General features: G+C 49.8%; 1 protein-coding gene across 2 annotated transcripts; it reads left to right on the forward strand.

Annotated features, from left to right (window-relative positions):
* The first annotated feature begins 88713 nt into the window (after window positions 1-88713).
* DISP3 (dispatched RND transporter family member 3) lies at window positions 88714-635323 on the forward strand. 2 transcript variants are annotated; one of them, XM_063948698.1, is made up of 22 exons: window positions 88714-89006; window positions 197440-198366; window positions 202504-202723; window positions 263339-263475; window positions 273353-273487; window positions 279765-279925; window positions 284732-284871; window positions 303223-303368; window positions 335665-335826; window positions 338302-338463; window positions 396855-396977; window positions 398631-398767; window positions 424007-424188; window positions 496067-496194; window positions 588734-588906; window positions 593016-593142; window positions 598022-598167; window positions 601194-601353; window positions 620455-620568; window positions 627193-627359; window positions 633994-634182; window positions 634475-635323. In XM_063948698.1, exons 2-22 carry the CDS (start codon window positions 197445-197447, stop codon window positions 634553-634555), a joined length of 3912 nt encoding a protein of 1303 aa, XP_063804768.1. In that variant the 5' UTR covers window positions 88714-89006; window positions 197440-197444; the 3' UTR covers window positions 634556-635323. The 2 variants fall into 2 exon arrangements, with proteins under 2 accessions (XP_063804768.1, XP_063804767.1); XM_063948697.1 differs by having other exon boundaries at window positions 633994-635323.
* Window positions 635324-821555: the final 186232 nt, after the last annotated feature.

Consider the following 821555-nt stretch of genomic DNA (forward strand, 5'->3'; position numbering starts at 1 on the left):
GGTCCCTCTGCGTGTGACTCCCCTTCTGTCCCCGGCCCCTCTGCGTGTGACTCCCCTTCTGTCCCCGGCCCCTCTGAGTGTGACTCCCCTCCTGTCCCCGGCCCCTCTGCGTGTGACTCCTCTTCTGTTCCTGGCCCCTCTGCGTGTGACTCCTCTTCTGTCCCTGGCCTCTCTGCGTGTGACTCCCCTTCTGTTCCTGGCCCCTCTGCGTGTGACTCCTCTTCTGTTCCCGGCCTCTCTGCGATACCTGCAGTTATACCAGATTGGATATACCCGACCCCGTCCGTTCATGGAAGCAATACAGTGTGGGGCCGGTTAGTACTTGGATGGGAGACCACCAGGGAACACAGGGCACTGTAGAATAAAGAGCCCCTCTGCACTGCTGTCACTAATCATAGGTGTGGGATACTCATCGTTACAGCTGTACCATTTCTTCTTCTACTTTTCTCACTCTTTAATCCAGCCATTTACACACATTTCTCAGGTGAAGCGCAGCATTATCTCTCTATTAACTGCTCCACTCTGTGCCAGGTGTAAGGCAATACTAAGAAATCACTGAGAGACACCATCGCCTCGTCACAGTCTTTGTGTTGTTGTTGTTTTTTTCATTTTAAGGAACACATAGCTATTACAAACATCACAAATGCACCATTACCTACTTCCATCTCCGTCTATGAACTCTCATCACGAGGGGTCCCCCAGTCTCCCCTGCACGGGTCTGTACCAACAGTGGTCACTGAGGAACATCTGAGTCAAAGTAGATTCAACCTATCTTCATCCAGAGAATCCATTCCACAGCCTGGTGCCCTCAACCAGCCGTTCACTACCATAGATGCAAACGACCATAGGTACACACTACCATAGGTACACACGACCATAGGTGCACACTACCATATATACACACTGCCATAGGTGCACACTGCCATAGGTGCACACTACCATAGGTGCACACTACCATATATACACACTGCCATAGGTGCACACTGCCATAGGTGCACACTGCCATAGGTGCACACTGCCATAGGTGCACACTACCATATATACACACTACCATAAGTGCACACTACCATAAGTGCACACTACCATAGGTGCACACTGCTATAGGTGCACACTACCATAGATACACACTACCATAGGTGCACATGACCGTAGGTACACACTACCATAGATACACACTACCATAGATACACACTACCATAGATACACACTACCATAGGTGCACATGACCGTAGGTGCACACTGCTATAGGTGCACACTACCATAGATACACACTAACATAGGTGCACACTACCATAGGTGCACACTACCATAGAAACACACTACCATAGGTGCTGTCAAAGTCAGAAAAATATCTCTATGCACACTACCATATTTGCACCTCACACAGGTCCGTGCTGCGCATGCGTACGCTCTCCCGTACGTGCGCATACTCACAGTCGCGGGCACCCGCAGGCGCACGGTATGCGTATTTACGGTAGAGTTTATGTGGTTGTAGCGTGCGACTCAATCGTTACATATTTTCACTATATAATGTATTTTGTAGATCATGGTCCCTTTGATAGATTCTGAAAGTTTGGTTAATGTAGAATGTTCATGAACAGAGAAATCCCTCTTTGTTTGATACGAAGGGACAGACAGGAGTAATACAGTGGTGTTTAGTACCCATCGGAAGAGTATTTAATTAGCAATATTCCGGTGTTGGTTTGAAGCGGATTAATCGCTCGTGCGAATAGTTATGGACATAAGAAGTTTATGAACATTTACTGTATTTGCACTTACTTATCCATGCGGCGGGAAACCCAGTTTCCCTCCCACCTGAGCTGTTGAAAATAGTCACGGCCCACCTGTATGAATCAACCTATGACCTTTTGTTATAATGCGAGGAGGAATTCCTGTTTCCAATGGACAATGAGATTGTAGGGACCATTGAATTGTTTTGTGTGTGGGGCATAAATAGACAAGCCGATCACATCCAGCTCACTCTTCAACGGTTATCATTGCTGAAAATCGGGAGCTGGATGTCCAGAGGCGCATGCGATCGTTTCCCCTTGTGCGTAAGTGTTTTGTCCGCAACCATATTGTTCTTACTGTTATTGTGGGCCATTTCTCTCTCTCTCTCTCTTCTCCTCTTTCTCTCTTATTTTCCCTTAAAACGTAATTGTATTGTATTGTATTTCCTGTGTAGTTATCTGGTTAGTTAGTCTATGTTATATTGTAGTGTATGACTTGTATTGTGTTAATTCTTTTGCAAGTATATCATTCATAATATATATATTAGGCGTTGGACCCTAAGCCCAGGTATCTGTGTATTTCTTATAGTGTTTAGTATTCTCAGAGCGTCGGTGACGCTCGAACAGCATTTGAGTTAATAAGGTTACACTAGGTTGCATCTACACCCTATTTCTACACTAAGGTTTTACTGCATAATATACTGTTTATGGTTTAGATATAAAGGTTTAACATTGTGAGCGTCAGCGCCGCTGGTGATCTCCTCGTGGTCCCGAGCGTCCGCTACGCTATAGCGAATCATTAAGTTAGACGGCAGCCAATAGCGTGCCTGCCTGTGATCTCTTGGCCGTGAGCGAACGTGACGCTTGAGCGTCTCGACTACGGCTAAGCGATTGCTACGCAACGAGCGTACCCTTACGGTACTCCATACGTGAATAGCGTACAGTGTTCTTAGACCTCACAAAGGGTTTTATATAAGATAAATATCTAGCTTTATCAATTGGCGGCTCGCCCGTCCTTCACATATCTGCACTAGGTAATTTCAGCAGACATTATCCAGCAGCAAAGGGCGGGAGGTCATATTCCTCGTAGTGCTGTTTGGATAAGCATCTGCTTCGCTTAGTAAAGGGTGCTGAAGGAATCCGGGACCGGAGGTAAGAACAAAACGATAGTGTCTTTTTAAAACTGTTTATTTCTGTCTTGCGTACACACGCACGCATATCTGCATTTCTTTTCATTCGTGTATTTTCATATATCACTCTCCTGTTTGCCATTGTATAATTGATAAACGTACTAAGAGAGATTTGCCGCTATTCCATAGTTAAAGAGTAAAGGTAATACAGTTAAGGTATAGAAATACACACAGCTCTACCTAAAGGTAAAAGGAGAGATTGGTGTGGTGTGCGGTAGATGATCGAGGATCATCTACATTGATAAAACGTGTTAGTTGTGTTACGGTAGACAAAGACTGGTGTACACGTGTCTCTAACAAAGGGAGACTCGCGTACGCAAAGGCCGACGCACGCAGCGTAAATTACGCAACGGAGCGTCTGGGTACGCCCACGTAACTTAAGTCACACGATAGTGTTGATTTTTAAGTAACGCAACAGGCGATAAATAGCGCAAATCTACTTTAAATTCGAAATTAAAATTAACAGATCCTTCTCCTAATTTGTAACACATCTGGTCTAAAGAGAAATTTCTGCGCAGAAATAGAAATAGAAACAAAAGTGTACATGTGGTGAGTGAGTGTTTTTACATACAATTTTGAGGTTGAACCAAAAGAAATCATCGAGTTCTCGTGAGGTACATACGTGTAAGTGACATGCACGGTGGCTAGGGAGGCATCCTTGGTTAAACATAAAATTTGAGCATTAGAGTATAGCAGACCAGGAGGTCATACTGTAGCAGACCAGGAGGTCATAACAGACCAGGAGGTCTAGGTACAGCAGACAAGGAAGTCCGCTATACAGTCCACAGGCACAACACCAAAAAAAGGGTTGGTGCAACACCCATATAGGCCATACAAGCTCTTGCTGAAGGAATTCGCAGCCGCAATTTTCGATTCCGCTGGTCGCTCCGTACATAAGATTAGTTGCTTATGTGCTGAACGATTGTACCGCACGTAATTATGTGCATTAGTAAACCTGACCGGTACTATTTGTGTACGAAGGTCATAAACGCTATTTGTACATTCTGACGTGATTTGTGTAATTTTTTATTTTTACAAAGGGAAGTTCGCTGGTCACTCAGGAATTATCCAACAACCTCACCTTTACTGGAAAGAGTAAGTGTTCTGCGGATATCCCTCGCATGTTCCAGTAAACAAAGGTTAATAGGTGCCCTGGGTCGAGTACGCCAGCACCATATCGGTGTGATCAGGTCGTATTGGTCGGCGTGGGCAGAGTGAGTAAGGTGCTCGGTAAACCTTACCGTCAACCTATCGTGAATATCTTGGTTTTTTGTAAGGGTCCGTAACACCTGCAAATTATGGGGGCCAGTTGTTCATGAAGGGGGCGATCAACCTCGGTTCGGGTTGATTCCATAAACCGACCAGTCGGGTCGGCAAGGTACATAATGTGTGAAAAGTACGGAAGTCACACAGAAGCTTTAGGTGATGAATGGGAGAGAATGACAGTACATGACAGGGAGAAATTCCCAAGAGTAGGTAGCTTCAGCACAGAAGTGTTAACGAATTTAAGGAGAAGGATATGTCTCATTAAATCAGCAAAGAGACGAATCAAGCATTATAATTATTTGCAGCTGTGGCAACAGGAGGGTGACATACAGAGAGGATTGGCTCAGGCGGCGGGATCTGGCTCGATCAGGAAACTGATAGCCACGGCCCCACCGCCACCATACATATCAGGAGAGAAATTGGTTGCGGAGAATGACGCACTAAGGTGTAACAAACAAACACTTAGCAACTGTGTAAATGTTAAAGATAATGTTAACCAATTAACCAATGCAAGTATTAACCCGTGCAAGTTGTACCCTGTTTTGAACTTTCCTCAGGAGTGTGATCAAGAGGACGAATCGGCAACAATTTCAGCGCTCTCTCTAGCAGCCACCATAGCAGAGACCACAGTAGGCACAGCTCCACCCCCGAGATTAGTAACAAAGGCCCCTAGCGGAGGGATAGGTGAGGTCGTATCAACGGGTAAGTACGGCACCATACACTATGCTGAAACTATTTCACCACAGCCTGTAGAATCTACACAGAATGAGGTTGTTAGAGTTAATCCTGTTAAGGTAATAGTAGTTCCAAATGGGAAAACAGACACTTCAGGAGTCACTCCTGTTAGGAACATTGCCATGTATAGCCCATTTTCCCGAATGGAATTAAGGACCATAGTGTCTGAATTCCCTGACCCTAGAAAAGACTTAGTTGCCAGCCAAAAATACATCAGAGACCTAGGTAACACGTTAGAGCCCAACAACAAAGACTGGCAGATATTGCTGAGAGCATGTTTACCCTCCAATGTTGACGCAACTCAATTTTTAGCTGACTGTGGATTAGATCAGGATGTACCTCTTACAGAAGTGTACAACAAAGACAATGTAAAAAGAATAAGCTTACAGTTAAAAGAGTATTTCCCAGCGGTAGTTAAATGGAACAAGATATTCTCCATTAAACAAAAGGAGTCAGAAACAGCTACAGAGTATTTTCACAGAGCATTATTAGAGATGGCAAAATACACAGGCATAGAGGACATTAAAACAAACATAAACCATCGAGAGGTAGCAGTATCGGTACTGATGGATGGTTTAAAAGAGTCATTAAAGACTAGGGTACAGACCACACAACCATGTTGGCGAGGTCTGTCTGTGGCTACTTTGAGAGAGGCTGCTATTGATCACGATAGGAACATTTCCAGACACAGGGAACAACAAGGTGATAAGTTAATGGCAGTAAGTATACAGGCCTTGACCACAAAACAGCCTGTGTTAATATCACCAAACCCTGTGGGTAAGTCAAATGTGGTAACATGTTATTTTTGTCACAAACAGGGACACTTTGCACGAGACTGTAGATCGAGAAATATACAAAAATCTTATCAACCCCCTAGACAACGACACGACACACGACATTGGGATCAGGGTCCGCAGAAACGGAGTTATGAGCCACATGCAGGGGAAACAAAAAGATATCCCCCGAACAGAGACTGGCACGCCTCTGGTAGTTCCCAGCTAACTCCATCACAAGTAGTTGCTGCCAGCGGGATTCAGGGAGGTCACCATACCCAATAGGGGTGTGGCCATACCTGTAATCTGCAGCCAGTAAAATTGATTGCAAGTCTTGGGAGTGAACCAGAAATTGCAATCAATGTAGCTGGTAAATCATTAAACTTTCTTGTAGATACAGGTGCGGCCAAATCAGTGATAAATTCGACAGTGGGCATGAGAACCACTGGTAGGACAATTCCAGCCATGGGAGTAACAGGAGTAGTCCAGCATTACCCTGTTAGCAAACCAGCTGAGATTACAATAGGGCCTTTACATACCAAGCATTCCTTTTTGCTGGCTGCATCGGCACCGACTAATCTCCTGGGAAGAGACTTACTGTGTAAAATGGGGTGAGTCATTTATTGTACTCCTGAAGGTGTATTCTTGGACATACCTGAGAATCACGCTCAGGAAGTGCGAGACATGTTAGACTCCCCATCAAAATTAGTGTCACATACCATTATGACAAATAGGACTCCATCCCAAGTAGAAGAAATGACATCTCAGATACCAGAGTCACTTTGGACTAAAGATGGACAGGACACTGGATTAATGGCAAACGTAGCTCCGGTAGTTGTACAAGTAAAAGATGGTAGGATAGCTCCAAAAATCCCACAGTACCCTCTGAAGCCAGAGGTGGAGTTAGGAGTTTACCCAGTAATAGAGCGCTTGCTACAACAGGGCATTCTGGTAAGAACGTCCAGCACTGCCAATAGTCCCATCTTCCCTGTTAAAAAGAGTGGGGGGGAGGGGTTACCGGCTAGTGCAGGATCTAAGGGGGATTAACAAAATAGTTGAGAGTCAGTTCCCCGTAGTGCCAAATCCAGCTGTCATCCTAATGCAAATCCCTCCCACTGCGAAATTTTTCACTGTTATTGACCTCTGCTCCGCTTTCTTTTCGGTACCTCTGCACCCTGACAGCCAATACTTGTTCGCATTCACATACAGAGGAGTCCAATACACATGGACTCGATTACCACAAGGATTCATAGATAGTCCAAGTATATTTTCCCAGGCTTTGCATGATTGTTTACAGTCTTTCCAACCAGAGAGTGGATCAGTATTAATACAGTACGTGGATGATCTACTACTGTGTTCTGATTCATTGGAGGCATCCCTGAAGGATACGAAACAGCTCCTGTTTCATCTTTCAGACACAGGACACAAGGTTTCCAAAGACAAGTTGCAATTATGCCAGACTAAGGTAAAATATTTGGGACACTGTCTAACACAAGGACTGAGACACCTGACCGCTGATAGAATTCAAGCTATTAGAGACATGACTCTGCCACAAACCCAGCAACAGATCAGAACATTTTTAGGAATGTGTGGGTATTGCCATAACTGGATCCCAGGGTTTTCCATTCTAGCGTTACCTTTGCAGGAGATGGTCTCCTCAAACAAACCTGATCGGATTTCGCATACAGACGAGTCTGAGACAGCATTTGAGACACGCAGGCACCAGCATTAGGTATGCCAGACTATGGGAAACCCTTTGAACTATACGGAACAGAAAGTGCTGGTTGCGCGGCAGGCGTACTAACCCAAAAGCACGGTGATGCCAGCAGGCCAGTAGCATATTACAGCGCTCAGCTAGACACGGTAGCGCGATCCCTCCCCACATGCTTGCGAAGCGTTGCTGCGATAGCATTGCTAGTAACGAAAAGCGAAGATGTAGTGCTAGGTCACAACCTCACAATTCATACACCACATGCAGTGTCAGCCTTGCTGAATTCTGCCCAAACCAGGCACGTCTCATCAGCGCGGTTTACAAGATGGGAATTGGCACTAATGGCCCCCGTAAACATCACCATAAGGAGATGCAGTGCATTAAATCCTGCAACATATCTCCCAGGTGTGCCTGGACAGGCACAAAGGGTGGAGGATGAGAGTGGTGGGGAAGGAGGATTTAATACAAAGGAAGACACACATGATTGTATGGAATATTTGACCCAAAATTTTACCGCAAGGCCTGACATCAGTGACAACCCACTGGAAGATGTAGAACTTACGTTCTACACGGACGGTAGTTGTCATAGACAGTCAGACTCGGGAGACTTGTGTACTGGATACGCAGTCGTAGATGACCAAGGCACCATAGAAGCGGAACCGCTAGGCCCACCTCACTCAGCCCAGGTTGCTGAACTGGTCGCCCTAACCAGAGCATGTGAATTGGCTAAGGGCAAATCAGCCAATATCTACACCGACTCTAGATACGCATTCGGGGTAGTCCATGATTTCGGAGCCCTATGGCGCCTCAGAAATTTCATGACGGCAGCTGGTACACCGATAGCGCATGCAGCCCACATAAAAAGGCTTCTAACAGCGATACAGGAACCCGACAGAGTGGCTGTTATCAAATGTAAAGCACACACATATAGCCAGGACCCAGTATCACTTGGTAACAGCCGAGCAGACGAAGCTGCTAAGTTAGCAGCTGGTACCCCCAGACAGACAGACACCACACAATTGATGGTATTTAATACCATCAACACACAGAAGTTGTGTGAGATGCAAAATTTGTGTTCCACACAGGAAAAGGCAGTCTGGAAGGCAAAAGGATATGGCCAGGAGTCCTCAGGACTCTGGACGGATGGACACGGTAAACCAGTGGCCCCCAGAGCATACCTTCCATGTTTAGCTGAGGCAGCTCACGGGCTGACTCATCTGGGCAAGGAAGGGATGTGCAAGTTGGTAAGAGCATATTGGTGTGCCCCAGGATTTTCATCTCATGCGAGTAAAAGAGCAATGTCATGCCTTACCTGTTTGAGAAAGAACATCGGAAAGGCAATACCTACAGAACCATCTCATATCCCACCTGCCGGCGGCCCTTTCCAGGTAATACAGATTGACTTTATTCAATTACCCCCTTGTCGAAATTTGAAATATGTACTTGTTTGTATAGATGTTTTCTACAATTGGGTCGAAGCATTTCCGGCGGCCACAAATACCGCTATGTTTACTGCTAAGAAAATTGTGCAGGAATTTGTATGTAGATATGGTATCCCTAGAATTATCGAAAGTGATAGGGGTACCCATTTTACAGGTGATGTCTTTCAAGGAATGTGTAAATTGATGGGAATTGATAGCAAGCTGCACACTCCATACCGTCCACAGGCGAGTGCGAAAGTGGAAAGAGTGAACAGCACTATTAAAAATAAACTGAGTAAAGTGATGGCAGAGACAGGATTGACATGGCCAGAAGCTTTACCCATTGTACTGTACAGCATCAGAACCACTCCCAGGTCCCCTCTTAATCTGTCTCCCTTTGAAATCTTGTTTGGTCGACAACCGCATGTTATGATTAACCCTCAGGATGATTTGAAGTGTAACAATGAAGTGACTGTAAAATACTTGATTAACATGAGTAAACAGTTAAGGAATCAAAATGATAATCTGAAGTTAGTGATTCCTGATTTACCAGATAGTAATTGTCATGACATTGAACCTGGGGATTATGTAATGATACGGAATTTTCTACGCTCAGGTTGCCTTATTGACAGATGGGAAGGACCATACCAGGTCTTATTGACTAGCACTACAGCATTGAAGGTTGCTGAGAGAGAGACTTGGGTTCATTCAGCCCACTGTAAGAAGGTTGCTGATCCAGAGAGGTCCCGTGATAAGGAACAGACGGTAGAGGTTGTATCACTGGAGTGTCTGTTCCAGGAGGATTGAGGCGGCACCTGAGCATTGAAAATCACAAGACCAAAAGCAGTTGTCGATCCCCTGTTCCCTTTTATTGTTTTTCTCCAACTTCCCATCCCCTCTCCCTCAAATTATTTTTCCCCCCCTTCTCATTCTTCTCCGTTTCCTCCTACAAGATGGACTTGCCCCAAGAGACTGTGATCCGGATTTTCTTGTTGACCATGATGTTGACCAGAGCAGTCTGTTCCGGCGAGAGTACCATGGAGGTCGAGAGAGGTTCTGGAATGGGTTCTGATGATAAAGATGGAGGCGTAGTTTTCCAAGAACAACTTAACCAACAAGTAAAGGCGAGTATCAGAAAACGATCCGATAGCATTGACCATAGAAGGAATTGTGAAGGATTGTTAGCTGAAGAAAACTGTATCTGTCGGCTCTGTAACAATGTCATTGAGGATGGGTGCATAAAGAAATGCAAATCCAGTTTTAATATCCATATGGACCGGCATCCATTGAGCGACTATCACTCCTTAGTGGGTAGTGTGTTAAATAAAACAGATTGTTGGGTATGCTCTCAAGTACCTCAAGGTCATAGCAAATCAGGGCTAGTACCATTTCCTCTAACGTTAGGGGAGGTACTTGAGTTAAGTGGTGGGAGACCGGTGGACAGGAGGTTTAATATCTCCAGCCCTCCTAGTTTGAAGCTCCACCAATACCATGTGGATAGGTCCCTATTATGTTTTAACATCTCCAATCCCCGAAAGCCGGGAAATTGGGAAGTGTCATGGAGTAATCAAACCATGACCTTTTCGCATAGAGCAGATAGAATGCCTACAGATACAGAGCTTATACGCCACATAGCCAGTAGAGGAAAATCTTTCCGATATAGGTATACCTTAGGAAATAGGATTACGAGAGTTGGAGAGGTATCACCAGGATACTGTGCACATATCGTACAACCTGATACGTGTACTAAGCAGATGGAAGAATTAGGGTTAGGAGATTTCACATGGAAGGTGTGTAATATGGTTATGTCCTACTCCGTCCCATATGTTCTCCCCGATGATGCATATTTCATATGCGGGAGAAAGGCGTATAAGTGGCTTGCCCCAAACTCTGAAGGATTGTGTTATATTGGAAAAGTACTGCCTGAAGTAATGACTGTATCACATGACAAAATGAAAGACATACACCGTGTTGCCCAAACTCCTTATACTCACACCCATTACGAGCACGTAGTTAAACGGCACCTGATAGAAAGAACAGAGCATCCGGCCTCTGACATGATCCATGAATCCACCGGGATTTAGTTTCTAATCGCGTTAGACATCACTCGCACCGCCAGAGGAGTGTTGAATTATAAATACATATCTGCGCTTGCAAATTTGTTAGATAATATCACTGAAATGTATGATGACACGTTTAGGTATACTGGAAGAGAACTTCAAGCTTATAAAACAGAACTGGTTCAGCATAGAATGATTCTTAATTACCTCACAGCAGTGACAGGCGGATATTGTGTCACACTGGCAACACAATACGGCGTGAAATGTTGCACATATATTACGAATAGCACCGAGGACCCGGTCGAGGTCATAGACCAAAAGATGGACGATATTCTCCAACTGAAGTGGGAATTTCGCAGGAGACACAATCTCACTCTTGCTGCTGTAGGTAATGAGCTGACTGGTTGGGTGTCATGGTTGAACCCGCGAAATTGGTTCTCTGGTTTAGGAGACTGGGCTCAAGGAGTCATAATGGATGTTGGGAAGTTTCTCCTATGTATCTTAGGTGTTGTCATATCAATTGGTTTGATATTTAGATGCGGTCAGGCTTTAATGAAGTGCAATCGTCGTACTAGGGTAATGAGTCTGAGGAGTGAGGAAACTGTAATTCCAATGGATTTGATTTATGACCCAAATGTAGAAACAATGATGTGATGAAAATGCGATTTCTACGGTCCGTTTCTTTCACCTGTTTTTCCGTTTCCTCCAAGGTAAAAAGACCCACTTGGACGAGGAATTTGATGAGCCGATATACAGACAACAGATGGATTAAAGAAGAAGTTTTGACAACCTGATACGCAGATTTTTTGATGAACTTTGCCATAGATCCCCAGTTTCCCTAGAAATTTTAAAATTACGCTAGCCCAACACTTTTGTAAATCTATGGACATTGACAAAGCTTTTGCTCGCACCTTATGGGCAAAAGCACAAAGAAGACTGCATTCAACAGACACCGAACAAGACTTCAACCGACAAATGTTCATTTACCTGACATAGAATACCACTGCATTTACCGTAATTATGTCTTTTCTTCATCTCTACAACCTTCAGGTAATTACACACATAGTATAGGGAATACAGGCACAGATATCAGCAATCACATATTCCCCCATTCATGTATCATCAACTAAAATGTGCTCCCCATTTTGTTACAACCAAAAGCCGAAAAGAGCTCGGTAAAGTTTGACAGCCCATCCACAGACCCGTACCACGGGATAAGAAGGAATTCAAATGTATACTTCGCAATGCCTCGAAGCTTGATGTACAACACGTACGGCACGATGATACATGACCCCCCCAAACATGGATTCTTACACACATGCTTCTACTATCTCACTAGGTCATACCCTCTGCACACCTTCTCCACTCTCCTCCCTTACCCAACCATGGAAATGTATTAACCCCTGACATATATTTTTCTCTTTTTGAAATGTTTTAGAAGGTGGCAGTTATTGTTGACTGCCAAAGGGTGGACTGTCAAAGTCAGAAAAATATCTCTATGCACACTACCATATTTGCACCTCACACAGGTCCGTGCTGCGCATGCGTACGCTCTCCCGTACGTGCGCATACTCACAGTCGCGGGCACCCGCAGGCGCACGGTATGCGTATTTACGGTAGAGTTTATGTGATCGTAGCGTGCGACTCAATCGTTACATATTTTCACTATATAATGTATTTTGTAGATCATGGTCCCTTTGATAGATTCTGAAAGTTTGGTTAATGTAGAATGTTCATGAACAGAGAAATCCCTCTTTGTTTGATACGAAGGGACAGACAGGAGTAATACAGTGGTGTTTAGTACCCATCGGAAGAGTATTTAATTAGCAATATTCCGGTGTTGGTTTGAAGCGGATTAATCGCTCGTGCGAATAGTTATGGACATAAGAAGTTTATGAACATTTACTGTATTTGCACTTACTTATCCATGCGGCGGGAAACCCAGTTTCCCTCCCACCTGAGCTGTTGAAAATAGTCACTGCCCACCTGTATGAATCAACCTATGACCTTTTGTTATAATGCGAGGAGGAATTCCTGTGTCCAATGGACAATGAGATTGTAGGGACCATTGAATTGTATTGTGTGTGGGGCATAAATAGACAAGCCGATCACATCCAGCTCACTCTTCAACGGTTATCATTGCTGAAAATCGGGAGCTGGATGTCCAGAGGCGCATGCGATCGTTTCCCCTTGTGCGTAAGTGTTTTGTCCGCAACCATATTGTTCTTACTGTTATTGTGGGCCATTTCTCTCTCTCTCTCTCTTCTCCTCTTTCTCTCTTATTTTCCCTTAAAACGTAATTGTATTGTATTGTATTTCCTGTGTAGTTATCTGGTTAGGTAGTCTATGTTATATTGTAGTGTATGACTTGTATTGTGTTAATTCTTTTGCAAGTATATCATTCATAATATATATTTATTAGGCGTTGGACCCTAAGCCCAGGTATCTGTGTATTTCTTATAGTGTTTAGTATTCTCAGAGCGTCGGTGACGCTCGAACAGCATTTGAGTTAATAAGGTTACACTAGGTTGCATCTACACCCTATTTCTACACTAAGGTTTTACTGCATAATATACTGTTTATGGTTTAGATATAAAGGTTTAACATTGTGAGCGTCAGCGCCGCTGGTGATCTCCTCGTGGTCCCGAGCGTCCGCTACGCTATAGCGAATCATTACGTTAGACGGCAGCCAATAGCGTGCCTGCCTGTGATCTCTTGGCCGTGAGCGAACGTGACGCTTGAGCGTCTCGACTACGGCTAAGCGATTGCTACGCAACGAGCGTACCCTTACGGTACTCCATACGTGAATAGCGTACAGTGTTCTTAGACCTCACAAAGGGTTTTATATAAGATAAATATCTAGCTTTATCAGTGCACACTGCCATAGATACAGATACACACTACCATAGGTGCACACTACCATAGGTGCACACTGCCATAGGTGCAAACTACCATAGGTGCACACTACCATAGGTGCACACTACCATAGGTGCACACTACCATAGGTGCACACTGCCATAAATATACACATTACCATAGGTGCACACTACCATGAATACACATTACCATAGGTGCACACTACCATAGATACACACTACCATAGGTGCAAACTACCATAGATACACACTGCCATAGATACACACTGCCATAGATACACACTGCCATAGGTGCACACTGCCATAGGTACACACTGCCATAGATACACACTGCCATAGGTGCACACTGCCATAGGTGCACACTGCCATAGGTACACACTGCCATAGATACACACTGCCATAGGTGCACACTACCATAGATACACACTGCCATAGGTGCACACTACCATAGATACACACTACCATAGGTGCAAACTACCATAGATACACACTGCCATAGATACACACTGCCATAGGTGCACACTACCATAGGTACACACTACCAAAGGTACACACTGCCATAGGTACACACTGCCATAGGTACACACTACCATAGGTACACACTGCCATAGATACACACTACCATAGGTACACACTGCCATAGATATACACTACCATAGGTACACACTGCCATAGGGGCACACTACCATAGGGGCACACTACCATAGGTGCACACTACCATAGGTGCACACTACCATAGGTACACACTGCCATAGGTGCACACTACCATAGGTACACACTGCCATAGGTGCACACTACCATAGGTACACACTGCCATAGGTGCACACTACCATAGGTACACACTGCCATAGGGCACACTACCATAGGTGCACACTACCATAGGTGCACACTACCATAGGTACACACTGCCATAGGTGCACACTACCATAGGTACACACTGCCATAGGTACACACTGCTATAGGTACACACTGCCATAGGTACATGACTGGCCAGCAGAAAGCGGGCGGAATACCTGGGTTCTCTCTGGTAACATTATTTAACAGGTATCCTGCCTGGCGTGTATGAACCGGACACAGCGTTGTCACAGGTACCAGGATGACGCTGTTTCAGACCGTTGTTACTAATCAGTATTGATCATTATAACTCTGAAGCAGTTATTACAACCTGAGCGACATTAATGTACAACGGATTCATTTTCACTATTAGGTATATATTGCCAGACTGTGATCATATCATACTGTGATTATAATGATTTATTTCATTATTCCTTTCTTTCAAACAGCCAATCACCACAGAAAGTACTACTGCAACCACTAAAAGACTGGCTGTGACATGTCCTATATTTCTGAGAGGATATATATATATATACATACTAAATAAATAAATAAATAAGAGAATATATCTTTGTACTGGTCTAATGTGACGGTTATTGTTATATCTTAATGTATACCAATAAAAAATAGAGTTTTATGAGAGCCCCAACAGAGTCTTCCTTTTCCCTTTGTACTCGGGCACAGTTTTTCTGACTCTTCACCGCACCACCAACCACACCTAGGGGGGTATTCAATTGTTTGAAAACGAAAAGTCAGTCGGGTGTCTGTTATTTCCTATCTGATAGACAGACACCCAACCGACTTTTCACACAATTGAATTCCCCCCTATTGTCATTCATCAACACATGTTGGTCATTATAATACCAATTGCTAATACGTGTATGTTATTGCCTTTGGATAAGCTCTGTGCGGAATCCACCCCCCTCTCGCCCTCTGCCAGGGAGATAGGGTCAGAGATGTGACTGGGTGAGGAGTGGGTGAGGGCTCTGTGAGTGTCAGCAGCGTGAATTGGATTCCAGAATGTAAGGGGAGCGAGTGAGGGGCTTGTAGAGAGGAGGTGGACGTGGTGCGTTTGGTGAGGAAGATGAGTCGGGCTGCCACCTCTGCAGAACAACACTGGTCTGTGGGGGTAATTCACACCTGATCATTAGCAGGAGATTTTTGCGCTGCTGCGATCAGATAGTCGCCGCCCATAGGGGAGTGTATTGTCGCTGTGTAAGTGCGCGATCGCATGTGCAGCCGAGCGGTACAATCAGATCGTGTACAGTATTTGCGCAGCCCAGAACTTACTCAGCCGCTGCGATCACATCAGCCTGTCCGGGACCGGAATTGACGTCAGACACCCGCCCTGCAAACTCCTGGACACGCCTCCGTTTTTCCAACCCCTCCCAGAAAACGGTCAGTTGCCACCCACAAACGCCCCTTTCCTGTCAATCTCCTTGCGAGCGCCCGTGTGAATGGATTCTTCGCACAAAACCGTTGCTGACCAGCGATCCCCTTTGCAGCCGTGTGACGCGCCGGTGCATTGCGGTGCATAGGCATGTGCAGTTCGGATCTGATTGCCCGCTGTGCGAAGATGCAGCCTAGCGATCAGGTCTGAATGACCCCCTATATTAGAGAGTAAGACACCTGCGCGGTCTCTATTAGCATAGAGTGGATCTGCAGTATAACAGGACTTCTGGGATTGTATGGAGCTGCAATGTGCCCGTATTGTGTCAGACAGAAGCCTACGGGTTCTCTATAGAAGGTATTGCTTATTAACCATCCCTCTTTGTGGGTGAGATGTACTAAAGGAAAAATGCGGTAAAACCCCCGTTTTCAGGGGTTTTACTGCATTTTCAAATGTACTAAGACCCTACCGCCGGTTTTTCGCCGCCCAGGGTATCGCCATATCTGGATGGCGATACCCTATAGAAATGCTTGTATAACTAAACGCACATACCTGTAAAAAGAAATTTAATTAGTGTGATAATGTTACAGCTAGTAAAAGGGTGGATAGCCCGAAACGCGTTGGATACGGACACAGCAGGAGACTGGGAAGAACTCTGAAAAAGGTTCTTAAATACTGGCACTTTAAAAAGCCGTGAGCCGCACGGAGGAGTGTAAGCCGGAGTGATCGGAGACTGGGAGCCACCAGCCGCAGCCGTTAATTGAGCTCCCCACAGCCGTACAGACTGTACGGCTTTCATCATAAGCCGGAACAACCAGAGAACGGGAGCCGCCAGCCGCAGCCGCTAATCACGCTCCCCGCAGCCGTACAGGCTGTACAGCTTTCGTCATCAGCTGGAGCGGTCAGAGCACAGGAGCCGCTAGCTGAAGCCGTCAATTGGGCTCACCATAGCCGCACAGGCTGCCCAGATATACAACTCTCTGAACCCGGCATATAAGGTAGGGTAAAACAGGGAAAGTTATCTCATACAATTTGATGGATATTTAAACCCTTAAAAACAATCAATTCGCACCTCCTGCACTTTTTCAAAAAAGAGCTGTAACATTATCACACTAATTAAATTTCTTTTTACAGGTATATGCGTTTAGTTATACAAGCACTCCTTTTTAATATTTTAAATGGTCATAATTTTATGGAGCTGCTACACATATTCATAGCGCAGTATTGATATTACATACAAAGATACCCTATAGAAGCTTATGGGCTTCTTGTCACCAGCCACCGCAACCTGCCTCCTCTGCCGCCCCCCGCCACAGATGCCGACCCCCCTCTCCCCCGGCATACCTTCCTCCAGGCAGCCTGGACCCGGAAGGTAAACTCCTCCTCCCCCTAGCAACGCAGCCGGAGGTCCTTCCGGCTGCAGGGAGGAGGAGGAGGCGCCGGGGATATCCTGTTGCCTTGTTCCCGGCAGCCGAGGAGAAGGAGAGCCCGGGGAGGTGACGGAGACCCCCCACACACCACCTCACAGGTATCGCGGGGGGCCTCCGTCACCACATTGTGATGTTGAGTGCATATGTTAGTGCATATGCGATCAACATCGCTGCGTTGGGTGACGAGGGGCGGCGATGTATGTTAATACATCCTGCCCTGTTCCCCCATTTCCTGAGAAGTGTAGTTTGGTCCGTCACCATCACGGATGTAAGCTCTTGTGCACCAGTCCCGTATACTGTAATCTCCAGAAACATCCAGACCAGCAGATACACCAGACTCAGGAGACCCAACGTCTATATGGATTTAGAGCTTTGCTCAATGAAATGTGCGCTGTGTGTTTTCTCTTACATGGTGCTATTACACCTGGGGCCAAACCTGCTGTCTCATATCAGCTAACTTGTGTCCTATGCTTATCCTAAATGTCTGTAACGGAACCTATCACACTACCAGACAGGACTGCCATTACACAGGACAGTGTGCCCCCTTTGTGTCATAGCTAGGAATAGCCTTCCCTCTCTGCAGCAATGCACCCCTATGGAATCCGCATCCTCCCTGCGCTTGCCACTTGCTAGTACTTGTCTGCTGTACAATCTCTGAGGCAGCTGACACCAGCCATCCATTATCTGCACCACCTTCTGCCTGAGCCGTGTTCTGTCAGCTCTGCACATCAAAGTGATGTTACATGGCTGATAAGCAGGGTGTAATGAGACCTTCAGCTGATAACCCAATCTCCTAATTAGAGATGAGCGCCTGAAATTTTTCGGGTTTTGTGTTTTGGTTTTGGGTTCGGTTCCGCGGCCGTGTTTTGGGTTCGACCGCGTTTTGGCAAAACCTCACCGAATTTTTTTTGTCGGATTCGGGTGTGTTTTGGATTCGGGTGTTTTTTTCAAAAAACCCTAAAAAACAGCTTAAATCATAGAATTTGGGGGTCATTTTGATCCCATATTATTATTAACCTCAAAAACCATAATTTCCACTCATTTTCAGTCTATTCTGAATACCTCACACCTCACAATATTATTTTTAGTCCTAAAATTTGCACCGAGGTCGCTGGATGACTAAGCTAAGCGACCCTAGTGGCCGACACAAACACCTGGCCCATCTAGGAGTGGCACTGCAGTGTCACGCAGGATGTCCCTTCCAAAAAACCCTCCCCAAACAGCACATGACGCAAAGAAAAAAAAGAGGCGCAATGAGGTAGCTGTGTGAGTAAGATTAGCGACCCTAGTGGCCGACACAAACACCGGGCCCATTTAGGAGTGGCACTGCAGTGTCACGCAGGATGGCCCTTCCAAAAAACCCTCCCCAAACAGCACATGACGCAAAGAAAAAAAGAGACGCAATGAGGTAGCTGTGTGAGTAAGATTAGCGACCCTAGTGGCCGACACAAACACCGGGCCCATTTAGGAGTGGCACTGCAGTGTCACGCAGGATGTCCCTTCCAAAAAACCCTCCCCAAACAGCACATGACGCAAAGAAAAAAAGAGGCGCAATGAGGTAGCTGTGTGAGTAAGATTAGCGACCCTAGTGGCCGACACAAACACCGGGCCCATCTAGGAGTGGCACTGCAGTGTCACGCAGGATGGCCCTTCCAAAACACACTCCCCAAACAGCACATGATGCAAAGAAAAAAAGAGGCGCAATGAGGTAGCTGACTGTGTGAGTAAGATAAGTGACCCTAGTGGCCGACACAAACACCGGGCCCATTTAGGAGTGGCACTGCAGTGTCACGCAGGATGGCCCTTCCAAAAAACACTCCCCAAACAGCACATGACGCAAAGAAAAAAAGAGGCGCAATGAGGTAGCTGACTGTGTGAGTAAGATAAGCGACCCTAGTGGCCGACACAAACACCGGGCCCATTTAGGAGTGGCACTGCAGTGTCACGCAGGATGGCCCTTCCAAAAAACCCTCCCCAAACAGCACATGACGCAAAGAAAAAAAGAGGCGCAATGAGGTAGCTGTGTGAGTAAGATTAGCGACCCTAGTGGCCGACACAAACACCGGGCCCATCTAGGAGTGGCACTGCAGTGTCACGCAGGATGTCCCTTCCAAAAAACCCTCCCCAAACAGCACATGACGCAAAGAAAAATAAAAGAAAAAAAAGAGGTGCAAGATGGAATTGTCCTTGGGCCCTCCCACCCACCCTTATGTTGTATAAACAAAACAGGACATGCACACTTTAACCAACCCATCATTTCAGTGACAGGGTCTGCCACACGACTGTGACTGATATGACGGGTTGGTTTGGACCCCCCCCCAAAAAGAAGCAATTAATCTCTCCTTGCACAAACTGGCTCTACAGAGGCAAGATGTCCACCTCATCATCATCCTCCGATATATCACCGTGTACATCCCCCTCCTCACAGATTATCAATTCGTCCCCACTGGAATCCACCATCTCAGCTCCCTGTGTACTTTGTGGAGGCAATTGCTGCTGGTCAATGTCTCCGCGGAGGAATTGATTATAATTCATTTTAATGAACATCATCTTCTCCACATTTTCTGGATGTAACCTCGTACGCCGATTGCTGACAAGGTGAGCGGCGGCACTAAACACTCTTTCGGAGTACACACTTGTGGGAGGGCAACTTAGGTAGAATAATGCCAGTTTGTGCAAGGGCCTCCAAATTGCCTCTTTTTCCTGCCAGTATAAGTACGGACTGTGTGACGTGCCTACTTGGATGCGGTCACTCATATAATCCTCCACCATTCTTTCAATGTTGAGAGAATCATATGCAGTGACAGTAGACGACATGTCCGTAATCGTTGTCAGGTCCTTCAGTCCGGACCAGATGTCAGCATCAGCAGTCGCTCCAGACTGCCCTGCATCACCGCCAGCGGGTGGGCTCGGAATTCTGAGCCTTTTCCTCGCACCCCCAGTTGCGGGAGAATGTGAAGGAGGAGATGTTGACAGGTCGCGTTCCGCTTGACTTGACAATTTTCTCACCAGCAGGTCTTTCAACCCCAGCAGACTTGTGTCTGCCGGAAAGAGAGATCCAAGGTAGGTTTTAAATCTAGGATCGAGCACGGTGGCCAAAATGTAGTGCTCTGATTTCAACAGATTGACCACCCGTGAATCCTTGTTAAGCGAATTAAGGGCTCCATCCACAAGTCCCACATGCCTAGCGGAATCGCTCCGTGTTAGCTCCTCCTTCAATGTCTCCAGCTTCTTCTGCAAAAGCCTGATGAGGGGAATGACCTGACTCAGGCTGGCAGTGTCTGAACTGACTTCACGTGTGGCAAGTTCAAAGGGCATCAGAACCTTGCACAACGTTGAAATCATTCTCCACTGCACTTGAGACAGGTGCATTCCACCTCCTATATCGTGCTCAATTGTATAGGCTTGAATGGCCTTTTGCTGCTCCTCCAACCTCTGAAGCATAAAGAGGGTTGAATTCCACCTCGTTACCACTTCTTGCTTCAGATGATGGCAGGGCAGGTTCAGTAGTTTTTGGTGGTGCTCCAGTCTTCTGTACGTGGTGCCTGTACGCCGAAAGTGTCCCGCAATTCTTCTGGCCACCGACAGCATCTCTTGCACGCCCCTGTCGTTTTTAAAAAAATTCTGCACCACCAAATTCAAGGTATGTGCAAAACATGGGACGTGCTGGAATTTGCCCATATTTAATGCACACACAATATTGCTGGCGTTGTCCGATGCCACAAATCCACAGGAGAGTCCAATTGGGGTAAGCCATTCTGCGATGATCTTCCTCAGTTGCCGTAAGAGGTTTTCAGCTGTGTGCGTATTCTGGAAACCGGTGATACAAAGCGTAGCCTGCCTAGGAAAGAGTTGGCGTTTGCGAGATGCTGCTACTGGTGCCGCCGCTGCTGTTCTTGCGGCGGGAGTCCATACATCTACCCAGTGGGCTGTCACAGTCATATAGTCCTGACCCTGCCCTGCTCCACTTGTCCACATGTCCGTGGTTAAGTGGACATTGGGTACAACTGCATTTTTTAGGACACTGGTGAGTCTTTTTCTGACGTCCGTGTACATTCTCGGTATCGCCTGCCTACAGAAGTGGAACCTAGATGGTATTTGGTAACGGGGGCACACTGCCTCAATAAATTGTCTAGTTCCCTGTGAACTAACGGCGGATACCGGACGCACGTCTAACACCAACATAGTTGTCAAGGCCTCAGTTATCCGCTTTGCAACAGGATGACTGCTGTGATATTTCATCTTCCTCGCAAAGGACTGTTGGACAGTCAATTGCTTACTGGAAGTAGTACAAGTGGGCTTACGACTTCCCCTCTGGGATGACCATCGACTCCCAGCAGCAACAAAAGCAGCGCCAGCAGCAGTAGGCGTTACACGCAAGGATGCATCGGAGGAATCCCAGGCAGGAGAGGACTCGTCAGAATTGCCAGTGACATGGCCTGCAGGACTATTGGCATTCCTGGGGAAGGAGGAAATTGACACTGAGGGAGTTGGTGGGGTGGTTTGCGTGAGCTTGGTTACAAGAGGAAGGGATTTATTGGTCAGTGGACTGCTTCCGCTGTCGGCCCAAGTTTTTGAACTTGTCACTGACTTATTATGAATGCGCTGCAGGTGACGTATAAGGGAGGATGTTCCGAGGTGGTTAACGTCCTTACCCCTACTTATTACAGCTTGACAAAGGGAACACACGGCTTGACACCTGTTGTCCGCATTTCTGGTGAAATACTTCCACACCGAAGAGCTGATTTTTTTGGTATTTTCACCAGGCATGTCAACGGCCCTATTCCTCCCACGGACAACAGGTGTCTCCCCGGGTGCCTGACTTAAACAAACCACCTCACCATCAGAATCCTCCTGGTCAATTTCCTCCCCAGCGCCAGCAACACCCTAATCCTCCTCATCCTGGTGTACTTCAACACTGACATCTTCAATCTGACTATCAGGAACTGGACTGCGGGTGCTCCTTCCAGCACTTGCAGGGGGCGTGCAAATGGTGGAAGGCGCATGCTCTTCACGTCCAGTGTTGGGAAGGTCAGGCATCGCAACCGACACAATTGGACTCTCCTTGTGGATTTGGGATTTCGAAGAACGCACAGTTCTTTGCGGTGCTACTGCTTTTGCCAGCTTGAGTCTTTTCATTTTTCTAGCGAGAGGCTGAGTGCCTCCATCCTCATGTGAAGCTGAACCACTAGCCATGAACATAGGCCAGGGCCTCAGCCGTTCCTTGCCACTCCGTGTGGTAAATGGCATATTGGCAAGTTTACGCTTCTCCTCCGACAATTTTATTTTAGGTTTTGGAGTCCTTTTTTTACTGATATTTGGTGTTTTGGATTTGACATGCTCTGTACTATGACATTGGGCATCGGCCTTGGCAGACGACGTTGCTGGCATTTCATCGTCTCGGCCATGACTAGTGGCAGCAGCTTCAGCACGAGGTGGAAGTGGATCTTGATCTTTCCCTAATTTTGGAACCTCAACATTTTTGTTCTAAAAGGCACCTCAGGTAAACAATGGAGATGGATGGATACTAGTATACAATTATGGATGGACTGCTGAGTGCCGACACAGAGGTAGCTACAGCCGTGGACTACCGTACTGTACTGTGTCTGCTGCTAATATAGACTGGTTGATAAAGAGATGTAGTAGTAGTAGTATGCATGTATAAAGAAGAAAGAAAAAAAAACCACGGGTAGGTGGTATACAATTATGGACGGACTGCCCAGTGCCGACACAGAGGTAGCTACAGCCGTGGACTACCGTACTGTACTGTGTCTGCTGCTAATATAGACTGGTTGATAAAGAGATGTAGTAGTAGTAGTATGTATGTATAAAGAAGAAAGAAAAAAAAAACATGGGTAGGTGGTATACAATTATGGACGGACTGCCCAGTGCCGACACAGAGGTAGCTACAGCCGTGGACTACCGTACTGTACTGTGTCTGCTGCTAATATAGACTGGTTGATAAAGAGATGTAGTAGTAGTAGTATGTATGTATAAAGAAGAAAGAAAAAAAAACCACGGGTAGGTGGTATACAATTATGGACGGACTGCCCAGTGCCGACACAGAGGTAGCTACAGCCGTGGACTACCGTACTGTACTGTGTCTGCTGCTAATATAGACTGGTTGATAAAGAGATGTAGTAGTAGTAGTATGTATGTATAAAGAAGAAAGAAAAAAAAACCACGGGTAGGTGGTATACAATTATGGACGGACTGCCCAGTGCCGACACAGAGGTAGCTACAGCCGTGGACTACCGTACTGTACTGTGTCTGCTGCTAATATAGACTGGTTGATAAAGAGATGTAGTAGTAGTAGTAGTAGTAGTAGTATGTATGTATAAAGAAGAAAGAAAAAAAAACCACGGGTAGGTGGTATACAATTATGGACGGACTGCCCAGTGCCGACACAGAGGTAGCTACAGCCGTGGACTACCGTACTGTACTGTGTCTGCTGCTAATATAGACTGGTTGATAAAGAGATGTAGTAGTAGTAGTAGTAGTAGTATGTATGTATAAAGAAGAAAGAAAAAAAAACCACGGGTAGGTGGTATACAATTATGGACGGACTGCCCAGTGCCGACACAGAGGTAGCTACAGCCGTGGACTACCGTACTGTACTGTGTCTGCTGCTAATATAGACTGGTTGATAAAGAGATGTAGTAGTAGTAGTATGTATGTATAAAGAAGAAAGAAAAAAAAACCACGGGTAGGTGGTATACAATTATGGACGGACTGCCCAGTGCCGACACAGAGGTAGCTACAGCCATGGACTACCGTACTGTACTGTGTCTGCTGCTAATATAGACTGGTTGATAAAGAGATGTAGTAGTAGTAGTAGTATGTATGTATAAAGAAGAAAGAAAAAAAAACCACGGGTAGGTGGTATACAATTATGGACGGACTGCCCAGTGCCGACACAGAGGTAGCTACAGCCGTGGACTACCGTACTGTACTGTGTCTGCTGCTAATATAGACTGGTTGATAAAGAGATGTAGTAGTAGTAGTAGTATGTATGTATAAAGAAGAAAGAAAAAAAAACCACGGGTAGGTGGTATACAATTATGGACGGACTGCCCAGTGCCGACACAGAGGTAGCTACAGCCGTGAACTACCGTACTGTGTCTGCTGCGACTGGATGATAAATAATGATATAAAAAATATATATATATCACTACTGCAGCCGGACAGGTATATATTATATAATGACGGACCTGCTGGACACTGTCTGTCAGCAGAATGAGTTTTTTATAGAATAAAAAAAAACACCACACAAGTGAAGTCACACGACGAGTGTTTAACTTTTTCAGGCAATCACAATATAGTATACTATACTACTAACTATACTGGTGGTCAGTGTGGTCAGGTCACTGGTCAGTCACACTGGCAGTGGCACTCCTGCAGCAAAAGTGTGCACTGTTTAATTTTAATAATAATATGTACTCCTGGCTCCTGCTATAACCTATAACTGGCACTGCAGTGCTCCCCAGTCTCCCCCACAATTATAAGATGTGTGAGCTGAGCACAGTCAGATATATACATAGATGATGCAGCACACTGGGCTGAGCAGTGCACACAGATATGGTATGTGACTGAGTCACTGTGTATCGTTTTTTTCAGGCAGAGAACGGATATATTAAATAAAACTGCACTGTCTGGTGGTCACTGTGGTCAGTCACTAGTAAACTCTGCACTCTCTCTACACAGTTCTACAGTACTCCTAATCTCCAGTAAATCAGGTCAATCTCTCTCTCTCTCTCTTCTAATCTAAATGGAGAGGACGCCAGCCACGTCCTCTCCCTATCAATCTCAATGCACGTGTGAAAATGGCGGCGACGCGCGGCTCCTTATATAGAATCCGAGTCTCGCGATAGAATCCGAGCCTCGCGAGAATCCGACAGCGTCATGACGACGTTCGGGCGCGCTCGGGTTAACCGAGCAAGGCGGGAAGATCCGAGTCGCTCGGACCCGTGAAAAAAAAACATGAAGTTCGTGCGGGTTCGGATTCAGAGAAACCGAACCCGCTCATCTCTACTCCTAATGACATTGTTTGTTGGGTAAATGACTTCTTGGTTTGCACTTGAGTTTGTGACTTGAGTTAAGAAAGCAGAGATAACGGCTGATTCAGAGGTAGGCGATATTTGGATCACTGCTGCAATGGGAAAATGTTATAGCCACAGGAGGCACCTAAAGAAAAAAGATGCCTCCTATGGGCATCACAGATCTGAGTACTGCGCCCAAAGACATAGCATTGGAACACCTGGTCGCAGTCATTGGCCATCTGAGTAAGACTAAGCTCCTCCGTAGGGACCAGGAAATCTGCTGTGAAAGTCCTCCAAACCTGTGGCGGATCCAGGGGAAGGCGAGCGGGGCAATCACCCACGAAACATACATGCCCAGTTACTGATGCTGCAGCTCTGGCCAGGAAGGTGAGCTGTGGCACATACAGCCAGCACTGTCAGCCCAAGGCACCCGGATGGTCAGGATGAGGAGTGGCAGCCAGAAGTGCTGACCTGATGGTTGCTGGCCGACATGGGAACTGTAGCCTGTTTCACAGCATACTGTCAGACAGAGGGCACATTGCACAAAGATGGCCAACAGATCACTCTGAGTACTCGCTCCGGGAAACCCAGTCTCGCAAGGTGAAAGCTGATATATCCAGAGACCAGAGTGCACTGCTGAGTCTGCAGATAGGTTATAACTTAAAGAGAGGAGGAGCCTCCGCAACCAGGTAGGAACACCCAGTGGGGGTGGCAGGATTTCTTCAAGTTACAATCGGCCAGCAGACACCAGACCAATGTCCAGTGGTGAGCGGAGAGAGGAGCAAGAACAGCAGGACTCAACAGGCAACGCGGAGGCACTGAGGCACTGAGGCAGGAAAAGGCAAGCACCCTCGGGCATGTCCTAACAATATACATCCCCACCAGCTCCTTCTCTCCCCACAATGGGTGGTGTACTGGCAGACTGAAATTTACCAGAAACTGATAGACATTTCCACTCTACTGTATTATACGGCGTCCTGAGTGGAGTGTAAGTGGGTAGGACATGCACATACCGCCCCTGAAAGCTGTCCCACTTATTAAATATGCATATACTGTATAATTACCAATAAAATGTATTATTTTTATGTTTATTATTATATTAAATTGCCAATCATCAAATGACCAATCAACGAAAATAATAAAATTAGGAAGAGGGGGACAGTGGTTACTGGTGTGCCTATTGGGGCTATAACCCCTAGATCCTCCCCTGCCCACAACATCCAGCCGTGTTCTCCATTCATTATAAGAGGCACACATAAATGCCCTTCTAGTCACATTTACACAATGCACAACATGCAAATGTCATGTCCTACAAGGTTCATTACTGCAGTCACACCTGCAAGCCAGCCTCCACACCCTACACTGCACCCCCTTCCCATACACACACAGGGACCAGACCTGCTAGGTATGAGCTGAGTCCCACAAGCCAGCCTCCACACCCTACACTGCACCCCCTTCCCATACACACACAGGGACCAGACCTGCTAGGTATGAGCTGAGTCCCACAAGCCAGCCTCCACACCCTACACTGCACCCCCTTCCCATACACACACAGGGACCAGACCTGCTAGGTATGAGCTGAGTCCCACAAGCCAGCCTCCACACCCTACACTGCACCCCCTTCCCCAGACACACACAGGGACCAGACCTGCTAGGTATGAGCTGAGTCCCACAAGCCAGCCTCCACACCGTACACTGCACCCCCTTCCCAGACACACACAGGGACCAGACCTGCTAGGTATGAGCTGAGTCCCACAAGCCAGCCTCCACACCATACACTGCACCCCCTTCCCCAGACACACACAGGGACCAGACCTGCTTGGTATGAGCTGAGTCCCACAAGCCAGCCTCCACACCGTACACTGCACCCCCTTCCCCAGACACACACAGGGACCCGACCTGCTAGGTATGAGCTGGCCCACAAGCCAGCCTCCACACCCTACACAGCACCCCCTTCCCCAGACACACACAGGGACCAGTCCTGCTAGGTATGAGCTGGGCCCACAAGCCAGCCTCCACACCCTACACTGCACCCCCTTCCCATACACACACAGGGACCAGTCCTGCTAGGTATGAGCTGAGTCCCACAAGCCAGCCTCCACACCATACACTGCACCCCCTTCCCCAGACACACACAGGGACCAGTCCTGCTAGGTATGAGCTGAGTCCCACAAGCCAGCCTCCACACCCTACACTGCACCCCCTTCCCATACACACACAGGGACCAGACCTGCTAGGTATGAGCTGAGTCCCACAAGCCAGCCTCCACACCCTACACTGCACCCCCTTCCCCAGACACACACAGGGACCAGTCCTGCTAGGTATGAGCTGGGCCCACAAGCCAGCCTTCACACCCCACACTGCACCCCCTTCCCATATACACACAGGGACCAGTCCTGCTAGGTATGAGCTGAGTCCCACAAGCCAGCCTCCACACCGTACACTGCACCCCCTTTCCCAGACACACACAGGGACCAGACCTGCTAGGTATGAGCTGGGCCCACAAGCCAGCCTCCACACCCCACACTGCACCCCCTTCCCATACACACACAGGGACCAGTCCTGCTAGGTATGAGCTGGGCCCACAAGCCAGGCTCCACACCCTACACTGCACCCCCTTTCCCAGACACACACAGGGACCAGACCTGCTAGGTATGAGCTGGGCCCACAAGCCAGCCTCCACACCCCACACTGCACCCCCTTCCCATACACACACAGGGACCAGTCCTGCTAGGTATGAGCTGGGCCCACAAGCCAGCCTCCACACCCTACACTGCACCCCCTTCCCATACACACACAGGGACCAGACCTGCTAGGTATGAGCTGAGTCCCACAAGCCAGGCTCCACACCCTACACTGCACCCCCTTCCCCAGACACACAGGGACCAGTCCTGCTAGGTATGAGCTGAGTCCCACAAGCCAGCCTCCACACCGTATACTGCACCCCCTTCCCCAGACACACAGAGGGACCAGACCTGCTAGGTATGAGCTGGGCCCACAAGCCAGCCTCCACACCCCACACTGCACCCCCTTCCCATACACACACAGGGACCAGACCTGCTAGGTATGAGCTGAGTTCCACAAGCCAGGCTCCACACCCTACACTGCACCCCCTTCCCATACACACACAGGGACCAGTCCTGCTAGGTATGAGCTGAGTCCCACAAGCCAGGCTCCACACCTTACACTGCACCCCCTTCCCCAGACACACAGGGACCAGTCCTGCTAGGTATGAGCTGAGTCCCACAAGCCAGCCTCCACACCGTATACTGCACCCCCTTCCCCAGACACACAGAGGGACCACACCTGCTAGGTATGAGCTGGGCCCACAAGCCAGCCTCCACACCCCACACTGCACCCCCTTCCCATACACACACAGAGACCAGACCTGCTAGGTATGAGCTGAGTCCCACAAGCCAGGATCCACACCCTACACTGCACCCCCTTCCCATACACACACAGGGACCAGACCTGCTAGGTATGAGCTGAGTCCCACAAGCCAGCCTCCACACCCCACACTGCACCCCCTTCCCATACACACACACAGGGACCAGTCCTGCTAGGTATGAGCTGAGTCCCACAAGCCAGCCTCCACACCGTACACTGCACCCCCTTTCCCAGACACACACAGGGACCAGACCTGCTAGGTATGAGCTGGGCCCACAAGCCAGCCTCCACACCCCACACTGCACCCCCTTCCCATACACACACAGGGACCAGTCCTGCTAGGTATGAGCTGGGCCCACAAGCCAGCCTCCACACCCTACACTGCACCCCCTTCCCATACACACACAGGGACCAGACCTGCTAGGTATGAGCTGAGTCCCACAAGCCCTCCTCCACACCCTACACTGCACCCCCTTCCCCAGACACACACAGGGACCAGTCCTGCTAGGTATGAGCTGGGCCCACAAGCCAGCCTCCACACCCCACACTGCACCCCCTTCCCATACACACACAGGGACCAGTCCTGCTAGGTATGAGCTGAGTCCCACAAGCCAGCCTCCACACCGTACACTGCACCCCCTTTCCCAGACACACACAGGGACCAGACCTGCTAGGTATGAGCTGGGCCCACAAGCCAGCCTCCACACCCCACACTGCACCCCCTTCCCATACACACACAGGGACCAGTCCTGCTAGGTATGAGCTGGGCACACAAGCCAGCCTCCACACCCTACACTGCACCCCCTTCCCATACACACACAGGGACCAGACCTGCTAGGTATGAGCTGAGTCCCACAAGCCAGGCTCCACACCCTACACTGCACCCCCTTCCCCAGACACACAGGGACCAGTCCTGCTAGGTATGAGCTGAGTCCCACAAGCCAGCCTCCACACCGTATACTGCACCCCCTTCCCCAGACACACAGAGGGACCAGACCTGCTAGGTATGAGCTGGCCCACAAGCCAGCCTCCACACCCTACACTGCACCCCCTTCCCCATACACACACAGGGACCAGTCCTGCTAGGTATGAGCTGAGTCCCACAAGCCAGCCTCCACACCGTACACTGCACCCCCTTCCCCAGACACACACAGGGACCAGTCCTGCTAGGTATGAGCTGAGTCCCACAAGCCAGCCTCCACACCCTACACTGCACCCCCTTCCCAGACACACACAGGGACCAGTCGTGCTAGGTATGAGCTGAGTCCCACAAGCCAGCCTCCACACCATACACTGCACCCCCTTCCCCAGACACACAGGGACCAGTCCTGCTAGGTATGAGCTGAGTCCCACAAGCCAGCCTCCACACCCTACACTGCACCCTCTTCCCATACACACACAGGGACCAGTCCTGCTAGGTATGAGCTGAGTCCCACAAGCCAGCCTCCACACTATACACTGCACCCCCTTCCCATACACACACAGGGACCAGTCCTGCTAGGTATGAGCTGAGTTCCACAAGCCAGCCTCCACACCATACACTACACCCCCTTCCCCAGACACACAGGGACCAGTCCTGCTAGGTATGAGCTGAGTCCCACAAGCCAGCCTCCACACCCTACACTGCACCCCCTTCCCCAGACACACACAGGGACCAGACCTGCTAGGTATGAGCTGAGTCCCACAAGCCAGCCTCCACACCGTACACTGCACCCCCTTCCCCAGACACACACAGGGACCAGTCCTGCTAGGTATGAGCTGGGCCCACAAGCCAGCCTCCATACCCTACACTGCACCCCCTTCCCATACACACACAGGGACCAGTTCTGCTAGGTATGAGCTGAGTCCGACAACCCATTCTCCACACCCTACACTGCACCCCCTTCCCATACACACACAGGGACCAGTCCTGCTAGGTATGAGCTGAGTCCCGCAAGCCAGCCCCCACACCGTACACTGCACCCCCTTCCCCAGACACACACAGGGACCAGACCTGCTAGGTATGAGCTGAGTCCCACAAGCCAGCCTCCACACCCTACACTGCGCCCCCTTCCCATACACACACAGGGACCAGTTCTGCTAGGTATGAGCTGAGTCCGACAACCCATCCTCCACACCCTACACTACACCCCCTTCCCCAGACACACAGGGACCAGTCCTGCTAGGTATGAGCTGAGTCCCACAAGCCCTCCTCCACATCATACACTGCACCCCCTTCCCCAGACACACACAGGGACCAGTCCTGCTAGGTATGAGCTGAGTCCCACAAGCCAGCCTCCACACCCTACACTGCACCCCCTTCCCCAGACACACACAGGGACCAGACCTGCTAGGTATGAGCTGAGTCCCACAAGCCAGCCTCCACACCCTACACTGCACCCCCTTCCCCAGACACACACAGGGACCAGTCCTGCTAGGTATGAGCTGAGTCCCACAAGCCAGCCTCCACACCGTACACTGCACCCCCTTCCCCAGACACACACAGGGACCAGTCCTGTGTTAGGCGCCGCGGTCCGGACTTCCTCCCGGCCCGGCGCCTAGCAACTAGGGACGCCGTGCGCGCTGAGCCGCCGGCTCCCTAGCAACGCTAGGACGCCGGGCGCGCCGAGCTGCCGGGACCCTAGCAACGGGGACGCCACGGACGGACCGCGTTCCCCATTGTTGGGTTGATTATTTAACTATGCACACATGTTTTCTGGTCGTGCAGCAAGGCAGCTGCACGACATTCATTGTAATCAGGCTCTGGACTCTGATTGGAGGATTCCCTGCTAAATACCTTCTCAGTGCCTCACACAGACGCCGGTGATAGTTTCCTGCATGCTGCTCATGTTGGTGAACGTCTGTTCCTGTCTGCTGTGCCCGGTCATTCCAGTCCTCTGAGTTCCTGAGTCTTGGTGTTTGTCATCTCATCCCAAGGAGTTCTCCTGGTCCTCATTTACCGGTCACAGTCTTTAGAGGATCTCGTTTGGTTTCGTAAGTGGCGGCTCTGCCGCGTGCTGCGGCCTAGGCCGCTTAATATTGTGTTCTGGTTTTGGAGCATTTGCGGAGGTATCCGCTTCCACAGTCCTCTCCGAAACTCGGCGGTGCTGTGTAGGAGAGTGGACAAGTGGGTATTTTGGTTGTTCTTTTCCCTGGCGGTAATCCGCACATACTTTAGTTTTAGGTTTGTTAGTAGCCCCTGGCCTTGTTGTTTAGTTAGAGGGCCCTTTGTTATCACCCTGTCTCGGTTCACTCTTTGTCTCTCATTAAGACCAGAGGGGGCATCGGAGTTGGGCAGACGTAATCCGCCCTTCAAACGCGGCTGCCATGGGCCCAAGCAACCATAGTCTCGCAAGAGTGTACTGACAGCACGGGCGAGACAACGGAGATAGGGTGCCAGGGGCTATTCCCTTTCCTTTCCCCTTTCCCAGCATTTCGTTCTGGTATTCAGGTCCTTTCATATAAAATCACCCCAGACCTGAGTATTAGAATCATAACATCCTGATAGTTATGAGCTGAGTCCCACAAGCCAGCCTCCACACCCTACACTGCACCCCCTTCCCATACACACACAGGGACCAGTCCTGCTAGGTATGAGCTGAGTCCCACAAGCCAGCCGCTACAGGTATGTAGAGGTGTAATGATGTAGGACAGGTATGGTGAGGTGTAATGATGGGGACAGGTATGGTGAGGTATATAGATGTAGGACAGGTATGGTGAGGTGTAATGATGGTGATAGGTATGGTGAGGTGTAATGATGTGGGACAGGTATGATGAGGTGTAATGATGGGGGACATGTATGGTGAGGTGTAATAATGTGGGACAGGTATGATGAGGTATAATGATGTGGGACAGGTATGGTGAGGTGTAATGATATGGGACAGGTATGGTGAGGTGTAATGATGTGGGACAGGTATGGTGAGGTGTAATGATGGGGACAGGTATGGTGAGGTGTAATGATGGTGATAGGTATGGTGAGGTGTAATGATGTGGGACAGGTATGATGAGGTGTAATGATGGGGGACATGTATGGTGAGGTGTAATAATGTGGGACAGGTATGATGAGGTATAATGATGTGGGACAGGTATGGTGAGGTGTAATGATATGGGACAGGTATGGTGAGGTGTAATGATGTGGGACAGGTATGGTGAGGTGTAATGATGGGGACAGGTATGGTGAGGTGTAATGATGGTGATAGGTATGGTGAGGTGTAATGATGTGGGACAGGTATGATGAGGTGTAATGATGGGGGACATGTATGGTGAGGTATAATAATGTGGGATAGGTATGATGAGGTATAATGATGTGGGACAGGTATGTAGAGGTGTAATGATGGGGGACAGGTATGTAGAGGTGTAATGATGTGGGACAGGTATGTACAGGTGTAGTGATGGGGACAGTTATGTAGAGGTGTAATGATGTGGGACAGGTATGGTGAGGTGTAATTATATGGTACAGGTATGTAAAGGTGTAATGATGGGGGACAGGTATGTAGAGGTGTAATGATGGGGGACAGGTATGTAGAGGTGTAATGATGGGGGACAGGTATGTACAGGTGTAATGATGGGGACAGTTATGTAGAGGTGTAATGATTTGGGACAGGCATGGTGAGGTGTAATGTGGGACAGGTAAGGTCAGGTGTAATGATGTGGGACAGGTATGGTGAGGTGTAATGATGTGGGACAGGTATGGTGAGGTGTAATGATGTGGGACAGGTATGGTGAGGTGTAATGATGTGGGACAGGTATGGTGAGGTGTAATGATGGGGACAGGTATGGTGAGGTGTAATGATGGTGATAGGTATGGTGAGGTGTAATGATGTGGGACAGGTATGTAAAGGTGTAATGATGGGGGACAGGTATGTACAGGTGTAATGATGTGGGACAGGTATGTAGAGGTGTAATGATGTGGGACAGGTATGTACAGGTGTAATGATGGGTACAGTTATGTAGAGGTGTAATGATTTGGGACAGGTATGGTGAGGTGAAATGATGTGGGACAGGTATGTTGAGGTGTAATGATGGGGGACAGGTATGTAGAGGTGTAATGATGGGTACAGTTATGTAGAGGTGTAATGATTTGGGACAGGCATGGTGAGGTGTAATGATGTGGGACAGGTATGGTGAGGTGTAATGATGGTGATAGGTATGGTGAGGTGTAATGATGTGGGACAGGTATGTAGAGGTGTAATGATGGGGGACAGGTATGTACAGGTGTAATGATGTGGGACAGGTATGTAGAGGTGTAATGATGTGGGACAGGTATGTACAGGTGTAATGATAGGTACAGTTATGTAGAGGTGTAATGATTTGGGACAGGCATGGTGAAGTGTAATGATGTGGGACAGGTAAGGTGAGGTGTAATGATGTGGGTCAGGTATGGTGAGGTGTAATGATGTGGGACAGGTATGGTGAGGTTTAATGATGTGGGACAGGTATGGTGAGGTGTAATGATGTGGGACAGGTATGTAGAGGTGTAATGATGGGGGACAGGTATGGTGAGGTGTAATGATGTGGGACAGGTGAGGTGTAATGATGTGGGACAGGTATGGTGAGGTGTAATGATGTGGGACAGGTATGATGTGGTGTAATGATGTAGGACAGGTATGGCGAGGTGTAATGATGGGGACAGGTATGTAGAGGTTTATTGATGTGGGACAGGTATGGTGAGGTGTAACTGATGTGGGACAGGTATGTAGAGGTGTTATGATGTGGGACAGGTATGTTGAGGTGTAATGATGTGGGACAGGTATGGTGAGGTGTAATGATGTGGGACAGGTAAGGTGAGGTGTAATGATATGGGACAGGTATGGTGAAATGTAATGATGGGGACAGGTATGGTGAGGTGTAATGATGGGGCACAGGTATGATGAGGTGTAATAATGAGGACAGGTATGGTGAGGTGTATTGATGGGGGACAGGCATGTAGAGGTGTAATGACGTGAGGACAGGTATGTAGAGGTGTAATGATGTGGGACAGGTATGTAGAAGTGTATTGATGTGGGACAGGTATGGTGAGGTGTAATGATGTGGGACAGGTATGGCGAGGTGTAATGATGTAGGACAGGTATGGCGAGGTGTAATGATGGGGACAGGTATGGTGAGGTGTAATGATGTGGGACAGGTATGATGAGGTGTAATGATGGGGGACATGTATGGTGAGGTATAATGATGTGGGACAGGTATGATGAGGTATAATGATGGGGGACAGGTATGTAGAGGTGTAATGATGTGGGACAGGTATGTAGAGGTGTAATGATGTGGGACAGGTATGTACAGGTGTAATGATGGGGACAGTTATGTAGAGGTGTAATGATTTGGGACAGGCATGGTGAGGTGAAATGATATGGGACAGGTATGTAAAGGTGTAATGATGGGGGACAGGTATGTAGAGGTGTAATGATGGGGGACAGGTGTGTAGAGGTGTAATGATGTAGGACAGGTATGTACAGGTGTAATGATGGGGACAGTTATGTAGAGGTGTAATGATTTGGGACAGGCATGGGGAGGTGTAATGATGTGGGACAGGTAAGGTGAGGTGTAATGATGTGGGACAGGTATGGTGAGGTGTAATGATGTGGGACAGGTATGGTGAGGTGTAATGATGTGGGACAGGTATGTAGAGGTGTAATGATGTGGGACAGGTATGTAGAGGTGTAATGATGTGGGACAGGTATGGTGAGGTGTAATGATGTGGGACAGGTAAGGTGAGGTGTAATGATGTGGGACAGGTATGGTGAAATGTAATTATGGGGACAGGTATGGTGAGGTGTAATGATGGGGGACAGGTATGGTGAGGTGTAATGATGAGGACAGGTATGGTGAGGCGTAATGATGGGGGACAGGTATGTAGAGGTGTAATGATGTGAGGACAGGTATGTAGAGGTGTAATGATGTGGGATAGGTATGTAGAGGTGTATTGATGTGGGACAGGTATGGTGAGGTGTAATGATGTGGGACAGGTATGGTGAGGTGTAATGATGTAGGACAGGTATGGCGAGGTGTAATGATGGGGACAGGTATGTAGAGGTGTATTGATGTGGGACAGGTATGGTGAGGTGTAATGATGTGGGACAGGTATGTAGAGGTGTAATGATGTGGGACAGGTATTGTGAGGTGTAACTGATGTGGGACAGGTATGTATAGGTGTAATGATGTGGGACAGGTATGGTGAGGTGTAATGATGTGGGACAGGTATGTTGAGGTGTAATGATGTGGGACAGGTATGGTGAGGTGTAATGATGTCGGACAGGTATGTAGAGGTATAATGATGTGGGACAGGTTTGTAGAGGTGTAACAATGGGGGACAGGTATGTAGAGGTGTAATGATGGGGACAGGTATGGTTAGGTGTAAAGATGGGCGACAGGTATGGTGAGGTGTAATGATGGGCGACAGGTATGGTTAGGTGTAATGATGGGGACATGTATGATGAGGTGTAATGATGTGGGACAGGTATGTAGAGGTGTAATGATGTGGGACAGGTATGTAGAGGTGTATTGATGTGGGACAGGTATGGTGAGGTGTAATGATGTAGGACAGGTATGGTGAGGTGTAATGATGTGGGACAGGTATGTAGAGGTGTAATGATGTGGGACAGGTATGGTGAGGTGTAATGATATGGGACAGGTATGTAAAGGTGTAATGATGGGGGACAGTTATGTAGAGGTGTAATGATGTGGGACAGGTATGTAGAGGTGTAATGATGTGGGACAGGTATGTACAGGTGTAATGATGGGGACAGTTATGAAGAGGTGTAATGTTTTGGGACAGGCATGGTGAGGTGTAATGATGTGGGACAGGTAAGGTGAGGTGTAATGACGTGGGACAGGTATGGTGAGGTGTAAAGATGTGGGACAGGTATGGTGAGGTGTAATAATGTGGGACAGGTAGGGTGAGGTGTAATGATGTCGGACAGGTATGTAGAGGTGTAATGATGTGGGACAGGTATGGTGAGGTGTAATGATGGGGGACAGGTATGTAGAGGTGTAAAGATGGGGACAGGTATGGTTAGGTGTAATGATGGGCGACAGGTATGGTGAGGTGTAATGATGGGTACAGGTATGGTGAGGTGTAATGATGGTGATAGGTATGGTGAGGTGTAATGATGTGGGACAGGTATGATGAGGTGTAATGATGGGGGACATGTATGGTGAGGTATAATGATGTGGGACAGGTATGATGAGGTATAATGATGTGGGACAAGTATGGTGAGGTGTAATGATGGGGGACAGGTATGTAGAGGTGTAATGATGTGAGGACAGGTATGTAGAGGTGTAATGATGTAGGACAGGTATGGTGAGGTGTAATGATGTGGGACAGGTATGTAGAGGTGTATTGATGTGGGACAGGTATGGTGAGGTGTAATGATGTGGGACAGGTATGGTGAGGTGTAATGATGTAGGACAGGTATGGCGAGGTGTAATGATGGGGACAGGTATGTAGAGGTGTATTGATGTGGGACAGGTATGGTGAGGTGTAATAATGTGGGACAGGTATGGTGAGGTGTAATGATGTAGGACAGGTATGGCGAGGTGTAATGATGGGGACAGGTATGTAGAGGTGTAATGATGTGGGACAGGTATGTAGAGGTGTATTGATGTGGGACAGGTATGGTGAGGTGTAATGATGTGGGACAGGTATGGTGAGGTGTAATGATGTGGGACAGGTATGGTGAGGTGTAATGATGTGGGACAGGTATGTAGAGGTGTAATGATGTGGGACAGGTATTGTGAGATGTAACTGATGTGGGACAGGTATGTAGAGGTGTAATGATGTGGGACAGGTATGTAGAGGTGTATTGATGTGGGACAGGTATGGTGAGGTGTAATGATGTGGGACAGGTATGTAGAGGTGTAATGATGTGGGACAGGTATGTAGAGGTGTAATGATGTGGGACAGGTATGTAGAGGTGTATTGATGTGGGACAGGTATGGTGAGGTGTATTGATGTGGGACAGGTATGGTGAGGTGTAATGATGTGGGACAGGTATGTAGAGGTGTAATGATGTGGGACAGGTATGGTGAGGTGTAATGATGTGGGACAGGTATGGTGAGGTGTAATGATGTGGGACAGGTATGGTGAGGTGTAATGATGTGGGACAGGTATGGTGAGGTGTAATGATTTGGGACAGGTATGTAGAGGTGTTCTGATGTGGGACAGGTATGTATAGGTGTAATGATGTGGGACAGGTATGTAGAGGTGTATTGATGTGGGACAGGTATGGCGAGGTGTAATGATGTGGGACAGGTATGGTGAGGTGTAATGATGTAGGACAGGTATGGCGAGGTGTAATGATGGTGACAGGTATGTAGAGGTGTATTGATGTGGGACAGGTATGGTGAGGTGTAATGATGTGGGACAGGTATGTAGAAGTGTATTGATGTGGGACAGGTATGGTGAGGTGTAATGATGTGGGACAGGTATGGTGAGGTGTAATGATGTAGGACAGGTATGGCGAGGTGTAATGATGGGGACAGGTATGTAGAAGTGTAATGATGTGAGGACAGGTATGTAGAGGTGTAATGATGTGGGACAGGTATGTAGAGGTGTAATGATGTGAGGACAGGTATGTAGAGGTGTAATGATGTGGGACAGGTATGTAGAGGTGTATTGATGTGGGACAGGTATGGTGAGGTGTAATGATGAGGACAGGTATGGTGAGGTGTAATGATGGGGAACAGGTATGTAGAGGTGTAATGATGTGGGACAGGTATGTAGAGGTGTATTGATGTGGGACAGGTATGGTGAGGTGTAATGATGTGGGACAGGTATGGTGAGGTGTAATGATGTGGGACAGGTATGGTGAGGTGTAATGATGTAGGACAGGTATGGCGAGGTGTAATGATGGGGACAGGTATGTAGAGGTGTATTGATGTGGGACAGGTATGGTGAGGTGTAATGATGTGGGACAGGTATTGTGAGGTGTAACTGATGTGGGACAGGTATGTAGAGGTGTAATGATGTGGGACAGGTATGGTGAGGTGTAATGATGTGGGACAGGTATGGTGAGGTGTAATGATGTGGGACAGGTATGGTTAGGTGTAATGATGTGGGACAGGTATGGTGAGGTGTAATGATGTCGGACAGGTATGGTGAGGTGTAATGATGTGGGACAGGTATGGTGAGGTGTAATGATGTCGGACAGGTATGGTGAGGTGTAATGATGGGTACAGGTATGGTGAGGTGTAATGATGGTGATAGGTATGCTGAGGTGTAATGATGTGGGACAGGTATGATGAGTTGTAATGACGGGGGACATGTATGGTGAGGTATAATGATGTGGGACAGGTATGATGAGGTATAATGATGTGGGACAGGTATGGTGAGGTGTAATGATATGGGACAGGTATGTAAAGGTGTAATGATGGGGGACAGGTATGTAGAGGTGTAATGATGTGGGACAGGTATGTACAGGTGTAATGATGGGGACAGTTATGTAGAGGTGTAATGTTTTGGGACAGGCATGGTGAGGTGTAACTGATGTGGGACAGGTATGTAGAGGTGTTATGATGTGGGACAGGTATGGTGAGGTGTAATGATGTGGGACAGGTATGTAGAGGTGTAATGATGTGGGACAGGTAGGGTGAGGTATAATGATGTGGGACAGGTATGGTGAGGTGTAATGATGTGGGACAGGTATGGTGAGGTGTAATGATGTGGGACAGGTATGGTGAGGTGTAATGATGTGGGACAGGTATGGTGAGGTGTAATGATGTTGGACAGGTATGGTGAGGTGTAATGATGAGGACAGGTATGGTGAGGTGTAATGATGTGGGACAGGTATGGTGAGGTGTAATGATGTGGGACAGGTATGGTGAGGTGTAATAATGTCGGACAGGTATGGTGAGGTGTAATGATGTGGGACAGGTAAAGTGAGGTGTAATGATGTAGGACAGGTATGGTGAGGTGTAACTGATGTGGGACAGGTATGTAGAGGTGTAATGATGTAGGATAGGTATGGTGAGGTGTAATGATGGGCGACAGGTATGGTGAGGTGTAATGATGGGCGACAGGTATGGTGAGGTGTAATGATGTGGGACAGGTATGGTGAGGTGTATTGATGTGAGACAGGAATGTACAGGTGTAATGATGTAGGACAGGTATGTAGATGTGTAATGATGTGGGAGAGGTATATAGAGGTGTAATGATGTGGGACAAGTATGGTGAGATGTAATGATGTGGGACAGGTATGGTGAGGTGTAATGATGTGGGACAGGGATGGTGAGGTGTTGTTAGGGTCTCCTGCCCTGTGCTGCCACGTCGTCATGGCAACCGGGAGACAAGTGCTAGCGGAGTAACCTGAGCGCAGCTGATACTCCGGTACGGGTCTTTTGCTGTGCAGTGGTTACAGGCTCTGTGCACGGCAGGGGATCCGGTGCTGGTTTTTGTGCCCACAGTCTGTGAGGTCTGAGTGGGGCGTGGACAGCACCTGCTTTATAAGGCCTCTTCTCAGGTTAAGCAGATGCTGCTGAATCTTTGTTGGTTAGTCAGTTCCTGAAAGTTAGCCAGTACTGTGTAGCTTTGTATTTGTTGTTGCTTACTGCAAATAGGCCTGGGGATTTGGTACTACACTCTGCCAATCCAGACCTAGCAGTAAGACTGGAGTCAGTCGTTTAACTTGCTGGGGTTCTTTTACTACTCTGTGAACTTAGCAAGTTTGCGGCTGTATTCTAAGACTTGCCTGCCTAAATCCTGTCTCACTGTGCAAGGTGTTCAGGTGTCAGTTTAGTGGCAGTAAGCTGAACCTGTGCACTGCAAGTGAGGACTCGGATTGTGGAGACTCTCCTTGTGTCTATCATTCCATCTCTGACCAAGGAGTTTACTGCCACACCCATTGGTAACCCTTTAGGGTTTTGCTGTTGCCCTTAGCAACAGCATTTCGGGTTCTATACGTATTAAAACACAACATCCTGCTTTTCCCATCTGAGCATTACTAATACTAGGGAGACACCCAGTTCCTTAGCCTCTGGGCTTCTCTGTTCACTTTGTGTGTATTTTGTTACCCTATCACCTTCTGTGTCTGTCTGTGAGTTCATTTGCTTTGCATACCTATCCGTTCAGACACCAGTACATTCCTGCAGGCACTGGTGTGCATAACAGTTCAAACACCAGTACATTCCTGCAGGCACTGGAGTGCATAACAGTTCTGACGCCAGTACATTCCTGCAGGCACTGGTGTGCATAACATATTCAGCAGCCTAATACTCCTGTTGAAATTTTGTGGGAATATGGAGCATACCCCTCAAAATATGTTGCAACAGGTGGTCGATCAGGTGCAGGTCCTGACTCGACAATTTAATGATTTGTCCATTAAAATGCACACCTCGCAGGCCGCTGGCAGAGCTCCCGCAGCAGCAGCACCTTCAGGGGTTAAGGAGCCGAAAGTAAATCTCCCGGATCGTTTTTCTGAAAATCGCTCGCAGTTTTTGTTTCAAGGAGAGCTGCAAGCTATACTTCCGGGTTAGGCCTCAGTCTTCTGGGTCGGAGATTCAGCGGGTGGGCATAGTGATTTCCTTGCTACAAGGAGACCCACAGGTCTGGGCATATGGGTTGCAGCCTGACTGTCCGTCGCTTAAAAGTGTTGATGCTTTTTTTACGGCACTGGGCATGTTGTATGATGACCCTGACAAGACGGCCTCAGCCGAGGCTCAGATTTCGATCCTTAAGCAAGGGCGAAGGCCAGTTGAGGTTTACTGTACGGAGTTTCGGAGGTTGGCCCATGATACCCAGTGGAATGACCCAGCCCTGAGACACCAGTACCGAAGAGGTCTTTCTAACCAGATAAAGGACCAACTGGTACAATATCCCTTGCCTGATAGCTTGGATCAGCTCATGCAGTTATCCATCCGGGTGGATAGACGGCTGAGAGAGCGTAGGCTTGAAAGGAAGACTGAGGTTTCCTTCTTTCCCAAGGGAACCTCAGACTCTGAGGAATTTTCCGAGGAGACTATGCAGATTGGGGCTACCCGCCTCTCCTCGCGTGAGAAGACGCGGAGGAGACAGCAGGGGTTGTGTTTGTACTGTGGGAATAAAGGTCATGTGGTAGTATCATGCCCAGAAAAGCCGGAAAACTTCAGGGCCTGAGGGTGATGGGAAATATCCTGTCAGGCCAGAAGTCAGAATTTCCCAAGAAGACTTTTATCATTCCGGTGACCTTGAAGATCCTTGGTCAAACTGTCAAGACTGAGGCCTTTGTGGACAGTGGGGCCGACGGGGTTTTTATGGACCGCCAATTCGCCCTGAAACACTCTGTTCCCTTAGTACCCTTGGCATCGGAAATTGAGATTTGTGGGTTAAACGGGGAACCATTATCCCAAGGTAAAATTACCTCTTGCACTAGCCAGATTTCTTTGTTTATGGGAGCCACACACTCTGAAAAATTGTCCTTTTATGTGACTGTCTGTACTTTTGCCCCATTGGTGTTGGGGTTACCCTGGTTAAGGGCCCACAATCCTCAATTTGACTGGGTCTCTGGGGAGATTCTTAGTTGGGGTACTGATTGTTTCAGGAGTTGCTTGAGCCTTCCAGTCAGGCTCTCGCAGCTAAGTTTGCCAGGATTGCCAGGGTGTTATGCAGATTTTGCGGACGTGTTCTCCAAAAAAGTTGCAGAGGTACTACCTCCCCATCGCCCCTATGACTGTGCCATTGATTTGTTGCCGAATGCTAAGCTTTCCAAGAGCAGGTTGTACTCCCTGTCACGTCCTGAGACTCAGGCTATGGCAGAGTACATTCAGGAGAACTTGGCTAAGGGATTTATCAGACCTTCACAGTCTCCAGTTGGGTCGGGGTTCTTCTTCGTGGGTAAAAAGGACGGTTCGTTGCGACCCTGCATCGACTTCAGGGAATTGAACCGTATCACGATTAAAAACTCATACCCACTGCCCCTCATTTCGGTCTTGTTTGACCAGCTTCGTACTGCCACCATTTTTTCTAAGATTGACCTACGCGGTGCGTACAATCTAATCCGAATAAGAGAGGGGGATGAATGGAAGACTGCCTTTAATACCCACTCAGGGCATTATGAATATTTGGTGATGCCTTTTGGGCTCTGTAATGCCCCGGCAGTCTTCCAGGAGTTCATGAATGATGTGCTCAGGGAATATTTGGATAGATTCTTAGTTGTATACTTAGATGACATCCTAATCTTCTCCCATTCCCTGGAGGAACATCGGAAGCATGTACGCTTAGTCCTCCAGAAACTCAGAGACCACCGGCTTGGGGCGAAGCTGGAGAAGTGCGAATTTGAAGTTCAGCAAATCGCATTTCTAGGATATATTATCTCCCCAGAAGGTTTCCAAATGGAGGGTTCCAAGGTACAGGCAGTCCTGGATTGGGTGCAGCCCACTAGTTTGAAGGCGCTTCAGCGTTTCCTGGGCTTTGCGAATTTTTATAGACGATTTATCGCTGGATTTTCGTCTATAGTGGCGCCTTTGGTGGCACTCACTAAGAAAGGGGCGGATGTTGCTCACTGGTCTTGTGAGGCTAAAGCGGCTTTTGCCCGTCTCAAAAGGGCATTTGTATCGGCCAAGGTGCTGCGACACCCAGATCCAGAGCGTCCTTTTGTGGTGGAGGTGGATGCCTCTGAGATGGGTATTGGGGCAGTGCTTTCTCAGATGGGAGTGTCTGATAATCGCCTTCATCCCTGTGCTTACTTTTCCCGTAAATTTTCGCCTGCCGAGATGAATTATGACGTGGGTAACCGGGAATTGTTGGCTATTAAGGATGCACTCGAGGAGTGGAGACACTGGCTTGAGGGGGCTAAGTTTGTGGTCTCAATTCTCACCGACCATAAGAATCTGGCATATTTAGAGTCAGCAAAGCGTCTCAATGCCGGGCAGGCACGATGGGCTTTGTTTTTTGCTCGCTTTAATTTTTTGATAACATATCGCCCTGGGTCAAAAAACATCAAGGCTGATGCGCTCTCGCGGAGTTTTGCTCCAATCCAGGAGACCACCGAGGAGCCGTTGCCCATTGTGTCCCCATCATGTATTAAAGTGGGCATTACCCAGGACCTCTTATCATTAGTCCTTAGAGCACAGGAGCAGGCTCCTCCAGACCTTCCGGTAGGTCTTTTGTTTGTGCCTCCTAGGTTAAGACAGCGAGTGTTCCTGGAATTCCATGTCAAGAAGTCGGCAGGTCACCCGGGTATTGCCAGAACTCGGGAGTTGCTATCTAGGGCGGTGTGGTGGCCCTCGGTGGCTAAGGATGTGGATCAGTGGGTTCGGGCATGTGACATCTGTGCCCGAAATAAGACTCCTAGAGGGGTTCCTGTTGGCCCATTACATCCACTCTCTATCCCATCTAAGCCATGGACCCACATTTCAATGGATTTTGTGGTGGACTTGCCCAAATCCTCGGGGATGACAGCCATCTGGGTTGTCGTTGACAGGTTTTCGAAGATGGCGCACTTCGTTCCACTGGTTGGGCTGCCAACGGCCAGACGCCTGTCTGAATTATTTATGCTGCATGTTGTGCGTCTCCACGGGTTGCCACTTGATGTGGTCTCTGACCGCGGATCCCAGTTTGTGGCCAAATTCTGGAGGGCATTTTGTTCCGATCTCCAGATTTCTGTCAGCTTGTCGTCAGGCTACCATCCGCAGTCTAATGGGCAGACTGAAAGGGTGAACCAGTCCTTGGAGCAGTTCCTCAGGTGTTATGTCTCCAAGTGTCAGACTGACTGGGTTGCTCATCTGTCCATGGCGGAGTTTGCCTATAACAACGCGGCTCACTCTGCTACAGGGATCTCTCCCTTCCTCTGTGTGTATGGGCATCATCCTAAGGCCAATTCTTTTGACCCCCTGGACTCCACGCCTGGTGGTTCCTCTGTGGTTTAGGTCCTTAGAGGTATTTGGCGGAAAGTGAAGAAAGCCCTTGTGTCTGTGTCATTAGTGACCAACAGGGTTTTTGATAAGCGGAAAAGACCCTGCAGCTTCAAATTAGGAGACTTCGTCTGGTTGTCTACCAAGAATTTGAAGTTGAGACAGCCATCTCATAAGTTAGGCCCCCGGTTCATCGGCCCTTATAAGATCACCAGGGTTATCAATCCGGTGGCATTTCAGTTAGATCTGCCCCGTTCTTTGGGTATCAATAAAACATTTCATTGTTCCCTTTTAAAACGGGCGATTAGTAATCCTTCTTCCAGTGGAAGACCTTCCCCTCTTCTGATACGTGGCCAGAGGGAGTTTGTTGTTGAAAGGATTCTTGACTCCAAGATGGTTCGGGGTCGGCTGTCATTTTTGGTGCACTGGAAGGGGTATGGCCCGGAGGAGCGGTCGTGGGTGCGCAGTTGTGATCTTCATGCCCCCAGACTGATACGCTCTTTCTTCTCGCAATTCCCCGATAAACCCGGTGGTAGGGGTTCTTTGACCCCTCGTCAGAGGGGGGGGGGGTACTGTTAGGGTCTCCTGCCCTGTGCTGCCACGTCGTCATGGCAACCGGGAGACAAGTGCTAGCGGAGTAACCTGAGCGCAGCTGATACTCCGGTTCGGGTCTTTTGCTGTGCAGTGGTTACAGGCTCTGTGCACGGCAGGGGATCCGGTGCTGGTTTTTGTGCCCACAGTCTGTGAGGTCTGAGTGGGGCGTGGACAGCACCTGCTTTATAAGGCCTCTTCTCAGGTTAAGCAGATGCTGCTGAATCTTTGTTGGTTAGTCAGTTCCTGAAAGTTAGCCAGTACTGTGTAGCTTTGTATTTGTTGTTGCTTACTGCAAATAGGCCTGGGGATTTGGTACTACACTCTGCCAATCCAGACCTAGCAGTAAGACTGGAGTCAGTCGTTTAGCTTGCTGGGGTTCTTTTACTACTCTGTGAACTTAGCAAGTTTGCGGCTGTATTCTAAGACTTGCCTGCCTAAATCCTGTCTCACTGTGCAAGGTGTCAGGTGTCAGTTTAGTGGCAGTAAGCTGAACCTGTGCACTGCAAGTGAGAATTAGGATTGTGGAGACTCTCCTTGGGTCTATCATTCCATCTCTGACCAAGGAGTTTACTGCCACACCCGTTGGTAACCCTTTAGGGTTTTGCTGTTGCCCTTGGCAACAGCATTTCGGGTTCTCTACGTATTAAAACACAACATCCTGCTTTTCCCATCTGAGCATTACTAATACTAGGGAGACACCCAGTTTCTTAGCCTCTGGGCTTCTCTGTTCACTTTGTGTGTATTTTGTTACCCTATCACCTTCTGTGTACGTAATGTCATATTCCCCAGTCTGTCTGTGAGTTCATTTGTTTTGCATACCTATCCGTTCAGACACCAGTACATTCCTGCAGGCCCTGGTGTGCATAACAGTTCAAACACCAGTACATTCCTGCAGGCACTGGAGTGCATAACAGTTCTGACACCAGTACATTCCTGCAGGCACTGGTGTGCATAACAGGTGTAATATTGTGGGACAGGTAGGGTGAGGTGTAATGATGTCGGACAGGTATGTATAGGTGTAATGATGTGGGACAGGTATGGTGAGGTGTAATGATGGGGGACAGGTATGTAGAGGTGTAAAGATGGGGACAGGTATGGTTAGGTGTAATGATGGGCGACAGGTATGGTGAGGTGTAATGATGTGGGACAGGTATGGTGAGGTAGAATGATGTGGGACAGGTATGGTGAGGTGTAATGATGTGGGACAGGTATGGTGAGGTGTAATGATGGGTACAGGTATGGTGAGGTGTAATGATGGGGGACATGTATGGTGAGGTATAATGATGTGGGACAGGTATGATGAGGTATAATGATGTGGGATAGGTATGGGCAGGTGTAATGATATGGGACAGGTATGTAAAGGTGTAATGATGGGGGACAGGTATGTAGAGGTGTAATGATGTGGGACTGTTATGTAGAGGTGTAATGATGTGGGACAGGTATGTACAGGTGTAATGATGGGGACAGTTATGTAGAGGTGTAATGATTTAGGACAGGCATGGTGAGGTGAAATGATGTGGGACAGGTATGGTGAGGTGTAATGATATGGGACAGGTATGTAAAGGAGTAATGATGGGGGACAGGTATGTAGAGGTGTAATGATGGGGGACAGGTGTGTAGAGGTGTAATTATGTAGGACAGGTATGTACAGGTGTAATGATGGGGACAGTTATGTAGAGGTGTAATGATGGGGACAGTTATGTAGAGGTGTAATGATTTGGGACAGGCATGGGGAGGTGTAATGATGTGGGACAGGTAAGGTGAGGTGTAATGATGTGGGACAGGTATGGTGAGGTGTAATGATGTGGGACAGGTATGGTGAGGTGTAATGATGTGGGACAGGTATGTAGAGGTGTAATGATGGGGGACAGGTATGGTGAGGTGTAATGATGTGGGACAGGTAAGGTGAGGTGTAATGATGTGGGACAGGTATGGTGAAATGTAATGATGGGGACAGGTATGTAGAGGTGTAATGATGGGGGACAGGTGTGTAGAGGTGTAATTATGTAGGACAGGTATGTACAGGTGTAATGATGGGGACAGTTATGTAGAGGTGTAATGATGGGGACAGTTATGTAGAGGTGTAATGATTTGGGACAGGCATGGGGAGGTGTAATGATGTGGGACAGGTAAGGTGAGGTGTAATGATGTGGGACAGGTATGGTGAGGTGTAATGATGTGGGACAGGTATGGTGAGGTGTAATGATGTGGGACAGGTATGTAGAGGTGTAATGATGGGGGACAGGTATGGTGAGGTGTAATGATGTGGGACAGGTAAGGTGAGGTGTAATGATGTGGGACAGGTATGGTGAAATGTAATGATGGGGACAGGTATGGTGAGGTGTAATGATGGGGGACAGGTATGGTGAGGTGTAATGATGAGGACAGGTATGGTGAGGTGTAATGATGGGAGACAGGTATGTAGTGGTGTAATGATGTGAGGACAGGTATGTAGAGGTGTAATGATGTGGGACAGGTATGTAGAGGTGTAATGATGTGGGACAGGTATGGTGAGGTGTAATGATGTGGGACAGGTATGGTGAAATGTAATGATGGGGACAGGTATGGTGAGGTCTAATGATGTGGGACAGGTATGGTGAGGTGTAATGATGTGGGACAGGTATGGTGAGGTCTAATGATGTGGGACAGGTATGGTGAGGTCTAATGATGTGGGACAGGTATGGTGAGGTGTAATGATGTCGGATAGGTATGGTGAGGTGTAATGATGTGGGACAGGTAAAGTGAGGTGTAATGATGTAGGACAGGTATGTAGAGGTGTAATGATGTAGGATAGGTATGTAGAGGTGTAATGATGTGCGACAGGTATGTAGAGGTGTAATGATGGGGACAGGTATGGTGAGGTGTAATGATGGGCGACAGGTATGGGGAGGTGTAATGATGGGCGACAGGTATGGTGAGGTGTAATGATGTGGGACAGGTATGGTGAGGTGTATTGATGTGAGACAGGTATGTACAGGTGTAATGATGAAGGACAGGTATGTAGATGTGTAATGATGTGGGAGAGGTATATAGAGGTGTAATGATGTTGGACAAGTATGGTGAGATGGAATGATGGGGGACAGGAATGGTGAGGTGTAATAATGGGGGACCGGTATGGTGAGGTGTAATGATGTGGGACAGGAATGGTGAGGTGTAATGATGGGGGACCGGTATGGTGAGCTGAAATGATGGTGGACAGGAATGGTGAGGTGTAATGAGGTGGGACAGGTATGTTGAGGTGTAATGATGTGGGACAGGTATGGTGAGGTGTAATGATGTGGGACAGGTATGGTGAGGTGTAATGATGTGAGGACAGGCATGTAGAGGTGTAATGATGTGGGACAGGTATGTAGAGGTGTATTGATGTGGGACAGGTATGGTGAGGTGTAATGATGTGGGACAGGTATGGTTAGGTGTAATGATGTGGGACAGGTAGGGTGAGGTGTAATGTGGGGGACCAGTATGGTGAGGTGTAATGATGTGGGACAGGTATGGTGAGGTGCAATGATGAGTGACAGGTTTGGTGCGGTGTAATGATTGGGACAGGTATGTAAAGGTGTAATGATGTGGGACAGGTATGTACAGCTGTAATGATGTGGGACAGGTATGGTGAGGTGTAATGATGGGCGACAGGTATGGTGAGGTGTAATGATGGGCGACAGGTATGGTTAGGTGTAATGATGTGGGATATTTATGGTGAGGTGTATTGATATGAGACAGGTATGGTGAGGTGTAATGATGTGGGACAGGTATGTACAGGTGTCATGATGTGGGACAGGTAGGGTGAGGTGTAATGATGTGGGACCGGTATGGTGAGGTGTAATGATGTGGGACAGGTATGGTGAGGTGTAATGATGTGGGACAGGTATGGTGAGGTGTAATGATGTGGGACAGGTATGGTGAGGTGTAATGATGTGGGACAGGTATGGTGAGGTGTAATGATGTGTGAAAGGTATGGTGAGGTGCAATGATGGTGGACAGGTATGGTAAGGTGTAAAGATGGGGGACAGGTATGGTAAGGTGCAATGATGGTGGACAGGTATGGTGAGGTGTAAAGATGGGGGACAGGTATGGTGAGGTGTAATGATGGGGACAGATATGTACAGGTGTAATGATGTGGGATAGGTATGGTGAGGTGTAATGATGTGGGACTGGTATGGTGAGGTGTAATGATGTGGGACAGGTATGTACAGGTGTAATGATGTGGGACAGGTGTGTAGAGGTCTAATGATGGGGGACAGGTATGGTGAGGTGTAATGATGTGGGATAGGTATGGTGAGGTGTAATGATGTGGGACAGGTATGGTGAGGTGTAATGATGTGTGAAAGGTATGGTGAGGTGCAATGATGGTGGACAGGTATGGTAAGGTGTAAAGATGGGGGACAGGTATGGTAAGGTGCAATGATGGTGGACAGGTATGGTGAGGTGTAAAGATGGGGGACAGGTATGGTGAGGTGTAATGATGGGGACAGATATGTACAGGTGTAATGATGTGGGATAGGTATGGTGAGGTGTAATGATGTGGGACAGGTATGGTGAGGTGTAATGATGTGGGACAGGTATGTACAGGTGTAATGATGTGGGACAGGTATGTAGAGGTCTAATGATGGGGGACAGGTATGGTGAGGTGTAATGATGTGGGACAGGTATGGTGAGGTGTAATGATGTGGGACAGGTATGGTGAGGTGTAATGATGTGGGACAGGTATGGTGAGGTGTAATGATGTGGGACAGGTATGGTGAGGTGTAATGATGTGGGAGAGGAATGGTGAGGTGTAATGATGTAGGACGGGTATGGTGAGGTGTATTGATGTGGGACATGTATGATAAGGTGCAGTGATGGGCGACAGGTATGGTGAGGTATAATGATGTGGGACAGGTATGTAGAGGTGTAATGATGTGGGACAGGTATATTGAGGTGTAATGATGCGGGACAGGTATGGTGAGGTGTAATGATGGGGACAGGTATGGTGAGGTGCAATGATGTGAGACAGGTATGTAGAGGTGTAATGATGTGGGACAGGTATGTACAGGTGTAATGATATGGGACAGGTATGGTGAGGTGTAATGATGTGGGACAAGTAGGGTAAGGTGTAATGATGTTGGACAGGTATGTAGATGTGTAATGATGTGAGACAAGTATGGTGAGGTGTGATGATGGGGGACCAGTATGGTGAGGTGTAATTATGGGGACAGGTATGGTGAGGTGTAATGTTGGGGACAGGTATGGTGAGGTGTAGAGTGATGGGCCCCCAGTATGGTGAGGAGTAATGTGGGAAATGTATGGTGAGGTGTAATGATGTGGGACAGGTATGTAGGGGTGTAATGATGTGAGACAGGTATGTAGAGGTTTAATGATGTGGGACAGGTATGTACAGGTGTAATGATGTGGGACAGGTAGGGTGAGGTGTAATGATGTGGGACAGGTATGGTGAGGTGTAATGATGTGGGACAGGTGTGGTGTGGTGTAATGATGTGGAACAGGTATGTAGAGGTGTAATGATGTGAGACAGGTATGTTGAGGTGTAATGATGTGGGACAGGTATGGTGAGGTGTAATGATGTGGGACAGGTGTGGTGAGGTGTTTTGATGTGGAACAGGAATGTAGAGGTGTAATGATGTGTGACAGGTATGGTGAGGTGTAATGATGTGGGACAGGTATGTACAGGTGTAGTGATGTGGGACAGGTATGTTGAGGTGTAATGATGTGGGACAGGTATGGTGAGGTGTAATGATGTGGGACAGGTACGGTGAGGTGTAATAATGTGGGACAGGTATGGTGAGGTGTAACGATGGGTGATAGGTATGGTGAGGTGTTTTGATGTGGGACAGGTATGTACAGGTGTAATGATGTGGGACAGGTAGGGTGAGGTGTAATGATGTGGGACAGGTATGGTGAGGTGTAATGATATGGGACAGGTATGGTGAGGTGTAATGATGTGGGACAGGTATGGTGAGGTGTAATGATGTGGGACAGGTATGGTGAGGTGTAAAGATGTGAGACCGGTATGTAGAGGTGTAATGATGTGGGACAGGTATGGTGAACTGTAATGATGTGGGACAGGTATGGTGAGGTGTAATGATGGGGGACATGCATGGTGAGGTGTAATGATGTGGGACAGGTATGGTGAGGTATAATGATTTGTGAAAGGTATAGTGAGGTGCAATGATGGTGGACAGGTATGTAGAGGTGTAATGATGTGGGACAGGTAGGGTGAGGTGTAATTATGGGGACAGGTATGGTGAGGTGTAACGATGGGGGACAGGTATGGTGAGGTGTAACGATGGGGGACAGGTATGGTGAGGTGTAACGATGGGGGACAGGTATGTAGAGGTGTAATGATGTGGACAGGTATGTAGAGGTGTAATGATGTGGGACAGGAATGGTGAGGTGCAATGATTTGGGACAGGTATGGTGAGGTGTAATGATGGGAGACAGGTACGGTGAGATGCAATGATGGGGACAGGTATGGTAAGGTGTAATAATGGAGACAGGTATGGTTAGGTGTAATGATGTGGGACAGGTACTGTACGGTCAGGTGTAATGATGTAGAACAGGTATGTAGAGGTGTAATGATGTGGGACAGGTATGTAGATGTGTAATGATGTGGGACAGGTATGGTGAGATGTAATTAGGTGGGACGGGTATGGTGATGTGTAATGATGTGGGACAGGTATGTAGATGTGTAAATGATGTGGAACAGGTATGTAGAGATGTAATGTTGTGGGACAGGTATGTAGAGGTGTAATGATTTGAAACAGGTATGGTGAGGTGTAATGATGAGGAACAGATATGGTGAGGTGTAATGATGTCAGACAGGTATGGTGAGGTGTAATGATGTGGGACAGGTATGGTGAGATGTAATGATGTGGGACAGGTATGGTGAGATGTAATGATGTGGGACAGGTATGGTGAAGTGTAATGATGTGGGACAGGTATGGTGAGGTGTAATTTTGTGGGACAGGTATGGTGAGGTGTAATGATGTGGGGCAGGTATGGTGAGGTGTAATGATGGGGACAGGTATGGTGAGGTGTAATGATGAGGGACAGGTTTGGTGAGATGCAATGATGAGCGACAGGTATGTAGAGGTGTAAAGATGAGGGCCAGGTGTGTTTGCGGTTTAATGAATGGGACAGGTTTGGTGAGGTGTAATGATGTGGGACAGGTATGGTGATGTGTAATGATGTGGGACAGGTATGTAGAGGTGTAATGATGTGGGGACAGGTATGTAGAGGTGTAATGATGTGGGAAAGGTATGGTGAGGTGTAATGATGTGGGACAGGTATGGTGAGGTGAAATGATGTGTGACAGGTATGGTGAGGTGTAATGATGTGGACAGGTATGTAGAGGTGTAATGATGTGGGACAGGTATGGTGAGGTGCAATGATGTGTGAAAGGTATGGTGAGGTGCAATGATGGTGGACAGGTATGGTAAGGTGTAAAGATGGGGGACAGGTATGGTAAGGTGCAATGATGATGGACAGGTATGGTGAGGTGTAAAGATGGGGGACAGGTATGGTGAGGTGTAATGATGGGGACAGATATGTACAGGTGTAATGATGTGGGATAGGTATGGTGAGGTGTAATGATGTGGGACAGGTATGGTGAGGTGTAATGATGTGGGACAGGTATGTACAGGTGTAATGATGTGGGACAGGTATGTAGAGGTCTAATGATGGGGGACAGGTATGGTGAGGTGTAATGATGTGGGATAGGTATGGTGAGGTGTAATGATGTGGGACAGGTATGTTGAGGTGTAATGATGTGGGACAGGTATGGTGAGGTGTAATGATGTGGGACAGGTATGGTGAGGTGTAATGATGTGGGAGAGGAATGGTGAGGTGTAATGATGTAGGACAGGTATGGTGAGGTGTATTGATGTGGGACATGTATGATGAGGTGCAGTGATGGGCGACAGGTATGGTGAGGTATAATGATGTGGGACAGGTATGTAGAGGTGTAATGATGCGGGACAGGTATGGTGAGGTGTAATGATGGGGACAGGTATGGTGAGGTGCAATGATGTGAGACAGGTATGTACAGGTGTAATGATATGGGACAGGTATGGTGAAGTGTAATGATGTGGGACAGGTAGGGTAAGGTGTAATGATGTTGGACAGGTATGTAGATGTGTAATGATGTGAGACAAGTATGGTGAGATGTAATGATGGGGGACATTAATGGTGAGGTGTGATGATGGGTGACCAGTATGGTGAGGTGTAATGTTGGGGACAGGTATGGTGAGGTGTAGAGTGATGGGCCCCCAGTATGGTGAGGTGTAATGTGGGAAATGTATGGTGAGGTGTAATGATGTGGGACAGGTATGTAGGGGTGTAATGATGTGAGACAGGTATGTAGAGGTGTAATGATGTGGGACAGGTATGTACAGGTGTAATGATGTGGGACAGGTAGGGTGAGGTGTAATGATGTGGGACAGGTATGGTGAGGTGTAATGATGTGGGACAGGTGTGGAGTAATGATGTGGAACAGGTATGTAGAGGTGTAATGATGTGAGACAGGTATGTTGAGGTGTAATGATGTGGGACAGGTATGGTGAGGTGTAATGATGTGGGACAGGTATGTAGAGGTGTAATGATGTGAGACAGGTATGTTGAGGTGTAATGATGTGGGACAGGTGTGGTGAGGTGTTTTGATGTGGAACAGGAATGTAGAGGTGTAATGATGTGAGACAGGTAGGGTGAGGTGTAATGATGTGGGACAGGTATGTACAGGTGTAATGATGTGGGACAGGTATGTTGAGGTGTAATGATGTGGGACAGGTATGGTGAGGTGTAATGATGTGGGACAGGTACGGTGAGGTGTAATGATGTGGGACAGGTATGGTGAGGTGTAACGATGGGTGACAGGTATGGTGAGGTGTTTTGATGTGGGACAGGTATGTACAGGTGTAATGATGTGGGACAGGTAGGGTGAGGTGTAATGATGTGGGACAGGTATGGTGAGGTGTAATGATGTGGGACAGGTGTGGTGAGGTGTAATGATGTGGAACAGGTATGGTGAGGTGTAATGATATAGGACAGGTATGTAAAGGTATAATGATGTAGGACAGGTATGTAGAGGTGTAATGATGTGGGGACAGGTATGGTGAGGTGTAATGATGGGGACAGGTATGGTGAGGTGTAATGATATGGGACAGGTATGGTGAGGTGTAATGATGTGGAACAGGTATGGTGAGGTGTAATGATGTGGGACAGGTAGGGTGAGTTGTAATGATGTGGGACAGGTATGGTGAGGTGTAATGATGTGGGACAGGTATGGTGAGGTGTAGTGATGTGGAACAGGTATGTAGAGGTGTAATGCTGTAGAATAGATATGTACAGGTGTAATGATGTGGGACAGGTATGATGAGGTGTAATGATGTAGGACAGGTATGGTGAGGTGTAATGATGTGGGACAGGTATGGTGAACTGTAATGATGTGGGACAGGTATGGTGAGGTGTAATGATGGGGGACAGGCATGGTGAGGTGTAATGATGTGGGACAGGTAGGGTGAGGTGTAATGATGGGGACAGGTATGGTGAGGTGTAATGATGGGGACAGGTATGGTGAGGTGTAATGATGGGGGACAGGTATGGTGAGGTGTAATGATGGGGGACAGGTATGTAGAGGTGTAATGATGTGGACAGGTATGTAGAGGTGTAATGATGTGGGACAGGTATGGTGAGGTGTAATGATGTAGAACAGGTATGTAGAGGTGTAATGATGTGGGACAGGTATGTAGAGGTGTAATGATGTGGGACAGGTATGTAGATGTGTAATGATGTGGGACAGGTATGTAGAGGTGTTATGCACACCAGTGCCTGCAGGAATGTACTGGTGTCAGAACTGTTATGCACTCCAGCGCCTACAGGAATGTACTGGTGTCTGAACGGATAGGTATGTAAAACAAATGAACTCACAGACAGACTGGGGAATATGACATTACGTACACAGAAGGTGATAGGGTAACAAAATACACACAAAGTGAACAGAGAAGCCCAGAGGCTAAGAAACTGGGTGTCTCCCTAGTATTAGTAATGCTCAGATGGGAAAAGCAAGATGTTGTGTTTTAATACGTAGAGAACCCGAAATGCTGTTGCTAAGGGCAACAGCAAAACCCTAAAGGGTTACCAACGGGTGTGGCAGTAAACTCCTTGGTCAGAGATGGAATGATAGACACAAGGAGAGTCTCCACAATCCTAATTCTCACTTGCAGTGCACAGGTTCAGCTTACTGCCACTAAACTGACACCTGACACCTTGCACAGTGAGACAGGATTTAGGCAGGCAAGTCTTAGAATACAGCCGCAAACTTGCTAAGTTCACAGAGTAGTAAAAGAACCCCAGCAAGTTAAACGACTGACTCCAGTCTTACTGCTAGGTCTGGATTGGCAGAGTGTAGTACCAAATCCCCAGGCCTATTTGCAGTAAGCAACAACAAATACAAAGCTACACAGTACTGGCTAACTTTCAGGAACTGACTAACCAACAAAGATTCAGCAGCATCTGCTTAACCTGAGAAGAGGCCTTATAAAGCAGGTGCTGTCCACGCCCCACTCAGACCTCACAGACTGTGGGCACAAAAACCAGCACCGGATCCCCTGCCGTGCACAGAGCCTGTAACCACTGCACAGCAAAAGACCCGAACCGGAGTATCAGCTGCGCTCAGGTTACTCCGCTAGCACTTGTCTCCCGGTTGCCATGACGACGTGGCAGCACAGGGCAGGAGACCCTATCAAGAGGTGTAATGATGTGGGACAAGTATGGTGAGATGTAATTAGGTGGGACAGGTATGGTGATGTGTAATGATGTGGGACAGGTATGTAGATGTGTAAATGATGTGGAACAGGTATGTAGAGATGTAATGTTGTGGGACAGGTATGTAGAGGTGTAATGATTTGAAACAGGTATGGTGAGGTGTAATGATGAGGAACAGATATAGTGAGGTGTAATGATGTCAGAAAGGTATGGTGAGGTGTAATGATGTGGGACAGGTATGGTGAGATGTAATGATGTGGGACAGGTATGGTGAGGTGTAATGATGTGGGACAGGTATGGTGAGGTGTAATGATGTGGGACAGGTATGGTGAGATGTAATGATGTGGGGCAGGTATGGTGAGGTGTAATGATGGGGACAGGTATGGTGAGGTGTAATGATGAGGGACAGGTTTGGTGAGATGCAATGATGAGCGACAGGTATGTAGAGGTGTAAAGATGAGGGCCAGGTGTGTTTGCGGTTTAATGATTGGGACAGGTTTGGTGATGTGTAATGATGTGGGACAGGTATGGTGATGTGTAATGATGTGGGACAGGTATGTAGAGGTGTAATGATGTGGGAAAGGTATGGTGAGGTGTAATGATGTGGGAAAGGTATGGTGAGGTGTAATGATGTGTGACAGGTATGGTGAGGTGTAATGATGGGGGACAGGTATGGTGAGGTGTAATGATGGGGGACAGGTATGGTGAGGTGTAATGATGTGGGACAGATATGTAGAGGTGTAATGATGTGGGACAGGTATGGTGAGGTGCAATGATGTGGGACAGGTATGGTGAGGTGCAATGATGTGGGACAGGTATGGTGAGGTGTAATGATGGGAGACAGGTAGGGTGAGGTGTAATGATGGGGACAGGTATGGTGAGGTGTAATGATGGGGGACAGGTATGGTGAGGTGTAACGATGGGGGACAGGTATGTAGAGGTGTAATGATGTGGACAGGTATGGTGAGGTGTAATGATTTGAAACAGGTATGGTGAGGTGTAATGATGTGGGACAGGTATGGTGAGATGTAATGATGTGGGACAGGTATGGTGAGGTGTAATGATGTGGGACAGGTATGGTGAGGTGTAATGATGTGGGACAGGTATGGTGAGGTGTAATGATGTGGGGCAGGTATGGTGAGGTGTAATGATGGGGACAGGTATGGTGAGGTGTAATGATGAGGGACAGGTTTGGTGAGATGCAATGATGAGTGACAGGTATGTAGAGGTGTAAAGATGAGGGCCAGGTGTGTTTGCGGTTTAATGATTGGGACAGGTTTGGTGATGTGTAATGATGTGGGACTGGTATGGTGAGGTGTAATGATGTGGGACAGGTATGGTGATGTGTAATGATGTGGGACAGGTATGTAGAGGTGTAATGATGTGGGGACAGGTATGTAGAGGTGTAATGATGTGTGAAAGGTATGGTGAGGTGTAATGATGCGGGACAGGTATGGTGAGGTGTAATGATGTGTGACAGGTATGGTGAGGTGTAATGATGTGGGACAGGTATGGTGAGGTGTAATGATGGGGGACAGGTATGGTGAGGTGTAATGATGTGGGACAGGTATGGTGAGGTGTAATGAGGGGGGACAGGTATGGTGAGGTGTAATGATGGGGGACAGGTACTGTGAGGTGTAATGAGGGGGGACAGGTATGGTGAGGTGTAATGATGGCGACAGGTATGTAGAGGTGTAATGATGGAGGACAGGTATGGTGAGGTGTAATGATGTAGGACAGGTATGGTGAGGTGTAATGATGGGGGCCAGGTATGGTGAGGTGTAATGATGAGGAACAGGTATGGTGAGGTGTAATGAGGGGGGACAAGTATGGTAAGGTGTAATGATGTGGGACAGGTACTGTATGGTGTGGTGTAATGATGTGAGATAGGTCAATGTCAGACTTCATGGATGGCCCTCATTATGAACATTGTAGAAACTTGAGCGACTTCAGAACACCCTTATGTGGGGAAAATTTTGATGCATGAGCTCATTCCAGGAGACTATTGCATAGTTCTGGAGCAATAAAGGATTTGCCCAACAGAGGTGTTGAAGTAACTTGTGTGGCCATAAAAGCTGATGGATCAAGGATGAGTTGCTGGATGTGGATGAAATTGGGTTTCTCTGACTCCAATGAGTATGAAGGGGCATCAGATTTATGATTCCTCGACCCTGAACGATAATGAAGACTATAATCAAATCTTGGAAAGCATATGGCCCAGAGGGACTGACGAATATTCAAAGTGCATCTGTGAGATACAAGAGATTATTGTGGTTGGTCAAAATTGTAACTGGGTAGCTGGCTTCCTCCAGTAAATAGTGCCAATCCTCCCAGGCCAGCTTAATGGCGAGTAGCTCTTGTTCGCCTATGGCAAAATTTCTCTCTGCCAGAAGGAATTTCCGGGAATAAAATCCACAGGGATGAAGCTTCTAGTCTTCTGATCTCTGAGATAAGACAGTGCCCACCTCCGTTGTGGAGGCCTCCATTTCAAGGATGAATGGTTGAGTTACATCAGGTTGCCTAAGAATAGAAGCTGGGGGAAAAGGCTTGTCTGAGCTGTTGGAAGGCAGCATCCGCTTCCTCTGCCCAATGAGTAGGGTTGGCCCTCTTGCGAGTGAGGGCTGTGATGAGAGCTGCAATTGTAGAGAACACTTGAATGAACTTCCAATAATAACTGACAAAGCCAAGGAAGCGTTGGATTGCTTTTAGCATTGTTGGAACTGTCCAAGAGTGTATCGCCTACAGCTTCTCGGAATCCATGCAGATCTCGGCACCAGACATTGGTGGTCATTCCGAGTTGTTCGCTCGTTGCCGATTTTCTCTATATTGCGATTAGTCGCTTACTGCGCATGCGCAATGTTCGCAGTGCGTCTGCGCCAAGTAAATTTGCTAAAAAGTTAGGTATTTTACTCACGGCATTACGAGGATTTTTCATCGTTCTGGTGATCGGAGTGTGATTGACAGGAAGTGGGTGTTTCTGGGCGGAAACTGACCGTTTTATGGGTGTGTGTGGAAAAACGCTGCCGTTTCTGGGAAAAATGCGGGAGTGGCTGGAGAAACGGGGGAGTGGCTGGGCGAACGCTGGGTGTGTTGTGACGTCAAACCAGGAACGAAACTGACTGAACTGATCGCAGTGTAGGAGTAAGTCTCGAGCTACTCAGAAACTGCTAAGAAATTTCTATTCGCAATTCTGCTAATCTTTCGTTCGCAATTCTGCTAAGCTAAGATACACTCCCAGATGGCGGCGGCCTAGCGTGTGCAATGCTGCTAAAAGCAGCTAGCGAGCGAACAACTCGGAATGAGGGCCATTATATAGTCCAGGGAAGGAATTGATGGTACCTCAAAGATACATTTTAAAATTATTCCGTACAGATGGTTCCTTAACCTGAGCCTGATACACCTGGAGGTTAGGAGAAAATTGTAGTAGTATTTCATCTTTTGTAGAACAAATCCTGAAAGATCTCTGCTGCAAGACAGCGGGTGCATTACAAAGGCCGAAGGGTATAACCAGATACTCATAGTGCCTGTCACGCGTGTTGAAGGTGGTCTTCCACTCATCGCCTTCACGTATACGGATAAGATTATACTCTCCCTGAGGTTGAGTTAAGTGGTGATAGTGGCTCCTCGGATTCTATCGATCAACTCTGTTTTTTATTGTAATATCATTTAAGGCATGGTAGTCTATACACTACCTCCCCACATTACATCACTCTGCTACCTCCCCACATTACATCACTGTGCTACCTCCCCACATCACATTACTGCGCTACCTCCCCACATCACATTACTGCGCTACCTCCCCACATCACATTACTGCGCTACCTCCCCACATCACATTACTGTGCTACCTCCCCACATTACATCACTCTGCTACCTCCCCACATCACATTACTGCACTACCTCCCCACTTCACATTACTGTGCTACCTCCCCACATTACATCACTCTGCTACCTCCCCACATTACATCACTCTGCTACCTCCCCACATCACATCACTGACCTACCTCCCCACACTACATCACACTGCTACCTCCTCACATCACATTACTGTGCTACCTCCCCACTTCACATTACTGTGCTACCTCCCCACATTACATCACTGCGCTACCTCCCCACATTACATCACTGCACTACCTCCCCACATCACATTACTGTGCTGCCTCCCCACATTACATCACTGTGCTATCTCCCATCACTACATCACTCTGCTACCTCCCCACATCACATTACTGTGCTACCTCCCCACTTCACATTACTGTGCTACCTCCCCACATTACATCACTGTACTACCTCCCCACATTACATCACTGCGCTACCTCCCCACATTACATTACATCACTGAACTACCTCCCCACATCACATTACTGTGCTACCTACCCACATTACATCACTCTGCTACCTCCCAACATTACATTACTCTGCTACCTCCCCACATCACATTACTGTGCTACCTCCCCACTTCACATTACTGTGCTACCTCCCCACATTACATCGCTCTACTACCTCCCAACATTACATTACTCTGCTACCTCCCCACATTACATCACTGCACTACCTCCCCACCCCACATTACATCACTGCACTACCTCCCCACACTACATCACACTGCTACCTCCCCACATTACATTACTGTGCTACCTCCCCACATTACATCACTGTGCTATCTCCCATCACTACATCACTCTGCTACCTCCCCACATCACATTACTGTGCTACCTCCCCACTTCACATTACTGTGCTACCTCCCCACATTACATCACTGTACTACCTCCCCACATTACATTACTGCACTACCTCCCCACATTACATCACTGCGCTACCTCCCCACATCACATTACTGTGCTACCTACCCACATTACATCACTCTGCTACCTCCCAACATTACATTACTCTGCTACCTCCCCACATCACATTACTCTGCTACCTCCCCACATCACATTACTGTGCTACCTCCCCACTTCACATTACTGTGCTACCTCCCCACATTACATCACTCTACTACCTCCCAACATTACATTACATCACTGCACGACCTCCCCACCCCACATTACATCACTGCACTACCTCCCCACACTACATCACACTGCTACCTCCCCACATTACATTACTGTGCTACCTCCCCACATTACATTACTCTGCTACCTCCCCACATTACATCACTGCACTTCCTCCCCACACTACATCACACTGCTACCTCCCCACATTACATCACTCTGCTACCTACCCACATTACATTACGTTGCTACCTCCCCACATTACATCACTCTGCTACCTCCCCACATTACATCACTCTGCTACCTCCCCACATTACATCACTCTGCTACCTCCCCACATTACATCACTCTGCTACCTCCCCACATTACATTACTCTGCTACCTCCCCACATTACATTACTGTGCTACCTCCCCACATTACATTACTGCACTACCTCCCCACATTACATCACTCTGCTACCTCCCCACATTACATCACTCTGCTACCTCCCCACATTATATCACTGCACTACCTCCTCACACTACATCACACTACTACCTCCCCACATTACATTACTGTGCTACCTCCCCACATTACATCACTGTGTTACCTCCCCACATCACATCACTGCGCTACCTCCCCACATTACATCACTCTGCTACCTCCCCACATTACATTACTGTGCTACCTCCCCACATTATATCACTGCACTACCTCCCCACACTACATCACACTGCTACCTCCCCACTTCACATTACTGCACAACCAACCCACTCACATGCACACAGCACTCACACTGCCACTAACACTGTGACCTCTGCCTGGATACAGATGTGTCCTCATAAATCTTGCCTCAATGCTAACGTCGGCTCCTCTTTTTTATGAAAATGCATCTTATTTGCATTGCTATGTGGCTAGGATGCACAAGCAGCTTCTGCTGATTAAAATGATATGCAGCATGCCTATATACTGTGTGAGACTGTGGCTGTATCTGCATATGAAATGCTACACACAGAATATAGGCATGCCGCATATCATTTTAATCAGCAGAAGCTGCTGATGCCCCTAGACATATCAAATGCCCTAGGCAATTGCCTAGTTTGCCTATGCCTATGGCGGGCTCTGTGTATTGTGTACTGGAAATGGGGAGGGGGAGCAGGTGAATGTATTATATTCCGGGGATGGGGAAGGGGGAGCAGATGTGTGTATTATATACCGGGAATGGGGAGGGGCAGCAGGTGTATGTATTATATATCGGGGATGAGGAAGGGGGAGCAGGTGTATGTATTATATACCAGGGATAGGGAAGGGGGAGCAGGTGTATGTATTATATACCGGGGATGGGGAAGGGGAGCAGGTGTATGTATTATATACTGGGGATGGGGAAGGGGGAGCAGGTGTATGTATTATGTACTGGGGAGGGGGAGCAGGTGTATGTATTATGTACTGGGGATGGGGAAGGGGGAGCAGGTGTGTGTATTATGTACTGGGGAGGGAGGAGGAGCAGGTGTATGTATTATATACCGGGGATGGGGAGGGGAGCAGGTATATGTATTATATACCAGGGATAGGGAAGGGGGAGCAGGTGTATGTATTATATACCAGGGATAGGGAAGGGGGAGCAGGTGTATGTATTATATACCGAGGATGGGTAATGGGGAGCAGGTATATGTATTATATATCGGGGATGGGGAGGGGAGCAGGTGTATGTATTATGTACTAGGGATGGAGAATGGGGAACAGGTGTGTGTATTATGTACTGGAGAGGTGGAGCAGGTGTATGTATTATGTACTGGGGATGGGGAAGGGGGAGCAGGTGTATGTATTATGTACTGGGGATGGGGAAGGGGGAGCAGGTGTATGTATTATATACTGGGGATGGGGAAGGGGGAGCAGGTGTATGTATTATGTACTGGGGATGGAGAAGGGGGAGCAGGTGTATGTATTATGTACTGGGAATGGAGAAGGGGAGCAGGTGTATGTATTATGTACTGGGGATGGGGAAGGGGGAGCAGGTGTATGTATTATGTACTGGGGATGGGGAAGGTGAAGCAGGTGTATGTATTATGTACTGGGGATGGGGAAGGGGGAGCAGGTGTATGTATTATGTACTAGGGATGGAGAAGGGGGGCAGGTGTATGTATTATGTACTGGGGATGGAGAAGGGGAGCAGGTGTATGTATTATGTACTGGGGATGGGGAAGGGGGAGCAGGTGTATGTATTATGTACTAGGGATGGATAAGGGGGGCAGGTGTATGTATTATGTACTGGGGATGAGGAAGAGGGAGCAGGTGTATGTATTATGTACTGGGGATGGGGAAGGTGAAGCAGGTGTATGTATTATATACTAGGGATGGAGAAGGGAGAGCAGGTGTATGTATTATGTACTAGGGATGGAGAAGGGGGAGCAGGTGTATGTATTATGTACTGGGGATGTGGAAGGGGGAGCAGGTGTATGTATTATGTACTAGGGATGGAGAAGGGGAGCAGGTGTATGTATTATGTACTGGGGATGGAGAAGGGGGAGCAGGTGTATGTATTATGTACTGGGGATGGGGAAGGGGGTGCAGGAGTATGTATTATATACTGGGGTTGGGGAAGGGGGAGCAGGTGTATGTATTATGTACTGGGGATGGGGAAGAGCGAACAGGTGTATGTATTATGTACTGGGGAGGGGGAGCAGGTGTATGTATTATGTACTGAGGATGGGAAGGGGGAGCAGGTGTATGTATTATGTACTGAGGATGGGGAAGAGGGAGCAGGTGTGTGTATTATGTACTGGGGATGGGGAAGGGGGGGCAGGTGTATATATTATGTACTGGGGTTGGGGAAGGAGGAGCAGGTGTATGTATTATGTACTGGGGTTGGGGAAGGGGGAGCAGGTGTATGTATTATGTACTGGGGATGGGGAGGGGGCACATGATGGCAGCAGGGAAGAGGGAGCAGGTGTATGTATTATGTACTGAGGATGGGGAAGGGGGAGCAGGTGTATGTATTATGTACTGGGGATGGGGAAGAGGGAACAGGTGTATGTATTATGTACTGGGGAGGGGGAGCAGGTGTATGTATTATGTACTGAGGATGGGAAGGGGGAGCAGGTGTATGTATTATGTACTGAGGATGGGGAAGAGGGAGCAGGTGTGTGTATTATGTACTGGGGATGGGGAAGGGGGGGCAGGTGTATATATTATGTACTGGGGTTGGGGAAGGGGGAGCAGGTGTATGTATTATGTACTGGGGTTTGGGAAGGGGGAGCAGGTGTATGTATTATGTACTGGGGATGGGGAGGGGGCACATGATGGCAGCAGGGAAGAGGGAGCAGGTGTATGTATTATGTACTGGGGATGGGGAGGGGGAGCAGGTGTATATATTATGTACTGGGGATGGAGAAGGGGAACAGGTGTATGTATTATGTACGGAGGATGGGGAAGGGGGAGCAGGTGTATGTATTATGTACTGGGGATGGGGAAGGGGGAGCAGGTGTATGTATTATGTACTGGGGATGGGGAAGGGGTAGCAGGTGTGTGCATTATGTACTAGGGAGGGGGAGCAGTTGTATATATTATGTACTGGGGTTGGGGAAGGAGGAGCAGGTGTATGTATTATGTACTGGGGAGGGGTAGCAGGTGTCTGTATTATGTACTGAGGATGGGAAGGGGGAGCAGGAGTATGTATTATGTACTGGGGATGGAGGAGAGGGAGCAGGTGTATGTATTATGTACTGAGGATAGGAAGGGGGAGCAGGTGTATGTATTATGTACTGGGGATGGGGAAGAAAGAGCAGGTGTATGTATTATGTACTGGGGATGGGGAGGGGGAGCAGGTGTGTGTATTATGTACTGGGGATGGAGAAGGGGGAGCAGGTGTATGTATTATGTACTGGGGATGGAAAAGGGGAGCAGGTGTATGTATTATATACTGGGGATGGGGAAGGGGGAGCAGGTGTATGTATTATGTACTGGGGATGGGGAAGGGGGAGCAGGTGTATGTATTATGTACTGGGGATGGAGAAGGGGGAGCAGGTGTATGTATTATGTACTAGGGAGGGGGAGCAGGTGTATGTATTATGTACTGGGGATGGGGAAGGGGAGCAGGTGTATGTATTATGTACTGGGGCTGGGGAAGAGGGAGCAGGTGTATGTATTATGTACTGGGGATGGGGAAGGTGAAGCAGGTGTATGTATTATATACTAAGGATGGAGAAGGGGGAGCAGGTGTATGTATTATGTACTAGGGATGGAGAAGGGGGAGCAGGTGTATGTATTATGTACTGGGGATGGGAAAGGGGAGCAGGTGTATGTATTATGTACTAGGGATGGAGAAGGGGAGCAGGTGTATGTATTATGTACTGGGGATGGAGAAGGGGGAGCAGGTGTATGTATTATGTACTGGGGATGGGGAAGAGGGAGCAGGTGTATGTATTATGTACTGAGGATGGGAAGGGGGTGCAGGAGTATGTATTATATACTGGGGTTGGGGAAGGGGGAGCAGGTGTATGTATTATGTACTGGGGATGGGGAAGGGGGAGCAGGTGTATGTATTATGTACTGGGGATGGAGAAGGGGGAGCAGGTGTATGTATTATGTACTGGGGATGGAGAAGGGGGAGCAGGTGTATGTATTATGTACTAGGGAGGGGGAGCAGGTGTATGTATTATGTACTGGGGATGGGGAAGGGGAGCAGGTGTATGTATTATATACTGGGGATGGGGAAGGGGGAGCAGGTGTATGTATTATGTACTGGGGATGGGGAAGAGGGAGCATGTGTATGTATTATGTACTGGGGATGGGGAAGGTGAAGCAGGTGTATGTATTATATACTAAGGATGGAGAAGGGGGAGCAGGTGTATGTATTATATACTAGGGATGGAGAAGGGGGAGCAGGTGTATGTATTATGTACTAGGGATGGAGAAGGGGAGCAGGTGTATGTATTATGTACTGGGGATGGGAAAGGGGAGCAGGTGTATGTATTATGTACTAGGGATGGAGAAGGGGAGCAGGTGTATGTATTATGTACTGGGGATGGAGAAGGGGGAGCAGGTGTATGTATTATGTACTGGGGATGGGGAAGGGGGAGCAGGTGTATGTATTATGTACTGGGGATGGGGAAGAGGGAGCATGTGTATGTATTATGTACTGGGGATGGGGAAGGTGAAGCAGGTGTATGTATTATATACTAAGGATGGAGAAGGGGGAGCAGGTGTATGTATTATGTACTAGGGATGGAGAAGGGGGAGCAGGTGTATGTATTATGTACTAGGGATGGAGAAGGGGAGCAGGTGTATGTATTATGTACTGGGGATGGGAAAGGGGAGCAGGTGTATGTATTATGTACTGAGGATGGGAAGGGGGTGCAGGAGTATGTATTATATACTGGGGTTGGGGAAGGGGGAGCAGGTGTATGTATTATGTATTGGGGATGGGGTAGAGGGAACAGGTGTATGTATTATGTACTGGGGAGGGGGAGCAGGTGTATGTATTATGTACTGAGGATGGGAAGGGGGAGCAGGTGTATGTATTATGTACTGAGGATGGGGAAGAGGGAGCAGGTGTGTGTATTATGTACTGGGGATGGGGAAGGGGGAGCAGGTGTATGTATTATGTACTGGGGATGGGGAAGGGGAAGCAGGTGTATGTATTATGTACCGGGGAAGGGGTAGCAGGTGTATGTATTTATTACTGGGGATGGGGAAGGGGGGCAGGTGTATGTATTATGTACTGGGGATGGGGAAGGGGGAGCAGGTGTATGTATTATGTACTGGGGAAGGGGAAGAGGGAGCAGGTGTATGTATTATGTACTGGGGATGGGGAAGGGGGGGCAGGTGTATGTATTATATACCGGGGATGGGGAAGGGGGGGCAGGTGTATGTACTATGTACTGGGGAAGGGGGAGCAGGTGTATGTATTATATACTGGGGATGGGGAAGAGGGAACAGGTGTATGTATTATGTACTGGGGAGGGGGAGCAGGTGTATGTATTATGTACTGGGGATGGGGAAGAGGGAGCAGGTGTATGTATTATGTACTGAGGATGGGAAGGGGGTGCAGGAGTATGTATTATATACTGGGGTTGGGGAAGGGGGAGCAGGTGTATGTATTATGTACTGGGGATGGGGAAGGGGGAGCAGGTGTATGTATTATGTACTGGGGATGGAGAAGGGGGAGCAGGTGTATGTATTATGTACTAGGGAGGGGGAGCAGGTGTATGTATTATGTACTGGGGATGGGGAAGGGGGAGCAGGTGTACGTATTATGTACTGGGGATGGGGAAGAGGGAGCAGGTGTATGTATTATGTACTGGGGATGGGGAAGGGGGAGCAGGTGTATGTATTATGTACTGGGGATGGGGAAGGGGGAGCAGGTGTATGTATTATGTACTGGGGAAGGGGAAGGGGGAGCAGGTGTATGTATTATGTACTGGGGAAGGGGGAGCAGGTGTATGTATTATGTACTGGGGATGGGGATGGGGAAGGGGTAGCAGGTGTATGTATTATGTACTGGGGAGGGGGCACAGGTTGGCACATGGTGAGGGGAGCAGGTGTATGTATTATGTACTGGGGATGGAGAAGGGGGAGCAGGTGTGTGTATTATGTACTGGTGATGGGGAAGGGGGAGCAGGTGTATGTATTATGTACTGGGGATGGAGAAGGGGGAGCAGGTGTATGTATTATGTACTGGGGATGGGGAAGGGGGAGCAGGAGTATGTATTATGTACTAGGGAGGGGGGAGCAGGTGTATGTATTATGTACTGGGGATGGAGAAGGGGGAGCAGGTGTATGTATTATGTACTGGGGATGGAGAAGGGGGAGCAGGTGTATGTATTATGTACTGGGGATGGGGAAGGGGGAGCAGGAGTATGTATTATGTACTGGGGATGGAGAAGGGGGAGCAGGTGTATGTATTATGTACTGAGTATGGGGAGGGGGCACAGGATGGCAGCAGGGAAGAGGGAGCAGGTGTATGTATTATGTACTGGGGATGGGGAAGAGGGAGCAGGTGTATGTATTATGTACTGGGGATGGAGAAGGGGGAGCAGGTGTATGTATTATGTACTGGGGATGGGGAAGGGGGAGCAGGTGTATGTATTATGTACTGGGGATGGTGAAGGGGGAGCAGGTGTATGTATTATGTACTGGGGATGGGGAAGGGGGAGCAGGTGTATGTATTATGTACTGGGGATGGAGAAGGGGGAGCAGGTGTATGTATTATGTGATGGGGAAGGGGGAGCAGGTGTATGTATTATGTACTAGGGATGGAGAAGGGGGGCAGGTGTATGTATTATGTACTGGGGATGGGGAAGGGGGAGCAGGTGTATGTATTATGTACTAGGGATGGAGAAGGGGGGCAGGTGTATGTATTATATACCAGGGATGGAGAAGGGGAGCAGGTGTATATATTATGTACTGAGGATGGGGAAGGGGGAGCAGGTCTATGTATTATGTACTAGGGAGGGGGAGCAGGTGTATGTATTATGTACTGGGGTTGGAGAAGTGGGAGCAAGTGTATATATTATGTACTGGGGATGGGGAAGGGGGAGCAGGTGTATGTATTATGTACTAGGGAGGGGGAGCAGGTGTATGTATAATGTACTGGGGATGGGGAAGCAGGTGTATGTATTATGTACTAGGGATGGAGAAGGGGGAGCAGGTGTATGTATTATATACCGGGGATGGAGAAGGGGAGCAGGTGTATGTATTATGTACTGGGGATGGGGAAGGGGAAGCAGGTGTATGTATTTTATACTGGGGATGGGGAAGGGGGGCAGGTGTATGTATTATGTACTGGGGATGGGGAAGGTGAAGCAGGTTTATGTATTATATACTAGGGATGGAGAAGGGGGAGCAGGTGTATGTATTATGTACTAGGGATGGAGAAGGGGGAGCAGGTGTATGTATTATGTACTAGGGATGGATAAGTGGGCAGGTGTATGTATTATGTACTGGGGATGGGGAAGAGGGAGCAGGTGTATGTATTATGTACTGGGGATGGGGAAGGGGAAGCAGGTGTATGTATTATATACTAGGGATGGGGAAGGGGGAGCAGGTGTATGTATTATGTACTAGGGATGGAGAAGGGGGAGCAGGTGTATGTATTATGTACTAGGGATGGAGAAGGGGAGCAGGTGTATGTATTATGTACTAGGGATGGAGAAGGGGAGCAGGTGTATGTATTATGTACTGGGGATGGAGAAGGGGGAGCAGGTGTATGTATTATGTACTGGGGATGGGGAAGGAGGGGCAGGTGTATGTATTATATACCAGGGATGGGGAAGGGGGGGGCAGGTGTATGTACTATGTACTGGGAAGGGGGAGCAGGTGTATGTATTATATACTGGGGATGGGGAAGGGGGAGCAAGTGTATGTATTATACACTGGGGATGGGGAAGGTGAAGCAGGTGTATGTATTATGTACTGGGGATGGGGAAGAGGGAGCAGGTGTATGTATTATGTACTGGGGATGGAGAAGGGGGAGCAGGTGTATGTATTATGTACTGGGGATGGGGAAGGGGGAGCAGGTGTATGTATTATGTACTGGGGATGGAGAAGGGGGAGCAGGTGTATGTATTATGTACTGGGGATGGGGAAGGGGGAGCAGGTGTATGTATTATGTACTGGGGATGGAGAAGGGGGAGCAGGTGTATGTATTATGTACTGGGGCTGGAGAAGGGGAGCAGGTGTATGTATTATGTACTGGAGATGGGGAAGAAGGAACAGGTGTATGTTTTGTGTACTGGGGATGGGGAAGGGGGAGCAGGTGTATGTATTATGTACCGGGGAAGGGGTAGCAGGTGTATGTATTTTATACTGGGGATGGGGAAGGGGGGCAGGTGTATGTATCATGTACTGGGGATGGGGAAGAGGGAGCAGGTGTATGTATTATGTCCTAGGGATGGATAAGGGGGGCAGGTGTATGTATTATGTACTGGGGATGGGGAAGAGGGAGCAGGTGTATGTAATATGTACTGGGGATGGGGAAGGTGAAGCAGGTGTATGTATTATATACTAGGGATGGAGAAGGGGGAGCAGGTGTATGTATTATGTACTAGGGATGGAGAAGGGGGAGCAGGTGTATGTATTATGTACTGGGGATGGGGAAGGGGGAGCAGGTGTATGTATTATGTACTAGGGATGGAGAAGGGGAGCAGGTGTATGTATTATGTACTGGGGATGGAGAAGGGGGAGCAGGTGTATGTATTATGTACTGGGGATGGGGAAGAGGGAGCAGGTGTATGTATTATGTACTGAGGATGGGGAAGGGGGAGCAGGTGTATGTATTATATACTGGGGTTGGGGAATGGGGAGCAGGTGTATGTATTATGTACTGGGGATGGGGAAGAGGGAACAGGTGTATGTATTATGTACTGGGGAGGGGGAGCAGGTGTATGTATTATGTACTGAGGATGGGGAAGAGGGAGCAGGTGTGTGTATTATGTACTGGGGATGGGGAAGGGGGGGCAGGTGTATATATTATGTACTGAGGTTGGGGAAGGGGGAGCAGGTGTATGTATTATGTACTGGGGTTGGGGAAGGGGGAGCAGGTGTATGTATTATGTACTGAGGATAGGAAGGGGGAGCAGGTGTATGTATTATGTACTGGGGATGGGGAAGAAAGAGCAGGTGTATGTATTATGTACTGGGGAGGGGGAGCAGGTGTGTGTATTATGTACTGGGGATGGAGAAGGGGGAGCAGGTGTATGTATTATGTACTGGGGATAGAAAAGGGGAGCAGGTGTATGTATTATATACTGGGGATGGGGAAGGGGGAGCAAGTGTATGTATTATACACTGGGGATGGGGAAGGTGAAGCAGGTGTATGTATTATGTACTGGGGATGGGGAAGAGGGAGCAGGTGTATGTATTATGTACTGGGGATGGAGAAGGGGGAGCAGGTGTATGTATTATGTACTGGGGATGGGGAAGGGGGAGCAGGTGTATGTATTATGTACTGGGGATGGAGAAGGGGGAGCAGGTGTATGTATTATGTACTGGGGATGGGGAAGGGGGAGCATGTGTATGTATTATGTACTGGGGATGGAGAAGGGGGAGCAGGTGTATGTATTATGTACTGGGGCTGGAGAAGGGGAGCAGGTGTATGTATTATGTACTGGAGATGGGGAAGAAGGAACAGGTGTATGTTTTGTGTACTGGGGATGGGGAAGGGGGAGCAGGTGTATGTATTATGTACCGGGGAAGGGGTAGCAGGTGTATGTATTTTATACTGGGGATGGGGAAGGGGGGCAGGTGTATGTATTATGTACTGGGGATGGGGAAGAGGGAGCAGGTGTATGTATTATGTCCTAGGGATGGATAAGGGGGGCAGGTGTATGTATTATGTACTGGGGATGGGGAAGAGGGAGCAGGTGTATGTATTATGTACTGGGGATGGGGAAGGTGAAGCAGGTGTATGTATTATATACTAGGGATGGAGAAGGGGGAGCAGGTGTATGTATTATGTACTAGGGATGGAGAAGGGGGAGCAGGTGTATGTATTATGTACTGGGGATGGGGAAGGGGGAGCAGGTGTATGTATTATGTACTAGGGATGGAGAAGGGGAGCAGGTGTATGTATTATGTACTGGGGATGGAGAAGGGGGAGCAGGTGTATGTATTATGTACTGGGGATGGGGAAGAGGGAGCAGGTGTATGTATTATGTACTGAGGATGGGGAAGGGGGAGGTGTATGTATTATATACTGGGGTTGGGGAATGGGGAGCAGGTGTATGTATTATGTACTGGGGATGGGGAAGAGGGAACAGGTGTATGTATTATGTACTGGGGAGGGGGAGCAGGTGTATGTATTATGTACTGAGGATGGGGAAGAGGGAGCAGGTGTGTGTATTATGTACTGGGGATGGGGAAGGGGGGGCAGGTGTATATATTATGTACTGAGGTTGGGGAAGGGGGAGCAGGTGTATGTATTATGTACTGGGGTTGGGGAAGGGGGAGCAGGTGTATGTATTATGTACTGAGGATAGGAAGGGGGAGCAGGTGTATGTATTATGTACTGGGGATGGGGAAGGTGAAGCAGGTGTATGTATTATGTACTGGGGATGGGGAAGAGGGAGCAGGTGTATGTATTATGTACTGGGGATGGAGAAGGGGGAGCAGGTGTATGTATTATGTACTGGGGATGGGGAAGGGGGAGCAGGTGTATGTATTATGTACTGGGGATGGAGAAGGGGGAGCAGGTGTATGTATTATGTACTGGGGATGGGGAAGGGGGAGCAGGTGTATGTATTATGTACTGGGGATGGAGAAGGGGGAGCAGGTGTATGTATTATGTACTGGGGCTGGAGAAGGGGAGCAGGTGTATGTATTATGTACTGGAGATGGGGAAGAAGGAACAGGTGTATGTTTTGTGTACTGGGGATGGGGAAGGGGGAGCAGGTGTATGTATTATGTACCGGGGAAGGGGTAGCAGGTGTATGTATTTTATACTGGGGATGGGGAAGGGGGGCAGGTGTATGTATTATGTACTGGGGATGGGGAAGAGGGAGCAGGTGTATGTATTATGTCCTAGGGATGGATAAGGGGGGCAGGTGTATGTATTATGTACTGGGGATGGGGAAGAGGGAGCAGGTGTATGTATTATGTACTGGGGATGGGGAAGGTGAAGCAGGTGTATGTATTATATACTAGGGATGGAGAAGGGGGAGCAGGTGTATGTATTATGTACTAGGGATGGAGAAGGGGGAGCAGGTGTATGTATTATGTACTGGGGATGGGGAAGGGGGAGCAGGTGTATGTATTATGTACTAGGGATGGAGAAGGGGAGCAGGTGTATGTATTATGTACTGGGGATGGAGAAGGGGGAGCAGGTGTATGTATTATGTACTGGGGATGGGGAAGAGGGAGCAGGTGTATGTATTATGTACTGAGGATGGGGAAGGGGGAGGTGTATGTATTATATACTGGGGTTGGGGAATGGGGAGCAGGTGTATGTATTATGTACTGGGGATGGGGAAGAGGGAACAGGTGTATGTATTATGTACTGGGGAGGGGGAGCAGGTGTATGTATTATGTACTGAGGATGGGGAAGAGGGAGCAGGTGTGTGTATTATGTACTGGGGATGGGGAAGGGGGGGCAGGTGTATATATTATGTACTGAGGTTGGGGAAGGGGGAGCAGGTGTATGTATTATGTACTGAGGATAGGAAGGGGGAGCAGGTGTATGTATTATGTACTGGGGATGGGGAAGAAAGAGCAGGTGTATGTATTATGTACTGGGGAGGGGGAGCAGGTGTATGTATTATGTACTGGGGATGGAGAAGGGGGAGCAGGTGTATGTATTATGTACTGGGGATAGAAAAGGGGAGCAGGTGTATGTATTATATACTGGGGATGGGGAAGGGGGAGCAGGTGTATGTATTATGTACTGGGGATGGGGAAGGGGGAGCAGGTGTATGTATTATGTACTGGGGATGGAGAAGGGGGAGCAGGTGTATGTATTATGTACTAGGGAGGGGGAGCAGGTGTATGTATTATGTACTGGGGATGGGGAAGGGGAGCAGGTGTATGTATTATATACTGGGGATGGGGAAGGGGGAGCAGGTGTATGTATTATGAACTAGGGATGGGGAAGAGGGAGCAGGTGTATGTATTATGTACTGGGGATGGGGAAGGTGAAGCAGGTGTATGTATTACATACTAAGAATGGAGAAGGGGGAGCAGGTGTATGTATTATGTACTAGGGATGGAGAAGGGGGAGCAGGTGTATGTATTATGTACTGGGGATGGGAAAGGGGGAGCAGGTGTATGTATTATGTACTAGGGATGGAGAAGGGGAGCAGGTGTATGTATTATGTACTGGGGATGGAGAAGGGGGAGCAGGTGTATGTATTATGTACTGGGGATGGGGAAGAGGGAGCAGGTGTATGTATTATGTACTGAGGATGGGAAGGGGGTGCAGGAGTATGTATTATATACTGGGGTTGGGGAAGGGGGAGCAGGTGTATGTATTATGTACTGGGGATGGGGAAGAGGGAACAGGTGTATGTATTATGTACTGGGGAGGGGTAGCAGGTGTATGTATTATACACTGGGGATGGGGAAGGTGAAGCAGGTGTATGTATTATGTACTGGAGATGGGGAAGAAGGAGCAGGTGTATGTTTTGTGTACTGGGGATGGGGAAGGGGGAGCAGATGTATGTATTATGTACTGGGGATGGGGAAGAGGGAGCAGGTGTATGTATTATGTACTGGGGATGGAGAAGGGGGAGCAGGTGTATGTATTATGTACTGGTGATGGGGAAGGGGGAGCAGGTGTATGTATTATATACTAGGGATGGAGAAGGGGGAGCAGGTGTATGTATTATGTACTAGGGATGGAGAAGGGGGAGCAGGTGTATGTATTATGTACTGGGGATGGAGAAGGGGGAGTAGGTGTATGTATTATGTACTGGGGATGGGGAAGAGGGAGCAGGTGTATGTATTATGTACTGAGGATGGGAAGGGGGTGCAGGAGTATGTATTATATACTGGGGTTGGGGAAGGGGGAGCAGGTGTATGTATTATGTACTGGGGATGGGGAAGAGGGAACAGGTGTATGTATTATGTACTGGGGAGGGGGAGCTGGTGTATGTATTATGTACTGAGGATGGGAAGGGGGAGCAGGTGTATGTATTATGTACCGAGGATGGGGAAGAGGGAGCAGGTGTGTGTATTATGTACTGGGGATGGGGAAGGGGGAGCAGGTGTATGTATTATGTACTGGGGTTGGGGAAGGGGGAGCAGGTGTATGTATTATGTACTGGGGATGGGGAGGGGGCACATGATGGCAGCAGGGAAGAGGGAGCAGGTGTATGTATTATGTACTGGGGATGGGGAGGGGGAGCAGGTGTATATATTATGTACTGGGGATGGAGAAGGGGGAACAGGTGTATGTATTATGTACTGGGGATGGGGAAGGGGGAGCAGGTGTATGTATTATGTACTGGGGATGGGGAAGGGGGAGCAGGTGTATGTATTATGTACTGGGGATGGGGAAGGGGGAGCAGGTGTGTGTATTATGTACTAGGGAGGGGGAGCAGGTGTATATATTATGTACTGGGGATGGGGAAGGAGGAGCAGGTGTATGTATTATGTACTGGGGAGGGGGAGCAGGTGTCTGTATTATGTACTGAGGATGGGAAGGGGGAGCAGGAGTATGTATTATGTACTGGGGATGGAGGAGAGGGAGCAGGTGTATGTATTATGTACTGAGGATAGGAAGGGGGAGCAGGTGTATGTATTATGTACTGGGGATGGGGAAGAAAGAGCAGGTGTATGTATTATGTACTGGGGATGGGGAGCAGGTGTGTGTATTATGTACTGGGGATGGAGAAGGGGGAGCAGGTGTATGTATTATGTACTGGGGATGGAAAAGGGGAGCAGGTGTTTGTATTATGTACTGGGGAAGGGGAGCAGGTGTATGTATTATGTACTGGGGATGGGGAAGGGGGAGCAGGTGTATGTATTATGTACTAGGGATGGAGAAGGGGAGCAGGTGTTATGTATTATGTACTGGGGATGGAGAAGGGGGAGCAGGTGTGTGTATTATGTACTAGGGAGGGGGAGCAGGTGTATGTATTATGTACTGGGGATGGGGAAGAGGAGCAGGTGTATATATTATGTACTGGGGATGGAGAAGGGGAACAGGTGTATGTATTATATACTGGGGATGGGGAGCAGGTGTATGTATTATGTACTGGGGATGGGGAAGAGGGAGCAGGTGTATGTATTATGTACTGGGGATGGGGAAGAGGGAGCAGGTGTATGTATTATGTACTGGGGAGGGGGAGCAGGTGTATGTATTATGTACTGGGGATGGGGAAGGGGAGCAGGTGTATGTATTATGTACTGGGGATGGGGAAGGGGGAGCAGGTGTATGTATTATGTACTAGGGATGGAGAAGGGGAGCAGGAGTTATGTATTATGTACTGGGGATGGGGAAGGGGAGCAGGTGTATGTATTATGTACTGAGGATGGGGAAGGTGAAGCAGGTGTATGTATTATGTACTAGGGATGGAGAAGGGGGAGCAGGTGTATGTATTATGTACTAGGGATGGAGAAGGGGGAGCAGGTGTATGTATTATGTACTGGGGATGGGGAAGGGGGAGCAGGTGTATGTATTATGTACTAGGGATGGAGAAGGGGAGCAGGTGTATGTATTATGTACTGGGGATGGAGAAGGGGGAGCAGGTGTATGTATTATGTACTGGGGATGGGGAAGAGGGAGCAGGTGTATGTATTATGTACTGAGGATGGGGAAGGGGGAGGTGTATGTATTATATACTGGGGTTGGGGAATGGGGAGCAGGTGTATGTATTATGTACTGGGGATGGGGAAGAGGGAACAGGTGTATGTATTATGTACTGGGGAGGGGGAGCAGGTGTATGTATTATGTACTGAGGATGGGGAAGAGGGAGCAGGTGTGTGTATTATGTACTGGGGATGGGGAAGGGGGGGCAGGTGTATATATTATGTACTGAGGTTGGGGAAGGGGGAGCAGGTGTATGTATTATGTACTGGGGTTGGGGAAGGGGGAGCAGGTGTATGTATTATGTACTGAGGATAGGAAGGGGGAGCAGGTGTATGTATTATGTACTGGGGATGGGGAAGGTGAAGCAGGTGTATGTATTATGTACTGGGGATGGGGAAGAGGGAGCAGGTGTATGTATTATGTACTGGGGATGGAGAAGGGGGAGCAGGTGTATGTATTATGTACTGGGGATGGGGAAGGGGGAGCAGGTGTATGTATTATGTACTGGGGATGGAGAAGGGGGAGCAGGTGTATGTATTATGTACTGGGGATGGGGAAGGGGGAGCAGGTGTATGTATTATGTACTGGGGATGGAGAAGGGGGAGCAGGTGTATGTATTATGTACTGGGGCTGGAGAAGGGGAGCAGGTGTATGTATTATGTACTGGAGATGGGGAAGAAGGAACAGGTGTATGTTTTGTGTACTGGGGATGGGGAAGGGGGAGCAGGTGTATGTATTATGTACCGGGGAAGGGGTAGCAGGTGTATGTATTTTATACTGGGGATGGGGAAGGGGGGCAGGTGTATGTATTATGTACTGGGGATGGGGAAGAGGGAGCAGGTGTATGTATTATGTCCTAGGGATGGATAAGGGGGGCAGGTGTATGTATTATGTACTGGGGATGGGGAAGAGGGAGCAGGTGTATGTATTATGTACTGGGGATGGGGAAGGTGAAGCAGGTGTATGTATTATATACTAGGGATGGAGAAGGGGGAGCAGGTGTATGTATTATGTACTAGGGATGGAGAAGGGGGAGCAGGTGTATGTATTATGTACTGGGGATGGGGAAGGGGGAGCAGGTGTATGTATTATGTACTAGGGATGGAGAAGGGGAGCAGGTGTATGTATTATGTACTGGGGATGGAGAAGGGGGAGCAGGTGTATGTATTATGTACTGGGGATGGGGAAGAGGGAGCAGGTGTATGTATTATGTACTGAGGATGGGGAAGGGGGAGGTGTATGTATTATATACTGGGGTTGGGGAATGGGGAGCAGGTGTATGTATTATGTACTGGGGATGGGGAAGAGGGAACAGGTGTATGTATTATGTACTGGGGAGGGGGAGCAGGTGTATGTATTATGTACTGAGGATGGGGAAGAGGGAGCAGGTGTGTGTATTATGTACTGGGGATGGGGAAGGGGGGGCAGGTGTATATATTATGTACTGAGGTTGGGGAAGGGGGAGCAGGTGTATGTATTATGTACTGAGGATAGGAAGGGGGAGCAGGTGTATGTATTATGTACTGGGGATGGGGAAGAAAGAGCAGGTGTATGTATTATGTACTGGGGAGGGGGAGCAGGTGTATGTATTATGTACTGGGGATGGAGAAGGGGGAGCAGGTGTATGTATTATGTACTGGGGATAGAAAAGGGGAGCAGGTGTATGTATTATATACTGGGGATGGGGAAGGGGGAGCAGGTGTATGTATTATGTACTGGGGATGGGGAAGGGGGAGCAGGTGTATGTATTATGTACTGGGGATGGAGAAGGGGGAGCAGGTGTATGTATTATGTACTAGGGAGGGGGAGCAGGTGTATGTATTATGTACTGGGGATGGGGAAGGGGAGCAGGTGTATGTATTATATACTGGGGATGGGGAAGGGGGAGCAGGTGTATGTATTATGAACTAGGGATGGGGAAGAGGGAGCAGGTGTATGTATTATGTACTGGGGATGGGGAAGGTGAAGCAGGTGTATGTATTACATACTAAGAATGGAGAAGGGGGAGCAGGTGTATGTATTATGTACTAGGGATGGAGAAGGGGGAGCAGGTGTATGTATTATGTACTGGGGATGGGAAAGGGGGAGCAGGTGTATGTATTATGTACTAGGGATGGAGAAGGGGAGCAGGTGTATGTATTATGTACTGGGGATGGAGAAGGGGGAGCAGGTGTATGTATTATGTACTGGGGATGGGGAAGAGGGAGCAGGTGTATGTATTATGTACTGAGGATGGGAAGGGGGTGCAGGAGTATGTATTATATACTGGGGTTGGGGAAGGGGGAGCAGGTGTATGTATTATGTACTGGGGATGGGGAAGAGGGAACAGGTGTATGTATTATGTACTGGGGAGGGGTAGCAGGTGTATGTATTATACACTGGGGATGGGGAAGGTGAAGCAGGTGTATGTATTTTGTACTGGAGATGGGGAAGAAGGAGCAGGTGTATGTTTTGTGTACTGGGGATGGGGAAGGGGGAGCAGATGTATGTATTATGTACTGGGGATGGGGAAGAGGGAGCAGGTGTATGTATTATGTACTGGGGATGGAGAAGGGGGAGCAGGTGTATGTATTATGTACTGGTGATGGGGAAGGGGGAGCAGGTGTATGTATTATATACTAGGGATGGAGAAGGGGGAGCAGGTGTATGTATTATGTACTAGGGATGGAGAAGGGGGAGCAGGTGTATGTATTATGTACTGGGGATGGAGAAGGGGGAGTAGGTGTATGTATTATGTACTGGGGATGGGGAAGAGGGAGCAGGTGTATGTATTATGTACTGAGGATGGGAAGGGGGTGCAGGAGTATGTATTATATACTGGGGTTGGGGAAGGGGGAGCAGGTGTATGTATTATGTACTGGGGATGGGGAAGAGGGAACAGGTGTATGTATTATGTACTGGGGAGGGGGAGCTGGTGTATGTATTATGTACTGAGGATGGGAAGGGGGAGCAGGTGTATGTATTATGTACCGAGGATGGGGAAGAGGGAGCAGGTGTGTGTATTATGTACTGGGGATGGGGAAGGGGGAGCAGGTGTATGTATTATGTACTGGGGTTGGGGAAGGGGGAGCAGGTGTATGTATTATGTACTGGGGATGGGGAGGGGGCACATGATGGCAGCAGGGAAGAGGGAGCAGGTGTATGTATTATGTACTGGGGATGGGGAGGGGGAGCAGGTGTATATATTATGTACTGGGGATGGAGAAGGGGGAACAGGTGTATGTATTATGTACTGGGGATGGGGAAGGGGGAGCAGGTGTATGTATTATGTACTGGGGATGGGGAAGGGGGAGCAGGTGTATGTATTATGTACTGGGGATGGGGAAGGGGGAGCAGGTGTGTGTATTATGTACTAGGGAGGGGGAGCAGGTGTATATATTATGTACTGGGGATGGGGAAGGAGGAGCAGGTGTATGTATTATGTACTGGGGAGGGGGAGCAGGTGTCTGTATTATGTACTGAGGATGGGAAGGGGGAGCAGGAGTATGTATTATGTACTGGGGATGGAGGAGAGGGAGCAGGTGTATGTATTATGTACTGAGGATAGGAAGGGGGAGCAGGTGTATGTATTATGTACTGGGGATGGGGAAGAAAGAGCAGGTGTATGTATTATGTACTGGGGATGGGGAGCAGGTGTGTGTATTATGTACTGGGGATGGAGAAGGGGGAGCAGGTGTATGTATTATGTACTGGGGATGGAAAAGGGGAGCAGGTGTTTGTATTATGTACTGGGGAAGGGGAGCAGGTGTATGTATTATGTACTGGGGATGGGGAAGGGGGAGCAGGTGTATGTATTATGTACTAGGGATGGAGAAGGGGAGCAGGTGTTATGTATTATGTACTGGGGATGGAGAAGGGGGAGCAGGTGTGTGTATTATGTACTAGGGAGGGGGAGCAGGTGTATGTATTATGTACTGGGGATGGGGAAGAGGAGCAGGTGTATATATTATGTACTGGGGATGGAGAAGGGGAACAGGTGTATGTATTATATACTGGGGATGGGGAGCAGGTGTATGTATTATGTACTGGGGATGGGGAAGAGGGAGCAGGTGTATGTATTATGTACTGGGGATGGGGAAGAGGGAGCAGGTGTATGTATTATGTACTGGGGAGGGGGAGCAGGTGTATGTATTATGTACTGGGGATGGGGAAGGGGAGCAGGTGTATGTATTATGTACTGGGGATGGGGAAGGGGGAGCAGGTGTATGTATTATGTACTAGGGATGGAGAAGGGGAGCAGGTGTTATGTATTATGTACTGGGGATGGGGAAGGGGAGCAGGTGTATGTATTATGTACTGAGGATGGGGAAGGTGAAGCAGGTGTATGTATTATGTACTAGGGATGGAGAAGGGGAGCAGGTGTTATGTATTATGTACTGGGGATGGAGAAGGGGGAGCAGGTGTATGTATTATGTACTGGGGATGGAGAAGGGGAGCAGGTGTATGTATTATTTACTGGGGATGGGGAAGAGGGAGCAGGTGTATGTATTATGTACTGGGGATGGAGAAGGGGAGCAGGAGTATGTATTATATACTGGGGTTGGGGAAGGGGGAGCAGGTGTATGTATTATGTACTGGGGATGGGAAAGAGGGAACAGGTGTATGTATTATGTACTGGGGAGGGGGAGCAGGTGTATGTATTATGTACTGAGGATAGGAAGGGGGAGCAGGTGTATGTATTATGTACTGAGGATGGGGAAGAGGGAGCAGGTGTGTGTATTATGAACTGGGGATGGGGAAGGGGGGGCAGGTGTATATATTATGTACTGGGGTTGGGGAAGGGGGAGCAGGTGTACGTATTATGTACTGGGGTTGGGGAAGGGGGAGCAGGTGTATGTATTATGTACTGGGGATGGGGAGGGGACGCAGGTGTATATATTATGTACTGGGGATGGGGAAGGAGGAGCAGGTGTATGTATTATGTACTGGGGATGGGGAAGGGGGAGCAGGTGTATGTATTATGTACTGGGGATGGGGAAGAGGGAGCAGGTGTATGTATTATGTACTGGGGATGGGGAAGAGGGAGCAGGTGTATGTATTATGTACTGGGGAGGGGGAGCAGGTGTATGTATTATGTACTGGGGATGGGGAAGGGGAGCAGGTGTATGTATTATGTACTGGGGATGGGGAAGGGGGAGCAGGTGTATGTATTATGTACTAGGGATGGAGAAGGGGAGCAGGTGTTATGTATTATGTACTGGGGATGGAGAAGGGGGAGCAGGTGTATGTATTATGTACTGGGGATGGAGAAGGGGAGCAGGTGTATGTATTATGTACTGGGGATGGGGAAGAGGGAGCAGGTGTATGTATTATGTACTGAGGATGGGAAGGGGGTGCAGGAGTATGTATTATGTACTGGGGATGGGGAAGGGGGAGCAGGTGTATGTATTATGTACTGGGGATGGGGAAGGGGGAGCAGGTGTATGTATTATGTACTGGGGATGGGGAAGGGGGAGCAGGTGTGTGTATTATGTACTGGGGATGGGGAAGGGGGAGCAGGTGTGTGTATTATATACTAGGGAGGGGGAGCAGGTGTATATATTATGTACTGGGGATGGGGAAGGAGGAGCAGGTGTATGTATTATGTACAGGGGAGGGGGAGCAGGTGTATGTATTATGTACTGAGGATAGGAAGGGGGAGCAGGTGTATGTATTATGTACTGGGGATGGGGAAGGTGAAGCAGGTGTATGTATTATATACTAGGGATGGAGAAGGGGGAGCAGGTGTATGTATTATGTACTAGGGATGGAGAAGGGGGAGCAGGTGTATGTATTATGTACTGGGGATGGGGAAGGGGGAGCAGGTGTATGTATTATGTCCTAGGGATGGATAAGGGGGGCAGGTGTATGTATTATGTACTGGGGATGGGGAAGAGGGAGCAGGTGTATGTATTATGTACTGGGGATGGGGAAGGTGAAGCAGGTGTATGTATTATATACTAGGGATGGAGAAGGGGGAGCAGGTGTATGTATTATGTACTAGGGATGGAGAAGGGGGAGCAGGTGTATGTATTATGTACTGGGGATGGGGAAGGGGGAGCAGGTGTATGTATTATGTACTAGGGATGGAGAAGGGGGAGCAGGTGTATGTATTATGTACTAGGGATGGAGAAGGGGGAGCAGGTGTATGTATTATGTACTGGGGATGGGGAAGGGGGAGCAGGTGTATGTATTATGTACTAGGGATGGAGAAGGGGAGCAGGTGTATGTATTATGTACTGGGGATGGGGAAGGGGAGCAGGTGTATGTATTATGTACTGGGGATGGGGAAGGGGGAGCAGGTGTATGTATTATGTACTAGGGATGGAGAAGGGGAGCAGGTGTTATGTATTATGTACTGGGGATGGAGAAGGGGGAGCAGGTGTATGTATTATGTACTGGGGATGGAGAAGGGGAGCAGGTGTATGTATTATGTACTGGGGATGGGGAAGAGGGAGCAGGTGTATGTATTATGTACTGAGGATGGGAAGGGGGTGCAGGAGTATGTATTATGTACTGGGGATGGGGAAGGGGGAGCAGGTGTATGTATTATGTACTGGGGATGGGGAAGGGGGAGCAGGTGTATGTATTATGTACTGGGGATGGGGAAGGGGGAGCAGGTGTGTGTATTATGTACTGGGGATGGGGAAGGGGGAGCAGGTGTGTGTATTATATACTAGGGAGGGGGAGCAGGTGTATATATTATGTACTGGGGATGGGGAAGGAGGAGCAGGTGTATGTATTATGTACAGGGGAGGGGGAGCAGGTGTATGTATTATGTACTGAGGATAGGAAGGGGGAGCAGGTGTATGTATTATGTACTGGGGATGGGGAAGAAAGAGCAGGTGTATGTATTATGTACTGGGGATGGGGAGGGGGAGCAGGTGTGTGTATTATGTACTGGGGATGGAGAAGGGGGAGCAGGAGTATATATTATGTACTGGAGATGGAAAAGGGGGGCAGGTGTATGTATTATGTACTGGGGATGGGGAAGGGGGAGCAGGTGTATGTATTATGTACTGGGGATGGGAAGGGGGAGCAGGTGTATGTATTATATACTGGGGATGGGGAAGGGGGAGCAGGTGTATGTATTATGCACTGGGGATGGGGAAGGGGGAGCAGGTGTATGTATTATGCACTGGGGATGGGGAAGGGGGGGCATGTGTATGTATTATCTACTGGGGATGGGGAAGGGGAGCAGGTGTATATATTATGTACTGGGGATGGAGAAGGGGAACAGGTGTATGTATTATATACTGGGGATGGGGAGCAGGTGTATGTATTATGTACTGGGGAGGCGGAGCAGGTGTATGTATTGTGTACTGGGGATGGGGAGGGGGAGCAGGTGTATATATTATGTACTGGGGATGGGGAAGGAGGAGCAGGTGTATGTATTATGTACTGGGGATGGGGAAGGGGAGCAGGTGTATATATTATATACTGGGGATGGAGAAGGGGAACAGGTGTATGTATTATATACTGGGGATGGGGAGCAGGTGTATGTATTATGTACTGGGGAGGCGGAGCAGGTGTATGTATTGTGTACTGGGGATGGGGAGGGGGAGCAGGTGTATATATTATGTACTGGGGATGGGGAAGGGGGAGCAGGTGTATGTATTATGTACTGGGGATGGGGAAGGGGGAGCAGGTGTATGTATTATGTACTGGGGAGGGGGAGCAGGTGTATGTATTATGTACTGGGGATGGGGAAGGGGAGCAGGTGTATGTATTATGTACTGGGGAGGGGGAGCAGGTGTATGTATTATGTACTGGGGATGGGGAAGAGGAGCAGGTGTATGTATTATGTACTGGGGATGGGGAAGAGGAGCAGGTGTATGTATTATCTACTGGGGATGGGGAAGGGGAGCAGGTGTATGTATTATGTACTGGGGAGGGGGGGCAGGTGTATGTATTATGTACTGGGGAGGGGGAGCAGGTGTATGTATTATGTACTAGGGATGGATAAGGGGAGCAGGTGTATGTATTATGTACTGGGGATGGGGAAGAGGAGCAGGTGTATGTATTATCTACTGGGGATGGGGAAGGGGAGCAGGTGTATGTATTATGTACTGGGGAGGGGGGGCAGGTGTATGTATTATGTACTGGGGAGGGGGAGCAGGTGTATGTATTATGTACTGGGGATAGGGAAGGGGGAGCAGGTGTATGTATTATTTACTGGGGTTGGGGAAGGGGGAGCAGGTGTATGTATTATGTACTGGGGATAGGGAAGGGGGAGCAGGTGTATGTATTATTTACTGGGGTTGGGGAAGGGGGAGCAGGTGTATGTATTATGTACTGGGGATGGGGAAGGGGAGCAGGTGTATGTATTATGTACTGGGGAGGGGGAGCAGGTGTATGTATTATGTACTAGGGATGGATAAGGGGAGCAGGTGTATGTATTATGTACTGGGGATGGGGAAGAGGAGCAGGTGTATGTATTATCTACTGGGGATGGGGAAGGGGAGCAGGTGTATGTATTATGTACTGGGGAGGGGGGGCAGGTGTATGTATTATGTACTGGGGAGGGGGAGCAGGTGTATGTATTATGTACTGGGGATAGGGAAGGGGGAGCAGGTGTATGTATTATTTACTGGGGTTGGGGAAGGGGGAGCAGGTGTATGTATTATGTACTGGGGATGGGGAAGAGGGAGCAGGTGTATGTATTATGTACTGGGGATGGGAAGGGGGAGCAGGTGTATATATTATGTACTGAGGATGGGAAGGGGGAGCAGGTGTATATATTATGTACTGAGGATGGGAAGGGGGAGCAGGTGTATGTATTATGTACTGGGGATGGAGGAGGGGAGCAGGTGTATGTATTATGTACCAGGATGGGAATGGGGAGCAGGTGTATGTATTATGTACTGGGGATGGGGAAGGGGGAGCAGGTGTATGTATTATGTACTGGGGATGGGGAGCAGGTGTATGTATTATGTACTGGGGATGGGGATGGGGAGCAGGTGTATGTATTATGTACTGGGGATGGGGAAGCGGGAGCAGGTGTATGTATTCTGTACTGGGGAGGGGGCACTGGTTGGCAACACGGGCATGGAGCATTGGGTGGCAGCACATGGGGGTGGGGGGCACAGGCTGGTACATGGGGAGGGGGCACCCCACCATTCTCCGGCCTGGGCAGCAGTGGGTGTGTGTGCCAGGCTGGCTCAGCAGCAGTATATATATAGCCAGGTCTGTACCACTGGCTGGCAGCACGGGGTGGGGGCACAGGCTGGCACATGGAGAGGGGGCACCCCGCCATCCCCCGGCCAGGGCAGCAGTGTGTGTGTGTGCCAGGCTGGCTCAGCAGCAGTATATATATATAGCCGGGTCTGTACCACTGGCTGGCAGCACGGGGTGGGTGCACAGGCTGGCACATGGAGAGGGGGCACCCCGCCATCCCCCGGCCAGGGCAGCAGTGGGTGTGTGTGCCAGGCTGGCTCAGCAGCAGTATATATATATATAGCGGGTCTGTACCATTGGCTGGCAGCATGGGGTGGGGGCACAGGCTGGCACATGGGGAGGGGCACCCCACCATCCCCCGGCCAGGGCAGCAGTGGCTGTGTGTGCCAGGCTGGCTCAGCAGCAGTATATATATAGCGGGTCTGTACCACTGGCTGGCAGCATGGGGAGGGGGCACAGGCTGGCACATGGGGAGGGGGCACCCCGCCATCCCCCGGCCAGGGCAGCAGTGGATGTGTGTGCCAGGCTGGCTCAGCAGCAGTATATATATATAGCTGGGTCTGTACCACTGGCTGGGAGCACGGGGAGAGCACAGGCTGGCACATGGGGAGGAGGCACCCCACCATTCTCCGGCCAGGTCAGCAGTGGGTGTGTGTGCCAGGCTGGCTCAGCAGCAGTATATATATAGCTGGGTCTGTACCACTGGCTGGCAGCACAGGGGGGGGGGGGGGGACACACAGGCTGGCACATGGGGAGGGGGCACCCTGCCATCCCCCGGCCAGGGCAGCAGTGGGTGGGTGTGCCAGGCTGACTCAGCAGCAGTATATATATAGCGGGTCTGTACCATTGGCTGGCAGCATGGGGTGGGGGCACAGGCTGGCACATGGGGAGGGGCACCCCACCATCCCCCGGCCAGGGCAGCAGTGGGTGTGTGTGCCAGGCTGGCTCAGCAGCAGTATATATATAGCGGGTCTGTAACATTGGCTGGCAGCATGGGGTGGGGGCACAGGCTGGCACATGGGGAGAAGCACCCCACCATCCCCCGGCCAGGGCAGCAGTGTCTGTGTGTGCCAGGCTGGCTCAGCAGCAGTATATATATAGCGGGTCTGTACCACTGGCTGGCAGCATGGGGAGGGGACACAGGCTGGCACATGGGGAGGGGGCACCCCGCCATCCCCCGGCCAGGGCAGCATTGGGTGTGTGTGCCAGGCTGGCTCAGCAGCAGTATATATATAGCCGGGTCTGTACCACTGGCTGGCAGCACGGGGAGGGGGCACAGGCTGGAACATGGGGAGGGGTACCCCACCATCCCCCAGCCAGGGCAGCAGTGGGTGTGTGTGCCAGGCTGGCTCAGCAGCAGTATATATATATAGCTGGGTCTGTACCACTGGCTGGCAGCACGGGGAGAGCACAGGCTGGCACATGGGGAGGACGCACCCCACCATTCTCCGGCCAGGTCAGCAGTGGGTGTGTGTGCCAGGCTGGCTCAGCAGCAGTATATATACATAGCCGGGTCTGTACCACTGGCTGGCAGCATGGGGTGGGGGCACAGGCTGGCACATGGGGAGGGGGCACCCCACCATCCCCCGGACAGGGCAGCAGTGGGTGTGTGTGCCAGGCTGGCTCAGCAGCAGTATATATATATAGCCGGGTCTGTACCACTGGCTGGCAGCATGGGGTGCGGGCACAGGCTGGCACATGGGGAAGGGCACCCCACCATCCCCCGGCCAGGGCAGCAGTGGGTGTGTGTGCCAGGCTGTCTTAGCAGCAGTATATATAAAGCCGGGTCTGTACCACTGGCTGGCAGCACGGGGTGGGGGCACAGGCTGGCACATGGAGAGGGGCACCCCACCATCCCCCAGCTAGGGTAGCAGTGGGTGTGTGTGCCAGGATGGCTCAGCAGCAGTATATAATATATAGCCGGGTTTGTACCACTGGCTGGCAGCACGGGGTGGGGGCACAGGCTGGCACATGGGGAGGGGGCACCCCACCACCCCCCGGCCAGGGCACAAGTGGGTGTGTGTGCCAGGCTGTCTCAGCAGCAGTATATATATAGCCAGGTCTGTACCATTGGCTGGCAGCACAGGGTGAGGGCACAGGCTGGCACATGGGGAGGGGCACCCCACCATCCCCCAGCCAGGGCAGCAGTGTGTGTGTGTGCCAGGCTGGCTCAGCAGCAGTATATATATAGCTGGGTCTGTACCACTGGCTGGCAGCATGGGGGTGGGGGGCACAGGCTTGCAAATGGGGAGGGGGCACCCCGCCATCCCCCAGCCAGGGCAGCAGTGGGTGTGTGTGCCAGGCTGGCTCAGCAGTAGTATATATATATAGCCGGGTCTGTACCACTGGCTGGCAGCATGGGGGTGGAGGGCACAGGCTGGCACATGGGGAGGGGCACCCCGCCATCCCCCGGCCAGGGCAGCAGTGGGTGTGTGTGCCAGGCTGGCTCAGCAGCAGTATATATATAGCCGGGTCTGTACCACTGGCTGGCAGCATGGAAAGGGGGCACAGGCTGGCACATGGGGAGGGGGCACCCCGCCATCCCCCGGCCAGGGCAGCAGTGGGTGGGTGTGCCAGGCTGGCTCAGCAGCAGTATATATATAGCCGGGTCTGTACCACTGGCTGGCAGCAAGGGGGGGGCACAGGCTGGCACATGGGGAGGGGGCACAGGCTGGCACATGGGGAGGGTGCACCCCACAATCCCCCGGCCAGGGCAGCAGTGGGTGTGTGTGCCAGGCTGGCTCAGCAGTATATATATAGCCGGGTCTGTACCACTGGCTGGCAGCATGGTGGTGGCGGGCACAGGCTGGCACATGGGGAGGGGGCACCCCACCATCCCCCGGCTAGGGCAGCAGGTGGTGTGTGTGCCAGGATGGCTCAGCAGCAGTATATATATAGCCAGGTCTGTACCACTGGCTGGCAGCATGGGGTGGGGGGCACAGGCTGGCACATGGGGAGGGGGCACCCCACCATCCCCCGGCTAGGGCAGCAGGTGGTGTGTGTGCCAGGCTGGCTCAGCAGCAGTATATATATAGCCAGGTCTGTACCACTGGCTGGCAGCATGGGGTGGGGGGCACAGGCTGGCACATGGGGAGGGGGCACCCCACCATCCCCCGGCTAGGGCAGCAGGTGGTGTGTGTGCCAGGCTGGCTCAGCAGCAGTATATATATAGCCAGGTCTGTACCACTGGCTGGCAGCATGGGGTGGGGGGCACAGGCTGGCACATGGGGAGGGGGCACCCCACCATCCCCCGGCTAGGGCAGCAGGTGGTGTGTGTGCCAGGCTGGCTCAGCAGCAGTATATATATAGCCGGGTCTGTACCACTGGCTGGCAGCACGGGGTGGGCACACTCCTGCACAGGGCTCCCTGGCACCGGGCACAGGCAGCAGCACCCTCCGGGCACAGCCGGGGTGTATCCTCTTCCCCCCGGGCACAGGCTGGGGGCAGCACCGGGGGCGGGGCCGGGCGGGGGGTGCGGGAGCCCCGGCCCCTCCGTCTCCCCGCTCAGTGGTAGGAGCCGCTATGAAAACAAAGGAGGAGACGCCGGAGATATAAGGATGGGAGCCGCCGTGTGCGGGCATCAGAGGCAGCATCGCCGCGTCCCCCCGCACCGCCTGCCGCAGCGCTAGTGCCCCGGACCCAGGTACACCGGAGGGGGGGTCACTGTGCACCGGGGGGGAGGGGGGTCACTGTGCACCAGGGGGGGGGGGGGGGGGGGGGGGATCACTGTGCACCAGGGGGGATCACTGTGAACCGGGGGGGGGGGGGGGAGAGGAGAGAGAGAGAATCACTGTGCACCGGAGGAGGGTGTTCACTGTGTAAAGGGGTACATCAGGTTGCATTGTGGCACATGGGGGGGGGGGGGGGGGGGGTCACTGTTGTTGGGGTGTCTCTCTGTTGGGGGTCACTGTGTTTGGGGAGTCACTGTGTTGGGGGAGGAGCAGGATACATAGTTGCACATGGGGGGGTCACTCTGTTTTTGGGGAGTCTCTATTGGAGGTCACTCTGTTTTTGGGGAGTCACTGTATTGGGGGGAGCAGCAGAATACATTGCTGCACATGGGGAGTCTCTCAGTTGGGGGTCACTGTGTTGGGGTTGCTGGTCACTGGGGGGTCTCAGTGGGGGTGCAGGCCCCTGCACTGTTGCTGCGGGTCACTGGGGTAATGTGTCTCAGTGGGGGTGCGGGCCCCTGCACTGTTGCTGCGGGTCACTGTTGGGGTACCGGGGTGCGGGCCCCTGCACTGTTGCTGCGGGTCACTGTTGGGGTACCGGGGTGCGGGCCCCTGCACTGTTGCTGCGGGTCACTGTTGGGGTACCGGGGTGCGGGCCCCTGCACTGTTGCTGCGGGTCACTGTTGGGGTACCGGGGTGCGGGCCCCTGCACTGTTGCTGCAGGTCACTGTTGGGGTACCGGGGTGCGGGCCCCTGCACTGTTGCTGCAGGTCACTGTTGGGGTACCGGGGTGCGGGCAGTCTCTGTGATGAGCTGCAGGTGATGGGGAACTTTCGGCTGCTCTCGGGTTCCTTTGTCTGAGGCTCCGCTGGGTGGTGTGATCAGGGGCAGCTGCCTGTAGGGGGCATTATTCTTAGCATCTGGGGGAAGACCCATAGCTGAGGTGTGCAGTAATCCAATAAGCAGACTCTAATCCCCCCCCTTCCCTCCTGACCCGCAGCAAAGAGCGACCAGCGCCGCCTGGTAACCGCCATCCTGTTCTTATTACATTGTCTAGAACTTCTCTCTTCTTACTACAGTATGTGTCTCTGTCCTGTATATGTGCTGCTGATCTGAGGGTAATACTGTGACTTGCCCCCTCTATATCAGTGTATGTGGTGCTGATCTGAGGTAATACTGTGACTTGCCCCCTCTATATCAGTGTATGTGGTGCTGATCTGATGTAATACTGTGACTTGCCCCCTCTATATCAGTGTATTAGGTGCTGATCTGAGGGTAATACTGTGACTTGCCCCCTCTATATCAGTGTATGTGGTGCTGATCTGAGTTAATACTGTGACTTGCCCCCTCTATATCAGTGTATGAGGTGCTGATCTGAGGGTAATACTGTGACTTGCCCCCTCTATATCAGTGTATGAGGTGCTGATCTGAGGGTAATACTGTGACTTGCCCCCTCTATATCAGTGTATGTGGTGCTGATCTGAGGGTAATACTGTGACTTGCCCCCTCTATATCAGTGTATGCGCTGCTGATCTGAGGGTAATACTGTGACTTGCCCCCTCTATATCAGTGTATGCGCTGCTGATCTGAGGGTAATACTGTGACTTGCCCCCTCTATATCAGTGTATGTGGTGCTGATCTGAGGTAATACTGTGACTTGCCCCCTCTATATCAGTGTATGTGGTGCTGATCTGAGGGTAATACTGTGACTTGCCCCCTCTATATCAGTGTATGTGGTGCTGATCTGAGGTAATACTGTGACTTGCCCCCTCTATATCAGTGTATGTGGTGCTTATCTGAGGGTAATACTGTGACTTGCCCCCTCTATATCAGTGTATGTGGTGCTGATCTGAGGGTAATACTGTGACTTGCCCCCTCTATATCAGTGTATGTGGTGCTGATCTGAGGGTAATACTGTGACTTGCCCCCTCTATATCAGTGTATGTGGTGCTGATCTGAGGTAATACTGTGACTTGCCCCCTTTATATCAGTGTATGTGGTGCTGATCTGAGGTAATACTGTGACTTGCCCCCTCTATATCAGTGTATGTGCTGCTGATCTGAGGGTAATACTGTGACTTGCCCTCTCTATATCAGTGTATGTGCTGCTGATCTGAGGGTAATACTGTGACTTGCCCCCTCTATATCAGTGTATGTGGTGCTGATCTGAGGGTAATACTGTGACTTGCCCCCTCTATATCAGTGTATGTGCTGCTGATCTGAGGTAATACTGTGACTTGCCCCCTCTATATCAGTGTATGTGGTGCTTATCTGAGGTAATACTGTGACTTGCCCCCTCTATATCAGTGTATGTGCTGCTTATCTGAGGTAATACTGTGACTTGCCCCCTCTATATCAGTGTATGCGATGCTGATCTGAGGTAATACTGTGACTTGCCCCCTCTATATCAGTGTATTAGGTGCTGATCTGAGGGTAATACTGTGACTTGCCCCCTCTATATCAGTGTATGTGGTGCTGATCTGAGGTAATACTGTGACTTGCCCCCTCTATATCGGTGTTTGTGGTGCTGATCTTAGGGTAATACTGTGACTTGCCCCCTCTATATCGGTGTTTGTGGTGCTGATCTTAGGGTAATACTGAGACTTGCCCCCTCTATATCAGTGTATTAGGTGCTGATCTGAGGGTAATACTGTGACTTGCCCCCTCTATATCAGTGTATGTGGTGCTGATCTGAGGTAATACTGTGACTTGCCCCCTCTATATCAGTGTATGTGGTGCTGATCTGAGGTAATACTGTGACTTGCCCCCTCTATATCAGTGTATGTGGTGCTTATCTGAGGGTAATACTGTGACTTGCCCCCTCTATATCAGTGTATGTGGTGCTGATCTGAGGGTAATACTGTGACTTGCCCCCTCTATATCAGTGTATGTGGTGCTGATCTGAGGGTAATACTGTGACTTGTCCCCTCTATATCAGTGTATGTGGTGCTGATCTGAGGTAATACTGTGACTTGCCCCCTTTATATCAGTGTATGTGGTGCTGATCTGAGGTAATACTGTGACTTGCCCCCTCTATATCAGTGTATTAGGTGCTGATCTGAGGGTAATACTGTGACTTGCCCCCTCTATATCGGTGTTTGTGGTGCTGATCTTAGGGTAATACTGTGACTTGCCCCCTCTATATCGGTGTTTGTGGTGCTGATCTTAGGGTAATACTGAGACTTGCCCCCTCTATATCAGTGTATTAGGTGCTGATCTGAGGGTAATACTGTGACTTGCCCCCTCTATATCAGTGTATGTGCTGCTGATCTGAGGTAATACTGTGACTTGCCCCCTCTATATCAGTGTATGTGCTGCTTATCTGAGGTAATACTGTGACTTGCCCCCTCTATATCAGTGTATGTGCTGCTGATCTGAGGGTAATACTGTGACTTGCCCCCTCTATATCAGTGTATTAGGTGCTGATCTGAGGGTAATACTGTGACTTGCCCCCTCTATATCAGTGTATGTGGTGCTGATCTGAGGTAATACTGTGACTTGCCCCCTCTATATCGGTGTTTGTGGTGCTGATCTTAGGGTAATACTGTGACTTGCCCCCTCTATATCGGTGTTTGTGGTGCTGATCTTAGGGTAATACTGAGACTTGCCCCCTCTATATCAGTGTATTAGGTGCTGATCTGAGGGTAATACTGTGACTTGCCCCCTCTATATCAGTGTATGTGCTGCTGATCTGAGGGTAATACTGTGACTTGCCCCCTCTATATCAGTGTATGTGGTGCTGATCTGAGGGTAATACTGTGACTTGCCCCCTCTATATCAGTGTATGTGGTGCTGATCTGAGGGTAATACTGTGACTTGCCCCCTCTATATCAGTGTATGTGGTGCTGATCTGAGGGTAATACTGTGACTTGCCCCCTCTATTTCTCTGACGTCCTAGTGGATGCTGGGGACTCCGTAAGGACCATGGGGAATAGAGGCTCCGCAGGAGACTGGGCACAAAAGTAAAGCTTTAGAACTACCTGGTGTGCACTGGCTCCTCCCCCTATGACCCTCCTCCAAGCCTCAGTTAGTTAGATGTTTGTGCCCGAACGAGAAGGGTGCACACTAGGTGGCTCTCCTGAGCTGCTTAGTGAAAAGTTTAGTTTTAGGTTTTTTATGTTCAGTGAGACCTGCTGGCAACAGGCTCACTGCATCGAGGGACTAAGGGGAGACGAAGCGAACTCGCCTGCGTGCAGAGTGGATTGGGCTTCTTAGGCTACTGGACATTAGCTCCAGAGGGACCGATCACAGGCCCAGCCATGGATAGGTCCCAGAGCCGCGCCGCCGGCCCCCTTACAGAGCCAGAAGACAGAAGAGGTCCGGAAAATCGGCGGCAGAAGACGTCCTGTCTTCAACAAGGTAGCGCACAGCACTGCAGCTGTGTGCCATTGCTCTAAGCACACTTCACACTCCGGTCACTGAGGGTGCAGGGCGCCCTGAGACGCAATAAAAACACCTTGGATGGCAAAAAATGCATCACATATAGCTCCTGGGCTATATGGATGAATTTAACCCCTGCCAGAATACACAGAAAAACGGGAGATAAGGCCGCCGAGAAGGGGGCGGAGCCTATCTCCTCAGCACACTGGCGCCATTTTCCCTCACAGCTCCGTTGGAGGGAAGCTCCCTGGCTCTCCCCTGCAGTCACTACACTACAGAAAGGGTTAAAAAAGAGAGGGGGGCACTAATTAGGCGCAGTATTAACAATACAGCAGCTATAAGGGGAAAAACACTTATATAAGGTTATCCCTGTATATATATAGCGCTCTGGTGTGTGCTGGCAAACTCTCCCTCTGTCTCCCCAAAGGGCTAGTGGGGTCCTGTCCTCCATCAGAGCATTCCCCGTGTGTGTGCTGTGTGTCGGTACGTTTGTGTCGACATGTATGAGGAGAAAAATGATGTGGAGACGGAGCAGATTGCCTGTAATAGTGATGTCACCCCCTAGGGGGTCGACACCTGAGTGGATGAACTGTTGGAAGGAATTACGTGACAGTGTCAGCTCTGTATAAAAGACAGTGGTTGACATGAGACAGCCGGCTACTCAGCTTGTGCCTGTCCAGACGTCTCATAGGCCGTCAGGGGCTCTAAAGCGCCCGTTACCTCAGATGGCAGATATAGACGCCGACACGGATACTGACTCCAGTGTCGACGGTGAAGAGACAAATGTGACTTCCAGTAGGGCCACACGTTACATGATTGAGGCAATGAAAAATGTTTTACACATTTCTGATAATACGAGTACCACCAAAAAGGGGTATTATGTTCGGTGAGGAAAAACTACCTGTAGTTTTCCTGAATCTGAGAAATTAAATGAGGTGTGTGATGATGCGTGGGTTTCCCCCGATAACTGATAATTTCTAAAATGTTATTGGCATTATACCCTTTCCCGCCAGAGGTTAGGGTACGTTGGGAAACACCCCCTAGGGTGGATAAAGCGCTCACACGCTTGTAAGAACAAGGGCTCTACCCTCTCCTGAGATGGCCGCCCTTAAGGATCCTGCTGATCGAAAGCAGGAGGGTATCCTAAAATGTATTTACACACATACTGGTGTTATACTGCGACCAGCAATCGCCTCAGCCTGGATGTGCAGTGCTGGGTTGGCGTGGTCAGATTCCCTGACAAAAAATATTGATACCCTAGATAGGGACAGTATATTATTGCCTATAGAGCATTTAAAAGATGCATTTCTATATATGCATGATGCACAGCGGAATATTTGCCGACTGGCATCAAGTCTAAGTGCGTTGTCCATTTCTGCCAGTAAAGGGTTATGGACACGACAGTGGTCAGGTGATGCGGATTCCAAACGGCATTTGGAAGTATTGCCTTATTAAGGGGAGGAGTTATTTGGGGTCGGTCTTTCAGACCTGGTGGCCACGGCAACAGCTGGGAAATCCACGTTTGTACCCCAGGTCGCCTCTCAACATGAGAAGACGCCGTATTATCAGGCGCAGTCTTTTCGTGGGCAAGCGGGCAAAAGGTTCCTCATTTCTGCCCCGTGACAGAGGGAGAGGAAAAAGGCTGCAGAAATCAGCCAGTTCCCAGGAACAGAAGCCCTTTCCCGCCTCTGCCAAGCCCTCAGTATGACGCTGGGGCTTTACAAGCAGAATCAGGCACGGCGGGGGCCCGTCTCAATGAATTTCAGCGCGCAGTGGGCTCACTCGCAAGTAGACCCCTGGATCCTTCAGGTGATATCTCAGGGGTACAAATTGGAATTCGAGACGTCTCCCCCTCGCCGTTTCCTAAAGTCGGCTTTACCGATGTCTCCTTCTGACAGGGAGGCAGTTTTGGAAGCCATTCACAAGCTGTATTCCCAGCAGGTGATAATCAAGGTACCCCTCCTGCAACAGGGAACGGGGTATTATTCCACACTGTTGTGGTACCGAAGCCGGACGGCTCGGTGAGACCGATTCTAAATCTAAAATCTTGAACACTTACATACGGAGGTTCAAATTCAAGATTGAGTCACTCAGAGCAGTGATTGCGAACCTGGAAGAAGGGGACTACATGATGTCTCGGGACATCAAGGATGCTTACCTTCATGTCCCAATTTACCCTTCTCACCAAGTGTACCTCAGGTTTATGGTACAGAACTGTCACTATCAGTTTCAGACGCTGCCGTATGGATGGTCCACGGCACCCCGGGTCTTTACCAAGGTAATGGCCGAAATGATGATACTCCTTCGAAGGAAGGGAATTTTAGTTATCCCTTACTTGGACGATTCCCTGATAAGGGTAAGATCCAGGGAACAGTTGGAGGTCGGTGTAGCACTATCTCAGGTAGTGTTGCGGCAGCACGATTGGATTCTCAATATTCCAAAATCGCAGCTGATTCCGACGACTCGTAGTCTGTTCCTAGGGATGATCCTGGACACAGTCCAGAAAAAGGTGTTTCTCCCGGAGGAGAAAGTCAGGGAGTTATCCGAGCTAGTCGGGAACCTCCTATAACCGAGCCAAGTCTCAGTACATCAATTAAAGGGTTCTGGGAAAAATGGTGGCTTCCTACGAAGCAATCCCATTCGGCAGATTCCACGCAAGAACTTTCCAGTGGGACCTGCTGGACAAATGGTCTGGGTCGCATCTTCAGATGCATCAGCGGATAACCCTGTCACCAAGCACAAGGGTGTCTCTCCTGTGGTGGTTGCAGAGTGCTCATCTTCTAGAGGGCCGCAGATTCGACATTCAGGACTGGGTCCTGGTGACCACGGATGCCAGCCTGCGAGGCTGGGGAGCAGTCACACAGGGAAGGAATTTCCAGAGCTTATGGTCAAGCCTGGAGACATCACTTCACATAATCATCCTGAAGCTAAGGGCCATTTACAATGCTCTAAGCTCAGCAAGACCTCTGCTTCAAGGTCACCCAGAGTTGATCCATTCGGACAACATCACGGCAGTCACCCACGTAAACAGACAGGGTGACACAAGAAGCAGGAGGGCAATGGCAGAAGCTGCAAGGATTCTTCGCTGTGCGGAAAATCATGTGATAGCACTGTCAGCAAGTGGGGACTTCACCCAGAAGTCTTCCACATGTTTATAAAACTCGACAAGTATTGCGCCGGGTCAAGGGACCCTCCGGCAATAGCTGTAGACGCTCTGGTAACACAGTGGGTGTACCAGTCAGTGTATGTGTTCCCTCCTCTGCCTCTCATACCCAAGGTACTGAGAATTATAAGATGGAGAGGAGTAAGCACTATATTCGGGCTCCGGATTGGCCAAGAAGGACTTGGTAACCGGAACTTCAAGAGATGCTCACGGAAGGATCCGTGGCCTCTACCTCTAAGAAGGGACCTGCTCCAGCAAGGACCCTGTCTGTTCCAAGACTTACCGCGACTGCGTTTGACGGCATGGCGGTTGAACGCCGGATCCTGAAGGAGAAAGGCATTCCGGATGAAGTCATTCCTATCCTGATCAAAGCCAGGAAAGATATAACCGCAAAACATTATCACCGCATTTGGCAAAATATGTTGCGTGGTGAGAGGCCAGTAAGGCCCCGACGGAGGAATTTTCAACTAGGTCGATTCCTACATTTCCTGCAAACAGGAGTGTCTATGGGCCTGAAATTGGGGTCCATTAAGGTTCAAATTTCGGCCCTGTCAATTTTCTTCCAAAAAGAACTAGCTTCAGTCCCTGAAGTTCAGACGTTTGTGAAAGGGGTACTGTATATACAGCCTCCTTTTGTGCCTCCAGTGGCACCTTGGGATCTAAATGTAGTTTTTGGGTTCCAAAAGTCACATTGGTTTGAACCACTTAAATATGTGGAGTTAAAATATCTCACATGGAAAGTGGTCATGCTGTTGGCCCTGGCCTGGGCCAGGTGCGTGTCAGAATTGGCGGCTTTATCCTGTAAAAGCCCTCATCTGATTTTCCATTCGGACAGGGCGGAATTGAGGACTTGTCCTCAGTTTCTCCCTAAGGTGTTTTTCAGCGTTTCACCTGAATCAACCTATTGTGGTGCCTGCGGCTACTAAGGACTTGGAGGACTCCAAGTTGCTAGACGTTGTCAGGGCCCTGGAAATATAGGTTTCCAGGACGGCTGGAGTCAGAAAATCTGACTCGTTGTTTATTCTGTATGCACCCAACAAGCTGGGTGCTCCTGCTTCTAAGCAGACTATTGCTCGTTGGATTTGTAGTACAATTCAGCTTGCACATTCTGTGGCAGGCCTGCCACAGACAAAATCTGTAAAAGCCCATTCCACAAGGAAGGTGGGCTCATCTTGGGCGGCTGCCCGAGGTGTTTCGGCTTTACAACTTTGCCGAGCAGCTACTTGGTCAGGAGCAAGTACGTTTGTAAAATTCTACAAATTTGATACCCTGGCTGAGGAGGACCTGGAGTTCTCTCATTTGGTGCTGCAGAGTCATCCGCACTCTCCCGCCCGTTTGGGAGCTTTGGTATAATCCCCATGGTCCTTACGGAGTCCCCAGCATCCACTAGGACGTCAGAGAAAATAAGAATTTACTTACCGATAATTCTATTTCTCGTAGTCCGTAGTGGATGCTGGGCGCCCATCCCAAGTGCGGATTGTCTGCAATACTGGTACATAGTTATTGTTACCAAAAAAATCGGGTTATTGCTGTAGTGAGCCATCTTTTCTAGAGGCTCCTCTGTTATCATGCTGTTAACTGGGTTTAGATCACAAGTTATATGGTGTGATTGGTGTGGCTGGTATGAGTCTTACCCGGGATTCAAAATCCTTCCTTATTGTGTACGCTCGTCCGGGCACAGTATCCTAACTGAGGCTTGGAGGAGGGTCATAGGGGGAGGAGCCAGTGCACACCAGGTAGTTCTAAAGCTTTACTTTTGTGCCCAGTCTCCTGCGGAGCCGCTATTCCCCATGGTCCTTACGGAGTCCCCAGCATCCACTACGGACTACGAGAAATAGAATTATCGGTAAGTAAATTCTTATTATCAGTGTATGTGGTGCTGATCTGATGTAATACTGTGACTTGCCCCCTCTATATCAGTGTATGTGGTGCTGATCTGAGGTAATACTGTGACTTGCCCCCTCTATATCAGTGTATGTGGTGCTTATCTGAGGGTAATACTGTGACTTGCCCCCTCTATATCAGTGTATGTGGTGCTGATCTGATGTAATACTGTGACTTGCCCCCTCTATATCAGTGTATGTGGTGCTGATCTGAGGGTAATACTGTGACTTGCCCCCTCTATATCAGTGTATGTGGTGCTGATCTGAGGGTAATACTGTGACTTGCACCCTCTATATCAGTGTATGTGGTGCTGATCTGAGGGTAATACTGTGACAATGCTAAATTCCTTGTCGTATAAACAACCCTTATGAAGCTAAGAACACTGTACGCTGTTTATTTAAGAAATACCGTAATGATACGCTATTTGCGTAACGATCGCTCAGCCGTAGGCGAGACGCTCAAGCGTCACGTTCGCTCACGGCCCAGTGATCACAAGACACGTTATTGGTTATGTCTAGGGGAAAGATTCGCTGTAACGTAGCGTACGCTAGAGACCACGAGGAGGTCACCAGCGATGCAGACGCTCACAACACTATACCTTTATGTTAAACCTTATACCGATGAAATACACTGAATACCTTAATGTGAGTACAGGGTGTAAGTGCAACCTTGTGGAACCTGACTATCTACAAAGCTGCATGAGCGTCACCGACGCTCAAATGAACACTTATCACTATAGGAAATACACAGATACTGGTTTAGGTTTCCAAGGCCTATTAACTGTATTATGTCTAATATACTTGTAAAAGGGGATAACAGTACATATGATACACTACAATATAACAGAGACTTCCTAACCACAGAACTAAACAATAAATACAAAAAGACAATACTACACTGACCTAAATGCAATACGATACAATACTATAATACTATAAGGTATTTGAGAAAAAGAGGAGAGAGGGAGATAGAGAGAGAGAGAGAGAGAGAGAGAGATTGGCTCGCAGAAAGACAATGATTATGGAGAGAACTTACGCACAAAGGGTATGATCGCCAGCGCCTCGATATCCAGCTCCCGATTATCAGCAGATAACCGTTGATGAGAGAGTGAGAGCTGGATGTGGTCGGCCTGCCTATTTATGCTCCACACACAATGCAATCTCCTGGTCCTACAATCCCATTGTCCATTGGCCGAAGGAATTCGGCCCTGCATCATAACAAAAGGTCATAGGGTGATTCATACAGGTGGGCTGTGACGATTTCCAACAGCTCAGGTGGGTGGGAAACTGGGTTTCCCGCCGCATACCTGAGTATGTGCAAATCATAGAAATGGACATAAACTTCTTATGTCCATAACTATTCGCACGAGCGATTACTACGCTCCAAACCAACACCGGAATATTGCTAATCAAATACTCTTCCGATGGGTACCAAACACTGCTGTATGATTCCTGTTAAACCCTTCGTATGATGCAAAGAGGGATTCCTCAGCTCTGGGACATTATACTTTAACCAAACTTACAGAAACTATCAAAGGGATCATGATCTATAAACTACATTAATTGTGAACATTTGTAACTAATGAGTCGCACGCTACGATCACATAAACTCTACCGTAAATGCGCATACTGCGCGTGCGAGTGCACGCTATTGCGGGTATGCGCTTCCACGGGAGAGCGTACGCATGCGCAGCACGGACCAGTGTGCGGTGCAAATATGGCAACGTGCATTGAGACATTTTTCTGACTTTGACAGTCCACCCTTTGGCAGTCAATAATAACTGCCACAAAATATTTAAGGAGAAAAATGTAAGTCAGGGGTTAATTGATTTCCATGGTGGGGAAAGGAAGAAGAATGGAGTAGGTGTGAAGAGGGTATGACCTAGTGAGAAAGTAGAAGCATGTGTGTATGAGTCCATGTTTGGAGGGTCATGTATCATCGTGCCGTACGTGTGGTAAATCAAGCTTCGAGGTATTGCGAAGTATACATTTGAATTCCTTCTTATCCTGTGGTACAGGTCTGTGGATGGGCTGTCAAACTCTACCGAGCTCATTTCGGCTTTCAGTTGTAACAAAATGGGGATGCACATTTTAGTTGATGATACATGAATGGGGGAGGTATGTGGTTGCTGATATCTGTGCCTGTATTCCCTATCGTCTATGTGTGTCGTTACCTGAGGGTTGTAGAGATGAAGATAAAGAACACTTACGAAAAATGCAATAATATTCTATGTCAGGGAAATGTACATTTGTCGATTGAGGTCTTGATTGGTGTCAGTTGATTGGAGTCTTCTTCTTTGTGCTTTTGCTCATAAATCGTGAGTAAAGCATACAACGTCCATGGATTTACAAAAAATGTTGGGCTAGCGTGATTTTAAAGTTCCTAGGGAAACTGGGGTACCCATGGCATTGTCCATCAAAATCTTGTTTATCAGGTCGTCTGCTCTTCTTCTTTCCATCTTTCCGTTGTCGGCCCCTTGGCTCATCAAATCCTTCGTCTACGTGGGTCTTTGTACCTCGGAGGAAAACATAGAAATGGGTGAAAGACGGACCGTATACTCATTACATCATTACGTCATGGTTTCTAGCATTGGGTCATAAATCAAATCCAGGTTAATTACAGTTTCCTCACTCCTCAAGCTCATCACTTTTGTACTTTGTTTGCACCTTATTAAAGCCTGCCCGCATCTAAATATCAATCCAAACGATATAACGACACCCAAAATACATAGGAGAAACTTTCCAACATCCATTATGACTCCTTGAGCCCAGTCTCCTAAACCGGAGAACCAATTTCGCGGGTTCAACCATGACACCCAACCAGTCAGCTCATTACCTACAGCAGCAAGGGTGAGATTGTGTTTTCGACGAAATTCCCACTTTAATTGCAGAATATCGTCCATCTTTTGGTCTATGACCTCTATCGGATCCTCGGTGCTATTTGTGATATACGTGCAACACTTTATGCCGTACTGTGTTGCCAATGTAACACAATATCCGCCTGTTACTGCTGTAAGATAATTAAGAACCATCCTATGCTGAACTAGTTCTGTTTTGTAAGCTTGAAGTTCCCTTCCAGTGTATCTAAACGTGTCATCATACATTTCAGTGATATTATCTAACAAATTGGCGAGTGCGGAAATGTATCTATAATTCATCACACCTCGAGCGGTGCGAGTGAAATCTAACGCTACCAGAACCTGAATCCCGGTGGATTCATGGATAAGATCAGAGGCCGGATGCTCTAACCTTTCTGACAGTTGTCTTTTAACAAGGTGCTCGTAGTGAGTGTGAGTATAAGGAGTTTGGGCACCACGGTGTATGTCCTTCATTTTGTCATGTGTAACAGTCATTACTTCAGGCAATACTTTTCCAATATAACACAATCCTTCAGAGTTTGGGGCAAGCCACTTGTACGCCTTTCTCCCACATATGAAATATGCATCATCGGGGAGAACATAGGGGACGGAGAAGGACATGACCATGTTACAAACCTTCCAGGTGAAATCTCCTGACCCTAATTCTTCCATCTGCCTAATGCACGTATCGGTTTGTACGATATGTGCACAGTATCCTGGTGATACCTCTCCAACTTTAGTAATCCTATTTCCTAAGGTATATCGATACCGGAAAGATTTTCCTCTACTGGCTATGTGGCGTACGAGCTCTGTATCTGTAGGCATTCTATCTGCTCTGTGTGAAAAGGTCATGGTAAGGTTGCTCCATGACACTTCCCAATTTCCCGGTTTTCTGGGATTGGAGATGTTAAAACATATGAGGGACCTATCCACATGGTATTGGTGGAGCTTCAAACTAGGAGGGCTGGAGATGTTAAACCTCCGGTCCACCGGTCTCCCACCACTTAGCTCAAGTACCTCCCCTAACGTTAAAGGAAATGGTACTAGCCCTGATTTACTGTGACCCTGAGGTACTTGAGAGCATACCCAACAATCTGTTTGGTTTAACACGTTACCCACTAAGGAGTGATAGTCACTCAATGGATGCCGGTCTATATGGATATTAAAACTAGATTGGCATTTCTTTATGCATCCATCTTCAACCAGATTATCACAGAGCCTACAGATACAATTTTCCTCAGCTAACAATCCATCACAATTTCTTCTATCGGATCGTTTTCTGATACTCGCCTTTGCTTGTTGGCTTGGTTGATCTTGGAAAACTACGCCTCCATCATCATAATCGGAACCCATTCCAGAACCCCTTTCGACCTCTATGGTACTCTCGCCGGAACAGACTGCTCTGGTCAACATCATGGTTAACATCAAAATCCGGATCACAGTCTCTTGGGGCAAGTCCATCTTTGAGGAGGAAATAGAGAAGAATGAGAAGGGGGAAAAAGAAATTTTAAAGGAGAGGGGATGGGAAGTGGAGAAAACAATAAAAGGGAGAGGGGAGTCGACAGCTGCTTTCGGTCTTCAAGGCTCAGGTGCCGCCTCAGTCCTCCTGGAACAGACACTCTAGTGATACAACCTCTACCGTCTGTTCCTTATCACGGGACTTCTCTGGATCAGCAACCTTCTTGCAGTGGGATGAATGGACCCAAGTCTCTCTCTCAGCAACCTTCAATGCTGTGGTGCTAGTCAATAAGACCTGGTATGGTCCTTCCCATCTATCAATAAGACAACCTGAGCGTAGAAAATTTCGTATCATTACATAATCCCCAGGTTCAATGTCATGACAATTACTATCTGGTAAATCAGGAATCACCAACTTCAGATTATCATTTTGATTCCTCAACTGCTTACTCATTTTAATTAAGTACTTTACAGTTACTTCATTGTTACATTTCAAATCATCCTGAGGGTTAATTATGACATGCGGTTGTCGACCAAACAGAATTTCAAAAGGAGACAGATTAAGAGGGGACCTGGGAGTGGTTCTGATACTATACAAAACAATGGGTAAAGCTTCTGGCCACGTCAATCCTGTCTCTGCCATTACTTTACTCAATTTATTTTTAATAGTGCTGTTCACTCTTTCGACCTTCGCACTCGCCTGTGGACGGTACGGAGTGTGCAGCTTACTATCAATTCCCATCAACTTACACATTCCTTGAAAGACATCACCTGTAAAATGGGTACCCCTATCACTTTCAATGATTCTAGGGATACCATATCTACATACAAATTCCTGCACAATTTTCTTAGCTGTAAACATAGCGGTATTTGTAGCTGCTGGAAAAGCCTCGACCCAATTCGAGAAAACATCTATGCAAACAAGTACATATTTCAAATTTCTACATGGGGGTAATTGAATGAAGTCAATTTGTATTACTTGGAAAGGGCCGCCGGCAGGTGGGATATGGGAGGGTTCTGTAGGTATTGCCTTTCCAATATTCTTTCTCAGACAGGTAAGGCATGACATTGCTCTTTTACTAGCATGAGAGGAGAATCCTGGGGCGCACCAGTATGCTCTTACCAATTTGCACATCCCCTCCTTGCCTAGATGAGTCAGCCCGTGAGCTGCTTCAGCCAGACACGGAAGGTATGCCCTGGGGGCCACTGGTTTACCATGTCCATCCGTCCAGAGCCCTGAGGACTCCTGGCCATATCCCTTTGCCTTCCAGACTGCCTTCTCCTGAGTGGAACACAAATTCTGCATTTCACACAACTTTTGTGTGTTGATGGTATTAAATACCATCAGTTGTGTGGTGTCTGTCCGTATGGGGGTAGCAGCTGCAAGCTTTGCAGCTTCGTCTGCTCGGCTGTTACCAAGGGATACTGGGTCTTGACTATATGTATGTGCTTTACATTTGATAACAGCCACTCTGTCGGGTTCCTGTATCGCTGTTAGAAGCCTTTTTATGTGAGCTGCATGCGCTATCGGTGTACCAGCTGCCGTCATGAAATTTCTGAGACGCCATAGCGCTCCGAAATCATGGACTACCCCGAACGCGTATCTAGAATCGGTGTAGATATTGGCAGACTTACCCTTAGCCAATTCACATGCTCTGGTTAGGGCGACCAGTTCAGCAACCTGGGCTGAGTGAGGTGGGCCTAGCGGTTCCGCTTCTATGGTGTCTTGGTCATCTACGACTGCGTATCCAGTACACAAGTCTCCCGAGTCTGACTGTCTGTGACAACTACCGTCCGTGTAGAACGTGAGTTCTGCATCTTCTAGTGGATTGTCACTGATGTCAGGCCTTGCGGAAAAATTTTGGGTCAAATATTCCATACAATCATGTGTATCTTCCTTTGCATTAAATCCTCCTTCCCCATCACTCTCACCTCCCACCCTTTGTGCCTGTCCAGGCACACCTGGGAGAAATGTTGCAGGGTTTAATGCGCTGCATCTCCTTATGGTGATGTTTACTGGGGCCATTAATGCCAATTCCCATCTCGTAAACCTTGCTGATGAGACATGTCTGGTTTGGGCAGAATTCAATAAGGCCGATACCGCATGTGGTGTATGGATTGTGAGGTTGTGGCCTAGCACGACATCTTCGCTTTTCGTCACTAGCAATGCTATCGCTGCAACGCTACGCAAGCATGTGGGGAGGGATCGCGCTACCGTGTCTAGCTGCGCGCTGTAGTATGCAATTGGCCTGCTGGCATCACCGTGTTTTTGTGTTAGTACCCCTGCTGCGCACCCAGCACTTTCTGTTCCGTATAGCTCAAAGGGTTTCCCATAGTCTGGCATACCTAATGCTGGTGCCTGCGTTAGGCACTGTTTGAGTCTCTCAAATGCTGTTTCGGATTCGTCTGTATGCGAAATCCGATCAGGTTTGTTTGAGGAGACCATTTCCTGCAAAGGTAGTGCTAATATGGAAAACCCTGGGATCCAATTACGGCAATACCCACACATTCCTAAAAACGTCCTGATCTGTTGCTGGGTTTGTGGCAGTGTCATGTCTCTAATGGCTTGGATTCTATCAGCGGTCAGGTGTCTCAGTCCTTGTGTTAGACAGTGTCCCAAGTATTTTACCTTAGCTTGGCATAATTGCAACTTGTCTTTGGAGACCTTGTGACCTGTGTCTGAAAGATGAAACAGGAGCTGTTTCGTATCCTTCAGGGATGCCTCCAATGAATCAGAACACAGCAGTAGATCATCCACGTACTGTATCAACACTGATCCACTTTCCGGTTGGAAAGACTGTAAACAATCATGCAAAGCCTGAGAAAATATACTTGGACTATCTATGAAACCTTGGGGTAACCGAGTCCACGTATATTGGACTCCTCTGTATGTGAATGCAAACAAATATTGGCTGTCAGGGTGCAGAGGTACCGAAAAGAAAGCGGAGCAGAGGTCAATAACAGTGAAAAATTTGGCAGTGGGAGGAATTTGCATTAGGATGACAGCTGGATTAGGCACTACGGGGAACTGACTCTCAACTATTTTGTTAATCCCCCTTAGATCCTGCACTAGCCTGTAACCCCTCCCCCCACTCTTTTTAACAGGGAAGATGGGACTATTTGCTGTGCTGGACGTTCTTACTAGAATGCCCTGTTGTAGCAAGCGCTCTATTACCGGGAAAACTCCTAACTCCACCTCTGGCTTCAGAGGATACTGTGGGATTTTTGGAGCTATCCTACCATCTTTTACTTGTACAACTACTGGAGCTACATTTGCCATTAATCCAGTGTCCTGTCCATCTTTTGTCCAAAGCGACTCTGGTATCTGAGATGTCATCTCTTCTACTTGGGATGGATTCCTATTTGTCATAATGGAATGTGACATTAATTTTGATGGGGAGTCTAACATGTCTCGTACTTCCTGAGCGTGATTCTCAGGGATGTCCAAGAATACACCTTCAGGAGTACAATAAATGACGCAACCCATTTTACATAGTAAGTCTCTTCCCAGGAGATTGGTCGGTGCCGATGCAGCCAGCAAAAAGGAATGCTTGGTATGCAAAGGCCCTATTGTAATCTCGGCTGGTTTGCTAACAGGGTAGTGCTGGACTACTCCTGTTACTCCTATGGCTGGAACTGTCCTACCAGTGGTTCTCATGCCCACTGTCGAATTGATCACTGACTTGGCCGCCCCTGTGTCTACAAGAAAGTTTAAAGTTTTACCGGCTACATTGATTGCAATCTCTGGTTCGCTTCCAAGACTGGCAATCAATTTAACTGGTTGCAGATTACAGGTATGGCCACACCCCTATTGGGTATGCTGACCTCCCTGAATCCCGCTGGCAGCAACTACTTGTGAGGGAGTTAGCTGGGAACTACCAGAGGCATGCCAGTCTCTGTTTGGGGGATATCTTTTTGTTTCCCCTGTATGTGGCTCAAAACTCCGCCTCTGTGGACCCTGCTCCCAATGTCGTGTGTGGTGTTGTTGTCTAGGGGGTTGAAAAGATCTTTGTACATTTCTTACTCTACAGTCTCGTGCAAAATGTCCTGGTTTGTTACAAGAAAAACATGTTATTACACTTGCCTTACCCACAGGATTCGGTGGTACATACGCAGGCTGCCTTGTGGTCAGCGCCTGTATACTTACGGACATCAACTTATCACTTTGCGACTCCCTGTGCCTAGTGATATTTCTGTCGTGATCAATAGCAGCCTCTCTCAAGGTGGACACTGACAGACCTCGCCAACATGGCTGCGTGGTCTGTACCCTAGCTTTTAATGTTTCTTTCAAACCATCCATCAGTACAGATACTGCTACTTCTCGATGGTTTGGGTTGGTCTTAATGTCTTCTATACCAGTGTACTTTGCCATTTCTAATAGTGCCCGGTGAAAATATTCTATTGCCGTTTCGGACTCCTTTTGCTTAATGGAAAATATTTTATTCCATTTAACAACGGCTGGGAAATACTCTTTTAGCTGTAAATTTATCCTTTTTACATTATCCTTGTTGTACACGTCTGTAAGCGGTACATCTTTATCCAATGCACAATCAGCTAAAAACTGAGTTGCATCAACATTGGAAGGTAAACAAGCTCTTAGCAGTATCTGCCAATCCTTGTTGTTGGGTTCTACCGTGTTACCTAAATCCCTGATGTATTTTTGGCTAGCAACTAAATCCTTCCTGGGGTCAGGAAATTCGGACACTATTGTTCTTAATTCCATTCTGGAAAATGGAGTGTACATGGCAATGTTCCTTATGGGAGTGGCTCCAGACACATCTGTTTTTCCATTGGGAACTGCTATTACCCTTACAGGAGCAATTCTAACAGCCTCTTCCTGTGTAGATTCTACAGCTTGTTGTGGTACAATTGTTTCAGTGTAGTGCATGGTACCGTACTTACCCGTTGACACGACCTCACCTATCCCTCCGCTAGGGGCTTTCACTAATCTCGTGGGTGTCGCTGTGCCTACTGTGGTCTCTGCTATGGTGGCTGCAAGAGAGAGAGCTGAAATTGTTGCTGAATCGTCTTCTTGATCACACTCCTGAGGAAGGTTCAAAACAGGGTACATCTTGCACGGGTTAATACTTGCATGAGTTATTTGGTTAACATCATTAACATTTACAGTGTTACTAAGAGTTTGTGTTTTACAACCCAGTGCGTTTCTCTCCGCAATCAACTTCTCTCCTGCAATGTATGGTGGGGGAGGAGCTGTGGCAATCAACTTCCTGACTGCCCCAGATCCCGCCGCCAGAGCCAAACCTCTCTGTATCTCACCTTCCTGGTGCCATAACTGTAAATAATCATGATGCTGAATTCGTCTCTTTGCTGATTTTACGAGACATATCCTCCTCCTTAAATTTTGTAACACCTCTGGACTGAAGCTACCTATTCTTGGGAACTTGTCCCTGTCTTGTACAGTCATTCTCTCCCATTCATCACATAAAGATTCGGTGTGAATTCCATATTTTTCACACATTACATATCGTGCCGACCCAACTGGTCGGTTCACAGAATCAACCTGAACCAGGGTTGATCGCCCCCTACCTGAGCAACTGGCCCCCATAGTCTGTAGGTGTTGCTTAATCCTCCTTGGATTTTCTGTATCAAGGTTTTCAGCAAGCCTTTTCAGACAACCAAATTACTCCACAGTAGGCCGGCGGTGGCGGTTTACCGAGTACCCCACTCACTCGCCCACCTCGACCAATACGACCTGTAAACACCGTTATGATGCCAGCGTACTCGATACAGGGCCCCTATGGAACCTTCAGTTTACTGGAACATATGAGGGTTACCCGCAGGACACTTACTCTTTCCAGTAAAGTTGGGGTTGTTAGATAGTTCCTGAGTGACCAGCGAACTTCCCTTCCAAAAATAAAAAATTACACAAATCACGTCAGAATGTACAAATAGCGTTTGTGACCACTTTACTCTAATGGTATTTAGGTCAGATTACTAACTACTGCACACAATTACGTGTGGTCCAATCGTTCAGTACACGAGCACTATTTGTCATGTACTGAAAGACCAATGGAATCGATGTTTCCGGCCGCGATTCCTTCAGCAAGAGCTTATGGCCTATATGGGTTCTGCACCAACACCCCAGGCGTTGTGCCACTGGACTTTTATAGCGGACCTTTTACCTTACGACCTCCTGGTCTTGTTCCTTATGACCTCCTGGTCTTGTTACCTTATGGTCCGCTATACTCTAATGCTCAAATATTATTTAACCAGGGATGCCTCCCTGGCCACCGTATATGTCACTTACACGTATGTTCCTTGACGAGTACCCGACTTTCCTTTTGGTTCCACCTTAAAGTTATATAAACTTTTGTATACAAAACACACTCACTCAACACATGTACACTTTGTTTCTATATCTATTTCTGCGCAGAAATTGTCTTCAGGCCAAAAGTGTTACCAATTAGGAGCAGGATCTGTTAAACTAAATTTCAGATTTTCCAAAAAATAGATTTGCGTTATTTACCGCGTCGCGTTATCTACCGCTGTGCGTTACTTATCGCTTTTGCGCTAATTATCGCTTTTCGTGACTTGGGCTACGTGGGCGTAACCAGACGCTACGTTGCGTAATGAACGCTGCGTGCGTCTGCCTTTTGGATTGCGTACGCTAGTCTTTGTTAGCGACACGTGTACGCAATGCAAAGGATCCACCGTAACACAATATATTTATTTATCAATGTAGATGATCCCTGATCGTCTATCGCAATCCACACTGACTGCCTTGTATCTCAGACAAACCGTGTGTTTGTTCTATACTTTAACTATTACCTCTAAAATAACAGCAAATCTCTTTTTTAGCACTTTCTATCAACTATAAAAAATTGGCAAACAGGAATAGTGATATACGAAAATGAAACAGAAATGCAGATAAATGTATGCGTACGCAAGACAAAAGAAAAATAAACAGTTTTAAAAGACACAAGCGTTTTGTTCTTACTTCCGGTTACCGGATTCCTTCAGCACTCTTTACCTAAGCGAAGCAGACGCTTATCCCGTCAGCAACTGCGAGACAACCTCCCACCCTTTTGCTGGGGGATAACGTCTGCTGATCTACCTAGTGCAGATGTGAAAAGGACCGGACGAGCCCGCAATTGACAATGCTAAATTCCTTGTCGTATAAACAACCCTTATGAAGCTAAGAACACTGTACGCTGTTTATTTAAGAAATACCGTAATGATACGCTATTTGCGTAACGATCGCTCAGCCGTAGGCGAGACGCTCAAGCGTCACGTTCGCTCACGGCCCAGTGATCACAAGACACGTTATTGGTTATGTCTAGGGGAAAGATTCGCTGTAACGTAGCGTACGCTAGAGACCACGAGGAGGTCACCAGCGATGCAGACGCTCACAACACTATACCTTTATGTTAAACCTTATACCGATGAAATACACTGAATACCTTAATGTGAGTACAGGGTGTAAGTGCAACCTTGTGGAACCTGACTATCTACAAAGCTGCATGAGCGTCACCGACGCTCAAATGAACACTTATCACTATAGGAAATACACAGATACTGGTTTAGGTTTCCAAGGCCTATTAACTGTATTATGTCTAATATACTTGTAAAAGGGGATAACAGTACATATGATACACTACAATATAACAGAGACTTCCTAACCACAGAACTAAACAATAAATACAAAAAGACAATACTACACTGACCTAAATGCAATACGATACAATACTATAATACTATAAGGTATTTAAGAGAAAAAGAGGAGAGAGGGAGATAGAGAGAGAGAGAGAGAGAGAGATTGGCTCGCAGAAAGACAATGATTATGGAGAGAACTTACGCACAAAGGGTATGATCGCCAGCGCCTCGATATCCAGCTCCCGATTATCAGCAGATAACCGTTGATGAGAGAGTGAGAGCTGGATGTGGTCGGCCTGCCTATTTATGCTCCACACACAATGCAATCTCCTGGTCCTACAATCCCATTGTCCATTGGCCGAAGGAATTCGGCCCTGCATCATAACAAAAGGTCATAGGGTGATTCATACAGGTGGGCTGTGACGATTTCCAACAGCTCAGGTGGGTGGGAAACTGGGTTTCCCGCCGCATACCTGAGTATGTGCAAATCATAGAAATGGACATAAACTTCTTATGTCCATAACTATTCGCACGAGCGATTACTACGCTCCAAACCAACACCGGAATATTGCTAATCAAATACTCTTCCGATGGGTACCAAACACTGCTGTATGATTCCTGTTAAACCCTTCGTATGATGCAAAGAGGGATTCCTCAGCTCTGGGACATTATACTTTAACCAAACTTACAGAAACTATCAAAGGGATCATGATCTATAAACTACATTAATTGTGAACATTTGTAACTAATGAGTCGCACGCTACGATCACATAAACTCTACCGTAAATGCGCATACTGCGCGTGCGAGTGCACGCTATTGCGGGTATGCGCTTCCACGGGAGAGCGTACGCATGCGCAGCACGGACCAGTGTGCGGTGCAAATATGGCAACGTGCATTGAGACATTTTTCTGACTTTGACAACTGTGACTTGCCCCCCCCCCCCCCCCCCCCCCGGCCGCTCTATATCAGTGTATGTGGTGCTGATCTGAGGTAATACTGTGACTTGCCCCCTCTATATCAGTGTATGTGGTGCTGATCTGAGGTAATACTGTGACTTGCCCCCTCTATATCAGTGTATGTGGTGCTGATCTGAGGGTAATACTGTGACTTGCCCCCTCTATATCAGTGTATGTGGTGCTGATCTGAGGTAATACTGTGACTTGCCCCCTCTATATCAGTGTATGTGGTGCTGATCTGAGGGTAATACTGAGACTTGCCCACTCTTTATCAGTGTATGTGGTGCTTATCTGAGGTTATACTGTGACTTGCCCCCTCTATATCAGTGTAATATCAGTGTATGTGGTGCTGATCTGAGGGTAATACTGTGACTTGCCCCTTCTATATCAGTGTATGCGGTGCTGAGCTGAGGGTAATACTGTGACTTGCCCCCTCTATATCAGTGTATGTGGTGCTGATCTGAGGGTAATACTGAGACTTGCCCCCTCTATATCAGTGTATGTGGTGCTGATCTGAGGTAATACTGTGACTTGCCCCTCTATATCAGTGTATGTGGTGCTGATCTGAGGGTAATACTGTGACTTGCCCCCTCTATATCAGTGTATGTGGTGCTGATCTGATGTAATACTGTGACTTGCCCCCTCTATATCAGTGTATGTGGTGCTGATCTGAGGTAATACTGTGACTTGCCCCCTCTATATCAGTGTATGTGGTGCTGATCTTAGGTAATACTGTGACTTGTCCCCTCTATATCAGTGTATGTGCTGCTGATCTGAGGGTAATACTGTGACTTGCCCCCTCTATATCAGTGTATGTGGTGCTGATCTTAGGTAATACTGTGACTTGTCCCCTCTATATCAGTGTATGTGGTGCTGATCTGAGGTAATACTGTGACTTGCCCCCTCTATATCAGTGTATGTGGTGCTGATCTGAGGTAATACTGTGACTTGCCCCCTCTATATCAGTGTATGTGGTGCTGATCTGAGGGTAATACTGTGACTTGCCCCCTCTATATCAGTGTATGTGCTGCTGATCTGAGGTAATACTGTGACTTGCCCCCTCTATATCAGTGTATGTGGTGCTGATCTGAGGGTAATACTGTGACTTGTCCCCTCTATATCAGTGTATGTGGTGCTGATCTGAGGTAATACTGTGACTTGCCCCCTCTATATCAGTGTATGTGGTGCTGATCTGATGTAATACTGTGACTTGCCCCCTCTATATCAGTGTATGTGGTGCTGATCTGAGGTAATACTGTGACTTGCCCCCTCTATATCAGTGTATGTGGTGCTGATCTGAGGGTAATACTGTGACTTGCCCCCTCTATATCAGTGTATGTGGTGCTGATCTGAGGGTAATACTGAGACTTGCCCACTCTTTATCAGTGTATGTGGTGCTTATCTGAGGTTATACTGTGACTTGCCCCCTCTATATCAGTGTAATATCAGTGTATGTGGTGCTGATCTGAGGGTAATACTGTGACTTGCCCCTTCTATATCAGTGTATGCGGTGCTGAGCTGAGGGTAATACTGTGACTTGCCCCCTCTATATCAGTGTATGTGGTGCTGATCTGAGGGTAATACTGAGACTTGCCCCCTCTATATCAGTGTATGTGGTGCTGATCTGAGGTAATACTGTGACTTGCCCCTCTATATCAGTGTATGTGGTGCTGATCTGAGGGTAATACTGTGACTTGCCCCCTCTATATCAGTGTATGTGGTGCTGATCTGATGTAATACTGTGACTTGCCCCCTCTATATCAGTGTATGTGGTGCTGATCTGAGGTAATACTGTGACTTGCCCCCTCTATATCAGTGTATGTGGTGCTGATCTTAGGTAATACTGTGACTTGTCCCCTCTATATCAGTGTATGTGCTGCTGATCTGAGGGTAATACTGTGACTTGCCCCCTCTATATCAGTGTATGTGGTGCTGATCTTAGGTAATACTGTGACTTGTCCCCTCTATATCAGTGTATGTGGTGCTGATCTGAGGTAATACTGTGACTTGCCCCCTCTATATCAGTGTATGTGGTGCTGATCTGAGGTAATACTGTGACTTGCCCCCTCTATATCAGTGTATGTGGTGCTGATCTGAGGGTAATACTGTGACTTGCCCCCTCTATATCAGTGTATGTGCTGCTGATCTGAGGGTAATACTGTGACTTGCCCCCCCCCCGGCCGCTCTATATCAGTGTATGTGGTGCTGATCTGAGGTAATACTGTGACTTGCCCCCTCTATATCAGTGTATGTGGTGCTGATCTGAGGTAATACTGTGACTTGCCCCCTCTATATCAGTGTAATATCAGTGTATGTGGTGCTGATCTGAGGGTAATACTGTGACTTGCCCCCTCTATATCAGTGTATGCGGTGCTGAGCTGAGGGTAATACTGTGACTTGCCCCCTCTATATCAGTGTATGTGGTGCTGATCTGAGGGTAATACTGAGACTTGCCCCCTCTATATCAGTGTATGTGGTGCTGATCTGAGGTAATACTGTGACTTGCCCCTCTATATCAGTGTATGTGGTGCTGATCTGAGGGTAATACTGTGACTTGCCCCCTCTATATCAGTGTATGCGGTGCTGCTCTGAGGTAATACTGTGACTTGCCCCCTCTATATAAGTGTATGTGGTGCTGATCTGAGGGTAATACTGTGACTTGCCCCCTCTATATCAGTGTATGTGGTGCTGATCTGAGGGTAATACTGTGACTTGCCCCCTCTATATCAGTGTATGTGGTGCTGATCTGAGGTAATACTGTGACTTGCCCCCTCTATATCAGTGTATGTGCTGCTGATCTGATGTAATACTGTGACTTGCCCCCTCTATATCAGTGTATGTGGTGCTGATCTGAGGTAATACTGTGACTTGCCCCCTCTATATCAGTGTATGTGGTGCTGATCTGAGGGTAATACTGTGACTTGCCCCCTCTATATCAGTGTATGTGGTGCTGATCTGAGGTAATACTGTGACTTGCCCCCTCTATATCAGTGTATGTGGTGCTGATCTGAGGGTAATACTGTGACTTGTCCCCTCTATATCAGTGTATGTGGTGCTGATCTGAGGTAATACTGTGACTTGCCCCCTCTATATCAGTGTATGTGGTGCTGATCTTAGGGTAATACTGAGACTTGCCCCCTCTATATCAGTGTATTAGGTGCTGATCTGAGGATAATACTGTGACTTGCCCCCTCTATATCAGTGTATGTGGTGCTGATCTGAGGTAATACTGTGACTTGCCCCCTCTATATCAGTGTATGTGCTGCTGATCTGAGGTAATACTGTGACTTGCCCCCTCTATATCAGTGTATGTGGTGCTGATCTGAGGTAATACTGTGTCTTGCCCCCTCTATATCAGTGTATGCGGTGCGGATCTGAGGTAATACTGTGACTTGCCCCCTCTATATCAGTGTATGTGGTGCTGATCTGATGTAATACTGTGACTTGCCCCCTCTATATCAGTGTATTAGGTGCTGATCTGAGGGTAATACTGTGACTTGCCCCCTCTATATCAGTGTATGTGGTGCTGATCTGAGGTAATACTGTGACTTGCCCCCTCTATATCAGTGTATGTGGTGCTGATCTGAGGGTAATACTGTGACTTGCCCCCTCTATATCGGTGTTTGTGGTGCTGATCTTAGGGTAATACTGAGACTTGCCCCCTCTATATCAGTGTATTAGGTGCTGATCTGAGGGTAATACTGTGACTTGCCCCCTCTATATCAGTGTATGTGGTGCTGATCTGATGTAATACTGTGACTTGCCCCCTCTATATCAGTGTATTAGGTGCTGATCTGAGGGTAATACTGTGACTTGCCCCCTCTATATCAGTGTATGTGGTGCTGATCTGAGGTAATACTGTGACTTGCCCCCTCTATATCAGTGTATGTGGTGCTGATCTGAGGGTAATACTGTGACTTGCCCCCTCTATATCGGTGTTTGTGGTGCTGATCTTAGGGTAATACTGAGACTTGCCCCCTCTATATCAGTGTATTAGGTGCTGATCTGAGGGTAAAACTGAGACTTGCCCCCTCTATATCAGTGTATGTGGTGCTGATCTGAGGTAATACTGTGACTTGCCCCCTCTATATCAGTGTATGTGGTGCTGATCTGAGGGTAATACTGTGACTTGCCCCCTCTATATCAGTGTATGTGGTGCTGATCTGAGGGTAATACTGTGACTTGCCCCCTCTATATCAGTGTATGTGCTGCTGATCTGAGGTAATACTGTGACTTGCCCCCTCTATATCAGTGTATGTGGTGCTGATCTGAGGTAATACTGTGACTTGCCCCCTCTATATCAGTGTATGTGGTGCTGATCTGAGGTAATACTGTGACTTGCCCCCTCTATATCAGTGTATGTGGTGCTGATCTGAGGTAATACTGTGACTTGCCCCCTCTATATCAGTGTATGTGGTGCTGATCTGAGGTAATACTGTGACTTGCCCCCTCTATATCAGTGTATGTGGTGCTGATCTGAGGTAATACTGTGACTTGCCCCCTCTATATCAGTGTATGTGGTGCTGATCTGAGGTAATACTGTGACTTGCCCCCTCTATATCAGTGTATGTGGTGCTGATCTGAGTGTAATACTGTGACTTGCCCCCTCTATATCAGTGTATGTGGTGCTGATCTGAGGGTAATACTGTGACTTGCCCCCTCTATATCAGTGTATGTGGTGCTGATCTGATGTAATACTGTGACTTGCCCCCTCTATATCAGTGTATGTGGTGCTGATCTGAGGTAATACTGTGACTTGCCCCCTCTATATCAGTGTATGCGGTGCTGATCTGAGGGTAATACTGTGACTTGCCCCCTCTATATCAGTGTATGTGGTGCTGATCTGAGGTAATACTGTGACTTGCCCCCTCTATATCAGTGTATGTGGTGCTGATCTGAGGTAATACTGTGACTTGCCCCCTCTATATCAGTGTATGTGCTGCTGATCTGAGGGTAATACTGTGACTTGCCCCCTCTATATCAGTGTATGTGGTGCTGATCTGATGTAATACTGTGACTTGCCCCCTCTATATCAGTGTATGTGGTGCTGATCTGAGGTAATACTGTGACTTGCCCCCTCTATATCAGTGTATGTGGTGCTGATCTGAGGTAATACTGTGACATGCCCCCTCTATATCAGTGTATGTGGTGCTGATCTGATGTAATACTGTGACAGGCTACGTTCTGGCTGCCGCTCAATCATTATCCACTTCATCACATTTTAGCCTTTGCAATTAACACCAAGTTCCCATAGGTGGCTGAGTGCCAGGCGCTGTGCCCAGATCCTCTGCCATGCTCTCGCCAGTCCCTTTGTCCGCCTTCCCAGGGACGGCATAAAGCCTCTCTCCTCCATTTCTTATAGATTAGACTATTTCATTCTGTACTATACACAGAGGATTGTCAGCTCATCGTTCAGCTTTGCTGGAGAAAGGAACGCAGCCTGCACTTTTATATTATATTACATTACACCGCTCCCCTTGTTCCCTGCACTGTTATATTATATTACATTACACCGCTCCCTTTGTTCCCTGCACTGTGATATTATATTACATTACACCGCTCCCCTTGTTCCCTGCACTGTGATATTATATTACATTACACCGCTCCCCTTGTTCCCTGCACTGTTATATTATATTACATTACACCGCTCCCCTTGTTCCCTGCACTGTGATATTATATTACATTACACCGCTCCCCTTGTTCCCTGCACTGTTATATTATATTACATTACACCGCTCCCCTTGTTCCCTGCACTGTGATATTATATTACATTACACCGCTCCCCTTGTTCCCTGCACTGTGATATTATATTACATTACACCGCTCCCCTTGTTCCCTGCACTGTGATATTATATTACATTACACCGCTCCCCTTGTTCCCTGCACTGTGATATTATATTACATTACACCGCTCCCCTTGTTCCCTGCACTGTTATATTATATTACATTACACCGCTCCCCCTGTTCCCTGCACTGTGACATTATATTATATTACATTACACCGCTCCCCTTGTTCCCTGCACTGTGATATTATATTACATTACACCGCTCCCCTTGTTCCCTGCACTGTGATATTATATTACATTACACCGCTCCCCTTGTTCCCTGCACTGTTATATTATATTACATTACACCGCTCCCCTTGTTCCCTGCACTGTTATATTATATTACATTACACCGCTCCCCCTGTTCCCTGCACTGTTATATTATACTACATTACACCGCTCCCCTTGTTCCCTGCACTGTTATATTATATTACATTACACCGCTCCCCTTGTTCCCTGCACTGTTATATTATATTACATTACACCGCTCCCCTTGTTCCCTGCACTGTGATATTATATTACATTACACCGATCCCCTTGTTCCCTGCACTGTTATATTATACTACATTACACCGCTCCCCTTGTTCCCTGCACTGTTATATTATATTACATTACACCGCTCCCCTTGTTCCCTGCACTGTGATATTATATTACATTACACCGCTCCCCTTGTTCCCTGCACTGTGATATTATATTACATTACACCGCTCCCCTTGTTCCCTGCACTGTGATATTATATTACATTACACCGCTCCCCTTGTTCCCTGCACTGTGATATTATATTACATTACACCGCTCCCCTTGTTCCCTGCACTGTGATATTATATTACATTACACCGCTCCCCTTGTTCCCTGCACTGTTATATTATATTACATTACACCGCTCCCCTTGTTCCCTGCACTGTTATATTATATTACATTACACCGCTCCCCTTGTTCCCTGCACTGTGATATTATATTACATTACACCGCTCCCCTTGTTCCCTGCACTGTTATATTATATTACATTACACCGCTCCCCTTGTTCCCTGCACTGTGATATTATATTACATTACACCGCTCCCCTTGTTCCCTGCACTGTTATATTATATTACATTACACCGCTCCCCTTGTTCCCTGCACTGTTATATTATATTACATTACACCGCTCCCCTTGTTCCCTGCACTGTGATATTATATTACATTACACCGCTCCCCTTGTTCCCTGCACTGTGATATTATATTACATTACACCGCTCCCCTTGTTCCCTGCACTGTTATATTATATTACATTACACCGCTCCCCTTGTTCCCTGCACTGTGATATTATATTACATTACACCGCTCCCCTTGTTCCCTGCACTGTTATATTATATTACATTACACCGATCCCCTTGTTCCCTGCACTGTTATATTATACTACATTACACCGCTCCCCTTGTTCCCTGCACTGTGATATTATATTACATTACACCGCTCCCCTTGTTCCCTGCACTGTTATATTATATTACATTACACCGATCCCCTTGTTTCCTGCACTGTTATATTATATTACATTACACCGCTCCCCTTGTTCCCTGCACTGTGATATTATATTACATTACACCGCTCCCCTTGTTCCCTGCACTGTTATATTATATTACATTACACCGCTCCCCTTGTTCCCTGCACTGTGATATTATATTACATTACACCGCTCCCCTTGTTTCCTGCACTGTTATATTATATTACATTACACCGCTCCCCTTGTTCCCTGCACTGTGATATTATATTACATTACACCGCTCCCCTTGTTCCCTGCACTGTGATATTATATTACATTACACCGCTCCCCCTGTTCCCTGCACTGTGATATTATATTACATTACACCGCTCCCCTTGTTCCCTGCACTGTGATATTATATTACATTACACCGCTCCCCTTGTTCCCTGCACTGTGATATTATATTACATTACACCGCTCCCCTTGTTCCCTGCACTGTTATATTATATTACATTACACCGCTCCCCTTGTTCCCTGCACTGTGATATTATATTACATTACACCGCTCCCCTTGTTCCCTGCACTGTTATATTATATTACATTACACCGCTCCCCCTGTTTCCTGCACTGTTATATTACGTTACACCGATCCCCTTGTTCCCTGCACTGTTATATTATATTACATTACACCGCTCCCCCTGTTTCCTGCACTGTTATATTACATTACACCGCTCCCCTTGTTCCCTGCACTGTGATATTATATTACATTACACCGCTCCCCTTGTTCCCTGCACTGTGATATTATATTACATTACACCGCTCCCCTTGTTCCCTGCACTGTTATATTATACTACATTACACCGCTCCCCTTGTTCCCTGCACTGTGATATTATATTACATTACACCGCTCCCCTTGTTCCCTGCACTGTTATATTATATTACATTACACCGATCCCCTTGTTTCCTGCACTGTTATATTATATTACATTACACCGCTCCCCTTGTTCCCTGCACTGTGATATTATATTACATTACACCGCTCCCCTTGTTCCCTGCACTGTTATATTATATTACATTACACCGCTCCCCTTGTTCCCTGCACTGTGATATTATATTACATTACACCGCTCCCCTTGTTTCCTGCACTGTTATATTATATTACATTACACCGCTCCCCTTGTTCCCTGCACTGTGATATTATATTACATTACACCGCTCCCCTTGTTCCCTGCACTGTGATATTATATTACATTACACCGCTCCCCCTGTTCCCTGCACTGTGATATTATATTACATTACACCGCTCCCCTTGTTCCCTGCACTGTGATATTATATTACATTACACCGCTCCCCTTGTTCCCTGCACTGTGATATTATATTACATTACACCGCTCCCCTTGTTCCCTGCACTGTTATATTATATTACATTACACCGCTCCCCTTGTTCCCTGCACTGTGATATTATATTACATTACACCGCTCCCCTTGTTCCCTGCACTGTTATATTATATTACATTACACCGCTCCCCCTGTTTCCTGCACTGTTATATTACATTACACCGCTCTCCTTGTTCCCTGCACTGTGATATTATATTACATTACACCGATCCCCTTGTTCCCTGCACTGTGATATTATATTACATTACACCGCTCCCCTTGTTCCCTGCACTGTTATATTATATTACATTACACCGCTCCCCTTGTTCCCTGCACTGTTATATTATATTACATTACACCGCTCCCCCTGTTTCCTGCACTGTTATATTACGTTACACCGATCCCCTTGTTCCCTGCACTGTTATATTATATTACATTACACCGCTCCCCCTGTTTCCTGCACTGTTATATTACGTTACACCGATCCCCTTGTTCCCTGCACTGTTATATTATATTACATTACACCGCTCCCCTTGTTTCCTGCACTGTTATATTACGTTACACCGATCCCCTTGTTCCCTGCACTGTTATATTATATTACATTACACCGATCCCCTTGTTCCCTGCACTGTTATATTATATTACATTACACCACTCCCCCTGTTTCCTGCACTGTTATATTACGTTACACCGATCCCCTTGTTCCCTGCACTGTTATATTATATTACATTACACCGCTCCCCTTGTTTACCTGCACTGTTATATTACGTTACACCGATCCCCTTGTTCCCTGCACTGTTATATTATTTCTCTATCGTCCTAGTGGATGCTGGGGTTCCTGAAAGGACCATGGGGAATAGCGGCTCCGCAGGAGACGCTATTCCCCATGGTCCTTTCAGGAACCCCAGCATCCACTACGGACTCCGAGAAATAGAATTATCGGTAAGTAAATTCTTATTATTACATTACACCGATCCCCTTGTTCCCTGCACTGTTATATCATATTACATTACACCGCTCCCCCTGTTTCCTGCACTGTTATATTACGTTACACCGATCCCCTTGTTCCCTGCACTGTTATATTATATTACATTACATCGATCCCCTTGTTCCCTGCACTGTTATATTATATTACATTACACCGCTCCCCCTGTTCCCTGCACTGTTATATTATATTATGTTACACCGATCCCCTTGTTCCCTGCACTGTGATATTATATTACATTACACCGCTCCCCCTGTTCCCTGCACTGTGATATTATATTACATTACACCGCTCCCCTTGTTCCCTGCACTGTGATATTATATTACATTACACCGCTCCCCTTGTTCCCTGCACTGTGATATTACATTACACCGATCCCCTTGTTCCCTGCACTGTTATATTATATTACATTACACCGATCCCCTTGTTCCCTGCACTGTGATATTATATTACATTACACCGATCCCCTTGTTCCCTGCACTGTTATATTATATTACATTACACCGCTCCCCCTGTTCCCTGCACTGTTATATTATATTATGTTACACCGATCCCCTTGTTCCCTGCACTGTGATATTATATTACATTACACCGCTCCCCTTGTTCCCTGCACTGTGATATTATATTACATTACACCGATCCCCTTTGTTCCCTGCACTGTTATATTATATTACATTACACCGATCCCCTTGTTCCCTGCACTGTGATATTATATTACATTACACCGCTCCCCTTGTTCCCTGCACTGTTATATTATATTACATTACACCGCTCCCCTTGTTCCCTGCACTGTTATATTATATTACATTACACCGCTCCCCTTGTTCTGTGCACTGTTATATTATATTACATTACACCGCTCCCCTTGTTCCCTGCACTGTTATATTACATTACACCGATCCCCTTGTTCCCTGCACTGTTATATTATATTACATTACACCGATCCCCTTGTTCCTTGCACTGTGATATTATATTACATTACACCGATCCCCTTGTTCCCTGCACTGTGATATTATATTACATTACACCGCTCCCCTTGTTCCCTGCACTGTGATATTATATTACATTACACCGCTCCCCTTGTTCCCTGCACTGTTATATTATATTACATTACACCGCTCCCCTTGTTCCCTGCACTGTGATATTATATTACATTACACCGCTCCCCTTGTTCCCTGCACTGTTATATTATATTACATTACACCGCTCCCCTTGTTCCCTGCACTGTTATATTATATTACATTACACCGCTCCCCTTGTTCCCTGCACTGTGATATTATATTACATTACACCGCTCCCCTTGTTCCCTGCACTGTGATATTATATTATGTTACACCGCTCCCCTTGTTCCCTGCACTGTGATATTATATTACATTACACCGCTCCCCTTGTTCCCTGCACTGTTATATTATATTACGTTACACCGCTCCCCTTGTTCCCTGCACTGTTATATTATATTACATTACACCGCTCCCCTTTTTCCGTGCACTGTTATATTATATTACGTTACACCGATCCCCTTGTTCAGTGTACCGTTATATTATATTACATTACACCGCTCCCCTTGTTCCCTGCACTGATATATTATATTACATTACACCGCTCCCCCTGTTCCTTGCACTGTTATATTATATTACATTACACCGCTCCCCTTGTTCCCTGCACTGTGATATTATATTTCATTACACCGCTCCCCTTGTTCCGTGCACTGTTATATTATATTACGTTACACCGCTCCCCTTGTTCCCTGCACTGTTATATTATATTACATTACACCGCTCCCCCTGTTCCCTGCACTGTTATATTATATTACAATTACACCGCTCCCCTTGTTCCCTGCACTGTGATATTATATTACATTACACCGCTCCCCTTGTTCCCTGCACTGTGATATTATATTACATTACACCGCTCCCCTTGTTCCCTGCACTGTGATATTATATTACATTACTCCGCTCCCCTTGTTCCCTGCACTGTGATATTATATTACATTACACCGCTCCCCTTGTTCCCTGCACTGTGATATTATATTACATTACACCGCTCCCCTTTCTCTAACGTCCTAAGTGGATGCTGGGGACTCCGTAAGGACCATGGGGAATAGCGGCTCCGCAGGAGACTGGGCACATCTAAAGAAAGCTTTAGGACTATCTGGTGTGCACTGGCTCCTCCCCCTATGACCCTCCTCCAAGCCTCAGTTAGATCTCTGTGCCCGAACGAGAAGGGTGCACACTAGGGGCTCTCCTGAGCTTCTTAGTGAAAGTTTTAGTTTAGGTTTTTTATTTTCAGTGAGACCTGCTGGCAACAGGCTCACTGCATCGAGGGACTAAGGGGAGAAGAAGCGAACTCACCTGCGTGCAGAGTGGATTGGGCTTCTTAGGCTACTGGACATTAGCTCCAGAGGGACGATCACAGGCCCAGCTTGGATGGGTCCCAGAGCCGCGCCGCCGGCCCCCTTACTGAGCCAGAAGGCAGAAGAGGTCCGGAAAATCGGCGGCAGAAGACGTCCTGTCTTCAACAAGGTAGCGCACAGCACTGCAGCTGTGCGCCATTGCTCTCAGCACACTTCACACTCCGGTCACTGAGGGTGCAGGGCGCTGGGGGGGAGCGCCCTGAGACGCAATAAAAACAGAAATACCTTAGGATGGCAAAAGAAATACATCACATATAGCTCCTGGGCTATATGGATGTATTTAACCCCTGCCAGTTTTCCAGAAAAAAGCGGGAGATAAGGCCGTCGTGAAGGGGCGGAGCCTATCTCCTCAGCACACAAGCGCCATTTTCCCTCACAGTTCCGCTGGAAGGACGGCTCCCTGACTCTCCCCTGCAGTCCCTACAGAATCAGGGTAAAAACGAGAGAGGGGGGGCACTATTGGCAGCTAAATTATAAACAGCAGCTATAAAAGGGAGTAACACTTATATAAGGTTATCCCTATATATATATATATATATATATATATATATATATATAGCGCTCTGGTGTGTGCTGGCAAACTCTCCCTCTGTCTCCCCAAAGGGCTAGTGGGGTCCTGTCCTCTATCAGAGCATTCCCTGTGTGTGTGCTGTATGTCGGTACTTTTGTGTCGACATGTATGAGGAGAAAAATGATGTGGAGACGGAGCAGATTGCCTGTAATAGTGATGTCACCCCCTAGGGGGTCGACACCTGAGTGGATGAACTGTTGGAAGAAATTACGTGACAGTGTCAGCTCTGTATAAAAGACAGTGGTTGACATGAGACAGCCGGCTCCTCAGCTTGTGCCTGTCCAGACGTCTCATAGGCCGTCAGGGGCTCTAAAGCGGCCGTTACCTCAGATGGCAGATATAGACGCCGACACGGATACTGACTCCAGTGTCGACGGTGAAGAGACAAATGTGACTTCCAGTAGGGCCACACGTTACATGATTGAGGCAATGAAAAATGTTTTACACATTTCTGATAATACGAGTACCACCAAAAAGGGGTATTATGTTCGGTGAGGAAAAACTACCTGTAGTTTTCCTGAATCTGAGAAATAAAATGAGGTGTGTGATGATGCGTGGGTTTCCCCCGATAACAACTGATAATTTCTAAAATGTTATTGGCATTATATCTTTTCCCGCCAGAGGTTAGGGTGCGTTGGGAAACACCCCCTAGGGTGGATAAAGCGCTCACACGCTTGTAAGGGCTCTACCTTCTCATGAGATGGCCGCCCTTAAGGATCCTGCTGATAGAAAGCAGGAGGGTATCCTAAAATGTATTTACACACATACTGGTGTTATACTGCGACCAGCAATCGCCTCAGCCTGGATGTGCAGTGCTGGGTTGGCGTGGTCGGATTCCCTGACTGAAAATATTGATACCCTAGATAGGGACAGTATATTTTTGCCTATAGAGCATTTGAAAGATGCATTTCTATATATGCGTGATGCACAGCGGAATATTTGCCGACTGGCATCAAGTCTAAGTGCGTTGTCCATTTCTACCAGTAGAGGGTTATGGACACGTCAGTGGTCAGGTGATGCGTATTCCAAACGGCATTTGGAAGTATTGCCTTATTAAGGGGAGGAGTTATTTGGGGTAGGTCTTTCAGACCTGGTGGCCACGGCAACAGCTGGGAAATCCACGTTTGTACCCCAGGTCGCCTCTCAACATGAGAAGACGCCGTATTATCAGGCGCAGTCTTTTCGTGGATAAGCGGGCAAAAGGTTCCTCATTTCTGCCCCGTGACAGAGGGAGAGGAAAAAGGCTGCAGAAATCAGCCAGTTCCCAGGAACAGAAACCCTCTCCCGCCTCTGCCAAGCCCTCAGTATACGCTGGGGCTTTACAAGCAGAATCAGGCACGGTGGGGGGCCCGTCTCAATGAATTTCAGCGCGCAGTGGGCTCACTCGCAAGTAGACCCCTGGATCCTTCAGGTGATATCTCAGGGGTACAAATTAGAATTCGAGACGTCTCCCCCTCGCCGTTTCCTAAAGTCGGCTTTACCGATGTCTCCTTCTGACAGGGAGACAGTTTTGGAAGCTATTCACAAGCTGTATTCCCAGCAGGTGATAATCAAGATACCCCTCCTGCAACAGGGAACGGGGTATTATTCCACACTGTTGTGGTACCGAAGCCGGACGGCTCGGTGAGACCGATTCTAAATCTAAAATCTTGAACACTTACATACAGAGGTTCAAATTCAAGATTGAGTCACTCAGAGCAGTGATTGCGAACCTGGAAGAAGGGGACTACATGATGTCTCGGGACATCAAGGATGCTTACCTTCATGTCAAAATTTACCCTTCTCACCAAGTGTACCTCAGGTTTATGGTACAGAACTGTCACTATCAGTTCAGACGCTGCCGTATGGATGGTCCACGGCACCCCGGGTCTTTACCAAGGTAATGGCCGAAATGATGATATTCCTTCAAAGGAAGGGAATTTTAGTTATCCCTTACTTGGACAATTCCCTGATAAGGGTAAGATCCAGGGAACAGTTGGAGGTCGGTGTAGCACTATCTCAGGTAGTGTTGCTGCAGCACGGTTGGATTCTCAATATTCCAAAATCGCAGCTGGTTCCGACGACTTGTCTTCTGTTCCTAGGGATGATCCTGGACACAGTCCAGAAAAAGGTGTTTCTCCCGGAGGAGAAAGCCAGGGAGTTATCCGAGCTAGTCAGGAACCTCCTAAAACCGAGCCAAGTCTCAGTGCATCAATGCACAAGGGTTCTGGGTAAAATGGTGGCTTCCTACGAAGCAATCCCATTCGGCAGATTCCACGCAAGAACTTTCCAGTGGGACCTGCTGGACAAATGGTCCGGGTCGCATCTTCAGATGCATCAGCGGATAACCCTGTCACCAAGGACAAGGGTGTCCCTCCTGTGGTGGTTGCAGAGTGCTCATCTTCTAGAGGGCCGCAGATTCGGCATTCAGGACTGGGTCCTGGTAACCACGGATGCCAGCCTGCGAGGCTGGGGAGCAGTCACACAGGGAAGGAATGTCCAGGACTTATGGTCAAGCCTGGAGACATCACTTCACATAAATATCCTGAAGCTAAGGGACATTTACAATGCTCTAAGCTTAGCAAGACCTCTGCTTCAAGGTCAGCCGGTGTTGATCCAGTCGGACAATATCACGGCAGTCGCCCACGTAAACAGACAGGGTGGCACAAGAAGCAGGAGGGCAATGGCAGAAGCTGCAAGGATTCTTCGCTGGGCGGAAAATCATGTGATAGCACTGTCAGCAGTATTCATTCCGGGAGTGGACAACTGGGAAGCAGACTTCCTCAGCACGACCTCCACCCGGGAGAGTGGGGACTTCACCCAGAAGTCTTCCACATGATTATAAACCGTTGGGAAAAAATCGACAGGTATTGCGCCAGGTCCAGGGACCCTCAGGCAATAGCTGTAGACGCTCTGGTAACACCGTGGGTGTACCAGTCAGTGTATGTGTTCCCTCCTCTGCCTCTCATACCCAAGGTACTGAGATTGATAAGATGGAGAGGAGTAAGCACTATATTCGTGGCTCCGGATTGGCCAAGAAGGACTTGGTAACCGGAACTTCAAGAGATGCTCACGGAGGATCCGTGGCCTCTACCTCTAAGAAGGGACCTGCTCCAGCAAGGACCCTGTCTGTTCCAAGACTTACCGCGGCTGCGTTTGACGGCATGGCGGTTGAACGCCGGATCCTGAAGGAAAAAAGGCATTCCGGATGAAGTCATCCCTATCCTGATCAAAGCCAGGAAGGATGTAACCGCAAAAACATTATCACCGCAATTGGCGAAAATATGTTGCGTGGTGCGAGGCCAGTAAGGCCCGACGGAGGAAATTCAACTTGGTCGATTCCTACATTTCCTGCAAACAGGAGTGTCTATGGGCCTGAAATTGGGGTCCATTAAGGTTCAAATTTCGGCCCTGTCAATTTTCTTCCAAAAAGAACTAGCTTCAGTCCCTGAAGTTCAGACGTTTGTAAAAGGGGTACTGCATATACAGCCTCCTTTTGTGCCTCCAGTGGCACTTTGGGATCTCAATGTAGTTTTGGGTTCCAAAAGTCACATTGGTTTGAACCACTTAAATCTGTGGAGTTAAAATATCTCACATGGAAAGTGGTCATGCTGTTAGCCCTGGCCTGGGCCAGGCGCGTGTCAGAATTGGCGGCTTTATCCTGAAAAAGCCCTTATCTGATGTTCCATTTCGGACAGGGCGGAATTGAGGACTCGTCCTCAGTTTCTCCCTAAGGTGGTTTCAGCGTTTCACCTGAACCAACCTATTTGTGGTGCCTGCGGCTACTAGGGACTTGGAGGACTCCAAGTTGCTAGACGTTGTCAGGGCCCTGAAAATATATGTTTCCAGGAGGGCTGGAGTCAGGAAATCTGACTCGCTGTTTATCCTGTATGCACCCAACAAGCTGGGTGCTCCTGCTTCTAAGCAGACTATTGCTCGTTGGATTTGTAGTACAATTCAGCTTGCACATTCTGTGGCAGGCCTGCCACAGCCAAAAATCTGTAAATGCCCACTCCACAAGGAAGGTGGGCTCATCTTGGGCGGCTGCCCGAGGGGTCTCGGCTTTACAACTTTGCCGAGCAGCTACTTGGTCAGAAGCAAATACGTTTGTAAAATTCTACAAAATTGATATCCTGGCTGAGGAGGACCTGGAGTTCTCTCATTCGGTGCTGCAGAGTCATCCGCACTCTCCCGCCCGTTTGGGAGCTTTGGTATAATCCCCATGGTCCTTACGGAGTCCCCAGCATCCACTTAGGACGTTAGAGAAAATAAGAATTTACTTACCGATAATTCTATTTCTCATAGTCCGTAGTGGATGCTGGGCGCCCATCCCAAGTGCGGATTGTCTGCAATACTGGTACATAGTTATTGTTACCAAAAAAATCGGGTTATTGCTGTAGTGAGCCATCTTTTCTAGAGGCTCCTCTGTTATCATGCTGTTAACTGGGTTCAGATCACAAGTTGTACGGTGTGATTGGTGTGGCTGGTATGAGTCTTACCCGGGATTCAAAATCCTTCCTTATTGTGTACGCTCGTCCGGGCACAGTATCCTAACTGAGGCTTGGAGGAGGGTCATAGGAGGAGGAGCCAGTGAACACCAGATAGTCCTAAAGCTTTCTTTAGATGTGCCCAGTCTCCTGCGGAGCCGCTATTCCCCATGGTCCTTACGGAGTCGCCAGCATCCACTACGGACTACGAGAAATAGAATTATCGGTAAGTAAATTCTTATTTACACCGCTCCCCTTGTTCCCTGCACTGTGATATTATATACATTACACCGCTCCCCTTGTTCCCTGCACTGTGATATTATATTACATTACACCGCTCCCCTTGTTCCCTGCACTGTTATATTATATTACATTACACCGCTCCCCTTGTTCCCTGCACTGTTATATTATATTACATTACACCGCTCCCCTTGTTCCCTGCACTGTGATATTATATTACATTACACCGCTCGCCTTGTTCCCTGCACTGTGATATTATATTACATTACACCGCTCCCCTTGTTCCCTGCACTGTGATATTAGATTACATTACACCGCTCCCCTTGTTCCCTGCACTGTTATATTATATTACATTACACCGCTCCCCTTGTTCCCTGCACTGTGATATTATATTACATTACACCGCTCCCCTTGTTCCCTGCACTGTGATATTATATTACATTACACCGCTCCCCTTGTTCCCTGCACTGTGATATTATATTACATTACACCGCTCCCCTTGTTCCCTGCACTGTGATATTATATTACATTACACCGCTCCCCTTGTTCCCTGCACTGTGATATTATATTACATTACACCGCTCCCCTTGGTCCCTGCACTGTCATATTATATTACATTACACCGCTCCCCTTGGTCCCTGCACTGTCATATTATATTACATTACACCGCTCCCCTTGTTCCCTGCACTGTGATATTATATTACATTACACCGCTCCCCTTGTTCCCTGCACTGTGATATTATATTACATTACACCGATCCCCTTGTTCCCTGCACTGTTATATTATATTACATTACACCGCTCCCCTTGTTCCCTGCACTGTTATATTATATTACATTACACCGCTCGCTTTGTTCCCTGCACTGTGATATTATATTACATTACACCGCTCCCCTTGTTCCCTGCACTGTGATATTATATTACATTACACCGATCCCCTTGTTCCCTGCACTGTGATATTATATTACATTACACCGCTCCCCTTGGTCCCTGCACTGTCATATTATATTACATTACACCTCTCCCCTTGTTCCCTGCACTGTGATATTATATTACATTACACCGATCCCCTTGTTCCCTGCACTGTGATATTATATTACATTACACCGCTCCCCTTGGTCCCTGCACTGTCATATTATATTACATTACACCGCTCCCCTTGGTCCCTGCACTGTGATATTATATTACATTACACCGCTCCCCTTGTTCCCTGCACTGTTATATTATATTACATTACACCGCTCCCCTTGTTCCCTGCACTGTGATATTATATTACATTACACCGCTCCCCTTGTTCCCTGCACTGTGATATTATATTACATTACACCTCTCCCCTTGTTCCCTGCACTGTGATATTATATTACATTACACCGATCCCCTTGTTCCCTGCACTGTGATATTATATTACATTACACCGCTCCCCTTGGTCCCTGCACTGTCATATTATATTACATTACACCGCTCCCCTTGGTCCCTGCACTGTGATATTATATTACATTACACCGCTCCCCTTGTTCCCTGCACTGTGATATTATATTACATTACACCGCTCCCCTTGTTCCCTGCACTGTTATATTATATTACATTACACCGCTCCCCTTGTTCCCTGCACTGTTATATTATATTACATTACACCGCTCCCCTTGTGTTAGGTTCCTGGTGCTCAGAACAAGGGAGATGTTCATGAAGTGAGTCCAGAGCACCAGGACGTAACGCTGGGAAAGGGGAATGGAAAGGGAATAGCCCCTGGCGCCCTAACTCTGTTGTCTCACCCGTGCTATCGGAAATCCCTTGCGAGACTATGGTTTCTTGAGCCCTTGGCAGCCACGTTTGAAGGGCGGATTATGTCTGCCCAACTCCGGTGCCCCCCCTGTCTTAATGAGAGACAAAGGGAAATCCGAGGCAGAATGATAACAAGAGGACCTCTAACTAAGCAAACAGGCCAGGGGCTATAAGCTAACTAAAAACCTAAAGTATGTGCGGAGAAACCGCCAAAGGAAAAGAACAACAAAGGAAATGCTGATCACACGCCAACACAATACCTTTGTGTACCGGCGGTGACAGCATAAGCAGAACCCTCTGCAAAACACCAGGGACAGAAACAATAATGGAATACAGCGGCCTAGGCCAACGGACGCGGGAGAGCCGCTACTCACGGAACCGGTACGAATACTGGCAAACGGACAGGAACTTCTAATGCTGCCGACACCGACTCTCAGAACTGGAGGACAGGCAGAATCCCAAACGACAGACCGGTGGACACCAGGAAGCCAGAAGACTTGACCAGGGACAGGCAAAGCCACTGGAACTCAGGGCAGGAACGCCTAACAGCAGGACACGGGATCAGACACAGGAATCGACACAGGGATCAGACACAGGAATCGACACAGGGACTGACACAGGAATCGACACAGGGACTGACACAGGAATCGACACAGGGACTGACACAGGAATCAACACAGGGACTGACAGGAACCAGCTCAAACTTCAAGCAGACTGCGAACCAAGGAATATCACCAGCATCTGTGAATTGCAAACAGCCAGCATATAACAGAGAGGCCTAATTAATAATCCCATGCAGCTGCCCTGTTGCAGCCCTGCCCTGACAAGATGTAATTAGCAGCCAGGTGAGGCTGAACACATGGGAACAAGCTGCAATTACACAGACTCACCAGCGGCAGCAGACAAGAGTATTCTAAAACAGAGCAACAGGAAATCCTGGCATGCAAGACAACTTTATAAACATAAAATAGGAATGAACCACTACCTGTGGTTCATAACAGTATCCCCTCCTTAAGGGTGAGCTCCGAGCACCCCATGACACCCACGGGGAACATAAACAGAAGTATAACATGAAATACAGAACAAAACTGCAAAACAGGAATGAGCCACAGCCGTGGCTCATAACACCTTGTTCCCTGCACTGTGATATTATATTACATTACACCGCTCCCCTTGTTCCCTGCACTGTGATATTATATTACATTACACCGCTCCCCTTGTTCCCTGCACTGTTATATTATATTACATTACACCGCTCCCCTTGTTCCCTGCACTGTGATATTATATTACATTACACCGCTCCCCTTGTTCCCTGCACTGTGATATTATATTACATTACACCGCTCCCCTTGTTCCCTGCACTGTGATATTATATTACATTACACCGCTCCCCTTGTTCCCTGCACTGTGATATTATATTACATTACACCGCTCCCCTTGTTCCCTGCACTGTGATATTATATTACATTACACCGCTCCCCTTGTTCCCTGCACTGTGATATTATATTACATTACTCCGCTCCCCTTGTTCCCTGCACTGTGATATTATATTACATTACACCGCTCCCCTTGTTCCCTGCACTGTGATATTATATTACATTACACCGCTCCCCTTGTTCCCTGCACTGTGATATTATATTACATTACACCGCTCCCCTTGTTCCCTGCACTGTGATATTATATTACATTACACCGCTCCCCTTGTTCCCTGCACTGTGATATTATATTACATTACACCGCTCCCCTTGTTCCCTGCACTGTGATATTATATTACATTACACCGCTCCCCTTGTTCCCTGCACTGTGATATTATATTACATTACACCGCTCCCCTTGTTCCCTGCACTGTGATATTATATTACATTACTCCGCTCCCCTTGTTCCCTGCACTGTGATATTATATTACATTACACCGCTCCCCTTGTTCCCTGCACTGTGATATTATATTACATTACACCGCTCCCCTTGTTCCCTGCACTGTGATATTATATTACATTACACCGCTCCCCTTGTTCCCTGCACTGTGATATTATATTACATTACTCCGCTCCCCTTGTTCCCTGCACTGTGATATTATATTACATTACACCGCTCCCCTTGTTCCCTGCACTGTGATATTATATTACATTACACCGCTCCCCTTGTTCCCTGCACTGTGATATTATATTACATTACACCGCTCCCCTTGTTCCCTGCACTGTGATATTATATTACATTACACCGCTCCCCTTGTTCCCTGCACTGTGATATTATATTACATTACACCGCTCCCCTTGTTCCCTGCACTGTTATATTATATTACATTACACCGCTCCCCTTGTTCCCTGCACTGTGATATTATATTACATTACACCGCTCCCCTTGTTCCCTGCACTGTGATATTATATTACATTACACCGCTCCCCTTGTTCCCTGCACTGTGATATTATATTACATTACACCGCTCCCCTTGTTCCCTGCACTGTTATATTATATTACATTACACCGCTCCCCTTGTTCCCTGCACTGTGATATTATATTACATTACACCGCTCCCCTTGTTCCCTGCACTGTGATATTATATTACATTACACCGCTCCCCTTGTTCCCTGCACTGTGATATTATATTACATTACACCGCTCCCCTTGTTCCCTGCACTGTGATATTATATTACATTACACCGCTCCCCTTGTTCCCTGCACTGTGATATTATATTACATTACACCGCTCCCCTTGTTTCCTGCACTGTGATATTATATTACATTACTCGGCTCCCCTTGTTCCCTGCACTGTGATAATAAGAATTTACTTACCGATAATTCTATTTCTCTATCGTCCTAAGTGGATGCTGGGGTTCCTGAAAGGACCATGGGGAATAGCGGCTCCGCAGGAGACAGGGCACAAAAGTAAAGCTTTTACAGGTCAGGTGGTGTGTACTGGCTCCTCCCCCCATGACCCTCCTCCAGACTCCAGTTAGATTTTTGTGCCCGGCCGAGAAGGGTGCAATTCTAGGTGGCTCTCATAAAGAGCTGCTTAGAGAGTTTAGCTTAGGTTTTTTATTTTACAGTGATTCCTGCTGGCAACAGGATCACTGCAACGAGGGACTGAGGGGAGAAGAAGTGAACTCACCTGCGTGCAGGATGGATTGGCTTCTTGGCTACTGGACATGAAGCTCCAGAGGGACGATCACAGGTACAGCCTGGATGGTCACCGGAGCCACGCCGCCGGCCCCCTCACAGATGCTGAAGCAAGAAGAGGTCCAGAATCGGCGGCTGAAGACTCCTGCAGTCTTCTTAAGGTAGCGCACAGCACTGCAGCTGTGCGCCATTTTCCTCTCAGCACACTTCACACGGCAGTCACTGAGGGTGCAGGGCGCTGGGGGGGGGGGCGCCCTGGGAGGCAAATGAAAACCTTTAAAAAGGCTAAAAATACCTCACATATAGCCCCAGAGGCTATATGGAGATATTTACCCCTGCCTAAATGTACTAAATAGCGGGAGACGAGCCCGCCGGAAAAGGGGCGGGGCCTATCTCCTCAGCACACGGCGCCATTTTCTGTCACAGCTCCGCTGGTCAGGAAGGCTCCCAGGTCTCTCCCCTGCACTGCACTACAGAAACAGGGTATAACAGAGAGGGGGGGCAAAATAAATGGCAATATATTAATATAAAAGCAGCTATAAGGGAGCACTTAATCATAAGGCTATCCCTGTCATATATAGCGCTTTTTGGTGTGTGCTGGCAGACTCTCCCTCTGTCTCCCCAAAGGGCTAGTGGGTCCTGTCTTCGTATAGAGCATTCCCTGTGTGTCTGCTGTGTGTCGGTACGTGTGTGTCGACATGTATGAGGACGTTATTGGTGTGGAGGCGGAGCAATTGCCAAATATGAGGATGTCACCTTCTAGGGGGTCGACACCAGAATGGATGCCTTTATTTGTGGAATTACGGGATAGCGTCAACTCGCTTAAGCAGTCGTTTGCCGACATGAGGCGGCCGGACAATCAATTAGTGCCTGTCCAGGCGCCTCAAACACCGTCAGGGGCTGTAAAACGCCCCTTGCCTCAGTCGGTCGACACAGACCCAGACACAGGCACGATCCGTGGCCTCTACTTCTGAGAAGGGACCTGCTTCAGCAGGGTACTTGTCTTTTTCAAGACTTACCGCGGCTGCGTTTGACGGCATGGCGTTTGAATGCCAGATCCTAAAAGGAAAAGGCATTCCAGAAGAAGTCATTCCTACCTTGATAAAGGCAAGGAAGGAAGTCACCGCGAAGCATTATCGCCGTATTTGGCGAAAATATGTTGCGTGGTGCGAGCAGCGGAGTGCTCCGATGGAGGAATTTCAACTGGGTCGTTTTCCTACATTTCCTGCAATCAGGATTGTCTATGGGTCTCAAATTGGGATCTATTAAGGTTCAAATTTCGGCCCTATCAATATTCTTCCAAAAAGAATTGGCCTCAGTCCCTGAGGTCCAGATTTTTATCAAAGGAGTACTGCATATACAGCCTCCTGTGGTGCCTAAGGTGGCACCGTGGGATCTAAATGTAGTTTTAGATTTCCTCAAATCCAATTGGTTTGAACCACTAAAGAATGTGGATTTGAAATATCTCACATGGAAAGTGACTATGTTACTGGCCCTGGCTTCGGCCGGGAGAGTATCTGAACTGGCGGCTTTGTTTTATAAAAGCCCTTATTTAATTTTCCATTCGACATAGGGCAGAGCTGCGGACGCGTCCGCATTTTCTCCCTAAGGTGGTATCAGCGTTTCACCTGAACCAGCCTATTGTAGTGCCTGCGGCTACAGACGACTTGAAGGACTCCAAGTTGTTGGACGTTGTCAGAGCCTTAAAAATATACATTTAAAGGACGGCTGGAGTCAGAAAATCTGACTCGCTGTTTATACTGTATGCACCCAACAAGTTGGGTGCACCTGCTTCTAAGCAGTCGATTGCTCGTTGGATTTGTAACAAAATTCAACTTGTACATTCTGTGGCAGGCCTGCCACAGCCTAAATCTGTTAAGGCCCATTCCGCAAGGAAGGTGGGCTCATCTTGGGCGGCTGCCCGAGGGGTCTCGGCATTACAACTCTGCCGAGCAGCTACGTGGTCAGGGGAGAACACGTTTGTAAATTTTTACAAATTTGATACCCTGGCAAAGGAGGACCTGGAGTTCTCTCATTCGGTGCTGCAGAGTCATCCGCACTCTCCCGCCCGTTTGGGAGCTTTGGTATAATCCCCATGGTCCTTTCAGGAACCCCAGCATCCACTTAGGACGATAGAGAAAATAAGAATTTACTTACCGATAATTCTATTTCTCGGAGTCCGTAGTGGATGCTGGGCGCCCATCCCAAGTGCGGATTATCTGCAATACTTGTACATAGTTATTGTTAACTAATTCGGGTTATTGTTTAGGAAGCCATCTTTCAGAGGCTCCTCTGTTATCATACTGTTAACTGGGTTTAGATCACAAGTTGTACGGTGTGATTGGTGTGGCTGGTATGAGTCTTACCCGGGATTCAAAATCCTCCCTTATTGTGTACGCTCGTCCGGGCACAGTACCTAACTGGAGTCTGGAGGAGGGTCATGGGGGGAGGAGCCAGTACACACCACCTAACCTGTAAAAGCTTTACTTTTGTGCCCTGTCTCCTGCGGAGCCGCTATTCCCCATGGTCCTTTCAGGAACCCCAGCATCCACTACGGACTCCGAGAAATAGAATTATCGGTAAGTAAATTCTTATTTTCTCATAGTCCGTAGTGGATGCTGGGGACTCCGAAAGGACCATGGGGAATAGCGGCTCCGCAGGAGACTGGGCACAAAGTAAAAGCTTTAGGACTAGCTGGTGTGCACTGGCTCCTCCCCCTATGACCCTCCTCCAAGCCTCAGTTAGGATACTGTGCCCGGACGAGCGTACACAATAAAGAAGGATTTTGAATCCCGGGTAAGACTCATACCAGCCACACCAATCACACCGTACAACTTGTGATCTGAACCCAGTTAACAGCATGATAACAGAAGGAGCCTCTGAAAAGATGGCTCACTACAGCAATAACCCGATTTTTGTAACAATAACTATGTACAAGTAATGCAGACAATCCGCACTTGGGATGGGCGCCCAGCATCCACTACGGACTACGAGAAATAGAATTATCGGTAAGTAAATTCTTATTTTCTCTGACGTCCTAAGTGGATGCTGGGGACTCCGTCAGGACCATGGGGATTATACCAAAGCTCCCAAACGGGCGGGAGAGTGCGGATGACTCTGCAGCACCGAATGAGAGAACTCCAGGTCCTCCTCAGCCAGGGTATCAAATTTGTAGAATTTAGCAAACGTGTTTGCCCCTGACCAAGTAGCTGCTCGGCAAAGTTGTAAAGCCGAGACCCCTCGGGCAGCCGCCCAAGATGAGCCCACTTTCCGTGTGGAATGGGCTTTTACAGATTTTGGCTGTGGCAGGCCTGCCACAGAATGTGCAAGCTGAATTGTACTACAAATCCAACGAGCAATCGTCTGCTTAGAAGCAGGAACACCCAGCTTGTTGGGTGCATACAGGATAAACAGCGAGTCAGATTTTCTGACTCCAGCCGTCCTGGAAACATATATTTGCAGGGCCCTGACTACGTCCAGCAACTTGGAATCCTCCAAGTCCCTAGTAGCCGCAGGCACCACAATAGGTTGGTTTAAGTGAAATGCTGAAACCACCTTAGGGAGAAATTGAGGACGAGTCCTCAATTCTGCCCTGTCCGTATGAAAAATTAGGTAAGGGCTTTTATAGGATAAAGCCGCCAATTCTGATACACGCCTGGCTGAAGCCAGGGCTAACAGCATTACCACTTTCCATGTGAGATATTTCAAGTCCACAGTGGTGAGTGGTTCAAACCAATGTGATTTTAGGAATCCCAACACTACATTGAGATCCCAAGGTGCCACTGGAGGCACAAAAGGAGGCTGTATATGCAGCACTCCCTTGACAAACGTCTGAACTTCAGGAACAGAAGCTAGTTCTTTTTGGAAGAATATCGACAGGGCCGAAATTTGAACCTTAATGGACCCTAATTTGAGGCCCATAGACAGTCCTGTTTGCAGGAAATGCAGGAATCGACCCAGTTGAAATTCCTCCGTAGGGGCCTTCCTGGCCTCGCACCACGCAACATATTTACGCCAAATACGGTGATAATGTTGTACGGTTACATCCTTCCTGGCTTTGATCAGGGTAGGGATGACTTCATCCGGAATGCCTTTTTCCGTCAGGATCCGGCGTTCAACCGCCATGCCGTCAAACGCAGCCGCGGTAAGTCTTGGAACAGACATGGTCCCTGCTGGAGCAGGTCCTGTCTTAGAGGTAGAGGCCACGGGTCTTCCGTGAGCATCTCTTGAATTTCCGGGTACCAAGTCCTTCTTGGCCAATCCGGAGCCACGAGTATAGTCTTTACTCCTCTCCTTCTTATGATTCTCAGTACTTTTGGTATGAGAGGAAGAGGAGGGAACACATACACTGACTGGTACACCCACTGTGTTACCAGAGCGTCCACAGCTATTGCCTGAGGGTCCCTTGACCTGGAGCAATATCTGTCCAGTTTTTTGTTGAGGCGAGACGCCATCATGTCCACCTTTGGTTTTTCCCAACGGTTTACAATCATGTGGAAGACTTCTGGGTGAAGTCCCCACTCCCCCGGGTGAAGATCGTGTCTGCTGAGGAAGTCTGCTTCCCAGTTGTCCACTCCCGGAATGAACACTGCTGACAGTGCTATCACATGATTTTCCGCCCAGCGAAGAATCCTTGCCACTTTCGTCATTGCCCTCCTGCTTCTTGTGCCGCCCTGTCTGTTTACGTGGGCGACTGCCGTGATGTTGTCCGACTGGATCAATACTGGCTGACCCTGAAGCAGAGGCCTTGCCTGACTTAGGGCATTGTAAATGGCCCTTAGTTCCAGGATATTTATGTGAAGTGACGTTTCCATGCTTGACCACAAGCCCTGGAAATTTTTTCCCTGTGTGACTGCTCCCCAGCCTCTCAGGCTGGCATCCGTGGTCACCAGGACCCAATCCTGAATGCCGAATCTGCGGCCCTCTAGGAGATGAGCACTCTGTAACCACCACAGGAGAGACACCCTTGTCCTTGGAGACAGGGTTATCCGCTGATGCATTTGAAGATGCGATCCGGACCATTTGTCTAGCAGATCCAACTGAAAAGTTCTTGCGTGGAATCTGCCGAATGGAATCGCTTCGTAAGAAGCCACCATCTTTCCCAGGACCCTTGTGCACTGATGCACTGACACCTGGCCTGGTCTTAGGAGTTTCCTGACTAGGTCGGATAACTCCCTGGCTTTCTCCTCCGGGAGAAACACCTTTTTCTGTACTGTGTCCAGAATCATCCCTAGGAACAGCAGACGTGTCGTCGGAATCAGCTGCGATTTTGGAATATTTAGAATCCATCCGTGCTGTCGTAGTACTATTTGAGATAGTGCTACTCCGACCTCTAACTGTTCTCTGGACCGTGCCCTTATCAGGAGATCGTCCAAGTAAGGGATAATTAAGACGCCTTTTCTTCGAAGAAGAATCATCATTTCGGCCATTACCTTGGTAAAGACCCGGGGTGCCGTGGACAATCCAAACGGCAGCGTCTGAAACTGATAGTGACAGTTCTGTACCACAAACCTGAGGTACCCTTGGTGAGAAGGGCAAATTGGGACATGGAGGTAAGCATCCTTGATGTCCAGAGACACCATGTAGTCCCCTTCTTCCAGGTTCGCTATCACTGCTCTGAGTGACTCCATCTTGAACTTGAACCTTTTTATGTAAGTGTTCAAGGCTTTCAGATTTAAAATGGGTCTCACCGAGCCGTCCGGCTTCGGTACCACAAACAGCGTGGAGTAATACCCCTTTCCCTGTTGTAGGAGGGGTACCTTGATTATCACTTGCTGGGAATACAGCTTGTGAATGGCTTCCAATACCGCCTCCCTGTCGGGGGTAGACGTTGGTAAAGCAGACTTCAGGAACCGGCGAGGGGGAGACGTCTCGAATTCCAATTTGTACCCCTGAGATACTACCTGCAGGATCCAGGGGTCCACTTGCGAGTGAGCCCACTGCGCGCTGAAATTCTTGAGACGGGCCCCCACCGTGCCTGAGTCCGCTTGTAAGGCCCCAGCGTCATGCTGAGGACTTGGCAGAAGCGGGGGAGGGCTTCTGTTCGTGGGAAGAAGCTGTCTGTTGCAGTCTTTTTCCCCTTCCTCTGCCCCGGGACAGATATGAGTGGCCTTTTGCCCGCTTGCCCTTATGGGGACGAAAGGACTGAGCCTGAAAAGACGGTATCTTTTTCTGCTGCGAGGTGACTTGGGGTAAAAAGGTGGATTTCCCAGCCGTTGCCGTGGCCACCAGGTCCGATAGACCGCCCCCAAATAACTCCTCCCCTTTATACGGCAATACTTCCATATGCCGTTTGGAATCCGCATCCCCTGACCACTGTCGCGTCCATAATCCTCTTCTGGCAGAAATGGACATCGCACTTACTCTTGATGCCAGAGTGCAAATGTCTCTCTGTGCATCTCGCATATATAGGAATGCATCCTTTAAATGCTCTATAGTCAATAATATATTGTCCCTGTCCAGGGTATCAATATTTTCAGTCAGGGAATCCGACCAAGCCACCCCAGCACTGCACATCCAGGCTGAGGCGATTGCTGGTCGCAGTATAACACCAGTATGTGTGTATATACTTTTAAGGATATTTTCCAGCCTCCTATCTGCTGGCTCCTTAAGGGCGGCCGTTTCTGGAGACGGTAACGCCACTTGTTTTGATAAGCGTGTGAGCGCCTTATCCACCCTAGGGGGTGTTTCCCAACGAGCCCTAACCTCTGGTGGGAAGGGATATAGTGCCAATAATTTTTTAGAAATTAGCAGTTTTTTGTCGGGGGTAACCCACGCTTCATCACACACTTCATTCAATTCATCTGATTCAGGAAAAACTACGGGTAGTTTTTTCACACCCCACATAATACCCCTTTTTGTGGTACTTGCAGTATCAGAGATGTGCAAAACCTCCTTCATTGCCGTGATCATGTAACGTGTGGCCCTACTGGAAAATACGTTTGTTTCTTCACCGTCGACACTGGAGTCAGTGTCTGTGTCTGGGTCCGTGTCGACCCACTGAGGTAACGGGCGTTTAATAGCCCCTGACGGTGTTTGAGACGCCTGGACAGGCACTAACTGAGCTGCCGGCTGTCTCATGTCGTCAACAGTTTTCTGTAACGTGCCGACACTGTCACGTAATTCCTTAATTACGGCCATCCATTCAGGTGTCGACTCCCTAGGGGGTGACATCACTATTATAGGCAATTGTTCCGCCTCCACATCATTTTCCTCCTCATACATGTCGACACACACGTACCGACACCCAGCACACACACAGGGAATGCTCTGATAGAGGACAGGACCCACTTAGCCCCTTGGGGAGACAGAGGGAGAGTTTGCCAGCACACACCAGAGCGCTATATATGTATAGGGACAACCTTACAATAAGTGTCTATCCCTTATAGCTGCTTATATCTGTTATTTTGCCAAATAAGTGCCCCCCTCTCTTTTTTACCCTGTTTCTGTAGTTGCAGGATGCAGGGGAGATTCTGGGAGCCGTCCTACCAGCGGAGCTGTGTGGGAAAAATGACGCTGTGTGCTGAGGAGATAGGCCCCGCCCCCTTCACGGCGGGCTCTTCTCCCGCTTTTTTCTGGAAAACTGGCAGGGGTTAAATACATCCATATAGCCCAGGAGCTATATGTGATGTATTTTTTGCCAAATAAGGTAAATTCATTGCTTCCCAGGGCGCCCCCCCCCCCAGCGCCCTGCACCCTCAGTGACCGGAGTGTGAAGTGTGCTGAGAGCAATGGCGCACAGCTGCAGTGCTGTGCGCTACCTTATGAAGACAGGAAAGTCTTCTGCCGCCGATTTATGGACCTCTTCTTGCTTCAGCATCTGTAAGGGGGCCGGCGGCGCGGCTCCGGGACCCATCCATGGCTGGGCCTGTGATCGTCCCTCTGGAGCTAATGTCCAGTAGCCTAAGAAGCCCAATCCACTCTGCACGCAGGTGAGTTCGCTTCTTCTCCCCTTAGTCCCTCGATGCAGTGAGCCTGTTGCCAGCAGGTCTCACTGAAAATAAAAAACCTACTTTAAACTTTTACTCTAAGCAGCTCAGGAGAGCCACCTAGATTGCAACCTTCTCGTTCGGGCACAAAATCTTAACTGAGGCTTGGAGGAGGGTCATAGGGGGAGGAGCCAGTGCACACCAGGTAGTCCTAAAGCTTTTACTTTGTGCCCAGTCTCCTGCGGAGCCGCTATTCCCCATGGTCCTTTCGGAGTCTCCAGCATCCACTAGGACGTTAGAGAAATTATATTACATTACTCCGCTCCCCTTGTTCCCTGCACTGTGATATTATATTACATTACACCGCTGCCCTTGTTCCCTGCACTGTTATATTATATTACATTACACCGCTCCCCTTGTTCCGTGCACTGTTAAATTATATTACGTTACACCGATCCCCTTGTTCCCTGCACTGTTATATTATATTACATTACACCACTCCCCTTGTTCCCTGCACTGTGATATTATATTACATTACACCGCTCCCCTTGTTCCCTGCACTGTTATATTATATTACATTACACCGCTCCCCCTGTTCCCTGCACTGTGATATTATATTATATTACACCGCTCCCCTTGTTCCCGGAACTGTGATATTATATTACATTACACCGCTCCCCTTGTTCCGTGCACTGTGATATTATATTACATTACACCGCTCCCTTTGTTCCCTGCACTGTGACATTATATTACATTACACCGCTCCCCTTGTTCCGTGCACTGTGATATTATATTACATTACACCGCTCCCTTTGTTCCCTGCACTGTGATATTATATTACATTACACCGCTCCCCTTGTTCCCTGCACTGTGATATTATATTACATTACACCGCTCCCCTTGTTCCCTGCACTGTGATATTATATTACATTACACCGCTCCCCTTGTTCCCTGCACTGTGATATTATATTACATTACACCGCTCCCCTTGTTCCCTGCACTGTGATATTATATTACATTACACCGCTCCCCTTGTTCCCTGCACTGTTATATTATATTACATTACACCGCTCCCCTTGTTCCCTGCACTGTTATATTATATTACATTACACCGCTCCCCTTGTTCCCTGCACTGTGATATTATATTACATTACACCGCTCCCCTTGTTCCCTGCACTGTGATATTATATTACATTACACCGCTCCCCTTGTTCCCTGCACTGTGATATTATATTACATTACACCGCTCCCCTTGTTCCCTGCACTGTGATATTATATTACATTACACCGCTCCCCTTGTTCCCTGCACTGTTATATTATATTACATTACACCGCTCCCCTTGTTCCCTGCACTTTTATATTATATTACATTACACCGCTCCCCCTGTTCCCTGCACTGTGATATTATATTACATTACACCGCTCCCCTTGTTCCCTGCACTGTAATATTATATTACATTACACCGCTCCCCTTGTTCCGTGCACTGTGATATTATATTACATTACACCGCTCCCCTTGTTCCCTGCACTTTTATATTATATTACATTACACCGCTCCCCTTGTTCCCTGCACTGTGATATTATATTACATTACACCGCTCCCCTTGTTCCCTGCACTGTGATATTATATTACATTACACCGCTCCCCTTGTTCCCTGCACTGTTATATTATATTACATTACACCGCTCCCCTTGTTCCCTGCACTGTTATATTATATTACATTACACCGCTCCCCTTGTTCCCTGCACTGTGATATTATATTACATTACACCGCTCCCCCTGTTCCCTGCACTGTGATATTATATTACATTACACCGCTCCCCTTGTTCCGTGCACTGTGATATTATATTACATTACACCGATCCCCTTGTTCCCTGCACTGTTATATTATATTACATTACACCGCTCCCCTTGTTCCCTGCACTGTGATATTATATTACATTACACCGCTCCCCTTGTTCCGTGCACTGTGATATTATATTACATTACACCGCTCCCCTTGTTCCCTGCACTGTTATATTATACTACATTACACCGCTCCCCTTGTTCCCTGCACTGTGATATTATATTACATTACACCGCTCCCCTTGTTCCGTGCACTGTGATATTATATTACATTACACCGCTCCCCTTGTTCCCTGCACTGTTATATTATACTACATTACACCGCTCCCCTTGTTCCCTGCACTGTGATATTATATTACATTACACCGCTCCCCTTGTTCCCTGCACTGTTATATTATATTACATTACACCGCTCCCCTTGTTCCCTGCACTGTTATATTATATTACATTACACCGCTCCCCTTGTTCCCTGCACTGTGATATTATATTACATTACACCGCTCCCCTCGTTCTGTTCATATAATATAGTCTGTAAGAAAGTATTATATGTCTGCAGAGTTTTTTCTCCGTGACATTCTTAGCTGTGCGTTTTGTATTGTGAGCGTGTCGCAGAGAAGGCCCCCGTGTTGTGTCACCACATTGTGTGGGACTGAGTGTACAATTCAGTACATGCCGCTGTGCGCATATTGACACCCCTGCTGACACGTGTAGGGAGAGGTTCGGTTCTGTGCCCCCCCCCCCCCCCCCAGTCCAGGAGCATCACTTGTTTTCCCTCATCACGGTAGAGTGCGGAACATGGCTGTGAGGGAATGAGTGATGGGGGGGCACAGAACCGGACCGCTCCCTACACGTGTACCAGGCGTGTGCTGTGGAGACAATGGATATCCCCTGTGACTCTTTCCCTGGAATGACCGAGGACACGGGGTCGTTGCACAGTCTGCAGATATGTATGTGCCCCCAGGGAGTCAGACTGGCAGATTGAGGGGAATGATCTGACTGGACGCCTGACTGAATGACAGAGACTTTGACCTTGGGAAGCGCGTGGGTCACCTGGAGAAGGTGCAGCTGCAGAGCCGTTCCGCTGTCTGCACACCAGCAAGGGTTAATCAGTTCCGCAGAATAACAAAAATGTCGCTTCTACCACAGTAATAAATGTATAAAGTGCAGTTATATTACAGCAACGCAAGATCATATATTAATGCGCAACAACAGACAATTCCCGAGAAATGTACTGAAAGCCGCAACGTTTATTGTGATGTAGATAAACACTGGTGATAAATCCCCGGCGCAGGAGTGGGGTGTATAATATCTATGTATTTTAGTTTTTTATTTATGTTGTATAGTCTTTGTATACTAAATAAATACTTTTATGGTCAGATGACCTATACTACAGAGATCCCGGCATACTTGACCTGGTACATTGGAATAAAGACCTTTGTTTTGTGCTGAATACCTATAAGAATCCGGTACGCATACCTGTATACTTGTAGGGCCAATATTGGTAACCGATAATACTACGCTATGCCGCAATCTCTGTTCTTTTGAATTGCAGATGGTGAGAAATAACCTGAGTGGAGTCTTAATAGGCCTTTTCCAAAGATATTATCCGGTACGCATTCATTATTCATTACGTACCTTAAGAACTTACTACACCATTAGGCGCTTGTTCTTCTCCATCCTTTTTGCTATATATATATATATATATATCTAGAAGAAGATTAAAATTATATAGTGACAAAATAATTTGATTTAACAGAATGTTTTGTTTGGGTAATAAATCAGTTCTTTGTCTGCCGTGCCTTACTGCCTCCATCCTGAGGTGGCGCTAGTGATACAGGGCCGCAGCAGATAAAACCCTGTCCTGAAATCGGGGATATCACCCCCTCAGTGGGCCATGCTACCTATTGGTGCCGTTATGAATGGTCAACAGTCACTAGGTCGACCGCTATTGGTCGACATTGACACGGTGGGCATGAACACATGGTCGACACATGAAAAGGTGGGCACGGATTTTGAACTGTTTTCGGTGTCATCTGTTCCGTAACATGACCAGGAACCCCAGTTAGTGCACCGCGTCCCCTTGTAGTGTTCATTCTAGCACCCTGCACCTTTCACATCCTGTGCAGTTCCTCTGTCCTGCCTGGGTGTCGCTCTCTGCTCTGGAGCTTCTCAGTACACACAGGTCTATATCACAGCACAGAGCTACAGATCAGAGTGTCAATCCTGTTGGTCGACCCAATGACTGTCGACCATAACATGGTCAACCATCCAAATGGATACCCTATTTATCATGGGGCTCAGACCTCTAGGGGGCCTCCAGATGTATGTTTCCGCACCTGCTGAAGTCGGGGCAAAGGTAGCTATGGTACCCATGGCAGGTAGGTGGCACACACAGGTAGGTACCAAGCCAGGTAGATGCCAAGCTTGTAAGAAAAGGAAATGTGTGTGTGCCACCTATAGTTTATTCAGAATAATGCGTGCCCCTTGTCATTTAATATAGAATACAGGGCTGATGTCGCAGGTGGCAGGATACCGCGTATGGCTGCTGTGCTTGCGTCATATCACGTATCCGCACACGTATGTCATCTGTCTATCCGTGTAATGGGCGGTGACCATGCAATCACACTGAACTCTTGTGTCCCGTGGGCATGTCCTGGGCATGGTGCACCCTTGTTCTGTGTGTAAGGCATTAAAAGGGAATTTTGCGTTTGCGCATGTGCGCCCATGCTCCTGGGCGGTTTCTGTTAATTCAGCAGCGCCATCCTGCCCTCTAGTGGCAGCGGTGCATTCTGCAGTTTGCGAGTTCAGGGGGCAGTCACATCAGTCACAATGCCATCATGCCAATCCCATTATTTTCTGCAGGACAGACTAGGCCTCATATATCACTGGACTGGGATAGACCAGGCGTCTTACTGCATGAAATACTCTTACTACCGTAGTCCATGGATACGCAGGAACGTGAGTGACAGTGTATGATTATTATTGCTAGAAGTAATGAATATAAAGTGAATTAAAAATGTAACATGCAAATAAATTGATAGCTAATCCTACCACCGTGCTACCGCGTCTCCCACTCCTCAGTTCCCCCCAGGTCTCAGAGTGCATAGTAATGGCAGGATACTAAATAAATGCTAAATTTAGGTGTTTCTCCTTGTGATAGAAAACAGAAGAAAGAGAAGGGAACAGAGGCTGAGGCTCCAGCAGGTAGCGTAGGGGAAGAAAGAGAAGAGAACAGAGAGGCTGAGGCTCCAGCAGGTAGCGTAGGGGAAGAAAGAGAAGAGAACAGAGAGGCTGAGGCTCCAGCAGGCAGCGTAGGGGAAGAAAGAGAAGAGAACAGAGGCTGAGGCTGTAGCAGGCAGCGTAGGGGAAGAAAGAGAAGAGAACAGAGGCTGAGGCTGTAGCAGGCAGCGTAGGGGAAGAAAGAGAAGAGAACAGAGGCTGAGGCTCTACCAGGCAACGTAGGGGAAGAAAGAGAAGGGAACAGAGAGACTGAGGCTGTAGCAGGCAGCGTAGGGGAAGAAAGAGAAGGGAACAGAGAGACTGAGGCTCTAGTAGTCAGTGTAGGGGAAGAAAGAGAAGGGAACAGAGAGGCTGAGGCTCTAGCAGGCAGCGTAGGGGAAGAAGAGAAGGGAACAGAGAGGCTGAGGCTGTAGCAAGCAGCGTAGGGGAAGAAAGAGAAGAGAACAGAGGCTGAGGCTCTACCAGGCATCATAGGGGAAGAAAGAGAAGGGAACAGAGAGGCTGAGGCTGTAGCAAGCAGCGTAGGGGAAGAAAGAGAAGAGAACAGAGGCTGAGGCTCTACCAGGCATCATAGGGGAAGAAAGAGAAGGGAACAGAGAGGCTGAGGCTCTAGCAGGTAGCGTAGGGGAAGAAAGAGAAGGGAACAGAGAGGCTGAGGCTCTACCAGGCATCATAGGGGAAGAAAGAGAAGGGAACAGAGAGGCCGAGGCTGTAGCAGGCAGCGTAGGGGAAGAAAGAGAAGGGAACAGAGGCTGAGGCTCTAGCAGGTAGCGTAGGGGAAGAAAGAGAAGGGAACAGAGAGGCTGAGGCTCTACCAGGCAACGTAGGGGAAGAAAGAGAAGGGAACAGAGAGTTTGAGGCTGTAGCAGGCAGCGTAGGGGAAGAAAGAGAAGGGAACAGAGAGACTGAGGCTCTAGTAGTCAGTGTAGGGGAAGAAAGAGAAGGGAACAGAGAGGCTGAGGCTCTACCAGGCAACGTAGGGGAAGAAAGAGAAGGGAACAGAGAGTTTGAGGCTGTAGCAGGCAGCGTAGGGGAAGAAAGAGAAGGGAACAGAGAGACTGAGGCTCTAGTAGTCAGTGTAGGGGAAGAAAGAGAAGGGAACAGAGAGGCTGAGGCTGTAGCAGGCAGCGTAGGGGAAGAAGAGAAGGGAACAGAGAGGCTGAGGCTCTAGCAGGCAGCGTAGGGGAAGAAAGAGAAGGGAACAGAGAGGCTGAGGCTGTAGCAGGCAGCGTAGGGGAAGAAAGAGAAGGGAACAGAGAGGCTGAGGCTGTAGCAAGCAACGTAGGGCAAGAAAGAGAAGGGAACAGAGAGGCCGAGGCTCTAGCAGGTAGCGTAGGGGAAGAAAGAGAAGGGAACAGAGAGGCTGATGCTGTAGCAGGCAGCGTAGGGGAAGAAGAGAAGGGAACAGAGAGGCTGAGGCTCTAGCGGGCAACGTAGGGGAAGAAAGAGAAGAGAACAGAGGCTGAGGCCCTAGCAGGCAACGTAGGGGAAGAAAGAGAAGAGAACAGAGAGGCTGAGGCTCTAGCAGGCAGCGTAGTGGAAGAAGAGAAGGGAATAGAGAGGCTGAGGCTCCAGCATGCAACGTAGGGGAAGAAAGAGAAGGGAACAGAGGCTGAGGCTCCAGCAGGCAACATAGGGGAAGTAAGAGAAGGGAACAGAGGCTGAGGCCCTAGCAGGCAGCGTAGGGGAAAAAAGAGAAGAGAACCGAGGCTGAGGCTCTAGCAGGCAACGTAGGGGAAGAAGAGAAGGGAACAGAGGCTGAGGCTGTAGCAGGCAGCGTAGGGGAAGAAAGAGAAGGGAACAGAGAGGCTGAGGCTCTACCAGGCAACGTAGGGGAAGAAAGAGAAGGGAACAGAGGCTGAGGCTCTAGCAGGCAACATAGGGGAAAAAAGAGAAGGGAACAGAGGCTGAGGCTGTAGCAGGTAACGTAGGGGAAGAAAGAGGAGGGAACAGAGGCTGAGGCTCTAGCAGGCAACGTAGGGGAAGAAAGAGAAGAAAACAGAGGCTGAGGCTCTAGCAGCAGCGTACGGGAAGATAGAGAAGGGAACAGAGGCTGAGGCTCTAGCAGGCAGCGTAGGGGAAGAAGAGAAGGGAACAGAGAGGCTGAGGCTGTAGCAAGCAACGTAGGGGAAGAAAGAGAAGAGAACAGAGAGGCTGAGGCTCTAGCAGGTAGCGTAGGGGAAGAAAGAGAAGGGAACAGAGAGGCTGAGGCTCTAGCAGGCAGCGTAGGGGAAGAAAGAGAAGGGAACAGAGAGGCCGAGGCTCTAGCAGGCATCGTAGGGGAAGAAAGAGAAGGGAACAGAGAGGCTGAGGCTCTAGCAGGTAGCGTAGGGGAAGAAAGAGAAGGGAACAGAGAGGCTGAGGCTCTAGCAGGCAGCGTAGGGGAAGAAAGAGAAGGGAACAGAGGCCGAGGCTCTAGCAGGCATCATAGGGGAAGAAAGAGAAGGGAACAGAGAGGCTGAGACTCTAGCAGGTAGCGTAGGGGAAGAAAGAGAAGGGAACAGAGAGGCTGAGGCTCTAGCAGGCATCGTAGGTGAAGAAAGAGAAGGGAACAGAGAGGCTGAGGCTCTAGCAGGCAACGTAGGGGAAGAAAGAGAAGGGAACAGAGAGGCTGAGGCTCTAGCAGGCAACGTAGGGGAAGAAAGAGAAGGGAACAGAGAGGCTGAGGCTCTAGCAGGCAGCGTAGGGGAAGAAAGAGAAGGGAACAGAGGCCGAGGCTCTAGCAGGCATCATAGGGGAAGAAAGAGAAGGGAACAGAGAGGCTGAGGCTCTAGCAGGTAGCGTAGGGGAAGAAAGTGAAGGGAACAGAGAGGCTGAGGCTCTAGCAGGCATCGTAAGGGAAGAAAGAGAAGGGAACAGAGAGGCTGAGGCTCTAGCAGGCATCATAGGGGAAGAAAGAGAAGGGAACAGAGAGGCTGAGGCTCTAGCAGGCAACGTAGGGGAAGAAAGAGAAGGGAACAGAGAGGCTGAGGCTCTAGCAGGTAGCGTAGGGGAAGAAAGAGAAGGGAACAGAGAGGCTGAGGCTCTAGCAGGTAGCGTAGGGGAAGAAAGAGAAGGGAACAGAGAGGCTGAGGCTCTAGCAGGCAGCGTAGGGAAGAAAGAGAAGGGAACAGAGAGGCTGAGGCTCTAGCAGGTAGCGTAGGGGAAGAAAGAGAAGGGAACAGAGAGGCTGAGGCTCTAGCAGGCAGCGTAGGGGAAGAAAGAGAAGGGAACAGAGAGGCTGAGGCTCTAGCAGGCAGCGTAGGGGAAGAAAGAGAAGGGAACAGAGAGGCTGAGGCTCTAGCAGGCAGCGTAGGGGAAGAAAGAGAAGGGAACAGAGAGGCTGAGGCTCTAGCAGGCAGCGTAGGGGAAGAAAGAGAAGGGAACAGAGAGGCTGAGGCTCTAGCAGGCAGCGTAGGGAAAGAAAGAGAAGGGAACAGAGAGGCTGAGGCTCTAGCAGGCAGCGTAGGGGAAGAAAGAGAAGGGAACAGAGAGGCTGAGGCTCTAGCAGGCAGCGTAGGGGAAGAAAGAGAAGGGAACAGAGAGGCTGAGGCTCTAGCAGGTAGCGTAGGGGAAGAAAGAGAAGGGAACAGAGAGGCTGAGGCTCTAGCAGGCAGCATAGGGGAAGAAAGAGAAGGGAACAGAGAGGCTGAGGCTTTAGCAGGCAGCGTAGGGGAAGAAAGAGAAGGGAACAGAGAGGCTGAGGCTCTAGCAGGCAACGTAGGGGAAGAAAGAGAAGGGAACAGAGAGGCTGAGGCTGTAGCAGGCAACGTAGGGGAAGAAAGAGAAGGGAACAGAGGCCGAGGCTCTAGCAGGCATCATAGGGGAAGAAAGAGAAGGGAACAGAGAGGCTGAGGCTCTAGCAGGTAGCGTAGGGGAAGAAAGAGAAGGGAACAGAGAGGCTGAGGCTCTAGCAGGCAGCGTAGGGGAAGAAAGAGAAGGGAACAGAGAGGCTGAGGCTCTAGCAGGCAGCGTAGGGGAAGAAAGAGAAGGGAACAGAGAGGCCGAGGCTCTAGCAGGCATCATAGGGGAAGAAAGAGAAGGGAACAGAGAGGCCGAGGCTCTAGCAGGTAGCGTAGGGGAAGAAAGAGAAGGGAACAGAGAGGCTGAGGCTCTAGCAGGTAGCGTAGGGGAAGAAAGAGAAGGGAACAGAGAGGCTGAGGCTCTAGCAGGTAGCGTAGGGGAAGAAAGAGAAGGGAACAGAGAGGCTGAGGCTCTAGCAGGCATCGTAGGGGAAGAAAGAGAAGGGAACAGAGAGGCTGAGGCTCTAGCAGGCATCATAGGGGAAGAAAGAGAAGGGAACAGAGAGGCTGAGGCTCTAGCAGGCAACGTAGGGGAAGAAAGAGAAGGGAACAGAGAGGCTGAGGCTCTAGCAGGTAGCGTAGGGGAAGAAAGAGAAGGGAACAGAGAGGCTGAGGCTCTAGCAGGTAGCGTAGGGGAAGAAAGAGAAGGGAACAGAGAGGCTGAGGCTCTAGCAGGCAGCGTAGGGGAAGAAAGAGAAGGGAACAGAGAGGCTGAGGCTCTAGCAGGTAGCGTAGGGGAAGAAAGAGAAGGGAACAGAGAGGCTGAGGCTCTAGCAGGCAGCGTAGGGGAAGAAAGAGAAGGGAACAGAGAGGCTGAGGCTCTAGCAGGCAGCGTAGGGGAAGAAAGAGAAGGGAACAGAGAGGCTGAGGCTCTAGCAGGTAGCGTAGGGGAAGAAAGAGAAGGGAACAGAGAGGCTGAGGCTCTAGCAGGCAGCGTAGGGGAAGAAAGAGAAGGGAACAGAGAGGCTGAGGCTCTAGCAGGTAGCGTAGGGGAAGAAAGAGAAGGGAACAGAGAGGCTGAGGCTCTAGCAGGCAGCGTAGGGGAAGAAAGAGAAGGGAACAGAGAGGCTGAGGCTCTAGCAGGTAGCGTAGGGGAAGAAAGAGAAGGGAACAGAGAGGCTGAGGCTCTAGCAGGCAGCGTAGGGGAAGAAAGAGAAGGGAACAGAGAGGCTGAGGCTCTAGCAGGCAGCGTAGGGGAAGAAAGAGAAGGGAACAGAGAGGCTGAGGCTCTAGCAGGCAGCGTAGGGGAAGAAAGAGAAGGGAACAGAGAGGCTGAGGCTCTAGCAGGCAGCGTAGGGGAAGAAAGAGAAGGGAACAGAGAGGCTGAGGCTCTAGCAGGCAGCGTAGGGGAAGAAAGAGAAGGGAACAGAGAGGCTGAGGCTCTAGCAGGCAGCGTAGGGGAAGAAAGAGAAGGGAACAGAGAGGCTGAGGCTCTAGCAGGCAGCGTAGGGAAAGAAAGAGAAGGGAACAGAGAGGCTGAGGCTCTAGCAGGTAGCGTAGGGGAAGAAAGAGAAGGGAACAGAGAGGCTGAGGCTCTAGCAGGCAGCGTAGGGGAAGAAAGAGAAGGGAACAGAGAGGCTGAGGCTCTAGCAGGCAGCGTAGGGGAAGAAAGAGAAGGGAACAGAGAGGCTGAGGCTCTAGCAGGCAGCGTAGGGGAAGAAAGAGAAGGGAACAGAGAGGCTGAGGCTCTAGCAGGCAGCGTAGGGGAAGAAAGAGAAGGGAACAGAGAGGCTGAGGCTCTAGCAGGCAGCGTAGGGGAAGAAAGAGAAGGGAACAGAGAGGCTGAGGCTCTAGCAGGCAGCGTAGGGGAAGAAAGAGAAGGGAACAGAGAGGCTGAGGCTCTAGCAGGCAGCGTAGGGGAAGAAAGAGAAGGGAACAGAGAGGCTGAGGCTCTAGCAGGCAGCGTAGGGGAAGAAAGAGAAGGGAACAGAGAGGCTGAGGCTCTAGCAGGTAGCGTAGGGGAAGAAAGAGAAGGGAACAGAGAGGCTGAGGCTCTAGCAGGCAGCGTAGGGGAAGAAAGAGAAGGGAACAGAGAGGCTGAGGCTCTAGCAGGTAGCGTAGGGGAAGAAAGAGAAGGGAACAGAGAGGCTGAGGCTCTAGCAGGCAGCGTAGGGGAAGAAAGAGAAGGGAACAGAGAGGCTGAGGCTCTAGCAGGTAGCGTAGGGGAAGAAAGAGAAGGGAACAGAGAGGCTGAGGCTCTAGCAGGCAGCGTAGGGGAAGAAAGAGAAGGGAACAGAGAGGCTGAGGCTCTAGCAGGCAGCGTAGGGGAAGAAAGAGAAGGGAACAGAGAGGCTGAGGCTCTAGCAGGCAGCGTAGGGGAAGAAAGAGAAGGGAACAGAGAGGCTGAGGCTCTAGCAGGCAGCGTAGGGGAAGAAAGAGAAGGGAACAGAGAGGCTGAGGCTCTAGCAGGCAGCGTAGGGGAAGAAAGAGAAGGGAACAGAGAGGCTGAGGCTCTAGCAGGCAGCGTAGGGGAAGAAAGAGAAGGGAACAGAGAGGCTGAGGCTCTAGCAGGCAGCGTAGGGGAAGAAAGAGAAGGGAACAGAGAGGCTGAGGCTCTAGCAGGTAGCGTAGGGGAAGAAAGAGAAGGGAACAGAGAGGCTGAGGCTCTAGCAGGCAGCGTAGGGGAAGAAAGAGAAGGGAACAGAGAGGCTGAGGCTCTAGCAGGCAGCGTAGGGGAAGAAAGAGAAGGGAACAGAGAGGCTGAGGCTCTAGCAGGCAGCGTAGGGGAAGAAAGAGAAGGGAACAGAGAGGCTGAGGCTCTAGCAGGCAGCGTAGGGGAAGAAAGAGAAGGGAACAGAGAGGCTGAGGCTCTAGCAGGCAGCGTAGGGGAAGAAAGAGAAGGGAACAGAGAGGCTGAGGCTCTAGCAGGCAGCGTAGGGGAAGAAAGAGAAGGGAACAGAGAGGCTGAGGCAGCGTAGGGGAAGAAAGAGAAGGGAACAGAGAGGCTGAGGCTCTAGCAGGTAGCGTAGGGGAAGAAAGAGAAGGGAACAGAGAGGCTGAGGCTCTAGCAGGCAGCGTAGGGGAAGAAAGAGAAGGGAACAGAGAGGCTGAGGCTCTAGCAGGCAGCGTAGGGGAAGAAAGAGATGGGAACAGAGAGGCTGAGGCTCTAGCAGGCAGCGTAGGGGAAGAAAGAGAAGGGAACAGAGAGGCTGAGGCTCTAGCAGGTAGCGTAGGGGAAGAAAGAGAAGGGAACAGAGAGGCTGAGGCTCTAGCAGGTAGCGTAGGGGAAGAAAGAGAAGGGAACAGAGAGGCTGAGGCTCTAGCAGGCAGCGTAGGGGAAGAAAGAGAAGGGAACAGAGAGGCTGAGGCTCTAGCAGGCAGCGTAGGGGAAGAAAGAGAAGGGAACAGAGAGGCTGAGGCTCTAGCAGGTAGCGTAGGGGAAGAAAGAGAAGGGAACAGAGAGGCTGAGGCTGTAGCAGGCAGCGTAGGGGAAGAAAGAGAAGGGAACAGAGAGGCTGAGGCTCTAGCAGGCATCATAGGGGAAGAAAGAGAAGGGAACAGAGAGGCTGAGGCTCTAGCAGGTAGCGTAGGGGAAGAAAGAGAAGGGAACAGAGAGGCTGAGGCTCTAGCAGGTAGCGTAGGGGAAGAAAGAGAAGGGAACAGAGAGGCTGAGGCTCTAGCAGGTAGCGTAGGGGAAGAAAGAGAAGGGAACAGAGAGGCTGAGGCTCTAGCAGGTAGCGTAGGGGAAGAAAGAGAAGGGAACAGAGAGGCTGAGGCTCTAGCAGGCATCGTAGGGGAAGAAAGAGAAGGAATAACTTCTATTAATAGTGACGGAGCATGACTATGTAATCAGTGTCATGTCGCACAATTTGTGAACGTGGGCATGCAGACACACACACACACACACACACACACACACACACACACACACACACACACACTATTATTAGTGATACTGTAAAGTAGATCAGGACGGAGGGTCTATTTGGGCAGTATACTGGTGTAGTGCAGGGTTTGGGAGATTCTGGGAGGCTGTTTTATACTTGCATGATATATTCTACGTGATTCTCTTCCCGGTCCACGTGCCAGTGTATTGCACGGGAATAGTGAGTGATTGTGCTAATGTCCTCTGTGATGCTAGTTCTGTGAGTACAGCAATCTGGTTTAGGTGTTAGATACATCGATGGTCTTTGTCCAAAGTCACTGGCTCCAGTAGTCGCTCTCACAGCTTATGCATTTAGTCTATGACTAATGGTGGGATAATAATATGCAATACATCCCGCCCTTATCGCATCCATGAATATTTACACAAGGGATGTTAAGATTGGCCGGCCTATTCCCCAGACATGTCAATCTGAGAAATCGCCACCAGTGACGTATGGGTTACTCCCGATACGGTAATTGCCACCAGCAAGAGGAATGCAGTGATGTGACACTATGTCGGCTCGCTTCTATTACTATTTCACGTAGCAGGTAACATGAGCCTCACATGGTCTAGGTCTAAGAACACAGAGGTCAGAACCAGAAATTAGGATTTAATATTAAGACTAACTTCAGACCTTAGTTACAAAAAAGAGAGTTACAAGTATACAGAATTATTTAAAAAATACAAAAAGGGTTAGTGACGATTTCAGAAAAGAAAAAGATAAAAGCAGAGCCCAGGGTTCACCTTTGAATGTGTAAAGTCCTAGGGGTGAGGGCGGTTCCGGTATGAATGGTCGACCATGTTATGGTCGACAGTCATTAGGTCGACCACTATTGGTCGACATTGACATGGTCGACATGGACACATGGTCGACACATGAAAATGGTCGACACATGAAAGGTCGACACATGAAAAGGTCGACATGAGTTTTTTTTAAAGTTTTTTTGGTGTCGTTTTTTGCGTAAAGTGACTGGGAACCCCAATTAGTGCACCGCGTCCCCTCGCATGGCTCGCTTCGCTCGCCATGCTTCGGGCATGGTGCCTTCGCTCCGCTACCGCTTCGCTCGGCACAGATTACCGTTCCAATCGTAGTCCACGTGGATCGTAAAGTATGGAAAAGTTCCCCAAAAGAAAAAAAAGTTAAAAAAACTCATGTCGACCTTTTCATGTGTCAACCATTTTCATGCGTCGACCATGTGTCCATGTCGACCATGTCAATGTCGACCAATAGTGGTCGACCTAATGACTGTCGACCATAACATGGTCAACCATGTGAACGGATACCGGTGAGGGCTCCCCTGATAACAGCCGGGCATCGGTGTGGCTTCCTCAGGTGAATGTCCCAGTCTGAAGCGTTTTCCTGGTTAATATACCCATTCTGTCCTGCTTGCTATTGCCCACAAATGGACGTTTCCTGTTCACAGGGCACAGGAAGGAGAGAGACACTACTTCCCTGGTACCAGGTGTAATCGCCTGACCATTTCCTTACAATAATGCTTCTTGTCCAGCAAATGGAGATGATGCCTTGGGCAGCGTGCAATATGAGGTAATTACAGGATCTTCTCTCCTCCTTCCTGCTCTGACATACTGAGGACACAGGCTTAGAACTTTCTGGAATAAGCCCATAGGCTTCTATAGTTAATGCCATCGTTAGATGGCGTTGCCCATTGGGTACAAGCTCTGGAAGGTTTAGTTTTCCACAGCTTGATGCATACTGATACGTCTCTGGGGACTGCAGTGCCGGGGGTCTGCAGAGGATATCTGAGGTACCTGCTGCGGCCTACGTTACCCCCAGCAGCGGGCACTGCCATGCACCCACCTCCCCTAGTGCCAGGGTCCTGGATGGGCGCAGTACTGGGGTCAGGCGACTTGCAGGCGCTACAGGGAAATCTAGTGCAGGGCGCAGTTTCTCTTTGATGCTGTTATGCGCTGGACGTCGCTGCCAGAACATTCCGAGCAGCAATATATCGATTGCGTGGAACAATATGCTCCGTGTTCATTGAACGCCTAATGGGCTGCCACGTTTCTGGTCAATATTCAATTAGCTGCATTTCCCCATGTAATCTGTGATTGTACTAATGGTGCCGGGAGTGTCCTCTCTACTGCTGTGCCTCAGATCCAGGGATCCGTGTGTGAGACTCATACCTCTCAGCAGGCCCAGGCTGGCGGGGTCATCACTGAGGTATCACGTGCTGCTATAGGACCCCTGCTGTGCCTCAGATCCAGGGATCCATGTGTGAGGCTCATACCTCCCACCAGGCCCAGGCTGGCGGGGTCATCACTGAGGTATCACACGCTGCTATAGGACCCTCTGCTGTGCCTCAGATCCAGGGATCCATGTGTGAGGCTCGTACCTCTCAGCAGGCCTAGGCTGGCGGGGTCATCACTGAGGTATCACGTGCTGCTATAGGACCCCTGCTGTGCCTCAGATCCAGGGATCCATGTGTGAGGCTCATACCTCCCACCAGGCCCAGGCTGGCGGGGTCATCACTGAGGTATCACACGCTGCTATAGGACCCTCTGCTGTGCCTCAGATCCAGGGATCCATGTGTGAGGCTCGTACCTCTCAGCAGGCCCAGGCTGGCGGGGTCATCACTGAGGTATCACACGCTGCTATAGAACCCCCTGCTGTGCCTCAGATCCAGGGATCCATGTGTGAGGCTCGTACCTCTCAGCAGGCCCAGGCTAGCGGGGTCATCACTGAGGTATCACACGCTGCTATAGAACCCCCTGCTGTGCCTCAGATCCAGGGATCCATGTGTGAGGCTCGTACCTCCCAGCAGGCCCAGGCTGGCGGGGTCATCACTGAGGTATCACACGCTGCTATAGAACCCCCTGCTGTGCCTCAGATCCAGGGATCCTTGTGTGAGGCTCGTACCTCCCAGCAGGCCCAGGCTGGCGGGGTCATCACTGAGGTATCACACGCTGCTATAGGACCCTCTGCTGTGCCTCAGATCCAGGGATCCATGTGTGAGGCTCGTACCTCTCAGCAGGCCCAGGCTGGCGGGGTCATCACTGAGGTATCACACGCTGCTATAGAACCCCCTGCTGTGCCTCAGATCCAGGGATCCATGTGTGAGGCTCGTACCTCTCAGCAGGCCCAGGCTGGCAGGGTCATCACTGAGGTATCACACGCTGCTATAGAACTCCCTGCTGTGCCTCAGATCCAGGGATCCTTGTGTGAGGCTCGTACCTCCCAGCAGGCCCAGGCTGGCGGGGTCATCACTGAGGTATCACACGCTGCTATAGAACCCCCTGCTGTGCCTCAGATCCAGGGATCCATGTGTGAGGCTCGTACCTCTCAGCAGGCCCAGGCTGGCGGGGTCATCACTGAGGTATCACGTGCTGCTATAGAACTCCCTGCTGTGCCTCAGATCCAGGGATCCGTGTGTGAGACTCATACCTCTCAGCAGGCCCAGGCTGGCGGGGTCATCACTGAGGTATCACACGCTGCTATAGGACCCACTGCTGTGCCTCAGATCCAGGGATCCATGTGTGAGGCTCGTACCTCCCACCAGGCCCAGGCTGGCGGGGTCATCACTGAGGTATCACACGCTGCTATAGGACCCTCTGCTGTGCCTCAGATCCAGGGATCCATGTGTGAGGCTCGTACCTCTCAGCAGGCCCAGGCTGGCGGGGTCATCACTGAGGTATCACACGCTGCTATAGAACCCCCTGCTGTGCCTCAGATCCAGGGATCCATGTGTGAGGCTCGTACCTCTCAGCAGGCCCAGGCTGGCGGGGTCATCACTGAGGTATCACACGCTGCTATAGAACTCCCTGCTGTGCCTCAGATCCAGGGATCCTTGTGTGAGGCTCGTACCTCCCAGCAGGCCCAGGCTGGCGGGGTCATCACTGAGGTATCACACGCTGCTATAGAACCCCCTGCTGTGCCTCAGATCCAGGGATCCATGTGTGAGGCTCGTACCTCTCAGCAGGCCCAGGCTGGCGGGGTCATCACTGAGGTATCACACGCTGCTATAGAACTCCCTGCTGTGCCTCAGATCCAGGGATCCTTGTGTGAGGCTCGTACCTCCCAGCAGGCCCAGGCTGGCGGGGTCATCACTGAGGTATCACACGCTGCTATAGAACTCCCTGCTGTGCCTCAGATCCAGGGATCCTTGTGTGAGGCTCGTACCTCCCAGCAGGCCCAGGCTGGCGGGGTCATCACTGAGATATCACACGCTGCTATAGAATGACCTAGGGTCAGGCCGGCTGGGTGTGTTGGAGGGAACCCATGGACACACCCCGGGGCGTACAATCTGCACTCAGGAATTTAGCACTTGATGCCAGTGCTGTGAGGCAGCAATACTCACCTCTGTGCAACCATTACTGAAATGAAGGGCAATGTGCCGCCACTACTCTGTGCTGCCCATCACTGCCATAACCCATACGAAGCTGGGTCAGCCATTTGCAGTATTAGCTAGCAATGCAACCTGGAGAATGCAAGGTGCCTCATGCCTCAGTGTTCAGATTACTTCCTACTGGCCCCTTAAAATGATGTATGTTATCCCAGGTCTCTGTAAGACATTAGTGGGACCACGGAGCTCTGTACCAGCCAAACCCAGCTTGTAACATGACAGCTAGGTGCTGATTGTCTGGTACTTTATCTCTCGCCACTTTCTCTCTCTCTCCACTTTATATGTGGGGGAGGCATGAGGTGATCACGTCTGTATGTATGAGCAGTACTCGTGTGGTATATGAAACTTCCTATATATCAGGTTTCCCGATACACGTTCCTATACCTGTACTAGCAGTGCTCCTCGCAGTGAGTGTAGGGGAGGCATGAGGTACACGTTCCTATACCTGTACTAGCAGTGCTCCTCACAGTGAGTGTAGGGGAGGCATGAGGTACACGTTCCTATACCTGTACTAGCAGTGCTCCTCACAGTGAGTGTAGGGGAGGCATGAGGTGCACGTTCCTATACCTGTACTAGCAGTGCTCCTCACAGTGAGTGTAGGGGAGGCATGAGGTACACGTTCCTATACCTGTACTAGCAGTGCTCCTCACAGTGAGTGTAGGGGAGGCATGAGGTACACGTTCCTATACATGTACTAGCAGTGCTCCTCACGGTGAGTGTAGGGGAGGCATGAGGTACATGTTCCTATAACTGTACTAGCAGTGCTCCTCACAGTGAGTGTAGGGGAGGCATGAGGTACATGTTCCTATAACTGTACTAGCAGTGCTCCTCACGGTAAGTGTAGGGGAGGCATGAGGTACACGTTCCAATAACTGTACTAGCAGTGCTCCTCACAGTGAGTGTAGGGGAGGCATGAGGTACATGTTCCAATAACTGTACTAGCAGTGCTCCTCACGGTAAGTGTAGGGGAGGCATGAGGTACACGTTCCAATAACTGTACTAGCAGTGCTCCTCACAGTGAGTGTAGGGGAGGCGTGAGGTACATGTTCCAATAACTGTACTAGCAGTGCTCCTCACGGTGAGTGTAGGGGAGGCATGAGGTACACGTTCCTATACCTGTACTAGCAGTGCTCCTCACGGTGAGTGTAGGGGAGGCATGAGGTACACGTTCCTATACCTGTACTAGCAGTGCTCCTCACAGTAAGTGTAGGGGAGGCATGAGGTACACTTTCCTATACTTGTACTAGCAGTGTTCCTCGCAGTGAGTGTATGGGAGGCATGAGGTGCACGTTCCTATACTTGTACTAGCAGTGCTCCTCACAGTGAGTGTAGGGGAGGCATGAGGTACATGTTCCTATAACTGTACTAGCAGTGCTCCTCACAGTGAGTGTAGGGGAGGCATGAGGTACACTTTCCTATACTTGTACTAGCAGTGTTCCTCGCAGTGAGTGTATGGGAGGCATGAGGTACACGTTCCTATACTTGTACTAGCAGTGCTCCTCACAGTGAGTGTAGGGGAGGCATGAGGTACATGTTCCTATACTTGTACTAGCAGTGCTCCTCACAGTGAGTGTAGGGGAGGCATGAGGTACATGTTCCAATAACTGTACTAGCAGTGCTCCTCACGGTGAGTGTAGGGGAGGCATGAGGTACACGTTCCTATACCTGTACTAGCAGTGCTCCTCACGGTGAGTGTAGGGGAGGCATGAGGTACACGTTCCTATACCTGTACTAGCAGTGCTCCTCACAGTAAGTGTAGGGGAGGCATGAGGTACACTTTCCTATACTTGTACTAGCAGTGTTCCTCGCAGTGAGTGTATGGGAGGCATGAGGTGCACGTTCCTATACTTGTACTAGCAGTGCTCCTCACAGTGAGTGTAGGGGAGGCATGAGGTACATGTTCCTATACTTGTACTAGCAGTGCTCCTCACAGTGAGTGTAGGGGAGGCATGAGGTACATGTTCCTATAACTGTACTAGCAGTGCTCCTCACAGTGAGTGTATGGGAGGCATGAGGTGCACGTTCCTATACCTGTACTAGCAGTGCTCCTCACGGTGAGTGTAGGGGAGGCATGAGGTACACGTTCCTATAACTGTCCTAACAGTGCTCCTCACGGTGAGTGTAGGGGAGGCATGAGGTACACGTTCCTATACCTGTACTAGCAGTGCTCCTCACGGTGAGTGTAGGGGAGGCATGAGGTGCACGTTCCTATACCTGTACTAGCAGTGCTCCTCACAGTGAGTGTATGGGAGGCATGAGGTGCACGTTCCTATACTTGTACTAGCAGTGCTCCTCACAGTGAGTGTAGGGGAGGCATGAGGTACACGTTCCTATACCTGTACTAGCAGTGCTCCTCACAGTGAGTGTATGGGAGGCATGAGGTACACGTTCCTATACCTGTACTAGCAGTGCTCCTCACGGTGAGTGTAGGGGAGGCATGAGGTGCACGTTCCTATACCTGTACTAGCAGTGCTCCTCACAGTGAGTGTAGGGGAGGCATGAGGTACATGTTCCTATACCTGTACTAGCAGTGCTCCTCACAGTGAGTGTATGGGAGGCATGAGGTGCACGTTCCTATACTTGTACTAGCAGTGCTCCTCACAGTGAGTGTATGGGAGGCATGAGGTACACGTTCCTATACCTGTACTAGCAGTGCTCCTCACAGTGAGTGTAGGGGAGGCATGAGGTACACGTTCCTATAACTGTCCTAACAGTGCTCCTCACAGTGAGTGTAGGGGAGGCATGAGGTACACGTTCCTATAACTGTACTAGCAGTGCTCCTCACGGTGAGTGTAGGGGAGGCATGAGGTACACGTTCCTATAACTGTCCTAGCAGTGCTCCTCACGGTGAGTGTAGGGGAGGCATGAGGTACACGTTCCTATAACTGTCCTAGCAGTGCTCCTCACGGTGAGTGTAGGGGAGGCATGAGGTACACGTTCCCATACTTGTACTAGCAGTGCTCCTCACAGTGAGTGTAGGGGAGGCATGAGGTACACTTTTCTATACTTGTACTAGCAGTGCTCCTCACTGTGAGTGTAGGGGAGGCATGAGGTACATGTTCCTATAACTGTACTAGCAGTGCTCCTCACGGTGAGTGTAGGGGAGGCATGAGGTACATGTTCCTATAACTGTACTAGCAGTGCTCCTCACGGTGAGTGTAGGGGAGGCATGAGGTACATGTTCCTATAACTGTACTAGCAGTGCTCCTCACAGTGAGTGTAGGGGAGGCATGAGGTACATGTTCCTATAACTGTACTAGCAGTGCTCCTCACGGTGAGTGTAGGGGAGGCATGAGGTACATGTTCCTATAACTGTACTAGCAGTGCTCCTCACGGTGAGTGTAGGGGAGGCATGAGGTACATGTTCCTATAACTGTACTAGCAGTGCTCCTCACGGTGAGTGTAGGGGAGGCATGAGGTACACGTTCCTATACCTGTACTAGCAGTGCTCCTCACGGTGAGTGTAGGGGAGGCATGAGGTACATGTTCCTATACCTGTACTAGCAGTGCTCCTCACGGTGAGTGTAGCGGAGGCATGAGGTGATCGCCTGTTCCCTGGGATTTCCTGTATAGCAGGTGTTCCAATACACGCTCCTATACCTGTACCAGCCGGAAACTAATCCTGGAACAGCCGCTTGGATGACACTATAGTCAGCACTGTGCCAGCGACACATTCCCCCACAGTAATAAGCAGCCGCACACCTCTAAAGCACGCTGGTTGGGAATTCCCGTCGGCATTGGATGATTGCCGGCTGAGTAGTAAGACGTTGGCTGCCGACCTTAGGAGGCTAGTACAGCAGTATGAGTCACACAGCTCTCTGACAGATCCGTCTGTGAAAATAACACTTGGCCTGAATCTGTCAGCTCGCAGAAGTGTGAGGGTGAGCAGTGTGGGAATCCGAGGATGCAGTAACGTGATTTACTGACGCATTACTGACACAGGTGTTATGCTGGGTTGTGGAGCTGAGGAGCACCATAACAAAATTATATTATCACATAGCTGACTACAGATGTGTGCACTTACATCTATCCTCCCCGCACATTACACTGCCCTTCTAGTCACGCCATACCGTTGCATGAGTCGGTAGCGCGGAGCGTCTTTATGTGCGACTTTTTCCATAAAAATCCATGTTATTTGCAAAATGTTGCAAATAGGACGCACACGCAGCTTCAGCTGATTTTAATTATATGCGGCATATTCTGTGTGCGAGTGCGGCTGTATCTGCATATGGAATGCTACGTTACAGTGTCAGTAATAGGATATGCGGCATATTCTGTGTGCGAGTGCGGCTGTATCTGCATATGGAATGCTGCGTACAGTGTCAGTAATAGGATATGCAGCATGCCTATATTCTGTGTGCGAGTGCGGCTGTATCTGCATATGGAATGCTACGTTACAGTGTCAGTAATAGGATATGTGGCCTGTGTTCTGTGTGTGACTGCGGCTGTATCTGCATATGGAATGGTATGTTAGTGTGTCAGTAACAGGATATGCAGCATGCCTATATTCTGTGTGTGACCGCAGCTGTATCTGCATATGGAATGCTACGTTACAGTGTCAGTAATATGATATGCAGCATGCCTATATTCTGTGTGTGACTGCAGCTGTATCTGCATACGGAATGCTACGTTACAGTGTCAGTAATAGGATATGTGGCATGCCTATATTCTGTGTGTGACCGCAGCTGTATCTGCATACGGAATGCTACGTTACAGTGTCAGTAATAGGATATGTGGCATGCCTATATTCTGTGTGTGACCGCAGCTGTATCTGCATACGGAATGCTACGTTACAGTGTCAGTAATAGGATATGCGCATGCCTATATTCTGTGTGTGACCGCAGCTGTATCTGCATACGGAATGCTACGTTACAGTGTCAGTAATATGATATGCAGCATGCCTATATTCTGTGTGTGACCGCAGCTGTATCTGCATACGGAATGCTACGTTACAGTGTCAGTAATAGGATATGCGCATGCCTATATTCTGTGTGTGACCGCAGCTGTATCTGCATATGCAAAGCTTTGCTACAGTGTCAATAATAGGATATGCGCATGCCTATATTCTGTGTGTGACTGCGGCTGTATCTGCATCCGGAATGCTATGTTACAGTGTCAGTAATAGGATATGCGCATGCCTATATTCTGTGTGTGACCGCAGCTGTATCTGCATATGTGATGCTGCGTTACAGTGTCAGTAATAGGATATGTGGCCTATACTCTGTGTGTGACTGCGGCTGTATCTGCATATGGAATGGTATGTTAGTGTGTCAGTAATAGGATATGTGGCCTGTAGGGCTAAATCAGGTCGAATCACAATCCAACCGGAATTATTGCGATCACCCTGCGGGTGCATGCGCTATGCCTGTCCTGCGCATACGCCTGAACTTTCTGCGGGGTGGCCGCAGAAAATGCTATCGCCTCTGCCCGTCAATAAGGCAAAGGTGGGGCGTGGGGGGGGGGGAGGGGGGCAGCAACGCTCCGTTTCCAGGAACATTGTGGGGGGGGGGGGGAGGTGCGGTGTGAATGAGGGCATGTTGGGGGCGTGATCGCTGCGGCTTCGTGACGCCACACGTAGCCGCGATGTGTTCACAATTTCTGCTTGTTGAGGGGGGAGGCGGTGGTCAGCATGCTCCAAAAGGATAGCAGGTATCCGGATGATAGATAGACAGTGTCTAGTTAGACAGTCAGTAGATAGACACCATATGTCAGATAGACCTTAGGTGAAAGGGCAAAAGGTCGACATGGAAATGGTCGACAAAAAAAGATAGACAATTTTTTTTTAAATGTAACATGTATTTGGACTATTTCACACCTTCTCTATCCATGTCGGCATAGAGCTGGGTATAAACCTTGTGGCGAGCGGATTCCTTTCTACAATCGGGGGTCACAGATGACAAAACTATCCACACAAACCACAAAAATGCAAAAAACATGGCCCTCATTCCGAGTTGTTCGCTCGCTAGCTGCTTTTAGCAGCAGTGCACACGCTAAGCCGCCGCCCTCTGGGAGTGTATTTTAGCTTAGCAGAATTGCGAATAGAAATTTCTTAGCAGTTTCTGAGTAGCTCGAGACTTACTCCTACACTGCGATCAGTTCAGTGCTTGTCGTTCCTGGTTTGACGTCACAAACACACCCAGCGTTCGCCCAGACACTCCCCCGTTTCTCCAGCCACTCCTGCGTTTTTCCCAGAAACGGTAGCGTTTTCATCCACACGCCCATAAAACGGCCAGTTTCCGCCCAGAAACACCCACTTCCTGTCAATCACATTACGATCACCAGAACGTAGAAAAAACCTCGTAATGCCGTGAGTAAAATACCAAACTTCATAGCAAATTTACTTGGCGCAGTCGCAGTGCGAACATTGTGCATGCGCAATTAGCGGAAAATCGCTGCGATGCGAAGAAAATTACAGAGCGAACAACTCGGAATGACCACCATGGTGTCTACCTTTTCTATGTCGACCATTTTCATGTCTACCTTCTGACCCTGTCGACCTAATCTCTGTCTAACATATGGTGTCTATCTATTGACTGTCTGTCTTTTATACTACACCCGTTGTCGGGACAAAGTAGGGGTGGCCATCGATTCTAAATCATCAACGGTCTATGGCCGATGTTGAATACTTTAGCCATCGATGGGGGGAACCAGATGTTTTTCCCCCTCTACGTTGTTTTGGGACACAGAGCTTAACTCCGCACCCAACAACCTTGAAGCCCCGCCCCAGTCACTGATTGGCCGACAGCCCACTCAATAGTAAAGGAGGAATGACCATCGGTGGGTGCAACCATCGATGATTCCCTATCAGAAGTTAGGGAACCAGTGGAGAAGTTGCCCATGGCAACCAATCAGCATTGACGTAACACTTATAATTTGCACACTATAAAAGCATACAGAGCTGCTGATTGGTTGCCCTGGGCAACTTCTCCACTGGCAGACTTCTCCACCACCCCTACTTTGTCCCGACAACGCAGCGTGCTTTCCTTCCTGTTATTTGCTGCTGTCGCGCCCTGTGCGGTGGTAACAGAGGCAGGATTGCGCAGAAGCCGCCGCGATGCTTGTTATATACTGTAACCCCCTCCATGCTGTTATCACCGGCGGGGTTTCACCCCGGGAATAGCGCAGCAATCATAGGCCCCGTCTCCAGCATAACCGGTGGTCTTATCAGCGCCCACTAAATAGACTTCCCAGAAAGGAGATCAGGGGACCGGCGGTGCTGCGTCTTCTCCACCTTCTGGGTGACGCAGAGCTCCACAGGCCCAACCACTGCCATGTCATAGCTGTATAACGCCAGCGCATCCCACCAGCAATCACCGATAGCGACGGCTTCCTTTCCACTTAGCGGACAGCATGGGCGCAGCGCAATTATCTGCTGGTACTTCTGCCTTACTGTATATGTCGGTGCTTTGGGGCTGGATGGTGGCTGCGGCGCAGTAGGGTATATATAGTATGCCACCAATGAAGAGGTGAGTGATACCATGGACAGGCGTCTAACTCACCTGTCACTGAATCCTGCAGATGGGGGCAGCGTGTTCCCCCGTCGCCGTCACACAGAACGTAGCCCCAATCTGACACCTCAGGAGCTGAGCGGAGGCTGTATACCGTATGTACTACAAGGAAGATGAGAGGAGGCTATGTACTGTACGTACTACAAGGAAGATGAGTTGAGGCTATATACTGTACGTACTACGTGGAAGATGAGAGGAGGCTATATACTGTACGTACTACAAGGAAGATGAGAGGAGGCTATATACTGTACGTACTACAAGGAAGATGAGAGGAGGCTATATACTGTACGTACTACAAGGAAGATGAGATGAGGCTATATACCGTACGTACTACAAGGAAGATGAGGGGAGGCTATATACTGTACGTACTACAAGGAAGATGAGATGAGGCTATATACCGTACGTACTACAAGGAAGATGAGCGGAGGCTATGTACTGTACGTACTACAAGGAAGATGAGGGGAGGCTATATACTGTACGTACTACAAGGAAGATGAGATGAGGCTATATACTGTACGTACTGCGTGGAAGATGAGAGGAGGCTATATACTGTATGTACTACAAGGAAGATGAGAGGAGGCTATATACTGTATGTACTACAAGGAAGATGAGAGGAGGCTATATACTGTATGTACTACAAGGAAGATGAGAGGAGGCTATATACTGTATGTACTACAAGGAAGATGAGCGGAGGCTATATACTGTACGTACTACGTGGAAGATGAGAGGAGGCTATGTACTGTACGTACTACAAGGAAGATGAGCGGAGGCTATATACTGTACGTACTGCGTGGAAGATGAGCGGAGGCTATATACTGTACGTACTGCGTGGAAGATGAGCGGAGGCTATATACTGTACGTACTACGTGGAAGATGAGGGGAGTCTATGTACTGTACGTACTACGTGGAAGATGAGTTGAGGCTATGTACTGTACGTACTACAAGGAAGATGAGCGGAGGCTATATACTGTACGTACTACAAGGAAGATGAGAGGAGGCTATATACCGTACGTACTACAAGGAAGATGAGGGGAGGCTATATACTGTACGTACTACGTGGAAGATGAGCGGAGGCTATATACTGTACGTACTACGTGGAAGATGAGCGGAGGCTATGTACTGTACGTACTACGTGGAAGATGAGGGGAGGCTATATACTGTACGTACTACGTGGAAGATGAGCGGAGGCTATATACTGTACGTACTACGTGGAAGATGAGCGGAGGCTATATACTGTACGTACTACGTGGAAGATGAGAGGAGGCTATATACCGTACGTACTACAAGGAAGATGAGCGGAGGCTATATACCGTACGTACTACAAGGAAGATGAGGGGAGGCTATATACTGTACGTACTACGTGGAAGATGAGAGGAGGCTATATACTGTACGTACTACGTGGAAGATGAGCGGAGGCTATGTACTGTACGTACTACGTGGAAGATGAGAGAAGGCTATATACTGTACGTACTACGTGGAAGATGAGCGAAGGCTATATACTGTACGTACTACGTGGAAGATGAGCGGAGGCTATGTACTGTACGTACTACGTGGAAGATGAGCGGAGGCTATGTACTGTACGTACTACGTGGAAGATGAGGGGAGGCTATATACTGTACGTACTACAAGGAAGATGAGCGGAGGCTATGTACTGTACGTACTACGTGGAAGATGAGTTGAGGCTATATACTGTACGTACTACGTGGAAGATGAGTTGAGGCTATATACTGTACGTACTACGTGGAAGATGAGGGTAGGCTATGTACTGTACGTACTACAAGGAAGATGAGCGGAGGCTATGTACTGTACGTACTACAAGGAAGATGAGAGGAGGCTATGTACTGTACGTACTACAAGGAAGATGAGCGGAGGCTATGTACTGTACGTACTACGTGGAAGATGAGGGTAGGCTATGTACTGTACGTACTACAAGGAAGATGAGTGGAGGCTATGTACTGTACGTACTACGTGGAAGATGAGGGTAGGCTATGTACTGTACGTACTACAAGGAAGATGAGAGGAGGCTATGTACTGTACGTACTACAAGGAAGATGAGCGGAGGCTATATACTGTACATACTACAAGGAAGATGAGGGGAGGCTATGTACTGTACGTACTACAAGGAAGATGAGAGGAGGCTATGTACTGTACGTACTACAAGGAAGATGAGCGGAGGCTATGTACTGTACGTACTACGTGGAAGATGAGGGTAGGCTATGTACTGTACGTACTACAAGGAAGATGAGAGGAGGCTATGTACTGTACGTATTACAAGGAAGATGAGAGGAGGCTATGTACTGTACGTACTACAAGGAAGATGAGAGGAGTCTATGTACTGTACGTACTACAAGGAAGATGAGCGGAGGCTATGTACTGTACGTACTACGTGGAAGATGAGGGTAGGCTATGTACTGTACGTACTACAAGGAAGATGAGAGGAGGCTATGTACTGTACGTACTACAAGGAAGATGAGAGGAGTCTATATACTGTACGTACTACAAGGAAGATGAGGGGAGGCTATGTACTGTACGTACTACGTGGAAGATGAGGGGAGGCTATATACCGTACGTACTACAAGGAAGATGAGCGGAGGCTATATACCGTACGTACTACAAGGAAGATGAGGGGAGGCTATATACTGTACGTACTACGTGGAAGATGAGCGGAGGCTATATACTGTACGTACTACGTGGAAGATGAGGGGAGGCTATGTACTGTACGTACTACGTGGAAGATGAGAGGAGGCTATATACCGTACGTACTACAAGGAAGATGAGCGGAGGCTATATACCGTACGTACTACAAGGAAGATGAGGGGAGGCTATATACTGTACGTACTACGTGGAAGATGAGCGGAGGCTATATACTGTACGTACTACGTGGAAGATGAGGGGAGGCTATATACTGTACGTACTACAAGGAAGATGAGAGGAGGCTATATACCGTACGTACTACAAGGAAGATGAGCGGAGGCTATATACTGTACGTACTACGTGGAAGATGAGCGGAGGCTATGTACTGTACGTACTACGTGGAAGATGAGAGAAGGCTATATACTGTACGTACTACAAGGAAGATGAGAGGAGGCTATATACCGTACGTACTACAAGGAAGATGAGCGGAGGCTATATACCGTACGTACTACAAGGAAGATGAGCGGAGGCTATATACCGTACGTACTACAAGGAAGATGAGCGGAGGCTATATACTGTACGTACTACGTGGAAGATGAGAGAAGGCTATGTACTGTACGTACTACAAGGAAGATGAGCGGAGGCTATATACTGTACGTACTACGTGGAAGATGAGAGAAGGCTATGTACTGTACGTACTACGTGGAAGATGAGAGAAGGCTATGTACTGTACGTACTACAAGGAAGATGAGGGGAGGCTATATACTGTACGTACTACGTGGAAGATGAGGGGAGGCTATGTACTGTACGTACTACGTGGAAGATGAGAGGAGGCTATATACCGTACGTACTACAAGGAAGATGAGCGGAGGCTATATACCGTACGTACTACGTGGAAGATGAGAGGAGGCTATATACTGTACGTACTACGTGGAAGATGAGGGGAGGCTATATACTGTACGTACTACAAGGAAGATGAGAGGAGGCTATATACCGTACGTACTACAAGGAAGATGAGCGGAGGCTATATACCGTACGTACTACAAGGAAGATGAGGGGAGGCTATATACTGTACGTACTACGTGGAAGATGAGCGGAGGCTATGTACTGTACGTACTACGTGGAAGATGAGAGAAGGCTATATACTGTACGTACTACAAGGAAGATGAGAGGAGGCTATATACCGTACGTACTACAAGGAAGATGAGCGGAGGCTATATACCGTACGTACTACAAGGAAGATGAGGGGAGGCTATATACTGTACGTACTACGTGGAAGATGAGCGGAGGCTATATACCGTACGTACTACAAGGAAGATGAGGGGAGGCTATATACTGTACGTACTACAAGGAAGATGAGCGGAGGCTATATACCGTACGTACTACGTGGAAGATGAGAGGAGGCTATATACCGTACGTACTACAAGGAAGATGAGAGGAGGCTATATACCGTACGTACTACAAGGAAGATGAGCGGAGGCTATATACCGTACGTACTACAAGGAAGATGAGGGGAGGCTATGTACTGTACGTACTACGTGGAAGATGAGCGGAGGCTATGTACTGTACGTACTACGTGGAAGATGAGAGGAGGCTCTGTACTGTACGTACTACGTGGAAGATGAGCGGAGGCTATGTACTGTACGTACTACGTGGAAGATGAGAGGAGGCTATATACTGTACATACTACAAGGAAGATAAGAGGAGGCTATGTACTGTACGTACTACGTGGAAGATGAGGGGAGGCTATATACTGTACGTACTACGTGGAAGATGAGGGGAGTCTATGTACTGTACGTACTACGTGGAAGATGAGCGGAGGCTATGTACTGTACGTACTACGTGGAAGATGAGAGGAGGCTATGTACTGTACGTACTACGTGGAAGATGAGAGGAGGCTATGTACTGTACGTACTACAAGGAAGATGAGAGGAGGCTATATACTGTACGTACTACGTGGAAGATGAGCGGAGGCTATGTACTGTACGTACTACAAGGAAGATGAGAGGAGGCTATATACCGTACGTACTACAAGGAAGATGAGCGGAGGCTATATACCGTACGTACTACAAGGAAGATGAGAGGAGGCTATGTACTGTACGTACTACGTGGAAGATGAGAGGAGGCTATATACCGTACGTACTACAAGGAAGATGAGGGGAGGCTATGTACTGTACGTACTACGTGGAAGATGAGCGGAGGCTATGTACTGTACGTACTACGTGGAAGATGAGCGGAGGCTATGTACTGTACGTACTACGTGGAAGATGAGAGGAGGCTATGTACTGTACGTACTACGTGGAAGATGAGAGGAGGCTATGTACTGTACGTACTACGTGGAAGATGAGCGGAGGCTATGTACTGTACGTACTACGTGGAAGATGAGAGGAGGCTATATACTGTACGTACTACATGGAAGATGAGGGTAGGCTATGTACTGTACGTACTACGTGGAAGATGAGAGGAGGCTATATACTGTACGTACTACAAGGAAGATGAGCGGAGGCTATGTACTGTACGTACTACGTGGAAGATGAGAGGAGGCTATGTACTGTACGTACTACGTGGAAGATGAGAGGAGGCTATATACTGTACGTACTACAAGGAAGATGAGCGGAGGCTATATACTGTACGTACTACGTGGAAGATGAGAGAAGGCTATGTACTGTACGTACTACAAGGAAGATGAGAGGAGGCTATATACTGTACGTACTACGTGGAAGGGGTGTGGTTCGTTTTATCAACAGTATCTAGGTCGACAATGTTTAGGTCGACCACTATAGGTTGACAGTCACTAGGTCGACATAGATGGAAGGTCGACAGGGTTTCTAGGTCGACATGTGCTAGGTCGACAGGTCTAAAGGTCGACATGAGGATTTTTTTTTTGGGTGTCGTTTTCTTCGTAAAGTGACCGGGATCCCAAATTAGTGCACCGCGTCCCCTCGCATGCTTCGGGCATGGTGCCTTCGCTCCGCTACCGCTTCGCTCGGCACACTTTACCGTTCCAATAGTAGTCCACGTGGATCGTTAATTATGAAAAAATCATCCCCCCCAAATTTTTTTTTTAAAAACTCATGTCGACCTTTAGACCTGTCGACCTAGCACATGTCGACTAGAAACCCTGTCGACCTTCTGTCCATGTCGACCTAGTGACTGTCGACCTATAGTGGTCGACATAAACATTGTCGACCTAGACACTGTCGATCTTCAGACCGGATCCCACAAGGAAGATGAGGGGAGGCTATATACTGTACGTACTACAAGATAGATGAGGGGAGGCTATATACTGTACGTACTACGTGGAAGATAAGAGAAGGCTATGTACTGTACGTACTACAAGGAAGATGAGTGGAGGCTATGTACTGTACGTACTACGTGGAAGATGAGAGGAGGCTATGTACTGTACGTACTACAAGGAAGATGAGTTGAGGCTATATACTGTACGTACTACGTGGAAGATGAGAGGAGGCTATGTACTGTACGTACTACAAGGAAGATGAGTTGAGGCTATATACTGTACGTACTACGTGGAAGATGAGAGGAGGCTATATACTGTACGTACTACGTGGAAGATGAGAGGAGGCTATGTACTGTACGTACTACAAGGAAGATGAGTTGAGGCTATATACTGTACGTACTACGTGGAAGATGAGAGGAGGCTATGTACTGTACGTACTACAAGGAAGATGAGTTGAGGCTATATACTGTACGTACTACGTGGAAGATGAGAGGAGGCTATGTACTGTACGTACTACAAGGAAGATGAGGGGAGGCTATGTACTGTACGTACTACGTGGAAGATGAGAGGAGGCCAAGTACTGTACTTACTACAAGGAAGATGAGCGGAGGCTATGTACTGTACGTACTACGTGGAAGATGAGAGGAGGCCAAGTACTGTACTTACTACAAGGAAGATGAGCGGAGGCTATGTACTGTACGTACTACAAGGAAGATGAGTTGAGGCTATGTACTGTACGTACTACAAGGAAGATGAGGGGAGGCTATATACTGTACGTACTACGTGGAAGATGAGAGGAGGCTATGTACTGTACGTACTACAAGGAAGATGAGTTGAGGCTATATACTGTACGTACTACGTGGAAGATGAGAGGAGGCTATGCACTGTACGTACTACGTGGAAGATGAGAGGAGGCTGTGTACTGTACGTACTACAAAGAAGATGAGAGGAGGCTATGTACTGTACGTACTACAAGGAAGATGAGTTGAGGCTATATACTGTACGTACTACGTGGAAGATGAGCGGAGGCTATGTACTGTACGTACTACAAGGGAGATGAGTTGAGGCTATATACTGTACGTACTACAAGGAAGATGAGCGGAGGCTATGTATTGTACGTACTACAAGGAAGATGAGTTGAGGCTATATACTGTACGTACTACGTGGAAGATGAGGGGAGGCTATGTACTGTACGTACTACAAGGAAGACGAGGGGAGGCTATATACTGTACGTACTACAATGAAGATGAGAGGAGGCAATATACTGTACGTACTACGTGGAAGATGAGAGGAGGCTATGTACTGTACGTACTACAAGGAAGATGAGGGGTGGCTATGTACTGTACGTACTACGTGGAAGATGAGAGGAGGCCAAGTACTGTACTTACTACAAGGAAGATGAGCGGAGGCTATGTACTGTACGTACTACGTGGAAGATGAGAGGAGGCCAAGTACTGTACTTACTACAAGGAAGATGAGCGGAGGCTATGTACTGTACGTACTACAAGGAAGATGAGCGGAGGTTATGTACTGTACGTACTACAAGGAAGATGAGAGGTGGCTATGTACTGTACGTACTACAAGGAAGATGAGTTGAGGCTATATACTGTACGTACTACGTGGAAGATGAGAGGAGGCTATGTACTGTACGTACTACAAGGAAGATGAGTTGAGGCTATATACTGTACGTACTACGTGGAAGATGAGAGGAGGCTATGCACTGTACGTACTACGTGGAAGATGAGAGGAGGCTGTGTACTGTACGTACTACAAAGAAGATGAGAGGAGGCTATGTACTGTACGTACTACAAGGAAGATGAGTTGAGGCTATATACTGTACGTACTACGTGGAAGATGAGGGGAGGCTATGTACTGTACGTACTACAAGGAAGACGAGGGGAGGCTATATACTGTACGTACTACAATGAAGATGAGAGGAGGCAATATACTGTACGTACTACGTGGAAGATGAGAGGAGGCTATGTACTGTACGTACTACAAGGAAGATGAGGGGAGGCTATATACTGTGCGTACTACAAGGAAGATGAGAGGAGGCTATGTACTGTACGTACTACAAGGAAGATGAGCGGAGTCTATGTACTGTACGTACTACAAGGAAGATGATTGGAGGCTATGTACTGTACGTACAACAAGGAGGATGAGAGGAGGCTATGTACTGTATGTACTATGTGGAAGATGAGAGGAGGCTGTGTACTGTACGTACTACGTGGAAGATGAGCGGAGGCTATGTACTGTACGTACTACAAGGAAGATGAGTGGAGGCTATGTACTGTACATACTACAAGGAAGATGAGCGGAGGCTATGTACTGTACGTACTAAAAGTAAGATGAGCGGAGGCTATATACCGTACGTACTACGTGGAAGATGAGAGGAGGCTATATACTGTACGTACTACAAGGAAGATGAGCGGAGGCTATGTACTGTACGTAGTACGTGGAAGATGAGAGGAGGCTATATACTGTACATACAAGGAAGATGAGGGGAGGCTATATACTGTACGTACTATGTGGAAGATGAGCGGAGGCTATATACTGTACGTACTACAAGGAAGATGAGGGGAGGCTATGTACTGTTTGTACTACAAGGAAGATGAGAGGAGGCTATATACTGTACGTACTACAAGGGAGATGAGGGGAGGCTATATACTGTACGTACTACAAGGAAGATGAGGGGAGGCTATATACTGTACGCACTACAAGGAAGATGAGGGGAGGCTATGTACTGTACGTACTACATGGAAGATGAGCGGAGGCTATGTACTGTACGTACTACAAGGAAGATGAGGGGAGTCTATGTACTGTACGTACTACGTGGAAGATGAGGGGAGTCTATGTACTGTACGTACTACGTGGAAGATGAGCGGAGGCTATGTACTATACGTACTACAAGGAAGATGAGGGGAGGCTATATACTGTACGTACTACAAGGAAGATGAGCGGAGGCTATGTACTGTATGTACTACAAGGAAGATGAGGGGAGGCTATGTACTGTACATACTACAAGGAAGATGAGGGGAGGCTATGTACTGTACGTACTACAAGGAAGATGAGTTGAGGCTATATACTGTACGTACTACGTGGAAGATGAGAGGAGGCTATGTACTGTACGTACTACAAGGAAGATGAGTTGAGGCTATATACTGTACGTACTACGTGGAAGATGAGAGGAGGCTATGTACTGTACGTACTACAAGGAAGATGAGTTGAGGCTATATACTGTACGTACTACGTGGACGATGAGAGGAGGCTATGTACTGTACGTACTACAAGGAAGATGAGGGGAGGCTATATACTGTACGTACTACAAGGAAGATGAGGGGTGGCTATGTACTGTACGTACTACGTGGAAGATGAGAGGAGGCCAAGTACTGTACTTACTACAAGGAAGATGAGCGGAGGCTATATACTGTGCGTACTACAAGGAAGATGAGAGGAGGCTATGTACTGTACGTACTACAAGGAAGATGAGCGGAGTCTATGTACTGTACGTACTACAAGGAAGATGAGCGGAGGTTATGTACTGTACGTACTACAAGGAAGATGAGAGGTGGCTGTGTACTGTACGTACTACGTGGAAGATGAGAGGAGGCTATGCACTGTACGTACTACGTGGAAGATGAGAGGAGGCTATGTACTGTACGTACTACAAGGAAGACGAGGGGAGGCTATGTACTGTACATACTACAAGGAAGATGAGCGGAGGCTATGTACTGTACGTACTAAAAGTAAGATGAGCGGAGGCTATATACCGTACGTACTACGTGGAAGATGAGAGGAGGCTATATACTGTACGTACTACAAGGAAGATGAGCGGAGGCTATGTACTGTACGTAGTACGTGGAAGATGAGAGGAGGCTATATACTGTACATACAAGGAAGATGAGGGGAGGCTATATACTGTACGTACTATGTGGAAGATGAGCGGAGGCTATATACTGTACGTACTACAAGGAAGATGAGGGGAGGCTATGTACTGTTTGTACTACAAGGAAGATGAGAGGAGGCTATATACTGTACGTACTACAAGGGAGATGAGGGGAGGCTATATACTGTACGTACTACAAGGAAGATGAGGGGAGGCTATATACTGTACGCACTACAAGGAAGATGAGGGGAGGCTATGTACTGTACGTACTACATGGAAGATGAGCGGAGGCTATATACTGTACGTACTACAAGGAAGATGAGGGGAGTCTATGTACTGTACGTACTACGTGGAAGATGAGCGGAGGCTATTTACTATACGTACTACAAGGAAGATGAGGGGAGGCTATGTACTGTACGTACTACGTGGAAGATGAGGGGAGTCTATGTACTGTACGTACTACGTGGAAGATGAGCGGAGGCTATGTACTATACGTACTACAAGGAAGATGAGGGGAGGCTATATACTGTACGTACTACAAGGAAGATGAGCGGAGGCTATGTACTGTATGTACTACAAGGAAGATGAGAGGAGGCTATGTACTGTACGTACTACAAGGAAGATGAGAGGAGGCTATATACTGTACGTACTACAAGGGAGATGAGGGGAGGCTATATACTGTACGTACTACAAGGAAGATGAGCGGAGGCTATATACTGTACGCACTACAAGGAAGATGAGGGGAGGCTATGTACTGTACGTACTACAAGGAAGATGAGAGGAGGCTATGTACTGTACGCACTACAAGGAAGATGAGAGGAGGCTATATACTGTACGTACTACAAGGGAGATGAGTTGAGGCTATATACTGTACGTACTACGTGGAAGATGAGAGGAGGCTATGTACTGTACGTACTACAAGGGAGATGAGGGGAGGCTATATACTGTACGTACTACAAGGAAGATGAGCGGAGGCTATATACTGTACGCACTACAAGGAAGATGAAGGGAGGCTATGTACTGTACGTACTACAAGGAAGATGAGAGGAGGCTATGTACTGTACGCACTACAAGGAAGATGAGAGGAGGCTATATACTGTACGTACTACAAGGGAGATGAGTTGAGGCTATATACTGTACGTACTACGTGGAAGATGAGAGGAGGCTATGTACTGTACGCACTACAAGGAAGATGAGAGGAGGCTATATACTGTACGTACTACAAGGGAGATGAGTTGAGGCTATATACTGTACGTACTACAAGGAAGATGAGAGGAGGCTATGTACTGTACGCACTACAAGGAAGATGAGAGGAGGCTATATACTGTACGTACTACAAGGGAGATGAGTTGAGGCTATATACTGTACGTACTACGTGGAAGATGAGCGGAGGCTATGTACTGTACGTACTACAAGGGAGATGAGTTGAGGCTATATACTGTACGTACTACGTGGAAGATGAGCGGAGGCTATGTACTGTACGTACTACAAGGAAGATGAGTTGAGGCTATATACTGTACGCACTACAAGGAAGATGAGGGGAGGCTATGTACTGTACGTACTACAAGGAAGATGAGAGGAGGCTATATACTGTACGTACTACAAGGGAGATGAGGGGAGGCTATATACTGTACGTACTACAAGGAAGATGAGCGGAGGCTATATACTGTACGCACTACAAGGAAGATGAGGGGAGGCTATGTACTGTACGTACTACAAGGAAGATGAGAGGAGGCTATGTACTGTACGCACTACAAGGAAGATGAGAGGAGGCTATATACTGTACGTACTACAAGGGAGATGAGTTGAGGCTATATACTGTACGTACTACGTGGAAGATGAGAGGAGGCTATGTACTGTACGCACTACAAGGAAGATGAGAGGAGGCTATATACTGTACGTACTACAAGGGAGATGAGTTGAGGCTATATACTGTACGTACTACAAGGAAGATGAGAGGAGGCTATGTACTGTACGCACTACAAGGAAGATGAGAGGAGGCTATATACTGTACGTACTACAAGGGAGATGAGTTGAGGCTATATACTGTACGTACTACGTGGAAGATGAGCGGAGGCTATGTACTGTACGTACTACAAGGAAGATGAGTTGAGGCTATATACTGTACGTACTACGTGGAAGATGAGAGGAGGCTATGTACTGTACGTACTACAAGGAAGATGAGGGGAGGCTATATACTGTACGTACTACAAGGAAGATGAGGGGTGGCTATGTACTGTACGTACTACGTGGAAGATGAGAGGAGGCCAAGTACTGTACTTACTACAAGGAAGATGAGCGGAGGCTATGTACTGTACGTACTACAAGGAAGATGAGCGGAGGTTATGTACTGTACGTACTACGTGGAAGATGAGAGGAGGCTATGCACTGTACGTACTACGTGGAAGATGAGAGGAGGCTGTGTACTGTACGTACTACAAAGAAGATGAGAGGAGGCAATATACTGTACGTACTACGTGGAAGATGAGGGGAGGCTATGTACTGTACGTACTACAAGGAAGACGAGTGGAGGCTATATACTGTACGTACTACAATGAAGATGAGAGGAGGCAATATACTGTACGTACTACGTGGAAGATGAGAGGAGGCTATGTACTGTACGTACTACAAGGAAGATGAGGGGAGGCTATATACTGTGCGTACTACAAGGAAGATGAGAGGAGGCTATGTACTGTACGTACTACAAGGAAGATGAGCGGAGTCTATGTACTGTACGTACTACAAGGAAGATGATTGGAGGCTATGTACTGTACGTACAACAAGGAGGATGAGAGGAGGCTATGTACTGTATGTACTATGTGGAAGATGAGAGGAGGCTGTGTACTGTACGTACTACGTGGAAGATGAGCGGAGGCTATGTACTGTACGTACTACAAGGAAGATGAGTGGAGGCTATGTACTGTACATACTACAAGGAAGATGAGCGGAGGCTATGTACTGTACGTACTAAAAGTAAGATGAGCGGAGGCTATATACCGTACGTACTACGTGGAAGATGAGAGGAGGCTATATACTGTACGTACTACAAGGAAGATGAGCGGAGGCTATGTACTGTACGTAGTACGTGGAAGATGAGAGGAGGCTATATACTGTACATACAAGGAAGATGAGGGGAGGCTATATACTGTACGTACTATGTGGAAGATGAGCGGAGGCTATATACTGTACGTACTACAAGGAAGATGAGGGGAGGCTATGTACTGTTTGTACTACAAGGAAGATGAGAGGAGGCTATATACTGTACGTACTACAAGGGAGATGAGGGGAGGCTATATACTGTACGTACTACAAGGAAGATGAGGGGAGGCTATATACTGTACGCACTACAAGGAAGATGAGGGGAGGCTATGTACTGTACGTACTACATGGAAGATGAGCGGAGGCTATGTACTGTACGTACTACAAGGAAGATGAGGGGAGTCTATGTACTGTACGTACTACGTGGAAGATGAGCGGAGGCTATGTACTATACGTACTACAAGGAAGATGAGGGGAGGCTATATACTGTACGTACTACAAGGAAGATGAAGGGAGGCTATGTACTGTATGTACTACAAGGAAGATGAGGGGAGGCTATGTACTGTACGTATTACAAGGAAGATGAGCGGAGGCTATGTACTGTACATACTACAAGGAAGATGAGGGGAGGCTATGTACTGTACATACTACAAGGAAGATGAGCGGAGGCTATGTACTATACGTACTACAAGGAAGATGAGAGGAGGCTATATACTGTACGTACTACAAGGAAGATGAGCGGAGGCTATGTACTGTATGTACTACAAGGAAGATGAGGGGAGGCTATGTACTGTACATACTACAAGGAAGATGAGGGGAGGCTATGTACTGTACGTACTACAAGGAAGATGAGTTGAGGCTATATACTGTACGTACTACGTGGAAGATGAGAGGAGGCTATATACTGTACGTACTACGTGGAAGATGAGAGGAGGCTATGTACTGTACGTACTACAAGGAAGATGAGTTGAGGCTATATACTGTACGTACTACGTGGAAGATGAGAGGAGGCTATGTACTGTACGTACTACAAGGAAGATGAGTTGAGGCTATATACTGTACGTACTACGTGGACGATGAGAGGAGGCTATGTACTGTACGTACTACAAGGAAGATGAGGGGAGGCTATATACTGTACGTACTACAAGGAAGATGAGGGGTGGCTATGTACTGTACGTACTACGTGGAAGATGAGAGGAGGCCAAGTACTGTACTTACTACAAGGAAGATGAGCGGAGGCTATGTACTGTACGTACTACAAGGAAGATGAGCGGAGGTTATGTACTGTACGTACTACAAGGAAGATGAGCGGAGGTTATGTACTGTACGTACTACGTGGAAGATGAGAGGAGGCTATGCACTGTACGTACTACGTGGAAGATGAGAGGAGGCTATGTACTGTACGTACTACAAGGAAGACGAGGGGAGGCTATGTACTGTACATACTACAAGGAAGATGAGCGGAGGCTATGTACTGTACGTACTAAAAGTAAGATGAGCGGAGGCTATATACCGTACGTACTACGTGGAAGATGAGAGGAGGCTATATACTGTACGTACTACAAGGAAGATGAGCGGAGGCTATGTACTGTACGTAGTACGTGGAAGATGAGAGGAGGCTATATACTGTACATACAAGGAAGATGAGGGGAGGCTATATACTGTACGTACTATGTGGAAGATGAGCGGAGGCTATATACTGTACGTACTACAAGGAAGATGAGGGGAGGCTATGTACTGTTTGTACTACAAGGAAGATGAGAGGAGGCTATATACTGTACGTACTACAAGGGAGATGAGGGGAGGCTATATACTGTACGTACTACAAGGAAGATGAGGGGAGGCTATATACTGTATGCACTACAAGGAAGATGAGGGGAGGCTATGTACTGTACGTACTACATGGAAGATGAGCGGAGGCTATATACTGTACGTACTACAAGGAAGATGAGGGGAGGCTATGTACTGTACGTACTACGTGGAAGATGAGCGGAGGCTATGTACTATACGTACTACAAGGAAGATGAGGGGAGGCTATATACTGTACGTACTACAAGGAAGATGAGCGGAGGTTATGTACTGTACGTACTACAAGGAAGATGAGTGGAGGCTATGTACTGTACGTACTACGTGGAAGATGAGGGGAGTCTATGTACTGTACGTACTACGTGGAAGATGAGCGGAGGCTATGTACTATACGTACTACAAGGAAGATGAGGGGAGGCTATATACTGTACGTACTACAAGGAAGATGAGCGGAGGCTATGTACTGTATGTACTACAAGGAAGATGAGGGGAGGCTATGTACTGTACGTACTACAAGGAAGATGAGAGGAGGCTATATACTGTACGTACTACAAGGGAGATGAGGGGAGGCTATATACTGTACGTACTACAAGGAAGATGAGCGGAGGCTATATACTGTACGCACTACAAGGAAGATGAGGGGAGGCTATGTACTGTACGTACTACAAGGAAGATGAGAGGAGGCTATGTACTGTACGCACTACAAGGAAGATGAGAGGAGGCTATATACTGTACGTACTACAAGGGAGATGAGGGGAGGCTATATACTTTACGTACTACAAGGAAGATGAGGGGAGGCTATATACTGTACGCACTACAAGGAAGATGAGGGGAGTCTATGTACTGTACGTACTACGTGGAAGATGAGCGGAGGCCATGTACTATACGTACTACAAAGAAGATGAGAGGAGGCTATGTACTGTACGTACTACAAGGAAGATGAGTTGAGGCTATATACTGTACGTACTACGTGGAAGATGAGAGGAGGCTATGTACTGTACGTACTACAAGGAAGATGAGAAGAGGCTGTGTACTGTACGTACTACGTGGAAGATGAGAGGAGGCTATGTACTGTACGTACTACAAGGAAGATGAGAAGAGGCTGTGTACTGTACGTACTACAAGGAAGATGAGCGAAGGCTATGTACTCTACGTTCTATGTGGAAGATGAGAGGAGGCTATGTACTGTACGTACTACGTGGAAGATGAGAGGAGGCTCTGTACTGTACATACTACAAGGAAGATGAGTGGAGGCTATGTACTGTACGTACTACAAGGAAGGTGAGGGTAGGCTATATACTGTACGTACTACAAGGAAGATAAGGGGAGGCTATGTACTGTACGTACTACAAGGAAGATAAGGGGAGGCTATATACTGTACGTACTACAAGGAAGATAAGTGGAGGCTATGTACTGTACGTACTACAAGGAAGGTGAGGGTAGGCTATATACTGTACGTACTACAAGGAAGATGAGGGGAGGCTATATACTGTACGTACTACAAGGAAGATAAGGGGAGGCTATGTACTGTACGTACTACGTGGAAGATGAGAGGAGGCCAAGTACTGTACTTACTACAAGGAAGATGAGCGGAGGCTATGTACTGTACGTACTACAAGGAAGATGAGAGGTGGCTGTGTACTGTACGTACTACGTGGAAGATGAGAGGAGGCTATGTACTGTACGTACTACGTGGAAGATGAGAGGAGGCTATGTACTGTACGTACTACAAGGAAGATGAGAGGAGGCTATGTACTGTACGCACTACAAGGAAGATGAGGGGAGTCTATGTACTTTACGTACTACGTGGAAGATGAGGGGAGTCTATGTACTGTACGTACTACGTGGAAGATGAGCGGAGGCTATGTACTATACGTACTACAAGGAAGATGAGGGGAGTCTATGTACTTTACGTACTACGTGGAAGATGAGGGGAGTCTATGTACTGTACGTACTACGTGGAAGATGAGCGGAGGCTATGTACTATACGTACTACAAGGAAGATGAGGGGAGGCTATATACTGTACGTACTACAAGGAAGATGAAGGGAGGCTATGTACTGTATGTACTACAAGGAAGATGAGGGGAGGCTATGTACTGTACGTATTACAAGGAAGATGAGCGGAGGCTATGTACTGTACATACTACAAGGAAGATGAGGGGAGGCTATGTACTGTACATACTACAAGGAAGATGAGGGGAGGCTATGTACTGTACGTACTTTGTGGAAGATTAGCGGAGGCTATGTACTGTACGTACTACAAGGAAGATGATCGGAGGCTATGTACTGTACGTACTACGTGGAAGATGAGCAGAGGCTATGTACTGTACGTACTACAAGGAAGATGAGCGGAGGCTATGTACTGTACATACTACAAGGAAGATGAGGGGAGGCTATATACTGTACGTACTACAAGGAAGATGAGCGGAGGCTATGTACTGTACATACTACAAGGAAGATGAGCGGAGGCTATGTACTGTACGTACTACAAGGAAGATGAGTGGAGGCTATGTACTGTACATACTACAAGGAAGATGAGTGGAGGCTATGTACTGTACGTACTACGTGGAAGATGAGGGGAGGCTATGTACTGTACGTACTACAAGGAAGATGAACGGAGGCTATGTACTGTACGTACTACAAGGAAGATGAGCGGAGGCTATGTACTGTACGTACTACGTGGAAGATGAGGGGAGGCTATGTACTGTACGTACTACAAGGAAGATGAACGGAGGCTATGTACTGTACGTACTACAAGGAAGATGAAGGGAGGCTATGTACTGTATGTACTACAAGGAAGATGAGGGGAGTCTATGTACTGTACGTATTACAAGGAAGATGAGCGGAGGCTATGTACTGTACGTATTACAAGGAAGATGAGCGGAGGCTATGTACTGTACATACTACAAGGAAGATGAGGGGAGGCTATGTACTGTACATACTACAAGGAAAATGATGGGAGGCTATGTACTGTACGTACTTTGTGGAAGATTAGCGGAGGCTATGTACTGTACGTACTACAAGGAAGATGATCGGAGGCTATGTACTGTACGTACTACATGGAAGATGAGCAGAGGCTATGTACTGTACGTATTACAAGGAAGATGAGCGGAGGCTATGTACTGTACATACTACAAGGAAGATGAGGGGAGGCTATATACTGTACGTACTACAAGGAAGATGAGCGGAGGCTATGTACTGTACATACTACAAGGAAGATGAGCGGAGGCTATGTACTGTACGTACTACAAGGAAGATGATCGGAGGCTATGTACTGTACATACTACAAGGAAGATGAGGGGAGGCTATATACTGTACGTACTACAAGGAAGATGAGCGGAGGCTATGTACTGTACATACTACAAGGAAGATGAGTGGAGGCTATGTACTGTACGTATTACAAGGAAGATGAGCGGAGGCTATGTACTGTACATACTACAAGGAAGATGAGGGGAGGCTATATACTGTACGTACTACAAGGAAGATGAGCGGAGGCTATGTACTGTACATACTACAAGGAAGATGAGTGGAGGCTATGTACTGTACGTACTACGTGGAAGATGAGGGGAGGCTATGTACTGTACGTACTACAAGGAAGATGAGCGGAGGCTATGTACTGTACGTACTACGTGGAAGATGAGCGGAGGCTATGTACTGTACGTACTACAAGGAAGATGAGCGGAGGCTATGTACTGTACGTACTACAAGGAAGATGAGCGGAGGCTATGTACTGTACGTACTACAAGGAAGATGAGAGGAGGCTATGTACTGTACGTACTACAAGGAAGATGAGCGGAGGCTATGTACTGTACGTACTACAAGGAAGATGAGCGGAGGCTATGTACTGTACGTACTACAAGGAAGATGAGCGGAGGCTATGTACTGTACGTACTACGTGGAAGATGAGGGTAGGCTATGTACTGTACGTACTACAAGGAAGATGAGGGGAGGCTATGTACTGTACGTACTACGTGGAAGATGAGGGTAGGCTATGTACTGTACGTACTACAAGGAAGATGAGAGGAGGCTATGTACTGTACGTACTACAAGGAAGATGAGCGGAGGCTATGTACTGTACGTACTACAAGGAAGATGAGCGGAGGCTATGTACTGTACGTACTACAAGGAAGATGAGCGGAGGCTATGTACTGTACGTACTACGTGGAAGATGAGAGGAGGCTATGTACTGTACGTACTACAAGGAAGATGAGCGGAGGCTATGTACTGTACGTACTACAAGGAAGATGAGCGGAGGCTATGTACTGTACGTACTACAAGGAAGATGAGCGGAGGCTATGTACTGTACGTACTACGTGGAAGATGAGGGGAGGCTATGTACTGTACGTACTACAAGGAAGTTGAGCGAAGGCTATGTACTGTACGTACTACAAGGAAGATGAGCGGAGGCTATATATTGTACGTACTACAAGGAAGATGAGCGGAGGCTATATATTGTACGTACTACAAGGAAGATGAGCGGAGGCTATATATTGTACGTACTACAAGGAAGATGAGCGGAGGCTATGTACTGTACGTACTACAAAGAAGATGAGCGGAGGCTATGTACTGTACGTACTACAAGGAAGATGAGCGGAGGCTATATACTGTACGTACTACAAGGAAGATGAGCGGAGGCTATATATTGTACGTACTACAAGGAAGATGAGCGGAGGCTATATATTGTACGTACTACAAAGAAGATGAGCGGAGGCTATATACTGTACGTACTACAAGGAAGATGAGGGGAGGCTATGTACTGTACGTACTACAAAGAAGATGAGCGGAGGCTATATACTGTACGTACTACAAGGAAGATGAGCGGAGGCTATATATTGTACGTACTACAAGGAAGATGAGCGGAGGCTATGTACTGTACGTACTACAAGGAAGATGAGCGGAGGCTATGTACTGTACGTACTACAAGGAAGATGAGCGGAGGCTATATACTGTACGTACTATGTGGAAGATGAGGGGAGGCTATGTACTGTACGTGACTTGCGGGTGAGCCAGGGTGACTCCAGAGACGTTGTCTGAGTGCAGACGCTGCCACCTGGAGTCATGGATATCAGATGTATTGATCTGGAGACTGTGGGAGCAATTATCCGGGAAGCCAGCGAGAGTGACTCCATAGTGATGTCCGGAGAGCAGCCGGTGACAGCTGACATGTCTGCGTCGCTCTGCAGGTGACTGAGTCTGTCATCTCTGAGGATGATACATCTCTACTCTCAGGAGAGAAATGACATCTTCATATTTGTTCAATAAATGTTATCACAAGTGCGCCAAATCCATTCTGACAGACAGACACCGGTATATGTGCAGCCACTGAGCCACAGGCGCTGCGGATAACGTGGAGCCTGTGTACTGTGCGCGCTCCAGTCTCCTTTATATTCGATGCGGCCTCCTGCCTCTTTTATATTCGATGCGGCCTCCTGCCTCTTTTATATTCGATGCGGCCTCCTGCCACTTTTATATTTGATGCGGCCTCCTGCCACTTTTGTATTCAATGCGGCCTCCTGCCACTTTGTATTTGTTGTAGTCTCCTGCCACTTTATATTCCATGCGGCCTCCTGCCACTTTGTACTCCATGCGGCCTCCTTCCAGGTTGTATTCGATGCGGCCTCCTGCCTCTTTGTATTCGTTGTAGCCTCCTGCCTCTTTGTATTCGTTGTGGTCTCCTGCCACTTTGTATTCGATGCGGCCTCCTGCCACTTTGTATTCAATGCAGCCTCCTGCCACTTTGTATTTGATGCGGCCTCCTGCCACTTTGTATTAGATGCGGCCTCATGCCACTTTGTATTTGATGCAGCCTCCTGCCACTTTATATTCGATGCGGCCTCCTGCCACTTTGTATTAGATGCGGCCTCCTGCTACTTTGTATTAGATGCGGCCTCCTGCCACTTTGTATTCGATGCAGCCTCCTGCCACTTTGTATTAGATGCGGCCTCCTGCCACTTTGTATTCGATGCAGCCTCCTGCCACTTTGCATTAGATGCAGCCTCCTGCCACTTTGTATTCGATGCGGCCTCCTGCCACTTTGTATTCAATGCAGCCTCCTGCCACTTTGTATTTGATGCGGCCTCCTGCCACTTTGTATTAGATGCGGCCTCATGCCACTTTGTATTTGATGCAGCCTCCTGCCACTTTATATTCGATGCGGCCTCCTGCCACTTTGTATTAGATGCGGCCTCCTGCTACTTTGTATTAGATGCGGCCTCCTGCCACTTTGTATTCGATGCAGCCTCCTGCCACTTTGTATTAGATGCGGCCTCCTGCCACTTTGTATTCGATGCAGCCTCCTGCCACTTTGCATTAGATGCAGCCTCCTGCCACTTTGTATTAGATGCGGCCTCATGCCACTTTGTATTTGATGCGGTCTCCTGCCACTTTGTATTAGATGCGGCCTCCTGCCACTTTGTATTTGATGCAGCCTCCTGCCACTTTATATTCGATGCGGCCTCCTGCCACTTTGTATTAGATGCGGCCTCCTGCCACTTTGTATTAGATGCGGCCTCCTGCCACTTTGTATTCGATGCAGCCTCCTGCCACTTTGTATTCGATGCGGCCTCCTGCCACTTTGTATTCGATGCAGCCTCCTGCCACTTTGTATTTGATGCGGTCTCCTGCCACTTTGTATTCGATGCAGCCTCCTGCCACTTTGTATTAGATGCAGCCTCCTGCCACTTTGTATTAGATGCAGCCTCCTGCCACTTTGTATTAGATGCGGCCTCCTGCCACTTTGTATTTGATGCGGTCTCCTGCCACTTTGTATTCGATGCAGCCTCCTGCCACTTTGTATTTGATGCAGCCTCCTGCCACTTTGTATTAGATGCGGCCTCCTGCCACTTTGTATTCGATGCAGCCTCCTGCCACTTTGTATTTGATGCGGCCTCCTGCCACTTTGTATTCGATGCAGCCTCCTGCCACTTTATATTCGATGCGGCCTCCTGCCACTTTGTATTTGATGCGGCCTCCTGCCACTTTGTATTTGATGCAGCCTCCTGCCACTTTGTATTCGATGCAGCCTCCTGCCACTTTATATTCGATGCGGCCTCCTGCCACTTTGTATTTGATGCGGCCTCCTGCCACTTTGTATTCGATGCGGCCTCCTGCCACTTTGTATTTGATGCAGCCTCCTGCCACTTTGTATTCGATGCAGCCTCCTGCCACTTTATATTCGATGCGGCCTCCTGCCACTTTGTATTTGATGCGGCCTCCTGCCACTTTGTATTCGATGCGGCCTCCTGCCACTTTGTATTTGATGCGGCCTCCTGCCACTTTGTATTCGATGCGGCCTCCTGCCACTTTGTATTTGATGCAGCCTCCTGCCACTTTGTATTCGATGCAGCCTCCTGCCACTTTATATTCGATGCGGCCTCCTGCCACTTTGTATTTGATGCGGCCTCCTGCCACTTTGTATTCGATGCGGCCTCCTGCCACTTTGTATTTGATGCGGCCTCATGCCACTTTGTATTTGATGCGGTCTCCTGCCACTTTGTATTTGATGCGGCCTCCTGCCACTTTGTATTCGATGCGGCCTCCTGCCACTTTGTATTCGATGCGGCCTCCTGCCACTTTGTATTCGATGCAGCCTCCTGCCACTTTGTATTAGATGCGGCCTCCTGCCACTTTGTATTCGATGCGGCCTCCTGCCACTTTGTATTAGATGCGGCCTCCTGCCACTTTGTATTTGATGCGGTCTCCTGCCACTTTGTATTTGTTGCAGCCTCCTGCCACTTTATATTCGATGCGGCCTCCTGCCACTTTGTATTTGATGCGGCCTCCTGCCACTTTGTATTCGATGCGGCCTCCTGCCACTTTGTATTTGATGCGGCCTCATGCCACTTTGTATTTGATGCGGTCTCCTGCCACTTTGTATTTGATGCGGCCTCCTGCCACTTTGTATTCGATGCGGCCTCCTGCCACTTTGTATTCGATGCGGCCTCCTGCCACTTTGTATTCGATGCAGCCTCCTGCCACTTTGTATTAGATGCGGCCTCCTGCCACTTTGTATTCGATGCGGCCTCCTGCCACTTTGTATTAGATGCGGCCTCCTGCCACTTTGTATTTGATGCGGTCTCCTGCCACTTTGTATTTGTTGCAGCCTCCTGCCACTTTGTATTTGATGCAGCCTCCTGCCACTTTGTATTCGATGCGGCCTCCTGCCACTTTGTATTCGATGCGGCCTCCTGCCACTTTGTATTCGATGCAGCCTCCTGCCACTTTGTATTAGATGCGGCCTCCTGCCACTTTGTATTCGATGCGGCCTCCTGCCACTTTGTATTCGATGCGGCCTCCTGCCACTTTGTATTCGATGCGGCCTCCTGCCACTTTGTATTCGATGCAGCCTCCTGCCACTTTGTATTAGATGCGGCCTCCTGCCACTTTGTATTCGATGCGGCCTCCTGCCACTTTGTATTAGATGCGGCCTCCTGCCACTTTGTATTTGATGCAGCCTCCTGCCACTTTGTATTTGATGCAGCCTCCTGCCACTTTGTATTTGATGCAGCCTCCTGCCACTTTGTATTCGATGCGGCGTCCTGCCACTTTGTATTCGATGCAGCCTCCTGCCACTTTGTATTCGATGCGGCCTCCTGCCACTTTGTATTTGTTGTAGCCTCCTGCCACTTTGTATTCGATGCGGCCTCCTGCCACTTTGTATTTGATGCGGCCTCATGCCACTTTGTATTTGATGCGGTCTCCTGCCACTTTGTATTTGATGCGGCGTCCTGCCACTTTGTATTCGATGCGGCCTCCTGCCACTTTGTATTCGATGCGGCGTCCTGCCACTTTGTATTCGATGCGGCGTCCTGCCACTTTGTATTCGATGCGGCCTCCTGCCACTTTGTATTCGATGCGGCGTCCTGCCACTTTGTATACGATGCGGCCTCATGCCACTTTTGTGCCACTAAGAGAAAGCTGGATAATCTCGTCTCAGCAACTGGACCATGTAGCACATTATAAATCAAGGATATTCTTCTCGGTATATAGGGTGTGATTGTTTTTCCACTCATAGTGTAGGTATATTTATAGCGCTTTGCATGCAGTGTGTATCCACGCGCCGCGTGCTCAGACTCTGGGGGGGGGGGGGGAGCAGGCCACCCTCCTCACGTTATCATGTGATTATAGCGTCCTACATTGTGAGCTGCATCAGAGACCATACTGTCATGTAGCTTTATTCTAGCAATCCATGGAACGTTTCCCATGCACGCCTGTGCATGTTCCTAGCAGCTGTTCCGTGCAGAGCAGTTTGCGTGGTGTCGTGCAGAGCAATTTGTGTGTTGTTGTGCAGAGCAGTTTGCGTGCTGTCGTGCAGAGCAGTTTGTGTGCTGTCGTGCAGAGCAGTTTGCACGCTGTTGTGCAGAGCCGTTTGCGTGCTGTCGTGCAGAGCAGTTTGCGTGCTCTCATGCAGAGCAGTTTGTGTGCTGTCGTGCAGAGGAGTTCGTGCAGAGCAGTTTGCGTGCTGTCGTGCAGAGCAGTTTATGTGCTGTCGTGCAGAGCAATTTGCGTGCTGTTGTGCAGAGCAGTTTGTGTGTTGTTGTGCAGAGCAATTTGTGTGTTGTCGTGTAGAGCAGTTTGTGTGTTGTCATGCAGAGCAGTTTGCGTGCTGTCGTGCAGAGCAGTTTGCGTGCTGTCGTGCAGAGCAGTTTGCGTGCTGTCGTGCAGAGCAGTTTGTGTGCTGTCTGCAGAGACATGCTGACTGTTTAGCAGAGCAGATAGATCCTGGGGCAGGCTGCTGAATTCCCAGGAGCAGCTTTGTGTTTCCAGTCTCATTCATCCAGCTTAGCGGTGTCTCTACATAGCGGCTGTGATCTGCGTCCGGTCTGTAAATATGGAATATAGGAACAATGCATCACATGTAACAACATAGCAACTACATACAGGGGCAGGTGCACGGATTGTATACATAGCAACTACATACAGGGGCAGGTGCACAGATTATATACATAGCAACTACATACAGGGGCAGGAACACAGATTATATACATAGCAACTACATACAGGGGCAGGAACACAGATTATATACATAGCAACTACATACAGGAGCAGGAACACGGATTATATACATAGCAACTACATACAGGGGCAGGTGCACGGATTGTATACATAGCAACTACATACAGGGGCAGGTGCACGGATTGTATACATAGCAACTACATACAGGGGCAGGAACACAGATTATATACATAGCAACTACATACAGGGGCAGGAACACAGATTATATACATAGCAACAACATACAGGGGCAGGAACACGGATTGTATACATAGCAACTACATACAGGGGCAGGTGCACGGATTGTATACATAGCAACTACATACAGGGGCAGGAACACAGATTATATACATAGCAACTACATACAGGGGCAGGAACACAGATTATATACATAGCAACAACATACAGGGGCAGGAACACGGATTGTATACATAGCAACTACATACAGGGGCAGGTGCACGGATTGTATACATAGCAACTACATACAGGGGCAGGTGCACAGATTATATACATAGCAACTACATACAGGGGCAGGAACACAGATTATATACATAGCAACTACATACAGGGGCAGGAACACGGATTGTATACATAGCAACTACATACAGGGGCAGGTGCACGGATTGTATACATAGCAACTACATACAGGGGCAGGAACACAGATTATATACATAGCAACAACATACAGGGGCAGGAACACGGATTGTATACATAGCAACTACATACAGGGGCAGGTGCACGGATTGTATACATAGCAACTACATACAGGGGCAGGTGCACGGATTGTATACATAGCAACTACATACAGGGGCAGGTGCACAGATTATATACATAGCAACTACATACAGGGGCAGGAACACAGATTATATACATAGCAACTACATACAGGGGCAGGAACACAGATTATATACATAGCAACTACATACAGGAGCAGGAACACGGATTATATACATAGCAACTACATACAGGGGCAGGTGCACGGATTGTATACATAGCAACTACATACAGGGGCAGGTGCACGGATTGTATACATAGCAACTACATACAGGGGCAGGAACACAGATTATATACATAGCAACTACATACAGGGGCAGGAACACAGATTATATACATAGCAACAACATACAGGGGCAGGAACACGGATTGTATACATAGCAACTACATACAGGGGCAGGTGCACGGATTGTATACATAGCAACTACATACAGGGGCAGGAACACAGATTATATACATAGCAACTACATACAGGGGCAGGAACACAGATTATATACATAGCAACAACATACAGGGGCAGGAACACGGATTGTATACATAGCAACTACATACAGGGGCAGGAACACAGATTATATACATAGCAACAACATACAGGGGCAGGAACACGGATTGTATACATAGCAACTACATACAGGGGCAGGAACACAGATTATATACATAGCAACTACATACAGGGGCAGGAACACAGATTATATACATAGCAACTACATACAGGGGCAGGAACACGGATTGTATACATAGCAACTACATACAGGGGCAGGAACACAGATTATATACATAGCAACTACATACAGGGGCAGGAACACAGATTATATACATAGCAACTACATACAGGGGCAGGAACACGGATTGTATACATAGCAACTACATACAGGGGCAGGAACACGGATTGTATACATAGCAACTACATACAGGGGCAGGAACACAGATTATATACATAGCAACTACATACAGGGGCAGGAACACGGATTGTATACATAGCAACTACATACAGGGGCAGGAACACGGATTGTATACATAGCAACTACATACAGGGGCAGGAACACGGATTATTTACATAGCAACTACATACAGGGGCAGGAACACTGATTGTATACATAGCAACTACATACAGGGGCAGGAACACGGATTATATACATAGCAACTACATACAGGGGCAGGAACACAGATTATATACATAGCAACTACATACAGGGGCAGGAACACAGATTATATACATAGCAACTACATACAGGAGCAGGAACACGGATTGTATACATAGCAACTACATACAGGGGCAGGAACACGGATTGTATACATAGCAACTACATACAGGGGCAGGAACACGGATTATTTACATAGCAACTACATACAGGGGCAGGAACACTGATTGTATACATAGCAACTACATACAGGGGCAGGAACACGGATTATATACATAGCAACTACATACAGGGGCAGGAACACAGATTATATACATAGCAACTACATACAGGGGCAGGAACACGGATTGTATACATAGCAACTACATACAGGGGCAGGAACACGGATTATATACATAGCAACTACATACAGGGGCAGGAACACGGATTGTATACATAGCAACTACATACAGGGGCAGGAACACGGATTATATACATAGCAACTACATACAGGGGCAGGAACACGGATTATATACATAGCAACTACATACAGGAGCAGGAACATGGATTATATACATAGCAACTACATACAGGGGCAGGTGCACGGATTGTATACATAGCAACTACATACAGGGGCAGGAACACGGATTGTATACATAGCAACTACATACAGGGGCAGGAACACGGATTATATACATAGCAACTACATACAGGGGCAGGAACACGGATTATATACATAGCAACTACATACAGGAGCAGGAACATGGATTATATACATAGCAACTACATACAGGGGCAGGTGCACGGATTATGGCCCTCATTCCGAGTCGTTCGCTCGTTCTTTTTTTTCGCATCGCAGTGAAAATCAGCTTAGAGCGCATGCGCAATGTTCGCACTGCGACTGCGCTAAGTAATTCTGCTATGAAGAAAGGATTTTTACTCACGGCTTTTTCTTCGCTCCGGCGATCGTAATGTGATTGACAGGAAATGGGTGTTACTGGGCGGAAACACGGCGTTTTATGGGCGTGTGGCTGAAAACGCTACCGTTTCCGGAAAAAACGCAGGAGTGGCCGGAGAAACGGAGGAGTGTCTGGGCGAACGCTGGGTGTGTTTGTGACGTCAAACCAGGAACGACAAGCACTGAACTGATCGCACAGGCAGAGTAAGTCTGGAGCTACTCTAAAACTGCTAAGTTTTTTTTGTTCGCAATATTGCGTAAACTTCGTTCGCACTTTTAAGATGCTAAGATACACTCCCAGTAGGCGTAGACTAAGCATGTGTAACTCTGCTAAATTCGCCTTGCGACCGATCAACTCGGAATGAGGGCCCATATACATAGCAACAACATACAGGGGCAGGAACACGGATTATATACATAGCAACTAAATACAGGGGCAGGAAAACGGATATACAGGACTGTGACATCAGCGAGAGAAGCAATAAAGGAAAACCAGTCGCTAGATACTCGGCGCACTGACAGTCTTCCAATCATATTTCTGCAGAACTTGACACTCAATTGATACAACTAAACCCGACGTAGGGCCTGATTCAGAGTGGAAGCGAAGCCAAAAAACACACAACTGGCCCTTGTTGTACTGCAGGTGGGGCAGATGTAACATGTGCAGAGAGAGTTAGATTTGGGTGGGGTGTGTTCAAACTGAAATCTAAATTGCAGTGTAAAAATTAGGCTGTTGGCAACATGCAAAAGCAGCCAGTATTTACCCTGCACAGGAAAATATAACCCACCCTAACTAAATTTCTCTGCACGTTACATCTGCCCCGCCTGCAGTGCGGCATGGTGTTGCCCAGTTGTGTGCTTTCTGGCTTTGCCTGCAACTCTGAATCAGACTCTTGTGCTGGGCATAGACTGTACAATTATCTGCCCGATCTGGCTGGTTGAAATGAAAACCTGGTAATGGATCAGAGCAAATGACAATCCACCAAGAAGTAATGATCTCCGGGTCCGGCGGCTGTGCGGGATGCCGGCTGAACTCTGATGTTTGTTTAAAGGTGCAATCATGTACAGGGATAAACCATGCATCCCGCACAGCCGCCACATCGGAGGTCATTACATCCCGGCCCTGATGTTCATACAATTTGGTTAAATCCGTGATTTAACCAGTTTGTCTGAATGACAGGTTTTGTCCATTTCCCAGTGTTCAGGAGCGAATGGTGAATTGTCATTTGCTCTCATCCGTTACCAGATTTTCATTCCAACCAGCCAGATCTGGCAGATAATTATATAATGTATGTTCTGACGAGGTCCCTAATTGAGGCAGAGGTTCTTACGAGATCTGGCACAGGTGAGGCTGTGTTTATACCACGTATATCCCCCAACAATTTTCCTTTTCATTTCAAGCTCCTGCAGTTTCCCATAAATGTCTGCTTCTCTATAACGATCAACAATTCGCAGCGTCAAAATATACACACTATTATGTGACACTACTGTCTTTGTAACGTTAGTTACACTGAGCAATAACAGACATCTGCTGGCAAATGCTAATATATGTGTGTGTGTGTGTGTGTGTGTGTGTGTGTGTGTGTACATATATATATATATATATGTATATGTATAAATATATATATATATATATATTTTTATTTATTTATCAATTTGTTTATTATCTTGGCAAACAGGATACTTTGCCCCAGTCTCTTGTGAAAGAAAGAGACTAATGCCTTCTCTGGGAGGCGCTGCAGACATATGGTAAAGACAGGGTTAATTCCCCACATATCCCTACACACATATTACAAGTACACAGGTGCATCTCATGGGTGTGAATAATTGCATGGTAGCGCACGGGTGGAGGCTGACGCTGGACAAGCTTGCCGGTGACTAGCTGGGTGAGCAGTGTATAGCTAGAAGCAGGGTTTTGGGTCCCTGTGAACCTTTCATGGATGATTGCTGGATCCACACTTAATGCTGTCTGCACCATCCTGACATTTGGTGAAATAACTACAGCCCTGTGGCTCAGCAAGACCTGTATGGATATTCAACTATTACTTTGTCACAATGGTGATTGTAAAGGTCAGACAGACAATTTGCCTGCATACTGCATGAGATAGGATTTGATAAAATACAAGTCTTGTGTGTAGACTGTCCTTGGAGAGAAGTTGTTGCTAGAGAATTTCTGCAAGCAAAAGCAAATTGTTTGTGAAATTGGTGCAGCAGAGATAGGGTTAAATAAAAAAATAAATAGTTTTTCTCTGGCTGAAGTGTTTGGAATCTGTCTCATTTAAGCAAGCTGTGCTCAGAGAGAAATCTCTTACAAGAATATTAAAGGGACAGACTGCTAAATGCTGGTAATTGTAGTGCCACATAAAAAATGTTTTCCCTGCTGAAAGCAAGTCTGTTTTCTGGCTTCTTGAAGGGACCGTTCCTGATTAATGTTGGTTGTTGAAGACTGTTAATTTATGCCGCGGGAAGCAAGTTTCTGTTTTCCTACACACCAAGATACCAGTGTGGAAGAATGTCTGAGAACCTTGGTGAATGTGGCAGCTACGCAGCAGACGCAGGAAAGGGGGGGGGGGGATTCTTTCATAAATCATTTTGGATACGTTTTATTATACGTTCTTCACCTAATTTCACTCATTTAAGAAAACAACTACATTTTATGAGCGTTTTTGGGGAAAAATATTGTCGGTTAAGTCGCCTTGGACACATCTGAGACAGCAGGTGGTGCAAATGGTGACCCTGAACAGAGACGGGTTGTCTTTTCTTCCGTTTCCTGAGTATACGATGCATAAAAGGTCTCATTCCCTGGGGTAATAGGTAAACAACGGCCCTACCATAGAGCCAAAGCTAGATGGTCTGTGGTATAGCAGGAAGATGATATTATGTTAAAATGCATGTGCTCTCTCCCGTAAATGTGCCCTCCCCGCATTGTCCGCTTCTCCAAGGAGAGAGAGAGATGAATGCCTTCTCTGGGAGACTGCAGACTCATGGTAAAGATAGGGTTCATTCCCACATATCCCTGTACATACAGGACACAGCACACCTACACAGGTGCATCACATTGGTGTGAATAATTAGATAGTAGTGCTTGGGTGGACATATAAGTAGACTGTTTCGTGCTTGATGCAGGGTGACTGACGCTGGACAAGCTGGTCAGTGACTAGCTGGGTGACCAGTGTATAGCTAGAAGCAGGGTCACAGGATGCTGTAAATATGGATGTGATTGCTGGATCCGCACCTAATGCTGTCTGTACCTCCATGGCATTTTCCTGACTAAACTACAGGCCAATGGTTCAGCAAGACATGTGTGGACATTCAACTATGACTTTGCCACTATATATAATGTATATACTCATATATAGGGGGGGTACAGGGTCAGAACATGCAGCCTTTATAGTATTATCTGAAATTGAGGTAATAATTGTTATCGTCATAATGTCGACAGTTCCTTGTGAATAGAAAGCTCAGAAGTATTCTTGCTTCCAGGATTTGCCGCCTCTGCTGGGTGTCGGTAGCTGGTGACGGTACAAGTCTGTGGTCTGTAGTCACGAAGCGGCGGCTTCTCTGTGGATTGGAGCTGAACATTTACAATGGCGCTAACATTCAGTATAAAGCCGGCGAGATTGTCAGCTTCTTGCCGAGGCTGCTGCTTGGTACATATAGTCCATAGACTGTGACATTGCATACGCCTGCCGTGACTACTGACCGGCCTGCCAGCCATAGTTGTGTCTGCCGGGGAGAAGCCCGTGGCATGGTTGTGGGTACAATTCTGGAGGGTTGTAATGACTTCTGTGAAGCTTTGTTTTGTGTCATTGATTTGTCAATGAATTTATTTGTCTAAGTTCCATCTTGATGTTTATGGTATCTCTTATTTGCAGAGAACATGGACACAGATGACCCTCTGCTCCAAGATGCGTGGCTGGATGATGAAGACGAGGAGGTGGCTGTCAGATCGCCCATATGCAATACGTGCCGGTGGACTTCTAAGCCTTGTACGGACTCCATGCCGACTTGTGAGTTTTGGAACATAGTGGGCTGGATATTCACAAATGTTTATTGCGCCACCTTTCTGTTAGCCTTCGGATGTCTAGTTCCCGTGGTTCTCTCCGTCCTCATGTTTGTACATTACCCCACACTGGATATTGACATCTCCTACAATGCTTTTGAGATCCGTAACCACGAGTCCTCCCAGCGATTTGACGCCCTCACCCTGGCCCTGAAGTCCCAGTTTGGCACCTGGGGGAGGAACAGGAGAGATGTGGCGGACTTTACATCAGAGACTTTACAACGACTCATGTTTGAGCAGCTCCAACAGCTCCACCTGAATAGCTCTCAGCTAGACAGCCCCGTGAGAGTGAGACGTGACTCCTTGTGGCACAATACCACAGTAAGGACTAACCACACAGCCACCGAATCTTCAGCACCCACCTTCTCTGCAGCCAACCAGTCTCGTCACCCTCGTGGGGCATCAGTGAAGGAGTTCTCCGGTGTTTACGTGACCCCCAATACGCAGAGCCACGCTCATTGGCGCATTGAGCTCATTTTCTTAGCGAGAGGGGACGATGAGAATAACATATTTACAAAGGAACGATTGCTGACCATCCACAGGATTGAGCGGAAGATCATGGATCACCCCCATTTCCGGGAGTTTTGTTGGAAACCTCATGAAGTTCTCAAGGACCTTCCGCTGGGATCATACGCCTACTGCTCACCTCCAAGTTCCCTCCTCACCTACTTCTTTCCCACGGAGAAAGGGGGAAAGATCTACTACGATGGCATGGGTCAGGACTTGGCCGATGTGCATGGTACGTCTCCGTATTACTCATACACAACACTCTTAGGGTGAGACTGATGGGAAGGAAGCTAGGCCGCACAAGGCACGCGTAGTATCGGAGGCACCTGGGAGCTCTGAGGGGACGGTTTTACAGTACGAGGTGACGCTGGACATACGCAGCGCGCAGTATCTGATGGAATACATGAGTAGTCACATTGCGTCTGTCAGGGGCTTATTTATGCAGATATTCTAACCAAGCGCGCCGGCTTTAGGCATTAATAAATCTGGTCTTGTACACAGTATAACCCAATCCGTCAAAGATCTCATTAATAAATAGATCAGAGGGCTGGGAGTGGAATTCCGAAGGTTTTATTCACGTTATACAGCAAGTTCCGTTCCCTTTACTCCTGCATCTTATTTATCTTATCTCTCGTCCCAATAGCTGATCTCTCTGCCACATATTACATCTAGTGCCGGCGGCATGCGCTTCTGCCTCACAGCACTGGCATTTGGGTACACGGGTGATGGTGGGATGGCGCAATGACGCACAGAACTACAGAATCTGATTGCTTGATTGCGGCTCTGATACACAAAGGGGGTCATTCCGAGTTGTTCGCTCGTAAGCTGCTTTTAGCAGCTTTGCACACGCTAAGCCGCCGCCTACTGGGAGTGAATCTTAGCTTATCAAAATTGCGAACGAAAGATTAGCAGAATTGCGAATAGACACTTCTTAGCAGTTTCTGAGTAGCTCCAGACTTACTCGGCATCTGCGATCAGTTCAGTGCTTGTCGTTCCTGGTTTGACGTCACAAACACACCCAGCGTTCGCCCAGACACTCCCCCGTTTCTCCAGCCACTCCCGCGTTTTTCCCAGAAACGGCAGCGTTTTTTCCCACACACCCATAAAACGGCCAGTTTCCTCCCAGAAACACCCACTTCCTGTCAATCACATTACGATCACCAGAACGAAGAAAAAACCTCGTAATGCCGTGAGTAAAATACCTAACTGCATAGCAAATTTACTTGGCGCAGTCGCACTGCGGACATTGCGCATGCGCATTAGCGACTAATCACTCCGTTGCGAGAAAAAAATAACGAGCGAACAACTCGGAATGACCCCCAAAGTCCCATCCATCTGCTCACATCACGTTATTGTAGGACAGAAGAGTCCAGTTTCATTCTTACTGTTATGGGTTGGGGATGGAATTTCGGCGGCTGGGATCCTGGAGGTCCGACACTGGGATCTTGACCACCGAAATATTAACTACAATTCATTATATATATATAATTTTTAATTTTGTTTAATTTTTTTTTTTTTTCAATTGTAATTGAATCTCATTTCATATTTTTTTGTGTTTGAATTTAATTAAATTTTATTAAAAAAAAACATCTATTGAATGAATACCTCCAATCTCTTCTTTTGTGTATATGGCATGTCATTGCATTACTGTGTACAGATAGGGCAGTGGCGCTGTAACCATTAATAATAGCGCGGCCACGCCTCTTCGCGTTGCTGCTGCGGATTTACATATACACATACTGTATTCAGGAAATGCGCTTGTTGTGCCTGTGGCTTCTCCCTGTGTACATTCGGATCACATATGGGCACACCTCTAGATGACCCCAATCTGTTCCGTTGGAAGTAAAATATCAAAAATTGTTTTGTGTGTTAAAAAAAAACGACTAAACTTATTGTCCTGGGTGCACCCACATTTATCAGTGGAAACTGCAATGAATTGGCGCTGTATGACTACAATCGGCACTCAGTCGGGGTATGTATACACACAGGATGCTCCAAGCCCACGGTGAGGCTCCAATATACCAAAAACACACATGAACCCCAGAACCCCCCTTACTATTATAAAGTATCCAGTCTCTTTAACATGATGAATGAGCAGTACTGGAGGAGACATCCCAGGTATGTGATATTACCTGGCTGCAGCTGGACACACTATAGTCACAGATCGCTAGGCGCAGTGAGTGCATCCATCTAGCAGAGCAAACGGGCAAAGATGTTGCTCTCTAGAACAGAGTTGGGAATCCTGAAGTCAGTGGCATGTGTGGTCCTCCAAACTTCAAAAGGGCCATGAATTGCCTGAAAACAGCCAAATGCCCCAACATGCCTCTCCAAGTAGACCCATATGTCCCTTACATGCCTAACAGATCTCCCTCACATGTCCTTCAGACCTCACCCATATGCTCCTTACCTATCCACCAGACCTCCATCACATGCTCCTCCCATGCCCAACAGTACTGACATGCTCATAAGACTTCCACACATGCTTGTCAGACCTCACCCATATGGCTTTTACATGTTCCTTAGAGCTCCCCCACATGCCCACCAAAACTCCCTCACATACCCCGCAAACCTCCTTCACATGCCCACCAGACCTCCTTCACATGCCCCTCACATACCCCGCAAACCTCCTTCACATGCCCACCAGACCTCCTTCACATGCCCTTCACATGCCCACCAGACCTCCTTCACATGCCCCTCACATGCCCACCAAACCTCCTTCACATGCCCACCAGACCTCCTTCACATGCCCCTCACATACCCCGCAAACCTCCTTCACATGCCCACCAGACCTCCTTCACATGCCCTTCACATGCCCACCAGACCTCCTTCACATGCCCCTCACATGCCCACCAAACCTCCTTCACATGCCCACCAGACCTCCTTCACATGCTCCTCACATACCCCGCAAACCTCCTTCACATGCCCACCAGACCTCCTTCACATGCCCCTCACATACCCCGCAAACCTTCTTCACATGCCCACCAGACCTCCTTCACATGCTCCTCACATACCCACCAAACCTCCTTCACATGTCCACCAGACCTCCTTCACATGCCCACCAGACCTCCTTCACATGCCCACCAGACCTCCTTCACATGCCTACCAGACCTCATTCACTTTCCCTTCACATGCCCACCAAATCTCCTTCACATGCCCTTCACATGCCCCCCAAACCTCCTTCACATGCTCTTCACATGCCCACCAAACCTCCTTCACATGCCCCTCACATGCCCACTAGACCTCCTTCACATGCCCACCAGACCTCCTTCACATGCCCACTAGACCTCATTCACATGCCCACCAGACCTCCTTCACATGCCACTCACATACCCACCAGATCTCCTTCACATGCCCACTAGACCTCCTTCACATGCCCACCAGACCTCCTTCACATGCCCACCAGACCTCCTTCACATGCCACTGATATACCCACCAGACCTCCTTCACATGCCCCTCGCATGCCCACCAGACCTCCTTCACATGCCCACCAGACCTCCTTCACATGCCCACCAGACCTCATTCACATGCCCACCAGACCTCCTTCACATGCCACTCACATACCCACCAGGCCTCCTTCACATGCCCCTCACATGCTCACCAGACCTCCTTCACATGCCCCCCAAAGCTCCTTCACATGCCCTTCACATGCCCACAAAACCTCCTTGACATGCCCACCAAACCTCCTTCACATGCCCTTCACATGCCCACCAAACCTCCTTCACATGCCCACCAGACTTCCTTCATATGCCCACCAGACCTCCTTCACATGCCACTCACATACCCACCATACCTCCTTCACATACCTCTCACATGCCCATCAGACCTCCTTCACATGCCCACTAGTCCTCCTTCACATGCCCACCAGACCTCCTTCACATGCCACTCACATGCCCACCAGACCTCCTTCACATGCCCACCAGACCTCCTTCACATGCCCCTCACATGCCCACCAGACCTCCTTCACATGCCTATCAGACATCTCACATTTGCCACAATATGCCACCAGAGCCCTCTTCATGCCACACGTGCTATTACTAGGTATGTTCTTTATAAGGCATAGAATAAGGTAGATGGTCATCACCCGGCTTGGGGCCACAGGTTAAGTGCTGCTCACCCCTCTCTGGAGCGTGACCAAGAAGGTGCAAACACAGATGATCAGGGTCAGAGGCAGTAAATGAGGAGCTTGCAGCGGGTCTCTCTGTGATACTGCCACTAATGCCTCCTACTCTTCAGAGGTAGCCTATTAGATTCCTATCTGCCGTATCTGAGAGCGCAGTAACTGTATGTGTATATGTCTTAGTTACCTATAGGATTAGGGGAATACATTTCTGATATTGTGCCCACGTAATAATGAACATCTTCCTTGCAGGTTCTCTAAAGCTAGCAATGACCCATCCCGAGTTTTACTGGTACGTGGATGAGGGTCTTACCACGGAAAACCTGAAGAGCTCCCTCCTGCGGAGCGAGATTTTGTTTGGGGCCCCTCTACCTAACTATTACTCAGTGGAAGATCGGTGGGAGGAGCAACACAGGAAGTTCCAGAGTTTCGTCACCACTTATATAAACATCTTATCAAAAGAGTCCACCAGGTACGTTAGTGTCGCTACTGTACAGTCTATGGAGTGTCGTTACTGTACAGTCTATGGAGTATCGCTACTGTATGGTCTATGGAGTGTCGTTACTGTACAGTCTATGGAGTGTCGCTACTGTATGGTCTATGGAGTGTGTTACTGTAGTCTGTGGGGTGTTACTGTATAGTCTATAGAGTCATTATAGTCTGACTATGGAGTGTCGCTACTGTACAGTCTATGGAGTGTCGCTACTGTATGGTCTATGGAGTGTCGTTACTGTACAGTCTATGAGGTGTCGTTACTGTACAGTCTATGGAGTGTCACTACTGTATGGTCTATGAGGTGTCGTTACTGTACAATCTATGAAGTGTCACTACTGTATGGTCTATGAGGTGTCGTTACTGTACAGTCTATGGAGTGTCACTACTGTATGGTCTATGAGGTGTCGTTACTGTACAGTCTATGGAGTGTCACTACTGTATGGTCTATGGAGTGTCGCTACTGTACAGTCTATGGGGTGTCGTTACTCTATAGTCTATGGGGTGTCATTACTGTACAGTCTATGGAGTGTCGCTACTGTATGGTCTATGGAGTGTGTTACTGTAGTCTGTGGGGTGTTACTGTATAGTCTATAGAGTCATTATAGTCTGACTATGGAGTGTCGCTACTGTACAGTCTATGGAGTGTCGCTACTGTATGGTCTATGGAGTGTGTTACTGTACAGTGTATGAGGTGTCGTTACTCTATAGTCTATGGGGTGTCGTTACTGTACAGTCTATGAGGTGTCGTTACTGTACAGTCTATGGAGTGTCACTACTGTATAGTCTATGGGGTGTCGTTACTGTACAGTCTATGGAGTGTCGCTACTGTATGGTCTATGGAGTGTGTTACTGTAGTCTGTGGGGTGTTACTGTATAGTCTATAGAGTCATTATAGTCTGACTATGGAGTGTCGCTACTGTACAGTCTATGGAGTGTCGCTACTGTATGGTCTATGGAGTGTCGCTACTGTATGGTCTATGGAGTGTCGCTACTGTATGGTCTATGGAGTGTCGCTACTGTATGATCTATGGAGTGTGTTACTGTAGTCTGTGGGGTGTTACTGTATAGTCTATAGAGTCATTATAGTATGACTATGGAGTGTCGCTACTGTACAGTCTATGGAGTGTCGCTACTGTATGGTCTATGGAGTGTCGCTACTGTACAGTCTATGAGGTGTCGTTACTCTATAGTCTATGGGGTGTCGTTACTGTACAGTCTATGGAGTGTCGCTACTGTATGGTCTATGGAGTGTCGCTACTGTATGGTCTATGGAGTGTGTTACTGTAGTCTGTGGGGTGTTACTGTATAGTCTATAGAGTCATTATAGTCTGACTATGGAGTGTCGCTACTGTACAGTCTATGGAGTGTCGCTACTGTATGGTCTATGGAGTGTCGCTACTGTACAGTCTATGAGGTGTCGTTACTCTATAGTCTATGGGGTGTCGTTACTGTACAGTCTATGGAGTGTCGCTACTGTATGGTCTATGGAGTGTGTTACTGTACAGTTTATGGGGTGTCATTACTGTATAATCTATGGAGTGTGTTACTGTATATAGTCTATGGAGGGTGTTACTGTACAGTTTATGGAGTGTGTTACTGTACATTCTATAGAGTGTCTTTATAGTCTGACTATGGAGTGTCGTTACTGTATAGGCTATGGGGTGTTACTGTATACTCTATGGGGTGTCATTACTGTATAGTCTGTAGATGGTGTTATAGGCTCCCTCCAGCTTAGTGCTTTTCCCGTGGGGGGAGAGCACTGAGTTGGGGGAGGGATGTGGGAGAGCACTGAGTCGGGGGGGAGAGCACTGAGTTGGGGGAGGGAGGGGGGAGAGCACTGAGTTGGGGGAGGGAGGGTGCAGAGCACTGAGTTGGGGGAGGGAGGGTGCAGAGCACTGAGTTGGTTGAGGGAGGGTGGAGAGCACTGAGTTGGGGGAGGGAGGGTGCAGAGCACTGAGTTGGGGGAGGGAGGGTGCAGAGCACTGAGTTGGTGGAGGGAGGGTGGAGAGCACTGAGTTGAGGGAGGGTGGAGAGCACTGAGTCGGGGGGAGAGCACTGAGCCAGGGGAGGGAGGGGGGAGAGCACTGAGTCGGGGGTGGGAGTGGGGAGAGCACTGAGTCGGGGGAGGGAGGGGGGAGAGCACTGAGCCGGGGTAGGGAGGGGGGAGAGCCCTGAGCCGGTGGAGAGCACTAAGTCGGGGGAGGGAGGGGGGAGAGCACTGAGTCGGGGGAGGGAGGGGGGAGAGCACTGAGTTGGGGGAGAGGGTGGAGAGCACTGAATCGGGGGGAGAGCACAGAGTCGGGGGAGGGAGGGGGGAGAGCACTGAGTCGGGGGAGGGAGGGGGGAGAGCACTGAGTCGGGGGAGGGAGAGCACTGAGTCGGGGGAGGGAGGGGGGAGAGCACTGAGTCGGGGGAGGGAGGGGGGAGAGCACTGAGTCGGGGGAGGGAGGGGGGAGAGCACAGAGTCGGGGGAGGGAGGGGGGAGAGCACTGAGCCAGCGGAGGGAGGGGGGAGAGCACAGAGTCGGGGGAGGGATTGGGGAGAGCACTGAGTCGGGGGAGGGAGGGGGAGAGCACTGAGTCGGGGGAGGGAGGGGGGAGAGCACTAAGTCGGGGGAGGGAGGGGGGAGAGCACTGAGTCGGGGGAGGGAGGGGGGAGAGCACTGAGTCGGGGGAGGGAGGGGGGAGAGCACTGAGTCGGGGGGAGAGCACTGAGCCAGGGGAGGGAGGGGAGAGAGCACTGAGTCGGGGGAGGGAGGGGGGAGAGCACTGAGTCGGGGGAGGGAGGGGGGAGAGCACTGAGTCGGGGGAGGGAGGGGGGAGAGCACAGAGTCGGGGGAGGGAGGGGAGAGAGCACAGAGTCGGGGGAGGGAGGGGGGAGAGCACTGAGTTGGGGGAGGGAGGGTGCAGAGCACTGAGTTGGTGGAGGGAGGGTGGAGAGCACTGAGTTGGGGGAGGGAGGGGAGAGAGCACAGAGTCGGGGGAGGGAGGGGGGAGAGCACAGAGTCGGGGGAGGGAGGGGGGAGAGCACTGAGTCGGGGGGAGAGCACTGAGCCAGGGGAGGGAGGGGGGGAGAGCACTGAGTCGGGGGAGGGAGGGGGGAGAGCACTGAGTCGGGGGAGGGAGGGGGGAGAGCACTGAGTCGGGGGAGGGAGGGGGGAGAGCACTGAGTCGGGGGAGGGAGAAGGGAGAGCACTGAGTCGGGGGAGAGCACTGAGTCGGGGGAGGGAGGGGGGGAGAGCACTGAGCCAGAGGAGGGAGGGGGGAGAGCACTGAGTCGGGGGAGGGAGGGAGGAGAGCACTGAGTCGGGGGAGGGAGGGGGGAGAGCACTGAGTCGGGGGGAGAGCACTGAGCCAGGGGAGGGAGGGGAGAGAGCACAGAGTCGGGGGAGAGCACTGAGTGAGTGGGAGACTGTGGAATATGTGGATAAGTAGGAGGGGGGAGAGCACTGAGTCGGGGGAGGGAGAAGGGAGAGCACTGAGTCGGGGGAGAGCACTGAGTCGGGGGAGGGAGGGGGGAGAGCACTGAGCCAGAGGAGGGAGGGGGGAGAGCACTGAGTCGGGGGAGGGAGGGGGGAGAGCACTGAGTCGGGGGAGGGAGGGGGGAGAGCACTGAGTCGGGGGGAGAGCACTGAGCCAGGGGAGGGAGGGGAGAGAGCACAGAGTCGGGGGAGAGCACTGAGTGAGTGGGAGACTGTGGAATATGTGGATAAGTAGGAGGGGGGAGAGCACTGAGTCGGGGGAGGGAGGGGGGAGAGCACTGAGTCGGGGGAGAGCACTGAGTCGGGGGAGGGAGGGGGGAGAGCACAGAGTCGAGGGAGAGCACTGAGTGAGTGGGAGACTGTGGAATATGTGGATAAGTAGGAGGGGGGAGAGCACTGAGTCGGGGGAGGGAGAAGGGAGAGCACTGAGTCGGGGGAGAGCGCTGAGTCGGGGGAGGGAGGGGGGAGAGCACTGAGCCAGAGGAGGGAGGGGGGAGAGCACTGAGTCGGGGGAGGGAGGGGGGAGAGCACTGAGTCGGGGGGAGAGCACTGAGCCAGGGGAGGGAGGGGGGAGAGCACTGAGTCGGGGGAGGGAGGGGGGAGAGCACTGAGTCGGGGGAGAGCACTGAGTGAGTGGGAGACTGTGGAATATGTGGATAAGTAGGAGGAGTTTATTCTGATGTAAATGGGTTTCCAGAAGGCATATTGCGGTGTTCTGGCTGAGTGGGCATAATTGGTGATATAATGGGGCAGTATTTGTGTTTTGTGTGTATATAAATGTAAGGATACAATGACTGTGATGTGACTGCGGTAAGGAAAAGGAAAAAACATTTATTACATTTAGGGCCTTGTGTTATACGTCACTGGGGAAAAAGCAAAAACAGAAGCTATGGGGGTAAAACCTAAGCACGTTCCCCTCATCCCCATCATTCCCCCCCACGGGGCATCCTTTGTGTTAGCGGATGCTCCTGACGCCCTTCGGGATATATATCTTGCTCCTGGTCAGAGGCTGTAATTGCGGCAGCGGCGGGATGGTTAGACGTGTTCTCCGGTGGCAGAGTATGAGCATGTAGGGGAATGTGTCATTGCGGCAGCGGCGGGATGGTTAGACATGTTCTCCGGTGGCGGAGTATGAGCATGTAGGGGAATGTGTCATTGCGGCAGCGGCGGGATGGTTAGACATGTTCTCCGGTGGCGGAGTATGAGCATGTAGGGGAATGTGTCATTGCGGCAGCGGCGGGATGGTTAGACATGTTCTCCGGTGGCGGAGTATGAGCATGTAGGGGAATGTGTCATTGCGGCAGCGGCGGGATGGTTAGACATGTTCTCCGGTGGCAGAGTATGAGCATGTACGGGAATGTGTCATTGCGGCAGCGGCGGGATGGTTAGACATGTTCTCCGGTGGCGGAGTATGAGCATGTAGGGGAATGTGTCATTGCGGCAGCGGCGGGATGGTTAGACATGTTCTCCGGTGGCGGAGTATGAGCATGTAGGGGAATGTGTCATTGCGGCAGCGGCGGGATGGTTAGACATGTTCTCCGGTGGCGGAGTATGAGCATGTAGGGGAATGTGTCATTGCGGCAGCGGCGGGATGGTTAGACATATTCTCCGGTGGCGGAGTATGAGCATGTAGGGGAATGTGTCATTGCGGCAGCGGCGGGATGGTTAGACATGTTCTCCGGTGGCGGAGTATGAGCATGTAGGGGAATGTGTCATTGCGGCAGCGGCGGGATGGTTAGACATGTTCTCCGGTGGCGTAGTATGAGCATGTAGGGGAATGTGTCATTGCGGCAGCGGCGGGATGGTTAGACATGTTCTCCGGTGGCGGAGTATGAGCATGTAGGGGAATGTGTCATTGCGGCAGCGGCGGGATGGTTAGACATGTTCTCCGGTGGCGGAGTATGAGCATGTAGGGGAATGTGTCATTGCGGCAGCGGCGGGATGGTTAGACATGTTCTCCGGTGGCGGAGTATGAGCATGTAGGGGAATGTGTCATTGCGGCAGCGGCGGGATGGTTAGACATGTTCTCCGGTGGCGGAGTATGAGCATGTAGGGGAATGTGTCATTGCGGCAGCGGCGGGATGGTTAGACATGTTCTCCGGTGGCGGAGTATGAGCATGTAGGGGAAAGTGTCATTGCGGCAGCGGCGGGATGGTTAGACATGTTCTCCGGTGGCGGAGTATGAGCATGTAGGGGAATGTGTCATTGCGGCAGCGGCGGGATGGTTAGACATGTTCTCCGGTGGCGGAGTATGAGCATGTAGGGGAATGTGTCATTGCGGCAGCGGCGGGATGGTTAGACGTGTTCTCCGGTGGCGGAGTATGAGCATGTAGGGGAATGTGTCATTGCGGCAGCGGCGGGATGGTTAGACATGTTCTCCGGTGGCGGAGTATGAGCATGTAGGGGAAAGTGTCATTGCGGCAGCGGCGGGATGGTTAGACATGTTCTCCGGTGGCGGAGTATGAGCATGTAGGGGAATGTGTCATTGCGGCAGCGGCGGGATGGTTAGACATGTTCTCCGGTGGCGGAGTATGAGCATGTAGGGGAATGTGTCATTGCGGCAGCGGCGGGATGGTTAGACGTGTTCTCCGGTGGCGGAGTATGAGCATGTAGGGGAACGTGTCATTGCGGCAGCGGCGGGATGGTTAGACATGTTCTCCGGTGGCGGAGTATGAGCATGTAGGGGGACGTGTCATTGCGGCAGCGGCGGGATGGTTAGACATGTTCTCCGGTGGCGGAGTATGAGCATGTAGGGGGACGTGTCATTGCGGCAGCGGCGGGATGGTTAGACATGTTCTCCGGTGGCGGAGTATGAGCATGTAGGGGAATGTGTCATTGCGGCAGCGGCGGGATGGTTAGACATGTTCTCCGGTGGCGGAGTATGAGCATGTAGGGGAATGTGTCATTGCGGCAGCGGCGGGATGGTTAGACATGTTCTCCGGTGGCGGAGTATGAGCATGTAGGGGAATGTGTCATTGCGGCAGCGGCGGGATGGTTAGACATGTTCTCCGGTGGCGGAGTATGAGCATGTAGGGGAATGTGTAATTGCGGCAGCGGCGGGATGGTTAGACATGTTCTCCGGTGGCGGAGTATGAGCATGTAGGGGAATGTGTCATTGCGGCAGCGGCGGGATGGTTAGACATATTCTCCGGTGGCGGAGTATGAGCATGTAGGGGAATGTGTCATTGCGGCAGCGGCGGGATGGTTAGACATGTTCTCCGGTGGCGGAGTATGAGCATGTAGGGGAATGTGTCATTGCGGCAGCGGCGGGATGGTTAGACATGTTCTCCGGTGGCGTAGTATGAGCATGTAGGGGAATGTGTCATTGCGGCAGCGGCGGGATGGTTAGACATGTTCTCCGGTGGCGGAGTATGAGCATGTAGGGGAATGTGTCATTGCGGCAGCGGCGGGATGGTTAGACATGTTCTCCGGTGGCGGAGTATGAGCATGTAGGGGAATGTGTCATTGCGGCAGCGGCGGGATGGTTAGACATGTTCTCCGGTGGCGGAGTATGAGCATGTAGGGGAATGTGTCATTGCGGCAGCGGCGGGATGGTTAGACATGTTCTCCGGTGGCGGAGTATGAGCATGTAGGGGAATGTGTCATTGCGGCAGCGGCGGGATGGTTAGACATGTTCTCCGGTGGCGGAGTATGAGCATGTAGGGGAATGTGTCATTGCGGCAGCGGCGGGATGGTTAGACATGTTCTCCGGTGGCGGAGTATGAGCATGTAGGGGAATGTGTCATTGCGGCAGCGGCGGGATGGTTAGACATGTTCTCCGGTGGCGGAGTATGAGCATGTAGGGGAATGTGTCATTGCGGCAGCGGCGGGATGGTTAGACATGTTCTCCGGTGGCGGAGTATGAGCATGTAGGGGATTGTGTCATTGCGGCAGCGGCGGGATGGTTAGACATGTTCTCCGGTGGCGGAGTATAAGCATGTAGGGGAATGTGTCATTGCGGCAGCGGCGGGATGGTTAGACATGTTCTCCGGTGGCGGAGTATGAGCATGTAGGGGAATGTGTCATTGCGGCAGCGGCGGGATGGTTAGACATGTTCTCCGGTGGCGGAGTATGAGCATGTAGGGGAATGTGTAATTGCGGCAGCGGCGGGATGGTTAGACATGTTCTCCGGTGGCGGAGTATGAGCATGTAGGGGAATGTGTCATTGCGGCAGCGGCGGGATGGTTAGACATATTCTCCGGTGGCGGAGTATGAGCATGTAGGGGAATGTGTCATTGCGGCAGCGGCGGGATGGTTAGACATGTTCTCCGGTGGCGGAGTATGAGCATGTAGGGGAATGTGTCATTGCGGCAGCGGCGGGATGGTTAGACATGTTCTCCGGTGGCGTAGTATGAGCATGTAGGGGAATGTGTCATTGCGGCAGCGGCGGGATGGTTAGACATGTTCTCCGGTGGCGGAGTATGAGCATGTAGGGGAATGTGTCATTGCGGCAGCGGCGGGATGGTTAGACATGTTCTCCGGTGGCGGAGTATGAGCATGTAGGGGAATGTGTCATTGCGGCAGCGGCGGGATGGTTAGACATGTTCTCCGGTGGCGGAGTATGAGCATGTAGGGGAATGTGTCATTGCGGCAGCGGCGGGATGGTTAGACATGTTCTCCGGTGGCGGAGTATGAGCATGTAGGGGAATGTGTCATTGCGGCAGCGGCGGGATGGTTAGACATGTTCTCCGGTGGCGGAGTATGAGCATGTAGGGGAATGTGCCATTGCGGCAGCGGCGGGATGGTTAGACATGTTCTCCGGTGGCGGAGTATGAGCATGTAGGGGAATGTGTCATTGCGGCAGCGGCGGGATGGTTAGACATGTTCTCCGGTGGCGGAGTGTGAGCATGTAGGGGGATGTGTCATTGCGGCAGCGGCGGGATGGTTAGACATGTTCTCCGGTGGCGGAGTATGAGCATGTAGGGGAATGTGCCATTGCGGCAGCGGCGGGATGGTTAGACATGTTCTCCGGTGGCGGAGTATGAGCATGTAGGGGAATGTGCCATTGCGGCAGCGGCAGGATGGTTAGACATGTTCTCCGGTGGCGGAGTATGAGCATGTAGGGGGATGTGTCATTGCGGCAGCGGCGGGATGGTTAGACATGTTCTCCGGTGGCGGAGTATGAGCATGTAGAAGGATGTGTCATTGCGGCAGCGGCGGGATGGTTAGACATGTTCTCCGGTGGCGGAGTATGAGCATGTAGGGGGATGTGTCATTGCGGCAGCGGCGGGATGGTTAGACATATTCTCCGGTGGCGGAGTATGAGCATGTAGGGGAATGTGTCATTGCGGCAGCGGCGGGATGGTTAGACATGTTCTCCGGTGGCGGAGTATGAGCATGTAGGGGAATGTGTCATTGCGGCAGCGGCGGGATGGTTAGACATGTTCTCCGGTGGCGGAGTATGAGCATGTAGGGGAATGTGCCATTGCGGCAGCGGCGGGATGGTTAGACATGTTCTCCGGTGGCGGAGTATGAGCATGTAGGGGAATGTGCCATTGCGGCAGCGGCGGGATGGTTAGACATGTTCTCCGGTGGCGGAGTATGAGCATGTAGGGGAATGTGCCATTGCGGCAGCGGCGGGATGGTTAGACATGTTCTCCGGTGGCGGAGTATGAGCATGTAGGGGAATGTGCCATTGCGGCAGCGGCGGGATGGTTAAACATGTTCTCCGGTGGCGGAGTATGAGCATGTAGGGGAATGTGCCATTGCGGCAGCGGCTGGATGGTTAGACATGTTCTCCGGTGGCGGAGTATGAGCATGTAGGGGAATGTGTCATTGCGGCAGCGGCGGGATGGTTAGACATGTTCTCCGGTGGCGGAGTATGAGCATGTAGGGGAATGTGCCATTGCGGCAGCGGCGGGATGGTTAGACATGTTCTCCGGTGGCGGAGTATGAGCATGTAGGGGAATGTGCCATTGCGGCAGCGGCGGGATGGTTAGACATATTCTCCGGTGGCGGAGTATGAGCATGTAGGGGAATGTGCCATTGCGGCAGCGGCGGGATGGTTAGACATATTCTCCGGTGGCGGAGTATGAGCATGTAGGGGAATGTGCCATTGCGGCAGCGGCGGGATGGTTAGACATGTTCTCCGGTGGCGGAGTATGAGCATGTAGGGGAATGTGCCATTGCGGCAGCGGCCGGATGGTTAGACATGTTCTCCGGTGGCGGAGTATGAGCATGTAGGGGAATGTGTCATTGCGGCAGCGGCGGGATGGTTAGACATGTTCTCCGGTGGCGGAGTATGAGCATGTAGGGGAATGTGCCATTGCGGCAGCGGCGGGATGGTTAGACATGTTCTCCGGTGGCGGAGTATGAGCATGTAGGGGAATGTGTCATTGCGGCAGCGGCGGGATGGTTAGACATGTTCTCCGGTGGCGGAGTGTGAGCATGTAGGGGGATGTGTCATTGCGGCAGCGGCGGGATGGTTAGACATGTTCTCCGGTGGCGGAGTATGAGCATGTAGGGGAATGTGCCATTGCGGCAGCGGCGGGATGGTTAGACATGTTCTCCGGTGGCGGAGTATGAGCATGTAGGGGAATGTGCCATTGCGGCAGCGGCGGGATGGTTAGACATGTTCTCCGGTGGCGGAGTATGAGCATGTAGGGGAATGTGCCATTGCGGCAGCGGCAGGATGGTTAGACATGTTCTCCGGTGGCGGAGTATGAGCATGTAGGGGGATGTGTCATTGCGGCAGCGGCGGGATGGTTAGACATGTTCTCCGGTGGCGGAGTATGAGCATGTAGAAGGATGTGTCATTGCGGCAGCGGCGGGATGGTTAGACATGTTCTCCGGTGGCGGAGTATGAGCATGTAGGGGGATGTGTCATTGCGGCAGCGGCGGGATGGTTAGACATATTCTCCGGTGGCGGAGTATGAGCATGTAGGGGAATGTGTCATTGCGGCAGCGGCGGGATGGTTAGACATGTTCTCCGGTGGCGGAGTATGAGCATGTAGGGGAATGTGTCATTGCGGCAGCGGCGGGATGGTTAGACATGTTCTCCGGTGGCGGAGTATGAGCATGTAGGGGAATGTGCCATTGCGGCAGCGGCGGGATGGTTAGACATGTTCTCCGGTGGCGGAGTATGAGCATGTAGGGGAATGTGCCATTGCGGCAGCAGCGGGATGGTTAGACATGTTCTCCGGTGGCGGAGTATGAGCATGTAGGGGAATGTGCCATTGCGGCAGCGGCGGGATGGTTAGACATGTTCTCCGGTGGCGGAGTATGAGCATGTAGGGGAATGTGCCATTGCGGCAGCGGCGGGATGGTTAAACATGTTCTCCGGTGGCGGAGTATGAGCATGTAGGGGAATGTGCCATTGCGGCAGCGGCTGGATGGTTAGACATGTTCTCCGGTGGCGGAGTATGAGCATGTAGGGGAATGTGTCATTGCGGCAGCGGCGGGATGGTTAGACATGTTCTCCGGTGGCGGAGTATGAGCATGTAGGGGAATGTGCCATTGCGGCAGCGGCGGGATGGTTAGACATGTTCTCCGGTGGCGGAGTATGAGCATGTAGGGGAATGTGCCATTGCGGCAGCGGCGGGATGGTTAGACATATTCTCCGGTGGCGGAGTATGAGCATGTAGGGGAATGTGCCATTGCGGCAGCGGCGGGATGGTTAGACATATTCTCCGGTGGCGGAGTATGAGCATGTAGGGGAATGTGCCATTGCGGCAGCGGCCGGATGGTTAGACATGTTCTCCGGTGGCGGAGTATGAGCATGTAGGGGAATGTGCCATTGCGGCAGCGGCCGGATGGTTAGACATGTTCTCCGGTGGCGGAGTATGAGCATGTAGGGGAATGTGTCATTGCGGCAGCGGCGGGATGGTTAGACATGTTCTCCGGTGGCGGAGTATGAGCATGTAGGGGAATGTGCCATTGCGGCAGCGGCGGGATGGTTAGACATGTTCTCCGGTGGCGGAGTATGAGCATGTAGGGGAACGTGTCATTGCGGCAGCGGCGGGATGGTTAGACATGTTCTCCGGTGGCGGAGTATGAGCATGTAGGGGAACGTGCCATTGCGGCAGCGGCGGGATGGTTAGACATGTTCTCCGGTGGCGGAGTATGAGCACGTAGGGGAACGTGCCATTGCGGCAGCGGCGGGATGGTTAGACATGTTCTCCGGTGGCTTAGTATGAGCATGTAGGGGAAAGTGCCATTGCGGCAGCGGCGGGATGGTTAGACATGTTCTCCGGTGGCGGAGTATGAGCATGTAGGGGAATGTGTCATTGCGGCAGCGGCGGGATGGTTAGACATGTTCTCCGGTGGCTGAGTATGAACATGTAGGGGAATGTGTCATTGCGGCAGCGGCGGGATGGTAAGACATGTTCTCCGGTGGCGGAGTATGAGCATGTAGGGGAATGTGTCATTGAGGCAGCGGCGGGATGGTTAGACATGTTCTCCGGTGGCGGAGTATGAGCATGTAGGGGAATGTGTCATTGTGGCAGCGGCGGGATGGTTAGACATGTTCTCCGGTGGCAGAGTATGAGCATGTAGGGGAATGTGTCATTGCGGCAGCGGCGGGATAGTTAGACATGTTCCCCGGTGGCGGAGTATGAGCATGTAGGGAAATGTGTCATTGCGGCAGCGGCGGGATGGTTAGACATGTTCTCCGGTGGCGGAGTATGAGCATGTAGGGGAATGTGCCATTGCGGCAGCGGCGGGATGGTTAGACATGTTCTCCGGTGGCGGAGTATGAGCATGTAGGGGAATGTGTCATTGCGGCAGCGGCGGAAAGGTTAGACATGTTCTCCGGTGGCGGAGTATGAGCATGTAGGGGAATGTGTCATTACGGCAGCGGCGGGTTGGTTAGACTTGTTCTCCGGTGGCGGAGTATGAGCATGTAGGGAAATGTGTCATTGCGGCAGCGGCGGGATGGTTAGACATGTTCTCCGGTGGCGGAGTATGAGCATGTAGGGGGATGTGTCATTGCGGCAGCGGCGGGATGTTTAGACATGTTCTCCGGTGGCGGAGTATGAGCATGTAGGGGAATGTGTCATTGCCGCAGCGGCGGGTTGGTTAGACGGGTGGTATTCATGTTACCGCCGGTCAGCTGACCGACAGTCACATGACCTCCTCCGTGAGCCCGACGGCTCACTATCCCGATGGTCGGCATGCCGACCAACAGGGACTATTTCCACTCGTGGGTGTCCACGACACCTATAGAGTGGGAATCGAACCCGTGGCGAGCGCAGCGAGCCCGCAAGGGGCTTGCTGCACTCGCCCCTCCCCGCCGGGATCCCGGCGTCAGTATGCTGCTGGGATCCCGGCGTCGGTAAGGTGACCGGCGGTCAGGAGACCGCCGGTCACCAGTACTACACCCGGTTAGACATGTTCTCCGGTGGCGGAATATGAGCATGTAGGGGAATGTGTCATTGCGGCAGCGGCGGGATGGTTAGACATGTTCTCCGGTGGCGGAATATGAGCATTGAGGGGAATGCGTAATTGCGGCAGCGGCGGGATGGTTAGACATGTTCTCCGGTGGCGGAGTATGAGCATGTAGGGGAATGTGTCATTGCGGCAGCGGCGGGATGGTTAGACATGTTCTCCGGTGGCTGGGATGGTTAGACATGTTCTCCGGTGGCGGAGTATGAACATGTAGGGGAATGTGCCATTGCGGCAGCGGCGGGATGGTTAGACATGTTCTCCGGTGGCGGAGTATGAGCATGTAGGGGAATGTGTAATTGCGGCAGCGGCGGGATGGTTAGACATGTTCTCCGGTGGCGGAGTATGAGCATGTAGGAGAATGTGTAATTGCGGCAGCGGCGGGATGGTTAGACATGTTCTCCGGTGGCGGAGTATGAGCATGTAGGGGAATGTGTCATTGCGGCAGCGGCGGGATGGTTAGACATGTTCTCCGGTGGCGGAGTATGAGCATGTAGGGGAATGTGTCATTGCGGCAGCGGCGGGATGGTTAGACATGTTCTCCGGTGGCGGAGTATGAGCATGTAGGGGAATGTGTCATTGCGGCAGCGGCGGGATGGTTAGACATGTTCTCCGGTGGCGGAGTATGAGCATGTAGGGGGATGTGTCATTGCGGCAGGGCAGCGGCGGGATGGTTAGACATGTTCTCCGGTGGCGGAGTATAAGCATGTAGGGGAAAGTGTCATTGCGGCAGCGGCGGGATGGTTAGACATGTTCTCCGGTAGCGGAGTATGAGCATGTAGGGGAATGTGCCATTGCGGCAGCGGCGGGATGGTTAGACATGTTCTCCGGTGGCGGAGTATGAGCATGTTGGGGAATGTGTCATTGCGGCAGCGGCGGGATGGTTAGACATGTTCTCCGGTGGCGGAGTATGAGCATGTAGGGGAATGTGTCATTGCGGCAGTGGCGGGATTGTTAGACATGTTCTCCGGTGGCGGAGTATGAGCATGTAGGGGAATGTGTCATTGCGGCAGTGGCGGGATGGTTAGACATGTTCCCCGGTGGCGGAGTATGAGCATGTAGGGGAATGTGTCATTGCGGCAGCGGCGGGATGGTTAGACATGTTCTCCGGTGGCGGAGTATGAGCATGTAGGGGAATGTGTCATTGCGGCAGCGGCGGGATGGTTAGACATGTTCTCCGGTGGCGGAGTATGAGCATGTAGGGGAATGTGTCATTGCGACAGTGGCGGGATGGTTAGACATGTTCTCTGGTGGCGGAGTATGAGCATGTAGGGGAATATGTCATTGCGGCAGCGGCGGGATGGTTAGACATGTTCTCCGGTGGCGGAGTATGAGCATGTAGGGGAATGTGTCATTGCGGCAGCGGCGGGATGGTTAGACATGTTCTCCGGTGGCGGAGTATGAGCATGTAGGGGAATGTGTCATTGCGACAGTGGCGGGATGGTTAGACATGTTCTCCGGTGGCGGAGTATGAGCATGTAGGGGAATGTGTCATTGCGGCAGCGGCGGGATGGTTAGACATGTTCTCCGGTGGCGGAGTATGAGCATGTAGGGGAATGTGTCATTGCGGCAGCGGCGGGATGGTTAGACATGTTCTCCGGTGGCGGAGTATGAGCATGTAGGGGAACGTGTCATTGCGGCAGCTGCGGGATGGTTAGACATGTTCTCCGGTGGCGGAGTATAAGCATGTAGGGGAAAGTGTCATTGCGGCAGCGGCGGGATGGTTAGACATGTTCCCCGGTGGCGGAGTATGAGCATGTAGGGGAATGTGTCATTGCGGCAGCGGCGGGATGGTTAGACATGTTCTCCGGTGGCGGAGTATGAGCATGTAGGGGAATGTGTCATTGCGGCAGTGGCGGGATGGTTAGACATGTTCTCCGGTGGCGGAGTATGAGCATGTAGGGGAATGTGCCATTGCGGCAGCGGCGGGATGGTTAGACATGTTCTCCGGTGGCGGAGTATGAGCATGTTGGGGAATATGTCATTGCGGCAGTGGCGGGATGGTTAGACATGTTCTCCGGTGGCGGAGTATGAGCATGTAGGGGAATGTGTCATTGCGGCAGTGGCGGGATGGTTAGACATGTTCTCCGGTGGCGGAGTATGAGCATGTTGGGGAATATGTCATTGCGGCAGTGGCGGGATGGTTAGACATGTTCTCCGGTGGCGGAGTATGAGCATGTTGGGGAATATGTCATTGCGGCAGTGGCGGGATGGTTAGACATGTTCTCCGGTGGCGTAGTATGAGCATGTAGGGGAATGTGTCATTGCGGCAGCGGCGGGATGGTTAGACATGTTCTCCGGTGGCGGAGTATGAGCATGTAGGGGAATGTGTCATTGCGGCAGCGGCGGGATGGTTAGACATGTTCTCCGGTGGCGGAGTATGAGCATGTAGGGGAATGTGTCATTGCGGCAGCGGCGGGATGGTTAGACATGTTCTCCGGTGGCGGAGTATGAGCATGTAGGGGAATGTGTCATTGCGGCAGTGGCGGGATGGTTAGACATGTTCTCCGGTGGCGGAGTATGAGCATGTAGGGGAATGTGCCATTGCGGCAGCGGCGGGATGGTTAGACATGTTCTCCGGTGGCGGAGTATGAGCATGTTGGGGAATGTGTCATTGCGGCAGCGGCGGGATGGTTAGACATGTTCTCCGGTGGCGGAGTATGAGCATGTAGGGGAATGTGTCATTGCGGCAGTGGCGGGATTGTTAGACATGTTCTCCGGTGGCGGAGTATGAGCATGTAGGGGAATGTGTCATTGCGGCAGTGGCGGGATGGTTAGACATGTTCCCCGGTGGCGGAGTATGAGCATGTAGGGGAATGTGTCATTGCGGCAGCGGCGGGATGGTTAGACATGTTCTCCGGTGGCGGAGTATGAGCATGTAGGGGAATGTGTCATTGCGGCAGCGGCGGGATGGTTAGACATGTTCTCCGGTGGCGGAGTATGAGCATGTAGGGGAATGTGTCATTGCGACAGTGGCGGGATGGTTAGACATGTTCTCTGGTGGCGGAGTATGAGCATGTAGGGGAATATGTCATTGCGGCAGCGGCGGGATGGTTAGACATGTTCTCCGGTGGCGGAGTATGAGCATGTAGGGGAATGTGTCATTGCGGCAGCGGCGGGATGGTTAGACATGTTCTCCGGTGGCGGAGTATGAGCATGTAGGGGAATGTGTCATTGCGACAGTGGCGGGATGGTTAGACATGTTCTCCGGTGGCGGAGTATGAGCATGTAGGGGAATGTGTCATTGCGGCAGCGGCGGGATGGTTAGACATGTTCTCCGGTGGCGGAGTATGAGCATGTAGGGGAATGTGTCATTGCGGCAGCGGCGGGATGGTTAGACATGTTCTCCGGTGGCGGAGTATGAGCATGTAGGGGAACGTGTCATTGCGGCAGCTGCGGGATGGTTAGACATGTTCTCCGGTGGCGGAGTATAAGCATGTAGGGGAAAGTGTCATTGCGGCAGCGGCGGGATGGTTAGACATGTTCCCCGGTGGCGGAGTATGAGCATGTAGGGGAATGTGTCATTGCGGCAGCGGCGGGATGGTTAGACATGTTCTCCGGTGGCGGAGTATGAGCATGTAGGGGAATGTGTCATTGCGGCAGTGGCGGGATGGTTAGACATGTTCTCCGGTGGCGGAGTATGAGCATGTAGGGGAATGTGCCATTGCGGCAGCGGCGGGATGGTTAGACATGTTCTCCGGTGGCGGAGTATGAGCATGTTGGGGAATATGTCATTGCGGCAGTGGCGGGATGGTTAGACATGTTCTCCGGTGGCGGAGTATGAGCATGTAGGGGAATGTGTCATTGCGGCAGTGGCGGGATGGTTAGACATGTTCTCCGGTGGCGGAGTATGAGCATGTTGGGGAATATGTCATTGCGGCAGTGGCGGGATGGTTAGACATGTTCTCCGGTGGCGGAGTATGAGCATGTTGGGGAATATGTCATTGCGGCAGTGGCGGGATGGTTAGACATGTTCTCCGGTGGCGGAGTATGAGCATGTAGGGGAATGTGTCATTGCGGCAGCGGCGGGATGGTTAGACATGTTCTCCGGTGGCGGAGTATGAGCATGTAGGGGAATGTGTCATTGCGGCAGCGGCGGGATGGTTAGACATGTTCTCCGGTGGCGGAGTATGAGCATGTAGGGGAATGTGTCATTGCGGCAGCGGCGGGATGGTTAGACATGTTCTCCGGTGGCGGAGTATGAGCATGTAGGGGAATGTGTCATTGCGGCAGTGGCGGGATGGTTAGACATGTTCTCCGGTGGCGGAGTATGAGCATGTTGGGGAATATGTCATTGCGGCAGTGGCGGGATGGTTAGACATGTTCTCCGGTGGCGGAGTATGAGCATGTAGGGGAATGTGTCATTGCGGCAGTGGCGGGATGGTTAGACATGTTCTCCGGTGGCGGAGTATGAGCATGTTGGGGAATATGTCATTGCGGCAGTGGCGGGATGGTTAGACATGTTCTCCGGTGGCGGAGTATGAGCATGTAGGGGAATGTGTCATTGCGGCAGTGGCGGGATGGTTAGACATGTTCTCCGGTGGCGGAGTATGAGCATGTTGGGGAATGTGTCATTGCGGCAGTGGCGGGATGGTTAGACATGTTCTCCGGTGGCGGAGTATGAGCATGTAGGGGAATGTGTCATTGCGGCAGTTAGATGGACATTGTGCGTCCCTGACACGAGATCTGGCCTGAGGGGCTCATTCATCCTGCGACTGCTCATTAGGCCGCCTCAGCCCTGTAATAGTAACACGAGAGTCACCATAAAGACGCCGGATGCCGCTTATACCGGATTGCTCTTTACAGGTGGTTAATGAGGTTGGGTCCTGTCTGATCTTCCCGGGTCCCATCAGACGACAGGTGCGTCCACAGCGGAGGAACAGCTGCTACCTATACATAGAACTCTGGGGGTGATTTACCAAGCAGTGACAAGAGTGGAGAAGTTGCCCCTAGCAATCAGCTCCTAGCTCACATGTTTATCTCCCTTTCAGATGTTAGATCCCTGCGGCCAGTGTGGGGTCCGTGGTGTGGGAAGTGGGGCGCACTGCAGGAGGGTTCGCTGTGCCCGGAGTGTGACAGGGCGATACTGGTGAATCTCCCGGAGGGTGTATGAGGATGGACACAGGTGCTAGAAACACACGGGGTGGACACGGGTCTCACCCGCAATATATCTGGCTGCAGAGGGAGATATACAATGTTCCATTTACAGTGAAGTTGATACATTTGTTTCTCTGCTGATATTTATACAGCGTTATGATTTCTCGCATCATTTAGCAATTGCCTAAATATCATCCATTGTTTGGGCTCTGGGAGAGGAATGTGGCTCAGTGTGGGGTGTGAATGCCTGATGTTATTCCTCTCTGCAGTCTATGGGCGTCTCATGTCTCTCACACTCTCATTTACAGTGACCCGGAGGTTGATTTAGACTTTCTGATAGAGTTACATTGTCAGAGGCCATTTGTGTTTTCGTCTTGTGTGATTAGAAGTGATTGTGTTTGGCGCCTGTCTTGTTTGCTGTAAATGTGACCCTTATCTCTATGCTGTGTATTAGCTGATGCTGTGTATTTATTAGGGATGCTGTGTAATAGCTGATACTGTGTATTTATTAGCTGATGCTGTGTATTTATTAGCTGATGCTGTGTATTTATTAGGGATTCTGTGTAATAGCTGATGTTGTGTATTTATTAGCTGATGCTGTGTATTTATTAGCTGATGCTGTGTATTAGCTGATGCGGTGTAATAGCTGATGCTGTGTATTTATTAGCTGATGCTGTGTAATTGCTGATGCTGTGTATTTATTAGCTGATGCTGTGTATTAGCCGATGTTGTATATTTATTAGCTGATGCTGTGTATTTATTAGCTGATGCAGTGTATTAGCTGATGCTGTGTATTTATTAGCTGATGCTGTGTATTAGCTGTTGCTGTGTATTTATTAGCTGATGCTGTGTATTTATTAGTGATGCTGTGTAATAGCTGATGCTGTGTATTAGCCGATGTCTATTTATTAGCTGATGCTGTGCATTTATTAGGGATGCTGTGTAATAGCTGATGCTGTGTATTAGGGATGCTGTGTATTAGCTGATGCTGTGTATTTATTAGCTGATGCTGTGTATTAGCTGATGCTGTGTATTAGGGATGCTGTGTAATAGCTGATGCTGTGTATTAGCTGATGCTGTGTATTTATTAGGGATTCTGTGTAATAGCTGATGTTGTGTATTTATTAGCTGATGCTGTGTATTTATTAGCTGATGCTGTGTATTAGCTGATGCGGTGTAATAGCTGATGCTGTGTATTTATTAGCTGATGCTGTGTAATTGCTGATGCTGTGTATTTATTAGCTGATGCTGTGTATTAGCCGATGTATATTTATTAGCTGATGCTGTGTATTTATTAGCTGATGCAGTGTATTAGCTGATGCTGTGTATTTATTAGCTGATGCTGTGTATTAGCTGTTGCTGTGTATTTATTAGCTGATGCTGTGTATTTATTAGTGATGCTGTGTAATAGCTGATGCTGTGTATTAGCCGATGTCTATTTATTAGCTGATGCTGTGTATTTATTAGGGATGCTGTGTAATAGCTGATGCTGTGTATTAGGGATGCTGTGTATTAGCTGATGCTGTGTATTTATTAGCTGATGCTGTGTATTAGCTGATGCTGTGTATTAGGGATGCTGTGTAATAGCTGATGCTGTGTATTTATTAGGGATGCTGTGTAATAGCTGATGCTGTGTATTATGGATGCTGTGTATTAGCTGATGCTGTGTATTTATTAGCTGATGCTGTGTATTTATTAGCTGATGCTGTGTATTAGCTGATGCTGTGTATTAGCTGATGCTGTGTATTAGGGATGCTGTGTATTAGCTGATACTGTGTATTTATTAGCTGATGCTGTGTATTTATTAGCTGATGCTGTGTATTAGCTGATGCTGTGTATTAGCTGATGCTGTGTATTAGGGATGCTGTGTATTAGCTGATACTGTGTATTTATTAGCTGATGCTGTGTATTAGCTGATGTTGTGTATTAGCTGATGCCGTGTATTAGCTGATGCTGTGTATTAGCTGATGCTGTGTAATTGCTGATGCTGTGTATTTATTAGCTGATGCTGTGTATTAGCCGATGTTGTATATTTATTAGCTGATGCTGTGTATTTATTAGCTGATGAAGTGTATTAGCTGATGCTGTCTATTTATTAGCTGATGCTGTGTATTAGCTGTTGCTGTGTATTTATTAGCTGATGCTGTGTATTTATTAGGGATGCTGTGTAATAGCTGATGCTGTGTATTAGCCGATGTCTATTTATTAGCTGATGCTGTGTATTTATTAGGGATGCTGTGTAATAGCTGATGCTGTGTATTAGGGATGCTGTGTATTAGCTGATGCTGTGTATTTATTAGCTGATGCTGTGTATTAGCTGATGCTGTGTATTAGGGATGCTGTGTAATAGCTGATGCTGTGTATTTATTAGGGATGCTGTGTAATAGCGGATGCTGTGTATTTATTAGCTGATGCTGTGTATTAGCTGATGCTGTGTATTAGCTGATGCTGTGTATTAGGGATGCTGTGTATTAGCTGATGCTGTGTATTTATTAGCTGATGCTCTGTATTAGCTGATGCTGTGTATTTATTAGCTGATGCTGTTTATTAGCTGATGCTGTGTATTTATTAGCTGATGCTGTGTATTAGCTGAGGCTGTGTATTAACTGATGCTGTGTATTAGGGATGCTGTGTATTAGCTGATGCTGTGTATTTATTAGCTGATGCTGTGTATTAGCTGATGCTGTGTATTAGCTGATGCTGTGTATTTATTAGCTGATGCTGTGTATTTATTAGCTGATGCTGTGTATTAGCTGATGCTGTGTATTTATTAGCTGATGCTGTGTATTAGCTGATGCTGTGTATTTATTAGCTGATGCTGTGTATTAGCTGATGCTGTGTATTTATTAGCTGATGCTGTGTATTAGCTGATGCTGTGTATTAGTTGATGCTGTGTATTAGGGATGCTGTGTATTTATTAGCTGATGCTGTGTATTAGCTGATGCTGTGTATTTATTAGCTGATGCTGTGTATTAGCCGATGTTGTATATTTATTAGCTGATGCTGTGTAATAGCGGATACTGTGTATTTATTAGCTGATGCTGTATACTGATATATTAAAGTTATATTTGCACTTTAGACCTACAGTAAATGGTGTGCTCTTCAAATATGAGTCTTAGGCTAATTTGATTTGTAATGTTTGGTGAGATACACAGTTTAGCATAGTGTATAACACTCCACTTGCATTCCTACATCTAGGAGCCTGCAGACCTGTGACACTCATAACTAGGGTGCCTGATTTCATACATACGCAAAGCTGAGCTAGTGTTATGTGGGGAAGCACGGGGCACGTGTATGTGTGGGAGCGTAGGGCACATGTATGTAGGGGAACGTCTAAGGTAATATTCTCCGAAATATTACCTGTGCCACGCGCTAGTCCAGGGAGGCAGAGGGAGATCAGGGAGGTAAATGTGTGGCTCAGGGACTGGTGCAGTAAAGAGGGGTTATTGTTCTTAGAACACTGGTGGTCATTCCGAGTTGATCGCTCGCTAGCTGTTTTTAGCAGCCATGCAAACGCTATGCCGCCGCCCTCTGGGAGTGTATTTTAGCTTAGCAGAAGTGCGAACGGAAAGATCGCACAGCGGCTACAAAATAATATTGTGCAGCTTCTGAGTAGCTTCAGACCTACTCAGCGCTTGCAATCACTTTACACCATTCAGTTCCGGATTTGACGTCACTAACACGCCCTGCGTTCGGCCAGCCATGCCTGCGTTTTTCCTGGCACGCCTGTGTTTTTCCGAACACTCCCTGAAAACGGTCAGTTGACACCCAGAAACGCCCCCTTCCTGTCAATCTTCTTGCGGCCTTCAGTGCGACTGAAAACTTTGCTAGACCTTGTGTGAAACTACATCAGCCGTTGTGAAAGTACGTCGCGCGTGCGCATTACGCCGCATACGCAGAAGTGCCGTTTTTTTGCATCATCGCTGCGCAGCGAACATTTTCAGCTAGCGATCAACTCGGAATGACCCCCACTGGGCGGTCTTCTCAGTCAGGCGCCTTCTTTTATTGTCGCAACGGATTGCACCTGAATGAGGAGGGGGCAGCGGTGCTGGGGGGAAGAACGGTTAGAAGGTTGGAGGAGATTTTAAACTAGGAGCCTGGGGGGAGGGATTAGAAAGAATTAGAGGTACAACTAGCGAAGAAAAGAGGGATGTATAAAGTATAATGGGGGTGGAGAGGGGGGAAGTAGAAAAATAGTCAGCGATGGTAATTTAAGGAAAACTCAACTTCCTAAGGAAACTTTACAATGAAACTTGCGGATCAGGGAATTAATAAAAACTTAAGTGTCTGATTGCTAATGCGAGAAGCCTAACAAGTAAAATGGGGGAATTAGAAACAATTGCACATAATGACCAATATGATATAATAGGCATTAGTGAGACATGGTGGGACAATTCTTACGACTGGGCGACAAACATGGAGGGGTACACCCTCTTCAGGAGACATAGGACTAATAAAGAGGGAGGGGGTGTTTGTCTTTATGTTAAGCCATTCTTAAAACCGTATTTTAAGGAGACCATTTACGAGGGGACTGGAGATAACGTGGAGTCATTGTGGGTTGAGATTTCAAGTGGGGGTAAAGATACAAAAAACTCTAAACCACTTGAGTGGTATACCCGGAAATCTTCCGCTCATACTGCTAAGTGATTACCCAGAGACAGCCGTGTAGCGTGACGGCACCCGGGAATCAGCATAAGCTATTATGAGTTAAGCCTGCCCCCTGGAATCCTATTGGCCAGGGGGCGTGCTTAACATTGTAATGGCTTATGCTGAGTCCCGGCTGCCGCTCAGCTCATCCCCTCTTGCACTTAACCCCTGCATCCCAGGAAAAAAATACACACCATGCTAGGTGTGTATTTTATTAGCAAAAAAACTACTGTTTTAGGTTTTTTTTGCATCAGCACTGACGCTGGAGATGCCCGCGGGTGTTTACCCATTGGCGATCGCCCTCCGGCACTCCCTCCCTGCACTTTAACCCCTGCAGTACCTAATTTTAAAAACACGCCATAAGAGGCGTGTATTTTTTTTTTTAAACTGCCACTGTTACAAACCGCCAGATATTAGTGTGTTTGACAAATTACTACTCTTGCAGCAAATTGAAAAAGCGGCCGGTATGGGGGACATCATTATTGCTGGGGACTTTAATTACCCGGACATAAACTGGAACTCCGAAACAGTAAATACAGCTAGGGGTAACAGGTTCTTAAAACATGCTAAAAGATCATTACTTGTCCCAGGTAATCGGGGAACCAACTAGACATAGGACTATACTTAGTACTAACTAATAATGAGGAGATAATATCAAATACTAAAGTAGGGGAGACCTTAGGAAATAGTGATCACAATATGATCACGGATATCAGCTTCCAAAAACAACAATATAATGGTTTAACTAAGACTTTTAACTTTAGAAAAGGTCATTTCAACTTGCTGAAACAAGCAATCAGGGCCATCAATTGGGAAATTGTATTTCATGGTAAGAAAACGGCTGAAATGTGGGATGTTTTCACAACTGCGCTCAATAAGTACACTAATTTATATATTCCCAAAGTCAACAAAAAACAGAAGTAGGAAATTCAAACCGATGTGGCTTAATAAGAGGGTCAAGGAACAAATGGATAAAAAGAGGCGTGCTTTCAAAGCATTTAAATCTGACGGGATGGTGGAATCATTCAAATCGCAAATGAGAGTAAAACAAACCCTAAAAAGTTCTTTAAGTATATAAACTCTAAAAGGTTAAAAAAGGAGAATATTGGACAATTAAAGGGCGAGTTTGATGTTTTGATTAATTATGATAGGGAAAAAACAGATTTATTGAATAAATTCTTTTTATCAGTATTCATGAGAGGACAGGTTGACGAGAGTAGAGCACAACATAAGCTCTAATAACGACCCGTTGCTAAGTACTTGGTTAAACAAGGTAGTATTCCGGGAGAGACTAAGTAAAATTAAGATAAATCTCCTGGTCCGGATAGACTTCACCCCAGGGTTCTTATGGAACTTAACGCAGAGCTATCGAGACCCCTTTATTTGATTTTCAGCAAATCAGTTACATCAGGAATGATACCAAAGTACTGGCGTATAGCAGAGGTAGTCCCAATATTTAAAAAGGGTATTAAAACTCATCCCGGTAACTATAGACCGGTAAGTTAGACATCTATAGTGGGGAAAATACTGGAAGGTATATTGAGGGTTAGTATACTAGAGTACTTGGATGCCTCCAAGGTTATTACTAGGAATCAGCATGGTTTTGTGAAGGACAGGTCATGTCAAACTAACTTAATAAGCTTCTACGAGAAAGTGAGCGATAATATTGATCAGGGTAAAGCAGTGAATGTGATCTTTTTGGACTTCGCTAAGGCCTTTGACACAGTGCCACACAGGAGACTAATTTTCAGATTAAGGGAGCTTGGGTTAGGAAATACTATTTGTACTTGGGTGAGTAATTGGCTGTACAACAGGGAACAGCAAGTGGGGATTAATGGGAAGTACTCTGAATGGGCTTCAGTGCTCAGTGGAATACCGCAGGGCTCAGTACTCGGGCCATTGCTGTTTAATATATTCATTAATGACCTAGGAGAGGGACTGGAAAGCACAGTGTCCATTTTTGCAGACGATACTAAACTATGTAGAATAATTAATTCAGACAAGGATGTTGAGTCTCTGCAGAATGACTTATCTAGACTTGAGATCTGGGCGGACAAATGGAGAATGAGGTTCAATACAGACAAATGTAAAGTTATACACTTTGGGACTTAGGGGTCATTCCGAGTTGATCGCTAGCTGAAAATGTTCGCTGCGAAGCGATGATGCAAAAAATTGGCATTTTTGCGCATGCGGCGCAATGCGCACGTGCGACGTACTTTCACAACGGCCGATGTATTTTTACACAGGGTCTAGCGATGCTTTTCAGTCGCACTGCTGGCCGCAGAGTGATTGACATGAAGTGGGCGTTTCTGGGTGTCAACTGAACGTTTTCAGGGAGTGTTCAAAAAAACGCAGGCGTGCCAGGAAAAACGCAGGCGTGGCTGGGCGAACGCAGGGCGTGTTAGTGACGTCAAAACAGGAACTGAACAGTCTGAAGTGATCGCAAGCGCTGAGTAGGTATGAAGCTACTCAGAAACTGCACAATATTATTTTGTAGCCGCTCTGCGATCCTTTCGTTGGCACTTCTGCTAAGCTAAAATACACTCCCAGTGGGCGGCGGCCTAGCGTTTGCACGGCTGCTAAAAACAGCTAGCGAGCGATCAACTCGGAATGACCCCCTAAGAACAATCAGGCAGCCTATAAACTAAATGGGGAAAATGTAGGGATAACCATAGTTGAAAAAAATTTGGGTGTGCTCATCGATAATAGACTTGGTAGCAGTACGCAATGTCAAAATGCAGCAGCAAAAGCTAATAAGGTGTTATCATGCATAAAACGGGGTATGGAGACAAGGGATGAGAGTGTAATCCTGCCTCTGTATAAACCATTGGTGCGGCCACACCTGGAATATTGTGTACAATTCTGGCCACCGCACGATAAAAAAGATATCTTGGAACTAGAAAGAGATCAGAGGCGAGCCACCAAACTGGTTAAGGGGTTAGAGGCACTGGATTATGAGGAAAGATTTACAAGGTTAGATTTGTTTACACTGGAAATGAGGAGGCTGAGAGGGGACATTATTCATATTTATAAATACATTACGGGACAATATAAGGATCTATCAGACGATCTGTTTATCAAAAAGACGCTACACAGGACACGAGGACACCCCCTGAGGTTAGAAGAAAAAATATTCCATACACAACAGAGAAAAGGATTCTTCACAGTAAGAGCAATAAAGATCTGGAATTCCCTACCAGAGAAGGTAGTAATAATGGTGGACTCACTAAATAAGTTTAAAAATGGATTAGATAAATTCCTAGCGGAAAGAAATATCCAGGGATACAGCATTTAAATGATATAAAATGTTATAATATAGGTTGAACTCGATGGATATTTGTCTTCTTTCAGCCTCACCAACTATGTAACTATATAACGTGGGCAGGTGTATGTGGGGGAGCGTAGGGCAGGTGTATGTGGGGTAGAACAGGGCAGGTGTATGTGGGGTAGAACAGGGCAGGTGTATGTGGGGTAGAACAGGGCAGGTGTATGTGGGGGAGCGTAGGGCAGGTGTAAGTGGGGTAGAACAAGGCAGGTGTATGTGGGGGAGCGTAGGGCAGGTGTATGTGGGGGAGCGTAGGGCAGGTGTATGTTGGGTAGAACAGGGCAGGTGTATGTGGGGTAGAACAGGGCAGGTGTATGTGGGGTAGAACAGGGCAGGTGTATGTGGGGGAGCGTAGGGCAGGTGTAAGTGGGGTAGAACAAGGCAGGTGTATGTGGGGGAGCGTAGGGCAGGTGTATGTGGGGGAGCGTAGGGCAGGTGTATGTGGGGTAGAACAGGGCAGGTGTATGTGGGGTAGAACAGGGCTGGTGTATGTGGGGTAGAACAGGACAGGTGTATGTGGGGTAGAAGAGGGCAGGTGTATGTGGGGTAGAACAGGGCAGGTGTAAGTGGGGTAGAACAGGGCAGGTGTATGTGGGGTAGAACAGGGCAGGCGTATGTGGGAGTGCGTAGGGCAGGTGTATGTAGGGGAGCGTAGGGCAGGTGTATGTGGGGTAGAACAGGGCAGGTGTATGTGGGGTAGAACAGGGCAGGTGTATGTGGGGTAGAACAGGGCAGGTGTAAGTGGGGTAGAACACGGCAGGTGTATGTGGGGTAGAACAGGGCAGGTGTATGTGGGGGAGCGTAGGGCAGGTGTATGTGGGGGAGCGTAGGGCAGGTGTATGGGGTAGAACAGGGCAGGTGTATGTGGGGGAGCGTAAGGCAGGTGTATGTGGGGTAGAACAGGACAGGTGTATGTGGGGTAGAACAGGGCAGGTGTATGTGGGGGAGCGTAGGGCAGGTGTATGTGGGGGAGCGTAGGGCAGGTGTATGTGGGGTAGAACAGGGCAGGTGTATGTGGGGTAGAACAGGGCAGGTGTATGTGGGGGAGCGTAGGGCAGGTGTATGTGGGGTAGAACAGGGCAGGTGTATGTGGGGGAGCGTAGGGCAGGTGTATGTGGGGTAGAACAGGGCAGGTGTATGTGGGGTAGAACAGGGCAGGTGTAAGTGGGGTAGAACAGGGCAGGTGTATGTGGGGGAGCGTAGGGCAGGTGCAAGTGGGGTAGAACAAGGCAGGTGTATGTGGGGGAGCGTAAGGCAGGTGTATGTGGGGGAGCGTAGGGCAGGTGTATGTGGGGGAGCGTAGGGCAGGTGTATGTGGGGTAGAACAGGGCAGGTGTATGTGGGGGAGCGTAGGGCAGGTGTATGTGGGGTAGCGTAGGGCAGGTGTATGTGGGGTAGCGTAGGGCAGGTGTATGTGGGGTAGCGTAGGGCAGGTGTATGTGGGGTAGAACAGGGCAGGTGTATGTGGGGTAGAACAGGGCAGGTGTATGTGGGGTAGAACAGGACAGGTGTATGTGGGGTAGAAGAGGGCAGGTGTATGTGGGGTAGAACAGGGCAGGTGTAAGTGGGGTAGAACAGGGCAGGTGTATGTGGGGTAGAACAGGGCAGGTGTATGTGGGAGAGCGTAGGGCAGGTGTATGTAGGGGAGCGTAGGGCAGGTGTATGTGGGGTAGAACAGGGCAGGTGTATGTGGGGTAGAACAGGGCAGGTGTATGTGGGGTAGAACAGGGCAGGTGTAAGTGGGGTAGAACACGGCAGGTGTATGTGGGGTAGAACAGGGCAGGTGTATGTGGGGGAGCGTAGGGCAGGTGTATGTGGGGGAGCGTAGGGCAGGTGTATGGGGTAGAACAGGGCAGGTGTATGTGGGGGAGCGTAAGGCAGGTGTATGTGGGGTAGAACAGGACAGGTGTATGTGGGGTAGAACAGGGCAGGTGTATGTGGGGGAGCGTAGGGCAGGTGTATGTGGGGGAGCGTAGGGCAGGTGTATGTGGGGTAGAACAGGGCAGGTGTATGTGGGGGAGCGTAGGGCAGGTGTATGTGGGGTAGAACAGGGCAGGTGTATGTGGGGTAGAACAGGGCAGGTGTAAGTGGGGTAGAACAGGGCAGGTGTATGTGGGGGAGCGTAGGGCAGGTGTATGTGGGGTAGAACAGGGCAGGTGTATGTGGGGTAGAACAGGGCAGGTGTAAGTGGGGTAGAACAGGGCAGGTGTATGTGGGGTAGAACAGGGCAGGTGTAAGTGGGGTAGAACAAGGCAGGTGTAAGTGGGGTAGAACAGGGCAGGTGTATGTGGGGGAGCGTAAGGCAGGTGTATGTGGGGGAGCGTAGGGCAGGTGTATGTGGGGGAGCGTAGGGCAGGTGTATGTGGGGTAGAACAGGGCAGGTGTATGTGGGGGAGCGTAGGGCAGGTGTATGTGGGGTAGCGTAGGGCAGGTGTATGTGGGGTAGCGTAGGGCAGGTGTATGTGGGGTAGCGTAGGGCAGGTGTATGTGGGGTAGAACAGGGCAGGTGTATGTGGGGTAGAACAGGACAGGTGTATGTGGGGTAGAAGAGGGCAGGTGTATGTGGGGTAGAACAGGGCAGGTGTATGTGGGGTAGAACAGGGCAGGTGTATGTGGGGTAGAACAGGGCAGGTGTATGTGGGAGAGCGTAGGGCAGGTGTATGTAGGGGAGCGTAGGGCAGGTGTATGTGGGGTAGAACAGGGCAGGTGTATGTGGGGTAGAACAGGGCAGGTGTATGTGGGGTAGAACAGGGCAGGTGTAAGTGGGGAAGAACACGGCAGGTGTATGTGGGGTAGAACAGGGCAGGTGTATGTGGGGGAGCGTAGGGCAGGTGTATGTGGGGGAGCGTAGGGCAGGTGTATGGGGTAGAACAGGGCAGGTGTATGTGGGGGAGCGTAAGGCAGGTGTATGTGGGGTAGAACAGGACAGGTGTATGTGGGGTAGAACAGGGCAGGTGTATGTGGGGGAGCGTAGGGCAGGTGTATGTGGGGGAGCGTAGGGTAGGTGTATGTGGGGTAGAACAGGGCAGGTGTATGTGGGGGAGCGTAGGGCAGGTGTATGTGGGGTAGAACAGGGCAGGTGTATGTGGGGGAGCGTAGGGCAGGTGTATGTGGGGTAGAACAGGGCAGGTGTATGTGGGGTAGAACAGGGCAGGTGTATGTGGGGTAGAACAGGGCAGGTGTATGTGGGGGAGCATAGGGCAGGTGTATGTGGGGGAGAACAGGGCAGGTGTATGTGGGGGAGAACAGGGCAGGTGTATGTGGGGGAGAACAGGGCAGGTGTATGTGGGGTAGAACAGGGCAGGTGTAAGTGGGGTAGAACAGGGCAGGTGTATGTGGGGGAGCGTAGGGCAGGTGTATGTGGGGGAGCGTAGGGCAGGTGTATGTGGGGTAGAACAGGGCAGGTGTATGTGGGGGAGCGTAAGGCAGGTGTATGTGGGGTAGAACAGGGCAGGTGTTTGTGGGGTAGAACAGGGCAGGTGTATGTGGGGGAGCGTAGGGCAGGTGTATGTGGGGTAGAACAGGGCAGGTGTATGTGGGGGAGCGTAGGGCAGGTGTATATGGGGGAGCATAGGGCAGGTGTATGTGGGGTAGAACAGGGCAGGTGTATGTGGGGGAGCGTAGGGCAGGTGTATGTGGGGTAGAACAGGGCAGGTGTATGTGGGGGAGCGTAGGGCAGGTGTATGTGGGGTAGAACAGGGCAGGTGTATTTGGGGTAGAACAGGGCAGGTGTATGTGGGGTAGAACAGGGCGGGTGTATGTGGGGTAGAACAGGGCAGGTGTATGTGGGGGAGCGTAGGGCAGGTGTATGTGGGGTAGAACAGGGCGGGTGTATGTGGGGTAGAACAGGGCAGGTGTATGTGTGGTAGAACAGGGCAGGTGTATGTGGGGGAGCGTAGGGCAGGTGTATGTGGGGTAGAACAGGGCAGGTGTATTTGGGGTAGAACAGGGCAGGTGTATGTGGGGTAGAACAGGGCGGGTGTATGTGGGGTAGAACAGGGCAGGTGTATGTGGGGGAGCGTAGGGCAGGTGTATGTGGGGTAGAACAGGGCAGGTGTATTTGGGGTAGAACAGGGCAGGTGTATGTGGGGTAGAACAGGGCGGGTGTATGTGGGGGAGCGTAGGGCAGGTGTATGTGGGGTAGAACAGGGCAGGTGTATGTGGGGTAGAACAGGGCAGGTGTATGTGGGGTAGAACAGGGCAGGTGTATGTGGGGTAGAACAGGGCAGGTGTATGTGGGGTAGAACAGGGCAGGTGTATGTGGGGTAGAACAGGGCAGGAGTATGTGGGGTAGAACAGGGCAGGTGTATGTGGGGTAGAACAGGGCAGGTGTATGTGGGGTAGAACAGGGCAGGAGTATGTGGGGTAGAACAGGGCAGGTGTATGTGGGGTAGAACAGGGCAGGTGTATGTGGGGGAGCGTAGGGTTGGTGTATGTGGGGGAGCGTAGGGCAGGTGTATGTGGGGTAGAACAGGGCAGGTATATGTGGGGTAGAACAGGGCAGGTGTATGTGGGGTAGAACAGGGCAGGAGTATGTGGGGTAGAACAGGGCAGGTGTATGTGGGGTAGAACAGGGCAGGTGTATGTGGGGTAGAACAGGGCAGGTGTATGTGGGGGAGCGTAGGGCAGGTGTATGTGGGGTAGAACAGGGCAGGTGTATTTGGGGTAGAACAGGGCAGGTGTATGTGGGGTAGAACAGGGCGGGTGTATGTGGGGGAGCGTAGGGCAGGTGTATGTGGGGTAGAACAGGGCAGGTGTATTTGGGGTAGAACAGGGCAGGTGTATGTGGGGTAGAACAGGGCGGGTGTATGTGGGGGAGCGTAGGGCAGGTGTATGTGGGGTAGAACAGGGCAGGTGTATGTGGGGTAGAACAGGGCAGGTGTATGTGGGGTAGAACAGGGCAGGTGTATGTGGGGTAGAACAGGGCAGGTGTATGTGGGGTAGAACAGGGCAGGTGTATGTGGGGTAGAACAGGGCAGGAGTATGTGGGGTAGAACAGGGCAGGTGTATGTGGGGTAGAACAGGGCTGGTGTATGTGGGGTAGAACAGGGCAGGAGTATGTGGGGTAGAACAGGGCAGGTGTATGTGGGGTAGAACAGGGCAGGTGATGTGGGGGAGCGTAGGGTTGGTGTATGTGGGGGAGCGTAGGGCAGGTGTATGTGGGGTAGAACAGGGCAGGTGTATGTGGGGTAGAACAGGGCAGGTGTATGTGGGGTAGAACAGGGCAGGAGTATGTGGGGTAGAACAGGGCAGGTGTATGTGGGGTAGAACAGGGCAGGTGTATGTGGGGTAGAACAGGGCAGGTGTATGTGGGGTAGAACAGGGCAGGTGTATGTGGGGTAGAACAGGGCAGGTGTATTTGGGGTAGAACAGGGCAGGTGTATGTGGGGTAGAACAGGGCAGGTGTATGTGGGGTAGAACAGGGCAGGTGTATTTGGGGTAGAACAGGGCAGGTGTATGTGGGGTAGAACAGGGCAGGTGTATTTGGGGTAGAACAGGGCAGGTGTATGTGGGGTAGAACAGGGCAGGAGTATGTGGGGTAGAACAGGGCAGGTGTATGTGGGGTAGAACAGGGCAGGTGTATGTGGGGTAGAACAGGGCAGGTGTATGTGGGGGAGCGTAGGGCAGGTGTATGTGGGGTAGAACAGGGCAGGTGTATGTGGGGTAGAACAGGGCAGGTGTATGTGGGGGAGCGTAGGGCAGGTGTATGTGGGGTAGAACAGGGCAGGTGTATGTGGGGTAGAACAGGGCAGGTGTATGTGGGGTAGAACAGGGCAGGTGTATGTGGCAGGTGTATGTGGGGTAGAACAGGGCAGGTGTATGTGGGGGAGCGTAGGGCAGGTGTATGTGGGGTAGAACAGGGCAGGTGTATGTGGGGTAGAACAGGGCAGGTGTATGTGGGGGAGCGTAGGGCAGGTGTATGTGGGGTAGAACAGGGCAGGTGTATGTGGGGGAGCGTAGGGCAGGTGTATGTGGGGTAGAACAGGGCAGGTGTATGTGGGGTAGAACAGGGCAGGTGTATGTGGGGTAGAACAGGGCAGGAGTATGTGGGGTAGAACAGGGCAGGTGTATGTGGGGTAGAACAGGGCAGGTGTATGTGGGGTAGAACAGGGCAGGAGTATGTGGGGTAGAACAGGGCAGGTGTATGTGGGGTAGAACAGGGCAGGTGTATGTGGGGTAGAACAGGGCAGGTGTATGTGGGGTAGAACAGGGCAGGTGTATGTGGGGTAGAACAGGGCAGGTGTATTTGGGGTAGAACAGGGCAGGTGTATGTGGGGTAGAACAGGGCAGGTGTATGTGGGGTAGAACAGGGCAGGTGTATTTGGGGTAGAACAGGGCAGGTGTATGTGGGGTAGAACAGGGCAGGTGTATTTGGGGTAGAACAGGGCAGGTGTATGTGGGGTAGAACAGGGCAGGAGTATGTGGGGTAGAACAGGGCAGGTGTATGTGGGGTAGAACAGGGCAGGTGTATGTGGGGTAGAACAGGGCAGGTGTATGTGGGGGAGCGTAGGGCAGGTGTATGTGGGGTAGAACAGGGCAGGTGTATGTGGGGTAGAACAGGGCAGGTGTATGTGGGGGAGCGTAGGGCAGGTGTATGTGGGGTAGAACAGGGCAGGTGTATGTGGGGTAGAACAGGGCAGGTGTATGTGGGGTAGAACAGGGCAGGTGTATGTGGCAGGTGTATGTGGGGTAGAACAGGGCAGGTGTATGTGGGGGAGCGTAGGGCAGGTGTATGTGGGGTAGAACAGGGCAGGTGTATGTGGGGTAGAACAGGGCAGGTGTATGTGGGGGAGCGTAGGGCAGGTGTATGTGGGGTAGAACAGGGCAGGTGTATGTGGGGGAGCGTAGGGCAGGTGTATGTGGGGTAGAACAGGGCAGGTGTATGTGGGGTAGAACAGGGCAGGTGTATGTGGGGTAGAACAGGGCAGGTGTATGTGGGGTAGAACAGGGCAGGTGTATATGGGGGAGCATAGGGCAGGTGTATGTGGGGTAGAACAGGGCAGGTGTATGTGGGGGAGCGTAGGGCAGGTGTATGTGGGGTAGAACAGGGCAGGTGTATGTGGGGTAGAACAGGGCAGGTGTATGTGGGGTAGAACAGGGCAGGTGTATGTGGGGTAGAACAGGGCAGGTGTATGTGGGGTAGAACAGGGCAGGTGTATGTGGGGTAGAACAGGGCAGGTGTATGTGGGGGAGCGTAGGGCAGGTGTATGTGGGGTAGAACAGGGCAGGTGTATGTGGGGTAGAACAGGGCAGGTGTATGTGGGGGAGCGTAGGGCAGGTGTATGTCGGGTAGAACAGGGCAGGTGCATGTGGGGTAGAACAGGGCAGGTGTATGTGGGGTAGAACAGGGCAGGTGTATGTGGGGTAGAACAGGGCAGGTGTATGTGGGGTAGAACAGGGCAGGTGTATGTGGGGTAGAACAGGGCAGGTGTATGTGGGGGAGCGTAGGGCAGGTGTATGTGGGGTAGAACAGGGCAGGTGTATGTGGGGTAGAACAGGGCAGGTGTATGTGGGGTAGAACAGGGCAGGTGTATGTGGGGTAGATCAGGGCAGGTGTATGTGGGTCACTCTTGTGGATGGTTCCACCATTGGATACAATGGAGCGCCTCTGCGCTACATTGTATCTACAGTGTGCAGCCTGACTGACAGTTCAGGCGAGCACAGCCAATCAGGAATGTGCCATGACGTGGCGCTCCCTGATTGGCTGAAGGGACCCTCTTTGACAGCAGCCACGGGGGGTCCCGACATTCAGTGCGTGGATCGTGTATTCCATTTTTTTATTTTACCAAGTCCCCGGATTATAACTGTTAAGAAAAGGACCCCACACATTTTTTTTTTCTGATTTTTAACTCTTTCCCACCCCTTCCCACTGATAAACATGCACGGATCTCACGGATCCGTGCATGCCTATCAGAACACGGTTTAAAAAAGCAGGTCTATTTTAAAACTGCTTTTTTTTACGATTTGTATTTTTTCCCGGCAGTGTCTGGCTATTGCCGGCAGTGATTGTGAATTCGAATTTTTAGTAAATTACCGAGTTGTATAAAATAACAGGTGTATTTGACCGATGGTGTATTCATTCGGATTTTTTTTCTTTGCCTTCCAAAAAAATTCGAATGCCCTCATCACTGCCGAGATTTGTGTTTAGTAAATTCCCCATCTCCTCGGAAGCCAAAAAGCCCCAGTGAGGAGAAAAGGGAGTCTTCAGGTCCTCCTTTACTGATAATAACAGCAACCCCTTCAATCCATGACTCCCAGAGCCAATAGGCCCCTTTCTATCCAGGTTTGGCTGAAGCTTCTTCCTGGTGGCCGGATTTTTCGGCTCTACCAAAAAGGAGAGAGTCTCAGAAGACTAGAGGGTAAATTTACTAAGAATCGTATTTTCCTGTTTGAGGTCAAAGTTCAATCACGAATGACATTGCAAGTGTAAATGTGCAACTTTTTGAATTTATTACGGCTAATTTACTAAGCTGTCGTATTCTGCATATTCCGTTTTACCGATGTCGATGTCATTAGTTTTTTTTGGCAGTGTTTTACGTGAGTGACTTGTAAAACACTGCCGACTTTAATACAATGAATCTCGGCCGGATCTGAGAGATCCGTGCTGGGCTTCATTGTGCACCTTGTAAAAAAAAAAAAAAAAATGTTTAAACTTAAAAAAAAAATAATTGCGTGGGGTCCCCCCTCCTAAGCCACACCAGCCTCGGGCTCTTTGAGCCGGTCCTGGTTGCAAAAATATGGGAAAAAAATTGACAGGGGTTCCCCCATATTTAAACAACCAGCACCGGGCTCTGCGCCTGGTCCTGGTTCCAAAAATATGGGGGACAAAAAGCGTAGGGGTCCCCCGTATTTTTGAAACCAGCTCTGGGCTCCACTAGCTGGACAGATAATGCCACAGCCGGGGGTCACTTTTATACAGCGCCCTGCGGCCGTGGCATTAAATACCCAACTAGTCACCCCTGGCCGGGGTACCCTGGAGGAGTGGGAACCCCTTCAATCAAGGGGTCCCCCCCCTCCAGCCACCCAAGGGCCAGGGGTGAAGCCCGAGGCTGTCCCACCCATCCAAGGGCTGCGGATGGGGGGCTGATAGCCTTTGTTGAAAGTGTTGAATATTGTTTTTAGCAGCAGTACTAGAAGTCCCAGCAAGCCTCCCCCGCAAGCTGGTACTTGGAGAACCACAAGTACCAGCATGCGGAGGAAAACCGGGCCCGCTGGTACCTGTAGTACTACTACTAAAAAAATACCCCAATAAAGACATAAGACACACACCTTGAAAGTATAACTTTAATACATACATACACACCACCATATACACATACTTACCTTATGTACACACGCAGGTCGGTCCTCTTCTCCATGTAGAATCCATGGTGTACCTGTTGAAAAAATTATACTCACATAATCCAGTGTAGATGGCTCCTCGGGGCATCCATTTGTAATCCACGTACTTGTAAAAATAAAAAAACGGATACCCGACCACGAACTGAAAGGGGACCCATGTTTTCACATGGGACCCCTTTCCCCGAATGCCAGAAACCCCCTCTGACTGATGTCTAAGTGGGTTTCTTCAGCCAATCAGGGAGCGCCACGTTGTGGCACCCTCCTGATTGGCTGTGTGCTCCTGTACTGTATGACAGGCGGCACACGGCAGTGTTACAATGTAGCGCCTATGCGCTCCATTGTAACCAATGGTGGGAACTTTTTGCTCAGCGATGAGGTTACTCTCGGTCACCCGCTGACCACAAAGTTCCCACCATTGGTTATAATGGAGCGCATAGGCGCTACATTGTATCACTGCCGTGTGCCGCCTGTCAGTGAAGACAGGAGCACACAGCCAATCAGGAGGGTGCTACAACGTGGCGTTCCCTGATTGGCTGATGGAACCGTCTTAGACATAAGTCAGAGGGGGTTCCTGGCATTCGGGGAAAGGGGTCCCATGTGAAAACATGGGGCCCCTTTCAGTGCGAGGTCGGGTGTCCGTTTTTTTATTTTGCAAAGTACCTGGATTACAAATGGATTAAAAGAGGAGCCATCTACACTGGATTCACTGGATTATGTGAGTATAATTTTTTCTACAGGTACACCATGGATTCTACATGGAGAAGAGGACCGACCCTCGTGTGAACATAGGTAAGTATGTGTATATGGAGGTGTGGATGGATGTATTAAAGTATTACTTTCAAGGTGTGTGTCTTATGTTTTTATTGGGGTATTTTTTTAGTAGTAGTACTACAGGTACCAGCGGGCCCGGTTTTCCTCCGCATGCTGGTACTTATGGTTCTCTAAGTACCAGCTTGCGGGGGAGGCTTGCTGGGACTTGTAGTACTGCTACTAAAAACAATATATTTATTTTTTTACATAACGGCTATCAGCCTCCCATCCGCAGCCCATGGATGGGGGGACAGCCTCGGGCTTCACCCCTGGTCCTTGGGTGGCTGGAGGGGGGGGACCCCTTGATTGAAGGGGTCCCCACTCCCCCAGGGTACCCCGGCCAGGGGTGACTAGTTGGGTATTTAATGCCAGGGCCGCCGGGAGCTATATAAAAGTGTCCCCCGGCTGTGGCATTATGTATCTGGCTAGTGGAGCCCGGTGCTGGTTTCAGAAATACGGGGGACCCCTACGCTTTTTGTCCCCAGTATTTTTGGAACCAGGACCAGGCGCAGAGCCCGGTGCTGGTTGTTTAAATATGGGGGAACCCCTATCATTTCCCCCCCCATATTTTTGCAACCAGGGCCGGCTCAAAGAGCCTGAGGCTGGTTTTGCTTAGGAGGGGGGACCCCACGCATTTTTTTCCCCTAAAAATAACACTTTCCCATCCCCTTCCCACTGATAAACATGCACGGATCTCATGGATCCCTGCATGCCTATCCAAACACGGTAAAAAAAAGCAGGTCTGTTTTTTTTTAGCACTTTTTCACGAATTGTATTTCAGCACGGCAGTGTTTGGCTATTGTCGGCAGTGTTTGTGATTTGCACTTTTTAGTAAATTCCCGATTTCTACCAAATTGCAGGCGTATTTGACCGATGGTGTATTGATTCGTGATTTTTTCCTAGGACTTCCAAAATATTACGAATGCCCTCATCACTGCCGAGATTTTTGCTTAGTAAATTACCGAAATGACACTTTGAAGAAAAAACGGCATCTCGGTCAAAATCGGGACCTTAGTAAATATACTCCTAGGAGAGAGGGTGGCCATAATCCCTGCAACCCCCCAAATGTCTCACAATAACACAAAAAGGTAAGGTGAAAAGTGAAATAAATAGGCCACAGCCTGAAGGCCGAGGAAATAAAATATGAACCTTGCAGAGCAGAGGAAAAATGGTGCAGCCTGATAGAAAGTGCCTTACTAGTGCAAAGGTGCGGTCCTTCACCAGGGCACGTACCCCCGGCTCAGGCGGCACCAGAGGCACTTAGCACCTCAGTCTTCAGGCTACCGGCCTCTTGGCCAGCGGATCAAAGTGACGGCCCATCTCCTCCTAGGTGAACCTTTAAGCCCACCAGAGAACATGGGCATCTAACCTTGATCTTAGACTTAGACATGTGAGTGATGTTTGTGCCTGTAGTTGGGTTACTGCTGTCTGAACTAGTAGACGGTGTATTGGTTGTACGCAATGGATTTACTGTACCCTAAATCATTGCCAGAAAACATTTGACAAAGTAGGCGCCCCTGTTCCGCCAGTACGCACTCGGCAAATGTGACCCACAGCAATGATTGGTAAATAGGCAACGTATGCCTATATAAGATGAGTCATGTATACACAATTAGTGCTGGGAAATAAGGAGATTCTGTGCCACACACTTGGCAATTATCAGAGGTCACTGGATACGGCTCAGATTCCTTTCATAAGCACAAAATGCTGAGTTCACACTGACTGATCTTCACAGCTTCTATAATAGAACATAATTATACTTCCCTTGGGATGAATTTCTAAATAAAATATGTACAGTAATAATAAAAAATGCATAAATGTCACTTTGAGTGGAGCAGGGAATATATTTTCCCTCTTCTGCTGACATAGCAGTGCAGTGCTCACCTGCGCCACATCGGAGTGACACTGCATTATGTGTCTCCCCTTATCTCCCCTCATTCTCCTGCTGACATAGCAGTGCAGAGCTCACCTGCGCCTCATCGGAGTGACACTGTATTATGTGTCTCCCCTTATCTCCCCTCATTCTCCTGCTGACATAGCAGTGCAGAGCTCACCTGCGCCTCATCGGAGTGACACTGTATTATGTGTCTCCCCTTATCTCCCCTCATTCTCCTGCTGACAAAGCAGTGCAGAGCTCACCTGCGCCTCATCGGAGTGACACTGTATTATGTGTCTCCCCTTATCTCCCCTCATTCTCCTGCTGACATAGCAGTGCAGAGCTTACCTGCGCCTTAGCGGAGTGACACTGTATTATGTGTCTCCCCTCATTCTCCTGCTGCAAAGCAGTGCAGAGCTTACCAGCGTCTTAGCGGAGTGACACTGTATTATGTGTCTCCCCTCATTCTCCTGCTGACATAGCAGTGCAGAGCTCACCTGTGCCTTAGCGGAGTGACACTGTATTATGTGTCTCCCCTTATCTCCCCATTATTCTCTTGCTGACATAGCAGTGCAGTGCTCACCTGCGCCTTAGCGGAGTGACACTGTATTATGTGTCTCCCCTTATCTCCCCTCATTCTCCTGCTGATAAAGCAGTGCAGAGCTCACCTGCGCCTCATCGGAGTGACACTTCATTATGTGTCTCCTCTTATCTCCCCTCATTCTCCTGCTGACATAGCAGTGCAGAGCTCACCTGCGCCTCATCGGAGTGACACTGCATTATGTGTCTCCTCTTTTCTCCCCTCATTCTCCTGCTGACATAGCAGTGAAGAGCTCACCTGCGCCTCATCGGAGTGACACTGCATTATGTGTCTCCCCTTATCTCCCCTCATTCTTCTGCTGACATAGCAGTGCAGAGCTCACCTGCGCCTCATTGGAGTGACACTGTATTATGAGTCTCCTCTTTTCTCCCCTCATTCTCCTACTGACATACCAGTGAAGAGCTCACCTGCGCCTCATCGGAGTCACACTGCATTATGTGTCTCCTCTTTTCTCCCCTCATTCTCCTGCTGACATAGCAGTGAAGAGCTCACCTGCGCCTCATCGGAGTGACACTGCATTATGTGTCTCCCCTTATCTCCCCTCATTCTTCTGCTGACATAGCAGTGCAGAGCTCACCTGCGCCTCATTGGAGTGACACTGTATTATGTGTCTCCTCTTTTCTCCCCTCATTCTCCTGCTGACATACCAGTGAAGAGCTCACCTGCGCCTCATCGGAGTCACACTGCATTATGTGTCTCTTATCTCCCCTCATTCTCCTGCTGACATAGCAGTGCAGAGCTCACCTGCGCTTCATCCGCGTGACACTGTATTGTGTGTCTCCCCTTATCTCCCCTCATTCTCCTACTGACATAGCAGTGCAGCGCTCATCTGCACCTCATCGGAGTGACACTGTATTATGTGTCTCCCCTTATCTCCCCTCATTCTCCTGCTGACATAGCAGTGCAGAGCTCTCCTGTGCTTCAGCCGAGTGACACTGTATTATGTGTCTCCCATTATCTCCCCTCATTTTCCTGCTGACATAGCAGTGCAGAGCTCACCTGCGCCTCATCGGAGTGACACTGTATTATGTGTCTCCTCTTATCTCCCCTCATTCTCCTACTGACATAGCAGTGCAGCGCTCATCTGCGCCTCATCGGAGTGACACTGTAATATGTGTCTCCCCTTATCTACCCTCATTCTCCTGCTGACATAACAGTGCTGCGCTCACCTGCGCCTCATCGGAGTGACACTGTATTGTGTGTCTCCCCTTATCTCCCCTCATTCTCCTACTGACATAGCAGTGCAGCGCTCATCTGCGCCTCATCGGAGTGACACTGTATTATGTGTCTCCTTTTATCTCCCCTCATTCTCCTGCTGACATAGCAGTGCAGATCTTACCTGCGCCTCATCGGAGTGACACTCTATTATGTGTCTCCCCTTATCTCCCCTCATTCTCCTGCTGACAAAGCAGTGCAGAGCTCACCTGCACCTCATCGGAGTGACACTGCATTATGTATCTCCTCTTATCTCCCCTCATTCTTTTGCTGACATAGCAGTGCAGAGCTCACCTGCGCCTCAGCGGAGTGACACTGTAATATGTGTCTCCCCTTATCTCCCCTCATTCTCCTGCTGACATTGCAGTGAAGAGCTCACCTGCGCCTCATCGGAGTGACACTGCATTATGTGTCTCCTCTTATCTCCCCTCATTCTTCTGCTGACATAGCAGTGCCGAGCTCACCTGTGCTTCAGCCGAGTGACACTGTATTATGTGTCTCCCCTTATCTCCCCTCATTCTCCTGCTGACATACCAGTGCAGAGCTCACCTGTGCCTCAGCGGAGTGACTCTGCATTATGTGTCTCCTCTTATCTCCCCTCATTCTTCTGCTGACATAGCAGTGCAGTGCTCACCTGCGCCTCATCGGAGTGACACTGCATTATGTGTCTCCTCTTATCTCCCCTCATTCTTCTGCTGACAATGCAGTGCAGAGCTCACCTGCGCTTCAGCCGCATGACACTGTAATGTGTGTCTCCCCTTATCTCCCCTCATTCTCCTGCTGACATAGCAGTGCCGAGCTCACCTGCGCCTCATTGGAGTGACTCTGCGTTATGTGTCTCCCCTCATTTTCCTGCTGACATAGCAGTGCAAATCTTACCTCCGCCTCATCGGAGTGACACTGTATTATGTGTCTCCCCTTATCTCCCCTCATTCTCCTGCTGACAAAGAAGTGCAGAGCTCACCTGCGCCTCATCGGAGTGACACTGCATTTGCACTGCTATGTCAGCAGAAGAATGAGGGGAGATAAGAGGAGACACATCAATTGTCTCCCCTTATCTCCCCTCATTCTCCTGCTGACATAACAGTGCAGAGCTCACCTGTGCCTCAGCGGAGTGACACTGTATTATGTGTCTCCTCTTATCTCCCCTAATTCTCCTGCTGACATAGCAGTGCAGTGCTCACCTGCGCCTCATCGGAGTGACACTGTATTATGTGTCTCCCCTTATCTCCCCTCATTCTCCTGCTGACATAGCAGTGCAGAGCTCACCTGCGCCTCATCGGAGTGACACTGTATTATGTGTCTCCTCTTATCTACCCTAATTCTCCTGCTGACATAGCAGTGCAGAGCTCACCTGCGCCTTAGCGGACTGACACTGTATTATGTGTCTCCCCTTATCTCCCCTCATTCTCCTGCTGACATAGCAGCGCAGTGCTTACCTGTGCCTCATCGGAGTGACACTGCATTATGTGTCTCCTCTTATCTCCCCTCATTCTTCTGCTGACATAGCAGTGCAGAGCTCACCTGTGCTACAGACGCGTGACACTGTAATGTGTGTCTCCCCTTATCTCCCCTCATTCTCCTGCTGACATAGCAGTGCAGTGCTCACCTGTGCCTCAGCGGAGTGACACTGCATTATGTGTCTCCCCTTATCTCCCCTCATTATCCGGCTGACATAGCAGTACAGTGCTCAACTGCGCCTCATCGGAGTGACACTGCATTATGTGTCTCCTCTTATCTCCCCTCATTCTCCTGCTGACATAGCAGTGCAGTGCTTACCTGCGCATCATCGGAGTGACACTGTGTTATGTCTCCCCTTATCTCCCCGCATTCTCCTGCTGACATAGCAGTGCAGTGCTCACCTGTGCCTCAGCGGAGTGACACTGCATTATGTGTCTCCCCTTATCTCCCCTCATTATCCGGCTGACATAGCAGTACAGTGCTCAACTGCGCCTCATCGGAGTGACACTGCATTATGTGTCTCCTCTTATCTCCCCTCATTCTCCTGCTGACATAGCAGTGCAGTGCTTACCTGCGCATCATCGGAGTGACACTGTGTTATGTCTCCCCTTATCTCCCCGCATTCTCCTGCTGACATAGCAGTGCAGCACTCACCTGCGCCTCATCGGAGTGACACTGTATTATGTGTCTCCTCTTATCTCCCCTCATTATTCTGCTGACATAGCAGTGCAGCACTCACCTGCGCCTCATCGGAGTGACACTGTGTTATGTGTCTCCTCTTATCTCCCCTCATTCTCCTGCTGACATAGCAGTGCAGTGCTCACCTGCGCCTCATCGGAATGACACTGCATTATGTGTCTTCTCTTATCTCCCCTCATTCTCCTGCTGACATAGCAGTGCAGTGCTCACCTGCGCCTCATCGGAGTGACACTGTGTTATGTGTCTCCCCTTATCTCCCCTCATTTTCCTGCTGACATAGCAGTGCAGCACTCACCTGCGCCTCATCGGAGTGACACTGTATTATGTGTCTCCCCTCATTCTCCTGCAGGAACACAACCTCCTCTTATTTTCTGTATACATCAGCACATTTCCCTCGGAGAACACAGTAGAAGAGGCCCTAACACATCTGACAGGCTACGAGGAGTCTAACTAAGAAGATATTATACATTTTATACAATATTAATCCCTATAAGGAGAAACCAGAGCCAGATTTATTGTGCTATCTCTAATGCAAGTGGCATAGTGTAATGTGATCACAGTCATCGTCACTGAATGATCCTCACTCATGGAGTCTCCTTCTGAAAGCTGTTATCCCCCATAGACTTCTACATACTGTATTCATAGCCTGATGTCCTAACTGCTATATCGCTGTGACGTCTTACAAATCATTGTTGTAACCCCTCTTCTCACATGACATCCAGCCCAGAATAGCTTATTGCCTCTATGGTGGGGGAGGAGGGTGGTTTGGTGCCTCTATAGTGGGGAGGAGGGTGGTTTGGCGCCTCTGTGGTGGGGCGGAGGGTGGTTTGGTGCATCTATGGTGGGAGTAGTATTTTGTTGGTTTTATGATGGGTTGAGTGTACTGTAGTTTGGTGGCTCCATGTGGGGGGGGGGGGCTGGTTTGGTGCCTGTATGATGGTAAGGGGTGCCTTTATGGTAGGGTTGGGGTGTGTTTTGGTGTCTCTGTGGTGGCCGGATTTTGGAGCCTTTATGGTGGGGTGAAGGTTGGTTTGGTGCCAATGTGGGAGGGCATAGTTTGTGCCTTATGGTTTGGGTGATTTAAAGCCTCTATGATGGGGTTGTGGGGTTGTTTGGTGCCTCTATGGTGGATATGGACAGTTGTTTTGTGCCTATATGGTCATGGTGGTGCATGCCTTTATGGTAGGGTAAGTGGGTGGTTTGATGCCTTTATGGTGGGGTGAAGGTTGGTCTGGTGCCTCTATGGGAAGGAATAGTTTGTGTGTATAGGGTTTGGGTGGTTTAGTGCCTCTATGATGGGAGTGTGGAGTGGTTTGGTGCCTCTGTGGTGGCAGTGATTGTTTTGCTTCTATGGTGGGGATGGGTGGTGGTTTGATTCCTCTGTGATGGGGGTGGTAATTGGATTGGAACCTCTATGGTTTGCAGGTGGTTAGTGGTTTGGTGTCTCTGTTGAGGGTTGGTTTGGTGTCTCATGCTGGGAAGGGGTTGAAGTGTAAACAGAATTGTTCCCCTCCCAAGGCTTCTGAGGCTACCAGCTACGAGCAAGGGACCCTTCCTCACACCCCTCCCCCCTCCCCACCCAACTGTGGGTGTGATAGAAATTTTAGGTAGATGAGCAGAATCACATGCTAACATAGTGAAAACCCGTCACGCTAAGAGTTTACTCATTGACATGTGTCAGTAAAAGCCATTAGTAAAATATAAATATAAACGTAATAGCATAGAGGAGACACTGACGCTCTGCCGGTTCCTACTCTGCTGCATTCAGTGATAAGGGGCTGTGTGCTCGGAGCTGGTACCCACAATTCCCCGCTTATCTGGACCTCATCAGAGCTGTGACATTATCAGACAGAACTGAAGGCTGTATCCGACTCTGCGGTGACATTATGTTCTGCTGCTCCTGTCTTACATGGAGAAGATATTTTTGGATCGCTTATGAATGCATGATTTCCCCCCATACATATACAAATAGGAGACAGCAGTAACTGTGTAATAATCTTATCAGTGTGACTGCAGCGCAGAGCCCGTCACTACATCCTCTAACTGTAGATGCGCCTTTACCAGAGCGCACTAATAAGACACAGTTCTTGTGGTGACCCCCCACAGCAGCTTCTACCTACACTGCGGTACCAGACTTCCGCTCCATGCCCCAGGTATATAACCACATATTGCGGTCTCTGTATGTCACCCACTCTGTCTATTCCCATGCCCCTGAGACTGGCACAAATTGGCGGTGGCTCAGGATGATGTAGCGGCTTGGATTGGAACGTTATAGCAAGTGGTGGCTTGGATTGGAATGTTATAGCAAGTGGTGGCTTGGATTGGAACGTTATAGCAAGTGGTGGCTTGGATTGGAACGTTATAGCAAGTGGTGGCTTGAGTTGGAACGTTATAGCAAGTGGTGGCTTGGATTGGAACGTTATAGTAAGTGGTGGCTTGGATCGGAACGTTATAGCAAGTGGTGGCTTGGGTTGGAACATTATAGCAAGTGGTGGCTTGGATTGGAACATTATAGCAAGTGGTGGCTTGGATCGGAACGTTATAGCAAGTAGTGGCTTTTAGTTGGAACGTTATAGCAAGTGGTGGCTTGGGTTGGAACGTTATAGCAAGTGGTGGCTAGGGTTGGAACGTTATAGCAAGTGGTGGCTAGGGTTGGAACGTTATAGCAAGTGGTGGCTTGGATTGGAACGTTATAGCAAGTGGTGGCTTGGATTGGAACGTTATAGCAAGTGGTGGCTTGGATTGGAACGTTATACCAAGTGGTGGCTTGGATTGGAACGTTATAGCAAGTGGTAGCTTGGGTTGGAACGTTATAGCAAGTGGAGGCTTGCGTTGGAACGTTATAGCAAGTGGTGGCTTGGATTGGAACGTTATAGCAAGTGGTGGCTTGGGTTGGAACGTTATAGCAAGTGGTGGCTTGGATTGGAACGTTATAGCAAGTGGTGGCTTGGATCGGAACGTTATAGCAAGTAGTGGCTTTTAGTTGGAACGTTATAGCAAGTGGTGGCTTGGGTTGGAACGTTGTAGCAAGTGGTGGCTAGGGTTGGAACGTTATAGCAAGTGGTGGCTAGGGTTGGAACGTTATAGCAAGTGGTGGCTTGGGTTGGAACGTTATAGCAAGTGGTGGCTTGGGTTGGAACGTTATAGCAAGTGGTGGCTTGCGTTGGAACGTTATAGTAAGTGAAGGCTTGGGTTGGAACGTTATAGCAAGTGGAGGCTGGGGTTGGAACGTTATAGCAAGTGGTGGCTGGGGTTGGAACGTTATAGCAAGTGGTGGCTTGGGTTGGAACGTTATAGCAAGTGGAGGCTTGGGTTGGAACGTTATAGCAAGTGGTGACTGGGGTTGGAACGTTATAGCAAGTGGAGGCTTGGGTTGGAACGTTATAGCAAGTGGAGGCTTGCGTTGGAACGTTATAGCAAGTGGTGGCTTGGATTGGAACGTTATAGCAAGTGGTGGCTTTGGTTGGAACTAGTGATGTGCACTGGAAATTTTTTGGGTTTTGTGTTTTGGTTTTGGATTCGGTTCCGCGGCTGTGTTTTGGATTCGGACGCGTTTTGGCAAAACCTACCTGAAATTTTTTTGTCGGATTCGGGTGTGTTTTGGATTCGGGTGGTTTTTTTTTACAAAAATCCCTCAAAAACAGCTTAAATTATAGAATTTGGGGGTCATTATGATCCCATAGTATTATTAACCTCAATAACCATAATTTCCACTCATTTCCAGTCTATTCTGAACACCTCACAATATTATTTTTAGTCCTAAAATTTTGCTCCGAGGTCGCTGGATGACTAAGCTAAGCGACCCAAGTGGCCGACACAAACACCTGGCCCATCTAGGCGTGGCACTGCAGTGTCAGACAGGATGGCACTTCAAAAAAATAGACCCCAAACAGCACATGATGCAAAGAAAAAAAGAGGTGCACCAAGGTCGCTGGATGGCTAAGCTAAGCGACCCAAGTGGCCGACACAAACACCTGGCCCATCTAGGAGTGGCACTGCAGTGTCAGACAGGATGGCAGATTTAAAAAATAGTCCCCAAACAGCACATGATGCAAAGAAAAAAAGAGGTGCAATGAGGTAGCTGTGTGACTAAGCTAAGCGACCCAAGTGGCCGACACAAACACCTGGCCCATCTAGGAGTGGCACTGCAGTTTTCTAACGAGAGGATGAGTGCTTCCATCCTCATGTGAATCTGAACCACTAGCCATGAACATAGGCCAGGGCCTCAGCCGTTCCTTGCCACTCCGTGTCGTAAATGGCATATTGGCAAATGTACGCTTCTCATCAGATGCTTTTAATTTTGATTTTTGGGTAATTTTACTGAGCTTTTGTTTTTTGGATTTTACATGCTCTCTACTATGACATTGGGCATCGGCCTTGGCAGACGACGTTGATGGCATTTCAACGTCTCGGCCATGACTAGTGACAGCAGCTTCAGCACGAGGTGGAAGTGGATCTTGATCTTTCCCTATTTTACCCTCCACATTTTTGTTCTCCATTTTTTAATATGTGGAATTATATGCCAGTAATATATCAAAAGCAATGGCCTACTGTACCGTACTGCTATATATTATATACTGGTGGTCAGCAAAATTATGCACTGTCCTCCTACTATATATACTGCGCACAACAACTAAAATGCACCACAGGTATGGATGGATAGTATACTTGACGACACAGAGGTAGGTAGAGCAGTGGCCTACTGTACCGTACTGCTATATATTATAAATACTGGTGGTCAGCAAACTGTGCAAAACTGAAATGCACCACAGGTATGGATGGATAGTATACTTGACGACACAGAGGTAGGTAGAGCAGTGGCCTTCTGTACCGTACTGCTAGATATTATATATACTGGTGGTCAGCAAACTGTGCAAAACTGAAATGCACCACAGGTATGGATGGATAATATACTTGACGACACAGAGGTAGGTAGAGCAGTGGCCTACTGTACCGTACTGCTGTATATTATATATACTGGTGGTCAGCAAACTGTGCAAAACTGAAATGCACCACAGGTATGGATGGATAGTATACTTGACAACACAGAGGTAGGTAGAGCAGTGGCCTACTGTACCGTACTGCTATATATTATATATACTGGTGGTCAGCAAACTGTGCAAAACTGAAATGCACCACAGGTATGGATGGATAGTATACTTGACGACACAGAGGTAGGTAGAGCAGTGGCCTTCTGTACCGTACTGATATATATTATATACTGGTGGTCAGCAAACTGTGCAAAACTGAAATGCACCACAGGTATAGATGGATAGTATACTTGACGACACAGAGGTAGGTAGAGCAGTGGCCTACTGTACCGTACTGCTATATATTATATATACTGGTGGTCAGCAAACTGTGCAAAACTGAAATGCACCACAGGTATGGATGGATAGTATACTTGACGACACAGAGGTAGGTAGAGCAGTGGCCTACTGTACCGTACTGCTATATATTATATATACTGGTGGTCAGCAAACTGTGGAAAACTGAAATGCACCACAGGTATGGATGGATAGTATACTTGACGACACAGAGGTAGGTAGAGCAGTGGCCTACTATACCGTACTGCTATATATTATATACTGGTGGTCAGCAAACTGTGCAAAACTGAAATGCACCACAGGTATGGATGGATAGTATACTTGACGACACAGAGGTAGGTAGAGCAGTGGCCTTCTGTACCGTACTGCTATATATTATATATACTGGTGGTCAGCAAACTGTGCAAAACTGAAATGCACCACAGGTATAGATGGATAGTATACTTGACGACACAGAGGTAGGTAGAGCAGTGGCCTTCTGTACCGTACTGCTATATATTATATATACTGGTGGTCAGCAAACTGTGCAAAACTGAAATGCACCACAGGTATAGATGGATAGTATACTTGACGACACAGAGGTAGGTAGAGCAGTGGCCTACTGTACCGTACTTCTATTTCTCTGACGTCCTAGTGGATGCTGGGAACTCCGTAAGGACCATGGGGATTAGCGGCTCCGCAGGAGACTGGGCACAAAAGTAAAAGCTTTAGGACTACCTGGTGTGCACTGGCTCCTCCCCCTATGACCCTCCTCCAAGCCTCAGTTAGATTTTTGTGCCCGGCCGAGAAGGGTGCACACTAGGGGCTCTCCTGAGCTTCTTAGTGAAAGTTTTAGTTTTAGGTTTTTTATTTTCAGTGTGACCTGCTGGCAACAGGCTCACTGCATCGAGGGACTAAGGGGAGAAGAAGCGAACTCACCTGAAGTGCAGAGTGGATTGGGCTTCTTAGGCTACTGGACACCATTAGCTCCAGAGGGACCGAACACAGGCCCAGCCTTGGAGCTCGGTCCCAGAGCCGCGCCGCCGGCCCCCTTACAGAGCCAGAAGCAAGAAGAGGTCCGGAAAAATCGGCGGCAGAAGACATCGGTCTTCAACAAGGTAGCGCACAGCACTGCAGCTGTGCGCCATTGTTACTCAGGCACACTTCACACTCCGGTCACTGAGGGTGCAGGGCGCAAGGGGGGGGGCGCCCTGAGCAGCAATGTAAAACACCTTGGCTGGCATAAATACACCACATATAACCCCCAGGGCTATATGGATGTATTTTAACCCCTGCCAGAACTTACAAAAAAGCGGGAGAAAAGGCCGCCGAGAAGGGGGCGGAGCCTATCTCCTCAGCACACAGGCGCCATTTTCCATCACAGCTCCGCTGGAAGGACGTCTCCCTGACTCTCCCCTGCAGTCCTGCACTACAGAAAAGGGTAAAAAAGAGAGGGGGGCACTAATTTGGCGCAGTTTTGATACTTACAGCAGCTATATAGGAAAAGCACATTTTATAGTGGTATTCCTGTTTATATATAGCGCTCTGGTGTGTGCTGGCATACTCTCCCTCTGTCTCCCCAAAGGGCTAGTGGGGTCCTGTCCTCTATCAGAGCATTCCCTGTGTGTGTGCGGTGTGTCGGTACGATTGTGTCGACATGTTTGAGGAGGAAAATGAGATGGAGGCGGAGCAATTGCCTATTATACAGTTGTCACCCCCTGGGGAGTCGACACCTGAGTGGATGAGCTTATGGAAGGAATTGCGTGACAGTGTCAGCTCGTTACGACAGACAGTTGACGACATGAGACAGCCGACTACTCAGCTTGTGCCTGTCCAAGGGTCTCAAACGCCATCAGGGGCTTTAAAACGCCCGTTACCTCAAATGGCAGACACAGACACGGATACTGACTCCAGTGTCGACGATGATGAGACAAACGTGACTTCCACTAGGGCCACACGTTACATGATTGAAGCAATTAAAAATGTATTGCATATCTCTGATAATACAAGTACCACTAAAAAGGGTATTATGTTTGGTGAGAAAAAACTGCCTGTAGTTTTTCCTGTATCCGAGGAATTAAATGAAGTGTGTGATGAGGCGTGGGTTTCCCCCGATAAAAAACTGATAATTCCTAAAAGGTTATTGGCATCGTACCCTTTCCCGCCAGAGGATAGGGCACGTTGGGAAACACCCCCTAGGGTGGATAAAGCGCTCACACGTTTGTCAAAACAGGTAGCACTACCCTCTCCTGATACGGCCGCCCTAAAGGAACCTGCCGATAGAAAGCTGGAGAATATCCTAAAATGTATATACTCTCACACGGGTGTTATACTGCGACCAGCAATCGCCTCAGCCTGGATGTGCAGTGCTGGGGTGGCTTGGTCGGATTCCCTGACTGAAAATATTGATACCCTGGATAGGGACAGTATATTACTGACTATAGAGCATTTAAAAGATGCATTTCTATATATGCGTGATGCACAGAGGGATATTTGCCGACTGGCATCAAGAGTTAGCGCGCTGTCCATTTCTGCTAGAAGAGGTTTATGGACGCGGCAGTGGTCAGGTGATGCGGATTCTAAAAGGCACATGGAAGTATTGCCTTATAAGGGGGAGGAGTTATTTGGGGTAGGTCTATCAGACCTGGTAGCCACGGCAACTGCTGGAAAATCCACATTTTTACCCCAGGTAGCTTCTCAACCTAAGAAGACGCCGTATTATCAGGCGCAGTCCTTTCGGCCCCATAAGGGCAAGCGGGCAAAAGGCGCCTCATTTATGCCCCGTGGCAGAGGGAGAGGATAAAGGCTACAACAAACAGCCAGTTCCCAGGAACAAAAGCCCTCTCCCGCCTCCGCAAAGTCCTCAGCATGACGCTGGGGCTTTACAAGCAGACACGGTGGGGGCCCGTCTCAAGAAGTTCAGTGCGCAGTGGGCCCACTCGCAAGTGGACCCCTGGATCCTTCAAGTGATATCTCAGGGGTACAAATTGGAATTCGAGACGTCTCCCCCTCGCCGTTTTCTAAAGTCTGCTTTACCGACGTCTCCCTCAGACAGGGAGGCAGTATTGGATGCCATTCACAAGCTGTATTCCCAGCAGGTGATAATCAAGGTACCCCTCCTACAACAGGGAAAGGGGTACTATTCCACACTATTTGTGGTACCGAAGCCGGACGGCTCGGTGAGACCAATTTTAAACCTAAAATCCTTGAACACTTATAGACAAAGGTTCAAATTCAAGATGGAGTCACTCAGAGCAGTGATTGCAAACCTGGAAGACGGGGACTATATGTTGTCTCTGGACATCAAAGATGCTTACCTCCATGTCCCAATTTACCCTTCTCACCAAGGGTACCTCAGGTTTGTGGTACAGAACTGTCACTATCAGTTTCAGACGCTGCCGTTTGGATTGTCCACGGCACCCCGGGTCTTTACCAAGGTAATGGCCGAAATGATGATACTCCTTCGAAGGAAGGGAGTTTTAGTTATCCCTTACTTGGACGATCTCCTGATAAGGGCAAGATCCAGGGAACAGTTGGAAGTCGGGGTAGCACTATCTCAGATAGTGCTGCGGCAGCACGGTTGGATTCTCAATATTCCAAAATCTCAGCTGCTCCCGACTACCCGACTCCTATTCCTAGGGATGATCCTGGACACAGTCCAGAAAAAGGTGTTTCTCCCGGAGGAGAAAGCCAGGGAGTTATCCGAACTAGTCAGAAATCTCCTAAAACCAGGCCAAGTCTCAGTGCATCAATGCACAAGGGTCCTGGGAAAGATGGTGGCTTCTTACGAAGCAATCCCATTCGGCAGATTCCACGCAAGAACCTTCCAGTGGGATCTGCTAGACAAATGGTCCGGGTCGCATCTTCAGATGCATCAGCGGATAATCTTGTCACCAAGGACAAGGGTGTCTCTCCTGTGGTGGTTGCAGAGTGCTCATCTTCTAGAGGGCCGCAGATTCGGCATTCAGGACTGGGTCCTGGTGACCACGGATGCCAGCCTGAGAGGCTGGGGAGCAGTCACACAGGGACGAAATTTCCATGGCTTGTGGTCAAGCCTGGAGACATCACTCCACATAAATATCCTGGAGCTAAGGGCCATCTACAATGCTCTAAGCCTAGCAAGACCTCTGCTTCAAGGTCAGCCGGTGCTGATCCAGTCAGACAACATCACGGCAGTCGCCCACGTAAACAGACAGGGCGGCACAAGAAGCAGGAGGGCAATGACAGAAGTTGCAAGGATTCTTCGCTGGGCGGAAAATCATGTGATAGCACTGTCAGCAGTGTTCATTCCGGGAGTGGACAACTGGGAAGCAGACTTCCTCAGCAGACACGACCTCCATCCGGGGGAGTGGGGACTTCACCCAGAAGTCTTCCACATGATTGTGAACCGTTGGGAAAAACCAAAGGTGGACATGATGGCGTCCCGCCTCAACAAAAAACTGGACAGGTATTGCGCCAGGTCAAGGGACCCTCAGGCAATAGCTGTGGACGCTCTGGTAACACCGTGGGTGTACCAGTCAGTGTATGTGTTCCCTCCTCTGCCTCTCATACCCAAGGTACTGAGGATCATAAGAAGGAGAGGAGAAAGGACTATACTCGTGGCTCCGGATTGGCCAAGAAGGACTTGGTACTCGGAACTTCAAGAGATGCTCACAGAGAAGTGGCTTCTACCTCTAAGAAAGGACCTGCTTCAGCAGGGACCCTGTCTGTTCCAAGACTTACCGCGGCTGCGTTTGACGGCATGGCGGTTGAACGCCGGATCCTGAAGGAAAAAGGCATTCCGGATGAAGTCATCCCTACCCTGATCAAAGCCAGGAAGGATGTAACCGTGCAACATTATCACCGGATTTGGCGTAAATATGTTGCGTGGTGCGAGGCCAGGAAGGCCCCTACAGAGGAATTTCAACTGGGTCGTTTCCTACATTTCCTGCAAACAGGACTGTCTATGGGCTTAAAATTAGGGTCCATTAAGGTTCAAATTTCGGCCCTGTCGATTTTTTTCCAAAAAGAACTGGCTTCAGTTCCTGAAGTTCAGACGTTTGTCAAGGGGGTACTGCATATACAGCCTCTTTTTGTGCCTCCAGTGGCACCTTGGGATCTCAATGTAGTTTTGAGTTTCCTAAAATCACATTGGTTTGAACCACTCTCCACTGTGGACTTAAAATATCTCACTTGGAAAGTGGTCATGTTGTTAGCCCTGGCTTCAGCCAGGCGTGTCTCAGAATTGGCGGCTTTATCCTATAAAAGCCCTTACCTAATTTTTCATACGGACAGGGCAGAATTGAGGACTCGTCCTCAATTTCTCCCTAAGGTGGTTTCAGCATTTCACTTGAACCAGCCTATTGTGGTGCCTGCGGCTACTAGGGACTTGGAGGACTCCAAGTTGCTGGACGTAGTCAGGGCCCTGAAAATATATGTTTCCAGGACGGCTGGAGTCAGGAAATCTGACTCGCTGTTTATCCTGTATGCACCCAACAAGCTGGGTGCTCCTGCTTCTAAGCAGACTATTGCTCGTTGGATTTGTAGTACAATTCAGCTTGCACATTCTGTGGCAGGCCTGCCACAGCCAAAATCTGTAAAAGCCCATTCCACAAGGAAGGTGGGCTCATCTTGGGCGGCTGCCCGAGGGGTCTCTGCTTTACAACTTTGCCGAGCAGCTACTTGGTCAGGGGCAAACACGTTTGCTAAATTCTACAAATTTGATACCCTGGCTGAGGAGGACCTGGAGTTCTCTCATTCGGTGCTGCAGAGTCATCCGCACTCTCCCGCCCGTTTGGGAGCTTTGGTATAATCCCCATGGTCCTTACGGAGTTCCCAGCATCCACTAGGACGTCAGAGAAAATAAGAATTTACTTACCGATAATTCTATTTCTCGTAGTCCGTAGTGGATGCTGGGCGCCCATCCCAAGTGCGGATTGTCTGCAATACTTGTACATAGTTATTGTTACAAAAATCGGGTTATTATTGTTGTGAGCCATCTTTTCAGAGGCTCCTCTGTTATCATACTGTTAACTAGAGATGAGCGCCTGAAATTTTTCGGGTTTTGTGTTTTGGTTTTGGGTTCGGTTCCGCGGCCGTGTTTTGGGTTCGAACGCGTTTTGGCAAAACCTCACCGAATTTTTTTTGTCGGATTCGGGTGTGTTTTGGATTCGGGTGTTTTTTTCCAAAAACACTAAAAAACAGCTTAAATCATAGAATTTGGGGGTCATTTTGATCCCAAAGTATTATTAACCTCAAAAACCATAATTTCCACTCATTTTCAGTCTATTCTGAATACCTCACACCTCACAATATTATTTTTAGTCCTAAAATTTGCACCGAGGTCGCTGTGTGAGTAAGATAAGCGACCCTAGTGGCCGACACAAACACCGGGCCCATCTAGGAGTGGCACTGCAGTGTCACGCAGGATGTCCCTTCCAAAAAACCCTCCCCAAACAGCACATGACGCAAAGAAAAAAAGAGGCGCAATGAGGTAGCTGTGTGAGTAAGATTAGCGACCCTAGTGGCCGACACAAACACCGGGCCCATCTAGGAGTGGCACTGCAGTGTCACGCAGGATGTCCCTTCCAAAAAACCCTCCCCAAACAGCACATGACGCAAAGAAAAAAAGAGGCGCAATGAGGTAGCTGACTGTGTGAGTAAGATTAGCGACCCTAGTGGCCGACACAAACACCGGGCCCATCTAGGAGTGGCACTGCAGTGTCACGCAGGATGTCCCTTCCAAAAAAACCCTCCCCAATCAGCACATGATGCAAAGAAAAAGAAAAGAAAAAAGAGGTGCAAGATGGAATTGTCCTTGGGCCCTCCCACCCACCCTTATGTTGTATAAACAAAACAGGACATGCACACTTTAACCAACCCATCATTTCAGTGACAGGGTCTGCCACACGACTGTGACTGATATGACGGGTTGGTTTGGACCCCCCCCAAAAAAGAAGCAATTAATCTCTCCTTGCACAAACTGGCTCTACAGAGGCAAGATGTCCACCTCATCTTCACCCTCCGATATATCACCGTGTACATCCCCCTCCTCACAGATTATCAATTCGTCCCCACTGGAATCCACCATCTCAGCTCCCTGTGTACTTTGTGGAGGCAATTGCTGCTGGTCAATGTCTCCGCGGAGGAATTGATTATAATTCATTTTAATGAACATCATCTTCTCCACATTTTCTGGATGTAACCTCGTACGCCGATTGCTGACAAGGTGAGCGGCGGCACTAAACACTCTTTCGGAGTACACACTTGTGGGAGGGCAACTTAGGTAGAATAAAGCCAGTTTGTGCAAGGGCCTCCAAATTGCCTCTTTTTCCTGCCAGTATAAGTACGGACTGTGTGACGTGCCTACTTGGATGCGGTCACTCATATAATCCTCCACCATTCTTTCAATGGTGAGAGAATCATATGCAGTGACAGTAGACGACATGTCCGTAATCGTTGTCAGGTCCTTCAGTCCGGACCAGATGTCAGCATCAGCAGTCGCTCCAGACTGCCCTGCATCACCGCCAGCGGGTGGGCTCGGAATTCTGAGCCTTTTCCTCGCACCCCCAGTTGCGGGAGAATGTGAAGGAGGAGATGTTGACAGGTCGCGTTCCGCTTGACTTGACAATTTTGTCACCAGCAGGTCTTTCAACCCCAGCAGACCTGTGTCTGCCGGAAAGAGAGATCCAAGGTAGGCTTTAAATCTAGGATCGAGCACGGTGGCCAAAATGTAGTGCTCTGATTTCAACAGATTGACCACCCGTGAATCCTTGTTAAGCGAATTAAGGGCTGCATCCACAAGTCCCACATGCCTAGCGGAATCGCTCCCTTTTAGCTCCTTCTTCAATGCCTCCAGCTTCTTCTGCAAAAGCCTGATGAGGGGAATGACCTGACTCAGGCTGGCAGTGTCTGAACTGACTTCACGTGTGGCAAGTTCAAAGGGCATCAGAACCTTGCACAACGTTGAAATCATTCTCCACTGCACTTGAGACAGGTGCATTCCATCTCCTATATCGTGCTCAATTGTATAGGCTTGAATGGCCTTTTGCTGCTCCTCCAACCTCTGAAGCATATAGAGGGTTGAATTCCACCTCGTTACCACTTCTTGCTTCAGATGATGGCAGGGCAGGTTCAGTAGTTTTTGGTGGTGCTCCAGTCTTCTGTACGTGGTGCCTGTACGCCGAAAGTGTCCCGCAATTTTTCTGGCCACCGACAGCATCTCTTGCACGCCCCTGTCGTTTTTTAAAAAATTCTGCACCACCAAATTCAAGGTATGTGCAAAACATGGGACGTGCTGGAATTTGCCCATATTTAATGCACACACAATATTGCTGGCGTTGTCCGATGCCACAAATCCACAGGAGAGTCCAATTGGGGTAAGCCATTCCGCGATGATCTTCCTCAGTTGCCGTAAGAGGTTTTCAGCTGTGTGCGTATTCTGGAAAGCGGTGATACAAAGCGTAGCCTGCCTAGGAAAGAGTTGGCGTTTGCGAGATGCTGCTACTGGTGCCGCCGCTGCTGTTCTTGCGGCGGGAGTCCATACATCTACCCAGTGGGCTGTCACAGTCATATAGTCCTGACCCTGCCCTGCTCCACTTGTCCACATGTCCGTGGTTAAGTGGACATTGGGTACAACTGCATTTTTTAGGAGACTGGTGAGTCTTTTTCTGACGTCCGTGTACATTCTCGGTATCGCCTGCCTAGAGAAGTGGAACCTAGATGGTATTTGGTAACGGGGGCACACTGCCTCAATAAATTGTCTAGTTCCCTGTGAACTAACGGCGGATACCGGACGCACGTCTAACACCAACATAGTTGTCAAGGACTCAGTTATCCGCTTTGCAGTAGGATGACTGCTGTGATATTTCATCTTCCTCGCAAAGGACTGTTGAACAGTCAATTGCTTACTGGAAGTAGTACAAGTGGGCTTACGACTTCCCCTCTGGGATGACCATCGACTCCCAGCGGCAACAACAGCAGCGCCAGCAGCAGTAGGCGTTACACGCAAGGATGCATCGGAGGAATCCCAGGCAGGAGAGGACTCGTCAGACTTGCCAGTGACATGGCCTGCAGGACTATTGGCATTCCTGGGGAAGGAGGAAATTGACACTGAGGGAGTTGGTGGGGTGGTTTGCGTGAGCTTGGTTACAAGAGGAAGGGATTTACTGGTCAGTGGACTGCTTCCGCTGTCACCCAAAGTTTTTGAACTTGTCACTGACTTATTATGAATGCGCTGCAGGTGACGTATAAGGGAGGATGTTCCGAGGTGGTTAACGTCCTTACCCCTACTTATTACAGCTTGACAAAGGGAACACACGGCTTGACACCTGTTGTCCGCATTTCTGGTGAAATACCTCCACACCGAAGAGCTGATTTTTTTGGTATTTTCACCTGGCATGTCAACGGCCATATTCCTCCCGCGGACAACAGGTGTCTCCCCGGGTGCCTGACTTAAACAAACCACCTCACCATCAGAATCCTCCTGGTCAATTTCCTCCCCAGCGCCAGCAACACCCATATCCTCCTCATCCTGGTGTACTTCAACACTGACATCTTCAATCTGACTATCAGGAACTGGACTGCGGGTGCTCCTTCCAGCACTTGCAGGGGGCGTGCAAATGGTGGAAGGCGCATGCTCTTCACGTCCAGTGTTGGGAAGGTCAGGCATCGCAACCGACACAATTGGACTCTCCTTGTGGATTTGGGATTTCAAAGAACGCACAGTTCTTTGCGGTGCTTTTGCCAGCTTGAGTCTTTTCAGTTTTCTAGCGAGAGGCTGAGTGCTTCCATCCTCATGTGAACTGAACCACTAGCCATGAACATAGGCCAGGGCCTCAGCCGTTCCTTGCCACTCCGTGTGGTAAATGGCATATTGGCAAGTTTACGCTTCTCCTCCGACAATTTTATTTTAGGTTTTGGAGTCCTTTTTTTACTGATATTTGGTGTTTTGGTTTTGACATGCTCTGTACTATGCCATTGGGCATCGGCCTTGGCAGACGACGTTGCTGGCATTTCATCGTCTCGGCCATGACTAGTGGCAGCAGCTTCAGCACGAGGTGGAAGTGGATCTTGATCTTTCCCTAATTTTGGAACCTCAACATTTTTGTTCTCCATATTTTAATAGGCACAACTAAAAGGCACCTCAGGTAAACAATGGAGATGGATGGATTGGATACTAGTATACAATTATGGACGGGCTGCCGAGTGCCGACACAGAGGTAGCCACAGCCGTGAACTACCGCACTGTACTGTGTCTGCTGCTAATATATAGACTGGTTGATAAAGAGATAGTATACTCGTAACTAGTATGTATGTATAAAGAAAGAAAAAAAAAACCACGGTTAGGTCACTGGTATATACAATTATGGACGGGCTGCCGAGTGCCGACACAGAGGTAGCCACAGCCGTGAACTACCGCACTGTACTGTGTCTGCTGCTAATATATAGACTGGTTGATAAAGAGATAGTATACTCGTAACTAGTATGTATGTATAAAGAAAGAAAAAAAAACCACGGTTAGGTGGTATATACAATTATGGACGGGCTGCCGAGTGCCGACACAGAGGTAGCCACAGCCGTGAACTACCGCACTGTACTGTGTCTGCTGCTAATATATAGACTGGTTGATAAAGAGATAGTATACTCGTAACTAGTATGTATGTATAAAGAAAGAAAAAAAAACCACGGTTAGGTGGTATATACAATTATGGACGGGCTGCCGAGTGCCGACACAGAGGTAGCCACAGCCGTGAACTACCGCACTGTACTGTGTCTGCTGCTAATATATAGACTGGTTGATAAAGAGATAGTATACTCGTAACTAGTATGTATGTATAAAGAAAGAAAAAAAAACCACGGTTAGGTGGTATATACAATTATGGACGGGCTGCCGAGTGCCGACACAGAGGTAGCCACAGCCGTGAACTACCGCACTGTACTGTGTCTGCTGCTAATATATAGACTGGTTGATAAAGAGATAGTATACTCGTAACTAGTATGTATGTATAAAGAAAGAAAAAAAAACCACGGTTAGGTGGTATATACAATTATGGACGGGCTGCCGAGTGCCGACACAGAGGTAGCCACAGCCGTGAACTACCGCACTGTACTGTGTCTGCTGCTAATATATAGACTGGTTGATAAAGAGATAGTATACTCGTAACTAGTATGTATGTATAAAGAAAGAAAAAAAAACCACGGTTAGGTGGTATATACAATTATGGACGGGCTGCCGAGTGCCGACACAGAGGTAGCCACAGCCGTGAACTACCGCACTGTACTGTGTCTGCTGCTAATATATAGACTGGTTGATAAAGAGATAGTATACTCGTAACTAGTATGTATGTATAAAGAAAGAAAAAAAAACCACGGTTAGGTCACTGGTATATACAATTATGGACGGGCTGCCGAGTGCCGACACAGAGGTAGCCACAGCCGTGAACTACCGCACTGTACTGTGTCTGCTGCTAATATAGACTGGTTGATAAAGAGATAGTATACTACTAATATTATATATTGGTGGTCAGGTCACTGGTCACTAGTCACACTGGCAGTGGCACTCCTGCAGCAAAAGTGTGCACTGTTTAATTTTAATATAATATTATGTACTCCTGGCTCCTGCTATAACCTATAACTGGCACTGCAGTAGTGCTCCCAAGTCTCCCCCACAATTATAAGCTGTGTGAGCTGAGCAGTCAGACAGATATATAATATATATAGATGATGCAGCACACTGGCCTGAGCCTGAGCAGTGCACACAGATATGGTATGTGACTGAGTCACTGTGTGCTGTGTATCGCTTTTTTCAGGCAGAGAACGGATTATAAATAAAAGTGGTGGTCACTGGTCACTATCAGCAAAACTCTGCACTGTACACTACTGAGTAGTACTCCTAATGCTCCCCAAAATTAGTAAATCAAGTGTCTAAACGGAGAGGACGCCAGCCACGTCCTCTCCCTATCAATCTCAATGCACGTGTGAAAATGGCGGCGACGCGCGGCTCCTTATATAGAATCCGAGTCTCGCGATAGAATCCGAGCCTCGCGAGAATCCGACAGCGTCATGATGACGTTCGGGCGCGCTCGGGTTAACCGAGCAAGGCGGGAAGATCCGAGTCGCTCGGACCCGTGAAAAAAAACATGAAGTTCTGGCGGGTTCGGATTCAGAGAAACCGAACCCGCTCATCTCTACTGTTAACTGGGTTCAGATCACAAGTTGTACGGAGTGATTGGTGTGGCTGGTATGAGTCTTACCCGGGATTCAAAATCCTTCCTTATTGTGTACGCTCGTCCGGGCACAGTATCCTAACTGAGGCTTGGAGGAGGGTCATAGGGGGAGGAGCCAGTGCACACCAGGTAGTCCTAAAGCTTTTACTTTTGTGCCCAGTCTCCTGCGGAGCCGCTAATCCCCATGGTCCTTACGGAGTTCCCAGCATCCACTACGGACTATGAGAAATAGAATTATCGGTAAGTAAATTCTTATTATATATAGTTATACTGGTGGTCAGCAAAATTCTGCACTGTCCTCCTACTATATAATATTGCTGGTCCCCAGTCCCCACAATAAAGCAATTAGCACACTGAGCACAGATATTTGCAGCACACTGAACATAGAAACTGAGAGGACGCCAGCCACGTCCTCTCACGATCATCTCCAATGCACGAGTGAAAAATGGCGGCGACGCGCGGCTCCTTATATAGAATACGAATCTCGCGAGAATCCGACCGCGGGATGATGACGTTCGGGCACGCTCGGGTTAACCGAGCAAGGCGGGAGGATCCGAGTTGCTCGGACCTGTGGAAAGAAAGGTGAAGTCCGGGGGGGGGGGGGGGGGGTTCGGATCCCGAGGATCCGAACCCGCTCATCACTAGTTGGAACGTTATAGCAAGTGGCGGCTTGGGTTGGAACGTTATAACAATGAATACATGCTGCATGAGAAACAAACATACCACCAGCAACAACCTCCAGACAGCGCAGGGTTACTCTGATTGGATGAATTGCATCAGCCAATCAGAGGAGTCTCAGAGAATCTCAGGGCCACATAGGACTGTGATTGGAAATCATCAAGGGCCTATTGTGAGACATGACAGGAGGTGTGGCCAGCGCTGTGTGGGTGTGGTTAGTGCCATATGTGCAGTGACTGGGGCATACAGGAGGGTCCGTGGGGAGAGGGCTGGGGCAATTTGCATAATTAGCCCCGCCTTCTCCATATAGAGGTATGAGTTTGGTATTATGGCCCCATCTTGCCCCCTTCACTAGTAAGCGGGTGGTCTGCGGGATATATGCGCGTCACCCCGGGTCAGACCCCGCGTATAAACGTCACCTTGCTGCTACCTATCAGCATTGTAATGGTGTTCTCTGTTGTTCCCAGCAAGGTGCAGGTCCTGTACGGCGGCACCGACCTCTTCGACTTTGAAGTGAGGACGACGTTTAACAATGACATGTTACTGGCCTTCATCAGCAGCAGCTGCATCGCCGTCCTGGTGTATGTCCTCACCTCCTGCTCAGGTACCGCATCACCTCATCACAGCGTTCCGTGTGTACACACAGCGCAGCGTGGGCCCCACTGCATCACAGCATCCCGTGTGTACACACAGCGCAGCGTGGTCCTCACCTCATCACAGCGTCCCGTGTGTACACACAGCGCAGCGTGGTCCTCACCTCATCACAGCGTCCCATGTGTACATACAGTGCAGCGTGGTCCTCACCTCATCACAGCGTCCCATGTGTACACACAGCGCAGCGTGGTCCTCACCTCATCACAGCGTCCCATGTGTACACACAGCGCAGCGTGGTCCTTACCTCATCACAGCATCCCGTGTGTACACACAGCGCAGCGTGGGCATCACCTCATCACAGCGTCCCGTGTGTACACACAGCGCAGCGTGGTCCTCACCTCATCACAGCGTCCCGTGTGTACACACAGCGCAGCGTGGTCCTCACCTCATCACAGCGTCCCGTGTGTACACACAGCGCAGCGTGGGCCTCACCTCATCACAGCGTCCCGTATGTACATACAGCGCAGCGTGGGCATCACCTCATCACAGCGTCCTACATGTACATACAGCGCAGCGTGGGCATCACCTCATCACAGCGTCCCGTATGTACATACAGCGCAGCGTGGGCATCACCTCATCACAGCGTCCCGTATGTACATACAGCGCAGCGTGGGCATCACCTCATCACAGCGTCCTACATGTACATACAGCGCAGCGTGGGCATCACCTCATCACAGCGTCCCGTATGTACATACAGCGCAGCGTGGTCCTCACCTCATCACAGCGTCCCATGTGTACACACAGCGCAGCGTGGGCATCACCTCATCACAGCTTCCCGCATGTACATACAGCGCAGCGTGGGCATCACCTCATCACAGCGTCCCGTATGTACATACAGCGCAGCGTGGGCATCACCTCATCACAGCGTCCCATGTGTACACACAGCGCAGCGTGGTCCTCACCTCATCACAGCATCCCATGTGTACACACAGCGCAGCGTGGACCTCACCTCATCACAGCGTCCCGTGTGTACACACAGCGCAGCGTGGTCCTCACCTCATCACAGCGTCCCGTGTGTACACACAGCGCAGCGTGGTCCTCACCTCATCACAGCGTCCCGTGTGTACACACAGCGCAGCGTGGTCCTCACCTCATCACAGCGTCCCATGTGTACATACAGTGCAGCGTGGTCCTCACCTCATCACAGCATCCCATGTGTACACACAGCTCAGCGTGGACCTCACCTCATCACAGCGTCCTATGTGTACACGCAGCGCAGCGTGGTCCTCACCTCATCACAGCGTCCCGTGTGTACACACAGCGCAGCGTGGTCCTCACCTCATCACAGCGTCCCGTGTGTACACACAGCGCAGCGTGGTCCTCACCTCATCACAGCGTCCTATGTGTACACACAGCGCAGCGTGGACCTCACCTCATCACAGCGTCCCGTGTGTACACACAGCGCAGCGTGGTCCTCACCTCATCACAGCGTCCCGTGTGTACACACAGCGCAGCGTGGTCCTCACCTCATCACAGCGTCCTATGTGTACACACAGCGCAGCGTGGACCTCACCTCATCACAGCGTCCCGTGTGTACACACAGCGCAGCGTGGTCCTCACCTCATCACAGCGTCCTATGTGTACACACAGCGCAGCGTGGACCTCACCTCATCACAGCGTCCCGTGTGTACACACAGCGCAGCGTGGTCCTCACCTCATCACAGCGTCCCGTGTGTACACACAGCGCAGCGTGGTCCTCACCTCATCACAGCGTCCTATGTGTACACACAGCGCAGCGTGGACCTCACCTCATCACAGCGTCCCGTGTGTACACACAGCGCAGCGTGGACCTCACCTCATCACAGCGTCCCGTGTGTACACACAGCGCAGCGTGGTCCTCACCTCATCACAGCGTCCCGTGTGTACACACAGCGCAGCGTGGTCCTCACCTCATCACAGCGTCCTATGTGTACACACAGCGCAGCGTGGACCTCACCTCATCACAGCGTCCCGTGTGTACACACAGCGCAGCGTGGTCCTCACCTCATCACAGCGTCCTATGTGTACACACAGCGCAGCGTGGACCTCACCTCATCACAGCGTCCTGTGTGTACACACAGCGCAGCGTGGTCCTCACCTCATCACAGCGTCCTATGTGTACACACAGCGCAGCGTGGACCTCACCTCATCACAGCGTCCCGTGTGTACACACAGCGCAGCGTGGTCCTCACCTCATCACAGCGTCCCGTGTGTACACACAGCGCAGCGTGGTCCTCACCTCATCACAGCGTCCTATGTGTACACACAGCGCAGCGTGGACCTCACCTCATCACAGCGTCCCGTGTGTACACACAGCGCAGCGTGGTCCTCACCTCATCACAGCGTCCCATGTGTACACACAGCGCAGCGTGGTCCTCACCTCATCACAGCGTCCTATGTGTACACACAGCGCAGCGTGGTCCTCACCTCATCACAGCGTCCCGTGTGTACACACAGCGCAGCGTGGTCCTCACCTCATCACAGCGTCCCGTGTGTACACACAGCGCAGCGTGGTCCTCACCTCATCACAGCGTCCCGTGTGTACACACAGCGCAGCGTGGTCCTCACCTCATCACAGCGTCCCATGTGTACATACAGTGCAGCGTGGTCCTCACCTCATCACAGCATCCCATGTGTACACACAGCTCAGCGTGGACCTCACCTCATCACAGCATCCCATGTGTACACGCAGCGCAGCGTGGTCCTCACCTCATCACAGCGTCCTATGTGTACACACAGCGCAGCGTGGTCCTTACCTCATCACAGCGTCCCGTGTGTACACACAGCGCAGCGTGGTCCTCACCTCATCACAGCGTCCCATGTGTACACACAGCGCAGCGTGGTCCTCACCTCATCACAGCGTCCTATGTGTACACACAGCGCAGCGTGGACCTCACCTCATCACAGCGTCCCGTGTGTACACACAGCGCAGCGTGGTCCTCACCTCATCACAGCGTCCCGTGTGTACACACAGCGCAGCGTGGTCCTCACCTCATCACAGCGTCCTATGTGTACACACAGCGCAGCGTGGACCTCACCTCATCACAGCGTCCCGTGTGTACACACAGCGCAGCGTGGTCCTCACCTCATCACAGCGTCCCATGTGTACACACAGCGCAGCGTGGACCTCACCTCATCACAGCGTCCCGTGTGTACACACAGCGCAGCGTGGTCCTCACCTCATCACAGCGTCCCATGTGTACACACAGCGCAGCGTGGTCCTCACCTCATCACAGCGTCCTATGTGTACACACAGCGCAGCGTGGACCTCACCTCATCACAGCGTCCCGTGTGTACACACAGCGCAGCGTGGACCTCACCTCATCACAGCGTCCCGTGTGTACACACAGCGCAGCGTGGTCCTCACCTCATCACAGCGTCCCGTGTGTACACACAGCGCAGCGTGGTCCTCACCTCATCACAGCGTCCTATGTGTACACACAGCACAGCGTGGACCTCACCTCATCACAGCGTCCCGTGTGTACACACAGCGCAGCGTGGTCCTCACCTCATCACAGCGTCCTATGTGTACACACAGCGCAGCGTGGACCTCACCTCATCACAGCGTCCCGTGTGTACACACAGCGCAGCGTGGACCTCACCTCATCACAGCGTCCCGTGTGTACACACAGCGCAGCGTGGTCCTCACCTCATCACAGCGTCCTATGTGTACACACAGCGCAGCGTGGTCCTCACCTCATCACAGCGTCCTATGTGTACACACAGCGCAGCGTGGTCCTCACCTCATCACAGCGTCCCGTGTGTACACACAGCGCAGCGTGGTCCTCACCTCATCACAGCGTCCCATGTGTACACACAGCGCAGCGTGGTCCTCACCTCATCACAGCGTCCTATGTGTACACACAGCACAGCGTGGTCCTCACCTCATCACAGCGTCCTATGTGTACACACAGCGCAGCGTGGTCCTCACCTCATCACAGCGTCCCGTGTGTACACACAGCGCAGCGTGGTCCTCACCTCATCACAGCGTCCCATGTGTACACACAGCGCAGCGTGGTCCTCACCTCATCACAGCGTCCTATGTGTACACACAGCGCAGCGTGGTCCTCACCTCATCACAGCGTCCTATGTGTACACACAGCGCAGCGTGGTCCTCACCTCATCACAGCGTCCCGTGTGTACACACAGCGCAGCGTGGTCCTCACCTCATCACAGCGTCCCATGTGTACACACAGCGCAGCGTGGTCCTCACCTCATCACAGCGTCCCATGTGTACACACAGCGCAGCGTGGTCCTCACCTCATCACAGCGTCCCATGTGTACACACAGCGCAGCGTGGTCCTCACCTCATCACAGCGTCCTATGTGTACACACAGCGCAGCGTGGACCTCACCTCATCACAGCGTCCCGTGTGTACACACAGCGCAGCGTGGTCCTCACCTCATCACAGCATCCCATGTGCACACACAGCGCAGCGTGGTCATCACCTCATCACAGCGTCCTATGTGTACACACAGCGCAGCGTGGTCATCACCTCATCACAGCGTCCTATGTGTACACACAGCGCAGCGTGGTCCTCACCTCATCACAGCGTCCCATGTGTACACACAGCGCAGCGTGGGCCTCATTCATGTCTGTACGCCCATGTTCACGCAGCGCCGTAATCGCACTGCGCATGCCCCAAGGTACCTTTGCCAGGCCGCCCGCAATGAGGATTTCACCTCAGTCACTGACAGGGAGAGACCGCTTGGGCACTAGAACCGCAGGCGCGGCTGTCGCCATATACCTAGAAAAACATGGCGCCAGCGTTGTTACTGATGCGGGCACTCTGCGACCACAGGGCGAGCCGAGTAGTTAATATTCCCCGATACTGCGCAGTGCTGAGTATGTGTTCTGCTAAGGACATTGCGATGATTAGCAATTCCGTAGTCTAAACATTCACAGCTGCGCAGGCGAGTGCGACAGTCCTATGCTCCGTGCAAGACTTAATCTGCGCTCAGTCACATGGCGCAGACAGAGGGGAGGAGTCACATGGAGTGAGGGCGGAGCTTGCAGAGTATGCACAGGATGACACGGGCAGAGGGGAGGAGTCAGGTGGAGTAAGGGCGCAGCTTGCAGAGCATACACAGAATGGCGCTGGCAGAGGGGAGGAGTCACATGGAGTGAGGGCGGAGCTTGCAGAGTATACACAGGATGACACAGGCAGAGGGGAGGAGTCAGGTGGAGTGAAGGCGTAGATTGCAGAGTATGCACAGGATGGCGCCGGCAGAGGGGAGGAGTCAGGTGGAGTGAGGGTGGAGCTTGCAGAGTATACACAGGATGGCACAGGCAGAGGGGAGGAGTCAGGTGGAGTGAAGGCGTAGATTGCAGAGTATGCATAGGATAGCGCCGGCAGAGGGGAGGAGTCAGGTGGAGTGAGGGTGGAGCTTGCAGAGTATACACAGGATGACACAGGCAGAGGGGAGGTGTCAGGTGGAGTGAGGGTGGAGCTTGCAGAGTATGCACAGGATGGCGCAGGCAGAGGGGAGGAGTCAGGTGGAGTGAGGGTGGAGCTTGCAGAGTATACATAGGATGACACAGGCAGAGGGGAGGACTCAGGTGGAGTGAGGGTGGAGCTTGCAGAGTATACACAGGATGGCACAGGCAGAGGGGAGGAGTCAGGTGGAGTGAGGGTGGAGCTTGCAGAGTATGCACAGGATGGCGCCGGCAGAGGGGAGGAGTCAGGTGGAGTGAGGGTGGAGCTTGCAGAGTATGCACAGGATGGCGCCGGCAGAGGGGAGGAGTCACATGGAGTGAGGGCGGAGCTTGCAGAGTATACACAGGATGACACAGGCAGAGGGGAGGAGTCAGATGGAGTGAGGGTGGAGATTGCAGAGTATGCACAGGGTGGCGCAGGCAGAGGGGAGGAGTCAGGTGGAGTGAAGGCGTAGATTGCAGAGTATGCACAGGATAGCGCCAGCAGAGGGGAGGAGTCAGGTGGAGTGAGGATGGAGCTTGCAGAGTGTACACAGGATGACACAGGCAGATGGGAGGAGTCAGGTGGGGTGAAGGCGTAGATTGCAGAGTATGCAATGGATAGCGCCAGCAGAGGGGAGGAGTCAGGTGGAGTGAGGGTGGAGCTTGCAGAGTATGCACAGGATGGCGCAGGCAGAGGGGAGGAGTCAGGTGGAGTGAAGGTGTAGATTGCAGAGTATGCACAGGATGGCGCAGGCAGAGGGGAGGAGTCAGGTGGAGTGAAGGCGTAGATTGCAGAGTATGCACAGGATGGCGCAGGCAGAGGGGAGGAGTCAGGTGGAGTGAGGGTGGAGCTTGCAGAGTATGCACAGGATGGCACAGGCAGAGGGGAGGAGTCAGGTGGAGTGAAGGCGTAGATTGCAGAGTATGCACAGGATGGCGCAGGCAGAGGGGAGGAGTCAGGTGGAGTGAGGGTGGAGCTTGCAGAGTATGCACAGGATGGCACAGGCAGAGGGGAGGAGTCAGGTGGAGTGAGGGTGGAGCTTGAAGAATATGCACAGGATGGCGCAGGCAGAGAGGAGGAGTCAGGTGGAGTGAGGGTGGAGCTTGCAGAGTATGCACAGGATGGCGCAGGCAGAGGGGAGGAGTCTGGAGTGAGGGTGGAGCTTGCAGAGTATGCACAGGATGGCGCAGGCAGAGGGGAGGAGTCAGGTGGAGTGAAGGCGTAGATTGCAGAGTATGCACAGGATGGCGCAGGCAGAGGGGAGGAGTCAGGTGGAATGAGGGTGGAGCTTGCAGAGTATGCACAGATTGGCGCAGGCAGAGGGGAGGAGTCAGGTGGAGTGAAGGCGTAGATTGCAGAGTATGCACAGGATGGCACAGGCAGAGGGGAGAAGTCAGGTGGAGTGAGGGTGGAGCTTGCAGAGTATGCACAGATTGGCGCAGGCAGAGGGGAGGAGTCAGGTGGAGTGAAGGCGTAGATTGCAGAGTATGCACAGGATGGCGCAGGCAGAGGGGAGGAGTCAGGTGGAGTGAGGGTGGAGATTGCAGAGTATGCACAGGATGGCGCAGGCAGAGGGGAGGAGTCAGGTGGAGTGAGGGTGGAGCTTGCAGAGTATACACAGGATGACACAGGCAGAGGGGAGGTGTCAGGTGGAGTGAGGGTGGAGCTTGCAGAGTATACACAGGATGACACAGGCAGAGGGGAGGAGTCAGGTGGAGTGAGGGTGGAGATTGCAGAGTATGCACAGGATGGCGCAGGCAGAGGGGAGGAGTCAGGTGGAGTGAGGGTGGAGATTGCAGAGTATGCACAGGATGGCGCAGGCAGAGGGGAGGAGTCAGGTGGAGTGAGGGTGGAGATTGCAGAGTATGCACAGGATGGCGCAGGCAGAGGGGAGGAGTCAGGTGGAGTGAGGGTGGAGATTGCAGAGTATACACAGGATGGCGCAGGCAGAGGGGAGGAGTCAGGTGGAGTGAGGATGGAGCTTGCAGAGTATGCACAGGATGGCGCAGGCAGAGGGGAGGAGTCAGGTGGAGTGAAGGCGTAGATTGCAGAGTATGCACAGGATGGCGCAGGCAGAGGGGAGGAATCAGGTGGAGTGAGGGTGGAGCTTGCAGAGTATGCACAGGATGACACAGGCAGAGGGGAGGAGTCAGGTGGAGTGAGGGTGGAGCTTGCATAGTATACACAGGATGACACAGGCAGAGGGGAGGAGTCAGGTGGAGTGAAGGCGTAGATTGCAGAGTATACACAGGATAGCGTCGGCAGAGGGGAGGAGTCAGGTGGAGTGAAGGCGTAGATTGCAGAGTATGCACAGGATGGCGCAGGCAGAGGGGAGGAGTCACATGGAGTGAGGGTGGAGCTTGCAGAGTATACACAGGATGACACAGGCAGAGGGGAGGAGTCAGGTGGAGTTAAGGCGTAGATTGCAGAGTATACACAGGATGACACAGGCAGAGGGGAGGAGTCAGGTGGAGTGAAAGCGTAGATTGCAGAGTATACACAGGATAGCGTCGGCAGAGGGGAGGAGTCAGGAGGAGTGAAGCCGTAGATTGCAGAGTATGCACAGGATGGCGCAGGCAGAGGGGAGGAGTCAGGTGGAGTGAGGGTGGAGCTTGCAGAGTATGCACAGGATGGCGCAGGCAGAGGGGAGTAGTCACACGGAGTGAGGGTGGAGCTTGCAGAGTATACACAGGATGACACAGGCAGAGGGGAGGAGTCAGGTGGAGTGAGGGTGGAGCTTGCAGAGTATGCACAGGATGACACAGGCAGAGGGGAGGAGTCAGGTGGAGTGAAGGCGTAGATTGCAGAGTATACACAGGATAGCGTCGGCAGAGGGGAGGAGTCAGGTGGAGTGAATGCGTAGATTGCAGAGTATGCACAGGATGGCACAGGCAGAGGGGAGGAGTCAGGTGGAGTGAAAGTGGAGCTTGCAGAGTATGCACAGGATAGCGCCGGCAGAGGGGAGGAGTCAGGTGGAGTGAGGGTGGAGCTTGCAGAGTATCCACAGGATGACACAGGCAGAGGGGAGGTGTCAGGTGGAGTTAGGGTGGAGATTGCAGAGTATGCACAGGATAGTGCCGGCAGAGGGGAGGAGTCAGGTGGAGTGAGGGTGGAGCTTGCAGAGTATACACAGGATGACACAGGCAGAGGGGAGGAGTCAGGTGGAGTGAAGGCGTAGATTGCAGAGTATGCACAGGATGGCGCAGGCAGAGGGGAGGTGTCAGGTGGAGTTAGGGTGGAGATTGCAGAGTATGCACAGGATAGCGCAGGCAGAGGGGAGGTGTCAGGTGGAGTTAGGGTGGAGATTGCAGAGTATGCACAGGATGGCGCAGGCAGATGGGAGGAGTCAGGTGGAGTGAGGGTGGAGCTTGCAGAGTATACACAGGATGGCGCAGGCAGAGGGGAGGTGTCAGGTGGAGTTAGGGTGGAGATTGCAGAGTATGCACAGGATGGCGCAGGCAGAGGGGAGGAGTCAGGTGGAGTGAGGGTGGAGATTGCAGAGTATGCACAGGATGGCGCAGGCAGAGGGGAGGAGTCAGGTGGAGTGAAGGCGTAGATTGCAGAGTATGCACAGGATGGCGCAGGCAGAGGGGAGGTGTCAGGTGGAGTGAGGGTGGAGATTGCAGAGTATACACAGGATGGCGCAGGCAGAGGGGAGGAGTCAGGTGGAGTGAAGGCGTAGATTGCAGCGTATGCACAGGATTGCGCAGGCAGAGGGGAGGAGTCAGGTGGAGTGAGGGTGGAGCTTGCAGAGTATACACAGGATGGCGCAGGCAGTGGGGAGGTGTCAGGTGGAGTGAGGGTGGAGATTGCAGAGTATGCACAGGATGGCGCAGGCAGAGGGGAGGAGTCAGGTGGAGTGAAGGCGTAGATTGCAGCGTATGCACAGGATGGCGCAGGCAGAGGGGAGGAGTCAGGTGGAGTGAGGGTGGAGCTTGCAGAGTATACACAGGATGGCGCAGGCAGTGGGGAGGTGTCAGGTGGAGTGAGGGTGGAGATTGCAGCGTATGCACAGGATGGCGCAGGCAGAGGGGAGGAGTCAGGTGGAGTAAGGGTGGAGCTTGCAGAGTATGCACAGGATGGCGCAGGCAGAGGGGAGGAGTCAGGTGGAGTGAAGGCGTAGATTGCAGAGTATACACAGGATGGCGCAGGCAGAGGGGAGGAGTCAGGTGGAGTAAGGGTGGAGCTTGCAGAGTATGCACAGGATGGCGCAGGCAGAGGGGAGGAGTCAGGTGGAGTGAAGGCGTAGATTGCAGAGTATGCACAGGATGGCGCAGGCAGAGGGGAGGAGTCTGGAAATGCTAATCTCCCCATTGCGCACACAGACGCATAGTATTCTGCGGTTAGATGCGACAGGCATGTGTTATGGGAGTGTATTATGTGATGTCATTGATGATGTAATGCCTGGACTTGTCTTCTCCATTCGCAGTGTTCCTGTCCTTCTTCGGGATCGCCAGCATTGGCCTCAGTTGCCTTGTGGCCCTTTTCCTCTATCACGTGGCCTTTGGAATACAGTATCTGGGAATCCTGAATGGGGTGGCAGCGTTTGTCATTGTTGGGATTGGTGAGTAACGGCGTCTTTACTTATCTGTTACTTGTACATAATGGGGGTCATTCCGAGTTGTTCGCTCGTTGCTGATTTTCGCTATACTGCGATTAGTCGCTTACTGCGCATGCGCTTAGTTATTTTACACAAAAGTTAGGTATTTTACTCACGGCATAACGAAGCTTTTTCATCGCTGTGCTGATCGTAGTGTGATTGACAGGAAGTGGGTGTTTCTGGGCGGAAACTGGCCGTTTTATGGGAGTGTGCGGAAAAACGCAGGCGTTCGAGTTGCAAAACGCGGAAGTGTCTGGAGAAACGGGGGAGTGGCTGGGCGAACGCTGGGTGTGTTTGTGACGTCAAAAGCAGGAACGAAAAGGACTGAGCTGATCGCAATGGCAGAGTAAGTCTGGAGCTACTCAGAAACTGCGGGGTAATTGTTACGAGAAAATTATCGAAGCTTTCATTAGCAATTCTGCTATGCTAAGATTCACTCCCAGTAGGCGGCGGCTTAGCGAGTGCAATGCTGCTAAAATCAGCTAACGAGCGAACAACTCGGAATCACCCCCAAAGCACTGGGCCGCTGGTGTCATTACCGTGAAACCAGGGATCACACCCGCTCACACAACGCACACCCCAATCAGCGCGTTGTGCCCCCATGTAGCATTCTGTGGTACTGGCCAGAATGGGTTATGTAAATGTTATGCAAAGTATTGTTATTATACTTACTTTTTTCTAACCTATCTACTCGTGAGTTGTAAGTTGCAGTCATGTGACAGCTGGGAAGGGAATTTCAGTGTTTCCAAACCATAAATTGGGGACAAATGAGCAGGACAAAAATAATTGTTCTAATTAATAGACTCTGATTACTGTGTTCTCACTCCAGAGTTATTATCCCCATGTCACATCCAGTCAGATACCGCGTCTCACACCCCTTCATACACGTTATTATTACTCAGCACCCTCAGCAGATGTCACTGATTGCATCCCTGTTCCCAGTGATCACTTGCAGTAACGACATTTCCCTCTGGGATTGGTTCTATAGGGCAGCTGGATGAGTTACAATACCTGCAGCCTGTGCACCGGGAGGAGCGCCTGCAGTCTGGGCGTGGGGGGAATACCTGTAGTCTGCACCAGGTGGAGGGAGCGCCTGCAGTCTGGGCGTGGGGGGAACACCTGTAGTCTGCACCAGATGGGGGGGGCGCCTGCAGTCTGGGCGTTGGGGGAATACCTGTAGTCTGCACCAGGTGGAGGGAGCGCCTGCAGTCTGGGCGTGGGGGGAACACCTGTAGTCTGCACCAGGTGGGGGGAGCGCCTGCAGTCTGGGCGTGGAGGGAATACCTGTAGTCTGCACCAGGTGGGGGGAGCGCCTGCAGTCTGGGCGTTGTGGGAATACCTGTAGTCTGCACCAGGTGGGGGGGAGCGCCTGCTGTCTGGGCGTGGGGGGAATATCTGTAGTCTGCACCAGGTGGGGGGGAGCGCCTGCAGTCTGGGCGTGGGGGGAATATCTGTAGTCTGCACCAGGTGGGGGGAGCGCCTGCAGTCTGGGCGTGGGGGGAATACCTGTAGTCTGCACCAGGTGGGGGGGAGCGCCTGCAGTCTGGGCGTGGAGGGAATACCTGTAGTCTGCACCAGGTGGGGGGGGAGCGCCTGCAGTCTGTCGTTGGGGGAATACCTGTAGTCTGCACCAGGTGGGGGGGAGCGCCTGCAGTCTGGGCGTGGGGGGAATACCTGCAGTCTGCACCAGGTGGGGGGAGCGCCTGCAGTCTGGGCGTGGGGGGAATACCTTCAGTCTGGGCGTGGGGGGAATACCTGTAGTCTGCACCAGGTGGGGGGAGCGCCTGCAGTCTGGGCATGGGGGGAATACCTGTAGCCTGCACCAGGTGGGGGGGGAGCGCCTGCAGTCTGTCGTGGGGGGAATACCTGTAGTCTGCACCAGGGGGGGGGGGGGGGGGAGTGCCTGCAGTCTGTCGTGGGGGAATACCTGTAGTCTGCACCAGGTGGGGGGGAGTGCCTGCAGCCTGGCCGTGGGGGGAATACCTGTAGTCTGCACCAGGTGGGGGGGGGGGAGCGCCTGCAGTCTGGGCGTGGGGGGAATACCTGTAGTCTGCACCAGGTGGGGGAGGAGCGCCTGCAGTCTGGGCATGGGGGGAATACCTGTAGTCTGCACCAGGTGGGGGGGAGTGCCTGCAGCCTGGCCGTGGGGGGAATACCTGTAGTCTGCACCAGGTGGGGGGGGAGCGCCTGCAGTCTGGGCGTGGGGAGAATACCTGTAGTCTGCACCAGGTGAGGGGAGCGCCTGCAGTCTGGGCATGGGGGGAATACCTGTAGTCTGCACCAGGTGGGGGGGAGTGCCTGCAGTCTGGGCATGGGGGGAATACCTGTAGTCTGCACCAGGTGGGGGGGAGCGCCTGCAGTCTGGGCATGGGGGGAATACCTGTAGTCTGCACCAGGTTGGGGGGAGTGCCTGCAGTCTGGGCATGGGGGGAATACCCGTAGTCTGCACCAGGTGGGGGGAGCGCCTGCAGTCTGGGCGTGGGGGGAATACCTGCAGTCTTCACCAGGTGGGGGGAGCGCCTGCAGTCTGGGCGTGGGGGAATACCTGTAGTCTGCACCAGGTGAGGGGAGCACCTGCAGTCTGGGCGTGGGGGGAATACCTGTAGTCTGAACCAGGTGAGGGGAGCGCCTGCAGTCTGGGCATGGGGGGAATACCTGTAGTCTGCACCAGGTGGGGGGGGAGCGCCTGCAGTCTGGGCATGGGGGGAATACCTGTAGTCTGCACCAGGTGGAGGGGAGTGCCTGCAGTCTGGGCATGGGGTGAATACCTGTAGTCTGCACCAGGTGGGGGGGGGGAGCGCCTGCAGTCTGGGCGTGGGGGGAATACCTGTAGCCTGCACCAGGTGGAGGGAGCACCTGCAGTCTGGGCGTGGGGGGAACACCTGTAGTCTGCACCAGGTGGGGGGGGCGCCTGCAGTCTGGGCGTTGGGGGAATACCTGTAGTCTGCACCAGGTGGAGGGAGCGCCTGCAGTCTGGGCGTGGGGGGAACACCTGTAGTCTGCACCAGGTGGGGGGAGCGCCTGCAGTCTGGGCGTGGAGGGAATACCTGTAGTCTGCACCAGGTGGGGGGAGCGCCTGCAGTCTGGGCGTTGTGGGAATACCTGTAGTCTGCACCAGGTGGGGGGGAGCGCCTGCAGTCTGGGCGTGGGGGGAATATCTGTAGTCTGCACCAGGTGGGGGGGAGCGCCTGCAGTCTGGGCGTGGGGGGAATATCTGTAGTCTGCACCAGGTGGGGGGAGCGCCTGCAGTCTGGGCGTGGGGGGAATACCTGTAGCCTGCACCAGGTGGGGGGGAGCGCCTGCAGTCTGGGCGTGGAGGGAATACCTGTAGTCTGCACCAGGTGGGGGGGGAGCGCCTGCAGTCTGTCGTTGGGGGAATACCTGTAGTCTGCACCAGGTGGGGGGGAGCGCCTGCAGTCTGGGCGTGGGGGGAATACCTGCAGTCTGCACCAGGTGGGGGTAGCGCCTGCAGTCTGGGCGTGGGGGGAATACCTTCAGTCTGGGCGTGGGGGGAATACCTGTAGTCTGCACCAGGTGGGGGGAGCGCCTGCAGTCTGGACATGGGGGGAATACCTGTAGTCTGCACCAGGTGGGGGGGAGCGCCTGCAGTCTGGGCATGGGGGGAATACCTGTAGTCTGCACCAGGTGGGGGGGAGTGCCTGCAGTCTGGGCATGGGGGGAATACCTGTAGTCTGCACCAGGTGGGGGGAGCGCCTGCAGTCTGGTCGTGGGGGGAATACCTGCAGTCTTCACCAGGTGGGGGGAGCGCCTGCAGTCTGGGCGTGGGGGGAATACCTGTAGTCTGCACCAGGTGAGGGGAGCGCCTGCAGTCTGGGCGTGGGGGGAATACCTGTAGTCTGCACCAGGTGAGGGGAGCGCCTGCAGTCTGGGCATGGGGGGAATACCTGTAGTCTGCACCAGGTGGGGGGGAGCGCCTGCAGTCTGAGCATGGGGGGAATACCTGTAGTCTGCACCAGGTGGGGGGAGTGCCTGCAGTCTGGGCATGGGGGGAATACCTGTAGTCTGCACCAGGTGGGGGGAGCGCCTGCAGTCTGGGCGTGGGGGGGAATACCTGTAGTCTGCACCAGGTGGGGGGGGGCGGGGGCGCCTGCAGTCTGGGCGTGGGGGGAATACCTGTAGTCTGCACCAGGTAGGGGGGAGCGCCTGCAGTCTGGGCGTTGGCGGAATACCTGTAGTCTGCACCAGGTGGGGGGGAGCGCCTGCAGTCTGGGCATGGGGGGAATACCTGTAGTCTGCACCAGGTGGGGGGGGGGAGCGCCTGCAGTCTGGGCGTGGGGGGAATACCTGTAGTCTGCACCAGGTGTGGTATATCACAGTGCAGTGTGCTGAGTGGTTAGCATTTCTATTGGTAGTACCTATAGTCTACATAGAGCGCGGAGAGCGTGTTTCTGGGTGAAGGTCTTGTACCCGCATATCACAGTGCAGTGTGCTGAGTGGTTAGCATTGCTATTGGCAGTACCTATAGTTTACGTAGAGCGTGGAGAGCGTGTTTCGGGGTGAAGGTCTTGTACCCACATATCACAGTGCAGTGTGCTGAGTGGTAAGCATTGCTATTGGTAGTACCTATAGTTTACGTAAAGCGCGGAGTGCGTGTTTCGGGGTGAAGGTCTTGTACCCGTATATCACAGTGCAGTGTGCTGAGTGGTTAGCATTGCTATTGGGCAGCACCTATAGTTTATGTAGAGCGTGGAGAGCGTGTTTCGGGGTGAAGGTCTTGTACCCACATATCACAGTGCAGTGTGCTGAGTGGTTAGCATTGCTATTGGCAGTACCTATAGTTTACGTAGAGCGTGGAGAGCGTGTTTCGGGGTGAAGGTCTTGTACCCGCATATCACAGTGCAGTGTGCTGAGTGGTTAGCATTGCTATTGGTAGTAGCTATAGTCTACGTAGAGCGCGGAGAGCGTGTTACGGGGTGAAGGTCTTGTACCCGCATATCACAGTGCAGTGTGCTGAGTGGTTAGCATTGCTATTGGCAGTACCTATAGTTTACGTAGAGCGTGGAGAGCGTGTTTCTGGGTGAAGGTCTTGTACCCGCATATCACAGTGCAGTGTGCTGAGTGGTTAGCATTGCTATTGGCAGTACCTATAGTTTACGTAGAGCGTGGAGAGTGTGTTTCGGGGTGAAGGTCTTGTACCCGCATATCACAGTGCAGTGTGCTGAGTGGTTAGCATTGCTATTGGCAGTACCTATAGTTTACGTAGAGCGCGGAGAGCGTGTTTCGGGGTGAAGGTCTTGTACCCGCATATCACAGTGCAGTGTGCTGAGTGGTTAGCATTGCTATTGGCAGTACCTATAGTTTACGTAGAGCGCGGAGAGCGTGTTTCGGGGTGAAGGTCTTGTACCCGTATATCACAGTGCAGTATGCTGAGTGGTTAGCATTGCTGTTGGGCAGTACCTATAGTCTACGTAGAGCGCGGAGAGCGTGTTTCGGGGTGAAGGTCTTGTACCCGCATATCACAGTGCAGTGTGCTGAGTGGTTAGCATTGCTATTGGGCAGTACCTATAGTTTACGTAGAGTGTGGAGAGCGTTTTTCGGGGTGAAGGTCTTGTACCCTCATATTACAGTGCAGTGTGCTGAGTGGTTAGCATTGCTATTGGCAGTACCTATAGTTTACGTAGAGCGCGGAGAGCGTGTTTCGGGGTGAAGGTCTTGTACCCGCATATCACAGTGCAGTGTGCTGAGTGGTTAGCATTGCTATTGGCAGTACCTATAGTTTACGTAGAGCGTGGAGAGCGTGTTTCGGGGTGAAGGTCTTGTACCCGCATATCACAGTGCAGTGTGCTGAGTGGTTAGCATTGCTGTTGGGCAGCACCTATAGTTTACGTAAAGCGCGGAGAGCATGTTTCGTGGTGAAGGTCTTGTACCCGCATATCACAGTGCAGTGTGCTGAGTGGTTAGCATTGCTATTGGGCAGCACCTATAGTTTACGTAGAGCGTGGAGAGCGTGTTTCGGGGTGAAGGTCTTGTACCCGCATATCACAGTGCAGTGTGCTGAGTGGTTAGCATTGCTATTGGCAGTACCTATAGTTTACGTAAAGCGCGGAGAGCGTGTTTCGGGGTGAAGGTCTTGTACCCGCATATCACAGTGCAGTGTGCTGAGTGGTTAGCATTGCTATTGGCAGTACCTATAGTTTACGTAAAGCGCGGAGAGCGTGTTTCGGGGTGAAGGTCTTGTACCCGCATATCATGCTGCATTAACCCTTGCTGTAATGTCTAGGTGTGGACGACGTCTTTGTGTTTATAAACACGTATCGCCAGGCGGATCAGCTGACAGACCCTCGGCAGCGCATGATCCACACAGTGCAGACGGCTGGGAAAGCCACGTTTTTCACCTCGCTCACCACTGCGTCCGCCTACGCAGCCAACATCTTCTCTCAGGTATGGACTGATGATGTCACTCAGCGGAGGCAGCCATTTTGTGCTGAACCAATGTTTCTGATAAAACGTCCTAATAGTTCACTAGGCAGCTGTGACATCACTGAGGCACGAGGACTGATATTGAAGACGTGCCTCAGTGATGTCGCCGGTGCCTCAGTGATGTCACCGGTGCCTTGTGACTGTATGCGCTGCCTGCTCCTGAATGCTGCACGGTCTGGGCCTAATTCATGTTTGTATGGAATTGCGCAGCCGCAGGGAAGAGCGAGAGGCGCCTGTAGGAGATAGACGCCTCCTGTTACCATATGTGAGATCCGCCTCTGAGGACACGGCCTCTGATCTCCATAACGACCATCGGTCACTACCCATGATGTGTGCAGGCAGATGTCAGTCTGCGTAAGGTGAAGCTAACTCATAGGATCCGGACACCGGGGTCCAGAAAGTCTGCGTCCAACCTTGGACCCGTCACGCCTACAAAATGGTGGCAACACGCCCCTGTTTTAAAGAATGGTGTCTGTTACCACCCCCCTCCCCCTCAATCATGCTGCGGCTGACGGGGGTCTGGAAGCAATATCTGCACATGCGCAGACCCCCAGATAGTGACTTTGTAGGTAAAGCAGCGGGTTTATGTATAAATATGAATGAGGCCCTTAGTGATGTCGCTAATTCCTAGAAAATTCATTGGCTGATTAATATTGGTTCAGCCACAAAATGGCCGCCTCCTGGGAGGGGGTAACTGAGGTGGGGTATGGGATTAGCCTCCTGGCAGGGGGATAATTGAGGTGGGGTATGGGATTTGCCTCCTGGCAGGGGGGGTAATTGAGGTGGGGTATGGGATTAGCCTCCTGGGAGGGGGGTAATTGAGGTGGGGTATAAGATTAGCCTCCTGGGAGGGAGGTAATTGAGGAGGGGTATGGGATTAGCCTCCTGGGAGGGGGGTAATTGAGGAGGGGTATGGGATTAGCCTCCTGGGAGGGGAGTAATTGAGGTGGGGTATGGGATTAGCCTCCTGGGAAAGGGTAATTGAGGCGGGGTATGGGATTAGCCTCCTGGGAGGGGGGTAATTGAGGTGGTGTATGGGATTAGTTTCCTGGGAAGGGGTAATTGAGGTGGGGTATGGGATTAGCCTCCTGGGAGGGGGTAATTTAATGGGGGTATGGGATTAGCCTCCTGGGAGGGAGGTAATTGAGGGGGGTATGGGATTAGCCTCCTGGGAGAGAGGTAATTGAGGGGGGGTATGGGATTAGCCTCCTGGGAAGGGGGTAATTGAGGTGGGGTATGGGATTAGCCTCCTGGGAGGGAGGTAACTGAGGCGGGGTATGGGATTAGCCTCCTGGGAGGGGGGTAATTGAGGTGGGGTATGGGATTAGCCTCCCGGGAGTGGGGTAAATGAGGCGGGTATGGGATTAGTCTCCTGGGAGGGAGGTAATTGAGGTGGGGTATGGGATTAGCCTCCTGGCAGGAGGGTAACTGAGGTGGGGTATGGGATTAGTCTCCGGGGAGGGGGTATTTGAGGCGGGGTATGGGATTAGCCTCCTGGGAGGGTGGTAATTGAGGTGGGGTATGGGATTAGCCTCCTGGCAGGGGGGTAATTGAAGTGGGGTATGTGATTAGTCTCCGGGGAGGGGGTAACTGAAGCGGGGTATGGGATTAGCCTCCTGGGAAGGGGGTAACTGAGGTGGGGTATGGGATTAGCTTCCTGGGAAGGGGTAATTGAGGTGGGGTATGGGATTAGCCTCCTGGGAGGGGGTAATTGAGGCGGGGTATGGGATTAGCCTCCTGGGAGCGGGGTAATTTAGGTGGGGTATGGGATTAGCCTCCGGGGAGGGGGTAATTGAGGTGGGGTATGGGATTAGCCTCCGGGGAGGGGGAAATTGAGGTGGGGTATGGGATTAGCCTCCTGGGAGCAGGGTAACGGAGGTGGGGTATGGGATTAGCCTCCGGGGAGGGGGTAACTGAGGTGGGGTATGGGATTAGCCTCCAGGGAGGGGGGTAATTGAGGTGGGGTATGGGATTAGCCTCCTGGGAGGGGGTAATTGAGGCGGGGTATGGGATTAGCCTCCTGGGAGCCTCCGGGGAGGGGGTAATTGAGGTGGGGTATGGGATTAGCCTCCGGGGAGGGGGGTAATTGAGGTGGGGTATGGGATTAGCCTCCTGGGAGGGGGTAATTGAGGTGGGGTATGAGATTAGCCTCCTGGGAGGGGGTAATTGAGGCTGGGTATGGGATTAGCCTCCTGGGAGCGAGGTAATTGAGGTGGGGCATGGGATTAGCCTCCTGGGAGGGGGTAATTGAGGTGGGGTATGGGATTAGCCTCCGGGGAGGGGGGTAATTGAGGCGGGGTATGGGATTAGCCTCCTGGGAGGGGGGTAATTGAGGCGGGGTATGGGATTAGCCTCCTGGGAGGGGGGTAATTGAGGTGGGGTATGGGATTAGCCTCCGGGGAGGGGGGTATGGGATTAGCCTCTGGGGAGGGGGTAATTGAGGTGGGGTATGGGATTAGCCTCCGGGGAGGGGGTAATTGAGGTGGAGTATGGGATTAGCCTCCGGGGAGGGGGTAATTGAGGTGGGGTATGGGATTAGCCTCCGGGGAGGGGGTAATTGAGGTGGGGTATGGGATTAGCCTCCTGGGAGGGGGGTAATTGAGGCGGGGTATGGGATTAGCCTCCTGGGAGGGGGGTAATTGAGGTGGGGTATGGGATTAGCCTCCGGGGAGGGGGGTATGGGATTAGCCTCTGGGGAGGGGGTAATTGAGGTGGGGTATGGGATTAGCCTCCGGGGAGGGGGGTAATTGAGGGGGGTATGGGATTAGCCTCCGGGGAGGGGGTAATTGAGGGGGGTATGGGATTAGCCTCCGGGGAGGGGGTAATTGAGGTGGGGTATGGGATTAGCCTCCGGGGAGGGGGTAATTGAGGTGGGGTATGGGATCAGCCTCCGGGGAGGGGGGTAATTGAGGGGGGTATGGGATTAGCCTCCGGGGAGGGGGTAATTGAGGTGGGGTATGGGATTAGCCTCCGGGGAGGGGGGTAATTGAGGGGGGTATGGAATTAGCCTCCGGGGAGGGGGGTAATTGAGGCGGGGTATGGGATTAGCCTCCGGGGAGGGGGGTAATTGAGGCGGGGTATGGGATTAGCCTCCGGGGAGGGGGGTAATTGAGGGGGGTATGGGATTAGCCTCCGGGGAGGGGGTAATTGAGGTGGGGTATGGGATTAGCCTCCGGGGAGGGGGTAATTGAGGTGGGGTATGGGATTAGCCTCCGGGGAGGGGGGTAATTGAGGGGGGTATGGGATTAGCCTCCGGGGAGGGGGTAATTGAGGTGGGGTATGGGATTAGCCTCCGGGGAGGGGGTAATTGAGGTGGAGTATGGGATTAGCCTCCGGGGAGGGGGTAATTGAGGTGGGGTATGGGATTAGCCTCCGGGGAGGGGGTAATTGAGGTGGGGTATGGGATTAGCCTCCTGGGAGGGGGGTAATTGAGGCGGGGTATGGGATTAGCCTCCTGGGAGGGGGGTAATTGAGGTGGGGTATGGGATTAGCCTCCGTGGAGGGGGTAATTGAGGTGGGGTATGGGATTAGCCTCCGGGGAGGGGGGTAATTGAGGTGGGGCATGGGATTAGCCTCCGGGGAGGGGGGTAATTGAGATGGGGTATGGGATTAGCCTCCGGGGAGGGGGTAATTGAGGTGGGGTATGGGATTAGCCTCCGGGGAGGGGGGTAATTGAGGGGGGTATGGGATTAGCCTCCGGGGAGGGGGTAATTGAGGTGGGGTATGGGATTAGCCTCCGGGGAGGGGGTAATTGAGGTGGGGTATGGGATTAGCCTCCGGGGAGGGGGGTAATTGAGGGGGGTATGGGATTAGCCTCCGGGGAGGGGGTAATTGAGGCGGGGTATGGGATTAGCCTCCGGGGAGGGGGTAATTGAGGGGGGTATGGGATTAGCCTCCGGGGAGGGGGGTAATTGAGGGGGGTATGGGATTAGCCTCCGGGGAGGGGGGTAATTGAGGGGGGTATGGGATTAGCCTCCGGGGAGGGGGTAATTGAGGTGGGGTATGGGATTAGCCTCCGGGGAGGGGGTAATTGAGGCGGGGTATGGGATTAGCCTCCGGGGAGGGGGGTAATTGAGGGGGGTATGGGATTAGCCTCCGGGGAGGGAGTAATTGAGGTGGGGTATGGGATTAGCCTCCGGGGAGGGGGTAATTGAGGTGGGGTATGGGATTAGCCTCCGGGGAGGGGGGTAATTGAGGGGGGTATGGGATTAGCCTCCAGGGAGGGGGTAATTGAGGTGGGGTATGGGATTAGCCTCCGGGGAGGGGGTAATTGAGGTGGGGTATGGGATTAGCCTCCGGGGAGGGGGTAATTGAGGTGGAGTATGGGATTAGCCTCCGGGGAGGGGGTAATTGAGGTGGGGTATGGGATTAGCCTCCGGGGAGGGGGTAATTGAGGTGGGGTATGGGATTAGCCTCCTGGGAGGGGGGTAATTGAGGCGGGGTATGGGATTAGCCTCCTGGGAGGGGGGTAATTGAGGTGGGGTATGGGATTAGCCTCCGTGGAGGGGGTAATTGAGGGGGGTATGGGATTAGCCTCCGGGGAGGGGGCAATTGAGGTGGGGTATGGGATTAGCCTCCGGGGAGGGGGGTAATTGAGGTGGGGTATGGGATTAGCCTCCGGGGAGGGGGTAATTGAGGTGGGGTATGGGATTAGCCTCCGGGGAGGGGGTAATTGAGGGGGGTATGGGATTAGCCTCCGGGGAGGGGGGTAATTGAGGGGGGTATGGGATTGGAAGTGACGCTGAGGCTCATCCTCTGTCTCTGCAGATTCCGGCTGTACATGATTTTGGACTGTTCATGTCTCTCATCGTCTCCTGCTGCTGGGTGGCCGTTCTCTTCATCATGCCCGCCGCCCTGGGAATATGGGCCGCCTATATCTCTCCGCTGGAGTCATCCTGCTACGCAAAGTGAGTGTGGGGCATTGCTCTGTGCGTAATGGGATGAGCCTGTATAGTGAGTGTGGGGCATTGCTCTGTGCGTAGTGGGAGGAGCCTGTTTAGTGAGTGTGGAGCATTGCTCTGTGCGTAGTAGGAGAAGCCTGTATAGTGAGTGTGGGGCATTGCTCTGTGCGTAGTAGGAGGAGCCTGTATAGTGAGTGTGGGGCATTGCTCTGTGCATAGTGGGAGGAGCCTGTATAGTGAGTGTAGAGCATTGCTCTGTGCGTAGTGGGAGGAGCCTGTATAGTGAGTGTGGGGCATTGCTCTGTGCGTAGTGGGAGGAGCCTGTATAGTGAGTGTGGGGCATTGCTCTGTGCGTAGTAGGAGGAGCCTGTATAGTGAGTGTGGGGCATTGCTCTGTGCGTAGTAGGAGGAGCCTGTGTAGTGAGTGTGGGGCATTGCTCTGTGGGTAGTGGGAGGAGCCTGTATAGTGAGTGTGGGGCATTGCTCTGTGCGTAGTGGGAGGAGCCTGTATAGTGAGTGTGGGGCATTGCTCTGTGCGTAGTAGGAGGAGCCTGTATAGTGAGTGTGGGGCATTGCTCTGTGCGTAGTGGGAGGAGCCTGTATAGTGAGTGTAGGGCATTGCTCTGTGCGTAGTAGGAGGAGCCTGTATAGTGAGTGTGGGGCATTGCTCTGTGCGTTGTAGGAGGAGCCTGTATAGTGAGTGTGGGGCATTGCTCTGTGCGTAGTAGGAGGAGCCTGTATAGTGAGTGTGGGGCATTGCTCTGTGCGTAGTAGGAGGAGCCTGTATAGTGAGTGTGGGGCATTGCTCTGTGCGTAGTAGGAGGAGCCTGTATAGTGAGTGTGGGGCATTGCTCTGTGCGTAGTGGGAGGAGCCTGTATAGTGAGTGTGGGGCATTGCTCTGTGCATAGTGGGAGGAGCCTGTATAGTGAGTGTGGGGCATTGCTCTGTGCATAGTGGGAGGAGCCTGTATAGTGAGTGTAGAGCATTGCTCTGTGCGTAGTGGGAGGAGCCTGTATAGTGAGTGTGGGGCGTTGCTCTGTGCATAGTGGGAGGAGCCTGTATAGCGAGTGTGGGGCATTGCTCTGTGCATAGTGGGAGGAGCCTGTATAGTGAGTGTAGAGCATTGCTCTGTGCGTAGTGGGAGGAGCCTGTATAGTGAGTGTGGGGCATTGCTCTGTGCATAGTGGGAGGAGCCTGTATAGTGAGTGTAGAGCATTGCTCTGTGCGTAGTGGGAGGAGCCTGTATAGTGAGTGTGGGGCATTGCTCTGTGCATAGTGGGAGGAGCCTGTATAGTGAGTGAGTGTGGGGCATTGCTCTGTGCATAGTGGGAGGAGCCTGTATAGTGAGTGTGGGGCATTGCTCTGTGCGTAGTGGGAGGAGCCTGTATAGTGAGTGTAGAGCATTGCTCTGTGCGTAGTGGGAGGAGCCTGTATAGTGAGTGTGGGGCATTGCTCTGTGCGTAGTGGGAGGAGCCTGTATAGTGAGTGTGGGGCATTGCTCTGTGCGTAGTGGGAGGAGCCTGTATAGTGAGTGTGGGGCATTGCTCTGTGCATAGTGGGAGGAGCCTGTATAGTGAGTGTAGAGCATTGCTCTGTGCATAGTGGGAGGAGCCTGTATAGTGAGTGTAGGGCATTGCTTTGTGCGTAGTGGGAGGAGCCTGTATTGTGAGTGTAGGGAATTGCTCTGTGCGTAGTAGGAGGAGCCTGTTTAGTGAGTGTGCACAGGCAGGCTGGATGGATGTGTAGCTGACGCAGTGGGAGGAGCCTGTTTAGTGTGTGCGCACAGCAGGCTGGATGTGTGTGTAGGGATCCTCTAGGGATCAGGTTATTATACAATATCCATATGTTACATTATACTGTTATTATCATGCACTAGCAGTATTTACTATCTATACGTATTAATGGTCTCAGACCACGCAGTCGCTAACGGTTAGCCAAGCCTCTAAGCCTAGGCTCCTACCACTGCATGCCCCGTTCCAGAGCAGGGTGTCTCTCCCCTTTTCTGGGAGTGGTGAGCCCAGGGTCTGCATCTTCGGACGCAGATTTCCTGGCCCCAACAGAACAGGTCCGGTGGTCATTCTGGGTAAGATAACCGATGCTGCCAACATGGCGACCGATGGTAATGGCGTCTTCAGTTCAGCACTTGGAACGCAGATACTGGCAGGGGGCGGCTTTATCCTACAGACTCCTTCTAGTATGAGCTGTACAGTATTGCACAGCCGCTACCCTGCGCTTCCCTGCGGCTGTGCGCTACCCTGCGCTTTTCTGCGGCTGTGCGCTTCCCTGCGGCTGTGCGCTACCCTGTGCTTCCCTGCGGCTGTGCGCTACCCTGCGCTTCCCTGCGGCTGTGCGCTACCCTGCGCTTTCCTGCGGCTGTGCGCTTCCCTGCGGCTGTGCAATACCCTGCGCTTCCCCGCGGCTGTGCGCTTCCTTGCGGCTGTCTGCTACCCTGCGCTTCCCTGCGTCTGTGCGCTACCCTGCGCTTCCCTGCGGCTGTGCGCTTCCCTGTGGCTGTGCAATACCCTGCGCTTCCCCGCGGCTGTGCGCTTCCTTGCGGCTGTCTGCTACACTGCGCTTCCCTGCGGCTGTCTGCTTCCCTGCGGCTGTGCGCTACCCTGCGCTTCCCTGCGGCTGTGCGCTACCCTGCGCTTCCCTGCGGCTGTGCGCTACCCTGCGCTTCCCTGCGTCTGTCCGCTTCCCTGCGGCTGTGCACTACCCTGCGCTTCCCAGTGGCTGTGCGCTTCCCTGCGGCTGTGCGCTACCCTGCGCTTCCCTGCGGCTGTCCGCTTCCCTGCGGCTGTCCGCTTCCCTGCGGCTGTGCGCTACCCTGCGCTTCCCTGCGGCTGTGCGCTTCCCTGCGGCTGTGCGCTACCCTGCGCTTCCCTGCCGCTGTGCGCTACCCTGCGGCTGTGCGCTACCCTGCGCTTCCCTGCGGCTGTGCGCTTCCCTGCGCTTCTCTGCGGCTGTGCGCTTCCCTGCGGCTGTGCGCTACCCTCTGCTTCCCTGCGGCTGTGCACTTCCCTGCGCTTCTCTGCGGCTGTGCGCTTCCCTGCGGCTGTGCGCTACCCTCTGCTTCCCTGCGGCTGTGCACTTCCCTGCGCTTCTCTGCGGCTGTCTGCTACCCTGCGCTTCCCTGCGGCTGTGCGCTACCCTGCACTTCCCTGCGGCTGTGCGCTTCCCTGTGTCTGTCCGCTTCCCTGCGCTTCCCTGCGGCTGTGCGCTTCCCTGCGCTTCCCTGCGGCTGTGCGCTTCCCTGCGCTTCCCTGCGGCTGTGCGCTTCCCTGCGGCTGTGCGCTTCCCTGCGCTTCCCTGCGGCTGTGCGCTTCCCTGCGGCTGTGCGCTTCCCTGCGCTTCCCTGTGGCTGTGCGCTTCCCTGCGCTTCCCTGCGGCTGTGCGCTTCCCTGCGGCTGTGCGCTACCCTGCGCTTCCCTGCGGCTGTGCGCTTCCCTGCGCTTCCCTGCGGCTGTGCGCTTCCCTGCGGCTGTGCGCTACCCTGCGCTTCCCTGCGGCTGTGCGCTTCCCTGCGGCTGTGCGCTTCCCTGCGGCTGTGCGCTTCCCTGCGCTTCCCTGCGGCTGTGCGCTTCCCTGCGCTTCCCTGCGGCTGTGCGCTTCCCTGCGCTTCCCTGCGGCTGTGCGCTTCCCTGCGCTTCCCTGCGGCTGTGCGCTTCCCTGCGCTTCCCTGCGGCTGTGCGCTTCCCTGCGGCTGTGCGCTACCCTGCGCTTCCCTGCGGCTGTGCGCTTCCCTGCGCTTCCCTGCGCTTCTACGCGTCTGTACGCTACTGCACATAGCCGGCCCCTTTGTATATGTGTTATCATTATATTATATAATATTATATAATTATAAATTTGAAAGTAGACAATGCTCGTTCCACAGCCAAAATACCAAGATCATGGGGTATGACAGTGTACAATGATGCAACATCCATCGTTGCAAACACAAATTCAGCTGGTAAAACATCTATTTGAGTAAAGCTTATTCAAAAAGTCACCAGTATCCTGTATGTAGCTTTTACTGCTGACAACCACAGGGTGCAATAAGAAATCCACATACTTGGCTAATGGTTGTAGTACCGAGTTTTCTGCAGAGACTATTGGCCGACCTGGAGGCCTATAGTAACAAATAGTATGCTAACAGGAAAAATGTTTGCTCATCCGCACACCGGGAAAAAAATCCCAATTAAACACCAAGTTACATGTACATCGGACTTTGTCATTTACATCTTATTATGCCCATGTGGATAAGACCACTACTACCTTTAGGGAGAGGATGGCGAACCATCGCCTCTCCATTCGGCAGGCAATTTTGAATCAAAAGAGTGATAAACCGGTGGCTCTGCATTTTTTTCAAAATGGACATCAACTTGCAGCACTAAAGTGCATAATCATAGACCATATCCCCAAGCTGGCTAGGGGTGGAGACCGAGGAAGAAAGTTACTTCAATCCGAATCTCGTTGGATTCATGTATTGGACACTAAGTCCCCTAGGGGCTTGAATGAGAGTAACAATTTTCGGTGCTTCTTATAGTGCTGAACCATGATTTGATACTTTAATATGTTCTGCATATGTTATGCCCTTACTAGGGTTCATGGCCTTATAGAAGATCAATTATTTAGTATATGTTTGTGTATTGTTGATTGTCATTTTTGCACATTGCATTTTGGAATAGGATCACTATCCAGTAGTTTATTCTGCAAGCAGACATCTGGTGACACATTTTATCATGATATGCATTTATTGATACTTTTAATATTATTATTATTTAGGCTGCATGATCATGTTCCCCACACCTACGTTTGGTGTGCCGTCTTGCCGATAATAATGCACAGCGTGTTCAAATTGAAATGTTGGATCTAATTGTATTACTACACAACAGCCTTTGGGTGACAGTGCCTAGGTAATCCCTCGTGATGATGCACTGAGACGGTAGTCTGTTGTATTCATAGCGGGGTGACCATGACAACGGCCCTATGTATTGGTGTTGCTATGATCCGTTTGCTGTGGGGATAAGGAAAGGTGTCACGTGACATCCAGAGGCCTACCAAGCCGTGGTACGCATATGCGTGTACGGCATTGGTGGGATGAGGGTGGTCACGTGCTGTATCCGTAAATCCCTAGCGCCGTGGAACGTCTGAATGTCCCGGCGCGTTGCTGTAGTACACTGAGCACATAGTGCTGGTTGACACATGCGCATTGAGGTGAGACGCACGCCGCGGATGGTTGAGCGGTTGATTCCGATCAGCTGCAGTAAGTAATGTGTACTGTGTGGGGTATAAAGTTGGTGGTGTCTGGTATATGTCTGCTTGCGGATGGCTCTGGATGATGGAGGGTGACTGTAACATGGTGTGCGGGTCTTGAACGGTCCACATGGGACCGAGGTCGACGGACGTACTGGTTTGATCTTTTCATGTCCTCTCAATAAGCAAATATATTTTTTATCAAAAAGCACTTTATAGTGCTGCATTGGTTGCAATTTATACACAAGATTTTGCTGAGCCACCACCATCAGTGTGATTCTACCTGAAATGCCCGTCGTTGGGTGAAAATAAAATCATAAGACTTTTTTTCATATATCATTATTGATTGAGTGCCTCTTCTTTTAAATTGTGTATATATATATATATATATAGATGGCTGGATTGATGGACAGATAATATATAGATGGATGGAGAGATAGATGATATATATAGTAGATGGGTCGATATATAGTATATACTGTAGATGGATTGATTGATTGATTGATTGATTGATTGATTGATTGATGGATGGATAGATAATATATAGATGGGTGGATATATATATATATATAAGATATAGATTGACGGAGAGATATATAATATATAGATGGATGGAGAGATAGATAATAAATAGAGGGATGGATAGATATATATAGATTGATGGACAGATTATATTCAGATAGAAGTTGAGATAGATCATATATAGATGGATGGATGGAGAGATAGATGTATAATATATAGATGGATGGATGGAGAGATAGATGTATAATATATAGATGGATGGATAGATAGCTGGATAGATATATAATATATATAGATACTGTAGATAGACGGAGAGATATATACTATATAGATGGATGAATAGATGTATAATATATAGATGGATGGAGCGATATATAATATAATACATAGATAGATTGATACATGGAGAGATTTATAATATATAGATGGATGGATGAATAGATGTATAATATACAGGTGAAACTCAGAAAATTGGAATATTGTGCAAAACTTCATTTGTTTCAGTAATTCAGCTTAAAAGGTGAAAGTAATATATTATATAGACTCATTACATGCAAAGCGAGATATTTCAAGCCTTTATTTGTTAGAATTTTGATGATTGCGGGTTACAGCTTAAGCAAACCCCAAATCCAAAATCTCAGAAAATTAGAATATTACATAAAATCAATAAAAAAGGATGTTAAATACAGAAATGTCGCCCTCTGGAAAGTATAGTCATGCATATGTACTCAGTACTTGGTTTGGGCCCCTATTGCATGAATTACTGCCTCAATGCGGCGTGGCATGGAGTCTATCAGCCTGGGGCACTGCTGAGGTGTTATGGAAGACCAGGATGCTTCAATAGCGGCCTTCAGCTCTTCTACATTGTCTCTCACCTTTCTCTTGGCAATGCCCCATAGATTCTCTATGGGGTTCAGGTCAGGCAAGTTTTCTGGCCAATCCAGCACAGTAATCCCACGGTCATTGAACCAGGTTTTGGTACTTTTGGCAGTGTGGGCAGGTGCCAAGTCCTGCTGGAAAATTAAGTCATCATCTCCATAAAGCTTGTCTGCTGAAGGAAGTATGAAGTGCTCTAAAATGTCCTGGTAGACGGCTGTGTTGACTCTGGACTTAATAAAGCACAGTGGACCAACACCAGCCGATGCCATGGCTCCCCAAATCAACACAGACTGTGGAAACTGGACTTCAAGCATCTTGGATTGTGTACCTCTCCATTCTTCCTCTCTAGTCTGGGACCTTGGTTTCCAAATGAGATGCAAAATTTGCTCTCATCAGAAAAGAGGACTTTGGACCACTGAGCAACAGACCAGTTCTTTTTTTCTTGTCCGGAAAAGGCCATTCAAAAGTGTGGGGGAGCATCACGAGGAGTGGACTGAGTCTGGAGTTAGTGCATCAAGAGCCACCACACACAGACGGATCCTGGACATGGGCTTCAGATATCGTATTCCTCTTGTCATGCCGCTCCTGAACAACAAACAACGTCAGAAGCGTCTTACCTGGGCTAAAGACAAAAGAGAGAATCTATGGGGCATTGCCAGGAGAAAGATGAGAGACATGAGACGGAACAATGCAGAAGAGCTGAAGGCCGCTATTGAAGCATCCTGGTCTTCCATAACACCTCAGCAGTGCCACCGGCTGATAGAATCCATGCCATGCCGTATTGAGGCAGGAATTCATGTAGAAGGGGCACAAACCAAGTACTGAGTACATATGCACCATTATACTTTTCAGAGGGCCAACATTTCTGTATTTATAATCCTCTCATTTAATGATTGAATGTAATAAAGGTTGAGTCTCCCTTATCCAAAATGCTTGGGACCAGAGGTATTTTGGATATGGGATTTTTCTGTATTTTGGAATAATTGCATACCATAATGAGATATCATGGTGATGGGACCTAAATATAAGCACAGAATGCATTTATGTTACATATACACCTTATACACACAGCCTGAAGGTTATTTTAGCCAATATTTTTTATAACTTTGTGCATTAAACAAAGTGTGTCTACATTCACACAATTCATTTATGTTTCATATACACCTTATATACACAGCCTGAAGGTCATTTTAGCCAATATTTTTTATAACTTTGTGCATTAAACAAAGTTTGTGTACATTGAGCCATCAAAAAACAAAGGTTTCACTATCTCACTCTCACTCAAAAAAGTCCGTATTTCGGAATATTCCGTATTTCGGAATATTTGGATATGGGATACTCAACCTGTATATAGATGGATGGAGATATATATAATATATAGATGGATGGAGAGATATATAATATATAGATGGATGGAGAGATATATAATATATAGATGGATGGAGAGATGTATAATATATAGATGGATGGAGAGATATATAATATATAGATGGATGGAGAGATGTATAATATATAGATGGATGGAGAGATGTATAATATATAGATGGATGGATAGATATATAATATATAGATGGCTAGATGGAGAGATGTATAATATATAGATGGATGGAGAGATATATAATATATAGATGGATGGAGAGATGGATAGATATATATAATATATAGATGGATAGATGTATAATATATAGATGGATGGAGAGATGGATAGATATATAATATATAGATGGAGAGATGTATAATATATAGATGGATAGATATATAATATATAGATGGATTGATAGATAGATATATAATATATAGATGGATGGAGAGATGTATAATATATAGATGGATGGATAGATATATAATATATAGATGGATGGAGAGATGTATAATATATAGATGGATGGAGAAATGTATAATATTTAGATGGAGAGATGTATAATATATAGATAGAGAGATAGATAATATATAAATGGATGTATAGATATATAATATATAGATGGATGGAGAGATGTATAATATATAGATGGATGGAGAGATATATATAATATATAGATGGATGGAGAGATGTATAATATATAGATGGAGAGATGTATAATATATAGATGGATGGATAGATATATAATATATAGATGGATGGAGAGATGGATAGATATATATAATATATAGATGGATGGAGAGATGGATAGATATATAATATATAGATGGAGAGATGTATAATATATAGATGGATAGATATATAATATATAGATGGATTGATAGATAGATATATAATATATAGATGGATGGAGAGATGTATAATATATAGATGGATGGATAGATATATAATATATAGATGGATGGAGAGATGTATAATATATAGATGGATGGAGAAATGTATAATATTTAGATGGAGAGATGTATAATATATAGATGGATGGAGAGATGGATATATATATAATATATAGATGGATGGAGAGATATATAATATATAGATGGATGGAGAGATGTATAATATATAGATGGATGGAGAGATATATAATATATAGATGGATGGATATATATATATATAATATATAGATGGATGGAGAGATGTATAATATATAGATGGAGAGATGTATAATATATAGATGGATGGAGAGATGGATATATATATAATATATAGATGGATGGAGAGATATATAATATATAGATGGATGGAGAGATGTATAATATATAGATGGATGGAGAGATATATAATATATAGATGGATGGAGAGATATATAATATATAGATGGATGGAGAGATATATAATATATAGATGGATGGAGAGATGTATAATGTATAGATGGATGGAGAGATATATAATATATAGATGGATGGAGAGATGTATAATATATAGATGGAGAGATAGATATATAGTATATAGATGGATGGACACACCTGGGCGCGGCCTCTCATCCTATTCCTCAGTACCCAGCTGCCGGGAGAAGTGTCAGAGGAGGAAGATATATATGGATAGATATATAATATATAGATGGAGAGATGTATAATATATAGATGGGGAGATGTATAATATATAGATGGATAGATATATAATATATAGATGGATGGAGATATATAATATATAGATGGAGAGATGTATAATATATAGATGGATGGATAGATATATAATATATAGATGGATGGAGAGAGATATAATATATAGATGGATGGAGAGGAGGATAGATATATAATATATAGATGGATGGATAGATATATAATATATAGATGGATGGAGAGAGATATATATAGATGGATGGAGAGGAGGATAGATATATAATATATAGATGGATGGATAGATATATAATATATAGATGGATGGAGAGAGATATAATATATAGATGGATGGAGAGGAGGATAGATATATAATATATAGATGGATGGATAGATATATAATATATAGATGGATAGATATATAATATATAGATGGAGAGATATATAATATATAGATGGATGGAGAGAGATATAATATATAGATGGATGGATAGATATATAGTATATAGATGGATGGACACACCTGGGCGCTGCCTCTCATCCTATTCCTCTGTGCCCAGCTGCCGGGAGAAGTGTCAGAGGAGGAAGATATATATGGATAGATATATAATATATAGATGGAAAGATGTATAATATATAGATGGAGAGATATATAATATATAGATGGATGGAGAGAGATATAATATATAGATGGATGGATAGATATATAGTATATAGATGGATGGACACACCTGGGCGCTGCCTCTCATCCTATTCCTCTGTGCCCAGCTGCCGGGAGAAGTGTCAGAGGAGGAAGATATATATGGATAGATATATAATATATAGATGGAGAGATGTATAATATATAGATGGAGAGATATATAATATATAGATGGATGGAGAGATGTATAATATATAGATGGATAGAGAGATGGATAGATATATAATATATAGATGGATGGAGAGATGTATAATATATAGATGGAGAGATGTATAATATATAGATGGATAGATATATAATATATAGATGGATGGAGATATATAATATATAGATGGAGAGATGTATAATATATAGATGGATGGAGAGGAGGATAGATATATAATATATAGATGGATAGATGTATAATATATAGATGGAGAGATGTATAATATATAGATGGATGGAGAGATGGATAGATATATAATATATAGATGGATAGATATATAATATATAGATGGATGGAGAGATGTATAATATATAGATGTAGAGATATATAATATATAGATGGATAGAGAGATGGATAGATATATAATATATAGATGGATGGATGGATGGAGAGGAGGATAGATATATAATATATAGATGGATGGAGAGATATATAATATATAGATGGATGGAGAGATGTATAATATATAGATGGAGAGATATATAATATATAGATGGATAGAGAGATGGATAGATATATAATATATAGATGGATGGAGAGGAGGATAGATATATAATATATAGATGGATGGAGAGATATATAATATACTAGGTGATTCATCGCGCCCTACGGGCGCTCTTCACACCGTCGTTAGGTGCTACGCCCCGTTTACCTCTGCACGCCTTTGAACATACGCATGGCGGTAGATAACAGAATCAGAAACGCAGGGCAGTATAGAGGGCATACAGAAATGGTGTCCAGTTGAGATAAGATAGAGATGCGTAGGGGGGGAGAAAGGGAATGTGCAGAAACGCTGTGCGATGGGTAAAGGATAGGGAGAGGCAGGGTGGTAGAAAGAGGATAAAGAGAGGCAAGGGGTTAGACAGAAAATACCGTTGCAAGAGGTTACGACCCGTTATCCCCTGCACGGGCTTCAGCTGTGCTATAATTGTTTTTAGATGGAGTATTACGTGATTTTTTTTTTTTATGGCAGTGGGTAAATATTGTAAGGGGGCGTAGGCCTTTGTGAGGGCGTGCAGAGTGGCCGCAGGGCACAATGAATAACATAAGCCCTCATTCCGAGTTGTTCGCTCGGTAAAAATCTTCGCATCGCAGCGATTTTCCGCTTAATGCGCATGCGCAATGTTCGCACTGCGACTGCGCCAAGTAAATTTGCTATGCACTTAGGATTTTTACTCACGGCTTTTTCATCGGTCTGGCGATCGTAATGTGATTGACAGGAAATGGGTGTTACTGGGCGGAAACAGGCCGTTTTATGGGCGTGTGGGAAAAAACGCTACCGTTTCCGGAAAAAACGCAGGAGTGGCCGGAGAAACGGAGGAGTGTCTGGGCGAACGCTGGGAGTGTTTGTGACGTCAAACCAGGAACGACAAGCACTGAACTGATCGCAGATGCCGAGTAAGTCTGAAGCTACTCAGAAACTGCTACGAGGTGTGTAATCGCAATATTGCGAATAAATCGTTCGCAATTTTAAGATGCTAAGATTCACTCCCAGTAGGCGGCGGCTTAGCGTGAGCAACTCTGCTAAAATCGCCTTGCGAGCGAACAACTCGGAATGACCTCCATAGTGTAGAGTGTAGTATATATTGTTAGTGTCTGCATTATGAAGTACCAGATGAGTAATAGCAATGCACTGTAGACAAGATACCAAGGTGCTGTGGCCACAGGTAGCAGAGCCGCTTATACACACAGTGCCCACAGGGGGCAGAGGCGCTTATACACACAGTGCCCACAGATAGCAGAGCCGCTTATACACACAATACCCACAGGTAGCAGAGCCGCTTATACACACAATGGCCACAGGTAGCAGAGCCGCTTATACACACAATACCCACAGGTAGCAGAGGCGCTTATACACACAGTGGCCACAGGTAGCAGAGCCGCTTATACACACAATGCCCACAGGTAGCAGAGCCGCTTATACACACAATACCCACAGGTAGCAGAACCGCTTATACACACAATACCCACAGGTAGCAGAGCCGCTTATACACACATTACCCACAGGTAGCAGAACCGCTTATACACACAATACCCACAGGGGGCAGAGGCGCTTATACACACAGTGCCCACATGTAGCAGAGGGGCTTATACACACAATGGGCACAGGTAGCAGAGCCACATGTACACACATTACCCACAGGTAGCAGAACCGCTTATACACACAATACCCACAGGGGGCAGAGACGCTTATACACACAGTGCCCACATGTAGCAGAGGGGCTTATACACACAATGGGCACAGGTAGCAGAGCCACATGTACACACATTACCCACAGGTAGCAGAACCGCTTATACACACAATACCCACAGGGGGCAGAGACGCTTATACACACAGTGCCCACAGCTAGCAGAGCCGCTTATACACACAATACCCCCAGGTAGCAGAGGCACTTATACACACAATGGGCACAGGTAGCAGAGCCGCTTATACACAATACACACAGGTAGCAGAGCGGCGTATACACACAATACCCACAGGTAGCAAAGCCGCTTATACACACAGTGCCCACTGGTAGCAGAGCCGCTTATACACACAGTGTGCACAGGTAGCAGCGCCACTTATACACAATGGGCACAGGTAGCAGTGTTGCTTATACACATAATGGCCACAGTATTAGTGTTTCTAATTAATCCAATGTCCATTGGTAGCAACTATACTCACAAAAGTTTGGGGGGTTTGGAAAGGGGGTGGGTTCAGTGAGGTTCCTATCCGTGCGGCTGATCAGCCCGATTCAGGGAATCACTTGTAGCGGCTGTGGATGGTGTCCGAGGTGCTACGTGTGGTGGAGGGGTGGGTGTGGGAGGGGGTCCAGAGGTGTTGTGGGTGGCGGAGGGGTGGGTGCAGGGGCACGGATGGTGTAAAGGGTGCAGAGGTGCTGTGGGTGGGGGAGGGGTAGGTGTAGAGGGGGCGCGGATGGGGAGTGTGGTTGCTGTTGGGGGGGAGGGGTGGGTGCGGGGGACTGGATTAAGGAGGGGGTATGTGGTGATGTGTGTGTGGGAGGGGCGATGTAGGGGTGTGCGTTTGGAGGTGCAGGGGGGGTGAGCTTAGGTGATGAGTTTCAGAAGTGCTGTGGGTGGGGGAGGTGTGGGATGGCACGGATGGGGGATGTAGATGTTGTGGATGGGGGAGGGGTGGATGCGGGGGAGCTGTGGATGGGGGAGGGAGTCCGGAGGTGGTTCGGGTGGTGGTCCAGAGGTGTTGCGGGTGGGGGAGGGGCAGGTGTGGGAGGTCCACAGATGTGGAGGGTGTCTGTAGATAATGCGGGCGGGTAGGTGCTGTGGTTGTGGGAGTGGCGGGGGTGTTGCGGGTGGGGTACGTGATCTGGATGGGGTAGGTGATGTGGATGTGCGGTAGCCAGGGGAGGGGCAGGTGCGGGGATGGCACGGATGGGGGAGGGGGTCCGTGGGCGCTGTGGATGAGTGAGGGGTGGGTGCGGGGTTACGGCGGTTGTGGTGGGCCAGGTGTGCTGCTGCGGTGGTTGGGGGAGGGTGCTGGTGCAGGGATACCGCAGTTGGGGTAGGGCGGTTGGTGCAGCTGCGGCGGGTAGGGGAGGGGCAGGGGAGGGTGTGTGGCGGTGGGGAAGGGGCGGGTGTGAGAATGCTGCGGGTGGGGTGCCAGGGGTGGGAAGGGCGTGAGGGGGTGTGGATGGGGTCTGTAGATGCTGCTGGTGGTGGAGGGGCAGGGGCAGGAGGCTGTGGATGAAGGAGGGGGCTTGGAGGTGTTGTGTGTGGGGAGGGGCGATGTAGGGGGAGGTGGGGTTGCAGAGGGGGAGGTTGGGTGATGGTTTGTAGAAGTGCTGGGGGTGGGGGAGGTGTCTGTAGATGATGGGAGTGGGGGAGGGGCCGGAGGTGCTGTGGGTGGGGGAGTGGTGGCTGTGGGGGTGTGGTGGTGGTCCGGATGTGCCGCGGGCAGGGGAGAGGCGGGTGCGGGGATGGGGAGGATGGGGGAGGGGATCAGAGGGCGCTGTGGGTGGGTGAGGGGCTGGTGCGGGGTTAACGCAGTTGGGGAGGGCCGGCTGTGGTGGTGGAGGGGGCCATTTGGCGGGGTGGTGCGGTTGGGTGGGAGTGGGTATGAGGGTGCCACGGTTGCGGGGGCGGGTGGTGCTGCAGGAAGGGGAGGGGTGGGGGTGCGGGAGCAGGGGTCCTGTGCGTAGGGGAGGGGCGGGGTGCCATGAGTGGAGGGTTGGGAGCAGGGGTGATATGGGTGTGGGAGGGGTTGTGGGAGAAGCTGGTGTGGGAGTGCCGTGGGTGGGGGAGGGGGGCTGCGGGTGGGAGTGTGGTGCCATGGGTGTGGGGACAGGTGCGGGGGGCAGGGACGGGTGCAGTAGTGCTGCGGTTGGGGTGTGGGAAGCGGCTGCGGGGGTTTCCGAGGGTTGGCGCGGGTGGGGGAGGGGGTGCGGGAGCAGGGGGGTTGCGGATGGGGGAGGGGCGGGTGCAGGAGGGGCAGATGCGGTGGTGGTGCGGGTGGGGTGGAGGGGTGTAGCGGGGGAGAGGTGGGTATTAGGGAGGGGCGGGTGTGCCGCGGGTGGGGGAGGGGGCAATTTGCCGGGGTGGTGCGGTTGGGGGTGGGTGGGTGTGAGGGTGCTATGGTTGCAGGGGCGGGTGGGTGGTGCTGCAGGTAGGGGAGGGGAGGGGTTTGGGTGCGGGAGCAGGGGTGCTGTGCGTAGTGGAGGGTCGGGGCGCCATGGGTGGGGAGTTGGGAGCAGGGGTGATGTGGGTTTGGGAGGGTTGGGGAGGCTGTGGGAGATGCTGGTGTGGGAGTGCAGTGGGTAGGGGGTGGGTTCTGGGCGTGGGGGCGTTGTGCCATGGGTGGGGGACAGGTGTGGGGGGGCAGTGGCGGGTGCAGTGGTGGTGCGGATGGGGGGTGGAAGACGGCTGCGGGTGTTCCGAGGGTTGGGGTGTGGCGGGGGTGGGGGAAGGGGTGCAGGAGCAGGGGTGTTGCGGATGGGGGAGGGGTGGGTGCAGGAGGGTCAGATGCGGTGGTGGTGCGGGTGGAGTGGAGGATGCAGGGGTGTAGCGGGGGGAGAGGTGGGTATGGTGATGGAGTGGGGGGGTGCCACGGGTGGGGGAGGGGGCGGTTTGCCGGTGTGGTGCATTTGGGGGGGGGGGTTTGAGGGTGCCACGGTTGCAGGGGCGGGTGCTACAGGTAGGGGAGGGGTGGGGGTGCGGGAGCAGGGGTGCTGTGCGTAGGAGAGGGGCGGGGGTGCCATCGGTGGGGGGTTGGGAGCAGGGGTGATGTGGGTGTGGGAGGGCTGTGGGAGAAGCTGGTGTGGGAGTGCTGTGGATGGGGGAGGGGGGGTGCTGGGGGTTGGGGCGTGGTGCCATGGGTGGGGGGACAGGTGCGGAGGGGGGGCAGGGGCTGGAGCAGTGGTGGGAGGCAGCTGCTGGGGTTCCGAGGGTTGGGGCGGTGGTGCGGGTGGGTGCAGTAGGGGCAGATGCGGTGGTGGTGCGGGTTGGGTGAAGAGTGCAGCGGGGGGGAGAGGTGGGTATGGGGGAGGGGCAGGGTTGCAGCGGGTGGGGGAGGGGCGGGGGGTGCTGCAGGTGTGGGAGCTACGGGTGGGGGCGTGAGTGCCGCAGGTGCGAGCGGATGTGGGGGATGCGTTGGGTGCCGCAGGGGGGGCAGCGGGTGCCACGCCCCTTCCGCGAAGCCACGCCCCCTTTTCACCCGCGACCGCACCGGGTCTTATAAAAGTAAGTGACGGGTGGATGCCGCGGAAGTTGGTGCTGCGAGGGGGGGGGGGGGGGCAGAGGGCGGGAGTGCCGCGGGGGGGGGGCAGATGCGGGTGGTTGCCGCGGCTGGGAGGGGGGGCGAGTGCGGCTGCGGGTGCTCAGCATATCCCCCTGACTCAGCGCCAGCGGCAGCCGCAAGACTGCGAGGCGGGTAGTGTGAGTTCCGCTCACAGTCAGCGGCTGCGATGTCACCAGGGGCAGGGAGTGCACGGGTAAAAGGGAGACAGGGGACTGGGCGGAGAGAGGGAGGGGACTGGGCGGAGAGAGGGAGGGGACTGGGCGGAGAGAGGGAGGGGACTGTTCCTGCCCAGATCTGTGACTCCGCCCAGCGTTACGGCCATGCACAGAATCACAGAGTTGGGCTAATATATAGGAGATAGATAGATGGAGAGATATATAATATATAGATGGATGGAGAGATATATAATATATAGATGGATGGAGAGATATATAGTATATAGATGGATGGAGAGATGTATAATATATAGATGGAGAGATATATAATAAATAGATGGATGGAGAGATGTATAATATATAGATGGAGAGATATATAATAAATAGATGGATGGATAGATATATAATATATAGATGGATGGAGAGATGGATATATATATAATAAATAGATGGATGGATAGATATATAATATATAGATGGATGGAGAGATATATAATATATAGATGGATGGAGAGATGTATAATATATAGATGGAGAGATATATAATAAATAGATGGATGGATAGATATATAATATATAGATGGATGGAGAGATGGATATATATATAATATATAGATGGATGGAGAGATATATAATATATAGATGGATGGAGAGATATATAATAAATAGATGGATGGATAGATATATAATATATAGATGGATGGAGAGATGGATATATATATAATATATAGATGGATGGAGAGATATATAATATATAGATGGATGGAGAGATGTATAATATATAGATGGAGAGATGTATAATATATAGATGGATGGAGAGATGGATATATATATAATAAATAGATGGATAGAGAGATGGATAGATATATAATATATAGATGGATGGAGAGATGGATATATATATAATAAATAGATGGATAGAGAGATGGATAGATATATAATATATAGATGGATGGAGAGATGGATATATATATAATATATAGATGGATGGAGAGATATATAATATATAGATGGATGGAGAGATGTATAATATATAGATGTAGAGATATATAATATATAGATGGATGGAGAGATGGATATATATATAATATATAGATGGATGGAGAGATATATAATATATAGATGGATGGAGAGATGTATAATATATAGATGGAGAGATGTATAATATATAGATGGATAGAGAGATGGATAGATATATAATATATAGATGGATGGAGAGATGGATATATATATAATATATAGATGGATGGAGAGATATATAATATATAGATGGATGGAGAGATGTATAATATATAGATGGAGAGATGTATAATATATAGATGGATAGAGAGATGGATAGATGTATAATATATAGATGGATGGAGAGATGGATATATATATAATATATAGATGGATGGAGAGATATATAATATATAGATGGATGGAGAGATGTATAATATATAGATGGAGAGATGTATAATATATAGATGGATAGAGAGATGGATAGATATATAATATATAGATGGATGGAGAGATGGATATATATATAATATATAGATGGATGGAGAGATATATAATATATAGATGGATGGAGAGATATATAATATATAGATGGATGGAGAGATATATAACATATAGATGGATGGAGAGATGTATAATATATAGATGGATGGAGAGATATATAATATATAGATGGATGGATAGATGTATAATATATAGATGGATAGAGAGATGGATAGATATATAATATATAGATGGAGAGATATATAATATATAGATGGATGGATAGATGTATAATATATAGATGGATAGTTATATAATATATAGATGGAGAGATATAATATATAGATGGATGGAGAGAGATATAATATATAGATGGAGAGATAGATATATAGTATATAGATGGATGGACACACCTGGGCGCGGCCTCTCATCCTATTCCTCTGTACCCAGCTGCCGGGAGAAGTGTCACAGGAGGAAGCGCTTGGACATACATGATGGGCTGCTGGTCGGCCAGGACCCCTGCTGCAGACCGGTACCCGGCACTATCCCGTACCTAGATGATGACATCCCTCTGTTAACGGTTGAGGAAGACTCAGGTCGGTTGACTGCAGATGAATCTTTATATGAAGGATGCTTAATATTAGGTTGTTTCCAGATGTAGATCCGCAGAAGATCGCTGAGGCCATCATTCATGGCAATCTCATCTTAGCGTTTTTTGCGTATGTTATTGTATATGACCTGTGTAACGGTGTATGTAGCGTCAGTCTGCTCTCACTAGCCATGGGGCATTACACTGACATACTCCATGATGCTCCTGCACCCGGATAATGTCTGTGCCGGAACATTGCTAAGACAGACCACTGTTCCCTCACAATACACCTTAGGCGGATTCACTCACATGATAACGCACACAGCGTGCAGGTAGGTACTCAGCACTGATAACACACACAGTGTGCAGGTAGTTACTGAGCCCTGATAACACACACAGCGTGCAGGTAGGTACTGAGCCCTGATAACACACACAGCGTGCAGGTAGTTACTGATAACACACACAGCGTGCAGGTAGTTACTGAGCACTGATAACACACACAGCGTGCAGGTAGTTACTGAGCACTGATAACACACACAGCGTGCAGGTAGTTACTGAGCACTGATAACACACACAGCGTGCAGGTAGTTACTGAGCACTGATAACACACACAGCGTGCAGGTAGTTACTGAGCCCTGATAACACACACAGCGTGCAGGTAGGTACTGAGCACTGATAACACACACAGCGTGCAGGTAGGTACTGAGCACTGATAACACACACAGCGTGCAGGTAGTTACTGAGCACTGATAACACACACAGCGTGCAGGTAGTTACTGAGCACTGATAACACACACAGCGTGCAGGTAGGTACTGAGCACTGATAACACACACAGCGTGCAGGTAGTTACTGAGCACTGATAACACACACAGCATGCAGATAGTTACTGAGCACTGATAACACACACAGCGTGCAGGTAGGTACTGAGCACTGATAACACACACAGCGTGCAGGTAGTTACTGAGCACTGATAACACACACAGCGTGCAGGTAGTTACTGATAACACACACAGCGTGCAGGTAGTTACTGAGCACTGATAACACACACAGTGTGCAGGTAGTTACTGAGCACTGATAACACACACAGCGTGCAGGTAGTTACTGAGCACTGATAACACACACAGCGTGCAGGTAGTTACTGAGCACTGATAACACACACAGCGTGCAGGTAGGTACTGAGCACTGATAACACACACAGCGTGCAGGTAGTTACTGATAACACACACAGCGTGCAGGTAGTTACTGATAACACACACAGCGTGCAGGTAGTTACTGATGACGCACACAGCATGCAGGTAGTTACTGAGCACTGATAACGCACACATCGCGCAGGTAGCTACTGAGCACTGATGACGCACACAGCGTGCAGGTAGTTACTGAGCACTGATAACACACACAGCATGCAGGTAGTTACTGAGCACTGATAACACACAAAGCGTGCAGGTAGTTACTGAGCACTGATGACGCACACAGCATGCAGGTAGTTACTGAGCACTGATAACGCACACAGCGTGCAGGTAGCTACTGAGCACTGATGACGCACACAGCGTGCAGGTAGTTACTGAGCACTGATAACACACACAGCATGCAGGTAGTTACTGAGCACTGATAACACACAAAGCGTGCAGGTAGTTACTGAGCACTGATAACGCACACAGCTTGCAGATAGCTACTGAGCACTGATGACGCACACAGCGTGCAGGTAGTTACTGAGCACTGATGACGCACACAACGTGCAGGCAGGTACTGAGCACTGATGACGCACACAACGTGCAGGTAGGTACTGAGCACTGATGACGCACACAACGTGCAGGTAGGTACTGAGCACTGATGACGCACACAGCGTTCAGGTAGTTACTGAGCACTGATGATGCACACAGTGTGCAGGTAGTTACTGAGCACTGATGACGCACACAACGTGCAGGTAGGTACTGAGCACTGATAACGCACACAGCGTGCAGGTAGGTACTGAGCACTGATAACACACACAGCGTGCATGTAGGTACTGAGCACTGATACACACAGCGTGCAGGTAGGCACTGAGCACTGATAACGCACACAGCGTGCAGGTAGTTACTGAGCACTGATAACACACACAGCGTGCAGGTAGTTACTGATAACACACACAGCGTGCAGGTAGTTACTGAGCACTGATAACACACACAGCGTGCAGGTAGTTACTGAGCACTGATAACACACACAGCGTGCAGGTAGTTACTGAGCACAGATAACACACACAGCGTGCAGGTAGGTACTGAGCACTGATAACACACACAGCGTGGAGGTAGTTACTGAGCACTGATAACACACACAGCGTGCAGGTAGTTACTGATAACACACACAGCGTGCAGGTAGTTACTGATAACACACACAGCGTGCAGGTAGTTACTGAGCACTGATAACACACACAGCATGCAGGTAGTTACTCATAACACACACAGCGTGCAGGTAGTTACTGATAACACACACAGCGTGCAGGTAGTTACTGATAACACACACAGCGTGCAGGTAGTTACTGATAACACACACAGCGTGCAGGTAGTTACTGATAACACACACAGCGTGCAGGTAGTTACTGATAACACACACAGCGTGCAGGTAGTTACTGAGCACTGATAACACACAGCGTGCAGGTAGTTACTGATAACACACACAGCGTGCAGGTAGTTACTGAGCACTGATAACACACACAGCGTGCAGGTAGTTACTGAGCACTGATAACACACACAGCGTGCAGGTAGGTACTGAGCACTGATAACACACACAGCGTGCAGGTAGTTACTGAGCACTGATAACACACACAGCGTGCAGGTAGTTACTGATAACACACACAGCGTGCAGGTAGTTACTGATAACACACAGCGTGCAGGTAGTTACTGATAACACACACAGCGTGCAGGTAGTTACTGATAACACACAGCGTGCAGGTAGTTACTGATAACATACACAGCGTGCAGGTAGTTACTGATAACACACACAGCGTGCAGGTAGTTACTGATAACACACACAGCGTGCAGGTAGTTACTGAGCACTGATGACGCACACAGCATGCAGGTAGTTACTGAGCACTGATAACGCACACATCGTGCAGGTAGCTACTGAGCACTGATAACGCACACAGCGTGCAGGTAGCTACTGAGCACTGATGACGCACACAACGTGCAGGTAGTTACTGAGCACTGATAACACACACAGCATGCAGGTAGTTACTGAGCACTGATAACACACAAAGCGTGCAGGTAGTTACTGAGCACTGATAACACACATAGCATGCAGGTAGTTACTGAGCACTGATAACACACACAGCATGCAGGTAGTTACTGAGCACTGATAACACACAAAGCGTGCAGGTAGTTACTGAGCACTGATGACGCACACAGCGTGCAGGTAGTTACTGAGCACTGATAACGCACACAGCGTGCAGGTAGCTACTGAGCACTGATGACGCACACAGCGTGCAGGTAGTTACTGAGCACTGATAACACACACAGCATGCAGGTAGTTACTGAGCACTGATAACACACAAAGCGTGCAGGTAGTTACTGAGCACTGATAACGCACACAGCGTGCAGGTAGCTACTGAGCACTGATGACGCACACAGCGTGCAGGTAGTTACTGAGCACTGATGACGCACACAACGTGCAGGTAGGTACTGAGCACTGATAACGCACACAGCGTGCAGGTAGTTACTGAGCACTGATGACGCACACAGCGTGCAGGTAGGTACTGAGCACTGATGACGCACACAGCGTTCAGGTAGTTACTGAGCACTGATGATGCACACAGCGTGCAGGTAGTTACTGAGCACTGATGACGCACACAACGTGCAGGTAGGTACTGAGCACTGATGATGCACACAGCGTTCAGGTAGCTACTGAGCACTGATGACGCACACAGCGTGCAGGTAGTTACTGAGCACTGATAACGCACACAGCGTGCAGGTAGGTACTGAGCACTGATAACACACACAGCGTGCATGTAGGTACTGAGCACTGATACACACAGCGTGCAGGTAGGCACTGAGCACTGATAACGCACACAGCGTGCAGGTAGGTACTGAGCACTGATAACGCACACAGCGTGCAGGTAGTTACTGAGCACTGATAACGCACACAACGTGCAGGTAGGTACTGAGCACTGATAACGCACACAGCGTGCAGGTAGTTACTGAGCACTGATAACGCACACAACGTGCAGGTAGGTACTGAGCACTGATAACGCACACAGCGTGCAGGTAGGTACTGAGCACTGATAACACACACACAGCGTGCAGGTAGTTACTGAGCACTGAAACACACACAGCGTGCAGGTAGTTACTGAGCAGTGATAACACACAGCGTGCAGGTAGGTACTGATAACACACAGCGTGCAGGTAGTTACTGAGCAGTGATGACACACAGCGTTTAGGTAGTTACTGATAACACACACAGCGTGCAGGTAGGTACTGAGCAGTGATAACACACAGCGTGCAGGTAGTTACAGAGCAGTGATAACTAGAGATGAGCGCCTGAAATTTTTCGGGTTTTGTGTTTTGGTTTTGGGTTCGGTTCCGCGGCCGTGTTTTGGGTTCGAACGCGTTTTGGCAAAACCTCACCGAATTATTTTTGTCGGATTCGGGTGTGTTTTGGATTCGGGTGTTTTTTTCCAAAAACACTAAAAAACAGCTTAAATCATAGAATTTGGGGGTCATTTTGATCCCAAAGTATTATTAACCTCAAAAACCATAATTTACACTCATTTTCAGTCTATTCTGAATACCTCACACCTCACAATATTATTTTTAGTCCTAAAATTTGCACCGAGGTCGCTGTGTGAGTAAGATAAGCGACCCTAGTGGCCGACACAAACACCGGGCCCATCTAGGAGTGGCACTGCAGTGTCACGCAGGATGTCCCTTCCAAAAAACCCTCCCCAAACAGCACATGACGCAAAGAAAAAAAGAGGCGCAATGAGGTAGCTGTGTGAGTAAGATTAGCGACCCTAGTGGCCGACACAAACACCGGGCCCATCTAGGAGTGGCACTGCAGTGTCACGCAGGGTGGCCCTTCCAAAAAACCCTCCCCAATCAGCACATGATGCAAAGAAAAAGAAAAGAAAAAAGAGGTGCAAGATGGAATTGTCCTTGGGCCCTCCCACCCACCCTTATGTTGTATAAACAAAACAGGACATGCACACTTTAACCAACCCATCATTTCAGTGACAGGGTCTGCCACACAACTGTGACTGATATGACGGGTTGGTTTGGACCCCCCCCAAAAAAGAAGCAATTAATCTCTCCTTGCACAAACTGGCTCTACAGAGGCAAGATGTCCACCTCATCTTCACCCTCCGATATATCACCGTGTACATCCCCCTCCTCACAGATTATCAATTCGTCCCCACTGGAATCCACCATCTCAGCTCCCTGTGTACTTTGTGGAGGCAATTGCTGCTGGTCAATGTCTCCGCGGAGGAATTGATTATAATTCATTTTAATGAACATCATCTTCTCCACATTTTCTGGATGTAACCTCGTACGCCGATTGCTGACAAGGTGAGCGGCGGCACTAAACACTCTTTCGGAGTACACACTTGTGGGAGGGCAACTTAGGTAGAATAAAGCCAGTTTGTGCAAGGGCCTCCAAATTGCCTCTTTTTCCTGCCAGTATAAGTACGGACTGTGTGACGTGCCTACTTGGATGCGGTCACTCATATAATCCTCCACCATTCTATCAATGTTGAGAGAATCATATGCAGTGACAGTAGACGACATGTCCGTAATCGTTGTCAGGTCCTTCAGTCCGGACCAGATGTCAGCATCAGCAGTCGCTCCAGACTGCCCTGCATCACCGCCAGCGGGTGGGCTCGGAATTCTGAGCCTTTTCCTCGCACCCCCAGTTGCGGGAGAATGTGAAGGAGGAGATGTTGACAGGTCGCGTTCCGCTTGACTTGACAATTTTGTCACCAGCAGGTCTTTCAACCCCAGCAGACCTGTGTCTGCCGGAAAGAGAGATCCAAGGTAGGCTTTAAATCTAGGATCGAGCACGGTGGCCAAAATGTAGTGCTCTGATTTCAACAGATTGACCACCCGTGAATCCTTGTTAAGCGAATTAAGGGCTGCATCCACAAGTCCCACATGCCTAGCGGAATCGCTCCCTTTTAGCTCCTTCTTCAATGCCTCCAGCTTCTTCTGCAAAAGCCTGATGAGGGGAATGACCTGACTCAGGCTGGCAGTGTCTGAACTGACTTCACGTGTGGCAAGTTCAAAGGGCATCAGAACCTTGCACAACGTTGAAATCATTCTCCACTGCACTTGAGACAGGTGCATTCCATCTCCTATATCGTGCTCAATTGTATAGGCTTGAATGGCCTTTTGCTGCTCCTCCAACCTCTGAAGCATATAGAGGGTTGAATTCCACCTCGTTACCACTTCTTGCTTCAGATGATGGCAGGGCAGGTTCAGTAGTTTTTGGTGGTGCTCCAGTCTTCTGTACGTGGTGCCTGTACGCCGAAAGTGTCCCGCAATTTTTCTGGCCACCGACAGCATCTCTTGCACGCCCCTGTCGTTTTTTAAAAAATTCTGCACCACCAAATTCAAGGTATGTGCAAAACATGGGACGTGCTGGAATTTGCCCATATTTAATGCACACACAATATTGCTGGCGTTGTCCGATGCCACAAATCCACAGGAGAGTCCAATTGGGGTAAGCCATTCCGCGATGATCTTCCTCAGTTGCCGTAAGAGGTTTTCAGCTGTGTGCGTATTCTGGAAAGCGGTGATACAAAGCGTAGCCTGCCTAGGAAAGAGTTGGCGTTTGCGAGATGCTGCTACTGGTGCCGCCGCTGCTGTTCTTGCGGCGGGAGTCCATACATCTACCCAGTGGGCTGTCACAGTCATATAGTCCTGACCCTGCCCTGCTCCACTTGTCCACATGTCCGTGGTTAAGTGGACATTGGGTACAACTGCATTTTTTAGGAGACTGGTGAGTCTTTTTCTGACGTCCGTGTACATTCTCGGTATCGCCTGCCTAGAGAAGTGGAACCTAGATGGTATTTGGTAACGGGGGCACACTGCCTCAATAAATTGTCTAGTTCCCTGTGAACTAACGGCGGATACCGGACGCACGTCTAACACCAACATAGTTGTCAAGGACTCAGTTATCCGCTTTGCAGTAGGATGACTGCTGTGATATTTCATCTTCCTCGCAAAGGACTGTTGAACAGTCAATTGCTTACTGGAAGTAGTACAAGTGGGCTTACGACTTCCCCTCTGGGATGACCATCGACTCCCAGCGGCAACAACAGCAGCGCCAGCAGCAGTAGGCGTTACACGCAAGGATGCATCGGAGGAATCCCAGGCAGGAGAGGACTCGTCAGACTTGCCAGTGACATGGCCTGCAGGACTATTGGCATTCCTGGGGAAGGAGGAAATTGACACTGAGGGAGTTGGTGGGGTGGTTTGCGTGAGCTTGGTTACAAGAGGAAGGGATTTACTGGTCAGTGGACTGCTTCCGCTGTCACCCAAAGTTTTTGAACTTGTCACTGACTTATTATGAATGCGCTGCAGGTGACGTATAAGGGAGGATGTTCCGAGGTGGTTAACGTCCTTACCCCTACTTATTACAGCTTGACAAAGGGAACACACGGCTTGACACCTGTTGTCCGCATTTCTGGTGAAATACCTCCACACCGAAGAGCTGATTTTTTTGGTATTTTCACCTGGCATGTCAACGGCCATATTCCTCCCACGGACAACAGGTGTCTCCCCGGGTGCCTGACTTAAACAAACCACCTCACCATCAGAATCCTCCTGGTCAATTTCCTCCCCAGCGCCAGCAACACCCATATCCTCCTCATCCTGGTGTACTTCAACACTGACATCTTCAATCTGACTATCAGGAACTGGACTGCGGGTGCTCCTTCCAGCACTTGCAGGGGGCGTGCAAATGGTGGAAGGCGCATGCTCTTCACGTCCAGTGTTGGGAAGGTCAGGCATCGCAACCGACACAATTGGACTCTCCTTGTGGATTTGGGATTTCAAAGAACGCACAGTTCTTTGCGGTGCTTTTGCCAGCTTGAGTCTTTTCAGTTTTCTAGCGAGAGGCTGAGTGCTTCCATCCTCATGTGAAGCTGAACCACTAGCCATGAACATAGGCCAGGGCCTCAGCCGTTCCTTGCCACTCCGTGTGGTAAATGGCATATTGGCAAGTTTACGCTTCTCCTCCGACAATTTTATTTTAGGTTTTGGAGTCCTTTTTTTACTGATATTTGGTGTTTTGGTTTTGACATGCTCTGTACTATGCCATTGGGCATCGGCCTTGGCAGACGACGTTGCTGGCATTTCATCGTCTCGGCCATGACTAGTGGCAGCAGCTTCAGCACGAGGTGGAAGTGGATCTTGATCTTTCCCTAATTTTGGAACCTCAACATTTTTGTTCTCCATATTTTAATAGGCACAACTAAAAGGCACCTCAGGTAAACAATGCAGATGGATGGATTGGATACTAGTATACAATTATGGACGGGCTGCCGAGTGCCGACACAGAGGTAGCCACAGCCGTGAACTACCGCACTGTACTGTGTCTGCTGCTAATATATAGACTGGTTGATAAAGAGATAGTATACTCGTAACTAGTATGTATGTATAAAGAAAGAAAAAAAAACCACGGTTAGGTCACTGGTATATACAATTATGGACGGGCTGCCGAGTGCCGACACAGAGGTAGCCACAGCCGTGAACTACCGCACTGTACTGTGTCTGCTGCTAATATATAGACTGGTTGATAAAGAGATAGTATACTCGTAACTAGTATGTATGTATAAAGAAAGAAAAAAAAAACACGGTTAGGTCACTGGTATATACAATTATGGACGGGCTGCGGAGTGCCGACACAGAGGTAGCCACAGCCGTGAACTACCGCACTGTACTGTGTCTGCTGCTAATATATAGACTGGTTGATAAAGAGATAGTATACTCGTAACTAGTATGTATGTATAAAGAAAGAAAAAAAAACCACGGTTAGGTGGTATATACAATTATGGACGGGCTGCCGAGTGCCGACACAGAGGTAGCCACAGCCGTGAACTACCGCACTGTACTGTGTCTGCTGCTAATATATAGACTGGTTGATAAAGAGATAGTATACTCGTAACTAGTATGTATGTATAAAGAAAGAAAAAAAAACCACGGTTAGGTCACTGGTATATACAATTATGGACGGGCTGCCGAGTGCCGACACAGAGGTAGCCACAGCCGTGAACTACCGCACTGTACACTGGTTGATAAAGAGATAGTAGTATACTCGTAACAACTAGTATGACGACGGTATAAAGAATGAAAAAAAAACCACGGTTAGGTGGTATATAATACAATTATGGTTGGACGGACTGCCTGCCGAGTGCCGACACAGAGGTAGCCACAGCCGTGTACTACCGCACTGTACACTGGTTGATAAAGAGATAGTAGTATACTCGTAACAACTAGTATGACGACGGTATAAAGAATGAAAAAAAAACCACGGTTAGGTGGTATATAATACAATTATGGTTGGACGGACTGCCTGCCGAGTGCCGACACAGAGGTAGCCACAGCCGTGAACTACCGCACTGTACACTGGTTGATAAAGAGATAGTAGTATACTCGTAACAACTAGTATGACGACGGTATAAAGAACGAAAAAAAAACCACGGTTAGGTGGTATATATTATAATACAATTATGGATGGACGGACTGCCTGCCGAGTTCCGACACAGAGGTAGCCACAGCCGTGAACTACCGCACTGTACACTGGTTGATAAAGAGATAGTAGTATACTCGTAACAACTAGTATGACTATGACGACGGTATAAAGAAAGAAAAAAAAAACCACGGTTAGGTGGTATATAATACAATTATGGATGGACGGACTGCCTGCCGAGTGCCGACACAGAGGTAGCCACAGCCGTGAACTACCGCACTGTACTGTGTCTGCTGCTAATATAGACTGGTTGATAAAGAGATAGTATACAATACTACTAATATACTGGTGGTCAGGCACTGGTCACCACTAGTCACACTGGCAGTGGCACTCCTGCAGCAAAAGTGTGCACTGTTTAATTTTAATATAATATTATTTATCATGTACTCCTGGCTCCTGCTATAACAACCTGCAGTGCTCCCCAGTCTCCCCCACAATTATAAGCTTTATATACAATACATTGATGTGCAGCACACTGGGCTGAGCAGTGCACACAGACTGAGTCACTGTGTGACTGTGTATCGTTTTTTTCAGGCAGAGAACGGATATATTAAATAAAACAAACAACTGCACTGTCTCTGGTGGTCACTGGTCACTGTGGTCGTCAGTCACTAAACTCTGTCTGCACTCTGCACTCTCTTCTAATCTACAGTATCACAGCAATCTCTCTCTCTCTCTCTCTTCTAAATCTAATCTAAATGGAGAGGACGCCAGCCACGTCCTCTCCCTATCAATCTCAATGCACGTGTGAAAATGGCGGCGACGCGCGGCTCCTTATATAGAATCCGAGTCTCGCGAGAATCCGACAGCGTCATGATGACGTTCGGGCGCGCTCGGGTTAACCGAGCAAGGCGGGAAGATCCGAGTCGCTCGGACCCGTGAAAAAAAAAGTGAAGTTCGTGCGGGTTCGGATTCAAAGAAACCGAACCCGCTCATCTCTAGTGATAACACACACAGCGTGCAGGTAGGTACTGAGCACTGATAACACACACAGCGTGCAGGTAGTTACTGAGCAGTGATAACACACACAGCGTGTAGGTAGTTACTGAGCAGTGATAACACACACAGCGTGCAGGTAGGTACTGATAACACACACAGCGTGCAGGTAGTTACTGAGCAGTGATAACACACAGCGTGCAGGTAGGTACTGATAACACACACAGCGTGCAGGTAGGTACTGATAACACACACAGCGTGCAGGTAGTTACTGAGCAGTGATAACACACACAGCGTGCAGGTAGTTACTGAGCACTGATACACACAGCGTGCAGGTAGGTACTGAGCACTGATAACACACACAGCGTGCAGGTAGTTACTGAGCAGTGATAACACACAGCGTGCAGGTAGTTTCTGAGCAGTGATAACACACACAGCGTGCAGGTAGTTACTGAGCCCTGATAACACACACAGCGTGCAGGTAGTTACTGAGCAGTGATAACACACACAGCGTGCAGGTAGGTACTGAGCACTGATAACACACACAGCGTGCAGGTAGTTACTGAGCCCTGATAACACACACAGCGTGCAGGTAGTTACTGAGTAGTGATAACACACAGCGTGCAGGTAGTTACTGAGCCCTGATAACACACACAGCGTGCAGGTAGTTACTGAGCCCTGATAACACACACAGCATGCAGGTAGTTACTGAGCAGTGATAACACACACAGCGTGCAGGTAGGTACTGAGCACTGATAACACACACAGCGTGCAGGTAGTTACTGAGCCCTGATAACACACACAGCGTGCAGGTAGTTACTGAGCCCTGATAACACACACAGCGTGCAGGTAGTTACTGAGCACTGATAACGCACACAGCGTGCAGGTAGTTACTGAGCACTGATAACACACACAGCGTGCAGGTAGTTACTGAGCACTGATAACGCACACAGCGTGCAGGTAGTTACTGAACACTGATAACACACACAGCGTGCAGGTAGATACAGAGCCCTGATAACACACACAGCGTGCAGGTAGTTACTGAGCACTGATAACGCACACAGCGTGCAGGTAGTTACTGAGCACTGATAACACACACAGCGAGCAGGTAGTTACTGAGCCCTGATAACACACACAGCGTGCAGGTAGTTACTGAGCCCTGATAACAGACACAGCGTGCAGGTAGTTACTGAGCACTGATAACACACACAGCGTGCAGGTAGTTACTAAGCACTGATATCACACACAGCGTGCAGGTAGTTACTGAGCAGTGATAACACACACAGCGTGCAGGTAGTTACTGAGCAGTGATAACACACACAGCGTGCAGGTAGTTACTGAGCACTGATAACACACACAGCGTGCAGGTAGTTACTGAGCAGAGATAACACACACAGCGTGCAGGTAGTTACTGAGCCCTGATAACACACACAGCGTGCAGGTAGGTACTGAGCAGTGATAGCACACAGCGTGCAGGTAGTTACTGAGCCCTGATAACACACACAGCGTGCAGGTAGTTACTGAGCAGTGATAACACACACAGCGTGCAGGTAGTTACTGAGCCCTGGTAACACACACAGCGTGCAGGTAGTTACTGAGCAGAGATAACACACACAGCGTGCAGGTAGTTACTGAGCCCTGATAACACACACAGCGTGCAGGTAGTTACTGAGCAGAGATAACACACACAGCGTGCAGGTAGTTACTGAGCCCTGATAACACACACAGCGTGCAGGTAGTTACTGAGCAGTGATAACACACAGCGTGTAGGTAGTTACTGAGCAGTGATAACACACACAGCGTGCAGGTAGTTACTGAGCCCTAATAACACACACAGCGTGCAGGTAGTTACTGAGCAGAGATAACACACACAGCGTGCAGGTAGTTACTGAGCCCTGATAACACACACAGCGTGCAGGTAGTTACTGAGCCCTGATAACACACACAGCGTGCAGGTAGTTACTGAGCACTGATAACAAACACAGCGGGCAGGTAGTTACTGAGCACTGATAACACACACAGCGTGCAGGTAGTTACTGAGCAGAGATAACACACACAGCGTGCAGGTAGTTACTGAGCAGAGATAACACACACAGCGTGCAGGTAGTTACTGAGCAGTGATAACACACACAGCGTGCAGGTAGTTACTGAGCACTGATAACACACACAGCGTGCAGGTAGATACTGAGCACTGATAACACACACAGCGTGCAGGTAGTTACTGAGCACTGATAACACATACAGCGTGCAGGTAGTTACTGAGCCCTGATAACACATACAGCGTGCAGGTAGTAACTGAGCCCTGATAACACACACAGCGTGCAGGTAGTTACTGAGCAGAGATAACACACACAGCGTGCAGGTAGTTACTGAGCCCTGATAACACACACAGCGTGCAGGTAGTTACTGAGCAGTGATAACACACAGCGTGCAGGTAGTTACTGAGCCCTGATAACACACACAGCGTGTAGGTAGTTACTGAGCCCTGATAACACACACAGCGTGCAGGTAGTTACTGAGCACTGATAACACACACAGCGTGCAGGTAGTTACTGAGCAGTGATAACACACACAGCGTGCAGGTAGTTACTGAGCAGTGATAACACACACAGCGTGCAGGTAGTTACTGAGCCCTGATAACACACACAGCGTGCAGGTAGTTACTGAGCAGAGATAACACACACAGCGTGCAGGTAGTTACTGAGCAGTGATAACACACAGCGTGCAGGTAGTTACTGAGCAGAGATAACACACACAGCGTGCAGGTAGGTACTGAGCACTGATAACACACAAAGCGTGCAGGTAGTTACTGAGCCCTGATAACACACACAGCGTGCAGGTAGTTACTGAGCAGTGATAACACACACAGCGTGCATGTAGTTACTGAGCAGTGATAACACACACAGCGTGCAGGTAGTTACTGAGCAGAGATAACACACACAGCGTGCAGGTAGTTACTGAGCAGTGATAACACACACAGCGTGCAGGTAGTTACTGAGCAGAGATAACACACACAGCGTGCAGGTAGTTACTGAGCAGAGATAACACACACAGCGTGCAGGTAGTTACTGAGCAGAGATAACACACACAGCGTGCAGGTAGTTACTGAGCAGAGATAACACACACAGCTTGCAGGTAGTTACTGAGCCCTGATTACACACACAGCATGCAGGTAGTTACTGAGCACTGATAACACACACAGCGTGCAGGTAGTTACTGAGCACTGATAACACACACAGCGTGCAGGTAGTTACTGAGCCCTGATTACACACACAGCGTGCAGGTAGTTACTGAGCACTGATAACACACACAGCGTGCAGGTAGTTACTGAGCCCTGATAACACACACAGCGTGCAGGTAGTAACTGAGCACTGATAACACACACAGCGTGCAGGTAGGTACTGAGCACTGATAACACACACAGCGTGCAGGTAGTTACAGAGCCCCGATAACACACACAGCGTGCAGATAGGTACTGTGCAGAGATAACACACACAGCGTGCAGGTAGTTACTGAGCACTGATAACACACACAGCGTGCAGGTAGTTACTGAGCACTGATAACACACACAGCGTGCAGGTAGTTACTGAGCACTGATAACACACACAGCGTGCAGGTAGATACTGAGCACTGATAACACACACAGCGTGCAGGTAGTTACTGAGCACTGATAACACACACAGCGGGCAGGTAGTTACTGAGCACTGATAACACACACAGCGGGTAGGTAGTTACTGAGCCCTGATAACACATACAGCGTGCAGGTAGTTACTGAGCCCTGATAACACATACAGCGTGCAGGTGGTTACTGAGTAGTGATAACACACAGCGTGCAGGTAGTTACTGAGCACTGATAACGCACACAGCGTGCAGGTAGTTACTGAGCACTGATAACGCACACAGCGGGCAGGTAGTTACTGAGCACTGATAACACACACAGCGGGCAGGTAGTTACTGAGCAGTGATAACACACACAGCGTGCAGGTAGTTACTGAGTAGTGATAACACACAGCGTGCAGGTAGTTACTGAGCACTGATAACGCACACAGCGTGCAGGTAGTTACTGAGCACTGATAACACACACAGCGGGCAGGTAGTTACTGAGCACTGATAACACACACAGCGGGCAGGTAGTTACTGAGCAGTGATAACACACACAGCGTGCAGGTAGTTACTGAGTAGTGATAACACACAGCGTGCAGGTAGTTACTGAGCACTGATAACGCACACAGCGTGCATGTAGTTACTGAGCACTGATAACACACACAGCGTGCAGGTAGTTACTGAGCCCTGATAACACACACAGCGTGTAGGTAGTTACTGAGACCTGATAACACACACAGCGTGCAGGTAGTTACTGAGCCCTGATAACACACACAGCGTGTAGGTAGTTACTGAGACCTGATAACACACACAGCGTGCAGGTAGTTACTGAGCAGTGATAACACACACAGCGTGCAGGTAGTTACTGAGCAGTGATAACACACACAGCGGGCAGGTAGTTACTGAGCACTGATAACACACACAGCGGGCAGGTAGTTACTGAGCAGTGATAACACACACAGCGTGCAGGTAGTTACTGAGTAGTGATAACACACAGCGTGCAGGTAGTTACTGAGCACTGATAACGCACACAGCGTGCAGGTAGTTACTGAGCACTGATAACACACACAGCGGGCAGGTAGTTACTGAGCAGAGATAACACACACAGCGTGCAGGTAGTTACTGAGCCCTGATAACACACACAGCGTGTAGGTAGTTACTGAGCACTGATAACACACACAGCGTGCAGGTAGTTACTGAGCCCTGATAACACACACAGCGTGCAGGTAGTTACTGAGCCCTGATAACACACACAGCGTGCAGGTAGTTACTGAGCAGTGATAAAACACAGCGTGCAGGTAGTTACTGAGCAGTGATAACACACACAGCGTGCAGGTAGTTACTGAGCCCTGATAACACACACAGCGTGCAGGTAGTTACTGAGCAGTGATAACACACACAGCGTGCAGGTAGTTACTGAGCCCTGATAACACACACAGCGTGCAGGTAGTTACTGAGCACTGATAACACACACAGCGTGCAGGTAGTTACTGAGCAGTGATAACACACACAGCGTGCAGGTAGTTACTGATCCCTGATAACACACACAGCGTGCAGGTAGTTACTGAGCCCTGATAACACACACAGCGTGCAGGTAGTTACTGAGCAGTGATAACACACACAGCGTGCAGGTAGTTACTGAGCCCTGATAACACACACAGCGTGCAGGTAGTTACTGAGCAGTGATAACACACAGCGTGCAGGTAGTTACTGAGCAGTGATAACACACAGCGTGCAGGTAGTTACTGAGCAGTGATAACACACACAGCGTGCAGGTAGTTACTGAGCACTGATAACACACACAGCGTGCAGGTAGTTACTGAGCACTGATAACACACACAGCGTGCAGGTAGTTACTGAGCCCCGATAACACACACAGCGTGCAGGTAGTTACTGAGCCCTGATAACACACACAGCGTGCAGGTAGTTACTGAGCACTGATAACACACACAGCGTGCAGGTAGTTACTGAGCACTGATAACACACAGCGTGCAGGTAGTTACTGAGCACTGATAACACACACAGCGTGCAGGTAGTTACTGAGCACTGATAACACACACAGCGTGCAGGTAGATACTGAGCACTGATAACACACACAGCGTGCAGGTAGTTACTGAGCACTGATAACACATACAGCGTGCAGGTAGTTACTGAGCCCTGATAACACATACAGCGTGCAGGTAGTAACTGAGTAGTGATAACACACAGCGTGCAGGTAGTTACTGAGCACTGATAACGCACACAGCGTGCAGGTAGTTACTGAGCACTGATAACACACACAGCGGGCAGGTAGTTACTGAGCACTGATAACACACACAGCGGGCAGGTAGTTACTGAGCAGTGATAACACACACAGCGTGCAGGTAGTTACTGAGTAGTGATAACACACAGCGTGCAGGTAGTTACTAAGCACTGATAACGCACACAGCGTGCAGGTAGTTACTGAGCACTGATAACACACACAGCGTGCAGGTAGTTACTGAGCACTGATAACACACACAGCGTGCAGGTAGTTACTGAGCAGAGATAACACACACAGCGTGCAGGTAGTTACTGAGCCCTGATAACACACAGCGTGCAGGTAGTTACTGAGCAGAGATAACACACACAGCGTGCAGGTAGTTACTGAGCACTGATAACACACACAGCGTGCAGGTAGTTACTGAGCAGAGATAACACACACAGCGTGCAGGTAGTTACTGAGCCCTGATAACACACAGCGTGCAGGTAGTTACTGAGCAGAGATAACACACACAGCGTGCAGGTAGTTACTGAGCCCTGATAACACACACAGCGTGCAGGTAGTTACTGAGCCCTGATAACACACACAGCGTGCAGGTAGTTACTGAGCCCTGATAACACACACAACGTGCAAGTAGTTACTGAGCCCTGATAACACACACAGCGTGCAGGTAGGTACTGAGCCCTGATAACACACACAGCGTGCAGGTAGTTACTGAGCCCTGATAATGCACACAACGTGCAGGTAGTTACTGAGCCCTGATAATGCACACAACGTGCAGGTAGTTACTGAGCCCTGATAACACACACAGTGTGCAGGTAGTTACTGATAACACACACAGCGTGCAGGTAGTTACTGAACAGAGATAACACACACACAGCGTGCAGGTAGGTACTGAGCAGTGATAACACACAGCGTGCAGGTAGTTACTAAGCAGTGATAACACACAGCGTGCAGGTAGTTACTGAGCAGAGATAACACACACAGCGTGCAGGTAGTTACTGAGCAGTGATAACACACAGCGTGCAGGTAGGTACTGAGCACTGATAACACACACAACGTGCAGGTAGTTGCTGAGCACTGATAACACACACAGCGTGCAGGTAGGTACTGAGCACTGATAACACACAACGTGCAGGTAGTTACTGAGCCCTGATAACACACACAGCGTGCAGGTAGTTACTGATAACACACACAGCGTGCAGGTAGTTACTGATAACACACAAAGCGTGCAGGTAGGTACTGAGCCCTGATAACACACACAGCGTGCAGGTAGGTACTGAGCACTGATAACGCACACAGCGTGCAGGTAGTTACTGAGCACTGATAACACACAGCGTGCAGGTAGGTACTGAGCACTGATAACACACACACTGTGCAGGTAGTAACTGAGCCCTGATAACACACACAGCGTGCTTGTAGTTACTGAGCAGTGATAACACACACAGCGTGCAGGTAGTTACTGAGCACTGATAACACACACAGCGTGCAGGTAGTTACTGAGCAGTGATAACACACACAGCGTGCAGGTAGTTACTGAGCACTGATAACACACACAGCGTGCAGGTAGTTACTGAGCACTGATAACACACACAGCGTGCAGGTAGTTACTGAGCAGTGATAGCACACACAGCGTGCAGGTAGTTACTGAGCAGAGATAACACACACAGCGTGCAGGTAGTTACTGAGCCCTGATAACACACACAGCGTGCAGGTAGTTACTGAGCACTGATAACACACACAGCGTGCAGATAGTTACTGAGCCCTGATAACACACACAGCGTGCAGGTAGTAACTGATAACACACACAGCGTGCAGGTAGTTACTGATAACACACAAAGCGTGCAGGTAGGTACTGAGCCCTGATAACACACACAGCGTGCAGGTAGTTACTGAGCACTGATAACACACACAGCGTGCAGGTAGTTACTGATAACACACAAAGCGTGCAGGTAGGTACTGAGCCCTGATAACACACACAGCGTGCAGGTAGTTACTGATAACACACAAAGCGTGCAGGTAGTTACTGAGCCCTGATAACACACGCAGCGTGCAGGTAGTTACTGAGCAGTGATAACACACAGCGTGCAGATAGTTACTGAGCAGTGATAACACACACAGCGTGCAGGTAGTTACTGAGCAGTGATAACACACACAGCGTGCAGGTAGGTACTGAGCACTGATAACACACACAGCGTGCAGGTAGTTACTGAGCAGTGATAACACACACAGCGTGCAGGTAGTTACTGAGCCCTGATAACACACACAGCGTGCAGGTAGTTACTGAGCAGTGATAACACACACAGCGTGCAGGTAGTTACTGATAACAGACAAAGCGTGCAGGTAGTTACTGAGCAGAGATAACACACACAGCGTGCAGGTAGGTACTGAGCACTGATAACACACACAGCGTGCAGGTAGTTACTGAGCACTGATAACACACACAGCGTGCAGGTAGTTACTGAGCACTGATAACACACACAGCGTGCAGGTAGTTACTGAGCAGAGATAACACACACAGCGTGCAGGTAGTTACTGAGCAGTGATAACACACACAGCGTGCAGATAGTTACTGAGCAGAGATAACACACACAGCGTGCAGGTAGTTACTGAGCAGAGATAACACACACAGCGTGCAGGTAGTTACTGAGCAGTGATAACACACAGCGTGCAGATAGTTACTGAGCAGTGATAACACACACAGCGTGCAGGTAGTTACTGAGCACTGATAACACACACAGCGTGCAGGTAGTTACTGAGCAGAGATAACACACACAGCGTGCAGGTAGGTACTGAGCAGTGATAACACACAGCGTGCAGGTAGTTACTGAGCAGTGATAACACACAGCGTGCAGGTAGTTACTGAGCAGAGATAACACACACAGCGTGCAGGTAGTTACTGAGCAGTGATAACACACAGCGTGCAGGTAGGTACTGAGCACTGATAACACACACAACGTGCAGGTAGTTGCTGAGCACTGATAACACACACAGCGTGCAGGTAGTTACTGAGCCCTGATAACACACACAGCGTGCAGGTAGTTACTGAGCAGTGATAACACACACAGCGTGCAGGTAGTTACTGAGCAGAGATAACACACACAGCGTGCAGGTAGTTACTGAGCACTGATAACACACACAGCGTGCAGGTAGTTACTGAGCACTGATAACACACACAGCGTGCAGGTAGTTACTGAGCACTGATAACACACACAGCGTGCAGGTAGTTACTGAGCAGAGATAACACACACAGCGTGCAGGTAGTTACTGAGCAGTGATAACACACACAGCGTGCAGGTAGTTACTGAGCAGAGATAACACACACAGCGTGCAGGTAGGTACTGAGCACTGATAACACACACAGCGTGCAGGTAGTTACTGAGCAGTGATAACACACACAGCGTGCAGGTAGTTACTGAGCCCTGATAACACACACAGCGTGCAGGTAGTTACTGAGCAGTGATAACACACACAGCGTGCAGGTAGTTACTGAGCAGAGATAACACACACAGCGTGCAGGTAGTTACTGAGCACTGATAACACACACAGCGTGCAGGTAGTTACTGAGCACTGATAACACACACAGCGTGCAGGTAGTTACTGAGCAGTGATAACACACAAAGCGTGCAGGTAGTTACTGAGCAGTGATAACACACAGCGTGCAGATAGTTACTGAGCAGTGATAACACACACAGCGTGCAGGTAGTTACTGAGCAGAGATAACACACACAGCGTGCAGGTAGGTACTGAGCACTGATAACACACACAGCGTGCAGGTAGTTACTGAGCAGTGATAACACACACAGCGTGCAGGTAGTTACTGAGCCCTGATAACACACACAGCGTGCAGGTAGTTACTGAGCAGTGATAACACACACAGCGTGCAGGTAGTTACTGAGCAGAGATAACACACACAGCGTGCAGGTAGTTACTGAGCACTGATAACACACACAGCGTGCAGGTAGTTACTGAGCACTGATAACACACACAGCGTGCAGGTAGTTACTGAGCACTGATAACACACACAGCGTGCAGGTAGTTACTGAGCAGAGATAACACACACAGCGTGCAGGTAGTTACTGAGCAGTGATAACACACACAGCGTGCAGATAGTTACTGAGCAGAGATAACACACACAGCGTGCAGGTAGTTACTGAGCAGAGATAACACACACAGCGTGCAGGTAGTTACTGAGCAGTGATAACACACAGCGTGCAGATAGTTACTGAGCAGTGATAACACACACAGCGTGCAGGTAGTTACTGAGCACTGATAACACACACAGCGTGCAGGTAGTTACTGAGCAGTGATAACACACAAAGCGTGCAGGTAGTTACTGAGCAGTGATAACACACACAGCGTGCAGGTAGGTACTGAGCCCTGATAACACACACAGCGTGCAGGTAGTAACTGAGCCCTGATAACACACACAGCGTGCAGGTAGTTACTGAGCAGAGATAACACACACAGCATGCAGGTAGTTACTGAGCACTGATAACACACACAGCGTGCAGGTAGTTACTGAGCAGAGATAACACACACAGCGTGCAGGTAGTTACTGAGCACTGATAACACACAGCGTGCAGGTAGTTACTGAGCAGAGATAACACACACAGCGTGCAGGTAGTTACTGAGCACTGATAACACACACAGCGTGCAGGTAGTTACTGAGCAGAGATAACACACACAGCGTGCAGGTAGGTACTGAGCAGTGATAACACACAGCGTGCAGGTAGTTACTGAGCAGTGATAACACACAGCGTGCAGGTAGTTACTGAGCAGAGATAACACACACAGCGTGCAGGTAGTTACTGAGCAGTGATAACACACAGCGTGCAGGTAGGTACTGAGCACTGATAACACACACAACGTGCAGGTAGTTGCTGAGCACTGATAACACACACAGCGTGCAGGTAGGTACTGAGCACTGATAACACACAACGTGCAGGTAGTTACTGAGCCCTGATAACACACACAGCGTGCAGGTAGTTACTGATAACACACACAGCGTGCAGGTAGTTACTGATAACACACAAAGCGTGCAGGTAGGTACTGAGCCCTGATAACACACACAGCGTGCAGGTAGGTACTGAGCACTGATAACGCACACAGCGTGCAGGTAGTTACTGAGCACTGATAACACACAGCGTGCAGGTAGGTACTGAGCACTGATAACACACACACTGTGCAGGTAGTAACTGAGCCCTGATAACACACACAGCGTGCTTGTAGTTACTGAGCAGTGATAACACACACAGCGTGCAGGTAGTTACTAAGCCCTGATAACACACACAGCGTGCAGGTAGTTACTGAGCAGAGATAACACACACAGCGTGCAGGTAGTTACTGAGCACTGATAACACACACAGCGTGCAGGTAGTTACTGAGCAGTGATAGCACACACAGCGTGCAGGTAGTTACTGAGCAGAGATAACACACACAGCGTGCAGGTAGTTACTGAGCCCTGATAACACACACAGCGTGCAGGTAGTTACTGAGCACTGATAACACACACAGCGTGCAGATAGTTACTGAGCCCTGATAACACACACAGCGTGCAGGTAGTAACTGATAACACACACAGCGTGCAGGTAGTTACTGATAACACACAAAGCGTGCAGGTAGGTACTGAGCCCTGATAACACACACAGCGTGCAGGTAGTTACTGTGCACTGATAACACACACAGCGTGCAGGTAGTTACTGATAACACACAAAGCGTGCAGGTAGGTACTGAGCCCTGATAACACACACAGCGTGCAGGTAGTTACTGATAACACACAAAGCGTGCAGGTAGTTACTGAGCCCTGATAACACACGCAGCGTGCAGGTAGTTACTGAGCAGTGATAACACACAGCGTGCAGATAGTTACTGAGCAGTGATAACACACACAGCGTGCAGGTAGTTACTGAGCAGAGATAACACACACAGCGTGCAGGTAGGTACTGAGCACTGATAACACACACAGCGTGCAGGTAGTTACTGAGCAGTGATAACACACACAGCGTGCAGGTAGTTACTGAGCCCTGATAACACACACAGCGTGCAGGTAGTTACTGAGCAGTGATAACACACACAGCGTGCAGGTAGTTACTGAGCAGAGATAACACACACAGCGTGCAGGTAGTTACTGAGCACTGATAACACACACAGCGTGCAGGTAGTTACTGAGCACTGATAACACACACAGCGTGCAGGTAGTTACTGAGCACTGATAACACACACAGCGTGCAGGTAGTTACTGAGCAGAGATAACACACACAGCGTGCAGGTAGTTACTGAGCAGTGATAACACACACAGCGTGCAGATAGTTACTGAGCAGAGATAACACACACAGCGTGCAGGTAGTTACTGAGCAGAGATAACACACACAGCGTGCAGGTAGTTACTGAGCAGTGATAACACACAGCGTGCAGATAGTTACTGAGCAGTGATAACACACACAGCGTGCAGGTAGTTACTGAGCACTGATAACACACACAGCGTGCAGGTAGTTACTGAGCAGTGATAACACACAAAGCGTGCAGGTAGTTACTGAGCAGTGATAACACACACAGCGTGCAGGTAGGTACTGAGCCCTGATAACACACACAGCGTGCAGGTAGTAACTGAGCCCTGATAACACACACAGCGTGCAGGTAGTTACTGAGCAGAGATAACACACACAGCATGCAGGTAGTTACTGAGCACTGATAACACACACAGCGTGCAGGTAGTTACTGAGCAGAGATAACACACACAGCGTGCAGGTAGTTACTGAGCACTGATAACACACAGCGTGCAGGTAGTTACTGAGCAGAGATAACACACACAGCGTGCAGGTAGTTACTGAGCACTGATAACACACACAGCGTGCAGGTAGTTACTGAGCAGAGATAACACACACAGCGTGCAGGTAGTTACTGAGCACTGATAACACACAGCGTGCAGGTAGTTACTGAGCAGTGATAGCACACACAGCGTGCAGGTAGTTACTGAGCACTGATAACACACACAGCGTGCAGGTAGTTACTGAGCAGAGATAACACACACAGCGTGCAGGTAGTTACTGAGCACTGATAACACACACAGCGTGCAGGTAGTTACTGAGCAGTGATAACACACACAGCGTGCAGGTAGTTACTGAGCAGTGATAGCACACACAGCGTGCAGGTAGTTACTGAGCAGTGATAGCACACACAGCGTGCAGGTAGTTACTGAGCAGTGATAACACACACAGCGTGCAGGTAGTAACTGAGCACTGATAACACACACAGCGTGCAGGTAGTTACTGAGCAGAGATAACACACACAGCATGCAGGTAGTTACTGAGCCCTGATAACACACAGCGTGCAGGTAGTTACTGAGCACTGATAACACACACAGCGTGCAGGTAATTACTGAGCAGAGATAACACACACAGCGTGCAGGTAGTTACTGAGCACTGATAACACACACAGCGTGCAGGTAGTTACTGAGCAGTGATAGCACACACAGCGTGCAGGTAGTTACTGAGCAGTGATAACACACACAGCGTGCAGATAGGTACTGAGCACTGATAACACACACAGCGTGCAGGTAGTTACTGATAACACACAAAGCGTGCAGGTAGTTACTGAGCAGAGATAACACACACAGCGTGCAGGTAGGTACTGAGCAGAGATAACACACACAGCGTGCAGGTAGTTACTGATAACACACACAGCGTGCAGGTAGTTACTGAGCACTGATAACACACACAGCATGCAGGTAGTTACTGAGCACTGATAACACACACAGCATGCAGGCATAGCCAGATTAAGGGAGGGATGCAGGGCATACTGTACCCCGGGCCCCCCTTCGTCAGGGCCCCCCCAGCCAAAGCACACTGATATCACTAGCTTTCCCTCTTAATGTGAGAGTCAGAATGAGAGCAGGATAGTATGCTGTGCAGGCAGAGATACAGGAATATCATGTTTCATGAGCTACCGACAGAGCTTTCTGACCAGTGGAGAGATAGGAGGTTGGAGAGAGCTGTAAGTAACACAAGGATTCCAGCTTCTCCTCCTCTCTACCAGGGTGTCTTAAGTCCTGTGTAAACTTTTATGCAACTAAACCATTTGGGTCTAGCTATAGACACACACAGAGAGTCCTCCTGAGTCCTGTTCCGGTGTGTAAGTAGTACAGAGGCTGCTGCTAATATTGCATGTGACAAGATAAATGATTTAATTTTTCTATGTGTATTTTAAGGTTGTTTAAGTTGTCTTTGTTCCACTACAAGAAAATGTTATAAAATAGTTGTCTTTCAATTAGGTGGAGCTACTGTATAAACAGTACCCAGTCATTAAACTATTAGTTTAAAACTAATATACACCATTGGTTTAAATTTAATATACACAATCTATACCTCCCACCATGACCCATTCCCAGAGGGACAAAATGCTTTCTACCTGGACTTCCTTCTTTATTTCTGATTGCAAACACCTGTGTTGAAATACCTTTCTTAGCAATTAAATAGTTCAACACAGGTGACATCAATCATATATTAAGAGGAAAGACCAGGTAGAGAGCATTTTGGCCCTCCTGAAATGGGACATGTTGGGAGGTATGCACAATCTAATATACATCCCCCACCTTTCACTGGGGCCCCCCTGTCTTAAGTGCCCCGGGCACCCCCAAGGCTTAATCCGGCCCTACATGCAGGTAGTTACTGAGCACTGCTAACACACACAGCGTGCAGGTAGTTACTGAGCACTGATAACACACACAGCGTGCAGGTAGGTACTGAGCACTGATAACACACACAGCGTGCAGGTAGTTACTGAGCACTGATAACACACACAGCGTGCAGGTAGGTACTGAGCACTGATAACATACACAGCGTGCAGGTAGTTACTGAGCAGTGATAACACACAGCGTGCAGATAGGTACTGAGCACTGATAACACACACAGCGTGCAGGTAGATACTGAGCCCTGATAACACACACAGCGTGCAGATAGGTACTGAGCAGAGATAACACACACAGCGTGCAGGTAGTTACTGAGCACTGATAACACACACAGCGTGCAGGTAGTTACTGAGCACTGATAACACACACAGCGTGCAGGTAGTTACTGAGCAGTGATAACACACAGCGTGCAGGTAGTTACTGAGCACTGATAACGCACACAGCGTGCAGGTAGTTACTGAGCACTGATAACACACACAGCGGGCAGGTAGTTACTGAGCAGTGATAACACACACAGCGTGCAGGTAGTTACTGATAACACACACAGCGTGCAGGTAGTTACTGAGCAGAGATAACACACACAGCGTGCAGGTAGTTACTGAGCACTGATAACACACAGAGCGTGCAGGTAGTTACTGAGCACTGATAACACACACAGCGTGCAGGTAGTTACTGAGCCCTGATAACACACACAGCGTGCAGGTAGTTACTGAGCACTGATAACACACACAGTGTGCAGGTAGTTACTGAGCCCTGATAACACATACAGCGTGCAGGTAGTTACTGAACACACACAGCGTGCAGGTAGGTACTGAGCACTGATAACACACACAGCGGGCAGGTAGTTACTGAGCACTGATAACACACACAGCGTGCAGGTAGTTACTGAGCACTGATAACACACACAGCGTGCAGGTAGTTACTGAGCCCTGATAACACATAAAGCGTGCAGGTAGGTACTGAGCAGTGATAACACACACAGCGTGCAGGTAGTTACTGAGCAGTGATAACACACAGCGTGCAGGTAGTTACTGAGCACTGATAACGCACACAGCGTGCAGGTAGTTACTGAGCACTGATAACACACACAGCGGGCAGGTAGTTACTGAGCCCTGATAACACACACAGCGTGCAGGTAGTTACTGATAACACACACAGCGTGCAGGTAGGTACTGAGCACTGATAACACACACAGCGTGCAGGTAGTTACTGAGCACTGATAACACACAGCGTGCAGGTAGGTACTGAGCACTGATAACACACACAGCGTGCAGGTAGTTACTGAGCCCTGATAACACACACAGCGTGCAGGTAGTTACTGATAACACACACATCGTGCAGGTAGTTACTGAGCACTGATAACACACACAGCGTGCAGATAGTTACTGAGCACTGATAACACACACAGCGTGCAGGTAGTAACTGAGCACTGATAACACACACAGCGTGCAGGTAGGTACTGAGCACTGATAACACACACAGCGTGCAGGTAGTTACTGAGCACTGATAACACACACACCGTGCAGGTAGTTACTGAGCCCTGATAACACACACAGCTTGCAGGTAGTTACTGAGCCCTGATAACACACACAGCGTGCAGGTAGTTACTGAGCAGAGATAACACACACAGCGTGCAGGTAGTTACTGAGCACTGATAACACACACAGCGTGCAGGTAGGTACTGAGCCCTGATAACACACACAGCGTGCAGGTAGTTACTGAGCAGAGATAACACACACAGCGTGCAGGTAGTTACTGAGCACTGATAACACACACAGCGTGCAGGTAGTTACTGAGCACTGATAACACACACAGCGTGCAGGTAGTTACTGAGCACTGATAACACACACAGCGTGCAGGTAGTTACTGAGCAGAGATAACACACACAGCGTGCAGATAGTTACTGAGCAGTGATAACACACACAGCGTGCAGGTAGTTACTGAGTAGTGATAACACACAGCGTGCAGGTATATACTGAGCACTGATAACACACACAGCGTGCAGGTAGTTACTGAGCCCTGATAACACACACAGCGTGTAGGTAGTTACTGAGACCTGATAACACACACAGCGTGCAGGTAGTTACTGAGCCCTGATAACACACACAGCGTGCAGGTAGTTACTGAGCACTGATAACACACACAGTGTGCAGGTAGTTACTGAGCAGTGATAACACACACAGCGTGCAGGTAGTTACTGAGTAGTGATAACACACACAGCGTGCAGGTAGTTACTGAGCCCTGATAACACACACAGCGTGTAGGTAGTTACTGAGACCTGATAACACACACAGCGTGCAGGTAGTTACTGAGCCCTGATAACACACACAGCGTGCAGGTAGTTACTGAGCCCTGATAACACACACAGCGTGCAGGTAGTTACTGAGCACTGATAACGCACACAGCGTGCAGGTAGTTACTGAGCACTGATAACACACACAGTGTGCAGGTAGTTACTGAGCACTGATAACACACACAGCGTGCAGGTAGTTACTGAGCAGTGATAACACACACAGCGTGCAGGTAGTTACTGAGCACTGATAACACACACAGCGTGCAGGTAGTTACTGAGCACTGATAACACACAGCGTGCAGGTAGTTACTGAGCACTGATAACACACACAGCGTGCAGGTAGTTACTGAGCACTGATAACACACACAGCGTGCAGGTAGTTACTGAGCAGTGATAACACACACAGCGTGCAGGTAGTTACTGAGCAGTGATAACACACACAGCGTGCAGGTAGTTACTGAGCACTGATAACACACACAGCGTGCAGGTAGTTACTGAGCACTGATAACACACACAGCGTGCAGGTAGGTACTGAGCCCTGATAACACACACAGCGTGCAGGTAGGTACTGAGCAGTGATAACACACACAGCGTGCAGGTAGTTACTGAGCACTGATAACACACACAGCGTGCAGGTAGTTACTGAGCACTGATAACACACACAGCGTGCAGGTAGTTACTGAGCACTGATAACACACACAGCGTGCAGGTAGGTACTGAGCCCTGATAACACACACAGCGTTCAGGTAGGTACTGAGCAGTGATAACACACACAGCGTGCAGGTAGGTACTGAGCAGTGATAACACACACAGCGTGCAGGTAGGTACTGAGCAGTGATAACACACACAGCGTGCAGGTAGTTACTGATAACACACACAGCGTGCAGGTAGTTACTGAGTAGTGATAACACACAGCGTGCAGGTAGTTACTGAGCAGTGATAACACACACAGCGTGCAGGTAGTTACTGAGTAGTGATAACACACACAGCGTGCAGGTAGTTACTGAGCACTGATAACACACACAGCGTGCAGGTAGTTACTGAGACCTGATAACACACACAGCGTGCAGGTAGTTACTGAGCCCTGATAACACACACAGCGTGCAGGTAGTTACTGAGCCCTGATAACACACACAGCGTGCAGGTAGTTACTGAGCACTGATAACGCACACAGCGTGCAGGTAGTTACTGAGCACTGATAACGCACACAGCGTGCAGGTAGTTACTGAGCACTGATAACACACACAGCGTGCAGGTAGTTACTGAGCCCTGATAACACACACAGCGTGCAGGTAGTTACTGAGCACTGATAACACACACAGCGTGCAGGTAGGTACTGAGCCCTGATAACACACACAGCGTGCAGGTAGGTACTGAGCAGTGATAACACACACAGCGTGCAGGTAGGTACTGAGCAGTGATAACACACACAGCGTGCAGGTAGGTACTGAGCAGTGATAACACACACAGCGTGCAGGTAGTTACTGATAACACACACAGCGTGCAGGTAGTTACTGAGCAGTGATAACACACACAGCGTGCAGGTAGTTACTGAGCAGTGATAACACACACAGCGTGCAGGTAGTTACTGATAACACACACAGCGTGCAGGTAGTTACTGAGCAGTGATAACACACACAGCGTGCAGGTAGTTACTGAGTAGTGATAACACACACAGCGTGCAGGTAGTTACTGAGCAGTGATAACACACACAGCGTGCAGGTAGTTACTGAGTAGTGATAACACACACAGCGTGCAGGTAGTTACTGAGCACTGATAACACACACAGCGTGCAGGTAGTTACTGAGCCCTGATAACACACACAGCGTGCAGGTAGTTACTGAGCCCTGATAACACACACAGCGTGCAGGTAGTTACTGATAACACACACAGCGTGCAGGTAGTTACTGAGCAGTGATAACGCACACAGCATGCAGGTAGTTACTGAGCCCTGATAACACACACAGCGTGCAGGTAGTTACTGATAACACACACAGCGTGCAGGTAGTTACTGAGCAGTGATAACACACACAGCGTGCAGGTAGGTACTGAGCACTGATAACACACACAGCGTGCAGGTAGTTACTGAGCACTGATAACACACACAGCGTGCAGGTAGTTACTGAGCACTGATAACGCACACAGCGTGCAGGTAGTTACTGAGCACTGATAACGCACACAGCGTGCAGGTAGTTACTGAGCACTGATAACACACACAGCGTGCAGGTAGTTACTGAGCCCTGATAACACACACAGCGTGCAGGTAGTTACTGAGCAGAGATAACACACACACAGCGTGCAGGTAGTTACTGAGCAGTGATAACACACACAGCGTGCAGGTAGTTACTGAGTAGTGATAACACACAGCGTGCAGGTAGTTACTGAGCCCTGATAACACACACAGCGTGCAGGTAGTTACTGAGCCCTGATAACACACACAGCGTGCAGGTAGTTACTGAGCCCTGATAACACACACAGCGTGCAGGTAGTTACTGAGCACTGATAACACACACAGTGTGCAGGTAGTTACTGAGCACTGATAACACACACAGCGTGCAGGTAGTTACTGAGCACTGATAACACACACAGCGTGCAGGTAGTTACTGAGCACTGATAACACACACAGCGTGCAGGTAGTTACTGAGCAGAGATAACACACACAGCGTGCAGGTAGTTACTGAGCCCTGATAACACACACAGCGTGCAGGTAGTTACTGAGCACTGATAACACACACAGCGTGCAGGTAGTTACTGAGCACTGATAACACACAGCGTGCAGGTAGTTACTGAGCACTGATAACACACAGCGTGCAGGTAGTTACTGAGCACTGATAACACACACAGCGTGCAGGTAGTTACTGAGCAGTGATAACACACACAGCGTGCAGGTAGTTACTGAGCACTGATAACACACACAGCGTGCAGGTAGTTACTGAGCACTGATAACACACACAGCGTGCAGGTAGTTACTGAGCACTGATAACACACAGCGTGCAGGTAGTTACTGAGCACTGATAACACACACAGCGTGCAGGTAGTTACTGAGCACTGATAACACACAGCGTGCAGGTAGTTACTGAGCCCTGATAACACACACAGCGTGTAGGTAGTTACTGAGCCCTGATAACGCACACAGCATGCAGGTAGTTACTGAGCAGTGATAACACACAGCGTGCAGGTAGTTACTGAGCAGTGATAACACACACAGCGTGCAGGTAGTTACTGAGCACTGATAACACACACAGCGTGCAGGTAGTTACTGAGCAGAGATAACACACACAGCGTGCAGGTAGTTACTGAGCCCTGATAACACACACAGCGTGCAGGTAGTTACTGAGCAGAGATAACACACACAGCGTGCAGGTAGTTACTGAGCCCTGATAACACACACAGCGTGCAGGTAGTTACTGAGCAGAGATAACACACACAGCGTGCAGGTAGTTACTGAGCACTGATAACACACACAGCGTGCAGGTAGTTACTGAGCAGTGATAACACACACAGCGTGCAGGTAGTTACTGAGCAGTGATAACACACACAGCGTGCAGGTAGTTACTGAGCACTGATAACACACACAGCGTGCAGGTAGTTACTGAGCACTGATAACACACACAGCGTGCAGGTAGTTACTGAGCAGAGATAACACACACAGCGTGCAGGTAGTTACTGAGCAGTGATAACACACAGCGGGCAGGTAGTTACTGAGCAGAGATAACACACACAGCGTGCAGGTAGTTACTGAGCAGTGATAACACACACAGCGTGCAGGTAGTTACTGAGCACTGATAACACACACAGCGTGCAGGTAGTTACTGAGCAGAGATAACACACACAGCGTGCAGGTAGTTACTGAGCACTGATAACACACACAGCGTGCAGGTAGTTACTGAGCAGTGATAACACACACAGCGTGCAGGTAGTTACTGAGCAGTGATAACACACACAGCGTGCAGGTAGTTACTGAGCACTGATAACACACACAGCGTGCAGGTAGTTACTGAGCACTGATAACACACACAGCGTGCAGGTAGGTACTGAGCACTGATAACACACACAGCGTGCAGGTAGGTACTGAGCAGTGATAACACACACAGCGTGCAGGTAGTTACTGAGCACTGATAACACACACAGCGTGCAGGTAGTTACTGAGCACTGATAACACACACAGCGTGCAGGTAGTTACTGAGCACTGATAACACACACAGCGTGCAGGTAGGTACTGAGCCCTGATAACACACACAGCGTGCAGGTAGGTACTGAGCAGTGATAACACACACAGCGTGCAGGTAGGTACTGAGCAGTGATAACACACACAGCGTGCAGGTAGTTACTGAGCAGTGATAACACACACAGCGTGCAGGTAGGTACTGAGCAGTGATAACACACACAGCGTGCAGGTAGGTACTGAGCAGTGATAACACACACAGCGTGCAGGTAGTTACTGAGCAGTGATAACACACACAGCGTGCAGGTAGGTACTGAGCAGTGATAACACACACAGCGTGCAGGTAGGTACTGAGCAGTGATAACACACACAGCGTGCAGGTAGGTACTGAGCAGTGATAACACACACAGCATGCAGGTAGGTACTGAGCAGTGATAACACACACAGCGTGCAGGTAGTTACTGAGCAGTGATAACACACACAGCGTGCAGGTAGTTACTGAGCAGTGATAACACACACAGCGTGCAGGTAGGTACTGAGCCCTGATAATACACACAGCGTGCAGGTAGGTACTGAACCCTGGCTCTTTACTGTGACGGCTGACCTGTACATGTTATTAATGGCTGCTGTGTGCACCTTCCTCTCCTCTCTCCCCAGTCGCCCTGGAATCTGGCGATGTGCCTCTGGTGTCCGTGCTCCCGGACCGTTTAGAGCAGAGGACAGACACAGATGGAAGAAATGAAGTGATCAGATGGCTACGTACCACCTTGCACCACTGTGTCCTATGGACCAGCGATAAGGGCCGCTACATCACTGTAGGTAAGGGATATTGTCACTTACCTATCGTTATGTGACGGGGGTGTCATGCATACAGTACTCTGGGTCAGAACTGTAGGTGGCAGCAGGAATGCAGTCACCGGCGGATGTGACCCTAACCTCGCTGGAGTCACCCCGTGTGCTCAGAGATCTCGCATGCGAAATCAGCCAATCAGGATCTGTCTCTCATCTCTGACGGACAGTAGCCGCCCAATGAAGGACGTGGTGTTTTGTGGATCAGGGGAGGACGTGGTGTTTTGTGGATCAGGGGAGGACATGGGCCCTCATTCCGAGTTGTTCGCTCGGTATTTTTCATCGCATCGCAGTGAAAATCCGCTTAGTACGCATGCGCAATGTTCGCACTGCGACTGCGCCAAGTAACTTTACTATGAAGAAAGTAATTTTACTCACGGCTTTTTCTTCGCTCCGGCGATCGTAATGTGATTGACAGGAAATGGGTGTTACTGGGCGGAAACACGGCGTTTCAGGGGCGTGTGGCTGAAAACGCTACCGTTTCCGGAAAAAACGCAGGAGTGGCCGGGGAAACGGTGGGAGTGCCTGGCCGAACGCTGGGTGTGTTTGTGACGTCAACCAGGAACGACAAGCACTGAACTGATCGCACAGGCAGAGTAAGTCTGGAGCTACTCTGAAACTGCTAAGTAGTTAGTAATCGCAATATTGCGAATACATCGGTCGCAATTTTAAGAAGCTAAGATTCACTCCCAGTAGGCGGCGGCTTAGCGTGTGTAACTCTGCTAAATTCGCCTTGCGACCGATCAACTCGGAATGAGGGCCATGGTGTTTTGTGGATCAGGGGAGGACGTGGTGTTTTGTGGATCAGGGGAGGACATGGTGTTTTGTGGATCAGGGGAGGATGTGGTATTTTGTGGATCAGGGGAGGAAATGGTGTTTTGTGGATAAGGGGAGGACATGGTGTTTTGTGGATCAGGGGAGGATGTGGTATTTTGTGGATCAGGGGAGGAAATGGTGTTTTGTGGATCAGGGTAGGACGTGGTGTTTTGTGAATCAGGTGAGGACGTGGTGTTTTGTGGATCAGGGGAGGACGTGGTGTTTTGTGGATCAGGGGAGGATGTGGTATTTTGTGGATCAGGGGAGGATGTGGTATTTTGTGGATCAGGGGAGGATGTGGTATTTTGTGGATCAGGGGAGGAAATGGTGTTTTGTGGATAAGGGGAGGACATGGTGTTTTGTGGATAAGGGGAGGACATGGTGTTTTGTGGATCAGGGGAGGATGTGGTGTTTTGTGGATCAGGGGAGGATGTGGTATTTTGTGGATCAGGGGAGGAAATGGTGTTTTGTGTATCAGGAGGACGTGGTGTTTTGTGGATCAGGGGAGGACGTGGTGTTTTGTGGATCGGGGGAGGACGTGGTGTTTTGTGGATCAGGGGAGGATGTGGTGTTTTGTGTATCAGGAGGACGTGGTGTTTTGTGGATCAGTGGAGGACGTGGTGTTTTGTGGATCAGGGGAGGATGTGGTGTTTTGTGTATCAGGAGGACGTGGTGTTTTGTGGATCAGTGGAGGACGTGGTGTTTTGTGGATCAGGGGAGGATGTGGTATTTTGTGGATCAGGGGAGGATGTGGTATTTTGTGGATCAGGGGAGGAAATGGTGTTTTGTGGATCAAGGGAGGACGTGGTGTTTTGTGGATCAGGGGAGGACGTGGTGTTTTATGGATCAGGGGAGGACGTGGTGTTTTGTGTATCAGGAGGACGTGGTGTTTTGTGTATCAGGGGAGGACGTGGTGTTTTGTGGATCGGGGGAGGACGTGGTGTTTTGTGGATCAGGGGAGGATGTGGTGTTTTGTGTATCAGGAGGACGTGGTGTTTTGTGGATCAGTGGAGGACGTGGTGTTTTGTGGATCAGGGGAGGATGTGGTGTTTTGTGGATAAGGGGAGGATGTGGTGTTTGTGGATCAGGGGAGGACGTGGTGTTTTGTGTATCAGGAGGACGTGGTGTTTTGTGCATCAGTGGAGGACGTGGTGTTTTGTGGATCAGTGGAGGATGTGGCGTTTTGTGGCATTTCCAGCCCTTTCTCAGCAGCTTTTCTTGTGATAAATGTGGCCGGTGAGGATTCAGCCTCACACGCACACAGTCCAGCTGTTGTCACTTAAGCACCACAGCTATTCAGGATTTCTCTGCATAGAATGGTGATCGCGGCCCTAGGGCGCAATGTATCATGCATCACTTGCTGCGTGCGATACATCCCGCACTTATGGCAACGAATAGGATCACATGTACGAGCTGTGTATCGCGTTAGGAGCACCTCCGGTATTATGCCTCGGGAAGGGGGGGGGTTTAGGGTGGCCGCAGAGTGTTGTACCCCTGCAGACTCCGCCATCCGCACACTCTGATCTTGGCTCATTGTCTGACAGGTGAAAGGTGACGTCTGACGGTTCTAGCCCCACCTGAGTGTGATCTTAGTAAATGACCGTAACTGTGTTTCCCGTTCCCTTCCAGGTGTGTTTGTAGCGGTGCTCGTCCTCTCTGTCGCCTTCGCGGCTCATCTTCATCCCGCCAGCCGGGCCCCCGTCCTCTTCAGGCCAGACACTAATATACAGCTGCTCCTAGACCTCAAGTACAACCTGAGCGCCGAGGGAATATCCTGCGTCACCTGCTCCGGTAAGTGCCCGCCCACAGCTAAAGGGACGCCGGGCCTAATATACAGTTATACAGATCTATTGTATGTGTTACCTGCGGCACGTGTATGTGTGAGCGTTTCACACCTCGTCACCGCTGATAGTATCCTGGTTACAGGTGTGACCGCCACCGAGTGTTGGCGACTGTTCTCTGCAACCACCTGTAATATAAAGGTGATATAAAGTGTCCTTAGTGACGGGAAGTAAGCCGCGTGTGGGGAAATGCGGGTGCGTCCTTTAGTGACTGGAAGTAAGCTGCGTGTGGGGAAATGCGGGTGTGTCCTTTAGTGACTGGAAGTAAGCCGCGTGTGGGGAAATGCGTCCCTTAGTGACAGGAAGTAATCTGCGTGTGGGGAAATGCGTCCCTTAGTGACAGGAAGTAATCTGCGTGTGGGGAAATGCGGGTGTGTCCTTAGTGGCGGGAAGTAAGCCGCGTGTGGGGAAATGCGGGTGTGTCCCTTAGTGACGGGAAGTAAGCCGCGTGTGGGGAAATGCGGGTGTGTCCTTTAGTGACTGGAAGTAAGCCGCGTGTGGGGAAATGCGTCCCTTAGTGACGGGAAGTAAGCCGCATGCGGGGAAATGCGGGTGTGTCCTTAGTGACGGGAAGTAAGCCACGTGCGGGGAAATGTGGGTGTGTCCTTTAGTGATTGGAAGTAAGCCGCGTGTGGGGAAATGCGTCCCTTAGTGACAGGAAGTAAGCTGCGTGTGGGGAAATGCGGGTGTGTCCTTAGTGACGGGAAGTAAGCCGCGTGCGGGGAAATGCGGGTGTGTCCCTTAGTGACAGGAAGTAAGCTGCGTGTGGGGAAATGCGGGTGTGTCCTTAGTGACGGGAAGTAAGCCGCGTGCGGGGAAATGCGGGTGTGTCCTTAGTGACGGGAAGTAAGCTGCGTGTGGGGAAATGCGGGTGTGTCCTTAGTGGCGAGAAGTAAGCCGCGTGTGGGGAAATGCGGGTGTGTCCTTAGTGACGGGAAGTAAGCTGCGTGTGGGGAAATGCGGGTGTGTCCTTAGTGACAGGAAGTAAGCTGCGTGTGGGGAAATGCGGGTGTGTCCTTAGTGGCGGGAAGTAAGCCGCGTGTGGGGAAATATGGGTATGTCCTTAGTGACGGGAAGTAAGCTGCGTGTGGGGAAATGCGGGTGTGTCCTTAGTGGCGGGAAGTAAGCCGCGTGTGGGGAAATGTGGGTGCATCCTTAGTGACGGGAAGTAAGCCGCGTGTGGGGAAATATGGGTGTGTCCTTTAGTGACAGGTAGTAAGCCGCATGTGGGGAAATGCGGGTGTGTCCCTTAGTGATGGGAAGTAAGCCTCGTGCGGGGAAATGCAGGTGTGTCCCTTAGTGACAGGAAGTAAGCCGCTTGCGGGGAAATGCGGGTGTTTCCTTTAGTGACGGGAAGTAAGCCACGTGTGGGGAAATGCGGGCGTGTCCTTTAGTGATGGGAAGTAAGCCACGCGCGGGGAAATGCGGGTGTGTCCCTTAGTGACAGGAAGTAAGCCGCGTGCGGGGAAATGCGGGTGTGTCCCTTAGTGACGGGAAGTAAGCCACGTGTGGGGAAATGCGGGCGCGTCCTTTAGTGATGGGAAGTAAGCCTCGTGCGGGGAAATGCGGGTGTTCCCTTAGTGACAGGAAGTAAGCCGCGTGTGGGGAAATGCGGGCGTGTCCTTAGTGACGGGAAGTAAGCCGCATGTGGGGAAATGCGGGTGTGTCCCTTAGTGACGGGAAGTAAACCGCATGTGGGGAAATGCGGGTTTGTCCCTTAGTGATGGGAAGTAAGCCGCGTGTGGGGAAATGCTGGTGTGTCCCTTAGTGATGGGAAGTAAGCCACGTGTGGGGAAATGTGGGTGTGACCCTTAGTTACGGGAAGTAAGCCGCATGTGGGGAAATACGGGTGTGTCCTCAGTGACGGGAAGTAAGCCGCGTGTGGGGAAATGCGGGTGTGTCCCTTAGTGACGGGCAGTAAACCGCGCGTGGGGAAAAGCGGGCGTGTCCTAAGTGATAAGAAGTATGCCGCATGTGGGGAAATGCAGGTGTATTCTTTAGTGAAGGGAAGTAAGCCGCGTGTGGGGAAAAGCGGGTGTGTCCCTTAGTGACGGGAAGTAAGCCGTGTGTGGGGAAAAGCAGGTGTGTCCCTTAGTGACGGGAAGTAAGCCGCGTGTGGGAAAATGCGGGTGTGTTCCTCAGTGACGGGAAGTAAGCCGCGTGTGGAGAAATGCGGGTGTATCCCCTAGTGACGGGAAATAAGCAGCGTGTGGGAAAATGCGGGTGTGTCCCTTAGTGACGGGAAGTAAGCCGCGTGTGGGGAAATGCGGGTATGTCCCTTAGTGAGGGAAGTAAGCCGCGTGTGGGGAAATGCGGGTGTGTCCTTAGTGACAGGTATTAAGCCGCGTGTGGGGAAATGCGAATGTGTCCTTAATGACGGGAAGTAAGCCGCGTGTAAGGAAATGCGGGTGTGTCCTTAGTGACGGGAAGTAAGCCGCATGTGGGGAAATGCGGGTGTGCCCGTAGTGACGGGAAGTAAGCCGCGTGTGGGGAAATGCGGGTGTGTCTTTAGTGAGGGGAAGTAAGCAGCGTGTGGGGAAATGCGGGTGCGTCCCTTATTGACGGGAAGTAAGCCGCGTGTGGGGAAATGCGGGTGTGTCCTTAGTGACGAGAAGTAAGCCGCATGTGGTGAAATGAGGGTGCATTCTCTAGTGACGGGAAGTAAGCCGTGTGTGGGGAAAAGCGGGTGTGTCCCTTAGTGACGGGAAGTAAGCCGCGTGTGGGGAAAATCGGGTGTGTCCTTTAGTGATGGGAAGTAAGACCGCGTGTGGGGAGAAGCGGGTGTGTCCTTTAGTGATGGGAAGTAAGCCGCGTGTGGGGAAATGCGGGTGTGTCCCCTAGTGACGGGAAATAAGCAGCGTGTGGGGAAATGCGTGTGTGTCCCTTAGTGACGGGAAGTAAGCAGCGTGTGAGGAAATGCGGGTGTGTCCCTTAGTGACGGGAAGTAAGCTGCGTGTGGGGAAATGCGGGTGTGTCCCTTAGTGAGGAGAAGTAAGCCGCGTGTGGGGAAATGCGGGTGTGTCCCTTAGTGATGGGAAGTAAGCCGCGTGTGGGGAAATGCGGGTGTGTCCCTTAGTGATGGGAAGTAAGCCGCGTGTGGGGAAATGCGGGTGTGTTCCTTAGTGATGGGAAGTAAGCCACGTGTGGGGAAATGCGTCCCTTAGTGACAGGAAGTAAGCCGCGTGTGGGGAAATGCGTCCCTTAGTGACAGGAAGTAATCTGCGTGTGGGGAAATGCGGGTGTGTCCTTAGTGGCGGGAATTAAGCCGCGTGTGGTGAAATGCGGGTGTGTCCTTAGTGACGGGAAGTAATCTGCGTGTGGGGAAATGCGGGTGTGTCCTTAGTGACGGGAAGTAAGCTGCGTGTGGGGAAATGCGGGTGTGTCCTTAGTGGCGGGAAGTAAGCCACGTGCGGGGAAATGCGGATGTGTCCTTTAGTGACTGGAAGTAATCCGCGTGTGGGGAAATGCGTCCCTTAGTGACAGGAAGTAAGTTGCGTGTGGGGAAATGCGGGTGTGTCCTTAGTGACGGGAAGTAAGCTGCGTGTGGGGAAATGCGTCCCTTAGTGACAGGAAGTAAGCTGCGTGTGGGGAAATGCGGGTGTGTCCTTAGTGACGGGAAGTAAGCCGCGTGAGTGGAAATGCGGGTGTGTCCTTAGTGACGGGAAGTAAGCTGCGTGTGGGGAAATGCGGGTGTGTCCTTTAGTGACAGGTAGTAAGCCGCATGTGGGGAAATGCGGGTGTGTCCCTTAGTGACAGGAAGTAAGCCGCTTGCGGGGAAATGCGGGTGTGTCCCTTAGTGACAGGAAGTAAGCCGCGTGTGGGGAAATGCGGGTGTGTCCTTTAGTGACAGGAAGTAAGCCGCATGTGGGGAAATGCGGTCGTGTCCATAGTGACGGGAAGTAAGCCGCATGTGGGGAAATGCGGGTGTGTCCCTTAGTGACGGGAAGTAAGCCGCATGTGGGGAAATGCGGGTTTGTCCCTTAGTGATGGGAAGTAAGCCGCGTGTGGGGAAATGCGGGTGTGTCCCTTAGTGATGGGAAGTAAGCCACGTGTGGGGAAATGTGGGTGTGACCCTTAGTTACGGGAAGTGAGCCGCATGTGGGGAAATACGGGTGTGTCCTTAGTGACGGGAAGTAAGCCGCGTGTGGGGAAAAGCGGGTGTGTCCTAAGTGATAAGAAGTATGCCGCATGTGGGGAAATGCGGGTGTATTCTTTAGTGACGGGAAGTAAGCCGCGTGTGGGGAAAAGCGGGTGTGTCCCTTAGTGACGGGAAGTAAGCCGCGTGTGGGGAAAAGCAGGTGTGTTCCTCAGTGACGGGAAGTAAGCCGCGTGTGGGGAAATGCGGGTGTATCCCCTAGTGACGGGAAATAAGCAGCGTGTGGGGAAATGCAGGTGTGTCCCTCAGTGACGGGAAGTAAGCCGCGTGTGGGGAAATGCGGGTGTGTCCCTTAGTGAGGGAAGTAAGCCGCGTGTGGGGAAGTGCGGGTGTGTCCTTAGTGACAGGTAGTAAGCCGCGTGTGGGGAAATGCGAATGTGTCCTTAAAGACGGGAAGTAAGCCGCGTGTGGGGAAATGCGGGTGTGTCCTTAGTGACGGGAAGTAAGCCGCGTGTGGGGAAATGCGGGTGTGTCCGTAGTGACGGGAAGTAAGCCGCGTGTGGGGAAATGCGGGTGTGTCCGTAGTGACGGGAAGTAAGCCGCGTGTGGGGAAATGCGGGTGTGTCCGTAGTGACGGGAAGTAAGCCGCGTGTGGGGAAATGCGGGTGTGTCCTTAGTGACGGGAAGTAAGCAGCGTGTGGGGAAATGCGGGTACGTCCCTTAGTGATGGGAAGTAAGCCGCGTGTGGTGAAATGAGGGTGCGTTCTCTAGTGACGGGAAGTAAGCCACGTGTGGGTAAATGCGGGTGTGTCCCGTAGTGATGGGGGAAGTAAGCCGCGTGCTGGGAAATGCGGGTGTGTCCTTAGTGACGGGAAGTAAGCTGCGTGTGGGGAAATGCGGGTGTGTCCTTAGTGGCGGGAAGTAAGCCGCGTGTGGGGAAATGCGGGTGCGTCCTTAGTGATGGGAAGTAAGCTGCGTGTGGGGAAATGCGGGTGTGTCCTTAGTGATGGGAAGTAAGCTGCGTGTGTGGAAATGCGGGTGTGTCCTTAGTGGCGGGAAGTAAGCCGCGTGTGGGGAAATGCGGGTGCGTCCTTAGTGACGGGAAGTAAGCCGCGTGTGGGGAAATACGGGTGTGTCCTTTAGTGACAGGTAGTAAGCAGCATGTGAGGAAATGCGGGTGCGTCCTTAGTGATGGGAAGTAAGCCTCGTGCGGGGAAATGCGGGTGTGTCCCTTAGTGACAGGAAGTAAGCCGCTTGCGGGGAAATGCGGGTGTATCCTTAGTGACAGGAAGTAAGCCGCGTGTGGGGAAATGCGGGTGTGTCCCTTAGTGACGGGAAGTAAGCCACGTGTGGGGAAATGCGGGCGTGTCCTTTAGTGATGGGAAGTAAGCCTCGTGCGGGTAAATGCGGGTGTGTCCCTTAGTGACAGGAAGTAAGCCGTATGCGGGAAAATGCGGGTGTGTCCCTTAGTGACGGGAAGTTAGCCACGTGTGGGGAAATGCGGGCGCGTCCTTTAGTGATGGGAAGTAAGCCTCGTGCGGGGAAATGCGGGTGTGTCCCTTAGTGACAGGAAGTAAGCCTCGTGTGGGGAAATGCGGGCGTGTCCTTAGTGACGGGAAGTAAGCCGCATATGGGGAAATGCGGGTGTGTCCCTTAGTGACGGGAAGTAAACCGCATGTGGGGAAATGCGGGTGTGTCCTTAGTGACGGGAAGTAAGCAGCGTGTGGGGAAATGCGGGTACGTCCCTTAGTGATGGGAAGTAAGCCGCGTGTGGTGAAATGAGGGTGCGTTCTCTAGTGATGGGAAGTAAGCCGCGTGTGGGGAAATGCGGGTATGTCCCTTAGTGATGGGAAGTAAGCCACGTGTGGGGAAATGCGTCCCTTAGTGACAGGAAGTAATCTGCGTGTGGGGAAATGCGGGTGTGTCCTTAGTGGCGGGAAGTAAGCCGCGTGTGGGGAAATGCGGGTGTGTCCCTTAGTGACGGGAAGTAATCTGCGTGTGGGGAAATGCGGGTGTGTCCTTAGTGACGGGAAGTAAGCTGCGTGTGGGGAAATGCGGGTGTGTCCTTAGTGGCGGGAAGTAAGCCACGTGCGGGTAAATGCGGGTGTGTCCTTTAGTGACTGGAAGTAAGCCGCGTGTGGGGAAATGCGTCCCTTAGTGACAGAAAGTAAGCTGCGTGTGGGGAAATGCGGGTGTGTCCTTAGTGACGGGAAGTAAGCTGCGTGTGGGGAAATGCGTCCCTTAGTGACAGGAAGTAAGCTGCGTTTGGGGAAATGCGGGTGTGTCCTTAGTGACAGGTAGTAAGCCGCGTGCGTGGAAATGCGGGTGTGTCCTTAGTGACGGAAGTAAGCTGCGTGTGGGGAAATGCGGGTTTGTCCCTTAGTGACGGGAAGTAAACCGCATGTGGGGAAATGCGGGTTTGTCCCTTAGTGATGGGAAGTAAGCCGCGTGTGGGGAAATGCTGGTGTGTCCCTTAGTGATGGGAAGTAAGCCACGCGTGGGGAAATGTGGGTGTGACCCTTAGTTACGGGAAGTAAGCCGCATGTGGGGAAATACGGGTGTGTCTTTAGTGACGGGAAGTAAGCCGCGTGTGGGGAAATGCGGGTGTGTCCCTTAGTGACGGGCAGTAAACCGCGCGTGGGGAAAAGCGGGCGTGTCCTAAGTGATAAGAAGTATGCCGCATGTGGGGAAATGCGGGTGTATTCTTTAGTGAAGGGAAGTAAGCCGCGTGTGGGGAAAAGCGGGTGTGTCCCTTAGTGACGGGAAGTAAGCCGTGTGTGGGGAAAAGCAGGTGTGTCCCTTAGTGACGGGAAGTAAGCCGCGTGTGGGAAAATGCGGGTGTGTTCCTCAGTGACGGGAAGTAAGCCGCGTGTGGAGAAATGCGGGTATATCCCCTACTGACGGGAAATAAGCAGCGTGTGGGGAAATGCGGGAGTGTCCCTTAGTGACGGGAAGTAAGCCGCGTGTGGGGAAATGCGGGTGTGTCCCTTAGTGAGGGAAGTAAGCTGCGTGTGGGGAAATGCGGGTGTGTCCTTAGTGACAGGTATTAAGCCGCGTGTGGGGAAATGCGAATGTGTCCTTAATGACGGGAAGTAAGCGGCGTGGAAGGAAATGCGGGTGTGTCCTTAGTGACGGGAAGTAAGCCGCGTGTGGGGAAATACGGGTGTGTCCTTTAGTGACAGGTAGTAAGCAGCATGTGAGGAAATGCGGGTGCGTCCTTAGTGATGGGAAGTAAGCCTCGTGCGGGGAAATGCGGGTGTGTCCCTTAGTGACAGGAAGTAAGCCGCTTGCGGGGAAATGCGGGTGTATCCTTAGTGACAGGAAGTAAGCCGCGTGTGGGGAAATGCGGGTGTGTCCCTTAGTGACGGGAAGTAAGCCACGTGTGGGGAAATGCGGGCGTGTCCTTTAGTGATGGGAAGTAAGCCTCGTGCGGGTAAATGCGGGTGTGTCCCTTAGTGACAGGAAGTAAGCCGTATGCGGGAAAATGCGGGTGTGTCCCTTAGTGACGGGAAGTTAGCCACGTGTGGGGAAATGCGGGCGCGTCCTTTAGTGATGGGAAGTAAGCCTCGTGCGGGGAAATGCGGGTGTGTCCCTTAGTGACAGGAAGTAAGCCTCGTGTGGGGAAATGCGGGCGTGTCCTTAGTGACGGGAAGTAAGCCGCATATGGGGAAATGCGGGTGTGTCCCTTAGTGACGGGAAGTAAACCGCATGTGGGGAAATGCGGGTGTGTCCTTAGTGACGGGAAGTAAGCAGCGTGTGGGGAAATGCGGGTACGTCCCTTAGTGATGGGAAGTAAGCCGCGTGTGGTGAAATGAGGGTGCGTTCTCTAGTGATGGGAAGTAAGCCGCGTGTGGGGAAATGCGGGTATGTCCCTTAGTGATGGGAAGTAAGCCACGTGTGGGGAAATGCGTCCCTTAGTGACAGGAAGTAATCTGCGTGTGGGGAAATGCGGGTGTGTCCTTAGTGGCGGGAAGTAAGCCGCGTGTGGGGAAATGCGGGTGTGTCCCTTAGTGACGGGAAGTAATCTGCGTGTGGGGAAATGCGGGTGTGTCCTTAGTGACGGGAAGTAAGCTGCGTGTGGGGAAATGCGGGTGTGTCCTTAGTGGCGGGAAGTAAGCCACGTGCGGGTAAATGCGGGTGTGTCCTTTAGTGACTGGATGTAAGCCGCGTGTGGGGAAATGCGTCCCTTAGTGACAGAAAGTAAGCTGCGTGTGGGGAAATGCGGGTGTGTCCTTAGTGACGGGAAGTAAGCTGCGTGTGGGGAAATGCGTCCCTTAGTGACAGGAAGTAAGCTGCGTTTGGGGAAATGCGGGTGTGTCCTTAGTGACAGGTAGTAAGCCGCGTGCGTGGAAATGCGGGTGTGTCCTTAGTGACGGAAGTAAGCTGCGTGTGGGGAAATGCGGGTTTGTCCCTTAGTGACGGGAAGTAAACCGCATGTGGGGAAATGCGGGTTTGTCCCTTAGTGATGGGAAGTAAGCCGCGTGTGGGGAAATGCTGGTGTGTCCCTTAGTGATGGGAAGTAAGCCACACGTGGGGAAATGTGGGTGTGACCCTTAGTTACGGGAAGTAAGCCGCATGTGGGGAAATACGGGTGTGTCTTTAGTGACGGGAAGTAAGCCGCGTGTGGGGAAATGCGGGTGTGTCCCTTAGTGACGGGCAGTAAACCGCGCGTGGGGAAAAGCGGGGCGTGTCCTAAGTGATAAGAAGTATGCCGCATGTGGGGAAATGCGGGTGTATTCTTTAGTGAAGGGAAGTAAGCCGCGTGTGGGGAAAAGCGGGTGTGTCCCTTAGTGACGGGAAGTAAGCCGTGTGTGGGGAAAAGCAGGTGTGTCCCTTAGTGACGGGAAGTAAGCCGCGTGTGGGAAAATGCGGGTGTGTTCCTCAGTGATGGGAAGTAAGCCGCGTGTGGAGAAATGCGGGTATATCCCCTACTGACGGGAAATAAGCAGCGTGTGGGGAAATGCGGGAGTGTCCCTTAGTGACGGGAAGTAAGCCGCGTGTGGGGAAATGCGGGTGTGTCCCTTAGTGAGGGAAGTAAGCTGCGTGTGGGGAAATGCGGGTGTGTCCTTAGTGACAGGTATTAAGCCGCGTGTGGGGAAATGCGAATGTGTCCTTAATGACGGGAAGTAAGCGGCGTGGAAGGAAATGCGGGTGTGTCCTTAGTGACGGGAAGTAAGCCGCATGTGGGGAAATGCGGATGTGTCCGTAGTGATGGGAAGTAAGCAGCGTGTGGGGAAATGCGGGTGCGTCCCTTAGTGACGGGAAGTAAGCCGCGTGTGGGGAAATGCGGGTGTGTCCTTAGTGACAGGTATTAAGCCGCGTGTGGGGAAATGCGAATGTGTCCTTAATGACGGGAAGTAAGCCGCGTTAAGGAAATGCGGGTGTGTCCTTAGTGACGGGAAGTAAGCCGCATGTGGGGAAATGCGGGTGTGTCCGTAGTGACGGGAAGTAAGATGCGTGTGGGGAAATGCGGGTGTGTCCTTAGTGATGGGAAGTAAGCAGCGTGTGGGGAAATGCGGGTGCGTCCCTTAGTGACGGGAAGTAAGCTGCGTGTGGGGAAATGCGGGTGTGTCCTTAGTGACGAGAAGTAAGCCGCATGTGGTGAAATGAGGGTGCATTCTCTAGTGACGGGAAGTAAGCCGTGTGTGGGGAAAAGCGGGTGTGTCCCTTAGTGACTGGAAGTAAGCCGCATGTGGGGAATAGCGGGTGTGTCCCTTAGTGACGGGAAGTAAGCCGCGTGTGGGGAGAAGCGGGTGTGTCCTTTAGTGATGGGAAGTAAGCCGCGTGTGGGGAAATGTGGGTGTGTCCCCTAGTGACGGGAAATAAGCAGCGTGTGGGGAAATGCGTGTGTGTCCCTTAGTGACGGGAAGTAAGCAGCGTGTGAGGAAATGCGGGTGTGTCCCTTAGTGACGGGAAGTAAGCTGCGTGTGGGGAAATGCGGGTGTGTCCCTTAGTGACGAGAAGTAAGCCGCGTGTGGGGAAATGCGGGTGTGTCCCTTAGTGATGGGAAGTAAGCCGCGTGTGGGGAAATGCGGGTGTGTCCCTTAGTGATGGGAAGTAAGCCGCGTGTGGGGAAATGTGGGTGTGTCCCTTAGTGATGGGAAGAAAGCCACGTGTGGGGAAATGCGTCCCTTAGTGACAGGAAGTAAGCCGCGTGTGGGGAAATGCGTCCCTTAGTGACAGGAAGTAATCTGCGTGTGGGGAAATGTGGGTGTGTCCTTAGTGGCGGGAATTAAGCCGCGTGTGGGGAAATGCGGGTGTGTCCTTAGTGACAGGAAGTAATCTGCGTGTGGGGAAATGCGGGTGTGTCCTTAGTGATGGGAAGTAAGCTGCGTGTGGGGAAATGCGGGTGTGTCCTTAGTGGCGGGAAGTAAGCCACGTGCGGGGAAATGCGGGTGTGTCCTTTAGTGACTGGAAGTAAGCCGCGAGTGGGGAAATGCGTCCCTTAGTGACTGGAAGTAAGCTGCGTGTGGGGAAATGCGGGTGTGTCCTTAGTGACGGGAAGTAAGCTGCGTGTGGGGAAATGCGTCCCTTAGTGACAGGAAGTAAGCTGCGTGTGGGGAAATGCGGGTGTGTCCTTAGTGACGGGAAGTAAGCCGCGTGAGGGGAAATGCGGGTGTGTCCTTAGTGACGGGAAGTAAGCTGCGTGTGGGGAAATGCGGGTGTGTCCTTAGTGGTGGGAAGTAAGCCGCGTGTGGGGAAATGCGGGTGCGTCCTTAGTGACGGGAAGTAAGCTGCGTGTGGGGAAATGCGGGTGTGTCCTTAGTGACGGGAAGTAAGCTGCGTGTGGGGAAATGCGGGTGTGTCCTTAGTGGCGGGAAGTAAGCCGCGTGTGGGGAAATGCGGGTGCGTCCTTAGTGAAGGGAAGTAAGCCGCGTGTGGGGAAATACGGGTGTGTCCTTTAGTGACAGGTAGTAAGCCGCATGTGGGGAAATGCGGGTGTGTCCCTTAGTGATGGGAAGTAAGCCTCGTGCGGGGAAATGCGGGTGTGTCCCTTAGTGACAGGAAGTAAGCCGCTTGCGGGGAAATGCGGGTGTGTCCCTTAGTGACAGGAAGTAAGCCGCATGTGGGGAAATGCGGGTTTGTCCCTTAGTGATGGGAAGTAAGCCGCGTGTGGGGAAATGCGGGTGTGTCCCTTAGTGATGGGAAGTAAGCCACGTGTGGGGAAATGTGGGTGTGACCCTTAGTTACGGGAAGTGAGCCGCATGTGGGGAAATACGGGTGTGTCCTTAGTGACGGGAAGTAAGCCGCGTTTGGGAAATGCGTGTGTGTCTTAGTGACGGGAAGTAAACCGCGCGTGGGGAAAAGCGGGCATGTCCTAAGTGATAAGAAGTATGCCGCATGTGGGGAAATGCGGGTGTATTCTTTAGTGACGGGAAGTAAGCCGCGTGTGGGGAAAAGCGGGTGTGTCCCTTAGTGACGGGAAGTAAGCCGCGTGTGTGGAAAAGCAGGTGTGTTCCTCAGTGACGGGAAGTAAGCCGCGTGTGGGGAAATGCGGGTGTATCCCCTAGTGACGGGAAATAAGCAGCGTATGGGGAAATGCGGGTGTGTCCCTCAGTGAGGGAAGTAAGCCGCGTGTGGGGAAATGCGGGTGTGTCCTTAGTGACAGGTATTAAGCCGCGTGTGGGGAAATGCGAATGTGTCCTTAATGACGGGAAGTAAGCCGCGTGTAAGGAAATGCGGGTGTGTCCTTAGTGACGGGAAGTAAGCCGCATGTGGGGAAATGCGGGTGTGCCCGTAGTGACGGGAAGTAAGCCGCGTGTGGGGAAATGCGGGTGTGTCTTTAGTGACGGGAAGTAAGCAGCGTGTGGGGAAATGCGGGTGCGTCCCTTATTGACGGGAAGTAAGCCGCGTGTGGGGAAATGCGGGTGTGTCCTTAGTGACGAGAAGTAAGCCGCATGTGGTGAAATGAGGGTGCATTCTCTAGTGACGGGAAGTAAGCCGTGTGTGGGGAAAAGCAGGTGTGTCCCTTAGTGACGGGAAGTAAGCCACGTGTGGGGAAAATCGGGTGTGTCCCTTAGTGACGGGAAGTAAGCCGCGTGTGGGGAGAAGCGGGTGTGTCCTTTAGTGATGGGAAGTAAGCCGCGTGTGGGGAAATGCGGGTGTGTCCCCTAGTGACGGGAAATAAGCAGCGTGTGGGGAAATGCGTGTGTGTCCCTTAGTGACGGGAAGTAAGCAGCGTGTGAGGAAATGCGGGTGTGTCCCTTAGTGACGGGAAGTAAGCTGCGTGTGGGGAAATGCGGGTGTGTCCCTTAGTGAGGAGAAGTAAGCCGCGTGTGGGGAAATGCGGGTGTGTCCCTTAGTGATGGGAAGTAAGCCGCGTGTGGGGAAATGCGGGTGTGTCCCTTAGTGATGGGAAGTAAGCCGCGTGTGGGGAAATGCGGGTGTGTTCCTTAGTGATGGGAAGTAAGCCACGTGTGGGGAAATGCGTCCCTTAGTGACAGGAAGTAAGCCGCGTGTGGGGAAATGCGTCCCTTAGTGACAGGAAGTAATCTGCGTGTGGGGAAATGCGGGTGTGTCCTTAGTGGCGGGAATTAAGCCGCGTGTGGGGAAATGCGGGTGTGTCCTTAGTGACGGGAAGTAAGCTGCGTGTGGGGAAATGCGGGTGTGTCCTTAGTGGCGGGAAGTAAGCCACGTGCGGGGAAATGCGGATGTGTCCTTTAGTGACTGGAAGTAATCCGCGTGTGGGGAAATGCGTCCCTTAGTGACAGGAAGTAAGTTGCGTGTGGGGAAATGCGGGTGTGTCCTTAGTGACGGGAAGTAAGCTGCGTGTGGGGAAATGCGTCCCTTAGTGACAGGAAGTAAGCTGCGTGTGGGGAAATGCGGGTGTGTCCTTAGTGACGGGAAGTAAGCCGCGTGAGTGGAAATGCGGGTGTGTCCTTAGTGACGGGAAGTAAGCTGCGTGTGGGGAAATGCGGGTGTGTCCTTTAGTGACAGGTAGTAAGCCGCATGTGGGGAAATGCGGGTGTGTCCCTTAGTGACAGGAAGTAAGCCGCTTGCGGGGAAATGCGGGTGTGTCCCTTAGTGACAGGAAGTAAGCCGCGTGTGGGGAAATGCGGGTGTGTCCTTTAGTGACAGGAAGTAAGCCGCATGTGGGGAAATGCGGTCGTGTCCTTAGTGACGGGAAGTAAGCCGCATGTGGGGAAATGCGGGTGTGTCCCTTAGTGACGGGAAGTAAGCCGCATGTGGGGAAATGCGGGTTTGTCCCTTAGTGATGGGAAGTAAGCCGCGTGTGGGGAAATGCGGGTGTGTCCCTTAGTGATGGGAAGTAAGCCACGTGTGGGGAAATGTGGGTGTGACCCTTAGTTACGGGAAGTGAGCCGCATGTGGGGAAATACGGGTGTGTCCTTAGTGACGGGAAGTAAGCCGCGTGTGGGGAAAAGCGGGCGTTTCCTAAGTGATAAGAAGTATGCCGCATGTGGGGAAATGCGGGTGCATTCTTTAGTGACGGGAAGTAAGCCGCGTGTGGGGAAAAGCGAGTGTGTCCCTTAGTGACGGGAAGTAAGCCGCGTGTGGGGAAAAGCAGGTGTGTTCCTCAGTGACGGGAAGTAAGCCGCGTGTGGGGAAATGCGGGTGTATCCCCTAGTGACGGGAAATAAGCAGCGTGTGGGGAAATGCAGGTGTGTCCCTCAGTGACGGGAAGTAAGCCGCGTGTGGGGAAATGCGGGTGTGTCCCTTAGTGAGGGAAGTAAGCCGCGTGTGGGGAAGTGCGGGTGTGTCCTTAGTGACAGGTAGTAAGCCGCGTGTGGGGAAATGCGAATGTGTCCTTAATGACGGGAAGTAAGCCGCGTGTGGGGAAATGTGGGTGTGTCCTTAGTGACGGGAAGTAAGCCGCATGTGGGGAAATGCGGGTTTGTCCCTTAGTGATGGGAAGTAAGCCGCGTGTGGGGAAATGCGGGTGTGTCCCTTAGTGATGGGAAGTAAGCCACGTGTGGGGAAATGTGGGTGTGACCCTTAGTTACGGGAAGTGAGCCGCATGTGGGGAAATACGGGTGTGTCCTTAGTGACGGGAAGTAAGCCGCGTGTGGGGAAATGCGGGTGTGTCCCTTAGTGATGGGAAGTAAACCGCGCGTGGGGAAAAGCGGGCGTGTCCTAAGTGATAAGAAGTATGCCGCATGTGGGGAAATGCGGGTGTATTCTTTAGTGACGGGAAGTAAGCCGCGTGTGGGGAAAAGCGGGTGTGTCCCTTAGTGACGGGAAGTAAGCCGCGTGTGTGGAAAAGCAGGTGTGTTCCTCAGTGACGGGAAGTAAGCCGCGTGTGGGGAAATGCGGGTGTATCCCCTAGTGACGGGAAATAAGCAGCGTATGGGGAAATGCGGGTGTGTCCCTCAGTGAGGGAAGTAAGCCGCGTGTGGGGAAATGCGGGTGTGTCCTTAGTGACAGGTATTAAGCCGCGTGTGGGGAAATGCGAATGTGTCCTTAATGACGGGAAGTAAGCCGCGTGTAAGGAAATGCGGGTGTGTCCTTAGTGACGGGAAGTAAGCCGCATGTGGGGAAATGCGGGTGTGCCCGTAGTGACGGGAAGTAAGCCGCGTGTGGGGAAATGCGGGTGTGTCTTTAGTGATGGGAAGTAAGCAGCGTGTGGGGAAATGCGGGTGCGTCCCTTATTGACGGGAAGTAAGCCGCGTGTGGGGAAATGCGGGTGTGTCCTTAGTGACGAGAAGTAAGCCGCATGTGGTGAAATGAGGGTGCATTCTCTAGTGACGGGAAGTAAGCCGTGTGTGGGGAAAAACAGGTGTGTCCCTTAGTGACGGGAAGTAAGCCACGTGTGGGGAAAATCGGGTGTGTCCCTTAGTGACGGGAAGTAAGCCGCGTGTGGGGAGAAGCGGGTGTGTCCTTTAGTGATGGGAAGTAAGCCGCGTGTGGGGAAATGCGGGTGTGTCCCCTTGTGACGGGAAATAAGCAGCGTGTGGGGAAATGCGTGTGTGTCCCTTAGTGACGGGAAGTAAGCAGCGTGTGAGGAAATGCGGGTGTGTCCCTTAGTGACGGGAAGTAAGCTGCGTGTGGGGAAATGCGGGTGTGTCCCTTAGTGAGGAGAAGTAAGCCGCGTGTGGGGAAATGCGGGTGTGTCCCTTAGTGATGGGAAGTAAGCCGCGTGTGGGGAAATGCGGGTGTGTCCCTTAGTGATGGGAAGTAAGCCGCGTGTGGGGAAATGCGGGTGTGTTCCTTAGTGATGGGAAGTAAGCCACGTGTGGGGAAATGCGTCCCTTAGTGACAGGAAGTAAGCCGCGTGTGGGGAAATGCGTCCCTTAGTGACAGGAAGTAATCTGCGTGTGGGGAAATGCGGGTGTGTCCTTAGTGGCGGGAATTAAGCCGCGTGTGGGGAAATGCGGGTGTGTCCTTAGTGACGGGAAGTAATCTGCGTGTGGGGAAATGCGGGTGTGTCCTTAGTGACGGGAAGTAAGCTGCGTGTGGGGAAATGCGGGTGTGTCCTTAGTGGCGGGAAGTAAGCCACGTGCGGGGAAATGCGGATGTGTCCTTTAGTGACTGGAAGTAATCCGCGTGTGGGGAAATGCGTCCCTTAGTGACAGGAAGTAAGTTGCGTGTGGGGAAATGCGGGTGTGTCCTTAGTGACGGGAAGTAAGCTGCGTGTGGGGAAATGCGTCCCTTAGTGACAGGAAGTAAGCTGCGTGTGGGGAAATGCGGGTGTGTCCTTAGTGACGGGAAGTAAGCCGCGTGAGTGGAAATGCGGGTGTGTCCTTAGTGACGGGAAGTAAGCTGCGTGTGGGGAAATGCGGGTGTGTCCTTTAGTGACAGGCAGTAAGCCGCATGTGGGGAAATGCGGGTGTGTCCCTTAGTGACAGGAAGTAAGCCGCTTGCGGGGAAATGCGGGTGTGTCCCTTAGTGACAGGAAGTAAGCCGCATGTGGGGAAATGCGGGTTTGTCCCTTAGTGATGGGAAGTAAGCTGCGTGTGGGGAAATGCGGGTGTGTCCCTTAGTGAGGAGAAGTAAGCCACGTGTGGGGAAATGTGGGTGTGACCCTTAGTTACGGGAAGTGAGCCGCATGTGGGGAAATACGGGTGTGTCCTTAGTGACGGGAAGTAAGCCGCGTTTGGGAAATGCGTGTGTGTCTTAGTGACGGGAAGTAAACCGCGCGTGGGGAAAAGTGGGCATGTCCTAAGTGATAAGAAGTATGCCGCATGTGGGGAAATGCGGGTGTATTCTTTAGTGACGGGAAGTAAGCCGCGTGTGGGGAAAAGCGGGTGTGTCCCTTAGTGACGGGAAGTAAGCCGCGTGTGTGGAAAAGCAGGTGTGTTCCTCAGTGACGGGAAGTAAGCCGCGTGTGGGGAAATGCGGGTGTATCCCCTAGTGACGGGAAATAAGCAGCGTATGGGGAAATGCGGGTGTGTCCCTCAGTGAGGGAAGTAAGCCGCGTGTGGGGAAATGCGGGTGTGTCCTTAGTGACAGGTATTAAGCCGCGTGTGGGGAAATGCGAATGTGTCCTTAATGACGGGAAGTAAGCCGCGTGTAAGGAAATGCGGGTGTGTCCTTAGTGACGGGAAGTAAGCCGCATGTGGGGAAATGCGGGTGTGCCCGTAGTGACGGGAAGTAAGCCGCGTGTGGGGAAATGCGGGTGTGTCTTTAGTGACGGGAAGTAAGCAGCGTGTGGGGAAATGCGGGTGCGTCCCTTATTGACGGGAAGTAAGCCGCGTGTGGGGAAATGCGGGTGTGTCCTTAGTGACGAGAAGTAAGCCGCATGTGGTGAAATGAGGGTGCATTCTCTAGTGACGGGAAGTAAGCCGTGTGTGGGGAAAAGCAGGTGTGTCCCTTAGTGACGGGAAGTAAGCCACGTGTGGGGAAAATCGGGTGTGTCCCTTAGTGACGGGAAGTAAGCCGCGTGTGGGGAGAAGCGGGTGTGTCCTTTAGTGATGGGAAGTAAGCCGCGTGTGGGGAAATGCGGGTGTGTCCCCTAGTGACGGGAAATAAGCAGCGTGTGGGGAAATGCGTGTGTGTCCCTTAGTGACGGGAAGTAAGCAGCGTGTGAGGAAATGCGGGTGTGTCCCTTAGTGACGGGAAGTAAGCTGCGTGTGGGGAAATGCGGGTGTGTCCCTTAGTGAGGAGAAGTAAGCCGCGTGTGGGGAAATGCGGGTGTGTCCCTTAGTGATGGGAAGTAAGCCGCGTGTGGGGAAATGCGGGTGTGTCCCTTAGTGATGGGAAGTAAGCCGCGTGTGGGGAAATGCGGGTGTGTTCCTTAGTGATGGGAAGTAAGCCACGTGTGGGGAAATGCGTCCCTTAGTGACAGGAAGTAAGCCGCGTGTGGGGAAATGCGTCCCTTAGTGACAGGAAGTAATCTGCGTGTGGGGAAATGCGGGTGTGTCCTTAGTGGCGGGAATTAAGCCGCGTGTGGGGAAATGCGGGTGTGTCCTTAGTGACGGGAAGTAATCTGCGTGTGGGGAAATGCGGGTGTGTCCTTAGTGACGGGAAGTAAGCTGCGTGTGGGGAAATGCGGGTGTGTCCTTAGTGGCGGGAAGTAAGCCACGTGCGGGGAAATGCGGATGTGTCCTTTAGTGACTGGAAGTAATCCGCGTGTGGGGAAATGCGTCCCTTAGTGACAGGAAGTAAGTTGCGTGTGGGGAAATGCGGGTGTGTCCTTAGTGACGGGAAGTAAGCTGCGTGTGGGGAAATGCGTCCCTTAGTGACAGGAAGTAAGCTGCGTGTGGGGAAATGCGGGTGTGTCCTTAGTGACGGGAAGTAAGCCGCGTGAGTGGAAATGCGGGTGTGTCCTTAGTGACGGGAAGTAAGCTGCGTGTGGGGAAATGCGGGTGTGTCCTTTAGTGACAGGTAGTAAGCCGCATGTGGGGAAATGCGGGTGTGTCCCTTAGTGACAGGAAGTAAGCCGCTTGCGGGGAAATGCGGGTGTGTCCCTTAGTGACAGGAAGTAAGCCGCGTGTGGGGAAATGCGGGTGTGTCCTTTAGTGACAGGAAGTAAGCCGCATGTGGGGAAATGCGGTCGTGTCCTTAGTGACGGGAAGTAAGCCGCATGTGGGGAAATGCGGGTGTGTCCCTTAGTGACGGGAAGTAAGCCGCATGTGGGGAAATGCGGGTTTGTCCCTTAGTGATGGGAAGTAAGCCGCGTGTGGGGAAATGCGGGTGTGTCCCTTAGTGATGGGAAGTAAGCCACGTGTGGGGAAATGTGGGTGTGACCCTTAGTTACGGGAAGTGAGCCGCATGTGGGGAAATACGGGTGTGTCCTTAGTGACGGGAAGTAAGCCGCGTGTGGGGAAAAGCGGGCGTTTCCTAAGTGATAAGAAGTATGCCGCATGTGGGGAAATGCGGGTGCATTCTTTAGTGACGGGAAGTAAGCCGCGTGTGGGGAAAAGCGAGTGTGTCCCTTAGTGACGGGAAGTAAGCCGCGTGTGGGGAAAAGCAGGTGTGTTCCTCAGTGACGGGAAGTAAGCCGCGTGTGGGGAAATGCGGGTGTATCCCCTAGTGACGGGAAATAAGCAGCGTGTGGGGAAATGCAGGTGTGTCCCTCAGTGACGGGAAGTAAGCCGCGTGTGGGGAAATGCGGGTGTGTCCCTTAGTGAGGGAAGTAAGCCGCGTGTGGGGAAGTGCGGGTGTGTCCTTAGTGACAGGTAGTAAGCCGCGTGTGGGGAAATGCGAATGTGTCCTTAATGACGGGAAGTAAGCCGCGTGTGGGGAAATGTGGGTGTGTCCTTAGTGACGGGAAGTAAGCCGCATGTGGGGAAATGCGGGTTTGTCCCTTAGTGATGGGAAGTAAGCCGCGTGTGGGGAAATGCGGGTGTGTCCCTTAGTGATGGGAAGTAAGCCACGTGTGGGGAAATGTGGGTGTGACCCTTAGTTACGGGAAGTGAGCCGCATGTGGGGAAATACGGGTGTGTCCTTAGTGACGGGAAGTAAGCCGCGTGTGGGGAAATGCGGGTGTGTCCCTTAGTGATGGGAAGTAAACCGCGCGTGGGGAAAAGCGGGCGTGTCCTAAGTGATAAGAAGTATGCCGCATGTGGGGAAATGCGGGTGTATTCTTTAGTGACGGGAAGTAAGCCGCGTGTGGGGAAAAGCGGGTGTGTCCCTTAGTGACGGGAAGTAAGCCGCGTGTGTGGAAAAGCAGGTGTGTTCCTCAGTGACGGGAAGTAAGCCGCGTGTGGGGAAATGCGGGTGTATCCCCTAGTGACGGGAAATAAGCAGCGTATGGGGAAATGCGGGTGTGTCCCTCAGTGAGGGAAGTAAGCCGCGTGTGGGGAAATGCGGGTGTGTCCTTAGTGACAGGTATTAAGCCGCGTGTGGGGAAATGCGAATGTGTCCTTAATGACGGGAAGTAAGCCGCGTGTAAGGAAATGCGGGTGTGTCCTTAGTGACGGGAAGTAAGCCGCATGTGGGGAAATGCGGGTGTGCCCGTAGTGACGGGAAGTAAGCCGCGTGTGGGGAAATGCGGGTGTGTCTTTAGTGATGGGAAGTAAGCAGCGTGTGGGGAAATGCGGGTGCGTCCCTTATTGACGGGAAGTAAGCCGCGTGTGGGGAAATGCGGGTGTGTCCTTAGTGACGAGAAGTAAGCCGCATGTGGTGAAATGAGGGTGCATTCTCTAGTGACGGGAAGTAAGCCGTGTGTGGGGAAAAGCAGGTGTGTCCCTTAGTGACGGGAAGTAAGCCACGTGTGGGGAAAATCGGGTGTGTCCCTTAGTGACGGGAAGTAAGCCGAGTGTGGGGAGAAGCGGGTGTGTCCTTTAGTGATGGGAAGTAAGCCGCGTGTGGGGAAATGCGGGTGTGTCCCCTTGTGACGGGAAATAAGCAGCGTGTGGGGAAATGCGTGTGTGTCCCTTAGTGACGGGAAGTAAGCAGCGTGTGAGGAAATGCGGGTGTGTCCCTTAGTGACGGGAAGTAAGCTGCGTGTGGGGAAATGCGGGTGTGTCCCTTAGTGAGGAGAAGTAAGCCGCGTGTGGGGAAATGCGGGTGTGTCCCTTAGTGATGGGAAGTAAGCCGCGTGTGGGGAAATGCGGGTGTGTCCCTTAGTGATGGGAAGTAAGCCGCGTGTGGGGAAATGCGGGTGTGTTCCTTAGTGATGGGAAGTAAGCCACGTGTGGGGAAATGCGTCCCTTAGTGACAGGAAGTAAGCCGCGTGTGGGGAAATGCGTCCCTTAGTGACAGGAAGTAATCTGCGTGTGGGGAAATGCGGGTGTGTCCTTAGTGGCGGGAATTAAGCCGCGTGTGGGGAAATGCGGGTGTGTCCTTAGTGACGGGAAGTAATCTGCGTGTGGGGAAATGCGGGTGTGTCCTTAGTGACGGGAAGTAAGCTGCGTGTGGGGAAATGCGGGTGTGTCCTTAGTGGCGGGAAGTAAGCCACGTGCGGGGAAATGCGGATGTGTCCTTTAGTGACTGGAAGTAATCCGCGTGTGGGGAAATGCGTCCCTTAGTGACAGGAAGTAAGTTGCGTGTGGGGAAATGCGGGTGTGTCCTTAGTGACGGGAAGTAAGCTGCGTGTGGGGAAATGCGTCCCTTAGTGACAGGAAGTAAGCTGCGTGTGGGGAAATGCGGGTGTGTCCTTAGTGACGGGAAGTAAGCCGCGTGAGTGGAAATGCGGGTGTGTCCTTAGTGACGGGAAGTAAGCTGCGTGTGGGGAAATGCGGGTGTGTCCTTTAGTGACAGGCAGTAAGCCGCATGTGGGGAAATGCGGGTGTGTCCCTTAGTGACAGGAAGTAAGCCGCTTGCGGGGAAATGCGGGTGTGTCCCTTAGTGACAGGAAGTAAGCCGCGTGTGGGGAAATGCGGGTGTGTCCTTTAGTGACAGGAAGTAAGCCGCATGTGGGGAAATGCGGTCGTGTCCTTAGTGACGGGAAGTAAGCCGCATGTGGGGAAATGCGGGTGTGTCCCTTAGTGACGGGAAGTAAGCCGCATGTGGGGAAATGCGGGTTTGTCCCTTAGTGATGGGAAGTAAGCCGCGTGTGGGGAAATGCGGGTGTGTCCCTTAGTGATGGGAAGTAAGCCACGTGTGGGGAAATGTGGGTGTGACCCTTAGTTACGGGAAGTGAGCCGCATGTGGGGAAATACGGGTGTGTCCTTAGTGACGGGAAGTAAGCCGCGTGTGGGGAAAAGCGGGCGTGTCCTAAGTGATAAGAAGTATGCCGCATGTGGGGAAATGCGGGTGCATTCTTTAGTGACGGGAAGTAAGCCGCGTGTGGGGAAAAGCGGGTGTGTCCCTTAGTGACGGGAAGTAAGCCGCGTGTGGGGAAAAGCAGGTGTGTTCCTCAGTGACGGGAAGTAAGCCGCGTGTGGGGAAATGCTGGTGTATCCCCTAGTGACGGGAAATAAGCAGCGTGTGGGGAAATGCAGGTGTGTCCCTCAGTGACGGGAAGTAAGCCGCGTGTGGGGAAATGCGGGTGTGTCCCTTAGTGAGGGAAGTAAGCCGCGTGTGGGGAAGTGCGGGTGTGTCCTTAGTGACAGGTAGTAAGCCGCGTGTGGGGAAATGCGAATGTGTCCTTAATGACGGGAAGTAAGCCGCGTGTGGGGAAATGCGGGTGTGTCCTTAGTGACGGGAAGTAAGCCGCGTGTGGGGAAATGCGGGTGTGTCCGTAGTGACGGGAAGTAAGCCGCGTGTGGGGAAATGCGGGTGTGTCCGTAGTGACGGGAAGTAAGCCGTGTGGGGAAATGCGGGTGTGTCCGTAGTGACGGGAAGTAAGCCGCGTGTGGGGAAATGCGGGTGTGTCCTTAGTGACGGGAAGTAATCTGCGTGTGGGGAAATGCGGGTACGTCCCTTAGTGATGGGAAGTAAGCCGCGTGTGGTGAAATGAGGGTGCGTTCTCTAGTGACGGGAAGTAAGCCACGTGTGGGTAAATGCGGGTGTGTCCCGTAGTGATGGGGGAAGTAAGCCGCGTGCTGGGAAATGCGGGTGTGTCCTTAGTGACGGGAAGTAAGCTGCGTGTGGGGAAATGCGGGTGTGTCCTTAGTGGCGGGAAGTAAGCCGCGTGTGGGGAAATGCGGGGTGCGTCCTTAGTGATGGGAAGTAAGCTGCGTGTGGGGAAATGCGGGTGTGTCCTTAGTGATGGGAAGTAAGCTGCGTGTGTGGAAATGCGGGTGTGTCCTTAGTGGCGGGAAGTAAGCCACGTGTGGGGAAATGTGGGTGTGACCCTTAGTTACGGGAAGTGAGCCGCATGTGGGGAAATACGGGTGTGTCCTTAGTGACGGGAAGTAAGCCGCGTGTGGGGAAATGCGGGTGTGTCCCTTAGTGACGGGAAGTAAACCGCGGTGGGGAAAAGCGGGCGTGTCCTAAGTGATAAGAAGTATGCCGCATGTGGGGAAATGCGGGTGTATTCTTTAGTGACGGGAAGTAAGCCGCGTGTGGGGAAAAGCGGGGTGTGTTCCTCAGTGACGGGAAGTAAGCCGCGTGTGGGGAAATGCGGGTGTATCCCCTAGTGACGGGAAATAAGCAGCATATGGGGAAATGCGGGTGTGTCCCTCAGTGACGGGAAGTAAGCCGCGTGTGGGGAAATGCGGGTGTGTCCCTTAGTGAGGGAAGTAAGCCGCGTGTGGGGAAGTGCGAGTGTGTCCTCAGTGACAGGTAGTAAGCCGTGTGTGGGGAAATGCGATTGTGTCCTTAATGACGGGAAGTAAGCCGCGTGTGGGGAAATGCGGGTGTGTCCTTAGTGACGGGAAGTAAGCCGCGTGTGGGGAAATGCGGGTGTGTCCGTAGTGACGGGAAGTAAGCCGCGTGTGGGGAAATGCGGGTGTGTCCGTAGTGACGGGAAGTAAGCCGCGTGTGGGGAAATGCGGGTGTGTCCGTAGTGACGGGAAGTAAGCCGCATGTGGGGAAATGCGGGTGTGTCCTTAGTGACCGGAAGTAAGCAGTGTGTGGGGAAATGCGGGTACGTCCCTTAGTGATGGGAAGTAAGCCGCGTGTGGTGAAATGAGGGTGCGTTCTCTAGTGACGGGAAGTAAGCCACGTGTGGGTAAATGCGGGTGTGTCCCGTAGTGATGGGGGAAGTAAGCCGCGTGCGGGGAAATGCGGGTGTGTCCGTAGTGACGGGAAGTAAGCCGCGTGTGGGGAAATGCGGGTGTGTCCGTAGTGACGGGAAGTAAGCCGCGTGTGGGGAAATGCGGGTGTGTCCTTAGTGACGGGAAGTAAGCTGCGTGTGGGGAAATGCGGGTGTGTCCTTAGTGGCGGGAAGTAAGCCGCGTGTGGGGAAATGCGGGTGCGTCCTTAGTGATGGGAAGTAAGCTGTGTGTGGGGAAATACGGGTGTGTCCTTAGTGACGGGAAGTAAGCTGCGTGTGGGGAAATGCGGGTGTGTCCTTAGTGACGGGAAGTAAGCTGCGTGTGGGGAAATGCGGGTGTGTCCTTAGTGGCGGGAAGTAAGCCGCGTGTGGGGAAATGCGGGTGCGTCCTTAGTGAAGGGAAGTAAGCCGCGTGTGGGGAAATACGGGTGTGTCCTTTAGTGACAGGTAGTAAGCCGCATGTGGGGAAATGCGGGTGTGTCCCTTAGTGATGGGAAGTAAGCCTCGTGCGGGGAAATGCGGGTGTGTCCCTTAGTGACAGGAAGTAAGCCGCTTGCGGGGAAATGCGGGTGTGTCCCTTAGTGACAGGAAGTAAGCCGCATGTGGGGAAATGCGGTCATGTCCTTAGTGACGGGAAGTAAGCCGCATGTGGGGAAATGCGGGTGTGTCCCTTAGTGACGGGAAGTAAGCCGCATGTGGGGAAATGCGGGTTTGTCCCTTAGTGATGGGAAGTAAGCCGCGTGTGGGGAAATGCGGGTGTGTCCCTTAGTGATGGGAAGTAAGCCACGTGTGGGGAAATATGGGTGTGACCCTTAGTTACGGGAAGTGAGCCGCATGTGGGGAAATACGGGTGTGTCCTTAGTGACGGGAAGTAAGCCGCGTGTGGGGAAATGCGGGTGTGTCCCTTAGTGACGGGAAGTAAACCGCGCGTGGGGAAAAGCGGGCGTGTCCTAAGTGATAAGAAGTATGCCGCATGTGGGGAAATGCGGGTGTATTCTTTAGTGACGGGAAGTAAGCCGCGTGTGGGGAAAAGCGGGTGTGTCCCTTAGTGACGGGAAGTAAGCCGCGTGTGGGGAAAAGCAGGTGTGTTCCTCAGTGACGGGAAGTAAGCCGCGTGTGGGGAAATGCGGGTGTATCCCCTAGTGACGGGAAATAAGCAGCGTATGGGGAAATGCGGGTGTGTCCCTCAGTGACGGGAAGTAAGCCGCGTGTGGGGAAATGCGGGTGTGTCCCTTAGTGAGGGAAGTAAGCCGCGTGTGGGGAAGTGCGGGTGTGTCCTCAGTGACAGGTAGTAAGCTGTGTGTGGGGAAATGCGAATGTGTCCTTAATGACGGGAAGTAAGCCGCGTGTGGGGAAATGCGGGTGTGTCCTTAGTGACGGGAAGTAAGCCGCGTGTGGGGAAATGCGGGTGTGTCCGTAGTGACGGGAAGTAAGCCGCGTGTGGGGAAATGCGGGTGTGTCCGTAGTGACGGGAAGTAAGCCGCGTGTGGGGAAATGCGGGTGTGTCCGTAGTGACGGGAAGTAAGCCGCGTGTGGGGAAATGCGGGTGTGTCCTTAGTGACAGGAAGTAAGCAGTGTGTGGGGAAATGCGGGTACGTCCCTTAGTGATGGGAAGTAAGCCGCGTGTGGTGAAATGAGGGTGCGTTCTCTAGTGACGGGAAGTAAGCCACGTGTGGGTAAATGCGGGTGTGTCCCGTAGTGATGGGGGAAGTAAGCCGCGTGCGGGGAAATGCGGGTGTGTCCTTAGTGACGGGAAGTAAGCTGCGTGTGGGGAAATGCGGGTGTGTCATTAGTGGCGGGAAGTAAGCCGCGTGTGGGGAAATGCGGGTGCGTCCTTAGTGATGGGAAGTAAGCTGCGTGTGGGGAAATACGGGTGTGTCCTTAGTGACGGGAAGTAAGCTGCGTGTGGGGAAATGCGGGTGTGTCCTTAGTGGCGGGAAGTAAGCCGCGTGTGGGGAAATGCGGGTGCGTCCTTAGTGACGGGAAGTAAGCCGTGTGTGGGGAAATACGGGTGTGTCCTTTAGTGACAGGTAGTAAGCAGCATGTGAGGAAATGCGGGTGTGTCCCTTAGTGATGGGAAGTAAGCCTCGTGCGGGGAAATGCGGGTGTGTCCCTTAGTGACAGGAAGTAAGCCGCTTGCGGGGAAATGCGGGTGTGTCCTTAGTGACAGGAAGTAAGCCGCGTGTGGGGAAATGCGGGTGTGTCCCTTAGTGACGGGAAGTAAGCCACATGTGGGGAAATGCGGGCGTGTCCTTTAGTGATGGGAAGTAAGCCTCGTGCGGGGAAATGCAGGTGTGTCCCTTAGTGACAGGAAGTAAGCTGTATGCGGGAAAATGCGGGTGTGTCCCTTAGTGACGGGAAGTTAGCCACGTGTGGGGAAATGCGGGCGCGTCCTTTAGTGATGGGAAGTAAGCCTCGTGCGGGGAAATGCGGGTGTGTCCCTTACTGACAGGAAGTAAGCCTCGTGTGGGGAAATGCGGGCGTGTCCTTAGTGACGGGAAGTAAGCCGCATGTGGGGAAATGCGGGTGTGTCCCTTAGTGACGGGAAGTAAGCCGCATGTGGGGAAATGCGGGTTTGTCCCTTAGTGATGGGAAATAAGCCGCGTGTGGGGAAATGCGGGTGTGTCCCTTAGTGATGGGAAGTAAGCCACGTGTAGGGAAATGTGGGTGTGACCCTTAGTTACGGGAAGTGAGCCGCATGTGGGGAAATACGGGTGTGTCCTTAGTGACGGGAAGTAAGCCGCGTGTGGGGAAATGCGGGTGTCTCCCTTAGTGACGGGAAGTAAACCGCGCGTGGGGAAAAGCGGGCGTGTCCTAAGTGATAAGAAGTATGCCGCATGTGGGGAAATGCGGGTGTATTTTTTAGTGACGGGAAGTAAGCCGCGTGTGGGGAAAAGCGGGTGTGTCCCTTAGTGACGGGAAGTAAGCCGCGTGTGGGGAAAAGCAGGTGTGTTCCTCAGTGACGGGAAGTAAGCCGCGTGTGGGGAAATGCGGGTGTATCCCCTAGTGACGGGAAATAAGCAGCGTATGGGGAAATGCGGGTGTGTCCCTCAGTGACGGGAAGTAAGCCGCGTGTGGGGAAATACGGGTGTGTCCCTTAGTGAGGGAAGTAAGCCGCGTGTGGGGAAGTGCGGGTGTGTCCTCAGTGACAGGTAGTAAGCTGTGTGTGTGGAAATGCGAATGTGTCCTTAATGACGGGAAGTAAGCCGCGTGTGGGGAAATGCGGGTGTGTCCTTAGTGACGGGAAGTAAGCCGCGTGTGGGGAAATGCGGGTGTGTCCGTAGTGACGGGAAGTAAGCCGCGTGTGGGGAAATGCGGGTGTGTCCGTAGTGACGGGAAGTAAGCCGCGTGTGGGGAAATGCGGGTGTGTCCGTAGTGACGGGAAGTAAGCCGCGTGTGGGGAAATGCGGGTGTGTCCTTAGTGACAGGAAGTAAGCAGTGTGTGGGGAAATGCGGGTACGTACCTTAGTGATGGGAAGTAAGCCGCGTGTGGTGAAATGAGGGTGCGTTCTCTAGTGACGGGAAGTAAGCCACGTGTGGGTAAATGCGGGTGTGTCCCGTAGTGATGGGGGAAGTAAGCCGCGTGCGGGGAAATGCGGGTGTGTCCTTAGTGACGGGAAGTAAGCTGCGTGTGGGGAAATGCGGGTGTGTCCTTAGTGGCGGGAAGTAAGCCGCGTGTGGGGAAATGCGGGTGCGTCCTTAGTGATGGGAAGTAAGCTGCGTGTGGGGAAATGCGGGTGTGTCCTTAGTGGCGGGAAGTAAGCCGCGTGTGGGGAAATGCGGGTGCGTCCTTAGTGACGGGAAGTAAGCTGCGTGTGGGGAAATGCGGGTGTGTCCTTAGTGGCGGGAAGTAAGCCGCGTGTGGGGAAATGCGGGTGCGTCCTTAGTGACGGGAAGTAAGCCGTGTGTGGGGAAATACGGGTGTGTCCTTTAGTGACAGGTAGTAAGCAGCATGTGAGGAAATGCGGGTGTGTCCCTTAGTGATGGGAAGTAAGCCTCGTGCGGGGAAATGCGGGTGTGTCCCTTAGTGACAGGAAGTAAGCCGCTTGCGGGGAAATGCGGGTGTGTCCTTAGTGACAGGAAGTAAGCCGCGTGTGGGGAAATGCGGGTGTGTCCCTTAGTGACGGGAAGTAAGCCACGTGTGGGGAAATGCGGGCGTGTCCTTTAGTGATGGGAAGTAAGCCTCGTGCGGGGAAATGCGGGTGTGTCCCTTAGTGACAGGAAGTAAGCCGTATGCGGGAAAATGCGGGTGTGTCCCTTAGTGACGGGAAGTTAGCCACGTGTGGGGAAATGCGGGCGCGTCCTTTAGTGATGGGAAGTAAGCCTCGTGCGGGGAAATGCGGGTGTGTCCCTTAGTGACAGGAAGTAAGCCTCGTGTGGGGAAATGCGGGCGTGTCCTTAGTGACGGGAAGTAAGCCGCATGTGGGGAAATGCGGGTGTGTCCCTTAGTGACGGGAAGTAAGCCGCATGTGGGGAAATGCGGGTTTGTCCCTTAGTGATGGGAAGTAAGCCGCGTGTGGGGAAATGCGGGTATGTCCCTTAGTGATGGGAAGTAAGCCACGTGTGGGGAAATGCGTCCCTTAGTGACAGGAAGTAATCTGCGTGTGGGGAAATGCGGGTGTGTCCTTAGTGTCGGGAAGTAAGCCGCGTGTGGGGAAATGCGGGTGTGTCCCTTAGTGATGGGAAGTAAGCCACGTGTGGGGAAATGCGGTCGTGTCCTTAGTGACGGGAAGTAAGCCGCATGTGGGGAAATGCGGGTGTGTCCCTTAGTGACGGGAAGTAAGCCGCATGTGGGGAAATGCGGGTTTGTCCCTTAGTGACAGGAAGTAAGCCGCGTGTGGGGAAATGCGGGTGTGTCCTTTAGTGACAGGAAGTAAGCCGCATGTGGGGAAATGCGGTCGTGTCCTTAGTGACGGGAAGTAAGCCGCATGTGGGGAAATGCGGGTGTGTCCCTTAGTGACGGGAAGTAAGCCGCATGTGGGGAAATGCGGGTTTGTCCCTTAGTGATGGGAAGTAAGCCGCGTGTGGGGAAATGCGTGTGTGTCCCTTAGTGATGGGAAGTAAGCCACGTGTGGGGAAATGTGGGTGTGACCCTTAGTTACGGGAAGTGAGCCGCATGTGGGGAAATACGGGTGTGTCCTTAGTGACGGGAAGTAAGCCGCGTGTGGGGAAAAGCGGGCGTTTCCTAAGTGATAAGAAGTATGCCGCATGTGGGGAAATGCGGGTGCATTCTTTAGTGACGGGAAGTAAGCCGCGTGTGGGGAAAAGCGGGTGTGTCCCTTAGTGACGGGAAGTAAGCCGCGTGTGGGGAAAAGCAGGTGTGTTCCTCAGTGACGGGAAGTAAGCCGCGTGTGGGGAAATGTGGGTGTATCCCCTAGTGACGGGAAATAAGCAGCGTGTGGGGAAATGCAGGTGTGTCCCTCAGTGACGGGAAGTAAGCCGCGTGTGGGGAAATGCGGGTGTGTCCCTTAGTGAGGGAAGTAAGCCGCGTGTGGGGAAGTGCGGGTGTGTCCTTAGAGACAGGTAGTAAGCCGCGTGTGGGGAAATGCGAATGTGTCCTTAATGACGGGAAGTAAGCCGCGTGTGGGGAAATGTGGGTGTGTCCTTAGTGACGGGAAGTAAGCCGCATGTGGGGAAATGCGGGTTTGTCCCTTAGTGATGGGAAGTAAGCCGCGTGTGGGGAAATGCGGGTGTGTCCCTTAGTGATGGGAAGTAAGCCACGTGTGGGGAAATGTGGGTGTGACCCTTAGTTACGGGAAGTGAGCCGCATGTGGGGAAATACGGGTGTGTCCTTAGTGACGGGAAGTAAGCCGCGTGTGGGGAAATGCGGGTGTGTCCCTTAGTGATGGGAAGTAAACCGCGCGTGGGGAAAAGCGGGCGTGTCCTAAGTGATAAGAAGTATGCCGCATGTGGGGAAATGCGGGTGTATTCTTTAGTGACGGGAAGTAAGCCGCGTGTGGGGAAAAGCGGGTGTGTCCCTTAGTGACGGGAAGTAAGCCGCGTGTGTGGAAAAGCAGGTGTGTTCCTCAGTGACGGGAAGTAAGCCGCGTGTTGGGAAATGCGGGTGTATCCCCTAGTGACGGGAAATAAGCAGCGTATGGGGAAATGCGGGTGTGTCCCTCAGTGAGGGAAGTAAGCCGCGTGTGGGGAAATGCGGGTGTGTCCTTAGTGACAGGTATTAAGCCGCGTGTGGGGAAATGCGAATGTGTCCTTAATGACGGGAAGTAAGCCGCGTGTAAGGAAATGCGGGTGTGTCCTTAGTGACGGGAAGTAAGCCGCATGTGGGGAAATGCGGGTGTGCCCGTAGTGACGGGAAGTAAGCCGCGTGTGGGGAAATGCGGGTGTGTCTTTAGTGATGGGAAGTAAGCAGCGTGTGGGGAAATGCGGGTGCGTCCCTTATTGACGGGAAGTAAGCCGCGTGTGGGGAAATGCGGGTGTGTCCTTAGTGACGAGAAGTAAGCCGCATGTGGTGAAATGAGGGTGCATTCTCTAGTGACGGGAAGTAAGCCGTGTGTGGGGAAAAGCAGGTGTGTCCCTTAGTGACGGGAAGTAAGCCACGTGTGGGGAAAATCGGGTGTGTCCCTTAGTGACGGGAAGTAAGCCGCGTGTGGGGAGAAGCGGGTGTGTCCTTTAGTGATGGGAAGTAAGCCGCGTGTGGGGAAATGCGGGTGTGTCCCCTTGTGACGGGAAATAAGCAGCGTGTGGGGAAATGCGTGTGTGTCCCTTAGTGACGGGAAGTAAGCAGCGTGTGAGGAAATGCGGGTGTGTCCCTTAGTGACGGGAAGTAAGCTGCGTGTGGGGAAATGCGGGTGTGTCCCTTAGTGAGGAGAAGTAAGCCGCGTGTGGGGAAATGCGGGTGTGTCCCTTAGTGATGGGAAGTAAGCCGCGTGTGGGGAAATGCGGGTGTGTCCCTTAGTGATGGGAAGTAAGCCGCGTGTGGGGAAATGCGGGTGTGTTCCTTAGTGATGGGAAGTAAGCCACGTGTGGGGAAATGCGTCCCTTAGTGACAGGAAGTAAGCCGCGTGTGGGGAAATGCGTCCCTTAGTGACAGGAAGTAATCTGCGTGTGGGGAAATGCGGGTGTGTCCTTAGTGGCGGGAATTAAGCCGCGTGTGGGGAAATGCGGGTGTGTCCTTAGTGACGGGAAGTAATCTGCGTGTGGGCAAATGCGGGTGTGTCCTTAGTGACGGGAAGTAAGCTGCGTGTGGGGAAATGCGGGTGTGTCCTTAGTGGCGGGAAGTAAGCCACGTGCGGGGAAATGCGGATGTGTCCTTTAGTGACTGGAAGTAATCCGCGTGTGGGGAAATGCGTCCCTTAGTGACAGGAAGTAAGTTGCGTGTGGGGAAATGCGGGTGTGTCCTTAGTGACGGGAAGTAAGCTGCGTGTGGGGAAATGCGTCCCTTAGTGACAGGAAGTAAGCTGCGTGTGGGGAAATGCGGGTGTGTCCTTAGTGACGGGAAGTAAGCCGCGTGAGTGGAAATGCGGGTGTGTCCTTAGTGACGGGAAGTAAGCTGCGTGTGGGGAAATGCGGGTGTGTCCTTTAGTGACAGGCAGTAAGCCGCATGTGGGGAACTGCGGGTGTGTCCCTTAGTGACAGGAAGTAAGCCGCTTGCGGGGAAATGCGGGTGTGTCCCTTAGTGACAGGAAGTAAGCCGCGTGTGGGGAAATGCGGGTGTGTCCTTTAGTGACAGGAAGTAAGCCGCATGTGGGGAAATGCGGTCGTGTCCTTAGTGACGGGAAGTAAGCCGCATGTGGGGAAATGCGGGTGTGTCCCTTAGTGACGGGAAGTAAGCCGCATGTGGGGAAATGCGGGTTTGTCCCTTAGTGATGGGAAGTAAGCCGCGTGTGGGGAAATGCGGGTGTGTCCCTTAGTGATGGGAAGTAAGCCACGTGTGGGGAAATGTGGGTGTGACCCTTAGTTACGGGAAGTGAGCCGCATGTGGGGAAATACGGGTGTGTCCTTAGTGACGGGAAGTAAGCCGCGTGTGGGGAAAAGCGGGCGTGTCCTAAGTGATAAGAAGTATGCCGCATGTGGGGAAATGCGGGTGCATTCTTTAGTGACGGGAAGTAAGCCGCGTGTGGGGAAAAGCGGGTGTGTCCCTTAGTGACGGGAAGTAAGCCGCGTGTGGGGAAAAGCAGGTGTGTTCCTCAGTGACGGGAAGTAAGCCGCGTGTGGGGAAATGCGGGTGTATCCCCTAGTGACGGGAAATAAGCAGCGTGTGGGGAAATGCAGGTGTGTCCCTCAGTGACGGGAAGTAAGCCGCGTGTGGGGAAATGCGGGTGTGTCCCTTAGTGAGGGAAGTAAGCCGCGTGTGGGGAAGTGCGGGTGTGTCCTTAGTGACAGGTAGTAAGCCGCGTGTGGGGAAATGCGAATGTGTCCTTAATGACGGGAAGTAAGCCGCGTGTGGGGAAATGCGGGTGTGTCCTTAGTGACGGGAAGTAAGCCGCGTGTGGGGAAATGCGGGTGTGTCCGTAGTGACGGGAAGTAAGCCGCGTGTGGGGAAATGCGGGTGTGTCCATAGTGACGGGAAGTAAGCCGCGTGTGGGGAAATGCGGGTGTGTCCGTAGTGACGGGAAGTAAGCCGCGTGTGGGGAAATGCGGGTGTGTCCTTAGTGACGGGAAGTAATCTGCGTGTGGGGAAATGCGGGTACGTCCCTTAGTGATGGGAAGTAAGCCGCGTGTGGTGAAATGAGGGTGCGTTCTCTAGTGACGGGAAGTAAGCCACGTGTGGGTAAATGCGGGTGTGTCCCGTAGTGATGGGGGAAGTAAGCCGCGTGCTGGGAAATGCGGGTGTGTCCTTAATGACGGGAAGTAAGCTGCGTGTGGGGAAATGCGGGTGTGTCCTTAGTGGCGGGAAGTAAGCCGCGTGTGGGGAAATGCGGGTGCGTCCTTAGTGATGGGAAGTAAGCTGCGTGTGGGGAAATGCGGGTGTGTCCTTAGTGATGGGAAGTAAGCTGCGTGTGTGGAAATGCGGGTGTGTCCTTAGTGGCGGGAAGTAAGCCACGTGTGGGGAAATGTGGGTGTGACCCTTAGTTACGGGAAGTGAGCCGCATGTGGGGAAATACGGGTGTGTCCTTAGTGACGGGAAGTAAGCCGCGTGTGGGGAAATGCGGGTGTGTCCCTTAGTGACGGGAAGTAAACCGCGCGTGGGGAAAAGCGGGCGTGTCCTAAGTGATAAGAAGTATGCCGCATGTGGGGAAATGCGGGTGTATTCTTTAGTGACGGGAAGTAAGCCGCGTGTGGGGAAAAGCGGGTGTGTTCCTCAGTGACGGGAAGTAAGCCGCGTGTGGGGAAATGCGGGTGTATCCCCTAGTGACGGGAAATAAGCAGCATATGGGGAAATGCGGGTGTGTCCCTCAGTGACGGGAAGTAAGCCGCGTGTGGGGAAATGCGGGTGTGTCCCTTAGTGAGGGAAGTAAGCCGCGTGTGGGGAAGTGCGAGTGTGTCCTCAGTGACAGGTAGTAAGCCGTGTGTGGGGAAATGCGATTGTGTCCTTAATGACGGGAAGTAAGCCGCGTGTGGGGAAATGCGGGTGTGTCCTTAGTGACGGGAAGTAAGCCGCGTGTGGGGAAATGCGGGTGTGTCCGTAGTGACGGGAAGTAAGCCGCGTGTGGGGAAATGCGGGTGTGTCCGTAGTGACGGGAAGTAAGCCGCGTGTGGGGAAATGCGGGTGTGTCCGTAGTGACGGGAAGTAAGCCGCATGTGGGGAAATGCGGGTGTGTCCTTAGTGACCGGAAGTAAGCAGTGTGTGGGGAAATGCGGGTACGTCCCTTAGTGATGGGAAGTAAGCCGCGTGTGGTGAAATGAGGGTGCGTTCTCTAGTGACGGGAAGTAAGCCACGTGTGGGTAAATGCGGGTGTGTCCCGTAGTGATGGGGGAAGTAAGCCGCATGCGGGGAAATGCGGGTGTGTCCGTAGTGACGGGAAGTAAGCCGCGTGTGGGGAAATGCGGGTGTGTCCGTAGTGACGGGAAGTAAGCCGCGTGTGGGGAAATGCGGGTGTGTCCTTAGTGACGGGAAGTAAGCTGCGTGTGGGGAAATGCGGGTGTGTCCTTAGTGGCGGGAAGTAAGCCGCGTGTGGGGAAATGCGGGTGCGTCCTTAGTGATGGGAAGTAAGCTGCGTGTGGGGAAATACGGGTGTGTCCTTAGTGACGGGAAGTAAGCTGCGTGTGGGGAAATGCGGGTGTGTCCTTAGTGACGGGAAGTAAGCTGCGTGTGGGGAAATGCGGGTGTGTCCTTAGTGGCGGGAAGTAAGCCGCGTGTGGGGAAATGCGGGTGCGTCCTTAGTGAAGGGAAGTAAGCCGCGTGTGGGGAAAACGGGTGTGTCCTTTAGTGACAGGTAGTAAGCCGCATGTGGGGAAATGCGGGTGTGTCCCTTAGTGATGGGAAGTAAGCCTCGTGCGGGGAAATGCGGGTGTGTCCCTTAGTGACAGGAAGTAAGCCGCTTGCGGGGAAATGCGGGTGTGTCCCTTAGTGACAGGAAGTAAGCCGCATGTGGGGAAATGCGGTCATGTCCTTAGTGACGGGAAGTAAGCCGCATGTGGGGAAATGCGGGTGTGTCCCTTAGTGACGGGAAGTAAGCCGCATGTGGGGAAATGCGGGTTTGTCCCTTAGTGATGGGAAGTAAGCCGCGTGTGGGGAAATGCGGGTGTGTCCCTTAGTGATGGGAAGTAAGCCACGTGTGGGGAAATGTGGGTGTGACCCTTAGTTACGGGAAGTGAGCCGCATGTGGGGAAATACGGGTGTGTCCTTAGTGACGGGAAGTAAGCCGCGTGTGGGGAAATGCGGGTGTGTCCCTTAGTGACGGGAAGTAAACCGCGCGTGGGGAAAAGCGGGCGTGTCCTAAGTGATAAGAAGTATGCCGCATGTGGGGAAATGCGGGTGTATTCTTTAGTGACGGGAAGTAAGCCGCGTGTGGGGAAAAGCGGGTGTGTCCCTTAGTGACGGGAAGTAAGCCGCGTGTGGGGAAAAGCAGGTGTGTTCCTCAGTGACGGGAAGTAAGCCGCGTGTGGGGAAATGCGGGTGTATCCCCTAGTGACGGGAAATAAGCAGCGTATGGGGAAATGCGGGTGTGTCCCTCAGTGACGGGAAGTAAGCCGCGTGTGGGGAAATGCGGGTGTGTCCCTTAGTGAGGGAAGTAAGCCGCGTGTGGGGAAGTGCGGGTGTGTCCTCAGTGACAGGTAGTAAGCTGTGTGTGGGGAAATGCGAATGTGTCCTTAATGACGGGAAGTAAGCCGCGTGTGGGGAAATGCGGGTGTGTCCTTAGTGACGGGAAGTAAGCCGCGTGTGGGGAAATGCGGGTGTGTCCGTAGTGACGGGAAGTAAGCCGCGTGTGGGGAAATGCGGGTGTGTCCGTAGTGACGGGAAGTAAGCCGCGTGTGGGGAAATGCGGGTGTGTCCGTAGTGACGGGAAGTAAGCCGCGTGTGGGGAAATGCGGGTGTGTCCTTAGTGACAGGAAGTAAGCAGTGTGTGGGGAAATGCGGGTACGTCCCTTAGTGATGGGAAGTAAGCCGCGTGTGGTGAAATGAGGGTGCGTTCTCTAGTGACGGGAAGTAAGCCACGTGTGGGTAAATGCGGGTGTGTCCCGTAGTGATGGGGGAAGTAAGCCGCGTGCGGGGAAATGCGGGTGTGTCCTTAGTGACGGGAAGTAAGCTGCGTGTGGGGAAATGCGGGTGTGTCATTAGTGGCGGGAAGTAAGCCGCGTGTGGGGAAATGCGGGTGCGTCCTTAGTGATGGGAAGTAAGCTGCGTGTGGGGAAATACGGGTGTGTCCTTAGTGACGGGAAGTAAGCTGCGTGTGGGGAAATGCGGGTGTGTCCTTAGTGGCGGGAAGTAAGCCGCGTGTGGGGAAATGCGGGTGCGTCCTTAGTGACGGGAAGTAAGCCGTGTGTGGGGAAATACGGGTGTGTCCTTTAGTGACAGGTAGTAAGCAGCATGTGAGGAAATGCGGGTGTGTCCCTTAGTGATGGGAAGTAAGCCTCGTGCGGGGAAATGCGGGTGTGTCCCTTAGTGACAGGAAGTAAGCCGCTTGCGGGGAAATGCGGGTGTGTCCTTAGTGACAGGAAGTAAGCCGCGTGTGGGGAAATGCGGGTGTGTCCCTTAGTGACGGGAAGTAAGCCACATGTGGGGAAATGCGGGCGTGTCCTTTAGTGATGGGAAGTAAGCCTCGTGCGGGGAAATGCAGGTGTGTCCCTTAGTGACAGGAAGTAAGCTGTATGCGGGAAAATGCGGGTGTGTCCCTTAGTGACGGGAAGTTAGCCACGTGTGGGGAAATGCGGGCGCGTCCTTTAGTGATGGGAAGTAAGCCTCGTGCGGGGAAATGCGGGTGTGTCCCTTACTGACAGGAAGTAAGCCTCGTGTGGGGAAATGCGGGCGTGTCCTTAGTGACGGGAAGTAAGCCGCATGTGGGGAAATGCGGGTGTGTCCCTTAGTGACGGGAAGTAAGCCGCATGTGGGGAAATGCGGGTTTGTCCCTTAGTGATGGGAAGTAAGCCGCGTGTGGGGAAATGCGGGTGTGTCCCTTAGTGATGGGAAGTAAGCCACGTGTAGGGAAATGTGGGTGTGACCCTTAGTTACGGGAAGTGAGCCGCATGTGGGGAAATACGGGTGTGTCCTTAGTGACGGGAAGTAAGCCGCGTGTGGGGAAATGCGGGTGTCTCCCTTAGTGACGGGAAGTAAACCGCGCGTGGGGAAAAGCGGGCGTGTCCTAAGTGATAAGAAGTATGCCGCATGTGGGGAAATGCGGGTGTATTCTTTAGTGACGGGAAGTAAGCCGCGTGTGGGGAAAAGCGGGTGTGTCCCTTAGTGACGGGAAGTAAGCCGCGTGTGGGGAAAAGCAGGTGTGTTCCTCAGTGACGGGAAGTAAGCCGCGTGTGGGGAAATGCGGGTGTATCCCCTAGTGACGGGAAATAAGCAGCGTATGGGGAAATGCGGGTGTGTCCCTCAGTGACGGGAAGTAAGCCGCGTGTGGGGAAATGCGGGTGTGTCCCTTAGTGAGGGAAGTAAGCCGCGTGTGGGGAAGTGCGGGTGTGTCCTCAGTGACAGGTAGTAAGCTGTGTGTGTGGAAATGCGAATGTGTCCTTAATGACGGGAAGTAAGCCGCGTGTGGGGAAATGCGGGTGTGTCCTTAGTGACGGGAAGTAAGCCGCGTGTGGGGAAATGCGGGTGTGTCCGTAGTGACGGGAAGTAAGCCGCGTGTGGGGAAATGCGGGTGTGTCCGTAGTGACGGGAAGTAAGCCGCGTGTGGGGAAATGCGGGTGTGTCCGTAGTGACGGGAAGTAAGCCGCGTGTGGGGAAATGCGGGTGTGTCCTTAGTGACAGGAAGTAAGCAGTGTGTGGGGAAATGCGGGTACGTACCTTAGTGATGGGAAGTAAGCCGCGTGTGGTGAAATGAGGGTGCGTTCTCTAGTGACGGGAAGTAAGCCACGTGTGGGTAAATGCGGGTGTGTCCCGTAGTGATGGGGGAAGTAAGCCGCGTGCGGGGAATTGCGGGTGTGTCCTTAGTGACGGGAAGTAAGCTGCGTGTGGGGAAATGCGGGTGTGTCCTTAGTGGCGGGAAGTAAGCCGCGTGTGGGGAAATGCGGGTGCGTCCTTAGTGATGGGAAGTAAGCTGCGTGTGGGGAAATGCGGGTGTGTCCTTAGTGGCGGGAAGTAAGCCGCGTGTGGGGAAATGCGGGTGCGTCCTTAGTGACGGGAAGTAAGCTGCGTGTGGGGAAATGCGGGTGTGTCCTTAGTGGCGGGAAGTAAGCCGCGTGTGGGGAAATGCGGGTGCGTCCTTAGTGACGGGAAGTAAGCCGTGTGTGGGGAAATACGGGTGTGTCCTTTAGTGACAGGTAGTAAGCAGCATGTGAGGAAATGCGGGTGTGTCCCTTAGTGATGGGAAGTAAGCCTCGTGCGGGGAAATGCGGGTGTGTCCCTTAGTGACAGGAAGTAAGCCGCTTGCGGGGAAATGCGGGTGTGTCCTTAGTGACAGGAAGTAAGCCGCGTGTGGGGAAATGCGGGTGTGTCCCTTAGTGACGGGAAGTAAGCCACGTGTGGGGAAATGCGGGCGTGTCCTTTAGTGATGGGAAGTAAGCCTCGTGCGGGGAAATGCGGGTGTGTCCCTTAGTGACAGGAAGTAAGCCGTATGCGGGAAAATGCGGGTGTGTCCCTTAGTGACGGGAAGTTAGCCACGTGTGGGGAAATGCGGGCGCGTCCTTTAGTGATGGGAAGTAAGCCTCGTGCGGGGAAATGCGGGTGTGTCCCTTAGTGACAGGAAGTAAGCCTCGTGTGGGGAAATGCGGGCGTGTCCTTAGTGACGGGAAGTAAGCCGCATGTGGGGAAATGAAGGTGTGTCCCTTAGTGACGGGAAGTAAGCCGCATGTGGGGAAATGCGGGTTTGTCCCTTAGTGATGGGAAGTAAGCCGCGTGTGGGGAAATGCGGGTATGTCCCTTAGTGATGGGAAGTAAGCCACGTGTGGGGAAATGCGTCCCTTAGTGACAGGAAGTAATCTGCGTGTGGGGAAATGCGGGTGTGTCCTTAGTGTCGGGAAGTAAGCCGCGTGTGGGGAAATGCGGGTGTGTCCCTTAGTGACTGGAAGTAATCTGCGTGTGGGGAAATGCGGGTGTGTCCTTAGTGACGGGAAGTAAGCTGCGTGTGGGGAAATGCGGGTGTGTCCTTAGTGGCGGGAAGTAACTGTTATGCACACCAGTGCCTGCAGGAAAGTACTGGTGTCAGAACTGTTATGCACTCCAGTGCCTGCAGGAATGTACTGGTGTTTGAACTGTTATGCAAAACAAATGGACTCACAGACAGACTGGGGAATATGACATAACGTACACAGAAGGTGATAGGGTAACAAAATACACACAAAGTGAACAGAGAAGCCCAGAGGCTAAGGAACTGGGTATCTCCCTTGTATTAGAACTGCTCAGATGGGAAAAGCAAGATGTTGTGTTTTAATACGTAGAGAACCCGAAATGCTGTTGCTAAGGGCAACAGCAAAACCCTAAAGGGTTACCAACGGGTGTGGCAGTAAACTCCTTGGTCAGAGATGGAATGATAGACACAAGGAGAGTCTCCACAATCCTAATTCTCACTTGCAGTGCACAGGTTCAGCTTACTGCCACTAAACTGACCCCTGACACCTAGCACAGTGAGACAGGATTAGACAGGCAAGTCTTAGAATACAGCCGCAAACTTGCTAAATTCACAGAGTAGTAACAGAACCCCAGCAAGCTAAACGACTGACTCCAGTCTTACTGCTAGGTCTGGATTGGCAGAGTGTAATACCAAATCCCCAGGCCTATTTGCAGTAAGCAACAAACAAATACAAAGCTACACAGTACTGGTTAACTTTCAGGAACTGACTAACCAACAAAGATTCAGCAGCATCTGCTTACCCTGAGAAGAGGCCTTATAAAGCAGGTGCTGTCCACGCCCCACTCAGACCTCACAGACTGTGAGCACAAAAACCAGCACCGGATCCCCTGCCGTGCACAGAGCCTATAACCACTGCACAGCAAAAGACCCGAACCGGAGTATCAGCTGCGCTCAGGTTACTCCGCTAGCACTTGTCTCCCGGTTGCCATGACGACGTGGCAGCACAGGGCAGGAGACCCTAACAGTACCCCCCCCTCTGACGAGGGGTCAAAGAACCCCTACCACCGGGTTTATCGGGGAACTGCGAGAAGAAAGAGCGTATCAGTCTGGGGCATGAAGATCACAACTGCGCACCCACGACCGCTCCTCCGGGCCATACCCCTTCCAGTGCACCAAAAATGACAGCCGACCCCGTACCACCTTGGAGTCAAGAATCCTTTCAACAACAAACTCCCTCTGGCCACATATCAGAAGAGGGGAAGGTCTTCCACTGGAAGAAGGATTACTAATCGCCCGTTTTAAAAGGGAACAATGAAATGTTTTATTGATACCCAAAGAACGGGGCAGATCTAACTGAAATGCCACCGGATTGATAACCCTGGTGATCTTATAAGGGCCGATGAACCGGGGGCCTCACTTATGAGATGGCTGTCTCAACTTCAAATTCTTGGTAGACAACCAGACGAAGTCTCCTAATTTGAAGCTGCCGGGTCTTTTCCGCTTATCAAAAACCCTTTTGGTCACTAATGACACAGACACAAGGGCTTTCTTCACTTTCCGCCAAATACCTCTAAGGACCGAAACCACAGAGGAACCACCAGGCGTGGAGTCCAGGGGGTCAAAAGAATTGGCCTTAGGATGATGCCCATACACACAAAGGAAGGGAGAGATCCCTGTAGCAGAGTGAGCCGCGTTGTTATAGGCAAACTCCGCCATGGACAGATGAGCAACCCAGTCAGTCTGACACTAGGAGACATAACACCTGAGGAACTGCTCCAAGGACTGGTTCACCCTTTCAGTCTGCCCATTAGACTGCGGATGGTAGCCTGACGACAAGCTGACAGAAATCTGGAGATCGGAACAAAATGCCCTCCAGAATTTGGCCACAAACTGGGATCCGCGGTCAGAGACCACATCAAGTGGCAACCCGTGGAGACGCACAACATGCAGCATAAATAATTCAGACAGGCGTCTGGCCGATGGCAGCCCAACCAGTGGAACGAAGTGCGCCATCTTCGAAAACCTGTCAACGACAACCCAGATGGCTGTCATCCCCGAGGATTTGGGCAAGTCCACCACAAAATCCATTGAAATGTGGGTCCATGGCTTAGATGGGATAGAGAGTGGATGTAATGGGCCAACAGGAACCCCTCTAGGAGTCTTATTTCGGGCACAGATGTCACATGCCCGAACCCACTGATCCACATCCTTAGCCACCGAGGGCCACCACACCGCCCTAGATAGCAACTCCCGAGTTCTGGCAATACCCGGGTGACCTGCCGACTTCTTGGCATGGAATTCCAGGAACACTCGCTGTCTTAACCTAGGAGGCACAAACAAAAGACCTACTGGAAGGTCTGGAGGAGCCTGCTCCTGTGCTCTAAGGACTAATGATAAGAAGTCCTGGGTAATGCCCACTTTAATACATGATGGGGAAACAATGGGCAACGGCTCCTCGGTGGTCTCCTGGATTGGAGCAAAACTCCGCGAGAGCGCATCAGCCTTGATGTTTTTTGACCCAGGGCGATATGTTATCAAAAAATTAAAGCGAGCAAAAAACAAAGCCCATCGTGCCTGCCTGGCATTGAGACGCTTCGCTGACTCTAAATATGCCAGATTCTTATGGTCAGTGAGAATTGAGACCACAAACTTAGCCCCCTCAAGCCAGTGTCTCCACTCCTCGAGTGCATCCTTAATAGCCAACAATTCCCGGTTACCCACGTCATAATTCATCTCGGCAGGCGAAAATTTACGGGAAAAGTAAGCACAGGGATGAAGGCGATTATCAGACACTCCCATCTGAGAAAGCACTGCCCCAATACCCATCTCAGAGGCATCCACCTCCACCACAAAAGGACGCTCTGGATCTGGGTGTCGCAGCACCTTGGCCGAAACAAATGCCCTTTTGAGACGGGCAAAAGCCGCTTTAGCCTCACAAGACCAGTGAGCAACATCCGCCCCTTTCTTAGTGAGTGCCACCAAGGGCGCCACTATAAACGAAAATCCAGCGATAAATCGTCTATAAAAATTCGCAAAGCCCAGGAAACGCTGAAGCGCCTTCAAACTAGTGGGCTGCACCCAATCCAGGACTGCCTGTACCTTGGAACCCTCCATTTGGAAACCTTCTGGGGAGATAATATATCCTAGAAATGCGATTTGCTGAACTTCAAATTCGCACTTCTCCAGCTTCGCCCCAAGCCGGTGGTCTCTGAGTTTCTGGAGGACTAAGCGTACATGCTTCCGATGTTCCTCCAGGGAATGGGAGAAGATTAGGATGTCATCTAAGTATACAACTAAGAATCTATCCAAATATTCCCTGAGCACATCATTCATGAAATCCTGGAAGACTGCCGGGGCATTACAGAGCCCAAAAGGCATCACCAAATATTCATAATGCCCTGAGTGGGTATTAAAGGCAGTCTTCCATTCATCCCCCTCTCTTATTCGGATTAGATTGTACGCACCGCGTAGGTCAATCTTAGAAAAAATGGTGGCAGTACGAAGCTGGTCAAACAAGACCGAAATGAGAGGCAGTGGGTATGAGTTTTTAATCGTGATACGGTTCAATTCCCTGAAATCGATGCAGGGTCGCAACGAACCGTCCTTTTTACCCACGAAGAAGAACCCCGACCCAACTGGAGACTGTGAAGGTCTGATAAATCCCTTAGCCAAGTTCTCCTGAATGTACTCTGCCATAGCCTGAGTCTCAGGACGTGACAGGGAGTACAACCTGCTCTTGGGAAGCTTAGCATTTGGCAACAAATCAATGGCACAGTCATAGGGGCGATGGGGAGGTAGTACCTCTGCAACTTTTTTGGAGAACACGTCCGCAAAATCTGCATAACACCCTGGCAATCCTGGCAAACTTAGCTGCGAGAGCCTGACTGGAAGGCTCAAGCAACTCCTGAAACAATCAGTACCCCAACTAAGAATCTCCCCAGAGACCCAGTCAAATTGAGGATTGTGGGCCCTTAACCAGGGTAACCCCAACACCAATGGGGCAAAAGTACAGACAGTCACATAAAAGGACAATTTTTCAGAGTGTGTGGCTCCAATAAACAAAGAAATCTGGCTAGTGCAAGAGGTAATTTTACCTTGGGATAATGGTTCCCCGTTTAACCCACAAATCTCAATTTCCGATGCCAAGGGTACTAAGGGAACAGAGTGTTTCAGGGCGAATTGGCGGTCCATAAAAACCCCGTCGGCCCCACTGTCCACAAAGGCCTCAGTCTTGACAGTTTGACCGAGGATCTTCAAGGTCACCGGAATGATAAAAGTCTTCTTGGGAAATTCTGACTTCTGGCCTGACAGGATATTTCCCATCACCCTCAGGCCCTGAAGTTTTCCGGCTTTTCTGGGCATGATACTACCACATGACCTTTATTCCCACAGTACAAACACAACCCCTGCTGTCTCCTCCGCGTCTTCTCACGCGAGGAGAGGCGGGTAGCCCCAATCTGCATAGGCTCCTCGGAAAATTCCTCAGAGTCTGAGGTTCCCTTGGGAAGGAAGGAAATCTCAGTCTCCCTTTCAAGCCTACGCTCTCTCAGCCGTCTATCCACCCGGATGGATAACTGCATGAGCTGATCCAAGCTATCAGGCAAGGGATATTGTACCAGTTGGTCCTTTATCTGGTTAGAAAGACCTCTTCGGTACTGGTGTCTCAGGGCTGGGTCATTCCACTGGGTATCATGGGCCAACCTCCGAAACTCCGTACAGTAAACCTCAACTGGCCTTCGCCCTTGCTTAAGGATCGAAATCTGAGCCTCGGCTGAGGCCGTCTTGTCAGGGTCATCATACAACATGCCCAGTGCCGTAAAAAAAGCATCAACACTTTTAAGCGACGGACAGTCAGGCTGCAACCCATATGCCCAGACCTGTGGGTCTCCTTGTAGCAAGGAAATCACTATGCCCACCCGCTGAATCTCCGACCCAGAAGACTGAGGCCTAAGCCGGAAGTATAGCTTGCAGCTCTCCTTGAAACAAAAGAACTGCGAGCGATCTCCAGAAAAACGATCCGGGAGATTTACTTTCGGCTCCTTAACCCCTGCAGGTGCTGCTGCTGCGGGAGCTCCGCCAGCAGCCTGGGAGGTGTGCATTTTAATGGACAAATCATTAAATTGTCGAGTCAGGACCTGCACCTGATCGACCACCTGTTGCAACGTATTTTGAGGGGTATGCTCCATATTCCCACAAAATTTCAACAGGAGTATTAGGCTGCTGAATATGTTATGCACACCAGTGCCTGCAGGAAAGTACTGGTGTCAGAACTGTTATGCACTCCAGTGCCTGCAGGAATGTACTGGTGTTTGAACTGTTATGCAAAACAAATGGACTCACAGACAGACTGGGGAATATGACATAACGTACACAGAAGGTGATAGGGTAACAAAATACACACAAAGTGAACAGAGAAGCCCAGAGGCTAAGGAACTGGGTATCTCCCTTGTATTAGAACTGCTCAGATGGGAAAAGCAAGATGTTGTGTTTTAATACGTAGAGAACCCGAAATGCTGTTGCTAAGGGCAACAGCAAAACCCTAAAGGGTTACCAACGGGTGTGGCAGTAAACTCCTTGGTCAGAGATGGAATGATAGACACAAGGAGAGTCTCCACAATCCTAATTCTCACTTGCAGTGCACAGGTTCAGCTTACTGCCACTAAACTGACCCCTGACACCTAGCACAGTGAGACAGGATTAGACAAGCAAGTCTTAGAATACAGCCGCAAACTTGCTAAGTTCACAGAGTAGTAACAGAACCCCAGCAAGCTAAACGACTGACTCCAGTCTTACTGCTAGGTCTGGATTGGCAGAGTGTAATACCAAATCCCCAGGCCTATTTGCAGTAAGCAACAAACAAATACAAAGCTACACAGTACTGGTTAACTTTCAGGAACTGACTAACCAACAAAGATTCAGCAGCATCTGCTTACCCTGAGAAGAGGCCTTATAAAGCAGGTGCTGTCCACGCCCCACTCAGACCTCACAGACTGTGAGCACAAAAACCAGCACCGGATCCCCTGCCGTGCACAGAGCCTATAACCACTGCACAGCAAAAGACCCGAACCGGAGTATCAGCTGCGCTCAGGTTACTCCGCTAGCACTTGTCTCCCGGTTGCCATGACGACGTGGCAGCACAGGGCAGGAGACCCTAACAGTAAGCCACGTGCGGGTAAATGCGGGTGTGTCCTTTAGTGACTGGAAGTAAGCCGCGTGTGGGGAAATGCGTCCCTTAGTGACAGAAAGTAAGCTGCGTGTGGGGAAATGCGGGTGTGTCCTTAGTGACGGGAAGTAAGCTGCGTGTGGGGAAATGTGTCCCTTAGTGACAGGAAGTAAGCTGCGTGTGGGGAAATGCGGGTGTGTCCTTAGTGACGGGTAGTAAGCCGCGTGCGTGGAAATGCGGGTGTGTCCTTAGTGACGGGAAGTAAGCTGCGTGTGGGGAAATGCGGGTGTGTCCTTAGTGGCGGGAAGTAAGCCGCGTGTGGGGAAATGCGGGTGCCTCCTTAGTGACGGGAAGTAAGCTGCGTGTGGGGAAATGCAGGTGTGTCCTTAGTGACGGGAAGTAAGCCGCATGTGGGGAAATGCGGGTGTGTCCGTAGTGACGGGAAGTAAGCCGCGTGTGGGGAAATGCGGGTGTGTCCGTAGTGACGGGAAGTAAGCCGCGTGTGGGGAAATGCGGGTGTGTCCGTAGTGACGGGAAGTAAGCCGCGTGTGGGGAAATGCGGGTGTGTTCTTAGTGACGGGAAGTAAGCAGCGTGTGGGGAAATGCGGGTACGTCCCTTAGTGATGGGAAGTAAGCTGCGTGTGGTGAAATGAGGGTGCGTTCTCTAGTGACGGGAAGTAAGCCACGTGTGGGTAAATGCGGGTGTGTCCCGTAGTGATGGGGGAAGTAAGCCGCGTGCGGGGAAATGCGGGTGTGTCCTTAGTGACGGGAAGTAAGCTGCGTGTGGGGAAATGCGGGTGTGTCCTTAGTGGCGGGAAGTAAGCCGCGTGTGGGGAAATGCGGGTGCGTCCTTAGTGATGGGAAGTAAGCTGCGTGTGGGGAAATGCGGGTGTGTCCTTAGTGACGGGAAGTAAGCCGCGTGTGGGGAAATGCGGGTGCGTCCTTAGTGACGGGAAGTAAGCCGCATGTGGGGAAATACGGGTGTGACCTTTAGTGACAGGTAGTAAGCAGCATGTGGGGAAATGCGGGTGTGTCCCTTAGTATTGGGAAGTAAGCCTCGTGCGGGGAAATGCGGGTGTGTCCCTTAGTGACAGGAAGTAAGCCGCTTGCGGGGAAATGCGGGTGTGTCCTTAGTGACAGGAAGTAAGCCGCGTGTGGGGAAATGCGGGTGTGTCCCTTAGTGACGGGAAGTAAGCCACGTGTGGAGAAATGCGGGCGTGTCCTTTAGTGATGGGAAGTAAGCCTCGTGCGGGGAAATGCGGGTGTGTCCCTTAGTGACAGGAAGTAAGCCGCATGCGGGAAAATGCGGGTGTCTCCCTTAGTGACGGGAAGTAAGCCACGTGTGGGGAAATGCGGGCGCGTCCTTTAGTGATGGGAAGTAAGCCTCGTGCGGGGAAATGCGGGTGTGTCCCTTAGTGACAGGAAGTAAGCCTCGTGTGGGGAAATGCGGGCGTGTCCTTAGTGACGGGAAGTAAGCCGCATGTGGGGAAATGCGGGTGTGTCCCTTAGTGACGGGAAGTAAGCCGCATGTCGGGAAATGCGGGTTTGTCCCTTAGTGATGGGAAGAAAGCCGCGTGTGGGGAAATGCGGGTATGTCCCTTAGTGATGGGAAGTAAGCCACGTGTGGGGAAATGCGTCCCTTAGTGACAGGAAGTAATCTGCGTGTGGGGAAATGCGGGTGTGTCCTTAGTGTCGGGAAGTAAGCCGCGTGTGGGGAAATGCGGGTGTGTCCCTTAGTGACGGGAAGTAATCTGCGTCTGGGGAAATGCGGGTGTGTCCTTAGTGACGGGAAGTAAGCTGCGTGTGGGGAAATGCGGGTGTGTCCTTAGTGGCGGGAAGTAAGCCACGTGCGGGTAAATGCGGGTGTGTCCTTTAGTGACTGGAAGTAAGCCGCGTGTGGGGAAATGCGTCCCTTAGTGACAGAAAGTAAGCTGCGTGTGGGGAAATGCGGGTGTGTCCTTAGTGACGGGAAGTAAGCTGCGTGTGGGGAAATGCGTCCCTTAGTGACAGGAAGTAAGCTGCGTGTGGGGAAATGCGGGTGTGTCCTTAGTGACGGGTAGTAAGCCGCGTGCGTGGAAATGCGGGTTTGTCCTTAGTGACGGGAAGTAAGCTGCGTGTGGGGAAATGCGGGTGTGTCCTTAGTGGCGGGAAGTAAGCCGCGTATGGGGAAATGCGGGTGCCTCCTTAGTGACGGGAAGTAAGCTGCGTGTGGGGAAATGCAGGTGTGTCCTTAGTGACGGGAAGTAAGCCGCGTGTGGGGAAATGCGGGTGTGTCCGTAGTGACGGGAAGTAAGCCGCGTGTGGGGAAATGCGGGTGTGTCCGTAGTGACGGAAAGTATGCCGCGTGTGGGGAAATGCGGGTGTGTCCGTAGTGACGGGAAGTAAGCCGCGTGTGGGGAAATGCGGGTGTGTTCTTAGTGACGGGAAGTAAGCAGCGTGTGGGGAAATGCGGGTACGTCCCTTAGTGATGGGAAGTAAGCTGCGTGTGGTGAAATGAGGGTGCGTTCTCTAGTGACGGGAAGTAAGCCACGTGTGGGTAAATGCGGGTGTGTCCCGTAGTGATGGGGGAAGTAAGCCGCGTGCGGGGAAATGCGGGTGTGTCCTTAGTGACGGGAAGTAAGCTGCGTGTGGGGAAATGCGGGTGTGTCCTTAGTGGCGGGAAGTAAGCCGCGTGTGGGGAAATGCGGGTGCGTCCTTAGTGATGGGAAGTAAGCTGCGTGTGGGGAAATGCGGGTGTGTCCTTAGTGACGGGAAGTAAGCCGCGTGTGGGGAAATGCGGGTGCGTCCTTAGTGACGGGAAGTAAGCCGCGTGTGGGGAAATACGGGTGTGTCCTTTAGTGACAGGTAGTAAGCAGCATGTGGGGAAATGCGGGTGTGTCCCTTAGTATTAGGAAGTAAGCCTCGTGCGGGGAAATGCGGGTGTGTCCCTTAGTGACAGGAAGTAAGCCGCTTGCGGGGAAATGCGGGTGTGTCCTTAGTGACAGGAAGTAAGCCGCGTGTGGGGAAATGCGGGTGTGTCCCTTAGTGACGGGAAGTAAGCCACGTGTGGAGAAATGCGGGCGTGTCCTTTAGTGATGGGAAGTAAGCCTCGTGCGGGGAAATGCGGGTGTGTCCCTTAGTGACAGGAAGTAAGCCGCATGCGGGAAAATGCGGGTGTCTCCCTTAGTGACGGGAAGTAAGCCACGTGTGGGGAAATGCGGGCGCGTCCTTTAGTGATGGGAAGTAAGCCTTGTGCGGGGAAATGCGGGTGTGTCCCTTAGTGACAAGAAGTAAGCCTCGTGTGGGGAAATGCGGGTGCCTCCTTAGTGACGGGAAGTAAGCTGCGTGTGGGGAAATGCGGGTGTGTCCTTAGTGACGGGAAGTAAGCTGCGTGTGGGGAAATGCGGGTGTGTCCTTAGTGGCGGGAAGTAAGCCGCGTGTGGGGAAATGCGGGTGCGTCCTTAGTGACGGGAAGTAAGCCGCGTGTGGGGAAATACGGGTGTGTCCTTTAGTGACAGGTAGTAAGCCGCATGTGGGGAAATGCGGGTGTGTCCCTTAGTGATGGGAAGTAAGCCTCGTGCGGGGAAATGCGGGTGTGTCCCTTAGTGACAGGAAGTAAGCCGCTTGCGGGGAAATGCGGGTGTGTCCCTTAGTGACAGGAAGTAAGCCGCGTGTGGGGAAATGCGGGTGTGTCACTTAGTGACAGGAAGTAAGCCGCGTGTGGGGAATTGCGGGCGTGTCCTTAGTGACGGGAAGTAAGCCGCATGCGGGGAAATGCGGGTGTGTCCCTTAGTGACGGGAAGTAAGCCGCATGTGGGGAAATGTGGGTTTGTCCCTTAGTGATGGGAAGTAAGCCGCGTGTGGGGAAATGCGTGCGTGTCCCTTAGTGATGGAAAGTGTGGCCGGAGAGGCTCCAGCCCACGTGTTAAATGGCCGCAGCAGCACTGAAGGGGTTAACCCCTAGTGCCCGGCGCCATTATCGGGACAATGTGCGCTTGGCGTCACTGTTAAATGTACTTACGGCGCTGGGCGCGGACTTTTTAAAAGTTGTTTAATGATGTGTTTTAACATGTCATATGTAGTGCTCTATGCACAATTGCAGGAATGCATGTTTAACTGTATCTATTTTATATTCAAGATATGGTCAGCTGTATCTTAAGGGGGAAAATGCACTTACTATAAATGTCTGAATAATCATCTCCTGTCAGTAGGAAGTGGCATGCTAATGGCCCTGTCCTAGCAGAGAGGTGTGAATGACAATACCTTTTGATGTGTAAGTCCCTTAGAGAGAGGTGCTAATCACGGGGGATCTGGGCTTGCCTGGAGATGTGAATGAGATAGAAACATTTGTATTTTGAAGCTATGTGATAAATTTATCAATAGTGAATGTTAATCTGATACCAAACGTCTGTGTCACAGGCAGGAGGATATTGTTTTATTGCACTTATATCCTTGTAAAATGTGATTTATTGGTATTTTGTAAAATAACCTGATTGGTTGGAGAAGACAGGGAGGGCTTACCCCCCTGTGATACTGTGTGGAAAATTGACATAAAAAGGAGACCTGCGTGCCTCCAGATTTGTAGTTGTACCATCTTATTCTGCTGGAACATCTTGCTGTATGCTGTTGCTCCTAGCAATAGGGAAGAGTTCTCTTTAGAACTATTGAGCAAATAAAACATCATTGCCTCAAGAAGATTGCTTCATCTTGTGACCTACAGGGTTATGCCAAACATAGCCCCGTCCTCCGGCTGTCCAGGGAAGCACCTAACGTCTCCAAGTTCCGCCTTCCGCCAGCTACCGGTAGAGGCCTAGCAAGTGGCTAGTGGGGATTCGTCAACACCACACAGGTGTGGTAAGGCAGTGCGTCGGCACATACAGAGCAGAACCGTGGTTCCAAACGCCACGGCAGGTTAGGAGTTTGGTTGTGGCAGCATAAACCCGCCCACAATGCAGTGGGTGGAGTCAGTAACAGGCGGTCACTGACGGTAAGAGGGAATCCCCTATGTGGTCAGGCCTCGTGTGACTTGACCTTCCATTCTGTGCGCAGCCGACGGGACGCGATCGCGGCGAGTGCTTTCGTACGGGACCGTCCTGTCACAGAAATTGGTGGCATAGCGGTGGGATTATCCCAGGCGGCTTTTCATCACCCGATTGGAGAAGACGAGTTACTCAGGAGAGGAGTAACTGCAGCGCAGGAGAACGCACAAGATGGCGGAATTCAGCGGAATGTCCAAGGATGATCTGGAGATCGTATGCCAGGAGAAGAGTGTGGATATCCCTTTCAACGCGTCCAGAAGCGTCATGCAGGCGGCTCTCATGAGCTTGGAGGAGTCCCATTGGGCGGAGGTGGAAAGCACTGACGGCGTCAGCATCGCAGAGGACGACCCAACAGTGGACCTTCGTAAGGAACCGGTGAGAACCACAAGCCCCGCCCTCTCTCACAGCAGCAATGTTTCCCAGCAATCCCTAGCAGGGCCAGGATCCCAACGTCCCAGGGGGGGCGGCCCGGATAACCTAGCAGATCGGCTAGCGGAATTGGGGGAAAGGGCAACGGAGCAAGAACGCATGCTTGTCATCCGGATGTGGCATGCGGAGCGGGCATCACCAGCCGTGGTACCCCGGGAGCCGTTGTCAGCTGTTGTACACAGATCAGGACGTATTCAGTTTGCCAAGTTTGCAGACAGTGATGGGGACATTGATGGACATTTGCAAGTTTTTGAAAGGACTTGCAAACTACACGATTTACCCAAGTCAGCCAGGAGAGAATATAAAGGTCGTTCTTCTGTGTGCGCTCTATGGAAGGGAGAAGATCCGCTGCAGGACACATCCGTGTGTAACATGCATCCATCATTTCTTTTCTATCATCAGGGCCAGATAGGTTGTTCCAGTCCTGTATCCTTCTCCTGAGAGCCACCTACTATTTCCTGCGCACAACCCTCTGCTATTCCATGTCTGACCGTAGTGTCTATTCAGGCAGCGAGAGGTTTGCAGCATCTGCCCAATCTCTAATGTCATACACCACAGGAAACCTCATCTATTCCTGCTAAGCCTTACTGACGCGTTTCACTCTTCCCCCACTGCGTTTCACACTACTCCCATCCACTAGTGTCAAACACCACACAGGGAATCCTCAGCTGTTCCTGCTCATGACGCGTTCCACTCTGCTCCCATCCACTTATGCCACACACCCCCAGTGCAGGGAAACCTCAGATGTTCCTGCTCAGCGTACTGACGCGTTCCACTCTGCTCCCATCCACTAATGTCATACACCACACAGACTCCCAGTGCAGAGAAACTTCATCTAGTCCTGCTCAGCATACTGACGCGTTCCACCCTGCTCTCATCCACTAATGTCATACACCACACACCCCCAGTGCAGGGAAACCTCAGCTGTTCCTGCTCAGCCTTACTGACACGTTTCACTCTGCTCCATCCACTAATGTCATACACTACATACCCCCAGTGCAGGGAAACATCAGCTGTTCCTGCTCAGCCTTACTGACGTGTTCTACTCTGCGCCCATTGCGTTTCACTCTACTCCCATCCACTAATGTCATACACTACACACCTCAGTGCATTTTAAATGTCAGCTGTTTCTGCTCAGCGTTACTGACGTGTTCCACTCTGCTACCACTGCGTTTCACTCTACTCCCATCCACTAATGTCATACACCACATACAGCCAGTGCAGGGAAACTTCAGCTGTTCCTGTTCAGCCTTACTGACATGTTTCACTCTGCTCCATCCACTATTATCATACACCACATACACCCAGTGCAGGGAAACTTCAGCTGTTGCTGACGCGTTTCACTCTGCTCCATCCACTATTATCATACACCACATACACCCAGTGCAGGGAAACTTCAGCTTTTCCTGTTCAGCCGTACTGATGCGTTTCACTCTGCTCCATCCACTATTATCATACACCACATACACCCAGTGCAGGGAAACTTCAGCTGTTCCTGCTCAGCCTTACTGATGTGTTTTACTCTGCGCCCATTGCATTTCACTCTACTCCCATCCACTTATGTCATACACCACACACCCCCAGTGCAGGGAAACATCAGCTGTTCCTGCTTAGCGTACTGACGCATTTCACTCTCCTCCCATACATTAAAGTCATACAGCGTACACCCCCCGTGCAGGTAAACCTCAGCTGCTCCTGCTCAGCATACTGACGCGTTCCACTCTGTCCTCATCCACTAATGTCATACACCACACACCCCCAGTGCAGGGAAACCTCAGCTGTTCCTGCTCAGCCTTACTGATGCGTTTCACTCTGCTCCATCCACTAATGTCATACACTACATACCCCCAGTGCAGGGAAACATCAGCTGTTCCTGCTCAGCCTTACTGACGTGTTCTACTCTGCGCCCATTGCGTTTCACTCTACTCCCATCCACTAATGTCATACACTACACACCTCAGTGCATTTTAAACGTCAGCTGTTTCTGCTCAGCCTTACTGACGTGTTCCACTCTGCTACCACTGCGTTTCACTCTACTCCCATCCACTAATGTCATACACCACATACACCCAGTGCAGGGAAACTTCAGCTGTTCCTGTTCAGCCTTACTGACATGTTTCACTCTGCTCCATCCACTATTATCATACACCACATACACCCAGTGCAGGGAAACTTCAGCTGTTGCTGACGCGTTTCACTCTGCTCCATCCACTATTATCATACACCACATACACCCAGTGCAGGGAAACTTCAGCTGTTCCTGTTCAGCCGTACTGATGCGTTTCACTCTGCTCCATCCACTATTATCATACACCACATACACCCAGTGCAGGGAAACTTCAGCTGTTCCTGCTCAGCCTTACTGACGTGTTTTACTCTGCGCCCATTGCATTTCACTCTACTCCCATCCACTCATGTCATACACCACACACCCCCAGTGCAGGGAAACATCAGCTGTTCCTGCTTAGCGTACTGACGCATTTCACTCTCCTCCCATACATTAAAGTCATACAGCGTACACCCCCCGTGCAGGTAAACCTCAGCTGCTCCTGCTCAGCGTACTGACGCGTTCCACCCTGCTCTCATCCACTAATGTCATACACCACACACCCCCAGTGCAGGGAAACCTCAGCTGTTCCTGCTCAGCCTTACTAACGCGTTTCACTCTGCTCCATCCACTAATGTCATACACTACATACCCCCAGTGCAGGGAAACATCAGCTGTTCCTGCTCAGCCTTACTGACGTGTTCTACTCTGCGCCCATTGCGTTTCACTCTACTCCCATCCACTAATGTCATACACTACACACCTCAGTGCATTTTAAACGTCAGCTGTTTCTGCTCAGCCTTACTGACGTGTTCCACTCTGCTACCACTGCGTTTCACTCTACTCCCATCCACTAATGTCATACACCACATACAGCCAGTGCAGGGAAACTTCAGCTGTTCCTGTTCAGCCTTACTGACATGTTTCACTCTGCTCCATCCACTATTATCATACACCACATACACCCAGTGCAGGGAAACTTCAGCTGTTGCTGACGCGTTTCACTCTGCTCCATCCACTATTATCATACACCACATACACCCAGTGCAGGGAAACTTCAGCTGTTCCTGTTCAGCCGTACTGATGCGTTTCACTCTGCTCCATCCACTATTATCATACACCACATGCACCCAGTGCAGGGAAACTTCAGCTGTTCCTGCTCAGCCTTACTGACGTGTTTTACTCTGCGCCCATTGCATTTCACTCTACTCCCATCCACTAATGTCATACACCACACACCCCCAGTGCAGGGAAACATCAGCTGTTCCTGCTTAGCGTACTGACGCATTTCACTCTCCTCCCATACATTAAAGTCATACAGCGTACACCCCCCGTGCAGGTAAACCTCAGCTGCTCCTGCTCAGCATTCTGACGCGTTCCACTCTGTCCTCATCCACTAATGTCATACACCACACACCTCCAGTGCAGGGAAACCTCAGCTGTTCCTGCTCAGCCTTACTGACGCGTTCCACACTGTCCTCATCCACTAATGTCATACACCACACACCTCCAGTGCAGGGAAACCTCAGCTGTTCCTGCTCAGCATTCTGACGCGTTCCACTCTGTCCTCATCCACTAATGTCATACACCACATACACCCAGTGCAGGGAAACCTCAGCTGCTCCTGCTCAGACTACTGACGCGTTCCACTCTGTCCTCATCCACTAATGTCATACACCACACACCTCCAGTGCAGGGAAACCTCAGCTGTTCCTGCTCAGCATTCTGACGCGTTCCACTCTGTCCTCATCCACTAATGTCATACACCACACACCTCCAGTGCAGGGAAACCTCAGCTGCTCCTGCTCAGACTACTTTTCACTTTGCTTCCACCTTGTTATACCCCATTCCTAATGTATTTATCTCTTCCTAGTTTGTTCCACTCTATTCCCACCGTACCCCCCACCTTGTCCTTTAATCCACTCTCGCCCCTTTGATTCACCCCCCTTCCCTTCCCCATGATCCACTCTCATCTCCCCGTTCCCAATCTGTACCCGCTGTGTTTCATTCTCTTCCCACCTGGCAACTGTAGGACTCCAGCACTGGGCATGACTGGATTTCACCGCAGCATTTGCTGATGATATAAATGGGGAAGCAATAGAACATTATGTATATGTGTCATTGAGGCCCCTAAATAACTTTTCCTAATGACACTCATTTCATCTCCAAAACAAGAGGAACAATACAACGGCGCATAATGTGTATATAAAATGGCAGTATGTACTTCCGTATGGACCAAGCTGCTGTTTATTGGTTACAACAAGTGTAATGAAACTCTATACACAAATGGTACAATATGGTTTCCTTACACTTGTCATATGCACACAAGTATTTTTAACATATAAACATTTTCCAGTTAGCAAAAATGTATTTCATATCCGTCCATCATCTACACAAAATGGCGGCAGCCATTGTATCTGCTGTGTGTTAGGGATGCGTGACATCACTGCAGAACACGACGTGTGGAATTGTGTACTACATACGTGTATTATGTGACGGGAATTTCTCTGCGGGATACAGTAACACTGGGAGGAGGGCATACTGGGATGTGTAGTTCCACAGCAGCTGGAGGGCCGCAGGTTGAAGACCCATGCTCTGCGGGATACAGTAACATTGTGGGAGGGCATGCTGGGATGTGTAGTTACTCAGCAGCTGGAGGGCCACAGGTGGAAGACCCATGCTCTGCGGGATACAGTAACACTGGGAGGAGGGCATGCTGGGATGTGTAGTTCCACAGCAGCTGGAGGGCCGCAGGTTGAAGACCCATGCTCTGCGGGATACAGTAACACTGTGGGAGGGCATGCTGGGATGTGTAGTTCCTCAGCAGCTAGAGGGCCGCAGGTTGAAGACCCATGCTCTGCGGGATACAGTAACATTGTGGGAGGGCATGCTGGGATGTGTAGTTACTCAGCAGCTGGAGGGCCATAGGTGGAAGACCCATGCTCTGCGGGATACAGTAACACTGGGAGGAGGGCATGCTGGGATGTGTAGTTCCACAGCAGCTGGAGGGCCGCAGGTTGAAGACCCATGCTCTGCGGGATACAGTAACATTGTGGGAGGGCATGCTGGGATGTGTAGTTCCACAGCAGCTGGAGGGCCGCAGGTTGAAGACCCATGCTCTGTGGGATACAGTAACATTGTGGGAGGGCATGCTGGGATGTGTAGTTCCTCAGCAGCTGGAGGGCCACAGGTGGAAGACCCATGCTCTGCGGGATACAGTAACACTGTGGGAGGGCATGCTGGGATGTGTAGTTCCTCAGCAGCTGGAGGGCCACAGGTGGAAGACCCATGCTCTGCGGGATACAGTAACATTGTGGGAGGGCATGCTGGGATGTGTAGTTCCTCAGCAGCTGGAGGGCCACAGGTGGAAGACCCATGCTCTGCGGGATACAGTAACACTGTGGGAGGGCATGCTGGGATGTGTAGTTCCACAGCAGCTGGAGGGCCGCAGGTTGAAGACCCATGCTCTGCGGGATACAGTAACACTGTGGGAGGGCATGCTGGGATGTGTAGTTCCTCAGCGGCTGGAGGGCCACAGGTGGAAGACCCATGCTCTGCGGGATACAGTAACACTGTGGGCGGGCGCTGTTATTAATAGTACATACATCAGCATTAGTCACCTCTCTGTACACTGGGTGCCGGCAGTACATAATGCACAGGTTGAATAATCTTCTCCAATAACGCTATTGATATCTTCCTTTGTTGCTGAGAGACTGCCAATAAGCTGCACATCGATTGGGCGAGCTGCGCTTCATCTCTTTGGGTTAATTGGTCGCTATGGGAATTACTCCAGCTTCTTGGTGTAGTATTGCCTGTAGGAGGTTTCAGTGTAGGATAATGCGTCTTACTGCATGTTCCACTTACCCCACATGGTGCACAGCCTCACCTGATTGCAAGCAGTGTGTGTAGGAAAGTGACACTGGCCACTTGTTCAGGGGATAACATTTACCATCTCCTAGTGGGAAGAGCTGGGTAGATTTAGGGCACTGTAACGTAGCATTACGTATGCAGATACAGCCGCAGCCACACACAGATTATAGGCATGCTGCATATCATATTACTGACACTGTAACGTAGCATTCCATATGCAGATACAGCCGCAGTCACACACAGAATATAGGCATGCTGCATATCATATTACTGACACTGTAATGTAGCATTCCATATGCAGATACAGCCGCAGTCACACACAGAATATAGGCATGCTGCATATCATATTACTGACACTGTAACGCAGCATTCCGTATGCAGATACAACCGCAGCCACACACAGAATATAGGCATGCTGCATATCATATTACTGACACTGTAACGTAGCATTCCGTATGCAGATACAGCCGCAGTCACACACAGAATATAGGCATGCCACATATCCTATTACTGACACTGTAACGTAGCATTCCGTATGCAGATACAGCCGCAGCCACACACAGAATATACGCATGCTGCATATCATATTACTGACACTGTAATGTAGCATTACGTATGCAGATACAGCTGCAGTCACACACAGAATATAGGCATGCTGCATATCATATTACTGACACTGTAACGCAGCATTCCGTATGCAGATACAACCGCAGCCACACACAGAATATAGGCATGCTGCATATCATATTACTGACACTGTAACGTAGCATTCCGTATGCAGATACAGCCGCAGCCACACACAGAATATACGCATGCTGCATATCATATTACTGACACTGTAATGTAGCATTACATATGCAGATACAGCCGCAGTCACACACAGAATATAGGCATGCCAGATATCCTATTACTGACACTGTAAAGCAGCATTACATATGCAGATTACTGACACTTTAGCATAGCATTACATATGCAGATACAGCCGCAGTCACACACAGAACACAGATCACATATCCTATTACTGACACTGTAAAGAAGTATTCCATATGCAGATACAGCCGCAGTCACACACAGAATATAGGCATGCTGCATATCATATTACTGGCACTGTAACGTAGCATTCCGTATGCAGATACAGCCGCAGTCACACACAGAATATAGGCATGCTGCATATCATATTACTGACACTGTAACGCAGCATTCCATATGCAGATACAGCCGCAGCAACACACAGAATATAGGCATGCTGCATATCATATTACTGACACTGTAACGTAGCATTCCGTATGCAGATACAGCCGCAGTCACACACAGAATATAGGCATGCCACATATCCTATTACTGACACTGTAACGTAGCATTCCGTATGCAGATACAGCCGCAGCCACACACAGAATATACGCATGCTGCATATCATATTACTGACACTGTAACGTAGCATTCCGTATGCAGATACAGCTGCAGCCACACACAGAATATAGGCATGCCACATATCCTATTACTGACACTGTAAAGCAGCATTACATATGCAGATTACTGACACTTTAGCATAACATTACATATGCAGATACAGCCGCAGTCACACACAGAACACAGACCACATATCCTATTACTGACACTGTAAAGAAGTATTCCATATGCAGATACAGCCGCAGTCACACACAGAATATAGGCATGCCACATATCCTATTACGGACACTGTACGCAGCATTCCATATACAGATACAGCCACAGTCACACACAGAATATAGGCATGCCGCATATCCTATTACTGACACTGTAATGTAGCATACTGTATGCAGATACAGCCGCATTCACACACAGAATATAGGCATGCTGCATATCCTATTACTGACACTGTAACATAGCATTCCATAAGCAGATACAGCCGCAGTCACACACAGAACACAGTCCACACACCCTATTACTGACACTGTAACGTACCATTCCATATGCAGATACAGCCGCAGACGCACAGAATATAGACATGCCGCATATCCTATTACTGACACTGTAACGTAGCATTCCATATGCAGATACAGCCGCAGTCACACACAGAACATAGGCATGCCACATATCCTATTACTGACACTGTACGCAGCATTCCATATGCAGATAGAGCTGCAGACGCACAGAATATAGACATGCCCCATATCAGTTTAATAAGCAGAGTCTATTTGTGTGTCTTATTCACATAGCAATTTTGGGAAAAATACACAAAAAGACGCCGCGTTAGTAAAGCGCTCACGACTAGGCGTGACTAGAAGAACTGTCTAACGTGACTGTAGCAAGGATGTAGGCGGACACTGTAGAGGCTAAAGGACCTCTGAGGTCAGGGGGAGGAGCAAGGCCGGTGGGAGAGCACTATCACTATCCACGTTGACAAGTACTCACTTTAGTAGCCCGAAGCAAACCCGCGAGGGTGCATTATGGGTCCCATGTTCTGCGCATGCGCGGCCCAGGAGATGCAATCACTGGTTGACAGGCAGAGGCGTCATGGAGTGGTGGCGGCGTGGTATTGCGGGGGCATGTCCACAGAAATGCAGGCGGGTCTGGGCTGCTTTCGAGGCGGCTGTGTGATGTCAGACTTGGCCTCTGCAAGAAAAAACATGGCGGTGGTGCGCCTGCCTTCGCAGAAAGGGGGCTACCCTTACTTTGCCGGGTCTGCGATGCAATTAGCGCACTGGGCGGCCCCCAGCATGTAAGTCCTCTCCTAGCGTAACGCTGACTCCCTGTGAGACCGCGCCTGGGAGGTGGCGAGACTGCGGCTTGAGTTTTGGAAATATGAAGGGTCTGATTGGGTTGGTGCCGCTGTTCCTGTGCCGCTGTATGGGGTGAGAGGAACGACCAGTCACGGCATGACACACCATTGTAGGCCACGCACTGGGGATAAGACGAGGGACAGTCTAATTAATGATGATTTATTATATTACTGTTATCCCAATGGGCGCTGATAGTGATTTCCTGACTATATGACTTTGTAGTTCAGCAAATAGACATCCCCAGGTCCTTAATGGTTCCCAATGGTTACGGAATTGGTGACGGCGCAGAGCATATATGGTTCTGTGTGAAGGGATTGGCTGCAGCGACTGCCCCCGCTCTGTGGTGGGAGAATGGTTCCGCGTCTAGCCTTGTGTATAATATACTGAGCGGTGATGCTTGGCGTGATCTCTGAGACTCTGTGTATCTGTCACAGGACTGTTCCAGGAGAAGCCGCGCAGCCTGCAAAACAACATCCGTACCTCATCAGACAAGAAGAAGAGGGGGTCACTCTCAGCCTGGAACACCAGGACGTCCACCGGTGACGCTGGGCATGAAGGTGAGTGCTAGATGGTCTGACGCAGGGTCTAGCGATCCGGATAATGGTCATACAGCGCCGCGCACTACAGCTCTGATATCATGTGCACCAGTGTGTCCTTAATGGTGGCGCATCGCAACCGCAAATAACTAAAAGAGACCCCCATTGGCATGTGCAGGAAAATGCCCCCTGGCGGTGGTTTTCACCCTCTGCCCGTGGTTCTCACACTCTGGTAGCCCTCTAGCCGTGGTTCTCACCCTCCGGTAGCTTTCTGGCTGTGGTTCTCACCCTCTGTTAGCCCTCTGACCATGGTTCTCACCCTCGTGTACCCCTCTGGCAGTGGTTCTCACACTCGTGTACCCCTCTGGCAGTGGTTCTCACACTCTGGTAGCCTTCTGGCTGTGGTTCTCACCCTCTGCCCGTGGTTCTCACACTCTGGTAGCCCTCTGGCCGTGGTTCTCACCCTCTGCCCGTGGTTCTCACACTCTGGTAGCCCTCTGGCCGTGGTTCTCACACTCTGGTAGCTTTCTGGCTGTGGTTCTCACACTCTGGTAGCCCTCTGACCATGGTTATCACCCTCGTGTACCCCTCTGGCAGTGGTTCTCACACTCTGGTAGCCCTCTGGCAGTGGTTCTCACACTCTGGTAGCCCTCTGCCCGTGGTTCTCACACTCTGGTAGCCCTCTGGCCGTGGTTCTCACCCTCCGGTAGCTTTCTGGCTGTGGTTCTCACCCTCTGTTAGCCCTCTGACCGTGGTTCTCACCCTTGTGTACCCCTCTGGCAGTGGTTCTCACACTCTGGTAGCCCTCTGGCCGTAGTTATCACCCTTGTGTACCCCTCTGGCAGTGGTTCTCACCCTCTGGTAGCCCCCTGGCCGTGGTTCTCACCCTCTGGTAGCCCTCTGGCAGTGGTTCTCACCCTCTAGTAGCCCGCTGGCAGTGGTTCTCACCCTCTGGCAGTGGTTCTCACCCTCTGGCAGTGGTTCTCACCCTCTGGTAGCCCTCTGGCAGTGGTCCTCACCCTCTGGTAGCCCTCTGGCCGTGATTCTCACCCTCTGGCAGTGGTTCTCACCCTCTGGTAGCCCTCTGGCAGTGGTCCTCACCCTCAGGTAGCCCTTTGGCCGTGATTCTCACCCTCTGGCAGTGGTTCTCACTTTCTGGTAGCCCTCTGGCAGTGGTTCTCACCCTCTGGTAGCCCTCTGGCCGTGATTCTCACCCTCTGGGAGTGGTTCTCACCCTCAGGTACCCCTAACATGTCCTATATTGAGGATCGCTGCCTGTGGAAGCAGGAGGGTAATTACTGACTAGAGACATCCGCCTAAGGGCTGGGCGCCACTGACCCATAATGATCTAAGTGGCGCGCAGCCATATACACAGCCATACATCGCAGATAGCGCAATTGCTTGGGCAGAGCTTGAAGTTATACGGGGGGCAGTTAAAACATCTGTTGCAAAGATGGAAAGCTCTACACCCTAGTGGCAAGTGGTTATTATTTTTATTATTGCCATTGTAAACCAGTGAGATTGTGTGATGACAGCCCGGCACAGTCTGAGGTGTTGCTAGGAGCTACAGAACCTCTTTGCAGCAGGTCTCCAGGCCCCAGATACCCCTGCGCTGCGTTCTGCGAGGCTGATCCGTTTCCTGCTGATGTACAGCTGATCTCTGTATCCTCTCAGATCTGCAGAGAACGCTCTATGTGACCAGATGTAAGTGGGAGAGACGGACTACAATATACAGACTGTCCTTTAATGCGACTGCCCCCGCCCCCTGGCAGACAGCGGTGCCGGGCGACGATGACATCACCTCCTTCCAGGTAAGAGTACCGGTGCTAGTGACATCACAGAGGATGTATAGCGTACAAATACACGGGGGACTCACAGGAGAGCTCCCCTCATTCTCACGGGGGGATTACCAGCACATTAGTGACAATACAGCGTTCTGTACCTATATAGTTCTCAGTATTACATCATTTATCCAGGAGAAGGCAAACCTACAGACAGGGCGAGAGCAAACCGCGGAGCTGACACTTTATTCACTGCAGCCGTCATTACTCTTATTATACAAATGTGTCCTACAGTATGAGCTTATACTCCCCGTGTAAGATAATGTACCGCGAATGGTTACCCGCATTCCAAGCTAGCGGCATGGGGTACCCGTATTCCACTAGCGGCATGTGATTACCCGCATTACCAGATAGTGACATGGGGTTACCTGAATACCCAGCCAGCATTATGAGGTTACCCGCATCTCAGTTAGCATTGTGGGGTTACCCGCATTCCCAGCAACCAGTGAGAGGTTACCCGCGTCTCAGCTAGCAGCTAGAATGTGGGGTTACCCGCATTCCCAGGCAGCAGTTTTTTGAAGTTTTAGTGCAAAATTAATTTTATAGAAGTCTCCGGCATCTACTAACATCAATACCTCTCCTGTATTTCTCCATTCTTCCAACATTGCATCCATTATACCCATCCGTGTTCAGGTGGGATAGGAACGGCAGGCTTGGGGGGAGGGAGGTGATATCCACAGTCTCTGGTGCTGGGGAGAGGTCTCCTGTCAGTGTCTATAGTGCACCACCTCCTCCCCCGGCAGCAGCAGTGCAGCTTGTTAGGATTGCATGCACGTTACCCGGCTGCTGAGTAGATGACATGTAAAGCAGCGGAGCGCTGTGTTGTGCGGATCAGGCATGGATGTGTGTGTGATATACACAGTCTCTGGTGCTGGGGAGAAGTCTCCTGTCAGTGTCTATAGTGCACCACCTCCTCCCCCGGCAGCAGCAGTGCAGCTTGTTAGGATTGCATGCACGTTACCCGGCTGCTGAGAAGATGGCAGGTAAAGCAGCGGAGCGCTGTGTTGTGCGGATCAGGCATGGATGTGTGTGTGTGATATACACAGTCTCTGGTGCTGGGGAGAGGTCTCCTGTCAGTGGCTATAGTGCACCACCTCCTCTCCCGGCAGCAGCAGTGCAGCTTGTTAGGATTGCATGCACGTTACCCGGCTGCTGCGTAGATGACATGTAAAGCAGCGGAGCGCTGTGTTGTGCAGATCAGGCATGGATGTGTGTGTGTGTGTGTGTGTGTGTGATATACATAGTCTCTGGTGCTGGGGAGAGGTCCCCTGTCAGTGACTATAGTGCACCACCTCCTCTCCCGGCAGCAGCAGTGCAGGTTGTTAGGATTGCATCCACGTTACCCGGCTGCTGAGTAGATGACATGTAAAGCAGCGGAGCGCTGTGTTGTGCGGATCAGGCATGGATGGATGTGTGTGTGTGATATACACAGTCTCTGGTGCTGGGGAGAGCTCCCCTGTCAGTGGCTATAGTGCACCACCTCCTCTCCCGGCAGCAGCAGTGCAGCTTGTTAGGATTGCATGCACGTTACCCGGCTGCTGAGTAGATGACATGTAAAGCAGCGGAGCGCTGTGTTGTGTGGATTAGGCATGGATGTGTGTGTGTGTGTGTGTGTGTGTGTGTGTGTGTGTGTGTGTGTGTGTGTGTGTGTGATATACACAGTCTCTGGTGCTGGGGAGAGGTCTCCTGTCAGTGTCTATAGTGCACCACCTCCTCTCCCGGCAGCTGCAGTGCAGCTTGTTAGGATTGCATGCACGTTACCCGGCTGCTGCGTAGATGACATGTAAAGCAGCGGAGCGCTGTGTTGTGCAGATCAGGCATGGATGTGTGTGTGATATACACAGTCTCTGGTGCTGGGGAGAGGTCTCCTGTCAGTGGCTATAGTGCACCACCTCCTCTCCCGGCAGCTGCAGTGCAGCTTGTTAGGATTGCATGCACGTTACCCGGCTGCTGCGTAGATGACATGTAAAGCAGCGGAGCGCTGTGTTGTGCAGATCAGGCATGGATGTGTGTGTGTGTGTGTGTGTGTGTGTGTGATATACATAGTCTCTGGTGCTGGGGAGAGGTCCCCTGTCAGTGACTATAGTGCACCACCTCCTCTCCCGGCAGCAGCAGTGCAGGTTGTTAGGATTGCATCCACGTTACCCGGCTGCTGAGTAGATGACATGTAAAGCAGCGGAGCGCTGTGTTGTGCGGATCAGGCATGGATGGATGTGTGTGTGTGATATACATAGTCTCTGGTGCTGGGGAGAGGTCTCCTGTCAGTGTCTATAGTGCACCACCTCCTCCCCCGGCAGCAGCAGTGCAGCTTGTTAGGATTGCATGCACGTTACCCGGCTGCTGAGTAGATGACATGTAAAGCAGCGGAGCGCTGTGTTGTGCGGATCAGGCATGGATGTGTGTGTGATATACACAGTCTCTGGTGCTGGGGAGAGGTCCCCTGTCAGTGTCTATAGTGCACCACCTCCTCTCCCGGCAGCTGCAGTGCAGGTTGTTAGGATTGCATGCACGTTACCCGGCTGCTGCGTAGATGACATGTAAAGCAGCGGAGCGCTGTGTTGTGCAGATCAGGCATGGATGTGTGTGTGTGTGTGTGTGTGTGTGTGTGTGTGTGTGTGTGTGTGTGTGTGATATACATAGTCTCTGTTGCTGGGGAGAGGTCCCCTGTCAGTGACTATAGTGCACCACCTCCTCTCCCGGCAGCAGCAGTGCAGGTTGTTAGGATTGCATGCACGTTACCCGGCTGCTGAGTAGATGACATGTAAAGCAGCGGAGCTCTGTGTTGTGCGGATCAGGCATGGATGGATGTGTGTGTGTGATATACACAGTCTCTGGTGCTGGGGAGAGCTCCCCTGTCAGTGGCTATAGTGCACCACCTCCTCTCCCGGCAGCAGCAGTGCAGCTTGTTAGGATTGCATGCACGTTACCCGGCTGCTGAGTAGATGACATGTAAAGCAGCGGAGCGCTGTGTTGTGCAGATAAGGCATGGATGTGTGTGTGTGTGTGTGTGTGTGTGTGTGTGATATACACAGTCTCTGGTGCTGGGGAGAGGTCTCCTGTCAGTGTCTATAGTGCACCACCTCCTCCCCCGGCAGCAGCAGTGCAGCTTGTTAGGATTGCATGCACGTTACCCGGCTGCTGAGTAGATGACATGTAAAGCAGCGGAGCGCTGTGTTGTGCGGATCAGGCATGGATGTGTGTGTGATATACACAGTCTCTGGTGCTGGGGAGAGGTCCCCTGTCAGTGTCTATAGTGCACCACCTCCTCTCCCGGCAGCTGCAGTGCAGGTTGTTAGGATTGCATGCACGTTACCCGGCTGCTGCGTATATGACATGTAAAGCAGCAGAGCGCTGTGTTGTGCAGATCAGGCATGGATGTGTGTGTGTGTGTGTGTGTGTGTGTGTGTGTGTGTGTGTGTGATATACATAGTCTCTGGTGCTGGGGAGAGGTCCCCTGTCTGTGACTATAGTGCACCACCTCCTCTCCCGGCAGCAGCAGTGCAGGTTGTTAGGATTGCATCCACGTTACCCGGCTGCTGAGTAGATGACATGTAAAGCAGCGGAGCGCTGTGTTGTGCGGATCAGGCATGGATGGATGTGTGTGTGTGATATACACAGTCTCTGGTGCTGGGGAGAGCTCCCCTGTCAGTGGCTATAGTGCACCACCTCCTCTCCCGGCAGCAGCAGTGCAGCTTGTTAGGATTGCATGCACGTTACCCGGCTGCTGAGTAGATGGCAGGTAAAGCAGCGGAGCGCTGTGTTGTGCGGATCAGGCATGGATGTGTGTGTGATATACACAGTCTCTGGTGCTGGGGAGAGGTCCCCTGTCAGTGTCTATAGTGCACCACCTCCTCTCCCGGCAGCTGCAGTGCAGGTTGTTAGGATTGCATGCACGTTACCCGGCTGCTGCGTAGATGACATGTAAAGCAGCGGAGCGCTGTGTTGTGCAGATCAGGCATGGATGTGTGTGTGTGTGTGTGTGTGATATACATAGTCTCTGGTGCTGGGGAGAGGTCCCCTGTCTGTGACTATAGTGCACCACCTCCTCTCCCGGCAGCAGCAGTGCAGGTTGTTAGGATTGCATCCACGTTACCCGGCTGCTGAGTAGATGACATATAAAGCAGCGGAGCGCTGTGTTGTGCGGATCAGGCATGGATGGATGTGTGTGTGTGATATACACAGTCTCTGGTGCTGGGGAGAGCTCCCCTGTCAGTGGCTATAGTGCACCACCTCCTCTCCCGGCAGCAGCAGTGCAGCTTGTTAGGATTGCATGCACGTTACCCGGCTGCTGAGTAGATGACATGTAAAGCAGCGGAGCGCTGTGTTGTGCAGATCAGGCATGGATGTGTGTGTGTGTGTGTGTGTGTGTGTGTGTGTGATATACATAGTCTCTGTTGCTGGGGAGAGGTCCCCTGTCAGTGACTATAGTGCACCACCTCCTCTCCCGGCAGCAGCAGTGCAGGTTGTTAGGATTGCATGCACGTTACCCGGCTGCTGAGTAGATGACATGTAAAGCAGCGGAGCTCTGTGTTGTGCGGATCAGGCATGGATGGATGTGTGTGTGTGATATACACAGTCTCTGGTGCTGGGGAGAGCTCCCCTGTCAGTGGCTATAGTGCACCACCTCCTCTCCCGGCAGCAGCAGTGCAGCTTGTTAGGATTGCATGCACGTTACCCGGCTACTGAGTAGATGGCAGGTAAAGCAGCGGAGCGCTGTGTTGTGCGGATCAGGCATGGATGTGTGTGTGATATACACAGTCTCTGGTGCTGGGGAGAGGTCCCCTGTCAGTGGCTATAGTGCACCACCTCCTCTCCCGGAAGCAGCAGTGCAGGTTGTTAGGATTGTATGCACGTTACCCGGCTACTGAGTAGATGGCATGTAAGGCAGCGGAGCTCTGTGTTGTGCGGATCAGGCATGGATGTGTGTGTGATATACACAGTCTCTGGTGCTGGGGAGAGGTCCCCTGTCAGTGGCTATAGTGCACCACCTCCTCTCCCGGCAGCTGCAGTGCAGCTTGTTAGGATTGCATGCACGTTACCCGGCTGCTGAGTAGATGACATGTAAAGCAGCGGAGCGCTGTGTTGTGCGGATCAGGCATGGATGTGTGTGTGATATACACAGTCTCTGGTGCTGGGGAGAGGTCCCCTGTCAGTGGCTATAGTGCACCACCTCCTCTCCCGGCAGCAGCAGTGCAGCTTGTTAGGATTGCATGCACGTTACCCGGCTGCTGAGTAGATGACATGTAAGGCAGCGGAGCGCTGTGTTGTGCGGATCAGGCATGGATGTGTGTGTGATATACATAGTCTCTGGTGCTGGGGAGAGGTCCCCTGTCAGTGGCTATAGTGCACCACCTCCTCTCCCGGCAGCAGCAGTGCAGCTTGTTAGGATTGCATGCACGTTACCCGGCTGCTGAGTAGATGACATGTAAGGCAGCGGAGCGCTGTGTTGTGCGGATCAGGCATGGATGTGTGTGTGATATACATAGTCTCTGGTGCTGGGGAGAGGTCCCCTGTCAGTGGCTATAGTGCACCACCTCCTCTCCCGGCAGCAGCAGTGCAGCTTGTTAGGATTGCATGCACGTTACCCGGCTGCTGAGTAGATGACATGTAAGGCAGCGGAGCGCTGTGTTGTGCGGATCAGGCATGGATGTGTGTGTGATATACATAGTCTCTGGTGCTGGGGAGAGGTCCCCTGTCAGTGGCTATAGTGCACCACCTCCTCTCCCGGAAGCAGCAGTGCAGGTTGTTAGGATTGTATGCACGTTACCCGGCTACTGAGTAGATGGCATGTAAGGCAGCGGAGCTCTGTGTTGTGCGGATCAGGCATGGATGTGTGTGTGATATACACAGTCTCTGGTGCTGGGGAGAGGTCCCCTGTCAGTGGCTATAGTGCACCACCTCCTCTCCCGGCAGCTGCAGTGCAGCTTGTTAGGATTGCATGCACGTTACCCGGCTGCTGAGTAGATGACATGTAAGGCAGCGGAGCGCTGTGTTGTGCGGATCAGGCTTGGGGTAACATGTTGATATGCAGCTTTTTCTCATTACCAGAGACTGACATCTTTTTAGCACAGATATAAAAGTGCCGCCGGCTGTGTTATTACACGTGCTCCGCTCTGGACGGCAGAGCATTACAGTACAGCGGAGATGCGTCTCCCTCCTTTGAAGTCATTTTATGTTGTGCAGAACGATATTTTTTAAGCATCTCAAGCAGCGCTTCAAAAGAATGACATCTACGGATGAGTACCTGCGGATTAGCCGGAATGTTCTAGGGCAGGAGAATGTGACACTGGGCTAAGGATAAAGATTTTCTTGGCAGAGTTCTCACAGTGCTTTAAGCAGCTGACACTGTGCCAGGCGTTGTGCGATTCCGCCTGAGTGCAGATGCCACAGCCTGTAGCTGGCACAGCGCTAAATGTCGCCGGGAATTAAATAGCGTTTTAGTCAGTCCTGAAATATGTCAGCTAGAGATGGGAATTAGGGTGACAGAAGAGGCCATGACCCAGGGCACAGAGTCACATGCTGAGGGCCTCAGGCTGAGGTGACCCAGGTATGGAGAAACGTGGTACAGAGACACCAGGTATGGAGAAACGTGGTACAGAGACACCAGGTATGGAGAAACGTGGTACAGAGACACCAGGGGGTATATTTACTAAAATTTGTATTTTCCCGTCTGAGGTCAAAGTTCAATCACGAATGACATCGAAAGTGTAAAGTTGCAACTTTTTGAATTGATTACGACTAATTTACTAAGCTGCCATATTCTGCATTTTCGGGTTTTCCGATGTCGATGTCATTCGTTTTTTTTTTGCAGTGTTTTACGTGAGTGACTTGTAAAACACTGCCGACTTTAACACAATGAATCTCGGCCGGATCTGTGAGATCCGTGCTGGGCTTCATTGTGCACCTTTTTAAAAAATTAAATCAGTGTTAAAATAAATAAAAAAATTGTGTGGGGTCCCCCCTCCTAAGCCAAACCAGCCTCGGGCTCTTTGAGCCGATCCTGGTTGAAAAAATATGGGGGAAAAAATGTCAGGGGTTCCCCCATATTTAAACAACCAGCACCGGGCTCTGCGCCTGGTCCTGGTTCCAAAAATACGGGGGACAAAAAGCGTAGGGGTCCCCCGTATTTCTGAAACCAGCACCGGGCTCCACTAGCCAGATACATAATGCCACAGCCGGGGGACACTTTTATCTAGGTCCCTGCGGCCCTGGCATTACATAACTAACTAGTCACCCCTCCAGCCACCCAAGGACCAGGGGTGAAGCCCGAGGCTGTCCCCCCCATCCAAGGGCTGCGGATGGGAGGCTGATAGCCTTTTTGTAAAAAAATTAATATTGTTTTTAGTAGCAGTACTACAAGTCCCAGCAAGCCTCCCCCGCAAGCTGGTACTTGGAGAACCACAAGTACCAGCATGCGGAGGAAAACCGGGCCCGCTGGTACCTGTAGTACTACTACTAAAAAAATACCCCAATAAAAACATAAGACACACACCTTGAAAGTAATACTTTAATACATACATCCACACCTCCATATACACATACTTACCTATGTTCACACGCAGGTCGGTCCTCTTCTCCATGTAGAATCCATGGTGTACCTGTGGAAAAAATTATACTCACAAAATCCAGTGAATCCAGTGTAGATGGCTCCTCTTTTAATCCATTTGTAATCCAGGTACTTTGCAAAATAAAAAAACGGACACCCGACCTCGCACTGAAAGGGGCCCCATGTTTTCACATGGGACCCCTTTCCCCGAATGCCAGGAACCCCCTCTGACTTATGTCTAAGACGGTTCCATCAGCCAATCAGGGAGCGCCACGTTGTGGCACCCTCCTGATTGGCTGTGTGCTCCTGTAGTGTATGACAGGCTGCACACGGCAGAGATACAATGTAGCGCCTATGCGCTCCATTGTAACCAATGGTGGGAACTTTGTGGTCAGCGGTTGACCGAAAGTAACCTTACCGCACTGTTACGCTGTATAGCACACAGGGCACACTGCTACAGGGAGAGGGCAGCAATCTCCGCACTGCACAGTGTTACGCTGTATAGCACACAGGGCACACTGCTACAGGGAGAGGCAGCAATCTCCGCACTGCACAGTGTTACGCTGTATAGCACACAAGGCACACTGCTACAGGGAGAGGGCAGCAATCTCCCGCACTGCACAGTGTTACGCTGTATAGCACACAGGGCACACTGCTACAGGGAGAGGCAGCAATCTCCGCACTGCACAGTGTTACGCTGTATAGCACACAGGGCACACTGCTACAGGGTGAGGCAGCAATCTCCGCACTGCACAGTGTTACGCTGTATAGCACACAGGGCACACTGCTACAGGGAGAGGCAGCAATCTCCGCACTGCACAGTGTTACGCTGTATAGCACACAAGGCACACTGCTACAGGGAGATGGCAGCAATCTCCCGCACTGCACAGTGTTACGCTGTATAGCACACAGGGCACACTGCTACAGGGAGAGGCAGCAATCTCTGCACTGCACAGTGTTACGCTGTATAGCACACAGGGCACACTGCTACAGGGAGAGGCAGCAATCTCCGCACTGCACAGTGTTACGCTGTATAGCACACAAGGCACACTGCTACAGGGAGATGGCAGCAATCTCCCGCACTGCACAGTGTTACGCTGTATAGCACACAGGGCACACTGCTACAGGGAGAGGCAGCAATCTCCCGCACTGGACAGTGTTACGCTGTATAGCACACAGGACACACTGCTACAGGGAGAGGGCAGCAATCTCCGCACTGCACAGTGTTACGCTGTATAGCACACAGGGCACACTGCTACAGGGAGAGGCAGCAATCTCCCGCACTGGACAGTGTTACGCTGTATAGCACACAGGGCACACTGCTACAGGGAGAGGGCAGCAATCTCCGCACTGCACAGTGTTACGCTGTATAGCACACAGGGCACACTGCTACAGGGAGAGGCAGCAATCTCCGCACTGCACAGTGTTACGCTGTATAGCACACAAGGCACACTGCTACAGGGAGAGGGCAGCAATCTCCCGCACTGCACAGTGTTACGCTGTATAGCACACAGGGCACACTGCTACAGGGAGAAGGCAGCAATCTCCCGCACTGCACAGTGTTACGCTGTATAGCACACAGGGCACACTGCTACAGGGAGAGGCAGCAATCTCCGCACTGCACAGTGTTACGCTGTATAGCACACAGGGCACACTGCTACAGGGAGAGGCAGCAATCTCCGCACTGCACAGTGTTACGCTGTATAGCACACAGGGCACACTGCTACAGGGAGAGGCAGCAATCTCCGCACTGCACAGTGTTACGCTGTATAGCACACAGGGCACACTGCTACAGGGAGAGGCAGCAATCTCCGCACTGCACAGTGTTACGCTGTATAGCACACAAGGCACACTGCTATAGGGAGATGGCAGCAATCTCCCACACTGCACAGTGTTACGCTGTATAGCACACAGGGCACACTGCTACAGGGAGAGGCAGCAATCTCCGCACTGCACAGTGTTACGCTGTATAGCACACAGAGCACACTGCTACAGGGAGAGGCAGCAATCTCCGCACTGCACAGTGTTACGCTGTATAGCACACAAGGCACACTGCTACAGGGAGATGGCAGCAATCTCCCGCACTGCACAGTGTTACGCTGTATAGCACACAGGGCACACTGCTACAGGGAGAGGCAGCAATCTCCCGCACTGGACAGTGTTACGCTGTATAGCACACAGGGCACACTGCTACAGGGAGAGGGCAGCAATCTCCGCACTGCACAGTGTTACGCTGTATAGCACACAGGGCACACTGCTACAGGGAGAGGCAGCAATCTCCCGCACTGGACAGTGTTACGCTGTATAGCACACAGGGCACACTGCTACAGGGAGAGGGCAGCAATCTCCGCACTGCACAGTGTTACGCTGTATAGCACACAGGGCACACTGCTACAGGGAGAGGCAGCAATCTCCGCACTGCACAGTGTTACGCTGTATAGCACACAAGGCACACTGCTACAGGGAGAGTGCAGCAATCTCCCGCACTGCACAGTGTTACGCTGTATAGCACACAGGGCACACTGCTACAGGGAGAGGGCAGCAATCTCCGCACTGCACAGTGTTACGCTGTATAGCACACAGGGCACACTGCTACAGGGAGAGGCAGCAATCTCCGCACTGCACAGTGTTACGCTGTATAGCACACAAGGCACACTGCTACAGGGAGAGTGCAGCAATCTCCCGCACTGCACAGTGTTACGCTGTATAGCACACAGGTCACACTGCTACAGGGAGAGGCAGCAATCTCCGCACTGCACAGTGTTACGCTGTATAGCACACAAGGCACACTGCTACAGGGAGAGGGCAGCAATCTCCCGCACTGCACAGTGTTACGCTGTATAGCACACAGGACACACTGCTACATGGAGATGGCAGCAATCTCCCGCACTGCACAGTGTTACGCTGTATAGCACACAGGGCACACTGCTACAGGGAGAGGCAGCAATCTCCGCACTGCGCAGTGTTACGCTGTATAGCACACAAGGCACACTGCTACAGGGAGAGGGCAGCAATCTCCACACTGCGCAGTGTTACGCTGTATAGCACACAGGGCACACTGCTACAGGGAGAGGCAGCAATCTCCGCACTGCACAGTGTTACGCTGTATAGCACACAAGGCACACTGCTACAGGGAGAGGGCAGCAATCTCCACACTGCACAGTGTTACACTGTATAGCACACAGGGCACACTGCTACAGGGAGAGGGCAGCAATCTCCACACTGCACAGTGTTACGCTGTTCAGCACACAGGGCACACTGCTACAGGGAGAGGGCAGCAATCTCCACACTGCGCAGTGTTACGCTGTATAGCACACAGGGCACACTGCTACAGGGAGAGGCAGCAATCTCCACACTGCACAGTGTTACGCTGTATAGCACACAAGGCACACTGCTACAGGGAGAGGGCAGCAATCTCCACACTGCACAGTGTTACGCTGTTCAGCACACAGGGCACACTGCTACAGGGAGAGGCAGCAATCTCCCGCACTGCACAGTGTTACGCTGTATAGCACACAGGGCACACTGCTACAGGGAGAGGGCAGCAATCTCCGCACTGCACAGTGTTACGCTGTATAGCACACAAGGCACACTGCTACAGGGAGAGGGCAGCAATCTCCAGCACTGCACAGTGTTACGCTGTATAGCACACAGCTCACACTGCTACAGGGAGAGGGAAGCAATCTCCACACTGCGCAGTGTTACGCTGTATAGCACACAGGGCACACTGCTACAGGGAGAGGGAAGCAATCTCCACACTGCGCAGTGTTACGCTGTATAGCACACAGGGCACACTGCTACAGGGAGAGGGCAGCAATCTCCACACTGTGCAGTGTAACGCTGTTCAGCACACAGGGCACACTGCTACAGGGAGAGGCAGCAATCTCCGCACTGCACAGTGTTACGCTGTATAGCACACAAGGCACACTGCTACAGGGAGAGGCAGCAATCTCCGCACTGCACAGTGTTACGCTGTATAGCACACAGGTCACACTGCTACAGGGAGAGGGCAGCAATCTCCACACTGCACAGTGTTACGCTGTATAGCACACAGGGCACACTGCTACAGGGAGAGGCAGCAATCTCCGCACTGCACAGTGTTACGCTGTATAGCACACAGGGCACACTGCTACAGGGAGAGGGCAGCAATCTCCGCACTGCGCAGTGTTACGCTGTATAGCACACAGGTCACACTGCTACAGGGAGAGGGCAGCAATCTCCACACTGCACAGTGTTACGCTGTATAGCACACAGGTCACACTGCTACAGGGAGAGGGTAGCAATCTCCGCACTGCACAGTGTTACGCTGTATAGCACACAGGGCACACTGCTACAGGGAGAGGGCAGCAATCTCCCGCACTGAGCACTGTTACGCTGTATAGCACACAGGGCACACTGCTACAGGGAGAGGGCAGCAATCTCACGCACTGCGCACTGTTACGCTGTATAGCACACAGGGCACACTGCTACAGGGAGAGGCAGCAATCTCCCGCACTGAGCAGTGTTACGCTGTATAGCACACAGGGCACACTGCTACAGGGAGAGGCAGCAATCTCCGCACTGCACAGTGTTACGCTGTATAGCACACAGGGCACACTGCTACAGGGAGAGGGCAGCAATCTCCGCACTGCACAGTGTTACGCTGTATAGCACACAGGGCACACTGCTACAGGGAGAGGGCAGCAATCTCCCGCACTGGACAGTGTTACGCTGTATAGCACACAGGGCACACTGCTACAGGGAGAGGGCAGCAATCTCCGCACTGCACAGTGTTACGCTGTATAGCACACAGGGCACACTGCTACAGGGAGAGGCAGCAATCTCCGCACTGCACAGTGTTACGCTGTATAGCACACAAGGCACACTGCTACAGGGAGAGTGCAGCAATCTCCCGCACTGCACAGTGTTACGCTGTATAGCACACAGGGCACACTGCTACAGGGAGAGGGCAGCAATCTCCGCACTGCACAGTGTTACGCTGTATAGCACACAGGGCACACTGCTACAGGGAGAGGCAGCAATCTCCGCACTGCACAGTGTTACGCTGTATAGCACACAAGGCACACTGCTACAGGGAGAGTGCAGCAATCTCCCGCACTGCACAGTGTTACGCTGTATAGCACACAGGTCACACTGCTACAGGGAGAGGCAGCAATCTCCGCACTGCACAGTGTTACGCTGTATAGCACACAAGGCACACTGCTACAGGGAGAGGGCAGCAATCTCCCGCACTGCACAGTGTTACGCTGTATAGCACACAGGACACACTGCTACATGGAGATGGCAGCAATCTCCCGCACTGCACAGTGTTACGCTGTATAGCACACAGGGCACACTGCTACAGGGAGAGGCAGCAATCTCCGCACTGCGCAGTGTTACGCTGTATAGCACACAAGGCACACTGCTACAGGGAGAGGGCAGCAATCTCCACACTGCGCAGTGTTACGCTGTATAGCACACAGGGCACACTGCTACAGGGAGAGGCAGCAATCTCCGCACTGCACAGTGTTACGCTGTATAGCACACAAGGCACACTGCTACAGGGAGAGGGCAGCAATCTCCACACTGCACAGTGTTACACTGTATAGCACACAGGGCACACTGCTACAGGGAGAGGGCAGCAATCTCCACACTGCACAGTGTTACGCTGTTCAGCACACAGGGCACACTGCTACAGGGAGAGGGCAGCAATCTCCACACTGCGCAGTGTTACGCTGTATAGCACACAGGGCACACTGCTACAGGGAGAGGCAGCAATCTCCACACTGCACAGTGTTACGCTGTATAGCACACAAGGCACACTGCTACAGGGAGAGGGCAGCAATCTCCACACTGCACAGTGTTACGCTGTTCAGCACACAGGGCACACTGCTACAGGGAGAGGCAGCAATCTCCCGCACTGCACAGTGTTACGCTGTATAGCACACAGGGCACACTGCTACAGGGAGAGGGCAGCAATCTCCGCACTGCACAGTGTTACGCTGTATAGCACACAAGGCACACTGCTACAGGGAGAGGGCAGCAATCTCCAGCACTGCACAGTGTTACGCTGTATAGCACACAGCTCACACTGCTACAGGGAGAGGGAAGCAATCTCCACACTGCGCAGTGTTACGCTGTATAGCACACAGGGCACACTGCTACAGGGAGAGGGAAGCAATCTCCACACTGCGCAGTGTTACGCTGTATAGCACACAGGGCACACTGCTACAGGGAGAGGGCAGCAATCTCCACACTGTGCAGTGTAACGCTGTTCAGCACACAGGGCACACTGCTACAGGGAGAGGCAGCAATCTCCGCACTGCACAGTGTTACGCTGTATAGCACACAAGGCACACTGCTACAGGGAGAGGCAGCAATCTCCGCACTGCACAGTGTTACGCTGTATAGCACACAGGTCACACTGCTACAGGGAGAGGGCAGCAATCTCCACACTGCACAGTGTTACGCTGTATAGCACACAGGGCACACTGCTACAGGGAGAGGCAGCAATCTCCGCACTGCACAGTGTTACGCTGTATAGCACACAGGGCACACTGCTACAGGGAGAGGGCAGCAATCTCCGCACTGCGCAGTGTTACGCTGTATAGCACACAGGTCACACTGCTACAGGGAGAGGGCAGCAATCTCCACACTGCACAGTGTTACGCTGTATAGCACACAGGTCACACTGCTACAGGGAGAGGGTAGCAATCTCCGCACTGCACAGTGTTACGCTGTATAGCACACAGGGCACACTGCTACAGGGAGAGGGCAGCAATCTCCCGCACTGAGCACTGTTACGCTGTATAGCACACAGGGCACACTGCTACAGGGAGATGGCAGCAATCTCCCGCACTGCACAGTGTTACGCTGTATAGCACACAGGGCACACTGCTACAGGGAGAGGCAGCAATCTCCGCACTGCACAGTGTTACGCTGTATAGCACACAGGACACACTGCTACAGGGAGAGGGCAGCAATCTCTGCACTGCATAGTGTTACGCTGTATAGCACACAGGGCACACTGCTACAGGGAGAGGCAGCAATCTCCCGCACTGCACAGTGTTACACTGTATAGCACACAGGGCACACTGCTACAGGGAGAGGGTAGCAATCTCCGCAGTGCACAGTGTTACGCTGTATAGTACACACGGCACACTGCTACAGGGAGAGGGCAGCAATCTCCGCACTGCACAGTGTTACACTGTATAGCACACAGGGCACACTGCTACAGGGAGAGGGCAGCAAACTCCCGCACTGCACAGTGTAAGCTGTTCAGCACACAGGGCACGCTTCTACAGGGAGAGGGCAGCAATCTCTGCACTGCGCAGTTTTACACTGTATAGTACACAGGGCACACTGCTACAGGGAGAGGGCAGCAATCTCCCGCACTGCACAGTGTTACACTGTATAGCACACAGGGCACACTGCTACAGGGAGAGGGTAGCAATCTCCGCAGTGCACAGTGTTACGCTGTATAGTACACACGGCACACTGCTACAGGGAGAGGGCAGCAATCTCCGCACTGCACAGTGTTACACTGTATAGCACACAGGGCACACTGCTACAGGGAGAGGGCAGCAAACTCCCGCACTGCACAGTGTAAGCTGTTCAGCACACAGGGCACGCTTCTACAGGGAGAGGGCAGCAATCTCTGCACTGCGCAGTGTTACGCTGTATTAGTGTTCACTCTAGGTGTGAAAAGGGGCAGGGCGCCGGACTCAGGGGTCACATGTGCGCACGTGGCGAAGCCGCGCGCGCGCCCGAAATGGGGGCGCGGCCACGCAAATTAGGGGGCGTGGCCACGCCTCCGTCATTTTAGGGGGCGGTGCGGCCCACAGACGCTACTATAGAGAGCGTCTGTGGCCGCCGACGTCACTGTTGGAGACGTGCCCAGCACCTCCGTCGGTGCTGGGCTTCCCCCAGCCCTCTCCCAATGCGTGAATGGATGCCGCGCGCATGCGCACGGCATCTATACACGCCGGGAGGGCAGGGAGCGGGCGGCTGTTCTAGCAGGGCGCCGCAAAAGGGGCAGGGCGGGTTTTGCCTGTTAAAAAACGGGCAGGGCACGGCGCCCTGCTAAAACAGCCTAGAGTGAACACTATGTATATTACACAGGTCACTCGGGCACCCTGTCTTCCGCACTGCGCAGTGTTGCGATATATATTACACTGCACTCAGGGGCACACTGTCTGCCGCACTGCGCAGTGTTACACTGTATATTTCACAGGGCACTCAAGGTACACTGTCTCCCGCACTGCGCAGTGTTACGCTGTATGGCACTCAGGGGCACACTGTCTCCCGCACTGCATAGTGTTGCGCTGTATATTACACAGGGCATTCAGGGGAACACTGTCTACCGCACTGTGCAGTGTTACGCTGTATAGCACACAGGGCACTCAGGGGCACACTGTCTCCCGCAGTGCGCAGTGTTACACTGTATAGCACACAGGGCACTCAGGGGCACACTGTCTCCCACACTGCGCAGTGTTACGCTGTATAGTACACAGGGCACTCAGGGGCACACTGTCCCCTGCACTGCGCAGTGTTACGCTGTATAGCACACGGGGCACACTGTCTCCCGCACTGCGCAGTGTTAGGCTGTATAGCACTCAGGGGCACACTGTCTCCCTCACTGCACAATGTTACGCTGTATAGCACACACGGGGCACTCAGAGGCACACTGTCTCCTGCTCTGTGTTACGCTGTATATTACACAGGGCACTCAGGCACACTGTCTCCCGCACTGCGCAGTGTTACGCTGTATTTTACACAGGGCACTCAGGGGCCCACTGTCAACCGCACTGCGCAGTGTTACGCTGTATAGCACACAGGGCACTCAGTGGCACACTGTCTCCCACACTGCGCAGTGTTATGCTGTATATTACACAGGGCACTCAGGGGCACGCAGTCTTCCGCACTGCGCAGTGTTGCACTGTATATTACACAGGGCACTTAGGGGCACACTGTCTCCCGCACTGCGCAGTGTTACGCTGTATATTACTAAGGGCATTCAGGGGAACACTGTCTGCCGCAGTGTGCCGTGTTACGCTGTATAGCACACAGGGCAGCCAGGGGCACACGGTCGGCCACACTGTGCAGTGTTATGCTGTATATTACACAAGGCACTCAGGGGCACACTGTCTCCCGCTCTGCGCAGTGGTACACTGTATATTACACAGGGCACTCAGGGACACACTGCCTCCCGCACTGTGCAGTGTAACGCTGTATATTACACAGGGCACTCAGGGGCACACTGTCTCCCGCACTGCACAGTGTTACGCTGTATAGCACAAAGGGCAATCAGACGTACACTGTCTCCCGCACTGCGCAGTGTTGCACTGTATTATTACACAGGGCACTCAGGGGCACACTGTCTCCCGCACTGCGCACATTTGCACTGTATATTACACAGGGCACTCAGAGGCACACGGTCTCCCGCTCTGCGCAGTGTTATTCTGTATATCACACAGGGCACTCAGGGGCACATTGTCTACCACACTGCACAGTGTTGCACTGTATAGCACACAGGGCATTCAGGGGAACACTGTCTACCGCACTGTGCCGTGTTACGCTGTATAGCACGCAGGGCACTCAGTGGCACACTGTCCCCTGCACTGTGCAGTGTTACGCTGTATATTACACAGGGCACTCGGGCTCACTGTCTCCCGCACTGCGCAGTGTTACTCTGTATAGCACATAGGGCACTCAAGGGCCCACTGTCTCCCGCACTGCGTAGTGTTACACTGTATAGCACACAGGGCACTCAGGGGCACACTGTCTCCCGCACTGCGTAGTGTTACACTGTATAGCACACAGGGCACTCAGGGGCACACTGTCTCCCGCACTGCGCAGTGTTACTCTGTATAGCACACAGGGCACTCAGGGGCACACTGTTTCCCGCACTGCGCAGTGTTACGCTGTATAGCACACAGGGCACTCGGGCACACTGTCTCCCGCACTGCGTAGTGTTACACTGTATAGCACACAGGGCACTCAGGGGCACACTGTCTCCCGCACTGCGTAGTGTTACACTGTATAGCACACAGGGCACTCAGGGGCACACTGTTTCCCGCACTGCGCGGTGTTACGCTGTATAGCACACAGGTCACACTGCTACAGGGAGAGGGCAGCAATCTCCCACTGCTCAGTGTTACGCTGTATAGCACACAGGTCACACTGCTACAGGGAGAGGGCAGCAATCTCCCGCACTGAGCACTGTTACGCTGTATAGCACACAGGTCACACTGCTACAGGGAGAGGGTAGCAATCTCCGCACTGCACAGTGTTACGCTGTATAGCACACAGGGCACACTGCTACAGGGAGAGGGTAGCAATCTCCACACTGCGCAGTGTTACACTGTAGAGCACACAGGTCACACTGCTACAGGGAGAGGGCAGCAATCTCCCGCACTGCACAGTGTTACACTGTATAGCACACAGGGCACACTGCTACAGGGAGAGGGCAGCAATCTCCGCAGTGCACAGTGTTACGCTGTATAGTACACACGGCACACTGCTACAGGGAGAGGGCAGCAATCTCCGCACTGCACAGTGTTACACTGTATAGCACACAGGGCACACTGCTACAGGGAGAGGGCAGCAAACTCCCGCACTGCACAGTGTAAGCTGTTCAGCACACAGGGCACGCTTCTACAGGGAGAGGGCAGCAATCTCTGCACTGCGCAGTGTTACGCTGTATTAGTGTTCACTCTAGGTGTGAAAAGGGGCAGGGCGCCGGACTCAGGGGTCACATGTGCGCACGTGGCGAAGCCGCGCGCGCGCCCGAAATGGGGGCGCGGTCACGCAAATTAGGGGGCGTGGCCACGCCTCCGTCATTTTAGGGGGCGGTGCGGCCCACAGACGCTACTATAGAGAGCGTCTGTGGCCGCCGACGTCACTGTTGGAGACGTGCCCAGCACCTCCGTCGGTGCTGGGCTTCCCCCAGCCCTCTCCCAATGCGTGAATGGATGCCGCGCGCATGCGCACGGCATCTATACACGCCGGGAGGGCAGGGAGCGGGCGGCTGTTCTAGCAGGGCGCCGCAAAAGGGGCAGGGCGGGTTTTGCCTGTTAAAAAACGGGCAGGGCGCGGCGCCCTGCTAAAACAGCCTAGAGTGAACACTATGTATATTACACAGGTCACTCGGGCACCCTGTCTTCCGCACTGCGCAGTGTTGCGATATATATTACACTGCACTCAGGGGCACACTGTCTGCCGCACTGCGCAGTGTTACACTGTATATTTCACAGGGCACTCAAGGTACACTGTCTCCCGCACTGCGCAGTGTTACGCTGTATGGCACTCAGGGGCACACTGTCTCCCGCACTGCATAGTGTTGCGCTGTATATTACACAGGGCATTCAGGGGAACACTGTCTACCGCACTGTGCAGTGTTACGCTGTATAGCACACAGGGCACTCAGGGGCACACTGTCTCCCGCAGTGCGCAGTGTTACACTGTATAGCACACAGGGCACTCAGGGGCACACTGTCTCCCACACTGCGCAGTGTTACGCTGTATAGTACACAGGGCACTCAGGGGCACACTGTCCCCTGCACTGCGCAGTGTTACGCTGTATAGCACACGGGGCACACTGTCTCCCGCACTGCGCAGTGTTAGGCTGTATAGCACTCAGGGGCACACTGTCTCCCTCACTGCACAATGTTACGCTGTATAGCACACACGGGGCACTCAGAGGCACACTGTCTCCTGCTCTGTGTTACGCTGTATATTACACAGGGCACTCAGGCACACTGTCTCCCGCACTGCGCAGTGTTACGCTGTATTTTACACAGGGCACTCAGGGGCCCAGTGTCAACCGCACTGCGCAGTGTTACGCTGTATAGCACACAGGGCACTCAGTGGCACACTGTCTCCCACACTGCGCAGTGTTATGCTGTATATTACACAGGGCACTCAGGGGCACGCAGTCTTCCGCACTGCGCAGTGTTGCACTGTATATTACACAGGGCACTTAGGGGCACACTGTCTCCCGCACTGCGCAGTGTTACGCTGTATATTACTAAGGGCATTCAGGGGAACACTGTCTGCCGCAGTGTGCCGTGTTACGCTGTATAGCACACAGGGCAGCCAGGGGCACACGGTCGGCCACACTGTGCAGTGTTATGCTGTATATTACACAAGGCACTCAGGGGCACACTGTCTCCCGCTCTGCGCAGTGGTACACTGTATATTACACAGGGCACTCAGGGACACACTGCCTCCCGCACTGTGCAGTGTAACGCTGTATATTACACAGGGCACTCAGGGGCACACTGTCTCCCGCACTGCACAGTGTTACGCTGTATAGCACAAAGGGCAATCAGACGTACACTGTCTCCCGCACTGCGCAGTGTTGCACTGTATTATTACACAGGGCACTCAGGGGCACACTGTCTCCCGCACTGCGCACATTTGCACTGTATATTACACAGGGCACTCAGAGGCACACTGTCTCCCGCTCTGCGCAGTGTTATTCTGTATATCACACAGGGCACTCAGGGGCACATTGTCTACCACACTGCACAGTGTTGCACTGTATAGCACACAGGGCATTCAGGGGAACACTGTCTACCGCACTGTGCCGTGTTACGCTGTATAGCACGCAGGGCACTCAGTGGCACACTGTCCCCTGCACTGTGCAGTGTTACGCTGTATATTACACAGGGCACTCGGGCTCACTGTCTCCCGCACTGCGCAGTGTTACTCTGTATAGCACACAGGGCACTCAAGGGCCCACTGTCTCCCGCACTGCGTAGTGTTACACTGTATAGCACACAGGGCACTCAGGGGCACACTGTCTCCCGCACTGCGTAGTGTTACACTGTATAGCACACAGGGCACTCAGGGGCACACTGTCTCCCGCACTGCGCAGTGTTACTCTGTATAGCACACAGGGCACTCAGGGGCACACTGTTTCCCGCACTGCGCAGTGTTACACTGTATAGCACACAGGGCACTCGGGCACACTGTCTCCCGCACTGCGTAGTGTTACACTGTATAGCACACAGGGCACTCAGGGGCACACTGTCTCCCGCACTGCGTAGTGTTACACTGTATAGCACACAGGGCACTCAGGGGCACACTGTCTCCCGCACTGCGCAGTGTTTCTCTGTATAGCACACAGGGCACTCAAGGGCACACTGTTTCCCGCACTGCGCAGTGTTACGCTGTATAGCACACAGGGCACTCGGGCACACTGTCTCCCGCACTGCGTAGTGTTACACTGTATAGCACACAGGGCACTCAGGGGCACACTGTCTCCCGCACTGCGTAGTGTTACACTGTATAGCACACAGGGCACTCAGGGGCACACTGTTTCCCGCACTGCGCAGTGTTACGCTGTATAGCACACAGGTCACACTGCTACAGGGAGAGGGCAGCAATCTCCCGCACTGAGCACTGTTACGCTGTATAGCACACAGGTCACACTGCTACAGGGAGAGGGTAGCAATCTCCGCACTGCACAGTGTTACGCTGTATAGCACACAGGGCACACTGCTACAGGGAGAGGGTAGCAATCTCCACACTGCGCAGTGTTACACTGTAGAGCACACAGGTCACACTGCTACAGGGAGAGGGCAGCAATCTCTGCACTGCGCAGTTTTACACTGTATAGCACACAGGGCATACTGCTACAGGGAGAGGGCAGCAATCTCCCGCACTGCACAATGTTACACTGTATAGCACACAGGGCACACTGCTACAGGGAGAGGGCAGCAATCTCCGCAGTGCACAGTGTTACGCTGTATAGTACACACGGCACACTGCTACAGGGAGAGGGCAGCAATCTCCGCACTGCACAGTGTTACGCTGTATAGCACACAGGGCACACTGCTACAGGGAGAGGGCAGCAAACTCCCGCACTGCACAGTGTAACGCTGTTCAGCACACAGGGCACGCTGCTACAGGGAGAGGGCAGCAATCTCTGCACTGCGCAGTGTTACGCTGTATATTACACAGGTCACTCGGGCACCCTGTCTTCCGCACTGCGCATTGTTGCGATATATATTACACTGCACTCAGGGGCACTCTGTCTGCCGCACTGCGCAGTGTTACACTGTATATTTCACAGGGCACTCAAGGTACACTGTCTCCCGCACTGCGCAGTGTTACGCTGTATGGCACACAGGGCACTCAGGGGCACACTGTCTCCCACACTGCGCAGTGTTACGCTGTATAGTACACAGGGCACTCAGGGGCACACTGTCCCCTGCACTGCGCAGTGTTACGCTGTATAGCACACGGGGCACACTGTCTCCCGCACTGCGCAGTGTTAGGCTGTATAGCACTCAGGGGCACACTGTCTCCCGCACTGCACAATGTTACGCTGTATAGCACACACGGGGCACTCAGAGACACACTGTCTCCTGCTCTGTGTTACGCTGTATATTACACAGGGCACTCAGGCACACTGTCTCCCGCACTGCGCAGTGTTACGCTGTATTTTACACAGGGCACTCAGGGGCCCACTGTCAACCGCACTGCGCAGTGTTACGCTGTATAGCACACAGGGCACTCAGTGGCACACTGTCTCCCACACTGCGCAGTGTTATGCTGTATACTACACAGGGCACTCAGGGGCACACAGTCTTCCGCACTGCGCAGTGTTGCACTGTATATTACACAGGGCACTTAGGGGCACACTGTCTCCCGCACTGCGCAGTGTTACGCTGTATATTACTAAGGGCATTCAGGGGAACACTGTCTGCCGCAGTGTGCCGTGTTACGCTGTATAGCACACAGGGCACTCAGGGGCACACAGTCGGCCGCACTGTGCAGTGTTATGCTGTATATTACACAAGGCACTCAGGGGCACACTGTCTCCCGCACTGCGCAGTGGTACACTGTATATTACACAGGGCACTCAGGGACACACTGCCTCCCGCACTGTGCAGTGTAACGCTGTATATTACACAGGGCACTCAGGGGCACACTGTCTCCCGCACTGCGCAGTGTTACGCTGTATAGCACAAAGGGCAATCAGGGGTACACTGTCTCCCGCACTGCGCAGTGTTGCACTGTATTATTACACAGGGCACTCAGGGGCACACTGTCTCCCGCACTGCGCACATTTGCACTGTATATTACACAGGACACTCAGGGGCACATTGTCTACCACACTGCACAGTGTTGCACTGCATAGCACATAGGGCATTCAGGGGAACACTGTCTACCGCACTGTGCCGTGTTACGCTGTATAGCACGCAGGGCACTCAGTGGCACACTGTCCCCTGCACTGTGCAGTGTTATGCTGTATATTACACAGGGCACTCGGGCTCACTGTCTCCCGCACTGCGCAGTGTTACTCTGTATAGCACACAGGGCACTCAAGGGCCCACTGTCTCCCACACTGCGTAGTGTTACACTGTATAGCACACAGGGCACTCAGGGGCACACTGTCTCCCGCACTGCGTAGTGTTACGCTGTATAGCACACAGGGCACTCAGGGGCACACTGTTTCCCGCACTGCGCAGTGTTACGCTGTATAGCACACAGGGCACTCAGGGGCACACTGTCTCCCGCACTGCGTAGTGTTACGCTGTATAGCACACAGGGCACTCAGGGGCACACTGTCTCCCGCACTGCGTAGTGTTACGCTGTATAGCACACAGGGCACTCAGGGGCACACTGTCTCCCGCACTGCGTAGTGTTACGCTGTATAGCACACAGGGCACTCAGGGGCACACTGTCTCCCGCACTGCGCAGTGTTACGCTGTATAGCACACAGGGCACTCAGGGGCACACTGTCTCCCGCACTGCGCAGTGTTACGCTGTATAGCACACAGGGCACTCAGGGGCACACTGTCTCCCGCACTGCATAGTGTTACACTGTATAGCACACAGGGCACTCAAGGGCACACTGTCTCCCGCACTGCGTAGTGTTACACTGTATAGCACACAGGGTACTCAGGGGCACACTGTCTCCCGCACTGCATAGTGTTACACTGTATAGCACACAGGGGCACACTGTCTCCCGCACTGCGCAGTGTTACGCTGTATAGCACACAGGGCACTCAGGGGCACACTGTTTCCCGCACTGCACAGTGTTACGCTGTATAGCACACAGGGCACTCAGGGGCACACTGTCTCCCGCACTGCGTAGTGTTACGCTGTATAGCACACAGGGCACTCAGGGGCACACTGTCTCCCGCACTGCATAGTGTTACACTGTATAGCACTCAGGGGCACACTGTCTCGCGCAGTGTTACGCTGTATAGCACACAGGGCACTCAGGGGCACACTGTTTCCCGCACTGCGCAGTGTTACGCTGTATAGCACACAGGGCACTCAGGGGCACACTGTCTCCCGCACTGCACAGTGTTACGCTGTATAGCACACAGGGCACTCAGGGGCACACTGTTTCCCGCACTGCGAAGTGTTACGCTGTATAGCACACAGGGCACTCAGGGGCACACTGTCTCCCGCACTGCGTAGTGTTACACTGTATAGCACACATAGCACTCAGGGGCACACTGTCTCCCGCACTGCATAGTGTTTCACTGTATAGCACACAGGGCACTCAGGGGCACACTGTCTCCCGCACTGCATAGTGTTACACTGTATAGCACACAGGGCACTCATGGGCACACTGTTTCCCGCACTGCGCAGTGTTACGCTGTATAGCACACAGGGCACTCAGGGGCACACTGTCTCCTGCACTGTGCAGTGTTACACTGTATAGCACACAGGGCACTCAGGGGCACACTGTCTCCCCCACTGCGCAGTGTTACGCTGTATAGCACACAGGGCGCTCAGGGGCACACTGTTTCCCGCACTGCGCAGTGTTACGCTGTATAGCACACAGGGCACTCAGGGGCACACTGTCTCCCGCACTGCATAGTGTTACACTGTATAGCACACAGGGTACTCAGGGGCACACTGTTTCCTGCACTGCGTAGTGTTACACTGTATAGCACACAGGGCACTCAGGGGCACACTGTCTCCCGCACTGCGTAGTGTTACACTGTATAGCACACAGGGCACTCAGGGGCACACTGTCTCCCGCACTGCATAGTGTTACACTGTATAGCACACAGGGCACTCAGGGGCTCACTGTCTCCCGCACTGCATAGTGTTACACTGTATAGCACACAGGGCACTCAGGGGCTCACTGTCTCCCGCACTGCATAGTGTTACACTGTATAGCACACAGGGCACTCAGGGGCACACTGTCTCCCGCACTGCGTAGTGTTACACTGTATAGCACACAGGGCACTCAGGGGCACACTGTCTCCCGCACTGCATAGTGTTACACTGTATAGCACACAGGGCACTCAGGGACACACTGTCTCCCGCACTGCATAGTGTTACACTCTATAGCACTCAGGGGCACACTGTTTCCCCCACTGCGCAGTGTTACGCTGTATAGCACACAGGGCACTCAGGGGCACACTGTCTCCCCCACTGCGCAGTGTTACGCTGTATAGCACACAGGGCACTCAGGGGCACACTGTCTCCCGCACTGCGCAGTGTTACGCTGTATAACACACAGGGCACTCAGGGGCACACTGTCTCCCGCACTGCGCAGTGTTACGCTGTATATTACACAGGGCACTCAGGGGCACACTGTCTCCCGCACTGCGCAGTGTTACGCTGTATATTACACAGGGCACTCAGGGGCACACTGCTACAGGTGTCACATTGTAAATATATGTTTTCATTAATCCATTGTTTAGGTGTATAAGATTCCTTACGGTAACTACACGTGGAAGCTGACCGCTTGTATGTCCACCATAGGGCTGCAGGGTGACACGTGTCCCAGGAAGTGGATGATCACCTCCTCTGCATGCGACATTCGGAGAGGATGGAAATTTGACTTCAGTTTCTATGCTGCAGATAAGGAGCAGTCCTCTGCCAGGTAATTACACCTTACTGTCTGCCCTGCCATAGCCGGGTGCCCGTAATAAGCAGACCCTGTTATGCCCACCTATTTCCCAAATGATACACTCGGGGGGCAATGTGCTCATATCCATAGTATAAATGCTGTATATTTCCTACGTGTATCTACGTCCTGCCTAGGAAACATTCATTTACTGTATTGTCATTTACACGCCATTTCCCTGTGCTACTGATCCAAGCCACCAGTTCCGCAAGTTACCCCCTATATACTGTATCTGGGACAAGGGGCTAAAACAACCATAACAGACTACACCACCATTCCCTTACACCGCGCTCTCTGTGACCGGTCTGCCGCTACTCCGCCATTCCCTTATACCGTGCTCTCTGTGACCGGTCTGCCGCTACTCCACCATTCCCTTACACCGCGCTCTCTCTGACCGGTCTGCCGCTACTCCGCCATTCCCTTATACCGTGCTCTCTGTGTCCGGTCTGCCGCTACTCCACCATTCCCTTACACCGCGCTCTCTGTGACCGGTCTGCCGCTACTCCTCCATTCCCTTACACCGCGCTCTCTGTGACCGGTCTGCCGCTACTCTGCCATTCCCTTATACCGTGCTCTCTGTGACCGGTCTGCCGCTACTCCGCCATTCCCTTATACCGTGCTCTCTGTGACCGGTCTGCCAGGCTACACCACCATTCCCTTACACCGCGCTCTCTGTGACCGGTCTGCCGCTACTCCGCCATTCCCTTATACCGTGCTCTCTGTGACCGGTCTGCCGCTACTCCGCCATTCCCTTATACCGTGCTCTCTGTGACTGGTCTGCCAGGCTACACCACCATTCCCTTACACCGCGCTCTCTGTGACCGGTCTGCCGCTACACCACCATTCCCTTATACCGTGCTCTCTGTGACCGGTCTGCCGCTACTCCTCTATTCCCTTATACCGTGCTCTCTGTGACCGGTCTGCCGCTACACCACCATTCCCTTATACCGTGCTCTCTGTGACCGGTCTGCCGCTACTCCTCCATTCCCTTATACCGCGCTCTCTGTGACCGGTCTGCACACTTGGGGCGGGTGTAGGATAACTGCCAGGCTACTCCGCCATTCCCTTACACCGTGCTCTCTGTGACCGGTCTGCACACTTGGGGTGGATATAGGATAACTTCCAGGCTACTCCGCCATTCTCTTATACCATGCTCTCTGTGACCGGTCTGCACACTTGGAGTAGATGTAGGATAACTGCCAGGCTGCTCCGCCATTCCCTTATACCGTGCTCTCTGTGACCGGTCTGCACACTTGGGGTGGATGTAGGATAACTGCCATGCTACTCTGCCATTCCCTTATACCGTGCTCTCTGTGACCGGTTTGCACACTTGGGGTGGATGTAGGATAACTGCCAGGCTACTCCGCCATTCCCTTATACCGTGCTCTCTGTGACCAGTCTACACACTTGGGGTGGATGTAGGATAACTGCCAGGCTACTCCGCCATTCCCTTATACCGTGCTCTCTGTGACCGGTCTGCACACTTGGTGGATGTAGGATAACTGCCAGGCTACTCCGCCATTCCCTTATACCGTACTCTCTGTGACCGGTCTGCACACTTGGAGTGGATGTAGGATAACTGCCAGGCTACTCCGCCATTCCCTTATACCGTGCTCTCTGTGACCGGTCTGCACACTTGGGGTGGATGTAGGATAACTGCCAGGCTACTCCGCCATTCCCTTACACCGTGCTCTCTGTTACCGGTCTGCACACTTGGAGTAGATGTAGGATAACTGCCAGGTTACTCCGCCATTCCCTTACACCGTGCTCTCTGTGACCGGTCTGCACACTTGGGGTGGATGTAGGATAACTGCCAGGCTACTCCGCCATTCCCTTATACCGTGCTCTCTGTGACCGGTTTGCACACTTGGGGCGGATGTAGGATAACTGCCTGGCTACTCCGCCATTCCCTTATACAGTGCTCTCTGTGACCGGTCTGCACACTTGGGGCGGATGTAGGATAACTGCCAGGCTACTCCGCCATTCCCTTATACCGTGCTCTCTGTGACCGGTCTGCAAACTTGGGGCAGATGTAGGATAACTGCCAGGCTACTCCGCCATTCCCTTATACCGTGCTCTCTGTGACCGGTCTGCACACTTGAGGCAGATGTAGGATAACTGCCAGGCTACTCCGCCATTCCCTTATACCGTGCTCTCTGTGACCGGTCTGCACACTTGGGGTGGATGTAGGATAACTGCCAGGCTACTCCGCCATTCCCTTATACCGTGCTCTCTGTGACCGGTCTGCACACTTGGGGCGGATGTAGGATAACTGCCTGACTACTCCGCCATTCCCTTATACCGTGCTCTCTGTGACCGGTCTGCACACTTGGGGTGGATGTAGGATAACTGCCAGGCTACTCTGCCATTCCCTTACACTGTGCTCTCTGTGACCGGTCTGCACACTTGGAGTAGATGTAGGATAACTGCCTGGCTACTCCGCCATTCCCTTATACCGTGCTCCCTGTGACCAGTCTACACACTTGGGGTGGATGTACGATAACTGCCAGGCTACTCCGCCATTCCCTTATACCGTGCTCCCCGTGACCAGTCTGCACACTTGGGGTGGATGTAGGATAACTGCCAGGCTACTCCGCCATTCCCTTATACCGTGCTCTCTGTGACCGGTCTGCACACTTGGGGCGGATGTAGGATAACTGCCAGGCTACTCCGCCATTCCCTTATACCGTGCTCTCTGTGACCGGTCTGCACACTTGGGGTGGATGTAGGATAACTGCCAGGCTACTCCGCTATTCCCTTATACCGAGCTCCCTGTGACCGGTCTGCACACTTGGGGCGGATGTAGGATAACTGCCAGGCTTCTCCGCCATTCCCTTATACCGTGCTCTCTGTGACCGGTCTGAACACTTGGGGCGGATGTAGGATAACTGCCAGGCTTCTCAGCCATTCCCTTATACCGTGCTCTCTGTGACCGGTCTGCACACTTGGGGCGGATGTAGGATAATTGCCAGGCTACTCCGCCATTCCCTTACACCGTGCTCTCTGTGACCGGTCTGCACACTTGGTGGATGTAGGATAACTGCCAGGCTACTCCGCCATTCCCTTATACCGTGCTCTCTGTGACCAGTCTACACTCTTGGGGTGGATGTAGGATAACTGCCAGGCTACTCCGCCATTCCCTTATACCGTGCTCCCTGTGACCAGTCTACACACTTGGGGTGGATGTAGGATAACTGCAAGGCTACTCCGCCATTCCCTTATACCGTGCTCTCTGTGACCGGTCTGCACACTTGGGGCGGATGTAGGATAACTGCCTGACTACTCCGCCATTCCCTTATACCGTGCTCTCTTTGACCGGTCTGCACACTTGGGGTGGATGTAGGATAACTGCCAGGCTACTCTGCCATTCCCTTACACCGTGCTCTCTGTGACCGGTCTGCACACTTGGAGTAGATGTAGGATAACTGCCTGGCTACTCCGCCATTCCCTTATACCGTGCTCCCTGTGACCAGTCTACACACTTGGGGTGGATGTACGATAACTGCCAGGCTACTCCGCCATTCCCTTATACCGTGCTCCCTGTGACCAGTCTGCACACTTGGGGTGGATGTAGGATAACTGCCAGGCTACTCCGCCATTCCCTTATACCGTGCTCTCTGTGACCGGTCTGCACACTTGGGGCGGATGTAGGATAACTGCCAGGCTACTCCGCCATTCCCTTATACCGTGCTCTCTGTGACCGGTCTGCACACTTGGGGTGGATGTAGGATAACTGCCAGGCTACTCCGCTATTCCCTTATACCGAGCTCCCTGTGACCGGTCTGCACACTTTGGGCGGATGTAGGATAACTGCCAGGCTTCTCCGCCATTCCCTTATACCGTGCTCTCTGTGACCGGTCTGCACACTTGGGGCGGATGTAGGATAACTGCCAGGCTTCTCCGCCATTCCCTTATACCGTGTTCTCTGTGACCGGTCTGCACACTTGGGGCGGATGTAGGATAACTGCCAGGTTACTCCGCCATTCCCTTATACCGTGCTCTCTGTGACCGGTCTGCACACGTGGGGTGGATGTAGGATAACTGCCAGGCTACTCCGCCATTCCCTTACACCGTGCTCTCTGTGACCGGTCTGCACACTTGGGGTGTATGTAGGATAACTGCCAGGCTACTCCGCCATTCCCTTATACCGTGCTCTCTGTGACCGGTCTGCACACTTGGGGTGTATGTAGGATAACTGCCAGGCTACTCCGCCATTCCCTTATACCGTGCTCTCTGTGACCGGTCTGCACACTTGGGGCAGATGTAGGATAACTGCCAGGCTGCTCCTCCATTCCCTTATACCGTGCTCCATGTGACCGGTCTGCACACTTGGGGTGGATGTAGGATAACTGCCAGGCTACTCCGACATTCCCTTATACCGTGCTCTCTGTGACCGGTCTGCACACTTGGGGTGGATGTAGGATAACTGCCAGGCTACTCCGCCATTCCCTTATACCGTGCTCTCTGTGACCAGTCTGCACACTTGGGGTGTATGTAGGATAACTGCCAGGCTACTCCGCCATTCCCTTATACCGTGCTCTCTGTGACCGGTCTGCACACTTGGGGCAGATGTAGGATAACTGCCAGGCTGCTCCTCCATTCCCTTATACCGTGCTCTCTGTGACCGGTCTGCACACTTGGGGTGGATGTAGGATAACTGCCAGGCTACTCCGCCATTCCCTTATACCGTGCTCTCTGTGACCGGTCTGCACACTTGGGGTGGATGTAGGATAACTGCCTGACTACTCCTCCATTCCCTTATACCGTGCTCCCTGTGACCGGTCTGCACACTTGGGGTAGATGTAGGATAACTGCCAGGCTACTCCTCCATTCCCTTACACCGTGCTCTCTGTGACCAGTCTACACACTTGGGGTGAATGTAGGATAACTGCCAGGCTACTCCGCCATTCCCTTATACCGTGCTCCCTGTGACCGGTCTGCATACTTGGTGGATGTAGGATAACTGCCAGGCTACTCCGCCATTCCCTTATACCGTGCTCTCTGTGCCCGGTCTGCACACTTGGGGCGGATGTAGGATTACTGCCAGGCTACTCCGCCATTCCCTTATACTGTGCTCTCTGTGACTGGTCTGCACACTTGAGGCAGATGTAGGGTAACTGCCAGGCTACTCCGCCATTCCCTTATACCGTGCTCTCTGTGACCGGTCTGCACACTTGAGGCAGATGTAGGATAACTGCCAGGCTACTCCGCCATTCCCTTATACCGTGCTCTCTGTGACCGGTCTGCACACTTGGGCTGGATGTAGGATAACTGCCTGACTACTCCGCCATTCCCTTATACCGTGCTCTCTGTGACTGGTCTGCACACTTGGAATAGATTTAGTATAACTGCCAGGCTACTCCGCCATTCCCTTATACCGTGCTCTCTGTGACCGGTCTGCACACTTTGGGTGGATGTAGGATAACTGCCAGGCTACTCCGCCATTCCCTTACTCCGTGCTCTCTGTGACCGGTCTGCACACTTGGTGGATGTAGGATAACTGCGTGACTACTCCTCCATTCCCTTATACCGTGCTCTCTGTGACCGGTCTGCACACTTGGGGTGGATGTAGGATAACTGCCAGGCTACTCCGCCATTCCCTTATACCGTGCTCTCTGTGACCGGTCTGCACACTTGGGGCGGATGTAGGATAACTGCCAGGCTACTCCACCATTACCTTATACCGTGCTCTCTGTGACCGGTCTGCACACTTGGGGCGGATGTAGGATAACTGCCAGGCTACTCCGCCATTCCCTTATACCGTGCTCTCTGTGACCGGTCTGCACACTTGGGGCGGATGTAGGATAACTGCCAGGCTACTCCGCCATTCCCTTATACCGTGCTCTCTGTGACCGGTCTGCACACTTGGGGTGGATGTAGGATAACTGCCAGGCTACTCCGCTATTCCCTTATACCGAGCTCCCTGTGACCGGTCTGCACACTTGGGGCGGATGTAGGATAACTGCCAGGCTTCTCCGCCATTCCCTTATACCGTGCCCTCTGTGACCGGTCTGAACACTTGGGGCGGATGTAGGATAACTGCCAGGCTTCTCAGCCACTCCCTTATACCGTGCTCTCTGTGACCGGTCTGCACACTTGGGGCGGATGTAGGATAATTGCCAGGCTACTCCGCCATTCCCTTACACCGTGCTCTCTGTGACCGGTCTGCACACTTGGTGGATGTAGGATAACTGCCAGGCTACTCCGCCATTCCCTTATACCGTGCTCTCTGTGACCAGTCTACACTCTTGGGGTGGATGTAGGATAACTGCCAGGCTACTCCGCCATTCCCTTATACCGTGCTCCCTGTGACCAGTCTACACACTTGGGGTGGATGTAGGATAACTGCAAGGCTACTCCGCCATTCCCTTATACCGTGCTCTCTGTGACCGGTCTGCACACTTGGGGCGGATGTAGGATAACTGCCTGACTACTCCGCCATTCCCTTATACCGTGCTCTCTTTGACCGGTCTGCACACTTGGGGTGGATGTAGGATAACTGCCAGGCTACTCTGCCATTCCCTTACACCGTGCTCTCTGTGACCGGTCTGCACACTTGGAGTAGATGTAGGATAACTGCCTGGCTACTCCGCCATTCCCTTATACCGTGCTCCCTGTGACCAGTCTACACACTTGGGGTGGATGTACGATAACTGCCAGGCTACTCCGCCATTCCCTTATACCGTGCTCCCTGTGACCAGTCTGCACACTTGGGGTGGATGTAGGATAACTGCCAGGCTACTCCCCCATTCCCTTATACCGTGCTCTCTGTGACCGGTCTGCACACTTGGGGCGGATGTAGGATAACTGCCAGGCTACTCCGCCATTCCCTTATACCGTGCTCTCTGTGACCGGTCTGCACACTTGGGGTGGATGTAGGATAACTGCCAGGCTACTCCGCTATTCCCTTATACCGAGCTCCCTGTGACCGGTCTGCACACTTGGGGCGGATGTAGGATAACTGCCAGGCTTCTCCGCCATTCCCTTATACCGTGCTCTCTGTGACCGGTCTGCACACTTGGGGCGGATGTAGGATAACTGCCAGGTTACTCCGCCATTCCCTTATACCGTGCTCTCTGTGACCGGTCTGCACACGTGGGGTGGATGTAGGATAACTGCCAGGCTACTCCGCCATTCCCTTACACCGTGCTCTCTGTGACCGGTCTGCACACTTGGGGTGTATGTAGGATAACTGCCAGGCTACTCCGCCATTCCCTTATACCGTGCTCTCTGTGACCGGTCTGCACACTTGGGGTGTATGTAGGATAACTGCCAGGCTACTCCGCCATTCCCTTATACCGTGCTCTCTGTGACCGGTCTGCACACTTGGGGCAGATGTAGGATAACTGCCAGGCTGCTCCTCCATTCCCTTATACCGTGCTCCATGTGACCGGTCTGCACACTTGGGGTGGATGTAGGATAACTGCCAGGCTACTCCGACATTCCCTTATACCGTGCTCTCTGTGACCGGTCTGCACACTTGGGGTGGATGTAGGATAACTGCCAGGCTACTCCGCCATTCCCTTATACCGTGCTCTCTGTGACCGGTCTGCACACTTGGGGTGTATGTAGGATAACTGCCAGGCTACTCCGCCATTCCCTTATACCGTGCTCTCTGTGACCGGTCTGCACACTTGGGGCAGATGTAGGATAACTGCCAGGCTGCTCCTCCATTCCCTTATACCGTGCTCTCTGTGACCGGTCTGCACACTTGGGGTGGATGTAGGATAACTGCCAGGCTACTCCGCCATTCCCTTATACCGTGCTCTCTGTGACCGGTCTGCACACTTGGGGTGGATGTAGGATAACTGCCTGACTACTCCTCCATTCCCTTATACCGTGCTCCCTGTGACCGGTCTGCACACTTGGGGTAGATGTAGGATAACTGCCAGGCTACTCCTCCATTCCCTTACACCGTGCTCTCTGTGACCAGTCTACACACTTGGGGTGAATGTAGGATAACTGCCAGGCTACTCCGCCATTCCCTTATACCGTGCTCCCTGTGACCGGTCTGCATACTTGGTGGATGTAGGATAACTGCCAGGCTACTCCGCCATTCCCTTATACCGTGCTCTCTGTGCCCGGTCTGCACACTTGGGGCGGATGTAGGATTACTGCCAGGCTACTCCGCCATTCCCTTATACTGTGCTCTCTGTGACTGGTCTGCACACTTGAGGCAGATGTAGGGTAACTGCCAGGCTACTCCGCCATTCCCTTATACCGTGCTCTCTGTGACCGGTCTGCACACTTGAGGCAGATGTAGGATAACTGCCAGGCTACTCCGCCATTCCCTTATACCGTGCTCTCTGTGACCGGTCTGCACACTTGGGCTGGATGTAGGATAACTGCCTGACTACTCCGCCATTCCCTTATACCGTGCTCTCTGTGACTGGTCTGCACACTTGGAATAGATTTAGTATAACTGCCAGGCTACTCCGCCATTCCCTTATACCGTGCTCTCTGTGACCGGTCTGCACACTTTGGGTGGATGTAGGATAACTGCCAGGCTACTCCGCCATTCCCTTACTCCGTGCTCTCTGTGACCGGTCTGCACACTTGGTGGATGTAGGATAACTGCGTGACTACTCCTCCATTCCCTTATACCGTGCTCTCTGTGACCGGTCTGCACACTTGGGGTGGATGTAGGATAACTGCCAGGCTACTCCGCCATTCCCTTATACCGTGCTCTCTGTGACCGGTCTGCACACTTGGGGCGGATGTAGGATAACTGCCAGGCTACTCCACCATTACCTTATACCGTGCCCTCTGTGACCGGTCTGCACACTTGGGGTAGATGTAGGATAACTGCCAGGCTACTCCGCCATTCCCTTATACCGTGCTCTCTGTGACTGGTCTGCACACTTGGGGCGGATGTAGGATAACTGCCAGGCTACTCCGCCATTCCCTTACACCGTGCTCTCTGTGACCGGTCTGCACACTTGGTGGATGTAGGATAACTGCCAGGCTACTCCGCCATTCCCTTATACCGTGCTCTCTGTGACCAGTCTACACACTTGGGGTGGATGTAGGATAACTGCCAGGCTACTCCGCCATTCCCTTATACCGTGCTCCCTGTGACCAGTCTACACACTTGGGGTGGATGTAGGATAACTGCCAGGCTACTCCGCCATTCCCTTATACCGTGCTCTCTGTGACCGGTCTGCACACTTGGGGCGGATGTAGGATAACTGCCTGACTACTCCGCCATTCCCTTATACCGTGCTCTCTGTGACCGGTCTGCACACTTGGGGTGGATGTAGGATAACTGCCAGGCTACTCTGCCATTCCCTTACACCGTGCTCTCTGTGACCGGTCTGCACACTTGGAGTAGATGTAGGATAACTGCCTGGCTACTCCGCCATTCCCTTATACCGTGCTCCCTGTGACCAGTCTACACACTTGGGGTGGATGTACGATAACTGCCAGGCTACTCCGCCATTCCCTTATACCGTGCTCCCTGTGACCAGTCTGCACACTTGGGGTGGATGTAGGATAACTGCCAGGCTACTCCGCCATTCCCTTATACCGTGCTCTCTGTGACCGGTCTGCACATTTGGGGCGGATGTAGGATAACTGCCAGGCTACTCCGCCATTCCCTTATACCGTGCTCTCTGTGACCGGTCTGCACACTTGGGGTGGATGTAGGATAACTGCCAGGCTACTCCGCTATTCCCTTATACCGAGCTCCCTGTGACCGGTCTGCACACTTGGGGCGGATGTAGGATAACTGCCAGGCTTCTCCGCCATTCCCTTATACCGTGCTCTCTGTGACCGGTCTGCACACTTTGGGCGGATGTAGGATAACTGCCAGGCTTCTCCGCCATTCCCTTATACCGTGCTCTCTGTGACCGGTCTGCACACTTGGGGCGGATGTAGGATAACTGCCAGGTTACTCCGCCATTCCCTTATACCGTGCTCTCTGTGACCGGTCTGCACACTTGGGGTGGATGTAGGATAACTGCCAGGCTACTCCGCCATTCCCTTACACCGTGCTCCCTGTGACCAGTCTACACACTTGGGGTGGATGTAGGATAACTGCCAGGCTACTCCGCCATTCCCTTATACCGTGCTCTCTGTGACCGGTCTGCACACTTGGGGCGGATGTAGGATAACTGCCTGACTACTCCGCCATTCCCTTATACCGTGCTCTCTGTGACCGGTCTGCACACTTGGGGTGGATGTAGGATAACTGCCAGGCTACTCTGCCATTCCCTTACACCGTGCTCTCTGTGACCGGTCTGCACACTTGGAGTAGATGTAGGATAACTGCCTGGCTACTCCGCCATTCCCTTATACCGTGCTCCCTGTGACCAGTCTACACACTTGGGGTGGATGTACGATAACTGCCAGGCTACTCCGCCATTCCCTTATACCGTGCTCCCTGTGACCAGTCTGCACACTTGGGGTGGATGTAGGATAACTGCCAGGCTACTCCGCCATTCCCTTATACCGTGCTCTCTGTGACCGGTCTGCACATTTGGGGCGGATGTAGGATAACTGCCAGGCTACTCCGCCATTCCCTTATACCGTGCTCTCTGTGACCGGTCTGCACACTTGGGGTGGATGTAGGATAACTGCCAGGCTACTCCGCTATTCCCTTATACCGAGCTCCCTGTGACCGGTCTGCACACTTGGGGCGGATGTAGGATAACTGCCAGGCTTCTCCGCCATTCCCTTATACCGTGCTCTCTGTGACCGGTCTGCACACTTTGGGCGGATGTAGGATAACTGCCAGGCTTCTCCGCCATTCCCTTATACCGTGCTCTCTGTGACCGGTCTGCACACTTGGGGCGGATGTAGGATAACTGCCAGGTTACTCCGCCATTCCCTTATACCGTGCTCTCTGTGACCGGTCTGCACACTTGGGGTGGATGTAGGATAACTGCCAGGCTACTCCGCCATTCCCTTACACCGTGCTCTCTGTGACCGGTCTGCACACTTGAGGTGGATGTAGGATAACTGCCAGGCTACTCCGACATTCCCTTATACCGTGCTCTCTGTGACCGGTCTGCACACTTGGGGTGGATGTAGGATAACTGCCAGGCTACTCCGCCATTCCCTTACACCGTGCTCTCTGTGACCGGTCTGCACACTTGAGGTGGATGTAGGATAACTGCCAGGCTACTCCGACATTCCCTTATACCGTGCTCTCTGTGACCGGTCTGCACACTTGGGGTGGATGTAGGATAACTGCCAGGCTACTCCGCCATTCCCTTATACCGTGCTCTCTGTTACCGGTCTGCACACTTGGGGCGGATGTAGGATAACTGCCAGGCTACTCCGCCATTCCCTTATACCGTGCTCTCTGTGACCGGTCTGCACACTTGGGGTGGATGTAGGATAACTGCCAGGCTACTCCGCCATTCCCTTATACCGTGCTCTCTGTGACCGGTTTGCACACTTGAGGAGGATGTAGGATAACTGCCAGGCTACTCCTCCATTCCCTTATACCGTGCTCTCTGTTACCGGTCTGCACACTTGGAGTAGATGTAGGATAACTGCCAGGCTACTCCGCCATTCCCTTATACCGTGCTCTCTGTGACCGGTCTGCACACTTGGGGTGGATGTAGTATAACTGCCAGGCTACTCCGCCATTCCCTTATACCGTGCTCTCTGTGACCGGTCTGCACACTTGGGGCAGATGTAGGATAACTGCCTGGCTACTCCGCCATTCCCTTATACAGTGCTCTCTGTGACCGGTCTGCACACTTGGGGCGGATGTAGGATAACTGCCAGGCTACTCTGCCATTCCCTTATACCGTGCTCTCTGTGACCGGTCTGCAAACTTGGGGCAGATGTAGGATAACTGCCAAGCTACTCCGCCATTCCCTTATACCGTGCTCTCTGTGACCGGTCTGCACACTTGAGGCAGATGTAGGATAACTGCCAGGCTACTCCGCCATTCCCTTATACCGTGCTCTCTGTGACCGGTCTGCACACTTGGGGTGGATGTAGGATAACTGCCAGGCTACTCCGCCATTCCCTTATACCGTGCTCTCTGTGACCGGTGTGCACACTTGAGGAGGATGTAGGATAACTGCCAGGCTACTCCTCCATTCCCTTATACCGTGCTCTCTGTTACCGATCTGCACACTTGGAGTAGATGTAGGATAACTGCCTGGCTACTCCGCCATTCCCTTATACCGTGCTCTCTGTGACCGGTCTGCACATTTGAGGCAGATGTAGGATAACTGCCAGGCTACTCCGCCATTCCCTCATACCGTGCTCTCTGTGACCAGTCTACACACTTGGGGTGGATGTAGGATAACTGCCAGGCTACTCCGCCATTCCCTTATACCGTGCTCCCTGTGACCAGTCTGCACACTTGGGGTGGATGTAGGATAACTGCCAGGCTACTCCGCCATTCCCTTATACCGTGCTCTCTGTGACCGGTCTGCACACTTGGGGCGGATGTAGGATAACTGCCAGGCTACTCCGCCATTCCCTTATACCGTGCTCTCTGTGACCGGTCTGCACACTTGGGGTAGATGTAGGATAACTGCCAGGCTACTCCGCTATTCCCTTATACCGAGCTCCCTGTGACCGGTCTGCACACTTGGGGCGGATGTAGGATAACTGCCAGGCTTCTCCGCCATTCCCTTATACCGTGCTCTCTGTGACCGGTCTGCACACTTGGGGAGGATGTAGGATAACTGCCAGGCTTCTCCGCCATTCCCTTATACCGTGCTCTCTGTGACCGGTCTGCACACTTGGGGCGGATGTAGGATAACTGCCAGGTTACTCCGCCATTCCCTTATACCGTGCTCTCTGTGACCGGTCTGCACACTTGGGGTGGATGTAGGATAACTGCCAGGCTACTCCGCCATTCCCTTACACCGTGCTCTCTGTGACCGGTCTGCACACTTGGGGTGTATGTAGGATAACTGCCAGGCTACTCCGCCATTCCCTTATACCGTGCTCCCTGTGGCCAGTCTACACACTTGGGGTGAATGTACGATAACTGCCAGGCTACTCCGCCATTCCCTTATACCGTGCTCCCTGTGACCAGTCTGCACACTTGGGGTGGATGTAGGATAACTGCCAGGCTACTCCGCCATTCCCTTATACCGTGCTCTCTGTGACCGGTCTGCACACTTGGGGCGGATGTAGGATAACTGCCAGGCTACTCCGCCATTCCCTTATACCGTGCTCTCTGTGACCGGTCTGCACACTTGGGGTGGATGTAGGATAACTGCCAGGCTACTCCGCTATTCCCTTATACCGAGCTCCCTGTGACCGGTCTGCACACTTGGGGCGGATGTAGGATAACTGCCAGGCTTCTCCGCCATTCCCTTATACCGTGCTCTCTGTGACCGGTCTGCACACTTGGGGCGGATGTAGGATAACTGCCAGGCTTCTCCGCCATTCCCTTATACCGTGCTCTCTGTGACCGGTCTGCACACTTGGGGCGGATGTAGGATAACTGCCAGGTTACTCCGCCATTCCCTTATACCGTGCTCTCTGTGACCGGTCTGCACACTTGGGGTGGATGTAGGATAACTGCCAGGCTACTCCGCCATTCCCTTACACCGTGCTCTCTGTGACCGGTCTGCACACTTGGGGTTTATGTAGGATAACTGCCAGGCTACTCCGCCATTCCCTTATACCGTGCTCTCTGTGACCGGTCTGCACACTTGGGGTGTATGTAGGATAACTGCCAGGCTACTCCGCCATTCCCTTATACCGTGCTCTCTGTGACCGGTCTGCACACTTGGGGCAGATGTAGGATAACTGCCAGGCTGCTCCTCCATTCCCTTATACCGTGCTCCATGTGACCGGTCTGCACACTTGAGGTGGATGTAGGATAACTGCCAGGCTACTCCGACATTCCCTTATACCGTGCTCTCTGTGACCGGTCTGCACACTTGGGGTGGATGTAGGATAACTGCCAGGCTACTCCGCCATTCCCTTATACCGTGCTCTCTGTTATCGGTCTGCACACTTGGGGCGGATGTAGGATAACTGCCAGGCTACTCCGCCATTCCCTTATACCGTGCTCTCTGTGACCGGTCTGCACACTTGGGGTGGATGTAGGATAACTGCCAGGCTACTCCGCCATTCCCTTATACCGTGCTCTCTGTGACCGGTCTGCACACTTGGAGTAGATGTAGGATAACTGCCAGTCTACTCCGCCATTCCCTTATACCGTGCTCTCTGTGACCGGTCTGCACACTTGGGGTGGATGTAGTATAACTGCCAGGCTACTCCGCCATTCCCTTATACCGTGCTCTCTGTGACCGGTCTGCACACTTGGGGCAGATGTAGGATAACTGCCTGGCTACTCCGCCATTCTCTTATACAGTGCTCTCTGTGACCGGTCTGCACACTTGGGGCGGATGTAGGATAACTGCCAGGCTACTCCGCCATTCCCTTATACCGTGCTCTCTGTGACCGGTCTGCAAACTTGGGGCAGATGTAGGATAACTGCCAGGCTACTCCGCCATTCCCTTATACCGTGCTCTCTGTGACCGGTCTGCACACTTGAGGCAGATGTAGGATAACTGCCAGGCTACTCCGCCATTCCCTTATACCGTGCTCTCTGTGACCGGTCTGCACACTTGGGGTGGATGTAGGATAACTGCCAGGCTACTCCGCCATTCCCTTATACCGTGCTCTCTGTGACCGGTGTGCACACTTGAGGAGGATGTAGGATAACTGCCAGGCTACTCCTCCATTCCCTTATACCGTGCTCTCTGTTACCGATCTGCACACTTGGAGTAGATGTAGGATAACTGCCAGGCTACTCCGCCATTCCCTTATACCGTGCTCTCTGTGACCGGTCTGCACACTTGAGGCAGATGTAGGATAACTGCCAGGCTACTCCGCCATTCCCTTATACCGTGCTCTCTGTGACCAGTCTACACACTTGGGGTGGATGTAGGATAACTGCCAGGCTACTCCGCCATTCCCTTATACCGTGCTCTCTGTGACCGGTCTGCACACTTGGGGTGGATGTAGGATAACTGCCAGGCTACTCCGCCATTCCCTTATACCTTGCTCTCTGTGACCGGTCTGCACACTTGGGGTGGATGTAGGATAACTGCCAGGCTACTCCGCCATTCCCTTATACCGTGCTCTCTGTGACCGGTTTGCACACTTGAGGAGGATGTAGGATAACTGCCAGGCTACTCCTCCATTCCCTTATACCGTGCTCTCTGTTACCGGTATGCACACTTGGAGTAGATGTAGGATAACTGCCAGGCTACTCCGCCATTCCCTTATACCGTGCTCTCTCTGACCGGTCTGCACACTTGGGGTGGATGTAGTATAACTGCCAGGCTACTCCGCCATTCCCTTATACCGTGCTCTCTGTGACCGGTCTGCACACTTGGGGCAGATGTAGGATAACTGCCTGGCTACTCCGCCATTCCCTTATACAGTGCTCTCTGTGACCGGTCTGCACACTTGGGGCGGATGTAGGATAACTGCCAGGCTACTCCGCCATTCCCTTATACCGTGCTCTCTGTGACGGTCTGCAAACTTGGGGCAGATGTAGGATAACTGCCAGGCTACTCCGCCATTCCCTTATACCGTGCTCTCTGTGACCGGTCTGCACACTTGAGGCAGATGTAGGATAACTGCCAGGCTACTCCGCCATTCCCTTATACCGTGCTCTCTGTGACCGGTCTGCACACTTGGGGTGGATGTAGGATAACTGCCAGGCTACTCCGCCATTCCCTTATACCGTGCTCTCTGTGACCGGTGTGCACACTTGAGGAGGATGTAGGATAACTGCCAGGCTACTCCTCCATTCCCTTATACTGTGCTCTCTGTTACCGATCTGCACACTTGGAGTAGATGTAGGATAACTGCCATGCTACTCTGCCATTCCCTTATACCGTGCTCTCTGTGACCGGTCTGCACACTTGAGGCAGATGTAGGATAACTGCCAGGCTACTCCGCCATTCCCTTATACCGTGCTCTCTGTGACCAGTCTACACACTTGGGGTGAATGTAGGATAACTGCCAGGCTACTCCGCCATTCCCTTATACCGTGCTCCCTGTGACCAGTCTACACACTTGGGGTGGATGTAGGATAACTGCCAGGCTACTCCGCCATTCCCTTATACCGTGCTCTCTGTGACCGGTCTGCACACTTGGGGCGGCTGTAGGATAACTGCCTGACTACTCCGCCATTCCCTTATACCGTGCTCTCTGTGACCGGTCTGCACACTTGGGGTGGATGTAGGATAACTACCAGGCTACTCTGCCATTCCCTTACATCGTGCTCTCTGTGACCGGTCTGCACACTTGGAGTAGATGTAGGATAACTGCCTGGCTACTCCGCCATTCCCTTATACCGTGCTCCCTGTGACCAGTCTACACACTTGGGGAGGATGTACGATAACTGCCAGGCTACTCCGCCATTCCCTTATACCGTTCTCCCTGTGACCAGTCTGCACACTTGGGGTGGATGTAGGATAACTGCCAGGCTACTCCGCCATTCCCTTATACCGTGCTCTCTGTGACCGGTCTGCACACTTGGGGCGGATGTAGGATAACTGCCAGGCTACTCCGCCATTCCCTTATACCGTGCTCTCTGTGACCGGTCTGCACACTTGGGGTGGATGTAGGATAACTGCCAGGCTACTCCGCTATTCCCTTATACCGAGCTCCCTGTGACCGGTCTGCACACTTGGGGCGGATGTAGGATAACTGCCAGGCTTCTCCGCCATTCCCTTATACCGTGCTCTCTGTGACCGGTCTGCACACTTGGGGCGGATGTAGGATAACTGCCAGGCTTCTCCGCCATTCCCTTATACCGTGCTCTCTGTGACCGGTCTGCACACTTGGGGCGGATGTAGGATAACTGCCAGGTTACTCCGCCATTCCCTTATACCGTGCTCTCTGTGACCGGTCTGCACACTTGGGGCGGATGTAGGATAACTGCCAGGTTACTCCGCCATTCCCTTATACCGTGCTCTCTGTGACCGGTTTGCACACTTGAGGAGGATGTAGGATAACTGCCAGGCTACTCCTCCATTCCCTTATACCGTGCTCTCTGTTACCGGTCTGCACACTTGGAGTAGATGTAGGATAACTGCCAGGCTACTCCGCCATTCCCTTATACCGTGCTCTCTGTGACCGGTCTGCACACTTGGGGTGGATGTAGGATAACTGCCAGGCTACTCCGCCATTCCCTTATACCGTGCTCTCTGTGACCGGTGTGCACACTTGAGGAGGATGTAGGATAACTGCCAGGCTACTCCTCCATTCCCTTATACCGTGCTCTCTGTTACCGATCTGCACACTTGGAGTAGATGTAGGATAACTGCCAGGCTACTCCGCCATTCCCTTATACCGTGCTCTCTGTGACCGGTCTGCACACTTGAGGCAGATGTAGGATAACTGCCAGGCTACTCCGCCATTCCCTTATACCGTGCTCTCTGTGACCAGTCTACACACTTGGGGTGGATGTAGGATAACTGCCAGGCTACTCCGCCATTCCCTTATACCGTGCTCTCTGTGACCGGTCTGCACACTTGGGGTGGATGTAGGATAACTGCCAGGCTACTCCGCCATTCCCTTATACCGTGCTCTCTGTGACCGGTCTGCACACTTGGGGTGGATGTAGGATAACTGCAAGGCTACTCCGCCATTCCCTTATACCGTGCTCTCTGTGACCGGTTTGCACACTTGAGGAGGATGTAGGATAACTGCCAGGCTACTCCTCCATTCCCTTATACCGTGCTCTCTGTTACCGGTATGCACACTTGGAGTAGATGTAGGATAACTGCCAGGCTACTCCGCCATTCCCTTATACCGTGCTCTCTGTGACCGGTCTGCACACTTGGGGTGGATGTAGTATAACTGCCAGGCTACTCCGCCATTCCCTTATACCGTGCTCTCTGTGACCGGTCTGCACACTTGGGGCAGATGTAGGATAACTGCCTGGCTACTCCGCCATTCCCTTATACAGTGCTCTCTGTGACCGGTCTGCACACTTGGGGCGGATGTAGGATAACTGCCAGGCTACTCCGCCATTCCCTTATACCGTGCTCTCTGTGACGGTCTGCAAACTTGGGGCAGATGTAGGATAACTGCCAGGCTACTCCGCCATTCCCTTATACCGTGCTCTCTGTGACCGGTCTGCACACTTGAGGCAGATGTAGGATAACTGCCAGGCTACTCCGCCATTCCCTTATACCGTGCTCTCTGTGACCGGTCTGCACACTTGGGGTGGATGTAGGATAACTGCCAGGCTACTCCGCCATTCCCTTATACCGTGCTCTCTGTGACCGGTGTGCACACTTGAGGAGGATGTAGGATAACTGCCAGGCTACTCCTCCATTCCCTTATACCGTGCTCTCTGTTACCGATCTGCACACTTGGAGTAGATGTAGGATAACTGCCATGCTACTCTGCCATTCCCTTATACCGTGCTCTCTGTGACCGGTCTGCACACTTGAGGCAGATGTAGGATAACTGCCAGGCTACTCCGCCATTCCCTTATACCGTGCTCTCTGTGACCAGTCTACACACTTGGGGTGGATGTAGGATAACTGCCAGGCTACTCCGCCATTCCCTTATACCGTGCTCCCTGTGACCAGTCTACACACTTGGGGTGGATGTAGGATAACTGCCAGGCTACTCCGCCATTCCCTTATACCGTGCTCTCTGTGACCGGTCTGCACACTTGGGGCGGCTGTAGGATAACTGCCTGACTACTCCGCCATTCCCTTATACCGTGCTCTCTGTGACCGGTCTGCACACTTGGGGTGGATGTAGGATAACTACCAGGCTACTCTGCCATTCCCTTACATCGTGCTCTCTGTGACCGGTCTGCACACTTGGAGTAGATGTAGGATAACTGCCTGGCTACTCCGCCATTCCCTTATACCGTGCTCCCTGTGACCAGTCTACACACTTGGGGAGGATGTACGATAACTGCCAGGCTACTCCGCCATTCCCTTATACCGTTCTCCCTGTGACCAGTCTGCACACTTGGGGTGGATGTAGGATAACTGCCAGGCTACTCCGCCATTCCCTTATACCGTGCTCTCTGTGACCGGTCTGCACACTTGGGGCGGATGTAGGATAACTGCCAGGCTACTCCGCCATTCCCTTATACCGTGCTCTCTGTGACCGGTCTGCACACTTGGGGTGGATGTAGGATAACTGCCAGGCTACTCCGCTATTCCCTTATACCGAGCTCCCTGTGACCGGTCTGCACACTTGGGGCGGATGTAGGATAACTGCCAGGCTTCTCCGCCATTCCCTTATACCGTGCTCTCTGTGACCGGTCTGCACACTTGGGGCGGATGTAGGATAACTGCCAGGCTTCTCCGCCATTCCCTTATACCGTGCTCTCTGTGACCGGTCTGCACACTTGGGGCGGATGTAGGATAACTGCCAGGTTACTCCGCCATTCCCTTATACCGTGCTCTCTGTGACCGGTCTGCACACTTGGGGTGGATGTAGGATAACTGCCAGGCTACTCCGCCATTCCCTTATACCGTGCTCTCTGTGACCGGTGTGCACACTTGAGGAGGATGTAGGATAACTGCCAGGCTACTCCTCCATTCCCTTATACCGTGCTCTCTGTTACCGATCTGCACACTTGGAGTAGATGTAGGATAACTGCCATGCTACTCTGCCATTCCCTTATACCGTGCTCTCTGTGACCGGTCTGCACACTTGAGGCAGATGTAGGATAACTGCCAGGCTACTCCGCCATTCCCTTATACCGTGCTCTCTGTGACCAGTCTACACACTTGGGGTGGATGTAGGATAACTGCCAGGCTACTCCGCCATTCCCTTATACCGTGCTCCCTGTGACCAGTCTACACACTTGGGGTGGATGTAGGATAACTGCCAGGCTACTCCGCCATTCCCTTATACCGTGCTCTCTGTGACCGGTCTGCACACTTGGGGCGGCTGTAGGATAACTGCCTGACTACTCCGCCATTCCATTATACCGTGCTCTCTGTGACCGGTCTGCACACTTGGGGTGGATGTAGGATAACTACCATGCTACTCTGCCATTCCCTTACATCGTGCTCTCTGTGACCGGTCTGCACACTTGGAGTAGATGTAGGATAACTGCCTGGCTTCTCCGCCATTCCCTTATACCGTGCTCCCTGTGACCAGTCTACACACTTGGGGAGGATGTATGATAACTGCCAGGCTACTCCGCCATTCCCTTATACCGTTCTCCCTGTGACCAGTCTGCACACTTGGGGTGGATGTAGGATAACTGCCAGGCTACTCCGCCATTCCCTTATACCGTGCTCTCTGTGACCGGTCTGCACACTTGGGGCGGATGTAGGATAACTGCCAGGCTACTCCGCCATTCCCTTATACCGTGCTCCCTGTGACCAGTCTACACACTTGGGGTGGATGTAGGATAACTGCCAGGCTACTCCGCCATTCCCTTATACCGTGCTCTCTGTGACCGGTCTGCACACTTGGGGCGGCTGTAGGATAACTGCCTGACTACTCCGCCATTCCATTATACCGTGCTCTCTGTGACCGGTCTGCACACTTGGGGTGGATGTAGGATAACTACCATGCTACTCTGCCATTCCCTTACATCGTGCTCTCTGTGACCGGTCTGCACACTTGGAGTAGATGTAGGATAACTGCCTGGCTACTCCGCCATTCCCTTATACCGTGCTCCCTGTGACCAGTCTACACACTTGGGGAGGATGTACGATAACTGCCAGGCTACTCCGCCATTCCCTTATACCGTTCTCCCTGTGACCAGTCTGCACACTTGGGGTGGATGTAGGATAACTGCCAGGCTACTCCGCCATTCCCTTATACCGTGCTCTCTGTGACCGGTCTGCACACTTGGGGCGGATGTAGGATAACTGCCAGGCTACTCCGCCATTCCCTTATACCGTGCTCTCTGTGACCGGTCTGCACACTTGGGGTGGATGTAGGATAACTGCCAGGCTACTCCGCTATTCCCTTATACCGAGCTCCCTGTGACCGGTCTGCACACTTGGGGCGGATGTAGGATAACTGCCAGGCTTCTCCGCAATTCCCTTATACCGTGCTCTCTGTGACCGGTCTGCACACTTGGGGCGGATGTAGGATAACTGCCAGGCTTCTCCGCCATTCCCTTATACCGTGCTCTCTGTGACCGGTCTGCACACTTGGGGCGGATGTAGGATAACTGCCAGGTTACTCCGCCATTCCCTTATACCGTGCTCTCTGTGACCGGTCTGCACACTTGGGGCGGATGTAGGATAACTGCCAGGTTACTCCGCCATTCCCTTATACCGTGCTCTCTGTGACCGGTTTGCACACTTGAGGAGGATGTAGGATAACTGCCAGGCTACTCCTCCATTCCCTTATACCGTGCTCTCTGTTACCGGTCTGCACACTTGGAGTAGATGTAGGATAACTGTCAGGCTACTCCGCCATTCCCTTATACCGTGCTCTCTGTGACCGGTCTGCACACTTGGGGTGGATGTAGGATAACTGCCAGGCTACTCCGCCATTCCCTTATACCGTGCTCTCTGTGACCGGTGTGCACACTTGAGGAGGATGTAGGATAACTGCCAGGCTACTCCTCCATTCCCTTATACCGTGCTCTCTGTTACCGATCTGCACACTTGGAGTAGATGTAGGATAACTGCCAGGCTACTCCGCCATTCCCTTATACCGTGCTCTCTGTGACCGGTCTGCACACTTGAGGCAGATGTAGGATAACTGCCAGGCTACTCCGCCATTCCCTTATACCGTGCTCTCTGTGACCAGTCTACACACTTGGGGTGGATGTAGGATAACTGCCAGGCTACTCCGCCATTCCCTTATACCGTGCTCTCTGTGACCGGTCTGCACACTTGGGGTGGATGTAGGATAACTGCCAGGCTACTCCGCCATTCCCTTATACCGTGCTCTCTGTGACCGGTCTGCACACTTGGGGTGGATGTAGGATAACTGCAAGGCTACTCCGCCATTCCCTTATACCGTGCTCTCTGTGACCGGTTTGCACACTTGAGGAGGATGTAGGATAACTGCCAGGCTACTCCTCCATTCCCTTATACCGTGCTCTCTGTTACCGGTATGCACACTTGGAGTAGATGTAGGATAACTGCCAGGCTACTCCGCCATTCCCTTATACCGTGCTCTCTGTGACCGGTCTGCACACTTGGGGTGGATGTAGTATAACTGCCAGGCTACTCCGCCATTCCCTTATACCGTGCTCTCTGTGACCGGTCTGCACACTTGGGGCAGATGTAGGATAACTGCCTGGCTACTCCGCCATTCCCTTATACAGTGCTCTCTGTGACCGGTCTGCACACTTGGGGCGGATGTAGGATAACTGCCAGGCTACTCCGCCATTCCCTTATACCGTGCTCTCTGTGACGGTCTGCAAACTTGGGGCAGATGTAGGATAACTGCCAGGCTACTCCGCCATTCCCTTATACCGTGCTCTCTGTGACCGGTCTGCACACTTGAGGCAGATGTAGGATAACTGCCAGGCTACTCCGCCATTCCCTTATACCGTGCTCTCTGTGACCGGTCTGCACACTTGGGGTGGATGTAGGATAACTGCCAGGCTACTCCGCCATTCCCTTATACCGTGCTCTCTGTGACCGGTGTGCACACTTGAGGAGGATGTAGGATAACTGCCAGGCTACTCCTCCATTCCCTTATACCGTGCTCTCTGTTACCGATCTGCACACTTGGAGTAGATGTAGGATAACTGCCATGCTACTCTGCCATTCCCTTATACCGTGCTCTCTGTGACCGGTCTGCACACTTGAGGCAGATGTAGGATAACTGCCAGGCTACTCCGCCATTCCCTTATACCGTGCTCTCTGTGACCAGTCTACACACTTGGGGTGGATGTAGGATAACTGCCAGGCTACTCCGCCATTCCCTTATACCGTGCTCCCTGTGACCAGTCTACACACTTGGGGTGGATGTAGGATAACTGCCAGGCTACTCCGCCATTCCCTTATACCGTGCTCTCTGTGACCGGTCTGCACACTTGGGGCGGCTGTAGGATAACTGCCTGACTACTCCGCCATTCCCTTATACCGTGCTCTCTGTGACCGGTCTGCACACTTGGGGTGGATGTAGGATAACTACCAGGCTACTCTGCCATTCCCTTACATCGTGCTCTCTGTGACCGGTCTGCACACTTGGAGTAGATGTAGGATAACTGCCTGGCTACTCCGCCATTCCCTTATACCGTGCTCCCTGTGACCAGTCTACACACTTGGGGAGGATGTACGATAACTGCCAGGCTACTCCGCCATTCCCTTATACCGTTCTCCCTGTGACCAGTCTGCACACTTGGGGTGGATGTAGGATAACTGCCAGGCTACTCCGCCATTCCCTTATACCGTGCTCTCTGTGACCGGTCTGCACACTTGGGGCGGATGTAGGATAACTGCCAGGCTACTCCGCCATTCCCTTATACCGTGCTCTCTGTGACCGGTCTGCACACTTGGGGTGGATGTAGGATAACTGCCAGGCTACTCCGCTATTCCCTTATACCGAGCTCCCTGTGACCGGTCTGCACACTTGGGGCGGATGTAGGATAACTGCCAGGCTTCTCCGCCATTCCCTTATACCGTGCTCTCTGTGACCGGTCTGCACACTTGGGGCGGATGTAGGATAACTGCCAGGCTTCTCCGCCATTCCCTTATACCGTGCTCTCTGTGACCGGTCTGCACACTTGGGGCGGATGTAGGATAACTGCCAGGTTACTCCGCCATTCCCTTATACCGTGCTCTCTGTGACCGGTCTGCACACTTGGGGTGGATGTAGGATAACTGCCAGGCTACTCCGCCATTCCCTTATACCGTGCTCTCTGTGACCGGTGTGCACACTTGAGGAGGATGTAGGATAACTGCCAGGCTACTCCTCCATTCCCTTATACCGTGCTCTCTGTTACCGATCTGCACACTTGGAGTAGATGTAGGATAACTGCCATGCTACTCTGCCATTCCCTTATACCGTGCTCTCTGTGACCGGTCTGCACACTTGAGGCAGATGTAGGATAACTGCCAGGCTACTCCGCCATTCCCTTATACCGTGCTCTCTGTGACCAGTCTACACACTTGGGGTGGATGTAGGATAACTGCCAGGCTACTCCGCCATTCCCTTATACCGTGCTCCCTGTGACCAGTCTACACACTTGGGGTGGATGTAGGATAACTGCCAGGCTACTCCGCCATTCCCTTATACCGTGCTCTCTGTGACCGGTCTGCACACTTGGGGCGGCTGTAGGATAACTGCCTGACTACTCCGCCATTCCATTATACCGTGCTCTCTGTGACCGGTCTGCACACTTGGGGTGGATGTAGGATAACTACCATGCTACTCTGCCATTCCCTTACATCGTGCTCTCTGTGACCGGTCTGCACACTTGGAGTAGATGTAGGATAACTGCCTGGCTTCTCCGCCATTCCCTTATACCGTGCTCCCTGTGACCAGTCTACACACTTGGGGAGGATGTACGATAACTGCCAGGCTACTCCGCCATTCCCTTATACCGTTCTCCCTGTGACCAGTCTGCACACTTGGGGTGGATGTAGGATAACTGCCAGGCTACTCCGCCATTCCCTTATACCGTGCTCTCTGTGACCGGTCTGCACACTTGGGGCGGATGTAGGATAACTGCCAGGCTACTCCGCCATTCCCTTATACCGTGCTCTCTGTGACCGGTCTGCACACTTGGGGTGGATGTAGGATAACTGCCAGGCTACTCCGCTATTCCCTTATACCGAGCTCCCTGTGACCGGTCTGCACACTTGGGGCGGATGTAGGATAACTGCCAGGCTTCTCCGCCATTCCCTTATACCGTGCTCTCTGTGACCGGTCTGCACACTTGGGGCGGATGTAGGATAACTGCCAGGCTTCTCCGCCATTCCCTTATACCGTGCTCTCTGTGATCGGTCTGCACACTTGGGGCGGATGTAGGATAACTGCCAGGTTACTCCGCCATTCCCTTATACCGTGCTCTCTGTGACCGGTCTGCACACTTGGGGTGGATGTAGGATAACTGCCAGGCTACTCCGCCATTCCCTTACACCGTGCTCTCTGTGACCGGTCTGCACACTTGGGGTGTATGTAGGATAACTGCCAGGCTACTCCGCCATTCCCTTATACCGTGCTCCCTGTGACCAGTCTACACACTTGGGGTGGATGTACGATAACTGCCAGGCTACTCCGCCATTCCCTTATACCGTGCTCCCTGTGACCAGTCTGCACACTTGGGCTGGATGTAGGATAACTGCCAGGCTACTCCGCCATTCCCTTATACCGTGCTCTCTGTGACCGGTCTGCACACTTGGGGCGGATGTAGGATAACTGCCAGGCTACTCCGCCATTCCCTTATACCGTGCTCTCTGTGACCGGTCTGCACACTTGGGGTGGATGTAGGATAACTGCCAGGCTACTCCGCTATTCCCTTATACCGAGCTCCCTGTGACCGGTCTGCACACTTGGGGCGGATGTAGGATAACTGCCAGGCTTCTCCGCCATTCCCTTACACCGTGCTCTCTGTGACCGGTCTGCACACTTGGGGCGGATGTAGGATAACTGCCAGGCTTCTCCGCCATTCCCTTATACCGTGCTCTCTGTGACCGGTCTGCACACTTGGGGCGGATGTAGGATAACTGCCAGGTTACTCCGCCATTCCCTTATACCGTGCTCTCTGTGACCGGTCTGCACACTTGGGGTGGATGTAGGATAACTGCCAGGCTACTCCGCCATTCCCTTACACCGTGCTCTCTGTGACCGGTCTGCACACTTGGGGTGTATGTAGGATAACTGCCAGGCTACTCCGCCATTCCCTTATACCGTGCTCTCTGTGACCGGTCTGCACACTTGGGGTGTATGTAGGAATAACTGCCAGGCTACTCCGCCATTCCCTTATACCGTGCTCTCTGTGACCGGTCTGCACACTTGGGGCAGATGTAGGATAACTGCCAGGCTGCTCCTCCATTCCCTTATACCGTGTTCCATGTGACCGGTCTGCACACTTGAGGTGGATGTAGGATAACTGCCAGGCTACTCCGACATTCCCTTATACCGTGCTCTCTGTGACCGGTCTGCACACTTGGGGTGGATGTAGGATAACTGCCAGGCTACTCCGCCATTCCCTTATACCGTGCTCTCTGTTACCGGTCTGCACACTTGGGGCGGATGTAGGATAACTGCCAGGCTACTCCGCCATTCCCTTATACCGTGCTCTCTGTGACCGGTCTGCACACTTGGGGTGGATGTAGGATAACTGCCAGGCTACTCCGCCATTCCCTTATACCGTGCTCTCTGTGACCGGTTTGCACACTTGAGGAGGATGTAGGATAACTGCCAGGCTACTCCTCCATTCCCTTATACCGTGCTCTCTGTTACCGGTCTGCACACTTGGAGTAGATGTAGGATAACTGCCAGGCTACTCCGCCATTCCCTTATACCGTGCTCTCTGTGACCGGTCTGCACACTTGGGGTGGATGTAGGATAACTGCCAGGCTACTCCGCCATTCCCTTATACCGTGCTCTCTGTGACCGTTCTGCACACTTGGGGCAGATGTAGGATAACTGCCTGGCTACTCCGCCATTCCCTTATACAGTGCTCTCTGTGACCGGTCTGCACACTTGGGGCGGATGTAGGATAACTGCCAGGCTACTCCGCCATTCCCTTATACCGTGCTCTCTGTGACCGGTCTGCAAACTTGGGGCAGATGTAGGATAACTGCCAGGCTACTCCGCCATTCCCTTATACCGTGCTCTCTGTGACCGGTCTGCACACTTGAGGCAGATGTAGGATAACTGCCAGGCTACTCCGCCATTCCCTTATACCGTGCTCTCTGTGACCGGTCTGCACACTTGGGGTGGATGTAGGATAACTGCCAGGCTACTCCGCCATTCCCTTATACCGTGCTCTCTGTGACCGGTGTGCACACTTGAGGAGGATGTAGGATAACTGCCAGGCTACTCCTCCATTCCCTTATACCGTGCTCTCTGTTACCGGTCTGCACACTTGGAGTAGATGTAGGATAACTGCCAGGCTACTCCGCCATTCCCTTATACCGTGCTCTCTGTGACCGGTCTGCACACTTGAGGCAGATGTAGGATAACTGCCAGGCTACTCCGCCATTCCCTTATACCGTGCTCTCTGTGACCAGTCTACACACTTGGGGTGGATGTAGGATAACTGCCAGGCTACTCCGCCATTCCCTTATACCGTGCTCCCTGTGACCAGTCTACACACTTGGGGTGGATGTAGGATAACTGTCAGGCTACTCCGCCATTCCCTTATACCGTGCTCTCTGTGACCGGTCTGCACACTTGGGGCGGATGTAGGATAACTGCCAGGCTGCTCCTCCATTCCCTTATACCGTGCTCTCTGTGACCGGTCTGCACACTTGAGGCAGATGTAGGATAACTGCCAGGCTACTCCGCCATTCCCTTATACCGTGCTCTCTGTGACCAGTCTACACACTTGGGGTGGATGTAGGATAACTGCCAGACTACTCCGCCATTCCCTTATACCGTGCTCTCTGTGACCGGTCTGCACACTTGGGGTGGATGTAGGATAACTGCCAGGCTACTCTGCCATTCCCTTACACCGTGCTCTCTGTGACCGGTCTGCACACTTGGAGTAGATGTAGGATAACTGCCTGGCTACTCTGCCATTCCCTTACACCGTGCTCTCTGTGACCGGTCTGCACACTTGGAGTAGATGTAGGATAACTGCCTGGCTACTCCGCCATTCCCTTATACCGTGCTCCCTGTGACCAGTCTACACACTTGGGGTGGATGTAGGAAAACTGCCAGGCTACTCCGCCATTCCCTTATACTGTGCTCTCTGTGACCGGTCTGCACACTTGGGGCGGATGTAGGATAACTGCCAGGCTACTCCGCCATTCCCTTATACCGTGCTCTCTGTGACCGGTCTGCACACTTGGGGTGGATGTAGGATAACTGCCAGGCTACTCCGCTATTCCCTTATACCGAGCTCCCTGTGACCGGTCTGCACACTTGGGGCGGATGTAGGATAACTGCCAGGCTTCTCCGCCATTCCCTTATACCGTGCTCTCTGTGACCGGTCTGCACACTTGGGGCGGATGTAGGATAACTGCCAGGCTTCTCCGCCATTTCCTTATACTGTGCTCTCTGTGACCGGTCTGCACACTTGGGGCGGATGTAGGATAACTGCCAGGCTACTCCGCCATTCCCTTATACCGTGCTCTCTGTGACCGGTCTGCACACTTGGGGTGGATGTAGGATAACTGCCAGGCTACTCCGCTATTCCCTTATACCGAGCTCCCTGTGACCGGTCTGCACACTTGGGGCGGATGTAGGATAACTGCCAGGCTTCTCCGCCATTCCCTTATACCGTGCTCTCTGTGACCGGTCTGCACACTTGGGGCGGATGTAGGATAACTGCCAGGCTTCTCCGCCATTCCTTTATACCGTGCTCTCTGTGACCGGTCTGCACACTTGGGGTGGATGTAGGATAACTGCCAGGCTACTCCGCCATTCCCTTACACCGTGCTCTCTGTGACCGGTCTGCACACTTGGGGTGTATGTAGGATAACTGCCAGGCTACTCCGCCATTCCCTTATACCGTGCTCTCTGTGACCGGTCTGCACACTTGGGGCAGATGTAGGATAACTGCCAGGCTGCTCCTCCATTCCCTTATACCGTGCTCCATGTGACCGGTCTGCACACTTGAGGTGGATGTAGGATAACTGCCAGGCTACTCCGACATTCCCTTATACCGTGCTCTCTGTGACCGGTCTGCACACTTGGGGTGGATGTAGGAAAACTGCCAGGCTACTCCGCTATTCCCTTATACCGAGCTCCCTGTGACCGGTCTGCACACTTGGGGCGGATGTAGGATAACTGCCAGGCTTCTCCGCCATTCCCTTATACCGTGCTCTCTGTGACCGGTCTGCACACTTGGGGCGGATGTAGGATAACTGCCAGGCTTCTCCGCCATTCCCTTATACTGTGCTCTCTGTGACCGGTCTGCACACTTGGGGCGGATGTAGGATAACTGCCAGGCTACTCCGCCATTCCCTTATACCGTGCTCTCTGTGACCGGTCTGCACACTTGGGGTGGATGTAGGATAACTGCCAGGCTACTCCGCTATTCCCTTATACCGAGCTCCCTGTGACCGGTCTGCACACTTGGGGCGGATGTAGGATAACTGCCAGGCTTCTCCGCCATTTCCTTATACTGTGCTCTCTGTGACCGGTCTGCACACTTGGGGCGGATGTAGGATAACTGCTAGGCTACTCCGCCATTCCCTTATACCGTGCTCTCTGTGACCGGTCTGCACACTTGGGGTGGATGTAGGATAACTGCCAGGCTACTCCGCTATTCCCTTATACCGAGCTCCCTGTGACCGGTCTGCACACTTGGGGTGTATGTAGGATAACTGCCAGGCTACTCCGCCATTCCCTTATACCGTGCTCTCTGTGACCGGTCTGCACACTTGGGGCAGATGTAGGATAACTGCCAGGCTGCTCCTCCATTCCCTTATACCGTGCTCCATGTGACCGGTCTGCACACTTGAGGTGGATGTAGGATAACTGCCAGGCTACTCCGACATTCCCTTATACCGTGCTCTCTGTGACCGGTCTGCACACTTGGGGTGGATGTAGGATAACTGCCAGGCTACTCCGCTATTCCCTTATACCGAGCTCCCTGTGACCGGTCTGCACACTTGGGACGGATGTAGGATAACTGCCAGGCTTCTCCGCCATTCCCTTATACCGTGCTCTCTGTGACCGGTCTGCACACTTGGGGCGGATGTAGGATAACTGCCTGGCTTCTCCGCCATTCCCTTATACTGTGCTCTCTGTGACCGGTCTGCACACTTGGGGCGGATGTAGGATAACTGCCAGGCTACTCCGCCATTCCCTTATACCGTGCTCTCTGTGACCGGTCTGCACACTTGGGGTGGATGTAGGATAACTGCCAGGCTACTCCGCTATTCCCTTATACCGAGCTCCCTGTGACCGGTCTGCACACTTGGGGCGGATGTAGGATAACTGCCAGGCTTCTCCGCCATTCCCTTATACCGTGCTCTCTGTGACCGGTCTGCACACTTGGGGCGGATGTAGGATAACTGCCAGGCTTCTCCGCCATTCCTTTATACCGTGCTCTCTGTGACCGGTCTGCACACTTGGGGTGGATGTAGGATAACTGCCAGGCTACTCCGCCATTCCCTTACACCGTGCTCTCTGTGACCGGTCTGCACACTTGGGGTGTATGTAGGATAACTGCCAGGCTACTCCGCCATTCCCTTATACCGTGCTCTCTGTGACCGGTCTGCACACTTGGAGTAGATGTAGGATAACTGCCAGGCTACTCCGCCATTCCCTTATACCGTGCTCTCTGTGACCGGTCTGCACACTTGGGGTGGATGTAGTATAACTGCCAGGCTACTCCGCCATTCCCTTATACCGTGCTCTCTGTGACCGGTCTGCACACTTGGGGCAGATGTAGGATAACTGCCTGGCTACTCCGCCATTCCCTTATACAGTGCTCTCTGTGACCGGTCTGCACACTTGGGGCGGATGTAGGATAACTGCCAGGCTACTCCGCCATTCCCTTATACCGTGCTCTCTGTGACCGGTCTGCAAACTTGGGGCAGATGTAGGATAACTGCCAGGCTACTCCGCCATTCCCTTATACCGTGCTCTCTGTGACCGGGCTGCACACTTGAGGCAGATGTAGGATATCTGCCAGGCTACTCCGCCATTCCCTTATACCGTACTCTCTGTGACCGGTCTGCACACTTGGGGTGGATGTAGGATAACTGCCAGGCTACTCCGCCATTCCCTTATACCGTGCTCTCTGTGACCGGTGTGCACACTTGAGGAGGATGTAGGATAACTGCCAGGCTACTCCTCCATTCCCTTATACCGTGCTCTCTGTTACCGGTCTGCACACTTGGAGTAGATGTAGGATAACTGCCAGGCTACTCCGCCATTCCCTTATACCGTGCTCTCTGTGACCGGTCTGCACACTTGGGGTGGATGTAGTATAACTGCCAGGCTACTCCGCCATTCCCTTATACCGTGCTCTCTGTGACCGGTCTGCCCACTTGGGGCAGATGTAGGATAACTGCCTGGCTACTCCGCCATTCCCTTATACAGTGCTCTCTGTGACCGGTCAGCACACTTGGGGCGGATGTAGGATAACTGCCAGGCTACTCCGCCATTCCCTTATATTGAGCTCTCTGTGACCGGTCTGCACACTTGGGGCAGATGTAGGATAACTGCCAGGCTACTCCGCCATTCCCTTATACCGTGCTTTCTGTGACCGGTCTGCACACTTGGGGTGGATGTAGGATAACTGCCAGGCTACTCCGCCATTCCCTTATACCGTGCTCTCTGTGACCGGTCTGCACACTTGGGGCAGATGTAGGATAACTGCCAGGCTGCTCCGCCATTCCCTTATACCGTGCTCCCTGTGACCGGTCTGCACACTTGAGGTGGATGTAGGATAACTGCCAGGCTACTCCGCCATTCCCTTATACCGTGCTCTCTGTGACCGGTCTACACACTTGGGGCAGATGTAGGATAACTGCCAGGCTGCTCCGCCATTCCCTTATACCGTGCTCCCTGTGACCGGTCTGCACACTTGAGGTGGATGTAGGATAACTGCCAGGCTACTCCGACATTCCCTTATACCGTGCTTTCTGTGACCGGTCTGCACACTTGGGGTGGATGTAAGATAACTGCCAGGCTACTCCGCCATTCCCTTATACCGTGCTCTCTGTGACCGGTCTGCACACTTGGGGTGGATGTAGGATAACTGCCATGCTACTCCGCCATTCCCTTATACCGTGCTCTCTGTTACCGGTCTGCACACTTGGGGCGGATGTAGGATAACTGCCAGGCTACTCCGCCATTCCCTTATACCGTGCTCTCTGTGACCGGTCTGCACACTTGGGGTGGATGTAGGATAACTGCCAGGCTACTCCGCCATTCCCTTATACCGTGCTCTCTGTGACCGGTCTGCACACTTGGGGTGGATGTAGGATAACTGCCAGGCTACTCCGCCATTCCCTTATACCGTGCTCTCTGTGACCGGTCTGCACACTTGGGGTGGATGTAGGATAACTGCCAGGCTACTCCGCCATTCCCTTATACCGTGCTCTCTGTGACCGGTGTGCACACTTGAGGAGGATGTAGGATAACTGCCAGGCTACTCCTCCATTCCCTTATACCGTGCTCTCTGTTACCGGTCTGCACACTTGGAGTAGATGTAGGATAACTGCCAGGCTACTCCGCCATTCCCTTATACCGTGCTCTCTGTGACCGGTCTGCACACTTGGGGTGGATGTAGTATAACTGCCAGGCTACTCCGCCATTCCCTTATACCGTGCTCTCTGTGACCGGTCTGCCCACTTGGGGCAGATGTAGGATAACTGCCTGGCTACTCCGCCATTCCCTTATACAGTGCTCTCTGTGACCGGTCAGCACACTTGGGGCGGATGTAGGATAACTGCCAGGCTACTCCGCCATTCCCTTATACCGAGCTCTCTGTGACCGGTCTGCACACTTGGGGCAGATGTAGGATAACTGCCAGGCTACTCCGCCATTCCCTTATACCGTGCTTTCTGTGACCGGTCTGCACACTTGGGGTGGATGTAGGATAACTGCCAGGCTACTCCGCCATTCCCTTATACCGTGCTCTCTGTGACCGGTCTGCACACTTGGGGCAGATGTAGGATAACTGCCAGGCTGCTCCGCCATTCCCTTATACCGTGCTCCCTGTGACCGGTCTGCACACTTGAGGTGGATGTAGGATAACTGCCAGGCTACTCCGCCATTCCCTTATACCGTGCTCTCTGTGACCGGTCTACACACTTGGGGCAGATGTAGGATAACTGCCAGGCTGCTCCGCCATTCCCTTATACCGTGCTCCCTGTGACCGGTCTGCACACTTGAGGTGGATGTAGGATAACTGCCAGGCTACTCCGACATTCCCTTATACCGTGCTTTCTGTGACCGGTCTGCACACTTGGGGTGGATGTAAGATAACTGCCAGGCTACTCCGCCATTCCCTTATACCGTGCTCTCTGTGACCGGTCTGCACACTTGGGGTGGATGTAGGATAACTGCCATGCTACTCCGCCATTCCCTTATACCGTGCTCTCTGTTACCGGTCTGCACACTTGGGGCGGATGTAGGATAACTGCCAGGCTACTCCGCCATTCCCTTATACCGTGCTCTCTGTGACCGGTCTGCACACTTGGGGTGGATGTAAGATAACTGCCAGGCTACTCCGCCATTCCCTTATACCGTGCTCTCTGTGACCGGTCTGCACACTTGGGGTGGATGTAGGATAACTGCCATGCTACTCCGCCATTCCCTTATACCGTGCTCTCTGTTACCGGTCTGCACACTTGGGGCGGATGTAGGATAACTGCCAGGCTACTCCGCCATTCCCTTATACCGTGCTCTCTGTGACCGGTCTGCACACTTGGGGTGGATGTAGGATAACTGCCAGGCTACTCCGCCATTCCCTTATACCGTGCTCTCTGTGACCGGTCTGCACACTTGGGGTGGATGTAGGATAACTGCCAGGCTACTCCGCCATTCCCTTATACCGTGCTCTCTGTGACCGGTCTGCACACTTGGGGTGGATGTAGGATAACTGCCAGGCTACTCCGCCATTCCCTTATACCGTGCTCTCTGTGACCGGTGTGCACACTTGAGGAGGATGTAGGATAACTGCCAGGCTACTCCTCCATTCCCTTATACCGTGCTCTCTGTTACCGGTCTGCACACTTGGAGTAGATGTAGGATAACTGCCAGGCTACTCCGCCATTCCCTTATACCGTGCTCTCTGTGACCGGTCTGCACACTTGGGGTGGATGTAGTATAACTGCCAGGCTACTCCGCCATTCCCTTATACCGTGCTCTCTGTGACCGGTCTGCCCACTTGGGGCAGATGTAGGATAACTGCCTGGCTACTCCGCCATTCCCTTATACAGTGCTCTCTGTGACCGGTCAGCACACTTGGGGCGGATGTAGGATAACTGCCAGGCTACTCCGCCATTCCCTTATACCGAGCTCTCTGTGACCGGTCTGCACACTTGGGGCAGATGTAGGATAACTGCCAGGCTACTCCGCCATTCCCTTATACCGTGCTTTCTGTGAACGGTCTGCACACTTGGGGTGGATGTAGGATAACTGCCAGGCTACTCCGCCATTCCCTTATACCGTGCTCTCTGTGACCGGTCTGCACACTTGGGGCAGATGTAGGATAACTGCCAGGCTGCTCCGCCATTCCCTTATACCGTGCTCCCTGTGACCGGTCTGCACACTTGAGGTGGATGTAGGATAACTGCCAGGCTACTCCGCCATTCCCTTATACCGTGCTCTCTGTGACCGGTCTACACACTTGGGGCAGATGTAGGATAACTGCCAGGCTGCTCCGCCATTCCCTTATACCGTGCTCCCTGTGACCGGTCTGCACACTTGAGGTGGATGTAGGATAACTGCCAGGCTACTCCGACATTCCCTTATACCGTGCTTTCTGTGACCGGTCTGCACACTTGGGGTGGATGTAAGATAACTGCCAGGCTACTCCGCCATTCCCTTATACCGTGCTCTCTGTGACCGGTCTGCACACTTGGGGTGGATGTAGGATAACTGCCATGCTACTCCGCCATTCCCTTATACCGTGCTCTCTGTTACCGGTCTGCACACTTGGGGCGGATGTAGGATAACTGCCAGGCTACTCCGCCATTCCCTTATACCGTGCTCTCTGTGACCGGTCTGCACACTTGGGGTGGATGTAGGATAACTGCCAGGCTACTCCGCCATTCCCTTATACCGTGCTCTCTGTGACCGGTCTGCACACTTGGGGTGGATGTAGGATAACTGCCAGGCTACTCCGCCATTCCCTTATACCGTGCTCTCTGTGACCGGTTTGCACACTTGGGGTGGATGTAGGATAACTGCCAGGCTACTCCGCCATTCCCTTATACCGTGCTCTCTGTGACCGGTCTGCACACTTGAGGTGGATGTAGGATAACTGCCAGGCTACTCCTCCATTCCCTTATACCGTGCTCTCTGTTACCGGTCTGCACTCTTGGAGTAGATGTAGGATAACTGCCAGGCTACTCCGCCATTCCCTTATACCGTGCTCTCTGTGACCGGTCTGCATACTTGAGGTGGATGTAGGATAACTGCCAGGCTACTCCGCCATTCCCTTATACCGTGCTCTCTGTGACCGGTCTGCACACTTGGGGCAGATGTAGGATAACTGCCTGGCTACTCCGCCATTCCCTTATACCGTGCTCTCTGTGACCGGTCTGCACACTTGGAGTAGATGTAGGATAACTGCCAGGCTACTCCTCCATTCCCTTATACCGTGCTCTCTGTGACCGGTCTGCACACTTGGGGTGGATGTAGGATAACTGCCAGGCTACTCCGCCATTCCCTTATACCGTGCTCTCTGTGACCGGTCTGCACACTTGGGGTGGATGTAGGATAACTGCCAGGCTACTCCGCCATTCCCTTATACCGTGCTCTCTGTGACCGGTCTGCACACTTGAGGTGGATGTAGGATAACTGCCAGGCTACTCCTCCATTCCCTTATACCGTGCTCTCTGTTACCGGTCTGCACTCTTGGAGTAGATGTAGGATAACTGCCAGGCTACTCCGCCATTCCCTTATACCGTGCTCTCTGTGACCGGTCTGCATACTTGAGGTGGATGTAGGATAACTGCCAGGCTACTCCGCCATTCCCTTATACCGTGCTCTCTGTGACCGGGCTGCACACTTGGGGCAGATGTAGGATAACTGCCTGGCTACTCCGCCATTCCCTTATACCGTGCTCTCTGTGACCGGTCTGCACACTTGGAGTAGATGTAGGATAACTGCCAGGCTACTCCTCCATTCCCTTATACCGTGCTCTCTGTGACCGGTCTGCACACTTGGGGTGGATGTAGGATAACTGCCAGGCTACTCCGCCATTCCCTTATACCGTGCTCTCTGTGACCGGTCTGCACGCTTGGGGTGGATGTAGGATAACTGCCAGGCTACTCCGCCATTCCCTTGTACCGTGCTCTCTGTTACCGATCTGCACACTTGGAGTAGATGCAGGATAACTGCCAGGCTACTCCTCCATTCCCTTATACCGTGCTCTCTGTGACCGGTCTGCACACTTGGGGTGGATGTAGGATAACTGCCAGGCTACTCCTCCATTCCCTTATACCGTGCTCTCTGTGACCGGTCTGCACACTTGGGGCGGATGTAGGATAACTGCCAGGCTACTCCTCCATTCCCTTATACCGTGCTCTCTGTGACCGGTCTGCACACTGGGGGTAGATGTAGGATAACTGCCAGGCTACTCCGCCATTCCCTTATACCGTGCTCTCTGTGACCGGTCTGCACACTTGGAGTAGATGTAGGATAACTGCCAGGCTACTCCGCCATTCCCTTATACCGTGCTCTCTGTGACCGGTCTGCACACTTGGGGTAGATGTAGGATAACTGCCAGGCTACTCCGCCATTCCCTTGTACCGTGCTCTGTGTGACCGGTCTGCACACTTGGGGTAGATGTAGGATAACTGCCAGGCTACTCCGCCATTCCCTTATACCGTGCTCTCTGTGACCGGTCTGCACACTTGGGGTGGATGTAGGATAACTGCCAGGCTACTCCGCCATTCCCTTGTACCGTGCTCTCTGTTACCGATCTGCACACTTGGAGTAGATGCAGGATAACTGCCAGGCTACTCCTCCATTCCCTTATACCGTGCTCTCTGTGACCGGTCTGCACACTTGGGGTGGATGTAGGATAACTGCCAGGCTACTCCTCCATTCCCTTATACCGTGCTCTCTGTGACCGGTCTGCACACTTGGGGCGGATGTAGGATAACTGCCAGGCTACTCCTCCATTCCCTTATACCGTGCTCTCTGTGACCGGTCTGCACACTGGGGGTAGATGTAGGATAACTGCCAGGCTACTCCGCCATTCCCTTATACCGTGCTCTCTGTGACCGGTCTGCACACTTGGAGTAGATGTAGGATAACTGCCAGGCTACTCCGCCATTCCCTTATACCGTGCTCTCTGTGACCGGTCTGCACACTTGGGGTAGATGTAGGATAACTGCCAGGCTACTCCGCCATTCCCTTATACCGTGCTCTGTGTGACCGGTCTGCACACTTGGGGTGGATGTAGGATAACTGCCAGGCTACTCCGCCATTCCCTTGTACCGTGCTCTGTGTGACCGGTCTGCACACTTGGGGTAGATGTAGGATAACTGCCTGGCTACTCCTCCATTCCCTTATACCGTGCTCTCTGTGACCGGTCTGCACACCTGGGGCGGATGTAGGATAACTGCCAGGCTACTCCGCCATTCCCTTATACCGTGCTCTGTGTGACCGGTCTGCACACTTGGGGTGGATATAGGATAACTGCCAGGCTACTCCGCCATTCCCTTATACCGTGCTCTCTGTGACCGGTCTGCACACTTGGGGCGGATGTAGGATAACTGCCAGGTTACTCCGCCATTCCCTTATACCGTGCTCTCTGTGACCGGTCTGCACACTTGGGGTGGATGTAGGATAACTGCCAGGCTACTCCGCCATTCCCTTACACCGTGCTCTCTGTGACCGGTCTGCACACTTGGGGTGTATGTAGGATAACTGCCAGGCTACTCCGCCATTCCCTTATACCGTGCTCTCTGTGACCGGTCTGCACACTTGGGGTGTATGTAGGATAACTGCCAGGCTACTCCGCCATTCCCTTATACCGTGCTCTCTGTGACCGGTCTGCACACTTGGGGCAGATGTAGGATAACTGCCAGGCTGCTCCTCCATTCCCTTATACCGTGCTCCATGTGACCGCTCTGCACACTTGAGGTGGATGTAGGATAACTGCCAGGCTACTCCGACATTCCCTTATACCGTGCTCTCTGTGACCGGTCTGCACACTTGGGGTGGATGTAGGATAACTGCCAGGCTACTCCGCCATTCCCTTATACCGTGCTCTCTGTTACTGGTCTGCACACTTGGGGCGGATGTAGGATAACTGCCAGGCTACTCCGCCATTCCCTTATACCGTGCTCTCTGTGACCGGTCTGCACACTTGGGGTGGATGTAGGATAACTGCCAGGCTACTCCGCCATTCCCTTATACCGTGCTCTCTGTGACCGGTCTGCAAACTTGGGGCAGATGTAGGATAACTGCGAGGCTACTCCGCCATTCCCTTATACCGTGCTCTCTGTGACCGGTCTGCACACTTGAGGCAGATGTAGGATAACTGCCAGCCTACTCCGCCATTCCCTTATACCGTGCTCTCTGTGACCGGTCTGCACACTTGGGGTGGATGTAGGATAACTGCCAGGCTACTCCGCCATTCCCTTATACCGTGCTCTCTGTGACCGGTGTGCACACTTGAGGAGGATGTAGGATAACTGCCAGGCTACTCCTCCATTCCCTTATACCGTGCTCTCTGTTACCGGTCTGCACACTTGGAGTAGATGTAGGATAACAGCCAGGCTACTCCGCCATTCCCTTATACCGTGCTCTCTGTGACCGGTCTGCACACTTGAGGCAGATGTAGGATAACTGCCAGGCTACTCCGCCATTCCCTTATACCGTGCTCTCTGTGACCAGTCTACACACTTGGGGTGGATGTAGGACAACTGCCAGGCTACTCCGCCATTCCCTTATACCGTGCTCCCTGTGACAAGTCTACACACTTGGGGTGGATGTACGATAACTGCCAGGCTACTCCGCCATTCCCTTATACCGTGCTCTCTGTGACCGGTCTGCACACTTGGGGCGGATGTAGGATAACTGCCAGGCTGCTCCTCCATTCCCTAATACCGTGCTCTCTGTGACCGGTCTGCACACTTGAGGCAGATGTAGGATAACTGCCAGGCTACTCCGCCATTCCCTTATACCGTGCTCTCTGTGACCAGTCTACACACTTGGGGTGGATGTAGGATAACTGCCAGACTACTCCGCCATTCCCTTATACCGTGCTCTCTGTGACCGGTCTGCACACTTGGGGTGGATGTAGGATAACTGCCAGGCTACTCTGCCATTCCCTTACACCGTGCTCTCTGTGACCGGTCTGCACACTTGGAGTAGATGTAGGATAACTGCCTGGCTACTCCGCCATTCCCTTATACCGTGCTCCATGTGACCAGTCTACACACTTGGGGTGGATGTACGATAACTGCCAGGCTACTCCGCCATTCCCTTATACCGTGCTCCCTGTGACCAGTCTGCACACTTGGGGTGGATGTAGGATAACTGCCAGGCTACTCCGCCATTCCCTTATACTGTGCTCTCTGTGACCGGTCTGCACACTTGGGGCGGATGTAGGATAACTGCCAGGCTACTCCGCCATTCCCTTATACCGTGCTCTCTGTGACCGGTCTGCACACTTGGGGTGGATGTAGGATAACTGCCAGGCTACTCCGCTATTCCCTTATACCGAGCTCCCTGTGACCGGTCTGCACACTTGGGGCGGATGTAGGATAACTGCCAGGCTTCTCCGCCATTCCCTTATACCGTGCTCTCTGTGACCGGTCTGCACACTTGGGGCGGATGTAGGATAACTGCCAGGCTTCTCCGCCACTCCTTTATACCGTGCTCTCTGTGACCGGTCTGCACACTTGGGGTGGATGTAGGATAACTGCCAGGCTACTCCGCCATTCCCTTATACCGTGCTCTCTGTGACCGGTCTGCACACTTGGGGTGTATGTAGGATAACTGCCAGGCTACTCCGCCATTCCCTTATACCGTGCTCTCTGTGACCGGTCTGCACACTTGGGGCAGGTGTAGGATAACTGCCAGGCTGCTCCTTCATTCCCTTATACCGTGCTCCATGTGACCGGTCTGCACACTTGAGGTGGATGTAGGATAACTGCCAGGCTACTCCGACATTCCCTTATACCATGCTCTCTGTGACCAGTCTGCACACTTGGGGTGGATGTAGGATAACTGCCAGGCTACTCCGCCATTCCCTTATACCGTGCTCTCTGTTACCGGTCTGCACACTTGGGGCGGATGTAGGATAACTGCCAGGCTACTCCGCCATTCCCTTATACCGTGCTCTCTGTGACCGGTCTGCACACTTGGGGTGGATGTAGGATAACTGCCAGGCTACTCCGCCATTCCCTTATACCGTGCTCTCTGTGACCGGTTTGCACACTTGAGGAGGATGTAGGATAACTGCCAGGCTACTCCTCCATTCCCTTATACCGTGCTCTCTGTTACCGGTCTGCACACTTGGAGTAGATGTAGGATAACTGCCAGGCTACTCCGCCATTCCCTTAAACCGTGCTCTCTGTGACCGGTCTGCACACTTGGGGTGGATGTAGTATAACTGCCAGGCTACTCCTCCATTCCCTTATACCGTGCTCTCTGTGACCGGTCTGCACACTTGGGGCAGATGTAGGATAACTGCCAGGCTACTCCGCCATTCCCTTATACCGTGCTCTCTGTGACCGGTCTGCACACTTGGGGCAGATGTAGGATAACTGCCAGGCTACTCCGCCATTCCCTTATACCGTGCTCTCTGTGACTGGTCTGCACACTTGAGGCAGATGTAGGATAACTGCCAGGCTACTCCGCCATTCCCTTATACCGTGCTCTCTGTGACCGGTCTGCACACTTGGGGCAGATGTAGGATAACTGCCAGGCTACTCCGCCATTCCCTTATACCGTGCTTTCTGTGACCGGTCTGCACACTTGGGGTGGATGTAGGATAACTGCCAGGCTACTCCGCCATTCCCTTATACCGTGCTCTCTGTGACCGGTCTGCACACTTGGGGCAGATGTAGGATAACTGCCAGGCTGCTCCGCCATTCCCTTATACCGTGCTCCCTGTGACCGGTCTGCACATTTGAGGTGGATGTAGGATAACTGCCAGGCTACTCCGACATTCCCTTATACCGTGCTTTCTGTGACCGGTCTGCACACTTGGGGTGGATGTAAGATAACTGCCAGGCTACTCCGCCATTCCCTTATACCGTGCTCTCTGTGACCGGTCTGCACACTTGGGGTGGATGTAGGATAACTGCCATGCTACTCTGCCATTCCCTTATACCGTGCTCTCTGTGACCGGTCTGCACACTTGGGGCAGATGTAGGATAACTGCCTGGCTACTCCGCCATTCCCTTATACAGTGCTCTCTGTGACCGGTCTGCACACTTGGGGCAGATGTAGGATAACTGCCAGGCTACTCCGCCATTCCCTTATACCGTGCTCTCTGTGACCGGTCTGCAAACTTGGGGCAGATGTAGGATAACTGCCAGGCTACTCCGCCATTCCCTTATACCGTGCTCTCTGTGACCGGTCTGCACACTTGAGGCAGATGTAGGATAACTGCCAGGCTACTCCGCCATTCCCTTATACCGTGCTCTCTGTGACCGGTCTGCACACTTGGGGTGGATGTAGGATAACTGCCAGGCTACTCCGCCATTCCCTTATACCGTGCTCTCTGTGACCGGTGTGCACACTTGAGGAGGATGTAGGATAACTGCCAGGCTACTCCTCCATTCCCTTATACCGTGCTCTCTGTTACCGGTCTGCACACTTGGAGTAGATGTAGGATAACTGCCAGGCTACTCCGCCATTCCCTTATACCGTGCTCTCTGTGACCGGTCTGCACACTTGGGGTGGATGTAGTATAACTGCCAGGCTACTCCGCCATTCCCTTATACCGTGCTCTCTGTGACCGGTCTGCACACTTGGGGCAGATGTAGGATAACTGCCTGGCTACTTTGCCATTCCCTTATACAGTGCTCTCTGTGACCGGTCTGCACACTTGGGGCGGATGTAGGATAACTGCCAGGCTACTCCGCCATTCCCTTATACCGTGCTCTCTGTGACCGGTCTGCACACTTGGGGCAGATGTAGGATAACTGCCAGGCTGCTCCGCCATTCCCTTATACCGTGCTCTCTGTGACCGGTCTGCACACTTGAGGCAGATGTAGGATAACTGCCAGGCTACTCCGCCATTCCCTTATACCGTGCTTTCTGTGACCGGTCTGCACACTTGGGGTGGATGTAGGATAACTGCCAGGCTACTCCGCCATTCCCTTATACCGTGCTCTCTGTGACCGGTCTGCACACTTGGGGCAGATGTAGGATAACTGCCAGGCTGCTCCGCCATTCCCTTATACCGTGCTCCCTGTGACCGGTCTGCACACTTGAGGTGGATGTAGGATAACTGCCAGGCTACTCCGACATTCCCTTATACCGTGCTTTCTGTGACCGGTCTGCACACTTGGGGTGGATGTAAGATAGCTGCCAGGCTACTCCGCCATTCCCTTATACCGTGCTCTCTGTGACCGGTCTGCACACTTGGGGTGGATGTAGGATAACTGCCATGCTACTCTGCCATTCCCTTATACCGTGCTCTCTGTTACCGGTCTGCACACTTGGGGCGGATGTAGGATAACTGCCAGGCTACTCCGCCATTCCCTTATACCGTGCTCTCTGTGACCGGTCTGCACACTTGGGGTGGATGTAGGATAACTGCCAGGCTACTCCGCCATTCCCTTATACCGTGCTCTCTGTGACCGGTCTGCACACTTGGGGTGGATGTAGGATAACTGCCAGGCTACTCCGCCATTCCCTTATACCGTGCTCTCTGTGACCGGTTTGCACACTTGGGGTGGATGTAGGATAACTGCCAGGCTACTCCGCCATTCCCTTATACCGTGCTCTCTGTGACCGGTCTGCACACTTGAGGTGGATGTAGGATAACTGCCAGGCTACTCCTCCATTCCCTTATACCGTGCTCTCTGTTACCGGTCTGCACACTTGGAGTAGATGTAGGATAACTGCCAGGCTACTCCGCCATTCCCTTATACCGTGCTCTCTGTGACCGGTCTGCATACTTGAGGTGGATGTAGGATAACTGCCAGGCTACTCCGCCATTCCCTTATACCGTGCTCTCTGTGACCGGTCTGCACACTTGGGGCAGATGTAGGATAACTGCCTGGCTACTCCGCCATTCCCTTATACCGTGCTCTCTGTGACCGGTCTGCACACTTGGAGTAGATGTAGGATAACTGCCAGGCTACTCCTCCATTCCCTTATACCGTGCTCTCTGTGACCAGTCTGCACACTTGGGGTGGATGTAGGATAACTGCCAGGCTACTCCGCCATTCCCTTGTACCGTGCTCTCTGTTACCGATCTGCACACTTGGAGTAGATGCAGGATAACTGCCAGGCTACTACTCCATTCCCTTATACCGTGCTCTCTGTGACCGGTCTGCACACTTGGGGTGGATGTAGGATAACTGCCAGGCTACTCCTCCATTCCCTTATACCGTGCTCTCTGTGACCGGTCTGCACACTTGGGGCGGATGTAGGATAACTGCCAGGCTACTCCTCCATTCCCTTATACCGTGCTCTCTGTGACCGGTCTGCACACTGGGGGTAGATGTAGGATAACTGCCAGGCTACTCCGCCATTCCCTTATACCGTGCTCTCTGTGACCGGTCTGCACACTTGGGGTAGATGTAGGATAACTGCCAGGCTACTCCGCCATTCCCTTATACCGTGCTCTGTGTGACCGGTCTGCACACTTGGGGTGGATGTAGGATAACTGCCAGGCTACTCCGCCATTCCCTTGTACCGTGCTCTGTGTGACTGGTCTGCACACTTGGGGTAGATGTAGGATAACTGCCTGGCTACTCCTCCATTCCCTTATACCGTGCTCTCTGTGACCGGTCTGCACACCTGGGGCGGATGTAGGATAACTGCCAGGCTACTCCGCCATTCCCTTATACCGTGCTCTGTGTGACCGGTCTGCACACTTGGGGTGGATATAGGATAACTGCCAGGCTACTCCTCCATTCCCTTATACCGTGCTCTCTGTGACCGGTCTGCACACTTGGGACGGATGTAGGATAACTGCCAGGCTACTCCTCCATTCCCTTATACCGTGCTCTCTGTAACCGGTCTGCACACTTGGGGTGGATGTAGGATAACTGCCAGGCTACTCCGCCATTCCCTTATACCGAGCTCTCTGTGACCGGTCTGCACACTTGGTGCGGATGTAGGATAACTGCCAGGCTACTCCGCCATTCCCTTATATCGTGCTCTCTGTTACCGGTCTGCATACTTGGGGCAGATGTAGGATAACTGCCAGGCTACTCCGCCATTCCCTTATACCGTGCTCTCTGTGACCGGTCTGCACACTTGGGGTGGATGTAGGATAACTGCCAGGCTACTCCGCCATTCTCTTATACCGTGCTCTCTGTGACCGGTCTGCACACTTGGGGTGGATGTAGGATAACTGCCAGGCTACTCCGCCATTCCCTTATACCGTGCTCTCTGTGACCGGTCTGCACACTTGGGGTGGATGTAGGATAACTGCCAGGCTACTCCGCCATTCCCTTATACCGTGCTCTCTGTGACCGGTCTGCATACTTGGGGCAGATGTAGGATAACTGCCAGGCTACTCCACCATTCCCTTACACCGTGCTCTCTGTGACCGGTCTGCACACTTGGGGCAGATGTAGGATAACTGCCTGGCTACTCCGCCATTCCCTTATACCGTGCTCTCTGTGACCGGTCTGCACACTTGGGGCAGATGTAGGATAACTGCCAGGCTGCTCCGCCATTCCCTTATACCGTGCTCCCTGTGACCCGTCTGCACACTTGAGGTGGATGTAGGATAACTGCCAGGCTACTCCGACATTCCCTTATACCGTGCTTTCTGTGACCGGTCTGCACACTTGGGGTGGATGTAAGATAACTGCCAGGCTACTCAGCCATTCCCTTATACCGTGCTCTCTGTGACCGGTCTGCACACTTGGGGTGGATGTAGGATAACTGCCATGCTACTCTGCCATTCCCTTATACCGTGCTCTCTGTTACCGGTCTGCACACTTGGGGCGGATGTAGGATAACTGCCAGGCTACTCCGCCATTCCCTTATACCGTGCTCTCTGTGACCGGTCTGCACACTTGGGGTGGATGTAGGATAACTGCCAGGCTACTCCGCCATTCCCTTATCCCGTGCTCTCTGTGACCGGTCTGCACACTTGAGGTGGATGTAGGATAACTGCCAGGCTACTCCTCCATTCCCTTATACCGTGCTCTCTGTTACCGGTCTGCACACTTGGAGTAGATGTAGGATAACTGCCAGGCTACTCCGCCATTCCCTTATACCGTGCTCTCTGTGACCGGTCTGCATACTTGAGGTGGATGTAGGATAACTGCCAGGCTACTCCGCCATTCCCTTATACCGTGCTCTCTGTGACCGGTCTGCACACTTGGGGCAGATGTAGGATAACTGCCTGGCTACTCCGCCATTCCCTTATACCGTGCTCTCTGTGACCGGTCTGCACACTTGGGGCGGATGTAGGATAACTGCCAGGCTACTCCTCCATTCCCTTATACCGTGCTCTCTGTGACCGGTCTGCACACTTGGAGTAGATGTAGGATAACTGCCAGGCTACTCCTCCATTCCCTTATACCGTGCTCTCTGTGACCAGTCTGCACACTTGGGGTGGATGTAGGATAACTGCCAGGCTACTCCGCCATTCCCTTATACCGTGCTCTCTGTGACCGGTCTGCACACTTGGGGTGGATGTAGGATAACTGCCAGGCTACTCCTCCATTCCCTTATACCGTGCTCTCTGTGACCGGTCTGCACACTGGGGGTAGATGTAGGATAACTGCCAGGCTACTCCGCCATTCCCTTATACCGTGCTCTCTGTGACCGGTCTGCACACTTGGAGTAGATTTAGGATAACTGCCAGGCTACTCCGACATTCCCTTATACCGTGCTTTCTGTGACCGGTCTGCACACTTGGGGTGGATGTAAGATAACTGCCAGGCTACTCCGCCATTCCCTTATACCGTGCTCTCTGTGACCGGTCTGCACACTTGGGGTGGATGTAGGATAACTGCCATGCTACTCTGCCATTCCCTTATACCGTGCTCTCTGTTACCGGTCTGCACACTTGGGGCGGATGTAGGATAACTGCCAGGCTACTCCGCCATTCCCTTATACCGTGCTCTCTGTGACCGGTCTGCACACTTGGGGTGGATGTAGGATAACTGCCAGGCTACTCCGCCATTCCCTTATACCGTGCTCTCTGTGACCGGTCTGCACACTTGGGGTGGATGTAGGATAACTGCCAGGCTACTCCGCCATTCCCTTATACCGTGCTCTCTGTGACCGGTTTGCACACTTGGGGTGGATGTAGGATAACTGGCAGGCTACTCCGCCATTCCCTTATACCGTGCTCTCTGTGACCGGTCTGCACACTTGAGGTGGATGTAGGATAACTGCCAGGCTACTCCTCCATTCCCTTATACCGTGCTCTCTGTTACCGGTCTGCACACTTGGAGTAGATGTAGGATAACTGCCAGGCTACTCCGCCATTCCCTTATACCGTGCTCTCTGTGACCGGTCTGCATACTTGAGGTGGATGTAGGATAACTGCCTGGCTACTCCGCCATTCCCTTATACCGTGCTCTCTGTGACCGGTCTGCACACTTGGAGTAGATGTAGGATAACTGCCAGGCTACTCCTCCATTCCCTTATACCGTGCTCTCTGTGACCAGTCTGCACACTTGGGGTGGATGTAGGATAACTGCCAGGCTACTCCGCCATTCCCTTGTACCGTGCTCTCTGTTACCGATCTGCACACTTGGAGTAGATGCAGGATAACTGCCAGGCTACTCCTCCATTCCCTTATACCGTGCTCTCTGTGACCGGTCTGCACACTTGAGGTGGATGTAGGATAACTGCCAGGCTACTCCTCCATTCCCTTATACCGTGCTCTCTGTGACCGGTCTGCACACTTGGGGCGGATGTAGGATAACTGCCAGGCTACTCCTCCATTCCCTTATACCGTGCTCTCTGTGACCGGTCTGCACACTGGGGGTAGATGTAGGATAACTGCCAGGCTACTCCGCCATTCCCTTATACCGTGCTCTCTGTGACCGATCTGCACACTTGGAGTAGATTTAGGATAACTGCCAGGCTACTCCGCCATTCCCTTATACCGTGCTCTCTGTGACCGGTCTGCACACTTGGGGTAGATGTAGGATAACTGCCAGGCTACTCCGCCATTCCCTTATACCGTGCTCTGTGTGACCGGTCTGCACACTTGGGGTGGATGTAGGATAACTGCCAGGCTACTCCGCCATTCCCTTGTACCGTGCTATGTGTGACTGGTCTGCACACTTGGGGTAGATGTAGGATAACTGCCTGGCTACTCCTCCATTCCCTTATACCGTGCTCTCTGTGACCGGTCTGCACACCTGGGGCGGATGTAGGATAACTGCCAGGCTACTCCGCCATTCCCTTATACCGTGCTCTGTGTGACCGGTCTGCACACTTGGGGTGGATATAGGATAACTGCCAGGCTACTCCGCCATTCCCTTATACCGTGCTCTCTGTGACCGGTCTGCACACTTGGGACGGATGTAGGATAACTGCCAGGCTACTCCTCCATTCCCTTATACCGTGCTCTCTGTAACCGGTCTGCACACTTGGGGTGGATGTAGGATAACTGCCAGGCTACTCCGCCATTCCCTTATACCGTGCTCTCTGTGACCGGTCTGCACACTTGGTGCGGATGTAGGATAACTGCCAGGCTACTCCGCCATTCCCTTATATCGTGCTCTCTGTTACCGGTCTGCATACTTGGGGCAGATGTAGGATAACTGCCAGGCTACTCTGCCATTCCCTTATACCGTGCTCTCTGTGACCGGTCTGCACACTTGGGGTGGATGTAGGATAACTGCCAGGCTACTCCGCCATTCTCTTATACCGTGCTCTCTGTGACCGGTCTGCACACTTGGGGTGGATGTAGGATAACTGCCAGGCTACTCCGCCATTCCCTTATACCGTGCTCTCTGTGACCGGTCTGCACACTTGGGGTGGATGTAGGATAACTGCCAGGCTACTCCGCCATTCCCTTATACCGTGCTCTCTGTGACCGGTCTGCATACTTGGGGCAGATGTAGGATAACTGCCAGGCTACTCAACCATTCCCTTACACCGTGCTCTCTGTGACCGGTCTGCACACTTGGGGCAGATGTAGGATAACTGCCTGGCTACTCCGCCATTCCCTTATACCGTGCTCTCTGTGACCGGTCTGCACACTTGGGGCAGATGTAGGATAACTGCCAGGCTGCTCCGCCATTCCCTTATACCGTGCTCTCTGTGACCGGTCTGCACACTTGGGGTGGATGTAGGATAACTGCCAGGCTACTCCGCCATTCCCTTATACCGTGCTCTCTGTGACCGGTCTGCATACTTGGGGCAGATGTAGGATAACTGCCAGGCTACTCCACCATTCCCTTACACCGTGCTCTCTGTGACCGGTCTGCACACTTGGGGCAGATGTAGGATAACTGCCTGGCTACTCCGCCATTCCCTTATACCGTGCTCTCTGTGACCGGTCTGCACACTTGGGGCAGATGTAGGATAACTGCCAGGCTGCTCCGCCATTCCCTTATACCGTGCTCCCTGTGACCGGTCTGCACACTTGAGGTGGATGTAGGATAACTGCCAGGCTACTCCGACATTCCCTTATACCGTGCTTTCTGTGACCGGTCTGCACACTTGGGGTGGATGTAAGATAACTGCCAGGCTACTCAGCCATTCCCTTATACCGTGCTCTCTGTGACCGGTCTGCACACTTGGGGTGGATGTAGGATAACTGCCATGCTACTCTGCCATTCCCTTATACCGTGCTCTCTGTTACCGGTCTGCACACTTGGGGCGGATGTAGGATAACTGCCAGGCTACTCCGCCATTCCCTTATACCGTGCTCTCTGTGACCGGTCTGCACACTTGGGGTGGATGTAGGATAACTGCCAGGCTACTCCGCCATTCCCTTATCCCGTGCTCTCTGTGACCGGTCTGCACACTTGAGGTGGATGTAGGATAACTGCCAGGCTACTCCTCCATTCCCTTATACCGTGCTCTCTGTTACCGGTCTGCACACTTGGAGTAGATGTAGGATAACTGCCAGGCTACTCCGCCATTCCCTTATACCGTGCTCTCTGTGACCGGTCTGCATACTTGAGGTGGATGTAGGATAACTGCCAGGCTACTCCGCCATTCCCTTATACCGTGCTCTCTGTGACCGGTCTGCACACTTGGGGCAGATGTAGGATAACTGCCTGGCTACTCCGCCATTCCCTTATACCGTGCTCTCTGTGACCGGTCTGCACACTTGGGGCGGATGTAGGATAACTGCCAGGCTACTCCTCCATTCCCTTATACCGTGCTCTCTGTGACCGGTCTGCACACTTGGGGTGGATGTAGGATAACTGCCAGGCTACTCCGCCATTCCCTTGTACCGTGCTATGTGTGACTGGTCTGCACACTTGGGGTAGATGTAGGATAACTGCCTGGCTACTCCTCCATTCCCTTATACCGTGCTCTCTGTGACCGGTCTGCACACCTGGGGCGGATGTAGGATAACTGCCAGGCTACTCCGCCATTCCCTTATACCGTGCTCTGTGTGACCGGTCTGCACACTTGGGGTGGATATAGGATAACTGCCAGGCTACTCCGCCATTCCCTTATACCGTGCTCTCTGTGACCGGTCTGCACACTTGGGACGGATGTAGGATAACTGCCAGGCTACTCCTCCATTCCCTTATACCGTGCTCTCTGTAACCGGTCTGCACACTTGGGGTGGATGTAGGATAACTGCCAGGCTACTCCGCCATTCCCTTATACCGTGCTCTCTGTGACCGGTCTGCACACTTGGTGCGGATGTAGGATAACTGCCAGGCTACTCCGCCATTCCCTTATATCGTGCTCTCTGTTACCGGTCTGCATACTTGGGGCAGATGTAGGATAACTGCCAGGCTACTCTGCCATTCCCTTATACCGTGCTCTCTGTGACCGGTCTGCACACTTGGGGTGGATGTAGGATAACTGCCAGGCTACTCCGCCATTCTCTTATACCGTGCTCTCTGTGACCGGTCTGCACACTTGGGGTGGATGTAGGATAACTGCCAGGCTACTCCGCCATTCCCTTATACCGTGCTCTCTGTGACCGGTCTGCACACTTGGGGTGGATGTAGGATAACTGCCAGGCTACTCCGCCATTCCCTTATACCGTGCTCTCTGTGACCGGTCTGCATACTTGGGGCAGATGTAGGATAACTGCCAGGCTACTCAACCATTCCCTTACACCGTGCTCTCTGTGACCGGTCTGCACACTTGGGGCAGATGTAGGATAACTGCCTGGCTACTCCGCCATTCCCTTATACCGTGCTCTCTGTGACCGGTCTGCACACTTGGGGCAGATGTAGGATAACTGCCAGGCTGCTCCGCCATTCCCTTATACCGTGCTCTCTGTGACCGGTCTGCACACTTGGGGTGGATGTAGGATAACTGCCAGGCTACTCCGCCATTCCCTTATACCGTGCTCTCTGTGACCGGTCTGCATACTTGGGGCAGATGTAGGATAACTGCCAGGCTACTCCACCATTCCCTTACACCGTGCTCTCTGTGACCGGTCTGCACACTTGGGGCAGATGTAGGATAACTGCCTGGCTACTCCGCCATTCCCTTATACCGTGCTCTCTGTGACCGGTCTGCACACTTGGGGCAGATGTAGGATAACTGCCAGGCTGCTCCGCCATTCCCTTATACCGTGCTCCCTGTGACCGGTCTGCACACTTGAGGTGGATGTAGGATAACTGCCAGGCTACTCCGACATTCCCTTATACCGTGCTTTCTGTGACCGGTCTGCACACTTGGGGTGGATGTAAGATAACTGCCAGGCTACTCAGCCATTCCCTTATACCGTGCTCTCTGTGACCGGTCTGCACACTTGGGGTGGATGTAGGATAACTGCCATGCTACTCTGCCATTCCCTTATACCGTGCTCTCTGTTACCGGTCTGCACACTTGGGGCGGATGTAGGATAACTGCCAGGCTACTCCGCCATTCCCTTATACCGTGCTCTCTGTGACCGGTCTGCACACTTGGGGTGGATGTAGGATAACTGCCAGGCTACTCCGCCATTCCCTTATCCCGTGCTCTCTGTGACCGGTCTGCACACTTGAGGTGGATGTAGGATAACTGCCAGGCTACTCCTCCATTCCCTTATACCGTGCTCTCTGTTACCGGTCTGCACACTTGGAGTAGATGTAGGATAACTGCCAGGCTACTCCGCCATTCCCTTATACCGTGCTCTCTGTGACCGGTCTGCATACTTGAGGTGGATGTAGGATAACTGCCAGGCTACTCCGCCATTCCCTTATACCGTGCTCTCTGTGACCGGTCTGCACACTTGGGGCAGATGTAGGATAACTGCCTGGCTACTCCGCCATTCCCTTATACCGTGCTCTCTGTGACCGGTCTGCACACTTGGGGCGGATGTAGGATAACTGCCAGGCTACTCCTCCATTCCCTTATACCGTGCTCTCTGTGACCGGTCTGCACACTTGGAGTAGATGTAGGATAACTGCCAGGCTACTCCTCCATTCCCTTATACCGTGCTCTCTGTGACCAGTCTGCACACTTGGGGTGGATGTAGGATAACTGCCAGGCTACTCCGCCATTCCCTTATACCGTGCTCTCTGTGACCGGTCTGCACACTTGGGGTGGATGTAGGATAACTGCCAGGCTACTCCTCCATTCCCTTATACCGTGCTCTCTGTGACCGGTCTGCACACTGGGGGTAGATGTAGGATAACTGCCAGGCTACTCCGCCATTCCCTTATACCGTGCTCTCTGTGACCGGTCTGCACACTTGGAGTAGATTTAGGATAACTGCCAGGCTACTCCGACATTCCCTTATACCGTGCTTTCTGTGACCGGTCTGCACACTTGGGGTGGATGTAAGATAACTGCCAGGCTACTCCGCCATTCCCTTATACCGTGCTCTCTGTGACCGGTCTGCACACTTGGGGTGGATGTAGGATAACTGCCATGCTACTCTGCCATTCCCTTATACCGTGCTCTCTGTTACCGGTCTGCACACTTGGGGCGGATGTAGGATAACTGCCAGGCTACTCCGCCATTCCCTTATACCGTGCTCTCTGTGACCGGTCTGCACACTTGGGGTGGATGTAGGATAACTGCCAGGCTACTCCGCCATTCCCTTATACCGTGCTCTCTGTGACCGGTCTGCACACTTGGGGTGGATGTAGGATAACTGCCAGGCTACTCCGCCATTCCCTTATACCGTGCTCTCTGTGACCGGTTTGCACACTTGGGGTGGATGTAGGATAACTGGCAGGCTACTCCGCCATTCCCTTATACCGTGCTCTCTGTGACCGGTCTGCACACTTGAGGTGGATGTAGGATAACTGCCAGGCTACTCCTCCATTCCCTTATACCGTGCTCTCTGTTACCGGTCTGCACACTTGGAGTAGATGTAGGATAACTGCCAGGCTACTCCGCCATTCCCTTATACCGTGCTCTCTGTGACCGGTCTGCATACTTGAGGTGGATGTAGGATAACTGCCTGGCTACTCCGCCATTCCCTTATACCGTGCTCTCTGTGACCGGTCTGCACACTTGGAGTAGATGTAGGATAACTGCCAGGCTACTCCTCCATTCCCTTATACCGTGCTCTCTGTGACCAGTCTGCACACTTGGGGTGGATGTAGGATAACTGCCAGGCTACTCCGCCATTCCCTTGTACCGTGCTCTCTGTTACCGATCTGCACACTTGGAGTAGATGCAGGATAACTGCCAGGCTACTCCTCCATTCCCTTATACCGTGCTCTCTGTGACCGGTCTGCACACTTGGGGCGGATGTAGGATAACTGCCAGGCTACTCCTCCATTCCCTTATACCGTGCTCTCTGTGACCGGTCTGCACACTGGGGGTAGATGTAGGATAACTGCCAGGCTACTCCGCCATTCCCTTATACCGTGCTCTCTGTGACCGGTCTGCACACTTGGAGTAGATTTAGGATAACTGCCAGGCTACTCCGCCATTCCCTTATACCGTGCTCTCTGTGACCGGTCTGCACACTTGGGGTAGATGTAGGATAACTGCCAGGCTACTCCGCCATTCCCTTATACCGTGCTCTGTGTGACCGGTCTGCACACTTGGGGTGGATGTAGGATAACTGCCAGGCTACTCCGCCATTCCCTTGTACCGTGCTATGTGTGACTGGTCTGCACACTTGGGGTAGATGTAGGATAACTGCCTGGCTACTCCTCCATTCCCTTATACCGTGCTCTCTGTGACCGGTCTGCACACCTGGGGCGGATGTAGGATAACTGCCAGGCTACTCCGCCATTCCCTTATACCGTGCTCTGTGTGACCGGTCTGCACACTTGGGGTGGATATAGGATAACTGCCAGGCTACTCCGCCATTCCCTTATACCGTGCTCTCTGTGACCGGTCTGCACACTTGGGACGGATGTAGGATAACTGCCAGGCTACTCCTCCATTCCCTTATACCGTGCTCTCTGTAACCGGTCTGCACACTTGGGGTGGATGTAGGATAACTGCCAGGCTACTCCGCCATTCCCTTATACCGTGCTCTCTGTGACCGGTCTGCACACTTGGTGCGGATGTAGGATAACTGCCAGGCTACTCCGCCATTCCCTTATATCGTGCTCTCTGTTACCGGTCTGCATACTTGGGGCAGATGTAGGATAACTGCCAGGCTACTCTGCCATTCCCTTATACCGTGCTCTCTGTGACCGGTCTGCACACTTGGGGTGGATGTAGGATAACTGCCAGGCTACTCCGCCATTCTCTTATACCGTGCTCTCTGTGACCGGTCTGCACACTTGGGGTGGATGTAGGATAACTGCCAGGCTACTCCGCCATTCCCTTATACCGTGCTCTCTGTGACCGGTCTGCACACTTGGGGTGGATGTAGGATAACTGCCAGGCTACTCCGCCATTCCCTTATACCGTGCTCTCTGTGACCGGTCTGCATACTTGGGGCAGATGTAGGATAACTGCCAGGCTACTCAACCATTCCCTTACACCGTGCTCTCTGTGACCGGTCTGCACACTTGGGGCAGATGTAGGATAACTGCCTGGCTACTCCGCCATTCCCTTATACCGTGCTCTCTGTGACCGGTCTGCACACTTGGGGCAGATGTAGGATAACTGCCAGGCTGCTCCGCCATTCCCTTATACCGTGCTCCCTGTGACCGGTCTGCACACTTGAGGTGGATGTAGGATAACTGCCAGGCTACTCCGACATTCCCTTATACCGTGCTTTCTGTGACCGGTCTGCACACTTGGGGTGGATGTAAGATAACTGCCAGGCTACTCAGCCATTCCCTTATACCGTGCTCTCTGTGACCGGTCTGCACACTTGGGGTGGATGTAGGATAACTGCCATGCTACTCTGCCATTCCCTTATACCGTGCTCTCTGTTACCGGTCTGCACACTTGGGGCGGATGTAGGATAACTGCCAGGCTACTCCGCCATTCCCTTATACCGTGCTCTCTGTGACCGGTCTGCACACTTGGGGTGGATGTAGGATAACTGCCAGGCTACTCCGCCATTCCCTTATCCCGTGCTCTCTGTGACCGGTCTGCACACTTGGAGTAGATGTAGGATAACTGCCAGGCTACTCCGCCATTCCCTTATACCGTGCTCTCTGTGACCGGTCTGCATACTTGAGGTGGAAGTAGGATAACTGCCAGGCTACTCCGCCATTCCCTTATACCGTGCTCTCTGTGACCGGTCTGCACACTTGGGGCAGATGTAGGATAACTGCCTGGCTACTCCGCCATTCCCTTATACCGTGCTCTCTGTGACCGGTCTGCACACTTGGAGTAGATGTAGGATAACTGCCAGGCTACTCCTCCATTCCCTTATACCGTGCTCTCTGTGACCAGTCTGCACACTTGGGGTGGATGTAGGATAACTGCCAGGCTACTCCGCCATTCCCTTATACCGTGCTCTCTGTGACCGGTCTGCACACTTGGGGTGGATGTAGGATAACTGCCAGGCTACTCCGCCATTCCCTTGTACCGTGCTCTCTGTTACCGATCTGCACACTTGGAGTAGATGCAGGATAACTGCCAGGCTACTCCTCCATTCCCTTATACCGTGCTCTCTGTGACCGGTCTGCACACTTGGGGTGGATGTAGGATAACTGCCAGGCTACTCCTCCATTCCCTTATACCGTGCTCTCTGTGACCGGTCTGCACACTTGGGGCGGATGTAGGATAACTGCCAGGCTACTCCTCCATTCCCTTATACCGTGCTCTCTGTGACCGGTCTGCACACTGGGGGAAGATGTAGGATAACTGCCAGGCTACTCCGCCATTCCCTTATACCGTGCTCTCTGTGACCGGTCTGCACACTTGGAGTAGATTTAGGATAACTGCCAGGCTACTCCGCCATTCCCTTATACCGTGCTCTCTGTGACCGGTCTGCACACTTGGGGTAGATGTAGGATAACTGCCAGGCTACTCCGCCATTCCCTTATACCGTGCTCTGTGTGACCGGTCTGCACACTTGGGGTGGATGTAGGATAACTGCCAGGCTACTCCACCATTCCCTTGTACCGTGCTCTGTGTGACTGGTCTGCACACTTGGGGTAGATGTAGGATAACTGCCTGGCTACTCCTCCATTCCCTTATACCGTGCTCTCTGTGACCGGTCTGCACACCTGGGGCGGATGTAGGATAACTGCCAGGCTACTCCGCCATTCCCTTATACCTTGCTCTGTGTGACCGGTCTGCACACTTGGGGTGGATATAGGATAACTGCCAGGCTACTCCGCCATTCCCTTATACCGTGCTCTCTGTGACCGGTCTGCACACTTGGGACGGATGTAGGATAACTGCCAGGCTACTCCTCCATTCCCTTATACCGTGCTCTCTGTAACCGGTCTGCACACTTGGGGTGGATGTAGGATAACTGCCAGGCTACTCCGCCATTCCCTTATACCGTGCTCTCTGTGACCGGTCTGCACACTTGGTGCGGATGTAGGATAACTGCCAGGCTACTCCGCCATTCCCTTATATCGTGCTCTCTGTTACCGGTCTGCATACTTGGGGCAGATGTAGGATAACTGCCAGGCTACTCCGCCATTCCCTTATACCGTGCTCTCTGTGACCGGTCTGCACACTTGGGGTGGATGTAGGATAACTGCCAGGCTACTCCGCCATTCTCTTATACCGTGCTCTCTGTGACCGGTCTGCACACTTGGGGTGGATGTAGGATAACTGCCAGGCTACTCCGCCATTCCCTTATACCGTGCTCTCTGTGACCGGTGTGCACACTTGAGGAGGATGTAGGATAACTGCCAGGCTACTCCTCCATTCCCTTATACCGTGCTCTCTGTTACCGGTCTGCACACTTGGAGTAGATGTAGGATAACTGCCAGGCTACTCCGCCATTCCCTTATACCGTGCTCTCTGTGACCGGTCTGCACACTTGGGGTGGATGTAGTATAACTGCCAGGCTACTCCGCCATTCCCTTATACCGTGCTCTCTGTGACCGGTCTGCACACTTGGGGCAGATGTAGGATAACTGCCTGGCTACTCCGCCATTCCCTTATACAGTGCTCTCTGTGACCGGTCTGCACACTTGGGGCGGATGTAGGATAACTGCCAGGCTACTCCGCCATTCCCTTATACAGTGCTCTGTGTGACCGGTCTGCACACTTGGGGCAGATGTAGGATAACTGCCAGGCTACTCCGCCATTCCCTTATACCGTGCTCTCTGTGACCGGTCTGCACACTTGAGGCAGATGTAGGATAACTGCCAGGCTACTCCGCCATTCCCTTATACCGTGCTTTCTGTGACCGGTCTGCACACTTGGGGTGGATGTAGGATAACTGCCAGGCTACTCCGCCATTCCCTTATACCGTGCTCTCTGTGACCGGTCTGCACACTTGGGGCAGATGTAGGATAACTGCCAGGCTGCTCCGCCATTCCCTAATACCGTGCTCCCTGTGACCGGTCTGCACACTTGAGGTGGATGTAGGATAACTGCCAGGCTACTCCTCCATTCCCTTATACCGTGCTTTCTGTGACCGGTCTGCACACTTGGGGTGGATGTAAGATAACTGCCAGGCTACTCCGCCATTCCCTTATACCGTGCTCTCTGTGACCGGTCTGCACACTTGGGGTGGATGTAGGATAACTGCCATGCTACTCTGCCATTCCCTTATACCGTGCTCTCTGTTACCGGTCTGCACACTTGGGGCGGATGTAGGATAACTGCCAGGCTACTCCGCCATTCCCTTATACCGTGCTCTCTGTGACCGGTCTGCACACTTGGGGTGGATGTAGGATAACTGCCAGGCTACTCCGCCATTCCCTTATACCGTGCTCTCTGTGACCGGTCTGCACACTTGGGGTGGATGTAGGATAACTGCCAGGCTACTCCGCCATTCCCTTATACCGTGCTCTCTGTGACCGGTTTGCACACTTGGGGTGGATGTAGGATAACTGCCAGGCTACTCCGCCATTCCCTTATACCGTGCTCTCTGTGACCGGTCTGCACACTTGAGGTGGATGTAGGATAACTGCCAGGCTACTCCTCCATTCCCTTATACCGTGCTCTCTGTTACCGGTCTGCACACTTGGAGTAGATGTAGGATAACTGCCAGGCTACTCCGCCATTCCCTTATACCGTGCTCTCTGTGACCGGTCTGCATACTTGAGGTGGATGTAGGATAACTGCCAGGCTACTCCGCCATTCCCTTATACCGTGCTCTCTGTGACCAGTCTGCACACTTTGGGCAGATGTAGGATAACTGCCTGGCTACTCCGCCATTCCCTTATACCGTGCTCTCTGTGACCGGTCTGCACACTTGGAGTAGATGTAGGATAACTGCCAGGCTACTCCTCCATTCCCTTGTACCGTGCTCTCTGTTACCGATCTGCACACTTGGAGTAGATGCAGGATAACTGCCAGGCTACTCCTCCATTCCCTTATACCGTGCTCTCTGTGACCGGTCTGCACACTTGGGGTGGATGTAGGATAACTGCCAGGCTACTCCTCCATTCCCTTATACCGTGCTCTCTGTGACCGGTCTGCACACTTGGGGCGGATGTAGGATAACTGCCAGGCTACTCCTCCATTCCCTTATACCGTGCTCTCTGTGACCGGTCTGCACACTGGGGGTAGATGTAGGATAACTGCCAGGCTACTCCGCCATTCCCTTATACCGTGCTCTCTGTGACCGGTCTGCACACTTGGAGTAGATTTAGGATAACTGCCAGGCTACTCCGCCATTCCCTTATACCGTGCTCTCTGTGACCGGTCTGCACACTTGGGGTAGATGTAGGATAACTGCCAGGCTACTCCGCCATTCCCTTATACCGTGCTCTGTGTGACCGGTCTGCACACTTGGGGTGGATGTAGGATAACTGCCAGGCTACTCCGCCATTCCCTTGTACCGTGCTCTGTGTGACTGGTCTGCACACTTGGGGTAGATGTAGGATAACTGCCTGGCTACTCCTCCATTCCCTTATACCGTGCTCTCTGTGACCGGTCTGCTCACCTGGGGCGGATGTAGGATAACTGCCAGGCTACTCCGCCATTCCCTTATACCGTGCTCTGTGTGACCGGTCTGCACACTTGGGGTGGATATAGGATAACTGCCAGGCTACTCCGCCATTCCCTTATACCGTGCTCTCTGTGACCGGTCTGCACACTTGGGACGGATGTAGGATAACTGCCAGGCTACTCCTCCATTCCCTTATACCGTGCTCTCTGTAACCGGTCTGCACACTTGGGGTGGATGTAGGATAACTGCCAGGCTACTCCGCCATTCCCTTATACCGTGCTCTCTGTGACCGGTCTGAACACTTGGTGCGGATGTAGGATAACTGCCAGGCTACTCCGCCATTCCCTTATATCGTGCTCTCTGTTACCGGTCTGCATACTTGGGGCAGATGTAGGATAACTGCCAGGCTACTCCTCCATTCCCTTATACCGTGCTCTCTGTGACCGGTCTGCACACTTGGGGTGGATGTAGGATAACTGCCAGGCTACTCCTCCATTCCCTTATACCGTGCTCTCTGTGACCGGTCTGCACACTTGGGGCGGATGTAGGATAACTGCCAGGCTACTCCTCCATTCCCTTATACCGTGCTCTCTGTGACCGGTCTGCACACTGGGGGTAGATGTAGGATAACTGCCAGGCTACTCCGCCATTCCCTTATACCGTGCTCTCTGTGACCGGTCTGCACACTTGGAGTAGATTTAGGATAACTGCCAGGCTACTCCGCCATTCCCTTATACCGTGCTCTCTGTGACCGGTCTGCACACTTGGGGTAGATGTAGGATAACTGCCAGGCTACTCCGCCATTCCCTTATACCGTGCTCTGTGTGACCGGTCTGCACACTTGGGGTGGATGTAGGATAACTGCCAGGCTACTCCGCCATTCCCTTGTACCGTGCTCTGTGTGACTGGTCTGCACACTTGGGGTAGATGTAGGATAACTGCCTGGCTACTCCTCCATTCCCTTATACCGTGCTCTCTGTGACCGGTCTGCTCACCTGGGGCGGATGTAGGATAACTGCCAGGCTACTCCGCCATTCCCTTATACCGTGCTCTGTGTGACCGGTCTGCACACTTGGGGTGGATATAGGATAACTGCCAGGCTACTCCGCCATTCCCTTATACCGTGCTCTCTGTGACCGGTCTGCACACTTGGGACGGATGTAGGATAACTGCCAGGCTACTCCTCCATTCCCTTATACCGTGCTCTCTGTAACCGGTCTGCACACTTGGGGTGGATGTAGGATAACTGCCAGGCTACTCCGCCATTCCCTTATACCGTGCTCTCTGTGACCGGTCTGAACACTTGGTGCGGATGTAGGATAACTGCCAGGCTACTCCGCCATTCCCTTATATCGTGCTCTCTGTTACCGGTCTGCATACTTGGGGCAGATGTAGGATAACTGCCAGGCTACTCCGCCATTCCCTTATACCGTGCTCTCTGTGACCGGTCTGCACACTTGGGGTGGATGTAGGATAACTGCCAGGCTACTCCGCCATTCTCTTATACCGTGCTCTCTGTGACCGGTCTGCACACTTGGGGTGGATGTAGGATAACTGCCAGGCTACTCCGCCATTCCCTTATACCGTGCTCTCTGTGACCGGTCTGCACACTTGGGGTGGATGTAGGATAACTGCCAGGCTACTCCGCCATTCCCTTATACCGTGCTCTCTGTGACCGGTCTGCATACTTGGGGCAGATGTAGGATAACTGCCAGGCTACTCCACCATTCCCTTACACCGTGCTCTCTGTGACCGGTCTGCACACTTGGGGTGGATGTAGGATAACTGCCTGGCTACTCCGCCATTCCCTTATACAGTGCTCTCTGTGACCAGTCTACACACTTGGGGTGGATGTATGATAACTGCCAGGCTACTCCGCCATTCCCTTATACCGTGCTCCCTGTGACCGGTCTGCACACTTGGTGGATGTAGGATAACTGCCAGGCTACGCCGCCATTCCCTTATACCGTGCTCTCTGTGACCAGTCTGCACACTTGGGGTGGATATAGGATAACTGCCAGGCTGCTCCGCCATTCCCTTACACCGTGCTCTCTGTGACCGGTCTGCACACTTGGGGCAGATGTAGGATAACTGCCAGGCTACTCCGCCATTCTTTTATACCGTGCTCTCTGTGACCGGTCTGCACACTTGGGGCGGATGTAGGATAACTGCCAGGCTACTCCGCCATTCCCTTATACCGTGCTCTCTGTGACCGGTCTGCACACTTGGGGCGGATGTAGGATAACTGCCAGGCTATTTCGCCATTCCCTTACACCGTGCTCTCTGTGACCGGTCTGCACACTTGGGGTGGATGTAGGATAACTGCCAGGCTACTCCGCCATTCCCTTACACCGTGCTCTCTGTGACCCGTCTGCACACTTGGGGTGGATGTAGGATAACTGCCAGGCTACTCCGCCATTCCCTTATACCGTGCTCTCTGTGACCGGTCTGCACACTTGGGGTGGATGTAGGATAACTGCCAGGCTACTCCGCCATTCCCTTACACCGTGCTCTCTGTGAACGGTCTACACACTTGGAGTAGATGTAGGATAACTGCCAGGCTACTCCGCCATTCCCTTACACCGTGCTCTCTGTGAACGGTCTGCACACTTGGAGTAGATGTAGGATAACTAGCAGGCTACTCCGCCATTCCCTTATACCGTGCTCTCTGTGACCGGTCTGCACACTTGGGGCGGATGTAGGATAACTGCCAGGCTACTCCTCCATTCCCTTACACCGTGCTCTCTGTGACCGGTCTGCACACTTGGAGTAGATGTAGGATAACTGCCAGGCTACTCCGCCATTCCCTTATACCGTGCTCTCTGTGACCGGTCTGCACACTTGGGGGGGATGTAGGATATCTGCCAGGCTACTCTGCCATTCCCTTATACCGTGCTCTCTGTGACCGGTCTGCACACTTGGGGGGGATGTAGGATATCTGCCAGGCTACTCCGCCATTCCCTTATACCGTGCTCTCTGTGACCGGTCTGCACACTTGGGGCGGATGTAGGATAACTGCCAGGCTGCTCCGCCATTCCCTTATACCGTGCTCTCTGTGACCGGTCTGCACACTTGGGATGGATGGGTGTGTATCGTTGGGTCGACAGTAACTAGGTCGACAGTCTTTAGGTTGACAACTATTGATCGACAGTGACTAGGTCGACACTTGAAATTTGTTGATATGGCCATTAGATCGACATGGAAGAAGGTCGACCTGAGTTTAAAAAAAAAAATTGTGGTGTTTTCTTCGCATAGTGACCAGGAGCCCCTATTACTGCAGCATATCCCATTGCTTTGGCCAAGGTGCCTCGCTCTGCTACCGTGGTGCTCAGCACAGATTGCTATTCCCTGTGAAATAGAGGTGCGATCCCAGTGGGTGGGCTGTGGGCTGCATGCTGTGCAGCCTTGCCCTGCGATGGGCGGTTCCCAGCATGCGAGCAAAAGGATTGTAAATTTTGCTGTTAAGCAAAATTTACAATCCTTACTGAATAGGGTCCAATATCTTTCTATTGATGACATCCATAAAATACTGAACACATCCTACTGATCAAAATACAATACTGATAGCAAATTAGGAACCTATATACAATACACAGAACATACCGGTGTCCAAGATATAACAGAGCTTACCAGAAAACAATCTACAATACAGAGGGCATCCTAGTGACCACCATACAACACAGAGCATCATAGTTACTGTCACACAATACTGCGAGCATCCTAGATGTAAACCTGTTGATCTGGGTGTCACCAAAAGATGTCACCCAAACACTTCCATGAGTGCCAGGCAATACAGAAGCCAACATACAAGGGTTGCTCAAAAAGTAATGCCTAAATGCTCATAACTCAAATTATATTATACAGATTTGAACATTTGCAGTAAAATACTTTGAAGTCTTAGTAACAGAATGACTCTACTCATAGAAATCACCATCTTCCCTCAAACATTTTCTCCACCTCTCAACCCAAGTTATGAAGCCACTTTGGGAAAATTCCAGGGGTTGCTGTTTGACCCAGGAACGTATGGAGTTTTTAACAACCTCTATGTCATCAAAGTGTTGACCCCAGAGACAGTTTCTGAGAGGGTCAAACAGTTAAAAGTCAGAAGTGGCCAAATCAGGACTGTATGGTGGATGTGACATTATTGCCCACCTCATTTTGTCAATGGCCATCGAAGTGTGAGGTCTGGCATTGTTGTGGTGTAAGATGACATTTGACAGTAGAATTGTTGACTTCTTTTTGCGGATGGCTTCTTTCAGCTTCTTAAGTGTAATGTATTGATCACTGTTGATTGGTTTGGTTCCAAGTAATCGATGAGATTAACACCTCGGCAATCCCAGAAGAATGTGACCATGACTTTGTTTATGTATCGCTGTTATGTAAACTTTTTTGGCCTAGGTGAACTTGGGTGTTTCCATTGCTTTGATTGGGCCTTTGTTTCTGGGTCATAAAGGAATACCCAGGTCTCATCTCCTGTTATAACATTTTCCAAAAACGTCTCAGGGTTGGCTTCAAAGTTAGTCAAAAGTTCATTGCACACTTCCACCCTCTTGGCCTTATCATCCCTGGTTAATTGCCTTGGAACCCATTTGCTACACACTTTACGATATCCCAAATCATTGATTAGTGTTTCTACAGTGCCATTGCTACATCAAGTTCGTCACTGATATCTCTGATGGTCACACGATGGTCTTTCTGAATCGTGGTATCGACTTTGTGTCGGTTCTCTGCTGTCACTGCTATTAGGAGGCAAAGGAAAGGGACGTCTAGGACTTACCTTCATGTTAAAAAAGAAAGAGTTAAAATAGGGTTAAGTTCAATAGGGTTAGGCCCAAGTTCTGTGTTCTTAAATTGAAGCCCTCAGTCTGCAGAAGTCACACACAGGAAGTATGTCAGAAGCAGATAGCAAGGAAGTGTTCCTTTTAGAAGTGCCCTCCTCCTTTCCCTCTGGAAAGACTGACAACGTGATCCACCAATCAGAAAGGAGGAGATAGAAAGAGCCAGCAAGGGGGAATTGTGGGAGTCAGGAAGTTGCTGGGAGAAAGAGACTGTTTGTGGAGGTGAGAGTGCACAGCTAGACTCACTGGAGGTTGCTGTGAGAAAGAGATTGTGTGTGTGGAGGTGAGGGTGCACAGCTAGACTCACTGGAGGTTGCTGGGAGAAAGAGATTGTGTGTGTGGAGGTGATGGGACACAGCTAGACTCACTGGAGGTTGGGGTGTCGTCCCCTCTCAGTGGCATCAGTGACTAGCCACTCTGTGTGCCCTGCTACAACTGTCATTGCTGCCCAGGACTGGAAGAGATATAGAGCAGCTGGTAAGGACTTTGCTGAACTCTGAGTGGACATTATTAGTATAACCCTGCTTGCTGTTCACTGGATTTCTGGGTCTCCCTGAATAAAGATCACCTTGCTTTCATTGTAACCCGCTCCACTGTGTGATCCCTGAACCCCAGGATACCCAGGTCACCCGGTATCCTCACATTTGGCGGCAGCGGTGGGATATCACACAGTTCCTGTAGTGTTTCCAGGGAGAGAGTTTCCAGGGAGCTAATACACAAAGTATCAGCATGGAGAGTCAGCCAGCAGTTGTGGCCAGCAGTCAAGGGGAGAATGCAATGAGAGAGCAGGAGAAGTTTTACCGTACAGCTCGGAAACCTCACCTACAAGGATTTTGCAGGATGAAGGGAATTACTTATGATGGGACTGAGACCCGGGAAACTCTGGTACTGCAGGTGATGGAGTGGGATCGGGGGCACCCAGGGGATCCCGACCACCTGAGTGATGATGAAGAGGGACCAACAGGCAGTGGTAGCACTTCATCCAGTAAGTTACCAGGGTCGACCGCTGCTACTCCCGCCATACTGCAGAACTGGCTGGGGGCGCTAGGCGAAGGTGCGACCCCACAGGAGAGAGCTGGAGTGATCCAAGCTATACTAGGAGTACAAATTCCTGCTGATAGTGGAATTCCAGAGTCACCCCAAAGTTTTGAACAAGAGAAGCAACGCTTGGGATTTAAGGATGTTCCCACATTTCGGGAAAATGAAACAGACATTGACACTCACATTCAGATCTTTGAAAATCTCATGGGGGTGCATGGAATAGAGCCAGCTGACTTGCCAAAGTACTTGGGGCCAAGTCTCACTGGCAGGGCTCTGGAAGCCTATCGGGCCCTAACCCCCCAGGAATGTGGAGTCTACGCCTGTATAAAGAAAGCATTGCTTGCTAAGTTCCAGATAACTGCAGAATCTTATCGTCTCAAATTCAGGACACTGAATAAAGGTGGGACTGATTCCTACCAGGAGTTTGCTAGTCAGATACGGCAAGCCTGTCGTAAATGGCTTGAAGGAAGACAGGCCTCCACTGTGGAACAGATTGTCAACCTAATTGTCGTAGAACAGCTAATGATTAAGATGGCACCAGAGGTACGGAGTGGGTCGCAGGCAGAAAGCCCAGTACACCTGAGCAAGCTGCAGATTGGGTTGATGAATATATAGACAATCGTCCGCAATGGAGAGTCTTCAGTGCAGCAGGTGGTACAAGAATCCCACGAGTGGAGAAGCTCTCTGACAAAGAACCGCAAGTCATAGATAGTAATAAAGGAGGCCCTATCAAAAACATCACTTACTAGCCACCCAGATTCAGAGTGGCTAACCCAGAACCTCGGAAGTGTTATCGCTGCAATCAACCAGGACACGTGCTTAGGGACTGTCCACGCATAAGAGGGTCATTCCCTGGGGCTAGACCGGCTCCAGTCTCTGTTGTATGTTACTCTACGGAGGATTATGGTGAGGAGGTCGTCCAGTCAGATATGGATGAGGTTATATTGTGGACTTGGTTCTGGGGGAGGAGAAGGCGTCTCCCTGGAATATGTAAAGGGCACCTACAGACTGTGATAGTGGAGAACCAGCAGGTATAGGGCCTACGAGATTCTGGGGCCTCACTCACATTGATTGAGCCAGACCTGATTCTCGCCTCCCAGGTGATTCCTGGACTGTGCGAATTGCCACTGCCGAAGGGACAACAGGCCAATATCCCTGTTGCCAAGAAACATCTGGACTGGGGAGCTGATCAAGGTATCATGAAGGTCGGAGTACTCAAGGGGCTACCAGCCAAGGTAATCCTCGGGAATGATCTGGACAAGGACTAGTGACACGCTTCATCCAGGTGGTGACCAGAAACCAAACACAAAGAGAGGTGACCCAGGTAACAGATATGGACCAGAACCAACCTACCCAGACAACAATGGTGAGTGACTCCAGTCCATTGTCCAGTACTTTAGAGGTAGACTTGGCAGAGGTGGACCAGAGTGAGTTCCGACAGGCCCAATGGACTGATCCCTCCCTGAGTAAATTAAGGATCGCAGCCGAACTGGGGTTGGAAACAGCTGATGGAAGCAAGATAGTGTGGGAAGAGGAATTACTGTACCGAGTGGTCATCCCTCGGCCCGGACAGGAAGCAGTCATGCCTACTAAACAGTTGGTGGTACCTATACAATACAGAGCACAATTACTAGCACTTGCCCATGACATCCCTGCAGCTGGCCATTTTGGCACCCGTAAAACATTGACCCGACTGTTGCAGAATTTCTTCTGGCCACGGATTTCTAAAGATGTTAAGCAGTATCGGGACACCTGTGATACCTGTCAGAGACTGGGGAAGCCCCAATGGAAAGCTTTTCTGCACCCATTACCTTTTATAGGGGAGCCCTTTGCCCATGTTGCCATAGACCTAGTTGGACCATTAGCTATTCCCAGTCATATGGGCAAGAAGTACATCTTAACGCTGTTGGACTTCGCTACATGTTACCCTGAAGCCGTGGCCTTGTCATCCATTGACACAGAACATGTTGCACAAGCACTGACAGACATATTCAGTCGGGTCAAATATCCACAGGAAGTTGTCACAGATCAAGGGCCTCAATTCCAAGGTGAACTAATGCAAACCCTGTGTGGAAAAATGGCGAGTTCGGTCTCTTTGGACCACCCCTTATCATCCTCAGACCAATGGACTTTGTGAAATATTCAATGGAACACTGAAAAGACTCCTACAAGCTTATGTACAGTCCAAGGGGAGAGACTGGGAGAGAGCCCTGCAACATCTTCTATTTGCTTATTGGGAAGTACCACAAGCATCTACAGGATATTCCCCGTTTGAACTTTTGTATGGCTGGAAAGTGCGGGGCCTCTAGACTCGGCCAAAGAAAGTTGAGAGGGAACTTTTCAAGAACACCAGCAACCCATTTACAATATGTAGAGAACATGCGGAATCGGATGAGAAGATTGCTACAGTTAACCCAAGAGCATCTCTGGGAATCACAAGAGAAATAAAGGGAATGGTAAGACGCCCACGCTCAAGACTGCGAGTTGAGTCCAGGGCAAAAGGTCATGGTGCTTATCCTAGTGCGGAGAAACAAACTGAAAGCCATCTGGGATGGACCGTATACAGTGGTAAGGCGCACCGGACTGGTCAATTATGTGATCGCCCTGGATAAGGGAGGGAAGTGCCTATGCACCTTCCATATAAATTGAATCAAAGCTTATAGAGATCGTCAAGTAGCTGCCATGATGGTATGTTGCCCTCCGATGGAGACACCAGAAACGTATCCGTTGCCTGACCATTCGGGAGCTGCTAAAGAGAATAAGGGAGTGGAATCAGACCAGGTGGGACAGCAATTGAATACGGCCCAGCAGCAAGAGATGCAGAGGATCTTAGAGGCTGAACAAGCCCAGTTTTCTTGTCAACCTGGTCGAACTCACCTGACCACTCACCATGTGGACACTGGGAACAGCAAGCCAATCAAAGTTGCTTACCGAATGACCCCAGATGTTATGAGACAGGTAAAGACTGAGATCAAGGAGATGCTAGCTTTGGGGGTCATTGTGCCATCTAAAAGCCCGTTGGCCGCTGGGGTTGTGTTGGTTCCCAAGAAAGATGGGACTACACGGTTTTGCGAGGACTATCGCAAGTTGAATGAAGTAACCACAACTGATGCTTACCCTATGCCCCGTATCGACGAGATACTGGACCGGATTGGAGGTGCCAAGTTCATCTCAACGCTGGACTTAAGCAAGGGTTACTGGCAAATCCAACTTACCAAAGAAGCCCAAGAGCGTTCTGCCTTCATCACACCCGTAGGACTCTTTGAGTGTACTAACATGCCTTTCGGGATGAAGAACGCCCCTGCCACATTCCAGCGAATGGTGAATGACCTACTGGAGGGGTGTCAAGACTTTGCACAAGCCTACCTCAAGCCTACCTCGATGATATTGCCATCTTCAGCCGTACCTGGGCGGACCATTTAACTCATGTGGCAGAAGGGCTCAAAAGGATCAAACAGGCTGGGCTCATCATACACCCAGATAAATGTCAGATGAGGAAGGCTGAGGTTCAGTACCTAGGACATCGGGTTGGAGGAGGCTCTATTAGACCAGAACCACCAAAGGTGGAGGCTATTGTCAACTGGCCCTGACCTGTCAACCAGAAGCAAGTGCGGACCTTCCTTGGAGTTGTTGCAGCACCGTTTCCAAGGCTCTAATGGACTTGACCAAAAAGAGATATGCTCGGAAGATTGAATGGACCATCGAGTGTGAGCAGGCCTTCACCATCTTAAAAGACATGCTGACTCGAGCCCCAGTGTTGGCTGCCTCTGACTATGATAAAAAGTTTATTGTGCAGACAGATGCTTCGGGGTGTGGACTTGGGGCAGTGTTGTGCCAGGTGGAAGAAGATGGTAGGGAACACCCAATTGTGTACCTATCTCGTAAGCTAGCTGACCGAGAGATAGCCTTCGCCACTATCGAGAAGGAGTGTCTAGCCATAGTCTGGGCCTTAAAGAAACGCCAACCTTATCTCTGTGGTAAAGAATTCACTGTTATTACTGACCATAACCCGTTAAATTGGCTAAACAGAACCTCAGGGGAAAATGGGAGGTTGTTGAGGTGGAGTTTGGCGTTACAAGGTTTCAACTTTTCCATTTCTCACAAAAAGGGATGGGACCATCACAACGCTGACGGGTTATCCAGACGTGAGGAAACAAATGCCAAACTTCGCAGACCTTCGGGCCGAGACGATAGTCAGGACTCCGACATTGGGCTCAATCCTGTCTCCTCGATTTAAGAAGGGTTAGGGATGTGAGGAGACCAGGGAAAGGGATGTCTAGGACTTGCCTTCATGTTAAAAAGGAAAGAGTTAACCCTATGGCCAAGTTCGGGTGGTCTTCAGTATGCCGGCGGTCTGGCTCCCGGCGACCAGCATACCGGCGCCGGGAGCCCGACAGCCGGCATACCGACAGCCGGCATACCAACACTTATTCTCCCTCGTGGGGGTCCACGACCCCGCTGGAGGGAGAATAAAATAGTGTCCGTAGCGTGGCGAGCGCAGCGAGCCCGCAAGGGGCTCATTTGCGCTCGCCACACTGTCGGTAAGCTGGCGGCCGGCCTCCCGGCGCCGGTATGCTGGTCGCCGGGAGGCCGGCCGCCGGCAGATCGTAGTGAACCCGCCAAGTTCTATGTTTTCTTAAATTGAAGCCCTCAGTCTGCAGAAATCACACACAGGAAGTATGCCAGAAGCAGACAGCAAAGGAGTGTTCCTTTTAGAAAAGCCCTCCTCCTTCCCCTCTGGAAATACTGACAATATGATCCACCAATCAGAAAGGAGGAGATAGAAAGAACCAGCAAGGAAGAATTGTGGGAGTCAGGGAGTTGCTGGGAGAAAAAATACTGTTTGTGTGGAGGTGATGGGACACAGCTAGACTCACTGGAGTTGGGGTGTTGTCCCCTCTCAGGTCACCCGGTATCCTCACAACTGCAGTTTATGGTCTGCCACCACAAGGTTTGTTTCACACGGACGATTCTCCCGATTGAAAATGCTTCATCCACCTATTGACATTGCTATAGTCAATTGTACGCTCACCATACAATTTTTTTTTTTAAGTCTTCTGTGGATTTCTGTAGCACTGCAGCCTTCTTTTTCCTGAAATTCTATGATGGTTTCATCTTGGATTCCATGGTATTTCTTGGACTACCTAAACAAAAATACATATATAGCTAGCATACATATTCATCTACAAACTGACAGTTTCAAATAAATGTTGCATATTATTTCAGAGTTATGAGCATTTAGGCATTACTGTTTGGACAGCCCTCGATCTTGCCAGCCTGTGGAAGTCTTCTTCTTGCATGGTGATGACAGCAGAGGCTCCTTACCTGCTGAGCTCAGGCTGTTGTTTAACTAAGCAGCTCCAGGAGTGGCCCAGCTACCAGCTGGATGGTTGCCCAGCCTGTGCAGAAGGAGCTGGAAGGGAATATTGCCCACAGCGGCAATGGCTTGCAGCTGGTGTATGGAGGAAGGAGAGTGCAGAGATGCTTCTGTGTGGTCCTTCTTCAAAGAACATTAGCAAAGCCAAGCAACCCCTCTCTCTCTCTCTCTCTCTCTCTTTACCTTCATCATCATTCTCCCCTTTCTCTCTCTATCCCTTCATCTCTCCCTCCCTCTGTTTCCCCTCTTCGTCTCTTCTACCTCATTTTCTCTCCCTTCTCTCTCTCTCTCCATCTCACCCTCTTTCTTTCTCTTCCTCTAGCTCTCTGCATCTCCCCTTCTCTCTCTCAACCCTGCTTTCTCTCTCTCTCCATCTCCCCCCTCTATCTCTCTCATTCGTCCTCTCCTTATCCGTCTCTATCTCTTCCTCACCAATCTCTCTTTTTCACCCCCTCCCTCTCTCTTTACTCTCACCCCATCCCTCTCTCTCTCCACCTCTCGCTTTCTCCCTCTCTCTCACTCATGCTCCCTCTCCATCTCTTTTGCCCCTCTCTCTTTCTTTTGTTCCCTCATCCTCTCTCTCGTTCACTCTCTCCCACTCCTTCTCTCTTGCTCCTCTCTCTATCCCTCATCTTGTCTTTCCCTCACCTTCTCTCTCCCTCCATCTCTTTCCTTCCTCTCTCTCGCCTCTGTCCCCCTCTCTCTTTCACTCCATCTCTCTCTCTCCACCCCTACCCTCTTTCTTTTGCTCATGCTCTTTTTCCATCTTTCTCCCCCTCTCTCTACCTCTCTCTCTCTTATTCCCTCCCCCTCTCTTCTTCATTCTCTCCCACTCCATTTTCTCCTCCCTCTCTCCCTTTTTCTCTCTCCTTCACCTCTTTCTCTCTCTTCCCCACCTTCTCTCTCCCCTCACCTTCTTTCTCTCTCTGTCTTCCTCACCTTCTTTCTCTCTCTTCCTCGCCTTCTCTCTCCCTCACATTTTCTCTCTCTCTCCCTCTCTCTCTCTTTCTCTCTCCCTCACCTCTATCTCTCCCTCACCTCTTTCTCTCTCCCTCACCTTCTCTCTCCCTCTCACCTTCTCTCTCTCTCCCTCACCTCTTTCTCTCTCTACCACTCCTCTCTTTTTCTCACCTTCTCTCTGTCCCTCACCTTCTCTCTCCCTCACCTTCTCTCTCTTCCTCATCTTCCTCCCTCACCTTCTCTTTCTCCCTCACCTTCTCTCTCCCTCTCTCTCACCGTCTCTCTCTCTCTCTCTCCCTCACCTCTTTCTCTCTCTACCTCTCCTCTCTCTACCTCTCCTCTCTCTTTCTCACCTTCTCTCTCTCTACCTCACCTTCTCTCTCTACCTCACCTTTTCTCTCTCTCTCTCACACCTTCTTCCTCCCTCACCTTCTCACTTTCCCTCACCTTCTCTCTCTCTCTCTCCCTCCTTCACTTTCTCTGTCTCTCTCCCTCACCTCTTTCTCTCTCTGCCTCTCCTCTCTTTTTCTCACCTTCTCTCTCTCCCTCATCTTCCTCCCTCACCTTCTCTCTCTCCCTCACCTTCTCTCTCCCTCTCTCTCACCTTCTCTCTCTCTTCCTCACCTTCTCTCTCTCACCTCTCTCTTTCTCTCTCCCTCTCTCTTTCTCCATCCCCCCTCGCTGTCTCTGAATTTCTCTCCCTCTCTGAGATGCACAGTATTGGAAATGTGCGGTGACAGGAGGGTGACTTTTCACTTTTGGCGTGTTACGGGAGTGTCGCAGGTGTGTCGCAGGTGTGTACACAGAGGCTTCATCCTACACAGTAGAGGCTATACTCAAAGATGGGCACCAGCTGGGGGCTGCTGCAGATTTCTATGGTGCGTTTGACACTGGTGTCTAAGGACGCAGCGACGGTATAGACGCTGCGAGTGGGCACATGGATGTACGCCAGGGAAGTGCTGATACTGGCAGTGTATGATCGGTGGATAGTTTGGCTGCTGAGGCCCTAGGATGGCGGCACAGTGCATTTCCCTGCAGTACGCCATCTGGAGCCTTTATCCTGATGTTATGACTGTAAGGTGGTGCTGTGCTCGTGTTGTACAGAGGATGATGCCTGTCCCGTCTCACGGTCACTAATACTGTGCAGCGTTACACTTCTCTCACTATTTACCAGTGATACATACCTGTTTATATTGCATTTATTGTATTTGTTCTTCGGCCATGTCATTCTCTGTACTTTGTGTTCGTTCTTCCCAACCACAGAAAGCTGTATTTTACGTTGGTGCACAAAAACCCTACACATGGCAGAATCTGCACCTCGGCGGCCGGGTGTCTCGGGTCTGGGTCAGACGTATTCAACAGAGGTTTCTTCTATACACCCCCGGAGAGAGGTGAGAGTTGTGCGGCTGCAGGTGACCCCTGGAGAATGATCCGCAATGTTTTCTCTGTATGGTTCAGTCGGTGCGTTCTGGATGTGTGTTAATGTCTGTCTGCCTGGGACTGCGCAGCTCAGCACAGATGTATGTACGAGGCCACAGCCCCGGCCAGTGCTTCTGCCAAATGCTCGTAATGGCTGATAATGGCCCTCATTCCGAGTTGTTCGCTCGCTAGCAGATTTTAGCAGCATTGCACACGCTAGGCCGCCGCCCTCTGGGAGTGTATCTTAGCTTAGCAGAATAGCGAACGAAAGATTAGCAGAATTGCTACTAAATAATTCCCTGCAGTTTCTGAGCAGCTCCAGACCTACTCACAGATTGCGATCACCTCAGTCCGTTTAGTTCCTGGTGTGACGTCACAAACACGCCCTGCGTACGGGCAGCCACTCCCCGGTTTCTCCAGACACTCCCGCGTTTTTCCCTGACAAGCCTGTGTTTTTTTGCAAACGCTGGGAAAACGCTGAGTTGCCGCCCAGAAACGCCCCTTTCCTGTCAATCATTTACCAAACACCAGTGCGACTGAAAAGCGCCGCAGAAGCCACAGCAAAACAGCTAAGTTTTTAGTAAAATAACTAAGCGCATGCGCTCTGCGTACCATGCGCATGCGCAATTTGCAACTAATCACAGCATAGCGAAAATTGGCAACGAGCGAACAACTCGGAATGACCACCATTAGCTTTAATGGGTATTGAATTGAATAACGCCAGAATGCAGCAACGGGGGCGGAATAGCACCGTGCGAGGGAACACCGCTAACCGGCGGCTAATTGAATCATTCCCTGTATGTTACATATCGCGGTGAAATTAGCAGAGGATAAGAAATGCGTTTCCAGGCATCATCAGCTGACTCGTGTTCTTGGCATAAGCTAGGAGCATATTACATACAGCGTATTACCAGTATATTACCAGCGTATTACCAGTATATTACCAGCTTATTACCAGTATATTACCAGAGTATTACCAGTATATTACCAGCGTATTACAGTATATTATCAGAGTATTACCAGTATATTACCAGCGTATTACCAGTATATTACCAGCGTATTACCAATATAATACCAGCGTATTACCAGTATATTACCAGCTTATTACCAGTATATTACCAGAGTATTACCAGTATATTACCAGCGTATTACAGTATATTACCAGAGTATTACCAGTATATTACCAGCGTATTACCAGTATATTACCAGCGTATTACCAGTATATTACCAGCGTATTACCAGTATATTACCAGCTTATTACCAGTGTATTACCAGAGTATTACCAGTATATTACCAGCGTATTACAGTATATTACCAGAGTATTACCAGTATATTACCAGCGTATTACCAGTATATTACCAGAGTATTACCAGTATATTACCAGCGTATTACAGTATATTACCAGAGTATTACCAGTATATTACCAGCGTATTACCAGTATATTACCAGCTTATTACCAGTATATTACCAGCGTATTACCAGTATATTACCAGAGTATTACCAGTATATTACCAGCGTATTACAGTATATTACCAGAGTATTACCAGTATATTACCAGCGTATTACCAGTATATTACCAGAGTATTACCAGTATATTACCAGCGTATTACAGTATATTACCAGCTTATTACCAGTATATTACCAGAGTATTACCAGTATATTACCAGCGTATTACAGTATATTACCAGAGTATTACCAGTATATTACCAGCGTATTACAGTATATTACCAGAGTATTACCAGTATATTACCAGAGTATTACCAGTATATTACCAGCGTATTACAGTATATTACCAGCGTATTACCAGCATATTAAATACAAGAACATAAGGGGCCTGTGACATGCAGATGTGTTATTATTGCTGCACTGACGCAGATTCACAAAGACTCCCGTCCCAGCGTATTACCAGTATATTACCAGAGTATTACCAGTATATTACCAGCGTATTACAGTATATTACCAGAGTATTACCAGTATATTACCAGAGTATTACCAGTATATTACCAGCGTATTACAGTATATTACCAGCGTATTACCAGCATATTAAATACAAGAACATAAGGGGCCTGTGACATGCAGATGTGTTATTATTGCTGCACTGACGCAGATTCACAAAGACTCCCGTCCCAGCGTATTACCAGAATATTACCAGAGTATTACCAGTATATTACCAGCGTATTACCAGCGTATTACCAGCGTATTACCAGTATATTACCAGCGTATTACCAGTATATTACCAGCGTATTACCAGCATATTAAATACAAGAACATAAGGGGCCTGTGACATGCAGATGTGTTATTATTGCTGCACTGACGCAGATTCACAAAGACTCCCGTCCCAGCGTATTACCAGAGTATTACCAGAGTATTACCAGTATATTACCAGCGTATTAACGGTATATTACCAGCGTATTACCAGCATATTACCAGCGTATTACCAGTATATTAACAGAGTATTACCAGTATATTACCAGAGTATTACCAGTATGTTACCAGCGTATTACCAGTATACTACCAGCGTATTACCAGCATATTAAATACAAGAACATAAGGGGCCTGTGACATGCAGATGTGTTATTATTGCTGCACTGACGCAGATTCACAAAGACTCCCGTCCCAGCGTATTACCAGTATATTACCAGAGTATTACCAGTATATTACCAGCGTATTACCAGTATATTACCAGCGTATTACCAGCATATTAAATACAAGAACATAAGGGGCCTGTGACATGCAGATGTGTTATTATTGCTGCACTGACGCAGATTCACAAAGACTCCCGTCCCAGCGTATTACCAGTATATTACCAGAGTATTACCAGTATATTACCAGCGTATTACCAGTATATTACCAGCGTATTACCAGCATATTAAATACAAGAACATAAGGGGCCTGTGACATGCAGATGTGTTATTATTGCTGCACTGACGCAGATTCACAAAGACTCCCGTCCCAGCGTATTACCAGTATATTACCAGAGTATTACCAGAATATTACCAGAGTATTACCAGTATATTACCAGCGTATTACCAGTATATTAAATACAAGAACATAAGGGGCCTGTGACATGCAGATGTGTTATTATTGCTGCACTGACGCAGATTCACAAAGACTCCCGTCCCAGCGTATTACCAGTATATTACCAGAGTATTACCAGTATATTACCAGCGTATTACCAGCGTATTACCAGTAGATTACCAGAGTATTACCAGTATATTACCAGCGTATTACCAGTATATTACCAGCGTATTACCAGCATATTAAATACAAGAACATAAGGGGCCTGTGACATGCAGATGTGTTATTATTGCTGCACTGACGCAGATTCACAAAGACTCCCGTCCCAGCGTATTACCAGTATATTACCAGCGCATTATCAGTATATTACCAGTATATTACCAGAGTATTACCAGTATATTACCAGCGTATTACCAGTATATTACCAGCGTATTACCAGCATATTAAATACAAGAACATAAGGGGCCTGTGACATGCAGATGTGTTATTATTGCTGCACTGACGCAGATTCACAAAGACTCCCGTCCCAGCGTATTACCAGTATATTACCAGAGTATTACCAGTATATTACCAGCGTATTACCAGCGTATTACCAGTAGATTACCAGAGTATTACCAGTATATTACCAGCGTATTACCAGTATATTACCAGCGTATTACCAGTATATTAAATACAAGAACATAAGGGGTCTGTGACATGCAGATGTGTTATTATTGCTGCACTGACGCAGATTCACAAAGACTCCCGTCCCAGCGTATTCCCAGCATATTACCAGAGTATTACCAGTATATTACCAGCGTATTACCAGTATATTACCAGAGTATTACCAGTATATTACCAGCGTATTACCAGTATATTACCAGCGTATTACCAGTATATTAAATACAAGAACATAAGGGGCCTGTGACATGCAGATGTGTTATTATTGCTGCACTGGCGCAGATTCACAAAGACTCCCGTCCCAGCGTATTACCAGTATATTACCAGAGTATTACCAGTATATTACCAGCGTATTACCAGCATATTAAATACAAGAACATAAGGGGCCTGTGACATGCAGATGTGTTATTATTGCTGCACTGGCGCAGATTCACAAAGACTCCCGTCCCAGCGTATTACCAGTATATTACCAGAGTATTACCAGTATATTACCAGCGTATTACCAGTATATTACCAGCGTATTACCAGCATATTAAATACAAGAACATAAGGGGTCTGTGACATGCAGATGTGTTATTATTGCTGCACTGACGCAGATTCACAAAGACTCCCGTCCCAGCGTATTACCAGAATATTACCAGAGTATTACCAGTATATTACCAGCATATTACCAGTATATTACCAGCGTATTACCAGCATATTAAATACAAGAACATAAGGGGTCTGTGACATGCAGATGTGTTATTATTGCTGCACTGACGCAGATTCACAAAGACTCCCGTCCCAGCATATTACCAGTATATTACCAGAGTATTACCAGTATATTACCAGCGTATTACCAGAATATTACCAGAGTATTACCAGTATATTACCAGCATATTACCAGTATATTACCAGCGTATTACCAGTATATTACCAGAGTATTACCAGTATATTACCAGAGTATTACCAGTATATTACCAGCGTATTACCAGTATATTACCAGCGTATTACCAGTATATTACCAGAGTATTACCAGTATATTACCAGAGTATTACCAGTATATTACCTGCGTATTACCAGTATATTACCAGCGTATTACCAGTATATTACCAGAGTATTACCAGTATATTACCAGCGTATTACCAGTATATTACCAGTATATTACCAGCGTATTACCAGTATATTACCAGCGTATTACCAGTATATTTCCAGTATATTACCAGCGTATTACCAGCGTATTACCAGTATATTACCAGCGTATTACCAGTATATTACCAGCATATTACCAGCATATTAAATACAAGAACATAAGGGGCCTGTGACATGCAGATGTGTTATTATTGCTGCACTGACGCAGATTCACAAAGACTCCCGTCCCAGCGTATTACCAGTATATTACCAGCGTATTACCAGTATATTACCAGCGTATTACCAGTATATTACCAGTATATTACCAGTATATTACCAGCGTATTACCAGCATATTAAATACAAGAACATAAGGGGTCTGTGACATGCAGATGTGTTATTATTGCTGCACTGACGCAGATTCACAAAGACTCCCGTCCCAGCGTATTACCAGAATATTACCAGAGTATTACCAGTATATTACCAGCATATTACCAGTATATTACCAGCGTATTACCAGCGTATTACCAGTATATTACCAGTATATTACCAGCGTATTACCAGTATATTACCAGTATATTACCAGCGTATTACCAGTATATTACCAGTATATTACCAGAGTATTACCAGTATATTACCAGTATATTACCAGCGTATTACCAGTATATTACCAGTATATTACCAGCGTATTACCAGTATATTACCAGAGTATTACCAGTATATTACCAGCGTATTACCAGTATATTACCAGAGTATTACCAGTATATTACCAGCGTATTACCAGTATATTAAATACAAGAACATAAGGGGCCTGTGACATGCAGATGTGTTATTATTGCTGCACTGACGCAGATTCACAAAGACTCCCGTCCCAGCGTATTACCAGTATATTACCAGCGTATTACCAGTATATTACCAGCATATTACCAGTATATTACCAGAGTATTACCAGTATATTACCAGCGTATTACCAGTATATTACCAGCGTATTACCAGTATATTACCAGCGTATTACCAGCATATTAAATACAAGAACATAAGGGGCCTGTGACATGCAGATGTGTTATTATTGCTGCACTGACGCAGATTCACAAAGACTCCCGTCCCAGCGTATTACCAGAGTATTACCAGAGTATTACCAGTATATTACCAGCGTATTACCAGTATATTACCAGCGTATTACCAGCATATTAAATACAAGAACATAAGGGGCCTGTGACATGCAGATGTGTTATTATTGCTGCACTGACGCAGATTCACAAAGACTCCCGTCCCAGCATATTACCAGTATATTACCAGAGTATTACCAGTATATTACCAGCGTATTACAGTATATTACCAGCGTATTACCAGCATATTAAATACAAGAACATAAGGGGCCTGTGACATGCAGATGTGTTATTATTGCTGCACTGACGCAGATTCACAAAGACTCCCGTCCCAGCGTATTACCAGTATATTACCGGCGTATTACCAGAGTATTACCAGTATATTACCAGTATATTACCAGTATATTACCAGAGTATTCCCAGCGTATTTCCAGAGTATTACCAGCGTATTACCAGAGTATTACCAGTATATTACCAGCGTATTACCAGTATATTACCAGAGAATTACCAGCGTATTACCAGTATATCACCAGCGTATTACCAGTATATTACCAGCGTATTACCAGAGTATTACCAGAGTATTACCAGCGTATTACCAGAGTATTACCAGCGTATTACCAGTATATTACCAGCGTATTACCAGAGAATTACCAGCGTATTACCAGAGTATTACCAGTATATTACCAGCGTATTACCAGTGTATTACCAGTGCATTACCAGCGTATTACCAGCGTATTACCAGAGTATTACCAGCGTATTACCAGAGTATTACCAGTATATTATCAGCATATTACCAGTATATTACCAGCGTATTACCAGCGTATTACCAGCGTATTACCAGAGTATTACAAGAGTATTACCAGTATATTACCAGTATATTACCAGTGTATTACCAGCGTATTACCAGTATATTACCAGCGTATTACCAGAGTATTACCAGAGTATTACCAGTGTATTACCAGTATATTACCAGCGTATTACCAGTATATTACCAGTATATTATCAGTATATTACCAGCGTATTACCAGAGTATTACCAGAGTATTACCAGTGTATTACCTGTGTATTACCAGAGTATTACCAGCGTATTACCAGAATATTACCAGCGTATTACCAGTATATTACCAGTGTATTACCAGCGTATTACCAGTATATTACCAGTATATTACCAGAGTATTACCAGAGTATTACCAGCGTATTACCAGTATATTACCAGCGTATTACCAGAGTATTACCAGTATATTACCAGTGTATTACCAGCGTATTACCAGTATATTACCAGTATATTGCCAGTATATTACCAGAGTATTACCAGAGTATTACCAGAGTATTACCAGCGTATTACCAGTATATTACCAGCGTATTACCAGTATATTACCAGCGTATTACCAGCGTATTACCAGAGTATTACCAGCGTATTACCAGCATATTAAATACAAGAACATAAGGGGCCTGTGACATGCAGATGTGTTATTATTGCTGCACTGACGCAGATTCACAAAGACTCCCGTCCCAGCGTATTACCAGTATATTACCAGCGCATTATCAGTATATTACCAGAGTATTACCAGTATATTACCAGCGTATTACCAGTATATTACCAGCGTATTACCAGCATATTAAATACAAGAACATAAGGGGCCTGTGACATGCAGATGTGTTATTATGGCTGCACTGACGCAGATTCACAAAGACTCCCGTCCCAGCGTATTACCAGTATATTACCAGAGTATTACCAGTATATTACCAGCGTATTACCAGTATATTACCAGCGTATTACCAGTATATTACCAGAGTATTACCAGTATATTACCAGCGAATTACCAGTAGATTACCAGAGTATTACCAGTATATTACCAGCGTATTACCAGTATATTACCAGCGTATTACCAGCATATTAAATACAAGAACATAAGGGGCCTGTGACATGCAGATGTGTTATTATTGCTGCACTGACGCAGATTCACAAAGACTCCCGTCCCAGCGTATTACCAGTATATTACCAGCTTATTACCAGTATATTACCAGCATATTACCAGTATATTACCAGCGTATTACCAGTATATTACCAGAGTATTACCAGTATATTACCAGCGTATTACAGTATATTACCAGCGTATTACCAGTATATTACCAGCGTATTACCATTATATTACCAGTATATTACCAGCGTATTACCAGTATATTACCAGCGTATTACCAGTATATTACCAGCATATTACCAGTATATTACCAGCGTATTACCAGCATATTACCAGCGTATTAGAGTATATTACCAGCGTATTACCAGCATATTAAATACAAGAACATAAGGGGCCTGTGACATGCAGATGTGTTATTATTGCTGCACTGACGCAGATTCACAAAGACTCCCGTCCCAGCGTATTACCAGTATATTACCAGCTTATTACCAGTATATTACCAGTATATTACCAGTATATTACCAGCGTATTACCAGCATATTAAATACAAGAACATAAGGGGCCTGTGACATGCAGATGTGTTATTATTGCTGCACTGACGCAAATTCACAAAGACTCCCGTCCCAGCGTATTACCAGTATATTACCAGAGTATTACCAGTATATTACCAGCATATTACCAGTATATTACCAGCGTATTACCAGTATATTACCAGCGTATTACCAGCATATTAAATACAAGAACATAAGGGGCCTGTGACATGCAGATGTGTTATTATTGCTGCACTGACGCAAATTCACAAAGACTCCCGTCCCAGCGTATTACCAGTATATTACCAGAGTATTACCAGTATATTACCAGAGTATTACCAGTATATTACCAGCGTATTACCAGTATATTACCAGCGTATTACCAGTATATTACCAGAGTATTACCAGTATATTACCAGCGTATTACCAGCGTATTACCAGTATATTACCAGCGTATTACCAGAGTATTACAGTATATTACCAGCGTATTACCAGTATATTACCAGCGTATTACCAGTATATTACCAGAGTATTACCAGTATATTACCAGCGTATTACCAGCGTATTACCAGTATATTACCAGCGTATTACCAGAGTATTACCAGTATATTACCAGCGTATTACCAGTATATTACCAGATTATTACCAGTATATTACCAGCGTATTACCAGTATATTACCAGCGTATTACCAGCATATTAAATACAAGAACATAAGGGGCCTGTGACATGCAGATGTGTTATTATTGCTGCACTGACGCAGATTCACAAAAACTCCCGTCCCAGCGTATTACCAGTATATTACCAGAGTATTACCAGTATATTACCAGCGTATTACCAGTATATTACCAGCGTATTACCAGTATATTACCAGTATATTACCAGCGTATTACCAGTATATTACCAGTATATTACCAGCGTATTACCAGTATATTACCAGCGTATTACCAGCGTATTACCAGTATATTACCAGTATATTACCAGCGTATTACCAGTATATTACCAGTATATTACCAGCGTATTACCAGTATATTACCAGCGTATTACCAGCGTATTACCAGTATATTACCAGTATATTACCAGCGTATTACCAGTATATTACCAGCGTATTACCAGTATATTACCAGCGTATTACCAGTGTATTACCAGTGTATTACCAGCGTATTACCAGCGTATTACCAGAGTATTACCAGCGTATTACCAGAGTATTACCAGTATATTATCAGCATATTACCAGTGTATTACCAGTATATTACCAGCGTATTACCAGCGTATTACCAGAGTATTACAAGAGTATTACCAGTATATTACCAGTATATTACCAGTGTATTACCAGCGTATTACCAGTATATTACCAGCGTATTACCAGAGTATTACCAGAGTATTACCAGTGTATTACCAGTATATTACCAGCGTATTACCAGTATATTACCAGTATATTATCAGTATATTACCAGCGTATTACCAGAGTATTACCAGAGTATTACCAGTGTATTACCTGTGTATTACCAGAGTATTACCAGCGTATTACCAGAATATTACCAGCGTATTACCAGTATATTACCAGTGTATTACCAGCGTATTACCAGTATATTACCAGTATATTACCAGTATATTACCAGAGTATTACCAGAGTATTACCAGCGTATTACCAGTATATTACCAGCGTATTACCAGCGTATTACCAGAGTATTACCAGTATATTACCAGTGTATTACCAGCGTATTACCAGTATATTACCAGTATATTACCAGTATATTACCAGAGTATTACCAGAGTATTACCAGAGTATTACCAGCGTATTACCAGTATATTACCAGCGTATTACCAGTATATTACCAGCGTATTACCAGCGTATTACCAGAGTATTACCAGCGTATTACCAGCATATTAAACACAAGAACATAAGGGGCCTGTGACATGCAGATGTGTTATTATTGCTGCACTGACGCAGATTCACAAAGACTCCCGTCCCAGCGTATTACCAGTATATTACCAGCGCATTATCAGTATATTACCAGAGTATTACCAGTATATTACCAGCGTATTACCAGTATATTACCAGCGTATTACCAGCATATTAAATACAAGAACATAAGGGGCCTGTGACATGCAGATGTGTTATTATTGCTGCACTGACGCAGATTCACAAAGACTCCCGTCCCAGCGTATTACCAGTATATTACCAGAGTATTACCAGTATATTACCAGCGTATTACCAGTATATTACCAGCGTATTACCAGTATATTACCAGAGTATTACCAGTATATTACCAGTGTATTACCAGCGTATTACCAGTAGATTACCAGAGTATTACCAGTATATTACCAGCGTATTACCAGTATATTACCAGCGTATTACCAGCATATTAAATACAAGAACATAAGGGGCCTGTGACATGCAGATGTGTTATTATTGCTGCACTGACGCAGATTCACAAAGACTCCCGTCCCAGCGTATTACCAGTATATTACCAGCTTATTACCAGTATATTACCAGCATATTACCAGTATATTACCAGCGTATTACCAGTATATTACCAGAGTATTACCAGTATATTACCAGCGTATTACAGTATATTACCAGCGTATTACCAGTATATTACCAGCGTATTACCATTATATTACCAGTATATTACCAGCGTATTACCAGTATATTACCAGCGTATTACCAGTATATTACCAGCATATTACCAGTATATTACCAGCGTATTACCAGCATATTACCAGCGTATTAGAGTATATTACCAGCGTATTACCAGCATATTAAATACAAGAACATAAGGGGCCTGTGACATGCAGATGTGTTATTATTGCTGCACTGACGCAGATTCACAAAGACTCCCGTCCCAGCGTATTACCAGTATATTACCAGCTTATTACCAGTATATTACCAGTATATTACCAGTATATTACCAGCGTATTACCAGCATATTAAATACAAGAACATAAGGGGCCTGTGACATGCAGATGTGTTATTATTGCTGCACTGACGCAAATTCACAAAGACTCCCGTCCCAGCGTATTACCAGAGTATTACCAGTATATTACCAGCGTATTACCAGTATATTACCAGCGTATTACCAGCATATTAAATACAAGAACATAAGGGGCCTGTGACATGCAGATGTGTTATTATTGCTGCACTGACGCAAATTCACAAAGACTCCCGTCCCAGCGTATTACCAGTATATTACCAGAGTATTACCAGTATATTACCAGCATATTACCAGTATATTACCAGCGTATTACCAGTATATTACCAGCGTATTAAATACAAGAACATAAGGGGCCTGTGACATGCAGATGTGTTATTATTGCTGCACTGACGCAGATTCACAAAGACTCCCGTCCCAGCGTATTACCAGTATATTACCAGAGTATTACCAGTATATTACCAGCGTATTACCAGTATATTACCAGCGTATTACCAGTATATTACCAGAGTATTACCAGTATATTACCAGCGTATTACCAGCGTATTACCAGTATATTACCAGCGTATTACCAGAGTATTACCAGTATATTACCAGCGTATTACCAGTATATTACCAGATTATTACCAGTATATTACCAGCGTATTACCAGTATATTACCAGCGTATTACCAGCATATTAAATACAAGAACATAAGGGGCCTGTGACATGCAGATGTGTTATTATTGCTGCACTGACGCAGATTCACAAAAACTCCCGTCCCAGCGTATTACCAGTATATTACCAGAGTATTACCAGTATATTACCAGCGTATTACCAGTATATTACCAGCGTATTACCAGTATATTACCAGTATATTACCAGCGTATTACCAGTATATTACCAGTATATTACCAGCGTATTACCAGTATATTACCAGCGTATTACCAGCGTATTACCAGTATATTACCAGTATATTACCAGCGTATTACCAGTATATTACCAGTATATTACCAGCGTATTACCAGTATATTACCAGCGTATTACCAGCGTATTACCAGTATATTACCAGTATATTACCAGCATATTACCAGTATATTACCAGTATATTACCAGCATATTACCAGCATATTAAATACAAGAACATAAGGGGCCTGTGACATGCAGATGTGTTATTATTGCTGCACTGACGCAGATTCACAAAGACTCCCGTCCCAGCGTATTACCAGTATATTACCAGAGTATTACCAGTATATTACCAGCGTATTACCAGCGTATTACCAGTATATTACCAGCGTATTACCAGTATATTACCAGTATATTACCAGCGTATTACCAGTATATTACCAGCGTATTACCAGTATATTACCAGCGTATTACCAGTATATTACCAGAGTATTACCAGCGTATTACCAGTATATTACCAGCGTATTACCAGCGTATTACCATTATATTACCAGCATATTACCAGCATATTAAATACAAGAACATAAGGGGCCTGTGACATGCAGATGTGTTATTATTGCTGCACTGACGCAGATTCACAAAGACTCCTGTCCCAGCGTATTACCAGAGTATTACCAGAGTATTACCAGTATATTACCAGCGTATTACCAGTATATTACCAGCGTATTACCAGCATATTAAATACAAGAACATAAGGGGCCTGTGACATGCAGATGTGTTATTATTGCTGCACTGACGCAGATTCACAAAGACTCCCGTCCCAGCGTATTACCAGTATATTACCAGAGTATTACCAGAGTATTACCAGTATATTACCAGCGTATTACCAGTATATTACCAGCGTATTACCAGTATATTACCAGAGTATTACCAGTATATTACCAGCGTATTACCAGTATATTACCAGCGTATTACCAGTATATTACCAGCGTATTACCAGCATATTAAATACAAGAACATAAGGGGCCTGTGACATGCAGATATGTTATTATTGCTGCACTGACGCAGATTCACAAAGACTCCCGTCCCAGCGTATTACCAGTATATTACCAGAGTATTACCAGTATATTACCAGCGTATTACCAGTATATTACCAGCATATTAAATACAAGAACATAAGGGGCCTGTGACATGCAGATGTGTTATTATTGCTGCACTGACGCAGATTCACAAAGACTCCCGTCCCAGCGTATTACCAGTATATTACCAGAGTATTACCAGAGTATTACCAGTATATTACCAGCGTATTACCAGTATATTACCAGAGTATTACCAGTATATTACCAGAGTATTACCAGTATATTACCAGAGTATTACCAGTATATTACCAGAGTATTACCAGTATATTACCAGCGTATTACCAGCATATTAAATACAAGAACATAAGGGGCCTGTGACATGCAGATGTGTTATTATTGCTGCACTGACGCAGATTCACAAAGACTCCCGTCCCAGCGTATTACCAGTATATTACCAGAGTATTACCAGTATATTACCAGCGTATTACCAGTATATTACCAGCGTATTACCAGTATATTACCAGCGTATTACCAGCATATTAAATACAAGAACATAAGGGGCCTGTGACATGCAGATGTGTTATTATTGCTGCACTGACGCAGATTCACAAAGACTCCCGTCCCAGCATATTACCAGTATATTACCAGAGTATTACCAGTATATTACCAGCGTATTACAGTATATTACCAGCGTATTACCAGCATATTAAATACAAGAACATAAGGGGCCTGTGACATGCAGATGTGTTATTATTGCTGCACTGACGCAGATTCACAAAGACTCCCGTCCCAGCGTATTACCAGTATATTACCGGCGTATTACCAGTATATTACCAGTATATTACCAGTATATTACCAGTATATTACCAGCGTATTACCAGTATATTACCAGCGTATTACCAGTATATTACCAGAGTATTACCAGCGTATTACCAGTATATTACCAGCGTATTACCAGCGTATTACCATTATATTACCAGCATATTAAATACAAGAACATAAGGGGCCTGTGACATGCAGATGTGTTATTATTGCTGCACTGACGCAGATTCACAAAGACTCCTGTCCCAGCGTATTACCAGAGTATTACCAGAGTATTACCAGTATATTACCAGCGTATTACCAGTATATTACCAGCGTATTACCAGCATATTAAATACAAGAACATAAGGGGCCTGTGACATGCAGATGTGTTATTATTGCTGCACTGACGCAGATTCACAAAGACTCCCGTCCCAGCGTATTACCAGTATATTACCAGAGTATTACCAGAGTATTACCAGTATATTACCAGCGTATTACCAGTATATTACCAGCGTATTACCAGTATATTACCAGAGTATTACCAGTATATTACCAGCGTATTACCAGTATATTACCAGCGTATTACCAGTATATTACCAGCGTATTACCAGTATATTACCAGCGTATTACCAGCATATTAAATACAAGAACATAAGGGGCCTGTGACATGCAGATATGTTATTATTGCTGCACTGACGCAGATTCACAAAGACTCCCGTCCCAGCGTATTACCAGTATATTACCAGAGTATTACCAGTATATTACCAGCGTATTACCAGTATATTACCAGCATATTAAATACAAGAACATAAGGGGCCTGTGACATGCAGATGTGTTATTATTGCTGCACTGACGCAGATTCACAAAGACTCCCGTCCCAGCGTATTACCAGTATATTACCAGAGTATTACCAGTATATTACCAGCGTATTACCAGTATATTACCAGCGTATTACCAGTATATTACCAGCGTATTACCAGCATATTAAATACAAGAACATAAGGGGCCTGTGACATGCAGATGTGTTATTATTGCTGCACTGACGCAGATTCACAAAGACTCCCGTCCCAGCATATTACCAGTATATTACCAGAGTATTACCAGTATATTACCAGCGTATTACAGTATATTACCAGCGTATTACCAGCATATTAAATACAAGAACATAAGGGGCCTGTGACATGCAGATGTGTTATTATTGCTGCACTGACGCAGATTCACAAAGACTCCCGTCCCAGCGTATTACCAGTATATTACCGGCGTATTACCAGTATATTACCAGTATATTACCAGTATATTACCAGTATATTACCAGAGTATTCCCAGCGTATTTCCAGAGTATTACCAGCGTATTACCAGAGTATTACCAGTATATTACCAGCGTATTACCAGTATACTACCAGAGTATTACCAGCGTATTACCAGTATATCACCAGCGTATTACCAGCGTATTACCAGTATATTACCAGCGTATTACCAGAGTATTACCAGTATATTACCAGCGTATTACCAGTATATTAAATACAAGAACATAAGGGGCCTGTTACATGCAGATGTGTTATTATTGCTGCACTGACGCAGATTCACAAAGACTCCCGTCCCAGCGTATTACCAGTATATTACCAGCGCATTACCAGTATATTACCAGAGTATTACCAGTATATTACCAGAGTATTACCAGTATAATACCAGCGTATTACCAGTATATTACCAGCGTATTACCAGCATAATAAATACAAGAACATAAGGGGCCTGTGACATGCAGATGTGTTATTATTGCTGCACTGACGCAGATTCACAAAGACTCCCGTCCCAGCGTATTACCAGTGACAATGCTAAATTCCCTTGTCGTATAAACAACCCTTTATGAAGCTAAGAACACTGTACGCTGTTTACTTAAGAAGTACCGTAATGGTACGCTAGTTGCGTAACGATCGCTCAGCCGTAGGCGAGACGCTCAAGCGTCACGTTCGCTCACGGCCCAGCGATCACAGGACACGTTATTGGCTATGACTAGAGTAATGATTCGCTATGGCGTAGCGGACGCTCGAGACCACGAGGAGATCACCAGCGGCGCAGACGCTCACAACGCTATACCTTTATGTCTAAACCTTATACCAATGAAATACACGGAATACCTTAATGTGAATACAGGGTGTAAGTGCAACCTTGTGTAACCTGACTAACTACAAAGCTGCTTGAGCGTCACCGACGCTCAAGTGAACACTTAACACTATAGGAAATACACAGATACTGGTTTAGGGTCCAAAGCCTATTAACTGTATTATATCTAGTATACTTGTAAAAAGGGGATAACAGTACAAATGATACACTACAATATAACAAAGACTTCCTAACCAAAATACAATACTATCTAATACAATACAATACTAGTCTAGGGGAGATACGAGAGAAAGAGAAGGGAAAGAGAGAGAGAGAGAGAGAGATGAGAGAAATTGGCTCACAGAAAGACAATGATTACGGAGAGAAACTTACGCACAAGGGTAAACGATCGCATGCGCCTGGACATCCAGCACCCGATTTTCAGCAATGAGAACCGTTGAAGAGTGAGAGCTGGATGTGGTCGGCCTGCCTATTTATGCCCCACACACAATGCAATCTCATAGTCCCTACAATCCCATTGTCCATTGGATGAAGGAATTCGACCCTGTATCACAACAAAAGGTCATAGGTTGATTCATACAGGTGGGCTGTGACGATTTCAAACAGCTCAGGTGGGTGGGGAACTAGGTTTCCCGCCGCATACCTGAGTATGTGTAAATAATAGAAATGGACATAAACTTCTTATGTCCATAACTATTCGCACGAGCGATTAATACGCTCCAAACCAACACCGGAATATTGCTAATTAAATACTCTTCCGATGGGTACCAAACACTGCTGTATGAGTCTTGTTAGACCCTTCGTACGATACAAAGAGGGATTACTTTAAACAGGGACCTTCTATATTAACCAAACTTTCAGAAACTATCAAAGGGATCATGATCTATAAACTACATTAATTGTGAAAATATGTAACGAATGAGTCGCACGCTACGACTACATAAACTCTACCGTAAATACGCATACCGCGCCTGCGAGTGCACGCTATTGCGGGTATGCACCTTCACGGGAGAGCGTACGCATGCGCAGCACGGACCAGTGTGCGGTGCAAATATGGCAACGTGCATAGAGACATTTTTCTGACTTTGACACCAGTATATTACCAGAGTATTACCAGTATATTACCAGCGTATTACCAGTATATTACCAGCGTATTACCAGTATATTACCAGAGTATTACCAGTATATTACCAGCGTATTACCAGTATATTACCAGCGTATTACCAGTATATTACCAGAGTATTACCAGTATATTACCAGAGTATTACCAGTATATTACCTGCGTATTACCAGTATATTACCAGCGTATTACCAGTATATTACCAGAGTATTACCAGTATATTACCAGCGTATTACCAGTATATTACCAGATTATTACCAGTATATTACCAGCGTATTACCAGTATATTACCAGCGTATTACCAGCATATTAAATACAAGAACATAAGGGGCCTGTGACATGCAGATGTGTTATTATTGCTGCACTGACGCAGATTCACAAAGACTCCCGTCCCAGCGTATTACCAGTATATTACCAGAGTATTACCAGTATATTACCAGCGTATTACCAGTATATTACCAGCGTATTACCAGTATATTACCAGCGTATTACCAGTATATTACCAGAGTATTACCAGTATATTACCAGCGTATTACCAGTATATTACCAGCGTATTACCAGTATATTACCAGTATATTACCAGCGTATTACCAGTATATTACCAGTATATTACCAGCGTATTACCAGTATATTACCAGCGTATTACCAGTATATTTCCAGTATATTACCAGCGTATTACCAGCGTATTACCAGTATATTACCAGCGTATTACCAGTATATTACCAGCATATTACCAGTTTATTACCAGTATATTACCAGCATATTACCAGCATATTAAATACAAGAACATAAGGGGCCTGTGACATGCAGATGTGTTATTATTGCTGCACTGACGCAGATTCACAAAGACTCCCGTCCCAGCGTATTACCAGTATATTACCAGCGTATTACCAGTATATTACCAGCGTATTACCAGTATATTACCAGTATATTACCAGCGTATTACCAGTATATTACCAGCGTATTACCAGCATATTAAATACAAGAACATAAGGGGTCTGTGACATGCAGATGTGTTATTATTGCTGCACTGACGCAGATTCACAAAGACTCCTGTCCCAGCGTATTACCAGTATATTACCAGCTTATTACCAGTATATTACCAGCGTATTACCAGCGTATTACCAGAGTATTACCAGTATATTACCAGCGTATTACCAGTATATTACCAGCGTATTACCAGCATATTAAATACAAGAACATAAGGGGCCTGTGACATGCAGATGTGTTATTATTGCTGCACTGACGCAGATTCACAAAGACTCCCGTCCCAGCGTATTACCAGTATATTACCAGAGTATTACCAGTATATTACCAGCGTATTACCAGTATATTAAATACAAGAACATAAGGGGCCTGTGACATGCAGATGTGTTATTATTGCTGCACTGACGCAGATTCACAAAGACTCCCGTCCCAGCGTATTACCAGTATATTACCAGAGTATTACCAGTATATTACCAGCGTATTACCAGTATATTACCAGCGTATTACCAGTATATTACCAGAGTATTACCAGTATATTACCAGAGTATTACCAGTATATTACCAGCGTATTACCAGTATATTACCAGCGTATTACCAGTATATTACCAGAGTATTACCAGTATATTACCAGAGTATTACCAGTATATTACCTGTGTATTACCAGTATATTACCAGCGTATTACCAGTATATTACCAGAGTATTACCAGTATATTACCAGCGTATTACCAGTATATTACCAGATTATTACCAGTATATTACCAGCGTATTACCAGTATATTACCAGCGTATTACCAGCATATTAAATACAAGAACATAAGGGGCCTGTGACATGCAGATGTGTTATTATTGCTGCACTGACGCAGATTCACAAAGACTCCCGTCCCAGCGTATTACCAGTATATTACCAGAGTATTACCAGTATATTACCAGCGTATTACCAGTATATTACCAGCGTATTACCAGTATATTACCAGCGTATTACCAGTATATTACCAGAGTATTACCAGTATATTACCAGCGTATTACCAGTATATTACCAGCGTATTACCAGTATATTACCAGTATATTACCAGCGTATTACCAGTATATTACCAGTATATTACCAGCGTATTACCAGTATATTACCAGCGTATTACCAGTATATTTCCAGTATATTACCAGCGTATTACCAGCGTATTACCAGTATATTACCAGCGTATTACCAGTATATTACCAGCATATTACCAGTTTATTACCAGTATATTACCAGCATATTACCAGCATATTAAATACAAGAACATAAGGGGTCTGTGACATGCAGATGTGTTATTATTGCTGCACTGACGCAGATTCACAAAGACTCCCGTCCCAGCGTATTACCAGTATATTACCAGCGTATTACCAGTATATTACCAGCGTATTACCAGTATATTACCAGTATATTACCAGCGTATTACCAGTATATTACCAGCGTATTACCAGCATATTAAATACAAGAACATAAGGGGTCTGTGACATGCAGATGTGTTATTATTGCTGCACTGACGCAGATTCACAAAGACTCCTGTCCCAGCGTATTACCAGAGTATTACCAGAGTATTACCAGTATATTACCAGCGTATTACCAGTATATTACCAGCGTATTACCAGCATATTAAATACAAGAAAATAAGGGGCCTGTGACATGCAGATGTGTTATTATTGCTGCACTGACGCAGATTCACAAAGACTCCCGTCCCAGCGTATTACCAGTATATTACCAGAGTATTACCAGTATATTACCAGCGTATTACCAGTATATTAAATACAAGAACATAAGGGGCCTGTGACATGCAGATGTGTCATTATTGCTGCACTGACGCAGATTCACAAAGACTCCCGTCCCAGCGTATTACCAGAGTATTACCAGAGTATTACCAGTATATTACCAGCGTATTACCAGTATATTACCAGCGTATTACCAGCATATTAAATACAAGAACATAAGGGGCCTGTGACATGCAGATGTGTTATTATTGCTGCACTGACGCAGATTCACAAAGACTCCCGTCCCAGCGTATTACCAGAGTATTACCAGAGTATTACCAGTATATTACCAGCGTATTACCAGTATATTACCAGCGTATTACCAGCATATTAAATACAAGAACATAAGGGGCCTGTGACATGCAGATGTGTTATTATTGCTGCACTGACGCAGATTCACAAAGACTCCCGTCCCAGCATATTACCAGTATATTACCAGAGTATTACCAGTATATTACCAGCGTATTACAGTATATTACCAGCGTATTACCAGCATATTAAATACAAGAACATAAGGGGCCTGTGACATGCAGATGTGTTATTATTGCTGCACTGACGCAGATTCACAAAGACTCCCGTCCCAGCGTATTACCAGTATATTACCGGCGTATTACCAGAGTATTACCAGTATATTACCAGTATATTACCAGTATATTACCAGAGTATTCCCAGCGTATTTCCAGAGTATTACCAGAGTATTACCAGCGTATTACCAGAGTATTACCAGTATATTACCAGCGTATTACCAGTATATTACCAGAGAATTACCAGCGTATTACCAGTATATCACCAGCGTATTACCAGTATATTACCAGCGTATTACCAGAGTATTACCAGAGTATTACCAGCGTATTACCAGAGTATTACCAGCGTATTACCAGTATATTTCCAGCGTATTACCAGAGAATTACCAGCGTATTACCAGAGTATTACCAGTATATTACCAGCGTATTACCAGTGTATTACCAGTGTATTACCAGCGTATTACCAGCGTATTACCAGAGTATTACCAGCGTATTACCAGAGTATTACCAGTATATTATCAGCATATTACCAGTGTATTACCAGTATATTACCAGCGTATTACCAGCGTATTACCAGCGTATTACCAGAGTATTACAAGAGTATTACCAGTATATTACCAGTATATTACCAGTGTATTACCAGCGTATTACCAGTATATTACCAGCGTATTACCAGAGTATTACCAGAGTATTACCAGTGTATTACCAGTATATTACCAGCGTATTACCAGTATATTACCAGTATATTATCAGTATATTACCAGCGTATTACCAGAGTATTACCAGAGTATTACCAGTGTATTACCTGTGTATTACCAGAGTATTACCAGCGTATTACCAGAATATTACCAGCGTATTACCAGTATATTACCAGTGTATTACCAGCGTATTACCAGTATATTACCAGTATATTACCAGTATATTACCAGAGTATTACCAGAGTATTACCAGCGTATTACCAGTATATTACCAGCGTATTACCAGCGTATTACCAGAGTATTACCAGTATATTACCAGTGTATTACCAGCGTATTACCAGTATATTACCAGTATATTACCAGAGTATTACCAGAGTATTACCAGAGTATTACCAGCGTATTACCAGTATATTACCAGCGTATTACCAGTATATTACCAGCGTATTACCAGCGTATTACCAGAGTATTACCAGCGTATTACCAGCATATTAAATACAAGAACATAAGGGGCCTGTGACATGCAGATGTGTTATTATTGCTGCACTGACGCAGATTCACAAAGACTCCCGTCCCAGCGTATTACCAGTATATTACCAGCGCATTATCAGTATATTACCAGAGTATTACCAGTATATTACCAGCGTATTACCAGTATATTACCAGCGTATTACCAGCATATTAAATACAAGAACATAAGGGGCCTGTGACATGCAGATGTGTTATTATTGCTGCACTGACGCAGATTCACAAAGACTCCCGTCCCAGCGTATTACCAATATATTACCAGAGTATTACCAGTATATTACCAGAGTATTACCAGTATATTACCAGCGTATTACCAGTATATTACCAGCGTATTACCAGCATATTAAATACAAGAACATAAGGGGATTGTGACATGCAGATGTGTTATTATTGCTGCACTGACGCAGATTCACAAAGACTCCCGTCCCAGCATATTACCAGTATATTACCAGAGTATTACCAGTATATTACCAGCGTATTACCAGTATATTACCAGCGTATTACCAGTATATTACCAGAGTATTACCAGTATATTACCAGCGTATTACCAGCGTATTACCAGTATATTACCAGCTTATTACCAGTATATTACCAGCATATTACCAGTATATTACCAGCGTATTACCAGTATATTACCAGAGTATTACCAGTATATTACCAGCGTATTACAGTATATTACCAGCGTATTACCAGTATATTACCAGCGTATTACCATTATATTACCAGTATATTACCAGCGTATTACCAGTATATTACCAGCGTATTACCAGTATATTACCAGCATATTACCAGTATATTACCAGCGTATTACCAGCATATTAAATACAAGAACATAAGGGGCCTGTGACATGCAGATGTGTTATTATTGCTGCACTGACGCAGATTCACAAAGACTCCCGTCCCAGCATATTACCAGTATATTACCAGCGTATTACAGTATATTACCAGCGTATTACCAGCATATTAAATACAAGAACATAAGGGGCCTGTGACATGCAGATGTGTTATTATTGCTGCACTGACGCAGATTCACAAAGACTCCCGTCCCAGCGTATTACCAGTATATTACCAGCTTATTACCAGTATATTACCAGCATATTACCAGTATATTACCAGCGTATTACCAGTATATTACCAGCGTATTACCAGCATATTAAATACAAGAACATAAGGGGCCTGTGACATGCAGATGTGTTATTATTGCTGCACTGACGCAAATTCACAAAGACTCCCGTCCCAGCGTATTACCAGTATATTACCAGAGTATTACCAGTATATTACCAGAGTATTACCAGTATATTACCAGCGTATTACCAGTATATTACCAGCGTATTACCAGCATATTAAATACAAGAACATAAGGGGCCTGTGACATGCAGATGTGTTATTATTGCTGCACTGACGCAGATTCACAAAGACTCCCGTCCCAGCGTATTACCAGTATATTACCAGAGTATTACCAGTATTTCTCTATCGTCCTAGTGGATGCTGGGGTTCCTGAAAGGACCATGGGGAATAGCGGCTCCGCAGGAGACAGGGCACAAAAAGTAAAGCTTTTCCGATCAGGTGGTGTGCACTGGCTCCTCCCCCTATGACCCTCCTCCAGACTCCAGTTAGATTTTGTGCCCGGCCGAGAAGGGTGCAATCTAGGTGGCTCTCCTAAAGAGCTGCTTAGAGAAAGTTTAGCTAGGTTTTTTATGTTACAGTGATTCCTGCTGGCAACAGGATCACTGCAGCGAGGGACTGAGGGGAGAAGGAGTCAACTCACCTGCGTGCAGGATGGATTGGCTTCTTGGCTACTGGACATCAAGCTCCAGAGGGACGATCACAGGTACAGCCTGGATGGTCACCGGAGCCGCGCCGCCGGCCCCCTTGCAGATGCTGAAGACAGAAGAGGTCCAGAATCGGCGGCTGAAGACTCCTGCAGTCTTCTAAAGGTAGCGCACAGCACTGCAGCTGTGCGCCATTTTCCTCTCAGCACACTTCACACGGCAGTCACTGAGGGTGCAGGGCGCTGGGAGGGGGGCGCCCTGGGAGGCAAATGAGTACCTATAAAGGCTAAAAATACCTCACATATAGCCCTAGAGGCTATATGGAGATATTTAACCCCTGCCTGATTTCTCAAAATAGCGGGAGACGAGCCCGCCGGAAAAGGGGCGGGGCCTATCTCCTCAGCACACGGCGCCATTTCCTCTCACAGCTCCGCTGGTCAGGACGGCTCCCAGGTCTCTCCCCTGCACTGCACTACAGAAACAGGGTAAAACAGAGAGGGGGGGCAAATTTATGGCGATATTTTTATATAACAAAGCAGCTATAGGGGAGCACTTATTATAAGGCTATCCCTGATATATATATAGCGCTTTTGGTGTGTGCTGGCAAACTCTCCCTCTGTCTCCCCAAAGGGCTAGTGGGTCCTGTCTTCATTAGGAGCATTCCCTGTGTGTCTGCTGTGTGTCGGTACGTGTGTGTCGACATGTATGAGGACGATATTGGTGTGGAGGCGGAGCAATTGCCAAATATGGGGATGTCACCTCCTAGGGGGTCGACACCAGAATGGATGCCTTTATTTATGGAACTACGGGATAGTGTCAACACGCTAAAGCAGTCGTTTGACGACATGAGACGGCCGGACAATCAATTAGTGCCTGTCCAGGCGACTCAAACACCGTCAGGGGCTGTGAAACGCCCTTTGCCTCAGTCGGTCGACACAGACCCAGACACAGGCGATGACTCCAGTGGTGACGGTGACGAATCAACCGTATTTTCCAGTAGGGCCACACGTTATATGATTTTGGCAATGAAGGAGGCGTTACATTTAGCTGATACTACAGGTACCACTAAACAGGGTATTATGTGGGGTATAAAAAAACTACCTATAGTTTTTCCTGAATCAGAAGAACTAAATGACGTGTGTAATGAAGCGTGGGTTGCCCCTGATAAAAAGCTGATAATTTCAAAGAAATTATTGGCATTATACCCTTTCCCGCCAGAGGTTAGGGAGCGCTGGGAAACACCTCCTAGGGTGGACAAGGCGCTAACACGCTTATCTAAACAAGTGGCGTTACCCTCTCCTGAGACGGCCGCACTTAAAGATCCATCAGATAGGAGGATGGAAAATATCCAAAAAAGTATATACACACATGCAGGTGTTATACTACGACCAGCTGTAGCAACTGCCTGGATGGGCAGTGCGGGGGTAGTTTGGTCAGAATCCCTGATTGAAAATATTGATACCCTGGACAGGGACAATATTTTACTGTCGTTAGAACAAATAAAGGATGCATTTCTTTATATGCGTGATGCACAGAGGGATATATGCACACTGGCATCACGGGTAAGTGCTATGTCCATTTCGGCCAGAAGAGCTTTATGGACGCGACAGTGGACAGGCGATGCGGATTCAAAACGGCATATGGAAGTTTTGCCGTATAAGGGGGAGGAGTTATTTGGAGTCGGTCTATCAGATTTGGTGGCCACGGCTACAGCCGGGAAATCCACCTTTCTACCTCAAGTCACTCCCCAACAGAAAAAGGCACCGACTTTTCAACCGCAGCCCTTTCGTTCCTTTAAAAATAAGAGAGCAAAGGGCTATTCATATTTGCCACGAGGCAAAGGTCGAGGGAAGAGACAGCAACACGCAGCTCCTTCCCAGGATCAGAAGCCCTCCCCGGCTTCTACAAAAGCCTCAGCATGACGCTGGGGCTTCTCAAGCGGACTCGGGGACGGTGGGCGGTCGTCTCAAAAATTACAGCGCGCAGTGGGCTCACTCGCAAGTAGATCCCTGGATCCTGCAGATAATATCTCAGGGATACAGGTTGGAATTAGAGACAGATCCACCTCGCCGTTTCCTGAGGTCTGCTTTACCAACGTCCCCCTCCGAAAGGGAGACGGTGTTGGAAGCCATTCACAAGCTGTACTCTCAGCAGGTGATAGTCAAGGTACCTCTTCTGCAACAAGGGAAGGGGTATTATTCCACTCTTTTTGTGGTACCGAAGCCGGATGGCTCGGTAAGGCCTATTCTAAATCTGAAGTCCTTGAACCTGTACATAAAGAAGTTCAAGTTCAAAATGGAGTCACTCAGAGCAGTGATAGCGAACCTGGAAGAGGGGGACTTTATGGTATCCTTGGACATCAAGGATGCGTATCTCCACGTTCCAATTTACCCCTCACACCAGGGGTACCTCAGGTTCGTTGTACAAAACTGTCACTATCAGTTTCAGACGCTGCCGTTCGGATTGTCCACGGCACCTCGGATCTTTACAAAGGTAATGGCCGAGATGATGATTCTTCTTCGAAGAAAAGGCGTATTAATTATCCCATACTTGGACGATCTCCTAATAAGGGCGAGGTCCAGAGAACAGCTAGAGATGGGATTAGCACTGTCTCAAGAAGTGCTAAAACAGCACGGGTGGATTCTGAATATTCCAAAATCCCAGTTAATGCCGACAACTCGTCTGCTGTTCCTAGGGATGATTCTGGACACGGTTCAGAAAAAGGTTTTTCTCCCGGAGGAAAAAGCCAAGGAGTTATCCGAGCTTGTCAGGAACCTCCTAAAACCAGGAAAGGTGTCTGTACATCAATGCACAAGAGTCCTGGGAAAAATGGTGGCTTCTTACGAAGCGATTCCATTCGGCAGATTCCACGCAAGAATTTTCCAAAGGGATCTGTTGGACAAATGGTCAGGGTCGCATCTTCAGATGCACCTACGGATAACCCTGTCTCCAAGGACAAGGGTGTCTCTTCTGTGGTGGTTGCAGAGTCCTCATCTATTGGAGGGCCGCAGATTCGGCATACAGGATTGGATCCTGGTGACCACGGACGCCAGCCTGAGAGGCTGGGGAGCAGTCACACAAGGAAGAAACTTCCAGGGAGTATGGACGAGCCTGGAAACGTCTCTTCACATAAACATTCTGGAACTAAGAGCAATATACAATGCTCTAAACCAGGCAGAACCTCTGCTTCAGGGAAAACCGGTATTGATCCAGTCGGACAACATCACGGCAGTCGCCCATGTGAACAGACAGGGCGGCACAAGAAGCAGGAGGGCAATGGCAGAAGCTGCAAGGATTCTTCGCTGGGCAGAGAATCATGTGATAGCACTGTCAGCAGTGTTCATTCCGGGAGTGGACAACTGGGAAGCAGACTTCCTCAGCAGACACGATCTTCACCCGGGAGAGTGGGGTCTTCATCCAGAAGTCTTCCACTTGCTGGTAACCCGTTGGGAAAGACCAATGGTGGACATGATGGCGTCTCGCCTCAACAAAAAACTGGACAGGTATTGCGCCAGGTCAAGAGATCCGCAGGCAATAGCTGTGGACGCGCTGGTAACGCCTTGGGTGTACCAGTCGGTGTATGTGTTTCCTCCTCTGCCTCTCATACCAAAAGTATTGAGAATTATACGGCAAAGAGGCGTAAGAACGATACTAGTGGTTCCGGATTGGCCAAGGAGGACTTGGTACCCGGAACTTCAAGAGATGATCACGGAAGATCCGTGGCCTCTACCTCTAAGGAGGGACTTGCTCCAGCAGGGTCCCTGTCTGTTTCAAGACTTACCGCGGCTGCGTTTGACGGCATGGCGGTTGAACGCCGGATCCTAAAGGAAAGAGGCATGCCGGAAGAAGTCATTCCTACTTTGATTAAAGCAAGGAAGGAAGTAACCGTGCAACATTATCACCGAATTTGGCGAAAATATGTTGCGTGGTGCGAAGATCGGAGTGCTCCGACGGAGGAATTTCAACTGGGTCGATTCCTACATTTCCTGCAATCAGGATTGTCAATGGGTCTCAAATTGGGATCTATTAAGGTTCAAATTTCGGCCCTGTCGATTTTCTTTCAAAAAGAATTGGCTTCAGTCCCTGAAGTCCAGACCTTTGTTAAGGGAGTGCTGCATATACAGCCTCCTGTGGTGCCTCCAGTGGCACCGTGGGATCTAAATGTGGTTTTGGACTTCCTAAAATCTCATTGGTTTGAACCACTAAAAAAGGTGGATTTGAAATATCTCACATGGAAAGTGACCATGCTTCTAGCCCTGGCTTCTGCCAGGAGAGTGTCAGAATTGGCAGCTTTATCTTACAAAAGCCCATATCTGATTTTCCATTCGGACAGGGCAGAACTGCGGACTCGTCCGCATTTTCTCCCTAAGGTGGTGTCAGCATTTCATCTGAACCAGCCTATTGTAGTGCCTGCGGCTACAAGTGACTTGGAGGACTCCAAGTTACTGGACGTTGTCAGAGCATTAAAAATATATATTGCAAGGACAGCTGGAGTCAGAAAATCTGACTCGTTGTTTATATTGTATGCACCCAACAAGATGGGTGCTCCTGCGTCTAAGCAGACGATTGCTCGTTGGATCTGTAGCACAATCCAACTTGCACATTCTGTGGCAGGCTTGCCACAGCCTAAATCTGTAAAGGCCCACTCCACAAGGAAGGTGGGCTCATCTTGGGCGGCTGCCCGAGGGGTCTCGGCATTACAACTTTGCCGAGCAGCTACGTGGTCAGGGGAGAACACGTTTGTAAAATTTTACAAATTTGATACTCTGGCTAAGGAGGACCTGGAGTTCTCTCATTCGGTGCTGCAGAGTCATCCGCACTCTCCCGCCCGTTTGGGAGCTTTGGTATAATCCCCATGGTCCTTTCAGGAACCCCAGCATCCACTAGGACGATAGAGAAAATAAGATTTTACTTACCGATAAATCTATTTCTCGGAGTCCGTAGTGGATGCTGGGCGCCCATCCCAAGTGCGGATTATCTGCATAAATTGTACATAGTTATTGTTAACTAATTCGGGTTATTGTTGAAGGAAGCCATCTTTCAGAGGCTCCGCTGTTATCATACTGTTAACTGGGTTTAGATCACAAGTTGTACGGTGTGATTGGTGTGGCTGGTATGAGTCTTACCCGGGATTCAAAATCCTCCCTTATTGTGTACGCTCGTCCGGGCACAGTACCTAACTGGAGTCTGGAGGAGGGTCATAGGGGGAGGAGCCAGTGCACACCACCTGATCGGAAAAGCTTTACTTTTTGTGCCCTGTCTCCTGCGGAGCCGCTATTCCCCATGGTCCTTTCAGGAACCCCAGCATCCACTACGGACTCCGAGAAATAGATTTATCGGTAAGTAAAATCTTATTATTACCAGCGTATTACCAGTATATTACCAGCGTATTACCAGTATATTACCAGAGTATTACCAGTATATTACCAGCGTATTACCAGCGTATTACCAGTATATTACCAGCGTATTACCAGAGTATTACCAGTATATTACCAGCGTATTACCAGTATATTACCAGATTATTACCAGTATATTACCAGCGTATTACCAGTATATTACCAGCATATTACCAGCATATTAAATACAAGAACATAAGGGGCCTGTGACATGCAGATGTGTTATTATTGCTGCACTGACGCAGATTCACAAAGACTCCCGTCCCAGCGTATTACCAGAATATTACCAGAGTATTACCAGTATATTACCAGAGTATTACCAGTATATTACCAGCGTATTACCAGTATATTACCAGCGTATTACCAGTATATTACCAGCGTATTACCAGTATATTACCAGCGTATTACCAGTATATTACCAGAGTATTACCAGTATATTACCAGCGTATTACCAGTATATTACCAGCGTATTACCAGTATATTACCAGAGTATTACCAGTATATTACCAGCGTATTACCAGCGTATTACCAGTATATTACCAGCGTATTACCAGAGTATTACCAGTATATTACCAGCGTATTACCAGTATATTACCAGATTATTACCAGTATATTACCAGCGTATTACCAGTATATTACCAGCGTATTACCAGCATATTAAATACAAGAACATAAGGGGCCTGTGACATGCAGATGTGTTATTATTGCTGCACTGACGCAGATTCACAAAAACTCCCGTCCCAGCGTATTACCAGTATATTACCAGTATATTACCAGCGTATTACCAGTATATTACCAGCGTATTACCAGTATATTACCAGTATATTACCAGCGTATTACCAGTATATTACCAGTATATTACCAGCGTATTACCAGTATATTACCAGCGTATTACCAGCGTATTACCAGTATATTACCAGTATATTACCAGCGTATTACCAGTATATTTCCAGAATATTACCAGCGTATTACCAGTATATTACCAGCGTATTACCAGTATATTACCAGCGTATTACCAGCATATTAAATACAAGAACATAAGGGGCCTGTGACATGCAGATGTGTTATTATTGCTGCACTGACGCAGATTCACAAAGACTCCCGTCCCAGCGTATTCCCAGCATATTACCAGAGTATTACCAGTATATTACCAGCGTATTACCAGTATATTACCAGCATATTACCAGCATATTACCAGCGTATTACCAGTATATTACCAGAGTATTACCAGTATATTACCAGCGTATTACCAGTATATTACCAGCGTATTACCAGTATATTACCAGTATATTACCAGCGTATTACCAGTATATTACCAGCATATTACCAGCATATTAAATACAAGAACATAAGGGGCCTGTGACATGCAGATGTGTTATTATTGCTGCACTGACGCAGATTCACAAAGACTCCCGTCCCAGCGTATTACCAGTATATTACCAGAGTATTACCAGTATATTACCAGCGTATTAACGGTATATTACCAGCATATTACCAGCGTATTACCAGCGTATTACCAGCATATTAAATACAAGAACATAAGGGACCTGTGACATGCAGATGTGTTATTATTGCTGCACTGACGTAGATTCACAAAGACTCCCGTCCCAGCGTATTACCAGTATATTACCAGAGTATTTTACCAGTATATTACCAGCGTATTACCAGTATATTACCAGCGTATTACCAGCATATTAAATACAAGAACATAAGGGGCCTGTGACATGCAGATGTGTTATTATTGCTGCACTGACGCAGATTCACAAAGACTCCCGTCCCAGCGTATTCCCAGCATATTACCAGAGTATTACCAGCATATTACCAGCATATTACCAGCGTATTACCAGTATATTACCAGAGTATTACCAGTATATTACCAGCGTATTACCAGCGTATTACCAGTATATTACCAGCGTATTACCAGTATATTACCAGCATATTACCAGCATATTAAATACAAGAACATAAGGGGCCTGTGACATGCAGATGTGTTATTATTGCTGCACTGACGTAGATTCACAAAGACTCCCGTCCCAGCGTATTACCAGTATATTACCAGAGTATTACCAGTATATTACCAGCGTATTACCAGTATATTACCAGCATATTAAATACAAGAACATAAGGGGCCTGTGACATGCAGATGTGTTATTATTGCTGCACTGACGCAGATTCACAAAGACTCCCGTCCCAGCGTATTCCCAGCATATTACCAGAGTATTACCAGTATATTACCAGCATATTACCAGCGTATTACCAGCGTATTACCAGCATATTAAATACAAGAACATAAGGGACCTGTGACATGCAGATGTGTTATTATTGCTGCACTGACGTAGATTCACAAAGACTCCCGTCCCAGCGTATTACCAGTATATTACCAGAGTATTTTACCAGTATATTACCAGCGTATTACCAGTATATTACCAGCGTATTACCAGCATATTAAATACAAGAACATAAGGGGCCTGTGACATGCAGATGTGTTATTATTGCTGCACTGACGCAGATTCACAAAGACTCCCGTCCCAGCGTATTACCAGTATATTACCAGAGTATTACCAGTATATTACCAGCGTATTACCAGTATATTACCAGCATATTAAATACAAGAACATAAGGGGCCTGTGACATGCAGATGTGTTATTATTGCTGCACTGACGCAGATTCACAAAGACTCCCGTCCCAGCGTATTCCCAGCATATTACCAGAGTATTACCAGCATATTACCAGCATATTACCAGCGTATTACCAGTATATTACCAGAGTATTACCAGTATATTACCAGCGTATTACCAGCGTATTACCAGTATATTACCAGCGTATTACCAGTATATTACCAGCATATTACCAGCATATTAAATACAAGAACATAAGGGGCCTGTGACATGCAGATGTGTTATTATTGCTGCACTGACGCAGATTCACAAAGACTCCCGTCCCAGCGTATTACCAGTATATTACCAGAGTATTACCAGTATATTACCAGCGTATTACCAGTATATTACCAGAGTATTACCAGTATATTACCAGCGTATTAACGGTATATTACCAGCATATTACCAGCGTATTACCAGCGTATTACCAGCATATTAAATACAAGAACATAAGGGACCTGTGACATGCAGATGTGTTATTATTGCTGCACTGACGCAGATTCACAAAGACTCCCGTCCCAGCGTATTACCAATATATTACCAGTATATTACCAGTATATTACCAGAGTATTTTACCAGTATATTACCAGCGTATTACCAGTATATTACCAGCGTATTACCAGCATATTAAATACAAGAACATAAGGGGCCTGTGACATGCAGATGTGTTATTATTGCTGCACTGACGCAGATTCACAAAGACTCCCGTCCCAGCGTATTACCAATATATTACCAGAGTATTACCAGTATATTACCAGCGTATTACCAGTATATTACCAGAGTATTACCAGTATATTACCAGAGTATTACCAGTATATTACCAGAGTATTACCAGTATATTACCAGCGTATTACCAGTATATTACCAGAGTATTACCAGTATATTACCAGCGTATTACCAGTATATTACCAGCGTATTACCAGTATATTACCAGCGTATTACCAGCATATTAAATACAAGAACATAAGGGGCCTGTGACATGCAGATGTGTTATTATTGCTGCACTGACGCAGATTCACAAAGACTCCCGTCCCAGCATATTACCAGTATATTACCAGAGTATTACCAGTATATTACCAGCGTATTACAGTATATTACCAGCGTATTACCAGCATATTAAATACAAGAACATAAGGGGCCTGTGACATGCAGATGTGTTATTATTGCTGCACTGACGCAGATTCACAAAGACTCCCGTCCCAGCGTATTACCAGTATATTACCGGCGTATTACCAGTATATTACCAGTATATTACCAGTATATTACCAGTATATTACCAGAGTATTCCCAGCGTATTTCCAGAGTATTACCAGCGTATTACCAGAGTATTACCAGTATATTACCAGCGTATTACCAGTATACTACCAGAGTATTACCAGCGTATTACCAGTATATCACCAGCGTATTACCAGCGTATTACCAGTATATTACCAGCGTATTACCAGAGTATTACCAGCGTATTACCAGAGTATTACCAGCGTATTACCAGTATATTACCAGCGTATTACCTAGAGATGAGCGGGTTCGGTTCCTCGGAATCCGAACCCGCCCGAACTTCATGTTTTTTTACACGGGTCCGAGCGACTCGGATCTTCCCGCCTTGCTCGGTTAACCCGAGCGCGCCCGAACGTCATCATCCCGCTGTCGGATTCTCGCGAGGCTAGGATTCTATCGCGAGACTCGGATTCTATATAAGGAGCCGCGCGTCGCCGCCATTTTCACACGTGCATTGAGATTGATAGGGAGAGGACGTTGCTGGCGTCCTCTCCGTTTATAGAGAGTGAGACTAGAGTAGAGAGAGACACAGTAGTAATTTTGGGGAGCATTAGGAGGAGTACTTTAGGAGGAGTACTACTACTTGCTGAAGTGATAGATAGATAGTGTGACTGTATAATGTATATCTGACTTGTGGGGGAGACACTGACAGTGGGGAGCAGTTAGAGTCTGAGAGCAGGACTCAGGAGTACATATAACGTACAGTGCACACTTTTGCTGCCAGAGTGCCACACTGCCATTGTGACCACACTGACCACCAGTATAATATATATTGTGATTGTCTGCTTAGGAGTACTACTTGCAAGTTGCTGATAGTGTGACCAGTGACCTGACCACCAGTTTATAATAATCACCACCAGTTTAATATATATAATATATATATATAATTGTATATAATATATATATAATATTGTATACCACCTACCCGTGGTTTTTCTTCTTGATACATACTACTATAGTAGCTTACTGTAGCAGTCTGCGGTGCTGCTGAGCTGACAGTGTCCAGCAGGTCCGTCATCAGTCATTACATAATAAATATATATTATATACCTGTCCGGCTGCAGTACTAGTGATATTATATATATATATATATATATTGATTTCATCTCATTATCATCCAGTCTATATTAGCAGCAGACACAGTACGGTAGTCCACGGCTGTAGCTACCTCTGTGTCGGCAGTCGCTGGTCCATCCATAATTGTATACCACCTACCCTTGTTTTTTTTTTTTTCTTTCTTCTTGATACATACTACTATAGTAGCTTACTGTAGCAGTCTGCGGTGCTGCTGAGCTGACAGTGTCCAGCAGGTCCGTCATCAGTCATTAGTACATAATAAATATATATTATATACCTGTCCGGCTGCAGTACTAGTGTGATATTATATATATATATATTGATTTCATCTCATTATCATCCAGTCTATATTAGCAGCAGACACAGTACGGTAGTCCACGGCTGTAGCTACCTCTGTGTCGGCAGTCGCTGGTCCATCCATAATTGTATACCACCTACCCGTGGTTTTTTTTTTTCTTTCTTCTTGATACATACTACTATAGTAGCTTACTGTAGCAGTCTGCGGTGCTGCTGAGCTGACAGTGTCCAGCAGGTCCGTCATCAGTCATTAGTACATAATAAATATATATTATATACCTGTCCGGCTGCAGTACTAGTGTGATATTATATATATATATATTGATTTCATCTCATTATCATCCAGTCTATATTAGCAGCAGACACAGTACGGTAGTCCACGGCTGTAGCTACCTCTGTGTCTTTTAGTTGTGCCTATTAAAATATGGAGAACAAAAATGTTGAGGTTCCAAAATTAGGGAAAGATCAAGATCCACTTCCACCTCGTGCTGAAGCTGCTGCCACTAGTCATGGCCGAGACGATGAAATGCCAGCAACGTCGTCTGCCAAGGCCGATGCCCAATGTCATAGTACAGAGCATGTAAAATCCAAAACACCAAATATCAGTAAAAAAAGGACTCCAAAATCTAAAATAAAATTGTCGGAGGAGAAGCGTAAACTTGCCAATATGCCATTTACCACACGGAGTGGCAAGGAATGGCTGAGGCCCTGGCCTATGTTCATGGCTAGTGGTTCAGCTTCACATGAGGATGGAAGCACTCAGCCTCTCGCTAGAAAACTGAAAAGACTCAAGCTGGCAAAAGCACCGCAAAGAACTGTGCGTTCTTCCAAATCCCAAATCCACAAGGAGAGTCCAATTGTGTCGGTTGCGATGCCTGACCTTCCCAACACTGGACGTGAAGAGCATGCGCCTTCCACCATTTGCACGCCCCCTGCAAGTGCTGGAAGGAGCACCCGCAGTCCAGTTCCTGATAGTCAGATTGAAGATGTCAGTGTTGAAGTACACCAGGATGAGGAGGATATGGGTGTTGCTGGCGCTGGGGAGGAAATTGACAAGGAGGATTCTGATGGTGAGGTGGTTTGTTTAAGTCAGGCACCCGGGGAGACACCTGTTGTCCGTGGGAGGAATAGGGCCGTTGACATGCCTGGTGAAAATACCAAAAAAATCAGCTCTTCGGTGTGGAAGTATTTCACCAGAAATGCGGACAACATTTGTCAAGCCGTGTGTTGCCTTTGTCAAGCTGTAATAAGTAGGGGTAAGGACGTTAACCACCTCGGAACATCCTCCCTTATACGTCACCTGCAGCGCATTCATAATAAGTCAGTGACAAGTTCAAAAACTTTGGGCGACAGCGGAAGCAGTCCACTGACCAGTAAATCCCTTCCTCTTGTAACCAAGCTCACGCAAACCACCCCACCAACTCCCTCAGTGTCAATTTCCTCCTTCCCCAGGAATGCCAATAGTCCTGCAGGCCATGTCACTGGCAATTCTGACGAGTCCTCTCCTGCCTGGGATTCCTCCGATGCATCCTTGCGTGTAACGCCTACTGCTGCTGGCGCTGCTGTTGTTGCTGCTGGGAGTCGATGGTCATCCCAGAGGGGAAGTCGTACTCGTAAGACCACTTTTACTACTTCCACCAAGCAATTGACTGTCCAACAGTCCTTTGCGAGGAAGATGAAATATCACAGCAGTCATCCTGCTGCAAAGCGGATAACTGAGGCCTTGGCATCCTGGGTGGTGAGAAACGTGGTTCCGGTATCCATCATTACTGCAGAGCCAACTAGAGACTCCCCGGTACCAAATACCATCTAGGTTCCATTTCTCTAGGCAGGCGATACCGAAAATGTACACAGACCTCAGAAAAAGAGTCACCAGTGTCCTAAAAAATGCAGCTGTACCCAATGTCCACTTAACCACGGACATGTGGACAAGTGGAGCAGGGCAGGGTCAGGACTATATGACTGTGACAGCCCACTGGGTAGATGTATGGACTCCCGCCGCAAGAACAGCAGCGGCGGCACCAGTAGCAGCATCTCGCAAACGCCAACTCTTTCCTAGGCAGGCTACGCTTTGTATCACCGGTTTCCAGAATACGCACACAGCTGAAAACCTCTTACGGCAACTGAGGAAGATCATCGCGGAATGGCTTACCCCAATTGGACTCTCCTGTGGATTTGTGGCATCGGACAACGCCAGCAATATTGTGTGTGCATTAAATATGGGCAAATTCCAGCACGTCCCATGTTTTGCACATACCTTGAATTTGGTGGTGCAGAATTTTTTAAAAAACGAGAGGGGCGTGCAAGAGATGCTGTCGGTGGCCAGAAGAATTGCGGGACACTTTCGGCGTACAGGCACCACGTACAGAAAACTGGAGCACCACCAAAAACGCCTGAACCTGCCCTGCCATCATCTGAAGCAAGAAGTGGTAACGAGGTGGAATTCAACCCTCTATATGCTTCAGAGGTTGGAGGAGCAGCAAAAGGCCATTCAAGCCTATACAATTGAGCACGATATAGGAGGTGGAATGTACCTGTCTCAAGCGCAGTGGAGAATGATTTCAACGTTGTGCAAGGTTCTGCAACCTTTTGAACTTGCCACACGTGAAGTCAGTTCAGACACTGCCAGCCTGAGTCAGGTCATTCCCCTCATCAGGCTTTTGCAGAAGAAGCTGGAGGCATTGAAGGAGGAGCTAAAAGGGAGCGATTCCGCTAGGCATGTGGGACTTGTGGATGCAGCCCTTAATTCGCTTAACAAGGATTCACGGGTGGTCAATCTGTTGAAATCAGAGCACTACATTTTGGCCACCGTGCTCGATCCTAGATTTAAAACCTACCTTGGATCTCTCTTTCCGGCAGACACAAGTCTGCTGGGGTTCAAAGACCTGCTGGTGACAAAATTGTCAAGTCAAGCGGAACGCGACCTGTCAACATCTCCTCCTTCACATTCTCCCGCAACTGGGGGTGCGAGGAAAAGGCTCAGAATTCCGAGCCCACCCGCTGGCGGTGATGCAGGGCAGTCTGGAGCGACTGCTGATGCTGACATCTGGTCCGGACTGAAGGACCTGACAACGATTACGGACATGTCGTCTACTGTCACTGCATATGATTCTGTCACCATTGAAAGAATGGTGGAGGATTATATGAGTGACCGCATCCAAGTAGGCACGTCAGACAGTCCGTACTTATACTGGCAGGAAAAAGAGGCAATTTGGAGGCCCTTGCACAAACTGGCTTTATTCTACCTAAGTTGCCCTCCCACAAGTGTGTACTCCGAAAGAGTGTTTAGTGCCGCCGCTCACCTTGTCAGCAATCGGCGTACGAGGTTACTTCCAGAAAATGTGGAGAAGATGATGTTCATTAAAATTAATTATAATCAATTCCTCCGTGGAGACATTGACCAGCAGCAATTGCCTCCACAAAGTACACAGGGAGCTGAGATGGTGGATTCCAGTGGGGACGAATTGATAATCTGTGAGGAGCGGGATGTACACGGTGATATATCGGAGGATGATGATGAGGTGGACATCTTGCCTCTGTAGAGCCAGTTTGTGCAAGGAGAGATTAATTGCTTCTTTTTCGGTGGGGGTCCAAACCAACCCGTCATTTCAGTCACAGTCGTGTGGCAGACCCTGTCACTGAAATGATGGGTTGGTTAAAGTGTGCATGTCCTGTTTATACAACATAAGGGTGGGTGGGAGGGCCCAAGGACAATTCCATCTTGCACCTCTTTTTTCTTTCATTTTTATTTGCGTCATGTGCTGTTTGGGGAGTGTTTTTTGGAAGGGACATCCTGCGTGACACTGCAGTGCCACTCCTAGATGGGCCCGGTGTTTGTGTCGGCCACTAGGGTCGCTTATCTTACTCACACAGCTACCTCATTGCGCCTCTTTTTTTCTTCTTTGCGTCATGTGCTGTTTGGGGAGTGTTTTTTGGAAGGGCCATCCTGCGTGACACTGCAGTATCACTCCTAGATGGGCCCGGTGTTTGTGTCGGCCACTAGGGTCGCTAATCTTACTCACACAGCTACCTCATTGCGCCTCTTTTTTTCTTCTTTGCGTCATGTGCTGTTTGGGGAGTGTTTTTTGGAAGGGCCATCCTGCGTGACACTGCAGTGCCACTCCTAGATGGGCCCGGTGTTTGTGTCGGCCACTAGGGTCGCTTATCTTACTCACACAGCTACCTCATTGCGCCTCTTTTTTTCTTTGCGTCATGTGCTGTTTGGGGAGTGTTTTTTGGAAGGGCCATCCTGCGTGACACTGCAGTGCCACTCCTAGATGGGCCCGGTGTTTGTGTCGGCCACTAGGGTCGCTTATCTTACTCACACAGCTACCTCATTGCGCCTCTTTTTTTCTTTGCGTCATGTGCTGTTTGGGGAGTGTTTTTTGGAAGGGCCATCCTGCGTGACACTGCAGTGCCACTCCTAGATGGGCCCGGTGTTTGTGTCGGCCACTAGGGTCGCTTAGCTTAGTCACCCAGCGACCTCTGTGCAAATTTTAGGACTAAAAATAATATTATGAGGTGTGAGGTATTCAGAATAGACTGAAAATGAGTGGAAATTATGGATTTTGAGGTTAATAATACTTTGGGATCAAAATGACCCCCAAATTCTATGATTTAAGCTGTTTTTTAGTGTTTTTTGAAAAAAACACCCGAATCCAAAACACACCCGAATCCGACAAAAAAAATTTGGTGAGGTTTTGCCAAAACGCGGTCGAACCCAAAACACGGCCGCGGAACCGAACCCAAAACCAAAACACAAAACCCGAAAAATTTCAACTGCACATCTCTAGTATTACCAGAGAATTACCAGCGTATTACCAGAGTATTACCAGTATATTACCAGCGTATTACCAGTGTATTACCAGTGTATTACCAGCGTATTACCAGCGTATTTCCAGAGTATTACCAGCGTATTACCAGAGTATTACCAGTATATTATCAGCATATTACCAGTGTATTACCAGTATATTACCAGCGTATTACCAGCGTATTACCAGCGTATTACCAGAGTATTACAAGAGTATTACCAGTATATTACCAGTGTATTACCAGCGTATTACCAGTATATTACCAGCGTATTACCAGAGTATTACCAGAGTATTACCAGTATATTAACAGTATATTACCAGCGTATTACCAGTGTATTACCAGTATATTACCAGCGTATTACCAGAGTATTACCAGAGTATTACCAGTGTATTACCAGTATATTACCAGCGTATTACCAGTATATTACCAGTATATTACCAGCGTATTACCAGCATATTACCAGAGTATTACCAGAGTATTACCTGTGTATTACCTGTGTATTACCAGAGTATTACCAGCGTATTACCAGAATATTACCAGCGTATTACCAGAGTATTACCAGTATATTACCAGTATATTACCAGTGTATTACCAGTGTATTACCAGTATATTACCAGTATATTACCAGAGTATTACCAGAGTATTACCAGCGTATTACCAGTATATTACCAGCGTATTACCAGTATATTACCAGAGTATTACCAGTATATTACCAGCGTATTACCAGTATATTACCAGCGTATTACCAGCATATTAAATACAAGAACATAAGGGGCCTGTGACATGCAGATGTGTTATTATTGCTGCACTGACGCAGATTCACAAAGACTCCCGTCCCAGCGTATTACCAGTATATTACCAGCGCATTATCAGTATATTACCAGTATATTACCAGAGTATTACCAGTATATTACCAGCGTATTACCAGTATATTACCAGCATATTACCAGCATATTAAATACAAGAACATAAGGGGCCTGTGACATGCAGATGTGTTATTATTGCTGCACTGACGCAGATTCACAAAGACTCCCGTCCCAGCGTATTACCAGTATATTACCAGAGTATTACCAGTATATTACCAGCGTATTACCAGTATATTACCAGCGTATTACCAGTATTTCTCTAACGTCCTAAGTGGATGCTGGGGACTCCGTCAGGACCATGGGGTTTAGCGGCTCCGCAGGAGACAGGGCACAATAATAAAAGCTTTAGGATCAGGTGGTGTGCACTGGCTCCTCCCCCTATGACCCTCCTCCAAGCCTCAGTTAGATTCTTGTGCCCGGCCGAGAAGGGTGCAATCTAGGTGGCTCTCCTGAGCTGCTTAGAATAAAAGTTTAAGTTAGGTTTTTTATTTTCAGTGAGTCCTGCTGGCAACAGGCTCACTGCTACGAGGGACTTAGGGGAGAGAAGTAAACTCACCTGCGTGCAGGATGGATTTGCTTCTTAGGCTACTGGACACCATTAGCTCCAGAGGGAGTCGGAACACAGGTCTCACCCTGGGGTTCGTCCCGGAGCCGTGCCGCCGACCCCCCTTGCAGATGCCGAAGTTGAAGAGGTCCAGAGGTCCAGAAACAGGCGGCAGAAGACTTTCAGTCTTCATAAGGTAGCGCACAGCACTGCAGCTGTGCGCCATTGTTGTCAGCACACTTCATACCAGCGGTCACTGAGGGTGCAGGGCGCTGGGGGGGGCGCCCTGGGCAGCAATGTATTATACCTTTTTTATGGCTAAAATACATCACATATAGCCCTTGAGGCTATATGGATGTATTTAACCCCTGCCAGATCTCACAAACTCCGGGAGAAGAGCCCGCCGTTTTAGGGGGCGGGGCCTATTCTCCTCAGCACACGGCGCCATTTTCCTGCTCAGCTCTGCTGTGAGGAAGGCTCCCAGGCTCTCCCCTGCACTGCACTACAGAAACAGGGTTAAAACAGAGAGGGGGGGCACTTATTTGGCGATATGATTACATATGTGAAAATGCTATAAGGGAAAACACTTGTATAAGGGGTTGTCCCTGTATAATTATAGCGTTTTTGGTGTGTGCTGGCAAACTCTCCCTCTGTCTCCCCAAAGGGCTAGTGGGGTCCTGTCCTCTATCAGAGCATTCCCTGTGTGTGTGCTGTGTGTCGGTACGTGTGTGTCGACATGTAGGAGGACGATGTTGGTGAGGAGGCGGAGCAAATTGCCTGTATTGGTGATGTCACTCTCTAGGGAGTCGACACCGGAATGGATGGCTTATTTAGGAATTACGTGATAATGTCAACACGATGCAAGGTCGGTTGACGACATGAGACGGCCGGCAAACAAATTAGTACCTGTCCAGGCGTCTCAGACACCGTCAGGGGCTTGTAAAAACGCCCATTTACCTCAGTTGGTCGACACAGACACAGACACGGACACTGACTTCAGTGTCGACGGTGAAGAAACAAACGTATTTTCCTTTAGGGCCACACGTTACATGTTAAGGGCAATGAAGGAGGTGGTACATATTTCTGATACTACAAGTACCACAAATAAGGGTATTATGTAGGGTGGGAATAATCTACTTGTAGTTTTTCCTGAATCAGATAAATTAAAGTGTGTGATGATACGTGGGTTTCCTCCGATAGAAAATTATTTGAGGTATACCCTTTCCCGCCAGAAGTGAGGGCGAGTTGGGAAACACACCTTAGGGTGGATAAGGCGCTCACACGCTTATAAAAACAAGTGGCGTTACCGTCTCCAGATACGGCCGCCCTCAAGGAGCCAGCTGATAGGAAGCTGAAAAATATCCTAAGAAGTATATACACACATACTGGTGTTATACTACGACCAGCAATCGCCTCAGCCTGGATGTGCAGCGCTGGGGGGGCTTGGTCGGATTTCCTGACTGAAAATATTGATACCCTTGACAGGAACAATATTTTATTGACTATAGAGCATTTTAAGGATGCATTTCTATATATGCGAGATGCACAGAGGGATATTTGCATTCTGGCATCAAGAGTAGATGTGATGTCCATATCTGCCAGACGATGTTTATAGACACGACAGTGGTCAGGTGATGCAGATTCCAGACGGCACATGGAAGTATTGCCGTATAAAGGGGCGGTCCATCGGACCTGGTGGCCATGGCAACAGCTGGAAAATCCACTTTTGTTACCCCAAGTCACATCTCAGCAGAAAAGGACACAGTCTTTTCAGTCTCAGTCCTTTCGTACCCATAAAGGCAGGCGGGCAAAAGGCCAGTCATATCTGCCCATGGTTAGAGGAAAGGGAAGAAGACTGCAGCAGGCAGCCCATTCCCAGGAACAGAAGTCCTCCACAGCTTCTGCCAAGTCCGCAGCATGACGCTGGGGCCATACAAGCGGACTCAGGTGCGGTGGGGGGTCATCTCAAGAGTTTCAGCACGCAGTGGGCTCACTCGCAAGTGGACTCCTGGATCCTACACGTAGTATCCCAGGTGTACATTGGAAATTCGAGACGTCTTCCCCTCACAAGTTCCTGAAGTCTGCTTTACCAACGTCTCCCTCCGACAGGGAGGCAGTATTGGGAAAAAATTCACAGGCTGTATTCCCAGCAGGTGATAATCAAAGTACCCCTCCTACAACAAGGGAAGGGGTATTATTCCACACTATATTGTGGTACTGAAGCCAAACGGCTCGGTGAGATCTAAAAGATTTGAACAATTACATACAAGGGTTCAAATCAAGATGGAGTCACTCAGAGCAGTGATAGCGAACCAGGACGATATGGTGTCACTGGATATCAGGGACGCTTACCTACATGTCCAAATTTTGCCCTTCTCACCAAGGGTATCTCAGGTTCGTGGTACAGAACTGTCACTATCAGTTCAGACGCTGCCGTTTGGATTGTCCACGGCACCCCGGGTCTTTACCATGGTAATGGCCGAAATGATGATTCTTCCTAAAAGAAATATGGACGCTTTCCTGATAAGGGCAAGGTCCAGAGAACAGTTGGCGGTCGGAGTAGCACTATCTCAAGTAGTTCTACGACAGCACGAGTGGATTCTAAATATTCCAAAATCGCAGCTTTTCTGACGACACGTCTAATGTTCCTAGGAATGATTCTGGACACAGTCCAGAAAAGGATGTTTTCTCCCGGAGAAGAAGGCCAGGGAGTTATCCGAGCTAGTCAGGAACCTCCTAAAACCAGGAAAGGTATCAGTGCATCATTGCACAAGGGTCCTGTGAAAAATGGTGGTTTCTTACAAAGCGATCCCATTCGGTAGATTTCACGCAAGAACCTTTCAGTGGAATCTGCTGGGAAAATGGTCCGGATCGCATCTTCAGATGCATCAGCGGATAACCCTGTCTCCAAGGACAAGGGTGTTTTCTTCTGCGGTGGCTGCAGAGTGCTCATCTATGAAAGGGCCGCAGATTCGACATTCAGGACTGGGTCCTGGTGACCACGGACGCCAGCCTGAGTGGCTGGGGAGCAGTCACACAAGGAAAAAATTTCCAGGGAGTGTGATCAAGTCTGGAGACTTCTCTCCACATAAATATACTGGAGCTAAGGGCAATTTACAAGGCTCTAAGCTTAGCAAGACCTCTGCTTCAAGGTCAGCCGGTATTGATCCAGTGGGACAACATCACGGCAGTCGCCCACGTAAACAGACAGGGCGGCACATGAAGCAGGAGGGAAATGGCAGAAACTGCAAGGATTCTTCGCTGGGCGAAAAATCATGTGATAACACTCTCATCAGTGTTAATTCCGGGAGTGGAAAACTGGGAAGCAGACTTCCTCAGCAGGCATAACCTCCACCCGGGAGAGTGGGGACTTCAGCGGGAAGTCTTCCACATGATTGTAAACCGTTGGGAAAAACCAAAGGTGGACATGATGGCGTCCCGCCTGAACAAAAAACTAGACAGATATTGCGCCAGGTCAAGGGACCCTCAGGCAATAGCGGTGGACGCTCTGGTAACACTGTGGGTGTACCAGTCAGGGTATGTGTTCCCTCCTATGCATCTCATACCAAAAGTACTGAGAATCATAAGAAGGAGATGAGTAAGAACGATACTCGTGGTTCCGGATGGGTCAAGAAGGACTTGGTACCCAGAACTTCAAGAGATGCTCACGGAAGAACCGTGGCCTCTACCTTTAAGAGAGGACCTGCTCCAGCAGGGGCCTTGTCTGTTCCAAGACTTACCGCGGCTGCGTTTGACGGCATGGCAGTTGAACGCCGGATCCTGAAAGGGCATTCCAGATGAAGTCATCCCTACCCTGGTCGAAGCCAGGAAGGATGTAACCGCAAAACATTTTCACCGCATTTGGCGAAAATATGTTGCGTGGTGTGAGGCCAAGAAGGTCCCTACAGAGGAATTCCAACTGGGTCGTTTCCTACATTTCCTGAAAACAGGACTGTCTATGGGCCTAAAATTAGGGTCCATTAAGGTTCAAATTTCGACCCTGTCGAATTTCTTCCAGAAAGAACTGGCTTCAGTGCCTGAAGTTCAGACGTTTGTAAAAGGGGTACTGCATATACAGCCTCCTTTGGTGCCCCCAGTGGCACCTTGGGATCTCAATGTTGTTTTGAGTTTCCTAAAGTCACATTGGTTTGATCCACTCACCACTGTGGAATTAAAATATTTCACATGGAAGGTGAAGATTCTATTAGCCCTGGCTTCAGCCAGGCGTGTGTCAGAATGGGCGGCTTTATCATATAAAAGCCCTTACTTAATTTTTCATTCTGACAGGGCAGAATTGAGGACTCGTCCTCAATTTCTCCTTAAGGTGTTTTCTGTTTTTCACATGAACCAACCTATTGTGGTACCTGCGGCTACTAGGGACTTGGAGGACTCCAAGTTACTTGACGTTGTCAGGGCCCTGAAAATATATGTTTCCAGGACGACTGGAGTCAGAAAATCTGACTCGCTGTTTAGCCTGTATGCACCCAACAAGATGGGTGTTCCTGCTTCTAAGCAGACGATTGCTCGCTGGATTTGTAGTACAATTCAGCTTGCACATTCTGTGGCAGGCTTGCCACAGCCAAAATCAGTAAAAGCCCATTCCACAAGGAAGTGGGCTCATCTTGGGCGGCTGCCCGAGGGGTCTCGGCTTTACAACTTTGCCAAGATGCTACTTGGTCAGGGGCACACCCTGACTGAGGAGGACCTGGAGTTCTCTCATTCAGTGCTGCAGAGTCATCCGCACTCTCCCGCCCGTTTGGGAGCTTTGGTATAATCCCCATGGTCCTGACGGAGTCCCCAGCATCCACTTAGGACGTTAGAGAAAATAAGAATTTACTTACCGATAATTCTATTTCTCGTAGTCCGTAGTGGATGCTGGGCGCCCATCCCAAGTGCGGATTGTCTGCAATACTTGTACATAGTTATTGTTACAAAAATCGGGTTATTCTTGTTGTGAGCCATCTTTGCAGAGGCTCCTTCGTTGTTATCATACTGTTAACTGGGTTCAGATCACAGGTTGTACGGTGTGATTGGTGTGGCTGGTATGAGTCTTACCCGGGATTCAATATCCTTCCTTATTATGCACGCTCGTCCGGGCACAGTATCCTAACTGAGGCTTGGAGGAGGGTCATAGGGGGAGGAGCCAGTGCACACCACCTGATCCTAAAGCTTTTACTATTGTGCCCTGTCTCCTGCGGAGCCGCTAAACCCCATGGTCCTGACGGAGTCCCCAGCATCCACTACGGACTACGAGAAATAGAATTATCGGTAAGTAAATTCTTATTATTACCAGAGTATTACCAGTATATTACCAGCGTATTACCAGTATATTACCAGAGTATTACCAGTATATTACCAGCGTATTACCAGTATATTACCAGCGTATTACCAGCATATTAAATACAAGAACATAAGGGGCCTGTGACATGCAGATGTGTTATTATTGCTGCACTGACGCAGATTCACAAAGACTCCCGTCCCAGCGTATTACCAGTATATTACCAGAGTATTACCAGTATATTACCAGCGTATTACCAGTATATTACCAGCGTATTACCAGTATATTACCAGAGTATTACCAGTATATTACCAGCGTATTACCAGTATATTACCAGCGTATTACCAGCGTATTACCAGTATATTACCAGCGTATTACCATTATATTACCAGTATATTACCAGCGTATTACCATTATATTACCAGTATATTACCAGCGTATTACCAGTATATTACCAGCGTATTACCAGTATATTACCAGCGTATTACCAGTATATTACCAGCATATTACCAGTATATTACCAGCGTATTACCAGCACATTAAATACAAGAACATAAGGGGCCTGTGACATGCAGATGTGTTATTATTGCTGCACTGACGCAGATTCACAAAGACTCCCGTCCCAGCGTATTACCAGTATATTACCAGAGTATTACCAGTATATTACCAGTATATTACCAGCGTATTACCAGTATATTACCAGCATATTACCAGAGTATTACCAGTATATTACCAGCGTATTACCAGTATATTACCAGAGTATTACCAGTATATTACCAGAATATTACCAGCGTATTACAGTATATTACCAGAGTATTACCAGTATATTACCAGCGTATTACAGTATATTACCAGTATATTACCAGAGTATTACCAGTATATTACCAGCGTATTACCAGTATATTACCAGCTTATTACCAGTATATTACCAGCGTATTACCAGTATATTACCAGAATATTACCAGCGTATTACAGTATATTACCAGCGTATTACCAGTATATTACCAGAGTATTACCAGTATATTACCAGCGTATTACAGTATATTACCAGCTTATTACCAGTATATTACCAGAGTATTACCAGTATATTACCAGCGTATTACAGTATATTACCAGAGTATTACCAGTATATTACCAGCGTATTACAGTATATTACCAGCGTATTACCAGTATATTACCAGCATATTACCAGTATATTACCAGCGTATTACCAGCACATTAAATACAAGAACATAAGGGGCCTGTGACATGCAGATGTGTTATTATTGCTGCACTGACGCAGATTCACAAAGACTCCTGTCCCAGCGTATTACCAGAGTATTACCAGAGTATTACCAGTATATTACCAGCGTATTACCAGTATATTACCAGCGTATTACCAGCATATTAAATACAAGAACATAAGGGGCCTGTGACATGCAGATGTGTTATTATTGCTGCACTGACGCAGATTCACAAAGACTCCCGTCCCAGCGTATTACCAGTATATTACCAGAGTATTACCAGTATATTACCAGAGTATTACCAGTATATTACCAGCGTATTACCAGTATATTACCAGCGTATTACCAGCATATTAAATACAAGAACATAAGGGGCCTGTGACATGCAGATGTGTTATTATTGCTGCACTGACGCAGATTCACAAAGACTCCTGTCCCAGCGTATTACCAGAGTATTACCAGAGTATTACCAGTATATTACCAGCGTATTACCAGTATATTACCAGCGTATTACCAGCATATTAAATACAAGAACATAAGGGGCCTGTGACATGCAGATGTGTTATTATTGCTGCACTGACGCAGATTCACAAAGACTCCTGTCCCAGCGTATTACCAGAGTATTACCAGAGTATGACCAGTATATTACCAGCGTATTACCAGTATATTACCAGCGTATTACCAGCATATTAAATACAAGAACATAAGAGGTCTGTGACATGCAGATGTGTTATTATTGCTGCACTGACGCAGATTCACAAAGACTCCTGTCCCAGCGTATTACCAGAGTATTACCAGTATATTACCAGCATATTACCAGTATATTACCAGCGTATTACAGTATATTACCAGCGTATTACCAGTATATTAAATACAAGAACATAAGGGGCCTGTGACATGCAGATGTGTTATTATTGCTGCACTGACGCAGATTCACAAAGACTCCCGTCCCAGCGTATTACCAGTATATTACCAGAGTATTACCAGTATATTACCAGCGTATTAACGGTATATTACCAGCGTATTACCAGCATATTAAATACAAGAACATAAGGGGCCTGTGACATGCAGATGTGTTATTATTGCTGCACTGACGCAGATTCACAAAGACTCCCGTCCCAGCGTATTACCAGTATATTACCAGAGTATTACCAGTATATTACCAGAGTATTACCAGTATATTACCAGAGTATTACCAGTATATTACCAGAGTATTACCAGTATATTACCAGAGCATTACCAGCGTATTACCAGTATATTACCAGAGTATTACCAGTGTATTACCAGCGTATTACCAGTATATTACCAGCGTATTACCAGCATATTAAATACAAGAACATAAGGGGCCTGTGACATGCAGATGTGTTATTATTGCTGCACTGACGCAGATTCACAAAGACTCCTGTCCCAGCGTATTACCAGAGTATTACCAGAGTATTACCAGTATATTACCAGCGTATTACCAGTATATTACCAGCGTATTACCAGCATATTAAATACAAGAACATAAGGGGCCTGTGACATGCAGATGTGTTATTATTGCTGCACTGACGCAGATTCACAAAGACTCCCGTCCCAGCGTATTACCAGTATATTACCAGAATATTACCAGTATATTACCAGCGTATTACCAGTATATTACCAGCGTATTACCAGTATATTACCAGCGTATTACCAGCATATTAAATACAAGAACATAAGGGGCCTGTGACATGCAGATGTGTTATTATTGCTGCACTGACGCAGATTCACAAAGACTCCTGTCCCAGCGTATTACCAGAGTATTACCAGTATATTACCAGCATATTACCAGTATATTACCAGCTTATTACCAGTATATTACCAGCGTATTACCAGTATATTAAATACAAGAACATAAGGGGCCTGTGACATGCAGATGTGTTATTATTGCTGCACTGACGCAGATTCACAAAGACTCCCGTCCCAGCGTATTACCAGTAGGAGAGAGAATTGACAGCATAGGAAAGGAATGAGTTAAACATCTTGTGAGGGGTGGACCTAGCTGGAAGGAAAGTACAGCCCTTTGGGAAAAGGGGAGGGTTAGTATATATAGGGAAGGATAGACATTTTGTCTCTCTCTTGTTGGTGAAATTGCCTTTGAGTGGGTGAGTGCTGCATGGCAGGCTTCCCAACTTTTACTGTGTTTCCCCTGGGGCTCATTAACTTTATTTTAACACCCTCCTCTGCATTCCCCCTCTACAATTCACCTAGGCCTCCACGGGCTCGAGCAGGGCCGCGGTGCAGCAGCCCGGGTCAGCTTTGTCGCTGGGTTCCAGGCCGGCTTTGCCGGAAGGGACTTGAGCGGCAAGATGGGCCAGCAGTGCGTCCCGGCCGCCCGGAGGTGGAAGGGCGGCTGCCCACACCTCCGAGCGCGGCGGGTGATTAGTGGGAGGCGGGCGACCGCGGGCGCGCGCATGCGCGCCGCTGTGGGCGCCCGTCCGTGGAGCCGCACGGGGCTCATATTCAGCTCCCTGGGTACTTTACAAGGTGGAGGGGCCAGAAGGGAGTCGGCTGCTAGCCGCCCGAGGTCTGTCACTGGGCCTCGCGCGCCGGATCTGCAAGGGGATGCGGCCGGCCGGGAAGCAGTGGGACGCGCGCACGAGGTGCGCGCGCACCCACGCTCGCTTCCGGCGTCGCCGTTCGCGCGCAGCGGCGGCGCCAGCCTCCCGGTCTCCCCAGCTTGCTCCCCTGCAGCCGGAGTCCGGCGGGGGGCGGGGGGGGAGGAGAGGTACGAGGGTGGTTCCCTCAGAATAATATAAGAAGGGCTCTGCAGGGAGGGATGACCAGGGGGAACACGGGGGGTTAGAGGCACCAGGAGGCGGCGCCGTTTGTGCGCGCGCGTGCGCGCGCAGCGGCGCCGCACATCTCTCTGTCTCCCCAACTCGCTCCCCTGGAGCCAGATGCCAGTGGCTTGCGGGGGAGGAGGGGGGGCAGGGAAGGGGTGGGGGGCCGCAGGGCTGCTTTCGGGCGCTAACAGGTCCCTCCTAGCGGGCGGAGTTGGCTCCGATCTGCGGGGGGTTCGGAGAGCGACAGCAGCGTTGGCGCCGACGGCCAGTCCCTCGGTAGAGACGGGCGCCCCCCCCTTTTTTCCCCGCCAAGGCGGACGGATCGGCAGACGTTGGCCCCCTGGTGACGCCGTCGGGCGTCATGCGCGTAGGCGCGCGCGGGCCCCGGCTGGGGGCACCGGGGAGCCGGCGCCGTGGTTCGGGCCAGTAAGAGCCCCTCCGGAACTCTGGCGTTGGCTCTGGCCAAGGTGGGCGCGGCATTACGGCCGCTGGCTGCGGCTACATCACCGGGGGTAGCGGCAAGCTCCGACGCGGCCGCGATGGAAGGCGGGTCCGGAAGGCGGTCAGCTTCAGCGGCGCGCCGAATTGCCACGCCTGCAGGGAGCTCGGAGAGGCCGCCGCAGACCTGGAGCACTGTCCGGAACAGGACGGGCAGGGACGCGCTGCGGGGACAACCCCCTCACGAGTTGATCGGCATGCGCCGCAGTTGTTTCCTGTGTCTTTCGCCCCTTTTCTCTCCTGCAGGGGATCGCGGCGAAGTGGAGATGGTGGAGTACGAGTAAGAAGACGTCGGTTCTGCCACGCCGGAGGATTCCGTGTCGGTGCAGTCGACGGGTTCAGGTGAGGTGTTACAGTCGGTAGCGGGCTCATCCACGAGTCCCAGTTCTCGCAGCTTTTCCTCTTCCTCCTTTTCCTCTGCTCTGTCGTCGCAGGCGTCCGAAGTCAGTAGCGCGACTAGGGCGAGGAATCAGACGACTAAATTCGCCAAAAGGGCGGCGGGGCAGCTGGGAGCTTGAAGAGGCGTAAGCGGATTAGGGAGGATGCTCGCAGGGCCAAGAAACGCAGCGATTTGCACGGGTTTGTTCGCTGCGACTACACTGCAGTGATGCGGGGCCTGCGGGATAGCGGCCGTAGGAAGATTCGCAGTGGGACTTCGTGCATGTGTTCGTCTGTACGAAGGAAGCGAAGAAGGAGTATAGATCGGCGGCTGCAAAGAGGGACATCGGGGCCGAGGCCTTCCGTACCTTCGATAACTGGCTGGCCGGTTTTTGGGTCTTCGCGGCGTGTTACCTGGAAGATAGGCCGGTCGAGCACAGGAAAGTGATTCGGTACATGCTTCTCATACATGACTTGCAGCGCACTTCTTCGGGATCGGAATGGCGTAGGTAGAAGCAGGATGGTTAGCGGGTCATGGGCTTTGGGTTCAAGGACGGCTAGGTCTGGCTCAAAGTCACTCTGGCTTCACAGCAGACGGAGGAGCCCCGGAAGCCGGGGGCGGACGGGCACCACCGCGCAGGGTCGTCCGCCCAGGGGTAAGGCGCGGACGGCGGATCGGCCAAATCCAGCCTCCTCCTGCTTCAAAGGCAGTCGTCAAGGTACCCGGGGTAAGCAAACTTATCCCAGGCAGGCCGCTGGCGGGAGCGCTCCACAGAGCTCCAACGCCAATTGCTTTAGAAACGATGGGCAAGGGGTTAAATTGGTATCCGAATAGGGCGGATGCAAAATTTCTGTTTTCCGGTTTTAGTTTTGTTTTCGCGTGCCTGTTGCGAGCTAGGCGTCGGTTCGGGCCCAGTGGATACGGAGGTCATCTCTCCAGTGGGGGTGGTTCCGAGGAAGATTCCGGGCGCTTTTCGGCTTATTCAACATCTTTCTTACCCATCGGGGACGGCGGTCAATGACGTGAGGCCGCCGGATCATGGTTCGGTGGTTTATCAGTCGTTTGACGAGGCATTGGCGCTGGTCCGCAGTTACGGGACTGGGGCACTCATGGCTAAGATTGAGGTTGAGTCCGCTTTTCGGTTGCTGCCGTTATGTCCGGACTCATTCCGTTATGGGGTTTCGGATCGGAGCGGAGTATTTCATCGGCAACGGTTTGCCGAGGGGGTGTTCCGTTTCATGCTCGTTTTCGAACGGTTTAGCATGTTTCTACACTGGTGCGTGGAGTCTTCGCCAAGGGGTCATGGGGTCGCCCATTACCTCAATGACTTCCTGTGTGTGGGGCGGCACATTCAGCACGGTGCGGCGACTTGCTGGTCGGCATCCGAGCCCTGTTTTTCCACTTCGGCGTTTCAGTGGACGAGGAGAAAACTGAGGGACCGTCCTCCTGTCTGTCCTTTTGGGGATCGATTTCGACACAGCGGCAGGATCGGGTCGGCTGCATCGGGACAAGGTGGTGAAGCTCCGCGAAGATAGTGGCCGGTTCGAAGGGTCGCGTAAGATCACACTGCCGGAAGCTGGAAAGGGTGACTGCGGGGTGTGCCAGACCACATCATTTCGTGCGATGATCCTCCGAGATTAAAGGGGATGGAGCAATATGGGCCTCATTCCTGGAGGATTTCAACGGGGGTGTATATGGCAGGCTCCAACGGTGGTCAGCACTAGGCTGCAGTTGTTCACCGACGCGGCTGGGGCCTCTGGATACGGATGTTATCGGGAGGGATCTTGGTGCGCGGCTTCGTGGTCGGCATCGCGAAGGCGTAACCAGGGACCTTTTGCTTCTGGAGTTTTTTCCCCATTATTGGGGCGCTGGAGGTTTGGGGCGAACGGCTGGCTCCTCGCAGCATCTTGTTTAGATGTGACAATCTGGGCGTTGGCGCATGCGATAAATAACAAGGGGGCGAAGTCGCTGTCATTCTGCGGGTGCTGGGACAGTTGCTGTAGACATGCCTACATCGGAACGTGTGGTTCCGCGCGCAACATGTGCCTGGGCTGGAGAACGGAATTGCCGACGCTCTGTCACGAGGGCAGTGGGAAAGTTTTTGTTTGTTGGCACCGGAGGCCGACGAACATGGTGTTCAGTTTCCCGGTTATGTTGGGAGGTGATCGGGACGGATTGGAGGGTCTTGCGTTGCGGTCAGTCGCGCCAGCCACGCTTAAGCCGCAAGCTTGGAGCGAGTAGGAGGAGTTTGTTTAAGGACGAATTCAGCAAGGTAAGAGCGGGCATCGGAGGATGCTTTCTTTTATTTGGCAGCTGTATGTTTCGGGTAGGTCCAGAGCGGTGGTATCCCGATACTTGGCCAGGATTTCGTTTTTCAGCAGAATAAAGGGCGTCCCCGACGTGGCTAAGAGCGGGATTCTGTTGAAGGCGATGAAAGGATGGGCGCGAGTCGCGCCGACGCCGCCTGACGGGAGGAGGCCCATTGATGCGGCCTTGTTGCTGGATGTCATCAGGGCGGTTAGAGGTGTCGCGTCGTCCATGTTTTGAATTGCGGGTGTTCTTCAGTTTGGCGTGCTCAATGGCTTACCACGGGGCTTTTAGGGTTTCGGAACTGGTAGCGCCTTCTAAGCGAGCAGATTCGCGCATGCTGGTCGGGGACGTGGTGGTGGGTGAGAAGTCCTTGCTTTGCAGATTGCGGCGCTCTAAGACGGACCAAGTGGGGAGAGGTCAATGGGTCACCTTGGTTCCGGCTCCTGAGGAGAGCATTTGCCCAGTGAGGTTGGCGGTGCAATATGAGGCAGTACGGCCCGACGGTCGGGGGTCATGGCCGCTGCACTATGACGGGCTGCCGGTGACGAAGTATCTATTTCATGGGATGCTGGGTCGCTGTCATGCGAGCTTGGGCCTTCCACCCGCTGCGTTCGGGACGCATTCCTTCCGCATAGGGGCTGCGACGTCGGCTGCAGCGACGGGATTTTACATGGCTGAGATCCAGGCGGTGGGGCGATGGAAGTCGTCAAGTTACAGACGGTATATTCGCCCCGTTGCATGAGATATTAGCTCGCGCGTACTTGTGTGTCAATTCCAGTCGTTTAATCATGTTATTACAGTTCAGTACGTTATGGTGTTGTGCGTTTGTTTGTCTTCCCCTTTTTATCCTACTCAGGGATTAGCTACTCGCCGTTGCTGGCATGAGCCGGCAGCGGGGGTCTGGAGTTATTTTGCAATTTTTTGCCTGACTTGACGGACTGAATTCTAATCCACAATTTGGCTAATCTGTTTTTAATCAGAGTCCCTCAGTAGGTCTTTATGCTTTCACCTCCAGCTGAGTGTTAGGGTCTCCTGCCCTGTGCTGCCACGTCGTCATGGCAACCGGGAGACAAGTGCTAGTGGAGTAACCTGAGCGCAGCTGATACTCCGGTTCGGGTCTTTTGCTGTGCAGTGGTTATAGGCTCTGTGCACGGCAGGGGATCCGGTGCTGGTTTTTGTGCTCACAGTCTGTGAGGTCTGAGTGGGGCGTGGACAGCACCTGCTTTATAAGGCCTCTTTTCAGGGTAAGCAGATGCTGCTGAATCTTTGTTGGTTAGTCAGTTCATGAACGTTAGCCAGTACTGTGTAGCTTTGTATTTGTTTGTTGCTTACTGCAAATAGGCCTGGGAATTTGGTATTACACTCTGCCAATCCAGACCTAGCAGTAAGACTGGAGTCAGTCGTTTAGCTTGCTGGGGTTCTGTTACTACCCTGTGAACTTAGCAAGTTTGCGGCTGTATTCTAAGACTTGCCTGTCTAATCCTGTCTCACTGTGCTAGGTGTCAGGGGTCAGTTTAGTGGCAGTAAGCTAAAACCTGTGCACTGCAAGTGAGAATTTGGATTGTGGAGATTCTCCTTGTGTCTATCATTCCATCTCTGACCAAGGAGTTTACTGCCACACCCGTTGGTAACCCTTTAGGGTTTTGCTGTTGCCCTTAGCAACAGCATTTCGGGTACTCGACGTATTAAAACACAACATCTTGCTTTTTCCATCTTAGCAGTTCTAATACAAGGGAGATACCCAGTTCCTTAGCCTCTGGGCTTCTCTGTTCACTTTGTGTGTATTTTGTTACCCTATTACCTTCTGTGTACGTTATGTCATATTCCCCAAGTTGTCTGTGAGTCCATTTGTTTTGCATAACAGTTCAAACACCAGTACATTCCTGCAGACACTGGAGTGCATAACAGTTCTGACACCAGTACTTTCCTGCTGGCACTGGTGTGCATAACATATTCAGCAGCCCAATACTCCTGTTGAAATTTTGTGGGAATATGGAGCATACCCCTCAAAATACGTTGCAACAGGTGGTCGATCAGGTGCAGGTCCTGACTCGACAATTTAATGATTTGTCCATTAAAATGCACACCTCCCAGGCTGCTGGCGGAGCTCCCGCAGCAGCAGCACCTGCAGGGGTTAAGGAGCCGAAAGTAAATCTCCCGGATCGTTTTTCTGGAGATCGCTCGCAGTTCTTTTGTTTCAAGGAGAGCTGCAAGCTATACTTCCGGCTTAGGCCTCAGTCTTCTGGGTCGGAGATTCAGCGGGTGGGCATAGTGATTTCCTTGCTACAAGGAGACCCACAGGTCTGGGCATATGGGTTGCAGCCTGACTGTCCGTCGCTTAAAAGTGTTGATGCTTTTTTTTACGGCACTGGGCATGTTGTATGATGACCCTGACAAGACGGCCTCAGCCGAGGCTCAGATTTCGATCCTTAAGCAAGGGCGCAGGCCAGTTGAGGTTTACTGTACGGAGTTTCGGAGGTTGGCCCATGATACCCAGTGGAATGACCCAGCCCTGAGACACCAGTACCGAAGAGGTCTTTCTAACCAGATAAAGGACCAACTGGTACAATATCCCTTGCCTGATAGCTTGGATCAGCTCATGCAGTTATCCATCCGGGTGGATAGACGGCTGAGAGAGCGTAGGCTTGAAAGGGAGACTGAGATTTCCTTCCTTCCCAAGGGAACCTCAGACTCTGAGGAATTTTCTGAGGAGCCTATGCAGATTGGGGCTACCCGCCTCTCCTCGCGTGAGAAGACGCGGAGGAGACAGCAGGGGTTGTGTTTGTACTGTGGGAATAAAGGTCATGTGGTAGTATCATGCCCAGAAAAGCCGGAAAACTTCAGGGCCTGAGGGTGATGGGAAATATCCTGTCAGGCCAGAAGTCAGAATTTCCCAAGAAGACTTTTATCATTCCGGTGACCTTGAAGATCCTCGGTCAAACTGTCAAGACTGAGGCCTTTGTGGACAGTGGGGCCGACGGGGTTTTTATGGACCGCCAATTCGCCCTGAAACACTCTGTTCCCTTAGTACCCTTGGCATCGGAAATTGAGATTTGTGGGTTAAACGGGGAACCATTATTCCAAGGTAAAATTACCTCTTGCACTAGCCAGATTTCTTTGTTTATTGGAGCCACACACTCTGAAAAATTGTCCTTTTATGTGACTGTCTGTACTTTTGCCCCATTGGTGTTGGGGTTACCCTGGTTAAGGGCCCACAATCCTCAATTTGACTGGGTCTCTGGGGAGATTCTTAGTTGGGGTACTGATTGTTTCAGGAGTTGCTTGAGCCTTCCAGTCAGGCTCTCGCAGCTAAGTTTGCCAGGATTGCCAGGGTGTTATGCAGATTTTGCGGACGTGTTCTCCAAAAAAGTTGCAGAGGTACTACCTCCCCATCGCCCCTATGACTGTGCCATTGATTTGTTGCCAAATGCTAAGCTTCCCAAGAGCAGGTTGTACTCCCTGTCACGTCCTGAGACTCAGGCTATGGCAGAGTACATTCAGGAGAACTTGGCTAAGGGATTTATCAGACCTTCACAGTCCCCAGTTGGGTCGGGGTTCTTCTTCGTGGGTAAAAAGGACGGTTCGTTGCGACCCTGCATCGACTTCAGGGAATTGAACCGTATCACGATTAAAAACTCATACCCACTGCCTCTCATTTCGGTCTTGTTTGACCAGCTTCGTACTGCCACCATTTTTTCTAAGATTGACCTACGCGGTGCGTACAATCTAATCCGAATAAGAGAGGGGGATGAATGGAAGACTGCCTTTAATACCCACTCAGGGCATTATGAATATTTGGTGATGCCTTTTGGGCTCTGTAATGCCCCGGCAGTCTTCCAGGATTTCATGAATGATGTGCTCAGGGAATATTTGGATAGATTCTTAGTTGTATACTTAGATGACATCCTAATCTTCTCCCATTCCCTGGAGGAACATCGGAAGCATGTACGCTTAGTCCTCCAGAAACTCAGAGACCACCGGCTTGGGGCAAAGCTGGAGAAGTGCGAATTTGAAGTTCAGCAAATCGCATTTCTAGGATATATTATCTCCCCAGAAGGTTTCCAAATGGAGGGTTCCAAGGTACAGGCAGTCCTGGATTGGGTGCAGCCCACTAGTTTGAAGGCGCTTCAGCGTTTCCTGGGCTTTGCGAATTTTTATAGACGATTTATCGCTGGATTTTCGTCTATAGTGGCGCCCTTGGTGGCACTCACTAAGAAAGGGGCGGATGTTGCTCACTGGTCTTGTGAGGCTAAAGCGGCTTTTGCCCGTCTCAAAAGGGCATTTGTTTCGGCCAAGGTGCTGCGACACCCAGATCCAGAGCGTCCTTTTGTGGTGGAGGTGGATGCCTCTGAGATGGGTATTGGGGCAGTGCTTTCTCAGATGGGAGTGTCTGATAATCGCCTTCATCCCTGTGCTTACTTTTCCCGTAAATTTTCGCCTGCCGAGATGAATTATGACGTGGGTAACCGGGAATTGTTGGCTATTAAGGATGCACTCGAGGAGTGGAGACACTGGCTTGAGGGGGCTAAGTTTGTGGTCTCAATTCTCACTGACCATAAGAATCTGGCATATTTAGAGTCAGCGAAGCGTCTCAATGCCAGGCAGGCACGATGGGCTTTGTTTTTTGCTCGCTTTAATTTTTTGATAACATATCGCCCTGGGTCAAAAAACATCAAGGCTGATGCGCTCTCGCGGAGTTTTGCTCCAATCCAGGAGACCACCGAGGAGCCGTTGCCCATTGTTTCCCCATCATGTATTAAAGTGGGCATTACCCAGGACCTCTTATCATTAGTCCTTAGAGCACAGGAGCAGGCTCCTCCAGACCTTCCGGTAGGTCTTTTGTTTGTGCCTCCTAGGTTAAGACAGCGAGTGTTCCTGGAATTCCATGCCAAGAAGTCGGCAGGTCACCCGGGTATTGCCAGAACTCGGGAGTTGCTATCTAGGGCGGTGTGGTGGCCCTCGGTGGCTAAGGATGTGGATCAGTGGGTTCGGGCATGTGACATCTGTGCCCGAAATAAGACTCCTAGAGGGGTTCCTGTTGGCCCATTACATCCACTCTCTATCCCATCTAAGCCATGGACCCACATTTCAATGGATTTTGTGGTGGACTTGCCCAAATCCTCGGGGATGACAGCCATCTGGGTTGTCGTTGACAGGTTTTCGAAGATGGCGCACTTCGTTCCACTGGTTGGGCTGCCATCAGCCAGACGCCTGTCTGAATTATTTATGCTGCATGTTGTGCGTCTCCACGGGTTGCCACTTGATGTGGTCTCTGACCGCGGATCCCAGTTTGTGGCCAAATTCTGGAGGGCATTTTGTTCCGATCTCCAGATTTCTGTCAGCTTGTCGTCAGGCTACCATCCGCAGTCTAATGGGCAGACTGAAAGGGTGAACCAGTCCTTGGAGCAGTTCCTCAGGTGTTATGTCTCCAAGTGTCAGACTGACTGGGTTGCTCATCTGTCCATGGCGGAGTTTGCCTATAACAACGCGGCTCACTCTGCTACAGGGATCTCTCCCTTCCTTTGTGTGTATGGGCATCATCCTAAGGCCAATTCTTTTGACCCCGTGGACTCCACGCCTGGTGGTTCCTCTGTGGTTTCGGTCCTTAGAGGTATTTGGCGGAAAGTGAAGAAAGCCCTTGTGTCTGTGTCATTAGTGACCAAAAGGGTTTTTGATAAGCGTAAAAGACCCTGCAGCTTCAAATTAGGAGACTTCGTCTGGTTGTCTACCAAGAATTTGAAGTTGAGACAGCCATCTCATAAGTTAGGGCCCCGGTTCATCGGCCCTTATAAGATCACCAGGGTTATCAATCCGGTGGCATTTCAGTTAGATCTGCCCCGTTCTTTGGGTATCAATAAAACATTTCATTGTTCCCTTTTAAAACGGGTGATTAGTAATCCTTCTACCAGTGGAAGACCTTCCCCTCTTCTGATACGTGGCCAGAGGGAGTTTGTTGTTGAAAGGATTCTTGACTCCAAGGTGGTTCGGGGTCGGCTGTCATTTTTGGTGCACTGGAAGGGGTATGGCCCGGAGGAGCGGTCGTGGGTGCGCAGTTGTGATCTTCATGCCCCCAGACTGATACGCTCTTTCTTCTCGCAGTTCCCCGATAAACCCGGTGGTAGGGGTTCTTTGACCCCTCGTCAGAGGGGGGGTACTGTTAGGGTCTCCTGCCCTGTGCTGCCACGTCGTCATGGCAACCGGGAGACAAGTGCTAGTGGAGTAACCTGAGCGCAGCTGATACTCCGGTTCGGGTCTTTTGCTGTGCAGTGGTTATAGGCTCTGTGCACGGCAGGGGATCCGGTGCTGGTTTTTGTGCTCACAGTCTGTGAGGTCTGAGTGGGGCGTGGACAGCACCTGCTTTATAAGGCCTCTTTTCAGGGTAAGCAGATGCTGCTGAATCTTTGTTGGTTAGTCAGTTCATGAACGTTAGCCAGTACTGTGTAGCTTTGTATTTGTTTGTTGCTTACTGCAAATAGGCCTGGGAATTTGGTATTACACTCTGCCAATCCAGACCTAGCAGTAAGACTGGAGTCAGTCGTTTAGCTTGCTGGGGTTCTGTTACTACCCTGTGAACTTAGCAAGTTTGCGGCTGTATTCTAAGACTTGCCTGTCTAATCCTGTCTCACTGTGCTAGGTGTCAGGGGTCAGTTTAGTGGCAGTAAGCTAAAACCTGTGCACTGCAAGTGAGAATTTGGATTGTGGAGATTCTCCTTGTGTCTATCATTCCATCTCTGACCAAGGAGTTTACTGCCACACCCGTTGGTAACCCTTTAGGGTTTTGCTGTTGCCCTTAGCAACAGCATTTCGGGTACTCTACGTATTAAAACACAACATCTTGCTTTTTCCATCTTAGCAGTTCTAATACAAGGGAGATACCCAGTTCCTTAGCCTCTGGGCTTCTCTGTTCACTTTGTGTGTATTTTGTTACCCTATCACCTTCTGTGTACGTTATGTCATATCCCCCAGTTTGTCTGTGAGTCCATCTGTTTTGCATAACAGTTCAAACACCAGTACATTCCTGCAGACACTGGAGTGCATAACAGTTCTGACACCAGTACTTTCCTGCTGGCACTGGTGTGCATAACACTGAGTTATTACATGTTTTACCCCTTCCCCCCCCTCCCCTTTTTTGGTTATTTTCATCTTTCCCATTTGTGTGTTCATGTTAGGCTTCAAATTGGCTGATTGCTCGTGCAGATCGGCTAGGCCGAGACTGCTGCAATATACGACAGCAAAATTTTTCTTTTTGGCAGATCCTTCAGGTTAATGCAGTAGATTAAACGATGGTACAGATGATTAGTATCCACTTTTACCCCCTTTTTTCCTCCTCTTCAGGTTGGTTGGAAGATGACTTGCCTATTTGGGTGGTTGGCCACTCTTATGTGTATTGGGCCGCCCAGTTTTGGCCTCGCAGGGGGCACAGATGTTTCCTAGGGCTCGAGAAGTTCGTTGGCTTGGTTGGCAAGGGATGATGGGACGGAGTGGAGAAGTAGACTAGTGAGTCAGGCCAGCAAGCATGTAGCCCTAGTGTGTTGGTTGTCCATTTAGGTGGCAACGACCTGGGGAAGAGGACCTCTTTGGAGATGCGGTGGGCCACGATACAGGATCTGGCAAGTTTGGCCGCAGCAGTGGACCAATTGTATATTGGTGTTCTCCTTGATGGTGCCAAGGTTGAGTTGGCAAGGTGTGGCGGACGGTCGCGAAATTGAGGAGGCCAGGCAGAAGGGGAATGGACATATTGTATATTGGTGTTCTTTTTGATGGTGCCAAGGTTGAGTTGGCAAGGTGTGACGGACGGTCGCGAAATTGAGGAGGCCAGGCAGAAGGTGAATGGGGCGGTGGCGAAGTGGGTTGTCCCACGGAGGCCAAGTGGTTCGCCACCCTAGGATTCAGTTCAGAGACAAAGTCACCTTCTTCGGCCTGATGGTGTGCATCTATCCAATGAGGGGATGATGTTTTTTCCTGGAGGATCTGTTCCTAGGGTTGCTGGAGTTAGGGTGAGGTTATGGTGGCGGTGCGAAGACTCTGGGAAGGAGTCTTTCGCTGTTGGCGGAAAAGAACGGTAGTTGGTGGTTGTATGGTAAGCTGTAGTGATTTACAGTTTGATTTGGTTTAGGTGCACTCACCTCCATCGACTTATTGGCCGCTTGACCACCCGTCCGGGAAGGCAGCGGCAGGGCACCCAGGAGCGGTGGGTGTCACTGTGGGGGTGGAGTTGTCACCTATTACCGGTTTTTGATAGTTGTAGTAAAATTAGGATGGTTTCGAATTTTTAGTATTTTACGGTTAATTTAGGTTAGTAGAGCCGTTCTTTTTGCTGCCACCATATGCCGGCTGTATCGGCATCTTAACAAAGTTTTCATTTACAGGTTTGCTATGGTTAGGGTCAAATAAATAGCTAGCAATTTTTCTGCCAAATTCAAGTCTCCGTGTCTTTATTTATTGGGTTTAGAGGTAACGAATGCTGTACTTGGAATGAACGGGTCCACCAAATGTCACTAGGTTGTTTAGGAGAGAGAATTGACAGCATAGGAAAGGAATGAGTTAAACATCTTGTGAGGGGTGGACCTAGCTGGAAGGAAAGTACAGCCCTTTGGGAAAAGGGGAGGGTTAGTATATATAGGGAAGGATAGACATTTTGTCTCTCTCTTGTTGGTGAAATTGCCTTCCCGCCCTCCCGCCCTGTTGGTAAAGGTTTCTGGCACGGAGTGCCTTGGCATTAAATTGTTGGCTGGTTTTATCGTTGGCTATTTATTGGCGGAAAAGAACGGCAGTTGGTGGTTGTATGGTAAGCTGTAGTGATTTACAGTTTGATTTGGTTTAGGTGCACTCACCTCCATCGACTTATTGGCCGCTTGACCACCCGTCCGGGAAGGCAGCGGCAGGGCACCCAGGAGCGGTGGGTGTCACTGTGGGGGTGGAGTTGTCACCTATTACCGGTTTTTGATAGTTGTAGTAAAATTAGGATGGTTTCGAATTTTTAGTATTTTACGGTTAATTTAGGTTAGTAGAGCCGTTCTTTTTGCTGCCACCATATGCCGGCTGTATCGGCGTCTTAACAAAGTTTTCATTTACAGGTTTGCTATGGTTAGGGTCAAATAAATAGCTAGCAATTTTTCTGCCAAATTCAAGTCTCCGTGTCTTTATTTATTGGGTTTAGAGGTAACGAATGCTGTACTTGGAATGAACGGGTCCACCAAATGTCACTAGGATGTTTATATTACCAGAGTATTACCAGTATATTACCAGCGTATTACCAGTATATTACCAGCGTATTACCAGCATATTAAATACAAGAACATAAGGGGCCTGTGACATGCAGATGTGTTATTATTGCTGCACTGACGCAGATTCACAAAGACTCCCGTCCCAGCGTATTACCAGTATTTCTCTGACGTCCCAGTGGATGCTGGGAACTCCGTAAGGACCATGGGGAATAGCGGCTCCGCAGGAGACTGGGCACAAAAGTAAAGCTTTAGGACTACCTGGTGTGCACTGGCTCCTCCCCCTATGACCCTCCTCCAAGCCTCAGTTAGATTTTTGTGCCCGGCCGAGAAGGGTGCATTCTAGGAGGCTCTCCTGAGTTTCTTAGTAAAAGTTTAGTTTTAGGTTTTTTATTTTCAGTGAGACCTGCTGGCAACAGGCTCACTGCATCGAGGGACTGAGGGGAGAAGAAGCGAACCTGCCTGCTTGCAGCCAGCTTGGGCTTCTTGGCTACTGGACACCATTAGCTCCAGAGGGACCGAACACAGGCCCAGCCTCGGAGTCCGGTCCCAGAGCCGCGCCGCCGGCCCCCTTACAGAGCCAGAAGCAAGAAGAGGTCCGGAAAATCGGCGGCAGAAGACATCAGTCTTCACCAAGGTAGCGCACAGCACTGCAGCTGTGCGCCATTGCTCCTCAGGCACACTTCACACTCCGGTCACTGAGGGTGCAGGGCGCTGGGGGGGGGCGCCCTGAGCAGCAATAGAAACACTTCGGCTGGCGAAAATATATCACATATAACCCCCAGGGCTATATGGATGTATTTTAACCCCTGCCAGAATACAGCAAAAAGCGGGAGAAAAGTCAGCCGAGAAGGGGGCGGAGCCTATCTCCTCAGCACACGGGCGCCATTTTCCCTCACAGCTTCGCTGGAAGGACGTCTCCCTGACTCTCCCCTGCAGTCCTGCACTACAGAAAAGGGTAAAACAAGAGAGGGGGGCACTAATTAGGCGCAGTATAAATAAAACAGCAGCTATAAGGGGAAAAACACTTCTATAAGGTTATCCCTGTATATATATAGCGCTCTGGTGTGTGCTGGCATACTCTCCCTCTGTCTCCCCAAAGGGCTAGTGGGGTCCTGTCCTCTATCAGAGCATTCCCTGTGTGTGTGCTGTGTGTCGGTACGATTGTGTCGACATGTATGAGGAGGAAAATGGTGTGGAGGCGGAGCAATTGCCTGTAATGGAGATGTCACCCCCTAGAGAGTCGACACCTGAGTGGCTGAGCTTATGGAAGGAATTACGTGACAGTGTCAGCTCTTTACAAAAGACGGTTGATGACATGAGACAGCCGGCTACTCAGCTCGTGCCTGTCTAGGCGTCTCAAAAGCCATCAGGGGCTCTAAAACGCCCGTTACCTCAGATGGCAGATACAGACGCCGACACGGATACTGACTCCAGTGTCGACGATGAAGAGACGAATGTGACTTCCAGTAGGGCCACACGTTACATGATTGATGCTATGAAAAATGTTTTACATATTTCTGATAATACAAGTACCACTAAAAAGGGTATTATGTTTGGTGAGAAAAAACTGCCTGTAGTTTTTCCTGCATCTGAGGAATTAAATGAAGTGTGTGATGAGGCGTGGGTTTCCCCCGATAAAAAACTGATAATTCCTAAAAGGTTATTAGCATCATACCCCTTCCCGCCAGAGGATAGGGCACGTTGGGAAACACCCCCTAGGGTGGATAAAGCGCTCACACGTTTGTCAAAACAGGTGGCACTACCGTCTCCTGATAGGGCCGCCCTTGAGGAACCTGCTGACAGAAAGCAGGAGAATATCCTAAAATGTATATACACTCACACGGGTGTTATACTGCGACCAGCAATCGCCTCAGCCTGGATGTGCAGTGCTGGGGTGGCTTGGTCGGATTCCCTGACTGACAATATTGATACCCTAGATAGGGACAGTATATTACTGACTATAGAGCATTTGAAAGATGCATTTCTATATATGCGTGATGCACAGAGGGATATTTGCCGACTGGCATCAAGAGTAAGTGCGCTGTCCATTTCTGCCAGAAGAGGGTTATGGACGAGGCAGTGGTCAGGTGACGCTGATTCCAAAAGGCATATGGAAGTATTGCCTTACAAAGGGGAGGCGTTATTTGGGGTAGGTCTATCAGACCTGGTGGCCACGGCAACTGCTGGGAAATCCACATTTTTACCCCGGGTAGCCTCTCAACATAAGAAGACGCCGTATTATCAGGCGCAGTCCTTTCGGCCCCATAAGGGCAAGCGGGCAAAAGGCTCCTCATTTCTGCCCCGTGGCAGAGGGAGAGGAAAAAGGCTGCAGCAAACAGCCAGTTCCCAGGAACAGAAGCCCTCTCCCGTTTTCTGCCAAGTCCTCAGCATGACGCTGGGGCTTTACAAGCGGACTCAGGCACTCCCCTAAAGTCTGCTTTACCGACGTCTCCCTCCGACAGGGAGGCGGTATTGGAAGCCATTCACAAGCTGTATTCCCAGCAGGTGATAATCAAGGTACCCCTCCTGCAACAGGGACAGGGGTATTATTCCACGCTGTTTGTGGTACCGAAGCCGGACGGCTCGGTGAGACCTATTTTAAATCTGAAATCCTTGAATACATACACAGGTTCAAATTCAAGATGGAGTCACTCAGAGCGGTGATTGCGAACTTGGAAGAAGGGGATTATATGGTGTCTTTGGACATCAAGGAGGCTTACCTCCATGTCCCAATTTACCCTTCTCACCAAGGATACCTCAGGTTTGTGGCACAGAACTGTCACTATCAGTTTCAGACGCTGCCGTTTGGTTTGTCCACGGCACCCCGGGTCTTTACCAAGGTAATGGCCGAAATGATGATACTCCTTCGAAGGAAGGGAGTTTTAGTTATCCCGTACTTGGACGATCTCCTGATAAGGGCAAGATCCAGGGAACAATTGGTAGTCGGGGTAGCACTATCTCAAGTAGTGTTGCGGCAGCACGGTTGGATTCTCAATATTCCAAAATCGCAGCTGATCCCGACGACACGTCTTCTATTCCTAGGGATGATCCTGGACACAGTCCAGAAAAAGGTGTTTCTCCCGTAGGAGAAAGCCAGGGAGTTATCCGAACTAGTCAGAAACCTCCTAAAACCAGGCCAAGTGTCAGTGCATCAATGCACAAGGGTCCTGGGAAAAATGGTGGCTTCCTACAAAGCAATCCCTTTCGGCAGATTCCACGCAAGAACTTTCCAGTGGGACCTGCTGGACAAATGGTCCGGATCGCATCTTCAGATGCATCAGCGGATAACCCTGTCACCAAAGACAAGGGTGTCTCTCCTGTGGTGGTTGCAGAGTGCTCATCTTCTAGAGGGCCGCAGATTCGGCATTCAGGACTGGGTCCTGGTGACCACGGATGCCAGCCTGCGAGGCTGGGGAGCAGTCACACAAGGAAGAAATTTCCAGGGCTTGTGGTCAAGCCTGGAGACATCACTTCACATAAATATCCTGGAGCTGAGGGCCATTTACAATGCCCTAAGCCAAGCAAGACCTCTGCTTCAAGGTCAGCCGGTGCTGATCCAGTCGGACAACATCACGGCAGTCGCCCACGTGAACAGACAGGGCGGCACAAGAAGCAGGAGGGCAATGGCAGAAGCTGCAAGGATTCTTCGCTAGGCGGAAAATCATGTGATAGCACTGTCAGCAGTGTTCATTCCGGGAGTGGACAACTGGGAAGCAGACTTCCTCAGCAGGCACGACCTCCACCCGGGAGAGTGGGGACTTCACCCAGAAGTCTTCCACATGATTGTAAACCGTTGGAAATAACCAAAGGTGGACATGATGGCGTCCCGCCTCAACAAAAAATTGGACAGGTATTGCGCCAGGTCAAGGGACCCTCAGGCAATAGCTGTGGACGCTCTGGTAACACCATGGGTGTACCAGTCAGTATATGTGTTTCCCTCCTCTGCCTCTCATACCCAAGGTACTGAGAATTATAAGACGGAGAGGAGTAAGAACTATACTCGTGGCTCCGGATTGGCCAAGAAGGACTTGGTACCCGGAACTTCAAGAGATGCTCACAGAGGACCCGTGGCCTCTACCTCTAAGAAGGGACCTGCTCCAGCAAGGACCCTGTCTGTTCCAAGACTTACCGCGGCTGCGTTTGACGGCATGGCGGTTGAACGCCGGATCCTGAAGGAAAAAGGCATTCCGGAAGAAGTCATTCCTACCCTGATCAAAGCCAGGAAGGATGTGACCGCAAAGCATTATCACCGCATTTGGCGAAAATATGTTGCGTGGTGCGAGGCCAGGAAGGCCCCAACGGAGGAATTTCAACTGGGTCGATTCCTGCATTTCCTGCAAACAGGAGTGTCTATGGGCCTAAAAATTAGGATCCATTAAGGTTCAGATTTCGGCCCTGTCGATTTTCTTCCAGAAAGAACTGGCTTCAGTTCCTGAAGTTCAGACGTTGTCAAGGGGGTGCTGCATATACAGCCTCCTTTTGTGCCTCCAGTGGCACCTTGGGATCTCAATGTAGTTTTGGGGTTCCTAAAATCACATTGGTTTGAACCGCTTAAATCTGTGGATTTGAAATATCTCACATGGAAAGTGGTCATGCTGTTGGCCCTGGCTTCGGCCAGGCGCGTGTCAGAATTGGCGGCTTTATCTTATAAAAGCCCTTACCTGATTTTTCATACGGACAGGGCAGAATTGAGGGCTCGTCCACAATTTCTCCCTAAGGTGGTTTCAGCGTTTCACCTGAACCAGCCTATTGTGGTACCTGCGGCTACTAGGGACTTGGAGGACTCCAAGTTGCTAAACGTTGTCAGGGCCCTGAAAATATATGTTTCCAGGACGGCTGGAGTCAGAAAATCTGACTCGCTGTTTATCCTGTACGCACCCAACAAGCTGGGTGCTCCTGCTTCTAAGCAGACTATTGCTCGTTGGATTTGTAGTACAATTCAGCTTGCACATTCTGTGGCAGGCCTGCCACAGCCAAAATCTGTAAAAGCCCATTCCACAAGGAAGGTGGGCTCATCTTGGGCGGCTGCCCGAGGGGTCTCGGCTTTACAACTTTGCCGAGCAGCTACTTGGTCAGGGGCAAACACGTTTGCTAAATTCTACAAATTTGATACCCTGGCTGAGGAGGACCTGGAGTTCTCTCATTCGGTGCTGCAGAGTCATCCGCACTCTCCCGCCCGTTTGGGAGCTTTGGTATAATCCCCATGGTCCTTACGGAGTTCCCAGCATCCACTAGGACGTCAGAGAAAATAAGAATTTACTTACCGATAATTCTATTTCTCGTAGTCCGTAGTGGATGCTGGGCGCCCTTCCCAAGTGCGGATTGTCTGCAATACTTGTACATAGTTATTGTTAACTAAATCGGGTTTTTGTTGTTGTGAGCCATCTTTCCAGAGGCTCCTCTGTTATCATGCTGTTAACTGGGTTCAGATCACAAGTTGTACGGTGTGATTGGTGTGGCTGGTATGAGTCTTACCCGGGATTCAAAATCCTTCCTTATTGTGTACGCTCGTCCGGGCACAGTATCCTAACTGAGGCTTGGAGGAGGGTCATAGGGGGAGGAGCAAGTGCACACCAGGTAGTCCTAAAGCTTTACTTTTGTGCCCAGTCTCCTGCGGAGCCGCTATTCCCCATGGTCCTTACGGAGTTCCCAGCATCCACTACGGACTACGAGAAATAGAATTAACGGTAAGTAAATTCTTATTATTACCAGAGTATTACCAGTATATTACCAGCGTATTACCAGTATATTACCAGCGTATTACCAGTATATTACCAGCGTATTACCAGCGTATTACCAGCGTATTACCAGTATATTACCAGCGTATTACCAGCATATTAAATACAAGAACATAAGGGGCCTGTGACATGCAGATGTGTTATTATTGCTGCACTGACGCAGATTCACAAAGACTCCCGTCCCAGCGTATTACCAGTATATTACCAGAGTATTACCAGTATATTACCAGCGTATTACCAGTATATTACCAGCGTATTACCAGCGTATTACCAGCGTATTACCAGTATATTACCAGCGTATTACCAGCATATTAAATACAAGAACATAAGGGGCCTGTGACATGCAGATGTGTTACTATTGCTGCACTGACGCAGATTCACAAAGACTCCCGTCCCAGCATATTACCAGTATATTACCAGAGTATTACCAGTATATTACCAGAGTATTACCAGTATATTACCAGAGTATTACCAGTATATTACCAGCGTATTACCAGCATATTAAATACAAGAACATAAGGGGCCTGTGACATGCAGATGTGTTATTATTGCTGCACTGACGCAGATTCACAAAGACTCCCGTCCCAGCATATTACCAGTATATTACCAGAGTATTACCAGTATATTACCAGCGTATTACAGTATATTACCAGCGTATTACCAGCATATTAAATACAAGAACATAAGGGGCCTGTGACATGCAGATGTGTTATTATTGCTGCACTGACGCAGATTCACAAAGACTCCCGTCCCAGCGTATTACCAGTATATTACCGGCGTATTACCAGTATATTACCAGCATATTACCAGTATATTACCAGAGTATTCCCAGCGTATTTCCAGAGTATTACCAGTATATTACCAGCGTATTACCAGAGTATTACCAGTATATTACCAGCGTATTACCAGAGTATTACCAGTATATTACCAGCGTATTACCAGTATATTACCAGAGTATTACCAGCGTATTACCAGTATATCACCAGCGTATTACCAGTATATTACCAGCGTATTACCAGAGTATTACCAGCGTATTACCAGAGTATTACCAGCGTATTACCAGCGTATTACCAGAGAATTACCAGCGTATTACCAGAGTATTACCAGTATATTACCAGCGTATTACCAGTGTATTACCAGCGTATTACCAGCGTATTACCAGAGTATTACCAGTATATTATCAGCATATTACCAGTGTATTACCAGTATATTACCAGCATATTACCAGCGTATTACCAGCGTATTACCAGAGTATTACCAGTGTATTACAAGAGTATTACCAGTATATTACCAGTATATTACCAGTGTATTACCAGTATATTACTAGTGTATTACCAGAGTATTACCAGAGTATTACCAGTATATTAACAGTATATTACCAGCGTATTACCAGTGTATTACCAGTATATTACCAGCGTATTACCAGAGTATTACCAGCGTATTACCAGTGTATTACCAGTATATTACCAGTATATTACCAGCGTATTACCAGTATATTACAAGTATATTACCAGCGTATTACCAGCATATTACCAGAGTATTACCAGTATTTTACCAGCGTATTACCAGAGTATTACCAGAGTATTACCAGTATATTACCAGTGTATTACCAGTGTATTACCAGCGTATTACCAGTATATTACCAGTATATTACCAGCATATTACCAGCGTATTACCAGAGTATTACCAGTATATTACCAGTATATTACCAGCGTATTCCCAGCGTATTACCAGAGTATTACCAGCGTATTACCAGTATATTACCAGCGTATTACCAGTATATTACCAGCGTATTACCAGCATATTACCAGTATATTACCAGCGTATTACCAGAGTATTACCAGTATATTACCAGCGTATTACCAGCGTATTACCAGTATATTACCAGCGTATTACCAGCGTATTACCAGTGTATTACCAGCGTAAAACCAGTATATTACCAGCGTATTACCAGCGTATTACCAGAGTATTACCAGTGTATTACAAGAGTATTACCAGTATATTACCAGTATATTACCAGTGTATTACCAGTATATTACCAGAGTATTACCAGAGTATTACCAGTATATTAACAGTATATTACCAGCGTATTACCAGTGTATTACCAGTATATTACCAGCGTATTACCAGAGTATTACCAGCGTATTACCAGTGTATTACCAGTATATTACCAGTATATTACCAGCGTATTACCAGTATATTACAAGTATATTACCAGAGTATTACCAGTATTTTACCAGCGTATTACCAGAGTATTACCAGAGTATTACCAGTATATTACCAGTGTATTACCAGTGTATTACCAGCGTATTACCAGTATATTACCAGTATATTACCAGCATATTACCAGCGTATTACCAGAGTATTACCAGTATATTACCAGTATATTACCAGCGTATTCCCAGCGTATTACCAGAGTATTACCAGCGTATTACCAGTATATTACCAGCGTATTACCAGTATATTACCAGCGTATTACCAGCATATTACCAGTATATTACCAGCGTATTACCAGAGTATTACCAGTATATTACCAGCGTATTACCAGCGTATTACCAGTATATTACCAGCGTATTACCAGCGTATTACCAGTGTATTACCAGCGTAAAACCAGTATATTACCAGCGTATTACCAGCGTATTACCAGAGTATTACCAGTATATTACCAGTATATTACCAGCATATTACCAGAGTATTACCAGCATATTACCAGTATATTACCAGCGTATTACCAGAGTATTACCAGCGTATTACCAGTAAATTACCAGCATATTACCAGCGCATTACCAGCGTATTACCAGAGTATTACCAGCGTATTACCAGTATATTACCAGCGTATTACCAGTATATCACCAGCGTATAACCAGTATATTACCAGCGTATAACCAGAGTATTACCAGTATAGTACCAGCGTATTACCAGTATATTACCAGCGTATTACCAGAGTATTACCAGCGTATTACCAGAGTATTACCAGCTTATTACCAGTGTATTACCAGAGTATTACCAGCGTATTACCAGTATATTACCAGCGTATTACCAGCGTATTACCAGAGTATTACCAGCGTATTACCAGCGTATTACCAGAATATTACCAGTGTATTACCAGTATTTCTCTAACGTCCTAGTGGATGCTGGGGACTCCGTAAGGACCATGGAGAATAGACGGGCTCCGCAGGAGACATGGGCACTTTAAGAAAGAATTTAGATTCTGGTGTGCTCTGGCTCCTCCCTCTATGTCCCTCCTCCAGACCTCAGTTTGAATCTGTGCCCGGACGAGCTGGGTGCTGTTCAGTGAGCTCTCCTGAGTTTGCTGAGAGAAAGTATTTTGTTAGGTTTTTTATTTTCAGGGAGCTCTGCTGGCAACAGACTCCCTGCATCGTGGGACTGAGGGGAGAGAAGCAGCCCTACTCTCTGAAGATAGGTCCTGCTTCTTAGGCTACTGGACACCATTAGCTCCAGAGGGATCGTACGCAGGATCTCACCCTCGCCGTCCGATCCCAGAGCCGCGCCGCCGCCCCCCTCGCAGAGCCGGAAGACAGAAGCCGGGTGAGTATGAGAAGCAAGAAGACTTCGAAATCGGCGGCAGAAGACTCCGTTCTTCACTGAGGTAACGCACAGCACTGCAGCTGTGCGCCATTGCTCCCACACACCTCACATACTCCGGTCACTGTAAGGGTGCAGGCCGCATGGGGGGGGCGCCCTGGGCAGCATATGGACCTCTTTTGGCAAAGGTAAACATATATACAGTTGGGCACTGTATATATGTATGAGCCCCCGCCAAGAAAATGTATATTTAAGCGGGACAGAAGCCCGCCGTCGAGGGGGCGGGGCTTCTTCCTCAGCACTCACCTGCGCCATGTTTTTTCTCCACAGCACCGCTGAGAGGAAGCTCCCCGGTTTCTCCTCTGCTTATACCACGGTAGAAGAGAGGGTTTTAAAGAAGAAGGGGGGCACATAATTCGGCGCAGATAATAACAGCGCTACTGGGTAAACATTAAATTGCTGTGTTTTTTCCTGGGTCATATAGCGCTGGGGTGTGTGCTGGCATACTCTCTCTCTGTCTCTCCAAAGGGCCTTGTGGGGGAATTATCTTCAGATGAGCATTCCCTGAGTGTGTGGTGTGTCGGTACGTGTGTGTCGACATGTCTGAGGTAAAAGGCTCTCCTAAGGAGGTGATGGAGCAAATGTGTGTGTGTGTGTGTGTGTGTGTGGTGTCTCCGTCGACAACGCCGACACCTGTTTGGATATGTGTAAGTGCTAAGGTGAATTTATTGCACAAAAGATTAGAGAACAGACAGGAAATCTACCCATGTCTGTCCCTATGTCACAGAGACCTTCAGAGTCTCTCAATGCTCACTATCCAAAATAATAGACACTGATATCGACACGGAGTTTGACTCCAGTGTCGACTACGATAATGCAAAGTTACAGCCAAAATGGCAGAAAAGTATTCAATATATGATTATTGTAATGAAAGATGTTTTGCATATCACTGATGACTCATCTGTCCCTGACACAAGGGTACACATGTTTAAGGGGAAGAAAGCTGAGGTCAATTTCCCTCCTCTCATGATGAAATAGAGAGGAAATCTCCAGACAAGAGACTGCAGTTTCCCACAAAGAATTCTCAGGGAGTATCCTTTCCCCACTAGGGCCAGGATACGAGGGGAATCTTCCCCTAGGGTGGACAAAGCTTGTCACGTTTACCCAAAAGGTAGCGCTGACTTTACAGCTATCCTAAGGGATCCTGCAGATAGCTTGCAGTAAAAGTACTTTGAAGTCCATTTACACACATTCTGGTACACTACTCAGACCAACGATTGTGTCGGCATGGGTTTATAGCGCTGTAGCAGCGTGGACATGGAGACCCTAGTATGTGTATACATAGGTATATATATATATATATATATATATATATATAAAAGATGCTGTCTTATATAAATATATATATATATATATATATATATATATATATATATATATATATATATAAAACATGCCCAAAGAGACATTAGTCTACTGGGTTCTAGAGTCAACGCTATGTCGATTTCTGCTAGACGTGTCCTGTGGAACATGCACAGGTGATGCCGACTAAAAGAGGCATATGCAAGGTTTACCTTACAAGGCTGAGGAATTGTGTGGAGAAGGGCTCTCAGACCTGGCCTCCACAGCTATAGCTGGTAATTCTGAACTTTTGCCTTATATTCCCGCACAGCCTAAGAAAGCACGACATTATCAAATGCAGTCCTTTCGATCACAAAGCAAGAAGGTCCGAGGTGCGTCCTTTCTTGCCAGAGGCAGGGGCAGAGGAAAGAAGCTGCACAACACAGCTAGTTCCCAGGAACAGAAGTCCTCCCCGGCCTCTACAAAATCCACCGCAGGACGCTGGGGCTCCACGGGCGGAACTAGGCCTGGTGGGGGCACGTCTTCGAAATTTCAGCCACAAGTGGGTTCACTCCCAGGTGGATCCCTGGGCAATAAAAATTGTGTCTCAGGGATACAAGCTGGAAGTCGAAGAGATGCCCCCTCGCCGATACCTCAAATCGGCCCGACCAGCTTCCCCCCACGAGAGGGAAATAGTGTTAACTGCAATTCACAAATTGTATCTTCAACAGGTGGTGGTCAAGGTTCCCCTCCTTCAACAGGGAAGGGGTTATTATTCGACCATGTTGGTAGTCCCAAAACCGGACGGTTCGGTCAGACCCATATTGAATTTAAAATCCCTGAACATATACCTGTAAAGGTTCAAGTTCAAGATGGAATCGCTGAGAGCGGTCATCGCAAGCCTGGAAGGGGGGGATTTTATGGTGTCTCTGGACATAAAGGATGCATACCTTCATGTCCCCATTTATCCACCTCATCAGGCGTACCTCAGATTTGTGGTACAGGATTGTCATTACCAATTTCAGACGTTGCCGTTTGGTCTCTCCACGGCACCGAGAATATTTACCAAGGTAATGGCGGAAATGAAGGTACTCCTGAGGAAGCAAGGGGTCACAATTATCCCATACTTGGACGATCTCCTCGTGAAGGCGAGATCAAGAGAGCAGTTGCTGAACAGCGTATCACTTTCTCTGGAAGTGTTACGGCAACATGGCTGGATTCTAAATATTCCAAAGTCGCAGTTGGTTCCTACGACTAGTCTGCCTTTCCTGGGCATGATTCTAGACACAGAACAGAAAAGGGTTTATCTCCCGATAGAGAAAGCTCAGGAACTCATGACACTGGTCAGGAACCTATTAAAACCAAAACAGGTGTCAGTGCATCACTGCACTCGAGTCCTGGGAAAGATGGTGGCATCATAGAGGCCATTCCCTTCGGCAGGTTCCATGCGAGGACCTTTCAATGGGACTTACTGGACAAGTGGTCCGGATCACATCTTCAGATGCATCGGTTAATCACCCTATCCCCCAGGGCCAGGGTGTCTCTTCTGTGGTGGCTGCAGAGCGCTCACCTTCTAGAGGGACGCAGATTCGGCATTCAGGACTGGGTCCTGGTGACTACGGACGCAAGTCTCCGAGGGTGGGGAGCAGTCACACAGGGAAGAGATTTCCAAGGTCTGTGGTCAAGTCAAGAGACTTGCCTTCACATCAACATCCTGGAACTAAGGGCCGTATACAACGCCCTGCGTCAAGCGGAGAACTTGCTTCGCGACCAACCGGTTCTGATTCAGTCAGACAACATCACCACAGTGGCTCATGTAAACCTACAAGGCGGCACAAGGAGCAGAGTGGCGATGGCGGAAGCCACCAGAATTCTTTGCTGGGCGGAGAATCACGTAAGCGCACTGTCAGCAGTGTTCATCCCGGGAGTGGACAACTGGGAAGCAGACTTCCTCAGCAGACACGACCTCCACCCGGGAGAGTGGGGACTTCATCAGGAAGTCTTCGCACAGATTACAAGTCGGTGGGGACTGCCACAGGTGGACATGATGGCATCCCGCTTCAACAAAAAGCTGCAGAGGTATTGCGCCAGGTCAAGAGACCCTCAGGCGATAGCTGTAGACGCCCTGGTGACACCGTGGGTGTTCCAGTCGGTCTATGTATTCCCTCCTCTTCCTCTCATACCCAAGGTGCTGAGGATAATAAGAAAAAGAGGATTGAGAACAATACTCATTGTTCCAGATTGGCCACGAAGTACTTGGTATCCAGATCTGCAAGAAATGCTCACAGAGGACCCGTGGCCTCTTCCTCTAAGACAGGACTTGTTGCAACAGGGGCCCTGTCTGTTCCAATACTTGCCGCGCCTGCGTTTGACGGCATGGCGGTTGAACGCCGGATCCTAGCAGAGAAAGGCATTCCGGATGAGGTCATTCCTACGCTGATAAAGGCTAGGAAGGACTTAACAGCTCAACATTATCACCGTATATGGCGAAAATATGTTGCTTGGTGTGAGGCCAGGAATGCCCCTATGGAGGAATTCCAGCTGGGCCGTTCCTTCACTTCCTACAGTCAGGAGTGAATTTGGGCCTAAAATTGGGTTCCATTAAGGTCCAGATTTCGGCCCTATCCATTTTCTTTCAAAAGGAGTTGACTTCTCTACCTGAAGTTCAGACGTTTGTAAAAGGAGTGCTGCATATTCAGCCCCCTTTTGTGCCTCCAGTGGCACCTTGGGATCTTAACGTGGTGTTGAGTTTCCTGAAATCCCACTGGTTTGGACCACTCAAAACGGTGGAGTTGAAATATCTCACGTGGAAGGTGGTCATGCTATTAGCCTTGGCTTCGGCTAGGCGTGTGTCAGAGTTGGCGGCTTTGTCACATAAAAGCCCCTATCTGGTTTTCCATGCGGAAAGAGCAGATCTGCGGACCCGTCCATAATTTCTGCCGAAAGTGGTTTCATCCTTTCATATAAACCAACCTATTGTGGTGCCTGTGGCTACTACTGACTTGGAGGATTCCGAGTTGCTTGATGTGGTCAGGGCTTTGAAGGTTTATGTAGCCAGAACGGCTAGGGTCAGGAAAACAGAGTCTTTGTTTCTCCTGTATGCTTCCAACAAGCTTGGTGCTCCTGCTTCAAAGCAAACTATTGCTCGCTGGATCTGTAACACGATTCAGCAGGCTCATTCTGCGTCTGGATTGCCGCTGCCAAAATCAGTTAAGGCCCATTCCGCAAGGAAGGTGGGCTCTTCTTGGGCGGCTGCCCGAGGGGTCTCGGCATTACAGCTTTGCCGAGCGGCTACTTGGTCAGGTTCAAACACTTTTGCAAAGTTCTACAAGTTTGATACCCTGGCTGAGGAGGACCTTGTGTTTGCTCAATCGGTGCTGCAGAGTCATCCGCACTCTCCCGCCCGTTTGTGAGCTTTGGTATATTCCCCATGGTCCTTACGGAGTCCCCAGCATCCACTAGGACGTTAGAGAAAATAAGATTTTACTTACCGGTAAATCTATTTATCGTAGTCCGTAGTGGATGCTGGGCGCCCGTCCCAAGTGCGGACTTCTTCTGCAATGCTTGTATATAGTTATTGCTTCAATAAGGGTTATGTTATGGTTGCATCAGGGTTGGACCTGATGCTCTGTTGTTGTCATACTGGTTGTTATAAACTCATGTTATTCGGTGTGATTGGTGTGGCTGGTATGAATCTTGCCCTGGATTACCAAAATCCTTTCCTTGTACTGTCAGCTCTTCTGGGCACAGTTTCTCTAACTGAGGTCTGGAGGAGGGGCATAGAGGGAGGAGCCAGAGCACACCAGAACCTAAATTCTTTCTTAAAGTGCCCATGCCTCCTGCGGAGACAGTCTATCCCCATGGTCCTTACGGAGTCCCCAGCATCCACTACGGACTACGAGAAATAGATTTACCGGTAAGTAAAATCTTATTATTACCAGAGTATTACCAGTATATTACCAGCGTATTACCAGTATATTACCAGTGTATTACCAGTATATTACCAGAGTATTACCAGTATATTACCAGCGTATTACCAGCGTATTACCAGAATATTACCAGCGTATTACCAGAGTATTACCAGTATATTACCAGAGTATTACCAGTATATTACCAGCGTATTACCAGCGTATTACCAGCGTATTACCAGAATATTACCAGCGTATTACCAGAGTATTACCAGTATATTACCAGTATATTACCAGTATATTACCAGAGCATTACCAGCGTATTACCAGCGTATTACCAGAATATTACCAGCGTATTACCAGAGTATTACCAGTATATTACCAGTATATTACCAGAGCATTACCAGCGTATTACCAGCGTATTCCCAGCGTATTACCAGTATATTACCAGCGTATTACCAGCATATTACCAGTATATTACCAGTATATTACCAGCGTATTACCAGCGTATTTCCAGAGTGTTACCAGCGTATTACCAGTATATTACCAATATATTACCAGCATATTACCAGTGTATTACCAGTATATTACCAGCGTATTACCAGTATATTACCAGCGTATTACCAGCGTATTACCAGCGTATTACCAGAGTATTACCAGCGTATCACCAGAGTATTACCAGCGTATTACCAGAGTATTACCAGCGTATTACCAGTATATTACCAGCGTATTACCAGCGTATTACCAGTATATTACCAGTGTATTATCAGAGTATTACCAGCATATTACCAGCGTATTACCAGTATATTACCAGCGTATTACCAGAGCATTACCAGCGTATTACCAGTATATTACCAGTATATTACCAGCATATTACCAGTATATTACCAGCGTATTACCAGAGTATTACCAGAGTATTACCAGAGCATTACCAGCGTATTACCAGTATATTACCAGTATATTACCAGCGTATTACCAGTATATTACCAGAGTATTACCAGAGTATTACCAGCGTATTCCCAGAGTATTCCCAGCGTATTACCAGTATATTACCAGCGTATTACCAATATATTACCAGCGTTTTTCCAGAGTATTACCAGCGTATTACCAGTATATTACCAGAGTATTACCAGCGTATTACCAGAGTATTCCCAGCGTATTACCAGTATATTACCAGCGTATTACCAATATATTACCAGCGTTTTTCCAGAGTATTACCAGCGTATTACCAGTATATTACCAGAGTATTACCAGCGTATTACCAGAGTATTCCCAGCAGGGCCGGTTACGGGGCTTCTGGCGCCCCGGGCGGCATTAGTGGCCTACTGTTGTAGGATGTGCGGTTCGCGATGACGTCATCGCGCACAGCAAAGGTCCTCTCCACGAAGGTAAACTAGACGCTAAGCGTCTAGTTCCCTTCGTGGAGAGGACCTTTGCTGTGCAGTGCCCGATGACGTCAACGCGCACCGCACATCATTACAGTGAAGGTCCTCTCCAGGAAGGGAAATTAGACGCGTAGCATCTAGTTTCCCTTCACAACGGACAGCGGGGCCGCGGCAGCGGGGGTCACTACAGCAGCAGCGGATCTTGCCATGGTGCGGTGCCCTCCGAATGGCGCCGGCAGCCTCCGGAAGGCGGCGCCCCGGGGAAAAGTCCTGCTTGCCCGTGGCAAGATCGGCTACTGATTCCCAGCGTATTACCAGTATATTACCAGAGTATTACCAGCTTATTACCAGTATATTACCAGTGTATTACCAGAGTATTCCCAGCATATTACCAGTATATTACCAGCGTATTACCAGTATATTACCAGAGTATTACCAGCGTATTACCAGTATATTTCAGAGTATTACCAGCATATTACCAGTATATTACTAGCGTATTACCAGTATATTACCAGCGTATTACCAGCGTATTACCAGCGTATTACCACAGTATTACCAGCGTATTACCAGTATATTACCAGCGTATTACCAGTATATTACCAGAGTATTACCAGTATATTACCAGTGTATTGCCAGTATATTACCAGCGTATTACCAGAGTATTACCAGCGTATTACCAGTATATTACCAGCGTATTACCAGTATATTACCAGCGTATTACCAGTATATTACCAGCGTATTACCAGCGTATTACCAGCGTATTGCCAGAGTATTCCCAGAGTATTACCAGTATATTACCAGCGTATTACCAGTATATTACCAGCGTATTACCAGTATATTACCAGCGTATAACCAGAGTATTACCAGAGTATTACCAGCGTGTTACCAGTATATTACCAGTATATTACCAGAGTATTACTAGTATATTACCAGAGTATTACCAGCGTATTACCAGCGTATTACCAGTATATTACCATTGTATTACCAGTATATTACCAGAGTATTACCAGCGTATTACCAGTATATTACCAGCGTATTACCAGCGTATTACCAGTGTATTACCTGTATATTACCAGTATATTACCAGAGTATTACCAGTATATTACCAGAGTATTACCAGCATATTACCAGTATATTACCAGTGTATTACCAGTATATTACCAGTATATTACCAGTATATTACCAGAGTATTACCAGTATATTACCAGAGTATTACCAGTATATTACCAGTATATTACCAGAGTATTACCAGCATATTACCAGTATATTACCAGTGTATTACCAGTATATTACCAGTATATTACCAGAGTATTACCAGTATATTACCAGTATATTACCAGAGTATTACCAGTATATTACCAGTATATTACCAGAGTATTACCAGTATATTACCAGAGTATTACCAGCATATTACCAGTATATTACCAGCGTATTACCAGAGTATTCCCAGCGTATTACCAGTATATTACCAGCGTATTACAAGTATATTACCAGAGTATTACCAGAGTTTTACCAGCGTATTACCAGTATATTACCAGCGTATTCCCAGCGTATTACCAGTATATTACCAGCGTATTACCAGCGAATTACCAGCGTATTACCAGCATATTACTAGTATATTACCAGTATATTACCAGTGAATTACCAGCGTATTACCAGCGTATTACTAGTATATTACCAGCGTATTACCAGAGAATTACCAGCGTATTACCAGTATATTACCAGAGTATTACCAGCGTATTTCCAGTATATTACCAGCGTATTACCAGCATATTACCAGAGAATTACCAGCGTATTACCAGAGTATTACCAGTATATTACCAGCGTATTACCAGTATATTACCAGCGTATTACCAGAGTATTACCAGCGTATTATCAGAGTATTACCAGTATATTACCAGTATATTACCAGCGTATTACCAGCGTATTACCAGTATATTACCAGCGTATTACCAGTATATTACCAGTATATTACCAGCGTATTACCAGAGTATTACCAGCGTATTATCAGAGTATTACCAGTCACAGCCAATAGTCTGTTGTTCAAGTTCTGTTCCTGCCAAATAAAATAATTTGGAAACGATTAGACGACATGAACTCTGCTGGAATAGGAGGAGAATCTCCGCAGCTATAGCCAGGCCCAGATCTGACGCCTGGTGCAGGTGTGTCTATAATAATGTCTCCTCTGTGATTTATCCCTCTCACTGGCCGCACTTACTCCAGTATCTGACGCCTGGTGCAGGTGTGTCTATAATAATGTCTCCTCTGTGATTTATCCCTGTCACTGGCTGCACTTACTCCAGTATCTGACGCCTGGTGCAGGTGTGTCTATAATAATGTCTCCTCTGTGATTTATCCCTCTCACTGGCCGCACTTACTCCAGTATCTGACGCCTGGTGCAGGTGTGTCTATAATAATGTCTCCTCTGTGATTTATCCCTCTCACTGGCCGCACTTACTCCAGTATCTGACGCCTGGTGCAGGTGTGTCTATAATAATGTCTCCTCTGTGATTTATCCCTCTCACTGGCCGCACTTACTCCAGTATCTGACGCCTGGTGCAGGTGTGTCTATAATAATGTCTCCCCTGTGATTTATCCCTGTCACTGGCCGCACTTACTCCAGTATCTGACGTCTGGTGCAGGTGTGTCTATAATAATGTCTCCTCTGTGATTTATCCCTCTCACTGGCCGCACTTACTCCAGTATCTGACGCCTGGTGCAGGTGTGTCTATAATAATGTCTCCTCTGTGATTTATCCCTCTCACTGGCCGCACTTACTCCAGTATCTGACGCCTGGTGCAGGTGTGTCTATAATAATGTCTCCTCTGTGATTTATCCCTCTCACTGGCAGCACTTACTCCAGTATCTGACGCCTGGTGCAGGTGTGTCTATAATAATGTCTCCTCTGGGATTTATCCCTCTCACTGGCCGCACTTACTCCAGTATCTGACGCCTGGTGCAGGTGTGTCTATAATAATGTCTCCTCTGTGATTTATCCCTCTCACTGGCCGCACTTACTCCAGTATCTGACGCCTGGTGCAGGTGTGTCTATAATAATGTCTCCTCTGTGATTTATCCCTCTCACTGGCCGCACTTACTCCAGTATCTGACGCCTGGTGCAGGTGTGTCTATAATAATGTCTCCTCTGTGATTTATCCCTCTCACTGGCTGCACTTACTCCAGTATCTGACGCCTGGTGCAGGTGTACCTATAATAATGTCTCCTCTGTGATTTATCCCTCTCACTGGCCGCACTTACTCCAGTATCTGACGCCTGGTGCAGGTGTGTCTATAATAATGTCTCCTCTGTGATTTATCCCTGTCACTGGCCGCACTTACTCCAGTATCTGACGCCTGGTGCAGGTGTGTCTATAATAATGTCTCCTCTGTGATTTATCCCTCTCACTGGCCGCACTTACTCCAGTATCTGACGCCTGGTGCAGGTGTGTCTATAATAATGTCTCCTCTGTGATTTATCCCTCTCACTGGCCGCACTTACTCCAGTATCTGACGCCTGGTGCAGGTGTGTCTATAATAATGTCTCCTCTGTGATTTATCCCTCTCACTGGCTGCACTTACTCCAGTATCTGACGCCTGGTGCAGGTGTGTCTATAATAATGTCTCCTCTGTGATTTATCCCTGTCACTGGCCGCACTTACTCCAGTATCTGACACCTGGTGCAGGTGTGTCTATAATAATGTCTCCTCTGTGATTTATCCCTCTCACTGGCTGTACTTACTCCAGTATCTGACGCCTGGTGCAGGTGTGTCTATAATAATGTCTCCTCTGTGATTTATCCCTCTCACTGGCCGCACTTACTCCAGTATCTGACGCCTGGTGCAGGTGTGTCTATAATAATGTCTCCTCTGTGATTTATCCCTCTCACTGGCTGCACTTACTCCAGTATCTGACGCCTGGTGCAGGTGTGTCTATAATAATGTCTCCTCTGTGATTTATCCCTCTCACTGGCCGCACTTACTCCAGTATCTGACGCCTGGTGCAGGTGTGTCTATAATAATGTCTCCTCTGTGATTTATCCCTCTCACTGGCTGCACTTACTCCAGTATCTGACGCCTGGTGCACGTGTGTCTATAATAATGTCTCCTCTGTGATTTATCCCTGTCACTGGCCGCACTTACTCCAGTATCTGACGCCTGGTGCAGGTGTGTCTATAATAATGTCTCCTCTGTGATTTATCCCTCTCACTGGCCGCACTTACTCCAGTATCTGACGCCTGGTGCAGGTGTGTCTATAATAATGTCTCCTCTGTGATTTATCCCTCTCACTGGCCGCACTTACTCCAGTATCTGACGCCTGGTGCAGGTGTGTCTATAATAATGTCTCCTCTGGGATTTATCCCTCTCACTGGCCGCACTTACTCCAGTATCTGACGCCTGGTGCAGGTGTGTCTATAATAATGTCTCCTCTGTGATTTATCCCTCTCACTGGCCGCACTTACTCCAATATCTGATGCCCTGTGCAGGTGTGTCTATAATAATGTCTCCTCTGTGATTTATCCCTGTCACTGCCCGCACTTACTCCAGTATCTGACGCCTGGTGCAGGTGTGTCTATAATAATGTCTCCTCTGGGATTTATCCCTCTCACTGGCCGCACTTACTCCAGTATCTGACGCCTGGTGCAGGTGTGTCTATAATAATGTCTCCTCTGTGATTTATCCCTCTCACTGGCCGCACTTACTCCAGTATCTGACGCCTGGTGCAGGTGTGTCTATAATAATGTCTCCTCTGTGATTTATCCCTCTCACTGGCCGCACTTACTCCAGTATCTGACGCCTGGTGCAGGTGTGTCTATAATAATGTCTCCCCTGTGATTTATCCCTGTCACTGGCCGCACTTACTCCAGTATCTGACGCCTGGTGAAGGTGTGTCTATAATAATGTCTCCTCTGTGATTTATCCCTCTCACTGGCCGCACTTACTCCAGTATCTGACGCCTGGTGCAGGTGTGTCTATAATAATGTCTCCTCTGTGATTTATCCCTCTCACTGGCCGCACTTACTCCAGTATCTGACGCCTGGTGCAGGTGTGTCTATAATAATGTCTCCCCTGTGATTTATCCCTGTCACTGGCCGCACTTACTCCAGTATCTGACGCCTGGTGCAGGTGTGTCTATAATAATGTCTCCCCTGTGATTTATCCCTGTCACTGGCCGCACTTACTCCAGTATCTGACGCCTGGTGCAGGTGTGTCTATAATAATGTCTCCTCTGTGATTTATCCCTCTCACTGGCCGCACTTACTCCAGTATCTGACGCCTGGTGCAGGTGTGTCTATAATAATGTCTCCTCTGTGATTTATCCCTGTCACTGGCCGCACTTACTCCAGTATCTGACGCCTGGTGCAGGTGTGTCTATAATAATGTCTCCCCTGTGATTTATCCCTGTCACTGGCCGCACTTACTCCAGTATCTGACGCCTGGTGAAGGTGTGTCTATAATAATGTCTCCTCTGTGATTTATCCCTCTCACTGGCCGCACTTACTCCAGTATCTGACGCCTGGTGCAGGTGTGTCTATAATAATGTCTCCCCTGTGATTTATCCCTGTCACTGGCCGCACTTACTCCAGTATCTGACGCCTGGTGCAGGTGTGTCTATAATAATGTCTCCCCTGTGATTTATCCCTGTCACTGGCCGCACTTACTCCAGTATCTGACGCCTGGTGCAGGTGTGTCTATAATAATGTCTCCCCTGTGATTTATCCCTGTCACTGGCCGCACTTACTCCAGTATCTGACGCCTGGTGAAGGTGTGTCTATAATAATGTCTCCTCTGTGATTTATCCCTCTCACTGGCCGCACTTACTCCAGTATCTGACGCCTGGTGCAGGTGTGTCTATAATAATGTCTCCCCTGTGATTTATCCCTGTCACTGGCCGCACTTACTCCAGTATCTGACGCCTGGTGCAGGTGTGTCTATAATAATGTCTCCCCTGTGATTTATCCCTGTCACTGGCCGCACTTACTCCAGTATCTGACGCCTGGTGCAGGTGTGTCTATAATAATGTCTCCCCTGTGATTTATCCCTGTCACTGGCCGCACTTACTCCAGTATCTGACGCCTGGTGCAGGTGTACCTATAAGAATGTCTCCTCTGTGATTTATCCCTGTCACTGGCCGCACTTACTCCAGTATCTGACGCCTGGTGCAGGTGTGTCTATAATAATGTCTCCTCTGTGATTTATCCCTCTCACTGGCTGCACTTACTCCAGTATCTGACGCCTGGTGCAGGTGTGTCTATAATAATGTCTCCTCTGTGATTTATCCCTCTCACTGGCCGCACTTACTCCAGTATCTGACGCCTGGTGCAGGTGTGTCTATAATAATGTCTCCTCTGTGATTTATCCCTCTCACTGGCCGCACTTACTCCAGTATCTGACGCCTGGTGCAGGTGTGTCTATAATAATGTCTCCCCTGTGATTTATCCCTGTCACTGGCCGCACTTACTCCAGTATCTGACGCCTGGTGAAGGTGTGTCTATAATAATGTCTCCTCTGTGATTTATCCCTCTCACTGGCCGCACTTACTCCAGTATCTGACGCCTGGTGCAGGTGTGTCTATAATAATGTCTCCTCTGTGATTTATCCCTCTCACTGGCCGCACTTACTCCAGTATCTGACGCCTGGTGCAGGTGTGTCTATAATAATGTCTCCTCTGTGATTTATCCCTCTCACTGGCCGCACTTACTCCAGTATCTGACGCCTGGTGCAGGTGTGTCTATAATAATGTCTCCTCTGTGATTTATCCCTCTCACTGGCCGCACTTACTCCAATATCTGATGCCTGGTGCAGGTGTGTCTATAATAATGTCTCCTCTGTGATTTATCCCTGTCACTGCCCGCACTTACTCCAGTATCTGACGCCTGGTGCAGGTGTGTCTATAATAATGTCTCCTCTGTGATTTATCCCTCTCACTGGCCGCACTTACTCCAGTATCTGACGCCTGGTGCAGGTGTGTCTATAATAATGTCTCCTCTGTGATTTATCCCTCTCACTGGCCGCACTTACTCCAGTATCTGACGCCTGGTGCAGGTGTGTCTATAATAATGTCTCCTCTGTGATTTATCCCTCTCACTGGCCGCACTTACTCCAATATCTGACGCCTGGTGCAGGTGTGTCTATAATAATGTCTCCTCTGTGATTTATCCCTCTCACTGGCTGCACTTACTCCAGTATCTGACGCCTGGTGCAGGTGTGTCTATAATAATGTCTCCTCTGTGATTTATCCCTCTCACTGGCCGCACTTACTCCAGTATCTGACGCCTGGTGCAGGTGTGTCTATAATAATGTCTCCTCTGTGATTTATCCCTCTCACTGGCCGCACTTACTCCAGTATCTGACGCCTGGTGCAGGTGTGTCTATAATAATGTCTCCTCTGTGATTTATCCATCTCACTGGCCGCACTTACTCCAGTATCTGATGCCTGGTGCAGGTGTGTCTATAATAATGTCTCCTCTGTGATTTATCCCTCTCACTGGCCGCACTTACTCCAGTATCTGACGCCTGGTGCAGGTGTGTCTATAATAATGTCTCCTCTGTGATTTATCCCTGTCACTGGCCGCACTTACTCCAGTATCTGACGCCTGGTGCAGGTGTGTCTATAATAATGTCTCCTCTGTGATTTATCCCTGTCACTGGCTGCACTTACTCCAGTATCTGACGCCTGGTGCAGGTGTGTCTATAATAATGTCTCCTCTGTGATTTATCCCTCTCACTGGCCGCACTTACTCCAGTATCTGACGCCTGGTGCAGGTGTGTCTATAATAATGTCTCCTCTGTGATTTATCCCTCTCACTGGCCGCACTTACTCCAGTATCTGACGCCTGGTGCAGGTGTGTCTATAATAATGTCTCCTCTGTGATTTATCCCTCTCACTGGCCGCACTTACTCCAGTATCTGACGCCTGGTGCAGGTGTGTCTATAATAATGTCTCCTCTGTGATTTATCCCTCTCACTGGCCGCACTTACTCCAGTATCTGACGCCTGGTGCAGGTGTGTCTATAATAATGTCTCCTCTGGGATTTATCCCTCTCACTGGCCGCACTTACTCCAGTATCTGACGCCTGGTGCAGGTGTGTCTATAATAATGTCTCCTCTGTGATTTATCCCTCTCACTGGCCGCACTTACTCCAGTATCTGACGCCTGGTGCAGGTGTGTCTATAATAATGTCTCCTCTGTGATTTATCCCTGTCACTGGCCGCACTTACTCCAGTATCTGACGCCTGGTGCAGGTGTGTCTATAATAATGTCTCCTCTGTGATTTATCCCTGTCACTGGCTGCACTTACTCCAGTATCTGACGCCTGGTGCAGGTGTGTCTATAATAATGTCTCCTCTGTGATTTATCCCTGTCACTGGCCGCACTTACTCCAGTATCTGACGCCTGGTGCAGGTGTGTCTATAATAATGTCTCCTCTGTGATTTATTCCTCTCACTGGCTGCACTTACTCCAGTATCTGACGCCTGGTGCAGGTGTGTCTATAATAATGTCTCCTCTGTGATTTATCCCTCTCACTGGCCGCACTTACTCCAGTATCTGACGCCTGGTGCAGGTGTGTCTATAATAATGTCTCCTCTGTGATTTATCCCTGTCACTGGCCGCACTTACTCCAGTATCTGACGCCTGGTGCAGGTGTGTCTATAATAATGTCTCCTCTGTGATTTATCCCTCTCACTGGCCGCACTTACTCCAGTATCTGACGTCTGGTGCAGGTGTGTCCTGTCTATAATAATGTCTCCCCTGTGATTTATCCCTCTCACTGGCCGCACTTACTCCAGTATCTGACGCCTGGTGCAGGTGTGTCTATAATAATGTCTCCTCTGTGATTTATACCTCTCACTGCCCGCACTTACTCCAGTATCTGACACCTGGTGCAGGTGTGCCTATAATAATGTCTCCTCTGTGATTTATCCCTCTCACTGGCTGCACTTACTCCAGTATCTGACGCCTGGTGCAGGTGTGTCTATAATAATGTCTCCTCTGTGATTTATCCCTCTCACTGGCTGCACTTACTCCAGTATCTGTCGCCTGGTGCAGGTGTGTCTATAATAATGTCTCCTCTGTGATTTATCCCTCTCACTGGCTGCACTTACTCCAGTATCTGACGCCTGGTGCAGGTGTGTCTATAATAATGTCTCCTCTGTGATTTATCCCTCTCACTGGCCGCACTTACTCCAGTATCTGACGCCTGGTGCAGGTGTGTCTATAATAATGTCTCCTCTGTGATTTATCCCTCTCACTGGCCGCACTTACTCCAGTATCTGACGCCTGGTGCAGGTGTGTCTATAATAATGTCTCCTCTGTGATTTATCCCTCTCACTGGCCGCACTTACTCCAGTATCTGACGCCTGGTGCAGGTGTGTCTATAATAATGTCTCCTCTGTGATTTATCCCTCTCACTGGCTGCACTTACTCCAGTATCTGACGCCTGGTGCAGGTGTGTCTATAATAATGTCTCCCCTGTGATTTATCCCTCTCACTGGCCGCACTTACTCCAGTATCTGACGCCTGGTGCAGGTGTGTCTATAATAATGTCTCCTCTGTGATTTATCCCTCTCACTGGCCGCACTTACTCCAGTATCTGACGCCTGGTGCAGGTGTGTCTATAATAATGTCTCTTCTGTGATTTATCCCTCTCACTGGCCGCACTTACTCCAGTATCTGACGCCTGGTGCAGGTGTGTCTATAATAATGTCTCCTCTGTGATTTATCCCTCTCACTGGCCGCACTTACTCCGGTATCTGACGCCTGGTGCAGGTGTGTCTATAATAATGTCTCCTCTGTGATTTATCCCTGTCACTGGCCGCACTTACTCCAGTATCTGACGCCTGGTGCAGGTGTGTTTATAATAATGTCTCCTCTGTGATTTATCCCTCTCACTGGCCGCACTTACTCCAGTATCTGACGCCTGGTGCAGGTGTGTCTATAATAATGTCTCCCTGTGATTTATCCCTCTCACTGGCCGCACTTACTCCAGTATCTGACGCCTGGTGCAGGTGTGTCTATAATAATGTCTCCTCTGTGATTTATCCCTCTCACTGGCCGCACTTACTCCAGTATCTGACGCCTGGTGCAGGTGTGTCTATAATAATGTCTCCTCTGGGATTTATCCCTCTCACTGGCCGCACTTACTCCAGTATCTGACGCCTGGTGCAGGTGTGTCTATAATAATGTCTCCCTGTGATTTATCCCTCTCACTGGCCGCACTTACTCCAGTATCTGACGCCTGGTGCAGGTGTGTCTATAATAATGTCTCCTCTGTGATTTATCCCTCTCACTGGCCGCACTTACTCCAGTATCTGACGCCTGGTGCAGGTGTGTCTATAATAATGTCTCCTCTGTGATTTATCCCTCTCACTGGCCGCACTTACTCCAGTATCTGACACCTGGTGCAGGTGTGTCTATAATAATGTCTCCTCTGTGATTTATCCCTCTCACTGGCCGCACTTACTCCAGTATCTGACGCCTGGTGCAGGTGTGTCTATAATAATGTCTCCTCTGTGATTTATCCCTCTCACTGGCCGCACTTACTCCAGTATCTGACGCCTGGTGCAGGTGTGTCTATAATAATGTCTCCTCTGTGATTTATCCCTGTCACTGGCCGCACTTACTCCAATATCTGATGCCTGGTGCAGGTGTGTCTATAATAATGTCTCCTCTGTGATTTATCCCTGTCACTGGCCGCACTTACTCCAGTATCTGACGCCTGGTGCAGGTGTGTCTATAATAATGTCTCCTCTGTGATTTATCCCTGTCACTGGCCGCACTTACTCCAATATCTGATGCCTGGTGCAGGTGTGTCTATAATAATGTCTCCTCTGTGATTTATCCCTCTCACTCGCCGCACTTACTCCAGTATCTGACGCCTGGTGCAGGTGTGTCTATAATAATGTCTCCTCTGTGATTTATCCCTGTCACTGGCCGCACTTACTCCAATATCTGATGCCTGGTGCAGGTGTGTCTATAATAATGTCTCCTCTGTGATTTATCCCTGTCACTGCCCGCACTTACTCCAGTATCTGACGCCTGGTGCAGGTGTGTCTATAATAATGTCTCCTCTGTGATTTATCCCTCTCACTGGCCGCACTTACTCCAGTATCTGACGCCTGGTGCAGGTGTGTCTATAATAATGTCTCCTCTGTGATTTATCCCTCTCACTGGCCGCACTTACTCCAGTATCTGACGCCTGGTGCAGGTGTGTCTATAATAATGTCTCCTCTGTGATTTATCCCTCTCACTGGCCGCACTTACTCCAGTATCTGACGCCTGGTGCAGGTGTGTCTATAATAATGTCTCCTCTGTGATTTATCCCTCTCACTGGCCGCACTTACTCCAGTATCTGACGCCTGGTGCAGGTGTGTCTATAATAATGTCTCCTCTGTGATTTATCCCTCTCACTGGCCGCACTTACTCCAATATCTGATGCCTGGTGCAGGTGTGTCTATAATAATGTCTCCTCTGTGATTTATCCCTGTCACTGGCCGCACTTACTCCAGTATCTGACGCCTGGTGCAGGTGTGTCTATAATAATGTCTCCTCTGTGATTTATCCCTGTCACTGGCCGCACTTACTCCAATATCTGATGCCTGGTGCAGGTGTGTCTATAATAATGTCTCCTCTGTGATTTATCCCTCTCACTGGCCGCACTTACTCCAGTATCTGACGCCTGGTGCAGGTGTGTCTATAATAATGTCTCCTCTGTGATTTATCCCTGTCACTGGCCGCACTTACTCCAATATCTGATGCCTGGTGCAGGTGTGTCTATAATAATGTCTCCTCTGTGATTTATCCCTGTCACTGCCCGCACTTACTCCAGTATCTGACGCCTGGTGCAGGTGTGTCTATAATAATGTCTCCTCTGTGATTTATCCCTCTCACTGGCCGCACTTACTCCAGTATCTGACGCCTGGTGCAGGTGTGTCTATAATAATGTCTCCTCTGTGATTTATCCCTCTCACTGGCCGCACTTACTCCAGTATCTGACGCCTGGTGCAGGTGTGTCTATAATAATGTCTCCTCTGTGATTTATCCCTCTCACTGGCCGCACTTACTCCAGTATCTGACGCCTGGTGCAGGTGTGTCTATAATAATGTCTCCTCTGTGATTTATCCCTGTCACTGGCCGTACTTACTCCAGTATCTGACGCCTGGTGCAGGTGTGTCTATAATAATGTCTCCTCTGTGATTTATCCCTCTCACTGCCCGCACTTACTCCAGTATCTGACGCCTGGTGCAGGTGTGTCTATAATAATGTCTCCTCTGTGATTTATCCCTGTCACTGGCCGCACTTACTCCAGTATCTGACGCCTGGTGCAGGTGTGTCTATAATAATATCTCCTCTGGGATTTATCCCTCTCACTGGCCGCACTTACTCCAGTATCTGACGCCTGGTGCAGGTGTGTCTATAATAATGTCTCCTCTGTGATTTATCCCTCTCACTGGCCGCACTTACTCCAGTATCTGACGCCTGGTGCAGGTGTGTCTATAATAATGTCTCCTCTGTGATTTATCCCTCTCACTGGCCGCACTTACTCCAGTATCTGACGCCTGGTGCAGGTGTGTCTATAATAATGTCTCCTCTGTGATTTATCCCTCTCACTGGCCGCACTTACTCCAGTATCTGACGCCTGGTGCAGGTGTGTCTATAATAATGTCTCCTCTGTGATTTATCCCTCTCACTGGCCGCACTTACTCCAGTATCTGACACCTGGTGCAGGTGTGTCTATAATAATGTCTCCTCTGTGATTTATCCTTCTCACTGGCCGCACTTACTCCAGTATCTGACGCCTGGTGCAGGTGTGTCTATAATAATGTCTCCTCTGTGATTTATCCCTGTCACTGGCCGCACTTACTCCAGTATCTGACGCCTGGTGCAGGTGTGTCTATAATAATGTCTCCTCTGTGATTTATCCCTCTCACTGGCCGCACTTACTCCAGTATCTGACGCCTGGTGCAGGTGTGTCTATAATAATGTCTCCTCTGTGATTTATCCCTGTCACTGGCCGCACTTACTCCAGTATCTGACGCCTGGTGCAGGTGTGTCTATAATAATGTCTCCTCTGTGATTTATCCCTCTCACTGGCCGCACTTACTCCAGTATCTGATGCCTGGTGCAGGTGTGTCTATAATAATGTCTCCTCTGTGATTTATCCCTCTCACTGGCTGCACTTACTCCAGTATCTGACGCCTGGTGCAGGTGTGTCTATAATAATGTCTCCTTGTGATTTATCCCTCTCACTGGCCGCACTTACTCCAGTATCTGACGCCTGGTGCAGGTGTGTCTATAATAATGTCTCCCTGTGATTTATCCCTCTCACTGGCTGCACTTACTCCAGTATCTGACGCCTGGTGCAGGTGTGTCTATAATAATGTCTCCTCTGTGATTTATCCCTCTCACTGGCCGCACTTACTCCAGTATCTGACGCCTGGTGCAGGTGTGTCTATAATAATGTCTCCTCTGTGATTTATCCCTGTCACTGGCCGCACTTACTCCAGTATCTGACGCCTGGTGCAGGTGTGTCTATAATAATGTCTCCTCTGTGATTTATCCCTCTCACTGGCCGCACTTACTCCAGTATCTGACGCCTGGTGCAGGTGTACCTATAATAATGTCTCCTCTGTGATTTATCCCTCTCACTGGCTGCACTTACTCCAATATCTGACGCCTGGTGCAGGTGTACCTATAATAATGTCTCCTCTGTGATTTATCCCTCTCACTGGCCGCACTTACTCCAGTATCTGACGCCTGGTGAAGGTGTGTCTATAATAATGTCTCCTCTGTGATTTATCCCTCTCACTGGCCGCACTTACTCCAGTATCTGACGCCTGGTGCAGGTGTGTCTATAATAATGTCTCCTCTGTGATTTATCCCTCTCACTGCCCGCACTTACTCCAGTATCTGACGCCTGGTGCAGGTGTGTCTATAATAATGTCTCCTCTGTGATTTATCCCTCTCACTGGCCGCACTTACTCCAGTATCTGACGCCTGGTGCAGGTGTGTCTATAATAATGTCTCCTCTGTGATTTATCCCTCTCACTGGCCGCACTTACTCCAGTATCTGACGCCTGGTGCAGGTGTGTCTATAATAATGTCTCCTCTGTGATTTATCCCTCTCACTGGCCGCACTTACTCCAATATCTGACGCCTGGTGCAGGTGTGTCTATAATAATGTCTCCTCTGTGATTTATCCCTCTCACTGGCCGCACTTACTCCAGTATCTGACGCCTGGTGCAGGTGTGTCTATAATAATGTCTCCTCTGTGATTTATCCCTCTCACTGGCCGCACTTACTCCAATATTTGACGCCTGGTGCAGGTGTGTCTATAATAATGTCTCCTCTGTGATTTATCCCAGGAGCTCTGAAGAAGTTATCTCCGACACTGGACTTTAATCCTTGTTTGAACACAGCCTGTGGGAAGCCTGCGGTCCGTCCCCTTGTAGACACCGGAGCCATGGTGTTTGTCGTGTTCGGGATTCGAGGAATAAATCGGACAAGGATCCCTGATAATCATGTGCTCGGGGAACTGGTATGATATATGTTATACTGTATACTACTCTCTTGGTCACATGTTATGTGCTAAGCCTTTCAGGTCACTATACACGAGGCATGAGGCATTGTCACCTGGAGTAGGAGTATCATTTTCTGAGTCATTTACAAAAATCAATAATGTAGCCAGAAGCGAAAGGAGAAACGCAAAAGGTGGAATAAGACAACTAAAAACAGAGAAAGGGAGTCTCGTTGAGGGAGACAATGTAATAATGTATCTTAATAATTATTTTTGTTCAGTATTCACAACTGAAGTAGAGGGGGAGTGGCCACAGGAAAGTTGCATATATATTTAGAGAAATGAGGTAGAAAAAAGTACATTTACAGAGGAGATGGTCCTAACAGAACTCTCAAAACTGGAAGTGTATAAATCTATGGGGCCAGATGGGATACATCCAAGGATATTAAAAGAGATTAAAGAGGTGCTGGTAGCATCGTTAACAGAATGATTCAACCAGTCATTAGCTACAGGAGTAATTCCAGAGGGCTGCAAAATCGCGAACGTAGTCCCACTGCACAAAAGTGGAAGCAAGGTAAAGGCAAACAACTACAGACCAGTGAGTCTTACATCAGTAGTAGGGAAATTGATGGAAACACTCTTAATAGAAAGAGTTGTAGATTATCTCAAATCCGGCAATTTACTGGATCCCAAACAGCATGGATTCACTGGGGGGAGATCATGTCAAACAAATCTTATTGACTTTTTTGATTGTGTGACTAAAGTTATAGAAAAAAGGGGGGGGGATGTAGATGTTCCACATCTAGACATTAGTAAAGCTTTTGGCATGGTTATGGATCGGTGAGTTGACCTGGACAATATCAACAGTCAAGGGTAGTGTACATGTGGAATACTAGAACAATGTAAACATGCATGGAATATATATCAAGATATCATTACGGTGAAATAAGGTTCAAATACGGTTAGTGGTAATAATATTGTTAAAAGGGGCAGACTAGATGGGCCAAGTGTTTCTTATCTGCCGTCACATTCTGTGTTTCTATTTTACTAAGGGAAGATCACTGGATTCTAAGCAAACTACTAACATATTATTATTATTATTATTATTATTATTAATGACCGTGAAATTGGGAATATCTCTAGGAATGCTTTGTGATGTCTAGCAGTTACTGTATATAACTTCCCACTGTAGGTCTGTGCTGCGGCACTCCTGGGGCTTCCTGTCTGGTAGTAATGTGCTATAAGGCCGCCGTGGGTCTGTGTTGCGGCACTCCTTGGGCTACTTGTCTGGTAGTAATGTGCTATAAGGCCGCCGTGGGTCTGTGTTGCGGCACTCCTTGGGCTACTTGTCTGGTAGTAATGTGCTATAAGGCCGCCGTGGGTCTGTGTTGCGGCACTCCTGGGGTTTACTGTCTGACAGGAATGTTCTATAGGGCCGCTGTGTGTCTGTGCCGCACATTCCTGGGGCTTCCTGTCCGGTAATAATGTGCTATAGGACCACTGTGTGTCTGTGTTGCGGCACTCCTGGGGGTTCTTGTCTCATAGTAATGTGCTATAGGACCGCTGTGTCTAAGCTGTGCCACTGCTGCAGGCTTCCTGTCTTGCAGTAATGTGCTATAGGGCCGCTGTGTGTCTGTGCTGCAGCACTCCTGGGGCTCCCTGTCTGGCAGTAATGTGCTATAAGACCTCTGTGTGTTTGTTCTGCGCCACTCCTGGGGCTCCCTGTCTTCAGTAATGTTCTATAGGACCGCTTTATATATATGCCACGCATTCCTGGGGCTTCCTATCTGGCAGTAATGTTCTATAGAACCACAGTGTATCTGTGACGCGCATACCTTGGGCTTCCTGTCTGGTAGTAATGTGCTATAGGGCAGCCGTGGTTCTGTGTTGCGGCACTCCTGGGGCTCCCTGTCTGGTAGTAATGTTCTATAGGACCACTGTGTGTCTGTGCCGCGCATTCCTGGGGCTTCCTGACTGGCACTAATGTGTTATAAGACCACTGTGTGTCTGTGCTGCGACACTTCTGGGGCTTCCTATCTGGTAGTAATGTGCTTTAGGGCCGCCGTGGGTCAGTGTTGCGGCACTCCTGGGTCTTCTTGTCTGGCAGTAATATGCTATAAGACCACTATGTGTCTGTGCTGCGGCACTCCTGGGGCTTCCTGTCTGGTAGTAATGTGCTATTAGACCGCTGTATGTCTGTGGTGCGTCACTCCTGGGGCTTCCTGTCTTGTAGTAATGTGCTATGGGACCGCTGTATGTCTGTGCTACGCCACTCGTGGGGCTTCCTGTCTGGTAGTAATGTGCTATAGGACCTCTGTATGTCTTTGCTGCGGCACTCCTGGGGCTTCCTGTCTGGTAGTAATGTGCTATAAGACTTCTGTGTGTCTGTGCTGCGGCACTCCTGGGGCTTCCTGTCTGGTAGTAATGTGCTATAAGACCGCTGTATGTCTGTGGTGCGGCACTCCTGGGGCTTTCTGTCTGGTAGTAATGTGCTATAAGACCGCTGTATGTATGTGCTGCGGCACTCCTGGGGCTTCCTGTCTGGTAGTCATTTACTATAGGAACGTTGTATGTCTGCTTTGCAGCACTCTTGGGGTTTCCTGTCTGGTAGTAATGTGCTATAGTACATCTGTATGTCTGTGCTTCGGCACTCCTGGGGCTCACTGTTTGGTAGTAATGTGCTATGTGACTGCTGTATGTCTATGCCGCGGCTCTCCTTGGGCTTCCTGTCTGGTAGTAATGTGCTATCAGACCATTGTATGTCTGTGCTGCGGCACTCCTTGGGCTTCCTGTTTGGTAGTAATGTGCTATCAGACCGCTGTATGTCTATGCTGCGGCACTCCTGGGGTTTCCTGTCTGGTAGTAATGTGCTATAGGACAGCTGTATATCTGTGCTGTGGCACTCCTGGGGCTTTCTGTCTGGTAGTAACATGCTATAGGACAGCTGTATGTCTGTGCTGCTGCACTCCTGGGGCTTCCTGTCAGTAATGTGCTATAGGACAGCTGTATGTCTGTGCTGCGGCACTCCTGGGGCTTCCTGTCTGGTAATAATGTGCAATGGGACCGCTGTATGTCTGTGCTTCGGCACTAATTGGGCTTCCTCTCTGGTAGTAATGTGCTATAGGATGGCTGTGTGTCTGTGCCGCGGCACTCCTAGGGCAATCTGACTGGTAGTAATGTGCTATAGGACTGATGTATGTCTGTGCTGCAGCACTCCTGGGGCTTCCTGACTGGTAGTAATGTGCTATAGGACTGGTGTATGTCTGTGTCACGGCACACCTTGGGCTTCCTGTCTGGCAGTAATGTGCTATATTACAGCTGTGTATCTATGCTGCGGCACTCCTGGGGCTTCCTGTCTGATAGTAATGTGCTATAGGACTGCTGTATGTCTGTGCTGCGGCACTAATTGGGCTTTCTGTCTGGTAGTAATGTGCTATAGGACCGCTGTAGGTCTTTGCCGCGGCACTCCTGGGGCTTCCTGTCTGGTAGTAATGTGCTATAGGACGGCTGTGTGTCTGTGCTGCGGCACTCCTAGGGCTTCCTGTCTGGTAGTAATGTGCTATAGGACCGCTGTAGGTCTGTGCCGCGGCACTCCTGGGGTTTCCTGTCTGGTAGTAAAGCGCTATAGGACGGCTGTAGGTCTGTGCCGCACACTCATGGGGCTTCCTGTCTGGTAGTAATGTGCTATAGGACCGCTGTAGGTCTGTGCCGCGGCACTCCTGGGGCTTCCTGTCTGGCAGTAAAGCGCTATAGGACCGCTGTAGGTATGTGCCACGGCACTCCTGGGGTTTCCTGTCTGGTAGTAATGTGCTATTGGACCGCTGTAGGTCTGTGCCGCGGCACTCCTGGGGTTTCCTGTCTGGTAGTAAAGCGCTATAGGACGGCTGTAGGTCTGTGCCGCACACTCCTGGGGCTTCCTGTCTGGTAGTAATGTGCTATAGGACCGCTGTAGGTCTGTGCTGCGGCACTCCTAGGGCTTCCTGTCTTGTAGTAATGTGCTATAGGACGGCTGTGTGTCTGTGCTGCGGCACTCCTGGGGCTTCCTGTCTGGCAGTAATGTGCTATAGGAATATATTGCTCACATTTGCAGATCACCCACTGACGTGTTTCTTGCTTTTGTCTTCTGAAAGGGCAGAGTGATCTACGATGAGAAGTTTGACCTCTTTAAAGAGATTGGTAATCTGTGCCGGCTGTGCAAGTTGATTGGCAGTAACTCAGAGCTGGTGAAGCCCGGAGGAGCGCAGTGCCTACCTTCAGGTGCATATTACATTTTTATTTCTCATATTGGTTATTTGTAACGTAGCGGAAATCTTAGAACGTTGGTCCAGGTCTGAGGAAGCTAAGTCTAATGTTTATAATGTAATTACTCGGCCGCTGTCAGTGTCTCGGTTTCTGATTTACCCATACTTGCCTACCTGCCCCTCTCCATGAGGGAGAAAATGCTCTGTTCCTGGACTTTCCTGGTAATGTATGATTGCCATCACCTGTGGTGAGCTAGGTAATTGATAAGAAAGGGGTTTCACCACAGGTGATGGCAATCATACATTACCAGGAAAGTCCAGGAACAGAGCATTTTCTCCCTCATGGAGAGGGGCAGGTAGGCAAGTATGGATTTACCCTGTTACAATATTGCTGTATTGTGGGCAGTAAGAGCAGCGTGTAGCATCAGCTGGCGACACAAATTACACCCTTACACCCGCTGCTTGACCGGCTACACCATTGCTGTGTATATTGCTGATATACTAGGCGTTTGGAGTATACAGGACAGAATCAGCTGGGAACGGTCTGCAGACGTCAGTCTGAGGTGCGCATGTTTCTCCATGCAGTTTCTATCCTACAGGTAAAATTACTGCGCGGCTTTTCCAGACTGCTGCGTCCTCAACAGTTCTGCTGCTGGATTCAAAGAGGCGTTTTATTTACATTTCATAGGATTCTCCCCAGTGCTCCAGGTGTGTTGGTATGATATACACTTCTCCACTGTCCCTGCTATGCGTCAGATACTCTGCACGGCAGGGGCGGATCCAGTAACACGCAGTCTCAGCCACACCCATGTGCTGCATCTCTGGGCAGGGGCGGATCCAGTAACATGCAGTCTCAGCCACACCCACGTGCTGCATCTCTAGGCAGGGGCGGATCCAGTAACATGCAGTCTCAGCCACACCCACGTGCTGCATCTCTAGGCAGGGGCGGATCCAGTAACACGCAGTCTCAGCCACACCCACGTGCTGCATCTCTGGGCAGGGGCGGATCCAGTAACATGCAGTCTCAGCCACACCCACGTGCTGCAAGTCTAGGCAGGGGCGGATCCAGTAACATGCAGTCTCAGCCACACCCACGCGCTCATCTCTGGGCAGGGGCGGATCCAGTAACATGCAGTCTCAGCCACACCCACGTGCTGCATCTCTGGGCAGGGGCGGATCCAGTAACATGCAGTCTCAGCCACACCCACGTGCTGCATCTCTGGGCAGGGGAGGATCCAGTAACATGCAGTCTCAGCCACACCCACGTGCTGCATCTCTGGGCAGGGGCGGATCCAGTAACATGCAGTCTCAGCCACACCCACGTGCTGCATCTCTGGGCAGGGGCGGATCCAGTAGCATGCAGTCTCAGCCACACCCACGTGCTGCATCTCTGGGCAGGGGCGGATCCAGTAACATGCAGTCTCAGCCACACCCACGTGCTGCATCTCTGGGCAGGGGCGGATCCAGTAACACGCAGTCTCAGCCACACCCACGTGCTGCATCTCTGGGCAGGGGCGGATCCAGTAACATGCAGTCTCAGCCACACCCACGCGCTGCATCTCTGGGCAGGGGCGGATCCAGTAACATGCAGTCTCAGCCACACCCACGTGCTGCATCTCTGGACAGGGGCGGATCCAGTAACACGCAGTCTCAGCCACACCCACGTGCTGCATCTCTGGGCAGGGGCGGATCCAGTAACACGCAGTCTCAGCCACACCCACGTGCTGCATCTCTGGGCAGGGGCGGATCCAGTAACATGCAGTCTCAGCCACACCCACGTGCTGCATCTCTGGGCAGGGGCGGATCCAGTAACACGCAGTCTCAGCCACACCCACGTGCTGCATCTCTGGGCAGGGGCGGATCCAGTAACATGCAGTCTCAGCCACACCCACGTGCTGCATCTCTGGGCAGGGGCGGATCCAGTAACATGCAGTCTCAGCCACACCCACGCGCTGCATTTCTGGGCAGGGGCGGATCCAGTAACATGCAGTCTCAGCCACACCCACGTGCTGCATCTCTGGGCAGGGGCGGATCCAGTAACATGCAGTCTCAGCCACACCCACGTGCTGCATCTCTGGGCAGGGGCGGATCCAGTAACATGCAGTCTCAGCCACACCCACGTGCTGCATCTCTGGGCAGGGGCGGATCCAGTAACACGCAGTCTCAGCCACACCCACGTGCTGCATCTCTGGGCAGGGGCGGATCCAGTACCATGCAGTCTCAGCCACACCCACGTGCTGCATCTCTGGGCAGGGGCGGATCCAGTAACATGCAGTCTCAGCCACACCCACGTGCTGCATCTCTGGGCAGGGGCGGATCCAGTAACATGCAGTCTCAGCCACACCCACGTGCTGCATCTCTGGACAGGGGCGGATACAGTAACATGCAGTCTCAGCCACACCCACGTGCTGCATCTCTGGGCAGGGGCGGATCCAGTAACATGCAGTCTCAGCCACACCCACGTGCTGCATCTCTGGGCAGGGGCGGATCCAGTAACACGCAGTCTCAGCCACACCCACGCGCTGCATCTCTGGGCAGGGGCGGATCCAGTAACATGCAGTCTCAGCCACACCCACGTGCTGCATCTCTGGACAGGGGCGGATCCAGTAACATGCAGTCTCAGCCACACCCACGTGCTGCATCTCTGGGCAGGGGCGGATCCAGTAACATGCAGTCTCAGCCACACCCACGTGCTGCATCTCTGGGCAGGGGCGGATCCAGTAACATGCAGTCTCAGCCACACCCACGTGCTGCATCTCTGGGCAGGGGCGGATCCAGTAACATGCAGTCTCAGCCACACCCACGTGCTGCATCTCTGGACAGGGGCGGATCCAGTAACACGCAGTCTCAGCCACACCCACGTGCTGCATCTTTGGACAGGGGCGGATCCAGTAACACGCAGTCTCAGCCACACCCACGTGCTGCATCTATGGGCAGGGGCGGATCCAGAAACACGCAGTCTCAGCCACACCCACGTGCTGCATCTCTGGACAGGGGCGGATCCAGTAACACGCAGTCTCAGCCACACCCACGTGCTGCATCTCTGGGCAGGGGCGGATCCAGTAACACGCAGTCTCAGCCACACCCACGTGCTGCATCTCTGGGCAGGGGCGGATCCAGTAACATGCAGTCTCAGCCACACCCACGTGCTGCATCTCTGGGCAGGGGCGGATCCAGTAACATGCAGTCTCAGCCACACCCACGTGCTGCATCTCTGGGCAGGGGCGGATCCAGTAACACGCAGTCTCAGCCACACCCACGTGCTGCATCTCTGGGCAGGGGCGGATCCAGTAACATGCAGTCTCAGCCACACCCACGTGCTGCATCTCTGGGCAGGGGCGGATCCAGAAACACGCAGTCTCAGCCACACCCACGCGCTGCATCTCTAAGCAGGGGCGGATCCAGTAGCACGCAGTCTCAGCCACACCCACGTGCTGCATCTCTGGGCAGGGGCGGATCCAGTAACATGCAGTCTCAGCCACACCCACGTGCTGCATCTCTGGGCAGGGGCGGATCCAGTAACATGCAGTCTCAGCCACACCCACGTGCTGCATCTCTGGGCAGGGGCGGATCCAGTAACATGCAGTCTCAGCCACACCCACGTGCTGCATCTCTGGACAGGGGCGGATCCAGTAACACGCAGTCTCAGCCACACCCACGTGCTGCATCTTTGGACAGGGGCGGATCCAGTAACACGCAGTCTCAGCCACACCCACGTGCTGCATCTATGGGCAGGGGCGGATCCAGAAACACGCAGTCTCAGCCACACCCACGTGCTGCATCTCTGGACAGGGGCGGATCCAGTAACACGCAGTCTCAGCCACACCCACGTGCTGCATCTCTGGGCAGGGGCGGATCCAGTAACACGCAGTCTCAGCCACACCCACGTGCTGCATCTCTGGGCAGGGGCGGATCCAGTAACATGCAGTCTCAGCCACACCCACGTGCTGCATCTCTGGGCAGGGGCGGATCCAGTAACATGCAGTCTCAGCCACACCCACGTGCTGCATCTCTGGGCAGGGGCGGATCCAGTAACACGCAGTCTCAGCCACACCCACGTGCTGCATCTCTGGGCAGGGGCGGATCCAGTAACGTGCAGTCTCAGCCACACCCACGTGCTGCATCTCTGGGCAGGGGCGGATCCAGAAACACGCAGTCTCAGCCACACCCACGCGCTGCATCTCTAAGCAGGGGCGGATCCAGTAGCACGCAGTCTCAGCCACACCCACGTGCTGCATCTCTGGGCAGGGGCGGATCCAGTAACATGCAGTCTCAGCCACACCCACGTGCTGCATCTCTAAGCAGGGGCGGATCCAGAAACACGCAGTCTCAACCACACCCACGTGCTGCATCTCTAGGCAGGGGCGGATCCAGTAGCACGCAGTCTCAGCCACACCCACGCGCTGTGCATGTACAAAACGGGTCCTGTGATCGCATTGCAGTAATGTGACTGGCTCTGCCCTATTGACAGGCAGAGGTGCTTGGGGGGAGGGATGGGGACGGCCCACTCCCATTGTCCGGGAGTGGCGAGGGAAAGGACTGCGTTGTGAGATGCAGTTTCTTTGGCCTCGTGAGCCACCCTGCGAAGCCTGAGTTACTCAGTTTGCTGTCGCAGATGAACATCGTGACCGATGGTCGCAATATTTGATCCCAGGCTGTGACGCGGTTGCAGCGATGCGTTTGAAACTGCAGCAAGGAGGTGTGTCTACATTTCCTACTGCACTTGCATTGCTGTGGATTGCATTTGCCATGCTGAATGAGGGCCTGCATGATATACAGTTAGGATTACACCACGTTGTATACAGTATGGGTTGCTGCTGGGGCAGTGGGGTGAGGAGCGGGCGGAGGGTCACTGCCAGGGTTACAGAAGACCTCATACACACATCTCTCCCCAGGTTACAGCATATCCTCCATCCTGCAGATGTTACACCCAGAGTGTAAGAGCATCCCGGAGCCAAACCTTCTCCCGGGACAGCTCTCCCACGGGGCCGTCGGAGTCAAGGACGGGAAGGTCCAGTGGATCTCTATGGCGTTTGAATCGGTAAGAACAGTACTGCCCAGGAACGCCCAGTCACTGCCCAGGAACGCCCAGTTACTGCCCTGTCACCACCCAGGAACGCCCAGTTACTGCCCAGGAACGCCCAGTCACTGCCCAGGAACGCCCAGTTACTGCCCTGTCACCGCCCAGGAACACCCAGTTACTGGCCAGGAACGCCCAGTTACTGCCCTGTCACCACCCAGGAACGCCCAGTTACTGCCCAGGAACGCCCAGTTACTGCCCAGGAACGCCCAGTTACTGCCCTGTCACCACCCAGGAACGCCCAGTTACTGCCCAGGAACGCCCAGTTACTGCCCTGTCACCGCCCAGGAACACCCAGTTACTGCCCAGGAACGCCCAGTTACTGCCCTGTCACCACCCAGGAACACCCAGTTACTACCCTGTCACCGTCCAGTCACTGCCCAGGAACGCCCAGTAACTACCCTGTCACCACCCAGGAACGCCCAGTTATTGCCCAGGAACGCCCAGTCACTGCCCAGGAACGCCCAGTTACTGCCCAGGAACGCCCAGTCACTGCCCAGGAACGCCCAGTAACTACCCTGTCACCACGAGGAACGCCCAGTTATTGCCCAGGAACGCCCAGGAACGCCCAGTCACTGCCCAGGAACGCCCAGTTACTGCCCAGGAACGCCCAGTCACTGCCCAGGAACGCCCAGTTACTGCCCTGTCACCACCCAGGAACGCCCAGTTATTGCCCGGGAACACCCAGTCACTGCCCAGGAACGCCCAGTTACTGCCCAGGAACGCCCAGTCACTGCCCAGGAACGCCCAGTCACTGCCCAGGAACGCCCAGTTACTGCCCTGTCACCACCCAGGAACGCCCAGTTACTGCCCAGGAACGCTCAGTTACTGCCCTGTCACCGCCCAGTTACTGCCCAGGAACGCCCAGTAACTACCCTGTCACCACCCAGGAACGCCCAGTTATTGCCCAGGAACACCCAGGAACGCCCAGTTACTGCCCAGGAACGCCCAGTTACTGCCCTGTCACCACCCAGGAACGCCCAGTTATTGACCGGGAACACCCAGGAACGCCCAGTCACTGCCCAGTTACTGCCCAGGAACGCCCAGTCACTGCCCAGGAACGCCCAGTTACTGCCCTGTCACCACCCAGGAACGCCCAGTTACTGCCCAGGAACGCCCAGTTACTGCCCTGTCACCGCCCAGGATCACCCAGTTACTGCCCAGGAACGCCCAGTTACTGCCCTGTCACCACCCAGGAACACCCAGTTACTACCCTGTCACCGTCCAGTCACTGCCCAGGAACGCCCAGTAACTACCCTGTCACCACCCAGGAACGCCCAGTTATTGCCCAGGAACGCCCAGTCACTGCCCAGGAACGCCCAGTCACTGCCCAGGAACGCCCAGTTACTGCCCTGTCACCACCCAGGAACGCCCAGTTATTGCCCGGGAACACCCAGGAACGCCCAGTCACTGCCCAGGAATGCCCAGTTACTGCCCAGGAACGCCCAGTCACTGCCCAGGAACGCCCAGTTACTGCCCTGTCACCACCCAGGAACGCCCAGTTACTGCCCAGGAACGCCCAGTTACTGCCCTGGAACGCCCAGTTACTGCCCTGTCTCCACCCAGGAACGCCCAATTACTGCCCTGTCACCGCCCAGGAACACCCAGTTACTGCCCAGGAACGCCCAGTTACTGCCCTGTCACCACCCAGGAACACCCAGTTACTACCCTGTCACCGTCCAGTCACTGCCCAGGAACGCCCAGTAACTACCCTGTCACCACCCAGGAACGCCCAGTTATTGCCCGGGAACACCCAGGAACGCCCAGTCACTGCCCAGGAATGCCCAGTTACTGCCCTGTCACCACCCAGGAACGCCCAGTTACTACCCTGTCACCGTCCAGTCACCGCCCAGGAATGCCCCAGTCACCGCCCAGGAACACCCAGTTACTACTCTGTCACCGTCCAGTCACTGCCCAGGAATGCCCCAGTCACTGCCCAGGAATGCCCTGTCACCGCCCAGGAACACCCAGTTACTACCCTGTCACCATCCAGTCACTGCCCAGGAACGCCCTGTCACCGCCCAGGAACACCCAGTTACTACCCTGTCACCGTCCAGTCACTGCCCAGGAATGCCCCAGTCACTGCCCAGGAATGCCCCAGTCACCGCCCAGGAATGCTCCAGTCACTGCCCAGGAATGCCCCAGTCACCGCCCAGGAATGCCCCAGTCACCGCCCAGGAATGCCCCAGTCACTGCCCAGGAACGCCCTGTCACCGCCCAGGAACACCCAGTTACTACCCTGTCACCGTCCAATCAGTGCCCAGGAATGCCCCAGTCACTGCCCAGGAACGCCCAGTCACCGCCCAGGAACACCCAGTTACTACCCTGTCACCGTCCAGTCACTGCCCAGGAATGCCCCAGTCACCGCCCAGGAATGCCCAGGGACACCCAGCACATTTCCACGAATTGTGTCACCTGGTCTGTGCGACGTGATGTAGACATAGGTCCTGATTCTTAGTCAAGCGGAGGTTGCTACTGGTAACCGATGTCTGATGACGGAGCACACTTTCTGTGAGGTGGGTGATTCTGGGCGGTAACTGAGCGGTGACCATGCAATCGCACATAACAGCCCCCTGGGGTTTGGGGCTGGCACAAGCCCAGATATTACTAATGGCTGTGTCTGCAGACAGATACGCAGTGGGCGGGACAGGCTTCCATTTTGAGGCTGCACACAGCGGATTCTCGTGTCTGCATATGAAAGTACAGCAAGGGCGTATGAAAGAGAAGCACAGATGTATCCCACTCAGAATTAGGCCAGTGCGGGCAGTGTAACATGGTGGCACCAGGGTCTAAGGGCCCCTATTCACTAAATAGTTTTATGGCTTAGAAGAGTGTTGTCTCCAGAGTTAGTGAATGGGGCCTGGTGCTATCCCTCTCTGTGCTGTAATCCTGTACGAGTCTGACTATAAGTACATGATGGGCGTTGGGGTGGAGAGATCAGTACTGAGCGGAGAGCTTTCTCATGAATCCTGCGTCTCTCTGCACAGACCACCTACAAGGGCAAATCCTCCTTCCAGACATACAAGGATTATTTGACGTGGGAGTCATTCCTGCAGCAGCAGCTGCTGCTCCTCCCGGCGGACTCTGCGCTGAAACACGGCTTCCAGACTTGTGAGCATTGGAAACAGATCTTCATGGAGATCATAGGCAAGTGACCGCTTGGCGGCAAGATGGCTGCACTCATGTTGGAGAAAGTGATTATTGCTGCATTGGGCGGAGATGTAGCTGTTAGGGATTATGGAACACTATGTTGTCATAGATACCACTGTTACACAGGTACATAGAATTGTCAGCCTGTTTCACACCTGTTCCCCTCCAGTCACATGATCACAGAGCGAGTAACGCGTCTCACCTGCTCCTCTCCAGTCACATGATCACAGAGCTAGTAACGCGTCTCACACCTGCTCCCCTCCAGTCACATGATCACAGAGCGAGTAACGCGTCTCACACCTGCTCCCCTCCAGTCACATGATCACAGAGCGAGTAACGCATCTCACACCTGCTCCCCTCCAGTCACATGATCACAGAGCGAGTAACGCGTCTCACACCTGCTCCCCTCCAGTCACATGATCACAGAGCGAGTAACGCGTCTCACACCTGCTCCCCTCCAGTCACATGATCACAGAGCTAGTAACGCATCTCACACCTGCTCCCCTCCAGTCACATGATCACAGAGCGAGTAACGCGTCTCACACCTGCTCCCCTCCAGTCACATGATCACAGAGCGAGTAATGCATCTCACACCTGCTCCCCTCCAGTCACATGATCACAGAGCTAGTAACGCGTCTCACACCTGCTCCCCTCCAGTCACATGATCACAGAGCGAGTAATGCATCTCACACCTGCTCCCCTCCAGTCACATGATCACAGAGCTAGTAACGCATCTCACACCTGCTCCCCTCCAGTCACATGATCACAGAGCGAGTAACGCGTCTCACACCTGCTCCCCTCCAGTCACCTGATCACAGAGCGAGTAACGCGTCTCACACCTGCTCCCCTCCAGTCACATGATCACAGAGCGAGTAACGCGTCTCACACCTGCTCCCCTCCAGTCACCTGATCGGAGAGCGATTAATGCTTCTGACACCTGCTCCCCTCCAGTCACATGATCACAGAGCGAGTAACGCATTACATGCTCCCCTCCAGTCACATGATCACAGAGCGAGTAACGTATTTCACACATGCTCCCCTCCAGTCACCTGATCAGAAAACGAGTAACGCGTCTCACCTGCTCCCCTCCAGTCACCTGATCGGAGAGCAATTAACGCTTCTGACACCTGCTCCCCTCCAGTCACATGATCACAGAGCGAGTAACGCGTCTCACACCTGCTACCCTCCAGTCACATGATCACAGAGCTAGTAACGCGTCTCACCTGCTCTTCTCCAGTCACATGATCACAGAGCTAGTAACGCGTCTCACACCTGCTCCCCTCCAGTCACATGATCACAGAGCTAGTAATGCATCTCACACCTGCTCCCCTCCAGTCACATGATCACAGAGCTAGTAATGCATCTCACACCTGCTCTCCTCCAGTCACATGATCACAGAGCGAGTAACGCGTCTCACACCTGCTCCCCTCCAGTCACATGATCACAGAGCGAGTAACGCGTCTCACACCTGCTCCCCTCCAGTCACATGATCACAGAGCTAGTAACGCATCTCACACCTGCTCCCCTCCAGTCACATGATCACAGAGCTAGTAATGCATCTCACACCTGCTCTCCTCCAGTCACATGATCACAGAGCTAGTAACGCATCTCACACCTGCTCCCCTCCAGTCACCTGATCACAGAGCGAGTAACGCGTCTCACACCTGCTCCCCTCCAGTCACATGATCACAGAGCGAGTAACGCGTCTCACACCTGCTCCCCTCCAGTCACCTGATCGGAGAGCGATTAATGCTTCTGACACCTGCTCCCCTCCAGTCACATGATCACAGAGCGAGTAACGCATTACATGCTCCCCTCCAGTCACATGATCACAGAGCGAGTAACGTATTTCACACATGCTCCCCTCCAGTCACCTGATCAGAAAACGAGTAACGCGTCTCACCTGCTCCCCTCCAGTCACCTGATCGGAGAGCAATTAACGCTTCTGACACCTGCTCCCCTCCAGTCACATGATCACAGAGCGAGTAACGCGTCTCACACCTGCTACCCTCCAGTCACATGATCACAGAGCTAGTAACGCGTCTCACCTGCTCTTCTCCAGTCACATGATCACAGAGCTAGTAACGCGTCTCACACCTGCTCCCCTCCAGTCACATGATCACAGAGCTAGTAATGCATCTCACACCTGCTCCCCTCCAGTCACATGATCACAGAGCTAGTAACGCATCTCACACCTGCTCCCCTCCAGTCACATGATCACAGAGCTAGTAATGCATCTCACACCTGCTCTCCTCCAGTCACATGATCACAGAGCTAGTAATGCATCTCACACCTGCTCCCCTCCAGTCACATGATCACAGAGCGAGTATCGCATTTCACACCTGCTCCCCTCCAGTCACATGATCACAGAGCTAGTAACGCATCTCACACCTGCTCCCCTCCAGTCACCTGATCGGAGAGCGATTAACGCTTCTGACACCTGCTCCCCTCCAGTCACATGATCACAGAGCGAGTAACGCATTTCACACCTGCTCCCCTCCAGTCACCTGATCAGAGAGCGAGTAACGCGTCTCACCTGCTCCCCTCCAGTCACCTGATCGGAGAGCAATTAACGCTTCTGACACCTGCTCCCCTCCAGTCACCTGATCACAGAGCTAGTAATGCATCTCACACCTGCTCCCCTCCAGTCACCTGATCAGAGAGCGAGTAACGCGTCTCAACTGCTCCCCTCCAGTCACCTGATCGGATAGCGAATAACGCGTTTCACACCTGCTACCCTCCAGTCACCTGATCACAGAGCGAGTAACGTGTTTCATACCTTATCCCCTCCAGTAACCTGATCGTAGAGGGAGTAACGCGTCTCACACCTGTTCCCCTCCAGTCACATGATCACAGAGCTGGTAACGCATCTCACACCTGCTACCCTCCAGTCACCTGATCACAGAGCGAGTAACGTGTTTCATACCTTATCCCCTCCAGTAACCTGATCGTAGAGGGAGTAACGCGTCTCACACCTGTTCCCCTCCAGTCACATGATCACAGAGCTAGTAACGCATCTCACACCTGCTACCCTCCAGTCACCTGATCACAGAGCGAGTAACGTGTTTCATACCTTATCCCCTCCAGTAACCTGATCGTAGAGGGAGTAACGCGTCTCACACCTGTTCCCCTCCAGTCACCTGATCGGAGAGCCAGTAATGCATCTCACACCTGCTCCCCTCCAGTCACCTGATCACAGTGCGAGTAACGTGTTTCATACCTTATCCCCTCCAGTAACCTGATCGAAGAGCTAGTAACACGTTTCACACCTGCTCCTCTCCAGTCACCTTATCGAAGAGCGAGTAACGCGTTACACACCTGCTCCCCTCCAGTCACTTGATTGGAGAGCGATTAATGATTCTGACACCTGCTCCCGTCCAGTCACCTGATCACAGAGCGAGTAACGTGTCACACACCTGCTCCCATCCAGTCACCTGATCACAGAGCGAATATCGCGTTTCACACCTGCTACCCTCCAGTCACCTGATTGGAGAGCGAGTAACACGTCTCACACCTCCCCTCCAGTCACCTGATCACAGAGCGAGAAACGTGTTTCATACCTTCTCCCCTCCAGTCACCTGATCACAGAGCGAGTAACGTGTTTCATACCTTCTCCCCTCCAGTCACTTGATCGGAGAGAGAGTAACGCGTCTCACACCTGTTCCCCTCAAGTCACCTGATCAGAGAGCGAGTAACGCGTCTCACACCTGCTCCCCTCCAGTCACCTGATTGGAGAGCCAGTAATGCATCTCACACCTGCTCCCATCCAGTCACCTGATTGGAAAGCAAGTAACGCGTTTCACACCTGCTCCCCTCCAGTCACCTGATCACAGAGTGAGTAATGCGTCTCACACCTGCTCCCCTCCAGTCACCTGATCGAAGAGCGAGTAATGGGTCTCACTACTGCTACACTCCAGTTACATGATCACAGAGCTAGTAACGCGTCTCACACCTGCTCCCCTCCAGTCACATGATCACAGAGCTAGTAATGCATCTCACACCTGCTCCCCTCCAGTCACATGATCACAGAGCTAGTAACGCATCTCACACCTGCTCCCCTCCAGTCACATGATCACAGAGCTAGTAATGCATCTCACACCTGCTCTCCTCCAGTCACATGATCACAGAGCTAGTAATGCATCTCACACCTGCTCCCCTCCAGTCACATGATCACAGAGCGAGTATCGCATTTCACACCTGCTCCCCTCCAGTCACATGATCACAGAGCTAGTAACGCATCTCACACCTGCTCCCCTCCAGTCACCTGATCGGAGAGCGATTAACGCTTCTGACACCTGCTCCCCTCCAGTCACATGATCACAGAGCGAGTAACGCATTTCACACCTGCTCCCCTCCAGTCACCTGATCAGAGAGCGAGTAACGCGTCTCACCTGCTCCCCTCCAGTCACCTGATCGGAGAGCAATTAACGCTTCTGACACCTGCTCCCCTCCAGTCACCTGATCACAGAGCTAGTAATGCATCTCACACCTGCTCCCCTCCAGTCACCTGATCAGAGAGCGAGTAACGCGTCTCAACTGCTCCCCTCCAGTCACCTGATCGGATAGCGAATAACGCGTTTCACACCTGCTACCCTCCAGTCACCTGATCACAGAGCGAGTAACGTGTTTCATACCTTATCCCCTCCAGTAACCTGATCGTAGAGGGAGTAACGCGTCTCACACCTGTTCCCCTCCAGTCACATGATCACAGAGCTAGTAACGCATCTCACACCTGCTACCCTCCAGTCACCTGATCACAGAGCGAGTAACGTGTTTCATACCTTATCCCCTCCAGTAACCTGATCGTAGAGGGAGTAACGCGTCTCACACCTGTTCCCCTCCAGTCACATGATCACAGAGCTAGTAACGCATCTCACACCTGCTACCCTCCAGTCACCTGATCACAGAGCGAGTAACGTGTTTCATACCTTATCCCCTCCAGTAACCTGATCGTAGAGGGAGTAACGCGTCTCACACCTGTTCCCCTCCAGTCACCTGATCGGAGAGCCAGTAATGCATCTCACACCTGCTCCCCTCCAGTCACCTGATCACAGTGCGAGTAATGTGTCTCACACCTGCTCCCATCCAGTCACCTGATCACAGAGCGAATAATGCATTTCACACCTGCTCCCCTCCAGTCACCTGATCACAGAGTGAGTAACGTGTTTCATACCTTCTCCCTTCCAGTCACTTGATCGGAGAGGGAGTTACGCGTCTCACACTTGTTCCCCTCCAGTCACCTGATCAGAGAGCGAGTAACGCGTCTCACACCTGCTCCCCTCCAGTCACCTGATCGGAGAGCCAGTAATGCATCTCACACCTGCTCCCCTCCAGTCACCTGATTACAGAGTGAGTAACACGTCTCACACCTGCTCCCCTCCAGTCACCTGATCGAAGAGCGAGTAATGGGTCTCACGCCTGCTACACTCCAGTCACCTGATCAAAGAGCGAATAATGCGTTTCACACCTCTCCAGTCACCTGATCACAGAGTGAATAATGCGTTTCACACCTGCTCTCCTCCAGTCACCTGATCGAAGAGCTAGTAACACGTTTCACACCTGCTCCTCTCCAGTCACCTTATCGAAGAGCGAGTAACGCGTTACACACCTGCTCCCCTCCAGTCACTTGATTGGAGAGCGATTAATGATTCTGACACCTGCTCCCGTCCAGTCACCTGATCACAGAGCGAGTAACGTGTCTCACACCTGCTCCCATCCAGTCACCTGATCACAGAGCGAATATCGCGTTTCACACCTGCTACCCTCCAGTCACCTGATTGGAGAGCGAGTAACACGTCTCACACCTCCCCTCCAGTCACCTGATCACAGAGCGAGAAACGTGTTTCATACCTTCTCCCCTCCAGTCACCTGATCACAGAGCGAGTAACGTGTTTCATACCTTCTCCCCTCCAGTCACTTGATCGGAGAGGGAGTAACGCGTCTCACACCTGTTCCCCTCAAGTCACCTGATCAGAGAGCGAGTAACGCGTCTCACACCTGCTCCCCTCCAGTCACCTGATTGGAGAGCCAGTAATGCATCTCACACCTGCTCCCATCCAGTCACCTGATTGGAAAGCAAGTAACGCGTTTCACACCTGCTCCCCTCCAGTCACCTGATCACAGAGTGAGTAATGCGTCTCACACCTGCTCCCCTCCAGTCACCTGATCGAAGAGCGAGTAATGGGTCTCACTACTGCTACACTCCAGTCACCTGATCACAGAGCGAATAATGCGTTTCACACCTCCTCTCCAGTCACCTGATCACAGAGCGAATAATGCGTTTCACACCTGCTCTCCTCCAGTCACCTGATCGAAGAGCTAGTAACACGTTTCACACCTGCTCCTCTCCAGTCACCTGATCACAGAGCGAGTAACGCGTCTCACACCTGCTCCCAACCAGTCACCTGATCACAGAGCGAATAATGTGTTTCACACCTGCTCCCCTCCAGTCACCTGATCACAGAGCGAATATCGCGTTTCACACCTGCTACCCTCCAGTCACCTGATTGGAGAGCGAGTAACACGTCTCACACCTCCCCTCCAGTCACCTGATCACAGAGCGAGTAACGTGTTTCATACCTTCTCCCCTCCAGTCACCTGATCAGAGAGGGAGTAACGCGTCTCACACCTATTCCCGTCCAGTCACCTGATCAGAGAGCGAGTAACGCGTCTCACACCTGCTCCCCTCCAGTCACCTGATCGGAGAGCCAGTAATGCGTATCACACCTGCTCCCCTCCATTCACCTGATCGGAAAGCGAGTAACGCATTTCACACCTGCTCCCCTCCAGTCACCTGATCGAAGAGTGAGTAGCGCATTCCACACCTGCTCCCCTCCAGTCACTTGATCGGAGAGCGATTAATGCTTCTGACACCTGCTCCCCTCCAGTCACCTGATCACAGAGTGAGTAATGTGTCTCACACCTGCTCCCTTCCAGTCATCTGATCCGAGAGCGATTAACACGTCTCACCTGCTCCCACCAGTCACCTGATCGTAGAGTGAATAACGCGTATCACACATGCTACCCTCCAGTTACCTGACTGGAAAGCAAGTAACGCGTCTCACACCTCCCCTCCGGTCACCTGATCACAGAGCGAGTGACGTGTTTCATACCTTCTCCTCTCCAGAAACCTGATCGGAGTGGGAGTAACGCATTTCACACCTGCTCCCCTGCAGTCATCTGATTGGAGAGCCAGTAATGCGTCTCACACCTGCTCCCCTCCAGTCACCTGATCGGAGAGCGAGTAATGGGTCTCACTCCTGCTCCTCTCCAGTCACCTGATCGAAGAGCGAGTAACGCGTTCCACACCTGCTCCCCTCCAGTCACTTGATCGGAGAGCGATTAATGCTTCTGACACCTGCTCCCCTCCAGTCACCTGATCAAAGAGCGAGTAATGCGTCTCACACCTGCTCCCTTCCAGTCATCTGATCAGAGAGCGATTATCGCTTCTCACCTGCTCCCCCCAGTCACCTGATCGGAGAGTGAATAACACGTTTCAAACATGCTACCTTCCAGTTACCTGACTGGAAAGCAAGTAACACATCTCACACCTCCCCTCCAGTCACCTGATCACAGAGCGAGTAACGTGTTTCATACCTTCTCCCCTCCTGCTCCCCTCCAGTCACCTGATTGGAGAGCAAGTAATGCGTCTCACACCTGCTCCCCATCAGTCACCTGAACAGAGAGTAACGCATTTCACACCTGCTCCCCTCCAGTCACCTGATCGGAGAGCGAGTAACGCATCTCACACCTGCTCCCCTCCAGTCACCTGATCACAGAGCGACTAACGCATCTCACACCTGCTTCCATCCAGTCACCTGTTCGGAAAGCGAGTAACGCGTCTCACACCTGCTCCCCTTCAGTCACCTGATCGAAGAGCAAGTAATGCTCACACCTGCTCCCCTCCAGACACCTGATCGAAGAGCGAGTAATGCTCACACCTGCTCCCCTCCAGTCACCTGATCGAAGAACGAGTAAAGCGTCACACCTGATTGGAGAGCAAGTAATGCGTCTCACACCTGCTCCCCTCCAGTCACCTGAACGGAGAGTAACGCATTTCACACCTGCTCCCCTCCAGTCACCTGATCGGAGAGCGAGTAATGCATCTCACACCTGCTCCCCTCCAGTCACCTGATCACAGAGCGAGTAACGCATCTCACACCTGCTTCCCTCCAGTCACCTGTTCGGAAAGCGAGTAACGCGTCTCACACCTGCTCCCTTTCAGTTACCTGATCGAAGAGCAAGTAATGCTCACACCTGCTCCCCTCCAGACACCTGATCGAAGAGCGAGTAATGCTCACACCTGCTCCCCTCCAGTCACCTGATCGAAGAACGAGTAACGCGTCTCACACCTGCTCCCCTCCAGTCATCTGATCGGAGAGCGAGTAACGTGTTTCACACCTGTTCCTCTCCAGTCACCTGATCACAGAGCGAATAATGCGTTTCACACCTGCTCCCCTCCAGTCACCTGATTGGAGAGCGAGTAATGGGTCTCACTCCTGCTACCCTCCAGTCACCTGATCGGAGAGCGAGTAACGCGTCTCAGATCTGCTTCCCTCCAGTCACCTGATCACAGAGCGAGTAACATGTTTCATACCTTCTCCCCTCCAGTCACCTGACCGGAGAGCAAGTAACACGTCTCACACCTGCTCCCCTCCAGTCACCTTGATCGGAGAGCGAGTAACGCATCTCACACCTACCCCCTCCAGTCACCTGATCACAGAGCGAGTAATCTGTTTCACACCTGCTACCCTCCAGTCACATGATCGGAAAGCGGGTAATGCGTTTCACACCTGCTCCCCTTCAGTCACCTGATCAGAAAGCGAGTAATGCATTTCACACCTGCTCCCCTCCAGTCACCTGATCAAAGAGCGAGTAATGTGTCTCACACCTGCTCCCCTCCAGTCATCTGATCGGAGAGCGAGTAACGTGTTTCACACCTTCTCTCCTCCAGTCACCTGATTGGAGAGCGAGTAACGCATCTTCCATCACACCTGCTCCCCTCCAGTCACCTGATAGGAGAGCAACGCGTTTCACACCTGCTCCCCTCCAGTCACATGATCGGAAAGCGGGTAATGCGTTTCACACCTGCTCCCCTCCACTCACCTGATCAGAAAGCGAGTAATGCATTTCACACCTGCTCCCCTCCAGTCACCTGATCACAGAGCGAGTAACGCGTCTCACACCTGCTCCCCTCCAGTCATCTGATCGGAGAGCGAGTAACGTGTTTCACACCTGCTCCTCTCCAGTCACCTGATCACAGAGCGAATAATGCGTTTCACACCTGCTCTCCTCCAGTCACCTGATCGAAGAGCGAGTAACGCGTTTCACACCTGCTCCTCTTCAGTCACCTGATCGAAGAGCGAGTAACGCGTTCCACACCTGCTCCTCTCCAGTCACTTGATCAGAGAGCGATTAATGCTTCTGGCACCTGCTCCCCTCCAGTCACCTGATCACAGAGCGAGTAATGCGTCTCACACCTGCTCCCTTCCAGTCACCTGATCGGAGAGTGAATAACGCGTTTCACACCTGCTACCCTCCAGTCACCTGACTGGAGAGCAAGTAACGCGTCTCACACATCCCCTCCAGTCACCTGATCACAGAGAGAGTAACGTGTTTCATACCTTCTCCCCTCCTGCTCCCCTCCAGTCACCTGATTGGAGAGCAAGTAATGCGTCTCACACCTGCTCCCCTCCAGTCACCTGAACGGAGAGTAACGCATTTCACACCTGCTCCCCTCCAGTCACCTGATCGGAGAGCGAGTAATGCATCTCACACCTGCTCCCCTCCAGTCACCTGATCACAGAGCGAGTAACGCATCTCACACCTGCTTCCCTCCAGTCACCTGTTCGGAAAGCGAGTAACGCGTCTCACACCTGTTCCCCTCCAGCTACCTTATCGGAGAGCGAGTAACTCGTCTCACACCTGCTCCCCTCCAGTTTCCTGATCACAGAGCGAGTAACGTGTCTCACCTGTTCCCCTCCAGCTACCTTATTGGAGAGCAAGTAACGCATCTCACACCTGCTCTTCTCCAGTCACCTGATCACAGAGTGAGTAACGTGTCTCACACCTCCTCACCTCCAGTCACCTGATCTGAGAGCGAGTAACGCGTCTCACACCTGCTCCGCTCCAGTCACCTGATTGGAAAGCGAGTAACGCGTTTCACACCTGCTCCCCTCCAGTCACCTGATCGGAGAGCGAGTAATGGGTCTCACCCCTGCTCCCCTCCAGTCACCTTGATCGGAGAGCGAATATAGCGTCTCACACCTGCTCCCCTCCAGTCACCTGATCACAAAGCAAGTAACGCATCTCACACCTGCCCCCCTCCAGTCACCTGATCGGAGAGCGAGTAGTCTGTTTCACACCTGCTACCCTCCAGTCACATGATCGGAAAGCGGGTAATGCGTTTCACACCTGCTCCCCTCCACTCACCTGATCAGAAAGCGAGTAATGCATTTCACACCTGCTCCCCTCCAGTCACCTGATCACAGAGCGAGTAACGCGTCTCACACCTGCTCCCCTCCAGTCATCTGATCGGAGAGCGAGTAACGTGTTTCACACCTGCTCCTCTCCAGTCACCTGATCACAGAGCGAATAATGCGTTTCACACCTGCTCTCCTCCAGTCACCTGATCGAAGAGCGAGTAACGCGTTTCACACCTGCTCCTCTCCAGTCACCTGATCGAAGAGCGAGTAACGCGTTCCACACCTGCTCCCCTCCAGTCACTTGATTGGAGAGCGATTAATGATTCTGACACCTGCTCCCCTCCAGTCACCTGATCACAGAGCGAGTAATGCGTCTCACACCTGCTCCCTTCCAGTCACCTGATCGGAGAGTGAATGACGCGTTTCACACCTGCTTCCCTCCAGTCACCTGACTGGAGAGCAAGTAACGCGTCTCACACATCCCCTCCAGTCACCTGATCACAGATAGAGTAACGTGTTTCATATCTTCTCCCCTCCTGCTCCCCTCCAGTCACCTGATTGGAGAGCAAGTAATGCGTCTCACACCTGCTCCCCTCCAGTCACCTGAACGGAGAGTAACGCATTTCACACCTGCTCCCCTCCAGTCACCTGATCGGAGAGCGAGTAACGCATCTCACACCTGCTCCCCTCCAGTCACCTGATCACAGAGCGAGTAACGCATCTCACACCTGCTTCCCTCCAGTCACCTGTTCGGAAAGCGAGTAACGCGTCTCACACCTGCTCCCCTTCAGTCACCTGATCGAAGAGCAAGTAATGCTCACACCTGCTCCCCTCCAGTCACCTGAATGGAGAGTAACGCATTTCACACCTGCTCCCCTCCAGTCACCTGTTCGGAAAGCGAGTAACGCGTCTCACCCTGCTCCCCTTCAGTCACCTGATCGAAGAGCAAGTAATGCTCACACCTGCTCCCCTCCAGACACCTGATCGAAGAGCGAGTAATGCTCACACCTGCTCCCCTCCAGTCACCTGACCGAAGAATGAGTAAAGCGTCACACCTGTTCCCCTCCAGCTACCTTATCGGAGAGCGAGTAACGCGTCTCACACCTGCTCCCCTCCAGTTTCCTGATCACAGAGCGAGTAACGTGTCTCACCTGTTCCCCTCCAGCTACCTTATCGGAAAGCAAGTAACGCATCTCACACCTGCTATTCTCCAGTCACCTGATCACAGAGTGAGTAACGTGTCTCACACCTGCTCACCTCCAGTCACCTGATCTGAGAGCGAGTAACGCGTCTCACACCTGCTCCGCTCCAGTCACCTGATCGGAAAGCGAGTAACGCGTTTCACACCTGCTCCCCTCCAGTCACCTGATCGGAGAGCGAGTAATGGGTCTCACTCCTGCTACCCTCCAGTCACCTGATCGGAGAGCGAGTAACGCGTCTCAGATCTGCTCCCCTCCAGTCACCTGATCACAGAGCGAGTAACATGTTTCATACCTTCTCCCCTCCAGTCACCTGATCGGAGAGCGAATAACGCGTCTCACACCTCCCCCCCTCCAGTCATCTGATCGGAAAGCGAGTAATGCGTTTCACACCTGCTCCCCTCCAGTCACCTGATCACAGAGTGAGTAATGTGTTTCACACCTGCTCCCCTCCAGTCACATGATCGGAAAGCGGGTAATGCGTTTCACACCTGCTCCCCTCCAGTCACCTGATCAGAAAGCGAGTAAGGCATTTCACACCTGCTCCCCTCCAGTCACCTGATCACAGAGCGAGTAACGCGTCTCACACCTGCTCCCTTCCAGTCATCTGATCGGAGAGCGTGTAACGTATTTCACACCTTATCCCCTCCAGTCACCTGATTGGAGAGCGAGTAACGCATCTTCCATCACACCTGCTCCCCTCCAGTCACCTGATCGGAGAGCAACGCGTTTCACACCTGCTCCCCTCCACTCACCTGATCGGAGAGCGAGTAATGCGTCTCACACCTGCTCCCCTCCAGTCACCTGATTGGAGAGCGAGTAACGCGTCTCACACTTGCTCCCCTCCAGTCACCTGATCAGAGACCGAGTAACGCGTCTCACACCTTCCATCCAGTCACCTGATCACAGAGCGAATAATGCGTTTCACAACTGCTCTCCTCCAGTCACCTGATCGGAGAGCAACGCGTTTCACACCTGCTCCCCTCCAGTCACCTGATCGGAGAGCGAGTTCTGCGTCTCACACCTGCTCCCCTCCAGTCACCTGATCGGAGAGCGAGTAACGCGTCTCACACTTGCTCCCCTCCAGACACCTGATCGGAGAGCGAGTAATGTGTTTCACACCTCCTCACCAGTCAGCTGATCGGAGAGCGAGTAACGCGTTTCACACCTTCTCCCCTCCAGTCACCTGATCGGAGAGCGAGTAACGCATTTCTCCTCACACCTGGGTGTGAACAGTACCACCTCCTTTCTGTGACTGTATAATGTACTATAGATTATGGACCTCATTCAGTAAGGATTGCAAATTCTGCTTTTTCAACAAATTTGCAATCCTTTGACTCGCCAAGTTTGCTACCCACCGCCACCATCTGCGACCATGCACTAATTGCGATTAGTGTGCTGTCACAGGAATTAAGGAAGCCTCCTGCCGGTGCACACCCTTCTATAAAGCTAATGTCACGTGACGCACTATTATATTACCAGAATGAAAACACTCTTCTATAAAGCTAATGTCACGTGACGCACTATTATATTACCAGAATGAAAACACCCTTCTATAAAGCTAATGTCACATGACGCACTATTATATTACCAGAATGAAAACACCCTTCTATAAAGCTGTCACGTGACGCACTATTATATTACCAGAATGAAAACACCCTTCTATAAAGCTAGTGTCACGTGACGCACTATTATATTACCAGAATGAAAACACCCTTCTATAAAGCTAATGTCACGTGACGCACTATTATATTACCAGAATGAAAACACCCTTCTATAAAGCTAGTGTCACGTGACGCACTATTATATTACCAGAATAAAAACACCCTTCTATAAAGCTAATGTCACGTGACGCACTATTATATTACCAGAATGAAAACACCCTTCTATAAAGCTGTCATGTGTCGCACTATTATATTACCAGAATGTAAACACCCTTCTATAAAGCTAATGTCACGTGACGCACTATTATATTACCAGAATGAAAACACCCTTCTATAAAGCTGTCATGTGTCGCACTATTATATTACCAGAATGAAAACACCCTTCTATAAAGCTAATGTCACGTGACGCACTATTATATTACCAGAATGAAAACACCCTTCTATAAAACTAGTGTCACGTGACGCACTATTATATTACCAGAATGAAAACACCCTTCTATAAAACTAATGTCACGTGACGCACTATTATATTACCAGAATGAAAACACCCTTCTATAAAGCTAATGTCACGTGACGCACTATTATATTACCAGAATGAAAACACCCTTCTATAAAGCTGTCATGTGTCGCACTATTATATTACCAGAATGAAAACACCCTTCTATAAAGCTGTCACGTGACGCACTATTATATTACCAGAATGAAAACACCCTTCTATAAAGCTAGTGTCACGTGACGCACTATTATATTACCAGAATGAAAACACCCTTCTATAAAACTAATGTCACGTGACACACTATTATATTACCAGAATGAAAACATCATTCTATAAAGCTGTCATGTGACGCACTATTATATTACCAGAATGAAAACACCCTTCTATAAAGCTAGTGTCACGTGACGCACTATTATATTACCAGAATGAAAACACCCTTCTATAAAACTAATGTCACGTGACGCACTATTATATTACCAGAATGAAAACACCTTTCTATAAAGCTAATGTCACGTGACGCACTATTATATTACCAGAATGAAAACACCCTTCTATAAAACTAATGTCACGTGACGCACTATTATATTACCAGAATGAAAACACCCTTCTATAAAACTAGTGTCACGTGACGCACTATTATATTACCAGAATGAAAACACCCTTCTATAAAACTAATGTCACGTGACGCACTATTATATTACCAGAATGAAAACACCCTTCTATAAAACTAGTGTCACGTGACGCACTATTATATTACCAGAATGAAAACACCCTTCTATAAAACTAGTGTCACGTGACGCACTATTATATTACCAGAATGAAAACACCCTTCTATAAAGCTAGTGTCACGTGACGCACTATTATATTACCAGAATGAAAACACCCTTCTATAAAACTAATGTCACGTGACGCACTATTATATTACCAGAATGAAAACACCCTTCTATAAAACTAGTGTCACGTGACGCACTATTATATTACCAGAATGAAAACACCCTTCTATAAAGCTGTCATGTGACGCACTATTATATTACCAGAATGAAAACACCCTTCTATAAAACTAGTGTCACGTGACGCACTATTATATTACCAGAATGAAAACACCCTTCTATAAAGCTAATGTCACGTGACGCACTATTATATTACCAGAATGAAAACACCCTTCTATAAAACTAATGTCACGTGACACACTATTATATTACCAGAATGAAAACACCCTTCTATAAAGCTAGTGTCACGTGACGCACTATTATTTTACCAGAATGAAAAACGTGACGCACTATTATTTTACCAGAATGAAAACACCCTTCTCTAAAACTAATGTCACGTGACGCACTATTATATTACCAGAATGAAAACACCCTTCTATAAAGCTAATGTCACGTGACGCACTATTATATTACCAGAATGAAAACACCCTTCTATAAAACTAATGTCACGTGACGCACTATTATATTACCAGAATGAAAACACCCTTCTATAAAACTAGTGTCACGTGACGCACTATTATATTACCAGAATGAAAACACCCTTCTATAAAGCTGTCATGTGACGCACTATTATATTACCAGAATGAAAACACCCTTCTATAAAACTAGTGTCACGTGACGCACTATTATATTACCAGAATGAAAATACCCTTCTATAAAACTAGTGTCACGTGACGCACTATTATATTACCAGAATGAAAACACCCTTCTATAAAACTAGTGTCACGTGACGCACTATTATATTACCAGAATGAAAACACCCTTCTATAAAGCTGTCATGTGACGCACTATTATATTACCAGAATGAAAACACCCTTCTATAAAGCTGTCATGTGATGCACTATTATATTACCAGAATGAAAACACCCTTCTATAAAGCTAATGTCACGTGACGCACTATTATATTACCAGAATGAAAACACCCTTCTATAAAACTAGTGTCACGTGACGCACTATTATATTACCAGAATGAAAACACCCTTCTATAAAACTAATGTCACGTGACGCACTATTATATTACCAGAATGAAAACACCCTTCTATAAAACTAGTGTCACGTGACGCACTATTATATTACCAGAATGAAAACACCCTTCTATAAAACTAATGTCACGTGACGCACTATTATATTACCAGAATGAAAACACCCTTCTATAAAGCTGTCATGTGACGCACTATTATATTACCAGAATGAAAACACCCTTCTATAAAGCTGTCATGTGACGCACTATTATATTACCAGAATGAAAACACCCTTCTATAAAGCTAATGTCACGTGACGCACTATTATATTACCAGAATGAAAACACCCTTCTATAAAACTAATGTCTCATGTTAAACACATACTTCATACAAAATCCTCATAAACATCAGAACAGTTCTAATGAATATTAAAATTCTAGAAACCAGAAACTAATGTTTGGCTGCATTAATACTAGTTCAGCGCACAATATGGCTGTTTGCGCCATGTGAGGCGCACTTTACGTCTATGGGGGAAATTTACTAAGCTCCCGATTTTGACCGAGATGCCGTTTTTTCATCAAAGTGTCATCTCGGTAATTTACTAAACACTAATCACGGCAGAGATGAGGGCATTCGTAATTTTTTGCAAGTCCAAGTAAAAAATTACGAATGAATACACCATCGGTCAAAACGCGGCTGTTTAAGTATGAATCTCGGTCATTTACTAAGAAGTGCAAAGCAAAAAACAAACAAACACTGCCGTGAAAAATTACAACTCGTAAAAAAGTGCTAAAAAAAAACAGACCTTTTTTTTTTATTCGTGATTGGATAGGCATGCACGGATCCATGAGATCCGTGCATGTATATCAGTGGGAAGGGGTGGGAAAGTGCTTATTTTTTCAAAAAAAATTGCGTGGGGTCCCCCCTCCTAAGCATAACCAGCCTCGGGCTCTTTGAGCCGATCCTGGTTGCAGAAATATGGGGAAAAAAATGACAGGGGTTCCCCCATATTTAAGCAACCAGCATCGGGCTCTGCGCCTAGTCCTGGTCCCAAAAATACGGGGGACAAAAAGAGTAGGGGTCCCCCGTATTTTTAAAACCAGCACCGGGCTCCACTAGCTGGACAGATAATGCCACAGCCGGGGGTCACTTTTATATAGTGCCCTGCGGCCGTGGCATCAAAAATCCAACTAGTCACTCCTGGCCGGGGTACCCTGGGGGAGTGGGGACCCCTTCAATCAAGGGGTCCCCCCCCCCAGCCACCCAAGGGCCAGGGGTGAAGCCCGAGGCTGTCCCCCCCCATCCAATGGGCTGCGGATGGGGAGGCTGATAGCCTTTGTTGTAAAAGAAAAGATATTGTTTTTAGTAGCAGTACTACAAGGCCCAGCAAGCCTCCCCCGCATGCTGGTACTTGGAGAACCACAAGTACCAGCATGCGACGGAAAAACGGGCCCGCTGGTACCTGTAGTACTACTACTAAAAAAATACCCAAAAAAAGACAAGACACACACACCGTGAAAGTATAATTTTATTACATACATACACACATACATACATACTTACCTTAAGTTCCCACGCAGGTCGGTCCTCTTCTCCAGTAGAATCCAAGGGGTACCTGTTGAAGAAATTATACTCACGAGATCCAGGGGTCCAGGCTCCTCGGGAAATCCAGGGGTAATCCACGTACTTGAAAAAAAAAAAAAACTGGTGTCCCGACCACGAACTGAAAGGGGACCCATGTTTGCACATGGGTCACCTTTCCACGAATGCCAGAAACCCACTCTGACTTCTGTCTAAGTGGGTTTCTTCAGCCAATCAGGGATCGCCACGTTGTAGCACTCTCCTGATCAGCTGTGTGCTCCTGTCCTCACTGACAGGCAGCACACGGCAGTGTTACAATGTAGCGCCTATGCGCTCCATTGTAACCAATGCTGGGAACTTTCTTGCTCAGCGGTGACGTCACTTTAGGTCAACCGCAGGGCAGAAAGTTCCCATCATTGGTTACAATGCAGCGCATAGGCGCTACATTGTAACACTGCCGTGTGCTGCCTGTCAGTGAGGACAGGAGCACACAGCTGATCAGGAGAGTGCTACAACGTGGCGCTCCCTGATTGGCTGAAGAAACCCACTTAGACAGAAGTCAGAGTGGGTTTCTGGCATTCGTGGAAAGGTGACCCATGTGCAAACATGGGTCCCCTTTCAGTTCGTGGTCGGGACACCGTTTTTTTTGTTTTTTTTCAAGTACGTGGATTACCCCTGGATTTCCCGAGGAGCCTGGACCCCTGGATCTCGTGAGTATAATTTCTTCAACAGGTACCCCTTGGATTCTACTGGAGAAGAGGACCGACCTGCGTGGGAACTTAAGGTAAGTATGTATGTATGTGTGTATGTATGTAATAAAATTATACTTTCACGGTGTGTGTGTCTTGTATTTTTTTGGGTATTTTTTTAGTAGTAGTACTACAGGTACCAGCGGGCCCGTTTTTCCGCCGCATGCTGGTACTTGTGGTTCTCCAAGTACCAGCATGCGGGGGAGGCTTGCTGGGACTTGTAGTACTGCTACTAAAAACAATATCTTTTCTTTTACAACAAAGGCTATCAGCCCCCCCATCCGCAGCCCATTGGATGGGGGGGGACAGCCTCGGGCTTCACCCCTGGCCCTTGGGTGGCTGGGGGGGGGACCCCTTGATTGAAGGGGTCCCCATTCCCCCAGGGTACCCCGGCCAGGGGTGACTAGTTGGATTTTTGATGCCACGGCCGCAGGGCACTATATAAAAGTGACCCCCGGCTGTGGCATTATCTGTCCAGCTAGTGGAGCCCGGTGCTGGTTTTAAAAATACGGGGGACCCCTACTCTTTTTGTCCCCCGTATTTTTGGGACCAGGACCAGGCGCAGAGCCCGATGCTGGTTGCTTAAATATGGGGGAACCCCTGTCATTTTTTCCCCCATATTTTTGCAACCAGGATCGGCTCAAAGAGCCCGAGGCTGGTTATGCTTAGGAGGGGGGACCCCACGCATTTTTTTTTATTATTTTACAGTGTTTAATTAAAAAATAAAAAAAAATAAACCCCAGCACGGATCACACAGATCCGGCCGAGATTGATTGTAAAAAAAGTCGGCAGTGTTTTGCTAATCACTGCCGTAAAAATAGAAAAAAAACCACGAATGACATCGACATCGGAACAAAAGAAAAACCCGAATACGACAGCTTAGTAAATTAGTCGTAATCAATTCAAAAAGTTGCAGTTTTACACTTTCGATGTCATTCGTGATTGAACTTTGACCTGAAACGGGAAAATACGAATCTTAGTAAATTTACCCCTTTGTGTACTTGAGATGTGACTGGTGCTGTTCTGTCTCCTAGGTGTGCAGAGTGCCTTGTACGGCCTGATCCTGTCACTTGTCATCTGTGTAGCTGCGGTCGCCATCTTCACCACCCACCTCCTACTGCTGATCCCCGTACTGCTGACAATATTAGGTACAAATCTACACTGTGCTTTATATGCATCGTAATAAGCGTCAACTCTTCCCTGTCCTCCTGCTTCCCTGTCCTCCTGCTTCCATGTCCTTCTGCTTCCCTGTCCTCCTGCTTCCATGTGCTCCTGCTTCCCTGTCCTCCTGCTTCCCTGTCCTCCCCCTGTCCTCCTGCTACCCTGTCCTCCTGCTTCCCTGTCCTCCTGCTTCCATGTCCTTCTGCTTCCCTGTCCTCCTGCTTCCATGTGCTCCTGCTTCCCTGTCCTCCTGCTTCCCTGTCCTCCCCCTGTCCTCCTGCTACCCTGTCCTCCTGCTTCCCTGTCCTCCTGCTTCCATGTCCTCCTGCTTCCCTGTCCTTCTGCTTCCATGTCCTCCTGCTTCCATGTCCTCCTGCTTCCCTGTCCTCCCCCTGTCCACCTGCTACCCTGTCCTCCTGCTTCCCTGTCCTCCTGCTTCCATGTCCTCCTGCTTCCCTGTCCTCCTGCTTCCATGTCCTCCTGCTTCCATGTCCTCCTGCTTCCCTGTCCTCCTGCTTCCATGTCCTCCTGCTTCCATGTCCTCCTGCTTCCCTGTCCTTCTGCTTCCCTGTCCTCCTGCTTCCCTGTCCTCCCGCTACCCTGTCCTCCTGCTTCCCTGTCCTCCTGCTTCCATGTCCTCCTGCTTCCATGTCCTCCTGCTTCCATGTCCTCCTGCTTCCCTGTCCTCCTGCTTCCATGTCCTCCTGCTTCCATGTCCTCCTGCTTCCCTGTCCTCCTGCTTCCATGTCCTCCTGCTTCCCTGTCCTCCAGCTTCCCTGTCCTCCTGCTTCCCTGTCCTCCTGCTTCCCTTCTGCTTCCCTGTCCTCCTGCTTCCATGTCCTCCTGCTTCCATGTCCTCCTGCTTCCCTGTCCTCCTGCTTCCATGTCCTCCTGCTTCCATGTCCTCCTGCTTCCCTGTCCTCCTGCTTCCATGTCCTCCTGCTTCCCTGTCCTCCAGCTTCCCTGTCCTCCTGCTTCCCTGTCCTCCTGCTTCCCTTCTGCTTCCCTGTCCTCCTGCTTCCATGTCCTCCTGCTTCCATGTCCTCCTGCTTCCCTGTCCTCCTGCTTCCATGTCCTCCTGCTTCCATGTCCTCCTGCTTCCCTGTCCTCCTGCTTCCATGTCCTCCTGCTTCCCTGTCCTCCAGCTTCCCTGTCCTCCTGCTTCCCTGTCCTCCTGCTTCCCTTCTGCTTCCATGTCCTCCTGCTTCCATGTCCTCCTGCTTCCCTGTCCTCCTGCTTCCCTGTCCTTCTGCTTCCCTGTCCTCCTGCTTCCCTGTCCTTCTGCTTCCCTGTCCTCCTGCTTCCCTGTCCTCCTGCTTCCCTATCCTCCTGCTTCCCTTCTGCTTCCCTGTCCTCCTGCTTCCCTGTCCTCCTGCTTCCCTTCTGCTTCCCTGTCCTCCTGCTTCCCTGTCCTCCTGCTTCCCTTCTGCTTCCCTGTCCTCCTGCTTCCCTGTCCTCCTGCTTCCCTGTCCTCCTGCTTCCATGTCCTCCTGCTTCCCTGTCCTCCTGCTTCCATGTCCTCCTGCTTCCATGTCCTCCTGCTTCCCTGTCCTCCTGCTTCCATGTCCTCCTGCTTCCATGTCCTCCTGCTTCCATGTCCTCCTGCTTCCCTGTCCTTCTGCTTCCCTGTCCTCCTGCTTCCCTGTCCTCCCCCTGTCCACCTGCTACCCTGTCCTCCTGCTTCCCTGTCCTCCTGCTTCCATGTCCTCCTGCTTCCCTGTCCTCCTGCTTCCATGTCCTCCTGCTTCCATGTCCTCCTGCTTCCCTGTCCTCCTGCTTCCATGTCCTCCTGCTTCCATGTCCTCCTGCTTCCCTGTCCTCCTGTTTCCCTGTCCTCCTGCTTCCCTGTCCTCCTGCTTCCCTGTCCCCCTGCTTCCCTGTCCCCCTGCTTCCCTGTACTCCTGTCCTTCTGCTTCCCTGTTCTCCTGCTTCCCTGTCCTCCTGCTTCCATGTCGTCCTGCTTCCCTGTCCTCCTGCTTCCATGTCCTCCTGCTTTCATGTCCTCCTGCTTCCCTGTCCTACTGCTTCCATGTCCTCCTGCTTCCATGTCCTCCTGCTTCCCTGTCCTCCTGCTTCCATGTCCTCCTGCTTCCCTGTCCTCCTGCTTCCCTGTCCTCCTGCTTCCCTGTCCCCCTGCTTCCCTGTCCCCCTGCTTCCCTGTCCCCCTGCTTCCCTGTCCTCCTGCTTCCCTGTCCTCCTGCTTCCTCCTGCTACCCTGTCCTCCTGCTTCCTCCTGCTACCCTGTCCTCCTGCTTCCATGTCCTCCTGCTTCCCTGTCCTCCTGCTTCCTCCTGCTACCCTGTCCTCCTGCTTCCTCCTGCTACCCTGTCCTCCTGCTTCCATGTCCTCCTGCTTCCTCCTGCTTCCCTGTCCTTCTGCTTCCCTGTCCTCCTGCTTCCCTGTCCCCCTGCTTCCCTGTCCCCCTGCTTCCCTGTCCCCCTGCTTCCCTGTCCTCCTGCTTCCCTGTCCTCCTGCTACCCTGTCCTCCTGCTTCCATGTCCTCCTGCTTCTCTGTCCTCCTGCTTCCCTGTCCTCCTGCTTTCTTGTCCTCCTGCTTCCCTGTCCTCCTGTTTCCCTGTACTACTGCTTCCATGTCCTCCTGCTTCCCTGTCCTCCTGCTTTCTTGTCCTCCTACTTCCCTGTCCTCCTGCTTCCCTGTCCTCCTGCTTCCCTGTCCTCCTGCTTCCCTGTCCTCCTGCTTCCATGTCCTCCTGCTTCCCTGTCCTCCTGCTTTCTTGTCCTCCTGCTTCCTTGTCCTCCTGCTTCCATGTCCTCCTGCTTCCCTGTCCTCCTGCTTCCCTGTCCTCCTGATTCCCTGTCCTCCCGCTTCCCTGTCCTCCCGCTTCCCTGTCCCCCTGCTTCCCTGTCCTCCTGCTTCCCTGTCCTCCTGCTTCCCTGTCCCCCTACTTCCCTGTCCCCCTGCTTTCATGTCCTCCTGCTTCTCTGTCCTCCTGCTTCCCTGTCCTCCTGCTTCCCTGTCCTCCTGATTTTCTGTCCTTCTGCTTCCCTGTCCTACTGCTTTCTTGTCCTCCTGCTTCCTTGTCCTCCTGCTTCCCTGTCCTCCTGCTTCCATGTCCTCCAGATTTTCTGTCCTTCTGCTTCCCTGTCCCCCGTTTCCCTGTCCTTCTGCTTCCCTGTCCCCCCTGTTTCCCTGTCCTTCTGCTTCCATGTCCTCCTGCTTCCCTGTCCTCCTGCTTCCATGTCCTCCTGCTTCCCTGTTCTCCTGCTTCCCTATCCCCCTGCTTCCATGTCCTCCTTCCCTGTCCTCCTGCTTCCCTGTCCTCCAGGTTCCCTGCCCTCCTGTTTCCCTGTCCTCCTGCTTCCCTGTCCTCCTGCTTCCCTGTCCCCCTGCTTCCCTGTCCCCCTGCTTCCCTGTCCTCCTGTCCTTCTGCTTCCCTGTTCTCCTGCTTCCCTGTCCTCCTGCTTCCCTGTCCCCCTGCTTCCCTGTCCTCCAGCTTCCTTGTCCTCCTGCTTCCCTGTCGTCCTGCTTCCCTGTCGTCCTGCGTCCCTGTCCTCCTGCTTCCCTGTCCCCAAGCTTCCCTGTCCCCCTGCTTCCCTGTCCCTCTGCTTCCCTGTCCTCCTGTTTCCCTGTCCTCCCCCTGTCCTCCTGCTTCCCTGTCCTTCTGCTTCCCTGTGCTCCTGATTCCCTGTGCTCCTGCTTCCCTGTCCTCCTGTTTCCCTGTCCTCCTGTTTCCCTGTCATCCTGCTTCCATGTCCTTCTGTTTCCCTGACGTCCTGCTTCCCTGACGTCCTGCTTCCCTGTCCTCCTGATTTTCTGTCCTCCTGCTTTCCTGTCCTCCTGATTCCCTTTCCTTCTGCTTCCCTGTCCTCCTGATTCCCTGTCCTTCTGCTTCCATGTCCTTCTGCTTCCCTGTCCTCCTGCTTCCATGTCCTCATGCTTCCCTGTCCTCCCCCTGTCCTCCTGCTTCCCTGTCCTCCTGTTTCCCTGTCCTCCCCCTGACCTCCTGCTTCCCTGTCCTCCTGTTTCCCTGTCCTCCTGTTTCCCTGTCCTCCAGCTTCCCTGTCCTCCTGTTTCCCTGTCCTCCCCCTGACCTCCTGCTTCCCTGTCCTCCTGTTTCCCTGTCCTCCTGTTTCCCTGTCCTCCAGCTTCGCTGTCCTCCTGCTTCCCTGTCCTCTTGATTCCCTGTCCTTCTGCTTCCATGTCCTCCTGCTTCCCTTTCCTCCTGTTTCCCTGTCCCTCTGCTTCCCTGTCCCCCTGCTTCCCTGTCCTCCTGCTTCCCTGTCCCCATGCGTCCCTGTCCCCATGCTTCCCTGTCCCCATGCTTCCCTGTCCCCCTGCGTCTCTGTCCCCCTGCGTCTCTGTCCTCCTGCTTCCCTGTCCTCCTGTTTCCCTGTCCTCCCCTGACCTCCTGCTTCCCTGTCCTCCTGCTTCCCTGTCCTCCTGTTTCCCTGTCCTCCAGCTTCCCTGTCCTCCTGCTTCCCTGTCCTCCTGTTTCCCTGTCCTCCAGCTTCCCTGTCCTCCTGCTTCCCTGTCCTCCAGCTTCCCTGTCCTCCTGCTTCCCTGTCCTCCTAATTCCATGTCCTTCTGCTTCCCTGTCCTCCTGCTTCCCTGTCCTCCTGCATCCCTGTCCTCCTGTTTCCCTGTCCTCCCCCTGTCCTCCTGCTTCCCTGTCCTCCTGCTTCCCTGTCCTTCTGCTTCCCTTTCCTCCTGTTTCCCTGTCCCTCTGCTTCCCTGTCCCCCTTCTTCCCTGTCCCCCTTCTTCCCTGTCCCCCTGCTTCCCTGTCCCCCTGCCCCCTGCGTCCCTGTCCCCCTGCGTCCCTGTCCCCATGCTTCCCTGTCCCCATGCTTCCCTTTCCCCCTGCGTCCCTGTCCTCCTGCTTCCCTTTCCTCCTGTTTCTCTGTCCCTCTGCTTCCCTGTCCCCCTTCTTCCCTGTCCCCCTGCTTCCCTGTCCCCCTGCTTCCCTGTCCTCCTGCTTCCCTGCCCTCCTGCTTCCCTGCCCTCCTGCTTCCTTGTCCTCCTGATTTTCTGTCCTCCTGCTTCCCTGTCCTCCTGCTTCCCTGTCCTCCTGTTTCCCTGTCCTCCTGCTTCCCTGTCCTCCTGTTTCCCTGTCCTCCCCCTGTCCTCCTGTTTCCCTGTCCTCCTGTTTCCCTGTCCCCCTGCCCCCCTGCTTCCCTGTCCCCCTGCTTCCCTGTTCTCCTGCTTCCCTGTTCTCCTGCATCCCTGTCTTCCTGCTTCCCTGTTCTCCTGCATCCCTGTCCCCCTGATTCCCTGTTCTCCTGCTTCCCTGTCCCCCTGATTCCCTGTTCTCCTGCATACCTGTCCTCCTGCATCCCTGTCTTCCTGCTTCCCTGTCTTCCTGCTTCCCTGTTCTCCTGCATCCCTGTCTTCCTGCTTCCCTGTTCTCCTGCATCCCTGTCCCCCTGATTCCCTGTTCTCCTGCTTCCCTGTCCCCCTGATTCCCTGTTCTCCTGCATCCCTGTCTTCCTGCTTCCCTGTTCTCCTGCATCCTTGTCCTCCTGCATCCCTGTCTTCCTGCTTCCCTGTCTTCCTGCTTCCCTGTTCTCCTGCATCCCTGTCTTCCTGCTTCCCTGTCTTCCTGCTTCCCTGTTCTCCTGCATCCCTGTCTTCCTGCTTCCCTGTCCTTCTGCTGTCCTGTCCTCCTGCTTCTCTGTACTGTATGTACGAGAGTGCACCAATGCAGGTACAGTACTGTATGTACGAGAGTGCACCAATGCAGGTACAGTACTGTATGTACGAGAGTGCACCAATGCAGGTACAGTACTGTATGTACGAGAGTGCACCAATGCAGGTACTGTACTGTATGTACGAGAGTGCACCAATGCAGGTACAGTACTGTATGTACAAGAGTGCACCAATGCAGGTACAGTACTGTATGTACGAGAGTGCACCAATGCAGGTACAGTACTGTATGTACGAGAGTGCACCAATGCAGGTACAGTACTGTATGTACGAGAGTGCACCAATGCAGGTACTGTACTGTATGTACGAGAGTGCACCAATGCAGGTACAGTACTGTATGTACGAGAGTGCACCAATGCAGGTACAGTACTGTATGTACGAGAGTGCACCAATGCAGGTACAGTACTGTATGTACGAGAGTGCACCAATGCAGGTACAGTACTGTGCAAAGATTTTAGGCAGGTATGGAAAAATTGTGTAAGAATGCTAAAAAATTGATGCGTTAATAGTTTAGTTTATTTTTATCAATTTATCGACAAAATGCAAAGTGAATGAACAGAAAATGAAATAAAAGCAATATTTGGTGTGACCTTCCTTTGCCTTCAAAACAGCATCAATTATTCTAGGTACACTTGCACACAGTTTCTAAAGGAACTGGGTAGGGAAGTTGTTTCAAACATCTTGGAGAACTAATAACATATATATCTGTGGATGTAGGCGTGGTCAAATCCTTCTGTCTCTTCATGTAATCCTAGACAGACCCGCTGATGTTGAGATCAGGGCTCTGTGGGGGCCATATCATCACTTCCAGGACTCCTTGTTCTTCTTTACGCTGAAGATAGTTCTTAATGACATTTATACTGTACTGTACGCCCATCTCACCTGTGCTTGATAAGAGGATGGCAGTGAGTGAGAGGAGTGACGCGTTTCTCTCTTGGTGTCTTGCAGGTGTTGTGTGCTTAGTGGTGACCATCATGTACTGGCTGGGCTGGGAGATGGGAGCTGTAGAGGCAATTTCCCTGTCCATCCTCGTCGGCTCATCAGTGGATTATTGTGTCCATTTGGTGGAGGGTTACCTACTAGCCGGAGAGAGCCTCCCTCTGCATCTCATGGAGGTGAGTATCCAACCCGGCCACACCTCATTTATAGTAATTACATTCTACAGTTCTGTATGGGCTTTCTGCCTTTGCTTGTGAGTGATAGTACCTCCCTGTCTGCCCGGCTAACGTCGGTAATGACTAGTGCATTATATAACCCAAGTATCTAACCCATGTGTATACCCCACGTATCTAACCCACGTGTATAACCCAAGTATCTAACCCATGTGTATACCCCACGTATCTAACCCATGTGTATACCCCACGCATCTAACCTACACGTATCTAACCCATGTGTATACCCCATGTATCTAACCCATGTGTATACCCCATGTATCTAACCCATGTTTATAACCCACGTATCTAACCCACACGTATCTAACCCATGTGTATACTTCACGTATCTAACCCATGTGTACACCCCACGTATCTAACCCATGTGTATACCCCACATATCTAACCCATGTGTATACACCATGTATCTAACCCATGTATAGTATATGACCCGTGTATAGTATATAACCCATGTATAGTATATAACCCATGTATAGTATATAACCCATGTATAGTATATAACCCATGTCCTCCGTCCCAGAGTGCTCCCCCGCTCCATCACTGTAGTCATACACTCCATCAGACTGCATGTAATATTATATAGCAGGGATTTCTCCCACGTACTCCAGTGCTGGTGTGTTAGATACACACACAGCCCCACTGAAGGTAGATACGGGCATTGCATAGCTGATAACAGCTGGTGGATCTGGGCTTTTGTCACGCAGGACACGAATGCACCGTATGCACACTTCCACGTCAGTAAGACTCTGCTCTTTTGGAGGCGCTTCCTTTGCACCAGGTAGAGGACAAGTGCGCTCTGATGACTATTGGTATAGCTGCAGTAAAGCTTTGGAGAGCTCCACCCTGCTATTAGATAGTAAGCTTACATGTACAAGGCCAGATTTACTTTCTGTGTCATGATCCCCTCGGTGAACAGCACTGTTTCATATGTCTGTAGAAATAAAAGTTGATAATATGGTGATTGGCGACCTTACGCATGCCAACAGATGTGTTCTCATACACCCAATCAGCATTGCTGAGACGCTCCGCCACAAGTAGCGATTGGATAGATTCCCAAATTATTTTATTTTGCCGCAAGACAATTCGTATAAAGTAGCATTTCTTAAGAAGAATCACAAGGCGTGGTTACGTCGCACATATTATTGCATGGCTAATGTGGCCATACTGTGTAAATGGGGAAAGGTATGTGTGGACACATCACTTTGCTTAGCAGAGCAGAGCCGTGTGGACGCTCCCCCACACTCCTAGGCCTCCTCTGTGGATCAGACCCTGGACTGTAAATGACATCAGAATAACATCAGCTACGCTCCGGAATAACCTCTCGCAGAATATGGTAATGCCGCGCTGTACATCACTAGGCACTAATGACTGGTAATGCCATGCTGTACATCACTAGGCACTAATGACTGATAATGCCGTGCTGTACATCACTAGGCACTAATGACTGATAATGCCGTGCTGTACATCTCTAGGCACTAATGTCTGGTAATGCCGTGCTGTATGTCTCTGGGCACTAATGATTGATAATGCCGTGCTGTACGTCTCTGGGCACTAATGACTGGTAATGCCGTGCTCTACGTCTCTGGGCACTAATGACTGGTAATGCCGTGCTCTACGTCTCTGGGCACTAATGACTGGTAATGCCGTGCTGTACATCGCTGCGCACTAATGGCTGGTAATGCCATGCTGTACATCTCTGGGCACTAATGACTGGTAATGCCGTGCTGTACATCTCTGAGCAATAATGACTGATAATGCCGTGCTGTACGTCTCTGGGCACTAATGACTGATAATGCCGTGCTGTACTTCTCTGGGCACTAATGACTGGTAATGCCGTGCTGTACATCACTAGGCACTAATGACTGGTAATGCCGTGCTGTACATCTCTGGGCACTAATGACTGGTAATGCCGTGCTGTACATCTCTGGGCACTAATGACTGGTAATGCCGTGCTGTACGTCTATGGGCACTAATGACTGGTAATGCTGTGCTGTACATCACTAGGCACTAATGACTGGTAATGCTGTGCTGTATGTCTCTGGGCACTAATGACTGGTAATGTTGTGCTGTATATCTGGGCACTAATGATTGATAATGCCGTGCTGTATATCTCTAGGCACTAATGATTGGTAATGCCATGCTGTACATCTCTGGGCCCTGATGACTGGTAATGCCGTGCTGTACGTCTCTGGGCACTAATGTCTGTTAATGCCGTGCTGTACGTCTCTGTGCACTAATGACTGGTAATGCCGTGCTGTACGTCTCTGGGCACTAATGTCTGGTAATTCCGTGCTGTACGTCTCTGGGCACTAATGACTGATAATGCCGTGCTGTACTTCTCTGGGCACTAATGACTGGTAATGCCGTGCTGTACATCTCTGGGCACTAATGACGTAATGCCGTGCTGTATGTCTCTGGGCACTAATGACTGATAATGCCATGCTGTACATCTCTGGGCACTAATATCTGGTAATGCCGTGCTGTACGTCTATGGGCACTAATGACTGGTAATGCCATGCTGTACATCTCTGGGCACTAATGACTGGTAATGCCGTGCTGTACGTCTCTGGGCACTAATGACTGGTATGCCGTGCTGTATATCACTAGGCACTAATGTCTGGTAATGCCGTACTGTATGTCTCTGGGCACTAATGTCTGGTAATGCCATGCTGTATATCTCTAGACACTAATGTCTGGTAATGCCGTGCTGTATGTCTCTGGGCACTAATGACTGATAATGCCATGCTGTACATCTCTGGGCACTAATATCTGGTAATGCCGTGCTGTACACCTCTGTACACTGATGACTGGTAATGCCGTGCTGTACATCACTAGGCACTAATGTCTGGTAATGCTGTGCTGTATGTCTCTGGGCACTAATGTCTGGTAATGCCATGCTGTATATCTCTGGACACTAATGTCTGGTAATGCCGTGCTGTACGTCTCTGGGCACTAATGACTGATAATGCCATGCTGTACATCTCTGGGCACTAATATCTGGTAATGCCGTGCTGTACACCTCTGGACACTGATGACTGGTAATGCCGTGCTGTACATCACTAGGCACTAATGTCTGGTAATGCCGTACTGTATGTCTCTGGGCACTAATGTCTGGTAATGCCATGCTGTATATCTCTGGACACTAATGTCTGGTAATGCCCTGCTGTACGTCTCTGGGCACTAATGACTGATAATGCCATGCTGTACATCTCTGGGCACTAATATCTGGTAATACCGTGCTGTACACCTCTGGACACTGATGACTGGTAATGCCGTGCTGTACACCTCTGGGCACTAATGACTGATAATGCCGTGCTGTACGTCTCTGGGCACTAATGACTGGTAATGCCGTGCTGTACATCTCTGGGCACCAATGACTGGTAATGCTGTGCTGTACGTCTCTGGGCACTAGTGACTGGTAATGCCGTACTGTATGTCTCTGGGCACTAATGACTGGTAATGCTGTACTGTATGTCTCTGGGCACTAATATCTGGTAATACCGTGCTGTACACCTCTGGACACTGATGACTGGTAATGCCGTGCTGTACACCTCTGGGCACTAATGACTGGTAATGCCGTGCTGTACATCTCTGGGCACTAATATCTGGTAATACCGTGCTGTACACCTCTGGACACTGATGACTGGTAATGCCGTGCTGTACACCTCTGGGCACTAATGACTGATAATGCCGTGCTGTACGTCTCTGGGCACTAATGACTGATAATGCCGTGCTGTACGTCTCTGGGCACTAATGACTGGTAATGCCGTGCTGTACATCTCTGGGCACCAATGACTGGTAATGCTGTGCTGTACGTCTCTGGGCACTAGTGACTGGTAATGCCGTACTGTATGTCTCTGGGCACTAATGACTGGTAATGCTGTACTGTATGTCTCTGGGCACTAATATCTGGTAATACCGTGCTGTACACCTCTGGACACTGATGACTGGTAATGCCGTGCTGTACACCTCTGGGCACTAATGACTGGTAATGCCGTGCTGTACTTCTCTGGGCACTAATATCTGGTAATACCGTGCTGTACACCTCTGGACACTGATGACTGGTAATGCCGTGCTGTACACCTCTGGGCACTAATGACTGATAATGCCGTGCTGTACGTCTCTGGGCACTAATGACTGATAATGCCGTGCTGTACGTCTCTGGGCACTAATGACTGGTAATGCCGTGCTGTACATCTCTGGGCACCAATGACTGGTAATGCTGTGCTGTACGTCTCTGGGCACTAGTGACTGGTAATGCCGTACTGTATGTCTCTGGGCACTAATGACTGGTAATGCTGTACTGTATGTCTCTGGGCACTAATATGTGGTAATACCGTGCTGTACACCTCTGGACACTGATGACTGGTAATGCCGTGCTGTACACCTCTGGGCACTGATGACTGGTAATGCCGTGCTGTACATCTCTGGGCACTAATATCTGGTAATACCGTGCTGTACACCTCTGGACACTGATGACTGGTAATGCCGTGCTGTACACCTCTGGGCACTAATGACTGATAATGCCGTGCTGTACGTCTCTGGGCACTAATGACTGATAATGCCGTGCTGTACACCTCTGGACACTGATGACTGGTAATGCCGTGCTGTACATCACTAGGCACTAGTGTCTGGTAATGCCGTGCTGTATGTCTCTGGGCACTAATGTCTGGTAATGCCATGCTGTATATCTCTGGACACTAATGTCTGGTAATGCCGTGCTGTACGTCTCTGGGCACTAATGACTGATAATGCCATGCTGTACATCTCTGGGCACTAATATCTGGTAATACCGTGCTGTACACCTCTGGACACTGATGACTGGTAATGCCGTGCTGTACACCTCTGGGCACTAATGACTGGTAATGCCGTGCTGTACACCTCTGGGCACTAATGACTGATAATGCCGTGCTGTACATCTCTGGGCACTAATATGTGGTAATACCGTGCTGTACACCTCTGGACACTGATGACTGGTAATGCCGTGCTGTACACCTCTGGGCACTAATGACTGATAATGCCGTGCTGTACGTCTCTGGGCAGTAATGACTGGTAATGCTGTGATGGACACACAAATCTGTACTCATTAGGGAAGAGTGAGAGGAATGAGAATAATGCAGCGAGATTGGCTCACACTGAGGCTTTGATGCAGAGAGGCTCTGAAGCTGCAGGGGGCTCCAGAATGAGAGAGTCTTCTATGGAAAACAGCCGGACGGTAACATGAAACTGTTCTGGGTATGAGAAGAGAACTGATGTTACCCGTGCTATCAGGTCATTATTATCCCAAGGACAATGTGAGATCTGACTGCTGGCACTGGGCAGGAGGACCTAGCACCAGCCACAATGGATGAGCTTTCTGCCTGCAGCATTGGCTACGGATGGGGAACCTGTGAGAATAGGAGGTAATGCAGCAGGACCCCTAAGTCCAAAGCTGACATCCCCCTGCAGCTCTCTCTCCTCTCCCTGTTGCCGAGGTGCTTCCCATAACATCAGGGCTGTGTCCGGATAGGATATATGTAGGTCAGATAGTGTATAGACGCTAGCTGTATGAGGACACAGCCTGTACGGCGATGCAGAGCTGTATAGTGGTCTGTTTTGAAACGCTCTGTGCATGATCTGTATCAAGTACAGACAATGCGGAGGCAGAAGGTGACCTATAGATAGTCCTGTAGGCAGCAGGTAACATATAGTCCTATAGGTAGCCGGTAACATATAGTCCTATAGGCAGAAAGTGACCTATAGATAGTCCTATAGGCAGCGGGTAACATATAGTCCTATAGGTGGCCGGTAACATATAGTCCTATAGGCAGCGGGTAACATATAGTCCTATAGGTAGCCGGTAACATATAGTCATATAGGCAGCAGGTAACATATAGTCCTATAGGCAGCGGGTAACATATAGTCCTATAGGTAGCCGGTAACATATAGTCCTATAGGCAGAAGGTGACCTATAGATAGTCCTATAGGCAGCGGGTAACATATAGTCCTATAGGTAGCCGGTAACATATAGTCCTATAGGCAGCGGGTAACATATAGTCCTATAGGCAGCAGGTAACATATACATGGTCCTATAGGCAGCAGGTAACGTATACATGGTCCTATAGGCAGCAGGTAACATATACATGGTCCTATAGGCAGCAGGTAACGTATACATGGTCCTATAGGCAGCAGGTAACATATACATGGTCCTAATGCCTGGACTATACTTGTCTACTCGGAGCAGAGAAGCCCCTTCTATAGTAGGGTAGTGTGACAGATATAACCACTGACATCAGGACTGCTTCACCCCACGGCCATCGCGGCTTGGAGAATTGCCCCCTTAATAACATAGATTCTAGAGGAGGAGGAGGAGGAGGAGGAGGAGGTGGAGGTGGAGGAGGAGGAGGAGGAGGAGGAGGAGGAGGTGGAGGAGGAGGAGGAGGAGGAGGAGGAGGAGGAGGTGGAGGAGGAGGAGGAGGAGGAGGAGGAGGAGAGTGATGCTGGTGCACATAGGAACCTTTTCTCTTATATGTATAAATGTACTAGAGGGAAACCCCTGCATTTGTGATCTGTAATATTTGGCATCATTCCATTTCAGGACCCAGTGGCGTGCCGTCAGTGGAGAGTCACAGAGGCCATCCGCCATGTTGGTGTGGCCATCGTGTCCAGCGCAATCACAACCGTCATAGCCACCATCCCTCTCTTCTTTTGCATCATCGCTCCCTTTGCAAAGTTTGGAAAGATTGTGGCTTTGAACACCGGCATCTCCATCCTGTACACTCTGGGCGTGAGTACGGCGTTACTCAGCATCATGGCGCCCAGCGCGTTTGTCAGAAGCAGGACTTCTTTCCTGAAAGCCGTTCTGGTGGTCATCCTCTGCGCCGCTGGGAGTCTCTGTGTTTACGTTGTCCTACTGAAAACAGGGTTGACCATTCCGTTCCTCAGCGGGACTCCGGCATAGTGCAAACTTTTTCTACATCTCTTTTCTATACACACTTTTTTCCTCAGCGGCGGATAATGTCGGATGTGCGCAGCACACTGTGTTTTCTTTTATTACAAATGCACTTTTCTTTCTATAGATGATGCATTCAACAGCGCCCCGGGAGCCGCATAGATTCTTAGCCGCGCGGAACCTGTGCCATTACCGCCTGACGCCGTAGCAGAGGATTGTTGTATCGTATAGACGCAGCATTTGTGGCCTTATTCAGCATTGAAGGTCCAGCAAAAATGGTTGTAATTATGAGTGACGTTTACAGGGCGTACGTAGGGATCGCGGCGGCCCGTACAAGGCTGAGTCCTGTTCAGGACGCTGTATTACTACTGTACAAACTGTATTTTCCAAACTTGTGTTTTCCGTGCACCCTCTGGAAGGGCTCTCCGTGTAGAATTCTGCCTGTAACATAACATATACGTAGACTAGTGTGTAATTGATGTTTCTCACCTTTTCCTGTGGACGCTACTTTTGTTTAATTGCTGTGGCACACGCCTCTCAGACTTTGTGTTATTCTTTTGCAAGCTGGTCATGTCCAGAAAAACGACTGTGCAACGCGTTTCACCAAACTGCTAATGAGCAGTGGCTACTTCCTAAGCAGATGGACAGATTGTTTTCTAATGGCACAAAATGAAAGCTGGCATTGTTACAATCAGCTGTGTACGTGGAACAGTTTGCTGGTCATCTGTGGAGGTCCTGTAAAGCAGACACAGCCTCGGGGGAGGACGCCAGCTCTCTAGTTTGCCAGCAGTGTTGTTACAGGCTCAGAGTCCTTTACAGGAAAGTTTAGAAATAATAACAAACAACTTGCCTGGATCTTTTGTTCTAAAAGCACAATTGCGGCTGGATTCAGAAAACCAATATTCCTCCAGTAATGAGCAGACTGTAGATGTGTGACTTTGTAATTTGTTCAATTAAAACAAAACTTGGAAGGAGCAGAGCGTTGGATGAATAATTACAGTATAAGGGGATTGGTGCCATTTGGCAGAGTACAGTAGCTGCAGAGTCACGTAATGCTCCGTACTGTGTGTGTAGTGTGTAGTGTGTGCTGTGTGTGCTACATGTAGTGTGTACTGTGAGTGCTGTGTGCTATATGTAGTGTGAACAGTGTAGTGTGGGCTGTAGGTAGTGTGTGTTCTGTGTGTAGTATGCTGTATGTAGTGTGCTGTGTGTGGTGTGTGCTGTGTGTGCTATATGTAGTGTGTACAGTGTAGTGTGTGTTGTGTGTAGTGTGGGCTGTAGGTAGTGTGTGCTATAGGTAGTGTGTGCTGTGAAGTGTGTGCTATATTTAGTGTGTACAGTGTAGTGTGTGCTATATGTAGTGTGTGATGTATGTAGTGTGGGCTGTGTGTAGTGCGCTGTGTGTAGTATGTGATGTGTGTAGTGTGGGCTGTGTGTAGTATGTGATGTGTGTAGTGTGTGATGTGTGTAGTATGTGATGTGTGTAGTGTGGGCTGTGTGTAGAGTGTGCAGTGTGTGATGTGTGTAGTGTGGGCTGTGTGTAGTGCGTGATGTGTGTAGTGCGTGATGTGTGTAGTGTGGGCTGTGTGTAGAGTGTGGGCTGTGTGTAGAGTGTGATGTGTGTAGAGTGTGATGTGTGTAGAGTGTGATGTGTGTAGAGTGGGCTGTGTGTAGTGTGAGCTGTGTGTAGTGTGGGCTGTGTGTAGTGTGGTCTGTGTGTAGTGTGGTCTGTGTGTGATGTGTGTAGAGTGTGATGTGTGTAGTGTGGGCTGTGTGTAGTGTGGGCTGTGTGTAGTATGTGATGTGTGTAGTGTGGGCTGTGTGTAGAGTGTAATGTGTGTAGTGTGTGATGTGTGTAGTGTGAGCTGTGTGTGATGTGTGTAGAGTGTGATGTGTGTAGTGTGGGCTTGTGTAGTGTGGGCTGTGTGTAGTGTGGGCTGTATTGGAGATCACGGCACCTGCTGCAGATATGGTGGCAAAAAATACATGTGATTGTTTTGAGTATTGGAAATGTGGAAGTAATGCGCTGCATATGGGAACATGTATGGAAACTGGTGCTGTGATTCTGATTAGTGCTGTGATCATTATTGCTGTGATTCTGATTATTGCTGTGATTCTGATTAGTGCTGTGATTCTGATTACTGCTATGATTCTGATTAGTGCTGTGATTCTGATTAGTGCTGTGATTCTAGTTATTGCTGTGATTCTGATTAGTGCTGTGATTCTGATTATTGCTGTGATTCTGATTAGTGCTGTGATTCTGATTAGCGCTGTGATTCTGATTAGTGCTGTGATTTTGATTATTGCTGTGATTCTGGTTATTGCTGTGAATTTGATTAGTGCTGTGATTCTGATTAGTGCTGTGATTCTGGTTATTGCTGTGAATTTGATTAGTGCTGTGATTCTGGTTATTGCTGTGAATTTGATTAGTGCTGTGATTCTGGTTATTGCTGTGAATTTGATTAGTGCTGTGATTCTGGTTACTGCTGTGATTCTGATTATTGCTGTGAATTTGATTAGTGCTGTGATTCTGGTTATTGCTGTGAATTTGATTAGTGCTGTGATTCTGGTTACTGCTGTGATTCTGATTATTGCTGTTATTCTGGTTATTGCAGTGACTCTGATTAGTGCTGTGATTCTGGTTATTGCTGTGATTCTGATTATTGCTGTTATTCTGGTTATTGCAGTGATTCTGATTAGTGCTGTGATTCTGGTTATTGCTGTTATTCTGATTAGTGCTGTGATTAGTGCTGTGATTCTGGTTATTGCTGTGATTCTGATTAGTGCTGTGATTCTGATTAGTGCTGTGATTCTGGTTATTGCTGTGATTCTGATTAGTGCTGTGATTCTGGTTAGTGCTGTGATTCAGATTAGTGCTGCGATTCTGGTAAGTGCTGTGATTCTAGTTATTGCTGTGATTCTGATTAGTGCTGTGATTCTGATTAGTGCTGTGATTCTGGTTATTGCTGTGATTCTGATTAGTGCTGTGATTCTGGTTAGTGCTGTGATTCAGATTAGTGCTGCGATTCTGGTAAGTGCTGTGATTCTAGTTATTGCTGTGATTCTGATTAGTGCTGTGATTCTGATTAGTGCTGTGATTCTGGTTATTGCTGTGATTCTGATCAGTGCTGTGATTCTGGTTAGTGCTGTGATTCAGATTAGTGCTGTGATTCTGGTTATTGCTGTGATTCTGATTAGTGCTGTGATTCTGGTTAGTGCTGTGATTCAGATTAGTGCTGCGATTCTGGTAAGTGCTGTGATTCTAGTTATTGCTGTGATTCTGATTAGTGCTGTGATTCTGATTAGTGCTGTGATTCTGGTTATTGCTGTGATTCTGATTAGTGCTGTGATTCTGGTTAGTGCTGTGATTCAGATTAGTGCTGCGATTCTGGTAAGTGCTGTGATTCTAGTTATTGCTGTGATTCTGATTAGTGCTGTGATTCTGATTAGTGCTGTGATTCTGGTTATTGCTGTGATTCTGATCAGTGCTGTGATTCTGGTTAGTGCTGTGATTTAGATTAGTGCTGCGATTCTGGTAAGTGCTGTGATTCTAGTTATTGCTGTGATTCTGATTAGTGCTGTGATTCTGGTTAGTGCTGCGATTCTGATTAGTGCTGCGATTCTAATTAGTGCTGTGATTCTGATTAGTGCTGTGATTATTGTTGTGATTCTGATTAGTGCTGTGATTCTGGTTAGTGCTGTGATTCTGATTAGTGCTGTGATTAGTGCTGTGATTCTGGTTATTGCTGTGATTCTGATTAGTGCTGTGATTCTGGTTATTGCAGTGATTCTGATTATTGCTGTTATTCTGGTTATTACAGTGACTCTGATTAGTGCTGTGATTCTGATGAGTGCTGTGATTCTGGTTATTGCAGTGATTCTGATTAGTGCTGTGATTCTGGTTATTGCTGTGAGTCTGATTAGTGCTGTGATTCTGGTTAGTGCTGTGATTCTGGTTAGTGCTGTGAAGCTGATTAGTGCTGTGATTCTGATTAGTGCTGTGATTCTGGTTACTGCTCATTTTCCTTGTGCACCACTTTTCTTAAGTGTTCTTAAATAAGCTGCAAGTACTCTAGCTTGTGTTAAGGTATGGAAATGTTTTTAACCAAGACACTTACCCTTCTCTGCCCAGGCACTTACCTATGCAGTATGTACTGCTGGGAGACTCTCACACAAGGGGGGTGGATTCAGTGCTATGGCGGATGGTATTGGTCTTAGGCGTAATCTGGGGGCACAGGATGTATTGATAGGTTACGTGTCATTGGTCCTGAATTGATTGCAGAGTTTCATTTTCTCCCCCAACCAGGCTGACAATAGTAATTGTATTTATATAGAGCTTTTTCCCAGCAGACTGAAAGTCACTTTCCAAGTAGCAGAAACATAGCAGAGTATCACAGCATGGAGAACGCAGCGGACACAACGCGCTTAATGCAGGATTATTGCGTCCGCATTCATTAGAAACTTCCACAGGTGTTATAACCTATCCACAGAAGGTGCCAGGTGAGGCAGACATCGTGGGCGCACTACAAAGGCTCCGGTGATTAGACGTATACAGGTGACTGACGCATGTGTAATATGATATGTACTGCATGAATACATCACACTGCCCACGGAAGAACCCTGCCACTCAGCCATCTGGGGGCACTGCATAGGTTACATTCGGCAGGGGTGCAATTAGCAGAAGTATAACATCCAGCTGGAAGGAAAACACAAGAAAGAAATGGAGAAGCTGGATACAAAGGCACACAATGACATCACTATGTAAACTAGAATAAAGTTAAACATGAGGGAATAAACTTCTACAAGCCTAGCGTCTCCCTCGCTCCAGTGTGTGGCCTTGTCACATCCAGCAGTTTGTTGCGTACAACTGGGCCGAAACACAAGACTGTCCACGAACCCAGTGTCTGAGGTACATGGTAACAGAATAATAACTAAGGTGGCGTGAAGTAATAATACCACATAATATGAATAGGCCAAAACCCAAAATTAGTTATAATTCTGGGGATGTTGGTTATATTGGTTTCCTCCTGTTTAACTCCGGCATAACTCTGAAAAGTATAGAATCGAATAACACTTATAATCTGAAGCCCTCACATCAACAATCACAAAAAACAATCTGCAGATTCTGAGATTTTTTTTCCCCAGATTCCTTAATCCACCAATCTGTGTCCAATGGAAACACATTTCTGTGTAGCAGGACCTATGGCAGTGACGGCTGTAGGTTTCCCCAGCACTGAGATATTGGTATCTGGATGATAGGTCGACAGTCAATAGGTCAACACCATATGGTCAACAAGTACAGAAGGTGAACATGACACTGGTCGACACAAGTTGTTGGGTTTTGATTTTCTTTTGGGGGGGGGGGGGGGGTGTTACAAGTTTTTCCAACTGTTGCTTGACGTACTTTCCACATGGTACACGTTGTCACTGATTGTGGTCACATATGATGGACATACAGAATGACAGAGACGTGTGTTGGCCAATGACCCTGTCCGCTTTACCCACTGTCCACCTTTTATCAGTACCTCATGTCAGTTACATTTTATGGGCGGTATTCAATTCTTTTCACCCCCTTCCACACCCGTTCAGTTTCTGCTGCCGGGTGTGGTATAATTATTTCAGCTTGCTACCCCCGGGGTTTCGAGGCGCCCAACCTTTACGCAACTACACCTGATTACTATGGGCGCGATGACGGGGATCACTTTAGAAAGGAGATAGGGCGGTATTCAAATGATATATCACACCCAATGGGGGTCATTCCGAGTTGTTCGCTCGTTGCCGATTTTCGCTATGCTGCGATTAGTTGCAAATTGCGCATGCGCAAGGCACGCAGGGCGCATGCGCTTAGTTATTTAACACAAAACTTAGCAGATTTGCTGTGGATCCTGCGGCGCTTTTCAGTCGCACTGGTGTTCGGTAAATGATTGACAGGAAAGGGGCGTTTCTGGGCGGCAACTCAGCGTTTTCCCGGCGTTTGCAAAAATACGCAGGCGTGTCAGGTAAAAACGCGGGAGTGTCTGGAGAAACGGGGGGAGTGGCTGGCTGAACGCAGGGCGTGTTTGTGACGTCAAACCAGGAACTAAACAGACTGAGGTGATCGCAATCTAGGAGTAGGTCTGGAGCTACTCAGAAACTGCAGGGAATTATTTAGTAGCAGTTCTGCTAATCTTTCGTTCGCTACTCTGCTAAGCTAAGATACACTACCAGAGGGCGGCGGCCTAGCGTGTGCAATGCTGCTAAAAGCAGCTAGCGAGCGATCAACTCGGAATGAGGGCCAGTGTTTCAAAGACACAACTGTAGTTTTAGAAAAAGGCGACAATAACACAAGGCGAGTCACAGTATAAGGTGTACGCATGCTTATATGCAATGGAAGAAGCCATTGTTTTACAGACTGAAGTCATGAGAGTGCAGTCTGTCCTCCTACCTGAGGCTTCCTCATGAAGATCGGTTCTGCCCCCACGAAATGGCTGAACTATGATCACACAACGGGGAACGCTCTGACATATCATTATCATTTGTTCTTCAGTTATTATGCTCTTATTGTGTTAATGGCTTGGCTCGGCATCCGTCGCTACGGCTGCTGAATATTGAGACGCTACAAACAACGCCATGACTGGCATTTGAGAAATCAAATTGGATATTATATTATTGCTGGGGGTTACAAGAGTCTATGGATCTTTTTTAGGAACTAGAGAGGTAGGAAATAGGCATAAATCCCAGCTCTCTATCGCCAGGCCTGCGGATCCATTGTCTATCGCTGTGTAAGAGTTCCATCTGGAGTCGCACAGATTATTACTGTCTTCTAAAGACTGCCTTCCGGCTCAGGCGATTTATAATCCACGGCTGAATGACCCGCGTTGTTGGTGTCAGTGAGTAAATGCTCTCCTCTGTCTATAATGGAATGGATAGAAAGCCAGGAACTCTCTGTCATAATGTGCAGCACTTAGGAAGTGCTGAAATTGCCTGTCGCCTGCCTCTCCTCCAGCGTTACAGGCGGCGGATGGATGGCGGGGAAGCACTTCTGTCCTTTCTCACTCATGCAAATGAGATCTGATCTAAAACAATAGATTGCAGTGGAAATTGTGTCTCATTTGCTGAAAGGGAGAATACGGTTCTTTGTTTTTATGATAATTAACAGCAAATGGCGGAGCCGCCAAGCACTGACCTGCTGTATCCAAGGTGAGATATGGTTCTCAGACATACTCGCTGACATGTATTTATCTCGGATGTAGACAATGTTCTGCCATGGAGTGTACATCAAGACACTTTGCCGCTCCTCTGGCGATTCCCTTAGCTAGTCATGCAGATCTGCGATTTACGGAAATCAAAGCACATTACGATGCGTTTGCTAAGAGCTAAATGACATTGGCAAACAGCCGGCGCTGTCTAGTGAAAATGAAAACATTGTGCTAAATTTACTAAGTTGCTGCATTGGTGCATTTAGACATGGGCGTTAATTGATGGCGGTTTCTATGTCTTATTGATATTCAAGATTCGCTTTGCATACAGGTAAATGTCTAACTCTCCATCCCCCCGAATAGTGTAACGATGACACACAGGACAAGCTGATCAGTGCCCTGCTTCTAATAACATAATTTGTGTTACTGTGAATATATCCTGTCCAGCATGCAGATATAACGTGTGTCTGATGGCGGCTGTAACGCAAATACGTAATGTGACTTATTGCTAACAGATATAATGCCTCTCATTTACAGACAAGCATTCGGTTCTGTTCCCAAGCCAGTAGCGGCGCTATTATTATACAAGATTACGCTTCCCTGATGCCGGAGTCTCTGTGTATTATTTCTTATTACTGACAGTCTCAAGGATCTGTACGACATATTACCCTGAAATTGTTACAGAGACTCACATCGTGTGATGCTCCTGTCATGTCACTGTTCAGTCCTGAGTCGCTATTATGAGCAATTTGAGATAATGTGGAAAGCCTGTCTCAGTGAAATGCGTCACTCACAGCTACTTCAGCGTTGTGTCATACCGTATAAAGGCAGAATCAGCCTTGTATCTTATACTGCTTATGTAGAAAGTGAAGGTAAGCACCAGGAACGCTGCGGGTGATATGAGAGAGCGTGGAAAGCCTGTCTCAGTGAAACGCGTCACTCACAGCTTCTTCAGCGTTGTGTCATATAAAGGCAAAATCAGCCTTGTATCTTATACTGCTTATGTAGAAAGTGAAGGTAAGCATGAGGAATGCTGCGGGTGATATGAGAGAGCGTGGAAAGCCTGTCTCAGTGAAACGCGTCACTTACAGCTTCTTCAGCGTTGTGTCATATAAAGGCAAAATCAGCCTTGTATCTTTTACTGCTTATGTAGAAAGTGAAGGTAAGCATGAGGAATGCTGCAGGTGACATGAGAGAGCGTGGAAAGCCTGTCTCAGTGAAACGCGTCACTGACAGCTACTTCAGCGTTGTGTCATACCGTATAAAGGCAGAATCAGCCTTGTATCTTATACTGCTTATGTACAATGTGAAGGTAAGCACCAGGAACGCTGCAGGTGACATGAGAGAGCGTGGAAAGCCTGTCTCAGTGAAACGCGTCACTGACAGCTACTTCAGCGTTGTGTCATACCGTATAAAGGCAGAATCAGCCTTGTATCTTATACTGCTTATGTAGAATGTGAAGGTAAGCACCAGGAACGCTGCAGGTGACATGAGAGCGTGGAAAGCCTGTCTCAGTGAAACGCGTCACTCACAGCTTCTTCAGCGCTGTGTCATATAAAGGCAGAATCAGCCTTGTATCTTATACTGCTTATGTAGAATGTGAAGGTAAGCATGAGGAATGCTGCGGGTGATATGAGAGAGCGTGGAAAGCCTGTCTCAGTGAAACGCGTCACTCACAGCTACTTCAGCGTTGTGTCATACCGTATAAAGGCAGAATCAGCCTTGTATCTTATACTGCTTATGTAGAATGTGAAGGTAAGCACCAGGAATGCTGCAGGTGACATGAGAGAGCGTGGAAAGCCTGTCTCAGTGAAACGCGTCACTCACAGCTTCTTCAGCGTTGTGTAATATAAAGGCAAAATCAGCCTTGTATCTTTTACTGCTTATGTAGAAAGGAAGGTAAGCACGAGGAACGCTGCGGGTGACATGAGAGAGCATGGAAAGCCTGTCTCAGTGAAACGCGTCACTCACAGCTTCTTCAGCGTTGTCATATAAAGGCAGAATCAGCTTCGTATCTTATACTGCTTATGTAGAATGTGAAGGTAAGCACCAGGAACGCTGCAGGTGACATGAGAGAGCGTGGAAAGCCTGTCTCAGTGAAACGCGTCACTCACAGCTTCTTCAGCGCTGTGTCATATAAAGGCAGAATCAGCCTTGTATCTTATACTGCTTATGTAGAAAGGAAGGTAAGCACGTGGAATGCTGCGGGTGATATGAGAGAGCGTGGAAAGCCTGTCTCAGTGAAACGCGTCACTCACAGCTTCTTCAGCGTTGTCATATAAAGGCAGAATCAGCCTTGTATCTTATACTGCTTATGTAGAATGTGAAGGTAAGCACCAGGAATGCTGCAGGTGACATGAGAGAGCGTGGAAAGCCTGTCTCAGTGAAACGCGTCACTCACAGCTTCTTCAGCGTTGTGTAATATAAAGGCAAAATCAGCCTTGTGTCTTTTACTGCTTATGTAGAAAGGAAGGTAAGCACGAGGAATGCTGCGGGTGACATGAGAGAGCATGGAAAGCCTGTCTCAGTGAAACGCGTCACTCACAGCTTCTTCAGCATTGTCATATAAAGGCAGAATCAGCTTCGTATCTTATACTGCTTATGTAGAATGTGAAGGTAAGCACCAGGAACGCTGCAGGTGACATGAGAGAGCGTGGAAAGCCTGTCTCAGTGAAACGCGTCACTCACAGCTTCTTCAGCGCTGTGTCATATAAAGGCAGAATCAGCCTTGTATCTTATACTGCTTATGTAGAAAGGAAGGTAAGCACGTGGAATGCTGCGGGTGATATGAGAGAGCGTGGAAAGCCTGTCTCAGTGAAACGCGTCACTCACAGCTTCTTCAGCGTTGTCATATAAAGGCAGAATCAGCCTTGTATCTTATACTGCTTATGTAGAATGTGAAGGTAAGCACCAGGAACGCTGCAGGTGACATGAGAGAACGTGGAAAGCCTGTCTCAGTGAAACGCGTCACTCACAGCTTCTTCAGCATTGTGTCATATAAAGGCAGAATCAGCCTTGTATCTCTTACTGCTTATGTAGAAAGTGAAGGTAAGCATGAGGAACGCTGCGGGTGACATGAGAGAGCGTGGAAAGCCTGTTTCAGTGAAACGCGTCACTCACAGCTTCTTCAGCACTGTCATATAAAGGCAGAATCAGCCTTGTATCTTATACTGCTTATGTAGAAAGTGAAGGTAAGCATGTGGAATGCTGCGGGTGATATGAGAGAGCATGGAAAGCCTGTCTCAGTGAAACGCGTCACTCACAGCTTCTTCAGCGTTGTGTCATATAAAGGCAGAATCAGCCTTGTATCTTATACTGCTTATGTACAATGTGAAGGTAAGCACCAGGAATGCTGCGGGTGACATGAGAGAGCGTGGAAAGCCTGTCTCAGTGAAACGCGTCACTGACAGCTACTTCAGCGTTGTGTCATACCGTATAAAGGCAGAATCAGCCTTGTATCTTATACTGCTTATGTAGAATGTGAAGGTAAGCACCAGGAACGCTGCAGGTGACATGAGAGAGCGTGGAAAGCCTGTCTCAGTGAAATGCGTCACTCACAGCTTCTTCAGCATTGTGTCATATAAAGGCAGAATCAGCCTTGTATCTTATACTGCTTATGTAGAAAGTGAAGGTAAGCATGAGGAATGCTGCGGGTGACATGAGAGAGCGTGGAAAGCCTGTCTCAGTGAAACGCGTCACTGACAGCTACTTCAGCGTTGTGTCATACCGTATAAAGGCAGAATCAGCCTTGTATCTTATACTGCTTATGTAGAATGTGAAGGTAAGCACCAGGAACGCTGCAGGTGACATGAGAGCGTGGAAAGCCTGTCTCAGTGAAACGCGTCACTCACAGCATCTTCAGCGCTGTGTCATATAAAGGCAGAATCAGCCTTGTATCTTATACTGCTTATGTAGAAAGGAAGGTAAGCATGAGGAATGCTGCGGGTGATATGAGAGAGCGTGGAAAGCCTGTCTCAGTGAAACGCGTCACTCACAGCTACTTCAGCGTTGTGTCATACCGTATAAAGGCAGAATCAGCCTTGTATCTTATACTGCTTATGTAGAATGTGAAGGTAAGCACCAGGAATGCTGCAGGTGACATGAGAGAGCGTGGAAAGCCTGTCTCAGTGAAACGCGTCACTCACAGCTTCTTCAGCGTTGTGTCATATAAAGGCAAAATCAGCCTTGTATCTTTTACTGCTTGTGTAGAAAGGAAGGTAAGCACGAGGAACGCTGCGGGTGACATGAGAGAGCATGGAAAGCCTGTCTCAGTGAAACGCGTCACTCACAGCTTCTTCAGCGTTGTCATATAAAGGCAGAATCAGCTTTGTATCTTATACTGCTTATGTAGAATGTGAAGGTAAGCACCAGGAACGCTGCAGGTGACATGAGAGAGCGTGGAAAGCCTGTCTCAATGAAACGCGTCACTCACAGCTTCTTCAGCGCTGTGTCATATAAAGGCAGAATCAGCCTTGTATCTTATACTGCTTATGTAGAAAGGAAGGTAAGCACGTGGAATGCTGCGGGTGATATGAGAGAGCGTGGAAAGCCTGTCTCAGTGAAACGCGTCACTCACAGCTTCTTCAGCGTTGTCATATAAAGGCAGAATCAGCCTTGTATCTTATACTGCTTATGTAGAATGTGAAGGTAAGCACCAGGAACGCTGCAGGTGACATGAGAGAACGTGGAAAGCCTGTCTCAGTGAAACGCGTCACTCACAGCTTCTTCAGCGTTGTGTCATATAAAGGCAGAATCAGCCTTGTATCTCTTACTGCTTATGTAGAAAGTGAAGGTAAGCATGAGGAACGCTGCGGGTGACATGAGAAAGCGTGGAAAGCCTGTTTCAGTGAAACGCGTCACTCACAGCTTCTTCAGCACTGTCATATAAAGGCAGAATCGGCCTTATGTCTTGGCATACTGCTTATGTAGAAAGTGAAGGTAAGCACCAGGAACGCTGCAGGAGAGCGATAACTGTATAGCTAGTGGGTTACATACAGTACAAATATATTAAGGCTGGAGCTGTCCTTTAGTTACTACACAATAGTACAATTGTTACAGTATCTGTATTACCCCAAAGTCGGTGGCAGACATGAGATGGGGTGTGGGGTAATTATAAGGGTCAGAGACGCAGGCCTGTGTCCCCCTCAGATGAAACAGATACTACAGCAATGTCACTGACCCTGGATAGACCTAATACCACATCAGCGTCTCTGTAACAATAGCAGCATCATGGATCATTACAGTTACTGCACAAGGATAGGCATACGGTTTCTGCGGCTTTAAGCAAACAGTCCAGCATTACAGGAAGATTAGGGTTTAGCAGATACAGTAGATTATCACTAAGACGCATTAATCACTTTGCGTAGTTATGAAGTAAAGAAGGAAGAAATACCCGGACGTAATAACTGCAACGACAGCAGCTGAATGTTGTTTTACACGTCAGCGACTATTAGCAGGATCGTTAGCGGAATCGAACAACAATATACAGCCTCTATTATACTATCAGCCCACTGTAACATAGGAGGACAGGCCTGCCACATAGCGCAGTGGGCAGTATATCAACATCATAAAGTGAGCCGCCAGAACACATCATCCCTGGTGTCCTCTAGTCTACAGCCTCAGGTAGGTCTCCAGCTTATGGAGACCTTGCAGCACTCCCCAAGATGTAGGGGGAGATCCAAGGTGGGCATACACAGGGGGACAGATACTCCCTGTGACTGGACGGTACCGTACGAAAGCACTTGCCGCTTTTGCGTCCCGTTGTCTGCGCACAGAATGGAAGGTCAAGTCACACGAGGCCTGACCACATAGGGGATTCCCGCTTACCGTCAGTAACCGCCTGTTACTGACTCCACCCACTGCGTTGTGGGCGGGTTTTTTACTGCCACCACCAAACTCCTAACCTGCCGTGGCGTTTGGAACCACAGTTCTGCTCTGTATGTGCCGACGCACTGCCTTACCACACCTGTGTGGTGTTGACGAATCCCCACTAGCCACTTGCTAGGCCTCTACCGGTAGCTGGCGGAAGGCGGAGCTTGGAGACGTTAGGTGCTTCCCTGGACAGCCGGAGGACGGGGCTAGGTTTGGCCTAACCCTGTTGGTCACAAGATGAAGCAGTCTTCTTGAGGCAATGATGTTTATTTGCTCAATAACCTTTAAAAAGGCTCCTCCCTATTGCTAGGGGCAACAGCATACAATCAGATGTTTTCAGCAGAATAAGATGTTACAATACACCCTCCTATGGGCCAACTGCCCTCCTTTTATCCCTCTCCAAGACCCATTACCACAGGGGGTAAGCCCGCCCTGTGGAGTACAACCAATCAATGTTTACCCATGAGCTGTGCATGCCTTGGTCACATGCACAGCTAACATTGTTCCCTATGGACAGTGGGGAGTGGTCGGTCTCCTTTGACTATCCCATCTTGGAGGATCAGGATACGCCCCGGTGCCGTTCAGTCTAAGCTGGGGGAAGGTTTCCCTCCTAAAACTGACTTCCAGAAACCTGCCCGGGACCCAACCCACTACCTGCAGCCTGGATTTGGGCTCCAGAGCTGGGCAGCCTGGCTCCCCGGTCCAGGTTTCTAGGCCACTACGGGTGATCTCCATGGAGCTCCAAGAAACCACTCAGCTTGTTTCATAGCTGAGCTGCTTCTCTTTCTCCCAGTGCCCCTTTGAAGTGTGAGGCTGGATGGGAAAGCATTCCGTTTTTGGGGAAAAGGTCTTGGAGAATCCATCAGCCTGCACAGACAGGGATTCCCCCCTCCTGGGACACACAACCAAGTAAGTGCATTTACCTTTAAATACATCACATTTAAAACACACTGTACATTTACCTTTAAATATACACTGAGCCTGTGCCCTGCACAGACTCTACATACTCAGGCACTGCAGTGCCTTACAACACACTGTACTTTTTAATATTTTTAACACAATGCTTGTTTTTTTTAACTACTGTGCCCAGCGCTCAGCGCTGGGCTTCCCTAGCCCTGCAGCCTGGCTGCTAGGGCTCTCTCAGTGCTGGAGGTATGGGGCTGGCTTCCCCCATCCTCCAGCCTGCCTGCCTCTGGGGTCCAGGGAGCTGGCGCTCCCTGTCCCCCCAGTGGGGCACTCACGTTGTGGCCTCGACGCACGCAGCGGCGCACCCCCCTGTTCCGAAACCCAGCGGCCCGGGACACTTGTCCCGGCCGCTGTGTTTCTGGCTCCTTTGCAGCGCTGAGGTGCCGGGAGCGTAGCTCCCGGACCCCAGCACTCACCACCCTACTCATCCCCTCGCCGCCTGGGAGCCGGCTAGCCCGGTCCCCTGTATGCGGCGCTGGATCTGTGGCCTCGCCGAAGCGTCCGGCGGGGAGCCGGGCTGCTGCGCACCCCCCTTGCCGCCCAGCAGCCCGGGACGTTCGTCCCGGCTGCCGCGGCTGGCCACCTCCGATGGGCTGAGGCGCCGGGAGCAGAGCTCCCGGCCCCCAGCGGCAGCACACACAGAGAGCGCTGCAGCGGGAGCCGAGCTCCCAGCTGCAGCGGCTCACCCTTCTCCCCCCCCCCGGCGCACACACAGCTCAGTGCGCCGGGGGGCTGTGCTCACCACTGCCGGGAGCGGAGCTCCCGGACTCCGGCGGCGCACACCCGACGGCTGCAGCGGGAGCTGATCTCCCGGCTGCAGCAGCTCCTCTCTCCCTCGGCGCGCACTCTCTGATCAGCGTGCCGGGGAGCTCCCTCACTGCCGTGGTCTCCGGAGAGGTCCGGGACCACGGCACATCATAAAAATAACATTTGTACATATTTTATAAACACGGCGCCTAGCGCCCACACTATGTTGAATATGGCGCCAAGCGCCCATTGTCCGGCATAATGGCGCCGGGCACTAGGGGTTAACCCCTTCAGTGCCGTGGCGGCCATTTTCCTCGTGGCTGGAGCCTCTCCGGCCACACTCCCCTACATGCATACCGGGGCCAAAGGCTGCTACCTAGCAGGAGCTAAGCACACCCACTTCCTTAGAGTCTCAGAGATCTGCCCCTGCAATACCTGAGTGGAGGGGTAGGAGTCAGTGAGGTGGGGGAAGGGTACTATGACTTCCCCCATTACACCTCCCCAGGGTCTCAGAGATCTGCCCCATGTAATACCAGAGTAGAGGGGTAGGAGTCAGTGAGGTGGGGGTATGACTGCCCCCATTACACCACCCCAGACTCTCAGAGATCTGTCCCCTCTAATACCAGAGTGGAGGAGCAGGAGTCAGTGAGGTGGGGGGAAGGGTTCTATGACTGCCCCCATTACACCTCCCCAGACTCTCAGGGATCTGTCCCTGTAATACCAGAGTGGAGGGGTAGGACTCAGTGAGGTGGGGGAAGGGTACTATGACTGCCCCCATTACACCTCCCCAGGGTCTCAGACATCTACCCCCTGTAATACCAGAGTAGAAGGGTAGGAGTCCGTGAGGTGGGGGGTATGACTGCCCCATTACACCTCCCTAGACTCTCAGGTATCTGCCCCTTTAATACCAGAGTGGAGGGGTAGGAATCAGTGAGGTGGGGGTATGACTGCCCCCATTACACCTCCCCAGACTCAGGGATCTGCCCCTTTAATACCAGAGTGAAGAGGTAGGAATCAGTGAGGTGGGATGTATGACTGCCCCCATTACACCTCCCCAGGGTCTCAGAGATCTGTCCCCTCTAATACCAGAGTGGAGGGGTAGGAGTCAGTGAGGTGCGGGGTATGACTGCCCCCATTACACCTTCCCAGGGTCTCAGGGATCTGTCCCTGTAATACCAGAGTGGAGGGGTAGGACTCAGTGAGGTGGGGGGGGGGGGGGGTAGGGTACTATGACTGCCCCCATTACACCTCCCCAGGGTCCCAGACATCTACCCCCTGTAATACCAGAGTAGAGGGGTAGGAGTCAGTGAGGTGGGGGGTATGACTGCCCCCATTACACCTTCCTAGGGTCTCAGGGATCTGTCCCTGTAATACCAGAGTGGAGGGGTAGGACTCAGTGAGGTGGGGGGGGGGGGGTAGGGTACTATGACTGCCCCCATTACACCTCCCCAGGGTCTCAGAGATCTGTCCCCTCTAATACCAGAGTGGAGGGGTAGGAGTCAGTGAGGTGGGGGGTATGACTGCCCCCATTACACCTTCCCAGGGTCTCAGGGATCTGTCCCTGTATTACCAGAGTGGAGGGGTAGGACTCAGTGAGGTGGGGGGAAGGGTACTATCACTGCCCCCATTACACCTCTCCAGGGTCTCAGACATCTACCCCCTGTAATACCAGAGTGGAGGGGTAGCACTCAGTGAGGTGGGGGGTTTGACTGCCCCCATTACACCTCCCCAGACTCTCAGGGATCTGCCCTTGTAATACCAGAGTGGAGGGGTAGCACTCAGTGAGGGGGGGGGGTATGACTGCCCCCATTACACCTCCCCAGGGTCTCAGGGATCAGTCCCCTGTAATACCAGAGTAGAGGGGTAGGAGTCAGTAAGGTGTGGGTATGACTGCCCCATTACACCTCCCCAGAGTCTCAGAGCTCTACCCCCTGTAATACCAGAGTGGAGGGGTAGGACTCAGTGAGATGTGGGTATGACTGCCCCATTACACCTCCTCAGGGATCAGTCCCTGTAATACCAGAGTGGAGGGGTAGGAGTCAGTGAGGTGTGGGTATGACTGCCCCCATTACACATCCCCAGGGTCTCAGGGATCAGTCCCCTGTAATACCAGAGTAGAGGGGTAGGACTCAGTGAGGTGTGGGTATGACTGCCCCATTACACCTCCCCAGGGTCTCAGAGCTCTGCCCCCTGTAATACCAGAGTGGAGAGTAAGGAGTCAGTGAGGTGGGGGGGAGGGGTATGACTGCCCCATTACACCCAGCAGGGTAGAGCCGTGCCCGGGACCTCACTGCTGCTTTTTCCCTGTCCTCCAGGATCGCTAAGTCAGCCCGGGGTCCTGAAGCTGGAGGAGATCTGTCCTCTGTGGGGCCGGTACGTCCTCCTGTCACTGCAGCCTGGGATCCGCGCAGGGATCTGCTGCTGGGGGGTGACTGCCTGCGCCATCCAGGGCCTTCTCGGGGGTCCTCTCGTTTCCTCCCTGCCTGCTTGGCCGTCCCTGCAGGGTCTCCTGTGGATCCATCAGCCCGTCCACAGCAGGCTCTGTCTCCCGTCGGCAGGAGTCTCTCACTGGCTGCTCTGCAGACTGGTGCCACTGCCATCCGCAGGTAGGCGGCCCCCCACCTGTGTGCCCTCCTCCAGCTCCCCTGGATACAGCCCCCGGGCCTCCAATCAGCGGGGGAGATCTTCCTGGGGATTGCTGTTGCTGGGCAGCCGGGGCTGTGCGGGCTCAGTGATAGGCCGGGGAGTGGGGTCACACAGCGGTCCCTCCAGCCACCGCTACAGAGGTCCATGGGGCAGCCCCGGGTACAGATCTATGTCACACCACAAGTCCTGAAAGTAGATAAAGTACCAAATCACACACATGAGACAATAGAATTAGACACGCTCATTTTGAGGAAAATGATCAAATATCTGTGAGTGACAGAAGTACAGTATGTTACCCTTCAGGCTGAGCAGATAATCTGAAGGTGAAATTACTGTCAGGTATCGTCACTCTATGGGATGACAATCGTGTGAGTGGACAACCTGTCTTTTTATAAGAGCAGGGACCTATCAAAGTCTGATGTTCACAACACGTGTCTGTGGGAGTGTATCATGCCACGAACAGAGGAGATTTCTGAGGACCTCACAAGAAGAGTTGTTGATGCTCATCAACCTGGAAAAGGTTACAGAACCATCTCTGGAGAGTTTGGACCCCACCAATCAACAGTCAGACAGATTGTGAAATTCCAGACCATTATTACCCTTCCACTGAGTGGTCGACCAACAAATATCACGCCAAGAGCAAGGCGTCTAGTAGTTTTCAAGGTCACAAAAGAACCAGTGGTGTACCTATAAATTAGGTTCCCCCCACCCCAAAAAGTTTCAGTTGATCCGCCCCCCAAGGTACGTGCTCGTTGTCGGGATTCACCCCAGCCGCTGCAGGTCTCACCTGCCCCCATTGAAAATGTCCTGCTGTCAGAGGTTCTACTCATTGTCTGGATTCCCCCCCCCCCTTCAGCTGCAGTTCTGTCGTGACTGCCCCCATTAAAAATGTCCATCCCAAAATGTGCACCACCTTCTCTAACATTGTTGATAATTGTTTCTTCTGAAGCAGTGGCTATTTTGAGAAGGACATTTTCAATGGCGGCAGGCGCCATGGGACCACGACAGGTATCTCCAGGTCCAAACAGCGACATAGTAATAGCCCTTTCAGATCCCCAGCGCCTACAAACCACCGTAGGGTCTGCGGGGGCTTTTGCTACGCTACTGAAAGGAACCCAAGGTAACCTCTAAGCAACTGAAGGCCCTTCTGACATTAGCTAACGTAATGTTCATGAGTCCACAATCAGAAGGACACTCAACAACAATGGTGTGCATGGCAGGATTGGACAGAGAAAACCACTGCTCTCCAAAAAGAACATTACTGCCCATGTTCAGTTTGCTAAAGATCACCTGGACAAGCCAGAGGAGCAATGTTTTATGAACAAATGAGTCCAAAATAGGGCTTTTTATATTAAACAGCGTTAAAACCTCATTCCATCTGTGCAACACGGTGGTGGTGGTGGTGGTATCATGGTTTGGACATGTTTTGTTGAATTTGGCCCAGGACAATTTGCCATCATTGATGGGACAATTCAATTCTGAATTATACCAGAATATTTTAAAGGAAAATGTCAGGACATCTGCCCATGATCTGCATCTCAGGAGAACGTGGATCATGCAGCAAGACACTGACACGAAGCACACAAGTCATTCCACCAAAGAATGGTTAAAGAAGAATGAATGTAAAGTTTTGGAATGGCCAAGTCAAAGTCCTGACCTTAATCTAATCAAATGTTGTGGAAGGTCCTGAAGTCAGCAGCTCACGGGAGGAACCCACCAACATAGCAGAGATGAAGCTGTTTTGTGGAGGAATGGGGTAAAATTCCCCCAAACAGATGTTCAGGACTACTCAGCGATTACCAGGAACGTTTACATGCAGGTATTGCTGCACAAGGGGGGTCATACCAGATACTGACAGCAACAGGTCACATATTTCTACCACTCACAGATACTGACAGCAACGGGTCACATACTTCTGCCACTCACAGATACTGACAGTAACGGGTCACATACTTCTACCACTCACACATACTGACAGCAACGGGTCACATACTTCTACCACTCACACATACTGACAGCAACGGGTCACATACTTCTACCACTCACACATACTGACAGCAACGGGTCACATACTTCTACCACTCACACATACTGACAGCAACGGGTCACATACTTCTACCGCTCACACATACTGACAGCAACGGGTCACATACTTCTACCACTCACACATACTGACAGCAACGGGTCACATACTTCTACCACTCACACATACTAACAGCAAAGGGTCACATACTTCTACCACTCACACATAATGACAGCAACGGGTCACATACTTCTACCGCTCACACATACCGACAACAACAGGTCACATACTTCTACCGCTCACACATACCGACAGCAACGGGTCACATACTTCTACCACTCACAGATACTGACAGCAACGGGTCACATACTTCTACCACTCACACATACCGACAGCAACGGGTCACATACTTCTACCGCTCACACATACTGACAGCAATGGGTCACACACTCCTACCGCTCACACATACTGACAGCAACGGGTCACATACTCCTACCACTCACACATACTGACAGCAACGGGTCACATACTTCTACCACTCACATACTGACAGCAACGGGTCACATACTTCTACCACTCACACATACTGACAGCAACGGGTCACATACTTCTACCACTCACACATACTGACAGCAACGGGTCACATACTTCTACCACTCACACATACTGACAGCAACGGGTCACATACGTCTACCACTCACACATACCGACACCAACGGGTCACATACTTCTACCACTCACACATACTGACAGCAACGGGTCACATACTTCTACCGCTCACACATACTGACAGCAACGGGTCACACACTTCTACCACTCACACATACTGACAGCAATGGGTCACACACTCCTACCGCTCACACATACTGACAGCAACGGGTCACATACTTCTACCACTCACACATACTGACAGCAACGGGTCACATACTTCTACCACTCACACATACCGACAGCAACGGGTCACATACTTCTACCACTCACACATACTGACAGCAACGGGTCACATACTTCTACCGCTCACACATACTGACAACAACGGGTCACACACTTCTACCACTCACACATACTGACAGCAACCGGTCACATACTTCTACCACTCACACATACTGACAGCAACGGGTCACATACTTCTACCGCTCACACATACCGACAGCAACGGGTCACATACTTCTACCGCTCACACATACCGACAGCAACGGGTCACATACTTCTACCACTCACACATACTGACAGCAACGGGTCACATACTTCTACCACTCACACATACTGACAGCAACGGGTCACATACTTCTACCGCTCACACATACCGACAGCAACGGGTCACATACTTCTACCGCTCACACATACTGACAGCAACGGGTCACATACTTCTACCGCTCACACATACCGACAGCAACGGGTCACATACTTCTACCGCTCACACATACCGACAGCAACGGGTCACATACTTCTACCGCTCACACATACCGACAGCAACGGGTCACATACTTCTACCACTCACACATACTGACAGCAACGGGTCACATACTTCTACCACTCACACATACTGACAGCAACGGGTCACATACTTCTACCACTCACACATACTGACAGCAATGGGTCACACACTCCTACCGCTCACACATACTGACAGCAACGGGTCACATACTTCTACCACTCACACATACTGACAGCAACGGGTCACATACTTCTACCACTCACACATACTGACAGCAACGGGTCACATACTTCTACCACTCACACATACTGACAGCAACGGGTCACATACTTCTACCACTCACACATACTGACAGCAACGGGTCACATACTTCTACCACTCACACATACTGACAGCAACGGGTCACATACTTCTACCACTCACACATACTGACAGCAACGGGTCACATACTTCTACCGCTCACACATACTGACAGCAACGGGTCACATACTTCTACCACTCACACATACTGACAGCAATGGGTCACACACTCCTACCGCTCACACATACTGACAGCAACGGGTCACATACTTCTACCACTCACATACTGACAGCAACGGGTCACATACTTCTACCACTCACACATACTGACAGCAACGGGTCACATACTTCTACCACTCACACATACTGACAGCAACGGGTCACATACGTCTACCACTCACACATACCGACACCAACGGGTCACATACTTCTACCACTCACACATACTGACAGCAACGGGTCACATACTTCTACCGCTCACACATACTGACAGCAACGGGTCACACACTTCTACCACTCACACATACTGACAGCAATGGGTCACACACTCCTACCGCTCACACATACTGACAGCAACGGGTCACATACTTCTACCACTCACACATACTGACAGCAACGGGTCACATACTTCTACCACTCACACATACCGACAGCAACGGGTCACATACTTCTACCACTCACACATACTGACAGCAACGGGTCACATACTTCTACCGCTCACACATACTGACAACAACGGGTCACATACTTCTACCACTCACACATACTGACAGCAATGGGTCACACACTCCTACCGCTCACACATACTGACAGCAACGGGTCACATACTTCTACCACTCACACATACTGACAGCAACGGGTCACATACTTCTACCACTCACACATACTGACAGCAACGGGTCACATACTTCTACCACTCACACATACTGACAGCAACGGGTCACATACTTCTACCACTCACACATACTGACAGCAACGGGTCACATACTTCTACCACTCACACATACTGACAGCAACGGGTCACATACTTCTACCACTCACACATACTGACAGCAACGGGTCACATACTTCTACCGCTCACACATACTGACAGCAACGGGTCACATACTTCTACCACTCACACATACTGACAGCAACGGGTCACATACTTCTACCACTCACACATACTGACAGCAACGGGTCACATACTTCTACCGCTCACACATACTGACAGCAACGGGTCACATACTTCTACCACTCACACATACTGACAGCAACGGGTCACATACTTCTACCACTCACACATACTGACAGCAACGGGTCACATACTTCTACCACTCACACATACTGACAGCAACGGGTCACATACTTCTACCGCTCACACATACTGACAGCAACGGGTCACATACTTCTACCACTCACACATACTGACAGCAACCGGTCACATACTTCTACCACTCACACATACTAACAGCAAAGAGTCACATACTTCTACCACTCACACATAATGACAGCAACGGGTCACATACTTCTAGCGCTCACACATACCGACAGCAACAGGTCACATACTTCTACCGCTCACACATACCGACAGCAACGGGTCACATACTTCTACCACTCACACATACAGACAGCAACGGGTCACATACTTCTACCACTCACACATACCGACAGCAACGGGTCACATACTTCTACCGCTCACACATACTGACAGCAATGGGTCACACTCCTACCGCTCACACATACTGACAGCAACGGGTCACATACTCCTACCACTCACACATACTGACAGCAACGGGTCACATACTTCTACCACTCACATACTGACAGCAACGGGTCACATACTTCTACCACTCACACATACTGACAGCAATGCGGCACATACTTCTACCACTCAGATACTGACAGCAACGGGTCACATACTTCTACCACTCACACATACTGACAGCAACGGGTCACATACTTCTACCACTCACACATACCGACAGCAACGGGTCACACACTTCTACCACTCACACATACTGACAGCAATGCGGCACATACTTCTACCACTCAGATACTGACAGCAACGGGTCACATACTTCTACCACTCACACATACTGACAGCAACGGGTCACATTCTTCTACCACTCACACATACTGACAGCAACGGGTCACATACTTCTACCGCTCACACATACCGACAGCAACAGGTCACATACTTCTACCGCTCACAGATACTGACAGCAACGGGTCACATACTTCTACCACTCACACATACTAACAGCAATGGGTCACACACTCCTACCGCTCACACATACTGACAGCAACGGGTCACACACTTCTACCACTCACACATACTGACAGCAACGGGTCACATACTCCTACCACTCACACATACTGACAGCAACGGGTCACATACTTCTACCACTCACATACTGACAGCAACGGGTCACATACTTCTACCACTCACACATACTGACAGCAACGGGTCACATACTTCTACCACTCACACATACTGACAGCAACGGGTCACATACTTCTACCACTCACACATACTGACAGCAACGGGTCACATACTTCTACCACTCACACATACTGACAGCAATGGGTCACAAACTTCTACCACTCACACATACTGACAGCAATGGGTCACATACGTCTACCACTCACACATACCGACAGCAACGGGTCACACACTCCTACCGCTCACACATACTGACAGCAACGGGTCACATACTTCTACCGCTCACACATACTGACAGCAACGGGTCACACACTTCTACCACTCACACATACTGACAGCAATGGGTCACACACTCCTACCGCTCACACATACTGACAGCAACGGGTCACATACTTCTACCACTCACACATACTGACAGCAACGGGTCACATACTTCTACCACTCACACATACCGACAGCAACGGGTCACATACTTCTACCACTCACACATACTGACAGCAACGGGTCACATACTTCTACCGCTCACACATACTGACAACAACGGGTCACATACTTCTACCACTCACACATACTGACAGCAACGGGTCACATACTTCTACCACTCACACATACTGACAGCAACGGGTCACATACTTCTACCACTCACACATACTGACAGCAACGGGTCACATACTTCTACCACTCACACATACTGACAGCAACGGGTCACATACTTCTACCACTCACACATACTGACAGCAACGGGTCACATACTTCTACCGCTCACACATACCGACAGCAACAGGTCACATACTTCTACCGCTCACAGATACTGACAGCAACGGGTCACATACTTCTACCACTCACACATACTGACAGCAAAGGGTCACATACTTCTACCGCTCACACATACTGACAGCAACGGGTCACATACTTCTACCGCTCACACATACTGACAGCAACGGGTCACATACTTCTACCGCTCACACATACCGACAGCAACGGGTCACATACTTCTACCGCTCACACATACCGACATCTACGGGTCACATACTTCTACCACTCACAGATACTGACAGCAACGGGTCACATACTTCTACCGCTCACACATACCGATAGCAACGGGTCACATACTTCTACCACTCACACATACTGACAGCAACATGTCACATACTTCTACCACTCACACATACTGACAGCAACGGGTCACATACTTCTACCACTCACACATACCGACAGCAACGGGTCACACACTCCTACCGCTCACACATACTGACAGCAACGGGTCATGTACTTCTACCGCTCACACATACTGACAGCAACGGGTCACATACTTCTACCGCTCACACATACCGACAGCAACGGGTCACATACTTCTACCACTCACACATACTGACAGCAACGGGTCACATACTTCTACCACTCACACATACTGACAGCAACGGGTCACATACTTCTACCACTCACACATACTGACAGCAACGGGTCACATACTTCTACCACTCACACATACTGACAGCAACGGGTCACATACTTCTACCACTCACACATACTGACAGCAACGGGTCACATACTTCTACCACTCACACATACTGACAGCAACGGGTCACATACCTCTACCACTCACACATACTGACAGCAACAGGTCACATACTTCTACCACTCACACATACTGACAGCAACGGGTCACATACTTCTACCTCTCACACATACTGACAGCAATGCGGCACATACTTCTACCACTCAGATACTGACAGCAACGGGTCACATACTTCTACCACTCACACATACTGACAGCAACGGGTCACATACTTCTACCACTCACACATACTGACAGCAACGGGTCACATACTTCTACCATTCACACATACTGACAGCAACGGGTCACATACTTCTACCACTCACACATACTGACAGCAACGGGTCACATACTTTTACCACTCACAGATATGTGATATTGGATAATTTCCTCCATAAAAAAATGAGAACGTCTAATGTTTTTGTCTCATTTCTGTGATTTGGTGTGTGTGTGTGTGTGTGTGTGTGTGCGCGTGTGTGTGTATGCATTTATCTGTATATACAGGGTGATTCAAAAGTCACAGTACACCCTGTGCCGGAAATGGGAAAACTGAAAACTGCAGTAAGGTATGGGTGAGGTGGGCTATCTTTTAGGGTATGTACCGAACATGGGCGCCATCTTGAAATCAGCCATCTTGAATCTAAGTCAGTTTTTTTAAATGGAAAGGGGGTCGTGTAACATGTCAAACAACATCAGAATTTGCTGAACAGTTTATTGCTGCAAACAGATGTAAAATAGCCATTATGGTTCAAAAGGTACAACACTTTTTGTTGAAGGAAACCTGAAGATGGCTTTGATAAAAGAGGAGAGCATTGAGGTAATTTTGATGTCTGGAGAATGAAGTTTCCGTGTCATAGCTGCAGATTTTAACAACCGGCACCCAGAAAGACCTCCAATTTCACATAAGACTGTCAGGTTCCTAATTTCCAAATTCCGAGAAACTGGGACTGTGGCTGACAAGTAACGGAGTGGTTTTGGCATCCTTTGTGAAGAGCCCACAACGCAGCACAACACCCACACATTAAATGAAGTCTTTTATGGGGAACAGTTCACCCTGTAATTCCATCAAAAAAAGGTGTTGTAACTTCTGAACCATAACTGCTATTTCATATCTGTGTCAGTAAATTCTGATGTTCTTTGACATGTTACCCGACCCCCTGTCCATTTGAGAAAACTGACTTAGATTCAAGATGGCTGATTATCAAGATTGCGTCCATGTTCGGTACATACCCTAAAAGATAGCCCAGCTCACCCATACCTTACTGGAGTATTCAGTTTTTCCATTTCCTGCACAGTTTTTGAAGCAAAATGGTGTACTGTGACTTTTGAATCACTGTGTGTGTGTGTGTGTGTGTGTGTGTGTGTGTGTGTGTGTGTGTGTGTGTGTGTGTGTGTGTGTACAATCCTACAATGGCTATCCCTAGTCTCCAATCCTTACATGGAATGTGTCAGTGTGATTCCCTTGGGATGGCATGCGGCACATTGATTTTCCCCTGTGCGATCCCACTAGACTCCGCCGTTTAGGAACAACTTGTAACGTAGCTTTCTCTTTAATAATTAATGAGTTATTAAAACCTCTCTCAGGATGTGTGACGGATTACCATCTGCTAACAGATAAGAGATTGATTTACTGTGAATATTAAAGTGTAGTATCTGTCATCTGGGCTGAGTCCCTGAATATTGAATTCCTGTACAACCAGCCAATTCCTGAATTCCCCCAATGCATTACCTGGCATCTGTATTCAGCCTGTGTATCTGTGACAGCGGGGCGGGAGAAGCCCATACTGTACGTGTCTACCGGAGGCACCAGACCCTCCAATATCACCCCATCCATCAGGTACACAATGCTCTGCTCCTGCTCTTCCCTCTTACTGTATGATAACCATCACCTGTGCTGTACCCTAATACTGACCCAGTGCTCATACCTATGTCATACCTCCCAACATGACCCTCTCCAGGAGGACACAATGCTCTGCTCCTGCTCTTCTCTCTCACTGTATGATTACCATCACCTGTGCTGTACCCTAATACTGACCCAGAGCTCATACCTATGTCATACCTCCCAACATGACCTCTCCAGGAGGACACAATGCTCTGCTCCTGCACTTCCCTCTTACTGTATGATTACCATCACCTGTGCTGTACCCTAATACTGACCCAGTGCTCATACCTATGTCATACCTCCCAACATGACCTCTCCAGGAGGACACAATGCTCTGCTCCTGCACTTCCCTCTTACTGTATGATTACCATCACCTGTGCTGTACCCTAATACTGACCCAGTGCTCATACCTATGTCATACCTCCCAACATGACCTCTCCAGGAGGACACAATGCTCTGCTCCTGCTCTTCCCTCTTACTGTATGATTACCATCACCTGTGCTGTACCCCAATACTGACCCAGTGCTCATACCTATGTCATACCTCCCAACATGACCCTCTCCAGGAGGACACAATGCTCTGCTCCTGCACTTCCCTCTTACTGTATGATTACCATCACCTGTGCTGTACCCTAATACTGACCCAGTGCTCATACCTATGTCATACCTCCCAACATGACCCTCTCCAGGAGGACACAATGCTCTGCTCCTGCTCTTCCCTCTTACTGTATGATTACCATCACCTGTGCTGTACCCTAATACTGACCCAGTGCTCATACCTATGTCATACCTCCCAACATGACCCTCTCTAGGAGGACACAATGCTCTGCTCCTGCACTTCCCTCTTACTGTATGATTACCATCACCTGTGCTGTACCCTAATACTGACCCAGTGCTCATACCTATGTCATACCTCCCAACATGACCCTCTCTAGGAGGACACAATGCTCTGCTCCTGCACTTCCCTCTTACTGTATGATTACCATCACCTGTGCTGTACCCTAATACTGACCCAGTGCTCATACCTATGTCATACCTCCCAACATGATCTCTCCAGGAGGACACAATGCTCTGCTCCTGCTCTTCCCTCTTACTGTATGATTACCATCACCTGTGCTGTACCCTAATACTGACCCAGTGCTCATACCTATGTCATACCTCCCAACATGACCCTCTCCAGGAGGACACAATGCTCTGCTCCTGCTCTTCCCTCTTACTGTATGATTACCATCACCTGTGCTGTACCCTAATACTGACCCAGTGCTCATACCTATGTCATACCTCCCAACATGACCCTCTCTAGGAGGACACAATGCTCTGCTCCTGCACTTCCCTCTTACTGTATGATTACCATCACCTGTGCTGTACCCTAATACTGACCCAGTGCTCATACCTATGTCATACCTCCCAACATGACCCTCTCCAGGAGGACACAATGCTCTGCTCCTGCTCTTCTCTCTTACTGTATGATTACTAGAGATGAGCGGGTTCGGTTTCTCTGAAACCGAACCCGCACGAACTTCATGTTTTTTTTACGGGTCCGAGCAGACTCGGATCCTCCCGCCTTGCTCGGTTAACCCGAGCGCGCCCGAACGTCATCATGACGCTGTCGGATTCTCGCGAGACTCGGATTCTATATAAGGAGCCGCGCGTCGCCGCCATTTTCACACGTGCATTGAGATTGATAGGGAGAGGACGTGGCTGGCGTCCTCTCCATTAGAAATTAGATTAGAAGAGAGAGAGAGATTGTGCAGAGTCAGACAGAGTTTACCACAGTGACCAGTGCAGTTGTTGTTAGTTAACTTTTATTTATTTTAATATAATATATCCGTTCTCTGCTATATCCGTTCTCTGCCTGAAAAAAAACGATACACAGCAGCAGCCAGTCACACAGTGTGACTCAGTCTGTGTGCACTCAGCTCAGCCCAGTGTGCTGCACATCAATGTATAAAAGGCAAAGCTTATAATAATTGTGGGGGAGACTGGGGAGCACTGCAGGTTGTTATAGCAGGAGCCCCCAGGAGTACATAATATTATATTAATTTAAAATTAAACAGTGCACACTTTTGCTGCAGGAGTGCCACTGCCAGTGTGACTAGTGGTGACCAGTGCCTGACCACCAGTATAGTAGTATATTGTTGTATGTATTGTATACTATCTCTTTATCAACCAGTCTATATTAGCAGCAGACACAGTACAGTGCGGTAGTTCACGGCTGTGGCTACCTCTGTGTCGGCAGTCGGAACTCGGCAGGCAGTCCGTCCATCCATAATTGTATTACAATATATACCACCTAACCGTGTTATTTTTTTTTCTTTCTTTATACCGTCGTCATAGTGTCATACTAGTTGTTACGAGTATACTACTATCTCTTTATCAACCAGTGTACAGTGCGGTAGTTCACGGCTGTGGCTACCTCTGTGTCGGCAGTCGGCAGGCAGTCCGTCCATCCATAATTGTATTATTATTATAATATATACCACCTAACCGTGGTTTTTTTTTCATTCTTTATACCGTCATAGTGTCATACTAGTTGTTACGAGTATACTACTATCTCTTTATCAACCAGTGTACAGTGCGGTAGTTCACGGCTGTGGCTACCTCTGTGTCGGCAGTCGGCAGGCAGTCCGTCCATCCATAATTGTATTATTATTATAATATATACCACCTAACCGTGGTTTTTTTTTCATTCTTTATACCGTCGTCATAGTGTCATACTAGTTGTTACGAGTATACTACTATCTCTTTATCAACCAGTGTACAGTGCGGTAGTTCACGGCTGTGGCTACCTCTGTGTCGGCAGTCGGCAGGCAGTCCGTCCATCCATAATTGTATTATTATTATAATATATACCACCTAACCGTGGTTTTTTTTTCATTCTTTATACCGTCGTCATAGTGTCATACTAGTTGTTACGAGTATACTACTATCTCTTTATCAACCAGTGTACAGTGCGGTAGTTCACGGCTGTGGCTACCTCTGTGTCGGCACTCGGCAGGCAGTCCGTCCATCCATAATTGTATTATTATTATAATATATACCACCTAACTGTGGTATTTTTTTTTCTTTCTTTATACCGTCGTCATAGTGTCATACTAGTTGTTACGAGTATACTACTATCTCTTTATCAACCAGTGTACAGTGCGGTAGTTCACGGCTGTGGCTACCTCTGTGTCGGCAGTCGGCAGGCAGTCCGTCCATCCATAATTGTATTATTATTATAATATATACCACCTAACTGTGGTATTTTTTTTTCTTTCTTTATACCGTCGTCATAGTGTCATACTAGTTGTTACGAGTATACTACTATCTCTTTATCAACCAGTGTACAGTGCGGTAGTTCACGGCTGTGGCTACCTCTGTGTCGGCAGTCGGCAGGCAGTCCGTCCATCCATAATTGTATTATTATTATAATATATACCACCTAACCGTGGTTTTTTTTTTCATTCTTTATACCGTCGTCATAGTGTCATACTAGTTGTTACGAGTATACTACTATCTCTTTATCAACCAGTGTACAGTGCGGTAGTTCACGGCTGTGGCTACCTCTGTGTCGGCAGTCGGCAGGCAGTCCGTCCATCCATAATTGTATTATTATTATAATATATACCACCTAACTGTGGTATTTTTTTTTCTTTCTTTATACCGTCGTCATAGTGTCATACTAGTTGTTACGAGTATACTACTATCTCTTTATCAACCAGTGTACAGTGCGGTAGTTCACGGCTGTGGCTACCTCTGTGTCGGCAGTCGGCAGGCAGTCCGTCCATCCATAATTGTATTATTATTATAATATATACCACCTAACCGTGGTTTTTTTATACCACCTAACCGTGGCAGTCCGTCCATAATTGTATACTAGTATCCAATCCATCCATCTCCATTGTTTACCTGAGGTGCCTTTTAGTTCTGCCTATAAAATATGGAGAACAAAAAAGTTGAGGTTCCAAAATTAGGGAAAGATCAAGATCCACTTCCACCTCGTGCTGAAGCTGCTGCCACTAGTCATGGCCGAGACGATGAAATGCCAGCAACGTCGTCTGCCAAGGCCGATGCCCAATGTCATAGTACAGAGCATGTCAAATCCAAAACACCAAATATCAGAAAAAAAAGGACTCCAAAACCTAAAATAAAATTGTCGGAGGAGAAGCGTAAACTTGCCAATATGCCATTTACCACACGGAGTGGCAAGGAACGGCTGAGGCCCTGGCCTATGTTCATGGCTAGTGGTTCAGCTTCACATGAGGATGGAAGCACTCAGCCTCTCGCTAGAAAACTGAAAAGACTCAAGCTGGCAAAAGCACCGCAAAGAACTGTGCGTTCTTTGAAATCCCAAATCCACAAGGAGAGTCCAATTGTGTCGTTTGCGATGCCTGACCTTCCCAACACTGGACGTGAAGAGCATGCGCCTTCCACTATTTGCATGCCCCCTGCAAGTGCTGGAAGGAGCACCCGCAGTCCAGTTCCTGATAGTCAGATTGAAGATGTCAGTGTTGAAGTACACCAGGATGAGGAGGATATGGGTGTTGCTGGCGCTGGGGAGGAAATTGACCAGGAGGATTCTGATGGTGAGGTGGTTTGTTTAAGTCAGGCACCCGGGGAGACACCTGTTGTCCGTGGGAGGAATATGGCCGTTGACATGCCAGGTGAAAATACCAAAAAAATCAGCTCTTCGGTGTGGAGGTATTTCACCAGAAATGCGGACAACAGGTGTCAAGCCGTGTGTTCCCTTTGTCAAGCTGTAATAAGTATGGGTAAGGACGTTAACCACCTCGGAACATCCTCCCTTATACGTCACCTGCAGCGCATTCATAATAAGTCAGTGACAAGTTCAAAAACTTTGGGTGACAGCGGAAGCAGTCCACTGACCAGTAAATCCCTTCCTCTTGTAACCAAGCTCACGCAAACCACCCCACCAACTCCCTCAGTGTCAATTTCCTCCTTCCCCAGGAATGCCAATAGTCCTGCAGGCCATGTCACTGGCAAGTCTGACGAGTCCTCTCCTGCCTGTGATTCCTCCGATGCATCCTTGCGTGTAACGCCTACTGCTGCTGGCGCTGCTGTTGTTGCCGCTGGGAGTCGATGGTCATCCCAGAGGGGAAGTCGTAAGCCCACTTGTACTACTTCCAGTAAGCAATTGACTGTTCAACAGTCCTTTGCGAGGAAGATGAAATATCACAGCAGTCATCCTACTGCAAAGCGGATAACTGAGTCCTTGACAACTATGTTGGTGTTAGACGTGCGTCCGGTATCCGCCGTTAGTTCACAGGGAACTAGACAATTTATTGAGGCAGTGTGCCCCCGTTACCAAATACCATCTAGGTTCCACTTCTCTAGGCAGGCGATACCGAGAATGTACACGGACGTCAGAAAAAGACTCACCAGTGTCCTAAAAAATGCAGTTGTACCCAATGTCCACTTAACCACGGACATGTGGACAAGTGGAGCAGGGCAGGGTCAGGACTATATGACTGTGACAGCCCACTGGGTAGATGTATGGACTCCCGCCGCAAGAACAGCAGCGGCGGCACCAGTAGCAGCATCTCGCAAACGCCAACTCTTTCCTAGGCAGGCTACGCTTTGTATCACCGCTTTCCAGAATACGCACACAGCTGAAAACCTCTTACGGCAACTGAGGAAGATCATCGCGGAATGGCTTACCCCAATTGGACTCTCCTGTGGATTTGTGGCATCGGACAACGCCAGCAATATTGTGTGTGCATTAAATATGGGCAAATTCCAGCACGTCCCATGTTTTGCACATACCTTGAATTTGGTGGTGCAGAATTTTTTAAAAAACGACAGGGGCGTGCAAGAGATGCTGTCGGTGGCCAGAAAAATTGCGGGACACTTTCGGCGTACAGGCACCACGTACAGAAGACTGGAGCACCACCAAAAACTACTGAACCTGCCCTGCCATCATCTGAAGCAAGAAGTGGTAACGAGGTGGAATTCAACCCTCTATATGCTTCAGAGGTTGGAGGAGCAGCAAAAGGCCATTCAAGCCTATACAATTGAGCACGATATAGGAGATGGAATGCACCTGTCTCAAGTGCAGTGGAGAATGATTTCAACGTTGTGCAAGGTTCTGATGCCCTTTGAACTTGCCACACGTGAAGTCAGTTCAGACACTGCCAGCCTGAGTCAGGTCATTCCCCTCATCAGGCTTTTGCAGAAGAAGCTGGAGGCATTGAAGAAGGAGCTAACACGGAGCGATTCCGCTAGGCATGTGGGACTTGTGGATGCAGCCCTTAATTCGCTTAACAAGGATTCACGGGTGGTCAATCTGTTGAAATCAGAGCACTACATTTTGGCCACCATGCTCGATCCTAGATTTAAAGCCTACCTTGGATCTCTCTTTCCGGCAGACACAGGTCTGCTGGGGTTGAAAGACCTGCTGGTGACAAAATTGTCAAGTCAAGCGGAACGCGACCTGTCAACATCTCCTCCTTCACATTCTCCCGCAACTGGGGGTGCGAGGAAAAGGCTCAGAATTCCGAGCCCACCCGCTGGCGGTGATGCAGGGCAGTCTGGAGCGACTGCTGATGCTGACATCTGGTCCGGACTGAAGGACCTGACAACGATTACGGACATGTCGTCTACTGTCACTGCATATGATTCTCTCAACATTGATAGAATGGTGGAGGATTATATGAGTGACCGCATCCAAGTAGGCACGTCACACAGTCCGTACTTATACTGGCAGGAAAAAGAGGCAATTTGGAGGCCCTTGCACAAACTGGCTTTATTCTACCTAAGTTGCCCTCCCACAAGTGTGTACTCCGAAAGAGTGTTTAGTGCCGCCGCTCACCTTGTCAGCAATCGGCGTACGAGGTTACATCCAGAAAATGTGGAGAAGATGATGTTCATTAAAATGAATTATAATCAATTCCTCCGCGGAGACATTGACCAGCAGCAATTGCCTCCACAAAGTACACAGGGAGCTGAGATGGTGGATTCCAGTGGGGACGAATTGATAATCTGTGAGGAGGGGGATGTACACGGTGATATATCGGAGGGTGAAGATGAGGTGGACATCTTGCCTCTGTAGAGCCAGTTTGTGCAAGGAGAGATTAATTGCTTCTTTTTTGGGGGGGGTCCAAACCAACCCGTCATATCAGTCACAGTCGTGTGGCAGACCCTGTCACTGAAATGATGGGTTGGTTAAAGTGTGCATGTCCTGTTTATACAACATAAGGGTGGGTGGGAGGGCCCAAGGATAATTCCATCTTGCACCTCTTTTTTCTTTTCTTTTTCTTTGCATCATGTGCTGATTGGGGAGGGTTTTTTGGAAGGGACATCCTGCGTGACACTGCAGTGCCACTCCTAGATGGGCCCGGTGTTTGTGTCGGCCACTAGGGTCGCTTATCTTTCTCACACAGTCAGCTACCTCATTGCGCCTCTTTTTTTCTTTGCGTCATGTGCTGTTTGGGGAGGGTTTTTTGGAAGGGACATCCTGCGTGACACTGCAGTGCCACTCCTAGATGGGCCCGGTGTTTGTGTCGGCCACTAGGGTCGCTTATCTTACTCACACAGCGACCTCGGTGCAAATTTTAGGACTAAAAATAATATTGTGAGGTGTGATGTGTTCAGAATAGGCTGAAAATGAGTGTAAATTATGTTTTTTGAGGTTAATAATACTTTGGGATCAAAATTACCCCCAAATTCTATGATTTAAGCTGTTTTTTAGGGTTTTTTGAAAAAAACACCCGAATCCAAAACACACCCGAATCCGACAAAAAAAATTCGGTGAGGTTTTGCCAAAACGCGGTCGAACCCAAAACACGGCCGCGGAACCGAACCCAAAACCAAAACACAAAACCCGAAAAATTTCAGGCGCTCATCTCTAATGATTACCATCACCTGTGCTGTACCCTAATACTGACCCAGTGCTCATACCTATGTCATACCTCCCAACATGACCCTCTCCAGGAGGACACAATGCTCTGCTCCTGCTCTTCTCTCTTACTGTATGATTACCATCACCTGTGCTGTACCCTAATACTGACCCAGTGCTCATACCTATGTCATACCTCCCAACATGACCTCTCCAGGAGGACACAATGCTCTGCTCCTGCTCTTCCCTCTTACTGTATGATTACCATCACCTGTGCTGTACCCTAATACTGACCCAGTGCTCATACCTATGTCATACCTCCCAACATGACCCTCTCCAGGAGGACACAATGCTCTGCTCCTGATCTTCCCTCTTACTGTATGATTACCATCACCTGTGCTGTACCCCAATACTGACCCAGTGCTCATACCTATGTCATACCTCCCAACATGATCTCTCCAGGAGGACACAATGCTCTGCTCCTGCTCTTCTCTCTCACTGTATGATTACCATCACCTGTGCTGTACCCTAATACTGACCCAGTGCTCATACCTATGTCATACCTCCCAACATGACCTCTCCAGGAGGACACAATGCTCTGCTCCTGCTCTTTCCTCTTACTGTATGATTACCATCACCTGTGCTGTACCCTAATACTGACCCAGTGCTCATACCTATGTCATACCTCCCAACATGACCTCTCCAGGAGGACACAATGCTCTGCTCCTGCTCTTCCCTCTTACTGTATGATTACCATCACCTGTGCTGTACCCTAATACTGACCCAGTGCTCATACCTATGTCATACCTCCCAACATGACCTCTCCAGGAGGACACAATGCTCTGCTCCTGCACTTCCCTCTTACTGTATGATTACCATCACCTGTGCTGTACCCTAATACTGACCCAGTGCTCATACCTATGTCATACCTCCCAACATGACCCTCTCCAGGAGGACACAATGCTCTGCTCCTGCTCTTGCCTCTTACTGTATGATTACAATAACCTGTGCTGTACCCTAATACTGACCCAGTGCTCATACCTATGTCATACCTCCCAACATGACCCTCTCCAGGAGGACACAATGCTCTGCTCCTGCTCTTCCCTCTTACTGTATGATTACCATCACCTGTGCTGTATCCTAATACTGACCCAGTGCTCATACCTATGTCATACCTCCCAACATGACCTGTCCAGGAGGACACAATGCTCTGCTCCTGCTCTTCCCTCTTACTGTATGATTACCATCACCTGTGCTGTACCTAATACTGATCCAGTGCTCATACCTATGTCATACCTCTCAACATGACCCTCTCCAGGAGGACACAATGCTCTGCTCCTGCTCTTCCCTCTTACTGTATGATTACCATCACCTGTGCTGTACCCTAATACTGACCCAGTGCTCATACCTATGTCATACCTCCCAATATGACCTGTCCAGAAGGACACAATGCTCTGCTCCTGCTCTTCCCTCTTACTGTATGATTACCATCACCTGTGCTGTACCTAATACTGACCCAGTGCTCATACCTATGTCATATCTCCCAACATGACCTCTCCAGGAGGACACAATGCTCTGCTCCTGCTCTTCCCTCTTACTGTATGATTACCATCACCTGTGCTGTACCCTAATACTGACCCAGTGCTCATACCTATGTCATACCTCCCAACATGACCTCTCCAGGAGGACACAATGCTCTGCTCCTGCTCTTCCCTCTTACTGTATGATTACCATCACCTGTGCTGTACCCTAATACTGACCCAGTGCTCATACCTATGTCATACCTCCCAACATGACCTCTCCAGGAGGACACAATGCTCTGCTCCTGCACTTCCCTCTTACTGTATGATTACCATCACCTGTGCTGTACCCTAATACTGACCCAGTGCTCATACCTATGTCATACCTCCCAGCATGACCTCTCCAGGAGGACACAATGCTCTGCTCCTGCTCTTCCCTCTTACTGTATGATTACCATCACCTGTGCTGTATCCTAATACTGACCCAGTGCTCATACCTATGTCATACCTCCCAACATGACCTCTCCAGGAGGACACAATGCTCTGCTCCTGCTCTTCCCTCTTACTGTATGATTACCATCACCTGTGCTGTACCCTAATACTGACCCAGTGCTCATACCTATGTCATACCTCCCAGCATGACCTCTCCAGGAGGACACAATGCTCTGCTCTTCCCTCTTACTGTATGATCACCATCACCTGTGCTGTACCCTAATACTGACCCAGTGCTCATACCTATGTCATACCTCCCAACATGACCTCTCCAGGAGGACACAATGCTCTGCTCCTGCTCTTCCCTCTTACTGTATGATTACCATCACCTGTGCTGTACCCTAATACTGACCCAGTGCTCATACCTATGTCATACCTCCCAACATGACCTCTCCAGGAGGACACAATGCTCTGCTCCTGCACTTCCCTCTTACTGTATGATTACCATCACCTGTGCTGTACCATAATACTGACCCAGAGCTCATACCTATGTCATACCTCCCAACATGACCTCTCCAGGCGGACATATTGCTCTGCTTCTGCACTCCCCTCTTACTGTATGATTACCATCACTTGTGCTGTACTCTAATACTGACCCAGTGCTCATACCTATGTCATACCTCCCAACATGACCCTCTCCAGGAGGACACAATGCTCTGCTCCTGCACTTCCCTCTTACTTTATGATTACCATCACCTGTGCTGCACCCTAATACTGACCCAGTGCTCATACCTATGTCATATCTCCCAACATGACCTCTCCAGGAGGACACAATGCTCTGCTTTTCCCTCTTACTGTATGATCACCATCACCTGTGCTGTACCCTAATACTGACCCAGTGCTCATACCCATGTCATACCTCCCAACATGACCCTCTCCAGGAGGACACAATGCTCTGCTCCTGCACTTCCCTCTTACTGTATGATCACCATCACCTGTGCTGTACCCTAATACTGACCCAGTGCTCATACCTATGTCATACCTCCCAACATGACCCTCTCCAGGAGGACACAATGCTCTGCTCCTGCACTGCCCTCTTACTGTATGACTACCATCACCTGTGCTGTACCCCAATACTGACCCAGTACTCATACCTATGTCATAACTCCCAACATGACCTCTCCAGGAGGACACAATGCTCTGCTCCTGCTCTTCCCTCTTACTGTATGATTACCATCACCTGTGCTGTACCCTAATACTGACCCAGTGCTCACACCTATGTCATAACTCCCAACATGACCTCTCCAGGAGGACACAATGCTCTGCTCCTGCTCTTCCCTCTTACTGTATGATTACCATCACCTGTGCTGTACCCTAATACTGACCCAGTGCTCATACCTATGTCATACCTCTCAACATGACCCTCTCCAGGAGGACACAATGATCTGCTCCTGCTCTTCCCTCTTACTGTATAATTACCATCACCTATGCTGTACCCTCATACTGACCCAGTGCTCATACCTATGTCATACCTCCCAACATGACCTCTCCAGGAGGACACAATGCTCTGCTCCTGCACTTCCCTCTTACTGTATGATTACCATCACCTGTGCTGTACCCTAATACTGACCCAGCGCTCATACCTATGTCATACCTCCCAACATGACCTCTCCAGGAGGACACAATGCTCTGCTCCTGCTCTTCCCTCTTACTGTATGATCACCATCACCTGTGCTGTACCCTAATACTGACCCAGTGCTCATACCTATGTCATACCTCCCAACATGACCTCTCCAGGAGGACACAATGCTCTGCTCCTGCTCTTCCCTCTTACTGTATGATTACCATCACCTGTGCTGTACCCTAATACTGACCCAGTACTCATACCTATGTCATACCTCCCAACATGACCTCTCCAGGAGGACACAATGCTCTGCTCCTGCACTCCCCTCTTACTGTATTATTACCATCACCTGTGCTGTACCCTAATACTGACCCAGTGCTCATACCTATGTCATACCTCTCAACATGACCCTCTCCAGGAGGACACAATGCTCTGCTCCTGCTCTTCTCTCTTACTGTATGATTACCATCACCTGTGCTGTACCCTAATACTGACCCAGTACTCATACCTATGTCATACCTCCCAACATGACCTCTCCAGGAGGACACAATGCTCTGCTCCTGCACTTCCTTCTTACTGTATGATTACCATCACCTGTGCTGTACCCTTATACTGACCCAGTGCTCATACCTATGTCATACCTCCCAACATAACCCTCCCCAGGAGGACACAATGCTCTGCTCCTGCTCTTCCCTCTTACTGTATGATCACCATCACCTGTGCTGTACCCTAATACTGACCCAGTGCTCATACCTATGTCATACCTCCCAACATGACCTCTCCAGGAGGACACAATGCTCTGCTCCTGGACTTCCCTCTTACTGTATGACTACCATCACCTGTGCTGTACCCTAATACTGACCCAGTGCTCATAACCATGTCATACCTCCCAACATGACCTCTCCAGGAGGACACAATGCTCTGCTCCTGCACTTCCCTCTTACTGTATGATTACCATCACCTGTGCTGTACCCTAATACTGACCCAGTGCTCATACCTATGTCATACCTCTCAACATGACCCTCTCCAGGAGGACACAATGCTCTGCTCCTGCTCTTCTCTCTTACTGTATGATTACCATCACCTGTGCTGTACCCTAATACTGACCCAGTACTCATACCTATGTCATACCTCCCAACATGACCTCTCCAGGAGGACACAATGCTCTGCTCCTGCTCTTCCCTCTTACTGTATAATTACCATCACCTGTGCTGTACCCTAATACTGACCCAGTACTCATACCTATGTCATACCTCCCAACATGACCTCTCCAGGACACAATGCTCTGCTCCTGCTCTTCCCTCTTACTGTATGATTACCATCACCTGTGCTGTACCCTAATACTGACCCAGTACTCATACCTATGTCAAACCTCCCAACATGACCTCTCCAGGAGGACACAATGCTCTGCTCCTGCTATTCCCTCTTACTGTATGATTACCATCACCTGTGCTGTACCCTAATACTGACCCAGTGCTCCTACCTATGTCATACCTCCCAACATGACCTCTCCAGGAGGACACAATGCTCTGCTCCTGCACTTCCCTCTTACTGTATGATCACCATCACCTGTGCTGTACCCTAATACTGACCCAGTGCTCATACCTATGTCATACCTCTCAACATGACCCTCTCCAGGAGGACACAATGATCTGCTCCTGCTCTTCCCTCTTACTGTATAATTACCATCACCTATGCTGTACCCTAATACTGACCCAGTGCTCATACCTATGTCATACCTCCCAACATGACCTCTCCAGGAGGACACAATGCTCTGCTCCTGCACTTCCCTCTTACTGTATGATTACCATCACCTGTGCTGTACCCTAATACTGACCCAGTGCTCATACCTATGTCATACCTCCCAACATGACCTCTCCAGGAGGACACAATGCTCTGCTCCAGCTCTTCCCTCTTACTGTATGATCACCATCACCTGTGCTGTACCCTAATACTGACCCAGTGCTCATACCTATGTCATACCTCCCAACATGACCTCTCCAGGAGGACACAATGCTCTGCTCCTGGACTTCCCTCTTACTGTATGATTACCATCACCTGTGCTGTACCCTAATACTGACCCAGTGCTCATACCTATGTCATACCTCCCAACATGACCTCTCGAGGAGGACACAATGCTCTGCTCCTGCTCTTCCCTCTTACTGTATTATTACCATCACCTGTGCTGTACCCTAATACTGACCCAGTACTCATACCTATGTCATACCTCCCAACATGACCTCTCCAGGAGGACACAATGCTCTGCTCCTGCACTCCCCTCTTACTGTATTATTACCATCACCTGTGCTGTACCCTAATACTGACCCAGTGCTCATACCTATGTCATACCTCTCAACATGACCCTCTCCAGGAGGGACACAATGCTCTGCTCCTGCTCTTCCCTCTTACTGTATGATTACCATCACCTGTGCTGTACCCTAATACTGACCCAGTGCTCATACCTATGTCATACCTCTCAACATGACCCTCTCCAGGAGGGACACAATGCTCTGCTCCTGCACTTCCCTCTTACTGTATGATTACCATCACCTGTGCTGTACCCTAATACTGACCCAGTGCTCATACCTATGTCATACCTCCCAACATAACCCTCCCCAGGAGGACACAATGCTCTGCTCCTGCTCTTCCCTCTTACTGTATGATCACCATCACCTGTGCTGTACCCTAATACTGACCCAGTGCTCATACCTATGTCATACCTCCCAACAAGACCTCTCCAGGAGGACACAATGCTCTGCTCCTGGACTTCCCTCTTACTGTATGACTACCATCACCTGTGCTGTACCCTAATACTGACCCAGTGCTCATAACCATGTCATACCTCCCAACATGACCTCTCCAGGAGGACACAATGCTCTGCTCCTGCACTTCCCTCTTACTGTATGATTACCATCACCTGTGCTGTACCCTAATACTGACCCAGTGCTCATACCTATGTCATACCTCCCAACATGACCTCTCCAGGAGGACACAATGCTCTGCTCCTGCTCTTCCCTCTTACTGTATGATTACCATCACCTGTGCTGTACCCTAATACTGACCCAGTGCTCATACCTATGTCATACCTCCCAACATGACCTCTCCAGGAGGACACAATGCTCTGCTCCTGCTCTTCCCTCTTACTGTATGATTACCATCACCTGTGCTGTACCCTAATACTGACCCAGTGCTCATACCTATGTCATACCTCTCAACATGACCCTCTCCAGGAGGACACAATGCTCTGCTCCTGCTCTTCTCTCTTACTGTATGATTACCATCACCTGTGCTGTACCCTAATACTGACCCAGTACTCATACCTATGTCATACCTCCCAACATGACCTCTCCAGGAGGACACAATGCTCTGCTCCTGCTCTTCCCTCTTACTGTATAATTACCATCACCTGTGCTGTACCCTAATACTGACCCAGTACTCATACCTATGTCATACCTCCCAACATGACCTCTCCAGGACACAATGCTCTGCTCCTGCTCTTCCCTCTTACTGTATGATTACCATCACCTGTGCTGTACCCTAATACTGACCCAGTACTCATACCTATGTCATACCTCCCAACATGACCTCTCCAGGACACAATGCTCTGCTCCTGCTCTTCCCTCTTACTGTATGATTACCATCACCTGTGCTGTACCCTAATACTGACCCAGTACTCATACCTATGTCATACCTCCCAACATGACCTCTCCAGGAGGACACAATGCTCTGCTCCTGCTCTTCCCTCTTACTGTATGATTACCATCACCTGTGCTGTACCCTAATACTGACCCAGTGCTCCTACCTATGTCATACCTCCCAACATGACCTCTCCAGGAGGACACAATGCTCTGCTCCTGCACTTCCCTCTTACTGTATGATCACCATCACCTGTGCTGTACCCTAATACTGACCCAGTGCTCATACCTATGTCATACCTCCCAACATGACTCTCTCCAGGAGGACACAATGCTCTGCTCCTGCTCTTCCCTCTTACTGTATGATTACCATCACCTGTGCTGTACCATAATACTGACCCAGTGCTCATACCTATGTCATACCTCCCAACATGACCCTCTCCAGGAGGACACAATGCTCTGCTCCTGCACTGCCCTCTTACTGTATGACTACCATCACCTGTGCTGTACCCCAATACTGACCCAGTACTCATACCTATGTCATACCTCCCAACATGACCTCTCCAGGAGGACACAATGATCTGCTCCTGCTCTTCCCTCTTCCTGTATAATTACCATCACCTATGCTGTACCCTAATACTGACCCAGTGCTCATACCTATGTCATACCTCCCAACATGACCTCTCCAGGAGGACACAATGCTCTGCTCCTGCACTTCCCTCTTACTGTATGATTACCATCACCTGTGCTGTACCCTAATACTGACCCAGCGCTCATACCTATGTCATACCTCCCAACATGACCTCTCCAGGAGGACACAATGCTCTGCTCTTGCTCTTCCCTCTTACTGTATGATCACCATCACCTGTGCTGTACCCTAATACTGACCCAGTGCTCATACCTATGTCATACCTCCCAACATGACCTCTCCAGGAGGACACAATGCTCTGCTCCTGGACTTCCCTCTTACTGTATGATTACCATCACCTGTGCTGTACCCTAATACTGACCCAGTGCTCATACCTATGTCATACCTCCCAACATGACCTCTCGAGGAGGACACAATGCTCTGCTCCTGCTCTTCCCTCTTACTGTATGATTACCATCACCTGTGCTGTACCCTAATACTGACCCAGTACTCATACCTATGTCATACCTCCCAACATGACCTCTCCAGGAGGACACAATGCTCTGCTCCTGCACTCCCCTCTTACTGTATTATTACCATCACCTGTGCTGTACCCTAATACTGACCCAGTGCTCATACCTATGTCATACCTCTCAACATGACCCTCCCCAGGAGGACACAATGCTCTGCTCCTGCTCTTCCCTCTTACTGTATGATCACCATCACCTGTGCTGTACCCTAATACTGACCCAGTGCTCATAACCATGTCATACCTCCCAACATGACCTCTCCAGGAGGACACAATGCTCTGCTCCTGCACTTCCCTCTTACTGTATGATTACCATCACCTGTGCTGTACCCTAATACTGACCCAGTGCTCATACCTATGTCATACCTCTCAACATGACCCTCTCCAGGAGGACACAATGCTCTGCTCCTGCTCTTCTCTCTTACTGTATGATTACCATCACCTGTGCTGTACCCTAATACTGACCCAGTACTCATACCTATGTCATACCTCCCAACATGACCTCTCCAGGAGGACACAATGCTCTGCTCCTGCTCTTCCCTCTTACTGTATAATTACCATCACCTGTGCTGTACCCTAATACTGACCCAGTACTCATACCTATGTCATACCTCCCAACATGACCTCTCCAGGACACAATGCTCTGCTCCTGCTCTTCCCTCTTACTGTATGATTACCATCACCTGTGCTGTACCCTAATACTGACCCAGTACTCATACCTATGTCATACCTCCCAACATGACCTCTCCAGGAGGACACAATGCTCTGCTCCTGCTCTTCCCTCTTACTGTATGATTACCATCACCTGTGCTGTACCCTAATACTGACCCAGTGCTCCTACCTATGTCATACCTCCCAACATGACCCTCTCCAGGAGGACACAATGCTCTGCTCCTTCACTTCTTTCTTACTGTATGATTACCATCACCTGTGCTGTACCCTAATACTGACCCAGTGCTCATACCTATGTCATACCTCCCAACATGACCTCTCCAGGAGGACACAATGCTCTGCTCCTGGACTTCCCTCTTACTGTATGATTACCATCACCTGTGCTGTACCCTAATACTGACCCAGTGCTCATACCTATGTCATACCTCCCAACATGACCTCTCGAGGAGGACACAATGCTCTGCTCCTGCTCTTCCCTCTTACTGTATGATTACCATCACCTGTGCTGTACCCTAATACTGACCCAGTACTCATACCTATGTCATACCTCCCAACATGACCTCTCCAGGAGGACACAATGCTCTGCTCCTGCACTCCCCTCTTACTGTATTATTACCATCACCTGTGCTGTACCCTAATACTGACCCAGTGCTCATACCTATGTCATACCTCTCAACATGACCCTCTCCAGGAGGACACAATGCTCTGCTCCTGCTCTTCTCTCTTACTGTATGATTACCATCTCCTGTGCTGTACCCTAATACTGACCCAGTGCTCATACCTATGTCATACCTCCCAACATGACCTCTCCAGGAGGACACAATGCTCTGCTCATGCTCTTCCCTCTTACTGTATGATTACCATCACCTGTGCTGTACCCTAATACTGACCCAGTGCTCATACCTATGTCATACCTCCCAACATAACCCTCCCCAGGAGGACACAATGCTCTGCTCCTGCTCTTCCCTCTTACTGTATGATCACCATCACCTGTGCTGTACCCTAATACTGACCCAGTGCTCATACCTATGTCATACCTCCCAACATGACCTCTCCAGGAAGACACAATGCTCTGCTCCTGGACTTCCCTCTTACTGTATGACTACCATCACCTGTGCTGTACCCTAATACTGACCCAGTGCTCATAACCATGTCATACCTCCCAACATGACCTCTCCAGGAGGACACAATGCTCTGCTACTGCACTTCCCTCTTACTGTATGATTACCATCACCTGTGCTGTACCCTAATACTGACCCAGTGCTCATACCTATGTCATACCTCTCAACATGACCCTCTCCAGGAGGACACAATGCTCTGCTCCTGCTCTTCTCTCTTACTGTATGATTACCATCACCTGTGCTGTACCCTAATACTGACCCAGTACTCATACCTATGTCATACCTCCCAACATGACCTCTCCAGGAGGACACAATGCTCTGCTCCTGCTCTTCCCTCTTACTGTATGATTACCATCACCTGTGCTGTACCCTAATACTGACCCAGTACTCATACCTATGTCATACCTCCCAACATGACCTCTCCAGGACACAATGCTCTGCTCCTGCTCTTCCCTCTTACTGTATGATTACCATCACCTGTGCTGTACCCTAATACTGACCCAGTGCTCATACCTATGTCATACCTCCCAACATGACCTCTCCAGGAGGACACAATGCTCTGCTCCTGCACTTCTCTCTTACTGTATGAATACCATCACCTGTGCTGTACCATAATACTGACCCAGTGCTCATACCTATGTCATACCTCCCAACATGACCTCTCCAGGAGGACACAATGCTCTGCTTCTGCACTCCCCTCTTACTGTATGATTACCATCACTTGTGCTGTACTCTAATACTGACCCAGTGCTCATACCTATGTCATACCTCCCAACATGACCCTCTCCAGGAGGACACAATGCTCTGCTCCTGCACTTCCCTCTTACATTATGATTACCATCACCTGTGCTGCACCCTAATACTGACCCAGTGCTCATACCTATGTCATATCTCCCAACATGACCTCACCAGGAGGACACAATGCTCTGCTCCTGCTCTCCCCTCTTACTGTATGATTACCATCACCTGTGCTGCACCCTAATACTGACCCAGTGCTCATACCTATGTCATACCTCCCAACATGACCTCTCCAGGAGGACACAATGCTCTGCTCTTACCTCTTACTGTATGATCACCATCACCTGTGCTGTACCCTAATACTGACCCAGTGCTCATACCCATGTCATACCTCCCAACATGACCCTCTCCAGGAGGACACAATGCTCTGCTCCTGCACTTCCCTCTTACTGTATGATCACCATCACCTGTGCTGTACCCTAATACTGACCGAGTGCTCATACCTATGTCATACCTCCCAACATGACCTCTCCAGGAGGACACAATGCTCTGCTCCTGCTCTTCCCTCTTACTGTATGATTACCATCACCTGTGCTGTACCCTAATACTGACCCAGTGCTCACACCTATGTCATAACTCCCAACATGATCTCTCCAGGAGGACACAATGCTCTGCTCCTGCTCTTCCCTCTTACTGTATGATTACCATCACCTGTGCTGTACCCTAATACTGACCCAGTGCTCATACCTATGTCATACCTCTCAACATGACCCTCTCCAGGAGGACACAATGATCTGCTCCTGCTCTTCCCTCTTACTGTATAATTACCATCACCTATGCTGTACCCTAATACTGACCCAGTGCTCATACCTATGTCATACCTCCCAACATGACCTCTCCAGGAGGACACAATGCTCTGCTCCTGCACTTCCCTCTTACTGTATGATTACCATCACCTGTGCTGTACCCTAATACTGACCCAGCGCTCATACCTATGTCATACCTCCCAACATGACCTCTCCAGGAGGACACAATGCTCTGCTCCTGCTCTTCCCTCTTACAGTATGATCACCATCACCTGTGCTGTACCCTAATACTGACCCAGTGCTCATACCTATGTCATACCTCTCAACATGACCCTCTCCAGGAGGACACAATGCTCTGCTCCTGCTTTTCCCTCTTACAGTATGATCACCATCACCTGTGCTGTACCCCAATACTGACCCAGTGCTCATACCTATGTCATACCTCCCAACATGACCTCTCCAGGTGGACACAATGCTCTGCTCCTGTTCTTCCCTCTTACTGTATGATTACCATCACCTGTGCTGTACCCTAATACTGACCCAGTGCTCATACCTATGTCATACCTCTCAACATGACCCTCTCCAGGAGGACACAATACTCTGCTCCTGCTCTTCTCTCTTACTGTATGATTACCATCACCTGTGCTGTACCCTAATACTGACCCAGTACTCATACCTATGTCATACCTCCCAACATGACCTCTCCAGGAGGACACAATGCTCTGCTCCTGCTCTTCCCTCTTACTGTATAATTACCATCACCTGTGCTGTACCCTAATACTGACCCAGTACTCATACCTATGTCATACCTCCCAACATGACCTCTCCAGGACACAATGCTCTGCTCCTGCTCTTCCCTCTTACTGTATGATTACCATCACCTGTGCTGTACCCTAATACTGACCCAGTACTCATACCTATGTCATACCTCCCAACATGACCTCTCCAGGAGGACACAATGCTCTGCTCCTGCTCTTCCCTCTTACTGTATGATTACCATCACCTGTGCTGTACCCTAATACTGACCCAGTACTCATACCTATGTCATACCTCCCAACATGACCTCTCCAGGAGGACACAATGCTCTGCTCCTGCTCTTCTCTCTTACTGTATGATTACCATCACCTGTGCTGTACCCTAATACTGACCCAGTGCTCCTACCTATGTCATACCTCCCAACATGACCTCTCCAGGAGGACACAATGCTCTGCTCCTGCTCTTCCCTCTTACTGTATGATTACCATCACCTGTGCTGTTCCCTAATACTGACCCAGTACTCATACCTATGTCATACCTCCCAACATGACCTCTCCAGGAGGACACAATGCTCTGCTCCTGCTCTTCCCTCTTACTGTATGATTACCATCACCTGTGCTGTACCCTAATACTACTGACCCAGTGCTCATACCTATGTCATACCTCCCAACATGACCTCTCCAGGAGGGACACAATGCTCTGCTCCTTCACTTCTCTCTTACTGTATGATTACCATCACCTGTGCTGTACCCTAATACTGACCCAGTACTCATACCTATGTCATACCTCCCAACATGACCTCTCCAGGAGGACACAATGCTCTGCTCCTGCTCTTACCTCTTACTGTATAATTACCATCACCTGTGCTGTACCCTAATACTGACCCAGTACTCATACCTATGTCATACCTCCTGACAATGCTAAATTCCCTTGTCGTATAAACAACCCTTTATGAAGTCTAAGAACACTGTACGCTGTTTACTTAAGAAGTACCGTAATGGTACGCTAGTTGCGTAACGATCGCTCAGCCGTAGGCGAGACGCTCAAGCGTCACGTTCGCTCACGGCCCAGTGATCACAGGACACGTTATTGGCTATGACTAGAGTAATGATTCGCTATGGCGTAGCGGACGCTCGAGACCACGAGGAGATCACCAGCGGCGCAGACGCTCACAACGCTATACCTTTATGTCTAAACCTTATACCAATGAAATACACGGAATACCTTAATGTGAATACAGGGTGTAAGTGCAACCTTGTGTAACCTGACTAACTACAAAGCTGCTTGAGCGTCACCGACGCTCAAGTGAACACTTAACACTATAGGAAATACACAGATACTGGTTTAGGGTCCAAAGCCTATTAACTGTATTATATCTAGTATACTTGTAAAAAGGGGATAACAGTACAAATGATACACTACAATATAACAAAGACTTCCTAACCAAAATACAATACTATCTAATACAATACAATACTAGTCTAGGGGAGATACGAGAGAAAGAGAAGGGAAAGAGAGAGAGAGAGAGAGAGAGATGAGAGAAATTGGCTCACAGAAAGACAATGATTACGGAGAGAAACTTACGCACAAGGGTAAACGATCGCATGCGCCTGGACATCCAGCACCCGATTTTCAGCAATGAGAACCGTTGAAGAGTGAGAGCTGGATGTGGTCGGCCTGCCTATTTATGCCCCACACACAATGCAATCTCATAGTCCCTACAATCCCATTGTCCATTGGATGAAGGAATTCGACCCTGTATCACAACAAAAGGTCATAGGTTGATTCATACAGGTGGGCTGTGACGATTTCAAACAGCTCAGGTGGGTGGGGAACTAAGTTTCCCGCCGCATACCTGAGTATGAGTAAATAGTAGAAATGGACATAAACTTCTTATGTCCATAACTATTCGCACGAGCGATTAATACGCTCCAAACCAACACCGGAATATTGCTAATTAAATACTCTTCCGATGGGTACCAAACACTGCTGTATGATTCCTGTTAGACCCTTCGTACAATACAAAGAGGGATTACTTTAAACAGGGACCTTCTATATTAACCAAACTTTCAGAAACTATCAAAGGGACCATGATCTATAAACTACATTAATTGTGAAAATATGTAACGAATGAGTCGCACGCTACGACTACATAAACTCTACCGTAAATACGCATACCGCGCCTGCGAGTGCACGCTATTGCGGGTATGCGCCTTCACGGGAGAGCGTACGCATGCGCAGCACGGACCAGTGTGCGGTGCAAATATGGCAACGTGCATAGAGACATTTTTCTGACTTTGACAGTCCACCCTTTGGCAGTCAATAATAACTGCCACAAAACTTTTAAGGAGAAAAATGCAAGTCAGGGGTTAATTGATTTCCATGGTGGGGTAAGGAAGAAGAGAGGAGTAGGTGTGAAGAGGGTATGACCTAGTGAGAAAGTAGAAGCATGTGTGTATGAGTCCATGTTTGGAGGGTCATGTATCATCGTGCCGTACGTGTTGTAAATCAAGCTTCGAGGTATTGCGAAGTATACATTTGAATTCCTTCTTATCCTGTGGTACAGGTCTGTGGATGGGCTGTCAAACTTTACCGAGCTCTTTTCGGATTTTGAACAAAATGGGGAGCACATTTTAGTTGATGATACATGAATGGGGGAGGTATGTGGTTGCTGATATCTGTGCCTGTATTCCCTATCGTCTATGTGTGTCATTACCTGAGGGTTGTAGAGATGAAGATAAAGAACACTTATGGAAAATGCAATGATATTCTATGTCAGGGAAATGTACATCTGTCGTCGAAGTTGTGTTCGGTATCTGTTGAGAGTCGTCTTCTTTGCGCTGTATTGCTCCTTGGGCATGAGCAAATAGCTTTGTCTGAGCCATCAGATTTACAAAAAATGTTGGGCTAGCGTGAGTTTAAAAGTACTAGGGAAACTGGGGATCCATGGCAAAGTTCATCAAGTGTCCATTTCTCAAGTGGTCAAAACTTCATCTTTGGTGCTTGTCTGTTGTCTGTATAGCGTCTCGTCAACTTCCTCGTCCAAGGGGGTCTTTGTATCTTGGAGAAAAGCAGAAAAACAGGTGAAAGAAACGGACCGTATAATCGCATTTTCATCCCATCCTGGTTTCTATCATTGGGTCATAAATCAAATCCAGGTTAATTACAGTTTCCTCACTCCTCACGCTCATCACTTTTGTACTTTGTTTGCACCTCATTAAAGCCTGCCCGCATCTAAATATCAATCCAATCGATATAACGACACCCAAGATACATAGTAGAAACTTTCCAACATCCATTATGACTCCTTGAGCCCAGTCTCCTAAACCGGAGAACCAATTTCGCGGGTTCAACCATGACACCCAACCAGTCAGCTCATTACCTACAGCAGCAAGGGTGAGATTGTGTTTTCGACGAAATTCCCACTTTAATTGCAGAATATCGTCCATCTTTTGGTTTATGACCTCTACCGGATCCTCGGTGCTATTCGTGATATAAGTGCAACACTTTATGCCGTACTGTGTTGCCAATGTAACACAATATCCGCCTGTTACTGCTGTAAGATAATTAAGAACCATCCTATGCTGAACTAGTTCTGTTTTATAAGCTTGAAGTTCTCTTCCAGTGTATCTAAACGTGTCATCATACATTTCAGTGATATTATCTAACAAATTGGCGAGTGCGGAAATGTATCTATAATTCATCACTCCCCGAGCGGTACGAGTGAAATCTAACGCTACCAGAACCTGAATCCCGGTGGATTCATGGATAAGATCAGAGGCCGGATGCTCTAACCTTTCTGACAGTTGTCTTTTAACTCGGTGCTCGTAATGAGTGTGAGTATAAGGAGCTTGGGCACCACGGTGTATGTCCTTCATTTTGTCATGTGTAACAGTCATCACTTCAGGCAATACTTTTCCAATATAACACAATCCTTCAGAGTTTGGGGCAAGCCACTTGTACGCCTTTCTCCCGCATATGAAATATGCGTCATCGGGGAGAACATATGGGACGGAGAAGGACATGACCATGTTACAAACCTTCCAGGTGAAATCTCCTGACCCTAATTCTTCCATCTGCTTAATGCACGTATCAGTTTGTACGATATGTGCACAGTATCCTGGTGATACCTCTCCAACTCTAGTAATCCTATTTCCTAAGGTATATCGATACCGAAAAGATTTTCCTCTACTGGCTATGTGGCGTACCAGCTCTGTATCTGTAGGCATTCTATCTGCTCTGTGTGAAAAGGTCATGGTAAGGTTGCTCCATGACACTTCCCAATTTCCCGGTTTTCTGGGATTGGAGATATTGAAACATAAGAGGGACCTATCCACATGGTATTGGTGGAGCTTCAAACTAGGAGGGCTGGAGATGTTAAACCTCCGGTCCACCGGTCTCCCACCATTTAGCTCAAGTACCTCCCCTAACGTTAAAGGAAATGGTACTAGCCCTGATTTGCTGTGACCCTGAGGTACTTGAGAACATACCCAAAAATTTTGTCTCATTTAACACGCTACCCACTAAGGAGTGATAGTCACTCAATGGATGCCGGTCCGTATGGATATTAAAACTGGATTGGCATTTCTTTATGCATCCATCTTCAACCAGATTATCACAGAGCCTACAGATACAATTTTCTTTTTGAGCTAACAATCCTTCAAAGAGAATGTTTACAGATAACATGGTTGTTAGATCGTGCCCGGTACTCGCCTTTGCTTGGTGATTGGGTTGCTATTGGAAATTTACACCTCCGTCTCAGTCATTAGGACCTTTCTGGATCCTTTCTCGACCTCACTGGTACTCTCACCGAAACAGACTGCTCTGGTCAACATCCTGGTTAACGGGAAAATCCATATTGCAGTCTCTTGGGGCAAGTCCATCTTACAGGAGGAGAAAAGAAGAAATTTGTAAAGGGGGTATAAGAAAACAGTTTGAGGGGGAGAGAACTTGTTACGATAATAAGTTCTCTCGTCTTGTTGTTCTTCTTGTTCTGCTGTCTTCTCAAAGGTGCTGTCTCTCAGTCTTCCAAACGAACATTCTGGTGATGCAATATTCCTTCCTAACCGGCGATCTTTCTGTAAGGAGCAAAAATCTGGCATTACCATTGGTCCAACTGAGGGGTGACATACCATCTTTAAACCATGGAAACATGAGTGAGAAGAGAGAGAAAGCACAAAAAGAAAAAAAAAGAGATAGAGAACAATTCATGTGCATATATACATTACCTAACTCGACAATAACCATCAATAAGAAAAGAGAAACAAAACATTTTTAAACATTGTCAACATTGAGAAAACCTTGTTAGCATTAGAAAAACATTGTCAGACTTATTAGGCTGTCATATCTATGTGTCTACTGGTCTCCTTGAGCAGTCCCTCCCCACCAGCACCTGCATTACTCCACTGTCTGTATCTGGCCAGAAATACATTGTGGCGGAGGTCATGCTGGGGTTTGGTAGACTTCTGCAAGGACCAAGTGGATATGCAATGTGTGAATTCTTACCAATACTAGTCAGAGATGGGGATAGAGAGAGAGAGAAAAGAAAAGAAAAAAAAAAAAAAAAAAAAACATTTTTCACAAATACATTTACAACTTTTCACCCGGTCATTCCTGTGTCTTCAGGGAATGACCTCCCAATTTATTAACCGTTACCTCAGGCTTACCATCAGTCCTAATGATCACCTTTCCTGACTACATATCATGCGTGTGTGCCAAAATTCTTCCTGTCGGATCTCTGATTATAATTTGGTGTGTCCTTACTTTGCTCATTTCTTGGTCTAGGGGGTCTAACTTTATGTAGGCTGTTACAGTTGCTGGCATAATGCCCTTCTCTCCTACAATGATAACAAATCCTGGGCTTCCTCCATGTGTCAATGACCTGAGGTTTTGGTTGATTTGATGCCTCCTCAAACGCTCGGATGCTCATCATCATCAATCGTTTCCCCTGTACTTCCCTGATTCCTTGGGTTTTATGATTATGGGGTTGTCTTTCTCTTGATCTACAATCTCTTGCAAAGTGTCCCTTTCTATGACAATTGTAACAGACTTCCATATCTGGATTTCTCACAGGGGTGTGGGGCTTTTGTTGGGGTGGTCTTGTGTTTTGGGCCTGTATATTTGCTGCCATTAACTCATCTCTTTGTGACTCTCTGTATCTGGTGATATTCTGATCATGATTGATGACGGCCTCTCTTAGTGCGGTCACCGAGATATCTCTCCAGTTTGGGTTGGTGGTCTGTACCCTTGTTTTTAATTCATCTTTTAAACCATTCATTAATACCTTAACCGCTATTCCTGTATGTTGTGCATTTGTCTTGATGTCTGCGATCCCAGTGTTTCTAGCCATTATTTGCAGTGCTCGATTGAAATAATTAGAAACATTTTCCCTTTCGTTTTGCCTTATGGAGAGAATGTCGTTCCACTTGACAGCAGCTGGGAAATATATTCCTAACTGTCGGTTAATCTGCCTAATACATTCCTGATTGTGTTCTTCCATACAAGGTACCTCCGTGTTTAATTTACAATCAGCAATGAACTTTTCAGGGTCAACACTGGAGGGCAAACATGCCCTCAGCACTGTCCGCCATTCTTTGTTGGTGGGTTCTGTGGCGTTTCCTAGTTCTTTAATAAACCTTTGACATTTGGCTAGATTTTTTTCTAGGATCAGGAAATTCAGACATAATTGATCTCAATTCGGTCCGGGACAAGAGACAGCGCATTGCACTGTCCTTGACGGGAATGATTCCCTGATCGTCAGTCTTCCCATTGGGGACTGAGATCACCCTGGCCAGATCGAGCTCAGTTACATCATCTTGTGTTGGTCTTACAATATGGGGTACATTTGTTTGTGCGTGATATGAAACATTGTACGTACCTGTGGACACGACCTCACCTGACCCTCCGTTAGGGGGTTCGATTATTTCCTTTACCAATTTGGTCGCGTCCACCTGGATGGCTTTTGTGATGGTTGCTGGAAGAGGTGCTGACATCGTTCTGGGCTCACTTTCTTGTTTGTATTCCTGAGGGAAGTTTGACATGGGGTGCAACTTGCATAGGTTAATAGTTGTACATTCAACAGTATTACAATAATCATTGTTACAGTTATTACACTTATTCTTATAATCTATACTACAGTTGCTAAGAGCGTTTTTATTGTTCAACCTTGTGTTTTTCTCCGCAACCATAATCCTCCCCGATGCCATGTCTCTCCTCTCAAGATAAGATTCAGAAAAGTCGATTGACTCTCTTTGTAATTCACCTTCCTGTTGCCCTAACTGCACATAATCATAATGTTTACTTCGTCTCTTTGTTGGTTCAATGAGACATATCCTCCTCCTTAAATTTTGTAACACGTCTGGACTGAAGCTACCTATTCTTGGGACTTTGTCCCTGTCTTGTACAGTCATTCTCTCCCATTCATCACATAAAGATTCTGTGTGACTTCCGTATTTTTCACACATGATGTACCTTGCCGACCCAACGGGTCGGTTCTCTGAATCAACCCGAACCGAGGTTGATCGCCCCCTACCTGAACAACTGGCCCCCATAATTCTGCAGGTGTTGCTTATTCCTCCTTGGATCTTTATCTCAAGGTTTTCAGCGAACCCTTACAAACAAACCAAGATGTCCTGGGCAGGCCGGCGGTGGCGGTTTACCGAGTACCCCACTCACTCGCCCACCTCGACCAATACGACCTGATCACACCGATATGGTGCTGGCGTACTCGATACAGGGCCCCTATGGAACCTTCTGTTTACTGGAACATATGAGGGTTACCCGAAGGACACTTACTCTTTCCAGTAAAGTTGGGGTTGTTAGATAGTTCCTGAGTGACCAGCGAACTTCCCTTCCAAAAATAAAAAATTACACAAATCACGTCAGAATGTACAGATAGCGTTTGTGACCACTTTACTCTAATGGTATTAGGTCAGATTACTAACTACTGCACACAATTACGTGCGGTCCAATCGTTCAGTACATAAGCACTACTTGTCATGTACTGAAAGATCAATGGAATCGATGTTTCCGGCCGCGATTCCTTCAGCAAGAGCTTATGGCCTATATGGGTTCTGCACCAACACCCCAGGCGTTGTGCCACTGGACTTTTATAGCGGACCTCTTTGTCTATTTTACCTGTTACCTTATGACCTCCTGGTCTGTTACCTTATGACCTCCTGGTCTGTTACCTTATGACCTCCTGGTCTGTTACCTTATGGTCCGCTATACTCTAATGCTCAAATATTATTTAACCAAGGATGCCTCCCTAGCCACCGTATATGTCACTTACACGTGTGTCCCTTGACGAGTACCCGACTTTCCTTTTGGTTCAACCTCTTAAGTTATATAAACTTATGTAATAAAAACACACTCACTCAACACATGTACACTTTGTTTCTATATCTATTTCTGCGCAGAAATTGTCTTCAGTCCAACTGTGTTACCAATTAGGAGCAGGATCTGTTAAACTAAATTTCAGATTTTTCCAAAAATAGATTTGCGTTATTTACCGCGTCGCGTTACTTATCGCTGTGCGTTACTTATCGCCTTTGCGCTAATTATCGCTTTGCGCTAATTCAACTTTTCGTGACTTGAGCTACGTTGCGTAATGTACGCTGCGTGCGTCTGCCGTTTGGATTGCGTACGCAAGTCTTTTGTTAGGGACACGTGTACGCAAAACAAAGATCCACCGTAACACAATTTCTACCTTTATCAATGTAGATGATCCCTGATCATCTACCGCACCCCACACTGACTGCCTTATCTCCCAGGCAAGCCGTGTGTTGGTCTATACTTTAACTATTACCTCTACTATGAAATAACAGCAAATCTCTTTTAGCACTTTCTATCAACTATAAAACTTGGCAAACAGGAATAGTGATATACGAAATTTGAAAAAGAAATGCAGATAAATGTATGTGTGCGTGTATACGCAAGACAGAAGAGAAATAAAACAGTTTTAAAAGACACAAGCGTTTTGTTCTTACTTCCGGTTCCCGGATTCCTTCAGCACTCTTTATTTAAGCGAAGCAGACGCTTATCCCGTCAGCACTGCGAGACAACCTCCCACCCTTTGCTGGGGGGATAATGTCTGCTGATCTACCTAGTGCAGATATGAGAAGGATAGGACGAGTCCCCAATTGACAATGCTAAATTCCCTTGTCGTATAAACAACCCTTTATGAAGTCTAAGAACACTGTATGCTGTTTACTTAAGAAGTACCGTAATGGTACGCTAGTTGCGTAACGATCGCTCAGCCGTAGGCGAGACGCTCAAGCGTCACGTTCGCTCACGGCCCAGTGATCACAGGACACGTTATTGGCTATGACTAGAGTAATGATTCGCTATGGCGTAGCGGACGCTCGAGACCACGAGGAGATCACCAGCGGCGCAGACGCTCACAACGCTATACCTTTATGTCTAAACCTTATACCAATGAAATACACGGAATACCTTAATGTGAATACAGGGTGTAAGTGCAACCTTGTGTAACCTGACTAACTACAAAGCTGCTTGAGCGTCACCGACGCTCAAGTGAACACTTAACACTATAGGAAATACACAGATACTGGTTTAGGGTCCAAAGCCTATTAACTGTATTATATCTAGTATACTTGTAAAAAGGGGATAACAGTACAAATGATACACTACAATATAACAAAGACTTCCTAACCAAAATACAATACTATCTAATACAATACAATACTAGTCTAGGGGAGATACGAGAGAAAGAGAAGGGAAAGAGAGAGAGAGAGAGAGAGAGAGAGATGAGAGAAAGACAATGATTACGGAGAGAAACTTACGCACAAGGGTAAACGATCGCATGCGCCTGGACATCCAGCACCCGATTTTCAGCAATGAGAACCGTTGAAGAGTGAGAGCTGGATGTGGTCGGCCTGCCTATTTATGCCCCACACACAATGCAATCTCATAGTCCCTACAATCCCATTGTCCATTGGATGAAGGAATTCGACCCTGTATCACAACAAAAGGTCATAGGTTGATTCATACAGGTGGGCTGTGACGATTTCAAACAGCTCAGGTGGGTGGGGAACTAAGTTTCCCGCCGCATACCTGAGTATGAGTAAATAGTAGAAATGGACATAAACTTCTTATGTCCATAACTATTCGCACGAGCGATTAATACGCTCCAAACCAACACCGGAATATTGCTAATTAAATACTCTTCCGATGGGTACCAAACACTGCTGTATGATTCCTGTTAGATCCTTCGTACAATACAATACAAAGAGGGATTACTTTAAACAGGGACCTTCTATATTAACCAAACTTTCAGAAACTATCAAAGGGACCATGATCTATAAACTACATTAATTGTGAAAATATGTAACGAATGAGTCGCACGCTACGACTACATAAACTCTACCGTAAATACGCATACCGCGCCTGCGAGTGCACGCTATTGCGGGTATGCGCCTTCACGGGAGAGCGTACGCATGCGCAGCACGGACCAGTGTGCGGTGCAAATATGGCAACGTGCATAGAGACATTTTTCTGACTTTGACACTCCCAACATGACCTCTCCAGGACACAATGCTCTGCTCCTGCTCTTCCCTCTTACTGTATGATTACCATCACCTGTGCTGTACCCTAATACTGACCCAGTACTCATACCTATGTCATACCTCCCAACATGACCTCTCCAGGAGGACACAATGCTCTGCTCCTGCTCTTCCCTCTTACTGTATGATTACCATCACCTGTGCTGTACCCTAATACTGACCCAGTGCTCCTACCTATGTCATACCTCCCAACATGACCTCTCCAGGAGGACACAATGCTCTGCTCCTGCTCTTCCCTCTTACTGTATGATTACCATCACCTGTGCTGTACCCTAATACTGAACCAGTACTCATACCTATGTCATACCTCCCAACATGACCTCTCCAGGAGGACACAATGCTCTGCTCCTGCTCTTCCCTCTTACTGTATGATTACCATCACCTGGTCTGTACCCTAATACTACTGACCCAGTGCTCATACCTATGTCATACCTCCCAACATGACCTCTCCAGGAGGGACACAATGCTCTGCTCCTTCACTTCTCTCTTACTGTATGATTACCATCACCTGTGCTGTACCCTAATACTGACCCAGTGCTCATACCTATGTCATACCTCCCAACATGACCTCTCCAGGAGGACACAATGCTCTGCTCCTGGAATTCCCTCTTACTGTATGATTACCATCACCTGTGCTGTATCCTAACACTGACCCAGTGCTCATACCTATGTCATACCTCCCAACATGACCTCTCCAGGAGGACACAATGCTCTGCTCCTGCTCTTCCCTCTTACTGTATGATTACCATCACCTGTGCTGTATCCTAATACTGACCCAGTGCTCATACCTATGTCATACCTCCCAACATGACCTCTCCAGGAGGACACAATGCTCTGCTCCTGCTCTTCCCTCTTACTGTATGATTACCATCACCTGTGCTGTACCCTAATACTGACCCAGTGCTCATACCTATGTCATACCTCCCAACATGACCCTCTCGAGGAGGACACAATGCTCTGCTCCTGGACTTCCCTCTTACTGTATGATTACCATCACCTGTGCTGTACCCTAATACTGACCCAGTGCTCATACCTATGTCATACCTCCCAACATGACCTCTCCAGGAGGACACAATGCTCTGCTCCTGCTCTTCCCTCTTACTGTATGATTACCATCACCTGTGCTGTACCCTAATACTGACCCAGTGCTCATACCTATGTCATACCTCCCAGCATGACCTCTCCAGGAGGACACAATGCTCTGCTCTTCCCTCTTACTGTATGATCACCATCACCTGTGCTGTACCCTAATACTGACCCAGTGCTCATACCTATGTCATACCTCCCAACATGACCCTCTCCAGGAGGACACAATGCTCTGCTCCTGCTCTTCCCTCTTAATGTACTGTATGATTACCATTACCTGTGCTGTACCCTAATACTGACCCAGTGCTCATACCTATGTCATACCTCCCAACATGACCTCTCCAGGAGGACACAATGCTCTGCTCCTGCTCTTCCCTCTTACTGTATGATTACCATCACATGTGCTGTACCCTAATACTGACCCAGTGCTCATACCTATGTCATACCTCCCAACATGACCTCTCCAGGAGGACACAATGCTCTGCTCCTGCACTTCCCTCTTACTGTATGATTACCATCACCTGCGCTGTACCATAATACTGACCCAGTGCTCATACCTATGTCATACCTCCCAACATGACCTCTCCAGGCGGACACATTGCTCTGCTTCTGCACTCCCCTCTTACTGTATGATTACCATCACTTGTGCTGTACTCTAATACTGACCCAGTGCTCATACCTATGTCATACCTCCCAACATGACCCTCTCCAGGAGGACACAATGCTCTGCTCCTGCACTTCCCTCTTACTTTATGATTACCATCACCTGTGCTGCACCCTAATACTGACCCAGTGCTCATACCTATGTCATATCTCCCAACATGACCTCACCAGGAGGACACAATGCTCTGCTCCTGCTATCCCCTCTTACTGTATGATTACCATCACCTGTGCTGCACCCTAATACTGACCCAGTGCTCATACCTATGTCATACCTCCCAACATGACCTCTCCAGGAGGACACAATGCTCTGCTCTTACCTCTTACTGTATGATCACCATCACCTGTGCTGTACCCTAATACTGACCCACTGCTCATACCCATGTCATACCTCCCAACATGACCCTCTCCAGGAGGACACAATGCTCTGCTCCTGCACTTCCCTCTTACTGTATGATCACCATCACCTGTGCTGTACCCTAATACTGACCCAGTGCTCATACCTATGTCATACCTCCCAACATGACCCTCTCCAGGAGGACACAATGCTCTGCTCCTGCACTGCCCTCTTACTGTATGACTACCATCACCTGTGCTGTACCCCAATACTGACCCAGTACTCATACCTATGTCATACCTCCCAACATGACCTCTCCAGGAGGACACAATGCTCTGCTCCTGCTCTTCCCTCTTACTGTATGATTACCATCACCTGTGCTGTACCCTAATACTGACCCAGTGCTCACACCTATGTCATAACTCCCAACATGATCTCTCCAGGAGGACACAATGCTCTGCTCCTGCTCTTCCCTCTTACTGTATGATTACCATCACCTGTGCTGTACCCTAATACTGACCCAGTGCTCATACCTATGTCATACCTCTCAACATGACCCTCTCCAGGAGGACACAATGATCTGCTCCTGCTCTTCCCTCTTACTGTATAATTACCATCACCTATGCTGTACCCTAATACTGACCCAGTGCTCATACCTATGTCATACCTCCCAACATGACCTCTCCAGGAGGACACAATGCTCTGCTCCTTCACTTCCCTCTTACTGTATGATTACCATCACCTGTGCTGTACCCTAATACTGACCCAGTGCTCATACCTATGTCATACCTCCCAACATGACCTCTCGAGGAGGACACAATGCTCTGCTCCTGCTCTTCCCTCTTACTGTATGATTACCATCACCTGTGCTGTACCCTAATACTGACCCAGTACTCATACCTATGTCATACCTCCCAACATGACCTCTCCAGGAGGACACAATGCTCTGCTCCTGCACTCCCCTCTTACTGTATTATTACCATCACCTGTGCTGTACCCTAATACTGACCCAGTGCTCATACCTATGTCATACCTCTCAACATGACCCTCTCCAGGAGGACACAATGCTCTGCTCCTGCTCTTCTCTCTTACTGTATGATTACCATCACCTGTGCTGTACCCTAATACTGACCCAGTACTCATACCTATGTCATACCTCCCAACATGACCTCTCCAGGAGGACACAATGCTCTGCTCCTGCACTTCCCTCTTACTGTATGATTACCATCACCTGTGCTGTACCCTAATACTGACCCAGTGCTCATACCTATGTCATACCTCCCAACATAACCCTCCCCAGGAGGACACAATGCTCTGCTCCTGCTCTTCCCTCTTACTGTATGATCACCATCACCTGTGCTGTACCCTAATACTGACCCAGTGCTCATACCTATGTCATACCTCCCAACATGACCTCTCCAGGAGGACACAATGCTCTGCTCCTGGACTTCCCTCTTACTGTATGACTACCATCACCTGTGCTGTACCCTAATACTGACCCAGTGCTCATAACCATGTCATACCTCCCAACATGACCTCTCCAGGAGGACACAATGCTCTGCTCCTGCACTTCCCTCTTACTGTATGATTACCATCACCTGTGCTGTACCCTAATACTGACCCAGTGCTCATACCTATGTCATACCTCTCAACATGACCCTCTCCAGGAGGACACAATGCTCTGCTCCTGCTCTTCTCTCTTACTGTATGATTACCATCACCTGTGCTGTACCCTAATACTGACCCAGTACTCATACCTATGTCATACCTCCCAACATGACCTCTCCAGGAGGACACAATGCTCTGCTCCTGCTCTTCCCTCTTACTGTATAATTACCATCACCTGTGCTGTACCCTAATACTGACCCAGTACTCATACCTATGTCATACCTCCCAACATGACCTCTCCAGGACACAATGCTCTGCTCCTGCTCTTCCCTCTTACTGTATGATTACCATCACCTGTGCTGTACCCTAATACTGACCCAGTACTCATACCTATGTCATACCTCCCAACATGACCTCTCCAGGAGGACACAATGCTCTGCTCCTGCTCTTCCCTCTTACTGTATGATTACCATCACCTGTGCTGTACCCTAATACTGACCCAGTGCTCCTACCTATGTCATACCTCCCAACATGACCTCTCCAGGAGGACACAATGCTCTGCTCCTGCACTTCCCTCTTACTGTATGATCACCATCACCTGTGCTGTACCCTAATACTGACCCAGTGCTCATACCTATGTCATACCTCCCAACATGACCCTCTCCAGGAGGACACAATGCTCTGCTCCTGCACTGCCCTCTTACTGTATGACTACCATCACCTGTGCTGTACCCCAATACTGACCCAGTACTCATACCTATGTCATACCTCCCAACATGACCACTCCAGGAGGACACAATGCTCTGCTCCTGCTCTTCCCTCTTACTGTATGATTACCATCACCTGTGCTGTACCCTAATACTGACCCAGTGCTCACACCTATGTCATAACTCCCAACATGACCTCTCCAGGAGGACACAATGCTCTGCTCCTGCTCTTCCCTCTTACTGTATGATTACCATCACCTGTGCTGTACCCTAATACTGACCCAGTGCTCATACCTATGTCATACCTCTCAACATGACCCTCTCCAGGAGGACACAATGATCTGCTCCTGCTCTTCCCTCTTACTGTATAATTACCATCACCTGTGCTGTACCCTAATACTGACCCAGCGCTCATACCTATGTCATACCTCCCAACATGACCTCTCCAGGAGGACACAATGCTCTGCTCCTGCTCTTCCCTCTTACTGTATGATCACCATCACCTGTGCTGTACCCTAATACTGACCCAGTGCTCATACCTATGTCATACCTCCCAACATGACCTCTCCAGGAGGACACAATGCTCTGCTCCTGGACTTCCCTCTTACTGTATGATTACCATTAACTGTGCTGTACCCTAATACTGACCCAGTGCTCATACCTATGTCATACCTCCCAACATGACCTCTCGAGGAGGACACAATGCTCTGCTCCTGCTCTTCCCTCTTACTGTATGATTACCATCACCTGTGCTGTACCCTAATACTGACCCAGTACTCATACCTATGTCATACCTCCCAACATGACCTCTCCAGGAGGACACAATGCTCTGCTCCTGCACTCCCCTCTTACTGTATTATTACCATCACCTGTGCTGTACCCTAATACTGACCCAGTGCTCATACCTATGTCATACCTCTCAACATGATCCTCTCCAGGAGGACACAATGCTCTGCTCCTGCTCTTCTCTCTTACTGTATGATTACCATCACCTGTGCTGTACCCTAATACTGACCCAGTGCTCATACCTATGTCATACCTCCCAACATGACCTCTCCAGGAGGACACAATGCTCTGCTCCTGGACTTCCCTCTTACTGTATGACTACCATCACCTGTGCTGTACCCTAATACTGACCCAGTGCTCATAACCATGTCATACCTCCCAACATGACCTCTCCAGGAGGACACAATGCTCTGCTCCTGCTCTTCTCTCTTACTGTATGATTACCATCACCTGTGCTGTACCCTAATACTGACCCAGTGCTCATACCTATGTCATACCTCCCAACATGACCTCTCCAGGAGGACACAATGCTCTGCTCCTGCTCTTCCCTCTTACTGTATAATTACCATCACCTGTGCTGTACCCTAATACTGACCCAGTACTCATACCTATGTCATACCTCCCAACATGACCTCTCCAGGACACAATGCTCTGCTCCTGCTCTTCCCTCTTACTGTATGATTACCATCACCTGTGCTGTACCCTAATACTGACCCAGTACTCATACCTATGTCATACCTCCCAACAAGACCTCTCCAGGAGGACACAATGCTCTGCTCCTGCTCTTCCCTCTTACTGTATGATTACCATCACCTGTGCTGTACCCTAATACTGACCCAGTACTCATACCTATGTCATACCTCCCAACATGACCTCTCCAGGAGGACACAATGCTCTGCTCCTGCTATTCCCTCTTACTGTATGATTACCATCACCTGTGCTGTACCCTAATACTGACCCAGTACTCATACCTATGTCATACCTCCCAACATGATCTCTCCAGGAGGGACACAATGCTCTGCTCCTGCACTTCCCTCTTACTGTATGATTACCATCACCTGTGCTGTACCCTAATACTGACCCAGTGCTCACACCTATGTCATAACTCCCAACATGATCTCTCCAGGAGGACACAATGCTCTGCTCCTGCTCTTCCCTCTTACTGTATGATTACCATCACCTGTGCTGTACCCTAATACTGACCCAGTGCTCATACCTATGTCATACCTCTCAACATGACCCTCTCCAGGAGGACACAATGATCTGCTCCTGCTCTTCCCTCTTACTGTATAATTACCATCACCTATGCTGTACCCTAATACTGACCCAGTGCTCATACCTATGTCATACCTCCCAACATGACCTCTCCAGGAGGACACAATGCTCTGCTCCTGCACTTCCCTCTTACTGTATGATTACCATCACCTGTTCTGTACCCTAATACTGACCCAGCGCTCATACCTATGTCATACCTCCCAACATGACCTCTCCAGGAGGACACAATGCTCTGCTCCTGCTCTTCCCTCTTACAGTATGATCACCATCACCTGTGCTGTACCCTAATACTGACCCAGTGCTCATACCTATGTCATACCTCCCAACATGACCTCTCCAGGAGGACACAATGCTCTGCTACTGGACTTCCCTCTTACTGTATGATTACCATCACCTGTGCTGTACCCTAATACTGACCCAGTGCTCATACCTATGTCATACCTCCCAACATGACCTCTCGAGGAGGACACAATGCTCTGCTCCTGCTCTTCCCTCTTACTGTATGATTACCATCACCTGTGCTGTACCCTAATACTGACCCAGTACTCATACCTATGTCATACCTCCCAACATGACCTCTCCAGGAGGACACAATGCTCTGCTCCTGCACTCCCCTCTTACTGTATTATTACCATCACCTGTGCTGTACCCTAATACTGACCCAGTGCTCATACCTATGTCATACCTCTCAACATGACCCTCTCCAGGAGGACACAATGCTCTGCTCCTGCTCTTCTCTCTTACTGTATGATTACCATCACCTGTGCTGTACCCTAATACTGACCCAGTACTCATACCTATGTCATACCTCCCAACATGACCTCTCCAGGAGGACACAATGCTCTGCTCCTGCACTTCCCTCTTACTGTATGATTACCATCACCTGTGCTGTACCCTAATACTGACCCAGTGCTCATACCTATGTCATACCTCCCAACATAACCCTCCCCAGGAGGACACAATGCTCTGCTCCTGCTCTTCCCTCTTACTGTATGATCACCATCACCTGTGCTGTACCCTAATACTGACCCAGTGCTCATACCTATGTCATACCTCCCAACATGACCTCTCCAGGAGGACACAATGCTCTGCTCCTGGACTTCCCTCTTACTGTATGACTACCATCACCTGTGCTGTACCCTAATACTGACCCAGTGCTCATAACCATGTCATACCTCCCAACATGACCTCTCCAGGAGGACACAATGCTCTGCTCCTGCACTTCCCTCTTACTGTATGATTACCATCACCTGTGCTGTACCCTAATACTGACCCAGTGCTCATACCTATGTCATACCTCTCAACATGACCCTCTCCAGGAGGACACAATGCTCTGCTCCTGCTCTTCTCTCTTACTGTATGATTACCATCACCTGTGCTGTACCCTAATACTGACCCAGTACTCATACCTATGTCATACCTCCCAACATGACCTCTCCAGGAGGACACAATGCTCTGCTCCTGCTCTTCCCTCTTACTGTATAATTACCATCACCTGTGCTGTACCCTAATACTGACCCAGTACTCATACCTATGTCATACCTCCCAACATGACCTCTCCAGGACACAATGCTCTGCTCCTGCTCTTCCCTCTTACTGTATGATTACCATCACCTGTGCTGTACCCTAATACTGACCCAGTACTCATACCTATGTCATACCTCCCAACATGACCTCTCCAGGAGGACACAATGCTCTGCTCCTGCTCTTCCCTCTTACTGTATGATTACCATCTCCTGTGCTGTACCCTAATACTGACCCAGTGCTCCTACCTATGTCATACCTCCCAACATGACCTCTCCAGGAGGACACAATGCTCTGCTCCTGCACTTCCCTCTTACTGTATGATCACCATCACCTGTGCTGTACCCTAATACTGACCCAGTGCTCATACCTATGTCATACCTCCCAACATGACCCTCTCCAGGAGGACACAATGCTCTGCTCCTGCACTGCCCTCTTACTGTATGACTACCATCACCTGTGCTGTACCCCAATACTGACCCAGTACTCATACCTATGTCATACCTCCCAACATGACCACTCCAGGAGGACACAATGCTTTGCTCCTGCTCTTCCCTCTTACTGTATGATTACCATCACCTGTGCTGTACCCTAATACTGACCCAGTGCTCACACCTATGTCATAACTCCCAACATGACCTCTCCAGGAGGACACAATGCTCTGCTCCTGCTCTTCCCTCTTACTGTATGATTACCATCACCTGTGCTGTACCCTAATACTGACCCAGTGCTCATACCTATGTCATACCTCTCAACATGACCCTCTCCAGGAGGACACAATGATCTGCTCCTGCTCTTCCCTCTTACTGTATAATTACCATCACCTGTGCTGTACCCTAATACTGACCCAGCGCTCATACCTATGTCATACCTCCCAACATGACCTCTCCAGGAGGACACAATGCTCTGCTCCTGCTCTTCCCTCTTACTGTATGATCACCATCACCTGTGCTGTACCCTAATACTGACCCAGTGCTCATACCTATGTCATACCTCCCAACATGACCTCTCCAGGAGGACACAATGCTCTGCTCCTGGACTTCCCTCTTACTGTATGATTACCATTAACTGTGCTGTACCCTAATACTGACCCAGTGCTCATACCTATGTCATACCTCCCAACATGACCTCTCGAGGAGGACACAATGCTCTGCTCCTGCTCTTCCCTCTTACTGTATGATTACCATCACCTGTGCTGTACCCTAATACTGACCCAGTACTCATACCTATGTCATACCTCCCAACATGACCTCTCCAGGAGGACACAATGCTCTGCTCCTGCACTCCCCTCTTACTGTATTATTACCATCACCTGTGCTGTACCCTAATACTGACCCAGTGCTCATACCTATGTCATACCTCTCAACATGACCCTCTCCAGGAGGACACAATGCTCTGCTCCTGCTCTTCTCTCTTACTGTATGATTACCAACACCTGTGCTGTACCCTAATACTGACCCAGTGCTCATACCTATGTCATACCTCCCAACATGACCTCTCCAGGAGGACACAATGCTCTGCTCCTGGACTTCCCTCTTACTGTATGACTACCATCACCTGTGCTGTACCCTAATACTGACCCAGTGCTCATAACCATGTCATACCTCCCAACATGACCTCTCCAGGAGGACACAATGCTCTGCTCCTGCACTTCCCTCTTACTGTATGATTACCATCACCTGTGCTGTACCCTAATACTGACCCAGTGCTCATACCTATGTCATACCTCTCAACATGACCCTCTCCAGGAGGACACAATGCTCTGCTCCTGCTCTTCTCTCTTACTGTATGATTACCATCACCTGTGCTGTACCCTAATACTGACCCAGTACTCATACCTATGTCATACCTCCCAACATGACCTCTCCAGGAGGACACAATGCTCTGCTCCTGCTCTTCCCTCTTACTGTATAATTACCATCACCTGTGCTGTACCCTAATACTGACCCAGTACTCATACCTATGTCATACCTCCCAACATGACCTCTCCAGGACACAATGCTCTGCTCCTGCTCTTCCCTCTTACTGTATGATTACCATCACCTGTGCTGTACCCTAATACTGACCCAGTACTCATACCTATGTCATACCTCCCAACATGACCTCTCCAGGAGGACACAATGCTCTGCTCCTGCTCTTCCCTCTTACTGTATGATTACCATCACCTGTGCTGTACCCTAATACTGACCCAGTACTCATACCTATGTCATACCTCCCAACATGACCTCTCCAGGAGGACACAATGCTCTGCTCCTGCTATTCCCTCTTACTGTATGATTACCATCACCTGTGCTGTACCCTAATACTACTGACCCAGTGCTCATACCTATGTCATACCTCCCAACATGACCTCTCCAGGAGGGACACAATGCTCTGCTCCTGCACTTCTCTCTTACTGTATGATTACCATCACCTGTGCTGTACCCTAATACTGTCCCAGTGCTCATACCTATGTCATACCTCCAAACATGACCCTCTCCAGGAGGACACAATGCTCTGCTCCTGCTCTTCCCTCTTACTGTATGATTACCATCACCTCTGCTGTACCCTAATACTGACCCAGTGCTCATACCTATGTCATACCTCCCAACATGACCTCTCCAGGAGGACACAATGCTCTGCTCCTGCTCTTACCTCTTACTGTATGATTACCATCACCTGTGCTGTACCCTAATACTGACCCAGTGCTCATACCTATGTCATACCTCCCAACATGACCTCTCCAGGAGGACACAATGCTCTGCTCCTGCACTTCCCTCTTACTGTATGATTACCATCACCTGTGCTGTACCCTAATACTGACCCAGTGCTCATACCTATGTCATACCTCCCAACATGACCTCTCCAGGAGGACACAATGCTCTGCTCCTGCTCTTCCCTCTTACTGTATGATTACCATCACCTGTGCTGTACCCTAATACTGACCCAGTGCTCATACCTATGTCATACCTCCCAACATGACCTCTCCAGGAGGACACAATGCTCTGCTCCTGCTCTTCCCTCTTACTGTATGATTACCATCTCCTGTGCTGTACCCTAATACTGACCCAGTGCTCCTACCTATGTCATACCTCCCAACATGACCTCTCCAGGAGGACACAATGCTCTGCTCCTGCACTTCCCTCTTACTGTATGATCACCATCACCTGTGCTGTACCCTAATACTGACCCAGTGCTCATACCTATGTCATACCTCCCAACATGACCCTCTCCAGGAGGACACAATGCTCTGCTCCTGCACTGCCCTCTTACTGTATGACTACCATCACCTGTGCTGTACCCCAATACTGACCCAGTACTCATACCTATGTCATACCTCCCAACATGACCACTCCAGGAGGACACAATGCTCTGCTCCTGCTCTTCCCTCTTACTGTATGATTACCATCACCTGTGCTGTACCCTAATACTGACCCAGTGCTCACACCTATGTCATAACTCCCAACATGACCTCTCCAGGAGGACACAATGCTCTGCTCCTGCTCTTCCCTCTTACTGTATGATTACCATCACCTGTGCTGTACCCTAATACTGACCCAGTGCTCATACCTATGTCATACCTCTCAACATGACCCTCTCCAGGAGGACACAATGATCTGCTCCTGCTCTTCCCTCTTACTGTATAATTACCATCACCTGTGCTGTACCCTAATACTGACCCAGCGCTCATACCTATGTCATACCTCCCAACATGACCTCTCCAGGAGGACACAATGCTCTGCTCCTGCTCTTCCCTCTTACTGTATGATCACCATCACCTGTGCTGTACCCTAATACTGACCCAGTGCTCATACCTATGTCATACCTCCCAACATGACCTCTCCAGGAGGACACAATGCTCTGCTCCTGGACTTCCCTCTTACTGTATGATTACCATTAACTGTGCTGTACCCTAATACTGACCCAGTGCTCATACCTATGTCATACCTCCCAACATGACCTCTCGAGGAGGACACAATGCTCTGCTCCTGCTCTTCCCTCTTACTGTATGATTACCATCACCTGTGCTGTACCCTAATACTGACCCAGTACTCATACCTATGTCATACCTCCCAACATGACCTCTCCAGGAGGACACAATGCTCTGCTCCTGCACTCCCCTCTTACTGTATTATTACCATCACCTGTGCTGTACCCTAATACTGACCCAGTGCTCATACCTATGTCATACCTCTCAACATGACCCTCTCCAGGAGGACACAATGCTCTGCTCCTGCTCTTCTCTCTTACTGTATGATTACCAACACCTGTGCTGTACCCTAATACTGACCCAGTGCTCATACCTATGTCATACCTCCCAACATGACCTCTCCAGGAGGACACAATGCTCTGCTCCTGGACTTCCCTCTTACTGTATGACTACCATCACCTGTGCTGTACCCTAATACTGACCCAGTGCTCATAACCATGTCATACCTCCCAACATGACCTCTCCAGGAGGACACAATGCTCTGCTCCTGCACTTCCCTCTTACTGTATGATTACCATCACCTGTGCTGTACCCTAATACTGACCCAGTGCTCATACCTATGTCATACCTCTCAACATGACCCTCTCCAGGAGGACACAATGCTCTGCTCCTGCTCTTCTCTCTTACTGTATGATTACCATCACCTGTGCTGTACCCTAATACTGACCCAGTACTCATACCTATGTCATACCTCCCAACATGACCTCTCCAGGAGGACACAATGCTCTGCTCCTGCTCTTCCCTCTTACTGTATAATTACCATCACCTGTGCTGTACCCTAATACTGACCCAGTACTCATACCTATGTCATACCTCCCAACATGACCTCTCCAGGACACAATGCTCTGCTCCTGCTCTTCCCTCTTACTGTATGATTACCATCACCTGTGCTGTACCCTAATACTGACCCAGTACTCATACCTATGTCATACCTCCCAACATGACCTCTCCAGGAGGACACAATGCTCTGCTCCTGCTCTTCCCTCTTACTGTATGATTACCATCACCTGTGCTGTACCCTAATACTGACCCAGTACTCATACCTATGTCATACCTCCCAACATGACCTCTCCAGGAGGACACAATGCTCTGCTCCTGCTATTCCCTCTTACTGTATGATTACCATCACCTGTGCTGTACCCTAATACTACTGACCCAGTGCTCATACCTATGTCATACCTCCCAACATGACCTCTCCAGGAGGGACACAATGCTCTGCTCCTGCACTTCTCTCTTACTGTATGATTACCATCACCTGTGCTGTACCCTAATACTGACCCAGTGCTCATACCTATGTCATACCTCCAAACATGACCCTCTCCAGGAGGACACAATGCTCTGCTCCTGCTCTTCCCTCTTACTGTATGATTACCATCACCTCTGCTGTACCCTAATACTGACCCAGTGCTCATACCTATGTCATACCTCCCAACATGACCTCTCCAGGAGGACACAATGCTCTGCTCCTGCTCTTACCTCTTACTGTATGATTACCATCACCTGTGCTGTACCCTAATACTGACCCAGTGCTCATACCTATGTCATACCTCCCAACATGACCTCTCCAGGAGGACACAATGCTCTGCTCCTGCACTTCCCTCTTACTGTATGATTACCATCACCTGTGCTGTACCCTAATACTGACCCAGTGCTCATACCTATGTCATACCTCCCAACATGACCTCTCCAGGAGGACACAATGCTCTGCTCCTGCTCTTCCCTCTTACTGTATGATTACCATCACCTGTGCTGTACCCTAATACTGACCCAGTGCTCATACCTATGTCATACCTCCCAACATGACCTCTCCAGGAGGACACAATGCTCTGCTCCTGCTCTTCCCTCTTACTGTATGATTATCATCACCTGTGCTGTACCCTAATACTGACCCAGTGATCATACCTATGTCATACCTCCCAACATGACCTCTCCAGGAGGACACAATGCTCTGCTCCTGCTATTCCCTCTTACTGTATGATTACCATCACCTGTGCTGTACCCTAATACTACTGACCCAGTGCTCATACCTATGTCATACCTCCCAACATGACCTCTCCAGGAGGGACACAATGCTCTGCTCCTGCACTTCTCTCTTACTGTATGATTACCATCACCTGTGCTGTACCCTAATACTGACCCAGTGCTCATACCTATGTCATACCTCCAAACATGACCCTCTCCAGGAGGACACAATGCTCTGCTCCTGCTCTTCCCTCTTACTGTATGATTACCATCACCTGTGCTGTACCCTAATACTGACCCAGTGCTCATACCTATGTCATACCTCCCAACATGACCTCTCCAGGAGGACACAATGCTCTACTCCTGCTCTTCCCTCTTACTGTATGATTACCATCACCTGTGCTGTACCCTAATACTGACCCAGTGCTCATACCTATGTCATACCTCCCAACATGACCTCTCCAGGAGAACACAATGCTCTGCTCCTGCTCTTCCCTCTTACTGTATGATTACCATCACCTGTGCTGTACCCTAATACTGACCCAGTGCTCATACCTATGTCATACCTCCCAACATGACCTCTCCAGGAGGACACAATGCTCTGCTCCTGCTCTTCCCTCTTACTGTATGATTATCATCACCTGTGCTGTACCCTAATACTGACCCAGTGCTCATACCTATGTCATACCTCCCAACATGACCTCTCCAGGAGGACACAATGCTCTGCTCCTGCTCTTACCTCTTACTGTATGATTATCATCACCTGTGCTGTACCCTAATACTGACCCAGTGCTCATACCTATGTCATACCTCCCAACATGACCTCTCCAGGAGGACACAATGCTCTGCTTCTGCTCTTCCCTCTTACTGTATGATTACCATCACCTGTGCTGTACCCTAATATTGACCCAGTGCTCATACCTATGTCATACCTCCCAACATGACCTCTCCAGGAGAACACAATGCTCTGCTCCTGCTCTTCCCTCTTACTGTATGATTACCATCACCTGTGCTGTACCCTAATACTGACCCAGTGCTCATACCTATGTCATACCTCCCAACATGACCTCTCCAGGAGGACACAATGCTCTGCTCCTGCTCTTCCCTCTTACTGTATGATTATCATCACCTGTGCTGTACCCTAATACTGACCCAGTGCTCATACCTATGTCATACCTCCCAACATGACCTCTCCAGGAGGACACAATGCTCTGCTCCTGCTCTTCCCTCTTACTGTATGATTGCCATCACCTGTGCTGTACCCTAATACTGACCCAGTGCTCATACCTATGTCATACCTACCACCATGACCTCTCCAGGAGGACACAATGCTCTGCTCCTGCACTTCCCTCTTACTGTATGATTACCATCATCTGTGCTGTACCCTAAGACTGACCCAGTGCTCATACTTATGTCATACCTCCCAACATGACCTCTCCAGGAGGACACAATGCTCTGCTCCTGCACTCCCCTCTTACTGTATTATTACCATCACCTGTGCTGTACCCTAATACTGACCCAGTGCTCATACCTATGTCATACCTCTCAACATGACCCTCTCCAGGAGGACACAATGCTCTGCTCCTGCTCTTCTCTCTTACTGTATGATTACCATCACCTGTGCTGTACCCTAATACTGACCCAGTGCTCATACCTATGTCATACCTCCCAACATGACCTCTCCAGGAGGACACAATGCTCTGCTCCTGGACTTCCCTCTTACTGTATGACTACCATCACCTGTGCTGTACCCTAATACTGACCCAGTGCTCATAACCATGTCATACCTCCCAACATGACCTCTCCAGGAGGACACAATGCTCTGCTCCTGCACTTCCCTCTTACTGTATGATTACCATCACCTGTGCTGTACCCTAACACTGACCCAGTGCTCATACCTATGTCATACCTCTCAACATGACCCTCTCCAGGAGGACACAATGCTCTGCTCCTGCTCTTCTCTCTTACTGTATGATTACCATCACCTGTGCTGTACCCTAATACTGACCCAGTACTCATACCTATGTCATACCTCCCAACATGACCTCTCCAGGAGGACACAATGCTCTGCTCCTGCTCTTCCCTCTTACTGTATAATTACCATCACCTGTGCTGTACCCTAATACTGACCCAGTGCTCATACCTATGTCATACCTCCCAACATGACCTCTCCAGGAGGACACAATGCTCTGCTCCTGCTCTTCCCTCTTACTGTATAATTACCATCACCTGTGCTGTACCCTAATACTGACCCAGTGCTCATAACCATGTCATACCTCCCAACATGACCTCTCCAGGAGGACACAATGCTCTGCTCCTGCACTTCCCTCTTACTGTATGATTACCATCACCTGTGCTGTACCCTAATACTGACCCAGTGCTCATACCTATGTCATACCTCTCAACATGACCCTCTCCAGGAGGACACAATGCTCTGCTCCTGCTCTTCTCTCTTACTGTATGATTACCATCACCTGTGCTGTATCCTAATACTGACCCAGTACTCATACCTATGTCATACCTCCCAACATGACCTCTCCAGGACACAATGCTCTGCTCCTGCTCTTCCCTCTTACTGTATGATTACCATCACCTGTGCTGTACCCTAATACTGACCCAGTACTCATACCTATGTCATACCTCCCAACATGACCTCTCCATGAGGACACAATGCTCTGCTCCTGCTCTTCCCTCTTACTGTATGATTACCATCACCTGTGCTGAACCCTAATACTGACCCAGTGCTCCTACCTATGTCATACCTCCCAACAAGACCTCTCCAGGAGGACACAATGCTCTGCTCCTGCTCTTCCCTCTTACTGTATGATTACCATCACCTGTGCTGTACCCTAATACTGACCCAGTACTCATACCTATGTCATACCTCCCAACATGACCTCTCCAGGAGGACACAATGCTCTGCTCCTGCTATTCCCTCTTACTGTATGATTACCATCACCTGTGCTGTACCCTAATACTACTGACCCAGTGCTCATACCTATGTCATACCTCCCAACATGACCTCTCCAGGAGGGACACAATGCTCTGCTCCTGCACTTCCCTCTTACTGTATGATTACCATCACCTGTGCTGTACCCTAATACTGACCCAGTGCTCACACCTATGTCATAACTCCCAACATGATCTCTCCAGGAGGACACAATGCTCTGCTCCTGCTCTTCCCTCTTACTGTATGATTACCATCACCTGTGCTGTACCCTAATACTGACCCAGTGCTCATACCTATGTCATACCTCTCAACATGACCCTCTCCAGGAGGACACAATGATCTGCTCCTGCTCTTCCCTCTTACTGTATAATTACCATCACCTATGCTGTACCCTAATACTGACCCAGTGCTCATACCTATGTCATACCTCCCAACATGACCTCTCAAGGAGGACACAATGCTCTGCTCCTGCACTTCCCTCTTACTGTATGATTACCATCACCTGTGCTGTACCCTAATACTGACCCAGCGCTCATACCTATGTCATACCTCCCAACATGACCTCTCCAGGAGGACACAATGCTCTGCTCCTGCTCTTCCCTCTTACAGTATGATCACCATCACCTGTGCTGTACCCTAATACTGACCCAGTGCTCATACCTATGTCATACCTCCCAACATGACCTCTCCAGGAGGACACAATGCTCTGCTCCTGGACTTCCCTCTTACTGTATGATTACCATCACCTGTGCTGTACCCTAATACTGACCCAGTGCTCATACCTATGTCATACCTCCCAACATGACCTCTCGAGGAGGACACAATGCTCTGCTCCTGCTCTTCCCTCTTACTGTATGATTACCATCACCTGTGCTGTACCCTAATACTGACCCAGTACTCATACCTATGTCATACCTCCCAACATGACCTCTCCAGGAGGACACAATGCTCTGCTCCTGCACTCCCCTCTTACTGTATTATTACCATCACCTGTGCTGTACCCTAATACTGACCCAGTGCTCATACCTATGTCATACCTCTCAACATGACCCTCTCCAGGAGGACACAATGCTCTGCTCCTGCTCTTCTCTCTTACTGTATGATTACCATCACCTGTGCTGTACCCTAATACTGACCCAGTACTCATACCTATGTCATACCTCCCAACATGACCTCTCCAGGAGGACACAATGCTCTGCTCCTGCACTTCCCTCTTACTGTATGATTACCATCACCTGTGCTGTACCCTAATACTGACCCAGTGCTCATACCTATGTCATACCTCCCAACATAACCCTCCCCAGGAGGACACAATGCTCTGCTCCTGCTCTTCCCTCTTACTGTATGATCACCATCACCTGTGCTGTACCCTAATACTGACCCAGTGCTCATACCTATGTCATACCTCCCAACATGACCTCTCCAGGAGGACACAATGCTCTGCTCCTGGACTTCCCTCTTACTGTATGACTACCATCACCTGTGCTGTACCCTAATACTGACCCAGTGCTCATAACCATGTCATACCTCCCAACATGACCTCTCCAGGAGGACACAATGCTCTGCTCCTGCACTTCCCTCTTACTGTATGATTACCATCACCTGTGCTGTACCCTAATACTGACCCAGTGCTCATACCTATGTCATACCTCCCAACATGACCTCTCCAGGAGGACACAATGCTCTGCTCCTGCTCTTCTCTCTTACTGTATGATTACCATCACCTGTGCTGTACCCTAATACTGACCCAGTACTCATACCTATGTCATACCTCCCAACATGACCTCTCCAGGAGGACACAATGCTCTGCTCCTGCTCTTCCCTCTTACTGTATAATTACCATCACCTGTGCTGTACCCTAATACTGACCCAGTACTCATACCTATGTCATACCTCCCAACATGACCTCTCCAGGACACAATGCTCTGCTCCTGCTCTTCCCTCTTACTGTATGATTTCCATCACCTGTGCTGTACCCTAATACTGACCCAGTACTCATACCTATGTCATACCTCCCAACATGACCTCTCCAGGAGGACACAATGCTCTGCTCCTGCTCTTCCCTCTTACTGTATGATTACCATCACCTGTGCTGTACCCTAATACTGACCCAGTGCTCCTACCTATGTCATACCTCCCAACATGACCTCTCCAGGAGGACACAATGCTCTGCTCCTGCACTTCCCTCTTACTGTATGATCACCATCACCTGTGCTGTACCCTAATACTGACCCAGTGCTCATACCTATGTCATACCTCCCAACATGACCCTCTCCAGGAGGACACAATGCTCTGCTCCTGCACTGCCCTCTTACTGTATGACTACCATCACCTGTGCTGTACCCCAATACTGACCCAGTACTCATACCTATGTCATACCTCCCAACATGACCACTCCAGGAGGACACAATGCTCTGCTCCTGCTCTTCCCTCTTACTGTATGATTACCATCACCTGTGCTGTACCCTAATACTGACCCAGTGCTCATACCTATGTCATACCTCTCAACATGACCCTCTCCAGGAGGACACAATGATCTGCTCCTGCTCTTCCCTCTTACTGTATAATTACCATCACCTGTGCTGTACCCTAATACTGACCCAGCGCTCATACCTATGTCATACCTCCCAACATGACCTCTCCAGGAGGACACAATGCTCTGCTCCTGCTCTTCCCTCTTACTGTATGATCACCATCACCTGTGCTGTACCCTAATACTGACCCAGTGCTCATACCTATGTCATACCTCCCAACATGACCTCTCCAGGAGGACACAATGCTCTGCTCCTGGACTTCCCTCTTACTGTATGATTACCATTAACTGTGCTGTACCCTAATACTGACCCAGTGCTCATACCTATGTCATACCTCCCAACATGACCTCTCGAGGAGGACACAATGCTCTGCTCCTGCTCTTCCCTCTTACTGTATGATTACCATCACCTGTGCTGTACCCTAATACTGACCCAGTACTCATACCTATGTCATACCTCCCAACATGACCTCTCCAGGAGGACACAATGCTCTGCTCCTGCACTCCCCTCTTACTGTATTATTACCATCACCTGTGCTGTACCCTAATACTGACCCAGTGCTCATACCTATGTCATACCTCTCAACATGACCCTCTCCAGGAGGACACAATGCTCTGCTCCTGCTCTTCTCTCTTACTGTATGATTACCATCACCTGTGCTGTACCCTAATACTGACCCAGTGCTCATACCTATGTCATACCTCCCAACATGACCTCTCCAGGAGGACACAATGCTCTGCTCCTGGACTTCCCTCTTACTGTATGACTACCATCACCTGTGCTGTACCCTAATACTGACCCAGTGCTCATAACCATGTCATACCTCCCAACATGACCTCTCCAGGAGGACACAATGCTCTGCTCCTGCACTTCCCTCTTACTGTATGATTACCATCACCTGTGCTGTACCCTAATACTGACCCAGTGCTCATACCTATGTCATACCTCTCAACATGACCCTCTCCAGGAGGACACAATGCTCTGCTCCTGCTCTTCTCTCTTACTGTATGATTACCATCACCTGTGCTGTACCCTAATACTGACCCAGTACTCATACCTATGTCATACCTCCCAACATGACCTCTCCAGGAGGACACAATGCTCTGCTCCTGCTCTTCCCTCTTACTGTATAATTACCATCACCTGTGCTGTACCCTAATACTGACCCAGTACTCATACCTATGTCATACCTCCCAACATGACCTCTCCAGGACACAATGCTCTGCTCCTGCTCTTCCCTCTTACTGTATGATTACCATCACCTGTGCTGTACCCTAATACTGACCCAGTACTCATACCTATGTCATACCTCCCAACATGACCTCTCCAGGAGGACACAATGCTCTGCTCCTGCTCTTCCCTCTTACTGTATGATTACCATCACCTGTGCTGTACCCTAATACTGACCCAGTGCTCCTACCTATGTCATACCTCCCAACAAGACCTCTCCAGGAGGACACAATGCTCTGCTCCTGCTCTTCCCTCTTACTGTATGATTACCATCACCTGTGCTGTACCCTAATACTGACCCAGTACTCATACCTATGTCATACCTCCCAACATGACCTCTCCAGGAGGACACAATGCTCTGCTCCTGCTATTCCCTCTTACTGTATGATTACCATCACCTGTGCTGTACCCTAATACTACTGACCCAGTGCTCATACCTATGTCATACCTCCCAACATGACCTCTCCAGGAGGGACACAATGCTCTGCTCCTGCACTTCTCTCTTACTGTATGATTACCATCACCTGTGCTGTACCCTAATACTGACCCAGTGCTCATACCTATGTCATACCTCCAAACATGACCCTCTCCAGGAGGACACAATGCTCTGCTCCTGCTCTTCCCTCTTACTGTATGATTACCATCACCTGTGCTGTACCCTAATACTGACCCAGTGCTCATACCTATGTCATACCTCCCAACATGACCTCTCCAGGAGGACACAATGCTCTACTCCTGCTCTTCCCTCTTACTGTATGATTACCATCACCTGTGCTGTACCCTAATACTGACCCAGTGCTCATACCTATGTCATACCTCCCAACATGACCTCTCCAGGAGAACACAATGCTCTGCTCCTGCTCTTCCCTCTTACTGTATGATTACCATCACCTGTGCTGTACCCTAATACTGACCCAGTGCTCATACCTATGTCATACCTCCCAACATGACCTCTCCAGGAGGACACAATGCTCTGCTCCTGCTCTTCTCTCTTACTGTATGATTACCATCACCTGTGCTGTACCCTAATACTGACCCAGTGCTGATACCTATGTCATACCTCCCAACATGACCTCTCCAGGAGGACACAATGCTCTGCTCCTGCTCTTCCCTCTTACTGTATGATTATCATCACCTGTGCTGTACCCTAATACTGACCCAGTGCTCATACCTATGTCATACCTCCCAACATGACCTCTCCAGGAGGACACAATGCTCTGCTCCTGCTATTCCCTCTTACTGTATGATTACCATCACCTGTGCTGTACCCTAATACTACTGACCCAGTGCTCATACCTATGTCATACCTCCCAACATGACCTCTCCAGGAGGGACACAATGCTCTGCTCCTGCACTTCTCTCTTACTGTATGATTACCATCACCTGTGCTGTACCCTAATACTGACCCAGTGCTCATACCTATGTCATACCTCCAAACATGACCCTCTCCAGGAGGACACAATGCTCTGCTCCTGCTCTTCCCTCTTACTGTATGATTACCATCACCTGTGCTGTACCCTAATACTGACCCAGTGCTCATACCTATGTCATACCTCCCAACATGACCTCTCCAGGAGGACACAATGCTCTACTCCTGCTCTTCCCTCTTACTGTATGATTACCATCACCTGTGCTGTACCCTAATACTGACCCAGTGCTCATACCTATGTCATACCTCCCAACATGACCTCTCCAGGAGAACACAATGCTCTGCTCCTGCTCTTCCCTCTTACTGTATGATTACCATCACCTGTGCTGTACCCTAATACTGACCCAGTGCTCATACCTATGTCATACCTCCCAACATGACCTCTCCAGGAGGACACAATGCTCTGCTCCTGCTCTTCCCTCTTACTGTATGATTATCATCACCTGTCCTGTACCCTAATACTGACCCAGTGCTCATACCTATGTCATACCTCCCAACATGTCCTCTCCAGGAGGACACAATGCTCTGCTCCTGCTCTTCCCTCTTACTGTATGATTACCATCACCTGTGCTGTACCCTAATACTGACCCAGTGCTCATACCTATGTCATACCTCCCAACATGACCTCTCCAGGAGGACACAATGCTCTGCTCCTGCTCTTCCCTCTTACTGTATGATTACCATCACCTGTGCTGTACCCTAATACTGACCCAGTGCTCATACCTATGTCATACCTACCACCATGACCTCTCCAGGAGGACACAATGCTCTCCTGCACTTCCCTCTTACTGTATGATTACCATCATCTGTGCTGTACCCTAAGACTGACCCAGTGCTCATACTTATGTCATACCTCCCAACATGACCTCTCCAGGAGGACACAATGCTCTGCTCCTGCTCTTCCCTCTTACTGTATGATTGCCATCACCTGTGCTGTACCCTAATACTGACCCAGTGCTCATACCTATGTCATACCTCCCAACATGACCTCTCCAGGAGGACACAATGCTCTGCTCCTGCTCTTCCCTCTTACTGTATGATCACCATCACCTGTGCTGTACCCTAATACTGACCCAGTGCTCATACCTATGTCATACCTCCCAACATGATCTCTCCAGGAGGACACAATGCTCGGCTCCTGCACTTACCTCTTACTGTATGATTACCATCACCTGTGCTGTACCCTAATACTGACCCAGTGCTCATACCTATGTCAAACCTCCCAACATAACCCTCCCCAGGAGGACACAATGCTCTGCTCCTGCTCTTCCCTCTTACTGTATGATCACCATCACCTGTGCTGTACCCTAATACTGACCCAGTGCTCAGACCTATGTCATACCTCCCAACATGACCTCTTTAGGAGGACACAATGCTCTGCTCCTGCTCTTCCCTCTTACTGTATGATCACCATCACCTGTGCTGTACCCTAATACTGACCCAGTGCTCATACCTATGTCATACCTCCCAACATGACCTCTCCAGGAGGACACAATGCTCTGCTCCTGCTCTTCCCTCTTACTGTATGATCACCATCACCTGTGCTGTACCCTAATACTGACCCAGTGCTCATACCTATGTCATACCTCCCAACATAACCTCTCCAGGAGGACACAATGCTCTGCTCCTCCCTCTTACTGTATGATTACCATCACCTGTTCTGTACCCTAATACTGAACCAGTGCTCATACCTATGTCATACCTCCCAACATGACCTCTCCATGGAAGGATGTCCCTTCCAAAAAACCCTCCCCAAACAGCACATGACGCAAAGAAAAAAAGAGGCGCAATGAGGTAGCTGACTGTGTGAGTAAGATAAGCGACCCTAGTGGCCGACACAAACACCGGGCCCATTTAGGAGTGGCACTGCAGTGTCACGCAGGATGTCCCTTCCAAAAAACCCTCCCCAAACAGCACATGACGCAAAGAAAAAAAGAGGCGCAATGAGGTAGCTGACTGTGTGAGTAAGATTAGCGACCCTAGTGGCCGACACAAACACCGGGCCCATCTAGGAGTGGCACTGCAGTGTCACGCAGGATGTCCCTTCCAAAAAACCCTCCCCAAACAGCACATGACGCAAAGAAAAAAAGAGGCGCAATGAGGTAGCTGACTGTGTGAGTAAGATAAGCGACCCTAGTGGCCGACACAAACACCGGGCCCATCTAGGAGTGGCACTGCAGTGTCACGCAGGATGTCCCTTCCAAAAAACCCTCCCCAAACAGCACATGACGCAAAGAAAAAAAGAGGCGCAATGAGGTAGCTGTGTGAGTAAGATAAGCGACCCTAGTGGCCGACACAAACACCGGGCCCATCTAGGAGTGGCACTGCAGTGTCACGCAGGATGGCCCTTCCAAAAAACCCTCCCCAAACAGCACATGACGCAAAGAAAAAAAGAGGCGCAATGAGGTAGCTGACTGTGTGAGTAAGATAAGCGACCCTAGTGGCCGACACAAACACCGGGCCCATCTAGGAGTGGCACTGCAGTGTCACGCAGGATGTCCCTTCCAAAAAACCCTCCCCAAACAGCACATGACGCAAAGAAAAAAAGAGGCGCAATGAGGTAGCTGACTGTGTGAGTAAGATAAGCGACCCTAGTGGCCGACACAAACACCGGGCCCATTTAGGAGTGGCACTGCAGTGTCACGCAGGATGTCCCTTCCAAAAAACCCTCCCCAAACAGCACATGACGCAAAGAAAAAAAGAGGCGCAATGAGGTAGCTGACTGTGTGAGTAAGATTAGCGACCCTAGTGGCCGACACAAACACCGGGCCCATCTAGGAGTGGCACTGCAGTGTCACGCAGGATGTCCCTTCCAAAAAACCCTCCCCAAACAGCACATGACGCAAAGAAAAAAAGAGGCGCAATGAGGTAGCTGACTGTGTGAGTAAGATAAGCGACCCTAGTGGCCGACACAAACACCGGGCCCATCTAGGAGTGGCACTGCAGTGTCACGCAGGATGTCCCTTCCAAAAAACCCTCCCCAAACAGCACATGACGCAAAGAAAAAAAGAGGCGCAATGAGGTAGCTGTGTGAGTAAGATAAGCGACCCTAGTGGCCGACACAAACACCGGGCCCATCTAGGAGTGGCACTGCAGTGTCACGCAGGATGGCCCTTCCAAAAAACCCTCCCCAAACAGCACATGACGCAAAGAAAAAGAAAAGAAAAAAGAGGTGCAAGATGGAATTATCCTTGGGCCCTCCCACCCACCCTTATGTTGTATAAACAAAACAGGACATGTACACTTTAACCAACCCATCATTTCAGTGACAGGGTCTGCCACACGACTGTGACTGATACAGATGTAGCCACCTTTATCTTGAGTGGCCGCGGCGGTTGTCCCGTTCGACCATACGCAGCGTACTGTGGCGTAGCGAGGCGCGCCTAGCCACAGAGAGGCTATCTAATCGCACGGAGACAGACATTTGACGTTTGGCGTTACCTTTACGTGTAATACCTGCGATCAGCCACCAGATGTCGCTTTTTACAATCACCACTGCGCATGCGTGTGGTCTCCCGTAAAATACAATACTGACATACATAATAAGGACTACTTTAATAAGGCGTCTCATTACGCTGCATACAGCAAATACTGTACTCATTACGCTGCATTATTTAATACAGTACTGTATATACAGTACGACACCGACGCAAATACAGTAGTACAGCATACAGTATATGATCCATCTACAATACTTTATGAATACTGTATGTGAGCGTCCAAGTCCCGCAGACAAAACACAGTACTGTAAAACCAGTAGTGTACACTGTCGCAAATGGATGTGTGTTACAAGTTCACTATTGCCTCTCAAGATTAGGAATTTTCTACAGTATGTTATCGTCCTAATCCCGTAGCCATTACAGCATAATCAAAACCAACGGATTTATACATTTGTCTGCGGCGAAGTGGTGAAGTGTTTCGCTTCCTATACTCAGAGTCCAGGGTTCGATTCCTTAAGTACGAATGCATGTTACTGTAGTTTTTTTCAGACACTTTATTATTTTTTTTATTCACATACTGTAAACCAGGGCATACAGTAGCTGCATGAGCGGTTCTATGCGATCGAGTCCGGTGTACCATAATGTGCAGGTTCTATGCAGGTTAAGGTACTATGCTCCGTACACAGTACACATACAATTCTGTAGCTGGGCAGACTGAATAGAAATGGCTACCACCTATGACTCCTTGCCCCACAGAGGCCCTATGCTACGGAGCAAGTAATAGTCCAGATTGTACAGACTATGGGGCAATGCTGAAGGAGCGTCACAATCCCCTAGCTAAAATACACAGTATGCATATTATGGTACACCGGACTCGATGACATACTGTAGCACACTGGCAAAATGGCCGCCGCCCCTGAACCCTTGTGCAGGTTATGGGGCAATGCTGAAGGAGCGTCACAATCCCCTAGCCAAAATACACAGGGGAGGGATAAGCCACTGTAGGATTGCATACAGTATTACGGTACACCGGACTCAATCGCATAGCACACTGTCAAAACGACCACTACCCATGAACCCCCACCTCCTGAACCCCCACCTCGTGGCATGCAGCAGTTGGGTATGGAATGAGAAATGGCATAAGCTGTGCAGGCTACGGGGCGATGCTGAAGGAGCGTCACAATCCCCAAGCCAAAATACACAGAGATACTGTAAGCGAGGTCTATGCACATTACAGTACTGTACGTTACACCGGGCTCGGTCGCATAGCAAACTGACAAAACACAAGTTTTACAGTACATACAGTAAAGCAGGCCAAAGCTGCAGGAGAGTTTCTACTGTAAAGGTTCTATGCACCGTACGGTAATGTACACATACCTGTACAATTCTATAGCAGGGCAGACTCAATTGAAATGGCTACCGCCTGTGACTCCTACAGTAGCTCCTAGGAGGCACTCAGCTATGGAGCAAATAACAGCACAGATTTTGCAGGCTACGGGGCAATGCTGAAGGAGCGTCACAATCCCCTAGCTACAATACACAGGGGTGATAGAGATAATCGAGTGGCTGGAGGGGGGTCCCCTTGATTTAAGTGGCCCCCACTCCTCCAGGGTACTCCGGCCAGGTGTGACTAGTTGGGTATTTAATTCCATGGCCGCAGGGACCGGTATAAAAGTCTCCCCCGGCTGTGCATTATCTGTCCAGCTAGTGGAGCCCAGTGCTGATTCAAAAAATATGGGGAACCCCTACGCTTTTTTTGTCCCCCTTATTTTTTGCACCAGGACCAGGCGCAGAGCCCGGTGCTGGTTCTAAAAAGATGGGGGATCCCGTGTCCATTTTTTCCGTATTCCTTCCGGAATTCGACTGCAATTGCATATACAGTACTGTACCCCTTAATGTCACTGCTTACAGTATACAGTATTTAGACATGAGCTTGTGTACAGTATCTGTCATGAGGTGCTTTTTTCACTGACACTATAACTTTTTTCTATTGTGATATACTGTACAGAGGCGGCAAACTAGCCAAACGGGAATAATCAGCTTCTGCAGAATAAAATGAGATGCTACAGTACATGCCTATATTCTGTGAGTGACTGCGGCTCTATGAAATTAAATCAGAAAATTTAAATATGAAATGCATTACTAATGTGTGGCATTACTGTACTGTATGTGTATAAGGTGTACTACAATATTTTCTGGTGTAACATAAGGAAAGGGCACTACTGCATGGTCTAATGCAGTGGTTCTCAAACTTGGTCCTCAGGACCCCACACAGTGCATGTTTTGCAGGTAAACCAGCAAGTGCACAGATGTATTCATTACTAACTGACACATTTTAGAAGGTCCATACAGTAGGTGGAGCTAATTTTTTCACTTGTGATTCTGTGAGACCTGCAAAACCTGCACTGTGTGGGGTCCTGAGGACTGAGTTTGAGAACCTGTGGTCTAATGTAAATAAAGATGAATGTGGTGGGGTGTAATGTGAATAAGGGGCATTACTGTTAGGAGTAATGTGGTACTATGATATGATGTCATGAGAATAAGAGACACCACTGCATGATATAATGTGAATAAAGTTGCAGTACTGTGTTGTGTCATTTCATCTTCGGGTATTATTGTGTTACCATGCCCCTTCCCAGCAAGAACATACTGTACACTGTTTTGGGCTGGCACTAAATGTGCACATTGTTCTTATTTAGATTATAGGGGGTAGGAGCGCCAAAATGGGTGATGGTGCTGGGAAAGGGGTGCAGGGTTAGAGGCGGAACTACGTAGCATCTGTGCAAGAGGGCATCAGCCAAAATCTAGCCTAGGGCATCATGTTGGTCAGGTTTGGCTCTGATAATACTGTATACTGTACTCTTACTGTACTTTGCATTCAATACAGATACTGTTTGCACACAGGTTTTACATGAATCATTGGCAATGCTGCAGGAGTGTCTCATTAGGCAATCTAAAATATACCACGACTATGGGTGGGGATACAGTAGGGAAGTTCTGTCACCATAAGCTGTCTGCTGTGTATAGCATATTTCCATCTGAGATGCATTTGTGTGTTTGTAATAAGAAAAAAACATTTTACTGTACATTTAGTGGATACAGTATTTCTCCCCCATAATGACGTATCATACTGTACAGGTACCCTCATGTACTGTACCGTACCATACTGTAAAATTGAATATTTATTGGAAAAACATCAATATTAATGTAAAAATAAAGTATTACAACATCCGATTCCATGTACTGCACTGATCAAAATGTACAGTACTCTTATTCAGGACTTATAAAACTGAAAATAACTGTTCATACAGTACACATCAATAACATTACTACTGTATAATATTCTACATTAGTTTATGCAATAATCAGACAAAGGCAATTTTATCATTTTTTTTAATAATGCACCAATTTAAAATTTTAAACAGAAAATACAGAACTACATATTTGTGGCTTGACCATTTCTTTCAACTACAACAGGTAATACTTTATACAGGTGATTTATATAATTATTACAATGTTCAGGTGTGAGTACTTCTAGCCAAAATTTCTTTATCCCATCCACCAGTTGCTGTTTTGTTGTTGGCTTTGCAACACTCCTAACGTACCTCTTCAATTGAGCCCACACTAATTCGATTGGGTTCATGTCTGGTGATCTATATAAAAATAAAAAAAAAGCGTATAGAAAAAATTAATTACATTACAGTAAATAGAGAAAATTAAACATACAATATTGTACTGTTTATTAAACAAAAATTTTTTTTACAGTACTAGAGTGCTATCCAAAATTTTACTTGTACACTGTTGAAAGAATACTCACTCTGGTGGTGTGCGTTCCCAATTCATACCTTTCTCTTCCATAAATTTGGCTGAGGCGGAGTGTTTAGGATCATTGTCTTGGAATATCCTATGGTGAGTTGGGTAATATTTATTCACAAATGGCACCATACATTTCTCTACTATTGTTTCTTGGAAATATTTCTTATCCATGATTCCTACAGAAATCAAAAAATGTTGTTCATTAATAAGCAACTCCTTTTATTGTGCAGTTACACGTACTCTACAGTACAACATGTATTTTTACAGAACACAGGCACAGAATAAAGTATAGTACTGTACCTTTGAAAAATAATAGGGGACCAGCTCCTAATCGTGATATGCCTCCCCATACATGGACTTTCAATGGATGCTTTGGGCGTGGTTTTAAAGAGATATGGTTACGTTTCCTGAATGACATTCTGGAGAACCGCTCAAGGGCAACAGACGATTCATCTGTGAAAATGACATCATCAAATGTTTCACCACTCTCAATCCATCGCCGTGCCTGTTCCACTCTCTTTTCTTTATTCACATCTCTTATCATTGGAGATATCCTGTGAAGAGCCAAAAATAATGAAATCAGATACAGTTATGAAATTACAGATTTACAGATTACTGTATATACAGTAGACTGTATGTGCAGTATACTGTATTATATACCTACTGTATACATTAAACTGTACATACAGTACATTAAGTTACATACAGAGTAATATATATATACATACTGTACATACACACAAACACACACACACAGTATACAGTATGTAATCATCACAATAAGCCGGCAATGCTTCATTGCTGTCTCTGAGTGCCTATACAGTAGGTATCTCTTTTGGGATAGAATACTGTATATACAGTATATACACACACACATACTGTATATAGTATAAAGTACACACTCTGTATAATGATTTATGGCATTATATCACGTATCAAGGGATTATTAACAGTGCATTTACTGTATGGTTTATACTGCTTTCAGTATTTTACCTTGTTGCGCCAAAGGTCCATCCCATTTTCCGTCGCATCCTTCTGATGCTGGTGGCCGATATGTCCAGGTCATACTTGGAATGGAGAATTCGTTTTATTTGCAGAGCAGTACGCTCATCATCCTCACGAGTTAGTTCCTCCACAATTTGTTGCACTCTCCTACAGTACAATACAGTATGAAAAATATGAATTCATGAACAGCACAATCACAGTTACAATTGATGAAGTTTTTATTTTATTTCAAAAAAATTGTTTATGGTATAAAGCAAGTCATTTAAACATTACAGTAGTGTACAGTACGTACCATGTGCATTTTGTAGGAAATACAAATCTGGGCGTTGTTCTCTCGAATGCATGATAGCGCACCGTTTCTAAAGTGACTATAATGCCACTTTCCTTGAGCCATGCATGGATCTCTTTGATGGTTTTATTTTCTTTTTTCATGTTGGCGATTATCTTGCTCATCGTTTTGTTGATAGTTACTGGCATGTTGTCCAACTATAATTCCTGTATGGAGAGAAAACATTTGTGAATACTGTAGTCTAAAATTTACACATCTGAAAATGCATAAGAGTTTTTTGATAGAAGTTAATACTGTACATGTTTACTATCCAGTACCTGATGTTCAAATTTAAGTATTGTATACTGTACAGTACTGAAAATACAACTTCAGTGTTATGGACTGCAATTAGTTTCCTGTATGAAACAGATACAGTACAGTAAATAACCCTCCTTGGAAGTGCATGGGCCCTGTGAGACTTACAGTAGTGTACAGCATAAGGGTCGACTGACATGATGTACAAGCATTACATACAGTACATGTCAGTACTGTATGTAAATTCTTCAATTATTGCCTAACAACAATGCTGCTTACTGTATATTAAATACTGTAGGCCTAGAAATGTGCATCTCAATATAGTAGTTAAAAACACAGGGGCCTATGTGGATAAGCGAGTTCTATGCACACTAAAAATGGCCACCGACCGTGAACCCCCAGCACGTGGCAGCGCTCGTATATGTAGTGAGATACAGTATGGCATACATTTCACAGTTCAGGGGGCAATGCTGAAGGAGCGTCACAATCCCCTAGCTCAATTACATTGGGATAAGCGAGGTCTATGCACATTACGGTATACCGAGCTGGATCGCTTAGCAACCTGACAAAATGGCCGCCGACCGTGAACTCCCAGCACGTGGCAGCGCTCGGATATGTAGTGAGATACAATATGGCATACATTTCACAGTTCAGGGGGCAATGCTGAAGGAGCGTCACAATCCCCTAGCTCAATTACATTGGGATAAGCGAGGTCTATGCACATTACGGTATACCGAGCTGGATCGCTTAGCAACCTGACAACATGGCCGCCGACCGTGAACTCCCAGCACGTGGCAGCGCTCGGATATGTAGTGAGATACAATATGGCATACATTTCACAGTTCAGGGGGCAATGCTGAAGGAGCGTCACAATCCCCTAGCTCAATTACATTGGGATAAGCGAGGTCTATGCACATTACGGTATACCGAGCTGGATCGCTTAGCAACCTGACAACATGGCCGCCGACCGTGAACTCCCAGCACGTGGCAGCGCTCGGATATGTAGTGAGATACAATATGGCATACATTTCACAGTTCAGGGGGCAATGCTGAAGGAGCGTCACAATCCCCTAGCTCAATTACATTGGGATAAGCGAGGTCTATGCACATTACGGTATACCGAGCTGGATCGCTTAGCAACCTGACAACATGGCCGCCATTACAAAACCATTACCCCGCACCACCACCACAAAAAAATAAATTATAAAAATGTTAAAGTTGATATTGTTACTGTATTTGTGCTGTTACCTTTTGATTAAAGTACCGTACAGTATGTGTGATGTTGGCTTTATTACAATACAGTACAGTATGTGTGATGTTACATGTTCCAAATGATTTTGTCCGTAAATAAAGTGTTTCTTAAAATAAACATGACGTGGTTTCCAATGTTTGTATTCCCAACTTCCTGTACTGTATAAATTAGTACTACTGTATGATGGGAATTCAATTAAGAGTGGTATACTGTATGTAAAACAACTTGGTTAGGCATCTTGCATTTCATATTTTAATAAAAACCACAGGAAACTTCTATTTTTAAAAGTTTATTGAAGAAAAAAAAGGTGTTTTTTTTTAAATAAAGTTTGAAAGTTAATTAAAACAAAAAAGTAGTTTGTTCTTCGTTACATTCTTTTCTTGTGTATATAGATATCTGTGGGGAAAAAAAAAAAAAAGTATTAAAGTAAAGACACTCATGTTCATTTGTTTTCCAAGAAAATTTGTGGAACCACACAGCCCAGCAATAAGTCATGCTGGGCTGTGTGGTTCCACAAAAGGCATGCGGTCCAAAGTGAAATAGTGGTGTCAGTGGTCAGCACTTTGACACGCTAACATTTGTGGAACCACACAGCCCAGCAATAAGTCATGCTGGGCTGTGTGGTTCCACAAAAGGCATGCGGTCCAAAGTGAAATAGTGGTGTCAGTGGTCAGCACTTTGACACGCTAACATTTGTGGAACCACACAGCCCAGCAATAAGTCATGCTGGGCTGTGTGGTTCCACAAAAGGCATGCGGTCCAAAGTGAAATAGTGGTGTCAGTGGTCAGCACTTTGACACACTAACATTTGTGGAACCACACAGCAATGCCTGACACACATAAAATGCCTGACACACACAAAATGCCTGACACACACAAAATGCCTGACACACACATGCTGGAGGGAAAACACATGTTTGCCAAACAGTCGACAGCACATGTCGGCCAGATGGCCGACCAAACTTGCTCCAAATCACCCCAAACTGGACAGAAAGCACCCCAGCACACTCAGGAGGTACTGTACACCACAGCTAAATTAGGAGAGAATTTCATTACAAACAGCCAGATCTTGCAGATTATCTGCCAGATAATTGTATGGTGTACAGTATGCCTATCTTATACAGTAGAAAAAGATACTATACAATGGAGTACAATAACAAACATTTATTAAAAAAAAAAAAAAAAATTTAAAATGATCTTAACAACAAATTAAAAAAGTGGTCCACTAAGAGGTGGACCACCACCCGCAGGAGCAGAACGGCACGCTGCAACTGTTCTGTGGGAAAAAAAGGACAGTATTACAAAACAAATACTGAATACTTTACAGTGTAGTAATGGCAATACAGTACTTTACTCTATATTAGACAATCTTGTTATTTACAATGTACAGTACTGTATTGTCAGTACAGTAAATCAAACACTACTGTATGCTGTCGAGGTAATTTAAACATTGCTTTAGTTTACCTCTTGTATAAGTGGGCTGCTGCCTGCCCGCTTCTGGGCCAGCCCACCTATCTTGCCCCTGTCTGGGGCCCCCATAAATCATTGGCACTATATTGGAGAAAAAAAAACATTTAGTCACATTCAAATACTATACAATTATTACTGTATACTGTAGGTACAGTATTATACTGTATTGCTGGTATTCAAAATATAAAGTACTGTACAAGAGTTTAGCTTCAATAGGTCATAAACAAATTGTCAAAGGAATAAAACACCACAGTACAAATACTGTAGACATTTACTGTATGTATTAGCAGTCATGACATTTCATGACCGCTTCAGAAAAAAGAGGGTTACAGTACTGTAGGTGGTGTTGTAGGGAGTACTATCAATAATAGTGGACTGTACTCAGAGCCAGCCATAAATATTATGATTCCCTAGTCAAGTTTTTGGATGCTGCCCCCTTGCACAGATGCTATTTCCGCCTCTGATCCTGTACCCCTTTCCCAGCACCATCACCCCTCAACCATAGCAGTCCTCATTTTGGTGCTCCTCCAACCTACAGTACTGTATGTTTAAAATAGCAACAGTGTGCACATTCGGTGTGCATCCCAAAACGGTGCATGTTCTTGCTGGGAAGGGGCATGGACACACAGTAATTCCCCAATCTGAAATGACGCCACACAGTACTGCAACTTTATTCACAACATATCATGCAATAGTGTCTCTTATTCTCGTTATGCTTGCTTCGCTCGCCATGCGGTGGGCACGGTGCCTCGCTACGCTCTGCACACTATTATATCAGTAGTCAGGAAAGGCAGCATGCATTTGTGGAGTGAAGAGGGTGAAAAAAGAGAGAAAGTACAGTATGTACTGTAAGGTTATGTCAGAGGGTGTGAAGATGATCAGCTCAGTGTTATACATGTTACAGTAAGTTAGAATACAGTACAGTGCATTATGTATTTATATTTTATTACCAGGTGTCTCCTCCACTGGTTGGCGACGGACTGTAAAAAGATAAAATACAGTTAGTCATATCAGTTTGACTTAAAATAATGTTGGAGAAAAAAAATACTGTAATTACAGTACCAACTATTGCTACTGTACAGTATATTTACCAAAAATGTATTCTGGCTCGTCGTCTGTGGGTAAAAGAGAAGAATATTATAAGATACAGTATACAGTAAAAAGTATAGTAATAGTACACTAGTGTCCAGGCCCAGTGTCAGGTGGGTAAAAAAAGGTATGCTTGTGACAGGCATGGTGATTCCAAGGGACCCCACCAAGACCATCAGAAAATTTGTGAGTGACCCGTATGCCGGTGATTATGACTAGAATAAGGTAGCAACTCTTTTTTCTTTTGAATTATGTATACTGTACAGTACTGTATGTGCATATTGTACAGTACACTTAAAATATTTAGCAGTTACTGTAGTGGTAATTTTTGGGATGACAGTATTAGCATACTGTAAGCATCCAACTGAGGCCCCCAAACAGATGCCGCCACTAGGTACAGTACGTGCCTCTCGTGCCTAATGGGAAATTCATCACTGACAGTATCTAGAGAGATGAATGGAGAGACAGTGACAAGGGGTGAGAGAGAGAGAGAGAGAGAGAGAGAGAGAGAGAAATTGAGTAAGATGGGTGTTTTTTTTAGAACAGGATGTTGTCCATACAGTAGCAACCAATCAAATATTACCTACTGTACTGTATTATCGTCTGTAAGTGTAACTAGATACTGTAAATGTTAATGTGGGATGTGATCGGTTGCTACTGTATGGGCAATATCACCAGTTCAAACAAAAACAATTTTCATCCGATTTCTACGCATTTGCCAGAAAAATCTGATGAAAAGTGCTACTCTGATGGCATCAGATCAATGTCAGTAATAATTCTTACCACTAAATGCAGCAGCATCATCATCATCATCATCCTCCTCCTCCTCCATGGCCTGTTCCAGTGTAGGGCCTGTGAAAAAAAACATTAATGTGAAAAAAAAAAAGGTTCATTCCAGGAAATACACATACCCTCCAACATGACCCGCCCCACTAGGTACAAAATGCTCTGGTTCTGGACTTCCCTCTTAATTTATTATTGCCATCACCTGTGAAGAAACAGCTTTCTTATCATATAACTAGTTCAACACAGGTGATGGAAATCATAAATTAAGAGGGAAGTCTAGAAACAGAGCAGTGCGGCGGGTCATGTTGGAGGGTCTGCATACAGAAACATAGAATTTGATGACAAATACTGTAAGAACCACTTTGGCCATCTAATCTGCCTCTTTTTTTTAACCTTTTTTTTACATCAAACCTTATTTGATCCTTATTTCTTTGTAAGGATATCCTTATGTATGTCTCTTCCATGCATGTTTAAATACTGTAGCTCTACTGTTTTAGGCTCTATCACCTCTGATGGGAGGCTATTCCACTTGTCCACTGCACTTTCTGTGAAGTAATTTTTCTTAAAATTCCCCCTGAACCTCGCCCCCCTCCAGTCTCCGTGCACATCCTCGTGTCCTATTGTGTTTGCTTTTGGATTCGGACTTGTTTTGGATCCTGGTGCTTTTTTTCAAAAACCTCTCAAAAACAGCTTAAATCGTAGAATTTGGGGGTATTTTTGATCCTACTGTATAGTGTTATTAACCTCAATGACCATAATTTCCACTCATTTCCAGTCTATTCTGAACACCTCACAATATTATTTGTAGTCCTAAAATTTTCACCGAGGTCACTGGATGACTAAGCTAAGCGACCCAAGTGGCCGGCACAAACACCTGGCCCATTTAGGAGTGGCAGTGCAGTGGCAGACAGGATGTCACTTATAACAATTTTCCCCAAACATCACATGATGCAAAGATAAATAAATAAAAAAAGAGGTGCAAGATGGAATTGTGATTGGGCCCTCCCAACCACCCTTATGTTATATAAACAGGGTCTGCCACACGACTGTGGCTGAAATGACTGGTTGGTTTGGGCCCCCACCAAAAAAAGAAGCAATCAATCTCTCCTTGCTCAAACTGGCTCTACAGAGGCAAGATGTACCGGACTGGACTTACTTAATGGGTGCAGTGAGGTGATGGACATAGAGTCCTGGTCCTCCTCCTCCGCCACCGCCTGTGACAGTGTAGGGCCTGTGAAAGCAAAAATTCCATGAAATATACTTTTGTATTCTGTGTTGAATACAGTAAAGCAAAAATTCAGTCAGGAATTGGAGGAGGAGAGTAGATTTCGCACACAGAGACGAGAATGTCGAGGCCAGAATCAGGGGGTAGTGGAGGAGGGTTAGGATACCGTACCTCACCCTGTTGGGATTGCTGCAATCAGGATGCATCAGGATCACCCTGCTGGTCATGCAAACCCAACCCATTGGTTTAACACAATGTACAGTACAGTACAATACTTTAGTTTACTTACCAAGTTGGGGAGAGGGCTTTTTCTCCCCTTCCTCATCACTGTCAATAATTACTGAGTGGAAAATAAAAAAATATTATAAACAAAATACAGTAGAGTACAGTTACTACAAAATTGCACAGTAGTACAGTGCTACAGGAGGCAGAGATATATTCATAATACAGTAGGAGCAGAATGACTGTCCAGTGGTAGGGGACATACAGTACTGTACTGTGCCTGTATTTAACTCGTGTTGGAGGAGAGGCGATTTCGCACACAGAGGCGAAAAGGGGTCTTCACAGTGAGGGAAATACTGTACAGTACATGTTTGGAATTCCCTGCCTGAAAAGTAATAAAAGTGGACTTGGTCAATACTTTTAAGAATGGGCTTGAGAAAATCCTACTGTACTTACTATACTCCTCCGGCTCAGAGTCCACGTACAGGTAAGTGACATCTGTGTTGAATATAAAAAAAACAAAAAGAAAAGTCAATGGGATTTCTGCAATCAGGATACCGCTGTCGGTCACTTGACTGCTGGAATCCTGACCACTGGTCACGCAAACCCAAGCCATTGGTACTGTTAATAAATCAATGAATGCAGAATGTAGAGTACTGTACAGTAGATTACAATTCTTACCAGGCTGGCCTGAAGGCTCCCCCATTTCCTCCTCCTCCTCCTCGGTATCAATAACGAGGCGGTCTGTGTGTACAAGATAACAAGTATTGTAAAATAAAAAAATTACAATAATACTGTAGGAAACTAGTGTGTCTGTAACAAAAATAATGATTACCACTTCCAGAGCTCTGCTGGTCAGACGGTGTTGGTGGTGGTGGTGGTGGTGGTACTGTGAGAAAAAACAACAGTGCTGTAAGTGAAGCTGTCAATTGGAAACATGTACTGTACAGTATCCAGGACACATGTACAGTAGTGTAACAACGATGACAGTAGCACCAGAATTCTCGTTACACAATACCTGGCAGCGCAGCAGGTGGTGGTGGTGGTGGTGGTGGTGTTGTTGGTACTGTGGGAAAAAAAATAACAGTACTGTAAGTGAAGCTGTCAATTGGAAACATGTACTGTACAGTATCCAGGACACATGTACAGTAGTGTAACAACGATGACAGTCACACCAGAATTCTCGTTACACAATACCTGGCAGCGCAGCAGGTGGTGGTGGTGGTGGTGGTGTTGTTGGTACTGTGGGAAAAAAAATAACAGTACTGTAAGTGAAGCTGTCAATTGGAAACATGTACTGTACAGTATCCAGGACACATGTACAGTAGTGTAACGATGACAGTCACACCAGAATTCTCGTTACACAATACCTGGCAGCGCAGCAGGTGGTGGTGGTGGTGGTGGTGGTGGTGGTGTTGTTGGTACTGTGGGAAAAAAAATAACAGTACTGTAAGTGAAGCTGTCAATTGGAAACATGTACTGTACAGTATCCAGGACACATGTACAGTAGTGTAACGATGACAGTCACACCAGAATTCTCGTTACACAATACCTGGCAGCGCAGCAGGTGGTGGTGGTGGTGGTGGTGGTGTTGTTGGTACTGTGGGAAAAAAAATAACAGTACTGTAAGTGAAGCTGTCAATTGGAAACCTGTACTGTACAGTATCCAGGACACATGTACAGTAGTGTAACAACGATGACAGTAGCACCAGAATTCTCGTTACACAATACCTGGCAGCGCAGCAGGTGGTGGTGGTGGTGGTGGTGGTGTTGTTGGTACTGTGGGAAAAAAAATAACAGTACTGTAAGTGAAGCTGTCAATTGGAAACATGTACTGTACAGTATCCAGGACATATGTACAGTAGTGTAACAACGATGACAGTCACACCAGAATTCTCGTTACACAATACCTGGCAGCGCAGCAGGTGGTGGTGGTGGTGGTGGTGGTGTTGTTGGTACTGTGGGAAAAAAAATAACAGTACTGTAAGTGAAGCTGTCAATTGGAAACCTGTACTGTACAGTATCCAGGACACATGTACAGTAGTGTAACAACGATGACAGTAGCACCAGAATTCTCGTTACACAATACCTGGCAGCGCAGCAGGTGGTGGTGGTGGTGGTGGTGGTGGTGTTGTTGGTACTGTGGGAAAAAAAATAACAGTACTGTAAGTGAAGCTGTCAATTGGAAACATGTACTGTACAGTATCCAGGACACATGTACAGTAGTGTAACAACGATGACAGTAGCACCAGAATTCTCGTTACACAATACCTGGCAGCGCAGCAGGTGGTGGTGGTGGTGGTGGTGGTGGTGGTGGTGGTGGTGGTGGTACTGTGGGGAAAAAAATAACAGTACTGTAAGTGAAGCTGTCAATTGGAAACATGTACTGTACAGTATCCAGGACACATGTACAGTAGTGTAACAACGATGACAGTAGCACCAGAATTCTCGTTACACAATACCTGGCAGCGCAGCAGGTGGTGGTGGTGGTGGTGGTGGTGGTGGTGGTGGTGGTGGTGGTACTGTGGGGAAAAAAATAACAGTACTGTAAGTGAAGCTGTCAATTGGAAACATGTACTGTACAGTATCCAGGACACATGTACAGTAGTGTAACAACGATGACAGTAGCACCAGAATTCTCGTTACACAATACCTGGCAGCGCAGCAGCAGGTGGTGGTGGTGGTGGTGGTGGTGGTGGTACTGTGGGGAAAAAAATAACAGTACTGTAAGTGAAGCTGTCAATTTGAAACATGTACTGTACAGTATCCAGGACCAAAAAGGGGTCCGGCCAATAAACAATCTGCATCAGAGAAGCAAGATACAGTATGCTTAAAGTATACAGTACTATATACTAGATCGCCAACAAACGTAAATTAACAAACAACTAACACTGGAATTGACCATCCTCATCCCGTAGCGAAGCACGGGTATTCAGCTATCTACAATGTTATTTATACTTTGTGTTTAATATTTACATTTAGTTTTGTAAACAGACATTCTTAACATTAACGGATTGCAGCGAGTTATCTGTGATGGTCAGGACAGGGGGTTGGGACTATAGAAATCACTATGTACTGTACACTACTGTATTTGACAATACTTACCAGCTTGGCGGCGCCTGTCCCGCCTCCTGTGACGTCGTGCTACCAGCCCTGTAAAAATATATATATACACAGTATAATGGCAGCATACTGTACAGCCAATGAAATTCAACATTGACAGCATCTTTATGACATCACAATAAATGGAATTGTTCATTCTAGTACCCTGCACCTAATCACTCAGGAGGGCATAGTGTACTGTACTGTCTTCAAAACTTAAGGGGCACATTTCTAAATGTGACATACAGTACAGTACACTTACAGTATCGCTACAGTACAGTAGGTCCAGGGTATTAGACAGAACACTACCTTTATAGACATTGTAACACACATAAGCATTGCCCTTATAAACATTATGACACACATCAGCATGCAGCCCTCCCACCCTTAACCATCTCAGTACTGTTCATTACATTACAAATTGATTTCATGACAGATGATGCAGTACTCACCTGAATTCATCTTATTCACGTCATGTCACAGTAGTGCAGTTTATTCACGTCACAGTACTGTCCTTGATTCACGTTGTGTCACACAGTAGAGCACCGTATTCACGTCACAGTACTGTCCTTGATTCACGTTGTGTCACACAGTAGAGCACCTTATTCACGTTACTGTACTGTACGTCACAGTAGTGCAGTAGTATATCCACATTACGTCACAAAGTAGAGATCTGCCACAGTCATGAACCTTATAACACATTATGCAAGAGTAATGCACGTCAGAACACATTAGGCCACTGTAACATCCCTTAGAATAATTTCTGCCAAAGTAACATCCCTTAGAGCACTGTACTATCTGAAACACAAATTTCTGCACACTGCACGACACACTGCAATTAAACCACACAATGCACTGCACGACTGCATAGTGTATGCACTGCGTGATATGACAAACTGCACATTTCCCTGCAAAATATGATACAATGTACACTACACAAAAAACTGCAATTACCACATGTGTATACAGTACACTGCACGACAGTGCTGGCCCTAGCCAGATACAGATACAGCCGCAGTCACGCAAAATATAGGCATGCCGCATATCATTTTAATCAGCAGAAGCTGCTGGTGCCCCTAAGCATAGCAAATGCCCTAGGCATTTGCCTACTGTAGTTTGCCTATGCCTAAGGCCGGCTCTGCTGCACGATGTGATTCACTATGCATTACACTCACTGCACAATACCATATACTGAATGTACACTGCATGACACGCTGCAATTACGCAGCACGATACACTGTGATACATTGCATATACTGTACACTGCATGATACTGTACACTGCACAATCGTAGACCACGTGGATTGTAAAGAACTACTGTATATATACACAAGTTTAAAAAAATAACAATTGTTTTTGTAAAACGCATGTCGATCTTTTTCCATGTCAACTTAACGACCATGTCAACCTACAGTAACTGGTGTCAACCAATTTCAAAAGCCGCACCATCTAGGTCCACGCCAAAAAACAAATTGACCTTTTGACCCGGGTTAATGTTTGGTCCTTGTTTAACCATTTGTTTACCACAAATACTGTACAGTGCTATATAGACCGGATACCTGCTGCTACAGCAGCCCCTGCTATAATGTACTGTACCTGTAACTACAGTAACTTAAAGTACAGTAATCTACAGTAATGTACTGTACTTACAATCCCTTATGGCCTGCAGGCGTCGTGGGGTCCTCCTCACGAGGTCGCTCCATCTCCTCTGGAGAGACCTCACCGTTCTCCTCCGGTTGTAGGTCCGGAGGATATCCCTGCTGGCCCTCCTATACGCTATCACTTTCTCCTCGTTGCTGGCGAGAGTTCTGTCCCGCCAGCGAACGAGGAGACGCAGTTCACCCAGAGCATAGGGACGGTCCCGTGCAGCAGCCATAACCGTCCTTATGCTCAATGAGCGTCTCAGACGTCGTGCGCCTCAGACGTCGTGCGTCTCAGACGTCGTGCGGTCCAGGCATTCAACGTACAGTACTGTAGTTACTGTACTTTGTGACAGTTTCCCTTAGTTTTAAATATGCCCTTTCTTTGACCACAGTATTTTCCACTGTCTTGCCCTACGCCCTTCCCTCCTGGGAGCCTTCACAGGTCTTATGCAATACACAAATACCGAAGATGCACAGTCCGTCAGAATACACTCATTTCATTCCCGCTGTTTAGGTGCATTTAGCGTAAAGAATCGCTCCTGCAGATGTACTTTGATTTATGTGAAATCTGTGTGCATCCTTCCATTGACTGTCTTACAGTGTAAATAAAAGAATACAGTGCATTATTACAGAAAAAAAAAAAAAAAAAAGAAAGAAAGCACATCAGGTCTCGAACCCTGGACCCCCAGCAAGGGAGGTGGGAGCCTTCACCCCTAGCCCACGACGCCTCATGAGAGATTTCCAATTTCATGTGTGAAAGTACTGCAAACAGCGGCCGGCCCCCGCCCCATTGCTGTTGGTTTATGCCTTAGAGGACTCGGACGCTCGCATTTGTAAAGCACGGTGTTTTCCTCCGCCTCCGGCTAGCCTGCTGCCCTTCCCCCATGGGAGCCTGCACAGATCATGCAGTAGACAGGGAGGGAATGCAAATGCTGGTTATGTGCAATACACAAACGCCCACTGTAGTACTGTTTTGCTCACTTACAGTACTGTACTGTAGGTTGCATTTAGCGTAAAGAATCGCTCCTGCAGATGTACTTTGATTTACTGTACAGTATGTGAAACCTGTGTGCATCCTTCCATTGGATGTACTGTATTGGAGAGAATTTTTTTTTTTTAAAGTGAATGTCACGGGAACACATTAAAAATAAGGTTGGCACTTCCTTCCCATTGGTGTTGGTTTACAGTATGCCGTAGTGTACTCGGACGCTCATGTAATTGCATTTCAAAGGCACAGTATTTTCCATCGTCTCCCCCCTACCCCCATCACCCTTCCCCCCTGGGGGCCTGCACAGGGAGGAAATTCAGGTCCTGTGCAATACACAAACGCTGAAGATCTACAGTACTGTTTTGCTCAGTTGGTAGCGTCAGAATACACTCATTTCATTCCCGCTGTTTAGGTGCATTTAGCGTAAAGAATCGCTCCTGCAGATGTACTTTGATTTATGTGAAATCTGTGTGCATCCTTCCATTGACTGTCTTACAGTGTAAATAAAAGAATACAGTGCATTATTACAGAAAAAAAAAAAAAAAAAAGAAAGAAAGCACATCAGGTCTCGAACCCTGACCCCCAGCGAGGGAGGTGGGAGCCTTCACCCCTAGCCCACGACGCCTCATGAGAGATTTCCAATTTCATGTGTGAAAGTACTGCAAACAGCGGCCGGCCCCCGCCCCATTGCTGTTGGTTTATGCCTTAGAGGACTCGGACGCTCGCATTTGTAAAGCACGGTGTTTTCCTCCGCCTCCGGCTAGCCTGCTGCCCTTCCCCCATGGGAGCCTGCACAGATCATGCAGTAGACAGGGAGGGAATGCAAATGCTGGTCATGTGCAATACACAAACGCCCACTGTAGTACTGTTTTGCTCACTTACAGTACTGTACTGTAGGTTGCATTTAGCGTAAAGAATCGCTCCTGCAGATGTACTTTGATTTACTGTACAGTATGTGAAACCTGTGTGCATCCTTCCATTGGATGTACTGTATTGGAGAGAAATTTTTTTTTTTTAAAGTGAATGTCACGGGAACACATTAAAAATAAGGTTGGCACTTCCTTCCCATTGGTGTTGGTTTACAGTATGCCGTAGTGTACTCGGACGCTCATGTAATTGCATTTCAAAGGCACAGTATTTTCCATCGTCTCCCCCCTACCCCCATCACCCTTCCCCCCTGGGGGCCTGCACAGGGAGGAAATTCAGGTCCTGTGCAATACACAAACGCTGAAGATCTACAGTACTGTTTTGCTCAGTTGGTAGCGTCAGAATACACTCATTTCATTCCCGCTGTTTAGGTGCGTAAAGAATCGCTCCTGCAGATGTACTTTGATTTATGTGAAATCTGTGTGCATCCTTCCATTGACTGTCTTACAGTGTAAATAAAAGAATACAGTGCATTATTACAGAAAAAAAAAAAAAAAAAAGAAAGAAAGCACATCAGGTCTCGAACCCTGGACCCCCAGCGAGGGAGGTGGGAGCCTTCACCCCTAGCCCACGACGCCTCATGAGAGATTTCCAATTTCATGTGTGAAAGTACTGCAAACAGCGGCCGGCCCCCGCCCCATTGCTGTTGGTTTATGCCTTAGAGGACTCGGACGCTCGCATTTGTAAAGCACGGTGTTTTCCTCCGCCTCCGGCTAGCCTGCTGCCCTTCCCCCATGGGAGCCTGCACAGATCATGCAGTAGACAGGGAGGGAATGCAAATGCTGGTTATGTGCAATACACAAACGCCCACTGTAGTACTGTTTTGCTCACTTACAGTACTGTACTGTAGGTTGCATTTAGCGTAAAGAATCGCTCCTGCAGATGTACTTTGATTTACTGTACAGTATGTGAAACCTGTGTGCATCCTTCCATTGGATGTACTGTATTGGAGAGAAGTTTTTTTTTTTTAAAGTGAATGTCACGGGAACACATTAAAAATAAGGTTGGCACTTCCTTCCCATTGGTGTTGGTTTACAGTATGCCGTAGTGTACTCGGACGCTCATGTAATTGCATTTCAAAGGCACAGTATTTTCCATCGTCTCCCCCCTACCCCCATCACCCTTCCCCCCTGGGGGCCTGCACAGGGAGGAAATTCAGGTCCTGTGCAATACACAAACGCTGAAGATCTACAGTACTGTTTTGCTCAGTTGGTAGCGTCAGAATACACTCATTTCATTCCCGCTGTTTAGGTGCATTTAGCGTAAAGAATCGCTCCTGCAGATGTACTTTGATTTATGTGAAATCTGTGTGCATCCTTCCATTGACTGTCTTACAGTGTAAATAAAAGAATACAGTGCATTATTACAGAAAAAAAAAAAAAAAAAAGAAAGAAAGCACATCAGGTCTCGAACCCTGGACCCCCAGCGAGGGAGGTGGGAGCCTTCACCCCTAGCCCACGACGCCTCATGAGAGATTTCCAATTTCATGTGTGAAAGTACTGCAAACAGCGGCCGGCCCCCGCCCCATTGCTGTTGGTTTATGCCTTAGAGGACTCGGACGCTCGCATTTGTAAAGCACGGTGTTTTCCTCCGCCTCCGGCTAGCCCTCCATTCCCATTATGCATTAGCGAACTCAGACGCTCATATATTTTAAAAGCACGGTGTTTATACATTGTACTGTACATTCTTCCTTTTACACAATTACTGTAGTTGCGTCTCCATACACATACTGTACAGTACTCCATACTTTTTCCACCGCCTCCCGTTACGCCTACAGTATTGCCAGAGCTGTAGATCAATCCGCCGCTATACTGTACGATCGAAAGTACTGGATTAGTGGAGCATTAGCGACACAGTGGTGGAGATGTGTAATGCATGATGAGTATCTAGATCGCCTCAACGCGCCTGCCTGTGATGAAACTCAGCTATCGCATTAGCGTGACTAAACGCCCGTCTCGGCGGAGAAACAGTCAAGATAAAGGTGGCTACATCTGTATGACGGGTTGGTTTGGACCCCCCCCAAAAAAGAAGCAATTAATCTCTCCTTGCACAAACTGGCTCTACAGAGGCAAGATGTCCACCTCATCATCATCCTCCGATATATCACCGTGTACATCCCCCTCCTCACAGATTATCAATTCGTCCCCACTGGAATCCACCATCTCAGCTCCCTGTGTACTTTGTGGAGGCAATTGCTGCTGGTCAATGTCTCCGCGGAGGAATTGATTATAATTCATTTTAATGAACATCATCTTCTCCACATTTTCTGGATGTAACCTCGTACGCCGATTGCTGACAAGGTGAGCGGCGGCACTAAACACTCTTTCGGAGTACACACTGTCATGCAGGATGGCCCTTCCAAAAAACCCTCCCCAAACAGCACATGACGCAAAGAAAAAAAGAGGCGCAATGAGGTAGCTGTGTGAGTAAGATTAGCGACCCTAGTGGCCGACACAAACACCGGGCCCATCTAGGAGTGGCACTGCAGTGTCACGCAGGATGTCCCTTCCAAAAAACCCTCCCCAAACAGCACATGACGCAAAGAAAAAAAGAGGCGCAATGAGGTAGCTGTGTGAGTAAGATTAGCGACCCTAGTGGCCGACACAAACACCGGGCCCATCTAGGAGTGGCACTGCAGTGTCACGCAGGATTTCCCTTCCAAAAAACCCTCCCCAAACAGCACATGACGCAAAGAAAAAAAGAGGCGCAATGAGGTAGCTGACTGTGTGAGTAAGATTAGCGACCCTAGTGGCCGACACAAACACCGGGCCCATTTAGGAGTGGCACTGCAGTGTCACGCAGGATGTCCCTTCCAAAAAACCCTCCCCAATCAGCACATGATGCAAAGAAAAAGAAAAGAAAAAAGAGGTGCAAGATGGAATTGTCCTTGGGCCCTCCCACCCACCCTTATGTTGTATAAACAAAACAGGACATGCACACTTTAACCAACCCATCATTTCAGTGACAGGGTCTGCCACACGACTGTGACTGATATGACGGGTTGGTTTGGACCCCCCCCCAAAAAAGAAGCAATTAATCTCTCCTTGCACAAACTGGCTCTACAGAGGAAAGATGTCCACCTCATCATCATCCTCCGATATATCACCGTGTACATCCCCCTCCTCACAGATTATCAATTCGTCCCCACTGGAATCCACCATCTCAGCTCCCTGTGTACTTTGTGGAGGCAATTGCTGCTGGTCAATGTCTCCGCGGAGGAATTGATTATAATTCATTTTAATGAACATCATCTTCTCCACATTTTCTGGATGTAACCTCGTACGCCGATTGCTGACAAGGTGAGCGGCGGCACTAAACACTCTTTCGGAGTACACACTTGTGGGAGGGCAACTTAGGTAGAATAAAGCCAGTTTGTGCAAGGGCCTCCAAATTGCCTCTTTTTCCTGCCAGTATAAGTACGGACTGTGTGACGTGCCTACTTGGATGCGGTCACTCATATAATCCTCCACCATTCTATCAATGTTGAGAGAATCATATGCAGTGACAGTAGACGACATGTCCGTAATCGTTGTCAGGTCCTTCAGTCCGGACCAGATGTCAGCATCAGCAGTCGCTCCAGACTGCCCTGCATCACCGCCAGCGGGTGGGCTCGGAATTCTGAGCCTTTTCCTCGCACCCCCAGTTGCGGGAGAATGTGAAGGAGGAGATGTTGACAGGTCGCGTTCCGCTTGACTTGACAATTTTGTCACCAGCAGGTCTTTCAACCCCAGCAGACCTGTGTCTGCCGGAAAGAGAGATCCAAGGTAGGCTTTAAATCTAGGATCGAGCACGGTGGCCAAAATGTAGTGCTCTGATTTCAACAGATTGACCACCCGTGAATCCTTGTTAAGCGAATTAAGGGCTGCATCCACAAGTCCCACATGCCTAGCGGAATCGCTCCCTTTTAGCTCCTTCTTCAATGCCTCCAGCTTCTTCTGCAAAAGCCTGATGAGGGGAATGACCTGACTCAGGCTGGCAGTGTCTGAACTGACTTCACGTGTGGCAAGTTCAAAGAGCATCAGAACCTTGCACAACGTTGAAATCATTCTCCACTGCACTTGAGACAGGTGCATTCCACCTACTATATCGTGCTCAATTGTATAGGCTTGAATGGCCTTTTGCTGCTCCTCCAACCTCTGAAGCATATAGAGGGTTGAATTCCACCTCGTTACCACTTCTTGCTTCAGATGATGGCAGGGCAGGTTCAGTAGTTTTTGGTGGTGCTCCAGTTTTCTGTACGTGGTGCCTGTATGCCGAAAGTGTCCCGCAATTCTTCTGGCCACCGACAGCATCTCTTGCACGCCCCTGTCGTTTTTTAAAAAATTCTGCACCACCAAATTCAAGGTATGTGCAAAACATGGGACGTGCTGGAATTGGCCCAGATTTAATGCACACACAATATTGCTGGCGTTGTCCGATGCCACAAATCCACAGGAGAGTCCAATTGGGGTAAGCCATTCCGCGATGATCTTCCTCAGTTGCCGTAAGAGGTTTTCAGCTGTGTGCATATTCTGGAAAGCGGTGATACAAAGCGTAGCCTGCCTAGGAAAGAGTTGGCGTTTGCGAGATGCTGCTACTGGTGCCGCCGCTGCTGTTCTTGCGGCGGGAGTCCATACATCTACCCAGTGGGCTGTCACAGTCATATAGTCCTGACCCTGCCCTGCTCCACTTGTCCACATGTCCGTGGTTAAGTGGACATTGGGTACAGCTGCATTTTTTAGGACACTGGTGACTCTTTTTCTGAGGTCTGTGTACATTTTCGGTATCGCCTGCCTAGAGAAATGGAACCTAGATGGTATTTGGTACCGGGGACACAGTACCTCCAACAAGTCTCTAGTTGGCTCTGCAGTAATGATGGATACCGGAACCACGTTTCTCACCACCCAGGATGCCAAGGCCTCAGTTATCCGCTTTGCAGTAGGATGACTGCTGTGATATTTCATCTTCCTCGCAAAGGACTGTTGAACAGTCAATTGCTTACTGGAAGTAGTACAAGTGGGCTTACGACTTCCCCTCTGGGATGACCATCGACTCCCAGCGGCAACAACAGCAGCGCCAGCAGCAGTAGGCGTTACACGCAAGGATGCATCGGAGGAATCCCAGGCAGGAGAGGACTCGTCAGAATTGCCAGTGACATGGCCTGCAGGACTATTGGCATTCCTGGGGAAGGAGGAAATTGACACTGAGGGAGTTGGTGGGGTGGTTTGCGTGAGCTTGGTTACAAGAGGAAGGGATTTACTGGTCAGTGTACTGCTTCCGCTGTCACCCAAAGTTTTTGAACTTGTCACTGACTTATTATGAATGCGCTGCAGGTGACGTATAAGGGAGGATGTTCCGAGGTGGTTAACGTCCTTACCCCTACTTATTACAGCTTGACAAAGGGAACACACGGCTTGACACCTGTTGTCCGCATTTCTGGTGAAATACCTCCACACCGAAGAGCTGATTTTTTTGGTATTTTCACCTGGCATGTCAACGGCCATATTCCTCCCACGGACAACAGGTGTCTCCCCGGGTGCCTGACTTAAACAAACCACCTCACCATCAGAATCCTCCTGGTCAATTTCCTCCCCAGCGCCAGCAACACCCATATCCTCCTCATCCTGGTGTACTTCAACACTGACATCTTCAATCTGACTATCAGGAACTGGACTGCGGGTGCTCCTTCCAGCACTTGCAGGGGGCGTGCAAATGGTGGAAGGCGCATGCTCTTCACGTCCAGTGTTGGGAAGGTCAGGCATCGCAACCGACACAATTGGACTCTCCTTGTGGATTTGGGATTTCAAAGAACGCACAGTTCTTTGCGGTGCTTTGCCTTTTGCCAGCTTGAGTCTTTTCAGTTTTCTAGCGAGAGGCTGAGTGCTTCCATCCTCATGTGAAGCTGAACCACTAGCCATGAACATAGGCCAGGGCCTCAGCCGTTCCTTGCCACTCCGTGTGGTAAATGGCATATTGGCAAGTTTACGCTTCTCCTCCGACAATTTTATTTTAGGTTTTGGAGTCCTTTTTTTACTGATATTTGGTGTTTTGGTTTTGACATGCTCTGTACTATGCCATTGGGCATCGGCCTTGGCAGACGACGTTGCTGGCATTTCATCGTCTCGGCCATGACTAGTGGCAGCAGCTTCAGCACGAGGTGGAAGTGGATCTTGATCTTTCCCTAATTTTGGAACCTCAACATTTTTGTTCTCCATATTTTAATAGGCACAACTAAAAGGCACCTCAGGTAAACAATGGAGATGGATGGATTGGATACTAGTATACAATTATGGACGGGCTGCCGAGTGCCGACACAGAGGTAGCCACAGCCGTGAACTACCGCACTGTACTGTGTCTGCTGCTAATATATAGACTGGTTGATAAAGAGATAGTATACTCGTAACTAGTATGTATGTATAAAGAAAGAAAAAAAAACCACGGTTAGGTGGTATATACAATTATGGACGGGCTGCCGAGTGCCGACACAGAGGTAGCCACAGCCGTGAACTACCGCACTGTACTGTGTCTGCTGCTAATATATAGACTGGTTGATAAAGAGATAGTATACTCGTAACTAGTATGTATGTATAAAGAAAGAAAAAAAAACCACGGTTAGGTGGTATATACAATTATGGACGGGCTGCCGAGTGCCGACACAGAGGTAGCCACAGCCGCGAACTACCGCACTGTACTGTGTCTGCTGCTAATATATAGACTGGTTGATAAAGAGATAGTATACTCGTAACTAGTATGTATGTATAAAGAAAGAAAAAAAAACCACGGTTAGGTGGTATATACAATTATGGACGGGCTGCCGAGTGCCGACACAGAGGTAGCCACAGCCGTGAACTACCGCACTGTACTGTGTCTGCTGCTAATATATAGACTGGTTGATAAAGAGATAGTATACTCGTAACTAGTATGTATGTATAAAGAAAGAAAAAAAAACCACGGTTAGGTGGTATATACAATTATGGACGGGCTGCCGAGTGCCGACACAGAGGTAGCCACAGCCGTGAACTACCGCACTGTACTGTGTCTGCTGCTAATATATAGACTGGTTGATAAAGAGATAGTATACTCGTAACTAGTATGTATGTATAAAGAAAGAAAAAAAAACCACGGTTAGGTGGTATATACAATTATGGACGGGCTGCCGAGTGCCGACACAGAGGTAGCCACAGCCGTGAACTACCGCACTGTACTGTGTCTGCTGCTAATATATAGACTGGTTGATAAAGAGATAGTATACTCGTAACTAGTATGTATGTATAAAGAAAGAAAAAAAAACCACGGTTAGGTGGTATATACAATTATGGACGGGCTGCCGAGTGCCGACACAGAGGTAGCCACAGCCGTGAACTACCGCACTGTACTGTGTCTGCTGCTAATATATAGACTGGTTGATAAAGAGATAGTATACTCGTAACTAGTATGTATGTATAAAGAAAGAAAAAAAAACCACGGTTAGGTCACTGGTATATACAATTATGGACGGGCTGCCGAGTGCCGACACAGAGGTAGCCACAGCCGTGAACTACCGCACTGTACTGTGTCTGCTGCTAATATAGACTGGTTGATAAAGAGATAGTATACTACTAATATTATATACTGGTGGTCAGGTCACTGGTCACTAGTCACACTGGCAGTGGCACTCCTGCAGCAAAAGTGTGCACTGTTTAATTTTAATATAATATTATGTACTCCTGGCTCCTGCTATAACCTATAACTGGCACTGCAGTAGTGCTCCCCAGTCTCCCCCACAATTATAAGCTGTGTGAGCTGAGCAGTCAGACAGATATTTCTCTATCGTCCTAGTGGATGCTGGGGTTCCTGAAAGGACCATGGGGAATAGCGGCTCCGCAGGAGACAGGGCACAAAAAGTAAAGCTTTTCCAGATCAGGTGGTGTGCACTGGCTCCTCCCCCTATGACCCTCCTCCAGACTCCAGTTAGATTTTTGTGCCCGGCCGAGAAGGGTGCAATCTAGGTGGCTCTCCTAAAGAGCTGCTTAGAAAAAGTTTAGCTTAGGTTTTTTATTTTACAGTGAGTCCTGCTGGCAACAGGATCACTGCAACGAGGGACTGAGGGGAGAAGAAGTGAACTCACCTGCGTGCAGGATGGATTGGCTTCTTGGCTACTGGACATCAGCTCCAGAGGGACGATCACAGGTACAGCCTGGATGGTCACCGGAGCCGCGCCGCCGGCCCCCTTGCAGATGCTGAAGTCAGAAGAGGTCCAGAATCGGCGGCTGAAGACTCCTGCAGTCTTCTAAAGGTAGCGCACAGCACTGCAGCTGTGCGCCATTTTCCTCTCAGCACACTTCACACGCAGTCACTGAGGGTGCAGGGCGCTGGGGGGGGGGCGCCCTGGGAGGCAAATGTAACCTATATAAAGGCTAAAAATACCTCACATATAGCCCCCAGAGGCTATATGGAGATATTTAACCCCTGCCTGGATTCACTAAATAGCGGGAGACGAGCCCGCCGGAAAAGGGGCGGGGCCTATCTCCTCAGCACACGGCGCCATTTCCTCTCACAGCTCCGCTGGTCAGGACGGCTCCCAGGTCTCTCCCCTGCACTGCACTACAGAAACAGGGTAAAACAGAGAGGGGGGGGCAAATTTATGGCGATATTTTGATATATATAAAGCAGCTATAAGGGAGAACTTATTATAAGGCTATCCCTGTTATATATAGCGCTTTTGGTGTGTGCTGGCAAACTCTCCCTCTGTCTCCCCAAAGGGCTAGTGGGTCCTGTCTTCGTTAGGAGCATTCCCTGTGTGTCTGCTGTGTGTCGGTACGTGTGTGTCGACATGTATGAGGACGATATTGGTGTGGAGGCGGAGCAATTGCCAAATATGAGGATGTCACCCCCTAGGGAGTCGACACCAGAATGGATGCCTTTATTTATGGAACTACGGGATAGTGTCAACACGCTAAAGCAGTCGTTTGACGACATGAGACGGCCGGACAATCAATTAGTGCCTGTCCAGGCGACTCAAACACCGTCAGGGGCTGTGAAACGCCCTTTGCCTCAGTCGGTCGACACAGACCCAGACACAGGCACTGACTCCAGTGGTGACGGTGACGAATCAACCGTATTTTCCAGTAGGGCCACACGTTATATGATTTTGGCAATGAAGGAGGCGTTACATTTAGCTGATACTACAGGTACCACTAAACAGGGTATTATGTGGGGTATGAAAAAACTACCTATAGTTTTTCCTGAATCAGAAGAACTAAATGACGTGTGTAATGAAGCGTGGGTTGCCCCTGATAAAAAGCTGATAATTTCAAAGAAATTATTGGCATTATACCCTTTCCCGCCAGAGGTTAGGGAGCGCTGGGAAACACCTCCTAGGGTGGACAAGGCGCTAACACGCTTATCTAAACAAGTGGCGTTACCCTCTCCTGAGACGGCCGCACTTAAAGATCCATCAGATAGGAGGATGGAAAATATCCAAAAAAGTATATACACACATACAGGTGTTATACTACGACCAGCTATAGCGACTGCCTGGATGTGCAGTGCTGGGGTAGTTTGGTCAGAGTCCCTGATTGAAAATATTGATACCCTGGATAGGGACAATGTTTTACTGTCTTTAGAACAAATAAAGGATGCATTTCTTTATATGCGTGATGCACAGAGGGATATATGCACACTGGCATCACGGGTAAGTGCTATGTCCATTTCGGCCAGAAGAGCTTTATGGACGCGACAGTGGACAGGCGATGCGGATTCAAAACGACATATGGAAGTTTTGCCGTATAAAGGGGAGGAGTTATTTGGAGTCGGTCTATCAGATTTGGTGGCCACGGCTACAGCCGGGAAATCCACCTTTCTACCTCAAGTCACTCCCCAACAGAAAAAGGCACCGACTTTTCAACCGCAGCCCTTTCGTTCCTTTAAAAACAAGAGAGCAAAGGGATATTCATATCTGCCACGAGGCAGAGGTCGAGGGAAGAAACAGCAACAGGCAGCTCCTTCCCAGGAACAGAAGCCCTCCCCGGCTTCTACAAAAGCCTCAGCATGACGCTGGGGCTTCTCAAGCGGACTCGGGGACGGTGGGCGGTCGTCTAAAAAATTACAGCGCGCAGTGGGCTCACTCGCAGGTAGATCCCTGGATCCTGCAGATAATATCTCAGGGGTACAGGTTGGAATTAGAGACAGATCCACCTCGCCGTTTCCTGAAGTCTGCTTTACCAACGTCCCCCTCCGAAAGGGAGACGGTTTTGGAAGCCATTCACAAGCTGTACTCTCAGCAGGTGATAGTCAAGGTACCTCTTCTACAACAAGGGAAGGGGTATTATTCCACTCTTTTTGTGGTACCGAAGCCGGATGGCTCGGTAAGGCCTATTCTAAATCTGAAGTCCTTGAACCTGTACATAAAGATGTTCAAGTTCAAGATGGAGTCACTCAGAGCAGTGATAGCGAACCTGGAAGAGGGGGACTTTATGGTATCCTTGGACATCAAGGATGCGTATCTCCACGTTCCAATTTACCCCTCACACCAGGGGTACCTCAGGTTCGTTGTACAAAACTGTCACTATCAGTTTCAGACGCTGCCGTTCGGATTGTCCACGGCACCTCGGGTCTTTACAAAGGTAATGGCCGAGATGATGATTCTTCTTCGAAGAAAAGGCATATTAATTATCCCATACTTGGACGATCTCCTAATAAGGGCAAGGTCCAGAGAACAGCTAGAGATGGGATTAGCACTGTCGCAAGAAGTGCTAAAACAGCACGGGTGGATTCTGAATATTCCAAAATCCCAGTTAATGCCGACAACTCGTCTGCTGTTCCTAGGGATGATTCTGGACACGGTTCAGAAAAAGGTTTTTCTCCCGGAGGAAAAAGCCAAGGAGTTATCCGAGCTTGTCAGGAACCTCCTAAAACCAGGAAAGGTGTCTGTACATCAATGCACAAGAGTCCTGGGAAAAATGGTGGCTTCTTACGAAGCAATTCCATTCGGCAGATTCCACGCAAGAATTTTCCAAAGGGATCTGTTGGACAAATGGTCAGGGTCGCATCTTCAGATGCACCTGCGGATAACCCTGTCTCCAAGGACAAGGGTGTCTCTTCTGTGGTGGTTGCAGAGTGCTCATCTATTGGAGGGCCGCAGATTCGGCATACAGGATTGGATCCTGGTGACCACGGACGCCAGCCTGAGAGGCTGGGGAGCAGTCACACAAGGAAGAAACTTCCAGGGAGTATGGACGAGCCTGGAAACGTCTCTTCACATAAACATTCTGGAACTAAGAGCAATATACAATGCTCTAAGCCAGGCAGAACCTCTGCTTCAGGGAAAACCGGTGTTGATCCAGTCGGACAACATCACGGCAGTCGCCCATGTGAACAGACAGGGCGGCACAAGAAGCAGGAGTGCAATGGCAGAAGCTGCAAGGATTCTTCGCTGGGCAGAGAATCATGTGATAGCACTGTCAGCAGTGTTCATCCCGGGAGTGGACAACTGGGAAGCAGACTTCCTCAGCAGACACGATCTTCACCCGGGAGAGTGGGGACTTCATCCAGAAGTCTTCCACTTGCTGGTAACCCGTTGGGAAAGACCAATGGTGGACATGATGGCGTCTCGCCTCAACAAAAAACTGGACAGGTATTGCGCCAGGTCAAGAGATCCGCAGGCAATAGCTGTGGACGCGCTGGTAACGCCTTGGGTGTACCAGTCGGTGTATGTGTTTCCTCCTCTGCCTCTCATACCAAAAGTATTGAGAATTATACGGCAAAGAGGCGTAAGGATGATACTAGTGGTTCCGGATTGGCCAAGAAGGACTTGGTACCCGGAACTTCAAGAGATGATCACGGAAGATCCGTGGCCTCTACCTCTAAGGAGGGACTTGCTTCAGCAGGGTCCCTGTCTGTTTCAAGACTTACCGCGGCTGCGTTTGACGGCATGGCGGTTGAACGCCGGATCCTAAAGGAAAAAGGCATGCCGGAAGAAGTCATTCCTACTTTGATTAAAGCAAGGAAGGAAGTAACCGTGCAACATTATCACCGAATTTGGCGAAAATATGTTGCGTGGTGCGAAGATCGGAGTGCTCCGACGGAGGAATTTCAACTGGGTCGATTCCTACATTTCCTGCAATCAGGATTGTCTATGGGTCTCAAATTGGGATCTATTAAGGTTCAAATTTCGGCCCTGTCGATTTTCTTTCAAAAAGAATTGGCTTCAGTCCCTGAAGTCCAGACCTTTGTTAAGGGAGTGCTACATATACAGCCTCCTGTGGTGCCTCCAGTGGCACCGTGGGATCTCAATGTTGTTTTGGACTTTCTAAAATCTCATTGGTTTGAACCACTAAAGAAGGTGGATTTGAAATATCTCGCATGGAAAGTGACCATGTTACTAGCCCTGGCTTCGGCCAGGAGAGTGTCAGAACTGGCAGCTTTATCTTACAAAAGCCCATATCTGATTTTCCATTCGGACAGGGCAGAACTGCGGACTCGTCCGCATTTTCTCCCTAAGGTGGTGTCAGCATTTCATCTGAACCAGCCTATTGTAGTGCCTGCGGCTACAAGTGACTTGGAGGACTCCAAGTTACTGGACGTTGTCAGAGCATTAAAAATATATATTGCAAGGACAGCTGGAGTCAGAAAATCTGACTCGTTGTTTATATTGTATGCACCCAACAAGATGGGTGCTCCTGCGTCTAAGCAGACGATTGCTCGTTGGATCTGTAGCACAATCCAACTTGCACATTCTGTGGCAGGCCTGCCACAGCCTAAATCTGTAAAGGCCCACTCCACAAGGAAGGTGGGCTCATCTTGGGCGGCTGCCCGAGGGGTCTCGGCATTACAACTTTGCCGAGCAGCTACGTGGTCAGGGGAGAACACGTTTGTAAAATTTTACAAATTTGATACTCTGGCTAAGGAGGACCTGGAGTTCTCTCATTCGGTGCTGCAGAGTCATCCGCACTCTCCCGCCCGTTTGGGAGCTTTGGTATAATCCCCATGGTCCTTTCAGGAACCCCAGCATCCACTAGGACGATAGAGAAAATAAGATTTTACTTACCGATAAATCTATTTCTCGGAGTCCGTAGTGGATGCTGGGCGCCCATCCCAAGTGCGGATTATCTGCAATAATTGTACATAGTTATTGTTAACTAATTCGGGTTATTGTTGAAGGAAGCCATCTTTCAGAGGCTCCGCTGTTATCATACTGTTAACTGGGTTTAGATCACAAGTTGTACGGTGTGATTGGTGTGGCTGGTATGAGTCTTACCCGGGATTCAAAATCCTCCCTTATTGTGTACGCTCGTCCGGGCACAGTACCTAACTGGAGTCTGGAGGAGGGTCATAGGGGGAGGAGCCAGTGCACACCACCTGATCTGGAAAAGCTTTACTTTTTGTGCCCTGTCTCCTGCGGAGCCGCTATTCCCCATGGTCCTTTCAGGAACCCCAGCATCCACTACGGACTCCGAGAAATAGATTTATCGGTAAGTAAAATCTTATTATAATATATATAGATGATGCAGCACACTGGCCTGAGCCTGAGCAGTGCACACAGATATGGTATGTGACTGAGTCACTGTGTGCTGTGTATCGCTTTTTTCAGGCAGAGAACGGATTATAAATAAAAGTGGTGGTCACTGGTCACTATCAGCAAAACTCTGCACTGTACACTACTGAGTACTCCTAATGCTCCCCAAAATTAGTAAATCAAGTGTCTAAACGGAGAGGACGCCAGCCACGTCCTCTCCCTATCAATCTCAATGCACGTGTGAAAATGGCGGCGACGCGCGGCTCCTTATATAGAATCCGAGTCTCGCGATAGAATCCGAGCCTCGCGAGAATCCGACAGCGTCATGATGACGTTCGGGCGCGCTCGGGTTAACCGAGCAAGGCGGGAAGATCCGAGTCGCTCGGACCCGTGAAAAAAAACATGAAGTTCTGGCGGGTTCGGATTCAGAGAAACCGAACCCGCTCATCTCTACTCCCAACATGACCTCTCCAGGAGGACACAATGCTCTGCTCCTGCTCTTCCCTCTTACTGTATGATTACCATCACCTGTGCTGTACCCTAATACTGACCCAGAACTCATACCTATGTCATACCTCCCTACATGACCTCTCCAGGAAGACACAATGCTCTGCTCCTGCTCTTCCCTCTTACTGTATGATTACCATCACCTGTGCTGTACCCTAATACTGACCCAGTGCTCATACCTATGTCATACCTCCCAACATGACCCTCTCCAGGAGGACACAATGCTCTGCTCCTGCACTGCCCTCTTACTGTATGACTACCATCACCTGTGCTGTACCCCAATACTGACCCAGTACTCATACCTATGTCATACCTCCCAACATGACCTCTCCAGGAGGACACAATGCTCTGCTCCTGCTCTTCCCTCTTACTGTATGATTACCATCACCTGTGCTGTACCCTAATACTGACCCAGTGCTCATACCTATGTCATACCTCCCAACATGACTCTCTCCAGGAGGACACAATGCTCTGCTCCTGCTCTTCCCTCTTACTGTATGATTACCATCACCTGTGCTGTACCCTAATACTGACCCAGTGCTCATACCTATGTCATACCTCCCAACATGACCTCTCTGGGAGGACACAATGCTCTGCTCCTGCTCTTCCCTCTTACTGTATGATTACCATCACCTGTGCTGTACCCTAATACTGACCCAGAGCTCATACCTATGTCATACCTCCCAGCATGACCTCTCCAAGAGGACACAATGCTCTGCTCCTGCACTTCCCTCTTACTGTATGATTACCATCACCTGTGCTGTACCCTAATACTGACCCAGTGCTCATACCTATGTCATACCTCCCAACATGACCTCTCCAGGAGGACACAATGCTCTGCTCCTGCACTTCCCTCTTACTGTATGATTACCATCACCTGTGCTGTACCCTAATACTGACCCAGTGCTCATACCTATGTCATACCTCCCAACATGACCTCTCCAGGAGGACACAATGCTCTGCTCCTGCTCTTCCCTCTTACTGTATGATTACCATCACCTGTGCTGTACCCTAATACTGACCCAGTGCTCATACCTATGTCATACCTCCCAGCATGACTCTCTCCAGGAGGACACAATGCTCTGCTCCTGCTCTTCCCTCTTACTGTATGATTACCATCACCTGTGCTGTACCCTAATACTGACCCAGTGCTCATACCTATGTCATACCTCCCAACATGACCTCTCCAGGAGCACACAATGCTCTGCTCCTGCTCTTCCCTCTTACTGTATGATTACCATCACCTGTGCTGTACCCTAATACTGACCCAGTGCTCATACCTATGTCATACCTCCCAACATGACCTCTCTGGGAGGACACAATGCTCTGCTCCTGCTCTTCCCTCTTACTGTATGATCACCATCACCTGTGCTGTACCCTAATACTGACCCAGTGCTCATACCTATGTCATACCTCCCAACATGACCTCTCCAGGAGGACACAATGCTCTGCTCCTGCTCTTCCCTCTTACTGTATGATTACCATCACCTGTGCTGTACCCTAATACTGACCCAGTGCTCATACCTATGTCATACCTCCCAACATGATCTCTCCAGGAGGACACAATGCTCTGCTCCTGCTCTTCCCTCTTACTGTATGATTACCATCACCTGTGCTGTACCCTAATACTGACCCAGTGCTCATACCTATGTCATACCTCCCAACATGACCTCTCCAGGAGGACACAATGCTCTGCTCCTGCTCTTCCCTCTTACTGTATGATTACCATCACCTGTGCTGTACCCTAATACTGACCCAGTGCTCATACCTATGTCATACCTCCCAACATGACCCTCTCCAGGAGGACACAATGCTCTGCTCCTGCTCTTCCCTCTTACTGTATGATTACCATCACCTGTGCTGTACCCTAATACTGACCCAGTGCTTATACCTATGTCATACCTCCCAACATGACCTCTCCAGGAGGACACAATGCTCTGCTCCTGCACTTCCCTCTTACTGTATGATTACCATCACCTGTGCTGTACCCTAATACTGACCCAGTGCTCATACCTATGTCATACCTTCCAACATGACCTCTCCAGGAGGACACAATGCTCTGCTCCTGCTCTTCCCTCTTACTGTATGATTACCATCACCTGTGCTGTACCATAATACTGACCCAGTGCTCATACCTATGTCATACCTCCCAGCATGACTCTCTCCAGGAGGACACAATGCTCTGCTCCTGCTCTTCCCTCTTACTGTATGATTACCATCACCTGTGCTGTACCCCAATACTGACCCAGTGCTCATACCTATGTCATACCTCCCAACATGACCTCTCCAGGAGGACACAATGCTCTGCTCCTGCACTTCCCTCTTACTGTATGATTACCATCACCTGTGCTGTATCCTAATACTGACCCAGTGCTCATACCTATGTCATACCTCCCAACATGACCCTCTCCAGGAGGACACAATGCTCTGCTCCTGCACTTCCCTCTTACTGTATGATTACCATCACCTGTGCTGTACCCTAATACTGACCCAGTGCTCATACCTATGTCATACCTCCCAACATGACCTCTCCAGGAGGACACAATGCTCTGCTTCAGATGTTCCCTCTTACTGTATGATTACCATCACCTGTGCTGTATCCTAATACTGACCCAGTGCTCATACCTATGTCATACCTCCCAACATGACCCTCTCCAGGAGGACACAATGCTCTGCTCCTGCACTTCCCTCTTACTGTATGATTACCATCACCTGTGCTGTACCCTAATACTGACCCAGTGCTCATACCTATGTCATACCTCCCAACATGACCCTCTCCAGGAGGACACAATGCTCTGCTCCTGCACTTCCCTCTTACTGTATGATTACCATCACCTGTGCTGTACCCTAATACTGACCCAGTGCTCATACCTATGTCATACCTCTCAACATGACCTCTCCAGGAGGACACAATGCTCTGCTCCTGCACTTCTCTCTTACTGTATGATTACCATCACCTGTGCTGTACCCTAATACTGACCCAGTGCTCATACCTATGTCATACCTCCAAACATGACCCTCTCCAGGAGGACACAATGCTCTGCTCCTGCTCTTCCCTCTTACTGTATGATTACCATCACCTGTGCTGTACCCTAATACTGACCCAGTGCTCATACCTATGTCATACCTCCCAACATGACCTCTCCAGGAGGACACAATGCTCTGCTCCTGCTCTTCCCTCTTACTGTATGATTACCATCACCTGTGCTGTACATCCGCTGTGATGTCGGTGTAATCTGAGTCACCCGCTCATTATGCATCGCAGCGCATCAGTAGTGTATTAATACATCATGGCTCTGCCTCAGGGGCATTTATTATATTATATTATAATTGATTTATAAAAGCTGTTATAAGGAATTTTAGGATCCTGGAGATATACATATTGATCAGAATGTAATATAAGTGCAGAGCTTGCTCGACGTTACGCTGTGCAGCTGAAGTGTAAAGGCCACTAACACCCCAACTGCAGTGTTCACCCTCATAGTATTGTGGCTCTATCACAGAGTAACATAACACGTCCATCTGCAATACGTGTCTACCTGCATCATGAGGCCTCCATCCCCCGCACTCCTGCATCCACCGCACTCCTCCATCCCCCGCACTCCTGCATCTCGTGCTCTCCTCCATCCCCCGCACTCCTCCATCCACCGCACTCCTCCATCCACCGCACTCCTCCATCCCCCGCACTCCTGCATCTCGTGCTCTCCTCCATCCCCCGCACTCCTCCATCCACCGCACTCCTCCATCCACCGCACTCCTCCATCCCCCGCACTCCTGCATCTCGTGCTCTCCTCCATCCCCCGCACTCCTCCATCCACCGCACTCCTCCATCCACCGCACTCCTGCATCCACCGCACTTCTCCATCCCCTGCACGCCTTCATCCACCGCACTCCTGCATCCCCTGCACTCCTGCATCACGAGCCCTCCATCCCCTCACTCCTCCATCCCATGCTCTCCTGCATCCCGTGTCCCCCCTCATCCTGTGCCCTCCTGCATCATGAGCCCTCCATTCCCCGTGCTCTCCTGCATCCCCCCGCACTCCTCCATCCCCCGCACTTCTGCATCCCGTGCTCTCCTGCATCCCCCCGCACTCCTGCATCCCCCCGCACTCCTGCATCCCCCGCACTCCTTCATCCACCGCACTCCTCCATCCCCTGCACTCCTTCATCCCGTGCTCTCCTGCATCCCCCCGCACTCCTGCATCCCCTCGCACTCCTGCATCCCCCGCACTCCTTCATCCACCGCACTCCTCCATCCCCTGCACTCCTTCATCCCCTGCACTCCTTCATCCCGTGCTCTCCTGCATCCCCCCGCACTCCTGCATCCCCCCGCACTCCTGCATCCCCCCGCACTCCTGCATCCCCCGCACTCCTTCATCCACCGCACTCCTCCATCCCCTGCACTCCTTCATCCACCGCACTCCTCCATCCCCTGCACTCCTTCATCCACTGCACTCCTCCATCCCCTGCACTCCTTCATCCACCGCACTCCTCCATCCCCTGCACTTCTGCATCCCGTGCTCTCCTGCATCCCCCCGCACTCCTCCATCCCCCGCACTCCTCCATCCCCTGCACTTCTGCATCCCGTGCTCTCCTGCATCCCCCCGCACTCCTCCATCCCCCCGCACTCCTCCATCCCCTGCACTTCTGCATCCCGTGCTCTCCTGCATCCCCCCGCACTCCTCCATCCCCCACACACCTGCATCCTGTGTCCTCCTGCATCCTCTGCCCTCCATCCTCCGCACTCCTGCATCCCGTGCCCTCCAGCAACACCTGCGTATAGTGCCCTCCTTCATCACATGCTCTCCAGCATCCCCCGTCCTCTTGCATCCTGTGCCCTCCAGCAACCTATGTTATCCTGCAACATCTGCATCCTGTGCCCTCCTGCATCACATGCGTCCTGTGCCCTCCTGCAACACCTGCATCATGAGCCCTCCATCCCCTGCCCTCCTGCAACACCTGCATCCTATGCCCTCCAACAACACATGCCCTCCGGAGTTCCGTGCCCTCCTGAATCCCGTGCTCTTCTGCAAAATTTGCTCTCCTGGAACACCTGCCCTCCTACATCCTGTGCATTCCCGCATCCCATGCCCTACTGCAATACCTGCCCTCCTACATCCTGTGCCCACCTGCCTCTCGTGCCCACCTGCCTCTCGTGCCCACCTGCAACATGTGTCCTGCAACATTTGAGAACATTGCATTACTTTCGTTGCGACATTTCCTTTGGGTATAATAATACAGATCCGCCATTCTTTATGCCACGTATGTAGTCATAACCAGGCAGCAATTCTGTGTCATATCCAAGGGCCTCACACAAATGAGTAACATACACAGACAGAAGATAAAAGATCAGCAGACAGTATAGCAGAAAGGATTTAGTAAATGCTGCAGGAGAACGTGTACAAATTAATAACTAAAACTGTCAGAAAGTAAAAAACCGGCATCTAATGAATTTCTCGTTAATTTGATATTTTCCTATAAGAGCTTCTGGAGATCCGGCTGATCCCACTGATTCCACATCTCAGACCTGAGCCGCCAGGATGAAGTCTGCATGTTCCAGCCCCACGTCTCCGTACGGCAGGGCACGTGCACTGGGCTATTATCACACTCCAGTGTGGCATTTGTGTATTGCCCCTCAGAGGGTTATTGCACCATAGGGACTGGGGCATTTGTGTTATTGCACCGCGGGGGTTGGAGCATGAGGATGCATTTGGTTTTCTTGTGCAGTGAAGATGAGGTCTGAGGAAATCACAGTTCCCTTCCCACTGCGCAAGAAAGTGCAGCAGGATCCTTGGGGGGAGGGGCACTCTCCTGAGGGCGTGTGAGGACTCCCCGAAGTATGGGCCTAATTCAGACCTGATGGCTGGGGAGCATTTTCTGCATCCCTGCGATCAGGTAGTCGCCGCCTACAGGGGGAGGGGGAAATCGCTGTGCAGGGGTGCGATCGCATGTGCAGGAGAGGAGTGCAGTCTCTGCTCAGTCCAGAACTTGCTCTTCCAGCGCGATGATCGGGGCCGGAGCTGACGTCAGAAATTCTCCCTCCAAACGCCTGGTCCCTCCTGCGTTTCTCCGGACACTCCCTGAAAATGGTCATTTGCCACCCACAAACGCCCTCTTCCTGTCAGTCACCTTGCGATTCACCCGTGTGATCGCTTTTCTCACACCATCCCGGCGCTGCCCGGCACTCCCCAGCGCTGCGGCCCATCGCGCCTGTGCATTGCGGTGCATACGAATGCGCAGTTCAGACCTGATCGTCCACTGTGTGAAAACGCACAACAGTGATCAGGTCTGGATCATCCCCCATGTGCACTGCAGGGGGGGCAGATGTAACATGTGCAGAGAGAGTTAGATTTGGGTGGGTTATTTTGTTTCTGTGCATATCAGTGCCGCCCCCCCCCCCCCCCCCCGCAGAAGTGCAAAGGCATCACACAGCGTCGATGCCTTAGCTCTTCAAGAGTAACTCCCGACCAGCGCAGCTTTAGCACGGGTACAAAGCGGATCGCCGCTCAGCAATGGGTTTGTGCGAAGAATCCATTCGCACAGGCGAACGCAAGGAGATTGACAGATAGAAGGCGTTTGTGGGTGGTAACTGACCATTTCCTGGGAGTGTCCACGCATTTGCAGGGCGGGTGTCTGACGTCAATTCCGGTCCCGGACAGGCTGAAGTGATCGCAGCGGCTGAGTAAGTCCTGGCTGTGTTTGTACCGCTCAGCTACACATGCGATCGCACACTTGCAAAGCGAAAATACACTCCCCTATAGGCGGCGACTATCTGATCGCAGCGCTGCAAAAATCACCAGCTAGCGATCAGGTGTGAATTAGGCCCAATATCTCTTCCTAACCTGTTACCTGCACAGCGAGCTCTCCCCTAGATATTGCCTGGGAGTGACGATGCGTATATTGGGGGTAATTCCAAGTTGATCGCAGCAGGATTTTTGTTAGCAGTTGGGTAAAACCATGTGCACTGCGGGGGGCAGATAAAACATGTGCAGAGAGAGTTAGATTTGGGTGGGTTATTTTATTTCTGTGCAGGGTAAATACTGGCTGCTTTATTTTTACACTGCAATTTAGATTGCAGATTGAACATACCCCACCCAAATCTAACTCTCTCTGCACATGTTATATCTGCCCCACCTGCAGTGCACATAGGGGGTGATTCCGAGTTGTTCGCTCGCTAGCTGCTTTTAGCAGCATTGCACCCGCTAAGCCTCCGCCCTCTGGGAGTGAATCTTAGCTTAGCAGAATTGCTAACGAAAGCTTCGCTAATTTTCTCGTAACGATTACCCCGCAGTTTCTGAGTAGCTCGAGACTTACTCAGCCAGTGCGACCAGCTCAGTCCTTTTCGTTCCTGGTTTGACGTCACAAACACACCCAGCGTTCGCCCAGCCACTCCCCCGTTTCTCCAGCCACTCCTGCGTTTTGCAACTCGAACGCCTGCGTTTTTCTGCACACCCATAAAACGGCCAGTTTCCACCCAGAAACACCCACTTCCTATCAATCACACTCCGATCACCACAGCGATGAAAAAGCTTCGTTATGCCGTGAGTAAAATACCTAACTTTTGTGTAAAATAACTAAGCGCATGCGCTCTGCGAACTTTGCGCATGCGCAGTAAGCGACTAATCGCAGTATAGCGAAACTCGGCAACGAGCGAACAACTCGGAATGACCCCCATGGTTTTGCCCAATTGCTAACAAAAATCCTGCTGCGATCAACTTGGAATTACCCCCATTGCCTTATTACCCTCTGTAATGGGGCTGCGCTATTCAGGTCTCATTACCCCAATTACAGCGCTGATTTCTCCTCATTAGCAGTAAGAATGGGAAATCTCAGTGTAACAGCGTAAATCTGCGGAGCCTTCAGCCCATCCAGCATTACACAGCAGCCTGAGTATAGCACAGGACAGCTGAGAGAGCGGGACGGGGACACGTGATCACTGAAATGGCGCACTAAAAGCTGCTCGCTGGAGACACGATAAAACGGCGTTGTAGCTCCTGGCAGCCCTCCCTGCATATATTACACAGCTGACTTCTGGGAATCCACGCTGGCTGCTAAAGACGTCTCGTGAATGATTAAATGCAGCAACTAAATGCTGATAAAGGTTTGGTTATTCCAAAGAAAGGCAGAAGCGGGACAGTGACATACACGACTTCTGTCCGTAAAGGGATGGAGTGTCAGCGTGTCTGCTAGCTAGGTGCCATCTAGATTCATGAAGCTACGGATGCCGGGGTGATTCCGGCATTATACATGGACAATACAATAGACCATGTCCGGCCTTTTGGCAGAAGAAGTGTTAGACTGTAATAAATGATGTGGATATGGAGGTCATTCCGAGTTGATCGCTCGCTAGCAGTTTTTAGCAGTCGTGCAAACGCTATGCCGCCGGCCTCTGGGAGTGTATTTTAGCTTAGCAGAAGTGCGAACGGTTGTATCACAGAGCGCATGCAAAAAAAAAATGTGTAGTTTCAGAGTAAATCAAAACCTACTCAGCGCTTGCGATCACTTCAGACTGTTCAGTTCTGGATTTGACGTCACACACCCGACCTGCGTTTTTCCGAACACTCCATGAAAACGGTCAGTTGCCACCCAGAAACACCCACTTCATGTAAATCACTCTGCGGCCAGCAGTGCGACTGAAATGCATCGCTAGACCCTGTGTGAAACTGCATCGGTCGTTGTGCCCGTACGTGGCGCGTGCGCATTGCGCCGCATACGCATGCGCAGAACTGCCATTTTTTAGCCTGATCGTTGCACTACGAACAAATGCAGCTAGCGATCAACTCAGAATGACCACCATTGTCGTCTGTTTTAACGCTGACAGGGGCGCAGAATCACCAGACGCTGTATGATGTGTCGTTATGAGGGGGGAAGCGGTATCAGCGCACGTTATGAGCACTATACCACTTCTCACCCATGTACGACGGCAGAGGTGTGTGCACATGGCTCAGACTTGTGTTTCCAGCACATCCCACAGGTGCTCAGTCATACTGAGATCCGGGGAATTTGGAGGCCAAGTCACCACTTTCAGCTCTTTTCATGTTCCTCAGACCATTCCTGTGCACAGTGTGGCCGGGTGCAGTATCCTGCCATCAGGGAATACCGCTGCCATGAAGAGGTGTATGTGATGTGCTACAGTGGTTAGGTAGGTGTACGTGTCAAAGTAACATCAACATGATTTACAGGACCCAAGGAGTCCCAGAAGAACACCAGAACATCACACTGTTAGGCGCGGCGGTCTTCGGCCGTGCACTGACTGAGCAGCGGTCACGGCCACCGCGCCTCTCTCCTTCCCTGTCCCCCGCACGGCGCCTAGCAACGCCAGGACGCCGTGCGCACGATAGCCGCCGGGTCCCTGGCAACGCAGGACGCCGTGCGTGCAGGGCCGCCGGGTGCATAGCAACGGGGACGCCACAGGTGGACCGCGTTCCCCTAAGAATAGTTAATTTGGTTGCTCGTGCAGCAGGGCAGCTGCACGGCAACTAGTAATTAGGGTCTGGGGGCTGGTCCTGCTGGCCCTCCTGTTATTGGCCAGCAGGGCCTTTTTATGTGAGCCAGCACACTGCAGCCCCGCCGGTGATAGCTTCTTGTATGCTGTTCCTGCCTTGCAGAACTCTGTTTCTGTCAGCCGTGTTTGGTGGATCGTGCTCCCTGCCCTTTGGTACTTTGGAGGTCCGAAGCCGGTCCTGGGAATCCTTCTAGTCCTTGCGAACCTGTTTGTCATCTGGGGTTCTCGCCCGGTTTCGTGAGTAGCGGCTTCTGCCGCGTGTTGCGGCCTATGCCGCTTAGAGTTTACTTTACTGTGAATTGGTGCATTTGCGGAGGTTTCCGCTTTCACTGTCCTCCCCGGAACTCGGCGGTGCCGTGTAGGGGAGTGGACAGTGGTTTCTTTGTAGTTCTTTTTCCTTTGGCGGCGTGCCGCACATACGTTTAGTTTTTAGGTAGTTTATAGCCCCTAGCGTGGTTGTTTCAGTTAGAGGTCCCCTTGTTATTACCCTGTCCCAGTTCACGCCTTGTCTCTCTTTAAGACCTGAGGGGGCATCAGAGTTGGGCAGACCTAATCCGCCCTTCAAACGCGGCTGCCATGGGCCCAAGAAACCATAGTCGATCAGGCGTGAATTGATAACACGGGTAAGACAACGGAGGTAGGGTGCTAGGGGCTATTTCCTTCCCATTTCCCAATCCCAGCATTCCGTCTTGGTGCTCAGGACTCACTAGATAAGATCTCCCCTGCCCTGAGCATCAGGATCGTAACATTATCACCGGCCCACATAAAAAAAAAAAAAAAAAGGGGGTTTAATTTTTTCCGTTGTATTGGTGGGCCTAGAAATTCGGCCTCATGAATCCGGCAGGTTTAGGGCCAAACCCCAGTCAGCTTTTGGTTAACCAAATACAGGAATTAACTCAGATGGTTCAGGACCTTACTCTTCGGGTGAGATCGCAGGAAGATCTTTTGCGAGCCTCCCCGAGTATGGTTCCAGAACCAAAGATGCATTAACCTGACCGTTTTTCGGGTAACCGAAAGGATTTTTTTTAATTTTAAGGAAGCTTGTAAGCTTTATTTTCGTTTAAGGCCCCGTTCCTCTGGTACTGAGTCTCAGCGGGTCGGGAATGTGATGTCTCTACTTCAGGGTGATCCACAGACCTGGGCGTTTGGGCTAAGAGCGGATGATGCTGCTTTGTTATCAGTAGACGCCTTTTTTAAATCCTTAGGCCTCTTATATGACGACCCAGATAGAGAAGCATCAGCTGAGAGTCACCTGCGTGCCCTTAAGCAAGGCAAAAATCCAGCAGAGGTGTATTGTACCGAATTTCGTCGTTGGTCGAACGACTGTGGCTGGAATGACCCGGCCCTGCGCAGTCAGTTTCGCCTCGGACTGTCGGAAGTGATTAAAGACAGTCTCCTTCAGTACCCCACTCCTGAGACTCTAGACAAACTCATGGAGCTCGCTATTAAAATTGATCGTCGTCTCCGAGAGCGGAGGGCTGAAAGAGGAACAACTTTTAGGCCTAATCCATGTGTATATACTTTTCCTGAGGACGTCGAGGAGCCCATGCAAATGGGTCTCTCCCGGCTGTCCCCAGAGGAAAGAACCAGAAGGTTAAGTTCTGGTCTTTGTTTGTATTGTGGTGGTAAGGGACATATCGCACGTAACTGCCCGAACAAGCCGGGAAACGCTCTGACCAAGTGAAGTGTGAGGGGGTTCACTTGGGTCTGCAGTTAATCTCCTCTAATAATTCTCTATTAGTTCCGGTAAAGATTTCCTTTGGCAGCCTCAGTTCGTTGGTGTCGGCCTTCGTCAACAGTGGAGCTGCAGGAAATTTTATGGATTTAGCTTGGGCTAAGGCTTTAGGCGTTCCACTTATACCCTTAGATAGATGTATCACCATGCACGGCTTGGATGGGGGTCCGCTTTCCAATGGGGTTATTACTCACCGCACACCTCCAGTATTGCTGACAGTGGGGGCCCTACATTCAGTAGAAATAGAATTTTACCTTACACATTGTCCGGCAGTTCCAGTAGTTTTGGGTCACCCCTGGCTTGCCTTTCATAATCCCACCATAGATTGGCGGTCTGGGGAGATTTCCCAATGGGGTCCTTTTTGTGTTAAGGAGTGTATTTCCCATCCTGTCCGGGTTGCGGCAGTTACCCCAGAACTTATTCCTCTGGAATATCAGGATTTTGCTGATGTGTTCTCCAAGGGTAATGCGGACGTTCTGGTGAAAAAGAGAATTTTGTTCAGCGCTCCCCCTTCACTTTTTGTTTTAAAATTCTTATATATATAATCAGCTATAACATTAAATAATACTATTCACAGTCAATAAAGTTCAAAAAAAAATATATTTTATTAAGAGTATATATGAAGAAAGGTAGATACGAATGAAATAATATCAAAAAATGATGCTTAATTGATAAATTAAAATACCATTAAAATCAATTTCATGGAGGGTAAAACAAATCTATATAACTAATTGGATGGATATGATTTACCAAGCTTAATACCAAATCTCAGATGATATATCAATTTAAAATGGAGCTTTGTTAAGAAAGACCTAGAGACTGTATAGATAAATCTTTGGATATAAACAAACCTAATACCGGTATACAAAAACAGACAAAAAACACAATTGTGGACACAAATATGGGCTGCAAATGGTTTCACCTGTGGGTACACTTTTCAGCGTTTTACCCCATTAGGTGTATGTGGATTCTCTATAGGGTTCAATCTGAATGTAACGTCCGGTTCCCTTATGGGCAGTCTGTAATGCGGACGTTCTGCCTCCCCATCGGTCCTATGACTGCGCTATAGATTTAGTTCCCGGGGCCACTTTACCTAAGGGGAGATTATATGCCCTCTCCGGGCCAGAAACCACGGCTATGGATAATTATTAGAGATGAGCGCCTGAAATTTTTCGGGTTTTGTGTTTTGGTTTTGGGTTCGGTTCCGCGGCCGTGTTTTGGGTTCGAACGCGTTTTGGCAAAACCTCACCGAATTTTTTTTGTCGGATTCGGGTGTGTTTTGGATTCGGGTGTTTTTTTCAAAAAACACTAAAAAAGTAAAACAGCTTAAATCATAGAATTTGGGGGTCATTTTGATCCCAAAGTATTATTAACCTCAAAAACCATAATTTACACTCATTTTCAGTCTATTCTGAATACCTCACACCTCACAATATTATTTTTAGTCCTAAAATTTGCACCGAGGTCGCTGTGTGAGTAAGATAAGCGACCCTAGTGGCCGACACAAACACCGGGCCCATCTAGGAGTGGCACTGCAGTGTCACGCAGGATGTCCCTTCCAAAAAACCCTCCCCAAACAGCACATGACGCAAAGAAAAAAAAGAGGCGCAATGAGGTAGCTGTGTGAGTAAGATTAGCGACCCTAGTGGCCGACACAAACACCGGGCCCATCTAGGAGTGGCACTGCAGTGTCATGCAGGATGGCCCTTCCAAAAAACCCTCCCCAAACAGCACATGACGCAAAGAAAAAAAGAGGCGCAATGAGGTAGCTGTGTGAGTAAGATTAGCGACCCTAGTGGCCGACACAAACACCGGGCCCATCTAGGAGTGGCACTGCAGTGTCACGCAGGATGTCCCTTCCAAAAAACCCTCCCCAAACAGCACATGACGCAAAGAAAAAAAGAGGCGCAATGAGGTAGCTGTGTGAGTAAGATTAGCGACCCTAGTGGCCGACACAAACACCGGGCCCATCTAGGAGTGGCACTGCAGTGTCACGCAGGATTTCCCTTCCAAAAAACCCTCCCCAAACAGCACATGACGCAAAGAAAAAAAGAGGCGCAATGAGGTAGCTGACTGTGTGAGTAAGATTAGCGACCCTAGTGGCCGACACAAACACCGGGCCCATTTAGGAGTGGCACTGCAGTGTCACGCAGGATGTCCCTTCCAAAAAACCCTCCCCAATCAGCACATGATGCAAAGAAAAAGAAAAGAAAAAAGAGGTGCAAGATGGAATTGTCCTTGGGCCCTCCCACCCACCCTTATGTTGTATAAACAAAACAGGACATGCACACTTTAACCAACCCATCATTTCAGTGACAGGGTCTGCCACACGACTGTGACTGATATGACGGGTTGGTTTGGACCCCCCCCCAAAAAAGAAGCAATTAATCTCTCCTTGCACAAACTGGCTCTACAGAGGCAAGATGTCCACCTCATCATCATCCTCCGATATATCACCGTGTACATCCCCCTCCTCACAGATTATCAATTCGTCCCCACTGGAATCCACCATCTCAGCTCCCTGTGTACTTTGTGGAGGCAATTGCTGCTGGTCAATGTCTCCGCGGAGGAATTGATTATAATTCATTTTAATGAACATCATCTTCTCCACATTTTCTGGATGTAACCTCGTACGCCGATTGCTGACAAGGTGAGCGGCGGCACTAAACACTCTTTCGGAGTACACACTTGTGGGAGGGCAACTTAGGTAGAATAAAGCCAGTTTGTGCAAGGGCCTCCAAATTGCCTCTTTTTCCTGCCAGTATAAGTACGGACTGTGTGACGTGCCTACTTGGATGCGGTCACTCATATAATCCTCCACCATTCTATCAATGTTGAGAGAATCATATGCAGTGACAGTAGACGACATGTCCGTAATCGTTGTCAGGTCCTTCAGTCCGGACCAGATGTCAGCATCAGCAGTCGCTCCAGACTGCCCTGCATCACCGCCAGCGGGTGGGCTCGGAATTCTGAGCCTTTTCCTCGCACCCCGAGTTGCGGGAGAATGTGAAGGAGGAGATGTTGACAGGTCGCGTTCCGCTTGACTTGACAATTTTGTCACCAGCAGGTCTTTCAACCCCAGCAGACTTGTGTCTGCCGGAAAGAGAGATTCAAGGTAGGCTTTAAATCTAGGATCGAGCACGGTGGCCAAAATGTAGTGCTCTGATTTCAACAGATTGACCACCCGTGAATCCTTGTTAAGCGAATTAAGGGCTCCATCCACAAGTCCCACATGCCTAGCGGAATCGCTCCGTGTTAGCTCCTCCTTCAATGTCTCCAGCTTCTTCTGCAAAAGCCTGATGAGGGGAATGACCTGACTCAGGCTGGCAGTGTCTGAACTGACTTCACGTGTGGCAAGTTCAAAGGGCATCAGAACCTTGCACAACGTTGAAATCATTCTCCACTGCGCTTGAGACAGGTGCATTCCACCTACTATATCGTGCTCAATTGTATAGGCTTGAATGGCCTTTTGCTGCTCCTCCAACCTCTGAAGCATATAGAGGGTTGAATTCCACCTCGTTACCACTTCTTGCTTCAGATGATGGCAGGGCAGGTTCAGTAGTTTTTGGTGGTGCTCCAGTCTTCTGTACGTGGTGCCTGTACGCCGAAAGTGTCCCGCAATTCTTCTGGCCACCGACAGCATCTCTTGCACGCCCCTGTCGTTTTTTAAAAAATTCTGCACCACCAAATTCAAGGTATGTGCAAAACATGGGACGTGCTGGAATTTGCCCATATTTAATGCACACACAATATTGCTGGCGTTGTCCGATGCCACAAATCCACAGGAGAGTCCAATTGGGGTAAGCCATTCCGCGATGATCTTCCTCAGTTGCCGTAAGAGGTTTTCAGCTGTGTGCGTATTCTGGAAAGCGGTGATACAAAGCGTAGCCTGCCTAGGAAAGAGTTGGCGTTTGCGAGATGCTGCTACTGGTGCCGCCGCTGCTGTTCTTGCGGCGGGAGTCCATACATCTACCCAGTGGGCTGTCACAGTCATATAGTCCTGACCCTGCCCTGCTCCACTTGTCCACATGTCCGTGGTTAAGTGGACATTGGGTACAACTGCATTTTTTAGGACACTGGTGAGTCTTTTTCTGACGTCCGTGTACATTCTCGGTATCGCCTGCCTAGAGAAGTGGAACCTAGATGGTATTTGGTAACGGGGGCACACTGCCTCAATAAATTGTCTAGTTCCCTGTGAACTAACGGCGGATACCGGACGCACGTCTAACACCAACATAGTTGTCAAGGCCTCAGTTATCCGCTTTGCAGCAGGATGACTGCTGTGATATTTCATCTTCCTCGCAAAGGACTGTTGAACAGTCAATTGCTTACTGGAAGTAGTACAAGTGGGCTTACGACTTCCCCTCTGGGATGACCATCGACTCCCAGCAGCAACAACAGCAGCGCCAGCAGCAGTAGGCGTTACAAGCAAGGATGCATCGGAGGAATCCCAGGCAGGAGAGGAATCGTCAGAATTGCCAGTGACATGGCCTGCAGGACTATTGGCATTCCTGGGGAAGGAGGAAATTGACACTGAGGGAGTTGGTGGGGTGGTTTGCGTGAGCTTGGTTACAAGAGGAAGGGATTTACTGGTCAGTGGACTGCTTCCGCTGTCACCCAAAGTTTTTGAACTTGTCACTGACTTATTATGAATGCGCTGCAGGTGACGTATAAGGGAGGATGTTCCGAGGTGGTTAACGTCCTTACCCCTACTTATTACAGCTTGACAAAGGGAACACACGGCTTGACACCTGTTGTCCGCATTTCTGGTGAAATACCTCCACACCGAAGAGCTGATTTTTTTGGTATTTTCACCTGGCATGTCAACGGCCATATTCCTCCCACGGACAACAGGTGTCTCCCCGGGTGCCTGACTTAAACAAACCACCTCACCATCAGAATCCTCCTGGTCAATTTCCTCCCCAGCGCCAGCAACACCCATATCCTCCTCATCCTGGTGTACTTCAACACTGACATCTTCAATCTGACTATCAGGAACTGGACTGCGGGTGCTCCTTCCAGCACTTGCAGGGGGCGTGCAAATGGTGGAAGGAGCATGCTCTTCACGTCCAGTGTTGGGAAGGTCAGGCATCGCAACCGACACAATTGGACTCTCCTTGTGGATTTGGGATTTCGAAGAATGCACAGTTCTTTGCTGTGCTGCTTTTGCCAGCTTGAGTCTTTTCATTTTTCTAGCGAGAGGCTGAGTGTTTCCATCCTCATGTGAAGCTGAACCACTAGCCATGAACATAGGCCAGGGCCTCAGCCGTTCCTTGCCACTCCGTGTGGTAAATGGCATATTGGCAAGTTTACGCTTCTCCTCCGACAATTTTATTTTAGGTTTTGGAGTCCTTTTTTTTCTGATATTTGGTGTTTTGGATTTGACATGCTCTGTACTATGACATTGGGCATCGGCCTTGGCAGACGACGTTGCTGGCATTTCATCGTCTCGGCCATGACTAGTGGCAGCAGCTTCAGCACGAGGTGGAAGTGGATCTTGATCTTTCCCTAATTTTGGAACCTCAACATTTTTGTTCTCCATATTTTAATAGGCACAACTAAAAGGCACCTCAGGTAAACAATGGAGATGGATACTAGTATACAATTATGGACTGCCTGCCGAGTGCAGACACAGAGGTAGCCACAGCCGTGAACTACCATACTGTACTGTGTCTGCTGCTAATATAGACTGGTTGATAAAGAGATGTCTATGTAACTATGTATGTATAAAGAAGAAAGAAAAAAAAAAACACGGTTAGGTGGTATACAATTATGGACGGACTGCCTGCCGAGTGCAGACACAGAGGTAGCCACAGCCATGAACTACCGTACTGTACTGTGTCTGCTGCTAATAATATAGACTGGTTGATAAAGAGATGTCGTAGTAGTATGTATGTATAAAGAAGAAAGAAAAAAAAACCATGGTTAGGTGGTATACAATTATGGACGGACTGCCTGCCGAGTGCAGACACAGAGGTAGCCACAGCCGTGAACTACCGTACTGTACTGTGTCTGCTGCTAATATAGACTGGTTGATAAAGAGATGTCTATGTAACTATGTATGTATAAAGAAGAAAGAAAAAAAAACCACGGTTAGGTGGTATACAATTATGGACGGACTGCCTGCCGAGTGCAGACACAGAGGTAGCCACAGCCGTGAACTACCGTACTGTACTGTGTCTGCTGCTAATATAGACTGGTTGATAAAGAGATGTCTATGTAACTATGTATGTATAAAGAAGAAAGAAAAAAAAACCACGGTTAGGTGGTATACAATTATGGACGGACTGCCTGCCGAGTGCAGACACAGAGGTAGCCACAGCCGTGAACTACCGTACTGTACTGTGTCTGCTGCTAATATAGACTGGTTGATAAAGAGATGTCTATGTAACTATGTATGTATAAAGAAGAAAGAAAAAAAAACCACGGTTAGGTGGTATACAATTATGGACGGACTGCCTGCCGAGTGCAGACACAGAGGTAGCCACAGCCGTGAACTACCGTACTGTACTGTGTCTGCTGCTAATATAGACTGGGTGATAAAGAGATGTCTATGTAACTATGTATGTATAAAGAAGAAAGAAAAAAAAACCACGGTTAGGTGGTATACAATTATGGACGGACTGCCTGCCGAGTGCAGACACAGAGGTAGCCACAGCCGTGAACTACCGTACTGTACTGTGTCTGCTGCTAATATAGACTGGTTGATAAAGAGATGTCTATGTAACTATGTATGTATAAAGAAGAAAGAAAAAAAAACCACGGTTAGGTGGTATACAATTATGGACGGACTGCCTGCCGAGTGCAGACACAGAGGTAGCCACAGCCGTGAACTACCGTACTGTACTGTGTCTGCTGCTAATATAGACTGGTTGATAAAGAGATGTCGTAGTAGTATGTATGTATAAAGAAGAAAGAAAAAAAAACCACGGTTAGGTGGTATACAATTATGGACGGACTGCCTGCCGAGTGCAGACACAGAGGTAGCCACAGCCGTGAACTACCGTACTGTGTCTGCTGCGACTGGATGATAAATGATATAAAAAATATATATATATCACTACTGCAGTCGGACAGGTATATATTATATATTATATAATGACGGACCTGCTGGACACTGTCTGTCAGCAGAATGAGTTTTATTTTTATAGAATAAAAAAAACAACAACACACAAGTGAAGTCACACGACGAGTGTTTAACTTTTTCAGGCAATCACAATATAAGTATACTACTAACTATACTGGTGGTCAGTGTGGTCAGGTCACTGGTCAGTCACACTGGCAGTGGCACTCCTGCAGCAAAAGTGTGCACTGTTTAATTTTAATATAATATTATGTACTCCTGGCTCCTGCTATAACCTATAACTGGCACTGCAGTGCTCCCCAGTTTCCCCCACAATTATAAGCTGTGTGAGCTGAGCAGTCAGACAGATATATAATATATATAGATGATGCAGCACACTGGGCTGAGCCTGAGCAGTGCACACAGATATGGTATGTGACTGAGTCACTGTGTGTATCGCTTTTTTCAGGCAGAGAACGGATATATTAAATAAACTGCACTGTCTGGTGGTCACTCACTATATAATATTATGTACTCCTGGCTCCTGCTATAACCTATAACTGGCACTGCAGTGCTCCCCAGTCTCCCCCACAATTATAAGCTGTGTGAGCTGAGCAGTCAGACAGATATATAATATATATAGATGATGCAGCACACTGGGCTGAGCCTGAGCAGTGCACACAGATATGGTATGTGACTGAGTCACTGTGTGTATCGCTTTTTTCAGGCAGAGAACGGATATATTAAATAAACTGCACTGTCTGGTGGTCACTCACTAGTAAACTCTCTGCACTCTCTACACTTCTACAGTACTCCTCCTAGTCCTAAGCTCCAGTAAATCTCTCTCTCTTATAATCTAAATGGAGAGGACGCCAGCCACGTCCTCTCACTATCAATCTCAATGCACGTGTGAAAATGGCGGCGACGCGCGGCTCCTTATATAGAATCCGAGTCTCGCGAGAATCCGACAGCGTCATGATGACGTTCGGGCGCGCTCGGGTTAACCGAGCAAGGCGGGAGGATCCGAGTCTGCTCGGACCCGTGAAAAAAACCATTAAGTTCGGGCGGGTTCGGATTCAGAGAAACCGAACCCGCTCATCTCTAATAATTATATCCAGGAAAGCCTGAAAAAAGGCTTCATTAGGCCTTCGAAATCTCCTTTGAGTGCAGGATTCTTTTTTGTTGAGAAAAAAGATGGGTCGCTCAGACCATGTATTGATTTTCGGGCTCTGAATAAAATTTCTGTTAAAAACTAGAGATGAGCGGGTTCGGTTTCTCTGAATCCGAACCCGCACGAACTTCATGTTTTTTTCACGGGTCCGAGCAGACTCGGATCCTCCCGCCTTGCTCGGTTAACCCGAGCGCGCCCGAACGTCATCATGACGCTGTCGGATTCTCGCGAGACTCGGATTCTATATAAGGAGCCGCGCGTCGCCGCCATTTTCACACGTGCATTGAGATTGATAGGGAGAGGACGTGGCTGGCGTCCTCTCCATTTAGATTAGGGTTGAGAGAGAGAGAGAGAGATTGACCTGAGGCTGTGATACTGTAGAAGAGAGTGCAGAGTTTAGTGACTGACGACCACAGTGACCACCAGACAGTGCAGTTGTTTGTTTTATTTAATATATCCGTTCTCTGCCTGAAAAAAACGATACACACAGTGACTCAGTCACATACCATATCTGTGTGCACTGCTCAGCCCAGTGTGCTGCATCAATGTATATATATATCTGACTGTGCTCAGCTCACACAGCTTATAATTGTGGGGGAGACTGGGGAGCACTGCAGTGCCAGTTATAGGTTATAGCAGGAGCCAGGAGTACATAATATTATATTAAAATTAAACAGTGCACACTTTTGCTGCAGGAGTGCCACTGCCAGTGTGACTAGTGACCAGTGACCTGACCACCAGTATATATAATATTAGTAGTATACTATCTCTTTATCAACCAGTCTATATTAGCAGCAGACACAGTACAGTGCGGTAGTTCACGGCTGTGGCTACCTCTGTGTCGGCACTCGGCAGCCCGTCCATAATTGTATATACCACCTAACCGTGGTTTTTTTTTCTTTCTTTATAGTCATACTAGTTACGAGTATACTATCTCTTTATCAACCAGTCTATATTAGCAGCAGACACAGTACAGTGCGGTAGTTCACGGCTGTGGCTACCTCTGTGTCGGCACTCGGCAGCCCGTCCATAATTGTATATACCACCTAACCGTGGTTTTTTTTTCTTTCTTTATACATACATACTAGTTACGAGTATACTATCTCTTTATCAACCAGTCTATATTAGCAGCAGACACAGTACAGTGCGGTAGTTCACGGCTGTGGCTACCTCTGTGTCGGCACTCGGCAGCCCGTCCATAATTGTATATACCACCTAACCGTGGTTTTTTTTTCTTTCTTTATACATACATACTAGTTACGAGTATACTATCTCTTTATCAACCAGTCTATATATTAGCAGCAGACACAGTACAGTGCGGTAGTTCACGGCTGTGGCTACCTCTGTGTCGGCACTCGGCAGCCCGTCCATAATTGTATATACCACCTAACCGTGGTTTTTTTTTCTTTCTTTATACATACATACTAGTTACGAGTATACTATCTCTTTATCAACCAGTCTATATTAGCAGCAGACACAGTACAGTGCGGTAGTTCACGGCTGTGGCTACCTCTGTGTCGGCACTCGGCAGCCCGTCCATAATTGTATATACCACCTAACCGTGGTTTTTTTTTCTTTCTTTATACATACATACTAGTTACGAGTATACTATCTCTTTATCAACCAGTCTATATATATTAGCAGCAGACACAGTACAGTGCGGTAGTTCACGGCTGTGGCTACCTCTGTGTCGGCACTCGGCAGCCCGTCCATAATTGTATATACCACCTAACCGTGGTTTTTTTTTCTTTCTTTATAGTCATACTAGATACGAGTATACTATCTCTTTATCAACCAGTCTATATTAGCAGCAGACACAGTACAGTGCGGTAGTTCACGGCTGTGGCTACCTCTGTGTCGGCACTCGGCAGCCCGTCCATAATTGTATATACCACCTAACCGTGGTTTTTTTTTCTTTCTTTATACATACATACTAGTTACGAGTATACTATCTCTTTATCAACCAGTCTATATTAGCAGCAGACACAGTACAGTGCGGTAGTTCACGGCTGTGGCTACCTCTGTGTCGGCACTCGGCAGCCCGTCCATAATTGTATATACCACCTAACCGTGGTTTTTTTTTCTTTCTTTATACATACATACTAGTTACGAGTATACTATCTCTTTATCAACCAGTCTATATATTAGCAGCAGACACAGTACAGTGCGGTAGTTCACGGCTGTGGCTACCTCTGTGTCGGCACTCGGCAGCCCGTCCATAATTGTATACCACCTAACCGTGGTTTTTTTTTCTTCTTTATACATACATACTACTACGACATCTCTTTATCAACCAGTCTATATTAGCAGCAGACACAGTACAGTACGGTAGTTCACGGCTGTGGCTACCTCTGTGTCTGCACTCGGCAGGCAGTCCGTCCATAATTGTATACCACCTAACCGTGGTTTTTTTTTCTTTCTTCTTTATACATACATAGTTACATAGACATCTCTTTATCAACCAGTCTATATTAGCAGCAGACACAGTACAGTACGGTAGTTCACGGCTGTGGCTACCTCTGTGTCTGCACTCGGCAGGCAGTCCGTCCATAATTGTATACCACCTAACCGTGGTTTTTTTTTCTTTCTTCTTTATACATACATAGTTACATAGACATCTCTTTATCAACCAGTCTATATTAGCAGCAGACACAGTACAGTACGGTAGTTCACGGCTGTGGCTACCTCTGTGTCTGCATTCGGCAGGCAGTCCATAATTGTATACTAGTATCCATCTCCATTGTTTACCTGAGGTGCCTTTTAGTTGTGCCTATTAAAATATGGAGAACAAAAATGTTGAGGTTCCAAAATTAGGGAAAGATCAAGATCCACTTCCACCTCGTGCTGAAGCTGCTGCCACTAGTCATGGCCGAGACGATGAAATGCCAGCAACGTCGTCTGCCAAGGCCGATGCCCAATGTCATAGTACAGAGCATGTCAAATCCAAAACACCAAATATCAGAAAAAAAAGGACTCCAAAACCTAAAATAAAATTGTCGGAGGAGAAGCGTAAACTTGCCAATATGCCATTTACGACACGGAGTGGCAAGGAACGGCTGAGGCCCTGGCCTATGTTCATGGCTAGTGGTTCAGCTTCACATGAGGATGGAAGCACTCAGCCTCTCGCTAGAAAAATGAAAAGACTCAAGCTGGCAAAAGCAGCACAGCAAAGAACTGTGCGTTCTTCGAAATCCCAAATCCACAAGGAGAGTCCAATTGTGTCGGTTGCGATGCCTGACCTTCCCAACACTGGACGTGAAGATAATCTGTGAGGAGGGGGATGTACACGGTGATATATCGGAGGGTGATGATGAGGTGGACATCTTGCCTCTGTAGAGCCAGTTTGTGCAAGGAGAGATTAATTGCTTCTTTTTTGGGGGGGGTCCAAACCAACCCGTCATATCAGTCACAGTCGTGTGGCAGACCCTGTCACTGAAATGATGGGTTGGTTAAAGTGTGCATGTCCTGTTTTGTTTATACAACATAAGGGTGGGTGGGAGGGCCCAAGGACAATTCCATCTTGCACCTCTTTTTTCTTTTCTTTTTCTTTGCATCATGTGCTGATTGGGGAGGGTTTTTTGGAAGGGACATCCTGCGTGACACTGCAGTGCCACTCCTAAATGGGCCCGGTGTTTGTGTCGGCCACTAGGGTCGCTAATCTTACTCACACAGTCAGCTACCTCATTGCGCCTCTTTTTTTCTTTGCGTCATGTGCTGTTTGGGGAGGGTTTTTTGGAAGGGACATCCTGCGTGACACTGCAGTGCCACTCCTAGATGGGCCCGGTGTTTGTGTCGGCCACTAGGGTCGCTAATCTTACTCACACAGCTACCTCATTGCGCCTCTTTTTTTCTTTGCGTCATGTGCTGTTTGGGGAGGGTTTTTTGGAAGGGACATCCTGCGTGACACTGCAGTGCCACTCCTAGATGGGCCCGGTGTTTGTGTCGGCCACTAGGGTCGCTAATCTTACTCACACAGCTACCTCATTGCGCCTCTTTTTTTCTTTGCGTCATGTGCTGTTTGGGGAGGGTTTTTTGGAAGGGCCATCCTGCGTGACACTGCAGTGCCACTCCTAGATGGGCCCGGTGTTTGTGTCGGCCACTAGGGTCGCTAATCTTACTCACACAGCTACCTCATTGCGCCTCTTTTTTTCTTTGCGTCATGTGCTGTTTGGGGAGGGTTTTTTGGAAGGGACATCCTGCGTGACACTGCAGTGCCACTCCTAGATGGGCCCGGTGTTTGTGTCGGCCACTAGGGTCGCTTATCTTACTCACACAGCGACCTCGGTGCAAATTTTAGGACTAAAAATAATATTGTGAGGTGTGAGGTATTCAGAATAGACTGAAAATGAGTGTAAATTATGGTTTTTGAGGTTAATAATACTTTGGGATCAAAATGACCCCCAAATTCTATGATTTAAGCTGTTTTTTAGTGTTTTTTGAAAAAAACACCCGAATCCAAAACACACCCGAATCCGACAAAAAAAATTCGGTGAGGTTTTGCCAAAACGCGTTCGAACCCAAAACACGGCCGCGGAACCGAACCCAAAACCAAAACACAAAACCCGAAAAATTTCAGGCGCTCATCTCTATTAAAAACACCTACCCTTTGCCTTTGATTTCAGTACTTTTTGATCAGTTACGCTCTGCCGTTATCTTCTCAAAAATCGATCTTAGAGGAGCTTACAATCTCATCAGAATAAGATCTGGGGATGAGTGGAAGACGCTTTCAGCACACAGTCAGGTCATTATGAATACCTGGTGATGCCCTTTGGGCTGTCAAATGCTCCTGCGGTATTTCAAGACCTCATCAATGATGTTCTTCGTGACTTTCTTGGAAAGTTCGTTGTCGTTTATTTAGACGACATTTTGATTTATTCTGAGTCTATGGAACAACATATTACCCATGTGCGTCTGGTTCTTCAAAAACTGCGGGAGAATCATTTATACGCAAAACTAGAGAAATGTGATTTTCACATCACGGAAGTGTCCTTCTTGGGGTATATTATTTCTCCCCAGGGATTTTTCATGGAACCGAAAAAACTCCAGGCCATCCTTAATTGGGCGCAACCCACAAATTTAAAAGCAATTCAGCGCTTTTTAGGGTTTGCAAACTATTATAAGCGGTTCATTCATACCTTTTCTGATTTGGTCGCTCCTATAGTAGCATTGACTAAAAAAGGAGCGGACCCTTCCAATTGGTCGCCTGCAGCCGAGTCTGCCTTTCGGGCCTTAAAACAGGCCTTTGTCTCGGCTCCTGTTCTCAGGCACCCTAACCCGGAGCTCCCCTTTATAGTCGAGGTAGATGCCTCAGAGGTTGGAGTGGGGGCTATCCTATCTCAGGAAGATCCGGAGTCTCAGGAATTACACCCTTGTACCTTCATGTCCAGCAAATTCTCCTCCGCAGAATCCAACTATGACGTTGAGAATTGAGAATTGCTGGCAGTTAAATGGGCTTTCGAGGAGTGGAGGCATTGGCTGGAGGGAGCTAGGCATACTATTACAGTGTTTACTGACCATAAGAACCTGCAATATATTGAGTCAGCTAAACGGCTTAATGCTCGGCAGGCACGTTGGGCATTGTTTTTTACTCGTTTCAGGTTTATTATCACCTTCAGGCCCTGTTCCAAAAATACTAAAGCTGATGCCCTGTCACGTTGTTTTCTTCCGGTTCACAATAACCATCCTGCTACTACCCCTATAGTTCCATCATCTGTCATCCGGGCAGGCCTCACACAGGATTTATTTACCCAGTTAGTCCAGCTTCAACAGCAGGCTCCCAAACTTACTCCTGCTGATCGTCTCTTTGTCCCTGAATTTCTGAGAGGCACTGTTTTAGCTGAGTTTCATGACAACAAAGTCTCTGGTCATCCAGGTATCACTAAGACCTTGGAGTTAGTCTCTCGCTTGGTGTGGTGGCCTAGTCTTTCTGAAGATGTAAGGGAATTTGTCCATTCCTGTCAGGTTTGTGCACGGCATAAGGTTCCTCGTTCATTGCCGATCGGGCAACTCGTACCTTTAGCCGTTCCTCTCAGGCCATGGTCACATATATCCATGGATTTCGTGGTGGACCTTCCTCTTTCAGCCGGATTTCGAGTCATTTGGGTGGTAGTAGATCGTTTTAGTAAGATGGCTCATTTCATTGCTCTTCCCCGATTACCCTCTGCTCAAGGGTTGGCAGTCTTATTTCTCCGTCATGTGTTCAGGCTCCATGGGTTGCCCAGGGATATTGCCTCTGATCGGGGTCCGCAATTCATTGCTCGTTTCTGGAAACGTTTTTGTGCCTCATTAAATATGAAACTCTCTTTAACATCTGGGTACCATCCACAATCTAACGGACAAACCGAACGAGTTAACCAGTCATTAAAACAGTATTTACGGTTGTATTCGGCCAAACTCCAGAATGATTGGTCTGAATTTCTTTCGTTAGCCGAATTTGCTTATACAGGTTGAGTCTCCCTTATCCAAAATGCTTGGGACCAGAGGTATTTTGGATATGGGATTTTTCCGTATTTTGGAATAATTGCATACCATAATGAGATATCATGGTGATGGGACCTAAATTTAAGCACAGAATGCATTTATGTTACATATACACCTTATACACACAGCCTGAAGGTCATTTTAGCCAATATTTTTTATAACTTTGTGCATTAAACAAAGTGTGTCTACATTCACACAATTCATTTATGTTTCATATACACCTTATACACACAGCCTGAAGGACATTTAATACAATATTTTTAATAACTTTGTGTATTAAACAAAGTTTGTGTACATTGAGCCATCAAAAAACAAAGATTTCACTATCTCACTCTCACTCAAAAAAGTCTGTATTTCGGAATATTCCGTATTTCGGAATATTTGGATATGGGATACTCAACCTGTAATAACTCTTGTCATTCTTCCACCAAGGAGTCCCCATTCTTTTCAGTCTTTGGCTTTCATCCTAGAGCCAACTCTTTTTTTTCCTCATTCTCCAGTCTCCTCGTTGACCTTAACCTCCCATCTCAGAACAATTTGGAGAAAGGTGCACCTTGCCTTGAGAAAAGCTGCCTTCCGAGAAAATAAATTTTCTGATAGGCTCCGACGTCCTTGCACTTTTAAGGTGGGAGATAAGGTATGGTTGTCAACTCGCAACATCAAGCTCCGACAACCTTCGGCTAGATTGGGACCCAAATTTATTGGACCATTCCTTATCATTAAGAAGGTCAACCCAGTTGCTTTTCGGCTACGCTTGCCGAGATCTCTCAAAATTGGCAATACTTTTCACTGTTCTCTTTTATAACAGTATTTTTCTTCCAGGAGATTTCCTCGGAGGACTTCCCAGGGTAGTGCTCCGGTGGATGTTCAGGGGCAACAAGAGTTCTTGGTGGAGAAGGTTTTAGATTCTAAGCTTTCTCGGGGTCGGCTCTATTTTTTGGTCCACTGGAAAGGTTATGGCCCTGAAGAAAGATCTTGGGTGTTGGATAAAGATTTACATGCTCCCAAGCTGAAGAGGATTTTCTTTCAGGAGTTTCCTCAGAAACCTGGCTCTAGGGGTTCTTTAACCCCTCCTCAAGGGGGGGGTACTGTTAGGCGCGACGGTCTTCGGCTGTGCCCTGACTGAGCAGCGGTCACGGCCGCCGCGCCTCTCTCCTTCCCTGTCCCCCGCACGGCGCCTAGCAACGCCAGGACGCCGTGCGCACGATATCCGCCGGGTCCCTGGCAACGCAGGACGCCGTGCGTGCAGGGCCGCCGGGTGCATAGCAACGGGACGCCACAGGTGGACCGCGTTCCCCATTGCTAAGAATAGTTAATTAGGTTGCTCGTGCAGCAGGGCAGCTGCACGGCAACTAGTAATTAGGGTCTGGGGGCTGGTCCTGCTGGCCCTCCTGTTATTGGCCAGCAGGGCCTTTTTATGTGAGCCAGCACACTGCAGCCCCGCCGGGGCTAGCTTCTTGTATGCTGTTCCTGCCTTGCAGAACTCTGTTCCTGTCAGCCGTGTTTGGTGGATCTTGCTCCCTGCCCTTTGGTACTTTGGAGGTCCGAAGCCGGTCCTGGGAATCCTTCTAGTCCTTGCGAACCTGTTTGTCATCTGGGGTTCTCGCGCGGTTTCGTGAGTAGCGGCTTCTGCCGCGTGTTGCGGCCTATGCCGCTTAGTGTTTACTTTACTGTGAATTGGTGCATTTGCGGAGGTTTCCGCTTTCACTGTCCTCCCCGGAGCTCGGCGGTGCCGTGTAGGGGAGTGGACAGTGGTTTCTTTGTAGTTCTTTTTCCTTTGGCGGCGTGCCGCACATACGTTTAGTTTTTAGGTAGTTTATAGCCCCTAGCGTGGTTGTTTCAGTTAGAGGTCCCCTTGTTATTACCCTGTCTCAGTTCACGCCTTGTCTCGCTTTAAGACCTGAGGGGGCATCGGAGTTGGGCAGACCTAATCCGCCCTTCAAACGCGGCTGCCATGGGCCCAAGAAACCATAGTCGTTCAGGCGTGAATTGATAACACGGGTAAGACAACGGAGGTAGGGTGCTAGGGGCTATTTCCTTCCCATTTCCCAATCCCAGCATTTCCGTCTTGGTGCTCAGGACTCACTACATAAGATCTCCCCTGTCCTGAGCATAAGGATCGTAACACACACTGCCTTCTTCCCAGGTAACGCCGCACACGCACCCGGCCGTCCACACGATGTAACATGTGCATCAGACCCAGCCGCCATCTTCCATTGCTACAAGGTCCAGTTCTGCTGCTCATGTGCCCCTTCCAGGCGCTTTATGTGGGGGACTGAGCATGACCTCTCTGACCGGTCTTCACAACCCCACAACCTGACCGGTCTTCGCAACACCACAATCTGACCCGTTTTCACACCCCCACAATCTAACCGGTCTTCACAACCCCACAATCTGACCGGTCTTCACAACCCCACAATCTGACCGGTCTTCACAACCCCACAATCTGACCGGTCTTCACAACCCCATAATATGACCGGTCTTCACAACCCCACAATCTGACCGGTCTTCACAACCCCACAATCTGACCGGTCTTCACAACCCCACAATCTGACTGGTCTTCACAACCCCACAATCTGGCCGGTCTTCACAACCCCATAATATGACCGGTCTTCACAACCCCACAATCTGACCGGTCTTCACAACCCCACAATCTGACCGGTCTTCACAACCCCACAATCTGACCGGTCTTCACAACCCCATAATATGACTGGTCTTCACAACCCCACAATATGACCGGTCTTCACAACCCCACAATCTGACCGGTCTTCACAACCCCACAATCTGACCGGTCTTCACAACCCCACAATCTGACTGGTCTTCACAACCCCACAATCTGGCCGGTCTTCACAACCCCATAATATGACCGGTCTTCACAACCCCACAATCTGACCGGTCTTCACAACCCCACAATCTGACCGGTCTTCACAACCCCACAATCTGACCGGTCTTCACAACCCCATAATATGACTGGTCTTCACAACCCCACAATCTGACCGGTCTTCACAACCCCACAACCTGACCGGTCTTCACACACCCATAATCTGACCGGTCTTCACAACCCCACAATCTGACCGGTCTTCACAACCCCACAATTTGACCGGTCTTCACAACTCCACAATCTGATCGGTCTTCACAACCCCACAATCTTACCGGTCTTCACAACCCCACAATCTGACCGGTCTTCACAACCCCACAATCTGACCGGTCTTCACAACTCCACAATCTGACCGGTCTTCACAACCCCATAATCTGACCGGTCTTCACAACCCCACAATCTGACCGCTTCTTCACAACCCCACAATCTGACCGGTCTTCACAACCCCACAATCTGACCGGTCTTTACAACCCCACAATCTGACCGGTCGTCACAACCCCACAATCTGACCGGTCTGCGGCTGCGCAGCCTCATAATCACTCTCAGAAAGGGAGAATGGGGGAAAGGGAAGATTCTGCAATGGATTTGTTATAAATCTGAGGAACCAGCGATGTTATATTATATATGGGAAACTCCTTGATTATGTAATTGGGCTGCGGCACTCCCTACAGTCTGCAGGTCTAATAGTACAGAACGTGTTACTGAGAGCAATGATAGAGCGGGAAACGCTTAGTAAATATCATCATTATAGCATAGTATCTTATTGTAGGTGGGGACACACCAGGCAATGTGCTCCATGAGCGATACACACTGAAAGATAACACTACCGCCATCGCTCAGTGACGTCTTCATGCCACATCCTCGTACATACCATCAGACTGACCTGCATGTTCGGACGATAGGCAATTTCGTTAATGACCGCACATAGTTAACGATATAGTGTGTACACACTGAACAATATCACTAACGATGTGTCGTTATCGTCCATATTTTTTCAAATCTGGTTTAGTGTGTCCGCACCTTTATACCTATAAAATACAGAGCAGGGTGATGTGTATCTCCACATATTATGGTACTGTGGGGGTAATTCAAACCTGATCGCTAGGCTGCAGTTTCACACAGCGGGCGATCAGACTCAAACTGCGCATGCGTATGTACCGCAATGCGCAGGCACATCGTACAGCTGCAAAGCGGATCGCCGGTCAGTGCCAAGTTTGTGCGAGCGTTCGCAAGGGGATTGACAGGAAGAAGCCGATTGTGGGTGGCAACTGACCATTTTCAGGGAGTGGTTGGAAGAACGCAGGCGTGTCCAAGCGATCGCAGGGACGGTGTCTGGCGTCAAATCCAGTCCCAAAGAGCCTGATGTGATCGCAGCGGCTGACTAAGTCCTGGGCTGCGCAGAAACTGCACAAAATCAGTTTATACAGCTCTGCTACAGATAGGATCTTACACTTGCACAGCGAAAATACACTTTCGTATGGACGGCGACTATCTGATCGCAGCGCTGCAAAAATCGCTGCCCAGTGATCAGGTCTGAATTACCCCCTGTATGTGCATATCATACCACCAAACACAGAGAAATGCTACATTATATATATATATATATATATATATATATATATATATCAATGTTACATCCTCTCTAGTATAGACTGCCCACATATATAGTGTCCCTGGGTCAGGCATTAAAACAATTCCAAGTACACCTGATAAGATATACCATCAGATATTATTATCAGTCCACCTATATATTGTATATTGTGTATACCTGAAGGCGGAGATTCCCTCAGCTTGGAGTAGTAGCTCTCAGGTGTTTGCAGACGCTGATTGTCACCTGAGTTTATACAATGTGTCAGTTTTAGGGGTGACTTTGCGGCATGGGGCCCCCGGGTTGGTATGAACCGGCTGCTTTGGAGCATCATATTGTAGCACTTTTTAGTACCTAATTATTATTATTTAGTAACACTTTTTAACATTCTAATTACTACCTTTCACCTCAGTGACACTACACTGCTTCTTACTAATGTAACAGCTCTCTCTAGAGTGATACCTTGGGACAGTAGGTTGGTTCTGGCCTGGGGGGGAAGGGGGGGTCCCGTGTCCCAGACTTAAACCTTATTGTTGGGGACCCACTAGATGAGGTCACCTGGTCATGGCTGGCGGTGCGTACTTTTGGCCAAACATGGGGGGTCATTCCGAGTTGTTTGCTCGTTATTTTTTTCTCGCAACGGAGTGATTAGTCGCTAATGCGCATGCGCAATGTCCGCAGTGCGACTGCGCCAAGTAAATTTGCTATGCAGTTAGGTATTTTACTCACGGCATTACGTGGTTTTTTCTTCGTTCTGGTGATCGTAATGTGATTGACAGGAAGTGGGTGTTTCTGGGCGGAAACTTGCCGTTTTATGGGTGTGTGTGAAAAAACGCTGCAGTTTCTGGGAAAAACGCGGGAGTGGCTGGAGAAACGGAGGAGTGTCTGGGCGAACGCTGGGTGTGTTTGTGACGTCAAACCAGGAACGACAAGCACTGAACTGATCGCAGATGCCGAGTAAGTCTGGAGCTACTCAGAAACTGCTAAGAAGTGTCTATTCGCTATTCTGCTAATCTTTCGTTCGCAATTTTAATAAGCTAAGATTCACTCCCAGTAGGCGGCGGCTTAGCGTGTGCAAAGCTGCTAAAAGCAGCTTGCGAGCGAACAACTCGGAATGAGGGCCATGATGCTAAGCACCTCAATCCTGCTCTATGTTAGATTACAGAGTTTATTATAATAGTTCTGATTAGCAATTCTTAGTGCTATAGAGTGTGCATCTGCATTTTATCTTTTTTTGTGTGTAGTGGAAAAGTTACTGGGAACATGGGGCCTGATTCAGATCCTGATGGCTGTGCACATGCCGCAAAGAACCGATGTGCATATCGCCAGACCCATACATGTGCAGTATAGATGTCCGATGTTGGACGCATATCGGCAGCAGAATGTCAGTATTTGACAGTCTGCTGCCATTTGGGGGTGGAGAGGGGCGGCAACAGCCTCCGTTTCCCAAAAACGTTGCTGTTGTACAAGATCGGGATCTCCATCAGAAGACTGAATCTCTCTTTTCACGTTGGCCTCTCTTAATCTGCCCTTACCACAAGCATGTCGCTTCATATTAGGGTTAGGGTTAATGTTTGGCCATGCAGCACACACAGGGCCTGAGGCAGAAGAAAGCCGTCCAACTGTCCTAGGTTCCTGCTGTCCTAGGTTCCTGCTGTCCTAGATTCCTGCTGTCCTAGGTTTCTAGGTTCCTGCTGTCCTAAGTTCCTGCTGTCCTAGGTTCCTAGGTTCCTGCTGTTCTAGGTTCCTGCTGTCCTAGGTTCCTGTTTTCCTAGGTTTCTGCTGTCCTAGGTTCCTGCTGTCCTAGATTCCTGCTGTCCTAGGTTTCTAGGTTCCTGCTGTCCTAGGTTCCTGCTGTTCTAGGTTCCTGTTTTCCTAGGTTCCTGCTGTCCTAGATTCCTGCTGTCCTAGGTTCCTGCTGTCCTAGGTTCCTAGGTTCCTGCTGTCCTAAGTTCCTGCTGTCCTAGGTTCCTGCTGTTCTAGGTTTTACTGCTGTCCTAGAGGTTTTCCTGCTGTCTTAGGTTCCTGCTATCCTAGATTCCTAGGTTCCTGCTGTCCTAGGTTCCTGCTGTCCTAGGTTCCTGCTGTCCTAGATTCCTGCAGTCCTAGGTTTCTAGGTTCCTGCTGTCCTAGGTTACTATGTTCCTGCTGTTCTAGGTTCCTGTTTTCCTAGGTTCCTGCTGTCCTAGATTCCTGCTGTCCTAGGATCCTGCTGTCCTAGGTTCCTGCTGTTCTAGGTTTTCCTGCTGTCCTAGAGGTTTTCCTGCTGTCTTAGGTTCCTGCTGTCCTAGGTACCTAGGTTCCTGCTGTCCTAGGTTCCTGCTGTTCTAGGTTTTCCTGCTGTCCTAGAGGTTTTCCTGCTGTCTTAGGTTCCTGCTGTCCTAGGTTCCTAGGTTCCTGCTGTTCTAGGTTCCTGTTTTCCTAGGTTCCTGCTGTCCTAGATTCCTGCTGTCCTAGGTTCCTAGGTTCCTGCTGTTCTAGGTTCCTGCTGTCCTAGGTTCCTGCTGTCATAGGTTCCTAGATTACTGCTGTTCTAGGTTTCTGTTTTCCTAGGTTCCTGCTGTCCTAAATTCCTGCTGTCCTAGGTTTCTGCTGTCCTAGGTTCCTGTTTTCCTAGGTTCCTGCTGTCCTAGGTTCCTGCTGTCCTAGATTCCTGCTGTCCTAGGTTTCTAGGTTCCTGCTGTCCTAGTTTCCTGCTGTCCTAGGTTCCTGCTGTTCTAGGTTCCTGTTTTCCTAGGTTCCTGCTGTCCTAGATTCCTGCTGTCCTAGGTTCCTGCTGTCCTAGGTTCCTGCTGTCCTAGGTTCCTGCTGTCCTAGATTCCTGCAGTCCTAGGTTTCTAGGTTCCTGCTGTCCTAGTTTCCTAGGTTCCTGCTGTTCTAGGTTCCTGTTTTCCTAGGTTCCTGCTGTCCTAGATTCCTGCTGTCCTAGGTTCCTGCTGTCCTAGGTTCCTAGGTTCCTGCTGTCCTAAGTTCCTGCTGTCCTAGGTTCCTGCTGTTCTAGGTTTTCCTGCTGTCCTAGAGGTTTTCCTGCTGTCTTAGGTTCCTGCTGTCCTAGGTTCCTAGGTTCCTGTTGTCCTAGGTTCCTGCTGTCATAGGTTCCTAGGTTCCTGCTGTTCTAGGTTCCTGTTTTCCTAGGTTCCTGCTGTCCTAGATTCCTGCTTTCCTAGGTTCCTAGGTTCCTGCTGTTCTAGGTTCCTGCTGTCATAGGTTCCTAGGTTCCTGCTGTTCTATGTTCCTGTATTCCTAGGTTCCTGCTGTCCTAGATTCCTGCTGTCCTAGGTTCCTGTTTTCCTAGGTTCCTGCTGTCCTAGGTTCCTGCTGTCCTAGATTCCTGTTGTCCTAGGTTTCTAGGTTCCTGCTGCCCTAGGTTCCTGCTGTCCTAGGTTCCTAGGTTCCTGCTGTTCTAGGTTCCTGCTGTCCTAGATTCATGCTGTCCTATGTTCCTAGGTTCCTGCTGTTCTAGGTTCCTGCTGTCCTAGGTTCCTAGGTTCCTGCTGTCCTAGGTTCCTGCTGTCATAGGTGCCTAGGTTCCTGCTGTTCTAGGTTTCTGTTTTCCTAGGTTCCTGCTGTCCTAAATTCCTGCTGTCCTAGGTTTCTGCTGTCCTAGGTTCCTGCTGTCCTAGGTTCCTGCTGTCCTAGATTCCTGCTGTCCTAGGTTCCTGCTGTCCTAGATTCCTGCAGTCCTAGGTTTCTAGGTTCCTGCTGTCCTAGTTTCCTAGGTTCCTGCTGTTCTAGGTTCCTGTTTTCCTAGGTTCCTGCTGTCCTAGATTCCTGCTGTCCTAGGTTCCTGCTGTCCTAGGTTCCTAGGTTCCTGCTGTCCTAAGTTCCTGCTGTCCTAGGTTCCTGCTGTTCTAGGTTTTCCTGCTGTCCTAGAGGTTTTCCTGCTGTCTTAGGTTCCTGCTGTCCTAGGTTCCTGTTGTCCTAGGTTCCTGCTGTCATAGGTTCCTAGGTTCCTGCTGTTCTAGGTTCCTGTTTTCCTAGGTTCCTGCTGTCCTAGATTCCTGTTGTCCTAGGTTCCTAGGTTCCTGCTGTTCTAGGTTCCTGCTGTCATAGGTTCCTAGGTTCCTGCTGTTCTAGGTTCCTGTATTCCTAGGTTCCTGCTGTCCTAGATTCCTGCTGTCCTAGGTTCCTGTTGTCCTAGGTTCCTGCTGTCCTAGGTTCCTGCTGTCCTAGATTCCTGTTGTCCTAGGTTTCTAGGTTCCTGCTGTCCTAGGTTCCTGCTGTCCTAGGTTCCTAGGTTCCTGCTGTTCTAGGTTCCTGTTTTCCTAGGTTCCTGCTGTCCTAGATTCCTGCTGTCCTAGATTCCTGCTGTCCTATGTTCCTAGGTTCCTGCTGTCCTAGGTTCCTAGGTTCCTGCTGTCCTAGGTTCCTGCTGTCATAGGTGCCTAGGTTCCTGCTGTTCTAGGTTCCTGTTTTCCTATGTTCCTGCTGTCCTAGGTTCCTAGGTTCCTGCTGTCCTAAGTTCCTGCTGTCCTAGGTTCCTGCTGTTCTAGGTTTTCCTGCTGTCCTAGAGGTTTTCCTGCTGTCTTAGGTTCCTGCTGTCCTAGGTTCCTAGGTTCCTGCTGTCCTAGGTTCCTGCTGTCATAGGTTCCTGCTGTCATAGGTTCCTAGGTTCCTGCTGTTCTAGGTTCCTGTTCTTAGGTTCCTGTTGTCCTAGGAGTGTTAGAATTTGCCCTGCCCCAGTGGAGCTTACACTCTATATACCCTACCACATGTATACGCACACGCCAATTAACCTACCAGTATATTTTTGAATTGTAGGAGGAAACCCACGCAGGCACGGAGAGAATATACAAACTCCACACAGGGCCATGGTGGGAATTACTTCTGTCCATTACACCATCCGTGCTGCCCAATGGACTGATATCAGCCAAAACAAGGTCTGTAATACCCCTTTCACATCGTACAAATATCCCGGTATCGACCCAGCATATTGCCGGGTCGACATGGGTCAGTGTGCGGTGTGAAAGCGCCATAGCCGAAATCGCGGGTCGCCTGACCCGGCAATTGAACCCGGGAATAAAGCAGTGTTATTTTGGGGTTGAATATCGTGTCAATGGCAGCGTAAATGGGTTCTCGGGTCAATGCGACCCAGGACCCGTTCACTACAACAGGGAGAGGCGACGTAGAGATGATCTAATCTCCCAGCGCCGCTGCTGGCTCCGCCCCCCGCTGCTATGGCAACCCGCCCTGCACATTGTCGGGTCAGGGAAGCCAGCAGTAACGTCCAATGCCGGATCCCACCCGGGAAGGACCCGTTTCCAATTCCCGGGTGTGATCCGGCATTGGCGGTGTGAAAGGGGTATAAGCAAACGCCACACGTCCTGCGCAGTACAGATAACGCAGCCAGAGGAAGGGAAGGAATTGTCTGTTAATAGCAATGGGAGTAAAGGATCTGATCTGAGCCCCCGCTAAAGAGTTTATGGGGCTAATTCACACCTGATCGCTAGCAGGCGTTTTTTGCTGCCTGAGATCAGATAGTCGCCGCCCACAGGGGAGTGTATTTTAGCTGTGCAAGTGTGCGATCCCATGTGTAGCCGAGCTGTGCAAACACAGCCCAGGACTTACTCAGCCGCTGCGATCACATCAGCCTGTCCGGGACCGGAATTGACTTCAGACACACGCCTGCGTTTTTCCAGACACTCCCTGAAAACAGTCAGTCACCACCCACAAACGCCCTCTTCCTGTCAATCTCCATGTGAACGCCCGTACGAATGGATCCTTTGCACCATCCCGTCACTGACCGGCGATCCCCGTTGCTGCGGTCTGTTGCGGCTGCGCATTGCGGTGCTTACTCATGCGCAGTTCAAATCTGATCGTCCACTGTGCGAAAACGCAGCCTAGCGATCAGGTCTTGATTATCCCCAATATCCTGATCCATCCACAGTGAGTCAGGAGGGACTTTATAGCATCAATATGTGAATATTCCCGTACCTCAGGAGAGACAGTCAGTGAGGGGGGATAGTAACCCGGCCTACAAGCATTAGTACCTGACATCATCTCAGACATGGGCCCTCATTCCAAGTTGATCGCTCGTTGCCGTTTTTCACAGCGCAGCGATCAGGTGAAAAAACTTTCACACAAAACTTTGTAGTTTTACACAAGCTCGAGCGACACTTTTCAGTCGCTCGAGTGTTCGTTGTTTGATTGACAGGAAGTGGATGTTTCTGGGTGGTAACTGAGCGTTTTCCGGGAGTGTGCTAAAAAACGCAGGCGTGTCAGGGAAAAACGCAGGAGTGTCTGGAGAAACGGGGGAGTGGCTGGCCGAACGCAGGGCGTGTTTGTGACGTCAAACCAGGAACTAAACGGACTGAGCTGATCGCAATCTAGGAGTAGGTCTGGAGCTACTCAGAAACTGCAAAGAATTATTTAGTAGCAATTCTGCTAATCTTTCGTTCGCACTTCTGCTAAGCTAAGATACACTACCAGAGGGCGGCGGCCTAGCGTGTGCAATGCTGCTAAAAGCAGCTAGCGAGCGAACAACTCGGAATGAGGGCCAGTGTGTGGAGGCATCTGCTAGGGGTTCACATGTCTCACCTTAGGTGGGTGCACCAAGTACAGCTGCAATGTGACGCAGCTAGATTCCGTATCCTGGTCAGAGACTCACTGATGCTGCGTACAGGTTCCCTATCCCGCTCAGAGACTCACTGATGCTGCGTACAGGTTCCCTATCCCGCTCAGAGACTCACTGATGCTGTGTACAGGTTCCCTATCCCGCTCAGAGACTCACTGATGCTGTGTACAGGTTCCCTATCCCGCTCAGAGACTCACTGATGCTGTGTACAGGTTCCCTATCCTGCTCAGAGACTCACTGATGCTGCGTACAGGTTCCCTATCCTGCTCAGAGACTCACTGATGCTGCGTACAGGTTCCCTATCCCGCTCAGAGACTCACTGATGCTGTGTACAGGTTCCCTATCCCGCTCAGAGACTCACTGATGCTGTGTACAGGTTCCCTATCCTGCTCAGAGACTCACTGATGCTGCGTACAGGTTCCCTATCCCGCTCAGAGACTCACTGATGCTGCGTACAGGTTCCCTATCCCGCTCAGAGACTCACTGATGCTGTGTACAGGTTCCCTATCCCGCCCAGAGACTCACTGATGCTGCGTACAGGTTCCCTATCCCGCTCAGAGACTCACTGATGCTGTGTACAGGTTCCCTATCCCGCTCAGAGACTCACTGATGCTGTGTACAGGTTCCCTATCCTGCTCAGAGACTCACTGATGCTGTGTACAGGTTCCCTATCCCGCTCAGAGACTCACTGATGCTGTGTACAGGTTCCCTATCCTGCTCAGAGACTCACTGATGCTGCGTACAGGTTCCCTATCCCGCTCAGAGACTCACTGATGCTGTGTACAGGTTCCCTATCCCGCTCAGAGACTCACTGATGCTGTGTACAGGTTCCCTATCCCGCTCAGAGACTCACTGATGCTGCGTACAGGTTCCCTATCCCGCTCAGAGACTCACTGATGCTGCGTACAGGTTCCCTATCCCGCTCAGAGACTCACTGATGCTGCGTACAGGTTCCCTATCCCGCTCAGAGACTCACTGATGCTGCGTACAGGTTCCCTATCCTGCTCAGAGACTCACTGATACTGCATACAGGTTCCCTATCCCGCCCAGAGACTCACTGATGCTGCGTACAGGTTCCCTATCCCGCTCAGAGACTCACTGATGCTGCGTACAGGTTCCCTATCCTGCTCAGAGACTCACTGATGCTGTGTACAGGTTCCCTATCCCGCTCAGAGACTCACTGATGCTGTGTACAGGTTCCCTATCCCGCTCAGAGACTCACTGATGCTGTGTACAGGTTCCCTATCCCGCTCAGAGACTCACTGATGCTGTGTACAGGTTCCGTATCCCACTCAGAGACTCACTGATGCTGCGTACAGGTTCCCTATCCCGCTCAGAGACTCACTGATGCTGCGTACAGGTTCCCTATCCCGCTCAGAGACTCACTGATGCTGCGTACAGGTTCCCTATCCCGCTCAGAGACTCACTGATGCTGCGTACAGGTTCCCTATCCTGCTCAGAGACTCACTGATGCTGTGTACAGGTTCCCTATCCTGCTAAGAGACTCACTGATGCTGCGTACAGGTTCCCTATCCCGCTCAGAGACTCACTGATGCTGCGTACAGGTTCCCTATCCCGCTCAGAGACTCACTGATGCTGTGTACAGGTTCCCTATCCCGCTCAGAGACTCACTGATGCTGTGTACAGGTTCCCTATCCCGCTCAGAGACTCACTGATGCTGTGTACAGGTTCCGTATCCCACTCAGAGACTCACTGATGCTGCGTACAGGTTCCCTATCCCGCTCAGAGACTCACTGATGCTGCGTACAGGTTCCCTATCCCGCTCAGAGACTCACTGATGCTGCGTACAGGTTCCCTATCCCGCTCAGAGACTCCCTGATGCTGTGTACAGGTTCCCTATCCTGCTCAGAGACTCACTGATGCTGCGTACAGGTTCCCTATCCTGCTCAGAGACTCACTGATGCTGTGTACAGGTTCCCTATCCTGCTCAGAGACTCACTGATGCTGTGTACAGGTTCCCTATCCTGCTAAGAGACTCACTGATGCTGCGTACAGGTTCCCTATCCCGCTCAGAGACTCACTGATGCTGTGTACAGGTTCCCTATCCCGCTCAGAGACTCACTGTTGCTGCGTACAGGTTCCCTATCCTGCTCAGAGACTCACTGATGCTGTGTACAGGTTCCCTATCCTGCTAAGAGACTCACTGATGCTGCGTACAGGTTCCCTATCCCGCTCAGAGACTCACTGATGCTGCGTACAGGTTCCCTATCCCGCTCAGAGACTCCCTGATGCTGCGTACAGGTTCCCTATCCTGCTCAGAGACTCACTGATGCTGTGTACAGGTTCTCTATCCCGCTCAGAGACTCACTGATGCTGCGTACAGGTTCCCTATCCCGCTCAGAGACTTACTGATGCTGTGTACAGGTTCCCTATCCTGCTCAGAGACTCACTGATGCTGCGTACAGGTTCCCTATCCCGCTCAGAGACTCACTGATGCTGTGTACAGGTTCCCTATCCCGCTCAGAGACTTACTGATGCTGTGTACAGGTTCCCTATCCTGCTCAGAGACTCACTGATGCTGCGTACAGGTTCCCTATCCCGCTCAGAGACTCACTGATGCTGCGTACAGGTTCCCTATCCCGCTCAGAGACTTACTGATGCTGTGTACAGGTTCCCTATCCTGCTCAGAGACTCACTGATGCTGCGTACAGGTTCCCTATCCTGCTCAGAGACTCACTGATGCTGCGTACAGGTTCCCTATCCCGCTCAGAGACTCACTGATGCTGTGTACAGGTTCCCTATCCCGCTCAGAGACTCACTGATGCTGTGTACAGGTTCCCTATCCCGCTCAGAGACTCACTGATGCTGCGTACAGGTTCCCTATCCCGCTCAGAGACTCACTGATGCTGCGTACAGGTTCCCTATCCCGCTCAGAGACTCACTGATGCTGCGTACAGGTTCCCTATCCTGCTCAGAGACTCACTGATGCTGTGTACAGGTTCCCTATCCTGCTAAGAGACTCACTGATGCTGCGTACAGGTTCCCTATCCCGCTCAGAGACTCACTGATGCTGCGTACAGGTTCCCTATCCCGCTCAGAGACTCCCTGATGCTGCGTACAGGTTCCCTATCCCGCTCAGAGACTCCCTGATGCTGTGTACAGGTTCCCTATCCTGCTCAGAGACTCACTGATGCTGTGTACAGGTTCCCTATCCTGCTCAGAGACTCACTGATGCTGCGTACAGGTTCCCTATCCCGCTCAGAGACTCACTGATGCTGCGTACAGGTTCCCTATCCCGCTCAGAGACTCACTGATGCTGCGTACAGGTTCCCTATCTCGCTCAGAGACTCACTGATGCTGCGTACAGGTTCCCTATCCCGCTCAGAGACTCACTGATGCTGCGTACAGGTTCCCTATCCTGCTCAGAGACTCACTGATGCTGTGTACAGGTTCCCTATCCTGCTCAGAGACTCACTGATGCTGCGTACAGGTTCCCTATCCTGCTCAGAGACTCACTGATGCTGCGTACAGGTTCCCTATCCTGCTCAGAGACTCCCTGATGCTGCGTACAGGTTCCCTATCCTGCTCAGAGACTCACTGATGCTGCGTACAGGTTCCCTATCCTGCTCAGAGACTCACTGATGCTGCGTACAGGTTCCCTATCCCGCTCAGAGACTCACTGATGCTGTGTACAGGTTCCCTATCCCGCTCAGAGACTCACTGATGCTGTGTACAGGTTCCCTATCCCGCTCAGAGACTTACTGATGCTGTGTACAGGTTCCCTATCCTGCTCAGAGACTCACTGATGCTGCGTACAGGTTCCCTATCCTGCTCAGAGACTCACTGATGCTGCGTACAGGTTCCCTATCCCGCTCAGAGACTCACTGATGCTGTGTACAGGTTCCCTATCCCGCTCAGAGACTCACTGATGCTGCGTACAGGTTCCCTATCCCGCTCAGAGACTCACTGATGCTGCGTACAGGTTCCCTATCCCGCTCAGAGACTCACTGATGCTGCATACAGGTTCCCTATCCCGCTCAGAGACTCACTGATGCTGTGTACAGGTTCCCTATCCCGCTCAGAGACTCCCTGATGCTGTGTACAGGTTCCCTATCCCGCTCAGAGACTTACTGATGCTGTGTACAGGTTCCCTATCCTGCTCAGAGACTCACTGATGCTGCGTACAGGTTCCCTATCCCGCTCAGAGACTCACTGATGCTGCGTACAGGTTCCCTATCCCGCTCAGAGACTCCCTGATGCTGTGTACAGGTTCCCTATCCTGCTCAGAGACTTACTGATGCTGTGTACAGGTTCCCTATCCTGCTCAGAGACTCACTGATGCTGCGTACAGGTTCCCTATCCCGCTCAGAGACTCACTGATGCTGCGTACAGGTTCCCTATCCCGCTCAGAGACTCCCTGATGCTGCGTACAGGTTCCCTATCCCGCTCAGAGACTTACTGATGCTGCGTACAGGTTCCCTATCCCGCTCAGAGACTCACTGATGCTGCGTACAGGTTCCCTATCCCGCTCAGAGACTCCCTGATGCTGCGTACAGGTTCCCTATCCCGCTCAGAGACTTACTGATGCTGTGTACAGGTTCCCTATCCTGCTCAGAGACTCACTGATGCTGCGTACAGGTTCCCTATCCTGCTCAGAGACTCACTGATGCTGCGTACAGGTTCCCTATCCCGCTCAGAGACTCACTGATGCTGTGTACAGGTTCCCTATCCCGCTCAGAGACTCACTGATGCTGTGTACAGGTTCCCTATCCTGCTCAGAGACTCACTGATGCTGTGTACAGGTTCCCTATCCCGCTCAGAGACTCACTGATGCTGTGTACAGGTTCCCTATCCTGCTCAGAGACTCACTGATGCTGTGTACAGGTTCCCTATCCTGCTCAGAGACTCACTGATGCTGTGTACAGGTTCCCTATCCCGCTCAGAGACTCACTGATGCTGTGTACAGGTTCCCTATCCTGCTCAGAGACTCCCTGATGCTGCGTACAGGTTCCCTATCCCGCTCACAGACTCACTGATGCTGTGTACAGGTTCCCTATCCCGCTCAGAGACTCACTGATGCTGTGTACAGGTTCCCTATCCCGCTCAGAGACTCACTGATGCTGTGTACAGGTTCCCTATCCCGCTCAGAGACTCACTGATGCTGCGTACAGGTTCCCTATCCCGCTCACAGACTCCCTGATGCTGCGTACAGGTTCCCTATCCCGCTCAGAGACTCACTGATGCTGTGTACAGGTTCCCTATCCCGCTCACAGACTCACTGATGCTGTGTACAGGTTCCCTATCCCGCTCAGAGACTCACTGATGCTGTGTACAGGTTCCCTATCCCGCTCACAGACTCCCTGATGCTGCGTACAGGTTCCCTATCCCGCTCAGAGACTCACTGATGCTGTGTACAGGTTCCCTATCCCGCTCAGAGACTCACTGATGCTGTGTACAGGTTCCCTATCCCGCTCAGAGACTCACTGATGCTGTGTACAGGTTCCCTATCCCGCTCAGAGACTCACTGATGCTGTGTACAGGTTCCCTATCCCGCTCAGAGACTCACTGATGCTGCGTACAGGTTCCCTATCCCGCTCAGAGACTCACTGATGCTGCGTACAGGTTCCGTATCCCACTCAGAGACTCACTGATGCTGCGTACAGGTTCCCTATCCTGCTCAGAGACTCACTGATGCTGCGTACAGGTTCCCTATCCCGCTCAGAGACTCACTGATGCTGCGTACAGGTTCCCTATCCTGCTCAGAGACTCACTGATGCTGCATACAGGTTCCCTATCCTGCTCAGAGACTCACTGATGCTGCGTACAGGTTCCCTATCCCGCTCAGAGACTCACTGATGCTGCGTACAGGTTCCCTATCCCGCTCAGAGACTCACTGATGCTGCGTACAGGTTCCCTATCCTGCTCAGAGACTCACTGATGCTGCGTACAGGTTCCCTATCCTGCTCAGAGACTCACTGATGCTGCGTACAGGTTCCCTATCCCACTCAGAGACTCACTGATGCTGCGTACAGGTTCCCTATCCTGCTCAGAGACTCACTGATGCTGCGTACAGGTTCCCTATCCTGCTCAGAGACTCACTGATGCTGCGTACAGGTTCCCTATCCCGCTCAGAGACTCACTGATGCTACGTACAGGTTCCCTATCCTGCTCAGAGACTCACTGATGCTGCGTACAGGTTCCCTATCCCGCTCAGAGACTCACTGATGCTACGTACAGGTTCCCTATCCCGCTCAGAGACTCACTGATGCTGCGTACAGGTTCCCTATCCCGCTCAGAGACTCACTGATGCTGCGTACAGGTTCCCTATCCCGCTCAGAGACTCACTGATGCTGCGTACAGGTTCCCTATCCCGCTCAGAGACTCACTGATGCTGCGTACAGGTTCCCTATCCCGCTCAGAGACTCACTGATGCTGCGTACAGGTTCCCTATCCCGCTCAGAGACTCACTGATGCTGCGTACAGGTTCCCTATCCTGCTCAGAGACTCACTGATGCTGCGTACAGGTTCCCTATCCCGCTCAGAGACTCACTGATGCTGCGTACAGGTTCCCTATCCCGCTCAGAGACTCACTGATGCTGCGTACAGGTTCCCTATCCTGCTCAGAGACTCACTGATGCTGCGTACAGGTTCCCTATCCCGCTCAGAGACTCACTGATGCTGCGTACAGGTTCCCTATCCTGCTCAGAGACTCACTGATGCTGTGTACAGGTTCCCTATCCTGCTCAGAGACTCCCTGATGCTGCGTACAGGTTCCCTATCCCGCTCAGAGACTCACTGATGCTGTGTACAGGTTCCCTATCCCGCTCAGAGACTCACTGATGCTGCGTACAGGTTCCCTATCCTGCTCAGAGACTCACTGATGCTGCGTACAGGTTCCCTATCCTGCTCAGAGACTCCCTGATGCTGCGTACAGGTTCCCTATCTCGCTCAGAGACTCACTGATGCTGCGTACAGGTTCCCTATCCCGCTCAGAGACTCACTGATGCTGTGTACAGGTTCCCTATCCCGCTCAGAGACTCACTGATGCTGCGTACAGGTTCCCTATCCCGCTCAGAGACTCACTGATGCTGCGTACAGGTTCCCTATCCTGCTCAGAGACTCACTGATGCTGTGTACAGGTTCCCTATCCCGCTAAGAGACTCACTGATGCTGCGTACAGGTTCCCTATCCCGCTCAGAGACTCACTGATGCTGCGTACAGGTTCCCTATCCCGCTCAGAGACTCACTGATGCTGCGTACAGGTTCCCTATCCTGCTCAGAGACTCACTGATGCTGTGTACAGGTTCCCTATCCCGCTCAGAGACTCACTGATGCTGTGTACAGGTTCCCTATCCTGCTCAGAGACTCACTGATGCTGCGTACAGGTTCCCTATCCCGCTCAGAGACTCACTGATGCTGTGTACAGGTTCCCTATCCCGGTCAGAGACTCCCTGATGCTGCGTACAGGTTCCCTATCCCGCTCAGAGACTCACTGATGCTGCGTACAGGTTCCCTATCCTGCTCAGAGACTCACTGATGCTGTGTACAGGTTCCCTATCCCGCTCAGAGACTCACTGATGCTGTGTACAGGTTCCCTATCCCGCTCAGAGACTCACTGATGCTGTGTACAGGTTCCCTATCCTGCTCAGAGACTCACTGATGCTGCGTACAGGTTCCCTATCCCGCTCAGAGACTCACTGATGCTGCGTACAGGTTCCCTATCCCGCTCAGAGACTCACTGATGCTGTGTACAGGTTCCCTATCCCGCTCAGAGACTCACTGATGCTGTGTACAGGTTCCCTATCCCGCTCAGAGACTCACTGATGCTGCGTACAGGTTCCCTATCCTGCTCAGAGACTCACTGATGCTGCGTACAGGTTCCCTATCCTGCTCAGAGACTCACTGATGCTGCGTACAGGTTCCCTATCCCGCTCAGAGACTCACTGATGCTGTGTACAGGTTCCCTATCCCGCTCAGAGACTCACTGATGCTGTGTACAGGTTCCCTATCCTGCTCAGAGACTCACTGATGCTGCGTACAGGTTCCCTATCCCGCTCAGAGACTCACTGATGCTGTGTACAGGTTCCCTATCCCGCTCAGAGACTCACTGATGCTGTGTACAGGTTCCCTATCCCGCTCAGAGACTCACTGATGCTGTGTACAGGTTCCCTATCCTGCTCAGAGACTCCCTGATGCTGCGTACAGGTTCCCTATCCCGCTCAGAGACTCACTGATGCTGCGTACAGGTTCCCTATCCTGCTCAGAGACTCCCTGATGCTGCGTACAGGTTCCCTATCCTGCTCAGAGACTCACTGATGCTGCATACAGGTTCCCTATCCCGCTCAGAGACTCCCTGATGCTGCGTACAGGTTCCCTATCCTGCTCAGAGACTCACTGATGCTGCGTACAGGTTCCCTATCCTGCTCAGAGACTCACTGATGCTGTGTACAGGTTCCCTATCCCGCTCAGAGACTCACTGATGCTGTGTACAGGTTCCCTATCCTGCTCAGAGACTCACTGATGCTGTGTACAGGTTCCCTATCCCGCTCAGAGACTCACTGATGCTGTGTACAGGTTCCCTATCCCGCTCAGAGACTCACTGATGCTGTGTACAGGTTCCCTATCCCGCTCAGAGACTCACTGATGCTGCGTACAGGTTCCCTATCCCGCTCAGAGACTCACTGATGCTGCGTACAGGTTCCCTATCCCGCTCAGAGACTCACTGATGCTGCGTACAGGTTCCCTATCCCGCTCAGAGACTCACTGATGCTGTGTACAGGTTCCCTATCCTGCTCAGAGACTCACTGATGCTGCGTACAGGTTCCCTATCCTGCTCAGAGACTCACTGATGCTGCGTACAGGTTCCCTATCCTGCTCAGAGACTCACTGATGCTGCGTACAGGTTCCCTATCCTGCTCAGATACTCACTGATGCTGCGTACAGGTTCCCTATCCCGCTCAGAGACTCACTGATGCTGCGTACAGGTTCCCTATCCTGCTCAGAGACTCACTGATGCTGCGTACAGGTTCCCTATCCTGCTCAGAGACTCACTGATGCTGCGTACAGGTTCCCTATCCCGCTCAGAGACTCACTGATGCTGCGTACAGGTTCCCTATCCTGCTCAGAGACTCACTGATGCTGTGTACAGGTTCCCTATCCCGCTCAGAGACTCACTGATGCTGCGTACAGGTTCCCTATCCCGCTCAGAGACTCACTGATGCTGTGTACAGGTTCCCTATCCCGCTCAGAGACTCACTGATGCTGTGTACAGGTTCCCTATCCCGCTCAGAGACTCACTGATGCTGTGTACAGGTTCCCTATCCCGCTCAGAGACTCACTGATGCTGCGTACAGGTTCCGTATCCCGCTCAGAGACTCACTGATGCTGCGTACAGGTTCCCTATCCTGCTCAGAGACTCACTGATGCTGCGTACAGGTTCCCTATCCCGCTCAGAGACTCACTGATGCTGTGTACAGGTTCCCTATCCCGCTCACAGACTCACTGTTGCTGCATACAGGTTCCCTATCCCGCTCAGAGACTCCCTGATGCTGCGTACAGGTTCCCTATCCCGCTCAGAGACTCACTGATGCTGCGTACAGGTTCCCTATCCCGCTCAGAGACTCACTGATGCTGCGTACAGGTTCCCTATCCCGCTCAGAGACTCACTGATGCTGTGTACAGGTTCCCTATCCCGCTCAGAGACTCACTGATGCTGCGTACAGGTTCCCTATCCTGCTCAGAGACTCACTGATGCTGCGTACAGGTTCCCTATCCTGCTCAGAGACTCACTGATGCTGCGTACAGGTTCCCTATCTCGCTCAGAGACTCACTGATGCTGTGTACAGGTTCCCTATCCTGCTCAGAGACTCACTGATGCTGCGTACAGGTTCCCTATCCTGCTCAGAGACTCACTGATGCTGTGTACAGGTTCCCTATCCCGCTCAGAGACTCACTGATGCTGCGTACAGGTTCCCTATCCCGCTCAGAGACTCACTGATGCTGCGTACAGGTTCCCTATCCTGCTCAGAGACTCACTGATGCTGCGTACAGGTTCCCTATCCTGCTCAGAGACTCACTGATGCTGCGTACAGGTTCCCTATCCCGCTCAGAGACTCACTGATGCTGCGTACAGGTTCCCTATCCTGCTCAGAGACTCACTGATGCTGCATACAGGTTCCCTATCCTGCTCAGAGACTCACTGATGCTGCGTACAGGTTCCCTATCCCGCTCAGAGACTCACTGATGCTGCGTACAGGTTCCCTATCCCGCTCAGAGACTCACTGATGCTGCGTACAGGTTCCCTATCCTGCTCAGAGACTCACTGATGCTGTGTACAGGTTCCCTATCCTGCTCAGAGACTCACTGATGCTGCGTACAGGTTCCCTATCCTGCTCAGAGACTCACTGATGCTGCGTACAGGTTCCCTATCCTGCTCAGAGACTCACTGATGCTGCGTACAGGTTCCCTATCCTGCTCAGAGACTCACTGATGCTGCGTACAGGTTCCCTATCCCGCTCAGAGACTCACTGATGCTGTGTACAGGTTCCCTATCCCGCTCAGAGACTCACTGATGCTGTGTACAGGTTCCCTATCCTGCTCAGAGACTCACTGATGCTGCGTACAGGTTCCCTATCCCGCTCAGAGACTCACTGATGCTGCGTACAGGTTCCCTATCCCGCTCAGAGACTCACTGATGCTGCGTACAGGTTCCCTATCCTGCTCAGAGACTCACTGATGCTGCGTACAGGTTCCCTATCCTGCTCAGAGACTCACTGATGCTGCGTACAGGTTCCCTATCCCGCTCAGAGACTCACTGATGCTGCGTACAGGTTCCCTATCCCGCTCAGAGACTCACTGATGCTGCGTACAGGTTCCCTATCCCGCTCAGAGACTCACTGATGCTGCGTACAGGTTCCCTATCCCGCTCAGAGACTCACTGATGCTGCGTACAGGTTCCCTATCCCGCTCAGAGACTCACTGATGCTGCGTACAGGTTCCCTATCCCGCTCAGAGACTCACTGATGCTGCGTACAGGTTCCCTATCCCGCTCAGAGACTCACTGATGCTGCGTACAGGTTCCCTATCCCGCTCAGAGACTCACTGATGCTGCGTACAGGTTCCCTATCCCGCTCAGAGACTCACTGATGCTGCGTACAGGTTCCCTATCCCGCTCAGAGACTCACTGATGCTGCGTACAGGTTCCCTATCCTGCTCAGAGACTCACTGATGCTGTGTACAGGTTCCCTATCCCGCTCAGAGACTCACTGATGCTGCGTACAGGTTCCCTATCCCGCTCAGAGACTCACTGATGCTGCGTACAGGTTCCCTATCCCGCTCAGAGACTCACTGATGCTGCGTACAGGTTCCCTATCCCGCTCAGAGACTCACTGATGCTGCGTACAGGTTCCCTATCCCGCTCAGAGACTCACTGATGCTGCGTACAGGTTCCCTATCCTGCTCAGAGACTCACTGATGCTGTGTACAGGTTCCCTATCCCGCTCAGAGACTCACTGATGCTGCGTACAGGTTCCCTATCCCGCTCAGAGACTCACTGATGCTGCGTACAGGTTCCCTATCCCGCTCAGAGACTCACTGATGCTGCGTACAGGTTCCCTATCCCGCTCAGAGACTCACTGATGCTGCGTACAGGTTCCCTATCCCGCTCAGAGACTCACTGATGCTGCGTACAGGTTCCCTATCCCGCTCAGAGACTCACTGATGCTGCGTACAGGTTCCCTATCCCGCTCAGAGACTCACTGATGCTGCGTACAGGTTCCCTATCCCGCTCAGAGACTCACTGATGCTGCGTACAGGTTCCCTATCCCGCTCAGAGACTCACTGATGCTGCGTACAGGTTCCCTATCCTGCTCAGAGACTCACTGATGCTGTGTACAGGTTCCCTATCCCGCTCAGAGACTCACTGATGCTGCGTACAGGTTCCCTATCCTGCTCAGAGACTCACTGATGCTGTGTACAGGTTCCCTATCCTGCTAAGAGACTCACTGATGCTGCATACAGGTTTCGTATCCCGCTCAGAGACTCACTGATGCTGCGTACAGGTTCCCTATCCCGGTCAGAGACTCACTGATGCTGCGTACAGGTTCCCTATCCCGCTCAGAGACTCACTGATGCTGCGTACAGGTTCCCTATCCCGCTCAGAGACTCACTGATGCTGCGTACAGGTTCCCTATCCTGCTCAGAGACTCACTGATGCTACGTACAGGTTCCCTATCCCGCTCAGAGACTCACTGATGCTGCGTACAGGTTCCCTATCCTGCTCAGAGACTCACTGATGCTGTGTTCAGGTTCCCTATCCTGCTAAGAGACTCACTGATGCTGCATACAGGTTTCGTATCCCGCTCAGAGACTCACTGATGCTGTGTTCAGGTTCCCTATCCTGCTAAGAGACTCACTGATGCTGTGTTCAGGTTCCCTATCCTGCTAAGAGACTCACTGATGCTGCATACAGGTTCCCTATCCTGCTCAGAGACTCACTGATGCTGTGTTCAGGTTCCCTATCCTGCTAAGAGACTCACTGATGCTGCATACAGGTTCCCTATCCCGAACAGAGACTCACTGATGCTGCGTACAGGTTCCCTATCCCGCTCAGAGACTCACTGATGCTGTGTACAGGTTCCCTATCCCGCTCAGAGACTCACTGATGCTGCATACAGGTTCCCTATCCCGCCCAGAGACTCACTGATGCTGTGTACAGGTTCCCTATCCTGCTCAGAGACTCCCTGATGCTACGTACAGGTTCCCTATCCCGCTCACAGACTCCCTGATGCTGCGTACAGGTTCCCTATCCCGCTCAGAGACTCACTGATGCTGCGTACAGGTTCCCTATCCCGCTCAGAGACTCACTGATGCTGCGTACAGGTTCCCTATCCCGCTCAGAGACTCACTGATGCTGCGTACAGGTTCCCTATCCTGCTCAGAGACTCACTGATGCTGTGTACAGGTTCCCTATCCCGCTCAGAGACTCACTGATGCTGCGTACAGGTTCCCTATCCTGCTCAGAGACTCACTGATGCTGTGTACAGGTTCCCTATCCTGCTAAGAGACTCACTGATGCTGCATACAGGTTTCGTATCCCGCTCAGAGACTCACTGATGCTGCGTACAGGTTCCCTATCCCGGTCAGAGACTCACTGATGCTGCGTACAGGTTCCCTATCCCGCTCAGAGACTCACTGATGCTGCGTACAGGTTCCCTATCCCGCTCAGAGACTCACTGATGCTGCGTACAGGTTCCCTATCCTGCTCAGAGACTCACTGATGCTACGTACAGGTTCCCTATCCCGCTCAGAGACTCACTGATGCTGCGTACAGGTTCCCTATCCTGCTCAGAGACTCACTGATGCTGTGTTCAGGTTCCCTATCCTGCTAAGAGACTCACTGATGCTGCATACAGGTTTCGTATCCCGCTCAGAGACTCACTGATACTGCGTACAGGTTCCCTATCCCGCTCAGAGACTCACTGATGCTGCGTACAGGTTCCCTATCCCGCTCAGAGACTCACTGATGCTGCGTACAGGTTCCCTATCCTGCTCAGAGACTCACTGATGCTGCGTACAGGTTCCCTATCCCGGTCAGAGACTCACTGATGCTGCGTACAGGTTCCCTATCCTGCTCAGAGACTCCCTGATGCTGCGTACAGGTTCCCTATCCCGGTCAGAGACTCACTGATGCTGCGTACAGGTTCCCTATCCCGCTCAGAGACTCATTGATGCTGCGTACAGGTTCCCTATCCCGCTCAGAGACTCACTGATGCTGTGTACAGGTTCCCTATCCCACTCAGAGACTCACTGATGCTGCGTACAGGTTCCCTATCCTGCTCAGAGACTCACTGATGCTACGTACAGGTTCCCTATCCCGCTCAGAGACTCACTGATGCTGCGTACAGGTTCCCTATCCCGGTCAGAGACTCACTGATGCTGCGTACAGGTTCCCTATCCTGCTCAGAGACTTACTGATGCTGTGTACAGGTTCCCTATCCCGCTCAGAGACTCACTGATGCTGCGTACAGGTTCCCTATCCTGCTCAGAGACTCACTGATGCTGCGTACAGGTTCCCTATCCCGCTCAGAGACTCACTGATGCTGCGTACAGGTTCCCTATCCTGCTCAGAGACTCACTGATGCTACGTACAGGTTCCCTATCCCGCTCAGAGACTCACTGATGCTGCGTACAGGTTCCGTATCCCGCTCAGAGACTCACTGATGCTACGTACAGGTTCCCTATCCCGCTCAGAGACTCACTGATGCTGCGTACAGGTTCCCTATCCTGCTCAGAGACTCACTGATGCTGCATACAGGTTCCCTATCCCGGTCAGAGACTCACTGATGCTGCGTACAGGTTCCCTATCCCGCTCAGAGACTCACTGATGCTGCGTACAGGTTCCCTATCCCGCTCAGAGACTCACTGATGCTGCGTACAGGTTCCCTATCCCGCTCAGAGACTCACTGATGCTGCGTACAGGTTCCCTATCCCGCTCAGAAACTCACTGATGCTGCGTACAGGTTCCCTATCCCGGTCAGAGACTCACTGATGCTGCGTACAGGTTCCCTATCCCGCTCAGAGACTCACTGATGCTGTGTACAGGTTCCCTATCCCGCTCAGAGACTCCCTGATGCTGTGTACAGGTTCCCTATCCCGCTAAGAGACTTACTGATGCTGCGTACAGGTTCCCTATCCCGCTCAGAGACTCACTGATGCTGTGTACAGGTTTCTCTATCCCGCTCAGAGACTTACTGATGCTGCGTACAGGTTCCCTATCCTGCTCAGAGACTCACTGATGCTGTGTACAGGTTCCCTATCCTGCTCAGAGACTCCCTGATGCTGTGTACAGGTTCCCTATCCTGCTCAGAGACTCACTGATGCTGCGTACAGGTTCCCTATCCTGCTCAGAGACTTACTGATGCTGCGTACAGGTTCCCTATCCCGCTCAGAGACTCCCTGATGCTGCGTACAGGTTCCGTATCCCGCTCAGAGACTCACTGATGCTGCGTACAGGTTCCCTATCCCGCTCAGAGACTCACTGATGCTGCGTACAGGTTCCCTATCCCGCTCAGAGACTCACTGATGCTGCGTACAGGTTCCCTATCCCGCTAAGAGACTTACTGATGCTACGTACAGGTTCCCTATCCCGCTCAGAGACTCACTGATGCTGCGTACAGGTTCCCTATCCTGCTCAGAGACTTACTGATGCTGCGTACAGGTTCCCTATCCCGCTCAGAGACTCACTGATGCTGTGTACAGGTTCCCTATCCTGCTCAGAGACTCCCTGATGCTGTGTACAGGTTCCCTATCCCGCTCAGAGACTCACTGATGCTGTGTACAGGTTCCCTATCCCGCTCAGAGACTCCCTGATGCTGTGTACAGGTTCCCTATCCCGCTCAGAGACTCACTGATGCTACGTACAGGTTCCCTATCCCGCTCAGAGACTCACTGATGCTGCGTACAGGTTCCCTATCCCGGTCAGAGACTCACTGATGCTGCGTACAGGTTCCCTATCCTGCTCAGAGACTTACTGATGCTGTGTACAGGTTCCCTATCCCGCTCAGAGACTCACTGATGCTGCGTACAGGTTCCCTATCCTGCTCAGAGACTCACTGATGCTGCGTACAGGTTCCCTATCCCGCTCAGAGACTCACTGATGCTGCGTACAGGTTCCCTATCCTGCTCAGAGACTCACTGATGCTACGTACAGGTTCCCTATCCCGCTCAGAGACTCACTGATGCTGCGTACAGGTTCCGTATCCCGCTCAGAGACTCACTGATGCTACGTACAGGTTCCCTATCCCGCTCAGAGACTCACTGATGCTGCGTACAGGTTCCCTATCCTGCTCAGAGACTCACTGATGCTGCATACAGGTTCCCTATCCCGGTCAGAGACTCACTGATGCTGCGTACAGGTTCCCTATCCCGCTCAGAGACTCACTGATGCTGCGTACAGGTTCCCTATCCCGCTCAGAGACTCACTGATGCTGCGTACAGGTTCCCTATCCCGCTCAGAGACTCACTGATGCTGCGTACAGGTTCCCTATCCCGCTCAGAAACTCACTGATGCTGCGTACAGGTTCCCTATCCCGGTCAGAGACTCACTGATGCTGCGTACAGGTTCCCTATCCCGCTCAGAGACTCACTGATGCTGTGTACAGGTTCCCTATCCTGCTCAGAGACTCCCTGATGCTGTGTACAGGTTCCCTATCCCGCTAAGAGACTCACTGATGCTGCGTACAGGTTCCCTATCCTGCTCAGAGACTCACTGATGCTGCGTACAGGTTCCCTATCCCGCTCAGAGACTCACTGATGCTGTGTACAGGTTCCCTATCCTGCTCAGAGACTTACTGATGCTGCGTACAGGTTCCCTATCCCGCTCAGAGACTCCCTGATGCTGCGTACAGGTTCCCTATCCCGCTCAGAGACTCACTGATGCTGTGTACAGGTTCCGTATCCCGCTCAGAGACTCACTGATGCTGCGTACAGGTTCCCTATCCCGCTCAGAGACTCACTGATGCTGCGTACAGGTTCCCTATCCCGCTCAGAGACTCACTGATGCTGCGTACAGGTTCCCTATCCCGCTAAGAGACTTACTGATGCTACGTACAGGTTCCCTATCCCGCTCAGAGACTCACTGATGCTGCGTACAGGTTCCCTATCCTGCTCAGAGACTTACTGATGCTGCGTACAGGTTCCCTATCCCGCTCAGAGACTCACTGATGCTGTGTACAGGTTCCCTATCCTGCTCAGAGACTCCCTGATGCTGTGTACAGGTTCCCTATCCCGCTCAGAGACTCACTGATGCTGTGTACAGGTTCCCTATCCCGCTCAGAGACTCCCTGATGCTGTGTACAGGTTCCCTATCCCGCTCAGAGACTCACTGATGCTGTGTACAGGTTCCCTATCCCGCTAAGAGACTTACTGATGCTACGTACAGGTTCCCTATCCCGCTCAGAGACTCACTGATGCTGCGTACAGGTTCCCTATCCTGCTCAGAGACTTACTGATGCTGCGTACAGGTTCCCTATCCCGCTCAGAGACTCACTGATGCTGTGTACAGGTTCCCTATCCTGCTCAGAGACTCCCTGATGCTGTGTACAGGTTCTCTATCCCGCTCAGAGACTCACTGATGCTGTGTACAGGTTCTCTATCCCGCTCAGAGACTCACTGATGCTGCGTACAGGTTCCCTATCCCGCTAAGAGACTCACTGATGCTGCGTACAGGTTCCCTATCCTGCTCACAGACTCACTGATGCTGCGTACAGGTTCCCTATCCCGCTCACAGACTCACTGATGCTGCGTACAGGTTCCCTATCCCGCTCAGAGACTCACTGATGCTGCGTACAGGTTCCCTATCCCGCTCAGAGACTCACTGATGCTGCGTACAGGTTCCCTATCCCGCTCAGAGACTCACTGATGCTGCGTACAGGTTCTCTATCCCGCTCAGAGACTCACTGATGCTGCGTACAGGTTCCCTATCCCGCTCAGAGACTCACTGATGCTGCGTACAGGTTCCCTATCCCGCTCACAGACTCACTGATGCTGCGTACAGGTTCTCTATCCCGCTCAGAGACTCACTGATGCTGCGTACAGGTTCCCTATCCCGCTCAGAGACTCACTGATGCTGCGTACAGGTTCCCTATCCCGCTCACAGACTCACTGATGCTGCGTACAGGTTCCCTATCCCGCTCAGAGACTCACTGATGCTGCGTACAGGTTCCCTATCCTGCTCAGAGACTCCCTGATGCTGTGTACAGGTTCCCTATCCCGCTAAGAGACTCACTGATGCTGCGTACAGGTTCCCTATCCCGCTCAGAGACTCACTGATGCTGTGTACAGGTTCTCTATCCCGCTCAGAGACTCACTGATGCTACGTACAGGTTCCCTATCCCGCTCAGAGACTCACTGATGCTGCGTACAGGTTCCCTATCCCGCTCACAGACTCACTGATGCTGCATACAGGTTCCCTATCCCGCTCAGAGACTCACTGATGCTGCGTACAGGTTCCCTATCCTGCTCAGAGACTCACTGATGCTGTGTACAGGTTCCCTATCCCGCTCAGAGACTCACTGATGCTGCGTACAGGTTCCCTATCCTGCTCAGATACTCACTGATGCTGCATACAGGTTCCGTATCCTGCTCACAGACTCACTGATGCTGTGTACAGGTTCCCTATCCTGCTAAGAGACTCACTGATGCTGTGTACAGGTTCCCTATCCCGCTAAGAGACTCACTGATGCTGCGTACAGGTTCCCTATCCCGCTCAGAGACTCACTGATGCTGTGTACAGGTTCTCTATCCCGCTCAGAGACTCACTGATGCTGCATACAGGTTCCCTATCCCGCTCAGAGACTCACTGATGCTGCGTACAGGTTCCCTATCCCGCTCAGAGACTCACTGATGCTGTGTACAGGTTCTCTATCCCGCTCAGAGACTCACTGATGCTGCATACAGGTTCCCTATCCCGCTCAGAGACTCACTGATGCTGCGTACAGGTTCCCTATCCCGCTCAGAGACTCACTGATGCTGCGTACAGGTTCCCTATCCCGCTCAGAGACTCACTGATGCTGCGTACAGGTTCCCTATCCCGCTCAGAGACTCACTGATGCTGCGTACAGGTTCCCTATCCCGCTCAGAGACTCACTGATGCTGCGTACAGGTTCCCTATCCCGCTCAGAGACTCACTGATGCTGCGTACAGGTTCCCTATCCCGCTCAGAGACTCACTGATGCTGCGTACAGGTTCCCTATCCTGCTCAGAGACTCACTGATGCTGCGTACAGGTTCCCTATCCCGCTCAGAGACTCACTGATGCTGCGTACAGGTTCCCTATCCTGCTCACAGACTCACTGATGCTGCGTACAGGTTCCCTATCCTGCTCAGAGACTCACTGATGCTGCGTACAGGTTCCCTATCCCGCTCAGAGACTTACTGATGCTGTGTACAGGTTCCCTATCCCGCTAAGAGACTCACTGATGCTGCGTACAGGTTCCCTATCCTGCTCAGAGACTCCCTGATGCTGTGTACAGGTTCCCTATCCCGCTCACAGACTCACTGATGCTGTGTACAGGTTCCCTATCCTGCTCAGAGACTCCCTGATGCTGTGTACAGGTTCCCTATCCCGCTCACAGACTCACTGATGCTGTGTACAGGTTCCCTATCCTGCTCAGAGACTCCCTGATGCTGTGTACAGGTTCCCTATCCTGCTCAGAGACTCCCTGATGCTGTGTACAGGTTCCCTATCCCGCTCACAGACTCACTGATGCTGTGTACAGGTTCCCTATCCTGCTCAGAGACTCCCTGATGCTGTGTACAGGTTCCCTATCCTGCTCAGAGACTCCCTGATGCTGTGTACAGGTTCCCTATCCCGCTCACAGACTCACTGATGCTGTGTACAGGTTCCCTATCCTGCTCAGAGACTCCCTGATGCTGTGTACAGGTTCCCTATCCCGCTCAGAGACTCCCTGATGCTACGTACAGGTTCCCTATCCCGCTCACAGACTCACTGATGCTGCGTACAGGTTCCCTATCCTGCTCAGAGACTCCCTGATGCTGTGTACAGGTTCCCTATCCCGCTCACAGACTCACTGATGCTGTGTACAGGTTCCCTATCCCGCTCAGAGACTCACTGATGCTGCGTACAGGTTCCCTATCCTGCTCAGAGACTCACTGATGCTGCGTACAGGTTCCGTATCCCGCTAAGAGACTCCCTGATGCTGTGTACAGGTTCCCTATCCTGCTCAGAGACTCACTGATGCTGCATACAGGTTCCCTATCCCGCTCAGAGACTCACTGATGCTGTGTACAGGTTCCCTATCCCGCTCAGAGACTCACTGATGCTGCGTACAGGTTCCCTATCCCGCTCAGAGACTCACTGATGCTGCGTACAGGTTCCCTATCCTGCTCAGAGACTCCCTGATGCTGTGTACAGGTTCCCTATCCCGCTCAGAGACTCCCTGATGCTGTGTACAGGTTCCCTATCCTGCTCAGAGACTCACTGATGCTGCATACAGGTTCCCTATCCCGCTCAGAGACTCACTGATGCTGTGTACAGGTTCCCTATCCTGCTCAGAGACTCCCTGATGCTGTGTACAGGTTCCCTATCCCGCTCAGAGACTCCCTGATGCTGTGTACAGGTTCCCTATCCTGCTCAGAGACTCACTGATGCTGCATACAGGTTCCCTATCCCGCTCAGAGACTCACTGATGCTGTGTACAGGTTCCCTATCCTGCTCAGAGACTCCCTGATGCTGTGTACAGGTTCCCTATCCCGCTCAGAGACTCACTGATGCTGCGTACAGGTTCCCTATCCCGCTCAGAGACTCCCTGATGCTGTGTACAGGTTCCCTATCCCACTCAGAGACTCACTGATGCTGTGTACAGGTTCCCTATCCCGCTCAGAGACTCCCTGATGCTGTGTACAGGTTCCCTATCCCACTCAGAGACTCACTGATGCTGTGTACAGGTTCCCTATCCCGCTAAGAGACTCCCTGATGCTGTGTACAGGTTCCCTATCCTGCTCAGAGACTCACTGATGCTGCGTACAGGTTCCCTATCCTGCTCAGAGACTCACTGATGCTGTGTACAGGTTCCCTATCCCGCTCAGAGACTCACTGATGCTGTGTACAGGTTCCCTATCCCGCTCAGAGACTCCCTGATGCTGTGTACAGGTTCCCTATCCCGCTCAGAGACTCACTGATGCTGTGTACAGGTTCCCTATCCTGCTCAGAGACTCACTGATGCTGCGTACAGGTTCCCTATCCCGCTAAGAGACTCCCTGATGCTGTGTACAGGTTCCCTATCCTGCTCAGAGACTCACTGATGCTGTGTACAGGTTCCCTATCCCGCTCAGAGACTCACTGATGCTGCATACAGGTTCCCTATCCCGCTCAGAGACTCACTGATGCTGCGTACAGGTTCCCTATCCTGCTCAGAGACTCCCTGATGCTGTGTACAGGTTCCCTATCCCGCTAAGAGACTCCCTGATGCTGTGTACAGGTTCCCTATCCTGCTCAGAGACTCACTGATGCTGCGTACAGGTTCCCTATCCCGCTCAGAGACTCACTGATGCTGTGTACAGGTTCCCTATCCCGCTCAGAGACTCACTGATGCTGTATACAGGTTCCCTATCCCGCTCAGAGACTCACTGATGCTGCGTACAGGTTCCCTATCCCGCTCAGAGACTCACTGATGCTGCGTACAGGTTCCCTATCCCGCTCAGAGACTCACTGATGCTGCGTACAGGTTCCCTATCCTGCTCAGAGACTCACTGATGCTGTGTACAGGTTCCCTATCCCGCTCAGAGACTTACTGATGCTGTGTACAGGTTCCCTATCCTGCTCAGAGACTCACTGATGCTGCGTACAGGTTCCCTATCCCGCTCAGAGACTCACTGATGCTGCGTACAGGTTCCCTATCCTGCTCAGAGACTCCCTGATGCTGCGTACAGGTTCCCTATCCCGCTCAGAGACTCACTGATGCTGCGTACAGGTTCCGTATCCCGCTCAGAGACTCACTGATGCTGCGTACAGGTTCCCTATCCCGCTCAGAGACTCACTGATGCTGCGTACAGGTTCCCTATCCTGCTCAGAGACTCACTGATGCTGTGTACAGGTTCCCTATCCTGCTCAGAGACTCACTGATGCTGCGTACAGGTTCCCTATCCTGCTCAGAGACTCCCTGATGCTGCGTACAGGTTCCCTATCCTGCTAAGAGACTCACTGATGCTGCGTACAGGTTCCCTATCCCGCTCAGAGACTCCCTGATGCTGTGTACAGGTTCCCTATCCCGCTCAGAGACTCACTGATGCTGTGTACAGGTTCCCTATCCCGCTCAGAGACTTACTGATGCTGTGTACAGGTTCCCTATCCTGCTCAGAGACTCACTGATGCTGCGTACAGGTTCCCTATCCTGCTCAGAGACTCACTGATGCTGCGTACAGGTTCCCTATCCCGCTCAGAGACTCACTGATGCTGTGTACAGGTTCCCTATCCCGCTCAGAGACTCACTGATGCTGCGTACAGGTTCCCTATCCCGCTCAGAGACTCACTGATGCTGCGTACAGGTTCCCTATCCCGCTCAGAGACTCACTGATGCTGCGTACAGGTTCCCTATCCTGCTCAGAGACTCACTGATGCTGTGTACAGGTTCCCTATCCTGCTAAGAGACTCACTGATGCTGCGTACAGGTTCCCTATCCCGCTCAGAGACTCACTGATGCTGCGTACAGGTTCCCTATCCCGCTCAGAGACTCCCTGATGCTGCGTACAGGTTCCCTATCCCGCTCAGAGACTCCCTGATGCTGTGTACAGGTTCCCTATCCCGCTCAGAGACTCACTGATGCTGTGTACAGGTTCCCTATCCTGCTCAGAGACTCACTGATGCTGCGTACAGGTTCCCTATCCTGCTCAGAGACTCACTGATGCTGCGTACAGGTTCCCTATCCCGCTCAGAGACTCACTGATGCTGTGTACAGGTTCCCTATCCCGCTCAGAGACTCCCTGATGCTGTGTACAGGTTCCCTATCCCGCTCAGAGACTTACTGATGCTGTGTACAGGTTCCCTATCCTGCTCAGAGACTCACTGATGCTGCGTACAGGTTCCCTATCCTGCTCAGAGACTCACTGATGCTGCGTACAGGTTCCCTATCCCGCTCAGAGACTCACTGATGCTGTGTACAGGTTCCCTATCCCGCTCAGAGACTCACTGATGCTGCGTACAGGTTCCCTATCCCGCTCAGAGACTCACTGATGCTGCGTACAGGTTCCCTATCCCGCTCAGAGACTCACTGATGCTGCATACAGGTTCCCTATCCCGCTCAGAGACTCACTGATGCTGTGTACAGGTTCCCTATCCCGCTCAGAGACTCCCTGATGCTGTGTACAGGTTCCCTATCCCGCTCAGAGACTTACTGATGCTGTGTACAGGTTCCCTATCCTGCTCAGAGACTCACTGATGCTGCGTACAGGTTCCCTATCCCGCTCAGAGACTCCCTGATGCTGTGTACAGGTTCCCTATCCTGCTCAGAGACTCACTGATGCTGTGTACAGGTTCCCTATCCTGCTCAGAGACTTACTGATGCTGTGTACAGGTTCCCTATCCTGCTCAGAGACTCACTGATGCTGCGTACAGGTTCCCTATCCTGCTCAGAGACTCACTGATGCTGCGTACAGGTTCCCTATCCCGCTCAGAGACTCACTGATGCTGTGTACAGGTTCCCTATCCCGCTCAGAGACTCACTGATGCTGCGTACAGGTTCCCTATCCCGCTCAGAGACTCACTGATGCTGTGTACAGGTTCCCTATCCTGCTCAGAGACTCACTGATGCTGCGTACAGGTTCCCTATCCTGCTCAGAGACTCACTGATGCTGCGTACAGGTTCCCTATCCCGCTCAGAGACTCACTGATGCTGTGTACAGGTTCCCTATCCCGCTCAGAGACTCACTGATGCTGCGTACAGGTTCCCTATCCCGCTCAGAGACTCACTGATGCTGCGTACAGGTTCCCTATCCCGCTCAGAGACTCACTGATGCTGCGTACAGGTTCCCTATCCTGCTCAGAGACTCCCTGATGCTGCGTACAGGTTCCCTATCCCGCTCAGAGACTCACTGATGCTGCGTACAGGTTCCCTATCCCGCTCAGAGACTCACTGATGCTGTGTACAGGTTCCCTATCCCGCTCAGAGACTCACTGATGCTGCGTACAGGTTCCCTATCCCGCTCAGAGACTCACTGATGCTGCGTACAGGTTCCCTATCCCGCTCAGAGACTCACTGATGCTGTGTACAGGTTCCCTATCCCGCTCAGAGACTCACTGATGCTGCGTACAGGTTCCCTATCCCGCTCAGAGACTCACTGATGCTGTGTACAGGTTCCCTATCCCGCTCAGAGACTCACTGATGCTGCGTACAGGTTCCCTATCCTGCTCAGAGACTCCCTGATGCTGCGTACAGGTTCCCTATCCCGCTCAGAGACTCACTGATGCTGCGTACAGGTTCCCTATCCCGCTCAGAGACTCACTGATGCTGCGTACAGGTTCCCTATCCCGCTCAGAGACTCCCTGATGCTGCGTACAGGTTCCCTATCCCGCTCAGAGACTCCCTGATGCTGTGTACAGGTTCCCTATCCCGCTCAGAGACTTACTGATGCTGTGTACAGGTTCCCTATCCTGCTCAGAGACTCACTGATGCTGCGTACAGGTTCCCTATCCTGCTCAGAGACTCACTGATGCTGCGTACAGGTTCCCTATCCCGCTCAGAGACTCACTGATGCTGTGTACAGGTTCCCTATCCCGCTCAGAGACTCACTGATGCTGTGTACAGGTTCCCTATCCTGCTCAGAGACTCACTGATGCTGTGTACAGGTTCCCTATCCCGCTCAGAGACTCACTGATGCTGTGTACAGGTTCCCTATCCTGCTCAGAGACTCACTGATGCTGTGTACAGGTTCCCTATCCTGCTCAGAGACTCACTGATGCTGTGTACAGGTTCCCTATCCCGCTCAGAGACTCACTGATGCTGTGTACAGGTTCCCTATCCTGCTCAGAGACTCCCTGATGCTGCGTACAGGTTCCCTATCCCGCTCACAGACTCACTGATGCTGTGTACAGGTTCCCTATCCCGCTCAGAGACTCACTGATGCTGTGTACAGGTTCCCTATCCCGCTCAGAGACTCACTGATGCTGTGTACAGGTTCCCTATCCCGCTCAGAGACTCACTGATGCTGCGTACAGGTTCCCTATCCCGCTCACAGACTCCCTGATGCTGCGTACAGGTTCCCTATCCCGCTCAGAGACTCACTGATGCTGTGTACAGGTTCCCTATCCCGCTCACAGACTCACTGATGCTGTGTACAGGTTCCCTATCCCGCTCAGAGACTCACTGATGCTGTGTACAGGTTCCCTATCCCGCTCACAGACTCCCTGATGCTGCGTACAGGTTCCCTATCCCGCTCAGAGACTCACTGATGCTGTGTACAGGTTCCCTATCCCGCTCACAGACTCACTGATGCTGTGTACAGGTTCCCTATCCCGCTCAGAGACTCACTGATGCTGTGTACAGGTTCCCTATCCCGCTCAGAGACTCACTGATGCTGTGTACAGGTTCCCTATCCCGCTCAGAGACTCACTGATGCTGCGTACAGGTTCCCTATCCCGCTCAGAGACTCACTGATGCTGCGTACAGGTTCCGTATCCCACTCAGAGACTCACTGATGCTGCGTACAGGTTCCCTATCCTGCTCAGAGACTCACTGATGCTGCGTACAGGTTCCCTATCCTGCTCAGAGACTCACTGATGCTGCGTACAGGTTCCCTATCCTGCTCAGAGACTCACTGATGCTGCATACAGGTTCCCTATCCTGCTCAGAGACTCACTGATGCTGCGTACAGGTTCCCTATCCCGCTCAGAGACTCACTGATGCTGCGTACAGGTTCCCTATCCCGCTCAGAGACTCACTGATGCTGCGTACAGGTTCCCTATCCTGCTCAGAGACTCACTGATGCTGCGTACAGGTTCCCTATCCTGCTCAGAGACTCACTGATGCTGCGTACAGGTTCCCTATCCCACTCAGAGACTCACTGATGCTGCGTACAGGTTCCCTATCCTGCTCAGAGACTCACTGATGCTGCGTACAGGTTCCCTATCCTGCTCAGAGACTCACTGATGCTGCGTACAGGTTCCCTATCCCGCTCAGAGACTCACTGATGCTACGTACAGGTTCCCTATCCTGCTCAGAGACTCACTGATGCTGCGTACAGGTTCCCTATCCCGCTCAGAGACTCACTGATGCTACGTACAGGTTCCCTATCCCGCTCAGAGACTCACTGATGCTGCGTACAGGTTCCCTATCCCGCTCAGAGACTCACTGATGCTGCGTACAGGTTCCCTATCCCGCTCAGAGACTCACTGATGCTGCGTACAGGTTCCCTATCCCGCTCAGAGACTCACTGATGCTGCGTACAGGTTCCCTATCCCGCTCAGAGACTCACTGATGCTGCGTACAGGTTCCCTATCCCGCTCAGAGACTCACTGATGCTGCGTACAGGTTCCCTATCCTGCTCAGAGACTCACTGATGCTGCGTACAGGTTCCCTATCCCGCTCAGAGACTCACTGATGCTGCGTACAGGTTCCCTATCCCGCTCAGAGACTCACTGATGCTGCGTACAGGTTCCCTATCCTGCTCAGAGACTCACTGATGCTGCGTACAGGTTCCCTATCCCGCTCAGAGACTCACTGATGCTGCGTACAGGTTCCCTATCCTGCTCAGAGACTCACTGATGCTGTGTACAGGTTCCCTATCCTGCTCAGAGACTCCCTGATGCTGCGTACAGGTTCCCTATCTCGCTCAGAGACTCACTGATGCTGCGTACAGGTTCCCTATCCCGCTCAGAGACTCACTGATGCTGTGTACAGGTTCCCTATCCTGCTCAGAGACTCACTGATGCTGCGTACAGGTTCCCTATCCCGCTCAGAGACTCACTGATGCTGCGTACAGGTTCCCTATCCTGCTCAGAGACTCACTGATGCTGCGTACAGGTTCCCTATCCTGCTCAGAGACTCCTGATGCTGCGTACAGGTTCCCTATCTCGCTCAGAGACTCACTGATGCTGCGTACAGGTTCCCTATCCCGCTCAGAGACTCACTGATGCTGTGTACAGGTTCCCTATCCCGCTCAGAGACTCACTGATGCTGCGTACAGGTTCCCTATCCCGCTCAGAGACTCACTGATGCTGCGTACAGGTTCCCTATCCTGCTCAGAGACTCACTGATGCTGTGTACAGGTTCCCTATCCCGCTAAGAGACTCACTGATGCTGCGTACAGGTTCCCTATCCCGCTCAGAGACTCACTGATGCTGCGTACAGGTTCCCTATCCCGCTCAGAGACTCACTGATGCTGCGTACAGGTTCCCTATCCTGCTCAGAGACTCACTGATGCTGTGTACAGGTTCCCTATCCCGCTAAGAGACTCACTGATGCTGCGTACAGGTTCCCTATCCCGCTCAGAGACTCACTGATGCTGTGTACAGGTTCCCTATCCCGCTAAGAGACTCACTGATGCTGCGTACAGGTTCCCTATCCTGCTCAGAGACTCACTGATGCTGTGTACAGGTTCCCTATCCCGCTCAGAGACTCACTGATGCTGCGTACAGGTTCCCTATCCCGCTCAGAGACTCACTGATGCTGCGTACAGGTTCCCTATCCCGCTCAGAGACTCACTGATGCTGCGTACAGGTTCCCTATCCCGCTCAGAGACTCACTGATGCTGCGTACAGGTTCCCTATCCCGCTCAGAGACTCACTGATGCTACGTACAGGTTCCCTATCCCGCTCAGAGACTCACTGATGCTGCGTACAGGTTCCCTATCCCGCTCAGAGACTCACTGATGCTACGTACAGGTTCCCTATCCCGCTCAGAGACTCACTGATGCTGCGTACAGGTTCCCTATCCCGCTCAGAGACTCACTGATGCTGCGTACAGGTTCCCTATCCCGCTCAGAGACTCACTGATGCTGCGTACAGGTTCCCTATCCCGCTCAGAGACTCACTGATGCTGCGTACAGGTTCCCTATCCCGCTCAGAGACTCACTGATGCTGCGTACAGGTTCCCTATCCCGCTCAGAGACTCACTGATGCTACGTACAGGTTCCCTATCCTGCTCAGAGACTCACTGATGCTGCGTACAGGTTCCCTATCCCGCTCAGAGACTCACTGATGCTGCGTACAGGTTCCCTATCCCGCTCAGAGACTCACTGATGCTGCGTACAGGTTCCCTATCCCGCTCAGAGACTCACTGATGCTGCGTACAGGTTCCCTATCCCGCTCAGAGACTCACTGATGCTGTGTACAGGTTCCCTATCCCGCTCAGAGACTCACTGATGCTGCGTACAGGTTCCCTATCCCGCTCAGAGACTCACTGATGCTGCGTACAGGTTCCCTATCCTGCTCAGAGACTCACTGATGCTGTGTACAGGTTCCCTATCCCGCTCAGAGACTCACTGATGCTGTGTACAGGTTCCCTATCCCGCTCAGAGACTCACTGATGCTGCGTACAGGTTCCCTATCCTGCTCAGAGACTCACTGATGCTGCGTACAGGTTCCCTATCCTGCTCAGAGACTCACTGATGCTGCGTACAGGTTCCCTATCCTGCTCAGAGACTCACTGATGCTGCGTACAGGTTCCCTATCCCGCTCAGAGACTCACTGATGCTGTGTACAGGTTCCCTATCCCGCTCAGAGACTCACTGATGCTGTGTACAGGTTCCCTATCCTGCTCAGAGACTCACTGATGCTGCGTACAGGTTCCCTATCCCGCTCAGAGACTCACTGATGCTGTGTACAGGTTCCCTATCCCGCTCAGAGACTCACTGATGCTGCGTACAGGTTCCCTATCCCGCTCAGAGACTCACTGATGCTGTGTACAGGTTCCCTATCCCGCTCAGAGACTCACTGATGCTGCGTACAGGTTCCCTATCCCGCTCAGAGACTCCCTGATGCTGCGTACAGGTTCCCTATCCTGCTCAGAGACTCCCTGATGCTGCGTACAGGTTCCCTATCCTGCTCAGAGACTCACTGATGCTGCATACAGGTTCCCTATCCCGCTCAGAGACTCCCTGATGCTGCGTACAGGTTCCCTATCCTGCTCAGAGACTCACTGATGCTGCGTACAGGTTCCCTATCCTGCTCAGAGACTCACTGATGCTGTGTACAGGTTCCCTATCCCGCTCAGAGACTCACTGATGCTGTGTACAGGTTCCCTATCCTGCTCAGAGACTCACTGATGCTGTGTACAGGTTCCCTATCCCGCTCAGAGACTCACTGATGCTGTGTACAGGTTCCCTATCCTGCTCAGAGACTCACTGATGCTGTGTACAGGTTCCCTATCCCGCTCAGAGACTCACTGATGCTGTGTACAGGTTCCCTATCCTGCTCAGAGACTCACTGATACTGCGTACAGGTTCCCTATCCCGCTCAGAGACTCACTGATGCTGTGTACAGGTTCCCTATCCCGCTCAGAGACTCACTGATGCTGCGTACAGGTTCCCTATCCCGCTCAGAGACTCACTGATGCTGCGTACAGGTTCCCTATCCCGCTCAGAGACTCACTGATGCTGCGTACAGGTTCCCTATCCCGCTCAGAGACTCACTGATGCTGTGTACAGGTTCCCTATCCTGCTCAGAGACTCACTGATGCTGCGTACAGGTTCCCTATCCTGCTCAGAGACTCACTGATGCTGCGTACAGGTTCCCTATCCTGCTCAGAGACTCACTGATGCTGCGTACAGGTTCCCTATCCTGCTCAGATACTCACTGATGCTGCGTACAGGTTCCCTATCCTGCTCAGAGACTCACTGATGCTGCGTACAGGTTCCCTATCCTGCTCAGAGACTCACTGATGCTGCGTACAGGTTCCCTATCCCGCTCAGAGACTCACTGATGCTGCGTACAGGTTCCCTATCCCGCTAAGAGACTCACTGATGCTGCGTACAGGTTCCCTATCCTGCTCAGAGACTCACTGATGCTGCGTACAGGTTCCCTATCCTGCTCAGAGACTCACTGATGCTGCGTACAGGTTCCCTATCCCGCTCAGAGACTCACTGATGCTGCGTACAGGTTCCCTATCCTGCTCAGAGACTCACTGATGCTGTGTACAGGTTCCCTATCCCGCTCAGAGACTCACTGATGCTGCGTACAGGTTCCCTATCCCGCTCAGAGACTCACTGATGCTGTGTACAGGTTCCCTATCCCGCTCAGAGACTCACTGATGCTGTGTACAGGTTCCCTATCCCGCTCAGAGACTCACTGATGCTGTGTACAGGTTCCCTATCCCGCTCAGAGACTCACTGATGCTGCGTACAGGTTCCGTATCCCGCTCAGAGACTCACTGATGCTGCGTACAGGTTCCCTATCCCGCTCAGAGACTCACTGATGCTGTGTACAGGTTCCCTATCCCGCTCACAGACTCACTGTTGCTGCATACAGGTTCCCTATCCCGCTCAGAGACTCACTGATGCTGTGTACAGGTTCCCTATCCCGCTCAGAGACTCCCTGATGCTGCGTACAGGTTCCCTATCCCGCTCAGAGACTCACTGATGCTGCGTACAGGTTCCCTATCCCGCTCAGAGACTCACTGATGCTGCGTACAGGTTCCCTATCCCGCTCAGAGACTCACTGATGCTGTGTACAGGTTCCCTATCCCGCTCAGAGACTCACTGATGCTGCGTACAGGTTCCCTATCCTGCTCAGAGACTCACTGATGCTGCGTACAGGTTCCCTATCCTGCTCAGAGACTCACTGATGCTGCGTACAGGTTCCCTATCTCGCTCAGAGACTCACTGATGCTGTGTACAGGTTCCCTATCCTGCTCAGAGACTCACTGATGCTGCGTACAGGTTCCCTATCCTGCTCAGAGACTCACTGATGCTGTGTACAGGTTCCCTATCCCGCTCAGAGACTCACTGATGCTGCGTACAGGTTCCCTATCCCGCTCAGAGACTCACTGATGCTGCGTACAGGTTCCCTATCCTGCTCAGAGACTCACTGATGCTGCGTACAGGTTCCCTATCCTGCTCAGAGACTCACTGATGCTGCGTACAGGTTCCCTATCCCGCTCAGAGACTCACTGATGCTGCGTACAGGTTCCCTATCCTGCTCAGAGACTCACTGATGCTGCATACAGGTTCCCTATCCTGCTCAGAGACTCACTGATGCTGCGTACAGGTTCCCTATCCCGCTCAGAGACTCACTGATGCTGCGTACAGGTTCCCTATCCTGCTCAGAGACTCACTGATGCTGTGTACAGGTTCCCTATCCTGCTCAGAGACTCACTGATGCTGCGTACAGGTTCCCTATCCTGCTCAGAGACTCACTGATGCTGCGTACAGGTTCCCTATCCTGCTCAGAGACTCACTGATGCTGCGTACAGGTTCCCTATCCTGCTCAGAGACTCACTGATGCTGCGTACAGGTTCCCTATCCCGCTCAGAGACTCACTGATGCTGTGTACAGGTTCCCTATCCCGCTCAGAGACTCACTGATGCTGTGTACAGGTTCCCTATCCTGCTCAGAGACTCACTGATGCTGCGTACAGGTTCCCTATCCCGCTCAGAGACTCACTGATGCTGCGTACAGGTTCCCTATCCCGCTCAGAGACTCACTGATGCTGCGTACAGGTTCCCTATCCCGCTCAGAGACTCACTGATGCTGTGTACAGGTTCCCTATCCCGCTCAGAGACTCACTGATGCTGTGTACAGGTTCCCTATCCTGCTCAGAGACTCACTGATGCTGCGTACAGGTTCCCTATCCCGCTCAGAGACTCACTGATGCTGCGTACAGGTTCCCTATCCCGCTCAGAGACTCACTGATGCTGCGTACAGGTTCCCTATCCTGCTCAGAGACTCACTGATGCTGCGTACAGGTTCCCTATCCTGCTCAGAGACTCACTGATGCTGCGTACAGGTTCCCTATCCCGCTCAGAGACTCACTGATGCTGCGTACAGGTTCCCTATCCCGCTCAGAGACTCACTGATGCTGCGTACAGGTTCCCTATCCCGCTCAGAGACTCACTGATGCTGCGTACAGGTTCCCTATCCCGCTCAGAGACTCACTGATGCTGCGTACAGGTTCCCTATCCCGCTCAGAGACTCACTGATGCTGCGTACAGGTTCCCTATCCTGCTCAGAGACTCACTGATGCTGCGTATAGATCTGTGCAGAAAGCTGTGAAGACGTTGTTAGTTCAGAGTCCTGATCTCAGTACTGGTTATTAGAGATGAGCGGGTTCGGTTTCTCCGAATCCGAACCCGCACGAACTTCATGTTTTTTTCACGGGTCCGAGCAGACTCGGATCCTCCCGCCTTGCTCGGTTAACCCGAGCGCGCCCGAACGTCATCATGACGCTGTCGGATTCTCGCGAGACTCGGATTCTATATAAGGAGCCGCGCGTCGCCGCCATTTTCACACGTGCATTGAGATTGATAGGGAGAGGACGTGGCTGGCGTCCTCTCCATTAGAAATTAGATTAGAAGAGAGAGAGAGATTGTGCAGAGTCAGACAGAGTTTACCACAGTGACCAGTGCAGTTGTTGTTAGTTAACTTTTATTTATTTTAATATAATATATCCGTTCTCTGCTATATCCGTTCTCTGCCTGAAAAAAAACGATACACAGCAGCAGCCAGTCACACAGTGTGACTCAGTCTGTGTGCACTCAGCTCAGCCCAGTGTGCTGCACATCAATGTATAAAAGGCAAAGCTTATAATAATTGTGGGGGAGACTGGGGAGCACTGCAGGTTGTTATAGCAGGAGCCCCCAGGAGTACATAATATTATATTAATTTAAAATTAAACAGTGCACACTTTTGCTGCAGGAGTGCCACTGCCAGTGTGACTAGTGGTGACCAGTGCCTGACCACCAGTATAGTAGTATATTGTTGTATGTATTGTATACTATCTCTTTATCAACCAGTCTATATTAGCAGCAGACACAGTACAGTGCGGTAGTTCACGGCTGTGGCTACCTCTGTGTCGGCAGTCGGAACTCGGCAGGCAGTCCGTCCATCCATAATTGTATTACAATATATACCACCTAACCGTGGTATTTTTTTTTCTTTCTTTATACCGTCGTCATAGTGTCATACTAGTTGTTACGAGTATACTACTATCTCTTTATCAACCAGTGTACAGTGCGGTAGTTCACGGCTGTGGCTACCTCTGTGTCGGCAGTCGGCAGGCAGTCCGTCCATCCATAATTGTATTATTATTATAATATATACCACCTAACCGTGGTTTTTTTTTCATTCTTTATACCGTCATAGTGTCATACTAGTTGTTACGAGTATACTACTATCTCTTTATCAACCAGTGTACAGTGCGGTAGTTCACGGCTGTGGCTACCTCTGTGTCGGCAGTCGGCAGGCAGTCCGTCCATCCATAATTGTATTATTATTATAATATATACCACCTAACCGTGGTTTTTTTTTCATTCTTTATACCGTCGTCATAGTGTCATACTAGTTGTTACGAGTATACTACTATCTCTTTATCAACCAGTGTACAGTGCGGTAGTTCACGGCTGTGGCTACCTCTGTGTCGGCAGTCGGCAGGCAGTCCGTCCATCCATAATTGTATTATTATTATAATATATACCACCTAACCGTGGTTTTTTTTTCATTCTTTATACCGTCGTCATAGTGTCATACTAGTTGTTACGAGTATACTACTATCTCTTTATCAACCAGTGTACAGTGCGGTAGTTCACGGCTGTGGCTACCTCTGTGTCGGCAGTCGGCAGGCAGTCCGTCCATCCATAATTGTATTATTATTATAATATATACCACCTAACCGTGGTTTTTTTTTCATTCTTTATACCGTCGTCATAGTGTCATACTAGTTGTTACGAGTATACTACTATCTCTTTATCAACCAGTGTACAGTGCGGTAGTTCACGGCTGTGGCTACCTCTGTGTCGGCAGTCGGCAGGCAGTCCGTCCATCCATAATTGTATTATTATTATAATATATACCACCTAACTGTGGTATTTTTTTTTCTTTCTTTATACCGTCGTCATAGTGTCATACTAGTTGTTACGAGTATACTACTATCTCTTTATCAACCAGTGTACAGTGCGGTAGTTCACGGCTGTGGCTACCTCTGTGTCGGCAGTCGGCAGGCAGTCCGTCCATCCATAATTGTATTATTATTATAATATATACCACCTAACCGTGGTTTTTTTATACCACCTAACCGTGGCAGTCCGTCCATAATTGTATACTAGTATCCAATCCATCCATCTCCATTGTTTACCTGAGGTGCCTTTTAGTTCTGCCTATAAAATATGGAGAACAAAAAAGTTGAGGTTCCAAAATTAGGGAAAGATCAAGATCCACTTCCACCTCGTGCTGAAGCTGCTGCCACTAGTCATGGCCGAGACGATGAAATGCCAGCAACGTCGTCTGCCAAGGCCGATGCCCAATGTCATAGTACAGAGCATGTCAAATCCAAAACACCAAATATCAGAAAAAAAAGGACTCCAAAACCTAAAATAAAATTGTCGGAGGAGAAGCGTAAACTTGCCAATATGCCATTTACCACACGGAGTGGCAAGGAACGGCTGAGGCCCTGGCCTATGTTCATGGCTAGTGGTTCAGCTTCACATGAGGATGGAAGCACTCAGCCTCTCGCTAGAAAACTGAAAAGACTCAAGCTGGCAAAAGCACCGCAAAGAACTGTGCGTTCTTTGAAATCCCAAATCCACAAGGAGAGTCCAATTGTGTCGTTTGCGATGCCTGACCTTCCCAACACTGGACGTGAAGAGCATGCGCCTTCCACTATTTGCATGCCCCCTGCAAGTGCTGGAAGGAGCACCCGCAGTCCAGTTCCTGATAGTCAGATTGAAGATGTCAGTGTTGAAGTACACCAGGATGAGGAGGATATGGGTGTTGCTGGCGCTGGGGAGGAAATTGACCAGGAGGATTCTGATGGTGAGGTGGTTTGTTTAAGTCAGGCACCCGGGGAGACACCTGTTGTCCGTGGGAGGAATATGGCCGTTGACATGCCAGGTGAAAATACCAAAAAAATCAGCTCTTCGGTGTGGAGGTATTTCACCAGAAATGCGGACAACAGGTGTCAAGCCGTGTGTTCCCTTTGTCAAGCTGTAATAAGTAGGGGTAAGGACGTTAACCACCTCGGAACATCCTCCCTTATACGTCACCTGCAGCGCATTCATAATAAGTCAGTGACAAGTTCAAAAACTTTGGGTGA

Source organism: Pseudophryne corroboree (genome assembly GCF_028390025.1).
Source record: "Pseudophryne corroboree isolate aPseCor3 chromosome 10 unlocalized genomic scaffold, aPseCor3.hap2 SUPER_10_unloc_4, whole genome shotgun sequence".
NCBI classification, from domain to species: Eukaryota; Metazoa; Chordata; class Amphibia; order Anura; family Myobatrachidae; genus Pseudophryne; species Pseudophryne corroboree.

What these genes read in the sequence shown, in the direction of transcription:
- DISP3 (XM_063948697.1), top strand. Translation starts at nt 197,445, where the DNA reads ATGGACACAGATGACCCTCTGCTCCAAGATGCGTGGCTGGATGATGAA. An exon ending in GGACTTGGCCGATGTGCATG is followed by an intron (nt 198,367 to 202,503) that starts GTACGTCTCCGT and finishes TCTTCCTTGCAG; the next exon opens with GTTCTCTAAAGCTAGCAATG. An exon ending in CGGTGACGCTGGGCATGAAG is followed by an intron (nt 396,978 to 398,630) that starts GTGAGTGCTAGA and finishes GTATCCTCTCAG; the next exon opens with ATCTGCAGAGAACGCTCTAT.